This window comes from Rhipicephalus microplus, chromosome 3 (assembly GCF_043290135.1).
Source record: "Rhipicephalus microplus isolate Deutch F79 chromosome 3, USDA_Rmic, whole genome shotgun sequence".
In the NCBI taxonomy this organism is placed as follows: Eukaryota; Metazoa; Arthropoda; class Arachnida; order Ixodida; family Ixodidae; genus Rhipicephalus; species Rhipicephalus microplus.
Genome location: NC_134702.1, coordinates 72,019,381 through 73,118,338, shown reverse-complemented (window position 1 = coordinate 73,118,338; position 1,098,958 = coordinate 72,019,381). Strand labels below are relative to the sequence as shown.

At 45.8% G+C, this 1,098,958-nt stretch overlaps 20 protein-coding genes, 3 long non-coding RNA genes and 596 other non-coding genes across 636 annotated transcripts; 22 read left to right on the top strand and 597 right to left on the bottom strand.

The window, feature by feature from the left end:
- Window positions 1-97,324: 97,324 nt before the first annotated feature.
- LOC119173512 (tRNA (cytosine(72)-C(5))-methyltransferase NSUN6) lies at window positions 97,325-125,974 on the top strand. 2 transcript variants are annotated; one of them, XM_037424311.2, is made up of 9 exons: window positions 97,325-97,660; window positions 98,577-98,714; window positions 100,208-100,397; window positions 101,761-101,914; window positions 103,610-103,811; window positions 105,109-105,241; window positions 113,215-113,357; window positions 118,723-118,848; window positions 121,136-125,974. In XM_037424311.2, the coding sequence occupies exons 1-9, from the start codon at window positions 97,493-97,495 to the stop codon at window positions 121,298-121,300; spliced, it is 1,419 nt and encodes a 472-aa protein (XP_037280208.2). In that variant the 5' UTR covers window positions 97,325-97,492; the 3' UTR covers window positions 121,301-125,974. The 2 variants fall into 2 exon arrangements, with proteins under 2 accessions (XP_037280208.2, XP_075745934.1); XM_075889819.1 differs by lacking the exons at window positions 118,723-118,848; window positions 121,136-125,974 and adding an exon at window positions 114,233-115,566.
- Window positions 125,975-152,674: 26,700 nt separating this feature from the next.
- On the top strand, window positions 152,675-157,604 carry LOC142802832 (Na(+)/dicarboxylate cotransporter 3-like). The gene is made up of 5 exons (XM_075887885.1): window positions 152,675-152,742; window positions 153,616-153,793; window positions 154,304-154,465; window positions 154,673-154,810; window positions 157,317-157,604. Exons 1-5 carry the CDS (start codon window positions 152,675-152,677, stop codon window positions 157,602-157,604), a joined length of 834 nt encoding a protein of 277 aa, XP_075744000.1.
- Window positions 157,605-164,987: 7,383 nt separating this feature from the next.
- TRNAK-CUU (transfer RNA lysine (anticodon CUU)) lies at window positions 164,988-165,060 on the bottom strand. The gene has a single exon. It is a non-coding gene; the product is annotated as a tRNA-Lys (tRNA).
- A 2,441-nt stretch (window positions 165,061-167,501) lies between these two features.
- LOC142802831 (Na(+)/dicarboxylate cotransporter 3-like) lies at window positions 167,502-169,265 on the top strand. The gene is made up of 3 exons (XM_075887884.1): window positions 167,502-167,594; window positions 168,419-168,568; window positions 169,146-169,265. Exons 1-3 carry the CDS (start codon window positions 167,502-167,504, stop codon window positions 169,263-169,265), a joined length of 363 nt encoding a protein of 120 aa, XP_075743999.1.
- Window positions 169,266-170,206: 941 nt separating this feature from the next.
- Window positions 170,207-182,510, top strand: LOC142803790 (Na(+)/citrate cotransporter-like). Its single transcript, XM_075889818.1, has 7 exons — window positions 170,207-170,382; window positions 170,745-170,838; window positions 172,696-172,827; window positions 176,016-176,135; window positions 178,443-178,529; window positions 178,769-178,876; window positions 179,583-182,510. Exons 1-7 carry the CDS (start codon window positions 170,250-170,252, stop codon window positions 179,800-179,802), a joined length of 894 nt encoding a protein of 297 aa, XP_075745933.1. The 5' UTR covers window positions 170,207-170,249; the 3' UTR covers window positions 179,803-182,510.
- On the top strand, window positions 182,079-184,751 carry LOC142802830 (sodium-dependent low-affinity dicarboxylate transporter 1-like). Its single transcript, XM_075887883.1, has 3 exons — window positions 182,079-182,141; window positions 182,954-183,091; window positions 184,611-184,751. Exons 1-3 carry the CDS (start codon window positions 182,079-182,081, stop codon window positions 184,749-184,751), a joined length of 342 nt encoding a protein of 113 aa, XP_075743998.1.
- Window positions 184,752-185,696: 945 nt separating this feature from the next.
- TRNAY-GUA (transfer RNA tyrosine (anticodon GUA)) lies at window positions 185,697-185,788 on the bottom strand. Its single transcript is given in 2 exon segments — window positions 185,697-185,732; window positions 185,752-185,788. It is a non-coding gene; the product is annotated as a tRNA-Tyr (tRNA).
- Window positions 185,789-204,419: 18,631 nt separating this feature from the next.
- Window positions 204,420-204,509, bottom strand: TRNAY-GUA (transfer RNA tyrosine (anticodon GUA)). Its single transcript is given in 2 exon segments — window positions 204,420-204,455; window positions 204,473-204,509. It is a non-coding gene; the product is annotated as a tRNA-Tyr (tRNA).
- A 310-nt stretch (window positions 204,510-204,819) lies between these two features.
- TRNAY-GUA (transfer RNA tyrosine (anticodon GUA)) lies at window positions 204,820-204,909 on the bottom strand. Its single transcript is given in 2 exon segments — window positions 204,820-204,855; window positions 204,873-204,909. It is a non-coding gene; the product is annotated as a tRNA-Tyr (tRNA).
- A 6,416-nt stretch (window positions 204,910-211,325) lies between these two features.
- Window positions 211,326-211,415, bottom strand: TRNAY-GUA (transfer RNA tyrosine (anticodon GUA)). Its single transcript is given in 2 exon segments — window positions 211,326-211,361; window positions 211,379-211,415. It is a non-coding gene; the product is annotated as a tRNA-Tyr (tRNA).
- Window positions 211,416-211,702: 287 nt separating this feature from the next.
- On the bottom strand, window positions 211,703-218,287 carry LOC119160951 (uncharacterized). The gene has a single exon (XM_075889817.1). The coding sequence runs from the start codon at window positions 216,727-216,729 to the stop codon at window positions 215,380-215,382; it is 1,350 nt and encodes a 449-aa protein (XP_075745932.1). The 5' UTR covers window positions 216,730-218,287; the 3' UTR covers window positions 211,703-215,379.
- On the bottom strand, window positions 211,727-211,816 carry TRNAY-GUA (transfer RNA tyrosine (anticodon GUA)). Its single transcript is given in 2 exon segments — window positions 211,727-211,762; window positions 211,780-211,816. It is a non-coding gene; the product is annotated as a tRNA-Tyr (tRNA).
- On the bottom strand, window positions 217,083-217,172 carry TRNAY-GUA (transfer RNA tyrosine (anticodon GUA)). Its single transcript is given in 2 exon segments — window positions 217,083-217,118; window positions 217,136-217,172. It is a non-coding gene; the product is annotated as a tRNA-Tyr (tRNA).
- Window positions 217,483-217,572, bottom strand: TRNAY-GUA (transfer RNA tyrosine (anticodon GUA)). The gene is given in 2 exon segments: window positions 217,483-217,518; window positions 217,536-217,572. It is a non-coding gene; the product is annotated as a tRNA-Tyr (tRNA).
- Window positions 217,882-218,021, bottom strand: TRNAY-GUA (transfer RNA tyrosine (anticodon GUA)). Its single transcript has 2 exons — window positions 217,985-218,021; window positions 217,882-217,917 (listed from the first exon to the last, which is right to left on the bottom strand). It is a non-coding gene; the product is annotated as a tRNA-Tyr (tRNA).
- A 12,471-nt stretch (window positions 218,288-230,758) lies between the features above and the next one.
- On the bottom strand, window positions 230,759-230,848 carry TRNAY-GUA (transfer RNA tyrosine (anticodon GUA)). Its single transcript is given in 2 exon segments — window positions 230,759-230,794; window positions 230,812-230,848. It is a non-coding gene; the product is annotated as a tRNA-Tyr (tRNA).
- A 305-nt stretch (window positions 230,849-231,153) lies between these two features.
- On the bottom strand, window positions 231,154-231,243 carry TRNAY-GUA (transfer RNA tyrosine (anticodon GUA)). The gene is given in 2 exon segments: window positions 231,154-231,189; window positions 231,207-231,243. It is a non-coding gene; the product is annotated as a tRNA-Tyr (tRNA).
- Window positions 231,244-231,552: 309 nt separating this feature from the next.
- TRNAY-GUA (transfer RNA tyrosine (anticodon GUA)) lies at window positions 231,553-231,642 on the bottom strand. The gene is given in 2 exon segments: window positions 231,553-231,588; window positions 231,606-231,642. It is a non-coding gene; the product is annotated as a tRNA-Tyr (tRNA).
- A 2,020-nt stretch (window positions 231,643-233,662) lies between these two features.
- TRNAY-GUA (transfer RNA tyrosine (anticodon GUA)) lies at window positions 233,663-233,752 on the bottom strand. Its single transcript is given in 2 exon segments — window positions 233,663-233,698; window positions 233,716-233,752. It is a non-coding gene; the product is annotated as a tRNA-Tyr (tRNA).
- Window positions 233,753-234,449: 697 nt separating this feature from the next.
- On the bottom strand, window positions 234,450-234,539 carry TRNAY-GUA (transfer RNA tyrosine (anticodon GUA)). Its single transcript is given in 2 exon segments — window positions 234,450-234,485; window positions 234,503-234,539. It is a non-coding gene; the product is annotated as a tRNA-Tyr (tRNA).
- Window positions 234,540-234,846: 307 nt separating this feature from the next.
- Window positions 234,847-234,986, bottom strand: TRNAY-GUA (transfer RNA tyrosine (anticodon GUA)). Its single transcript has 2 exons — window positions 234,950-234,986; window positions 234,847-234,882 (listed from the first exon to the last, which is right to left on the bottom strand). It is a non-coding gene; the product is annotated as a tRNA-Tyr (tRNA).
- Window positions 234,987-237,401: 2,415 nt separating this feature from the next.
- TRNAY-GUA (transfer RNA tyrosine (anticodon GUA)) lies at window positions 237,402-237,541 on the bottom strand. Its single transcript has 2 exons — window positions 237,505-237,541; window positions 237,402-237,437 (listed from the first exon to the last, which is right to left on the bottom strand). It is a non-coding gene; the product is annotated as a tRNA-Tyr (tRNA).
- Window positions 237,542-238,239: 698 nt separating this feature from the next.
- Window positions 238,240-238,329, bottom strand: TRNAY-GUA (transfer RNA tyrosine (anticodon GUA)). The gene is given in 2 exon segments: window positions 238,240-238,275; window positions 238,293-238,329. It is a non-coding gene; the product is annotated as a tRNA-Tyr (tRNA).
- Window positions 238,330-238,633: 304 nt separating this feature from the next.
- TRNAY-GUA (transfer RNA tyrosine (anticodon GUA)) lies at window positions 238,634-238,773 on the bottom strand. The gene is made up of 2 exons: window positions 238,737-238,773; window positions 238,634-238,669 (listed from the first exon to the last, which is right to left on the bottom strand). It is a non-coding gene; the product is annotated as a tRNA-Tyr (tRNA).
- Window positions 238,774-240,793: 2,020 nt separating this feature from the next.
- Window positions 240,794-240,883, bottom strand: TRNAY-GUA (transfer RNA tyrosine (anticodon GUA)). The gene is given in 2 exon segments: window positions 240,794-240,829; window positions 240,847-240,883. It is a non-coding gene; the product is annotated as a tRNA-Tyr (tRNA).
- Window positions 240,884-241,580: 697 nt separating this feature from the next.
- TRNAY-GUA (transfer RNA tyrosine (anticodon GUA)) lies at window positions 241,581-241,670 on the bottom strand. Its single transcript is given in 2 exon segments — window positions 241,581-241,616; window positions 241,634-241,670. It is a non-coding gene; the product is annotated as a tRNA-Tyr (tRNA).
- A 308-nt stretch (window positions 241,671-241,978) lies between these two features.
- TRNAY-GUA (transfer RNA tyrosine (anticodon GUA)) lies at window positions 241,979-242,118 on the bottom strand. Its single transcript has 2 exons — window positions 242,082-242,118; window positions 241,979-242,014 (listed from the first exon to the last, which is right to left on the bottom strand). It is a non-coding gene; the product is annotated as a tRNA-Tyr (tRNA).
- A 698-nt stretch (window positions 242,119-242,816) lies between these two features.
- TRNAY-GUA (transfer RNA tyrosine (anticodon GUA)) lies at window positions 242,817-242,906 on the bottom strand. Its single transcript is given in 2 exon segments — window positions 242,817-242,852; window positions 242,870-242,906. It is a non-coding gene; the product is annotated as a tRNA-Tyr (tRNA).
- A 304-nt stretch (window positions 242,907-243,210) lies between these two features.
- TRNAY-GUA (transfer RNA tyrosine (anticodon GUA)) lies at window positions 243,211-243,350 on the bottom strand. Its single transcript has 2 exons — window positions 243,314-243,350; window positions 243,211-243,246 (listed from the first exon to the last, which is right to left on the bottom strand). It is a non-coding gene; the product is annotated as a tRNA-Tyr (tRNA).
- Window positions 243,351-245,370: 2,020 nt separating this feature from the next.
- On the bottom strand, window positions 245,371-245,460 carry TRNAY-GUA (transfer RNA tyrosine (anticodon GUA)). The gene is given in 2 exon segments: window positions 245,371-245,406; window positions 245,424-245,460. It is a non-coding gene; the product is annotated as a tRNA-Tyr (tRNA).
- Window positions 245,461-246,158: 698 nt separating this feature from the next.
- TRNAY-GUA (transfer RNA tyrosine (anticodon GUA)) lies at window positions 246,159-246,248 on the bottom strand. The gene is given in 2 exon segments: window positions 246,159-246,194; window positions 246,212-246,248. It is a non-coding gene; the product is annotated as a tRNA-Tyr (tRNA).
- Window positions 246,249-246,555: 307 nt separating this feature from the next.
- On the bottom strand, window positions 246,556-246,695 carry TRNAY-GUA (transfer RNA tyrosine (anticodon GUA)). Its single transcript has 2 exons — window positions 246,659-246,695; window positions 246,556-246,591 (listed from the first exon to the last, which is right to left on the bottom strand). It is a non-coding gene; the product is annotated as a tRNA-Tyr (tRNA).
- A 309-nt stretch (window positions 246,696-247,004) lies between these two features.
- TRNAC-GCA (transfer RNA tyrosine (anticodon GUA)) lies at window positions 247,005-247,144 on the bottom strand. The gene is made up of 2 exons: window positions 247,108-247,144; window positions 247,005-247,040 (listed from the first exon to the last, which is right to left on the bottom strand). It is a non-coding gene; the product is annotated as a tRNA-Cys (tRNA).
- Window positions 247,145-249,560: 2,416 nt separating this feature from the next.
- Window positions 249,561-249,700, bottom strand: TRNAY-GUA (transfer RNA tyrosine (anticodon GUA)). The gene is made up of 2 exons: window positions 249,664-249,700; window positions 249,561-249,596 (listed from the first exon to the last, which is right to left on the bottom strand). It is a non-coding gene; the product is annotated as a tRNA-Tyr (tRNA).
- A 702-nt stretch (window positions 249,701-250,402) lies between these two features.
- On the bottom strand, window positions 250,403-250,541 carry TRNAY-GUA (transfer RNA tyrosine (anticodon GUA)). Its single transcript has 2 exons — window positions 250,505-250,541; window positions 250,403-250,438 (listed from the first exon to the last, which is right to left on the bottom strand). It is a non-coding gene; the product is annotated as a tRNA-Tyr (tRNA).
- A 310-nt stretch (window positions 250,542-250,851) lies between these two features.
- TRNAY-GUA (transfer RNA tyrosine (anticodon GUA)) lies at window positions 250,852-250,941 on the bottom strand. Its single transcript is given in 2 exon segments — window positions 250,852-250,887; window positions 250,905-250,941. It is a non-coding gene; the product is annotated as a tRNA-Tyr (tRNA).
- A 1,620-nt stretch (window positions 250,942-252,561) lies between these two features.
- On the bottom strand, window positions 252,562-252,651 carry TRNAY-GUA (transfer RNA tyrosine (anticodon GUA)). Its single transcript is given in 2 exon segments — window positions 252,562-252,597; window positions 252,615-252,651. It is a non-coding gene; the product is annotated as a tRNA-Tyr (tRNA).
- Window positions 252,652-253,745: 1,094 nt separating this feature from the next.
- On the bottom strand, window positions 253,746-253,885 carry TRNAY-GUA (transfer RNA tyrosine (anticodon GUA)). The gene is made up of 2 exons: window positions 253,849-253,885; window positions 253,746-253,781 (listed from the first exon to the last, which is right to left on the bottom strand). It is a non-coding gene; the product is annotated as a tRNA-Tyr (tRNA).
- Window positions 253,886-254,194: 309 nt separating this feature from the next.
- Window positions 254,195-254,334, bottom strand: TRNAC-GCA (transfer RNA cysteine (anticodon GCA)). Its single transcript has 2 exons — window positions 254,298-254,334; window positions 254,195-254,230 (listed from the first exon to the last, which is right to left on the bottom strand). It is a non-coding gene; the product is annotated as a tRNA-Cys (tRNA).
- Window positions 254,335-256,359: 2,025 nt separating this feature from the next.
- On the bottom strand, window positions 256,360-256,449 carry TRNAY-GUA (transfer RNA tyrosine (anticodon GUA)). The gene is given in 2 exon segments: window positions 256,360-256,395; window positions 256,413-256,449. It is a non-coding gene; the product is annotated as a tRNA-Tyr (tRNA).
- A 702-nt stretch (window positions 256,450-257,151) lies between these two features.
- TRNAY-GUA (transfer RNA tyrosine (anticodon GUA)) lies at window positions 257,152-257,241 on the bottom strand. Its single transcript is given in 2 exon segments — window positions 257,152-257,187; window positions 257,205-257,241. It is a non-coding gene; the product is annotated as a tRNA-Tyr (tRNA).
- A 305-nt stretch (window positions 257,242-257,546) lies between these two features.
- Window positions 257,547-257,636, bottom strand: TRNAY-GUA (transfer RNA tyrosine (anticodon GUA)). Its single transcript is given in 2 exon segments — window positions 257,547-257,582; window positions 257,600-257,636. It is a non-coding gene; the product is annotated as a tRNA-Tyr (tRNA).
- Window positions 257,637-257,942: 306 nt separating this feature from the next.
- TRNAY-GUA (transfer RNA tyrosine (anticodon GUA)) lies at window positions 257,943-258,032 on the bottom strand. Its single transcript is given in 2 exon segments — window positions 257,943-257,978; window positions 257,996-258,032. It is a non-coding gene; the product is annotated as a tRNA-Tyr (tRNA).
- A 306-nt stretch (window positions 258,033-258,338) lies between these two features.
- TRNAY-GUA (transfer RNA tyrosine (anticodon GUA)) lies at window positions 258,339-258,428 on the bottom strand. The gene is given in 2 exon segments: window positions 258,339-258,374; window positions 258,392-258,428. It is a non-coding gene; the product is annotated as a tRNA-Tyr (tRNA).
- A 1,098-nt stretch (window positions 258,429-259,526) lies between these two features.
- Window positions 259,527-259,616, bottom strand: TRNAY-GUA (transfer RNA tyrosine (anticodon GUA)). The gene is given in 2 exon segments: window positions 259,527-259,562; window positions 259,580-259,616. It is a non-coding gene; the product is annotated as a tRNA-Tyr (tRNA).
- A 304-nt stretch (window positions 259,617-259,920) lies between these two features.
- Window positions 259,921-260,010, bottom strand: TRNAY-GUA (transfer RNA tyrosine (anticodon GUA)). The gene is given in 2 exon segments: window positions 259,921-259,956; window positions 259,974-260,010. It is a non-coding gene; the product is annotated as a tRNA-Tyr (tRNA).
- A 2,311-nt stretch (window positions 260,011-262,321) lies between these two features.
- Window positions 262,322-262,411, bottom strand: TRNAY-GUA (transfer RNA tyrosine (anticodon GUA)). The gene is given in 2 exon segments: window positions 262,322-262,357; window positions 262,375-262,411. It is a non-coding gene; the product is annotated as a tRNA-Tyr (tRNA).
- Window positions 262,412-263,108: 697 nt separating this feature from the next.
- Window positions 263,109-263,198, bottom strand: TRNAY-GUA (transfer RNA tyrosine (anticodon GUA)). The gene is given in 2 exon segments: window positions 263,109-263,144; window positions 263,162-263,198. It is a non-coding gene; the product is annotated as a tRNA-Tyr (tRNA).
- A 705-nt stretch (window positions 263,199-263,903) lies between these two features.
- On the bottom strand, window positions 263,904-263,993 carry TRNAY-GUA (transfer RNA tyrosine (anticodon GUA)). The gene is given in 2 exon segments: window positions 263,904-263,939; window positions 263,957-263,993. It is a non-coding gene; the product is annotated as a tRNA-Tyr (tRNA).
- Window positions 263,994-270,428: 6,435 nt separating this feature from the next.
- Window positions 270,429-270,518, bottom strand: TRNAY-GUA (transfer RNA tyrosine (anticodon GUA)). Its single transcript is given in 2 exon segments — window positions 270,429-270,464; window positions 270,482-270,518. It is a non-coding gene; the product is annotated as a tRNA-Tyr (tRNA).
- A 1,105-nt stretch (window positions 270,519-271,623) lies between these two features.
- Window positions 271,624-271,713, bottom strand: TRNAY-GUA (transfer RNA tyrosine (anticodon GUA)). Its single transcript is given in 2 exon segments — window positions 271,624-271,659; window positions 271,677-271,713. It is a non-coding gene; the product is annotated as a tRNA-Tyr (tRNA).
- A 305-nt stretch (window positions 271,714-272,018) lies between these two features.
- TRNAY-GUA (transfer RNA tyrosine (anticodon GUA)) lies at window positions 272,019-272,108 on the bottom strand. Its single transcript is given in 2 exon segments — window positions 272,019-272,054; window positions 272,072-272,108. It is a non-coding gene; the product is annotated as a tRNA-Tyr (tRNA).
- Window positions 272,109-272,810: 702 nt separating this feature from the next.
- Window positions 272,811-272,900, bottom strand: TRNAY-GUA (transfer RNA tyrosine (anticodon GUA)). The gene is given in 2 exon segments: window positions 272,811-272,846; window positions 272,864-272,900. It is a non-coding gene; the product is annotated as a tRNA-Tyr (tRNA).
- Window positions 272,901-277,761: 4,861 nt separating this feature from the next.
- Window positions 277,762-287,273, bottom strand: LOC142803789 (uncharacterized). The gene is made up of 2 exons (XR_012894291.1): window positions 287,131-287,273; window positions 277,762-278,572 (listed from the first exon to the last, which is right to left on the bottom strand). It is a non-coding gene; the product is annotated as an uncharacterized LOC142803789 (long non-coding RNA).
- Window positions 278,908-278,997, bottom strand: TRNAY-GUA (transfer RNA tyrosine (anticodon GUA)). Its single transcript is given in 2 exon segments — window positions 278,908-278,943; window positions 278,961-278,997. It is a non-coding gene; the product is annotated as a tRNA-Tyr (tRNA).
- TRNAY-GUA (transfer RNA tyrosine (anticodon GUA)) lies at window positions 279,308-279,397 on the bottom strand. The gene is given in 2 exon segments: window positions 279,308-279,343; window positions 279,361-279,397. It is a non-coding gene; the product is annotated as a tRNA-Tyr (tRNA).
- TRNAY-GUA (transfer RNA tyrosine (anticodon GUA)) lies at window positions 279,708-279,797 on the bottom strand. Its single transcript is given in 2 exon segments — window positions 279,708-279,743; window positions 279,761-279,797. It is a non-coding gene; the product is annotated as a tRNA-Tyr (tRNA).
- Window positions 280,103-280,192, bottom strand: TRNAY-GUA (transfer RNA tyrosine (anticodon GUA)). The gene is given in 2 exon segments: window positions 280,103-280,138; window positions 280,156-280,192. It is a non-coding gene; the product is annotated as a tRNA-Tyr (tRNA).
- Window positions 281,694-281,783, bottom strand: TRNAY-GUA (transfer RNA tyrosine (anticodon GUA)). Its single transcript is given in 2 exon segments — window positions 281,694-281,729; window positions 281,747-281,783. It is a non-coding gene; the product is annotated as a tRNA-Tyr (tRNA).
- TRNAY-GUA (transfer RNA tyrosine (anticodon GUA)) lies at window positions 282,093-282,182 on the bottom strand. Its single transcript is given in 2 exon segments — window positions 282,093-282,128; window positions 282,146-282,182. It is a non-coding gene; the product is annotated as a tRNA-Tyr (tRNA).
- On the bottom strand, window positions 282,492-282,581 carry TRNAY-GUA (transfer RNA tyrosine (anticodon GUA)). Its single transcript is given in 2 exon segments — window positions 282,492-282,527; window positions 282,545-282,581. It is a non-coding gene; the product is annotated as a tRNA-Tyr (tRNA).
- A 166-nt stretch (window positions 287,274-287,439) lies between the features above and the next one.
- LOC142803788 (uncharacterized) lies at window positions 287,440-296,957 on the bottom strand. Its single transcript, XR_012894290.1, has 2 exons — window positions 296,807-296,957; window positions 287,440-288,250 (listed from the first exon to the last, which is right to left on the bottom strand). It is a non-coding gene; the product is annotated as an uncharacterized LOC142803788 (long non-coding RNA).
- On the bottom strand, window positions 288,586-288,675 carry TRNAY-GUA (transfer RNA tyrosine (anticodon GUA)). The gene is given in 2 exon segments: window positions 288,586-288,621; window positions 288,639-288,675. It is a non-coding gene; the product is annotated as a tRNA-Tyr (tRNA).
- Window positions 288,986-289,075, bottom strand: TRNAY-GUA (transfer RNA tyrosine (anticodon GUA)). The gene is given in 2 exon segments: window positions 288,986-289,021; window positions 289,039-289,075. It is a non-coding gene; the product is annotated as a tRNA-Tyr (tRNA).
- On the bottom strand, window positions 289,386-289,475 carry TRNAY-GUA (transfer RNA tyrosine (anticodon GUA)). The gene is given in 2 exon segments: window positions 289,386-289,421; window positions 289,439-289,475. It is a non-coding gene; the product is annotated as a tRNA-Tyr (tRNA).
- Window positions 289,781-289,870, bottom strand: TRNAY-GUA (transfer RNA tyrosine (anticodon GUA)). Its single transcript is given in 2 exon segments — window positions 289,781-289,816; window positions 289,834-289,870. It is a non-coding gene; the product is annotated as a tRNA-Tyr (tRNA).
- Window positions 291,372-291,461, bottom strand: TRNAY-GUA (transfer RNA tyrosine (anticodon GUA)). The gene is given in 2 exon segments: window positions 291,372-291,407; window positions 291,425-291,461. It is a non-coding gene; the product is annotated as a tRNA-Tyr (tRNA).
- TRNAY-GUA (transfer RNA tyrosine (anticodon GUA)) lies at window positions 291,771-291,860 on the bottom strand. The gene is given in 2 exon segments: window positions 291,771-291,806; window positions 291,824-291,860. It is a non-coding gene; the product is annotated as a tRNA-Tyr (tRNA).
- TRNAY-GUA (transfer RNA tyrosine (anticodon GUA)) lies at window positions 292,170-292,259 on the bottom strand. Its single transcript is given in 2 exon segments — window positions 292,170-292,205; window positions 292,223-292,259. It is a non-coding gene; the product is annotated as a tRNA-Tyr (tRNA).
- A 237-nt stretch (window positions 296,958-297,194) lies between the features above and the next one.
- On the bottom strand, window positions 297,195-671,144 carry LOC142803787 (uncharacterized). Its single transcript, XM_075889816.1, has 2 exons — window positions 669,843-671,144; window positions 297,195-297,926 (listed from the first exon to the last, which is right to left on the bottom strand). Exon 1 carries the CDS (start codon window positions 671,080-671,082, stop codon window positions 669,889-669,891), a length of 1,194 nt encoding a protein of 397 aa, XP_075745931.1. The 5' UTR covers window positions 671,083-671,144; the 3' UTR covers window positions 297,195-297,926; window positions 669,843-669,888.
- On the bottom strand, window positions 298,262-298,351 carry TRNAY-GUA (transfer RNA tyrosine (anticodon GUA)). Its single transcript is given in 2 exon segments — window positions 298,262-298,297; window positions 298,315-298,351. It is a non-coding gene; the product is annotated as a tRNA-Tyr (tRNA).
- On the bottom strand, window positions 298,662-298,751 carry TRNAY-GUA (transfer RNA tyrosine (anticodon GUA)). Its single transcript is given in 2 exon segments — window positions 298,662-298,697; window positions 298,715-298,751. It is a non-coding gene; the product is annotated as a tRNA-Tyr (tRNA).
- Window positions 299,057-299,146, bottom strand: TRNAY-GUA (transfer RNA tyrosine (anticodon GUA)). Its single transcript is given in 2 exon segments — window positions 299,057-299,092; window positions 299,110-299,146. It is a non-coding gene; the product is annotated as a tRNA-Tyr (tRNA).
- TRNAY-GUA (transfer RNA tyrosine (anticodon GUA)) lies at window positions 299,453-299,542 on the bottom strand. The gene is given in 2 exon segments: window positions 299,453-299,488; window positions 299,506-299,542. It is a non-coding gene; the product is annotated as a tRNA-Tyr (tRNA).
- TRNAY-GUA (transfer RNA tyrosine (anticodon GUA)) lies at window positions 299,848-299,937 on the bottom strand. The gene is given in 2 exon segments: window positions 299,848-299,883; window positions 299,901-299,937. It is a non-coding gene; the product is annotated as a tRNA-Tyr (tRNA).
- On the bottom strand, window positions 301,036-301,126 carry TRNAY-GUA (transfer RNA tyrosine (anticodon GUA)). The gene is given in 2 exon segments: window positions 301,036-301,071; window positions 301,089-301,126. It is a non-coding gene; the product is annotated as a tRNA-Tyr (tRNA).
- Window positions 301,436-301,525, bottom strand: TRNAY-GUA (transfer RNA tyrosine (anticodon GUA)). The gene is given in 2 exon segments: window positions 301,436-301,471; window positions 301,489-301,525. It is a non-coding gene; the product is annotated as a tRNA-Tyr (tRNA).
- On the bottom strand, window positions 301,831-301,920 carry TRNAY-GUA (transfer RNA tyrosine (anticodon GUA)). Its single transcript is given in 2 exon segments — window positions 301,831-301,866; window positions 301,884-301,920. It is a non-coding gene; the product is annotated as a tRNA-Tyr (tRNA).
- Window positions 302,227-302,316, bottom strand: TRNAY-GUA (transfer RNA tyrosine (anticodon GUA)). Its single transcript is given in 2 exon segments — window positions 302,227-302,262; window positions 302,280-302,316. It is a non-coding gene; the product is annotated as a tRNA-Tyr (tRNA).
- Window positions 302,626-302,715, bottom strand: TRNAY-GUA (transfer RNA tyrosine (anticodon GUA)). Its single transcript is given in 2 exon segments — window positions 302,626-302,661; window positions 302,679-302,715. It is a non-coding gene; the product is annotated as a tRNA-Tyr (tRNA).
- TRNAY-GUA (transfer RNA tyrosine (anticodon GUA)) lies at window positions 303,420-303,509 on the bottom strand. The gene is given in 2 exon segments: window positions 303,420-303,455; window positions 303,473-303,509. It is a non-coding gene; the product is annotated as a tRNA-Tyr (tRNA).
- TRNAY-GUA (transfer RNA tyrosine (anticodon GUA)) lies at window positions 304,608-304,698 on the bottom strand. Its single transcript is given in 2 exon segments — window positions 304,608-304,643; window positions 304,661-304,698. It is a non-coding gene; the product is annotated as a tRNA-Tyr (tRNA).
- On the bottom strand, window positions 305,007-305,096 carry TRNAY-GUA (transfer RNA tyrosine (anticodon GUA)). Its single transcript is given in 2 exon segments — window positions 305,007-305,042; window positions 305,060-305,096. It is a non-coding gene; the product is annotated as a tRNA-Tyr (tRNA).
- On the bottom strand, window positions 305,407-305,496 carry TRNAY-GUA (transfer RNA tyrosine (anticodon GUA)). The gene is given in 2 exon segments: window positions 305,407-305,442; window positions 305,460-305,496. It is a non-coding gene; the product is annotated as a tRNA-Tyr (tRNA).
- On the bottom strand, window positions 306,047-306,136 carry TRNAY-GUA (transfer RNA tyrosine (anticodon GUA)). The gene is given in 2 exon segments: window positions 306,047-306,082; window positions 306,100-306,136. It is a non-coding gene; the product is annotated as a tRNA-Tyr (tRNA).
- On the bottom strand, window positions 307,885-307,974 carry TRNAY-GUA (transfer RNA tyrosine (anticodon GUA)). The gene is given in 2 exon segments: window positions 307,885-307,920; window positions 307,938-307,974. It is a non-coding gene; the product is annotated as a tRNA-Tyr (tRNA).
- On the bottom strand, window positions 308,283-308,372 carry TRNAH-GUG (transfer RNA histidin (anticodon GUG)). Its single transcript is given in 2 exon segments — window positions 308,283-308,318; window positions 308,336-308,372. It is a non-coding gene; the product is annotated as a tRNA-His (tRNA).
- On the bottom strand, window positions 308,681-308,770 carry TRNAY-GUA (transfer RNA tyrosine (anticodon GUA)). The gene is given in 2 exon segments: window positions 308,681-308,716; window positions 308,734-308,770. It is a non-coding gene; the product is annotated as a tRNA-Tyr (tRNA).
- TRNAY-GUA (transfer RNA tyrosine (anticodon GUA)) lies at window positions 309,077-309,166 on the bottom strand. The gene is given in 2 exon segments: window positions 309,077-309,112; window positions 309,130-309,166. It is a non-coding gene; the product is annotated as a tRNA-Tyr (tRNA).
- On the bottom strand, window positions 309,477-309,566 carry TRNAY-GUA (transfer RNA tyrosine (anticodon GUA)). Its single transcript is given in 2 exon segments — window positions 309,477-309,512; window positions 309,530-309,566. It is a non-coding gene; the product is annotated as a tRNA-Tyr (tRNA).
- On the bottom strand, window positions 309,873-309,962 carry TRNAY-GUA (transfer RNA tyrosine (anticodon GUA)). Its single transcript is given in 2 exon segments — window positions 309,873-309,908; window positions 309,926-309,962. It is a non-coding gene; the product is annotated as a tRNA-Tyr (tRNA).
- TRNAY-GUA (transfer RNA tyrosine (anticodon GUA)) lies at window positions 310,713-310,802 on the bottom strand. The gene is given in 2 exon segments: window positions 310,713-310,748; window positions 310,766-310,802. It is a non-coding gene; the product is annotated as a tRNA-Tyr (tRNA).
- On the bottom strand, window positions 311,117-311,206 carry TRNAY-GUA (transfer RNA tyrosine (anticodon GUA)). The gene is given in 2 exon segments: window positions 311,117-311,152; window positions 311,170-311,206. It is a non-coding gene; the product is annotated as a tRNA-Tyr (tRNA).
- TRNAY-GUA (transfer RNA tyrosine (anticodon GUA)) lies at window positions 311,513-311,602 on the bottom strand. The gene is given in 2 exon segments: window positions 311,513-311,548; window positions 311,566-311,602. It is a non-coding gene; the product is annotated as a tRNA-Tyr (tRNA).
- TRNAY-GUA (transfer RNA tyrosine (anticodon GUA)) lies at window positions 311,913-312,002 on the bottom strand. Its single transcript is given in 2 exon segments — window positions 311,913-311,948; window positions 311,966-312,002. It is a non-coding gene; the product is annotated as a tRNA-Tyr (tRNA).
- On the bottom strand, window positions 312,312-312,401 carry TRNAY-GUA (transfer RNA tyrosine (anticodon GUA)). The gene is given in 2 exon segments: window positions 312,312-312,347; window positions 312,365-312,401. It is a non-coding gene; the product is annotated as a tRNA-Tyr (tRNA).
- TRNAY-GUA (transfer RNA tyrosine (anticodon GUA)) lies at window positions 312,758-312,847 on the bottom strand. The gene is given in 2 exon segments: window positions 312,758-312,793; window positions 312,811-312,847. It is a non-coding gene; the product is annotated as a tRNA-Tyr (tRNA).
- TRNAY-GUA (transfer RNA tyrosine (anticodon GUA)) lies at window positions 313,163-313,252 on the bottom strand. The gene is given in 2 exon segments: window positions 313,163-313,198; window positions 313,216-313,252. It is a non-coding gene; the product is annotated as a tRNA-Tyr (tRNA).
- On the bottom strand, window positions 313,568-313,657 carry TRNAY-GUA (transfer RNA tyrosine (anticodon GUA)). Its single transcript is given in 2 exon segments — window positions 313,568-313,603; window positions 313,621-313,657. It is a non-coding gene; the product is annotated as a tRNA-Tyr (tRNA).
- On the bottom strand, window positions 313,964-314,053 carry TRNAY-GUA (transfer RNA tyrosine (anticodon GUA)). Its single transcript is given in 2 exon segments — window positions 313,964-313,999; window positions 314,017-314,053. It is a non-coding gene; the product is annotated as a tRNA-Tyr (tRNA).
- Window positions 314,362-314,451, bottom strand: TRNAY-GUA (transfer RNA tyrosine (anticodon GUA)). Its single transcript is given in 2 exon segments — window positions 314,362-314,397; window positions 314,415-314,451. It is a non-coding gene; the product is annotated as a tRNA-Tyr (tRNA).
- Window positions 315,213-315,302, bottom strand: TRNAY-GUA (transfer RNA tyrosine (anticodon GUA)). Its single transcript is given in 2 exon segments — window positions 315,213-315,248; window positions 315,266-315,302. It is a non-coding gene; the product is annotated as a tRNA-Tyr (tRNA).
- On the bottom strand, window positions 315,613-315,702 carry TRNAY-GUA (transfer RNA tyrosine (anticodon GUA)). The gene is given in 2 exon segments: window positions 315,613-315,648; window positions 315,666-315,702. It is a non-coding gene; the product is annotated as a tRNA-Tyr (tRNA).
- Window positions 316,018-316,107, bottom strand: TRNAY-GUA (transfer RNA tyrosine (anticodon GUA)). Its single transcript is given in 2 exon segments — window positions 316,018-316,053; window positions 316,071-316,107. It is a non-coding gene; the product is annotated as a tRNA-Tyr (tRNA).
- On the bottom strand, window positions 316,864-316,953 carry TRNAY-GUA (transfer RNA tyrosine (anticodon GUA)). The gene is given in 2 exon segments: window positions 316,864-316,899; window positions 316,917-316,953. It is a non-coding gene; the product is annotated as a tRNA-Tyr (tRNA).
- On the bottom strand, window positions 317,269-317,358 carry TRNAY-GUA (transfer RNA tyrosine (anticodon GUA)). Its single transcript is given in 2 exon segments — window positions 317,269-317,304; window positions 317,322-317,358. It is a non-coding gene; the product is annotated as a tRNA-Tyr (tRNA).
- TRNAY-GUA (transfer RNA tyrosine (anticodon GUA)) lies at window positions 317,669-317,758 on the bottom strand. Its single transcript is given in 2 exon segments — window positions 317,669-317,704; window positions 317,722-317,758. It is a non-coding gene; the product is annotated as a tRNA-Tyr (tRNA).
- TRNAY-GUA (transfer RNA tyrosine (anticodon GUA)) lies at window positions 318,074-318,163 on the bottom strand. The gene is given in 2 exon segments: window positions 318,074-318,109; window positions 318,127-318,163. It is a non-coding gene; the product is annotated as a tRNA-Tyr (tRNA).
- On the bottom strand, window positions 318,474-318,563 carry TRNAY-GUA (transfer RNA tyrosine (anticodon GUA)). The gene is given in 2 exon segments: window positions 318,474-318,509; window positions 318,527-318,563. It is a non-coding gene; the product is annotated as a tRNA-Tyr (tRNA).
- Window positions 318,879-318,968, bottom strand: TRNAY-GUA (transfer RNA tyrosine (anticodon GUA)). The gene is given in 2 exon segments: window positions 318,879-318,914; window positions 318,932-318,968. It is a non-coding gene; the product is annotated as a tRNA-Tyr (tRNA).
- TRNAY-GUA (transfer RNA tyrosine (anticodon GUA)) lies at window positions 319,274-319,363 on the bottom strand. Its single transcript is given in 2 exon segments — window positions 319,274-319,309; window positions 319,327-319,363. It is a non-coding gene; the product is annotated as a tRNA-Tyr (tRNA).
- Window positions 319,672-319,761, bottom strand: TRNAY-GUA (transfer RNA tyrosine (anticodon GUA)). The gene is given in 2 exon segments: window positions 319,672-319,707; window positions 319,725-319,761. It is a non-coding gene; the product is annotated as a tRNA-Tyr (tRNA).
- Window positions 320,077-320,166, bottom strand: TRNAY-GUA (transfer RNA tyrosine (anticodon GUA)). The gene is given in 2 exon segments: window positions 320,077-320,112; window positions 320,130-320,166. It is a non-coding gene; the product is annotated as a tRNA-Tyr (tRNA).
- On the bottom strand, window positions 320,477-320,566 carry TRNAY-GUA (transfer RNA tyrosine (anticodon GUA)). Its single transcript is given in 2 exon segments — window positions 320,477-320,512; window positions 320,530-320,566. It is a non-coding gene; the product is annotated as a tRNA-Tyr (tRNA).
- TRNAY-GUA (transfer RNA tyrosine (anticodon GUA)) lies at window positions 320,873-320,962 on the bottom strand. Its single transcript is given in 2 exon segments — window positions 320,873-320,908; window positions 320,926-320,962. It is a non-coding gene; the product is annotated as a tRNA-Tyr (tRNA).
- On the bottom strand, window positions 321,273-321,362 carry TRNAY-GUA (transfer RNA tyrosine (anticodon GUA)). Its single transcript is given in 2 exon segments — window positions 321,273-321,308; window positions 321,326-321,362. It is a non-coding gene; the product is annotated as a tRNA-Tyr (tRNA).
- Window positions 321,673-321,762, bottom strand: TRNAY-GUA (transfer RNA tyrosine (anticodon GUA)). Its single transcript is given in 2 exon segments — window positions 321,673-321,708; window positions 321,726-321,762. It is a non-coding gene; the product is annotated as a tRNA-Tyr (tRNA).
- On the bottom strand, window positions 322,077-322,166 carry TRNAY-GUA (transfer RNA tyrosine (anticodon GUA)). Its single transcript is given in 2 exon segments — window positions 322,077-322,112; window positions 322,130-322,166. It is a non-coding gene; the product is annotated as a tRNA-Tyr (tRNA).
- Window positions 322,876-322,965, bottom strand: TRNAY-GUA (transfer RNA tyrosine (anticodon GUA)). The gene is given in 2 exon segments: window positions 322,876-322,911; window positions 322,929-322,965. It is a non-coding gene; the product is annotated as a tRNA-Tyr (tRNA).
- On the bottom strand, window positions 323,281-323,370 carry TRNAY-GUA (transfer RNA tyrosine (anticodon GUA)). The gene is given in 2 exon segments: window positions 323,281-323,316; window positions 323,334-323,370. It is a non-coding gene; the product is annotated as a tRNA-Tyr (tRNA).
- Window positions 323,686-323,775, bottom strand: TRNAY-GUA (transfer RNA tyrosine (anticodon GUA)). The gene is given in 2 exon segments: window positions 323,686-323,721; window positions 323,739-323,775. It is a non-coding gene; the product is annotated as a tRNA-Tyr (tRNA).
- Window positions 324,082-324,171, bottom strand: TRNAY-GUA (transfer RNA tyrosine (anticodon GUA)). Its single transcript is given in 2 exon segments — window positions 324,082-324,117; window positions 324,135-324,171. It is a non-coding gene; the product is annotated as a tRNA-Tyr (tRNA).
- Window positions 324,481-324,570, bottom strand: TRNAY-GUA (transfer RNA tyrosine (anticodon GUA)). Its single transcript is given in 2 exon segments — window positions 324,481-324,516; window positions 324,534-324,570. It is a non-coding gene; the product is annotated as a tRNA-Tyr (tRNA).
- On the bottom strand, window positions 325,331-325,420 carry TRNAY-GUA (transfer RNA tyrosine (anticodon GUA)). Its single transcript is given in 2 exon segments — window positions 325,331-325,366; window positions 325,384-325,420. It is a non-coding gene; the product is annotated as a tRNA-Tyr (tRNA).
- TRNAY-GUA (transfer RNA tyrosine (anticodon GUA)) lies at window positions 325,731-325,820 on the bottom strand. Its single transcript is given in 2 exon segments — window positions 325,731-325,766; window positions 325,784-325,820. It is a non-coding gene; the product is annotated as a tRNA-Tyr (tRNA).
- Window positions 326,136-326,225, bottom strand: TRNAY-GUA (transfer RNA tyrosine (anticodon GUA)). The gene is given in 2 exon segments: window positions 326,136-326,171; window positions 326,189-326,225. It is a non-coding gene; the product is annotated as a tRNA-Tyr (tRNA).
- Window positions 326,536-326,625, bottom strand: TRNAY-GUA (transfer RNA tyrosine (anticodon GUA)). Its single transcript is given in 2 exon segments — window positions 326,536-326,571; window positions 326,589-326,625. It is a non-coding gene; the product is annotated as a tRNA-Tyr (tRNA).
- TRNAY-GUA (transfer RNA tyrosine (anticodon GUA)) lies at window positions 326,941-327,030 on the bottom strand. Its single transcript is given in 2 exon segments — window positions 326,941-326,976; window positions 326,994-327,030. It is a non-coding gene; the product is annotated as a tRNA-Tyr (tRNA).
- TRNAY-GUA (transfer RNA tyrosine (anticodon GUA)) lies at window positions 328,136-328,225 on the bottom strand. The gene is given in 2 exon segments: window positions 328,136-328,171; window positions 328,189-328,225. It is a non-coding gene; the product is annotated as a tRNA-Tyr (tRNA).
- Window positions 328,532-328,621, bottom strand: TRNAY-GUA (transfer RNA tyrosine (anticodon GUA)). Its single transcript is given in 2 exon segments — window positions 328,532-328,567; window positions 328,585-328,621. It is a non-coding gene; the product is annotated as a tRNA-Tyr (tRNA).
- On the bottom strand, window positions 328,868-334,342 carry LOC142803786 (uncharacterized). The gene has a single exon (XM_075889815.1). The coding sequence runs from the start codon at window positions 334,048-334,050 to the stop codon at window positions 332,719-332,721; it is 1,332 nt and encodes a 443-aa protein (XP_075745930.1). The 5' UTR covers window positions 334,051-334,342; the 3' UTR covers window positions 328,868-332,718.
- TRNAY-GUA (transfer RNA tyrosine (anticodon GUA)) lies at window positions 328,937-329,026 on the bottom strand. The gene is given in 2 exon segments: window positions 328,937-328,972; window positions 328,990-329,026. It is a non-coding gene; the product is annotated as a tRNA-Tyr (tRNA).
- On the bottom strand, window positions 329,329-329,418 carry TRNAY-GUA (transfer RNA tyrosine (anticodon GUA)). The gene is given in 2 exon segments: window positions 329,329-329,364; window positions 329,382-329,418. It is a non-coding gene; the product is annotated as a tRNA-Tyr (tRNA).
- TRNAY-GUA (transfer RNA tyrosine (anticodon GUA)) lies at window positions 334,101-334,190 on the bottom strand. The gene is given in 2 exon segments: window positions 334,101-334,136; window positions 334,154-334,190. It is a non-coding gene; the product is annotated as a tRNA-Tyr (tRNA).
- Window positions 334,951-335,040, bottom strand: TRNAY-GUA (transfer RNA tyrosine (anticodon GUA)). The gene is given in 2 exon segments: window positions 334,951-334,986; window positions 335,004-335,040. It is a non-coding gene; the product is annotated as a tRNA-Tyr (tRNA).
- On the bottom strand, window positions 335,351-335,440 carry TRNAY-GUA (transfer RNA tyrosine (anticodon GUA)). Its single transcript is given in 2 exon segments — window positions 335,351-335,386; window positions 335,404-335,440. It is a non-coding gene; the product is annotated as a tRNA-Tyr (tRNA).
- Window positions 335,756-335,845, bottom strand: TRNAY-GUA (transfer RNA tyrosine (anticodon GUA)). The gene is given in 2 exon segments: window positions 335,756-335,791; window positions 335,809-335,845. It is a non-coding gene; the product is annotated as a tRNA-Tyr (tRNA).
- On the bottom strand, window positions 336,561-336,650 carry TRNAY-GUA (transfer RNA tyrosine (anticodon GUA)). Its single transcript is given in 2 exon segments — window positions 336,561-336,596; window positions 336,614-336,650. It is a non-coding gene; the product is annotated as a tRNA-Tyr (tRNA).
- Window positions 337,756-337,845, bottom strand: TRNAY-GUA (transfer RNA tyrosine (anticodon GUA)). The gene is given in 2 exon segments: window positions 337,756-337,791; window positions 337,809-337,845. It is a non-coding gene; the product is annotated as a tRNA-Tyr (tRNA).
- Window positions 338,155-338,244, bottom strand: TRNAY-GUA (transfer RNA tyrosine (anticodon GUA)). Its single transcript is given in 2 exon segments — window positions 338,155-338,190; window positions 338,208-338,244. It is a non-coding gene; the product is annotated as a tRNA-Tyr (tRNA).
- Window positions 338,997-339,086, bottom strand: TRNAY-GUA (transfer RNA tyrosine (anticodon GUA)). The gene is given in 2 exon segments: window positions 338,997-339,032; window positions 339,050-339,086. It is a non-coding gene; the product is annotated as a tRNA-Tyr (tRNA).
- On the bottom strand, window positions 339,797-339,886 carry TRNAY-GUA (transfer RNA tyrosine (anticodon GUA)). Its single transcript is given in 2 exon segments — window positions 339,797-339,832; window positions 339,850-339,886. It is a non-coding gene; the product is annotated as a tRNA-Tyr (tRNA).
- TRNAY-GUA (transfer RNA tyrosine (anticodon GUA)) lies at window positions 340,201-340,290 on the bottom strand. The gene is given in 2 exon segments: window positions 340,201-340,236; window positions 340,254-340,290. It is a non-coding gene; the product is annotated as a tRNA-Tyr (tRNA).
- TRNAY-GUA (transfer RNA tyrosine (anticodon GUA)) lies at window positions 341,399-341,488 on the bottom strand. The gene is given in 2 exon segments: window positions 341,399-341,434; window positions 341,452-341,488. It is a non-coding gene; the product is annotated as a tRNA-Tyr (tRNA).
- On the bottom strand, window positions 342,192-342,281 carry TRNAY-GUA (transfer RNA tyrosine (anticodon GUA)). Its single transcript is given in 2 exon segments — window positions 342,192-342,227; window positions 342,245-342,281. It is a non-coding gene; the product is annotated as a tRNA-Tyr (tRNA).
- TRNAY-GUA (transfer RNA tyrosine (anticodon GUA)) lies at window positions 342,989-343,078 on the bottom strand. Its single transcript is given in 2 exon segments — window positions 342,989-343,024; window positions 343,042-343,078. It is a non-coding gene; the product is annotated as a tRNA-Tyr (tRNA).
- Window positions 343,394-343,483, bottom strand: TRNAY-GUA (transfer RNA tyrosine (anticodon GUA)). Its single transcript is given in 2 exon segments — window positions 343,394-343,429; window positions 343,447-343,483. It is a non-coding gene; the product is annotated as a tRNA-Tyr (tRNA).
- TRNAY-GUA (transfer RNA tyrosine (anticodon GUA)) lies at window positions 343,794-343,883 on the bottom strand. The gene is given in 2 exon segments: window positions 343,794-343,829; window positions 343,847-343,883. It is a non-coding gene; the product is annotated as a tRNA-Tyr (tRNA).
- TRNAY-GUA (transfer RNA tyrosine (anticodon GUA)) lies at window positions 344,199-344,288 on the bottom strand. The gene is given in 2 exon segments: window positions 344,199-344,234; window positions 344,252-344,288. It is a non-coding gene; the product is annotated as a tRNA-Tyr (tRNA).
- Window positions 344,599-344,688, bottom strand: TRNAY-GUA (transfer RNA tyrosine (anticodon GUA)). Its single transcript is given in 2 exon segments — window positions 344,599-344,634; window positions 344,652-344,688. It is a non-coding gene; the product is annotated as a tRNA-Tyr (tRNA).
- Window positions 345,004-345,093, bottom strand: TRNAY-GUA (transfer RNA tyrosine (anticodon GUA)). The gene is given in 2 exon segments: window positions 345,004-345,039; window positions 345,057-345,093. It is a non-coding gene; the product is annotated as a tRNA-Tyr (tRNA).
- On the bottom strand, window positions 345,400-345,489 carry TRNAN-GUU (transfer RNA asparagine (anticodon GUU)). Its single transcript is given in 2 exon segments — window positions 345,400-345,435; window positions 345,453-345,489. It is a non-coding gene; the product is annotated as a tRNA-Asn (tRNA).
- TRNAY-GUA (transfer RNA tyrosine (anticodon GUA)) lies at window positions 346,246-346,335 on the bottom strand. Its single transcript is given in 2 exon segments — window positions 346,246-346,281; window positions 346,299-346,335. It is a non-coding gene; the product is annotated as a tRNA-Tyr (tRNA).
- On the bottom strand, window positions 346,651-346,740 carry TRNAY-GUA (transfer RNA tyrosine (anticodon GUA)). The gene is given in 2 exon segments: window positions 346,651-346,686; window positions 346,704-346,740. It is a non-coding gene; the product is annotated as a tRNA-Tyr (tRNA).
- Window positions 347,446-347,535, bottom strand: TRNAY-GUA (transfer RNA tyrosine (anticodon GUA)). Its single transcript is given in 2 exon segments — window positions 347,446-347,481; window positions 347,499-347,535. It is a non-coding gene; the product is annotated as a tRNA-Tyr (tRNA).
- Window positions 348,636-348,725, bottom strand: TRNAY-GUA (transfer RNA tyrosine (anticodon GUA)). Its single transcript is given in 2 exon segments — window positions 348,636-348,671; window positions 348,689-348,725. It is a non-coding gene; the product is annotated as a tRNA-Tyr (tRNA).
- Window positions 349,433-349,522, bottom strand: TRNAY-GUA (transfer RNA tyrosine (anticodon GUA)). The gene is given in 2 exon segments: window positions 349,433-349,468; window positions 349,486-349,522. It is a non-coding gene; the product is annotated as a tRNA-Tyr (tRNA).
- Window positions 349,832-349,921, bottom strand: TRNAY-GUA (transfer RNA tyrosine (anticodon GUA)). The gene is given in 2 exon segments: window positions 349,832-349,867; window positions 349,885-349,921. It is a non-coding gene; the product is annotated as a tRNA-Tyr (tRNA).
- On the bottom strand, window positions 350,623-350,712 carry TRNAY-GUA (transfer RNA tyrosine (anticodon GUA)). Its single transcript is given in 2 exon segments — window positions 350,623-350,658; window positions 350,676-350,712. It is a non-coding gene; the product is annotated as a tRNA-Tyr (tRNA).
- Window positions 351,421-351,510, bottom strand: TRNAY-GUA (transfer RNA tyrosine (anticodon GUA)). The gene is given in 2 exon segments: window positions 351,421-351,456; window positions 351,474-351,510. It is a non-coding gene; the product is annotated as a tRNA-Tyr (tRNA).
- Window positions 351,826-351,915, bottom strand: TRNAY-GUA (transfer RNA tyrosine (anticodon GUA)). The gene is given in 2 exon segments: window positions 351,826-351,861; window positions 351,879-351,915. It is a non-coding gene; the product is annotated as a tRNA-Tyr (tRNA).
- Window positions 352,226-352,315, bottom strand: TRNAY-GUA (transfer RNA tyrosine (anticodon GUA)). Its single transcript is given in 2 exon segments — window positions 352,226-352,261; window positions 352,279-352,315. It is a non-coding gene; the product is annotated as a tRNA-Tyr (tRNA).
- TRNAY-GUA (transfer RNA tyrosine (anticodon GUA)) lies at window positions 352,631-352,720 on the bottom strand. The gene is given in 2 exon segments: window positions 352,631-352,666; window positions 352,684-352,720. It is a non-coding gene; the product is annotated as a tRNA-Tyr (tRNA).
- On the bottom strand, window positions 353,031-353,120 carry TRNAY-GUA (transfer RNA tyrosine (anticodon GUA)). The gene is given in 2 exon segments: window positions 353,031-353,066; window positions 353,084-353,120. It is a non-coding gene; the product is annotated as a tRNA-Tyr (tRNA).
- TRNAN-GUU (transfer RNA asparagine (anticodon GUU)) lies at window positions 353,436-353,525 on the bottom strand. Its single transcript is given in 2 exon segments — window positions 353,436-353,471; window positions 353,489-353,525. It is a non-coding gene; the product is annotated as a tRNA-Asn (tRNA).
- On the bottom strand, window positions 354,235-354,324 carry TRNAY-GUA (transfer RNA tyrosine (anticodon GUA)). Its single transcript is given in 2 exon segments — window positions 354,235-354,270; window positions 354,288-354,324. It is a non-coding gene; the product is annotated as a tRNA-Tyr (tRNA).
- On the bottom strand, window positions 354,681-354,770 carry TRNAY-GUA (transfer RNA tyrosine (anticodon GUA)). The gene is given in 2 exon segments: window positions 354,681-354,716; window positions 354,734-354,770. It is a non-coding gene; the product is annotated as a tRNA-Tyr (tRNA).
- On the bottom strand, window positions 355,087-355,176 carry TRNAY-GUA (transfer RNA tyrosine (anticodon GUA)). Its single transcript is given in 2 exon segments — window positions 355,087-355,122; window positions 355,140-355,176. It is a non-coding gene; the product is annotated as a tRNA-Tyr (tRNA).
- TRNAY-GUA (transfer RNA tyrosine (anticodon GUA)) lies at window positions 355,883-355,972 on the bottom strand. The gene is given in 2 exon segments: window positions 355,883-355,918; window positions 355,936-355,972. It is a non-coding gene; the product is annotated as a tRNA-Tyr (tRNA).
- Window positions 356,283-356,372, bottom strand: TRNAY-GUA (transfer RNA tyrosine (anticodon GUA)). The gene is given in 2 exon segments: window positions 356,283-356,318; window positions 356,336-356,372. It is a non-coding gene; the product is annotated as a tRNA-Tyr (tRNA).
- TRNAY-GUA (transfer RNA tyrosine (anticodon GUA)) lies at window positions 356,688-356,777 on the bottom strand. The gene is given in 2 exon segments: window positions 356,688-356,723; window positions 356,741-356,777. It is a non-coding gene; the product is annotated as a tRNA-Tyr (tRNA).
- TRNAY-GUA (transfer RNA tyrosine (anticodon GUA)) lies at window positions 357,484-357,573 on the bottom strand. The gene is given in 2 exon segments: window positions 357,484-357,519; window positions 357,537-357,573. It is a non-coding gene; the product is annotated as a tRNA-Tyr (tRNA).
- TRNAY-GUA (transfer RNA tyrosine (anticodon GUA)) lies at window positions 357,884-357,973 on the bottom strand. The gene is given in 2 exon segments: window positions 357,884-357,919; window positions 357,937-357,973. It is a non-coding gene; the product is annotated as a tRNA-Tyr (tRNA).
- TRNAY-GUA (transfer RNA tyrosine (anticodon GUA)) lies at window positions 359,075-359,164 on the bottom strand. Its single transcript is given in 2 exon segments — window positions 359,075-359,110; window positions 359,128-359,164. It is a non-coding gene; the product is annotated as a tRNA-Tyr (tRNA).
- Window positions 359,471-359,560, bottom strand: TRNAY-GUA (transfer RNA tyrosine (anticodon GUA)). Its single transcript is given in 2 exon segments — window positions 359,471-359,506; window positions 359,524-359,560. It is a non-coding gene; the product is annotated as a tRNA-Tyr (tRNA).
- Window positions 360,268-360,357, bottom strand: TRNAY-GUA (transfer RNA tyrosine (anticodon GUA)). The gene is given in 2 exon segments: window positions 360,268-360,303; window positions 360,321-360,357. It is a non-coding gene; the product is annotated as a tRNA-Tyr (tRNA).
- Window positions 361,063-361,152, bottom strand: TRNAY-GUA (transfer RNA tyrosine (anticodon GUA)). The gene is given in 2 exon segments: window positions 361,063-361,098; window positions 361,116-361,152. It is a non-coding gene; the product is annotated as a tRNA-Tyr (tRNA).
- On the bottom strand, window positions 361,462-361,551 carry TRNAY-GUA (transfer RNA tyrosine (anticodon GUA)). Its single transcript is given in 2 exon segments — window positions 361,462-361,497; window positions 361,515-361,551. It is a non-coding gene; the product is annotated as a tRNA-Tyr (tRNA).
- Window positions 361,907-361,996, bottom strand: TRNAY-GUA (transfer RNA tyrosine (anticodon GUA)). Its single transcript is given in 2 exon segments — window positions 361,907-361,942; window positions 361,960-361,996. It is a non-coding gene; the product is annotated as a tRNA-Tyr (tRNA).
- Window positions 362,699-362,788, bottom strand: TRNAY-GUA (transfer RNA tyrosine (anticodon GUA)). The gene is given in 2 exon segments: window positions 362,699-362,734; window positions 362,752-362,788. It is a non-coding gene; the product is annotated as a tRNA-Tyr (tRNA).
- On the bottom strand, window positions 363,490-363,579 carry TRNAY-GUA (transfer RNA tyrosine (anticodon GUA)). The gene is given in 2 exon segments: window positions 363,490-363,525; window positions 363,543-363,579. It is a non-coding gene; the product is annotated as a tRNA-Tyr (tRNA).
- On the bottom strand, window positions 363,887-363,976 carry TRNAY-GUA (transfer RNA tyrosine (anticodon GUA)). Its single transcript is given in 2 exon segments — window positions 363,887-363,922; window positions 363,940-363,976. It is a non-coding gene; the product is annotated as a tRNA-Tyr (tRNA).
- TRNAY-GUA (transfer RNA tyrosine (anticodon GUA)) lies at window positions 364,283-364,372 on the bottom strand. Its single transcript is given in 2 exon segments — window positions 364,283-364,318; window positions 364,336-364,372. It is a non-coding gene; the product is annotated as a tRNA-Tyr (tRNA).
- TRNAY-GUA (transfer RNA tyrosine (anticodon GUA)) lies at window positions 364,681-364,770 on the bottom strand. The gene is given in 2 exon segments: window positions 364,681-364,716; window positions 364,734-364,770. It is a non-coding gene; the product is annotated as a tRNA-Tyr (tRNA).
- On the bottom strand, window positions 365,077-365,166 carry TRNAY-GUA (transfer RNA tyrosine (anticodon GUA)). The gene is given in 2 exon segments: window positions 365,077-365,112; window positions 365,130-365,166. It is a non-coding gene; the product is annotated as a tRNA-Tyr (tRNA).
- On the bottom strand, window positions 365,473-365,562 carry TRNAY-GUA (transfer RNA tyrosine (anticodon GUA)). Its single transcript is given in 2 exon segments — window positions 365,473-365,508; window positions 365,526-365,562. It is a non-coding gene; the product is annotated as a tRNA-Tyr (tRNA).
- On the bottom strand, window positions 365,873-365,962 carry TRNAY-GUA (transfer RNA tyrosine (anticodon GUA)). Its single transcript is given in 2 exon segments — window positions 365,873-365,908; window positions 365,926-365,962. It is a non-coding gene; the product is annotated as a tRNA-Tyr (tRNA).
- On the bottom strand, window positions 366,269-366,358 carry TRNAY-GUA (transfer RNA tyrosine (anticodon GUA)). The gene is given in 2 exon segments: window positions 366,269-366,304; window positions 366,322-366,358. It is a non-coding gene; the product is annotated as a tRNA-Tyr (tRNA).
- TRNAY-GUA (transfer RNA tyrosine (anticodon GUA)) lies at window positions 366,669-366,758 on the bottom strand. Its single transcript is given in 2 exon segments — window positions 366,669-366,704; window positions 366,722-366,758. It is a non-coding gene; the product is annotated as a tRNA-Tyr (tRNA).
- Window positions 367,076-367,165, bottom strand: TRNAY-GUA (transfer RNA tyrosine (anticodon GUA)). Its single transcript is given in 2 exon segments — window positions 367,076-367,111; window positions 367,129-367,165. It is a non-coding gene; the product is annotated as a tRNA-Tyr (tRNA).
- TRNAY-GUA (transfer RNA tyrosine (anticodon GUA)) lies at window positions 367,481-367,570 on the bottom strand. Its single transcript is given in 2 exon segments — window positions 367,481-367,516; window positions 367,534-367,570. It is a non-coding gene; the product is annotated as a tRNA-Tyr (tRNA).
- Window positions 367,877-367,966, bottom strand: TRNAY-GUA (transfer RNA tyrosine (anticodon GUA)). The gene is given in 2 exon segments: window positions 367,877-367,912; window positions 367,930-367,966. It is a non-coding gene; the product is annotated as a tRNA-Tyr (tRNA).
- Window positions 368,672-368,761, bottom strand: TRNAY-GUA (transfer RNA tyrosine (anticodon GUA)). The gene is given in 2 exon segments: window positions 368,672-368,707; window positions 368,725-368,761. It is a non-coding gene; the product is annotated as a tRNA-Tyr (tRNA).
- Window positions 369,070-369,159, bottom strand: TRNAY-GUA (transfer RNA tyrosine (anticodon GUA)). The gene is given in 2 exon segments: window positions 369,070-369,105; window positions 369,123-369,159. It is a non-coding gene; the product is annotated as a tRNA-Tyr (tRNA).
- On the bottom strand, window positions 369,466-369,555 carry TRNAY-GUA (transfer RNA tyrosine (anticodon GUA)). The gene is given in 2 exon segments: window positions 369,466-369,501; window positions 369,519-369,555. It is a non-coding gene; the product is annotated as a tRNA-Tyr (tRNA).
- TRNAY-GUA (transfer RNA tyrosine (anticodon GUA)) lies at window positions 369,862-369,951 on the bottom strand. The gene is given in 2 exon segments: window positions 369,862-369,897; window positions 369,915-369,951. It is a non-coding gene; the product is annotated as a tRNA-Tyr (tRNA).
- Window positions 370,262-370,351, bottom strand: TRNAY-GUA (transfer RNA tyrosine (anticodon GUA)). The gene is given in 2 exon segments: window positions 370,262-370,297; window positions 370,315-370,351. It is a non-coding gene; the product is annotated as a tRNA-Tyr (tRNA).
- On the bottom strand, window positions 370,669-370,758 carry TRNAY-GUA (transfer RNA tyrosine (anticodon GUA)). Its single transcript is given in 2 exon segments — window positions 370,669-370,704; window positions 370,722-370,758. It is a non-coding gene; the product is annotated as a tRNA-Tyr (tRNA).
- TRNAY-GUA (transfer RNA tyrosine (anticodon GUA)) lies at window positions 371,076-371,165 on the bottom strand. Its single transcript is given in 2 exon segments — window positions 371,076-371,111; window positions 371,129-371,165. It is a non-coding gene; the product is annotated as a tRNA-Tyr (tRNA).
- Window positions 371,871-371,960, bottom strand: TRNAY-GUA (transfer RNA tyrosine (anticodon GUA)). Its single transcript is given in 2 exon segments — window positions 371,871-371,906; window positions 371,924-371,960. It is a non-coding gene; the product is annotated as a tRNA-Tyr (tRNA).
- Window positions 372,269-372,358, bottom strand: TRNAY-GUA (transfer RNA tyrosine (anticodon GUA)). The gene is given in 2 exon segments: window positions 372,269-372,304; window positions 372,322-372,358. It is a non-coding gene; the product is annotated as a tRNA-Tyr (tRNA).
- On the bottom strand, window positions 372,665-372,754 carry TRNAY-GUA (transfer RNA tyrosine (anticodon GUA)). The gene is given in 2 exon segments: window positions 372,665-372,700; window positions 372,718-372,754. It is a non-coding gene; the product is annotated as a tRNA-Tyr (tRNA).
- Window positions 373,061-373,150, bottom strand: TRNAY-GUA (transfer RNA tyrosine (anticodon GUA)). Its single transcript is given in 2 exon segments — window positions 373,061-373,096; window positions 373,114-373,150. It is a non-coding gene; the product is annotated as a tRNA-Tyr (tRNA).
- On the bottom strand, window positions 373,461-373,550 carry TRNAY-GUA (transfer RNA tyrosine (anticodon GUA)). Its single transcript is given in 2 exon segments — window positions 373,461-373,496; window positions 373,514-373,550. It is a non-coding gene; the product is annotated as a tRNA-Tyr (tRNA).
- On the bottom strand, window positions 373,866-373,955 carry TRNAY-GUA (transfer RNA tyrosine (anticodon GUA)). Its single transcript is given in 2 exon segments — window positions 373,866-373,901; window positions 373,919-373,955. It is a non-coding gene; the product is annotated as a tRNA-Tyr (tRNA).
- On the bottom strand, window positions 374,261-374,350 carry TRNAY-GUA (transfer RNA tyrosine (anticodon GUA)). The gene is given in 2 exon segments: window positions 374,261-374,296; window positions 374,314-374,350. It is a non-coding gene; the product is annotated as a tRNA-Tyr (tRNA).
- TRNAY-GUA (transfer RNA tyrosine (anticodon GUA)) lies at window positions 374,660-374,749 on the bottom strand. The gene is given in 2 exon segments: window positions 374,660-374,695; window positions 374,713-374,749. It is a non-coding gene; the product is annotated as a tRNA-Tyr (tRNA).
- Window positions 375,056-375,145, bottom strand: TRNAY-GUA (transfer RNA tyrosine (anticodon GUA)). Its single transcript is given in 2 exon segments — window positions 375,056-375,091; window positions 375,109-375,145. It is a non-coding gene; the product is annotated as a tRNA-Tyr (tRNA).
- TRNAY-GUA (transfer RNA tyrosine (anticodon GUA)) lies at window positions 375,456-375,545 on the bottom strand. Its single transcript is given in 2 exon segments — window positions 375,456-375,491; window positions 375,509-375,545. It is a non-coding gene; the product is annotated as a tRNA-Tyr (tRNA).
- TRNAY-GUA (transfer RNA tyrosine (anticodon GUA)) lies at window positions 376,252-376,341 on the bottom strand. The gene is given in 2 exon segments: window positions 376,252-376,287; window positions 376,305-376,341. It is a non-coding gene; the product is annotated as a tRNA-Tyr (tRNA).
- Window positions 376,647-376,736, bottom strand: TRNAY-GUA (transfer RNA tyrosine (anticodon GUA)). Its single transcript is given in 2 exon segments — window positions 376,647-376,682; window positions 376,700-376,736. It is a non-coding gene; the product is annotated as a tRNA-Tyr (tRNA).
- TRNAY-GUA (transfer RNA tyrosine (anticodon GUA)) lies at window positions 377,445-377,534 on the bottom strand. The gene is given in 2 exon segments: window positions 377,445-377,480; window positions 377,498-377,534. It is a non-coding gene; the product is annotated as a tRNA-Tyr (tRNA).
- TRNAY-GUA (transfer RNA tyrosine (anticodon GUA)) lies at window positions 377,840-377,929 on the bottom strand. Its single transcript is given in 2 exon segments — window positions 377,840-377,875; window positions 377,893-377,929. It is a non-coding gene; the product is annotated as a tRNA-Tyr (tRNA).
- On the bottom strand, window positions 379,034-379,123 carry TRNAY-GUA (transfer RNA tyrosine (anticodon GUA)). The gene is given in 2 exon segments: window positions 379,034-379,069; window positions 379,087-379,123. It is a non-coding gene; the product is annotated as a tRNA-Tyr (tRNA).
- TRNAY-GUA (transfer RNA tyrosine (anticodon GUA)) lies at window positions 379,439-379,528 on the bottom strand. The gene is given in 2 exon segments: window positions 379,439-379,474; window positions 379,492-379,528. It is a non-coding gene; the product is annotated as a tRNA-Tyr (tRNA).
- TRNAY-GUA (transfer RNA tyrosine (anticodon GUA)) lies at window positions 380,237-380,326 on the bottom strand. Its single transcript is given in 2 exon segments — window positions 380,237-380,272; window positions 380,290-380,326. It is a non-coding gene; the product is annotated as a tRNA-Tyr (tRNA).
- On the bottom strand, window positions 380,635-380,724 carry TRNAY-GUA (transfer RNA tyrosine (anticodon GUA)). Its single transcript is given in 2 exon segments — window positions 380,635-380,670; window positions 380,688-380,724. It is a non-coding gene; the product is annotated as a tRNA-Tyr (tRNA).
- TRNAY-GUA (transfer RNA tyrosine (anticodon GUA)) lies at window positions 381,030-381,119 on the bottom strand. The gene is given in 2 exon segments: window positions 381,030-381,065; window positions 381,083-381,119. It is a non-coding gene; the product is annotated as a tRNA-Tyr (tRNA).
- On the bottom strand, window positions 382,224-382,313 carry TRNAY-GUA (transfer RNA tyrosine (anticodon GUA)). The gene is given in 2 exon segments: window positions 382,224-382,259; window positions 382,277-382,313. It is a non-coding gene; the product is annotated as a tRNA-Tyr (tRNA).
- TRNAY-GUA (transfer RNA tyrosine (anticodon GUA)) lies at window positions 382,624-382,713 on the bottom strand. The gene is given in 2 exon segments: window positions 382,624-382,659; window positions 382,677-382,713. It is a non-coding gene; the product is annotated as a tRNA-Tyr (tRNA).
- Window positions 383,029-383,118, bottom strand: TRNAY-GUA (transfer RNA tyrosine (anticodon GUA)). Its single transcript is given in 2 exon segments — window positions 383,029-383,064; window positions 383,082-383,118. It is a non-coding gene; the product is annotated as a tRNA-Tyr (tRNA).
- TRNAY-GUA (transfer RNA tyrosine (anticodon GUA)) lies at window positions 383,825-383,914 on the bottom strand. Its single transcript is given in 2 exon segments — window positions 383,825-383,860; window positions 383,878-383,914. It is a non-coding gene; the product is annotated as a tRNA-Tyr (tRNA).
- On the bottom strand, window positions 384,225-384,314 carry TRNAY-GUA (transfer RNA tyrosine (anticodon GUA)). Its single transcript is given in 2 exon segments — window positions 384,225-384,260; window positions 384,278-384,314. It is a non-coding gene; the product is annotated as a tRNA-Tyr (tRNA).
- Window positions 389,879-389,968, bottom strand: TRNAY-GUA (transfer RNA tyrosine (anticodon GUA)). Its single transcript is given in 2 exon segments — window positions 389,879-389,914; window positions 389,932-389,968. It is a non-coding gene; the product is annotated as a tRNA-Tyr (tRNA).
- On the bottom strand, window positions 390,274-390,363 carry TRNAY-GUA (transfer RNA tyrosine (anticodon GUA)). Its single transcript is given in 2 exon segments — window positions 390,274-390,309; window positions 390,327-390,363. It is a non-coding gene; the product is annotated as a tRNA-Tyr (tRNA).
- Window positions 391,469-391,558, bottom strand: TRNAL-GAG (transfer RNA leucine (anticodon GAG)). The gene is given in 2 exon segments: window positions 391,469-391,504; window positions 391,522-391,558. It is a non-coding gene; the product is annotated as a tRNA-Leu (tRNA).
- On the bottom strand, window positions 392,266-392,355 carry TRNAY-GUA (transfer RNA tyrosine (anticodon GUA)). The gene is given in 2 exon segments: window positions 392,266-392,301; window positions 392,319-392,355. It is a non-coding gene; the product is annotated as a tRNA-Tyr (tRNA).
- Window positions 392,662-392,751, bottom strand: TRNAY-GUA (transfer RNA tyrosine (anticodon GUA)). The gene is given in 2 exon segments: window positions 392,662-392,697; window positions 392,715-392,751. It is a non-coding gene; the product is annotated as a tRNA-Tyr (tRNA).
- TRNAY-GUA (transfer RNA tyrosine (anticodon GUA)) lies at window positions 393,058-393,147 on the bottom strand. Its single transcript is given in 2 exon segments — window positions 393,058-393,093; window positions 393,111-393,147. It is a non-coding gene; the product is annotated as a tRNA-Tyr (tRNA).
- Window positions 393,858-393,949, bottom strand: TRNAY-GUA (transfer RNA tyrosine (anticodon GUA)). The gene is given in 2 exon segments: window positions 393,858-393,894; window positions 393,912-393,949. It is a non-coding gene; the product is annotated as a tRNA-Tyr (tRNA).
- On the bottom strand, window positions 395,058-395,147 carry TRNAY-GUA (transfer RNA tyrosine (anticodon GUA)). The gene is given in 2 exon segments: window positions 395,058-395,093; window positions 395,111-395,147. It is a non-coding gene; the product is annotated as a tRNA-Tyr (tRNA).
- Window positions 395,454-395,543, bottom strand: TRNAY-GUA (transfer RNA tyrosine (anticodon GUA)). Its single transcript is given in 2 exon segments — window positions 395,454-395,489; window positions 395,507-395,543. It is a non-coding gene; the product is annotated as a tRNA-Tyr (tRNA).
- Window positions 395,854-395,943, bottom strand: TRNAY-GUA (transfer RNA tyrosine (anticodon GUA)). The gene is given in 2 exon segments: window positions 395,854-395,889; window positions 395,907-395,943. It is a non-coding gene; the product is annotated as a tRNA-Tyr (tRNA).
- TRNAY-GUA (transfer RNA tyrosine (anticodon GUA)) lies at window positions 397,849-397,938 on the bottom strand. The gene is given in 2 exon segments: window positions 397,849-397,884; window positions 397,902-397,938. It is a non-coding gene; the product is annotated as a tRNA-Tyr (tRNA).
- On the bottom strand, window positions 398,295-398,384 carry TRNAY-GUA (transfer RNA tyrosine (anticodon GUA)). Its single transcript is given in 2 exon segments — window positions 398,295-398,330; window positions 398,348-398,384. It is a non-coding gene; the product is annotated as a tRNA-Tyr (tRNA).
- On the bottom strand, window positions 398,691-398,780 carry TRNAY-GUA (transfer RNA tyrosine (anticodon GUA)). Its single transcript is given in 2 exon segments — window positions 398,691-398,726; window positions 398,744-398,780. It is a non-coding gene; the product is annotated as a tRNA-Tyr (tRNA).
- Window positions 399,531-399,620, bottom strand: TRNAY-GUA (transfer RNA tyrosine (anticodon GUA)). The gene is given in 2 exon segments: window positions 399,531-399,566; window positions 399,584-399,620. It is a non-coding gene; the product is annotated as a tRNA-Tyr (tRNA).
- Window positions 399,929-400,018, bottom strand: TRNAY-GUA (transfer RNA tyrosine (anticodon GUA)). Its single transcript is given in 2 exon segments — window positions 399,929-399,964; window positions 399,982-400,018. It is a non-coding gene; the product is annotated as a tRNA-Tyr (tRNA).
- TRNAY-GUA (transfer RNA tyrosine (anticodon GUA)) lies at window positions 403,675-403,764 on the bottom strand. Its single transcript is given in 2 exon segments — window positions 403,675-403,710; window positions 403,728-403,764. It is a non-coding gene; the product is annotated as a tRNA-Tyr (tRNA).
- TRNAY-GUA (transfer RNA tyrosine (anticodon GUA)) lies at window positions 404,074-404,163 on the bottom strand. The gene is given in 2 exon segments: window positions 404,074-404,109; window positions 404,127-404,163. It is a non-coding gene; the product is annotated as a tRNA-Tyr (tRNA).
- Window positions 405,668-405,757, bottom strand: TRNAY-GUA (transfer RNA tyrosine (anticodon GUA)). The gene is given in 2 exon segments: window positions 405,668-405,703; window positions 405,721-405,757. It is a non-coding gene; the product is annotated as a tRNA-Tyr (tRNA).
- TRNAY-GUA (transfer RNA tyrosine (anticodon GUA)) lies at window positions 406,461-406,550 on the bottom strand. Its single transcript is given in 2 exon segments — window positions 406,461-406,496; window positions 406,514-406,550. It is a non-coding gene; the product is annotated as a tRNA-Tyr (tRNA).
- Window positions 406,861-406,950, bottom strand: TRNAY-GUA (transfer RNA tyrosine (anticodon GUA)). Its single transcript is given in 2 exon segments — window positions 406,861-406,896; window positions 406,914-406,950. It is a non-coding gene; the product is annotated as a tRNA-Tyr (tRNA).
- Window positions 407,257-407,346, bottom strand: TRNAY-GUA (transfer RNA tyrosine (anticodon GUA)). Its single transcript is given in 2 exon segments — window positions 407,257-407,292; window positions 407,310-407,346. It is a non-coding gene; the product is annotated as a tRNA-Tyr (tRNA).
- TRNAY-GUA (transfer RNA tyrosine (anticodon GUA)) lies at window positions 407,703-407,791 on the bottom strand. Its single transcript is given in 2 exon segments — window positions 407,703-407,738; window positions 407,755-407,791. It is a non-coding gene; the product is annotated as a tRNA-Tyr (tRNA).
- TRNAY-GUA (transfer RNA tyrosine (anticodon GUA)) lies at window positions 408,101-408,190 on the bottom strand. The gene is given in 2 exon segments: window positions 408,101-408,136; window positions 408,154-408,190. It is a non-coding gene; the product is annotated as a tRNA-Tyr (tRNA).
- Window positions 408,501-408,590, bottom strand: TRNAY-GUA (transfer RNA tyrosine (anticodon GUA)). Its single transcript is given in 2 exon segments — window positions 408,501-408,536; window positions 408,554-408,590. It is a non-coding gene; the product is annotated as a tRNA-Tyr (tRNA).
- On the bottom strand, window positions 409,299-409,388 carry TRNAY-GUA (transfer RNA tyrosine (anticodon GUA)). Its single transcript is given in 2 exon segments — window positions 409,299-409,334; window positions 409,352-409,388. It is a non-coding gene; the product is annotated as a tRNA-Tyr (tRNA).
- TRNAY-GUA (transfer RNA tyrosine (anticodon GUA)) lies at window positions 409,695-409,784 on the bottom strand. The gene is given in 2 exon segments: window positions 409,695-409,730; window positions 409,748-409,784. It is a non-coding gene; the product is annotated as a tRNA-Tyr (tRNA).
- TRNAY-GUA (transfer RNA tyrosine (anticodon GUA)) lies at window positions 411,689-411,778 on the bottom strand. Its single transcript is given in 2 exon segments — window positions 411,689-411,724; window positions 411,742-411,778. It is a non-coding gene; the product is annotated as a tRNA-Tyr (tRNA).
- TRNAY-GUA (transfer RNA tyrosine (anticodon GUA)) lies at window positions 412,085-412,174 on the bottom strand. Its single transcript is given in 2 exon segments — window positions 412,085-412,120; window positions 412,138-412,174. It is a non-coding gene; the product is annotated as a tRNA-Tyr (tRNA).
- Window positions 413,279-413,368, bottom strand: TRNAY-GUA (transfer RNA tyrosine (anticodon GUA)). The gene is given in 2 exon segments: window positions 413,279-413,314; window positions 413,332-413,368. It is a non-coding gene; the product is annotated as a tRNA-Tyr (tRNA).
- TRNAY-GUA (transfer RNA tyrosine (anticodon GUA)) lies at window positions 414,079-414,168 on the bottom strand. The gene is given in 2 exon segments: window positions 414,079-414,114; window positions 414,132-414,168. It is a non-coding gene; the product is annotated as a tRNA-Tyr (tRNA).
- TRNAY-GUA (transfer RNA tyrosine (anticodon GUA)) lies at window positions 414,488-414,577 on the bottom strand. The gene is given in 2 exon segments: window positions 414,488-414,523; window positions 414,541-414,577. It is a non-coding gene; the product is annotated as a tRNA-Tyr (tRNA).
- Window positions 421,134-421,223, bottom strand: TRNAY-GUA (transfer RNA tyrosine (anticodon GUA)). The gene is given in 2 exon segments: window positions 421,134-421,169; window positions 421,187-421,223. It is a non-coding gene; the product is annotated as a tRNA-Tyr (tRNA).
- On the bottom strand, window positions 422,328-422,417 carry TRNAY-GUA (transfer RNA tyrosine (anticodon GUA)). The gene is given in 2 exon segments: window positions 422,328-422,363; window positions 422,381-422,417. It is a non-coding gene; the product is annotated as a tRNA-Tyr (tRNA).
- TRNAY-GUA (transfer RNA tyrosine (anticodon GUA)) lies at window positions 422,728-422,817 on the bottom strand. The gene is given in 2 exon segments: window positions 422,728-422,763; window positions 422,781-422,817. It is a non-coding gene; the product is annotated as a tRNA-Tyr (tRNA).
- Window positions 423,132-423,221, bottom strand: TRNAY-GUA (transfer RNA tyrosine (anticodon GUA)). The gene is given in 2 exon segments: window positions 423,132-423,167; window positions 423,185-423,221. It is a non-coding gene; the product is annotated as a tRNA-Tyr (tRNA).
- On the bottom strand, window positions 423,527-423,616 carry TRNAY-GUA (transfer RNA tyrosine (anticodon GUA)). Its single transcript is given in 2 exon segments — window positions 423,527-423,562; window positions 423,580-423,616. It is a non-coding gene; the product is annotated as a tRNA-Tyr (tRNA).
- TRNAC-GCA (transfer RNA cysteine (anticodon GCA)) lies at window positions 423,924-424,013 on the bottom strand. The gene is given in 2 exon segments: window positions 423,924-423,959; window positions 423,977-424,013. It is a non-coding gene; the product is annotated as a tRNA-Cys (tRNA).
- TRNAY-GUA (transfer RNA tyrosine (anticodon GUA)) lies at window positions 425,902-425,991 on the bottom strand. The gene is given in 2 exon segments: window positions 425,902-425,937; window positions 425,955-425,991. It is a non-coding gene; the product is annotated as a tRNA-Tyr (tRNA).
- On the bottom strand, window positions 426,690-426,779 carry TRNAY-GUA (transfer RNA tyrosine (anticodon GUA)). The gene is given in 2 exon segments: window positions 426,690-426,725; window positions 426,743-426,779. It is a non-coding gene; the product is annotated as a tRNA-Tyr (tRNA).
- On the bottom strand, window positions 427,085-427,174 carry TRNAY-GUA (transfer RNA tyrosine (anticodon GUA)). Its single transcript is given in 2 exon segments — window positions 427,085-427,120; window positions 427,138-427,174. It is a non-coding gene; the product is annotated as a tRNA-Tyr (tRNA).
- On the bottom strand, window positions 427,876-427,965 carry TRNAC-GCA (transfer RNA cysteine (anticodon GCA)). The gene is given in 2 exon segments: window positions 427,876-427,911; window positions 427,929-427,965. It is a non-coding gene; the product is annotated as a tRNA-Cys (tRNA).
- On the bottom strand, window positions 429,459-429,548 carry TRNAY-GUA (transfer RNA tyrosine (anticodon GUA)). Its single transcript is given in 2 exon segments — window positions 429,459-429,494; window positions 429,512-429,548. It is a non-coding gene; the product is annotated as a tRNA-Tyr (tRNA).
- Window positions 429,854-429,943, bottom strand: TRNAY-GUA (transfer RNA tyrosine (anticodon GUA)). Its single transcript is given in 2 exon segments — window positions 429,854-429,889; window positions 429,907-429,943. It is a non-coding gene; the product is annotated as a tRNA-Tyr (tRNA).
- On the bottom strand, window positions 431,438-431,527 carry TRNAY-GUA (transfer RNA tyrosine (anticodon GUA)). The gene is given in 2 exon segments: window positions 431,438-431,473; window positions 431,491-431,527. It is a non-coding gene; the product is annotated as a tRNA-Tyr (tRNA).
- Window positions 431,833-431,923, bottom strand: TRNAY-GUA (transfer RNA tyrosine (anticodon GUA)). Its single transcript is given in 2 exon segments — window positions 431,833-431,868; window positions 431,886-431,923. It is a non-coding gene; the product is annotated as a tRNA-Tyr (tRNA).
- TRNAC-GCA (transfer RNA cysteine (anticodon GCA)) lies at window positions 432,228-432,317 on the bottom strand. Its single transcript is given in 2 exon segments — window positions 432,228-432,263; window positions 432,281-432,317. It is a non-coding gene; the product is annotated as a tRNA-Cys (tRNA).
- On the bottom strand, window positions 432,623-432,712 carry TRNAY-GUA (transfer RNA tyrosine (anticodon GUA)). The gene is given in 2 exon segments: window positions 432,623-432,658; window positions 432,676-432,712. It is a non-coding gene; the product is annotated as a tRNA-Tyr (tRNA).
- Window positions 433,814-433,903, bottom strand: TRNAY-GUA (transfer RNA tyrosine (anticodon GUA)). The gene is given in 2 exon segments: window positions 433,814-433,849; window positions 433,867-433,903. It is a non-coding gene; the product is annotated as a tRNA-Tyr (tRNA).
- On the bottom strand, window positions 434,209-434,300 carry TRNAY-GUA (transfer RNA tyrosine (anticodon GUA)). Its single transcript is given in 2 exon segments — window positions 434,209-434,245; window positions 434,263-434,300. It is a non-coding gene; the product is annotated as a tRNA-Tyr (tRNA).
- Window positions 434,605-434,694, bottom strand: TRNAC-GCA (transfer RNA cysteine (anticodon GCA)). Its single transcript is given in 2 exon segments — window positions 434,605-434,640; window positions 434,658-434,694. It is a non-coding gene; the product is annotated as a tRNA-Cys (tRNA).
- TRNAY-GUA (transfer RNA tyrosine (anticodon GUA)) lies at window positions 435,398-435,487 on the bottom strand. Its single transcript is given in 2 exon segments — window positions 435,398-435,433; window positions 435,451-435,487. It is a non-coding gene; the product is annotated as a tRNA-Tyr (tRNA).
- On the bottom strand, window positions 435,794-435,883 carry TRNAY-GUA (transfer RNA tyrosine (anticodon GUA)). The gene is given in 2 exon segments: window positions 435,794-435,829; window positions 435,847-435,883. It is a non-coding gene; the product is annotated as a tRNA-Tyr (tRNA).
- On the bottom strand, window positions 437,380-437,469 carry TRNAY-GUA (transfer RNA tyrosine (anticodon GUA)). Its single transcript is given in 2 exon segments — window positions 437,380-437,415; window positions 437,433-437,469. It is a non-coding gene; the product is annotated as a tRNA-Tyr (tRNA).
- On the bottom strand, window positions 437,776-437,865 carry TRNAY-GUA (transfer RNA tyrosine (anticodon GUA)). The gene is given in 2 exon segments: window positions 437,776-437,811; window positions 437,829-437,865. It is a non-coding gene; the product is annotated as a tRNA-Tyr (tRNA).
- Window positions 438,171-438,260, bottom strand: TRNAC-GCA (transfer RNA cysteine (anticodon GCA)). The gene is given in 2 exon segments: window positions 438,171-438,206; window positions 438,224-438,260. It is a non-coding gene; the product is annotated as a tRNA-Cys (tRNA).
- Window positions 438,567-438,656, bottom strand: TRNAY-GUA (transfer RNA tyrosine (anticodon GUA)). The gene is given in 2 exon segments: window positions 438,567-438,602; window positions 438,620-438,656. It is a non-coding gene; the product is annotated as a tRNA-Tyr (tRNA).
- On the bottom strand, window positions 438,962-439,051 carry TRNAC-GCA (transfer RNA cysteine (anticodon GCA)). Its single transcript is given in 2 exon segments — window positions 438,962-438,997; window positions 439,015-439,051. It is a non-coding gene; the product is annotated as a tRNA-Cys (tRNA).
- Window positions 439,358-439,447, bottom strand: TRNAY-GUA (transfer RNA tyrosine (anticodon GUA)). The gene is given in 2 exon segments: window positions 439,358-439,393; window positions 439,411-439,447. It is a non-coding gene; the product is annotated as a tRNA-Tyr (tRNA).
- TRNAY-GUA (transfer RNA tyrosine (anticodon GUA)) lies at window positions 439,754-439,843 on the bottom strand. The gene is given in 2 exon segments: window positions 439,754-439,789; window positions 439,807-439,843. It is a non-coding gene; the product is annotated as a tRNA-Tyr (tRNA).
- TRNAY-GUA (transfer RNA tyrosine (anticodon GUA)) lies at window positions 440,545-440,634 on the bottom strand. Its single transcript is given in 2 exon segments — window positions 440,545-440,580; window positions 440,598-440,634. It is a non-coding gene; the product is annotated as a tRNA-Tyr (tRNA).
- Window positions 440,940-441,029, bottom strand: TRNAC-GCA (transfer RNA cysteine (anticodon GCA)). Its single transcript is given in 2 exon segments — window positions 440,940-440,975; window positions 440,993-441,029. It is a non-coding gene; the product is annotated as a tRNA-Cys (tRNA).
- TRNAY-GUA (transfer RNA tyrosine (anticodon GUA)) lies at window positions 441,336-441,425 on the bottom strand. The gene is given in 2 exon segments: window positions 441,336-441,371; window positions 441,389-441,425. It is a non-coding gene; the product is annotated as a tRNA-Tyr (tRNA).
- TRNAY-GUA (transfer RNA tyrosine (anticodon GUA)) lies at window positions 442,925-443,014 on the bottom strand. Its single transcript is given in 2 exon segments — window positions 442,925-442,960; window positions 442,978-443,014. It is a non-coding gene; the product is annotated as a tRNA-Tyr (tRNA).
- Window positions 443,321-443,410, bottom strand: TRNAY-GUA (transfer RNA tyrosine (anticodon GUA)). Its single transcript is given in 2 exon segments — window positions 443,321-443,356; window positions 443,374-443,410. It is a non-coding gene; the product is annotated as a tRNA-Tyr (tRNA).
- On the bottom strand, window positions 443,715-443,804 carry TRNAC-GCA (transfer RNA cysteine (anticodon GCA)). Its single transcript is given in 2 exon segments — window positions 443,715-443,750; window positions 443,768-443,804. It is a non-coding gene; the product is annotated as a tRNA-Cys (tRNA).
- TRNAY-GUA (transfer RNA tyrosine (anticodon GUA)) lies at window positions 444,111-444,200 on the bottom strand. Its single transcript is given in 2 exon segments — window positions 444,111-444,146; window positions 444,164-444,200. It is a non-coding gene; the product is annotated as a tRNA-Tyr (tRNA).
- TRNAY-GUA (transfer RNA tyrosine (anticodon GUA)) lies at window positions 444,507-444,596 on the bottom strand. Its single transcript is given in 2 exon segments — window positions 444,507-444,542; window positions 444,560-444,596. It is a non-coding gene; the product is annotated as a tRNA-Tyr (tRNA).
- Window positions 444,902-444,991, bottom strand: TRNAC-GCA (transfer RNA cysteine (anticodon GCA)). The gene is given in 2 exon segments: window positions 444,902-444,937; window positions 444,955-444,991. It is a non-coding gene; the product is annotated as a tRNA-Cys (tRNA).
- TRNAY-GUA (transfer RNA tyrosine (anticodon GUA)) lies at window positions 445,695-445,784 on the bottom strand. The gene is given in 2 exon segments: window positions 445,695-445,730; window positions 445,748-445,784. It is a non-coding gene; the product is annotated as a tRNA-Tyr (tRNA).
- On the bottom strand, window positions 446,091-446,180 carry TRNAY-GUA (transfer RNA tyrosine (anticodon GUA)). Its single transcript is given in 2 exon segments — window positions 446,091-446,126; window positions 446,144-446,180. It is a non-coding gene; the product is annotated as a tRNA-Tyr (tRNA).
- On the bottom strand, window positions 446,486-446,575 carry TRNAC-GCA (transfer RNA cysteine (anticodon GCA)). Its single transcript is given in 2 exon segments — window positions 446,486-446,521; window positions 446,539-446,575. It is a non-coding gene; the product is annotated as a tRNA-Cys (tRNA).
- On the bottom strand, window positions 446,882-446,971 carry TRNAY-GUA (transfer RNA tyrosine (anticodon GUA)). Its single transcript is given in 2 exon segments — window positions 446,882-446,917; window positions 446,935-446,971. It is a non-coding gene; the product is annotated as a tRNA-Tyr (tRNA).
- On the bottom strand, window positions 447,277-447,366 carry TRNAC-GCA (transfer RNA cysteine (anticodon GCA)). Its single transcript is given in 2 exon segments — window positions 447,277-447,312; window positions 447,330-447,366. It is a non-coding gene; the product is annotated as a tRNA-Cys (tRNA).
- Window positions 447,673-447,762, bottom strand: TRNAY-GUA (transfer RNA tyrosine (anticodon GUA)). Its single transcript is given in 2 exon segments — window positions 447,673-447,708; window positions 447,726-447,762. It is a non-coding gene; the product is annotated as a tRNA-Tyr (tRNA).
- Window positions 449,262-449,351, bottom strand: TRNAY-GUA (transfer RNA tyrosine (anticodon GUA)). Its single transcript is given in 2 exon segments — window positions 449,262-449,297; window positions 449,315-449,351. It is a non-coding gene; the product is annotated as a tRNA-Tyr (tRNA).
- On the bottom strand, window positions 450,459-450,548 carry TRNAD-GUC (transfer RNA aspartic acid (anticodon GUC)). Its single transcript is given in 2 exon segments — window positions 450,459-450,494; window positions 450,512-450,548. It is a non-coding gene; the product is annotated as a tRNA-Asp (tRNA).
- TRNAY-GUA (transfer RNA tyrosine (anticodon GUA)) lies at window positions 452,048-452,137 on the bottom strand. The gene is given in 2 exon segments: window positions 452,048-452,083; window positions 452,101-452,137. It is a non-coding gene; the product is annotated as a tRNA-Tyr (tRNA).
- Window positions 452,443-452,532, bottom strand: TRNAC-GCA (transfer RNA cysteine (anticodon GCA)). Its single transcript is given in 2 exon segments — window positions 452,443-452,478; window positions 452,496-452,532. It is a non-coding gene; the product is annotated as a tRNA-Cys (tRNA).
- On the bottom strand, window positions 452,839-452,928 carry TRNAY-GUA (transfer RNA tyrosine (anticodon GUA)). Its single transcript is given in 2 exon segments — window positions 452,839-452,874; window positions 452,892-452,928. It is a non-coding gene; the product is annotated as a tRNA-Tyr (tRNA).
- TRNAY-GUA (transfer RNA tyrosine (anticodon GUA)) lies at window positions 454,428-454,517 on the bottom strand. Its single transcript is given in 2 exon segments — window positions 454,428-454,463; window positions 454,481-454,517. It is a non-coding gene; the product is annotated as a tRNA-Tyr (tRNA).
- On the bottom strand, window positions 455,625-455,714 carry TRNAD-GUC (transfer RNA aspartic acid (anticodon GUC)). The gene is given in 2 exon segments: window positions 455,625-455,660; window positions 455,678-455,714. It is a non-coding gene; the product is annotated as a tRNA-Asp (tRNA).
- TRNAY-GUA (transfer RNA tyrosine (anticodon GUA)) lies at window positions 457,214-457,303 on the bottom strand. The gene is given in 2 exon segments: window positions 457,214-457,249; window positions 457,267-457,303. It is a non-coding gene; the product is annotated as a tRNA-Tyr (tRNA).
- Window positions 459,194-459,283, bottom strand: TRNAY-GUA (transfer RNA tyrosine (anticodon GUA)). Its single transcript is given in 2 exon segments — window positions 459,194-459,229; window positions 459,247-459,283. It is a non-coding gene; the product is annotated as a tRNA-Tyr (tRNA).
- On the bottom strand, window positions 460,389-460,478 carry TRNAY-GUA (transfer RNA tyrosine (anticodon GUA)). Its single transcript is given in 2 exon segments — window positions 460,389-460,424; window positions 460,442-460,478. It is a non-coding gene; the product is annotated as a tRNA-Tyr (tRNA).
- Window positions 460,784-460,873, bottom strand: TRNAY-GUA (transfer RNA tyrosine (anticodon GUA)). The gene is given in 2 exon segments: window positions 460,784-460,819; window positions 460,837-460,873. It is a non-coding gene; the product is annotated as a tRNA-Tyr (tRNA).
- Window positions 461,183-461,272, bottom strand: TRNAY-GUA (transfer RNA tyrosine (anticodon GUA)). Its single transcript is given in 2 exon segments — window positions 461,183-461,218; window positions 461,236-461,272. It is a non-coding gene; the product is annotated as a tRNA-Tyr (tRNA).
- TRNAY-GUA (transfer RNA tyrosine (anticodon GUA)) lies at window positions 462,378-462,467 on the bottom strand. Its single transcript is given in 2 exon segments — window positions 462,378-462,413; window positions 462,431-462,467. It is a non-coding gene; the product is annotated as a tRNA-Tyr (tRNA).
- TRNAY-GUA (transfer RNA tyrosine (anticodon GUA)) lies at window positions 462,774-462,863 on the bottom strand. The gene is given in 2 exon segments: window positions 462,774-462,809; window positions 462,827-462,863. It is a non-coding gene; the product is annotated as a tRNA-Tyr (tRNA).
- TRNAY-GUA (transfer RNA tyrosine (anticodon GUA)) lies at window positions 463,170-463,259 on the bottom strand. Its single transcript is given in 2 exon segments — window positions 463,170-463,205; window positions 463,223-463,259. It is a non-coding gene; the product is annotated as a tRNA-Tyr (tRNA).
- TRNAY-GUA (transfer RNA tyrosine (anticodon GUA)) lies at window positions 463,964-464,053 on the bottom strand. Its single transcript is given in 2 exon segments — window positions 463,964-463,999; window positions 464,017-464,053. It is a non-coding gene; the product is annotated as a tRNA-Tyr (tRNA).
- On the bottom strand, window positions 464,359-464,448 carry TRNAY-GUA (transfer RNA tyrosine (anticodon GUA)). Its single transcript is given in 2 exon segments — window positions 464,359-464,394; window positions 464,412-464,448. It is a non-coding gene; the product is annotated as a tRNA-Tyr (tRNA).
- TRNAY-GUA (transfer RNA tyrosine (anticodon GUA)) lies at window positions 465,153-465,242 on the bottom strand. Its single transcript is given in 2 exon segments — window positions 465,153-465,188; window positions 465,206-465,242. It is a non-coding gene; the product is annotated as a tRNA-Tyr (tRNA).
- Window positions 465,553-465,642, bottom strand: TRNAY-GUA (transfer RNA tyrosine (anticodon GUA)). The gene is given in 2 exon segments: window positions 465,553-465,588; window positions 465,606-465,642. It is a non-coding gene; the product is annotated as a tRNA-Tyr (tRNA).
- TRNAY-GUA (transfer RNA tyrosine (anticodon GUA)) lies at window positions 466,743-466,832 on the bottom strand. Its single transcript is given in 2 exon segments — window positions 466,743-466,778; window positions 466,796-466,832. It is a non-coding gene; the product is annotated as a tRNA-Tyr (tRNA).
- Window positions 467,141-467,230, bottom strand: TRNAS-GGA (transfer RNA serine (anticodon GGA)). The gene is given in 2 exon segments: window positions 467,141-467,176; window positions 467,194-467,230. It is a non-coding gene; the product is annotated as a tRNA-Ser (tRNA).
- TRNAY-GUA (transfer RNA tyrosine (anticodon GUA)) lies at window positions 467,540-467,629 on the bottom strand. Its single transcript is given in 2 exon segments — window positions 467,540-467,575; window positions 467,593-467,629. It is a non-coding gene; the product is annotated as a tRNA-Tyr (tRNA).
- TRNAY-GUA (transfer RNA tyrosine (anticodon GUA)) lies at window positions 467,939-468,028 on the bottom strand. The gene is given in 2 exon segments: window positions 467,939-467,974; window positions 467,992-468,028. It is a non-coding gene; the product is annotated as a tRNA-Tyr (tRNA).
- TRNAY-GUA (transfer RNA tyrosine (anticodon GUA)) lies at window positions 468,733-468,822 on the bottom strand. Its single transcript is given in 2 exon segments — window positions 468,733-468,768; window positions 468,786-468,822. It is a non-coding gene; the product is annotated as a tRNA-Tyr (tRNA).
- Window positions 469,128-469,217, bottom strand: TRNAY-GUA (transfer RNA tyrosine (anticodon GUA)). Its single transcript is given in 2 exon segments — window positions 469,128-469,163; window positions 469,181-469,217. It is a non-coding gene; the product is annotated as a tRNA-Tyr (tRNA).
- Window positions 469,527-469,616, bottom strand: TRNAY-GUA (transfer RNA tyrosine (anticodon GUA)). Its single transcript is given in 2 exon segments — window positions 469,527-469,562; window positions 469,580-469,616. It is a non-coding gene; the product is annotated as a tRNA-Tyr (tRNA).
- On the bottom strand, window positions 472,310-472,399 carry TRNAS-GGA (transfer RNA serine (anticodon GGA)). The gene is given in 2 exon segments: window positions 472,310-472,345; window positions 472,363-472,399. It is a non-coding gene; the product is annotated as a tRNA-Ser (tRNA).
- TRNAS-GGA (transfer RNA serine (anticodon GGA)) lies at window positions 475,092-475,181 on the bottom strand. The gene is given in 2 exon segments: window positions 475,092-475,127; window positions 475,145-475,181. It is a non-coding gene; the product is annotated as a tRNA-Ser (tRNA).
- On the bottom strand, window positions 476,685-476,774 carry TRNAY-GUA (transfer RNA tyrosine (anticodon GUA)). The gene is given in 2 exon segments: window positions 476,685-476,720; window positions 476,738-476,774. It is a non-coding gene; the product is annotated as a tRNA-Tyr (tRNA).
- Window positions 477,080-477,169, bottom strand: TRNAY-GUA (transfer RNA tyrosine (anticodon GUA)). The gene is given in 2 exon segments: window positions 477,080-477,115; window positions 477,133-477,169. It is a non-coding gene; the product is annotated as a tRNA-Tyr (tRNA).
- TRNAY-GUA (transfer RNA tyrosine (anticodon GUA)) lies at window positions 477,480-477,569 on the bottom strand. Its single transcript is given in 2 exon segments — window positions 477,480-477,515; window positions 477,533-477,569. It is a non-coding gene; the product is annotated as a tRNA-Tyr (tRNA).
- TRNAS-GGA (transfer RNA serine (anticodon GGA)) lies at window positions 477,878-477,967 on the bottom strand. The gene is given in 2 exon segments: window positions 477,878-477,913; window positions 477,931-477,967. It is a non-coding gene; the product is annotated as a tRNA-Ser (tRNA).
- Window positions 479,471-479,560, bottom strand: TRNAY-GUA (transfer RNA tyrosine (anticodon GUA)). Its single transcript is given in 2 exon segments — window positions 479,471-479,506; window positions 479,524-479,560. It is a non-coding gene; the product is annotated as a tRNA-Tyr (tRNA).
- TRNAY-GUA (transfer RNA tyrosine (anticodon GUA)) lies at window positions 479,866-479,955 on the bottom strand. Its single transcript is given in 2 exon segments — window positions 479,866-479,901; window positions 479,919-479,955. It is a non-coding gene; the product is annotated as a tRNA-Tyr (tRNA).
- Window positions 480,266-480,355, bottom strand: TRNAY-GUA (transfer RNA tyrosine (anticodon GUA)). Its single transcript is given in 2 exon segments — window positions 480,266-480,301; window positions 480,319-480,355. It is a non-coding gene; the product is annotated as a tRNA-Tyr (tRNA).
- TRNAY-GUA (transfer RNA tyrosine (anticodon GUA)) lies at window positions 481,060-481,149 on the bottom strand. The gene is given in 2 exon segments: window positions 481,060-481,095; window positions 481,113-481,149. It is a non-coding gene; the product is annotated as a tRNA-Tyr (tRNA).
- TRNAD-GUC (transfer RNA aspartic acid (anticodon GUC)) lies at window positions 482,256-482,345 on the bottom strand. Its single transcript is given in 2 exon segments — window positions 482,256-482,291; window positions 482,309-482,345. It is a non-coding gene; the product is annotated as a tRNA-Asp (tRNA).
- TRNAD-GUC (transfer RNA aspartic acid (anticodon GUC)) lies at window positions 483,055-483,144 on the bottom strand. Its single transcript is given in 2 exon segments — window positions 483,055-483,090; window positions 483,108-483,144. It is a non-coding gene; the product is annotated as a tRNA-Asp (tRNA).
- TRNAY-GUA (transfer RNA tyrosine (anticodon GUA)) lies at window positions 483,852-483,941 on the bottom strand. Its single transcript is given in 2 exon segments — window positions 483,852-483,887; window positions 483,905-483,941. It is a non-coding gene; the product is annotated as a tRNA-Tyr (tRNA).
- TRNAY-GUA (transfer RNA tyrosine (anticodon GUA)) lies at window positions 484,247-484,336 on the bottom strand. Its single transcript is given in 2 exon segments — window positions 484,247-484,282; window positions 484,300-484,336. It is a non-coding gene; the product is annotated as a tRNA-Tyr (tRNA).
- TRNAY-GUA (transfer RNA tyrosine (anticodon GUA)) lies at window positions 485,043-485,132 on the bottom strand. Its single transcript is given in 2 exon segments — window positions 485,043-485,078; window positions 485,096-485,132. It is a non-coding gene; the product is annotated as a tRNA-Tyr (tRNA).
- On the bottom strand, window positions 485,443-485,532 carry TRNAD-GUC (transfer RNA aspartic acid (anticodon GUC)). The gene is given in 2 exon segments: window positions 485,443-485,478; window positions 485,496-485,532. It is a non-coding gene; the product is annotated as a tRNA-Asp (tRNA).
- On the bottom strand, window positions 486,237-486,326 carry TRNAY-GUA (transfer RNA tyrosine (anticodon GUA)). Its single transcript is given in 2 exon segments — window positions 486,237-486,272; window positions 486,290-486,326. It is a non-coding gene; the product is annotated as a tRNA-Tyr (tRNA).
- TRNAY-GUA (transfer RNA tyrosine (anticodon GUA)) lies at window positions 487,428-487,517 on the bottom strand. Its single transcript is given in 2 exon segments — window positions 487,428-487,463; window positions 487,481-487,517. It is a non-coding gene; the product is annotated as a tRNA-Tyr (tRNA).
- Window positions 487,826-487,915, bottom strand: TRNAS-GGA (transfer RNA serine (anticodon GGA)). Its single transcript is given in 2 exon segments — window positions 487,826-487,861; window positions 487,879-487,915. It is a non-coding gene; the product is annotated as a tRNA-Ser (tRNA).
- On the bottom strand, window positions 489,019-489,108 carry TRNAY-GUA (transfer RNA tyrosine (anticodon GUA)). Its single transcript is given in 2 exon segments — window positions 489,019-489,054; window positions 489,072-489,108. It is a non-coding gene; the product is annotated as a tRNA-Tyr (tRNA).
- On the bottom strand, window positions 491,006-491,095 carry TRNAY-GUA (transfer RNA tyrosine (anticodon GUA)). The gene is given in 2 exon segments: window positions 491,006-491,041; window positions 491,059-491,095. It is a non-coding gene; the product is annotated as a tRNA-Tyr (tRNA).
- Window positions 491,405-491,494, bottom strand: TRNAY-GUA (transfer RNA tyrosine (anticodon GUA)). The gene is given in 2 exon segments: window positions 491,405-491,440; window positions 491,458-491,494. It is a non-coding gene; the product is annotated as a tRNA-Tyr (tRNA).
- Window positions 493,392-493,481, bottom strand: TRNAY-GUA (transfer RNA tyrosine (anticodon GUA)). The gene is given in 2 exon segments: window positions 493,392-493,427; window positions 493,445-493,481. It is a non-coding gene; the product is annotated as a tRNA-Tyr (tRNA).
- On the bottom strand, window positions 494,585-494,674 carry TRNAD-GUC (transfer RNA aspartic acid (anticodon GUC)). Its single transcript is given in 2 exon segments — window positions 494,585-494,620; window positions 494,638-494,674. It is a non-coding gene; the product is annotated as a tRNA-Asp (tRNA).
- TRNAY-GUA (transfer RNA tyrosine (anticodon GUA)) lies at window positions 495,018-495,107 on the bottom strand. The gene is given in 2 exon segments: window positions 495,018-495,053; window positions 495,071-495,107. It is a non-coding gene; the product is annotated as a tRNA-Tyr (tRNA).
- On the bottom strand, window positions 495,412-495,501 carry TRNAY-GUA (transfer RNA tyrosine (anticodon GUA)). Its single transcript is given in 2 exon segments — window positions 495,412-495,447; window positions 495,465-495,501. It is a non-coding gene; the product is annotated as a tRNA-Tyr (tRNA).
- Window positions 497,394-497,483, bottom strand: TRNAY-GUA (transfer RNA tyrosine (anticodon GUA)). The gene is given in 2 exon segments: window positions 497,394-497,429; window positions 497,447-497,483. It is a non-coding gene; the product is annotated as a tRNA-Tyr (tRNA).
- On the bottom strand, window positions 498,585-498,674 carry TRNAY-GUA (transfer RNA tyrosine (anticodon GUA)). The gene is given in 2 exon segments: window positions 498,585-498,620; window positions 498,638-498,674. It is a non-coding gene; the product is annotated as a tRNA-Tyr (tRNA).
- TRNAY-GUA (transfer RNA tyrosine (anticodon GUA)) lies at window positions 499,775-499,864 on the bottom strand. The gene is given in 2 exon segments: window positions 499,775-499,810; window positions 499,828-499,864. It is a non-coding gene; the product is annotated as a tRNA-Tyr (tRNA).
- Window positions 500,567-500,656, bottom strand: TRNAY-GUA (transfer RNA tyrosine (anticodon GUA)). The gene is given in 2 exon segments: window positions 500,567-500,602; window positions 500,620-500,656. It is a non-coding gene; the product is annotated as a tRNA-Tyr (tRNA).
- Window positions 500,965-501,054, bottom strand: TRNAS-GGA (transfer RNA serine (anticodon GGA)). The gene is given in 2 exon segments: window positions 500,965-501,000; window positions 501,018-501,054. It is a non-coding gene; the product is annotated as a tRNA-Ser (tRNA).
- Window positions 505,338-505,427, bottom strand: TRNAY-GUA (transfer RNA tyrosine (anticodon GUA)). Its single transcript is given in 2 exon segments — window positions 505,338-505,373; window positions 505,391-505,427. It is a non-coding gene; the product is annotated as a tRNA-Tyr (tRNA).
- Window positions 506,134-506,223, bottom strand: TRNAD-GUC (transfer RNA aspartic acid (anticodon GUC)). Its single transcript is given in 2 exon segments — window positions 506,134-506,169; window positions 506,187-506,223. It is a non-coding gene; the product is annotated as a tRNA-Asp (tRNA).
- On the bottom strand, window positions 506,567-506,656 carry TRNAY-GUA (transfer RNA tyrosine (anticodon GUA)). Its single transcript is given in 2 exon segments — window positions 506,567-506,602; window positions 506,620-506,656. It is a non-coding gene; the product is annotated as a tRNA-Tyr (tRNA).
- TRNAY-GUA (transfer RNA tyrosine (anticodon GUA)) lies at window positions 506,961-507,050 on the bottom strand. Its single transcript is given in 2 exon segments — window positions 506,961-506,996; window positions 507,014-507,050. It is a non-coding gene; the product is annotated as a tRNA-Tyr (tRNA).
- Window positions 509,344-509,433, bottom strand: TRNAD-GUC (transfer RNA aspartic acid (anticodon GUC)). The gene is given in 2 exon segments: window positions 509,344-509,379; window positions 509,397-509,433. It is a non-coding gene; the product is annotated as a tRNA-Asp (tRNA).
- TRNAY-GUA (transfer RNA tyrosine (anticodon GUA)) lies at window positions 509,738-509,827 on the bottom strand. The gene is given in 2 exon segments: window positions 509,738-509,773; window positions 509,791-509,827. It is a non-coding gene; the product is annotated as a tRNA-Tyr (tRNA).
- Window positions 510,929-511,018, bottom strand: TRNAY-GUA (transfer RNA tyrosine (anticodon GUA)). The gene is given in 2 exon segments: window positions 510,929-510,964; window positions 510,982-511,018. It is a non-coding gene; the product is annotated as a tRNA-Tyr (tRNA).
- TRNAY-GUA (transfer RNA tyrosine (anticodon GUA)) lies at window positions 512,119-512,208 on the bottom strand. The gene is given in 2 exon segments: window positions 512,119-512,154; window positions 512,172-512,208. It is a non-coding gene; the product is annotated as a tRNA-Tyr (tRNA).
- Window positions 512,515-512,604, bottom strand: TRNAY-GUA (transfer RNA tyrosine (anticodon GUA)). Its single transcript is given in 2 exon segments — window positions 512,515-512,550; window positions 512,568-512,604. It is a non-coding gene; the product is annotated as a tRNA-Tyr (tRNA).
- On the bottom strand, window positions 513,890-513,979 carry TRNAD-GUC (transfer RNA aspartic acid (anticodon GUC)). Its single transcript is given in 2 exon segments — window positions 513,890-513,925; window positions 513,943-513,979. It is a non-coding gene; the product is annotated as a tRNA-Asp (tRNA).
- TRNAY-GUA (transfer RNA tyrosine (anticodon GUA)) lies at window positions 515,083-515,172 on the bottom strand. Its single transcript is given in 2 exon segments — window positions 515,083-515,118; window positions 515,136-515,172. It is a non-coding gene; the product is annotated as a tRNA-Tyr (tRNA).
- TRNAD-GUC (transfer RNA aspartic acid (anticodon GUC)) lies at window positions 516,281-516,370 on the bottom strand. Its single transcript is given in 2 exon segments — window positions 516,281-516,316; window positions 516,334-516,370. It is a non-coding gene; the product is annotated as a tRNA-Asp (tRNA).
- On the bottom strand, window positions 518,260-518,349 carry TRNAY-GUA (transfer RNA tyrosine (anticodon GUA)). The gene is given in 2 exon segments: window positions 518,260-518,295; window positions 518,313-518,349. It is a non-coding gene; the product is annotated as a tRNA-Tyr (tRNA).
- Window positions 518,659-518,748, bottom strand: TRNAY-GUA (transfer RNA tyrosine (anticodon GUA)). Its single transcript is given in 2 exon segments — window positions 518,659-518,694; window positions 518,712-518,748. It is a non-coding gene; the product is annotated as a tRNA-Tyr (tRNA).
- Window positions 519,453-519,542, bottom strand: TRNAY-GUA (transfer RNA tyrosine (anticodon GUA)). The gene is given in 2 exon segments: window positions 519,453-519,488; window positions 519,506-519,542. It is a non-coding gene; the product is annotated as a tRNA-Tyr (tRNA).
- TRNAY-GUA (transfer RNA tyrosine (anticodon GUA)) lies at window positions 521,035-521,124 on the bottom strand. The gene is given in 2 exon segments: window positions 521,035-521,070; window positions 521,088-521,124. It is a non-coding gene; the product is annotated as a tRNA-Tyr (tRNA).
- On the bottom strand, window positions 523,024-523,113 carry TRNAD-GUC (transfer RNA aspartic acid (anticodon GUC)). The gene is given in 2 exon segments: window positions 523,024-523,059; window positions 523,077-523,113. It is a non-coding gene; the product is annotated as a tRNA-Asp (tRNA).
- Window positions 523,420-523,509, bottom strand: TRNAY-GUA (transfer RNA tyrosine (anticodon GUA)). Its single transcript is given in 2 exon segments — window positions 523,420-523,455; window positions 523,473-523,509. It is a non-coding gene; the product is annotated as a tRNA-Tyr (tRNA).
- Window positions 523,816-523,905, bottom strand: TRNAY-GUA (transfer RNA tyrosine (anticodon GUA)). Its single transcript is given in 2 exon segments — window positions 523,816-523,851; window positions 523,869-523,905. It is a non-coding gene; the product is annotated as a tRNA-Tyr (tRNA).
- On the bottom strand, window positions 525,409-525,498 carry TRNAD-GUC (transfer RNA aspartic acid (anticodon GUC)). Its single transcript is given in 2 exon segments — window positions 525,409-525,444; window positions 525,462-525,498. It is a non-coding gene; the product is annotated as a tRNA-Asp (tRNA).
- Window positions 526,606-526,695, bottom strand: TRNAY-GUA (transfer RNA tyrosine (anticodon GUA)). The gene is given in 2 exon segments: window positions 526,606-526,641; window positions 526,659-526,695. It is a non-coding gene; the product is annotated as a tRNA-Tyr (tRNA).
- On the bottom strand, window positions 527,001-527,090 carry TRNAY-GUA (transfer RNA tyrosine (anticodon GUA)). The gene is given in 2 exon segments: window positions 527,001-527,036; window positions 527,054-527,090. It is a non-coding gene; the product is annotated as a tRNA-Tyr (tRNA).
- Window positions 528,189-528,278, bottom strand: TRNAY-GUA (transfer RNA tyrosine (anticodon GUA)). The gene is given in 2 exon segments: window positions 528,189-528,224; window positions 528,242-528,278. It is a non-coding gene; the product is annotated as a tRNA-Tyr (tRNA).
- On the bottom strand, window positions 528,584-528,673 carry TRNAY-GUA (transfer RNA tyrosine (anticodon GUA)). The gene is given in 2 exon segments: window positions 528,584-528,619; window positions 528,637-528,673. It is a non-coding gene; the product is annotated as a tRNA-Tyr (tRNA).
- On the bottom strand, window positions 529,011-529,100 carry TRNAY-GUA (transfer RNA tyrosine (anticodon GUA)). The gene is given in 2 exon segments: window positions 529,011-529,046; window positions 529,064-529,100. It is a non-coding gene; the product is annotated as a tRNA-Tyr (tRNA).
- On the bottom strand, window positions 529,404-529,493 carry TRNAD-GUC (transfer RNA aspartic acid (anticodon GUC)). The gene is given in 2 exon segments: window positions 529,404-529,439; window positions 529,457-529,493. It is a non-coding gene; the product is annotated as a tRNA-Asp (tRNA).
- TRNAY-GUA (transfer RNA tyrosine (anticodon GUA)) lies at window positions 530,602-530,691 on the bottom strand. Its single transcript is given in 2 exon segments — window positions 530,602-530,637; window positions 530,655-530,691. It is a non-coding gene; the product is annotated as a tRNA-Tyr (tRNA).
- On the bottom strand, window positions 530,998-531,087 carry TRNAY-GUA (transfer RNA tyrosine (anticodon GUA)). The gene is given in 2 exon segments: window positions 530,998-531,033; window positions 531,051-531,087. It is a non-coding gene; the product is annotated as a tRNA-Tyr (tRNA).
- TRNAY-GUA (transfer RNA tyrosine (anticodon GUA)) lies at window positions 531,393-531,482 on the bottom strand. Its single transcript is given in 2 exon segments — window positions 531,393-531,428; window positions 531,446-531,482. It is a non-coding gene; the product is annotated as a tRNA-Tyr (tRNA).
- Window positions 531,820-531,909, bottom strand: TRNAD-GUC (transfer RNA aspartic acid (anticodon GUC)). The gene is given in 2 exon segments: window positions 531,820-531,855; window positions 531,873-531,909. It is a non-coding gene; the product is annotated as a tRNA-Asp (tRNA).
- On the bottom strand, window positions 532,216-532,305 carry TRNAD-GUC (transfer RNA aspartic acid (anticodon GUC)). The gene is given in 2 exon segments: window positions 532,216-532,251; window positions 532,269-532,305. It is a non-coding gene; the product is annotated as a tRNA-Asp (tRNA).
- TRNAC-GCA (transfer RNA cysteine (anticodon GCA)) lies at window positions 532,615-532,704 on the bottom strand. Its single transcript is given in 2 exon segments — window positions 532,615-532,650; window positions 532,668-532,704. It is a non-coding gene; the product is annotated as a tRNA-Cys (tRNA).
- Window positions 533,014-533,103, bottom strand: TRNAD-GUC (transfer RNA aspartic acid (anticodon GUC)). The gene is given in 2 exon segments: window positions 533,014-533,049; window positions 533,067-533,103. It is a non-coding gene; the product is annotated as a tRNA-Asp (tRNA).
- Window positions 533,414-533,503, bottom strand: TRNAY-GUA (transfer RNA tyrosine (anticodon GUA)). Its single transcript is given in 2 exon segments — window positions 533,414-533,449; window positions 533,467-533,503. It is a non-coding gene; the product is annotated as a tRNA-Tyr (tRNA).
- Window positions 533,810-533,899, bottom strand: TRNAY-GUA (transfer RNA tyrosine (anticodon GUA)). Its single transcript is given in 2 exon segments — window positions 533,810-533,845; window positions 533,863-533,899. It is a non-coding gene; the product is annotated as a tRNA-Tyr (tRNA).
- TRNAY-GUA (transfer RNA tyrosine (anticodon GUA)) lies at window positions 534,205-534,294 on the bottom strand. Its single transcript is given in 2 exon segments — window positions 534,205-534,240; window positions 534,258-534,294. It is a non-coding gene; the product is annotated as a tRNA-Tyr (tRNA).
- Window positions 534,632-534,721, bottom strand: TRNAY-GUA (transfer RNA tyrosine (anticodon GUA)). Its single transcript is given in 2 exon segments — window positions 534,632-534,667; window positions 534,685-534,721. It is a non-coding gene; the product is annotated as a tRNA-Tyr (tRNA).
- TRNAY-GUA (transfer RNA tyrosine (anticodon GUA)) lies at window positions 535,425-535,514 on the bottom strand. Its single transcript is given in 2 exon segments — window positions 535,425-535,460; window positions 535,478-535,514. It is a non-coding gene; the product is annotated as a tRNA-Tyr (tRNA).
- On the bottom strand, window positions 535,820-535,911 carry TRNAY-GUA (transfer RNA tyrosine (anticodon GUA)). The gene is given in 2 exon segments: window positions 535,820-535,856; window positions 535,874-535,911. It is a non-coding gene; the product is annotated as a tRNA-Tyr (tRNA).
- Window positions 536,216-536,305, bottom strand: TRNAY-GUA (transfer RNA tyrosine (anticodon GUA)). Its single transcript is given in 2 exon segments — window positions 536,216-536,251; window positions 536,269-536,305. It is a non-coding gene; the product is annotated as a tRNA-Tyr (tRNA).
- On the bottom strand, window positions 536,611-536,700 carry TRNAY-GUA (transfer RNA tyrosine (anticodon GUA)). The gene is given in 2 exon segments: window positions 536,611-536,646; window positions 536,664-536,700. It is a non-coding gene; the product is annotated as a tRNA-Tyr (tRNA).
- TRNAC-GCA (transfer RNA cysteine (anticodon GCA)) lies at window positions 537,010-537,099 on the bottom strand. Its single transcript is given in 2 exon segments — window positions 537,010-537,045; window positions 537,063-537,099. It is a non-coding gene; the product is annotated as a tRNA-Cys (tRNA).
- Window positions 537,409-537,498, bottom strand: TRNAY-GUA (transfer RNA tyrosine (anticodon GUA)). The gene is given in 2 exon segments: window positions 537,409-537,444; window positions 537,462-537,498. It is a non-coding gene; the product is annotated as a tRNA-Tyr (tRNA).
- TRNAY-GUA (transfer RNA tyrosine (anticodon GUA)) lies at window positions 537,809-537,898 on the bottom strand. Its single transcript is given in 2 exon segments — window positions 537,809-537,844; window positions 537,862-537,898. It is a non-coding gene; the product is annotated as a tRNA-Tyr (tRNA).
- TRNAY-GUA (transfer RNA tyrosine (anticodon GUA)) lies at window positions 538,207-538,289 on the bottom strand. Its single transcript is given in 2 exon segments — window positions 538,207-538,240; window positions 538,258-538,289. It is a non-coding gene; the product is annotated as a tRNA-Tyr (tRNA).
- TRNAY-GUA (transfer RNA tyrosine (anticodon GUA)) lies at window positions 538,600-538,689 on the bottom strand. The gene is given in 2 exon segments: window positions 538,600-538,635; window positions 538,653-538,689. It is a non-coding gene; the product is annotated as a tRNA-Tyr (tRNA).
- TRNAY-GUA (transfer RNA tyrosine (anticodon GUA)) lies at window positions 539,027-539,116 on the bottom strand. Its single transcript is given in 2 exon segments — window positions 539,027-539,062; window positions 539,080-539,116. It is a non-coding gene; the product is annotated as a tRNA-Tyr (tRNA).
- TRNAY-GUA (transfer RNA tyrosine (anticodon GUA)) lies at window positions 539,819-539,908 on the bottom strand. The gene is given in 2 exon segments: window positions 539,819-539,854; window positions 539,872-539,908. It is a non-coding gene; the product is annotated as a tRNA-Tyr (tRNA).
- On the bottom strand, window positions 540,214-540,305 carry TRNAY-GUA (transfer RNA tyrosine (anticodon GUA)). The gene is given in 2 exon segments: window positions 540,214-540,250; window positions 540,268-540,305. It is a non-coding gene; the product is annotated as a tRNA-Tyr (tRNA).
- Window positions 540,610-540,699, bottom strand: TRNAY-GUA (transfer RNA tyrosine (anticodon GUA)). The gene is given in 2 exon segments: window positions 540,610-540,645; window positions 540,663-540,699. It is a non-coding gene; the product is annotated as a tRNA-Tyr (tRNA).
- Window positions 541,005-541,094, bottom strand: TRNAY-GUA (transfer RNA tyrosine (anticodon GUA)). Its single transcript is given in 2 exon segments — window positions 541,005-541,040; window positions 541,058-541,094. It is a non-coding gene; the product is annotated as a tRNA-Tyr (tRNA).
- TRNAC-GCA (transfer RNA cysteine (anticodon GCA)) lies at window positions 541,404-541,493 on the bottom strand. Its single transcript is given in 2 exon segments — window positions 541,404-541,439; window positions 541,457-541,493. It is a non-coding gene; the product is annotated as a tRNA-Cys (tRNA).
- TRNAY-GUA (transfer RNA tyrosine (anticodon GUA)) lies at window positions 541,803-541,892 on the bottom strand. Its single transcript is given in 2 exon segments — window positions 541,803-541,838; window positions 541,856-541,892. It is a non-coding gene; the product is annotated as a tRNA-Tyr (tRNA).
- On the bottom strand, window positions 542,203-542,292 carry TRNAY-GUA (transfer RNA tyrosine (anticodon GUA)). The gene is given in 2 exon segments: window positions 542,203-542,238; window positions 542,256-542,292. It is a non-coding gene; the product is annotated as a tRNA-Tyr (tRNA).
- TRNAY-GUA (transfer RNA tyrosine (anticodon GUA)) lies at window positions 542,601-542,683 on the bottom strand. Its single transcript is given in 2 exon segments — window positions 542,601-542,634; window positions 542,652-542,683. It is a non-coding gene; the product is annotated as a tRNA-Tyr (tRNA).
- Window positions 542,994-543,083, bottom strand: TRNAY-GUA (transfer RNA tyrosine (anticodon GUA)). The gene is given in 2 exon segments: window positions 542,994-543,029; window positions 543,047-543,083. It is a non-coding gene; the product is annotated as a tRNA-Tyr (tRNA).
- TRNAY-GUA (transfer RNA tyrosine (anticodon GUA)) lies at window positions 543,421-543,510 on the bottom strand. Its single transcript is given in 2 exon segments — window positions 543,421-543,456; window positions 543,474-543,510. It is a non-coding gene; the product is annotated as a tRNA-Tyr (tRNA).
- TRNAY-GUA (transfer RNA tyrosine (anticodon GUA)) lies at window positions 544,213-544,302 on the bottom strand. Its single transcript is given in 2 exon segments — window positions 544,213-544,248; window positions 544,266-544,302. It is a non-coding gene; the product is annotated as a tRNA-Tyr (tRNA).
- On the bottom strand, window positions 544,608-544,699 carry TRNAY-GUA (transfer RNA tyrosine (anticodon GUA)). Its single transcript is given in 2 exon segments — window positions 544,608-544,644; window positions 544,662-544,699. It is a non-coding gene; the product is annotated as a tRNA-Tyr (tRNA).
- Window positions 545,004-545,093, bottom strand: TRNAY-GUA (transfer RNA tyrosine (anticodon GUA)). The gene is given in 2 exon segments: window positions 545,004-545,039; window positions 545,057-545,093. It is a non-coding gene; the product is annotated as a tRNA-Tyr (tRNA).
- TRNAY-GUA (transfer RNA tyrosine (anticodon GUA)) lies at window positions 545,399-545,488 on the bottom strand. The gene is given in 2 exon segments: window positions 545,399-545,434; window positions 545,452-545,488. It is a non-coding gene; the product is annotated as a tRNA-Tyr (tRNA).
- On the bottom strand, window positions 545,798-545,887 carry TRNAC-GCA (transfer RNA cysteine (anticodon GCA)). Its single transcript is given in 2 exon segments — window positions 545,798-545,833; window positions 545,851-545,887. It is a non-coding gene; the product is annotated as a tRNA-Cys (tRNA).
- Window positions 546,197-546,286, bottom strand: TRNAY-GUA (transfer RNA tyrosine (anticodon GUA)). Its single transcript is given in 2 exon segments — window positions 546,197-546,232; window positions 546,250-546,286. It is a non-coding gene; the product is annotated as a tRNA-Tyr (tRNA).
- On the bottom strand, window positions 546,990-547,079 carry TRNAY-GUA (transfer RNA tyrosine (anticodon GUA)). The gene is given in 2 exon segments: window positions 546,990-547,025; window positions 547,043-547,079. It is a non-coding gene; the product is annotated as a tRNA-Tyr (tRNA).
- Window positions 547,385-547,474, bottom strand: TRNAY-GUA (transfer RNA tyrosine (anticodon GUA)). Its single transcript is given in 2 exon segments — window positions 547,385-547,420; window positions 547,438-547,474. It is a non-coding gene; the product is annotated as a tRNA-Tyr (tRNA).
- Window positions 547,780-547,869, bottom strand: TRNAY-GUA (transfer RNA tyrosine (anticodon GUA)). The gene is given in 2 exon segments: window positions 547,780-547,815; window positions 547,833-547,869. It is a non-coding gene; the product is annotated as a tRNA-Tyr (tRNA).
- TRNAY-GUA (transfer RNA tyrosine (anticodon GUA)) lies at window positions 548,575-548,664 on the bottom strand. Its single transcript is given in 2 exon segments — window positions 548,575-548,610; window positions 548,628-548,664. It is a non-coding gene; the product is annotated as a tRNA-Tyr (tRNA).
- Window positions 549,767-549,856, bottom strand: TRNAY-GUA (transfer RNA tyrosine (anticodon GUA)). The gene is given in 2 exon segments: window positions 549,767-549,802; window positions 549,820-549,856. It is a non-coding gene; the product is annotated as a tRNA-Tyr (tRNA).
- On the bottom strand, window positions 550,162-550,251 carry TRNAY-GUA (transfer RNA tyrosine (anticodon GUA)). Its single transcript is given in 2 exon segments — window positions 550,162-550,197; window positions 550,215-550,251. It is a non-coding gene; the product is annotated as a tRNA-Tyr (tRNA).
- TRNAY-GUA (transfer RNA tyrosine (anticodon GUA)) lies at window positions 551,349-551,438 on the bottom strand. The gene is given in 2 exon segments: window positions 551,349-551,384; window positions 551,402-551,438. It is a non-coding gene; the product is annotated as a tRNA-Tyr (tRNA).
- On the bottom strand, window positions 551,744-551,833 carry TRNAY-GUA (transfer RNA tyrosine (anticodon GUA)). The gene is given in 2 exon segments: window positions 551,744-551,779; window positions 551,797-551,833. It is a non-coding gene; the product is annotated as a tRNA-Tyr (tRNA).
- TRNAY-GUA (transfer RNA tyrosine (anticodon GUA)) lies at window positions 552,138-552,227 on the bottom strand. Its single transcript is given in 2 exon segments — window positions 552,138-552,173; window positions 552,191-552,227. It is a non-coding gene; the product is annotated as a tRNA-Tyr (tRNA).
- On the bottom strand, window positions 552,533-552,622 carry TRNAY-GUA (transfer RNA tyrosine (anticodon GUA)). Its single transcript is given in 2 exon segments — window positions 552,533-552,568; window positions 552,586-552,622. It is a non-coding gene; the product is annotated as a tRNA-Tyr (tRNA).
- Window positions 552,928-553,017, bottom strand: TRNAY-GUA (transfer RNA tyrosine (anticodon GUA)). Its single transcript is given in 2 exon segments — window positions 552,928-552,963; window positions 552,981-553,017. It is a non-coding gene; the product is annotated as a tRNA-Tyr (tRNA).
- On the bottom strand, window positions 553,723-553,812 carry TRNAY-GUA (transfer RNA tyrosine (anticodon GUA)). Its single transcript is given in 2 exon segments — window positions 553,723-553,758; window positions 553,776-553,812. It is a non-coding gene; the product is annotated as a tRNA-Tyr (tRNA).
- On the bottom strand, window positions 554,915-555,004 carry TRNAY-GUA (transfer RNA tyrosine (anticodon GUA)). Its single transcript is given in 2 exon segments — window positions 554,915-554,950; window positions 554,968-555,004. It is a non-coding gene; the product is annotated as a tRNA-Tyr (tRNA).
- Window positions 555,310-555,399, bottom strand: TRNAY-GUA (transfer RNA tyrosine (anticodon GUA)). The gene is given in 2 exon segments: window positions 555,310-555,345; window positions 555,363-555,399. It is a non-coding gene; the product is annotated as a tRNA-Tyr (tRNA).
- Window positions 556,104-556,193, bottom strand: TRNAY-GUA (transfer RNA tyrosine (anticodon GUA)). The gene is given in 2 exon segments: window positions 556,104-556,139; window positions 556,157-556,193. It is a non-coding gene; the product is annotated as a tRNA-Tyr (tRNA).
- TRNAY-GUA (transfer RNA tyrosine (anticodon GUA)) lies at window positions 556,498-556,587 on the bottom strand. The gene is given in 2 exon segments: window positions 556,498-556,533; window positions 556,551-556,587. It is a non-coding gene; the product is annotated as a tRNA-Tyr (tRNA).
- TRNAY-GUA (transfer RNA tyrosine (anticodon GUA)) lies at window positions 556,891-556,980 on the bottom strand. The gene is given in 2 exon segments: window positions 556,891-556,926; window positions 556,944-556,980. It is a non-coding gene; the product is annotated as a tRNA-Tyr (tRNA).
- TRNAY-GUA (transfer RNA tyrosine (anticodon GUA)) lies at window positions 558,082-558,171 on the bottom strand. Its single transcript is given in 2 exon segments — window positions 558,082-558,117; window positions 558,135-558,171. It is a non-coding gene; the product is annotated as a tRNA-Tyr (tRNA).
- Window positions 558,481-558,570, bottom strand: TRNAD-GUC (transfer RNA aspartic acid (anticodon GUC)). Its single transcript is given in 2 exon segments — window positions 558,481-558,516; window positions 558,534-558,570. It is a non-coding gene; the product is annotated as a tRNA-Asp (tRNA).
- On the bottom strand, window positions 558,876-558,965 carry TRNAY-GUA (transfer RNA tyrosine (anticodon GUA)). Its single transcript is given in 2 exon segments — window positions 558,876-558,911; window positions 558,929-558,965. It is a non-coding gene; the product is annotated as a tRNA-Tyr (tRNA).
- Window positions 560,063-560,152, bottom strand: TRNAY-GUA (transfer RNA tyrosine (anticodon GUA)). Its single transcript is given in 2 exon segments — window positions 560,063-560,098; window positions 560,116-560,152. It is a non-coding gene; the product is annotated as a tRNA-Tyr (tRNA).
- Window positions 561,255-561,344, bottom strand: TRNAY-GUA (transfer RNA tyrosine (anticodon GUA)). The gene is given in 2 exon segments: window positions 561,255-561,290; window positions 561,308-561,344. It is a non-coding gene; the product is annotated as a tRNA-Tyr (tRNA).
- TRNAY-GUA (transfer RNA tyrosine (anticodon GUA)) lies at window positions 561,650-561,739 on the bottom strand. The gene is given in 2 exon segments: window positions 561,650-561,685; window positions 561,703-561,739. It is a non-coding gene; the product is annotated as a tRNA-Tyr (tRNA).
- TRNAY-GUA (transfer RNA tyrosine (anticodon GUA)) lies at window positions 563,235-563,324 on the bottom strand. Its single transcript is given in 2 exon segments — window positions 563,235-563,270; window positions 563,288-563,324. It is a non-coding gene; the product is annotated as a tRNA-Tyr (tRNA).
- On the bottom strand, window positions 563,634-563,723 carry TRNAD-GUC (transfer RNA aspartic acid (anticodon GUC)). The gene is given in 2 exon segments: window positions 563,634-563,669; window positions 563,687-563,723. It is a non-coding gene; the product is annotated as a tRNA-Asp (tRNA).
- Window positions 564,029-564,118, bottom strand: TRNAY-GUA (transfer RNA tyrosine (anticodon GUA)). Its single transcript is given in 2 exon segments — window positions 564,029-564,064; window positions 564,082-564,118. It is a non-coding gene; the product is annotated as a tRNA-Tyr (tRNA).
- Window positions 565,216-565,305, bottom strand: TRNAY-GUA (transfer RNA tyrosine (anticodon GUA)). Its single transcript is given in 2 exon segments — window positions 565,216-565,251; window positions 565,269-565,305. It is a non-coding gene; the product is annotated as a tRNA-Tyr (tRNA).
- On the bottom strand, window positions 566,008-566,097 carry TRNAY-GUA (transfer RNA tyrosine (anticodon GUA)). The gene is given in 2 exon segments: window positions 566,008-566,043; window positions 566,061-566,097. It is a non-coding gene; the product is annotated as a tRNA-Tyr (tRNA).
- TRNAD-GUC (transfer RNA aspartic acid (anticodon GUC)) lies at window positions 566,407-566,496 on the bottom strand. Its single transcript is given in 2 exon segments — window positions 566,407-566,442; window positions 566,460-566,496. It is a non-coding gene; the product is annotated as a tRNA-Asp (tRNA).
- On the bottom strand, window positions 566,802-566,891 carry TRNAY-GUA (transfer RNA tyrosine (anticodon GUA)). The gene is given in 2 exon segments: window positions 566,802-566,837; window positions 566,855-566,891. It is a non-coding gene; the product is annotated as a tRNA-Tyr (tRNA).
- TRNAY-GUA (transfer RNA tyrosine (anticodon GUA)) lies at window positions 567,989-568,078 on the bottom strand. The gene is given in 2 exon segments: window positions 567,989-568,024; window positions 568,042-568,078. It is a non-coding gene; the product is annotated as a tRNA-Tyr (tRNA).
- TRNAY-GUA (transfer RNA tyrosine (anticodon GUA)) lies at window positions 569,181-569,270 on the bottom strand. The gene is given in 2 exon segments: window positions 569,181-569,216; window positions 569,234-569,270. It is a non-coding gene; the product is annotated as a tRNA-Tyr (tRNA).
- TRNAY-GUA (transfer RNA tyrosine (anticodon GUA)) lies at window positions 570,368-570,457 on the bottom strand. Its single transcript is given in 2 exon segments — window positions 570,368-570,403; window positions 570,421-570,457. It is a non-coding gene; the product is annotated as a tRNA-Tyr (tRNA).
- TRNAY-GUA (transfer RNA tyrosine (anticodon GUA)) lies at window positions 570,762-570,851 on the bottom strand. Its single transcript is given in 2 exon segments — window positions 570,762-570,797; window positions 570,815-570,851. It is a non-coding gene; the product is annotated as a tRNA-Tyr (tRNA).
- Window positions 571,551-571,640, bottom strand: TRNAY-GUA (transfer RNA tyrosine (anticodon GUA)). The gene is given in 2 exon segments: window positions 571,551-571,586; window positions 571,604-571,640. It is a non-coding gene; the product is annotated as a tRNA-Tyr (tRNA).
- On the bottom strand, window positions 571,950-572,039 carry TRNAD-GUC (transfer RNA aspartic acid (anticodon GUC)). Its single transcript is given in 2 exon segments — window positions 571,950-571,985; window positions 572,003-572,039. It is a non-coding gene; the product is annotated as a tRNA-Asp (tRNA).
- On the bottom strand, window positions 572,345-572,434 carry TRNAY-GUA (transfer RNA tyrosine (anticodon GUA)). Its single transcript is given in 2 exon segments — window positions 572,345-572,380; window positions 572,398-572,434. It is a non-coding gene; the product is annotated as a tRNA-Tyr (tRNA).
- Window positions 573,532-573,621, bottom strand: TRNAY-GUA (transfer RNA tyrosine (anticodon GUA)). The gene is given in 2 exon segments: window positions 573,532-573,567; window positions 573,585-573,621. It is a non-coding gene; the product is annotated as a tRNA-Tyr (tRNA).
- On the bottom strand, window positions 574,724-574,813 carry TRNAY-GUA (transfer RNA tyrosine (anticodon GUA)). The gene is given in 2 exon segments: window positions 574,724-574,759; window positions 574,777-574,813. It is a non-coding gene; the product is annotated as a tRNA-Tyr (tRNA).
- On the bottom strand, window positions 575,911-576,000 carry TRNAY-GUA (transfer RNA tyrosine (anticodon GUA)). Its single transcript is given in 2 exon segments — window positions 575,911-575,946; window positions 575,964-576,000. It is a non-coding gene; the product is annotated as a tRNA-Tyr (tRNA).
- TRNAY-GUA (transfer RNA tyrosine (anticodon GUA)) lies at window positions 577,103-577,192 on the bottom strand. Its single transcript is given in 2 exon segments — window positions 577,103-577,138; window positions 577,156-577,192. It is a non-coding gene; the product is annotated as a tRNA-Tyr (tRNA).
- Window positions 578,290-578,379, bottom strand: TRNAY-GUA (transfer RNA tyrosine (anticodon GUA)). The gene is given in 2 exon segments: window positions 578,290-578,325; window positions 578,343-578,379. It is a non-coding gene; the product is annotated as a tRNA-Tyr (tRNA).
- Window positions 578,684-578,773, bottom strand: TRNAY-GUA (transfer RNA tyrosine (anticodon GUA)). Its single transcript is given in 2 exon segments — window positions 578,684-578,719; window positions 578,737-578,773. It is a non-coding gene; the product is annotated as a tRNA-Tyr (tRNA).
- Window positions 579,474-579,563, bottom strand: TRNAY-GUA (transfer RNA tyrosine (anticodon GUA)). The gene is given in 2 exon segments: window positions 579,474-579,509; window positions 579,527-579,563. It is a non-coding gene; the product is annotated as a tRNA-Tyr (tRNA).
- TRNAY-GUA (transfer RNA tyrosine (anticodon GUA)) lies at window positions 580,264-580,353 on the bottom strand. Its single transcript is given in 2 exon segments — window positions 580,264-580,299; window positions 580,317-580,353. It is a non-coding gene; the product is annotated as a tRNA-Tyr (tRNA).
- Window positions 580,658-580,747, bottom strand: TRNAY-GUA (transfer RNA tyrosine (anticodon GUA)). Its single transcript is given in 2 exon segments — window positions 580,658-580,693; window positions 580,711-580,747. It is a non-coding gene; the product is annotated as a tRNA-Tyr (tRNA).
- TRNAY-GUA (transfer RNA tyrosine (anticodon GUA)) lies at window positions 581,448-581,537 on the bottom strand. Its single transcript is given in 2 exon segments — window positions 581,448-581,483; window positions 581,501-581,537. It is a non-coding gene; the product is annotated as a tRNA-Tyr (tRNA).
- Window positions 582,635-582,724, bottom strand: TRNAY-GUA (transfer RNA tyrosine (anticodon GUA)). Its single transcript is given in 2 exon segments — window positions 582,635-582,670; window positions 582,688-582,724. It is a non-coding gene; the product is annotated as a tRNA-Tyr (tRNA).
- TRNAY-GUA (transfer RNA tyrosine (anticodon GUA)) lies at window positions 583,029-583,118 on the bottom strand. Its single transcript is given in 2 exon segments — window positions 583,029-583,064; window positions 583,082-583,118. It is a non-coding gene; the product is annotated as a tRNA-Tyr (tRNA).
- TRNAY-GUA (transfer RNA tyrosine (anticodon GUA)) lies at window positions 583,819-583,908 on the bottom strand. The gene is given in 2 exon segments: window positions 583,819-583,854; window positions 583,872-583,908. It is a non-coding gene; the product is annotated as a tRNA-Tyr (tRNA).
- Window positions 584,214-584,303, bottom strand: TRNAY-GUA (transfer RNA tyrosine (anticodon GUA)). The gene is given in 2 exon segments: window positions 584,214-584,249; window positions 584,267-584,303. It is a non-coding gene; the product is annotated as a tRNA-Tyr (tRNA).
- Window positions 584,608-584,697, bottom strand: TRNAY-GUA (transfer RNA tyrosine (anticodon GUA)). Its single transcript is given in 2 exon segments — window positions 584,608-584,643; window positions 584,661-584,697. It is a non-coding gene; the product is annotated as a tRNA-Tyr (tRNA).
- TRNAY-GUA (transfer RNA tyrosine (anticodon GUA)) lies at window positions 585,003-585,092 on the bottom strand. The gene is given in 2 exon segments: window positions 585,003-585,038; window positions 585,056-585,092. It is a non-coding gene; the product is annotated as a tRNA-Tyr (tRNA).
- TRNAY-GUA (transfer RNA tyrosine (anticodon GUA)) lies at window positions 585,397-585,486 on the bottom strand. The gene is given in 2 exon segments: window positions 585,397-585,432; window positions 585,450-585,486. It is a non-coding gene; the product is annotated as a tRNA-Tyr (tRNA).
- Window positions 586,187-586,276, bottom strand: TRNAY-GUA (transfer RNA tyrosine (anticodon GUA)). Its single transcript is given in 2 exon segments — window positions 586,187-586,222; window positions 586,240-586,276. It is a non-coding gene; the product is annotated as a tRNA-Tyr (tRNA).
- Window positions 586,582-586,671, bottom strand: TRNAY-GUA (transfer RNA tyrosine (anticodon GUA)). The gene is given in 2 exon segments: window positions 586,582-586,617; window positions 586,635-586,671. It is a non-coding gene; the product is annotated as a tRNA-Tyr (tRNA).
- Window positions 586,976-587,065, bottom strand: TRNAY-GUA (transfer RNA tyrosine (anticodon GUA)). The gene is given in 2 exon segments: window positions 586,976-587,011; window positions 587,029-587,065. It is a non-coding gene; the product is annotated as a tRNA-Tyr (tRNA).
- TRNAY-GUA (transfer RNA tyrosine (anticodon GUA)) lies at window positions 588,168-588,257 on the bottom strand. Its single transcript is given in 2 exon segments — window positions 588,168-588,203; window positions 588,221-588,257. It is a non-coding gene; the product is annotated as a tRNA-Tyr (tRNA).
- On the bottom strand, window positions 588,959-589,048 carry TRNAY-GUA (transfer RNA tyrosine (anticodon GUA)). Its single transcript is given in 2 exon segments — window positions 588,959-588,994; window positions 589,012-589,048. It is a non-coding gene; the product is annotated as a tRNA-Tyr (tRNA).
- TRNAY-GUA (transfer RNA tyrosine (anticodon GUA)) lies at window positions 589,749-589,838 on the bottom strand. The gene is given in 2 exon segments: window positions 589,749-589,784; window positions 589,802-589,838. It is a non-coding gene; the product is annotated as a tRNA-Tyr (tRNA).
- Window positions 590,147-590,236, bottom strand: TRNAY-GUA (transfer RNA tyrosine (anticodon GUA)). The gene is given in 2 exon segments: window positions 590,147-590,182; window positions 590,200-590,236. It is a non-coding gene; the product is annotated as a tRNA-Tyr (tRNA).
- TRNAY-GUA (transfer RNA tyrosine (anticodon GUA)) lies at window positions 591,338-591,427 on the bottom strand. The gene is given in 2 exon segments: window positions 591,338-591,373; window positions 591,391-591,427. It is a non-coding gene; the product is annotated as a tRNA-Tyr (tRNA).
- Window positions 591,732-591,821, bottom strand: TRNAY-GUA (transfer RNA tyrosine (anticodon GUA)). Its single transcript is given in 2 exon segments — window positions 591,732-591,767; window positions 591,785-591,821. It is a non-coding gene; the product is annotated as a tRNA-Tyr (tRNA).
- Window positions 592,123-592,212, bottom strand: TRNAY-GUA (transfer RNA tyrosine (anticodon GUA)). Its single transcript is given in 2 exon segments — window positions 592,123-592,158; window positions 592,176-592,212. It is a non-coding gene; the product is annotated as a tRNA-Tyr (tRNA).
- Window positions 592,518-592,607, bottom strand: TRNAY-GUA (transfer RNA tyrosine (anticodon GUA)). The gene is given in 2 exon segments: window positions 592,518-592,553; window positions 592,571-592,607. It is a non-coding gene; the product is annotated as a tRNA-Tyr (tRNA).
- On the bottom strand, window positions 592,913-593,002 carry TRNAY-GUA (transfer RNA tyrosine (anticodon GUA)). Its single transcript is given in 2 exon segments — window positions 592,913-592,948; window positions 592,966-593,002. It is a non-coding gene; the product is annotated as a tRNA-Tyr (tRNA).
- On the bottom strand, window positions 594,092-594,181 carry TRNAY-GUA (transfer RNA tyrosine (anticodon GUA)). The gene is given in 2 exon segments: window positions 594,092-594,127; window positions 594,145-594,181. It is a non-coding gene; the product is annotated as a tRNA-Tyr (tRNA).
- Window positions 595,282-595,371, bottom strand: TRNAY-GUA (transfer RNA tyrosine (anticodon GUA)). Its single transcript is given in 2 exon segments — window positions 595,282-595,317; window positions 595,335-595,371. It is a non-coding gene; the product is annotated as a tRNA-Tyr (tRNA).
- Window positions 595,682-595,771, bottom strand: TRNAY-GUA (transfer RNA tyrosine (anticodon GUA)). Its single transcript is given in 2 exon segments — window positions 595,682-595,717; window positions 595,735-595,771. It is a non-coding gene; the product is annotated as a tRNA-Tyr (tRNA).
- TRNAY-GUA (transfer RNA tyrosine (anticodon GUA)) lies at window positions 596,076-596,165 on the bottom strand. Its single transcript is given in 2 exon segments — window positions 596,076-596,111; window positions 596,129-596,165. It is a non-coding gene; the product is annotated as a tRNA-Tyr (tRNA).
- On the bottom strand, window positions 596,471-596,560 carry TRNAY-GUA (transfer RNA tyrosine (anticodon GUA)). Its single transcript is given in 2 exon segments — window positions 596,471-596,506; window positions 596,524-596,560. It is a non-coding gene; the product is annotated as a tRNA-Tyr (tRNA).
- TRNAD-GUC (transfer RNA aspartic acid (anticodon GUC)) lies at window positions 597,265-597,354 on the bottom strand. Its single transcript is given in 2 exon segments — window positions 597,265-597,300; window positions 597,318-597,354. It is a non-coding gene; the product is annotated as a tRNA-Asp (tRNA).
- TRNAY-GUA (transfer RNA tyrosine (anticodon GUA)) lies at window positions 597,660-597,749 on the bottom strand. Its single transcript is given in 2 exon segments — window positions 597,660-597,695; window positions 597,713-597,749. It is a non-coding gene; the product is annotated as a tRNA-Tyr (tRNA).
- TRNAY-GUA (transfer RNA tyrosine (anticodon GUA)) lies at window positions 598,454-598,543 on the bottom strand. The gene is given in 2 exon segments: window positions 598,454-598,489; window positions 598,507-598,543. It is a non-coding gene; the product is annotated as a tRNA-Tyr (tRNA).
- Window positions 599,648-599,737, bottom strand: TRNAD-GUC (transfer RNA aspartic acid (anticodon GUC)). Its single transcript is given in 2 exon segments — window positions 599,648-599,683; window positions 599,701-599,737. It is a non-coding gene; the product is annotated as a tRNA-Asp (tRNA).
- Window positions 600,048-600,137, bottom strand: TRNAY-GUA (transfer RNA tyrosine (anticodon GUA)). Its single transcript is given in 2 exon segments — window positions 600,048-600,083; window positions 600,101-600,137. It is a non-coding gene; the product is annotated as a tRNA-Tyr (tRNA).
- TRNAY-GUA (transfer RNA tyrosine (anticodon GUA)) lies at window positions 600,447-600,536 on the bottom strand. Its single transcript is given in 2 exon segments — window positions 600,447-600,482; window positions 600,500-600,536. It is a non-coding gene; the product is annotated as a tRNA-Tyr (tRNA).
- On the bottom strand, window positions 600,846-600,935 carry TRNAY-GUA (transfer RNA tyrosine (anticodon GUA)). The gene is given in 2 exon segments: window positions 600,846-600,881; window positions 600,899-600,935. It is a non-coding gene; the product is annotated as a tRNA-Tyr (tRNA).
- On the bottom strand, window positions 601,246-601,335 carry TRNAY-GUA (transfer RNA tyrosine (anticodon GUA)). The gene is given in 2 exon segments: window positions 601,246-601,281; window positions 601,299-601,335. It is a non-coding gene; the product is annotated as a tRNA-Tyr (tRNA).
- Window positions 601,642-601,731, bottom strand: TRNAY-GUA (transfer RNA tyrosine (anticodon GUA)). Its single transcript is given in 2 exon segments — window positions 601,642-601,677; window positions 601,695-601,731. It is a non-coding gene; the product is annotated as a tRNA-Tyr (tRNA).
- TRNAD-GUC (transfer RNA aspartic acid (anticodon GUC)) lies at window positions 602,039-602,128 on the bottom strand. The gene is given in 2 exon segments: window positions 602,039-602,074; window positions 602,092-602,128. It is a non-coding gene; the product is annotated as a tRNA-Asp (tRNA).
- TRNAY-GUA (transfer RNA tyrosine (anticodon GUA)) lies at window positions 602,833-602,922 on the bottom strand. The gene is given in 2 exon segments: window positions 602,833-602,868; window positions 602,886-602,922. It is a non-coding gene; the product is annotated as a tRNA-Tyr (tRNA).
- TRNAY-GUA (transfer RNA tyrosine (anticodon GUA)) lies at window positions 603,229-603,318 on the bottom strand. Its single transcript is given in 2 exon segments — window positions 603,229-603,264; window positions 603,282-603,318. It is a non-coding gene; the product is annotated as a tRNA-Tyr (tRNA).
- On the bottom strand, window positions 604,426-604,515 carry TRNAY-GUA (transfer RNA tyrosine (anticodon GUA)). The gene is given in 2 exon segments: window positions 604,426-604,461; window positions 604,479-604,515. It is a non-coding gene; the product is annotated as a tRNA-Tyr (tRNA).
- TRNAY-GUA (transfer RNA tyrosine (anticodon GUA)) lies at window positions 604,821-604,910 on the bottom strand. Its single transcript is given in 2 exon segments — window positions 604,821-604,856; window positions 604,874-604,910. It is a non-coding gene; the product is annotated as a tRNA-Tyr (tRNA).
- TRNAY-GUA (transfer RNA tyrosine (anticodon GUA)) lies at window positions 605,217-605,306 on the bottom strand. The gene is given in 2 exon segments: window positions 605,217-605,252; window positions 605,270-605,306. It is a non-coding gene; the product is annotated as a tRNA-Tyr (tRNA).
- TRNAY-GUA (transfer RNA tyrosine (anticodon GUA)) lies at window positions 605,615-605,704 on the bottom strand. The gene is given in 2 exon segments: window positions 605,615-605,650; window positions 605,668-605,704. It is a non-coding gene; the product is annotated as a tRNA-Tyr (tRNA).
- On the bottom strand, window positions 606,813-606,902 carry TRNAY-GUA (transfer RNA tyrosine (anticodon GUA)). Its single transcript is given in 2 exon segments — window positions 606,813-606,848; window positions 606,866-606,902. It is a non-coding gene; the product is annotated as a tRNA-Tyr (tRNA).
- Window positions 607,212-607,301, bottom strand: TRNAY-GUA (transfer RNA tyrosine (anticodon GUA)). The gene is given in 2 exon segments: window positions 607,212-607,247; window positions 607,265-607,301. It is a non-coding gene; the product is annotated as a tRNA-Tyr (tRNA).
- On the bottom strand, window positions 607,608-607,697 carry TRNAY-GUA (transfer RNA tyrosine (anticodon GUA)). The gene is given in 2 exon segments: window positions 607,608-607,643; window positions 607,661-607,697. It is a non-coding gene; the product is annotated as a tRNA-Tyr (tRNA).
- TRNAY-GUA (transfer RNA tyrosine (anticodon GUA)) lies at window positions 608,007-608,096 on the bottom strand. Its single transcript is given in 2 exon segments — window positions 608,007-608,042; window positions 608,060-608,096. It is a non-coding gene; the product is annotated as a tRNA-Tyr (tRNA).
- Window positions 609,218-609,307, bottom strand: TRNAY-GUA (transfer RNA tyrosine (anticodon GUA)). The gene is given in 2 exon segments: window positions 609,218-609,253; window positions 609,271-609,307. It is a non-coding gene; the product is annotated as a tRNA-Tyr (tRNA).
- Window positions 610,012-610,101, bottom strand: TRNAY-GUA (transfer RNA tyrosine (anticodon GUA)). Its single transcript is given in 2 exon segments — window positions 610,012-610,047; window positions 610,065-610,101. It is a non-coding gene; the product is annotated as a tRNA-Tyr (tRNA).
- TRNAY-GUA (transfer RNA tyrosine (anticodon GUA)) lies at window positions 610,810-610,899 on the bottom strand. Its single transcript is given in 2 exon segments — window positions 610,810-610,845; window positions 610,863-610,899. It is a non-coding gene; the product is annotated as a tRNA-Tyr (tRNA).
- TRNAY-GUA (transfer RNA tyrosine (anticodon GUA)) lies at window positions 611,209-611,298 on the bottom strand. The gene is given in 2 exon segments: window positions 611,209-611,244; window positions 611,262-611,298. It is a non-coding gene; the product is annotated as a tRNA-Tyr (tRNA).
- TRNAY-GUA (transfer RNA tyrosine (anticodon GUA)) lies at window positions 612,420-612,509 on the bottom strand. The gene is given in 2 exon segments: window positions 612,420-612,455; window positions 612,473-612,509. It is a non-coding gene; the product is annotated as a tRNA-Tyr (tRNA).
- Window positions 613,218-613,307, bottom strand: TRNAY-GUA (transfer RNA tyrosine (anticodon GUA)). Its single transcript is given in 2 exon segments — window positions 613,218-613,253; window positions 613,271-613,307. It is a non-coding gene; the product is annotated as a tRNA-Tyr (tRNA).
- TRNAY-GUA (transfer RNA tyrosine (anticodon GUA)) lies at window positions 613,617-613,706 on the bottom strand. The gene is given in 2 exon segments: window positions 613,617-613,652; window positions 613,670-613,706. It is a non-coding gene; the product is annotated as a tRNA-Tyr (tRNA).
- TRNAY-GUA (transfer RNA tyrosine (anticodon GUA)) lies at window positions 614,828-614,917 on the bottom strand. Its single transcript is given in 2 exon segments — window positions 614,828-614,863; window positions 614,881-614,917. It is a non-coding gene; the product is annotated as a tRNA-Tyr (tRNA).
- On the bottom strand, window positions 616,039-616,128 carry TRNAY-GUA (transfer RNA tyrosine (anticodon GUA)). Its single transcript is given in 2 exon segments — window positions 616,039-616,074; window positions 616,092-616,128. It is a non-coding gene; the product is annotated as a tRNA-Tyr (tRNA).
- On the bottom strand, window positions 616,833-616,922 carry TRNAY-GUA (transfer RNA tyrosine (anticodon GUA)). The gene is given in 2 exon segments: window positions 616,833-616,868; window positions 616,886-616,922. It is a non-coding gene; the product is annotated as a tRNA-Tyr (tRNA).
- TRNAY-GUA (transfer RNA tyrosine (anticodon GUA)) lies at window positions 617,631-617,720 on the bottom strand. Its single transcript is given in 2 exon segments — window positions 617,631-617,666; window positions 617,684-617,720. It is a non-coding gene; the product is annotated as a tRNA-Tyr (tRNA).
- On the bottom strand, window positions 618,030-618,119 carry TRNAY-GUA (transfer RNA tyrosine (anticodon GUA)). Its single transcript is given in 2 exon segments — window positions 618,030-618,065; window positions 618,083-618,119. It is a non-coding gene; the product is annotated as a tRNA-Tyr (tRNA).
- On the bottom strand, window positions 619,241-619,330 carry TRNAY-GUA (transfer RNA tyrosine (anticodon GUA)). The gene is given in 2 exon segments: window positions 619,241-619,276; window positions 619,294-619,330. It is a non-coding gene; the product is annotated as a tRNA-Tyr (tRNA).
- TRNAY-AUA (transfer RNA tyrosine (anticodon AUA)) lies at window positions 620,435-620,524 on the bottom strand. Its single transcript is given in 2 exon segments — window positions 620,435-620,470; window positions 620,488-620,524. It is a non-coding gene; the product is annotated as a tRNA-Tyr (tRNA).
- On the bottom strand, window positions 620,834-620,923 carry TRNAY-GUA (transfer RNA tyrosine (anticodon GUA)). The gene is given in 2 exon segments: window positions 620,834-620,869; window positions 620,887-620,923. It is a non-coding gene; the product is annotated as a tRNA-Tyr (tRNA).
- Window positions 621,628-621,717, bottom strand: TRNAY-GUA (transfer RNA tyrosine (anticodon GUA)). Its single transcript is given in 2 exon segments — window positions 621,628-621,663; window positions 621,681-621,717. It is a non-coding gene; the product is annotated as a tRNA-Tyr (tRNA).
- TRNAY-GUA (transfer RNA tyrosine (anticodon GUA)) lies at window positions 622,820-622,909 on the bottom strand. Its single transcript is given in 2 exon segments — window positions 622,820-622,855; window positions 622,873-622,909. It is a non-coding gene; the product is annotated as a tRNA-Tyr (tRNA).
- Window positions 623,216-623,305, bottom strand: TRNAY-GUA (transfer RNA tyrosine (anticodon GUA)). The gene is given in 2 exon segments: window positions 623,216-623,251; window positions 623,269-623,305. It is a non-coding gene; the product is annotated as a tRNA-Tyr (tRNA).
- On the bottom strand, window positions 623,613-623,702 carry TRNAY-GUA (transfer RNA tyrosine (anticodon GUA)). Its single transcript is given in 2 exon segments — window positions 623,613-623,648; window positions 623,666-623,702. It is a non-coding gene; the product is annotated as a tRNA-Tyr (tRNA).
- On the bottom strand, window positions 624,806-624,895 carry TRNAY-GUA (transfer RNA tyrosine (anticodon GUA)). Its single transcript is given in 2 exon segments — window positions 624,806-624,841; window positions 624,859-624,895. It is a non-coding gene; the product is annotated as a tRNA-Tyr (tRNA).
- TRNAY-GUA (transfer RNA tyrosine (anticodon GUA)) lies at window positions 625,603-625,692 on the bottom strand. Its single transcript is given in 2 exon segments — window positions 625,603-625,638; window positions 625,656-625,692. It is a non-coding gene; the product is annotated as a tRNA-Tyr (tRNA).
- On the bottom strand, window positions 627,196-627,285 carry TRNAY-GUA (transfer RNA tyrosine (anticodon GUA)). The gene is given in 2 exon segments: window positions 627,196-627,231; window positions 627,249-627,285. It is a non-coding gene; the product is annotated as a tRNA-Tyr (tRNA).
- Window positions 627,990-628,079, bottom strand: TRNAY-GUA (transfer RNA tyrosine (anticodon GUA)). The gene is given in 2 exon segments: window positions 627,990-628,025; window positions 628,043-628,079. It is a non-coding gene; the product is annotated as a tRNA-Tyr (tRNA).
- On the bottom strand, window positions 628,788-628,877 carry TRNAY-GUA (transfer RNA tyrosine (anticodon GUA)). The gene is given in 2 exon segments: window positions 628,788-628,823; window positions 628,841-628,877. It is a non-coding gene; the product is annotated as a tRNA-Tyr (tRNA).
- On the bottom strand, window positions 629,184-629,273 carry TRNAY-GUA (transfer RNA tyrosine (anticodon GUA)). The gene is given in 2 exon segments: window positions 629,184-629,219; window positions 629,237-629,273. It is a non-coding gene; the product is annotated as a tRNA-Tyr (tRNA).
- On the bottom strand, window positions 629,582-629,671 carry TRNAY-GUA (transfer RNA tyrosine (anticodon GUA)). Its single transcript is given in 2 exon segments — window positions 629,582-629,617; window positions 629,635-629,671. It is a non-coding gene; the product is annotated as a tRNA-Tyr (tRNA).
- TRNAD-GUC (transfer RNA aspartic acid (anticodon GUC)) lies at window positions 630,370-630,459 on the bottom strand. Its single transcript is given in 2 exon segments — window positions 630,370-630,405; window positions 630,423-630,459. It is a non-coding gene; the product is annotated as a tRNA-Asp (tRNA).
- On the bottom strand, window positions 630,770-630,859 carry TRNAY-GUA (transfer RNA tyrosine (anticodon GUA)). Its single transcript is given in 2 exon segments — window positions 630,770-630,805; window positions 630,823-630,859. It is a non-coding gene; the product is annotated as a tRNA-Tyr (tRNA).
- Window positions 631,166-631,255, bottom strand: TRNAD-GUC (transfer RNA aspartic acid (anticodon GUC)). Its single transcript is given in 2 exon segments — window positions 631,166-631,201; window positions 631,219-631,255. It is a non-coding gene; the product is annotated as a tRNA-Asp (tRNA).
- Window positions 631,561-631,650, bottom strand: TRNAY-GUA (transfer RNA tyrosine (anticodon GUA)). The gene is given in 2 exon segments: window positions 631,561-631,596; window positions 631,614-631,650. It is a non-coding gene; the product is annotated as a tRNA-Tyr (tRNA).
- TRNAY-GUA (transfer RNA tyrosine (anticodon GUA)) lies at window positions 632,361-632,450 on the bottom strand. Its single transcript is given in 2 exon segments — window positions 632,361-632,396; window positions 632,414-632,450. It is a non-coding gene; the product is annotated as a tRNA-Tyr (tRNA).
- On the bottom strand, window positions 632,760-632,849 carry TRNAY-GUA (transfer RNA tyrosine (anticodon GUA)). The gene is given in 2 exon segments: window positions 632,760-632,795; window positions 632,813-632,849. It is a non-coding gene; the product is annotated as a tRNA-Tyr (tRNA).
- On the bottom strand, window positions 633,153-633,242 carry TRNAY-GUA (transfer RNA tyrosine (anticodon GUA)). Its single transcript is given in 2 exon segments — window positions 633,153-633,188; window positions 633,206-633,242. It is a non-coding gene; the product is annotated as a tRNA-Tyr (tRNA).
- Window positions 633,550-633,639, bottom strand: TRNAD-GUC (transfer RNA aspartic acid (anticodon GUC)). Its single transcript is given in 2 exon segments — window positions 633,550-633,585; window positions 633,603-633,639. It is a non-coding gene; the product is annotated as a tRNA-Asp (tRNA).
- On the bottom strand, window positions 633,949-634,038 carry TRNAY-GUA (transfer RNA tyrosine (anticodon GUA)). The gene is given in 2 exon segments: window positions 633,949-633,984; window positions 634,002-634,038. It is a non-coding gene; the product is annotated as a tRNA-Tyr (tRNA).
- TRNAY-GUA (transfer RNA tyrosine (anticodon GUA)) lies at window positions 634,345-634,434 on the bottom strand. Its single transcript is given in 2 exon segments — window positions 634,345-634,380; window positions 634,398-634,434. It is a non-coding gene; the product is annotated as a tRNA-Tyr (tRNA).
- TRNAD-GUC (transfer RNA aspartic acid (anticodon GUC)) lies at window positions 635,538-635,627 on the bottom strand. The gene is given in 2 exon segments: window positions 635,538-635,573; window positions 635,591-635,627. It is a non-coding gene; the product is annotated as a tRNA-Asp (tRNA).
- TRNAY-GUA (transfer RNA tyrosine (anticodon GUA)) lies at window positions 635,937-636,026 on the bottom strand. Its single transcript is given in 2 exon segments — window positions 635,937-635,972; window positions 635,990-636,026. It is a non-coding gene; the product is annotated as a tRNA-Tyr (tRNA).
- On the bottom strand, window positions 636,336-636,425 carry TRNAY-GUA (transfer RNA tyrosine (anticodon GUA)). The gene is given in 2 exon segments: window positions 636,336-636,371; window positions 636,389-636,425. It is a non-coding gene; the product is annotated as a tRNA-Tyr (tRNA).
- Window positions 636,735-636,824, bottom strand: TRNAY-GUA (transfer RNA tyrosine (anticodon GUA)). The gene is given in 2 exon segments: window positions 636,735-636,770; window positions 636,788-636,824. It is a non-coding gene; the product is annotated as a tRNA-Tyr (tRNA).
- On the bottom strand, window positions 637,131-637,220 carry TRNAY-GUA (transfer RNA tyrosine (anticodon GUA)). The gene is given in 2 exon segments: window positions 637,131-637,166; window positions 637,184-637,220. It is a non-coding gene; the product is annotated as a tRNA-Tyr (tRNA).
- TRNAD-GUC (transfer RNA aspartic acid (anticodon GUC)) lies at window positions 637,528-637,617 on the bottom strand. Its single transcript is given in 2 exon segments — window positions 637,528-637,563; window positions 637,581-637,617. It is a non-coding gene; the product is annotated as a tRNA-Asp (tRNA).
- Window positions 638,718-638,807, bottom strand: TRNAY-GUA (transfer RNA tyrosine (anticodon GUA)). The gene is given in 2 exon segments: window positions 638,718-638,753; window positions 638,771-638,807. It is a non-coding gene; the product is annotated as a tRNA-Tyr (tRNA).
- TRNAY-GUA (transfer RNA tyrosine (anticodon GUA)) lies at window positions 639,117-639,206 on the bottom strand. The gene is given in 2 exon segments: window positions 639,117-639,152; window positions 639,170-639,206. It is a non-coding gene; the product is annotated as a tRNA-Tyr (tRNA).
- Window positions 639,915-640,004, bottom strand: TRNAY-GUA (transfer RNA tyrosine (anticodon GUA)). Its single transcript is given in 2 exon segments — window positions 639,915-639,950; window positions 639,968-640,004. It is a non-coding gene; the product is annotated as a tRNA-Tyr (tRNA).
- On the bottom strand, window positions 641,109-641,198 carry TRNAH-GUG (transfer RNA histidin (anticodon GUG)). The gene is given in 2 exon segments: window positions 641,109-641,144; window positions 641,162-641,198. It is a non-coding gene; the product is annotated as a tRNA-His (tRNA).
- Window positions 641,509-641,598, bottom strand: TRNAY-GUA (transfer RNA tyrosine (anticodon GUA)). Its single transcript is given in 2 exon segments — window positions 641,509-641,544; window positions 641,562-641,598. It is a non-coding gene; the product is annotated as a tRNA-Tyr (tRNA).
- TRNAD-GUC (transfer RNA aspartic acid (anticodon GUC)) lies at window positions 641,903-641,994 on the bottom strand. The gene is given in 2 exon segments: window positions 641,903-641,939; window positions 641,957-641,994. It is a non-coding gene; the product is annotated as a tRNA-Asp (tRNA).
- On the bottom strand, window positions 642,303-642,392 carry TRNAY-GUA (transfer RNA tyrosine (anticodon GUA)). The gene is given in 2 exon segments: window positions 642,303-642,338; window positions 642,356-642,392. It is a non-coding gene; the product is annotated as a tRNA-Tyr (tRNA).
- Window positions 642,699-642,788, bottom strand: TRNAY-GUA (transfer RNA tyrosine (anticodon GUA)). The gene is given in 2 exon segments: window positions 642,699-642,734; window positions 642,752-642,788. It is a non-coding gene; the product is annotated as a tRNA-Tyr (tRNA).
- TRNAY-GUA (transfer RNA tyrosine (anticodon GUA)) lies at window positions 643,494-643,583 on the bottom strand. Its single transcript is given in 2 exon segments — window positions 643,494-643,529; window positions 643,547-643,583. It is a non-coding gene; the product is annotated as a tRNA-Tyr (tRNA).
- TRNAY-GUA (transfer RNA tyrosine (anticodon GUA)) lies at window positions 644,540-644,629 on the bottom strand. The gene is given in 2 exon segments: window positions 644,540-644,575; window positions 644,593-644,629. It is a non-coding gene; the product is annotated as a tRNA-Tyr (tRNA).
- On the bottom strand, window positions 644,936-645,025 carry TRNAY-GUA (transfer RNA tyrosine (anticodon GUA)). Its single transcript is given in 2 exon segments — window positions 644,936-644,971; window positions 644,989-645,025. It is a non-coding gene; the product is annotated as a tRNA-Tyr (tRNA).
- TRNAY-GUA (transfer RNA tyrosine (anticodon GUA)) lies at window positions 645,330-645,419 on the bottom strand. The gene is given in 2 exon segments: window positions 645,330-645,365; window positions 645,383-645,419. It is a non-coding gene; the product is annotated as a tRNA-Tyr (tRNA).
- TRNAY-GUA (transfer RNA tyrosine (anticodon GUA)) lies at window positions 645,724-645,813 on the bottom strand. Its single transcript is given in 2 exon segments — window positions 645,724-645,759; window positions 645,777-645,813. It is a non-coding gene; the product is annotated as a tRNA-Tyr (tRNA).
- Window positions 646,126-646,215, bottom strand: TRNAY-GUA (transfer RNA tyrosine (anticodon GUA)). The gene is given in 2 exon segments: window positions 646,126-646,161; window positions 646,179-646,215. It is a non-coding gene; the product is annotated as a tRNA-Tyr (tRNA).
- Window positions 646,522-646,611, bottom strand: TRNAY-GUA (transfer RNA tyrosine (anticodon GUA)). The gene is given in 2 exon segments: window positions 646,522-646,557; window positions 646,575-646,611. It is a non-coding gene; the product is annotated as a tRNA-Tyr (tRNA).
- On the bottom strand, window positions 647,316-647,405 carry TRNAY-GUA (transfer RNA tyrosine (anticodon GUA)). Its single transcript is given in 2 exon segments — window positions 647,316-647,351; window positions 647,369-647,405. It is a non-coding gene; the product is annotated as a tRNA-Tyr (tRNA).
- TRNAH-GUG (transfer RNA histidin (anticodon GUG)) lies at window positions 648,510-648,599 on the bottom strand. Its single transcript is given in 2 exon segments — window positions 648,510-648,545; window positions 648,563-648,599. It is a non-coding gene; the product is annotated as a tRNA-His (tRNA).
- On the bottom strand, window positions 648,910-648,999 carry TRNAY-GUA (transfer RNA tyrosine (anticodon GUA)). Its single transcript is given in 2 exon segments — window positions 648,910-648,945; window positions 648,963-648,999. It is a non-coding gene; the product is annotated as a tRNA-Tyr (tRNA).
- On the bottom strand, window positions 649,304-649,395 carry TRNAD-GUC (transfer RNA aspartic acid (anticodon GUC)). The gene is given in 2 exon segments: window positions 649,304-649,340; window positions 649,358-649,395. It is a non-coding gene; the product is annotated as a tRNA-Asp (tRNA).
- On the bottom strand, window positions 649,704-649,793 carry TRNAY-GUA (transfer RNA tyrosine (anticodon GUA)). The gene is given in 2 exon segments: window positions 649,704-649,739; window positions 649,757-649,793. It is a non-coding gene; the product is annotated as a tRNA-Tyr (tRNA).
- Window positions 650,100-650,189, bottom strand: TRNAY-GUA (transfer RNA tyrosine (anticodon GUA)). The gene is given in 2 exon segments: window positions 650,100-650,135; window positions 650,153-650,189. It is a non-coding gene; the product is annotated as a tRNA-Tyr (tRNA).
- Window positions 650,895-650,984, bottom strand: TRNAY-GUA (transfer RNA tyrosine (anticodon GUA)). The gene is given in 2 exon segments: window positions 650,895-650,930; window positions 650,948-650,984. It is a non-coding gene; the product is annotated as a tRNA-Tyr (tRNA).
- On the bottom strand, window positions 651,941-652,030 carry TRNAY-GUA (transfer RNA tyrosine (anticodon GUA)). The gene is given in 2 exon segments: window positions 651,941-651,976; window positions 651,994-652,030. It is a non-coding gene; the product is annotated as a tRNA-Tyr (tRNA).
- Window positions 652,337-652,426, bottom strand: TRNAY-GUA (transfer RNA tyrosine (anticodon GUA)). Its single transcript is given in 2 exon segments — window positions 652,337-652,372; window positions 652,390-652,426. It is a non-coding gene; the product is annotated as a tRNA-Tyr (tRNA).
- Window positions 652,731-652,820, bottom strand: TRNAY-GUA (transfer RNA tyrosine (anticodon GUA)). The gene is given in 2 exon segments: window positions 652,731-652,766; window positions 652,784-652,820. It is a non-coding gene; the product is annotated as a tRNA-Tyr (tRNA).
- TRNAY-GUA (transfer RNA tyrosine (anticodon GUA)) lies at window positions 653,125-653,214 on the bottom strand. Its single transcript is given in 2 exon segments — window positions 653,125-653,160; window positions 653,178-653,214. It is a non-coding gene; the product is annotated as a tRNA-Tyr (tRNA).
- TRNAY-GUA (transfer RNA tyrosine (anticodon GUA)) lies at window positions 653,527-653,616 on the bottom strand. Its single transcript is given in 2 exon segments — window positions 653,527-653,562; window positions 653,580-653,616. It is a non-coding gene; the product is annotated as a tRNA-Tyr (tRNA).
- On the bottom strand, window positions 653,923-654,012 carry TRNAY-GUA (transfer RNA tyrosine (anticodon GUA)). The gene is given in 2 exon segments: window positions 653,923-653,958; window positions 653,976-654,012. It is a non-coding gene; the product is annotated as a tRNA-Tyr (tRNA).
- On the bottom strand, window positions 655,116-655,205 carry TRNAY-GUA (transfer RNA tyrosine (anticodon GUA)). Its single transcript is given in 2 exon segments — window positions 655,116-655,151; window positions 655,169-655,205. It is a non-coding gene; the product is annotated as a tRNA-Tyr (tRNA).
- On the bottom strand, window positions 655,512-655,601 carry TRNAY-GUA (transfer RNA tyrosine (anticodon GUA)). Its single transcript is given in 2 exon segments — window positions 655,512-655,547; window positions 655,565-655,601. It is a non-coding gene; the product is annotated as a tRNA-Tyr (tRNA).
- Window positions 655,907-655,996, bottom strand: TRNAY-GUA (transfer RNA tyrosine (anticodon GUA)). Its single transcript is given in 2 exon segments — window positions 655,907-655,942; window positions 655,960-655,996. It is a non-coding gene; the product is annotated as a tRNA-Tyr (tRNA).
- Window positions 656,301-656,390, bottom strand: TRNAY-GUA (transfer RNA tyrosine (anticodon GUA)). Its single transcript is given in 2 exon segments — window positions 656,301-656,336; window positions 656,354-656,390. It is a non-coding gene; the product is annotated as a tRNA-Tyr (tRNA).
- TRNAY-GUA (transfer RNA tyrosine (anticodon GUA)) lies at window positions 656,700-656,789 on the bottom strand. Its single transcript is given in 2 exon segments — window positions 656,700-656,735; window positions 656,753-656,789. It is a non-coding gene; the product is annotated as a tRNA-Tyr (tRNA).
- TRNAY-GUA (transfer RNA tyrosine (anticodon GUA)) lies at window positions 658,293-658,382 on the bottom strand. Its single transcript is given in 2 exon segments — window positions 658,293-658,328; window positions 658,346-658,382. It is a non-coding gene; the product is annotated as a tRNA-Tyr (tRNA).
- Window positions 658,688-658,777, bottom strand: TRNAY-GUA (transfer RNA tyrosine (anticodon GUA)). Its single transcript is given in 2 exon segments — window positions 658,688-658,723; window positions 658,741-658,777. It is a non-coding gene; the product is annotated as a tRNA-Tyr (tRNA).
- On the bottom strand, window positions 659,084-659,173 carry TRNAY-GUA (transfer RNA tyrosine (anticodon GUA)). Its single transcript is given in 2 exon segments — window positions 659,084-659,119; window positions 659,137-659,173. It is a non-coding gene; the product is annotated as a tRNA-Tyr (tRNA).
- On the bottom strand, window positions 659,878-659,967 carry TRNAY-GUA (transfer RNA tyrosine (anticodon GUA)). The gene is given in 2 exon segments: window positions 659,878-659,913; window positions 659,931-659,967. It is a non-coding gene; the product is annotated as a tRNA-Tyr (tRNA).
- On the bottom strand, window positions 661,474-661,563 carry TRNAY-GUA (transfer RNA tyrosine (anticodon GUA)). The gene is given in 2 exon segments: window positions 661,474-661,509; window positions 661,527-661,563. It is a non-coding gene; the product is annotated as a tRNA-Tyr (tRNA).
- On the bottom strand, window positions 662,268-662,357 carry TRNAY-GUA (transfer RNA tyrosine (anticodon GUA)). The gene is given in 2 exon segments: window positions 662,268-662,303; window positions 662,321-662,357. It is a non-coding gene; the product is annotated as a tRNA-Tyr (tRNA).
- On the bottom strand, window positions 662,664-662,753 carry TRNAY-GUA (transfer RNA tyrosine (anticodon GUA)). Its single transcript is given in 2 exon segments — window positions 662,664-662,699; window positions 662,717-662,753. It is a non-coding gene; the product is annotated as a tRNA-Tyr (tRNA).
- Window positions 664,263-664,352, bottom strand: TRNAY-GUA (transfer RNA tyrosine (anticodon GUA)). The gene is given in 2 exon segments: window positions 664,263-664,298; window positions 664,316-664,352. It is a non-coding gene; the product is annotated as a tRNA-Tyr (tRNA).
- TRNAY-GUA (transfer RNA tyrosine (anticodon GUA)) lies at window positions 665,057-665,146 on the bottom strand. The gene is given in 2 exon segments: window positions 665,057-665,092; window positions 665,110-665,146. It is a non-coding gene; the product is annotated as a tRNA-Tyr (tRNA).
- On the bottom strand, window positions 665,452-665,541 carry TRNAY-GUA (transfer RNA tyrosine (anticodon GUA)). The gene is given in 2 exon segments: window positions 665,452-665,487; window positions 665,505-665,541. It is a non-coding gene; the product is annotated as a tRNA-Tyr (tRNA).
- TRNAC-GCA (transfer RNA cysteine (anticodon GCA)) lies at window positions 666,240-666,329 on the bottom strand. The gene is given in 2 exon segments: window positions 666,240-666,275; window positions 666,293-666,329. It is a non-coding gene; the product is annotated as a tRNA-Cys (tRNA).
- A 294-nt stretch (window positions 671,145-671,438) lies between the features above and the next one.
- On the bottom strand, window positions 671,439-671,528 carry TRNAY-GUA (transfer RNA tyrosine (anticodon GUA)). The gene is given in 2 exon segments: window positions 671,439-671,474; window positions 671,492-671,528. It is a non-coding gene; the product is annotated as a tRNA-Tyr (tRNA).
- A 1,151-nt stretch (window positions 671,529-672,679) lies between these two features.
- Window positions 672,680-672,769, bottom strand: TRNAY-GUA (transfer RNA tyrosine (anticodon GUA)). The gene is given in 2 exon segments: window positions 672,680-672,715; window positions 672,733-672,769. It is a non-coding gene; the product is annotated as a tRNA-Tyr (tRNA).
- Window positions 672,770-696,579: 23,810 nt separating this feature from the next.
- On the top strand, window positions 696,580-696,670 carry TRNAY-GUA (transfer RNA tyrosine (anticodon GUA)). The gene is given in 2 exon segments: window positions 696,580-696,616; window positions 696,635-696,670. It is a non-coding gene; the product is annotated as a tRNA-Tyr (tRNA).
- A 2,160-nt stretch (window positions 696,671-698,830) lies between these two features.
- TRNAK-CUU (transfer RNA lysine (anticodon CUU)) lies at window positions 698,831-698,903 on the top strand. Its single transcript has one exon. It is a non-coding gene; the product is annotated as a tRNA-Lys (tRNA).
- Window positions 698,904-713,152: 14,249 nt separating this feature from the next.
- On the top strand, window positions 713,153-713,243 carry TRNAY-GUA (transfer RNA tyrosine (anticodon GUA)). Its single transcript is given in 2 exon segments — window positions 713,153-713,189; window positions 713,208-713,243. It is a non-coding gene; the product is annotated as a tRNA-Tyr (tRNA).
- A 5,767-nt stretch (window positions 713,244-719,010) lies between these two features.
- TRNAH-GUG (transfer RNA histidin (anticodon GUG)) lies at window positions 719,011-719,082 on the top strand. Its single transcript has one exon. It is a non-coding gene; the product is annotated as a tRNA-His (tRNA).
- Window positions 719,083-723,923: 4,841 nt separating this feature from the next.
- TRNAY-GUA (transfer RNA tyrosine (anticodon GUA)) lies at window positions 723,924-724,010 on the top strand. The gene is given in 2 exon segments: window positions 723,924-723,960; window positions 723,975-724,010. It is a non-coding gene; the product is annotated as a tRNA-Tyr (tRNA).
- A 3,715-nt stretch (window positions 724,011-727,725) lies between these two features.
- TRNAY-GUA (transfer RNA tyrosine (anticodon GUA)) lies at window positions 727,726-727,816 on the top strand. Its single transcript is given in 2 exon segments — window positions 727,726-727,762; window positions 727,781-727,816. It is a non-coding gene; the product is annotated as a tRNA-Tyr (tRNA).
- Window positions 727,817-734,723: 6,907 nt separating this feature from the next.
- Window positions 734,724-745,706, bottom strand: LOC142803785 (uncharacterized). Of its 3 annotated transcripts, XM_075889814.1 has the most exons (8): window positions 745,318-745,452; window positions 743,584-744,046; window positions 742,547-742,710; window positions 740,981-741,132; window positions 739,565-739,708; window positions 738,606-738,905; window positions 736,975-737,269; window positions 734,724-735,592 (listed from the first exon to the last, which is right to left on the bottom strand). In XM_075889814.1, the coding sequence occupies exons 7-8, from the start codon at window positions 737,176-737,178 to the stop codon at window positions 735,503-735,505; spliced, it is 294 nt and encodes a 97-aa protein (XP_075745929.1). In that variant the 5' UTR covers window positions 737,179-737,269; window positions 738,606-738,905; window positions 739,565-739,708; window positions 740,981-741,132; window positions 742,547-742,710; window positions 743,584-744,046; window positions 745,318-745,452; the 3' UTR covers window positions 734,724-735,502. The 3 variants fall into 3 exon arrangements, 2 of the variants coding, with proteins under 2 accessions (XP_075745929.1, XP_075745928.1); XR_012894289.1 differs by lacking the exon at window positions 745,318-745,452 and adding an exon at window positions 745,570-745,706 and having other exon boundaries at window positions 734,724-737,269; XM_075889813.1 differs by having other exon boundaries at window positions 734,724-737,269.
- On the bottom strand, window positions 745,037-745,109 carry TRNAK-CUU (transfer RNA lysine (anticodon CUU)). Its single transcript has one exon. It is a non-coding gene; the product is annotated as a tRNA-Lys (tRNA).
- LOC119185293 (uncharacterized) lies at window positions 745,523-748,740 on the top strand. 4 transcript variants are annotated; one of them, XM_037434373.1, is made up of 2 exons: window positions 745,523-745,661; window positions 746,665-748,740. In XM_037434373.1, the coding sequence occupies exon 2, from the start codon at window positions 746,671-746,673 to the stop codon at window positions 748,588-748,590; it is 1,920 nt and encodes a 639-aa protein (XP_037290270.1). In that variant the 5' UTR covers window positions 745,523-745,661; window positions 746,665-746,670; the 3' UTR covers window positions 748,591-748,740. The 4 variants fall into 4 exon arrangements, with proteins under 4 accessions (XP_037290270.1, XP_037290272.1, XP_037290271.1 ...); XM_037434375.2 differs by lacking the exon at window positions 745,523-745,661 and adding an exon at window positions 745,804-745,935; XM_037434374.2 differs by lacking the exon at window positions 745,523-745,661 and adding an exon at window positions 745,961-746,100.
- Window positions 748,741-749,357: 617 nt separating this feature from the next.
- On the top strand, window positions 749,358-783,446 carry LOC119185295 (peptidyl-prolyl cis-trans isomerase FKBP8). Its single transcript, XM_037434377.2, has 12 exons — window positions 749,358-751,153; window positions 751,288-751,645; window positions 754,328-754,475; window positions 755,752-755,839; window positions 756,874-756,984; window positions 767,982-768,056; window positions 771,871-771,901; window positions 772,520-772,606; window positions 774,595-774,684; window positions 775,580-775,657; window positions 777,083-777,223; window positions 780,396-783,446. Exons 2-12 carry the CDS (start codon window positions 751,307-751,309, stop codon window positions 780,483-780,485), a joined length of 1,278 nt encoding a protein of 425 aa, XP_037290274.1. The 5' UTR covers window positions 749,358-751,153; window positions 751,288-751,306; the 3' UTR covers window positions 780,486-783,446.
- Window positions 783,447-812,205: 28,759 nt separating this feature from the next.
- On the top strand, window positions 812,206-852,975 carry LOC119185294 (uncharacterized). The gene is made up of 6 exons (XM_037434376.2): window positions 812,206-812,451; window positions 828,431-828,618; window positions 832,339-832,526; window positions 835,226-835,320; window positions 840,660-840,783; window positions 852,720-852,975. Exons 1-6 carry the CDS (start codon window positions 812,324-812,326, stop codon window positions 852,792-852,794), a joined length of 798 nt encoding a protein of 265 aa, XP_037290273.1. The 5' UTR covers window positions 812,206-812,323; the 3' UTR covers window positions 852,795-852,975.
- Window positions 823,175-823,246, bottom strand: TRNAH-GUG (transfer RNA histidin (anticodon GUG)). The gene has a single exon. It is a non-coding gene; the product is annotated as a tRNA-His (tRNA).
- Window positions 852,976-886,293: 33,318 nt separating the features above from the next.
- On the bottom strand, window positions 886,294-887,946 carry LOC142803235 (uncharacterized). Its single transcript, XR_012894017.1, has 4 exons — window positions 887,885-887,946; window positions 887,715-887,819; window positions 887,546-887,659; window positions 886,294-887,248 (listed from the first exon to the last, which is right to left on the bottom strand). It is a non-coding gene; the product is annotated as an uncharacterized LOC142803235 (long non-coding RNA).
- A 12,872-nt stretch (window positions 887,947-900,818) lies between these two features.
- Window positions 900,819-917,045, top strand: LOC119160960 (uncharacterized). The gene is made up of 6 exons (XM_075889810.1): window positions 900,819-901,044; window positions 904,330-904,514; window positions 906,885-907,078; window positions 910,243-910,328; window positions 911,542-911,665; window positions 916,566-917,045. Exons 1-6 carry the CDS (start codon window positions 900,923-900,925, stop codon window positions 916,668-916,670), a joined length of 816 nt encoding a protein of 271 aa, XP_075745925.1. The 5' UTR covers window positions 900,819-900,922; the 3' UTR covers window positions 916,671-917,045.
- Window positions 917,046-927,243: 10,198 nt separating this feature from the next.
- On the top strand, window positions 927,244-948,481 carry LOC119160967 (sodium-dependent dicarboxylate transporter SdcS). The gene is made up of 12 exons (XM_075889809.1): window positions 927,244-928,220; window positions 930,481-930,781; window positions 931,607-931,982; window positions 932,333-932,366; window positions 932,801-932,917; window positions 933,956-934,069; window positions 934,834-934,911; window positions 935,998-936,102; window positions 945,908-946,088; window positions 946,737-946,895; window positions 947,029-947,166; window positions 948,251-948,481. Exons 2-12 carry the CDS (start codon window positions 930,500-930,502, stop codon window positions 948,443-948,445), a joined length of 1,779 nt encoding a protein of 592 aa, XP_075745924.1. The 5' UTR covers window positions 927,244-928,220; window positions 930,481-930,499; the 3' UTR covers window positions 948,446-948,481.
- TRNAH-GUG (transfer RNA histidin (anticodon GUG)) lies at window positions 942,865-942,936 on the top strand. The gene has a single exon. It is a non-coding gene; the product is annotated as a tRNA-His (tRNA).
- Window positions 948,482-959,491: 11,010 nt separating the features above from the next.
- LOC119160021 (2-oxoglutarate and iron-dependent oxygenase domain-containing protein 2) lies at window positions 959,492-977,352 on the bottom strand. 3 transcript variants are annotated; one of them, XM_075889806.1, is made up of 8 exons: window positions 977,051-977,346; window positions 975,245-975,301; window positions 972,150-972,266; window positions 971,584-971,671; window positions 970,082-970,206; window positions 968,290-968,478; window positions 966,997-967,301; window positions 959,492-959,618 (listed from the first exon to the last, which is right to left on the bottom strand). In XM_075889806.1, exons 1-8 carry the CDS (start codon window positions 977,168-977,170, stop codon window positions 959,513-959,515), a joined length of 1,107 nt encoding a protein of 368 aa, XP_075745921.1. In that variant the 5' UTR covers window positions 977,171-977,346; the 3' UTR covers window positions 959,492-959,512. The 3 variants fall into 3 exon arrangements, with proteins under 3 accessions (XP_075745921.1, XP_037268670.2, XP_075745922.1); XM_037412773.2 differs by lacking the exons at window positions 975,245-975,301; window positions 977,051-977,346 and adding an exon at window positions 973,517-973,859; XM_075889807.1 differs by lacking the exons at window positions 970,082-970,206; window positions 971,584-971,671 and having other exon boundaries at window positions 977,051-977,352.
- On the top strand, window positions 973,909-973,980 carry TRNAA-CGC (transfer RNA alanine (anticodon CGC)). Its single transcript has one exon. It is a non-coding gene; the product is annotated as a tRNA-Ala (tRNA).
- Window positions 977,353-977,585: 233 nt separating the features above from the next.
- LOC119173544 (synaptic plasticity regulator PANTS) lies at window positions 977,586-979,463 on the top strand. Of its 2 annotated transcripts, none has more exons than XM_037424355.2 (4): window positions 977,586-977,716; window positions 978,069-978,114; window positions 978,211-978,329; window positions 979,166-979,463. In XM_037424355.2, exons 1-4 carry the CDS (start codon window positions 977,630-977,632, stop codon window positions 979,370-979,372), a joined length of 459 nt encoding a protein of 152 aa, XP_037280252.2. In that variant the 5' UTR covers window positions 977,586-977,629; the 3' UTR covers window positions 979,373-979,463. The 2 variants fall into 2 exon arrangements, with proteins under 2 accessions (XP_037280252.2, XP_075745923.1); XM_075889808.1 differs by lacking the exon at window positions 977,586-977,716 and adding an exon at window positions 977,738-977,926.
- An 83-nt stretch (window positions 979,464-979,546) lies between these two features.
- LOC119173536 (uncharacterized) lies at window positions 979,547-993,178 on the top strand. Its single transcript, XM_037424346.2, has 6 exons — window positions 979,547-980,397; window positions 981,830-981,986; window positions 984,611-984,713; window positions 985,821-985,926; window positions 991,348-991,404; window positions 992,897-993,178. Exons 1-6 carry the CDS (start codon window positions 979,547-979,549, stop codon window positions 993,159-993,161), a joined length of 1,539 nt encoding a protein of 512 aa, XP_037280243.2. The 3' UTR covers window positions 993,162-993,178.
- Window positions 993,179-995,789: 2,611 nt separating this feature from the next.
- Window positions 995,790-1,058,833, top strand: LOC142803784 (uncharacterized). Of its 4 annotated transcripts, none has more exons than XM_075889798.1 (6): window positions 995,790-996,401; window positions 1,044,254-1,044,325; window positions 1,045,168-1,045,301; window positions 1,050,409-1,050,492; window positions 1,051,329-1,051,514; window positions 1,058,438-1,058,833. In XM_075889798.1, exons 1-6 carry the CDS (start codon window positions 996,350-996,352, stop codon window positions 1,058,669-1,058,671), a joined length of 762 nt encoding a protein of 253 aa, XP_075745913.1. In that variant the 5' UTR covers window positions 995,790-996,349; the 3' UTR covers window positions 1,058,672-1,058,833. The 4 variants fall into 4 exon arrangements, with proteins under 4 accessions (XP_075745913.1, XP_075745912.1, XP_075745915.1 ...); XM_075889797.1 differs by having other exon boundaries at window positions 995,792-996,410; XM_075889799.1 differs by lacking the exon at window positions 995,790-996,401 and adding an exon at window positions 1,035,665-1,035,745.
- LOC119173556 (uncharacterized) lies at window positions 1,009,255-1,020,827 on the bottom strand. 6 transcript variants are annotated; one of them, XR_012894288.1, is made up of 5 exons: window positions 1,019,609-1,020,827; window positions 1,017,550-1,017,738; window positions 1,013,501-1,013,736; window positions 1,011,314-1,011,583; window positions 1,009,255-1,009,458 (listed from the first exon to the last, which is right to left on the bottom strand). XR_012894288.1 is itself a non-coding variant. In XM_075889803.1 (5 exons), exons 1-3 carry the CDS (start codon window positions 1,020,707-1,020,709, stop codon window positions 1,017,605-1,017,607), a joined length of 396 nt encoding a protein of 131 aa, XP_075745918.1. In that variant the 5' UTR covers window positions 1,020,710-1,020,825; the 3' UTR covers window positions 1,009,255-1,009,458; window positions 1,011,314-1,011,583; window positions 1,017,550-1,017,604. The 6 variants fall into 6 exon arrangements, 4 of the variants coding, with proteins under 4 accessions (XP_075745918.1, XP_075745919.1, XP_075745916.1 ...); XR_012894287.1 differs by lacking the exon at window positions 1,013,501-1,013,736 and having other exon boundaries at window positions 1,019,609-1,019,729; window positions 1,020,386-1,020,813; XM_075889803.1 differs by lacking the exon at window positions 1,013,501-1,013,736 and having other exon boundaries at window positions 1,019,609-1,019,729; window positions 1,020,569-1,020,825.
- Window positions 1,058,834-1,067,069: 8,236 nt separating the features above from the next.
- Window positions 1,067,070-1,069,592, top strand: LOC119160976 (protein unc-13 homolog D). The gene has a single exon (XM_075887882.1). The coding sequence runs from the start codon at window positions 1,067,070-1,067,072 to the stop codon at window positions 1,069,590-1,069,592; it is 2,523 nt and encodes an 840-aa protein (XP_075743997.1).
- The last annotated feature ends 29,366 nt before the right edge of the window (window positions 1,069,593-1,098,958 follow it).

Below are 1,098,958 nucleotides of genomic sequence, written 5' to 3'. Positions count from 1 at the left end.
TAAGCCACATTCTGGATTCGCCGACGCGGGCTAAACCTTTAGAGACAAAGTTACGCCACCCTGCGGAACATTAATCGGTGTTCCTGAGGCTTTACGAGTGAAAGGTCAATTTCCTTGTTATCGGTCGACATGACCGAGGACAGAGTCAAGGCAAGCTATTCACAACATATATACGTATTATTATCCCGATGCTGTGGTGCTGCGTTTAATGTGCAGCCAATTGATCTCAGGAGGGCAGCATATAAATGACTGTGCTCTCTTTGATATATCGACACCTCAGTAAGCTATAACACGCGATAACGAGGATAGTTCATGCAGGAACGGCGGGGCTCCGAGACGGCATAATTTACGAGAAGTTTTGTAGCTATGGGGCAGCGCATAAACCGATGTCGCACCGACTGATGCGTGCACGAATGAATAAATAGTCATAGATGATTTAGGACGCCGCCTCTGATGGAACGAGCAGCAGAGAGCTTTTGTCAAAACAGTGATATTCGAGACACGTTGTGTCGTAGATATGCACATAGGAAATCGATTATGTATGTGTGAATACCCTCGCTCGGTCATATAGATACGGCGCGGACCGTTTACGCACTCGTACGATGCTCGGGTGCATTAAGTCAGTATTACCTTTGTCATCCAAATTGTGGATGGATAACAAGGTTTACGTTAGATAAACTATTGTTACCTGTTTGTGCTATCTCAATTACGAAGTCTCTGCCGATGTGTTATTACGATGTAACGGTCACGGTGACTACATAATCCTCTCAGCCTTTAAGATAAGGCAACTAAGCAAGAGAAGTGCCGATAATTTGGGTGGTTCTCTGTTGTAATTTATGAGCCGGGGAAGCGCTCAAGCTTGTGGCGCTTTCGCACGTATGTGAATCAACAACAATAATACGTACCGGTGCGCCAAAGATAAAACGAAGCATGCACGTGAGCTATGCCTAAACTAGGCAAAACTGCTCGCCAGCGTGCTCTATCGGAGAAATGATTTTTTTTATTTGCAGGAGAAATGTGCCAGAGATAGTGCTATCACTTCCTCATATTAAAAAATGCAGTATCTGGTGAAGCGCGCTGACATACTGTTTTGCCTAGCTTGGCCACAGCTCACGCACTCTGTTTCACTTTTTTAAGTACCTGTACTGTTGCCAAGAATATATATATATATATATATATATATATATATATATATATATATATATATATATATATATATATATATATATATGTATATATATATATATATATATATATATATATATATATATGGTTTCACGATACCTTATATGACGATAGAAAGGGACACAGGCAGGGTAGTCAACCGGAAAAGAAGCTTCCGGTTTGCTACCGTGGAAATAGGTGAACGAGGAACACAGATGGAATGTGGTCATGTGCTTAAAAGTCACGAAATAACCAGTAAATATCAGCGGCCACATTGAGCTGTTCAACAGAATAGCCTGGTGTAATGTGTCGATGCCGATGTACTTGTACGAAGTTGTGAATTTCATTACGAAAACGATCACCCGCAGTAACATGCGATAAAATACCAGCAAAAACAAATGAGAGAGCTGTATGAAACAGAGTCATGAGACCAATATACTTTGCGATTTTCTGACCGATAAATCTTCATTAAAAAGGAGTATCAACCAACGAAGACCATGAATGCGACGCAATAGTAACAATAATAAGCCTTTTATTTTATTTTTTGCGATTGGGTGCCGCTTTGAGAATTTTATGCTTCACTCCGGTTTAAACTGAGAGATCGACTGGTCGCAAACCGGTTCGATGGCCTAGCGAATATGCAAATACGAGCACCCTTCACTATTTGGCCGATGTGAATTGTTTCGGAACATGTAGCTATTCATTAATCACGTCATCCTCGCGCACCGCAGACGCTCCGACCTTCGGCGTCCTTGGCCACATTCCTGCGCGCACGAAGACGCGTCGGGCGCCGTTTCTTTTGTTGCAGCAAGCTATAGCGGCGCAATCAACCAACCGTGGTCTCGGGTACAGACTCACTGTATACCTTAACGGATTGGCCCGCTCAATTCGCTCCGCGGTCAGATCGTGTTATTTTGGCGTTGCGTGATTACACGTAGAGCCGAGGAGTTAGGCTCGCCTCGTGAGGCCATCGTATACGTACCTACGTATTGCATTTCGAGTCTCACCGAATAAGTTCTCGCGCTCACGCGTCAGTGATGTGTCGGAACCGGCGTGGATGTGACGCAAGTATTTCGCCCGTCGGGCTCGGTCGCTTGGCGCGGGGCGAACGTGTGCGTAAGCCTTGCGTGTAAGAAGAGGCTCGTTGGGCGCGTTGTTTGATTTGCGTCGCGTGCGAAGCACTGATCTGAAGGGAGCGTGACATCGCCATTCTCAAGAGGATAGTATTGACAACGACGAAGAGAGTTGCAACGAGAAAGAGGTGCACGTCAATCGCCTCGTCCCCCCCCCCCCCCTTTTTTTTTGTTTTCTCACACGAAAGTGTTTCACGTAGTGGTCCACCGAGAATTCAGTGACCTATTTCTGTTACGGAAATGACGTTGAATAAATGAACACGATCAACTGTCAAGAAAAGCAGGAAGAACGGAAGGAAGGAATAAACCTTATTTTGTATCCGGCGTGTTAGTGGGCTGGGCTCCCGCCTATAGGTGTCGGGTGTCGGCTATAGAAGGTCTTGCCTCCTAGCGGCTTCCTCGGCCCACTGGATTGCCTATAGCTGATCGTCCAGGGCTGAACTGAGCAGCACGGCCAGCCAACGCGTGCGGGGACTGTCGGTGGAGGCCGCGTTCTCATTACTGTGTTTTAATCCCTGGAATTCCCATAGTATTAGTTCTAAGCAAGCTGGTGCCTGACAATCTTTTCATCGAGCGGTCGCGTAGATCTCTGGATACATACCATGTAGTAGAGCTGGATTCCTATAGGATCTGGAAATAAAAAGAAGTTTTTCGCAATGGCGTTTCACTGTGTTCTCATCCACGGATCCTAATCAACATGCACGGTTCACTGCCCTCCGACGCTTTGTACAGTCTCGGGTTCGTCACACGGACGAAGGGGTTAGACTCCGTGTTCAGTTTAAACTCTTTATTGGGTCGACTTTATCGCCGCGTAAAAGGAAAGTCATATTACAGCGAAACACTGGCACTAATGGCGGTGAACAGAGCTTCGGCCGTCGATCATTTGATAAGCGGTAAAGCGCGTCGGCATTTATACATGTGCCGTAGAATATTCCTGCTCTATTGGTAGCTGTGACGTACGTTCCAGAACAATCTTTAATGTCCCCGTCGTGGACGTTATCGGATCGGAAGGTTCGATTATCTTGATGGTTCCTTCGTCAATGGGTTTGGTTGCAGAAGGCAGCACATACACGTGTAATGCGGCGATAAGCAAGCTTGAGGAAGGAGCGTGGCAGTACTATTAATAGTCAGCTAAGCTGAATTCACTAAGTATGCTCCAGAATCGCCTCTCTGTTCACGCCCAGTGGTGATGGTCTAGTGGCTAAGGTACTCGGATGCTAACCCGCAGGTCTCGGGATTGAATGCCGGATGCCACGGCTGAATTTTTGGTTGAGGCGGAAATGTTGTAGGCCCGTGTGCTCAGATTTGGGTGCACGTTAAAGAACCCCTGGTGGTCGAAATTTCCGGAGCCCTCCACTACGGCGTCTCTCATAATCATACGGTGGTTTTGGGACGTTAAACCCCACATATCAATCAATCTGCCTTTCCGTTGGCGAAGTTTCGGAATTTGCTCATATATATTTGTATATAGCTCGCCGAGGATCAAAGAAAGCGTCAATGTTTGCTGAACCCTTCGAAAATTGTTTCCGTTTGCGCGTGCAATGTGGACGGTACGAGCATGCATGAAGTGTGTTTTTGCGGACTGCGTGTTTCAAACCCTTAGCAAGACGATTTAGCCTGCGAGGAGTTGAGCTATTTCATACTATCAGGTACGCTAAAGTGCATTTGCCACAGCCGCCTCACGCATAACATGGGAGGAGCTCAATGGGGACAGCATGGAGCGCGATTCCGGTGGAAAATGGCGAAACTCCGTGGTCCAGCGAGCGCGTGTTCTCCATTTCGCGACCCCATGCCGCGGAAAAAGATGGGAATTCGGGCGCGCTGGAGCAGCGTCTCCGTGTCGAGGTCAGCGGTGCGTGCCCGGAGAGAAAGGTATGCGAGGCGAACGCAGTAGGGCGCCGACTTTCCTCATTCGATCGGCGAGGACAGTAACACGATATATTTTCTCTCTATCATTTATTTTTTCTTTTTTTCGCGCTTCGAAATTGCCCTTAGAGAAGGAGGCTGTTACATTGTTGGCCTCTGTGCCAAAATAACAAAAAAAACACTGAGTGATGTGCTGATGACTTTCGCGTCACGTCATGAACCCAAAACACACCACCGGGCTGGTCGTACAACACGGTGAACTCTGCGCTGAGCCATAGTAACATGTACAGATGCATATATAGAGACTTCACATGTTTTTCGCGCTGTGGAACCAAGAAAAATAAGTAAATAATAGAATAAGATGTAATCAACAATGTTAGTTGAGTGAACTTTATTCGCCGTTTTCTTTCTCGCCAGCTACGAGCTACACGGAATGCATCTTCTACAGAGATCAAGCTATTTAGTTAGTCATTCAGTTCACCAGTGAGTAAGTCGGTAGGTTGGCTGGTCGGTGGGTGTCAGTCAGTCAGTCAGTCAGTCAGTCAGTCAGTCAGTCAGTCAGTCAGTCAGTCAGTCAGTCAGTCAGTCAGTCAGTCAGTGCAGTCAGTCAGTCAGTCAGTGCAGTCAGTCAGTCAGTCAGTCAGGCAGGCAGGCAGGCAGGCAGGCAGGCAGGCAGGCAATTAGTTAGTTAGTTATTTAGTTAGTTAGTTAGTTAGTTAGTTAGTTAGTTAGTTAGTTAGTTAGTTAGTTAGTTAGTTAGTTAGTTAGTTAGTTAGTTAGTTAGTTAGTTAGTTAGTTAGTTAGTTAGTTAACAAGGTAGCTAGCTTGCTTGTTGATCAGTCGGTCGGTTGGTCGGTCGTTCGGTCGTTCGGTCGGTCGGTCGGTCGGTCGGGTGGTCGGTCTGTTCTTTTACACCTCTTTTCCCCTTTACATGTGAAAGTTAGCCTGATAGAAGATCGCTCTGGTTGACCTTCCTATCCTACCTTTATCTGGCTCTCTTCTCTCCCTAGTGAGTGAGTGACACTGAAAGGAGAGAGGAAGAGGGACTAAGCTTTATACCTGTCTCTGCTGGGCCAAAGGAAGCCGGAGGTTGGAATACTGGTCCTACCGGAGCTTCCATTCCAGATGCTGCGGCCAGACGTTGAGTCTTATTGGCGTCTTCGGCCAGCCGGAATGTCCAGAGTTTAGAGAAAAAGATAGAGTTTATAGAAGAAGGTGTATAGAGAAGAAGCTGTCAGTGTCATCAGCAGCTGGTCGCAGCGCGTTCCAGGAATAAAGCACCTCAACTGTCAGTCTGAAATCGTGTACTATTCACACATTTAGGGATCTTCAGCGTGAATATACGTGACAATGTTTCTAGTCATCCCCTCGCAAAACGGATGCACTACGCTTCCGACGTCCTCGTCGAGTACACGAACACGCGGGGCACGCCACGTGACACCGCGGCGCGACGTGAGCTCGGAAGTTCGTGCGCTGTGTAAGCGTGTATATAAAGAAACGTCAGGAGCTGTGACCCTGCGAGAAGCCTTGACCCTGCAGTCAGAAACGGCGCGAGGAAGAAAACAAGAAAGTTTTGTTTCCGGCTGAAAGCGTCACCGACACTTCTGCGCAGTCCCCGGGTTTATTGTTCCTACGGCCGTTGCACTTGGGGAAGCGTGCAGACGTGCGTTACACGGGCAGTGTGTAAGTGGGTGCTCACTGCCGTGTCAGTGTATGCCTGCCCCGCGCCACGTCGTAGTCTTGCTGTCCACATTCCGCGTGACGGAATGTGGACAGGAAACACTCCTTTTAACGGCGAAGCCGTACATGGCTATAACGAAACGAAATTTTGTCCGTCCTTTGAATGGAGCTATTCCATGTTACATAACAGCGATAGGCGCCGTCGACATACTGAGGCACTTGTAGCGACGTCGTCACAGAACACCTACCAGCAGCACGTGTTGCTGCCCGAGAAGCTGCCGTTCACTTCGATTATCGCTCCCTTGTTTTTTGGGGGGCGAAGCTCCCAATGCCGTGGGTCGGCCGTCCTCGATGTATGTCGTAGTAGTTGTAGGTAGCCACCTCTTCAGCCGGAATAAAGGAGTGGCTCGCGCGCACCCTTTTCTATTGAGGAGGAAATCAGCGCACGTTAATAATAAATAAAAAGATAGTTGTTCCTGATGAAATGAATTCAAAGGTACAGATGAGTATCGGTGACTTAATCTTCAATAAGTTTAGCCTTGAATTCTATGCTTACAAAAAAAAAAACTAGCATCAGAAGGACGCACTTTGAGCATTATCTGACCAGAAAGGGTTGCCACGTTAAACTCGCTGGGCGTATAACCTCCGTGGTTTTAGCAAGGTTTAGGGAAGGTTTGGCCGCAGCGCCATAAATATAGTTTGATTTATATGTGGTGTTTAACGTCTTAAAACCACCATATGATTATGAGAGACGCCGTAGTGGAGGGCTCCGGCAATTTCGACCACCTGGGGTTCTTTAACGTGCACCTAAATCTAAGCACACGGGCCTACAGCATTCCCGCCTTTATCGGAAATGCAGTCGCCGCAGCCGGGATTCCATCCCACGACCTGCGGGCCAGCAGCCGAGTACCTTAGCCACTGGACCACCACAGCCGTACGAAGAAGATGAAGAGAGTGATAGAGAAATTTTGGGACGACTCGTGTTTTTACTCTAGCTAACCATAAAAGCTGAAGCCGTTGTATTGGCGATCTTAGTCGTTTCTATATATTTTTTTTTTGACCCATATCGTGTACGAAAAAATTACGAGCAGCAACTATCAATCAACTCGTTTCTTCTTAGATGTCGACATGACACGAATGCAGCGCAGCCCAACTAGCTCAGTCGGCAGAGCATGAGACATTCATACTCAGCGTGTGGGTTCAAGCCCCACGTTGGGTTTTCTAAGTGAACTTCGGCGACTTTCGGCAAATCTATCTATCTATCTATCTATCTATCTATCTATCTATCTATCTATCTATCTATCTATCTATCTATCTATCTATCTATCTATCTATCTATCTAGCCGCTTCCTACTTTTTGCTCTCCTGGCCGTTTCGAAAATGCTATCGATACCAAACTTGGTATAGCATAGCATGAGCCTATGAATAACATATTTTAAGTCAGACCATAAAAATCATGACATGTATGTCATGAATGTCATGATTTACATGTCATCGTCTTGCTGCTCTTGCGGTGGTATCATTCACATGATATGTTGCAAAAGTGGGATGGTATGACATGACTGCATGGCGAACATAAGCGACAGACCCTTACATCAAAATCATGAAATGTGTGTCATGTAATAACATGACTACATGCCACACTCATGATGCGCTCGCGGCCGTTTCGCTAGCGTCACATGTACCAAATTTGATAATACGGGACGTGAATGGATGACGTAGGTATGTGACTGGTGCAAACATTATAATCATGAGATACGTGTCATATAACAACATGACCACATGCTACACTCATGATGCGCTCGCGGCCGTTTCGATAGCTTCACATGTACCAAGCTCAGTATTACGTGATGCCAATGATGACGAAGGTATGTGGCTCGTGCAAACATGATAATCATGAGATGCGTGTCATGTAGGACATGACTACGTGCCTCAGTCAAGACGCCAATACATTTCGAAGTGACGCAGTCCACGTGGTCACTCGCATTCATTTCGTCGCGTCACGCCGGCGTTGCCACGCCTGGCGCTGGTCCTGCCATATACTCGCAGGCGCGCGCCACGCTGCGTTCCTTTGACGCATGCGTGTTTCAGCGCGTCCGGCGTCCCTCCGTCACGAAAAGACGGAGACGCAATGTTTTCTGGGTAACGCATCGGCACGAAATGCAGCATGTCGCATTTCGTGCCGGTTGCCGTCGGGCGGTGCCGACGGACGCTGGTCGCGCCTGGCGTCAGACTATATAGAGTGCACGAGTTTTGCTAATGTAGCATAGCTGTGCCCAGCATGCGAGCGTGTCAACGCTACATTGGAGTATATTGGGCCCATCATGATGCGCTCGCAGCCGTTTCGCTAGCTCCACATATACCAAATTTGATGTTACATGATGTTAATGGATAACGAAATATATGACTGGTGCAAACATGATAATCCTGACACGCGTGTCACGTAGGAACATAACATACCACGCTCATAGCGTGCTCGCGTCCGTTTTGCCAGCTCCACATATACTAAATTTGGTATCACGTGACGTGAATAGATGACGAAGGTAGATGACACATCCAAACATGATAATCATAACACGGAAGTCATGTACGGCATCATTCACCTCCATCTCGTAACGTTGTGCTGATTTTAAAGTGGCATATCAAAATTTCTCATTCGTGCTTCGCACATCATCGATTCCCACTGTACGTGCGATCTGCCAAATTTTTTTACCCTTACCTATTCTTAGAAAAAACGTCTCTGCTTTATTCAACTTCTTTCTGTAATTGAAGTATAATCTCTGCTGTGAAGATTTTGTCACGTGTACACTGCCACACGCGCTTTGTTGATTTTCATGTAGTTCGACCCGTTGCCCGCGTTGCGTGCACTGCTCACTAGAGTCGAACATTCCCACCTTAGTCGACGTCGCAACCACGCAACAGTGTTTCGCGGCATGTACAGGAGTCCGCGTGGGGTGTATTTTTATTATACGTGTCGCCTTTGTGCGCATGCGCAGCTGGGACAAGAGGCAGGTGCACAGGATGGGCGATCGGCGAGAGCTCGGTTGGGTTTGAGGGCGGCGGATTGTATCGAGGCAAACCATCGACGGAATAGTGCGTGCGTACACTGTGGTATTTATAAGTTCAGGTACGAGATGGTCCCGGTTGTTGTAGGCAATCATACTAGCACGAAACAAGATACGAGACACTGGCGCACATGAGTGTAGGGAAATACCCGTATACAGCTGGAAGTCGCAAGCTCGCATAGCTATACCCACAGACGAGATGCACAAGCGTGTGTAAATCATATGAAACTCGCGATCAACAGTTTATTTTCTTCTGTTTTTAAACGCGAAGCATTTTTAGCGAACCTCGGCCATTTGAGCGTATCTATCTATCTATCTATCTATCTATCTATCTATCTATCTATCTATCTATCTATCTATCTATCTATCTATCTATCTATCTATCTATCTATCTATCTATATAGCCGCTTGCGTTTGGGTGCTTTCGTGGTGACTTCCTTAACCTGGGATGAACCAATATTCGCATGATAGGGTAAGATGGCCTGACGAATAGGACGCACTGCACCACACATGAATAATGTCACAAACCTGTCGCGCACGTCGTCAAACACTTCCGGCCAGACAGTGGCAGATACCCACGAGCGGGTATGTGCCACTGGTGTGCGGGCATGTGCCACTGGTGACTGGCATTCAGTGTCTACCCAGGAACGACGAGAACACACTTGGGCAATTTTAACGCGTGAGCGTCGAGCAATACCCGACATCAATAGCGTCAACCCAACGAAGGCATAGAATAAATGTCAGTGCTAAGAAAGGCCTGACGGGGGCAGCATTGACACTCCGACAAATGCAAATAATAATCTTCAGGGTCGCAGCAGGAATCAAACCCAAGCATTCTGCGTGGCAGTAAAGCCTTCTAGCACAGAGCTAGGCGAGGTCACTGAACTACTTTTCAAACAGACAGTAATCTTCGTGAAACGTGAATAGTGGTTGCAGTGCAGCCTACCCCTTTTTATAAACATTACATATGTACTCCTTTGGTACAGCCGTCACGTCGGGTTAACGCCAATTGTGGTTAGTTGCCATGCGCTGAAGTTGATTTATGTAGTAGTGTCTAGGGCCAGCACAATCACGAGCATCAGCGCTTCATATCATCTTCTAGTGTTGCCAGTACGCATGTTCCAGTTGAAATGGTAGCACAAGTGCAAACAACTGCTTATAGAAACATCTGCAACTCTTCAGTATATATCTGTGCGTGTCACATTTGTACATATATTTAGCGTCATTTCATGACGTGTCGCTCAATAAAGAAAATTGCAACCCAGTCACCTTCCTTTGGCATGCTTCGCATAACGTCGATTACCAGGTACGTGGGGTCTGCCAATCTTTTTTTTTTTTTTTTGCTAAACATATATTTGCATCACAAAGGCTTACTTTCCAAAGGCGCATGCGCTATCAGAAATGCAATTCATGCTGTTCTGTCAGAGAAACAAGAGTACCAGAGAACACCCGTGCAAAGTTGAAAGCTTCAGCAAGTGTTCGTGCTCGCGGTTCTCATGGGACGCTTGAAAAAAATTCGAGCACGGCGGCGCAGCAGGGGTCAGTGCAGCTGCACGGATGCGACGGCCTTTCGCGCTTACTTCCACCGCTAAGCGCTTCAAGAACTAAAAATTGGCAGATCTCACGTACAGTAGGAATCGATGATATGTGAAGCACGAAAGAGAAATGCTGATATGTCACTTTGAAATCAGCGCAACGTTACGAGGTGAAGGTAAATGATGCTGTACATGACTTCCGTGACATGACCATCATATTTGGCTGTCTAGTTTTACTTCGTCATCTATTCATGCCACGAGATACCAAATTTAGTATATGTGGAGCTAGCGAAACGACCACGAACACGCTACGAGCGTGGTATGTTGTCATGTTCTTACATGACACGCGTGTCGGGATTATCATGTTTGCACCAGTCATATGTTTTGTTATTCATTGACGTCGCGTAACACCAAATTTAGTATAAGTGGAGCTAGCAAAACGGCCGCGAGCGCGTAATTTGAAGGGCCCAATGTACACCACTGCAGCGTTGACGCGCGCACGCTGGGCACAGTGACGCTATATATATGTTAGCAAAACGCGAGCACTCTATAGTCTGACGCCAGGCGCGACCAGCGTCCGTCGGCGCGGCCCGACGGTAACTGGCGCGAAATGCGACATGCCGCATTTCGCGCCAATGCGCTCCTTTTTTTTTTTTTTTGTCATGGAGGGACGCCGGACGCGCCGAAACGCGCATGTGTCAAAGCAATGCAGCGCAGTGCGTGCCTGCGAAAATATGGCAGGTCCGGCGCCTGGCGTGGCAACGCCGGCAAGCACACGCTCCGCGTCACGTCGAAATGCATTGGCGCCTTAACTGCGGCATGTAGTCATGTTCTCACATGACACGCACCTCATGATTATCATGTTTGCACCAGTCACATACCTTCGTCGTCCAATGGCGTCACGTGATATCAAATTTGGCATATGTAAAGCTAGCGAAACGGCCGCGAGCGCATTACAAGTGTGGCGTGTAGTCATGTTGTTACATGACACGCATGTCGTGATTATCAAGTTTCGATGCGTCGTTTACCTATGTAGCCCGTTCGCATCGCGTTTATACCGAGTTTTGTACATGTGAAGTTAGCGAAACGCCCGTGAGCGCATCATGAGCGTAGCATGTAGTCATGTTGTTACATGACAAGCATCTCATGTTTATCATGTTTCACCAGTATCATACCTTCGTCATCCATTCACGTTTCGTAGTATCAAATTTGGTATAAGTGAAGGTAGCAAACGGCCGCCAGCGCATCATGAGCGTGGCATGTAGTCATATTGTTACATGACATGCATGTCATATTTTCGTGTTAAGGTCTGTTGCTTGTGTTCGCAATGCAACCATGTTATACCATAACAGTTTTGCAACATGTCATGTGAACGAAACCATCGCAAAAGCTGCAGTACCATGAAATGTAAATCATGACATTCATGACATACATTTCATGATTTTAATGTTATGACTAGTCATATTCTTCATACAGTCATGTTATGTCATACCAAGTTTGGTATCGATGCCATTATCGAAACGGCCAGGAGAGCTAAAAGTCGTAGGTTTGCTAGATAGATAGATAGATAGATAGATAGATAGATAGATAGATAGATAGATAGATAGATAGATAGATAGATAGATAGATAGATAGATAGATAGATAGATAGATAGATAGATAGATAGATAGATAGATAGATAGATAGATAGATAGATAGATAGATAGATAGATAGATAGATAGATAGATAGATAGATAGATAGATAGATACGCTCAAAGCCGCCAAGTTGGCTATGAAATGTTTCGCATTTAAAATTCTTCAGCTGCTACAAGCAAACAACAATGGTCATGCTTAAAGAACAATGAAATATAGCAGCGTTTAATGACATGCCAGGTTATTGAAAGATTATATTGTCACATCCAAAACGGCCGATCACCCGTGTGTACGATTGCGAGAACGTGACTAGTACTTGAAAAACAGCGCATGCTAATGCGTCTGTCGCTGGCCCACTTCTGAGGGCAGCTTTTCTGTGTATTCGCCGGCGCCCGCCTCTAATGTGGTCACATCAATGCCATGCTAGCTGGTCGTTCCAACACCCAATGTGGAGTGGTTCAAAAGGCCACGGGACGGCTGAATGCTCTTCCATAGTAGAGTACCAAGTACTCTAAATTGTTAACCGCTTTTTCTAAACACACATCCCCACCCTCGTTCTACAGTGTACTAGAATAGAGGCAGTGTGCTCACAGGCGGCGGTGGGTGACCCACTTCGTGTCGACGCCGAGAGGCGGCGCGGTTCGCAGCGTCACCTGAAACTCCTTTGCGCGCCGAAGTAGAGAGCCACAGCGCAATTGTTGAAATGCCAGAAATTATGCAACGTTCGCGACATGCAATGCACGACACTTCTTTTGGGGCATCTTATCAGTGTGCAGGGCGTGAAGCAACTGACATTGTATTATTTTCCGGCCGTTTAAATGTTCAAAGTGGTTTCGCTAATGCAGCGGTCATGTCGACTGCGGTTCCGAGGTGCGAAAAACACTACGCACTTTTTTTTTCGCAATGTCAGAATTCAAATTCGGGAGTTTAACGGGCCGAAGCCACACTTCCGCTATGAGGTGCGCCATAGCGGAGGGCTGCAGGTTAATTTAGATCCCTTTAGAATTTTTAACGTCAGCCGAAATGCCGACACACGGCTTGTGTCGTTTTTCTCCTCCGTCAGGAGAACAGCCACCGCGGCTAGGATCGAACACACGTCCTTGGGTTCAACAGTACAACGCCTTAGACAGCCTCCACGCCGGGTTTTTCTTGATTACGTGCCTGCTGCAGGAATGCGCGCCCTAAACCCAAACTTTAACCACCATGACAACCACGCACGACGTTTAACATTCTAGCATCGCTGCTTCGAGACTTTAGGTGATGATTGGTGTGTGGCGTGATTATTGCTGTAAACAAGACGTAGCATCATTATTATCAACAGCCTGTTAGGTCCTGCAGGACGGAGACCTCTTTCAATGATTTACACCCGCTCCTGTCCTTCACTGCCAGAGTCCATTCCATTCATTGCCTCTGAATTTTCATATTTCGTGTATCCATCAAGTTAATGACGTAGCAAATTAAAAAGAAATGATAAAAATCCATGTAAATTGATGAAATAATGTTTATTTACAAATAAGTGTTAAAGAATTTGCACAAAAATATTAGGGTAAAAAAAAAGGCTGAATAATGGCAAATCGAGACATTTACACATTGATATGCACCATTACTTGGAAGGAGTCTTTAAACAATAACAAAACGACAAGCAATGCTCGGGCTCCGCTGGAACGTCATCCTGTGTGAAGTCGCAGTCCTCCCCTGAATCACCAATAGCAGCCCGTGGAAATTCAGTACAGTCAGTCTCGAGAGCACTTCGGCTCTTTTTCTTTGCGGCTGCGTGGTCATTTTTGCACATCTTCCTTTTAGCTCTCGGTTTTGGCATCTTCTTCGTGAGGTACAGCGGCAAATTTGGAAGAATCGTGGGGACGGCGTTTTCCGACAGCATCGGTTTATCACGAGGAATGCGTACCTCTTTGCCATCTATATGGTACACGAACTCCTTGATAACGAACCTCGGTTAGAAATGCAGTTCGCAGACCGCAGAAGACTCATCCAGTTTCTTATCTGCACGGTGGAGATTTCTTTCCCACTCCTTCCGCCGTTCTTCATCACGCGGGACGCTGAACAAAGACGCCTGTGGTGCATCCTGCACACGACTGTACCCGGTTCGACAACCGGGCGCAAAACAGTAATTTCGACGGCGGTTAGGCATCTTCACGAACACATACTACACAATGATCCAAGCATAAAGCACAGAACACGCACACGGGGTACCCACGTTGATCCAATCGAACTGAACTGAGCGAACCAGCCCCGTCCGCCAACACGGCCAACACGAACCAAGAGAAGTTTTTCAGGTGCGTCAAGCGTCAGCGCCCCTGGTGGGCATCGTGAAAGTCGACACAGAGTGCGCTACGGCGGAGCGCCGCAAGGATAGGGCAGTGAGCACACTGCCTCTATTCTAGTACACTGTACTCGTTCGTGGCCTAGTATTTGTCAATGCGGCCTCATGAAATGCGACGCCCACCGTCCACGGGTTGGCTTTTCGCTCTCCCACCGTAGAGTACCGAGTACCCCAAATTGCTAACAACTTTTAGGGGCGAAATGCCTTATAACGGCACCCGTTCGTCCCTCGTAGCCGTTGTTGTGTGTAACAAGTATACCATTTTGACCTCTAAGGTGGTGCGGGCGACAGATTTCTTCTGTGCGTTGTTGAACTATAAAAGATAGTGCTTAATGTACATGCCAATGGCTGCTAAAGGGGAATGGGAGACGGGAGCATTCGGCTTTTAGTTAACGCACACGCTACACCGTTAAAGTTACACCGTTACTACAGCTCGAATTTCTCGTCGCAAGTAGTAATCGGCCTACTAAGTATGCAGCAAACATACATTCTAGAGGAAAAGAGCTATGAGGAAAGTCCTTACAAATTTAAGGACCACAATGCTAAGAAGATAAGCTCAACACATGCATTGTACATTTTTTGTTGCTTGTACATCTTTGTTGGTGCTAATATATGAGCACAATCTCTTTTTCGCATATACACGTTGATAAATCTTGAGCACTCTCTTGTAAGCACACACTCCCGAAATGAATTTGTAGGCCTGACGTGAACCTGTGCAAATGCTGGGTGAATAAAGGTGACGAGTATTACATATTTGTTATTGGGTTTACTTTTTCAGTATACCTGTGTTTGGAAGGTGAAGATTTTCTCCTTGCTACTGCATAGAGGCTTCGGCTTGAAATACCTTACAGCATCTTGCAGTGTTGCCGTGGGTAAATCAAGTTCGGGCACGTTTTACTTATTTCCTCAATTTCCTAGATTTTTTTTTTTTTTGCATGGTAGTAGTGCACACAATGTTACTTCGTAGTGGTAGACACTATAACTATGACAAGTAAATTTAAACAGAAGTAGATGTGCTCAAACACCTGCGTCTCAGCAAAAAAAAAAAAGAATGTCTGGGATGTTTTTCTGCTATAGTAAAAAAAAAACCACTACTACACCCACTGAACAGAATCTTGCTCATCACGACAACGTTCACGCGCTCGTGCTTTGTGAAGCTGTGCTTCAAGTTCTCCTCACTTTACAATTTTCTTATTAATTTGAAGGAGTCCATTGAAGATATCTTCAACGACTAATGCGGAGGATTGAAGCTTTGTGAGCTTTGGTGCATCATTTCGTCAATTTTTATGATGTAAACAGTGTTGAATAACACAAAACAGTACCGAGCGTGGTTTGTAAATTGCCTCACAAAAGCACAACTGATTGTCGGAGAGACTGTTAATGTCCCTCACTGTGGCGGCGTTTCTTCTGTAATGCAATTATTATTTCTGATAATTCACATGTAGTAGTGATTCATACCTTAGTCCTACTGTATGAACAATGAGTCAGAGCGTAGTGGGCAGATTTAGATTGATCTTGGCTGCCTGGGGTAAAGCACTTAAGTAGCGTTGTAGCCTCGCAGAAGACAAGGCTGCTCTTGTTCCCGAATTTTTCATATTTTCATGATTTCATCTTTCCCTCGGGGAACAAATATAAATATAGGGTCCATTCGATTCATGTGCAACCAATGGGAACCGGTTCACGGCAGCGCACGAGAAGCTCAGAAATCGTGCATCGTGCAGCGTGAGTTCATAAGTGCAGGCACAGTGCGACACAAACACACACACACACACACACACACATATATATATATATATATATATATATATATATATATATATATATATATATACTCACGCATACACACTCACGCGCACACACAACACACACACTCACACGCACACTCACACACACACACATTCACACACACACTCACGCACACACACACCCGCACACACACACACCCACACACACATGCACACACACACACACACACATGCACACACTCACGCACACATGCACACACTCACGCACACACACACACTCACACTCGCACATACAAACTCACACTCACACATACACACTCACGCACCCCTTACAAACGCAAACACACTTGCACACACTCACACCCACGCACACAAACACACACTCACGCACACACACATCACACACGCTCACACACACACGCACGCACACACTCACGCACACACACTCACGCACGCTCACACACCCACACACACACACACACACACATGCACACACTCACGCGCACACACATCACACACACTCACGCACACACACTCGCGCACACACACACACTCACGAACACACTCACGCACACACACACCCACACACACACACATGCACACACTCAGGCACACACACAATCACACACACAATCACACACACACACACTCACGCGCGCACACACACTCAAACACACAGGCACAAACACACTCACGAACACACACACACGCTCACACATACACTCGCACACACACACGCGCACACACACACACGCACACACACTCACACACACTCACGCACACACACACACACTCACGCACACACACACACATCACACACTCACGCACACACACACTCACGTGCACACACACACTCACACACTCACGCACACACTCGCACTCACACACACAAACACATTCACACACACATGCACACACTCATCACACATAGACTCACGCACGCACACACACTCACGCACACACACTCACACGCACATACACACCCACAATAAAAGAGAGCTTACGAAGAAGTTCGTGAATATTTCCACACACACATGCACACACTCACACATACACGCACACTCACACGCACACACTCACGCGCACACTCACGCACTCACGCATGCACACACATACACACACACAAACGCTCGGCCTGCTGCGTCGTCTGCTCAGCTGCCCGCGTGGTTGCATCATGCCGGCACCACCAGCGAAAGAAGCGCATGAAAATCATGAACTAATGGTGCACCTCTTCTGCACCTTTTCAAACAAATGGGGCTGTTCAGAGATCGCAATTGCTGCATCACTGAAAAGAAGGGCAAAGTGCGTCATATCGAGAACTGCATAGTTTATGTGGTGCTGGTGAATCTTATAAACCCTTAAGCACCCATAGTTTTTGTATTTTTCACCCCCCCCCCCCCCATCGAAATGTTACGGCTGTGGCTGGGATCGAACTTGTTTCATTAGTCTCATTACGCCAAACAATGCTACTTGATGTAACTAATGCACAAGAGTGGTGTTTCAATTTCAATTTTATTTAAATATAAATTAAGGAACACAGTAGACAGCCAATGCTTGTGGCCGGATAAAAAGCATCCCTCCCCGTTATGCTGAGTAAACCAATCACAAATACCGCACTGCGAGAGTGAGGTTCGAGACGACATGGGGTAATGGACGTCCAGATGTTTCAAAGTACTTGCCTAGTTCGGGAGTAGTCACCCCGATGTTTCATGGCAGTCTCGAAAAACATGGAACAACATCACCTAATATTGACGAGCAGAATTTATGACTATTACATTTTGCAAAAGTGAACAAATTAATTCAGTGAACTAGTAAACGACGGTATGTTATACATATATGCAATAGTACCTTATAACACACTTTGTATCATTCCGAGTAGTTTCTTTACAGTGTGTGTCACGTTGCAGGTGTCTTGCACATTGTACACAGCTGTTTTCATGTCAGTTAGGCCAGGAGGCTATGGGACAATAAAAGTATTTCTGATTTAGGTGATGGTTTCTTTGTCACACTAAATCGAAAGTACAATCATCATTATGTGATGCTTCTCAAATGCAAATGCTGTATACTGTAACTCGAAAGTTTTTTGTACTGATATATCGGCTTGCTAAGAAGACACACGAGAGGTGGTAGGGATGTGTTTGCCTACTTTCATCGCAATGACCTGGTTCCTGTTACCTGGCGATAAAATTCCAGAATTCACTATTGAGTCAGTAACTCGCTCCCAGGTGAAGCAACGCCGCAAGTATCGCACGTTTTCTCGGTGACAGATTATGACATGTTGAAAAACTTAATATTGTGGTGAATTGCCTCCATGTGAAAGCCTACACAAAGTATTAGGCCAAAAACTGAATCAATTGGTTGCTACTCCCCGATCCGTATTTTCTCGGGCTTGAAACGGGTAATCATCCGATGAAAGCTTCAGCTGTCGTTCCGTTCCCCCGAAGTCAGCTGAATGTGCTTCGCGAAAGCATTCGAACGCGTCAGAATAAACCGTGAGAACGAAAGCGAGTGTGTCGGCCGGCAGTGGCTCGAAATATTTACAGAGAAACGAAACAGCGCGAGGCCCATCCGAATGCACCACGAACCGTTACCTGCCGCTGGCCGCTGTATATTTTGAAATGGGGATATTGATGTCGATAGGTGCTGAGCGAAAGGATTGAGCTTGAGCGAAAGTATTACAGAAGATTGATCACGCAGCAACGGGCAAGGCGAAACTACTCGGTATGAAAATCATGATATATCGTTACGCAAATATGTAGTATTCGATTAATTTACATCTGAAAGTTGTTCCGACGATGGCACCCCTACAAGAAAGTACAATCGCACGAATGATGGCGCCTATGCGATCATTACGCTGAGGTTATAGTGGAATCACTGGGGGTGTTTGAAGCTGCAACGTGCACCCCTTTGCGACGGTTTGTGGAGCTTGAGCGTTTCAGCGGCCTTGTTTCTCCGTGTGAATGTAAACGCTACGCTATATGTGAAAGTAACAGATCGTTCTGACCGACGACAGTAACGCACCCAAATTAGTGTCGGTTAATTTGATGTACAAATTATAAGTTTCACGAGATTCAAGTACTCAAGTATTCAAGTTTATTCAACAACGATGTCAGTTTACAGAAAAGTGCGTACAGGATTAGTAATACACACAAGGAGCCCCAAAGTTAGAAACTGTCAGGGGGGGGGGGGGGGGGGCTCCCATACATAATGTTAACGGGAGAAGAAACAAAATATACAACATTCAGTTGTTACGGTATCTTCAGTAAAAAAAAAGTACAGTGCGAAAAAACTAAAGTAGGGAACACATATATGTTTAGCAAGGCAAAAGAAAAAGGAAACTTTGAAAAACAAACAAGCGCAAATTATAATACAAAACGTAAGGACAATATAAAATATTGCAATTGTTATCGCTACATTAAAAAGCAGTTGCTAAGATGAAGACAACTGTTGCAAAAAAATATTTCTTTACTAGATAACCGGTAATATAAAGACGCATCGAGCAATATCGCTCCAGAAAAATCGGCCATGCTATATAGGCTGGTAGAGCTTTCGCGCGCCGTGGTTGTGCACCGCTTACGGTGCTTGGCTGCTGACACGAAGGTCGTGGGTTCGATTCTGGCAGCGGCAGTCGCATTTCGAAGGATGTGAAATGGTAGAGGCCCGTGTCGCACCAGACATTCAAGGTTTCCAGAGCCGTCCACTGCAGTGTCTCTCATAGTCATGTCATGAGTTTGACACGTATAATATTTGATACTGAATAAGTAAACTGGTAGAACGTGGACCGAAAACACCCACTTTGTTTCGATGAACTGTTAAAGTTTTATCCTGATCCTCAAAAGACACTGCTTTGGGTGTGTACGCCTTCACTTCTGGTGCATAATTTCCACTCCTGCTATTCTTTTCGAATCTCCCTGTTTTGATATCAGTTGTAATGAGGCGTGTATGTTGTTATTTATTATTATGCGAACATCCTCATTAGTAGGTAAGTTTTTTGAAGCGTGCAAAGGTAGAGCTTGCTTCTCTTTCTCAGTATCAGAGCGCATAGTACCTCAAGTTTCTTTTTCTAAGCACAAATCTTGCACGAATCGCGTGGACACAACGTCGAGTTTCGTTCAAGGGTATAGATTTGGGAACAGCTACGTGTACATACGCGCTCCCCATAGGGGCCAGTGTGCTGATTCAAATAATGTTGCTGCAAATATATCGCGGGAAGAACACACATCTGTTTGCCTTACAAGTGTTTTCTTGATATGAAGAAGTTGTGTCAGCTATACCCTGAATACAAAAAATGGACACATTTTTCATGAACGAGGTCAAGGTCCGAATGCTTATGACTGCGGCAGTCCACTTACAGTAAACAAACAGCAAGAATCAAGTGCACCGTTTTGTACATTTGCTTAGGTGCAGAGTAAATTAAAAAAAAAAGGCGTGATATCAGATCAATACAGTATGAACTTAGTTGGCGCGCTCAAAGCAGCATTACGGAAAGCAGAGCAGAATGAACTTGGTCAACCCGATTTCGATATCTCAAGATGCAGTAGTGGTAGTATACCTTGGCCCTTTTTCACTAAGCGTCGCGCACTGGAAATACTCTTACGACAATGTCCAATCCTGATCCTGCCATATCCTTAACGAAGCTTGTTGGCCGATAATAAAAAAGAGCTTACGAAGAATTTTGTGAATTTGTCCCCGTGATCTTTGAAAGTATGCGTGTATTTGTTCAGTGTTGATTTTCGCGCATAAATTACGCGCGAAAATATCGTTATATACACCTGAAGACGTATCAACTCGCACCCTTCCACGGGCATACCAGCGTATTCGCTGTCGAGCCCCTACTCAATGTTACGCCAGCATTCAAGAAGCGTTAATCAAATTCGCGTTATTTGTCGATTAGTGTACGTTATAATTGTGCTCTAATGACATATATATATATATATATATATATATATATATATATATATATATATATATATATATATATATATTTATTTATTTATTTTTTTATTTATTTATTTATATATATGTATATATAAATATGTATATAGATAAACAGAGAAAACCATAAAAACTACCAAAATAAGAGAGTTTAAAGCAATCAGAAGCACTATGAACCATCGTACACGCACAATATGTGGCGTATAAAAAATGAGAATGGTCTATAAGCGCATTGTCTAGTGCATGCAAAGTGGTCCCGTCGTGGATATTCCATACAAATAGTTTTCTATGTAATTAAAATTATCATGACTGCGAGATATGTTCACTAATAGCTGAATACTATAAAACCGAGTAGTAATGACAACTATAAACAGTTTATTGAAATTGTTTTCATCAAAAATGGCGAAGGATGCTTGCAGCGTGTCTTTGATTATCAGAATGAGGCTGTCGGCTTTCGCACATATGCCCGGTTGCTCTTCCAATGTACCATTTTTCTTTGATTCATGTAAGCAACCGATTTAGCTGATTCGCAGTCGGCTGACAGCACAAAGACTCACTCGGGAGAGAAGGCAGGAAGCGCGTTGTCCAATCAAGGCCCCGCCCCAGGATATTTGCCCGCCGGCGTCGGCAATATCCTAACGGCATAATTCGACGTCGCTGGTGCGGGACGAGCTCTCGCAGGCGGAAGCCCAAGAGACTTGAACGCTTGCCAGCATTCCCAAGAGCGGTCGTGCGCAGACAGCTGGGAATCGCCGAGCGGTGAAAATCCCGCTAGCAGGTTCGCGCTGGCTCGAGCGACATTTTGAGAGGAGTCAGATGTCAAAGGAGCGTGCGGACGCTCCCCAAATAGCCACGAGTCTCGCCAGCGTGACCCGCATCGGTGGTCTGTAGTGATTGCGGTGTTAGACTATTGAACCGAAGGTCACGGGATCGAATCCCGGCCGCGGCCGCCGCACTTCGATGGAGGCGAAAATGTCCGAGGGCCATGTGCTTAGGCACACGCTAAAGGACACCAGGTGGTCTTATTTTCGGGTCCCACCACTATACGTCATCCCTAAATCATATCGTGGTTTCGGGACGTAAAATTGCAATTGGTATTAGTATTCTTGAAACTGTGTAGTGCTATGCGCGAACAGCACGGAAACACGTTAAAAAATTCCGCAGAGTGCACGTTGTAGACAGCTCCGTCGCTGCATTAAGGTCTAATAAAGGCAATCGCGGTTTTATGGGTGCATGTATCTGTCTTCGGCTTCGGGTTATTCGTAATGACCATGGACTGTCGCGCTGCCAAGCGGAATCGAGGAGTGTCCTCTCAGGGAGGGTCATTACGCAGATGTGCAAGACAAGGGAACACGATAGTTCCTCCGAGATCTCCATCACCAGTGGTAAGTGGTAGACATAGCTTGCCGATTCAACGTTGAGAAGGTGCTCCTTCGTGCCTGTGCTCGCAAAAGGACTTGCTCCAAAATTACGCGTAAGTGAATATTTCATCCAGTCACGATGCGGAACATCGTGAAGCCCGCTGATATAGCGAAGCCAGCTGACCAATCGGAAAGTTCACTTGAAAAATAAACGTTTCGTTAATTTGGCCTCCTGAAGGCTGGTACCTAAAAACCTGTAGATGCGGCAGTTATTACCGCATCAATTTCTTTTCTGTGGTTAGTGTAGTGTGAATGTTGCGTAGGGCCCTGCTGAAAACCTAAATCCTGCCGTCAATTCGATGCTAATATTGCTTTTGTGTAGGTCTTGGTGTAGTTCTAAATCCCGCTGTTAAGGCACCCCTGCTCTTAAGGTATCTCTTAAGGCACCCTGAAACCTGGGGAAGTGCTAAGCATGGAAACCAAGCGACTCCCTCGGCAATCCTGCACAGCGCTGCAATCACACGCTTGCTGAGGCGGTATCGCCCTCTCTCGCTGGGCGTGGTCTCACCGGGATGTTTTGAAAGCATTTTGAGCAATTTGAAGTAACTTATCGCGACCAACTAGCAGTTACTTATGTAGTGCAACACATGCAGTACACCGTATGTGCACTTACGTAGTACATCTCGTTAGTTTATCTTGCGTTGATTTTAGGCCCTGTTAGCTTTCCTTTAGGTATTCACCACCACGTGACCACGCGACATGACACAGCGGATGGACGATAGCCCATGTCCCTAAAGTACAACGCATGTTAAAAAATAAATAAAATTCACGCTAATGTATGAGCTGAATGCTGATAATGAGGCGAAACAGTGTGAATTGGATCATAAAAATTGGCCTTGTATTTCGTTCTGGGTAAGAGCATTTCACTTTGTTTTTGTTAACCTTTACTTCTGTCGTATGCTTTATTTGATGGATGGTTAAATTTATTTCAAACATGCTGCCAATACTAACGTGATTTTTTTGTAGGAAGGCAATACATAAAACAAGGTATACAAGAGTGAACATTTTAAAGATAACAAACTGTAACAAACATAAGCAAGTTCAACATAAACATAATTTAATGAACACATATGGGAGTATAAAAAATGCACTTGTACGGAACAACAAAAACCGTGCAATGGAAAAGAAAGAAAAAGGAGTAGGAAAGAAATAACAATAAAAGTTGTGTATACTATAGGAAATACTTGTAATTTGTGAATATGTTTTTAAAGGATGTAAATGATGTCATTAAGAAATCAAAACGGCAAAGTTAGCATACTAACTTTGTTGTGTATAGTATATACTATACAAACAGATCATGATTGCGAATCCCATAGGTAATTTTCAAGGAGTGATATGAAGTTCTCTTCGTTAGGACAAGTAGTTGTATGAGTAGGGAGACTGTTTCGTACTCTAATGGCTCGTGGAAAAGAAAGAGGATTTAAAACAGTCATGTCTGCACCGGTATTCCTGAAGAAATTGAAAGTGCTTATGACGCGAGGGCCTGGTTTCTAAACGTCAGTGCTTTCGCAGTGTAATAGCTGTTTATTTTGTTTGTTCTAGTTAAGAGTCTTTTTGATAACCTCTTGGTACTCACAGATGTTTCCATTGGTTCGCATGCCCCGACGCTACATCTGCTGTAGACTACGGAGGCCGGACGGACATTGTGAGGTGCTTCACCCCTAAAAGGCTTTACTTTTCATTAGGCCTGACGTCGCATCCTCCAGTGTCCTTGTACAACCTTTTGCGGCTCGTTTCACGTGGGTGCAAGTGTACGCGCTAGAAATGTGGGCGGAATCTGCGGCAGAAGCAGTTCCCCGAGTGCACAGCTGCGCTTCGTCTTGCTACCAGGCAGCTGACGGCTGCAGCGCATTCTCGTCGTCGGGTAGTGATGCGCGAACGCCGCAACGGGCGTTTTCTTTCCTGCGTACCATTGCAACTCGTGCGATACGTGCTACGCAACACGTTCTTTCTTTGAATGACACGGTTGCGTGAACTTCCGAGAAGTGCATTCGAATGTGACCGAGAGGCAGTGTCAACTAAACGCCCTAATTTTTCGAAGAGCATGCCATTTTGCATCCTTTCCGAACGCCAATGCCAATGGTGAGTGAGGGCTCGTTTAGAGAGAAAAACACGCTAATGGGCATCATCTATTCATGTGCTGGACACGAGCAGAATCGTGTGGACAAGGAGGGCAGAAAGGTGATTGCTCCCAACTCCCTCCCTCCACTAATTACCTAACGCGGAGGGGCGAAAAGTCTGCGGAATACTTTTACTGAGCCGGACATGTTCCATCACAGGATTGTGGCTACGCATGTTTTTGACGATAATAACGACAGAAGCCCCGTGATGCTGCATTCCAAGAACTGTTTACTTCTCGTCTTTACTTCAAGAAAGCCGAGGCCCAAAGTAAAGCTAGTGTCAGAAGCACATCACCACTTAATTTTTTATGCATTGTTAAGCGTGTTGTCTTTTCGGTTCAATCAACGGTTCCAGGGGAAAAGATCTTTCCTCTCCCCCTTCGCCATTGATGGGGAGCCCTACGCACGCCTATGCACACGAGGCCCTATAGAGTAGAACCCACGTCGCAATTGATGTGTCCTTATAAAGGATCAGATGACAACAGAAAAGCAGGCTAAGGATATAAAAACAACGAAGCCACGCTGAGAAGAGTCTGCACAAAATCAGCACGTAAGAAAAGCACAGACAATTGAGTGATTCCTACGTCCTGTTCCTATTGTTTCCACTCAATTCAAAGACGAGGACTTACCAGCTCTAAATGAAACGTTTACTAACACTAACATCAGTTATCAACCGCTGATGCAATACGCACACGGGTGGTTCCTGTATTGTTATCTCATATGTTGCTTTCAACTTACTGTAGGTAAAGGCAGTGCTGCAAAGTTAGGGACCACAAAAAAAACCTGTACTGCGCAAACAAATCGCACGTCCGTGTAGTCCAGTTTTTATGGTCGTTAACTTTGCAGCGTTGTCTTTACCTACAGTATGTTCCAACCAGTCCTCATACAAGCTTTCATGAGTGTAACTTCAACTAACCCCTGATTTTTGTTGATATGTTGAAGCAATACGGGCCTATCGAAAATCTGGAGACGATCCTAATCCTGGACTTCGGTGTCTGGTAGAAATGCTCGCACATTGGCGTTCGTGTGTGCTGGTGCATGCACTTTTTGGGTTAACATTGTTTCGTGTGCCACGTAAGTGGATCTCTGGCGCCACGTAGAAATAATCACGCGGTTGAGATCTCCTGCGCCAGGCACCGTGACGATCCCATCTTTTCTAAAGTCCCCGACGAAAGTGAATGGCTCGGAATATTTTGTAAACTAGTTCATTAACGTTTATTAATTATCTTGACAGTTATTTAACAGCTATTTCATGTAAAGGTATGTTATGATATTATTCATAACGGATATAACTGTTACTTCAATCAGAACAGTCAATTTTTATTCTTTAGAATACTCTTCATAAACATTCCCAAAGCCTGATGTGTAAATGCTCAGTCAGATATGCTTAGAAAGGAAATGAGAGCGTCACTCGGTGCTGCTCTTCTCAATAAAAAGGCAGCATAGCAAGTATATAGGCAGTATAGCAAGTATACGAAAAAGTATACCAACGATTGCTATACTGCCTATTGCAAATTATGTTCGCAGGTTTGGATAACTGCAGTTGCATATTGTCCCAAAAATTGCCAGCGCTGCAGTGCTACGCACACCACTCTGTGCATTGCAGGCGTCGCCAAGCAAGCGAAACGCCAACAGTCTCATTGCGATACTCGTCACTATAAAAAATAAAAAAAAAACGGGCGCCTAACAGCTACGCTCTAAACGCTCACAGGACGCATCGAGCGTTCACGAGTGCTCTGAAAAATGGCCGTGTGTTTCGTTGGTAGAAATCGAACGCTCGGACAATCTTCGGTTGATTATTTCGGAGCGTCGAACTACGACGCGGAAAATCACCGACCGCTCTGACTTTGAACTGAGAGCGTGTCGCGATCTGGAGGGGTGTACGGATTATGCTGTTGTTGGTATAGGTGATGGTGGTGACAGTGCGAGTGAGCATTCCGGAAGGAGACACGTGATGTCTGACATTTGACGATAGTTCCGATACACTAGACAATACGGGTTGGAAGCACAACTCCGACCCATTACTCTACTTTCACGAAATAGTGAAACAAACACTGTCAGCTTGGCCGCTTGAAATTCCCGCTCCCAAACCCAAAGCTGACTCAATCTTCCACCCTGAGAATGTTACGAACGGGATATTTTCCGTCGACGCCCCGCCGCGGTGGTGTAGTAGCTAAGGTGCTCGGCTGCTGACCCGCAGGTTGCAGGATCGAATCCCGGCTGCGGCGACTGCGTTTCCAATGGAGGTGGAAATGCTGTATGCCCGTGTGCTCAGATTTGGGTGCACGTTAAAGAACCCCAGGTGGTCAAAATTTCCGGAGCCCTTCACTACGGCGTCTCCCCTAATCATATGGTGGTTTTGGGACGTTAAACCCCACATATCAATAAATCAAATATTTTCCATCGATAGGAAGGTTTAATTGTTGTTCCCCGGACATCCATCCACACTGCCCAGAGTGACATGAAGAGCGCCGCTCGTTGGCTCACGTGTTCCGAAAGTGTTCGGCGTTACAAAGTATCTCTTTTCATAAGCAAGAGGACTGAGTGGAAGCTCCCAGGAGGGGCAATCTTCATGAACAACTAAGGCCTGTTTAAAGGGCCTGCGAACGGACGGAGACCCATGATCTTCCGGCCCGAACGTAGGTGCGGCCCGCAACTATGTATACGACTCTGTCGTTCCTTAGTACTCCAATAAAATTTGCTTACTGACGGTCACTGAAAGGGATATCGCCGGATGCGTTATCGCCGGACTGTTGTTAGAGGCGTTTCTGAACGCGCGTATATATGGGACGTTCACAGCTATGTATACCCATAAATGCACCACGTGAAAAAGCAGGCGGCTTGTGAAGATGGAGGAAACGACAGTGCTGTTGTTACAGCAGATCACACACGAAGGGAGTTTAACTGCTGTGAGATGAGAGCTGCCTCTAGGACTCTGATTGTGAGCAACTCGAAAAAGGAATGTATTGTTCACCAATATTACATAGCACAGGTTCCACACATAATACGGTTCATTATTGAATCAGTACCCAATTGCAATGGCGCAGGTTCCACAGCGAAGACGCACAAAATATTTCACATTATCACAAAGGATATTTTGGGTGTTTAAAAACAAGTTATAGACAACTTAAAGTATTCGGTACTCTACAGTGGGAGCGTAGAGAAATAAAAAAAAGGTTAAGAGTGGACACTGCCGTAGACCCCAGCGGCCCAATCGACCCTAGCACACCTGGTGGTTGGTGAGAGCAAGTGGCGTGCGCTTCCTGTTTCGGTTTCACTGGCGCAATTTTAGGAGCGAAGCTCCTTAAGGCGTGGGCTGTGCGTCCCCTGTATGTAGCTACCTCTCGTTCAGTTCTAAGTATTACGCTAGCCACCGACCGATCTAAAGGGTACAGCCATATCCATCCGTCCATCCGTCCATCCGTCCGTCCATCCATCCATCCATCCATCCATCCATCCATCCATCCATCCATCCATCCGTCCGTCCGTCCGTCCGTCCGTCCGTCTGTCCGTCCGTCCGTCCGTCCGTCCGTCCGTCCGTCCATCCGTCCGTCCGTCCGTCCAAAAGATGCAAGATGTTATAAACTAGACGGCGGTACGTGTAGTTGATTATGAAAGATGCGAGGTGTTATAAAATAGGAATGATGCCACATATGGCGCGTGTCATCGTTCGATATAGTGCGGCGACGTACGCTAGGGGGAGCGTTGCAATAAAATCGAGTGGGCAAAATGTACGGAGGATTCATGGTTTACCAGGTTTACCTCCGGAGCTTCGCCCACTCATCATCATTCACTTCGTGGATATGGCGGCATTTTTTGAATTACTTTGCGTAACCGACGTTTGGCTATGACGAAAGTTCATGATTTCAGACCACTTTTCATCGCCCAAATGGATAGTTTTTGTAGGTCGTTTTGATTTAGCGATTCCCTGTTTTGTTTTGTTCAGTGGTTCGTGCGAATTAGTCGTGACGTAATTTTTATTTTGATTAAGTTATAATAAAAAAAGATGCAGGTAATGATAATTCACTACGGTTTTATACATCGCGCTTGTGTTTTTCTTTTGTAACAAGTGATCAATGTATATATCAGTCAAAGAGACAGAATATCCGCAATGTGTTATTCAAAGGCAAGGCAAGGTGGTATGCGGAAGAAACTCGTCCCAGGCTTCTTGTGGGTTCTGTATTTGTTGAAGCACCATGATACACAGCAGTAGCTGCCGTAGCTTGGACCGCCGGACGGCAAGGCATCAGCGCGGTCTGAAAATGTTAGTAAGTGGATGCTTCGCTGTCAAATTACGAAAAAGATATGTGCACGTCATAAGTGTACCAGCAAACCCCTTTGAATGATTAGCTAATCGATGCACAATACAAAACCAGTGATACATCTCTGACCCATAAAACTCTGACTTACAAAGATAGACGTCAAGACCACGTACAAAGATCTTCAGAAGTTTCCAGGCCGCTATCCGTTGTAATGCAATGGTATCGCGGCCTGGGAACTTTAGAACACCTTCGTGCGTACGCAGTATCAGCAGTACATTGGGAAGAAAAATCGTAGTTGAAGTTTGTGCGGTAAAATTATATTGGAAACGTCAAAAAATTTGTGGGCAGCTTGCACTAGTGGCACAAGGCTAGCGAAGAAACGAAGATGGCCACTTGGCTAGTCCAGATTTGCCTCCTGCACACCAAGAATTATTCGTGTTCCGAGCCTTCGGGAAACGCGTCGTGAAGCATGCGAGGCCCAGCGAACGCTTCTCAATATTTTGCACCGAGCCACCGAGCCTATGACCTAGCTGCCCAGCTATGCTCAGCGCACAGACGCTCGCGTCCGTGGCAGACGCAGCACGCGTCGCCTCGGCTTGACGCCGTGCCGCCTTTGCTATACTGCATACATTGCACAATGTTCCCGTCTAGCTGCCGCATAGAGCCGCAAACTTTCTTTTTAGCGAACCTCCCCGTCCTTACAAGCTTCAGAAAAAGGTTACAACTGCGTGAATGAGACGCCACGTAAGAAACAAACTCGCACACACGAAGCGCAACGTGTGTGTGTGCATCTTTCTATGTTTGTTGCATGGTGTCTTAAGCCCAAACTCCATAAGCGCGAAAATGCACGCGACAGCGACGAGCGACGCGACGTAGACCGGCGTCGCGCGATCAGTCGCTAGCGCAGGCAAACCTCATTCACGCGACGGCTTCGGCGAGCGAATTCCACTGTTGCTGGCATGAGGCCGTCAACTCGCACCAAGAAAACCGCGTAGCGAGCGGTTTCTAATTTAAAAATAAGATATATTGTTGTGTAATGGAACGGAAAGTGTTTATTATTGCCTTGCAGCATTTTTTATATGCGCATGCTTAATAAACATTGCGTTATTTCTTGTTGCGCATACGTGACTCGGGCAGGGTCACGTGCACCTATGTAGTCTTCGTCTTTTCCGGTTTTTCGCTATTGGCTGCTTGAGCCCAGCACTTCCGGGCGATGAGCGACGGTTTCCAAATCTGGAGAACCGAGCGATCGCGCGAAAACGAGCATGCGACACGTCGTGCGAACGCCCTGTTTCGTCGCTCATAGCGTCGCTCGTCGCTGTCGCGTGCATTTTCGCGCTTATGGAGTTTGGGCTTTATTCGCGCAGGTGTAACCGTTTTCTGAAAAAATGACCCAACAAGCCCAACAACATGTCATTCAACAAGTATCGCTTGAAAACGTGCCTCACCTGTTATCTAACGCACGAAAACGCCGACGCAGCCGACGTTGACGAAAGCGACGAAAGCTTCCCGCTGTCAGTCATGAATGGGCTTGTCGCTGAGTGGATGGCGTTTATGACAGTACGGCTGAAGAAAAATAATCGCGTAAGGTGTGTTGAATAAATTGTTTTTATGTATAAAGAACATACCAGATTTGGGCGTATATTTATTATTTTGTAAAAACAATTCTCTTGCATTGATTATGACTGTTCTTTTTTTCGCGCTTGCGTCCTCTGACGTTTGGTGAGAGCACTAGTTCGTTACGTAGTCGTGACGCACTTCCTAAGGCCAGGTTTCGCGGAGTGTCCTCTCTTGTCTTCTTCTTTCTCTATGGTGGGAGAGCATAAAGCCGTCCCCTGGGCCTCACTCTCGACGAGGCCGCATCGGCATGTGTGTTTAGAAAAAGTTGTTAACGATTTAGAGCACGAGGCACTCTACTATGGGAGAGCATAAGCCGTCCCATGGGCCGTTATAGCCCTCAATGGAGCACGTTCCTGTGTTTAGAAAATAATGTTTAACAATTTCGAGTATTACGTACTCAACTATGGGAAAGCACTGAGCCGTCCCGTAGACTCACACGACTACATTGTTCAAACAGAAACATACGGATGCATGTAATGATGCGGCATGCATGTCATGCCACTCAACCTCCGTAGGTCACCCGTCACATAATCTGGTTCGCCGTTTTGTTTTAAATTGGCACACGCAAGAAACAGCTTATAGCTATCTGCACTTATTGGCATTTCGTACGCAGCATATCGCCTTTTATCATACCTAAGCGATGAAGCTAATGACTGCAATGCGGAAATGCGTTCAATAAAGTTTTTGGTAAACTGACCGATGTATGCGTTAGAAAAGCAGTGCGAACAACAACATTAAAGAGGGCGGGAGAAGAGCTGCTTGTCGCAATTTTTATAAGTGCCTCTAGTGTCTGCGTACACTGGTTCAAGAAACTTCCATTTGTTTTTCTTCAGGCAAATAGCTAGCCTGAAGTGATTGATGCATAGAGAAACATAGCAAACGTGCCTATTATGTTAATTTGTTGCTTAGGGAGGAACAGTTGCCAATTCATTTAAGTGTATTTGCGCAAGTTTCCTCTGCCTGTTTTTGAACAGCGAACTGTTTGAGCTAGGAGTGATTTCTTAGAGTGCCTTACCTCGCCTACCGTCTAAACAAGTCGAAGCAGCTTCACCCCCCAAACCTGAAGGAGTTATATATGTGGAATTGGGCGGCCTGCTTCGCTTTTTTTTTTTACTAACGCGACAGGCTCGAAAAGTTCGTTTCGCAAAACTTGTCGCGTCGGCATCGGCATCATTGGTTGTGAGCGAAAAAATCATCGTTGTCCTTGAGCTAAAATTTGATATTGACGCAAACAAATAATACACATCATGCATGGTTCTACCGCAAAGGTGAATGAAAAATGTGATAGAAGGGAATTGCAACGTTAAGAGGCGTTTGTTACACTAAGTAAGATTGGCAGCTAACTCGTTTATAGTCGTAAGAATAAACGCACGCTCCACCCACCGCATTGCCGTTACTTTGCGTGCTTCCGCCGTGTTGCTCTTTACGCTTCGGAAACGATAGAAAGCGATAAAGCATTGCAAAACACCCTAAGATTTTGCCGCTTCGGTGCACCGTCTCACACGGCTCAATCACCTATACTTCACACGACACATTCACAAATTGCACACACAGTCACAAACTGCATCGAATGATAACCGACGAGGACGATGCTGTGTACGTGAGGGTAAGAGTTGAATTTTTATTGGGTCGTCCTAACCCTTATAGACAGCTCTATAGTTGGAAGTTGCCGCAAAAAGCGCAGCAAAGCCCTCAAAGCCTTCTGGGCTGAGGATAGGCTCGGCCAATGACCCAGAATCTTTTGTTCCAACAAAGGCCGTTTATCTAGTCTATCCCAAGCTGCAGTAAGTTCTTGTCTTGGCCTGTTGAAATGGGTGCACTCACATTGAAGGTGCGCGATGGTTTCTTCGCAGCTGCAGTAAGTGCATGTAGAATAGCTATCCATTGCAATAAGATAGAAGTATGCGTTCGTGAAGGCCACTCTAAGCCACAGGCGGTGTAGACCCATTCCATGTTTGTAAACACAGGTAGATTGGCGTCAACATTATGGGTAAAATTATAGCGACGTCCGCACGTAACTTCCATGATAAGCGCTGAGGGCTGTGATGTGCGCCAACACAATGACGTTGTGAGACGCAACTCACATCCAACCACCACACGGTTCGTCAGCACACCGTTTATTCTTAAATGCGAAGCATTTCTTAGCGAACTTCAGCGACTTTGAGCGTATCTATCTATCTATCTATCTATCTATCTATCTATCTATCTATCTATCTATCTATCTATCTATCTATCTATCTATCTATCTATGTATCTATCTATCTATCTATCTATCTATTTATCTATCTATCTATCTATCTAATCTAGCCGCTTAGGTTTGGGTCTTCTCAAGTTCACCCCCTTCACTTGTCGTGAACGAAAATTAGCATGGGGGATAAGATGGTCTGACGAATATGACGCGCTGGTGAAAATATGAATAATGTCACAATCCCGTTTCATACCTCGTCAAACACTTCCCGCCAGACAGTGGCACGTATACATACGGGCGGGTATGTTCCGCTGGTATGCGATTATGTGCCAAATGTTATTGACACTTAGTATCTACCCAGAAACGACGAGAACCCACGGGGGCAATGTTAACACGCGAGTGTTGAGGAATACCCGACATCAATAGCATCGACTCAACGAAGGCATAGAATAAATCTCAGTGTTAAGAAAAACCTGACATTGGCAGCGTTGACCCCCTGACAAATGCAAATAATAAATTTCAGGGTCCCAGCAAGAATCGAACCCAAACATTCTGTGGGGTAGTCAAGCATTCTACGACAGATCTGCGACAGGTCTCGGAAATACTGTTCAAATAGACGCTAATCTTGGTGAACGTCAATAGTGGTTGAAGTGCTGCCTACCCAATTTTCTAAACATTACATATGCACTCTTTTTGATACGGCCGTCACGTCAGGTTAACGTATATTTTGGTTGGGTGCCTGGCGCTGATGTTGATTTATGGAGCAATGTCCAGAGCCAGCATCTTCGCGAGCATAAGCGCTCCATATCAGCTTCCGTTGTTGCTAATACGCATGTTCCAGTTGGCCCCGTTGCGCAAGTGCGAACAACTTGTTATATAAACATCAGCAACTCTTGAACATATGTCCATGCGTGCAACACTTGTACATATATTTAGCGTCATTTCATGAAGTGTCGCTCAATAAAAAATTGCAACACGGTCACCTTTCCACCGCACGCTTCGCAAAACGTCGATTCCCAGGTACGTGGGATCTGCCGAATTTTTTTCTCGTTGCTTGACTGAGAACACCACATGCACCAGTGAAAACCCAGCAGAAACTGCGGTAGACAGGGCGTCTTTTGCCTACCAAGACACCGCCGGTGCATTTTCGTGACGTAAGTCCCGTGCAAAAGAGTCTCCTCAGATCGAAATATCCCTGAAGGAAGACGAAGCTCGAGATCGGGATCCAAGTTGTGCAGGCGCGCGTTTGTGAATTATGTCGAGTTCCGCTGTACCAGCGTGAGGTCACGTGCAAGCGAACGAAGTCTTGTAGCTGCGTCGGTTCTTGAGAACAGAATGGCTGTGTATTGAGTACCGTCATGTGCAGATCTAGTGGCCTCAACTTTGTGGTCATCGCCATATATGCCGCAATGACCTGGTATCCGCTGAGACACTATGATGTGCTGTTTCTCGATTGCTTGGCGATGAAGAGGCCTTATTTCAGCTACTAACTGTTCATTAGGTCCATGGCGAAAGGGTGACATGATACATTGGAGAGCTGCCTTCGAGTTCGAGAAGATGGACAAATTTTCCGAAGGTCCTTCAACTATAAACTCCAGAACTACACGTATGGCGGTGAGTTCTGCAGCTGTCGACGACACCAAATGCGATGTCATGAATTTAATTTTAATGTGCCTCGCGGGAATAACTCCCGCCCCTGCTGAGCTTACTGAAGACGCCGAGCCATCCGTGTAAATGTGAAGGCGTCCGTTGTACTTCTCTTGCAGGAAGAGTAATGTCGCCTGTTTCAGGACTAGATGCGATGACTTTTAAATGCGAAACATTTATTAGCGAACTTCGGTGACTTTGAGCGTATCTATCTAGCCGCTTACGTTTGGGTGCTCTCGTGGTCTACCCCTTAACTTGGCGTGAACCAAAATTAGCATATGAGAGTAAGATGATTGGACGAATATGACGCGCTGGTCAAGACATGTATAATGTCACAATTTCGTCGCGTACGTCGTCCAACAGTTCCCACCATACAGTGGCACATAACCACGGGTGGGTATGTGCCGCTGGTATGCGTGCATGTGCCACAGGTGGTTGACACTTGGTATTTACCCAGGAACGACAAGAACACACATGGGCAATATTAACGCGTGAGCGTTAAGAAATACCCTTCATATGTACCGTCGGCCCGACGAATGCAAAGAATAAAAGTCAGGGTCCCAGCTGGAATCGAACCCAAGCATTCTGTGTGGCAATGAAGCATTTTACCACAACGCTACGCCAGGTCTCAAAACAACTTTTCAAATAGACGCTAATTTTCGTGAAACAACAATAGTGGTTGCAGTGCTGCTTACCCAATTTTATAAACATCACAAATGTACTCCTTTGACACTGGCGTCACGTCGGGTTAACGTCAATTGTAGTTAGTTGACACGCGCTGAAGTTTATTTATGTAGCAATGTTCAAGGTCAGCATCCTCGCGAGCATCAGCGCTTCATATCAGGTTCTGGCGTGGCTAATACGCATGTTCCAGTTGGTATCGATGTGCACGCGCAAACAACTGGTTATATAAACATCTGCAACTCTTCATTATATGTCTGTGCGTGCGACATTTGTACATTTACTTAGCGTCACTTCATGACGAGTCACTCAATAAGAAAATAGCAACATGGTGATCTTCCCACCGCATACTTCGCATAACGTCGATTCTCAGGTACGTGGGATTTGCCGAATTTTTTTTTCTAATTTTGAATGCCAAGTATGGTACGACGGACTTTGAATGGATGTAGGCACCGCAATGGTAATTGTGGCCGTGCTGCATGCCTGGAGTGCAATGAAAGAACTGTGCAATGCTGAGCTACAGTTCCCCTGAACGCTGAGTGGGGCCTAGAAGTTCAAAGTGAGGCGAGGTGATGTGATGAAATCCGAGCGAAATGTCTTAGGTGCCTTCTCAAAGCGTCTACAGGGATGTATGTGTTGACTGGACAATCACGTGCAATGGTGACTGTCGCTGCTGTAGACGCACATCTCGGGAAACCAAGGCATATTCGCGCTGCTTGGGCTTTGATCGACTGGAGGACGCGCAAGTTTTTTCTTCGGATCCCGTAAAGCACGAGTAAGCTGTATCGCATATAACCGAGGAACAGAACAGTGTAGATTTGAAGCATTGCTCGTACCGATGCACCCCACGTTTTTCCAGCAAGAAACCTCGGCACGTGGGTGATTACGGTGAGTTTAGTTTTCATGTGGGCGATGTCAGGGCTCCAGGAGAGGTCGCGATCAGCTATGACTCCGAGGAATCGGTGGGTCTTCACGTAGTTGATCGTGCGTCCGTTAATTTTAATAACATATGGGCTCATCGCCTTATGCGTTAATGCTATAAACGAGCACTTCTTTGATGACAGCTCTAGTCTCCGTTCCTCAAGGTACTTTGTCGCTAGTGTAGCCGCTCTCTGAAGCCGGGCACGCAAATGAAGGCGTATTACGCCTGACGCCCAGATGCAACCAGGCGTCAACCAGGCCGAGGAGCGCTATATTCAAACGTGTGGGGCTAACAACACCACCTTGAGGCACACCACGACGGATGCAATGATGCATTGTTGTGCCATCCTCCGTCTGTACAAATAATGTTCTGCCCGTCAAATGGCCGTCGATCCATTGGCAAACCCGGCCCCTAATCCAAAATTTTCCATGACATCCAGAATGGCTTCATGTGATACATTGTCATATGCGCCTTTCAGGTCCAAGAACAACGCCACAGATAAACGTTTGTCTTTTTTTGATGCCTTATTCTTTTTTATGTTGCCTTTCCTCTGTAGCTATGTTTTTGTATTATCTCTCTCTCTCTATCTATCTATCTATCTATCTATCTCTTTGTAACATTTTTTCTATCATCTTTTATTCCCCTCAACCCTTTCCCCAGCACTGGGTAGCCAGCCTGTCTTTTAACTGGCTAACCTCCCTGTCCTTCCGCTTAATCTTTCCTCCTCCTCCTCCTCCTTCTCCTCCTCCTAGTTGGAAGTGCATAATACAAATAGAAGTAGTACATTTTACTTAAGCCTGTCACCGACTATAAATACAGCCTCGCCTAACTCTACAAAACGTAGCTGTAAGAGACTACGGCCGCTTCAAGGGAAGATGCCGATTCCGCAGTCTCTTCGCATTGAGAGCGTAGCATGTAAAAGGGTGTGCAAGTCGTCCGGTGATGTCTGCCGAGATATTACCGAACTTGCGCCAGTGATCCCGACCACGCCCTTAAAATAAAATTTAACATGTTGCTGCTCGAGCAGCTGTGTGCTTTCTTTTCTCTTTCTGTTTCTAATTCTTTTCTATTACTTCATTCATTTTTATTCCATGTCTCGCTCTCCTGCGTATTTCCCTTCTCTTTGCCCTCATTTCTCTTCCTACCCCTCTGCTATGCTATATTACACAAGGCTATCTTACGGTCTGTGGCTTGACTGCAGAGTGGCTACTACATGCTCGCCTTGTGTGTGTGTTTGTGTGTGCGTGTGCGTGTGCGCGCGCGCGCGCGCGCGTGTGTGTGTGTGTGTGTGTGTGTGTGTGTGTGTGTGTGTGTGTGTGTGTGTGTGTGTGTGTGTGTGTGTGTGTGTGTGTGTGTGTGTGTGTGTGTGTGTGTGTGTGTGTGTGTGTGTGTTTGTGGCCACCTTCAAAGGTGGCTAGACGTCTATGTTATTTGGTTAATAGTTGTTTCATTGGGTAAAAGTAAATATGTCAGAATAAAGAAGGGAGAACATTATAGTAGCTTGTCACCCCAATGCACGAGCATCATTACACGAGGCGAGACTAGCGCTGAACAATCACGTCTGTACTGTATATTGTTTTACCGAACATTGACGCCATGACAAGCGATACAGCTTGGCTGAAAAGTTGCGTAACAAGAGTGCCAACAACGCCCGCTCCCTTTGTTTGTAAACCCGCTCATTAGCACGTTCGTTTTAGCCATTGTGCAGACTCACGTGTCTCGCCGAAAAAAAGAAAGACAAGTTGCCACAGTATGAGCAGGCGCTGATACGAAGGCATTGTCTAAACTCACACAATATGTGTACTTAAGGGGTTTACTTAATTTTTGAGGGCGTTTGCTTGGCTATTTGCAACAACCATGCACGGCTCCGTCACACAGGAGGTAACGCTCGCGCACGCATGCAGGACAGACAAATTCCAGAAGGATTAGTCTCGAAATGAGTGGTCATGAAGCTAAACTGAATATGAATGAGTGGTCATAAAGCTACGTCAGTGATCGAGAAATCTCGATATTTAATCTTAGTGAGACCAGCCCTATTTGGGATGGTTGGGGGATGCAAGATACCTCGGAAGAGAGATTGAACCCCGCCCCCTTTCTTCCTATTACCCCACTATTTCTACGCTAATGACTTTCAGGTTTAGGCAGATGTCATTAGGAAAAACGGCTCGAAAATTATTCCGGGCAGCTCTACTATACACTGTGCCTCCTGACTAATGTTTTTTGCGTGTCAAACGTTACAGTTCAGTTATCCACTGTGTAGACATGGATTTATTGACAATGACCGAGTAAGGGAAGCCTTGCGCTGTGTTGTATTGGCAGCGGTACATCTTCACGGTAGGCATTCGGCTCTAAGTTTAGAGCCAGAAATGATCGTACCATCCTCGAAAACTAACTGTACATTACCCACGAATAAGAATATCTGCGTTAGTTGAGAGGTGAATGGCGATTCATGCGTGTAAGCTACGCTCCCCTTTGAAAGACTTCAAATGCGATCTCCGGCGTCAATTGAGAGTGATCCTTCCTAGCGGGCCGCCTGGCCTCGGCCTCATCTGCGGTCAGCGCCTTTCCTCTTCAACGCTCTCACGACTCATACGAGGTGCGCGCACGCGTGCAGCCCAGCGGTCAGCAACAATCCTATCTCAAGCTGCGGTCTCGTTTCTCGGCCGCCGCCGAGACCACAATGCACGATACTTTTTCTGTTTCCCTCTTCTCTGGCGCGATAAGCGGGATGACCCCAGAACACGTCGCTCTGGAGATTAAACCCCGGCGTCCACGAGGACCTCCAATGGCAGGTATAGAAACGTTCATTGACTCGCCTGCCGGCGCTCTCAACTCAACTTTGGCAAATCTATCTGGTTGTATACTCCATGCCCGCTCTCACTTCTGTGGCGCCACTTTAGAGACGGGAACCGCGTTGTGCTCTTATCACAGCCATATATGCGCTCAATAGTGCCGCTGCATAGTACTGTTGCTCGCCGTCTTGGCTGCCTGCCGAGTACCGTGCTGCATCTCGCTTCTTTTGTTCTTTCCCGGTCGCCTTTGCGCAGATTGCATCGCGGTTGTTGCGGCGACCTGGCCTGGGCGGGCAGTTTCGCGCGCCGTTGGCCCCGAATCTCCCGAACAGGCTTGAACGAGGCACGCGCGAAAGCGTGCAGGATCCGATCTGTGGGAGCTATAGAGAAATAGAGAACGCAGGCGGATGCGACGAGAACTCGGGCTCGGAATTGGGGGGGGGGGGGGGGGGGGGCAATGTTGAGAGGCCACGCTTGCTCTATATTTAAAACATGGCGAAGTGGAAAACGTGGATTTAGCATGCCTCAATGGGTGCGTTGGAATGTGCCGATGCGCTCTCTAAAACCGGTAGCATCGCAAAGCCGACACGCTTTTTTCCCTGACCCTGTATAGTATACGGATACTGTTTAGTGCATATAGAGTGCGTAATCTTTCCTTGTGCCCTGGCTGTTCTATATAGCCACGCGTAAGTTAGTCTCGCTTAAGGGCTGAATAGGAACCGTCCGTTGCAGTTAAAAAGAGATCGAAATCTGTATTCGCACAGAATGGGATGATTCAAGTCATTGTTTGATAAGCTTTGGCGTCAGTGTCCCTTGAAGACGGCGTTTATAAAAAGGTATTATTGCATTGTGCTCATGGAGGCAGTCGTGTTTATTCTGCAGCAGCCTGCGACTTTTGTCATAATAGCCAAGAAGCACAAGATTTTAACATTGATTGATTGATTGATTGATTGATTGATTGATTGATTGATTGATTGATTGATTGATTGATTGATTGATTGATTGAAAATCTGTATGCATTGTTACTACTGTTCTAAAAATGAAAGAAACAAAGCGACCACATACACAAGAAAACTTTGGATTTACAGGAAGTGGACAGTTGCATATGGTTCAATGAAGTTTTCTCTACTTTACATATGCAGGGCACTTGATACGTGTATGTACCACTGATATCTTCATGATCTTGGTATAAATTATTATCATTATCACAGGGACGAGCAGACTCGTAGACAGCATAAAGCCTCATTCACCAGTAGTCGGAAAGCCGAGGGCTTTAGAACATATGCACTTTTATCTTTTTCTGTCGACGTCTCCCGATCTCCTGGGCACTTCTTACTTCCTGTCATGTATTACCTTCAACATACGGCAATCTGTATTATGTTACATGACGCTGAATAGTGCCAAAAGAACGAAGAGAACATCTCACCGCATGGCATGTGAGTAGTCAGGCCAAAGCACGGGGCAATCTGATTTATAACACTACGGGGTCAAAAGATTGCGCAATGAACTTCGCTCCCTTCCGATGCTGCAATAGTAATGTCGTAGGAACCATGAGTTACGGTAGAGGGAGCAATTTTATTTATCTTTATTGTTCAATCTCGTTAAGCTAGTGACTCGGCCCGTGACCACAGCACGTGATCGAGGACGATACACAATATCGAATTCATCTTGCTACAGGGGGTATACGCTTATAAAAGAGCTCTTTTTTGAGGGAGTCCCCACGAGTACGTTCGTACGGACCCCCCTTGGATAGAGTGCACAGAGAACGATCTCGCCTTACGCCGGATTTCTTATCGATGCATGGGCGCGTGCTGGATTTTAAAAGGGCCGCCTCTTTTAGTGCATCGACAACGCCGCGTACGAAATGCCTCGACTCGCACATGGCCCACTCAGCAGATTCTCCTTTCGTAACTCTGCGCCTGCCAGAAATTCGAGGGCAAATGCAGAAGCGGAATGAAGAGAGCACGTGTAAGGCACGTCCCTAGACCTCTTCTTACGCGGTGCTTGAATCATAAAATATACGGCCGCCGGGGTTACGACATGACCGAGGCGTCCCTTATTAGAGCCATGCCGAGCCAGCCATATATTATACGTCCGCATCCTTTAGTCTGCCTCCTAAAAGCCATGAATTAGATTTGTTTTACTTCGTGGAAAGTAAAGAAAGATTATACGACCCTCAGAAAATATGGGAAAGGGCTCCAACAGTTGTTTTTTTTTTTTTGTCTCGAGCACGGTGATGGTTTCGAGTAACATTACTACGCAATGTGTGCTAGTGTATGAAAGAAACGCTTCCCTGCCAAGACATCCGACCCGAGCTATCGCAATCATTCAAGTCTGTCAAGCTTGCGAAGCTCATGCGGTGCAGCTGAAGACTCAGTTCGGTCTCTGGTAGCTGGAATCTTCTATAGTCACGAATGTTTCACGCACGTGTTCGTATCTGGATAGCACCGCGAGACTGAAGCATCGATTGATTCGTAGACGTGCATCTCTCGCTGTATAGAGGGACATCTGACAGTAATGACAAACCATGAGAGGATATTAAAAGAAGCGACGGCGTTTAGTTAACAGAGTGTGATGGATAAACGATTCGAATTACCATTTCTTGGAAGACTCGCCTTTTTTTTCGCGCTCACCAAACAAGCAACCCGAGCGTTTATTTTGGTCTTCACTCGGCATTAAAAATCGATCTTCACCGGTGGCATCTATATATTGTACCCACTGCTAACGCGGGACCCCGAATATCGCAAACTTGCGCGTGAAGAGGTTCACGCACACTAACTTTCATCATCATCATCATCATCATCCTGACTACGCCTACTACAGGGCGAACGCCGCTTCCATCTTCCGCCAATCAATGCGGTCATGTGCTTTCTGCTGCGAAGTTATGCCTGCAAACTTAATCTCATCTGCCCACCTGGTTTCCTGTCTCACTCTAACGCGCTTGCTTTCTATTGGAAACCTGTCAATTAACATCACTGAACACTGGTTATCTTGCCTGCTCGAACATTCGCGATAACCCAAAGTTTTGTCGGCACTCGTAGAACCTTCTATCGCTGTTTACATCCTTATCATCATTGTCGTCGTCGTCGTCATGTTTATCCTGAGTGTGCCCACTGCATGCAGCACAGCGACAACGGCTTGTGGACAACTGAGCTCAATAAAAGCACCTAATAAGCCCGTCAGACGTTTAGCATTAATTCGTTCGTATAAACGAAAAAAAAGGAAAAAAATCTCTTAGTATTTTTAAGTTAATACAGGCTAGAAACAGTGTTTAATTATTACCAAGTGAATGAATGAAAGCAACGTAAGGCCACAATACCTAGGAGTTTGAATGTGGCACACGTTTTATCAATAGGAACACGTGTCCAGTTTTCATGCTCGAAAAAAAAAAAGTGCATTACATCGGTGCTCGTGCCACAATATAGGAAAAGTCATATGCCATTTCATATAGCCACAGGGATCCTCCCTCTCTACATTACTGAGTTGGTCAGAAATCCAGCACGTGTGCGAGTTCGTTGTTAGCACTTGAGCGAAAGCTGAAGTAAGAAGGAAAAGGACAGTTGCTGACGTGACGGGCTCTTTCAATAAACGCGGACGTCACGAATTCTTATAATGCAGATAGTCATCGTGTAAGTCTTCCAATCGTCTCCGTAAAGCACTCTCGAATCAAAGGGTGTCAGGAAATCACAAAGATATTTACAAAACAGAGCGAAAGCTAGACTGGCAGTCATCTTGGCACCGCTTATGGGCTAGAGATGATTTATACTGCTCAAGACAACAGTACACTCCCGATGATCGTGACGCGTCTGCACCTCATCTCTTCATTCTCTTTCTCATTCTTTGGGATATTGCGTAAAGGCCTTGGACAGTGACTCGCGTTGTCGGAAGGGACACGCTCACGACCTCGTCGAATCGGTCAACAAAGCGCTTCCAATTGAGCACAAAACTCGTTGCATCAGTTTCTATATATGTGTTTAACCGCTACGACATCCCGCCACCATAACACTAGTTGAAAAGCCGGAGTGATACCGGAAAAAATCAAGAAAAAGAAAGTGACATGGCGTCCGCATTTACAGCCGTTACGTGACATTCGAGGAAGTAATCTGACGGCTTTTCCTTCAATGGATATGCGGTGAACGCATATCGCGCGGGCGTGTTTGTAATCTGCTTCGGAAGACACGTGAAACACCCGCCGCCACCGATGCCCTCAAAACCATACATACATAGCACAAGGCTTATTTCAAACTTTCCATAAGCACGTCGCAGGCGTCAAAGGAAGGCGTGGTACGGTACATGAGTCTTCGAGCGGAGATTGTGACCGACTGGCTGGCATCGTTATGTACGACGTCACATGCCCACTTCACGAGAGCCGAGTATGCTTATGCGCTCGCGGCTTCTTATCATTCTCTTCGTCTCCGAGCGCCATGCGTTAGCGGCAAGCGCTAGCGGGGCTCCGCGACAAAATGGTGCCGGTACGTAGTAGGAACGAGGCACTGCGCGTCGGGCATTGTCTCGCCCGTCGAACCCCTAACGGAATCTCGGAGAATAAGGAACAACAGCAAAAAGAACGCAGAGAAAGGAACGGCTGTGCCGAGCGGGAAAGAGAAAAGAAAGGAATGGAAGAGAAATAGAAAGAAACACACCACCATGACGGTGAGACCAAGCGTGTCGAGTATATGCAATACTTCCAGCGAGCCAAACCACGAACGAAGCAACCCTTTGCGTTTCTGCCGCTGGGAAGCAACGCGCCCCTCCTGGTCTCACCACCGTTTCGGCGTAGACAGCGCCGCGTAAGGACATGAAGCGGATTTCCACATTGTTTCCCAGGTGCCGGTGCAACGTGTTTGTTGCGGGTGTACTACCTTGCTGTGCCTTCGAGTGCTATTAGCCCAGATCTCTCTTCACGCAGCACCGCAGCACCGGCTACCAGACGTTAGGCGCAGAGGGCTGAACAGCACTTCGCACCGGTACGTGCCAAAAGGAGTGGTTGCGAGAGTCCAGAAGGATTAGATTCTAAAGAGTGATTTCCTGTTGAGAAAGGAGCCTAGGATATGCATTAAAGGTCGTAGCAGCTGTTACACTCCTGTAAGACAAGAAGGCTAAAGCCGGGTTGCACTCACGTATAAGACAGTTGAGCCGCACCGGGTAAGTGCGCCACACAGAATATTGCGAGTTGGTTCAATCTTAACGTAGCTTTTAGCGCGAAATAAACACGAGAGACAGACGAGCGCAAACTGTCAAGTGAATTTATTCGGAAAAAGCCCATATATATATATATATATATATATATATATATATATATATATATATATATATATATATATATATATATATATCCACAAAGTCACAAGTCAAATTAGCCGAAAATAAATCCTATTAGTGGCAAGCACTCAAGAAATCTATCTAAGTGGCATGTAACACGTGATAGGAGGCCTCGCCACGCATGTATCGCCCAATCTATTAATAAAATATGCTTCCTAAAATTATCGTGCAATTTTTCCTTTCATTTTCGCGACCACCCTAGTCTCTGATCTCTGAGGTAAGAAGTTATCTAGACAGAGCAAGTGGGACCACGGGGGTGACATCAAGCACCGTGATAAATTGGTCAAGTTTGCAAAAAAGGTAGCCTATGATACACCAATATCTTGTGGAAAATGCTATGTCGGGCCGACGGGACGGTGTGCAAACAATAGATTGTTAGACCATAAGGCGTTTTTCAGAGGGACACCTTGTTCAAATATTTTGTTACACTACAAGGGGTGTGGCTGCGCACTCATGGTGTCAGAGACTAGCGTGCTCGCAAGAATGAAAGGGAACATTTCATGAGAAATTGAGAAGGCATATTTGATTAATAGATTGGGCGACACATGCGTGGCGAGGCCCTCCATCACGTTACATGCCACCGAGATAGATTACTTTAGTTCTTGCGACTAATAGGATTTATTTTCTGCTAATATTACTTGTGACTTTGTTGACTTGTTTATGTATGTGTGTGCTTTTTCGAATAAATTCAGTTGATAGTTTGCCCTCAGTGTCCGTCTCTTGTGTTTATTTCGCGCCAAATGCTACGTTAACAGAGTAATAACAGGTTGAAACTAAAAATTGTGTTTTTTAACACAGAATAAAAACTCTATATTACCACATTGGTGTCCAAAATTCAATCATCCGGAGATCGATATCGAAATATTTCTCGAAACATGACGTCAAATTCCCGTCAGAAATTACCCACTTGCATGGTACGAGGAAGGCTTTCTTTCGAAGGACAACGTTAGAAGACGTTTTGTGCGAAACTTCCCCTCACGTTCACTCCGATCTTATTGACTATCTACACCCTTACGGGAGAGAGAGAGAGATACAACTTTAATGGAAAGCAGCAAGCTTCAGAGGAATTACATTCTCTCCCCTGGATGGCTGGTTCACCCTTACGACAGAATAAATTTATAACCGCTGCTGTATAGTATTGTTCACTGCATATCCACCTCACAAAATTGACGAGCGTGGATCAATACAGGTCATATGCAAAGTCAAACAGACCAAATGTGCACCATTTCCAAGTATTGGCCAACAATGAATCATTCCTGGCTTTCGTTACAGGATTAATGTTTATTGTGGTGGCAGCCTGGCAAGCAACGGTAAAGCCTGTGTGACTGCACCTCCTCTGGCTCTCTCGCCTCGACAGCATCGCTCCTTTCACTCCCCGAAGTGGGGGCCTCCTAAAGGCTTAGAGCGTCAATGACCGAGAACCACGCGCAGGGAGAAGAGCTTTTTTTGGGAACACTCCGACACCCGGGATCTTTCACATAACGCACGACGCGTCCCGGCAGCATCTCCCTCCTCGCTTTTCGAGCACGCCATCCGATGGCGACGGTGCACGCGAGCCTCTGGAAGAACCTCGACGCAACATCACTCGCCTTACAACGAGGACTGACGGGAGAACAGCGACGCAGACATGTCGTTGACTTGAGAGAGTGCTTTCCAATCTGTGTCACACCGTGCATTGAGGGCCGGTGGGCTTGCGGGAAAAAATGGTGGCGAAAAAATAGGTGCCTCATACGGGATCGTTGAAGTGCGTGGACTAGCGAAGACATTGTGTCCATATATAATGATAACCTTTAATGAAAACGATTGATTGATTGATTGATTGATTGATTGATTGATTGATTGATTGATTGATATGTGTGGTTTAACGTCCCAAAACCACCATATGATTATGAGAGTCGCCGTAGTGGAGGACTCCGGATTTTTCGACCAGCTGGGGTTCTTTAACGTGCACCCAAATCAGATTAAATGAAAACGAACAGACCACCGAAAGAAGGAAAGTTTAGATTCCTGCAGTGGTGGTCTAGTGGTTATAGCGCTCGAGTGCTAGTCCGAAGGTCGCGGGATCGAATTCCGGCTGTGGCAGGTGCGTGTTCAAGGGAGGCGAAAATATCTCAGGCTCGTGTGCTTAGAATTGGGTGCATGTAAAAGAGCCCCAGGTGGTCGATATTTCCGGAGCCCTTTACTGCGGCACCTCTCATAGTCATGTCGTGGTTTTGGGACGTCCGACCCCGGACATTATTAAATATTGTTATTAAGCAAGGTTTGGGGGTGTTATTTCTAGTAATTAGAGTATAGATGTGAAGAAATTGTTGTGGACAAAAAGATAACGAGCTACGCCAGCTGTCTTCCTCTGATCCTCTTCAGTGGCTGTATGTGTGGATTTCAACCCGGGAGTGCTAGTCAACACACCTCGCAGCCATAATGGCGATCGATCATATTATCGACTCATGGTAGTAACTGCAGACATTATAATAGTAACTAATGCGATTTTACGTTCTCAAACAACGATGGGATTATGAGGCGACGCTGAACTAATTTGTTCCGTACGCGCTTGTCCCGTCCTTTTCCTGTCCGCCGTGTATTTTTTCGCGCTGTAAAACCTCAAGTAATTTTGACCCTCGGAAGTAATTTAAACTGCCCGTAAATCCAAGTGCATGGATGCTCTTTGCGTTTCGCCCGCGTCAAAATGCGGCCTTCGTGACCGGAAGTCGGACCCGCACCCTCGGTCTGACGCCATATCTGCTACGGTTAAGTAGTGCCCAAATATAGAACTATAGGATGCAACTTCGTGTTTAGAAGAACGCCAGTCCACTGTCGAGCACGTCCGAGTGTCAATATGGACTTCTTTGCGCCCGTTGTCGTTTAGGCCACCGCTTTAATGGTAACTGTACGACGTCAAACTGATTGGCGTTCGTATATTTACGTGTGCGTGGTTGCCGAAGAGAGAGGCGTGATGAAAGGTTAAAATGACCAAGGCTCCCTTCTTGGGACCTAGACGAGAACGACGAACGGTGCCTCTTTGACAGCTGCTCATTATTACCTGTTTCATAATTTTGTTATATTTGTTTGGCTGCGTGTTCTTGTTCGATTATTACTTTTGCGGTCACTCTTTTACTTTGCCGTTTTGTTGCTCTAAAGTAAATATATCTCACACGCCGTATCCTCCCTTTCCTCTCCTCTTTCCTGCCTTGATCACTTCCACAGTTCTGCAGTCATGATTAATAATAATAATAATAATAATAATAATAATAATAATAATAATAATAATAATAATAATAATAATGGTGATGATGATGATGATGATGATGATGATGACGATGATGATGATGATGAGAGGTTCCATACACTGAAAAATCACAGCATAACCACGGAGTGAATGATGATGAGTGTGGCAAAGCATTCGTCAGCCCGTCTGTGCTTCCGTCCGTCCGTTCCTTCTTGTTTCCGTTCATCCGTGCATCCATCCATGTGTCCGTCTGTCTGTCCTTGCGTCCGTCCGTGGGTCCATCCATCTGTCTGTCCGTCTGTTTGTGCGTCCGTCCGTGTATCTATCTAGTGAACACTCCAGATACCGCCATCTCGCATCCTGCCACCGGTGGCTACCCACTATAACAGCATACATCGGCGGATGTACAGACCCACGCCTTAAAGGGGCCATGCAACACTTTTTGAGCATGGTCAGAAAACATTGCCGATCGGTATTAGAGGCTCCCGACAATACGTGAGGCAAATATTATAGCACAGTGCGCGGCCTAAAATTCACAATAAATTATTAAAGTCGGCTAAAAATTGCTTTCTCTTCTCTCGACAAATGACGTTATATGCCCAAAAATCAAATGTCAACGATCCATCTACCGGCCATTAACTGATTTGAACATGGCACGCTCGCTTGTTACAGAGATCGCCGCGGGAGGCTGCTACTTGCCCACGCGTGCGCGCACGATCACACTGGGAAAGCCGCGTATTCGAAGAAAAAAAAAAGGTCTCAAGGTTGCGAAGCGTGCGTGACGTTTTTCTGTGGCCCTGCCATCCCTCCTTGCTTAGCTTCCAGCACTTTCGTCGGGACGAGAGAAGAGGGAATGCGATTGCAGCATGCGACAAACCTTTGTAGCTCCACTCGCGCTGGGCGGATTCTTAAATTTTTTGTGGCGTTGAATTCGTAAAACAATAAGCTCTTCCAGTGAATTAATTCCATGGTTACTTAAAAAAGTGTTTCAGAGCCTCCTTAAGAAGCTTCGCCCGTAAAAATCAGAAACCCGTCCTTGCATCTCTCTACTCACTCCTATGCCCAGTCTACTCACTCAAGCAGCATGAGCGTGTCGTAGTGTTCTGGGTGCCAGGACACCGTGAGATGCAAAGAAACGTATTGAAAGACCAGTTAGCTGCATCAGTCAACCCAACCGATGCCAATACAACCATAGCGATCTATGCACTCGACTTGAAACTTCTCCTAAATTGAAAATTCAGAGTCTTTTGGCAGTGCACATCGGATAAGTGCACACGAAATAAGCTGCATGTTATCAAGCCGCAACTCAGGCATTGGCCGCCTGTGCGCACCAAAGTCACGCCACAGAGAAGTTTCACTAACAAGGCTAAGAATAGGATACACATAGACGATACACTTATACCCTTTGTCTTGAGGCGATCCACCATTGTGTGAGAGATGTGATGAAGCAGTATACCTGTGCTTCCCGTTCTAATTGAATGTAAATAATTAGACACCCTGAGAAAACAATACTTTGTATTGCCCTACCAACAACAAATACCTTTCTACCTTGCAATGTTCATAGGTAAGGAATCACTCTTTAAACACGATACATTTGCTCTCATTTTTAAAAGACGTGCATAGTTTTCATGTGATGTACCCGGGCAATCCGTAGCACGACCTCTGAAAAGAGTTTGCTGCTGCGGTGATTACAATAAACAAAGCACACGCCTCAAAGGTCCTTCTGTATAAGGGCGTTCAAGAGGTGCTTGTGCTAATGCCATATACCACGATAGTTGTATTATGACATTTCCCCATTCATTCTCACTACACGCATTTCACGTCACTGTCACTATTTTAATACATCTATGTTTTTACCCGCCTTAGTGCGTGGAATTTTAAGGCCCCTATACAGCCACCTATTATTCATTGTCCACATCTCTTGTCGCATGAAAGGGCACTCTTTGGCCATCCTATGGCCCTTGCATCATAGAGCACCACATATCATCATCATCATCACCATCATCATCACCATCATCATCATCACCATCATCATCATCATCATCATCACCACCACCACCACCACCACCATCATCACAATTGCTTAGGCTTTGTTCTGCAACCAGAAGATTAGTTTCAATCGTAGAGTTTTCTCAAATTAACTAGAGGAGACTCAGGTGCTGCGATCGTTCAGCGACCATGGGAATGGTGGGTAGTACACAGATTTACCTAGTCTTCGGGCTTGCGGGCTTTGAACACACTTGTGACTATGTTTATTTCTGCGTTATGGTGCTTTTAATGTAAAAACGAATATTGCCAACTTCATTGGTGAGGCCAAAAAATTAAGGTGGTGAAGTTCAACTGCAAAACATTTGCCAATTGTCGTTTCGTGACGAAGCAGCTCCAAGCCACGCGAAGACCCAGAAAAAGACTAATTAATGTGCTACCCATCATTCCCTATGCTCTCTGAAGTGCCGTGCGCCGCAGGCTGCCGTAGACACTGTAGCGTCAAAGTTCCCTCTATAGAGTATTTATAGGAAACTCTATGCTCTTAAACCATCTTTCTTTGGCGTAAATAGCTTTGCAATGCAATCCCGGCTGCGGCGGCTGTATTTCCGATGGAGGCGGAAATGTTGTAGGCCCGTGTGCTCAGATTTGGGTGCACGTTAAAGAACCCCAGGTGGTCAAAATTTCCGGAGCCCTCCACTACGGCGTCTCTCATAATCATATGGTGGTTTTGGGACGTTAAACCCCAAATATCAATCAAAGCTTTGCAAAGCAAGCCGCATATCGCGAAATTGCGTGAAGGCGGCATTCCGAGCCTGCCACAAGGTCAGATAGCCGCGCGCTCAACCAATCAGAGCGGAGACGTTCAGAATAGCACCTTGCCTACAATTATGAATCGAAGTTGGAAGGAAAATGAGTGCCTCAGTCCGTGGTTGACGCTTCGGGCTTCCTTAAATGCGTGATCTCCACCATTAACCACGCCAGCAGTACGGAACCGCGAGCACCTTTGGCGCCCACGGCCACATTCCTTACCAATGAAGACAAATCGCATCCGTTCCTAGGTTGCATTACGCGCACTCAGTACGCGTGCGAGACTCTCGTGAGGGGAGTCAGTTATGGATGCAGGCCTCTTTGGTCATCACGTAAAGTTGCGCACGGAAGAATGATTCCAGAGTGGATGTGTTGCGCATACACTCAGTCACAATTGACGCAAGGTCTCCCTGCATGTTGAAGGTGCATTTTAAATTGGCCGCTTAGCGCCCATCGCGCTTGCAATGCCGAAACGGCATGACGTCGAGATGTTTATGCAAGACTGTCGTTTTTTTTAATAATTCGGGTATACCCGTATTATTACTACAGCATGGGGAAGATAAAAGCTTGCAATAAAAGAATCTGTATACGAGGATTTTGTGCTCAAGCCGACGTCGACTTCTTCTAGGCTGGAACTCCAGAGTTCAAAGGCTGAAGAATACCAATCCATTTGTCGAAACGTTGGCTCGAACACACAGCCCCTGTTTACGGGTATATATTCAGTGACACAAGCAACGAGTGAGTCTTCTTCCTCTTACCATCACTTCCGGCCAAGCACGTACTTTGGGTTTTCCAAGTATTCAGAAAGTTGCTATGAACGGTCTATGTACGGTATAGACGAACGGATGACACGGACCTATAGGACGACGGCTACAACACACATCGTGCGAACCTAGTGAGTTTCGCTCGTAAAAATAACTCGGAACAGAAATTTTCGAAGTGGGCGACCGTGCATTGGTACATCCGACTTCTGCAGCGCGCTGCCTCAGACAATTACGCCATGCACCATATTGTTAAAATGCGAAGCATTACATAGCGCACTTCGGCGACTTTGAGCGTATCTATCTGTCTATATCTAGCTGCCTACAACTTTTAGCTCTCCTGGCCGTTTCGATAATGGTATCGATACCAAACTTGGTATGTCATAACATGACTGTATGGAGAACACATTTAATTAGTCATAACATGAAAATCATGACATGTCGTGAGTGCCATGATATAGATTTCATGGTCCTGCAGCATTGCGGTAGTTTCGTTCACATGGCATGTTGCAAAACTGGTATGGTATGACATGATTGCATGGCGAACACAAGCGACAGACGCTAACATGAAAATCATGGCATGCGTGTCATGTGCCAACATGACTACATGCCATGCTCATGATGCGCTCGCGGCCGTTTCGCTAGCGTCACATATACCAAATTTGGCATTAGAGTACGTGAATGGATGACGAAGATATGTGACTAGTACAAACATGATACACATGAGATGCATGTCATGTAACAACATGACTGCATGCTACGTTCATTAAGCGCTCGCCGCCGTTTCGCTAGCTTCACATGTACCAAACTCGGTATTACGCGACGCGAACGAACGATATAGGTAAATGACACATCCTAACATGATAATAACGACATGCATGTCATGTAACAATATAACCACATGCCGCACTGATGATGCGGTCACGGCCGTTTTGCTAGCTTAACATATGCCAAATTTGGTATTACGTGACGCCAATGGATGACGAAGGTATGTGACTGGTGCAAACATCATAATCATGAGATGTGTGTCATGTGAGAACATGACTACGTGCCACAGTCAAGGCGCCAATATATTTTGACGCGACGCAGTGCGCGTGCTCGCCGGCGTTAATTTCGTGGCGTAACGACGGCGTTGCCACGCCAGGTGCCGGTCCTGCCATATACTCGCAGGCGCGCGCCGCGCTGCGTTGCTTTGACGCATACGCGTTTCAGTGCGTCCGCCGTCCCTCCGTCATAAAAATAGGAAGACGCAGTGTTGTCTGGGTAACGCACCGGCGCGAAATGCAGCATGTCGCATTTTGCGCGGGCTGCAGTCGGGCCATAGAGTAATATGGTAGGGCCGTGCCGACAGACTCTGGTCGCGCCGGGTGTCAGACTATAGGGTGCTCGCGTTTTGCTAACGTAGCGTCGCTGTGCCCAGCGTGCGCGCACGTCAACGCTACATTGGAGTATATTGGCCCCTTCACGATGCGCTCGCGGCCGTTTTGCTAGCTCTACATATACCTAATTTGGTGCTACGTGATGTCAATGAATGACAATATATATGACAGGTGCAAACACGATAATACTGACACGAGTGTCATGTAAGAACATGACAACATACCACGCTCAAAGCGTGCTTGCGGCCGTTTCGCTAGCTCCACATACACTAAATTTGGTATCACCTGACGTGAAGAGATGACGAAGGTAAAGGACACATTCAAACATGATAATCATGAGACGGAAGTCCATCTTTATAAAGACCAGACGTGTGCTTTGCTGTTTTGTGCTGGTGGACCGAATATTAACAAGGGACATTTCCAGAGACTTCTTACATTGACTTTCGAACATTTACTTACCATTGTGATATGTGCGTATAAGTGTGTCTTTGCATATCTGTGCACGAGTTTTCTATTTTCCATGCACTGTTTTGTATGTTTTGCTTCAAGATACGTGTTCAAGTTTCAATCAACGGCTAAGGAGTAGCCGGCGCCATAATGGTGCGCCAACATCTCCTTATATATCATATCAATAAAAAAAAGAGACGAAAGTCATGTACGGCATCATTTACCTCCACCTCGTACGTTGTGTTTATTTTAAAGTGACATATCAACATTTCTCATTCGCAATTCGCATATTCATTCGCGATTCGCATACACTCCCACTGTACGTGGGATCTGCCAATTTTTTAGGGGCGAAGCTCCTTGTTTAGAAAAAGTTTATTCTCTCATGGGACGCAACAGAGCTAAGGGATAAGCGTCTGTATAACAGGCATAATAACAGACAAAAGACAAAGCACAACATACGTTACACATTTAAACAAAAGTGTCCAAGTTCGTAGGATGTCCATAGTCCATTGTACTAATAACTATACATACACTACATAAATGCACTATTCACAATATGGACAATGTACACGGCGATGATATATGTGCAGAATTTACAAGATTTGGTGAAGATGTTAGAAAATATGTACAACAGGTATCAATATTCATAAAAGTTACATAACTTACAGCGTTAGAATGAAGTGCATATATAGAAGAGCTCACACCCATATGGGACATACACAAACACATAAAAATAGTAAACACATACTGATTACATGCACCAATCAGACATTGACAGGTGCTCCTTGTTTAGAAAAAGTTTATTTACAGCATGTACAGAACACAAAGGCTTCATACCATTCCAGTAACAGGGCACATACACTTCGGCACATCTATATTTCACGACTAACATCACTACGTTACAGTGAAGACATTTGCTCTAATATACATGATTATGTTGGCATACATGTACACAAAATTCAATGTGATATCACGATTCAAGGGTATAACGATACAATAAATCCAAATGAAACACAATTTGTAACAAATGAAATCATATATAACAACTCAACAGGCGCAGCGTATAGCACCAAGTCGGTCGAAAAATGAGTTGTATCCTTTCGTGTTCCACCTTGACGAAAGGGCACGACCAATGCCGCAGAAACTCTTGCTCCCCGAGGAAGAAAAGCTCTTCGGAGAGGAACGCGAGGATCTCTCGTCTCATTCTCCCCAGTATCGGCCACAAAGCACGCCGGCGGCAATTGGCAGCTACGGCCTCACATCGGTTTCTCCAAAGGCTGAACAGCCCCGCAACTATTAACAGAGCGGAGAAGCGGCTACGCGGAAATCGGCCGTTGGACACGAAAGTTCGCACACCCTGTCCCCGAAAACCAGCATTAACCGCACGCCAAAAAAGGCGGCAAACCACGCATTCAAACGTCGCATGTCGATTGGTCTCTACCATGACGCAGTTGGGGCAAGTGGAAGTGCGAACTACTTGCCATCGCTGCAACCGATCTCACGTGGGGAGCAAGCCCCAGCCCAACCTCCAGACAAAGTCTCTGAGATGCCCTGGCAACACTGCGGCAGTTATTGGTTTCCAAGCGCGGTTCAATACAGATTGACGATGCTGGGGCACCAGGGGCCGTAGAAGGGCGGCCATTGTGTCCACCACTTTAGAATCGGCCACCTCTATCTCTGGGCACGTAGCTTCCAAACGTCGGTGAAATGCCAGAAGGGCTCGATACAAAGATGGTAATTCAGTTGATTGGGGACCTTTGTTTATTTGGCTATCCGGCAAGAAGACGCGTAGTGATGGCCCCAGATGGTAGTGAGCCAGTGTCTGAGCGGGCATGTCATCTTTGCTTAGTATTCGGAATAGAGTGCGGAGGCACAATGTAGAAGCCGCGACGGAAACGTCGGGGAATGCAAAACCGCCTTGATCTCGCGGTTGAGCTAACGCTGGACGCGATAACAATTCTGTGCCACCAGACCAAAAAAATGAATTGATGCAGCTTTGCACTTTCCTGCAGACGTGGAGCGGTGGTTTAACAGAATGGCAAAGGTACCAAACGTTTCCTAGGTACACCGTTTGAGTTAAGTATCGGCGTTCCAAGAAGGGGAATTCGAAGTACCTGGCTGCTTTGATATCATTTAGAAGAGTTTGTACAACGGATGACCAGATGCTATCCTGTATACCAAATACAGTGAAAGTAACTCCGAGTATTGAAATCTCAGGAGACCGCTGTAAAGGCGACGTGATGTTGATACGACCGCTGGGGTTGCCAATGAAAAAATACTGGCTTTTAGAAAAGTTTAACCTTGCACCGGAAATAATACCGAAATCATGGAATGTATCAAGAGCATGCTGCAGCGACTGTTCATTATGTACATATAGAGTGATATCATCTGCATATGCAGCGACCTTTACTTGAGTGTTACCGGGTAGAGGTAAGCCACGAATCTGCGGGTGATGTTCAACGGCCCTTAAGAAGGGCTCTAATGCAAGGATAAATAACACTGGGGAGAGGGGACACCCTTGACGGACCCCACGCGTGACTCTAAATGCGTGACTCTCACGGGAATCTAAGTAAAGGGTACTTTCTAAATTAGTGTACATCGCGTTAATAAGGTCAATGAACTTATCCGGGAATCCGTATGCATGTAAAACATTTAGTATGTAGCCATGTTCTATGAAATCAAAAGCTTTCTCTTGATCTAATGAAACCAACAGTCCTTGCGCACATCGGCTAATGGTGTATTGAATGATGTCACGCGTTAACCACGTATGGGTGTGTATTTCTCGGCCCGGAACAGAACAGACCTGGTGGGGAGCGATTAATGTTTCAAGAAATGGACTGATTCGGCGCACCAAATGTTAGCCAAGAGCTTGTAATCTACATTGAGCAGGGTAATAGGGCGCCAATCTTCTGGTCACGTGGACATTGGGTCTTTCTTGGGAACTAGTGTTATACGGCCTTTGTGGAAAGAAGTTGGAAGTGTAATATCTTGGAAACACTTGCGAATGACGCGTGACATAGTCGGACCAATGTAGGCCAGAACTGTACAAAAAACTCTGCAGGGAGTCCGTCAGGCCCTGGGGCCGATCCCTTTTTCATTGCGTCTAATGCGCTTTGATTTCGTCATCGGATGGCGGTGATAGGAGGACGTCATTTGACATGTTGGAATCATGAGGTAAATCTGTTAGCAGAGGATGCGAAGAAACGGATCCTGGGTAACAGGCATTAGCACCAGATTTAGCTATTGACTCAAAGTGTTGAGTGAATTCCTGAACGTCGCGCGTACCCGCAGCAGCTGGGGTGATAGAGTTCAGTGAGTGGGCAGGCGAGCCTGGTGGACAAAGCAGAGCTCTGCGTGCATACCTTAGCACCTCAGGGTGCGCACAGGGTGCACGTCTACAGCGCCAAGCTGCAGCCGAGAGTGAAGAAGCGCGCATAATACGCTGGTACCGTTCATCGAGCTCCTCTTGCCATGCCCGCATTACAGTGGAAGGACTGGGATCTCGATTGGCAATGCGTATCTTCTGGATTAACAATGACGCTTCTTTCGACATACGGGTGCAAAGTCCTCTGCCCGACGCACTGCAATGATGCCGCCACTGTTCTTTGAGGCGATCCCAATCAGCTACATCGGCCCCAATGAGCGATGCGCGTAACGCTCGGGATAATTTCTCCGTAGCCTGAGAGTCCTGGAGGACGCGGCAATCGAGACGCCATGGTCTGTTAACCGTTGGCGTCCCCGCTGGCAGGCGGAAATATAACATAACCGGCCGATGGTCGCTAATGTACACTGGTGTCGGTGGCAATGACATTACCCCGGTGTCGTGAACGTAGGTAATGAGACTGGGGGATGCATACACGCGATCAATGCGGCTGCTTGACGCTGCTCGACGCCAAGTATAGGCATAATTACTGCCATGCACACTTTGATGAATGTCACTCAATGCCAATTGCTGCACTAGACGTTCGAGTTCTCTGGCCTTCCAGTTTGACCGGCCGCGACCCGGACCTCGAACGTCTGCGTGTGAGTCTAAGACACAATTGAAATCCCCTAAAAGTACCACATGTCGGGAATTTCAAAGGAACGCATCAAGAGATTGGAAGAACGCGTTTGAGTTCTCGCGTGCCGCTGGGGCATACACGGCAACAAATCTTATTCTTAACGAAAAAAAGGTGCAGTCGAACGCCAGCACGCGTCCGAAGGCATCGAAGGAAACAGGATGGTCCCGTAAAAGACCTTCGTTAAAAATAACGACTCCGACGCCAGTCGAATGCGTGCTGGCGTACGAAAAGAAACAATCAAAATTGAACGCGCGCTTAAAAGTGAGTACATCAGAAAGCTTGAAAAAAATTTATTTTTTGCACGAACAGCAAATCACAGTGCACTGAACGTGCAAAAGCCAATACCTCAGCCTGTTTTTGTGGATTTCAGAAACCTTGAACGTTAAAAGTAATAACTTTTAGAGTAAGAGCCATGGGGAAAATGAAAACATAGTATAGGATCACGCAAATGCAGGTGTACCTTTATCAGGTGCGGGAGCCAATGCCCCGCAAGTGGCTGAGTCATTTTTTCCGGCCAGGCGATCCACCGGAGGCTCGGGGCTTCCGGGATCGCGTCGAAGTCCGCAGGGGACTTCTGTCTCTGGTGGGGGCTTCTAAGTTACGAGTAGTTATCCGGTGGCGTTTGGTGTCCGGGTTTTTGAGCGAGGATGGTACAAAGACGTCTCCACTGTCCTGGCTTATGTCACTGGGGCTGGTGTATTCGTCAATTTGTAGGGGCGCCTCACTCGCGGTGCTGTTGGAGTCCTCGTAGATGCAGGCGTCGTCGTCTTGAGATGTAGACTCCTCGATGACACCTGAACTTGTTGTCGACAGAGCAGCAACGCGAGGAGCCTCAGATGCAATATTCCCATCCGAGACGCCGTCCTCACGAGGCGCTTCGTCTGACGAGGGCTTGGCCTGCGATTCCTCAGAAATGGCCACGGGACGCGGGGAACTTAAGTTTTCAGTACCAGGAGGGATTACCCTGCCCGGAATCGTTGGGAACGCAGTGGGCGTCTGGTGCAGCGTCGCGATTGGCACACCTTGGTCGTGGTCGGTTACCACGGCTGGCGTTGACGAATCGTCGCACTTGTTCTTAGATGGCGTTCCTGGTTGAAGTGGAGGGAAATTTTTGGATGCCGCCTCGGAATACAATGGCCTGATGGTGCAGGCCACGGTGGCATGCTTTTTATGGTGCTCCTGTTTAGAAAAAGTTTATTCTTTCATGGGACGCAACTAAGAGACAAGCGTCTGTATAACAGGCACAATAACAAACAAAAGACAAAGCACAACATACTCTACACATTTAAAATAAAGTGTCCAAGTCCATAGGATGTCCATAGTTCATTGTACTAATAACTGTACATACACTACATAAATGCACTAATCACAATATGGACAATGTACATGATGATATATGTACAGAATTTACAAGACTTGGTGAAGATGTTAGAAAATATGTACAGCAGGTATCAATATTCATAAAAGTTACATAACATACAGAGTTAGCATGAAGTGCATATATAGGAGAGCTCATACCCATATGGAACACACACAAACACATAAAAATAGTAAACACATAGTGATTACATGCACCAATCAGACATTGACAGGTGACCTGGCTATAGGAACCAGGCCAGGTGGAAGACTAATCGAACGCGTCTGTCAACTACAGACAGAAAGTGGCACGACCATTGTCGCAGAAATTCTTCCTCCCCAAGGAAGAACAGTTCCTCCGACAGAAACGATGGTGCTCCTGTTTAGAAAAAGTTTATTCTTTCATGGGACGCAACAAACCTAAGAGACAAGCGTCTGTATAACAGGCACAATAACAAACAAAAGACAAAGAACAACATACACTACACATTTAAACTAAAGTGTCCAAGTCCGTAGGATGTCCATAGTCCGTTGTACTAATAACTGTACATATACTACGTAAATGCACTAATCACAATATGGACAATGTACATGATGATATATGTACAGAATTTACAAGACTTGGTAAAGATGTTAGAAAATATGTACAACAGGTATCAGTATTCATAAAGGTTACATAACTTACAGCGTTAGAATGAAGTGCATATATAGGAGAGCCCACACCCATATTGAACACACACAAACACATGAAAATAGTAAGCTCCTTGTTTAGAAAAAGTTTATTTACAGCATGTACAGAACACAAAGGCTTCATACCATTCCAGTAACAGGGCACTCACATACATGTACACAAATATTCAATGTGATATCACGATACAAGGGTATAACGATACAATAGATCCAAATTAAACACAATTGTAACAAATGAAATCATATATAACAACTCAACGGGCGCTGCTTAGCACCAAGTCGGTCGAAAAATGAGTTGTATCCTTTCGTGTTCCACCTTGACGAAAGGGCACGACCAATGCCGCAGAAACTCTTGCTCCCCGAGGAAGAAAAGCTCTTCGGAGAGGAACGCGAGGATCTCTCGTCTCATTCTCCCCAGTATCGGCCACAAAGCACGCCGGCGGCAATTGGCAGCTACGGCCTCACATCGATTTCTCCAAAGGCTGAACAGCCCCGCAACTATTAACAGAGCGGAGAAGCGGCTACGCGGAAATCGGCCGTTGGACACGAAAGTTCGCACACCCTGTCCCCGAAAACCAGTATTAACCGCACGCCAAAAAAGGCGGGAAACCACACATTCAAACGTCGCATGTCGATTGGTCTCTACCATGACGCAGTTGGGGCAAGTGGAAGTGCGAACTACTTGCCATCGCTGCAACCGATCTCGCGTGGGGAGCAAACCCCAGCCCAACCTCCAGACAAAGTCTCTGAGATGCCCTGGCAACACTGCGGCAGTTATTGGTTTCCAAGCGCGGTTTAATACAGATTGACGATGCTGGGGCACTAAGGGCCGTAGAAGGGCGGCCATTGTGTCCACCACTTTAGAATCGGCCACCTCTATCTCTGGGCACGTAGCTTCCAAACGTCGGTGAAATGCCAGAAGGGCTCGATACAAAGATGGTAATTCAGTTGATTGGGGACCTTTGTTTATTTGGCTATCCGGCAAGAAGACACGTAGTGATGGCCCCAGATGGTAGCGAGCCAGTGTCTGAGCGGGCATGTCATCATTGCTTAGTATTCGCAATAGAGTGCGGAGGCACAATGTAGAAGCCGCGACGGAAACGTCAGGGAATGCAAAACCGCCTTGATCTCGCGGCTGAGCTAACGCTGGACGCGATAACAATTCTGTGCCACCAGACCAAAAAAAAATGAACTGATGCAGCTCTTTGTTTAGAAAAAGTTTATTTACAGCATGTACAGCTCTTTATGGCGTGGCTTGGGCGTCCCTCGTATGTAACCACCAGTGGCACATACCCGAAATAGGTATAACACTTGACCTCCAAGGTGGTGCCAGTGAGAGATTTCTTCTGTGCGTTGTTTAACAATAAAAAATAGTGCTCAATGTACATGCCAATTGCTGCTAATGGGGAATGAGAGACAGGAGCATTCGGCCTTTAGGTAACGCGCACGCTGCGATCCCCCTCAGCAGCTATTGGCATGTACATTGAGCACGATCTGACAAGAAAGGGTTGCTACGTTATACTCGCTGGGTGTAACCTCCTTGGTATTAGAAAGGTTTAGCGAGCGTTGGGCCGCATAGCCATGAATATAGTGAACTAGTATATACCATGAACTCGAGGTGGTTAAAGGTGGGAAGTAAACCCGAAGCGCAAGCCGTAAGAAAGTGCGCATGTGCCACCTCCCGTTTGGTCCTTGAAATGTCCGCTGGATGGCGGTGCTTCTATAGGGAGAATATATGATGAAAAGGTGCGAGATGGTGGTACCTGCGTGCTGAATAGATGGACGAACGGACACACAGACAGATGCATGGATGGACGCATGAACGGACGCAGGCGCCGATGCATGGACGAACGCAGGGACGGACGCACGAACAGACGCACGCACGGACGGGTGGATGGGCGCATGGACGGTTACACAGACGTACGCAGGAACGGACGGAAGCAAGAACGAATGAATGGACGAATGCTTCGCCCCACTCGCCATCATTCGCTCCGTGGATATGCTGTCATTTTTTTTTTTTTCAGGTACTAACGGACGAATGAAATTGCACGCGCCGTTGAGTGAAGCGCACGGCACGCCACATGTGGTGAAATTAAAGTTATGCGAAACGCAGGCCATCATGCAGGCCATGCTGCAGCGTCATTACCTGCGCTGCATTTGCGTCGTATCGCGGGCGATCTCACGCTATATTCGGCGAGAACTTTCTGTGGCAACAATGCCACGGCTACGAAGCCCTAGCACGCCTTTTTAAATGCAAAGCATTTCTTAGCGAACTTCGGTGATGACTTTGAGCGTATCTATCTATCTATCTATCTATCTATCTATCTATCTATCTATCTATCTATCTATCTATCTAGCCGCCTACGACTTTTAGCTCTCCTGGCCGTTTGGATAATGGTATCGATACCAAACTTAGTATGGCAAAACATGACTGTATTAAGAACATGTTTGACTAGTCATAACATAAAAATCATGACAAATATGTCATAAATGACATAATTTACATTTCGTGGTATTGCAGCTCTTGCGGTGGTTTCCTTCACCTGGCATGTTGCAAAATTGGTATGGTATGGTATGGTATGGCATGATTGCATGGCGAACACACGTGACAGACCCTAACATGAAAATGTAACAGCATGACTATATGCCACGCCCATGAAGCGCTCGGGGCCATTTTGCTAGCGTCACATATACCAAATTTAGTATTACAGTACGTGTATGGTTGGCGAAGGTGGTTGACGAATGGTTGGCTGGTGCAAACATGATAATCGTGAAATGCGTGTCATGTAACAACATGACTACATGCCACGCTCATGATGCGCTGGCTGCCGTTTCCCTAGCTTCACTTATACCAAGCTTGGTATTACGGGACGTGAATGGATGACGAAGGTACGTGACTGGTGCAAACATGATAATCATGAGATGCGTGTCATGTGCATGACTACATGCCACAGTAAAGACGCTAATATATTTAGACGTGACGCAGTGCGCGTATTCGTTGGAGCTCATTTCGTCGCGTCACGCCGGCGTTGCCACGCTAGGCGCTAGTCCTGCCATATACTCGTAGGCACGCACCGGGCTGTGTTGCTTTGATGCATGCGCATTTCAGTGCGTTCAGCGTCCCTCCGTCACAAAAAGATGGAGACGCAGTGTTGTCTGGGTAAGGCATCGACGCGAAATGCAGCATATCGCGTTTCGCGTCTGTTGCCGTCGGGCCGCGCCCACGGACGCTGGTCGCGCCTGGCGTCAGACTATAGAGTACTCGCGTTTTGCTAACGTAGCGTCGCTGTGTCCAGCGTGCGCGCGCGTCAACGCTACATTGGACAATATTGGGCCCTTCATGATGCGCTCGCGGCCGTTTTGTTAGCTCCACATATTCCAAATTTGGTGTTACGTGATGTCAATGGATGACGATATATGTGACTGGTGCAAACATGATAATTCTGACACGCGTGTCATGTAAGAACATGACAACATACCATGCTCATAGCGTGCTCACGGCCGTTTCGCTAGCTCCACATATACTGAATTTGGCATAACGTGACGTAAATAAATGACGAAGGTAAACGACACATCCGAACATGATAATCATGACACGGAAGTCATACACGGCATCATTTACATTCAACTGGTAACGTTGTGCTCATTTTAAAGTGACCTATCAACATTTCTCATTCGTGCTTCGCATATCATCGATTCCCTCTGTACGTGGGATCTGCCAACTTTATTCAATAGAGGACGAAATGTGTTTAGAACGAATGTTCGACGATTTAGAGTAAGAGGTACTCCAGTATTAGAGAACAGTAAGCTGCCCCAAAGACGTTGAAGCAGAAAATGGTTAAAACAAAACTACATTACCAGGCCAGTCACCCAAAAAATATTGCATACAACCGTGTTTAGAATTGTCCTTAACTATGGAAGTGCAGAGTGCTATTCCTCAAGGAGGTGTAAGAATGTTATTTTCAATGGAGTACGAAATGTGCGTTTAGAACGATAGTTCGATGATTTAGAGTATGAGGTACTCTATTATGGGAGAGCAGTAGGCTGTCCCAAGTTAATTGAAACAGAAAACGACACTACCAGGGGGGGGGGGTAGAAAAAGGGGGTAACGATTTAGAGCACAGGGTACTCTACTATGGGAGAGACACCGAGAAAATAATGCGTACAACTATTCCTCGCTAATACCAGTGAGCTGCCTGCCAGACCTCTTTATAATGGTTTCTCACGGGCACCCTGGTTTCAGGGTGGTTTCAGAGCCACCATGCTAGCGGAGGGAAACACAAAGGAATCAAGACATTTAGAAAAAATTGTTTCTTGTTGTGAAGCAAAATAACCTTTATTTCATAATGATCGATTGTAGATTTTCAACCGAATATTTGGGACATTTACACATGTTACGTTCATGATGGCTCTTCCTTTTTTATTTTGGATTGAAGGGCGTCTGAAGGTGCGCCCAAGGAGGATTAAAAAAATTGCAATTTTTCTTTAATCCTTCTTGGGTGCGCCAAACCAAACTAACGGCAAACAGGCCTCTGGCGGACATTTTCGTGATTGGGCTGACAATGATAACATTGATAACATTGCCCGTCCATCTCGGTGGAACAGTGGTAACAGTGGCTGGGCTGCTTGGCTGCTGACCCGAATGAAGGTCGCGGGTTTGAACTTCGATCCTGACTGTTACAGTCGGATTTCGATGGAGGCAAAGTGTTAGAGGCACGCGTGTACTGTGCGATGTCAGTGCACGGTGAAGAACATCAAGTGGTCGCAATTTCCGGAGGCCTCCCCTACAGCGTATCTCATAATCATATCGTGGTTTTGAGACTTGAAACCCCTGATATTATTAATATTATTATTATTATTATTATTATTATTAAATGCGAAGCATTTCTTAGTTAACTTCAGCGACTTTGAGCGTATCTATCTATCTATATATTTATCTATCTATCTATCTATCTATCTATCTATCTATCTATCTATCTATCTATCTGTCTATCTATCTATCTGGCCGCCTACGACTTTTAGCTCTCCTGGCCGTTTCGATTATGGTATCGATACCAAACTTGGTGTCGCATAGCATGACTGTATGAAGAACATATTTGACTTGTCATAACATGAAAATCATGATATGTATGTTATGAATGTCATGTTTTACATTTCATGGTCCTGTAGCTCTCACGGTGGTTTCGTTCACATGGCATGTTGCAAAACTGGTATGGTATGGCATGATTCATGGCAAACACAAGCGACAGACCCTAACATAAAAATCACGACATGCGTCATGTAACAACATGACTACATGACTACATTCCACGCTCATAATGTGCTGGCAGTCGTTTCGCTAGCTTCACTTATTCCAAATTTGGTATTACTGGACTTCAATGGATGACGAAGGTATGATACTGGTGCAAACAAGATAAACATGAGATGCGTGTCATGTAACACCATGACTACATGCTACGCTAATGATGTGCTCGCGGCCATTTTGCTAGCTTCACATGTACCAACTCGGTATTACACGACGCGAACGGACGATATAGGTAAATAACGCATCCAAACATAATAATCACGACCTGCGTGTCATGTAACAACATGAGTACATGCCACACTCACGATGCGCTCGCGGCCGTTCCGCTAGCTTAATATATGCCAAATTTGGTAATACGTGACGCCAATACATGACGAAGGTAAGTGACTGGTACAAACATGAAAATCATGAGATGCGTGACATATGAGAACATGACTACATCCCACAGTCTAGGCGCCAATACATTTAGACATGACGCGGTGCGCGCGCTCACCAGCGTTCATTTCGTCGCGTAAAGCCAGCGTTGCCACGCTATAGGCGTCAGTCTTGCCATATACTCGCAGGAGCGCGCCGCGCTGCGTTGCTTTGATGCATGCTTGTTTCAGCGCGTCCGGCGTCCTCCCGTCCCGAAAAGAGAGAGACGCAGTGTTGTCTGGGTAACGCATTGGTGTGAAATGCAGCATGTCGCATTTCGCGCCGGTTGCCGTTCGGGCCACGCCGACGGATGCTGGTCGCACTTGGCGTCAGACTACTAGAATGCTCGCGTTTTGCTAACGTATAGCGTCGCTGTGCCCAGCGTGCGCGCGCGTCAACGCTACCTTGGAGTATATTGAGCCCTTCATGATGCGCTCGCGGCCGTTTTGTTAGCTCCGCATATACCAAAGTTGGTGTTACGTGATGTCAATGGATGACGATATATATGACTGGTGCAAACATGATAATCCTGACAGGCGTGTCATGTAAGAACATGACAACATAGCATGCTCATAGCGTGCTCACAGCCGTTTCGCTAGCTCCGCATATACTAAATTTGGCATAACGTGACGTAAATAAATAACGAAGGTAAACGACACATCGAAACATGATAATCATGACACGGAAGTCATGTATGACATCATTCACATCCAACTCGTAACGTTTTGCTAATTTTAAAGTGACATATTAACATTTCTCATTCATGCTTCGCATATCATCGATTTCCACTGTACGTGGGATTTGCCATTTTGTTGCTGCGCTTTTGCATGTAGTCCACGAACTCTAACTTTTCTAGACTGGGTAGCATAATGGGAAATATAAACAGAAAAGATGTCAATATTATGTTCAAGATTGTTCGCATTATTATCAGAAAGGATTACCTGAGTAGGTTTTTCGTTCTTTGCTGTTTCTAGTTTCCTGGTTTTCTGGTGCCAGTTCACCTTTTCCCTACCCCGGTAAACAGCGATGGCGTCGCTCGGTTGCAGCAACTTCACATCGATGCTTGTGAGCGAGCATGAGTGCGTGTTCATTAGGTGATCTGTATTCATCGAGCAGGGAGAAACGAAGACAGTAATGCGTCGTGAAATATTTTGATTTATGCATATGCAATTGCTGAGAATTTGTGTGCGAGTGATATCATCGGTGAAAGTGGGACTTCAATAGCTATAGACCCATCCCATATTTCTGAACACAGCTAGGCTGATGTCGACATTGTGGGTAAAATTATAGTGACGTCTGCACGTAACTTCCGCCATAAGCGCTGAGGGCTGCGATGTGCGCCAACAAACAAAACTAACTTGTGAGACGCGACTCACATTTAACCGTCACGCAGTTCGTCGGCATACCGTTCTTTTTTCTCGTTGCTTGACTGAGAACATCACATGCACCATTGAAATCCTAGCAGAAATTGCGGTAGACAGAGCCTATTTTGCCTACCAAGACAGTGCCACCACATCTTCGTGACGTACGTCTGGTGGAATTTGTCTATAGTCACCTTGAAAGTGACACCGGTGACATGCCAGTCTTCAGCAACACCAGCGCTGTCTGGAAGAAAAAGTGCGATTGGAAACTGTACGTAAAATCAATGCCCATTTACCTAAATTGCGTTCCATACATGGTGGGTGTTTCGAATGCCTGATATTGTTGATACGATAACGCTGTAGATCGCTTACCGTAACACCGCTCCCGTCACCGTCTGTACGGAGGGAGTCGTTTTCTTGCGTTTTACCTGGATGACAAACTCGTTCATGTATATTATCATGTTGACTGTGCAAAAACGGCGTTCTTGGACGAGTAAAGATCGTTTCATTGATTGATATGTGGGGTTTAACGTCCCAAAACCACCATGTGATTATGAGAGACGCCGTAGTGGAGGGCTCCGGAAATTTTGACCACCTAAGGTTCTTTAACGTGCACCCAAATCTGAGCACACGGGCCTAAAAAGACTGCGTTTCAATACTTGGATTTACAAATGTCAGACGCTCACTCATGAACGATCGGTGCCAAGATTTTCGTTCACCATTAGGGAGTTGTAGAATAACGTTTGCAGGGCCTGCGGGCGTTGCGGGCATAGCGGGCATAGCGGGCGCCATATGAGTTTTAAAATAGCGTTTGCTCTCCCTAAAGACCGCAAACCCAAATGCACGGAAGCTACTCACAGCACCTTACGGGCCTCCCGGGCTGTGATCGCCGCACGCCATTTCGTATTTTCTGCTTGTGGGCCGCGAACACAGACGGTGACTCGCGTTACGACGCGTGCGCACTTGCAGTGACCACACCGCAAGGGCTCGTGGTGCGCTATTCTGAAGCTCCCTATTGTTGCCTTCGTCTCCCCTAAAAAATAACGTGATTATCTCCAGAATGTTCTTGCGTCTCTAAAAGAAAAAAAAAACAATTATGCCAACCAAGTATGCACTGAAATTCAGGAAATGTTTTCTTGGTTTTGCGTTGTTCGAGTCGCCCAGTGCCTCCTTGGCAATACCTTTTTTTTTCTGAAATAAATCTCAACGCTTTGGAGAAGCTTCGTGTTGTTGTCCTTAAAAAATGAACTTTTTTTTTCCTCATGTAAGTGTAAGATTTATTGCATGGTAATCGTGCGAACAAATTGACAGTCCCCACGTACAGTGGGTATCGATGAATGCAAAGCACAAATGAGAAATCTTGATATGTCACTTTAAAATCAGCACAACGTTACGCAGTGGAGGTAAATGACGCCGTGCATAACTTCCGTGTCTTAATTATCATGTTTGGATGTGTTGTTTACTTTTGTCATTTATTCACGTCACGTGATACCAAATTTAGTATTCGTGGAGCTAGCGAAACATCCGCGAGAACGCTATGAGCATGGTAGGTTGCCATGTTCTTACATGACGCGCGTGTCAGAATTATCCTGTTTGCACCAGTCATACATTTTGTCATCCATTGACGTCACGTAACAACACAGTTTGGTATATATGGAGCTAGCAAAATGGCCGTGAGCGCATCATGAAGGGCCCAATATACTCCAATGTAGCGTTGACGCGCGAGCACGCTGGGCACAGAAACGCGACGCAGGCAAAACGCGAGCACTCTATAGTCTGACGCCAGGCGCGACCGGCGCGACTAGCGTCCGTCGGCGCGGCCTGACGGCAACCGGCGCGAAATTCGGCACGCTGCATTTCGCTCCGATGCGTTAAGGCCGTTTCACATGACACAAAAATTAGCGATTTTCAGGCTGCGAATTCACTCGCAGCGAAAAAAAAAAGGGCAGTTCGCTCCCGCCGCAGCGATACAGGGTGAGCTTCCAGCATGTTGGCAATTTTCGCTCTGATCGCAGCGGCGAGAGCGATTTTTGGTCGAGACCCGTCGAAATAGGCCTGGTCCGGCCAAGCCGTCGAAATAAAGTCGACGTGTTTGTCTTGGTATGCTGTGCATTTTAAAATGAATTTAGACTGGAAAGTGTTTTTAAATTACGAAACAAGTGGACTCTTCGTTGACGTTCACGGAAGCTTCATGATATCATAATGCACATATTATTATATTACATTCATGTCTGTCACTAAGAGCGGTGGCAAAAACTCGCCGCTCCCGTCGCAGAGCAAAAATCGCGGACCGATCGCGGTCCATGTGAAACAAAACCGCCATTAGCTACGGTTGCGAACAGAGCGATTGAGGCAAACGAAACGATTTTTGTTTTTCGCTGCAATTGCGGCATGTGAAAGAGCCTTCACGCAGACAACAGTGCGTCTCCCTCTTTTCGTGACTACCACATCCTTCCTCCGTGGTGACTACAGTGTACTAGAAGAGGGCAGTGGGCTTACTCCGCCGCTACTCTGACGCTTTTGGCGTCACATAAGAGAGATGGCGCCACAGGCATCTTCAATGGAAGCTTCACCTGCAGAAGTTGCTCGCCGATGGCCGCTCGTAAAAGTTGAAACGTGCATTCATTCGATATTTGTAATAAACTTGCATGCTTTGACTGCCCTCTGATTATATTAAGAGCTTCTGGTGCTCTCGCTTCACAGTGTTTCCCTTTTCTTTTGCGATACAGCTTCCCGAAAATCAGTCCGATGGCAGCCGGCGCAGTCTGTGCATTCTCCTTTCTAGTGCGACGCAGTTAACGCTTTTTGTGAGTGTGTGTGGGTTTCGGAGGGTGTGTGTTTGATTTAGTTGAGTATTCCTGATAAGCACTATATTTGTTCAGCCCACATCGTGTTTCCTCGAATATAACACCTCGTCGAAAAGGATGATGTATCCCACAAATTGTATAGTTTGATTACAGTGACCAAACGTACGGTTCATGTTGTGTAGACCGAACCTAAAAGGAATTCGCAACAAGATTATGCCCGCCCTTTCACGACATAATTAGAAAACAGTGGACGTTCACTTCCTAGAAAAGCTTTAACATGCAGGCGTGCTGGCTGGGTTTGCGCCTTTATTATAAAGTGAAATTGTAGTGCTTAAATAATTTTTGTTCTGCTTCAGTTGTAGACCATGACACAATAGTTTTCTGGGGGTTATTAATAATCATAATTATGCAGGTACACGTATGTTACATATAAGTAGAGTGACATAGTGAAGAACTAAATAAAGATACACACAAAGCTTCTGCTCTTGACATGAAGCTCTTATTTGCAAGAACTGAAGTACATCATCTAGCCACTCATTTACGCACCTTATTCACTTCATGTGTGACGGCTCATCTTCAGCTGCTTGGCCCTCTGCCGCTTCCCTGCCTAATTGTCACTGTTCAGTCCTTCCACATTGAATGAAGACGTGTGACAACGTAAAAAGTAATTACTTTCGCTGTGAGGGTAGCTGCGTGCATATTGCAATCAACTTCAATCGAGTCTGCGCTGAACAATTGTCAGTATGTCCATAACGCTGTCAGAGTGCAGCTTACTCTGGCAAAAACATTCTGTGAAAATATCCTCGAGCTTTTTCATGAAGCTGTACAGCTGACTTGAGGGATGAAGGAGGCCTCCTCGGTCACAAAAAATGGTCAGCCGAACAAGTTGAAAACAGCCTCGGCGTGGATAATGGGTGAGGTATGCGCACTTTTTTTCCATCGATAATATGCACAGACGCGGTTGCAAGTGGAGTTCGCAAACTGCGTTGGTGTCTTCCAGAAGCTTGTCCGCTATGTGCTGGTTCTTCTCGCATTCTTTCGGCCTGTTTTCATCCTTCAGGACGAGAAACAATGGCAGGTCCTGCTTACTCTTCACGAACATGTTGCCTGTTAGACACCCAAGCGCCTAACAGTGGTTTTGCCGTTGTCGCGGCATGGTTACAGTATGCACTGTAAAGCATACTGTCATCTTGCGTGGTGCGTAACGCTCAAAGCTGACGGCAAAAACTAGGCGCAACAATGTCCACAGCCTGACAACGTGGCTCAAACTCTGTTGCTCTGCAGGACTTGACCGACCGGCTCACAACCGGCTCAGCTGCAACGTCCCTCCCAAACTTCTTCCATTGATGACGATGCCAGCGCCGCCGCTCGTGCGACCAGAGAACCACAAACGTGTGACATTTCTGGAGCCACCCCTCTGCATACTCTCCGCCGGAGAGTGAGCCCACTGCCCCCTTCTAGTACACTGTATCGTGACGAAGGGACGCCGGATGCGTTGAAACGCGCATGCGTCAAAGCAACACAGCGCGGTGCGCACCTGCGAAAAATATGGCAGGACCGGCGCCTGGCGTGGCAACGCCGGCGTGACGCGACGAAACGAACGCAGGCGAGCACGCGCACCGCGTCACGTCGAAATGTATTGGTACCTTGAGTGTGGCATGTAGTCATGTTCTCACATGACACGCATCTCATAATTATCATGTTTGCACCAGCCACATACCTTCGTCATCCATTGGCGTCACGTAATACCAAATTTGGCGTATGTGAAGCTAGCGAAACGGCTGTGAGCACATCATCAGTGTGGCATGTAGTCATGTTGTTACATGACATGCATGTCGGGATTATCATGTTTAGATGTGTCATTCACCTATGTTGTCCGTTCACGTCGTGTAATACTGAGTTTGGTACATGTGAAGCTAACGAAACGGCCGGCAGCGCATAATGAGCGCGGCATGTAGTCATGTTGTTGCATGACACGCATCTCATGATTATCATGTTTGAACCAGTCACATTCCTTCGTCATCAATTCCCGTACTGTAATACTAAATTTGGTATATGTGACGCTAGCGAAACGGCCACGAGGGCATCATGAGCGTGGCATGTAATCATGTTGCATAACACGCATGTTATGATTTTCCTGTTAGGGTCTCTCGCTTGTTTTCGCCATGCAATCATGCCATACCATACCAGTTTTGCAACATGCCTTGGGAACGGAACCACCGCAAAAGCTGCAATCATGACATGAAAGTCATAACATACATGTCATGATTTTCATGTTATGACTAGTCAAATATGTTCTTCATGCAGTAATACCATTATCGAAAAGGTAAGGAGAGCTAACAGTTCTAGGCGACTAGATAGATAGATAGATAGATAGATAGATAGATAGATAGATAGATAGATAGATAGATAGATAGATAGATAGATAGATAGATAGATAGATAGATAGATAGATAGATAGATAGATAGATAGATAGATAGATAGATAGATAGATAGATAGATAGATAGATAGATAGATAGATAGATAGATAGATAGATAGATAGATAGATAGATAGATAGATACGCTCAAGGTCGCTGAAGTTCGCAATGAAATGTTTCGCATTTAAAAGTAAATGTTGGATGCGCTTGCGAAACCGAAACTGAAACCGCATGAAAGCGGACTACTTGGCATCGTCATACCTTCGTCATCCATTCACGTCCCGTAATACCAAATTTCGTATAAGCTAGCAAAACGGCTGTCAGCGCATCATGACCGTGACATGTAATCATGTTGTTACATGACACGTATCTCATGATTATCATGTTTGCACCAGTCACATACATTCGTCATCCATTCGCGTACTGTAATACCAAATTTGGTATATGCGACGCTAGCGAAACGGCCCCGAGCGCATCATGAACGCCACTGTCACTGCGTATGACCGCAACCAACCATTTAGGGGAAGACACCATGAGTGAGTATGAACTTTATTAAGGTCCTGAGAGGAAAGAAAGCGGTGCCGAAAGCCCCGCCATCAATCCGGCGGCTCCACCCAGGTCGGGACCGGTAGACAGAGTCTCTCGGCGACGGCCCGGGCCCTCTGGACAGCCTTGAGCTGGGCGATGAGCTCTGTGCTTCGAAGGGCGGAGTCCCAGGAGGACTGGTCAGAAAATTCTGTACCCACGTTGGCAGGGCACAACCAGAGCATGTGGTCGAAATTGTTATACTCGTTTCCACAGTGTGGACATGCAGTGGAAAAGTCCGGATTAATCCTGCTTAGTGTCGTTGGTGTGATGTATGTACCATATAATGCTACGGGTCGTTCGACGTGTCGCGTTGCAGAACCAACGTGAAAATTATTACTTTTCTTTCCTCGTCATGAACGCAACCAACAATAGCTGCGCACATATTTGGGGCCTATGATTTCACTATGTTTGTGTAGTAATGAGACATGACTAGCTGCAAAATAATGAAATGTTTAGTTACCCATTTATCATCAGCATCATCATCAGCCTGACAACGTCCCCTGCATGACGAATACCTCTCCCATGATCCGCCAATCAACTTTGTCATGTGCTTTTTGCTGCCACGTTATGCCCTGAGAACTTTTCAATCTCATTGGGGTACGTAACTTTCTGTCTCCCCGTCGTGCGCTTTTCTTTTCTGGGAATCCAGTCAGTTACCCTTAATGAACTGCTGTTATCCTGCCTCCGTGCTCCATGCCCGATCCATGTTCCTACGTGCCCGACCCAGTTACATGCTATTCACAATAATTTACTGAAGCCCAAACAAAACAACACATTACTTCATGCGCTTCCTTAGAATGTAACATTGAGTGCCTAACGATGGTAGGTGGGTTCGACTCATTGGTAGAAACGGCATAATAATTCATGCATTAATAGGTTAAATCTTCCACCGTGAACAGAATCTCGACTCTAAAATGACAACGCGAACGCACAAGACATCCCCCAAGAAAGCAAACGCGCGACACAAGTTCTAACAACTGTTTCACTTTTCATGCGCCAATGCATATATAAGCCCCAGCACACACAACAATTACTCTAAAGAAAAGCGAGTAACAAGGATGTTTGTGTTTTAGATGCGCGAAGACACGAAATCATATTCAGGTGGCCGCAGGGACAAAAAAAAGTACAGAGCTCCTATGCGAGTTTCGGGACTCTGCCTTTATAACGTAAGTGATGTATCATCTTGACGGGAATAATAAACTTTTAGATTGATGGATTGATTGAATGATTCATTGATTGATTGATTGGTTGATAGATAGATTGATTGATTGATCGAAGAAGGACAAACGTTGACGCTGTAATTTTAGCCTCAAGAATATGTGCCATGAATAGAAGAAGAATGGCGATTTGGGCTAGTTGGTTTGAATTCATAGTAATAAGGGCTGCAGCGCGAGCACGAATGTGCTAGAAGAAACAGACAAAGTCGAGGTACGGAAGGCAAAAGAGGACAACACGAGCGCTGTGTTGTCCTCTTTTGCCTTCCGTACCTCGACTTTGTCTGTTTCTTCTAGCACATTCGTGCTCGCGCTGCAGCCCTTATTACTATGCCATGAATAGACCTACTGAACCTTTCTTTCAGCGACAAGAACCGAAGCCAGCAGAAAACACGAGCCCTGGCTTCACGTGCTACTGCCAATTTTCATGGTTCCCAATTCTAAACCTCTCTAATGTACATGCGATTAGCAGTTTTGTACGTCGTGTGCTTTCCCATCAGAGTTAACGTTCAAGCTACAGTCCACACGAAGGCCACGCTGCTCGCTGCAGCCACCGCAATTCCAAAAGAGGCTGCTGTAGCTAGAAGAGCCAGAATAACGAATATATGTATTTCATTTCGTACATCAGGTGCGACGCTATGGAGGCTGGCAAGACTGCTCGCTATGAAGTCGTTCGCACTAAGAAATAGTACGATGATTTTTCCATCTGAGGCATGTTTTTTTTTTTTTCATGTTTGGTCTTGATAATAAATAAACCTGCTTTGGTAGTCAAAGGTAAAGACGCCCCTTTATACGGCCGTCTTGTTCTGGATCACTTAGCGTCAGTTTGTCCTCACCTCTTGATGTTTTGTTTGTCGCCTATCGCGACGTTGTGCGATCGCGTCCGTGCTTGTCTCGCACGAGCATTTACAACAATGAAAGCCAAGCACGAGACGCGCGTAGTCACACACCTTGGTGACGGAACTTCTTGCATAGCCTCTACAGCGTTGCAAGAAGATCTATGAAACAAAGGCCATGGTGGAAGTAACATCTGTGACAGTGCGTCGTGTATATGTCTGCGTTCTTTTCTTACGTAGGGGTGGAGGAGAAGGATTTTAAAAGTAGAAATGAAAAGTCAACCCCGCAACTGTCTCAATATCAAATTAGGACTTGTCAGCAGTGATTCACAAGCGAACGAATAAGTTGGGTTTAAAACAGAGAAGTACTTGATTTATATGTGGGGTTTAACGTCCCAAAACCACCATATGTAGAGAGAAAAGTAAAGTTTGGGAGATGGTTGGAGAAAATCGTGCACGGGGCCCTGATCAGCCAGCAACTTTCGGAGAGAGGACGTCGCGGATGAGACAACTGCGAACGTGTAATTCACCGAGCTTGCAAAGAACTCTCGAACTTTTTAACTACAATAATCCAAAAATTTTATGCGATCTGTAGTCACTTGTTTAAAGGGTAAAATGAAAAGTTGATTTATTTTACGAGTACATTTTTGTTATATTTACCAATAAAACTGTCTTGAATTGGCAACCCAACTCAAAGCTGCACCAACCAGAACTAGCACGAAGGCTTGTAAAGATGATGTTACACAAGTAAAAATAATTTCGTCGCGGACAGTATATAGTACATGCACACCACGGTTGTGTTACCAGGTTTTGTTTTCCTTACTAGGGACGGCTTAGTGCTCTTCCATAGTAGAGTACGACATGCTCTAAATCGTTAGGTACGTTTATTAGACAGGCACTGCAACACTTTTTGAACATAGTCTGAAAACGCTGCCGATCGGTAGTAGAGGCTCCCGGCAACACGCGAGCCTAAGCTTTATTATAGCGCAGTATGAGAACTGGAATTCATAATAAAATGTCAAATTCAGCTAAAACTTGCTTTCTCTTTTCTCGACAAATCACGGAATAAGCCACAAACCACTCGTAGTAAGCCCATCTGTCAGTCAATGGCGTAATTGAACATGGTGCGCTCGGTTGTTACAGAGGTCGCCGTGAGAGGCCGTCACTTGTCCACGCGTGCGCACGTGATCACATCGAAAAAGCCGCGTATTCGAAGAAAAAAAAGAAAAAAATGGCAGCATATCCACCGGGTGATTGATGAAGAGTGGGGCGAAGCATTCGTCCGTCTATTCGTTCTTGCTTCCGTCCGTCCATGCGTCCGTCTGTGTGACCGTCCGTGCGCCCATCCAAACGTCCGCGCGTGCATCCGTTCGTGCGTCCGCACGTCCAACCGTGCGTCCGTCCCTGCGTTCGTCGATGTGTCCATCTATCCGTGCAGTGATCCGTGCGTCCATCCATGCATCTGTCTGTGTGTCCGTTCGTCCATCTAGTCAACACTCCAAGCACCACTATTTCGCATCTTTTCATCATATATTCCGCATATATAAGCACCGCCATCCAGCGGACATTCTAAGGACTAAACGAGAGGTGGCACACGCACACTTTCTTACGGCTTGCGCTTTGTGTCTACTTCCCATCTTTAACCACCTCGAGCTCATGGTACATACTATTTCACTGTATTCATGGCACTGCGGCCCAACGCTCGCTAAACCTTTCAAAAACCAAGGAGGTTACGCCAAGCGAGTATAACGTAGCAATCCTTTCTTGTCAGATAGTGCTCAATGTACATGCCAATGGCTGCTAACGGGGAATGAGAGACAGGATAATTCGTCTTTTAGTTAACGCGCACGCTTCGAATTTTTTATTGTTCAACAAAGCACAGGAGAAATCTCTCACCAGCATTACCTTGCAGGTCAAAACGTAAGACTGGTTACGCACTATGACTATGACGAGGGACGAGCGAGTGCCACTTTAAGGAGCTTCGCCCTTAAAAGGTCTCAAGGTCACGAGGCGCGAGTGACGTTTTCTGTTTGCACCTCCCATCCTTCCCTGCTTAGCTTCCAGTGGTTTCGTCGGGACGAGAAAAGAGAGAAAGCTAATGCAGTGTGTGACAAATATTGGTAACTCCGCTTGTACTGGATGGATTCTTAAAATTTTGTGGCATTGAATTTGTGAGGTAATACGCTTTTCCAGTGAATTAATTCCATTGTAGCTCAAAAAAGTGTTTCAGGGTCCCTTTAAGAGACGGCTCACTGCCCTGCCATATAGTTGAGTGAAGTACTCAAAATCGTTGAACATTTTTTTCTAAACACAATTATTCACTGCAGATTTATCAAGTAAGAGGACCATGGGACGGCCATATTTTCTCCCATAGCAGAGTACCAAGTACACTAAGCGTTAAACATATATTTCTAAACATAAATGGCCTCAGCAAGTGTGAGACCCGAGGGACGGCTTTCAGTTCTCCAATAATAGAGTACTGAGTACTTTCTATCGTTCACCCTTAAACACACAGGCTAATTTAATTGCATACTGGGACAGCTTATGGTTTTACCATAGTCGAGTGCATGTAGAGCTGTGAAGTGTCCACAATTTATTCCAAGCATACGCGTTCAATGAGGGACGGCTGATAGCTCTCCCATGTTGGAGTATCCAGCACTCATCGTGCATCTCAACAGTGAGCCGTGTGCACCAGTTATCATCTTGAGCCGAAGTGTGCCACACAAGTCTGTCCTGTATTTAATACGAGTGAAACCATCACAAACCTTCTGTCGTAAGGCTCTAGCCTTCAAGGACAATGCCGGTGAATGCATGCCCTTTCTCAGTTCTCCCTTGGTGAAGTGGGTGATAAGACTCAAAGGCCAGTGAGTCCTCCCGTGGTGAAGAGGGTGATTCGACTGGCATTAAAAAACTCAATATAATTTAGGGTTACGGATGGTATTGTAATTCAGGGGCTATACACAATTAGCAGTCTTCATTACTATAGGCCCGCGACACATATGGTGAGTGGCGAATTTCTGGCGAAATCTGAAGAAAATGGCGACGTTTGCCGACTTTTGGCGACATTTCGCGAATTTAACTGAAAAGTCAGTGGAAACTCTGGCGCGATTGGCGCCACTCTAGATTTTCTGGGGATTTTACCCGGCACTACTTTGACAGGCTCCTATGATTATCGCCATGTGCCGACGCACTATATATATGCACGACCAACTGTTCTCGCGAAAGATGAAGAAGTCCTGACCGAAATGAATTGCGATAGACCACGAGGATCACTTCCTCACAAGAAGTTGATGCGGGTATTTCTTCTTTCGTCACAATAAAGCATTGCACTCATCATGTCAGCGTGTCCAGAACTTTAGTCGTTATTTTGTGCTTGTGGAATCTCGAAGTGAGAACGCCGCTCTCGGAACACATGGATGCTGTAGACGCGGTGGAACCAAACCAAACAACACATTAGTTTAACTACTTCTACATCGACGATATCACCAGCCGAATAAATACATCACTACAAATCGACAGGCTATCAATCTTAAACAGTATTCAATACACTCAACCAACATAACAAACAGAAGGTATCACGAAGGCAGTGTCAGCGACGTTCGACTCACCGCGAAGTACCCACAGGAAATAGCCCGCGCTCACCGCATCCCGCGTGACCCTGTCGGGAAACGACCAACCACGCCAGCCGCCACGTGCGAAACAGGGCCGCTCATATCACGTCTCATGTGACTCCACCAAGCCTCGCCGCCAGGCCTCACTGCTGGCGCAATCACACTAACCATAGCGGTGACTCATTTGCGAGTGCTGCGTCACCTACCGGTCAGCAGCTGCTAACCTTAAATACAGCCTATCCGGAACACCCATGTGTGCCGTGAGGCGCAAACGACTTTACAGGGGGTGATACAGTGGTAGATAGCACCCCACATGCTTCACGAGGAATTAAGTTTCATAACTTAGCTAAGTAGTACCCACCTTGATTTCTCAACTATAACTATAATAAATGCTCTATTTATTCGCATAAGATTCACAGACGTGACTCGTATAAAGCTTTTCACAGCGAAAGCTGTCATGAGATCACAACGGGGGTTGCTTGTGGTGCCGTAGTTGTCCGCCACCGCAGCCGGTGTCCGTAACCACTATCGCACGAAATAAGACACAAAAAACTTAGTACATAAAACACCAAGGACGCAGTGGAATTCAAACCTGGGTCCCCTGCACTCTCGCCCAAATTTTTTTGCCACAGAGCCACGCTGCTTTTTTGTTGTTGTTGTTGCCTGTTTTGGTCAAAATACAACACAAAGATGACATATCAAATAATACATATAATATGAAAAAACATGCTGTCAGTCCTATTTGGACTGATATTGTCGATTCTAAAGCTTTTTCAGCGATGCCAAAGGTTCAATCACCGGGAGTCATTCAGGCACCAATTCCTGAATTTTCACATTTTCAATACAGCTAGACATGCTTTGTCTGAAATAAATTCTTGCTGGCTTAGCGTCTGGTTCACAGTAGTATCCTTCAATGCGAGCACGCTATATAGAGTGTTGCTTGAAGCTGTGCTTGAAGCGCCGTTGCGAACTTGCCTTATGCAGAGTTAATGTCGGCAAGAATCGCGTTATTATGAGTAATAAAGCATTTTAGAGCAGCCAAAATTGACGTTTGTGACAATAATTTTTTCTAAACAGGAACAAGCAGGCGTGACATAATATTAATTGTGAAATGAGTGGTTCATCCAAGAATAAAGAAAAAGTGAGCCCTGCAACTGTCTGCATCAGAGTGCGACACCTAAACAGTAACTCACAAGGCAATGGGATAAGGAGGGATTAAAAGAGATTGGGAGGTACAGATTGAGAGAATATAAAGGATTGGGGAATGGTTAGAGAAGTCCGTGGACTTCTCTAACACAATCGGAGAGTGGCCGTCGAAGAGAGGTCATTGCGGACGAGACAACCTCTATTCACGAAATCCACCGAGCGCCTACTTCAAAGATTTTGCGGAACGTTTCCACATGAGATAGCGGAAGCCGTATGCACAAATCGTATCATCGGTTTTATATACAGTCGCACGAAGCGAAAGATTGCGGATGATGAAGCACACACCCTCGGTGTTGTACTTCGAGGGAAGAGAACTTTGTTCATTCTGAATATTGACGACCTGCCTCGCATCGGAGATCAAATTTCATGGTCGTGAGAATCAGCGCATCGCAGATGAATCGTTCACGATTGCCAACGGCTGCTCTTCCTACTTCGTGAGCTCATTTGACAGCCAAGGCGGCTGCACGTCTTGGGGCTACGCAATGCGGGAGGCGTGAGAGCCGAGGCACCCCTTCGCTTTCCTTATTCGCAACGCGTGCCCTGAAAGAGAAGCTATATATATATATATATATATATATATATATATATATATATATATATATATATATATATATATATATATATATATATATATATATATATATATATATATATATATATATATATATATATATATATATATATATATATATATATATATATATATATATATATATATATATATATATATATATATATATATATATATATATATATATATATATATATATATACCGAAAGCAAAAGTGATGCTGGGTCCGGGAAAGATTATTCGTATAGCGAAGAAGACGCACGTACGAAGTGATTTTATTTTTTATTGACGTTTCGGCCGTGGGTCCGGCCTTCATAAGAATTCTGATGAAGGCCGGACCCACGGCCGAAACGTCAATAAAATCAATTCGTACGTGCGTCTTCTTCGCTATACAAATATATATATATATATATATATATATATATATTTATGATGTGTAACGGCGCAGCACCAGTTGTCTGCTGCTGGGCTTTCGCCAATGGTTGCACGCACGTACTCATTTGCATGCAAAGACCCTACGCGTATACTTGAAAGGGCACGGCGTAAGAATAGGGACCCAGTGTACACACATGACCATGTCTGTGTGGTGATCTGAATGGAGAACACATTATTTTGTTGGGGGAAGTTCCTTCTTAAGCAATTTTCTCGTTTTAATTCGGTTGCTGACGCGACAACTTTAGACACATGCCCTTAAAGGAACACTGAAGATCAAAACGCTTTTTTTTTTCGCGTATTAGCAAAGTACAGTTTCAAAGTCCCGAATACACCACTCTTAGCGCGACGTGACGCTTGGTAAACGAGAAAACATGCGAAAAGAAACCGTGGGTGGCGATACCACCTTGAGATTCCCGCACCAAACACTGTGACGTTATCAATTTTTGAAGCATATCAACTGCGTCCTACGTAGCTTCTAATCGATAAAATTGAAGTACATTGAAATTTGCGGGCGCCATAGATTTAGCATACGAAGTATCGTAAAATTTCATCGAGCCAATGTCGCAAAAATACGAAAAATACCTTGTGGAATTTTTTACGTGATGCGCGGTTATCACGGCGCAAACTTTAAGTATGGAAATTTCAAACCTGATTCTCTCCGCTAATAACGAACTTATGACACTTAAACATATGACATTCGAGTTCTCAGAGTGCAGTTTGTCAATATAAAACGACTCATTGTTTCTCTTTAGTGTCCCTTTAAGGCCTAACCACATCGCGTCAGTGCGTGGTTTTTTGACGCGGGGCCACGCTCTTTCCATATGAGGAGAGAGGGCACGCAGCTTCGTGCAGCGACATGCCCTCTATCTTCATAGGGAGAGGGCATGGCGTCCAGTGAAGGCCTAACCACACGCCTCCGTCAAAGCGCGTCAGTGCGGGGCTTCATGACGCGGCGCCATGCTCTCCTCCTCCTCCTCCTCCATATGAGGAGAGAGGGCGCGCAGTTTCGTGCAGCCACATGCCCTCTCTCTTCATAGAGGGCATGGCGTCGAGTGAAGGTCTGGCCACACGTACCCGTCGCAGCGCGTCAGCGCGGGGATTTTCAGGGGGCGCCACGTGACAACGCGAAACTGCCCGCCCACTTTTTCCATTTGGAGAAGGTGGGGCGCCACGTCGGAATTCCATGAGCTGGCGCGCTGCAGCGCGTGCGTGTGGTCAGGCCTTTAGGCCCACTCACTTTCGGCTATAAACTGCCTAAAACAGTTCCGCTGTAAGCTGTCAGTGCATTTTGTGGCCACGCCTACGCACCTTTCCTCTTATAGGAGCCTCATATGTCTGAGTTTCTCGCGCTCTCTTTTTGTCAGGTGAAACTCTCACGCACGAAGAAGCTGGAAGGTTTACACGACAGATTGTTTTGTCAATGCGGCGTCATCCCACTTCGTGAAATGTTCACTAGACGCGAAGCTTTGGTCAGCTACGTAAAGTGCGAACACGAGCAGCCTTGGACTAACGGCAGGTGCAGCCATGTGCAAATTAATCTCACAGAGAACTCAAGACATAAGAACTCAAGAACATAAGGGGCATTGGCAACAAACATTACAAGAATAAGATTTCGCAGCCTCAACCGTAGAACGTTGGTTATTCACACCACCTTAGGACACCTTTTCAATATCCTCTACACGCTACTATTTATATACGCTGCAGCAATGAAGCTGAACCCCGTATATATATATATATATATATATATATATATATATATATATATATATATATATATATATATATATATATATATATATATATATATATATATATATATATATATATATATATATATATATATATATATCATCAGCCTAACGACGTCCACTGCAGGACAAAGGCCTCTCCCATGTTCCACCTGTTAACCCGGTCCTGTGCTTGCTGCTGCCAATTCATACCCGCAAACTTCTTAATCTTATCTGCCCACCTACCCTTCTGTCTCCCCTAACCCGCTTGCCTTCTCTGGAAATCCACTCAGTTACCCTTAATGACCGGCGGTTATCCTGTCTACGCACTACATACCCAGCCCATGTCCATTTCCTCTTCTTGATTTGAGCTATGATATCCTTAACCTCCGATTGTTCCCTAATCCACTCTGCTCTCTTCTTGTCTGTTAAAGTTACACCTACCATTTTTCTTCCCATTGCTCCCTGCGTCGTCCTCAACTTAAGCTGAACCCTCTTTGTAAGTCTCCAGGTTTCCGCTCCGTAGCTAAGTACCGGCAAGATACAGCTGTTATATGCCTTCCTCTTGAGGGATAGTGGCAATCTACCTGTCATATTTTAAGAGTGCTTGCCAATTGTGCTCCACCCCATTCTTATTCTTCTAGTTACTTCAATCTCGTGGTTTGGCTCCGCAGTTATTACCTGCCCTAAGTAGACATAGCCTTTTAAGTGTGAATACACTTTATAAGCGACCTCAAACCATCCACCGCCGTCGGTGGCGTCCGCAGTCTTCTCTCTATCTTTAAAAGAAAGAGGACTTGGCGGGCCGCAGCGCGACGCTCTACCGAATAAGCCACGGACGCGACGCTGATATCGGTGTCGCTCCTCCGCTCTCCTCGCTCGCTGCAGCTGCGCGCGCACCCCTCTCTCTCGCGCGCCCGCCTTCTCTCTCAGTCTCCCGTCGAGAGCGGGTCGTGCGATGGATGTCCCGGAGGCAACGCTACCATCTGGATATAAGGCGCGTTACTGACACCGATATATGTATGTATATATATATATATATATATATATATATATATATATATATATATATATATATATATATATATATATATATATATATATATATATATATATATATATATACTGGTATTTACAACTTGAAGTGCACTATTACCTTTCTCGAAGCGCTGCTCTTTTCCGAGGTTGTTGTACATTACTTTCGTTTTCTGCAGATTAATTTTAAGACCCACCTTTCTGCTCTCGTTGTCTAACTCCGTAATCATGAGTAGCAATTCGTCCCCTGAGTTACTCAGCAATGCAATATCATCGGACAAGCGCAGGTTACTAAGGTACTCTCCGTTAACTCTTATCCCTAACTGTTCCCATTCTAGGCTTCTGAAAGCCTCCTGTAAGCACGCGGTAAACACCATTGGGGAGATTGTGTCCCCCTGCCTTACACCCTTCTTGATTGGTATTCTGTTGCTTTCTTTATGAAGCACTATGGTAGCAGTTGATCCCCTGTAGATTTCTGCCAAGATGTTTATATATACTTCATCTACGCCCTGATTCCGCAGTGTCTGCATGACGGCTGATATTTTTACTGAATCAAACACCTTCTCGTAATCTATGAAGGCTATGTATAGTGATTGGTATATATATATATATATATATATATATATATATATATATATATATATATATATATATATATATATATATAAAGTATTTATTTAGTCATTTATTTATGTGGAAAGTAACAGACCTAAAATATGGTTGAATGCTTCCCTCCCCCTCCGGAAAGAAAAAAAAATACTGCACTGTAAACTCAATAAACCTTACTGTACTTCACCCCAACAAAGGCAGCGCTTTCCTCTGAAGGCATGGCTCGACGTCATGCCGTACTCATCGCGATCACCCCATGGCAGCAGCGGAGACCGGAAAAGCATCCCCGCCAGAGGATATATCTGCCCCGGCGGCGGCCATACGTAACGGCATAATTCAACGTCGGCTGGTCGGAACGCGCGCCTGCTCACACAGAAAGCGAAGGGATTTGAACGCTTGCCAGCGTCCCGCGGTACTCGTGCAGCCCAGCAGCGCATGGCGGCGCGATCGCAATTGCGAAGCGAGCGCTCGAGCGCGTCTCTCCAGCGAAGCCGCCTGGAGTGGTGCCAACAACGCGAAGGCCCCAACGACCGCGGTACTATGTCAGCGTGCGTGCCTTCTACTATAGCTCGCGTGTTCTCGCTGTTTTTATTTTCATTCTTCCGAAACGAAGCCCGTGCTGCCTCACTTCCCGGCAGCGCGCACTCACGACTGTCGTGACCACGAACGTAGAACAATTGCAAACTACCAGTCCAATTGTATTTTCAGCCGCGAATCAACGTTCCACGGGTGCAGCATTGCCCATGACAACTACCGCCTCTCTGTGGTTCACTGAGCCAAAGTGTTTTGCGCATGGAATTCCTGAGGACAAGAGGGGGGGGGGGGGCAGCAGTGGAAGGCGTAAAGGTGAAAAAATTAAGGAGCTCATTTCGACCTGTTATGTCACCGTTTCAACGGTTTTCAAGCCACCATGATGCGATAAAAAAGAAAAGAAAGAAACATATACTGGAAACAAATGAATACGCTTTCATCAAAATTTAACCATTTGTTTTCCCCATATACAATAACCGCCGGTTTAAAGGCCAGTCCACCATAGTGGATACGAGCCAAAGCATATAGGAACAAGCAAGCAAGCTTTCTTCGATTGCCGGAGGCCATGGTTAATTGACCACAAGTCTCTTGCTCCTTGATGGCGGCCACAGCCTCCCGTGTGATCCAGACCCGCTTCTGTGTCGGGATCATTTTCATGCCCTACCGGCTACCATGCATTGATAAATATATACGATGGGAGGCATCCTAGGAGTAAAAATGTGACATCGGCTGTCCATTGGTTTTGAGCAACAAACTTCTGTGCTTCATGCAGTCACATTGAACTTGAATTCCAATAGATCGAATAAAAGCATAGTTGGTGTGCGAACACCACCATTCATGGAGTCATGGTTAGGCAACACTATAGCTAACAATAACCGCTAATAACAAGTATACTAATGGTCGGGACTAACGTCTAAGTTGGACAGCACGTCCTATTTCAAACACGAGGCCTGATTCGCGTAGTTTACGCTATTTTCATTAGTCCTTTCCAAATTGCTCACATCGTCTGTTATGTTAGTTAAAGCGACTCCTCCTGGCCACACGAGAAAGTGAGTACCGCAATGTCTATTTACTTGCGAGGTACCATTACAATACATTCAGGCAGAAGGAGGGGTTGGCAGTATCGATACTTTTCGCTCGCGAAGCAACGTGGTGTTCGATTGATGCGCAGAGAGTCTTGCTGTCGAAGGCTGGTCATGGTACGTATTTTCTCGAGGAGCCTCGAGTTGTGGAACATTTGGAACATTCTTGAATGTGGTGGTAAGGTTAAGCGGCCGCAAGTGAAAAAAAAAATTGGCAGCATATCCACGGAGTGAATGATGGAGAGTGGAACGAAGCATTCGTCCGTCCATTCGTTCTTGCTTCCGTCCGTCCATGCGTCCGTCTGTGTGACCGTCCATGCGTCCATCCGCCCGTCCGTGCGTGCGTCTGTTCGTGCGTCCGTCCCTACGGTCGTCCATGCGTCCATCCATGCATCGGTCTGTGTGTCCGTTCGTCCATCTATTCAACACTCCAAGTACCACCATCTCGCATCTTTTCATCATATATTCCCCATATAGAAGCACCGCCATCCAGCGGACATACCAAAGACTAAACGAGAGGTGGCACACGCACACTTTCTTACGGCTTGCGCTTAGGGTATACTACCCACCTTTAACCACCTCGAGTTCATGGTATATACTAGTTCACAGTATTCATGGCACTGCGGCCCAACGCTCGCTAAACCTTTCTAAAACCAAGGAGGTTACGCCCAGCGAGTATAACGTAGCAACCTTTTCCTGTGAAATAGTGCTCAGTCTACATGCCAATGGCTGCTAATGGGAAATGAGAGACAGGAAAATTCGGCTTTTACTTTCTTACGGCTTGCGCTTCGTATCTACTTCTCACCTTTAACCACCTCGAGTTCATGGTATATACTAGTTTATTGTATTCAAGGCACTGCGGCTCAACGCACGCTAATCCTTTCTAAAACTAAGGAGGTTACACCCAGCGAGTATAGCGTAGCAATCCTTTCTTGTCAGATAGTGCTCAATGTACATGCGAATGGCTGCTAATGGAGATTGCAGCGTGCGTGTTAACTAAACGCCGAATGCTCCTGTCTCTCATCCTCCATTAACAGCCATTGGCATGTACATTGAGCACTATTTTTTATTGTTCAATAACGCACAGAAGAAATCTTTCATCGGCACCACCTTGGAGGTCAAAATGCTATATCTGTTACACACTACAACGGCTACGATGGACGAACTAGTGTCGCTATAAGAAGCTTCGCCCCTAAGAAGAACTTTCCCGTGACTACCAATTTATTTATCGTTTTTGCGTTACCATTACCTTATTTTTGGTAGTTGTGGCACATTCAAACATGCGGATCACGGACCCTGAAAAAAAAATAAACAGGGAGCTTAAAACTGCACGCAAAAGTAATTCGATAAAGACGTGTAATGTTTCAATGCGTAGTTTATTTTTCTGTTTCCAAATGTACGTTGAAAAGTGGGCTGCAATCGATATGACTTCGAAAAGTCGGGAAATACATTTGCACCTGTAGCGGAAGATATTCGGGACACTATTTTTGACATGGGCGTCGTCCGGCTTGCGCCCCAACCCCTCTCCCCCGCAAAAACGCTTATGTACTACGGCTAGTAACGCCCACAATGGCTTGTCTTTGCGTCGACCAATAACCGCGCACATTTCGAACTGCACTAAAACGCAGCTATTTCACGACGTCGGGCGTATTCCAGGAAGGGGTCGGCACCTAGCGACGCCGCGGCACCAAATGCGTGCAGCACAACACTCTAACAGCACGTCCCACGTACTTATAGTAATAACGTTCCGCCATGCGGCTGCTGCCACACGACACACGAGAACTGCCGCGTAGCACAACTGCACCGCGGGTGCCCACTTTTATGTCGCATGCGAGCGGCGCGCCACCGCTGCCGAGGAGCAATCGAGGAACCCCTTGCGGCCCTGTCATCTTGATCGGCCCCACGTGCGGTCGGCGTTGCTCCATCTTGCGCTTTCGCGACGAGAGCGCCAACAACAATCCTATCTCTAGCGACCGTCTCGCTTTCAGGTTGTTGCTGCGATGAGCTCCTCTCGCTTTCAAGCGCCTTTTCTTTCTTTTGTCCCGCGATTATTATTATTAATATTTTCCTCTGTTGGTCACGAGTTACGCCGAGTTGGGACGACGACGGACACCCGCGTCGAGCGGTGATTGTATCGTCGTCTCGACGCGACACCGCCGTAACAAGTTCGTTGACTTGCCGGTTTTCTCGGCGGTCGTCTTCGCGCACTTTGTGCACAGGCAGGCCGATTGAGGCATTGCCCCCTGTGTGCTTAGATGTTAGGTTGTGTTTGAGATTACTGAGAGGCACTGAGAGTTCTCTGGGTTAGGTGGTCTCCAGCACTGTCCTTTCATCGTGGGGACCGATCTTAGGTTGTGGTACTGCACCCATACCATTGTTTGGCACTTCATATGCGTAATAATAAGAGGCGTCTGGTGTATATGAGAACACGTTAATAATACATAACTTTTTTTTTTGTTTTGTGAAGACGATACAGAATCTTTAAATGTTAACTGTGACTGCATTCTGGAGCTCGATTACGTCGATTGGAGGCATTTACTTGCCCTACAGATACAGACACATAATCAACTGATTCACAAAACTTAAAATTCAGTAACTTCGTGGTTAATAGTAAAAAAAATCCTCAACTGTAGCCCGTGTATATAAAGGTCATATCTTGAACTAATGTTTCAGGATGGTGCTAGCTGCAAGATGTTAACTTCCACTCTGTAAAACGAAACCCGCGCTCGTAATTTGGCTTGAAAGTGCAAAATGTTGGCTTAAAAGATTAACAGAGAGAGCAGTGTAATATTGTTGCAAGTTTGAATATGCATAAACCGAAATTAATTCCCATCTTACATTTCAAATGTTGATTGGGGATGTCTTACAAACTTGGTGGTTACAATTCGTCAATACGAATTGTAACCACCAAGTACTGTAATCGTTGAAATCGTTAAATAGTGAATTTTGATTGTCGATCCTCTAATTTATTTTATTTTTTGTAAGCAACAACCTGACTCGTCACAGTAAAGCACCGACGAAGCAAAATAGAATATTTTGTCGAAATACGTATCGAGGACAGTGCATTCTATATGGGCTAGGTGATCTCGAAACTTTTATATACGGCAAGACCAAGGTGAACAAACCAAACGTAACGTGTTTTATGACGTAACGCAATTTCGCTATCGTAGCTTTCCAACGCCATTAAAAACGAAGAAGACACATGTGCTACACAGTTACGACTCGGCGCTGCTGACAGCATGCTCGCGCTATCTGCATTTCATAGACTCGTGTGCGTGAGTAAACTTGAGCAGAGACCTACAGCACTATGTTTCCTCTACGCCGGATAGCGAAGCGATTGGGTCGTCGATTACCTTGTTATGCGCGCGACGCATCCAAGGGGGCAGCGCGGTCGCATGCGGCACCACCGCCAAAATGCAGGTCGCCGCGTGGGCGTTGTCTCGTGCCGCCGCCGAGGAAGTCGAAAGGGCCCTCAACTCCTCTTTTTTTTTCTCTCTCTCTCTGTTTCAGATTAACTGCTCCCGAGCCGTCGAAATTGGGGTCAAGAGCAGCTCAACAAGAAGCCCTGCGTCGTAAACAGAGAACAGACGGGCGAAACGGTGCAACCTGAAGCTGCACTAGATCTGTAAGGGTCACCGTTCATATCGACGGCAGCAGCCGGTGCCACAACGCACACCGTGCATGGGTTTAGGCGTGCGTGTGTGTGGTGCCTACGTCCGATAACCACGAGGAAGAAGAAGAAAAAAAAAAGGGGGGGGGGAGGGGACAGCGTCTGTACACGCGTCTGCCAATGTGCCGAGTTAACGGTCTTTTTAGCTATCATTCTGTTCCTTCCTTGCCACCCACTACTCACGATCATAGCAGGGCCAAAATTTTCGATTACACGAGGAACACCACCCACGTAGCACGAGATAAACAAAAGGGAGAACAATTCGCAAGAAGGGGGGGGGGGGTCAGCGAACAAATAGCCCGGGGTTGCTCCTGTAAGAAATGTTTGTCGGTGCGAGCTCTAACGTTACCACGCAGCATGTTTAAGGTAGAATGAGTTTGCAAAGTTCTATTGAAGGTAGTAGGGTGGTATACTATATTGTTTCACAATGATAGATTCGGATGCAGCCAGCAACAAGGAAACACGCACGCCGCTCACGAGCGTAGAAAGGCTCAATTTCTACTAAGGTGAACACCCGAAAATGAACAACGTTCATGCGTTCGGTAAAGTCAGTGGCAAATCTATTTGGGGGGGGGGGGGGGATGGGCACGTTTTTTTTTTACTTTTCGCGCATGGTTGGTTGTCATTTCGTACGTGCCTTATGACAGGAAGAAATTCCGAGAAGAAAAAAGGCCCGGTAGGCCATTCCATGGGTACGCCACCGCATCAGGTAACTTAGTCTCCTGTGGATGATAACCATAGGTAGGCGAAAACATTGCTCACTTATGGACTGCACCGAAAAAATATATTTTGCCCCGAGGGCTCACTCAGATTAAGCCATATCAAATTTTTCCTCAATCGCACTCACTCGGACCCAGACTCTCATCAAAGTTTCTCAACAGAACTCCCTCTGACAACGTAAATATTACTCCGCCTGATTGACTCAGACTCAAGGCTTGACCTGAATCTGAGCTGCAGTCTGCCAGAGTCGACTCGTGACTTTTTCGATGATGGTGTGAATGCTGTTTGACGCCAGTATAGCTCGCGAAATCAGTGCTCTAGATACGCCTTTCAATCTTTTACCGTCAAATTCGAGTTATCATGCAGTGGTTTGATCCAGTACGGACATTTTTTTTTTTTTGGGGGGGGGGGGGGGCTAAGCTCTCTATGCCGTGCACGGGTCGTTTGTCCGCGATGTATGTAGTAATAGTTGTAGGAAGCCACATCCACGGCCGGACTAGAGGAGCGGCACGCGCGGCCCCTTTTCACTGATGATTGAGGAGGAAACCCGCGCACATTATTCATAAATAAAAAGATAGTTGTTGCTGATGAAATAACGTAGAGGGTCGAGTAGTGTTGACTTCATCTCCAATAAGTTTTGCCTTGAAGTTGATGCTTACAAAAAAAAAAACTAGTATCAGGAGGACGCACTTTGAGCACTATCTGGCCATATGGTTGTTACGTTTAATTCGCTGTGCGTAACCTCTTCGATTTTAGCAAAATGTCTTTGTTTGTGTGAACCATCGAGTGTACATGTTCTTTTCACGTCATCTTATATCCATGTTCATGTAAATGAAGTCTGTTTGGACATCATATTTACTGTATGTCTAAGAAGAAAATTTTCTGCTGAAATGGTATTTACGTCTGTGACAATAAATTTTTCTAAATAGGTTTAGTGAGGGTTGGGCCGCTGTGTCATGAATATAGCGAACTAGTATATCGCCATGAATTAGAGGCGGTGAAAGTGGGAAGCAGACACAAAACGCAGGCCGAAAGAAAGTGCGTGAGTGCCACCTTCCATTTACTCCTTGTAATGTCCGCTGGATGGCGGTACTTCCATATGCTGAATATATGTTGAAAGGATGCGAGATGTCAGTACTTGCAGTGTTCACTAGAGGGAGGGACGGATCGATGGGTGGACAAACAGACACATGTACGAATGGATGGATGGTCGCACGAACGGACGCAGGGACGAACGCATGGATGGACGCACAGATGGAAGGACGCACGGATGGATGCATGGACGGACTGATGGACGCACGAATGGACGAACGGATGGACGTATGGACACACGGATGGACGCACAGACGTACGGAAGCAAGAGCAAACGGACGGACGGACGCTTCGCCCCACTCATCATCATGCAGTCCGTGGAAATGCTGTGATTTTTGTAATAAACACTCGACTTACACACGTGAAGGCCATTTTTTTACTATAGAGCTGCCTATTCATCAGGAATAAATAAATATTTTTACAAGTGCCAGTGTAATTGTTCCATATTCAAGAATCAGCGAAGATCTCTAAATGGTAAAGATCTAGTTCATTGATCGCAGAACATAACCCCCTCCTTCTTCATATTGAAGCCTGAATAACACTTCCAAATCTTATAGTAGCCGGTATAAAAAATTTTTTTTCCATTCATGACATGACCAAAGGGCGCCCTTACCATCAGCATCAGTGCACTTGTGGCACCAAGTCTCTCTAAGCGTGCCTCTGAGTACGCGATCGTGACTGAGCATTCAGGTCTTCAACGCTGTAACCCGGATGTTGGGGCTGTTGAGCCACGTGACACAAAGGCAGAAAGCCGTAGCTGTGTGCCCTTCGGGCTGCGCTGTTCCGAAGCCCCACAGAGTCTGCAAACAAGCAGGAACAGCTGAGCCAGGTGACGGGATGACCCGAGCACAAAAGTGCACGAGAGAGCGTACCAAGGAAGCGGGACATTGAAGCAGCAGCACCGCATAAGTGATGCGAAAATTTGTAGGATGCTTGAGCTATAGTGTACTATAGGGCTTCGCCTCATGAGAATACTGCAGAACGCGATGGCGTAATCGAGCCTTGTTCGCATCGTGCGATTCACATCAAGCAGGAACAGCTGCTTGATGTGAATAAATTAATTACCACGGCAGCCATCCGCTATCCACTTTTTTGGGTATACATGTGAATTAAACATGATATTGTGGTATATATATATATATATATATATATATATATATATATATATATATATATATATATATATATATATATATATATATATATATATATATATATATATATATATATATATATATATATATATATATATTGCAGGTACAGTTGTGAAGTGTACACTACACGTTCGTGAGGCCACACGCACACCCTCGCAGATACTCGCTTTGTTGAAGCTTTTTTGCTGATAATGATTAAATATGTCTAAGTGCCTTGTAATGCATGGGTCTTCAAGTCCCTCACATTTTGTGCAATTCACACGTCCAGTGCTTGCTATCCTTCAGTATAGGCGCCATAACTGAACGATCTACAGTAAAACGTGACAAGACTGAAATCCCGCGTCCACTACCACGGCCGCTGGAGAACAAACTTATTCTATTTCCACATTTTTTTCAAATGCGGAGCATTTCTTAGTAGCACGATGTCATGCTTCGGCGTCGGTAGCAACACCGTCCACACCCCCACTGCGTATGCTCGCGCCTCGTGCCAACAGTCACCCCCCCCCCCCCCCTCTCTCGCCTCGCAAGGCTGACGCAAGTAGCGCCTGCCTGTAAAAATGGGCAGATCCCACGTACAGTGGGAATCGATGGTATGCGAAGCACGAATGAGAAAGGTTTATAGGTTTCTTTAAAATTACAACGTTACGATGTTGACGTAAACTATGCCGTACACGACTTCCGTTTCATGATTATCATGTTTGGATATGTCATTCACCTTCGTCATCTATTACCGTTATGTGATACCAAATTTAGTATATGTAGAGCTAGCGGAACGATTGAAAGCACGCTATGAGCGCCGTATGTTCTCATGTTCTTACATGACATCCGTGTGAGGATTATCATGTTTGCATCAGTTATATATTTCGCCGACCATTGACGTCACGTAACACCCGATTTGGCATCTGTGGAGCTAGCAAAACCACTACGAGGGCATCATGAAGGACCCAATATACTCCAATGTAGCGTTGACGCGCGCGCACGCTGGGCACAAGCGACGCTACGTTAGCAAAACGCGAGCACTCTATAGTCTGACGCCAGGCGCTAACGGCGCGACCAGCGTCCGTCGGGGTGGCCCGATGGCAACCGGCGCAAAATGCGACATGCTGTATTTCGTGCCAATGCACTCCCTCTTTTCGTGACGGAGGGACGCGGGACGCGCTGAAACACGTATGCCTCAAAGCAACGCAGCGCGGCGCGCGCCTGCGAGTTTATGGCAGTACCGGCGCCTGTTGTGCCAACGCCGGCGAGCACGCGCACTGCGTCGCGTCAAAATATATTGGCGCCTTGACTGTGGCATGTAGTCATGTTCTCACAAGACGCGCATCTCATGATCATCATGTTTGCACCAATCACATACCTTCGTCATCCATTGACGTCACGTAATACCAAATTTGGCATATGTGAAGCTATAGCAAATCGGCTGCGAGTGCATAATCAGTGTGGCTTGTAGTCATGGTGTTACATGTCACGCAGGTCGTGATTATAATGTTTGAATTTGTCATTTACCTATGTCGTCCGTTCGCGTCGCGTAATACCGAGTTTGGTACATATGAAGCTAGTGGAACAGCCACGAGCGCATCATTAGCGTCGCATGTAGTCATGTTGTTACATGACGCGCATCTCATGTTTATCATGTTTGCACCAGTCCCATACCTTCCTCATCCATTCACGTACCATAATTCCAAATTTGGTATATGTGGCGCTAGCGAAACGGCCGCGAGCACATCATTAGCGTGGCATGTAGTCATGTTGTTACATGACACGGATGTCGTAATTTTCATGTTAGTGTCTGTCACTTGTGTTTGCCATGCAATTATGCCATACCATACCGGTTTTGCAACATGCCATGTGAACGAAACCACCGCAAGAGCTGCAGGACTTTGAAACATAAAGCATGACAATCATGGCATACATGTCATGATTTTTATGTTATGACTAGTTAAATATGTTCTTCATACAGTCATGTTATGCCATACCAAGTTTGGTATCGATACCATTATCGAAATGGCCATGAGAGCTAAAAGTCCTAGGCGGCTAGATAGATAGCTGCGATCAAAGTCGCCGAAGTTCGCCAAGAAATGCTTCGCATTAAAGAAAACTGACCGCTCGCGCTGCGCAACCATTAACTGACCACCCCACATATGTAGGCCCTGGATCTCGCGTTCGGAATTCTGTCAAGGGCGTCTTTACTCGGCTCTCACTTGACTTGACGCTTTGCTTGACTCTATGTAGATGCGATGGAAGCAACAGTACCTTCAACCAGTAGTGAGGCACAACTCAACATCGGTGTCTCTCCACACGTGGAAGGTAACGCTTCTCCTTCGTTAAATTAATAACAACATTATAAAGACTGAAGACACAATTAAGCCTTCGCAAACCATGCCCAATTACGCAACATTCACGCGATATCCCCACCACTCTGCGACACATTAACCAGAGTTCTCCCCGCGGAAGATGCGGGTGGTTTTTTCATATCTCTATACTCTTCCCCCAGTGTAGGATAGCAAACCGGTCGAGCGTCTGGCTGTAGTAGTAGTAGTAGAGCCTGGAAGCTGTGGCACACGCCCGCGCTGGGAGAATGACGGAAAACCAGATAGTTATAACAGAATACTTTAGCTTTGTTAGTGTTGACCTTCCTGTGTTGCCTTCTTCCTCCTCCTCACACGTCTTTGTGCCTGGCACGATTCTACGCTTATATCATGTGATATTACATGCGTTAGAGAGACTCCTCGGATCGCGTGACACCCGTAAAGGGTAGTTTCGGAAGGAGGTCCAAGCACTGACGTGGCTGTGTATAGAACGACTGTTTGCCAGGATGAAGGCCTGCAGGTTCGATTCCCACACCCCACAGGAACCGAAGCTTTGCAGCAGAGCTCATATGCTCGAGTTTTGCCGTGTGTCGTGCGTGAAAATTATCATAATCAATCAATCAATCAATCAATCAATCAATCAATCAATCAATGTGATTTTTATTGACAAAACAAAGAAAACATTACAAGATATCTGGACCGTTAGCCTACATTGGCTAGTGATCGGTCCATATCGGAGTACATAAAAGCAGCTTAGCAGAGCATATTTAGCAATAAACACATATATACACAAATATTTATACATATAACTATTCACATATTCACATATAACTATTCACAAAAAAAAGCCTATTTATATGTCTTGATACTGCAAGCAAAATAATTTCACACTGTGCTTAAAATTTCTTGCCACTTTAACTTCTAAGGGTAGTCGGTTCCAAATTTTAGTCCCATGAAATTCCAATAAGCGTTTTCCAGATAAGTTATAGCTTGTAGGTATGTTAAAATTGCCATTCAATGCGTGTCTAGTGTTTCGCGATGGTATTGTAAATAGAGTGGAGGAGAGGGGAAAACTAGTGCCTATAATTTTCTGAACAAAAAGGGCAACCTTATATTCGCGAAGTGCCCAAACTGATAAGATTTGTTGTTCCTGAAATGTAGTTTTATATGAATTTCCATGGTTTCCACCTCTTATGCTTAGGGCTCTCTTTTGTAGCTGTAGTAATGGCTCTAGGTATGTCGTATTACGTTACACCCCACGATTCAATGCAGTAGCTAATATGTGAATGACAGAAAGAAAAATACAATGTTCGAAGCACGCTGGGGGGAAATCGTTCGCGTGCTTTGATTAAGGCAATCATAAATCGGCATGGACCAAGTGATCGCCCAAACATTCTGCACAGGTAGTCAACAAGAAACTGAAACGTAGGGGGATTCACCCATTTTTTTGTAGCACATATAGTATATGTTGTAGGAATATTACAGCAGTGGCAGCAGAGCTCCAATGGTCGAGGTTTGTGTTGAGTCGCAGATAGACAATTATCGCCATCATAAACCGGCTCTAACAGAGACACTCGAAAAGGTCCACCAGCAGTTCGGATGTGAACGCGGTGTAGGATATATGCACTTTCGGGGAGGACGCTGGAGAGGGGCGGTTGGCCAGGTAGAGTAACAACGCCGATTTGGGGATAATATGAATTTCATAGTCAAAAACAAACGCGGCTATGACAGGCTAGAAACTAAAGCTTGAATAACTAAGTCTTTATAGTTTTAAAATACTACTAAGGGGTTACACAATGACTTAAACTAGACACCCATGTATCAAACGTAAAAAAAAAAGGGGGGGGGGGAGAGAAAAAGAGCGGACAAAAGATCGCAGTAGTGCCAAAACAAGCCTCCTTATTTTCAGTAATGCCCAACTAATATCATCGTGCCTATTGCAACTGCGCCGAAGGGTTGATTGCCTGTCGATCGGTAGCCGAGACCAACTCGCTCCCTGAATCGCACCCCTTTCCGTGGGACGAGACTGTATATATACCTCGCTTGCCGATTCTATGTACCATCCCGCGAGATAGCGCTGGCCTCAAAGGCCGCACCAACGTCGGTTATAAATTCGCAGTGATACGGTCTACGGTAGCTAGGGGCATACAACGCCTCGCAGATCAACCTGGGAGCCCCTCTGACGCCGGCGATGACTTGAACCTCGAAGGTCGAGTGCTGTTTCTTGAAGACCTTAATGAATGCCAACTCTTATCTCATCGCCTCCCATGTATTGCGGAGTGTTTTCTACACTCTTGGCAACATCACTGGTGAGAAAGGAATCAATAGGACGACAATATCTATAACACGAATGTGCGTTGTGCCGGGCTCCACCGACCCATTAAGCAGGTCATTTCCGTTACAGATGTGACGGCAGTGCTAATCTTTTTATAGCTAATATTTCTTGGTAATCCTGAACTTTAAAACATATTTTCTATAAATGTACCAAATTTTATACGTATTCTTCTATATTTTAATTGTTTTTCATTGTAACCACACTCCCCTCTATGAAGCTACAGTTCTTGAGGGTCTTCATATTAAATAAAGAAATAAATAATTTATATAATAAAATGGTCTCAAGAGCATAACGTCGTAAAATAATAGATAAATAATAGATAGATAGATAGATAGATAGATAGATAGATAGATAGATAGATAGATAGATAGATAGATAGATAGATAGATAGATAGATTAAAATTTCCATTGGTGTGCTAATAATGTAATAAGAAAGGCATCGCATTTGATATTGTGATTATGTATTGTGCACGTCTTCATGATTTACACTACGATCATATTCACGTGTTTATACTTTATCGTCGTTTATAATCATCTTCACCCTAAATGTTGAGTTTTCGGCGTGACGTAGCGTCCAACAGATACCCCACAGATGGCTGTTTGTTCCGCGTTGGGGCGGAAGACGAAAACACTTGATGCTAACACAGCATTATAACTAAATGCTAAGGGGTGCGATGTATGTTTATTTCATAGGGAAGCACTCGTCTTACACTTGGGAACGAGGGTCATACAGCTTGATTGCTATATAGAGCTTTGCCGATGTCGTTCATATGGTGATTAAACAAGTGGGAACTAGACACACATACAGGCAGGCACACGTATATATACTATATGGCCAACAACATATACGTTAGGACCCGCTTCATATACAATATAAAATTAAAGAGATGAGTCCTATTCTATAATGCGTTAGAAAAGGGAAGGACTTCTTTAAGCTAAAATAAAGTTTTTTTTTCATTCTATTTCATTCTTTAAAAGCTAGCTAGGGCGCCAAATACACCAGTAAATCTCCATTTGTAGAATTATATAACTAACTCCAAACAAAGAAAAAATAAGCAAACAAACAAGAACATTGCTTCAGGAGGACGTTGACCGAAGGAAAACGTGTAAATTATTATATAAAAAAACACGTTATACGGACTCCTATAACTAAATAAGCCATCGTTGTGGTGAAAATTTGTTGTTCATTGTTGATTGAACACACACACAGATACAGGAGAGGAAAAAAAAAAAAAAACGTGCTCGGTAGCGGGTTAGGACAAAGGCTGACGCAGTGTATTATGGGGGCTCTAAATGAGATTATGGTGGAGCTCGAGGAGCCTCCTGCGACAATATTTTTTATCAGCTGGCAGATACGTATGCGTCTCGGTCGTGTCCTATGCGTCTTTTCGGGAGTTATGACTTTTAGCAATCCCAAAATACAAAGAACGACTTTCAAAAACGAAACCGAAACTGGCGTACAGGCAGCCAATGTAAGCCTACGCAAGTCGAAGATTAGTTGGCATGGGTGCATGGACCGCGTTTTATGTTAGCGATGTGTCGAAGGCATGGTTGAAAGTGTAGTCTTTGAAAAAGTTCGCGGTTATCTGAGATGAATAGTTTTAGCACCAACCCGCCGTCCTGTAAACACGTTCTACCCACCCAGAAAGGGATGACTGTGGACGAGTTATTATGATCGTCAGTTTACCGCGGCGACTCGAGCAGTTCAGAAACTGCAGTTGTGTGCCGTCGCTGTTTCGATCCGCTATTTACAGTATGGGCGACTTACGCTCAAACAACCCGTTTGCGAGATATCCAGACGTCGAAAGCGTGCTGCTAGAAGAGTTCAAGTCGGCGGGAGTAAGTTTCTCTTTGTGAAGCATTTGAATAGCAAAAGCTACAACAAATTTTTCGGGCTGCTTCTGGCAGGAGGGATCGCATTCAATATTTTAGCGTGACCACGAAAGTTATTTTACCACTATTGATTCGGCACGCGACCATGACATCGTTTGCAAAGTCCAGCAGTCACATGAGCACGGCTGTTACTAATATGCAACCATTTTCAGTTTATTCCGTGACACGTGAAATCAGCAGCTAGACTGTCTAATCACCGTCAACATGTCACGGGATATCTTTTGTGTAAAGTCCCGTAGCCATTTTAAATTCAGTGCTGAGAACCTGTGTAATAATAGGCAGTTTCTGAAGAGGGGCCCCAACAGTTTGGTGCACCCAAAGAAATCGCGTCGAGGCCACTGCGCATGCGCGAAACCCCAACCGCGTTTGGGTGTTTCGTTGGTGACGCTATTTCTCTAATTTAGCGGGAGCCGCAAAGCCTGCCCCAAAAGCTTTGCGCCAGATAAACGTGACGGCACCCACTGAAGTGACGGCTCTCGGCTAGTACTAAAGTGACCAAGAACTGGGTGAGTGTCCAAAACGCTGCAGATGCTGTTCGAAAACCCTTCGCTTTTTCTTGACCCAGTGCGTGCATACGCAAAGGTATTTGGGGCCCCAAAGTTTTGGAGCTCTTGTTCAAGAACTCCCTAACATCAGGTGCACGTTAAACAGCCCAAATGGTTAAGATTTATCCGGAGGAGACCCCAGTGCGGTGTGCCTCGTTAATCATGTCGTGGTTTTGGTGCGTAATGCCCCATAAATTATTATTCGTATTGAAAAGATGTTCCAATTCAAGTAGGCATGTGTGCAGCGAGTTCAATGAGAGAATGCATTATTGTGATTCAGAAGTTACGTTTGCACTTGCTCACACAAATCTTACCAGGTCGCTGACGCAGATGAACGGCTGTCACATCTCAAATCCTGGCTGAGCCTGCCACCGCAGTACACGACGGTGCGAGTGAACACGCGCCTCATCACTGCAGAGGTCGCCAAGAATACTCTACAGCGTCACCTTGATGAGGTGAGGGATTGCAATATTGTGTTCACTTTTCATATAATGCTATGAGTTTCAAGTAGCCTGGACTTGCCTCTTCTTCCAAGTGTCTGCAGAAACATGCACTGGCCAAGCAGCTCAAGAAACCGTGTCTTGATGTGTGATGAAAAAAATTATAGCCATGCCTGCACAATCTGAGTAATCAGCAAAGCTGGCAAGCAAGTGCCTCCACCTGGCAAATGCAGTTGTTGTTGTTTCCCTTTGAGCATGGCACATACCCAGTGTGGGGGATTGGCCAAGTAGTTGGTCAATACCTTCAGTTCTTGCTTCATCTTCTTCCCCCTCCTTTCTTTTGTGTTTCTTCGTTTCTGATTTTTTCTGCATCCTCTTCTTTCTTGTGTCTTTCTTGATTCTTTCTTTCTTTATCTCTTTCTATGATTCCCTCGTTCCTCCTTTATCACCATCTCTCCCTCACATCACTTCTCACCTTCACTTACCTTTCCCATGTCTTGCTATGCTATACTGTAGTTTACCCTTTCACCTGCTCCTTTTCCTCCCCTACTCCTTCTTTCCTTCCTCCACTCTCACTGCCCTTTCCCACCCCCTCTTTCTACACTGTAATATGCATGTCTATGCCATGCTAGGAGCCGCTTGGCACATACTCACTTTATCTGGTGCGTACCGTTTAAGTTTTGTGCGGACACAACGCAGCAGGGACTTGCTCATTCTGTTCAGTCTAGGGAGTGGCCCACAGCGTGCTAAAGCTCATTTCAAAGGACCACATTAAAGCCTATCCCGCCATTCAGCCTTACCTACAGCTTATGCAGCTCCACTGAAGAAATTGTTAAACAGGGTATGGTCTGTGGGGCTTGCATTTTGAGAAGCATGCTTGCGATTGTTGTACTTGTCTTCTTCAGGGCAACTCACAAAAATTAGTCCACTTGTCGAAATGTTGACTCCAGCAACCGTCATGGTTCAGCTATATGGTTATCACTTCAAGCCTTGGTTTTCACCCAGACTTTTCTTTTAACGTGTACGATGCACGGTGTCCCTGTTTGCTTTAATGTGTTTGTACTGTGCTTGCCTACATTTCTCGTGCAAGAAGTATCCTCGTGGGACCACTGTTAAATATCTCGTGTGAAACACTAGCATTGAGAGTGCAGTTGACTGTTCGTGAGAAACAAAAGAAATTTGCTTACTTGATCAAATTCGCATGCTTGCAGAATCAATCGTGGTACCTGTATAGCTGGACCCTTGATTGCATGCTGTTATTTATTCTTTGTCAAATGGAAACTATCAATGCAATATAAACAAGTGTCTTTTATTTACATGACTAACACATGTGTTCTCAGAGAAGACATCGGTTATTTATGATTACCTTATAACAGCATGAAAAACAAGGGCCATATGTTTCCTCTATGTTTATTCGTTGTATGCACTACTTTTATATTAACATATTGTCGCACAGATAATATACTGTTGTCACAGTTGCAAGCTTCTCTTTGTTCATTACATTCCAGAGCTACAGCGCACTGGCACCACAAGTCCTTTGCCACCCTGTCATCCCGGACTTGTTGGTGCTGGCGGGTCGTCATAGCTCTTCTAGTGTGAAGCCGTCCTTGCAAGAGGTGGTGGTTCGTCGAGATTGCGCTGAAGCCGTTCTGAGGGGAGCACACGTTTACATCCCTGGTGTAATGGCCGCTCCTAAAGGTACCTTGAAGTTGAAGACGGGCTTGTAAACGTTTTCTTCGAAGACAGACTAAGCTGGGAGGTGGGCATGATGAACAAAATCTGCAAAGTTCAGCGACCTTTCGGGCCCTGTACTAATTCATTGTGACTTTAATAGGATTTCAGAGTGAGTATTTGCAAAAACTCTGTAATGCATCCAAAGGTCATGCTTTTGTACTGTAGGATGTTCTCGTTTCCTGTGAAATAAATTTGCAGATGCCATAACTTGCATGAGTGTTCTGGTGCCTAGTTATTTTAGTAATTTCTGAGGCTTGTGTTTTAAATAAACAGGTTGAAATAGGCTTCATAAAACAGAGGCTTTTTATTTCAGTTATGCTATGGTAGGTGTTCATATGAGAACACTAGCCATCAAACTGTTGTGAAGACACTCGAAGTATAGGCGGCAGTGTTTTCCAGCTTTTCCCACACCAAAAACTACCTAAATGGAATAATACGCTTCAAATGAAATTCCACTTACCTTAAATTAGGGATCAACTCGTTATCCTCAGTATCAACTCATCTGTGCACTGCGGAGCTACTCATCACAATTGTCAATCCAGTTTCTGGTTGCATATTATAAATCTTGCCTTGTTGTTCTCGATGTAAAACAAACAGGAGGGCTACAAATGACTGGCACGCACTAGAATTAAAGTGAACCTACAGTTTAACCAGCAAAAACAGGCAATGCAAGTGAACACTAGCATATGGACAGATGTAAATTTTTTGCAGCACCAAGGGAAGAAACATTGTGCAAAATATTGAACGAATTCTGAGCTGAATGAGCAAGACAGCAGCAGTACAGCATTGAATCATCAGTAAAGCAATGGATGGGGCTAACTAGCTCGTGGCTGCTTATGATCGTTTTGTATTTAGTTAATACAGTGAGGCAACAATGAAAGAATCAGCATAAAAGCATGAAAAGTACATGCTTGGTGCAGCTAATCCTCCGTTGAAATTAACTGCTGAGAAAGGATCTAGACCTTCTTGAAGTGTTAGTGACAGTGCATATTAGACTGTGATGAATGCACGAACACTCGGAGATCACGACACATGCACTTTTTCTGCATTTTTTTTTGCACTTTACTGGCAGTATGTTGTAGTACTAATAAGGTGAAATTGCCACTCTTCTTGAGTATTAGGCGTGGTTTTTGCCTACCGTAATTCCTTTCATGTTTAGGTGTAACAATGCACTGGTTGTTGCCAAGAACCTGCATTGAATTGAGAAATAGAACTGCAGTGAAAGAGGTGAGACTACATAGACAAAGCAGGGTAGCTCTTTGGTCTTTGTTCCGTACTAACAAATGTACTGGGCTACTTTTGTTAGTGTATTTCACTTGGAATGCAGGACTGCTGGCTGGCCAAGAGGTGGCCGTCTACGGTGACCTTGATGGCCAGTGCCTGAGGGGACGCACCCGGCCATATCGGGGACGTCGAGTCTTCATTGGCAATGGAACTGCTCTGGTCTCCAGGGCGGACATCTTTGTCAACCAGGTGTCCGAGTGTGTGCTGTCAGTTTTTTTTACTTTTTTGTTTTTTGTTGCCTATTTTTAATGGCCACTGTACAGAATTCAGTTTGCTGGCGATTGTTCAGAGGCTTGCAACAAATTAAAGTGAGAAATTTATTCTTATCCTACTGGGGGAAACAGCACAGCGGGCTGTGACATTTCAAAGAGGGGAAAATGTGTATGGGGATGTACACTTCATTTTATTTTGCTGCTGTCCTAAGTTCATAAGCTGCCGAGTGATCGGGGTCACATTGTTCTCCCCGCCTTCAATTACATCTAACTAGCTATGAACTATATCGGTATGTCAGCTGGATGAAACGAATTTTTCACTGTGTGTCCGAGACTTCACCTTTTTTTAGCAGTTCACTCTACTTAGTGTTTGAGCCGAAGATTCGATACTTGAATAGTAACACAAAAAAAAAAGAATTTTGGGCAATTCCTGATGCTCTGACCTCACTTGCTTCACTTGAAAGCAGGAAGCCGTTGCCACTTTCCCAAGACCAACTATGTACGCGTCGTAGTGATGTATGCACTATGGTTCCTGATACACAATTGCATTTTGTGTCCTTTAAAGTTAATGTTCATGCTGCCATGGATGTTTAGTGATTTATTGAAAGATGTGGACAAAAAAGCGTAGACATTGGCTTCAACGACATGTACATCTTGCACCCACATCGATTTCTCTCTCACCTACATCAAATTCTAGCTGTGTGAGACAGGTTATGCATGAACCATGTTTTGTGGCAGTGTGCCATGGCTTGAGCACACACCCGCACGCATAGTTTTTGTACGACATATATTCCCACACTAGAGATATTTGGTGTCTTTGACAGTTTGCATGCTGTGGTTAGTCGCAGAACAGTGTCGCATTTCGGCGCCACATTACTAGTGCTTGCAATACAAGTAGCACCTCGATATAATTAACCTGGATACAAAGAAATGTCGGTTATAACGAAGTAGATGAAAAAGAGTCTTGTAATAGACATAGTGTTAGGAATATACCTTTATGATGAAATTCCTGATATAGTGAACTTACTTTTGTGTAAAATGCAACTTTGTTATAATAAAGCTTCTTTCTTATAATAACTTTGTTATAATAATGCAATAGCAGTGTTTGATGCTAGCCGCACATAGCAGCTTTTTGCACCTGTGCTCTCAACAAAGATGAAAGAAAGGTGCAAACATGGACAGGTGCTGTCTAACAACCATATTTTTGAAAACAAATTTTCTGAAGAATCCAACACGATTTTTGCAATGTTGTCATACGACACGTCATTCGTGCGTTCAGCAACCACTTGTGATCTAAATATCGCTGATCAGCATGTCCACTATAACAGAAGATATCAATGCACTTCTACCAACCGGCTGAGATGAAGTGTCATGAAAGATGTGATGACGGAAGCGAGATCTTTTCATCTGGCCAAGCAATAAAAGGGCGTGTATCAATGCACTTCTACCAACCGGCTGAGATGAAACGTCATGAAAGATGTGATGACGGAAGCGAGATCTTTTCATCTGGCCAAGCAATAAAAGGGCGTGTGATGCACTTCTCTTTTAGTTTCTTAAAATCTGAATGGCTTCCACGATTTCTCTTCTGATTTGATTCAAGCTAGGCCGAACAGCAGTTTTACATACTAGTTGTAACAGCCACTACTATAGAATAAGCCCTCTCCTCTTGATCGGTTGCAGGGGCTGTGCCGTGCGAATGACAAAGCCATTGTCGGGTTGCCCTCCTCTTGGAGGATGGGAGCCGTCGCAGCTGTTCTTACAGAACTTGCCTTCGGTGCTTTGTGGCCACATCTTGGGGCCGGAACCTGGCGACACTGTCCTCGACATGTGCGCTGCTCCCGGAGGCAAAACAACACATATTGCAACGCTTATGAACGACACGGTATGTGTTGTGCAGGAGGATTAGCCGGTTGGTTGTAAATAGTGGAAACTTTTGCATGCTACAATGAAAGAAAATCGAAAAAGAAAAGAAAGAAAACGAAACAACACAAGTGCAAACTCCCAACTGTTTCTTTCATTTTCTTTCGTTGTAGCATGCAAATGTTTACACTGTGCGCTGGAGGGCTTTACCGCGGCACTGGCGAAATTGACCTGTATTGAAAGCAACGCCGAAGTGCTTTTGATATTTATGTTAAAGCATGTGTAGCATGCCTTTTTCTGACATATTAGTGTGGGCTCATGCCCGAAAGACTGTCCACGCCGATTAATTAATGCGTAAAAAATAAATGCTGCTTCGGTTTAAGTTGTTGAATTCACTGTTGTTGAAGTAAGCAACGTTTTTCTTGCGCCAAAAATAACTTCGTTGTGAAAGAAATTTTTTTCTTAAATTTTACACAACTCATTTGTTGTTCAAAGCGTCAAACGAATGTTGCACGTAAACATTTAGAAGGTTGTCTTATCAAAAGAGCATTAACTCTTGTGCAGCATTCGTTAACCATTCTCTTTAGTAAGTAAAAATGAGGTACAGGTTCAGGGGAATATGGAGACTTGAACGGATGAAAAATTGTTTCTCTGCTGATTGAATCATTATTGCAATGCACATATCTTCAAGTAACAACTAGAACGTTCGATTCCACAAATGCTGTCCAACATGCCATCACTCTTGATGTTCGGTTCACGGCACGAAATTCGCTACCTTCGTGGTTGGCACGATGCAGTTGATGTTTGTTCTTATTTTTGTATCCCAGAAAAAGCTCTACTGGTATCCCCTTTTCACTACTATGCTGTAACGAAACAGAAGTCTTCAAACACGTGTTTGTAGCCGGATACCTTTGTTTCTTCACGCGTTTTTTCGGGGCTCTTGCAGCTCTCTCCACTAAACCATTCGATTGCAAACGATAGGGCGACCTAGTCAAGTGTTGTACTGAATTCTGAGCCTAGACATTGTGGAAACGGAAAGTCGTGAACTGAGGTCCATTACCTATTACCGGTGTGTGGAGTGGGTGATTTAAAAGGGAAATGAAATTTGGCTCATATCATGAGCATCTGAACTCACACCCACTCTGGTGTTTTAAGTGAAGTGTAAAGCAGTGAGAGGGTGCACTAGTCAAGCGTTGTATACTTGGTTCCAAGCTAAGACATAATGGAAGTGGACCCAGAAACTGAGGTCCGAAGCGAGTTCCGTGCAGTGGGTTGTACTTCCCCCTGTTTTATTCTTTATTCATTCTGCTTTGTCTCAGGGTCTAGTGGTTGCCCTAGACAAGTCAGCAAACCGTGTGTCCAAGATTCGAAGCAACTGTGAACGCTGGCAGATTTCTTGCGTTCGCACCTTCGCACACGACGCCAATGAGTTTGACTCGCTTCCACGTGAAGGTGAGTGCACATCCCCTAAGATGACATGTTCCTGATTGACCTGTTCCTCGTGACATGTTCCTGGGCAAGGCACTGTCTAAAAGTTGCGTTGTACGTCACAACCTTGAGCATCTTCTCTTCTTCTTGTCTTTGATGGTTCTGGCTTCTGGTTCAGATGTATGTTACACTGGCACGTTTTTCATGTCATTAAGCCTCTACCTGCCACACTTGCTTGCTCCTGGCTGCTTCTTAGTTTACAACACCATTGCCAAAGAGAGAGAGAGCGACTTTTGGCTGCTTTTGCCACAAAGTTGTAACTCCTGTACAACGCACAGTGCAAATGCATTTGGTGCACATGCTTCCAGGAGTCTCAATTGCAGATTGGTAGTGTTTTCTGTAGACGTCTGCAAATATTCAAGCACATTGAATATTTGAAAGAGTATATTACGATATTCGAATTCACTTCAAAACGAATTTGTGTTGTTCGAAATTTTGAAGTACTTAGAAGAATAGCAAATTTTCAAAGATAACACATTTTACCGGTTATCACTTAAATCCTACTGAGATTCACATCCTGCTGCATGGGAATTTGCTTCCACTTTGCATCAAACTGAAAAGAGTGACATTCACGCATGCCTTGTTTCAATTAAAAATATATATTGTGCATGTTAGTTGAGTCATCACAAGTATGCTCACTTTTATTTATGTATGTAATAGTTTACTATTCATATTCGATACATATTCGACCAAATCACTGTTATGTTCGAATGCACTTGGAAACTGACATTTACTATTCAAATATATGTAGTTTCCCGACTATGTTTGAAAAGGTGCTGCAGAGCCTTTTCGATATGCTCAGCTTTCCATGAAATTGTCACTGTGTGGCTAGAAAACCAATTTCCTTATCAACTGTACCTATCTTTAGTGATGCCGTGTGACCAGTCACACATACAATTCTATATTCTGACATGCTCAAGGCTGCAATACACTTGACATGTGTCCCAAATTAGTCTGTCTGGAAGATTTGTTCTACATTGCTGTAATGGAGGCCTGACTCGGTTGTCATTTATTAGTAATTCGGTCTTCAGAGGACGTTCAATGTCAGATTGAATGAAAAAAAAACAAGGGGTGAAAGATGCCGCTGTTTTATTTGGCAGAGTTTGCCGTATTCTGAGCTCCTCTGAAATGTGCTGCATACTTGATGATGTACAATGTGGCATAGAAAAAAAAAAAACCATCACTACGAAAACATAGCTATAGGTGCCTGTTTCACTTGCTCATAGGAGCATTGATTTCAGATGGACACCGTTTTCTGACGACTGTTTTCGGAAAAGTGGAGAAGTGCCCATTGAAAATGTCCTTTTTGCATTTATGTTGAAAACACGCGTAGCAAAATAGCTCATTTAGTGAATCTGATCTCACACTCGGAATTTTCTCTTCATCACATGCTCTTGCCACGATGGTCTAGCAGTTCTGGTGCTCGACTCCTGACCGAAAGGTTGCGACATCAAATCATGGCAAAGAATGTTTGAGGCCAGTGTACTTACATATAAGTGCACATTAAAGCACCCCAGTTGGCTGAAGTTTGCACAACCTTTCACTACGGTGTTACCTCATAATTATATTGTGATTTCGGGACAATAAAGGGACACTAAAGTCAAATAACAATTTACGTCTGAGTGAAAGCTCAGTGTGAACATCATAAACGACAATATTATTACGTGAAGGTACACGCGAAACTAGGCTTTTGAAGATATATTTACACAGTGCACACACGCAAGCCAAGATGGAGGACAAGTGCTGTGCCCTACACCAAAATCGAGTCATCTTTCTCCGCGCCTATCTAACCGCTTTTGTCGGACATTGTCTCATAACATAACCCCCGGGTGCTGTAGCACCCTCTCGGTGCTTTCTATGATCTTGCCGAGTAGTAAAGCTTAAGGCGAGATACATGAACAATGTCTGTAGACATTGAAGGGGAGGAGGAGGAAGACTCGAGTGGGCTATCTCATAGGTCTCATCTGTCACCTGGCGCAATATGCGGTAGGGTCCCGAGTAGCGGGAAAGCAGTTTTTCAGGAAGTCCAACGCGCCTAGTCGGAGTCCACAATAGCACAAGAGAACCCGGAGTAAAGGAAACTTGGCGATGATGCGAGTTGTAACGGTGCCGCTGCTGATCCTGTGATGCTAAAAGGCGCTGACGGGCAACTTCTCGTGCTTTTCGAGCTCTGGTGATAGCATCGCGGGCGTATTTGGTGGTCGAGTCGACGGCTATCGGAAAGATGGTGTCAAACGGCAAAGTTGGATCACGGCCAAACACGAGATAGAAAGGTGTACAACCAGCTGCATCGTGGCGTGAGGAATTATAGGCGAATGTAACGAAAGGCAATGCAACGTCCCAGTCCTGGTGGTCGGACGATACGTACATGGCGAGCATATTGGTTAAAGTCAGGTTGAATCGCTCAGTCAGTCCGTTAGTTTGCGGGTGGTAGGCTGTCGTAAATTTATGTTTTGTCTCGCAGGAGCGAAGCAGGTCATCGATAACTCGGGAAAGGAAATAGCACCCACGATCTGTGAGGAGTTGTGGTGGTGCGCCATGATGAAGTATGACGTCGTGCAGGAGAAAATCAGCAACGTCCGTGACACAGCTGGTTGGTATAGTCCCTGCAATGGCGTACCGGGTTGTGTGATCCGTCGCAACAGCTATCCATTTATTCCTAGAAGTGGACGCAGGGAAAGGGCCTAGGAGGTCAAGACCAGGTTGAAAGAACGGATCAAAGGGAACGTCAAGTGGTTGGAGGAACCCAGCAGGGCTCACCAAAGGTTTTTTTCGGCGTTGACACTGGTCGCAGGTGGCGACGTAGCTGCGGAACGAGCGATAAAGACTGGGCCAGTAAAATCGACGCTGTACACAATCATACGTCCGAGACAGCCCGAGGTGACCGGCAGTGGGAGCGTCGTCGAGCTGGCCAATCACGCTCGCACGTAAGTGGGAAGGTACCACAAGGAGCAGTTCGTGTCCATCAGGGCTGACGTTGTAACGGTACAATGTGCCATCCTTGAGCACGGACAGTTGAGTAGACGGATCGGGTGCCGCAGAATGAAGCTTCTCGATGATGTTACGTAAGACAGGGTCTCGGCGCTGTTCCTCACGGATGTTGCTTAAAGTGGAGAGAGACAGGACACATGGCACTTCATCGAACGCCTCAGGGGGGTCCACTGGATTCCGAGATAAGCAGTCAGCGTCATGGTGTAAGCGGCCAGATTTGTAGGACACCGAGTAGTTATACTCTTGCAGTCGTAATGCCCATCGACCAAGGCGTCTAATGGGGTCCTTCTAAGATGCGAGCCAGCAAAGTGCGTGGTGATCAGTTGTGACAGCGAAATGTGGACCGTGTAAGTAGGGCCGAAATTTCGCTACTGCTCAAACGAGAGCAAGGCATTCCCTTTCGGTGATTGAGTGTTCCTTTCCGCCTGCGAGAGGAGACGGCTGGCATAGGCGATAACGCGGGCGCAGCCGCTTTGATGCTGGACCAAAACAGCAATAATTACGTGGCCACTGGCATCGGTGTGGCCATCTATAGGGGTGGCATTTTCAAAATGGGCCAGAACAGGTGGTTCTGTTAGCAATGCAATAAGTGTAGAGAACGCCGTAGCCTGCGCAGCACCCTATGTGAATGAGACATTTTTTCTCAGTAAGTTTGTGAGAGGACAGGCTACTTCCGCATAGTTGTTCACAAAACGTCGAAAGTACGAGCACAGACTGAGAAAGCTGCGGACTTCCTTTGTGCAGGTCGGAATGGGGAAGTTCCGCACGGCTCGCACTTTATTGGGATCAGGGTGTACACCAGAGAAGTTGACAAGGTGGCCCAACATGGTTAGTTGCTGGCATCCGAAGTGGCACTATGGTGAGTTCAGTTGGAGACCGGCATTTCGAAAAACAGCCAGTATTGAGGATAGGCGGTCGAAGTGGGTCTCAAAGGTCGGAGAAAAGACAATAACGTCGTGAAGGTAACATAGACAAATTGACCATTTGAACCCACGCAAAAGCGAGTCTATCATCCGCTCAAAGGTGGCCGGAGCATTGCATAACCCGAAGGGCATGACCTTAAAATGGTAAAGACCATCGGGCGTGACAAAAGCGGTCTTTTCGCGGTCCATGTCGTCGACAGCAATTTGTCAGTACCCTGATCTTAGATCAATGGACGAAAAATACTTAGCGCCGTGAAGACAATCCAGGGCGTCGTCTATGCGCAGTAGCGGGTAGACATCCTTTTTAGTAATCTTGTTCAGATGTTTGTAGTCAACACAAAATCGCCAAGTGTTGTCCTTCTTTGTGACAAGAACTACAGGGGAAGCCCATGGACTGCATGATGGCTCAATTTTGTCTCTGGCGAGCATTTTGTTGACTTCTGCTTGAATTATGTGACGCTCAATTGGAGATACGCGGTATGGCTGTCGATGGACAGGGGAGGCATCGCCGGTGTCAATGCGGTGCTTTACAGCAGTGGTTTGACCTAGCGGACAATCACAAAAGTCAAATACGTCCCAGTATGACTCAAGGATGTGAAGGAGTGCGTCAGCTTGATGCGGCAAAAGGTCTGACGCGATCATTTTTTTAATGTCAGCAGACGGGCTTGCTTGCGAAGATCGAGCATGCGTGTAGCTACAGTGTTCAGCATCGTTCGAAAACAGAGCTGAGATGACGCATTTGTCAGAGGGAGTCAGCATGGCGAGGGCAATTCCACGCGGGAGCACTTGTGGACACAGAGCAAAGTTGAGCACAGGAATGAAGGCACAGTTTGCACATGACTGAATAACAGTGTGTGGTAAGGTAACACTGTGAGTCAAAAGAATGAATGTAATGGGCGCGAGCACATATTTGCTATCGGATACAGGTGGTGAGGGCATTACGGTGATGCATGTCACAGTTTGCGGTGACAAACGGACATGCTCAGCAGAGCACATACGAGCTTGGAGTGGACTGGGCGGATCAATCGGACACGGTAGGTCAAGTTGCACAGTACCAGCCGAGCAGTCAATGAGGGCAGATTGAGTGGACAAAAAGTAAAGACCGAAGATCACATCATTGGTGCAATGAGAGAGAACAGTGAAGAGAACTGAAGTTTGACAGCTGGTGATAGTGACGTGTGCAGTACAGACGCCAATAACAGAAGCCGTACCACCATCAGCAACACGAACACTGCGTGAAGGGGCTGGAGTAAGGACTTTCTTTAAGCGGTCATGAATGTGCAAGCTCATCACAGAAATATGGGCGCCAGTGTCCACCAAGGCTTTAACAGATAAACCGTCCACTTCAACGTCGATTAGGTTCCGATTGGTCGGCAGCGTCAACGGAGGAGTTGGAGAGCAAGTCGTATCAGCAGCGTCACCTCCAGGAGCGGCAGCCGTTAGTTTTTTTTCCGAAGAAAACCACCGGCCAGAGGATGGGGACAGGGAAAATCTACGTCGAGGTGAACGTGAGCGACTGTACTGGCCAGTGGTCGTAGTGGTCGGTTCGTACTTAGCTGAGCCATCACGCCCTGGTAGTTCCTGGCCATAGAGATGGGCTCGTGAGTGGAGGTTGGAGAAGCTTGAGTTTGCCCGATACGGTGTGGTCCACGTGCTTCGGCAATGGCGGGAAATGTGTCCCACTCGTTCATATCGAAAGTAAATCGGCCTGTCGTCAGGCGTCCTCCATGCATTTGGGTCACGGTTACGTGGAGCAGGGCGGCGATAATGCTGTGGGAGGCTGGAGGTAGATGAACTGACAGCGTCGGGACGGTGCACAGAACAGACCGTGTGAATACCCGCGTTGGCTAGTTCTTGGTGAACAACGGTCTGTATTAGCGAAATGGTCGGATGAGGATCACTCGGTGCTAGTGCTCTCAAGTGTGCAGGTGATATGGCCTTGATTTCGCGGCGTACGATTCTCATTGCTCTCAAGTGTGCAGGTGATATGGCCTTGATTTCCCGGCGTACGATTCTCGTGATGTCACCGGAGTGTGAATTGGGCTGGGTCGCTATACGAAGATCCTTGCAAGTTGACGTCGCAGCAGTGTTGGGAAGGCGCGTAAAGTGGTGGGCAATGCGACGGCTTTTAGCCTCTTGAAAGCGTTGGCACTCTGAGATAACATCTTGCACAGTGGAACAGCCTCTGCACACAAGGAGGTTAAATGCATCGTCTGCGATGCCCTTGAGCACGTGCGCTAGCTTGTCTGCTTCAGCCATAATTCGGTCAATTTTACGGCAAAGGGTCAGCACATCTTGTACCTACGCCAGGTAGGACTGCGTGGACGTCTGAACACGTGTGCCAAGTTCTTTCCTAGCGGTCTGCTTGCAGCCGGCAGATTGACCAAACAACTCGCATAACTTGGTCTTGCATACGTCCCAGCTCGTGATCGCGTCCACGTTGTTATTAAACCACGCCTTGGCCGTTCCTTGCAAATAAACGATGATGTTTGCCAGCATCAAGGTTGGGTCCCACCTGTAGTTTTCGCTGACGAGCTCGTAGAGTTTTAGCCACTCATCCACGTCCTTGGGTTCCGTTCCCGAAAAGTTGCCGGGATCGCGGGGTGGAGCGGCCACGAGAAAAACAGGGGAGGTCGGTGCCATTGATGCATTGGGTGAGACAGTTGAGGAAGCGTTGCTGCCGGTGGACATGTCGGAAGTAGCGACTAGGCGTCCGCTGTGTAACTCCGTCGTGCGTTGTAACCCAGCACCTTCCACCAAAATGTTACGTGAAGGTACACTCGGGGAAAAGATTCCACAAAAACATACAGTGCGAGAAGGAAAACGAAGTGGCCGCAAATCAGGATTCTCACACCAGCAACTAACAGCAAGCTTTGAGAAGCACTAATTAAAACTTACCTCAACAATAAAAGCACAAGTTCAATCCCGGCTGCGGCGGCTGCATTTCCGATGGAGGCGGAAATGTTGTAGGCCCGTGTGCTCAGATTTGGGTGCACGTTAAAGAACCCCAGGTGGTCAAAATTTCCGGAGCCCTCCACTACGGCGTCTCTCATAATCATATGGTGGTTTTAGGACGTTAAACCCTACAAATCAATCAAAAGCACAAGTTCAACACAAAGATTTATTTGAGACACAGAAAGTGAAAGCAAATAGTCAAGAATTAGAATACCATATGCAAAGCTTATGGTCATTGCGGGCGTAGCGGTAGCGTTTGTCGCTGATCAGGAGCCCTCAAAAGGTAAGCGTAAGACGTCAGTATTGGGCTAATGGCTATGTAAGAAAATCGTCTGCAGTTTCCTTCTGAAGAAATAAAGTTTACCATCAATCCCAGTTTTAGGCACACGGAAGGCACAACGCATCTTGGTGGCTTTCAGCTGCCCTCAGCAGTAGCGAACACAAAATTTCTAGACTCTGAAGGGCCTACCGGTGGCCCTGTTGCCGTTGTTTAGTGCGTGATCTATCATTTTCAGCTTGAAAGCAGCCGTGTAGCTTCGGTATCGTCCCATAGCGTGACAAGATTACCGACACAACATACAAAACAGGCCGCAACGCACACTGGCCACTTCGGCTTGGCTTGGATTGGATTGAATATTTGTGCAATAGTACGCTGGATGCTTAAGAGCTGGCGCCAGATGGCGCGTGCTATCATCATCAGTGGTTGAATGAGCAGACGACATTATTACGGCAGTTTTTGGGGGTGCGATAATTACTCAAGAAAAAAAAAGAAATCATATTTTGGTTGGGTGATGTGAGGGATGCGAGAATTATGCGAGTGCGAAGATTACGCGAGTAAATACGGTAGATTGAAGTGCGCTAACTTGATGCGGACCATTAAAACATGGTTTTATTTCAAAATAAGCCCTTTCTAGGCACAAAAGTTACACTACGAGGTTTCTGGATTACTATTTTAGCAATCAACATTGACCTAATAGTTGCCTTTAGTGCCCCTTTAAACCCCAGCACTTATCATTATTAGCTTTACTGCAAGTGTTAATTTTTTTTCCGCTCTGTGCATGCATGCAGGTACAGAGATTCCCGACCAGTTTGACCGCATCCTCCTAGACGCCCCTTGCAGCGCCCTTGGAGGAAGGCCTCGTCTGAGCTACGAGCAGTCGGCAAAGGCACTTCAGTCTTACCCTCCTCAGCAGAGGGCGCTTTTGGAAATGGTGGGTTTCTCAGCTCTGCAGCTGATGTTCCTCTACTGATGTTCCTCTACTGAAAGATCGTTTCCGCTTAGTTGAATGGCAACATGGTATGTGCCTGCCTTATTTCCATGCCTTAGCCTTCTTAAAAGTTGAACTGGGAGACATATAAATTAAGGAGCTATCAAAACTACTGACTCAATTCCAGGCACCTCAAATGAAAACTTCTTGGCATTAGACCTTTGATATCAGGCAACCTTACCAAATAAAAGTTGGAAAGGTCGTATCTCTGACCCAATTTTGTTGTTTCAATGTGTAGTTGTTCTGTATAGCATGTTAGATCTGAAATGTCGCTGACATTTTTGGGGGGGATTTGGAATTTTTTTGATCACAATTGTTTCATAAAGTTTGCGCACACTGTGTGGACCCATAGCCATTGGGTAGTTTGGTTCTGGAAAGATACAATTTACAGGGGCAATTTGAAAAAACATACCTAAAAAACGTATGTACGTCTTTCCTCGCATAATAGGCACGCTTTTTTTTTTTTTTCGAAAAATCCGGCTCGAAGTTAGGGGTGCGCCAATTATGGAAGGTAAAATTTTCGAACATTTTTTCTACTCTGTTTTTGCGCTTTAAATCTGCACATATGTCAAGTAAAAGGCAACTTTATCATTCAATAAATTAATTCAGCATAAAACAAACATACCTATGTAGCTTTTAGTAAACAAAAATTTAATGAACGTAAATTTTATTGACGCAAAAGTCGTAGGTGTTCCTCTTTTTCTCTATTCGGAGTCCGAGTCGGAGAGCACAACACATTCATCCTTGCCGAGCGGGGATTCGTTTTCAGTGTCCGAATCATCTGCACCCCACATTATGTCGTCTTCACTTTCATCCAGGGCCTTCGAGATACCTGTCTTCTTGAAGCTTTTCCTGACGACTTCGTCGGAGATCGCCTGCCATGCTTCCACTATCCAAGCGCACAGCATTTCCACAGGCAGCCTCTTAATCTTACCACCTGGAGTCAGCTGATGTTGTCCTCCAGCCATCCAGGTGGTGTACAGCTTTCGAGCATTGTCCTTCAAAGGCTTATTCAAGGGCATGTCCAAAGACTGCAGTATCGGGGTGAGGCCGCCCAGAATCACTGCCAGATCTGTGCGCAGATCCTTTAGCTCATCTTGTACGCGGTATACTAAGTGCACATGAAAACTGTCCAGGAAAAGCATGGAAGGGAACGACAGACCACCTGGCCGCCATCCCAGACTGTTTTCACCCAATCCACCATGAGTTCCGCGCTCATCCAGCCTTTTTCCTGGACTCTAACATAGATGCCTTGAGTGAAATTTGCCTTTGAGAGCGTCTTACGTTTAAAACTAGCGTAAGGTGGTAGCTTGCACCCATCCGCTGTCACTGCCAGCATTACGGTGCATTGTTGTTTATCAACACCAGATGTTCTAAGGATGACGCTCCGTGCACCTTTCTCCTGCACTGTCGTCTTCTGCAGCATATCAATGCAAAGGGAGGTCTGATCAGCGTTGCCAATCTGGGACAAAATGAAGTCTTTCTGCTGTTGGAGGTTTATAACAAAACGGTAGAAGTCCACCACTTTGTCCTCATATGCTGCGGTTAAGCGCTGCCACATGGTGGTCCGCCTTCGCAGTGCGAGGCCACGGCACCGCATGAAACGAGTTGTCCATCCGGTGCTGGCTTCGAACTCTTTTGGTTCGATGCGCTGCTCTGGGGCTATATTGCGCACCTCAGTCTGCGCAATATCCAATGACACAGCACAGCCGTCTTGTCATAGCTCCCGTATATGCCACACCATTTGCTCTTCGACGTTCGGATACCTGCCGGTCTTGCCACCATGGAAAGCCCATCGTGTCTTCTTTGTCGCTTTAGGTTTTTCTTCTTGATCCCTCCAGTACCGAATACTGGTTTCTCCAACACCGAAATGCCTGCTTGCAGCCCGGTTGCCGGGCTCCAGCGCGTACTGCATTGCTACAGTTTAAATTCAGGCATGTAGTTTGCGTACTTCCCCATGGTGGAACCAAAGTTGAATACACGACAGCATACCCACATCACTTGCAAAATGGCGTTTTTTTCTTTTTCTCTGGTGCTGGTGATGGCGATCGAGCCCCCGGCGCTGTACACGTGACCTCCAAGGAGCGCGGCGATTTGGGGGGTATATCAGTAATTGATAGAACAGCCGTTTTTTTTTTTGCTCATGGACGCTTTTTTTTTTTCAAGTTTTATTTCGACAAACACATTGGTTAGGTCATTGCATTTCGAATTTTTTTATTTGCATGTCGTTATGCCTTTTTTTTTTTCTTCAGGATAAGGGGACCGCATTCTAACTGTACCGCTGGGGGGTAGAATCGTTTCTGATCACGGACAAGTTCAGGGTGCGCCTATTGTGCGCGGAATTCAAAACATCGAATTTTCCCCGACCAAACTAGGGGGGGTGCACCTATTATGCGATTGGCTCGATTATGCGAGCAAATACGGTAATATCTAATAATGAATCTGAAAAGCAGTACAGTACATGAAATAACCACACAAAGAACAAAGAAAAAATAAAACTGTTACAGTGCAGGAAGAAGGAAAAAAAAAGAAGAAAGAACGAAAAAAAAAGAATGACCTCTACGGACATACTAAAATTAGGACAGTCATCTCATTAAACATGACCAGTCATTAATAAATTTTAACATTCTTCTAAATAGAGTTTTTCTTGTGTGCTAGTTAAATATCAAGACACTTATTTCAAAGGGTATAGCATTCCAGATCTTAATACAGCAAACTGTTAAACCTGTTCACCATATACAGTAAAATCTCGTTAATTCGAATTCCACGGCAACGCTGAGCAATTTCGAATTAAACAAAATTCGAAATAATGAAAGTGAGCAAAAATGGGTGGATTTCGGGGGTGGGGTCACGAAAAATATTTATTGGCCAAAAAAGTCGGTGATGACCATCTGCTTCTTTTCTCTGAATGCCACAGCTGCGGCTCTCTGTTCCAGCGCACGGACGCGGCGCAGGGAATCCTCTTCACCTTCTTCAAAGCTGAACAAGAGACGCGCCACATTAAGTGCCTCCATCACCGCAGAAGCTGACGGGCGCACAGGCGCTTCGTCATTTTCGTTTTCCTCACCTTCTGGCTCTTCAGCATCAGGCTGCGCACCGGCTACTTGAGCGATAATGTCCTCATAAGTCAGGGCACCACACACCGATGCACCGGTGTAAACTTCAACATAATCGGCAAAACGTACGCCTCGAAGAGTGTCGCGCAATGCCACTGGCATGAGCTCCTCAGCCCCATCCACGTCGACGTCACTACTATCCTGCGCACTTCCAGCTGCAAATCCACTGTAGCGGAAACAGTTTGCGATTGTGGTCGCGGTCACCTGTTCCCATGCGCGCACCAACATGTGCATGGCAGTGAGCAGCGTAATGCCGAAGTCCTTCCTGTCGCCCGCGCACAAAATCATTCGTGAACGAACAACGCGCTCAAGGAACAAAGTGACGCTGCCGGGAGCGGCCTAGGACTGCTAGGACTACTCCGCCGACTCCTCAGCGCTGCGTCCCGCGCGTCACAGAACACCTACCAGGTCTCGCGTGGGTCCCGCGTACTAGTGGCGCCAGGCGCTGAGATAGCGGGAGGGCTACGAAAAAAAAAAAAAAATTCTCCCTGGATTTTGGAGGCCATACTTTGCTCGCCCTTTGCTCGAAGGCCACTTGAAGCTCGAAAAAATTGGTCGTGCCACCTATCGTTCGACCGTAAAAGCTTCTACTAGTGTTTGACGATGATGACGCTCGGCAGCGCGCGCTTCGAATTATCCGTAGAGGCAGCAATTTCTGTTCGAATTAACGAGTCGTTTTACACATGGTCTCCTATGCACTGTGGACCAGACTGCGGTGACCATTTCGAATTATCCAAAATTTCGAAAAAATGAGGTGTGAATTAACGAGTTTTCACTGTGCATTGTTAGTTTGTGGCGTATTTCATTTACCAAAGGTGAATGTTTATTATAGCATGCTGTAATGCAGCCAAACCTCACTTATTCAAACTCTGTGCAAACAGAAAATTAAAAAAAAATAACCAAACAAGCTAGCGGGGGCCTTTTAAACTAGCGGTAAACACAGGATACCATAGAACCCCGCTGTGGACGATAGTCCACTGCTCTACCAGCGAGTTCCCACGTTTAGGTGTACATGTATATCCAATAAAGTGGACAGAGGGATAACCACCGTCGTTTCTCAGTGGTAGAGCATTGGATGCATTATTTGAAGGTCACAGGTCTGGTCCCTGCCATCGGCAACCTATCTTTTCATCCACTTTTCTTTCTTCACATTTCCATTACAGTTACTCATAATAACATTCCCTATACCTTGTATCGTTTTCTGTTAGTTATCATTAACATGTAGTCATTTTATTATGTATAACTTACGGGGTCGTTACTCAGAAGCCTGTCACTGTTGCTGAGTCTAGGGTGGCTTGTCTCCTTGAGTATTGCGTACTTGCACCGCTAGCCATGTCTCCCAAGCTGATATGCACAAGCTTTGTTCATTGAAGTGAGCTAAAGCAATATCACTTCACATGTACAGAAACAGTATTGGCCTTTGTGGTGCAGGTTTCGGTCCCGTAAGAGCTGTGCATCTTCCTCACCCCTAATGCTTTTTATAGTCGCGTCCTGTCTTGGAGCCTCGGCTGATCTAGAAATGTGGCTCCTAATGTGCAACTCTCCTACTGATGAACCCTTAATGTCTAACACTAGAAAAACATTGTCATTATGACTGGTATGATGTTTTTTCTCTTCTTTTTGAAAATTTTCATCTGCCCTGTTCTGGTCAAAGCTGGTTTACCATACAAGACCAATGTTTGGAAAGCAAAGGAAGAGACACGTCAGGACAAATCATGCCTAAGTGATACAGATGCAGATACCAATGGAAAAAAAGGCCATGTTCTGTTCGAGACGCTGATTTGAATGGTATTTATATAGGCCATTAAACAGCATTGAACCTTGCTGGTTATGCTCAGCAACATTCATGAGAGAGCGGAGGATAGAGAAAAGTAATTAAAAGTCTGATCAAGCGATTAAAAGAATTATGAAAAGCCCAGTGGGTGATTAGGAACATGTTATTGCGTTGTCATCACCTAGAGGAACTCTTCTCTTGTTGAGTTTAATACTTTATGTTGAAATTATGCAGATTCATAACGAGCACCAGGTTTGTAAAATGCTTTTTTTCGGAAAGAATGCATTACACGAAAGGGAATGTCTGCAGAACTGGTTTTTTGTGATTAAGTGAAAATAAACATATAAGAAGAGAGCGAAGCAATGAAAATTGTGTTTGTGTTTTATATTGATTTGACTCATTTGCCATACCGGCTCAGGCTGTGAGGCTTCTCAAGCCCGGCGGCCTGTTGTTGTACAGCACATGCAGCCTGTCAACTGCTGAGAATGAAGCCATTGTTGCTTGGGCTCTTCAACGGTTTCCTCAAATCCATCTAGTTCAACAGGTAAGAAGCTATAGTTGCTTTGGCGCTCTTATCACAACACATTGTATTCTGTTAAACTTCAACACATATGAGGAACTTCAGTAAGACAAAATTCAAAATATAATTAAGTGTGTAAATTTTATTAACTTCATGTCAATGGAGTGCCATGTGTTTTTAACCTTAATTAACAAAATATGTTCATCCCTCACTTCAGTGTAACAGTGTTTTGCTGCAGCGGAAAAGGAACACGTTGGCGGTGAACTGAATCTCCTACTCGTGCTATTTGACTTACATGCCTATTTGGTAAATGCATTTTCCAAATTGCACACTCTTCAAAACAGCAAATAAAATATCACCTCCCAAGCACTTTGTACAAATGCCTAAGCAGCGAAGCTGAAACTTGCGGCCACAGGTGGCTGCAGACGCTATAGCTAAGCTAAACTCACTGGCATGGTGCCAGGTGGCCGCCGGGGTATGCCAACACGAACACCGGTTGTGTCGGTGTGCCTTGTGTGCCCACATGCAAAGAGGCAAGACCTGCATGCATGATATTCCATTCTGACTTACCCCGTTTCAATGGGTGCTCACATTCACTGAACACACTCTGAAATTTACAAAGTGTGATTTGTGGCAGAAAGCTTGGAATCCTGAAAATGGCAAAGGAGAAAGATAGATGTGTCTTTCTTTCTTTCCCATCTTCATGTTCCAAGATTTGAGCCACAAATAACATGTTCAGCAAGCTTACGCACCAACTGGCCCAGGAAGAGGTTCTTCTAGATTACAAAGTGTCCTTCGATTTTTTACCCTTCACTTTTTTTTTCTTCACAACCACTCCACTGCTACGCATGGGCTTGGCGTTGAAATTTTCGCGGCGCTGAATTCGTGAGGCAATAAGGTCCTTTAGTGAATCCATTCTATGGTTGCTCGAAAAAGTGTTTCGAGGCCCCTTTAAAGGCGGCACACATTCTGTGACTTGCTTTCTGGAAGTCTTTTCATATGTCGCAAATTCGTGACACTAAGCAGTAAAGGGTTAACGGGCCATCACACATCCATAACTCATTATTACATTGTGAACAACAGCATCAACATTTGCAGCCGCACAGGTGCATGGGTTGCCTTACGGATGTATAGTGCTATCTCACCAACTTGCTTAGGAAAGAATTGTGTCACAGTGGCCACTTTGCAACCATGTCTGTTGTAGGTATTTTAGGATAATTTGAAACAGCCAAATCACAGGCGCTGAGATGTTTCTTTCCTTGCGGCATGGTTCATGTGTTTGCCAAGAAGTGAAATCAGTGTAGCATTTGAGAAGGCGAAACCGTGTTCAATTACGCTATAACAAGCTACTTTTGAAGGCTTAGCTCAAACATCCTTCAAGTTTTATGCTGTCGTCTACCCTTCCTCTGCAGCTGCTCAGGAATATACTGCTATGCTTCAGTGGCTTGTTTCCGTTCTGCAGCACGCTTTCCTAAAAACGCTTTCTCAAGACCTGCGTGCAACTCTTTTGCATGACCGCTGGGACCACAAGATTTCCTTCCTAGCCTCTCTTCCTTAGCTACAGCAGTGAAGCTCTTTGTCATATTGAAATTGTTGTCAAACACATCTAAATAACTGTGGTTAGAAAATGCATGGTGTTCAGTATACATCAAGACAGAAAAAGAAATTAGTTTTTCTCAAACCTCTTGATAAATTCAGGATGCAGAGAAAGTTATATAAAGAAGTACAATTGCCTGCGCTGGAATTTCCCGACATACAACCATAAGGGCAGTTGGAAGACGAAAGTACAAACTGGATCAGGAGAACTTTTGCCGAACTGAAGAACTTTCAGCTGCAATATACTTGGGGGTTGAAGTGCTACTGTTCTCATTGTTCTGTTTACAAAAACTAAATTGTGGACCTCGACTAATTAGCCTGATTTGCTATCATTCTTTAAAACTTCTTAGCCAGCCAAGTGGAACGTAACACTCTTCAGGGATATAGTAGCATTGTGCATTGACTGCCAAGCCCTTTTTTTTCTTTTTCTTGGTTCTGCAATACCCGTGCTATCTTGCAAACTTTGTCATATCTTATTTCTCTACTCGCACCCTGCATTTATTTCTTCTTTATACATCTTTATTTTTAAAAATCCCTTGCATGCTAGTTTGATTTTACCTTTGCGAATTCGTGGTTTAATTATCACTTGCAATACAAGTTTCAGGACACCTATATACGTAAAAACCTTTTATTATATCAATATATCAGGGTTCACCTGTAGAGTACTACTAACTGTTGACCTTGACTTGGGGCATTATTAATCTTCCGATTACAGAAACCACACATTGGTGGCACTGGTCGAGCAGGAGCTGGTTTGGACGAAGACCAGCGGCGCCTCGTACAGAGGTTTGAAGGAGTGCATTTGGTTAAAGAAGGCTGCGACTACGACGTCGACACTATAGGATTTTTTATTGCGCTATTTCAGAAAGAGGGACTATAACGCGGCATACAGTTGAACGCCCCGCCGCGGTGGTCTAGTGGCTAAGGTACTTTGCTGCTGACCCGCAGGTCGCAGGATGGAATCCCGGCTGTGGCGGCTGCATTTCCAATGGAGGCGGATTTGTAGGCCCAGGTGCTCAGATTTGGGTGCACGTTAAAGAACCCCAGGGGGTCGAAATTTCCAAAGCCCTCCTCTACGGTGTCTCTTATAATCATATGGTGGTTTTGGGACGTTAAACCCCACAAATTAAAAACAGTTGAACCCATCTATAAGAGATATGCAACGGGTGAATTCTTTGTCTTTTATATAAGGTGTCTCACAAGCAGGGTACCACATATACGCTTCCTTATGAACAACTACTTCAATGCAGACATGCTTGTGTCTTTTACACCTGTTTGTCTGTTACATGACTCAGTGCCTCTTATAAATGGTGTTAGACTGTAGTACTTATAGTTTGTAAATGAATGTGATAAAAAGTCAGGTTTTTTAAGACTATCATCTTATCTGCACACACAGACACAGATTTGGAGTGGCATCCTAGACTCTAGCTTCCCCGGCCCACTTGCTAAACCCAAAAAGTCTGTCCTCCGTCAGATATGCAGCAAAAGACAATGCCTCATAACATCCACCTGTGCGAGCCACACTTCCCTGCCATAGCTGTGACCATCCTGAAGGTGATTGACAAAGGAAAGAAGCAGAAAAGGTTGTATTGCAGCTGTCAGTAAGGGATGGCCCATGCAAAAAGAAATGGTTGCCAGTACAGACAAGACACACGATGCAACATGAAGACCCTACAATGCTATGATGTATAATGTGATTTCCTTTTCTTTATTCCTCATAGCAGTAGACTAATAACCATCTGCGGTCCTGCCTGACGTGTTGCAATGTGTTGCGATTGTGTGGCAACGTGTTGCATTGTGTCAAGAAATTATTGCAACCGTGTTCCATTATCAGGCACTGCCCGACAACGCAACACGGCCGTATAGGTCCGCTGTCGGGCGCCGCCAGACAAGTGCATTCGTGGTATAAATTTCGCGGTTTTCCCGCTGCAAGTCACGCACATTTTTAAAATGCAAGAAGCGCCATCTCTTGACGAATGAGTGAGCTTAGTTTGTTGAGGTTTACATTTTTATTTACACTAGGGTGCAGCAGTATGCTGAGCACAGATCCTAGAGCATACCCACTCGGGCCCAGTTTGCTGACAAGCATGGGCACGTTTTCACCACGTGCGTGTTACGGTGGTGCTTTCAGCGAAAGTGAGGATGACATTAGTGAGGCAGTGAATGACATGTCTCCACCAGGCAGTGATTTGACAGGGCTGAGTGACGATGATGACGGCGGTGGAGACAACACTTCTGTTTTTCTGCAAAAACTGCAGTAACAACCCTAGCCTGCATCCAAAAGAATGCTTTGAGTGGTATCATACATTGTCCGAATATTGCTAAAGGAGTTTCCTGCAGACTGCAGGAGGAAAAATAAATATCCTATGAGTTTTTCTACCGTAGTTCGTGTTTTTGGTCGCGATGTTAGAAACTGGTAAAATAGTTTCAGACCGGTAGAGCTGGAAAGCGGGTAAAAGGTTCAGACTGCAAAAGGATAATCATCATTTTTGAGGCTCCTCAGAATTTGACACGTGGCCTCGTGGCAACTCCGGCTCGCTGTCTTTTAATTCTTTTTAAAAGTTTCATTGTAGCTTTTCACCTTGTAAGATATGTTTTTCAAAGTGTGCTACAGTTGGAAAACAAGAAGTTCGACAATGACAGCTCACTTTTGGTGATAGTGCTTTTTCAAGTCATACGCTGACACAATGTGAGTAGAAAAAAATATGCATACCTTGAGAGTAGGTTTGTGCAAATAGTTAATTTTAGATTCGAAACCAATAATGATTTTGGTCGAATAATTTTGAATCGAATTCGAATAGCATATGACATAAAAAAATTGAGCATATCTGTCATGACCTAACTAGCTGTAAGGTCTGGCGGTGCAGGCCATGGAAGCGAGTCTTCTCGGTCTCAAAAGGGCGCGCTTCCCAAAAAGCCATTCTGGAGAAACGATAATCTCGGTGTAAGCGCGCCCCCTCTGGCAAGAATAACGCGGTCAGTCGTGGCTTCTAGAAACCCACTAAATGGTCCCCAAACTGCGGAATGCCGGCGGGTGACGTGAGAACAGTGCATAGCCACCCATCCGTCAGGTTTAGAGTCCGCGGGACAGCTGTCGCGCTGGACAGCGTAGTCATCCCGCGGTAATGGAGGGGGCTCGCAGCCGAACGACGCCACCATTGTGTGTGTTCGCACAGTTCGCGGAACGTGGTGTACAGGCCGGTTCGTTCGTCTCTCTCTTTCCGATCGAGCAGTCGAGTGCGGGAAGAAGAGAGGGAGAGGAGGGGACGGCAACAAGTGTGTTTTCTGTCCAATAAACAGACTAAATTGCTTTGGTTGGCCGGGAGGAGAATTGGGAGGGGCAACCGAGGTATTAAAACCTGGCTTCCGAGTCCTCGCGGCTGTTCTGGTCGCAACAAGGAGTGCTCTGCACTATCGGCTCTGCCGAGGCAACATGCGACGGTTCCGGCGGTCAAGTCTTGTAAATATGTACATAAGTTTGTGTATATAAAATCGAGTTGTTATCACGTTTGAGATGTGCTGGCTTCCATCTCTGAACAAGCAGCAGCAGCTACGACAAAACAAGACGGACACCGAGAAGCAACCAACCTTCCACTCCCTTCTGTAGCAACAGCCGCTACGCAGCTGGGAGAGCTCTGCTCAAGGGAACAGAGGGAGTGGGTAGAAGGTTGAGTTTTACTCTAGCCTTCATAATATTTGTCAAAAACTGAAGCAAGGGCTGTATGCAAATGCCGTTTTTTATTCATCAAGGGAAGTCCGAACAACTTTGAGTAGTTACAGGATTTTACTTTCGGCAGGGTGCGAGTCATAACCCGTAAAATACGCAACATTTTCAAATTTATTATACTTGGAGCGTATAGGCTGTTATAACAAACTGTTAAGCTAAATAAAATGAATTGATTTTAGGGTAATATTTTCGTTTGAAGGGGCCCTTCAACACCTTTTCAAGTATCCATGGAATGGATTCTCTAAAGAAGCTTATTGTCTCATGAATTCACTGCCACAAAAATTTTTAGAATTCATCCAGTACAAGTGTAGTTGCGAAAATCTGTCGCATGCTGCAAGAGCGTTCTTTTTTCTCATCTCGACGAAAGCGTTGGAAGCGGGAGGGATGGCTCGCGCAAAAAAATTATGTCACGCATACTTTTTGAGCTTGTGGCATCATTAGCCGAAAGAAGAGAGCAATTTTTAGCTGACATCAATAATTTGTTGTGAATTACGGGCTCCGCGCAGCGCTATAACATTTGTTTCACGCAATCTCTGTAGCCTGTACTACTGATCAGCAGCGTTTTCTGACAATGCTCGAAAAGCATTGCAGGGCCCCCTAAATTTGAAGGAGGCTTCGCGGCAGACCAGGTTTCTCCTGGAGAGGTGCTTTCATGGTTAAGCACCCCTACGCCGCAGCGAAACAATCTTTACAAGCGGTACATTCGGATTTTCATGCAACTATTCGTTCCTTGCGAATACCTCGAAATTTTCAATAATTTAAATTCGAATCGAAGTGAATTTGAATACCCTACTATTCGTTCGAATATTCGAAGCATTCAAGTATTCGCACAAGCCTACTTGAAAATGTAAGAATGGCCTCTTACGGACATTAAAAAAACGTTGATGCTGGTGGCTTGTTTGCAATTAAAGAAATCAGCAGGCGGCTCTGAAAACCACTGGTTACATGATCACTGGAATCAAGTAATAGATGTGTTCAAATTCTGAGTGGCCACTACCCTGCAAGAACAATTGTCTGCATACAATTTATGATTTTAGATTTTACAGGTACGGTGTGGTGTTCAAGCTCTCTTCTACAAATCTTGCAAAGTCTGAAATCTGTTTTCCTACACTCTGAGGTATGCATTATTTTCCACTATTTCGTAAGAAGACACTGCATCTAAATCTAGTCGGAAGCCTTGTTTTGCCTACTATCAGTCATTGTGCAGTGCCTTATCACAGTACCACACTCACCATCCCCTGCTCCCATTTCAGTTCGTCATTTTGGAAACATTGTTACGTTAACAACGAGGTGCCTATTTATCAGATCTAGGAGTCGTTTCAAGCCAACAGCGGTATTTAAGTATATGAAGTACTTTAAGCTTCAGCCCATTGCTACACTTCAATGTAAGAAAAATGGAGAATCCCCTGGTGACAGAGTTGTTGACGGCAATGTAACTTACAATCTCGACGGGTAATGTCTTTCCACAATGAAGATATTGCTTTTGTGCTTCTTACCTTGATAGAAGTTAAATGACAAAAGTACAACAAAATCACATATGTGCAGTAGTGAACCATTAACAACAAAGTTTGCCGGCCCCTGACGCACTTTCCTTTCATATTAAAAAAGAAATATCAAATTATAGCATAAAAGTAGCAGCCGGGAATGATTTGCCAATAAAATATCAGTCTTCGAAGACACTTTCTGAACATGAATGACTGATGGATATATTGATGAAAACCTTAAGAGAGTCTGTACTTAAAAAGCTTGTGGTCGCGTAATCTGAGAGAACCGTAACGCATGACATCATACCACTGCCTTGCAATATGAATAAAAAGCAATGTTTGACATGGCGTTGCATAAGTATTGCCGTATTTCCCATTTCACTCGGCCCAAGGCCCTGGGAGACCAGTAGGCAATGTCGTGCCTCCTTGCGGTTTTTCGCTGTTTTTCCAGCACCACTACGGACAGCGATAGAGCAAACAGTGATGTGGCTCTCAACCAATGACTTTATAGTGACATTCCTGCTCGTCGCGTAACCCTGAGTTGTGGTAGGCCTAGAAGACTCCCGCGAATACTGCAGCTCAACTGCACGATTTAGAAGTTTCGTCATATTGTCACGGGGTCGTGACGTGGCCGAAGACAGGAGACTTCGTGTTGGGATTTAACTGTTTATTTGGGCGAACCTGTGTCCGGTGAACGGAAAGTCCAATTACAGCAGCAGTCTCGCACAGATAGCAGTCTCGGACTGATAGCGGCGAACGGAGCGTCGGCCTTCGATCAACAACTGACAAGCGGCGAAGCGCGTCGGCATTTATACTCCCGCCGTCGAATGTTCTAGCGCTACCGCTGGCGGCGGCGTACGTTCCAGAACAATCCGTACCATTCGCACAGTGGGCGTGATCTTATCGAAATGATCTACTACAGTCCGGAACCCTCTCGAAAACTGTAGGCGCGGTTTGCGCTGAGAATCGTGTGGTGTTTTGGGACGATAACAAAAGCTTGGGAAATGGAACGTGGCATTGCCCCCCTCTGAAAAAGGCATCGTCTCGATGCTTTACCCTATCGGAAAAAAACGAATGGTGGGCATGGTGGAAACCACCACCCACCATTATAGTGGATTAATGTAGTGGGTGAATGGTGGGAAACGCCCACCATGGCGCATGGTGGGTATGGTGGGTGCTGCAGTGCCGGCAACACTTGAGCGCGAAATGACGTCAGAATCACCGTGACGAGCTGCCACAAAAAATAAAAAAAGAATTCTATAAAAACGGTATAAAAAACACCCGTTCCGTAAAAAAAAAAAAACAAGGCGCCACGGAGGATCGAACGTGCAACCTGCGGATTTCCATTCGAAGACGCTAACCACTGCGCCACACCAACATGGCGTCGATCGCGTGTTAAATACTTAGTCGCCATACAAACTTAAGGTTCAACTTAGTTATGTTTGTCGTGTACACAACATAGACAAGATCTACACCTGCTACTAAATATTGAACATTTATTACACACAAGCAACTGCGGCCTGTAACGATTGCCACTATGTTAATGACACTAGTGCTATTTTCCGCAATTCACAACTTCAAGAAAAAAAACCAAGTGGACTGAGGAGCAGCGACAATTTACCGGTGGGGTCTGCCAAGTTTAATATCCGTTTCGCGCTCGTTCTAAAAGGCGACACCTGCTCACGCTTTATCACGCTTCTAGGCTCATTCCATAGATACGTCGCCTAATTTATTTGATTGAGTATTGGGATGCTTTTCGCGCAATGTAGAGGGCGGTCGCGCCAGCGCAATGCTGTAGCTCTTTCGCTAAAGCAACAACTACATAACAGCTTGGCCAAAACGAATGCAGTGTGCCGGAAACATTACGCTATCATATTGGTTCACCAAGCACACGAATTGCCACGTCTGAGTTCTCGTACAAAAGCTAGAGAAGTGCCGGAGAGTGTGACCGGCGGCTGTCGGTGAGAAGACACTTAATTACGTTCTCTGGGAGCGCTTTAATTGCGTCGCATCGATATTTGTTGCTTCTTGAGCGGACACCATACACAATTAAAAATGCTTCATTTAGGTTAGTTGATGCCATATGGCTGCGCTGTATTGTCATACTTAATCGTCGTAACCATGTATTCTGAAACCCGGAAGCACGGATAACACAATTGTACGGGCTTGGTCAGTAGGCCTAACTTTTGGTGAAAATCATGGTGGTAGAACATGTAGTGTACAGATCCCAGCTTGGTACACTATATAAATTGCACGCCATTATAAGCTCACCCATCATCTGCTTACTGCTTCCCAGCATTATCGCGATGGTGGGCAGAGCTTCTCAGCTTGGTACACCATGTGGCCCACCATAACAAGCAGCACCCATCATCTGCTTAGTGCTTCCCAGCATTATCGCAATGGTGGGAAGAGTTTCTCAACTTGGTACACCATGTAGCCCACCATAATAAGCACCACCCACCATATGCTTAGGGCTTCCCAGCATTATCGCAATGGTGGGCAGAGTGTCCCATTATTGCCCACTATCTAGCCTCTGCTTTCCACCATCATTTCCACTTTACCCATCATCTGTACACCATACCACTCAGTATGTCCCAGCATAACCACCATATTTTCCACTACGTCCCACCATAGCCATCATAATTTCCACCATGCCCACTATTATTTCCACCATGCCCACTATTATTTCCACTACTCCCACCATGTTTTCCAGTATCCACCATGGCAATTTTTCCGATAGGGTAACTAAAGATGGAGGTACAATAATAATGCAAGAAAGTACAATGAATAAATTACAATACAACAATAATACAAAAAAGCACTGTATCAGTTTGTTAACGCGCATGAAACGGCTTTAGGCGTGCGACATGGACGACTTCAGGTCGCGATCGGCGTCGTTGAGAGTTCGTGATGCCGTCGGGGACAACCTCGTAATCAAGTGGGCCGAGACGTCGAACCACCCTGTACGGTCCGAAGTACCGTCGCAGAAGCTTTTCACTTAGTCCACGTCGGCGTATCGGCGTCCACACCCAAACACGTTCACCGGGCTGGTATTCCACGAAGCGTCGTCGAAGGTTGTAACGGTGGCTGTCGGTCGTTTGTTGATTCTTGATACGGAGCCGCGCAAGTTGTCGGGCTTCTTCGGCGCGATGAAGGTACTCGCTCACATCGAGGTTTTCTTCGTCGGTGACGTTGGGTAACATGGCATCGAGCGTCGTTGTCGGGCTCCTTGCGTCGTCTCCTGCACCGCCGTGTTGTATGCGAAGGTCACATACGGAAGAATGGCGTCCCACGTCTTGTGTTCGACATCGACGTACATTGACAGCATGTCGGCGATCGTCTTGTTAAGCCGCTCGGTGAGGCCGTTGGTCTGTGGGTGGTACGCTGTCGTCCGGCGGTGGTTTGTTTGGCTGTATGCCAAGATCGCTTGAGTTAAGTCGGCAGTGAATGCCGTTCCTCTGTCGGTGATAAGGACCTCCGGGGCGCCGTGACGTAGGACGATATTTTCGACGAAGAACTTAGCTACCTCGGATGCACTGCCTTTTGGCAGGGCTTTTGTCTCGGCGTAGCGGGTGAGGTAGTCGGTAGCTACCACGATCCACTTGTTCCCGAAAGCCGACGTCGGGAACGGCCGCAGTAGGTCCATACCAATCTGCTGGAAAGGTCGGCAAGGTGGATCTATTGGCTGCAGAAGTCCCGCTGGCCTTGTCGGTGGTGTCTTGCGTCGCTGACAGTCCCGGCATGTCCTCACATAACGAGTGACGTCGGTGGTAAGACGCGGCCAGTAGTACCTTTCTTGTATCCTCGCGAGCGTGCGAGAAACACCGAGGTGCCCTGCCGTCGGATCGTCGTGCAGGGCCTGCAGGAGTTCTGGTCGCAGAGCTGAAGGCACCACAAGGAGGTACTTAGCCCGAAGCGGTGAAAAGTTTTTCTTTTGTAGAAGACCGTTTCGTAGAAAAAACGACGCAAGTGCGCGCTTGAATACCTTCGGGACTTCGGCGGTCCTGCCTTCGAGGTATTCTATTAGGGCCTTAAGTTCCGGGTCGGCCCGCTGTCGTTCAGCGAAGTCGTCGGTAGTGATCGTTCCCAAGAAGTAGTCGTCATCCGGGTCGTCGGGTAGCGGTTGGTCGACAGGCGCACGAGAGAGACAGTCGGCGTCGGAGTGTTTTTTGCCGGACTTGTAAATGACTGTAATGTCATATTCTTGAAGTCTCAGGCTCCATCGTGCGAGGCGACCTGAAGGGTCCTTCAAAGTGGCTAGCCAACACAAGGCGTGGTGGTCGCTCACAACTTTGAAGGGCCTGCCGTAGAGGTATGGGCGAAATTTTGACGTAGCCCAGATGATGGCGAGGCACTCCTTTTCTGTTGTGGAATAATTTGCTTCTGCTTTGGATAGCGATCGGCTGGCGTAACTAATAACCCTTTCAAGTCCGTCAGCCCTCTGCACAAGAACGGCGCCAAGACCTACGCTGCTTGCGTCAGTATGTATTTCTGTCTCGGCGAATTCGTCGAAATGGGCAAGTAACGGAGGCGTCTGGAGGCGATGTTTAAGCTCCTGGAAAGCGTGTTCCTGTGGCGTTTCCCACTTGAACTCCACGTCGGCCTTGGTAAGGTTAGTGAGAGGATCGGCGATGCGGGCGAAGTTTTTCACGAACCGCCTATAATAGGCGCACAGGCCCAGAAATCGGCGCACGGCTTTCTTGTCAGTGGGCGGCGGGAAGTCGGCGATGGCGGCTGTTTTCCGTGGATCAGGACGAACTCCAGACTTGCTGATAACGTGCCCCAGAAACAAGAGCTCTTCATACGCAAATCTGCACTTTTCTGGCTTCAGTGTGAGTCCGGAAGTCTTGATGGCTTGAAGTACAGCTTCAAGGCGCCGAAGATGCTCGTCGAAACTCGAGGAAAACACGACGACGTCGTCCAAGTACACAAGGCAAGTCTGCCACTTCAATCCTGCCAGTACTGTATCCATAACGCGTTGAAAAGTTGCAGGCGCTGAGCAAAGGCCGAAGGGCATCACCTTAAACTCGAAGAGGCCGTCCGGTGTTATAAACGCCGTCTTCTCTCGGTCTCTTTCGTCGACTTCGATTTGCCAATAGCCAGTCTTGAGGTCCATTGACGAAAAGTACTTGGTGTTATGGAGCCGATCAAGTGCGTCGTCTATTCGTGGGAGAGGATACACGTCCTTTCTTGTGATTTTGTTCAGGCGGCGATAATCGACGCAGAAACGTAGGGTCCCATCCTTTTTCTTCACTAACACCACGGGGGATGCCCATGGGCTCTTGGACGGCTGGATAATGTCATCCCGCAGCATTTCATCAACTTGTCTCTTCATGGCCTCACGTTCTCGCGTCGAAACCCTGTATGGACTCTGACGGAGTGGTCTGGCATTTCCTTCGGTTATGATGCGATGTTTCGTGATTGGGGTCTGCCGAATTTTCGATGAGGACGAAAAGCAATCTTCGTATTGCAGGAGAAGGGCCTTGAGCTGTTCTTGCTTATCGTTCGGAAGTCTGGGATTGACGTCGAAAGCTATGGGAGGGGCTTGGTTCCTCTGAGCAGGTTCCGCAAAATCGGCGAGGGCGAAAGCACTGGTGGCTTCGACAATTTCTTCGATGTATGTGACCGTTGTTCCTTTGTTCACATGTTTGTACTCATTGCTGAAATTCGTGAGCATAACCGTTGCTTTGCCTCCCCGCAGCTCTGCAATTCCTCTTGCGACGCAAATATCTCGGGTGACCAACAGATGCTGACTGCCTTCAACGACGCCTTTGAAGTCAGGTGACTCAGGAGCGCCGACTGAAATAATGACGCTTGAGCGAGGCGGAATGGTGACTTGTTCTTCTAGCACATTCAAGGCATGGTGTCCAGACGGCGTGCGCGGCGGTAGTGCTTCTTCTGTGGATAACGTTATCGACTTTGTTTTTAGGTTGATGACAGCTCCATGGAGGCATAAGAAGTCCATGCCAAGGATGACATCTCTCGAGCAACGCTGTAGGACTATGAAGTCTGTAGGATAAATACGGCCGTTAATGGTGACTCTTGCTGTGCAGATTCCTCCAGGCGTTACGAGATGACCTCCGGCTGTGCGGATTTCAGGGCCTTTCCAAGCTGTCCTAACTTTCTTTAACTTCGCGGCGAACGACCCACTGATGACAGAATAGTCGGCTCCAGTATCGACGAGAGCGGTCACACTGTGGCCGTCGATAAGAACGTCGAGGTCGCTAGTTCGCCGTCTCGCATTACAGTTAGGGCGTGGCGTCGGGTCACGGCTGCGTCGGCTTGTTCCGCTGATTCCATGTTGCGTCGTCAGGCCACCTTCAGTAAGTGAGCTTTCGCCGTCAGGGCTTTGCCTGGTTGGCGTTGTGTTCGGAAAGCTCCGTCGCGGCGTCGTCGTCGTCGGAGGATCTTCGGTAGTTCGTCGCACAGCAACCGCACCTCCACCGGTTGCTGCCCTTAGTTTCCCGAATACGGGCTAGGAGACCGGCCCCGCGTTGGGCCAGAGTACTGCCGGGGGTGCGGCGACATGCGGCGGCTGGGCGACGGCGAACGCGAAGGGCTTCGTGGTGTCCACCGAGTTCCTGTCAGGTAGTCGGCGATGTCACGTGGTCGTTCTCCTGGCTGCGGACGTGGTGCATCGACGGCGAAGCCACGCAGTCCCATCTGTCGGTACTGGCAACGGCGGTAAGTGTGCCCGGCCTCGCCGCAGTGGTAGCACAGTGGGCGGTGGTCAGGGGTGCGCCAAACGTCGGTTTTCCTCGGCGCACTGCGCTGGCCCGCTGGGGAACGGTAGGTCGTCGGTGGGGGTGGTGGCGGCGGTGGTGTCTGGCGACGGAAGTGCGACGGGGCGGTGTTTTGGCGTGGACGGGGAGGAGCGTTGTGGCACAATGCAGCGGCGTAGCTCATAGTTTCTGGCTCGGGCAGCGGTGTATGGGGATTTCGAAGTGATTGCCGAACTTCTTCTCGCACAATGTGGGCGATCGAATCCACTTGAGGTTGCGCCGAAGGCAACAGTTTGCGCAGCTGTTCCCGCACGATCGCTCGGATCGTTTCACGCAGGTTTTCGGAGTCACTGGTTTGAGCAGCAGCGCATTCTGGAGTCAGGCGACGATTATACTGTCTGCTGCGCATGTCAAGGGTTTTTTCGATGGTGGTCGCCTCGGATACAAATTCTTGGACGGTGTTCGGTGGATTCCTCATTAGTCCCGCGAAGAGCTCCTGTTTGACCCCTCGCATGAGGAAACGAACTTTCTTCTCCTCAGGCATGTCTGGGTCAGCGTGACGAAATAGGCGGGTCATCTCCTCTGTGAAAATTCCAACCTTCTCATTCGGTAGCTGAACCCGGGTCTCTAGTTGAGCAGCGGCCCTTTCTTTGCGAGCGACGCTCGCGAAGGTTTGCACAAATGCGCCGCAGAAGATATCCCACGTTCGGAGCGTGGACTCACGATTCTCTAGCCAGGTCCTTGCGGTGTCTTCCAGGTAGAAGTACACACGCCGGAGCTTTTCTTCGTTGTCCCAGTGGTTGAGGGCGGCCACACGGTCGTATGTTTCTAACCAGGACTCCGGGTCTTCGAACGATGACCCATGGAAAATTGGTGGTTCCCTGGGTTGATGCATGACCATCGTGGGCAGGGATGCGGCGGTTGTCGTTGTCGCTGCAGTCGCGGTCATGGCCTTGGTCTTCCGCGCCTTGTCTTCTAGAATCCCGTACTCCGGTGGTAGCCCTTGCTGTCGGCGGCTTGTTCGCTGCTCCTGGTTGGCGTCGGTGTCTTCTCCGCGACGTGGGCTGGGTTCACGGCTTGACGGGGGCGTGCGGTACATGAACGAAGCAGCACCTCCACCAGATGTCACGGGGTCGTGACGTGGCCGAAGACAGGAGACTTCGTGTTGGGATTTAACTGTTTATTTGGGCGAACCTGTGCCCGGTGAACGGAAAGTCCAATTACAGCAGCAGTCTCGCACAGATAGCAGTCTCGGACTGATAGCGGCGAACGGAGCGTCGGCCTTCGATCAACAACTGACAAGCGGCGAAGCGCGTCGGCATTTATACTCCCGCCGTCGAATGTTCTAGCGCTACCGCTGGTGGCGGCGTACGTTCCAGAACAATCCGTACCATTCGCACAGTGGGCGTGATCTTATCGAAATGATCTACTACAGTCCGGAACCCTCTCGAAAACTGCAGGCGCGGTTTGCGCTGAGAATCGTGTGGTGTTTTGGGACGATAACAAAAGCTTGGGAAATGGAACGTGGCAATATGAAGGATCTGCTTTGGTGCTCGATTCATTGCTTGCAGTTGGCAACGAAATAGGTAGTAATTACAGTTGTAACGGCTTTCATTGCAGACTTTGACATTTGATTAACTGTTTTTGACATTTCTTTGATGTTTGGATGCACTTAGCCGTAAGTCGTGCCTGTGTAATCAGCGAATAATTACATTCAGCGTGTTTGGATAAAAAGACAGTGTGCCCAGTTCTCAACTGAATTTTTTAATCATCAGCAGGTGTAACAATGAGAAAATAAACAGCTCAAATTACCTGAAATTTAATATGATAGTGGTTACGGACACCAGCGGCAGTGGGAAACCATTGCCCCGAAATCGGCTCTTGTTATGGTCTCGTCTCAGCTTTCGCTGCAATAAGCCATTCTCATTCATCATCCTCTCTCAATTCTTTTCGAAGAATTCGTAAAGCTGGCTTCTCTACACCAAGGGCCTTTACGAGGAGAAGCCCACCCTGCGCTGTGTTTTGCCATTTTTGCGCAGGGCGTAAAACCTCCCACACTGGGGAAGACTTATGAGCATAGGCATGTGCAGGGTTGCCCTTCAGGGGGGTAAAGGTTCGTCAGAGTGCCCCCCTCCCTATTTTGTCAATGTGTGGGAATGACTATGCGCCCCCCTCCCTCGAGCCACCGCACTGTCCCTTCCTGTTATGTCAATGTGTGGGGCTATCTTTGCACCCACTCTCAGGTGATCAGGGAGGGCGGCCGCCCCGCCCCCCCCCCCCCCGGATGCCCACTTTATGCGAACACCTATGCTTATCAGCTTGCACAGCCAATATTGGTACTGTGGAGACAGTTAGTGCTGATATGAGTAACTGTATGAACATACTTTTTAAAAAAAGCCAAGAGTCATTTAGAGCCACAACATTCGTTGTAGCAAGCAACACCTCATGGATGAATCTTCTGTGAAATCTGCTGATTAGGTCTACAAATTCTGAATCGTAATTCAACTGGCAGAGCTGGAAAAAAATCATAATTGAGAATAGACTGCCAATAATTTCCTATGCCAATACTTTCATGCAAATTACACAGCGAAGAACATTATGACACAAACAATACAATTGAGCAGTGGCAGGCAATGACTGGCCCTTCAAGACCAAATTATGCTGGTCCCAAGGGCAGAAAGAACGACAATGACCAGCGCAGTCTTTGACTAGGAGACCCGACTACTGGCAACGTTTTGCCTTCAGGAGCAACAGAACTTCTATACGTGTAATTTAAGTTTATTCTTTTTCTCAAACAGTTTCAGTTGGCCTTCTTTTTTGTCACTTACAAGAGAATTTCGGACTAACATTTCCAGGCTTACCAGTTTAAATCTCATTGGTGTGCTCTAAAGTGGAATTATGTTTCACAATAGAATCTCATCGACCTGTCTGACACAGCAGATTTTTTGTGTGATAGCATGCTAATAATGCACAACAAATGTTTCTCTTTATTTCTTCACTCACTTACCACTTGTTTTAGCCTATTACTGGCCTTGACTCTGTAGCCTTGAACCCGCCATGGCAGTCTAGTGGCTAAGGTACTTGGCTGTTGACCCGCTCATCGCAAGATCGAATCCAGGCCACGGCAACCCCATTTTCGATTAAGGTAAAAATGGCTGAGGCCCATGTGTCTAGATTTAAAAGCACGTAAAGGATCCTGTGTGGTCGAGATTTCTAAAGCCCTCCACTGCGGCATTTCTCATAATCATATGATGCTTTTGGAAAGTAAATTACCAACAATTAATAATTATTATATTCTGTAGCTGTCCAGGAGAGGCATGTCCAGGAGAGGCATGCTGTCCAGGAGAGGCATAGCTGGGGTGCGTCCCCATGTCCTGAAACCCCAGTGCTTTCCTCTTGGAACGAGCATCAAGCGGCAAGAAGCAACAAAGAGATAAAAATGTAGCAACTTCGACGGTCTGTGAACCAATGTCCCTACAGGCATTTCCTCTATAAGGCTTGTTTAGAAAAGCGGCACGGTTGAGAAATCGCGCAGGTCGTGACTAAGCTAATGAAGTCGTTAGTCCTTTAGTGCCCTTCCAGGGAAAGAAGGTATGAAACACTGATCTGCCAACTTGTTTCGTGAATGACCCCACTTCCCCTCTCCATAGGCATATCAGCCGGGGGGGGCAAGGGGGGTGCAAGCCCCCCCTCACTGAGAAAACTTAGGGGGGAGGGGCTGAGCCTCCCGTTTTCGAAAATGCACTATGCCCATTTTTGGCTGCACGCTGGGGAAACTAACAAGTAAAGTGAAGTTTTCCGTCACAACAATAATTAATCAACTTCGTTCTTACAGGAGAATGAAATTGTCACGAGGCAATGCTACAACAGAGCAAAATTTCACCAACATTGCTGCTGGGATGATTTTCCTTAAAGGCTCTTGATGGTGTGGGTCGCCCGTGCGGCGCTTTTGTGTCTTGTCCTGTAGTATTGCAGAGCAGGCAAGCGTTGAACAGGGGCCTATATTATTACATCACTTGTTCATGCTTTTACTCTGCTGTGACTTGTTGATGGAGTTACCGATGGAAGCGAGAAACTGTTTATGGACCGATCAAAGCATTTGTTGCTCCCGGAAAATAATTTTCTTCGAAGAGGATATACCATCACCACTTCTCTGTAGAAGTTGTTGTGAGCCAATGAGTGGGACGAATAGTTTTTGATGTTTAAGTTTTTCCATACTGAAAGGCCAAACATTCTTTATGCTTTAAAATATGATAAACTTAATCAGTCTTGCTTATGGTAACTTGAAGTCATAGCGGCAGCTTGCAAAGCGACCGCAAATAAAGCAGTTGAGTCGAGCTCAGTAGGAAGCTCAGCTTTTAAGCTTGCCCCACAACTTGACCCACAGGACCAGGGACAAGGTTAAATACCATGGTTTTTAGCACTACGGAGACTTAGTTAAGAATTGGGCTGGTTGGTTTTCACTCAACTTGAATTGTCGTTTACAGCTCAAAATACATATCAGATATAGCAAAGAAGCACACACGTGCAGCGCTGCTTATTTCTCTGTATTTCTCTTTCTCTCGGAAAGTATGAGCTCACAAAGATGTATACGTGCGCAAACTACTAAACACCAATATGCTGCATGAGGAAATATTTTATTAAACTCATAATACATCTCGCCAGCTAATATATGTAGCTGCTGCTCCTGTGATTGGCAGCTAGACTGCTTGAATTACATTTAGAAGGAGATGCCTTCCGGTTTCCTGACGTCATATAGCAAGCAGGCAATTTTGTGGCACGCAGAAATTTTTGAATGCCGAAACACTAATGCCAAACAATATGCCGTATCGAAAATAGTTTATTCTCTTATTTTTGTCGTGGTCGTGTATAAGTGGTCATTACACGATGGGACATGTTCACGTCATTTGTTGCCTTGCGTAACAAGCTGGTGCTGTGTGCATGACAAAGACTGTTTACACCAATATTCCCTCAAGGTTCCCCTCAAGCTGCTCATTGCAGCTTTTTCGCCTGGTCTCCTCGCAACTTTGTTATGCAATAAACTCGATTGAATTCAATATACAGCTAACGACCATTTTGAAAGGAAGCAACAAGAGATAGTTTAGTGTTATAATCCCTCACATTTTGTTCTTTCAAAGGAATACTTTGCTTAAGCTGTTTGTATTGGTGTATTTATGCAGGCACTTGCGGCCCCGTTAAGAAATCAAGGAATGTCAATACAAGGAATGTAAACAACGTACTATGTCCCTAACACCACAAATATAAATTTTTAAAGAAAAGGATTCAGTAGTTAATAATACCTTAATAATGGTATTATAGCAATAGCAATATTATTAATAATTGCATGCTCCAGATACAGTATTTAGGCTATTAGCTAATAAGAGAAATTATAATACATGCATGCCTGAATATATGGAAGAAAGTGTAATACTTATGAGAAATATAACAGCATTCATTCCATCAAAAGACTTGGTTGATCCCTTCGTCACGGGAATCTGCATATAACACGAAAGTAAAATGCGCCTTTACAGGGGTAATCAAATGTTTACTGTACATTTATAAAGGAGGGTTTGCCGATTGTATGTTTTGGTGTTTGGCAAGTATAGCCCCTTTCAACGAGGATGAATCTTCGTTGCCGCTTAGTACATCACCATCCCGACGAATGACATCCATGATAAATTTATTTATAAACTACTGGGTATCTGTAGATGTCACCTGCCAAAGCATAATCATGGAAAAAGGCATAATAACAAGTTGAGCGTCACGTATTGAACGCAGAAATTGGGCTAAGGGTGCCATTCCGTGGCCTGTTGAAGTGTGATTGAACTTTGTGGTATCTAAGTACTATGCTCGTCGTGTCACCTCTGTGTATGCAAATTCATATGAAAGTGCGAGCCCGTCGACAAAGTTCTCTCTCTTCTAATTTAAGTTTAAGTTTAAGATATGGACAAACATCGCATCAGCAGATGCATTGACTATTCGGTGACGGTGAACCAAGCAGGAAAAGCCCGACACGAGACTACTGCAAATGCAGGAACTCACTCTGAACCATGGTTTAACAGTTAATTCACCACGCTTGTGGTTTGCGGAACTCTGACCTCCTATGCTGTAAATATTTGCAAATAGTTACAGTAAATCTGATTGTTTTTCGTTTCTCCAACTTGTCAGCATCGTTTCCCCCACCCCGAGTTGCTCCCCGCTACCACAGGAGTTCGGGTCCAACATAACCCTGACGTCTCGGTAACCCACGTCAGCGTCCCCATCTGTCCCCATCTTAATTAGAGTCTGCTCTCAACACTGTAAGAATGAAACTTCATATCAGTGCATTTGTGGTGCCAATTATAGGGAGGCACCGACAGTTGGCACAACGAATGACAAAAGTTCTTCGGTTACTAGATGCCTCTTCTTTATAAGAATCAGTTACTAGATGCCTCTTCTTTATAAGAATCAGAAGTGCCTGGCAGCACTGGGAATTGAACACAGTGGCTCCCGCATGGAAAGTGGACCTTGTGTCATATCACCACCTCCAGGCATTTTACCACAATCTAAATTTTGTGATGTCCTTCAACGTGTAAGTACCATGTTCAAGCTTTTTCTCTCTTTTCTCCCACATAACTTCGCTGTATTTCTCTACCATGCACTTTCCCTCTTATAGGGTCATACCTATTTGGTGATGGTGATGGTGTTGACATTGCTACAGATGGGGTTAGCATGCCAGACCTAGACAGGAATCGCTTTGTCTGAACAACTCTTTCCATCCTGTATGTCTCACCGTAAATCACATAGACCTGTTTCTTGCAGAAAAAGTTTAAAAAAATACGACAAACCCAATCCTTGAATACTAGTCGTGCACCTCCCGGAAACACAATCGCATTACTGCAATCGTGGGAAACCCTGTTTATGTCCATAAGTCCCTCCCTTTCAAGGTAAAAGCGCTTGAAGTATCAAATGTGTCACATAACTCATTGTCGAGCAGCATAATCACTGGAACCACGATGGCGGGTTGGGAAACATCACTGGAGCAGCGTTTAAAGAGGGGGACTTGGCTTTGCCATGAGTAAAGACTAGTCCCGTTGTCAGAACCTGTGTTCCCTGTTCGATAATGTCCCAGTTCAACGTGGCTAAGAGTGAATATACCCCACTGTTCCTTATGGCCTAAAGATTTGGTATGTCATAAGAAAGCGGCCACATCAATCGACCACATTCATACTATCAATCAGGTAGGTAATAGATAAATGCTCAGAATATAGCCATCCACTATATATAGCCTTCATAGATTACGAGAAGGCGTTGGATTCAGTAGAAATATCAGCAGTCATGCAGACACTGCGGTATCAGGGCGTCGACAAAGCATGCATAAACATCCTGAAAGAAATGTACAGGGGATAAACTGCTATCATAGTGCTTCATAAAGAAAGCAACAGAATACCAATCAAGAAGAGTGTAAGGCAGGGCGATACAATCTCCCCAATGCTATTTATTGTGTGCTTACAGGAGGTTTTTCGAGGCCTACAATGGGAACAGTTAGGCACAAGAAATAATGAAGAGTACCTTAGTAATCGGCGCTTCGCCGATGACATTGCACTGCTGAGTAACTCAGGGGACGAATTGCAACTCATGATTACAGAGTTTGACAAGGAGAGCAGAAAAGTAAGTTTGAAAATTAATCTGTAGAAAACGAAAGTAATGTACAACAACCTCGGAAGAGGACAGCGCTTCGAGATAGGTAATAGTGCACTTAAAGTTGTAAAAGACTATGTCTACTTAGGAAAGGTAATAACCGCGGAGCCGAACCACGAGACTGAAGTAACTAGAATAAGAATGAGGTGGAGCACATTCGGCAAGCGCTCTCAAATCATGACAGGTAGATTGTCACTATCCCTCAAGACGAAGGTATATAACAGCTGCATCTTGCCAGTACTTGGAGCAGAAACCCGGAGGCTTACAAAGAGAGTTGAGCTTGAATTGAGGATGACACAGGGAGAAATGGAAAGGAAAATGGTAGGTCTAACCTTAAGAGGCAAGAAGAGAGCAGAGCAAGGGCAACTAACTAGATTTTTAAAGAAGGCAAGCTGGTTAGGGGGAGACAGAAGGTTAGCTGGGCAGATGAGATTAAGAAGTTTGCGGGGAAAATTTTGCAGCAGCAAGCTGCAAATTATCCCCGTTGACTGGCGGAACATAGGAGATGCCTTTGTCCTACAGTGTGCGTAGTTAGGCTGATGATGGTGACGATGATGATGATGAAGGAAGTGGTAACATAAAAAGAACCTTTCACATGACTTAATTATTTTTATGGCGATAGCAAAATTTCATATGGACAGTCTCAGCTGGTTTTCGCCGTTGCCGCCATACACGTATATGTATGTATATATATATACACAGAGAAGGATGCGCTAGCCTCCTCTTTCTGCGGAACGAACATCGGTTTTCCAGCTGGGGTCGTCGGCGCGCGCGCTTATCTCGTGAGCGAACAGGGAAGGGGGAGGGGGGGCTTATAGCACAGCAACAATTGGTGCGCGCTTGTGCCCCCACAGCAGGCGGGAGCTTCTACGGGCTGCGGTATTAGCACGAAAAAACGGTGCTAAAAATGTACCCGGAGCGGCCGTGTTCTCACATCGGCGTGTTGTAGAGTTACGTGAGATCGGATGCTAGCCTTGCTTCTTGAAACATTCGAATATGTTGCTATCGCATTCATTGTTACAACAGTCGTGAAAACGCCGCTGATCGCAATGCACCTATAGCGGTCGTCAATGCCAGACCCCAGGAAACGTCCAGCTCACTCGTTCCTGCCGAAGCCGCGGCTACGGGATCCGCGGGGGACTTTGTTGGCCTTCTTCGTCGGTTGGAGAGCCGCTAAGGGGCGGCTCTCCAAAGCTCAGAGCTGAACGACCAGCTCTGGGCTGCCCAGCAGGCTGAGGAGGCTGCCCGAGGCTAGGGACTCCGAGCCGCCCCACCAAGAGCAAATTGCCGGCTCATTGTTTGCAATAATGTCGTTTCTTTCTCTTCGGAGAGGGGGGGCTTTGATCTAGTTTCTGACTTACAACCTTGTGGTACTTATCACGCCTACAGTGTTCTATAACACGTCTTTTGATAGTGTTGCAAAACGCGGGCGCAGTCATGCGAAATGCGTGATGTCGCCGCGTTTGCATATCGTATTAATATACAGTAACGAAATTCTCTCACAGACATGTAATCAATTCTTGGCCAATCCCCCTGAGTGGGTATGAGCAATGTTAGAGGTCACATTATCACCATTATATTCTCTTTCACGTGGCGCGCGCTTATGTCCAGTTCAAGAAGAAGGAGAACAGGACGCCGGACGTTTTTGTAAAGCGCGCTCTCCTCAAGCCTTCCACCGTCGCAGTATGGATGTCGAGGAGTACCAGGTATAGAGAAAGCGTTTCTGCGACGTATAACGCCGTGGCTCACAATACCTCAGAACATCCGCGCGAAGTTTAGAGGTCTTGATGCGACGCTGACGGTCAGGAGGCGCCTTCGGTGTACTCTTTTGAGTGTACCACACTGCGTAGTCAGTCATTTGTCTGCGAACCGTCCTTTCTCTCACGCTCCTGATTGCCCTGCGTGTCCGGGCTGTAATACGTGTACTGATCATGTGACAATCGTTAAGTAACCCCAGACGGCGCATATCCACTTTTCTTTCAATCACATATACCAACAAGTTAGAGCGGCACCTTAAGTATACACCCGTGGTACGTTATCTGACCTACTGTAGCCGTGCACGCGTATACGGCACTTTACGCAAATATGCATGGTTTATGAAGAACGTAACATCTGCAAACCTTTTGTGCGCCTATTGCGTCTTACGAGGCTTTAACTAAGACCCGTGCGTATAATCGTTAACAATGGACTCTAGAAGAGACGTCAGTGGTTTCACTGCGCAGAATCTCCTCATTCCTATGGGCTACGAAGCGAAGATGCTGCAGGAGCATCAGCTGCTGCTGTCCATGCAACAGAAGACGCAGCGAGCAGCTGAACAGGAAGAGCACAAGGAGCGCTTGTGGCGCCTGACGTACATTATGGGTGTGCCCACACTGCTGTTACCGCTGCCCCTCTACATGAATAGCAAGGTGGGGACAAAATTCACGCGCTCTCATATTGGTAGTGTACATGCGTGGCAATATGGGGACACTGGTACCGTTTGCACTCTAATCAGGGTATAGTTGACTGGTGCGTATAATACGGCCACGCTCATTTGTCGTTTACTTATCGCCGCATTATATAGTGTAAGTGTTTCCTTGCGCAACCACGCCCATTGACGAAAGAACCATCAACATATTCGTACAACCTTCAGATGCGATTACGCTCGCAACGGGAACATTAAATATTCTTCTGGAACTTACGTCGCTGCAAGCGATAGTGACAGAATTTTCGACGGCACATGTATAAAAGCCGATGCACGTCACCGATGTCCTGTTCGCGGCTATCAGAGCCAGAGTGTTGCTGTAATCTGACTTTCTGTTTGCGGGCCACAAGTTCGGCTAAATAAATAAACAGGTATCATCTGAACATCGAGTCTACTCCCTTCGTCCACGTCAATAACTCGTGATAATATATGCAGTATTGTCTCTACTTCACTGACCACGGAAAGATAAGGAGTCTTTATGAAGCGTATGGCTTATACTGGGCAAACGTAACGTTCCCATAACTTCTTAAGTAGCAATTTTGATATGTCTGTGCGGTCAGTAAGCTGTTTATTGGTACCCTGACAAAGTTTTGTGTAAAGTGATTATTCTCCATGGACAGTGTAGGGAATAACTGCGACAAAATGTTCCTCTTGCACCGAATTATTTATAGACTGCATAAATTGGCCAAACTTACAAAAGCTCGTTCATAATTTTTACTATAATGTCGATAAAGCTATGAACCATCTGCACGAACGGAACCCTGATAAGATGCGAAACAGCAGCGGTGCGCACGGTGTTGACTCCGTTGAGACGGGCGTTGACGCGGGTGCTGGAAGAGTAGTTTGAAGCGAGACTCGGTGTAGCGTTTACTCGAGAAAAAAGTTTGTGTGAAACGCAAAAACACGGCAGGCGGGACGCGTTGAAGACGCTTGAGCTCGGCTTTCTCGGGTCACGTCTCGTCGGTGTTACCCACGTGCCGTCTGTATTCTCGAACTCAATCGGTGTTCTTGACTCATACCTCGTCGGTGTCGCTGTTCTTCAACTTCCGACGGTTGCGTTCGGCTTCCCTGGCTAACGCTTCGTCGGTGCTGACGTTGCCATTCGCAAACGCCATTGGCTTCGCCAACCCTCTCAACACCGGTTACAGCCGGGAAAGGTACGCGCACACTAGCGGGAAGCATGCCGCGACGGCGTCCCGCCTTTCAGGCGCTATTGCGCCGCAAGCACCGGCACGCTGTCCACATTGCGCCGCGACATTTTCGAGGCGCGCGCAGCGCGGGCACCTCGAGAATGCAAAATAGCAAAACGTCAGGAAGCCTCTAGGGAACACAGGCATGCTAAGCAGCGGGTTGAACCGACAGATGATGTTGAAAGAAAATGGGAAATCTTTCTAAGCTGTAGAAGGGATACATCCGTTCTGATCAACGAAAAGATTAGAAGAAAGGGAGCTCAGTGGCTGGCAGAAGTACATAAAAAAGATAGAAAGGCAGCTACGAAATTTCGTAACCATATAAACCCCCTAAGAAATAACACGAGCTTAGAGCAGAGGTTTATAACTACAGCTCAAGGTGCTAGGCTAGAAGGGGACGAGGCTATTGAATATATAAGAACAAGGGTGACAGAAAAATTTCAACAAAGAAGTGCTTTATGCACCACAATAGACAAGGATGAATCAAGTGCGCAATGGCTCCATTTTCACAACAAGAGTGATAAAGGGCTAAAAATGGGGTTCCTAGTAGTACATCAACAGGCCAAGATGGCGTTCTGATTATGCTGATAAAGACATTAGGTCCGAAGTCTAAGCAGGCTTTGAGAGAGGCGGTGAGCAAAATAATAATCGATGGAGAAGTTCCCGATTGATGAAAACTTAGTAGGATGAGCATGATCTATAAAGGAAAGGGGGATAAAGCTGACATAAGCAACTACCGTCCTATAACAGTGACATCAGTGGTATACAGGATGGCGATGCAGATTATAAAGGAAAGACTGCAGGCATGGATAGAGGATGAGGGGGTGCTGGGGGAACTGCAGAATGGGTTTCGGAAACACAGGAGGTTGGAAGACAATATGTTATCACTGACGCAGTGCATCGAAATATCAGAAAAGGAACACACGCCCCTGTGGCTAGCATTTTTGGATATCAAGGGAGCCTACGATAGCGTGGTTCAAGAGGAATTGTGGGGAATACTGGACACACTAGGCGTGGAAGATGTAGTCACTAATCTTTTAAAGGATATCTATAAAGGTAACAAGGTAATTATAAAGTGGGAAAACAGGTATCCAAGCCTGCAGAGGAAAAACGGGGGCTTAGGCAGGGGTGTCCCCTGTCATCCTTATTATTCATGATATACCTACGAAGATTAGAGGCCAAATTAGAAGGAAGTGGACTGGGCTTCAACCTCTCTTTCGTCAAACAAGGAAAACTCAATGAACAGGCACTACCAGCATTGATGTACGCAGATGATATAGTGCTAATGGCCGACAACAAGGAAGATTTGCAGAGATTGCTGGACATCTGCGGTAATGAGGGAGATAGGTTAGATTTCAGATTCAGTAAGGAAAAATCAGCAGTCATGATTTTTAATGACAATGAAGGTAGTGAGCTTAGGATACAGTAGGTCACGCTAAAGATAAAAGATAAATACAAATATCGGCGTATGGATAAGCAATGGGGCCGAGTACCTAAGGGAACACGAAATATACGTGACGACTATAAGTAACAGGAATGCAGCGGCAATGAAGAACAGGGCACTGTGGAATTACAGTAGGTATGATGTTGTGAGAGGAATATGGAAAGGGGTCATGGTTCCTGGTCTGACGTTCGGCAATGCGGTCTTGTGCATGAGAGCAGAAGTTCAAGCAAGATTAGAGGTTAAGCAACGTGGAATAGGTAGGCTTGCCTTAGGAGCTCACGGGAATACACCAAATCAGGGAGTACAAGGTGATATGGGATGAACATCATTTGAGGGCAGGGAAGCTATCAGCAAGATAAAATTTGAGAAGCGATTGAGAGAAATGGGGAAGGAGCGTTGGGCTTGGAAGGTATTCAGCTACTTGTACACGAAGAATGTCGATACAAAATGGAGGAAGCGAACCAGAAAATTGACTGGTAAATACTTGAAAAACAGCAGGGGGCCAAACCAAAAAGAATTCTCGGTTAAAGAGAAGGTGAAGGAAGATGAGACCGATATATGGAGAAGTGGCATAATTAAGAAGTCCGCACTCGAGATCTATCGAACTTTTAAGCAGGAAATTGCCAAGGAAAGGATCTATGATAATACTCGGGGTAGTTCTCTACTGTGTATGGCCAGGACGGGAGTATTGCGCACCAAGACATATCGGGCCCAATACGAAGGGGTAGTAGACACGCTATGCAGTGCGTGTGGAGAGGAAGAAGAAACTGCCGAACACTTGATAATGTTCTGTAAAGGGCTTCACCCTATAGTTCAGGATAATGGCGCAGAGTTTTAGGGGCGAAGCTCCTTAGGGCGTGGGCTGTGCGTCCCCTGTAGCCTGTATGTAGCCACCTCTAGTTTAGTTCTTGCAGTGTTCACTAGATGGCGGTACCGTCCCCTGTATGTAGCCACCTCTAGTTTAGTTCTTGCAGTGTTCACTAGATGGCGGTACCGTCTCCTGTATGTAGCCACCTCTCGTTTAGTTCTTGTAGTGTTTACTAGATGGTGGTACTTGTAGCTGATGATGAAAAGATGCAAGATGTTATAAACTAGAAAGCGGTACTTGTAGTTGATGAAAGACGCGAGATCTTATAAAATAGGAATGATGTCACACATGGCGCGTGTCATTGGTTGAAGGCAATCGTTCGATTTAGTGCGGCGACGTACGCTAGGGGGAGCGTTGAAATAAAATCCGTTCGCTGTTGGCGCGCGCTCGGAGTCGCCGGATGGATAAGGCTGCACAGCGGAGAGAGCGCAAGGCGGCAGCAGCGCGCGCTCGCAGACAGAATCCCGATGTGCGAGCGCGCGAGGCAAGGGACATCGCAAGCCATCCATCGTCTAAGAACAAATAAAAGTTGATTTGTGTATATACACACACAGCGTTTCTCACGTCTTTGGATGATGATCGACTGGGCGAATTACACGGAAGATTCACAGTTTACCGATGAATCCCTCCGGAGCTTCGCCCATTCATCATCATTCACCCCGTGAATATGCCGTAATTTTTTTCAAAGCACTGGGGTTTAGAGACAGGGAGGGCAAAATAGACTATAAGCTGGTAGAATTAACTAGAAGGAGGTTATCTGATTGGTGGCTAAAGTCAAGGCACGAGGGAAAATTATACCCTTCACTTCAAAGTACGAATGCTCAACCTCACTATTTAAGAAAAAAATAAATCTAGTTTTTGGTTCATTAAGTATTACGGCTTGGTGGCGCTAGCCAACGCCCGATCTAAAGGGTACAGGCATATCCATCCATCCATCCACCCACCGGCTCGCGGCTTCTTCTCGCCGACTGATTAAGAAAGGTGGCGTGAGTGAGATGATGCCCACTTGAGGAGTGGGCTCGAGCGTTGAGAGTGGTGGAGAGGATAAAGTGAGAGAGGGCTTACACGCGGCGAGTGCGCGGCAGGCGATGGATAGAGACGTCACCGCGCACTGCTCGGGGGGCGTGAGGTACTTGGCACCACTCCAACACTTGCGGCGAGGAGAGTGGTGCCGACGGAGGGACAGCGTTACACAGGCTAGTCAAAGAGCTGCTTCGCATCTAAAACGTACACCGGCCGTTATGGAATTTGCAGTCTGACACACTGCCGCATAAAACTGAAACTGCGTCTATCGTGGGCATTTATAAGACGCTTCTTCATCACTTTCACATAATCATCATCACATGGTGTTCTTAATCTTCATCGTTTGTGGGGACTTCCCTGTAGTCGTTTCTGTGCCCCTGAGGTGACTGTTCTGACCACGTTTTCCAGGACTAATAAGGCGTGTAAAGCACTATGTCGCAAGTGGTGGAGGTTGCCTCACTATTTGCTCGCACTATTCCTACTTTTTTACCGATGCATGTTCTTCTTAATTATTACCATTGTGATTTATGCTGTACATACATGTATCGCAAGAACTAAGAACTTGCGCCAACTAGCTCAAAGTCGACGTTTTATATGTGAAAGAACATGCGCTGGAGGTAACGCGCAGGCCGGCTGGTGCATCTACTGCATGGTGTGGATGGCCATGTACTGGGCTACCGAGACCATCTCGCTGCCGGCGACGGCACTGCTGCCGCTGGTCATGTTTCCACTAGTGGGCATCTTCAGCACGGGAGAAACGACCGCCCTGTACTTCAACGTAGACCACACTTTCGAGATCGTTTGTTTCAATGTCAAAGAGGTGCTGGAAAAAATGTTTTTGAATGTGGTCAGGAGGTGCTGGAAAAAGATGTTTTTGAATGTGGTCAGGAAATGTTGCTGATTGGTAGTCGTGGCTCCTGCGAACATGTGAGCCAAAGCAGGCCCCTAACCAGGATTTTTTCCGGCTGGTGGAGGGTTGCCTTTTGTGGAAAGCCTTTAAAAACGCATATGCCCCTCCGTACCGATTTCGGAGGGGAAAGCTCTAGCCCCCCCCCCCCCTTTCCCTCACCGGCTACGAGCCTGAGCTAAACATTACAGCTCAGCGGGGGTCGTGAAATTCCAAAACAAGTACCAGAAACACCCGAAATAGTTCGCTCTCCTTTCGACAAATGATGCCACATCTCTAAAATATGTTCCGGCTTCCGGCTACTTGTCCTTCCGGCGTCAAGTAGCCGGAAGGACAAGGCGCATTTCTCATTTTAACATCGCGAGATGCATGGTTGCTGCAACCGCCGTGTGGGGGGGGGGGGGGGGGAGGGGCGCCCTTAGAGCCAGCGCGCTCGAGCTGCACGTTAAAAGTAAAAAAAGCTCAAGCTCATTACTCATCGACGTAGCTTTTTGCGCCCTTGTAGTTCACTCTACCCTTGTCATCTCTCGCCCTGTGTAGTTTTCAGCGCGTCGCTGGTGCGAAAGCAGAGAGAAAGCGCCTAAAACGCGTGACAAATCCCTGTAGCCTCACTCGTACTTCAAGGATGTAAAAAATGTTCACAGCCGTCGAATCGTGAGGTAGCTCCAATAGTGAGGTCATTTCACGGTTACTTGTAAAAGCGCTGCAGGGCTGGTTTGGTCCAACCGACAGTAACCATTGTCCCTAAGTTTGTATGCATGCAGAGGAGGAACGTGATCTCAAAGAACATCAGAGGAGCTGCGCATCACCAAATGATGCCAACCACCAGCTTGCGCACCAGGATGTCGCACACTAGAGGTCGTTAGACAAAGCGTTTTATCTAGATACACAGAAGTTTGATAGCGAGAGCTGTTAAGCTTAACGTCAGCCCATGACTATTGACCGTAACTTTAATCGTAAGTTAAAAAAAAACGTGTAACTTTTGACAGTTGTCTAAAAACCAACCATGCCTGTCGAAGCTAGCTTCACAAGGAGAACTTATGAATCGCTACAGGCAGCAGTGCGCCGCCATACCCACTTTTCGGTCTCCCACATTACGGAACATGATTGCTTTGGGATGTCACTCGTGCGGCCAGTCTATCTAGCTTCTTAGAGCCTGCACCAGACGAACTAAACGTGAGAAGAGTTGTCTGTAGTGACGTCTGGTGGCGCAGAGATCAGCCGAACAAGGACGGAGTGCGGCCTCCGCGATATTCCGCGTGCCGATGGACAACGGCTGTTCGTCGGCACGCGGAACGGCTGGTGGAGATTAACCTGAACTTGAACGAAGAGTGTGGATGAGGGAAGGCAGTAACTTCCCGTAGCCGTCTTGATAGAAGGTGCTTCGCTTATATTATCATGTCAATGATTTACTGTTGCCGTAGCGTAACCTTTCAAGCCATTTCAAGATGGGTCATAGATAATTTTATGTTGTCGCTGGTGATGCAGCCAGTGGCCGACGTCAATGATTCGCACATGTAGCTTCGCATATATAGGGATTCGATCGTGAATAAAGTGATCAGTTCATGACAAAACGTCATAACTTTCTGTTGACTACGGTCAGCGTTGATGAAAGACGGTGTTCTGTCTGGTATTTAAGTTGTGTGTTGTCCTTGTAAGAGGAAAATATGAACATAGCGTGGAGCGTCTTTTGGTGAACTACCAAGTACCCCGTCTCATAATCTTCTGTATATAACCTTTTTGGCACACGTAAGTTTATGAAACGTGAAACCATATTTCATGCGCAGGACATCGGCTTCATTATCCTGAGTTCGCTCACGCTGGCCGTTGCTGTGGAGTGTACCAACCTGCACAAGTGTGTCTTCCTCAAGTCTGTGCTCATCTTCGGCATGAGCAAGCGAAGGTACATCTCCATGTCACGCTTGTTCCCGGACCCTTTGTTATCCGTCTAAAACGAGCTAACTATATTACAGGCAACGTAAATTAGTTTCTTTCGATCGTCATCGCACTCTATATCATGCAGCACGTGCTATTTAATCGGAAATAAATAAGGACATTCGATATTTCTCCAACAGCTCCGCATACTTCACAAAGAGCTAGCAGTTCACAAGATGCGCCATGGTGGAATAGCGGTTGCAGTGCTCGGCTGCTGAGCCGAAGGTCGCGGGTTCGATTCCGGTCCTGGCGGTCGCATTTCGATGGAGGCGAAATGGTAGAGGCCCGTGTCTTTTCCGATGTCGGTGCACCATGAAGAACTACGACGTTTCTCATAAATATATCGTGGTTTTGGCACGTAAAGCTCTTTAGATATTGATAGGCGCGTGCCGTACCCCGTAGGTAGAATAGAATATTTGCCAGCATAAGCGTCTCGTCCCAGCTGTAGTGCTTGCTGGCGTGCTCGAATAATGCGAGCCATTCTTCGACGTCCGCGCGGTCCGTCCTAAAAAACGTGCCAGGGTCAAGAAGATGGATGGACGCACGAACGTACGAACACACGGATGGATGGACTCACGGACGGACGCATGGACAGACGGAAGGATGTATGGATGGACGCACGGATGATTGCGCGGACGGACGGAGGCAAGAACGAACGAACGAATGGACGGAAGCACGGACGGGCTGACGGACGGGCTGACGGACGCTTCACCACACTCATCATCATTCACTCCGTGGATATTAGATGAATAAGTGTTACCCCCTTATTTCAACATCGCAAGTTATTTTACATTTAGCATGAAAGTAACACGACCAGATTTTATTAAATAGTAGTTCCGCAGTTCCGTAGTTTCGCGGTGTTGGTGGTGGTGGAAAACATTTATGAAGAAAAGCACAGAGAGTTGCACTACAAATGCACTTGGGTGGTCTCCTTATTCCAGATGTCCACTGGAGGTCATCGCTGCTCGGGCGCGGGCCAGCAGGGAGCGCTGAGCGTCCCGGGTGGAGCAGCCGAGCAGGAACTCCTCCCAAGCCTCTCTTGTGGGTAGGGGGAAGGGGAATGAAAAAGGAAGAGGTATAGCTGGGCATACTGCAATTATGTGGTACGTGTCTGCCAGCACCCCACAGTGCGCACAGTATAGCCGTGTATACCCGGCATGAAATGCTGGGCGGCTGCAGGACACAAGAAGGTGTTCGTCTGCAAGCGTCTCAGAAGCCGCTCGTCCGCTTTAGAGAGACCCCGTGCAGGTTCTGGGTAAACACGGCGCGAGTTTCGATAGTAATCAAGGATTTCGTGGTACTGCGTAAGAGCTGAGGTGCTTGGGGAGACGCGGGGTCGAAAGAGGTAACGGCCCGGGAGAGAGAAACGCAGGGAGTGGCATCAGCCGCTTCGTTACCGGGGAGACCCGCGTGGCCAGGAGACCATACTATGCGGATGGAGTGAGGTTCAAAGCGCCATGAAGCAGCCTGGAGAAGGTCGGTGGCCAGAGTAGCTATGGTACCTTGCAGGTATCGGGAATAGGCGATGCGCGAGTCCATGATGATCACTCTTGCTGAGCGGTGAGAGGCTGCCAAAGTGATAGCTACCTCTTCAGCCCGAGTTGCATCCAGTGAGTGGAAAGAGATGCCGTCAACGTGGTGACCCTCGCATATCACTGCGGGCGTGAAGTGTCCCGAGGAGGTTGGGCCTGAGACATCTACGTAGAAGACACCAGGAGTGTTGGAGTATCGAGTATGGAGAAGTTGTGTTCGGGCTAAGCGTCTTCCTGTATTTTGACTGGGATCCATGTTGCGAGAAAGAGGCTTGACCCAAAGTTTTTGCCGCCACAGCTCCGGAACGGAGGAATCTGGTGGTAAATAGAGATCGGGTTCAGTGACAGCCTGTCCAGAAGGCGGCGTCCATGAACCGTCTGGGACAGGCGGTTAATTTGATTGGTGCGATGAGCCTCCCGCAACTCGGCATACGAGTTGTGCACACCCAAGGCCGCAAAGCGGCGATTAGAGGTAGCAATGGGGAGGTCTAGGGCTCGCTTATAAACCGATCGGAGCAGTGCATCCAACTGGTTCTCGTGGTGGCGACGCAAGCGAAGGTATGGGGTAGCGTAGAGGACTCGGCTGGTTACAAACGCGTGAGCCAAGCGAAGGGAGCGCCGACCGCGAAGGCCGCCACGTTTGGTGGAGACTCGCCGAATCATGTGGCTAACCTGCTCACTAGTGCGCCGAAGACGCGCAATGGTGGAGCCAGGGTTCATAGTAGAAGAGATGTAGAGGCCCAATATGCGGAGTTCTGCGACAACCGGTATGGGGCCAAATGGCAGAGATATCTGAGGTGGTGGTAGAGATGATACCGACATAAGAGATGATTTGTTAGGGGAACACTCCAGGCCACATAATGAGGCGTAAGTGTCCACAATAAGTGCCGCGCGCTGTATGTGGTCTTCAATTTCTGCAGGGGAGCCCGAATTGTTTCCAGATAGTGATGTTATCTGCGTATAGAGCGTACTGTATGCCTTCGACCTGAGCGAGGAGCGCAGGAAGTTCGAGCTTGGCCAAATATAAAAGGATGGGCGATAGAACCGCTCCCTGTGGTGTACCGCGGGTGCCTAATGTATACAGACCATGTTCGGCAGAGTCGATGTGGATGAAAGCGGTGCGATGTGAAAGGAATGACCTAATGTATTGGAAAGCTTTCGAGCCACAGTTCGTGCTGTTAAGATTGGTAAGGATGATGCTATGCTTTACATTGTCGAAGGCACCCCGGAGATTGAGGGCTAGGATGGCTTTGTCATTGTGGCAGTTTCGCGGAAGCGATGGTCGTGTTCATGCTGATGTTCACGGTGTTCCTGCTGCTCACGATGAGGCCACAGATACTGCCCGGGTGGGCGTAGATTCTTCCGGAGCCGCAGTACGCTTTCTTGCTCGTTTGAGCTGCAATGTAGCATTTGATTACTGGTGTGTAGCTCGTAAACGTACACCTAATTTGGGAGGTTGTAGCCGTTCCATCTATTTCGTATGTATAGATACGAGGTGAATTTTATCCCTCTTTTTAAACTGCCCTATACTGCTATCGCGTCACCGCTTTCAGTTCAGGAGTCTTTTTCATACGCCGCGTTTTGATCAGTTTTTGTCAGTCGGGGAGGGACAAGTCGAAAAGATTCATTATGAGCATTCGGTTTGAAGATGCCTCGAAAAAACAAATGGGGCGATTTAGTGTGTTCGTATTCTCTACTATGGATAAGTTGTACATACACTCGTCTCGGAAGTTCAAGTTATAAGGAGTTTGTTATGAATGTTTGTAATGACTAATGCCAGAAGCTGAATATGTGGTACGTATTGAGCTTGGTCCACTTTTCGCTGTGTTTGTTGCTCCTCTGTGTCTGCTGTCGAGGTGCTCGGTTTGCTAATGATTTCATATATTTATATATTGTGGTAACCAGCCATCCATATTCTAAACTGAAGATATTTTGAGTCATAGAGATGTGTTCGCTCCATTCCAAGCCAGTATACGCAGTGTTCTACACACAGCTTCATTTCCCTCATACTTTGTCTTATAAAATTTTCGCAAGAGTTTAAGTAGTGCTTAATAAAGCGCAGTGTCCTGTTTCTAGACTTTCCAGTACTATTCTGTCGGCGACCAGACTCTTTTGCAAAATGCTTGCAAGCCGCTGTGTGTAAGGCGCGCATTAAATTACCTTGAAGTTATCCGTCGATCGCTTTACGCGAATGCCTAATTAAGGCGTCCTCTCGTAAGGTACATCCGAGCGTCGGTGCCGACGGTGATGGTGTCTGTTCTGTTGTTCGGGATTCCGCGAGACCTCTACATGAACGACACCATTCCCAACCCAACGTGGGACGAGGTCAACGACCGCGTCTCGAGGGGCACCGTGCTTGTCATCTGTGGTGGCTTGACGCTCGCCGAAGCTTTCAAGGTGAGGAAACGTCCATCTTAAGTATATACGAAACATCACGGCAACGGCGCTAACGGCTCCGTGTCCGTATAATTGCTTTCGCACAATTCGCGGCAGGTTTCTAAGAGTGATTTTGTCTGGCCAACTTTGTGGGTCATCAGCGGAGTTAAACAGCGTGTTGAACAAAGACGAAAGACATTAGTTCACATCTTTGATGATGTGAACTCATGTCCAGGAGACAGTGATGTCAAGAAAGGTGTAGAGGACGTTAATTTTACTGTTCTAAGTGTTTTGTAGTAATTGTGATGCGGACGGGGAGATGCTGAAGTGGACGAAAAGACAACTTGCCGCCTGCAAGAACCGAACCTGCAATCTTCGAACACACATCACAGGGACAGACGCATGAGCACATCAGCTATAGCACTGGTTCTGTAGTGCGTTTTTCGTCCTTCGTGCTATTTGTCTCCAGAGATGTCACAGGGTCTCTTACACATTCGCCTAAGACCTCCTTTTTGTCCTTCTCCTTTCCAGCAAAGTGGTCTGTCCCGTACGGTGGCAACGACGCTGGCGGTGTTCGAGCCGGTGCCTCGCGAGCTCGTGTTGTCGGCTCTCTGCCTGCTGGCGTCCTTCATGAGCGAACTCGCCAGCAACTCGGCCGTCAGTTTCCTCATGATACCCGTCGTCATCGACCTGGTAAGCCATTCCTCTCGCATAGCATGAGCACAAGGCAGCTTTCCTCGGTGCACCACGAATAGATTACACGTTCATAAAATCATAAGTCTTGATGAGCATTGATTTATGAGCGTGTAGATAAGCGCGCGAGTAGCATACGGACACACGTTTCTGCACTCAACAGGACACATAGCACACGATTGAAAGGCTCCGTATTTGAACGCGCAGGCACTGCTAACGAAGAAACACCCGCTGCATTACGCCCTGCCTGCGGCGATGTGCTGTTCCATCTCTTTAATGCTGCTCGTGGCCACGCCCACCAGCGCCATCGTCTACCACCTCGGCCACAAGATGCCGCGTGACATGGTACGATTGAAAGGATCGCGTTTATTCTCAAGAGCCGTTTTCATTACATAAATAAGCTTACATTCGTCTCATCTGCAAGAACGTGAGCTCGAATGTTTTATAGTTTGTAGTATTCGGTTATGGTCCTTGCGCATTGATTAGAAAACTAAATAATGTGCGAGGAGCATAGACAGGCCTTCCAAAATATAATTGTTAATGGTGCTAAGTTTTGTTCCTGGTAGCGTGCTGCCTATAACTTGAGAATAAAGGTCTTATACGTAGTGAAGACATACATCAACAATAATTTCATGTATGCCTGAGAAGTGTCTCTCTACTTAAACTGAGGAAGGTGGAAGGCCAGGTGCCAGCTTATGCGTTAATGACGTCTAGCTTTAGATACCAGACATAAGCACTTCATACGGTCAAAGAAATTCTGCTTCAAAGTCCGCTAGCCTTTGTTCTAGCAAATTCATATATCTATGAAACATGTACGTAAAATTGTTTAGCTCCGTTCTCTGATATGCTCTACAACTCTGGTGCTTAACGTGCGTGCATTCATGTAACGTGTTCTTTAAACGCCTTTTTACGTAACACTTTGTGGCGTAGGGACCCATTTCAATATTATATAGGGTCTCGAATGTATATGGCGTTGATGCACTTCGTTCTTATGAATACATTAGGCCATTTGTATTGACTGCCCGTTGGAACATTGTCCAATCTCTCTCCGATCCTGATGCGACTGACGTACCCCTCACTGCTATAGAAAATAACTTTTGCGCACTCTTTTGCCAGCACTTCATGTCTCTTCACTTTTTTTTTCTCTCGCTCTCCTAAAACTCAAACGCATTTTTTTACCGCATTCGGCGGACCTGTCATATAGCTTTTGCAGCCGTATGGACAGTTCAGACACATTCTTGCGCTCGCCGTCACCGTGAGGTTCCATATGAAGTCCAAGGGCGACAACATCTCCCCTTGCGTCGTACGTATATGTGTGCGATTGAATAGCGTAAGATGACTGCTCATTATCGTTGCTGAAGCGAATTATACCGGTGTCACACGGGCACTTAAATCGCGATCAGTGTCGATCCGGATAAACCACGATCCAGATTAGGTGCTGCTACACGGTCACTTTTAATCACGATCAGGCGTGATCGGGATCAAGACTATCGCGATCCGCGCATCGCGATCTGCCTGAGAGATCGCGATTTTGCTGTCGTCTGCACCCCTTAGCCAAGCTTGTTGAAAGCACAATAAACAAGGAAATCGAGCATAGTTCAATAAAAACGCTTTAAAACAGCTAGGTGTTTATAAAAAAAACCAAATCCTAGACTGTTTAAATTGGAACAATATCTGAAGTATTGCATACTTTAGGATTCGCATCGACCGCATGTAATTACGGGAGAAGCAGACGGCAAGCAGACGACAAGCAGACGACCGTTGCCTTCAGCGCTTAGTTCAACTCTCGCTCCGTCGGAGCTGTTGGAGCACCTAGAAGCAAACTGATAACGAGTGTCGCAAGCCTCTCGACTACGTCGCAACGTACGCGCACTTCGTGGTCGAATGAAAGGCCTTTACAGTAATAGACCGCTGACAGGAGCGACTAGAACAGACTTCAAGCGCCAGAAGTGAAACACTGGCGCGCACAACGAGATTAACGCTTCGCTGCGACTGCACGGCTAAGAGCGGGGGCAATCACAAATAAAATCGAAGGTTAAGAATCTCACACAGCAACGCAGGTAAGTGCTAGGACATTTTTTATCGAATGATAGATTTATGAAATCACTATTGTAGTGGCATGCAAAGTTTTTGACGCTCGAGCGGTTCTTGCAATAATAACATTGCTGATAAAGGGCTCTATGGATATACCGTACGGCGAGTTTTGTCAGTGGCATGTTTTACGGCACGCTAATGCGACCTGCTGCATTCATCTGACCCGAACTTGAACCGGATTAGCTTGAGCCGTGTAACAGCGGTCATAAAGTTGATCGCGATCAAGAAAACTCATCCGTATCGCACTGATCGCGATTAAAAGTGCCCGTGTGACACCAGTATTATAAAAGCGCCGGCTGTCTCATTTCGTACAAAATGCCCTTGTATTGGTCCTGAGGGGGGCTGCGGGATGGCGACATGATCTGCGTATTTTGCATGGACCGGTAGTGGTCGCCCTTTATTGATAGGAATCGGGGCGTTTCATACACTTGTACATGCTTTGTTCTCACCGTTCATGGTCGGTGAAACGATAGACAGCTCGAAGGTCGCGTCACTCGCTGCAGTGGCTGCGTTTCTTTAACGCAGTCATTTTTATTTTTATAGTCAGAGCAGGTTAGATGCAAAATGAGTGAATTAGCTGTCGCTATTGCATTTGTGGCTTCGTTACTGCGGCAAAACTTTCATTTTGCGTAGAACAGATGGCAGATGCTTTCTGCTTTCTTGCTGCGGAGATTTTTATCGTTTATTCCTCGGCATCACGAATCTACCGACACTGAAACTACCCTGCTCAGGTGTTTGCATCGCTCACCTCCTGCAGGCAAGACCAGGTGTGCTCATGAACCTGATGACGGTGGTGGGCGAGATCGCGTCCGTCCACGTGGTGGCCGTCTACCTACTCGGCCTCGACTCGATGCCCTGGTGGGCCAAGGACTACAACATCAATTTGGTCGGCACCATCACCAGCCGTATGGCCCGCGCCGCACGTCGCGCTGCTATCGAGGCCGCCGGCTCCTGGCAGCATTGCCGGATCCGCGGCAACGATGGTAGTGGCACCACGCGCTCTCCCGCCTGCTGTACAACAAGTGTTGTATGGACGCTCGTTTAATGGTGGCGACGCTTTGTGGCAGGGCCCAGAGCAGCAAGCTTTCATTCGAGCGTGTTACTTGCGAAGACGGTGGGCTTTAGGCATGCGGCTGAGAATACTGTGCGGTGAACGTTGCGGCCGCGTTCACTTATCTTCGAGCGTCCCTTTTATTCGCTGCACGAACGCCACACGCAGGAAGTTGTACTTACTTTTCTTTCGCGACTCGAACTATTCGCATCCCCGCAATTCGTGATATGCTCTTTATTTACTCTCTTTATTTATTGTTGAATTACATTTTTACGTAGATTAATATGACAGATTTTTCTCGTTCTTGCCCATACGGGGATCTATTTAATTTTGTTTTATTTTGTGGGAGGTAGTTTTTTCTATCATCGCTATAACCAAAGTTCTTGGTTCACTAATATGACCTTTGAATACACGTACTCATTTTGGTGTTGTTCTTTATGCCTTTCAGAGCAAGACAAACTAGTTATAATAATTATGACCTGGAGGTGCGCTGATTTTTTTTTGAAATTCAATAATTCATAAACTAACTCACTCATTCCTTCCACACACCTTAATACTGCATTATATAGGGGAGCGGTTACAAGAAGAATCGGTTAAATCAATGAACCGTAGTTAGTAAAGAAAAACAAAATGTATGCAAAAACAACTGATAGATTATACAATGCTCGCTATGACGCTCTTGAATAACCGGCAATCGGCAAAGGTGGCCGTCGAGGCAGGAAGGCGATCACGCTCATTGATGTGTGCGTTACAAGTGCTTGTAAGAAGGCGTTGTATCTGCATGGTGGAATGTCGACCTTATGAAAATGATCTAGCCTGGAACTCTAGATGATACGCACGAGGGCGGAGAAATGCATTTGTTGCGCAGTGGCAGGTTATAATAACTTATGAAGAAAATAGGGACAGTTACGCCTGATGATATGTGGAGTTTAACGTCTCAAAACCACCATATGATTATGAGAGACGCCGTTGTGGAAAGCTCCGGAAATTTCGGCCACCTAGGATTCTATAACGTGCACCCAAATGTGAGCACACGGGCCTACAACATTTCCGCCTCCATGAAATGCAGCCGCCATAGCCGAGATTCGATCCCGCGAGACAATTACGCATATTGGCTTGAAGACTGTGGAAGCATCGGAGCCTTGCCCCTTCTTTCTCTCAAATTCTCCCTGAGTTTCGCTTTTCACCTCTTGTCATTGTGTAGTATGCATGGCTATGCTATGTTTTACCCTCCCTCTCCTCATTTTTTACGCACCAACTTTCTATACTATATATAGCTATGCTACGCTTTCATTTTCCCCCTTACTATTTCTGTATGTTTATCTCAATTTCTGTCGCCTGCCTACTATTGTTTTTTTTTCTGTTTCTCTCTCTAGTTTCTTCTTCTTTCATCCCTAGCAACACTATAACTTTCCTTTTCTACATCCTTGCTATGCTGTGCCCCTCAAGAAGCGTCCGCCCATCCATTCGAAGCGTCCGTCGAAGCGTCCGTCCATACATTCGTATGTCCATCCGTCCGTACATTCGTCCATGCGTTCGATCGCGTTTGAAAATGCAGATGGCGCGTGGGTAACACCCACGAGACGAGAGCCAAGGTAGCCGAGCGCAAGCGCCTTCAACGCGCCCGCCGCTTTACTTCGTCCACACTTCAATAATGATCCCCAACGTACGGCGATGATCGAGAGACTTAGAGAGACACTCGTTCCCCGCGCACTCAGGCAAAGCGCGCGCAGCAGCTAATCGTAGCGTAGCGGCACTTCGGACAGTAGCGGTTGAGTAACGCCATCTAGGAAATGAGACTAGAAATTATTACCCATTTCTCTTTCTCGTCTCTTATTTTCTCGGTTACGCGTGACTAGTGACAAGGTTATACTATAAGAAGCTTCGCCCCTAAAAAAGCCGCCCGCGCGCTGCGCCCAGCTCGTCGTCTTGCGCCAACGCGCGCTTATCTCCCACGCGTACTTTGCCCCGCGGATGGGGGCGGGGGAATTAGGTGCTTGTGTACGCGCGCTTATCCTTCGGTGTGGGGGTTCCTGTGTTTTGGCCTTTTACCGGAGCGATTGTGTTAGGCCACAAAGGTCACTTCGCTAACTGGGCAGGCCCCGTTTGCGAAAGGAGCAAGTTTTTCAAATACAGTGAAGTAACAACTGGGACACTCGTTAGTTCGCACTCATATCTGTGCCTGTGATTAAGTTTCGTGCGTCGTTTTTGTTTAAACAGTGCGTCAAGCATCGAGCTGCAAAATTAGTTGTCTCTCGTCTTGTGTGTGTTGTTTTCGTGCGTGATTTGTGCGTGAGCAGCGCGCGCACATTTTGATCTGCTAGCCGTTCTCAGCGTTACATTTCAAGTTGTTGTTATAGCATCCATTGCTTCGCGCTTGCAACGAAACTGACTTTATCTTGGTTTCTTACCCATTGCAACGCACCCGTATGGTTTTCATGAATGCTTGTGCTCGCTAGTTCCCCCTCCCTGTCCCGCATAACCACCCGGGCTTTAGCAACGTGATGAAAAATACGGTAAGTTAAGGCTAGATTTCATGGCATTGATACCAGCAGTTATGTTATAGTTGAATAAGATATGTGGTGTTATTGGAGTACTTGCAGAGTAACTGTGAAATGATACTAACATAAGCACGCCTTTGTTATCCCCGTGTGACGCGCTTCAAATATAGAGTGGAATCGAGGTGATATAACCGACTATATAAAATAAATGAATCACTAGAATGTGTTCTGTAAATTGGTGTCATGCATACGTGCAATAAATAATCAAACTGCACGTCTCTATGGTATAGTTATAGTACACATTGTTTTCAAACGTGTCGACGTTGGCCGTTCTTGGGTACATAATAACTGTCAATCACCTGTGGTACATACCCACCCGCGGTACACTGTTATGTGCCACGCATGTTTGGCACAGAGGGTTTGACGACGTACGTGACGGCATTGTCACGTTATTTACCCAATGACTGGTCACCCATATTCGCCAAACCATCTTCCTTCCATATTGATTTTGGTTTATCCCAAGTTAAGTGGGTGATCACGGCAGCATCCAGACGAAAGCGGCTTGATAATTACGTATATAGACATATAGGCATGCTAAATATACTGGCAGTACGCAAGCAAATGCTTCGCGTTGAAGAACGCCTCTATTTGGGTTGTATGTATGAAGATATCGAATATAACAGCTCGGCTGCAGGTGAGATTTCAAGCGATAGCAAATGTGGTTAGGTAGAAGATATCGCAATCTCATCTCCGACAACTAATCCGCTATCCTGCGTGTTACTGAATATGTCAGTGACGCACGCGACATCGAAGCTGATGCAGATTCTACCACCACAGTCCAAACGCTTCTCATCTGGAGTACAAATCATTGGATGTCCCTGCTGCTCATCTCAGGACTGCGCACTGGCAATATACACGATAATAAAATAAACAGTACCACCCCATTGGGCATTTCTAGCCTTTTGTGAACACTTGTGTGGGTTAGAAAATTGTGTTGATGCTAATCTGTCTGCGCAAAAAAAAAAACATGCACTATATGCCATCAGCCAACAAAGTGCTGCCAGCTAAACGAGGACGTGGGAAATGCACCACCAAAGGCGCAGACATAAAGAAAAACGTGGCTCTCAATCTGCTACTTTTCTTTTGTAAGAGAAAAAAAATTCTGAAAGAACAAAACAATTTCAAAGGGGATGGATGGACGTGAAACTTTCTTCAAAGTCCTGAGGTGCACGACTCAACGCACAGAGGGCCGCTGCCACGTTGGAACAGTCGGGCCAAGCCTGTCCGCTGCATCATGGGCCCTCTGGGATGCCCACAGTTGATCCCCGATATAGCCACTTTTCGGACAACCTCTTTTCTTCATTCGATTGTTCCGTGCCCCGCAACGAGGGGCAACGCCAGAGGTGTGGCCTAGGCTAGCGAATTCGTTGCAGTGCCTGAAAGAGCTATCACGATAAGTGTCGGCATAAAGTTTATGCAATAAAGCCGGGCTGGGAAACGAACCTGTCTGGAGTAGCCCGAGAGTCAAAGCCTGCTCTCGATCTAACTTCTTGTTAGAAAGGGGAAAGCCTCTCCTGCCGAGATAGAAGTGATGTGTAATTTCGCTATAGGTGGTAGGTCGATGTCTGCTCTCCACAACTGCGGGCCGGCGGGGAAGTTCTCCGTAGTCGCGGAAAGCGAGACCTCGCGCCTTGGAGCGGGCCAGCTCGTTTGTGGGGCCTCCTCTAATGGATTCCATGTGAGCGGGGAACCACGTGAGAGAGCGGGTGGTGATGCTTTTGCCTTCTAGTACGGGATAGGCTTCTTTACATATGACGTTAACGCTGAAGGCACGGATGGCTGCCCTGGGGTCTTTAAAGGGCAGATACTAAATTATTCAACTGTATCGCAAAGTAACACATGTTAAATACGTATTTCACATGTGTACGTACGATTTCATATTCCAACAGCACGTACATTCCTTAAAATCTATGCATCTCCTCAGCGGAGGTCACTGTGTTTTCATTAACCAGCAGACCTCATTTTTCAACCACGAATGGATCTAAATTACGGTGCCCTCAAGTAATATTTACACAGAAGCTTTTGGACCCCTTCAGAGTTAACCATTGGGAAATACTTGTACTCAACACTGTAGATGCAATTAGGATGGAATTTGACGATATATATACCAAGAATGCAAAAGATTTACCATATCAGTATATAAATGGCATTTTGGAAGATCATTTGGCCAATCTAGAAACAACCATTGTGATAGCCACACTGACGCTTCTGTTTATGAAGAGAAGGCTAGCGTAGGAATGGTATCATCCTCGCTAGATTGGGCTTTCTCAATTCGATTACCTGACTTTACCCCTATTTACCAAGTTGAGCTACTGGCTATATTTCTAGCATTGCGTAAAGTGCCGCAAGATCTATCAGCGGTGATTGTTCTAACAGACTGTGTCTCGGTCTGTACTGCCTTAAGCTCACCAACTTTTTCGCGTACCTTAGAAACTTTCTACTCGCTCATTCCTAGACATGTGCGACTCGTGCGACTAGTTTGGGTACCAGGTCATAGAGGTTTAGCTTTGAATGAGCATGCGGATTCACTAGCTGTATCTTCCCTTGGTTGTCCTGTTTTACCTATTTAACCTACTTCGGAATATATCACAGCAGCACGCTTTGAAAAACGCACAACGGCCAATAACTTCGAAAAATCTCCTTTGTTTGTACCAGACTACTTACAGCTAAAGTTCCCTTGGAAGAACAAGTGGTGTTCATCAAGAAAGGAAAAAATAGTCATTACCAGGCTGCGTTGTCGAGTCCCCTCATTGAACTCTTACCTTCACAGGTCGGGTCTGTCACAGTCGCCTTTGTGTCTTTATTGTAATGAGAGGGAATCTTTGGAGCACTTCTTTTTGTCATGCCGAAAATTCAAAAGTAAAAAAAATCTACTAGAAGAACCCCTACGAAAGTTGGACTTAAACTTGACACTTCCGGTGATTCTTTCATTTGGCGCAGTCGCATTTAAATTCAGCCACAGGAGCGTTTTTACCACTGTTACAAACTTTTTACGAGAATCTAAAAGAATGCAATGCTAAAAATAAATAACTTCCGTTGTTTTATGTATAATTATTTTTTCTTGTTTTTGTGTTAATTATGTTTTTTCAAGGTTTTTTTGTTTAGAAATCTAACACCTTTATATTATTACCTATATTACCTAATTAATCCAACCCTCCATTTCAAGTATTGAATTAATTAAAAAAGCAAGGCACCGTCCCATTCATGGCGAATCCCCCTAGGTGGCTTGCGCCAAAGTGTTAAGGAACCAACCAACCAACCAACATGGCACAATTCAATACTTCGTTATTACATTAGTTTATACGCTGTGGCTCTCAGAATATGCGAGAGGCGCAAATAGAAATAAATCAGAGAAGTAACATAAAACATGCAACTACTGACGAATCGCGTCCTCGAGAGGATTGCGATGTCAGTGCTGTGTGTAATGCACAATGCCAGTTTCGCTATATTACAGTGTCCTGTATACTATACTATAGGTTTATTTGCGTAGACAGTACTTGCACAGAAGGTCTATCGAGACTGTAGGCGGGCGGCGACAACCGACACAAGATAAACAGCGCGGGCGAACAGCTCGCACTTGGCACATCTGGCTAAAAAGATGGCCCACTACGGCGTATTGTTGTTCTTTTTTCCGTGGCAATTATTCTAGGCCGAAGAAAAAAAAGCAAGTTATACCAAGCCCATATGGGAAATGGAAAGCGGAGACGCGATTCACAGAAACCACCACCACAGTCTTTATACACATACACCACGCAGCACTTGCAAGTATAAGGCTCCGTGTCTTCGGCTAAAAAAATTCCCATTAACACTTGGCGGAAAAAAATGTGAAAATTTGGATTTATTCAATGAACTTCAATTATCACAGGACATTTGCAAAGTTCAGATGGCATTTTTTAAGCTGTCAGTCATCAATCGAAAGGAGTGTGGTTCTATCAGCAGCAGCAACATCGTCAAGTATAGGCTTGAGTATATTATAATTTATAACAAGCTTTAAGTCTGCAATAGGAACAAATGTAGGGACTTTGTATTAAAGTATTTTAGCTTGTATGTGTATGTTACTTCGCGTTCAAATCTTCCAGTCATCTAAAATACAGTTAGTGTGTTCAGTGTTCAGATGTCATTTCAATCGAAATATTTGAGTAATGGGAACAACAACAACAACAACAACAACAACAACAACAACAACAACAACAATAATAATAATAATAATAATAATAATAATAATAATAATAATAATAATAATAATAATAATAATAATAATAATAATAATAATAATAATAATAATAATAATAATAATAATAATAAAAATGCGTTCTTTATTTTTCGTCTAGATGAGTGAGGGCGAAAAAGCCGAAAAGCAGTTTGACTAGCCGCTTCGCCAAAAAAATACACCTTGGCAAGTTTACAGCACTGCACGTAAACAGCCTTATTAACAGGGTAACTGAACGGGAAGTGAGAAATAAAATAAAGGATGAAAAAAACAGGAATATTTGCAACAATGCAGAGACGCGGCTGGGTATAAAATTTGTGAAAAAAGACATACAACTTGTAAAGCAAAATTCAACAACAAATTTCAAAATGTTTCAGATTTACTAGAAATAAACTCTGACAAACGGTGAATTTCCTTAAAAAATAAAGGTATAGCCCACAAAGCAACCTACAAATTTCAAGAAAAATAAACTATGAGCCTCAAGTATAAGCTGTCCGCAGACGCACAAGATGAGTGCAACCCGATCTATACGTTGCGAGCGGAACACTCCACGAAGCATTTGTGGTTCGTTGAAGAGCTGTATCTGAAATGATAAAAAAAAGCTTTCGCCCAACGTGGGGCTCGAACCCACGACCCTGAGATTAAGAGTCTCATGCTCTACCGACTGAGCTAGCCGGGCGACACGACGAAGTGCGCGAACATCTTATCTCTAGGCACCCATTCTGCATGTCTAATATAGCTTTGAGTGAAGGGATGTTTGATTTTTTTTATTTTTTTTTTATTCTTACTCGTCTTCTTGGAGGTACTCGACCACGTGGCTCAACTTTGTTGTCCCGCACAGTAATCGTCGAAATGCAAGCCCATCACGTAGTTCGAGAAAGGCCAACACAGAAAACGTGGCTGCGTGCCAACATCGCCGACCGTCGACGTGTTCAGCGTTCGACAACTCTCACAGCTTTCAAAGCAACGCAGACGTGGACGAGAGAGGCGAATTTTATGAACTTTTAGCACACATTCTAACATGAATTATTCTGAAAAATTGCATACATGTAACAACTACACCCCCTCCCCTCCTTTTTTTTTCATTGCTGAAGATTTTTACGCATACGCATTTCTGCGTGCATTACATGCGATAATGTTATTATTTGTTCACGTGAATGTTACTTCATTATGGTCGAAGAATATTAGAAATTGATAATTAGGTAATGGCAAAGGATTCAAATAAGTATAATCGTGTAATTGTAGCATCTAGTAATGCTACTCTATATAACTTATTGAAAAAAAATCACCCACCACTCGGCCAGGTTTTAGAGGATATGAGCAATGAGCAGAAGACAATATCATCAACACAAGCAACAACAACTCCACCGCCACCGTGGTGGTAGTGGTGTTGTTGAAGTTGCTTGTTTTGTTGCGATTACCGCCACCGCTAGCAACAACAACAACCTCTACAACGACCTGCTGCTTGAACAGAAGACGACGAAAGGAGACGTCAAAACTAGAACAACGCAGAATGACACTGGTCGCTGGTTCAAATTAGGCTTGACAGTGCGGGATATTTTAGTACTACTCCTGTGCATATTACATTTTTTTCTTTTGACAGCTGACTTGTAGATAACCGACGCTTTTCAACAGCAAACAGAATCAGTACGAACGCGTACACGCACCATGACTAGCAAAGGTGCATCAGTGTATCGCTATTTTTTCAGCGTCAGGTGTCAAAAGCTTTGTTGAAATTCCTACGCGACACGGACTTGAACAAGCGGCTGTAACAGCAATGTCACACACCGCGAAAGACAAGACTGGACAATGACAGTGTGCGCGCGTGTGCTGCCGAATGTGCTGTGTTTATCTTTCTTCTCTCTCTGCTCTCTATCTTTCATCTCCCCCATCCCCCTTCCATGCGCAGGGTAGCGAACCGGCGGTCTATAGGCTAGTTAACCGCTCTGCCGTTCTTTTCCTCCTATTTTCCTTCCTTCCTTCCTTCCAGCCTCAGTCATTGGCCCGTGCCACTGGGGGGCAAATAAGCTATGCCATGCCGCTTCGCGGTTGTATCTTGCCAGCTTCTTCATACATTACTGAGCCAGGGCCCACAGTGACGTGTCGCTCTAGCAATGCCGTTGTGAGGGAGGTTATTCCCTCAGGACCTGTGGGCTTGAACTATTCAGGTGCAAGTCGACTATCCCATTCACTTCTGGGCTGACAGGTGCTACAAATGTTTTGCGTGTCGCCAAAAGTGCAGCGTTCGAGGACAGCGCATCGGCACGGGAGTAGTTCCTGGCCGAAATGGAACAATTACTCCTAAAAAAGTGATTATACTAACAATTACTCCTGGTTTCAAGTAACTACATTACATTAGATCGATTGCTTTAATACTGCTTTGATGGTGTACTACATAATTCATATGGGTACAATAATTACTCTTCCGGAACTTATGAAAATATAATTAAATTGGACTACACATTAGTGCTAATCGAAAATGAGAACATTACATTGCTATTACTTTTCAAAAGTGTGATGAAGTCTCATCTCGAATTACACGAATAAAAGTTATCGTTTGAATGTCGCAGATATCAAAACATAAGACAAATATTTTTGAAACCACCTCTTCAAAAAAGTAGCCTTGATGTTTCCACATCGGCATTACTCGTCCTGATGACGTCCGACCTAGGGCACTGCAATGTGGGCATATATATATTAAAGAAACTAACAGAATTTCATGTTAATATCATCAGTACATCTAAAATATTATCTTTCATTTATGTGTAGTCTATGTCTACATCAATTATTTACTTCAATTGTTTTACAATAAGTAGCATTGCATTAAAAGACACCAATATTATCACGAATATTTTTGCATTCATATAGATTATCTTTTACGCGCATCCTTCCTCGTCTTTTCCCTCTCTATCACTCACTTTTGTTTATTTGTTCTTGTTGAACAAGTTCTACTGCCACACGTTTCGTGGCTGGTCCCCCATGATGGGTTGTCCCATTTTTTCCAGAAATCATCATCATGATCATAATCATCATCACCGTAACCGCGTGCCGCGTGCAACTAGAGGAGAAGAAGAACCGTCTTCGAAAGAGGTCGGATGACGGACGGCGTCGCGCCTCCCAATGTTGCCCCAGGCGCTGAACAAGTGGTCGAAGCACATCCTCATGGCCACGCCGCTGCTTTTCCTCTTACCCATGACCTATTTGGCCAACAAGGTGAGCGAAAATTTCTATTTCCTTGCAGATCTCAAGCCTTGCGGACGTGTCACCCTTGGACGTAAAGTAGTAGTAGGGATTCCAAAACGTAATGCATCGTGCTATCAAAATAACGACGGGAGTAGAGAGATAGGCGATTAAGACAAACCGGGACGTTGGGGGCGCAGTTGCGATTCGGGCAAGCTTTGAGAGAAGTTCGCTGTAGACCTTAGCTACGTGAAATCAGTTGCCGGGAACACAATGTATTACGTATGTTGTGATGATCAAGTAGGTAAACGGAATGACAGTGCGCGGAAGTGTAGTCTTGGAGTACAAAACGGGTGGTGTGAGGACGGTAGCCAATTTGCAGAGGTATGGAAGTGGTAGTGACCAGGTTCAGAAGAGGGTAAATGGAAATCGGCAGGAAATGTCTTCGTCTTTCTGTGAACACTCAATAAGTTGTTGAGGATGCTGCTAGTGACTACGTGGACGACGACGATGATAATGATGGTGATGATATTTATGATCTGTCCACCTCCTATTTAAAGCAATAACTGGAAGCCTCAAAATAAACGTTAAGTTTTGGTGCAAGAACTGGCGACCGGAGTTCTTCGATATGTGAAGGGAAATAACTTGATTTAGGCAAATAGTAAGCCGTAGAAGCAGTGGCTCGCAAGTTATCGAAAGCACGTCAATCACTGCTCGTCCTCGCACTTTTTTTAAATTCCTAATACTAGTGCTAGTTTAGGTACGGCGTATCAATTAGCAGTAACGTTTTGTAGACGAACCATTCTATAGTAGCGGATACCGCATGAATGTTTTTGCCTGTTTCCTGCACATTCCAGCCGGGGATTTGCCTCTACGTCATGCTTTGGATGGTCGTTTATTGGGTGTCCGCCGTAATTCCCCTTCCGGTGACGTCCCTGATGCCTCTCGTTCTCTTTCCGCTGCTCGGCATTCTCTCCGCCGAGGAAACTGCGACCGCATATTTCGACGTGAGTCTACAGTCACAGTGCAGTGTTCACGTAGTCCAACGGCTTACGTGCTACACGTCTCGTGGAACTGTAGAAGGCAACGTGTCCGATACTGCCATGGATATATCGCCTGTAAAACTCAGAACTTTCCAATTTCAACTATCTGAATTGAGTAGCCTAGCGAAGAAGTGTGCATTTCGGATTGAGTGAGTGAGTGAGTGAGTGAGTGAGTGAGTGAGTGAGTGCAGGCCCTGCGGGGCATCTGGCTTGTAGGTAACATCAGCGGTGGTCATTAAGTGTAACCGACTGTATTTCAAGAGAAGGTGAATACGCAAGGGGCAGACAAAAAGTATGCCGGGAAATGAGATTAAGAAGTTTGCTGCAGGGTATACCATAACCGCGGCAAACAGAGGACCGTGTTGATTGGTGGAACATGGGATAGGCCTTTCACCCGCAGTGGACACTACCATAACCGCGGCAAACAGAGGACCGTGTTGATTGGTGGAACATGGGATAGGCCTTTCACCCGCAGTGGACACAACTAGACTTATGATGGCGATGATTCTTGTGCTATGCTTCTTCTTCTTTTTTTTTTCAGGAAGTGGGAGCTACCATCTTTGCCTCCCTGGTGTTCGGGGCAGCGCTGGAGAGCACGGGGCTCGCAACTCGCGTCGCCCTGCAAATGTTGTCCGTGGTGGGGACCAGCTTTTCAAGGTGACGTAACGCACGCGTGCGCTGATCTGTTTATCATGAATCAGACGGTGAGCAATTGCGAAGAGTATATTATGCATAAATGTCGGCTCCGTTTCGAAACCATTGAGTTCCGTTCTAGAATGAGATAGTTAAGCACATGGGACTGATGGCTGTAGTACAGTGACTTGTACCCCAAAGCACAAGCATGGCCGCAGTCCACGATCACGCACTGGGCATATGAGCGGACGGTGCACGTGCTTCGAAAAGTGATATGCATACGCGTGCGCCTCTTCAGGACAGACTCTTTCGTTCCCTCGCAGTGTGAGACAAGCCGTGCACTTTGAGCGAGGCACAAAAACGTCCGTGCAGCGAAAGTCTGCATGGTAAAGGAGAAGCTGCATAGTTAATACCAGCAGAGTGCACACCGATATGTCTATAAGTGCAGCTGCCAACTGGGGGTTGCTGAAGCATGCGACCAAGGGGAGGGGGGGAAGGATAGCGAGAAAACTTTTTGCAGCTTGCGGGCACGTCCTGAAGGAGGAGGGATGCTTCCTCAGTAGTAAATGACGCCCTCTGCACAGCCTAATGTTAAAGCTGGCTGGCTGTGCACCTTTATTTTACAATATATACAGACTTTTCTAGGCACATGGAGGATTGTATACGAGAAATACAAAGATAAACACATAGAATTGCATGGCGTAGTTGTAAAAATATTATATACAAACATTGAAAGACACAGCTGTCCGCTATGTGATATGGGATACATGATACTTCGTACGTATCGTTTCAATAAGCACATAGCACTCCTACACAGCTCTCGTTATTTAATTTCACCGCAAACTTTTTGCTTCCGAAAATTTCGCCCGTTCACCACCAGTGAACAACAGTAAAGCATTTGCGAAAAAGCATGCCAAAAAAAAAATCATTAATTGCCAATATTTTGGACGGTCCATGTAACATACCACACTGAAGTGCGTGTAACGCTGTCAACAGCCTGCTCTTCGTGTTCATGGTGGGTACCGCCCTGCTGTCTATGGTGTTTCCCAACGCTGCCACCACAGCCATCGTTGCACCCGTGGTCGCGGCGCTGGTCGAGCAGATGAAGTGCCACGTCAAGCTCAAAAGGAATTTGGTCCCCACGAGTGAGTCGGCGTTTTCCTCGTCGTTTTCTGGCGACGTACATATTCTATATAAAGTATTGTTATGGCTTGCTTGATTTAAATATTGATTGGTTGATTGATTGATTTGCGTGGCGGTACGTCGATCAGTGTTTCGCTCACAAGACAATCCGCGAAAAAAAAATGCGACATACTGTTAAAAAGTATTTTAAAAAATCCAAGGCACGTAGTAAGCTGCGATCTTTATTACACGCAGTATCCTTTACCAGAACGTTGCTTTCGAACAATGGCACATCGCACGCTTTATAGATTCATTCGCGCACAGCGCTGATCAGCGTTAGCACTGTGTAGTCTCCACAGCGTGTTCTCCTTGGTGGTCACTATAGGTGCAGCTGCATCGCTGATGGCCAGCACTCCACGTGTCCGCGTCGCCGAAGCCTACAGAAAAGCCGAAGAACGTCTGCGTGCTAGTCTGGTTGGGTAAGCTTCCCGCAGACCTACGTAAAGCACTCATATGATACCGCTTCTGTACAGGTGCGCATGCACCAGTGCAGTTGCAGAAGTCACAGACGACCGGTGACGAGAACTGCCCAGTATGTATTGATGGGCTAGTCGGTGGGCAATGATTTTGGCAGTAGGGGATCACTTTTACAGTAACAGAGACATGATCAGTTGGTACGGTGCTTGCGTCTTTTCATGTGTGCGTGTTTTTTGTTCTTTTGTGCACTGCTTCTTCTAAAATCGTGAGAACTGCGTCTATATATGGTAAACTACGAGACAGTGACCCGCCAACTTACCGATTTTTAACGCCTAAAGCTCTACGCCGGTCTCCGAACACGAACAATGGTGGGAAACGTAGCAGAGTTCTGAAAGGAAGCACACAAGCAGCACGCAATAGCATTGCGTGCCATATGTATATGCATGTGCGTTAACGTGTTAGAAATACGTTCAAGCTCGCGAGCAGTGAATGCGCCACCTGTCGTTACATGCCTTGCCTTAGTGCAGTTGTTATGTCGCGTCAATATGAGAGAACTTACGTTTAGTGATAATAGAACGTAAGTGGAGTTTGGAGCTTTGTGCTCGCTCTATACGTTCCTTCGGGTTATGGTGAGACACTACGCCAGTAACTCCGTTTGTACCGTAGTGCGATACTGAACTAATAATAATAATAATAATAATTTGTAAGGTTTTACGTGCCAAAACCACCACGTGATTATGACGCATGTTGCAGAAAAGAACTACGCTAATTATAGACTACCTAGCGTTCCATAACGTGCTCTGGCGTCACACATACGGAGGCCTCTGGGATAACGTCTCGATCGAAAAGCGACCGCCGCGACAAAGGTCGAACCCGCCATGGCCACTGGGTCGAAATCCGAGCTTCGTTCTTCGAACTGTACCACCTAGGCCGCCGCCCGACTATTCAGTCTTGTCTATTTTGTAGCCACATCAGTCTCGCGAGCAGTGTTCCGGACAGAGCTTGGCAGATATTCTCTGGTGCATTGCCTTAAGTGTATAATATAGGATAGTCCACTTAATGCCTCCACCGTTATATGACACACAGCGGTACCTAAAGCGAGGCGTGTAGAGCTTGGACACAATCGGCTCGTCATTAGCTGTTTATGGTATACGCCAATGATGTCGCCGCTGGACGCTGAGTCAACCAGTGAACGAGGCAGTGCGCTACACGTTGAGCAGGCTATGCTTCGTAAGACCTATGTGCTTGAGCGCATATTTTTTCTCGTTCCTATTTCGTTTTCCGTTGTTGTGTTCATCAAATAATCTTGCAGCGTCATTTTGCGCCAAAGCTACGTCAATCATAGATAAGAGGTTATGCGGTTTATGTTAAAATGGGGAAATAATGCATCATTTTCTCACTAATCTCCTCACAAATCTCACATTGATTGATGTGTGGGGTTTAACGTCAAAAACCACCATATGATAATGAGAGACGCCGTAGTGCTGGGCTCCGGAAATTTCGACCACCCGGGGTTCTTTAACGTGCACCCGAATTGGAGCACATGGGCCCTACGACATTTCCGCCTCCATCGGAAATGCAGCCGCCGCAGCCGGGATTCGATATTGCGACCTGTGGGTCAGTAGCCGAGTACCTTAGCCAATAGACCACCGTGGCGGGGCTCACAAATCTCACAGGTATCCTGCGGTTACACCATTGCTACTGTTGACTTAGTGTTGGCGAATAACAGCTAGTGTTTAGAATATCTGTTATAACGGTGTTATTCTCTTGATTCAATCAGAGTTACATAACTGAGCAGTTTATCCCGTGCACGTGTACATTTAAAACAGCATGGGCTGTTTTTTTTTCTTTTTTTACAGGTTGGATGACGACTGTTTGTTGGAACTGCGTCGTGAGATGATGATGTCCGTGGCCTACTCGGCCAGCATTGGAGGAACGGGCGCTCTCTCAGGGACACCGGGCCACAGTATCATGACGAATCTGTACAAAAAGTATGACTCTGTTTCGTATGTTAGCACTCTAAAAAGAAACCTGCTAAAGAAGACACACAAAGTGAGACATGGAAGTTTGTACAGAGCAGTGAATCGATCTCGACGAGAACGGCTTTCATGATTGCGTATGAGCCAGGCAGGTACAACCGTGAAGTGAGATAGCTCGTGTCTGTAGTTTTTGTCATAGCCTATCGTAGCCCTACTGGAAAATGAACTGTTAGCAGAATATTACTTTAGAAAAGTATTGTTTTAAAGCATTCACTCGTGCCAATATCTCGGTACATCGTCCACTGGAAGAGAAACCACGTTGCAAGTTTCTAATGAAAGTGAACAACGGGTCCAAGGAGAAGGCATACGTCTTAATAATTGACTCGTGTCATTTCTATACTAATAAACGTAAAAACGTAGCAAGCATTTCATGCTATAATGCCGCGCACAGAGAAATCGTTATGCAACACGTAAAAGTATACATTTTTCAAAAGCCGCAGTGTTCTACGTCGTTCTCTACCAAGAACATATCGGCGCGATCTCCGTCACGGAAATGACGTCAATAAAAACCGGATAGTTTCTGAGCATTCACGCGAGGTCTTTATTGATTCGCTCCCGGTTCGTGCTTTCCATTATAGCTATATAAACGTCTCGTAAACAGGTTCGTCAGAAAAAAAAAGCCAGACCTGCGCGGGACACTCAGCACAGTCACAGCGAGAACTGGAAGAGCAGCATTTCAGAACGTTTTCAAATTACTCTTTGGGTAACTGCTACGAGCACACTTGCTCGGCACCCGCTTCGCCATACAAATAATAAATTTTGTGTAATAGGGCGCTATTCACTATGATATCCTTTATTATTCTTTCGATTAGCGGGGTATCACACTTGCGAGAAATTTTGTGCAATTTTTAATGCAGTGGCTGATGAAGGTGAATTATTATATACCTGAAGTTGGTATGCGCCACCGTTAATAGGTGATCAAGAACAATCTTTCGATCATTTTTGTGCAGTAGGCTGTCATTCACAATGCTATCGTTCGTCATTCTTCGGAGAAGTTTGGTGTCCCGTTACACACTTGCAAGGAACTGTGAGCAATAGTGGCTGACAACGATGAATCATGCCTGAATTGGGTATCCGGCAGACTAATTAGGTGATCATAAACAAGCTTTTGTGATGGAATAGAGCATTGTGCAGTCAACTCGTAACGCAAGTCCTATTGTGTGACGCCTAGTTGTTCCTTTGCTGTTCTAAAACGCCTTGTTACTCATAAGAACGTGATTTTTTTTTCCTGATATCAAGCCTGCCTGAGGCCAGTTTGAAAGCTAGTTTCAAGCGTGGGCGTGGCTCAGTCGTGAAAACGTAAATGCAAGAAATATGCTTATTCGTTCCTTGGGGTGTTGATTGCCTCCTCTGCAAAAAGCCGGAAACAATCGAACATGTTTTCCTAGACTGCTGGGATACAGTCTTTTTCTAGGATGTTTTCAAAGGACTTTGGAGAGGTATCTGCCTCTTGCTGCCTACGGCATCAGATTTTTACCAGTATCAAATGAAGAAGGAATACCTTTCGACCTAGTTATGTTACTGGGCCTGTAGGTATATGGCTACCTAGAATGGCGGTGCGCCATGCTGATGTTAATGCACGTCCGGTTCGGCAATACTTCTTTCAACCTGTCTGTTCATTCGTGAAATCACAAAAGGTTCAACAAGAGGTGCCCGAATGGCTTCATCAAGTAGAAAGCCTTCTACAGATGAAGGAACTTTAAAAAGCTTGTTAAGTTTCATGCTTTTGCCTTTTTTTCTTTTGTTCATGTTTGTCCTTTGTTCAATGTACATTTGTTTGTGATTGTTGTATGTACACAGGCAATAAAGAAAGAAAAAGTGGGTGTGGAACAGTGGTAGATTACTTGGCTGGCATGCAGGAGACCCGGGTTCGAATCCCAGTGTGTCCTTGGTGTTTTTATTTAACTGAGTTTTTTTTTCTTGTTTCATGTGATAGTGGTTACTGACACCGGCGGCGGCGGACAACTACGGCGCAGCACGTGACCCGTGTTGTTATTTCACGAGAGCTTTGGCTGTGAAATTGTTGTCAACCGCGTTAACGTCATACTATGCTACATATAGGCAGTGGAATCGGTTAAGGAAGCAGACACTTCGTGGATTTCGTGGCTGACGGTTGTCCCTTCCACGATGTTCTCTCTTCAATGACCACTCGCCAATCGGGGCGCCGTCCGCGGACTTCTCTAACCTCTTCCCAATATTAACTTGCCTCCCTATCTCTTTTATTTCCTCGTTATCTCTTCCCTTGTCAACTGCTGTTGAGGCTTCGCACTTGGATGCTGGCAGTAGCGGGGTTCACTTGTTTCGTCGTTTCCTCTTTTAAAACCGCTACCTCCCTTTCCCCCGGCTAAAGAATACATGTTGCATTGTGCTTATGGAAACACTGATTGAAAGTCGAAGATACGAAGGTGCGTTGCTGCATGTAGATCCCAAAAGAGAGCGTTGCATCCACTGTCACTTTTTCAATGGATGCTGCAAATTTTCGCGCTTATGTATCTCAACGCCCATAAAAGTAGAAACGTAAATATCATGGGTTCCTTGTGCATTTAGCTGTGAAGATGGGAAGGCGAAAGTAGTCTTGCTTCTCGTTAAAATGTATTTAGCTTCGCCGCCTCCCCCTCGTGAAAGCTTCCGGCACTGAACGTGTCTCTGCCTCTGGGATCGGAAGTATTGGAAGCTTTCTGCACTTATATGATTTATAGTGCCTCCGAGATGGGCTCACCGCTAATAAAGCGATGATATCATGCGCTGGGGCCATAATGCGACATCATAATCACGTCCCAAATTAGGACAACATGTCATGGGGACGTCATCATGTGATGATGATGCTTTCATCGCTCGCATTGACACCACTGCTGACGCCAATGACCGCTTTAGGCATTTAATGATGTATCTATTCAAGGCGCGCGCACTTAGGGGGGGGGGTAGTGGAGATATCTACCCCCCCCCTCCCCAGGTCCCCGGAACGAAGGAGAGAATACCATACAAGGGGCACTGCGATGACCCTTTACCTCCCCTCTCCTTGAAGGGAAACCTTGTGCCCACCCGTATGTCTAGGTTTTCGCTTTTATAAATGTTTTTTGCTGTAAGATTATTACGAAAGACGGATCAGCCTTCTTTTCTTTTTTTCTCATGTCTTGCAGCCGCTTTCCTAGTGCTCCCAAAATAACACCAGGGACTTGGATAATCTTCAACGTGCCAACGACGATCGTCTGCCTGATTGGAGCTTGGGCATGCTCCTATTGGCGTTTGCAACACATAATGTAAGCAGAAATGAAGAAGAAACGTTCAGAGAAAGCGAGTAGCGTAAGCGTGTCGCAAACAAAACGTAAAAAAATAGATTATGTTGCGTTAGGTTGGCTGAGTGCTTGACGGCCTCCTTTGTCCAGTGAAGCCGTAGTTCACTTCGCTGGACCGTTGAATCTTTGTAGTCCTTGAATACAGGTGGCTCGTGGCCAGTTGAACTATATAGAGGCTTACAGATATAGAAGCTTACACGTAGCACTAGTGTCGATGCGCCGGGTAGTCTTTTTCCGTTTTTTCTCCTTAGCTTTTCTACGCTGTCTGACGTCGAATTAAAATAACTTCCACGCGATGGATGCCGTTCAAATTTGGCCAAGAATACCTATGCATACCAAGCGATAGAGTGATGAGCACATCTTGATCTTGAAATTTGATGTCAGTACTCTTTCAACTTTCGCATGCAGATGCATACCAAAGCAGAAATAGTTCAATAATAGGGTGATTAATGCTTCAAATAAAGCTCGTCGAGGGTTAGCGCAAAAGCCTAATTAACCTTCTTCAGATTACACCTAAATTGCACCTCATATAATTTTTAAAAACATAAAAGAAAGCCAGCCTAACCAAACTCAAGTAGCTTAAAAATTATGTCAAGGTTCATTCACACTTGTGATTAAAACCGCTCGCACGACCAAGTTAGTCGCAGGTGTGAACGAGTCGGTCGACTAGCACATATCGCACGACCAAGTTAGTCACGGATGGTCGCAAAGTGGCTGCTTTGTTTTAGTCGCTAGCTGCTCGATCTTTCATTCGCACGACTGCAGTCGCAACCTTCTTAACCGCCGTGTAAGAATGTTTTTTTCCCCTACACTGTGGAACCAACTAATAGCATTATCATAAAAGACTCATCTGCTGAAGCAAGACCAACACGGCGGTCAGTCACAACCCTGGGCTGAATACCGAAATCGCTCCATAGCACCGCGACATAGGTGTATATGGACAGTCATTGACTGAGCTGCGCATATGTGTTCTTGCTAACTTAGGAAGCACAATTAGCAAGCGTGACGTGTTTAATTCAATATCCGACACGCATAGCGCACATACCATGGCACTTACCGAAACCAGGGTTCATTTGATTATGCGTAACACTGAAACTATTAATGATTAATCTCAGTATTCGATCTATCGCTGTGATCATGCATCTCGTCAGGATGGCGGTGTGCTCCTGTTTGCCAAACTCTCCACTCTTACGCATAAAAGATTTTGAGATCGTTACCATTTGCGTGAAACCAGCCCACCTCGAGTTAATTTTTTAAATGAGCTATAGCGCCTTCAGAATGAATCTGTTTGCCAATTTTATTTATAACCTATAAAAGTAGTTATAAACACTGTATTGGTATCTCAGGTTGCAGGAATTTCTAAAACCACTCAAAATCATTTTTTTATTTATCACTTACCGCTCTACCATACTTTGCGTCAGAAATCTCGTGTACTTACCTGTGCTCCGTGACCACTTAACGCATTAATTTGAGATTCACCCATTACTCCACCGGTTCAAGTAATCCCGAAACATATCGGTGACTATGAGAAAGCTAACTTTATTGCCATAAACTATAGCTTGCTGAGCTACTTCCATTACTTTGTGACGTTTTCGATGATAGCTTTGTGGACGCTAATTGGAATCTTTTTGTTGGTAAAATTAGTGAACTGATGAATAAGTGCGTGCCGCTGGAAAAAAAAAATCGCATAACGCTCAAGAGTACGTTAGTACAACCGGTAGCTTTGAAGGTTACTTAACAAGAACAAAAAAAAAAAACGTCTTTACCGTGTTGCTAAAATATCTGGTGCTAATGAAAGATAGGAAGCCTACCACATTGTCGACACCACTTACGTATAACAGCTTTCTTCAAAGCACTCGTTCTAACATTCTTATCGTGTTGTGAATCTTCATTATTCCGAAACCATTAATAGACCCTAATGGCTTCACCGTCGCATATGCGAAATGCTCGGCATTGTTGAACTTTATAGCTTTTGCAGCAATTTCGTTCAATCACTAACGCCACTTTTCCACAAACACACAACTACCTCACTATGGATTCTGTAATAATCATACCTTATGGCATCAGCGATACTAGTCGTTGGGATAGAGATGTGTCGCTTGGCGTTGACGTGAGCTATAGCTTCTATACACCAACAGACATTGCGCAAGCTTCCATAGATCAATGTACAATAAAATATACTTTACTCCTTTGAAAACGTGGTTCACTTTCGTGTTATATCAACCCCTACGACGGAGAGTACAACCATCTATTTTCTATACGTCTCCCCAGGTACGACAAGGCAGAACAGTCCAAGACGACGCAAGGAAAAACACAGCGTGAGGTGGACCGCCGAAACAAGGAGCTCGGTAGAATCAGGTGAGATCGATCACTGACGTCCCCTGAGTCTATTGCTTGTTTCAGTATTGCGGTGTACTGACATGCATGTCGGCGTTTGTTTCAAGTGAGCAACTCGAGAGGGTTATGCTTCGGCATTCCAGCACCGTTTACGAGGCCGCTATAGTGTGGTGTACTTTGCCCTAAATTCACACTACTTGATATATAATCGCCCATATATGTAGACATAATCATTCCACTTTTGTCCACTTCGGCTGCAGGGCTGACGAGTTCGCCGTGCTGATGCTGCTCCTTCTTCTGGTTTACCTCTGGTCTTTCAAATCACGTGACTCCAATTTCAGCTGGACGAAGCTTCTACCTGTGGACGCGTAAGTGCGGTGGTTCGACGGACTTCAAAAGCAATTACACACAGCCGTAGCCGATATCACGATTAGTTGATTGCCTGTCTTATCTGATCCCTGGTTCAAAAAAAAAAAACAATGAACATGGCATAACGCTGCAAATGACGTCATCTTAGAACGCCACGTGCAGAGCACTACACATTGAAGCTGGTGTGCACTTAGACGAAAAAGAGAGAAAAGGGGAGCTGAATGTATACTGTTGACAGTGCTTTCTTGTAGAAATTGCTTGCAGAAACAGCACAACAGTTGGAGTTTGACTACCAGTTGTGGCCTGCGACCGCACAGAACTCAGCGGAGCTGTGAAATTCGTAGTGGAAGTATAGCATAGCGATGTATTGTATAATATAGCAAGATATTGCAACGGGCAGTGAGGGTGAGCAGGAGAGATCTGAGGGTGAGGAGGATGAAAAAAAAGGAGAAGGGAAGAGTAAAGGATACCCCGGACAAGCACACTATAGCCGAGCAAGGGGTAGGAAAGTCAAGTAAGAGACAGTATAGGGCAAATGAGTAAAATAGAGTAAAATAGCGACGCCTATAGTTTAGTGTTATACGAAGAGGGTGGGAAAGGATAGGTATGGTGAGGAGGCGAAAAAAGCCATAAGCTCCGCTGTTTCCTCGGTCTTCTTACCGTTAGTGCGCAGCTGCATCAATTTTTTTTAATCTGAACTCGCAGGACATGCAGTTCTTCCACGACCTTCGTCCTGGTGGTCATACCACTATTTGCTATCCCACGCTGCCGTCAGCACTCAGTCTCCCACGACGTTTTCCTGCGGCCACACGACACCATATTGTCGTGGCCAGAGGTGTCTACCAGGTGTCACTGGAACATCATGCTCCTTGTTTCCGGGAGCCTCACTTTTTCCAAGGCGTCAAAGGTAAGTACTTACTCTTGACACAACGGCTGCAGCTAGAAGCTTTGGTTGCCATCCTGCACCACTATATATATAGAAAAAAAAGCTTGTTAGATGCTTAAAAACAAAAAAAAAGAAACGATGGTTACTCGCTTCTGAAATGCAGAATCGACAAGCCGCCGAACAGTTCCGTGGCCTCACGCAGTAGACACCAGTAAAAATGGGCATAGGTAAAAAATATCACTAGAAATACACATCGACCTAAACTTGTATGGTAAAACGCTGTTGCGCAAAGGGAATCCTGTATCTTGCAGTGATGGATTTATACTGCGCATACATTATGACTAAACGCAACACTTTAGTTCGCATATCGGGCCACCTGCCTGTTTTGAAAGACGTGCTCATATCATCATAATACCTTTGCACAAAAGGAGAGAAATTATGCACTCAACCCGCGCATTATTATGTCAAAACAAATGTTTTGTCCTAATAATTTGGGTTTCGCTGTCAATATTACAGAAATTACAGTGCTTTCACGTTCTTTGTTTAATATGGCAGTAATTCAGGAGGTAAAATGAAAAGTTAAATTATACAGTAGCTTTTTGCAGACCGAGCTAACTGACCGCGAATTTCGTAGCATTCGCAAACTAAAACCACCTTACAGGTGTCATTTTATTCCATCAATAATTCACACCGGACAGTCTTCAAAACTGACAGAGACCGTTATGTCACGATTTACCATTTTGCTATAATGCTTTATTGGTAAACTTTAATTCATTTAAAAATATTCAAATTTTACAATCTTTTCTTTTTAATATCATACGTATACGAAATACGAATGACTGTTACGGGGCTCTTTGAAATAATAAACATATGAAAACAAGTTGCGTCGGGGACAGCAACGTTCAAAAGGAACTGGACAGGCTGTTTTCGTTTCCTTTTCACCTTAAGTGGACACATACTAAAACGACACACTACAAGGGTGTTATACAACGGAGACAAAACTGCAGAAGCCATACACCAACCTGAACTGAGTTCCAACAAGTGAACGTCTCACCGGCGAGAACTTCGAATGTTTGCGGGGCACGTCTGCACGATGCGATTCTGGGATGCCGTCGCTGTAGGAGTTCGGTGAAGAGCAGAGCAACGCTGAATCTGATACGCCGACGGAGCAGTTTGGTGCCGATGACCGTGGTCGACGAAGCCACGCAGCCTTCTCAGACGCGTAGACCAAGGACCGTTGACACTTCGCTGCCGTCCCGACTGACGCCACCTTGCTTTGCTCACCTTTTTTCCTCGCTCCCCTTGCCTTGGCTCGTACCCACTTGGGGGATAGGCCATTAAACCGGCTTGCCAACCGCGTGACCCCCAACGCGCACTTCTCGTCGTCTTCACGCCAGATCTTCCAACGCGCTTCTGCCCGGCGAATTCATTTGCTCGTCCATGCAGGCTTTTCCGCTACACCACACGACACACGCGCACATGTCTCATCACAATGACACTGGCGGGACATCTTCCTCTGCATCGTTAAATCTACCGTGTTAATGGAATCCAAATTGGAATTCGCGAACAAGTTGTACTTTTGAACATAGTTCTGTAGTTCTGTAAGAAAATTTGGCTTAGGTTTAACTATCGTAAACATAGCTATGACGAACGAAATATATACGTTTGGCCCAGTTAGGAAAAAAATATTATGCAAACATCGTTTCACCTGGTCACGTGGTACCGAAACGATGAGGTTCAGCAAAGGAAGCTGCGACACCTCTCCGCAACGGGTAAGGTGGTGTGACGTCACGTATACCACATGCGCGCTTTGATAACTCAACATCATTCTACTCAATGGACGATGATAATTGGCGTAGTACAGTTTTCGCTGTAATTTTGATCAAATTTTTCTAATTTGTTACAATATGTTTGCGATTAATCAAACTGTAATGTCTGTAACACTGTCTAACTATAGAACAGTAGACGGTTGGGCCAGTTGATGATGCATACTTGATGAAATGTTGTAATGTCTGTAATACTGTCTAACTATAGAAGAGTAGACGGTTGGGCCAGTTGATGATGCATACTTCATGAAATGAAGTGCAATGAACGGTACAACAAAAGAAGAAATACGTAGGACGAAGCGCTTCGTTAATGACTCTTTTGTTTTTCCGTTGGCGCTTAATTAAATCAAATACTATATAATGAATGTCTCGACTGGTAATCAATTCCAGGAATCTGGATTGTCCGTCGCCCTTGAGAGGGTTTTCCTTCTTTTGGGAGGTCTCCCCCATTCTGTGGTTACAGCGCTTTTGTGCTTATTTGGAGTCGCCATGACACAAGTGATGGCCAACGCCGGAGTCTCCGCCATGCTCGCACCAGTGGTTTTGGAGACAGTACGTACATGTACCCACACAGCTTTTACCCTCTTAAGGTTGCTTGTTTGATTCATGCGTAATAGTTTCATATTTCTTGCGGTAGCGGAGAGGCTGTTATTGAAAAAAAAGGGTGAAGAAAGGTGATTCCGTGAAATACTTGTCAGTGTACAGGTTCTAAAAATGAGAAAAAAAAGCTGAAAAAATTTCTAGTTTGCTATCATGTTCTGAACGCAGTATCGCAAGGTAAATATAGGAAACCAGCCTCACGTAAACATTTTCAGTTTGACGTAACCAGTATACCCCCGTAAAAGCTTTATCCACGCAATGTGTTCTAGCAGATTCAGTTTCAATAAATTTTGCACTTGCTTCATTAGAGCGCGCTGCGCTCAAACGACTGTGTTCCCTTAGCGCTTCCTCATTAAGTTTACTGTCCAACGCGCTTTGCGTCCCTGATATATTATTCTAGCCCACTATGCTAGCAGCCTTTGCCTATGTTTGGACATGACGGCGACGATGACGCCAACGGCGAGAGTCCGCAAATCTCGTATTGGGTATCTAAAAAAGAGATTTTTCGTATTTTCGGCTCCCAACTTGCTTTCTCGGAGGGGTGCGTGCGTGCCGATCGTTCCTTTCACATGTGGTTCACGGGACATTGCGAATGTTTCGTCTCTCAATTTGTTTCCCCGTGCACTGAGCTAGCTATATACCCTTCGAGACGTACATGAGTTAGCAGAGAGAACCGATGCTGCAGGGTGCCTAGGTTTTTACACTATATAACGGGTAAAGCAAAACTGTTTATAGAAAACTGTGTCGCTCGAAATTACGTGCAGGCCGTGAAACTGAAGATGCACCCGATGTCGCTGGCCTTTCCCGTCACTTTGTCCTCCTCGTTCGGCTTCATGTTGCCGGCGTCAACTTCGCCCAACGCGATCGTCTACGACATGGCACGCATGGGTGTCAGGGACATGGTGCGTTAACATTGTTCGCAGGAACAACCCAAGCTCCCCCTTGTGATGCTTAAGCTAACGCGAATCTTTTTGCATAAGTTGTTAGGTCACAAGAACAACGACAAAAAAATGCACGTACCGTATCTTACACTCTCTCCATAACGCAGCTTAGTATGACACGAAAAGCACCAAACTTCTTTTTGGGAGCGCGACAGCCACCGTTACACGCTTGGGCATCGTGGCTAAAGCTTACGAGCGCTAGGCTGTAGTTAGAAGCGCGGTTGAGACGACGGGCATGTTGATGTAAAAGTGTGATACGATAGTGAACACGTAACACGATAGTGAACACGCCTCGCCATTACAGACTATTTTTCGTAACGCATCTGAACAGCACCATCTTAAAGCGTTAAGCCGATATTTTTTGTTGTTTTTGTATATCACGAGGTGAATTGCTATGGTCATGAAACATTGTATGTACCAGCCCAAATGCTTTCACGCGGGTGCGTCTACCATGACGCCGTTCGTTTAGCTGTTGAAGATACAAAACTCAAAGGTTGACTACCCAATATGGCGGCACTCAAACCCATTCGTTCATTTGTCCATAGACCGAAGGTCGACAGCCACTCGATTCCGTGGCCCGAGGAACAGTTAATTGGGCCAGGGTTGTTGTTTGTTTGAGGCAGTAACGCAGACTTCGAATGTTGGACTTGGTCAAGTGCGTTTCACACTCTTGGAACTCTAGCGCAAATAGACAAATTTATGTGCAATCCGTTCGTCCTTCATCCCCTTTTTTGTGAAGGTCCTCTAAGAATGCTTTTTTCTTTCTTTCCGTCGTATTGAATTTGGCCCGCCATTCATCTTCACATAGAACCCCACGCCCGCGGCGAAAATGCACCTGGAGCTTTATATTCTTATTGCAATAATCGAGTTACGTGTACGAACTCAACTAATCCTCTCGTTCGGCACACGTAAGTACGGTTTGCTTTTCTGAACATATGTCGGTAAACGGGCGAACATATACTCTTGTTACACAGGCGGCTAGCCTATACCGCGGTTACTTAACGTGATCGCGGTGACGTATAACCGAGGTTCGCTCATGGTACACGGTATACGAGAAACCACGGTTGTAACCAACCGAGCTTGGCAACCTTGGTTTGGCGGTTATAACCGAGGAAATTGCGGCGCCTACAGCGAATGGGCTGGCCGCCTTGACCGAGGATGCTTTTTGCGCTGTCTAACGTTGGTGAAGCGTGGTTGCCGCTAACATCGGTTCAAGGTGCACATGGTTAAGCGTGGTCGGTCGTAACCGCGGTTAGCTTGCCAGTGTAACAATGGTGTAATAAGGCTATTACTGTGTTGCACAAACTTATGCAATATCGTTTCAAGAATGCTCCTTTCGGCCGTACACTGATGCATTCCATTAATGTTTTTCTAGGGTACCTTAAATTCTAAAATTGCGATGGCCCCTTTCCTTAATTATACAGCTTTTTTGACGCCGATAACATTCAACATGCTCATTTTGAATTCCCTTTGTGATCAGGTTCGGCCTGGTTTCGTCCTCGCCCTCATCTGCCTCACCGCGACTATCCTGCTGTCTGTTACCTGGGGCCAGTTTGTGCTGAAACTTCAAGAATTTCCGGAATGGGCCACCGACAATGAGACGATTGCTGATATAGAATAGCGGACTGTGACCGAGAACTGCCCGCACTTGACTGCTGTACTATCGGCAAAGATAGTTTATTAACGTATGCATATGCTGTTGCGGCATGAAATTGTGCATTATACTATCTTATTTCATGTCGCATATTTTAGTGTTTCAGGTGCTGAAAACATCACGAAATTTTTCACGCTAAGGTGTCTTACTTCATTAAGCGGTGCGTGTATCTTCCCTCATCACAAAATATCTTTATTTAGGTAGGGTTGTTTATAATACCTTGCGTTAAAACTTCTTTTAAATTTTTTTGGCAGATCTCAGGTACAATGAAAATGATTGTTAGATAAAGCATGCAGAGGAAAGGCGACTGTGCTGTAATTTTTGTTGAGCGAGCCGTTATCAAATGAGATATGTATACAAACGTCGTACGCACAGCCATTTTGAACTGTCGCATACGTTTCATACGACCAGTTGTTTAGAGTGTTTTAGAGTTCAGAGTTAATGATGCCAGCGGCAACATTGGTATTTACATCTGTGCCGAACTTTTTGAAATTCATGCTTGAAAAAAAAAACTGAGAAAACTGTACTCCGTCAAGCCAGATTCGAACCAGCGAGCTAAGGACACCCAAAGTTCGAGGCGTCTATAGTCCACCTCTCTACCAACTGAGCCATCAACGGAAACCGGGAAGCTGGGTTGCTGCTTCCTCCTTTACGCTGAGGGAGTCACAGACAGTGGCGATGCTTAACCGGGAAGCTGCATGTCGTTTAATTACCCCCTCACACGCATTTACCCCCGACACTAGTAAACTGGCGACGTCTTGCAACCCTCCCATTCGTCTTGCATGTAAACGTTAGGTGACAGCGTACTTGGTGTTGCGTTAGACATTATGTAATTTCACTTGTACATTAAGGTGCCACACTTAGAGAAATAAATTGATAATTAAAAGAAAAAGAATACAATAAAAAGTTTGCTCCGTCGAGCCGGATTCAAGCTAGCGACCTATGGATGTCCATAGCTCGGAAATCTCTACAGTCCACCGCTCTACCAACTGAGCTATCGACGGAACTGTTTATTTATTACCTGTTTTGCACTTGGTACAAACATTCTTATGCACAATAATATTGCTATATTGCAATAATATTGTGCAATAATATTGCACAATATTATTGCTAATATTGCTATAATTATGCTATGCGCGATAATATTGCTACGATACTGAGGGGGCGCGTGAAGGAGAGGAGAACGAGGTTGGCACGAGCGGTGATCGGCCAGATCCCTGGACTGTCGCATTCTTCATCTCCTGTAAATAAAGGCATCTCACCGTAACAAGATTGGTGGAGGTGTTGGTAAATACAATTGTTGGGATGCGGCGTCCCGGTTGTCCAACGTCGGATTGTTTCTTCAAGGGACGGCGCTGGTGTGGTTTGAAAACCACGAAGAAACAGTAACTACCTGGGAAGCGTTTGAGAAAGAAAAAGCGAGCTGCTTCGGGGACCCATTGATGAAGAAGAAGTGCGCTTAGCAAAAGTAACTACATGGACAGACTATAACCACCTCATGTTTCCATGGCAACCCCGCTGGAATCAGTCCAGAAAGCTCGAAGTCTTAATTACTAAATTTCTATGTCGTGTCCCCCCCCCCCCCCCCCCTAAACCTGTATCTACACAGAGCTGGTCAGACAACATCACCCCTCTGCGCATTCTGCGGAGAAATGGAATCACTAGATCATTATTTTTTGTATTGTCGCCGCTACGAGATACTTAGAAAAAGGTTACTAGTTATGCCATTTCGGAAAATAGGCCTTAGATTGACAACGGAAACGGCACTAAGCTTTGGCGCCTCAGCTTTGAGACATTGCCACAGGGATGCTTTCAATGCCGTTTGCGATTATATTCAGGCAACCAAGCGTATACCTTTGTGATCTTCAATAAAAAAAATTATTTATTACTCCCAAAGGCAGAGTGAAGTAAACGCAGCTGAGTGGTAATCATAACACCTCAAATCTCAAAATTGCTCAACTTGATTTTTTTTCGTTTGCTCTTTTTATGTTGTTTTTATTTTTACATTAGTCTTATTATAATACCAATTCATTACACATAGTTAAAATGATCACAGAAAAACTGCACTACACTTTCTTGGCCAATCCCCCTGAGTGGGTATGAGCCAACATCCCAGGGAAACAACAACAAAAACAAAACAAACTTTGATGCAGGGTGCTCAAGTCCCCGGATAAACATGCACAACGTACATTGAAGAGATTCTGAAATTGTGCGAGTCTGTACACCCACGCATGAAAGAAGATGACAAGGTAGGGCATCTCCTCAAAGGGGTTGCTGAGGATGTTTACAATTTCTTCATCTGCAAGGACACCTTGGCGTCTGTAGCGGACGTAATACAACACTGTCGCACGTTTGAGACCCTGAAGGCTAGGTGCATCACTCCCAAATTTGGTAGACTTGCCGACGTCACTACCGTTGCAAGTGTCGACGTCCCTCCAACATCCTCCTGTGATCTTGCCTCAATGATCAGGCAAATCGTACGCGAAGAATTTGGACGACGTGATGCTATCAACCCGCCGAGAGCACCTGCTATCAACACCTCCCTGCCATACGACGCAATGTGTGCTGCCGTTGATGCAACGCTATATGATGTGCCCCAATCAAGAGCACTAGAGCCCCCAACCGACAACTTACATCATCGCCGTGGTTTCCAGAACGCCTCCCGCCGACCACCTACAATGGTGTCTTCGTGGAACGATCATGGGCAAATGGCCCCTCATGGAAGCTTTGGCGAAGTGCGTAAGGCCCCTGTGTGCTCTAACTGCGGTTTCCGTGGACATGTGGCTCGATTCTGTGGTCAAAGGCGTCGCCCCCAGCAGCGCTACTACGAGGGATCATCAGCTTCTTCTCGACAAAACCGCTGGCGCGGTGGTATGCGTTCAATGCGGGACGCGTACCTTGGGGACGGCTTCCAGCAAACGACCCACAGTGATACACATGTAGGACACAATTTCCACCGGAATTTACGCAACGACTCGCCTTCCTCCGTGCGAAGCTTGACGCCCCCCACAACACGCCGGTTCCGTTCCCCATCTCCTGGTTGACGCGTCACCTCCCCGCCTCCGGGAAACTAGGTGGTGCGGCCAATAGAGGTGAGGTCGCCGAACATTTGTCACTACATCCGCCTATGCCTCCACCCGTTTTTATGACGCAAAATAGGGTCCTCGTGCTTATTGATGGACTTCCTACGATGACTTTGATAGATACTGGAGCAGCTGTTTCAGTGATGAGACTTAACTTCAAATTGCAGCTAGGACATAAAGTGATGTTTCGCTGGGACAGTTGTGCATCATTTCGTGCAGTGAGCGGGGAGACACTGTGCCCTATCGGTGTGTGTGTTGTTAGTGTCAATTTGGGTGACAAGGTCTTCGAGGCCGAATTCGCTGTCCTGACCAGCTCCACCCATTACATCATCTTGGGGATCGATTTTCTACGCGAGTGCGGGGCTACTGTAGATTGCGGTGCTGGCGAGATTATGCTATCGGCATTTACTGACGATCCTAGGTGCTGTCAAGGATATATCACCGTCATTGAGGATGTTGTCTTGCCGCCCAACTCGATGAAGACCGTACGCGTTAACGCCTCGGCCTCGGACGCCGGAAAGTTTGATGTTCTTGTGGAGCCCATTCTTCTCAATTGCGCCAAGAAAAATGTGCTCGTTCCACATTGTGCTCTGTCGATCAGTGATAGGCGATCGTCCTTATGGGTGTCGAACTATTCAAATGAACCTGTTATGCTACCCTGCGGAATGCGACTCGCCCTCTTCGAACAAAACGCGACCAGTTTTATTGCATCTTTAAGCGACGAGAGAGTAGATCCTATTCGTGCAACGTACCATACAGAAGCCAACTTTCTGAGTATGGTAAACAAGTCGCTATCATCAGAAAAACGTCAAGCTTTGGTCGAAGTCCTTGCGAAGCACGCTACTATATTTGACTTTGCGCTGAAAGAAGAGCAAATAAGTGTACCCGAGTCACGTACTCGCCGTGGAATTGACACAGGATCCGCTCACCCTATCCGGCAGAAACCATACCGTGTCTCAGCTGAGGAGCGCAAGGTCATTACTCAACAGGTTGAAGAGATGTTAAAGAAAAGGGTCATCCAAGAGTCGTGTAGTCTTTGGGCTGCCCCTGTGATTCTTGTCCGAAAGAAGGGTGGTACATGGCGATTCTGCGTGGATTACAGACGGCTCAACTCTTACTAAAAAGGATGTCTACCCGCTTCCCAGGATTGATGATGTCATCGATTGCTTACATTCGGCATCGTACTTCTCCTCCGTGAGTTTGAGATCTGGTTATTGGCAAATCACCATGCACCCGAATGACAAAGAGAAAACGGCATTCATAACCCCAGATGGTCTATTTGAATTCAATGTAATGCCGTTTGGCCTATGCAACGCTCCAGCCACGTTTCAGCGCTTCATGGACTCTGTGTTACGTGGACTAAAGTGGGAAGTTTGTCTTTGCTACCTGGATGACATTATAATTTTTGGCCGTACATTCGATAAACACAACCATCGTCTAAACATTGTTCTCACCTGCCTTGAGAGAGCTAAGCTCACCCTGAACTCTAAGAAGTGTCTCTTTGGCAGCCGTGAGACTCTCGTTTTCAGTCACGTGGTGGACAAGCATGGCGTTCGACCCAACCCCCAGAAAGTCGCTGCAGTCAGCAGCTTCAAACAAGCTCAGTCAGTACGAGAGTTGCGAAGCTTTTTGGGCCTATGCTCTTACTTCCGTCGCTTCGTGCCCAGGTTCGCCGACCTCGCTTACCCTTCGACGTCCCTACTCAACAAGAACGCACCTTTTCGGTGGTCAGCGGAATGCGAGTCGTCTTTTTCACAACTCAAGTTTGTTCTTAGGTCAGGGCCCGTACTTCGCCACTATGACCCATCTGCTGCCACAGAAGTTCATACTGACGCCAGTGGTGTAGGTTTTGGCGCCGTCTTGGTCCAACGCCATGGAGCTGCTGAACACGTCGTTGCCTATGCTAGTCGCTGTTTAAGTAAACCGGAGCGAAACTATACTGTCACAGAGCAGGAATGTCTCGCGGTCATATTCGCCGTGCACAAGTTTCGCCCTTATATCTATGGACGCCGATTCTCGATTGTCACGGACCACCATTCTTTATGTTGGCTCACTGGACTACGGGACCCATCTGGTCGTCTTGCTCGTTGGGCGGTACGATTGCTAGAACACGACTTTGAAGTCTGTTACAAGAGCGATTGTCGTCATGCCGATGCCGATTGCCTTTCACGACTTCCCCTTCGGACAACCGAGTGTGACGCTGACAACTTTGATGAATATTTGGCGATAGTGGATCCTCCGTTTCCTGATATGTGGGGTTTAACGTCCCAAAACCACTATATGATTATGAGAGACGCCAATCCTCCGTTTCCTGACCTAACAACGTTTCGAGCGGAGCAACGCAATGACAACAGTCTCGCTTCTTTCTTTATTTCCGGAACGAACGGTCAACGTGGTTTCGTCGCAAAGGATGGCGTTCTTTACAAAAAGAGTTATTCCGGCGTAGGCCCTCGCCTACTTCTAGTTGTGCCTACAAGTCTACGACAACACGTACTTCGAGCAATGCACGACGACCCAACATCTGGCCATATGGGTTTTTCTAGGACATTTTATCGCACGCAAGAACGCTTCTTCTGGCCGAAGATGCGTAAAAGTGTGACTGCATACGTTGCGAGCTGTGAGCAATGTCAACGCCACAAGCGTCCTACAACTCCGCCAGCTGGACTACTTCATTCCATAGCACCCTCGAGTTCACCATTTGATGCCGTAGGTGTCGACCTGCTCGGCCGTTTTCCGCGATCAACGAACGGCAACCGATAGATTATTGTGGGCGTTGACCACCTCACACGTTACGCCGAAACTGCGGCGATTCCTGCGGCAACGGCCACTCAAGTTTCACAGTTCATGCTGTCACATGTTATATTACGCCATGAATCCCTCCGTGTCATCATCAGTGAACGTGGGCGGCAATTTGTTGCCGATGTAGTTGAAGAACTCCTTCGTCTTGCTTCGTGCCATTTTCATCACACTACCCCGTATCACCCGCAGGCTAATGGTTTGACGGAACGAACTAATAGGACTCTCGTAACATGATTTCCATGTATGTTGATTCTGGACACAAAACATGGGACGCGATTTTGCCATTTATAACTTTCGCCTACAACACTGCACAGCAGGAAACAACGAGATACAGTCCATTTTATCTGCTCTACGCACGCCAACCCCGCACTGCTCTTGACACTATCCTTCCTTTTTCCGAGACTGATCAACCTACTCTCGCCAAAACCATTTACTGCGCAGAAGAGGCCCGGCGCATCGCCTGTCTTCGAACTTTTGTCTCACAGAAACGCTCTAAGAACCGTTACGACAGAAGTCACCGGCACGTATTGTTTGAAAAAGGGGATTTGGTGTGGCTTTGGACGCCGCTTCGCAAGCGCGGCCTCTGCCAAAAGTTTCTGGCCAACTGCACCGGTCCGTTTGTTGTCCTAGAACGTCTCAGCGATGTCACGTACGTGATATCTCAGCTGTTGTCAACTGGCCGCCGCTCAAGCAAGACCAACGTCATTCATGTTGCCCGTCTAAAACGCTATCATCATCGCAACGATGCCTAACTCGCCCGGTGGGCATCGTCTGCAAAGGGGGCATTGCTACGATATTGAGGGGGCGCGTAAAAGAAGAGGAGAACGAGGTTGGCACGAGCGGTGATCGGCCAGATCCCTGGACTCTCGCAGTCTTCATCTCCTGTAAATAAAGGCATCTCACCGTAACAAGATACACAACAGAACCAATGACAAGACAATCACGGAACTATTAGTGGTTACAGTGCTAAAGTTTCTTTAGGTTCACCAGGGATTAATCAACCCTAGAGAGTCCTTCCGGGACAAAGTCTTGTTGTTTGAGTATGTCAACGTATTGAGCAATGCTTTTGCGGAAAAGCACGCGCCCAGCTCGCCTGTCAGGGTCACAGTAGTAACTGGCCATTCTAGCCTGCCATAGACGATGGAGAACAAGAAGCATTGAAAAATCAACAGGCGGTCCATTCTTTTTTTTTACTGTTAAAAACCTAATACCAGGTGAATATAAGAGAAAATCTTTTTTATAGTTCTCTGTAAAACATCCCAGAAGAAGACCCCTTCCCAACTATGCAAAAAAAAAACGTGCTTTATTGTCTCTGGCTTTCGACAGATCAGAAAGTTTGAACCCCGTGGCATATAAAATCCATTATGCTAAAAAAATCTTCACCAGTAGCGTGCCCGTGTGTAATTTAGGAAAAGCTTTTTGCACTTGGCTGAATTTGCATTTTCTTAACACACTTAGGAACATCATTGCCCTCTCCCCCACTATTAATTACCATATACATGGAAGCCAGAAAAATCATGTCGCATATGTCTTTACCGAAAACAGGTATTCATTGGAAAATCGAACTGACAAGAAGCGAACACTGTCCGCAAGTTCGTTAAAGAAACCTCGCGTACCTCCGGGCATGCTTGCGAAACTAAATGCGAACTTAGGCAAAGCACGACACAGGTGTAACTGGCATACGATTCTCAAGAATGGGTGCCAAACATCTCAAAAAAAATTAAACATTTAACTAGTGGTTGCATGACCAGATTCGACAGGCTTAGTGTCCCGTGTTTAATTATTCGGAACAGATAAACAGATGTATGGTTGTCCCAAGTGGACAACCATACATTTGTTCATCTGTTCCGAAGAGTTAAACACGGGACACTAAGCCTGTCGAATCTGGTCATGCAACCACTAGTTAAATGTTTAATTTACAGCAAACATTCTATGCAGCTTTTGCACGTGCACTCGTGAGCAACACAAAACCTGCATAACATACCATAATATTCTCATTAAAATATGTTGCATACAGTGGCTCTGGCAAACACTGAGAGAGAGTTGCCGTTCCACTGCGCTGTCCTTTCGTGCGGTTCTTTTATTTGTTCAGTCCAGTAGTCGTTAGTGTCCTTGTAGTGCTGTAAAGGCACGCCTAGGTATTTTACTGGAGTTTTAAACCATTGAATGTTAGCATAGATATCCGGGGTTGTTGTCCAATCTCCGTGCCATAGCCCCAGGCACTTTCCCCAATTCACCAGACTTCCTGTAATTTCTTCAGAATTTTTGACAACGTAAACTTTCTTTTGTACACTTTCTTTGGTGGTACAACACACTGCTACAACGTCAGCGTTTGGCAAAACTTTGGCCTCGGCGTCAAGCAGTCTGAAACCGCGGATGGTCTCGTTTTCCATTATGGCCAATCACAAGCTTTCTATGTACAATGCAAACAAGAGTGGACTTGCTGGACAGGCCTGGCGTACAGAACGTTCCAGCTTAATGGAAGACCCTGGGATCTTGTTAATGATTAGTCGCATTTTACAGTTCTTGTACGCCAAGACTATGCCCCCTGTAATCACCGATCCAACGTTCACATGTTCAAGTATATATGGAGAACAGCACGTCATGTGGGACGCAGTCAAATGCCTTTTCTAAATCAAGCTGTAGGATCGCAACATGGGAATGAAAAGCATCGCAATTCTCAAGGGCACAGTGCATTGTGTGTGTTCATCAATATTGAGCGTCTCTTGATGTCACACGTTTGGTGCTCCCCAACTATTTCGGTATATACGGGGTGCAATCTACCTGCCAATACTTTCTTGAGTATTTTGTAGTCCGTGTTCGTTAGCGAAATGGGCCTATATGACGAAACTAATTTTAATTTTGCTTTTTCATCTGTCTTTGATATTAGAATAGAGTACTTCTCGGCAAATGAAGGTCGTAATGCTTTGATTGTGTAGGCTTCCATAAAGACAGCATGTAACACTGGTGAGACTTGTGTTTAAAAAAAACATTACAACACATCGCACCGACACCATTGGGCCCTGGTGACTTACCCGCGGCGAGATTATCTATTGCATTTTCAATTTCAGAAATTGATAAATATGCCTCTGTAACGCCTCTTTCGTTTCGAGGGATAATTGCGGCATCCGGCACAGGAAATTGTCCTTGAACTTTGTAACGTCCACTAATGGGACTGTGAAGAGACCCTTGTAATACCGAAAGAAAGCTTCTTCGATTGTGCTGTTAGTATTTAGCAGAATGTCATTTTCCTCTATTTCGTCACTGTGATTACGACGCGCTCGGGATTAATCGATTACAAGTGAGCACTTGGTAGGAGTCCCCCCATAGCCCACGCCTCTGCTCTCGCTCGAATAAGGGATTCTCTGTAGCGTTCCTGCTCAAATAGCTCAATTTTTCGTTTGATTGCATGAATATCTTCCTTATATGCACCGGGATCCTTACTTTATAGTGCTATCAATTTTTAAGCGTTGTTTTAAGTTCATTTTTTTCATTCTTTCTTTATGTTTTAAAACACTAGATCTCGATGTGGCTTTCATTCTAACGCTTTGCTTTAAAAGTTCCCATTCCTCGCCTATTTTACAGGCGCCGATCACTTTAATGTTCTTAATTCCTTCTATCACAAAGTTATTAAAATTCGCATCCCGAAGTAGTTTAGCGTTAAACTTCCATAAATCCCAACTAAACTTGTTTGCTTTTTATTTAAGTCCCACGTTACAATGTACAGGACAATGATCACATAAAGAAACAAGTAAGACTGTGTAAACATTGCTTTTAGCTATCGCCTTCCCAGCCATGTATATCCTATCAAGGCGTGCATGACTGGTTCCCTGAAAATGCGTAAAACGAACTTCACGACCTGCCTCAATGCACTCCGCTACATCATCCAGGTTGAATTCATTCAAGAAGTCATAGAGCACTTCAACACTTTTATCTCGCACATGGCGGTTATCAATGATATCCTTCACGCTCAATACACCATTGAAATCTCCCAAAAAAACGAGCTCTTTTGCTGTCCTTAAATGTTGCTTAACTAACGAAAAAAATTTTCTCGGTACGCCTCCACGTTCGGCGCATCGACTCAAATGATGCCATTGAATTTCTCTCATACTAAAAGTACAAATCACTCTTCTGCTGGAGTCGCAAGAGAAGTGGCTTTGAACAATCAATCCCGGAATCTATTTAACAAAGAGCACACAACCGGCAGAATTTCCATTTGCATGACTAACTACGGAATAATATTTAGACGTAAACCGCAGCATCATGCTCCCGGTCTCCTCCTCACCTTCCACTTTTGTCCTATTGTTGGACTGCTAACACGTCGATATCTTGGTCAATTAACAAGCGGTACACTTGAGCTTGCTTTTTATTGGAGGCCTAACTTCGGACATTTAAGGTTGCAACGCTCAGTGCCAAGTGATTAGCCATCGTTGACACTAAAGAGGAAGGGGTAGGCCCAGGGCATATATGCTCCGGGCCTATCTCCGTCTAGCTCACTGCTAGGCGTCTCGGGACCACCAAAGGGTCCGGCATCAGTTTGCTGCTGGTCACTTAGAGTTCCAACCGGTCAGTTCACAGGTAGATTGGACCTCACTCGGAGGTCCGAGTGGCGCGCCGGTGTCGCCTTCGCTGGCGGTCCCTCAACTTTGCTCTCGTGAGCAGTGCCTGAATTTTTCTCCAGCAGACGCTTAACCGCCAAGCTTGTGTTGATCCCTCGGGTCATTCCATGCGCTATCAAGTCGCACCTTCCCGCAGCTTGCGTTGACATGTCCGCTGGTTGGCTTTGCGATTCTTCAGTGGAATTCTCTAGACTGGTGTGCGCCGTAGCCGTTTCTTTCTCCTCGCATTCAGACGCTCTATCGTACTCTTCAGACAAAACCAGCCTGCTTTCATCCAGAGACCGACGATATTTGCCGGGTCGCCGAGCTGAGCAGACGTGCTCCGAATGAGCTCCGCAGTTTTCGCTAATTGTGCCGCCCTAATTGCTTCCAATCGATTGGAAATCATCACTGCAGTGTCCATGAACATCTCTGGACTCGATTGATACCATTTTTGGTCCGGCCAACCGGACTTTTTGTCAATTTTCGACGTTTTTTTCACTTGTGCGACGCTAGGCCTAGCGCACCACGCCTAGGCTTAGCACGAGTACGGCCGCGGCGCGCAGCTGCGTCGGCCGCCCGGCCCCGCTCGACGGCTCGACTCTTTATCGCCGAAGATGGCCTCGGCCTCATCGCAGCTCAACGCCGTTTCCCACAACCGTTTCACGGCCCTTGCTACGGAAGACATGGACTTTTGTGCTGGCGGAAACGACACTACGACCACCGACACGATCAACGACCAAGAGGTACTACGCAGCACCGGCCGCACCGCAGTCGCGGTGCGCGGCAACGACTTACACCCAAGTGACATGGCGGGATGGAAAATCTCCGGAAAACAAGTAAGCTAACGACCTAATAAGCTCCAGCTTAACGAAGTTACCCAAAGCAGCAAGCCAACTCCGCAATTTAGCGAAGCTCAAGCAAAACGCAAGATAGCGAAAATCACTAAAGCGTCCCGCATGCCGCTGAATTTGCCGCGGGAAGAGCAGAAGATTGTAATACAATCGAGAGGAGGGCTATTCCTAGCGAAAATTGAAGCTGACATCGTAATGTCCGCAGTCATAACGGCAGCCAACGTTCCCAAGACCACAGCGAAAGCAGATACGATCTGTACTAATCCCACGCAGAACATCATCGTGATCAGGACGCCCGATGAAGAACGAGCACGTTACTACGCAAGCGTATGCTCCCTGTACATTGGGGCCCGTAGCTACGAAACGCATGCCTAGTGAACCGCGCCTCACGGCACAGTGAAGGGAGTAATCCGTGGCATCGCAGTAGAGAACACTGCCGAAGATCTGCATGAGAATATCGTTAACCAAGCAAACCCGCAGGCCCTCGAAGCGCACAGGATTGGAAACACTACCTCCATCGTCATTTTGTTCGCGGGAACAAAGGTTCCCAACTACATAAAGTACGGCTCCATTATAGTAAAGTGTGGATTATACAGACAACACCACAACGTATGCAAGACATGCGGCAAAGTCGGCCATCGAGCCGATGTATGCCCCACGCCGGAAACCAAGATCTGCTTTGCGTGTGGTGCGCCTAACCCGGCGGCAGACCACGCGGCGCGGTGCAAATTGTGTAACGGAGCCCACGCCACGGGCACGGAAGGCTGTACGAACAAGTACAAGGTGCCCTTCGTAGTTACTCAGCGCAGATGGGAGCGCAGAAACGCGGCGTCAACGTTTTCGTCGCAAGACTTCCCGCAGCTGCCACCGCAACAACAGAACGAAGCACGTCTATCAAATAGAGGACGCAGGCACTCGAGGAAGCGGGACAAAAGCAGGGGACAATCGGCGAGCCGCGGCAGAAGCACCGACGGCAAGCGCAGCGAGAACATGAATTACAACCGCAACCAGCAGCGACCGGGCAACGTGATAAATGGGGCCCAGGCAGTCAACCCGCAAGCAGCGAACCGCAATCCGCTCAACCACGTAGCTGAAGCGAAGGACAACACCATCCAGTCACTACGCAATGAAAATGACCAGCTCAAGCGATGCATCGCTGAACAGAGAGCTCAAATGCAAGAGATGAACGCCAAGTTGAACCAACTCATCAATGCACAGCAGCAGCAGCAGCAGCAGCAACAGGTGACTCCGACACCGCCGCCGTTGCCGCCGCAGATTCAACCAAGACCCCCAACGCCAACAGAAAACAACACAAACTCAGCCATGGAGGTACAAGTCCCAGTTCCTACGGAAGCTAACAGCACAGAACCCGAAACGATCGACGTTGCTAGGACAAGCGAACCGGCACCCAAGAAGCGAGCGCTCGAATACGCACGTGAACGAAGAGTCAACGCTAGGCTGGAAGCCTAGAAGAACGTCAAGATCGACTAGAACAGACCATGAAAGCCAACTACGAAATCCTGAGCCAAGCCATCAAAGCTACTAACGATCGCCTCGATACTACCAACGCACGCCTCGACACATTGGTGACACCCGTACATGGCATGCAGTCTACCATACAAGGAATACAGACTAAGCTGGATGCACTAATACACGCGCTGACGGCGTCAGGACTAATCCCACAACAGGCCTTCACCCAACCACAATAATGGACGGGACAACGGCAACAGGCACAGCTAACCACAGAAACAGAGCACAGACACAACAGCATCATCTCTTCATATGGCAATGGAATCCCAACGGCCTACAGGGGAGAAAAGCATCGTTTCAACAGTACATACAGCAAAGCACCAAGAGACCCGACGTTATAATACTACAAGAAATGCACAGTGAAACCCCACTGACGTTACCAGGGTACAAATTCTTTGCGAAGCCCCCCAGTGCACGAACAGTTGGGAAAGGCGCAGGGCAGGGGGTCTGCACCTTGGTAAAGAAGAATCTAACTTCAATAGATCACGAGCTGCTACCCAACGGCGCCATCGAGCACAGCACGGTCGAAATCGTCACCGGGAAGTGCAAGCGCCGTGAAAGCACTTTTATAATCAACCTGTACAGCAATCCGAAGCACTTCCAGCAAAAATTCCGCACCCTTGTGCACAAAGCGCAACAGCTCGCCGGCTCCAACGTAACCCTACTGTGTGGAGACTTCAACGCTCAACACACGGCATGGGGATATCCATACACGACGACGAAGGGCCACAGTCTCTGCGACGAAACAATGGACGCAGGTTACCAATTGCTAAACGACGCCAACGCACCTACGAGAAACGGAACGTCGTCGCAGCGAGACACAAACCCAGACCTCGCTTTCATAAGAACGGCCTCGGCACTGCGTGGAGTCACGTGGCGGAACACCGGGGAGACGTTGGGAAGTGACCACTGCATACTCGAAATTACAATACCCATCGCAGAGAGCACGCAAAGAGCACAACAACAGCAAATCGTTGACTGGCACGAGTACAGAAAGAAATTAGAAGACAACGTTGCGGAAACCATTGAAAACATAGAAGCACGGACCAACATGTTGAACGCCACGACCAAAGACGCCACTCAGACGGTAGAAGTGGAGCCGGAGGCTACAATGCTGGACAGCAGACAAGCGCACCTCATGGAAGCCCGCAACTCGCTGAGACGGCGCTGGAAACGTCAACACCACAATAGAAAGCTACTCAAACGTATAGAACAACTCAACAGAGACATCGAGCATCACAGCGCAGTCCTCTGCAGACAGCAGTGGCACGCGGTGTGTCAAGAAGCCGACGGTCAACTACACAAAGGCAAGACGTGGAGGCTGCTACGCCACTTGCTCAACGATCAGATAACCAAGGGAGCTCAGCATTACATGCTGAACAAGACAATTCACAAAGCCGTAAAAGAAATGGGAGAGGCTGAGGTGCAACGACGCCTGGATGCCAAGAATCTCCCCGTAACGCCAACGGACCCACTCCCCAGCTACGAAGGGGCAACCAACGAGAGACTAGATGCCGACATCGAAGAATGGGAAGTGCGAGCGGTTCTACAAACAATCAACTGTAAATCGGCATCCGGACCGGGCCACGTCACCAACAAGGCATTGAGGAACTTGAACGACACGGCAATCGAAGCCTTTACCAAGTACTACAACCAGTTCTGGCGGACGGGCAAGCTACCGCGACAATGGAAGACTGCGAAAACGGTCCTGATCCCCAAACCAGGCAAACCACTCAGCATAGACAACCTGACGCCCATCTCTCTAACGTCGTGCGTGGGCAAGGTGCTTGAACACGTCCTACTCAACAGATGGCAACGTTATTTGGAAGAATCTAACATATATCCACATACAATGCTGGGGTTCCGGGCCAAACTGTGTACCCAGGACGCCATGCTGTTGCTCAAGAACGAAATCGTGGACAGACACTTTCCCACGTTGGATAACAGAGCGGTGCTCAGACTGGATCTCCAGGGAGCATTCGACAACGTACACTACTCGCCCGTCCTTCGGCAGGTGTCCCACCTCAACATGGGGCAGAGGACGTTCGCTTACATCAAAGATTTCCTGACCAACTGCACCACGCGGCTTGTGGCAGGAGAACTACAACTACCGCTCAAGCAGCTGGGGAGCACGGGGACACCACAGGGCTCGGTGATCTCCCCTCTGTTGTTCAACCTTGTCATGATAGGCGTTGCAAGAAGATTGGAACGCGTTAGAAACATCAAGTACACAATCTACGCGGACGACATCACGCTGTGGTCGACGGGAGGAAGCGACAGCCAGATTGAGGCAGCCCTCCAAGGACGTTCCTCCAAGGACGTTCCAAGGACAGCGCTTGTGTTGTCCTCTTTTGCCTTCCGTACCTCGACTTTGTCTGTTTCTTCTAGCACATTCGTGCTCGCGCTGCAGCCCTTATTACTATGACTCCAAGAAGCCATCGCCGCCGTAGAACACCTACGACCCACCGGACTCAAATGTTCACCAACCAAGTCGGAACTGCTAGTGATCTCACCGCGAAGTGCGCGACACCCGACAACGCAGAACATCAACGTGGTAACCCAAGACGAAACGCCGATACCGCACGTGCCGACGCTCAGAATTTTGGGGCTGCACCTCCAGAACTTGAACCACAAGAACGTGACGGCACAGAAGCTCCACGCAAAGCTCTCGCTAGCCAGCCGCCTACTCAAGAAGGTGGCCACGCGGTACCAGGACATGCGAGAAGACAGTCTACTACGACTCACCCAGTCGTTTGCAGTCAGCCACATCTCTTTCGTAGCGTCGTTCCACAATTGGAAAGCGGCGGAGAAGATCAAGATTGACGCGATGATCAGAAAGGCGTACAAGACGGCCCTGGGCCTATACTTTCACACCAACACGGAACGCATGCTCGCGTTGGGCGTTCACAACCCGCTGGAAGAAATCGCAGAAGCCCAGCGAACGGCGCAGTATCACCACCTGTCCCAGACCAGGACGGGAAGAACGACACTACAACGCATCGGAATCAACGCGCCAGCGACGATTCCGGAGGTACCAAAGCAGCTACCCCGGGACGTTTTCCAAGGACTGAGGGTTCCACTCTTACCGAAGCACATGCATCCACAAGTACACCAAGAAAGAAGAGCGGCGAGAGCCACGGCCCTCACAAAAGGTCACGCCAACGATCCGCGCGCGTACTACGTGGACGTGGCAAAGTGTCCCCACCGGCCAAGCACGTACGCAGCAGCAGTCATCGCAGCATACACTGGAGTACTCACAACGTCGGGAAGCATACGGTGCAAGCCGCCCACTCAAGCCGAAGAGTTTGCAATCGCACTGGCACTAGCGATCCCGGATTGCCGCACGGTCCTCAGCGACTCTAAGACGGCAATAGTCAACTTTGCTACAAACAACGTCCATGGAACCACTGCAAGAGTATGTTCAACTATAGCAAGACCGAAAACCAACATTACCGTCAAGTGGTTCCCTGCGCACGACGGGGAGCTGGACGTGGGCCCGAACCGCAACGAGGAGGCAGATACGGAGGCACACGCGCTAACTAGCCGCGGGTCTCTGTCAACGCATTCCTCGGAGCCGCAACGACCTGATGCCGAAGACGGAGAGTATTTTATCACAACCTACGACGACGTTCTGCAGTGGTACAGAACGAGCAGACGCCTCTACCCACCGCCTCATCGAGACCTACAACGCAGAGAAGCAGCTACACTACGGCAGTTGCAAGTACAAGCCATATGGACCCCCGTCTGGGCAAAGCACGTTTGCCCGGAGGTTTACACTACTGATGTATGCCAACACTGCAAGAAAGCGCGAGCCACCCAGAGACACCTCCTCTGGGACTGTGCACCAGCGCCGGGTAACCAAGAAGTAATGCCAACTGCCATAAGCAGCAAAATCATCAGCTGAGAGCCAGACAATCAAAGAGACGTAATCCAGCACGTGCTTAGCATCCTGGAACGCCAGTGGCCGAAAGCGGCGCCCCCACGGGTTTGACGCGAGTAGGTTGCTGCTCTGGGACGTCCGAGTACGCTAGTGTCTCGCTTTAATCCCCCTACCCCTTCCCCCTTTATTCCGGATCGTCAATAAAGTTGTTTCACTCACTCACTCATCCAGAGACCTAGCCGCGTCTCCTGCCTCTGGAGCCGCGTCCTCAGCCTCAGCGGCGACCATGGTCTGCTCTCCGATCTCACCGTTCGTTGCAGCGCTCGTAACCACTGCGTATGACCGGATGCACTGGGCATCTCGATGCCCGAATCACCGACAATTTGACCACCATGGCACCCTGCAGTCCCGCCGTACATGACCGGTCCCTTTGCACCGCAAGCATTGCATATATATAGGTCGACCCGGCGCCGCAACTAGAGCCTATTCTCCTGCAACGCGTACTTCGTGTGAAAGGTCCTACACCATTACTCCATCTTTTAAAATTGAGTAGCACAGTTTTGGTCGTCAACCCTTTGTCACTGACGCCGTCGACTCTCCAGCGTTCTCGATTCACTTCGACCACATCGCCGAAGGCCGCGAACACCATCCGCACATCCTCATCGGCTTCTCTGTGAACCAGCCAATGCAGCCGCAGTTTTATCTGCCGATCTTGGGACCGACGATGAGACACCGGTATCCCTTCACCTATAGTTCCTTGAAAGACAGCAGTTTCTTCGTCGTGTCTTCTCCGTTCAGTGTAACCGCCCAGACGTGATTAATCTTGTACGCTCCGAGTGCAATGACGTCTGATAGCTGTCCAATGGGACGCAACGCGTCTCTGAAGTCTTCAACCCTATAGGGTCTCGGTCGAACGTCTCCATGCAAAAACACTGTAAGACAACGCTTTGTTGCGACCGTCATCAATATTAAAGATTTTCGGCCTTTGTGAAAGAGACGAAACTATTTCGACGCATTGCAAGCGAGGGTGTGCGGTCAAGACTGGTTGGTTTCCTGTCAGCAAAACGTGAAAAGGGGCCAGGACCGGTCTGCGCAAGGAAGGCACACGAGCCAAGAAAGGCCATTGTGAGCTCAACTCTATGCAAAGCTTTCCAGGCAAATGAGGATATTCGCAGCTAAGCCACAGCTGCTAGCAAACAACCAGGAATGGAATGTGGGGGTGAAGAAAAGGATAATGCACTATGTGCTGCAGCCCTTGTGGGAGCTCGCCTCCACGACAAGGGATTAGTCGACCACTCCTCCTTTCCCCCTTCTCCATAGGATCAGCTGAATGGGATGGCATATTTTGACGATATTCGGGCCCACCACGACATTGTCCTACCCAAACAGTCAAGCAAATTTGACACGTGTACTGGCAGCCGGTTTTTCGAACCTCACCCAGCTTCCTGAAAAATCTTGGAGGCCAATGTCGTCGGGCGTGCGTGAAACTTGGTGACGTGAGTTTGACACGTGTATTGGCAGCCGGTTTTTCGAACCACACCCAGCTGCCAGAAGAATCTTGGAAACCAAAATCATTGGACATGCGCGAAATTTGGTGCCGTGTGCGAAAACGTTGGTGCAGAGCTCTGGCAACCATATTTGGGCATCGTGTTTTGGGCAACCATATTTGGCAACCATATTTGGGCAACCATATTTGGGCACATGCATTGTGTGGTGTCTTTCCTCTCCTTCGTGGGTGGAGCATCTAGACCATGGAGCGCCCTGTTGGCGGAAGCTGCGGACAATGTGCCCAGGGTTGGCGTCGAGGCGCTATATAAGCCGAAGACTTTCGTGTATTTGAGGCTCTACAGGTCAACAGTTCTCATGTACAGTTCTGATCACGTGATCACCTCTTTTCTAACTCTCAGTTACTAATCATGTAAATAAATTGTCGGTTTTACGAGCGCCTCATCTGACTTGTTCGACGATGGGTCCTAGGACGGGGGCCCGCTACCAAACTGAGACCCGCAGGACCCGGAGTCGCAACAACATCCAGTTGGCAGATGAGGCAGAATTACTTGGTACTCTTCAGTTAACCTGTTACCGTGGTCCCGGAGGGCCACTGTAGCCGCTCCGACGGAGCCCTGCATCAAGCGTTCGTTCAGTACCGTGGCTGAAAGCAGAATGAGCTATCGACGGAAGAGGGGGGGGGGTGTGCTGGGGCGCTGCTTCTTATTTTATGCCGAGGAAATTGCAGCCAGTAGTAATGCTGACAAAATAGTTACAACTGCGAAACTGCCGGACGATTAATTACCCAGTCACACGCATTTACCCCCGACACTAGTAAAGTGGCGACGTTTTTCCAACCTTCCCGATCGTCATGCATATGAACGTTAGGTGCCAGCACACTTTGTGTCGTGTACGACACGTTGTAATTCTGTTTTTACAATATGGTGCTGCTCATATGACCATAAATTGATAATTTAAACATGGAGAATGCAATAAATAGCTTCCTCTGTCAAGCCGTATTTGAACCAGCGACCTATGGATGTCCGCAGTTGGAACCTCAACAGTCCACCGCTCTACCAACTGAGCTATCGATGGAAGATGAGGGTACTATGGCGCTGATTCATTCTTTATGCCAAAGGAATCGCAGGCAGTGTAAAGGGTGGCGAAATAACGAGAACCATGAAGCTGCATGACATTTTGTTACCCACTCACGCGTATTTACCCCTGATGCTAGTAAAACGGCGACGTTTCTGAAACCTTCCCAATCGTCTCGCATATAAACTTTGGGTGCCAGCACACTTTGTGTCGTGTATGACATGTTCTAATTCACTTTGTACATTATGGTGCTGCACATGTGACAATAAATCACCAATTAAAACATAAAGAATACAATAAAAGCTTGCTCCGTCGAGCCGGATTCGAACCAGCGACCTATGGATGTGCGCAGTTGAAACCTCTACAGTCCACCGCTATACCAACTGAGCTATCCACGAAAGATGGCAGTACTACGTCGCTGATTCATCCTTTATGCCGAAGGGATCGCAGGCAGTATTGAGGCTGACGAAATAACGAGAACCATGAAGGTGCATGACATTTAATTACCTTCTCACGCGTATTTACCCCCGATGCTAGTAAAATGGCGACGTTTCTACAACCTTCCCAATCGTCTCGAATATAAACTTTGGGTGCCAGCACACTTTGTGACGCGTATGACATGTTCTAATTCACTTTGTACAATATGGTGCTGCACATGTGACAATAAATTACTAAATAAAACATAAAGAATAACACAAGAAAGCTTGCTCCGTCGAGCCGGATTCAAACCAGCGACCTATGGATGTCCGCAGTTGGAACCTCTACAGTCCACCACTCTACCAACTGAGCTATCGACGGAAAATGGCGGTACTACGGTGCTGATTCATCCTTTATACCGAAGGAATCGCAGGCTGTATTGAGGCTGACGAAATAACGAGAACCATGAAGCTGCATGACATTTAACTACCCACTCACGCGTATTTACCCCCGATGCTTGTAAAATGGCGACGTTTCTGCAACCTTCCCAATCATCTCGCATATAAACTTTGGGTGCCAGCACACTTTGTGACGCGTATGACATGTTCTAATCCCCGCAGGGGTGCCTGCGCAAGTAGGCGTTGTGTGTGTAGCGACACCACGGACCCGAGCTAACGGGGGCGTTTCGGCTCCCTCCCACGCCTAGCCGTGCGTGGCTTTGCCGTGTCCGGGGAAAATGGGATCCTGGGGGTTGAGCCACTGCTGGGTGATTGGACCTTTAAGGCCCCCGGCAGAGGCAACACACCGCTTTGGCCCCGGCTTCACGTAGACGGCACCCCTGGGCTGACCCACCCAGGGGAAATCGGTAGTCGCTTTTTCCTATTTCTCTCTCTCTCTCTCTATATCTTAGTATTTTCTCGTCTTTAAATCTATCCTGTCTTCTTCTCTCTTCCATTTACTTCCGATTTTTCCTGGCGGCAAGGGTTAACCTTGTGTATGTGCTCTGTCTTGGGCACAATATATTTGGTTATAGCGGCTGTGTACAGCTGACGTTGACATGCCTCATATAAATTTAGGACTGGTCACGTCCCCGCGTTGGGCTCCATGGTGGGCGGCTGGCACGGCTGCCGAACTCATATTTAGTTTATGGCTTTTTCTTCTCTCCCTTCATTGCACGATCGTCCTCTCTCAAAGAGAGGGTGCACCGAAGACTTTTTCAATTATTTCAGCAAACCGAAATAAACCTTTCCCCGCTACCATGTAATCCATTGTGAAACCGCTGAAAAGAACGCCAGAACTATTTCGCCTTTCGTTGTTTCCAAATGCCTCACCACTACACCTGGACCAGGTTACCAGGCTACAAGAATGGCCAGTGGGGATCTCCTCCTCGAGGTAAAAAGTCAGAGCCAGTATGAAAACCTCTCAAAACTAGAATCGTTTGGAAACATACCTATCTCAATTACACCACACCGCTCACTCAACACTTCCCGAGGCGTTGTATCTGATCAAGACTTGCTTGACCTGACTGAAGGTTAGCTCCTCGAGGGCTGGAAGGACCAGCAGGTGACACAAGTACAAAGAATCAAAATTAGGCGTGATAAGAAGGAAATCCCAACAAAACACATAATTGTGACATTTTGCACCAGTGTCCTGCCTGAACATCTCGAAACAGGATACTTGAAGTTGAATGTGAGACCCTACATTTCCAACCCATGACGTTGCTTCAAATGCCAGCGTTTTGATCACGGCTCTCAGAGTTGCCGCGGCCAACTCAGCTACGGAAAGTGTGCCACCACAGGACACGCTACAGACGAGTGTAAGGTGGAGGATGGGGCCTACTGCGCAAACTGCGATGGTGCCCATCCCGCATACTCCCGAACCCGTCCAACATGGAAAAAGGAAAAAGGAATTGTTACAATCAAAATCACACAAAACATTACTTTCCGAGAAGCCCGTCAACAAGTATCTGGTCTTTTCACAAACAAACCATCGTTCGCCGATGTAGTGCAACAGGGGGCAGCACTACAACGGCTTGCGGCAACTGCCCATGCAAGGCACAGTGTGTCTAGGCGGTCGCCAATGCCCCCACCCACGGCGGAAACAGCCAAGGCTGCCCTGCCACTCGTCCCCACGGCGACAACCACGGCCGCTCCAAGCTCTTGCAGCGGCCAGGGTATCCCAGCACCAAAGGAGGTTCCTTCGACCTCTAGCCCAAGAGGACCGAAGGTTCCGCCCCCCGAGGTGAAGGAGACCCCAGGGTCAGCCGATATGAAGGCCTCGTCTCACCAGGCGAGGTCCCAAGCCCAAAACATCAGCTCGCAAATGCGGGCACGCAGTGCCTCTGAGGAGGCAATGGACACCACGGTACCCCTGGTGCCGAAAGATCGGCGTAGCTCCCTGGAGCGCGCCAAATGAAATAAAAAGCCAATAACGGGGCCCAGCGACGGCCCTGTTCTTTGAGTCTTAACGCTTAGCTTAAGAGGCAGACACACCCATTTTTCCTTACACACAGCACTATGTTACCTCCAATATGGCAACACAAATAATACATTGGAACGTCAGAGGACTGCTTAGAAACCTCGATGATGTTCAAGAGCTCTTTTGCAAACATTTGCCGAAAGTGCTGTGTGTACAGGAAAGTCATTTAAAATCTAAAAACAGGAATTTTTCGCGTCGGTATGTTCTCTTCCGAAAGGACAGAGATGATGCTGCGGCATCATCCGGTGGTGTAGCCATTATGAACGGAGATGTACGTCATTTATTGTGAACGGAGATGTACGTCATTTATTGATGTAACCCCCCTGCTATAACGCCTTCAGGTGCTGCGGGGTATCTGATGAATAAAAAATAAAGAATTGTTAATCAAAAAGTAGCATGCACACATTTACCACTGAAAACAACACTAGAGGCAGTGGCAGTTCTTTTCAACAAGCTCGTCACCATCTGCTCTCTGTACATACACCCACACCACCGCCTTGGAAAACTAGAATTCGAGTCCTTAATAGATCAACTACCCGAACCTTATCTGGTCCTTGGTGACCTGAATGCTCATAGCAGTCTATGGGGTGATTCTCGCTGCGATGCACGAGGTCGTCTCATTGAACAGTTCCTTTTTCCTCCGGTGCCTGTCTGTTGAGTAGAAAAGAGGCAACATATTATAACCTTGCCAACAAAACCTACTCTTCCATAGATCTCAGCATCGCATCTCCTTCACTTGTACCATTACTCCAATGAAAAGTTCTAAATAATCCCTACGTAAGTGACCAACTCCTGTTGTTTTCAGTACACAAACATCAAACGAATGTCCTCCACGAGTTCCCAAATGGCTTATACACAAAGCCGACTGGGAACAGTTTCATAACAATGCTCAGTTATGTTGGACTGACATATGTGGGCTAAGCATAGATGAAGCTGTGCAGTATTTCACAGCTCTCCTTATTAACGCAGCAGCCAAATGCATCCCACAAACATCTGGACAGCCCGGCAAGCGACACGTCCCATGGTGGAACACTGAGTGTCGTAATGCGCGAAAGGAGCAGAATAAGGCATGGAGGTTGCTTCGGAACTCACCGACAGCCGAAATTCTTGACACCTTCAAGAAAATAAAGTCTGAAGGCAGGAGAACGCGTCGGCAGGCCAAAAGAGAAAGCTGGCAGAAGTTTTTGTCAGGGATCAAATCATACACACAGGAGGCTAAAGTCTGAAACATGGTCGGTAGGATAGCAGGAAAACAAGTACACACACTTCCACTCGTAAACACTCAGGGTGATACCTTGGAAGATCAGGCAAACTTCCTCGGTGCACACTTTGAACGGTTATCCAGCTCGTCCCACTATACTGACACTTTCCAAAAATACAGAACAAGAATAGAAAAGCAGAAACTCGAACATAAATCCACCAGATACAAGGCATATAACCAAGCTTTCAGTCTAGCTGAGCTCCGAACATCTCTAAACTCGTGCAGTACTTCTGCCCCAGGTTCTGACCGTGTGGTGTATGAAATGTTAAAAAACCTACTAGCCGAAACACGAAAAACCTTACTTTGTTTGTACAATGCTATCTGGTTTTCTGGCACTATCCCTACCTCCTGGAAACAGGCTATTATTATTCCCATTTTGAAAGAGGGCAAGGACCCTTTTTTAGCTTCAAGTTATAGGCCTATTGAAATTACAAGCTGCTTGTGCAAAGTCTTCGAAAAAAAAATGATAAACTGCCGACTTGTACATATCCTTGAAACAAACAATTTGCTCGACCCGTTTCAGTGCGGGTTTCGAGAAAGTAGCTCCACCACAGACCACATTGTTCGTATCGAGGCACAGATCAGAGACGCCTTCGTCCATAAATAATATTTTCTCTCTGTGTTCCTCGATATCGAAAAGACTTATGATACAACATGGCGTTTTCGAATTCTAAGAGACCTGTCCCACCTCGGTGTGCGCAGAAGAATGTTTCATATAATCGAAAGTTACCTGTCAAACCGGACATTGCGTGTCCGAGTGGGCAGTGTTCTCTCCCAAACATTGGTCCAGGAAACAGGCGTGCCACAAGGTGGTGTGTTTAGTTGCACACTTTTTATTATCAAAATGAATTCTTTGCACTTGTCCATCCCCCGCAATATGTTCTATTGTACATATGTCGACGACGTTCAGCTTGGCTTCAAGTCATGCAACTTGGCAATGTGTGAGCGGCAGGTTCAGCTGGTTTTAAACAAGGTCTCCAAATGGGCAGATGAAAACGGATTTCGACTTAACCCACAAAAAAGCACGTGGGCCTTGTTCTCTCGAAAGAGAGGCAAGCACTCGGAACCTGACATTCGACTGAACGGCCAACGTCTGTCCGTCAAAGCCGAGCATAAATTCTTAGGCTTAATCTTGGACAACAAGTTGACCTTCGTACCGCACATCAAGTATTTAAAAACAAAATGTTTAAAAGCCATGAATGTTATAAAAGTGTTGTCACGTACTACTTGGGGTAGTGATAGGCATTGCCTCATGAATCTGTATCGAAGCCTCATTCGCACCCGCTTAGATTATGGGGCCGTTGTTTATCAGCCTGCAACTCAAAGTGCTTTGAAGATGCTGGACCCCGTGCACCATTTGGGCATCTGCCTTTCTACGGGTGCTTTTCGCACCACCCCCGTAGAAAGCCTTTATGTTGAGTCAAATGAGTGGTCGCTTCATCTGCAGAGAACTTACATGTCCTTTGTTTATTTCCTTAAGGTGAAAGCAGGTAAAAAGCACCCCTCATACTCTACTATTAATGATTTGTCGAGCTCAATTCTGTTTCAAAACAGGCCTTCGATGAGGCAGCCCTTCTCAGTTCGCCTGAAAAGTCTAGCAGAGAAAACTGGAGTCTCACTTGAACACAGTTTATTGGCTCCTGTAGCATATCCGCCACCGTGGCAATGGCAGACTATAGACTGCGATGTGTCTTTTCTAGAAGTTACAAAACATGCGCCTATTGCCCTTATCCGAACATATTTCCTGGAACTTCAACACAAATACACACGTCCTGAGTTCTTTACAGATGCCTCCAAATCCAACTCCTCTGTGTCCTACGCTGCTGTCGGCCCATCCTTTTCGGATGCAGGCCCTCTACATCCAGGCACAAGTATCTTCACTGCGGAAGCTTACGCGATACTTGTGGCAGCTAAACACATCAAACAATTACAAATACAAAAAGCAGTAATTTATACAGACTCCCTCAGTGTGGTAACGGCTCTGCACAGTCTTAAAAAACAAAAAAACGGTCCTCGTCTCACTTTACTCCATTTTATGCACACTCTACACACTCAACCAACATGTTGTAGTGTGCTGGGTGCCAGGGCACCGAGAGATTCAAGGCAACGTGAGGGCGGATCAGCTCCCTGCATCCGTCCACAAAAGCACCGCCCCTGCACCCATATCAATCCCGGCCCTTGATCTTATGCCGACTCTCAAGCGAAACCTCAGGGTATACTGGCAGAGCAAGTGGGATACACACACACAAAACAAACTACACATTATTAAGCCACACCTTGGTCATTGGCTGCCAGTATCAAAATCGCGCCATACAGAGGTAATACTAACGAGACTCAGGATAAGACACACATACACGACACACACATATCTTTTGTCCGGTGGCGATCCACCATTTAGTGACAGATGTGGTGAAGCATTAACAGTCCTTCACATGTTAATTCAGTGCAAACACTTGGAATCTCTAAGAAAACAGCATTTTCCGTTACCCTACCGACAACATATACCTTTACACCCTGCCATGTTCGTTGGTAGGGAACCGCTTTTTAGTTATAAATAATTGTTAGCGTTTTTAAAAGAAATTCATAATTTTCATATCATATACCCGCGCATTCCGTAGCACGACCTCTCCAGAGAGGTCTTCGCTGCGATGGCTACACAACAAAGCACTTGCCTCACGGCCCTTGGACGCAAGGGTACGATCGAGTGAGGCACTTGTGCTAATGCCATACATGTCCACCATAGTTTTCATTATCACCAACTTTTGTCATCTATTCGCACCACACACACCTTTCACGGCATGGTCATAATTTTATTACTTGTATGTTTTTACCCGCCTTACCGCAAGGAATTTTATAGCCCTTATACAGCCGCTAATCACAATCATTGTCCACATTCCTTATCCCATGAACTTGCGCTCTTTGGCCATCAAATGGCCCTTGCGCCAAAAAACACCATATATCATCATCATCATGTTCTAATTAAGTTCATACATTATGGTGCTGCACTTGTGGCAATAAATCACTAATTAAAACATAAAGAATACAACAAAAAGCTTGCTCCGTCAAACCGGATTTGAACCAGCGACCTATGGATGTCCGCAGTTGTAACCTCTACAGTCCACCGCTCTACCAACTGAGCTATCGACGGAAGATGGTGATGGTGGTACTACGGTGCTGATTCGTCCTTTATGCCGAAGGAATCGTAGGCAGTATAGAGGCTGACGAAATAACGAGAACCATGAAGATGCATGACATTTTGTTACCCACTCACGCGTATTTACCCCCGATGCAAGTAAAATGGCGACGTTTCTGCAACCTTCCCAATCGCCTCGCATATAAACTTTGGGTGCCAGCACACTTTGCGTCGCGTATGACATGTTCTAATTCACTTTGTATATTATGGTGCTGCACATGTGGCAATAAATCACTAATTAAAACATAAAGAATAAAAAAGGTTGCCCCGTCAAGCCGGATTCGAACCAGCGACCTATGGATGTCCGCAGTTGGAACCTCTACAGTCCACCGCTCTACCAACTGAGCTATCGACGGAAGATTTTTTTTACCATGGTATTTATTAAAGTATTTGGGCAATCAGACAAAATCAAGTGAACAAAAGTACAATCAAATCGCGACAGTAAGCGTTCAAGTGTTACTCATAAACACTAAATGCCTAACACAGCGCGATTTCTTCACATGAAGAGTTCTTCACATTGCGTTATACAAACAAAAAAGGGGTGAGGTCAAACAGTTCTCTAAGACGGAGTACCAGTCCGGTCTAAAGTCTAGCTCGTCGTAAATGTTTTTCAGGTGGATAGCCATTTGAATGAAGTGTGCGCTTGAAGAGGTGGTGGGCTCTACATTGCGGTCTTGCATTCGTGTCTTCCACAAGCTGTGCATACCCATGAGGAAAAAAATATAATATGGTACTTCATCAAGCGCTGCTGGCAGAAGATAACGTATTGTGTGAGAATTAATGACAAAACGTTTTTTCAGTGCTCGCTGAAGAACATTCCAAAACAGTATGGCATTTTTGCAGCTAACAAAGCAATGTTCAATTGTTTCCGGCACATCACATAGACGGCAGTTAACAGACGGAATGAAAATACCTTTTCTTTCTAACCATGTGTTTACCGCCAATGTTTCAGAGTGGAGTTTATAGAAGAATGTTTTTGAATTCGGTGGAATGTACATTTTGCGCACTCGCTTCAACACATCGTGACCTGGAAGATTGGCGTAGAGTGAACGGTACAATGGAGGTGGGAAGAGTGTACTCAGCAGGTCCTTATACAGCGCCTTGCGCGATACTGTGTACAGGTATTCTACAGAGAAGCGAGCTTTAAGGAACTGAACTGCGAGGTAAACCTCCTGCATGAATCCCCACAAGCATGGGCGTTCGGAAAAGTTGGATGAAACAAATAAATCTGGTAAGCAATGAACGAGTGTAACCTGCAAGAAGGAACGGATTACAGGATGGGAATTGTCTCGAAAAAAAGAAGAATCGGGACACTATTTGCCATAGATAAAGGTGTTTTAGTCCTAACCCACCCTCACTAACTGGCTTGAATATATTATCACGATGCATGGGCTCAAAAGTCGAAGACCATATGAAAGTAGCGAAAATTCGATGAAAGCGTTGTATATAGAATCTTGCGCAATGAATAAGTTGCAATACATAGTAAAGTTTTGTTGCTAAGAAAGTATTGCAAGCTTCAGCTCTCCCAAATATCGAAAGTCGATATGGCACAAATGTCTGGGCCTGTCGTTCAAGCTTAGGGACGCGTTCCTTCCAGTAAAGCGCACTGAATCTATATGCATGCAATGGTACACCGAGGTATGTTGGAGAAGTTCTTGTCCAATTAATTCCTGCAAAGTGGTTCGGTGTGCTACCCCACAAGCCAAACCACAGTCCTAAACTTTTAGAGGCATTTAAACGAGCTCCTGATTCTACGCCGAACTTTTCAATAGTATATACCACATTTTCGACACTTGGTTTATCTGTGCAAAAGAATGCGACATCGTCTGCATAAGCCAATACTTTAACCTCACTGCCTAATATTCTAAAGCCACGAATGCAACTCGACTGTATTATGCTTAAGCACAGTGGTTCTAGATAAAGTGCAAATAAAAGAGGTGACATCGGGCATCCCTGTTTTACAGAAGAGCGAATAGATACTGGCTTAGAGAGTTGACCATTAACTATCAGACGAGTTGAGCATTCATTATAGCATAATTTAACGCCTTAAAGAACAACTTTGCCAACATTAGCTTGTTCGAGAAGAGAAAAAAGGAAGGAATGACGAACACGATCAAAAGCTTTTGCAAAGTCTACCTGTAGCATTGCAAGATGTTTTTGAGAACCATGACAGTATTGAAGCACTGTTCGAGCGACATGTATATTGGTTTGTATGGATCGACCTCTAATCCCACATGTCTGATGAGACCCAATGAGGATCGACATAGCAAATTGCAACCTATTTGCTAATACTTTTGCGAAAATTTTGTAGTCCACATTTGACAGCGATATTGGTCTGTAGCCCTCGACGAAGCGAAGTTTTTCCTTGTCAGTTGTTTTCGGTATTAACACAGTGTGACTTTTGCAAAAAGATTGTGGGAGTGTATCCATGTCATAACTCATCTGAAAAATATTCAGCAATATAGGAGCAAGCGTTTTCTTGAAAGCTTTGTAAAATTCGCCTGAGATGCCATCAGGCCCAGGTGTTTTCAATAAAGGCAACTTGTCGATTGCTTGCTCGATTTCCTGTATAGTAATGGGCCCATTAATGACTGCACAATCATCGTCCTTCAAGGGGTTCACAAGAGAAACAAAACTAGCCTTGAGGTGAGCGTCAAGATCATCAGAGGAAGAGCTAAACAAGATGTTATAGTACGTTGCGAACGCCAAAGTAATGTCTCCGTTATCTTTTATGAGCACATCGTTAAAGTACAAGTCTGGAATAACTTTAGAAATCGCATGGCGTTGCTCATCAAGTAAAGCTTGGCGCGTCGGTTGCTCAGAATTTAGAGTGCGCTGCCCCTTGGTAGCGAGCAGCATCATATCTCTGTAGTTGGCACTTAATATTCTCAATATCTTTGATGTACTTTCCCGGCATTTCGCATTCCATCTCATAAGGATTGCAAAGACTTTTAACAAGTATCTTTTCATCATTCTTTCTATAGAAAGACTTAACAGCCCGAATTTCTAAAGCTATAGCACGAACTTCTTGTTTAAAAAGCTCCCAAGCAGGGAAGATATGAAAACCAATCGAAAAAGATTGCCTCAATGCCATCTGGACGCGATTCATGAATTCCTGATCACAGAGGAGCTTCGCATTCATTTTCCAAAGGGCCCACTGGGGACGGAATTGTTTGTGACGATTTTCACCAATTTGCGCTATGACAATACAATGGTCTGAGAATGATACAGCTTCGGTGCTGCAGGAAATTTTACGAGATAGGAGTGATGAGGACACGTGAATCCGGTCAAGGCGAGCATGAGAGCTGCCTTGTACTCTTGTATATGCTGTTGCCCGATTCGAGACCCCGATGTCAGTTAGTCCTGCATTATCTACAATACCGGATAAAAGCTCACCACTCCTGTCTCTTTTTCCAGACGAATTATAACGATCAATAGCTTCACATACGCAGTTGAAATCTCCCATAAGTACCGTGCATCTGTCCACGTCAATTAAATTACGCACTTTTTCAAATAACTCAAGTCGTTTCGGAACATCATTAAACGCATATAGATTGATAATTCTCCATGGCACTCCTTGCAACAAAAAATCACAGCATATATACCTGCCCTCTTCATCAACACTAGTGCAGAATGCTGAACAAGGTAGGCTTTTTCTCAGAAACAACCAACAGCCCGCAGATAAACCTTTAGCATGTGAGACACACACATTAAACTGAGACAGAAAAGGTCGCAGGGCCTTCTCGGTCTCTTCCTCGCTCTCGATCTTTGTCTCTTGGATGGCGACAAAGTCAAGACGCTTCCGATTGAGAAGTCTACGGAGCTGTGCCTGTTTCTGCGAAGACCTAAGGCCGCGTACGTTCAAGGTGGCAAATATGAGTCGCTCAGACTGCGCCATGGTGACTACCTTCTAATTCGCTTATTGTCCCTCTTGATCAGTCCCAAGAGTTGGCGCTGAGGCTTCCCGTGAGCCCCCAGCAGGCCTCCTAGATTGGGATCGGCGACACTTCCCCTTTGGCATGGACTTTCGGCGACGGCGTGACTCCCTAGTCACTGACGCTGGGTCACTCCCTTTGCTTGAATCCGAGCTGGAGGATGCGCGACGTTTCAGTATTGCTGTATCCGTAGAGATCTGCATATCATCCTCCGACACTGCACCATGATGAAAAAGCTGCTGCGGAGCTGCAGCGCAAGCAGGTGTTGAACTTTCTGTGGCATCCAGCCCAGAGTCTCTATCTTGTACTGGTGGTTCTTCGGCATCTTTATGGGTCAGCGCAACAGCACTCTTCATAAGAACTTCCACTTGTGCTATGGGTTGTGTGGAGTCGTTTTGGATATGCTGCTTGCATGATTCGCTTGGCTCTTTGCACGCAGAAGTTTCAACTGTGTCAACAGCGAATGACTTTCTTTCCTCTTCTGGATTCCTTGTGGTAGAGCCTGCAGCATATGACATTGACGGAGTGTCTCCCGCTGCGTCCAGAACCTCGGTGGCATCCATATTATGCTCTTGTGGGTTATGATCTGGCTGTTTTGTGTGCTGTCGCAGCTTGTTGGCGTATGTCATAACACAATCTTCAGCCGAATGACCGAAGCGTCGACAGTTGTCACAGCGAGGGGTCCTGCAGTTTCGACGGATGTGTCCAACCTTACTGCACCGAAGGCAAAGTGGTGGGCGGCCAGGTATCAGGACGAGGCTTTGCACTCCGCAGACAACAAGAATATGAGGAATATCCGCAATGCGAACTCCATCAGCAAGGGACAAAACAACATCCCTATTTAGCGTCCGCATTTGTTCCATGTCCGCTACTTTCCAGCTTTCTTGTGATATTGTCTTGACCTTCCCAAAAGCTTGCAGTGCCTCGCACACATAAGCGTCCTCCAAGCGCTCAGGAAGCCACATAAGCTTCAGCTTCACTTCCGTGGGCTCCGGGTCTATAACGCGGCATCGACGACTTTTGACGAAAAATTCGCCGCTTGTGACCAACTTTGTTTTGTTCAGCGTTGACTTGCATGTGACCATCCAAACATGAGACATTTGAAATTGACCTATGGAGCTTATTTCCTTCAAGTCAATGATGTCCCGAAGAGCATCTCTAAAATCTTGAGCCCGGTAGGGGCGACCAGCTAAGTCCGCATGTAGAAAAACAGAGTCCACAACAAGCTTACCGGTGGGAAGGCGAGGAAGTACAACACGGTAGTCATTGCCGCTGGCTGAAGCCTGAGCAGCACCTCGGCCCATGGCCGATAAATCCTTCGAAGCGGAGAACATGAAAAACGCGTCCGTCCAGAACGTCGTCTTCGAGAGGCTATCAACGGAAGATAGCGGTACTACGGTGCTGATTCATCCTTTATACCGAAGGAATCGCAGGCTGTATAGAGGCTGACGAAATAACGAGAACCATGAAGCTGCATGACATTTACTTACCCACTCACGCGTATTTAGCCCCAATGCTAGTAAAAAGGCGACGTTTCTGCAACCTTCCCAATTGTCTCGCATATAAACTTTTGGTGCCAGCGCACTTTGTGACGCGTATGACATGTTCTAATTCACTTTGTACATTATGGTGCTGCACATGTGGCAATAAATCACTAATTAAAACATAAAGAATAAAAAAAGCTTGCTCCGTCGAGCCGGATTCGAGCCAGCGACCTATGGATGTCCGCAGTTGGAACCTCTACAGTCCACCGCTCTACCAACTGAGCTATCGACGGAAGATGACGGTACCAAGGCGCTGATTCATCGTCTATTCCGAAGGGATCGCAGGCAGTATTGAGGCTGACGAAATAACGAGAACCATGAAGCTGCATGACATTTAATTACTTTCTCACGCGTATTTACCCCCGATGCTAGTAAAATGACGACGTTTCTACAACCTTTCCAATCGTCTCGCATATAAACTTTGGGTGCCAGCACACTTTGTGACGCGTATGACATGTTCTAATTCACTTTATACATTATGGTGGTGCACATGTGGCAATAAATCACTAAATGAAACATAAAGAATAACACAAAAAAGCTACCTCCGTCGAGCCGGATTCGAACTAGCGACCTATGGATGTACGCAGTTAAAACCTATACAGTCCACCGCTTTACCAACTGAGCTATCGACGGCAGATGGCGGAACTACGCCGCTGATTCATCCATCCTGCCGAAGGAATCGCCGGCAGTATAAAGGCTGACGATATAACGAGAACCATGAAGCTGCATGACATTTACTTACCCACTCACGCGTATTTACTCCCGATGCTAGTAAGATGGTGACGTTTCTGCTACCTTCTGAATCATCTCGAATATAAACTTTAGGTGCCAGCACACTTTGTGACGCGTATGACATGTTCTAATTCACTTCATACATTATGGTGCTGTACTTGTGGCAATAAATCACTAATCAAAACATAAGCAATAGAACAAAATGCTTGCTCCGTCGAGCCGGATTTGAACCAGCGACCTATGGATGTCCGCAGTTGTAACCTCTACAGTCCACCGCTCTACAAACACCTATGGATGTCCGCAGTCGTAACCTCTACAGTCAACCGCTCTACCAACTGAGCTATCGACAGAAGATGGCGGCACTACGGTGCTGATAGAGTGTACTAGAATGGGGGAGTGGGTCCACTGTGGCCGGCGGCAAGCGGTGCGGGTGAAGCAAAAACGGCGGAAAATTTGGTGGCGCTGCAGTAGCCTTCTCCTGAAGTGACGTCAGTTTCGGCGGGAGCGTGCGAGTCGTGCGGCGGTTCGGGCCGCACGACGCGCTGGCGGGGACGCTGAGCGCTCGATGTTGTCGTCTGCTCGACGCGCCGTCGTCTGTTCGATGCACCGTCGTTCGTGCGCTGTTTTCACAATTTGTCTCCTGGTTCTTTTTTTACACATTATTAGAGACAAAAACAAGTGACATGAAATAAAATGTATGCTTTTTTTCGTGAACGCGTAGGTTTGTATTTCCCTTTGAGCAAAGCCGTCTGGACAAAGAATACGCGGCAGACGGCACGTTTGCGTGCGCAGATATGTGTCTGCTGGTTGCATAACGGAGCGTTCCAAGCTGCTTCAAAAGATTAGAGGATGAGCACGTCTAGGCGTAGAAATTACTGTTGTGTCGTAGGCTGCCAAACCGGATACAGCAGAGTTAAAAACCAGCCCAAGCTCTCACTCTTTGGAGTACCTCAAGACGAAGAAAGACGCCGGCTATGGGACCAGAATCTCAACCGCGCTGATCGGCCCTTGCAAGTCACCGATGCCATTTGCGAGCTGCACTTCGAGCAAAAATACATACTAAGGCAATATGTACATATTATCGAAGGCCGAGAAGTATATATAGAGCGGGGAAAGCCGGAACTTCGCAGTGATGCTGTACCCATAATTATACCTCATCTCCTGAAGTGTCCTGACGAGCAGCCCACACCGGAGCAGTCAACGAAGAAGAGAGCGGCTTCACCACCAACCTGTGAAGACCAGCCGTCAAAAAGAACTGCGCTGCAATCAGTTGAGCCGCAACTGAGATTTGAAGATTGCGAAAGTGCGAGGCAAAGCGACAACGCATTTGAACTTGAAGACGTTGTCCGGCCAAACGACCACTGGGCAATGCACAAGTTTCGTCATTATGACGGAATTGCTTATGTTTCGGCCTCCCTAAGTCGTGAACTCGTAAGCATCGAAAAGACTGTGCTCATGAATTACGGTACCGACCGGAGTGAAGTGATTTGTCGGACATATGTTCGGAAGACGCTGATCTCCGAAAAGGTCGCCTATAACCTTGAAGATGCCAAACAAGTCCTGGACTGCGCAGAATCTCTTCACCCTTGCAGAGGAGCAGGTAGGGCGAAGGACTTCACCTATGACGTTCTTACGAAGAAACTGGAGCAGCAAATCTCTCATTCCGACGGCCTTGTCTTCAGTGTCACGTGCAAAGGAGCGGTTAAACAACAAGGTGAGTGCGGCAAACGTTTATTGAGACGTCACTTGTAATTGTACAATTAATCAATCAGTAACCTGTTTAATGCTAGAACATTTGTGTGGCCCCTAATTTTTGTAGTACTCATTAACATTTACGAAAGAATAGTTTGCCTACAGAAAGTGAAAGTGCATAAATTGCGTTTCAAACATGCATGGTAAAAAACTGGAAGCTCTTCATAATTTTTTTCTCGTATACTTCCAGGTTCTTCATGCATTTCATGCAAGTACGTGAGGAAAGTAATACTCACCAGAAAAAGCTACCTAAAACGAAAAGAGCGAAGAAACTCAGTCTCCACCAAACTGCGGGTCCTGAGTCAGAGAAACAAGCGGATGGCGACAAGGCTGTTGGACATTGCTGGTCGTCTCGAAGAGATGAGGGCAAACAATGCGAATGTCGCGGATAAAATACTAGAGGATAAAATATCGTCACTACCGCGAAAGCAGCAGGCAAGTGTTCGCGCTTGCTTTCAAGCTGCCAAACAAACCAGCAAGCAGGGCATGCGCTACAATCAGGAGTGGATCCTCGAGTGTTTACTCATGAAACTAAAGAGTCCCCGGCTTTATCAGCACATCAGAAAGAACGAAATTCTCATGATGCCCAGCAACACTACTTTGAAAAGATACTTGAGGTCATACGAGTCGGCCTTCGGTTTTAATCAAGCAGTAATGAACACTCTAAAGAAAAAAACCGCGAGCATGTCAGACCTCGAAAGACACGGCGGACTATTGGTGGACGAAATGAAATTGTCAGAACATTTCAATGTGACGGCGTCTGGCCAGATTCAAGGCTTCGTGGACCTTGGAGAATTTACGAAGCCCGAAGACAAGTACCAGCAATGTGATCACGGCATGGTCATCATGTTTGTGCCTTTCGCTGGAAAATGGAGCCAAATTGTGGGCGTTTTTGCGACAAAAGGAAATGTGAGAGGAGACATTTTATTGAAAATTCTCATGGAAGCTACCATCCTCGTGGAACAGGCGGGCTTGTTCGTCGACCACATCACTTGTGACGGAGCCCCCTGGAATCGAAAAATGTGGAAGCTAGCGGGGGTGTCGGCGTCATCGAAGAAAATAAATGGCGCCATACAGCATCCTGTCGACGAGATGAGGAAATTGCACTTTATCTCCGATTTCCCGCATCTGCTAAAATGCCTCAGGAATGGTCTTCTCCAGAAAGGCTTTGCAACACCAGACGGATTGGTACGTATAGATTCATGGTTGACATTTTACAAAGATTGTGTTTTTTGCATACATTGCATTACCTCAACCTATATTTCTAGGTGTCTGTGCATCCGGTTCGGGAGGCGTACCTTCTAGACAGAAGTGTTAGGACACTGAAAGTTATGCCCAATTTGACCGAGACGCATCTGGAACCAAACTCATTTGAGAAGATGAGAACCCCTTTCGCCTTCCAACTATTCGGTCCATATGTCCTACGGGGCCTGGCCTTCTACAAGGAGGACATCGAGAGAAGGTGTGGCAGCATCGAGGCAACTCAGCTGTTCTTCTCGTGAGTTGCGCCTACGTTCCAAATGAATTAAGTGTAATCGTAAACATCTCAAACGCATGATGAGCGCTCTTCTGACATACATTCTTTTTGTTTATTTTGCAGGAAGATCCAACGACTGATCACCGTGATGACTTCCAGGTTTCGGGCCGAAGCGCTGAGACCAGCTTCTACAGACGTGGCATTCCTGTCCAATTTTCTGGACTTCCTGAATGACTGGGAATCATTCAGTGACAACAAGCGGCACTTTCTCAGCGAGTCCACTGCCATAGGTTTTAGGGTCACTATAGCAAATACCCTTTCATTGCTGAAGTACCTGACAGAGAGCGTTGGATTCAAATATCTCATGACATCTCGACTTAGCACCGATCCCGTGGAACATTTCTTCGGCATCGTTCGCCAGTCAAGTGGCTGCAACGCGCACCCCTCTCCGGATGAGTTTCTAATAACCGTCAACTGCTTGTCCTTTTATAACTTGGCGCACAGTGTGGACAGCGCAAACGCAAACCCTGACATGATAAACGCTCTTGTCACTGTGCATGACAGACAGGGTCTAAAGGTCACGCACAAAAAAATTGATGATCTTATATCACAGGGAAAACTTGGCGAGGTCGAAAGCACGATTGCCACGATGCCAGAAAAGTTTGCTGACCACATCGATGTGACTTTGGAGAAGAGTGACTCGAGACTCATTTACTACACAGCAGGGTACGTGGCCAGAAAGTGTGTATTGAAGTTGGCATGCGTACAATGCAAAGAAGTGCTTCTGTTTGAGAAAGCTGTCGCGGTTGCTGAACAGCTCCCTTCGCAATTCACGGAGCAATGCGACTGGGGTGGACTTCTGTACCCCTCACGACAGCTGTATGATTTCATTGCCTCACTTGAAAACTTGTTTACTGAATGTTTCAGTGTTTCCATGTTGCACACAGATAGCATCTCTGACATCCTTTCATTGGTGAAAACTAATTTTCTGAACTCGAAAGCGGTCGGCTGTCCAGACCACAAAGATGCAGTGAGCACAAAGCTCGTTTCGTTCTACGTGCTCACTCGCCTTCACTTCTTAGTGAAGGGAATGAACAGGGAAAACGCTTCGAAACGAGCGAGAGCAAAACACTTAAAGCTTAGCAGGACAACATAGAGCCTGACGTTCCTTGAGCGACGGTGTCGAAGTCTTTCGATGATATTTATTTTGTTTTTTATATTTATGCGAAAAGCTTGCGCAGTCAATTTAAAATAAAATATTTTGCGCATATCACTTCTTTATTGGTGTCTTTCAGACTTCCTATCTATAGGTGAAAACACGTTCATGTTTCGAGCAAATGTTTGCATGGACACGTACCGCAGGCACGAAGAGAAAAGGTAAAATATAACATATTTCATTAATACCTACAACGTATACCAGCACTAGATGCCGAACAAAAACTCATCATAAAACCACCGCGACGGACGTGCGTCCGCCCTATAAGTCATTTCCTACGAATAGCACAGTTGCCGTCCGATGTGACTAAACTTCCTTTGCCAACACCCTCACGTAATCGCAACAGGACTGGTTCAGTTTTTCAATAATATCACGCGTCCCTAACGAATAGCTGCAAATTTGCAGAAGGGTTCGCATACTTTAGCTTTAATTCTCGTGATAACAGCTGGTAACTTTAGTCTTGCATCATATTCAATTTGCTGCCGTGAGTCTAAATTTGCACCAAACGCAAACTTACTTATATATCCCAGTTATATTGACATTTTTAAAAGCATCGCAGTTAATGCTCATATTACACTTTCGATGCGTACGTTTTCGCAAAAGCCAAATTCAACTTACGCTCTTGATTGTAAACAATTACCGTGGAAATCACGGTACTTGCGTGCGTGACTACCTATACGAGCAGGGCGTTTCGCAATATAAACATTTAGATTTTGTTGAACTGGCGCGGAAGCACGGTGCGACGCCGTTCACGGCCACGCACGCACGAACGAAGCAACAACGCTGCGAGACTGCGCCAGACGCGCGAGCAGCACGCGAACCGCGCGAACTATCAGACTACCCACCCGTCGCGAACCGCGTGGCAAAGGGGACTTGTAACCATGGCAACCACGGCTAAGTCTTCAGGTGAAGGCGATGGTAGCGCCACCTGGATTTTCCGAAAAAAACGCCTCAGCGTGGAGCCTTCAGTGGACCCACTCCCCCATTCTAGTACACTCTAGTGCTGATTCATCCTTTATACCGAAGGAATCGCAGGCTGTATTGAGGCTGACGAAATAACGAGAACCATGAAGCTGCATGACATTTATTACCTTCTCACGCGTATTTACCCTCGATGCTAGTAAAATGACGACGTTTTTACAACCTTCCCGATCGTCTCGCATATAAACTTTAGGTGCCAGCACACTTTTTGATGCGTATGATATTGTAACGGATATAACAACCTCACAACCGGGACGTCCTATTTACAAGGTTTAATAAGGGCGAACTTGTGCCCAAAGCCAAAAGAACTACACAGTAGCTGGGAGAAAGCAGCGAACGCTCGTCGTCCTCTTCTTCTCTTCTTTTCCGCTGCTCGGTAGCAGCTCGTGCACAGGCTGGGCCGGCTCGTGCCTTCCGGCGGGCTTCATGAGTCGTAGCGATGCCGTCAGCGTTCCTCTTTTAACAACGTCTGCGTTGTACTGCGCCTTAACAATTCCTCGTGGCATTATCCCCCCTCTCAAGCGGCATCGCCCCGATGCTTGCGATGAGGCTGTTTTTTTTTTTTTGTGTGTGCAAGTTTGTAAAAATGAGGTTGCAGTACGTCAAGGTATTGGGGTGGCTAGGTTTGGAATCGGTCGTAGTACGGTTTCATCCGTACAATGTGTACACGCTCCGTGGGATTGCGTCGCCTCGAATGCAGGTGGCCTGCAGGCTTGACTTCGTAGACGAGGTCATTGTGTCGCTGTACGATCTCGTAGGGGCCAAAATACCGTGAAATGAGTTTTTCGGAGAGGCCTCGTCGTCGTACTGGAGTCCATATCCACACTTTGTCGCCAACGTCATATCGCGTGTCAAGTCTTCCTCGGTTGTAGCGGTCGGCATCGATGCGGTGTTGGTGGCGTATTCGGTATCTTGCTAACTGGCGGGCTTCTTCCGCTCTTTGTAGAAAGTCGTCAAGATCGGGGGGGTAGTCATCTTGGTCTATTGGTAACATAGCATCCAGTGTTGTGGTAACAGCACGACCGTAAACTAGTTCAAATGGGGTGATTTTGGTGGTCTCTTGCACAGCCGTATTGTAGGCGAAAGTGACGTATGGTAAAATTTCGTCCCACTTTTTGTGCTCGACATCCACATACATGGATATCATGTCCGCTAAAGTTCTGTTAAGGCGTTCGGTCAGGCCATTGCATTGAGGATGATATGCAGTGGTTTTCCTATGAACAGTGTGAGTCATGTTGAGCAGGCACTTCAAAAGTTGCGCCGTGAAAGCCGTTCCGCGATCGGTGATTACAACCGTTGGAGCGCCATGTCGCAGGACTATTTTGTGTACGAAGAATTGGGCCACTTCTGCTGCCGTTCCTCGTTCCAAAGAGTCTGTTTCGGCGTATCTAGTTAAATAATCAGTGGCCACAACGATCCATTTCTTGCCGAGTAAAGATGTCGGGAAGGGTCCAAGGAGGTCCATTCCAACTTGGCGGAAAGGCGCTTTCGGTGGATCTATAGGTTGTAGAAGGCCCGCTGGTTTAGAACGTGGTGTTTTTCGTCTTTGGCACTCGCGGCATGTTTTGACGTAGTGTTGCACTGAAGCTAGTAGCTTGGGCCAATAATAATGGAGACTGATCCTTGCAAGCGTTCGCGTCACACCCAAATGTCCAGATGTGGGCTCATCGTGACACGCTCGAAGTATTTCTTGTCGCATAGTTGCTGGAACGACAAGCAGGAACTTTTCGCGGTTGGGCTTGAAGTTTCTCTTGTAGAGAACGTTTCCTCGGAGGCAGAACAATGCGAGGCTTCGAGAAAATATACGGGGTACTTGTACGTCAATTCCTTGCAGGTGTTCGATAAGCGGGAGTAATTCTTTGTCTGTACGTTGGAGTTCGGCTATTTGAGTGGTCTCGACAATTCCTACGAACGGAAAGTCGTCTTCTTCTGATAGTGGTGTGTCTGTAGGAGCCCGTGACAAACAGTCGGCATCGGTATGTTTTTTGCCAGATCGGTATACGACGGTTATATCGTATTCTTGCAGTCTGAGGCTCCACCTTGCTAGTCGTCCAGATGGTTCCTTTATGTTCGCCAGCCAGCAAAGCGCATGGTGATCGCTGACTGCCTTGAATGGTCTACCATATAGGTACGGCCGAAATTTACTGATGGCCCAGACGACGGCAAGGCATTCTTTTTCCGTGGCCGAATAGTTTGTCTCTGCTTTTGTTAGAGTCCGACTGGCATAAGCTATCACTTTTTCTTCACCTTTCTGCCACTGTATTAGAACGCATCCAAGGCCGATGTTACTGGCATCTGTGTGTATTTCCGTGTCGGCTGTTTCATCAAAGTGAGAAAGAATCGGGGGGTTTTCTAACCTCTTTCTCAATTCGTTGAAGGCGCTTTGTTGCTCGTTTTGCCACTGGAAAGGCACATCTTCTCTCGTAAGTCTCGTTAAGGGTTCTGCGATCTTTGAAAAATTTCTCACAAATCGTCTATAGTACGCACATAGACCTAGAAATCTCCGTACTGACTTTTTGTCTGTTGGCACCGGAAACCTTGCGACGGCGGCCGTCTTATCAGGATCAGGGCGAACACCTTGGGCGCTGACGACATGCCCAAGAAAACGAAGCTCTTCGAAAGCTAATCGGCACTTCTCTGGCTTGATTGTCAAATCTGCCGAACGGATTGCCTCTAACACTGACCGAAGGCGCTTGATGTGCTCCTCAAATGTAGCCGCGAAGATGACCACGTCGTCTAGGTACACTAGGCAACACTGCCACTTCAATCCGGAAAGCACAGTGTCCATCATGCGTTGGAACGTTGCCGGCGCACAACAGAGACCAAACGGGAGAGCCTTAAATTCGTAAAGTCCGTCCGGGGTAACAAAAGCAGTCTTTTCGCGATCACGTTCATCAACCTCGATCTGCCAGTATCCACTTTTCAGATCTAGTGATGAGAAGAACTTGGCACACCGAAGTCGATCTAACGTGTCGTCGATGCGTGGAAGGGGATATACATCCCGTTTAGTCACAGCATTCAGTTTCCTGTAGTCGACACAAAACCGTAGCGTGTTATCCTTCTTCTTGACAAGCACCACGGGAGATGACCACGGGCTGTTAGAAGGCTGGATAACATCATCTTCAAGCATTTCTCGTACCTGCTTCTTGATGACTTCCCTTTCCTTAGGGGAAACACGATACGGGTGCTGGCATACCGGCCTGGTTGTCTCGTCCGTTATGATCCTGTGTTTTGTAATGCTCGTGCGCCGTACCTTTGAACTGTTGGAGAAACAGCTGCCAAATTCCCGCACGAGGTCGTATAGCTGTTGACGTTGAATCTCTGAAAGATTAGGATTTACGTATATTGTGTCGCAGGCATCAGATGGAAGTTTCACATTCGGTGACGTCGTTTCAAGACTGCATATTTCTGTCACTTCACAGAACTCATGAAGAAACGCTATTGCCGTCCCTTTTGCGATGTGCTGGAATTCGTTACCGAAATTCGTCAAGAGGATGTCTGTGCACCCGTTTCGCAGCTGGATAATCCCTCGTGCCACACAAACGCCTCTTTTCAAGAAAACATCCACGTTGCTCTCCGCCACACCCTCGTAGTCGCTGAATGCATCATTATGCACGAGAACCATTATACTGCTCCGTGGCGGTACAGTCACATCATCGTCGACGACGCGCAGTGGAGTGGTACATCGTTCATCTGATCGTGCTACCTTTAAAGCTTGCTCCGTCGAAAAGGACACGCTCGACCTCTGTAAATTGATAATCGCACCATTAGCTTGTAGGAAATCCATTCCCAGTATCACTTCCCTCGAGCACACAGGCAGGACGACAAAGTCACCGACGTAAGTGAAGCCCCGTATCATGACCCTTGCGGTACATCGGCCGGAAGGGGTTATGAGGTGACCACCTGCAGTACGTACTTGAGGTCCACCCCATTCGGTCAGAACTTTCTTGAGTCGCTTCGCTAATTCGTAACTTATCACAGAATAATCCGCACCAGTATCGATCAAAGCATTGAGCTCTAGTCCGTCAATCACCAACGGCAAGTCTGAAGTAATTTTCTCTGTACTGCACTCCTTTACCTGGAAACAGTCGTCGTTATCAGGCTCGTACCGCAGTGGAGGATCTTCACATCCCAAGTCGCCAGCGGCCTCGCCTCCACAGGTCGCCCTCTTCAGTTTCCCGGATTTGGGCTAGGCGAACGCTGCCTAGACGTGCTTGGGAAGGGACGTGGGCTAGACGAGCGGTAGCGCATAGGGGATGGTGAGCGTGGTTGATGACGACGAGGCGGGTCAAATTCCCGACGTGAGCATAGGTATTCTTCAATCTCGGAAGGTCTTTCGCCGTTTCGCGGACACGGTGCATTGATGGCGAATCCCCTAAGACCAGCTTGACGATATCGGCAGAATCGGTACAGGTGGCCAGCCTCTCCACAGTGGAAACACAAGGGCCTACGTGTGGCATCTCGCCACACATCGCTCTTCCGTGGCATCATCTCTCTCGCACGAGGTGGAGTGCGTGTTGCCTCTACGATTTCAGGCGGGCTGCGCATTGTCTGCACATAAGTACTTGGTGTCTCGATCGGCGAACAGTGCAGAGTAGGTCGCCTGAGCACCTCGGAGTACGTTACCGCCCGTCGTGTCGCCGGCACATCACTCCGCGGCTCCCGCATGGCCTGTCGAATTTCGTCTCGGACAACTTCAGCAAGAGACAGCTCGGGGGTGACATCAGGTGACTGCAGTTTCCTTAATTCTTCCCTGACAACAGACCGGACGAGCTCGCGCAATGTGTCAAGATTATCCACGACGCCTGCTGAGTAGACTCCTGCGGATGCACCGGCTACGTCGCGGTTGTACTGTCGGGCTCTCTGCTGAAGCGTCGTTTCGATGGTTGTTGCTTCCGACCGAAACTCAGCAACAGTACGGGGCGGATTGCGGATGAGTCCCGCGAACAATTCTTGCTTTACCCCGTGCATGAGGTGGCGCACTTTCTTGTCTTCCGTCATGCCAGGATCAGCTCGCTTGAAAAGGCGGGACATGTCTTCGATGTACATCGCGACAGTTTCGTTCGTTCGTTGAATCCGTGTGCGGAGAGCTGCTTCCGCCTTTTCCCGGCGATCACTGTTGGCGAACGTACTCAGTAGCTGCCGCCGAAACTCTTGCCACGACGTCAGAGATGCCTCGTGGTTTTCGTACCACACTCGTGCAGAGTCTTCCAACGCAATGTAGACGTTACGCAGCTTGCCTTCCTCGTTCCACTGATTTAGATTTCCCACTCTCTCGAAATGCTCTAACCAGTCTTCGGCGTCCTCGTATGGGTCACCATGAAACACCTTTGGGATGACCGGTTGGCTTACGATGAGTTGTGCCGGCGTAACTTGGCTCGTCATGGTGGTGGCGGCGCTTGTCTCCGTCACCGATGCCCTTGATACAGAAGGGAGTGGCCCAAATTCTGGCAACTCTCCTCGGATACGGCGGCTGACTCGTTGGTGCACCGGTGTAAGCTCCACTGGTTGCGGCTGGTCAGTGCTTGGACTTCGCTCTTGCGTGGGGCTCGGAATCATGTACCCCGCACCTCCACCAGAAAATGTAACGGATATAACAACCTCACAACCGGGACGTCCTATTTACAAGGTTTAATAAGGGCGAACTTGTGCCCAAAGCCAAAAGAACTACACAGTAGCTGGGAGAAAGCAGCGAACGCTCGTCGTCCTCTTCTTCTCTTCTTTTCCGCTGCTCGGTAGCAGCTCGTGCACAGGCTGGGCCGGCTCGTGCCTTCCGGCGGGCTTCATGAGTCGTAGCGATGCCGTCAGCGTTCCTCTTTTAACAACGTCTGCGTTGTACTGCGCCTTAACAATTCCTCGTGGCAATATGTTCTAATTCACTTTACGCGTTATGGTGCTGCACAAGTGGCAATAAATCACTAATTAAAACATAAAGAATGAAAAAAGCTTGCTCCGTCGAGCCGGATTCGAACCAGCGAGCTACGGATGTACGCACTTAAAATCTATACAGTCCACCGCTCTACCAACTGAGACATCGACGGCAGATGGCAGTACTATGGCGCTGATTCTAAGGTCCCTAGATGAAACAAGTTTCCAAGGTAGCGACACCCTCCCTTTTCCTCCTCGCTTATTTGCCTGAAACGCCCCCTAGGAGGTTTAAAACTTTCATCCAAAACCGAATGTTTGGGTTCTGTTGCTACGGTGAATAGATGTAAATGAAACAAAATGGAACGAAATAAGACGTAGAATAAACAGTTACCTTTATGAACATAAACGGCACAACACAAAAGCAAGCGGGATGTGCGTTACTCAACCGGCAACGCTGGGCAGTTCTATACTTTACACCACTAGCCAAGGCGTCTCGCGTAGTACATTTTAGTTCCACGGCCGCGGTATTTCGTCCAGTTCTAACTAGTCCACTTCTCCGATTGTGTTTTTTTCGTGCTGTGACACAGTCAACGTGCTTCTTGCTGGTTCCTGTAAGTGGCCACAGGGCGTGACGTTGTGACGATTGATTACAACCGGCTTGCGCACACGCAAGAAAAAATACCACCAGACTGGTACGAACACTCGTCCAGCAGCACTGCGATGACGTTTTTTTTAAATGTGCCCATTTGGACAATTGTGATGCCAAGTGATTCTGATGCGGTGCAGGGAACGTCCTGAAAAGTGAGAGTTCTACTGGTGAGGTGTCTCGAAGCAGCGCGTTTCGGCTCAAGCGGGAACTGGTCAAGAGTGAAATGTTTGTGAAGGTGCGTTGATTACAACCTACAGCTGTTCTGTACACGTGCATACCCACATGTATTTGTACCAACTGGCATGCACTAGACACCCATTAGACGCGCGCCTGGCGTTTCAATAAAAACCGACAAGTGAACTCGCTTCGCAGATCCGCGTCGACATACGTTGACGGAGTTGCACGAAAGCATTCGCGTGAAATGGTTCATAGTTGCACTTCATGGTGCGCTTCATCTCGGAAAGCACGAGGTAAGTTGAAGAGAGCGAAATCATTTTCTGTTGTTTACGGGAACGCAGAATTGCTGAAATATGCAGATGTTGCATTGAATGAGCATGGCGAAACAATCTTGGTCGATTTAGCGCACACTGAAATGCTCCTCCTCTTCAGTTTATGTTCTGGCTACGATTTTGTCTTTGGTCACGGCGAGAATCCAGCTGGAGACATATGCGCATGCGTACTCGTTGTGAACCTTTTGTATGATAATAAAGAACACCACTAGCTATTTGCAAGATCACGTGCAAGTAATGCACCAATTACTGACGCGGATGGCAGAGCAAAAGAGGAGTAATCGAGAGAGTGAGGAGGACGGCTCGAGAACAATGAGTGACGCTACCTTGTTTCATCTAGGGACCTTAGCTGATTAATCCTTTATGCCGAAGGAATCGCAGGCAGTATAAAGGCTGACGATATAACGAGAATCATGAAGCTGCATGACATTTACTTACCCACTCACGCGTATTTACCCCCGATGCTAGTAAAACGGCGACGTTTCTGCAACCATCCAAATCGTCTCGCATATAAACTTTGGGTGCCAGCACACTTTGTGTCACGTATGACATGTTTTATTCACTTTGTACGTTATGGTGCTGCACATGTGGCAATAAATCACTAATTAAAACATAAAGAATAAAAAAAAGCTTGCTCCGTCGAGGCGGATTTGAACCAGCGACCTATGGATGTCCGCAGTTGGAACCGCTACGGTCCACCGCTCTACCAACTGAGCTATCGACGGAAGATGGCGGTACCAAGGCGCTGATTCATCCTTTATGCCGAAGGGATCGCAGGCAGTATTGAGGCTGACGAAATAACGAGAACCATGAAGCTGCATGACATTTATTACCTTCTCACGCGTATTTACCCTCGATGCTAGTAAAATGACGACGTTTTTACAACCTTCCCGATCGTCTCGCATATAAACTTTAGGTGCCAGCACACTTTGTGATGCGTATGATATGTTCTAATTCACTTTACGCGTTATGGTGCTGCACAAGTGGCAATAAATCACTAATTAAAACATAAAGAATGAAAAAAGCTTGCTCCGTCGAGCCGGATTCGAACCAGCGACATATGGATGTCCGCAGTTGGAACCTCTACACTCCACTGCTCTACCAACTGAGCTATCGACGGAAGAAATCGGTACCACGGCGCTGATTCATCCTTTATGTCGAAGGAATCGCAGGCAGTATTAAGGCTGACAAAATAACGAGAACCATGAAGCTGCATTCCATTTATGTACCCACTCACGCGTATTTACCCCCGATGCTAGTAAAATGGCGACGTTTCTGCAACCTTCTCAATCATCTCGCATATAAACTTTGGGTGGCAGCACACTTTGTGACGCGTATGACATGTTCTAATTCACTTCATACATTATGGTGCTGCACTTGTGGCAATAAATCACTAATTAAAACATAAACAATACAACAAAAAGCTTTCTCCGTCGAGCCGGATTCGAACCAGCGACATATGGATGTCCGCAGTTGTAACCTCTACAGTCCACCGCTCTACCAACTGAGCTATCGACGGAAGACGGCGGTACTACGGTGCTGATTCATCCTTTATACCGAAGGAATCGCAGGCTGTATAGAGGCTGACGAAATAACGAGAACCATGAAGCTGCATGACATTTACTTACCCACTCACGCGTATTTACCCCCAATGCTAGTAAAACGGCGACGTTTCTGCAACCTTCCCAATCGTCTCGCATATAAACTTTGGGTGCCAGCACACTTTGTGACGCGTATAACATGTTCTAATTCACTTTATACATTATGGTGCTGCCCATGTAGCGATTAATAACTAATTAAAACATAAAGAATAACACAAAAAAGCTTACTCCGTCGAGCCGGATTCGAACCAGCGAGCTACGGATGTACGCAGTTAAAACCTATACAGTCCACCGCTCTACCAACTAAGATATCGACGGCAGATGGCGGTACTACGGCGCTGATTCTAAGATCCCTAGATGAAACAAGTTTCCAAGGTAGCGACACCCTCCCTTTTCCTCCTCGCTTATTTGCCTGAAAATCCCCCTAGAAGGTTTAAATCTTTCATCCAAAACCGAATGTTTGGGTTCTGTTGCTAAGGTGAATAGATGTAAATGAAACGATATGGAACAAAATAAGACGTAGAATAAACAGTTACCTTTATGAACATAAACGGCACAACACAAGAGCAAGCGGGATGTGCGTTACTCAACCGGCAACGTTGGGCAGTTCTATACTTTACACCACTAGCCATGGCGTCTCGCGTAGTACATTTTAGTTCCACGGCCGCGGTATTTCGTCCAGTTCTAACTAGTACACTTCTCCGATTGTGTTTGGTTCGTGCTGTGAAACAGTCAACGTGCGTCTTGCTGGATCCTGTAAGTGGCCACAGGGCGTGACGTTGTGACGATTGATTACAACCGGCTTGTGCACACGCAAGAAAAAATACGACCAGACTGGTACGAACACTCGTCCAGCAGCACTGCTATGACGTTTTTTTTAAATGTGCCCATTTGGACAATCGTGATGCCAAGAGATTCCGATGCGGTGCTGGGAACTTCCTGAAAAGTGAGAGTTCTACTGGTGAGGTGTCTCGAAGCAGCGCGTTTCGGCTCAAGCGGTAACTGGTCAAGAGTGAAATGTTTCTGAAGGTGCGTTGATTACAACCTACAGCTGTTCTGTATACGTGCATACCCACATGTATTTGTACCAACTGGCATGCACTATACGCATTAGACGCGCGCCTGGCGTTTCAATAAAAACCGACAAGTGAACTCGCTTCGCAGATCCACGTCGACATACGTTGACGGAGTTGCACGAAAGCATTCGCTTGAAATGGTTCATAGTTGCACTTCATGGTGCGCTTCATCTCGGAAAGCACGAGGTAAGTTGAAAAGAGCGAAACCATTTTCTGTTTTTTTCGGTAACGCAGAATTGCTGAAAAACACAGATGTTGCATTGAATGAGCATGGCGAAACAATCTTGGTCGATTTAGCGCACACCGAAACGCTCCTCCTCTTCAGTTTATGTTCTGGCTACGATATTGTTTTTGGTCACGGCGAGAATCAGGCTGGAGACATATGCGCATGCGTACTCGTTTTGAACCTTTTGCATGATAATAAATAACACCACCAGCCATTTGCAAGATCACGTGCAAGTAATGCACCAATTACTGACGCGGATGGCAGAGAAATAGAGGAGTAATCGAGAAAGTGAGGAGGACGGCTTGAGAACAATGAGTGACGCTACCTTGTTTCATCTAGGGACCTTAGCTGATTCATCCTTTATGCCGAAGGAATCGCAGGCAGTATAGAGGCTGACGAAATAACGAGAACTATGAAGCTGCATGACATTTTGTTACCCACTCACGCGTATTGACCCCCGATACAAGTAAATTGGCGACGTTTCTGCAACCTTCCCAATCGTCCCGCATATAAACTTTGGGTGCCAGCGCATTTTGCGTCGCGTATGACATGTTCTAAATCAGTTTGTATATTATGGTGCTGCACAGTGGCAATAAATCACTGATTAAAACACAAAGACTACAACGAAAAGATTGCTCCGTTGAGCCGGATTCGAACCAGCGACCTATGGATGTCCGCTTTTCGAACCTCTACAGTCCACCGTTCTACCAACTGAGCTATCGACGGTAGATGGCAGTACTACGGCGCTGATTCATCCTTTGTGCCGAAGGAATCGCAGGCAGTATAAAGGCTGACGATATAACGAGAACCATGAAGCTGCATGACATTTATTTACCCACTCACGCGTATTTACCCCCGATGCTAGTAAAACGGCGACGTTTCTGCAACCTTCCCAATCGTCTCGCATATAAACTTTGGGTGCTAGCACACTTCGCGACGCGTATGACATGTCTAATTCACTATGTACATTATGGTGCTGCACATGTGGCAATAAATCACTAATTAAAACAAAGAATAAAAAAAGCTTGCTCCGTCGAGATGTATTCGAACCAGCGACCTATGGATGCCCGCAGTTGGAACATCTGCAGTCCACCGCTGTACCAACTTGGCTATCGACGGAAGATGGCGGTACCAAGGCGCTGATTCATCCTTTATGCCGAAGGGATCGCAGGCAGTATTGCGGCTGACGAAATAACGAGAACCATGAAGGTGGATGACATTTATTTACCTTCTTACGCGTATTTACCCCCGATGCTAGTAAAATGGCGACGTTTCTACAACCTTTCCAATCGCCTCTCAAATAAACTTTGGGTGCCAGCACACTTTGTGTCGCGTATTACAGGTTTTATTCACTTTGTACGTTATGGCGCTGCACATGTGGCAATAAATCAGTAATTAAAACATAAAGAATAAAAAAGCTTGCTCCGTCGAGCCGGATTCAAACCAGCGACCTATGGATGTCCGCAGTTGGAACCTCTACAGTCCACCGCTCTACCAACTGAGCTATCGACGGAAGATGGCGGTACCAAGGCGCTGATTCATCCTTTATGCCGAAGGGATCGCAGGCAGTATTGAGGCTTACGAAATAACGAGAACCATGAAGCTGCATGACATTATTTACCTTCTCACGCGTATTTACCCCGATGCTAGTAAAATGGCGACGTTTCTACAACCTTCCCAATCGTCTCGCATATAAACTTTGGGTGCTAGCACACTTCGCGACGCGTATGACATGTCTAATTCACTTCATACATTATGATGCTGCACTTGTGGCAATGAATCACTAATTAAAACATTAAGGATAACACAAAAACGCTTGCCCTGTCGAGCCGGATTCGAACCAGCGAGCGATGGATGTCCGCAGTTGTAACCTCTACAGTCCACCGCTCTACCAACACCTATGGATGTCCGCAGTTGTAACCTCTACAGTCCACCGCTCTACCAACTGAGCTATCGACGGAAGATGGCGGTACCACGGTGCTGATACATCCTTTATACCGAAGGAATCGCAGGCTGTATAGAGGCTGACAAAATAACGAGAACCATGAAGCTGCATGACATTTACTTACCCACTCACGCGTATTTACCCCGACGCTAGTAAAACTGCGACGTTTCTGCAACATTCCCAATCATCTCGCATATGAATTTTGGGTGCCAGCACACTTTGTTACGCGTATGACAAGTTCTAATTCACTTCATACATTATGATGCTGCACTTGTGGCAATGAATCACTAATTAAAACATTAAGGATAACACAAAAACGCTTGCTCTGTCGAGCCGGATTCGAACCAGCGAGCTATGGATGTACGCAGTTAAAACCTATACAGTCCACCGCTCTACCAACTGAGATATCGACGGCAGATGGCGGTACTACGGCGCTGATTCTAAGATCCCTAGATGAAACAAGTTTCCAAGGTAGTGACACCCTCCCTTTTCCTCCTCGCTTCTTTGCCTGAAACGGCCATAGAAGGTTTAAAACTTTCATCCAAAACCGAATGTTTGGGTTCTGTTGCTACGGTGAATAGATGTAAATGAAACAAAATGGAACGAAATAAGACGTAGAATAAACAGTTAACTTTATGAACATAAACGGCACAACACAAGAGCAAGCGGGATGTGCGTTACTCAACCGGCAACGTTGGGCAGTTCTATACTTTACACCACGAGCCATGGCGTCTCGCGTAGTACATTTTAGTTCCACGGCCGCGGTATTTCGTCCAGTTCTAACTAGTACACTTCTCCGATTGTGTTTCGTTCGTGCTGTGACACAGTCAACGTGCGTCTTGGTGGATCCTGTAAGTGGCCACAGGGCGTGACGTTGTGACGATTGATTACAACCGGCTTGTGCACACGCAAGAAAAAATACGACCAGACTGGTACGAACACTCGTCCAGCAGCACTGCGATGACGTTTTTTTTAAATGTGCCCATTTGGACAATCGTGATGCCAAGTGATTCTGATGCGGTGCTGGGAACTTCCTGAAAAGTGAGAGTTCTACTGGGGAGGTGTCTCGAAGCAGCGCGTTTCGGCTCAAGCGGGAACTGGTCAAGAGTGAAATGTTTCTGAAGGTGCGTTGATTACAACCTACAGCTGTTCTGTGTACGTGCATACCCACATGTATTTGTACCAACTGGCATGCACTATACGCATTAGACGCGCGCCTGGCGTTTCAATAAAAACCGACAAGTGAACTCGCTTCGCAGATCCGCGTCGACATACGTTGACGGAGTTGCACGAAAGCATTCGCGTGAAATGGTTCATAGTTGCACTTCATGGTGCGTTTCATCTCGGAAAGCACGAGGTAAGTTGAAGAGAGCGAAACAATTTTCTGTTGTTTTCGGTAACGCAGAATTGCTGAAAAACGCAGATGTTGCATTGAATGAGCATAACGAAACAATCTTGGTCGATTTAGCGCACACCGATATGCTCCTCCTCATCAGTTTATGTTCTGGCTACGATTTGGTCTTTGGTCACGGCGAGAATCCGGCTGGAGACATATGCGCATGCGCACTCCTTTTGAACATTTTGCATGATAATAAATAACACCACCAGCCATTTGCAAGATCACGTGCAAGTAATGCACCAATTACTGACGCGGATGGAAGAGAAAAAAAGGAGTAACCGAGAGAGTGAGGAGGACGGCTCGAAAACAATGAGTGACGCTACCTTGTTTCATCTAGGAACCTTAGCTGAATCATCCTTTATGCCGAAGAAATCGCAGGCAGTATAAACGCTGACGATATAACGAGAATCATGAAGCTGCATGACATTTACTTACCCACTCACGCATATTTATCCCCGATGCTAGTAAAACGGCGACATTTCTGCAACCTTCCCAATCGTCTCGCATATAAACTTTGGGTGCCAGCACACTTCGCGACGCGTATGACATGGTCTAATTCACTATGTACATTATGGTGCTGCACATGTGGCAATAAATCACTAATGAAAACATAAAGAATAAAAAAAGCTTGCTCCGTCGAGCCGTATTCGAACCAGCGATCAATGGATGTCCGCAGTTGGAACCTCCACAGTCCACCGCTCTTCCAACGAGGCTATCGACGGAAGATGGCGGTACCAAGGCGCTTATTCATCCTTTATGCCGAAGGGATCGCAGGCAGTATTGAGGCTGACGAAATAACGAGAACCATGAAGCTGCATGACGTTAATTTACCTTCTCACGCGTATTTACCCCGATGCTAGTAAAATGGCGACGTTTCTACAACCTTCCCAATCGTCTAGCATATAAACTCTGGGTGCCAGCACAATTTGTGCCGCGTATGACATGTTTTATTCACTTTGTACGTTATGGTGCTGCACATGTGGCAATAAATCACTAATTAAAACATGAAGAAAAAAACAAAAAAAGCTTGCTCCGTCGAGCCGGATTCGAACCAGCGACCTATGGATGTCCGCAGTTGTAACCTCTACAGTCCACCGCTCTACCAACACCTATGGAAGTCCGCAGTTGTAACCTCTACAGTCCACCGCTCTACCAACTGAGCTATCGACGGAAGATGGCGGTACCACGGTGCTGATTCATCCTTTATACCGAAGGAATCGCAGGCTGTATAGAAGCTGACGAAATAACGAGAACCATGAAGCTGCATGACATTTACTTACCCAATCACGCGTATTTACACCCGATGCTAGTAAAACTGCGACGTTTCTGCAACCTTCCCAAACGTCTCGCATATAACTTTGGGTGCCAGCACACTTCGCGACGCGTATGACATGTTCTAATTCACTTGGTACATTATGGTGCTGCACATGTGGCAATAAATCACTAATTAAAATATAAAGAATGATAAAAGCTTGCTCTGTCGAGCCGGATTCGAACTAGCGACCAATCGATGTCCGCAGTTGGAACCTCTACATTCCACCGCTCAACCAACTGAGCTATCGACGGAAGAAATCGGTACCGCGGCGCTGATTCATCCTTTATGTCGAAGGAATCGCAGGCAGTATTGAGGCTGACAAAATAACGAGAACCATGAAGCTGCATGACATTTAATTACCCACTCACGCGTATTTACCCCCGATGCTAGTAAAATGGCGACGTTTCTGCAACCTTCCCAATCATCTCGCATATAAACTTTGGGTGCCAGCACATTTTGTTGAGCGTATGACATGTTTTATTCACTTTGTACGTTATGGTGCTGCACATGTGGCAATAAATCACTAATAAAACATAAAGAATAAAAAAGCTTGCTCCGTCGAGCCGGATTCGAACCAGCGACATATGGATGTCCGCAGTTGGAAACTCTACAGTCCATCGCTCTAACAACTGAGCTATCGACGGAAGATGGCGGTACCAAAGCGCTGATTCATCCTTTATGCCGAAGGAATCGCAGGCAGTATTGAGGCTGACGAAATAACGAGAACCATGAAGCTGCATGACATTAATTTACCTTCTCACGCGTATTTACCCCGATGCTAGTAAAATGGCGACGTTTCTACAACCTTTCCAATGGTCTCTCATATAAACTTTGGGTGCTAGCATACTTTGTGTCGCGTATGACATGTTTTATTCACTTTGTACGTTATGGTGCTGCACATGTGGCAATAAATCAATAATTAAACCATAAAGAATAAAAAAAGCTTGCTCCATTGAGCCGGATTCGAACCAGCAACCTATGGATATCTGCAGTTGGAACCTCTACAGTCCACCGCTCTACCAACACCTATGAATGTCCGCAGTTGTAACCTCTACAGTCCACCGCTCTACCAACTGAGCTATCGACGGAAGATGGCGGTACCACGGTGCTGATTCACCCTTTATACCGAAGGAATCGCAGGCTGTATAGAGGCTGACAAAATAACGAGAACCATGAAGCTGCATGACATTTACTTACCCACTCACGCGTATTTACCCCCAATGCTAGTAAAACTGCGACGTTTCTGCAACATTCCCAATCATCTCGCATATAAACTTTGGGTGCCAGCACACTTTGTGACGCGTATGACAACTTCTAATTCACTTTATACATTATTGTGCTGCACATTTGGCAATTAATCACTAGTTAAAACATAAAGAATAACACAAAAAAGCTTGCTCTGTCGAGCCGGATTCGAACCAGCGAGCTATGGATGTACGCAGTTAAAACCTATACAGTCCACCGCTCTACCAACTGAGATATCGACGGCAGATGGCGGTACTACGGCGCTGATTCTAAGATCCCTAGATGAAACAAGTTTCCAAGGTAGCGACACCCTCCCTTTTCCTCCTCGCTTATTTGCCTGAAACGCCCCCTTGAAGGTTTAAAACTTTCATCCATAACCGAATGTTTGGGTTCTGTTGCTACGGTGAATAGATGTAAATGAAACAAAATTGAACGAAATAAGACGTAGAATAAACAGTTACCTTTATGAACATAAACGGCACAACACAAGTGCAAGCGGGATGTGCGTTACTCAACCGGCAACGTTGGGCAGTTCTATACTTTACACCACTAGCCATGGCGCCTCGCGTAGTACATTTTAGTTCCACGGCCGTGGTTATTTCGTCAGGTTCTAACTAGTCCACTTCTCCGATTCCGTTTTGTTCGTGCTGTGACACAGTCAACGTGCTTCTTGCTGGATCCTGTAAGTGGCCACAGGGCGTGACGTAGTGACGATTGATTACAACCGGCTTGTGCACACGCAAGAAAAAATACGACCAGACTGGTACGAACACTTGTCCAGCAGCACTGCGATGATGTTTTTTTTAAATGTGCCCATTTGGACAATCGTGATGCCAAGAGATTCCGATGCGGTGCTGGGAACTTCCTGAAAAGTGAGAGTTCTACTGGTGAGGTGTCTCGAAGCAGCGCGTTTTGGCTGAAGCGGTAACTGGTCAAGAGTGAAATGTTTCTGAAGGTGCGTTGATTACAACCTACAGCTGTTCTGTGTACGTGCATACCCACATGTATTTGTACCAACTGGCATGCACTATACGCATTAGACGCGCGCCTGGCGTTTCAATAAAAACCGACAAGTGAACTCGCTTCGCAGATCCGCGTCGACATACGTTGACGGAGTTGCACGAAAGCATTCGCGTGAAATGGTTCATAGTTGCACTTCATGGTGCGCTTCATCTCGGAAAGCACGAGGTAAGTTGAAGAGAGCGAAACCATTTTGTGTTGTTTTCGGTAACGCAGAATTTCTGAAAAACACAGATGTTGCATTGAATGAGTTGGCGAAACAATCTTGGTCGATTTAGCGCACACTGAAACGCTCCTCCTCTTCAGTTTATGTTCTGGCTACGATTTTGTTTTTGGTCACGGCGAGAATCCGGCTGGAGACATATGCGCATGCGTACTCGTTTTGATCCTTTTGCATGATAATAAATAACACCACCAGCCATTTGCAAGATCACGTGCAAGTAATGCCCCAATTACTGACGCAGATGGCAGAGAAATAGAGGAGTAATCGAGAGAGTGAGGAGTACGGATTGAGAACAATGAGTGACGCTACCTTGTTTCATCTAGGGACCTTAGCTGATTCATCCTTTATGCCGAAGGAATCGCAGGCAGTATAGAGGCTGACGAAATAACGAGAACTATGAAGCTGCATGACATTTTGTTACCCACTCACGCGTATTGACCCCCGATACAAGTAAATTGGCGACGTTTCTGCAACCTTCCCAATCGTCTCGCATATAAACTTTGGGTGCCAGCGCATTTTGCGTCGCGTATGACATGTTCTAAATCAGTTTGTATATTATGGTGCTGCACAGTGGCAATAAATCACTGATTAAAACACAAAGACTACAACGAAAAGATTGCTCCGTTGAGCCGGATTCGAACCAGCGACCTATGGATGTCCGCTTTTCGAACCTCTACAGTCCACCGTTCTACCAACTGAGCTATCGACGGTAGATGGCAGTACTACGGCGCTGATTCATCCTTTGTGCCGAAGGAATCGCAGGCAGTATAAAGGCTGACGATATAACGAGAACCATGAAGCTGCATGACATTTACTTACCCACTCACGCGTATTTACCCCCGATGCTAGTAAAACGGCGACGTTTCTGCAACCTTCCCAATCGTCTCGCATATAAACTTTGGGTGCTAGCACACTTCGCGACGCGTATGACATGTCTAATTCACTATGTACATTATGGTGCTGCACATGTGGCAATAAATCACTAATTAAAACAAAGAATAAAAAAAGCTTGCTCCGTCGAGATGTATTCGAACCAGCGACCTATGGATGCCCGCAGTTGGAACATCTGCAGTCCACCGCTGTACCAACTTGGCTATCGACGGAAGATGGCGGTACCAAGGCGCTGATTCATCCTTTATGCCGAAGGGATCGCAGGCAGTATTGCGGCTGACGAAATAACGAGAACCATGAAGGTGGATGACATTTATTTACCTTCTTACGCGTATTTACCCCCGATGCTAGTAAAATGGCGACGTTTCTACAACCTTTCCAATCGCCTCTCAAATAAACTTTGGGTGCCAGCACACTTTGTGTCGCGTATTACAGGTTTTATTCACTTTGTACGTTATGGCGCTGCACATGTGGCAATAAATCAGTAATTAAAACATAAAGAATAAAAAAGCTTGCTCCGTCGAGCCGGATTCAAACCAGCGACCTATGGATGTCCGCAGTTGGAACCTCTACAGTCCACCGCTCTACCGACTGAGCTATCGACGGAAGATGGCGGTACCAAGGCGCTGATTCATCCTTTATGCCGAAGGGATCGCAGGCAGTATTGAGGCTTACGAAATAACGAGAACCATGAAGCTGCATGACGTTAATTTACCTTCTCACGCGTATTTACCCCGATGCTAGTAAAATGGCGACGTTTCTACAACCGTCCCAATCGTCTAGCATATAAACTCTGGGTGCCAGCACAATTTGTGCCGCGTATGACATGTTTTATTCACTTTGTACGTTATGGTGCTGCACATGTGGCAATAAATCACTAATTAAAACATGAAGAAAAAAACAAAAAAGCTTGCTCCGTCGAGCCGGATTCGAACCAGCGACCTATGGATGTCCGCAGTTGTAACCTCTACAGTCCACCGCTCTACCAACACCTATGGAAGTCCGCAGTTGTAACCTCTACAGTCCACCGCTCTACCAACTGAGCTATCGACGGAAGATGGCGGTACCACGGTGCTGATTCATCCTTTATACCGAAGGAATCGCAGGCTGTATAGAAGCTGACGAAATAACGAGAACCATGAAGCTGCATGACATTTACTTACCCAATCACGCGTATTTACACCCGATGCTAGTAAAACTGCGACGTTTCTGCAACCTTCCCAAACGTCTCGCATATAACTTTGGGTGCCAGCACACTTCGCGACGCGTATGACATGTTCTAATTCACTTGGTACATTATGGTGCTGCACATGTGGCAATAAATCACTAATTAAAATATAAAGAATGATAAAAGCTTGCTCTGTCGAGCCGGATTCGAACTAGCGACCAATCGATGTCCGCAGTTGGAACCTCTACATTCCACCGCTCAACCAACTGAGCTATCGACGGAAGAAATCGGTACCACGGCGCTGATTCATCCTTTATGTCGAAGGAATCGCAGGCAGTATTGAGGCTGACAAAATAACGAGAACCATGAAGCTGCATGACATTTAATTACCCACTCACGCGTATTTACCCCCGATGCTAGTAAAATGGCGACGTTTCTGCAACCTTCCCAATCATCTCGCATATAAACTTTGGGTGCCAGCACACTTTGTTGAGCGTATGACATGTTTTATTCACTTTGTACGTTATGGTGCTGCACATGTGGCAATAAATCACTAATAAAACATAAAGAATAAAAAAGCTTGCTCCGTCGAGCCGGATTCGAACCAGCGACATATGGATGTCCGCAGTTGGAAACTCTACAGTCCATCGCTCTAACAATTGAGCTATCGACGGAAGATGGCGGTACCAAAGCGCTGATTCATCCTTTATGCCGAAGGAATCGCAGGCAGTATTGAGGCTGACGAAATAACGAGAACCATGAAGCTGCATGACATTAATTTACCTTCTCACGCGTATTTACCCCGATGCTAGTAAAATGGCGACGTTTCTACAACCTTTCCAATGGTCTCTCATATAAACTTTGGGTGCTAGCATACTTTGTGTCGCGTATGACATGTTTTATTCACTTTGTACGTTATGGTGCTGCACATGTGGCAATAAATCAATAATTAAACCATAAAGAATAAAAAAAGCTTGCTCCATTGAGCCGGATTCGAACCAGCAACCTATGGATATCTGCAGTTGGAACCTCTACAGTCCACCGCTCTACCAACACCTATGAATGTCCGCAGTTGTAACCTCTACAGTCCACCGCTCTACCAACTGAGCTATCGACGGAAGATGGCGGTACCACGGTGCTGATTCACCCTTTATACCGAAGGAATCGCAGGCTGTATAGAGGCTGACAAAATAACGAGAACCATGAAGCTGCATGACATTTACTTACCCACTCACGCGTATTTACCCCCAATGCTAGTAAAACTGCGACGTTTCTGCAACATTCCCAATCATCTCGCATATAAACTTTGGGTGCCAGCACACTTTGTGACGCGTATGACAAGTTCTAATTCACTTTATACATTGTTGTGCTGCACATTTGGCAATTAATCACTAGTTAAAACATAAAGAATAACACAAAAAAGCTTGCTTTGTCGAGCCGGATTCGAACCAGCGAGCTATGGATGTACGCAGTTAAAACCTATACAGTCCACCGCTCTACCAACTGAGATATCGACGGCAGATGGCGGTACTACGGCGCTGATTCTAAGATCCCTAGATGAAACAAGTTTCCAAGGTAGCGACACCCTCCCTTTTCCTCCTCGCTTATTTGCCTGAAACGCCCCCTTGAAGGTTTAAAACTTTCATCCATAACCGAATGTTTGGGTTCTGTTGCTACGGTGAATAGATGTAAATGAAACAAAATTGAACGAAATAAGACGTAGAATAAACAGTTACCTTTATGAACATAAACGTCACAACACAAGTGCAAGCGGGATGTGCGTTACTCAACCGGCAACGTTGGGCAGTTCTATACTTTACACCACTAGCCATGGCGCCTCGCGTAGTACATTTTAGTTCCACGGCCGTGGTTATTTCGTCAGGTTCTAACTAGTCCACTTCTCCGATTCCGTTTTGTTCGTGCTGTGACACAGTCAACGTGCTTCTTGCTGGATCCTGTAAGTGGCCACAGGGCGTGACGTAGTGACGATTGATTACAACCGGCTTGTGCACACGCAAGAAAAAATACGACCAGACTGGTACGAACACTTGTCCAGCAGCACTGCGATGACGTTTTTTTTAAATGTGCCCATTTGGACAATCGTGATGCCAAGAGATTCCGATGCGGTGCTGGGAACTTCCTGAAAAGTGAGAGTTCTACTGGTGAGGTGTCTCGAAGCAGCGCGTTTTGGCTGAAGCGGTAACTGGTCAAGAGTGAAATGTTTCTGAAGGTGCGTTGATTACAACCTACAGCTGTTCTGTATACGTGCATACCCACATGTATTTGTACCAACTGGCATGCACTATACGCATTAGACGCGCGCCTGGCGTTTCAATAAAATCCGACAAGTGAACTCGCTTCGCAGATCCGCGTCGACATACGTTGACGGAGTTGCACGAAAGCATTCGCGTGAAATGGTTCATAGTTGCACTTCATGGTGCGCTTCTTCTCGGAAAGCACGAGGTAAGTTGAAGAGAGCGAAACCATTTTCTGTTGTTTTCGGTAACGCAGAATTTCTGAAAAACACAGATGTTGCATTGAATGAGTTGGCGAAACAATCTTGGTCGATTTAGCGCACACCGAAACGCTCCTCCTCTTCAGTTTATGTTCTGGCTACGATTTTGTTTTTGGTCACGGCGAGAATCCGGCTGGAGACATATGCGCATGCGTACTCGTTTTGAACCTTTTGCATGATAATAAATAACACCACCAGCCATTTGCAAGATCACGTGCAAGTAATGCCCCAATTACTGACGCAGATGGCAGAGAAATAGAGGAGTAATCGAGAGAGTGAGGAGTACGGCTTGAGAACAATGAGTGACGCTACCTTGTTTCATCTAGGGACCTTAGCTGATCCATCCTTTATGCCGAAGGAATCGCAGGCAGTATAGAGGCTGACGAAATAACGAGAACTATGAAGCTGCATGACATTTTGTTACCCACTCACGCGTATTGACCCCCGATGCAAGTAAATTGGCGACGTTTCTGCAAGCTTCCCAATTGTCTCGCATATAAACTTTGGGTGCCAGCGCATTTTGCGTCGCGTATGACATGTTCTAAATCAGTTTGTATATTATGGTGCTGCACAGTGACAATAAATCACTGATTAAAACACAAAGACTAGAACGAAAAGATTGCTCCGTTGAGCCGGATTCGAACCAGCGACCTATGGATGTCCGCTTTTCGAACCTCTACAGTCCGCCGTTCTACCAACTGAGCTATCGACGGAAGATGGCAGTACTACGGCGCTGATTCATCTTTTATGCCGAAGGAATCGCAGGCAGTATAAAGGCTGACGATATAACGAGAACCATGAAGCTGCATGACATTTACTTACCCACTCACGCGTATTTACCCCCGATGCTAGTAAAACGGCGACGTTTCTGCAACCTTCCCAATCGTCTCGCATATAAACTTTGGGTGCTAGCACACTTCGCGACGCGTATGACATGTCTAATTCACTATGTACATTATGGTGCTGCACATGTGGCAATAAATCACTAATTAAAACAAAGAATAAAAAAAGCTTGCTCCGTCGAGATGTATTCGAACCAGCGACCTATGGATGCCCGCAGTTGGAACCTCTACAGTCCACCGCTGTACCAACTAGGCTATCGACGGAAGATGGCGGTACCAAGGCGCTGATTCATCCTTTATGCCGAAGGGATCGCAGGCAGTATTGAGGCTGACGAAATAACGAGAACCATGAAGGTGGATGACATTTATTTACCTTCTCACGCGTATTTACCCCCGATGCTAGTAAAATGGCGACGTTTCTACAACCTTTCCGATCGCCTCTCATATAAACTTTGGGTGCCAGCACACTTTGTGTCGCGTATGACATGTTTTATTCAATTTGTACGTTATGGCGCTGCACATGTGAAAATAAATCAGTAAATAAAACATAAAGAATAAAAAAAGCTTGCTCCGTCGAGCCGGATTCGAACCAGCGACCTATGGATTTCCGCAGTTGGAACCTCTACAGTCCACCGCTCTACCAACTGAGCTATCGACGGAAGATGGCGGTACAGAGGGGCTGATTCATCCTTTATGCCGAAGTGATCGCAGGCAGTATTGAGGCTTACGAAATAACGAGAACCATGAAGCTGCATGACATTATTTACCTTCTCACGCGTATTTACTCCGATGCTAGTAAAATGGCGACGTTTCTACAACCTTCCCAATCGTCTCGCATATAAACTTTGGGTGCCAGCACAATTTGTGTCGCGTATGACATGTTTTATTCACTTTGTAGGTTATGGTGCTGCACATGTGGCAATAAATGACTAAATAATACATGAAGAAAAAAACAAAAAAGCTTGCTCCGTTGAGCCGGATTCGAACCAGCGACCTATGGATGTCCACAGTTGTAACCTCTACAGTCAACCGCTCTACCAACACCTATGGATGTCCGCAGTTGTAACCTCTACAGTCCACCGCTCTACCAACTGAGCTATCGACGGAAGATGGCGGTACCACGGTGCTGATTCATCCTTTATACCGAAGGAATCGCAGGCTGTATAGAGGCTGACAAAATAACGAGAACCATGAAGCTTCATGACATTTACTTACCCACTCACGCGTATTTACCCCCGACGCTAGTAAAACTGCGACGTTTCTGCAACATTCCCAATCATATCGCATATAAACTTTGGGTGCCAGCACACTTTGTGACGCGTATGACAAGTTCTAATTCACTTCATACATTATGATGCTGCACTTGTGGCAATGAATCACTAATTAAAACATAAACTTTACAACAAAAAGCTTGCTCCGTCGAGCCGGAATCGAACCAGTGACCTATGGATGTCCGCAGATGTAACCTCTACAGTCAACCGTTCTACCAACACCTATGGATGTCCGCAGTTGTAACCTCTGCAGTCCACCGCTCTACCAACTGAGCTATCGACGGAAGATGGCGGTACTACGGTGCTGATTCATCCTTTATTCCGAAGAAATCGCAGGCTGTATAGAGGCTGACGAAGTAACGAGAACCATGAAGCTGCATGACATTTACTTACCCACTCACGCGTATTTACCCCCAATGCTAGTAAAACGGCGACGTTTCTGCAACCTTCCCAATCGTCTCGCATATAAACTTTGGAAGCCAGCACACGTTGTCACGCGTATGACATGTTCTAATTCACTTTATACATTATGGTGCTGCACATGTGGCAATTATTCACTAATTAAAACATTAAGGATAACACAAAAAAGCTTGCTCTGTCGAGCCGGATTCGAACCAGCGAGCTATGGATGTACGCAGTTAAAACCTATACAGTCCACCGCTCTACCAACTGAGATATCGACGGCAGATGGCGGTACTACGGCGCTGATTCTAAGATCCCTAGATGAAACAAGTTTCCAAGGTAGCGACACCCTCCCTTTTCCTCCTCGCTTCTTTGCCTGAAACGGCCATAGAAGGTTTAAAACTTTCATCCAAAACCGAATGTTTGGGTTCTGTTGCTACGGTGAATAGATGTAAATGAAACAAAATGGAACGAAATAAGACGTAGAATAAACAGTTAACTTTATGAACATAAACGGCACAACACAAGAGCAAGTGGGATGTGCGTTACTCAACCGGCAACGTTGGGCAGTTCTATACTTTACACCACTAGCCATGGCGTCTTGCGTAGTACATTTTAGTTCCACGGCCGCGGTATTTCGTCCAGTTCTAACTAGTACACTTCTCCGATTGTGTTTTGTTCGTGCTGTGACACAGTCAACGTGCGTCTTGCTGGATCCTGTAAGTGGCCACAGGGCGTGACGTTGTGACGATTGATTACAACCGGCTTGTGCACACGCAAGAAAAAATACGACCAGACTGGTACGAACACTCGTCCAGCAGCACTGCGATGACGTTTTTTTTTAAATGTGCCCATTTGGACAATCGTGATGCCAATTGATTCTGATGCGGTGCTGGGAACTTCCTGAAAAGTGAGAGTTCTACTGGTGAGGTGTCACGAAGCAGCGCGTTTCGGCTCAAGCGGGAACTGTTCAAGAGTGAAATGTTTCTGAAGGTGCGTTGATTACAACCTACAGCTGTTCTGTATACGTGCATACCCACATGTATTTGTACCAACTGGCATGCACTATACGCATTAGATGCGCGCCTGGCCTTTCAATAAAAACCGACAAGTGAACTCGCTTTGCAGATCCGCGTCGAGATACGTTGACGGAGTTGCACGAAAGCATTCGCGTGAAATGGTTCATAGTTGCACTTCATGGTGCGTTTCATCTCGGAAAGCACGAGGCAAGTTGAAGAGAGCGAAACCATTTTCTGTTGTTTTCGGTAACGCAGAATTGCTGAAAAACGCAGATGTTGCATTGAATGAGCATAACGAAACAATCTTGGTCGATTTAGCGCACACCGAAATGCTCCTCCTCATCAGTTTATGTTCTGGCTACGATTTTGTTTTTGGTCACGGCGAGAATCCGGCTGGAGACATATGCGCGTGCGTACTCGTTTTAAACATTTTGCATGATAATAAATAACACCACCAGCCATTTGCAAGATCACTTTCAAGTAATGCACCAATTACTGACGCGGATGGCAGAGAAAAAGAGGAGTAATCGAGAGAGTGAGGAGGACGGCTCGAGAACAATGAGAGACGCTACCTTGTTTCATCTAGGGACCTTAGCTGATTCATCCTTTATGCCGAAGGAATCGCAGGCAGTATAGAGGCTGACGAAATAACGAGAACCATGAAGCTGCATGACATTTACTTACCCACTCACGCATATTTACCCCCGATGCTAGTAAAACGGCGAAGTTTCTGCAACCTTCCCAATCGTCTCGCATATAAACTTTGGGTGCCAGCACACTTCGCGACGCGTATGACATGGTCTAATTCACTATGTACATTATGGTGCTGCACATGTGGCAATAAATCACTAATGAAAACACAAAGAATAAAAAAAGCTTGCTCCGTCGAGCCGTATTCGAACCAGCGATCAATGGATATCCACAGTTGGAACCTCCACAGTCCACCGCTCTTCCAACTAGGCTATCAACGGAAGATGGCGGTACCAAGGCGCTGATTCATCCTTTATGGCGAAGGGATCGCAGGCAGTATTGAGGCTGACGAAATAACGAGAACCATGAAGCTGCATGACATTAATTTACCTTCTCACGCGTATTTACCCCGATGCTAGTAAAATGGCGACATTTCTACAACCTTCCCAATCGTCTAGCATATAAACTCTGTGTGCCAGCACAATTTGTGCCGCGTATGACATGTTTTATTCACTTTGTACGTTATGGTGCTGCACATGTGGCAATAAATCACTAATTAAAACATGAAGAAAAAAACAAAAAAGCTTGCTCCGTCGAGCCGGATTCGAACCAGCGACCTATGGATGTCCGCAGTTGTAACCTCTACAGTCCACCGCTCTACCAACACCTATGGAAGTCCGCAGTTGTAACCTCTACAGTCCACCGCTCTACCAACTGAGCTATCGACGGAAGATGGCGGTACCACGGTGCTGATTCATCCTTTATACCGAAGGAATCGCAGGCTGTATAGAAGCTGACAAAATACCGAGAACCATGAAGCTGCATGACATTTACTTACCCAATCACGCGTATTTACCCCCGATGCTAGTAAAACTGCGACGTTTCTGCAACATTCCCAAACGTCTCGCATATAACTTTGGGTGCCAGCACACTTCGCGACGCGTATGACATGTTCTAATTCACTTGGTACATTATGGTGCTGCACATGAGGCAATAAATCACTAATTAAAATATAAAGAATGAAAAAAGCTTGCTCTGCCGAGCCGGATTCGAACTAGCGACCTATGGATGTCCGCGGTTGGAACCTCTACATTCCACCGCTCAACCAACTGAGCTATCGACGTAAGAAATCGGTACCACGGCGCTGATTCATCCTTTATGTCGAAGGAATCGCAGGCAGTATTGAGGCTGACAAAATAACGAGAACCATGAAGCTGCATGACATTTAATTACCCACTCACGCGTATTTACCCCCGATGCTAGTAAAATTGCGACGTTTCTGCAACCTTCCCAATCATCTCGCATATAAACTTTGGGTGCCAGCACACTTTGTTGAGCGTATGACATGTTCTAATTCACTTCATACATTATGGTGCTGCACCTGTCGCAAAATCACTAAATCAAACATTAAGAATACAACAAAAAGCTTGCGCCGTCGAGGCGGACTCGAACCAGCGACCTTTGGATGTCCACAGTTGTAACCTCACAGTCCAGGGCTCTACCAACACCTATGGATGCCCGCAGTTGTAACCTCTACAGTCCACCGCTCTACCAACTGAGCTATCGACGGAAGATGGCGGTACTACGGTGCTGATTCAGTCTTTATACCGAAGTAATCGCAGGCTGTATAGAGGCTGACGAAATAACAAGAACCATGTAGCTGTATGACATTTACTTACCCACTCACGCGTATTTACCCCCAATGCTAGTAAAACTGCGACGTTTCTGCAACATTCCCAATCATCTCGCATATAAACTTTGGGTGCCAGCACACTTTGTGACGCGTATGACAAGTTCTAATTCACTCTATACATTATGGTGCTGCACATGTGGCAATTAATCACTAGTTAAAACATAAAGAATAACACAAAAAAGCTTGCTCCGTCGAGCCGGATTTGAACCAGCGAGCTATGGATGTACGCAGTAAAAAGCTATACAGTCCACCGCTCTACCAACTGAGATATCGACGGCAGATGGCGGTACTACGGCGCTGATTCTGAGATCCCTAGATGAAACAAGTTTCCAAGGTAGCGACACCCTCCCTTTTCCTCCTCGCTTATTTGCCTGAAACGCCCCCTAGAAGGTTTAAAACTTTCATCCAAAACCGAATGTTTGGGTTCTGTTGCTACGGTGAATAGATGTAAATGAAACAAAATTGAACGAAATAAGACGTAGAATAAACAGTTACCTTTATGAACATAAACGGCACAACACAAGAGCAAGCGGGATGTGCGTTACTCAACCGGCAACGTTGGGCAGTTCTATACTTTACACCACTAGCCATGGCGTCTCGCGTAGTACATTTTAGTTCCACGGCCGTGGTATTTCGTCAGGTTCTAACTAGTCCACTTCTCCGATTCTGTTTTGTTCGTGCTGTGACACAGTGAACGTGCTTCTTGCTGGATCCTGTAAGTGGCCACAAGGCGTGACGTAGTGACGATTGATTACAACCGGCTTGTGCACACGCAAGAAAAATACGACCAGACTGGTACGAACACTCGTCCAGCAGCGCTGCGATAACGTTTTTTTTAAATGTGCCCATTTGGACAATCGTGATGCCAAGTGATTCTGATGCGGTGGTGGGAACTTCCAGAAAATTGAGAGTTCTACTGGTGAGGTGTCTCAAAGCAGCGCGTTTCGGCTAGAGCGGGAACTGGTCAAGAGTGAAATGTTTCTGAAGGTGCGTTGATTACAACCTACAGCTGTTCTGTATACGTGCATACCCACATGTATTTGTACCAACTGGCATGCACTATACGCATTGGACGCGCGCCTGGCGTTTCAATAAAAACCGACAAGTGAACTCGCTTCGCAGATCCACGTCGACATACGTTGACGGAGTTGCACGAAAGGATTCGCGTGAAATGGTTCACAGTTGCACTTCATGGTGCGCTTCATCTCGGAAAGAACGAGGTAAGTTGAAGAGAGCGAAACCATTTTCTGTTGTTTACGGCAACGCAGAATTGCTGAAAAACACAGATGTTGCATTGAATGAGTATGGCGAAACACTCTTGGTCGATTTAGCGCACACCAAAACGCTCCTCCTCATCAGTTTGTGTTCTGGCTACGATTTTGTCTTTGGTCACGGCGAGAATCCGGCTGGAGACATATGCGCATGCGTACTCGTTTTGAACCTTTTGCATGATAATAAATAACACCACCATCCTTTTGCAAGATCACGTGCAAGTAATGCACCAATTACTGACGCGGATGGCAGAGAAAAAGAGGAGTAATCGAGAGAGTGAGGAGGACGGCTCGAGAACAATGAGTGACGCTACCTTGTTTCATCTAGGGACCTTAGCTGATTCATCCTTTATGCCGAAGGAATCGCAGGCAGTATAGAGGCTGACGAAATAACGAGAACCATGAAGCTGCATGACATTTACTTACCCACTCACGCGTATTTACCCCCGATGCTAGTAAAACGGCGACGTTTCTGCAACCTTCCCAATCGTCTCGCATATAAACTTTGGATTCCAGCACACTTTGTGATGCGTATGACATGTTCTAATTCACTTTACACATTATGGTGCTGCACATGTGGCAATAAATACTAATTAAAACATAAAGAATAACACAAAAAAGCTTGCTCCGTCGAGCCGGATTCGAACCAGCGACCTATGGGTGTACGCAGTTAAAAACTATACAGTCCACCGCTCTACCAACTGAGCTATCGACGGCAGATGGCGGTACTACAGCGCTGATTTATCCTTTATGCCGAAGGAATCGCAGGCAGTATAAAGGCTGACGATATAACGAGAACCATGAAGCTGCATGACATTTACTTACCCACTCACGAGTATTTACCCCCGATGCTAGTAAAACTGCGACGTTTCTCCACCCTTCCCAATCGTCTCGCATATAAACTTTGGGTGCCAGCACACTTGGCGACGCGTATGACATGGCTATGTCACTATGTACATTATGGTGCTGCACATGTGGATATAAATCACTAATTAAAACAAAGAATAAAAAAGCTTGCTCCGTCGAGGTGTATTCGAACCAGCGACCTATGGATGTCCGCAGTTGGAACCTCTACAGTCCACCGCTCTACCAACTAGGCTAGCGACGGAAGATGGCGGTACCAAGGCGCTGATTCATCCTTTATGCCGAAGGGATCGCAGGCAGTATTGAGGCTGATGAAATAACGAGAACCATTAAGGTGGATGACATTTATTTACCTTCTCACGCGTATTTACCCCCGATGCTAGTAAAATGGCGACGTTTCTACAACCTTTCCAATCGCCTCTCATATAAACTTTGGGTGCAAGCACACTTTGCGTCGCGTATCACATGTTTTATTCACTTTGTACGTTATGGCGCTGCACATGTGGCAATAAATCAGTAATTAAAACATAAAGAATAAAAAAAGCTTGCTCCGTCGAGCCGCATTCGAACTAGCGACCTATGGATGTCCGCAGTTGGAACCTCTACACTACACCGCTCCACCAACTGAGCTATCGACGGAAGATGGCGGTATCAAGGGGCTGATTCATCCTTTATGCCGAAGGGATCGCAGGCAGTATTGAGGCTGACGAAATAACGAGAACCATGAAGCTGCATGACATTAATTTACCTTCTCACGCGTATTTACCCCGATGCTAGTAAAATTGCGACGTTTCTACAACCTTCCCAATCGTCTCGCATCTAAACTTTGGGTGCCAGCACAATTTGTGTCACGTATGACATGTTTTATTCACTTTGTACGTTATGGTGCTGCACATGTGGCAATAAATCACTAATTAATACATGAAGAAAAAACAAAAACGCTTGCTTCGTCGAGCCGGAATCAAACCAGCGACCTATGGATGTCCGCCGTTGTAACCTCTACAGTCCACCACTCTACAAGCACCTATGGATGTCCGCAGTTGTAACCTCTACAGTCCACCGCTCTACCAACTGAGCTTTCGACGGAAGATGGCGGTACCACGGTGCTGATTCATCCTTTATACCGAAGGAATCGCAGGCTGTATAGAGGCTGACAAAATAACGAGAACCTTGAAGCTGCATGACATTTACTTACCCACTCACGCGTATTTACCCCCGATGCTAGTAAAACTGCGACGTTTCTGCAACATTCCCAATCATCTCGCATATAAACTTTGGGTGCCAGCACACTTTGTGACGCGTATGACAACTTCTAATTCACTTCATACATTCTGGTGCTGCACTTGTGGCAAAAAATCACTAATTAAAACATAAAATTTACATTAAAAAGCATGCTCCGTCGAGCCGCAATCGAACCAGCGACCTATGGATGTCCGCAGTTGTAACCTCTACAGTCAACCGTTCTACCAACACCTATGGATGTCCGCAGTTGTGACCTCTGCAGTCCACCACTCTACCAACTGAGCTATCGACGGAAGATGGCGGTACTACGGTGCTGATTCATCCTTTATACCGAAGAAATCGCAGGCTGTGTAGAGGCTGACGAAGTAACGAGAACCATGAAGCTGCATGACATTTACTTACCGACTCACGCGTATTTACCCCCAATGCTAGTAAAACGGCGACGTTTCTGCAACCTTCCCAATCGTCTCGCATATAAACTTTGGAAGCCAGCACACTTTGTGACGCGTATGACATGTTCTAATTCACTTTATACATTATGGTGCTGCACAAGTGGCAATTATTCACTAATTAAAACATTAAAAATAACACAAAAAAGCTTGCTCTGTCGAGCCGGATTCGAACCAGCGAGCTATGGATGTACGCAGTTAAAACCTATACAGTCCACCGCTCTACCAACTGAGATATCGACGGCAGATGGCGGTACTACGGCGCTGATTCTAAGATCCCTAGATGAAACAAGTTTCCAAGGTAGCGACACCCTCCCTTTTCCTCCTCGCTTATTTGCCTTAAACGCCCCCTAGAAGGTTTAAAACTTTCATCGAAAACCGAATGTTTGGGTTCTGTTGCTACGGTGAATAGATGGAAATGAAACAAAATGGAACGAAATAAGACGTAGAATAAACAGTTACCTTTATGAACATAAACGGCACAACACAAGAGCAAGCGGGATGTGCGTTACTCAACCGGCAACGTTGGGCAGTTCTATACTTTACACCACTAGCCATGGCGTCTCGCGTAGTACATTTTAGTTCCACGGCCGCGGTATTTCGTCCAGTTCTAACTAGTACACTTCTCCGATTGTGTTTTGTTCGTGCTGTGACACAGTCAACGTGCGTCTTGCCGGATCCTGCAAGTGGCCACAGGGCGTGACGTTGTGACGATTGATTACAACCGGCTTGTGCACACGCAAGAAAAAATACGACCAGACTGGTACGAACACTCGTCAAGCAGCACTGCGATGACGTTTTTTTTCAAATGTGCCCATTTGGACAATCGTGATGCCAAGTGATTCTGATGCGGTGCTGGGAACTTCCTGAAAAGTGAGAGTTCTACTGGTGAGGTGTCTCGAAGCAGCGCGTTTCGGCTTGAGCGGGAACTGGTCAAGAGTGAAATGTTTCTGAAGGTGCGTTGATTACAACCATCAGCTGTTCTGTATACGTGCATACCCACATGTATTTGTACCAACTGGCATACACTAGACACGCATTAAACGCGCGCCTGGCGTTTCAATAAAAACCGACAAGTGAACTCGCTTCGCAGATCCGCTTCGACATACGTTGACGGAGTTGCACGAAAGCATTCGCGTGAAATGGTTCATAGTTGCACTTCATGGTGCGCTTCATCTCGTAAAGAACGAGGTAAGTAGAAGAGAGCGAAACCATTTTCTGTTGTTTACGGCAACGCAGAATAGCTGAAAAACACAGATGTTGCATTGAATGAGCATGGCGAAACAATCTTGGTCGATTTAGCGCACACCGAAACGCTCCTCCTTTTCAGTTTATGTTCTGGCTACGATTTTGTTTTTGGTCACGGCGAGAATCCGGCTGGAGACATATGCGCATGCGTACTCGTTTTGAACCTTTTGCATGATAATAAATAACACCACCAGCCATTTGCAAGATCACGTGCAAGTAATGCACCAATTTCTGACGCGGATGGCAGAGAAAAAGAGGAGTAATCGAGAGAGTGAGGAGGACGGCTCGAGAACAATGAGTGACGCTACCTTGTTTCATCTAGGGACCTTAGCTGATTCATCCTTTATGCCGAAGGAATCGCAGGCAGTATAGAGGCTGACGAAATAACGAGAACCATGAAGCTGCATGACATTTTGTTACCCACTCACGCGTATTTACCCCCGATGCAAGTAAAATGGGTGACGTTTCTGCAACCTTCCCAATCGTCTCGCATATAAACTTTGGGTGCCAACGCACTTTGCGTCGCGTATGACATGTTCTAATTCCCTTTGTATATTATGGTGCTACACATGGGGATATAAATCAATAATTAAAACATAAAGACTACAACAAAAAGATGGCTCCGTTGAGCTGGATTCGAACCAGCGACCTATGGATATCCGCAGTTCGAACCTCTACATTCCACCGTTCTACCAACTGAGCTATCGACGGAAGATGGCGGTACTACGGCGCTGAATCATCCTTTATGCCGAAGGAATCGCAGGCAGTATAAAGGCTGACGATATAACGAGAACCATGAAGCTGCATGACATTTACTTACCCACTCACGCGTATTTACCCCCGATGCTAGTAAAGCTTCCACGTTTATGCAACCTTCCCAATCGTCTCGCATATAAACTTTGGGTGCCAGCACACTTCGCGACGCGTATGACATGTTCTAATTCACTTGGTACATTATGGTGCTGCACATGTGGCAATAAATCACTAATTAAAACATAACGAATGAAAAAAGCTTTCACCGTAGAGCTGGATTCGAACCAGCGACCTAATGATGACCGAAGTTGGAACCTCTACAGTCCACCGCTCTACCAACTGAGCCATCGATGGAAGATGGTGGTACCAAGGCGCTGATTCATCCTTTATGCCGAAGGGATCGCAGGCAGTATTAAAACTGAGGAAATAACGAGAACCATGAAGCTGCATGACATTTAATTACCTTCTCACGCGTATTTACCCCCGATGCTAGTAAAATGGCGACGTTTCTACAACCTTCCCAATCGTCTCGCATATAAACTTTGGGTGCCAGCACACTTCGCGACGCGTATGACATGTTCTAATTCACTTGGTACATTATGGTGCTGCACATGTGGCAATAAATCACTAATTAAAACATAACGAATGAAAAAAGCTTTCACCGTAGAGCTGGATTCGAACCAGCGACCTATGGATGTCCGCAGTTCGAACCTCTACAGCCCACCGTTCTACCAACTGAGCTATCGACGGAAGATGGCAGTACCAAAGCGCTGATTCATCCTTTATGCCGAAGGGACCACAGGCAGTATTGAGGCTGAGGAAATAACGACAACCATGAAGCTGCATGACATTTAATTACCTTCTCACGCGTATTTACTCCGATGCTAGTAAAATGGCGACGTTTCTACAACCTTCCCAATCGTCTCGCATATAAACTTTGGGTGCCAGCACACTTCACGACGCGTATGACATGTTCTAATTCACTTTGTACATTATGGTGCTGCATATGCGGCAATAAATCAATCATTAAAACATGAAGAATAAAAAAAGCTTGCTCCGTCGAGCCGGATTCAAACCAGCGACCTATGGATGTCCGCAGTTCGAACCTCTACAGTCCACCGTTCTACCAACTGAGCTATCAACGGAAGATGGCGGTACCAAGGCGCTGATTCATCCTTTATGCCGAAGGGATCGCAGGCAGTAATAAGGCTGAGGAAATAACGAGAACCATGAAGCTGCATGACATTTAATTACCTTCTCACGCGTATTTACCCCCGATGCTAGTAAAATGGCGACGTTTCTACAACCTTCCCAATCGTCTCGCATATAAACTTTGGGTGCCAGCACACTTCGCGACGCGTATGACATGTTCTAAATCACTTTGTACATTATGGTGCTGCACATGCGGCAATAAATCAATGATTAAAACATGAAGAATAAAAAAAGCTTGCTCCGTCGATCCGGATTCGAACCAGCGACCTATGGATGTCCGCAGTTTGAACCTCTACAGTCCACCGTTCTACCAACTGAGCTATCGACGGAAGATGGCTGTACCAAGGCGCTTATTCATCCTTTATGCCGAAGGGATCGCAGGCAGTATTGAGGCTGAAGAAATAACGAGAACCATGAAGCTGCATGACATTTATTTACCTTCCCACGCATATTTACCCCCGATGCTAGTAAAATGGCGACGTTTCTACAACCTTCCCAATCGTCTCGCATATAAACTTTGGGTGCCAGTACACTTCGCGACGCGTATGGCATGTTCTAATTCACTTTGTACATTGTGGTGCTGCACATGCGGCAATAAATCAAAAATTACAACATGAAGAATAACAAAAGCTTCCTCCGTCGAGCCGGATTCGAACCAGCGACCTATGGATGTCCGCAGTTGGAACCACTACAGTCCACCGCTCTACCAACTGAGCTGTCGACGGAAGATGGCGGTACCAAGGCGCTGATTCATCCTTTATGCCGAAGGGATCGCAGGCAATATTGAGGCTGAGGAAATAACGAGAACCATGAAGCTGCATGACATTTAATTACCTTCTCACGCGTATTTACCCCCGATGCTAGTAAAATGGCGACGTTTCTACAACCTTATCAATCCTCTCGCATATAAATTTTGGGTGGCAGCACACTTTGTGTCGCGTATGACTTGTTTTATTCACTTTGCAAGTTATGGTGCTGCACATGTGGCGTTAAATCACTAATTAAAACATACAGAATTAAAAAGCTTGCTCGGTCGAGCCGGATTCAAACCAGCGACCTATGGATGTCCGCAGTTGAAACCTCTACAGTCCACCGCTCTACCAACTGAGATATCGACGGCAGATGGCGGTACTACGGCGCTGATTCATCCTTTATGCCGATAGAATTGCAGGCAGTATAGAGGCTGACGAAATAACGAGAACCATGAAGCTGCATGACATTTAATTACCCACTCACGCGTATTTACCCCCGATGCAAGTAAAATGGCGACGTTTCAGCAACCTTCCAAATCGTCTCGCATATAAACTTTGGGTGCCAGCACACATTGTGTCGCGTATGACATGTTTTATTCACTTTGTACCTTATGGTGCTGCACATATGGCAATAAATCACAAATTAAAACATAAATAAAAAAAGAAAAAAGCTTGCTCCGTTGCGCCGGATTCGAACCAGCGACCTATGAATGTCTACAGTTGAAACCTCTACATTCCACCGCTCTACCAACTGAGCTATCGACGGAAGAAGTCGGTACCACGGCGCTGACTCCTCCTTTATGTCGAAGGAATCGCAGGCAGTATTGAGGCTGACGAAATAACAAGAACCATGAAGCTGCAAGACATTTATTACCCACTCACGCGTATTTACCCCCGATGCAAGTAAAATGGCGACGTTTTTGCAAACTTCCCAATCGTCTCGCATATAAACTTTGGGTGCCAGGGCACTCTGCGTCGCGTATGACATGTTCTAATTCACTTGGTACATTATGGTGCTGTACAAGTGGCAATAAATCACTAATTAAAACATAAAGAATAAAAAAAGCTTGCTCCGTCGAGCCGGATTTGAACCAGCGACCTATGGATATCCGCAGTTGGAACCTCTACAGTCCACCGCTCTACCAACTTAGCTATCGACGGAAGATGGCGGTACCAAGGCGCTGATTCATCCTTTATGCCGAAGGGATCGCAGGCAGTATCGAGGCTGACGAAATAACGAGAACCATGAAGCTGCATGATATTTAATTACCTTCTCACGCTTATTTACCCCCGATGCTAGTAAAATGGCGACGTTTCTACAACCTTTCCAATAGTCTCGCATATAAACTTTGGGTGCCTGCACACTTTGTGTCGTGTATGACATGTTTTATTCACTTTGTACGTTATGGTGCTGCAAAAGTTGCAATAAATCACTAATTAAAACATGAAGAATAAAAAAGCTTGCTCCGTCGAGCCGGATTTGAACCAGCGACCTATGGATGTCCGCAGTTCAAACCTCTACAGTCCACCGCTCTACCAACTTAGCTATCGCCGGAATATGGCGGTACCAAGCCGCTGATTCATTCTTTATGCCGAAGGAATCGCAGGCAGTATTGAGGCTGACGAAATAACGTGAACCATGAAGCTGCATGACATTTAATTAACCTGTCACGTGTATTTACCCCCAATACTAGTAAAATGGCGACGTTTCTACAACCTTCCCAATCGTCTCGCATATAAACTTTGGGTGCCAGCACACTTTGTGTCGCGTATGACATGTTTTTTTCACTTTGTACCTTATGGTGCTGCAAATGTGGCAATAAATCACTAACTAAAACATAAAAAAACTGAAAAGCATGCACTGTCGCGCCGGATTCGAACCAGCAACCTATGAATGTCCTCAGTTGAAACCTATACAGTCCACCGCTCTACCAACTGAGCTATCGACGGCAGATGGCGGTACTATGGCGGTGATTCATTCTTTGCCGAAGGAATCGCAGGCAGTGTAAAGACTGATGACTTACCCACTCACGCGTATTTACCCCCGATGCTAGTAAAACTGCGACGTTTCTGCAACCTTCCCAATCGTCTCGCATATAAACTTTGGGTGCCAGCGCAGTTTGCGTCGCGTATGACATGTTCTAATTCACTTGGTACATTATGGTGCTGCACAAGTGGCAATATGTATGACAAGTTTTATTCACTTTGTACGTTATGGTGCTGCACAAGCGGTAATAAATCACTAATCAAAACATGAAGAGAAAAAGCTTGCTCCGTCGAGCCAGATTTGAACCAGCGACCTATGGATGTCCACAGTTGAAACCTCTACATTCCACCGCTCTACCAACGGAGCTATCGACGGAAGAAGTCGGTACCACAGCGCTGATTCATCTTTTATGTCGAAGGAGTCACAGGCAGTATTGAGGCTGACGAAATTACGAGAACCATGAAGCTGCATGACATTTAATTAACCTCTCACGTGTATTTACCCCCGATGCTAGTAAAATGGTGACATTTTTGCAAACTTCCCAATCGTCTCGCATACAAACTTTGGGTACCAGCACACTTCGCAACGCGTATGACATGTTTTAATTCACTTTGTACATTATGGTGCTGCACATGTGGATATTAATCACTAATTAAAACATAAAGAATAACACAAAAAAGCTTGCTCCGTCGAGCCGGATTCCAACCAGCGAGCTGTGGATTTACGCAGTTAAAACCTATACAGTCCACCGCTCTACCAACTGAGATATCGACGGCAGATGGCGGTACCATGATGCCGATTCATCCTTTATACCGAAGGAATCGCAGGCTGTATAGAGGCTGACGAAATAACGAGAACCATGAAGCTGCATGACATTTACTTACCCACTCACGCGTATTTACCCCCAATGCTAGTAAAATGGCGACGTTTCTACAACCTTCCCAATCGTCTCGCACATAAACTTTGGGTGCCAGCGCACCTTTCGTCGCGTATGACATGTTCTAATTCACTTTGTATATTATGGTGCTGCACATGTGGCAATAAATCACTGATTAAAACATAAAGAATACAACAAAAAGATTGCTCCGTTGAGCTAGATTCGAACCAGCGACCTATGGATGTCCGCATTTCTAACCTCTACAGCCAACCGTTCTACAAAGTGAGCTATCAACTTAAGATGGCAGTACTACGGCGCTGATTCATCCTTTATGCCGAAGCAATCGCAGGCAGTATAAAAGCTGACGATATAACGAGAACCATGAAGCTGCATGCCATTTACTTACACACTCACGCGTATTTACCCCCGATGCTAGTAAAACGGCGACATTTCTGCAACCTTCCCAATCGTCTCGCATATAAACTTTGGGTGCCAGCACACATTGTGTCGCGTAAGACATGTTCTAATTCACTTCATACATTATGGTTCTGCACTTGTGGCAATAAATCACTAATTAAAACATGATCAATACAACAAAAAGCTTGCTCCGTCAGGCTTGATTCAAACCATTGACCTATGGATGTCCGCAGTTGTAACCTCTACAGTCTACCGCTCTACCAACTGAGCTATCGACGGAAGATGGCGGTACTACGGTGCTGATTCATCCTTTATACCGAAGGAATCGCAGGATGTATAGAGGCTGACGAAATAACGAGAACCATGAAGCTGCATGACATTTTGTTACCCACTCACGCGTATTTACCCCCGATGCAAGAAAAATGGCGACGTTTCTGCAACCTTCCCAATCGTCTCGCATATAAACTTTGGGTGCCAGCACACTTCGCGACGCGTATGACATGTTCTTATTCACTTCGTACATTATGGTGCTGCACATGTGGCAATAAATCAATAATTAAAACATGAAGAATAAAAAAAGCTTGCTCCGTCGGGCCGGATTCGGACCAGCGACCTATGGATGTCCGCAGTTGGAACCTCTACAGTCCACCGCTCTACCAACTGAGCTATCGACGGAAGATGGCGGTACCAAGGCGCTGATTCATCCTTTATGCCGAAGGGATCGCAGGCAGTATTGAGGCTGAGGAAATAACGAGAACCATGAAGCTGCATGACATTTAATTACCTTCTCACGCGTATTTACCCCCGATGCTAGTAAAATGGCCACGTTTCTACAACCTTCCCTATCGTCTCGCATATAAACTTTGGGTGCCAGCGCACTTCGCGACGCGTATGACATGTTTTAATTCACTTGGTACATTATGGTGCTGCACAAGTGGGAATAAATCACTAATTAAAACATAAAGAATAAAAAAGCTTGCTCCGTCGAGCCGGATTTGAACCAGCGACCTATAGTTGTCCGCAGTTCAAACCTGTACAGTCCACCGCTCTACCAACTAAGCTATCGCCGGAAGATGGCGGTACCAAGGCGCTGATTCATCCTTTATGCCAAAGGAATCGCAGGCAGTATTGAGGCTGACGAAATAACGAGAACAATGAAGCTGCATGACATTTAATTACCTTCTCACGCGTATTTACCCCCGATGCTAGTAAAATGGCGACGTTTCTACAACCTTTCCAATCGTCTCGCATATAAACTTTGGGTGCCAGCACACTTTGTGTCGCGTATGACATGTTTTATTCACTTTGTACGTTATGGTGCTGCACAAGTGGTAATAAATCACTAATTAAAACATGAAGAGAAAAAGCTTGCTCCGTCGAGCCAGATTTGAACCAGCGACCTATGGATGTCCACAGTTGAAACCTCTACATTCCACCGCTCTACCAACTGAGCTATCGACGGAAGAAGTCGGTACCACGGCGCTGATTCATCTTTTATGTCGAAGGAGTCACAGGCAGTATTAAGGCTGACGAAATTACGAGAACCATGAAGCTGCATGACATTTAATTAACCTCTCACGTGTATTTACCCCCGATGCTAGTAAAATGGTGACATTTTTGCAAACTTCCCAATCGTCTCGCATACAAACTTTGGGTACCAGCACACTTCGCAACGCGTATGACATGTTCTAATTCACTTTGTACATTATGGTGCTGCACATGTGGATATTAATCACTAATTAAAACATAAAGAATAACACAAAAAAGCTTGCTCCGTCGAGCCGGATTGCAACCAGCGAGCTATGGATTTACGCAGTTAAAACCTATACAGTCCACCGCTCTACCAACTGTGATATCGACGGCAGATGGCGGTACCATGATGCCGATTCATCCTTTATACCGAAGGAATCGCAGGCTGTATTGAGGCTGACAATATAACGAGAACCATGAAGCTGCATGACATTTACTTACCCACTCACGCGTATTTACCCCCAATGCTAGTAAAATGGCGACGTTTCTGCACCCTTCCCAATCGTCTCGCATATAAACTTTGGGTGCCTGCACACTTTGTGACGCGCATGACATGTTCTAATTCACTGTGTACATTATGGGGCTATACATGTGTCAATAAATAACTAATTAAAACATAAAAATAAAAAATGCTCGCTCCCTCGAGCTGGATTCGAACCAGCGACCTATGGATTTCCGCAGTTGGAACCTCTACAGTCCACCGCTCTACCAACTGAGCTATCGATGGAAGATGGCAGTACCAAGGCACTGATTCATCCTTTATTCCCAAGGGATCGCAGGCAGTATTGAGGCTGACGAAATAACTAGACCATGAAGCTGCATGACATTTACTTACCCACTAACGCGTATTTACCCCCGATGCTAGTATAACTGCGACATTTCTCCAACCTTCCCAATCGTCTCGCATATAAACTCACACGAGGGCTGACGTGGAATGGCCTTTCTTGAAGTAGATGAAGATAGCTGGGCTGATATTGTCACGGGCTAAGTAGATGCCTGAGGATGACGACGACGAAGTGCTGAACGGGAACGTGCTCGGACTGCAGCAGCGTCGTACGCATTAGCTCGCCAGTATATTTGCCAGTACACATTTGTTCATCAGTGTATACTTTATTCCCCGTAACATCATTGGTGGAGGTGCTGGGTACCACTCGCTATACAGCCCAACGAGCTGGATCTTCGCAGCGGACGGCGCATTGCAGCTACCACGATGACTGACCAGGCTACTCAATGTCAACAAGATCCGTCAGCCCCGCAGCCGATCGTTGTGGTGCAACCTCGTGACCCAGGTCCATTCAACGGCACAAGTGGCATAGACGTCGATGACTGGCTTGTTCAATATGAGCGCGTCAGCAGCAGCAACCATTGGGGGTCCAACGCTTATGCTGGCGAACATCATCTTCTACTTGCATGGCACGGCAAAACTCTGGTACGAGACACATCAAGAAGAGTTGACTAGCTGGGACGTCTGTAAGCAGAAATTGCGCTATCTATTTGGGAAACCCATCGGACGTCAAGTGGCCGCAAAGAAAGAGCTTGCGACTCGTGCCCAGACATCCACGGAGCCGTACATCGCGTACATCCAGGACGTGTTGGCTTTGTGCCGCAAGGTCGACAAGGACATGCTCGACGAGGACAAAGTCGGACACATCCTGAAAGGAATTGCGGATGACGCCTTCAATTTTCTCCTGTGCAAGGACTGCTCCACGGTGGAGTCGGTCATCGAAGCATGTCGTCGCTTCGAACAGGCAAAAAGTAGGCGCATAGTTCACCGATTTGACCGCCTTCCCAACACGGCGGCTACGTCCTCTTGCGAAGATTTGCCCACACTACACCAACCACCAGCGCCAGAAAACGTCACCAGAATAGTCCGTCGGGAACTCGAGGCCATGGCTCCCACTATGTCTAGCGTCAGCGCGCCAGGACACAACCTCGGTGCTGTTTCAATGATACAGGCCGTGGTTCGCCAAGAGATCGCGAATATGGCCATTTCGCCACCTCATCAAAATGCCTCTGCTACTTCCAGCTCGGCTCCAGTCGTTGCGGCTGCCACTCCGAACCGCACGTTCGCGCCACGACGAAACCCAGCTGAATGGCGCACTCATGATGATCGGCCCATATGTTTTACGTGCCATCGGATAGGACACATCGCTCGCCATTGCCGCAGCCGGTGGACCTCATCACCTCGACCGAGCTTCTATGATTGGCGGCCTCGCTCTGAACGTGCACCTTATGCCCCGTCCTACCGTGCTGAGACAGGTGCAGAGTATAATCCAGAACGTCGGACCAGCCGCTCGCCATCGCCCGTGCGTCGTCAGTCCCGCTCGCCCCAACCCCGCCGTTCTCGGTCTCCTTACGACCGTCGCTCGGAAAACTAGCCGGTGCAGCCCCCGGAGGTGACGCTGCATACACGACTTGGACTGCAAATCCTCTGATTACTCCCGACCAGCGGTGCAACCTCCTAACAATTCTCGTTGATGATTTACCTATAACGGTTCTTATTGATACCGGTGCACAAATATCTGTGATGAGCTCAGACCTCCGCCGCCGCCTCAAAAAAGTTCTGACGCCTGCGATTGCACCTACCGTTCGTACCGCGGATGGGAGTACTCCTGCTGTGCTTGGAATGTGCACTGCGCGATTAACAATTTCTAAGCATCAAACTTCAGTTTTGTTCGCTGTACTGGAAAATTGCCCTCATGACCTAATCCTTGGACTCGACTTTCTGACTTCACACGCTGCGCTCATTGACTGTTCCAAAGGTCTTCTTCAGCTCGAACTACCATCCTTTTCGGAGACCGTCTCTACCAGCCCACCTCGTCTACGCTCTGTCGATTTCCTTAGACTTCCGCCGCAAGCCGCAGTCCAAGTCCAACTCTCGCCATATCCTGCAGTACCCGATGGTGATTATGTTGCTGCCCCGATTTCTTACGTCGCCATGACACGCAATGTTGCACTCCCCAACACGGTGGTTACCGTTAAGGACAACCAAACTTCGTTTCCTGTCCTCAATTTCGGCCTCTCAGCGCAAGTTATTCCTCGCGGCATGTCACTTGCGCATCTTACACCACTGGTCGACCACACAGTTTCCGCTCTAACAACCAATTCGCCACCCGATTTTTCATCAACGTCGTTCTCGTCACGTTCCTGTTCCGACCTTTTCAAGCCAATGCTATCTGACAAGCTCACCTCTGAACAAGTCTCTGCTTTCTGCCGTGTGCTTGCTCCTTATCAGGACATCTTTGACTTCGGCGACCGTAATTTGGGCCAGACATCTGTAGTAACCCATCGCATCGACACCGGTGACGCTCGACCCATTCGCCGACGACCCTACCGTGTGTCAGCCCCGGAGCGTGCTATTATACAGCGAGAAGTCGATAAAATGCTTGATAAGGGCATAATCGAACCCTCATCTAGTCCCTGGTCCTCACCCGTTGTACTTGTTAAAAAGAAGGACAATAGCTGGAGATTCTGTGTTGATTACCGCCATCTCAACCATATTACCAAGAAAGATGTCTATCCCCTACCGCGCATAGATGATGCACTCGATTGCTTGCACGGTGCCAAATATTTCTCTTCAATAGACCTTCGCACAGGCTACTGGCAGATCGCTGTGGACGACAAAGACAGAGAGAAGACGGCCTTCGTGACTCCTGATGGTCTTTATCAGTTCAAGATGATGCCTTTTGGATTATGCAATGCCCCCGCGACATTTGAGCGCATGATGGACTCTCTCCTTCGAGGCATGAAGTGGACCATCTGCCTCTGCTATCTTGACGACGTTATTGTTTTTTCGACTACTTTCGACGACCATCTTACCCGTCTGTCCGCAGTGCTTGATGTTTTTCGACGTGCCAACTTGCAACTTAACTCGTCCAAATGCCGCTTTGGGCAACGCCAAATTTGCGTACTCGGCCATCTTGTTAACGCTGCGGGCGTTCAACCAGACCCTGCGAAAGTCCGAGCAGTTCGCGACTTCCCCACACCCCGCTCAGTTAAGGACGTCCGAAGTTTTCTGGGACTGTGCTCCTATTTCCGTCGTTTTGTCGAGAAGTTCGCTGAAGTAGCCCGTCCTCTAACCTGCCTCCTCAAAACGGATGTCGCATTCACCTGGGGCCAACAGCAAGCAAACGCCTTCTCGTCGCTCGTCGACATTCTCACCAATCCACCAGTCCTAGCACACTTCGACCCATCTGCTGCTACGGAGCTTCGTACTGACGCCAGTGGCCACGGCATAGGCGCAGTGCTCGCGCAGCGGCAACAAGGAATGCACCGCGTCGTCGCGTATGCAAGCCGTCTGTTGTCGCGCTCGGAACAAAATTATTCCATCACAGAACGCGAGTGCTTAGCTCTCGTCTGGGCCATTGCGAAATTCCGACCGTACCTGTATGGCCGACCATTCTCAGTTATTACGGACCACCATGCGCTTTGCTGGCTCTCCTCACTCAAGGACCCTACGGGACGCCTTGGTCGCTGGGCGCTGCGCTTACAAGAGTACACTTTTTCCGTATCCTATAAATCCGGACAACTTCACAAGGATGCCGACTGCTTGTCCCGTTACCCAGTCGATCCCCCTGACACGAGGGAAGATGAGCAAGAGGCCCTCGTTCTTTCAATTACCGACTTCACCGACATAGCTGCTGAACAACGCCGCGACCCCTCTTTGCGTGCTATTATCAATGGTCTGCACTCTCCCCACCCTGACCACTCCTTACAACTGTTCGTTCTTCACAACGACATCCTGCAACGCTACAACACCCGCCCTGATGGTGCTGAGCTTTTACTCGTTGTTCCTGTGCATCTTCGCTCAGACGTTTTGGCCCAGCTGCATGATGCCCCCTCCGCTGGACACCTAGGGGTGTCACGCACGTATGACCGCATTCGCCGCCGATTCTTTTGGCCTGGCCTCTACCGTTCTGTGCGACAGTACGTTGCGGCATGCGACCTCTGCCAGCGCCGCAAGACACCTGCTCTGAGACCTGCTGGTACCCTCCAGCCTATTGAAGTACCAGATGAGCCATTCTTCCGAGTCGGCCTCGATCTTCTAGGACCCTTTCCCGTGTCGGCCACCGGTAATAAGTGGATTGCTATTGCTACCGATTACGCAACGCGGTATGCCGTTACACGCGCCCTCCCCACCAGCTGCGCTACTGATGTAGCCGATTTCCTTCTTCATGACATCATTCTGCGTCATGGTGCTCCTCGTCAGTTGATCACCGACCGCGGCAGCTGTTTTCTATCTAAAGTAGTCGACGAGCTCCTGCGATCCTGCTCTACCCACCACAAGTTCACTACAGCGTACCATCCGCAAACCAACGGCCTCACGGAACGCCTCAACCGTACCTTGACGAATATGTTAGCGATGTACGTTTCCAAGGATCACAAAGATTGGGACATCCACTTACCTTTCGTTACCTTCGCATACAACAGTTCACGTCATGATACAGCTGGATTTTCCCCTTTTTACCTACTGTTCGGTTATGACCCGCCTTTGCCCATGGACACCATGCTCCAATCTGACGCCGCCTCATCGACTGCTTATGCTCGTGATGCCCTGGCCCGAGCTGACATCGCCCGCCAAGTCGCCCGGGATCGTTTATGTGCCTCGCAGCTTAACCAAAAGAGTGCTTACGATCGCCGGCACCGCGACGTACAGTACTCTCCGGGGTCACTTGTCTTGCTGTGGTTACCATCACGTCGTGTTGGTCTCAGCGAAAAACTGATGTCCCGTTACGTTGGCCCCTACCGCGTCATACGCAAGGTCACCAGCGTGACCTATGAGATAGCTCCACTCCATACCACGTCAGTACCAGCTTCAGTCCCGACCGATATAGTGCACGTCTCACGGCTCAAGCCATACTTCTCACACCGCGAGAATTGATCGCACCGGGACGGTGCTTCTGCCGCCGGCGGGTAATGTCACGGGCTAAGTAGATGCCTGAGGATGACGACGACGAAGTGCTGAACGGGAACGTGCTCGGACTGCAGCAGCGTCGTACGCATTAGCTCGCCAGTATATTTGCCAGTACACATTTGTTCATCAGTGTATACTTTATTCCCCGTAACAATATCAGCGCATCCAAACCGCCGCACGATGCCGGAACGAAATATTCCACAGCCCTGCGTGAAAGATGTGTAGCGTTTTAGTCCTCGAGCTTCGCTGCCGCCTCTGCTGCCATGTGAAGGACGGGGGCGTTGTTCAGTCAATTTGTAGTTTTTCGTCGGGGTTGAGGAACCAATGCGAGTCGATGGTCCAGGCAGCGTCACAATCACACGAGGGCTGACGTCGAATGGCCTTTCTTGAAGTAGATGAAGATAGCTGGGCTGATATCAGCGCATCCACACCGCCGTACGATGCCGGAACGAAATATTCCACAGCCCTGCGTGAAAGATGTGTAGCGTTTTAGTCCTCGAGCTTCGCTGCCGCCTCTGCTACCAATAAACCGAAGGAATCGCAGGCTGTATAGAGGCTGACGAAATAACGAGAAGCATGAAGCTGCATGACATTTTGTTACCCACTCACGCGTATTTACCCCAAATGCAAGTAAAATGGCGACGTTTCTGCAACCTTCCCAATCGTCTCGCATATAAACTTTGGGTGCCAGCGCATTTTGCGTCGCGTATGACATGTTTTACTTCACTTTGTATATTATGGTGCTGCACATGTGGCAATAAATCACTAAATAAAACATGAAGACTACAACAAAAAGATTGCTCCGTTGTGCAATAATACTAATTAAAACATAAAGAATAACACAAAAAAGCTTGCTCCGTCAAGCCAAAGTCGAACCAGCGACCTATGGATGTCCGCAGTTTGAACCTATACAGTCTACCGCTTTACCAACTGAGCTATCGACGGAAGATGGCGGTACTACGGTGCTGATTCATCCTTTATACCGAAGGAATCGCAGGCTGTATAGAGGCTGACGAAATAACGAGAACCATGAAGCTGCATGACATTTTGTTACCCATTCACGCGTATTCCCTCGATGCAAGAAAAATGGCGACGTTTCTGCAACCTTCCCAATCGTCTCGCATATAAACTTTGGGTGCCAGCACACATCGCGACGCGTATGACATGTTCTAATTCACTTTGTACATTATAGTGCTGCACATGTGGCAATAAATCAATATTTAAAACATAAAGAACAAAAAAGTTTGCTCCGTCGAGCCGCATTCGAACCAGCGACCTACGGATGTCTGCAGTTACAACCTCTACAGTCCACCGCTCTACCAACTGAGCTACCGACGGAAGATGGCGGTACCATGGCGCTGATTCATCCTTTATGCCGAAGGGATCGCAGGCAGTATTGAGGCTGACGAAATAACAAGAACCATGAAGCTGCATGACATTTAAATACCTTCTCACGTGTATTTACCCCCGATGCTAGTAAAATGGCGACGTTTCTACAACCTTCCCAATCGTCTCTCACATAAACTTTGGGTGCCAGCGCACCTTTCGTCGCGTATGACATGTTCTAATTCACTTTGTATATTATGGTGCTGCACATGTGGCAATAAATCACTAATTAAAACATAAAGAATACAACAAAAAGATTGCTCCGTTGAGCTAGATTCGAACCAGCGACCTATGGATGTCCGCATTTCGAACCTCTACAGCCAACCGTCTACAAAGTGAGCTATCAACTTAAGATGGCAGTACTACGGCGCTGATTCATCCTTTATGCCGAAGCAATCGCAGGCAGTATAAAAGCTGACGATATAACGAGAACCATGAAGCTGCATGCCATTTACTTACACCCTCACGCGTATTTACCCCCGATGCTAGTAAAACGGCGACATTTCTGCAACCTTCCCAATCGTCTCGCATATAAACTTTGGGTGCCAGCACACATTGGGTCGCGTAAGACATGTTTTAAACACTTTGTACGCTATGGTGCTGCACATGTGGCAATAAATCAGTAATAAAACATGAAGAAGAAAACAAAATAGACTGCTCCGTTGAGCCGGATTGGAACCAGCGATCTATGGATGTCCGCATTTCGAACCTCGACAGTCCACCGTTCTACCAACTGAGCTATCGACGGAAGATGGCAGTACTACGGCGCTGATTCATCCTTTATGCCGAAGGAATCGCAGGTAGTATAAAGGCTGACGACATAACGAGAACCATGAAGCTGTATGACATTTGCTTACCCACTCACGCGTATTTAACCCCGATGCTAGTAAAACTGCGACGTTTCTGCAACCTTCCCAATCGTCTCGCATATAAACTTTGGGTGCCAGCACTCTTCGCGACGCGTATGACAAGTTCTAATTCACTTCATACATTATGGTGCTGCACTTGTGGCAATAAATCACTAATTAAAACATGATCAATACAACAAAAAGCTTGCTCCGTCAGGCCGGATTCGGACCAGCGACCTATGGATGTCCGCAGTTGGAACCTCTACAGTCCACCGCTCTACCAACTGAGCTATTGACGGAAGAAGTCGGTACCACGGCGCTGATTCATCCTTTATGTCGAAGGAATCGCAGGCAGTATTGAGGCTGACGAAATAACGAGAACCATAAAGCTGCATGACATTCAATTAACTTCTCACGCGTATATTCCACCGATGCTAGTAAAATGGCGACATTTTTGCAACCTTCCCAATCGTCTCGCATACAAGTTTGGGTGCCAGCACACTTCGCGATGCGTCTGACATGTTCTAATTCACTTGGTATATTATGGTGCTGCACATGTGGCAATAAATCACTAATTAAAACATAAAGAATAAAAAAAACTTGCTCCGTCGAGCCGGATTCAAACCAACGACCTATGGATGTCTGCAGTTGGAACCTCTACAGTCCATCGTTCGACCAACTGAGCTATCGACGGAAGATGGCAATACCAGGGCGCTGATTCATCCTTTATACCGAAGGGATCGCAGTATTGAGGCTGACGAAATAACGAGAACCATGAAACTTCATGACATATACTTACCCACTCACGCTTATTTACCCCCAATGCTAGTAAAATGGCGACGTTTCTGCAACCTTCCCAATCGTCTCGCATATAAACTTTGGGTGCCAGCACACTTTGTGACGCGTATGAGATGTTCTAATTTACTTTATACATTATGGTGCTGCACTTGTGGCAAATAATCACTATTTAAACATAAAGAATAACACAAAAAAGCTTGCTCCGTCGAGCCGGATTCGAACCAGCGAGCTATGAATGTACGCAGTTAAAACCTATACAGTCCACCGCTCTACCAACTGAGATATCGACGGCAGATGGCAGTACAACGGCGCTGATTCATCCTTTATGCCGAAGGAATCGCAGGCAGTGTAAAGGCTGACGATGTAACGAGAACCATGAAGCTGCATGACATTTACTTACCCACTCACGCGTATTTACCCCCGATGCTAGTAAAACGGCGACGTTTCTGCAACCTTCCCAATCGTCTCGCATATAAACTTTGGGTGCCAGCACACTTCGCGACGCGTATGACATGTTCTAATTCACTTTGTACATTATGGTGCTGCACATGTGGCAATAAATCACTAATTAAAACATAAAGAATAAAAAAAAGCTTGCTCCGTCAAGCCGGATTCGAACCAGCGACCTATGGATGTCCGCAGTTGTAACCTCTACAGTCTACCGCTCTACCAACTGAGCTATCGACGGAAGATGGCGGTACTACAGTGCTGATTCATCCTTTAAAGTTGAAAGTTGAAAGTTGAAATTTATTTCACCACAACGACACACCGTGATTTACACAAACAAGAAACAATTGTGGCATGGAAAGTAGGAAAAAAGCTGCGCTATAGCAGCTTGACTAGCCCCACCTCCCATTTGTACAAGGCAACAGAAACAATGGCACACCAAACTCTATACGGTGCTCACGTATGATTGAAAGATAAAAGAAAAGAAATAACATTCTAGTGGTTGTTTATGAAGTACAGAATAGATGCACACTTGGGTGTTTACAAACAAACAATTATTTGGAAAAAAAAAAGGCAATCAAAATAAGACGCTATAACAGAAAGGGGTACACTTAAAATTTCATGCGTTTACAAGTACTGGGTGCAATTTTTCTGGGCTTATAGCTCATTATACAAACAGGTTTAATATATCACTTCTTGAAAGGAGACGCAATTGCTGTTCTGTGAGCTTGAACTTATTTAGTATATGGGGAACAGAGTGCTTTAGCATTTGGAGTCCGTAATTTGTTCGCGGTCGGGGGATGTGCCAGTGTTCAGAACTCCGCATCGGACGCAACAACATTTTCGGCTGTAAATGTGCTAAGCTTCTCACGCTTGCGCAATTCTTTCGAATTTCAGACCTCAAAGACAACAACAAGTTATGTTCATATGCAACACAAAATTTCAAAACTTTAAACTTGACAAATAAATGGGATGTGTGTTCTCTGTAACCTATATTTGCAACAGCCCGTAAAGCGCTTTTTTGAAGTGTATACAACTTTTGTTTTGATGTTTCAGTTCCAGAAGCCCATACCAACTGACAATAGCGCAGATGAGAACAAAAAAGCGTATTAAAGATAAGAAGTTTCTGGGGGAGCGGTAGAAACGACTGACACCTTCTCAGCACGCCAAGGGCTTTTCTTAGCTTAATACACAATTGTTCAGTGTGAGAATTCCAGAACATATGTTGATGAAAGATGACGCCCAAAGTTTTGACAGTCTCTGAAAGTTCGATATTGAAATTATTTAGCATCAGTTTTTGTGTGTACGTACATGTCATTCCTTTCGCACGGAAAAGAACGGCCTTGGTTTTAGAGCTGTTGATCTGTAACGAATTTCGGCAGGACCATTTCGAAAAATTGACTAACGTTTTATTAGCTGCTTTTATCAAATCGTCTATATTTGTTTTCGTAAAGAATAAGCTTGTATCATCTGCATAAATAATGTACGTTATTGAGTGATCCACATTTACAATATCATTGATATAAAGGTTAAATAGAAGAGGTCCTAATATGCTTCCCTGTGGTACACCGCGTTTGATTTTTTGGGGCATAGATGTTTGCCTATTTATAGACACACACTGGTACCGATCACTAAGGTAGATTACTATTAAATCGAGCGCGATGCCTCTAATCCAGTAATAAAACAATTTTTCTAACAAGGTTTGGTGATCAATTCTGTCGAACGCCTTCGTAAAGTCTATGAATACGCCTAATGTTAGCTTCCTTGCTTCAGTGTTGCCCAGTATCAACTCTTTTTGATGCAACAGCGCTGTCTCCGTCGATACGCCAGACCTTAACCCATATTGTGCTGTTGTAATCACAGAATGCGAGTCCGAAAATTTATACAATCTAATGAAAATGATTTTTTTTAGAGCCTTCGAAAATATGGGTAATACCAATATTGGCCGGTAATTACTCATTTCATTTTTGTCACCACCTTTATAAAGCACTGCAACTTTGGCATTTTTCTTCCGCTTAGGGAACATACCTGTGCTTAAAACAATATTATAAATATGCGTCAGGCAGGGTGATAACAAATCAATAACAAAGATAACCGGTTCCATTTTTATGCCGTCAATGTCCTCACTTTTGCTTTTTTTAAGTTTCATGAAAACGTTGTTTACCTCAGTTTGCTCCGTAGGGTCAATAAATATTGAGGGGGCTATAGGTGTTGGCATGTAACTTAATGCATTTCCGTCGTAAGTGCTTTCTGACAAAGAAGTAAAGTACCCATTGAATTTATTGGCTAATACTTTTCCTTTAAATATATGATTATCAATTGTAATTTCGTCGACACCGGGCATCCTATTACTTGAAGCTATAATTGTGTTTAGTTTTTTCCACATTTGCTTCACATCTACGATACCGTTAAAAATAGTATGGTAATAGTCGCGTTTGGCTTGCCTTAAAGTTTTTGAAAGACTGTTTCTGTAGGCCCTAAACGCTTTCAGTGCATTCAAATCGCGATTTTTCAAAAACACCTGGTACAGTCTGTTTTTCGTACGTATCAATTTGAATATACTTAACGTTACCCAAGGCTTACGTGCGCGGTTTGGCTTAGTTATTTCTTTGTACGGAAAGTGTTTTTTATATACCGAAGAAAAAATTTCTATGAAATGGTCATATGCGGTATCAGCCGTAGAGCACGCAAAAACTGCGTTCCAGCTTGTTCTGGCGAGTTCATCTCGGAACTACGACAGCGTAACCGCGTTGATGTCTTGATATATTATATTTACAGTGAATTCTTTTGCCGTATTGTACGTATCAGTTACTAAATAGATAGGCAAGTGGTCGCTAAGTGTCACATTAATGGTACCAGAAAATAGGTCATTAATTGCTAGGTTAGTAATAAAAAGGTCGATAAGAGTTTCACTAGTTGCAGTGATACGTTTGGGGGTGGTTATTACATTAAACAAAAAATGGGAATCGAGAATCGCAGATAATTCGCCCTGTTTAGGAGTTTTTGTCAGCATATCAATGTTTAGGTTACCTCCTAAAATTAAAGAGTATTGGTTTACGTTTACAAACGAAAGCATAGCCTCTAGAAACGTGAAAAATTCGCTCAAGGTACCGTCAGGTGGCCTATACACGACAGCAAATACAAAATTGTCGCATTTTGTACAAATTACCTCAATGTTCGTTGTGGACCAAGAAAAGTCATCGAGGAGGTCATAGGTAAATCCCAGTTTTGTGAACATGCATACGCCGTCTCCCCTTTTCAATTTCCTATTCAAAGAAACGGCACTGTAGCCGTCTAAATGTATGGTATCAAGATCAGAGTACCACGTCTCAGTCAGCATAATAACCGAGAAGGAAAACTCGAACTCGTTTATTAAAATGCAAAAGCCATCATATTTTTGGCGTAATAACTACATGTTCATATGTAAAAATGTTAATGGTGATTTACACTTTTCAACAATATCCGACTTGAGTGTGGTTGGACTAATACAAGATAAAGTCATTGCTGATTATTATGGGTCAACATAGAAATGCTGTCAGTTTGCAGACAAGTAGTGACATACTTCCATATGATAAACAGACAACGAAAAATATCACTGTACCTACAGATTTCATCAACAAGGGCTGAAAAACGCAGCCAAGTGGTTTCCCAACTCATGTCGCGATACAGGCATAAACGCAAACAATCCAGAAAATAGCAAAAGCGGCAACTACAAACCAGTACTTCCAAAATTAAAGAACACAAGACAAAAAAAAAATAAAAAAGCAGGCAACAAATATCGGAAAGAGAACAAATGTGTGGCGAACAGCGCATGCACATATGGCCTTTGCTCCGGGTAGACTATCGCAACATATACAACTATGTGTCTCCTTAACACATATGAACGGCATGATAAGATGCGCCATAGCACCACAAAGGGCTCCTTCAAAGCTTGGAACATTGGTCTTATTTTCCAGCTTTCATAATGGGTTGACCATTTTAGCAACGTCCCCACTGCATGAAATCTTTATTTTTGGAGCGTTGTCCATGCGCCGTGCGAAAATTTTGCCATTTTGCACCCAAACGTATTTCCAACCAGTTTCGCGTTTGCGTGCAGTAGCCTGACCTAGTAGACATTTCAGCTCGGGGTATAAGTGCTCGTTAACAAATAACGGCTCCTCCGAGTCAAAGCCTACGTCAGAGCACTTGAGCCGGGCAGAACGCGCATTCTCGAGGAAACAGTCCCTCTTCTGCCTCCATGCGAACGGAACTACTACGTTCTTTTTTGTTAGATTGGAGGTTGGTACTCTGTGCACCGACTCAAAATCGGCTTCCTCAAGTGGTACACCTACTTTCTCGCCAATTTTGATCACTGTATCTATAAGGTTTTCAGTGGCGTTGTACGGGATACCTTTGAGCTCCACATTTGCATTACGAGAATACTGCTCAAGGTGTAGCAGCCTACTCTCATGATCTTTCACCTTTTGAACAAGATCAGCGCACGTGGCCTCTAGCATAGCGTTGGTCGCCTTGACCTTTACATTTTCAGCCTTTATTTCTTCACAATCAGTATTTAAGGAAACCACAGAGGACTTAATTTCCCTCAGTTCATTACGAAAGTCTCGCTCGAGTGTTTCCTTGAAGCCTTTAAATTCAGCCCGTAATTCACGCTTAAGTTCCTCGAAAAGTGCTCTTATCTCTTTCGCCATGTCTCAACGAGTCAATACAGACAACAGAACACTTGTGGCAGCACCAGCAGCAGCAAAACGAAACAGGCGAAAATTCAAGAAACAAGCAGGAATTTGGGCACAAACCTGCGTGAAAGATGTGTAGCGTTGTAGTCCAGTAGGGTCGAGAGCTGGGCTAGTTTGTGAGACATCATTTAACCATATGGTGTAGTAGCGCAAAATTCACGGGGACAAAGAGGACAAGAAAACACGACACTCGCTACACTCGCAACAAATTTTTATTTCAGAAGCAGCACTTCATATATAACCCATAACCCTAGTGACACAGAAAAGACACAGTGTTCGTAGTTCTTTTCTGTGTCGCTAGGATTATGGGTTATATATGAAGTGCTGCTTCTGAAATAAAAATTAGTTGCGAGTGTAGCGAGTGTCGTGTTTTCTTGTCCTCTTTGTCCCCGTGAATTTTGCGCTACTACACCCTATAGCGTTTTAGTCCTCGAGCTTCGCTGCCGCCTGTGCTGCCATGTGAAGGACGGGGGCGTTGTTCAGTCAATTTGTAGTTTTTCGTCGGGGTTGAGGAACCAATGCGAGTCGATGGTCCAGGCAGCGTCACAATCCACGAGGGCTGACGTGGAATAGCCTTTTTTGAAGTAGATGAAGATAGCTGGGCTGATATCAGCGCATCCAAACCGCCGCACGATGCCGGAACGAAATATTCCACAGCCCTGCGTGAAAGATGTGTAGCGTTTTAGTCCTCGAGCTTCGCTGCCGCCTCTGCTGCCATGTGAAGAACGGGGGGCATTGTTCAGTCAATTTGTAGTTTTTCGTCGGGGTTGAGGAACCAATGCGAGTCGATGGTCCAGGCAGCGTCACAATCACACGAGGGCTGACGTGGAATGGCCTTTCTTGAAGTAGATGAAGATAGCTGGGCTGATATCAGCGCATCCAAACCGCCGCACGATGCCGGAACGAAATATTCCACAGCCATGTGTGAAAGATATGTAGCGTTCTTGTCCTCGAGCTTCGCTGCCGCCTCTGCTGCCATGTGAAGGACGGGGGCGTTGTTCAGTCAATTTGTAGTTTTTCGTCGGGGTTGAGGATCCAATGCGAGTCGATGGTCCAGGCAGCGTCACAATCACATGAGGGCTGACGTCGAATGGCCTTTCTTGAAGTAGATGAAGATAGCTGGGCTGATATCAGCGCACCCACACCGCCGCACGATGCCGGAACGAAATATTCCACAGCCCTGCGTGAAAGATGTGTAGCGTTTTAGTCCTCGAGCTTCGCTGCCGCCTCTCCTACCAATATACCGAAGGAATCGCAGGCTGTATAGAGGCTGACGAAATAACGAGAAGCATCAAGCTGCATGACATTTTGTTACCCACTCACGCGTATTTACCCCAAATGCAAGTAAAATGGCGACGTTTCTGCAACCTTCCCAATCGTCTCGTATATAAACTTTGGGTGCCAGCGCAATTTGCGTCGCGTATGAGATGTTTTACTTCACTTTGTATATTATGGTGCTGCACATGTGGCAATAAATCACTAAATAAAACATAAAGACTACAACAAAAAGATTGCTCCGTTGAGCCGGATTCGAACCAGCGACCTATGGATGTCCGCAGTTTGAACCTCTACGGTCCACCGTTCTACCAACAGAGCTATCAACGGAAGATCGCAGAACTACGGCGCTGATTCATCTTTTATGCCGAAGGAATCGCAGGCAGTACTGAGGCTGACGAAATAACGAGAACCATGAAGCTGCATGGCATTTACTTACCCACTCACGCGTATTTACCCCCGATACTAGTAAAACTGCGACGTTTCTGCTATCTTCCCAATCGTCTCGCATATAAACTTTGGGTGCCAGCACACTTCGCGACGCGTATGACATGTTCTAATTCACTTTGTATATTATGGTGCTGCACATGTGGCAATAAATCAATAATTAAAACATTAAGAATACCGCAAAAAAGCTTGCTCCGTCGAGCCGGATTCGAACCAGCGACCTATATATGTCCGCAGTTGGAATCTCTACAGTCCACCGCTCTACCAACTGAGCTATCGACGGAAGATGGTGGTGCCAAGGCGCTGATTCATCCTTTATGCCGAAGGGATCGCAGGCAGTATTGAGGCTGACAAAATAACGAGAACCATGAAGCTGCATGACATTTAATTACCTTCTCACGCGTATTTATTCCCGATGCTAGTAAAATGGTGACGTTTCTACAACCTTCCCAATCGTCTCGCATATAAACTTTGGGTGCCAGCACACATTGTGACGCGTATGACATGTTCTAATTCACTTTATACATTACGGTGCTGCACAAGTGGCAATAAATCACTAATTAAAACATAAAGAATACCGCAAAAAAGCTTTCTCCGTCAAGCCGGATTCGAACCAGCGACCTATGGATGTACGCTGTTAAAACCTATACAGTCCACCGCTCTACCAACTGAGCTATCGACGGCACATGGCGGTACTCCGGCGCTGATTCATCCTTTATGCCGAAGGAATCGCAGGCAGTATAAAGACTGATGATATAACGAGAACCATGAAGCTGCATGACATTTACTTACCCACTCACGCGTATTTACTCCCGATGCTTGTAAAACTGCGACGTTTCTGCAACCTTCCCAATCGTCTCGCATATAAACTTTGGGTGCCAGCACACTTCGCGACGCGTATTACATGTTCTAATCACTTGGTACATTACGGTGCTGCACATGTAGAAACAAATCACTAATTAAAACATAAAGAATAAAAAAAATTTGCTCCGTCGAGCCGGATTCGAACCAGCGACCTACGGATGTCCGCAGTTAGAACCTCTACAGTCCACCGCTCTACCAACTGAGCTATCGACGGAAGATGGCGGTACCATTGCGCTGATTCATCCTTTATGCCGAAGGGATCGCGGGCAGTATTGAGGCTGACGAAATAGCAAGAACCATGAAGCTGCATGACATTTAAATACCTTCTCACGTGTATTTACCCCCGATGCTAGTAAAATGGCGACGTTTCTACAACCTTCCCAATCGTCTCGCACATAAACTTTGGGTGCCAGCGCACCTTTCGTCGCGTATGACATGTTCTAATTCACTTTGTATATTATGGTGCTGCACATGTGGCAATAAATCACTAATTGAAACACAAAGACTACAACAAAAAGATTGCTGCTTTGAGCCGGATTCGAACCAGCGACCTATGGATGTCCGCATTTCGAACCTCTACAGCCAACCGTTCTACAAACTGAGCTATCAACGAAAGATGGCAGTACTACGGCGCTGATTCATCCTTTATGCCGAAGCAATCGCAGGCAGTATAAAAGCTGATGAAATAACGAGAACCATGAAGCTGCACGCCATTTACTTACACACTCACGCGTATTTACTCCCGATGCTAGTAAAACGGCGACATTTCTGCAACCTTCCCAATCGTCTCGCATATAAACTTTGGGTGCCAGCACACATTGTGTCGCGTAAGACATGTTTTAAACACTTTGTACGTTATGGTGCTGCACATGTGGCAATAAATCAGTAATAAAACATGTAGAAAAAAACAAAATAGACTGCTCCGTTGAGCCGGACTGGAACCAGCGATCTATGGATGTCCGCAGTTCGAACCTCGACAGTCCACCGTTCTACCAACTGAGCTATCGACGGAAGATGGCAGTACTACGGCGCTGATTCATCCTTTATGCCGAAGGAATCGCAGGTAGTATAAAGGCTGACGATATAACGAGAACCATGAAGCTGCATGACATTTGCTTACCCACTCACGCGTATTTAACCTCGATGCTAGTAAAACTGCGACGTTTCTGAACCTTCCCAATCGTCTCGCATATAAACTTTGGGTGCCAGCACACTTCGCGATGCTTATGACATGTTCTAATTCACTTCATACATTATGGTGCTGCACTTGTGGCAATAAATCACTAGTTAAAACATGATCAATACAACAAAAAGCTTGCTCCGTCAGGCTTGATTCAAACCAGTGACCTATGGATGTCCGCAGTTGTAACCTCTACAGCCTACCGCTCTACCAACTGAGCTATCGACGGAAGATGGCGGTACTACGGTGCTGATTCATCCTTTATACCGAAGGAATCGCAGGCTGTATAGAGGCTGACGGAATAACGAGAACCATGAAGCTGCATGACATTTTGTTACCCACTCACGCGTATTTACCCCCGATGCAAGAAAAATGGCGACGTTTCTGCAACCTTCCCAATCGTCTCGCATATAAACTTTGGGTGTCAGCACACTTCGCGACGCGTATGACATGTTCTAATTCACTTTGTACATTATGGTGCTGCACATGTGGCAATAAATCAATAATTAAAACATGACGAATAAAAAAAGCTTGCTCCGTCGGGCCGGATTCGGACCAGCGACCTATGGATGTCCGCAGTTGGAACCTCTACAGTCCACCGCTCTACCAACTGAGCTATCGACGGAAGATGGCGGTACCAAGGCGCTGATTCATCCTTTATGCCGAAGGGATCGCAGGCAGTATTGAGGCTGAGGAAATAACGAGAACCATGAAGCTGCATGACATTTAATTACCTTCTCACGCGTATTTACCCCCGATGCTAGTAAAATGGCCACGTTTCTACAACCTTCCCAATCGTCTCGCATATAAACTTTGGGTGCCAGCGCACTTTGCGTCGCGTATGATGTGTTCTAATTCACTTTGTATATTATGGTGCTGCACATGTGGCAATAATTCACTAATTAAACCATAAAGACTACAACAAAGAGATTGCTCCGTTGAGCCGCATTCGAACCAGCGACCTATGGATGTCCGCAGTTGGAACCTCTACAGTCCACCGCTCTACCAACTGAGCTATCGACGGAAGATTGCAGTACCACGGCGCTGATTCATCCTTTATGCCGAAGGGATCGCAGGCAGTATTGAGGCTGACGAAATAACGAGAACCATGAAACTTCATGACATATACTTACCCACTCACGCTTATTTACCCCCAATGCGAGTAAAATGGCGACGTTTCTGCTACCTTCCCAATCGTCTCGCATATAAACTTTGGGTGCCAGCACACTTTGTGACGCGTATGAGATGTTCTAATTTACTTTATACATCATGGTGCTGCACTTGTGGCAATTAATCACTATTTAAACATAAAGAATAACACAAAAAAGCTTGCTCCGTCGAGCCGGATTCGAACCAGCGAGCTATGAATGTACGCAGTTAAAACCTATACAGTCCACCGCTCTACCAACTGAGCTATCGACGGAAGATGGCGGTACTACAGTGCTGATTCATCCTTTAAAGTTGAAAGTTGAAAGTTGAAATTTATTTCACCACAACGACACACCGTGATTTACACAAACAAGAAACAATTGTGGCATGGAAAGTAGGAAAAAAGCTGCGCTGTAGCAGCTTGACTAGCCCCACCTCCCATTTGTACAAGGCAACAGAAACAATGGCACACCAAACTCTATACGGTGCTCACGTATGAGTGAAAGATAAAAGAAAAGAAATAACATTCTAGTGGTTGTTTATGAAGTACAGAATAGATGCACACTTGGGTGTTTACAAACAAACAATTATTTGGAAAAGAGGCAACCAAAATAAGACGCTATAACAGAAAGGGGTACACTTAAAATTTCATGCGTTTACAAGTACTGGGTGCAATTTTTCTGGGTTTATAGCTCCTTATACAAACAGGTTTAATATATCACTTCTTGAAAGGAGACGCAATTGCTGTTCTGTGAGCTTGAACTTATTTAGTATATGGGGAACAGAGTGCTTTAGCATTTGGAGTCCGTAATTTGTTCGCGGTCGGGGGATGTGCCAGTGTTCAGAACTCCACATCGGACGCAACAACATTTTCGGCTGTAAATGTGCTAAGCCTCTCAAGCTTGCGCAATTCTTTCGAATTTCAGACCTCAAAGACAACAACAAGTTATGTTCATATGCAACACAAAATTTCAAAACTTTAAACTTGACAAATAAATGGGATGTGTGTTCTCTGTAACCTATATTTGCAATAGCCCGTAAAGCGCTTTTTTGAAGTGTATACAACTTTTGTTTTGATGTTTCAGTTCCAGAAGCCCATACCAACTGACAATAGCGTAGATGAGAACAAAAAAGCGTATTAAAGATAAGAAGTTTCTGGGGGAGTGGTAGAAACGACTGACACCTTCTCAGCACGCCAAGGGCTTTTCTTAGCTTAATACACAATTGTTCAGTGTGAGAATTCCAGAACATATGTTGATGAAAGATGACGCCCAAAGTTTTGACAGTCTCTGAAAGTTCGATATTGAAATTATTTAGCATCAGTTTTTGTGTGTACGTACATGTCATTCCTTTCGCACGGAAAAGAACGGCCTTGGTTTTAGAGCTGTTGATCTGTAACGAATTTCGGCAGGACCATTTCGAAAAATTGACTAACGTTTTATTAGCTGCTTTTATCAAATCGTCTATATTTGTTTTCGTAAAGAATAAGCTTGTATCATCTGCATAAATAATGTACGTTATTGAGTGATCCACATTTACAATATCATTGATATAAAGGTTAAATAGAAGAGGTCCTAATATGCTTCCCTGTGGTACACCGCGTTTGATTATTTGGGGCATAGATGTTTGCCTATTTATAGACACACACTGGTACCGATCACTAAGGTAGATTACTATTAAATCGAGCGCGATGCCTCTAATCCAGTAATAAAACAATTTTTCTAACAAGGTTTGGTGATCAATTCTGTCGAACGCCTTCGTAAAGTCTATGAATACGCCTAATGTTAGCTTCCTTGCTTGAATGTTGCCCAGTATCAACTCTTTTTGATGCAACAGCGCTGTCTCCGTCGATACGCCAGACCTTAACCCATATTGTGCTGTTGTAATCACAGAATGCGAGTCCGAAAATTTATACAATCTAATGAAAATGATTTTTTCTAGAGCCTTCGAAAATATAGGTAATACCAATATTGGCCGGTAATTACTCATTTCATTTTTGTCACCACCTTTATAAAGCACTGCAACTTTGGCATTTTTCTTCCGCTTAGGGAACATACCTGTGCTTAAAACAATATTATAAATATGCGTCAGGCAGGGTGATAACAAATCAATAACAAAGATAACCGGTTCCATTTTTATGCCGTCAATGTCCTCACTTTTGCTTTTTTTAAGTTTCATGAAAACGTTGTTTACCTCAGTTTGCTCCGTAGGGTCAATAAATATTGAGGGGGCTATAGGTGTTGGCATGTAACTTAATGCATTTCCGTCGTAAGTGCTTTCTGACAAAGAAGTAAAGTACCCATTGAATTTATTGGCTAATGCTTTTCCTTTAAATATATGATCATCAATTGTAATTTCGTCGACACCGGGCATCCTATTACTTAAAGCTATAATTGTGTTTAGTTTTTTCCACATTTGCTTCACATCTACGATACCGTTAAAAATAGTATGGTAATAGTCGCGTTTGGCTTGCCTTAAAGTTTTTGAAAGACTGTTTCTGTAGGCCCTAAACGCTTTCAGTGCATTCAAATCGCGATTTTTCAAAAACACCTGGTACAGTCTGTTTTTCGTACGTATCATTTTGAATATACTTAACGTTACCCAAGGCTTACGTGCGCGGTTTGGCTTAGTTATTTCTTTGTACGGAAAGTGTTTTTTATATACCGAAGAAAAAATTTCTATGAAATGGTCATATGCGGTATCAGCCGTAGAGCACGCAAAAACTGCGTTCCAGCTTGTTCTGGCGAGTTCATCTCGGAACTACGACAGCGTAACCGCGTTGATGTCTTGATATATTATATTTACAGTGAATTCTTTTGCCGTATTGTACGTATCAGTTACTAAATAGATAGGCAAGTGGTCGCTAAGTGTCACATTAATGGTACCAGAAAATAGGTCATTAATTGCTAGGTTAGTAATAAAAAGGTCGATAAGAGTTTCACTAGTTGCAGTGATACGTGTGGGGGTGGTTATTACATTAAACAAAAAATGGGAATCGAGAATCGCAGATAATTCGCCCTGTTTAGGAGTTTTTGTCAGCGTATCAATGTTTAGGTTACCTCCTAAAATTAAAGAGTATTGGTTTACGTTTACAAACGAAAGCATAGCCTCTAGAAACGTGAAAAGTTCGCTCAAGTTACCGTCAGGTGGCCTATACACGACAGCAAATACAAAATTGTCGCATTTTGTACAAATTACCTCAATGTTCGTTGTGGACCAAGAAAAGTCATCGAGGAGGTCATAGGTAAATCCCAGTTTTGTGAACATGCATACGCCGTCTCCCCTTTTCAATTTCCTATTCAAAGAAACGGCACTGTAGCCGTCTAAATGTATGGTATCAAGATCAGAGTACCACGTCTCAGTCAGCATAATAACCGAGAAGGAAAACTCGAACTCGTTTATTAAAATGCAAAAGCCATCATATTTTTGGCGTAATAACTACATGTTCATATGTAAAAATGTTAATGGTGATTTACACTTTTCAACAATATCCGACTTGAGTGTGGTTGGACTAATACAAGATAAAGTCATTGCTGATTATTATGGGTCAACATAGAAATGCTGTCAGTTTGCAGACAAGTAGTGACATACTTCCATATGATAAACAGACAACGAAAAATATCACTGTACCTACAGATTTCATCAACAAGGGCTGAAAAACGCAGCCAAGTGGTTTCCCAACTCATGTCGCGATACAGGCATAAACGCAAACAATCCAGAAAATAGCAAAAGCGGCAACTACAAACCAGTACTTCCAAAATTAAAGAACACAAGACAAAAAAAAAAATAAAAAAGCAGGCAACAAATATCGGAAAGAGAACAAATGTGTGGCGAACAGCGCATGCACATATGGCCTTTGCTCCGGGTAGACTATCGCAACATATACAACTATGTGTCTCCTTAACACATATGAACGGCATGATAAGATGCGCCATAGCACCACAAAGGGCTCCTTCAAAGCTGGGAACATTGGTCTTATTTTCCAGCTTTCATAATGGGTTGACCATTTTAGCAACGTCCCCACTGCATGAAATCTTTATTTTTGGAGCGTTGTCCATGCGCCGTGCGAAAATTTTGCCATTTTGCACCCAAACGTATTTCCAACCAGTTTCGCGTTTGCGTGCAGTAGCCTGACCTAGTAGACATTTCAGCTCGGGGTATAAGTGCTCGTTAACAAATAACGGCTCCTCCGAGTCAAAGCCTACGTCAGAGCACTTGAGCCGGGCAGAACGCGCATTCTCGAGGAAACAGTCCCTCTTCTGCCTCCATGCGAACGGAACTACTACGTTCTTTTTTGTTAGATTGGAGGTTGGTACTCTGTGCACCGACTCAAAATCGGCTTCCTCAAGTGGTACACCTACTTTCTCGCCAATTTTGATCACTGTATCTATAAGGTTTTCAGTGGCGTTGTACGGGATACCTTTGAGCTCCACATTTGCATTACGAGAATACTGCTCAAGGTGTAGCAGCCTACTCTCATGATCTTTCACCTTTTGAACAAGATCAGCGCACGTGGCCTCTAGCATAGCGTTGGTCGCCTTGACCTTTACATTTTCAGCCTTTATTTCTTCACAATCAGTATTTAAGGAAACCACAGAGGACTTAATTTCCCTCAGTTCATTACGAAAGTCTCGCTCGAGTGTTTCCTTGAAGCCTTTAAATTCAGCCCGTAATTCACGCTTAAGTTCCTCGAAAAGTGCTCTTATCTCTTTCGCCATGTCTCAACGAGTCAATACAGACAACAGAACACTTGTGGCAGCACCAGCAGCAGCAAAACGAAACAGGCGAAAATTCAAGAAACAAGCAGGAATTTGGGCACAAACCTGCGTGAAAGATGTGTAGCGTTGTAGTCCAGTAGGGTCGAGAGCTGGGCTAGTTTGTGAGACATCATTTAACCATATGGTGTAGTAGCGCAAAATTCACGGGGACAAAGAGGACAAGAAAACACGACACTCGCTACACTCGCAACAAATTTTTATTTCAGAAGCAGCACTTCATATATAACCCATAACCCTAGTGACACAGAAAAGACACAGTGTTCGTAGTTCTTTTCTGTGTCGCTAGGATTATGGGTTATATATGAAGTGCTGCTTCTGAAATAAAAATTAGTTGCGAGTGTAGCGAGTGTCGTGTTTTCTTGTCCTCTTTGTCCCCGTGAATTTTGCGCTACTACACCCTATAGCGTTTTAGTCCTCGAGCTTCGCTGCCGCCTGTGCTGCCATGTGAAGGACGGGGGCGTTGTTCAGTCAATTTGTAGTTTTTCGTCGGGGTTGAGGAACCAATGCGAGTCGATGGTCCAGGCAGCGTCACAATCCACGAGGGCTGACGTGGAATAGCCTTTTTTGAAGTAGATGAAGATAGCTGGGCTGATATCAGCGCATCCAAACCGCCGCACGATGCCGGAACGAAATATTCCACAGCCCTGCGTGAAAGATGTGTAGCGTTTTAGTCCTCGAGCTTCGCTGCCGCCTCTGCTGCCATGTGAAGAACGGGGGGCATTGTTCAGTCAATTTGTAGTTTTTCGTCGGGGTTGAGGAACCAATGCGAGTCGATGGTCCAGGCAGCGTCACAATCACACGAGGGCTGACGTGGAATGGCCTTTCTTGAAGTAGATGAAGATAGCTGGGCTGATATCAGCGCATCCAAACCGCCGCACGATGCCGGAACGAAATATTCCACAGCCATGTGTGAAAGATATGTAGCGTTCTTGTCCTCGAGCTTCGCTGCCGCCTCTGCTGCCATGTGAAGGACGGGGGCGTTGTTCAGTCAATTTGTAGTTTTTCGTCGGGGTTGAGGATCCAATGCGAGTCGATGGTCCAGGCAGCGTCACAATCACATGAGGGCTGACGTCGAATGGCCTTTCTTGAAGTAGATGAAGATAGCTGGGCTGATATCAGCGCACCCACACCGCCGCACGATGCCGGAACGAAATATTCCACAGCCCTGCGTGAAAGATGTGTAGCGTTTTAGTCCTCGAGCTTCGCTGCCGCCTCTCCTACCAATATACCGAAGGAATCGCAGGCTGTATAGAGGCTGACGAAATAACGAGAAGCATCAAGCTGCATGACATTTTGTTACCCACTCACGCGTATTTACCCCAAATGCAAGTAAAATGGCGACGTTTCTGCAACCTTCCCAATCGTCTCGTATATAAACTTTGGGTGCCAGCGCAATTTGCGTCGCGTATGAGATGTTTTACTTCACTTTGTATATTATGGTGCTGCACATGTGGCAATAAATCACTAAATAAAACATAAAGACTACAACAAAAAGATTGCTCCGTTGAGCCGGATTCGAACCAGCGACCTATGGATGTCCGCAGTTTGAACCTCTACGGTCCACCGTTCTACCAACAGAGCTATCAACGGAAGATCGCAGAACTACGGCGCTGATTCATCTTTTATGCCGAAGGAATCGCAGGCAGTACTGAGGCTGACGAAATAACGAGAACCATGAAGCTGCATGGCATTTACTTACCCACTCACGCGTATTTACCCCCGATACTAGTAAAACTGCGACGTTTCTGCTATCTTCCCAATCGTCTCGCATATAAACTTTGGGTGCCAGCACACTTCGCGACGCGTATGACATGTTCTAATTCACTTTGTATATTATGGTGCTGCACATGTGGCAATAAATCAATAATTAAAACATTAAGAATACCGCAAAAAAGCTTGCTCCGTCGAGCCGGATTCGAACCAGCGACCTATATATGTCCGCAGTTGGAATCTCTACAGTCCACCGCTCTACCAACTGAGCTATCGACGGAAGATGGTGGTGCCAAGGCGCTGATTCATCCTTTATGCCGAAGGGATCGCAGGCAGTATTGAGGCTGACAAAATAACGAGAACCATGAAGCTGCATGACATTTAATTACCTTCTCACGCGTATTTATTCCCGATGCTAGTAAAATGGTGACGTTTCTACAACCTTCCCAATCGTCTCGCATATAAACTTTGGGTGCCAGCACACATTGTGACGCGTATGACATGTTCTAATTCACTTTATACATTACGGTGCTGCACAAGTGGCAATAAATCACTAATTAAAACATAAAGAATACCGCAAAAAAGCTTTCTCCGTCAAGCCGGATTCGAACCAGCGACCTATGGATGTACGCTGTTAAAACCTATACAGTCCACCGCTCTACCAACTGAGCTATCGACGGCACATGGCGGTACTCCGGCGCTGATTCATCCTTTATGCCGAAGGAATCGCAGGCAGTATAAAGACTGATGATATAACGAGAACCATGAAGCTGCATGACATTTACTTACCCACTCACGCGTATTTACTCCCGATGCTTGTAAAACTGCGACGTTTCTGCAACCTTCCCAATCGTCTCGCATATAAACTTTGGGTGCCAGCACACTTCGCGACGCGTATTACATGTTCTAATCACTTGGTACATTACGGTGCTGCACATGTAGAAACAAATCACTAATTAAAACATAAAGAATAAAAAAAATTTGCTCCGTCGAGCCGGATTCGAACCAGCGACCTACGGATGTCCGCAGTTAGAACCTCTACAGTCCACCGCTCTACCAACTGAGCTATCGACGGAAGATGGCGGTACCATTGCGCTGATTCATCCTTTATGCCGAAGGGATCGCGGGCAGTATTGAGGCTGACGAAATAGCAAGAACCATGAAGCTGCATGACATTTAAATACCTTCTCACGTGTATTTACCCCCGATGCTAGTAAAATGGCGACGTTTCTACAACCTTCCCAATCGTCTCGCACATAAACTTTGGGTGCCAGCGCACCTTTCGTCGCGTATGACATGTTCTAATTCACTTTGTATATTATGGTGCTGCACATGTGGCAATAAATCACTAATTGAAACACAAAGACTACAACAAAAAGATTGCTGCTTTGAGCCGGATTCGAACCAGCGACCTATGGATGTCCGCATTTCGAACCTCTACAGCCAACCGTTCTACAAACTGAGCTATCAACGAAAGATGGCAGTACTACGGCGCTGATTCATCCTTTATGCCGAAGCAATCGCAGGCAGTATAAAAGCTGATGAAATAACGAGAACCATGAAGCTGCACGCCATTTACTTACACACTCACGCGTATTTACTCCCGATGCTAGTAAAACGGCGACATTTCTGCAACCTTCCCAATCGTCTCGCATATAAACTTTGGGTGCCAGCACACATTGTGTCGCGTAAGACATGTTTTAAACACTTTGTACGTTATGGTGCTGCACATGTGGCAATAAATCAGTAATAAAACATGTAGAAAAAAACAAAATAGACTGCTCCGTTGAGCCGGACTGGAACCAGCGATCTATGGATGTCCGCAGTTCGAACCTCGACAGTCCACCGTTCTACCAACTGAGCTATCGACGGAAGATGGCAGTACTACGGCGCTGATTCATCCTTTATGCCGAAGGAATCGCAGGTAGTATAAAGGCTGACGATATAACGAGAACCATGAAGCTGCATGACATTTGCTTACCCACTCACGCGTATTTAACCTCGATGCTAGTAAAACTGCGACGTTTCTGAACCTTCCCAATCGTCTCGCATATAAACTTTGGGTGCCAGCACACTTCGCGATGCTTATGACATGTTCTAATTCACTTCATACATTATGGTGCTGCACTTGTGGCAATAAATCACTAGTTAAAACATGATCAATACAACAAAAAGCTTGCTCCGTCAGGCTTGATTCAAACCAGTGACCTATGGATGTCCGCAGTTGTAACCTCTACAGCCTACCGCTCTACCAACTGAGCTATCGACGGAAGATGGCGGTACTACGGTGCTGATTCATCCTTTATACCGAAGGAATCGCAGGCTGTATAGAGGCTGACGGAATAACGAGAACCATGAAGCTGCATGACATTTTGTTACCCACTCACGCGTATTTACCCCCGATGCAAGAAAAATGGCGACGTTTCTGCAACCTTCCCAATCGTCTCGCATATAAACTTTGGGTGTCAGCACACTTCGCGACGCGTATGACATGTTCTAATTCACTTTGTACATTATGGTGCTGCACATGTGGCAATAAATCAATAATTAAAACATGACGAATAAAAAAAGCTTGCTCCGTCGGGCCGGATTCGGACCAGCGACCTATGGATGTCCGCAGTTGGAACCTCTACAGTCCACCGCTCTACCAACTGAGCTATCGACGGAAGATGGCGGTACCAAGGCGCTGATTCATCCTTTATGCCGAAGGGATCGCAGGCAGTATTGAGGCTGAGGAAATAACGAGAACCATGAAGCTGCATGACATTTAATTACCTTCTCACGCGTATTTACCCCCGATGCTAGTAAAATGGCCACGTTTCTACAACCTTCCCAATCGTCTCGCATATAAACTTTGGGTGCCAGCGCACTTTGCGTCGCGTATGATGTGTTCTAATTCACTTTGTATATTATGGTGCTGCACATGTGGCAATAATTCACTAATTAAACCATAAAGACTACAACAAAGAGATTGCTCCGTTGAGCCGCATTCGAACCAGCGACCTATGGATGTCCGCAGTTGGAACCTCTACAGTCCACCGCTCTACCAACTGAGCTATCGACGGAAGATTGCAGTACCACGGCGCTGATTCATCCTTTATGCCGAAGGGATCGCAGGCAGTATTGAGGCTGACGAAATAACGAGAACCATGAAACTTCATGACATATACTTACCCACTCACGCTTATTTACCCCCAATGCGAGTAAAATGGCGACGTTTCTGCTACCTTCCCAATCGTCTCGCATATAAACTTTGGGTGCCAGCACACTTTGTGACGCGTATGAGATGTTCTAATTTACTTTATACATCATGGTGCTGCACTTGTGGCAATTAATCACTATTTAAACATAAAGAATAACACAAAAAAGCTTGCTCCGTCGAGCCGGATTCGAACCAGCGAGCTATGAATGTACGCAGTTAAAACCTATACAGTCCACCGCTCTACCAACTGAGCTATCGACGGAAGATGGCGGTACTACAGTGCTGATTCATCCTTTAAAGTTGAAAGTTGAAAGTTGAAATTTATTTCACCACAACGACACACCGTGATTTACACAAACAAGAAACAATTGTGGCATGGAAAGTAGGAAAAAAGCTGCGCTGTAGCAGCTTGACTAGCCCCACCTCCCATTTGTACAAGGCAACAGAAACAATGGCACACCAAACTCTATACGGTGCTCACGTATGAGTGAAAGATAAAAGAAAAGAAATAACATTCTAGTGGTTGTTTATGAAGTACAGAATAGATGCACACTTGGGTGTTTACAAACAAACAATTATTTGGAAAAGAGGCAACCAAAATAAGACGCTATAACAGAAAGGGGTACACTTAAAATTTCATGCGTTTACAAGTACTGGGTGCAATTTTTCTGGGTTTATAGCTCCTTATACAAACAGGTTTAATATATCACTTCTTGAAAGGAGACGCAATTGCTGTTCTGTGAGCTTGAACTTATTTAGTATATGGGGAACAGAGTGCTTTAGCATTTGGAGTCCGTAATTTGTTCGCGGTCGGGGGATGTGCCAGTGTTCAGAACTCCACATCGGACGCAACAACATTTTCGGCTGTAAATGTGCTAAGCCTCTCAAGCTTGCGCAATTCTTTCGAATTTCAGACCTCAAAGACAACAACAAGTTATGTTCATATGCAACACAAAATTTCAAAACTTTAAACTTGACAAATAAATGGGATGTGTGTTCTCTGTAACCTATATTTGCAATAGCCCGTAAAGCGCTTTTTTGAAGTGTATACAACTTTTGTTTTGATGTTTCAGTTCCAGAAGCCCATACCAACTGACAATAGCGTAGATGAGAACAAAAAAGCGTATTAAAGATAAGAAGTTTCTGGGGGAGTGGTAGAAACGACTGACACCTTCTCAGCACGCCAAGGGCTTTTCTTAGCTTAATACACAATTGTTCAGTGTGAGAATTCCAGAACATATGTTGATGAAAGATGACGCCCAAAGTTTTGACAGTCTCTGAAAGTTCGATATTGAAATTATTTAGCATCAGTTTTTGTGTGTACGTACATGTCATTCCTTTCGCACGGAAAAGAACGGCCTTGGTTTTAGAGCTGTTGATCTGTAACGAATTTCGGCAGGACCATTTCGAAAAATTGACTAACGTTTTATTAGCTGCTTTTATCAAATCGTCTATATTTGTTTTCGTAAAGAATAAGCTTGTATCATCTGCATAAATAATGTACGTTATTGAGTGATCCACATTTACAATATCATTGATATAAAGGTTAAATAGAAGAGGTCCTAATATGCTTCCCTGTGGTACACCGCGTTTGATTATTTGGGGCATAGATGTTTGCCTATTTATAGACACACACTGGTACCGATCACTAAGGTAGATTACTATTAAATCGAGCGCGATGCCTCTAATCCAGTAATAAAACAATTTTTCTAACAAGGTTTGGTGATCAATTCTGTCGAACGCCTTCGTAAAGTCTATGAATACGCCTAATGTTAGCTTCCTTGCTTGAATGTTGCCCAGTATCAACTCTTTTTGATGCAACAGCGCTGTCTCCGTCGATACGCCAGACCTTAACCCATATTGTGCTGTTGTAATCACAGAATGCGAGTCCGAAAATTTATACAATCTAATGAAAATGATTTTTTCTAGAGCCTTCGAAAATATAGGTAATACCAATATTGGCCGGTAATTACTCATTTCATTTTTGTCACCACCTTTATAAAGCACTGCAACTTTGGCATTTTTCTTCCGCTTAGGGAACATACCTGTGCTTAAAACAATATTATAAATATGCGTCAGGCAGGGTGATAACAAATCAATAACAAAGATAACCGGTTCCATTTTTATGCCGTCAATGTCCTCACTTTTGCTTTTTTTAAGTTTCATGAAAACGTTGTTTACCTCAGTTTGCTCCGTAGGGTCAATAAATATTGAGGGGGCTATAGGTGTTGGCATGTAACTTAATGCATTTCCGTCGTAAGTGCTTTCTGACAAAGAAGTAAAGTACCCATTGAATTTATTGGCTAATGCTTTTCCTTTAAATATATGATCATCAATTGTAATTTCGTCGACACCGGGCATCCTATTACTTAAAGCTATAATTGTGTTTAGTTTTTTCCACATTTGCTTCACATCTACGATACCGTTAAAAATAGTATGGTAATAGTCGCGTTTGGCTTGCCTTAAAGTTTTTGAAAGACTGTTTCTGTAGGCCCTAAACGCTTTCAGTGCATTCAAATCGCGATTTTTCAAAAACACCTGGTACAGTCTGTTTTTCGTACGTATCATTTTGAATATACTTAACGTTACCCAAGGCTTACGTGCGCGGTTTGGCTTAGTTATTTCTTTGTACGGAAAGTGTTTTTTATATACCGAAGAAAAAATTTCTATGAAATGGTCATATGCGGTATCAGCCGTAGAGCACGCAAAAACTGCGTTCCAGCTTGTTCTGGCGAGTTCATCTCGGAACTACGACAGCGTAACCGCGTTGATGTCTTGATATATTATATTTACAGTGAATTCTTTTGCCGTATTGTACGTATCAGTTACTAAATAGATAGGCAAGTGGTCGCTAAGTGTCACATTAATGGTACCAGAAAATAGGTCATTAATTGCTAGGTTAGTAATAAAAAGGTCGATAAGAGTTTCACTAGTTGCAGTGATACGTGTGGGGGTGGTTATTACATTAAACAAAAAATGGGAATCGAGAATCGCAGATAATTCGCCCTGTTTAGGAGTTTTTGTCAGCGTATCAATGTTTAGGTTACCTCCTAAAATTAAAGAGTATTGGTTTACGTTTACAAACGAAAGCATAGCCTCTAGAAACGTGAAAAGTTCGCTCAAGTTACCGTCAGGTGGCCTATACACGACAGCAAATACAAAATTGTCGCATTTTGTACAAATTACCTCAATGTTCGTTGTGGACCAAGAAAAGTCATCGAGGAGGTCATAGGTAAATCCCAGTTTTGTGAACATGCATACGCCGTCTCCCCTTTTCAATTTCCTATTCAAAGAAACGGCACTGTAGCCGTCTAAATGTATGGTATCAAGATCAGAGTACCACGTCTCAGTCAGCATAATAACCGAGAAGGAAAACTCGAACTCGTTTATTAAAATGCAAAAGCCATCATATTTTTGGCGTAATAACTACATGTTCATATGTAAAAATGTTAATGGTGATTTACACTTTTCAACAATATCCGACTTGAGTGTGGTTGGACTAATACAAGATAAAGTCATTGCTGATTATTATGGGTCAACATAGAAGTGCTGTCAGTTTGCAGACAAGTAGTGACATACTTCCATATGATAAACAGGCAACGAAAAATATCACTGTACCTACAAATTTTATCAACAAGGGCTGAAAAACGCAGCCAAGTTGTTTCCCAACTCATGTCGCGATACAGGCATAAACGCAAACAATCCAGAAAATAGCAAAAGCGGCAACTACAAACCAGTACTTCCAAAATTAAAGCACACAAGACAAAAAAAAATAAAAAAGCAGGCAACAAATATCGGAAAGAGAACAAATGTGTGGCGAACAGCGCATGCACATATGGCCTTTGCTCCGGGTAGACTATCGCAACATATACAACTATGTGTCTCCTTAACACATATGAACGGCATGATAAGATGCGCCATAGCACCACAAAGGGCTCCTTCAAAGCTGGGAACATTGGTCTTATTTTCCAGCTTTCATAATGGGTTGACCATTTTAGCAACGTCCCCACTGCATGAAATCTTTATTTTTGGAGCGTTGTCCATGCGCCGTGCGAAAATTTTGCCATTTTGCACCCAAACGTATTTCCAACCAGTTTCGCGTTTGCGTGCAGTAGCCTGACCTAGTAGACATTTCAGCTCGGGGTATAAGTGCTCGTTAACAAATAACGGCTCCTCCGAGTCAAAGCCTACGTCGGAGCACTTGAGCCGGGCAGCACGCGCATTTTCGAGGAAACAGTCCCTCTTCTGCCTCCATGCGAACGGAACTACTACGTTCTTTTTTGTTAGATTGGAGGTTGGTACTCTGTGCACCGACTCAAAATCGGCTTCCTCAAGTAGTACACCTACTTTCTCGCCAATGTTGATCACTGTATCTATAAGGTTTTCAGTGGCGTTGTACGGGATACCTTTGAGCTCCACATTTGCATTACGAGAATACTGCTCAAGGTGTAGCAGCCTACTCTCATGATCTTTCACCTTTTGAACAAGATCAGCGCACGTGGCCTCTAGCATAGCGTTGGTCACCTTGACCTTTACATTTTCAGCCTTTATTTCTTCACAATCAGTATTTAAGGAAACCACAGAGGACTTAATTTCCCTCAGTTCATTACGAAAGTCTCGCTCGAGTGTTTCCTTGAAGCCTTTAAATTCAGCCCGTAATTCACGCTTAAGTTCCTCGAAAAGTGCTCTTATCTCTTTCGCCATGTCTCAACGAGTCAATACAGACAACAGAACACTTGTGGCAGCACCAGCAGCAGCAAAACGAAACAGGCGAAAATTCAAGAAACAAGCAGGAATTTGGGCACAAACCTGCGTGAAAGATGTGTAGCGTTGTAGTCCAGTAGGGTCGAGAGCTGGGCTAGTTTGTGAGACATCATTTAACCATATGGTGTAGTAGCGCAAAATTCACGGGGACAAAGAGGACAAGAAAACACGACACTCGCTACACTCGCAACAAATTTTTATTTCAGAAGCAGCACTTGATATATAACCCATAACCCTAGTGACACAGAAAAGACACAGTGTTCGTAGTTCTTTTCTGTGTCGCTAGGATTATGGGTTATATATGAAGTGCTGCTTCTGAAATAAAAATTAGTTGCGAGTGTAGCGAGTGTCGTGTTTTCTTGTCCTCTTTGTCCCCGTGAATTTTGCGCTACTACACCATATAGCGTTTTAGTCCTCGAGCTTCGCTGCCGCCTGTGCTACCATGTGAAGGACGGGGGCGTTGTTCAGTCAATTTGTAGTTTTTCGTCGGGGTTGAGGAACCAATGCGAGTCGATGGTCCAGGCAGCGTCACAATCCACGAGGGCTGACGTGGAATAGCCTTTTTTGAAGTAGATGAAGATAGCTGGGCTGATATCAGCGCATCCAAACCGCCGCACGATGCCGGAACGAAATATTCCACAGCCCTGCGTGAAAGATGTGTAGCGTTTTAGTCCTCGAGCTTCGCTGCCGCCTCTGCTGCCATGTGAAGGACGAGGGGCATTGTTCAGTCAATTTGTAGTTTTTCGTCGGGGTTGAGGAACCAATGCGAGTCGATGGTCCAGGCAGCGTCACAATCACACGAGGGCTGACGTGGAATGGCCTTTCTTGAAGTAGATGAAGATAGCTGGGCTGATATCAGCGCATCCAAACCGCCGCCCGATGCCGGAACGAAATATTCCACAGCCATGCGCGAAAGATGTGTAGCGTTTTAGTCCTCGAGCTTCGCTGCCGCCTCTGCTGCCATGTGAAGGACGGGGGCGTTGTTCAGTCAATTAGTAGTTTTTCGTCGGGGTTGAGGAACCAATGCGAGTCGATGGTCCAGGCAGCGTCACAATCACACGAGGGCTGACGTCGAATGGCCTTTCTTGAAGTAGATGAAGATAGCTGGGCTGATATCAGCGCATCCACACCGCCGCACGATGCCAGAACGAAATATTCCACAGCCCTGCGTGAAAGATGTGTAGCGTTTTAGTCCTCGAGCTTTGCTGCCGCCTCTGCTACCAATATACCGAAGGAATCGCAGGCTGTATAGAGGCTGACGAAATAACGAGAAGCATCAAGCTGCATGACATTTTGTTACCCACTCACGCGTATTTACCCCAAATGCAAGTAAAATGGCGACGTTTCTGCAACCTTCCCAATCGTCTCGCATATAAACTTTGGGTGCCAGCGGAATTTGCGTCACGTATGACATGTTTTACTTCACTTTGTATATTAAGGTGCTGCACATGTGGCAATAAATCACTAAATAAAACATAAAGACTACAACAAAAAGATTGCTCCGTTGAGCCGGATTCGAACCAGCGACCTATATATGTCCGCAGTTGGAACCTCTACAGTCCACCGCTCTACCAACTGAGCTATCGACGGAAGATGGTGGTGCCAAGGCGCTGATTCATCCTTTATGCCGAAGGGATCGCAGGCAGTATTGAGGCTGACAAAATAACGAGAACCATGAAGCTGAATGACATTTAATTACCTTCTCACGCGTATTTATTCCCGATGCTAGTAAAATGGTGACGTTTCTACAACCTTCCCAATCTTCTCACATATAAACTTTGGGTGCCAGCACACTTTGTGACGCGCATGACATGTTCTAATTCACTTTATACAATACGGTGCTGCACAAGTGGCAATAAATCACTAAGTAAAACATAAAGAATACCGCAAAAAAGCTTTCTCCGTCAAGCCGGAATCGAACCAGCGACCTATGGATGTACGCTGTTAAAACCTATACAGTCCACCGCTCTACCAACTGAGCTATCGACGGTACATGGCGGTACTCCGGCGCTGATTCATCCTTTATGCCGAAGGAATCGCAGGCAGTATAAAAACTGATGATATAACGAGAACCATGAAGCTGCATGACATTTACTTACCCACTCACGCGTATTTACCCCCGATGCTTGTAAAACTGCGACGTTTCTGCAACCTTCCCAATCGTCTCGCATATAAACTTTGGGTGCCAGCACACTTCGCGACGCGTATTACATGTTCTAATCACTTGGTACATTATGGTGCTGCACATGTAGAAACAAATCACTAATTAAAACATAAAGAATAAAAAAAATTTGCTCCGTCGAGCCGGATTCGAACCAGCGACCTACGGATGTCCGCAGTTAGAACCTCTACAGTCCACCGCTCTACCAACTGAGCTATCGACGGAAGATGGCGGTACCATTGCGCTGATTCATCCTTTATGCCGAAGGGATCGCAGGCAGTATTGAGGCTGACGAAATAACAAGAACCATGAAGCTGCATGACATTTAAATACCTTCTCACGTGCATTTACCCCCGATGCTAGTAAAATGGCGACGTTTCTACAACCTTCCCAATCGTCTCGCACATAAACTTTGGGTGCCAGCGCACCTTTCGTCGCGTATGACATGTTCTAATTCACTTTGTATATTATGGTGCTGCACATGTGGCAATAAATCACTAATTAAAACATGAAGAATAAAAAAAGCTTGCTCCGTCGGGCCGGATTCGGACCAGCGACCTATGGATGTCCGCCGTTGGAACCTCTACAGTCCACCGCTCTACCAACTGAGCTATCGACGGAAGATGGCGGTACCAAGGCGCTGATTCATCCTTTATGCCGAAGGGATCGCAGGCAGTATTGAGGCTGAGGAAATAACGAGAACCATGAAGCTGCATGACATTTACTTACCCACTCACGCGTATTTACCCCCAATGCTTGTAGAATGGCGACGTTTCTGCAACCTTCCCCATCGTCTCGCATATAAACTTTGGGTGCCAGCACACTTCGCGACGCGTATGACATGTTCTAATTCACTTTGTATATTAAGGTGCTGCACATGTGGCAATAAATCAATAATTAAAACATGAAGAATAAAAAAGCTTCCTCCGTCGAGCCGGATTCGAACCAGTGACCTATATATGTCCGCAGTTGGAACCTCTACAGTCCACCGCTCTACCAACTGAGCTATCGACGGAAGAGGGCGGTACCAAGCCGCTGATTCATCCTTTATACCGAAGGAATCGCAGGCTGTATAGAGGCTGACGAAATAACGAGAACCATGAAGCTGCATGACATTTACTTACCCACTCACGCGTATTTACCCCCAATGCTTGTAGAATGGCGACGTTTCTGCAACCTTCCCCATCGTCTCGCATATAAACTTTGGGTGCCAGCACACTTCGCGACGCGTATGACATGTTCTAATTCACTTTGTATATTAAGGTGCTGCACATGTGGCAATAAATCAATAATTAAAACATGAAGAATAAAAAAGCTTCCTCCGTCGAGCCGGATTCGAACCAGCGACCTATGGATGTACGCAGTTAAAACCTATACAGCTCACCGCTCTACCAATTGAGCTATTGACGGCAGATGGCGGTACTCCGGCGCTGATTCATCCTTTATGCCGAAGAAATGGCAGGCCGTATAGAGGCTGATGAAATAACGAGAACCATGAAGCCGCATGACATTTAGTTACCCACTCACGCGTATTTACCACCGATGCAAGTAAAATGGCGACGTTTCTGCAACCTTCCCAATCGTCTCGCATATAAACTTTGGGTGCCAGCGCACTTTGCGTCGCGTATGATATGTTCTAATTCACTTTGTATATTATGGTGCTGCACATATGGCAATAAATCACTAATTAAACATAAAGACTACAACAAAGAGATTGCTCCGTTAAGCGGCATTCGAACCAGCGACCTATGAATGTCCACAGTTGAACCCTCTACATTCCACCGCTCTACCAACTGAGCTATCGACGGAAGAAGTCGGTACCACGGCGCTGATTCATCCTTTATGTCGAAAGAATCGCAGGCAGTATTGAGGCTGACGAAATAACGAGAACCATAAAGCTGCATGACATTTAATTAACCTCTCACGCGTATATTCCCCCGATGCTAGTAAAATGGCGACATTTCTGCGACCTTCCCAATCGTCTCGCATACAAACTTTGGGTGCCAGACAACTTCGCGACGCGTATGACATGTTCTAATTCACTTTGTACATTATGGTGCTGCACGTGTGGCAATAAATCACTAATTAAAACATAAAGAATAAAAAAGCTTGCTACGTCGAGCCGGATTCGAACCGGCGACCTATGGATGAACGCAGTTGGAACCTCTACAGTCCACCGCTCCACCAACTGAGCTATCGACAGCAGATGGCAGTACCACGGCGCCGATTCAGCCTTTATGCCGAAGGGATCGCAGGCAGTATTGAGGCTGACGAAATAACGAGAACGGTGAAGCTGCATGACATTTAATTACCCACTCACGCGTATTTATCCCCGATGCTAGTAAAATGGCGACGTTTCTGCAACCTTCCCAATCGTCTCGCATATAAACTTTGGGTGCCAGCACACTTTGTGACGCGCATGACATGTTCTAATTCACTTTATACAATACGGTGCTGCACAAGTGGCAATAAATCACTAAGTAAAACATAAAGAATACCGCAAAAAAGCTTTCTCCGTCAAGCCGGAATCGAACCAGCGACCTATGGATGTACGCTGTTAAAACCTATACAGTCCACCGCTCTACCAACTGAGCTATCGACGGTACATGGCGGTACTCCGGCGCTGATTCATCCTTTATGCCGAAGGAATCGCAGGCAGTATAAAAACTGATGATATAACGAGAACCATGAAGCTGCATGACATTTACTTACCCACTCACGCGTATTTACCCCCGATGCTTGTAAAACTGCGACGTTTCTGCAACCTTCCCAATCGTCTCGCATATAAACTTTGGGTGCCAGCACACTTCGCGACGCGTATTACATGTTCTAATCACTTGGTACATTATGGTGCTGCACATGTAGAAACAAATCACTAATTAAAACATAAAGAATAAAAAAAATTTGCTCCGTCGAGCCGGATTCGAACCAGCGACCTACGGATGTCCGCAGTTAGAACCTCTACAGTCCACCGCTCTACCAACTGAGCTATCGACGGAAGATGGCGGTACCATTGCGCTGATTCATCCTTTATGCCGAAGGGATCGCAGGCAGTATTGAGGCTGACGAAATAACAAGAACCATGAAGCTGCATGACATTTAAATACCTTCTCACGTGCATTTACCCCCGATGCTAGTAAAATGGCGACGTTTCTACAACCTTCCCAATCGTCTCGCACATAAACTTTGGGTGCCAGCGCACCTTTCGTCGCGTATGACATGTTCTAATTCACTTTGTATATTATGGTGCTGCACATGTGGCAATAAATCACTAATTAAAACATGAAGAATAAAAAAAGCTTGCTCCGTCGGGCCGGATTCGGACCAGCGACCTATGGATGTCCGCCGTTGGAACCTCTACAGTCCACCGCTCTACCAACTGAGCTATCGACGGAAGATGGCGGTACCAAGGCGCTGATTCATCCTTTATGCCGAAGGGATCGCAGGCAGTATTGAGGCTGAGGAAATAACGAGAACCATGAAGCTGCATGACATTTAATTACCTTCTCACGCGTATTTACCCCCGATGCTAGTAAAATGGCCACGTTTTTACAACCTTCCCAATCGTGTCGCATATAAACTCTGGGTGCCAGCGCACTTTGCGTCGCGTATGATATGTTCTAATTCACTTTGTATATTATGGTGCTGCACTTGTGGAAATAAATCACTAATTAAAACATAAAGACTACAACAAAGAGATTGCTCCGTTGAGCCGCATTCGAACCAGCGACCTATGGATGTCCGCAGTTGGAACCTCTACAGTCCACCGCTCTACCAACTGAGCTATCGACGGAAGATTGCAGTACCACGGCGCTGATTCATCCTTTATGCCGAAGGGATCGCAGGCAGTACTGAGGCTGACGAAATAACGAGAACCATGAAGCTGCATGACATTATTTTACCCACTCACGCGTATTTATCCCCGATGCTAGTGAAATGGCGACCTTTCTGCAACCTTCCCAATCATCTCGCATATAAACTTTGGGTGCCAGCACACTTTTTGACGCGTATGACATGTTCTAATTCACTTCATACATTATGGTGCTGCACTTGTGGCAATAACTCACTAAATAAAACATAAACAATACAAGAAAAAGCTTGCTCCGTCAAGCCGGATTCAAACCAGCGACCTATGGATGTCCGCAGTTGTAACCTTTAGAGTCCACCGCTCTACCAACTGAGCTATCGACGGAAGATGGCGGTACTACGGTGCTGATTCATCATTTATACCGAAGGAATCGCAGGCTGTATAGAGGCTGACGAAATAACGAGAACCATGAAGCTGCATGACATTTACTTACCCACTCACGCGTATTTACCCCCAATGCTTGTAGAATGGCGACGTTTCTGCAACCTTCCCCATCGTCTCGCATATAAACTTTGGGTGCCAGCACACTTCGCGACGCGTATGACATGTTCTAATTCACTTTGTATATTAAGGTGCTGCACATGTGGCAATAAATCAATAATTAAAACATGAAGAATAAAAAAGCTTCCTCCGTCGAGCCGGATTCGAACCAGTGACCTATATATGTCCGCAGTTGGAACCTCTACAGTCCACCGCTCTACCAACTGAGCTATCGACGGAAGAGGGCGGTACCAAGCCGCTGATTCATCCTTTATACCGAAGGAATCGCAGGCTGTATAGAGGCTGACGAAATAACGAGAACCATGAAGCTGCATGACATTTACTTACCCACTCACGCGTATTTACCCCCAATGCTTGTAGAATGGCGACGTTTCTGCAACCTTCCCCATCGTCTCGCATATAAACTTTGGGTGCCAGCACACTTCGCGACGCGTATGACATGTTCTAATTCACTTTGTATATTAAGGTGCTGCACATGTGGCAATAAATCAATAATTAAAACATGAAGAATAAAAAAGCTTCCTCCGTCGAGCCGGATTCGAACCAGCGAAATATGGATGTACGCAGTTAAAACCTATACAGCTCACCGCTCTACCAATTGAGCTATTGACGGCAGATGGCGGTACTCCGGCGCTGATTCATCCTTTATGCCGAAGAAATGGCAGGCCGTATAGAGGCTGATGAAATAACGAGAACCATGAAGCCGCATGACATTTAGTTACCCACTCACGCGTATTTACCACCGATGCAAGTAAAATGGCGACGTTTCTGCAACCTTCCCAATCGTCTCGCATATAAACTTTGGGTGCCAGCGCACTTTGCGTCGCGTATGATATGTTCTAATTCACTTTGTATATTATGGTGCTGCACATATGGCAATAAATCACTAATTAAACATAAAGACTACAACAAAGAGATTGCTCCGTTAAGCGGCATTCGAACCAGCGACCTATGAATGTCCACAGTTGAACCCTCTACATTCCACCGCTCTACCAACTGAGCTATCGACGGAAGAAGTCGGTACCACGGCGCTGATTCATCCTTTATGTCGAAAGAATCGCAGGCAGTATTGAGGCTGACGAAATAACGAGAACCATAAAGCTGCATGACATTTAATTAACCTCTCACGCGTATATTCCCCCGATGCTAGTAAAATGGCGACATTTCTGCGACCTTCCCAATCGTCTCGCATACAAACTTTGGGTGCCAGACAACTTCGCGACGCGTATGACATGTTCTAATTCACTTTGTACATTATGGTGCTGCACGTGTGGCAATAAATCACTAATTAAAACATAAAGAATAAAAAAGCTTGCTACGTCGAGCCGGATTCGAACCGGCGACCTATGGATGAACGCAGTTGGAACCTCTACAGTCCACCGCTCCACCAACTGAGCTATCGACAGCAGATGGCAGTACCACGGCGCCGATTCAGCCTTTATGCCGAAGGGATCGCAGGCAGTATTGAGGCTGACGAAATAACGAGAACGGTGAAGCTGCATGACATTTAATTACCCACTCACGCGTATTTATCCCCGATGCTAGTAAAATGGCGACGTTTCTGCAACCTTCCCAATCATCTCGCATATAAACTTTGGGTGCCAGCACAATTTGTGACGTGTATGACATGTTCTAATTCACTTCATACATTATGGTGGTGAACTTGTGGCAATAAATCACTAATTAAAACATAAACAATACAACAGAAAATTTGCTCCGTCAAGCTGTATTCAAACCAGTGACCTATGGATGTCCGCAGTTGTAACTTCTACAGTCCACCGCTCTACCAACTGAGCTATCGACGGAAGATGGCAGTAATACGGCGCTGATTCATACTTTATGCCGAAGGAATCAGAGGCAGTATTGAGGCTGACGAAATAACGAGAACCATGAAGCTGCTTGGCATTTAATTACCTTCTCACGCGTATTTACCCCCGATGCTAGTAAAATGTTGACGTTTCTACAACCTTTCCAATCGTCTCGCATATAAACTTTGGGTGCCAGCACACTTTGTGACGCGTATGACATGTTAAAATTCACTTTATACATTATGGTGCTGCACATGTGGCAATAAATCACTAATTAAAACATAAAGAATACTACAAAAAAGCTTGCTTTGTCGAGCCAGATTCGAACCAGCGACCTATGGATGTCCGCAGTTGGAACCTCTACAGTCCACCGCTCTACCAACTGAGCTATCGACGGCAGATGGCGGTACTCCGGCGCTGATTCATCCTGATTTGTGGGGTTTAACGTCCCAAAACCACCATATGATTATGAGAGACGCCGTAGTGGAGGGCTCCGGAAATTTTGACCACCTGGGGTTCTTTAACGTGCACCCAAATCTGAGCACACGGGCCTCGACATTTCCGCCTCCATCGGAAATGCAGCCGCCGCAGCCGGGATTCGAACCCGCGACCTGCGGGTCAGCAGCCGAGTACCTTAGCCACTAGACCACCGCGGCGGGGCCTGATTCATCCTTTGTGCCGAAGGAATCGCAGGCAGTATAAAGGCTGATGATATAACGAGAACCATGAAGCTGCATGACATTTGCTTACCCACTCACGCGTATTTACCCCCGATGCTAGTAAAACTGCGACGTTTCTGCAACCTTCCCAATCGTCTCGCATATAAACTTTGGGTGCCAGCACACTTTGCGACACGTATGACATGTTCTAATTCACTTGGTACATTGTGGTGCTGCACATGTGGCAATTTTTCACTAATCAAAACATAAAGAATAAAAAAAGCTTGCTCGGTCGAGCCGGATTCGAACCAGCGACCTATGGATGTCCGCAATTGTAACCTCTACAGTCCACCGCTCTACCAACTGAGCTATCGACGGAAGATGGCGGTACTCCGGCGCTGATTCATCCTGATTTGTGGGGTTTAACGTCCCAAAACCACCATATGATTATGAGAGACGCCGTAGTGGAGGGCTCCGGAAATTTTGACCACCTGGGGTTCTTTAACGTGCACCCAAATCTGAGCACACGGGCCTCGACATTTCCGCTTCCATCGGAAATGCAGCCGCCGCAGCCGGGATTCGAACCCGCGACCTGCGGGTCAGCAGCCGAGTACCTTAGCCACTAGACCACCGCGGTGGGGCCTGATTCATCCTTTGTGCCGAAGGAATCGCAGGCTGTATAGAGGCTGACGAAATAACGAGAACCATGAAGCTGCATGACATTTACTTACCCACTCACGCGTATTTACCCCCGATGCTAGTTAAATGGCAACGTTTCTACAACCTTCCCAATCGTTTCGCATAAAATCTTTGGGTGGCAGCAGACTTTGTGACGCGTATGACATGTTCTAATAGACTTTGTACGTTATGGTACTGCATATGTGGCAATAAATCACTAATTAAAACATAGAGAATACCACAAAAAAGCTTGCTCCGTCGAGCCAGATTCGAACCAGCGACCTATGGATGTACGCAGTTAAAACCTATACAGTCCACCGCTCTACCAACTGAGCTATAGACAGAAGATGGCGGTACCAAGGCGCTGATTCATCCTTTATGCCTAAGGGATCGCAGGCAGAATTGAGGCTGACGAAATAACGAGAGCCATGAAGCTGCATGACATTTAATTACCTTCTCACGCGTATTTACCCCCAATGCTAGTAAAATGGCGACGTTTCTACAACCTTCCCAATCGTCTCGCATATAAACTTTAGGTGCCAGCACACTTTGTGACGCGTATGACATGTTATAATTCACTTTATACATTATGGTGCTGCACATGTGGCAATATATCACTAATTAAAACATAGAGAATACCACAAAAAAGCTTGCTCCGTCGAGCCAGATTCGAACCAGCGACCTATGGATGTACGCAGTTAAAACCTATACAGTCCACCGCTCTACCAACTGAGCTATAGACAGAAGATGGCGGTACCAAGGCCCTGATTCATCCTTTATGCCGAAGGGATCGCAGGCAGTATTGCGGCTGACGAAATAACGAGAACCATGAAGCTGCATGACATTTAATTACCTTCTCACGCGTATTTACCCCCGATGCTATTAAAATGGCGATGTTTCTACAACCTTCCCAATCGTCTCGCATAAAAACTTTGGGTGGCAGCACACTTTGTGACGCGTATGACATGTTCTAATTCACTTTATACAATATGGTGCTGCACGTGGCAATAAATCACTAATTAAAACATAAAGAATACCACAAAAAAACTTGCTCCGTCGAGCCGGATTCGAACCAGCGACCTATGGATGTACGCAGTTAAAACCTATACAGTGCACTGCTCTACCAGCTGAGCTATCGACAGCAGAAGGCGGTACTCCGGCGCTGATTCATCCTTTATGCCGAAGGAATCGCAGGCAGTATAAAGGCTGACGATATAACGAGAACCATTAAGCTGCATGACATTTTTTTACCAACTCACGCGTATTTACCCCGGATGCTAGTAAAACTGCGACGTTTCTGCAACCTTCCCAATTGTCTCGCATATAAACTTTGGGTGCCAGCACACTTCGCGACGCGTATGACATATTCTAATTCACTTGGTACATTATGGTGCTGCACATGTGGCAATAAATCACTAATTAAAGCATAATGAATAAAAAAAGTTTGCTCCGTCGAGCCGGACTCGAACCAGCGACCTATTGATGTCCGCAGTTTGAAGCTCTACAGTCCACCGCTCTTCCAACTGAGCTATCGACGGAAGATGGCCGTACCAAGGCGCTGATTCATCCTTTATGCCGAAGGGATCGCAGGTAGTATTGAGGCTGACGAAATAACGAGAACCATGAAGCTGCATGACATTTAATTATCTTCTCACGCGTATTTACCCCCGATGCTAGTAAAATGGCGACGTTTCTACAACCTTCCCAATCGTCTCGCATATAAACTTTGGGTGCTAGCACACTTTGTGACGCGTATGACATGTTCTAATTCACTTTATACAATATGGTGCTGCACGTGGCAATAAATCACTAATTAAAACATAAAGAATACCACAAAAAAGCTTGCTCCGTCGAGCCGGATTCGAACCAGCGACCTATGGATGTACGCAGTTAAAACCTACACAGTGCACTGCTCTACCAGCTGAGCTATCGACGGCAGATGGCGGTACTCCGGCGCTGATTCATCCTTTATGCCGAAGGAATCGCAGGCAGTATAAAGGCTGACGATATAACGAGAACCATTAAGCTGCATGACATTTTTTTACCAACTCACGCGTATTTACCCCGGATGCTAGTAAAACTGCGACGTTTCTGCAACCTTTCCAATTGTCTCGCATATAAACTTTGGGTGCCAGCACACTTTGTGACGCGTATGACATGTTCTAATTCACTTTATACAATATGGTGCTGCACGTGGCAATAAATCACTAATTAAAACATAAAGAATACCACAAAAAAGCTTGCTCCGCCGAGCCGGATTCGAACCAGCGACCTATTGATGTCCGCAGTTGGAAGCTCTACAGCCCACCGCTCTTCCAACTGAGCTATCGACGGAAGATGGCCGTACCAAGGCGCTGATTCATCCTTTATGCCGAAGGAATCGCAGGCAGTATTGAGGCTGACGAAATAACGAGAACCATGAAGCTGCATGACATTTAATTATCTTCTCACGCGTATTTACCCCCGATGCTAGTAAAATGGCGACGTTTCTACAACCTTCCCAATCGTCTCGCATATAAACTTTGGGTGCTAGCACACTTCGCGACGCGTATGACATGTTCTAATTCACTTTGTACGTTATGGTGCTGCACATGTGGCAATAAATCACTAATTAAAACATAAAGAATAAAGAAAGCTTGCTACGTCGAGCCGGATTTGAACCAGCGACCTATGGATATCCGCAGTTGGAACCTCTACAGTCCACCACTCTACCAACTGAGCTATCGACGGAAGACGGCAGTACCAAGGCGCTGATTCATCCTTTATGCCGAAGGGATCGCAGGCAGAATTGAGGCTGACGAAATAACGAGAACCATGAAGGTGCATGACATTTAAATACCTTCTCACGCGTATTTACCCCCGATGCTAGTAAAATGGCGACGTTTGTACAACCTTCCCAATCGTCTCGCATATAAACTTTGGGTGCCAGCACACTTTGTGACGCGTATGACATGTTCTAATTCACTTTATACATTATGGTGCTGCACATGTGGCAATAAATCACTAATTAAAACATAAAGAATACTACAAAAAAGCTTGCTCCGTCGAGCCAGATTCGAACCAGCGACCTATGAATGTACGCAGTTAAAACCTATACAGTCCACCGCTCTACCAACTGAGCTATCGACGGCAGATGGCGGTACTCCGGCGCTGATTCATCCTTTATGCCGAAGGAATTGCAGGCAGTATAAAGGCTGATGATATAACGAGAACCATGAAGCTGCATGACATTTGCTTACCCACTCACGCGTATTTACCCCCGATGCTAGTAAAACTGCGACGTTTCTGCAACCTTCCCAATCGTCTCGCATATAAACTTTGGGTGCCAGCACACTTCGCGACACGTATGACATGTTCTAATTCACTTGGTACATTGTGGTGCTGCACCTGTGGCAATTTTTCACTAATCAAAACATAAAGAATAAAAAAAGCTTGCTCGGTCGAGCCGGATTCGAACCAGCGACCTATGGATGTCCGCAATTGTAACCTCTACAGTCCACCGCTCTACCAACTGAGCTATCGACGGAAGATGGCGGTACTACGGTACTGATTCATCCTTTATACCCAAGGAATCGCAGGCTGTATAGAGGCTGACGAAATAACGAGAACCATGAAGCTGCATGACATTTACTTACCCACTCACGCGTATTTACCCCCGATGCTAGTAAAATGGCAACGTTTCTACAACCTTCCCAATCGTCTCGCATAAAAACTTTGGGTGGCAGCAGACTTTGTGACGCGTATGACATGTTCTAATTCACTTCATACATTATGGTGCTGCACTTGTGGCAATAAATCACTAAATAAAACATAAAGAATAAAAAAAGCTTGCTCCGTCGAGCCGTATTCGAACCAGCGACCTATGGATGTCCGCAGTTGGAACCTCTGCAGTCCACCGCTCTACCATGAGCTATCGACGGAAGATGGCAGTACCACGGCGCTGATTCATCCTTGAGCTATCGACGGAAGATGGCGGTACCAAGGCGCTGATTCATCCTTTATGCCGAAGGGATTGCAGGCAGTATTGAGGCTGATGGAATAACGAGAACCACGAAGCTGCATGACATTTATTTACCTTCTCACGCGTATTTACCCCCGATGCTAGTAAAATGGCGACGTTTATACAACCTTCCCAATCGTCTCGCATATAAACTTTGGGTGCCAGCACACTTTGTGACGCGTATGACATGTTTTATTTCACTTTATACAATATGCTGTTGCACATGTGGCAATAAATCACTAATTAAAACATAAAGAATACCACGAAAAAGCTTGCTCCGTCGAGCCGGATTCAAACCAGCGACCTATGGATGTACGCAGTTAAAACCTATACAGTCCACCGCTCTACCAACTGAGCTATCGACGGCACATGGCGGTACTACGATGCTGATTCATCCTTTATGCCGAAGGAATCGCAGGCAGTATAAAGGCTGACAATATAACGAGAACCATAAAGCTGCATGACATTTACTTACCCACCCTACCCACTCACGCGTATTTACCCCTGATGCTACTAAAACGGCGACGTTTCTGCGACCTTCCCAATCGTCTTGCATATGAACTTTGGGTGCCAGCACACTTCGCGACGCGTATGACATGTTCTAATTCACTTTGTACGGTATGGTGCTGCACATGTGGCAATTAATAACTAATTAAAACATAAAGAATAAAAAAGCTTGCTCCGTCGAGCCGGATTTGAACCAGCGACCTATGGATATCCGCAGTTGGAGCTTCTACAGTCCACCGCTCTACCAACTGAGCTATCGACGGAAGATGGCGGTACCAAGGCGCTGATTCATCCTTTATGCCGAAGGGATCGCAGGCAGTATTGAGGCTGACGAAATAACGAGAACCATGAAGCTGCATGACATTTACTTACCCACTCACGCGTATTTACCCCTGATGCTAGTAAAACGGCGACGTTTCTGCAACCTTCCCAATCGTCTCGCATATAAACTTTGGGTGCTAGCACACTTCGCGACGCGTATGACATGTTATAATTCACTTTGTAGTTTATGGTGCTGCACATGTGGCAATAAATCACTAATTAAAACATAAAGAATAAAAAAAGCTTGCTCCGTCGAGCCGGATTCAAACCAGCGACCTATGGATATCCGCAGTTGGAACCTCTACAGTCCACCGCTCTACCAACTGAGCTGTCGACGGAAGACGGCGGTACCAAGGCGCTGATTCATCCTTTATGCCGAAGGGATCGCAGGCAGTATTGAGGCTGACGAAATAACGAGAACCATGAAGGTGCATGACATTTATTTTCCTTCTCACGCGCATTGACCCCCGATGCTAGTAAAATGGCCACGTTTCTACAACCTTCCCAATCGTCTCGCATATAAACTTTGGGTGCCAGCACACTTTGTGACGCGTATGACATGTTCTAATTCACTTTATACATTATGGTGCTGCACATGTGGCAATAAATCACTAATTAAAACATAAAGAATACTACAGAAAAGCTTGCTCCGTCGAGCCAGATTCGAACCAGTGACCTATGGATGTACGCAGTTAAAACCTATACAGTCCACCGCTCTACCAACTGAGCTATCGACGGCAGATGGCGGTACTCCGGCGCTGATTCATCCTTTATGCCGAAGGAATCGCAGGCAGTATAAAGGCTGACGATATAACGAGAACCATGAAGCTGCATGACATTTAATTACCTTTTCACGCGTATTTACCCCCGATGCTAGTAAAATGGCGACGTTTATACAACCTTCCCAATCGTCTCGCATATAAACTTTGGGTGCCAGCACACTTTGTGACGGGTATGACATGTTTTAATTCACTTTATACATTATGGTGCTGCACATGTGGCAATAAATCACTAATTAAAACATAAAGAATACCACAAAAAGCTTGCTCCGTCGAGCCGGATTCGAACCAGCGACCTATGGATGTGCGCAGTTGGAACCTCTACAGTCCACCGCTCTACCAACTGAGCTATCGACGGAAGATGACAGTACCACGGCGCTGATTCATCCTTGAGCTATCGACGGAAGATGGCCGTATCAAGGCGCTGATTCATCCTTTATGCCGAAGGGATCGCAGGCAGTATTGAGGCTGACGAAATAACGAGAACCACGAAGCTGCTTGACATTTATTTACCTTCCCACGCGTATTTACCCCAGATGCTAGTAAAATGGCGACGTTTATACAACCTTCCCAATCGTCTCGCATATAAACTTTGGGTGCCAGCACACTTTGTGACGCGTATGACATGTTTTATTTCACTTTATACATTATGCTGCTGCACATGTGGCGATAAATCACTAATTAAAACATAAAGAATACCACAAAAAAGCTTGCTCCGTCGAGCCGGATTCAAACCAGCGACCTATGGATGTACGCAGTTAAAACCTATACTGTCCACCGCTCTACCAACTGAGCTATCGACGGCACATGGCGGTACTACGACGCTGATTCATCCTTTATGCCGAAGCAATCGCAGGCAGTATAAAGGCTGACGATATAACGAGAACCATGAAGCTTCATGACATTTACTTACCCACTCTACCCACTCAAGCGTATTTACCCCTGATGCTAGTAAAACGGCGACGTTTCTGCAACCTTCCCAATCGTCTCGGATATGAACTTCTGGTGCCAGCACACTTCGCGACGCGTATGACATGTTCTAATTCACTTTGTACGTTATGGTGCTGCACATGTGGCAATTAATCACTAATTAAAACATAAAGAATAAAAAAAGCTTGCTCCGTCGAGCCGCATTTGAACCAGCGACCTATGGATATCCGCAGTTGGAGCCTCTACAGTCCACCGCTCTAGCAACTGAGCTATCGACGGCACATGGCGGTACTACGATGCTGACTCATCCTTTATGCCGAAGGAATCGCAGGCAGTATGAAGGCTGACGATATAACGAGAACCATAAAGCTGCATGACATTTACTTACCCACACTACCCACTCACGCGTATTTACCCCTGATGCTACTAAAACGGCGACGTTTCTGCGACCTTCCCAATCGTCTTGCATACGAACTTTGGGTGCCAGCACGCTTCGCGACGCGTATGACATGTTCTAATTCACTTTGTACGTTATGGTGCTGCACATGTGGCAATTAATCACTAATTAAAACATAAAGAATAAAAAAAGCTTGCTCCGTCGAGCCGGATTTGAACCAGCGACCTATGGATATCCGCAGTTGGAGCCTCTACAGTCCACCGCTCTACCAACTGAGCTATCGACGGAAGATGGCGGTACCAAGGCGCTGATTCATCCTTTATGCCGAAGGGATCGCAGGCAGTATTGAGGCTGACGAAATAACGAGAACCATGAAGCTGCATGACATTTACTTACCCACTCACGCGTATTTACCCCTGATACTAGTAAAACGGCGACGTTTCTGCAACCTTCCCAATCGTCTCGCATATAAACTTTGGGTGCTAGCACACTTCGCGACGCGTATGACATGTTCTAATTCACTTTGTAGTTTATGGTGCTGCACATGTGGCAATAAATCACTAATTAAAACATAAAGAATAAAAAAAGCTTGCTCCGTCGAGCCGGATTCAAACCAGCGACCTATGGATATCCGCAGTTGGAACCTCTACAGTCCACCGCTCTACCAACTAAGCTGTCGACGGAAGACGGCGGTACCAAGGCGCTGATTCATCCTTTATGCCGAAGAGATCGCAGGCAGTATTGAGGCTGACGATATAACGAGAACCATGAAGCTGCATGACATTTAATTACCTTTTCACGCGTATTTACCCCCGATGCTAGTAAAATGGCGACGTTTATACAACCTTCCCAATCGTCTCGCATATAAACTTTGGGTGCCAGCACACTTTGTGACGGGTATGACATGTTTTAATTCACTTTATACATTATGGTGCTGCACATGTGGCAATAAATCACTAATTAAAACATAAAGAATACCACAAAAGCTTGCTCCGTCGAGCCGGATTCGAACCAGCGACCTATGGATGTGCGCAGTTGGAACCTCTACAGTCCACCGCTCTACCAACTGAGCTATCGACGGAAGATGACAGTACCACGGAGCTGATTCATCCTTGAGCTATCGACGGAAGATGGCCGTATCAAGGCGCTGATTCATCCTTTATGCCGAAGGGATCGCAGGCAGTATTGAGGCTGACGAAATAACGAGAACCACGAAGCTGCATGACATTTATTTACCTTCCCACGCGTATTTACCCCAGATGCTAGAAAAATGGCGACGTTTATACAACCTTCCCAATCGTCTCGCATATAAACTTTGGGTGCCAGCACACTTTGTGACGCGTATGACATGTTTTATTTCACTTTATACATTATGCTGCTGCACATGTGGCGATAAATCACTAATTAAAACATAAAGAATACCACAAAAAAGCTTGCTCCGTCGACCCGGATTCAAACCAGCGACCTATGGATGTACGCAGTTAAAACCTATACTGTCCACCGCTCTACCAACTGAGCTATCGACGGCACATGGCGGTACTACGACGCTGATTCATCCTTTATGCCGAAGCAATCGCAGGCAGTATAAAGGCTGACGATATAACGAGAACCATGAAGCTTCATGACATTTACTTACCCACTCTACCCACTCAAGCGTATTTACCCCTGATGCTAGTAAAACGGCGACGTTTCTGCAACCTTCCCAATCGTCTCGCATATGAACTTCTGGTGCCAGCACACTTCGCGACGCGTATGACATGTTCTAATTCACTTTGTACGTTATGGTGCTGCACATGTGGCAATAAATCACTAATTAAAACATAAAGAATAAAAAAAGCTTGATCCGTCGAGCCGCATTTGAACCAGCGACCTATGGATATCCGCAGTTGGAACCTCTACAGTCCACCGCTCTACCAACTGAGCTATCGACGGAAGATGGCGGTACCAAGGCGCTGATTCTTCCTGTATGCCGAAGGGATCGCAGGCAGAATTGAGGCTGACGAAATAACGAGAACCACGAAGCTGCATGACATTTAATTACCTTTTCACGCGTATTTACCCCCGATGCTAGTAAAATGGTGACGTTTATACAACCTTCCCAATCGTCTCGCATATGAACTTTGGGTGCCAGCACACTTTGTGACGCGTATGAAATGTTTTATTTCACTTTATACAATATGCTGCTGCACATGTGGCAATAAATCACTAAATAAAACATAAAGAATACCACAAAAAAGCTTGCTCTGTCGAGCCGGATTCAAACCAGCGACCTATGGATGTACGCAGTTAAAACCTATACAGTCCACCGCTCTACCAACTGAGCTATCGACGGCACATGGCGGTACTACGATGCTGATTCATCCTTTATGCCGAAGGAATCGCAGGCAGTATAAAGGCTGACGATATAACGAGAACCATAAAGCTGCATGACATTTACTTACCCACTCTACCCACTCAAGCGTATTTACCCCTGATGCTAGTAAAACGGCGACGTTTCTGCAACCTTCCCAATCGTCTCGCATATGAACTTCTGGTGCAAGCACACTTCGCGACGCGTATGACATGTTCTAATTCACTTTGTACGTTATGGTGCTGCACATGTGGCAATAAATCACTAATTAAAACATAAAGAATAAAAAAAGCTTGATCCGTCGAGCCGCATTTGAACCAGCGACCTATGGATATCCGCAGTTGGAACCTCTACAGTCCACCGCTCTACCAACTGAGCTATCGACGGAAGATGGCGGTACCAAGGCGCTGATTCTTCCTGTATGCCGAAGGGATCGCAGGCAGAATTGAGGCTGACGAAATAACGAGAACCACGAAGCTGCATGACATTTAATCACCTTTTCACGCGTATTTACCCTCGATGCTAGTAAAATGGCGACGTTTATACAACCTTCCCAATCGTCTCGCATATAAACTTTGGGTGCCAGCACACTTTGTGACGCGTATGATATGTTTTATTTCACTTTATACAATATGCTGCTGCACATGTGGCAATAAATCACTAATTAAAACATAAAGAATACCACAAAAAAGCTTGCTCCGTCGAGCCGGATTCAAACCAGCGACCTATGGATGTACGCAGTTAAAACCTATACTGTACACCGCTCTACCAACTGAGCTATCGACGGAAGATGACAGTACCACGGAGCTGATTCATCCTTGAGCTATCGACGGAAGATGGCCGTATCAAGGCGCTGATTCATCCTTTATGCCGAAGGGATCGCAGGCAGTATTGAGGCTGACGAAATAACGAGAACCACGAAGCTGCATGACATTTATTTACCTTCCCACGCGTATTTACCCCAGATGCTAGAAAAATGGCGACGTTTATACAACCTTCCCAATCGTCTCGCATATAAACTTTGGGTGCCAGCACACTTTGTGACGCGTATGACATGTTTTATTTCACTTTATACATTATGCTGCTGCACATGTGGCGATAAATCACTAATTAAAACATAAAGAATACCACAAAAAAGCTTGCTCCGTCGAGCCGGATTCAAACCAGCGACCTATGGATGTACGCAGTTAAAACCTATACTGTCCACCGCTCTACCAACTGAGCTATCGACGGCACATGGCGGTACTACGACGCTGATTCATCCTTTATGCCGAAGCAATCGCAGGCAGTATAAAGGCTGACGATATAACGAGAACCATGAAGCTTCATGACATTTACTTACCCACTCTACCCACTCAAGCGTATTTACCCCTGATGCGAGTAAAACGGCGACGTTTCTGCAACCTTCCCAATCGTCTCGCATATGAACTTCTGGTGCCAGCACACTTCGCGACGCGTATGACATGTTCTAATTCACTTTGTACGTTATGGTGCTGCACATGTGGCAATAAATCACTAATTAAAACATAAAGAATAAAAAAAGCTTGATCCGTCGAGCCGCATTTGAACCAGCGACCTATGGATATCCGCAGTTGGAACCTCTACAGTCCACCGCTCTACCAACTGAGCTATCGACGGAAGATGGCGGTACCAAGGCGCTGATTCTTCCTGTATGCCGAAGGGATCGCAGGCAGAATTGAGGCTGACGAAATAACGAGAACCACGAAGCTGCATGACATTTAATTACCTTTTCACGCGTATTTACCCCCGATGCTAGTAAAATGGCGACGTTTATAAAACCTTCCCAATCGTCTCGCATATAAACTTTGGGTGCCAGCACACTTTGTGACGCGTATGACATGTTTTATTTCACTTTATACAATATGCTGCTGCACATGTGGCAATAAATCACTAATTAAAACATAAAGAATACCACAAAAAAGCTTGCTCCGTCGAGCCGGATTCAAACCAGCGACCTATGGATGTACGCAGTTAAAACCTATACAGTCCACCGCTCTACCAACTGAGCTATCGACGGCACATGGCGGTACTACAATGCTGATTCATCCTTTATGCCGAAGGAATCGCAGGCAGTATAAAGGCTGACGATATAACGAGAACCATAAAGCTGCTTGACATTTACTTACCCACTCTACCCACTCAAGCGTATTTACCCCTGATGCTAGTAAAACGGCGACGTTTCTGCAACCTTCCCAATCGTCTCGCATATGAACTTCTGGTGCCAGCACACTTCGCGACGCGTATGACATGTTCTAATTCACTTTGTACGTTATGGTGCTGCACATGTGGCAATAAATCACTAATTAAAACATAAAGAATAAAAAAAGCTTGATCCGTCGAGCCGCATTTGAACCAGCGACCTATGGATAACCGCAGTTGGAACCTCTACAGTCCACCGCTCTACCAACTGAGCTATCGACGGAAGATGGCGGTACCAAGGCGCTGATTCTTCCTGTATGCCGAAGGGATCGCAGGCAGAATTGACGCTGACGAAATAACGAGAACCACGAAGCTGCATGACATTTAATTACCTTTTCACGCGTATTTACCCCCGATGCTAGTAAAATGGCGACGTTTATACAACCTTCCCAATCGTCTCGCATATAAACTTTGGGTGCCAGCACACTTTGTGACGCGTATGATATGTTTTATTTCACTTTATACAATATGCTGCTGCACATGTGGCAATAAATCACTAATTAAAACATAAAGAATACCACAAAAAAGCTTGCTCCGTCGAGCCGGATTCAAACCAGCGACCTATGGATGTACGCAGTTAAAACCTATACAGTCCACCGCTCTACCAACTGAGCAATCGACGGCACATGGCGGTACTACGATGCTGATTCATCCTTTATGCCGAAGGAATCGCAGGCAGTATAAAGGCTGACGATATAACGAGAACCATAAAGCTGCATGACATTTACTTACCCACCCTACCCACTCACGCGTATTTACCCCTGATGCTACTAAAACGGCGACGTTTCTGCGACCTTCCCAATCGTCTTGCATACGAACTTTGGGTGCCAGCACGCTTCGCGACGCGTATGACATGTTCTAATTCACTTTGTACGTTATGGTGCTGCACATGTGGCAAATAATCACTAATTAAAACATAAAGAATAAAAAAAGCTTGCTCCGTCGAGCCGGATTTGAACCAGCGACCTATGGATATCCGCAGTTGGAACCTCTACAGTCCACCGCTCTACCAACTGAGCTATCGACGGAAGATGGCGGTACCAAGGCGCTGATTCTTCCTGTATGCCGAAGGGATCGCAGGCAGAATTGAGGCTGACGAAATAACGAGAACCATGAAGCTGCATGACATTTACTTACCCACTCACGCGTATTTGCCCCTGATGCTAGTAAAACGGCGACGTTTCTGCAACCTTCGCAATCGTCTCGCATATAAACTTTGGGTGCTAGCACGCTTCGCGACGCGTATGACATGTTCTAATTCACTTTGTAGTTTATGGTGCTGCACATGTGGCAAAAATCACTAATTAAAACATAAAGAATAAAAAAAGCTTGCTCCGTCGAGCCGGATTCAAACCAGCGACCTATGGATATCCGCAGTTGGAACCTCTACAGTCCACCGCTCTACCAACTGAGCTGTCGACGGAAGATGGCCGTACCAAGGCGCTGATTCATCCTTTATGCCGAAGGGATCGCAGGCAGTATTGAGGCTGACGAAATAACGAGAACCATGAAGCTGCATGACTTTTAATTATCTTCTCACGCGTATTTACCCCCGATGCTAGTAAAATGGCGACGTTTCTACAACCTTCCCAATCGTCTCGCATATAAACTTTGGGTGCTAGCACACTTTGTGACGCGTATGACATGTTCTAATTCACTTTATACATTATGGTGCTGCACGTGGCAATAAATCACTAATTAAAACATAAAGAATACCACAAAAAAGCTTGTTCCGTCGAGCCGGATTCGAACCAGCGACCTATGGATGTACGCAGTTAAAACCTATACAGTCCACCGCTCTACCAACTGAGCTATCGACGGCACATGGCGGTACTACAATGCTGATTCATCCTTTATGCCGAAGGAATCGCAGGCAGTATAAAGGCTGACGATATAACGAGAACCATAAAGCTGCTTGACATTTACTTACCCACTCTACCCACTCAAGCGTATTTACCCCTGATGCTAGTAAAACGGCGACGTTTCTGCAACCTTCCCAATCGTCTCGCATATGAACTTCTGGTGCCAGCACACTTCGCGACGCGTATGACATGTTCTAATTCACTTTGTACGTTATGGTGCTGCACATGTGGCAATAAATCACTAATTAAAACATAAAGAATAAAAAAAGCTTGATCCGTCGAGCCGCATTTGAACCAGCGACCTATGGATATCCGCAGTTGGAACCTCTACAGTCCACCGCTCTACCAACTGAGCTATCGACGGAAGATGGCGGTACCAAGGCGCTGATTCTTCCTGTATGCCGAAGGGATCGCAGGCAGAATTGAGGCTGACGAAATAACGAGAACCACGAAGCTGCATGACATTTATTTACCTTTTCACGCGTATTTACCCCCGATGCTAGTAAAATGGCGACGTTTATACAACCTTCCCAATCGTCTCGCATATAAACTTTGGGTGCCAGCACACTTTGTGACGCGTATGACATGTTTTATTTCACTTTATACAATATGCTGCTGCACATGTGGCAATAAATCACTAATTAAAACATAAAGAATACCACAAAAAAGCTTGCTCCGTCGAGCCGGATTCAAACCAGCGACCTATGGATGTACGCAGTTAAAACCTATACAGTCCACCGCTCTACCAACTGAGCTATCGACGGCACATGGCGGTACTACAATGCTGATTCATCCTTTATGCCGAAGGAATCGCAGGCAGTATTGAGGCTGACGAAATAACGAGAACCATGAAGCTGCATGACATTTAATTATCTTCTCACGCGTATTTACCCCCGATGCTAGTAAAATGGCGACGTTTCTACAACCTTCCCAATCGTCTCGCATATAAACTTTGGGTGCTAGCACACTTCGCGACGCGTATGACATGTTCTAATTCACTTTGTACGTTATGGTGCTGCACATGTGGCAATAAATCACTAATTAAAACATAAAGAATAAAGACAGCTTGCTACGTCAAGCCGGATTCGAACCAGCGACCTATGGATATCCGCAGTTGGAACCTCTACAGTCCACCACTCTACCAACTGAGCTATCGACGGAAGACGGCAGTACCAAGGCGCTGATTCATCCTTTATGCCGAAGGGATCGCAGGCAGTATTGAGGCTGACGAAATAACGAGAACCATGAAGGTGCATGACATTTAATTACCTTCTCACGCGTATTTACCCCCGATGCTAGTAAAATGGCGACGTTTCTACAACCTTCCCAATCGTCTCGAATATAAACTTTGGGTGCCAGCACACTTTGTGACGCGTATGACATATTCTAATTCATTTTATACATTATGGTGCTGCACATGTGGCAATAAATCACTAATTAAAACATAAAGAATACTACAAAAAAGCTTGCTCCGTCAAGCCAGATTCGAACCAGCGACCTATGGATGTACGCAGTTAAAACCTATACAGTCCACCGCTCTACCAACTGAGCTATCGACGGCAGATGGCGGTACTCCGGCGCTGATTCATCCTTTATGCCGAAGGAATTGCAGGCAGTATAAAGGCTGATGATATAACGAGAACCATGAAGCTGCATGACATTTGCTTACCCACTCACGCGTATTTATCCCCGATGCTAGTAAAACTGCGACGTTTCTGCAACCTTCCCAATCGTCTCGCATATAAACTTTGGGTGCCAGCACACTTCGCGACACGTATGACATGTTCTAATTCACTTGGTACATTGTGGTGCTGCACATGTGGCAATAAATCACTAATTAAAACATAAAGAATACCACAAAAAAGCTTGCTCCGTCGAGCCGGATTCAAACCAGCGACCTATGGATGTACGCAGTTAGAACCTATACAGTCCACCGCTCTACCAACTGAGCTATCGACGGCACATGGCGGTACTACGATGCTGATTCATCCTTTATGCCGAAGGAATCGCAAGCAGTATAAAGGCTGACGATATAACGAGAACCATAAAGCTGCATGACATTTACTTACCCACCCTACCCACTCACGCGTATTTCCCCTGATGCTACTAAAACGGCGACGTTTCTGCGACCTTCCCAATCGTCTTGCATATGAACTTTGGGTGCCAGCACACTTCGCGACGCGTATGACATGTTCTAATTCACTTTGTACGTTATGGTGCTGCACATGTGGCAATTAATCACTAATTAAAACATAAAGAATAAAAAAAGCTTGCTCCGTCGAGCCGGATTCGAACCAGCGACCTATGGATATCCGCAGTTGGAGCCTCTACAGTCCACCGCTCTACCAACTGAGTTATCGACGGAAGATGGCGGTACCAAGGCGCTGATTCATCCTTTATGCCGAAGGGATCGCAGGCAGTATTGAGGCTGACGAAATAACGAGAACCATGAAGGTGCATGACATTTATTTACCTTCTCACGCGCATTGACCCCCGATGCTAGTAAAATGGCCACGTTTCTACAACCTTCCCAATCGTCTCGCGTATAAACTTTGGGTGCCAGCACACTTTGTGACGCGTATTACATGTTCTAATTCACTTTATACATTATGGTGCTGCACATGTGGCAATAAATCACTAATTAAAACGTAAAGAATACTACAGAAAAGCTTGCTCCATCGAGCCAGATTCGAACCAGTGACCTATGGATGTACGCAGTTAAAACCTATACCGTCCACCGCTCTACCAACTGAGCTATCGACGGCAGATGGCGGTACTCCGGCGCTGATTCATCCTTTATGCCGAAGGAATCGCAGGCAGTATAAAGGCTGACGATATAACGAGAACCATGAAGCTGCATGACATTTATTACCTTTTCACGCGTATTTACCCCCGATGCTAGTAAAATGGCGACGTTTATACAACCTTCCCAATCGTCTCGCATATAAACTTTGGGTGCCAGCACACTTTGTGACGCGTATGACATGTTTTATTTCACTTTATACATTATGCTGCTGCACATGTGGCGATAAATCACTAATTAAAACATAAGGAATACCACAAAAAAGCTTGCTCCGTCGAGCCGGATTCAAACCAGCGACCTATGGATGTACGCAGTTAAAACCTATACTGTCCACCGCTCTACCAACTGAGCTATCGACGGCACATGGCGGTACTACGACGCTGATTCATCCTTTATGCCGAAGCAATCGCAGGCAGTATAAAGGCTGACGATATAACGAGAACCATGAAGCTTCATGACATTTACTTACCCACTCTACCCACTCAAGCGTATTTACCCCTGATGCTAGTAAAACGGCGACGTTTCTGCAACCTTCCCAATCGTCTCGCATATGAACTTCTGGTGCCAGCACACTTCGCGACGCGTATGACATGTTCTAATTCACTTTGTACGTTATGGTGCTGCACATGTGGCAATTAATCACAAATTAAAACATAAAGAATAAAAAAAGCTTGCTCCGTCGAGCCGGATTTGAACCAGCGACCTATGGATATCCGCAGTTGGAGCCTCTACAGTCCACCGCTCTACCAACTGAGCTATCGACGGCACATGGCGGTACTACAATGCTGCTTCATCCTTTATGCCGAAGGAATCGCAGGCAGTATAAAGGCTGACGATATAACGAGAACCATAAAGCTGCATGACATTTACTTACCCACCCTACCCACTCACGCGTATTTACCCCTGATGCTACTAAAACGGCGACGTTTCTGCGACCTTCCCAATCGTCTTGCATACGAACTTTGGGTGCCAGCACGCTTCGCGACGCGTATGACATGTTTTAATTCACTTTGTACGTTATGGTGCTGCACATGTGGCAATTAATCACTAATTAAAACATAAAGAATAAAAAAAGCTTGCTCCGTCGAGCCGGATTTGAACCAGCGACCTGTGGATATCCGCAAATGGAGCCTCTACAGTCCACCGCAATACCAACTGAGCTATCGACGGAAGATGGCGGTACCAAGGCGCTGATTCATCCTTTATGCCGAAGGGATCGCAGGCAGTATTGAGGCTGACGAAATAACGAGAACCATGAAGCTGCATGACATTTACTTACCCACTCACGCGTATTTACCCCTGATGCTAGTAAAACGGCGACGTTTCTGCAACCTTCCCAATCGTCTCGCATATAAACTTTGGGTGCTAGCACACTTCGCGACGCGTATGACATGTTCTAATTCACTTTGTAGTTTATGGTGCTGCACATGTGGCAATAAATCACTAATTAAAACATAAAGAATAAAAAAAGCTTGCTCCGTCGAGCCGGATTCAAACCAGCGACCTATGGATATCCGCAGTTGGAACCTCTACAGTCCACCGCTCTACCAACTGAGCTGTCGACGGAAGACGGCGGTACCAAGGCGCTGATTCATCCTTTATGCCGAAGGGATCGCAGGCAGTATTGAGGCTGACGATATAACGAGAACCATGAAGCTGCATGACATTTAATTACCTTTTCACGCGTATTTACCCCCGATGCTAGTAAAATGGTGACGTTTATACAACCTTCCCAATCGTCTCGCATATAAACTTTTGGTGCCAGCACACTTTGTGACGGGTATGACATGTTTTATTTCACTTTATACATTATGGTGCTGCACATGTGGCAATAAATCACTAATTAAAACATAAAGAATACCACAAAAAGCTTGCTCCGTCGAGCCGGATTCGAACCAGCGACCTATGGATGTGCGCAATTGGAACCTCTACAGTCCACCGTTCTACCAACTGAGCTATCGACGGAAGATGACAGTACCACGGCGCTGATTCATCTTTGAGCTATCGACGGAAGATGGCCGTATCAAGGCGCTGATTCATCCTTTATGCCGAAGGGATCGCAGGCAGTATTGAGGCTGACGAAATAACGAGAACCACGAAGCTGCATGACATTTATTTACCTTCCCACGCGTAATGACCCCAGATGCTAGTAAAATGGCGACGTTTATACAACCTTCCCAATCGTCTCGCATATAAACTTTGGGTGCCAGCACACTTTGTGACGCGTATGACATGTTTTATTTCACTTTATACATTATGCTGCTGCACATGTGGCGATAAATCACTAATTAAAACATAAAGAATACCACAAAAAAGCTTGCTCTGTCGAGCCGGATTCAAACCAGCGACCTATGGATGTACGCAGTTAAAACCTATACTGTCCACCGCTCTACCAACTGGGCTATCGACGGCACATGACGGTACTACGACGCTGATTCATCCTTTATGCCGAAGCAATCGCAGGCAGTATAAAGGCTGACGATATAACGAGAACCATGAAGCTTCATGACATTTACTTACCCACTCTACCCACTCAAGCGTATAACCCCTGATGCTAGTAAAACGGCGACGTTTCTGCAACCTTCCCAATCGTCTCGCATATGAACTTCATGTGCCAGCACACTTCGCGACGCGTATGACATGTTCTAATTCACTTTGTACGTTATGGTGCTGCACATGTGGCAATAAATCACTAATTAAAACATAAAGAATAAAAAAAGCTTGATCCGTCGAGCTGCATTTGAACCAGCGACCTATGGATATCCGCAGTTGGAACCTCTACAGTCCACCGCTCTACCAACTGAGCTATCGACGGAAGATGGCGGTACCAAGGCGCTGATTCTTCCTGTATGCCGTAGGGATCGCAGGCAGAATTGAGGCTGACGAAATAACGAGAACCACGAAGCTGCATGACATTTAATTACCTTTTCACGCGTATTTACCCCCGATGCTAGTAAAATGGCGACGTTTATACAACCTTCCCAATCGTCTCGCATATAAACTTTGGGTGCCAGCACACTTTGTGACGCGTATGACATGTTTTATTTCACTTTATACAATATGCTGCTGCACATGTGGCAATAAATCACTAATTAAAACATAAAGAATACCACAAAAAAGCTTGCTCCGTCGAGCCGGATTCAAACCAGCGACCTATGGATGTACGCAGTTAAAACCTATACAGTCCACCGCTCTACCAACTGAGCTATCGACGGCACATGGCGGTAGTACGATGCTGATTCATCCTTTATGCCGAAGGAATCGCAGGCAGTATAAAGGCTGACGATATAACGAGAACCATAAAGCTGCATGACATTTACTTACCCACTCTACCCACTCAAGCGTATTTACCCCTGATGCTAGTAAAACGGCGACGTTTCTGCAACCTTCCCAATCGTCTCGCATATGAACTTCTGGTGCCAGCACACTTCGCGACGCGTATGACATGTTCTAATTCACTTTGTACCTTATGGGTCTGCACATGTGGCAATAAATCACTAATTAAAACATAAAGAATAAAAAAAGCTTGATCCGTCGAGCCGCATTTGAACCAGCGACCTATGGATATCCGCAGTTGGAACCTCTACAGTCCACCGCTCTACCAACTGAGCTATCGACGGAAGATGGCGGTACCAAGGCGCTGATTCTTCCTGTATGCCGAAGGGATCGCAGGCAGAATTGAGGCTGACGAAATAACGAGAACCACGAAGCTGCATGACATTTAATTACCTTTTCACGCGTATTTACCCCCGATGCTAGTAAAATGGCGACGTTTATACAACCTTCCCAATCGTCTCGCATATAAACTTTGGGTGCCAGCACACTTTGTGACGCGTATGACATGTTTTATTTCACTTTATACAATATACTGCTGCACATGTGGCAATAAATCACTAATTAAAACATAAAGAATACCACAAAAAAGCTTGCTCCGTCGAGCCGGATTCAAACCAGCGACCTATGGATGTACGCAGTTAAAACCTATACTGTCCACCGCTCTACCAACTGAGCTATCGACGGCACATGGCGGTACTACGACGCTGATTCATCCTTTATGCCGAAGCAATCGCAGGCAGTATAAAGGCTGACGATATAACGAGAACCATGAAGCTTCATGACATTTACTTACCCACTCTACCCACTCAAGCGTATTTACCCCTGATGCTAGTAAAACGGCGACGTTTCTGCAACCTTCCCAATCGTCTCGCATATAAACTTTGGGTGCCAGCACACTTCGCGACGCGTATGACATGTTCTAATTCACTTGGTACATTATGGTGCTGCACATGTGGCAATAAATCACTAATTAAAACATAATGAATAAAAAAAGTTTGCTCCGTCGAGCCGGACTCGAACCAGCGACCTATTGATGTCCGCAGTTGGAAGCTCTACAGTCCACCGCTCTTCCAACTGAGCTATCGACGGAAGATGGCCGTACCAAGGCGCTGATTCATCCTTTATGCCGAAGGGATCGCAGGCAGTATTGAGGCTGACGAAATAACGAGAACCATGAAGGTGCATGACATTTATTTACCTTCTCACGCGTATTTACCCCCGATGCTAGTAAAATGGCGACGTTTCTACAACCTTCCCAATCGTCTCGCATATAAACTTTGGGTGCCAGCACACTTTGTGACGCGTATGACATGTTCTAATTCAATTTATACATAATGGTGCTGCACATGTGGCAATAAATCACTAATTAAAACATAAAGAATACTACAAAAAAGTTTGCTCTGTCGCGCCAGATTCGAACCAGCGACCTATGGATGTACGCAGTTAAAACCTATACAGTTCACCGCTCTACCAACTGAGCTATCAACGGCAGATGGCGGTACTCCGGCACTGATTCATCCTTTATGCCGAAGGAATTGCAGGCAGTATTGAGGCTGACGAAATAACGAGAACCCTAAAGCTGCATTACATTTAATTAACCACTCACGCGTATTTACCCCCGATGCTAGTAAAACTGCGACGTTTCTGCAACCTTACCAATCGTCTCGCATATAAACTTTGGGTGCCAGCACACTTTGTGAAGCGTATGACATGTTCTAATTCACTTTATACATTATGGTGCTGCACATGTGGCAATAAATCACTAATAAAACATGAAGAAAAAAATATAAAAGATTGCTCCGTTGAGCCGGATTCGAACCAGCGACCTATGAATGTCCACAGTTGAAACCTCTACATTCCACTGCTCTACCAACTGAGCTATCGATGGAAGAAGTCGGTACCACGGCGCTGATTCATCCTTTATGTCGAAGGAATTGCAGGCAGTATTGAGGCTGACGAAATAACGAGAACCATAAAGCTGCATGACATTTAATTAACCACTCACGCGTATTTACCCCCGATGCTAGTAAAACTGCGACGTTTCTGCAACCTTCCCAATCGTCTCGCGTATAAACTTTGGGTGCCAGCACATTTCGCGATACGTATGACATGTTCTAATTCACTTGGTACATTATGGTGCTGCACATGTGGCAATTTTTCACTAATTAAAACATTAAGAATAAAAAAAGCTTGCTCCGTCGAGCCGATTTCGAACCAGCGACCTATGGATGTCCGCAATGGTAACCTCTACAGTCCACCGCTCTACCAACTGAGCTATCGACGGAAGATGGCGGTACTACGGTGCTGATTCATCCTTTATGCCCAAGGAATCGCAGGCTTTATAGAGGCTGACGAAATAACGAGAACCATGAAATTGCATGACATTTACTTACCCACTCACGCGTATTTACCCCCGATGCTAGTAAAATGGCGACGTTTCAACAACCTTCCCAATCGTCTCGCATAAAAACTTTGGGTGGCAGCACACTTTGTGACGCGTATGACTTGTTCTAATTCACTTCATACATTATGGTGCTGCACATGTGGCAATTAATCACAAATTAAAACATAAAGAATAAAAAAAGCTTGCTCCGTCGAGCCGGATTTGAACCAGCGACCTATGGATATCCGCAGTTGGAGCCTCTACAGTCCACCGCTCTACCAACTGAGCTATCGACGGCACATGGCGGTACTACAATGCTGCTTCATCCTTTATGCCGAAGGAATCGCAGGCAGTATAAAGGCTGACGATATAACGAGAACCATAAAGCTGCATGACATTTACTTACCCACCCTACCCACTCACGCGTATTTACCCCTGATGCTACTAAAACGGCGACGTTTCTGCGACCTTCCCAATCGTCTTGCATACGAACTTTATGTGCCAGCACGCTTCGCGACGCGTATGACATGTTTTAATTCACTTTGTACGTTATGGTGCTGCACATGTGGCAATTAATCACTAATTAAAACATAAAGAATAAAAAAAGCTTGCTCCGTCGAGCCGGATTTGAACCAGCGACCTGTGGATATCCGCAAATGGAGCCTCTACAGTCCACCGCTCTACCAACTGAGCTATCGACGGAAGATGGCGGTACCAAGGCGCTGATTCATCCTTTATGCCGAAGGGATCGCAGGCAGTATTGAGGCTGACGAAATAACGAGAACCATGAAGCTGCATGACATTTACTTACCCACTCACGCGTATTTACCCCTGATGCTAGTAAAACGGCGACGTTTCTGCAACCTTCCCAATCGTCTCGCATATAAACTTTGGGTGCTAGCACACTTCGCGACGCGTATGACATGTTCTAATTCACTTTGTAGTTTATGGTGCTGCACATGTGGCAATAAATCACTAAAACATAAAGAATAAAAAAAGCTTGCTCCGTCGAGCCGGATTCAAACCAGCGACCTATGGATATCCGCAGTTGGAACCTCTACAGTCCACCGCTCTACCAACTGAGCTGTCGACGGAAGACGGCGGTACCAAGGCGCTGATTCATCCTTTATGCCGAAGGGATCGCAGGCAGTATTGAGGCTGACGATATAACGAGAACCATGAAGCTGCATGACATTTAATTACCTTTTCACGCGTATTTACCCCCGATGCTAGTAAAATGGCGACGTTTATACAACCTTCCCAATCGTCTCGCATATAAACTTTGGGTGCCAGCACACTTTGTGACGGGTATGACATGTTTTATTTCACTTTATACATTATGGTCAGTCAGTCAGTCAGTTTATTTTCCTTAAAGACCCCCAATGGGGGTATTACATAAGGGGTGGGAATAATATTTAACAAACGTAATCAATACATGGGTTTCAACTATATACATTTCTTCATATTACAAGGAAATATGCATGTACAATAAATAACACACGTAACCAACATGTAATTCAAAAAAGCACTTAAAGGTTATTTGTTAGAAGATGGTCAGTGACATGTTGTGCAAAAGAAGATGGACATATTATGTCGACAATGGAAAAAGGGAGGTCGTTCCAGTCTTTTGCTGTGCGGGAAAAAAATGACGCGAGAAATGTTGATGTTCGAGCGCGCATTAATGAAACCTGCTGCGTGTGGCTTGTCCTGGCTGATATGCGTGTTGCGGGTTTGATGTAAGATGGTTGATGCAGGATTGAACTGTGAAAAAATTTATGGTAAAGACAAAGAGAAGAAATGCGCCGACGAAGAGCGAGCGATGGAAGATTGGATAGTAATTTTAGTGATGTGACGCTGATGTCGTATGAATACGAAGAATGAATGAAGCGAGCTGCACGGTTTTGAACTGATTCTAGAGCGCAGATGAGGTATGCTTGGTGCGGGTCCCAGATGGCGGATGCGTATTCCAATTTCGGTCGCACTAGTGATGTGTAGGCAAGTAATCTTACTTGCATTGGAGCACTTTTGAGGTGACGTTTTAAAAAGCCTAAGGTTTTGTTAGACGATGAAATGATGTTTTGGACATGCGTACGCCAGATCAGATCGCTAGTCACGGTGACACCTAGGTATTTATAAGAGTTAGTCAGTTCTAGGGGTAAGCTGTTGATTGTGTACGGAAACATGAGCGGATTATTGCTACGCGTAAATGACATAGTTTTGCATTTATTTACGTTTAGTGTCATTAACCAAGTGGTACACCATTTCGAAACGTTAGTAAGATCGTTCTCTAAGGTTAACTGGTCAGAGGTGTTTAGTATTGTGCGGTAGACAACGCAGTCATCTGCGAACATACGTATATTACTGGTTACATGCAAAGGTAAGTCGTTAATATAGATTAAAAATAGTAGCGGGCCAAGGACGGAGCCTTGAGGGACACCTGATGTTACTGGGATGGCAGTAGACAGGTGGTTATTTACAGCGACGCGTTGTGATCGATTAGTAAGGAACTCTATTATCCATTTTATGACGGTGGGATGTAAATTTAGTTGGGAAAGTTTAGCGAACAATCGTTGATGAGGCACCTTATCGAATGCTTTAGCATAATCAAGAAAAACGGCATCAGTTTGCACGTTAACGTCGAGGTTAGTATGAATGTCATGCAAGAAGGCTGCCAGCTGTGTTTCACACGACAACCCCTTGCGGAAGCCGTGTTGTGAAGGGTGAAAAAAATTATTGCTGTCGAGAAAATTCATTATGTGGGAGTAGATGACATGCTCCATGATCTTGCAGGGGACGCTTGTTAGGGAGATGGGGCGATAGTTAAGTGGAGAGTTTCTATCGCCTGATTTGAAGACCGGAACGACCTTCCCTATCTTCCAGTCACATGGGATGATTCCTGAGGAAAGGGACTGGGAAAATATTAGAGCAAGAAAAAGCGAAGCACTCTCTTTAACATTTTTTAGAATTTTGGAATTGATACCATCCATGCCCGCAGAGGATGACAATTTCATTTTTTCTATTATAGACAATATTCCATTTGCGCAGAAATTGATTGCTGGCATGTCATGATTACAATTAAAGCCAAGTGAAGGTATGCGGGAGTGTATGCTTGGTTCATCAGTAAAAACTGTAGCAAAAGAAGCGTTGAATAGATTCGCACATTCCCCGTCAGTAATAGCTTCACCAGATTCAAGGGTTAGTACAGTGTCACGCGGTTTGTCAGCCTTAAGTGTTTTCCAGAACTGTCTGGGATTAGTCTGCAGTAGCTTGGGTAGGTCTGTGTTATAGAAGAAGTTTTTTGCTTTGCGCAGGGCTAAAAGATAATTGCGGTCAGCCTCATAGTACCTATCCCATACACTCGGTTGACCTGCACGTTTGGCAGATCGGAATAAACGTTTCTTTTTATTTTCAAGGCGTTTTAGATTTTTAGTAAACCAGGGTTTGTTGCAGGTGCTTGTGAAGGTGACTTTAGGTATGAATTTATCGGTTAGCTCCGTCAGTTTACCGATAAAGCGGGTCCAATTCGTATCTACTGTGTGTTGATGTAAAGTTGCTTGGAAAGTGTGGAAGAATGCGCTAAGAGCTTCGTTTATTGTTTCGTAATCCCCTCTGTCATATAGATGGATCGTTTTTTTGTAGGTTTCTCGTTTAAGCGGTTGAAAAGAAAAAGTGGCGTGAATTATCTTATGGTCACTGATTTCGGGTAGATAGTGAATGCGTGACAGGCTTTCAGGATTGTTGGTTAGTATCAGATCCAGGACACTGGCTGTATCTTGCGATACACGTGTTGGCTCTGTGACTAGCTGGGTCATGTTGAAGTTTAGGCAAATATCAAGAAACGCATTAGCTTCACCTACACCCGTAGATGAATGCACATTGCTGGTGCGCCATTCTATTTGTGGGAAGTTAAAATCACCGAATAAAAGTACGTGCGCGTTTGGATGAGCAGACGTGAGCTGGCACATGGCCTGATTAAGTTGGTTGCTAAAATTGGAACTAGCACGGGGTGGTCGGTAGCAAACGCCCAGTACAACGGACTGAGGATGTGCCTTAATAAGTACCCAGAGCATTTCTAGCTCTGTTTTAATATGTACGACTGAGCAAGATAATTGCTCGTGAACAGCAATGAGTACACCGCCACCACGAGTAGATGCGCGGTTATTCCTGTACAACTGGAAGTTTGGTAATTCTGACAGAACTTCGTCATCACGGATGTCATCAGTTAACCACGTTTCGGTAAGTAATAGCACATTGCTTTCAGAGGATGATACAGTGCTAGATATAAGTTCCCGTTTGGGTAGGAAACTGCGAATGTTAGTGTAAATAACAGAAAGTGAAAGAGTTTTGCTAGTAACCGCAACAGCGGTCGTTTTTTTTTCCCGGTGGCTTGATTGCTACGATAGTTCTTTGACGGTGTTTGATTCGGCGTCGAAAATGTAGCGCTTCTGATTCATGTGCAGTGTTTTGAAGTGCATTGAAAATGGCTTGTTGTTACTTCTCGCAAAAGCAATTAGTTGTTTTCTAGCATTTTGGACTGAGCGTGAGAAGTCTTCACCTATGCCGTAACTTGTCCCCTTAAGCTTGCGACCATTCGATAATATTGCAGTTTTTGTCTTGTGCAGAGCAATCTTCACGATTATGGGCCGGGAGCGTTCAGGTGAATGTCGACCGAGACGATGCGCGCGTTCGATATCTCTTGGTTCTAAGTGAACCTGTAGGTTGTCCCGGCAAAGATTCATTACCAGCCGCTCCGATTCAGAAAATGTTTCAGATGCGGAAGGGTCCGGGATACCGTAAAATATTAGGTTGTTCCGCCTTGAGCGATTTTCAGCGTCATCAATACGGGCTTCTAGTGCAAAGATTCTGCAGGAGGTCTGCTCCGTGTTAACGCGCAGGACTTCTATTTCTTTTCGAAGTGGTACCAGAGACTGATAATGACTTTCAAGGTCTGATAATCTTTTGTTCAGTTCGCCAATTGTTTTATCGGTGTTACCGAGCTGAGACTTCAAGCCCTGTACTTCTGCAATTAGTTGTGTTTGACCTGTAGATAGCTTACGCAATTCAGCAAGAAGGTTCTCAGAGATATTTGAAGGGCCAGGGTTAGTTTCAACATCTCCAGCTAGAATTAGTAGTGCACGAATTACATGGACACACTCGGCAATAATAACCATACAGCAATGCGGGCTTGGCAGCTGTACCAGAAAGTAATTACCAGATCTTTTCGAAAAGACAACGTAGGGCTCACCAACCTGCATAGCGGGAGCGAATTGATTAGTGATCCGTGCAGTGGCACAGACACCAAGCCCACAGCGCTCCGTTGAAGGTCCTTGTTCTTTTATAGGTGTCGGGCTCGTGGATGTCGATGATGATGCAACCGTCCAGGCTTGGTTGAGCTCAGCTGCCCAGAGTCCCTCTTCTGGTCGAGCCAGGCATTTGACGATAGGCAGAGGGCATGCGCTGCCTTCGTCGCTTCCAGGACAGCTGAAGCCATGTTCCGCCGGCGCTACCGCATGCGCAAGCGCAGGTAGCAGCAGATGAGCGATGACGTAACGGACCATCTGCATAGCGGGAGCGAATTGATTAGTGATCCGTGCAGTGGCACAGACACCAAGCCCACAGCGCTCCGTTGAAGGTCCTTGTTCTTTTATAGGTGTCGGGCTCGTGGATGTCGATGATGATGCAACCGTCCAGGCTTGGTTGAGCTCAGCTGCCCAGAGTCTGCACATGTGGCAATAAATCACTAATTAAAACATAAAGAATACCACAAAAAGCTTGCTCCGTCGAGCCGGATTCGAACCAGCGACCTATGGATGTGCGCAATTGGAACCTCTACAGTCCACCGTTCTACCAACTGAGCTATCGACGGAAGATGACAGTACCACGGCGCTGATTCATCTTTGAGCTATCGACGGAAGATGGCCGTATCAAGGCGCTGATTCATCCTTTATGCCGAAGGGATCGCAGGCAGTATTGAGGCTGACGAAATAACGAGAACCACGAAGCTGCATGACATTTATTTACCTTCCCACGCGTATTGACCCCAGATGCTAGTAAAATGGCGACGTTTATACAACCTTCCCAATCGTCTCGCATATAAACTTTGGGTGCCAGCACACTTTGTGACGCGTATGACATGTTTTATTTCACTTTATACATTATGCTGCTGCACATGTGGCGATAAATCACTAATTAAAACATAAAGAATACCACAAAAAAGCTTGCTCTGTCGAGCCGGATTCAAACCAGCGACCTATGGATGTACGCAGTTAAAACCTATACTGTCCACCGCTCTACCAACTGGGCTATCGACGGCACATGACGGTACTACGACGCTGATTCATCCTTTATGCCGAAGCAATCGCAGGCAGTATAAAGGCTGACGATATAACGAGAACCATGAAGCTTCATGACATTTACTTACCCACTCTACCCACTCAAGCGTATAACCCCTGATGCTAGTAAAACGGCGACGTTTCTGCAACCTTCCCAATCGTCTCGCATATGAACTTCTGGTGCCAGCACACTTCGCGACGCGTATGACATGTTCTAATTCACTTTGTACGTTATGGTGCTGCACATGTGGCAATAAATCACTAATTAAAACATAAAGAATAAAAAAAGCTTGATCCGTCGAGCTGCATTTGAACCAGCGACCTATGGATATCCGCAGTTGGAACCTCTACAGTCCACCGCTCTACCAACTGAGCTATCGACGGAAGATGGCGGTACCAAGGCGCTGATTCTTCCTGTATGCCGTAGGGATCGCAGGCAGAATTGAGGCTGACGAAATTACGAGAACCACGAAGCTGCATGATATTTAATTACCTTTTCACGCGTATTTACCCCCGATGCTAGTAAAATGGCGACGTTTATACAACCTTCCCAATCGTCTCGCATATAAACTTTGGGTGCCAGCACACTTTGTGACGCGTATGACATGTTTTATTTCACTTTATACAATATGCTGCTGCACATGTGGCAATAAATCACTAATTAAAACATAAAGAATACCACAAAAAAGCTTGCTCCGTCGAGCCGGATTCAAACCAGCGACCTATGGATGTACGCAGTTAAAACCTATACAGTCCACCGCTCTACCAACTGAGCTATCGACGGCACAAGGCGGTAGTACGATGCTGATTCATCCTTTATGCCGAAGGAATCGCAGGCAGTATAAAGGCTGACGATATAACGAGAACCATAAAGCTGCATGACATTTACTTACCCACTCTACCCACTCAAGCGTATTTACCCCTGATGCTAGTAAAACGGCGACGTTTCTGCAAGCTTCCCAATCGTCTCGCATATGAACTTCTGGTGCCAGCACACTTCGCGACGCGTATGACATGTTCTAATTCACTTTGTACCTTATGGGTCTGCACATGTGGCAATAAATCACTAATTAAAACATAAAGAATAAAAAAAGCTTGATCCGTCGAGCCGCATTTGAACCAGCGACCTATGGATATCCGCAGTTGGAACCTCTACAGTCCACCGCTCTACCAACTGAGCTATCGACGGAAGATGGCGGTACCAAGGCGCTGATTCTTCCTGTATGCCGAAGGGATCGCAGGCAGAATTGAGGCTGACGAAATAACGAGAACCACGAAGCTGCATGACATTTAATTACCTTTTCACGCGTATTTACCCTCGATGCTAGTAAAATGGCGACGTTTATACAACCTTCCCAATCGTCTCGCATATAAACTTTGGGTGCCAGCACACTTTGTGACGCGTATGACATGTTTTATTTCACTTTATACAATATACTGCTGCACATGTGGCAATAAATCACTAATTAAAACATAAAGAATACCACAAAAAAGCTTGCTCCGTCGAGCCGGATTCAAACCAGCGACCTATGGATGTACGCAGTTAAAACCTATACTGTCCACCGCTCTACCAACTGAGCAATCGACGGAAGACGGCGGTACCAAGGCGCTGATTCATCCTTTATGCCGAAGGGATCGCAGGCAGTATTGAGGCTGACGAAATAACGAGAACCATGAAGGCGCATGACATTTACTTACCCACTCTACCCACTCAAGCGTATTTACCCCTGATGCTAGTAAAACGGCGACGTTTCTGCAACCTTCCCAATCGTCTCGCATATGAACTTCTGGTGCCAGCACACTTCGCGACGCGTATGACATGTTCTAATTCACTTTGTACCTTATGGGTCTGCACATGTGGCAATAAATCACTAATTAAAACATAAAGAATAAAAAAAGCTTGATCCGTCGAGCCGCATTTGAACCAGCGACCTATGGATATCCGCAGTTGGAACCTCTACAGTCCACCGCTCTTCCAACTGAGCTATCGACGGAAGATGGCCGTACCAAGGCGCTGATTCATCCTTTATGCCGAAGGGATCGCAGGCAGTATTGAGGCTGACGAAATAACGAGAACCATGAAGGTGCATGACATTTATTTACCTTCTCACGCGTATTTACCCCCGATGCTAGTAAAATGGCGACGTTTCTACAACCTTCCCAATCGTCTCGCATATAAACTTTGGGTGCCAGCACACTTTGTGACGCGTATGACATGTTCTAATTCAATTTATACATTATGGTGCTGCACATGTGGCAATAAATCACTAATTAAAATATAAAGAATACTACAAAAAAGTTTGCTCTGTCGCGCCAGATTCGAACCAGCGACCTATGGATGTACGCAGTTAAAACCTATACAGTTCACCGCTCTACCAACTGAGCTATCAACGGCAGATGGCGGTACTCCGGCACTGATTCATCCTTTATGCCGAAGGAATTGCAGGCAGTATTGAGGCTGACGAAATAACGAGAACCCTAAAGCTGCATTACATTTAATTAACCACTCACGCGTATTTACCCCCGATGCTAGTAAAACTGCGACGTTTCTGCAACCTTACCAATCGTCTCGCATATAAACTTTGGGTGCCAGCACACTTTGTGAAGCGTATGACATGTTCTAATTCACTTTATACATTATGGTGCTGCACATGTGGCAATAAATCACTAATAAAACATGAAGAAAAAAATATAAAAGATTGCTCCGTTGAGCCGGATTCGAACCAGCGACCTATGAATGTCCACAGTTGAAACCTCTACATTCCACTGCTCTACCAACTGAGCTATCGATGGAAGAAGTCGGTACCACGGCGCTGATTCATCCTTTATGTCGAAGGAATTGCAGGCAGTATTGAGGCTGACGAAATAACGAGAACCATAAAGCTGCATGACATTTAATTAACCACTCACGCGTATTTACCCCCGATGCTAGTAAAACTGCGACGTTTCTGCAACCTTCCCAATCGTCTCGCGTATAAACTTTGGGTGCCAGCACATTTCGCGATACGTATGACATGTTCTAATTCACTTGGTACATTATGGTGCTGCACATGTGGCAATTTTTCACTAATTAAAACATTAAGAATAAAAAAAGCTTGCTCCGTCGAGCCGATTTCGAACCAGCGACCTATGGATGTCCGCAATGGTAACCTCTACAGTCCACCGCTCTACCAACTGAGCTATCGACGGAAGATGGCGGTACTACGGTGCTGATTCATCCTTTATGCCCAAGGAATCGCAGGCTTTATAGAGGCTGACGAAATAACGAGAACCATGAAACTGCATGACATTTACTTACCCACTCACGCGTATTTACCCCCGATGCTAGTAAAATGGCGACGTTTCAACAACCTTCCCAATCGTCTCGCATAAAAACTTTGGGTGGCAGCACACTTTGTGACGCGTATGACTTGTTCTAATTCACTTCATACATTATGGTGCTGCACTTTTGGCAATAAATCACTAATTAAAACATAAAGAATCTCACAAAAAGCTTGCTCCGTCGAGCCGGATTCGAACCAGCGACCTATGCATGTGCGCAGTTGGAACCTCTACAGTCCACCACTCTACCAACTGAGCTATCGACGGAAGATGACAGTACCACGGCGCTGATTCATCCTTGAGCTATCGACGGAAGATGGCCGTATCAAGGCGCTGATTCATCCTTTATTCCGAAGGGATCGCAGGCAGTATTGAGGCTGACGAAATAACGAGAACCACAAAGCTGCATGACATTTATTTACCTTCCCACGCGTATTTACCCCCGATGCTAGTAAAATGGCGACGTTTATACAACCTTCCCAATCGTCTCGCATATAAACTTTGGGTGCCAGCACACTTTGTGACGCGTATGACATGTTTTATTTCACTTTATATATTATGCTGCTGCACATGTGGCGATAAATCACTAATTAAAACATAAAGAATACCACAAAAAAGCTTGCTCCGTCGAGCCGGATTCAAACCAGCGACCTATGGATGTACGCAGTTAAAACCTATACTGTCCACCGCTCTACCAACTGAGCAATCGACGGAAGACGGCGGTACCAAGGCGCTGATTCATCCTTTATGCCGAAGGGATCGCAGGCAGTATTGAGGCTGACGAAATAACGAGAACCATGAAGGCGCATGACATTTAATTACCTTCTCACGCGTATTTACCCCCGATGCTAGTAAAATGGCGACGTTTCTACAACCTTCCCAATCGGCTCGCATATAAACTTTGGGTGCCAGCACACTTTGTGACGCGTATGACATGTTCTAAATCACTTCATACATTATGGTGCTGCACATGTGGCAATAAATCACTAATTTAAACATAAAGAATAAAAAAAGCTTGCTCCGTCGAGCCGGATTCGAACCAGCGACCTATGGATGTCCGCAGTTGGAACCTCTACAGTCCACCGCTCTACCAACTGAGCTATCGACGGAAGATGGCGATACCAAGGCGCTGATTTTTCCTGTATGCCGAAGGGATCGCAGGCAGAATTGAGGCTGACGAAATAACGAGAACCACGAAGCTGCATGACATTTAATTACCTTTTCACGCGTATTTACCCCCGATGCTAGTAAAATGGCGACGTTTCTACAACCTTCCCAATCGTCTCGCATATAAACTTTGGGTGCCAGCACACTTTGTGACGCGTATGACATGTTCTAATTCACTTCATACATTATGGTGCTGCACATGTGGCAATAAATCACTAATTAAAACATAAAGAATACTACAAAAAAGCTTGCTCCGTCGAGCCATATTCGAACCAGCGACCTATGGATGTACGCAGTTAAAACCTATACAGTCCACCGCTCTACAAACTGAGCTATTGACGGCAGATGGCGGTACTACGACGCTGATTCATCCTTTATGCCGAAGGAATCGCAGGCAGTATAAAGGCTGACGATATAACGAGAACCATGAAGCTGCATGACATTTACTTTCCCACTCACGCGTATTTACCCCTGATGCTAGTAAAACGGCGACGTTTCTGCAACCTTCCCAATCGTCTCGCATATAAACTTTGGGTGGTAGCACACTTCGCGACACGTAGGACATGTTCTAATTCAATTTGTAGTTTATGGTGCTGCACATGTGGCAATAAATCACTAATTAAAACATAAAGAATACCACAAAAAAGCTTGCTCCGTCGAGCCGGATTCGAACCAGCGACCTATGGATGTACGCAGTTAAAACCTATACAGTGCACTGCTCTACCAGCTGAGCTATCGACGGCAGAAAGTGGTACTCCGGCGCTGATTCATCCTTTATGCCGAAGGAATCGCAGGCAGTATAAAGGCTGACGATATAACGAGAACCATTAGGCTGCATGACATTTTTTTACCAACTCACGCGTATTTACACCGGATGCTAGTAAAACTGCGACGTTTCTGCAACCTTCCCAATTGTCTCGCATATAAACTTTGGGTGCCAGCACACTTCGCGACGCGTATGACATGTTCTAATTCACTAATTCACTTGGTACATTATGGTGCTGCACATGTGGCAATAAATCACTAATTAAAACATAATGAATAAAAAAAGTTTGCTCCGTCGAGCCGGACTCGAACCAGCGACCTATTGATGTCCGCAGTTGGAAGCTCTACAGTCCACCTCTCTTCCAACTGAGCTATCGACGGAAGATGGCCGTACCAAGGCGCTGATTCATCCTTTATGCCGAAGGGATCGCAGGCAGTATTGAGGCTGACGAAATAACGAGAACCATGAAGGTGCATGACATTTATTTACCTTCTCACGCGTATTTACCCCCGATGCTAGTAAAATGGCGACGTTTCTACAACCTTCCCAATCGTCTCGCATATAAACTTTGGGTGCCAGCACACTTTGTGACGCGTATGACATGTTCTAATTCAATTTATACATTATGGTGCTGCACATGTGGCAATAAATCACTAATTAAAACATAAAGAATACTACAAAAAAGCTTGCTTTGTCGCGCCAGATTCGAACCAGCGACCTATGAATGTACGCAGTTAAAACCTATACTGTCCACCGCTCTACCAACTGAGCAATCGACGGAAGACGGCGGTACCAAGGCGCTGATTCATCCTTTATGCCGAAGGGATCGCAGGCAGTATTGAGGCTGACGAAATAACGAGAACCATGAAGGCGCATGACATTTAATTACCTTCTCACGCGTATTTACCCCCGATGCTAGTAAAATGGCGACGTTTGTACAACCTTCCCAATCGTCTCGCATATAAACTTTGGGTGCCAGCACACTTTGTGACGCGTATGACATGTTCTAATTCACTTCATACTATATGGTGCTGCACATGTGGCAATAAATCACTAATTAAAACATGAAGAATACTACAAAAAAGCTTGCTCCGTCGAGCCATATTCGAACCAGCGACCTCTGGATGTACGCAGTTAAAACCTATACAGTCCACCGCTCTACCAACTGAGCTATCGACGGTAGATGGCGGTACTACGGTGCTGATTCATCCTTTATACCGAAGGAATCGCAGGCTGTTTAGAGGCTGACGAAATAACGAGAACCATGAAGCTGCATGACATTTACTTACCCACTCACGCGTATTTACCTCAATGCTAGTAAAATGGCGACGTTTCTGCAACCTTCCCAATCGTCTCGCATATAAACTTTGGGTGCCAGCACACTTTGTGACGCGTATGACATGTTCTAATTCACTTTTTACATTATGGTGCTGCACATGTGGCAATAAATCACTAATAAACCATGAAGAAAAAAACAAAAAAGATTGCTCCGTTGAGCCGGATTCGAACCAGCGACCTATGAATGTCCACAGTTGAAACCTCTACATTCCACTGCTCTACCAACTGAGCTATCGACGGAAGAAGTCGGTACCACGGCGCTGATTCATCCTTTATGTCGAAGGAATTGCAGGCAGTATTGAGGCTGACGAAATAACGAGAACCATGAAGCTGCATGACATTTATTTACCTTCTCACGCGTATTTACCCCCGATGCTAGTAAAATGGCGACGTTTCTACAACCTTCCCAATCGTCTCGCATATAAACTTTGGGTGCCAGCACACTTTGTGTCGCGTATGAGATGTTTTATTCACATTGTACGTTATGGTGCTGCACATGTGGCAATAAATCACTAATAAAACATGAAGAAAAAAATATAAAAGATTGCTCCGTTGAGCCGGATTCGAACCAGCGACCTATGAATGTCCACAGTTGAAACCTCTACATTCCACTGCTCTACTAACTGAGCTATCGACGGAAGAAGTTGGTACCACGGCGCTGATTCATCCTTTATGTCGAAGGAATTGCAGGCAGTATTGAGGCTGACGAAATAACGAGAACCATAAAGCTGCATGACATTTCATTAACCTCTCACGCGTATATTCCCCCGATGCTAGTAAGATGGCGACATTTCTAGAACCTTCCGAATCGTCTCGCATACAAACTTTGGGTGCCAGCACACTTCGCGACGCGTATGACATGTTCAAATTCACTTTGTACATTATGGTGCTGCACATGTGGCAATAAATCACTAATTAAAACATAAAGAATAAAAAAGCTTGCTCCGTCGAGCCGGATTCGAACCAGCGACCTATGGATATCCGTAGTTGGAACCTCTACAGTCCACCGCTCTACCAACTGAGCTATCGACGGAAGACGGCGGTACCAAGGCGCTGATTCATCCTTTATTCCGAAGGGATCGCAGGCAATATTGAGGCTGACGAAATAACGAGAACCATGAAGGTGCATGACATTTATTTACCTTCTCACGCGTATTTACCCCCGAAGCTAGTAAAATGGCGACGTTTCTACAACCTTCCCAATCGTCTCGCATATAATCTTTGGGTGCCAGCACACTTTGTGACGCGTATGACATGTTCTAATTCACTTTATACATTATGGTGCTGCACATGTGGCAATAAATCACTACTTAAAACATAAAGAATACTACAAAAAAGCTTGCTCTGTCGAGCCAGATTCGAACCAGCGACCTATGGATGTACGCAGTTAAAACCTATACAGTTCACCGCTCTACCAACTGAGCTATCAACGGGAGATGGCGGTACTCCGGCGCTGATTCATCCTTTATGCCTAGAGGATCGCAGGCAGTATTGAGGCTGACGAAATAACGAGAGCCATGAAGCTGCATGACATTTAATTACCTTCTCACGGGTATTTACTCCAATGCTAGTAAAATGGCGACGTTTCTACAACCTTCCCAATCGTCTCGCATATAAACTTTAGGTGCCAGCACACTTTGTGACGCGTATGACATGTTCTAATTCACTTTATACAATATGGTGCTGCACGTGGCAATAAATCACTAATTAAAACATAAAGAATACCACGAAAAAGCTTGCTCCGTCGAGCCGGATTCGAACCAGCGACCTATGGATGTACGCAGTTAAAACCTATACAGTGCACTGCTCTACCAGCTGAGCTATCGACGGCAGAAGGCGGTACTCCGGCGCTGATTCATCCTTTATGCCGAAGGAATTGCAGGCAGTATAAAGGCTGATGATATAACGAGAACCATGAAGCTGCATGACATTTACTTACCCACTCTACCCACTCAAGCGTATTTACTCCTGATCCTAGTAAAACGGCGACGTTTCTGCAACCTTCCCAATCGTCTCGCATATGAACTTCTGGTGACAGCACACTTCGCGACGCGTATGACATGTTCTAATTCACTTTGTACGTTATGGTGCTGCACATGTGGCAATAAATCCCTAATTAAAACATAAAGAATAAAAAAAGCTTCATCCGTCGAGCCGCATTTGAACCAGCGACCTATGGATATCCGCAGTTGGAACCTCTACAGTCCACCGCTCTACCAACTGAGCTATCGACGGAAGATGGCGGTACCAAGGCGCTGATTCTTCCTGTATGCCGAAGGGATCGCAGGCAGAATTGAGGCTGACGAAATAACGAGAACCACGAAGCTGCATGACATTTAATTACCTTTTCACGCGTATTTACCCCCGATGATAGTAAAATGGCGACGTTTATACAACCTTCCCAATCGTCTCGCATATAAACTTTGGGTGCCAGCACACTTTGTGACGCGTATGACATGTTTTATTTCACTTTATACAATATGCTGCTGCACATGTGGCAATAAATCACTAATTAAGACATAAATAATACCACAAAAAAGCTTGCTCCGTCGAGCCGGATTCAAACCAGCGACCTATGGATGTACGCAGTTAAAACCTATACTGTCCACCGCTCTACCAACTGAGCTATCGACGGCACATGGCGGTACTACGACGCTTATTCATCCTTTATGCCGAAGCAATCGCAGGCAGTATAAAGGCTGCCGATATAACGAGAACCATGAAGCTTCATGACATTTACTTACCCACTCTACCCACTCAAGCGTATTTACCCCTGATGCTAGTAAAACGGCGACGTTTCTGCAACCTTCCCAATCGTCTCGCATATGAACTTCTGGTGCCAGCACACTTCGCGACGCGTATGACATGTTCTAATTCACTTTTTACGTTATGGTGCTGCACATGTGGCAATAAATCACTAATTAAAACATAAAGAATAAAAAAAGCTTGATCCGTCGAGCCGCATTTGAACCAGCGACCTATGGATATCCGCAGTTGGAACCTCTACAGTCCACCGCTCTACCAACTGAGCTATCGACGGAAGATGGCGGTACCAAGGCGCTGATTCTTCCTGTATGCCGAAGGGATCGCAGGCAGAATTGAGGCTGACGAAATAACGAGAACCACGAAGCTGCATGACATTTATTTACCTTCTCACGCGTATTTACCCCCGATGCTAGTAAAATGGCGACGTTTATACAACCTTCCCAATCGTCTCGCATATGAACTTTGGGTGCCAGCACACTTTGTGACGCGTATGACATGTTTTATTTCACTTTATACAATATGGTGCTGCACATATGGCAATAAATCACTAATTAAAACATAAAGAATACCACAAAAAAGCTTGCTCCGTCGAGCCGGATTCAAACCAGCGACCTATGGATGTACGCAGTTAAAACCTATACTGTCCACCGCTCTACCAACTGAGCTATCGACGGCACATGGCGGTACTACGACGCTGATTCATCCTTTATGCCGAAGCAATCGCAGGCAGTATAAAGGCTGACGATATAACGAGAACCATGAAGCTTCATGACATTTACTTACCCACCCTACCCACTCACGCGTATTTACCCCTGATGCTACTAAAACGGCGACGTTTCTGCGACCTTCCCAATCGTCTTGCATACGAACTTTGGGTGCCAGCACGCTTCGCGACGCGTATGACATGTTCTAATTCACTTTGTACGTTATGGTGCTGCACATGTGGCAATTTTTCACTAATTAAAACATAAAGAATAAAAAAAGCTTGCTCCGTCGAGCCGGATTCGAACCAGCGACCTATGGATATCCGCAGTTGGAGCCTCTACAGTCCACCGCTCTACCAACTGAGCTATCGACGGAAGATGGCGGTACCAAGGCGCTGATTCATCCTTTATGCCGAAGGGATCGCAGGCAGTATTGAGGCTGACGAAATAACGAGAACCATGAAGCTGCATGACATTTACTTACCCACTCACGCGTATTTACCCCTGATGCTAGTAAAACGGCGACGTTTCTGCAACCTTCCCAATCGTCTCGCATATAAACTTTGGGTGCTAGCACACTTCGCGACGCGTATGACATGTTCTAATTCACTTTGTAGTTTATGGTGCTGCACATGTGGCAATAAATCACTAATTAAAACATAAAGAATAAAAAAAGCTTGCTCCGTCGAGCCGGATTCAAACCAGCGACCTATGGATAGCCGCAGTTGGAACCTCAACAGTCCACCGCTCTACCAACTGAGCTGTCGACGGAAGACGGCGGTACCAAGGCGCTGATTCATCCTTTATGCCGAAGGGATCGCAGGCAGTATTGAGGCTGACGAAATAACGAGAACCATGAAGGTGCATGACATTTATTTACCTTCTCACGCGCATTGACCCCCGATGCTAGTAAAATGGCCACGTTTCTACAACCTTCCCAATCGTCTCGCATATAAACTTTGGGTGCCAGCACACTTTGTGACGCGTATGACATGTTCTAATTCACTTTATACATTATGGTGCTGCACATGTGGCAATAAATCACTAATTAAAACATAAAGAATACTACAGAAAAGCTTGCTCCGTCGAGCCAGATTCGAACCAGTGACCTATGGGAGTACGCAGTTAAAACCTATAGAGTCCACCGCTCTACCAACTGAGCTATCGACGGCAGATGGCGGTACCACGGCGCTGATTCATCCTTGAGCTATCGACGGAAGATGGCCGTATCAAGGCGCTGATTCATCCTTTATGCCGAAGGGATCGCAGGCAGTATTGAGGCTGACGAAATAACGAGAACCACAAAGCTGCATGACATTTATTTACCTTCCCACGCGTATTTACCCCCGATGCTAGTAAAATGGCGACGTTTATACAACCTTCCCAATCGTCTCGCATATAAACTTTGGGTGCCAGCACACTTTGTGACGCGTATGACATTTTTTATTTCACTTTATATATTATGCTGCTGCACATGTGGCGATAAATCACTAATTAAAACATAAAGAATACCACAAAAAAGCTTGCTCCGTCAAGCCGGATTCAAACCAGCGACCTATGGATGTACGCAGTTAAAACCTATACTGTCCACCGCTCTACCAACTGAGCTATCGACGGCACATGGCGGTACTACGACGCTGATTCATCCTTTATGCCGAAGCAATCGCAGGCAGTATAAAGGCTGACGATATAACGAGAACCATGAAGCTTCATGACATTTACTTACCCACTCTACCAACTCAAGCGTATTTACCCCTGATGCTAGTAAAACGGCGACGTTTCTGCAACCTTCCCAATCGTCTCGCATATGAACTTCTGGTGCCAGCACACTTCGCGACGCGTATGACATGTTCTAATTCACTTTGTACGTTATGGTGCTGCACATGTGGCAATAAATCACTAATTAAAACATTAAGAATAAAAAAAGCTTGATCCGTCGAGCCGCATTTGAACCAGCGACCTATGGATATCCGCAGTTGGAACCTCTACAGTCCACCGCTCTACCAACTGAGCTATCGACGGAAGATTGCGGTACCAAGGCGCTGATTTTTCCTGTATGCCGAAGGGATCGCAGGCAGAATTGAGGCTGACGAAATAACGAGAACCACGAAGCTGCATGACATTTAATTACCTTTTCACGCGTATTTACCCCCGATGCTAGTAAAATGGCGACGTTTATACAACCTTCCCAATCGTCTCGCATATAAACTTTGGGTGCCAGCACACTTTGTGACGCGTATGACATGTTTTAATTCACTTTATACATTATGGTGCTGCACATGTGGCAATAAACCACTAATTAAAACATAAAGAATACCACAAAAAGCTTGCTCTGTTGAGCCGGATTCGAACCAGCGACCTATGGATGTACGCAGTTAAAACCTATACAGTCCACCGCTCTACAAACTGAGCTATTGACGGCAGATGGCGGTACTACGACGCTGATTCATCCTTTATGCCGAAGGAATCGCCGGCAGTATAAAGGCTGACGATATAACGAGAACCATGAAGCTGCATGACATTTACTTTCCCACTCACGCGTATTTACCCCTGATGCTAGTAAAACGGCGACGTTTCTGCAACGATCCCAATCGTCTCGCATATAAACTTTGGGTGGTAGCACACTTCGCGACACGTAGGACATGTTCTAATTCAATTTGTAGTTTATAGTGCTGCACATGTGGCAATAAATCACTAATTAAAACATAAAGAATAAAAAAAGCTTGCTCCGTCGAGCCGGATTCGAACCATCGACCTATGGATATCCGCAGTTGGAACCTCTACAGTCCACCGCTCTACCAACTGAGCTATCGACGGAAGACGGTGGTACCAAGGCGCTGATTCATCCTTTATGCCGAAGGGATCGCAGGCTGTTTAGAGGCTGACGAAATAACGAGAACCATGAAGCTGCATGACATTTACTTACCCACTCACGCGTATTTACCCCAATGCTAGTAAAATGGCGACGTTTCTGCAACCTTCCCAATCGTCTCGCATATAAACTTTGGGTGCCAGCACACTTTGTGACGCGTATGACATGTTCTAATTCACTTTATACATTATGGTGCTGCACATGTGGCAATAAATCACTAATAAACCATGAAGGAAAAACAAAAAAGATTGCTCCGTTGAGCCGGATTCAAACCAGCGACCTATGAATGTCCACAGTTGAAACCTCTACATTCCACTGCTCTACCAACTGAGCTATCGACGGAAGAAGTCGGTACCACGGCGCTGATTCATCCTTTATGTCGAAGGAATTGCAGGCAGTATTGAGGCTGACGAAATAACGAGAACCATGAAGCTGCATGACATTTATTTACCTTCTCACGCGTATTTACCCCCGATGCTAGTAAAATGGCGACGTTTCTACAACCTTCCCAATCGTCTCGCATATAAACTTTGGGTGCCAGCACACTTTGTGTCGCGTATGACATGTTTTATTCACATTGTACGTTATGGTGCTGCACATGTGGCAATAAATCACTAATAAAACATGAAGAAAAAAATATAAAAGATTGCTCCGTTGAGCCGGATTCGAACGAGCGACCTATGAATGTCCACAGTTGAAACCTCTACATTCCACTGCTCTACCAACTGAGCTATCGACGAAAGAAGTCGGTACCACGGCGCTGATTCATCATTTATGTCGAAGGAATTGCAGGCAGTATTGAGGCTGACGAAATAACGAGAACCATAAAGCTGCATGACACTTAATTAACCTCTCACGCGTATATTCCCCCGATGCTAGTAAGATGGCGACATTTCTAGAACCTTCCCAATCGTCTCGCATACAAACTTTGGGTGCCAGCACACTTCGCGACGCGTATGACATGTTCAAATTCACTTTGTACATTATGGTGCTGCACATGTGGCAATTAATCACTAATTAAAACACAAAGAATAAAAAAGCTTGCTTCGTCGAGCCGGATTCGAACCAGCGACCAATGGATATCCGCACTTGGAACCTCTACAGTCCACCGCTCTACCAACTGAGCTATCGACGGAAGACGGCGGTACCAAGGCGCTGATTCATCCTTTATTCCGAAGGGATCGCAGGCAGTATTGAGGCTGACGAAATAACGAGAACCATGAAGGTGCATGACATTTATTTACCTTCTCACGCGTATTTACCCCTGATGCTAGTAAAATGGCGACGTTTCTACAACCTTCCCAATCGTCTCGCATATAATCTTTGGGTGCCAGCACACTTTGTGACGCGTATGACATGTTCTAATTCACTTTATACATTATGGTGCTGCACATGTGGCAATAAATCACTAATTAAAACATAAAGAATACTACGAAAAAGCTTGCTCTGTCGAGCCAGATTCGAACCAGCGACCTATGGATGTACGCAGTTAAAACCTATACAGTTCACCGCTCTACCAACTGAGCTATCAATGGCAGATGGCGGTACTCCGGCGCTGATTCATCCTTTATGCCTAAGGGATCGCAGGCAGTATTGAGGCTGACGAAATAACGAGAGCCATGAAGCTGCATGACATTTAATTACCTTCTCACGCGTATTTACTCCAATGCTAGTAAAATGGCGACGTTTCTACAACCTTCCCAATCGTCTCGCATATAAACTTTAGGTGCCAGCACACTTTGTGACGCGTATGACATGTTCTAATTCACTTTATACAATATGGTGCTGCACGTGGCAATAAATCACTAATTAAAACATAAAGAATACCACAAAAAAGCTTGCTCCGTCGAGCCGGATTCGAACCAGCGACCTATGGATGTACGCAGTTAAAACCTATACAGTGCACTGCTCTACCAGCTGAGCTATCGACGGCAGAAGGCGGTACTCCGGCGCTGATTCATCCTTTATGCCGAAGGAATCGCAGGCAGTATAAAGGCTGACGATATAACGAGAACCATTAGGCTGCATGACATTTTTTTACCAACTCACGCGTATTTACCCCGGATGCTAGTAAAACTGCGACGTTTCTGCAACCTTCCCAATCGTCTCGCATATAAACTTTGGGTGCCAGCACACTTTGTGACGCGTATGACATGTTTTAATTCACTTTTTACATTATGGTGCTGCACATGTGGCAATAAATCACTAATAAACCATGAAGAAAAAAACAAAAAAGATTGCTCCGTTGAGCCGGATTCGAACCAGCGACCTATGAATGTCCACAGTTGAAACCTCTACATTCCACTGCTCTACCAACTGAGCTATCGACGGAAGAAGTCGGTACCACGGCGCTGATTCATCCTTTATGTCGAAGGAATCAGGCAGTATTGAGGCTGACGAAATAACGAGAACCATGAAGCTGCATGACATTTATTTACCTTCTCACGCGTATTTACCCCCGATGCTTGTAAAATGGCGACGTTTCTACAACCTTCCCAATCGTCTCGCATATAAACTTTGGGTGCCAGCACACTTTGTGTCGCGTATGAGATGTTTTATTCACATTGTACGTTATGGTGCTGCACATGTGGCAATAAATCACTAATAAAACATGAAGAAAAAAATATAAAAGATTGCTCCGTTGAGCCGGATTCGAACCAGCGACCTATGAATGTCCACAGTTGAAACCTCTACATTCCACAGCTCTACTAACTGAGCTATCGACGGAAGAAGTCGGTACCACGGCGCTGATTCATCCTTTATGTCGAAAGAATTGCAGGCAGTATTGAGGCTGACGAAATAACGAGAACCATAAAGCTGCATGACATTTAATTAACCTCTCACGCGTATATTCCCCCGATGCTAGTAAGATGGCGACATTTCTAGAACCTTCCCAATCGTCTCGCATACAAACTTTGGGTGCCAGCACACTTCGCGACGCGTATGACATGTTCAAATTCACTTTGTACATTATGGTGCTGCACATGTGGCAATAAATCACTAATTAAAACATAAAGAATAAAAACGCTTGCTCCGTCGAGCCGGATTCAAACCAGCGACCTATGGATATCCGCAGTTGGAACCTCTACAGTCCACCGCTCTACCAACTGAGCTATCGACGGAAGACGGCGGTACCAAGGCACTGATTCATCCTTTATTCCGAAGGGATCGCAGGCAATATTGAGGCTGACGAAATAACGAGAACCATGAAGGTGCATGACATTTATTTACCTTCTCACGCGTATTTACCCCCGATGCTAGTAAAATGGCGACGTTTCTACAACCTTCCCAATCGTCTCGCATATCATCTTTGGGTGCCAGCACACTTTGTGACGCGTATGACATGTTCTAATTCACTTTATACATTATGGTGCTGCACATGTGGCAATAAATCACTAATTAAAACATAAAGAATACTACAAAAAAGCTTGCTCTGTCGAGCCAGATTCGAACCAGCGACCTATGGATGTACGCAGTTAAAACCTATACAGTTCACCGCTCTACCAACTGAGCTATCAACGGGAGATGGCGGTACTCCGGCGCTGATTCATCCTTTATGCCTAAAGGATCGCAGGCAGTATTGAGGCTGACGAAATAACGAGAGCCATGAAGCTGCATGACATTTATTTACCTTCTCACGCGTATTTACCCCCGATGCTAGTAAAATGGCGACGTTTCTACAACCTTCCCAATCGTCTCGCATATAATCTTTGGGTGCCAGCACACTTTGTGACGCGTATGACATGTTCTAATTCACTTTATACAATATGGTGCTGCACGTGGCAATAAATCACTAATTAAAACATAAAGAATACCACAAAAAAGCTTGCTCCGTCGAGCCGGATTCGAACCAGCGACCTATGGATGTACGCAGTTAAAACCTATACAGTGCACTGCTCTACCAGCTGAGCTATCGACGGCAGAAGGCGGTACTCCGGCGCTGATTCATCCTTTATGCCGAAGGAATTGCAGGCAGTATAAAGGCTGATGATATAACGAGAACCATGAAGCTGCATGACATTTACTTACCCACTCTACCCACTCAAGCGTATTTACTCCTGATCCTAGTAAAACGGCGACGTTTCCGCAACCTTCCCAATCGTCTCGCATATGAACTTCTGGTGCCAGCACACTTCGCGACGCGTATGACATGTTCTAATTCACTTTGTACGTTATGGTGCTGCACATGTGGCAATAAATCACTAATTAAAACATAAAGAATAAAAAAAGCTTCATCCGTCGAGCCGCATTTGAACCAGCGACCTATGGATATCCGCAGTTGGAACCTCTACAGTCCACCGCTCTACCAACTGAGCTATCGACGGAAGATGGCGGTATTAAGGCGCTGATTCTTCCTGTATGCCGAAGGGATCGCAGGCAGAATTGAGGCTGACGAAATAACGAGAACCACGAAGCTGCATGACATTTAATTACCTTTTCACGCGTATTTACCCCCGATGATAGTAAAATGGCGACGTTTATACAACCTTCCCAATCGTCTCGCATATAAACTTTGGGTGCCAGCACACTTTGTGACGCGTATGACATGTTTTATTTCACTTTATACAATATGCTGCTGCACATGTGGCAATAAATCACTAATTAAAACATAAAGAATACCACAAAAAAGCTTGCTCCGTCGAGCCGGATTCAAACCAGCGACCTATGGATGTACGCAGTTAAAACCTATACTGTCCACCGCTCTACCAACTGAGCTATCGACGGCACATGGCGGTACTACGACGCTGATTCATCCTTTATGCCGAAGCAATCGCAGGCAGTATAAAGGCTGACGATATAACGAGAACCATGAAGCTTCATGACATTTACTTACCCACTCTACCCACTCAAGCGTATTTACCCCTGATGCTAGTAAAACGGCGACGTTTCTGCAACCTTCCCAATCGTCTCGCATATGAACTTCTGGTGCCAGCACACTTCGCGACGCGTATGACATGTTCTAATTCACTTTGTACGTTATGGTGCTGCACATGTGGCAATAAATCACTAATTAAAACATAAAGAATAAAAAAAGCTTGATCCGTCGAGCCGCATTTGAACCAGCGACCTATGGATATCCGCAGTTGGAACCTCTACAGTCCACCGCTCTACCAACTGAGCTATCGACGGAAGATGGCGGTACCAAGGCGCTGATTCTTCCTGTATGCCGAAGGGATCGCAGGCAGAATTGAGGCTGACGAAATAACGAGAACCACGAAGCTGCATGACATTTATTTACCTTCTCACGCGTATTTACCCCCGATGCTAGTAAAATGGCGACGTTTATACAACCTTCCCAATCGTCTCGCATATGAACTTTGGGTGCCAGCACACTTTGTGACGCGTATGACATGTTTTATTTCACTTTATACAATATGCTGCTGCACATGTGGCAATAAATCACTAATTAAAACATAAAGAATACCACAAAAAAGCTTGCTCCGTCGAGCCGGATTCAAACCAGCGACCTATGGATGTACGCAGTTAAAACCTATACTGTCCACCGCTCTACCAACTGAGCTATCGACGGCACATGGCGGTACTACGACGCTGATTCATCCTTTATGCCGAAGCAATCGCAGGCAGTATAAAGGCTGACGATATAACGAGAACCATGAAGCTTCATGACATTTACTTACCCACCCTACCCACTCACGCGTATTTACCCCTGATGCTACTAAAACGGCGACGTTTCTGCGACCTTCCCAATCGTCTTGCATACGAACTTTGGGTGCCAGCACGCTTCGCGACGCGTATGACACGTTCTAATTCACTTTGTACGTTATGGTGCTGCACATGTGGCAATTTTTCACTAATTAATACATAAAGAATAAAAAAAGCTTGCTCCGTCGAGCCGGATTCAAACCAGCGACCTATGGATAGCCGCAGTTGGAACCTCAACAGTCCACCGCTCTACCAACTGAGCTGTCGACGGAAGACGGCGGTACCAAGGCGCTGATTCATCCTTTATGCCGAAGGGATCGCAGGCAGTATTGAGGCTGACGAAATAACGAGAACCATGAAGGTGCATGACATTTATTTACCTTCTCACGTGCATTGACCCCCGATGCTAGTAAAATGGCCACGTTTCTACAACCTTCCCAATCGTCTCGCATATAAACTTTGGGTGCCAGCACACTTTGTGACGCGTATGACATGTTCTAATTCACTTTATACATTATGGTGCTGCACATGTGGCAATAAATCACTAATTAAAACATAAAGAATACTACAGAAAAGCTTGCTCCGTCGAGCCAGATTCGAACCAGTGACCTATGGGAGTACGCAGTTAAAACCTATACAGTGCACCGCTCTACCAACTGAGCTATCGACGGCAGATGGCGGTACTCCGGCGCTGATTCATCCTTTATGCCGAAGGAATCGCAGGCAGTATAAAGGCTGACGATATAACGAGAACCATGAAGCTGCATGACATTTAATTACCTTTTCACGCGTATTTACCCCCGATGCTAGTAAAATGGCGACGTTTATACAACCTTCCCAATCGTCTCGCATATAAACTTTGGGTGCCAGCACACTTTGTGACGGGTATGACATGTTTTAATTCACTTTATACATTAAGGTGCTGCACATGTGGCAATAAATCACTAATTAAAACATAAAGAATACCACAAAAAGCTTGCTTCGTCGAGCCGGATTCGAACCAGCGACCTATGGATGTGCGCAGTTGGAACCTCTACAGTCCACCACTCTACCAACTGAGCTATCGACGGAAGATGACAGTACCACGGCGCTGATTCATCCTTGAGCTATCGACAGAAGATGGCCGTATCAAGGCGCTGATTCATCCTTTGTGCCGAAGGGATCGCAGGCAGTATTGAGGCTGACGAAATAACGAGAACCACAAAGCTGCATGACATTTATTTACCTTCCCACGCGTATTTACCCCCGATGCTAGTAAAATGGCGACGTTTATACAACCTTCCCAATCGTCTCGAATATAAACTTTGGGTGCCAGCACATTTTGTGACGCGTATGACATTTTTTATTTCACTTTATATATTATGCTGCTGCACATGTGGCGATAAATCACTAATTAAAACATAAAGAATACCACAAAAAAGCTTGCTCCGTCGAGCCGGATTCAAACCAGCGACCTATGGATGTACGCAGTTAAAACCTATACTGTCCACCGCTCTACCAACTGAGCTATCGACGGCACATGGCGGTACTACGACGCTGATTCATCCTTTATGCCGAAGCAATCGCAGGCAGTTTATAAGGCTGACGATATAACGAGAACCATGAAGCTTCATGACATTTACTTACCCACTCTACCAACTCAAGCGTATTTACCCCTGATGCTAGTAAAACGGCGACGTTTCTGCAACCTTCCCAATCGTCTCGCATATGAACTTCTGGTGCCAGCACACTTCGCGACGCGTATGACATGTTCTAATTCACTTTGTACGTTATGGTGCTGCACATGTGGCAATAAATCACTAATTAAAACATTAAGAATAAAAAAAGCTTGATCCGTCGAGCCGCATTTGAACCAGCGACCTATGGATATCCGCAGTTGGAACCTCTACAGTCCACCGCTCTACCAACTGAGCTATCGACGGAAGATTGCGGTACCAAGGCGCTGATTTTTCCTGTATGCCGAAGGGATCGCAGGCAGAATTGAGGCTGACGAAATAACGAGAACCACGAAGCTGCATGACATTTAATTACCTTTTCACGCGTATTTACCCCCGATGCTAGTAAAATGGCGACGTTTATACAACCTTCCCAATCGTCTCGCATATAAACTTTGGGTGCCAGCACACTTTGTGACGCGTATGACATGTTTTAATTCACTTTATACATTATGGTGCTGCACATGTGGCAATAAACCACTAATTAAAACATAAAGAATACCACAAAAAGCTTGCTCTGTCGAGCCGGATTCGAACCAGCGACCTATGGATGTACGCAGTTAAAACCTATACAGTCCACCGCTCTACAAACTGAGCTATTGACGGCAGATGGTGGTACTACGACGCTGATTCATCCTTTATGCCGAAGGAATCGCAGGCAGTATAAAGGCTGACAATATAACGAGAACCATGAAGCTGCATGACATTTACTTTCCCACTCACGCGTATTTACCCCTGATGCTAGTAAAACGGCGACGTTTCTGCAACCATCCCAATCGTCTCGCATATAAACTTTGGGTGGTAGCACACTTCGCGACACGTAGGACATGTTCTAATTCAATTTGTAGTTTATAGTGCTGCACATGTGGCAATAAATCACTAATTAAAACATAAAGAATAAAAAAAAGCTTGCTCCGTCGAGCCGGATTCGAACCAGCGACCTATGGATATCCGCAGTTGGAACCTCTACAGTCCACCGCTCTACCAACTGAGCTATCGACGGAAGACGGTGGTACCAAGGCGCTGATTCATCCTTTATGCCGAAGGGATCGCAGGCAGTATTGAGGCTGACGAAATAACGAGAACCATGAAGGCGCATGACATTTAATTACCTTCTCACGCGTATTTACCCCCGATGCTAGTAAAATGGCGACGTTTATACAACCTTCCCAATCGTCTCGAATATAAACTTTGGGTGCCAGCACATTTTGTGACGCGTATGACATTTTTTATTTCACTTTATATATTATGCTGCTGCACATGTGGCGATAAATCACTAATTAAAACATAAAGAATACCACAAAAAAGCTTGCTCCGTCGAGCCGGATTCAAACCAGCGACCTATGGATGTACGCAGTTAAAACCTATACTGTCCACCGCTCTACCAACTGAGCTATCGACGGCACATGGCGGTACTACGACGCTGATTCATCCTTTATGCCGAAGCAATCGCAGGCAGTAAAAAGGCTGACGATATAACGAGAACCATGAAGCTTCATGACATTTACTTACCCACTCTACCAACTCAAGCGTATTTACCCCTGATGCTAGTAAAACGGCGACGTTTCTGCAACCTTCCCAATCGTCTCGCATATGAACGTCTGGTGCCAGCACACTTCGCGACGCGTATGACATGTTCTAATTCACTTTGTACGTTATGGTGCTGCACATGTGGCAATAAATCACTAATTAAAACATTAAGAATAAAAAAAGCTTGATCCGTCGAGCCGCATTTGAACCAGCGACCTATGGATATCCGCAGTTGGAACCTCTACAGTCCACCGCTCTACCAACTGAGCTATCGACGGAAGATTGCGGTACCAAGGCGCTGATTTTTCCTGTATGCCGAAGGGATCGCAGGCAGAATTGAGGCTGACGAAATAACGAGAACCACGAAGCTGCATGACATTTAATTACCTTTTCACGCGTATTTACCCCCGATGCTAGTAAAATGGCGACGTTTATACAACCTTCCCAATCGTCTCGCATATAAACTTTGGGTGCCAGCACACTTTGTGACGCGTATGACATGTTTTAATTCACTTTATACATTATGGTGCTGCACATGTGGCAATAAACCACTAATTAAAACATAAAGAATACCACAAAAAGCTTGCTCTGTCGAGCCGGATTCGAACCAGCGACCTATGGATGTACGCAGTTAAAACCTATACAGTCCACCGCTCTACAAACTGAGCTATTGACGGCAGATGGTGGTACTACGACGCTGATTCATCCTTTATGCCGAAGGAATCGCAGGCAGTATAAAGGCTGACAATATAACGAGAACCATGAAGCTGCATGACATTTACTTTCCCACTCACGCGTATTTACCCCTGATGCTAGTAAAACGGCGACGTTTCTGCAACCATCCCAATCGTCTCGCATATAAACTTTGGGTGGTAGCACACTTCGCGACACGTAGGACATGTTCTAATTCAATTTGTAGTTTATAGTGCTGCACATGTGGCAATAAATCACTAATTAAAACATAAAGAATAAAAAAAAGCTTGCTCCGTCGAGCCGGATTCGAACCAGCGACCTATGGATATCCGCAGTTGGAACCTCTACAGTCCACCGCTCTACCAACTGAGCTATCGACGGAAGACGGTGGTACCAAGGCGCTGATTCATCCTTTATGCCGAAGGGATCGCAGGCAGTATTGAGGCTGACGAAATAACGAGAACCATGAAGGCGCATGACATTTAATTACCTTCTCACGCGTATTTACCCCCGATGCTAGTAAAATGGCGACGTTTCTACAACCTTCCCAATCGTCTCGCATATAAACTTTGGGTGCCAGCACACTTTGTGACGCGTATGACATGTTTTAATTCACTTCATACATTATGGTGCTGCACATGTGGCAATAAATCACTAATTAAAACATAAAGAATACTACAAAAAAGCTTGCTCCGTCGAGCCATATTCGAACCAGCGACCTATGGATATCCGCACTTGGAACCTCTACAGTCCACCGCTCTACCAACTGAACTATCGACGGAAGACGGCGGTACCAAGGCGCTGATTCATCCTTTATTCCGAAGGGATCGCAGGCTGTTTAGAGGCTGACGAAATAACGAGAACCATGAAGCTGCATGACATTTACTTACCCACTCACGCGTATTTACCCCAATGCTAGTAAAATGGCGACGTTTCTGCAACCTTCCCAATCGTCTCGCATATAAACTTTGGGTGCCAGCACACTTTGTAACGCGTATGACATGTTCTAATTCACTTTATACATTATGGTGCTGCACATGTGGCAATAAATCACTAATAAACCATGAAGAAAAAAACAAAAAAGATTGCTCCGTTGAGCCGGATTCAAACCAGCGACCTATGAATGTCCACAGTTGAAACCTCTACATTCCACTGCTCTACCAACTGAGCTATCGACGGAAGAAGTCGGTACCACGGCGCTGATTCATCCTTTATGTCGAAGGAATTGCAGGCAGTATTGAGGCTGACGAAATAACGAGAACCATGAAGCTGCATGACATTTATTTACCTTCTCACGCGTATTTACCCCCGATGCTAGTAAAATGGCGACGTTTCTACAACCTTCCCAATCGTCTCGCATATAAACTTTGGGTGCCAGCACACTTTGTGTCGCGTATGACATGTTTTATTCACATTGTACGTTATGGTGCTGCACATGTGGCAATAAATCACTAATAAAACATGAAGAAAAAAATATAAAAGATTGCTCCGTTGAGCCGGATTCGAACCAGCGACCTATGAATGTCCACAGTTGAAACCTCTACATTCCACTGCTCTACCAACTGAGCTATCGACGAAAGAAGTCGGTACCACGGCGCTGATTCATCCTTTATGTCGAAGGAATTGCAGGCAGTATTGAGGCTGACGAAATAACGAGAACCATAAAGCTGCATGACACATAATTAACCTCTCACGCGTATATTCCCCCGATGCTAGTAAGATGGCGACATTTCTAGAACCTTCCCAATCGTCTCGCATACAAACTTTGGGTGCCAGCACACTTCGCGACGCGTATGACATGTTCAAATTCACTTTGTACATTATGGTGCTGCACATGTGGCAATTAATCACTAATTAAAACACAAAGAATAAAAAAGCTTGCTCCGTCGAGCCGGATTCGAACCAGCGACCAATGGATATCCGCACTTGGAACCTCTACAGTCCACCGCTCTACCAACTGAGCCATCGACGGAAGACGGCGGTACCAAGGCGCTGATTCATCCTTTATTCCGAAGGGATCGCAGGCAGTATTGAGGCTGACGAAATAACGAGAACCATGAAGGTGCATGACATTTATTTACCTTCTCACGCGTATTTACCCCCGATGCTAGTAAAACTGCGACGTTTCTGCAACCTTCCCAATTGTCTCGCATATAAACTTTGGGTGCCAGCACACTTCGCGACGCGTATGACATGTTCTAATTCACTTGGTACATTATGGTGCTGCACATGTGGCAATAAATCACTAATTAAAACATAATGAATAAAAAAAGTTTGCTCCGTCGAGCCGGACTCGAACCAGCGACCTATTAATGTCCGCAGTTGGAAGCTCTACAGTCCACCGCTCTTCCAACTGAGCTATCGACGGAAGATGGCCGTACCAAGGCGCTGATTCATACTTTATGCCGAAGGGATCGCAGGCAGTATTGAGGCTGACGAAATAACGAGAACCATGAAGGTGCATGACATTTATTTACCTTCTCACGCGTATTTACCCCCGATGCTAGTAAAATGGCGACGTTTCTACAACCTTCCCAATCGTCTCGCATATAAACTTTGGGTGCCAGCACACTTTGTGACGCGTATGACATGTTCTAATTCAATTTATACATTATGGTGCTGCACATGTGGCAATAAATCACTAATTAAAACATAAAGAATACTACAAAAAAGCTTGCTCTGTCGAGCCAGATTCGAACCAGCGACCTATGGATGTACGCAGTTAAAACCTATACAGTTCACCGCTCTACCAACTGAGCTATCAACGGCAGATGGCGGTACTCCGGCGCTGATTCATCCTTTATGCCTAAGGGATCGCATGCAGTATTGAGGCTGACGAAATAACGAGAGCCATGAAGCTGCATGACATTTAATTACCTTCTCACGCGTATTTACTCCAATGCTAGTAAAATGGCGACGTTTCTACAACCTTCCCAATCGTCTCGCATATAAACATTAGGTGCCAGCACACTTTGTGACGCGTATGACATGTTCTAATTCACTTTATACAATATGGTGCTGCACGTGGCAATAAATCACTAATTAAAACATAAAGAATACCACAAAAAAGCTTGCTCCGTCGAGCCGGATTCGAACCAGCGACCTATGGATGTACGCAGTTAAAACCTATACAGTGCACTGCTCTACCAGCTGAGCTATCGACGGCAGAAGGCGGTACTCCGGCGCTGATTCATCCTTTATGCCGAAGGGATCGCAGGCAGTATTGAGGCTGACGAAATAACGAGAACCCTAAAGCTGCATGACATTTAATTAACCACTCACGCGTATTTACCCCCGATGCTAGTAAAACTGCGACGTTTCTGCAACCTTCCCAATCGTCTCGCATATAAACTTTGGGTGCCAGCACACTTTGTGACGCGTATGACATGTTCTAATTCACTTTATACATTATGGTGCTGCACATGTGGCAATAAATCACTAATAAAACATGAAGAAAAAAATATAAAAGATTGCTCCGTTGAGCCGGATTCGAACCAGCGACCTATGAATGTCCACAGTTGAAACCTCTACATTTCACTGCTCTACCAACTGAGCTATCGATGGAAGAAGTCGGTACCACGACGCTGATTCATCCTTTGTGTCGAAGGAATTGCAGGCAGTATTGAGGCTGACGAAATAACGAGAACCATAAAGCTGCATGACATTTAATTAACCACTCACGCGTATTTACCCCCGATGCTAGTAAAACTGCGACGTTTCTGCAACCTTCCCAATCGTCTCGCGTATAAACTTTGGGTGCCAGCACACTTCGCGATACGTATGACATGTTCTAATTCACTTGGTACATTATGGTGCTGCACATGTGGCAATTTTTCACTAATTAAAACATTAAGAATAAAAAAAGCTTGCTCCGTCGAGCCGGATTCGAACCAGCGACCTACGGATGTCCGCAATTGTAACCTCTACAGTCCACCGCTCTACCAACTGAGTTATCGACGGAAGATGGCGGTACTACGGTGCTGATTCATCCTTTATGCCCAAGGAATCGCAGGCTTTATAGAGGCTGACGAAATAACGAGAACCATGAAGCTGCATGACATTTACTTACCCACTCACGCGTATTTACCCCCGATGCTAGTAAAATGGCGACGTTTCAACAACCTTCCCAATCGTCTCGCATAAAAACTTTGGGTGGCAGCACACTTTGTGACGCGTATGACTTGTTCTAATTCACTTCATACATTATGGTGCTGCACTTTTGGCAATAAATCACTAATTAAAACATAAAGAATACCACAAAAAGCTTGCTCCGTCGAGTCGGATTCGAACCAGCGATTTATGGATGTCCGCAGTTGGAACCTCTACAGTCCACCGCTCTACCAACTGAGCTATCGACGGAAGATGACAGGACCACGGCGCTGATTCATCCTCGAGCTATCGACGGAAGATGGCGGTATCAAGGCGCTGATTCATCCTTTATGCCGAAGGGATCGCAGGCAGTATTGAGGCTGACGAAATAACGAGAACCACGAAGCTGCATGACATTTATTTACCTTCCCACGCGTATTTACCCCCGATGCTAGTAAAATGGCGACGTTTATACAACCTTCCCAATCGTCTCGCATATAAACTTCTGGTGCCAGCACACTTTGTGACGCGTATGACATGTTCTAATTCACTTTATACATTATGGTGCTGCACATGTGGCAATAAATCACTAATAAACCATGAAGAAAAAAACAAAAAAGATTGCTCCGTTGAGCCGGATTCGAACCAGCGACCTATGAATGTCCACAGTTTAAACCTCTACATTCCACTGCTCTACCAACTGAGCTATCGACGGAAGAAGTCGGTACCACGGCGCTGATTCATCCTTTATGTCGAAGGAATTGCAGGCAGTATTGAGGCTGACGAAATAACGAGAACCATGAAGCTGCATGACATTTATTTACCTTCTCACGCGTATTTACCCCCGATGCTAGTAAAATGGCGACGTTTCTACAACCTTCCCAATCGTCTCGCATATAAACTTTGGGTGCCAGCACACTTTGTGTCGCGTATGAGTTGTTTTATTCACATTGTACGTTATGGTGCTGCACATGTGGCAATAAATCACTAATAAAACATGAAGAAAAAATATAAAAGATTGCTCCGTTGAGCCGGATTCGAACCAGCGACCTATGAATGTCCACAGTTGAAACCTCTACTTTCCACTGCTCTACCAACTGAGCTATCGATGGAAGAAGTCGGTACCACGGCGCTGATTCATCCTTTATGTCGAAGGAATTGCAGGCAGTATTGAGGCTGACGAAATAACGAGAACCATAAAGCTGCATGACATTTAATTAACCTCTCACGCGTATATTCCCCCGATGCTAGTAAGATGGCGACATTTCTAGAACCTTCCCAATCGTCTCGCATACAAACTTTGGGTGCCAGCACACTTCGCGACGCGTATGACATGTTCAAATTCACTTTGTACATTATGGTGCTGAACACGTGGCAATAAATCACTAATTAAAACATAAAGAATAAAAAAGCTTGCTCCGTCGAGCCGGATTCGAACCAGCGACCTATGGATATCCGCAGTTGGAACCTCTACAGTCCACCGCTCTACCAACTGAGCTATCGACGGAAGACGGCGGTACCAAGGCGCTGATTCATCCTTTATTCCGAAGGGATCGCAGGCAATATTGAGGTTGACGAAATAACGAGAACCATGAAGGTGCATGACATTTATTTACCTTCTCACGCGTATTTACCCCCGATGCTAGTAAAATGGCGACGTTTCTACAACCTTCCCAATCGTCTCGCATATAATCTTTGGGTGCCAGCACACTTTGTGACGCGTATGACATGTTCTAATTCACTTTATACATTATGGTGCTGCACATGTGGCAATAAATCACTAATTAAAACATAAAGAATAAAAAAGCTTGCTCCGTCGAGCCGGATTCGAACCAGTGACCTATGGATGTACGCAGTTAAAACCTATACAGTGCACTGCTCTACCAGCTGAGCTATCGACGGCAGAAGGCGGTACTCCGGCGCTGATTCATCCTTTATGCCGAAGGAATCGCAGGCAGTATAAAGGCTGACGATATAACGAGAACCATTAAGCTGCATGACAATTTTTTACAAACTCACGCGTATTTACCCCGGATGCTAGTAAAACTGCGACGTTTCTGCAACATTCCCAATTGTCTTGCATATAAACTTTGGGTGCCAGCACACTTCGCGACGCGTATGACATGTTCTAATTCACATGGTACATTATGGTGCTGCACATGTGGCAATAAATCACTAATTAAAACATAATGAATAAAAAAAGTTTGCTCCGTCGAGCCGGACTCGAACCAGCGACCTATTGATGTCCGCAGTTGGAAGCTCTACAGTCCACCGCTCTTCCAACTGAGCTATCGACGGAAGATGGCCGTACCAAGGCGCTGATTCATCCTTTATGCCGAAGGGATCGCAGGCAGTTTTGAGGCTGACGAAATAACGAGAACCATGAAGCTGCATGATATTTTATTATCTTCTCACGCGTATTTACCCCCGATGCTAGTAAAATGGCGACGTTTCTACAACCTTCCCAATCGTCTCGCATATAAACTTTGGGTGCCAGCACACTTTGTGACGCGCTTGACATGTTTTAATTCACTTTATACAATATGGTGCTGCACGTGGCAATAAATCACTATATAAAACATAAAGAATACCACAAAAAGCTTGCTCCGTCGAGCCGGATTCGAACCAGCGACCTATGGATGTACGCAGTTAAAACCTATACAGTGCACTGCTCTACCAGCTGAGCTATCGACGGCAGAAGGCGGTACTCCGGCGCTGATTCATCCTTTATGCCGAAGAAATCGCAGGCACTATAAAGGCTGACGATAGAACGAGAACCATTAAGCTGCATGACAATTTTTTACAAACTCAAGCGTATTTACCCCGGATGCTAGTAAAACTGCGACGTTTCTGCAACATTCCCAATTGTCTCGCATATAAACTTTGGGTGCCAGCACACTTCGCGACGCGTATGACATGTTCTAATTCACTTGGTACATTATGGTGCTGCACATGTGGCAATAAATCACTAATTAAAACATAATGAATAAAAAAAGTTTGCTCCGTCGAGCCGGACTCGAACCAGCGACCTATTGATGTCCGCAGTTGGAAGCTCTACAGTCCACCGCTCTTCCAACTGAGCTATCGACGGAAGATGGCCGTACCAAGGCGCTGATTCATCCTTTATGCCGAAGGGATCGCAGGCAGTATTGAGGCTGACGAAATAACGAGAACCATGAAGCTGCATGATATTTTATTATCTTCTCACGCGTATTTACCCCCGATGCTAGTAAAATGGCGACGTTTCTACAACCTTCCCAATCGTCTCGCATATAAACTTTGGGTGCTAGCACACTTTGTGACGCGTATGACATGTTCTAATTCACTTTATACAATATGGTGCTACACGTGGCAATAAATCACTAATTAAAACATAAAGAATACCACAAAAAAGCTTGCTCCGTCGAGCCGGATTCGAACCAGCGACCTATGGATGTACGCAGTTAAAACCTATACAGTGCACTGCTCTACCAGCTGAGCTATCGACGGCAGATGGCGGTACTCCGGCGCTGATTCATCCTTTATGCCGAAGTAATCGCAGGCAGTATAAAGGCTGACGATCTAACGAGAACCATTAAGCTGCATGACATTTTTTTACCAAGTCACGCGTATTTACCCCGGATGCTAGTAAAACTGCGACGTTTCTGCAACCTTCCCAATTGTCTCGCATATAAACTTTGGGTGCCAGCACACTTCGCGACGCGTATGACATGTTCTAATTCACTTGGTACATTATGGTGCTGCACATGTGGCAATAAATCACTAGTTAAAACATAATGAATAAATAAAGTTTGCTCCGTCGAGCCGGACTCGAACCAGCGACCTATTGATGTCCGCAGTTGGAAGCTCTACAGCCCACCGCTCTTCCAACTGAGCTATCGACGGAAGATGGCCGTACCAAGGCGCTGATTCAACCTTTATGCCGAAGGAATCGCAGGCAGTATTGAGGCTGACGAAATAACGAGAACCATGAAGCTGCATGACATTTAATTATCTTCTCACGCGTATTTACCCCCGATGCTAGTAAAATGGCGACGTTTCTACAACCTTACCAATCGTCTCGCACATAAACTTTGGGTGCTAGCACACTTCGCGACGCGTATGACATGTTCTAATTCACTTTGTACGTTATGGTGCTGCACATGTGGCAATAAATCACTAATTAAAACATAAAGAATAAAGAAAGCTTGCTCCGTCGAGCCGGATTCGAACCAGCGACCTATGGATATCCGCAGTTGGAACCTCTACAGTCCACCACTCTACCAACTGAGCTATCGACGGAAGACGGCAGTACCAAGGCGCTGATTCATCCTTTATGCCGAAGGGATCGCAGGCAGTATTGAGGCTGACGAAATAACGAGAACCATGAAGGTGCATGACATTTAATTACCTTCTCACGCGTATTTACCCCCGATGCTAGTAAAATGGCGAGGTTTCTACAACCTTCCCAATCGTCTCGCATATAAACTTTGGGTGCCAGCACACTTTGTGACGCGTATGACATGTTCTAATTCACTTTATACATTATGGTGCTGCACATGTGGCAATAAATCACTAATTAAAACATAAAGAATACTATAAAAAAGCTTGCTCCGTCGAGCCAGATTCGAACCAGCGACCTATGCATGTACGGAGCTAAAACCTATACAGTCCACCGCTCTACCAACTGAGCTATCGACGGCAGATGGCGGTACTCCGGCGCTGATTCATCCTTTATGCCGAAGGAATCGCAGGCAGTATAAAGGCTGATGATATAACGAGAACCATGAAGCTGCATGACATTTGCTTACCCACTCACGCGTATTTACCCCCGATGCTAGTAAAACTGCGACGTTTCTGCAACCTTCCCAATCGTCTCGCATATTAACTTTGGGTGCCAGCACACTTCGCGACACGTATGACATGTTCTAATTCACTTGGTACATTGTGGTGCTGCACATGTGGCAATTTTTCACTAGTCGAAACATAAAGAATAAAAAAAGCTTGCTCGGTCGAGCCGGATTCGAACCAGCGACCTATGGATGTCCGCAATTGTAACCTCTACAGTCCACCGCTCTACCAACTGAGCTATCGACGGAAGATGGCGGTACTACGGTGCTGATTCATCCTTTATACCGTAGGAATCGCGGGCTGTATAGAGGCTGACGAAATAACGAGAACCATGAAGCTGCATGACATTTACTTACCCACTCACGCGTATTTACCCCCGATGCTAGTAAAATGGCAACGTTTCTACAACCTTCCCAATCGTCTCGCATAAAAACTTTGGGTGCCAGCACACTTTGTGACGCGTATGACATGTTTTATTTCACTTTATACAATATGCTGCTGCACATGTGGCAATAAATCACTAATTAAAACATAAAGAATACTACAAAAAAGCTTGCTCCGTCGAGCCGGATTCAAACCAGCGACCTATGGATGTACGCATTTAAAACCTATACAGTCCACCGCTCTACCAACTGAGCTATCGACGGCACATGGCGGTACTACGACGCTGATTCATCCTTTATGCCGAAGCAATCGCAGGCAGTATAAAGGCTTACGATATAACGAGAACCATGAAGCTGCATGACATTTACTTACCCACTCTACCCACTCACGCGTATTTAACCCTGATGCTAGTAAAACGGCGACGTTTCTGCAACCTTCCCAATTGTCTCGCATATGAACTTTGGGTGCCAGCACACTTTGTGACGCGTATGACTTGTTTTAATTCACTTTACACATTATGGTGCTGCACAAGTGGCAATAATTTACTAATTAAAACAAAGAATACCACAAAAAAGCTTGCTCCGTCGAGCCGGATTCACACCAGCGACCTATGGATGTACGCAGTTAAAAACTATACAGTCCACCGCTCTACCAACTGAGCTATCGACGGCACATGGCGGTACTACGATGCTGATTCATCCTTTATGCCGAAGGAATCGCAGGCAGTATAAAGGCTGACGATATAACGAGAACCATAAAGCTGCATGACATTTACTTACCCACCCTACCCACTCACGCGTATTTACCCCTGATGCTACTAAAACGGCGACGTTTCTGCGACCTTCCCAATCGTCTTGCATATGAACTTTGGGTGCCAGCACACTTCGCGACGCGTATGACATGTTCTAATTCACTTTGTACGTTATGGTGCTGCACATGTGGCAATTAATCACTAATTAAAACATAAAGAATAAAAAAAGCTTGCTCGGTCGAGCCGGATTTGAACCAGCGACCTATGGATATCCGCAGTTGGAGCCTCTACAGTCCACCGCTCTACCAACTGAGCTATCGACGGAAGATGGCGGTACCAAGGCGCTGATTCATCCTTTATGCCGAAGGGATCGCAGGCAGTATTGAGGCTGAAGAAATAACGAGAACCATGAAGCTGCATGACATTTACTTACCCACTCACGCGTATTTACCCCTGATGCTAGTAAAACGGCGACGTTTCTGCAACCTTCCCAATCGTCTCGCATATAAACTTTGGGTGCTAGCACACTTCGCGACGCGTATGACATGTTCTAATTCACTTTGTATTTTATGGTGCTGCACATGTGGCAATAAATCACTAATTAAAACATAAAGAATAAAAAAAGCTTGCTCCGTCGAGCCGGATTCAAACCAGCGACCTATGGATATCCGCAGTTGGAACCTCTACAGTCCACCGCTCTACCAACTGAGCTATCGACGGAAGACGGCGGTACCAAGGCGCTGATTCATCCTTTATTCCGAAGGGATCGCAGGCAGTATTGAGGCTGACGAAATAACGAGAACCATGAAGGTGCATGACATTTATTTACCTTCTCACGCGTATTTACCCCCGATGCTAGTAAAATGGCGACGTTTCTACAACCTTCCCAATCGTGTCGCATATAAACTTTGGGTGCCAGCACACTTTGTGACGCGTATGACATGTTCTAATTCACTTTATACATTATGGTGCTGCACATGTGGCAATAAGTCACTAATTAAAACATAAAGAATACTACAAAAAAGCTTGCTCTGTCGAGCCAGATTCGAACCAGCGACCTATGGATGTACGCAGTTAAAACCTATACAGTTCACCGCTCTACCAACTGAGCTATCAACGGCAGATGGCGGTACTCCGGCGCTGATTCGTCCTTTATGCCGAAGGAATTGCAGGCAGTATTGAGGCTGACGAAATAACGAGAACCCTAAAGCTGCATGACATTTAATTAACCACTCACGCGTATTTACCCCTGATGCTAGTAAAACTGCGACGTTTCTGCAACCTTCCCAATCGTCTCGCATATAAACTTTGGGTGCCAGCACACTTTGTGACGCGTATGACATGTTCTAATTCACTTTATACATTATGGTGCTGCACATGTGGCAATAAATCACTAATAAAACATAATGAATAAAAAAAGTTTGCTCCGTCGAGCCGGACTCGAACCAGCAACCTATTGATGTCCGCAGTTGGAAGCTCTACAGTCCACCGCTCTTCCAACTGAGCTATCGACGGAAGATGGCCGTACCAAGGCGCTGATTCATCCTTTATGCCGAAGGGATCGCAGGCAGTATTGAGGCTGACGAAATAACGAGAACCATGAAGCTGCATGATATTTTATTATCTTCTCACGCGTATTTACCCCCGATGCTAGTAAAATGGCGACGTTTCTACAACCTTCCCAATCGTCTCGCATATAAACTTTGGGTGCTAGCACACTTTGTGACGCGTATGACATGTTCTAATTCACTTTATACAATATGGTGCTGCACGTGGCAATAAATCACTAATTAAAACATAAAGAATACCACAAAAAAGCTTGCTCCGTCGAGCCGGATTCGAACCAGCGACCTATGGATGTACGCAGTTAAAACCTATACAGTGCACTGCTCTACCAGCTGAGCTATCGACGGCAGATGGCGGTACTCCGGCGCTGATTCATCCTTTATGCCGAAGTAATCGCAGGCAGTATAAAGGCTGACGATCTAACGAGAACCATTAAGCTGCATGACATTTTTTTACCAAGTCACGCGTATTTACCCCGGATGCTAGTAAAACTGCGACGTTTCTGCAACCTTCCCAATTGTCTCGCATATAAACTTTGGGTGCCAGCACACTTCGCGACGCGTATGACATGTTCTAATTCACTTGGTACATTATGGTGCTGCACATGTGGCAATAAATCACTAGTTAAAACATAATGAATAAATAAAGTTTGCTCCGTCGAGCCGGACTCGAACCAGCGACCTATTGATGTCCGCAGTTGGAAGCTCTACAGCCCACCGCTCTTCCAACTGAGCTATCGACGGAAGATGGCCGTACCAAGGCGCTGATTCATCCTTTATGCCGAAGGGATCGCAGGCAGTATTGAGGCTGACGAAATAACGAGAACCATGAAGCTGCATGACATTTAATTATCTTCTCACGCGTATTTACCCCCGATGCTAGTAAAATGGCGACGTTTCTACAACCTTCCCAATCGTCTCGCATATAAACTTTGGGTGCTAGCACACTTCGCGACGCGTATGACATGTTCTAATTCACTTTGTACGTTATGGTGCTGCACATGTGGCAATAAATCACTAATTAAAACATAAAGAATAAAGAAAGCTTGCTCCGTCGAGCCGGATTCGAACCAGCGACCTATGGATATCCGCAGTTGGAACCTCTACAGTCCACCACTCTACCAACTGAGCTATCGACGGAAGACGGCAGTACCAAGGCGCTGATTCATCCTTTATGCCGAAGGGATCGCAGGCAGTATTGAGGCTGACGCAATAACGAGAACCATGAAGGTGCATGACATTTAATTACCTTCTCACGCGTATTTACCCCCGATGCTAGTAAAATGGCGAGGTTTCTACAACCTTCCCAATCGTCTCGCATATAAACTTTGGGTGCCAGCACACTTTGTGACGCGTATGACATGTTCTAATTCACTTTATACATTATGGTGCTGCACATGTGGCAATAAATCACTAATTAAAACATAAAGAATACTACAAAAAAGCTTGCTCCGTCGAGCCAGATTCGAACCAGCGACCTATGCATGTACGCAGCTAAAACCTATACAGTCCACCGCTCTACCAACTGAGCTATCGACGGCACATGGCGGTACTACGACGCTGATTCATCCTTTATGCCGAAGCAATCGCAGGCAGTATAAAGGCTGACGATATAACGAGAACCATGAAGCTGCATGACATTTACTTACCCACTCTACCCACTCACGCGTATTTACCCCTGATGCTAGTAAAACGGCGACGTTTCTGCAACCTTCCCAATTGTCTCGCATATGAACTTTGGGTGCCAGCACACTTTGTGACGCGTATGACATGTTTTAATTCACTTTACACATTATGGTGCTGCACATGTGGCAATAATTTACTAATTAAAACAAAGAATACCACAAAAAAGCTTGCTCCGTCGAGCCGGATTCACACCAGCGACCTATGGATGTACGCAGTTAAAAACTATACAGTCCACCGCTCTACCAACTGAGCTATCGACGGCACATGGCGGTACTACGATGCTGATTCATCCTTTATGCCGAAGGAATCGCAGGCAGTATAAAGGCTGACGATATAACGAGAACTATAAAGCTGCATGACATTTACTTACCCACCCTACCCACTCACGCGTATTTACCCCTGATGCTACTAAAACGGCGACGTTTCTGCGACCTTCCCAATCGTCTTGCATATGAACTTTGGGTGCCAGCACACTTCGCGACGCGTATGACATGTTCTAATTCACTTTGTACGTTATGGTGCTGCACATGTGGCAATAATTTACTAATTAAAACAAAGAATACCACAAAAAAGCTTGCTCCGTCGAGCCGGATTCACACCAGCGACCTATGGATATCCGCAGTTGGAACCTCTACAGTCCACCGCTCTACCAACTGAGCTATCGACGGAAGACGGCGGTACCAAGGCGCTGATTCATCCTTTATTCCGAAGGGATCGCAGGCAGTATTGAGGCTGACGAAATAACGAGAACCATGAAGGTGCATGACATTTATTTACCTTCTCACGCGTATTTACCCCCGATGCTAGTAAAATGGCGACGTTTCTGCAACCTTCCCAATCGTGTCGCATATAAACTTTGGGTGCCAGCACACTTTGTGACGCGTATGACATGTTCTAATTCACTTTATACATTATGGTGCTGCACATGTGGCAATAAGTCACTAATTAAAACATAAAGAATACTACAAAAAAGCTTGCTCTGTCGAGCCAGATTCGAACCAGCGACCTATGGATGTACGCAGTTAAAACCTATACAGTTCACCGCTCTACCAACTGAGCTATCAACGGCAGATGGCGGTACTCCGGCGCTGATTCGTCCTTTATGCCGAAGGAATTGCAGGCAGTATTGAGGCTGACGAAATAACGAGAACCCTAAAGCTGCATGACATTTAATTAACCACTCACGCGTATTTACCCCTGATGCTAGTAAAACTGCGACGTTTCTGCAACCTTCCCAATCGTCTCGCATATAAACTTTGGGTGCCAGCACACTTTGTGACGCGTATGACATGTTCTAATTCACTTTATACATTATGGTGCTGCACATGTGGCAATAAATCACTAATAAAACATAATGAATAAAAAAAGTTTGCTCCGTCGAGCCGGACTCGAACCAGCAACCTATTGATGTCCGCAGTTGGAAGCTCTACAGTCCACCGCTCTTCCAACTGAGCTATCGACGGAAGATGGCCGTACCAAGGCGCTGATTCATCCTTTATGCCGAAGGGATCGCAGGCAGTATTGAGGCTGACGAAATAACGAGAACCATGAAGCTGCATGATATTTTATTATCTTCTCACGCGTATTTACCCCCGATGCTAGTAAAATGGCGACGTTTCTACAACCTTCCCAATCGTCTCGCATATAAACTTTGGGTGCTAGCACACTTTGTGACGCGTATGACATGTTCTAATTCACTTTATACAATATGGTGCTGCACGTGGCAATAAATCACTAATTAAAACATAAAGAATACCACAAAAAAGCTTGCTCCGTCGAGCCGGATTCGAACCAGCGACCTATGGATGTACGCAGTTAAAACCTATACAGTGCACTGCTCTACCAGCTGAGCTATCGACGGCAGATGGCGGTACTCCGGCGCTGATTCATCCTTTATGCCGAAGTAATCGCAGGCAGTATAAAGGCTGACGATCTAACGAGAACCATTAAGCTGCATGACATTTTTTTACCAAGTCACGCGTATTTACCCCGGATGCTAGTAAAACTGCGACGTTTCTGCAACCTTCCCAATTGTCTCGCATATAAACTTTGGGTGCCAGCACACTTCGCGACGCGTATGACATGTTCTAATTCACTTGGTACATTATGGTGCTGCACATGTGGCAATAAATCACTAGTTAAAACATAATGAATAAATAAAGTTTGCTCCGTCGAGCCGGACTCGAACCAGCGACCTATTGATGTCCGCAGTTGGAAGCTCTACAGCCCACCGCTCTTCCAACTGAGCTATCGACGGAAGATGGCCGTACCAAGGCGCTGATTCATCCTTTATGCCGAAGGGATCGCAGGCAGTATTGAGGCTGACGAAATAACGAGAACCATGAAGCTGCATGACATTTAATTATCTTCTCACGCGTATTTACCCCCGATGCTAGTAAAATGGCGACGTTTCTACAACCTTCCCAATCGTCTCGCATATAAACTTTGGGTGCTAGCACACTTCGCGACGCGTATGACATGTTCTAATTCACTTTGTACGTTATGGTGCTGCACATGTGGCAATAAATCACTAATTAAAACATAAAGAATAAAGAAAGCTTGCTCCGTCGAGCCGGATTCGAACCAGCGACCTATGGATATCCGCAGTTGGAACCTCTACAGTCCACCACTCTACCAACTGAGCTATCGACGGAAGACGGCAGTGCCAAGGCGCTGATTCATCCTTTATGCCGAAGGGATCGCAGGCAGTATTGAGGCTGACGCAATAACGAGAACCATGAAGGTGCATGACATTTAATTACCTTCTCACGCGTATTTACCCCCGATGCTAGTAAAATGGCGAGGTTTCTACAACCTTCCCAATCGTCTCGCATATAAACTTTGGGTGCCAGCACACTTTGTGACGCGTATGACATGTTCTAATTCACTTTATACATTATGGTGCTGCACATGTGGCAATAAATCACTAATTAAAACATAAAGAATACTACAAAAAAGCTTGCTCCGTCGAGCCAGATTCGAACCAGCGACCTATGCATGTACGCAGCTAAAACCTATACAGTCCACCGCTCTACCAACTGAGCTATCGACGGCACATGGCGGTACTACGACGCTGATTCATCCTTTATGCCGAAGCAATCGCAGGCAGTATAAAGGCTGACGATATAACGAGAACTATAAAGCTGCATGACATTTACTTACCCACCCTACCCACTCACGCGTATTTACCCCTGATGCTACTAAAACGGCGACGTTTCTGCGACCTTCCCAATCGTCTTGCATATGAACTTTGGGTGCCAGCACACTTCGCGACGCGTATGACATGTTCTAATTCACTTTGTACGTTATGGTGCTGCACATGTGGCAATTAATCACTAATTAAAACATAAAGAATAAAAAAAGCTTGCTCCGTCGAGCCGGATTTGAACCAGCGACCTATGGATATCCGCAGTTGGAGCCTCTACAGTCCACCGCTCTACCAACTGAGCTATCGACGGAAGATGGCGGTACCAAGGCGCTGATTCATCCTTTATGCCGAAGGGATCGCAGGCAGTATTGAGGCTGAAGAAATAACGAGAACCATGAAGCTGCATGACATTTACTTACCCACTCACGCGTATTTACCCTGATGCTAGTAAAACGGCGACGTTTCTGCAACCTTCCCAATCGTCTCGCATATAAACTTTGGGTGCTAGCACACTTCGCGACGCGTATGACATGTTCTAATTCACTTTGTAGTTTATGGTGCTGCACATGTGGCAATAAATCACTAATTAAAACATAAAGAATAAAAAAAGCTTGCTCCGTCGAGCCGGATTCAAACCAGCGACCTATGGATATCCGCAGTTGGAACCTCTACAGTCCACCGCTCTACCAACTGAGCTGTCGACGGAAGACGGCGGTACCAAGGCGCTGATTCATCCTTTATGCCGAAGGGATCGCAGGCAGTATTGAGGCTGACGAAATAACGAGAACCACGAAGCTGCATGACATTTAATTACCTTTTCACGCGTATTTACTCCCGATGCTAGTAAAATGGCGACGTTTATACAACCTTCCCAATCGTCTCGCATATAAACTTTGGGTGCCAGCACACTTTGTGACGCGCTTGACATGTTTTAATTCACTTTATACATTATGGTGCTGCACATGTGGCAATAAATCACTAATTAAAACATAAAGAATACCACAAAAAGCTTGCTCCGTCGAGCCGGATTCGAACCAGCGACCTATGGATGTACGCAGTTAAAACCTATACAGTCCACCGCTCTACAAACTGAGCTATTGACGGCAGATGGCGGTACTACGACGCTGATTCATCCTTTATGCCGAAGGAATCGACGGCAGTATAAAGGCTGACGATATAACGAGAACCATGAAGCTGCATGACATTTACTTTCCCACTTACGCGTATTTACCCCTGATGCTAGTAAAACGGCGACGTTTCTGCAACCTCCCCAATCGTCTCGCATATAAACTTTGGGTGCTAGCAGACTTCGCGACACGTAGGACATGTTCTAATTCAATTTGTAGTTTATAGTGCTGCACATGTGGCAATAAATCACTAATTAAAACATAAAGAATAAAAAAAGCTTGCTCCGTCGAGCCGGATTCGAACCAGCGACCTATGGATATCCGCAGTTGGAACCTCTACAGTCCACCGCTCTACCAACTGAGCTATCGACGGAAGACGGCGGTACCAAGGCGCTGATTCATCCTTTATGCCGAAGGGATCGCAGGCAGTATTGAGGCTGACGAAATAACGAGAACCATGAAGGCGCATGACATTTAATTACCTTCTCACGCGTATTTACCCCCGATGCTAGTAAAATGGCGACGTTTCTACAACCTTCCCAATCGTCTCGCATATAAACTTTGGGTGCCAGCACACTTTGTGACGCGTATGACATGTTCTAATTCACTTCATACATTATGGTGCTGCACATGTGGCAATAAATCACTAATTAAAACATAAAGAATACTACAAAAAAGCTTGCTCCGTCGAGCCATATTCGAACCAGCGACCTATGGATGTACGCAGTTAAAACCTATACAGTCCACCGCTCTACCAACTGAGCTATCGACGGCAGATGGCGGTACTACGGTGCTGATTCATCCTTTATACCGAAGGAATCGCAGGCTGTATAGAGGCTGACGAAATAACGAGAACCATGAAGCTGCATGACATTTACTTACCCACTCACGCGTATTTACCCCAATGCTAGTAAAATGGCGACGTTTCTGCAACCTTCCCAATCGTCTCGCATATAAACTTTGGGTGCCAGCACACTTTGTGACGCGTATGACATGTTCTAATTCACTTTATACATTATGGTGCTGCACATGTGGCAATAAATCACTAATAAAACATGAAGAAAAAAACAAAAAAGATTGCTCCGTTGAGCCGGATTCGAACCAGCAACCTATGAATATCCACAGTTGAAACCTCTACATTCCACTGCTCTACCAACTGAGCTATCGACGGAAGAAGTCGGTACCACGGCGCTGATTCATCCTTTATGTCGAAGGAATTGCAGGCAGTATTGAGGCTGACAAAATAACGAGAACCATGAAGCTGCATGACATTAATTTACCTTCTCACGCGTATTTACCCCCGATGCTAGTAAAATGGCGACGTTTCTACAACCTTCCCAATCGTCTCGCATATAAACTTTGGGTGTCAGCACACTTTGTGTCGCGTATGACATGTTTTATTCACATTGTACGTTAAGGTGCTGCACATGTGGCAATAAATCACTAATAAAACATGAAGAAAAAAATATAAAAGATTGCTCCGTTGAGCCGGATTTGAACCAGCGACCTATGAATGTCCACAGTTGAAACCTCTACATTCCACTGCTCTACCAACTGAGCTATCGACGGAAGAAGTCGGTACCACGGCGCTGATTCATCCTTTATGTCGAAGGAATTGCAGGCAGTATTGAGGCTGACGAAATAACGAGAACCATAAAGCTGCATGACATTTAATTAACCTCTCACGCGTATATTCCCCCGACGCTAGTAAAGTGGCGACATTTCTAGAACCTTCCCAATCGTCTCGCATACAAACTTTGGGTGCCAGCACACTTCGCGACGCGTATGACATGTTCAAATTCACTTTGTACATTATGGTGCTGCACATGTGGCAATAAATCACTAATTAAAACATAAAGAATAAAAAAGCTTGCTCCGTCGAGCCGGATTCGAACCAGCGACCTATGGATATCCGCAGTTGGAACCTCTACAGTCCACCGCTCTACCAACTGAGCTATCGACGGAAGACGGCGGTACCAAGGCGCTGATTTATCCTTTATTCCGAAGGGATCGCAGGCAGTATTGAGGCTGACGAAATAACGAGAACCATGAAGGTGCATGACATTTATTTACCTTCTCACGCGTATTTACCCCCGATGCTAGTAAAATGGCGACGTTTCTACAACCTTCCCAATCGTGTCGCATATAAACTTTGGGTGCCAGCACACTTTGTGACGCGTATGACATGTTCTAATTCACTTTATACATTATGGTGCTGCACATGTGGCAATAAGTCACTAATTAAAACATAAAGAATACTACAAAAAAGCTTGCTCTGTCGAGCCAGATTCGAACCAGCGACCTATGGATGTACGCAGTTAAAACCTATACAGTTCACCGCTCTACCAACTGAGCTATCAACGGCAGATGGCGGTACTCCGGCGCTGATTCATCCTTTATGCCGAAGGAATTGCAGGCAGTATTGAGGCTGACGAAATAACGAGAACCCTAAAGCTGCATGACATTTAATTAACCACTCACGCGTATTTACCCCCGATGCTAGTAAAATGGCGACGTTTCTACAACCTTCCCAATCGTCTCGCATATAAACTTTGGGTGCCAGCACACTTTGTGTCGCGTATGACATGTTTTATTCACATTGTACGTTATGGTGCTGCACATGTGGCAATAAATCACTAATAAAACATGAAGAAAAAAATAAAAAAGATTGCTCCGTTGAGCCGGATTCGAACCAGCGACCTATGAATGTCCACAGTTGAAACCTCTACATTCCACTGCTCTACCAACTGAGCTATCGACGGAAGAAGTCGGTACCATCGCGCTGATTCATCCTTTATGTCGAAGGAATTGCAGGCAGTATTGAGGCTGACGAAATAACGAGAACCATAAAGCTGCATGACAATTAATTAACCTCTCACGCGTATATTCCCCCGATGCTAGTAAGATGGCGACATTTCTAGAACCTTCCCAATCGTCTCGCATACAAACTTTGGGTGCCAGCACACTTCGCGACGCGTATGACATGTTCAAATTCACTTTGTACATTATGGTGCTGCACATGTGGCAATAAATCACTAATTAAAACATAAAGAATGAAAAAGCTTGCTCCGTCGAGCCGGATTCGAACCAGCGACCTATGGATATCCGCAGTTGGAACCTCTACAGTCCACCGCTCTACCAACTGAGCTATCGACGGAAGACGGCGGTACCAAGGCGCTGATTCATCCTTTATTCCGAAGGGATCGCAGGCAGTATTGAGGCTGACGAAATAACGAGAACCATTAAGGTGCATGACATTTATTTACCTTCTCACGCGTATTTACCCCCGATGCTAGTAAAATGGCGACGTTTCTACAACCTTCCCAATCGTCTCGCATATAAACTTTGGGTGCCAGCACACTTTGTGACGCGTGTGACATGTTCTATTTCACTTAATACATTATGGTGCTGCACATGTGGCAATAAATCACTAATTAAAACATAAAGAATACTACAAAAAAGCTTGCTCTGTCGAGCCAGATTCGAACCAGCGACCTATGGATGTACGCAGTTAAAACCTATACAGTTCACTGCTCTACCAACTGAGCTATCAACGGCAGATGGCGGTACTCCGGCGCTGATTCATCCTTTATGCCGAAGGAATTGCAGGCAGTATTGAGGCTGACGAAATAACGAGAACCCTAAAGCTGCATGACATTTAATTAACCACTCACGCGTATTTACCCCCGATGCTAGTAAAACTGCGACGTTTCTGCAACCTTCCCAATCGTCTCGCATATAATCTTTGGGTGCCAGCACACTTTGTGACGCGTATGACATGTTCTAATTCACTTTATACATTATGGTGCTGCCTATGTGGCAATAAATCACTAATAAAATATGAAGAAAAAAATATAAAAGATTGCTCCGTTGAGCCGGATTCGAACCAGCGACCTATGAATGTCCACAGTTGAAACCTCTACATTCCACTGCTCTACCAACTGAGCTATTGACGGAAGAAGTCGGTACCACGGCGCTGATTCATCCTTTATGTCGAAGGAATTGCAGGCAGTATTGAGGCTGACGAAATAACGAGAACCATAAAGCTGCATGACATTTAATTAACCTCTCACGCGTATATTCCCCCGATGCTAGTAAGATGGCGACATTTCTAGAACCTTCCCAATCGTCTCGCATACAAACTATGGGTGCCAGCACACTTCGCGACGCGTATGACATGTTCTATTTCACTTGGTACATTATGGTGCTGCACATGTGGCAATTTTTCACTAATTAAAACATAAAGAATAAAAAAGCTTGCTCCGTCGAGCCGGATTCGAACCAGCGACCTATGGATGTCCACAATTGTAACCTCTACAGTCCACCGCTCTACCAACTGAGCTATCGCTGGAAGATGGCGGTACTACGGTGCTGATTCATCCTTTATGCCCAAGGAATCGCAGGCTTTATAGAGGCTGACGAAATAACGAGAACCATGAAGCTGCATGACATTTACTTACCCACTCTACCCACTCAAGCGTATTTACCCCTGATGCTAGTGAAACGGCGACGTTTCTGCAACCTTCCCAATCGTCTCGCATATGAACTTCTGGTGCCAGCACACTTCGCGACGCGTAGGACATGTTCTAATTCAATTTGTAGTTTATGGTGCTGCACATGTGGCAATAAATCACTAATTAAAACATAAAGAATAAAAAAAGCTTGCTCCGTCGAGCCGGATTGGAACCATCGACCTATGGATATCCGCAGTTGGAACCTCTACAGTCCACCGCTCTACCAACTGAGCTATCGACGGAAGATGGCGGTACCAAGGCGCTGATTCATCCTTTATGCCGAAGGGATCGCAGGCAGTATTGAGGCTGACGAAATAACGAGAACCATGAAGGCGCATGACATTTAATTACCTTCTCACGCGTATTTACCCCCGATGCTAGTAAAATGGCGACGTTTCTACAACCTTCCCAATCGTCTCGCATATAAACTTTGGGTGCCAGCACACTTTGTGACGCGTATGACATGTTCTAATTCACTTCATACATTATGGTGCTGCACATGTGGCAATAAATCACTAATTAAAACATAAAGAATACTACAAAAAAGCTTGCTCCGTCGGGCCATATTCGAACCAGCGACCTATGGATGTACGCAGTTAAAACCTATACAGTCCACCGCTCTACCAACTGAGCTATCGACGGTAGATGGCGGTACTACGGTGCTGATTCATCCTTTATACCGAAGGAATCGCAGGCTGTATAGAGGCTGACGAAATAACGAGAACCAGGAAGCTGCATGACATTTACTTACCCACTCACGCGTATTTACCTCAATGCTAGTAAAATGGCGACGTTTCTGCAACCTTCCCAATCGTCTTGCATATAAACTTTGGGTGCCAGCACACTTTGTGACGCGTATGACATGTTCTAATTCACTTTATACATTATGGTGCTGCACATGTGGCAATAAATCACTAATAAACCATGAAGAAAAAAACAAAAAAGATTGCTCCGTTGAGCCGGATTTGAACCAGCGACCTATGAATGTCCACAGTTGAAACCTCTACATTCCACTGCTCTACCAACTGAGCTATCGACGGAAGAAGTCGGTAGCACGGCGCTGATTCATCCTTTATGTCGAAGGAATTGCAGGCAGTATTGAGGCTGACGAAATAACGAGAACCATGAAGCTGCATGACATTTATTTACCTTCTCACGCGTATTTACCCCCGATGCTAGTAAAATGACGACGTTTCTACAACCTTCCCAATCGTCTCGCATATAAACTTTGGGTGCCAGCACACTTTGTGTCGCGTATGACATGTTTTATTCACATTGTACGTTATGGTGCTGCACATGTGGCAATAAATCACTAATAAAACATGAAGAAAAAAGTAAAAAAGATTGCTCCGTTGAGCCGGATTCGAACCAGCGACCTATGAATGTCCACAGTTGAAACCTCTACATTCCACTGCTCTACCAACTGAGCTATCGACGGAAGAAGTCGGTACCATCGCGCTGATTCATCCTTTATGTCGAAGGAATTGCAGGCAGTATTGAGGCTGACGAAATAACGAGAACCATAAAGCTGCATGACATTTAATTAACCTCTCACGCGTATTTACCCCCGATGCTAGTAAAATGGCGACGTTTCTACAACCTTCCCAATCGTCTCGCATATAAACTTTGGGTGCCAGCACACTTCGCGACGCGTATGACATGTTCAAATTCACTTTGTACATTATGGTGCTGCACATGTGGCAATAAATCACTAATTAAAACATAAAGAATGAAAAAGCTTGCTCCGTCGAGCCGGATTCGAACCAGCGACCTATGGATATCCGCAGTTGGAACCTCTACATTCCACCGCTCTACCAACTGAGCTATCGACGGAAGACGGCGGTACCAAGGCGCTGATTCATCCTTTATTCCGAAGGGATCGCAGGCAGTATTGAGGCTGACGAAATAACGAGAACCATTAAGGTGCATGACATTTATTTACCTTCTCACGCGTATTTACCCCCGATGCTAGTAAAATGGCGACGTTTCTACAACCTTCCCAATCGTCTCGCATATAAACTTTGGGTGCCAGCACACTTTGTGACGCGTGTGACATGTTCTATTTCACTTAATACATTATGGTGCTGCACATGTGGCAATAAATCACTAATTAAAACATAAAGAATACTACAAAAAAGCTTGCTCTGTCGAGCCAGATTCGAACCAGCGACCTATGGATGTACGCAGTTAAAACCTATACAGTTCACTGCTCTACCAACTGAGCTATCAACGGCAGATGGCGGTACTCCGGCGCTGATTCATCCTTTATGCCGAAGGAATTGCAGGCAGTATTGAGGCTGACGAAATAACGAGAACCCTAAAGCTGCATGACATTTAATTAACCACACACGCGTATTTACCCCCGATGCAGTAAAACTGCGACGTTTCTGCAACCTTCCCAATCGTCTCGCATATAATCTTTGGGTGCCAGCACACTTTGTAACGCGTATGACATGTTCTAATTCACTTTATACATTATGGTGCTGCACATGTGGCAATAAATCACTAATAAAACATGAAGAAAAAAATATAAAAGATTGCTCCGTTGAGCCGGATTCGAACCAGCGACCTATGAATGTCCACAGTTGAAACCTCTACATTCCACTGCTCTACCAACTGAGCTATTGACGGAAGAAGTCGGTACCACGGCGCTGATTCATCCTTTATGTCGAAGGAATTGCAGGCAGTATTGAGGCTGACGAAATAACGAGAACCATAAAGCTGCATGACATTCAATTAACCTCTCACGCGTATATTCCCCCGATGCTAGTAAGATGGCGACATTTCTAGAACCTTCCCAATCGTCTCGCATACAAACTATGGGTGCCAGCACACTTCGCGACGCGTATGACATGTTCTATTTCACTTGGTACATTATGGTGCTGCACATGTGGCAATTTTTCACTAATTAAAACATAAAGAATAAAAAAAGCTTGCTCCGTCGAGCCGGATTCGAACCAGCGACCTATGGATGTCCGCAATTGTAACCTCTACAGTCCACCGCTCTACCAACTGAGCTATCGACGGAAGATGGCGGTACTGCGGTGCTGATTCATCCTTTATGCCCAAGGAATCGCAGGCTTTATAGAGGCTGACGAAATAACGAGAACCATGAAGCTGCATGACATTTACTTACCCACTCACGCGTATTTACCCCCGATGCTAGTAAAATGGCGACGTTTCAACAACCTTCCCAATCGTCTCGCATAAAAACTTTGGGTGGCAGCACACTTTGTGACGCGTATGACTTGTTCTAATTCACTTCATACATTATGGTGCTGCACTTTTGGCAATAAATCACTAATTAAAACATAAAGAATACTACAAAAAAGCTTGCTCCGTCGAGCCGGATTCAAACCAGCGACCTATGGATGTACGCAGTTAAAACCTATACTGTCCACCGCTCTACCAACTGAGCTATCGACGGCACATGGCGGTACTACGACGCTGATTCATCCTTTATGCCGAAACAATCGCAGGCAGTATAAAGGCTGACGATATAACGAGAACCATGAAGCTTCGTGACATTTACTTACCCACTCTACCCACTCAAGCGTATTTACCCCTGATGCTAGTAAAACGGCGACGTTTCTGCAACCTTCCCAATCGTCTCGCATATGAACTTCTGGTGCCAGCACACTTCGCGACGCGTATGACATGTTCTAATTCACTTTGTACGTTATGGTGCTGCACATGTGGCAATAAATCACTAATTAAAACATAAAGAATAAAAAAAGCTTGATCCGTCGAGCCGCATTTGAACCAGCGACCTATGGATATCCGAAGTTGGAACCTCTACAGTCCACCGCTCTACCAACTGAGCTATCGACGGAAGATGGCGGTGCAAAGGCGCTGATTCTTCCTGTATGCCGAAGGGATCGCAGGCAGTATTGAGGCTGACGAAATAACGAGAACCACGAAGCTGCATGACATTTATTTACCTTCCAACGCGTATTTACCCCCGATGCTATTAAAATGGCGACGTTTATACAAGCTTCCAAATCGTCTCGCATATAAACTTTGTGTGCCAGCACACTTTGTGACGCGTATGACATGTTTTATTTCACTTTATACATTATGCTGCTGCACATGTGGCGATAAATCACTAATTAAAACATAAAGAATACCACAAAAAAGCTTGCTCCGTCGAGCCGGATTCAAACCAGCGACCTATGGATGTACGCAGTTAAAACCTATACTGTCCACCGCTCTACCAACTGAGCTATTGACGGCAGATGGCGGTACTACGACGCTGATTCATCCTTTATGCCGAAGGAATCGCAGGCAGTATAAAGGCTGAAGATATAACGAGAACCATGAAGCTTCATTACATTTACTTTCCCACTCACGCGTATTTACCCCTGATGCTAGTAAAACGGCGACGTTTCTGCAACCTTCCCAATTGTCTCGCATATAAACTTTGGGTGCTAGCACACTTCGCGACGCGTAGGACATGTTCTAATTCAATTTGTAGTTTATGGTGCTGCACATGTGGCAATAAATCACTAATTAAAACATAAAGAATAAAAAAAGCTTGCTCCGTCGAGCCGGATTCGAACCATCGACCTATGGATATCCGCAGTTGGAACCTCTACAGTCCACCGCTCTACCAACTGAGCTATCGACGGAAGATGGCGGTACCAAGGCGCTGATTCATCCTTTATGCCGAAGGGATCGCAGGCAGTATTGAGGCTGACGAAATAACGAGAACCATGAAGGCGCATGACATTTAATTACCTTCTCACGCGTATTTACCCCCGATGCTAGTAAAATGGCGACGTTTCTACAACCTTCCCAATCGTCTCGCATATAAACTTTGGGTGCCAGCACACTTTGTGACGCGTATGACATGTTCTAATTCACTTCATACATTATGGTGCTGCACATGTGGCAATAAATCACTAATTAAAACATAAAGAATACTACAAAAAAGCTTGCTCCGTCGAGCCATATTCGAACCAGCGACCTATGGATGTACGCAGTTAAAACCTATACAGTCCACCGCTCTACCAACTGAGCTATCGACGGTAGATGGCGGTACTACGGTGCTGATTCATCCTTTATACCGAAGGAATCGCAGGCTGTATAGAGGCTGACGAAATAACGAGAACCATGAAGCTGCATGACATTTACTTACCCACTCACGCGTATTTACCCCAATGCTAGTAAAATGGCGACGTTTCTGCAACCTTCCCAATCGTCTCGCATATAATCTTTGGGTGCCAGCACACTTTGTGACGCGTATGACATGTTCTAATTCACTTTATACATTATGGTGCTGCACATGTGGCAATAAATCACTAATAAACCATGAAGAAAAAAACAAAAAAGATTGCTCCGTTGAGCCGGATTCGAACCAGCGACCTATGAATGTCCACAGTTGAAACCTCTACATTCCACTGCTCTACCAACGCGACAGTGGGCCAGGCAGCGGCACTCAGGGCGAAATGCTCACCAAACCATTCGTCTTTGTGGTGCAGGTTGTGGCGACCATCTTCGGAACGGAAGCTGCTGAATATAAATCCGTTTTGACAGACCCATCACATGGCTGGAAGGAGCTTCACGGCATCGAGATTCCGCTGCGTGGTCACCGTTGTCTTATCGAAGAAGCCGCCCTTTCCTTAGTCCCGACTCCGACGCATGCGCCAACATCGGTGACGTCAGCAACCTCGGACCTTCCAACGGCTATAAGAAGCCACGTACCTCCGTCGAACTTCAGTGGGCCAGGCAGCGGCACTCAGGGCGAAATGCTCACCAAACCATTCGTCTTTGTGGTGCAGGTTGTGGCGACCATCTTCGGAACGGAAGCTGCTGAATATAAATCCGTTTTGACAGACCCATCACATGGCTGGAAGGAGCTTCACGGCATCGAGATTCCGCTGCGTGGTCACCGTTGTCTTATCGAAGAAGCCGCCCTTTCCTTAGTCCCGACTCCGACGCATGCGCCAACATCGGTGACGTCAGCAACCTCGGACCTTCCAACGGCTATAAGAAGCCACGTACCTCCGTCGAACTTCAGTGGGCCAGGCAGCGGCACTCAGGGCGAAATGCTCACCAAACCATTCGTCTTTGTGGTGCAGGTTGTGGCGACCATCTTCGGAACGGAAGCTGCTGAATATAAATCCGTTTTGACAGACCCATCACATGGCTGGAAGGAGCTTCACGGCATCGAGATTCCGCTGCGTGGTCACCGTTGTCTTATCGAAGAAGCCGCCCTTTCCTTAGTCCCGACTCCGACGCATGCGCCAACATCGGTGACGTCAGCAACCTCGGACCTTCCAACGGCTATAAGAAGCCACGTACCTCCGTCGAACTTCAGTGGGCCAGGCAGCGGCACTCAGGGCGAAATGCTCACCAAACCATTCGTCTTTGTGGTGCAGGTTAGTTCCTACTTGCCTACGCCATGTTACCGCAGTGAAAACCGCTTTTTAGTGTTGCTGCCACGCCCACTTGGTAGCTTTTTTTCATGCATTTGTGCTTTTGGCGTGGATTTGTTAGTTTGCGGGGATATTGAAGCAAACCCAGGCCCTTCAGATAAAGAAATACTGCAGCAGCTTCTTTCAGGACAAAAACACATCACTGATATGATGAACAGTGTCTTATCAAAACAAGAAAAAATCGAAAAAGAAGTTGCTAGCTTGACTGAAAGGATGAGTTCCGTCGAAATACAGACAAAACCTTTGATTGAACTGAAAACAGATGTAAACGACTTAAAGCAAAGAGCAACACAGCTTGAGAAAGACTTTGAATTCGCGGTCAAAAAAATTGACGAGTTAGAGAACAGAAGTCGACGAAATAACTTGATTGTTTTTGGCCTAGGGGAAGAAGCTAATGAAACGACTGCTGACCTTACTGAAACAATAAAAAAGGACTTGTTTGAGGGAAAGCTGGGAGTGAATGTCAGGGGCATAGAAAGATGTCACAGATTGGGAAAAAAGAATGGCAAAAAACGCCCAGTAATTATAAAAATACTCGATTACCGAGACAAGGTAGCTATTCTGCAGAGGTGTTCCAAGCTGAAGGGCACCGAGCTGTCGATAAGTGAAGACTTTTCCGCTCGTGTACGTGATATCAGAAAAAAGTTGTGGCAAAGTTCGTCGCGCGAGCGTGCAAGTGGATCTAAAGTGAAGTTAGTTTTTGACAAAATAAGCATTGATGGAAAGTTTTTTTGCTGGGATGATAATAAGAATACAAGATATAAGTTATCTAACCAAATTAAGGTTCGGGGAAACTAGATGAACGATGCTTAGTGGTGTTAAATGTAAATTGCCGCAGTATTGTTAATAAGGCTGAGAAATTGGAAGGCATGCTTTTAGCACATGACCCAGATATTGTATTACTAACTGAGACATGGCTACGAGATGATGTTTTTGATAGTGAGTTTGTGCCGAAAAATTACAGAGTGTTCCGTAAGGATCGAAATGGGAGGGGAGGGGGCGTTGCTATTCTTTTTAGGAATAATACACGTGTCGTAAAAATGCCAGACGTTCAAGACATAGAAAGCATCTTCTGTAAAGTGTATATTGGCAATATTAAATATCTTCTTGGTGTCGTTTACAGGCCACCAAATGCTTCCCTTGATGTTATCGCAAAGCTTAAGGATTACCTTCATTGTCACGTAAAAACCGAAGATAAATTAATCATAGCGGGAGATTTTAATATGCCAAATATGAATTGGGAAACGTTTATATCAGACCCATGTCAAGCTGCGGATACTCAAATATCCGATATCATGTTTCAATATGATTTGACGCAAATAGTCACCGACCCTACCAGAATAGATCAGGGGACGAAATCTATCCTAGATATATAACTTGTAAGTGGCAATATAAAAGAAAGCATGTTGTGCAGCGTCACAAATGGCATATCGGATCACAAGGCTGTGGTACTAAAGCTAAAGGGAGTTGAACTTAGTCAGCAGAGGATGGTGAAGAAATTTCCCAATTTTTCAAAAGCAGATGATGAATCTATAATTGATGTTCTGGCCTTTGAATATGATCATTTCAATGCAAGTAATCGTAGCGTTGAAGATCTGTGGCTTTGCTTTAAGAGAATGATTGAAGATTGTGTGCAGCGTTTTATCCCTTTAATTACAAAGAAAGTAGAGAATCACAATCCCTGGATAACAAGAGAGACGTTACAGCTGAAGCGAAAGTTGAAACGGTTAAAAAAAAGGTCGAACAAGGCTAACAGTCCTAATTTAAAAACAACTATTTGCAATATACGTGAAGAAATTAAAGAAAAATCTTTTCGTGACAAAGAAAAGTATTTTAACGAAAAATTGCCGTCATTTATTAAAACGTGTCCAAGAAAATTTTGGAAAGAGGTCACTCCGGGCACGTGCTCTACCGATGTATTTCTTTTAGATGGAAAATTAGAGAGTGATGAAAAAGCTGTCTGTACGGCCTTTAATAACTATTTCAACAGCGTCTATACAAAAGATAATAATCATCTCCCACCTTTCGATGCGAACCTACCACCAATATCAGATGTCACTATTTCTGAAGAGGGTATCTTAAATTTATTGCTAAATCTGGATGTTAAGAAATCTGTTGGACCAGATGAGATACCGAATGCCTTCTTAAAACGGTACGCAGAGTGGTGCGCGAAATATTTGTGTGTGTTATATACTAGGTCTTTGAACGAAGGTGTACTCCCTGAGGACTGGAAGATTGCTCGAATTAAGCCTCTACACAAAGCAGGTGATAAAACTCAAATAAAAAATTATCGACCAGTTTCGTTAACCTCTACAGCTTGTAAAATTCTCGAGCACATAATTCACAAACAGATTGTTACATTTCTTGATGAACACAAAGTACTAACAAAAGTGCAGCATGGATTTAGACGTGGATATTCTACCACTACACAGCTGGTTGAAACCATCCATGATTTTGCTACCGCACTAAATGAAGGTGAACAGCTAGATGCCATTTTTATGGACTTCCAAAAGGCCTTTGATAAAGTTTCACATAAAAAATTACTTCATAAATTGCAATATATCTTGAAAAATCCGAAACTTATAGTATGGATACGAGCGTATCTTGAAAACAGGCAACAATTTGTTTCATTTAATGACAGTTGTTCCAGCAAACTTCCTGTGGATTCCGGCGTACCTCAGGGCTCGGTCCTCGGACCTCTTTTTTTTCTATTATACATAAATGATATAACGAATGACCTTTCTGTAAGTGTAAAGCTTTATGCTGATGATTGTGTATTATACACGAAGGTATCAAATGCTGGAGATCAGATAAGGCTCAATAATCAATTCAACAAGGTCGTCTTTTGGTGCCAGGAATGGCAAATGTCGATTAATTACAACAAAACTGTTTATATGAAAATAACACTAAAGAAAAATCCTTTATGTTATCAGTACGGCACAAATAGCGTCAATCTTACAGAAGTTGCAGAATACAAGTACCTTGGAGTATGGATAACTAATGATCTAAACTGGAACAAACACGTCGATATAACTACAGGTCAATGTCTACGGAAACTTTTTTTTCTAAAGCGATCCTTAAAATATTCTACCCCGTCTGTACGCATGTTGGCATATAAAACACTCATTCGTCCAATGTTGGAATATGCTGTAATAATATGGGATCCATTCACTAAACGTAACATTAATCAATTAGAAAAAGTGCAGAACAAGGGCTTACGTTTTATTTATAACTCCTACGGTAGAACATCCGTATCTGAATTATTGGTAAAAAGCGGTCTGCAACCCGTTGTGGACAGAAACCGCACTTGCCGGCTTAAGTTTTTCTATCAATTAATAAATGGTCATTTAAATGTTGACAATGCAGGCATTCTTCGGTATTCTTCCGGTTACGCAACTCGCAAGCGACATAGTAAAACGATAACTCCTTTACCTTCACGGATTAACTGCCACAAGTATTCGTTCTTCCCTAGAACTATTAATGACTGGAATAGCCTGACAAATGATGTCGTTTTACAGAACAAACTGTCATTGTTTGAAAACAGCATCGCCTAAACCATCACTACACATTGCATTGTATTATTTGTTTTATTGTAATTATTGTGTTAGTCTATAACCCGTATTCTACGTGTTACGTTATTATGTGTTATGTTACTCGAAAAATTTGTTGAAATAAGCGTTTGTGAACCTTCGCCTTGTATATTCAAATCGTACGATTTATTGTGTTTTCATTATTTTTTTTTGTATGTACCGATTCTCGAACATTTTTTTCCCACCCTGCCATGATCTTTCAGCTGAAGGATCGCAGTATTTATAAATAAATAAATAAAAAACTGAGCTATCGACGGAAGAAGTCGGTAGCACGGCGCTGATTCATCCTTTATGTCGAAGGAATTGCAGGCAGTATTGAGGCTGACGAAATAACGAGAACCATGAAGCTGCATGACATTTATTTACCTTCTCACGCGTATTTACCCCCGATGCTAGTAAAATGGCGACGTTTCTACAACCTTCCCAATCGTCTCGCATATAAACTTTGGGTGCCAGCACACTTTGTGTCGCGTATGGCATGTTTTATTCACATTGTACGTTATGGTGCTGCACATGTGGCAATAAAGCACTAATAAAACATGAAGAAAAAAATAAAAAAGATTGCTCCGTTGAGCCGGATTCGAACCAGCGACCTATGAATGTCCACAGTTGAAACCTCTACATTCCACTGCTCTACCAACTGAGCTATCGACGGAAGAAGTCGGTACCATGGCGCTGATTCATCCTTTATGTCGAAGGAATTGCAGGCAGTATTGAGGCTGACGAAATAACGAGAACCATAAAGCTGCATGACATTTAATTAACCTCTCACGCGTATATTCCCCCGATGCTAGTAAGATGGCGACATTTCTAGAACCTTCCCAATCGTCTCGCATACAAACTTTGGGTGCCAGCACACTTCGCGACGCGTATGACATGTTCAAATTCACTTTGTACATTATGGTGCTGCACATGTGGCAATAAATCACTAATTAAAACATAAAGAATGAAAAAGCTTGCTCCGTCGAGCCGGATTCGAACCAGCGACCTATGGATATCCGCAGTTGGAACCTCTACAGTCCACCGCTCTACCAACTGAGCTATCGACGGAAGACGGCGGTACCAAGGCGCTGATTCATCCTTTATTCCGAAGGGATTGCAGGCAGTATTCAGGCTGACGAAATAACGAGAACCATGAAGGTGCATGACATTTATTTACCTTCTCACGCGTATTTACCCCCGATGCTAGTAAAATGGCGACGTTTCTACAACCTTCCCAATCGTCTCGCATATAAACTTTGGGTGCCAGCACACTTTGTGACGCGTGTGACATGTTCTATTTCACTTAATACATTATGGTGCTGCACATGTGGCAATAAATCACTAATTAAAACATAAAGAATACTACAAAAAAGCTTGCTCTGTCGAGCCAGATTCGAACCAGCGACCTATGGATGTACGCAGTTAAAACCTATACAGTTCACTGCTCTACCAACTGAGCTATCAACGGCAGATGGCGGTACTCCGGCGCTGATTCATCCTTTATGCCGAAGGAATTGCAGGCAGTATTGAGGCTGACGAAATAACGAGAACCCTAAAGCTGCATGACATTTAATTAACCACTCACGCGTATTTACCCCCGATGCTAGTAAAACTGCGACGTTTCTGCAACCTTCCCAATCGTCTCGCATATAATCTTTGGGTGCCAGCACACTTTGTGACGCGTATGACATGTTCTAATTCACTTTATACATTATGGTGCTGCACATGTGGCAATAAATCACTAATAAAACATGAAGAAAAAAATATAAAAGATTGCTCCGTTGAGCCGGATTCGAACCAGCGACCTATGAATGTCCACAGTTGAAACCTCTACATTCCACTGCTCTACCAACTGAGCTATTGACGGAAGAAGTCGGTACCACGGCGCTGATTCATCCTTTATGTCGAAGGAATTGCAGGCAGTATTGAGGCTGACGAAATAACGAGAACCATAAAGCTGCATGACATTTAATTAACCTCTCACGCGTATATTCCCCCGATGCTAGTAAGATGGCGACATTTCTAGAACCTTCCCAATCGTCTCGCATACAAACTTTGGGTGCCAGCACACTTCGCGACTTGTATGACATGTTCTATTTCACTTGGTACATTATGGTGCTGCACATGTGGCAATTTTTCACTAATTAAAACATAAAGAATAAAAAAAGCTTGCTCCGTCGAGCCGGATTCGAACCAGCGACCTATGGATGTCCGCAGTTGGAACCTCCTCAGTCCACCGCTCTACCAACTGAGTTATCGACGGAAGACGGCGGTACCAAGGCGCTGATTCATCCTTCATTCCGAAGGGATCGCAGGCATTATTGAGGCTGACGAAATAACGAGAACCATGAAGGTGCATGACATTTACTTACCTTCTCACGCGTATTTACCCCTGATGCTAGTAAAATGGCGACGTTTCTACAACTTTCCCAATCGTCTCGCATATAAACTTTGGGTGCCAGCACACTTTGTGACGCGTATGACATGTTCTAATTCACTTTATACAATATGGTGCTGCACATGTGGCAATAAATCACTAATTAAAACATAAAGAATACTACAAAAAGCTTGCTCTGTCGAGCCAGATTCGAACCAGCGACCTATGGATGTACGCAGTTAAAACCTATACAGTTCACCGCTCTACCAACAGAGCTATCAACGGCAGATGGCGGTACTCCGGCGCTGATTCATCCTTTATGCCGAAGAAATTGCAGGCAGTATTGAGGCTGACGAAATAACGAGAACCCTAAAGCTGCATGACATTTAATTAACCACTCACGCGTATTTACCCCCGATGCTAGTAAAACTGCGACGTTTCTGCAACCTTCCCAATCGTCTCGCATATAAACTTTGGGTGCCAGCACACTTTGTGACGCGTATGACATGTTCTAATTCACTTTATACATTATGGTGCTGCACATGTGGCAATAAATCACCAATAAAACATGAAGAAAAAATATAAAAGATTGCTCCGTTGAGCCGGATTCGAACCAGCGACCTATGAATGTCCACAGTTGAAACCTCTACATTCCACTGCTCTACCAACTGAGCTATCGACGGAAGAAGTCGGTACCACGGCGCTGATTCATCCTTTATGTCGAAGGAATTGCAGGCAGTATTGAGGCTGACGAAATAACGAGAACCATAAAGCTGCATGACATTTAATTAACCACTCACGCGTATTTACCCCGGATGCTAGTAAAACTGCGACGTTTCTGCAACCTTCCCAATCGTCTCGCATATAAACTTTGGGTGCCAGCACACTTCGCGATACGTATGACATGTTCTATTTCACTTGGTACATTATGGTGCTGCACATGTGGCAATTTTTCACTAATTAAAACATAAAGAATAAAAAAAGCTTGCTCCGTCGAGCCGGATTCGAACCAGCGACCTATGGATGTCCGCAATTGTAACCTCTACAGTCCACCGCTCTACCAACTGAGCTATCGACGGAAGATGGCGGTACTACGGTGCTGATTCATCCTTTATGCCCAAGGAATCGCAGGCTTTATAGAGGCTGACGAAATAACGAGAACCATGAAGCTGCATGACATTTACTTACCCACTCACGCGTATTTACCCCCGATTCTAGTAAAACTGCGACGTTTCTGCAGCCTTCCCTAACGTCTCGCATATAAACTTTGGGTGCCAGCACACTTCGCGATACGTATGACATGTTCTATTTCACTTGGTACATTATGGTGCTGCACATGTGGCAATTTTTCACGTATTAAAACATAAAGAATAAAAAAAGCTTGCTCCGTCGAGCCGGATTCGAACCAGCGACCTATGGATGTCCGCAATTGTAACCTCTACAGTCCACCGCTCTACCAACTGAGCTATCGACGGAAGATGGCGGTACAACGGTGCTGATTCATCCTTTATGCCCAAGGAATCGCAGGCTTTATAGAGGCTGACGAAATAACGAGAACCATGAAGCTGCATGACATTTACTTATCCACTCACGCGTATTTACCCCCGATGCTAGTAAAATGGCGACGTTTCAACAACCTTCCCAATCGTCTCGCATAAAAACTTTGGGTGGCAGCACACTTTGTGACGCGTATGACTTGTTCTAATTCACTTCATACATTATGGTGCTGCACTTTTGGCAATAAATCACTAAGTAAAACATAAAGAATACTACAAAAAAGCTTGCTCCGTCAAGCCAGATTCGAACCAGCGACCTATGAATGTACGCAGTTAAAACCTACACAGTTCACCGCTCTACCAACTGAGCTATAAGACGGCAGATGGCGGTACTCCGGCGCTGATTCATCCTTTATGCCCAAGGAATCGCAGGCAGTATAAAGGCTGACGATATAACGAGAACCATGAAGCTGCATGACATTTACTTACCCACTCACGCGTATTTACCCCCGATGCTAGTAAAATGGCGACGTTTCAATAACCTTCCCAATCGTCTCGCATAAAAAACTTTGGGTGGCAGCACACTTTGAGACGCGTATGACATGTTCTGAATGACTTCATACATTATGGTGCTGCACTTGTGGCAATAAATCACTAAATAAAACATAAAAAATACAACGAAAAGCTTGCTCCGTATAGCCGGATTCAAACCAGCGACCTATGGATGTCCGCAATTGTAACCTCTACAGTCCACCGCTCTACCAACTGAGCTATCGACGGAAGATGGCGGTACTACGGTGCTGATTCATCCTTTATACCGAAGGAATCGCAGGCTGTATAGAGACTGACGAAATAACGAGAACCATGAAGCTGCATGACATTTACTTACCCATTCACGCGTATTTACCCCCAATGCTAGTAAAATGGCGACGTTTCTGCAACCTTCTCAATCGTCTCGCATGTAAACTTTGGGTGCCAGCACACTTTGTGACGGGTATGACATGTTCTAATTCACTTTATACATTATGGTGCTGCACATGTGGAAATTAATCACTAATTAAAACATAAAGAATAACACAAAAAAGCTTGCTCCGTCGAGCCGGATTCGAACCAGCGAGCTATGAATGTACGCAGTCAAATTATATACAGTCCACCGCTCTACCAACTGAGATATCGACGGCAGACGGCGGTGCTACTGCGCAGATTCATCCTTTATGCCGAAGGAATCGCAGGCAGTATAGAGGCTGACGAAATAACGAGAACCATGAAGCTGCATGACATTTCGTCACCCACTCACGCGTATTTACCACCGATGCAAGTAAAATGGCGACGTTTCTGCAACCTTCCCAATCGTCTCGCATATAAACTTTGGGTGCCAGTGCACTTTGCGTCGCGTATGACATGTTCTAATTCACTTTGTATATTATGGTGCTGCACATGTGGCAGAATATCACTAATTAAAACATAAATACTACAACAAAGAGATTGCTCCGTTGAGCCGCATTCGAACCAGCGACCTATGGATGTCCGCAGTTCGAACCTCTACAGTCCACCGTTCTACCAACTGAGCAATCGACAGAAGATAGCAGTACTACGGCGCTGATTCATCCTTTATGCCGAAGGAATCGCAGGCAGTATAAAGGCTGACGATATAACGAGAACCATGAAGCTGCATGACATTTAATTACCTTCTCACGCGTATTTACCCCCTATGCTAGTAAAATGGCAACGTTTCTACAACCTTCCCAATCGTCTCGCATATAAACTTTGGGTGCCAGCACACTTTGTGACGCGTATGACATGTTTTAATTCACTTTATACTACACGGTGCTGCACATGTGGCAATAAATCACTAATTAAAACATAAAGAATACCACAAAAAAGCTTGCTCCATCGAGCCAGATTCGAACCAGCGACCTATGGATGTACGCAGTTAAAACCTATACAGTCCACTGCTCTACCAACTGAGCTATCGACGGCAGATGGCGGTACTACGACGCCGATTCATCCTTTATGCCCAAGGAATCGCAGGCAGTATAAAGGCTGACGATATAACGAGAACCATGAAGCTGCATGACATTTACTTACCCACTCACGCGTATTTACCCCTGATGCTAGTAAAACGGCGACGTTTCTGCAACCTTCCCAATCGTCTCGCGTATAAACTTTGGGTGCTAGCACACTTCGCGACGCGTATGACATGTTCTAATTCACTTTGTAGTTTATGGTGCTGCACATGTGGCAATAAATCACTAATTAAAACATTAAGAATAAAGAAAGCGTGCTCCGTCGAGCCGGATTCGAACCAGCGACCTATGGATATCCGCAGTTGGAACCTCTACAGTCCACCGCTCTACCAACTGAGCTATCGACGGAAGACGGCAGTACCAAGGCGCTGATTAATCCTTTATGCCGAAGGGATCGCAGGCAGTATTGAGGCTGACGAAATAACGAGAACCATGAAGGTGCATGACATTTAATTACCTTCTCACGCGTATTTACCCCCGATGGTAGTAAAATTGCGATGTTTCTACAACCTTCCCAATCGTCTCGCATATAAACTTTGGGTGCCAGCACACTTTGTGACGCGTATGACATGTTCTAATTCACTTTATACATTATGGTGCTGCACATGTGGCAATAAATCACTAAATAAAACATAAAGAATACTACAAAAAAGCTTGCTCCGTCAAGCCAGATTCGAACCAGCGACCTGTGAATGTACGCAGTTAAAACCTATACAGTCCACCGCTCTACCAACTGAGCTATCGACGGCAGATGGCGTTACTCCGGCGCTGATTCATCCTTTATGCCGAAGGAATCGCAGGCAGTATAAAGGCTGACGATATAACGAGAACCATGAAGCTGTATGACATTTACTTACCCACTCACGCGTACTTACCCCCGATGCTATTAAAATGGCGACGTTTCAATAACCTTCCCAATCGTCTCGCATAAAAAACTTTGGGTGGCAGCACACTTTGTGACGCGTATGACATGTTCTAAATCACTTCATACATTATGGTGCTGCACTTGTGGCAATAAATCACTAAATAAAACATAAAAAATACAACGAAAAGCTTGCTCGGTCAAGCCGGATTCAAACCAGCGACCTATGGATGTCCGCAATTGTAACCTCTACTGTCCACCGCTCTACCAACTGAGCTATCGACGGAAGATGGCGGTACTACGGTGCTGATTCATCCTTTATACCGAAGGAATCGCAGGCTGTATAGAGGCTGACGAAATAACGAGAACCATGAAGCTGCATGACATTTACTTACCCACTCACGCGTATTTACCCCCAATGCTAGTAAAATGGCGACGTTTCTGCAACCTTCTCAATCGTCTCGCATATAAACTTTGAGTGCCAGCACACTTTGTGATGGGTATGACATGTTCTAATTCACTTTATACATTATGGTGCTGCACATGTGGAAATTAATCACTAATTAAAACATAAAGAATAACACAAAAAAGCTTGCTCCGTCGAGCCGGATTCGAACCAGCGAGCTATGAATGTACGCAGTCAAAACATATACAGTCCACCGCTCTACCAACTGAGATATCGACGGCAGATGGCGGTGCTACTGCGCAGATTCATCCTTTATGCCGAAGGAATCGCAGGCAGTATAGAGGCTGACGAAATAACGAGAACCATGAAGCTGCATGGCATTTCGTCACCCACTCACGCGTATTTACCCCCGATGCTAGTAAAATGGCGACGTTTCAATAACCTTCCCAATCGTCTCGCATAAAAAACTTTGGGTGGCAGCACACTTTGTGACGCGTATGACACGTTGTAAATCACTTCATACATTATGGTGCTGCACTTGTGGCAATAAATCACTAAATAAAACATAAAAAATACAACGAAAAGCTTGCTCCGTCAAGCCGGATTCGAACCAGCGAGCTATGAATGTACGCAGTTAAAACATATACAGTCCACCGCTCTACCAACTGAGATATCGACGGCAGATGGCGGTGCTACTGCGCAGATTCATCCTTTATGCCGAAGAAATCGCAGGCAGTATAGAGGCTGACAAAATAACGAGAACCATGAAGCTGCATGACATTTTGTTACCCACTCACGCGTATTTACCACCGATGCAAGTAAAATGGCGACGTTTCTGCAACCTTCCCAATCGTCTCGCATATAAACTTTGGGTGCCAGTGCACTTTGCGTCGCGTATGACATGTTCTAGTTCACTTTGTATATTATGGTGCTGCACATGTGGCAGAAAATCACTAATTAAAACATAAAAACTACAACAAAGAGATTGCTCCGTCAAGCCGGATTCGAACCAGCGAGCTATAAATGTACGCAGTTAAAACATATACAGTCCACCGCTCTACCAACTGAGATATCGACGGCAGATGGCGGTGCTACTGCGCAGATTCATCCTTTATGCCAAAGAAATCGCAGGCAGTATAGAGGCTGACGAAATAACGAGAACCATGAAGCTGCACGACATTTTGTTACCCACTCACGCGTATTTACCACCGATGCAAGTAAAATGGCGACGTTTCTGCAACCTTCCCAATCGTCTCGCATATAAACTTTGGGTGCCAGCACACTTTGTGACGCGTATGACATGTTCTAATTCACTTTATACATTACGGTGCTGCACTTGTGGCAATAAATCACTAAATAAAACATAAAGAATAACAAAAGCTTGCTCCGTCGAGCCGTATTCGAACCAGCGACCTATGGATGTCCGCAGTTGGAACCTCTACAGTCCACCGCTCTACCAACTGAGCTATCGACGGAAGATGGCAGTACCATGGCGCTGATTCATCCTTGAGCTATCGACGGAAGATTGCGGTACCAAGGCGCTGATTCATCCTTTATGCCGAAGAGATCGCAGGCAGTATTGAGGCTGACGAAATAACGAGAACCACGAAGCTGCATGACATTTAATTACCTTCTCACGCGTATTTAACCCCGATGCTAGTAAAATGGCGACGTTTATACAACCTTCCCAATCGTCTAGCATATAAACTTTGGGTGCCAGCACACTTTGTAACGCGTATGACAAGTTTTAATTCAATTTATACATTATGGTGCTGCACATGTGGCAATAAATCACTAATTAAAACATAGATAATACCACAAAAAAGCTTGCTCCGTCGAGCCGGATTCAAACCAGCGACCTATGGATGTACGCAGTTGAAACCTATACAGTCCACCGCTCTACCAACTGAGCTATCGACGGCAGATGGCGGTACTACGACGCTGATTCATCCTTTATGCCGAAGGAATCGCCGGCAGTATAAAGGCTGACGATATAACGAGAACCATGAAGCTGCATGACATTTACTTACCCACTCACGCGTATTTACCCCTGATGCTAGTAAAACGGCGACGTTTCTGCAACCTTCCCAATCGTCTCGCATATAAACTTTGGGTGCCAGCACACTTCGCGATGCGTATGACATGTTCTAATTCACTTCATACATTATGGTGCTGCACTTGTGGCAATAAATCACTAAATAAAACATAAAGAATAACAAAAGCTTGCTCCGTCGAGCCGTATTCGAACCAGCGACCTATGGATGTCCGCAGTTGGAACCTCTACAGTCCACCGCTCTACCAACTGAGCTATCGACGGAAGATGGCAGTACCATGGCGCTGATTCATCCTTGAGCTATCGACGGAAGATTGCGGTACCAAGGCGCTGATTCATCCTTTATGCCGAAGGGATCGCAGGCAGTATTGAGGCTGACGAAATAACGAGAACCACGAAGCTGCATGACATTTAATTACCTTCTCACGCGTATTTACCCCCGATGCTAGTAAAATGGTGACGTTTCTACAACCTTTCCAATCGTCTCGCATATACACTTTGGGTGCCAGCACACTTTGTGTCGCATATGACATGCTTTATTCACTTTGTACGTTATGGTGCTGCACATGTGGCAATAAATCACTAATAAAACATGAAGAAAAAAACAAAAAAGATTGCTCCGTTGAGCCGGATTCGGACCAGCGACATATGGATGTCCGCAGTTCGAACCTCGACAGTCCACCATTCTACCAACTGAGCTATCGACGGAAGATGGCAGTACTACGGCGCTGATTCATCCTTTATGCCGAAAGAATCGCAGGCAGTATAAAGGCTGACAATATAACGAGAACCATGAAGCTGCATGACATTTAATTACCTTCTCACGCGTATTTACCCCCGATTGTAGTACAACGGTGACGTTTCTACAACCTTCCCAATCGTCTCGCATATAAACTTTGGGTGCCAGCACACTTCGCGACGCGTATGACAAGTTCTAATTCACTTTGTACATTATGGTGCTGCACATGTGGCAATAAATCACTAATTAAAACATAAAGAATAAAAAAAGCTTGCTCCGTCGAGCCGGATTCGAACCAGCGACCTATAGATGTCCGCAGTTGGAACCTCTACAGTCCACCGCTCTACCAACTGAGCTATCGACGGAAGATGGTGGTACTACGGTGCTGATTCATCCTTCATACCAAAGGAATCGCAGGCTGTATAAAGGCTGACGATATAACGAGAACCATGAAGCTGCATGACATTTACTTACCCACTCATGCGTATTTACCCCCGATGCTAGTAAAATGGCGACGTTTCAACAACCTTCCCAATCGTCTCGCATAAAAACTTTGGTGGCAGCACACTTTGTGACGCGTATGACATGTTCTAAATCACTTCATACATTATGGTGCCGCACTTGTGGCAATAAATCACTAAATATAACATAAAAAATTTAACAAAAAGCTTGCTCCGTTGAGCCGGATTCGAACCAGCGACCTATGGATGTCCGCAATTGTAACCTCTACAGTCCATCGCTCTACCAACTGAGCTTTCGACGGAAGATGGCGGTACTACGGTGCTGATTAATCCTTTATACCGAAGGAATCGCAGGCTGCATAGAGGCTGACGAAATAACGAGAACCATGAAGCTGCATGAAATTTACTTACCCACTCACGCGTATTTACCCCCAATGCTAGTAAAATGGCGACGTTTCTGCAACCTTCCCAATCGTCTCGCATATAAACTTTGGGTGCCAGCACACATTGTGACGCGTATGACATGTTCTAATTCACTTTATACATTATGGTGCTGCACATGTGGAAATTAATCACTTATTAAAACATAAAGAATAACACAAAAAAGCTTGCTCCGTCGAGCCGGATTCGAAACAGCGAGCTATGGATGTACGCAGTCAAAACCTTTACAGTCCACCGCTCTACCAACTGAGATATCGACGGCAGATGGCGGTGCTACTGCGCAGATTCATCCTTTATGCCGAAGGAATCGCAGGCAGTATAGAGGCTGACGAAATAACGAAAACCATGAAGCTGCATGACATTTTGTTACCCACTCACGCGTATTTACCCCCAATGCTAGTAAAATGGCGACGTTTCTGCAACCTTCCCAATCGTCTCGCATATAAACTTTGTGTGCCAGCAAACTTTGTGACGCGTATGACATGTTCTAATTCACTTTATACATTATGGTGCTGCACATGTGGAAATTAATCAATAATTGAAACATAAAGAATAACACAAAAAAGCTTGCTCCGTCGAGCCAGATTCGAACCAGCGAGCCATGGATGTACGCAGTCAAAACCTATACAGTCCACCGCTGTACAAACTGAGATATCCACGGCAGATGGCGGTGCTACTGCGCAGATTCATCCTTTATGCCGAAGGAATGGCAGGCAGTATAGAGGCTGACGAAATAACGAGAACCATGAAGCTGCATGACATTTTTTACCCACCCACGCGTATTTACCACCGATGCAACTAAAATGGCGACGTTTTTGCAACCTTCCCAATCGTCTCGCATATAAACTTTAGGTTCCATCGCTGTTTGCGTCGCGAATGACATGTTCTAATTCAGTTTGTATATTACGGTGCTGCACATGTGTCAAAAATCACTAATTAAAACATAAAGACTACAACAAAGAGATTGCTCCGTTGAGCCGCATTCGAACCAGCGACCTTTGGATGTCCGCAGTTCGAACCTCTACAGTCCACCGTTCTACCAACTGAGCTATCGACGGAAGATGGCAGTGCTACGCTGCACATGTGTCAAAAAATCACTAATTAAAACATAAAGACTACAACAAAGTAATTGCTCCGTTGAGCCGCATTCGAACCAGCGACCTATGGATGTCCGCAGTTCGAACCTCTACAGTCCACCGTTCTACCAACTGAGCTATCGACGGAAGACTGCAGTGCTACGGCGCTGATTCATCCTTTATGCCGAAGGGATCGCAGGCAGTATAAAGGCTGACAATATAACGAGAACCATTAGGCTGCGTGACATTTACTTAACCACTCACGCGTATTTAGCCTCGATGCTAGTAAAACTGCGACGTTTCTGCAACCTTCCCAATATTCTCGCATATAAACTTTGGGTGCCAACACACTTCGCGACGCGTATGACATGTTCTAATTCACTTGGTACATTATGGTGCGGCACATATTGCAATAAATCACTAATTAAAACATAAAGAATAAAAAAAGTTTGCTCCGTCAAGCCGGATTCGGACCAGCGACCTATAGATGTCCGCAGTTCGAACCTCGACAGTCCGCCATTCTACCAACTGAGCTATCGACGGAAGATGGCAGTACTACGGCGCTGATTCATCCTCTATGCCGAAAGAATCGCAGGCAGTATAAAGGCTGACGATATAACGAGAACCATGAAGCTGCATGACATTTAATTACCTTCTCACACGTATTTACCCCCGATGGTAGTAAAACGGTGACGTTTCTACAACCTTCCCAATCGTCTCGCATATAAACTTTGGGTGCCAGCACACATTGTGACGCGTATGACATGTTCTAATTCACTTTATACATTATGGTGCTGCACATGTGGAAATTAATCACTTATTAAAACATAAAGAATAACACAAAAAAGCTTGCTCCGTCGAGCCGGATTCGAAACAGTGAGCTACGGATGTACGCAGTCAAAACCTTTACAGTCCACCGCTCTACCAACTGAGATATCGACGGCAGATGGCGGTGCTACTGCGCAGATTCATCCTTTATGCCGAAGGAATTGCAGGCAGTATAGAGGCTGACGAAATAACGAGAACCATGAAGCTGCATGACATTTTGTTACCCACTCACGCGTATTTACCCCCAATGCTAGTAAAATGGTGACGTTTCTGCAACCTTCCCAATCGTCTCGCATATAAACTTTGTGTGCCAGCAAACTTTGTGACGCGTATGACATGTTCTAATTCACTTTATACATTATGGTGCTGCACATGTGGAAATTTGTCACTAATTGAAACATAAAGAATAACACAAAAAAGCTTGCTCCGTCGAGCCGGATTCGAACCAGCGAGCTATGGATGTACGCAGTCAAAACCTATACAGTCCACCGCTCTACCAACTGAGATATCCACGGCGGATGGCGGTGCTACTGCGCAGATTCATCCTTTATGCCGAAGGAATCGCAGGCAGTATAGAGGCTGACGAAATAACGAGAACCATAAAGCTGCATGACATTTAATTACCTTCTCACGCATATTTACTCCCGATGCTAGCAAAATGGCGACGTTTCTACAACCTTCCCAATCGTCTCGCATATAAACTTTGGGTGCCAGCACACTTTGTGTCGCGTATGACATGTTTTATTCACTTTGTACGTTATGGTGCTGCACATGTGTCAAAAAATCACTAATTAAAACATAAAGACTACAACAAAGAGATTGCTCCGTTGAGCCACATTCGAACCAGCGACCTATTGATGTCCGCAGTTCGAACCTCTACAGTCCACCGTTCTACCAACTGAGCTATCGACGGAAGATGGCAGTGCTACGGCGCTGATTCATCCTTTATGCCGAAGGGATCGAAGGCAGTATAAAGGCTGACAATATAACGAGAAGCATTAAGCTGCATGACATTTACTTAACCACTCACGCGTATTTACCCCGGATGCTAGTAAAACTGCGACGTTTCTGACCTTCCCAATTGTCTCGCATATAAACTTTGGGTGCCAGCACACTTCGCGACGCGTATGACATGTTCTAATTCACTTGATACATTATGGTGCTGCACATATGGCAATAAATCACTAATTAAAACATAAAGAATAAAAAAAGTTTGCTCCGTCAAGCCGGATTAACCAGCGACCTATGGACGTCTGCAATTGGAAGCTCTACAGTCCACCGCTCTTCCAACTGAGCTATCGACGGAAGATGGCAGTACCAAGGCGCTGATTCATCCTTTATGCCGAAGGGATCGCAGGCAGTATTGAGGCTGACGAAATAACAAGAACCATGAAGCTGCATGACATTTAATTACCTTCTCACGCGTATTTACCCCCGATGCTAGTAAAATGGCGACGTTTCTACAACCTTTCCAATCGTCTCGCATATAAACTTTGGGTGCCAGCACACTTTGTGTCGCGTATGACATGTTTTATTCACTTTGTACGTTATGGTGCTGCACATATGGCAATAAATCACTAATAAAACATGAAGAAAAAAACAAAAAAGATTGCTCCGTTGAGCCGGATTCGGACCAGCGACCTATGGATGTCCGCAGTTGGAACCTCTACAGTCCACCGCTCTACCAACTGAGCTATCGACGGAAGATGGCGGTACTACGGTGCTGAGTCATCCTTCATACCAAAGGAGTCGCAGGCTTTATAAAGGCTGACAATATAACGAGAACCATGAAGCTGCATGACATTTACTTACCCACTCACGCGTATTTACCCCCGATGCTAGTAAAATGGCGACGTTTCAACAACCTTCCCAATCGTCTCGCATAAAAACTTTGGGTGGCAGCACACTTTGTGACGCGTATGACATGTTCTAAATCACTTCATACATTATGGTGCCGCACTTGTGGCAATAAATCACTAAGTATAACATAAAAAATTTAACAAAAAGCTTGCTCCGTTGAGCCGGATTTGAACCAGCGACCTATGGATGTCCGCAATTGTAACCTCTACAGTCCATCGCTCTACCAACTGAGCTATCGACGGAAGATGGCGGTACTACGGTGCTGATTCATTCTTTATACCAAAGGAATCGCAGGCTGTATAGAGGCTGACGAAATAACGAGAACCATGAAGCTGCATGAAATTTACTTACCCACTCACGCGTATTTACCCCCAATGCTAGTAAAATGGCGACGTTTCTGCAACCTTCCCAATTGTCTCGCATATAAACTTTGGGTGCCAGCACACATTGTGACGCGTATGACATGTTCTAATTCACTTTATACATTATGGTGCTGCACGTGTGGAAATTAATCACTTATTAAAACATAAAGAATAACACAAAAAAGCTTGCTCCGTCGAGCCGGATTCGAAACAGCGAGCTATGGATGTACGCAGTCAAAACCTTTACAGTCCACCGCTCTACCAACTGAGATATCGACGGCAGATGGCGGTGCTACTGCGCAGATTCATCCTTTATGCCGAAGGAATTGCAGGCAGTATAGAGGCTGACGAAATAACGAGAACCATGAAGCTGCATGACATTTTGTTACCCACACACGCGTATTTACCCCCAATGCTAGTAAAATGGCGACGTTTCTGCAACCTTCCCAATCGTCTCGCATATAAACTTTGTGTGCCAGCAAACTTTGTGACGCGTATGACATGTTCTAATTCACTTTATACATTATGGTGGTGCACATGTGGAAATTAATCACTAATTGAAACATAAAGAATAACACAAAAAAGCTTGCTCCGTCGAGCCGGATTCGAACCAGCGAGCTATGGATGTACGCAGTCAAAACCTATACAGTCCACCGCTCTACCAACTGAGATATCCACGGCAGATGGCGGTGCTACTGCGCAGATTCATCCTTTATGCCGAAGGAATCGCAGGCAGTATAGAGGCTGACTAAATAACGAGAACCATGAAGCTGCATGACATTTTTTACCCACTCACGCGTATTTACCACCGATGCAACTAAAATGGCGACGTTTTTGCAACCTTCCCAATCGTCTCGCATATAAACTTTGGGTGCCATCGCTGTTTGCGTCGCGTATGACATGTTCTAATTCAGTTTTTATATTACGGTGCTGCACATGTGTCGAAAAATCACTAATTAAAACATAAAGGCTACAAGAAAGAGATTGCTCCGTTGAGCCGCATTCGAACCAGCGACCTATGGATGTCCGCAGTTCGAACCTCTACAGTCCACCGTTCTACCAACTGAGCTATCGACGGAAGATGGCAGTGCTACGGCGCTGATTCATCCTTTATGCCGAAGGGATCGCAGGCAGTATAAAGGCTGACAATATAACGAGAACCATTAAGCTGCATGACGTTTACATAACCACTCACGCGTATTTACCCCCGATGCTAGTAAAACTGCGACGTTTCTGCAACCTTCCCAATTGTCTCGCATATAAACTTTGGGTGCCAGCACACTTCGCGACGCGTATGACATGTTCTAATTCACTTGGTACATTATGGTGCTGCACATATGGCAATAAATCACTAATTAAAACATAAAGAATAAAAAAAGTTTGCTCCGTCAAGCCGGAGTTGAACCAGCGACCTATGGATGTCTGCAATTGGAAGCTCTACAGTCCACCGCTCTTCCAACTGAGCTATCGACGGAAGATGGCAGTACCAAGGCGCTGATTCATCCTTTATGCCGAAGGGATCGCAGGCAGTATTGAGGCTGACGAAATAACAAGAACTATGAAGCTGCATGACATTTAATTACCTTCTCACGCGTATTTACCCCCGATGCTAGCAAAATGGCGACGTTTCTACAACCTTCCCAATCGTCTCGCATATAAACTTTGGGTGCCAGCACACTTTGTGCCGCGTATGACATGTTTTATTCACTTTGTACGTTACGGTGCTGCACATGTGGCAATAAATCACTAATAAAACATGAAGAAAAAAACAAAAAAGATTGCTCCGTTGAGCCGGATTCGGACCAGCGACCTATGGATGTCCGCAGTTCGAACCTCGACAGTCCACCATTCTACCAACTGAGCTATCGACGGAAGATGGCAGTACTACGGCGCTGATTCATCCTCTATGCCGAAAAAATCGCAGGCAGTATAAAGGCTGACGATATAACGAGAACCATGAAGCTGCATGACATTTAATTACCTTCTCACGCGTATTTACCCCCGATGGTAGTAAAACGGTGACATTTCTACAACCTTCCCAATCGTCTCGCATATAAACTTTGGGTGCCAACACACTTCGCGACGCGTATGACAAGTTCTAATTCACTTTGTACATTATGGTGCTGCACATGTGGCAATAAATCACTAATTAAAACATAAAGAATAAAAAAGCTTGCTCTGTCGAACCGGATTCGAACCAGCGACCTATGGATGTCCGCAGTTGGAACCTCTACAGTCCACCGCTCTACCAACTGAGCTATCGACGGAAGATGGCGGTACTGCGGTGCTGATTCATCTTTCATACCAAAGGAATCGCAGGCTGTATAGAGGCTGATGAAATAACGAGAACCATGAAGCTGCATGACATTAACTTACCCCCTCACGCGTATTTACTCCCAATGCTAGTAAAATGGCGACGTTTCGGCAACCTTCCCAATCGTCTCGCATATAAACTTTGGGTGCCAGCACACTTTGTGACGCGTATGACATGTTCTAATTCACTTTATACATTATGGTGCTGCACATGTGGCAATAAATCACTAATTAAAACATAAAGAATACTACAAAAAAGCTTGCTCCGTCAAGCCAGATTCGAACCAGCGACCTATGGATGTACGCAGTTAAAACCTATACAGTCCACCGCTCTACCAACTGAGCTATCGACGGCAGATGGCGGTACTCCGGCGCTGATTCATCCTTTATTCCGAAGGAATCGCAGGCAGTATAAAGGCTGACGATATAACGAGAAGCATGAAGCTGCATGACATTTACTTACCCACTTACGCGTATTTACCCCCGATGCTAGTAAAATGGCGACGTTTCAATAACCTTCCTAATCGTCTCGCATACAAACTTTGGGTGCCAGCACAGTTCGCGACGCGTATGACATGTTCAAATTCACTTTGTACATTATGGTGCTGCACATGTGGCAATAAATCACTAATTAAAACATAAAGAATAACAAAAGCTTGCTCCGTCGAGCCGTATTCGAACCAGCGACCTATGGATGTCCGCAGTTGGAACCTCTACAGTCCACCGCTCAACCAACTGAGCTATTGACGGAAGATGGCAGTACCATGGCGCTGATTCAATTTTGAGCTATCGACGGAAGATGGCGGTACCAAGGCGCTGATTCATCCTTTATGCCGAAGAGATCGCAGGCAGTATAGAGGCTGACGAAATAACGAGAATCATGAAGCTGCATGACATTTTTTTACCTTCTCACGCGTATTTAACCCCGATGCTAGTAAAATGGCGACGTTTATACAACCTTCCCAATCGTCTAGCATATAAACTTTGGGTGCCAGCACACTTTGTGACGCGTATGACATGTTTTAATTCAATTTATACATTATGGTGCTGCACATGTGGCAATAAATCACTAATTAAAACATAAAGAATACCACAAAAAAGCTTGCTCCATCGAGCCGGATTCAAACCAGCGACCTATGGATGTACACAGTAAAACCTATACAGTCCACCGCTCTACCAACTGAGCTATCGACGGCAGATGGCGGTACTTCGACGCTGATTCATCCTTTATGCCGAAGGAATCGCAGGCAGTATAAAGGCTGACGATATAACGAGAACCATGAAGCTGCATGACATTTACTTACCCACTCACGCGTACTTACCCCTGATGCTAGTAAAACGGCGACGTTTCTGCAACCTTCCCAATCGTCTCGCATATAAACTTTGGGTGCCAGCACACTTCGCGATGCGTATGACATGTTCTAATTCACTTCATACATTATGGTGCTGCACTTGTGGCAATAAATCACTAAATAAAACATCAAAAATACAACAAAAAGCTTGCTCCGTCGAGCCGGATTCGAACCAGCGACCTATAATTATCCGCAATTGTAACCTCTACAGTCCACCGCTCTACCAACTGAGCTATCGACGGAAGGTGGCGGTACTACGGTGTTGATTCATCCTTTATACCGAAGGAGTCGCAGGCTGTATAGAGGCTGACGAAATAACGAGAACCATGAAGCTGCATGACATTTACTTACCCACTCACGCGTATTTACCCTCAATGCTAGTAAAATGGCGACGTTTCTGCAACCTTCTCAATCGTCTCGCATATAAACTTTGGGTGCCAGCACACTTTGTGACGGGTATGACATGTTCTAATTCACTTTATACATTATGGTGCTGCACATGTGGAAATTATTCACTAATTAAAACATAAAGAATAACACAAAAAAGCTTGCTCCGTCGAGCTGGATTCGAACCAGCGACCTATGGATGTACGCAGTTAAAACCTATACAGTCCACTGCTCTACCAACTGAGCTATCGACGGCAGATGGCGGTACTACGACGCTGATTCATCCTTTATGCCGAAGGAATCGCAGGCAGTATAGAGGCTGACGAAATACCGAAAACCATGAAGCTGCATGACATTTTGTTACCCACTCACGCGTATTTACCACCGATGCAAGTAAAATGGCGACGTTTCTGCAACCTTCCCAATCGTCTCGCATATAAACTTTGGGTGCGAGTGGACTTCGCGTCGCGTATGACATGTTCTAATTCACTTTGTATATTATGGTGCTGACATGTGGCCGAATATCACTAATTAAAACATAAAGACTACAACAAAGTGATTGCTTCGTTGAGCCGCATTCGAACCAGCGACCTATGGATGTCCGCAGTTCGAACCTCTACAGTCCACCATTCTACCAACTGAGCAGTCGACGGAAGATAGCAGTACTACGGCGCTCATTCATCCTTTATGCCGAAGGAATCGCAGGCAGTATAAAGGCTGACGATATAACGAGAACCATGAAGCTGCATGACATTTAATTACCTTCTCACGCGTATTTACCCCCGATGCTAGTAAAATGGCAACGTTTCTACAACCTTCCCAATCGTCTCGTATATAAACTTTGGGTGCCAGCACACTTTGTGACGCGTATGACATGTTTTAATTCACTTTATACTATACGGTGCTGCACATGTGGCAATTATTCACTAATTAAAACATAAAGAATACCACAAAATAGCTTGCTCCGTCGAGCCGGATTTGAACCAGCGACCTATGGATGTACGCAGTTAAAACCTATACAGTCCACTGCTCTACCAACTGAGCTATCGACGGCAGATGGCGGTACTGCGGTGCTGATTCATCTTTCATACCAAAGGAATCGCAGGCTGTATAGAGGCTGATGAAATAACGAGAACCATGAAGCTGCATGACATTAACTTACCCCCTCACGCGTATTTACTCCCAATGCTAGTAAAATGGCGACGTTTCGGCAACCTTCCCAATCGTCTCGCATATAAACTTTGGGTGCCAGCACACTTTGTGACGCGTATGACATGTTCTAATTCACTTTGTAGTTTATGGTGCTGCACATGTGGCAATAAATCACTAATTAAAACATTAAGAATAAAAAAAGCGTGCTCCGTCGAGCCGGATTCGAACCAGCGACCTATGGATATCCGCAGTTGGAACCTCTACAGTCCACCGCTCTACCAACTGAGCTATCGACGGAAGACGGCGGTACCAAGGCGCTGATTCATCCTTTATGCCGAAGGGATCGCAGGCAGTATAAAGGCTGACGATATAACGAGAACCATGAAGCTGCATGACATTTAATTACCTTCTCACGCGTATTTACCCCCGATGCTAGTAAAATGGCAACGTTTCTACAACCTTCCCAATCGTCTCGCATATAAACTTTGGGTGCCAGCACACTTTGTGACGTGTATGACATGTTCTAATTCACTTTATACATTAAGGTGCTGCACATGTGGCAATAAATCACTAATTAAAACATAAAGAATAAAAAAGCTTGCTCCGTCGAGCCGGATTAGAACCAGCGAACTATGGATGTATGCAGTTAAAACCTATACAGTCCACCGCTCTACCAACTGAGCAATCGACGGCAGATGGCGGTACTCCGGCGCTGATTCATCCTTTATGCCGAAGGAATCACAGGCAGTATAAAGGCTGACGATGTAACGAGAACCATGAAGCTGCATGACATTTACTTACCCACTCACGCGTATTTACCCCCGATACTAGTAAAATGGCGACGTTTCAATAACCTTCCCAATCGTCTCGCATATAATCTTTGGGTGCCAGCACACTTTATGACGGGTATGACATGTTCTAATTCACTTTATACATTATGGTGCTGCACATGTGGAAAATAATCACTAATTAAAACATAAAGAATAACACAAAAAAGCTTGCTCCGTCGAGCTGGATTCGAACCAGCGAGCTATGAATGTACGCAGTCAAAACATATACAGTCCACCGCTCTACCAACTGAGATATTGACGGCAGATGGCGGTGCTACTGCGCAGATTCATCCTTTATGCCGAAGGAATCGCAGGCAGTATAGAGGCTGACGAAATACCGAAAACCATGAAGCTGCATGACATTTTGTTACCCACTCACGCGTATTTACCACCGATGCAAGTAAAATGGCGACGTTTCTGCAACCTTCCCAATCGTCTCGCATATAAACTTTGGGTGCCAGTGCACTTTGCGTCGCGTATGACATGTTCTAATTCACTTTGTATATTATGGTGCTGCACATGTGGCAGAATATCACTAATTAAAACATAAAGACTACAACAAAGTGATTGCTCCGTTGAGCCGCATTCGAACGAGCGACCTATGGATGTCCGCAGTTCGAACCTCTACAGTCCACCATTCTACCAACTGAGCAATCGACGGAAGATAGCAGTACTACGGCGCTGATTCATCCTTTATGCCGAAGGAATCGCAGGCAGTATAAAGGCTGACGATATAACGAGAACCATGAAGCTGCATGACATTTAATTACCTTCTCACGCGTATTTACCCCCGATGCTAGTAAAATGGCAACGTTTCTACAACCTTCCCAATCGTCTCGTATATAAACTTTGGGTGCCAGCACACTTTGTGACGCGTATGACATGTTCTAATTCACTTTATACATTATGGTGCTGCACATGTGGCAATAAATCACTAATTAAAACATAAAGAATACTACAAAAAAGCTTGCTCCGTCAAGCCAGATTCGAACCAGCGACCTATGGATGTCCGCAGTTCGAACCTCTACAGTCCACCATTCTACCAACTGAGCAATCGACGGAAGATAGCAGTACTACGGCGCTGATTCATCCTTTATGCCGAAGGAATCGCAGGCAGTATAAAGGCTGACGATATAACGAGAACCATGAAGCTGCATGACATTTAATTACCTTCTCACGCGTATTTACTCCCGATGCTAGTAAAATGGCAACGTTTCTACAACCTTCCCAATCGTCTCGTATATAAACTTTGGGTGCCAGCACACTTTGTGACGCGTATGACATGTTCTAATTCACTTTATACATTATGGTGCTGCACATGTGGCAATAAATCACTAATTAAAACATAAAGAATACTACAAAAAAGCTTGCTCCGTCAAGCCAGATTCGAACCAGCGACCTATGGATGTACGCAGTTAAAACCTATACAGTCCACCGCTCTACCAAGTGAGCTATCGACGGAAGATGGCGGTACTACAGTGTTGATTCATCCTTTATACCGAAGGAATCGCAGGCTCTATAGAGGCTGACGAAATGACGAGAACCATGAAGCTGCATGACATTTACTTACCCACTCACGCGTATTTACCCCCAATGCTAGTAAAATGGCGACGTTTCTGCAACCTTCCCAATCGTCTCGCATATAAACTTTGGGTGCCAGTGCACTTTGCGTCGCGTATGACATGTTCTAATTCACTTTGTAGTTTATGGTGCTGCACATGTGGCAATAAATCACTAATTAAAACATTAAGAATAAAAAAAGCGTGCTCCGTCGAGCCGGATTCGAACCAGCGACCTATGGATATCCGCAGTTGGAACCTCTACAGTCCACCGCTCTACCAACTGAGCTATCGACGGAAGACGGCGGTACCAAGGCGCTGATTCATCCTTTATGCCGAATTGATCGCAGGCAGTATTGAGGCTGACGAAATAACGAGAACCATGAAGGTGCATGACATTTAATTACCTTCTCACGCGTATTTACCCCCGATGCTAGTAAAATGGCGACGTTTGTACAACCTTCCCATTCGTCTCGCATATAAACTTTGGGTGCCAGCACACTTTGTGACGCGTATGACATGTTCTAATTCACTTTATACATTATGGTGCTGCACATGTGGCAATAAATCACTAATTAAAACATAAAGACTACAACAAAGAGATTGCTCCGTTGAGCCGCATTCGAACCAGCGATCTATGGATGTCGGCAGTTCGAACCTCTACAGTCCATCGTTCTACCAACTGAGCTATCGACGGAAGATAGCAGTACTACGGCGATGATTCATCCTTTATGCCGAAGGAATCGCAGGCAGTATAAAGGCTGACGATATAACGAGAACCATGAAGCTGCATGACATTTAATTACCTTCTCACGCGTATTTACCCCCGATGCTAGTAAAATGGCAACGTTTCTACAACCTTCCCAATCGTCTCGCATATAAACTTTGGTTGCCAGCACACTTTGTGACGTGTATGACATGTTCTAATTCACTTTATACTTTATGGTGCTGCACATGTGGCAATAAATCACTAATTAAAACATAAAGAATAAAAAAAGCTTGCTCCGTCGAGCCGGATTAGAACCAGCGAACTATCGATGTACGCAGTTAAAACCTATACAGTCCACCGCTCTACCAACTGAGCAATCGACGGCAGATGGCGGTACTCCGGCGCTGATTCATCCTTTATGCCGAAGGAATCACAGGCAGTATAAAGGCTGACGATGTAACGAGAACCATGAAGCTGCATGACATTTACTTACGCACTCACGCGTATTTACCCCGATACTAGTAAAATGGCGTCGTTTCAATAACCTTCCCAATCGTCTCGCATAAAAAACTTTGGGTGGCAGCACACTTTGTGACGCGTATGACATGTTCTAAATCACTTCATACATTATGGTGCTGCACTTGTGGCAATAAATCACTAAATAAAACATAAAAAATACAATGAAAAGCTTGCTCCGTCAAGCCGGATTCGAACCAGCGACCTATGGATGTCCGCAATGGTAACCTCTACAGTCCACCGCTCTACCAACTGAGCTATCGACGGAAGATGGCCGTACTACGGTGCTGATTCATCCTTTATACCGAAGGAATCGCAGGCTGTATAGAGGCTGACGAAATAACGAGAACCATGAAGCTGCATGACATTTACTTACCCACTCACGCGTATTTACCCTCAATGCTAGTAAAATGGCGACGTTTCTGCAACCTTCTCAATCGTCTCGCATATAAACTTTGGGTGCCAGCACACTTTATGACGGGTATGACATGTTCTAATTCACTTTATACATTATGGTGCTGCACATGTGGAAAATAATCACTAATTAAAACATAAAGAATAACACAAAAAAGCTTGCTCCGTCGAGCCGGATTCGAACCAGCGAGCTATGAATGTACGCAGTCAAAACATATACAGTCCTCCGCTCTACCAACTGAGATATCGACGGCAGATGGCGGTGCTACTGCGCAGATTCATCCTTTATGCCGAAGGAATCGCAGGCAGTATAGAGGCTGACGAAATACCGAAAATCATGAAGCTGCATGACATTTTGTTACCCACTCACGCGTATTTACCACCGATGCAAGTAAAATGGCGACGTTTATACAACCTTTCCAATCGTCTCGCATATAAACTTTGGGTGCCAGCACACTTTGTGACGCGTATGACATGTTTTAATTCACTTTATACATTATGGTGCTGCACATGTGGCAATAAATCACTAATTAAAACATAAAGAATACCACAAAAAAGCTTGCTCCGTCGAGCCGGATTCAAACCAGCGACCTATGGATGTACGCAGTTAAAACCTTTACAGTCCACCGCTCTACCAACTGAGCTATCGACGGCAGATGGCGGTACTACGACGCTTATTCATCCTTTATGCCGAAAAAATCGCAGGCAGTATAAAGCCTGACGATATAACGAGAACCATGAAGCTGCATGACATTTACTTACCCACTCTACCCACTCACGCGTATTTACCCCTGATGCTAGTAAAACGGCGACGTTTCTGCAACCTTCCCAATCGTCTCGCATATGAACTTTGGGTGCCAGCACACTTCGCGACGCGTATGACATGTTCTAATTCACTTTGTACGTTATGGTGCTGCACATGTGGCAATAAATCACTAATTAAAACATAAAGAATACTACAAAAAAGCTTGCTCCGTCAAGCCAGATTCGAACCAGCGACCTATGGATGTACGACGGTAAAACCTATACAGTCCACCGCTCTACCAACTGAGCTATCGACGGCAGATGGCGGTACTCCGGCGCTGATTCATCCTTTATGCCGAAGGAATCGCAGGCAGTATAAAGGCTGACGATATAACGAGAACCATGAAGCTGCATGGCATTTACTTACCCACTCACGCGTATTTACCCCCGATGCTAGTAAAATGGTGACGTTTCAATAACCTTCCCAATCGTGTCGCATATAAACTTTGGGTGCCAGTGCACTTTGCGTCGCGTATGACATGTTCTAATTCACTTTGTATATTATGGTGCTGCACATGTGGCAGAAAATCACTAATTAAAACATAAAGACTACAACAAAGAGATTGCTCCGTTGAGCCGCATTCGAACCAGCGATTTATGGATGTCGGCAGTTCGAACCTCTACAGTCCACCGTTCTACCAACTGAGCTATAGACGGAAGATAGCAGTACTACGGCGCTGATTCATCCTTTATGTCGAAGGAATCGCAGGCAGTATAAAGGCTGACGATATAACGAGAACCATGAAGCTGCATGACATTTAATTACCTTCTCACGCGCATTTACCCCCGATGCTAGTAAAATGGACGTTTCTACAACCTTCCCAATCGTCTCGCATATAAACTTTGGGTGCCAGCACACTTTGTGACGTGCATGACATATTCTAATTCATTTTATATATTATGGTGCTGCACATGTGGCAATAAATCACTAATTAAAACATAAAGAATAAAAAAGCTTGCTCCGTCGAGCCGGATTAGAACCAGCGAACTATGGATGTACACAGTTAAAACCTATACATTCCACCGCTCTACCAACTGAGCAATCGACGGCAGATTGCGGTACTCCGGCGCTGATTCATCCTTTATGCCGAAGGAATCACAGGCAGTATAAAGGCTGACGATGTAACGAGAACCATGAAGCTGCATGACATTTACTTACCCACTCACGCGTATTTACCCCCGATACTAGTAAAATGGCGACGTTTCAATAACCTTCCCAATCGTCTCGCATAAAAAACTTTGGGTGGCAGCACACTTTGTGACGCGTATGACATGTTCTAAATCACTTCATACTGTCACGTTAAAGAGACAGGAGACGTTTTTAAGGCGTCCTCACAAAAGTCCGAAGAGCGGTCGGCTCAGCGCAGCCAAAAACAGAACAATGGCACGAGGGGAACTGCCACTTCGTCTGCCTCTTTTGCGCTGGCAGATCAAGCGCGCGGCACTGCCCCTCCTCCCTGAAGAGCATCGCCTCGATGCTAAACGAAGCGTGTATCGTAAAAAAAAAAAAAACATTGTCACAGTGTGTGGTACGGTTTTAACCGCACCACGTGCACAATCTCGGGTCGTAGCTGTCGGCGTCGGGGTGGTTGGCTTCCGTCCGGAAGGACTTCGTAATTGACGTCGCTCACTTGTCGTAGCACTTTGTACGGGCCAAAATACCGACTGAGAAGCTTCTCAGAGAGACCTTTGCAGCGCACAGGGGTCCAAACCAACACCTGGTCACCTGGTTTATAATCGACTTGTCTGTGGCAGCGGTTGTAGCGCTGTGCATCGACGCCTTGTTGTTTCTTGATGTTTACGCGGGCTAGTTGACGTGCTTCCTCGGCTCGTTGCACGAAACACTCAGCATCTTCGTCGAGATTCTCGATGTTGTCAATGTCGCATGGGAGCATTGCGTCCAACATCGTCTGAACGTCCCGACCGTATAGAAGACGAAACGGAGTGAATCGTGTGGTCTCTTGCGTAGCGGTGTTATACGCGAATGTTACGTAAGGCAGTATTTCATCCCACGTCTTGTGCTGTACGTCTATGTACATAGACAGCATATCAGTCATCGTTTTGTTAAGCCGCTCGGTCAGTCCATTTGTCTGAGGGTGATACGCTGTTGTCTTGCGATGCGTGGAGTAACTTAACTGAAAAACTTGTTCAAGGAGCCTTGCTGTAAACGCTGTTCCTCGGTCTGTGATGACACAGGATGGAGCACCGTGGCGTAATACAATTCTCTCGATGAAAAACTGAGCAACTTCACAAGCCGTGCTTTTAGGAAGCGCCTTAGTTTCAGCATAGCGGGTTAGATAATCTGTAGCGACGATTATCCACTTGTTGCCGGAAGATGACAAGGGAAACGGACCCAGGAGGTCCATGCCGACTTGATCGAAGGGTGTTCTGGGTGGCTCGATAGGGTGAAGTAATCCCGCAGGCTTAACAGATGGGGATTTTCGGCGCTGGCATTCGCGGCAGGCTTGAACGTACTGTTTAACGCAAGCGGCAAGTTTCGGCCAGTAGTAAGACTTTCGTACCCTAGCGATGGTTCGGGTGATGCCCAGATGGCCCGATGGAGGCTCGTTGTGGCAGGCAAATAGAATTTCCTCACGCAGCTCTGCGGGGACGACCAACAGGTAAGTTTTGTTGCTGGCGGCTGCGTTCTTCTTGTACAACACGCCCTGTCGTAAGCAGAAAGATGACAATCCGCGAGTTATATGCTGGGGCAGTGATACGTTGCGGCCCTCTAGATGTTCAATGATAGGTCGCAATTGAGCATCTGCTCGCTGCCGTAAAGCCAAGTCTGTTACGCTTACGGAGCCAAGGAAAGGGCAGTCCTCTTCGAAGCTCTGAGCGGCAGGCTCAACTGGCGCGCGTGACAACGTGTCCGCATCTTCGTGTGCACGACCGGACTTGTACACGATAGTGACGTCGTACTCCTGCAGACGTAGGCTCCACCTTGCCAGTCGTCCGGAGGGGTCTCTGAGGTTCGCAAGCCAGCACAGCGAGTGATGATCCGTCACTACTCTGAATGGACGGCCGTAAAGGTAAGGTCGAAACTTAGCAATTGCCCACACGACAGCAAGGCACTCCTTCTCCGTGGTACTGTAGTTTGACTCCGGGCGTGTTAGGGTTCGGCTTGCGTAGGCGATAACCTTTTCAATTCCCTCCTGCCGTTGGACGAGTACCGCGCCCAGACCGACGTTACTGGCGTCGGTATGAATTTCTGTTTCGGCTTCCTCGTCGAAATGTCCAAGAACAGGTGGTGATGCCAGGCGAAGCCGAAGCTCTGTGAATGCTGATTCTTGTTCAGCACTCCAAACGAACGGCGTATCGTCTCTAGTGAGTCTAGTTAATGGTTCGGCAATTTTCGAAAAATTGCCTATAAAGCGCCGGTAGTACGCGCATAGACCAAGAAACCGCCGCACACTTTTCTTATCGGCAGGAGTCGGGAAGGCTGCGACAGCGGCGGTTTTCTCAGGGTCAGGACGGACGCCTTCTGCGCTTACGACATGTCCAAGGAACTTTAGTTCTTCGTAACCGAAATGGCATTTTTGCGGCTTTAACGTAAGGTTAGCCGTCCGAATCGCCTCAAGTACTTGTCGTAGTCGCTTCAGATGTTCGGAGAAGCTGGTTGAAAACACGACCACATCATCCAAGTACACAAGGCAGCTTTGCCATTTTAAGTCAGTCAACACAGTGTCCATCATGCGTTGGAAGGTAGCTGGCGCAGAGCAGAGTCCGAACGGTAGCACCCGAAATTCGTAGAGGCCATCCGGCGTGACAAAGGCGGTTTTTTCGCGGTCGCGCTCATCAACCTCAATTTGCCAGTAGCCACTCTTTAAATCCAGGGAAGAAAAATACTTCGCTCGTCGTAGTCGGTCAAGCGAGTCATCAATACGCGGCAGCGGATAAACATCTTTTTTTGTGACGTTGTTGAGCTTTCTGTAATCTACACAGAAGCGAAGCGTACCGTCCTTCTTCTTAACCAGAACGACCGGTGAGGACCAGGGACTGTTCGAAGGCTGGATAACGCCGTCGTCGATCATTTCTTTCACTTGCTGCTTGATAGCTGCGCGTTCTGTCGGCGAGACGCGGTATGGCTGTTGGTGAATAGGTCTTGCGTCGTCGTAAGTGATTATCCTGTGCTGTGTAATTGGCGTCTGACTCACTTTAGACGACTGAGCAAAGCACGCCCTGAATTCAAACAATAGCTCTCGCAAGGCCCTCTGGTTCTCTTCTGGCAGTGCACTGTTCATGTCAACATCTATTACGGTTTGTCCATTGCGGCTACTGTCTTCACAGGCAAAACACTCAATGACGTCCTCCAAGGCTTCAGCGTAGGCGACCGCAGTGCCCCGGAAAAGGTGACGATGCTCATTGGTGAAATTTGTAATCATGACCTCGGCTGTACCGTTCCGAATGTCAATGATGCCTCGTGCCACAGAAATTCCAAGCGCCAGCAGCAGGGAGACGTTGCACTCTGCCACTGTTTCACCGTCACTGGTTCCTTCGGAAGTCACCTGAATTAGGATACTTGCACGAGGTGGTATTGTGACACTGTCGTCGGAAACACGGAGGGCGGTTGTACGGCGGTTGGAGTCCCTTGACGTAGCGTTGACTGTCGAAAAGGAAATGCAGCGTCGCCGTAGGTCGATTACGGCGCCATATTCCCGAAGAAAATCGAGGCCGAGAATTAATTCGCGGGAGCAGTCACGTAGCACGATGGAGCTGACCAAAAACGTGCAGCCTCGTATTTGTAGCCTGGACGTGCACAAACCAACCGGCGTTACAACATGTCCGCCAGCTGTACGTACATGCGATCCTGTCCAAGGCATTATCACTTTCTTCAAGGTACGTGCCAATTGTCCGCTAATAATCGAGTAGTCAGCACCAGTGTCTATTAAGGCAGTTAAATTGCGACCGTCGAGCAGCACAGGTATGTCCATTGAAAAGTCGCTCAGCTGGGATACAGGCGCCGGCGTAGTCGAATTTCCGTTGGTCCGATGTCGCGTCGATTGGAGGGCGAGGTCTTCATCACGTCGAGAATCAGCGGCCTCGCCTCGAAAGGTCGCTGGCGTTAGTTTTCCAGGCGAGGGCTCGGAGACCGTCCTTGCGGCCTTCGATTTCCGTTGCCTGAATAAGATGACGACCGCGGTGACGGTGAGCGCGACTGACGCCTGAGTGGGACGTTCTGCCGAGCGATAAAATCTTCAATTTCTGGTGGTCTCTGTCCAAACCGGGGGCGGGGTGAATTGGCAGGAAAACCCTGCAGCCCAAGTCGGCGGTACTGGCAGTCTCGGTAGAGGTGACCCGCTTCACCGCAGTGGTAGCAAAGCGGTCGTCGGTCGGGCATGCGCCATATGTCGGATTTACGCATGACGGGTCGAGTGTCTGCAAAATAAGGGACCACCTGTGCGGACTGCAGTGTGGCGTACGGGGTTGCGGCTGGTAGTGGGACTGGTGCAGGTGCGTTGTGTTCGAACGTGTCGGTATAAGTGGTGCGCTGGAAACCACTCACTGGGGATGGTGTCGTGGACGACGGAACGGTGCGTCTCAATACGTCTGCGTAGGTCACCCCTAGAGGTTCACTTGAAGTTGCGAACGCCTGAAGTGGTGCAGCAACCTGCGTTGGTGTCTCGCGGCGAGGTGTGCCGAGCGCATGCTGAACTTCGTCACGTATGATGGTGGCGATGCAATTCGTGGAAGGCTGCTGCTGCGCCTGGTTCAGCTGTTGCAGCTGTCGTAGCTCGTCGCGAACAACCGAACGTATCAGCTCGCGAAGCGCTCCCACGTCGGTCGGGAACGAGCCTAGCCCGGTGGTATAGGTAGCATTCACTTGCCGATCGTACTGGTTCCGCTGCTGCAGCGCCTTTTCCATGGCGACGGCTTCAGTGAGGAACTCCGCGACCGTTCTAGGCGGACTACGAATGAGTCCAGCGAAGAGCTGCTCTTTCACACCTCGCATCAAGTGTCGCAGCTTCTTGTCTTCCGGCATGGTTGGATCGGCGCGAGTGAACAGATGAACCATATCCTCCACGTATGTAGCCACACCTTCATTAGGCATCTGCATGCGGGACTGGAGGGCCCTTTCAGCGCGCTCTCGACGATCGAGACTCGAGTACGTTTCGCGGAGCCTGTGACAGAACTCATGCCACGACGTTAGGAGGCCCTTGCGGTTCTGGAACCATGTGCGAGCACCATCCAGAAGACTAAAGTACACATTCTTGAGCTTCGCTACTTCGTCCCACCCGTTGAAATCCGCTACGTACTCGTACTCAGCCAGCCAATCTTCCACATCTTCATAGAGGCCACCACGAAAGGGACTCGGAACACGTGGTTTTTGTAGCGTATAATGAGTGGGTGCAGCTGCGGGTGCAGCGGTTGGAGCAGCGGCGGCTCCAGCGGTAGGGGAAGCGGTGACAGCAACAGTATTCTCCATACCAGTCGACGTACTTGTACTGTGAGGCACAAACTCGGGGGACAGTCCTCGAATCCTCCGACTGAAACGGTGTACCGGCGTAAGCTCTGGGTTTTGGGTCACTTTCCGGCTGCTAGAAGGAGTCTGTTGCATAGGTGAGGTTACCCAGCACCTCCACCATTAAAATGTCACGTTAAAGAGACAGGAGACGTTTTTAAGGCGTCCTCACAAAAGTCCGAAGAGCGGTCGGCTCAGCGCAGCCAAAAACAGAACAATGGCACGAGGGGAACTGCCACTTCGTCTGCCTCTTTTGCGCTGGCAGATCAAGCGCGCGGCAATACATTATGGTGCTGCACTTGTGGCAATAAATCACTAAATAAAACATAAAAAATACAACGGAAAGCTTGCTCCGTCAAGCCGGATTCGAACCAGCGACCTATGGATGTCCGCAATGGTAACCTCTACAGTCCACCGCTCTACCAACTGAGCTATCGACGGAAGATGGCCGTACTACGGTGCTGATTCATCCCTTATACCGAAGGAATCGCAGGCTGTATAGAGGCTGACGAAATAACGAGAACCATGAAGCTGCATGACATTTACTTACCCACTCACGCGTATTTACCCTCAATGCTAGTAAAATGGCGACGTTTCTGCAACATTCTCAATCGTCTCGCATATAAACTTTGGGTGCCAGCACACTTTATGACGGGTATGACATGTTCTAATTCACTTTATACATTATGGTGCTGCACATGTGGAAAATAATCAATAATTAAAACATAAAGAATAAGACAAAAAAGCTTGCTCCGTCGAGCCGGATTCGAACCAGCGAGCTATGAATGTACGCAGTCAAAACGTATACAGTCCACCGCTCTACCAACTGAGATATCGACGGCAGATGGCGGTGCTACTGCGCAGATTCATCCTTTATGCCGAAGGAATCGCAGGCAGTATAGAGGCTGACGAAATACCGAAAACCATGAAGCTGCATGACATTTTGTTACCCACTCACGCGTATTTACCACCGATGCAAGTAAAATGGCGACGTTTCTGCAACCTTCCCAATCGTCTCGCATATAAACTTTGGGTGCCAGTGCACTTTGCGTCGCGTATGACATGTTCTAATTCACTTTGTATATTATGGTGCTGCACATGTGGCAGAATATCACTAATTAAAACATAAAGACTACAACAAAGAGATTGCTCCGTTGAGCCGCATTCGAACCAGCAACCTATGGATGTCCGCAGTTCGAACCTCTACAGTCCACCGTTCTACCAACTGAGCTATCGACGGAAGATAGCAGTACTACGGCGCTGATTCATCCTTTATGCCGAAGGAATCGCAGGCAGTATAAAGGCTGACGATATAACGAGAACCATGAAGCTGCATGACATTTAATTACCTTCTCACGCGTATTTACCCCGATGCTAGTAAAATGGCAACGTTTCTACAACCTTCCCAATCGTCTCGCATATAAACTTTGGGTGCCAGCACACTTTGTGACGCGTATGACATGTTCTAATTCACTTTATACATTATGGTGCTGCACATGTGGCAATAAATCACTAATTAAAACATAAAGAATAAAAAAAGCTTGCTCCGTCGAGCCGGATTCGAACCAGCGAACTATGGATGTCCGCAATTGTAACCTCTACAGTCCACCGCTCTACCAACTGAGCTATCGACAGAAGATGGCGGTAGTGCGGTGCTGATTCATCCTTTATACCCAAGGAATCGCAGGCTGTATAGAGGCTGACGAAATAACGAGAACCATGAAGCTGCATGACATTTACTTACGCACTCACGCGTATTTACCCCCGATGCTAGTAAAATGGCGACGTTTATACAACCTTTCCAATCGTCTCGCATATAAACTTTGGGTGCCAGCACACTTTGTGACGCGTATGACATGTTTTATTTCACTTTATACATTATGGTGCTGCACATGTGGCAATAAATCACTAATTAAAACATAAAGAATACCACAAAAAAGCTTGCTCCGTCGAGCCGGATTCAAACCAGCGACCTATGGATGTACGCAGTTAAAACCTATACAGTCCACCGCTCTACCAACTGAGCTATCGACGGCAGATGGCGGTACTACGACGCTTATTCATCCTTTATGCCGAAGGAATCGCAGGCAGTATAAAGCCTGACGATATAACGAGAACCATGAAGCTGCATGACATTTACTTACCCACTCTACCCACTCACGCGTATTTACCCCTGATGCTAGTAAAACGGCGACGTTTCTGCAACCTTCCCAATCGTCTCGCATATGAACTTTGGGTGCCAGCACACTTCGCGACGCGTATGACATGTTCTAATTCACTTTGTACGTTATGGTGCTGCACATGTGGCAATAAATCACTTATTAAAACATAAAGAATAAAAAAGCTTGCTCCGTCGAGCCGGATTCAAACCAGCGACCTATGGATGTCCGCAGTTGGAACCTCTACAGTCCACCACTCTACCAACTGAGCTATCGACGGAAGATCGCGGTACCAAGGGGCTTATTCATCCTTTATGCCAAAGAAATCGCAGGCAGTATAAAGGCTGACAATATAACGAGATCCATGAAGCTGCATGACATTTAATTACTTTCTCACGCGCATTTACCCCCGATGCTAGTAAAATGGCGACGTTTCTACAACCTTCCCAGTCGTCTCGCATAGAAACTTTGGGTGCCAGCACACTTCGCGATGCGTATGACAAGTTCTAATTCACTTTGTACTATATGGTTCTGCACATGTGGCAATAAATTACTAATTAAAAAATAAAGAATAAAAAAGCTTGCTCCGTCGAGCCGGATTCGAACCAGCGACCTATGGATGTCCGCAGTTGGAACCTCTACAGTCCACCGCTTTACCAACTGAGCTATCGACGGAAGATGGCGGTACCAAGGCACTGATTCATCCTTTATGCCGAAGGGATTGCAGGCAGTATTGACGCTGACAAAATAACGAGAACCATGAAGCTGCATGACATTTAATTACCTTCTCACGCGTATTTACCCCCGATGCTAATAAAATGGCGACGTTTCTGCAACCTTCCCAATCGTCTCGCATATAAACTTTGGGTGCCAGCACACTTCGCGACGCGTGTGACAAGTTCTAATTCACTTTGTACATTATGGTTGCTGCACATGTGGCAATAAATCACTAATTAAAACATAAAAAATAAAAAAAGCTTGCTCCGTCGAGCCGTATTCGAACCAGCTACCTATGGATGTCCGCAGTTGGAACCTCTGCAGTCCACCGCTCTACCAACTGAGCTATCGACGGAAGATGGCGGTACCAAGGCACTGATTCAGCCTTTATGCCGAAGGGATCGCAGGCAGTATTGCGGCTGACGAAATAACGAGAAACATGAAGCGGCATGACATTTAATTACCTTTTCACGCGTATTTACGTCCGATGCTAGTAAAATGGCGACGTTTCTACAAGCTTCCCAATCGTTTCGCATGTAAACTTTGGGTGCCTGCACACTTTGTGTCGCGTATGACATGTTTTATTCACTTTGTACGTTATGGTGCTGCACATGTGGCAATAAATCACTAATAAAACATCAAGAAAGAAACAAAAAAGATTGCTCCGTTGAGCTGGATTCGAACCAGCGACCTATGGATGTCCGCAGTTCGAACCTCGACAGTCCACCGTTCTACCAACTTAGCTATCGAGGGAAGATGGCAGTACTACGGCGCTGATCCATCCTTTATGCCGAAGGAATCGCAGGCAGTATAAAGGCTGACAATATAACGAGAACCATGAAGCTGCATGACATTTAATTACCTTCTCACGCGTATTTATCCCAGATGCTAGTAAAATGGCGATGTTTCTACAACCTTCCCAATCGTCTCGCATATAAACTTTGGGTGCCAGCACACTTCGCGACGCGTATGACAAGTTCTAATTCACTTTGTACTATATGGTGCTGCACATTTGGCAATAAATCACTAATTAAAAATAAAGAATGAAAAAGCTTGCTCCGCGTGCCGGATTCGAACCAGCGACCTATGGATGTCCGCAGTTTTAACCTCGACAGTCCACCTTTCTACCAACTGAGCTATCGACGGAAGATGGCAGTACTACGGCGCTGATTCATCCTTTATGCCGAAGGAATCGCAGGCAGTATAAAAGCTGACGATATAACGAGAACCATGAAGCTGCATGACATTTAATTACCTTCTCACGCGTAATTACCCCCGATGCTAGTACAATGGCGACGTTTCTACAAACTTCCCAATCTTCTCGCATATAAACTTTGGGTGCCAGCACACTTTGTGTCGCGTATGACATGTTTTATTCACTTTGTACATTATGGTGCTGCACATGTGGCAATAAATCACTAATCAAAACATAAAGAATAAAAAGCTTGCTCTGTCGAGCCGTATTCGAACCAGTGACCTATAAATATCCGCTGTTGGAACCTCTACAGTCCACCGCTCTTCCAACTGAGCTATCGACGGAAGATGGCGGTACCAAGGCGCTGATTCATCCTTTATGCCGAAGAGATCGAAGGCAGTATTGAGGCTGACGAAATAACGAGAACCATGAAGCTGCATGACATTTAATTAGCTTCTCACGCGTATTTACCCCCGACGCTAGTAAAATGGCGACGTTTCTACAACCTTCCCAATCGTCTCGCATATAAACTGTGGGTGCCAGCACACTTTGTGACGCGTATGACATGTTTTATTCACTTTGTACGTTATGGTGCGGCACATGTGGCAATAAATCACTAATAAAACATGAAGAAAAAAACAAAAAAGATTGCTCTGTTGAGCCAGATTCAAACGAGCGACCTACGGATGTCTGAAGTTCGAACCTCGACAGTCCACCGATCTACCAACTCAGATATCGACGGAAGATGGCAGTACTACGGCGCTGATTCATCCCTTATGCCGAAGGAATCGCAGGCAGTATAAACGCTGACGATATAACGAGAACCATGAAGCTGCATGACATATACTTATTCACTTACGCGTATTTACCCCCGATGCTAGTAAAACTGCGACGTTTCTGCAACCTTCCGAATCGTCTCGCATATAAACTTTGGGTGCAAGCACACTTCGCGACGCGTATGACATGTTCTAATCCACTTGGTACATTATGGTGCTGCACATGTGGCAATAAATCACTAATTAAAACCTAAAGAGTGAAAAAAGCTATCTCCGTCGAGCCGGATTCGAACCAGCGACCTATGGATGTCCGCAGTTGGAACCTATACAGTCCACCGCTCTACCAACTGAGCTATCGACGGAAGATGGCGGTACCAAGGCGCTGATTCATCCTTTATGCCGAACGGATCGCAGGCAGTATTGCGGCTGACGATATAACGAGAACCATGAAGCTGCATGACATTTAATTACCTTCTCATGCATATTTACCCCCGATGCTAGTAAAACGGCGACGTTTCTGCAACCTTCCCAATCTTCTCGCATATAAACTTTGGGTGCCAGCACACTTTGTGTCGCGTATGACATGTTTTATTCACTTTGTACATTATGGTGCTGCACATGTGGCAATAAATCACTAATCAAAACATAAAGAATAAAAAGCTTGCTCTGTCGAGCCGTATTCGAACCAGCGACCAATAAATATCCGCTGTTGGAACCTCTACAGTCCACCGCTCTACCAACTGAGCTATCGACGGAAGATGGCGGTACCAAGGCGCTGATTCATCCTTTATGCCGAAGAGATCGAAGGCAGTATTGAGGCTGACGAAATAACGAGAACCATGAAGCTGCATGACTTTTAATTACCTTCTCACGCGTATTTACCTCCGATGATAGCAAAATGGCGACGTTTTTACAACCTTCCCAATCGTCTCATATATAAACTTTGGGTGCCAGCACATTTTGTGTCGCGTATGACATGTTTTATTCACTTGGTACATTATGGTTCTGCACATGTGGCAATAAATCACTAATTAAAAAATAAAGAATAAAAAAAGCTTGCTCCGTCGAGCCGGATTTGAACCAGCGACCTATGGATGTCCGCAGTTGGAACCTCTACAGTCCACCGCTTTACCAACTGAGCTATCGACGGAAGATGGCGGTACCAAGGCGCTGATTCATCCTTTATGCCGAAGGGATCGCAGGCAGTATTGAGGCTGACAAAATAACGAGAACCATGAAGCTGCATGACATTTAATTACCTTCTCACGCGTATTTACCCGCGATGCTAGTAAAATGGCGACGTTTCTACAACCTTCCCAATCGTCTCGCATATAAACTTTGGGTGCCAGCACACTTCGCGACGCGTATGACAAGTTCTAATTCACTTTGTACATTATAGTGCTGCACATGTGGCAATAAATCACTTATTAAAACATGAAGAATAAAAAAGCTTGCTCCGTCGAGCCGGATTCGAACCAGCGACCTATGGATGTCCGCAGTTGGAGCCTCTACAGTCCACCGCTTTACCAACTGAGCTATCGACGGAAGATGGCGGTACCAAGGCGCTGATTCATCCTTTATGCCGAAGGGATCGCAGGCAGTATTGAGGCTGACAAAATAACGAGAACCATGAAGCTTCATGACATTTATTTACCTTCTCACGCGTATTTACCCCCGATGCTAGTAAAATAGCGACGTTTCTACAACCTTCCCAATCGTCTCGCATATAAACTTTGGGTGCCAGCACACTTTGTGTCGCGTATGACATGTTTTATTCACTTTGTACGTTATTGTGCGGCACATGTGGCAATAAATCACTAATAAAACATGAAGAAAAAAACAAAGATTGCTCCGCTGAGCCGGATTCGAACCAGCGACCTATGGATGTCCGCAGTTTGAACCTCGACAGTCCACCTTTCTACCAACTGAGCTATCGACGGAAGATGGCAGTACTACGGCGCTGATTCATCCTTTATGCCGAAAGAATCGCAGGCAGTATAAAGGCTGACGATATAACGAGAACCATGAAGCTGCATGTCATTTAATTACCTTCTCATGCATATTTACCCCCGATGCTACTAAAACGGCGACGTTTCTGCAACCTTCCCAATCGTCTCGCATATAAACTTTCGGTGCCAGCACACATCGCGACGCGTATGACAAGTTCTAATTCACTTTGTACATTATGGTGCTGCACATGTGGCAATAAATCACTAATTAAAACATAAAAAATAAAAAAATCTTGCTCCGTCGAGCCGTATTCGAACCAGCGACCTATAGATGTCCGCAGTTTGAACCTCTGCAGTCCACCGCTCTACCAACTGAGCTATCGACGGAAGATGGCGGTACCAAGGCGCTGATTCATCCTTTATGCCGAAGAGATCGAAGGCAGTATTGAGGCTGACGAAATAACGAGAACCATGAAGCTGCATGACATTTAATTAGCTTCTCACGCGTATTTACCCCCGACGCTAGTAAAATGGCGACGTTTCTACAACCTTCCCAATCGTCTCGCATATAAACTGTGGGTGCCAGCACACTTTGTGACGCGTATGACATGTTCTAATTCACTTTATACTTTATGGTGCTGCACATGTGTCAATAAATCACTAATCAAAACAAAAAGAATAAAAAGCTTGCTCTGTCGAGCCGTATTCGAACCAGTGACCTATAAATATCCGCTGTTGGAACCTCTACAGTCCACCGCTCTTCCAACTGAGCTATCGACGGAACATGGCGGTACCAAGGCGCTGATTCATCCTTTATGCCGAAGAGATCGAAGGCAGTATTGAGGCTGACGAAATAACGAGAACCATGAAGCTGCATGACATTTAATTAGCTTCTCACGCGTATTTACCCCCGACGCTAGTAAAATGGCGACGTTTCTACAACCTTCCCAATCGTCTCGCATATAAAGTTTGGTGCCAGCGCACTTTGCGTCGCGTATGACATGTTCTAATTCACTTTGTATATTATGGTGCTGCACATGGGGCAATAAATCACTAATAAAACATAAAGACTACAACAAAGACATTCCTCCGTTGAGCCGCATTCGAACCAGCGACCTATGGATGTCCGCAGTTCGAACCTCTACAGTCCACCGTTCTACCAACTGAGCTATCGACGGAAGATGGCAGTACTACGGCGCTGTTTCATCCTTTATGCCGAAGGAATCGCAGGCAGTATAAAGGCTGACGATATAACGAGAACCATGAAGCTGCATGACATTTAATTACCTTCTCACGCGTAATTACCCCCGATGCTAGTACAATGGCGACGTTTCTACAAACTTCCCAATCTTCTCGCATATAAACTTTGGGTGCCAGCACACTTTGTGTCGCGTATGACATGTTTTATTCACTTTGTACATTATGGTGCTGCACATGTGGCAATAAATCACTAATCAAAACATAAAGAATAAAAAGCTTGCTCTGTCGAGCCGTATTCGAACCAGTGACCTATAAATATCCGCTGTTGGAACCTCTACAGTCCACCGCTCTTCCAACTGAGCTATCGACGGAAGATGGCGGTACCAAGGCGCTGATTCATCCTTTATGCCGAAGAGATCGAAGGCAGTATTGAGGCTGACGAAATAACGAGAACCATGAAGCTGCATGACATTTAATTAGCTTCTCACGCGTATTTACCCCCGACGCTAGTAAAATGGCGACGTTTCTACAACCTTCCCAATCGTCTCGCATATAAACTGTGGGTGCCAGCACACTTTGTGACGCGTATGACATGTTCTAATTCACTTTATACTTTATGGTGCTGCACATGTGGCAATAAATCACTAATTAAAACATAAAGAATACCACAAAAAGCTTGCTCCGTCGAGCCGGATTCTAACCAGTGACCTATGGATGTCCGCAGTTGGAACCTCTACAGTCCACCGCTTTACCAACTGAGCTATCGACGGAAGATGGCGGTACCAGGGTGCTGATTCATCCTTTATGCCGAAGGGATCGCAGGCAGTATTGCGGCTGACGAAATAACGAAAACTATGAAGCTGCATGACATTTATTACCTTCTCACGCGCATTTACCCCCGATGCTAGTAAAACTGCGACGTTTCTGCAACCTTCCGAATCGTCTCGCATATAAACTTTGGGTGCCAGCACACTTCGCGACGCGTATGACATGTTCTAATCCACTTGGTACATTATGGTGCTGCACATGTGGCAATAAATCACTAATTAAAACCTAAAGAGAGAAAAAAGCCATCTCCGTCGAGCCGGATTCGAACCAGTGACCTATGGATGTCCGCAGTTAGAACCTCTACAGTCCACCGCTCTACCAACTGAGCTATCGACGGAAGATGGCGGTACCAAGGCGCTGATTTATCCTTTATGCCGAACGGATCGCAGGCAGTATTGAGGCTGACAAAATAACGAGAACCATGAAGCTGCATGACATTTAATTACCTTCTCACGCGTATTTACCCCCGATGCTAGTAAAAAGGCGACGTTTCTACAACCTTCCCAATCGTCTCGCATATAAACTTTGGGTGCCAGCACACTTCGCGACGCGTATGACAAGTTCTAATTCACTTTGTACTATATGGTGCTGCACATGTGGCAATAAATCACTAATTAAAAAATAAGGAATGAAAAAGCTTGCTCCGTCGTGCCGGATTCGAACCAGCGACCTATGGATGTCCGAAGTTTGAACCTCGACAGTCCACCTTTCTACCAACTGAGCTATCGACGGAAGATGGCAGTACTACGGCGCTGATTCATCCTTTATGCCGAAGGAATCGCAGGCAGTATAAAGGCTGACGATATAACGAGAACCATGAAGCTGCATGACATTTAATTACCTTCTCATGCATATTTACCCCCGATGCTAGTAAAACGGCGACGTTTCTGCAACCTTCCCAATCGTCTAGCATATAAACGTTGGGTGCCAGCACACTTCGCGACGCGTATGACAAGTTCTAATTCACTTTGTACATCATGGTGCTGCACATGGGGCAATAAATCACTAATTAAAACATAAAAAATAAAAAAAGCTTGCTCCGTCGAGCCGTATTCGAACAAGCTAGCTATGGATATCCGCAGTTGGAACCTCTGCAGTCCACCGCTCTACCAACTGAGCTATCGACGGAAGATGGCGGTACCAAGGCGCTGATTCATCCTTTATGCCGAAGGGATCGCAGGCAGTATTGCGGCTGACGAAATAACGAGAAACATGAAGCGGCATGACATTTATTTACCTTCTCACGCGTATTTACGTCCGATGCTAGTAAAATGGCGACGTTTCTACAAGCTTCCCAATCGTTTCGCATGTAAACTTTGGGTGCCTGCACACTTTGTGTCGCGTATGACATGTTTTATTCACTTTGTACGTTATGGTGCTGCACATGTGGCAATAAATCACTAGTAAAACATCAAGAAAGAAACAAAAAAGATTGCTCCGTTGAGCTGGATTCGAACCAGCGACCTATGGATGTCCGCAGTTTGAACCTCGACAGTCCACCGTACTACCAACTTAGCTATCGAGGGAAGATGGCAGTACTACGGCGCTGATTCATCCTTTATGCCGAAGGAATCGCAGGCAGTATAAAGGCTGACGATATAACGAGAACCATGAAGCTGCATGACATTTGCTTACCCACTCACGCGTATTTACCCCCGATGCTAGTAAAACTGCGACGTTTCTGCAACCTTCCCACTCGTCTCGCATATAAACTTTGGGTGCCAGCACACTCCGCGACGCGTATGACAAGTTCTAATTAACTTTGTACATTATAGTGCTGCACATGTGGCAATAAATCACCTATTAAAACAAAAAGAATAAAAAAGCTTGCTCCGTCGAGCCGGATTCGAACCAGCGACCTATGGATGTCCGCAGTTGGAACCTCTACAGTCCACCGCTCTACCAACTGAGCTATCGACGGAAGATCGTGGTACCAAGGGGCTGATTCATCCTTTATGCCAATGGAATCGCAGGCACTATAAAGGCTGACAATATAACGAGAACCATGAAGCTGCATGACCTTTAATTACCTTCTCACGCGTATTTACCCCCGATGCTAGTAAAATGGCGACGTTTCTACAACCTTCCCAATCGTCTCGCATATAAACTTTGGGTGCCAGCACACTTCGCGACGCGTATGACAAGTTCTAATTCACTTTGTACTATATGGTTCTGCACATGTGGCAATAAATCACTAATTAAAAAATAAAGAATAAAAAAAGCTTGCTCCGTCAGCCGGATTCGAACCTGCGACCTATGGATGTCCGCAGTTGGAACCTCTACAGTCCACCGCTTTACCAACTGAGCTATCGACGGAAGACGGCGGTACCAAGGCGCTGATTCATCCTTTATGCCGAAGGGATCGCAGGCAGTATTGAGGCTGACAAAATAACGAGAACCATGAAGCTGCATGACATATAATTACCTTCTCACGCGTATTTACCCCCGATGCTAGTAAAATAGCGACGTTTCTACAACCTTCCCAATCGTCTCGCATATAAATTTGGGTGCCAGCACACTTTGTGTCGCGTATGACATGTTTTATTCACTTTGTACGTTATTGTGCGGCACATGCGGCAATAAATCACTAATAAAACATGAAGAAAAAAACAAAATATTGCTCCGTTGAGCCGGATTCGAACCAGCGACCTATAGCTGTCCGCAGTTGGAACCTCTGCAGTCCACCGCTCTACCAACTGAGCTATCGACGGAAGATCGTGGTACCAAGGGGCTGATTCATCCTTTATGCCAAAGGAATCGCAGGCAGTATAAAGGCTGACAATATAACGAGAACCATGAAGCTGCATGACATTTAATTACCTCCTCACGCGTATTTACCCCCGATGCTAGTAAAATGGCGACGTTTCTACAACCTTCCCAATCGTCTCGCATATAAACTTTGGGTGCCAGCACACTTCGCGAGGCGTATGACAAGTTCTAATTCACTTTGTACTATATGGTTCTGCACATGTGGCAATAAATCACTAATTAAAAATAAAGAATAAAAAAAGCTTGCTCCGTCGAGCCGGATTCAAACCAGCGACCTATGGATGTCCGCAGTTGGAACCTCTACAGTCCACCGCTTTACCAACTGAGCTATCGACGGAAGATGGCAGTACAGAGGCGGAGATTCATCCTTTATGCCGAAGGGATCGCAGGCAGTATTGCGGCTGACGAAATAACGAGAACCATGAAGCTGCATGACATTTAATTACCTTCTCACGCGTATTTACCCCCGATGCTAGTAAAATGGCGACGTTTCTACAACCTTTTCCACCGTCTCGCATATAAACTTTGGGTGGCAGCACACTTCGTGACGCGTATGACATGTTCTAATTCACCTAATACATTATGGTGCTGCACTTGTGGCAATAAATCATTAAATAAAACATAAACAATACAACAAAATCTTGCTCCGTCGATCCGGATTCGAACCAGCGAGGTATGGATGTACGCAGTTAGACCATTACAGTCCACGGCTCTACCAACTGAGATATCGATGGCAGATGGCGGTACTACGGCGCTGATTCATCCTTTATGCCGAAGGAATCGCAGGCAGTATAGAGGCTGACGAAATAACGAGAACCATGAAGCTGCATGACATTTTATTACCCACTCACGCGTATTTACCACCGATGCAAGTAAAATGGCGACGTTCCTGCAACCTTCCCAATCGTCTCGCATATAAAGTTTGGGTGCCAGCGCACTTTGCGTCGTGTATGACATGTTCTAATTCACTTTGCATATTATGGTGCTGCACATGGGGCAATAAATCACTAATAAAACATAAAGACTACAACAAATACATTCCTCCATTGAGCCGCATTCGAACCAGCGACCTATGGATGTCCGCAGTTCGAACCTCTACAGTCCACCGTTCTACCAACTGAGCTATCGACGGAAGATGGCAGTACTATGGCGCTGTTTCATCCTTTATGCCGAAGGAATCGCAGGCAGTATAAAGGCTGACGTTATAACGAGAACCATGAAGCTGCATGACATTTAATTACCTTCTCACGCGTATTTACCCCCGATGCTAGTAAAACTGCGACGTTTCTGCAACCTTCCGAATCGTCTCGCATATAAACTTTGGGTGCCAGCACACTTCGCGACGCGTATGACATGTTCTAATCCACTTGGTACATTATGGTGCTGCACATGTGGCAATAAATCACTAATTAAAGCCTAAAGAGTGAAAAAAGCTTGCTCCGTCGAGCCGGATTCGAACCAGCGACCTATGGATGTCCGCAGTTGGAACCTCTACAGTCCACCGCTCTACCAACTGAGCTATCGACGGAAGATCGCGGTGCCAAGGGGCTGATTCATCCTTTATGCCAAAGGAATCGCAGGCACTATAAAGGCTGACAATATAACGAGAACCATGAAGCCTCATGACATTTAATTACCTTCTCACGCGTATTTACCCCCGATGCTAGTAAAATGGCGACGTTTCTACAACCTTCCCAATCGTCTCGCATATAAACTTTGGGTGCCAGCACACTTCGCGACGCGTATGACAAGTTCTAATTCACTTTGTACTATATGGTTCTGCACATGTGGCAATAAATCACTAATTAAAAAATAAAGAATAAAAAAAGCTTGCTCCGTCGAGCCGGATTCGAACCAGCGACCTATGGATGTCCGCAGTTGGAACCTCTACATTCCACCGCTTTACCAACTGAGCTAACGACGGAAGATGGCGGTACCAAGGCGCTGATTCATCCTTTATGCCGAAGGGATCGCAGGCAGTATTGAGGCTGACAAAATAACGAGAACCATGAAGCTGCATGACATATAATTACCTTCTCACGCGTATTTACCCCTGATGCTAGTAAAATAGCGACGTTTCTACAACCTTCCCAATCGTCTCGCATATAAATTTGCGTGCCAGCACACTTTGTGTCGCGTATGACATGTTTTATTCACTTTGTACGTTATTGTGCGGCACATGCGGCAATAAATCACTAATAAAACATGAAGAAAAAAACAAAATATTGCTCCGTTGAGCCGGATTCGAACCAGCGACCTATAGCTGTCCGCAGTTGGAACCTCTGCAGTCCACCGCTCTACCAACTGAGCTATCGACGGAAGATCGTGGTACCAAGGGGCTGATTCATCCTTTATGCCAAAGGAATCGCAGGCACTATAAAGGCTGACAATATAACGAGAACCATGAAGCTGCATGACCTTTAATTACCTTCTCACGCGTATTTACCCCCGATGCTAGTAAAATGGCGACGTTTCTACAACCTTCCCAATCGTCTCATATATAAACTTTGGGTGCCAGCACATTTTGTATCGCGTATGACATGTTTTATTCACTTTGTACGTTATGGTGCGGCACATGTGGCAATAAATCACTAATAAAACATGAAGAAAAAAACAAAAAAGATTGCTTGTTGAGCCAGATTCAAACCAGCGACCTACGGATGTCTGAAGTTCGAACCTCGACAGTCCACCGTTCTACCAACTGAGATATCGACGGAAGATGGCAGTACTACGGCACTGATTCATCCTTTATGCCGAAGGAATCGCAGGCAGTATAAAGGCTGACGATATAACGAGAACCATGAAGCTGCATGACATTTACTTATTCACTCACGCGTATTTACCCCCGATGCTAGTAAAACTGCGACGTTTCTGCAACCTTCCGAATCGTCTCGCATATAAACTTTGGGTGCCAGCACACTTCGCGACGCGTATGACATGTTCTAATCCACTTGGTACATTATGGTGCTGCACATGTGGCAATAATACACTAATTAAAGCCTAAAGAGTGAAAAAAGCTTGCTCCGTCGAGCCGGATTCGAACCAGCGACCTATGGATGTCCGCAGTTGGAACCTCTACAGTCCACCGCTCTACCAACTGAGCTATCGACGGAAGATCGCGGTACCAAGGGGCTGATTCATCCTTTATGCCAAAGGAATCGCAGGCACTATAAAGGCTGACAATATAACGAGAACCATGAAGCTGCATGACATTTAATTACCTTCTCACGCGTATTTACCCCCGATGCTAGTAAAATGGCGACGTTTCTACAACCTTCCCAATCGTCTCGCATATAAACTTTGGGTGCCAGCACACTTCGCGACGCGTATGACAAGTTCTAATTCACTTTGTACTATATGGTTCTGCACATGTGGCAATAAATCACTAATTAAAAAATAAAGAATAAAAAAAGCTTGCTCCGTCGAGCCGGATTCGAACCAGCGACCTATGGATGTCCGCAGTTGGAACCTCTACATTCCACCGCTTTACCAACTGAGCTATCGACGGAAGATGGCGGTACCAAGGCGCTGATTCATTCTTTATGCCGAAGGGATCGCAGGCAGTATTGAGGCTGACAAAATAACGAGAACCATGAAGCTGCATGACATATAATTACCTTCTCACGCGTATTTACCCCCGATGCTAGTAAAATAGCGACGTTTCTACAACCTTCCCAATCGTCTCGCATATAAATTTGGGTGCCAGCACACTTTGTGTCGCGTATGACATGTTTTATTCACTTTGTACGTTATTGTGCGGCACATGCGGCAATAAATCACTAATAAAACATGAAGAAAAAAACAAAATATTGCTCCGTTGAGCCGGATTCGAACCTGCGACCTATAGCTGTCCGCAGTTGGAACCTCTGCAGTCCACCGCTCTACCAACTGAGCTATCGACGGAAGATCGTGGTACCAAGGGGCTGATTCATCCTTTATGCCAAAGGAATCGCAGGCACTATAAAGGCTGACAATATAACGAGAACCATGAAGCTGCATGACCTTTAATTACCTTCTCACGCGTATTTACCCCCGATGCTAGTAAAATGGCGACGTTTCTACAACCTTTTCCACCGTCTCGCATATAAACTTTGGGTGGCAGCACACTTCGTGACGCGTATGACATGTTCTAATTCACCTAATACATTATGGTGCTGCACTTGTGGCAATAAATCATTAAATAAAACATAAACAATACAACAAAATCTTGCTCCGTCGATCCGGATTCGAACCAGCGAGCTATGGATGTACGCAGTTAGACCATTACAGTCCACGGCTCTACCAACTGAGATATCGATGGCAGATGGCGGTACTACGGCGCTGATTCATCCTTTATGCCGAAGGAATCGCAGGCAGTATAGAGGCTGACGAAATAACGAGAACCATGAAGCTGCATGACATTTTATTACCCACTCACGCGTATTTACCACCGATGCAAGTAAAATGGCGACGTTCCTGCAACCTTCCCAATCGTCTCGCATATAAAGTTTGGGTGCCAGCGCACTTTGCGTCGTGTATGACATGTTCTAATTCACTTTGTATATTATGGTGCTGCACATGGGGCAATAAATCACTAATAAAACATAAAGACTACAACAAATACATTCCTCCGTTGAGCCGCATTCGAACCAGCGACCTATGGATGTCCGCAGTTCGAACCTCTACAGTCCACCGTTCTACCAACTGAGCTATCGACGGAAGATGGCAGTACTATGGCGCTGTTTCATCCTTTATGCCGAAGGAATCGCAGGCAGTATAAAGGCTGACGTTATAACGAGAACCATGAAGCTGCATGACATTTAATTACCTTCTCACGCGTATTTACCCCCGATGCTAGTAAAACTGCGACGTTTCTGCAACCTTCCGAATCGTCTCGCATATAAACTTTGGGTGCCAGCACACTTCGCGACGCGTATGACATGTTCTAATCCACTTGGTACATTATGGTGCTGCACATGTGGCAATAAATCACTAATTAAAGCCTAAAGAGTGAAAAAAGCTTGCTCCGTCGAGCCGGATTCGAACCAGCGACCTATGGATGTCCGCAGTTGGAACCTCTACAGTCCACCGCTCTACCAACTGAGCTATCGACGGAAGATCGCGGTACCAAGGGGCTGATTCATCCTTTATGCCAAAGGAATCGCAGGCACTATAAAGGCTGACAATATAACGAGAACCATGAAGCTGCATGACATTTAATTACCTTCTCACGCGTATTTACCCCCGATGCTAGTAAAATGGCGACGTTTCTACAACCTTCCCAATCGTCTCGCATATAAACTTTGGGTGCCAGCACACTTCGCGACGCGTATGACAAGTTCTAATTCACTTTTTACTATATGGTTCTGCACATGTGGCAATAAATCACTAATTAAAAAATAAAGAATAAAAAAAGCTTGCTCCGTCGAGCCGGATTCGAACCAGCGACCTATGGATGTCCGCAGTTGGAACCTCTACATTCCACCGCTTTACCAACTGAGCTATCGACGGAAGATGGCGGTACCAAGGCGCTGATTCATCCTTTATGCCGAAGGGATCGCAGGCAGTATTGAGGCTGACAAAATAACGAGAACCATGAAGCTGCATGACATATAATTACCTTCTCACGCGTATTTACCCCCGATGCTAGTAAAATAGCGACGTTTCTACAACCTTCCCAATCGTCTCGCATATAAATTTGGGTGCCAGCACACTTTGTGTCGCGTATGACATGTTTTATTCACTTTGTACGTTATTGTGCGGCACATGCGGCAATAAATCACTAATAAAACATGAAGAAAAAAACAAAATATTGCTCCGTTGAGCCGGATTCGAACCAGCGACCTATAGCTGTCCGCAGTTGGAACCTCTGCAGTCCACCGCTCTACCAACTGAGCTATCGACGGAAGATCGTGGTACCAAGGGGCTGATTCATCCTTTATGCCAAAGGAATCGCAGGCACTATAAAGGCTGACAATATAACGAGAACCATGAAGCTGCATGACCTTTAATTACCTTCTCACGCGTATTTACCCCCGATGCTAGTAAAATGGCGACGTTTCTACAACCTTCCCAATCGTCTCGCATATAAACTTTGGGTGCCAGCACACTTCGCGACGCGTATGACAAGTTCTAATTCACTTTGTACTATATGGTTCTGCACATGTGGCAATAAATCACTAATTAAAAAATAAAGAATAAAGAAAGCTTGCTCCGTCGAGCCGGATTCGAACCAGCGACCTATGGATGTCCGCAGTTGGAACCTCTACATTCCACCGCTTTACCAACTGAGCTATCGACGGAAGATGGCGGTACCAAGGCGCTGATTCATCCTTTATGCCGAAGGGATCGCAGGCAGTATTGAGGCTGACAAAATAACGAGAACCATGAAGCTGCATGACATATAATTACCTTCTCACGCGTATTTACCCCCGATGCTAGTAAAATAGCGACGTTTCTACAACCTTCCCAATCGTCTCGCATATAAATTTGGGTGCCAGCACACTTTGTGTCGCGTATGACATGTTTTATTCACTTTGTACGTTATTGTGCGGCACATGCGGCAATAAATCACTAATAAAACATGAAGAAAAAAACAAAATATTGCTCCGTTGAGCCGGATTCGAACCAGCGACCTATAGCTGTCCGCAGTTGGAACCTCTGCAGTCCACCGCTCTACCAACTGAGCTATCGACGGAAGATCGTGGTACCAAGGGGCTGATTCATCCTTTATGCCAAAGGAATCGCAGGCACTATAAAGGCTGACAATATAACGAGAACCATGAAGCTGCATGACATTTAATTACCTTCTCACGCGTATTTACCCCCGATGCTAGTAAAACTGCGACGTTTCTGCAACCTTCCGAATCGTCTCGCATATAAACTTTGGGTGCCAGCACACTTCGCGACGCGTATGACATGTTCTAATCCACTCGGTACATTATGGTGCTGCACATGTGGCAATAAATCACTAATTAAAGCCTAAAGAGTGAAAAAAGCTTGCTCCGTCGAGCCGGATTCGAACCAGCGACCTATGGATGTCCGCAGTTGGAACCTCTACAGTCCACCGCTCTACCAACTGAGCTATCGACGGAAGATCGCGGTACCAAGGGGCTGATTCATCCTTTATGCCAAAGGAATCGCAGGCACTATAAAGGCTGACAATATAACGAGAACCATGAAGCTGCATGACATTTAATTACCTTCTCACGCGTATTTACCCCCGATGCTAGTAAAATGGCGACGTTTCTACAACCTTCCCAATCGTCTCGCATATAAACTTTGGGTGCCAGCACACTTCGCGACGCGTATGACAAGTTCTAATTCACTTTGTACTATATGGTTCTGCACATGTGGCAATAAATCACTAATTAAAAAATAAAGAATAAAAAAAGCTTGCTCCGTCGAGCCGGATTCGAACCAGCGACCTATGGATGTCCGCAGTTGGAACCTCTACATTCCACCGCTTTACCAACTGAGCTATCGACGGAAGATGGCGGTACCAAGGCGCTGATTCATCCTTTATGCCGAAGGGATCGCAGGCAGTATTGAGGCTGACAAAATAACGAGAACCATGAAGCTGCATGACATATAATTACCTTCTCACGTGTATTTACCCCCGATGCTAGTAAAATAGCGACGTTTCTACAACCTTCCCAATCGTCTCGCATATAAATTTGGGTGCCAGCACACTTTGTGTCGCGTATTACATGTTTTATTCACTTTGTACGTTATTGTGCGGCACATGCGGCAATAAATCACTAATAAAACATGAAGAAAAAAACAAAATATTGCTCCGTTGAGCCGGATTCGAACCAGCGACCTATAGCTGTCCGCAGTTGGAACCTCTGCAGTCCACCGCTATACCAACTGAGCTATCGACGGAAGATCGTGGTACCAAGGGGCTGATTCATCCTTTATGCCAAAGGAATCGCAGGCACTATAAAGGCTGACAATATAACGAGAACCATGAAGCTGCATGACCTTTAATTACCTTCTCACGCGTATTTACCCCCGATGCTAGTAAAATGGCGACGTTTCTACAACCTTCCCAATCGTCTCGCATATAAACTTTGGGTGCCAGCACACTTCGCGACGCGTATGACAAGTTCTAATTCACTTTGTACTATATGGTTCTGCACATGTGGCAATAAATCACTAATTAAAAAATAAAGAATAAAAAAAGCTTGCTCCGTCGAGCCGGATTCGAACCAGCGACCTATGGATGTCCGCAGTTGGAACCGCTACAGTCCACCGCTTTACCAACTGAGCTATCGACGGAAGATGGCGGTACCAAGGCGCTGATTCATCCTTTATGCCGAAGGGATCGCAGGCAGTATTGAGGCTGACAAAATAACGAGAACCATGAAGCTGCATGACATATAATTACCTTCTCACGCGTATTTACCCCCGATGCTAGTAAAATAGCGACGTTTCTACAACCTTCCCAATCGTCTCGCATATAAATTTGGGTGCCAGCACACTTTGTGTCGCGTATGACATGTTTTATTCACTTTGTACGTTATTGTGCGGCACATGCGGCAATAAATCACTAATAAAACATGAAGAAAAAAACAAAATATTGCTCCGTTGAGCCGGATTCGAACCAGCGACCTATAGCTGTCCGCAGTTGGAACCTCTGCAGTCCACCGCTCTACCAACTGAGCTATCGACGGAAGATCGTGGTACCAAGGGGCTGATTCATCCTTTATGCCAAAGGAATCGCAGGCAGTATAAAGGCTGACAATATAACGAGAACCATGAAGCTGCATGACATTTAATTACCTCCTCACGCGTATTTACCCCCGATGCTAGTAAAATGGCGACGTTTCTACAACCTTCCCAATCGTCTCGCATATAAACTTTGGGTGCCAGCACACTTCGTGAGGCGTATGACAAGTTCTAATTCACTTTGTACTATATGGTTCTGCACATGTGGCAATAAATCACTAATTAAAAAATAAAGAATAAAAAAAGCTTGCTCCGTCGAGCCGGATTCAAACCAGCGACCTGTGGATGTCCGCAGTTGGAACCTCTACAGTCCACCGCTTTACCAACTGAGCTATCGACGGAAGATGGCGGTACAGAGGCGGAGATTCATCCTTTATGCCGAAGGGATCGCAGGCAGTATTGCGGCTGACGAAATAACGAGAACCATGAAGCTGCATGACATTTATTTACCTTCTCACGCGTATTTACCCCCGATGCTAGTAAAATGGCGACGTTTCTACAACCTTTTCCACCGTCTCGCATATAAACTTTGGGTGGCAGCACACTTTGTGACGCGTATGACATGTTCTAATTCACCTAATACATTATGGTGCTGCACTTCTGGCAATAAATCATTAAATAAAACATAAACAATACAACAAAATCTTGCTCCGTCGATCCGGATTCGAACCAGCGAGCTATGGATGTACGCAGTTAGACCATTACAGTCCACGGCTCTACCAACTGAGATATAGATGGCAGATGGCGGTACTACGGCGCTGATTCATCCTTTATACCGAAGGAATCGCAGGCAGTATAGAGGCTGACGAAATAACGAGAACCATGAAGCTGCATGACATTTTATTACCCACTCACGCGTATTTACCACCGATGCAAGTAAAATGGCGACGTTCCTGCAACCTTCCCAATCGTCTCACATATAAAGTTTGGGTGCCAGCGCACTTTGCGTCGTGTATGACATGTTCTAATTCACTTTGTATATTATGGTGCTGCACATGGGGCAATAAATCACTAATAAAACATAAAGACTACAACAAATACATTCCTCCGTTGAGCCGCATTCGAACCAGCGTCCTATGGATGTCCGCAGTTCGAACCTCTACAGTCCACCGTTCTACCAACTGAGCTATCGACGGAAGATGGCAGTACTATGGCGCTGTTTCATCCTTTATGCCGAAGGAATCGCAGGCAGTATAAAGGCTGACGTTATAACGAGAACCATGAAGCTGCATGACATTTAATTACCTTCTCACGCGTAATTACCCCCGATGATAGTAAAATGGCGACGTTTCTACAACCTTCCCAATCGTCTCATATATAAACTTTGGGTGCCAGCACATTTTGTGTCGCGTATGACATGTTTTATTCACTTTGTACGTTATGGTGCGGCACATGTGGCAATAAATCACTAATAAAACATGAAGAAAAAAACAAAAAAGATTGCTCTGTTGAGCCAGATTCAAACCAGCGACCTACGGATGTCTGAAGTTCGAACCTCGACACTCCACCGTTCTACCAACTGAGATATCGACGGAAGATGGCAGTACTACGGCACTGATTCATCCTTTATGCCGAAGGAATCGCAGGCAGTATAAAGGCTGACGATATAACGAGAACCATGAAGCTGCATGACATTTACTTATTCACTCACGCGTATTTACCCCCGATGCTAGTAAAACTGCGACGTTTCTGCAACCTTCCGAATCGTCTCGCATATAAACTTTGGGTGCCAGCACACTTCGCGACGCGTATGACATGTTCTAATCCACTTGGTACATTATGGTGCTGCACATGTGGCAATAAATCACTAATTAAAGCCTAAAGAGTGAAAAAAGCTTGCTCCGTCGAGCCGGATTCGAACCAGCGACCTATGGATGTCCGCAGTTGGAACCTCTACAGTCCACCGCTCTACCAACTGAGCTATCGACGGAAGATCGCGGTGCCAAGGGGCTGATTCATCCTTTATGCCAAAGGAATCGCAGGCACTATAAAGGCTGACAATATAACGAGAACCATGAAGCTGCATGACATTTAATTACCTTCTCACGCGTATTTACCCCCGATGCTAGTAAAATGGCGACGTTTCTACAACCTTCCCAATCGTCTCGCATATAAACTTTGGGTGCCAGCACACTTCGCGACGCGTATGACAAGTTCTAATTCACTTTGTACTATATGGTTCTGCACATGTGGCAATAAATCACTAATTAAAAAATAAAGAATAAAAAAAGCTTGCTCCGTCGAGCCGGATTCGAACCAGCGACCTATGGATGTCCGCAGTTGGAACCTCTACATTCCACCGCTTTACCAACTGAGCTATCGACGGAAGATGGCGGTACCAAGGCGCTGATTCATCCTTTATGCCGAAGGGATCGCAGGCAGTATTGAGGCTGACAAAATAACGAGAACCATGAAGCTGCATGACATATAATTACCTTCTCACGCGTATTTACCTCGATGCTAGTAAAATAGCGACGTTTCTACAACCTTCCCAATCGTCTCGCATATAAATTTGGGTGCCAGCACACTTTGTGTCGCGTATGACATGTTTTATTCACTTTGTACGTTATTGTGCGGCACATGCGGCAATAAATCACTAATAAAACATGAAGAAAAAAACAAAATATTGCTCCGTTGAGCCGGATTCGAACCAGCGACCTATAGCTGTCCGCAGTTGGAACCTCTGCAGTCCACCGCTCTACCAACTGAGCTATCGACGGAAGATCGTGGTACCAAGGGGCTGATTCATCCTTTATGCCAAAGGAATCGCAGGCACTATAAAGGCTGACAATATAACGAGAACCATGAAGCTGCATGACATTTAATTACCTTCTCACGCGTATTTACCCCCGATGCTAGTAAAACTGCGACGTTTCTGCAACCTTCCGAATCGTCTCGCATATAAACTTTGGGTGCCAGCACACTTCGCGACGCGTATGACATGTTCTAATCCACTTGGTACATTATGGTGCTGCACATGTGGCAATAAATCACTAATTAAAGCCTAAAGAGTGAAAAAAGCTTGCTCCGTCGAGCCGGATTCGAACCAGCGACCTATGGATGTCCGCAGTTGGAACCTCTACAGTCCACCGCTCTACCAACTGAGCTATCGACGGAAGATCGCGGTACCAAGGGGCTGATTCATCCTTTATGCCAAAGGAATCGCAGGCACTATAAAGGCTGACAATATAACGAGAACCATGAAGCTGCATGACATTTAATTACCTTCTCACGCGTATTTACCCCCGATGCTAGTAAAATGGCGACGTTTCTACAACCTTCCCAATCGTCTCGCATATAAACTTTGGGTGCCAGCACACTTCGCGACGCGTATGACAAGTTCTAATTCACTTTGTACTATATGGTTCTGCACATGTGGCAATAAATCACTAATTAAAAAATAAAGAATAAAAAAAGCTTGCTCCGTCGAGCCGGATTCGAACCAGCGACCTATGGATGTCCGCAGTTGGAACCTCTACATTCCACCGCTTTACCAACTGAGCTATCGACGGAAGATGGCGGTACCAAGGCGCTGATTCATCCTTTATGCCGAAGGGATCGCAGGCAGTATTGAGGCTGACAAAATAACGAGAACCATGAAGCTGCATGACATATAATTACCTTCTCACGCGTATTTACCCCCGATGCTAGTAAAATAGCGACGTTTCTACAACCTTCCCAATCGTCTCGCATATAAATTTGGGTGCCAGCACACTTTGTGTCGCGTATGACATGTTTTATTCACTTTGTACGTTATTGTGCGGCACATGCGGCAATAACTCACTAATAAAACATGAAGAAAAAAACAAAATATTGCTCCGTTGAGCCGGATTCGAACCAGCGACCTATAGCTGTCCGCAGTTGGAACCTCTGCAGTCCACCGCTCTACCAACTGAGCTATCGACGGAAGATCGTGGTACCAAGGGGCTGATTCATCCTTTATGCCAAAGGAATCGCAGGCACTATAAAGGCTGACAATATAACGAGAACCATGAAGCTGCATGACCTTTAATTACCTTCTCACGCGTATTTACCCCCGATGCTAGTAAAATGGCGACGTTTCTACAACCTTCCCAATCGTCTCATATATAAACTTTGGGTGCCAGCACATTTTGTGTCGCGTATGACATGTTTTATTCACTTTGTACGTTATGGTGCGGCACATGTGGCAATAAATCACTAATAAAACATGAAGAAAAAAACAAAAAAGATTGCTTGTTGAGCCAGATTCAAACCAGCGACCTACGGATGTCTGAAGTTCGAACCTCGACAGTCCACCGTTCTACCAACTGAGATATCGACGGAAGATGGCAGTACTAGGGCACTGATTCATCCTTTATGCCGAAGGAATCGCAGGCAGTATAAAGGCTGACGATATAACGAGAACCATGAAGCTGCATGACATTTACTTATTCACTCACGCGTATTTACCCCCGATGCTAGTAAAACTGCGACGTTTCTGCAACCTTCCGAATCGTCTCGCATATAAACTTTGGGTGCCAGCACACTTCGCGACGCGTATGACATGTTCTAATCCACTTGGTACATTATGGTGCTGCACATGTGGCAATAAATCACTAATTAAAGCCTAAAGAGTGAAAAAAGCTTGCTCCGTCGAGCCGGATTCGAACCAGCGACCTATGGATGTCTGCAGTTGGAACCTCTACAGTCCACCGCTCTACCAACTGAGCTATCGACGGAAGATCGCGGTGCCAAGGGGCTGATTCATCCTTTATGCCAAAGGAATCGCAGGCACTATAAAGGCTGACAATATAACGAGAACCATGAAGCTGCATGACATTTAATTACCTTCTCACGCGTATTTACCCCCGATGCTAGTAAAATGGCGACGTTTCTACAACCTTCCCAATCGTCTCGCATATAAACTTTGGGTGCCAGCACACTTCGCGACGCGTATGACAAGTTCTAATTCACTTTGTACTATATGGTTCTGCACATGTGGCAATAAATCACTAATTAAAAAATAAAGAATAAAAAAAGCTTGCTCCGTCGAGCCGGATTCGAACCAGCGACCTATGGATGTCCGCAGTTGGAACCTCTACATTCCACCGCTTTACCAACTGAGCTATCGACGGAAGATGGCGGTACCAAGGCGCTGATTCATCCTTTATGCCGAAGGGATCGCAGGCAGTATTGAGGCTGACAAAATAACGAGAACCATGAAGCTGCATGACATATAATTACCTTCTCACGCGTATTTACCCCCGATGCTAGTAAAATAGCGACGTTTCTACAACCTTCCCAATCGTCTCGCATATAAATTTGGGTGCCAGCACACTTTGTGTCGCGTATGACATGTTTTATTCACTTTGTACGTTATTGTGCGGCACATGCGGCAATAAATCACTAATAAAACATGAAGAAAAAGACAAAATATTGCTCCGTTGAGCCGGATTCGAACCAGCGACCTATAGCTGTCCGCAGTTGGAACCTCTGCAGTCCACCGCTCTACCAACTGAGCTATCGACGGAAGATCGTGGTACCAAGGGGCTGATTCATCCTTTATGCCAAAGGAATCGCAGGCACTCTAAAGGCTGACAATATAACGAGAACCATGAAGCTGCATGACCTTTAATTACCTTCTCACGCGTATTTACCCCCGATGCTAGTAAAATGGCGACGTTTCTACAACCTTCCCAATCGTCTCGCATATAAACTTTGGGTGCCAGCACACTTCGCGACGCGTATGACAAGTTCTAATTCACTTTGTACTATATGGTTCTGCACATGTGGCAATAAATCACTAATTAAAAAATAAAGAATAAAAAAAGCTTGCTCCGTCGAGCCGGATTCGAACCAGCGACCTATGGATGTCCGCAGTTGGAACCGCTACAGTCCACCGCTTTACCAACTGAGCTATCGACGGAAGATGGCGGTACCAAGGCGCTGATTCATCCTTTATGCCGAAGGGATCGCAGGCAGTATTGAGGCTGACAAAATAACGAGAACCATGAAGCTGCATGACATATAATTACCTTCTCACGCGTATTTACCCCCGATGCTAGTAAAATAGCGACGTTTCTACAACCTTCCCAATCGTCTCGCATATAAATTTGGGTGCCAGCACACTTTGTGTCGCGTATGACATGTTTTATTCACTTTGTACGTTATTGTGCGGCACATGCGGCAATAAATCACTAATAAAACATGAAGAAAAAAACAAAATATTGCTCCGTTGAGCCGGATTCGAACCAGCGACCTATAGCTGTCCGCAGTTGGAACCTCTGCAGTCCACCGCTCTACCAACTGAGCTATCGACGGAAGATCGTGGTACCAAGGGGCTGATTCATCCTTTATGCCAAAGGAATCGCAGGCAGTATAAAGGCTGACAATATAACGAGAACCATGAAGCTGCATGACATTTAATTACCTCCTCACGCGTATTTACCCCCGATGCTAGTAAAATGGCGGCGTTTCTACAACCTTCCCAATCGTCTCGCATATAAACTTTGGGTGCCAGCACACTTCGTGAGGCGTATGACAAGTTCTAATTCACTTTGTACTATATGGTTCTGCACATGTGGCAATAAATCACTAATTAAAAAATAAAGAATAAAAAAAGCTTGCTCCGTCGAGCCGGATTCAAACCAGCGACCTATGGATGTCCGCAGTTGGAACCTCTACAGTCCACCGCTTTACCAACTGAGCTATCGACGGAAGATGGCGGTACAGAGGCGGAGATTCATCCTTTATGCCGAAGGGATCGCAGGCAGTATTGCGGCTGACGAAATAACGAGAACCATGAAGCTGCATGACATTTATTTACCTTCTCACGCGTATTTACCCCCGATGCTAGTAAAATGGCGACGTTTCTACAACCTTTTCCACCGTCTCGCATATAAACTTTGGGTGGCAGCACACTTTGTGACGCGTATGACATGTTCTAATTCACCTAATACATTATGGTGCTGCACTTGTGGCAATAAATCATTAAATAAAACATAAACAATACAACAAAATCTTGCTCCGTCGATCCGGATTCGAACCAGCGAGCTATGGATGTACGCAGTTAGACCATTACAGTCCACGGCTCTACCAACTGAGATATCGATGGCAGATGGCGGTACTACGGCGCTGATTCACCCTTTATACCGAAGGAATCGCAGGCAGTATAGAGGCTGACGAAATAACGAGAACCATGAAGCTGCATGACATTTTATTACCCACTCACGCGTATTTACCACCGATGCAAGTAAAATGGCGACGTTCCTGCAACCTTCCCAATCGTCTCACATATAAAGTTTGGGTGCCAGCGCACTTTGCGTCGTGTATGACATGTTCTAATTCACTTTGTATATTATGGTGCTGCACATGGGGCAATAAATCACTAATAAAACATAAAGACTACAACAAATACATTCCTCCGTTGAGCCGCATTCGAACCAGCGTCCTATGGATGTCCGCAGTTCGAACCTCTACAGTCCACCGTTCTACCAACTGAGGTATCGACGGAAGATGGCAGTACTATGGCGCTGTTTCATCCTTTATGCCGAAGGAATCGCAGGCAGTATAAAGGCTGACGTTATAACGAGAACCATGAAGCTGCATGACATTTAATTACCTTCTCACGCGTAATTACCCCCGATGATAGTAAAATGGCGACGTTTTTACAACCTTCCCAATCGTCTCATATATAAACTTTGGGTGCCAGCACATTTTGTGTCGCGTATGACATGTTTTATTCACTTTGTACGTTATGGTGCGGCACATGTGGCAATAAATCACTATTAAAACATGAAGAAAAAAACAAAAAAGATTGCTCTGTTGAGCCAGATTCAAACCAGCGACCTACGGATGTCTGAAGTTCGAACCTCGACACTCCACCGTTCTACCAACTGAGATATCGACGGAAGATGGCAGTACTACGGCACTGATTCATCCTTTATGCCGAAGGAATCGCAGGCAGTATAAAGGCTGACGATATAACGAGAACCATGAAGCTGCATGACATTTACTTATTCACTCACGCGTATTTACCCCCGATGCTAGTAAAACTGCGACGTTTCTGCAACCTTCCGAATCGTCTCGCATATAAACTTTGGGTGCCAGCACACTTCGCGACGCGTATGACATGTTCTGATCCACTTGGTACATTATGGTGCTGCACATGTGGCAATAAATCACTAATTAAAGCCTAAAGAGTGAAAAAAGCTATTTCCGTCGAGCCGGATTTGAACCAGCGACCTATGGATGTCCGCAGTTGGAACCTCTACAGTCCACCGCTCTACCAACTGAGCTATCGATGGAAGATGGCGGTACCAAGGCGCTAATTCATCCTTTATGCCGAACGGATCGCAGGCAGTATTGCGGCTGACGAAATAACGAAAACTATGAAGCTGCATGACATTTAACTACCTTCTCACGCGTATTTATTCCCGATTCTAGTAAAATGGCGACGTTTCTACAACCTTCCCCATCGTCTCGCATATAAACTTTGGGTGGCACCACACTTTGTGACGCGTATGACATGTTCTAATTCACTTTATACATTATGGTGCTGCACATGTAGCAATAAATCGCTAATTAAAACATAGAGAATACAACAAAAAGCTTGCTCCCTCGATCCGGATTCGAACCAGCGAGCTATGGATGTACGCAGTTAAAATCTATACAGTCCACGCCTCTACCAACTAAGATATCGATGGCAGATGGCGGTACTACGGCGCTGATTCATCCTTTATGCCGAAGGAATCGCAGGCAGTATAGAGGCTGACGAAATAACGAGAACCATGAAGCTGCATGACATTTTGTTACCCACTCACGCGTATTTACCCCCCATGCAAGTAAAATGACGACGTTCCTGCAACCTTCCCAATCGTCTCGCATATAAAGTTTGGGTGCCAGCGCACTTTTGTTTCGCGTATGACATGTTCTAATTCACTTTGTATATTGTGATGCTGCACATGTGGCAATAAATTACTAATTAAAACATAAAGACTACAACAAAGAGATTCCTCCGTTGAGCCGCATTCGAACCAGCGACCTATGGATGTCCGCAGTTCGAACCTCTACAGTCCACCATTCTACCAACTGAGCTATCGACGGAAGATGGCAGTACTACGGCGATGATTCATCCTTTATGCCGAAGGGATCGCAGGCAGTATTGAGGCTGACGAAATAACGAAAACCATGAAGCTGCACGACATTTAATACACTTCTCACGCGTATTTACCCCCGATGATAGTAAAATGGTGACGTTTCTACAACGTTCTCAATCGTCTCATATATAAACTTTGGGTGCCAGCACACTTTGTGTCGCGTATGACATGTTTTATTCACTTTGTACGTTATGGTGCGGCATATGTGGCAATAAATCACCAATAAAACATGAAGAAAAAAACAAAAAAGATTGCTCCGTTGAGCCGGATTCGAACCAGCGACCTATGGATGTCCGCAGTTCGAACCTCGACAGTCCACCGTTCTACCAACTGAGCTATCGACGGAAGATGGCAGTACTACGGCGCTGATTCATCCTTTATGCTGAAGGAATCGCAGGCAGTATAAAGGCTGACGATATAACGAGAACCATGAAGCTGCATGACATTTATTTACCTTCTCACGCATAGTTACCCCCGATGCTAGTAAAACGGCGACGTTTATGCAGCCTTCCCAATCGTCTCGCATATAAACTTTGGGTGCCAGCACACTTCGCGACGCGTATGACAAGTTCTAATTCACTTTGTACAATATGGTGCTGCACATGTGGCAATAAATCACTAATTAAAACATAAAGAATAAAAAAGCTTTCTCCGTCGAGCCGTATTCGAACCAGCGACCTATGGATGTCCGCGGTTGGAACCTCTACAGTCCACCGTTCTACGAACTGAGCTATCGACGGAAGATGGCGGTACTACGGCGCTGATTCATCATTTATGCCGAAGGGATCGCAGGCAGTATTGTGGCTGACGAAATAACGAAAACCATGAAGGTGCATGACATTTTTTTACTTTCTCACGCGTATTTACCCCCGATGCTAGTAAAATGGCGACGTTTCTACAACCTTCCCCATCGTCTCGCATATAAACTTTGGGTGGCAGCACACTTTGAGACGCGTATGACATGTTCTAATTCACTTAATACATTATGGTGCTGCACTTGTGGCAATAAATCACTGAATAAAACATAAACAATACAACAAAAAGCTTGCTCCGTCGAGCCGGATTCGAACCAGTGAGCTATGGATGTACGCAGTTAAAACCTATACAGTCCACCGCTCTACAAACTGAGATATCGACGGCAGATGGCGGTACTACGGCGCTGATTCATCCTTTATGCCGAAGGAATCGCAGGCAGTATAGAGGCTGACGAAATAACGAGAACCATGGAGCTGCATGACATTTTGTTACCCACTCACGCGTATTTACCACCGATGCAAGTAAAATGGCGACGTTTCTGCACCCTTCCAAATCGTCTCGCATATAAAGTTTGGGTGCCAGCGCACTTTGCGTCGCGTATGACATGTTCTAATTCACTTTGTATAATATGGTGCTGCACATGTGGCAATAAATCACTAATTAAAACATAAAGACTACAACAAAGAGATTCCTCCGTTGAGCCGCATTCGAACCAGCGACCTATGGATGTCCGCAGTTCGAACCTCTACAGTCCACCATTCTACCAACTGAGCTATCGACGGAAGATGGCAGTACTACGGCGCTGATTCATTCTTTATGCTGAAGGAATCGCAGGCAGTATAAAGGCTGACAATATAACGAGAACCATGAAGCTGCATGACATTTAATTACCTTCTCACGCGTATTTACCCCCGATGCTAGTAAGATGGCGACGTTTCTACAACCTTCTCAATCGTCTCGCATATAAACTTTGGGTGCCAGCACACTTCGCGACGCGTATGACAAGTTCTAATTCACTTTGTACTATATGGTGCAGCACATGTGGCAATAAATCACTAATTAAAAAATAAAGAATAAAAAAAGCTTGCTCCGTCGAGCCGGATTCGAACCAGCGACCTATGGATGTCCGCAGTTCGAACCTCTACAGTCCACCGCTCTACCAACTGAGCTATCGAGGGAAGATGGCGGTACCAAGGCGCTGATTCATCCTTTATGCCGAAGGGATCGCAGGCAGTATTGAGGCTGACGAAATAACGAGAACCATGAAGCTGCATGACATTTAATTACCTTCTCACGCGTATTTACTACGATGCTAGTAAAATAGCGACGTTTCTACAACCTTCCCAATCGTCTCGCATATAAACTTTGGGTGCCAGCACACTTTGTGTCGCGTATGACATGTTTTATTCACTTTGTACGTAATTGTGCGGCACATGTGGCAATAAATCACTAATAAAACATGAACAAAAAAACAAAATATTGCTCCGTTGAGCCGGATTCGAACCAGCGACCTATAGCTGTCCGCAGTTGGAACCTCTGCAGTCCACCGCTCTACCAACTGAGCTATCGACGGAAGATCGTGGTACCAAGGGGCTGATTCATCCTTTATGCCAAAGGAATCGCAGGCAGTATAAAGGCTGACAATATAACGAGAACCATGAAGCTGCATGACATTTAATTACCTCCTCACGCGTATTTACCCCCGATGCTAGTAAAATGGCGACGTTTCTACAACCTTCCCAATCGTCTCGCATATAAACTTTGGGTGCCAGCACACTTCGTGAGGCGTATGACAAGTTCTAATTCACTTTGTACTATATGGTTCTGCACATGTGGCAATAAATCACTAATTAAAAAATAAAGAATAAAAAAAGCTTGCTCCGTCGAGCCGGATTCAAACCAGCGACCTATGGATGTCCGCAGTTGGAACCTCTACAGTCCACCGCTTTACCAACTGAGCTATCGACGGAAGATGGCGGTACAGAGGCGGAGATTCATCCTTTATGCCGAAGGGATCGCAGGCAGTATTGCGGCTGACGAAATAACGAGAACCATGAAGCTGCATGACATTTATTTACCTTCTCACGCGTATTTACCCCCGATGCTAGTAAAATGGCGACGTTTCTACAACCTTTTCCACCGTCTCGCATATAAACTTTGGGTGGCAGCACACTTTGTGACGCGTATGACATGTTCTAATTCACCTAATACATTATGGTGCTGCACTTGTGGCAATAAATCATTAAATAAAACATAAACAATACAACAAAATCTTGCTCCGTCGATCCGGATTCGAACCAGCGAGCTATGGATGTACGCAGTTAGACCATTACAGTCCACGGCTCTACCAACTGAGATATCGATGGCAGATGGCGGTACTACGGCGCTGATTCATCCTTTATACCGAAGGAATCGCAGGCAGTATAGAGGCTGACGAAATAACGAGAACCATGAAGCTGCATGACATTTTATTACCCACTCACGCGTATTTACCACCGATGCAAGTAAAATGGCGACGTTCCTGCAACCTTCCCAATCGTCTCACATATAAAGTTTGGGTGCCAGCGCACTTTGCGTCGTGTATGACATGTTCTAATTCACTTTGTATATTATGGTGCTGCACATGGGGCAATAAATCACTAATAAAACATAAAGACTACAACAAATACATTCCTCCGTTGAGCCGCATTCGAACCAGCGACCTATGAATGTCCGCAGTTCGAACCTCTACAGTCCACCGTTCTACCAACTGAGCTATCGACGGAAGATGGCAGTACTATGGCGCTGTTTCATCCTTTATGCCGAAGGAATCGCAGGCAGTATAAAGGCTGACGTTATAACGAGAACCATGAAGCTGCATGACATTTAATTACCTTCTCACGCGTAATTACCCCCGATGATAGTAAAATGGCGACGTTTCTACAACCTTCCCAATCGTCTCATATATAAACTTTGGGTGCCAGCACATTTTGTGTCGCGTATGACATGTTTTATTCACTTTGTACGTTATGGTGCGGCACATGTGGCAATAAATCACTAATAAAACATGAAGAAAAAAACAAAAAAGATTGCTCTGTTGAGCCAGATTCAAACCAGCGACCTACGGATGTCTGAAGTTCGAACCTCGACACTCCACCGTTCTACCAACTGAGATATCGACGGAAGATGGCAGTACTACGGCACTGATTCATCCTTTATGCCAAAGGAATCGCAGGCAGTATAAAGGCTGACGATATAACGAGAACCATGAAGCTGCATGACATTTACTTATTCACTCACGCGTATTTACCCCCGATGCTAGTAAAACTGCGACGTTTCTGCAACCTTCCGAATCGTCTCGCATATAAACTTTGGGTGCCAGCACACTTCGCGACGCGTATGACATGTTCTGATCCACTTGGTACATTATGGTGCTGCACATGTGGCAATAAATCACTAATTAAAGCCTAAAGAGTGAAAAAAGCTATTTCCGTCGAGCCGGATTTGAACCAGCGACCTATGGATGTCCGCAGTTGGAACCTCTACAGTCCACCGCTCTACCAACTGAGCTATCGATGGAAGATGGCGGTACCAAGGCGCTGATTCATCCTTTATGCCGAACGGATCGCAGGCAGTATTGCGGCTGACGAAATAACGAAAACTATGAAGCTGCATGACATTTAACTACCTTCTCACGCGTATTTATTCCCGATTCTAGTAAAATGGCGACGTTTCTACAACCTTCCCCATCGTCTCGCATATAAACTTTGGGTGGCACCACACTTTGTGACGCGTATGACATGTTCTAATTCACTTTATACATTATGGTGCTGCACATGTAGCAATAAATCGCTAATTAAAACATAGAGAATACAACAAAAAGCTTGCTCCCTCGATCCGGATTCGAACCAGCGAGCTATGGATGTACGCAGTTAAAATCTATACAGTCCACGCCTCTACCAACTAAGATATCGATGGCAGATGGCGGTACTACGGCGCTGATTCATCCTTTATGCCGAAGGAATCGCAGGCAGTATAGAGGCTGACGAAATAACGAGAACCATGAAGCTGCATGACATTTTGTTACCCACTCACGCGTATTTACCCCCGATGCAAGTAAAATGACGACGTTCCTGCAACCTTCCCAATCGTCTCGCATATAAAGTTTGGGTGCCAGCGCACTTTTGTTTCGCGTATGACATGTTCTAATTCACTTTGTATATTATGATGCTGCACATGTGGCAATAAATTACTAATTAAAACATAAAGACTACAACAAAGAGATTCCTCCGTTGAGCCGCATTCGAACCAGCGACCTATGGATGTCCGCAGTTCGAACCTCTACAGTCCACCATTCTACCAACTGAGCTATCGACGGAAGATGGCAGTACTACGGCGATGATTCATCCTTTATGCCGAAGGGATCGCAGGCAGTATTGAGGCTGACGAAATAACGAAAACCATGAAGCTGCACGACATTTAATACACTTCTCACGCGTATTTACCCCCGATGATAGTAAAATGGTGACGTTTCTACAACGTTCTCAATCGTCTCATATATAAACTTTGGGTGCCAGCACACTTTGTGTCGCGTATGACATGTTTTATTCACTTTGTACGTTATGGTGCGGCATATGTGGCAATAAATCACCAATAAAACATGAAGAAAAAAACAAAAAAGATTGCTCCGTTGAGCCGGATTCGAACCAGCGACCTATGGATGTCCGCAGTTCGAACCTCGACAGTCCACCGTTCTACCAACTGAGCTATCGACGGAAGATGGCAGTACTACGGCGCTGATTCATCCTTTATGCTGAAGGAATCGCAGGCAGTATAAAGGCTGACGATATAACGAGAACCATGAAGCTGCATGACATTTATTTACCTTCTCACGCATAGTTACCCCCGATGCTAGTAAAACGGCGACGTTTATGCAGCCTTCCCAATCGTCTCGCATATAAACTTTGGGTGCCAGCACACTTCGCGACGCGTATGACAAGTTCTAATTCACTTTGTACAATATGGTGCTGCACATGTGGCAATAAATCACTAATTAAAACATAAAGAATAAAAAAGCTTTCTCCGTCGAGCCGTATTCGAACCAGCGACCTATGGATGTCCGCGGTTGGAACCTCTACAGTCCACCGTTCTACGAACTGAGCTATCGACGGAAGATGGCGGTACTACGGCGCTGATTCATCATTTATGCCGAAGGGATCGCAGGCAGTATTGTGGCTGACGAAATAACGAAAACCATGAAGGTGCATGACATTTTTTTACTTTCTCACGCGTATTTACCCCCGATGCTAGTAAAATGGCGACGTTTCTACAACCTTCCCCATCGTCTCGCATATAAACTTTGGGTGGCAGCACACTTTGAGACGCGTATGACATGTTCTAATTCACTTAATACATTATGGTGCTGCACTTGTGGCAATAAATCACTGAATAAAACATAAACAATACAACAAAAAGCTTGCTCCGTCGAGCCGGATTCGAACCAGTGAGCTATGGATGTACGCAGTTAAAACCTATACAGTCCACCGCTCTACAAACTGAGATATCGACGGCAGATGGCGGTACTACGGCGCTGATTCATCCTTTATGCCGAAGGAATCGCAGGCAGTATAGAGGCTGACGAAATAACGAGAACCATGGAGCTGCATGACATTTTGTTACCCACTCACGCGTATTTACCACCGATGCAAGTAAAATGGCGACGTTTCTGCACCCTTCCAAATCGTCTCGCATATAAAGTTTGGGTGCCAGCGCACTTTGCGTCGCGTATGACATGTTCTAATTCACTTTGTATAATATGGTGCTGCACATGTGGCAATAAATCACTAATTAAAACATAAAGACTACAACAAAGAGATTCCTCCGTTGAGCCGCATTCGAACCAGCGACCTATGGATGTCCGCAGTTCGAACCTCTACAGTCCACCATTCTACCAACTGAGCTATCGACGGAAGATGGCAGTACTACGGCGCTGATTCATTCTTTATGCTGAAGGAATCGCAGGCAGTATAAAGGCTGACAATATAACGAGAACCATGAAGCTGCATGACATTTAATTACCTTCTCACGCGTATTTACCCCCGATGCTAGTAAGATGGCGACGTTTCTACAACCTTCTCAATCGTCTCGCATATAAACTTTGGGTGCCAGCACACTTCGCGACGCGTATGACAAGTTCTAATTCACTTTGTACTATATGGTGCAGCACATGTGGCAATAAATCACTAATTAAAAAATAAAGAATAAAAAAAGCTTGCTCCGTCGAGCCGGATTCGAACCAGCGACCTATGGATGTCCGCAGTTCGAACCTCTACAGTCCACCGCTCTACCAACTGAGCTATCGACGGAAGATGGCGGTACCAAGGCGCTGATTCATCCTTTATGCCGAAGGGATCGCAGGCAGTATTGAGGCTGACGAAATAACGAGAACCATGAAGCTGCATGACATTTAATTACCTTCTCACGCGTATTTACTACGATGCTAGTAAAATAGCGACGTTTCTACAACCTTCCCAATCGTCTCGCATATAAACTTTGGGTGCCAGCACACTTTGTGTCGCGTATGACATGTTTTATTCACTTTGTACGTAATTGTGCGGCACATGTGGCAATAAATCACTAATAAAACATGAACAAAAAAACAAAAAGATTGCTCCGTTGAGCTGGATTCGAACCAGCGACCTATGGATGTCCGCAGTTTGAACCTCGACAGTCCACCATTCTACAAACTGAGCTATCGACGGAAGATGGCAGTACTGCGGCGCTGATTCATCTTTTATACTGAAGGAATCGCAGGCAGTATAAAGGCTGACGATATAACGAGAACCATGAAGCTGCATGACATTTATTTACCTTCTCACGCATATTTACCCCCGATGCTAGTAAAACGGCGACGTTTCTGCAACCTTCCCAATCGTCTCGCAGATAAACTTTGGGTGCCAGCACACTTCGCGACGCGTATGACATGTTCTAATTCACTTTGTACATTATGGTACTGCACATGTGGCAATAAATCACTAATTAAAACATAAAGAATAAAAAAGCTTTCTCCGTCGAGCCGTATTCGAACCAGCGACCTATGGATGTCCGCGGTTGGAACCTCTACAGTCCACCGTTCTACGAACTGAGCTATCGACGGAAGATGGCGGTACTACGGAGCTGATTCATCATTCATGCCGAAGGGATCGCAGGCAGTATTGTGGCTGACGAAATAACGAAAACCATGAAGGTGCATGACATTTTTTTACCTTCTCACGCGTATTTACCCCCGATGCTAGTAAATTGGCGACGTTTCTACAACCTTCCCCATCGTCTCGCATATAAACTTTGGGTGGCAGCACACTTTGTGACGCGTATCACATGTTCTAATTCACTTAATACATTATGGTGCGGCACTTGTGGCAATAAATCGCTGAATAAAACATAAACAATACAACAAAAAGCTTGCTCCGTCGAGCCGGATTCGAACGAGTGAGCTATGGATGTACGCAGTTAGAACATATACAGTCCACGGCTCTACCAACTGAGATATCGATGGCAGATGGCGGTACTACGGCGCTGATTCATCCTTTATGCCGAAGGAATCGCAGGCAGTATAGAGGCTGACGAAATAACGAGAACCATGAAGCTGCATGACATTTTGTTACCCACTCACGCGTATTTACCACCGATGCAAGTAAAATGGCGACGTTGTTGCAACCTTCCCAATCGTCTCGCATATAAAGTTTGGGTGCCAGCGCACTTTGCGTCGCGTATGACATGTTCTAATTCACTTTGTATATTATGGTGCTGCACATGTGGAAATAAATTACTAATAAAACATAAAGACTACAACAATGACATTTTTCCGTTGAGCCGCATTCGAACCAGTGACCTATGGATGTCCGCAGTTCGAACCTCTACAGCCCACCGTTCTACCAACTGAGCTATCGACGGAAGATGGCAGTACTACGGCGCTGATTCATCCTTTATGCCGAAGTAATCGCAGGCAGTATAAAGGCTGACGATATAACGAGAACCATGAAGCTGCATGACATTTATTACCTTCTCACGCGTAATTACCCCCGATGCTAGTACAATGGCGATGTTTCTACAAACTTCCCAATCGTCTCGCATATAAACTTTGGGTGCCAGCACACTTTGTGTCGCGTACGACATGTTTTATTCACTTTGTACATTATGGTGCTGCACATGTGGCAATAAATCACTAATCAAAACATAATGAATAAGAAGCTTGCTCCGTCGAGCCGGATTCGAACCAGCGACCTATAAATATCCGCTGTTGGAACCTCTACAGTCCACCGCTCTACCAACTGAGCTATCCACGGAAGATGGCGGTACCAAGGCGCTGATTCATCCTTTATGCCGAAGAGATCGAAGGCAGTATTGAGGCTGACGAAATAACGAGAACCATGAAGCTGCATGACATTTAATTACCTTCTCACGCGTATTTACCCCCGACGCTAGTAAAATGGCGACGTTTCTACAACCTTCCCAATCGTCTCGCATATAAACTTTGGGTGCCAGCACACTTTGTGACGCGTATGACATGTTCTAATTCACTTTATACATTATGGTGCTGCACATGTGGCAATAAATCACTGATAAAACATGAAGAAAAAAAACAAACAAGATTGCTCCGTTGAGCCGGATTCGAACCAGCGACCTACGGATGTCCGCAGTTCGAACCTCGACAGTCCACCGTTCTACCAACTGAGATATCGCCGGAAGATGGCAGTACTACGGCGCTGATTCATCCTTTATGCCGAAGGAATCGCAGGCAGTATAAAGGCTGACGATATAACGAGAACCATGAAGCTGCATGACATTTGCTTATCCACTCACGCGTATTTACCTCCGATGATAGTAAAATGGCGACGTTTCTACAACCTTCCCAATCGTCTCATATATAAACTTTGGGTGCCAGCACACTTTGTGTCGCGTATGACATGTTTTATTCACTTTGTACGTTATGGTGCTGCACATGTGGCAATAAATCACTGATAAAACATGAAGAAAAAAAACAAACAAGATTGCTCCGTTGAGCCGGATTCGAACCAGCGACCTACGGATGTCCGCAGTTCGAACCTCGACAGTCCACCGTTCTACCAACTGAGATATCGCCGGAAGATGGCAGTACTACGGCGCTGATTCATCCTTTATGCCGAAGGAATCGCAGGCAGTATAAAGGCTGACGATATAACGAGAACCATGAAGCTGCATGACATTTGCTTATCCACTCACGCGTATTTACCCCCGATGCTAGTTAAACCTCGACATTTGTGCAACCTTCCCAATCGTCTCGCATATAAACTTTGGGTGCCAGCACACTTTGCGACGCGTATGACATGTTTTAATTCACTTGGTATATTATGGTGCTGCACATGTGGCAATAAATCACTAATTAAATCATAAAGAATAGAAAAAGCGATCTCCATCGAGCCGTATTCGAACCAGCGACCTATGGATGTCCGCAGTTGGAACCTCTACAGTCCACCGCTCTACAAACTGAGCTATCGACGGAAGATGGCAGTACTACGGCGCTGATTCATACTTTATGCCGAACGGATCGCAGGCAGTATTGCGGCTGACAAAATAAAGAGAACCATGAAGCTGCATGACATTTAATTACCTTCTCACGCGTATTTACCCCCGATGCTAGTAAAATGGCGACGTTTCTACAACCTTTCCAATCGTCTCGCATATAAACTTTGGGTGCCAGCACACTTTGTGACGCGTATGAATGTTCTAATTCACTTTATACATTATGGTGCTGCACATGTAGCAATAAATCACTAATTAAAACATAAAGAATAAAAAAAGCTTGCTCCGTCGAGCCGCATTTGAACCAGCGACCTATGGATGTCCGCAGTTGGATTTTCTACAGTCCACCGCTCTACCAACTGAGCTATCGACGGAAGATGGCGGTACCAAGGCGCTGATTCATTCTTTATGCCCAAGGGATCGGATGCAGTATTGAGGCTGACGAAATAAAGAGAACTATGAAGCTGCATGACATTTAATTACCTTCTCACGCGTATTTACCACCAATGCTAATAAAATGGCGACGTTTCTACAACCTTTCAATCGTCTCGCAAATAAACTTTGGGTGCCAGCACACTTTGTGACGCGTATGACATGTTCTAATTCACTTTATACATTATGGTGCTGCACATGTGGCAATAAATCACTAATTAAAACATAAAGAATGCCACAAAAAAGCTTGCTCCGTCGAGCCGGATTCGAGGCAGCGACCTATGGATGTACGCAGTTAAAACCTATACAGTCCACCGCTCTACCAACTGAGCTATCGACGGCACATGGCGGTACACCGGCGCTGATTCATCCTTTATGCCGAAGGAATCGCAGGCAGTATAAAGGCTGACGATATAACGAGAACCATGAAGCTGCATGACATTTAATTACCTTCTCACGCATATTTACCTCCGATGCAAGTAAAACGGCGACGTTTCTGCAACCTTCCCAATCGTCTCGCATATAAACTTTGGGTGGCAGCACACTTTGTGACGCGTATGACATGTTCTAATTCACTTAATACATTAGGGTGCTGCACTTGTTGCAATAAATCGATAAATAAAGCATAAACAATACAAAAAAAGCTTGCTCCGTCGAGCCGGATTCAAACCAGCGAGCTATGGATGTACGCAGTTAAAACCTATACAGTCCACCGCTCTACCAACTGAGATATCGACGGCAGATGGCGGTACTACGGCGCTGATTCATCCTTCAGGCTGAAGGAATCGCAGGCAGTATAGAGGCTGACGAAATAACGAGAACCTTGAAGCTGCATGACATTTTGTTACCCACTCACGCGTATTTACCACCGATGCAAGTAAAATGGTGAAGTTTCTGCAACCTTCCCAATCGTCTCGCATATAAAGTTTGGGTGCTAGCGCACTTTGCGTCGCGTATGACATGTCTTATTCACATTGTACGTTATGGTGAGGCACATGAGGCAATAAATCACTAATAAAACATGAAACAAAAAACAAAAAAGATTGCTCCGTTGAGCCAGATTCGAACCAGCGACCTACGAATGTCCGCAGTTCGAACCTCGACAGTCCACCGTTCTACCAACTGAGCTATCGACGGAAGATGGCAGTGCTACGGCGCTGATTCATCCTTTATGCCGAAGGGATCGCAGGCAGTATTGCGGCTGACGAAATAAAGAGAACCATGAAGCTGCATGACATTTAATTACCTTCTCACGCGTATTTACCCCCAATGCAAGTAAAATTGTTACGTTTCTGCAACCTTCCCAATCGTCTCGCATATAAAGTTTGGGTGCCAGCGCACTTTGCGTCGCGTATGACATGTTCTAATTCACTTTGTATATTATTGTGCTGCACATGTGGCAATAAATCACTAAATAAAACATAAAGACCACAATACAGAGATTCCTCCGTTGAGCCGCATTCGAACCAGCGACCTATGGATGTCCGCAGTTCGAACCTCTACAGTCCACCGCTCTACCAACTGAGCTATCGACGGAAGATGGCGGTACCAAGGCGCTGATTCATCCTTTATGCCGAAGGGATCGCAGGCAGTATTGAGGCTGACGAAATAACGAGAACCATGAAGCTGCATGACATTTATATACCTTCTCACGCGTATTTACCCGCGATGATAGTAAAATGGCGACGTTTCTACAACCTTCCCAATCATCTCGCATATAAACTTTGGGTACCAGCACACTTTGTGACGCGTATGACATGTTCTAATTCACTTTATACGTTATGGTACTGCACATGTGGCAATAAATGACTAATTAAAACATAAAGAATAAAAAAAGCTTGCTCCGTCAAGCCGGATTCGAACCAGCGACCTATGAATGCTTGAAGTTGGAACCTCTACAGTCCACCGGTCTACCAACTGAGCTATCGACGGAAGATGGCGGTACCAAGGCGTTGATTCATCCTTTATGCCGAAGGGATCGCAGGCAGTATTGCGGCTGACAAAATAAAGAGAACCGTGAAGCTGCATGACATTTAATTACCTTCTCACGCGTATTTACCCCCGATGATAGTACAATGGCGACGTTTCTACAACCTTCCCAATCGTCTCGCATATAAACTTTGGGTGCCAGCACACTTTGTGACGCGTATGACATGTTCTAATTCACTTTATACGTTATGGTACTGCACATGTGGCAATAAATGACTAATTAAAACATAAAGAATAAAAAAAGCTTGCTCTGTCAAGCCGAATTCGAACCAGCGACCTATGAATGCTTGAAGTTGGAACCTCTACAGTCCACCGCTCTACCAACTGAGCTATCGACGGCAGATGGCGGTACTCTGGCGCTGATTCATCCTTTATGCCGAAGGAATCGCAGGCAGTATAAAGGCTGACGATATAACGAGAACCATGAAGCTGCATGACATTTAATTACCTTCTCACGCATATTTACCCCCGATGCAAGTAAAACGGCGACGTTTCTACAACCTTCCCAATCGTCTCGCATATAAACTTTGGGTGGCAGCACACTTTGTGACGCGTATGACATGTTCTAATTCACTTAATACATTAGGGTGCTGCACTTGTGGCAATAAATCAATAAATAAATCATAAACAATACAAAAAAAGCTTGCTCCGTCGAGCCGGATTCAAACCAGCGAGCTATGGATGTACGCAGTTAAAACCTATACAGTCCACCGCTCTACCAACTGAGATATCGACGGCAGATGGCGGTACTACGGCGCTGATTCATCCTTCAGGCCGAAGGAATCGCAGGCAGTATAGAGGCTGACGAAATAACGAGAACTATGAAGCTGCATGACATTTGCTTACCCACTCACGCGTATTTACCCCCGATGCTAGTAAAACTGCGACGTTTCTGCAACCTTCCCAATCGTCTCGCATATAAACTTTGCGTGCCAGCACACTTCGCGACGCGTATGACATGTTCTAATTCACTTGGTACATTATGGTGCTGCACATGTGGCAATAAATCACTAATTAAAACATAAAGAATAAAAAAAGCTTGCTCCGTCGAGCCGGATTTGAACCAGCGACCTATGAATGTCCGAAGTTGGAACCTCTACAGTCCACCGCTCTACCAACTGAGCTATCGACGGAAGATGGCGGTACCAAGGCGCTGATTCATCCTTTATGCCGAAGGGATCGCAGGCAGTATTGCGGCTGACGAAATAAAGAGAACCATGAAGCTGCATGACATTTAATTACCTTCTCACGCGTATTTACCCCCGATGCTAGTAAAATGGCGACGTTTCTACAACCTTTCCAATCGTCTCGCATATAAACTTTGGGTGCCAGCACACTTTGTGACGCGTATGAATGTTCTAATTCACTTTATACATTATAGTGCTTCACATGTAGCAATAAATCACTAATTAAAACATAAAGAATAAAAAAAGCTTGCTCCGTCGAGCCGCATTTGAACCAGCGACCTATGGATGTCCGCAGTTAGATTCTCTACAGTCCACCGCTCTACCAACTGAGCTATCGACGGAAGATGGCGGTACCAAGGCGCTGATTCATTCTTTATGCCCAAGGGATCGGATGCAGTATTGAGGCTGACGAAATAACAAGAACTATGAAGCTGCATGACATTTAATTACCTTCTCACGCGTATTTACCACCAATGCTAATAAAATGGCGACGTTTCTACAACCTTTCAATCGTCTCGCAAATAAACTTTGGGTGCCAGCACACTTTGTGACGCGTATGACATGTTCTAATTCACTTTATACATTATGGTGCTGCACATGTGGCAATAAATCACTAATTAAAACATAAAGAATGCCACAAAAAAGCTTGCTCCGTCGAGCCGGATTCGAGGCAGCGACCTATGGTTGTCCGCAGTTGGAACCTCTACAGTCCACCGCTCTACCAACTGAGCTATCGACGGAAGATGGCGGTACCAAGGCGCCGATTCATCCTTTATGGCGAAGGGATCGCAGGCAGTATTGAGGCTGACGAAATAACGAGAACCATGAAGCTGCATGACATTTAATTACGTTCTCACGCGTATTTACCCCCGATGATAGTAAAATGGCGACGTTTCTACAACCTTCCCAATCGTCTCGCATATAAACTTTGGGTGCCAGCACACTTTGTGACGCGTATGACATGTTCTAATTCACTTTATACGTTATGGTACTGCACATGTGGCAATAAATGACTAATTAAAACATAAAGAATAAAAAAGTTTGCTCCATCAAGCCGTTTTCGAACCAGCGACCTATGAATGTCCGAAGTTGGAACCTCTACAGTCCACCGCTCTACCAACTGAGCTATCGACGGAAGATGGCGGTACCAAGGCGCTGATTCATCCTTTATGCCGAAGGGATCGCAGGCAGTATTGCAGCTGACGAAATAAAGAGAACCATGAAGCTGCATGACATTTAATTACCTTCTCACGCGTATTTACCCCCGATGCTAGTAAAATGGCGACGTTTCTACAACCTTCCCAATCGTCTCGCATATAAACTTTGGGTGCCAGCACACTTTGTGACGCGTATCACATGTTCTAATTCACTTTATACATTATGGTGCTGCACATGTGGCAATAAATCACTAATTAAAACATAAAGAATGCCACAAAAAAGCTTGCTCCGTCGAGCCGGATTCGAGGCAGCGACCTATGGATGTACGCAGTTAAAACCTATACAGTCCACCGCTCTACCAACTGAGCTATCGACGGCACATGGCGGTACACCGGCGCTGATTCATCCTTTATGCCGAAGGAATCGCAGGCAGTATAAAGGCTGACGATATAACGAGAACCATGAAGCTGCATGACATTTAATTACCTTCTCACGCATATTACCTCCGATGCAAGTAAAACGGCGACGTTTCTGCAACCTTCCCAATCGTCTCGCATATAAACTTTGGGTGGCAGCACACTTTGTGGCGCGTATGACATGTTCTAATTCACTTAATACATTAGGGTGCTGCACTTGTGGCAATAAATCGATAAATAAAGCATAAATAATACAAAAAAGCTTGCTCCGTCGAGCCGGATTCAAACCAGCGAGCTATGGATGTACGCAGTTAAAACCTATACAGTCCACCGCTCTACCAACTGAGATATCGACGGCAGATGGCGGTACTACGGCGCTGATTCATCCTTCAGGCTGAAGGAATCGCAGGCAGTATAGAGGCTGACGAAATAACGAGAACCTTGAAGCTGCATGACATTTTGTTACCCACTCTCGCGTATTTACCACCGATGCAAGTAAAATGGTGACGTTTCTGCAACCTTCCCAATCGTCTCGCATATAAAGTTTGGGTGCCAGCGCACTTTGCGTCGCGTATGACATGTTCTAATTCACTTTGTATATTATTGTGCTGCACATGTGGCAATAAATCACTAAATAAAACATAAAGACTACAATAAAGAGATTCCTCCGTTGAGCCGCATTCGAACCAGCGACCTATGGATGTCCGCAGTTCGAACCTCTAAAGTCCACCGTTCTACCAACTGAGCTATCGACAGAAAATGGCAGTACTACAGCGCTGATTCATCCTTTATGCCGAAGGAATCACAGGCAGTATAAAGGCTGACAATATAACGAGAACCATGAAGCTGCATGACATTTAATTACCTTCTCGCGCGTATTTACCCCCGATGCTAGTAAAATCGTGACGTTTCTACAAACTTCCCAATCGTCTCGCATGTAAACTTTGGGTGCCAGCACACTTTGTGTCGCGTATGACATGTTTTATTCACTTTGTACATTATGGTGCTGCACATGTGACAATAAATCACTAATTAAAACATAAAGAATCAAAAAAGCTTGCTCCGTCGAGCCGTATTCGAACCAGCGACCTATGGATGTCCGCAGTTGGAATCTCTACAGTCCACCGCTCTACCAACTGAGCAATCGACGGAAGATGGCGGTACCAAGGCGCTGATTCATCCTTTATGCCGAAGGGATCGCAGGCAGTATTGCGGCTGACGAAATAACGAAAACCATGAAGCTGCATGACATTTAATTACCTTCTCACGCGTATTTACCCCCGATGCTAGTAAAATGGTGACGTTTCTACAACCTTCCCCATCGTCTCGCATATAAACTTTGGGTGGCAGCACACTTTGTGACGCGTATGACATGGTCTAATTCACTTAATACATTAGGGTGCTGCACTTGTGGCAATAAATCAATAAATAAAGCATAAACAATACAAAAAAAGCTTGCTCCGTCGAGCCGGATTTGAACCAGCGAGCTATGGATGTACGCAGTTAAAACCTATCCAGTCCACCGCTCTACCAACTGAGATATCGACGGCAGATGGCGGTACTACGGCGCTGATTCATTCTTCATGCCGAAGGAATCGCAGGCAGTATAGAGGCTGACGAAATAACGAGAACCATGAAGCTGCATGACATTTTGTTACCCACTCACGCGTATTTACCACCGATGCAAGTAAAATGGTGACGTTTCTGCAACCTTCCCAATCGTCTCGCATATAAAGTTTGGGTGCCAGCACACTTTGTGACGCGTATGACATGTTCTAATTCACTTTATACATTATGGTGCTGCACATGTGGCAATAAATCACTAATTAAACATAAAGAATGCCACAAAAAAGCTTGCTTCGTCGAGCCGGATTCGAACCAGCGACCTATGTATGTATGCAGTTAAAACCTATACAGTCCACCGCTCTACCAACTGAGCTATCGACGGCAGATGGCGGTACCAAGGCGCTGATTCATCCTTTATGCCGAAGGGATCGCAGGCGGTATTGCGGCTGACGAAATAAAGAGAACCATGAAGCTGCATGACATTTAATTACCTTCTCACGCGTATTTACCCCCGATGCTAGTGAAATGGCGACGTTTCTACAACCTTCCCAATCGTCTCGCATATAAACTTTGGGTGCCAGCACACTTTGTGACGCGTATGACATGTTCTAATTCACTTTATACATTATGGTGCTGCACATGTGGCAATAAATCACTAATTAAACATAAAGAATGCCACAAAAAAGCTTGCTTCGTCGAGCCGGATTCGAACCAGCGACCTATGTATGTATGCAGTTAAAACCTATACAGTCCACCGCTCTACCAACTGAGCTATCGACGGCAGATGGCGGTACTCCGGCGCTGATTCATCCTTTATGCCGAAGGAATCGCAGGCAGTATAAAGGCTGACGATATAACGAGAACCATGAAGCTGCATGACATTTAGTTACCTTCTCACGCATATTTACCCCCGATGCAAGTAAAACGGCGACGTTTCTACAACCTTCCCAATCGTCTCGCATATAAACTTTGGGTGGCAGCACACTTTGTGACGCGTATGACATGTTCTAATTCACTTAATACATTAGGGTGCTGCACTTGTGGCAATAAATTAATAAATAAAGCATAAACAATACAAAAAAAGCTTGCTCCGTCGAGCCGGATTCAAACCAGCGAGCTATGGATGTACGCAGTTAAAACCTATACAGTCCACCGCTCTACCAACTGAGATATCGACGGCAGATGGCGGTACTACGGCGCTGATTCATCCTTCAGGCCGAAGGAATCGCAGGCAGTATAGAGGCTGACGAAATAACGAGAACTATGAAGCTGCATGACATTTGCTTACCCACTCACGCGTATTTACCCCCGATGCTAGTAAAACTGCGACGTTTCTGCAACCTTCCCAATCGTCTCGCATATAAACTTTGCGTGCCAGCACACTTCGCGACGCGTATGACATGTTCTAATTCACTTGGTACATTATGGTGCTGCACATGTGGCAATAAAGCACTAATTAAAACATAAAGATTAAGAAAAGCTTGCTCCGTCGAGCCGGATTTGAACCAGCGACCTATGGATGTCCGCAGTTGGAACCTCTACAGTCCACCGCTCTACCAACTGAGCTATCGACGGAAGATGGCAGTACTACGGCGCTGATTCATCCTTTATGCCGAAGGAATGACAGGCAGTATAAAGGCTGACGATATAACGAGAACCATGAAGCTGCATGACATTTATTTACCTTCTCACGCGTATTTACCCCCGATGATAGTAAAATGGCGACGTTTCTACAACCTTCCCAATCGTCTCGCATATAAACTTTGGGTGCCAGCACACTTTGTGACGCGTATGACATGTTCTAATTCACTTTATACGTTATGGTACTGGACATGTGGCAATAAATGACTAATTAAAACATAAAGAATAAAAAAGTTTGCTCCGTCGAGCCGCATTTGAACCAGCGACCTATGGATGTCCGCAGTTGGATTCTCTACAGTCCACCGCTCTACCAACTGAGATATCGACGGAAGATGGCGGTACCAAGGCGCTGATTCATTCTTTATGCCCAAGGGATCGGATGCAGTATTGAGGCTGACGAAATAACAAGAACTATGAAGCTGCATGACATTTAATTACCTTCTCACGCGAATTTACCACCAATGCTAATAAAATGGCGACGTTTCTACAACCTTTCAATTGTCTCGCAAATAAACTTTGGGTGCCAGCACACTTTGTGACGCGTATGACATGTTCTAATTCACTTTATACATTATGGTGCTGCACATGTGGCAATAAATCACTAATTAAAACATAAAGAATGCCACAAAAAAGCTTGCTCCGTCGAGCTGGATTCGAGGCAGCGACCTATGGATGTACGCAGTTAAAACCTATACAGTCCACCGCTCTACCAACTGAGCTATCGACGGCACATGGCGGTACACCGGCGCTGATTCATCCTTTATGCCGACGGAATCGCAGGCAGTATAAAGGCTGACGATATAACGAGAACCATGAAGCTGCATGACATTTAATTACCTTTTCACGCATATTTACCACCGATGCAAGTAAAATGGTGACGTTTCTGCAACCTTCCCAATCGTCTCGCATATAAAGTTTGGGTGCCAGCGCACTTTGCGTCGCGTATGACATGTTCTAATTCACTTTGTATATTATTGTGCTGCACATGTGGCAAAAAATCACTAAATAAAACATAAAGACTACAATAAAGAGATTCCTCTGTTGAGCCGCATTCGAACCAGCGACCTATGGATGTCCGCAGTTCGAACCTCTAAAGTCCACCGTTCTACCAACTGAGCTATCGACAGAAAATGGCAGTACTACAGCGCTGATTCATCCTTTATGCCGAAGGAATCACAGGCAGTATAAAGGCTGACAATATAACGAGAACCATGAAGCTGCATGACATTTAATTACCTTCTCAAGCGTATTTACCTTCAATGCTAGTAAAATGGTGACGTTTCTACAAACTTCCCAATCGTCTCGCATATAAACTTTGGGTGCCAGCACACTTCGCGACGCGTATGACATGTTCTAATTCACTTGGTACATTATGGTGCTGCACATGTGGCAATAAATCACTAAATAAAACATAAAGAATACCACAAAAAAGCTTGCTCCGTCGAGCCGGATTCGAACCAGCGACCTATGGATGTCCGCAGTTCGAACCTCGACAGACTACCGTTCTACCAACTGAGCTATCGACGAAAGATGGCAGTACTACGGCGCTGATTCATCCTTTATGCCGAAGGAATCGCAGGCAGTATAAAGGCTGACGAAATAACGAGAACCATGAAGCTGCATGACATTTACTTACCCACTCACGCGTATTTACCCACGATGCTAGTAAAACTGCGACGTTTCTGCAACCTTCCCAATCGTCTCGCATATAAACTTTGGGTGCCAGCACACTTCGCGACGCGTATGACATGTTCTAATCCACTTGGTACATTATGGTGCTGCACATGTGAAAATAAATCATTTATTAAAACATAAAGAATAAAGAAGTTTGCTCCGTCGAGCCGTATTCACACCAGCGACCTATGGATGTCCGCAGTCGGAATCTCTACAGTCCACCGCTCTACCAACTGAGCTATCGACGGAAGATGGCGGTACCAAGGCGCTGATTCATCCTTTATGCCCAAGGGATCGCAGGCAGTATTGAGGCTGACGAAATAACGAGAACTATGAAGCTGCATGACATTTAATTACCTTCTCACGCATATTTACCCCCGATGCAAGTAAAACGGCGACGTTTGTACAACCTTCCCAATCGTCTCGCATATAAACTTTGGGTGGCAGCACACTTTGTGACGCGTATGACATGTTCTAATTCACCTAATACATTAGGGTGCTGCACTTGTGGCAATAAATCAATAAATAAAGCATAAACAATACAAAAAAAGCTTGCTCCGTCGAGCCGGATTCACACCAGCGAGCTATGAATGTACGCAGTTAAAACCTATACAGTCCACCGCTCTACCAACTGAGATATCGACGGCAGATGGTGGTACTACGGCGCTGATTCATCCTTCAGGCTGAAGGAATCGCAGGCAGTATAGAGGCTGACAAAATAACGAGAACCTTGAAGCTGCATGACATTTTGTTACCCACTCACGCGTATTTACCACCGATGCAAGTAAAATGGTGACGTTTCTGCAACCTTCCCAATCGTCTCGCATATAAAGTTTGGGTGCCAGCGCACTTTGCGTCGCGTATGACATGTTCTAATTCACTTTGTATATTATTGTGCTGCACATGTGGCAAAAAATCACTAAATAAAACATAAAGACTACAATAAAGAGATTCCTCCGTTGAGCCGCATTCGAACCAGCGACCTATGGATGTCCGCAGTTCGAACCTCTAAAGTCCACCGTTCTACCAACTGAGCTATCGACAGAAAATGGCAGTACTACAGCGCTGATTCATCCTTTATGCCGAAGGAATCACAGGCAGTATAAAGGCTGACAATATAACGAGAACCATGAAGCTGCATGACATTTAATTACCTTCTCGCGCGTATTTACCCCCGATGCTAGTAAAATCGTGACGTTTCTACAAACTTCCCAATCGTCTCGCATGTAAACTTTGGGTGCCAGCACACTTTGTGTCGCGTATGACATGTTTTATTCGCTTTGTACATTATGGTGCTGCACATGTGACAATAAATCACTAATTAAAACATAAAGAATAAAAAAGCTTGCTCCGTCGAGCCGTATTCACATCAGCGACCTATGGATGTCCGCAGTTGGAATCTCTACAGTCCACCGCTCTACCAACTGAGCAATCGACGGAAGATGGCGGTACCAAGGCGCTGATTCATCCTTTATGCCGAAGGGATCGCAGGCAGTATTGCGGCTGACGAAATAACGAAAACCATGAAGCTGCATGACATTTAATTACCATCTCACGCGTATTTACCCCCGATGCTAGTAAAATGGCGACGTTTCTACAACCTTCCCCATCGTCTCGCATATAAACTTTGGGTGGCAGCACACTTTGTGACGCGTATGACATGGTCTAATTCACTTAATACATTACGGTGCTGCACTTGTGGCAATAAATCAATAAATAAAGCATAAACAATACAAAAAAAGCTTGCTCCGTCGAGCCGGATTCGAACCAGCGAGCTATGGATGTACGCAGTTAAAACCTATCCAGTCCACCGCTCTACCAACTGAGATATCGACGGCAGATGGCGGTACTACGGCGCTGATTCATTCTTCATGCCGAAGGAATCGCAGGCAGTATAGAGGCTGACGAAATAACGAGAACCATGAAGCTGCATGACATTTTGTTACCCACTCACGCGTATTTACCACCGATGCAAGTAAAATGGTGACGTTTCTGCAACCTTCCCAATCGTCTCGCATATAAAGTTTGGGCGCCAGCGCACTTTAAGTCGCGTATGACATGTTTTAATTCACTTTGTATATTATGGTGCTGCACATGTGGCAATAAATCACTAATTTAAACATAAAGACTACAACAAAGAGATTCCTCCGTTGAGCCGCATTCGAACCAGTGACCTATGAATGTCCGCAGTTCGAATCTCTACAGTCCACCGTTCGACAACTAAGCTATCGACGGAAAATGGCAGTACTACGGCGCTGATTCATCCTTTATGCCGAAGGAATCACAGGCAGTATAAAGGCTGACTATATAACGAGAACCATGAAGCTGCATGACATTTAATTACCTTCTCAAGCGTATTTACCTTCAATGCTAGTAAAATGGTGACGTTTCTACAAACTTCCCAATCGTCTCGCATATAAACTTTGGGTGCCAGCACACTTCGCGACGCGTATGACATGTTCTAATTCACTTGGTACATTATGGTGCTGCACATGTGGCAATAAATCACTAAATAAAACATAAAGAATACCACAAAAAAGCTTGCTCCGTCGAGCCGGATTCGAACCAGCGACCTATGGATGTCCGCAGTTCGAACCTCGACAGACTACCGTTCTACCAACTGAGCTATCGACGAAAGATGGCAGTACTACGGCGCTGATTCATCCTTTATGCCGAAGGAATCGCAGGCAGTATAAAGGCTGACGAAATAACGAGAACCATGAAGCTGCATGACATTTACTTACCCACTCACGCGTATTTACCCACGATGCTAGTAAAACTGCGACGTTTCTGCAACCTTCCCAATCGTCTCGCATATAAACTTTGGGTGCCAGCACACTTCGCGACGCGTATGACATGTTCTAATCCACTTGGTACATTATGGTGCTGCACATGTGAAAATAAATCATTTATTAAAACATAAAGAATAAAGAAGTTTGCTCCGTCGAGCCGTATTCACACCAGCGACCTATGGATGTCCGCAGTCGGAATCTCTACAGTCCACCGCTCTACCAACTGAGCTATCGACGGAAGATGGCGGTACCAAGGCGCTGATTCATCCTTTATGCCCAAGGGATCGCAGGCAGTATTGAGGCTGACGAAATAACGAGAACTATGAAGCTGCATGACATTTAATTACCTTCTCACGCATATTTACCCCCGATGCAAGTAAAACGGCGACGTTTGTACAACCTTCCCAATCGTCTCGCATATAAACTTTGGGTGGCAGCACACTTTGTGACGCGTATGACATGTTCTAATTCACCTAATACATTAGGGTGCTGCACTTGTGGCAATAAATCAATAAATAAAGCATAAACAATACAAAAAAAGCTTGCTCCGTCGAGCCGGATTCAAACCAGCGAGCTATGGATGTACGCAGTTAAAACCTATACAGTCCACCGCTCTACCAACTGAGATATCGACGGCAGATGGTGGTACTACGGCGCTGATTCATCCTTCAGGCTGAAGGAATCGCAGGCAGTATAGAGGCTGACAAAATAACGAGAACCTTGAAGCTGCATGACATTTTGTTACCCACTCACGCGTATTTACCACCGATGCAAGTAAAATGGTGACGTTTCTGCAACCTTCCCAATCGTCTCGCATATAAAGTTTGGGTGCCAGCGCACTTTGCGTCGCGTATGACATGTTCTAATTCACTTTGTATATTATTGTGCTGCACATGTGGCAAAAAATCACTAAATAAAACATAAAGACTACAATAAAGAGATTCCTCCGTTGAGCCGCATTCGAACCAGCGACCTATGGATGTCCGCAGTTCGAACCTCTAAAGTCCACCGTTCTACCAACTGAGCTATCGACAGAAAATGGCAGTACTACAGCGCTGATTCATCCTTTATGCCGAAGGAATCACAGGCAGTATAAAGGCTGACAATATAACGAGAACCATGAAGCTGCATGACATTTAATTACCTTCTCGCGCGTATTTACCCCCGATGCTAGTAAAATCGTGACGTTTCTACAAGCTTCCCAATCGTCTCGCATGTAAACTTTGGGTGCCAGCACACTTTGTGTCGCGTATGACATGTTTTATTCGCTTTGTACATTATGGTGCTGCACATGTGACAATAAATCACTAATTAAAACATAAAGAATAAAAAAGCTTGCTCCGTCGAGCCGTATTCACATCAGCGACCTATGGATGTCCGCAGTTGGAATCTCTACAGTCCACCGCTCTACCAACTGAGCAATCGACGGAAGATGGCGGTACCAAGGCGCTGATTCATCCTTTATGCCGAAGGGATCGCAGGCAGTATTGCGGCTGACGAAATAACGAAAACCATGAAGCTGCATGACATTTAATTACCATCTCACGCGTATTTACCCCCGATGCTAGTAAAATGGCGACGTTTCTACAACCTTCCCCATCGTCTCGCATATAAACTTTGGGTGGCAGCACACTTTGTGACGCGTATGACATGGTCTAATTCACTTAATACATTACGGTGCTGCACTTGTGGCAATAAATCAATAAATAAAGCATAAACAATACAAAAAAAGCTTGCTCCGTCGAGCCGGATTCGAACCAGCGAGCTATGGATGTACGCAGTTAAAACCTATCCAGTCCACCGCTCTACCAACTGAGATATCGACGGCAGATGGCGGTACTACGGCGCTGATTCATTCTTCATGCCGAAGGAATCGCAGGCAGTATAGAGGCTGACGAAATAACGAGAACCATGAAGCTGCATGACATTTTGTTACCCACTCACGCGTATTTACCACCGATGCAAGTAAAATGGTGACGTTTCTGCAACCTTCCCAATCGTCTCGCATATAAAGTTTGGGCGCCAGCGCACTTTAAGTCGCGTATGACATGTTTTAATTCACTTTGTATATTATGGTGCTGCACATGTGGCAATAAATCACTAATTTAAACATAAAGACTACAACAAAGAGATTCCTCCGTTGAGCCGCATTCGAACCAGTGACCTATGAATGTCCGCAGTTCGAATCTCTACAGTCCACCGTTCGACAACTAAGCTATCGACGGAAAATGGCAGTACTACGGCGCTGATTCATCCTTTATGCCGAAGGAATCACAGGCAGTATAAAGGCTGACTATATAACGAGAACCATGAAGCTGCATGACATTTAATTACCTTCTCAAGCGTATTTACCTTCAATGCTAGTAAAATGGTGACGTTTCTACAAACTTCCCAATCGTCTCGCATATAAACTTTGGGTGCCAGCACACTTCGCGACGCGTATGACATGTTCTAATTCACTTGGTACATTATGGTGCTGCACATGTGGCAATAAATCACTAAATAAAACATAAAGAATACCACAAAAAAGCTTGCTCCGTCGAGCCTGATTCGAACCAGCGACCTATGGATGTCCGCAGTTCGAACCTCGACAGACTACCGTTCTACCAACTGAGCTATCGACGAAAGATGGCAGTACTACGGCGCTGATTCATCCTTTATGCCGAAGGAATCGCAGGCAGTATAAAGGCTGACGAAATAACGAGAACCATGAAGCTGCATGACATTTACTTACCCACTCACGCGTATTTACCCACGATGCTAGTAAAACTGCGACGTTTCTGCAACCTTCCCAATCGTCTCGCATATAAACTTTGGGTGCCAGCACACTTCGCGACGCGTATGACATGTTCTAATCCACTTGGTACATTATGGTGCTGCACATGAGGCAATAAATCACTAATAAAACATGAAACAAAAAACATAAAAGATTGCTCCGTTGAGCCAGATTCGAACCAGCGACCTACGAATGTCCGTACTTCGAACCTCGACAGTCGACCGTTCTACCAACTGAGCTATCGACGGAAGATGGCAGTACTACGGCGCTGATTCATCCTTTATGCCGAAGGAATCGCAGGCAGTATAAAGGCTGACGATATAACGAGAACCATGAAGCTGCATGACATTTGCTTACCCACTCACGCGTATTTACCCCCGATGCTAGTAAAACTGCGACGTTTCTGCAACCTTCCCAATCGTCTCGCATATAAATTTTGCGTGCCAGCACATTTCGCGACGCGTATGACATGTTCTAATTCACTTGGTACATTATGGTGCTGCACATGTGGCAATAAATCACTAATTAAAACATAAAGAATAAAAAAAGCTTGCTCCGTCGAGCCGGATTTGAACCAGCGACCTATGGATGTCCGCAGTTGGAACCTCTACAGTTCACCGCTCTACCAACTGAGCTATCGACGGAAGATGGCGGTACCAAGGCGCTGATTCATCCTTTATGCCGAAGGGATCGCAGGCAGTATTGAGGCTGACGAAATAACGAGAACCATGAACCTGCATGACATTTAATTACCTTCTCACGCGTATTTACCCCCGATGATAGTAAAATGGCGACGTTTCTACAACCTTCCCAATCGTCTCGCATATAAACTTTGGGTGCCAGCACACTTTGTGACGCGTATGACATGTTCTAATTCACTTTATACGTTATGGTACTGCACATGTGGCAATAAATGACTAATTAAAACATAAAGAATAAAAAAGTTTGCTCCGTCAAGCCGTATTCGAACCAGCGACCTATGAATGTCCGAAGTTGGAACCTCTACAGTCCACCGCTCTACCAATTGAGCTATCGACGGAAGATGGCGGTACCAAGGCGCTGATTCATCCTTTATGCCGAAGGGATCGCAGGCAGTATTGCGGCTGACGAAATAAAGAGAACCATGAAGCTGCATGACATTTAATTACCTTCTCACGCGTATTTACCCCCGATGCTAGTAAAATGGCGACGTTTCTACAACCTTCCCAATCGCCTCGCATATAAACTTTGGGTGCCAGCACACTTTGTGACGCGTATGACATGTTCTAATTCACTTTATACATTATGGTTCTGCACATGTGGCAATAAATCACTAATTAAAACATAAAGAATGCCACAAAAAAGCTTGCTCCGTCGAGCCGGATTCGAGCCAGCGACCTATGGATGTACGCAGTTAAAACCTATACAGTCCACCGCTCTACCAACTGAGCTATCGACGGCACATGGCGGTACCCCGGCGCTGATTCATCCTTTATGCCGAAGGAATCGCAGGCAGTATAGAGGCTGACAAAATAACGAGAACTTTGAAGCTGCATGACATTTTGTTACCCACTCACGCGTATTTACCACCGATGCAAGTAAAATGGTGACGTTTCTGCAACCTTCCCAATCGTCTCGCATATAAAGTTTGGGTGGCAGCACACTTTGTGACGCGTATGACATGTTCTAATTCACTTAATACATTAGGGTGCTGCACTTGTGGCAATAAATCAATCAATAAAGCATAAACAATACAAAAAAAGCTTGCTCCGTCGAGCCGGATTCGAACCAGCGAGCTATGGATGTACGCAGTTAAAACCTATCCAGTCCACCGCTCTACCAACTGAGATATCGACGGCAGATGGCGGTACTACGGCGCTGATTCATTCTTCATGCCGAAGGAATCGCAGGCAGTATAGAGGCTGACGAAATAACGAGAACCATGAAGCTGCATGACATTTTGTTACCCACTCACGCGTATTTACCACCGATGCAAGTAAAATGGTGACGTTTCTGCAACCTTCCCAATCGTCTCGCATATAAAGTTTGGGCGCCAGCGCACTTTAAGTCGCGTATGACATGTTTTAATTCACTTTGTATATTATGGTGCTGCACATGTGGCAATAAATCACTAATTTAAACATAAAGACTACAACAAAGAGATTCCTCCGTTGAGCCGCATTCGAACCAGTGACCTATGAATGTCCGCAGTTCGAATCTCTACAGTCCACCGTTCGACAACTAAGCTATCGACGGAAAATGGCAGTACTACGGCGCTGATTCATCCTTTATGCCGAAGGAATCACAGGCAGTATAAAGGCTGACTATATAACGAGAACCATGAAGCTGCATGACATTTAATTACCTTCTCAAGCGTATTTACCTTCAATGCTAGTAAAATGGTGACGTTTCTACAAACTTCCTAATCGTCTCGCATATAAACTTTGGGTGCCAGCACACTTCGCGACGCGTATGACATGTTCTAATTCACTTGGTACATTATGGTGCTGCACATGTGGCAATAAATCACTAAATAAAACATAAAGAATACCACAAAAAAGCTTGCTCCGTCGAGCCGGATTCGAACCAGCGACCTATGGATGTCCGCAGTTCGAACCTCGACAGACTACCGTTCTACCAACTGAGCTATCGACGAAAGATGGCAGTACTACGGCGCTGATTCATCCTTTATGCCGAAGGAATCGCAGGCAGTATAAAGGCTGACGAAATAACGAGAACCATGAAGCTGCATGACATTTACTTACCCACTCACGCGTATTTACCCACGATGCTAGTAAAACTGCGACGTTTCTGCAACCTTCCCAATAGTCTCGCATATAAACTTTGGGTGCCAGCACACTTCGCGACGCGTATGACATGTTCTAATCCACTTGGTACATTATGGTGCTGCACATGAGGCAATAAATCACTAATAAAACATGAAACAAAAAACATAAAAGATTGCTCCGTTGAGCCAGATTCGAACCAGCGACCTACGAATGTCCGTACTTCGAACCTCGACAGTCGACCGTTCTACCAACTGAGCTATCGACGGAAGATGGCAGTACTACGGCGCTGATTCATCCTTTATGCCGAAGGAATCGCAGGCAGTATAAAGGCTGACGATATAACGAGAACCATGAAGCTGCATGACATTTGCTTACCCACTCACGCGTATTTACCCCCGATGCTAGTAAAACTGCGACGTTTCTGCAACCTTCCCAATCGTCTCGCATATAAATTTTGCGTGCCAGCACATTTCGCGACGCGTATGACATGTTCTAATTCACTTGGTACATTATGGTGCTGCACATGTGGCAATAAATCACTAATTAAAACATAAAGAATAAAAAAAGCTTGCTCCGTCGAGCCGGATTTGAACCAGCGACCTATGGATGTCCGCAGTTGGAACCTCTACAGTCCACCGCTCTACCAACTGAGCTATCGACGGAAGATGGCGGTACCAAGGCGCTGATTCATCCTTTATGCCGAAGGGATCGCAGGCAGTATTGAGGCTGACGAAATAACGAGAACCATGAAGCTGCATGACATTTAATTACCTTCTCACGCGTATTTACCCCCGATGATAGTAAAATGGCGACGTTTCTACAACCTTCCCAATCGTCTCGCATATAAACTTTGGGTGCCAGCACACTTTGTGACGCGTATGACATGTTCTAATTCACTTTATACGTTATGGTACTGCACATGTGGCAATAAATGACTAATTAAAACATAAAGAATAAAAAAGTTTGCTCCGTCAAGCCGTATTCGAACCAGCGACCTATGAATGTCCGAAGTTGGAACCTCTACAGTCCACCGCTCTACCAATTGAGCTATCGACGGAAGATGGCGGTACCAAGGCGCTGATTCATCCTTTATGCCGAAGGGATCGCAGGCAGTATTGCGGCTGACGAAATAAAGAGAACCATGAAGCTGCATGACATTTAATTACCTTCTCACGCGTATTTACCCCCGATGCTAGTAAAATGGCGACGTTTCTACAACCTTCCCAATCGCCTCGCATATAAACTTTGGGTGCCAGCACACTTTGTGACGCGTATGACATGTTCTAATTCACTTTATACATTATGGTTCTGCACATGTGGCAATAAATCACTAATTAAAACATAAAGAATGCCACAAAAAAGCTTGCTCCGTCGAGCCGGATTCGAGCCAGCGACCTATGGATGTACGCAGTTAAAACCTATACAGTCCACCGCTCTACCAACTGAGCTATCGACGGCACATGGCGGTACCCCGGCGCTGATTCATCCTTTATGCCGAAGGAATCGCAGGCAGTATAGAGGCTGACAAAATAACGAGAACTTTGAAGCTGCATGACATTTTGTTACCCACTCACGCGTATTTACCACCGATGCAAGTAAAATGGTGACGTTTCTGCAACATTCCCAATCGTCTCGCATATAAAGTTTGGGTGCCAGCGCACTTTGCGTCGCGTATGACATGTTCTAATTCACTTTGTATATTATTGTGCTGCACATGTGGCAATAAATCACTAAATAAAACATAAAGACTACAATAAAGAGATTCCTCCGTTGAGCCGCATTCGAACCAGCGACCTATGGATGTCCGCAGTTCGAACCTCTAAAGTCCACCGTTCTACCAACTGAGCTATCGACAGAAAATGGCAGTACTACAGCGCTGATTCATCCTTTGTGCCGAAGGAATCACAGGCAGTATAAAGGCTGACAATATAACGAGAACCATGAAGCTGCATGACATTTAATTACCTTCTCGCGCGTATTTACCCCCGATGCTAGTAAAATCGTGACGTTTCTACAAACTTCCCAATCGTCTCGCATATAAACTTTGGGTGCCAGCCCACTTTGGGTCGCGTATGACATGTTTTATTCACTTTGTACATTAGGGTGCTGCACATGTGACAATAAATCACTAATTAAAACATAAAGAATAAAAAAAGCTTGCTCCGTCGAGCCGTATTCGAACCAGCGACCTATGGATGTCCGCAGTTGGAATCTCTACAGTCCACCGCTCTACCAACTGAGCAATCGACGGAAGATGTTGGTACCAAGGCGCTGATTCATCATTTATGCCGAAGGGATCGCAGGCAGTATTGCGGCTAACGAAATAACGAAAACCATGAAGCTGCATGACATTTAATTACCTTCTCACGCGTATTTGCCCCCGATGCTAGTAAAATGGCGACGTTTCTACAACCTTCCCCATCGTCTCGCATATAAACTTTGGGTGGCAGCACACTTTGTGACGCGTATGACATGGTCTAATTCACTTAATACATTAGGGGGCTGCACTTGTGGCAATAAATCAATAAATAAAGCATAAACAATACAAAAAAGCTTGCTCCGTCGAGCCGGATTCGAACCAGCGAGCTATGGATGTACGCATTTAAAACCTATCCAGTCCACCGCTCTACCAACTGAAATATCGACGGCAGATGGCGGTACTACGGCGCTGATTCATTCTTCATGCCGAAGGAATCGCAGGCAGTATAGAGGCTGACGAAATAACGAGAACCATGAAGCTGCATGACATTTTGTTACCCACTCACGCGTATTTACCACCGATGCAAGTAAAATGGTGACGTTTCTGCAACCTTCCCAATCGTCTCGCATATAAAGTTTGGGTGCCAGCGCACTTTAAGTCGCGTATGACATGTTCTAATTCACTTTGTATATTATGGTGCTGCACATGTGGCAATAAATCACTAATTTAAACATAAAGACTACAACAAAGAGATTCCTCCGTTGAGCCGCATTCGAACCAGTGACCTATGAATGTCCGCAGTTCGAATCTCTACAGTCCACCGTTCGACCAACTGAGCTATCGACGGAAAATGGCAGTACTATGGCGCTGATTCATCCTTTATGCCGAAGGAATCACAGGCAGTATAAAGGCTGACGATATAACGAGAACCATGAAGCTGCATGACATTTAATTACCTTTTCAAGCGTATTTACCTTCAATGCTAGTAAAATGGTGACGTTTCTACAAACTTCCCAATCGTCTCCCATATAAACTTTGGGTGCCAGCACACTTCGCGACGCGTATGACATGTTCTAATTCACTTGGTACATTATGGTGCTGCACATGTGGCAATAAATCACTAATTAAAACATAAAGAATACCACAAAAAAGCTTGCTCCGTCGAGCCGGATTCGAACCAGCGACCTATGGATGTCCGCAGTTCGAACCTCGACAGACCACCGTTCTACCAACTGAGCTATCGACGAAAGATGGCAGTACTACGGCGCTGATTCATCCTTTATGCCGAAGGAATCGCAGGCAGTATAAAGGCTGACGAAATAACGAGAACCATGAAGCTGCATGACATTTACTTACCCACTCACGCGTATTTACCCACGATGCTAGTAAAACTGCGACGTTTCTGCAACCTTCCCAATCGTCTCGCATATAAACTTTGGGTGCCAGCACACTTCGCGACGCGTATGACATGTTCTAATCCACTTGGTACATTATGGTGCTGCACATGTGGAAATAAATCACTAATTAAAACATAAAGACTACAACAAAGAGATTCCTCCGTTGAGCCGCATTCGAACCAGCGACCTATGGATGTCCGCAGTTCGAACCTCTACAGTCCACCGTTCTACCAACTGAGCTATCGACGGAAAATGGCAGTACTACGGCGCTGATTCATCCTTTATGCCGAAGGAATGACAGGCAGTATAAAGGCTGACGATATAACGAGAACCATGAAGCTGCATGACATTTGCTTACCCACTCACGCGTATTTACCCCCGATGCTAGTAAAACGGCGACGTTTCTGCAACCTTCCCAATCGTCTCGCATATAAACTTTGGGTGGCAGCACACTTTGTGACGCGTATGACATGTTCTAATTCACTTTATACGTTATGGTACTGCACATGTGGCAATAAATCACTAATTAAAACATAAAAAATACCACAAAAAAGCTTGCTCCGTCGAGCCGGATTCGAACCAGCGACCTATGGATGTCCGCAGTTCGAACCTCGACAGACCACCGTTCTACCAACTGAGCAATCGACGGAAGATGGCGGTACCAAGGCGCTGATTCATCCTTTATGCCGAAGGGATCGCAGGCAGTATTGCGGCTGACGAAATAACGAAAACCATGAACCTGCATGGCATTTAATTACCTTCTCACCCGTACTTACCCCCGATGCTAATAAAATGGCGACGTTTCTACAACCTTCCCCATCGTCTCCCATATAAACTTTGGGTGGCAGCACACTTTGTGACGCGTATGACATGTTCTAATTCACTTAATACATTAGGGTGCTGCACTTGTGGCAATAAATCAATCAATAAAGCATAAACAATACAAAAAAAGCTTGCTCCGTCGAGCCGGATTCAAACCAGCGAGCTATGGGTGTACGCAGTTAAAACCTATACAGTCCACCGCTCTACCAACTGAGATATCGACGGCAGATGGCGGTACTACGGCGCTGATTCATCGTTAATGCCGAAGGAATCGCAGGCAGCATAGAGGCTGACGAAATAACGAGAACCATGAAGCTGCATGAAATTTTGTTACCCACTCACGCGTATTTACCACCGATGCAAGTAAAATGGTGACGTTTCTGCAACCTTCCCAATCGTCTCGCATATAAAGTTTGGGTGCCAGCGCACTTTGCGTCGCGTATGACATGTTCTAATTCACTTTGTATATTATGGTGCTGCACATGTGGCAATAAATCACTAATTAAAACAAAAACACTACCACAAAGAGATTCCTCCGTTGAGCCGAATTCGAACCAGCGACCTATGGATGTCCGCAGTTCGAACCTCTACAGTCCACCGTTCTACCAACTGAGCTATCGACGGAAAATGGCAGTACTACGGCGCTGATTCATCCTTTATGCCGAAGGAATCACAGGCAGTATAAAGGCTGACGATATAACGAGAACCATGAAGCTACATGACATTTATTTACCTTCTCACGCGTATTTACCCCTGATGCTAGTAAAATGGTGACGTTTCTACAAACTTTCCAATCGTCTCGCATATAAACTTTGGGTACCAGCACACTTTGTGTCGCGTATGACATGTTTTATTCACTTTTTACATTATGGTGCTGCACATGTGACAATAAATCACTAATTAAAACATAAAGAATAAAAAAAGCTTGCTCCGTCGAGCCGTATTCGAACCAGCGACCTATGGATGTCCGCAGTTGGAACCTCTACAGTCCACCGCTCTACCAACTGAGCAATCGACGGAAGATGGCGGTACCAAGGCGCTGATTCATCCTTTATGCCGAAGGGATCGCAGGCAGTATTGCGGCTGACGAAATAACGAAAACCATGCCACTGCATGACATTTAATTACCTTCTCACGCGTATTTACCCCCGATGCTAGTAAAATGGCGACGTTTATACAACCTTACCCATCGTCTCGCATATAAACTTTGGGTGGCAGCACACTTTGTGACGCGTATGACATGTTCTAATTCACTTAATACATTAGGGTGCTGCACTTGTGGCAATAAATCAATAAATAAAGCATAAACAATACAAAAAAGTTTGCTCCGTCGAGCCGGATTCGAACCAGCAAGCTATGGATGTACGCAGTTAAAACCTATACAGTCCACCGCTCTACCAACTGAGATATCGACGGCAGATGGCAGTACTACCGCGCTGATTCATTCTTCATGCCGAAGGAATCGCAGGCAGTATAGAGGCTGACGAAATAACGAGAATCATGAAGCTGCATGACATTTTGTTACCCACTCACGCGTATTTACCACCGATGTAAGTAAAATGGTGACGTTTCTGCAACCTTCCCAATCGTCTCGCATATAAAGTTTAGGTGCCAGCGCACTTTGCGTCGCGGATGACATGTTCTAATTCACTTTGTATATTAGGGTGCTGCACATGTGGCAATAAATCACTAATTAAAACATAAAGACTACAACAAAGAGATTCCTCCGTTGAGCCGCATTCGAACCAGCGACCTATGGATGTCCGCAGTTCGAACCTCTACAGTCCACCGCTCTACCAACTGAGCTATCGACGGAACATGGCGGTACCAAGGCGCTGATTCATCCTATATGCCGAAGGGATCGCAGGCAGTATTGAGGCTGACGAAATAACGAGAACCATGAAGCTGCATGACATTTAATTACCTTCTCACGCGTATTTACCCCCGATGATAGTAAAATGGCGACGTTTCTACAACCTCTCCAATCGTCTCGCATATAAACTTTGGGTGCCAGCACACTTTGTGACGCGTATGACATATTCTAATTCACTTTATACGTTATGATACTGCACATGTGGCAATAAATCACTAATTAAAACATAAAGAATACCACAAAAAAGGTTGATCCGTCGAGCCGGATTCGAACCAGCGACCTATGAATGTCCGCAGTTCGAACCTCGACAGACCACCGTTCTACCAACTGAGCTATCGACGAAAGATGGCAGTACTACGGCGCTGATTCATCCTTTATGCCGAAGGAATCGCAGGCAGTATAAAGGCTGACAATATAACGAGAACCATGAAGCTGCATGACATTTAATTACCTTCTCACGCATATTTACCCCCGATGCTAGTAAAACGGCGACGTTTCTGCACCTTCCCAATCGTCTCGCATATAAACTTTGGGTGCCAGCACACTTTGTGACGCGTATGACATGTTCTAATCCACTTGGTACATTATGGTGCTGCACATGTGGCAATAAATCACAAATTAAAACATAGAGAATACCACAAAAAAGCTTGCTCCGTCGAGCCGGATTCGAACCAGGGAGCTATGGATGTACGCAGTTAAAACCTATACAGCCCACCGCTCTACCATCTGAGCTATCGACGGCAGATGGCGGTACTCTGGCACTGATTTATCCTTTATGCCGAAGGAATCGCAGGCAGTATAAAGGCTGACGAAATAACGAGAACCATGAAGCTGCATGACATTTACTTACCCACTCACGCGTATTTACCCCCGATGCTAGTAAAACTGCGACGTTTCTGCAACCTTCCGATCGTCTCGCATAAAAACTTTGGGTGCCAGCACACTTCGCGACGCGTACTACATGTTCTAATCCACTTGGTACATTATGGTGCTGCACATGTGGCAATAAATCACTAATTAAAACATAAAGAATAAAAAAAGCTTGCTCCGTCGAGCCGCATTTGAACCAGCGACCTATGGATGTCCGCAGTTGGATTCTCTACAGTCCACCGCTCTACCAACTGAGCTATCGACGGAAGATGGCGGTACCAAGGCGCTGATTCATCCTTTATGCCCAAGGGATCGCATGCAGTATTGAGGCTGACGAAATAACAAGAACTATGAAGCTGCATGACATTTAATTACCTTCTCACGCATATTTACCCCCTATGCAAGTAAAACGGCGACGTTTCTGCAACCTTCCCAATCGTCTCGCATATAAACTTTGGGTGGCAGCACACTTTGTGACGCGTATGACATGTTCTAATTCACTTAATAGATTAGGGTGCTGCACTTGTGGCAATAAATTGATAAATAAAGCATAAACAATACAAAAAAGCTTGCTCCGTCGAGCCGGATTCAAACCAGCGAGCTATGGATGTACGCAGTTAAAACCTATACAGTCCACCGCTCTACCAACTGAGATATCGACGGCAGATGGCGGTACTACGGCGCTGATTCATCCTTCAGGCCGAAGGAATCGCAGGCAGTATAGAGGCTGACGAAATAACGAGAACCTTGAAGCTGCATGACATTTTGTTACCCACTCACGCGTATTTACCACCGATGCAAGTAAAATGGTGACGTTTCTGCAACCTTCCCAATCGTCTCGCATATAAAGTTTGGGCGCCAGCGCACTTTGCGTCGCGTATGACATGTTCTAATTCACTTTGTATATTATTGTGCTGCACATGTGGCAATAAATCACTAAATGAAACATAAAGACTACAATAAAGAGATTCCTCCGTTGAGCCGCATTCGAACCAGCGACCTATGGATGTCCGCAGTTCGAACCTCTAAAGTCCACCGTTCTACCAACTGAGCTATCGATGGAAATTGGCAGTACTACGGCGCTGATTCATCCTTTATGCCGAAGGAATCACTGGCAGTATAAAGGCTGACAATATAACGAGAACCATGAAGCTGCATGACATTTAATTACCTTCTCGCGCGTATTTACCCCAGATGCTAGTAAAATCGTGACGTTTCTACAAACTTCCCAATCGTCTCGCATATAAACTTTGGGTGCCAGCACACTTTGTGTCGCGTATGACATGTTTTATTCACTTTGTACATTATGGTGCTGCACATGTGACAATAAATCACTAATTAAAACATAAAGAATAAAAAAAGCTTGCTCCGTCGAGCCGTATTCGAACCAGCGACCTATGGATGTCCGCAGTTGGAATCTCTACAGTCCACCGCTCTACCAACTGAGCAATCGACGGAAGATGGCGGTACCAAGGCGCTGATTCATCCTTTATGCTGAAGGGATCGCAGGCAGTATTGCGGCTGACGAAATAACGAAAACCATGAAGCTGCATGACATTTAATTACCTTCTCACGCGTATTTACCCCCGATGCTAGTAAAATGGCGACGTTTCTACAACCTTCCCCATCGTCTCGCATATAAACTTTGGGTGGCAGAACACTTTGTGACGCGTAAGACATGGTCTAATTCACCTAATACATTAGGGTGCTACACTTGTGGCAATAAATCAATAAATAAAGCATAAACAATACAAAAAAAGCTTGCTCCGTCGAGCCGGATTCGAACCAGCGAGCTATGGATGTACGCAGTTAAAACCTATCCAGTCCACCGCTCTACCAACTGAGATATCGACGGCAGATGGCGGTACTACGGCGCTGATTCATTCTTCATGCCGAAGGAATCACAGGCAGTGTAGAGGCTGACGAAATAACGAGAACCATGAAGCTGCATGACATTTTGTTACCCACTCACGCGTATTTACCACCGATGCAAGTAAAATGGTGACGTTTCTGCAACCTTCCCAATCGTCTCGCATATAAAGTTTGGGTGCCAGCGCACTTTAAGTCGCGTATGACATGTTCTAATTCACTTTGTATATTATAGTGCTGCACATGTGGCAATAAATCACTAATTTAAACATAAAGACTACAACAAAGAGATTCCTCCGTTGAGCCGCATTCGAACCAGCGACCTATGAATGTCCGCAGTTCGAATCTCTACAGTCCACCGTTCTACCAACTGAGCTATCGACGGAAAATGGCAGTACTACGGCGCTGATTCATCCTTTATGCCGAAGGAATCACAGGTAGTATAAAGGCTGACGATATAACGAGAACCATGAAGCTGCATGACATTTAATTACCTTCTCAAGCGTATTTACCCCCGATGCTAGTAAAATGGTGACGTTTCTACAAACTTCCCAATCGTCTCGCATATAAACTTTGGGTGCCAGCACACTTCGCGACGCGTATGACATGTTCTAATTCACTTGGTACATTATGGTGCTGCACATGTGGCAATAAATCACTAATTAAAACATAAAGAATACCACAAAAAAGCTTGCTCCGTCGAGCCGGATTCGAACCAGCAACCTATGGATGTCCGCAGTTCGAACCTCGACAGACCACCGTTCTACCAACTGCGCTATCGACGAAAGATGGCAGTACTACGGCGCTGATTCATCCTTTATGCCGAAGGAATCGCAGGCAGTATAAAGGCTGACGAAATAACGAGAACCATGAAGCTGCATGACATTTACTTACCCACTCACGCGTATTTACCCCCGATGCTAGTAAAACTGCGACGTTTCTGTACCTTCCCAATCGTCTCGCATATAAACTTTGGGTGCCAGCACACTTCCCGACGCGTATGACATGTTCTATTTCACTTTGTACATTATGGTGCTGCACATGTGGCAATAAATCACTAATAAAAACATAAAGAATAAAAAAGCTTGCTCCGTCGAGCCGTATTTGAACCAGCGACCTATGGATGTCCGCAGTTGGAACCTCTACAGTCCACCGCTCTACCAACTGAGCAATCGACGGAAGATGGCGGTACCAAGGCGCTGATTCATCCTTTATGCCGAAGGGATCCTAGGCAGTATTGCGGCTGACGAAATAACGAAAACCATGAAGCTGCGTGACATTTATTTACCTTCTCACGCGTATTTACCCCCGATGCTAATAAAATGGTGACGTTTCTACAACCTTCCCCATCGTCTCGCATATAAACTTTGGGTGGCAGCACACTTTGTGACGCGTATGACATGTTCTAATTCATTTAATACATTAGGGTGCTGCACTTGTGGCAATAAATCAATAAATAAAGCATAAACAATACAAAAAAGCTTGCTCCGTCGAGCCGGATTCAAACCAGCGAGCTATGGAAGTACGCAGTTAAAACGTATACAGTCCACCGCTCTACCAACTGAGATATCGACGGCAGATGGTGGTACTACGGCGCTGATTCATCCTTAATGCCGAAGGAATCGCAGGCAGTATAGAGGCTGACGAAATAACGAGAACCATGAAGCTGCATGACATTTTGTTACCCACTCACGCGTATTTACCACCGATGCAAGTAAAATGGTGACGTTTCTGCAACCTTCCTAATCGTCTCGCATATAAAGTTTGGGTGCCAGCGCACTTTGCGTCGCGTATGACATGTTCTAATTCACTTTGTATATTATGGTGCTGCACATGTGGCAATAAATCACTAATTAAAACATAAAGACTACAACAAAGAGATTCCTCCGTTCAGCCGCATTCTAACCAGCGATCTATGGATGTCCGCAGTTCGAACCTCTACAGTCCACCGTTCTACCAACTGAGCTATCGACTGAAAATGGCAGTACTACTGCGCTGATTCATCCTTTATGCCGAAGGAATCACAGGCAGTATAAAGGCTGACGATATAACGAGAACCATGAAGCTGCATGACATTTAATTACCTTCTCACGCGTATTTACCCCCGATGCTAGTAAAATGGTGACGTTTCTACAAACTTCCCAATCGTCTCGCATATAAACTTTGGGTGCCAGCACACTTTGTGTCGCGTATGACATGTTCTAATTCACTTGGTACATTATGGTGCTGCACATGTGACTATAAATCACTAATTAAAACATAAAGATTAAAAAAGCTTGCTCTGTCGAGCCGGATTCGAACCAGCGACCTACGGATGTCCGCAGTTCGAACCTCGACAGACCACCGTTCAACCAACTGAGCTATCGACGAAAGATGGCAGTACTACGGCGCTGATTCATCCTTTATGCCGAAGGAATCGCAGGCAGTATAAAGGCTGACAATATAACGAGAACCATGAAGCTGCATGACATTTAATTACCTTCTCACGCATATTTACCCCCGATGCTAGTAAAACGGCGACGTTTCTGCAACCTTCCCAATCGTCTCGCATATAAACTTTGGGTGCCAGCACACTTTGTGACGCGTATGACATGTTCTAATCCACTTGGTACATTATGGTGCTGCACATGTGGCAATAAATCACTAATTAAAACATAGAGAATACCACAAAAAAGCTTGCTCCGTCGAGCCGGATTCGAACCAGGGAGCTATGGATGTACGCAGTTAAAACCTATACAGCCCACCGCTCTACCATCTGAGCTATCGACGGCAGATGGCGGTACTCTTGCGCTGATTTATCCTTCATGCCGAAGGAATCGCAGGCAGTATAAAGGCTGACGAAATAACGAGAACCATGAAGCTGCATGACATTTACTTACCCACTCACGCGTATTTACCCCCGATGTTAGTAAAACTGCGACGTTTCTGCAACCTTCCCATTCGTCTCGCATAAAAACTTTGGGTGCCAGCACACTTCGCGACGCGTATGACATGTTCTAATCCACTTGGTACATTGTGGTGCTGCACATGTGGCAATAAATCACTAATTAAAACATAAAGAATAAAAAAAGCTTGCTCCGTCGAGCCGCATTTGAACCAGCAACCTATGGATGTCCGCAGTTGGATTCTCTACAGTCCACCGCTCTACCAACTGAGCTATCGACGGAAGATGGTGGTACCAAGGCGCTGATTCATCCTTTATGCCCAAGGGATCGCATGCAGTATTGAGGCTGACGAAATAACAAGAACTATGAAGCTGCATGACATTTATTTACCTTCTCACGCGTATTTACCCCCAATGCTAATAAAATGGCGACATTTCTGCAACCTTTCAATCGTCTCGCATATAAACTTTGGGTGCCAGCACACTTTGTGACGCGTATGACATGTTCTAATTCACTTTATACATTATGGTGCTGCACATGTGGCAATAAATCACTAATTAAAACATAAAGAATGCCACAAAAGAGCTTGCTCCGTCGAGCCGGATTCGAGCCAGCGACCTATGGATGTACGCAGTTAAAACCTATACAGTCCACCGCTCTACCAACTGAGCTATCGACGGCACATGGCGGTACTCCGGCGCTGATTCATCCTTTATGCCGAAGGAATCGCAGGCAGTATAAAGGCTGACGATATAACGAGAACCATGAAGCTGCATGACATTTATTTACCTTCTCACGCATATTTACCCCCGATGCAAGTAAAACGGCGACGTTTCTGCAACCTTCCCAATCGTCTCACATATAAACTTTGGGTGGCAGCACACTTTGTGACGCGTATGACATGTTCTAATTCACTTAATACATTAGGGTGCTGCACTTGTGGCAATAAATCGATAAATAAAGCATAAACAATACAAAAAAAGCTTGCTCCGTCGAGCCGGATTCAAACCAGCGAGCTATGGATATACGCAGTTAAAACCTATACAGTCCACCGCTCTACCAACTGAGATATCGACGGCAGATGGCGGTACTACGGCGCTGATTCATCCTTCAGGCCGAAGGAATCGCAGGCAGTATAGAGGCTGACGAAATAACGAGAACCTTGAAGCTGCATGACATTTTGTTACCCACTCACACGTATTTACCACCGATGCAAGTAAAATGGTGACGTTTCTGCAACCTTCCCAATCGTCTCGCATATAAAGTTTGGGTGCCAGTGCACTTTGCGTCACGTATGACATGTTCTAATTCACTTTGTATATTATTGTGCTGCACATGTGGCAATAAATCACTAAATAAAACATAAAGACTACAATAAAGAGATTCCTCCGTTGAGCCGCATTCGAACCAGCGACCTATGGATTTCCGCAGTTCGAACCTCTAAAGTCCACCGTTCTACCAACTGAGCTATCTACGGAAAATGGCAGTACTACGGCGCTGATTCATCCTTTATGCCGAAGGAATCACAGGCAGTATAAAGGCTGACAATATAACGAGAACCATGAAGCTGCATGACATTTAATTACCTTCTCGCGCGTATTTACCCCCGATGCTAGTAAAATCGTGACGTTTCTACAAACTTCCCAATCGTCTCGCATATAAACTTTGGGTGCCAGCACACTTTGTGTCACGTATGACATGTTTTATTCACTTTGTACATTATGGTGCTGCACATGTGACAATAAATCAATAAATAAAGCATAAACAATACAAAAAAGCCTGCTCCGTCGGGCCGGATTCAATCCAGCGAGCTATGGATGTACGCAGTTAAAACGTATACAGTCCACCGCTCTACCAACTGAGATATCGATGGCAGATGGCGGTACTACGGCGCTGATTCATCCTTAATGCCGAAGGAATCGCAGGCAGTATAGAGGCTGACGAAATAACGAGAACCATGAAGCTGCATGACATTTTGTTACCCACTCACGCGTATTTACCACCGATGCAAGTAAAATGGTGACGTTTGTACAACCTTCCCAATCGTCTCGCATATAATGTTTGGGTGCCAGCGCACTTTGCGTCGCGTATGGCATGTTCTAATTCACTTTGTATATTATTGTGCTGCACATGTGGCAATAAATCACTAATTAAAACATAAAGACTACAACAAAGAGATTCCTCCGTTCAGCCGCATTCTAACCAGCGATCTATGGATGTCCGCAGTTCGAACCTCTACAGTCCACCGTTCTACCAACTGAGCTATCGACTGAAAATGGCAGTACTACTGCGCTGATTCATCCTTTATGCCGAAGGAATCACAGGCAGTATAAAGGCTGACGATATAACGAGAACCATGAAGCTGCATGACATTTAATTACCTTCTCACGCGTATTTACCCCCGATGCTAGTAAAATGGTGACGTTTCTACAAACTTCCCAATCGTCTCGCATATAAACTTTGGGTGCCAGCACAGTTTGTGTCGCGTATGACATGTTTTATTCACTTTGTACATTATGGTGCTGCACATGTGACAATAAATCACTAATTAAAACATAAAGAATAAAAAAAGCTTGCTCCGTCGAGCCGGATTCGACCCAGCGACCTATGGATGTCCGCAGTTGGAACCTCTACAGTCCACCGCTCTACCAACTGAGCAATCGACGGAAGATGGCGGTACCAAGGCGCTGATTCATCCTTTATGCCGAAGGGATCGCAGGCAGTATTGCGGCTGACAAAATAAGGAAAACCATGAAGCTGCATGACATTTAATTACCTTCTCACGCGTATTTACCCCCGATGCTAGTAAAATGGCGACATTTCTACAACCTTCCCCATCGTCTCGCATATAAACTTTGGGTGGCAGCACACTTTGTGACGCGTATGACATGTTCTAATTCACTTAATACATTAGGGTGCTGCACTTGTGGCAATAAATCAATAAATAAAGCATAAACAATACAAAAAAGCTTGCTCCGTCGAGCTGGATTCGAACCAGCAAGCTATGGATGTACGCAGTTAAAACCTATACAGTCCACCGCTCTACCAACTGAGATATCGACAGCAGATGGCGGTACTACGGCGCTGATTCATTCTTCATGCCGAAGGAATCGCAGGCACTATAGAGGCTGACGAAATAACGAGAACCATAAAGCTGCATGACATTTAATTACCTTCTCACGCATATTTACCCCCGATGCAAGTAAAACGGCGACGTTTCTGCAACCTTCCCAATCGTCTCGCATATAAACTTTGGGTGGCAGCACACTTTGTGACGCGTATGACATGTTCTAATTCACTTTATACGTTATGGTACTGCACATGTGGCAATAAATCACTAATTAAAACATAAAGAATACCACAAAAAAGCTTGCTCCGTCGAGCCGGATTTGAACCAGCGACCTATGGATGTCCGCAGTTCGAACCTCGAAAGACCACCGTTCTACCAACTGAGCGATCGACGAAAGATGGTAGAACTACGGCGCTGATTCATCCTTTATGCCGAAGGAATCGCAGGCAGTATAAAGGCTGACGATATAACGAGAACCATGAAGCTGCATGACATTTAATTACCTTCTCACGCATATTTACCTCCGATGCTAGTAAAACGGCGACGTTTCTGCAACCTTCCCAATCGTCTCGCATATAAACTTTGGGTGCCAGCACACTTTGTGACGTGTATGACATGTTCTAATTCACATTGTACATTATGGTGCTGCACATGTGGCAATAAATCACTAATTAAAACATAAAGAATAAAAAAAGTTTGCTCCGTCGAGCCGGATTCGAACCAGCGACCTATGGATGTCCGCAGTTCGAACCTCGACAGACCACCGTTCTACCAACTGAGCTATCACCGGAAGATGGCAGTACTACGGCGCTGATTCATTCTTTATGCCGAAGGAATCGCAGGCAGTATAAAGGCTGACGATATAACGAGAACCATGAAGCTGCATGACATTTGCTTACCCACTCACGCGTATTTACCCCCGATGCTAGTAAAACTGCGACGTTTCTGCAACCTTCCCAATCGTCTCGTATATAAACTTTGGGTGCAACCTTCCCAATCGTCTCGTATATAAACTTTGGGTGCCAGCAAACTTCGCGACGCGTTTGACATGTTCTAATTCACTTTGTACATTATGGTGCTGCACATGTGGCAATAAATCACTAATTAAAACATAAAGAATAAAAAAAGCTTGCTCCGTCGAGCCGTATTCGAACCAGCGACCTATGGATGTCCGCAGTTGAAACCTCTACAGTCCACCGCTCTACCAACTGAGCAATCGACGGAAGATGGCGGTACCAAGGCGCTGATTCATCCTTTATGCCGAAGGGATCGCAGGCATTATTGCGGCTGACGAAATAACGAAAACCATGAAGCTGCATGGCATTTAATTACCTTCTCACGCATATTTACCCCCGATGCAAGTAAAACAACGACGTTTCTGCAACCTTCCCAATCGTCTCGCATATAAACTTTGGGTGCCAGCACACTCGCGACGCGTATGACATGTTCTAATTCACTTTGTACATTATGGTGCTGCACATGTGGCAATAAATCACTAATTAAAACCTAAAGAATAAAAAAGCTTGCTCCGTCGAGCCGTATTCGAACCAGTGACCTATGGATGTCCGCAGTTGGAACCTCTACAGTCCACCGCTCTACCAACTGAGCAATCGACGGAAGATGGCGGTACCAAGGCGCTGATTCATCCTTTATGCCGAAAGATCGCAGGCAGTATTGCGGCTGACGAAATAACGAAAACCATGAACCTGCATGGCATTTAATTACCTTCTCACGCGTATTTACCCCCGATGCTAATAAAATGGCGATGTTTCTACAACCTTCCCCATCGTCTCCCATATAAACTTTGGGTGGCAGCACACTTTGTGACGCGTATGACATGTTCTAATTCACTTAATACATTAGGGTGCTGCACTTGTGGCAATAAATCAATAAATAAAGCATAAACAATACAAAAAAAGCTTGCTCGGTCAAGCCGGATTCAAACCAGCGAGCTATGGATGTACGCAGTTAAAACCTATACAGTCCACCGCTCTAACAAGTGAGATATCGACGGCAGATGGCGGTACTACGGCGCTGATTCATCGTTAATGCCGAAGGAATCGCATGCAGTATAGAAGCTGACGAAATAACGAGAACCATGAAGCTGCATGACATTTTGTTACCCACTCACGCGTATTTACCACCGATGCAAGTAAAATGGTGACGTTTCTGCAACCTTCCCCATCGTCTCGCATATGAACTTTGGTTGCCAGCGCACTTTGCGTCGCGTATGACATGTTCTAATTCACTTTGTATATTATAGTGCTGCACATGTGGCAATAAATCACTAATTAAAACATAAACACTACAAAAAAGAGATTCCTCTGTTGAGCCGAATTTGAACCAGCGACCTATGGATGTCCGCAGTTCGAACCTCTACAGTCCACCGTTCTACCAACTGAGCTATCGACGGAAAATGGCAGTACTACGGCGCTGATTCATCCTTTATGCCGAAAGAATCACAGGCAGTATAAAGGCTGACGATATAACGAGAACCAAGAAGCTACATGACATTTAATTACCTTCTCACGCGTATTTACCCCCGATGCTAGTAAAATGGTGACGTTTCTACAAACTTTCCAATCGTCTCGCATATAAACTTTGGGTGCCAGCACACCTTGTGTCACGTATGACATGTTTTATTCACTTTGTACATTATGGTGCTGCACATGTGACAATAAATCACTAATAAAAACATAAAGAATAAAAAAGCTCTCTCCGTCGAGCCGTATTCGAACCAGCGACCTATGGATGTCCGCAGTTGGAACCTCTACAGTCCACCGCTCTAAAAACTGAGCAATCGACGGAAGATGGCGGTACCAAGGTGCTGATTCATCCTTTATGCCGAAGGGATCGCAGGCAGTATTGCGGCTGACGAAATAACGAAAACCATGCCACTGCATGACATTTAATTACCTTCTCACGCATATTTACCCCCGATGCTAGTAAAATGGCGACGTTTCTACAACCTTACCCATCGTCTCGCATATAAACTTTGGGTGGCAGCACACTTTGTGACGCGTATGACATGTTCTAATTCACTTAATACATTAGGGTGCTGCACTTGTGGCAATAAATCAATAAATAAAGCATACACAATACAAAAAAGTTTGCTCCGTCGAGCCGGATTCGAACCAGCAAGCTATGGATGTACGCAGTTAAAACCTATACAGTCCACCGCTCTACCAACTGAGATATCGACGGCAGATGGCAGTACTACGGCGCTGATTCATTCTTCATGCCGAAGGAATCGCAGGCAGTATAGAGGCTGACGAAATAACGAGAATCATGAAGCTGCATGACATTTTGTTACCCACTCACGCGTATTTACCACCGATGTAAGTAAAATGGTGACGTTTCTGCAACCTTCCCAATCGTCTCGCAAATAAAGTTTAGGTGCCAGCGCACTTTGCGTCGCGTATGACATGTTCTAATTCACTTTGTACATTATGGTGCTGCACATGTGGCAATAAATCACTAATTAAAACCTAAAGAATAAAAAAGCTTGCTCCGTCGAGCCGTATTCGAACCAGTGACCTATGGATGTCCGCAGTTGGAACCTCTACAGTCCACCGCTCTACCAACTGAGCAATCGACGGAAGATGGCGGTACGAAGGCGCTGATTCATCCTTTATGCTGAAAGGATCGCAGGCAGTATTGCGGCTGACGAAATAACGAAAACCATGAACCTGCATGGCATTTAATTACCTTCTCACGCGTATTTACCCCCGATGCTAATAAAATGGCGATGTTTCTACAACCTTCCCCATCGTCTCCCATATAAACTTTGGGTGGCAGCACACTTTGTGACGCGTATGACATGTTCTAATTCACTTAATACATTAGGGTGCTGCACTTGTGGCAATAAATCAATAAATAAAGCATAAACAATACAAAAAAAGCTTGCTCGGTCAAGCCGGATTCAAATCAGCGAGCTATGGATGTACGCAGTTAAAACCTATACAGTCCACCGCTCTACCAAGTGAGATATCGACGGCAGATGGCGGTACTACGGCGCTGATTCATCGTTAATGCCGAAGGAATCGCATGCAGTATAGAGGCTGACGAAATAACGAGAACCATGAAGCTGCATGACATTTTGTTGCCCACTCACGCGTATTTACCACCGATGCAAGTAAAATGGTTACGTTTCTGCAACCTTCCCCATCGTCTCGCATATGAACTTTGGTTGCCAGCGCACTTTGCGTCGCGTATGACATGTTCTAATTCACTTTGTATATTATAGTGCTGCACATGTGGCAATAAATCACTAATTAAAACATAAACACTACAAAAAATAGATTCCTCTGTTGAGCCGAATTTGAACCAGCGACCTATGGATGTCCGCAGTTCGAACCTCTACAGTCCACCGTTCTACCAACTGAGCTATGGACGGAAAATGGCAGTACTACGGCGCTGATTCATCCTTTATGCCGAAGGAATCACAGGCAGTATAAAGGCTGACGATATAACGAGAACCAAGAAGCTACATGACATTTAATTACCTTCTCACGCGTATTTACCCCCGATGCTAGTAAAATGGTGTCGTTTCTACAAACTTTCCAATCGTCTCGCATATAAACTTTGGGTGCCAGCACACCTTGTGTCACGTATGACATGTTTTATTCACTTTGTACATTATGGTGCTGCACATGTGACGATAAATCACTAATTAAAACATAAAGAATAAAAAAGCTTGCTCCGTCGAGCCGTATTCGAACCAGCGACCTATGGATGTCCGCAGTTGGAACCTCTACAGTCCACCGCTCTACCAACTGAGCAATCGACGGAAGATGGCGGTACCAAGGCGCTGATTCATCCTTTATGCCGAAGGGATCGCAGGCAGTATTGCGGCTGACGAAATAACGAAAACCATGCCACTGCATGACATTTAATTACCTTCTCACGCATATTTACCCCCGATGCTAGTAAAATGGCGACGTTTCTACAACCTTACCCATCGTCTCGCATATAAACTTTGGGTGGCAGCACACTTTGTGACGCGTATGACATGTTCTAATTCACTTAATACATTAGGGTGCTGCACTTGTGGCAATAAATCAATAAATAAAGCATAAACAATACAAAAAAGTTTGCTCCGTCGAGCCGGATTCGAACCAGCAAGCTATGGATGTACGCAGTTAAAACCTATACAGTCCACCGCTCTACCAACTGAGATATCGACGGCAGATGGCAGTACTACGGCGCTGATTCATCCTTAATGCCGAAGGAATCGCAGGCAGTATAGAGGCTGACGAAATAACGAGAACCATGAAGCTGCATGACATTTTGTTACCCACTCACGCGTATTTACCACCGATGCAAGTAAAATGGTGACGTTTCTGCAACCTTCCTAATCGTCTCGCATATAAAGTTTGGGTGCCAGCGCACTTTGCGTCGCGTATGACATGTTCTAATTCACTTTGTATATTATGGTGCTGCACATGTGGCAATAAATCACAAATAAAACATAAAGGCTACAACAAAGAGATTCCTCCGTCGAGCCGGATTCGAACCAGGGAGCTATGGATGTACGCAGTTGGAACCTATACAGCCCACCGCTCTACCATCTGAGCTATCGACGGCAGATGGCGGTACCCTGGCGATGATTTATCCTTTATGCCGAAGGAATCGCAGGCAGTATAAAGGCTGACGAAATAACAAGAACCATGAAGCTGCATGACACTTACTTACCCACTCACGCGTATTTACCCCCGATGCTAGTAAAACTGCGACGTTTCTGCAACCTTCCCAATCGTCTCGCATAAAAACTTTGGGTGCCAGCACACTTCGCGACGCATAGGACATGTTCTAATTTACTTGGTACATTATGGTGCTGCACATGTGGAAATAAATCACTAATAAAACATAAAGAATAAAAAAAGTTTGCTCCGTCGAGCCGGATTTGAACCAGCGACCTATGGATGTCCGCAGTTGGAAGCTCTACAGTCCACCGCTCTACCAACTGAGCTATCGACGGAAGATGGCGGTGCCAAGGCGCTGATTCATCCTTTATGCCGAAGGAATAGCAGGCAGTATAAAGGCTGACAATATAACGAGAACCATGAAGCTGCATGAAATTTGCTTACCCACTCACGCGTATTTACCCCCGATGCTAGTAAAACTGCGACGTTTCTGCAACCTTCCCAATCGTCTCGCATATAAACTTTGGGTGCCAGCACACTTCGCGACGCGTATGACATGTTCTAATTCACTTTGTACATTATGGTGCTGCACATGTGGCAATAAATCACTAGTTAAAACATAAAGAATTAAAAAACCTTTCTCGGTCGAGCCGTATTCGAACCAGCGACCTATGGATGTCCGCAGTTGGAACCTATACAGCCCACCGCTCTACCATCTGAGCTACTCACGGCAGATGGCTGTACTCTGGCGCTGATTTATCCTTTATGCCGAAGGAATCACAGGCAGTATAAAGGCTGACGAAATAACGAGAACCATGAAGCTGCATGACATTTACTTACCCACTCACACGTATTTACCCCCGATGCTAGTAAAACTGCGACGTTTCTGCAACCTTCCCAATCGTCTCGCATATAAACTTTGGGTGCCAGCACACTTCGCGACGCGTATGACATGTTTTAATTCACTTTGTACATTATGGTGCTGCACATGTTGCATTAAATCACTAATTAAAACATAAAGAATTAAATAAGCTTGCTCCGTCGAGCCGTATTCGAACCAGCGACCTATGGATGTCCGCAGTTGGAACCTCTACAGTCCACCGCTCTACCAACTGAGCAATCGACGGAAGATGGCGGTACCAAGGCGCTGATTCATCCTTTATGCTGAAGGGATCGCAGGCAGTATTGCGGCTGACGAAATAACGAAAACCATGAAGCTGCATGACATTTAATTACCTTCTCACGCGTATTTACCCCCGATGCTAGTAAAATGGCGACGTTTCTACAACCTTCCCCATCGTCTCGCATATAAACTTTGGGTGGCAGAACACTTTGTGACGCGTAAGACATGGTCTAATTCACCTAATACATTAGGGTGCTACACTTGTGGCAATAAATCAATAAATAAAGCATAAACAATACAAAAAAAGCTTGCTCCGTCGAGCCGGATTCGAACCAGCGAGCTATGGATGTACGCAGTTAAAACCTATCCAGTCCACCGCTCTACCAACTGAGATATCGACGGCAGATGGCGGTACTACGGCGCTGATTCATTCTTCATGCCGAAGGAATCACAGGCAGTGTAGAGGCTGACGAAATAACGAGAACCATGAAGCTGCATGACATTTTGTTACCCACTCACGCGTATTTACCACCGATGCAAGTAAAATGGTGACGTTTCTGCAACCTTCCCAATCGTCTCGCATATAAAGTTTGGGTGCCAGCGCACTTTAAGTCGCGTATGACATGTTCTAATTCACTTTGTATATTATAGTGCTGCACATGTGGCAATAAATCACTAATTTAAACATAAAGACTACAACAAAGAGATTCCTCCGTTGAGCCGCATTCGAACCAGCGACCTATGAATGTCCGCAGTTCGAATCTCTACAGTCCACCGTTCTACCAACTGAGCTATCGACGGAAAATGGCAGTACTACGGCGCTGATTCATCCTTTATGCCGAAGGAATCACAGGTAGTATAAAGGCTGACGATATAACGAGAACCATGAAGCTGCATGACATTTAATTACCTTCTCAAGCGTATTTACCCCCGATGCTAGTAAAATGGTGACGTTTCTACAAACTTCCCAATCGTCTCGCATATAAACTTTGGGTGCCAGCACACTTCGCGACGCGTATGACATGTTCTAATTCACTTGGTACATTATGGTGCTGCACATGTGGCAATAAATCACTAATTAAAACATAAAGAATACCACAAAAAAGCTTGCTCCGTCGAGCCGGATTCGAACCAGCAACCTATGGATGTCCGCAGTTCGAACCTCGACAGACCACCGTTCTACCAACTGCGCTATCGACGAAAGATGGCAGTACTACGGCGCTGATTCATCCTTTATGCCGAAGGAATCGCAGGCAGTATAAAGGCTGACGAAATAACGAGAACCATGAAGCTGCATGACATTTACTTACCCACTCACGCGTATTTACCCCCGATGCTAGTAAAACTGCGACGTTTCTGTACCTTCCCAATCGTCTCGCATATAAACTTTGGGTGCCGGCACACTTCCCGACACGTATGACATGTTCTATTTCACTTTGTACATTATGGTGCTGCACATGTGGCAATAAATCACTAATAAAAACATAAAGAATAAAAAAAGCTTGCTCCGTCGAGCCGTATTTAACCAGCGACCTATGGATGTCCGCAGTTGGAACCTCTACAGTCCACCGCTCTACCAACTGAGCAATCGACGGAAGATGGCGGTACCAAGGCGCTGATTCATCCTTTATGCCGAAGGGATCCTAGGCAGTATTGCGGCTGACGAAATAACGAAAACCATGAAGCTGCGTGACATTTATTTACCTTCTCACGCGTATTTACCCCTGATGCTAATAAAATGGTGACGTTTCTACAACCTTCCCCATCGTCTCGCATATAAACTTTGGGTGGCAGCACACTTTGTGACGCGTATGACATGTTCTAATTCATTTAATACATTAGGGTGCTGCACTTGTGGCAATAAATCAATAAATAAAGCATAAACAATACAAAAAAGCTTGCTCCGTCGAGCCGGATTCAAACCAGCGAGCTATGGAAGTACGCAGTTAAAACGTATACAGTCCACCGCTCTACCAACTGAGATATAGATGGCAGATGGTGGTACTACGGCGCTGATTCATCCTTAATGCCGAAGGAATCGCAGGCAGTATAGAGGCTGACGAAATAACGAGAACCATGAAGCTGCATGACATTTTGTTACCCACTCACGCGTATTTACCACCGATGCAAGTAAAATGGTGACGTTTCTGCAACCTTCCTAATCGTCTCGCATATAAAGTTTGGGTGCCAGCGCACTTTGCGTCGCGTATGACATGTTCTAATTCACTTTGTATATTATGGTGCTGCACATGTGGCAATAAATCACTAATTAAAACATAAAGACTACAACAAAGAGATTCCTCCGTTCAGCCGCATTCTAACCAGCGATCTATGGATGTCCGCAGTTCGAACCTCTACAGTCCACCGTTCTACCAACTGAGCTATCGACTGAAAATGGCAGTACTACTGCGCTGATTCATCCTTTATGCCGAAGGAATCACAGGCAGTATAAAGGCTGACGATATAACGAGAACCATGAAGCTGCATGACATTTAATTACCTTCTCACGCGTATTTACCCCCGATGCTAGTAAAATGGTGACGTTTCTACAAACTTCCCAATCGTCTCGCATATAAACTTTGGGTGCCAGCACACTTTGTGTCGCGTATGACATGTTCTAATTCACTTGGTACATTATGGTGCTGCACATGTGACTATAAATCACTAATTAAAACATAAAGATTAAAAAAGCTTGCTCTGTCGAGCCGGATTCGAACCAGCGACCTACGGATGTCCGCAGTTCGAACCTCGACAGACCACCGTTCTACCAACTGAGCTATCGACGAAAGATGGCAGTACTACGGCGCTGATTCATCCTTTATGCCGAAGGAATCGCAGGCAGTATAAAGGCTGACAATATAACGAGAACCATGAAGCTGCATGACATTTAATTACCTTCTCACGCATATTTACCCCCGATGCTAGTAAAACGGCGACGTTTCTGCAACCTTCCCAATCGTCTCGCATATAAACTTTGGGTGCCAGCACACTTTGTGACGCGTATGACATGTTCTAATCCACTTGGTACATTATGGTGCTGCACATGTGGCAATAAATCACTAATTAAAACATAGAGAATACCACAAAAAAGCTTGCTCCGTCGAGCCGGATTCGAACCAGGGAGCTATGGATGTACGCAGTTAAAACCTATACAGCCCACCGCTCTACCATCTAAGCTATCGACGGCAGATGGCGGTACTACGGCGCTGATTTATCCTTTATGCCGAAGGAATCGCAGGCAGTATAAAGGCTGACGAAATAACGAGAACCTTGAAGCTGCATGACATTTTGTTACCCACTCACGCGTATTTACCACCAATGCAAGTAAAATGGTGACGTTTCTGCAACCTTCCCAATCGTCTCGCATATAAAGTTTGGGTGCCAGTGCACTTTGCGTCACGTATGACATGTTCTAATTCACTTTGTATATTATTGTGCGTAACATGTGGCAATAAATCACTAAATAAAACATAAAGACTACAATAAAGAGATTCCTCCGTTGAGCCGCATTCGAACCAGCGACCTATGGATTTCCGCAGTTCGAACCTCTAAAGTCCACCGTTCTACCAACTGAGCTATCGACGGAAAATGGCAGTACTACGGCGCTGATTCATCCTTTATGCCGAAGGAATCACAGGCAGTATAAAGGCTGACAATATAACGAGAACCATGAAGCTGCATGACATTTAATTACCTTCTCGCGCGTATTTACCCCCGATGCTAGTAAAATCGTGACGTTTCTACAAACTTCCCAATCGTCTCGCATATAAACTTTGGGTGCCAGCACACTTTGTGTCACGTATGACATGTTTTATTCACTTTGTACATTATGGTGCTGCACATGTGACAATAAATCAATAAATAAAGCATAAACAATACAAAAAAGCCTGCTCCGTCGAGCCGGATTCAAACCAGCGAGCTATGGATGTACGCAGTTAAAACGTATACAGTCCACCGCTCTACCAACTGAGATATCGATGGCAGATGGCGGTACTACGGCGCTGATTCATCCTTAATGCCGAAGGAATCGCAGGCAGTATAGAGGCTGACGAAATATCGAGAACCATGAAGCTGCATGACATTTTGTTACCCACTCACGCGTATTTACCACCGATGCAAGTAAAATGGTGACGTTTCTACAACCTTCCCAATCGTCTCGCATATAATGTTTGGGTGCCAGCGCACTTTGCGTCGCGTATGGCATGTTCTAATTCACTTTGTATATTATTGTGCTGCACATGTGGCAATAAATCACTAATTAAAACATAAAGACTACAACAAAGAGATTCCTCCGTTCAGCCGCATTCTAACCAGCGATCTATGGATGTCCGCAGTTCGAACCTCTACAGTCCACCGTTCTACCAACTGAGCTATCGACTGAAAATGGCAGTACTACTGCGCTGATTCATCCTTTATGCCGAAGGAATCACAGGCAGTATAAAGGCTGACGATATAACGAGAACCATGAAGCTGCATGACATTTAATTACCTTCTCACGCGTATTTACCCCCGATGCTAGTAAAATGGTGACGTTTCTACAAACTTCCCAATCGTCTCGCATATAAACTTTGGGTGCCAGCACAGTTTGTGTCGCGTATGACATGTTTTATTCACTTTGTACATTATGGTGCTGCACATGTGACAATAAATCACTAATTAAAACATAAAGAATAAAAAAAGCTTGCTCCGTCGAGCCGGATTCGACCCAGCGACCTATGGATGTCCGCAGTTGGAACCTCTACAGTCCACCGCTCTACCAACTGAGCAATCGACGGAAGATGGCGGTACCAAGGCGCTGATTCATCCTTTATGCCGAAGGGATCGCAGGCAGTATTGCGGCTGACAAAATAACGAAAACCATGAAGCTGCATGACATTTAATTACCTTCTCACGCGTATTTACCCCCGATGCTAGTAAAATGGCGACATTTCTACAACCTTCCCCATCGTCTCGCATATAAACTTTGGGTGGCAGCACACTTTGTGACGCGTATGACATGTTCTAATTCACTTTATACGTTATGGTACTGCACATGTGGCAATAAATCACTAATTAAAACATAAAGAATACCACAAAAAAGCTTGCTCCGTCGAGCCGGATTTGAACCAGCGACCTATGGATGTCCGCAGTTCGAACCTCGAAAGACCACCGTTCTACCAACTGAGCGATCGACGAAAGATGGTAGAACTACGGCGCTGATTCATCCTTTATGCCGAAGGAATCGCAGGCAGTATAAAGGCTGACGATATAACGAGAACCATGAAGCTGCATGACATTTAATTACCTTCTCACGCATATTTACCTCCGATGCTAGTAAAACGGCGACGTTTCTGCAACCTTCCCAATCGTCTCGCATATAAACTTTGGGTGCCAGCACACTTTGTGACGTGTATGACATGTTCTAATTCACATTGTACATTATGGTGCTGCACATGTGGCAATAAATCACTAATTAAAACATAAAGAATAAAAAAAGTTTGCTCCGTCGAGCCGGATTCGAACCAGCGACCTATGGATGTCCGCAGTTCGAACCTCGACAGACCACCGTTCTACCAACTGAGCTATCACCGGAAGATGGCAGTACTACGGCGCTGATTCATTCTTTATGCCGAAGGAATCGCAGGCAGTATAAAGGCTGACGATATAACGAGAACCATGAAGCTGCATGACATTTGCTTACCCACTCACGCGTATTTACCCCCGATGCTAGTAAAACTGCGACGTTTCTGCAACCTTCCCAATCGTCTCGTATATAAACTTTGGGTGCAACCTTCCCAATCGTCTCGTATATAAACTTTGGGTGCCAGCAAACTTCGCGACGCGTTTGACATGTTCTAATTCACTTTGTACATTATGGTGCTGCACATGTGGCAATCAATCACTAATTAAAACATAAAGAATAAAAAAAGCTTGCTCCGTCGAGCCGTATTCGAACCAGCGACCTATGGATGTCCGCAGTTGAAACCTCTACAGTCCACCGCTCTACCAACTGAGCAATCGACGGAAGATGGCGGTACCAAGGCGCTGATTCATCCTTTATGCCGAAGGGATCGCAGGCATTATTGCGGCTGACGAAATAACGAAAACCATGAAGCTGCATGGCATTTAATTACCTTCTCACGCATATTTACCCCCGATGCAAGTAAAACAACGACGTTTCTGCAACCTTCCCAATCGTCTCGCATATAAACTTTGGGTGCCAGCACACTCGCGACGCGTATGACATGTTCTAATTCACTTTGTACATTATGGTGCTGCACATGTGGCAATAAATCACTAATTAAAACCTAAAGAATAAAAAAGCTTGCTCCGTCGAGCCGTATTCGAACCAGTGACCTATGGATGTCCGCAGTTGGAACCTCTACAGTCCACCGCTCTACCAACTGAGCAATCGACGGAAGATGGCGGTACCAAGGCGCTGATTCATCCTTTATGCCGAAAGGATCGCAGGCAGTATTGCGGCTGACGAAATAACGAAAACCATGAACCTGCATGGCATTTAATTACCTTCTCACGCGTATTTACCCCCGATGCTAATAAAATGGCGATGTTTCTACAACCTTCCCCATCGTCTCCCATATAAACTTTGGGTGGCAGCACACTTTGTGACGCGTATGACATGTTCTAATTCACTTAATACATTAGGGTGCTGCACTTGTGGCAATAAATCAATAAATAAAGCATAAACAATACAAAAAAAGCTTGCTCGGTCAAGCCGGATTCAAACCAGCGAGCTATGGATGTACGCAGTTAAAACCTATACAGTCCACCGCTCTACCAAGTGAGATATCGACGGCAGATGGCGGTACTACGGCGCTGATTCATCGTTAATGCCGAAGGAATCGCATGCAGTATAGAGGCTGACGAAATAACGAGAACCATGAAGCTGCATGACATTTTGTTACCCACTCACGCGTATTTACCACCGATGCAAGTAAAATGGTGACGTTTCTGCAACCTTCCCCATCGTCTCGCATATGAACTTTGGTTGCCAGCGCACTTTGCGTCGCGTATGACATGTTCTAATTCACTTTGTATATTATAGTGCTGCACATGTGGCAATAAATCACTAATTAAAACATAAACACTACAAAAAAGAGATTCCTCTGTTGAGCCGAATTCGAACCAGCGACCTATGGATGTCCGCAGTTCGAACCTCTACAGTCCACCGTTCTACCAACTGAGCTATCGACGGAAAATGGCAGTACTACGGCGCTGATTCATCCTTTATGCCGAAAGAATCACAGGCAGTATAAAGGCTGACGATATAACGAGAACCAAGAAGCTACATGACATTTAATTACCTTCTCACGCGTATTTACCCCCGATGCTAGTAAAATGGTGACGTTTCTACAAACTTTCCAATCGTCTCGCATATAAACTTTGGGTGCCAGCACACCTTGTGTCACGTATGACATGTTTTATTCACTTTGTACATTATGGTGCTGCACATGTGACAATAAATCACTAATAAAAACATAAAGAATAAAAAAGCTTGCTCCGTCGAGCCGTATTCGAACCAGCGACCTATGGATGTCCGCAGTTGGAACCTCTACAGTCCACCGCTCTACAAACTGAGCAATCGACGGAAGATGGCGGTACCAAGGTGCTGATTCATCCTTTATGCCGAAGGGATCGCAGGCAGTATTGCGGCTGACGAAATAACGAAAACCATGCCACTGCATGACATTTAATTACCTTCTCACGCATATTTACCCCCGATGCTAGTAAAATGGCGACGTTTCTACAACCTTACCCATCGTCTCGCATATAAACTTTGGGTGGCAGCACACTTTGTGACGCGTATGACATGTTCTAATTCACTTAATACATTAGGGTGCTGCACTTGTGGCAATAAATCAATAAATAAAGCATAAACAATACAAAAAAGTTTGCTCCGTCGAGCCGGATTCGAACCAGCAAGCTATGGATGTACGCAGTTAAAACCTATACAGTCCACCGCTCTACCAACTGAGATATCGACGGCAGATGGCAGTACTACGGCGCTGATTCATTCTTCATGCCGAAGGAATCGCAGGCAGTATAGAGGCTGACGAAATAACGAGAATCATGAAGCTGCATGACATTTTGTTACCCACTCACGCGTATTTACCACCGATGTAAGTAAAATGGTGACGTTTCTGCAACCTTCCCAATCGTCTCGCAAATAAAGTTTAGGTGCCAGCGCACTTTGCGTCGCGTATGACATGTTCTAATTCACTTTGTATATTAGGGTGCTGCACATGTGGCAATAAATCACAAATAAAACATAAAGAATACCACAAAAAAGCTTGCTCCGTCGAGCCGGATTTGAACCAGCGACCTATGGATGTCCGCAGTTCGAACCTCGAAAGACCACCGTTCTACCAACTGAGCGATCGACGAAAGATGGTAGAACTACGGCGCTGATTCATCCTTTATGCCGAAGGAATCGCAGGCAGTATAAAGGCTGACGATATAACGAGAACCATGAAGCTGCATGACATTTAATTACCTTCTCACGCATATTTACCTCCGATGCTAGTAAAACGGCGACGTTTCTGCAACCTTCCCAATCGTCTCGCATATAAACTTTGGGTGCCAGCACACTTTGTGACGTGTATGACATGTTCTAATTCACATTGTACATTATGGTGCTGCACATGTGGCAATAAATCACTAATTAAAACATAAAGAATAAAAAAAGTTTGCTCCGTCGAGCCGGATTCGAACCAGCGACCTATGGATGTCCGCAGTTCGAACCTCGACAGACCACCGTTCTACCAACTGAGCTATCACCGGAAGATGGCAGTACTACGGCGCTGATTCATTCTTTATGCCGAAGGAATCGCAGGCAGTATAAAGGCTGACGATATAACGAGAACCATGAAGCTGCATGACATTTGCTTACCCACTCACGCGTATTTACCCCCGATGCTAGTAAAACTGCGACGTTTCTGCAACCTTCCCAATCGTCTCGTATATAAACTTTGGGTGCCAGCACACTCGCGACGCGTATGACATGTTCTAATTCACTTTGTACATTATGGTGCTGCACATGTGGCAATAAATCACTAATTAAAACCTAAAGAATAAAAAAGCTTGCTCCGTCGAGCCGTATTCGAACCAGTGACCTATGGATGTCCGCAGTTGGAACCTCTACAGTCCACCGCTCTACCAACTGAGCAATCGACGGAAGATGGCGGTACGAAGGCGCTGATTCATCCTTTATGCCGAAAGGATCGCAGGCAGTATTGCGGCTGACGAAATAACGAAAACCATGAACCTGCATGGCATTTAATTACCTTCTCACGCGTATTTACCCCCGATGCTAATAAAATGGCGATGTTTCTACAACCTTCCCCATCGTCTCCCATATAAACTTTGGGTGGCAGCACACTTTGTGACGCGTATGACATGTTCTAATTCACTTAATACATTAGGGTGCTGCACTTGTGGCAATAAATCAATAAATAAAGCATAAACAATACAAAAAAAGCTTGCTCGGTCAAGCCGGATTCAAATCAGCGAGCTATGGATGTACGCAGTTAAAACCTATACAGTCCACCGCTCTACCAAGTGAGATATCGACGGCAGATGGCGGTACTACGGCGCTGATTCATCGTTAATGCCGAAGGAATCGCATGCAGTATAGAGGCTGACGAAATAACGAGAACCATGAAGCTGCATGACATTTTGTTACCCACTCACGCGTATTTACCACCGATGCAAGTAAAATGGTTACGTTTCTGCAACCTTCCCCATCGTCTCGCATATGAACTTTGGTTGCCAGCGCACTTTGCGTCGCGTATGACATGTTCTAATTCACTTTGTATATTATAGTGCTGCACATGTGGCAATAAATCACTAATTAAAACATAAACACTACAAAAAATAGATTCCTCTGTTGAGCCGAATTTGAACCAGCGACCTATGGATGTCCGCAGTTCGAACCTCTACAGTCCACCGTTCTACCAACTGAGCTATCGACGGAAAATGGCAGTACTACGGCGCTGATTCATCCTTTATGCCGAAGGAATCACAGGCAGTATAAAGGCTGACGATATAACGAGAACCAAGAAGCTACATGACATTTAATTACCTTCTCACGCGTATTTACCCCCGATGCTAGTAAAATGGTGACGTTTCTACAAACTTTCCAATCGTCTCGCATATAAACTTTGGGTGCCAGCACACCTTGTGTCACGTATGACATGTTTTATTCACTTTGTACATTATGGTGCTGCACATGTGACAATAAATCACTAATTAAAACATAAAGAATAAAAAAGCTTGCTCCGTCGAGCCGTATTCGAACCAGCGACCTATGGATGTCCGCAGTTGGAACCTCTACAGTCCACCGCTCTACCAACTGAGCAATCGACGGAAGATGGCGGTACCAAGGCGCTGATTCATCCTTTATGCCGAAGGGATCGCAGGCAGTATTGCGGCTGACGAAATAACGAAAACCATGCCACTGCATGACATTTAATTACCTTCTCACGCATATTTACCCCCGATGCTAGTAAAATGGCGACGTTTCTACAACCTTACCCATCGTCTCGCATATAAACTTTGGGTGGCAGCACACTTTGTGACGCGTATGACATGTTCTAATTCACTTAATACATTAGGGTGCTGCACTTGTGGCAATAAATCAATAAATAAAGCATAAACAATACAAAAAAGTTTGCTCCGTCGAGCCGGATTCGAACCAGCAAGCTATGGATGTACGCAGTTAAAACCTATACAGTCCACCGCTCTACCAACTGAGATATCGACGGCAGATGGCAGTACTACGGCGCTGATTCATTCTTCATGCCGAAGGAATCGCAGGCAGTATAGAGGCTGACGAAATAACGAGAATCATGAAGCTGCATGACATTTTGTTACCCACTCACGCGTATTTACCACCGATGTAAGTAAAATGGTGACGTTTCTGCAACCTTCCCAATCGTCTCGCAAATAAAGTTTAGGTGCCAGCGCACTTTGCGTCGCGTATGACATGTTCTAATTCACTTTGTATATTAGGGTGCTGCACATGTGGCAATAAATCACAAATAAAACATAAAGGCTACAACAAAGAGATTCCTCCGTCGAGCCGGATTCGAACCAGGGAGCTATGGATGTACGCAGTTGGAACCTATACAGCCCACCGCTCTACCATCTGAGCTATCGACGGCAGATGGCGGTACCCTGGCGCTGATTTATCCTTTATGCCGAAGGAATCGCAGGCAGTATAAAGGCTGACGAAATAACAAGAACCATGAAGCTGCATGACATTTACTTACCCACTCACGCGTATTTACCCCCGATGCTAGTAAAACTGCGACGTTTCTGCAACCTTCCCAATCGTCTCGCATAAAAACTTTGGGTGCCAGCACACTTCGCGACGCATAGGACATGTTCTAATTTACTTGGTACATTATGGTGCTGCACATGTGGAAATAAATCACTAATAAAACATAAAGAATAAAAAAAGTTTGCTCCGTCGAGCCGGATTTGAACCAGCGACCTATGGATGTCCGCAGTTGGAAGCTCTACAGTCCACCGCTCTACCAACTGAGCTATCGACGGAAGATGGCGGTGCCAAGGCGCTGATTCATCCTTTATGCCGAAGGAATAGCAGGCAGTATAAAGGCTGACAATATAACGAGAACCATGAAGCTGCATGAAATTTGCTTACCCACTCACGCGTATTTACCCCCGATGCTAGTAAAACTGCGACGTTTCTGCAACCTTCCCAATCGTCTCGCATATAAACTTTGGGTGCCAGCACACTTCGCGACGCGTATGACATGTTTTAATTCACTTTGTACATTATGGTGCTGCACATGTTGCATTAAATCACTAATTAAAACATAAAGAATTAAATAAGCTTGCTCCGTCGAGCCGTATTCGAACCAGCGACCTATGGATGTCCGCAGTTGGAACCTCTACAGTCCACCGCTCTACCAACTGAGCAATCGACGGAAGATGGCGGTACCAAGGCGCTGATTCATCCTTTATGGCGAAGGGATCGCAGGCAGTATGGCGGCACACGAAATAACGAAAACCATGAAGCTGCATGACATTTAATTACCTTCTCACGCGTATTTACCCCCGATGCTTATAAAATGGCGACGTTTCTACAACCTTCCCCATCGTCTCGCAGGCTACATTTCCGATGGAGGCGGAAATGTTGTAGGCCCGTGTGCTCAGATTTGGGTGCACGTTAGAGAACCCCAGGTGGTCTAAATTTCCGGAGCCCTCCACTACGGCGTCTCTCATAATCATATAGTGGTTTTGGGACGTTAAACCCCACATATCAATCAATCAACCATCGTCTCGCATATAAACTTTGGGTGGCAGCACACTTTGTGACGCGTATGACATGTTCTAATTCCCTTAATACATTAGGGTGCTGCACTTGTGGCAATAAATCAATAAATATAGCATAAACAATACAAAAAAAGCTTGCTCCGTCGAGCCGGATTCAAACCAGCGAGCTATAGATGTACGCAGTTAAAACCTATACAGTCCACCGCTCTACCAACTGAGATATCGACGGCAGATGGCGGTACTACGGCGCTGATTCATCCTTAATGCCGAAGGAATCGCAGGCAGTATAGAGGCTGACGAAATAATGAGAACCATGAAGCTGCATGACATTTTGTTACCCACTCACGCGTATTTATCACCGATGCAAGTAAAATGGTGACGTTTCTGCAACCTTCCCAATCGTCTCGCATATAAAGTTTGGGTGCCAGCGCACTTTGCGTCGCGTATGACATGTTCTAATTCACTTTGTATATTATGGTGCTGGGCATGTGGCAATTAATCACTAATTAAAACATAAAGACTACAACAAAGAGATTCCTCCGTTGAGCCGCATTCGAACCAGCGACCTATGGATGTCCGCAGTTAAAACCTATACAGCCCAGCGCTCTACCATCTGAGCTATCCACGGCAGATGGCGGTACTATGGCGCTGATTTATCCTTTATGCCGAAGGAATCACAGGCAGTATAAAGGCTGACGAAATAACGAGAACCATGAAGCTGCATGACATTTACTTACCCACTCACGCGTATTTACCCCCGATGCTAGTAAAACTGCGACGTTTCTGCAACCTTCCCAATCGTCTCGCATATAAACTTGGGTGCCAGCACACTTTGTGACGCGTATGACATGTTCTAATTCACTTTATACGTTATGGTACTGCACATGTGGCAATAAATCACTAATTAAAACATAAAGAATACCACAAAAAAGCTTGCTCCGTCGAGCCGGATTCGAACCAGCGACCTATGAATGTCCGCAGTTCGAACCTCGACAGACCACCGTTCTACCAACTGAGCTATCGACGAAAGATGGCAGTACTACGGCGCTGATTCATCCTTTATGCCGAAGGAATCGCAGGCAGTATAAAGGCTGACAATATAACGAGAACCATGAAGCTGCATGACATTTGATTACCTTCTCACGCATATTTACCCCCGATGCTAGTAAAACGGCGACGTTTCTGCAACCTTCCCAATCGTCTCGCATATAAACTTTGGGTGCCAGCACACTTTGGGACGCGTATGACATGTTCTAATCCACTTGGTACATTATGGTGCTGCACATGTGGCAATAAATCACTAATTAAAACGTAAAGAATACCACAAAAAAGCTTGCTCCGTCGAGCCGGATTCGAACCAGGGAGCTATGGATGTACGCAGTTAAAACCTATACAGCCCACCGCTCTACCATCTGAGCTATCGACGGCAGATGGCGGTACTCTGGCGCTGATTTATCCTTTATGCCGAAGGAATCGCAGGCAGTATAAAGGCTGATGAAATAACGAGAACCATGAAGCTGCATGACATTTACTTACCCACTCACGCGAATTTACCCCCGATGCTAGTAAAACTGCGACGTTTCTGCAACCTTCCCAATCGTCTCGCATTAAAACTTTGGGTGCCAGCACACTTCGCGACGCGTATGACATGTTCTAATCCACTTGGTACATTATGGTGCTGCACATGTGGCAATAAATCACTAATTAAATTATAAAGGATACCACAAAAAAGCTTGCTCCGTCGAGCCGGATTCGAACCAGCGAGCTATGGATGTACGCAGTGAAAACCTATACAGCCCACCGCTCTACCATCTGAGCTATCGACGGAAGTGGGGTACTCTGGCGGTGATTTATCCTTTATGCCGAAGGAATCGCAGGCAGTATAAAGGCTGACGAAATAACGAGAACCATGAAGCTGCATGACATTTACTTACCCACTCACGCGTATTTACCCCCGAAGCTAGTAAAACTGCGACGTTTCTGCAACCTTCCCAATCGTCTCGCATAAAAACTTTGGGTGCCAGCACACTTCGCGACGCGTATGACATGTTCTAATCTACTTGGTACATTATGGTGCTGCACATGTGGAAATAAATCACTAATAAAACTTAAAGAATAAAAAAAGTTTGCTCCGTCGAGCCGGATGTGAACCAGCGACCTATGGATGTCCACAGTTGGAAGCTCTACAGTCCACCGCTCTACCAACTGAGCTATCGACGGAAGATGGCGGTGCCAAGACGCTGATTCATCCTTTATGCCGAAGGAATCGCAGGCAGTATAGAGGCTGACGAAATAACGAGAACCATGAAGCTGCATGACATTTTGTTACCCACTCACGTGCATTTACCACCGATGCAAGTTAAATGGTGACGTTTCTGCAACCTTCCTAATCGTCTCGCCTATAAAGTTTGGGTGCCAGCGCACTTTGCGTCGCGTATGACATGTTCCAATTCACTTTGTATATTATGGTGCTGCACATGTGGCAATAAATCACTAATTAAAACATAAAGACTACAACAAAGAGATTCCTCCGTTGAGCCGCATTCGAACCAGTGACCTATGGATGTCCGCAGTTCGGACCTCTACAATGCACCGTTCTACCAACTGAGCTATCGACGGAAAATGGCAGTACTACGGCGCTGATTCATCCTTTATGCCGAAGGAATCACAGGCAGTATAAAGGCTGACGATATAACGAGAATCATGAAGCTGCATGACATTTATTTACCTTCTCACGCGTATTTACCCCCGATGCTAGTAAAATGGTGACGTTTCTACAAACTTCCCAATCGTCTCGCATATAAACTTTGGGTGCCAGCGCACTTTGCGTCGCGTATGACATGCTCTAATTCACTTTGTATATTATGGTGCTGCACATGTGGTAATAAATCACTAATTAAAACATAAAGACTACAACAAAGAGATTCCTCCGTTGAGCCGCATTCGAACAAGCGACCTATGGATGTCCGCAGTTCGAACCTCTACAGTCCACCGTTCTACCAACTGAGCTATCGACGGAAAATGGCAGTACTACGGCGCTGATTCATCCTTTATGCCGAAGGAATGACAGGCAGCATTGAGGCTGACGAAATAACGAGAACCATGAAGCTGCATGACATTTAATTACCTTCTCACACGTATTTACCCCCGATGATAGTAAAATGGCGACGTTTCTACAACCTTCCCAATCGTCTCGCATATAAACTTTGGGTGCCAGCACACTTTGTGACGCGTATGACAAGTTCTAATTCACTTTATACGTTATGGTACTGCACATGTGGCAATACATCGCTAATTAAAACATAAAGAATACCACAAAAAAGCTTGCTCCGCCGAGCCGGATTCGAACCAGCGACCTATGGATGTCCGCAGTTCGAACCTCGACAGACCACCGTTCTACCAACTGAGCTATCGACGAAAGATGGCAGTACTACGGCGCTGATTTATCCTTTATGCCGAAGGAATCACAGGCAGTATAAAGGCTGACGAAATAACGAGAAACATAAAGCTGCATGACATTTACTTACCCACTCACGCGTATTTACCCCCGATGCTAGTAAAACTGCGACGTTTCTGCAACCTTCCCAATCATCTCGCATATAAACTTTGGGTGCCAGCACACTTCGCGACGCGTATGACATGTTCAATTCACTTTGTACATTATGGTGCTGCACATGTGGCAATAAATCACTAATTAAAACATAAAGAATAAAAAAAGCTTGCTCCGTCGAGCCGTATTCGAACCAGCGACCTATGGATGTCCGCAGTTGGAACCTCTACAGTCCACCGCTCTACCAACTGAGCAATCGAAGGAAGATGGCGGTACCAAGGCGCTGATTCATCCTTTATGCCGAAGGGATCGCAGGCAGTATTGCGGCTGACGAAATAACGAAAACCATGAAGCTGCATGACATTTAATTACCTTCTCACGCGTATATACCCCCGATGCTAATAAAATGGCGACGTTTCTACAACCTTCCCCATCGTCTCGCATATACACTTCGTGTGGCAGCACACTTTGTGACGCGTATGACATGTTCTAATTCACTTAATACATTAGGGTGCTGCACTTGTGGCCATAAATCAATAAATAAAGCATAAACAATACAAAAAAGCTTGCTCCGTCGAGCCGGATTCGAACCAGCAAGCTATGGATGTACGCAGTTAAAACCTATACAGTCCACCGCTCTACCAACTGAGATATCGACAGCAGATGGCGGTACTACGGCGCTGATTCATTCTTCATGCCGAAGGAATCGCAGGCAGTATAGAGGCTGACGAAATAACGAGAACCATGAAGCTGCATGACATTTTGTTACCCACTCACGCGTATTTACCACTGATGCAAGTAAAGTGGTGACGTTCCTGCAACCTTCCCAATCGTCTCGCATATAAAGTTTGGGTGCCAACGCACTTTGCGTCGCGTATGACATGTTCTAATTCACTTTGTATATTATGGTGCTGCACATGTGGCAATAAATCACTAATTAAAACTTAAAGACTACAACAAAGAGATTCCTCCGTTGAGCCGCATTCGAACCAGCGACCTATGGATGTCCGCAGTTGGAACCTCTACAGTGCACCGTTCTACCAACTGAGCTATCGACGGAAAATGGCAGTACTACGGCGCTGATTCATCCTTTATGCCGAAGGGATCGCAGGCAGTATTGAGGCTGACGAAATAACGAGAACCATGAAGCTGCGTGACATTTACTTACCTTCTCACGCGTATTTACCCCCGATGCTAGTAAAATGGCGACGTTTCTACAACCTTCCCAATCGTTTCGCATGTAAACTTTGGGTGCCAGCACACTTTGTGTCGCATATGACATGTTTTATTCACTTTGTACGTTATGGTGCTGCACATGTGGCAATAAATCACTGATAAAACATGAAGAAAAAAAAGATTGCTCCGTTGAGCCGGATTTGAACCAGCGACCTATGGATGTACGCCGTTCGAACCTATACAGCCCACCGCTCTACCATCTGAGCTATGGACGGCAGATGGCGGTACTCTGGTGCGGATTTATCCTTTATGCCGAAGGAATCACAGGCAGTATAAAGGCTGACGAAATAACGAGAACCATGAAGCTGCATGACATTTACCCTCCCACTCACGCGTATTTACCCCCGATGATAGTAAAACTGCGACGTTTCTGCAACCTTCCCAATCGTCTCGCATATAAACTTTGGGTGCCAGCACACTTCGCGACGCGTATGACATGTTCTAATCCACTTGGTACATTATGGTGCTGCACATGTGGAAATAAATCACTAATTAAAACATAAAGAATGAAAAAAGTTTGCTCCGTCGAGCCGGATGCGAACCAGCGACCTATGGATGTCCGCAGTTGGAAGCTCTACAGTCCACCGTTCTACCAACTGAGCTATCGACGGAAGATGGCAGTACTACGGCGCTGATTCATCCTTTATGCCGAAGGAGTCGCAGGCAGTATAGAGGCTGACGAAATAACGAGAACCATGAAGCTGCATGACATTTAATTACCTTCTCACGCGTATTTACCCCCGATGCTAGTAAAATGGCGACGTTTCTACAACCTTCCCAATCGTTTCGCATGTAAACTTTGGGTGCCAGCACACTTTATGTCGCGTATGACATGTTTTATTCACTTTGTACGTTATGGTGCTGCACATATGGCAATAAATCACTAACTAAACCATAAAGAATACCACAAAAAAGCTTGCTCCGTCGAGCCGGATTTGAACCAGCGACCTATGGATGTACGCCGTTCGAACCTATACAGCCCACCGCTCTACCATCTGAGCTATCGACGGCAGATGGCGGTACTCTGGTGCTGATTTATCCTTTATGCCGAAGGAATCACAGGCAGTATAAAGGCTGACGAAATAACGAGAACCATGAAGCTGCATGACATTTACTTACCCACTCACGCGTATTTACCACCGATGATAGTAAAACTGCGACGTTTCTGCAACCTTCCCAATCGTCTCGCATATAAACTTTGGGTGCCAGCACACTTCGCGACGCGTATGACATGTTCTAATTCACTTTATACGTTATGGTACTGCACATGTGGCAATAAATAACTAAATAAAACTTAAAGAATACCACAAAAAAGCTTTCTCCGTCGAGCCGGATTCGAACCAGCGACCTATGGATGTCCGCAGTTCGAACCTCGACAGACCACCGTTCTACCAACTGACCTATCGACAAAAGATGGCGGTACTCTGGCGATTATTTATCCTTTATCCCGAAGGAATCGCAGGCAGTATAAAGGCTGATGATATAACGAGAACCATGAAGCTGCATGACATTTACTTACCCACTCACGCGTATTTTCCCCGATGCTAGTAAAACTACGACGTTTCTGCAACCTTTCCAATCGTCTCGCATATAAACTTTCGGTGCCAGCACATTTCGCGACGCGTATGACATGTTCTAATCACTTGGTACATTATGGTGCTGCACATGTGGAAATAAATCACTAACTAAAACATAAAGAATAAAAAAAGCTTGCTCCGTCGAGCCGTATTCGAACCAGCGACCTATGGATGTCTGCAGTTGGAACCTCTACAGTCCACCGCTCTACCAACTGAGCAATCGACGGAAGATGGCGGTACCAAGGCGCTTATTCATCCTTTATGCCGAAGGGATCGCAGGCAGTATTGCGGCTGACGAAATAACGAAAACCATGAAGCTGCATGACATTTAATTACCTTCTCACGCGTATTTACCCCCGATGCTAATAAAATGGCGACGTTTCTACAACCTTCCCCATCGTCTCGCATATACACTTCGGGTGGCAGCACACTTCTTGACGCGTATGACTTGTTCTAATTCACTTAATACATTAGGGTGCTGCACTTGTGGCAATAAATCAATAAAAAAAGCATAAACAATACAACAAAGCTTGCTCCGTCGAGCCGGATTCGAACCAGCAAGCTATGGATGTACGCAGTTCAAACCTATACAGTCCACCGCTCTACCAACTGAGATATCGACGGCAGATGGCGGTACTACGGCGCTGATTCATTCTTCATGCCGAAGGAATCGCAGGCAGTATAGAGGCTGACGAAATAACGAGAACCATGAAGCTGCATGACATTTTGTTACCCACTCACGCGTATTTACCACTGATGCAAGTAAAATGGTGACGTTTCTGCAACCTTCCCAATCGTCTCGCATATAAAGTTTGGGTGCCAACGCACTTTGCGTCGCGTATGACATGTTCTAATTCACTTTGTATATTATGGTGCTGCACATGTGGCAATAAATCACTAATTAAAACATAAACACTACAACAAAGAGATTCCTCCGTTGAGCCGCATTCGAACCAGCGACCTATGGATGTCCGCAGTTGGAACCTCTACAGTGCACCGTTCTACCAACTGAGCTATCGACGGAAAATGGCAGTACTACGGCGCTGATTCATCCTTTATGCCGAAGGGATGGCGTGCAGTATTGAGGCTGACGAAATATGAGAACCATGAAGCTGCGTGACATTTACTTACCTTCTCACGCGTATTTACCCCCGATGCTAGTAAAATGGCGACGTTTCTACAACCTTCCCAATCGTTTCGCATGTAAACTTTGGGTGCCAGCACACTTTGTGTCGCATATGACATGTTTTATTCACTTTGTACGTTATGGTGCTGCACATGTGGATAAATCACTGATAAAACATGAAGAAAAAAAAAGATTGCTCCGTTGAGCCGGATTTGAACCAGCGACCTACGGATGTCCGCAGTTCGAACCTCGACAGTCCACCGTTCTACCAACTGAGCTATCGCCGGAAGATGGCGGTACTACGGCGCTAATTCATTCTTCATGCCGAAGGAATCGCAGGCAGTATAGAGGCTGACGAAATAACGAGAGCCATGAAGCTGCATGACATTTTGTTACCCACTCACGCGTATTTACCACTGATGCAAGTAAAATGGTGACGTTTCTGCAACCTTCCCAATCGTCTCGCATATAAACTTTGGGTGCCAGCACAATTCGCGACGCGTATGACAAGTTCTAATTCACTTGGTACACTATGGTGCTGCACATGTGGCAATAAATCACTAATTTAAACATAGAGAATACAAAAAGCTTGCTCCGTCGAGCCGGATTCGAACCAGCGACCTATGGATGTCCGCAGTTGGAACCTCTACAGTCCACCGCTCTACCAACTGAGCTATCGACGGAAGATGGTGGTACCAAGGCGCTGATTCATCCTTTATGCCGAAGGGATCGCAGGCAGTATTGAGGCTTACGAAATAACGATAACCATGAAGCTGCATGACATTTATTTACCTTCTCACGCGTATTTACCCCCGATGATAGTAAAATGGCGGCGTTTCTACAACCTTCCCAGTCGTCTCGCATATAAACTTTGGGTGCCAGAACACTTCGTGACGCGTATGACATGTTCTAATTCACTTTATACGTTATTGTACTGCACATGTGGCAATAAATAACTAAATAAAACATAAAGAATACCACAAAAAAGCTTTCTCCGTCGAGCCGGATTCGAAACAGCGACTTATGGATGTCCGCAGTTCGAACCTCGACAGACCACCGTTCTACCAACTGAGCTATCGACGAAAGATGGCGGTACTCTGGCGATTATTTATCCTTTATGCCGAAGGAATCGTGAGCAGTATAAAGGCTGACGATATAACGAGAACCATGAAGCTGCATGACATTTACTTACCCACTCACGCGTATTTACCCCGATGCTAGTAAAACTGCGACGTTTCTGCAACCTTTCCAATCGTCTCGCATAAAAACTTTTGGTGCCAGCATATTTCGCGACGCGTATGACATGTTTTAATTCACTTGGTACATTATGGTGCTGCACATGTGGAAGTAAATCACTAATTAAAACATAAAGAATAAAAAAAGTTTTCGCCGTCGAGCCGGATGCGAACCAGTGACCTATGGATGTCCGCAGTTGGAAGCTCTACAGTCCACCGCTCTACCACCTGAGCTATCGACGGAAGATGGCGTTGCCAAGGCGCTGATTCATACTTTATGCCGAAGGGATCGCAGTCAGTATTGAGGCTGACAAAATAACGAGAATCATGAAGCTGCATGACATTCATTTACCTTCTCACGCGTATTTACCCCCGATGCTAGTAAAATGGCGACGTTTCTACAACCTTCCCAATCGTTTCGCATGTAAACTTTGGGTGCCAGCACACTTTGTGTCGCGTATGACATGTTTTATTCACTTTGTACGTTATAGTGCGGCACATGTGGCAATAAATCACTAATAAAACATGAAGAAAAAAAACAAAGAAGATTGCTTCGTTGAGCCGGATTCGAACCAGCGACCTATGGATGTCCGCAGTTGGAAGCTCTACAGTCCCCCGCTCTACCAACTGAGCTATCGATGGAAGATGTTGGTGCCTAGGCGCTGATTCATCCTTTATGCCGAAGGGATCGCAGGCAGTATTGAGGCTGACGAAATAACGAGAATCATGAAGCTGCATGACATTCATTTACCTTCTCACGCGTATTTACCCCCGATGCTAGTAAAATGGCGACGTTTCTACAACCTTCCCAATCGTTTCGCATGTAAACTTTGGGTGCCAGCACACTTTGTGTCGCGTATGACATGTTTTATTCACTTTGTACGTTATGGTGCTGCACATATGGCAATAAATCACTGATAAAACATGAAGAAAATAAACAAAAAAGATTGCTTCGCTGAGCAAGATTCGAACTAGCGACCTACGGATGTCCGCAGTTCGAACCTCGACAGTCCACCGTTCTACCAACTGAGCTATCGACGGAAGATAGCAGTACTACGGCGCTAATTCATACTTTATGCCGAAGGAATCGCAGGCAGTATAAAGGCTGACGATATAACGAGAACCATGAAGCTGCATGACATTTGCTTACCCACTCACGCGTATTTACCCCCGATGCTAGTAAAACTGCGACGTTTCTGCAACCTTCCCAATCGTCTCGCATATAAACTTTGGGTGCCAGCACACTTCGCGACGCGTATGACATGTTCTAATTCACTTGGTACATTATGGTGCTGCACATGTGGCAATAAATCACTAATTAAAACATAAAGATTAAAAAAAGCTTGCTCCGTCGAGCCGGATTCGAACCAGCGACCTACGGATGTCCGCAGTTCGAACCTCGACAGTCCACCGTTCTACCAACTGAGCTATCGACGGAAGATAGCAGTACTACGGCGCTGATTCATCCTTTATGCCGAAGGAATCGCAGGCAGTATAAAAGCTGACGATATAACGAGAACCATGAAGCTGCATGACATTTGCTTACCCACTCACGCGTATTTACCCCCGATGCTAGTAAATCTGCGACGTTTCTGCAACCTTCCCAATCGTCTCGCATATAAACTTTGGGTGCCAGCACACTTCGCGACGCGTATGACATGTTGTAATTCACTTGGTACATTATGGTGCTGCACATGTGGCAATAAATCACTAATTAAAACTTAAAGAATAAATAAAGCTTGCTCCGTCGAGCCGGATTCGAACCAGCGACCTATGGATGTACGCTGTTAAAACCTATACAGCCCACCGCTCTACCATCTGAGCTATCGACGGCAGATGGCGGTACTCTGGTGCTGATTTATCCTTTATGCCGAAGGAATCACAGGCAGTATAAAGGCTGACGAAATAACGAGAACCATGAAGCTGCATGACATTTACTTACCCACTCACGCGTATTTACCCCCGATGCTAGTAAAACTGCGACGTTTCTGCAACCTTCGCAATCGTCTCGCATATAAACTTTGGGTGCCAGCACACTTCGCGACGCGTATGACATGTTCTAATCAACTTGGTACATTATGGTGCTGCACATGTGGAAACCAATCACTAATTAAAACATAAAGAATAAAAAAAGTTTGCTCCGTCTAGCCGGATTCGAACCAGCGACCTATGGATGTCCGCAGTTGGAAGCTCTACAGTCCACCGCTCTACCAACTGAGCTATCGACGGAAGATGGCGGTGCCAAGGCGCTGATTCATCCTTTATGCCGAAGGGATCGCAGGCAGTATTGAGGCTGACGAAATAACGAGAACCATGAAGCTGCTTGACATTTAATTACCTTCTCACGCGTATTTACCCCCGATGCTAGTAAAATGGCGACGTTTCTGCAACCTTCCCAATCGTCTCGCATATAAACTTTGGGTGCCAGCACACTTTGTGACGCGTATGACATGTTCTAATTCACTTTATACATTATGGTGCTGCACTTGTGGCAATAAATCACTAAATAAAACATAAACAATACAACAAAAAGCTTGCTCCATAGAGCCGGATTCGAACCAGCGAGTTATGGATGTACGCAGTTAAAACCTATGCAGTCCACTGCTCTACCAACTGAGATATCGACGGCAGATGGCGGTACTACGGCGCTGATTCATCCTTTATGCCGAAGGAATCGCAGGCAGTATAGAGGCTGACGAAATAACGAGAACCATGAAGCTGCATGACATTTTGTTACCCACTTATGCGTATTTACCACCGATGTAAGTAAAATGGCGACGTTTCTGCAACCTTCCCAATCGTTTCGCATGTAAACTTTGGGTGCCAGCACACTTTGTGTCGCGTATGAAATGTTTCATTCACTTTGTACGCTATGGTGTTGCACATATGGCGATAAAAATACTGATAAAACATGAAGAAAAAAACAAAAAAGATTGCTCCGTTGAGCCGGATTCGAACCAGCGACCTACGGATGTCCACAGTTCGAACCTCTACAGTCCACCGTTCTACCAACTGAGCTATCGACAGAAGATAGCAGTACTACGGCACTGATTCATCCTTTATGCCGAAGGGATCGCAGGCAGTATTGAGGCTGACGAAATAATGAGAATCATGAAGCTGCATGACATTTATTTACCTTCTCATGCGTATTTACCCCCGATGCTAGTAACATGGCGACGTTTCTACAACCTTCCCAATCGTTTCGCATGTAAACTTTGGGTGCCAGCACACTTTGTGTCGCGTATGACATGTTTTATTCACTTTGTACGTTATGGTGCTGCACATATGGCATTAAATCACTGATAAAACATGAAGAAAATAAACAAAAAAGATTGCTCCGCTGAGCCAGATTCGAACCAGCGACCTACGGATGTCCGCAGTTCGAACCTCAACAGTCCACCGTTCTACCAACTGAGCTATCGACGGAAGATAGCAGTACTACGGCGCTAATTCATCCTTTATGCCGAAGGAATCGCAGGCAGTATAAAGGCTGACGATATAACGAGAACCATAAAGCTGCATGACATTTGCTTACCCACTCACGCGTATTTACCCCCGATGCTAGTAAAACTGCGACGTTTCTGCAACCTTCCCAATCGTCTCGCATATAAACTTTGGGTGCCAGCACACTTCGCGACGCGTATGACATGTTCTAATTCACTTGGTACATTATGGTGCTGCACATGTGGCAATCAATCACTAATTAAAACATAAAGATTAAAAAAAGCTTGCTCCGTCGAGCCGGATTCGAACCAGCGACCTACGGATGTCCGCAGTTCGAACCTCGACAGTCCACCGTTCTACCAACTGAGCTATCGACGGAAGATAGCAGTACTACGGCGCTGATTCATCCTTTATGCCGAAGGAATCGCAGGCAGTATAAAGGCTGACGAAATAACGAGAACCATGAAACTGCATGACATTTACTTACCCACTCACGCGTATTCACCCCCGATGCTAGTAAAATGGCGACGTTTCTGCAACCTTCCCAATCGTCTCGCATATAAACTTTGGGTGCCAGCACACTTTGTGACGCGTATGACATGTTCTAATTCACTTTATATATTATGGTGCTGCACTTGTGGCAATAAATCACTAAATAAAAAATAACCAATACAACAAAAAGCTTGCTCCGTCGAGCCGGATTCGAACCAGTGAGCTATGGACGTACGCAGTTAAAACCTATGCAGTCCACCTCTCTACCAACTGAGATATCGACGGCAGATGGCGGTACTACGGCGCTGATTCATCCTTTATGCCGAAGGAATCGCAGGCAGTATAGAGGCTGACGAAATAACGAGAACCATGAAGCTGCATGACATTTTGTTACCCACTCATGCGTATTTACCACCGATGTAAGTAAAATGGCGACGTTTCTGCAACCTTCCCAATCGTTTCGCATGTAAACTTTGGGTGCCAGCACACTTTATGTCGCGTATGACATGTTTTATTCACTTTGTACGTTATGGTGCTGCACATATGGCAATAAATCACTGATAAAACATGAAGAAAAAAACAAAAAAGATTGCTCCGCTGAGCCAGATTCGAACCAGCGACCTACGGATGTCCACAGTTCGAACCTCGACAGTCCACCGTTCTACCAACTGAGCTATCGACGGAAGATAGCAGTACTACGGCGCTGATTCATCCTTTATGCCGAAGGAATCGCAGGCAGTATAAAGGCTGACGATATAACGAGAACCATGAAGCTGCATGACATTTGCTTACCCACTCACGCGTATTTACCCCCGATGCTAGTAAAACTGCGACGTTTCTGCAACCTTCTCAATCGTCTCGCATATAAACTTTGGGTGCCAGCACACTTCGCGACGCGTATGACATGTTCTAATTCACTTGGTACATTATGGTGCTGCACATGTGGCAATAAATCGCTAATTAAAACATAAAGAATACCACAAAAAACCTCGCTCCGTCGAGCCGGATTCGAACCAGTGACCTATGGATGTACGCCGTTAAAACCTATACAGCCCACCGCTCTACCATCTGAGCTATCGACGGCAGATGGCGGTACTCTGGTGCTGATTTATACCTTATGCCGAAGGAATCACAGGCAGTATAAAAGCTGACGAAATAACGAGAACCATGAAGCTGCATGACATTTAATTACCTTCTCACGCGTATTTACCCCCGATGCTAGTAAAATGGCGACGTTTCTGCAACCTTCCCAATCGTCTCGCATATAAACTTTGGGTGCCAGCACACTTCGCGACGCGTATGACATGTTCTAATCCACTTGGTACATTATGGTGCTGCACATGTGGAAATAAATCACTAATTAAAACATAAAGAATAAAAAAGCTTGCTCCGTCGAGCCGGATTCGAACCAGCGACCTATGGATATCCGCAGTTGGAACCTTTACAGTCCACCGCTCTACCAACTGAGCTATCGATGGAAGATGGCGGTACCAAGGCGCTGATTCATTTTTTATGCCGAAGGGATCGCAGGCAGTATTGAGGCTGACGAAATAACGAGAACCATGAAGCTGCAGGACATTTATTTACCTTCTCACGCGTATTTACCCCCGATGATAGTAAAATGGCGACGTTTCTACAACCTTCCCAATCGTCTCGAATATAAACTTTGGGTGCCAGCACACTTTGTGTCGCGTATGACATGTTTCATTCACTTTGTACGCTATGGTGCTGCACATGTGGCAATAAAAAAACAGATACAACATGAAGAAAAAAAAAGATTGCTCCGTTGAGCCGGATTCGAACCAGCGACCTACGGATGTCCGCAGTTCGAACCTCTAAAGTCCAACGTTCTATCAACTGAGCTATCGACGGAAGATAGCAGTACTACGGCACTGATTCATCCTTTATGCCGAAGGGATCGCAGGCAGTATTGAGGCTGACGAAATAATGAGAATCATGAAGCTGCATGACATTTATTTACCTTCTCACGCGTATTTACCCCCGATGCTAGTAAAATGGCGACGTTTCTACAACCTTCCCAATCGTTTCGCATGTAAACTTTGGGTGCCAGCACACTTTGTGTCGCGTATGACATGTTTTATTCACTTTGTACGTTATGGTGCTGCACATATGGCAATAAATCACTGATAAAACATGAAGAAAAAAACAAAAAAGATTGCTCCGCTGAGCCAGATTCGAACCAGCGACCTACGGATGTCCGCAGTTCGAACCTCGATAGTCCACCGTTCTACCAACTGAGCTATCGACGGAAGATAGCAGTACTACGGCGCTGATTCATCCTTTATGCCGAAGGAATCGCAGGCAGTATAAAGGCTGACGATATAACGAGAACCATGAAGCTGCATGACATTTGCTTACCCACTCACGCGTATTTACCCCCGATGCTAGTAAAACTGCGACGTTTCTGCAACCTTCCCAATCGTCTCGCATATAAACTTTGGGTGCCAGCACACTTCGCGACGCGTGTGACATGTTCTAATCAACTTGGTACATTATGGTGCTGCACATGTGGAAACCAATCACTAATTAAAACATAAAGAATAAAAAAAGTTTGCTCCGTTTAGCCGGATTCGAACCAGCGACCTATGGAGGTCCGCAGTTGGAAGCTCTACAGTCCACCGCTCTACCAACTGAGCTATCGACGGAAGATGGCGGTGCCAAGGCGCTGATTCATCCTTTATGCCGAAGGGATCGCAGGCAGTATTGAGGCTGACGAAATAACGAGAACCATGAAGCTGCATGACATTTAATTACCTTCTCACGCGTATTTACCCCCGATGCTAGTAAAATGGCGACGTTTCTGCAACCTTCCCAATCGTCTCGCATATAAACTTTGGGTGCCAGCACACTTCGCGACGCGTATGACATGTTCTAATCCACTTGGTACATTATGGTGCTGCACATGTGGAAATAAATCACTATATAAAACATAAAGAATAAAGAAGTTTGCTCCGTCGAGCCGGATTCGAACCAGCGACCTATGGATGTCCGCAGTTGGAAGCTCTACAGTCCACCGCTCTACCAACTGAGCTATCGACGGATTTTTTTTCTTTATTAACTGAGCTATCGACGGAAGATGGCGGTGCCAAGGCGCTGATTCATCCTTTATGCCGAAGGGATCGCAGGCAGTATTGAGGCTGACGAAATAACGAGAACCATGAAGCTGCATGACATTTATTTACCTTCTCACGCGTATTTACCCCCGATGCTAGAAAAATGGCGACGTTTCTACAACCTTCCCAATCGTTTCGCATGTAAACTTTGGGTGCCAGCACACTTTGTGTCGCATATGACATGTTTTATTCACTTTGTACATTATGGTGCTGCACATGTGGCAATAAATCACTAATTAAAACATAAAGAATAAAAAAGCTTGCTCCGTCGAGCCGGATTCGAACCAGCGACCTACGGATATCCGCAGTTGGAACCTCTACAGTCCACCGCTCTACCAACTGAGCGATCGACGGAAGATGGCGGTACCAAGGCGCTGATTCATTTTTATGCCGAAGGGATCGCAGGCAGTATTGAGGCTTACGAAATAACGAGAACCATGAAGCTTCATGACATTTACTTACCCACTCACACGTATTTACCCCCGATGCTAGTAAAACTGCGACGTTTCTGCAACCTTCCCAATCGTCTCGCATATAAACTTTGGGTGCCAGCACACTTTGTGTCGCGTATGACATGTTTCATTCACTTTGTACGCTATGGTGCTGCACATGTGGCAATAAAAATACTGATACAACATGAAGAAAAAAAAAGATTGCTCCGTTGAGCCGGATTCGAACCAGCGACCTACGGATGTCCGCAGTTCGAACCTCGACAGTCCACCGTTCTACCAACTGAGCTATCGACGGAAGATAGCAGTACTACGGCGCTGATTCATCCTTTATGCCGAAGGAATCGCAGGCAGTATAAAGGCTGACGAAATAACGAGAACCATGAAGCTGCATGACATTTACTTACCCACTCACGCGTATTCACCCCCGATGCTAGTAAAATGGCGACGTTTCTGCAACCTTCCCAATCGTCTCGCATATAAACTTTGGGTGCCAGCACACTTTGTGACGCGTATGACATGTTCTAATTCACTTTATATATTATGGTGCTGCACTTGTGGCAATAAATCACTAAATAAAAAATAACCAATACAACAAAAAGCTTGCTCCGTCTAGCCGGATTCGAACCAGCGAGCTATGGATGTACGCAGTTAAAACCTATGCAGTCCACCGCTCTACCAACTGAGATATCGACGGCAGATGGCGGTACTACGGCGCTGATTCATCCTTTATGCCGAAGGAATCGCAGGCAGTATAGAGGCTGACGAAATAACGAGAACCATGAAGCTGCATGACATTTTGTTACCCACTCATGCGTATTTACCACCGATGTAAGTAAAATGGCGACGTTTCTGCAACCTTCCCAATCGTTTCGCATGTAAACTTTGGGTGCCAGCACACTTTGTGTAGCGTATGAGATGTTTCATTCACTTTGTACGCTATGGTGCTGCACATGTGGCAATAAAAATACTGATAAAACATGAAGAAAAAAACAAAAAAGATTGCTCCGTTGAGCCGGATTCGAACCAGCGACCTACGGATGTCCACAGTTCGAACCTCGACTGTCCACCGTTCTACCAACTGAGCTATCGACGGAAGATAGCAGTACTACGGCGCTGATTCATCCTTTATGCCGAAGGAATCGCAGGCAGTATAAAGGCTGACGATATAACGAGAACCATGAAGCTGCATGACATTTGCTTACCCACTCACGCGTATTTACCCCCGATGCTAGTAAAACTGCGACGTTTCTGCAACCTTCTCAATCGTCTCGCATATAAACTTTGGGTGCCAGCACACTTCGCGACGCGTATGACATGTTCTAATTCACTTGGTACATTATGGTGCTGCACATGTGGCAATAAGTCGCTAATTAAAACATAAAGAATACCACAAAAAACCTTGCTCCGTCGAGCCGGATTCGAACCAGTGACCTATGGATGTACGCCGTTAAAACCTATACAGCCCACCGCTCTACCATCTGAGCTATCGACGGCAGATGGCGGTGCTCTGGTGCTGATTTATACCTTATGCCGAAGGAATCACAGGCAGTATAAAAGCTGACGAAATAACGAGAACCATGAAGCTGCATGACATTTAATTACCTTCTCACGCGTATTTACCCCCGATGCTAGTAAAATGGCGACGTTTCTGCAACCTTCCCAATCGTCTCGCATATAAACTTTGGGTGCCAGCACACTTCGCGACGCGTATGACATGTTCTAATCAACTTGGTACATTATGGTGCTGCACATGTGGAAACCAATCACTAATTAAAACATAAAGAATAAAAAAAGTTTGCTCCGTTTAGCCGGATTCGAACCAGCGACCTATGGAGGTCCGCAGTTGGAAGCTCTACAGTCCACCGCTCTACCAACTGAGCTATCGACGGAAGATGGCGGTGCCAAGGCGCTGATTCATCCTTTATGCCGAAGGGATCGCAGGCAGTATTGAGGCTGACGAAATAACGAGAACCATGAAGCTGCATGACATTTAATTACCTTCTCACGCGTATTTACCCCCGATGTTAGTAAAATGGCGACGTTTCTGCAACCTTCCCAATCGTCTCGCATAAAAACTTTGGGTGCCAGCACACTTCGCGACGCGTATGACATGTTCTAATCCACTTGGTACATTATGGTGCTGCACATGTGGAAATAAATCACTATATAAAACATAAAGAATAAAGAAGTTTGCTCCGTCGAGCCGGATTCGAACCAGCGACCTATGGATGTCCGCAGTTGGAAGCTCTACAGTCCACCGCTCTACCAACTGAGCTATCGACGGATTTTTTTTCTTTATTAACTGAGCTATCGACGGAAGATGGCGGTGCCAAGGCGCTGATTCATCCTTTATGCCGAAGGGATCGCAGGCAGTATTGAGGCTGACGAAATAACGAGAACCATGAAGCTGCATGACATTTATTTACCTTCTCACGCGTATTTACCCCCGATGCTAGAAAAATGGCGACGTTTCTGCAACCTTCCCAATCGTCTCGCATATAAACTTTGGGTGCCAGCACACTTTGTGTCGCGTATGACATGTTTCATTCACTTTGTACGCTATGGTGCTGCACATGTGGCAATAAAAATACTGATACAACATGAAGAAAAAAAAAGATTGCTCCGTTGAGCCGGATTCGAACCAGCGACCTACGGATGTCCGCAGTTCGAACCTCGACAGTCCACCGTTCTACCAACTGAGCTATCGACGGAAGATAGCAGTACTACGGCGCTGATTCATCCTTTATGCCGAAGGGATCGCAGGCAGTATTGAGGCTTACGAAATAACGAGAACCATGAAGCTTCATGACATTTACTTACCCACTCACACGTATTTACCCCCGATGCTAGTAAAACTGCGACGTTTCTGCAACCTTCCCAATCGTCTCGCATATAAACTTTGGGTGCCAGCACACTTCGCGACGCGTATGACATGTTCTAATTCACTTGGTACATTATGGTGCTGCACATGTGGCAATAAATCACTAATTAAAACATAAAGATTAAAAAAAGCTTGCTCCGTCGAGCCGGATTCGAACCAGCGACCTACGGATGTCCGCAGTTCGAACCTCGACAGTCCACCGTTCTACCAACTGAGCTATCGACGGAAGATAGCAGTACTACGGCGCTGATTCATCCTTTATGCCGAAGGAATCGCAGGCAGTATAAAGGCTGACGAAATAACGAGAACCATGAAGCTGCATGACATTTACTTACCCACTCACGCGTATTCACCCCCGATGCTAGTAAAATGGCGACGTTTCTGCAACCTTCCCAATCGTCTCGCATATAAACTTTGGGTGCCAGCACACTTTGTGACGCGTATGACATGTTCTAATTCACTTTATATATTATGGTGCTGCACTTGTGGCAATAAATCACTAAATAAAAAATAACCAATACAACAAAAAGCTTGCTCCGTCGAGCCGGATTCGAACCAGCGAGCTATGGATGTACGCAGTTAAAACCTATGCAGTCCACCGCTCTACCAACTGAGATATCGACGGCAGATGGCGGTACTACGGCGCTGATTCATCCTTTATGCCGAAGGAATCGCAGGCAGTATAGAGGCTGACGAAATAACGAGAACCATGAAGCTGCATGACATTTTGTTACCCACTCATGCGTATTTACCACCGATGTAAGTAAAATGGCGACGTTTCTGCAACCTTCCCAATCGTTTCGCATGTAAACTTTGGGTGCCAGCACACTTTGTGTAGCGTATGAGATGTTTCATTCACTTTGTACGCTATGGTGCTGCACATGTGGCAATAAAAATACTGATAAAACATGAAGAAAAAAACAAAAAAGATTGCTCCGTTGAGCCGGATTCGAACCAGCGACCTACGGATGTCCACAGTTCGAACCTCGACAGTCCACCGTTCTACCAACTGAGCTATCGACGGAAGATAGCAGTACTACGGCGCTGATTCATCCTTTATGCCGAAGGAATCGCAGGCAGTATAAAGGCTGACGATATAACGAGAACCATGAAGCTGCATGACATTTGCTTACCCACTCACGCGTATTTACCCCCGATGCTAGTAAAACTGCGACGTTTCTGCAACCTTCTCAATCGTCTCGCATATAAACTTTGGGTGCCAGCACACTTCGCGACGCGTATGACATGTTCTAATTCACTTGGTACATTATGGTGCTGCACATGTGGCAATAAATCGCTAATTAAAACATAAAGAATACCACAAAAAACCTTGCTCCGTCGAGCCGGATTCGAACCAGTGACCTATGGATGTACGCCGTTAAAACCTATACAGCCCACCGCTCTACCATCTGAGCTATCGACGGCAGATGGCGGTGCTCTGGTGCTGATTTATACCTTATGCCGAAGGAATCACAGGCAGTATAAAAGCTGACGAAATAACGAGATCCATGAAGCTGCATGACATTTAATTACCTTCTCACGCGTATTTACCCCCGATGCTAGTAAAATGGCGACGTTTCTGCAACCTTCCCAATCGTCTCGCATATAAACTTTGGGTGCCAGCACACTTCGCGACGCGTATGACATGTTCTAATCAACTTGGTGCATTATGGTGCTGCACATGTGGAAACCAATCACTAATTAAAACATAAAGAATAAAAAAAGTTTGCTCCGTTTAGCCGGATTCGAACCAGCGACCTATGGAGGTCCGCAGTTGGAAGCTCTACAGTCCACCGCTCTACCAACTGAGCTATCGACGGAAGATGGCGGTGCCAAGGCGCTGATTCATCCTTTATGCCGAAGGGATCGCAGGCAGTATTGAGGCTGACGAAATAACGAGAACCATGAAGCTGCATGACATTTAATTACCTTCTCACGCGTAATTACCCCCGATGTTAGTAAAATGGCGACGTTTCTGCAACCTTCCCAATCGTCTCGCATATAAACTTTGGGTGCCAGCACACTTCGCGACGCGTATGACATGTTCTAATCCACTTGGTACATTATGGTGCTGCACATGTGGAAATAAATCACTATATAAAACATAAAGAATAAAGAAGTTTGCTCCGTCGAGCCGGATTCGAACCAGCGACCTATGGATGTCCGCAGTTGGAAGCTCTACAGTCCACCGCTCTACCAACTGAGCTATCGACGGATTTTTTTTCTTTATTAACTGAGCTATCGACGGAAGATGGCGGTGCCAAGGCGCTGATTCATCCTTTATGCCGAAGGGATCGCAGGCAGTATTGAGGCTGACGAAATAACGAGAACCATGAAGCTGCATGACATTTATTTACCTTCTCACGCGTATTTACCCCCGATGCTAGAAAAATGGCGACTTTTCTACAACCTTCCCAATCGTTTCGCATGTAAACTTTGGGTGCCAGCACACTTTGTGTCGCATATGACATGTTTTATTCACTTTGTACATTATGGTGCTGCACATGTGGCAATAAATCACTAAATAAAACATAAAGAATAAAAAAGCTTGCTCCGTCGAGCCGGATTCGAACCAGCGACCTACGGATATCCGCAGTTGGAACCTCTACAGTCCACCGCTCTACCAACTGAGCTATCGACGGAAGATGGCGGTACCAAGGCGCTGATTCATTTTTATGCCGAAGGGATCGCAGGCAGTATTGAGGCTTACGAAATAACGAGAACCATGAAGCTTCAAGACATTTACTTACCCACTCACACGTATTTACCCCCGATGCTAGTAAAACTGCGACGTTTCTGCAACCTTCCCAATCGTCTCGCATATAAACTTTGGGTGCCAGCACACTTTGTGTCGCGTGTGACATGTTTCATTCACTTTGTACGCTATGGTGCTGCACATGTGGCAATAAAAATACTGATACAACATGAAGAAAAAAAAAATTGCTCCGTTGAGCCGGATTCGAACCAGCGACCTACGGATGTCCGCAGTTCGAACCTCTACAGTCCACCGTTCTATCAACTGAGCTATCGACGGAAGATAGCAGTACTACGGCACTGATTCATCCTTTATACCCGAAGGAATCGCAGGCAGTATAAAGGCTGACGATATAACGAGAACCATGAAGCTGCATGACATTTGCTTACCCACTCACGCGTATTTACCCCCGATGCTAGTAAAACTGCGACGTTTCTGCAACCTTCCTAATCGTCTCGCATATAAACTTTGGGTGCCAGCACACTTCGCGACGCGTATGACATGTTCTAATTCACTTGGTACATTATGGTGCTGCACATGTGGCAATAAATCGCTAATTAAAACATAAAGAATACCACAAAAAACCTTGCTCCGTCGAGCCGGATTCGAACCAGTGACCTATGGATGTACGCCGTTAAAACCTATACAGCCCACCGCTCTACCATCTGAGCTATCGACGGCAGATGGCGGTACTCTGGTGCTGATTTATCGTTTATCCCGAAGGAATCGCAGGCAGTATAAAAGCTGACGAAATAACGAGAACCATGAAGCTGCATGACACTTACTTACCCACTCACGCGTATTTACCCCCGATGCTAGTAAAACTGCGACGTTTCTGCAACCTTCGCAATCGTCTCGCATATAAACTTTGGGTGCCAGCACACTTCGCGACGCGTATGACATGTTCTAATCAACTTGGTACATTATGGTGCTGCACATGTGGAAACCAATCACTAATTTAAACATAAAGAATAAAAAGAGTTTGCTCCGTGTTGCCGGATTCGAACCAGCGACCTATGGATGTCCGTAGTTGGAAGCTCTACAGTCCACCGCTCTACCAACTGAGCTATCGACGGAAGATGGCGGTGCCAAGGCGCTGATTCATCCTTTATGCCAAAGGGATCGCAGGCAGTATTGAGGCTGACGAAATAACGAGAACCATGAAGCTGCATGACATTTATTTACCTTCTCACGCGTATTTACCCCCGATGCTAGTAAAATGGCGACGTTTCTGCAACCTTCCCAATCGTCTCGCATATAAACTTTGGGTGCCAGCACACTTCGCGACGCGTATGACATGTTCTAATCCACTTGGTACATTATGGTGCTGCACATGTGGAAATAAATCACTAATTAAAACATAAAGAATAAAAAAGTTTGCTCCGTCGAGCCGGATTCGAACCAGCGACCTATGGATAGCCGCAGTTGGAACCTCTACAGTCCACCGCTCTACCAACTGAGCTATCGACGGAAGATGGCGGTACCAAGGCGCTGATTCATTTTTTATGCCGAAGGGATCGCAGGCAGTATTGAGGCTTACGAAATAACGAGAACCATGAAGCTTCAAGACATTTACTTACCCACTCACGCGTATTTACCCCCGATTCTAGTAAAACTACGACGTTTCTGCAACCTTCCCAATCGTCTCGCATATAAACTTTGGGTGCCAGCACACTTCGCGACGCGTATGACATGTTCTAATCCACTTGGTACATTATGGTGCTGCGCATGTGGAAATAAATCACTAATTAAAACATAAAGAATAAAAAAGTTTGCTCCGTCGAGCCGGATTCGAACCAGCGACCTATGGATGTCCGCAGTTGGCAGCTCTACAGTTCACCGCTCTACCAACTGAGCTATCGACGGAAGATTGCGGTGCCAAGGCGCTGATTCATCCTTTATGCCGAAGGGATCGCAGGCAGTATTGAGGCTGACGAAATAACGAGAACCATGAAGCTGCATGACATTTATTTACCTTCTCACGCGTATTTAACCCCGATGCTAGTAAAATGGCGACGTTTCTACAGCCTTCCTAATCGTCTCGCATATAAACTTTGGGTGCCAGCACACTTTGTGACGCGTATGACATGTTCTAATTCACTTTATACATTATGGTGCTGCACTCGTAGCAATAAATCACTAAATAAAACATAAACAATACAACAAAAAGCTTGCTCCGTCGAGCCGGATTCGAACCAGCGAGCTATGGATGTACGCAGTTAAAACCTATGCAGTCCACCGCTCTACCAACTGAGATATCGACGGCAAATGGTGGTACTACGGCGCTGATTCATCCTTTATGCCGAAGGAATCGCTGGCAGTATAGAGGCTGACGAAATAACGAGAACCATGAAGCTGCATGACATTTTGTTACCCACTCATGCGTATTTACCACCGATGTAAGTAAAATGGCGACGTTTCTGCAACCTTCCCAATCGTTTCGCATGTAAACTTTGGGTGCCAGCACACTTTGTGTCGCGTATGACATGTTTTATTCACTTTGTACGCTATGGTGCTGCACATGTGGCAATAAAAATACTGATAAAACATGAAGAAAAAAACAAAAAAGATTGCTCCGTTGAGCCGGATTCGAACCAGCGACCTACGAATGTCCGCAGTTCGAACCACTACAGTCCACCGTTCTACCAACTGAGCTATCGACGGAAGATAGCAGTACTACGGCACTGATTCATCCTTTATGCCGAAGGGATCGCAGGCAGTATTGAGGCTGACGAAATAATGAGAATCGTGAAGCTGCATGACATTTATTTACCTTCTCACGCGTATTTACCCCCGATGCTAGTAAAACTGCGACGTTTCTGCAACCTTCTCAATCGTCTCGCATATAAACTTTGGGTGCCAGCACACTTCGCGACGCGTATGACATGTTCTAATTCACTTGGTACATTATGGTGCTGCACATGTGGCAATAAATCGCTAATTAAAACATAAAGAATACCACAAAAAACCTTGCTCCGTCGAGCCGGATTCGAACCAGTGACCTATGGATGTACGCCGTTAAAACCTATACAGCCCACCGCTCTACCATCTGAGCTATCGACGGCAGATGGCGGTGCTCTGGTGCTGATTTATACCTTATGCCGAAGGAATCACAGGCAGTATAAAAGCTGACGAAATAACGAGATCCATGAAGCTGCATGACATTTAATTACCTTCTCACGCGTATTTACCCCCGATGCTAGTAAAATGGCGACGTTTCTGCAACCTTCCCAATCGTCTCGCATATAAACTTTGGGTGCCAGCACACTTCGCGACGCGTATGACATGTTCTAATCAACTTGGTGCATTATGGTGCTGCACATGTGGAAACCAATCACTAATTAAAACATAAAGAATAAAAAAAGTTTGCTCTGTTTAGCCGGATTCGAACCAGCGACCTATGGAGGTCCGCAGTTGGAAGCTCTACAGTCCACCGCTCTACCAACTGAGCTATCGACGGAAGATGGCGGTGCCAAGGCGCTGATTCATCCTTTATGCCGAAGGGATCGCAGGCAGTATTGAGGCTGACGAAATAACGAGAACCATGAAGCTGCATGACATTTAATTACCTTCTCACGCGTAATTACCCCCGATGTTAGTAAAATGGCGACGTTTCTGCAACCTTCCCAATCGTCTCGCATATAAACTTTGGGTGCCAGCACACTTCGCGACGCGTATGACATGTTCTAATCCACTTGGTACATTATGGTGCTGCACATGTGGAAATAAATCACTATATAAAACATAAAGAATAAAGAAGTTTGCTCCGTCGAGCCGGATTCGAACCAGCGACCTATGGATGTCCGCAGTTGGAAGCTCTACAGTCCACCGCTCTACCAACTGAGCTATCGACGGATTTTTTTTCTTTATTAACTGAGCTATCGACGGAAGATGGCGGTGCCAAGGCGCTGATTCATCCTTTATGCCGAAGGGATCGCAGGCAGTATTGAGGCTGACGAAATAACGAGAACCATGAAGCTGCATGACATTTATTTACCTTCTCACGCGTATTTACCCCCGATGCTAGAAAAATGGCGACTTTTCTACAACCTTCCCAATCGTTTCGCATGTAAACTTTGGGTGCCAGCACACTTTGTGTCGCATATGACATGTTTTATTCACTTTGTACATTATGGTGCTGCACATGTGGCAATAAATCACTAAATAAAACATAAAGAATAAAAAAGCTTGCTCCGTCGAGCCGGATTCGAACCAGCGACCTACGGATATCCGCAGTTGGAACCTCTACAGTCCACCGCTCTACCAACTGAGCTATCGACGGAAGATGGCGGTACCAAGGCGCTGATTCATTTTTATGCCGAAGGGATCGCAGGCAGTATTGAGGCTTACGAAATAACGAGAACCATGAAGCTTCAAGACATTTACTTACCCACTCACACGTATTTACCCCCGATGCTAGTAAAACTGCGACGTTTCTGCAACCTTCCCAATCGTCTCGCATATAAACTTTGGGTGCCAGCACACTTTGTGTCGCGTGTGACATGTTTCATTCACTTTGTACGCTATGGTGCTGCACATGTGGCAATAAAAATACTGATACAACATGAAGAAAAAAAAAATTGCTCCGTTGAGCCGGATTCGAACCAGCGACCTACGGATGTCCGCAGTTCGAACCTCTACAGTCCACCGTTCTATCAACTGAGCTATCGACGGAAGATAGCAGTACTACGGCACTGATTCATCCTTTATGCCGAAGGAATCGCAGGCAGTATAAAGGCTGACGATATAACGAGAACCATGAAGCTGCATGACATTTGCTTACCCACTCACGCGTATTTACCCCCGATGCTAGTAAAACTGCGACGTTTCTGCAACCTTCCTAATCGTCTCGCATATAAACTTTGGGTGCCAGCACACTTCGCGACGCGTATGACATGTTCTAATTCACTTGGTACATTATGGTGCTGCACATGTGGCAATAAATCGCTAATTAAAACATAAAGAATACCACAAAAAACCTTGCTCCGTCGAGCCGGATTCGAACCAGTGACCTATGGATGTACGCCGTTAAAACCTATACAGCCCACCGCTCTACCATCTGAGCTATCGACGGCAGATGGCGGTACTCTGGTGCTGATTTATCGTTTATCCCGAAGGAATCGCAGGCAGTATAAAAGCTGACGAAATAACGAGAACCATGAAGCTGCATGACACTTACTTACCCACTCACGCGTATTTACCCCCGATGCTAGTAAAACTGCGACGTTTCTGCAACCTTCGCAATCGTCTCGCATATAAACTTTGGGTGCCAGCACACTTCGCGACGCGTATGACATGTTCTAATCAACTTGGTACATTATGGTGCTGCACATGTGGAAACCAATCACTAATTTAAACATAAAGAATAAAAAGAGTTTGCTCCGTGTTGCCGGATTCGAACCAGCGACCTATGGATGTCCGTAGTTGGAAGCTCTACAGTCCACCGCTCTACCAACTGAGCTATCGACGGAAGATGGCGGTGCCAAGGCGCTGATTCATCCTTTATGCCAAAGGGATCGCAGGCAGTATTGAGGCTGACGAAATAACGAGAACCATGAAGCTGCATGACATTTATTTACCTTCTCACGCGTATTTACCCCCGATGCTAGTAAAATGGCGACGTTTCTGCAACCTTCCCAATCGTCTCGCATATAAACTTTGGGTGCCAGCACACTTCGCGACGCGTATGACATGTTCTAATCCACTTGGTACATTATGGTGCTGCACATGTGGAAATAAATCACTAATTAAAACATAAAGAATAAAAAAGTTTGCTCCGTCGAGCCGGATTCGAACCAGCGACCTATGGATAGCCGCAGTTGGAACCTCTACAGTCCACCGCTCTACCAACTGAGCTATCGACGGAAGATGGCGGTACCAAGGCGCTGATTCATTTTTTATGCCGAAGGGATCGCAGGCAGTATTGAGGCTTACGAAATAACGAGAACCATGAAGCTTCAAGACATTTACTTACCCACTCACGCGTATTTACCCCCGATTCTAGTAAAACTACGACGTTTCTGCAACCTTCCCAATCGTCTCGCATATAAACTTTGGGTGCCAGCACACTTCGCGACGCGTATGACATGTTCTAATCCACTTGGTACATTATGGTGCTGCGCATGTGGAAATAAATCACTAATTAAAACATAAAGAATAAAAAAGTTTGCTCCGTCGAGCCGGATTCGAACCAGCGACCTATGGATGTCCGCAGTTGGCAGCTCTACAGTTCACCGCTCTACCAACTGAGCTATCGACGGAAGATTGCGGTGCCAAGGCGCTGATTCATCCTTTATGCCGAAGGGATCGCAGGCAGTATTGAGGCTGACGAAATAACGAGAACCATGAAGCTGCATGACATTTATTTACCTTCTCACGCGTATTTAACCCCGATGCTAGTAAAATGGCGACGTTTCTACAGCCTTCCTAATCGTCTCGCATATAAACTTTGGGTGCCAGCACACTTTGTGACGCGTATGACATGTTCTAATTCACTTTATACATTATGGTGCTGCACTCGTAGCAATAAATCACTAAATAAAACATAAACAATACAACAAAAAGCTTGCTCCGTCGAGCCGGATTCGAACCAGCGAGCTATGGATGTACGCAGTTAAAACCTATGCAGTCCACCGCTCTACCAACTGAGATATCGACGGCAAATGGTGGTACTACGGCGCTGATTCATCCTTTATGCCGAAGGAATCGCTGGCAGTATAGAGGCTGACGAAATAACGAGAACCATGAAGCTGCATGACATTTTGTTACCCACTCATGCGTATTTACCACCGATGTAAGTAAAATGGCGACGTTTCTGCAACCTTCCCAATCGTTTCGCATGTAAACTTTGGGTGCCAGCACACTTTGTGTCGCGTATGACATGTTTTATTCACTTTGTACGCTATGGTGCTGCACATGTGGCAATAAAAATACTGATAAAACATGAAGAAAAAAACAAAAAAGATTGCTCCGTTGAGCCGGATTCGAACCAGCGACCTACGAATGTCCGCAGTTCGAACCACTACAGTCCACCGTTCTACCAACTGAGCTATCGACGGAAGATAGCAGTACTACGGCACTGATTCATCCTTTATGCCGAAGGGATCGCAGGCAGTATTGAGGCTGACGAAATAATGAGAATCGTGAAGCTGCATGACATTTATTTACCTTCTCACGCGTATTTACCCCCGATGCTAGTAAAACTGCGACGTTTCTGCAACCTTCTCAATCGTCTCGCATATAAACTTTGGGTGCCAGCACACTTCGCGACGCGTATGACATGTTCTAATTCACTTGGTACATTATGGTGCTGCACATGTGGCAATAAATCGCTAATTAAAACATAAAGAATACCACAAAAAACCTTGCTCCGTCGAGCCGGATTCGAACCAGTGACCTATGGATGTACGCCGTTAAAACCTATACAGCCCACCGCTCTACCATCTGAGCTATCGACGGCAGATGGCGGTGCTCTGGTGCTGATTTATACCTTATGCCGAAGGAATCACAGGCAGTATAAAAGCTGACGAAATAACGAGATCCATGAAGCTGCATGACATTTAATTACCTTCTCACGCGTATTTACCCCCGATGCTAGTAAAATGGCGACGTTTCTGCAACCTTCCCAATCGTCTCGCATATAAACTTTGGGTGCCAGCACACTTCGCGACGCGTATGACATGTTCTAATCAACTTGGTGCATTATGGTGCTGCACATGTGGAAACCAATCACTAATTAAAACATAAAGAATAAAAAAAGTTTGCTCTGTTTAGCCGGATTCGAACCAGCGACCTATGGAGGTCCGCAGTTGGAAGCTCTACAGTCCACCGCTCTACCAACTGAGCTATCGACGGAAGATGGCGGTGCCAAGGCGCTGATTCATCCTTTATGCCGAAGGGATCGCAGGCAGTATTGAGGCTGACGAAATAACGAGAACCATGAAGCTGCATGACATTTAATTACCTTCTCACGCGTAATTACCCCCGATGTTAGTAAAATGGCGACGTTTCTGCAACCTTCCCAATCGTCTCGCATATAAACTTTGGGTGCCAGCACACTTCGCGACGCGTATGACATGTTCTAATCCACTTGGTACATTATGGTGCTGCACATGTGGAAATAAATCACTATATAAAACATAAAGAATAAAGAAGTTTGCTCCGTCGAGCCGGATTCGAACCAGCGACCTATGGATGTCCGCAGTTGGAAGCTCTACAGTCCACCGCTCTACCAACTGAGCTATCGACGGATTTTTTTTCTTTATTAACTGAGCTATCGACGGAAGATGGCGGTGCCAAGGCGCTGATTCATCCTTTATGCCGAAGGGATCGCAGGCAGTATTGAGGCTGACGAAATAACGAGAACCATGAAGCTGCATGACATTTATTTACCTTCTCACGCGTATTTACCCCCGATGCTAGAAAAATGGCGACTTTTCTACAACCTTCCCAATCGTTTCGCATGTAAACTTTGGGTGCCAGCACACTTTGTGTCGCATATGACATGTTTTATTCACTTTGTACATTATGGTGCTGCACATGTGGCAATAAATCACTAAATAAAACATAAAGAATAAAAAAGCTTGCTCCGTCGAGCCGGATTCGAACCAGCGACCTACGGATATCCGCAGTTGGAACCTCTACAGTCCACCGCTCTACCAACTGAGCTATCGACGGAAGATGGCGGTACCAAGGCGCTGATTCATTTTTATGCCGAAGGGATCGCAGGCAGTATTGAGGCTTACGAAATAACGAGAACCATGAAGCTTCAAGACATTTACTTACCCACTCACACGTATTTACCCCCGATGCTAGTAAAACTGCGACGTTTCTGCAACCTTCCCAATCGTCTCGCATATAAACTTTGGGTGCCAGCACACTTTGTGTCGCGTGTGACATGTTTCATTCACTTTGTACGCTATGGTGCTGCACATGTGGCAATAAAAATACTGATACAACATGAAGAAAAAAAAAATTGCTCCGTTGAGCCGGATTCGAACCAGCGACCTACGGATGTCCGCAGTTCGAACCTCTACAGTCCACCGTTCTATCAACTGAGCTATCGACGGAAGATAGCAGTACTACGGCACTGATTCATCCTTTATGCCGAAGGAATCGCAGGCAGTATAAAGGCTGACGATATAACGAGAACCATGAAGCTGCATGACATTTGCTTACCCACTCACGCGTATTTACCCCCGATGCTAGTAAAACTGCGACGTTTCTGCAACCTTCCTAATCGTCTCGCATATAAACTTTGGGTGCCAGCACACTTCGCGACGCGTATGACATGTTCTAATTCACTTGGTACATTATGGTGCTGCACATGTGGCAATAAATCGCTAATTAAAACATAAAGAATACCACAAAAAACCTTGCTCCGTCGAGCCGGATTCGAACCAGTGACCTATGGATGTACGCCGTTAAAACCTATACAGCCCACCGCTCTACCATCTGAGCTATCGACGGCAGATGGCGGTACTCTGGTGCTGATTTATCGTTTATCCCGAAGGAATCGCAGGCAGTATAAAAGCTGACGAAATAACGAGAACCATGAAGCTGCATGACACTTACTTACCCACTCACGCGTATTTACCCCCGATGCTAGTAAAACTGCGACGTTTCTGCAACCTTCGCAATCGTCTCGCATATAAACTTTGGGTGCCAGCACACTTCGCGACGCGTATGACATGTTCTAATCAACTTGGTACATTATGGTGCTGCACATGTGGAAACCAATCACTAATTTAAACATAAAGAATAAAAAGAGTTTGCTCCGTGTTGCCGGATTCGAACCAGCGACCTATGGATGTCCGTAGTTGGAAGCTCTACAGTCCACCGCTCTACCAACTGAGCTATCGACGGAAGATGGCGGTGCCAAGGCGCTGATTCATCCTTTATGCCAAAGGGATCGCAGGCAGTATTGAGGCTGACGAAATAACGAGAACCATGAAGCTGCATGACATTTATTTACCTTCTCACGCGTATTTACCCCCGATGCTAGTAAAATGGCGACGTTTCTGCAACCTTCCCAATCGTCTCGCATATAAACTTTGGGTGCCAGCACACTTCGCGACGCGTATGACATGTTCTAATCCACTTGGTACATTATGGTGCTGCACATGTGGAAATAAATCACTAATTAAAACATAAAGAATAAAAAAGTTTGCTCCGTCGAGCCGGATTCGAACCAGCGACCTATGGATAGCCGCAGTTGGAACCTCTACAGTCCACCGCTCTACCAACTGAGCTATCGACGGAAGATGGCGGTACCAAGGCGCTGATTCATTTTTTATGCCGAAGGGATCGCAGGCAGTATTGAGGCTTACGAAATAACGAGAACCATGAAGCTTCAAGACATTTACTTACCCACTCACGCGTATTTACCCCCGATTCTAGTAAAACTACGACGTTTCTGCAACCTTCCCAATCGTCTCGCATATAAACTTTGGGTGCCAGCACACTTCGCGACGCGTATGACATGTTCTAATCCACTTGGTACATTATGGTGCTGCGCATGTGGAAATAAATCACTAATTAAAACATAAAGAATAAAAAAGTTTGCTCCGTCGAGCCGGATTCGAACCAGCGACCTATGGATGTCCGCAGTTGGCAGCTCTACAGTTCACCGCTCTACCAACTGAGCTATCGACGGAAGATTGCGGTGCCAAGGCGCTGATTCATCCTTTATGCCGAAGGGATCGCAGGCAGTATTGAGGCTGACGAAATAACGAGAACCATGAAGCTGCATGACATTTATTTACCTTCTCACGCGTATTTAACCCCGATGCTAGTAAAATGGCGACGTTTCTACAGCCTTCCTAATCGTCTCGCATATAAACTTTGGGTGCCAGCACACTTTGTGACGCGTATGACATGTTCTAATTCACTTTATACATTATGGTGCTGCACTCGTAGCAATAAATCACTAAATAAAACATAAACAATACAACAAAAAGCTTGCTCCGTCGAGCCGGATTCGAACCAGCGAGCTATGGATGTACGCAGTTAAAACCTATGCAGTCCACCGCTCTACCAACTGAGATATCGACGGCAAATGGTGGTACTACGGCGCTGATTCATCCTTTATGCCGAAGGAATCGCTGGCAGTATAGAGGCTGACGAAATAACGAGAACCATGAAGCTGCATGACATTTTGTTACCCACTCATGCGTATTTACCACCGATGTAAGTAAAATGGCGACGTTTCTGCAACCTTCCCAATCGTTTCGCATGTAAACTTTGGGTGCCAGCACACTTTGTGTCGCGTATGACATGTTTTATTCACTTTGTACGCTATGGTGCTGCACATGTGGCAATAAAAATACTGATAAAACATGAAGAAAAAAACAAAAAAGATTGCTCCGTTGAGCCGGATTCGAACCAGCGACCTACGAATGTCCGCAGTTCGAACCACTACAGTCCACCGTTCTACCAACTGAGCTATCGACGGAAGATAGCAGTACTACGGCACTGATTCATCCTTTATGCCGAAGGGATCGCAGGCAGTATTGAGGCTGACGAAATAATGAGAATCGTGAAGCTGCATGACATTTATTTACCTTCTCACGCGTATTTACCCCCGATGCTAGTAAAATGGCGACGTTTCTACAACCTTCCCAATCGTTTCGCATGTAAACTTTGGGTGCCAGCACACTTTGTGTCGCGTATGACATGTTTTATTCACTTTGTACGTTATGGTGCTGCGCATATGGCAATAAATCACTGAAAAAACATGAAGAAAAAAAACAAAAAAGATTGCTCCGCTGAGCCAGATTCGAACCAGCGACCTACGGATGTCCGCAGTTCGAACCTCGACAGTCCACCGTTCTACCAACTGAGCTATTGACGGAAGATGGCCGTACTACGGCGCTGATTCATCCTTTATGCCGAAGGGATCGCAGGCAGTATTGAGGCTGACGAAATAACGAGAACCATGAAGCTGCATGAAATTTAATTACCTTCTCACGCGTATTTACCCCCGATGCTAGTAAAATGGCGACGTTTCTACAACCTTCCCAATCGTTTCGCATGTAAACTTTGGGTGCCAGCACACTTTGTGTCGCATATGACATGTTTTATTCACTTTGTACATTATGGTGCTGCACATGTGGCAATAAATCACTAATTAAAACATAAAGAATAAAAAAGCTTGCTCCGTCGAGCCGGATTCGAACCAGCGACCAATGGATATCCGCAGTTGGAACCTCTACAGTCCATCTCTCTACCAACTGAGCTATCGACGGAAGATGGCGGTACCAAGGCGCTGATTCATCCTTTATGCCGAAGCGATCGCAGGCAGTATTGAGGCTTACGAAATAACGAGAACCATGAAGCTGCATGACATTTACTTACCCACTCACGCGTATTTACCCCCGATGCTAGTAAAACTGCGACGTTTCTGCAACCTTCCCAATCGTCTCGCATATAAACTTTGGGTGCCAGCACACTTCGCGACGCGTATGACATGTTCTAATCCACTTGGTACATTATGGTGCTGCACATGTGGAAATAAATCACTAATTAAAACATAATGAATAAAAAAGCTTGCTCCGTCGAGCCGGATTCAAACCAGCGACCTATGGATAGCCGCAGTTGGAACCTCTACAGTCCACCGCTCTACCAACTGAGCTATCGACGGAAGAAGCCGGTACCAAGGCGCTGATTCATTTTTTATGCCGAAGGGATCGCAGGCAGTATTGAGGCTTACGAAATAACGAGAACCATGAAGCTTCAAGACATTTACTTACCCACTCACGCGTATTTACCCCCGATGCTAGTAAAACTGCGACGTTTCTGCAACCTTCCCAATCGTCTCGCATATAAACTTTGGGTGCCAGCACACTTCGCGACGCGTATGACATGTTCTAATCCACTTGGTACATTATGGTGCTGCACATGTGGAAATAAATCACTAATTAAAACATAAAGAATAAAAAAGTTTGCTCCGTCGAGCCGGATTCGAACCAGCGACCTATGGATGTGCGCAGTTGGAAGCTCTACAGTCCACCGCTCTACCAACTGAGCTATCGACGGAAGATTGCGGTGCCAAGGCGCTGATTCATCCTTTATGCCGAAGGGATCGCAGGCAGTATTGAGGCTGACGAAATAACGAGAACCAAGAAGCTGCATGACATTTAATTACCTTCTCACGCATATTTACCCCCGATGCTAGTAAAACGGTAACGTTTCTTCAACCTTCTCAATCGTCTCGCTTATAAACTTTGGGTGCCAGCACACTTTTTGACGCGTATGACATGTTTTAGTTCACTTTATACATTATGGTGCTGCACATGTGGCAATAAATCACTAATTAAAACATAAAGAATACCACAAAAAACCTTGCTCCGTCGAGCCGGATTAGAACCAGCGACCTATGGATGTACGCCGTTAAAACCTATACAGCCCACCGCTCTACCATCTGAGCTATCGACGGCAGATGGCGGTACTCTGGTGCTGATTTATCCTTTATGCCGAAGGAATCACAGGCAGTATAAAAGCTGACGAAATAACGAGAACCATGAAGCTGCATGACATTTACTTACCCACTCACGCGTATTTACCCCCGATGCTAGTAAAACTGCGACGTTTCTGCAACCTTCCCAATCGTCTCGCATATAAACTTTGGGTGCCAGCACACTTCGCGACGCGTATGACATGTTCTAATCCACTTGGTACTTTATGGTGCTGCACATGTGGAAATAAATCACTAATTAAAACATAAAGAATAAAAAAGTTTGCTCCGTCGAGCCGGATTCAAACCAGCGACCTATGGATGTCCGCAGTTGGAAGCTCTACAGTCCACCGCTCTACCAACTGAGCTATCGACGGAAGATTGCGGTGCCAAGGCGCTGATTCATCCTTTATGCCAAGGAGATCGCAGGCAGTATTGATGCTGACGAAATAACGAGAACCATGAAGCTGCATGACATTTAATTACCTTCTCACGCGTATTTACCCCCGATGCTAGTAAAATGGCGACGTTTCTACAGCCTTCCCAATCGTCTCGCATATGAACTTTGGGTGCCAGCACACTTTGTGACGCGTATGACATGTTCTAATTCACTTTATACATTATGGTGCTGCACTTGTGGCAATAAATCACTAAATAAAACATAAACAATACAACAAAAAGCTTGCTCCGTCGAGCCGGATTTGAACCAGCGAGCTATGGTTGTACGCAGTTAAAACCTATGCAGTCCACCGCTCTACCAACTGAGATATCGACGGCAGATGGCGGTACTACGGCGCTGATTCATCCTTTATGCCGAAGGAATCGCAGGCAGTATAGAGGCTGACGAAATAACGAGAACCATGAAGCTGCATGACATTTTTTTACCCACGCATGCGTATTTACCACCGATGTAAGTAAAATGGCGACGTTTCTGCAACCTTCCCAATCGTCTCGCATATAAAGTTTGGGTGCCAGCGCACTTGGCGTCGCGTATAACATGTTCTAATTAACTTTGTATAATATGGTGCTGCACATGTGGCAATAAATCACTAATTAAAACATAAAGACTATAACAAAGAGATTCCTCCGTTGAGCCGCATTAGAACCAGCGACCTATGGATATCCGCAGTTTGAACCTCTACAGTCCACCGCTCTACCAACTGAGCTATCGACGGAAGATGGCGGTACCAAGGCGCTGATTCATCCTTTATGCCGAAGGGATCGCAGGCAGTATTGAGGCTGACGAAATAACGAGAACCATGAAGCTGCATGACATTTAATTACCTTCTCACGCATATTTACCCCCAATGCTAGAATAATGGCGACGTTTCTACAAACTTCCCAATCATCTCGCATATAAACTTTGGGCGCCAGCACACTTTGTGTCGCGTATGACATGTTTTATTCACTTTGTACATTATGGTGCTGCTCATGTCGCAATAAATCACAAACTAAAACATAAAGAATAAAAAAGCTTGCTCCGTCGAGCCGGATTCGAACCAGCGACCTATGGATATCCGCAGTTGGAACCTCTACAGTCCACCGCTCTACCAACTGAGCTATCGACGGAAGATGGCGGTACAAAGGCGCTGATTCAGCCTTTATGCCGAAGGGATCGCAGGCAGTATTGAGGCTGACGAAATAACGAGAACCATGAAGCTGCATGACATTTGCTTACCCACTCACGCGCATTTACCCCCGATGCTAGTAAAACTGCGACGTTTCTGCAACCTCCCCAATCGTCTCGCATATAAACTTTGGGTGCCAGCACACTTCGCGACGCGTATGACATGTTCTAATTCACTTGGTACAATATGGTGCTGCACATGTGGCAATGAATCACTAATTAAAACATAAAGAATGAAAAAGCTTGCTCCGTCGAGCCGGATTCGAACCAGCGACCTAAGAATGTCCGCAGTTGGAACCTCTACAGTCGACCGCTCTACCAACTGAGCTATCGACGGAAGATGGCGGTACCAAAGCGCTGATTCATCCTTTATGCCGAAGGAATCGCAGGCAGTATAAAGGCTGACGATATAACGAGAACCATGAAGCTGCATGACAATTATTACCTTCTCACGCGTATTTACCCCTGATGCTAGTAAAATGGCGACGTTTCTACAAACTTCCCAATCGTCTCGCATATAAACTTTGGGTGCCAGCACACTTTGTGACGCGTATGACATGTTCTAATTCACTTTATACATTATGGTGCTGCACATGTGGCAATAAATCACTAATTAAAACATAAAGAATACCACAAAAAAGCTTGACCTGTCGAGCCGGACACGAACGAGCAACCCATGGATGTACGCAGTTAAAACCTATACAGTCCACCGCTCTATCAACTGAGCTATCGACGGCAGATGGCGGTACTCCGGCGCTGATTCATCCTTTATGCCGAAGGAATCGCAGGCAGTATAAAGGCTGACGATATAACGAGAACCATGAAGCTGCATGACATTTACTTACCCACTCACGCGTATTTACCCCCGATGCTAGTAAAACTGCGACGTTTCTGCAACCTTCCCAATCGTCTCGCATATAAGTTTTGGTGCCAGCACCCTTCGCGACGTGTATGACATGTTCTAATTCACTTGGTACATTATGGTGCTGCACATGTGGAAATAAATGACTAATTCAAATATAAAGAATAAAAAAGTTTGCCCTGTCTAGCTGGATTTGAACCAGTGACCTATGGATGTCCGCAGTTGGAAGCTCTACAGTCCACCGCTCTTCCAACTGAGCTATCGACGGAAGATGGCGTTGCCAAGGCGCTGATTCATCCTTTATGGCGAAGGGATCGCAGGCAGTATTGAGGCTGACGAAATAACAAGAACCATGAAGCTGCATGACATTTAATTACCTTCTCACGCGTATTTACCCCCGATGCTAGTAAAATGGCGACGTTTCTACAACCTTCCAATCGTTTCGCATGTAAACTTTGGGTGCCAGCACACTTTGTGTCGCGTATGACAAGTTTTATTCACTTTATACGTTATGGCTCTGCACATGTGGCAATAAATCACTAATTAAAACATAAAGAATAAAAAAAGCTTGCTCCGTCGAGCCGGATTCGAGCCAGCGACCTATGGATGTCCGCAGTGTGAACCTCTACAGTCCACCGCTCTACCAACTGAGCTATCGACGGAAGATGGCGGTACCAAGGCGCTGATTCATCCTTTATGCCGAAGGGATCGCAGGCAGTATTGAGGCTTACGAAATAACGAGAACCATGAAGCTGCATGACATTTACTTACCCACTCACGCGTATTTACCCCCGATGCTAGTAAAACTGCGACGTTTCTGCAACCTTCCCAATCGTCTCGCATATAAACTTTGGGTGCCAGCACACTTCGCGACGCGTATGACATGTTCTAATCCACTTGGCACATTATGGTGCTGCACATGTGGAAGTAAATCACTAATTAAAACATAAAGAATAAAAAACTTTGCTCCGTCGCGCCGGATTCGAACCAGCGACCTATGGATGTCCGCAGTTGGAAGCTCTACAGTCCACCGCTCTACCAACTGAGCTATCGACGGAAGATTGCAGTGCCAAGGCGCTGATTCATCCTTTATGCCGAAGGGATCGCAGGCAGTATTGAGGCTGACGAAATAACGAGAACCATGAAGCTGCATGACATTTAATTACCTTCTCACGCATATTTACCCCCGATGCTAGTAAAATGGCGACGTTTCTACAGCCTTCCCAATCGTCTCGCATATAAACTTTGGGTGCCAGCACACTTTGTGACGCGTATGACATGTTTTATTCACTTTGTACATTATGGTGCTGCACATGTGGCAATAAATCACTAATTAAAACATAAAGAATAAAAAAGCTTGCTCCGTCGAGCCGGATTCGAACCAGCGACCAATGGATATCCGCAGTTGGAACCTCTACAGTCCATCTCTCTACCAACTGAGCCATCGACGGAAGATGGCGGTACCAAGGCGCTGATTCATCCTTTATGCCGAAGCGATCGCAGGCAGTATTGAGGCTTACGAAATAACGAGAACTATGAAGCTGCATGACATTTACTTACCCACTCACGCGTATTTACCCCCGATGCTAGTAAAACTGCGACGTTTCTGCAACCTTCCCAATCGTCTCGCATATAAACTTTGGGTGCCAGCAAACTTCGCGACGCGTATGACATGTTCTAATCCACTTGGTACATTATGGTGCTGCACATGTGGAAATAAATCACTAATTAAAACATAAAGAATAAAAAAGCTTGCTCCGTCGAGCCGGATTCGAACCAGCGACCTATGGATAGCCGCAGTTGGAACCTCTACAGTCCGCCGCTCTACCAACTGAGCTATCGACGGAAGAAGCCGGTACCAAGGCGCTGATTCATTTTTTATGCCGAAGGGATCGCAGGCAGTATTGAGGCTTACGAAATAACGAGAACCATGAAGCTTCAAGACATTTACTTACCCACTCACGCGTATTTACCCCCGATGCTAGTAAAACTGCGACGTTTCTGCAACCTTCCCAATCGTCTCGCATATAAACTTTGGGTGCCAGCACACTTCGCGACGCGTATGACATGTTCTAATCCACTTGGTACATTATGGTGCTGCACATGTGGAAATAAATCACTAATTAAAACATAAAGAATAAAAAAGTTTGCTCCGTCGAGCCGGATTCGAACCAGCGACCTATGGATGTCCGCAGTTGGAAGCTCTACAGTCCACCGCTCTACCAACTGAGCTATCGACGGAAGATTGCGGTGCCAAGGCGCTGATTCATCCTTTATGCCGAAGGGATCGCAGGCAGTATTGAGGCTGACGAAATAACGAGAACCAAGAAGCTGCATGACATTTAATTACCTTCTCACGCATATTTACCCCCGATGCTAGTAAAACGGTAACGTTTCTGCAACCTTCTCAATCGTCTCGCTTATAAACTTTGGGTGCCAGCACACTTTTTGACGCGTATGACATGTTTTAGTTCACTTTATACATTATGGTGCTGCACATGTGGCAATAAATCACTAATTAAAACATAAAGAATACCACAAAAAACCTTGCTCCGTCGAGCCGGATTAGAACCAGCGACCTATGGATGTACGCCGTTAAAACCTATACAGCCCACCGCTCTACCATCTGAGCTATCGACGGCAGATGGCGGTACTCTGGTGCTGATTTATCCTTTATGCCGAAGGAATCACAGGCAGTATAAAAGCTGACGAAATAACGAGAACCATGAAGCTGCATGACATTTACTTACCCACTCACGCGTATTTACCCCCGATGCTAGTAAAACTGCGACGTTTCTGCAACCTTCCCAATCGTCTCGCATATAAACTTTGGGTGCCAGCACACTTCGCGACGCGTATGACATGTTCTAATCCACTTGGTACTTTATGGTGCTGCACATGTGGAAATAAATCACTAATTAAAACATAAAGAATAAAAAAGTTTGCTCCGTCGAGCCGGATTCAAACCAGCGACCTATGGATGTCCGCAGTTGGAAGCTCTACAGTCCACCGCTCTACCAACTGAGCTATCGACGGAAGATTGCGGTGCCAAGGCGCTGATTCATCCTTTATGCCAAGGAGATCGCAGGCAGTATTGAGGCTGACGAAATAATGAGAACCATGAAGCTGCATGACATTTAATTACCTTCTCACGCGTATTTACCCCCGATGCTAGTAAAATGGCGACGTTTCTACAGCCTTCCCAATCGTCTCGCATATGAACTTTGGGTGCCAGCACACTTTGTGACGCGTATGACATGTTCTAATTCACTTTATACATTATGGTGCTGCACTTGTGGCAATAAATCACTAAATAAAACATAAACAATACAACAAAAAGCTTGCTCCGTCGAGCCGGATTTGAACCAGCGAGCTATGGTTGTACGCAGTTAAAACCTATGCAGTCCACCGCTCTACCAACTGAGATATCGACGGCAGATGGCGGTACTACGGCGCTGATTCATCCTTTATGCCGAAGGAATCGCAGGCAGTATAGAGGCTGACGAAATAACGAGAACCATGAAGCGGCATGACATTTTTTTACCCACGCATGCGTATTTACCACCGATGTAAGTAAAATGGCGACGTTTCTGCAACCTTCCCAATCGTCTCGCATATAAAGTTTGGGTGCCAGCGCACTTGGCGTCGCGTATAACATGTTCTAATTAACTTTGTATAATATGGTGCTGCACATGTGGCAATAAATCACTAATTAAAACATAAAGACTATAACAAAGAGATTCCTCCGTTGAGCCGCATTAGAACCAGCGACCTATGGATATCCGCAGTTTGAACCTCTACAGTCCACCGCTCTACCAACTGAGCTATCGACGGAAGATGGCGGTACCAAGGCGCTGATTCATCCTTTATGCCGAAGGGATCGCAGGCAGTATTGATGCTGACGAAATAACGAGAACCATGAAGCTGCATGACATTTAATTACCTTCTCACGCATATTTACCCCCAATGCTAGAATAATGGCGACGTTTCTACAAACTTCCCAATCATCTCGCATATAAACTTTGGGCGCCAGCACACTTTGTGTCGCGTATGACATGTTTTATTCACTTTGTACTTTATGGTGCTGCTCATGTCGCAATAAATCACAAACTAAAACATAAAGAATAAAAAAGCTTGCTCCGTCGAGCCGGATTCGAACCAGCGACCTATGGATATCCGCAGTTGGAACCTCTACAGTCCACCGCTCTACCAACTGAGCTATCGACGGAAGATGGCGGTGCACAGGCGCTGATTCAGCCTTTATGCCGAAGGGATCGCAGGCAGTATTGAGGCTGACGAAATAACGAGAACCATGAAGCTGCATGACATTTGCTTACCCACTCACGCGTATTTACCCCCGATGCTAGTAAAACTTCGACGTTTCTGCAACCTCCCCAATCGTCTCGCATATAAACTTTGGGTGCCAGCACACTTCGCGACGCGTATGACATGTTCTAATTCACTTGGTACAATATGGTGCTGCACATGTGGCAATAAATCACTAATTAAAACATAAAGAATGAAAAAGCTTGCTCCGTCGAGCCGGATTCGAACCAGCGACCTAAGAATGTCCGCAGTTGGAACCTCTACAGTCGACCGCTCTACCAACTGAGCTATCGACGGAAGATGGCGGTACCAAAGCGCTGATTCATCCTTTATGCCGAAGGAATCGCAGGCAGTATAAAGGCTGACGATATAACGAGAACCATGAAGCTGCATGACAATTAATTACCTTCTCACGCGTATTTACCCCTGATGCTAGTAAAATGGCGACGTTTCTACAAACTTCCCAATCGTCTCGCATATAAACTTTGGGTGCCAGCACACTTTGTGACGCGTATGACATGTTCTAATTCACTTTATACATTATGGTGCTGCACATGTGGCAATAAATCACTAATTAAAACATAAAGAATACCACAAAAAAGCTTGACCTGTCGAGCCGGACACGAACGAGCAACCCATGGATGTACGCAGTTAAAACCTATATAGTCCACCGCTCTACCAACTGAGCTATCGACGGCAGATGGCGGTACTCCGGCGCTGATTCATCCTTTATGCCGAAGGAATCGCAGGCAGTATAAAGGCTGACGATATAACGAGAACCATGAAGCTGCATGACATTTACTTACCCACTCACGCGTATTTACCCCCGATGCTAGTAAAACTGCGACGTTTCTGCAACCTTCCCAATCGTCTCGCATATAAACTTTGGTGCCAGCACACTTCGCGACGTGTATGACATGTTCTAATTCACTTGGTACATTATGGTGCTGCACATGTGGAAATAAATGACTAATTCAAATATAAAGAATAAAAAACTTTGCTCCGTCGCGCCGGATTCGAACCAGCGACCTATGGATGTCCGCAGTTGGAAGCTCTACAGTCCACCGCTCTACCAACTGAGCTATCGACGGAAGATTGCGGTGCCAAGGCGCTGATTCATCCTTTATGCCGAAAGGATCGCAGGCAGTATTGAGGCTGACGAAATAACGAGAACCATGAAGCTGCATGACATTTAATTACCTTCTCACGCATATTTACCCCCGATGCTAGTAAAATGGCGACGTTTCTACAGCCTTCCCAATCGTCTCGCATATAAACTTTGGGTGCCAGCACACTTTGTGACGCGTATGACATGTTTTATTCACTTTGTACATTATGGTGCTGCACATGTCGCAATAAATCACTAACTAAAAGATAAAGAATAAAAAAGCTTGCTCCGTCGAGCCGGATTTGAACCAGCGACCTATAGATATCCGCCGTTGGAACCTCTACAGTCCACCGCTCTACCAACTGAGCTATCGACGGAAGATGGCGTTGCCAGGGCGCTGATTCATCCTTTATGGCGAAGGGATCGCAGGCAGTATTGAGGCTGACGAAATAACAAGAACCATGAAGCTGCATGACATTTAACTACCTTCTCACGCGTATTTACCCTCGATGCTAGTAAAGTGGCGACGTTTCTACAACCTTCCAATCGTTTCGCATGTAAACTGTGGGTGCCAGCACACTTTGTGTCGCGTATGACAAGTTTTATTCACTTTGTACGTTATGGCTCTGCACATGTGGCAATAAATCACTAATTAAAACATAAAGAATAAAAAAGTTTGCTCCGTCGAGCCGGATTTGAACCAGCGACCTATGGATGTCCGCAGTTGGAAGCTCTACAGTCCACCACTCTACCAACTGAGATATCGACGGCAGATGGCGGTACTACGGCGCTGATTCATCCTTTATGCCGAAGGAAGCGCAGGCAGTATAGAGGCTGACGAAATAACGAGAACCATGAAGCTGCGTGACATTTTGTTACCCACTCACGCGTATTTACCCCCGATGCTAGTAAAACTGCGACGTTTCTGCAACCTTCCCAATCGTCTCGCATATAAACTTTGGGTGCCAGCACACTTCGCGACGCGTATGACATGTTTTATTCACTTTGTACGCTATGGTGCTGCACATGTGGCAATAAAAATACTGATAAAACATGAAGAAAAAAACAAAAAAGATTGCTCCGTTGAGCCGGATTCGAACCAGCGACCTACGGATGTTCTTAGTTCGAACTTCTGCAGTCCACCGTTCTACAGACTGAGCTATCGACGGAAGATAGCAGTACTACGGCACTGATTCATCCTTTATGCCGAAGGGATTGCAGGCAGTATTTAGGCTGACGAAATAACGAGAACCATGAAGCTGCATGACATTTAATTACCTTCTCACGCGTATTTACCCCCGTGCTAGTAAAATGGCGACGTTTCTACAACCTTCCCAATCGTCTCGCATATAAACTTTGGGTGCCAGCACACTTTGTGACGCGTATGACATGTTCTAATTCACTTTACACATTATGGTGCTGAACTTGTGGCAATAAATCACTAAATAAAACATAAACAATACAACAAAAAGCTTGCTCCGCCGAGCCGGATTCGAACCAGCGAGCTATGGATGTACGCAGTTAAAACCTATGCAGTCCACCCCTCTACCAACTGAGATATCGACGGCAGATGGCGGAACTACGGCGCTGATTCATCCTTTATGCCGAAGGAATCGCAGGCAGTATAGAGGCTGACGAAATAACGAGAACCATGAAGCTGCATGACATTTTGTTACCCACTCACGCGTATTTACCATCGATGCAAGTAAAATGGCGACGTTTCTGCAACCTTCCCAATCGTCTCGCATATAAGTTTGGGTGCCAGCGCGCTTTGCGTCGCGTATAACAAGTTCTAATTCACTTTGTATATTATAGTGCTACACATGTGGCAATAAATCACTAATTAAAACATAAAGAATAAAAAAGCTTGCTCCATCGAGCCGGATTCGAACCAGCGACCTATGGATATCCGCAGTTGGAACCTCTACAGTCTACCGCTCTTCCAACTGAGCTATCGACGGAAGATGGTGGTACCAAGGCGCTGATTCATCCTTTATGCCGAAGGGATCGCAGGCAGTATTGAGGCTGACGAAATAACGAGAATCATGAACCTGCATGACATTTACTTACCCACTCACGCGTATTTACCCCCGATGCTAGTAAAACTGCGACGTTTCTGCAACCTTCGCAATCGTCTCGCATATAAAGTTTGGGTGCCAGCCCACTTTGTGTCGCGTATGACATGTTTTATTCACTTTGTACGTTATGCTGCTGCACATGTGGCAATAAAGCACTGATAAAACATGAAGAAAAAAAACAAAAAAGATTGCTCCGTTGAGCCGGATTCGAACCAGCGACCTACGGATGTCCGCAGTTCCAACCTCGACAGTCCACCGTTCTACCAACTGAGCTATCGACGGAAGATAGCATTACTACGGCGCTGATTCATCCTTTATGCCGAAGGAATTGCAGGCAGTATAAAGGCTGACGAAATAACGAGAACCATGAAGCTGCATGACAATTGCTTACCCACTCACGCGTATTTACCCCCGATGCTAGTAAAACTGCGACGTTTCTGCAACCTTCCCAATCGTCTCGCATATAAACTTTGGGTGCCAGCACACTTCGTGAAGCGTATGACATGTTCTAATTGTCTTGGTACATTATGGTGCTGCACATGTGGCAATAAATCACTAATTAAAACATAAAGAATAAAAAAGCTTGCTCCGTCGAGCCGGATTCGAACCAGCGACCTATGGATATCCGCAGTTGGAACCTTTACAGTCAACCGCTCTACCAACTGAGCTATCGACGGAAGATGGCGGTACCAAGGCGCTGATTCATCCTTTATGCCGAAGGGATCGCAGGCAGTATTGAGGCTGATGAAATAACGAGAACCATGAAGCTGCATGACATTTACTTACCCACTCACGCGTATTTACCCCCAATGCTAGTAAAACTGCGACGTTTCTGCAACCTTCCCAATCGTCTCGCATATAAACTTCGGGTGCCAGCACACTTCGCGACCCGTATGACATGTTCTAATCCACTTGGTACATTATGGTGCTTCACATGTGGAAATAAATCATTTATTAAAACATAAAGAATAAAGAAGTTTGCTCCGTCGAGCCGGATTCGAACCAGCGACCTATGGATGTCCGCAATTGGAAGCTCTACAGTCCACCACTCTATTAACTGAGCTTTCGGCGGAAGATGGCAGTGCCAAGGCGCTGATTCATCCTTTATGCCGAAGGGATCGCAGGCAGTATTGAGGCTGACGAAATAACGAGAACCATGAAGCTGCATGACATTTAATTACCTTCTCACGCGTATTTACCCCCGATGCTAGTAAAATGGCGACGTTTCTACAACCTTTCCAATCGTTTCGCATGTAAACTTTGGGTGCCAGCACACTTTGTGTCGCGTATGACATGTTTTATTCACTTTGTACGTTATGGTGCTGCACATGTGGCAATAAATCACTGATAAACATGAAGAAAAAAACAAAAAAGATTGCTCCGTTGAGCCGGATTCGAACCAGCGACCTACGGGTGTCCGCAGTTCGAACCTCGACAGTCCACCGTTCTACCAACTGAGCTATCGACGGAAGATGGCAGTACTACGGCGCTGATTCATCCTTTATGCCGAAAGAATCGCAGGCAGTATAAAGGCTGACGATATAACGAGAACCATGAAGCTGCATGACATTTGCTTACCCACTCACGCGTGTTTACCCCCGATGCTAGTAAAACTGCGACGTGTCTGCAACCTTCCCAATCGTCTCGCATATAAACTTTGGGTGCCAGCACACTTCGCGACGCGTATGACATGTTCTAATTCACTTGGTACAATATGGTGCTGCACAAGTGGCAATAAATAACTAATTAAAACATAAAGAATGAAAAAGCTTGCTCCGTCGAGCCGGATTCGAACCAACGACCTATGGATGTCCGCAGTTGGAACCTCTACAGTCCACCACTCTACCAACTGAGCTATCGACGGAAGATTGCGGTGCCAAGGCACTGATTCATCCTTTATGCCGAAGGGATCGCAGGCAGTATTGAGGCTGACGAAATAACGAGAACCATGAAGCTGCATGACATTTAATTACCTTCTCACGCGTATTTACCCCCGATGCTAGTAAAATGGCGACGTTTCTACAGCCTTCCCAATCGTCTCGCATATAAACTTTGGGTGCCAGCACACTTTGTGACGCGTATGACATGTTCTAATTCACTTTATACATTTTGGTGCTGCACTTGTGGCAATATATTACTAAATAAAACATAAACAATACAACAAAAAGCTTGCTCTGTCGAGCCGGATTCGAACCAGCGAGCTATGGATGTACGCAGTTAAAACCTATGCAGTCCACCGCTCTACCAACTGAGATATCGACGGCAGATGGCGGTACTACGGCGCTGATTCATCCTTTATGCCGAAGGAAGCGCAGGCAGTATAGAGGCTGACGAAATAACGAGAACCATGAAGCTGCATGACATTTTGTTTCCCACTCACGCGTATTTACCCCCGATGCTAGTAAAACTGCGACGTTTCTGCAACCTTCCCAATCGTCTCGCATATAAACTTTGGGTGCCAGCACACTTCGCGACGCGTATGACATGTTTTATTCACTTTGTACGCTATGGTGCTGCACATGTGGCAATAACAATACTGATAAAACATGAAGAAAAAAACAAAAAAGATTGTTCCGTTGAGCCGGATTCGAACCAGCGACCTACGGATGTCCGCAGTTCGAACTTCTACAGTCCACCGTTCTACAGACTGAGCTATCGACGGAAGATAGCAGTACTACGGCACTGATTCATCCTTTATGCCGAAGGAATCGCAGGCAGTATAAAGGCTGACGATATAACGAGAACCATGAAGCTGCATGACATTTAATTACCTTCTCACGCGTATTTACTCCTGATGCTAGTAAAATGGCGACGTTTCTACAACCTTCCCAATCGTCTCGCATATAAACTTTGGGTGCCAGCACACTTCGCGACGCGTATGACATGTTCTAATCCACTTGGTACATTATGGTGCTGCACATGTGAAAATAAATCACTAATTAAAACATAAAGAATAAAAAGTTTGCTCCGTCGAGCCGGATTCAAACCAGCGACCTATGGATGTCCGCAGTTGGAACCTCTACAGTCAACCGCTCTACCAACTGAGCTATCGACGGAAGATGGCGGTACCAAGGCGCTGATTCATCCTTTATGCCGAAGGGATCGCAGGCAGTATTGAGGCTGATGAAATAACGAGAACCATGAAGCTGCATGACATTTACTTACCCACTCACGCGTATTTACCCCCAATGCTAGTAAAACTGCGACGTTTCTGCAACCTTCCCAATCGTCTCGCATATAAACTTTGGGTGCCAGCACACTTCGCGACCCGTATGACATGTTCTAATCCACTTTGTACGTTATGGCTCTGCACATGTGGCAATAAATCACTAATTAAAACATAAAGAATAAAAAAGTTTGCTCCGTCGAGCCGGATTTGAACCAGCGACCTATGGATGTCCGCAGTTGGAAGCTCTACAGTCCACCACTCTACCAACTGAGATATCGACGGCAGATGGCGGTACTACGGCGCTGATTCATCCTTTATGCCGAAGGAAGCGCAGGCAGTATAGAGGCTGACGAAATAACGAGAACCATGAAGCTGCGTGACATTTTGTTACCCACTCACGCGTATTTACCCCCGATGCTAGTAAAACTGCGACGTTTCTGCAACCTTCCCAATCGTCTCGCATATAAACTTTGGGTGCCAGCACACTTCGCGACGCGTATGACATGTTTTATTCACTTTGTACGCTATGGTGCTGCACATGTGGCAATAAAAATACTGATAAAACATGAAGAAAAAAACAAAAAAGATTGCTCCGTTGAGCCGGATTCGAACCAGCGACCTACGGATGTTCTTAGTTCGAACTTCTGCAGTCCACCGTTCTACAGACTGAGCTATCGACGGAAGATAGCAGTACTACGGCACTGATTCATCCTTTATGCCGAAGGAATCGCAGGCAGTATAAAGGCTGACGATATAACGAGAACCATGAAGCTGCATGACATTTATTTACCTTCTCACGCGTATTTACTCCTGATGCTAGTAAAATGGCGACGTTTCTACAACCTTCCCAATCGTCTCGCATATAAACTTTGGGTGCCAGCACACTTCGCGACGCGTATGACATGTTCTAATCCACTTGGTACATTATGGTGCTGCACATGTGAAAATAAATCACTAATTAAAACATAAAGAATAAAAAGTTTGCTCCTTCGAGCCGGATTCAAACCAGCGACCTATGGATGTCCGCAGTTGGAAGCTCTACAGTCCACCGCTCGACCAACTGAGCTATCGCCGGAAGATGGCGGTGCCAAGGCGCTGATTCATCCTTTATGCCGAAGGGATTGCAGGCAGTATTTAGGCTGACGAAATAACGAGAACCATGAAGCTGCATGACATTTAATTACCTTCTCACGCGTATTTACCCCCGTGCTAGTAAAATGGCGACGTTTCTACAACCTTCCCAATCGTCTCGCATATAAACTTTGGGTGCCAGCACACTTTGTGACGCGTATGACATGTTCTAATTCACTTTACACATTATGGTGCTGAACTTGTGGCAATAAATCACTAAATAAAACATAAACAATACAACAAAAAGCTTGCTCCGCCGAGCCGGATTCGAACCAGCGAGCTATGGATGTACGCAGTTAAAACCTATGCAGTCCACCCCTCTACCAACTGAGATATCGACGGCAGATGGCGGAACTACGGCGCTGATTCATCCTTTATGCCGAAGGAATCGCAGGCAGTATAGAGGCTGACGAAATAACGAGAACCATGAAGCTGCATGACATTTTGTTACCCACTCACGCGTATTTACCATCGATGCAAGTAAAATGGCGACGTTTCTGCAACCTTCCCAATCGTCTCGCATATAAGTTTGGGTGCCAGCGCGCTTTGCGTCGCGTATAACAAGTTCTAATTCACTTTGTATATTATAGTGCTACACATGTGGCAATAAATCACTAATTAAAACATAAAGAATAAAAAAGCTTGCTCCATCGAGCCGGATTCGAACCAGCGACCTATGGATATCCGCAGTTGGAACCTCTACAGTCTACCGCTCTTCCAACTGAGCTATCGACGGAAGATGGTGGTACCAAGGCGCTGATTCATCCTTTATGCCGAAGGGATCGCAGGCAGTATTGAGGCTGACGAAATAACGAGAATCATGAACCTGCATGACATTTACTTACCCACTCACGCGTATTTACCCCCGATGCTAGTAAAACTGCGACGTTTCTGCAACCTTCGCAATCGTCTCGCATATAAAGTTTGGGTGCCAGCCCACTTTGTGTCGCGTATGACATGTTTTATTCACTTTGTACGTTATGCTGCTGCACATGTGGCAATAAAGCACTGATAAAACATGAAGAAAAAAAACAAAAAAGATTGCTCCGTTGAGCCGGATTCGAACCAGCGACCTACGGATGTCCGCAGTTCCAACCTCGACAGTCCACCGTTCTACCAACTGAGCTATCGACGGAAGATAGCATTACTACGGCGCTGATTCATCCTTTATGCCGAAGGAATTGCAGGCAGTATAAAGGCTGACGAAATAACGAGAACCATGAAGCTGCATGACAATTGCTTACCCACTCACGCGTATTTACCCCCGATGCTAGTAAAACTGCGACGTTTCTGCAACCTTCCCAATCGTCTCGCATATAAACTTTGGGTGCCAGCACACTTCGTGAAGCGTATGACATGTTCTAATTGTCTTGGTACATTATGGTGCTGCACATGTGGCAATAAATCACTAATTAAAACATAAAGAATAAAAAAGCTTGCTCCGTCGAGCCGGATTCGAACCAGCGACCTATGGATATCCGCAGTTGGAACCTTTACAGTCAACCGCTCTACCAACTGAGCTATCGACGGAAGATGGCGGTACCAAGGCGCTGATTCATCCTTTATGCCGAAGGGATCGCAGGCAGTATTGAGGCTGATGAAATAACGAGAACCATGAAGCTGCATGACATTTACTTACCCACTCACGCGTATTTACCCCCAATGCTAGTAAAACTGCGACGTTTCTGCAACCTTCCCAATCGTCTCGCATATAAACTTCGGGTGCCAGCACACTTCGCGACCCGTATGACATGTTCTAATCCACTTGGTACATTATGGTGCTTCACATGTGGAAATAAATCATTTATTAAAACATAAAGAATAAAGAAGTTTGCTCCGTCGAGCCGGATTCGAACCAGCGACCTATGGATGTCCGCAATTGGAAGCTCTACAGTCCACCACTCTATTAACTGAGCTTTCGGCGGAAGATGGCAGTGCCAAGGCGCTGATTCATCCTTTATGCCGAAGGGATCGCAGGCAGTATTGAGGCTGACGAAATAACGAGAACCATGAAGCTGCATGACATTTAATTACCTTCTCACGCGTATTTACCCCCGATGCTAGTAAAATGGCGACGTTTCTACAACCTTTCCAATCGTTTCGCATGTAAACTTTGGGTGCCAGCACACTTTGTGTCGCGTATGACATGTTTTATTCACTTTGTACGTTATGGTGCTGCACATGTGGCAATAAATCACTGATAAACATGAAGAAAAAAACAAAAAAGATTGCTCCGTTGAGCCGGATTCGAACCAGCGACCTACGGGTGTCCGCAGTTCGAACCTCGACAGTCCACCGTTCTACCAACTGAGCTATCGACGGAAGATGGCAGTACTACGGCGCTGATTCATCCTTTATGCCGAAAGAATCGCAGGCAGTATAAAGGCTGACGATATAACGAGAACCATGAAGCTGCATGACATTTGCTTACCCACTCACGCGTGTTTACCCCCGATGCTAGTAAAACTGCGACGTGTCTGCAACCTTCCCAATCGTCTCGCATATAAACTTTGGGTGCCAGCACACTTCGCGACGCGTATGACATGTTCTAATTCACTTGGTACAATATGGTGCTGCACAAGTGGCAATAAATAACTAATTAAAACATAAAGAATGAAAAAGCTTGCTCCGTCGAGCCGGATTCGAACCAACGACCTATGGATGTCCGCAGTTGGAACCTCTACAGTCCACCACTCTACCAACTGAGCTATCGACGGAAGATTGCGGTGCCAAGGCACTGATTCATCCTTTATGCCGAAGGGATTGCAGGCAGTATTTAGGCTGACGAAATAACGAGAACCATGAAGCTGCATGACATTTAATTACCTTCTCACGCGTATTTACCCCCGTGCTAGTAAAATGGCGACGTTTCTACAACCTTCCCAATCGTCTCGCATATAAACTTTGGGTGCCAGCACACTTTGTGACGCGTATGACATGTTCTAATTCACTTTACACATTATGATGCTGAACTTGTGGCAATAAATCACTAAATAAAACATAAACAATACAACAAAAAGCTTGCTCCGCCGAGCCGGATTCGAACCAGCGAGCTATGGATGTACGCAGTTAAAACCTATGCAGTCCACCCCTCTACCAACTGAGATATCGACGGCAGATGGCGGAACTACGGCGCTGATTCATCCTTTATGCCGAAGGAATCGCAGGCAGTATAGAGGCTGACGAAATAACGAGAACCATGAAGCTGCATGACATTTTGTTACCCACTCACGCGTATTTACCATCGATGCAAGTAAAATGGCGACGTTTCTGCAACCTTCCCAATCGTCTCGCATATAAGTTTGGGTGCCAGCGCGCTTTGCGTCGCGTATAACAAGTTCTAATTCACTTTGTATATTATAGTGCTACACATGTGGCAATAAATCACTAATTAAAACATAAAGAATAAAAAAGCTTGCTCCATCGAGCCGGATTCGAACCAGCGACCTATGGATATCCGCAGTTGGAACCTCTACAGTCTACCGCTCTTCCAACTGAGCTATCGACGGAAGATGGTGGTACCAAGGCGCTGATTCATCCTTTATGCCGAAGGGATCGCAGGCAGTATTGAGGCTGACGAAATAACGAGAATCATGAACCTGCATGACATTTACTTACCCACTCACGCGTATTTACCCCCGATGCTAGTAAAACTGCGACGTTTCTGCAACCTTCGCAATCGTCTCGCATATAAAGTTTGGGTGCCAGCCCACTTTGTGTCGCGTATGACATGTTTTATTCACTTTGTACGTTATGCTGCTGCACATGTGGCAATAAAGCACTGATAAAACATGAAGAAAAAAAACAAAAAAGATTGCTCCGTTGAGCCGGATTCGAACCAGCGACCTACGGATGTCCGCAGTTCCAACCTCGACAGTCCACCGTTCTACCAACTGAGCTATCGACGGAAGATAGCATTACTACGGCGCTGATTCATCCTTTATGCCGAAGGAATTGCAGGCAGTATAAAGGCTGACGAAATAACGAGAACCATGAAGCTGCATGACAATTGCTTACCCACTCACGCGTATTTACCCCCGATGCTAGTAAAACTGCGACGTTTCTGCAACCTTCCCAATCGTCTCGCATATAAACTTTGGGTGCCAGCACACTTCGTGAAGCGTATGACATGTTCTAATTGTCTTGGTACATTATGGTGCTGCACATGTGGCAATAAATCACTAATTAAAACATAAAGAATAAAAAAGCTTGCTCCGTCGAGCCGGATTCGAACCAGCGACCTATGGATATCCGCAGTTGGAACCTTTACAGTCAACCGCTCTACCAACTGAGCTATCGACGGAAGATGGCGGTACCAAGGCGCTGATTCATCCTTTATGCCGAAGGGATCGCAGGCAGTATTGAGGCTGATGAAATAACGAGAACCATGAAGCTGCATGACATTTACTTACCCACTCACGCGTATTTACCCCCAATGCTAGTAAAACTGCGACGTTTCTGCAACCTTCCCAATCGTCTCGCATATAAACTTCGGGTGCCAGCACACTTCGCGACCCGTATGACATGTTCTAATCCACTTGGTACATTATGGTGCTTCACATGTGGAAATAAATCATTTATTAAAACATAAAGAATAAAGAAGTTTGCTCCGTCGAGCCGGATTCGAACCAGCGACCTATGGATGTCCGCAATTGGAAGCTCTACAGTCCACCACTCTATTAACTGAGCTTTCGGCGGAAGATGGCAGTGCCAAGGCGCTGATTCATCCTTTATGCCGAAGGGATCGCAGGCAGTATTGAGGCTGACGAAATAACGAGAACCATGAAGCTGCATGACATTTAATTACCTTCTCACGCGTATTTACCCCCGATGCTAGTAAAATGGCGACGTTTCTACAACCTTTCCAATCGTTTCGCATGTAAACTTTGGGTGCCAGCACACTTTGTGTCGCGTATGACATGTTTTATTCACTTTGTACGTTATGGTGCTGCACATGTGGCAATAAATCACTGATAAACATGAAGAAAAAAACAAAAAAGATTGCTCCGTTGAGCCGGATTCGAACCAGCGACCTACGGGTGTCCGCAGTTCGAACCTCGACAGTCCACCGTTCTACCAACTGAGCTATCGACGGAAGATGGCAGTACTACGGCGCTGATTCATCCTTTATGCCGAAAGAATCGCAGGCAGTATAAAGGCTGACGATATAACGAGAACCATGAAGCTGCATGACATTTGCTTACCCACTCACGCGTGTTTACCCCCGATGCTAGTAAAACTGCGACGTGTCTGCAACCTTCCCAATCGTCTCGCATATAAACTTTGGGTGCCAGCACACTTCGCGACGCGTATGACATGTTCTAATTCACTTGGTACAATATGGTGCTGCACAAGTGGCAATAAATAACTAATTAAAACATAAAGAATGAAAAAGCTTGCTCCGTCGAGCCGGATTCGAACCAACGACCTATGGATGTCCGCAGTTGGAACCTCTACAGTCCACCACTCTACCAACTGAGCTATCGACGGAAGATTGCGGTGCCAAGGCACTGATTCATCCTTTATGCCGAAGGGATCGCAGGCAGTATTGAGGCTGACGAAATAACGAGAACCATGAAGCTGCATGACATTTAATTACCTTCTCACGCGTATTTACCCCCGATGCTAGTAAAATGGCGACGTTTCTACAGCCTTCCCAATCGTCTCGCATATAAACTTTGGGTGCCAGCACACTTTGTGACGCGTATGACATGTTCTAATTCACTTTATACATTTTGGTGCTGCACTTGTGGCAATATATTACTAAATAAAACATAAACAATACAACAAAAAGCTTGCTCTGTCGAGCCGGATTCGAACCAGCGAGCTATGGATGTACGCAGTTAAAACCTATGCAGTCCACCGCTCTACCAACTGAGATATCGACGGCAGATGGCGGTACTACGGCGCTGATTCATCCTTTATGCCGAAGGAAGCGCAGGCAGTATAGAGGCTGACGAAATAACGAGAACCATGAAGCTGCATGACATTTTGTTTCCCACTCACGCGTATTTACCCCCGATGCTAGTAAAACTGCGAAGTTTCTGCAACCTTCCCAATCGTCTCGCATATAAACTTTGGGTGCCAGCACACTTCGCGACGCGTATGACATGTTTTATTCACTTTGTACGCTATGGTGCTGCACATGTGGCAATAACAATACTGATAAAACATGAAGAAAAAAACAAAAAAGATTGCTCCGTTGAGCCGGATTCGAACCAGCGACCTACGGATGTCCGCAGTTCGAACTTCTACAGTCCACCGTTCTACAGACTGAGCTATCGACGGAAGATAGCAGTACTACGGCACTGATTCATCCTTTATGCCGAAGGAATCGCAGGCAGTATAAAGGCTGACGATATAACGAGAACCATGAAGCTGCATGACATTTAATTACCTTCTCACGCGTATTTACTCCTGATGCTAGTAAAATGGCGACGTTTCTACAACCTTCCCAATCGTCTCGCATATAAACTTTGGGTGCCAGCACACTTCGCGACGCGTATGACATGTTCTAATCCACTTGGTACATTATGGTGCTGCACATGTGAAAATAAATCACTAATTAAAACATAAAGAATAAAAAGTTTGCTCCGTCGAGCCGGATTCAAACCAGCGACCTATGGATGTCCGCAGTTGGAACCTCTACAGTCAACCGCTCTACCAACTGAGCTATCGACGGAAGATGGCGGTACCAAGGCGCTGATTCATCCTTTATGCCGAAGGGATCGCAGGCAGTATTGAGGCTGATGAAATAACGAGAACCATGAAGCTGCATGACATTTACTTACCCACTCACGCGTATTTACCCCCAATGCTAGTAAAACTGCGACGTTTCTGCAACCTTCCCAATCGTCTCGCATATAAACTTTGGGTGCCAGCACACTTCGCGACCCGTATGACATGTTCTAATCCACTTGGTACATTATGGTGCTTCACATGTGGAAATAAATCATTTATTAAAACATAAAGAATAAAGAAGTTTGCTCCGTCGAGCCGGATTCGAACCAGCGACCTATGGATGTCCGCAATTGGAAGCTCTACAGTCCACCACTCTATTAACTGAGCTTTCGGCGGAAGATGGCAGTGCCAAGGCGCTGATTCATCCTTTATGCCGAAGGGATCGCAGGCAGTATTGAGGCTGACGAAATAACGAGAACCATGAAGCTGCATGACATTTAATGACCTTCTCACGCGTATTTACCCCCGATGCTAGTAAAATGGTGACGTTTCTACAACCTTTCCAATCGTTTCGCATGTAAACTTTGGGTGCCAGCACAGTTTGTGTCGCGTATGACATGTTTTATTCACTTTGTACGTTATGGTGCTGCACATGTGGCAATAAATCACTGATAAACATGAAGAAAAAAACAAAAAAGATTGCTCCGTTGAGCCGGATTCGAACCAGCGACCTACGGGTGTCCGCAGTTCGAACCTCGACAGTCCACCGTTCTACCAACTGATCTATCGACGGAAGATGGCAGTACTACGGCGCTGATTCATCCTTTATGCCGAAGGAATCGCAGGCAGTATAAAGGCTGACGATATAACGAGAACCATGAAGCTGCATGACAATTGCTTACCCACTCACGCGTATTTACCACCGATGCTAGTAAAACTGCGACGTTTCTGCAACCTTCCCAATCGTCTCGCATATAAACTTTGGGTGCCAGCACACTTCGCGACGCGTATGACATGTTCTAATTGTCTTGGTACATTATGGTGCTGCACAAGTGGCAATAAATCACTAATTAAAACATAAAGAATAAAAAAGCTTGCTCCGTCGAGCCGGATTTGAACCAGCGACCTATGGATGTCCGCAGTTGGAACCTCTACAGTCCACCGCTCTACCAACTGAGCTATCGACGGAAGATGGCGGCACCAAGGCGCTGATTCATCCTTTATGCCGAAGGGTTCGCAGGCAGTATTGCGGCTGACGAAATGAAGAAGGCCATGAAGCTGCATGACATTTAATTACCTTCTCATGCGTATTTACCCCCGATGCTAGTAAAATGGCGACGTTTTTACAACCTTCCCAATCGTCTCGCATATAAACTTTGGGTGCCAGCACACTTTGTGACGCGTATGACATGTTTTATTCACTTTGTACATTATGGTGCTGCACATGTGGCAATAAATCACTAATTAAAACATAAAGAATAAAAAAGCTTGCTCCGTCGAGCCGGATTCGAACCAGCGACCTATGGATATCCGCAGTTGGAACCTCTACAGTCAACCGCTCTACCAACTGAGCTATCGACGGAAGATGGCGGTACCAAGGCGCTGATTCATCCTTTATGCCGAAGGGATCGCAGGCAGTATTGAGGCTGATGCAATAACGAGAACCATGAAGCTGCATGACATTTACTTACCCACTCACGCGTATTTACCCCCAATGCTAGTAAAACTGCGACGTTTCTGCAACCTTCCCAATCGTCTCGCATATAAACTTTGGGTGCCAGCACACTTCGCGACCCGTATGACATGTTCTAATCCACTTGGTACATTATGGTGCTTCACATGTGGAAATAAATCATTTATTAAAACATAAAGAATAAAGAAGTTTGCTCCGTCGAGCCGGATTCGAACCAGCGACCTATGGATGTCCGCAATTGGAAGCTCTACAGTCCACCACTCTATTAACTGAGCTTTCGGCGGAAGATGGCAGTGCCAAGGCGCTGATTCATCCTTTATGCCGAAGGGATCGCAGGCAGTATTGAGGCTGATGCAATAACGAGAACCATGAAGCTGCATGACATTTTGTTACCCACTCACGCGTATTTACCATCGATGCAAGTAAAATGGCGACGTTTCTGCAACCTTCCCAATCGTCTCGCATATAAGTTTGGGTGCCAGCGCGCTTTGCGTCGCGTATAACAAGTTCTAATTCACTTTGTATATTATAGTGCTACACATGTGGCAATAAATCACTAATTAAAACATAAAGAATAAAAAAGCTTGCTCCATCGAGCCGGATTCGAACCAGCGACCTATGGATATCCGCAGTTGGAACCTCTACAGTCTACCGCTCTTCCAACTGAGCTATCGACGGAAGATGGTGGTACCAAGGCGCTGATTCATCCTTTATGCCGAAGGGATCGCAGGCAGTATTGAGGCTGACGAAATAACGAGAATCATGAACCTGCATGACATTTACTTACCCACTCACGCGTATTTACCCCCGATGCTAGTAAAACTGCGACGTTTCTGCAACCTTCGCAATCGTCTCGCATATAAAGTTTGGGTGCCAGCCCACTTTGTGTCGCGTATGACATGTTTTATTCACTTTGTACGTTATGCTGCTGCACATGTGGCAATAAAGCACTGATAAAACATGAAGAAAAAAAACAAAAAAGATTGCTCCGTTGAGCCGGATTCGAACCAGCGACCTACGGATGTCCGCAGTTCCAACCTCGACAGTCCACCGTTCTACCAACTGAGCTATCGACGGAAGATAGCATTACTACGGCGCTGATTCATCCTTTATGCCGAAGGAATTGCAGGCAGTATAAAGGCTGACGAAATAACGAGAACCATGAAGCTGCATGACAATTGCTTACCCACTCACGCGTATTTACCCCCGATGCTAGTAAAACTGCGACGTTTCTGCAACCTTCCCAATCGTCTCGCATATAAACTTTGGGTGCCAGCACACTTCGTGAAGCGTATGACATGTTCTAATTGTCTTGGTACATTATGGTGCTGCACATGTGGCAATAAATCACTAATTAAAACATAAAGAATAAAAAAGCTTGCTCCGTCGAGCCGGATTCGAACCAGCGACCTATGGATATCCGCAGTTGGAACCTTTACAGTCAACCGCTCTACCAACTGAGCTATCGACGGAAGATGGCGGTACCAAGGCGCTGATTCATCCTTTATGCCGAAGGGATCGCAGGCAGTATTGAGGCTGATGAAATAACGAGAACCATGAAGCTGCATGACATTTACTTACCCACTCACGCGTATTTACCCCCAATGCTAGTAAAACTGCGACGTTTCTGCAACCTTCCCAATCGTCTCGCATATAAACTTCGGGTGCCAGCACACTTCGCGACCCGTATGACATGTTCTAATCCACTTGGTACATTATGGTGCTTCACATGTGGAAATAAATCATTTATTAAAACATAAAGAATAAAGAAGTTTGCTCCGTCGAGCCGGATTCGAACCAGCGACCTATGGATGTCCGCAATTGGAAGCTCTACAGTCCACCACTCTATTAACTGAGCTTTCGGCGGAAGATGGCAGTGCCAAGGCGCTGATTCATCCTTTATGCCGAAGGGATCGCAGGCAGTATTGAGGCTGACGAAATAACGAGAACCATGAAGCTGCATGACATTTAATTACCTTCTCACGCGTATTTACCCCCGATGCTAGTAAAATGGCGACGTTTCTACAACCTTTCCAATCGTTTCGCATGTAAACTTTGGGTGCCAGCACACTTTGTGTCGCGTATGACATGTTTTATTCACTTTGTACGTTATGGTGCTGCACATGTGGCAATAAATCACTGATAAACATGAAGAAAAAAACAAAAAAGATTGCTCCGTTGAGCCGGATTCGAACCAGCGACCTACGGGTGTCCGCAGTTCGAACCTCGACAGTCCACCGTTCTACCAACTGAGCTATCGACGGAAGATGGCAGTACTACGGCGCTGATTCATCCTTTATGCCGAAAGAATCGCAGGCAGTATAAAGGCTGACGATATAACGAGAACCATGAAGCTGCATGACATTTGCTTACCCACTCACGCGTGTTTACCCCCGATGCTAGTAAAACTGCGACGTGTCTGCAACCTTCCCAATCGTCTCGCATATAAACTTTGGGTGCCAGCACACTTCGCGACGCGTATGACATGTTCTAATTCACTTGGTACAATATGGTGCTGCACAAGTGGCAATAAATAACTAATTAAAACATAAAGAATGAAAAAGCTTGCTCCGTCGAGCCGGATTCGAACCAACGACCTATGGATGTCCGCAGTTGGAACCTCTACAGTCCACCACTCTACCAACTGAGCTATCGACGGAAGATTGCGGTGCCAAGGCACTGATTCATCCTTTATGCCGAAGGGATCGCAGGCAGTATTGAGGCTGACGAAATAACGAGAACCATGAAGCTGCATGACATTTAATTACCTTCTCACGCGTATTTACCCCCGATGCTAGTAAAATGGCGACGTTTCTACAGCCTTCCCAATCGTCTCGCATATAAACTTTGGGTGCCAGCACACTTTGTGACGCGTATGACATGTTCTAATTCACTTTATACATTTTGGTGCTGCACTTGTGGCAATATATTACTAAATAAAACATAAACAATACAACAAAAAGCTTGCTCTGTCGAGCCGGATTCGAACCAGCGAGCTATGGATGTACGCAGTTAAAACCTATGCAGTCCACCGCTCTACCAACTGAGATATCGACGGCAGATGGCGGTACTACGGCGCTGATTCATCCTTTATGCCGAAGGAAGCGCAGGCAGTATAGAGGCTGACGAAATAACGAGAACCATGAAGCTGCATGACATTTTGTTTCCCACTCACGCGTATTTACCCCCGATGCTAGTAAAACTGCGAAGTTTCTGCAACCTTCCCAATCGTCTCGCATATAAACTTTGGGTGCCAGCACACTTCGCGACGCGTATGACATGTTTTATTCACTTTGTACGCTATGGTGCTGCACATGTGGCAATAACAATACTGATAAAACATGAAGAAAAAAACAAAAAAGATTGCTCCGTTGAGCCGGATTCGAACCAGCGACCTACGGATGTCCGCAGTTCGAACTTCTACAGTCCACCGTTCTACAGACTGAGCTATCGACGGAAGATAGCAGTACTACGGCACTGATTCATCCTTTATGCCGAAGGAATCGCAGGCAGTATAAAGGCTGACGATATAACGAGAACCATGAAGCTGCATGACATTTAATTACCTTCTCACGCGTATTTACTCCTGATGCTAGTAAAATGGCGACGTTTCTACAACCTTCCCAATCGTCTCGCATATAAACTTTGGGTGCCAGCACACTTCGCGACGCGTATGACATGTTCTAATCCACTTGGTACATTATGGTGCTGCACATGTGAAAATAAATCACTAATTAAAACATAAAGAATAAAAAGTTTGCTCCGTCGAGCCGGATTCAAACCAGCGACCTATGGATGTCCGCAGTTGGAACCTCTACAGTCAACCGCTCTACCAACTGAGCTATCGACGGAAGATGGCGGTACCAAGGCGCTGATTCATCCTTTATGCCGAAGGGATCGCAGGCAGTATTGAGGCTGATGAAATAACGAGAACCATGAAGCTGCATGACATTTACTTACCCACTCACGCGTATTTACCCCCAATGCTAGTAAAACTGCGACGTTTCTGCAACCTTCCCAATCGTCTCGCATATAAACTTTGGGTGCCAGCACACTTCGCGACCCGTATGACATGTTCTAATCCACTTGGTACATTATGGTGCTTCACATGTGGAAATAAATCATTTATTAAAACATAAAGAATAAAGAAGTTTGCTCCGTCGAGCCGGATTCGAACCAGCGACCTATGGATGTCCGCAATTGGAAGCTCTACAGTCCACCACTCTATTAACTGAGCTTTCGGCGGAAGATGGCAGTGCCAAGGCGCTGATTCATCCTTTATGCCGAAGGGATCGCAGGCAGTATTGAGGCTGACGAAATAACGAGAACCATGAAGCTGCATGACATTTAATGACCTTCTCACGCGTATTTACCCCCGATGCTAGTAAAATGGTTACGTTTCTACAACCTTTCCAATCGTTTCGCATGTAAACTTTGGGTGCCAGCACAGTTTGTGTCGCGTATGACATGTTTTATTCACTTTGTACGTTATGGTGCTGCACATGTGGCAATAAATCACTGATAAACATGAAGAAAAAAACAAAAAAGATTGCTCCGTTGAGCCGGATTCGAACCAGCGACCTACGGGTGTCCGCAGTTCGAACCTCGACAGTCCACCGTTCTACCAACTGATCTATCGACGGAAGATGGCAGTACTACGGCGCTGATTCATCCTTTATGCCGAAGGAATCGCAGGCAGTATAAAGGCTGACGATATAACGAGAACCATGAAGCTGCATGACATTTGCTTACCCACTCACGCGTGTTTACCCCCGATGCTAGTAAAACTGCGACGTGTCTGCAACCTTCCCAATCGTCTCGCATATAAACTTTGGGTGCCAGCACACTTCGCGACGCGTATGACATGTTCTAATTCACTTGGTACAATATGGTGCTGCACAAGTGGCAATAAATAACTAATTAAAACATAAAGAATGAAAAAGCTTGCTCCGTCGAGCCGGATTCGAACCAACGACCTATGGATGTCCGCAGTTGGAACCTCTACAGTCCACCACTCTACCAACTGAGCTATCGACGGAAGATTGCGGTGCCAAGGCACTGATTCATCCTTTATGCCGAAGGGATCGCAGGCAGTATTGAGGCTGACGAAATAACGAGAACCATGAAGCTGCATGACATTTAATTACCTTCTCACGCGTATTTACCCCCGATGCTAGTAAAATGGCGACGTTTCTACAGCCTTCCCAATCGTCTCGCATATAAACTTTGGGTGCCAGCACACTTTGTGACGCGTATGACATGTTCTAATTCACTTTATACATTTTGGTGCTGCACTTGTGGCAATATATTACTAAATAAAACATAAACAATACAACAAAAAGCTTGCTCTGTCGAGCCGGATTCGAACCAGCGAGCTATGGATGTACGCAGTTAAAACCTATGCAGTCCACCGCTCTACCAACTGAGATATCGACGGCAGATGGCGGTACTACGGCGCTGATTCATCCTTTATGCCGAAGGAAGCGCAGGCAGTATAGAGGCTGACGAAATAACGAGAACCATGAAGCTGCATGACATTTTGTTTCCCACTCACGCGTATTTACCCCCGATGCTAGTAAAACTGCGAAGTTTCTGCAACCTTCCCAATCGTCTCGCATATAAACTTTGGGTGCCAGCACACTTCGCGACGCGTATGACATGTTTTATTCACTTTGTACGCTATGGTGCTGCACATGTGGCAATAACAATACTGATAAAACATGAAGAAAAAAACAAAAAAGATTGCTCCGTTGAGCCGGATTCGAACCAGCGACCTACGGATGTCCGCAGTTCGAACTTCTACAGTCCACCGTTCTACAGACTGAGCTATCGACGGAAGATAGCAGTACTACGGCACTGATTCATCCTTTATGCCGAAGGAATCGCAGGCAGTATAAAGGCTGACGATATAACGAGAACCATGAAGCTGCATGACATTTAATTACCTTCTCACGCGTATTTACTCCTGATGCTAGTAAAATGGCGACGTTTCTACAACCTTCCCAATCGTCTCGCATATAAACTTTGGGTGCCAGCACACTTCGCGACGCGTATGACATGTTCTAATCCACTTGGTACATTATGGTGCTGCACATGTGAAAATAAATCACTAATTAAAACATAAAGAATAAAAAGTTTGCTCCGTCGAGCCGGATTCAAACCAGCGACCTATGGATGTCCGCAGTTGGAACCTCTACAGTCAACCGCTCTACCAACTGAGCTATCGACGGAAGATGGCGGTACCAAGGCGCTGATTCATCCTTTATGCCGAAGGGATCGCAGGCAGTATTGAGGCTGATGAAATAACGAGAACCATGAAGCTGCATGACATTTACTTACCCACTCACGCGTATTTACCCCCAATGCTAGTAAAACTGCGACGTTTCTGCAACCTTCCCAATCGTCTCGCATATAAACTTTGGGTGCCAGCACACTTCGCGACCCGTATGACATGTTCTAATCCACTTGGTACATTATGGTGCTTCACATGTGGAAATAAATCATTTATTAAAACATAAAGAATAAAGAAGTTTGCTCCGTCGAGCCGGATTCGAACCAGCGACCTATGGATGTCCGCAATTGGAAGCTCTACAGTCCACCACTCTATTAACTGAGCTTTCGGCGGAAGATGGCAGTGCCAAGGCGCTGATTCATCCTTTATGCCGAAGGGATCGCAGGCAGTATTGAGGCTGACGAAATAACGAGAACCATGAAGCTGCATGACATTTAATGACCTTCTCACGCGTATTTACCCCCGATGCTAGTAAAATGGTTACGTTTCTACAACCTTTCCAATCGTTTCGCATGTAAACTTTGGGTGCCAGCACAGTTTGTGTCGCGTATGACATGTTTTATTCACTTTGTACGTTATGGTGCTGCACATGTGGCAATAAATCACTGATAAACATGAAGAAAAAAACAAAAAAGATTGCTCCGTTGAGCCGGATTCGAACCAGCGACCTACGGGTGTCCGCAGTTCGAACCTCGACAGTCCACCGTTCTACCAACTGATCTATCGACGGAAGATGGCAGTACTACGGCGCTGATTCATCCTTTATGCCGAAGGAATCGCAGGCAGTATAAAGGCTGACGATATAACGAGAACCATGAAGCTGCATGACAATTGCTTACCCACTCACGCGTATTTACCACCGATGCTAGTAAAACTGCGACGTTTCTGCAACCTTCCCAATCGTCTCGCATATAAACTTTGGGTGCCAGCACACTTCGCGACGCGTATGACATGTTCTAATTGTCTTGGTACATTATGGTGCTGCACAAGTGGCAATAAATCACTAATTAAAACATAAAGAATAAAAAAGCTTGCTCCGTCGAGCCGGATTTGAACCAGCGACCTATGGATGTCCGCAGTTGGAACCTCTACAGTCCACCGCTCTACCAACTGAGCTATCGACGGAAGATGGCGGCACCAAGGCGCTGATTCATCCTTTATGCCGAAGGGTTCGCAGGCAGTATTGCGGCTGACGAAATGAAGAAGGCCATGAAGCTGCATGACATTTAATTACCTTCTCATGCGTATTTACCCCCGATGCTAGTAAAATGGCGACGTTTTTACAACCTTCCCAATCGTCTCGCATATAAACTTTGGGTGCCAGCACACTTTGTGACGCGTATGACATGTTTTATTCACTTTGTACATTATGGTGCTGCACATGTGGCAATAAATCACTAATTAAAACATAAAGAATAAAAAAGCTTGCTCCGTCGAGCCGGATTCGAACCAGCGACCTATGGATATCCGCAGTTGGAACCTCTACAGTCAACCGCTCTACCAACTGAGCTATCGACGGAAGATGGCGGTACCAAGGCGCTGATTCATCCTTTATGCCGAAGGGATCGCAGGCAGTATTGAGGCTGATGCAATAACGAGAACCATGAAGCTGCATGACATTTACTTACCCACTCACGCGTATTTACCCCCAATGCTAGTAAAACTGCGACGTTTCTGCAACCTTCCCAATCGTCTCGCATATAAACTTTGGGTGCCAGCACACTTCGCGACCCGTATGACATGTTCTAATCCACTTGGTACATTATGGTGCTTCACATGTGGAAATAAATCATTTATTAAAACATAAAGAATAAAGAAGTTTGCTCCGTCGAGCCGGATTCGAACCAGCGACCTATGGATGTCCGCAATTGGAAGCTCTACAGTCCACCACTCTATTAACTGAGCTTTCGGCGGAAGATGGCAGTGCCAAGGCGCTGATTCATCCTTTATGCCGAAGGGATCGCAGGCAGTATTGAGGCTGACGAAATAACGAGAACCATGAAGCTGCATGACATTTAATGACCTTCTCACGCGTATTTACCCCCGATGCTAGTAAAATGGCGACGTTTCTACAACCTTTCCAATCGTTTCGCATGTAAACTTTGGGTGCCAGCACACTTTGTGACGCGTATGACATGTTCTAATTCACTTTATACAATATGGTGCTGCACATGTAGCAATAAATCACTAATTAAAACATAAAGAATAAAAAAGCTAGGTCCGTCGAGCCGGATTCGAACCAGCGACCTATGGATGTCCGCAGTTGGAACCTCTACAGTCCACCGCTCTGCCAACTGAGCTATCGACGGAAGATGGCGGTACCAAGGCGCTGGTTCGTCCTTTATGCCGAAGGGATCGCAGGCAGTATTGAGGCTGACGAAATAACGAGAACCATGAAGCTGCATGACATTTAATTACCTTTTCACGCGTATTTACCCACAATGCTAGTAAAATGGCGACGTTTCTACAACCTTCCCAATCGTCTCGCATATAAACTTTGGGTGCCAGCACACTTCGCGACGCGTATGACATGTTCTAATTGTCTTGGTACATTATGGTGCTGCACATGTGGCAATAAATCACTAATTAAAACATAAAGAATAAAAAAGCTTGCTCCGTCGAGCCGGATTCGAACCAGCGACCTATGGATGTCCGCAATTGGAAGCTCTACAGTCCACCACTCTATTAACTGAGCTTTCGGCGGAAGATGGCAGTGCCAAGGCGCTGATTCATCCTTTATGCCGAAGGGATCGCAGGCAGTATAAAGGCTGACGATATAACGAGAACCATGAAGCTGCATGACAATTGCTTACCCACTCACGCGTATTTACCACCGATGCTAGTAATACTGCGACGTTTCTGCAACCTTCCCAATCGTCTCGCATATAAACTTTGGGTGCCAGCACACTTCGCGACGCGTATGACATGTTCTAATTGTCTTGGTACATTATGGTGCTGCACAAGTGGCAATAAATCACTAATTAAAACATAGAGAATAAAAAAGCTTGCTCCGTCGAGCCGGATTTGAACCAGCGACCTATGGATGTCCGAAGTTGGAACCTCTACAGTCCACCGCTCTACCAACTGAGCTATCGACGGAAGATGGCGGCACCAAGGCGCTGATTCATCCTTTATGCCGAAGGGTTCGCAGGCAGTATTGCGGCTGACGAAATGAAGAGGGCCATGAAGCTGCATGACATTTAATTACCTTCTCATGCGTATTTACCCCCGATGCTAGTAAAATGGCGACGTTTCTACAACCTTCCCAATCGTCTCGCATATAAACTTTGGGTGCCAGCACACTTTGTGACGCGTATGACATGTTTTATTCACTTTGTACATTATGGTGCTGCACATGTGGCAATAAATCACTAATTAAAACATAAAGAATAAAAAAGCTTGCTCCGTCGAGCCGGATTCGAACCAGCGACCTATGGATATCCGCAGTTGGAACCTCTACAGTCAACCGCTCTACCAACTGAGCTATCGACGGAAGATGGCGGTACCAAGGCGCTGATTCATCCTTTATGCCGAAGGGATCGCAGGCAGTATTGAGGCTGATGAAATAACGAGAACCATGAAGCTGCATGACATTTACTTACCCACTCACGCGTATTTACCCCCAATGCTAGTAAAACTGCGACGTTTCTGCAACCTTCCCAATCGTCTCGCATATAAACTTTGGGTGCCAGCACACTTCGCGACCCGTATGACATGTTCTAATCCATTTGGTACATTATGGTGCTTCACATGTGGAAATAAATCATTTATTAAAACATAAAGAATAAAGAAGTTTGCTCCGTCGAGCCGGATTCGAACCAGCGACCTATGGATGTCCGCAATTGGAAGCTCTACAGTCCACCACTCTATTAACTGAGCTTTCGGCGGAAGATGGCAGTGCCAAGGCGCTGATTCATCCTTTATGCCGAAGGGATCGCAGGCAGTATTGAGGCTGACGAAATAACGAGAACCATAAAGCTGCATGACATTTAATGACCTTCTCACGCGTATTTACCCCCGATGCTAGTAAAATGGCGACGTTTCTACAACCTTTCCAATCGTTTCGCATGTAAACTTTGGGTGCCAGCACACTTTGTGACGCGTATGACATGTTCTAATTCACTTTATACAATATGGTGCTGCACATGTAGCAATAAATCACTAATTAAAACATAAAGAATAAAAAAGCTAGGTCCGTCGAGCCGGATTCGAACCAGCGACCTATGGATGTCCGCAGTTGGAACCTCTACAGTCCACCGCTCTGCCAACTGAGCTATCGACGGAAGATGGCGGTACCAAGGCGCTGGTTCGTCCTTTATGCCGAAGGGATCGCAGGCAGTATTGAGGCTGATGAAATAACGAGAACCATGAAGCTGCATGACATTTACTTACCCACTCACGCGTATTTACCCCCAATGCTAGTAAAACTGCGACGTTTCTGCAACCTTCCCAATCGTCTCGCATATAAACTTTGGGTGCCAGCACACTTCGCGACCCGTATGACATGTTCTAATCCACTTGGTACATTATGGTGCTTCACATGTGGAAATAAATCATTTATTAAAACATAAAGAATAAAGAAGTTTGCTCCGTCGAGCCGGATTCGAACCAGCGACCTATGGATGTCCGCAATTGGAAGCTCTACAGTCCACCACTCTATTAACTGAGCTTTCGGCGGAAGATGGCAGTGCCAAGGCGCTGATTCATCCTTTATGCCGAAGGGATCGCAGGCAGTATTGAGGCTGACGAAATAACGAGAACCATGAAGCTGCATGACATTTAATGACCTTCTCACGCGTATTTACCCCCGATGCTAGTAAAATGGCGACGTTTCTACAACCTTTCCAATCGTTTTGCATGTAAACTTTGGGTGCCAGCACACTTTGTGTCGCGTATGACATGTTTTATTCACTTTGTACGTTATGGTGCTGCACATGTGGCAATAAATCACTGATAAACATGAAGAAAAAAACAAAAAAGATTGCTCCGTTGAGCCGGATTTGAACCAGCGACCTACGGGTGTCCGCAGTTCGAACCTCGACAGTCCACCGTTCTACCAACCGATCTATCGACAGAAGATGGCAGTACTACGGCGCTGATTCATCCTTTATGCCGAAGGAATCGCAGGCAGTATAAAGGCTGACGATATAACGAGAACCATGAAGCTGCATGACAATTGCTTACCCACTCACGCGTATTTACCACCGATGCTAGTAATACTGCGACGTTTCTGCAACCTTCCCAATCGTCTCGCATATAAACTTTGGGTGCCAGCACACTTCGCGACGCGTATGACATGTTCTAATTGTCTTGGTACATTATGGTGCTGCACAAGTGGCAATAAATCACTAATTAAAACATAGAGAATAAAAAAGCTTGCTCCGTCGAGCCGGATTTGAACCAGCGACCTATGGATGTCCGAAGTTGGAACCTCTACAGTCCACCGCTCTACCAACTGAGCTATCGACGGAAGATGGCGGCACCAAGGCGCTGATTCATCCTTTATGCCGAAGGGTTCGCAGGCAGTATTGCGGCTGACGAAATGAAGAGGGCCATGAAGCTGCATGACATTTAATTACCTTCTCATGCGTATTTACCCCCGATGCTAGTAAAATGGCGACGTTTCTACAACCTTCCCAATCGTCTCGCATATAAACTTTGGGTGCCAGCACACTTTGTGACGCGTATGACATGTTTTATTCACTTTGTACATTATGGTGCTGCACATGTGGCAATAAATCACTAATTAAAACATAAAGAATAAAAAAGCTTGCTCCGTCGAGCCGGATTCGAACCAGCGACCTATGGATATCCGCAGTTGGAACCTCTACAGTCAACCGCTCTACCAACTGAGCTATCGACGGAAGATGGCGGTACCAAGGCGCTGATTCATCCTTTATGCCGAAGGGATCGCAGGCAGTATTGAGGCTGATGAAATAACGAGAACCATGAAGCTGCATGACATTTACTTACCCACTCACGCGTATTTACCCCCAATGCTAGTAAAACTGCGACGTTTCTGCAACCTTCCCAATCGTCTCGCATATAAACTTTGGGTGCCAGCACACTTCGCGACCCGTATGACATGTTCTAGTCCACTTGGTACATTATGGTGCTTCACATGTGGAAATAAATCATTTATTAAAACATAAAGAATAAAGAAGTTTGCTCCGTCGAGCCGGATTCGAACCAGCGACCTATGGATGTCCGCAATTGGAAGCTCTACAGTCCACCACTCTATTAACTGAGCTTTCGGCGGAAGATGGCAGTGCCAAGGCGCTGATTCATCCTTTATGCCGAAGGGATCGCAGGCAGTATTGAGGCTGACGAAATAACGAGAACCATGAAGCTGCATGACATTTAATGACCTTCTCACGCGTATTTACCCCCGATGCTAGTAAAATGGCGACGTTTCTACAACCTTTCCAATCGTTTCGCATGTAAACTTTGGGTGCCAGCACACTTTGTGACGCGTATGACATGTTCTAATTCACTTTATACAATATGGTGCTGCACATGTAGCAATAAATCACTAATTAAAACATAAAGAATAAAAAAGCTAGGTCCGTCGAGCCGGATTCGAACCAGCGACCTATGGATGTCCGCAGTTGGAACCTCTACAGTCCACCGCTCTGCCAACTGAGCTATCGACGGAAGATGGCGGTACCAAGGCGCTGGTTCGTCCTTTATGCCGAAGGGATCGCAGGCAGTATTGAGGCTGACGAAATAACGAGAACCATGAAGCTGCATGACATTTAATTACCTTCTCACGCGTATTTACCCACAATGCTAGTAAAATGGCGACGTTTCTACAACCTTCCCAATCGTCTCGCATATAAACTTTGGGTGCCAGCACACTTCATGACGCGTATGACATGTTCTAATTGTCTTGGTACATTATGGTGCTGCACATGTGGCAATAAATCACTATTTAAAACATAAAGAATAAAAAAGCTTGCTCCGTCGAGCCGGATTCGAACCAGCGACCTATGGATGTCCGCAGTTGGAACCTCTACAGTCCACCGCTCTACACACTGAGCTATCGACGGAAGATGGCGGTACCAAGGCGCTGATTCATCCTTTATGCCGAAGGGTTCGCAGGCAGTGTTGCGGCTGACGAAATGAAGAGGGCCATGAAGCTGCATGACATTTAATTACCTTCTCACGCGTATTTACCCCCGATGCTAGTAAAATGGCGACGTTTCTACAACCTTCCCAATTGTCTCGCATCTAAACTTTGGGTGCCAGCACACTTTGTGACGCGTATGACATGTTTTATTCACTTTGTACATTATGGTGCTGCACATGTGGCAATAAATCACTAATTAAAACATAAAGAATAAAAAAGCTTGCTCCGTCGAGCCGGATTCGAACCAACGACCTACGGATATCCGCAGTTGGAACCTCTACAGTCAACCGCTCTACCAACTGAGCTATCGACGGAAGATGGCGGTACCAAGGCGCTGATTCATCGTTTATGCCGAAGGGATCACAGGCAGTATTGAGGCTGATGAAATAACGAGAACCATGAAGCTGCATGACATTTACTTACCCACTCACGCGTATTTACCACCGATGCTAGTAATACTGCGACGTTTCTGCAACCTTCCCAATCGTCTCGCATATAAACTTTGGGTGCCAGCACACTTCGCGACGCGTATGACATGTTCTAATTGTCTTGGTACATTATGGTGCTGCACAAGTGGCAATAAATCACTAATTAAAACATAGAGAATAAAAAAGCTTGCTCCGTCGAGCCGGATTTGAACCAGCGACCTATGGATGTCCGAAGTTGGAACCTCTACAGTCCACCGCTCTACCAACTGAGCTATCGACGGAAGATGGCGGCACCAAGGCGCTGATTCATCCTTTATGCCGAAGGGTTCGCAGGCAGTATTGCGGCTGACGAAATGAAGAGGGCCATGAAGCTGCATGACATTTAATTACCTTCTCATGCGTATTTACCCCCGATGCTAGTAAAATGGCGACGTTTCTACAACCTTCCCAATCGTCTCGCATATAAACTTTGGGTGCCAGCACACTTTGTGACGCGTATGACATGTTTTATTCACTTTGTACATTATGGTGCTGCACATGTGGCAATAAATCACTAATTAAAACATAAAGAATAAAAAAGCTTGCTCCGTCGAGCCGGATTCGAACCAACGACCTACGGATATCCGCAGTTGGAACCTCTACAGTCAACCGCTCTACCAACTGAGCTATCGACGGAAGATGGCGGTACCAAGGCGCTGATTCATCCTTTATGCCGAAGGGATCGCAGGCAGTATTGAGGCTGATGAAATAACGAGAACCATGAAGCTGCATGACATTTACTTACCCACTCACGCGTATTTACCCCCAATGCTAGTAAAACTGCGACGTTTCTGCAACCTTCCCAATCGTCTCGCATATAAACTTTGGGTGCCAGCACACTTCGCGACCCGTATGACATGTTCTAATCCACTTGGTACATTATGGTGCTTCACATGTGGAAATAAATCATTTATTAAAACATAAAGAATAAAGAAGTTTGCTCCGTCGAGCCGGATTCGAACCAGCGACCTATGGATGTCCGCAATTGGAAGCTCTACAGTCCACCACTCTATTAACTGAGCTTTCGGCGGAAGATGGCAGTGCCAAGGCGCTGATTCATCCTTTATGCCGAAGGGATCGCAGGCAGTATTGAGGCTGACGAAATAACGAGAACCATGAAGCTGCATGACATTTAATGACCTTCTCACGCGTATTTACCCCCGATGCTAGTAAAATGGCGACGTTTCTACAACCTTTCCAATCGTTTCGCATGTAAACTTTGGGTGCCAGCACACTTTGTGACGCGTATGACATGTTCTAATTCACTTTATACAATATGGTGCTGCACATGTAGCAATAAATCACTAATTAAAACATAAAGAATAAAAAAGCTAGGTCCGTCGAGCCGGATTCGAACCAGCGACCTATGGATGTCCGCAGTTGGAACCTCTACAGTCCACCGCTCTGCCAACTGAGCTATCGACGGAAGATGGCGGTACCAAGGCGCTGGTTCGTCCTTTATGCCGAAGGGATCGCAGGCAGTATTGAGGCTGACGAAATAACGAGAACCATGAAGCTGCATGACATTTAATTACCTTCTCACGCGTATTTACCCACAATGCTAGTAAAATGGCGACGTTTCTACAACCTTCCCAATCGTCTCGCATATAAACTTTGGGTGCCAGCACACTTCATGACGCGTATGACATGTTCTAATTGTCTTGGTACATTATGGTGCTGCACATGTGGCAATAAATCACTATTTAAAACATAAAGAATAAAAAAGCTTGCTCCGTCGAGCCGGATTCGAACCAGCGACCTATGGATGTCCGCAGTTGGAACCTCTACAGTCCACCGCTCTACACACTGAGCTATCGACGGAAGATGGCGGTACCAAGGCGCTGATTCATCCTTTATGCCGAAGGGTTCGCAGGCAGTGTTGCGGCTGACGAAATGAAGAGGGCCATGAAGCTGCATGACATTTAATTACCTTCTCACGCGTATTTACCCCCGATGCTAGTAAAATGGCGACGTTTCTACAACCTTCCCAATTGTCTCGCATCTAAACTTTGGGTGCCAGCACACTTTGTGACGCGTATGACATGTTTTATTCACTTTGTACATTATGGTGCTGCACATGTGGCAATAAATCACTAATTAAAACATAAAGAATAAAAAAGCTTGCTCCGTCGAGCCGGATTCGAACCAACGACCTACGGATATCCGCAGTTGGAACCTCTACAGTCAACCGCTCTACCAACTGAGCTATCGACGGAAGATGGCGGTACCAAGGCGCTGATTCATCGTTTATGCCGAAGGGATCACAGGCAGTATTGAGGCTGATGAAATAACGAGAACCATGAAGCTGCATGACATTTACTTACCCACTCACGCGTATTTACCCCCAATGCTAGTAAAACTGCGACGTTTCTGCAACCTTCCCAATCGTCTCGCATATAAACTTTGGGTGCCAGCACACTTCGCGACCCGTATGACATGTTCTAATCCACTTGGTACATTATGGTGCTTCGCATGTGGAAATAAATCATTTATTAAAACATAAAGAATAAAGAAGTTTGCTCCGTCGAGCCGGATTCGAACCAGCGACCTATGGATGTCCGCAATTGGAAGCTCTACAGTCCACCGCTCTATTCACTGAGCTTTCGGCGGAAGATGGCAGTGCCAAGGCGCTGATTCATCCTTTATGCCGAAGGGATCGCAGGCAGTATTGAGGCTGACGAAATAACGAGAACCAAGAAGCTGCATGACATTTAATTACCTTCTCACGCGTATTTACCCCCGATGCTAGTAAAATGGCGACGTTTCTACAACCTTTCCAATCGTTTCGCATGTAAACTTTGGGTGCCAGCACACTTTGTGTCGCGTATGACATGTTTTATTCACTTTGTACGTTATGGTGCTGCACATGTGGCAATAAATCACTGATAAACATGAAGAAAAAACAAAAAAGATTGCTCCGTTGAGCCGCATTCGAACCAGCGACCTATGGATGTACGCAGTTAAAACCTATACAGTCCACCGCTCTATCAACTGAGCTATCGACGGAAGATGGCGGTATCAAGGCGCTTATTCATCCTTTATGCCGAAGGGATCGCAGGCAGTATTGCGGCTGACGAAATAAAGAGAAGAACCATGAAGCTGCATGACATTTAATTACCTTCTCACGCGTATTTACCCCCGATCTAGTAAAATGGCGACGTTCCTTCAACCTTCCCAATCGTCTCGCATATAAACTTTGGCTGCCAGCACACTTTGTGACGCGTATGACATGTTCTAATTCACTTTATACATTATGGTGCTGCCATGTGGCAATAAATCACTAATTGAAACATAAAGAATACCACAAAAAAGCTTGCTCCGTCGAGCCGGATTCGAACCAGCGACCTATGGATGTACGCAGTTAAAACCTATACAGTCCACCGCTCTATCAACTGAGCTATCGACGGCAGATGGCGGTACTCCGGCGCTGATTCATCCTTTATGCCGAAAATCGCAGGCAGTATAAAGGCTGACGAAATAACGAGAACCATGAAGCTGCATGACATTTACTTACCCACTCACGCGTATTTACCCCCGATGCTAGTAAAACTGCGCCGTTTCTGCAACTTTCCCAATCGTCTCGCATATAAACTTTGGGTGCCAGCACACTTTGTGTCGCGTATGACATGTTTTATTCACTTTGTACGTTATGCTGCTGCACATGTGGCAATAAAGCACTGATAAAACATGAAGAAAAAAAACAAAAAGATTGCTCCGTTGAGCCGGATTCGAACCAGCGACCTACGGATGTCCGTAGTTCGAACCTCGACAGTCCACCGTTCTACCAACTGAGCTATCGACAGAATACAGCAGTACTACGGCGCTGATTCATCCTTTATGCCGAAGGAATCGCAGGCAGTATAAAGGCTGACGATATAACGAGAACCATGAAGCTGCGTGACATTTGCTCACCCACTCACGCGTATTTACCCCCGATGCTAGTAAAACTGCAACGTTTCTGCAACCTCCCTAATCGTCTCGCATATAAACTTTGGGTGCCAGCACACTTCGCGACGCGTATGACATGTTCTAATTCACTTGGTACAATATGGTGCTGCACAAGTGGCAATAAATAACTAATTAAAACATAAAGAATGAAAAAGCTTGCTCCGTCGAGCCGGATTCGAACCAACGACCTATGGATGTCCGCAGTTGGAACCTCTACAGTCCACCGCTCTACCAACTGAGATATCGACGGAAGATGGCGGTACCAAGGCGCTGATTCATCCTTTATGCCGGAGGGATCGCAGGCAGTATTGCGGCTGACGAAATAAAGAGAATCATGAAGCTGCATGATATTTAATTACCTTCTCACGCGTATTTACCCCCGATGCTAGTAAAATGGCGACGTTTCTACAACCTTCCCAATCGTCTCGCATATAAACTTTGGGTGCCAGCACACTTTGTGACGCGTATGACTTGTTCTAATTCACTTTATACATTATGGTGCTGCACATGTAGCAATAAATCACAAATTAAAACATAAAGATTAAAAAAAGCTAGGTCCGTCGAGCCAGATTTAACCAGCGACCTATAAATGTCCGCAGTTGGAACCTCTACAGTCCACCGCTCTGCCAACTGAGCTATCGACGGAAGATGGCGGTACCAAGGCGCTGATTCATCCTTTATGCCGAAGGAATCGCAGGCAGTATAAAGGCTGACGATATAACGAGAACCATGAAGCTGCATGACATTTGCTTACCCACTCACGCGTGTTTACCCCCGATGCTAGTAAAACTGCGACGTGTCTGCAACCTTCCCAATCGTCTCGCATATAAACTTTGGGTGCCAGCACACTTCGCGACGCGTATGAAATGTTCTAATTCACTTGGTACATTATGGTGCTGCACATGTGGCAATAAATCACTAATTAAAACTTAAAGAATAAAAAAGCTTGCTCTGTCGAGCCGGATTCGAACCAGTGACCTATGGATGTCCACAGTTGGAACCTCTACAGTACATCGCTCTACCAACTGAGCTATCGACGGAAGATGGCGGTACCAAGGCGCTGATTCATCCTTTATGCCGAAGGGATCGCAGGCAGTATTGCGGCTGACGAAATAAAGAGAACCATGAAGCTGCATGACATTTAATTACCTTCTCACGCGTATTTACCCCCGATCTAGTAAAATGGCGACGTTCCTTCAACCTTCCCAATCGTCTCGCATATAAACTTTGGCTGCCAGCACACTTTGTGACGCGTATGACATGTTCTAATTCACTTTATACATTATGGTGCTGCCATGTGGCAATAAATCACTAATTGAAACATAAAGAATACCACAAAAAAGCTTGCTCCGTCGAGCCGGATTCGAACCAGTGACCTATGGATGTACGCAGTTAAAACCTATACAGTCCACCGCTCTATCAACTGAGCTATCGACGGCAGATGGCGGTACTCCGGCGCTGATTCATCCTTTATGCCGAAAATCGCAGGCAGTATAAAGGCTGACGAAATAACGAGAACCATGAAGCTGCATGACATTTACTTACCCACTCACGCGTATTTACCCCCGATGCTAGTAAAACTGCGCCGTTTCTGCAACTTTCCCAGTCGTCTCGCATATAAACTTTGGGTGCCAGCACACTTTGTGTCGCGTATGACATGTTTTATTCACTTTGTACGTTATGCTGCTGCACATGTGGCAATAAAGCACTGATAAAACATGAAGAAAAAAACAAAAAAGATTGCTCCGTTGAGCCGGATTCGAACCAGCGACCTACGGATGTCCGTAGTTCGAACCTCGACAGTCCACCGTTCTACCAACTGAGCTATCGACAGAATACAGCAGTACTACGGCGCTGATTCATCCTTTATGCCGAAGGAATCGCAGGCAGTATAAAGGCTGACGATATAACGAGAACCATGAAGCTGCGTGACATTTGCTTACCCACTCACGCGTATTTACCCCCGATGCTAGTAAAACTGCGACGTTTCTGCAACCTCCCTAATCGTCTCGCATATAAACTTTGGGTGCCAGCACACTTTGTGACGCGTATGACTTGTTCTAATTCACTTTATACATTATGGTGCTGCACATGTAGCAATAAATCACAAATTAAAACATAAAGAATAAAAAAAGCTAGGACCGTCGAGCCAGATTTAACCAGCGACCTATGGATGTCCGCAGTTGGAACCTCTACAGTCCACCGCTCTGCCAACTGAGCTATCGACGGAAGATGGCGGTACCAAGGCGCTGATTCGTCCTTTATGCCGAAGAGATCGCAGGCAGTATTGAGGCTGACGAAATAACGAGAACCATGAAGCTGCATGACATTTTTTTACCTTCTCACGCGTATTTACCCACAATGCTAGTAAAATGGCGACGTTTCTACAACCTTCCCAATCGTCTCGCATATAAACTTTGGGTGCCAGCACACTTTGTGACGCGTATGACATGTTCTAATTCACTTTATACATTATGGTGCTGCACATGTGGCAATAAATCACTAATTAAAACATAAAGAATACCACAAAAAAGCTTGCTCCGCCGAGCCGGATTCGAACCAGCGACCTATGGATGTACGCAGTTAAAACCTATACAGTCCACCGCTCTACCAACTGAGCTATCGACGGCAGATGGCGGTACTCCGGCGCTGATTCATCCTTTATGCCGAAAATCGCAGGCAGTATAAAGGCTGACAATATAACGAGAACCATGAAGCTGCATGACATTTACTTACCCACTCACGCGTATTTACCCCCGATGCTAGTAAAACTGCGACGTTTCTGGAACCTTCCCAATCGTCTCGCATATAAACTTTGGGTGCCAGCACGCTTCGCGACGCGTATGACATGTTCTAATTCACTTGGTACATTATGGTGCTGCACATGTGGAAATAAATCACTAATTAAAACATAAAGAATAAAAAACGTTTGCTCCGTCGAGCTGGATTCGAACCAGTGACCTACGGATGTCCGCAGTTGGAAGCTCTACAGTCCACCGCTCTACCAACTGAGCTATCGACGGAAGATGGCGGTGCCAAGGCGCTGATTCATCCTTTATGCCGAAGGGATCGCAGGCAGTATTGAGGCTGACGAAATAAAGAGAACCATGAAGCTGCATGACATTTAATTACCTTCTCACGCGTATTTACCCCCGATGCTAGTAAAATGGCGACGTTTCTACAACCTTCCCAATCGTCTCGCATATAAACTTTGGGTGCCAGCACACTTTGTGACGCGTATGACATGTTTTATTCACTTTGTACAATATGGTGCTGCACATGTGGCAATAAATCTCTAATTAAAACATAAAGAAAAAAGCTTGCTCCATCGAGCCGGATTCGAACCAGCGACCTATGGATATCCGCAGTTGGAACCTCTACAGTCCACCGCTCTACCAACTGAGCTATCGACGGAAGATGGCGGTACCAAGGCGCTGATTCATCCTTTATGCCGAAGGGATCGCAGGCAGTATAAAGGCTGACGATATAACGAGAACCATGAAGCTGCATGACATTTGCTTACCCACTCACGCGTATTTACCCCCGATGCTAGTAAAACTGCGACGTGTCTGCAACCTTCCCAATCGTCTCGCATATAAACTTTGGGTGCCAGCACACTTCGCGACGCGTATGACATGTTCTAATTCACTTGGTACATTATGGTGCTGCACATGTGGCAATAAATCACTAATTAAAACCTAAAGAATGAAAAAGCTTGCTCCGTCGAGCCGGATTCGAACCAGCGACCTATGGATGTCCGCAGTTGGAACCTCTACAGTCCACCGCTCTACCAACTGAGCTATCGACGGAAGATGGCGGCACCAAGGCGCTGATTCATCCTTTATGCCGAAGGGTTCGCAGGCAGTATTGAGGCTGACAAAATAACAAGAACCATGAAGCTCCATGACATTTAATTACCTTCTCACGATATTTACCCCCGATTCTAGTAAAACTGCGACGTTTCTGCAACCTTCCCAATCGTCTCGCATATAAACTTTGGGTGCCAGCACACTTCGCGACGCGTATGACATGTTCTGATCCACTTGGTACATTATGGTGCTTCACATGTGGAAATAAATCACTAATTAAAACATAAAGAATAAAAAAAGTTTGCTCCGTCGAGCTGGATTCGAACCAGTGACCTATGGATGTCCGCAGTTGGAAGCTCTACAGTCCACCGCTCTACCAACTGAGCTATCGACGGATAATGGCGGTGCGAAAGCGCTGATTCATCCTTTATGCCGAAGGGATCGCAGGCAGTATTGAGGCTGACAAAATAACAAGAACCATGAAGCTCCATGACATTTAATTACCTTCTCACGATATTTACCCCCGATGCTAGTAAAACTGCGACGTTTCTGCAACCTTCCCAATCGTCTCGCATATAAACTTTGGGTGCCAGCACACTTCGCGACGCGTATGACATGTTCTGATCCACTTGGTACATTATGGTGCTTCACATGTGGAAATAAATCACTAATTAAAACTTAAAGAATAAAAAGTTTGCTCCGTCGAGCAGGATTCGAACCAGCGACCTATGGATGTCCGCAGTTGGAAGCTCTAAAGTCCACCACTCTACCAACTGAGCTATCGACGGAAGACGGCAGTGCCAAGGCGCTGATTCATCTTTTACGCCGAAGGGATCGCAGGCAGTATTGAGGCTGACGAAATAACGAGAACCATTAAGCTGCATGACATTTAATTACCTTCTCACGCGTATTTACCCCGATGCTAGTAAAATGGCGACGTTTCTACAACCTTCCCAATCGTTTCGCATGTAAACTTTGGGTGCCAGCACACTTTGTGTCGCGTTGACATGTTTTATTCACTTTGTACGTTATGGTGCTGCCTATGTGGCAATAAATCACTAAATAAAACATAAAGAATAAAAAAAGTTTGCTCCGTCGAGCGGGATTCGAACCAGCGACCTATGGATGTCCGCAGTTGGAAGCTCTACAGTCCACCGTTCTAACAGCTGAGCTATCGACGGAAGATGGCAGTACTACGGCGCTGATTCATCCTTTATGCCGAAGGGATCGCAGGCAGTATTAGCTGACGAAATAACAAGAACCATGAAGCTCCATGACATTTAATTACCTTCTCACGATATTTACCCCCGATGCTAGTAAAATGGCGACGTTTCTAAAACCTTCCCAATCGTTTCGCAAGGTAAACTTTGGGTGCCAGCACACTTTGTGTCGCGTATGACATGTTTTATTCATTTTGTACGTTATGGTGCTGCACATGTGGCAATAAATCACTAATCAAAACATAAAGAATGAAAAAATCTTGCTCCGTCGAGCCGCATTCGAACCAGCGACCTATGGATGTCCGCAGTTGGAACCTCTACAGTCCACCGCTCTACCAACTGAGCTATCGACGGAAGATGGCGGTACCAAGGCGCTTATTCATCCTTTATGCCGAAGGGATCGCAGGCAGTATTGCGGCTGACGAAATAAAGAGAACCATGAAGCTGCATGACATTTATTTACCTTCTCACGCGTATATACCCCCGATGCTAGTAAAATGGCGACGTTTCTACAACCTTCCCAATCGTCTCGCATGTAAACTTTGGGTGCCAGCACACTTTGTGTCGCGTAGTACATGTTTTATTCACTTTTTACGTTATGGTGCTGCACATGTGGCAATAAATCACTAATAAAACATGAAGAAAAAAACAAAAAAGATTGCTCCGTTGAGCGGGATTCGAACCAGCGACCTATGGATGTCCGCAGTTGGAACCTCTACAGTTTACCACTCTACCAACTGAGCTATCGACGGAAGATGGCGGTACCAAGGCGCTGATTCATCCTTTGTGCCGAAGGGATCGCAGGCTGTATTGAGGCTGACGAAATAAAGAGAACCATGAAGCTGCATGACATTTATTTACCTTCCAACCCGTATTTACCACCGATGCTAGTAAAATGGCGACGTTTCTACAACCTTCCCCATCGTCTCGCAAATAAACTTTGGGTGTCAGCACACTTTGTGACGCGTATGACATGTTCTAATTCACTTCATACATTATGATGCTGCACTTTTGGCGATAAATTACTAAATAAAACACAAACAATACAACAAAAAGCTTGCTCCGTTGAGCCGCATTCGTACCAGCGACCTATGGATGACCGCAGTTCGAACCTCTACAGTCCACCGTTCTACCAACTGAGCTATCGACGAAAGATGGCAGTACTACGGCGCTGATTCATCCTTTATGCCGAAGGAATCGCAGGCAGTATAAAGACTGACGATATAACAAGAACCATGAAGCTGCATGACATTTAATTACCTTCTCACGCGTATTTACCCCCGATGCTAGTAAAATGGCGACGTTTCTACAACCTTCCCAATCGTCTCGCATATAAACTTTGGGTGCCAGCACACTTTGTGTTGCGTATGACATGTTTATTCACTTTGTACATTATGGGGCTGCACATGTGGCGATAAATCACTAATTAAAACATAAAGAATAAAAAAGCTTGCTCCGTCGAGCCGGATTCGAACCAGCGACCTATGGATATCCGCAGTTGGAACCTCTACAGTCCACCGCTCTACCAACTGAGCTATCGACGGAAGATGGCGGTACCAAGGCGCTGATTCATCCTTTATGCTGAAGGGATCGCAGGCTGTATTGAGGCTGACAAAATAACGAGAACCATGAAGCTGCATGACATTTTTTTACCTTCTCACGCGTATTTACCCACAATGCTAGTAAAATGGCGACGTTTCTACAACCTTCCCAATCGTCTCGCATATAAACTTTGGGCGCCAGCACACTTTGTGACGCGTATGACATGTTCTAATTCACTTTATACATTATGGTGCTGCGCATGTGGCAATGAATCACTAATTAAAACATAAAGAATACCACAAAAAAGCTTGCTCCGTCGAGCCGGATTCGAACCGGCGACCTATGGATGTACGCAGTTAAAACCTATACAGTACACCGCTCTACCAACTGAGCTATCGAGGGCAGATGGCGGTACTCCGGCGCTGATTCATCCTTTATGCCGAAAATCGCAGGCAGTATAAAGGCTGACGATATAAGGAGAACCATGAAGCTGCATGACATTTACTTACCCACTCACGCGTATTTACCCCCGATGCTAGTAAAACTGCGACGTTTCTGGAACCTTCCCAATCGTCTCGCATATAAACTTTGGGTGCCAGCACGCTTCGCGACGCGTATGACATGTTCTAATTCACTTGGTACATTATGGTGCTGCACATGTGGAAATAAATCACTAATTAAAACATAAAGAATAAAAAAAGTTTGCTCCGTCGAGCTGGATTCGAACCAGTGACCTATGGATGTCCGCAGTTGGAAGCTCTACAGTCCACCGCTCTACCAACTGAGCTATCGACGGAAGATGGCGGTGCCAAGGCGCTGATTCATCCTTTATGCCGAAGGGATCGCAGGCAGTATTGAGGCTGACGAAATAAAGAGAACCATGAAGCTGCATGACATTTAATTACCTTCTCACGCGTATTTACCCCCGATGCTAGTAAAATGGCGACGTTTCTACAACCTTCCCAATCGTCTCGCATATAAACTTTGGGTGCCAGCACACTTCGCGACGCGTATGACATGTTCTAATTCACTCTGTACATTATGGTGCTTCACATGTGGAAATAAATCACTAATTAAAACAGGAAGAATAAAAAAGTTTGCTCCGTCGAGCCGGATTCGAACCAGCGACCTATGGATGTCCGCAGTTGGAAGCTCTACAGTCCACCACTCTACCAACAGAGCTATCGACGGAAGACGGCAGTGCCAAGGCGCTGATTCATCTTTTACGCCGAAGGGATCGCAGGCAGTATTGAGGCTGACGAAATAACGAGAACCATGAAGCTGCATGACATTTAATTACCTTCTCACGCGTATTTACCCCCGATGCTAGTAAAATGGCGACGTTTCTACAACCTTCCCAATCGTCTCGCATGTAAACTTTGGGTGCCAGCACACTTTGTGTCGCGTAGTACATGTTTTATTCACTTTTTTCGTTATGGTGCTGCACATGTGGCAATAAATCACTAATAAAACATGAAGAAAAAAACAAAAAAGATTGCTCCGTTGAGTCGGATTCGAACCAGCGACCTATGGATGTCGGCAGTTGGAACCTCTACAGTTTACCACTCTACCAACTCAGCTATCGACGGAAGATGGCGGTACCAAGGCGCTGATTCATCCTTTGTGCCGAAGGGATCGCAGGCTGTATTGAGGCTGACGAAATAAAGAGAACCATGAAGCTGCATGACATTTAATTACCTTCTCACGCGTATTTACCCCCGATGCTAGTAAAATGGCGACGTTTCTACAACCTTCCCAATCGTCTCGCATGTAAACTTTGGGTGCCAGCACACTTTGTGTCGCGTAGTACATGTTTTATTCACTTTGTACGTTATGGTGCTGCACATGTGGAAATAAATCACTAGTAAACCTTAAGAAAAAAACAAAAAGATTGCTCCGTTGAGCCGGATTCGAACCAGCGACCTATGGATGCCCGCAGTTCGAACCTCGACAGTCCACCGTTCTACCAACTGAGCTATCGACGGAAGATGGCAGTACTACGGCGCTGATTCATACTTTATGACGAAGGAATCGAAGGCAGTATAATGGCTGACGATATAACGATAACCATGAAGCTGTATGACATTTGCTTACCCACTCACGCGTATTTACCCCCGATGCTAGTAATACTGCGACGTTTCTGCAACCTTCCCAATCGTCTCGCATATAACCTTTGCGTGCCAGCACACTTCGCGACGCGTATGACATGTTCTAATTCACTTTGTACATTATGGTGCTGCACATGTGGCAATAAATCACTAATTAAAACATGAAGAATAAAAAAACTTGCTCCGTCGAGCCGGATTCGAACCAGCGAGCTATAGATGTAAGCAGTTAAAACTTATACAGTCCACCGCTCTACCAACTGAGCTATCGACGGAAGATGGCGGTACTACGGTGCTGATTCATCCTTTATACCGAAGGAATCGCAGGCTGTATAGAGGCTGACGAAATAACGAGAAACATGAAGCTGCATGACATATCTTACCCACTAACGCGTATTTACCCCCAATGCTAGTAAAATGGCAAAGTTTCTGCAACCTTCCCAATCGTCTCGCATATAAACTTCTTGTGCCAGCACAATTTGTAACGCGTATGACATGTTCTAATTCACTTTATACATTATCGTGCTGCAATTGTGGCAATAAATCACTAATTAAAACATAAAGACTACAGCAAAAAGATTGCTCAGTTGAGCCGGATTCGAACCAGCGACATATGGATGTACGCAGTTAAAACCTATACAGTCCACCGCTCTACCAACTGAGCTATCGACGGAAGATGGCGGTACCAAGGCGCTGATTCATCTTTTATGCCGAAGGGATCTCGGGCAGTATAGAGGCTGACGATATAACGAAAACCATGAAGCTGCATGACATTTACTTACCCAGTCACGCGTATTTACCCCCGATGCTAGTAAAATTGCGACGTTTCTACAACCTTCCCAATCGTTTCGCATGTACACTTTGGGTGCCAGCACACTTTGTGTCACGTATGACATGTTCAAATTCACTTGGTACATTATGGTGCTGCACATGTGGCAATAAATCAGTAATTAAAACATAAAGATTAAAAAAAGCTTGCTCCGTCGAGCCGGATTCGAACCAGCAACCTATCGATGTCCGCAGTTCAAACCGCTACAGTCGACCACTCTACCAACTGAGCTATCGACGGAAGATGGCGGTACCAAGGCGCTGATTCATCCTTTATGCCGAAGGGATCGCAGGCAGTATTGCGGCTGACTAAATAAAGAGAACCATGAAGCTGCACGACATTTATTTACCTTCTCACGCGTATTTACCCCGGATGCTAGTAAAATGGCGACGTTTCTACAACCTTCCCAATCGTCTCGCATATAAACTTTGGGTGCCAGCACACTTTGTGACGCGTATGACATGTTCTAATTCACTTCATACATTATGGTGCTGCACTTGTGGCAGTAAATCTCTAAAGAAAACATAAACAATACAACAAAAAGCTTGCTCCGTTGAGCCGAATTCGAACCAGCGACCTATGGATATCCGCAGTTGGAACCTCTACAGTCCACCGCTCTACCAACTGAACTATCGAAGGAAGATGGCGGTACCAAGGCGCTGATTCATCCTTTATGCCGACGGGATCGCAGGCAGTATTGAGGCTGACGAAATAACCAGAACCATGAAGCTGCATGACATTTATTACCTTCTCACGCGTATTTACTCCCGATGCTAGTAAAATGGCGACGTTTCTATAACCTTCCCAATCGTGTCGCATATAAACATTGGGTGCCAGCACACTTTGTGACGCGTATGACATGCTCTAATTCACTTTATACATTATGGTGCTGCACATGTGGCAATTAATCACTAATAAAACTTAAAGAATAACACAAAAAGCTTGCTCCGTCGAGCCGGATTCGAACCAGCAAGCTATGAATGTACGCAGTTAAAACCTATACAGTCCACCGCTCTACCAACTGAGATATCGACGACGGATGGCGGTACAGCGTCGCTGATTCACCCTTTATCCCGTAGGAATCGCAGGCAGTATAGAGGCTGATGAAATAACGAGAACCATGAAGCTGCTTGACATTTTGTTACCCACTCACGCGTATTTACCACCGATGCAAGTAAAATGGCGGCGTTTCTGCAACCTTCCCAATCGTCTCGCATATAAACTTTGGGTGCCAGCACACTTCGCGACGCGTATGACATGTTCTAATTCACTTTGTACGTTATGGTGCTGCACATGTGGCAATAAATCACTAATAAAACATGAAGAAAAAACAAAAAAGATTGCTCCGTTGAGCCGGATTTGAACCAGCGACCTATGGATGTCCACAGTTCGAACCTTGACAGTCCACCGTTCTACCAACTGAGCTATCGACGGAAGATGGCAGTACTACGGCGCTGATTCATCCTTTATGCCGAAGGAATCGCAGGCAGTATAAAGGCTGACGATATAACGAGAACCATGAAGCTGCATGACAATTACTTACCCACTCACGCGTATTTACCCCCAAATCTAGTAAAATGGCGACGTTTCTGCAACCTTCCCAATCGTTTCGCATATAAACTTTGGGTGCCAGCACACTTTTTGACGCGTCTGACGTGTTTTAATTCACTTTATACATTATGGTGCTGCACATGTGGCATTAAATTACTGAATAAAACATAAAGAATACCACAAAAAAGCTTGCTCCGTCGAGCCGGATTCGAACCAGCGACCTATGGATGTACGCAGTTAAAACCTATACAGTCCACTGCTCTACCAACTGAGCTATCGACGGCAGGTGGCGGTACTCCGGCGCTGATTCATCCTTTATGCCGAAGGAATCGCAGGCAGTATAGAGGCTGACGAAATAACGAGAACCATGAAGCTGCATGACATTTAATTACCTTTTCATGCGTATTTTCCCGCGAGACTAGTAAAATGGCGACGTATCTACAACCTTCCCTATCGTCTCGCATATAAACTTTGGGTGCCAGCACACTTTGTGACGCGTATGACATGTTCTAATTCACTTCATACCATATGGTGCTGCACTTGTGGCACAAAATCACTAAATAAAACATAAACAATACAACAGAAAGCTTGCTCCGTCGAGCCGCATTCGAACCAGCGACCTATGGATGTCCGCAGTTGTAACCCCTACAGTCCACCGCTCTACCAACTGAGCTATCGACGGAAGATGGCGGTACTACGGTGCTGATTCATCCTTTATACCGAAGGAATCGCAGGCTGTATAGAGGCTGACGAAATAACGAGAACCATGAAGCTGCATGACATATCTTACCCACTCACGCGTATTTACCCCCAATGCTAGTAAAATGACAAAGTTTCTGCAACCTTCCCAATCGTCTCGCATATAAACTTCTTGTGCCAGCACACTTTGTAACGCGTATGACATGTTCTAATTCACTTTATACATTATCGTGCTGCACATGTGGCAACTAACTACTAATTAAAACATGAAAAATAACACAAAAAAGCTTCCTCCGTCGAGCCGGATTCTAACCAGCGACATATGGATGTACGCAGTTAAAACCTATACAGTCCACCGCTCTACCAACTGAGCTATCGACGGAAGATGGCGGTACCAAGGCGCTGATTCATCCTTTATGCCGAAGGGATCGCGGGCAGTATCGCGGCTGACGAAATAACGAGAACCATGAAGCTGCATGACATTTATTTACCTTGTCACGCGTATTTACCCACGATGCAGGTAAAATGGCGACGTTTCTACAACCTTCCCAATCGTCTCGCATATAAACTTTGGGTGCCAGCACACTTTGTGACGCGTATGACATGTTCTAATTCACTTCATACATTATGGTGCTGCACTTGTGGCAATTAATCACTAAATAAAACAAAAAAACATACAACAAAAAGCTTGCTCCGTCGAGCTGGATTCGAACCAGCGACCTATGAATGTCCGCAGTTGGAACCTCTACAGTCCACCGCTCCACCAACTGAGCTATCGACGGAAGATGGCGGTACTACGGCGCTGATTCATCCTTTATGGCGAAGGAATCGGAGGCAGTATAAAGGCTGACGTTATAACGAGAACCATGAAGCTGCATGACATTTGCTTACCCACTCACGAGTATTTACCCCCGATGCTAGTAAAACTGCGACGTTTCTGCAACCTTCCCAATCGTCTCGCATATAAACTTTTGGTGCCAGCACACTTTCCGACGCATATGACATGTTCTAATTCACTTGGTACATTATGGTGCTGCACAAGTGGCAATAAACCACTACTTAAAACATAAAAAATAAAAAAAGCTTGCTCCGTCGAGCCGGATTCGAACCAGCGAGCTATAGATGTACGCAGTTGAAACCTATACAGTCCACCGCTTTACCAACTGAGCTATCGACGGAAGATGACGGTACTCCGGCGCTGATTCATCCTTTATGCCGAAGGAATCGCAGGCAGTATAGAGGCTGACGATATAACGAAAACCATGAAGCTGCATGACATTTACTTACCCAGTCACGCGTATTTACCCCCGATGCTAGTAAAATTGCGACGTTTCTGCAACCTTCCCAATCGTCCCGCATATAAACTTCGGGTGCCAGCACACTCTGTGTCGCGTATGACATGTTTTATTCACTTTGTACGTTATGGTGCTGCACATGTGGCAATAAATCACTAATAAAACATGAAGAAATAACAAAAAAGATTGCTCCGTTGAGCCGGATTTGAACCAGCGACCTATGGATGTCAACAGTTCGAACCTTGACAGTCCACCGTTCTACCAACTGAGCTATCGACGGAAGATGGCAGTACTGCGGCCCTGATTCATCCTTTATGCCGAAGGAATCGCAGGCAGTATAAAGGCTGACGATATAACGAGAACCATGAAGCTGCATGACATTTAATTACCTTCTCACGCGTATTTACCCCCGATTCTAGTAAAATAGCGACGTTTCTACAACCTTCCCAATCGTCTCGCATATAAACTTTGGGTGCCAGCACACTTTCTGACGCGTATGACATGTTCTAATTCACTTTATACATTATGGTGCTGCACATGTGGCAATAAATCACTAATAAAACCATAAAGAATACCACAACAAGCTTGCTCTGTCGAGCCGGATTCGAACCAGTGACCTATGGATGTACGCAGTTAAAACCTATACAGTCCACCGCTCCAGCAACTGAGCTATCGACGGCAGATGGCGGTACTCCGGCGCTGATTCATCCTTTATGATGAAGGAATCGCAGGCAGTATAAAGGCTGACGATATAACGAAAACCATGAAGCTGCATGACATTTACTTACCCACTCACGCGTATTTACCCCCGATGCTAGTAAAATTGCGACGTTTCTGCAACCTTCCCAATCGTCTCGCATATAAACTTCGGGTGCCAGCACACTCTGTGTCGCGTATGACATGATTTATTCACTTTGTACGTTATGGTGCTGCACATGTGGAAATAAATCACTAAATAAAACATAAAGAATAAAAAAAGTTTGCTCCGTCGAGCCTGATTCGAACCAGCGACCTATGGATGTCCGCAGTTGGAAGCTCTACAGTCCACCGCTCTACCAACTGAGCTATCACCGGAAGGTGGCGGTGCCAAGGCGCTGATTCATCCTTTATGCCGAAGGGATCGCAGGCAGTATTGAGGCTGACGAAATAACGAGAACCATGAAGCTGCATGACGTTTAATTACCTTCTCACGCGTATTTACCCCCGATGCTAGTAAAATGGCGACGTTTCTACAACCTTCCCAATCGTTTCGCATGTAAACTTTGGGTGCCAGCACACTTTGTGTCACGTATGACATGTTCGAATTCATTTAGTACATTATGGTGCTGCACATGTGGCAATAAATCAGTAATTAAAACATAAAGAATAAAAAAAGCTTGCTCCGTCGAGCCGGATTCGAACCAGCAACCTATCGATGTCCGCAGTTGAAACCGCTACAGTCCACCACTCTACCAACTGAGCTATCGACGGAAGACGGCGGTACCAAGGCGCTGATTCATCCTTTATGCCGAAGGGATCGCAGGCAGTATTGCGGCTGACGAAATAAAGAGAACCATGAAGCTGCACGACATTTAATTACCTTCTCACGCGTATTTACCCCCGATGCTAGTAAAATGGCGACGTTTCTACAACCTTCCCAATCGTCTCGCATATAAACTTTGGGTGCCAGCACACTTTGTGACGCGTATGACATGTTCTAATTCACTTCATACATTATGGTGCTGCACTTGTGGCAGTAAATCTCTAAAGAAAACATAAACAATACAACAAAAAGCTTGCTCCGTTGAGCCGAATTCGAACCAGCGACCTATGGATATCCGCAGTTGGAACCTCTACAGTCCACCGCTCTACCAACTGAACTATCGAAGGAAGATGGCGGTACCAAGGCGCTGATTCATCCTTTATGCCGACGGGATCGCAGACAGTATTGAGGCTGACGAAATAACCAGAACCATGAAGCTGCATGACATTTAATTACCTTCTCACGCGTATTTACTCCCGATGCTAGTAAAATGGCGACGTTTCTATAACCTTCCCAATCGTGTCGCATATAAACATTGGGTGCCAGCACACTTTGTGACGCGTATGACATGCTCTAATTCACTTTATACATTATGGTGCTGCACATGTGGCAATTATTCACTAATAAAACATAAAGAATAACACAAAAAGCTCGCTCCGTCGAGCCGGATTCGAACCAGCGAGCTATGAATGTACGCAGTTAAAACCTATACAGTCCACCGCTCTACCAACTGAGATATCGACGACAGATGGCGGTACAGCGTCGCTGATTCACCCTTTATCCCGAAGGAATCGCAGGCAGTATAGAGGCTGATGAAATAACGAGAACCATGAAGCTGCTTGACATTTTGTTACCCACTCACGCGTATTTACCACCGATGCAAGTAAAATGGCGGCGTTTCTGCAACCTTCCCAATCGTCTCGCATATAAACTTTGGGTGCCAGCACACTTCGCGACGCGTATGACATGTTCTAATTCACTTTGTACATTATGGTGCTGCACATGTGGCAATAAATCACTAAATAAAACATAAAGAATACCACAAAAAAGCTTGCTCCGTCAAGCCGGATTCGAACCAGCGAGCTATAGATGTACGCAGTTAAAACCTATACAGTCCACCGCTCTACCAACTGAGCTATCGACGGCAGGTGGCGGTACTCCTGCGCTGATTCATCCTTTATGCCGAAGGAATCGCAGGCAGTATTTAGGCTGACGAAATAACGAGAACTATGAAGCTGCATGACATATATTTACCTTCTCACGCGTATTTACCCCGATGCTAGTAAAATGGCGACAATTCTACAACCTTCCCAATCATCTCACATGTAATCTTTGGGTACCAGCACACTTTATGTCGCGTATGACATGTTTTATTCACTTTGTACGTTATGGTGCTGCACATGTGGAAATAAATCACTAATAAACCTTAAGAAAAAAACAAAAAGATTGCTCCGTTGAGCCGGATTCGAACCAGCGACATATGGATGTACGCAGTTAAAACCTATACAGTCCACCGCTCTACCAACTGAGCTATCGACGGAAGATGGCAGTACTACGGCGCTGATTCATCCTTTATGGCGAAGGAATCGCAGGCAGTATAAAGGCTGACGTTATAACGAGAACCATGAAGCTGCATGACATTTGCTTACCCACTCACGAGTATTTACCCCCGATGCTAGTAAAACTGCGACGTTTCTGCAACCTTCCCAATCGTCTCGCATATAAACTTTGGGTGCCAGCACACTTTCCGACGCATATGACATGTTCTAATTCACTTGGTACATTATGGTGCTGCACAAGTGGCAATAAACCACTAATTAAAACATAAAAAGTAAAAAAAGCTTGCTCCGTCGAGCCGGATTCGAACCAGCGACCTATGGATGTCCGCAGTTGGAACCTCTACAGTCCACCGCTTTACCAAATGAGCTATCGACGGAAGATGGCGGTACCAAGGCGCTGATTCATCCTTTATGCCGAAGAGATCGCAGGCAGTATTGCGGCTGACGAAATAACGAGAACCATGAAGCTGCATGACATTTTGTTACCCACTCACGCGTATTTACCACCGATGCAAGTAAAATGGCGACGTTTCAGCAACCTTTTCAATCGGCTCGCACATAAACTTTGGGTGCCAGCGCACTTTGTGTCGCGTATGAAATGTTCTAACTCACTTTGTATATTATGGTGCTGCACATGTGGCAATAAATCACTAATAAAACATGAAGCCTACAACAAAAAGATTGCTCCGTTAAGCCGGATTCGAACCAGCGACCTATAGATGTCCGTAGTTCGAACCTCTACAGTCCACCGTTCTACCAACTGAGCTATCGACGGAAGATGGCAGTACTACGGCGCTGATTCATCCTTTGCGCCGAAGGAATCGCAGGCAGTATAATGGCTGACGATATAACGAGACCCATGAAGCTGCATGACATTTACTTACCCACTCACGCGTATTTACCCTCGATGCTAGAAAAACGGCGAGGTTTCTGACCCCTTCCCAATCGTCTCGCATATAAACTTTGGGTGCCAGCACACTTCGCGACGCGTATGACATGTTCTAATTCACTTTGTACTATATGGTGCTGCACGTGTGGCAAAAAATCACTAATTAAAACATAAATAATACCACAAAAAAGCTTGCTCCGTCAAGCCGGATTTGAACCAGCGAGCTATAGATGTACGCAGTTAAAACCTATACAGTCCACCGCTTTACCAACTGAGCTATCGACGGAAGATGGCGGTACTACAGTGCTGATTCAACCTTTATACCGAAGGAATCGCAACCTGTATAGAGGCTGACGAAATAACGAGAACCATGAAGCTGCATGACATTTACTTACCCACTCACGCGAATTTACCCCCAATGCCAGTAAAATGGCGACGTTTCTGCAACCTTGCCAATCGTCTCGCATATAAACTTTGGGTGCCAGCACACTTTGTGACGCGTATGACATGTTCTAATTCACTTTGTACATTATGGTGCTGCACATGTGGCAATAAATCACTAAGTAAAACATAAGGAATACCACAAAAAAGCTTGCTCCGTCGAGCCGGATTCGAACCAGCGAGCTATAGATGTAAGCAGTTAAAACCTATACAGTCCACCGCTCTACCAACTGAGCTATTGACGGCAGATGGCAGTACTCCGGCGCTGATTCATCCTTTATGCCGAAGGAATCGCAGGCAGTATAGAGGCTGCCGAAATAACGAGAACCATGAAGCTGCATGACATTTAATTACCTTTTCATGCGTATTTTCCCCCGAGGCTAGTAAAATGGCGACGTTTCTGCAACCTTCCCAATCGTCTGGCATATAAACTTTGGGTGCCAGCACACTTCGCGACGCGTATGACAAGTTCTAATTCACTTTGTATATTATGGTGCTGCACATGTGGCAATAAATCACTAATAAAACATGAAGCCTACAACAAAAAGATTGCTCCGTTGAGCCGGATTCGAACCAGCGACCTATAGATGTCCGTAGTTCGAACCTCTACAGTCCACCGTTCTACCAACTGAGCTATCGACGGAAGATGGCAGTATTACGGCGCTGATTCATCCTTTGCGCCGAAGGAATCGCAGGCAGTATAATGGCTTACGATATAACGAGAACCATGAAGCTGCATGACATTATGTTACCCACTCACGCGTATTTACCACCGATGCAAGTAAAAGGGCGACGTTTCAGACACCTTCCCAATCGTCTCGCACATAAACTTTGGGTGCCAGCGCACTTTGTGACGCGTATGACATGTTCTAATTCACTTCATACATTAAGGTGCTGCACTTGTGGCAATAAATCACTAATTAAAACATAAACAATGCAACAAAAAGCTTGCTCCGTCGAGCCGGATTCGAACCAGCGACCTATGGATGTCCGCAGTTGTAACCTCTACAGTCCACCGCTCTACCAACTGAACCATCGACGGAAGATGGCGGTACTACGGTGCTGATTCATCCTTTATACCCAAGGAATCGCAGGCTGTATAGAGGCTGGCGAAATAACGAGAGCCATGAAGCTGCATGACATTTACTTACCCACTCATGCGTTTTTACACCCAATGCTAGTAAAATGGCGATGTTTCTGCAATCTTCCCAATCGTCTCGCATATAAACTTTGGGTGCCAGCACACTTTGTGTCGCGTATGACATGTTCTAATTCACTTTATACATTATCGTGCTGCACATGTGGCAATTATACACTAATTAAAACACAAAGAATAAAAAAAGTTTGCTCCGTCGAGCCGGATTCGAACCAGCGACCTATGGATGTCCGCAGTTGGAAGCTCTACAGTCCACCGATCTACCAACTGAGCTATCGACGGAAGATGGCGGTACCAAGGCGCTGATTCATCCTTTATGCCGACGGGATCGCAGGCAGTATTGAGGCTGACGAAATAACGTGAACCATGAAGCTGCATGACATTTAATTACCTTGTCACGCGTATTTACCCCCGATGCAAGTAAAATGGCGACGTTTCTACAACCTTCCCAATCTTCTCGCATATAAACTTTGGGTGCCAGCACACTTTGTGACGCGTATGACATGTTCTAATTCACTTCATACATTATGGTGCTGGTTTTGTGGCAATAAATCACTATATAAAACATAAAAAATACAACAAAAATCTTGCTCCGTCGAGCCGGATTCGAACCAGCGACCTATGGATGTCCGCAGTTGTAACCTCTACAGTCCACCGCTCTACCAACTGAGCTATCGACGGAAGATGGCGGTGCTACGGTGCTGATTCATCCTTTATACCGAAGGAATCGCAGGCAGTATAAATGCTGACGATATAACGAGAATCATGAAGCTGCATGACAATTTGTTACCCACTCACGCGTATTTACCACCGATGCAAGTAAAATGGCGACGTTTCAGCAACCTTCCCAATCGTCTCGCACATAAACTTTGGGTGCCAGCGCACTTTGCGTCGCGTATGACATGTTCTAATTCACATTGTACATTATGGTGCTGCACATGTGCCAATAAATCACAAATTAAAAAATAAAGACTACAACAAAAAGATTGCTCCGTTGAGCCGGATTCGAACCAGTGATCTATGGATGTCCGCAGTTTGAACCTGTACAGTCCACCGTTCTACCAACTGAGCTATCGATGGAAGATGGCAGTACTACGGCGCTGATTCATCCTTAATGCCGAAGGAATCGCAGGCAGTATAAAGGCTGACGATATAACGAGAACCATGAAGCTCCATGACATTTATTTACCCACTCACGCGTATTTACCCCCAATGCTAGTAAAATGGCGACGTTTCTGCAACCTTCCCAATCGTCTCGCATATAAACTTTGGGGGCCAGCACACTTTGTGTCGCGTATGACATGTTTTAATTCACTTTGTACATTATGGTGCTGCACATGTGGCAATAAATAACTAATTAAAACATAAAAAAAGCAAAAAAGGTTGCTCCGTCGAGCCGGATTCGAACCAGCGACCTATGGATGTCAGCAGTTCCAATCTCTACAGTCCACAGTTCTGCCAACTGAGCTATCAAAAAAAAGAGCTATCGACGGAAGATGGCAGTACTACGGCGCTGATTCATCCTTTTTGCCGAAGGAATCGCAGGCAGTATAAAGGCTGACGATATAACGAGAACCATGAAGCTGCATGACATTTACTTACCCACTCACGCGTATTTACCCCCGATGCTAGTAAAATGGCGACGTTTCTGCAACCTTCCCAATGGTCTCGCATATAAACTTTGGGTGCCAGCACACTTTGTGTCGCGCATGATATGTTTTATTTCACTTCGTATATTATGGTGCTGCACATGTGGCAATAAATCACTAATTAAAACATAAAGACTACAACAAAAACATCGCTCCGTCGAGCCGGATTCGAACCAGCGACCTATGGATGTCCGCAGTTCGAACATCTACAGTCCACCGTTCTACCAACTGAGATATCGACGGCAGATGGCGGTACTACGGCGCTGATTCATTCTTTATGCCGAAGGAATCGCAGGCAGTATAGAGGCTGACGAAATAACAAGAACCATGAAGCTGCAAGACATTTTGTTACCGATTCACGCGTATTTACCCCCGATGCAAGTAAAATGGCGACGTTTATGCAACCTTCCCAATCGTCTCGCATATAAGCTTTGGGTGTCAGCGCACTTTGCGTCGCGTATGACATGTTCTAATTCCTTTTGTATATTATGGTGCTGCACATGTGGCAGTAAATCACTAATTAAAACATAAAGACTACACCAAAAAGATTGCTAAGTTGAGCCGGATTCGAACCAGCGACCTATGGATGTCAGCAGTTCGAACCTCTACAGTCCACCGTTCTACCAACTGAGCTATCGACGGAAGATGGCAGTACTACGGCGCTGATTCATCCTTTATGCCGAAGGAATCGAAAGCAGTATAAAGGCTGATAATATAACGAGAACCATGAAGCTGCATGACATTTACTTGCCCACTTACGCGTATTTACCCCCGATGCTAGTAAAACGGCGACGTTTCTGCAACTTTCCCAATCGTCTCGCATATAAACTTTGGGTGCCAGCGCAATTTGCGTCGCGTATGACATGTTCCAGTTCACTTTGTATATTATGGTGCTGCACATGTGGCAATAAATAACTAATTTAAACATAAAGAATAAAAAAGGTGGCTCCGTCGAGCCGCATTTGAACCAGCGACCTATGGATGTCCGAAGTTCGAACCTCTACAGTCCACCGCTCTACCAACTGAGCTATCGACGGAAGATGGCGGTACTACGGCGCTGATTCATCCTTTATGCCGAATGAACAGCAGGCAATATAGAGGCTGACGAAATAACAAGAACCATGAAGCTGCATGACATTTTGTTACCCATTCACGCGTATTTACCCCCGATGCAAGTAAACTGGCGACGTTTATGCAACCTTCCGAATCGTCTCGCATATAAGCTTTGGGTGCCAGCGCACTTTGCGTCGCGTATGACATGTTCTAATTCACTTTGTATATTGTGGTTCGGCACATGTGGCAGTAAATCACTAATTAAAACATAAAGACTACACCAAAAAGATTGCTCAGTTGAGCCGGATTCGAACCCGCGACCTATGGATGTCCGCAGTTCGAACCTCTACAGTCCACCGTTCTACCAACTGAGCTATCGACGGAAGATGGCAGTACTACGGCGCTGATTCATCCTTTATGCCGAAGGAATCGAAGGCAGTATAAAGGCTGATAATATAACGAGAACCATGAAGCTGCATGACTTCTACTTACCCACTCACGCGTATTTACCCCCGATGCTCGTAAAACGGCGACGTTTCTGCAACTTTCCCATTCGTCTCGCATATAAAGTTTGGGTGCCAGCGCGATTTGCGTCGCGTATGACATGTTCTAGTTCACTTTGTATATTATGGTGCTGCACATGTGGCAATAAATCACTAATTAAAACATAAAAACTACAACAAAAAGATTGCTCCGTTGAGCCGGATTTGAACCAGCGACCTATGGATGTCCGCAGTTCGAACCTCTACAGTCTACCGTTCTACCAACTGAGCTATCGACGGAAGATGGCGGTACCACGGCGCTGATTCATCCGTTATATCGAAGGAATCGCAGGCAGTATCGCGGCTGACGAAATAACGAGAACCATGAAGCTGCATGACATTTAATTACCTTGTCACGCGTATTTACCCCCGATGCAAGTAAAATGGCGACGTTTCTACAACCTTCCCAATCTTCTCGCATATAAACTTTGGGTGCCAGCACACTTTGTGACGCGTATGACATGTTCTAATTCACTTCATACATTATGGTGCTGCTTTTGTGGCAATAAATCACTATATAAAACATAAAAAATACAACAAAAATCTTGCTCCGTCGAGCCGGATTCGAACCAGCGACCTATGGATGTCCGCAGTTGTAACCTCTACAGTCCACCGCTCTACCAACTGAGCTATCGACGGAAGATGGTGGTGCTACGGTGCTGATTCATCCTTTATACCGAAGGAATCGCAGGCAGTATAAATGCTGACGATATAACGAGAATCATGAAGCTGCATGACAATTTGTTACCCACTCACGCGTATTTACCACCGATGCAAGTAAAATGGCGACGTTTCAGCAACCTTCCCAATCGTCTCGCACATAAACTTTGGGTGCCAGCGCACTTTGCGTCGCGTATGACATGTTCTAATTCACAATGTACATTATGGTGCTGCACATGTGCCAATAAATCACTAATTAAAAAATAAAGACTACAACAAAAAGATTGCCCCGTTGAGCCGGATTCGAACCAGTGATCTATGGATGTCCGCAGTTTGAACCTGTACACTCCACCGTTCTACCAACTGAGCTATCGATGGAAGATGGCAGTACTACGGTGCTGATTCATCCTTAATGCCGAAGGAATCGCAGGCAGTATAAAGGCTGACGATATAACGAGAACCATGAAGCTCCATGACATTTATTTACCCACTCACGCGTATTTACCCCCAATGCTAGTAAAATGGCGACGTTTCTGCAACCTTCCCAATCGTCTCGCATATAAACTTTGGGGGCCAGCACACTTTGTGTCGCGTATGACATGTTTTAATTCACTTTGTACATTATGGTGCTGCACATGTGGCAATAAATAACTAATTAAAACATAAAAAAAGCAAAAAAGGTTGCTCCGTCGAGCCGGATTCGAACCAGCGACCTATGGATGTCAGTAGTTCCAATCTCTACAGTCCACAGTTCTGCCAACTGAGCTATCAAAAAAAAGAGCTATCGACGGAAGATGGCAGTACTACGGCGCTGATTCATCCTTTTTGCCGAAGGAATCGCAGGCAGTATAAAGGCTGACGATATAACGAGAACCATGAAGCTGCATGACATTTACTTACCCACTCACGCGTATTTACCCCCGATGCTAGTAAAATGGCGACGTTTCTGCAACCTTCCCAATGGTCTCGCATATAAACTTTGGGTGCCAGCACACTTTGTGTCGCGCATGATATGTTTTATTTCACTTCGTATATTATGGTGCTGCACATGTGGCAATAAATCACTAATTAAAACATAAAGACTACAACAAAAACATCGCTCCGTCGAGCCGGATTCGAACCAGCGACCTATGGATGTCCGCAGTTCGAACCTCTACAGTCCACCGTTCTACCAACTGAGCTATCGACGGAAGATGGCGGTACTACGGCGCTGATTCATCCTTTATGCCGAATGAACAGCAGGCAATATAGAGGCTGACGAAATAACAAGAACCATGAAGCTGCATGACATTTTGTTACCCATTCACGCGTATTTACCCCCGATGCAAGTAAACTGGCGACGTTTATGCAACCTTCCGAATCGTCTCGCATATAAGCTTTGGGTGCCAGCGCACTTTGCGTCGCGTATGACATGTTCTAATTCACTTTGTATATTGTGGTTCGGCACATGTGGCAGTAAATCACTAATTAAAACATAAAGACTACACCAAAAAGATTGCTCAGTTGAGCCGGATTCGAACCCGCGACCTATGGATGTCCGCAGTTCGAACCTCTACAGTCCACCGTTCTACCAACTGAGCTATCGACGGAAGATGGCAGTACTACGGCGCTGATTCATCCTTTATGCCGAAGGAATCGAAGGCAGTATAAAGGCTGATAATATAACGAGAACCATGAAGCTGCATGACTTCTACTTACCCACTCACGCGTATTTACCCCCGATGCTCGTAAAACGGCGACGTTTCTGCAACTTTCCCATTCGTCTCGCATATAAAGTTTGGGTGCCAGCGCGATTTGCGTCGCGTATGACATGTTCTAGTTCACTTTGTATATTATGGTGCTGCACAAGTGGCAATAAATCACTAATTAAAACATAAAAACTACAACAAAAAGATTGCTCCGTTGAGCCGGATTTGAACCAGCGACCTATGGATGTCCGCAGTTCGAACCTCTACAGTCTACCGTTCTACCAACTGAGCTATCGACGGAAGATGGCGGTACCACGGCGCTGATTCATCCGTTATATCGAAGGAATCGCAGGCAGTATCGCGGCTGACGAAATAACGAGAACCATGAAGCTGCATGACATTTAATTACCTTGTCACGCGTATTTACCCCCGATGCAAGTAAAATGGCGACGTTTCTACAACCTTCCCAATCTTCTCGCATATAAACTTTGGGTGCCAGCACACTTTGTGACGCGTATGACATGTTCTAATTCACTTCATACATTATGGTGCTGCTTTTGTGGCAATAAATCACTATATAAAACATAAAAAATACAACAAAAATCTTGCTCCGTCGAGCCGGATTCGAACCAGCGACCTATGGATGTCCGCAGTTGTAACCTCTACAGTCCACCGCTCTACCAACTGAGCTATCGAAGGAAGATGGTGGTGCTACGGTGCTGATTCATCCTTTATACCGAAGGAATCGCAGGCAGTATAAATGCTGACGATATAACGAGAATCATGAAGCTGCATGACAATTTGTTACCCACTCACGCGTATTTACCACCGATGCAAGTAAAATGGCGACGTTTCAGCAACCTTCCCAATCGTCTCGCACATAAACTTTGGGTGCCAGCGCACTTTGCGTCGCGTATGACATGTTCTAATTCACAATGTACATTATGGTGCTGCACATGTGCCAATAAATCACTAATTAAAAAATAAAGACTACAACAAAAAGATTGCCCCGTTGAGCCGGATTCGAACCAGTGATCTATGGATGTCCGCAGTTTGAACCTGTACACTCCACCGTTCTACCAACTGAGCTATCGATGGAAGATGGCAGTACTACGGTGCTGATTCATCCTTAATGCCGAAGGAATCGCAGGCAGTATAAAGGCTGACGATATAACGAGAACCATGAAGCTCCATGACATTTATTTACCCACTCACGCGTATTTACCCCCAATGCTAGTAAAATGGCGACGTTTCTGCAACCTTCCCAATCGTCTCGCATATAAACTTTGGGGGCCAGCACACTTTGTGTCGCGTATGACATGTTTTAATTCACTTTGTACATTATGGTGCTGCACATGTGGCAATAAATAACTAATTAAAACATAAAAAAAGCAAAAAAGGTTGCTCCGTCGAGCCGGATTCGAACCAGCGACCTATGGATGTCAGTAGTTCCAATCTCTACAGTCCACAGTTCTGCCAACTGAGCTATCAAAAAAAAGAGCTATCGACGGAAGATGGCAGTACTACGGCGCTGATTCATCCTTTTTGCCGAAGGAATCGCAGGCAGTATAAAGGCTGACGATATAACGAGAACCATGAAGCTGCATGACATTTACTTACCCACTCACGCGTATTTACCCCCGATGCTAGTAAAATGGCGACGTTTCTGCAACCTTCCCAATGGTCTCGCATATAAACTTTTGGTGCCAGCACACTTTGTGTCGCGTATGATATGTTTTATTTCACTTCGTATATTATGGTGCTGCACATGTGGCAATAAATCACTAATTAAAACATAAAGACTACAACAAAAACATCGCTCCGTCGAGCCGGATTCGAACCAGCGACCTATGGATGTCCGCAGTTCGAACATCTACAGTCCACCGTTCTACCAACTGAGATATCGACGGCAGATGGCGGTACTACGGCGCTGATTCATTCTTTATGCCGAAGGAATCGCAGGCAGTATAGAGGCTGACGAAATAACAAGAACCATGAAGCTGCAAGACATTTTGTTACCGATTCACGCGTATTTACCCCCGATGCAAGTAAAATGGCGACGTTTATGCAACCTTCCCAATCGTCTCGCATATAAGCTTTGGGTGCCAGCGCACTTTGCGTCGCGTATGACATGTTCTAATTCCTTTTGTATATTATGGTGCTGCACATGTGGCAGTAAATCACTAATTAAAACATAAAGACTACACCAAAAAGATTGCTAAGTTGAGCCGGATTCGAACCAGCGACCTATGGATGTCAGCAGTTCGAACCTCTACAGTCCACCGTTCTACCAACTGAGCTATCGACGGAAGATGGCAGTACTTCGGCGCTGATTCATCCTTTATGCCGAAGGAATCGAAAGCAGTATAAAGGCTGATAATATAACGAGAACCATGAAGCTGCATGACATTTACTTACCCACTTACGCGTATTTACCCCCGATGCTAGTAAAACGGCGACGTTTCTGCAACTTTCCCAATCGTCTCGCATATAAACTTTGGGTGCCAGCGCAATTTGCGTCGCGTATGACATGTTCCAGTTCACTTTGTATATTATGGTGCTGCACATGTGGCAATAAATCACTAATTAAAACATAAAAAAAGCAAAAAAGGTTGCTCCGTCGAGCCGGATTCGAACCAGCGACCTATGGATGTCAGCAGTTCCAATCTCTACAGTCCACAGTTCTGCCAACTGAGCTATCAAAAAAAAGAGCTATCGACGGAAGATGGCAGTACTACGGCGCTGATTCATCCTTTTTGCCGAAGGAATCGCAGGCAGTATAAAGGCTGACGATATAACGAGAACCATGAAGCTGCATGACATTTACTTACCCACTCACGCGTATTTACCCCCGATGCTAGTAAAATGGCGACGTTTCTGCAACCTTCCCAATGGTCTCGCATATAAACTTTGGGTGCCAGCACACTTTGTGTCGCGCATGATATGTTTTATTTCACTTCGTATATTATGGTGCTGCACATGTGGCAATAAATCACTAATTAAAACATAAAGACTACAACAAAAACATCGCTCCGTCGAGCCGGATTCGAACCAGCGACCTATGGATGTCCGCAGTTCGAACATCTACAGTCCACCGTTCTACCAACTGAGATATCGACGGCAGATGGCGGTACTACGGCGCTGATTCATTCTTTATGCCGAAGGAATCGCAGGCAGTATAGAGGCTGACGAAATAACAAGAACCATGAAGCTGCAAGACATTTTGTTACCGATTCACGCGTATTTACCCCCGATGCAAGTAAAATGGCGACGTTTATGCAACCTTCCCAATCGTCTCGCATATAAGCTTTGGGTGTCAGCGCACTTTGCGTCGCGTATGACATGTTCTAATTCCTTTTGTATATTATGGTGCTGCACATGTGGCAGTAAATCACTAATTAAAACATAAAGACTACACCAAAAAGATTGCTAAGTTGAGCCGGATTCGAACCAGCGACCTATGGATGTCAGCAGTTCGAACCTCTACAGTCCACCGTTCTACCAACTGAGCTATCGACGAAAGATGGCAGTACTACGGCGCTGATTCATCCTTTATGCCGAAGGAATCGAAAGCAGTATAAAGGCTGATAATATAACGAGAACCATGAAGCTGCATGACATTTACTTGCCCACTTACGCGTATTTACCCCCGATGCTAGTAAAAGGGCGACGTTTCTGCAACTTTCCCAATCGTCTCGCATATAAACTTTGGGTGCCAGCGCAATTTGCGTCGCGTATGACATGTTCCAGTTCACTTTGTATATTATGGTGCTGCACATGTGGCAATAAATAACTAATTTAAACATAAAGAATAAAAAAGGTGGCTCCGTCGAGCCGCATTTGAACCAGCGACCTATGGATGTCCGAAGTTCGAACCTCTACAGTCCACCGCTCTACCAACTGAGCTATCGACGGAAGATGGCGGTACTACGGCGCTGATTCATCCTTTATGCCGAATGAACAGCAGGCAATATAGAGGCTGACGAAATAACAAGAACCATGAAGCTGCATGACATTTTGTTACCCATTCACGCGTATTTACCCCCGATGCAAGTAAACTGGCGACGTTTATGCAACCTTCCGAATCGTCTCGCATATAAGCTTTGGGTGCCAGCGCACTTTGCGTCGCGTATGACATGTTCTAATTCACTTTGTATATTGTGGTTCGGCACATGTGGCAGTAAATCACTAATTAAAACATAAAGACTACACCAGAAAGATTGCTCAGTTGAGCCGGATTCGAACCCGCGACCTATGGATGTCCGCAGTTCGAACCTCTACAGTCCACCGTTCTACCAACTGAGCTATCGACGGAAGATGGCAGTACTACGGCGCTGATTCATCCTTTATGCCGAAGGAATCGAAGGCAGTATAAAGGCTGATAATATAACGAGAACCATGAAGCTGCATGACTTCTACTTACCCACTCACGCGTATTTACCCCCGATGCTCGTAAAACGGCGACGTTTCTGCAACTTTCCCATTCGTCTCGCATATAAAGTTTGGGTGCCAGCGCGATTTGCGTCGCGTATGACATGTTCTAGTTCACTTTGTATATTATGGTGCTGCACATGTGGCAATAAATCACTAATTAAAACATAAAAACTACAACAAAAAGATTGCTCCGTTGAGCCGGATTTGAACCAGCGACCTATGGATGTCCGCAGTTCGAACCTCTACAGTCTACCGTTCTACCAACTGAGCTATCGACGGAAGATGGCGGTACCACGGCGCTGATTCATCCGTTATATCGAAGGAATCGCAGGCAGTATCGCGGCTGACGAAATAACGAGAACCATGAAGCTGCATGACATTTAATTACCTTGTCACGCGTATTTACCCCCGATGCAAGTAAAATGGCGACGTTTCTACAACCTTCCCAATCTTCTCGCATATAAACTTTGGGTGCCAGCACACTTTGTGACGCGTATGACATGTTCTAATTCACTTCATACATTATGGTGCTGCTTTTGTGGCAATAAATCACTATATAAAACATAAAAAATACAACAAAAATCTTGCTCCGTCGAGCCGGATTCGAACCAGCGACCTATGGATGTCCGCAGTTCTAACCTCTACAGTCCACCGCTCTACCAACTGAGCTATCGACGGAAGATGGCGGTGCTACGGTGCTGATTCATCCTTTATACCGAAGGAATCGCAGGCAGTATAAATGCTGACGATATAACGAGAATCATGAAGCTGCATGACAATTTGTTACCCACTCACGCGTATTTACCACCGATGCAAGTAAAATGGCGACGTTTCAGCAACCTTCCCAATCGTCTCGCACATAAACTTTGGGTGCCAGCGCACTTTGCGTCGCGTATGACATGTTCTAATTCACATTGTACATTATGGTGCTGCACATGTGCCAATAAATCACTAATTAAAAAATAAAGACTACAACAAAAAGATTGCCCCGTTGAGCCGGATTCGAACCAGTGATCTATGGATGTCCGCAGTTTGAACCTGTACACTCCACCGTTCTACCAACTGAGCTATCGATGGAAGATGGCAGTACTACGGTGCTGATTCATCCTTAATGCCGAAGGAATCGCAGGCAGTATAAAGGCTGACGATATAACGAGAACCATGAAGCTCCATGACATTTATTTACCCACTCACGCGTATTTACCCCCAATGCTAGTAAAATGGCGACGTTTCTGCAACCTTCCCAATCGTCTCGCATATAAACTTTGGGGGCCAGCAAACTTTGTGTCGCGTATGACATGTTTTAATTCACTTTGTACATTATGGTGCTGCACATGTGGCAATAAATAACTAATTAAAACATAAAAAAAGCAAAAAAGGTTGCTCCGTCGAGCCGGATTCGAACCAGCGACCTATGGATGTCAGTAGTTCCAATCTCTACAGTCCACAGTTCTGCCAACTGAGCTATCAAAAAAAAGAGCTATCGACGGAAGATGGCAGTACTACGGCGCTGATTCATCCTTTTTGCCGAAGGAATCGCAGGCAGTATAAAGGCTGACGATATAACGAGAACCATGAAGCTGCATGACATTTACTTACCCACTCACGCGTATTTACCCCCGATGCTAGTAAAATGGCGACGTTTCTGCAACCTTCCCAATGGTCTCGCATATAAACTTTGGGTGCCAGCACACTTTGTGTCGCGTATGATATGTTTTATTTCACTTCGTATATTATGGTGCTGCACATGTGGCAATAAATCACTAATTAAAACATAAAGACTACAACAAAAACATCGCTCCGTCGAGCCGGATTCGAACCAGCGACCTATGGATGTCCGCAGTTCGAACATCTACAGTCCACCGTTCTACCAACTGAGATATCGACGGCAGATGGCGGTACTACGGCGCTGATTCATTCTTTATGCCGAAGGAATCGCAGGCAGTATAGAGGCTGACGAAATAACAAGAACCATGAAGCTGCAAGACATTTTGTTACCGATTCACGCGTATTTACCCCCGATGCAAGTAAAATGGCGACGTTTATGCAACCTTCCCAATCGTCTCGCATATAAGCTTTGGGTGCCAGCGCACTTTGCGTCGCGTATGACATGTTCTAATTCCTTTTGTATATTATGGTGCTGCACATGTGGCAGTAAATCACTAATTAAAACATAAAGACTACACCAAAAAGATTGCTAAGTTGAGCCGGATTCGAACCAGCGACCTATGGATGTCAGCAGTTCGAACCTCTACAGTCCACCGTTCTACCAACTGAGCTATCGACGGAAGATGGCAGTACTTCGGCGCTGATTCATCCTTTATGCCGAAGGAATCGAAAGCAGTATAAAGGCTGATAATATAACGAGAACCATGAAGCTGCATGACATTTACTTACCCACTTACGCGTATTTACCCCCGATGCTAGTAAAACGGCGACGTTTCTGCAACTTTCCCAATCGTCTCGCATATAAACTTTGGGTGCCAGCGCAATTTGCGTCGCGTATGACATGTTCCAGTTCACTTTGTATATTATGGTGCTGCACATGTGGCAATAAATCACTAATTAAAACATAAAAACTACAACAAAAAGATTGCTCCGTTGAGCCGGATTTGAACCAGCGACCTATGGATGTCCGCAGTTCTAACCTCTAGAGTCCACCGTTCTACCAACTGAGCTATCGACGGAAGATGGCAGTACTACGGCGCTGATTCATCCTTTATGCCGAAGGAATCGAAGGCAGTATAAAGGCTGATGATATAACGAGAACCATGAAGCTGCATGACATTTACTTACCCCCTCACGCGTATTTACCCCCGATGCTAGTAAAACGGCGACGTTTCTGCAACCTTCCCAATCGTCTCGCATATAAACTTTGGGTGCCAGCACACTTCGCGACGCGTATGACATGTTCTAATTCACTTTGTATATTATGGTGCTGCACATGTGGCAATAAATCAATAATTAAAACATGAAGAATAAATAAAGCTTTATCCGTCGAGCCGGATTCGAACCAGCGACCTATGGATGTCCACAGTTGAAACCTCTATAGCCCACCGCGCTACCAACTGAGCTATCGACGGAAGATGTCGGTACCACGGCGCTGACTCATCCGTTATATCGAAGGAATCGCAGGCAGTATTGAGGCTGACGAACTAACGAGAACCGTGAAGCTCCATGACATTTATTTACCCACTCACGCGTATTTACCCCCGATGCTAGTAAAACGGCGACGTTTCTGCAACCTTCCCAATCGTCTTGCATATAAACTTTGGGTGCCAGCACACTTTGCGACGCGCATGACATGTTCTAATTCACATTGTACATTATGGTGCTGCACATGTGCCAATAAATCATTAATTAAAAAATAAAGACTACAACAAAAAGATTGCTCCGTTGAGCCGGATTCGAACCAGCAACCTATGGATGTCCGCAGTTCGAACCTCTACAGTCCACAGTTCTACCAACTGAGCTATCGACGGAAGATGGCAGTACTACGGTGCTGATTTATCCTTTATGCCGAAGGAATCGCAGGCAGTATAAAGGCTGACAATATAACGAGAACCATGAAGCTGCATGATATTTACTTACCCACTCACGCGTATTTACCCCCGATGCTAGTAAAACTGCGACGTTTCTGCAACCTTCCCAATCATCTCACACATAAAATTTGAGTGCCAGCGCACTTTGCGTCGCGTATGACATGTTTTAATTCACATTGTACATTATGGTGCTGCACATGTGCCAATAAATCACTAAATAAAAAATAAAGACTATAACAGAAAGATTGCTCCGCTGAGCCGGATTCGAACCAGTGATTTATGGATGTCCGCAAATTGAACCTGTACAGTCCACCGTTCTACCAACTGAGCTATCGATGGAAGATGGCAGTACTACGGCGCTGATTCATCCTTAATGCCGAAGGAGTCGCAGGCAGTATAAAGGCTGACGATATAACGAGAACCATAAAGCTCCATGACATTTATTTACCCACTCACGCGTATTTACCCCCAATGCTAGTAAAACGGCGACGTTTCTGCAACCTTCCCAATCGTCTCGCATATAAACTTTGGGTGCCAGCACACTTTGCGACGCGTATGACATGTTCTAATTAACTTTGTACGTTATGGTGCTGCACATGTGGCAATAAATAACTAATTAAAACATAAAGAATAAAAAAGGTGGCTCCGTCGAGCCGCATTTGAACCAGCGACCTATGGATGTCCGAAGTTCGAACCTCTACAGTCCACCGCTCTACCAACTGAGCTATCGACGGAAGATGGCGGTACTACGGCGCTGATTCATCCTTTATGCCGAATGAACAGCAGGCAATATAGAGGCTGACGAAATAACAAGAACCATGAAGCTGCATGACATTTTGTTACCCATTCACGCGTATTTACCCCCGATGCAAGTAAATTGGCGACGTTTATGCAACCTTCCGAATCGTCTCGCATATAAGCTTTGGGTGCCAGCGCAATTTGCGTCGCGTATGACATGTTCTAATTCACTTTGTATATTATGGTTCGGCACATGTGGCAGTAAATCACTAATTAAAACATAAAGACTACACCAAAAAGATTGCTCAGTTGAGCCGGATTCGAACCCGCGACCTATGGATGTCCGCAGTTCGAACCTCTACAGTCCACCGTTCTACCAACTGAGCTATCGACGGAAGATGGCAGTACTACGGCGCTGATTCATCCTTTATGCCGAAGGAATCGAAGGCAGTATAAAGGCTGATAATATAACGAGAACCATGAAGCTGCATGACTTTTACTTACCCACTCACGCGTATTTACCCCCGATGCTAGTAAAACGGCGACGTTTCTGCAACTTTCCCATTCGTCTCGCATATAAAGTTTAGGTGCCAGCGCGATTTGCGTCGCGTATGACATGTTCTAGTTCACTTTGTATATTATGGTGCTGCACATGTGGCAATAAATCACTAATTAAAACATAAAAACTACAACAAAAAGATTGCTCCATTGAGCCGGATTTGAACCAGCGACCTATGGATGTCCGCAGTTCGAACCTCTACAGTCCACCGTTCTACAAACTGAGCTATCGACGGAAGATGGCGGTACCACGGCGCTGATTCATCCGTTATATCGAAGGAATCGCAGGCAGTATTGAGGCTGACGAACTAACGAGAACCATGAAGCTCCATGACCATTATTTACCCCCTCACGCGTATTTACCCCCGATGCTAGTAAAACGGCGACGTTTCTGCAACCTTCCCAATCGTCTCGCATATAAACTTTGGGTGCCAGCACACTTTGCGACGCGTATGACATGTTCTAAGTAACTTTGTACATTATGGTGCTGCACATGTGGCAATAAATAACTAATTAAAACCAAAAAATAAAAAAGGTGGCTCCGTCGAGCCGGATTCAAACCAGCGACCTATGGATGTCCGCAGTTCGAACCTCTACAGTCCACCGCTCTACCAACTGAGCTATCGACGGAAGATGGCGGTACCACGGCGCTGATTCATCCTTTATGCCGAAGGGATCGCAGGCAGTATTGAGGCTGACGAAATAACGAGAACCATGAAGCTGCATGACATTTAATTACCTTCTCACGCGTATTTACCCCCGATGCTAGTAAAATGGCGACATTTCTGCAACCTCCCCAATCGTCTCAGATATAAACTTTGGGTGCCAGCACACTTTGTGTCGCGTATGACATGTTTTAATTCACTTTGTACATTATGGTGCTGCACATGTGGCAATACATAACTAATTAAAACATAAAAAATCAAAAAAGGTTGCTCCGTCGAGCCGGATTCGAACCAGCGACCTATCGATGTCCGCAGTTCGAATCTCTACAGTCCACAGTTCTGCCAACTGAGCTATCGACGGAAGATGGCAGTACTACGGCGCTGATTCATCTTTTTGCCGAAGGAATCGCAGGCAGTATAAAGGCTGACGATATAACGAGAACCATGAAGCTGCATGACATTTACTTACCCACTCACGCGTATTTACCCCCGATGCTAGTAAAATGGCGACGTTTCTGCAACCTTCCCAATCGTCTCGCATATAAACTTTGGGTGCCAGCACACTTTGTGTCGCGTATGATATGTTTTATTTCACTTCGTATTTATGGTGCTGCACATGTGGCAATAAATCACTAATTAAAGCATAAAGACTACAACAAAAACATCGCTCCGTCGAGCCGGATTCGAACCAGCGACCTATGGATGTCCGCAGTTCGAACCTCTACAGTCCACCGTTCTACCAACTGAGATATCGACGGCAGATGGCGGTACTACGGCGCTGATTCATCCTTTATGCCGAAGGAATCGCAGGCAGTATAGAAGCTGACGAAATAACAAGAACCATGAAGCTGCAGGACATTTTGTTACCCATTCAGACGTATTTACCCCCGATGCAAGTAAAATGGCGACGTTTATGCAACCTTCCCAATCGTCTCGCATATAAGCTTTGGGTGTCAGCGCACTTTGCGTCGCGTATGACATGTTCTAATTCACTTTGTATATTATGGTGCTGCACATGTGGCAGTAAATCACTAATTAAAACATAAAGACTATACCAAAAAGATTGCTCAGTTGAGCCGGATTCGAACCAGCGACCTATGGATGTCCGCAGTTCGAACCTCTACAGTCCACCGTTCTACCAACTGAGCTATCGACGGAAGATGGCAGTACTACGGCGCTGATTCATCCTTTATGCCAAAGGAATCGAAGGCAGTATAAAGGCTGATAATATAACGAGAACCATGAAGCTGCATGACATTTACTTACCCATTCACGCGTATTTACCCCCGATGCTAGTAAAACTGCGACGTTTCTGCAACCTTCCCAATCATCTCACACATAAAATTTGAGTGCCAGCGCACTTTGCGTCGCGTATGACATGTTTTAATTCACATTGTACATTATGGTGCTGCACATGTGCCAATAAATCACTAAATAAAAAATAAAGACTATAACAGAAAGATTGCTCCGCTGAGCCGGATTCGAACCAGTGATTTATGGATGTCCGCAAATTGAACCTGTACAGTCCACCGTTCTACCAACTGAGCTATCGATGGAAGATGGCAGTACTACGGCGCTGATTCATCCTTAATGCCGAAGGAGTCGCAGGCAGTATAAAGGCTGACGATATAACGAGAACCATAAAGCTCCATGACATTTATTTACCCACTCACGCGTATTTACCCCCAATGCTAGTAAAACGGCGACGTTTCTGCAACCTTCCCAATCGTCTCGCATATAAACTTTGGGTGCCAGCACACTTTGCGACGCGTATGACATGTTCTAATTAACTTTGTACGTTATGGTGCTGCACATGTGGCAATAAATAACTAATTAAAACATAAAGAATAAAAAAGGTGGCTCCGTCGAGCCGCATTTGAACCAGCGACCTATGGATGTCCGAAGTTCGAACCTCTACAGTCCACCGCTCTACCAACTGAGCTATCGACGGAAGATGGCGGTACTACGGCGCTGATTCATCCTTTATGCCGAATGAACAGCAGGCAATATAGAGGCTGACGAAATAACAAGAACCATGAAGCTGCATGACATTTTGTTACCCATTCACGCGTATTTACCCCCGATGCAAGTAAATTGGCGACGTTTATGCAACCTTCCGAATCGTCTCGCATATAAGCTTTGGGTGCCAGCGCAATTTGCGTCGCGTATGACATGTTCTAATTCACTTTGTATATTATGGTTCGGCACATGTGGCAGTAAATCACTAATTAAAACATAAAGACTACACCAAAAAGATTGCTCAGTTGAGCCGGATTCGAACCCGCGACCTATGGATGTCCGCAGTTCGAACCTCTACAGTCCACCGTTCTACCAACTGAGCTATCGACGGAAGATGGCAGTACTACGGCGCTGATTCATCCTTTATGCCGAAGGAATCGAAGGCAGTATAAAGGCTGATAATATAACGAGAACCATGAAGCTGCATGACTTTTACTTACCCATTCACGCGTATTTACCCCCGATGCTAGTAAAACGGCGACGTTTCTGCAACTTTCCCAATCGTCTCGCATATAAACTTTGGGTGCCAGCACACTTTGTGTCGCGTATGATATGTTTTATTTCACTTCGTATTTATGGTGCTGCACATGTGGCAATAAATCACTAATTAAAGCATAAAGACTACAACAAAAACATCGCTCCGTCGAGCCGGATTCGAACCAGCGACCTATGGATGTCCGCAGTTCGAACCTCTACAGTCCACCGTTCTACCAACTGAGATATCGACGGCAGATGGCGGTACTACGGCGCTGATTCATCCTTTATGCCGAAGGAATCGCAGGCAGTATAGAGGCTGACGAAATAACAAGAACCATGAAGCTGCAGGACATTTTGTTACCCATTCAGACGTATTTACCCCCGATGCAAGTAAAATGGCGACGTTTATGCAACCTTCCCAATCGTCTCGCATATAAGCTTTGGGTGTCAGCGCACTTTGCGTCGCGTATGACATGTTCTAATTCACTTTGTATATTATGGTGCTGCACATGTGGCAGTAAATCACTAATTAAAACATAAAGACTATACCAAAAAGATTGCTCAGTTGAGCCGGATTCGAACCAGCGACCTATGGATGTCCGCAGTTCGAACCTCTACAGTCCACCGTTCTACCAACTGAGCTATCGACGGAAGATGGCAGTACTACGGCGCTGATTCATCCTTTATGCCAAAGGAATCGAAGGCAGTATAAAGGCTGATAATATAACGAGAACCATGAAGCTGCATGACATTTACTTACCCATTCACGCGTATTTACCCCCGATGCTAGTAAAACGGCGACGTTTCTGCAACTTTCCCAATCGTCTCGCATATAAACTTTGGGTGCCAGCGCAATTTGCGTCGCGTATGACAAGTTCTAGTTCACTTTGTATATTATGGTGCTGCACATGTGGCAATAAATCACTAATTAAAACATAAAAACTACAACAAAAAGATTGCTCCGTTGAGCGGGATTTGAAGCAGCGACCTATGGATGTCCGCAGTTCGAACCTCTACAGTCCACCGTTCTACCAACTGAGCTATCGACGGAAGATGGCAGTACTACGGCGCTGATTCATCCTTTATGCCGAAGGAATCGAAGGCAGTATAAAGGCTGATGATATAACGAGAACCATGAAGCTGCATGACATTTGCTTACCCCCTCACGCGTATTTACCCCCGATGCTAGTAAAACGGCGACGTTTCTGCAACCTTCCCAATCGTCTCGCATATAAACTTTGGGTGCCAGCACACTTCGCGACGCGTATGACATGTTCTAATTCACTTTGTATATTATGGTGCTGCACATGTGGCAATAAATCAATAATCAAAACATGAAGAATAAAAAAAGCTTTATCCGTCGAGCCGGATTCGAACCAGCGACCTATGGATGGTCACAGTTGGAAACTCTATAGCCCACCGCTCTACCAACTGATTTATCGACGGAAGATGTCGGTACCACGGCGCTGATTCATCCGTTATATCGAAGGAATCGCAGGCAGTATTGAGGCTGACGAACTTACGAGAACCATGAAGCTCCATGACATTTATTTACCCACTCACGCGTATTTAACCCCGATGCTAGTAAAACGGCGACGTTTCTGCAACCTTCCCAATCGTCTCGCATATAAACTTTGGGTGCCAGCACACTTTGCGACGCGTATGACATGTTCTAGTTCACATTGTACATTATGGTGCTGCACATGTGCCAATAAATCATTAATTAAAAAATAAAGACTACAACAGAAAGATTGCTCCGTTGAGCCGGATTCGAACCAGCGACCTATGGATGTCCGCAGTTCGAACCTCTACAGTCCACAGTTCTACCAACTGAGCTATCGACGGAAGATGGCAGTACTACGGTGCTGATTCATCCTTTATGCCGAAGGAATCGCAGGCAGTATAAAGGCTGACGATATAACGAGAACCATGAAGCTGCATGATATTTACTTACCCACTCACGCGTATTTACCCCCGATGCTAGTAAAACTGCGACGTTTCTGCAACCTTCGCAATCATCTCACACATAAAATTTGAGTGCCAGCGCACTTTGCGTCGCGTATGACATGTTTTAATTCACATTGTACATTATGGTGCTGCACATGTGCCAATAAATCACTAAATAAAAAATAAAGACTACAACAAGAAGATTGCTCCGCTGAGCCGGATTCGAACCAGTGATTTATGGATGTCCGCAGTTTGAACCTGTACAGTCCACCGTTCTACCAACTGAGCTATCGATGGAAGATGGCAGTACTACGGCGCTGATTCATCCTTAATGCCGAAGGAGTCGAAGGCAGTATAAAGGCTGACGATATAACGAGAACCATAAAGCTCCATGACATTTATTTACCCACTCACGCGTATTTACCCCCAATGCTAGTGAAACGGCGACGTTTCTGCAACCTTCCCAATCATCTCGCATATAAACTTTGGGTGCCAGCACACTTTGCGACGCCTATGACATGTTCTAATTAACTTTGTACGTTATGGTGCTGTACATGTGGCAATAAATAACTAATTAAAACATAAAGAATAAAAAAGGTGGCTCCGTCGAGCCGGATTTGAACCAGCGACCTATGGATGTCCGCAGTTCGAACCTCTACAGTCCACCGCTCTACCAACTGAGCTATCGACGGAAGATGGCGGTACTACGGCGCTGATTCATCCTTTATGCCGAAGGAACAGCAGGCAATATAGATGCTGACGAAATAACAAGAACCATGAAGCTGCATGACATTTTGTTACCCATTCACGCGTATTTACCCCCGATGCAAGTAAATTGGCGACGTTTATGCGACCTTCCCAATCGTCTCGCATATAAGCTTTGGGTGCCAGCGCACTTTGCGTCGCGTATGACATGTTCTAATTCACTTTGTATATTATGGTTCGGCACATGTGGCAGTAAATCACTAATTAAAACATAAAGACTACACCAAAAAGATTGCTCAGTTGAGCCGGATTCGAACCCGCGACCTATGGATGTCCGCAGTTCAAACCTCTACAGTCCACCGTTCTACCAACTGAGCTATCGACGGAAGATGGCAGTACTACGGCGCTGATTCATCCTTTATGCCGAAGGAATCGAAGGCAGTATAAAGGCTGATAATATAACGAGAACCATGAAGCTGCATGACTTTTACTTACCCACTCACGCGTATTTACCCCCGATGCTAGTAAAACGGCGACGTTTCTGCAACTTTCCCAATCGTCTCGCATATAAACTTTGGGTGCCAGCGCAATTTGCGTCGCGTATGACATGTTCTAGTTCACTTTGTATATTATGGTGCTGCACATGTGGTAATAAATCACTAATTAAAACATGAAAACTACAACAAAAAGATTGCTCCGTTGAGCCGGATTTGAACCAGCGACCTATGGATGTCCGCAGTTCGAACCTCTACAGTCCACCGTTCTACCAACTGAGCTATCGACGGAAGATGGCGGTACCAGGGCGCTGATTCATCCTTTATGCCGAAGGGATCGCAGGCAGTATTGAGGCTGACGAAATAACGAGAACCATGAAGCTGCATGACATTTAATTACCTTCTCACGCGTATTTACCCCCGATGCTAGTAAAATGGCGACATTTCTGCAACCTTCCCAATCGTCTCGGATATAAACTTTGGGTGCCAGCACACTTTGTGTCGCGTATGACATGTTTTAATTCACTTTGTACATTATGGTGCTGCACATGTGGCAATAAATAACTAATTAAAACATAAAAAATCAAAAAAGGTTGCTCCGTCGAGCCGGATTCGAACCAGCGACCTATCGATGTCGGCAGTTCGAATCTCTACAGTCCACAGTTCTGCCAACTGAGCTATCGACGGAAGACGGCAGTACTACGGCGCTGATTCATCTTTTTGCCGAAGGAATCGCAGGCAGTATAAAGGCTGACGATATAACGAGAAGCATGAAGCTGCATGACATTTACTTACCCACTCACGCGTATTTACCCCCGATGCTAGTAAAATGGCGACGTTTCTGCAACCTTCCCAATCGTCTCGCATATAAACTTTGGGTGCCAGCACACTTTGTGTCGCGTATGATATGTTTTATTTCACTTCGTATATTATGGTGCTGCACATGTGGCAATAAATCACTAATTAAAGCATAAAGACTACAACAAAAACATCGCTCCGTCGAGCCGGATTCGAACCAGCGACCTATGGATGTCCGCAGTTGGAACCTCTACAGTCCACCGCTCTACCAACTGAACTATCGAAGGAAGATGGCGGTACCAAGGCGCTGATTTATCCTTTATGCCGACGGGATCGCAGGCAGTATTGAGGCTGACGAAATAACCAGAACCATGAAGCTGCATGACATTTAATTACCTTCTCACGCGTATTTACTCCCGATGCTAGTAAAATGGCGACGTTTCTATAACCTTCCCAATCGTCTCGCATATAAACATTGGGTGCCAGCACAGTTTGTGACGCGTATGACATGCTCTAATTCACTTTACACATTATGGTGCTGCACAAGTGGCAATAAATAACTAATTAAAACATAAAGAATGAAAAAGCTTGCTCCGTCGAGCCGGATTCGAACCAGCGAGCAATAGATGTACGCAGTTAAAACCTATACAGTCCACCGCTCTACCAACTGGGCTATCGACGGCAGATGGCGGTACTCAGGCGCTGATTCATCCTTTATGCCGAAGGAATCGCAGGCAGTATAGAGGCTGACGATATAACGAAAACCATGAAGCTGCATGACACTTACTTACCCACTCACGCGTATTTACCCCCGATGCTAGTAAAATTGCGACGTTTGTGCAACCTTCCCAATCGTCTCGCATATAAACTTTGGGTGCCAGCACACTCTGTGTCGCGTATGACATGTTTTATTCACTTTGTACGTTATGGTGCTGCATATGTGGCAATAAATCACTAATAAAACATGAAGAAAAAAAAAGATTGCTCCGTTGAGCCGGATTCGAACCAGCGACCTATGGATATCCACAGTTCGAACCTTGACAGTCCACCGTTCTAACAACTGAGCTATCGACGGAAGATGGCAGTACTACGGCACTGATTCATCCTTTATGCCGAAAGAATCGCAGGCAGTATAAAGGCTGACGATATAACGAGAACCATGAAGCTGCATGACAATTACTTACCCACTCACGCGTATTTACCCCCAAATCTAGTAAAATGGCGACGTTTCTGCAACCTTCCCAATCGTTTCGCATATAAACTTTGGGTGCCAGCTTACTTTTTGACGCGTCTGACGTGTTTTAATTCACTTTATACATTATGGTGCTGCACATGTGGCAATAAATCACTGAATAAAACATAAAGAATACCACAAAAAAGCTTGCTTCGTCGAGCCGGATTCGAACCAGCGACCTATGGATGTACGCAGTTAAAACCTATACAGTCCACCGCTCTACCAACTGAGCTATCGACGGCAGGTGGCGGTACTCCTGCGCTGATTCATCCTTTATTCCGAAGGAATCGCAGGCAGTATTTAGGCTGACGAAATAACGAGAACTATGAAGCTGCATGACATTTAATTACCTTCTCACGCGTATTTACCCCCGATGCTAGTAAAATGGCGACAATTCTACAACCTTCCCAATCATCTTACATGTAATCTTTGGGTGCCAGGACACTTTATGTCGCGTATGACATGTTTTATTCACTTTGTACGTTATGGTGCTGCACATGTGGAAATAAATCACTAGTAAACCTTAAGAAAAAAACAAAAAGATTGCTCCGTTGAGCCGGATTCGAACCAGCGACCTATGGATGCCCGCAGTTCGAACCTCGACAGTCCACCGTTCTACCAACTGAGCTATCGACGGAAGATGGCAGTACTACGGCGCTGATTCATACTTTATGACGAAGGAATCGAAGGCAGTATAATGGCTGACGATATAACGAGAACCATGAAGCTGTATGACATTTGCTTACCCACTCACGCGTATTTACCCCCGATGCTAGTAATACTGCGACGTTTCTGCAACCTTCCCAATCGTCTCGCATATAACCTTTGCGTGCCAGCACACTTCGCGACGCGTATGACATGTTCTAATTCACTTTGTACATTATGGTGCTGCACATGTGGCAATAAATCACTAATTAAAACATGAAGAATAAAAAAACTTGCTCCGTCGAGCCGGATTCGAACCAGCGAGCTATAGATGTAAGCAGTTAAAACTTATACAGTCCACCGCTCTACCAACTGAGCTATCGACGGCAGATGGCAGTACTCCGGCGCTGATTCATCCTTTATGCCGACGGGATCGCAGGCAGTATTGAGGCTGACGAAATAACCAGAACCATGAAGCTGCATGACATTTAATTACCTTCTCACGCGTATTTACTCCCGATGCTAGTAAAATGGCGACGTTTCTATAACCTTCCCAATCGTCTCGCATATAAACATTGGGTGCCAGCACAGTTTGTGACGCGTATGACGTGTTTTAATTCACTTTATACATTATGGTGCTGCACATGTGGCAATAAATCACTGAATAAAACATAAAGAATACCACAAAAAAGCTTGCTTCGTCGAGCCGCATTCGAACCAGCGACCTATGGATGTACGCAGTTAAAACCTATACAGTCCACCGCTCCAGCAACTGAGCTATCGACAGAAGATGGCGGTACTACAGTGCTGATTCAACCTTTATGCCGAAGGAGTCGCAGGCTGTATAGAGGCTGACGAAATAACGAGAACCATGAAGCTGCATGACATTTACTTACCCAGTCACGCGTATTTACCCCCGACGCTAGTAAAATTGCGACGTTTCTGCAACCTTCCCAATCGTCCCGCATATAAACTTTGGGTGCCAGCACACTTTGTGACGCGTATGACATGTTCTAATTCACTTCATACCATATGGTGCGGCACATGTGGCAATATATCACTAAATAAAACATAAAGAATACCACAAAAAAGCTTGCTCCGTCGAGCCGGATTCGAACCAGCGAGCTATAGATGTAAGCAGTTAAAACTTATACAGTCCACCGCTCTACCAACTGAGCTATCGACGGCAGATGGCAGTACTCCGGCGCTGATTCATCCTTTATGCCGAAGGAATCGCAGGCAGTATAGAGGCTGACGAAATAACGAGAACCATAAAGCTGCATGACATATAATTACCTTTTCATGCGTATTTTCCCCCGAGGCTAGTAAAATGGCGACGTATCTACAACCTTCCCAATCGTCTCGCATATAAACTTTGGGTGCCAGCACACTTTGTGACGCGTATGACATGTTCTAATTCACTTCATACCATATGGTGCTGCACTTGTGGCACAAAATCACTAAATAAAACATAAACAATACAACAGAAAGCTTGCTCCGTCGAGCCGCATTCGAACCAGCGACCTATGGATGTCCGCAGTTGTAACCCCTACAGTCCACCGCTCTACCAACTGAGCTATCGACGGAAGATAGATATCAAGAGATATCATCCTTTATACCGAAGGAATCGCAGGCTGTATAGAGGCTGACGAAATAACGAGAAACATGAAGCTGCATGACATATCTTACCCACTCACGCGTATTTACTCCCAATGCTAGTAAAATGGCAAAGTTCTGCAACCTTCCCAATCGTCTCGCATATAAACTTCTTGTGCCAGCACAATTTGTAACGCGTATGACATGTTCTAATTCACTTTATACATTATCGTGCTGCAATTGTGGCAACTAACTACTAATTAAAACATGAAAAATAACACAAAAAAGCTTGCTCCGTCGAGCCGGATTCGAACCAGCGACATATGGATGTACGCAGTTAAAACCTATACAGTCCACCGCTCTACCAACTGAGCTATCGACGGAAGATGGCGGTACCAAGGCGCTGATTCATCTTTTATGCCGAAGGGATCTCGGGCAGTATAGAGGCTGACGATATAACGAAAACCATGAAGCTGCATGACATTTACTTACCCAGTCACGCGTATTTACCCCCGATGCTAGTAAAATTGCGACGTTTCTGCAACCTTCCCAATCGTCTCGCATATAAACTTCGAGTGCCAGCACACTCTGTGTCGCGTATGACATGTTTTATTCACTTTGTACGTTATGGTGCTGCACATGTGGCAATAAATCACTAATAAAACATGAAGAAATAACAAAAAAGATTGCTCCGTTGAGCCGGATTTGAACCAGCGACCTATGGATGTCCACAGTTCGAACCTTGACAGTCCACCGTTCTACCAACTGAGCTATCGACGGAAGATGGCAGTACTACGGCGCTGATTCATCCTTTATGCCGAAGGAATCGCAGGCAGTATAAAGGCTGACGATATAACGAGAACCATGAAGCTGCATGACATTTAATTACCTTCTCACGCGTATTTACCCCCGATTCTAGTAAAATATCGACGTTTCTACAACCTTCCCAATCGTCTCGCATATAAACTTTGGGTGCCAGCACACTTTGTGACGCGTATGACATGTTCTAATTCACTTTATACATTATGGTGCTGCACATGTGGCAACAAATCACTAATAAAACCATAAAGAATACCACAACAAGCTTGCTCTGTCGAGCCGGATTCGAACCAGTGACCTATGGATGTACGCAGTTAAAACCTATACAGTCCACCGCTCTACCAACTGAGCTATCGACGGCAGATGGCGGTACTCCGGCGCTGATTCATCCTTTATGATGAAGGAATCGCAGGCAGTATAAAGGCTGACGATATAACGAAAACCATGAAGCTGCATGACATTTACTTACCCACTCACGCGTATTTACCCCCGATGCTAGTAAAATTGCGACGTTTCTACAACCTTCCCAATCGTTTCGCATGTAAACTTTGGGTGCCAGCACACTTTGTGTCACGTATGACATGTTCAAATTCACTTGGTACATTATGGTGCTGCACATGTGGCAATAAATCAGTAATTAAAACATAAAGATTAAAAAAAGCTTGCTCCGTCGAGCCGGATTCGAACCAGCAACCTATCGATGTCCGCAGTTCAAACCGCTACAGTCGACCACTCTACCAACTGAGCTATCGACGGAAGATGGCGGTACCAAGGCGCTGATTCATCCTTTATGCCGAAGGGATCGCAGGCAGTATTGCGGCTGACTAAATAAAGAGAACCATGAAGCTGCACGACATTTATTTACCTTCTCACGCGTATTTACCCCGGATGCTAGTAAAATGGCGACGTTTCTACAACCTTCCCAATCGTCTCGCATATAAACTTTGGGTGCCAGCACACTTTGTGACGCGTATGACATGTTCTAATTCACTTCATACATTATGGTGCTGCACTTGTGGCAGTAAATCTCTAAAGAAAACATAAACAATACAACAAAAAGCTTGCTCCGTTGAGCCGAATTCGAACCAGCGACCTATGGATATCCGCAGTTGGAACCTCTACAGTCCACCGCTCTACCAACTGAACTATCGAAGGAAGATGGCGGTACCAAGGCGCTGATTCATCCTTTATGCCGACGGGATCGCAGGCAGTATTGAGGCTGACGAAATAACCAGAACCATGAAGCTGCATGACATTTATTACCTTCTCACGCGTATTTACTCCCGATGCTAGTAAAATGGCGACGTTTCTATAACCTTCCCAATCGTGTCGCATATAAACATTGGGTGCCAGCACACTTTGTGACGCGTATGACATGCTCTAATTCACTTTATACATTATGGTGCTGCACATGTGGCAATTAATCACTAATAAAACATAAAGAATAACACAAAAAGCTTGCTCCGTCGAGCCGGATTCGAACCAGCAAGCTATGAATGTACGCAGTTAAAACCTATACAGTCCACCGCTCTACCAACTGAGATATCGACGACAGATGGCGGTACAGCGTCGCTGATTCACCCTTTATCCCGTAGGAATCGCAGGCAGTATAGAGGCTGATGAAATAACGAGAACCATGAAGCTGCTTGACATTTTGTTACCCACTCACGCGTATTTACCACCGATGCAAGTAAAATGGCGGCGTTTCTGTACCTTCCCAATCGTCTCGCATATAAACTTTGGGTGCCAGCACACTTCGCGACGCGTATGACATGTTCTAATTCACTTTGTACGTTATGGTGCTGCACATGTGGCAATAAATCACTAATAAAACATGAAGAAAAAACAAAAAAGATTGCTCCGTTGAGCCGGATTTGAACCAGCGACCTATGGATGTCCACAGTTCGAACCTTGACAGTCCACCGTTCTACCAACTGAGCTATCGACGGAAGATGGCAGTACTACGGCGCTGATTCATCCTTTATGCCGAAGGAATCGCAGGCAGTATAGAGGCTGACGAAATAACGAGAACCATGAAGCTGCATGACATTTAATTACCTTTTCATGCGTATTTTCCCCCGAGGCTAGTAAAATGGCGACGTATCTACAACCTTCCCTATCGTCTCGCATATAAACTTTGGGTGCCAGCACACTTTGTGACGCGTATGACATGTTCTAATTCACTTCATACCATATGGTGCTGCACTTGTGGCACAAAATCACTAAATAAAACATAAACAATACAACAGAAAGCTTGCTCCGTCGAGCCGCATTCGAACCAGCGACCTATGGATGTCCGCAGTTGTAACCCCTACAGTCCACCGCTCTACCAACTGAGCTATCGACGGAAGATGGCGGTACTACGGTGCTGATTCATCCTTTATACCGAAGGAATCGCAGGCTGTATAGAGGCTGACGAAATAACGAGAACCATGAAGCTGCATGACATATCTTACCCACTCACGCGTATTTACCCCCAATGCTAGTAAAATGACAAAGTTTCTGCAACCTTCCCAATCGTCTCGCATATAAACTTCTTGTGCCAGCACACTTTGTAACGCGTATGACATGTTCTAATTCACTTTATACATTATCGTGCTGCACATGTGGCAACTAACTACTAATTAAAACATGAAAAATAACACAAAAAAGCTTCCTCCGTCGAGCCGGATTCTAACCAGCGACATATGGACGTACGCAGTTAAAACCTATACAGTCCACCGCTCTACCAACTGAGCTATCGACGGAAGATGGCGGTACCAAGGCGCTGATTCATCCTTTATGCCGAAGGGATCGCGGGCAGTATCGCGGCTGACGAAATAACGAGAACCATGAAGCTGCATGACATTTATTTACCTTGTCACGCGTATTTACCCACGATGCAAGTAAAATGGCGACGTTTCTACAACCTTCCCAATCGTCTCGCATATAAACTTTGGGTGCCAGCACACTTTGTGACGCGTATGACATGTTCTAATTCACTTCATACATTATGGTGCTGCACTTGTGGCAATTAATCACTAAATAAAACAAAAAACATACAACAAAAAGCTTGCTCCGTCGAGCTGGATTCGAACCAGCGACCTATGAATGTCCGCAGTTGGAACCTCTACAGTCCACCGCTCCACCAACTGAGCTATCGACGGAAGATGGCGGTACTACGGCGCTGATTCATCCTTTATGACGAAGGAATCGCAGGCAGTATAAAGGCTGACGTTATAACGAGAACCATGAAGCTGCATGACATTTGCTTACCCACTCACGAGTATTTACCCCCGATGCTAGTAAAACTGCGACGTTTCTGCAACCTTCCCAATCGTCTCGCATATAAACTTTTGGTGCCAGCACACTTTCCGACGCATATGACATGTTCTAATTCACTTGGTACATTATGGTGCTGCACAAGTGGCAATAAACCACTACTTAAAACATAAAAAATAAAAAAAGCTTGCTCCGTCGAGCCGGATTCGAACCAGCGAGCTATAGATGTACGCAGTTGAAACCTATACAGTCCACCGCTTTACCAACTGAGCTATCGACGGAAGATGGCGGTACTCCGGCGCTGATTCATCCTTTATGCCGAAGGAATCGCAGGCAGTATAGAGGCTGACGATATAACGAAAACCATGAAGCTGCATGACATTTACTTACCCAGTCACGCGTATTTACCGCCGATGCTAGTAAAATTGCGACGTTTCTGCAACCTTCCCAATCGTCCCGCATATAAACTTCGGGTGCCAGCACACTCTGTGTCGCGTATGACATGTTTTATTCACTTTGTACGTTATGGTGCTGCACATGTGGCAATAAATCACTAATAAAACATGAAGAAATAACAAAAAAGATTGCTCCGTTGAGCCGGATTTGAACCAGCGACCTATGGATGTCAACAGTTCGAACCTTGACAGTCCACCGTTCTACCAACTGAGCTATCGACGGAAGATGGCAGTACTGCGGCCCTGATTCATCCTTTATGCCGAAGGAATCGCAGGCAGTATAAAGGCTGACGATATAACGAGAACCATGAAGCTGCATGACATTTAATTACCTTCTCACGCGTATTTACCCCCGATTCTAGTAAAATAGCGACGTTTCTACAACCTTCCCAATCGTCTCGCATATAAACTTTGGGTGCCAGCACACTTTCTGACGCGTATGACATGTTCTAATTCACTTTATACATTATGGTGCTGCACATGTGGCAATAAATCACTAATAAAACCATAAAGAATACCACAACAAGCTTGCTCTGTCGAGCCGGATTCGAACCAGTGACCTATGGATGTACGCAGTTAAAACCTATACAGTCCACCGCTCCAGCAACTGAGCTATCGACGGCAGATGGCGGTACTCCGGCGCTGATTCATCCTTTATGATGAAGGAATCGCAGGCAGTATAAAGGCTGACGATATAACGAAAACCATGAAGCTGCATGACATTTACTTACCCGCTCACGCGTATTTACCCCCAATGCTAGTAAAATTGCGACGTTTCTGCAACCTTCCCAATCGTCTCGCATATAAACTTCGGGTGCCAGCACACTCTGTGTCGCGTATGACATGATTTATTCACTTTGTACGTTATGGTGCTGCACATGTGGAAATAAATCACTAAATAAAACATAAAGAATAAAAAAAGTTTGCTCCGTCGAGCCTGATTCGAACCAGCGACCTATGGATGTCCGCAGTTGGAAGCTCTAAAGTCCACCGCTCTACCAACTGAGCTATCACCGGAAGGTGGCGGTGCCAAGGCGCTGATTCATCCTTTATGCCGAAGGGATCGCAGGCAGTATTGAGGCTGACGAAATAACGAGAACCATGAAGCTGCATGACGTTTAATTACCTTCTCACGCGTATTTACCCCCGATGCTAGTAAAATGGCGACGTTTCTACAACCTTCCCAATCGTTTCGCATGTAAACTTTGGGTGCCAGCACACTTTGTGTCACGTATGACATGTTCAAATTCATTTAGTACATTATGGTGCTGCACATGTGGCAATAAATCAGTAATTAAAACATAAAGAATAAAAAAAGCTTGCTCCGTCGAGCCGGATTCGAACCAGCAACCTATCGATGTCCGCAGTTGAAACCGCTACAGTCCACCACTCTACCAACTGAGCTATCGACGGAAGACGGCGGTACCAAGGCGCTGATTCATCCTTTATGCCGAAGGGATCGCAGGCAGTATTGCGGCTGACGAAATAAAGAGAACCATGAAGATGCACGACATTTAATTACCTTCTCACGCGTATTTACCCCCGATGCTAGTAAAATGGCGACGTTTCTACAACCTTCCCAATCGTCTCGCATATAAACTTTGGGTGCCAGCACACTTTGTGACGCGTATGACATGTTCTAATTCACTTCATACATTATGGTGCTGCACTTGTGGCAGTAAATCTCTAAAGAAAACATAAACAATACAACAAAAAGCTTGCTCCGTTGAGCCGAATTCGAACCAGCGACCTATGGATATCCGCAGTTGGAACCTCTACAGTCCACCGCTCTACCAACTGAACTATCGACGGAAGATGGCGGTACTACAGTGCTGATTCAACCTTTATACCGAAGGAATCGCAACCTGTATAGAGGCTGACGAAATAACGAGAACCATGAAGCTGCATGACATTTACTTACCCACTCACGCGAATTTACCCCCAATGCCAGTAAAATGGCGACGTTTCTGCAACCTTGCCAATCGTCTCGCATATAAACTTTGGGTGCCAGCACACTTTGTGACGCGTATGACATGTTCTAATTCACTTTGTACAGTATGGTGCTGCACATGTGGCAATAAATCACTAAGTAAAACATAAGGAATACCACAAAAAAGCTTGCTCCGTCGAGCCGGATTCGAACCAGCGAGCTATAGATGTAAGCAGTTAAAACCTATACAGTCCACCGCTCTACCAACTGAGCTATTGACGGCAGATGGCAGTACTCCGGCGCTGATTCATCCTTTATGCCGAAGGAATCGCAGGCAGTATAGAGGCTGCCGAAATAACGAGAACCATGAAGCTGCATGACATTTAATTACCTTTTCATGCGTATTTTCCCCCGAGGCTAGTAAAATGGCGACGTTTCTGCAACCTTCCCAATCGTCTGGCATATAAACTTTGGGTGCCAGCACACTTCGCGACGCGTATGACAAGTTCTAATTCACTTTGTATATTATGGTGCTGCACATGTGGCAATAAATCACTAATAAAACATGAAGCCTACAACAAAAAGATTGCTCCGTTGAGCCGGATTCGAACCAGCGACCTATAGATGTCCGTAGTTCGAACCTCTACAGTCCACCGTTCTACCAACTGAGCTATCGACGGAAGATGGCAGTATTACGGCGCTGATTCATCCTTTGCGCCGAAGGAATCGCAGGCAGTATAATGGCTTACGATATAACGAGAACCATGAAGCTGCATGACATTTACTTATCCCTTCACGCGTATTTACTCCCGATGCTAGGAAAACGGCGAGGTTTCTGCAATCTTCCCAATCGTCCCGCATATAAACTTTGGGTGCCAGCGCACTTTGCGTCGCGTATGAAATGTTGTAACTCACTTTGTATATTGTGGTGCTGCAAATGTGGCAATAAATCACTAATTAAACCTAAAGACTACAACAGAAATATTGCTTCGTTAAGCCGGATTCGAACTAGCGACCTATGGATGTCCGCAGTTGGAACCTCTACAGTCCACCGCTTTGCCAACTGAGCTATCGACGGAAGATGGCGGTACCAAGGCGCTGATTCATCCTTTATGCCGAAGGGATCGCAGGCAGTATTGCGGTTGACGAAATAACGAGAACCATGAAGCTGCATGACATTATGTTACCCACTCACGCGTATTTACCACCGATGCAAGTAAAAGGGCGACGTTTCAGCAACCTTCCCAATCGTCTCGCACATAAACTTTGGGTGCCAGCGCACTTTGCGTCGCGTATGAAATGTTCTAATTCACTTTGTACATTATGGTGCTGCACATGTGGCAATAAATCACTAAATAAAACATAAAGAATACCACTAAAAAGCTTGCCCCGTCAAGCTGGATTCGAACCAGCTAGCTATAGATGTACGCAGTTAAAACCTATACAGTCCACCGCTCTACCAACTGAGCTATCGCGGCAGATGGCGGTACTCCGGCGCTGATTCATCCTTTATGCCGAAGGAATCGCAGGCAGTATAGAGGCTGACGATATAACGAAAACCATGAAGCTGCATGACATTTACTTACCCACTCACGCGTATTTACCCCCGATGCTAGTAAAATTGCGACGTTTCTGCAACCTTCCCAATCGTCTCGCATATAAACTTTGGGTGCCAGCACACTCTGTGTCGCGTATGACATGTTTTATTCACTTTGTACGTTATGGTGCTGCACATGTGGCAATAAATCACTAATAAAACATGAAGAAATAACAAAAAAGATTGCTCCGTTGAGCCGGGTTTGAACCAGCGACCTATGGATGTCCACAGTTCGAACCTTCACAGTCCACCGTTCTACCAACTGAGCTATCGACGGAAGATGGCAGTACTACGGCGCTGATTCATCCTTTATGCCGAAGGAATCGCAGGCAGTATAAAGGCTGACGATATAACGAGAACCATGAAGCTGCATGACAATTACTTACCCACTCAAGCGTATTTACCCCCAAATCTAGTAAAATCGCGACGTTTCTGCAACCTTCCCAATCGTTTCGCATATAAACTTTGGGTGCCAGCACACTTTTTGACGCGTATGACGTGTTCTAATTCACTTTAGACATTATGGTGCTGCACATGTGGCAATAAATCACTGAATAAAACATAAATAATACCACAAAAAAGCTTGCTCCGTCGAGCCGGATTCGAACCAGCGACCTATGGATGTACGCAGTTAAAACCTATACAGTCCACCGCTCTACCAACTGAGCTATCGACTGCAGGTGGCGGTACTCCGGCGCTGATTCATCCTTTATGCCGAAGGAATCGCAGGCAGTATTTAGGCTGACGAAATAACGAGAACTATGAAGCTGCATGACATTTAATTACCTTCTCACGCGTATTTACCCCCGATGCTAGTAAAATGGCGACAATTCTACAACCTTCCCAATCGTCTCACATGTAATCTTTGGGTGCCAGCACACTTTATGTCGCGTATGACATGTTTTATTCACTTTGTACGTTATGGTGCTGCACATGTGGAAATAAATCACTAATAAACCTTAAGAAAAAACAAAATGATTGCTCCGTTGAGCCGGATTCGAACCAGCGACCTATGGATGCCCGAAGTTCTAACCTCGACAGTCCACCGTTCTACCAACTGAGCTATCGATGGAAGATGGCAGTACTACGGCGCTGATTCATACTTTATGACGAAGGAATCGAAGGCGGTATAAAGGCTGACGATATAACGAGAACCATGAAGCTGCATGACATTTGCTTACCCACTCACGCGTATTTACCCCCGATGCTAGTAATACTGCGACGTTTCTGCAACCTTCCCAATCGTCCCGCATATAAACTTTGGGTGCCAGTGCACTTTGCGTCGCGTATGAAATGTTCTAACTCACTTTGTATATTGTGGTGCTGCACATGTGGCAATAAATCACTAATTAAAGCATAAAGACTACAACAGAAAGATCGCTTCGTTAAGCCGGATTCGAACCAGCGACCTATGGATGTCCGCAGTTGGAACCTCTACAGTCCACCGCTTTACCAACTGAGCTATCGACGGAAGATGGCGGTACCAAGGCGCTGATTCATCCTTTATGCCGAAGGGATCGCAGGCAGTATTGCGGCTGACGAAATAACGAGAACCATGAAGCTGCATGACATTATGTTACCCACTCATGCGTTTTTACACCCAATGCTAGTAAAATGGCGATGTTTCTGCAATCTTCCCAATCGTCTCGCATATAAACTTTGGGTGCCAGCACACTTTGTGTCGCGTATGACATGTTCTAATTCACTTTATACATTATCGTGCTGCATATGTGGCAATTATACACTAATTAAAACACAAAGAATAAAAAAAGTTTGCTCCGTCGAGCCGGATTCGAACCAGTGACCTATGGATGTCCGCAGTTGGAAGCTCTACAGTCCACCGCTCTACCAACTGAGCTATCGACGGAAGATGGCGGTACCAAGGCGCTGATTCATCCTTTATGCCGACGGGATCGCAGGCAGTATTGAGGCTGACGAAATAACGTGAACCATGAAGCTGCATGACATTTATATACCATCTCACGCGAATTTACCCCCGATGCTAGTAAAATGGCGACGTTTCTACAACCTTCCCAATCGTCTCGCATGTAAACTTTGGGTGCCAGCACACTTTGTGTCGCGTATGACATGTTTTATTCACTATGTACGTTATGGTGCTGCACATGTGGCAATAAATCACTAATAAAACATGAAGAAAAAAAACAAAAAAGATTGCTCCGTTGAGCCGGATTCGAACCAGCGACCTATGGATGTCCGCAGTTCGAACCTCGACAGTCCACCTTTCTACCAACTGAGCTATCGACGTTAGATGGCAGTACTACGGCGCTGATTCATCCTTTAGGCCGAAGGAATCGCAGGCAGTATAAAGGCTGACGATATAACGAGAACCATGAAGCTGCATGACATTTGCTTACCCACTCACGCGTATTTACCGCCGGTGCTAGTAAAACTGCGACGTTTCTGCAACCTTCCGAATCGTCTCGCATATAAACTTTGGGTGCCAGCACACTTCGCGACGCATATGACATGTTTTTATTCACTTGGTACATTATGGTGCTGCACATGTGGCAATAAATCACTAATTAAAACATAAAGAAGAAAAAAAGCTTGCTCCGTCGAGCCGGATTTGAACGAGCGACCTATGGATGTCCGCAGTTGGAACCTCTACAGTCCACCGCTCTACCAACTTAGCTATCGACGGAAGATGGTGGTACCAAGGCGCTGATTCATCCTTTATGCCGAAGGGATCGATGGCAGTATTGCTGCTGACGAAATAACGAGAACCATGAAGCTGCATGACATTTAATTACCTTCTCACGCGTATTTTTTCCCGATGCTAGTAAAATGGCGACGTTTCTACAACCTTCCCAATCGTCTCGCATATCAACTTTGGGTGCCATCACACTTTGTGACGCGTATTACGTGTTCTAATTCACTTTATACATTATGGTGCTTCACTAGTGGCAATTAATCACTAATTAAAACATAAAGGCCCCGCCGCGGTGGTCTAGTAGCTAAGGTACTCGGCTGCTGACCCGCAGGTCGCGGGTTCAAATCTCGGCTGTGGCGGCTGCATTTCCGATGGAGACGGAAATGTCGAGGCCCGTTAGCTCAGATTTAGGTGCACGTTAAAGAACCCCAGGTGGTCAAAATTTCCGGAGCCCTCCACTACGGCGTCTCTCATAATCATATGGTGGATTTGGGACGTTAAACCCCACAAATCAGTCAAACATAAAGAATAACACAACAAAAGCTTGCTCCGTCGAGCCGGATTCGAACCAGCGAGCTATAGATGTACGCAGTTAAAACCTATACAGTCCACCACTCTACCAACTGAGGTATCGACGGCAGATGGCGGTACTATGGCGGTGATTCATCCTTTATGCCGAAAGAATCGCAGGCAGTATAAAGGCTGACGAAATAACGAGAACCATGAAGCTGCATGACATTTTGTTACCCACTCACGCGTATTTACCACCGATGCAAGTAAAATGGCCACGTTTCAGGAACCTTCCCAATCGTCTCGCACATAAACTTTGGGTGCCAGCGCATTTTGCATCGCATATGAAATGTTCTAACTCACTTTGTACATTATGGTGCTGCACATGTGGCAATAAATCACTAATTAAAACATAAAGACTACAACAAAAAGATTGCTCCGTTGAGCCGGATTCGAACCAGCGACGTATGGATGTCCGTAGTTCGAACCTCTACAGTCCACCGCTCTACCAACTGAGCTATCGACGGAAGATGGCGGTACTACGGGGCTGATTCATCCTTTATGCAGAAGGCATCGCAGGCTGTAAAAAGGCTGACGAAATAACGAGAACCATGAAGCTGCATGACATTTGCTTACCCACTCACGCGTATTTACCCCCGATGCTAGTAAAACGGCGACTTTTCTGCAACCTTCCCAATCATCTCGCATACAAACTTTGGGTGCCAGCACACTTCGCGACGCGTATGACATGTTCTAATTCACTTGGTACATTATGGTGCTGCACATGTGGAAATAAATCACTGAATAAAACATAAAGAATAAAAAAAGTTTGCTCCGTCGAGCCAGATTCGAACCAGCGACCTATGGATGTCCGCAGTTGGAAGCTCTACAGCCCACCGCTCTACCAACTGAGCTATCGACGGAAGATGGCGGTACCAAGGCGCTGATTCATCCTTTATGCCGAAGAGATAAGGCAGTATTGAGGCTGACGAAATAACGAGAACCATAAAGCTCATGACATTTAATTACCTTCTCACGTGTAATTACCCCCGGTGCTAGTAAAATGGCGACGTTTCTTTAACCTTCCCAATCGTCTCGCATGTAAACTTTGGGTGCCAGCACACTTTGTGTCACGTATGACATGTTCTAATTCACTTTGTACAATATGGTGCTGCACATGTGGCAATAAATCACTAATTAAAACATAAAGAATAAAAAAAAGCTTGCTCCTTCGAGCCGGATTCGAACCAGCGACCTATGGAGGTCCGCAGTTGGAACCTCTACAGTCCACCGCTCTACCAACTGAGCTATCGACGGAAGATGGCGGTACTACGGGGCATATTCATCCTTTATACAAAAGGCATCGCAGGCTGTATAAAGGCTGACGAAATAACGAGGACCATGAAGCTGCATGACATTTGCTTACCCACTCACGCGTATTTACCCCCGATGCTAGTAAAACGGCGACGTTTCTGCAACCTTCCCAATCGTCTCGCATATAAACTTTGGGTGCCAGCACACTTCGCGACGCGTATGGCATGTTCTAGTTCACTTTGTACAATATGGTGCTGCACTGTGGCAATAAATCACAAATAAAACATAAAGAATAAAAAAAGCTTGCTCCGTCGAACCGGATACGAACCAGCGACCTATGGATGTACGCAGTTGGAACTTCTACAGTCCACTGCTCTACCAACTGAGCTATCGACGGCAGATGGCGGTACTACGGCGCTGATTTATCCTTTATGCCGAAGGAATCGCAAGCAGTATAAAGGCTGACGGAATAACGAGAACCATGAAGCTGCATGACATTTCATTACCCACTTACGCGTACTTACCCCCGATGCAAGTAAAATCGCGACGTTTCTGCAACCTTCCCAATCGTCTCGCATATAAAATTTGGGTGCCGGCACACTTTGTGTCGCCCCTTAACATGCTCTAATTCGCTTTGTACATTAAGGTGCTGCACGTGTGGCACTAAAACACTAATTGAAACATAAAGATTAAAACAAAAAGAGCTTGCTCCGTCGAACCGGATTTGAACCACCGACCTATGGATGTCTGCAGTTTGAGCCTCTACAGTCCACCGCTCTTCCAACTGAGCTATCGACGGAAGATAGCGACACTACGGTGCTGATTCATTATTTATGCCGAAAGAATCTCAGGCACTATAGAGGCTGACGAAATAACGAGAACCTTGAAGCTGCATGACATTTAAGTACCCACTGACGCGTACTTAGCCCCGATGCTAGTGAAATGGCGTCGTTTCTGCAACCTTCCCAATCGTCTCGCATATGAACTTTGGGTGCCAGCACACTTCGCGACGCGTATGACATGTTCTAATTCACTTCATACAATATGGTGCTGCACATGTGGCAATAAATCACTAATTAAAACATAAAGAATAAAAAAAGCTTGCTCCTTCGAGCCGGATTCGAACCAGCGACCTATGGAGGTCCGCAGTTGGAACCTCTACAGTCCACCGCTCTACCAACTGAGCTATCGACGGAAGATGGCGGTACTATGGTGCTGATTCATCCTTTATGCCGAAGGGATCGCAGGCAGTATTGAGGCTGACAAAATGACGAGAACCATGAAGCTGCATGACATTTTGATACCCACTCACGCGTATTTACCACCGATGCAAGTAAAACTTCGACGTTTCTGCAACCTTCCCAATCATCTCACACATAAACTTTGAGTGCCAGCGCACTTTGCGTCGCGTATGACATGTTCTAAATCACATTGTACATTATGGTTCTGCACATGTGCCAATAAATCACTAATTAAAAAATAAAGACTACAACAAAAAGATTGCTCCGTTGAGCCCGATTCGAACCAGTGATATATGGATATCCGCAGTTCGAACCTGTACAGTCCACCGTTCTACCAACTGAGCTATCGATGGAAGATGGCAGTACTACGGCGCTGATTCATCCTTAATGCCGAAGGAGTCGCCGACAGTATAAAGGCTGACGATATAACGAGAACCATGAAGCTCCGTGACATTTATTTACCCGCTCACGCGTATTTACCCCCAATGCTAGTAAAACGGCGACGTTTCTGCAACCTTCCCAATCGTCTCGCGTATAAACTTTGGGTGCCAGCGCACTTTGCGACGCGTATGACATGTTCTAATTAACTTTGTACATTACGGTGCTGCACATGTGGCAATAAATCACTAATTAAAACATAAAGAATAAAAAAGGTGGCTCCGTCGAGCCGGATTCGAACCAGCGACCTATGAATGTCCGCCGTTCGAACCTCTACAGTCCACCGTTCTACCAACTGAGCTATCGACGGAAGATGGCAGTATTACGGCGCTGATTCATCCTTTGCGCCGAAGGAATCGCAGGCAGTATAATGGCTTACGATATAACGAGAACCATGAAGCTGCATGACATTTACTTATCCCTTCACGCGTATTTACTCCCGATGCTAGGAAAACGGCGAGGTTTCTGCAATCTTCCCAATCGTCCCGCATATAAACTTTGGGTGCCAGCGCACTTTGCGTCGCGTATGAAATGTTGTAACTCACTTTGTATATTGTGGTGCTGCAAATGTGGCAATAAATCACTAATTAAACCTAAAGACTACAACAGAAATATTGCTTCGTTAAGCCGGATTCGAACTAGCGACCTATGGATGTCCGCAGTTGGAACCTCTACAGTCCACCGCTTTGCCAACTGAGCTATCGACGGAAGATGGCGGTACCAAGGCGCTGATTCATCCTTTATGCCGAAGGGATCGCAGGCAGTATTGCGGTTGACGAAATAACGAGAACCATGAAGCTGCATGACATTATGTTACCCACTCACGCGTATTTACCACCGATGCAAGTAAAAGGGCGACGTTTCAGCAACCTTCCCAATCGTCTCGCACATAAACTTTGGGTGCCAGCGCACTTTGCGTCGCGTATGAAATGTTCTAATTCACTTTGTACATTATGGTGCTGCACATGTGGCAATAAATCACTAAATAAAACATAAAGAATACCACTAAAAAGCTTGCCCCGTCAAGCTGGATTCGAACCAGCTAGCTATAGATGTACGCAGTTAAAACCTATACAGTCCACCGCTCTACCAACTGAGCTATCGCGGCAGATGGCGGTACTCCGGCGCTGATTCATCCTTTATGCCGAAGGAATCGCAGGCAGTATAGAGGCTGACGATATAACGAAAACCATGAAGCTGCATGACATTTACTTACCCACTCACGCGTATTTACCCCCGATGCTAGTAAAATTGCGACGTTTCTGCAACCTTCCCAATCGTCTCGCATATAAACTTTGGGTGCCAGCACACTCTGTGTCGCGTATGACATGTTTTATTCACTTTGTACGTTATGGTGCTGCACATGTGGCAATAAATCACTAATAAAACATGAAGAAATAACAAAAAAGATTGCTCCGTTGAGCCGGGTTTGAACCAGCGACCTATGGATGTCCACAGTTCGAACCTTCACAGTCCACCGTTCTACCAACTGAGCTATCGACGGAAGATGGCAGTACTACGGCGCTGATTCATCCTTTATGCCGAAGGAATCGCAGGCAGTATAAAGGCTGACGATATAACGAGAACCATGAAGCTGCATGACAATTACTTACCCACTCAAGCGTATTTACCCCCAAATCTAGTAAAATCGCGACGTTTCTGCAACCTTCCCAATCGTTTCGCATATAAACTTTGGGTGCCAGCACACTTTTTGACGCGTATGACGTGTTCTAATTCACTTTAGACATTATGGTGCTGCACATGTGGCAATAAATCACTGAATAAAACATAAATAATACCACAAAAAAGCTTGCTCCGTCGAGCCGGATTCGAACCAGCGACCTATGGATGTACGCAGTTAAAACCTATACAGTCCACCGCTCTACCAACTGAGCTATCGACTGCAGGTGGCGGTACTCCGGCGCTGATTCATCCTTTATGCCGAAGGAATCGCAGGCAGTATTTAGGCTGACGAAATAACGAGAACTATGAAGCTGCATGACATTTAATTACCTTCTCACGCGTATTTACCCCCGATGCTAGTAAAATGGCGACAATTCTACAACCTTCCCAATCGTCTCACATGTAATCTTTGGGTGCCAGCACACTTTATGTCGCGTATGACATGTTTTATTCACTTTGTACGTTATGGTGCTGCACATGTGGAAATAAATCACTAATAAACCTTAAGAAAAAACAAAATGATTGCTCCGTTGAGCCGGATTCGAACCAGCGACCTATGGATGCCCGAAGTTCTAACCTCGACAGTCCACCGTTCTACCAACTGAGCTATCGATGGAAGATGGCAGTACTACGGCGCTGATTCATACTTTATGACGAAGGAATCGAAGGCGGTATAAAGGCTGACGATATAACGAGAACCATGAAGCTGCATGACATTTGCTTACCCACTCACGCGTATTTACCCCCGATGCTAGTAATACTGCGACGTTTCTGCAACCTTCCCAATCGTCCCGCATATAAACTTTGGGTGCCAGTGCACTTTGCGTCGCGTATGAAATGTTCTAACTCACTTTGTATATTGTGGTGCTGCACATGTGGCAATAAATCACTAATTAAAGCATAAAGACTACAACAGAAAGATCGCTTCGTTAAGCCGGATTCGAACCAGCGACCTATGGATGTCCGCAGTTGGAACCTCTACAGTCCACCGCTTTACCAACTGAGCTATCGACGGAAGATGGCGGTACCAAGGCGCTGATTCATCCTTTATGCCGAAGGGATCGCAGGCAGTATTGCGGCTGACGAAATAACGAGAACCATGAAGCTGCATGACATTATGTTACCCACTCATGCGTTTTTACACCCAATGCTAGTAAAATGGCGATGTTTCTGCAATCTTCCCAATCGTCTCGCATATAAACTTTGGGTGCCAGCACACTTTGTGTCGCGTATGACATGTTCTAATTCACTTTATACATTATCGTGCTGCATATGTGGCAATTATACACTAATTAAAACACAAAGAATAAAAAAAGTTTGCTCCGTCGAGCCGGATTCGAACCAGTGACCTATGGATGTCCGCAGTTGGAAGCTCTACAGTCCACCGCTCTACCAACTGAGCTATCGACGGAAGATGGCGGTACCAAGGCGCTGATTCATCCTTTATGCCGACGGGATCGCAGGCAGTATTGAGGCTGACGAAATAACGTGAACCATGAAGCTGCATGACATTTATATACCATCTCACGCGAATTTACCCCCGATGCTAGTAAAATGGCGACGTTTCTACAACCTTCCCAATCGTCTCGCATGTAAACTTTGGGTGCCAGCACACTTTGTGTCGCGTATGACATGTTTTATTCACTATGTACGTTATGGTGCTGCACATGTGGCAATAAATCACTAATAAAACATGAAGAAAAAAAACAAAAAAGATTGCTCCGTTGAGCCGGATTCGAACCAGCGACCTATGGATGTCCGCAGTTCGAACCTCGACAGTCCACCTTTCTACCAACTGAGCTATCGACGTTAGATGGCAGTACTACGGCGCTGATTCATCCTTTAGGCCGAAGGAATCGCAGGCAGTATAAAGGCTGACGATATAACGAGAACCATGAAGCTGCATGACATTTGCTTACCCACTCACGCGTATTTACCGCCGGTGCTAGTAAAACTGCGACGTTTCTGCAACCTTCCGAATCGTCTCGCATATAAACTTTGGGTGCCAGCACACTTCGCGACGCATATGACATGTTTTTATTCACTTGGTACATTATGGTGCTGCACATGTGGCAATAAATCACTAATTAAAACATAAAGAAGAAAAAAAGCTTGCTCCGTCGAGCCGGATTTGAACGAGCGACCTATGGATGTCCGCAGTTGGAACCTCTACAGTCCACCGCTCTACCAACTTAGCTATCGACGGAAGATGGTGGTACCAAGGCGCTGATTCATCCTTTATGCCGAAGGGATCGATGGCAGTATTGCTGCTGACGAAATAACGAGAACCATGAAGCTGCATGACATTTAATTACCTTCTCACGCGTATTTTTTCCCGATGCTAGTAAAATGGCGACGTTTCTACAACCTTCCCAATCGTCTCGCATATCAACTTTGGGTGCCATCACACTTTGTGACGCGTATTACGTGTTCTAATTCACTTTATACATTATGGTGCTTCACTAGTGGCAATTAATCACTAATTAAAACATAAAGGCCCCGCCGCGGTGGTCTAGTAGCTAAGGTACTCGGCTGCTGACCCGCAGGTCGCGGGTTCAAATCTCGGCTGTGGCGGCTGCATTTCCGATGGAGACGGAAATGTCGAGGCCCGTTAGCTCAGATTTAGGTGCACGTTAAAGAACCCCAGGTGGTCAAAATTTCCGGAGCCCTCCACTACGGCGTCTCTCATAATCATATGGTGGATTTGGGACGTTAAACCCCACAAATCAGTCAAACATAAAGAATAACACAACAAAAGCTTGCTCCGTCGAGCCGGATTCGAACCAGCGAGCTATAGATGTACGCAGTTAAAACCTATACAGTCCACCACTCTACCAACTGAGGTATCGACGGCAGATGGCGGTACTATGGCGGTGATTCATCCTTTATGCCGAAAGAATCGCAGGCAGTATAAAGGCTGACGAAATAACGAGAACCATGAAGCTGCATGACATTTTGTTACCCACTCACGCGTATTTACCACCGATGCAAGTAAAATGGCCACGTTTCAGGAACCTTCCCAATCGTCTCGCACATAAACTTTGGGTGCCAGCGCATTTTGCATCGCATATGAAATGTTCTAACTCACTTTGTACATTATGGTGCTGCACATGTGGCAATAAATCACTAATTAAAACATAAAGACTACAACAAAAAGATTGCTCCGTTGAGCCGGATTCGAACCAGCGACGTATGGATGTCCGTAGTTCGAACCTCTACAGTCCACCGCTCTACCAACTGAGCTATCGACGGAAGATGGCGGTACTACGGGGCTGATTCATCCTTTATGCAGAAGGCATCGCAGGCTGTAAAAAGGCTGACGAAATAACGAGAACCATGAAGCTGCATGACATTTGCTTACCCACTCACGCGTATTTACCCCCGATGCTAGTAAAACGGCGACTTTTCTGCAACCTTCCCAATCATCTCGCATACAAACTTTGGGTGCCAGCACACTTCGCGACGCGTATGACATGTTCTAATTCACTTGGTACATTATGGTGCTGCACATGTGGAAATAAATCACTGAATAAAACATAAAGAATAAAAAAAGTTTGCTCCGTCGAGCCAGATTCGAACCAGCGACCTATGGATGTCCGCAGTTGGAAGCTCTACAGCCCACCGCTCTACCAACTGAGCTATCGACGGAAGATGGCGGTACCAAGGCGCTGATTCATCCTTTATGCCGAAGAGATAAGGCAGTATTGAGGCTGACGAAATAACGAGAACCATAAAGCTCATGACATTTAATTACCTTCTCACGTGTAATTACCCCCGGTGCTAGTAAAATGGCGACGTTTCTTTAACCTTCCCAATCGTCTCGCATGTAAACTTTGGGTGCCAGCACACTTTGTGTCACGTATGACATGTTCTAATTCACTTTGTACAATATGGTGCTGCACATGTGGCAATAAATCACTAATTAAAACATAAAGAATAAAAAAAAGCTTGCTCCTTCGAGCCGGATTCGAACCAGCGACCTATGGAGGTCCGCAGTTGGAACCTCTACAGTCCACCGCTCTACCAACTGAGCTATCGACGGAAGATGGCGGTACTACGGGGCATATTCATCCTTTATACAAAAGGCATCGCAGGCTGTATAAAGGCTGACGAAATAACGAGGACCATGAAGCTGCATGACATTTGCTTACCCACTCACGCGTATTTACCCCCGATGCTAGTAAAACGGCGACGTTTCTGCAACCTTCCCAATCGTCTCGCATATAAACTTTGGGTGCCAGCACACTTCGCGACGCGTATGGCATGTTCTAGTTCACTTTGTACAATATGGTGCTGCACTGTGGCAATAAATCACAAATAAAACATAAAGAATAAAAAAAGCTTGCTCCGTCGAACCGGATACGAACCAGCGACCTATGGATGTACGCAGTTGGAACTTCTACAGTCCACTGCTCTACCAACTGAGCTATCGACGGCAGATGGCGGTACTACGGCGCTGATTTATCCTTTATGCCGAAGGAATCGCAAGCAGTATAAAGGCTGACGGAATAACGAGAACCATGAAGCTGCATGACATTTCATTACCCACTTACGCGTACTTACCCCCGATGCAAGTAAAATCGCGACGTTTCTGCAACCTTCCCAATCGTCTCGCATATAAAATTTGGGTGCCGGCACACTTTGTGTCGCCCCTTAACATGCTCTAATTCGCTTTGTACATTAAGGTGCTGCACGTGTGGCACTAAAACACTAATTGAAACATAAAGATTAAAACAAAAAGAGCTTGCTCCGTCGAACCGGATTTGAACCACCGACCTATGGATGTCTGCAGTTTGAGCCTCTACAGTCCACCGCTCTTCCAACTGAGCTATCGACGGAAGATAGCGACACTACGGTGCTGATTCATTATTTATGCCGAAAGAATCTCAGGCACTATAGAGGCTGACGAAATAACGAGAACCTTGAAGCTGCATGACATTTAAGTACCCACTGACGCGTACTTAGCCCCGATGCTAGTGAAATGGCGTCGTTTCTGCAACCTTCCCAATCGTCTCGCATATGAACTTTGGGTGCCAGCACACTTCGCGACGCGTATGACATGTTCTAATTCACTTCATACAATATGGTGCTGCACATGTGGCAATAAATCACTAATTAAAACATAAAGAATAAAAAAAGCTTGCTCCTTCGAGCCGGATTCGAACCAGCGACCTATGGAGGTCCGCAGTTGGAACCTCTACAGTCCACCGCTCTACCAACTGAGCTATCGACGGAAGATGGCGGTACTATGGTGCTGATTCATCCTTTATGCCGAAGGGATCGCAGGCAGTATTGAGGCTGACAAAATGACGAGAACCATGAAGCTGCATGACATTTTGATACCCACTCACGCGTATTTACCACCGATGCAAGTAAAACTTCGACGTTTCTGCAACCTTCCCAATCATCTCACACATAAACTTTGAGTGCCAGCGCACTTTGCGTCGCGTATGACATGTTCTAAATCACATTGTACATTATGGTTCTGCACATGTGCCAATAAATCACTAATTAAAAAATAAAGACTACAACAAAAAGATTGCTCCGTTGAGCCCGATTCGAACCAGTGATATATGGATATCCGCAGTTCGAACCTGTACAGTCCACCGTTCTACCAACTGAGCTATCGATGGAAGATGGCAGTACTACGGCGCTGATTCATCCTTAATGCCGAAGGAGTCGCCGACAGTATAAAGGCTGACGATATAACGAGAACCATGAAGCTCCGTGACATTTATTTACCCGCTCACGCGTATTTACCCCCAATGCTAGTAAAACGGCGACGTTTCTGCAACCTTCCCAATCGTCTCGCGTATAAACTTTGGGTGCCAGCGCACTTTGCGACGCGTATGACATGTTCTAATTAACTTTGTACATTACGGTGCTGCACATGTGGCAATAAATCACTAATTAAAACATAAAGAATAAAAAAGGTGGCTCCGTCGAGCCGGATTCGAACCAGCGACCTATGAATGTCCGCCGTTCGAATCTCTAGAGTCCACAGTTCTACCAACTGAGCTATCGACGGAAGATGGCAGTACTACGGCGCTGATTCATCCTTTTTGCCAAAGGAATCGCAGGCAGTATAAAGGCTGACGATATAACGAGAACCATGAAGCTCCATGACATTTACTTACCCACTCACGCGTACTTACCCCCGATGCTAGTAAAATGGCGACGTTTCTGCAACCTTCCCAATCGTCTCGCATATAAACTTTGGGTGCCAGCACACTTTGTGTCGCGTATGATATGTTTTATTTCACTTCGTATATTATGGTGCTGCACATGTGGCAATAAATCAATATTTAAAACATAAAGACTACAACAAAAACATCGCTCCGTCGAGCCGGATTCGAACCAGCGACCTATGGATGTCCGCAGTTCGAACCTCTACAGTCCACCGTTCTACCAACTGAGATATCGACGGAAGATGGCAGTACTACGGCGCTGATTCATCCTTTATGCCGAAGGAATCGAAGGCAGTATAAAGGCTGATGATATAACGAGAACCATGAAGCTGCATGACATTTACTTACCCCCTCACGCGTATTTACCCCCGATGCTAGTAAAACGGCGACGTTTCTGCAACCTTCCCAATCGTCTCACTTATAAACTTTGGGTGCCAGCACACTTCGCGACGCGTATGACATGTTCTAATTCACTTTGTATATTATGGTGCTGCACATGTGGCAATAAGTCAATAATTAAAACATGAAGAATAAAAAAATCTTTATCCGTCGAGCCGGATTCGAACCAGCGACCTATGGATGTCCACAGTTGGAAACTCTACAGCCCACCGCTCTACCAACTGAGCTATCGACGGAAGATGTCGGTACCACGGCGCTGATTTATCCGTTATATCGAAGGAATCGCAGGCAGTATTGAGGCTGACGAACTAACGAGAACCATGAAGCTCCATGACATTTATTTACCCACTCACGCGTATTTACCCCCAATGATAGTAAAACGGCGACGTTTCTGCAACCTTCCCAATCGTCTCGCATATAAACTTTGGGTGCCAGCACACTTTGCGACGCGTATGACATGTTCTAATTAACTTTGTTCATTATGGTGCTGCACATGTGGCAATAAATAACTAATTAAAACATAAAGAATAAAAAAGGTTGCTCCGTCAAGCCGGATTCAATCCAGCGACCTATGGATGTCCGCAGTTCGAACCTCTACAGTCCACCGCTCTACCAACTGAGCTATCGACGGAAGATGGCGGTACCACGGCGCTGATTCATCCTTTATGCCGAAGGGATCGCAGGCAGTATTGAGGCTGACGAAATAACGAGAACCATGAAGCTGCATGACATTTAATTACCTTCTCACGCGTATTTACGCCCGATGCTAGTAAAATGGCGACATTTCTGCAACCTTCCCAATCGTCTCGGATATAAACTTCGGGTGCCAGCACACTTTGTGTCGCGTATGACATGTTTTAATTCACTTTGTACATTATGGAGCTGCACATGTGGCAATAAATAACTAATTAAAACATTAAAAAACAAAGGGTTGCTCCGTCGAGCCGGATTCGAACCAGCGACCTATGGATGTCCGCAGTTCGAATCTCTACAGTCCACAGTTCTGCCAACTGAGCTATCGACGGAAGATGGCAGTACTACGGCGCTGATTCATCCTTTTTGCCGAAGGAATCGAAGGCAGTATAAAGGCTGACGATATAACGAGAACCATGAAGCGGCATGACATTTACTTACCCACTCAAGCGTATTTACCCCCGATGCTAGTACAATGGTGACGTTTCTGCAACCATCCCAATCGTCTCGCATATAAACTTTGGGTGCCAGCACACTTTGTGTCGCGTATGATATGTTTTATTTCACTTCGTATACCATGGTGCTGCACATGTGGCAATAAATCACTAATTAAAACACAAAGACTACAACAAAAACATCGCTCCGTCAAGCCGGATTCGAACCAGTGACCTATGGATGTCCGCAGTTCGAACCTCTACAGTCCACCGTTCTACCAACTGAGATATCGACGGCAGATGGCGGTACTACGGCGCTGATTCATCCTTTATGCCGAAGGAATCGCAGGCAGTATAGAGGCTGACGAAATAGCAAGAACAATGAAACTGCATCACATTTTGTTACCCATTCACACGTATTTACCCCCGATGCAAGTAAAATGGCGACGTTTGTGCAACCTTCCCAATCGTCTCGCATATAAGCTTTGGGTGCCAGCGCACTTTGCGTCGCGTTTGACATGTTCTAATTCACTTTGTATATTATGGTGCTGCACATGTGGCAGTAAATCACTAATTAAAACATAAAGACTACACCAAAAAGATTGCTCAGTTGAGCCGGATTCGAACCAGCGACCTATGGATGTCCGCAGTTGGAACCTCTACAGTCCACCGTTTTACCAACTGAGCTATCGACGGAAGATGGCAGTACTACGGCGCTGATTCATTCTTTATGCCGAAGGAATCGAAGGCAGTATAAAGGCTGATAATATAACGAGAACCATGAAGCTGCATGACATTTACTTACCCACTCACGCGTATTTACCCCCGATGCTAGTAAAATGGCGACGTTTCTGCAACCTTCCCAATCGTCTCGCATATAAACTTTGGGTGCCAGCACACTTTGTGTCGCGTATGATATGTTTTATTTCACTTCGTATATTATGGTGCTGCACATGTGGCAATAAATCACTAATTAAAACACAAAGACTACAACAAAAACATCGCTCCGTTGAGCCGGATTCGAACCAGTGACCTATGGATGTCCGAGGTTCGAACCTCTACAGTCCACCATTCTACCAACTGAGATATCGACGGCAGATGGCGGTAACGGCGCTGATTCATCCTTTATGCCGAAGGAATCGCAGGCAGTATAGAGGCTGACGAAATAACAAAAACCATGGAGCTGCATGACATTTTGTTACCCATTCACACGTATTTACCCCCGATTTAAGTAAAATGGCGACGTTTATGCAACCTTCCCAATCGTCTCGCATATAAGCTTTGGGTGCCAGCGCACTTTGCGTCACGTATGACATGTTCTAATTCACTTTGTATATTATGGTGCTGCACATGTGGCAGTAAATCACTAATTAAAACATAAAGACTACACCAAAAAGATTGCTCAGTTGAACCGGATTCGAACCAGCGACCTATGGATGTCCGCAGTTCGAACCTCTACAGTCCACCGTTCTACCAACTGAGCTATCGACGGAAGATGGCAGTACTACGGCGCTGATTCATCCTTTATGCCAAAGGAATCGAAGGCAGTAAAAAGGCTGATATTATAACGAGAACCATGAAGCTGCATGACATTTCTTACCCACTCACGCGTATTTACCCCCGATGCTAGTAAAACGGCGACGTTTCTGCAACTTTCCCAATCGTCTCGCATATAAACTTTGGGTGCCAGCGCAATTTGCGTCGCGTATGACAAGTTCTAGTTCACTTTGTATATTATGGTGCTGCACATGTGGCAATAAATCACTGAATAAAACATAGAAATTGCAACAAAAAGCTTGCGCCGTCGAGCCGGATTCGAACCAGTGACCTATGGATGTCCGCAGTTCGAACCTCTACAGTCCACCGTTCTACCAACTGAGCTATCGACGGAAGATGGCAGTACTACGGCGCTGATTCATCCTTTATGCCGAAGGAATCGAAGGCAGTATAAAGGCTGATGATATAACGAGAACCATGAAGCTGCAGGACATTTACTTACCCCCTCATGCGTATTTACCCCCGATGCTAGTAAAATGGCGACGTTTCTGCAACCTTCCCAATCGTCTCGCATGTAAACTTTGGGTGCCAGCACACTTTGCGACGCGTATGACATGTTCTAATTAACTTTGTACATTATGGTGCTGCACAAGTGGCAATAAATAACTAATTAAAACATAAAGAATAAAAAAGGTGGCTCCGTCGAGTCGGATTCGAACCAGCGACCTATTGATGTCCGCAGTTCGAACCTCTACAGTCCACCGCTCTACCAACTGAGCTATCGACGGAAGATGGCGGTACCACGGCGCTGATTCATCCTTTATGCCGAAGGGATCGCAGGCAGTATTGAGGCTGACGAAATAACGAGAACCATGAAGCTGCATGACATTTAATTACCTTCTCACGCGTATTTACCCCCGATGCGAGTAAAATGGCGACATTTCTGCAACCTTCCCAATCGTCTCGGATATAAACTTCGGGTGCCAGCACACTTTGTGTCGCGTATGACATGTTTTAATTCACTTTGTACATTATAGTGCTGCACATGTGGCAATAAATAACTAATTAAAACATAAAAAAACAAAAAAGGTTGCTCCGTCGAGCCGGATTCGAACCAGCGACCTATGGATGTCCGCAGTTGGAACCTGTACAGTCCACCGCTCTACCAACTGAGCTATCGACGGAAGATGGTGGTACAACGGCGCTGATTCATCCTTTCCCCCGAATGAATCGCAAGCAGTATAGAGGATGACGAAATAACGAGAACCATGAAGCTGCATGACATTTAATTACCCACTCACGCGTACTTACCCCCGATGCTAGTGAAATGGCGACGTTTCTGCAACCTTCCCACTCGTCTCGCATATAAACTTTGAGTGCCAGCACACTTTGCGTCGCGTATGACATGTTTTAATTCACATTGTACATCATGGTGCTGCACATGTGCCAATAAATCATTATTTAAAAAATAAAGACTACAACAAAAAGATTGCTCCGTTGAGCCGGATTCGAACCAGTGATCTATGGATGTCCGCAGTTCGAACCTCTACAGTCCACCGTTCCACCAACTGAGCTATCGATGGATGATGGCAGTACTACGGCGCTGATTCATCCTTAATGCCAAAGGAGTCGCAGGCAGTATAAAGGCTGACGATATAACGAGAACCATGAAGCTCCATGACATTTATTTACTCACTCACGCGTATTTACCCCCGATGCTAGTAAAACGGCGACGTTTCTGCAACCTCCCCAATCGTCTCGCATATAAACTTTGGGTGCCAGCACACTTTGCGACGAGTATGACATGTTCTAAATAACTTTGTACATTATGGTGCTGCACATGTGGCAATAAATCACTAATTAAAACATAAAGAATAAAAAAGGTGGCTCCGTCGAGCCGGATTCGAACCAGCGACCTATGGATGTCCGCAGCTCGAACCTCTACAGTCCACCGCTCTACCAACTGAGCTATCGACGGAAGGTGGCGGTACTACGGCGCTGATTCATCCTTTATGCCGAAGAATTCGCAGGCAGTATTGAGGCTGACGAAATAACGAGAACCATGAAGCTCCATGACATTTATTTACCCACTCACGCGTATTTACCCCCGATGCTAGTAAAACGGCGACGTTTCTGCAACCTCCCCAATCGTCTCGCATATAAACTTTGGGTGCCAGCACACTTTGCGACGAGTATGACATGTTCTAAATAACTTTGTATATTATGGTGCTGCACATGTGGCAGTAAATCACTAATTAAAACATAAAGACTACACCAAAAAGATTGCTCAGTTGAGCCGGATTCGAACCAGCGACCTATGGATGTCCGCAGTTCGAACCTCTACAGTCCACCGTTTTACCAACTGAGCTATCGACGGAAGATGGCAGTACTACGGCGCTGATTCATTCTTTATGCCGAAGGAATCGAAGGCAGTATAAAGGCTGATAATATAACGAGAACCATGAAGCTGCATGACATTTACTTACCCACTCACGCGTATTTACCCCCGATGCTAGTAAAATGGCGACGTTTCTGCAACCTTCCCAATCGTCTCGCATATAAACTTTGGGTGCCAGCACACTTTGTGTCGCGTATGATATGTTTTATTTCACTTCGTATATTATGGTGCTGCACATGTGGCAATAAATCACTAATTAAAACACAAAGACTACAACAAAAACATCGCTCCGTTGAGCCGGATTCGAACCAGTGACCTATGGATGTCCGAGGTTCGAACCTCTACAGTCCACCATTCTACCAACTGAGATATCGACGGCAGATTGCGGTACTACGGCGCTGATTCATCCTTTATGCCGAAGGAATCGCAGGCAGTATAGAGGCTGACGAAATAACAAGAACCATGGAGCTGCATGACATTTTGTTACCCATTCACACGTATTTACCCCCGATGTAAGTAAAATGGCGACGTTTATGCAACCTTCCCAATCGTCTCGCATATAAGCTTTGGGTGCCAGCGCACTTTGCGTCACGTATGACATGTTCTAATTCACTTTGTATATTATGGTGCTGCACATGTGGCAGTAAATCACTAATTAAAACATAAAGACTACACCAAAAAGATTGCTCAGTTGAACCGGATTCGAACCAGCGACCTAGGGATGTCCGCAGTTCGAACCTCTACAGTCCACCGTTCTACAAACTGAGCTATCGACGGAAGATGGCAGTACTACGGCGCTGATTCATCCTTTATGCCAAAGGAATCGAAGGCAGTATAAAGGCTGATATTATAACGAGAACCATGAAGCTGCATGACATTTACTTACCCACTCACGCGTATTTACCCCCGATGCTAGTAAAACGGCGACGTTTCTGCAACTTTCCCAATCGTCTCGCATATAAACTTTGGGTGCCAGCGCAATTTGCGTCGCGTATGACAAGTTCTAGTTCACTTTGTATATTATGGTGCTGCACATGTGGCAATAAATCACTGAATAAAACATAAAAATTACAACAAAAAGCTTGCTCCGTCGAGCCGGATTCGAACCAGTGACCTATGGATGTCCGCAGTTCGAACCTCTACAGTCCACCGTTCTACCAACTGAGCTATCGACGGAAGATGGCAGTACTACGGCGCTGATTCATCCTTTATGCCGAAGGAATCGAAGGCAGTATAAAGGCTGATGATATAACGAGAACCATGAAGCTGCAGGACATTTACTTACCCCCTCATGCGTATTTACCCCCGATGCTAGTCAAAATGCGACGTTTTAGCAACCTTCCCAATCGTCTAGCACATAAACTTTGGGTGCCAGCGCACTTTGCGTCACGTATGACATGTTCTAATTCACTTTGTATATTATGGTGCTGCACATGTGGCAGTAAATCACTAATTAAAACATAAAGACTACACCAAAAAGATTGCTCAGTTGAGCCGGATTCGAACCAGCGACCTATGGATGTCCGCAGTTCGAATCTCTACAGTCCACAGTTCTGCCAACTGAGCTATCGATGGAAGTTGGCAGTACTACGGCGCTGATTCATCTTTTTTGCCGAAGGAATCGCAGGCAGTATAAAGGCTGACGATATAACGAGAACCATGAAGCTGCATGACATTTACTTACCCACTCACGCGTATTTACCCCCGATGCTAGTAAAATGGCGACGTTTCTGCAACCTTCCCAATCGTCTCGCATGTAAACTTTGGGTGCCAGCACACTTTGCGACGCGTATGACATGTTCTAATTAACTTTGTACATTATGGTGCTGCACAAGTGGCAATAAATAACTAATTAAAACATAAAGAATAAAAAAGGTGGCTCCGTCGAGCCGGATTCGAACCAGCGACCTATTGATGTCCGCAGTTCGAACCTCTACAGTCCACCGCTCTACCAACTGAGCTATCGACGGAAGATGGCGGTACCACGGCGCTGATTCATCCTTTATGCCGAAGGGATCGCAGGCAGTATTGAGGCTGACGAAATAACGAGAACCATGAAGCTGCATGACATTTAATTACCTTCTCACGCGTATTTACCCCCGATGCGAGTAAAATGGCGACATTTCTGCAACCTTCCCAATCGTCTCGGATATAAACTTCGGGTGCCAGCACACTTTGTGTCGCGTATGACATGTTTTAATTCACTTTGTACATTATGGTGCTGCACATGTGGCAATAAATAACTAATTAAAACATAAAAAAACAAAAAAGGTTGCTCCGTCGAGCCGGATTCGAACCAGCGACCTATGGATGTCCGCAGTTCGAATCTCTACAGTCCACAGTTCTGCCAACTGAGCTATCGATGGAAGTTGGCAGTACTACGGCGCTGATTCATCTTTTTTTGCCGAAGGAATCGCAGGCAGTATAAAGGCTGACGATATAACGAGAACCATGAAGCTGCATGACATTTACTTACCCACTCACGCGTATTTACCCCCGATGCTAGTAAAATGGCGACGTTTCTGCAACCTTCCCAATCGTCTCGCATATAAACTTTGGGTGCCAGCACACTTTGTGTCGCGTATGATATGTTTTATTTCACTTCGTATATTATGGTGCTGCACATGTGGCAATAAATCACTAATTAAAACATAAAGACTACAGCAAAAAGATTGCTCAGTTGAGCCGGATTCGAACCAGCGACCTATGGATGTCCGCAGTTCGAACCTCTACATTCCACCGTTCTACCAACTGAGCTATCGACGGAAGATGTCGGTACCACGGCGCTGATTCATCCGTTATATCGAAGGAATCGCAGGCAGTATTGAGGCTGACGAACTAACGAGAACCATGAAGCTGCATGACATTTAATTACCCTCTCACAGGTATTTACCCCCGATGCTAGTAAAATGGCGACGTTTCTGCAACCTCTCAATTGTCTCGCATATAAACTTTTGGTGCCAGCACACTTCGTGTCGCGTATGATATGCTTTAACTCACTTTGTATATTATGGTGCTGCACATGTGGCAATAAATCAATAATTAAAACATAAAGACTACACCAAAAAGATCGCTCCGTTGAGCCGGATTCGAACCAGCGACCTATGGATGTCCGCAGTTCGAACCTCTACAGTCCACAGTTCCACCAACTGAGCTATCGACGGAAGATGGCAGTACTAAGGCGTGGATTCATCCTTTATGCCGAAGGAATCGCATGCAGTATTAAGGCTGACGATATAACGAGAGCCATCAAGCTGCATGACATTTCATTACCCACTCACGCGTATTTACCCCCGATGCAAGTAAAATCACGACGTTTCTGCAACCTTCCCAATCGTCTCGCATATAAAATTTGGGTGCCGGAACACTTTGTGTCGCCCCTTAACATGCTCTAATTCGCTTTGTACATTAAGGTGCTGCACGTGTGGCAATAAAACACTAATTGAAACATAAAGATTAAAACAAAAAGAGCTTGCTCCGTCGAACTGGATTTGAACCACCGACCTATGAATGTCCGCAGTTTAGCCTCTACAGTCCACCGCTCTTCACACTGAGCTATCGACGGAAGATAGCGACACTACGGTGCTGATTCATTATTTATGCCGAAAGAATCTCAGGCAGTATAGAGGCTGACGAAATAACGAGAACCTTGAAGCTGCATTACATTTAAGTACCCACTCACGCGTACTTAGCCCCGATGCTAGTGAAATGGCGACGTTTCTGCAGCCTTCCCTATCGTCTCGCATATAAACTTTGAGTGCCAGCGCACTTTGCGTCGCGTATGACATGTTCTACTTCACTTTGTACATCATAGTGCTAACATATGGCAATAAATCAGTAGTTAAAACATAAAGAATAAAACAAAAAAAGTTGGCTCCGTTGAGCCGGATTCAAACCAGCGACCTATGGATGTCCGCAGTTGGAACCTGTACAGTCCACCGCTCTACCAACTGAGCTATCGACGGAAGATGGTGGTACTACGGCGCTGATTCATCCTTTCCCCGGAATGAATCGCAAGCAGTATAGAGGATGACGAAATAACGAGAACCATGAAGCTGCATGACATTTAATTACCCACTCACGCGTACTTACCCCCGATGCTAGTGAAATGGCGACGTTTCTGCAACCTTCCCACTCGTCTCGCATATAAACTTTGAGTGCCAGCACACTTTGCGTCGCGTATGACATGTTCTAATTCACATTGTACATCATGGTGCTGCACATGTGCCAATAAATCATTATTTAAAAAATAAAGACTACAACAAAAAGATTGCTCCGTTGAGCCGGATTCGAACCAGTGATCTATGGATGTCCGCAGTTCGAACCTCTACAGTCCACCGTTCCACCAACTGAGCTATCGATGGATGATGGCAGTACTACGGCGCTGATTCATCCTTAATGCCGAAGGAGTCGCAGGCAGTATAAAGGCTGACGATATAACGAGAACCATGAAGCTCCATGACATTTATTTACCCACTCACGCGTATTTACCCCCGATGCTAGTAAAACGGCGACGTTTCTGCAACCTCCCCAATCGTCTCGCATATAAACTTTGGGTGCCAGCACACTTTGCGACGAGTATGACATGTTCTAAATAACTTTGTACATTATGGTGCTGCACATGTGGCAATAAATCACTAATTAAAACATAAAGAATAAAAAAGGTGGCTCCGTCGAGCCGGATTCGAACCAGCGACCTATGGATGTCCGCAGCTCGAACCTCTACAGTCCACCGCTCTACCAACTGAGCTATCGACGGAAGGTGGCGGTACTACGGCGCTGATTCATCCTTTACGCCGAAGAATTCGCAGGCAGTATTGAGGCTGACGAAATAACGAGAACCATGAAGCTCCATGACATTTATTTACCCACTCACGCGTATTTACCCCCGATGCTAGTAAAACGGCGACGTTTCTGCAACCTCCCCAATCGTCTCGCATATAAACTTTGGGTGCCAGCACACTTTGCGACGAGTATGACATGTTCTAAATAACTTTGTACATTATGGTGCTGCACATGTGGCAATAAATCACTAATTAAAACATAAAGAATAAAAAAGGTGGCTCCGTCGAGCCGGATTCGAACCAGCGACCTATGGATGTCCGCAGCTCGAACCTCTACAGTCCACCGCTCTACCAACTGAGCTATCGACGGTAGGTGGCTGTACTACGGCGCTGATTCGTCCTTTATGCCGAAGAATTCGCAGGCAGTATTGAGGCTGACGAAATAACGAGAACCATGAAGCTGCATGACATATAATTACCCACTGAGGCGTATTTAACCCCGATGCTAGTAAAATGGCGAAGTTTCTGCAACCTTCCCAATCGTCTCGCATATAAACTTTGGGTGCCATTGTCGCGTATGATATGTTTTAATTCACTTTGTATATTATGGTGGTGCACATGTGGCAATAAATCCGTAATTAAAACATAAAGACTGCAACATACATCGCTCCGTCGAGCCGGATTCGAACCAGTAACCTATGGATGTCCGCAGTTCGAACCTCTACAGTCCACTGTTCTACCAACTGAGCTTTAGACGGAAGATGGCAGTACTACGGCGCTGATTCATCCTTTATGCCGTAATAATCGCAGGCAGTATAGAGGCTGACAAAACAACGAGAACCATAAAGCTGCATGACATTTCATTACCCACTTACGCGTATTTACCCCCGATGCTAGTAAAATGGCGACGTTTCTGCAACCTTCCCAATGGTCTCGCATATAAACTTTGGGTGCCAGCACACTTTGTGTCGCGTATAACATGTTCTTATTCACTTTGTACATTATGGTGCTGCACTTGTGGCAATAAATCGCTAATTAAAACATAAATAATAACACAAACAAGCTTGCTCCGTCGAGCCGGATTTGAACCAGCGACCTATGGATGTCCGCAGGTGGAACCTATGCAGTCCGCCGCTCTACCAACTGAGCTATCGACGGCTTTTTTTCTTTATTGCCTGTCTTCAGCTCACGTAAACAATACACATATTAACAGATAATTACACAACACAATCCAAAACATTGTAAAAATTGTGACTCAAAGGATGTGGCCCCGCATCTGTTAAAATGTTTTTATCGTCGATAGTAATTCGACGCGCGGCAACCATTCTGGGGTGAATTCCTGCAACTTTTGTTCATCCACAAAATTTCTTATATATTCTTTGAAGTACTGGTTGGGCGCTCGTGTATCTACATCAAAGTGCATGGCTGCCATCCTGGATTTCCAAATGCTATGAAGAGACATAAGCATTATCATATCATATGGGGTACCATCTTCCCTTTGTATTTGTAAACTAGCGGATGCCATATGCAGCAATGGGGAAGTCTTTTTTGATCGTGCGCTGGAGATTCAATGAATACATGCTCAATTGTCTCCTCCTTTCTGCATATTATGCAATGCGTGCCTCAAGGAACGTAAAACTCCTTTGCAGCCATCCAGGTATAGACGGTCAGCGTACCGGTATGTAATTTAAAAAGAAGTTTTTAGCACCTGGCGATATTTTCATCGCCTTGACGCGCTTTAGTACAGTGTGGCCATGGCATACATTGTAAAGGGACCGATACGAAGGCACTGGTAAAAACACATCGCATAGGTCCTTGTACAACTTTCTACGTCGGACTTGATCCAAGTATTCAAGTGAAAACCGCACTGACAGAAACCTACAAGAAAGTACATTTTCGCGGAGAAAGCCATAAACACCACCAGGTAGGCTGCAGGTTGATACAACCATGTTAGGCAAGTGTTGCCTCAGGCGAAGTTGACAGACAGTGCGTAGGAATGGGTTGTCGACGTCTCTAAAGAAACAAAATCGATTGACTACCTGTCTTAAAAACGAATGCGACAAGCCCAGTCCTCCATTTCGCACTCGAAGGAATAAATTGGTCCGACTCGATCTTTCCCAAGAAGATTCCCACACAAAGACAGCGAACACACGGTGAAATTTTTGGATGTTTACCCTTGAACAATGTAAGACTTGTAAGATATACCAAATTTTACTCACTAAGAATATGTTGCAAATTGTGGCTTTAGAAAACATAGGCCAATTCCAGCCATTCCACTTGTTCATTCTTTCCCGCAGGATATCCACTTGGCTCCTCCAGTACAAATCGCTGTCTTTGTAGCATTCGAGGGGGGCACCCAAGTATTTTACCGGTGTCGTAACAAACCTCAGGCTGGCATAACTGTCTGGGGTTTCTGCCCAGTCACCGTGCCAAAAGCCAAGGCATTTTTCCCAGTTTACAGCGCTGCCACTTGCAGCACAGAAATTAGTAATGCATTTGACAGCATCTGCAATGCTGTCACAGTCCGCGCAAAAAATGGCAATATCGTCCGCATAAGCCAACAGCCGGACTTCAACCTCGTGCAGCTTAAACCCACGGACACAGTCATTCTCTATGACACTCAAATAAAAGGACTCTATGTACAAACAAAACAATAGTGGTGAGAGAGGACAACCCTGACGGACCGAACGCTTGACTGGGATGCGCTTCCCCACCACCGCGTTAAGCAGTCTCGGTACGCCATGGCAACCCCCTCTGATTATTTTCCCTAAATTCACATAATCTAGGATGCACATCAGAATTTAATGAGGCACCCTGTCAAACGCCTTCTCGAGGTTGATTTGCAGCATTGCGACTCGCGCACCAATAACGTCGCAACATTCGAGGATGCTCCGGGCTGCGTGTATGTTAGTGAGGATAGTTCGACCTTTAATGCCGCACGTCTGATGCGGCCCCACGAGCTCCGTAATGACTGTTTGCAGCCTTTTAGCTAGGATTTTCATGAATATCTTGTAATCTCCGTTAGTGAGGCAGATTGGGCGGTAAGAATTTACTCTGCGCAGTGCAACGGGGTCTTCCGATTTCTGTATAAGGACAGTGTGAGATGATAAAAAGGACGGCGGTAATATTTTCAGCTCGAATGCCTCATTATAAACGTCGGCTAAGACTGGTGTTATTTCTAACTTGAAACACTTATAAAAGGCGGAAGTCAGACCATCAGGGCCAGGCGATTTCCCGGGATGCATACTTTCAATAGCACTGTTAACTTTCTCTTCCGAAATGGGTTCCTCCAATATTTCTTTTGTATTATTGTCAAGCTTTGGCATCAGCGGTAAAAAATCTTTTTTAAAGCGATCGACATCAACTGAGCAGGCTGCGAATAAACCATTGAAGTGCTCAAAGAAAGCACGCTCGATAACATCTGCGACATTGCTGACTTCACCCTCGTGTTCAATTTCTGTTATCTGATTACGTCGCGCATGCCTCTTTTCTGAGCCCAACGCCCTTTTTGACGGTGCTTCTGCCATTATCAGTCACTCGGCTCTTGCCCGAACCATAGCACCGCTGTATCTTTCGACATCGAACCGCTCAATTTTACTTTTCAATGCGCGAATATCTTCAAGAAACATGCCGGGCATTTTGCATTCTTCGAGGAGCAATTTTTCCAGGTTGCTGCGCATGAGCTTTTCTTCTGCTCCTTTTTCTCAGCTTATAGCGCTCGAGCGTTCCAAAGCCTTCAACTTAACGACCTGCTTGAAGTTCTCCCATTTTTCTCTAAACGTCTTTTTACTGCGAACTTTCATTTTTTCAACTTCCGTCATTACTTCCTCCATAAATATTTCATCACTCAGCAGATTCGAATTCAATTTCCATAGTTGCCACTCGAAGGCCCTTTTCGTTTCTTTCGTGCTAGCTACTACAAAGCTAACCAAGCAGTGGTCACTAAATGAAACGGCGTTAACACGGTATGCCTTGCAAAGCGGTGCCAATTCAACACTCACGTACGCCCTATCTAGTCGGGCATGGCTGGCTGCCTGAAAGTGGGTGTACTGCATAGTCCGGCCACCACCGAGACATTCGGCCACATCCTCCAAATCATGTTCTCTTACTGTATCGCTTAAGACAGCCGTACTTGCATCCCTGTAATGTCGTTCGCCAGTTTTGTCTTTGGCTGAAAGGACGCAGTTGAAATCGCCAATAATGATTAGGAGCCTATTACATTTGGTATACTGCTTTAGTTGTTCGAAAAATATGCGTCTTTCGTCAGTAACAGTCGGTGCGTACAAGCATATTACGCGCCATTCCAATCGCGAAAACAAAAGATCACAAACAATAAGCCGACCAGACGGACATGACGTTGAGGCTTCTACTTTAGCACCCAGACTCTGTCTGACGAACAAAACGCAACTGGAAGAAGTCCCTATGGCATGGCTAACTATAGCAGAATACCGCGGCAAGAATTGACGCACCATGCCCCCAGTTTCATCGTCGCCATGGACTTTAGTCCCTTGGACTGCCAGTATGTCAAGGTCGAGGTCACTTACTAGCCGATAAAGCTGACATTGTTTTCTCCGTGAGGCCAGGCCACGCACATTTAAAGTGGCCACACGGATTGAATTTTCTATTTGCACCATTGTAAGGCTACGAAAAACCCAGGGGCATGGCGCTTACCTTACAACTGCAATTCCCTCCTGAACGCCTTGTCCCAGTACCGTCCTTAAGTTGGCGAAGGCGGCGTTTCCGCCGTTTTGCGCTCCGACGAAATGTTTGTCCGTGGCCGGATGAGAGGCCGCCAAGCGGAAGTCGTTTTGACGGGTGGTTCGTCCGGCGAGACAGCAGTGGTGCCCTTGTATTTTTTATCTTCGTCACGGGGACGCTTCCCCGTCACAGTGCCACTGTCGCTTTCAATCCCAGTCATCGGTTCAGCCTCGGAGGGGGTCTCGTCTGCTGAGCCAAGAAACGTGTCGCCGGTGCTGCTTGCATCCACCTTTTCACTGCTTTCTCCAACGCCTTCGTATGGAAGCCCGGCGTCGGGCTTACCTGGTGCTTCACACACGCCCTCTTCTTGACGGCATGACGACCCATCTTCCACAGCAGAGTTTGAGTTAACTCCTGCTGTTTCTTCCGAGTCTGCTTCGTCCTTGAGGTGCTCCAGTGCATCACTTTCCCGCGCTGGTCCGGTCACACTGGCATATGTCTTCGCGCGGTCGTCGTCTTCGTGGCCGAAGCGGCGACCATGACCGCAGCGGGGTACTCGGCAGTCGCGACGTATGTGATCGGTACTCTTGCACCGTAGGCACAACGGTGCACGGCCCGGAACGACAACGAGAGTCAGCTCTCCGGCGATCTTGAGCTGGTGCGGAATGTCATCCACCTTGACGTCGGAGTGCAGCTTTAGTCCCACATACCGCGTCGTTGAGCCCTTTTCTGTGATTCCCGGTGCTCGCCACTTCTCCCGTTTCACTTCGAATACTTTCCCATAAGGAGTCAAGGCAACACGCACGTCTTCGTCGGTAACGCCATGCAGCAACCAGTGAAGCTTCAAGCGAACCTCGCGGTTATTTGGGTCAATGAGCAAACATGGGCGATCCTTTACCTTCACATCGATGGCGGAGAGCAACTTCCGAGCAGCCTCAGCACTCGTCAGTGTCACAGCCCATACGTGGTTCATTTGATACGCCCCCAACGCCAAAACGTCGTCGAGCACACCAAGCTTGGCCAAAGTGTCCCGGTAATCTTCGACGCGGTAAGGCCGGGCTCTCGGATCACCATGCATGAACACGGTATTCGCAGTGATACGTCCGGAAGGCAGATTGGGCAGAATCACCTCATAATCGTCGGCGCTAGGCGCAAAAACCCTGATACCACGGCCCGTTCGGGCCGCTGATACCGCTCCGTCGGAGCCGAACATTCCGCGACCGTATCGCTCGAAAGCCGGAAGAGCAATCTGAGCTATCGACGGAAGATGGCAGTACTACGGCGCTGATTCATCCTTTATGCCGAAGGAATCGCAGGCAGTATATAGGCTGACAAAATAACGAGAACCATGAAGCTGCATGACATTTTGTTACCCACTCACGCGTATTTACCCCTGATGCTAGTAAAACGGCGACGTTTCTGCAACCTTCCCAATCGTCTCGCATATAAATTTTGGGTGCCAGCACACTTCGCGACGCGTATGACATGTTCTAATTAACTTTGGACATTATGGTGCTGCACATGTGGCAATAAATCACTAATTAAAACATAAAGAATAAAAAAGGTTGCTCCGTCGAGCCGGATTCGAACCAGCGACCTATGGATGTCCGCAGTTCGAACCTCTACAGTCCACCGCTCTACCAACTGAGCTATCGACGGAAGATGGCGGTACCACGGAGCTGATTCATCCTTTATGCCGAAGGGATCGCAGGCAGTATTGAGGCTGACGAAATAACGAGAACCATGAAGCTGCATGACATTTAATTACCTTCTCACGCGTATTTACCCCCGATGCTAGTAAAAGCGTATTTACCCCCGATGCTGCGGGCGTGTATTTTTGGACGTGCTGCAGAGGGCTATTAAGAAATACCTTCCATTGGACCCGTATGGAAACCGGGGCCTGAATTTTCAAAACGAAGACGGGGTACCTACCCTATGATGCAATCATGCTCCTGGGCCTCCACTCTTTCTGGAGAGCGAGAATGGCGGGCTACCATTTCGACAAGGATGCGCGGAACGCCCGAATCTATTTTCGTGAGAGCATAGGCTGGTTTCTATCTGTTCAAAAAGCTGCACTCGAGCCACCCGAATGGCTCTCGCGAGTAGAGCACCTTGTGGCTCTGCCTGAATTTTAACTCGGCGACACCATCACTATGCTGGTTGACTAAAAATACTTCCTCTGTTCATTGTAAATTGCGTGGTTTTATTGTCTGTGTCTTTTGAGTTATATGAAAGATTACCAAAACCAGATAATAAAGGGAGAAAAGTGAAGCTGCATGACAATATATACCCACTCACACGCATTTACCCCCAACACTTGTTAAGTGGGGACATTTTTCCAACCTTCCCAATCGTCTTGCATATTAACGTTAGGTGCCAGCACACTTCGTGTTGCGTACGACATGCTCTAATTCGATTTGTACATTATGATGCTGCACATGGGCAATTAAATTGATAATTATAACAAAAAGAGTACAACATAAAGCTTGTTCCTTGGAGCCGGATTCCAACCAGCGACCTTTGGATGTCCGCAAATGGAACCTCTACAGTCCAGTGCTTTACCAACTGAGCTATCGATGGTAGATGAGGAGAAGATGGAAGATTGAGTCTGACGAAATAGCGAGAACCGTGATTCTGCCTGACAAGTGGCGACGTTTTTCCAACCTTCCCAATCGTCTTGCATGCATACGTTAGGTGCCAGCACACTTCTTGTTGTGTATGACATGCCCTCATTCGATTTCTGCAATATAATGTTTCACATGGGCAAATAAATTCATAATTAAAGCAAAAAGAATAACAAAGAAGCTTGGTCCGCTGAGCCAGATTTGAACCAGCGGCCTATGGATGTCCGCAGTTGGTACCTCTACAGTTCACCGCTGTACCAACTGAGCTATCAGCGGAAAATGGGGGTACTATGGCGCTGCCTCATCCTTTATGCCGAAGGAATCGCAGGCAGTACTGAGGCTGACGAAATATCGAGAACCGTGGAGCTGCATAACATTTATTACCCACCTACATGCAATTACTGTCGACACTAGTAAAGTTGCGACGTTTTTCCAACCTTCCCAATTGTCTTGCACATAAATGTTAGGTGCCAGCACACTTCGTGTTAAGTACGACATGCTCTTATTTGATTTGTACATTGTGATGCTGCACTTGGGCAAAAAATGATAATTAAAACAAAAAATACAACAAATTGCTTGCTTCGTAGAGCTAGATTTGAACCAGCGACCTATGGATGTCCGCAGTTGAAACCTCTACACTCCACCGCTGTACCAACTGAGCTGTCGAGGGAAGTTGGTATTGTGGGAGGGGGGGGGGTGCTGCTTCATTCTTTAGGCCGAGGAAATCGCAGGCAGTATTGAGGCTGACGAAAACGCGAGAACCGTGATTCTGTCTGACAAGTGGCGACGTTTTTCCAACCTTTCCAATCGTCTTGCGTACATATGTTAGGTGCCAGCACACTTCTTGTTGCGTATGACATTATCTAATTCGATTTGTACATTATAATGCTTCACATGGCCGGGCTACGCTGCGTTTGTGCCATGTCGACATCTAAGAAGAAACGAATTGATTCATAGATTCCGGTCATATTTTCTTTTGTGCGCGCGATGGGTTAAGACGAATATATAGATCACCAATACAACGGCTTCAGCTTCAATAGATAGCCAGGGTAAAAGTACGAGTCACCTCGAAGTAAAGTTTCTCTCTTTTTCTCTCTCGATCTTCTTCGTGCAGCCGTGGCGGTCTAGGGGCTGTTGTGGCTCTCGGCGCTGTTCACCAGTAGTCGTTTCGGATCCCAGCGCTGATCACCAGTTGTTGCGGACCGGGGTCTACCCGGTCTTTTGTGGTAGCGTGTTGTAACTTCGTGTAGAGGAAACGAACGCTGACAAAATGGGGATACGAAAAACAAACAGGTGTATGGCACGATTTACAAATATTTACAGCATGAGGTTAGGAGTTCACAAACCACAAGCGTAGTGGTTGAACCGTTACATGTTTCAGAGCATTGTCCAGCAGTTTGCGGCGTCGTTTTAAACCCTGTCAGGCTTCTCCTTCTTGAGTAGAACACCAATCACACACACACAACAGGCGAGGGGTACGAGCACGCACGGCCAACGTGAACGTCCAATATTGAGTCGTGATCACTGCACTGCAAGGTGGCGCCAGCGGGGCTCTTCCTCGTCGTGTGTGTGGCGCTGGTCGAGGGGTCCCAAGCTCCTGACAGCATACATCAAACGGTCCGCCGATCTGTTCGCTCAATTATCAGGGCGATTTGCGGCGGCGGCTGCGGTTTCTTCCAAGGAAGATGCTGTCTTTGTTGTCCTCTCTGGAACGGCTTATGGCGTCAAGGCGACACGACGTCGCATCCTCCGTCTAGCAGGGACAATACCTGGCGGGCATAGGCAGCCGGCCAGTCGGCTACTTGTTTGAGGATTAAAAGAGCGCCGCTCTCCCGTCAGCCCTGGCGCCGGTCATAACAGCTTCCCCCTCGCCAGATGAGTCACGTAGGGCAGCAGTCACCGCTGCTGCTCGATTGATTGATCGATTTGTGGGGTTTACCGTCCCAAAACCGCCATATGATTATGAGAGACGCCGTAGTGGAGGGCTCCGGAAATTTTGACCACCTGAGGTTCTTTAACGTGCACCCAAATCTGAGCACACGGGCCTACAACATTTCCGCCTCCATCGGAAATGCAGCCGCCCCAGCCGGGAATCGAGCCCGCGACCTGCGGGTCAGCAGCCGAGTACCTTAGCCACTAGACCACCGCGGTGGGGCACCGCTGCTGCTCGAAGGGACGACGAAATGGCCCGTAGTGTAATGCCAGGATCTCGCCTTCGCTTGTCGCATGGTCTGGGTAATTGCCGAAAACTTCGACAGCGTCTCTGAAACTCGAACACATGCACAAGCAAGCCCTTGGCCCCCTTCGAACAAACCAAGCCAAAAGAGGGATGGTAAACCAATTTTCTTCACTAGCTTTTAACAAAAAGCTCACACTCAGAACTCTCAGGACTCACTTCAGCTGAGAAACCATACGTGCTATTTTACAAATTTCACATAATAAGTTGCACGAAAAAAAAACTAAAATATCAATTTTGATACATCAAGAGCACCCCCAGGTTGCCTAGAAAGAGCGGCTCAGCACGTCAGCGTTTCCATTCAATTTGCCCTTCATATACCTAATGTCAAATTGATATTTTTAAAGAATCAAGCTTCACCACACAAGGCGACTGTTCTTTGATGTCACGGTTCGCAGCCAAGTAAGGAGACATTGGTCTCTCTGTACTTTAAATTTAGTATCTCTGAGATAACACTGCAACTGCTGAAAGCCTACACAAGGCAAGCGCACTCTTTTCCTGAAGCGCAGTACGTTATCTCACGAGAGCCCAATTTCTGGCTCAAGTAAAGCGTAGCTTTGCATGTTACCACTGTTATCCTGACATAAAAAGGCTGCCTCCTTCTTTTCATCGCTGACCACTTTCATCGGCTCTGTCCCGTGGAGAGCATCGGTCATGTACGCGAACGCGGAACAAACTCGGATTTAGTGAGCGCTACAATTGTCCTGGTGTCCGTCTTTGTTTACAGCCGCCAATAACCGTCTACTACTGATACAAGAAGCTCACTAGCCTCCCGAAAGCTTAACTTAAGCTGTGACCTAACGGTCTACCTCAACGGTCAGGGAAAGCTTGACTGCTCATGTTCACTAGATCAATCATTCTTCAAAGGAGACAACAACAAAAAAGTAACGAACACTGCCTTCTAGCATGTTTGTTCAGTTAGTTACCTGCCTATGCTAACGCCTTTGATTTAAAAAAAAAACTGAGTTCTTCTGAGCGTTTTCAATTATTCTCATTCCTACAGTCTTGCAAGATACACGGCTCTAGTAACTGTACGCATAATCCCTCACAGTTTTTCTAACATTCTTACGTTACGTTGTACACATTGTGTACAACACAGAAATAATACTAGGTGCAATACTCATTAAAAGCACCCCACAATAATGCACAAGTTTTTGCTAAATTCATGCACCAATGGTTCTCAATTCTCACAGCACGCAACGACAACTTCACTGTGTCGCGCCAAGCTTAATCATTTTACAAAATCTTTTGGTCTACTCTAACATCTTGCTACTTGAAATGCTCATTCACGTCACATCCACATGACAGTGAAGGCATAGGCCATTACACTTAACCCTTGAATATACTAGAAAAATAACACAATTTTCCAGTTTTCCCCTTCTGCACAGATTCGCCCTAAATATTAAATCACTTCTAGTTCGGCGGTTTTCCTTCCGTAAACTCTACATCAAATCTTGTAACCTATACAGAATTAAAACGACTCAAACATGAATCTCCAATGCTGTACTGAATAACGTATACTTAGCACGCCCGTGCAACAATTACTAAAACTGACCGTGCCCCCTTTTCTACACTAAATTCGCCTGAATCGCACACGATGGGGTCGTGGTCCCGGCGGTTTTCGAACACGCCAGAGGCTACAAAACGCACGAATGCTAGGCTGTGTTCTGTTGTCACGCCTCATTCTGCATTTCGGCCGGCTCCCCTTAGGAATGTGCAAGGGACGCCAAAAACAGGTGGGAACTCTGGGCCATTTTCTTTTTGTGTTCACCCCTACGCGGTATATAGCCACTCTGCCCTTTCGAGTTTGACCCTTCGGGCAAGGCCGCTTTCCCGAAGTTGTCGAACGGAACCACGCGCTTAGTTGGGGTGACGTCCCTCGTTTTCCCCCTCTACACCTGTCTCACCGTTTGTGCCTCCATGAACACCACTCACTACAAAACTGCGCGAAAAATCGACAAGAAACAGAGAAGGCACACACACAAGCGCAGCACCACCATTGACGTTTCTTGAAACGGATTAACGGCCTAGCCTTTCGTCTTTGTAGGGACGGAGTCGGACCTGCCCTAGGCTTACGCAGTGCCGAACGCTTCCGCTTCTTTCCTTTCCTGCGATGTTTGTCATGCGATGACATGGTCACGTGAAGTCACGTGATGTTATGATGACGTCACAGTTTTGGTGATGCTTGACGTCCTGTATGTCGTCATCACATGATGGTTGCTTTCGATCACTCGACGTCGCCGACGCGGGCTGCAAACGGTCGAGTTTCACGTTTGATGAGGCGTTGAAGGTTCTCGCCTAAAAACAAAAATTGACCGTTGGTGGCATTGGCGTCCCGCGGCGTCGGTGTCAAAAGGAGTGATGCAAAAATCATCGCGTGATGGCGTCACCACACGACGTCATCGTGACATTACGGATCACCAGAATGTGTAAGGTCATCATCACGGTCCGATGATCACTTCATGAATGCCTCCAGTAATAAATCAGTGCAAAGCCACTTTAGGTGCAGAAAACTTTCGTGGGGGGGGGGGGGGGGTTAATATAAACAAAAATAAACAGACGGCTGTCACCTTCGGGTCACCTTGGGTGAATGCATAAAAAACCCTGCAAGTTTTTTTAACTGTTACGTAGTGTTTATTTTGCTAATAACTGCATGGTTATGTTCAATCGCATCTGCTTGTTATTGACCATTTTTTTAGAGGTCTCACCTATTCTTGCTTCGCGCAACTCTTTCTTTATATTTGAAGCATTTCTTAGCGAACTTCGGCGACATTGAGCGTATCTATCTATCTATCTATCTATCTATCTATCTATCTATCTATCTATCTATCTATCTATCTATCTATCTATCTATCTATCTATCTAACTAGCTTCCTACGACATTTAGCTCTCCTGGTCGTTACGATAATGGTATCGATACCAAACTTGGTATGGCATAACATAGCTGTATGGCGAGCATATTTTACTAATCATAACAAGAAAATCATGACTTGTATGTCATGAATGTCATGATTTACATTTCATGGTCTTGCTGCTCTTGCGGTGGTCACGTTGACTTGACATGTTGCGAAACTGGTAGGGTGTGGTATGATTGCATGGCGAACACGGGCGACAGACCTAACGTAGAAATCTTGACATGCATGTTATGTAAGTCATGAGTCATGACTACATGCCACGCTCATGATGCGCTCGCAGCCGTCTCGCTATCTTTACATATTCCAAATTCGGCTTTACGTGATGCGAATGGATGATGAAGGTATGTGACTGGTGCAAACATGATAATCATGAGATGCATGTCATGTGACATTATCACTACAAGCAACACTCATGATGCCCTCGCAGCCGTTTCGCTAGCTTCACACACACTAAATTCGGTATTACGGGACGTGATGGACGACAAAGAGATGTGACTGGTGCAAGCACGATAATCATGTGATGCGTGTCCTGTAACAACATGACTACATGCTACGCTCATGATGCGCTCGCGGCCGTCTCACTAGATTAATATACGCCAAATTTGGTATTACGTCACGTGAATGAATGACAAAGGTATGTTACTTGTGCAAACATAATAATTACGAAATGCGTGTCATGTAAGAGCATGACTACATGCCACACTCAAAGCGTTAATGCACTCAGACGTGACCCGGGCGTGTGTGCTGTAGCGTTCGTTTTGTCGCGTCATGCCGGTGATGCCATGCCAGGCACCGATCTGCCTGGTATATACTCGCAGGCACGCGCCGCACTGCGTTGCTTTGACGCATGCGCGTTTGAGCACGCCCGGCGTCTCTTCCCCACGAAGCTAGGCAGACGCGGTGCATTCTTGGTAACGTGGCTGGTGCGAAATGGAGCATGTCCCATTTCGCACCGGTTGCCGCCGGGATGCGCCGACAGACGCTGGTCGCGTCGGGCGTCAGACTATAGTCTGGGCGTTTTGCTAGCGTAGCGTCGCTGCGCCCAGCGTGCGCTCGTGAACGTTACGTCGCAGTATATTGGGCCCTTCATGATGCTCTCCCTGCCGTTTCGCTAGCTTCACATATACCAAGTTTGTTATTAGGGGATGTGGATGGACGACCAAGGTATGTGACTGGTGCAAACATGATAATCAAGAGATGCGTGTCATGTAACAACACGACCACATGCCACGCTCATGATGCGCTCGCGGTCGTTTCTCTAGCTCAAATATACCAAATTGGTATTGCATGACGTCAATAGACGCAAAGTTAAATGGCACGTCTGGACGGGATAATCATTATCTTCGTGTCATGTAAAACATGACTACATGCTACGCTCATAGCACGCTCGTGGCCGTTTCGCTCGCTCCACATATACCAAATTTGGTGTCAGGTGGCGTGAATAGATGATGAAAATAAGTAACACGTCCAAACATAATAATTATGACATGAAAGTTATGTACGGCATAATTTATCTCCGCCTCAATATTTTGTTCTGATTTTAAACTGACCTATAAACCTTCCTCATTCGTGCTTCGCATATCATGGATTCCCACTGTACGTGGGATCTGCCAAGTTTTTTTTTTTCTTTTGTCAAGGCAAAGAGCGCTAAGACTAGTTTTATGATTATCGATAAAAAAAGTTACACTCGCCGTCAGTTTCTTTCACACTGTCAGCTTATGCAAGCGCTGCTGTGACCGTCTATACTTCTCCCATACTAAATGATGCTTTGACCAGCGCTTTTAATGACACTCTGACCATTATTAGCCTTTCACAGCAACGTTTTTCGGCTTAAACCGTCTGGCCACAGATAGTGAGTGCTTATTTGCACAGTAAGAATGTTCATGATGCGCAGTTTTTCCTTCTGGATACGCCCGAGGCGAGTTCTTCAGATGTTTTGTGATTGGCCCTTTTGGTAAAGGTGACAGGAACGGTTGTATGTTTTGGGCAGCTTGGAGAGGCAGATCTATAAAAACGACAAATTACTAAGTTTGCATAATCATAAACTGTAACGAAAGAAGAGATTACGGGAGCTGAAAAAGTAAAATAGAATATTGTGTGAATCATGCACACTGATGTTCATTCCGTTGTATTTTCTTCCAATTATTAACTAGTCATAACCTTTTGCGCAGTCAGGTCTGAAATTTTTAATTTCCAACTTACAGTCGTGAAAACAGGAACTACGCAGATTCAGCAGGTTTTGCGCTATTTGAAAGCAAATACTGCATGCGAAGTATTCGCTCTATGGGCGTGCTGGTAGCTATTGTTTACTACACTCAGCGTCCCAATTAGGTACGTTGCTTTGACGCATGCGCGTTTGGGCGCACACGGCGTCCCTCCATCACGAAGAGAAGCGGATGCGATGCTGTATGGTTAACGTCTTCGGTGCGAAATGGAGCATGCCGCATGTCACGCCAGTTGCTGCCGGGCCACGCCGACGGACGCTGGTCGTGCCGGTCGCGCCTGGCGTCAGAGTGCTCATGTTTTACTAGCGTGACCTCGCTGTGCCCAGCCTACGCGCGCGTCAGCGTTGCGTCGGATTACAATGAGCCTTTAATGACATGCTCGGCGATGTTTCGCTAGCTCCACATATACCAAGTTTGGTATCACGGGAAGTGAATAGACGGCGAATGTAAATGAAACGTCCAAACATGATAATCATGATATGAATGTCACGTAAAACATGACTACATGCTACGCTCATAGCGCGCTCGTGACCGTTTCACTATCTACATATATACTAAAGTTGGTATCATGTGACGTTGATAGATGATGAAGGTGAATGAAATGTCCTAACTGTCCTAACATAATATTCATAACATGGAAGTCATGTACGGCATAATTTACCTCCGCCTCGTAACGTTGAGCTAAGTTCAAAGTGGCCTATCAACCTTCCTCATTCGTGCTTCGCATATCATCGATTGCCATTGTATGTGGGATCTCCCCGTTTTCTTACGGGCGGAGCTCCTTAAGGCGTAGGCTGAGCGTGCCGTCGTAATCGTATGTAGCCACCTGTCGTTAGTTCTTGAACCAGCCGTACATGGCGGTATTTGTACATATAACGTAGGGAGCCTACATGAACGGCCGTTTTAGGGTGATGTCAGCCTTTGACCCACTACATGCCGCCAACGCACCGCCGCCCGCCAAAACACAATGTGGCCAGACAGCAACGCCGCGCTGTCGCCCCATCTTGGTGCCCGCACTGCGTCTACGCCCGGTTGCGTTTAGTTCTCAATAATACGGCGTCGAACGTTGCGGTAGCGTGTTAAACGCTGCCGGTGAAGCCTTAGAATGCCTGGATGCTGCGTACCGCTCTGCACTAACCACAACAGAAAGGGGGTATGAATGTTCCGCTTCCCAGCGAGCCCTGGCCGACGACAACTATGGCTGGCTCAAGTGAAGCGAGACGGCTGGGAGCCCCCCAGTGCGTCTCGTATTTGCTCTGTGAGTACTGCGTATTTCGTTCACTGTTTTTTCCTGCGGCACACGTGTGTTTCGCGGTGTTCGCGAATAAGTAGACAACCGAAGTTGTCGTTGCTGCGTCCACGCATTGCGAGTAGGAAGCCCACAAACGGGACGCGTCCGCGCGTTCGTACGAAGACGCGCTCGCTAGTCTGAGCTGTTGCCACGCATGCGTTCGTGTCAGCGTAGCCTCAGTATTATGTCGCAAGTGTTTGTGTGTGGGCTGCGAATTTCTTCGTGCGCTCACTTTGAGAACTGGGTCGCTTACACGACCCTGAGAACCGCCGCTGTCACTCGGCCGGCTCCTTTTTGTTGCGCCGTACTTCGCGTAGCTGGAGGGAGCGGCGGCTGGCTCCAAAATGGCGGCGCACAGAAAACTATGCTGAATTTGGTGAAAGCTGGCAGCAGCGTGCCCCATTGCCCGCTGGCTTTGGCTGAGTTTCTTGAAGGCACTTATTAAGATGTTACCACCCTAAAAATGGCCGTTCATGTAGGCTCCCTAATATAACGAAATGCATATGCGCTGAAAAATACAAATGGTATGATACTACAAGACGTTACTTGTAATATGATAAATAATAAATATCACTAAATATCCATGGAGTGAACGATGATGAGTGGGGCAAAGCGTCAGTCAGTCCTCCCGCCCGTGTCTATCCGTTAATCCGTCCGTCCGTCCTCTCGCGCGTCCATCTGTGCATCCGTGCGTCCATGCCAGCGTTCGTTCATGCATCCGTTCGTGCGTCCGTTTCTTGCTTTGTCCTTTCGTCCGTCCGTGCGTGCGTCAGCCTCTTCGTGCGTACATCCGTCCGTCCTGTCATGCGTCCATCTCTGCGTTCATCCATGCATCCGTCCGTGCGTCCATCCGTACGTCTGTCCATCCGTGCCTCCGTTCATGCATCCGTGCGTGCGTGCGTTCATCCGTCCGTCCGTGCGTCAAACAGAAATACAGACGACGGATGGACGCGGCCAGTGGATGATTCACGGTTTGTAGATAAAAAGCATGATACGTGCAAGGCGGCGGCGGCTCGCGCTCGAAGACGGAACCCCGATGTCCAAGTGCGCGAGAAAATAGGAATAGGAATACGTCACACGAAGAAGTTGGTGATCGCGTGTTCGTTGGCGGCACCGTACGCTAGGGGGAGCGGTGTAGTAAAATAAGTTTAGCTGGTTCAACTGTCGCAAGGCTGTCACAGAACGAGCGCTAAAAATGAGCGCGCCGCCAAATTCTTGCGACAACGGGCGGGAGAAACGCCGCGAGGTCAAAAGAAAAAAAAAAGAAAACAAGCATCCAGGGCTCCCCGGGCGCGCGACGCCTCTCCTCTCGGAAGCGGCGAAGCGATGAACCTCCTCACCCCACAGCGGCGGCCGGGCAAGCGCTCGATTTTTCCAGAACGAAAAGGGCGTGGTCATACCGAGTTGAATCATCCTCCGGGGAGGGCATTCCAACCGTCTCACTCTCCCCTCAGCCTTCGCCGCGTATCGCGCCGACGAAATGACGAGAAATTTCTGGAAGGTGGCGCGGAAGGTATTTAATCGAGCGGCCGAGACGAGAAATCAGGAGGAGACGGAAGTGAGCGCCAGAGCGCGTAGGGATTCCGCCGTGTAGTCGGCGAAGGTTTTGGTCCGTAGGGACGGAGCCGGAGATGAAGAGGATTTCCACCTGAGGGGTGAAGGCTCGGGCTACAGGCAAGAGCGTGTGTTTACCGCTATCGAGCGAAGACCCGTGGCAACAGCTGCGGGTGTGAAGCCGACGTGTTCCGGCGAAGAAGTTGAAGTTGGAAGAGTGGCCAATTGAAGACGGGAGGTTTCCTGGAAGAGAAACTTCGAGAGCTGCGGAACGACAACAACGCTGGACTTGACTTTGAGTGAGTGATTCTCGGAAGAGTATCATCTCGACTTTGGTTCCAAGAACTTTGGACTGAATAGGTTTTCTATTTCTTTAGTCTTTAAGGGTCTTGGTTGTTCAATGCATGCGACTGCATTGTAGTGCGTATTGTTGTCTGTGTCCGTTGTTTCAAGTGTGGCTGATTGTACTGTGTAGGACGTTGTTTGTTGGTGACGTATTGTATGTAACTATTGTGGAGTGTGCATTCTTGTGTATTGTTTTCAATCTGCCATTTTTGAGAATATAATATTTGTTCTGTTTATCAACTCTCGGCTCTGACTTGTTCTTTGGGCCACAACCGGCGTCCGCTGGCGCGCCAAAAAGGACCACTTCTAAATTGTCCACGCTTTCGTGGTGCGGTTCGGGGGGCCGATACTTCGGCTCTTGGAATTAGCCCGGCGATCGCCTCCCTAATAAACGGGACAAGAGTGACAATTAATCTGGCGTCCGCGACAGGACCTTTTGGTGCACAGTGTGTCCAAAGTAGTGAGAAAGAGCCTCGAGTGTTGATAGTGCTATCGGAACGACTTTGTGTGTTGTTCAGTGTTCTCGTTGACGAGTGCAGTGGAGTGTTCCGATAGACTGAGTGAGGCAGATACTTTTTGCACGCGGCAAGGTTTTATTTGCGAGACACGATGGATCTCGAAAAGTTAGTTGCTCTGGGTGAAAATATGGGTCTTTCTGGCGCCGAACTACGGAAGTGGGTCACCCAGAAGGAAAAAGAAGAAAAAGAGAGAGCCAAAGAAGAAAAAGCAGCCGAGCTGGAAAAAGAGAGGTTGGCGGTCGAAAGAGCCAAAGCGGAAAAAGAAGCTGAGGTGGAGAGAGAGAGGTTGGCGGCAGAGAGGGCCAAGGAAGAAAAGGCAGCTGAGTTGGAGAGAGAAAGGCTGGCCGCTGAAAGGGCGAGAGAAGAAAGAGAGGCAAAAGAGCGACAGCTGAAGGAAGAAAGAGAGCAGCAATTGAAGTTGGAGCTGGAGAGAGAAAAGTTGGCAGCCGAAAGGGCGAGAGAAGAAAGAGAAGCGGAGATGGCTGAAAGGGAACGACAGCGGCAGCACGAGATGGAACTCGAGCGGCTCCGTTTGCAACAGCGAAGCGAAACTCCCGTCCAAGCTAGAGTTGAAAGCAGCGAACGGGAAGATCACGGCTTCCGCTTGAACCCAAGCAAGCTGCTCGTAGCGTTTGATGAAAGGAAGGACGACCTAGACGCGTACCTCCACAGATTTGAGACGATTGCGAAGAGCCAGAATTGGCCGGAACATCAATGGGCAACTGCTTTGAGTACTTGCTTGAGTGGTGAAGCGCTCAGTGTGTACGGTAGGCTGACGCCGACCGATGCAGCCAACTATGCAAAGGTGAAAGCTGCTTTGCTGAAGCGATTTAGATTTACCGTGGAAGGATTCCGGGACAGATTTCGGACAGGAAAGCCAGCTGACGGTGAGACAGCTACGCAGTATGCCGCCCGACTTTGCCATTATTTCGACAGATGGATTGAACTTTCAGGGACAGCGCAGGAGTACGATGAACTTAGGGAGCTCCTAATTAGAGAACAATTTCTTACTAGTTGCCACCCAAGCCTGTCGCTGTATTTGAAAGAGAGGAAGGCTGAGTCACTTGAAGGAATGCTTGAATTGGCTGATCAATTCTTGGAAGCGCAAGGTGGAACTAATTTGGCCAAGGTCAAGAAAGATTGTCCCGATGATTCGAAGAAATTGGCTCCCGAAGAAAAGAAGCATGCACTAGAGAGCATTCCGCGATGTTTTCTGTGCAACCGAATGGGTCATCGCGCGAAAAACTGTCGAACGATCTTTACGAGCCCTACGGCAGTAAAATGTTTCAAGTGTGGTCAGACTGGGCACAAAGCAGATGCTTGTCGGAACGGAGTGAGTCAATCTCACCAGGTATCTTGTGTGCAAGCGGCACCGAAATCCGATAATAATGCCGTCACCGATGGATTCGTAGAGTTGAAGAATGGGGAGAAAATTCCTATTGTGAGTGCTGTAATGTCAAAACAGCCAACCGGTGTTACGAAAGGAATGCCAACGCGGCCTGGAAAAGTTGCGGGCAAACAGATTACGGTGTTAAGAGATACCGGCAGTTCCACTGTTATCGTGCGGAGAAATTTGGTACGGGAAAGAGAGTTGACAGGCAGAACGAAACCGGTTTGCCTAATTGACCGTACAGTTCGGCTGCTTCCCGAAGCAGAAATTGAGGTTGAAACCCCGTACTTCAGCGGGAAGGTTACTGCTTTATGCATGACGACCCCCCTGTATGACCTTGTCATCGGAAACATTGACGGGGCGCGAGGGCCAAGTGATCCAGAATGTTTGGGAGAAGACCCGAAGATAGAGCCCTCACCAACACAGCGGCCGCGAGATACAGTGGAGGAACATCCCGTGACGGATCTCACTAGAGCCCAAGATGAAGCTGCGGCGCAAGAGACAGCGAAGGAGAAGACGATCGTGTCGAATAAGTTCGCGGGCCGAGCAACCGGACTTACGTCGGCACGACCTCAACCGACCGACAGTGTAAAGGAGACGGAGTTGGCCAGCCGGGCAAAATGTAGAGGCATGATCAAGCGGGTAAATAAACAGACAGGACCCGTCGAATGTAATGACCCGTTAACGGTGTCGGAAGAGACAACGATGGCTGAGACGACGCCTCAGATATCGTCGTTGGAAAGGGCTCGCCGAAAAGGAACGTGGAAACACAAGAAGAGATCGAGCGAGCACCGCAAAAAGGGGCGCAAGCGCTGCTCGAAGTACTCAGGATAAGTGCTGAGGTCAAAGCAGAATGTGGTTGGCAGTGTTGAGTGCCATATGTTGTGTTAATGTTGTGGTATCCTGTGTCACAAGTATCAAAGTGTTGTGCTGTGATGTGATGTATAGTATTGTACCATTGTTGTAGTGAGAGACTTTGTACATTTGTATTATTGGGAATGTGTGGTGGAGTATTGTACTCATGTACTTGTGGTTGTGTTTTCACGTGTTGTTTAATTGAATTACAATGTACAATTGTATTAAGTGATCTATTGTGAATGTGAAGTGTCATGAGCGACTGATGGTGTTACAGTCTGTGAGAGTGTGTGGTGACTTTTCGCGCTCGTTTGTGTGGTTTTGAATATTATGAGATAATATTCTTAAAGTGGGGGGCAGTGTCACAGAACGAGCGCTAAAAATGAGCGCGCCGCCAAATTCTTGCGACAACGGGCGGGAGAAACGCCGCGAGGTCAAAAGAAAAAAAAGAAAACAAGCATCCAGGGCTCCCCGGGCGCGCGACGCCTCTCCTCTCGGAAGCGGCGAAGCGATGAACCTCCTCACCCCACAGCGGCGGCCGGGCAAGCGCTCGATTTTTCCAGAACGAAAGGGGCGTGGTCATACCGAGTTGAATCATCCTCCGGGGAGGGCATTCCAACCGTCTCACTCTCGCCTCAGCCTTCGCCGCGTATCGCGCCGACGAAATGACGAGAAATTTCTGGAAGGTGGCGCGGAAGGTATTTAATCGAGCGGCCGAGACGAGAAATCAGGAGGAGACGGAAGTGAGCGCCAGAGCGCGTAGGGATTCCGCCGTGTAGTCGGCGAAGGTTTTGGTCCGTAGGGACGAAGCCGGAGATGAAGAGGATTTCCACCTGAGGGGTGAAGGCTCGGGCTACAGGCAAGAGCGTGTGTTTACCGCTATCGAGCGAAGACCCGTGGCAACAGCTGCGGGTGTGAAGCCGACGTGTTCCGGCGAAGAAGTTGAAGTTGGAAGAGCGGCCAATTGAAGACGGGAGGTTTCCTGGAAGAGAAACTTCGAGAGCTGCGGAACGACAACAACGCTGGACTTTGAGTGAGTGATTCTCCGAAGAGTATCATCTCGACTTTGGTTCCAAGAACTTTGGACTGAATAGGTTTTCTATCTCTTTAGTCTTTAAGGGTCTTGGTTTATTCAATGCATGCGACTGCATTGTAGTGCGTATTGTTGTCTGTGTCCGTTGTTTCAAGTGTGGCTGATTGTACTGTGTAGGACGTTGTTTGTTGGTGACGTATTGTATGTAACTATTGTGGAGTGTGCATTCTTGTGTATTGCTTTCAATCTGCCATTTTTGAGAATATAATATTTGTTCTGTTTATCAACTCTCGGCTCTGACTTGTTCTTTGGACCACAACCGGCGTCCGCTGGCGCGCCAAAAAGGACCACTTCTAAAATTGTCCACGCTTTCGTGGTGCGGTTCGGGGGGCCGATACTTGGGCTCTTGGAATTAGCCCGGCGATCGCCTCCCTAATAAACGGGACAAGAGTGACAAAGGCCCAGCTTCAGCGAGGTAGTGGTGGGGCAGGAAGGGAACAAAAGAGCCGGCGTCACAGGTGCAAGTAGCCCCCAGGTGCAGAACGCTCCAGCGGAAAAGTCACAGCATGTGATAATCGCCGGGGACTCAAATTTAAATCGATGCACAGAAGCCATCAAAGAGAGGGTAAGAGGTGACAAGAGGGTGGCAGTAGGGGCGTTCCCAGGACGCAAGCTGGAAGCAGTCATGAAGCAAGCGAGCGCAAAGCTCAAAACGACAGCTGATAGACGCAACCTCGTGATAATTTCAGGCGCTTTAAACGATGTCCTAAATGAAGATGCAGCAGGACTAGCAGCCACACTGGCGAAAGGCGTCGATGACATGCGCGCCACTTCTCCTAAGGTGTAGGTAGTGATATGCACGATACCGGAGGTACCGGTGCGTGATAGCAACCTGCAAAGAGCGGTGGTCAACGCAAACCAAGAGATATGGCGGATGAGTCGAGAGAAAGGCTTTGAGGTGGTGGAAATAAACAGAGAGGTGCATAGGTGGGGGGGGGGGGGTTCAACGAGACAGAATTCACTTCGATGGGCGGCTAGGTCATGAGGTGGGTTGGCGACTTGCAGGACGCGCAGTAGCTTTTTGGGGGGGCAAGCGAGCCCTTCGGGGTGCAGGATAGCTAGTAACGAGAAAAACAACTAGGGAGACTCTTCTACAGGTGGTATGGACAGATACGATTCCAAAGTGGAACCAATATCTAAGATACGTAGAGTCCGGGGCATAAATAGACGTAGCCACGAGCGCCGAGCCAATTCAGACATAGGGTATATTAACATGCAGGGTGGTAGGAACAGGCTGAAGTGGGAAGAGATAGAAGAACAGCTAAGGGAAGAGAGGCCGATGGTATACGGTTTTGTAGAAACACATCTCAGGGACATGGAACAACCTCCGAACAATCCGGACTACGCGTGGGAGTATTGTAATAGAACAGAAGGCAGCAGAAAGGGGGGTGGTATTGGGGCAGTCATTCATAAAAGTACAGACTGGCAAAGGGTCAAGCAGGAGTGCAAGGAACATTTATGGCTAAAAGGGAAAGTGGCAGGTCAAATGACACTCCTTGGTATCGTGTACTTGTGGACGGTAGCAAAGGCCAGAGAGGAAAACCAGGCAATTGTAGAGTGTATATCAAAGGACATTCAGGAGTTAGGAAGAGAGTGCGAGATAATTATACTAGGAGACATGAATGCGCACATAGAAGATATAGATGGGTATACCGACCTGACAGGCAAAATGATCATGGATATGTGTGAAAGGCTTGATTTGATCATTTGCAACAGTACCGAGAAGTGTGAAGGGCAAATAACATGGGAGATAGGAAGGCTTCAGTCGACGATAGATTATGCACTGATGTCACATAGGATGTATGATAAGCTCAGGGAAATGCACATAGATGAAGGTGGCTCCAGAAGTCTGGGTAGCGATCACAAACGTATCAAGCTAAGTTTTGGAAGAGCAGTGAAAGTGGGAAGGAGACAAGATGAGCAACTACAGGAAAATTTTTATCCAGAAAGGCAAATTGAAATAGCCACTAAACAAATTGAGAAAGTAATCACGGAGGATAATAAGACAGTGTGGACATACACGAATCTAATTAGACTCTTTGAGATAGAGCTTGCTAAGACGCGTGACAAGTCACCCCGGAAAAGAAGACACAAACCCAAAAGTTGGTGGGATGAGGAAGTTAAGAGAGCCATAGCAAAACGTCAGGAAGCCTCTAGGGAACACAGACATGCTAAGCAGCGGGGCGAACTGACAGATGATGTGGAAAGAAAATGGGCAACCTTTCTAAGCTGTAGAAGGGATGCATCCCTTCTGATCAATGAAAAGATTAGAAGGAAGGGAGCTCAGTGGCTGGCAGAAGTACATAAAAAAGATAGAAAGGCAGCTGCGAAATTTTGGAACCATCTAAACTCCCTAAGAAATGAGACGAGCCTAGAGCAGAACTTTATAACTACAGCCCGAGGTGCTAGGCTAGAAGGGGACGAAGCTATTGAATATATAAGAACAAGGGTGACAGAAAAATTTCAACAAAGAAGTACTTTATGCACCACAATAGACAAAGACGAATCAAGTGGTGCAATGGCTCCATTTTCACAACAAGAGTGGGAAAGGGCTGAGAAAAGGGTTCCTAGTAGTACATCAACAGGCCCAGATGGCATTCCAATTAGGCTGATAAAAACATTAGGTCCGAAGTCTAAGCAGGCTTTGAGAGAGGCAGTGCGTACAATAATAATCGATGGCGAAGTTCCCAATGGATGGAAACTTAGCAGGATGAGCATGATCTATAAAGGAAAGGGGGACAGATCTTACATAAAGATCTACCGGCCTATAACAGTGACATCAGTGGTATACAGGCTGGCGATGCAGATTATAAAGGAAAGACTGCAGGCGTGGATAGAGGATGAGGGGGTGCTGGGGGAACTGCAGAATGGGTTTCGGAAACACAGGAGGTTGGAAGACAATCTGTTCTCACTGACGCAGTGCATCGAAATAGCAGAAAAAGAACACAGGCCCCTGTGGCTAGCATTTTTGGATATCAAGGGAGCGTTCGATAGCGTGGTTCAAGAGGAATTGTGGGGAATACTGGACACACTAGGCGGGGAACATGTAGTCACTAATCTTTTAAAGGGTGTCTATAAAGGTAACAAGGTAGTTATAAAGTGGGAAAAACAGGTATCCAAGCCTGCAGAGGTAAAACGGGGGCTTAGACAGGGGTGCCCCCTGTCACCCTTATTATTCATGATGTACCTACAAGGATTAGAAGCAAAATTAGAGGGAAGTGGACTGGGCTTCAACCTCTCTTTAGTCAAACAAGGAAAACTTATTGATCAGGCACTACCAGCATTAATGTACGCAGATGATATAGTGCTAATGGGCAACAACAAGGAAGATTTGCAGAGATTGATGGACATCTGCTGTAATGAGGGAGATAGCTTAGATTTTAGATTCAGTAGGGAAAAATCAGCAGTCATGATTTTCAATGACAACGAAGGTAGTGAGCTTAGAATACAGCAGGTCACGCTAGAGATAACAGATAAATACAAATATCTGGGCGTATGGATAAGCAATGGGACCGAGTATCTGAGGGAACACGAAATATACGTGACGACTAAAGGTAACAGGAATGCAGCAGTCATGAAAAATAGGGCACTGTGGAATTACAATAGGTATGATGTTGTGAGAGGAATATGGAAAGGGGTCATGGTTCCTGGGCTGACGTTCAGCAATGCGGTCTTGTGCATGAGATCAGAAGTTCAAGCAAGATTAGAAATTAAGCAACGTGGAATAGGTAGGCTTGCTTTAGGAGCTCACAGGAATACACCAAATCAGGGAGTACAAGGTGATAAGGGATGGACATCATTTGAGGGCAGGGAAGCTGGCAGCCAGATAAAATTTGAGAAGCGATTGAAAGAAATGGGGGAAGAGCGTTGGGCTAGGAAGGTTTTCAGCTACTTGTACATGAAGAATGTCGATACAAAATGGAGGAAGCGAACCAGGAAGTTGACTGGTAAATACTTAGAAAACAGCAGGTGGCCAAACCAAAAAGAACTATCGGTTAAGAAAAAAGTGAAGGAAACGGAGACTGACATGTGGAGAATGGGCATGATTAAGAAGTCCGCACTAGAGATCTATCGAACTTTTAAGCAGGAAATTGCCAAGGAAAGGATCTATGATAATACTCGGGGTAGTTTTCTACTGTTTGAGGCCAGGACGGGAGTACTGCGAACCAAGACATATCGGGCCAAATACGAAGGGGTCGACACAGTATGCAGTGCGTGTGGAGAGGAAGAAGAAACTGCCGAACACTTGATAATGTTCTGTAAAGGGCTTCACCCTATAGTTCAGGATGATGGCACAGAGTTTTTCAAAGCACTGGGATTTAGGGACAGTGAGGGCAAAATAGACTTTAAGCGGGTAGACTTAACTAGAAGGAGGTTATCTGATTGGTGGCTAAAGTCAAGGCACGAGTGAAAATAAACCCTTCACTGCGAAGTACGAATCCTCAACTTCATTATTTAAAGGGAAAAAAAGATAAATGTAATGGTTAGTTCACTAAGTATTACGGCTAGGTGGCGTTAGCCGCCGCCCGATCTAAAGGGTACAGCCACATCCATCCATCCAGTGCCGTTTTGGCGTGCAGGTGCGTTCAGAAAATCGGCGGATGGACAAGGCTGCAGAGCGGAGTACGCGCTAGGCGGTGACGGCAGTGGCTCGCGCTCGAAGACGGAACTTCAATGTGCGAGCGTGCGAGGCAAAAGCGTGCCGTGAAGCTGCGTGGTGGCGCCGACAAGATCCCAGCGTGCGAGAACAGGAGGCCGAAGCGGCGTGCAGACCCAGCTTCCATCATTCACCGCGTGGATATGCTGTCATTTCTTTCCAAGTGTTGTCGACATTTGGAACAGCCTATAGGCGGGTCTTTGCAGAAAAACCGCATGAACAGTTTGCGTATCGATTGCCGAACTAGATATTGTGGTACCTTTAGTATGCATTGTATGGTCATTGTTTAATGTATTTTATCATGTACGCACTCCTGCTATGCCTCGTAGATCGATACAGGAGTAGTTGTAAATATAATTAATTAATTAATTAATACTGAAAGTAAATCTGCAGGCAGCATGCCATTACCACCTCCCCCCCCCCCCCCGCCCGACGCCAGAAGCCTCACTCAATCCGTGTAATTTTCTCTCTAAAGTCCGATATCGAAAATTTAACCTAAAATAGGCTTAGACAAGGACGAAGAAACATCGCTTTCAATTGGCATTGTCCCCCAGTCGGACATTTTAGCGCTTGCACAGGCTCAAAAGAAGCTGCAGGGAAGATGCTTTGTGGAAATACTAGCCCGAAAAATCTTTGATCAAAAAATATGGTATGTTTTGCATGAAATCGCAATGGCATCGCTCTTTGGCATGTTCTATAGACAAGAACGCAAATACACGGCTGATATTCAAGACACACATGGGAGTTGTTAGTTTGATACATGTGTAGCTAAAGCTGTATTCAAATGATGATTGATTGATATGTGGGGTTTAACGTCCCAAAACCATCATATGATTATGGGAGACGCCGTAGTGGAAGGCTCGGAAATTTCGACTACCTGGGGTTCTTTAACGTGCGCCCAAATCTGAGCACACGGGCCTACAACATTTCCGCCTCTATCGGAAATGCAGCCGCCGCAGCCGGGATTTGATTCCGCGACCTGCGGGTCAGCAGCCGAGTACCTTAGCCACTAGACCACCGCGGCGGGGCTATTCAAACGATGGACGTGGTCGCGGACGAATCAGTCACGTGGTGTGATTCGGATCCCTCCGGTACCAGCATTTACATGGCGGGCCAGAATTCACGCTTCAGGCGAGGATTTTGGTATTGCTTCCCGAGCATCCCAACCGTGATTTTGGCTTCAATCGTTTCACGAATGGCTCCACGCAGACCAAAGCGGGGCATGGGGACAGCTGACGTATGGTGACGTTTGCGATATCCACAGGCTCGAATCGCGATTTCGTGCGTCGTGCGGATACCACAAAAACGATATATTACTGGCATCAGTGTGTTCAGAAGTGTGAGACCAACCTCGTTTCAGATAATTCTAAGAAGCGTTGTTATCTATTCTTGAGCGAAAATACCACTCACATGTTTCACGATGGTTCACATTATCTACGCGGAATGGTCTAAAAAACAGCATTTTACAATTGCACTTGCTGTCTTCGATTGATGATTGATTGATTGATTGATTGATATGTGGAGTTTAACGTCCCAAAACCACCATATGATTATGAGAGACGCCGTAGTGGAGGGCTCCGGAAATTTTGACCACCTGGGGTTCTTTAACGTGCACCCAAATCTGAGCACACGGGCCTACTTGCTGTCTTCGTAACCAACATTTTCTACATAGTATAACTTTGTACTAGTTGTTTTTTTTCAGCAGCACTTCTTTCGGGAGCCAAGTTGACATATGTGCAATATTTGTTTACTGTAGTTAATCGTTTGTTGGGGTGGTGCCGTCCCAAAACCATGATATAATAATAAGAGACGATATAGAGGGGTATAAAAATTTCGGCTGCATGAAGTTACCAAAATCTAAATACATGGGCCTCAAGAATTCTTCCTTCATCAAAATGCCGGGATTCAATCCCGTGACATACAGAACCCCAGCTGCAGAGCCCGTAGAGTCGTTCGAAATACACAGGATGCACACGCACAAGAAAACACGTGTCGACAGGCACCCATTTTAAAACGAGAGGCAGCTTTCGAGTGATGTAAGCATCTGATACGGGAATGCAGCCGGGCATACGTTCCGCTAGTGGTGCGAGAGTTGAATAGTTTGGTAAGGCGATACTGGTAGCCTTCGCTACAGTGACACAACCATTTATGACGGCTGCATACATGACAATACGCTCCACGAAACCCTCTCTCTTTAAGGAGAGTCACACGTGGCAAGTCACGAAGGCAAGTCGCGGGATCGAATCACGGAACGAAGGTCGTGGATTCGGTTCCTGCCCAGGGAAGTTATCTTTTCGTCCTTTTTGCTTTCTTCGCATTTACATTAAAATTACTTCCAATACCGTCCCCTGTAATTTCCTTGGTATGACGGTCTGTTAGATCACAATACTACTGTGTCTAACAAGAAAAACGAACCCTTAAATGTACACCTCTTTCCTTCATTAATGGCGAGGATCATTTTCTGGCAGACTTGGTGCCATAAAGACAGTGTACGAGGGATTACTGATCAGCTGCCACCACGTAATAAGTTCACGAGCTACGTGACGCCAAACAGGCAGACAAAGAGTGTTCCACAGTCGCCGCCATGGCTACTGGCGGCGCTGACTGAGGCTTCCACGGTTAAATGCACATATATACCTCATGAAGTGGACGGGAGGTATCTCAGTTGGTTGAGCATGAGACGCGTCATTGAAAGGTCGCAGGTTCAGTTCCTGTCCACGGCAAGTTATCATTTTGTCAACTTTTCTTCCTTCACGTTTATATTACAATTACTTCTCATAAGATTCCCTGTACTTTCTCTGGCATGATTGTCTGTTAGTTCTCATTATTATTGTGTCATACCAAGAAAACGAGCCATTAAGTGTACATTTCTCTTTAAAGAGGCACGTTGACTCTTGCGGCTTGTGGGTCACACGAATCTCGAAAAAGAGTACAATAATCTCCAAAAAGAATTCACATGCCCCTTTACTCCTAGAAAGGAGTTATATGTACTGTTTGTTTTTAATGCGAAGCATTTCTTAGCGAGCTTCGGCGACATTGAGCGTATCTATCTATCTATCTATATATATATATATATCTATCTATCTATCTACCTATCTAGCCGCCTACGACTTTAGCTCGCCTGGCCATTTTGATAATGCTATCAATAAAAAATTGGTATGGGATAACATGACTGTATGACGAGCGTATGTGAGTATTCATAACATGAAAGTCATTACATGCATGTCATGAATGTTGCGATTAACATTTCATGGTCTTGCTCCCCTTGCGGTGGTTCCGTTCACATGACATGTTGCAAAACTGGTATGGTATGACATGAATTCATGGCAAACACAAGCGACATACCCTAACATGAAAATCGTGGCATGCGTGTCATGTAACATCATGACTGAATGCCACACTCATGATTCGCTCGCGGCCGTTTCGCCAGCTTCTCATATACCAAATTTGGTAATACGGGACGTGAATAGATGACAAAGGTATGTGACTGGGGCAAACATGATAAACATGAGAAGCGTGTTACGTAACAACATCACTACATGCCACACTCAAGATGTGCTCGCGGCCGTTTCGCTAGCTTCACATATGCCAAATTTTGTATTACGTCACGTGAATGTATGACGAAGGTATGTGACTGATGCAAACATGATAATCACAAGAAGCACGTCATGTGAGAACATGACTACATGCCACAGTCAAGGTGCCAATACACTTCGACGTGATCCGGCGCGCCGGTGTTCGTTTCGTCGCGTCACGCCGGCGGGTGCCACGCCAGGCGCAGACCTGCCTCGCTGCGTGGCTTTGAAGCATGCGCTTTCAAGCTGGCCCGGCGTCCCTCCGTCACCAAGAGAGGCGGACGCGGTAACGTCGTCGGCGCGAAACGCAACATGTCGCATTTCGTGTCGGTTGCCGCTGGGCCGCGCCGACAGACGCTGGTCGCGCCGGTCGCGCTTGGCGTCAGACGATGCTCATGTTTTGTTAGCGTAGCGTCACTGCGCCCAGCGTGCGCGCGCGTCAGCGTTACGTCGGATCATACTGGGCCCTCCATGATGCGCCCGCCGCCGTTTCGCTAGCTTCACGTATACCAAATTTGGTGCTACAGGACGTGACTTGATGGCGAAGGTAAGTGACGGGTGCAAACATGATAATCATGAGATGCGTTTCTTGTAACAACATGAATACTTGCCATGATCATGATGCACTCGCGGCCGTTTCGCAAGCTCAACATATACCAAATTTGGTATTGCATGACGCGAACGGACGCCGAAGGTAAATGACACGTCCTAACATGATAATAATAGCATGCGTGTGATGTAAAACTTGATTACATGCTACGCCCCCAGCACGCTCCTGGCCCTTTCGCTATCTCCACAACCACACAATTTTGTTTCAGGTGACGTGAACAGATGACGAGGGTGAATGTCACTTCCAAACATGATAATCAAGACATGAAAGTCATGTACAGCATAATTTACCACCACAAAATTGTGCTGATTTTAAAGTGACATATCAACCTTCCTCATTCGTGCTTCGCATATCATCTATTCCCACTGTACGTGGGACCTGCCAATTTTTTCTTAGGGGGAACGATGTGCACGTGGTATAAACACATTACAAGGCCACATAATAGATGACGAGGCTGTGGCTGCTACAGCAGAGACCTATACTTTCTGTATTTTTTAGAACAGCAGGTAAAGCAACTATACCAAGATTAAGATTATTTGCAACCCAGAAATAATGCACGAAAACTAGCGAGACGCACGAAAGAACAGTAGTACAGACCTAAATTCATGGACTCGGGAAAATAAACTCACGCCAAAGGGAACAGGGAAAAAGAAAACTAAGATTTTTAGTCGAGTGCAATCGCGAAGAAAGTGTGACGCATGCCGCACTGACACCATTGTTAATTTGAACGCGTCTAGCACAACGTATGCTTCCGCGTACGTATACAATGCAACGCAGAGCCAGTGCCTGTGTTCTGGCAAAGAAATGACGCGCTTTCCATATCCGTCGATAGCTCAGTTGGTAGAGCGGTGGACTGTAGAGGTTTCTTACTATGGACATCCATAGGTCGCTGGTTCGAATCCGGCTCGACGGAAGAATCTTTTTTAATTTGTTTTTTAATTTTTTTTAAAGTGTGGGCTTTATTTTTCGTATCACAACAAGTGGGAAGGAAAAAAAGTTGTTAGAGTGTAAGGTACCGAAAGAAAAAGTTTGCTGTCTAGAGAAAGACATAAAAGAAATTAGTTTAACGGTATTGTACATTTGGCAAGTGACAGCGATGACGTGTCTCTGAATACTACAAATCGTTGGTATAAAAGAATTTAGTTAATCAGTTAGTGCTCGAGTTCTTTGAAACTCTGGTTACCCTTAATTTGGTAGATAAATACCAGTAAACAATAAACAGAAGATGGAGGAATGCTAAAAAAAAGGTCTTCGTTTTTTTTTCTTTGAATTTCGGACTCAACCATCAACGTCTGGGCGAAGTACGTTCTGAAGCGTTTGGTTGGGTTCCTTCACATTTGTACGACGTGCCATTTTCGGCACAGCTTAAGTACAATTTTTTTTATCATTAGTGCGAATGCATGATGTCTCAAATTCTTTGAATTCGTATTGATTTTCAAATGAAAAACTGTGCTTCCGTCAGTGCTGTACTTCCTTTTTGAAAAAATGAACAATACAACAAAGCAAAATAGGAATGCTCAACGTGGGCCTCGAACCCACTATACCATGAGGTTAAATGTCTCCTGCGCTTCCGATTTAGCTCACAAAGATATTATTTTTTTCTCGATACATCCTGTTTTTGACGCTTCAAGAGCACAATATCAAACACTATTCACAAACAATACCAGATCGCATCGAAAATTTGAGGTGAACTCGGACAGACACGTACATTCTAAAAATTGATGAGGGCACTTGGTAAGTTTTAAAGTGTGTTTGACGAAAGCCTGTGCGCATTTGACTGATTCTACAATGTTTTTTTTTTCTTCTACTTTTCGTTTGTGGTTGTTGCACCATCACGTGGTTGCTGAGAGAGTTTGGAAGGAAGAGGCCACAGCCGACACCGTTCCAAGGCACGTAAGGACGGATAGACGCGAGTATGAGACATTAAAGTCTTTCGCCATCCAAAGTGCTTCGTGTGTTTTATTCACGTGTTTCATTCTCTCTAAATCATAGGCATGCTCAATGTGCGCCCAAATTGGCGTGCCGAATGGCCGTCACCCACTTGCATATGCTATGTAGTGTAACCAACATTATGAAGTCGAACATCGTCCCAAGCTAGCCGCGTGGTGGTTGAACTTTGTGTGAAATCGTCCGCTAATTCCTAGATCCAAGACTTTCAAGTGAAACGAGACTTTCGCTCGCTTGATTTCGTTCCTTTTCCTTGTTTACACCGCCTCAAAACATTTCGACGACGTGGCTAAAAGTCGCTGTCGCCACGCAGTAAAGCTTCTAGCGTGATGTTAGCTCGAAGCAAGCGTCGCAAAAGCGTGGCAGCATGCCAGCAGCAGCACCGCCAACGTGTCTCGTCTCTCAAGTTCGTCAGCAAAAGCAGCACGATATCAGGGCACTGATTCAGACTAAAGAAGCTTCGTCCGTGACAATTTTAGCAACCATTGACAGCGTTTTCTCAATGACGCTGTATGTATAGGACAGCTTCACGGTATCTTTTTTTCCCTTTTTTGCGCAATTTTCCTATACCACACAGTCGTGTGTTATGTATACGATAGCACAGTACTACTCGTTTCCATGAATGTTGTGCTCCCTAGGGGCAACGGAGAATCACGCAGTGCGAAGAAGATCGATGATTGATTGATTGTTTGATATGTGCGGTTTGACGTCCCAAAACCCCGATATAATTATAAGAAACGCCATAGTGCAGGGCTCTGGTAATTTCAATTACCTGGGGATCTTTAATGGAGCACACGGGCCTACAGCATTCTCACCTCCACCGAAAATGCACCCGCCGCAGCCAGGATTCAATCCCGCAACCTGCGGGTCAGCAGCCGAGTACCTTAGCCACCACACCGCCACGGCTGTACGAAGAAGATCAAGAGAGAGAAAGAAAGAGAGAGAGAGAAACTTTCCTTCGAGGTGACTCGTATTTTTACTCTAACTATCCGTAAAAGCTGAAGCCGTTATATTGGTGATCTATATATATGTCTTAACCCATCGCGTGTACAAAAAAAAATTACGGCCAGCAGCTATGAATCAAATAGTTTCTTCTTAGATGTTGACATGACACGAACGCAGCGCAGCCCGGCTAGCTCAGTCGGTAGAGCATGAGACTCTTAATCTCAGGGTCGTGGGTTCGAGCCCCACGTTGGGCGTAATTTTTTTACCCTTATTTCATCTTGAAAAACGTCCCTGCTTTATTCAACCTCTTTTTGCAACGGAAAAAATAATCCCTTGTGTGAAGAGTTTGTCACGTGGACACTGCCATGCGCGCTTTGTCAATTTTCATGTAATTCGACCCGTTGCCCGTGTTGCTTGCACTGCTCCGTAATGTCGAACATTTCAACCTTCTTCGACGTTACAACCACGCGGCAATGTTCCGCGGCATGCACAGGAGTCCTCTAGGACAACAAAAAAAAAAAACGCAAACAGTCGGCAGAATGTCTGCTTGGTTAGGGAGGATAAAAAGAGAGAAAGAAAAGTTCCTAAAACGTTTGTGGCGTTCTTGAGAGTGTGAAAGGGGAGCGTTGCCCGAAGAGAGGACCGGTGTGGTAACCTGCGTAATAGCTAAAGGATATTTTGTCAGGTGCAGTGTCTTGGTCTCTTGTTTTTGTTTGTTTTTATTTTGTCTTTTGTACGTACTTTATACCAGTAGAGTACTTCATTTCTTGTGGCAAATTGCACAGCTCCGTCTTTATATTCACTTCTTTTATGTAACCTTACACCTGTATGTGCAGTGCATCTAATATTGCTCGTTGACTGCGTTCTAGCTTCTTCTGCCATGTGTCACATGAAGGCATTATGTTGGCCCTCAGGTATTCTCATGCTACAGTTTTGTAGCTTTCGGTTTGGTTTTTTCCCCCTCTATGGGAACAATAAAAATTTGGTCCTTGGACGGAGTTTTTTTTCGTTTTCTATCCACATCAGCCGGCACGATAGGACCGTCAGGTGGTTGCTGCATCAGGCGCCAGGCCATTTCAGCAGCTGAGCCAAACCTTCATCAGCGCCCTCGAAATATAGTCCCTGCTCGCAACGGTGACCCTCCTCCGCCCTTGCTGGGAGTGAGACAATGATTGCTACCATGACAACTACGTCAAATAATGATCCTGGATGCACAAGGCATACCGACCAGCCTACGCAAGATCCTACAATGGCTCAAACGAGGAATGGAAAGCAATCATATCACAACCGAAGTGCTAGTTCCCAATTGACATCTGGTGAAATACGAGGACGTCGCCACAAGTGCCGCAAAGCGCCATGAGACAGACGAAGGTATATTAGAAAGCACGGAGACGTGTTTTGATGAGGACAAAGACCTACCAGAGGTCGACCCCTTCATCACCGTGAATTACAAGAAACAACAAAAGCAAGGCATACCTGTTGTCTTTCGTTCTCTACAAGACAGGTTGTTTCGACGTGTAAACCCAAATGTTTTGGCTGCAAAGGTACTAGCCGTGACAAAGGAAAACTGTTAGCAGTTCGAATTACAAGAGATTGAAGTGTTCTCGCTTTGGTTGCCTCTCTAGAAGCAGCTAACAGACAGACTACTGGCGACGACTACCTTAATGGGAATCGCCTTAGAACCAAGGATGCCTAGCTGCTTCTTACTCAAGAAATGTTAGTCGGATAAAGAACGTTCCTTTGGAATACAGTGATACCTGAAGGGATGCAGGAGTCACCTCAGTTTCTCGGCAATCATAAACAAAACAGACCGAGAACGGTTAAGTGGGGACTCGCTTCTACAAGAAAGTCATTTTACACTTCCGATCGGACCGACCAATGCCAGCAAGGGTGATGCTGGGCTTCACAAGTCATCCAGTGACCGAGTTCTTTGGTGTTGTGCAATACTTCAAATGCTAAAGACACGGACATATTGCCAAACACTACAGAGGATCACAAAGATACGAGATATCTGCAGTTCTCAGAGCCACAGGGAGTACACGTCACGTCGCCAACCTCAATTTGCTAACTGTGACGGACCACACCCGCATTTGTTCGGAAAGTGTCCACAGAAAAAGGCAGCAGAGGAGCAGAAGAAAGAAAGCCTACAATATGGAACCGGGAAACGTCACCGACCTGTCGCTAATCGTGACATATTGGGGAACACTAGGCCGAAACAGCACCCAAGACAACGTCAGTGGAATGAGCTACACTGTGGAAAAAAACTATAGGCAGATGCACTGAGAAGTCCAAAGCCTTTTCAAGATCCATCTCTGTCAGAATACCAGCTTCAAAGGAAGAGCCTACTGCACCACCAGGACGCCTGAAAGCCAGAGGTACTGCAACACTTCAAGAAGTTCTTTCGGCAAGTGTGCTCACAAGTTACAACATTGGACAAATGCTGGTGCCTATGTTATTTGGTGCACTCAAGGCCATTATCAAAATGACACCAGGGTCTACATTGTTACCAGAGATTCAGGTTCTGCTTGCTATGGAACCACTTCTATAGGCCCCAATATCATGGCTTCCACTGGTGCTGGTAAATATGAATGGTTGCTTCGAAAATGTCGCGATATTCCAATAGAATGCTAATAGCTTGCAAGGAAAACTGGGCGACTTCAGCAGGCTAGTTTACGAGCAAAAAGTTCTCATTCTAGCCATATCAGAAGCATGCGCAGATTCAAACTTTAGGATTATAAACTATGTTGTGTACATATGTCGCCCTAACAACTTACCTAGCCGAGCAATTGCAAACACTTACCATGTTGCCTGACAGATGTATCGAGAAGATGTGTTCCGGAGTATGTGGTATACAAGGTTTAGTTCAGGAAGTGTGACATTCACATATTAAGCGTTCATATTTATTAGAAAGAATAATAAAATTTTCATTAATAAAAACCCACAATAAAAATAAAGCAAGGCGACGAAATGTATACCGACCCTGTAAGAGTGGCCGCCACGTTCAGTGAGCATTTCTGCGCATCTGCGGATACGCAGCAATCACCAGGTCATTTACGCAATATACCACGGTGTACTCATTTTTTTTTATCTTCATTCCACGTCTGCAGATGAAGTCTTTCAGGCCATCACATCACTAAAGACCACAAGTGCTGGTTTAGATAATATTGATCCTTTTAAATTAAAACTAGTTTCAAACCTAATATCACCACCTTTGGCAGTAATTATTAACAAGCTGTTTTCAGCGGGTGTGTTTCCGAGCTGCCTTAAGGCTGGTAAAATAGTTCCAGTTTTTAAGAAGGGTGATAAGACTTTTGTACAGAATTATAGGCCAATCTGTATCCTGCCTTTCTTCGGTAAGGTAATGGAAAAGTTGATCCTCATGAGAATAATGCGTTATCTGAAAAAAATTAATCTTTTATCTCCAGAACTATTCGGATTCCGTCAAGGATATTCAACTGAGCTGGCACTAATTACCTTAACAAAGGAAATTGAACAAGCTATTGATAGAGGGTTACTTGTGGAATCTGTGTTTATCGATTTGACGAAGGCTTTTGACCCTATAAGTCATCACGTTCTACTTGCTAAACTTGAAACATTTGGAATGTCTGGTCCACCACTAAGTTTTATTAAGAGCTACCTCAGTAACCGGTCTCAAATGGTTCATGTTAATGGCCATCTTTCAACGCCCAAGTTAATTAACGTTGGTGTTCCATAGGAATCAATTTTAGGCCCACTTGTATTTTTGATGTTTAATAATGATCTACCTACCATTCTTACAAGGACAAAGTGCATACTTTACGCTGACGACACAACCATCTTTCAGTCATGTAAATCAGTTTCTTCACTTCAGTCTGACCTCAACACAGATTTACATAACATAACTTTATGGTGCCAGGACAATTATCTTCAGATCAATGCTACTAAAACCGTGTTTATGTTGTTCCATTCCCCGCGCATTTCACTTGACATACAACCTTTCCTTCACATTGGTAATACCGTCATAAACATTTCCAGTGAAGCGCAGTTTCTTGGCGTCATCTTAGATAGCGAACTGAAATTTCATAAACATGCAGCATCACTCGTTAAAAAGATTGCATTTGGTATTCACGTTATCATCAAGACACGAACTTATTTTCCGCCTCACATCATACGTACTCTGTATTTTGCTTATATTCATAGCCATATTTCGTATTGCGTATCATCTTGGGCTAACACATATTTCACGCACATCGAATGTTTGCAGCGACTTCGAGAATCAAGCAGTTAGATTAATGACTTCCAGCCCATTTTCCTTCTCCTGCAGCTCCTTGTTTCCTCAGCTTAACATACTCCCATTGAGACAATTATTTTATCATAGAATGCCCATTGTCGCCTTTAGACTCATCACGCATGACATTTTTATTGCATGCATTGATCATCGTCACTTAATTAATGGTAACATCCCCCTGTTTTTCCAGTGCAATAATCTTCTTTTGCTGGCCGTAAGGACAAACTACGGCAAGTTCTCAACCTTATTTACTAGCATAGCCATTTGGAATTCATTACCTTTCGAATTGAAATCATCGCATAACATTCATATTTTCACTTCGCGCAGTAAGAAATATTACGTTCAGGAATTAATCAACTCATCCGATTTGTGTAATAAACTGTTAATAGCTATCCACAGTTCTGTGCTATTTTACTACTTCAAATTGCCTTTGCATAATTGATAACACTGAAAATGAAACGTGTTGCATTTGTCACGTAGAGTTCATTAATATTGTTTTTAGATGCGGAAGCATCTTATACTCGCGCCTTGTAGTGCGCCGTCCGCGCCGTCCGCACCGCTTCTCGAACATTCGACAGCTGACGCGCGCGCATGCGCCGTCGCGCCGTCGCCCACTCTTCCACCATCTGTGCATCCCTTCCTCCTCTACACACCGCGCGCGCTTCACTCCTCCACCATCTGTGCACCCTTCCTCCTCTACACACCGCGTTCGACATCTACAATTCTCCTGATTCTCCAGTGGACGCGCATGTGGCGTCGCGCTTCGAGAACATTCAACAGCTGACAGTGCATGCGCCGTCGAGCTGTATATATACTCAAGGTCGGCGCTCGCTCGCTCAGTTGCCGCTCGTCGGTTGGTTTGTACGGCGCGTCGACGTCCAAGGTCGCAGTGAAATGAATTCCAACGAATCCACAAACACAATGATCGACGTCCCTTCGACCAGCGCCGCCCTTTCGCATACGTGTGTACGTGTTCACTCATTTAACACCCCCTCCTACAACCACGTTAACCAATTTAGCCATCGACCCAAGTAAGTCGCAATTTAACACCCCATTTCACAACCACGTTAACCAATTTAGCCATCGACCCAAGTAAGTCGCACTTTAACACCCCGTTAACCAATTATATGCTCCGCATCCTCCTCAGTGTTCCCCCGAGGGAAGCTGCGGGCAATTTTTTTGTCCTCACTCTCTTTTGACTATTTCCTTGTTATTTTCAATAGTGAGTATTACCATTATGTTGTGTATTGATCGTATTTTTGTTGTTAATCAAGATTATTCATTATTACTCACAAGTCCGTATACTATTGCTGTATTTTTTGTAATGTAATTACCCCATCCATGTAGCTATAGGAAGTCCCCCTGTCAGTTTCTCTGAAACTTTGTGACCTTCTGCTGTAATAACGCTAACCATGTAACTCAACTGAACTATTTAATAAACTTGACTTGACTTGACTTGATATTGAACCAAGAAAGCCAGTCCTTACTGACTTGTACCACATTTTAACATCTTTGTCTGGGCGGATTATAAAGTCCCGTGACTTCAATGCTCATCACACTCTTTGGGGTAGAACGAATTTCAATTCTCGAGAAAAAATTATAGAAGGCATTACAGATCATGACAATGTCTGCACCGTAAATGATTGATTGCAAACTATTTTCGTGGACCATCTCATAGCACATGTTTAGACGTTACATTTTGCTCCTCAGATATTGCAGCTGAATCGCAATGGACAGTGGACACTGAGTCACATAACAGTGAGCATAGCCCGGTATTAATAGGCTATCTTCTCATGAACTTTAGTAATAGCAGAAAATGTAGACGTGCAATGATCACGAATTGGTAATTATTCGGGCACCTAAATGCAAGCAATTTGCAAAACTCTGGCGATGCGGAAGTGTTCATCAGCATGCTGCTCAACATTGAATCTAGCAGCAAAACACTTGCGATTCCACCAGGACACACAAGCATAGACGCTGAATACCAACAACATCGCGCGATTTGTCGAAGAGCCGAGAGCTGATATCGCCATACAGACAGCCAGAATGAATATAGAAAAGCGCAAAAGATTTTCTCGGTGATGCGCAGAAAGCTTGATAAACTCTCACAGAAGAAATTGAGAAAGTTTTGTGATTCCTTAAACCCTTATTCTTCAGTCTCAAAAGTATGGCAATTATATCGCTCTCTAAAATCTCCATTAGCTCACACTCAATCTTTGCAGGCGATAGCGTTGCCAACAAATTTGACGGAAGAGATCATGGCTGACGAATTTTGCGACTTGTTGCACTACCAGCAGAAGCAGTGTCCACAAACCTGTTCATAACAAAAGAGCAGGCTTTGAAGCGGCCAATAAGAGACGCACTTATGGAAGAGCACTCATCCCATGCCATAGATTTCAGCCAAGCTGAACTAGAGTCTGCCTTACGTACCGACCGACGAAAAACTTCCCCAGCGCCAAATGATGTCACTTACAGCATGATGTGTGACCTCGGACCTTCTGGGAGTACGGCGCTCCTTGGCATTTACAATAACAGTAGGAAAGGTGCGTCGGTGCCACTTTCCTGGAAGGTGGCAAAAGCGTTCCGATTCCTCAACCCGGTAAACCCGCCAACGTGCTGTCATCGTTTCGACCAGTAAGCGTAATCTCCTGCATTAGCAAAGTCACAAAGAAGATGGTGCAACAGCGACTGCAGTGGTGGATAGAAGTCAGTGAGGGGTTTCCTGACCAATTATCAAGTTTTCGCCCACGTCGCAGTGCTTTGGACTCTCTTTTAGACCTTGTCACTCCTGTGAAGCACCAAAACACATTCGTAAGATTGACAATTGCAGCTTTCCTAGACATTAGGCACGCCTTTGACACAGTCAGCCACGTACATGTTTGGTACGGATTATATAGTCTAGGAATGAAGGAACGTCAACTTCGTTGCATTTCTGATTTCCTGACTGGCTGAACTGTATTCATGGCGGCAAGCACTGGCAGAAGCACGTCACGAGGCCTCAAAACAGGTGTACCCCAAGGAAGTGTATCACGCCCTATACTACTAATCATAGTAATGTGCCAACGGCCGACTCTCTTACCATTATCAGTACATATTTCAATGTACACAGATTATATCTGCCCCTGGTCGTCAGGGCATTAATGCCGGAAAGTACAGGATCTGCCTCGAGAAGGCATACATATAAGAATGCGCTTTCTGAAAGAATGCGGCATGGACGTTTCAGCAGAAAAATCTGCGGTGTTACCTTTTACCAGAAGACGTCACGACCAGCTCAGACTCTCGGTCAACCAGACTGTAATTCATCTTGTGTGCAAGGATCGTTTCCTCGGCATAACATTGGACTGCATGCTAACCTGGGGACCTTATATGTCCAACATTGAGGAGCGCGTGAACCGGACACTGAATGTTCTCCGATGTATTACATGAACCAAATGGGGTGGCCCATGAGAATCACTTCTGAAGGTTCATAGAGCTCTTGTTCGACAAGCCATCGCATATGCATTACCAGGGACGCAAAGTATGTCTCAGACAAATGAGCGTAAACTAAACAACATCGCAGCCCGCAGTGTGCGTATTCGCCTGGGCTTACCACCATCAACTCACAGCCGCCTCGTAATCGCAGAAGCCACAGAAACCCCAATTCAAATTCTTCGCATTCAGAAACTCTGTCGCCACTTACTCCGCTTATCGCAAAGGCATTAAGCCTATCCGCTTTGTGAAAAGCTTATTCAAAGAAACGGGTGAATTGGTGACACCTTGCGAGCTTGCGTGGCGGCACTTCAACAAGAACAATATTTGTTGCGTCCCGATATCAGTTTTCCTCCTTGGCAGCTTACATCACCTCCAGTCACTTTGGTCATCAAAGGGACAGAAAAAACATCCTCAACAGACTACCTTGAGGCCAAATTTCTAACGCTTCAACAAATGTGCAATTACCAAGACCGTTTCACATTTCTTTTCACGGATGGCTCTTCAATGGACGAAAGTTTTACTGCGCTTTTCATATACCCGAATATAAGTAGACAAAGATTTCCGACTTTCTAGAAAGACGTCGTCTACAGCAGCGGAGCTTGTTGCAATATTACAAGCTTCAAAATTCACTGTTGAAAGCCAGCAAAGACAAAACTGGGCAATATAATCTGACTCCAAAGAAGCACTCCAAATGATTAAGGATTTTTATTTCTATAGAGATAGCATCATATATGAAATATTAAAGTAAGTGGCAGATCCTACGTACAGTGGGAATTGATGACATGCGAAGCACAAATGAGAAATGTTGATGTGCGACTTTAAAATCACCACAACGTTATGAGGTGGAAGTCAATAATGCCGTACATGATTTCCGTGTCATGATTATCATGTTGGGATGTTTTGTTTATCTTTGTCATCTTTTCGCGTCACGTGATACCAAATTTAGTATATGTAGAGGTAGTGAAACGGCCGCGACCACGCTATGAGCGTGGTATGTTTTTATGTTCTTACATAACACGCGTGTCAGGATTATCATGTTTGCACCAGTCATATACTTTCGTCATCCATTGACGTCATGTAACACCAAATAGGGTATATGTGGAGCTAGCGAAACGGCCGTGAGCGAATCATGAAGGGCCCAATATACTCAAATGTAGCGTTGACGCTCGCTCACGCTGGGCACAACAACCCTACGTTAGCAAAACGTGAGCACTCTATAGTCTGATGCCAGACGCGACCAGCCTCCAACGGCGCGAAAAGCGCCATTCTGCATTTCGTGCCGATGCGTTACCCATACAACACTGTGTCTCCCTCTTTTCGTGACGGAGGGATGCCGGACGCGCTGAAACGCGCATGCGTCAAAGCAACACAGCACGGCGCGCTGCTGCGAGTATATGGCAGGACCGGCGCCTGGCGTGGCAACGTACGCCACCGTGACGCGACGAAATGAACGCCGGCGAGCACGCAGATTACGTCACGTCGAAATGTATTGGCGCCTTGACTGTGACATGTTGCCATGTTCTCACATGATACGCATCACATGATTATCATGTTTACACTAGTCACATACGTTCGTCAACCATTGGCGTCACGTAATACCAAATTTGGCCTATGTGAAGCTAGCGAAACGGCCGCGAGTGCATCATCAGTGTGGCATGCAGTCAAGTTTTTATGACACGCATGTCGTGATTATCATGTTTGGTTGTATCATTTACCTATGTCGTCCGTTCAGGTCGCGAAATACCGAGTTTGGTACATGTGAAGCTAGCGAATAAGCCGCGACCGCATCATGAGCGTAGCATGTAGTCATGTCGTTACATGACACGTGCCTCCTGTTTATCATGTTTGCACCAGTATCATACCTTCATCATCCGTTCACGTGCCGCAATACCAAATTTGGTATAAGTGAAGCTAGCGAAATGGCCGCCAGCGCATCATAAGAATGGCATTCCGTGCTGTTGCATGACACGCATCTCATGATTATCATGTTTGCACCAGTCACATACCTTCGTCATCCATTCACGTATTCACGTATCTCGAAGAACCTGTATTGAAACGATGGACATGGTCGCGGACGAATCGGTCACGTGGCGTGATTAGGATCCCTCCAGTATCAGGATTCATATTTCATTTCATTTCATTTTATTACCTTAAAGACCCCTATAAAGGGGTATTACATAGGGGGTAGAAATACATTGGTACATAATTTGCTTATTGTATAAATAAACACAATAAAGAGAAAAATACACGCGCTAAAGTACAAAATTTGCATAACATGTAACTGAACACGAGAAAAATACAGAAACATACATATGTGGGCTAAGGTGTTACATACGTCAGCACAAGTACAATAAATAATACGTCAGCACTAGTACAGTAAATAATACAAACTATGTCACTTTTTATTGCGAAAAGTGCGCAGTGATACCGCAAACGAACACGGGCAAGTGATGGCGGCAATCTGGTGGGGAAGGTTGTTCCAGTCTGTAGAGGCATGGCAAAAGAATGAGGCGGAAAAGGTAACAGTGCGCATTCGAAGGCGGCCCACTTGGAAAGTGTGCCGTGTACGATGAGATGCTCGGGCTGCGGGGTAGATATATAGGGTGGCTTATGAAGCGAGGTGTGATAAAACTTGTGGAAAAGTGAGAAGGCTGCAGTGCGCCGGCACGTACCAAGGGGAAGCAAATTCAATTCTTTCGTTAAGTAAGATATGCTTGTGTCATATGAATAATTAGAATGAATGAACCTTGCGGCACGATTTCGAATGGCTTCGAGTGCGTTGATGAGATATTTTTGGTGGATATTCCATATGGCAGATGCATATTTCAGTTTCGGACGGACTATTGACTAGTAGGCCAGTAGTTTAACCAGTTTGGGGGCGCATTTCAGAGAACGCTTGAGAAAACCAAGTGATTTGTTAGCAGAAGAAATGATGTTAGTGACGTGTGTGCGCCAGGACAAGTCGTTCGATATAGTAACACCTAGGTACTTGTAAGACTGCGCAGAACACATGGGAATGTTCCTGATTGTGTATGTGTAAGGAAATGGGTCGTGCCGACGAGAAAATAATCCTAATAAATGCAAACTGATGGTATTTTCTCGTCGGCACGACCCATTTCCTTATACACAATCAGGAACATTCCCATGTGTTCTGCGCAGTCCTACAAGTACCTAGGTGTTATTATATCGTGTTCCATTACCAACGGTCGCACCATTTCTGTAGACGGTTGATGTCCTCCTGAAGTAAGTCTTGACTCGGTGTGTTAGTAATTGTTCGATAAATGACGCAGTCGTCTGCGAACAAACGAACGTTGCAAGACACGTGCAGAGGCAGGTCATTGATGTATATTAGGAAGAGTAAAGGTTCGAGTACAGATCCTTGCGGTACGCCGGAATTCACTGGTAGGGCGCTAGATGCGTGGTTGTTAACTGTAACGAACTGAGATCGGTTTGTCAAGAACGCTTCAATCCATCGCAAAATGTCGCGGTTAATGTTCGCAAGAGAAAGTTTTAGTCATAGATGTTGGTGTGGTACCTTGTCGAACGCTTTTGCGAAATCTAGCAATATCGCGTCTGTCTGGAGGTTAGAATCTAAGTTGGTATGAATATCATGCAGGAAAATGGCCACTTGTGTTTCGCAGGAAAAGCCTTTGCGGAACCCATGCTGTGAAGAATGAAAGTATTTGTTCGAGTCAAGAAATTTCATAATTTCTGTGTACATGACGTGTTCCATGAGCTTACAGGGCACACTCGTTAACGAAGTGGGGCGATAATTAAGCGGGCAATTTCTGTCACCTGCTTTGTGGACTGAAACAACCATTCTCACCTTATAGTCATATGGCATTTCACCAGTTGAAAGTGACTGCGAGAACAGCAAACACAGGAAAATCGCGTTGACATACATGTCTAGTATTCTTTAACAGTTTCAAATAATGTTATCCACGCCGGCTGACGATGTGGGTTTAACATTGTCGATTTGCGATGAGATTCCATCTGGAAAAATATGTAATGGTCGGCATATGACTTGTTGCGTTGGTACGCGAAAAAGGAGGGGGCATGGTGAACTCTTGTGTAAATACAGACAAAAAGGCTGCATTAAAAATGTTCGCGCATTCTATATCGTTGAACGTTTCACCTTCTTCATTGGTAAGTGTTACACTGTGCCTTTCTTGAGGATTTATCACCTGCCAGAATTTCTTTGTGTTATTGATTAAAAGTTTCCGAAGGCTATCGCAAAAGAACGCATCTTTCACCTTGCGAATTGCTGATAGGTATGCTCGTTCAGCAGCGTAGTATTTTCCCATGCAAACGTTTCCGTCCTGCATTTAGCGGCACGATACATGCGTTTTTTTTTTGTTGTTTTCTAATCTTTTGAGCGAATTATTAAACCATGGTTTTTGTTCATGCGCTTGAAAGGTAATTTTTGGTATGTACCGGTTCGCTAAGTTGTTTATTTCCTCCTTGAATATCAGCCAATTTTCATTAATGATGCGGTTATGAAACGTATCTTGAAAGAAAGGTCGAAAATTTTGTAACTGTTCACATATTGCATCATAATTACCTTTGTCGTATAAGTGTATAGTTTTTTCGCGATTATGCCGAAAAGCTGGAGCAAAGTGAAAAGAAGCATGGATGACCTTGTGGTCGTTTATTTCTCTAAGAAAGGTAATAGACGACAAACTATCTGGACAGTTGACCAGTACTAGGTCTAAAGTGTTTGCAGTGTCTTGGGTAACACGGGTCATCTCTGATACAAGTTGTGTTGGATTAAAGTTGAGGCAAACGTTCAGAAAATATCTCGCTTTGGTTTGGCTTACTAAAGAGGGTACGGTGCCCCACCAATCAATGTCTGACAGGTTAAAGTCTTCAAAAAGAAGAAGGTTGGCGTTTGGGTGCCGAGAGCAAACGACAATTAGTGCATTGTTTAGTTTACAAGTGAAGTCGGTGCTATTGCGCGAAGGCCTGTAACGAGCACCTAAAATGACAGACTGTGGGGTGGCATGGCATAGAATACACATTATTTCAAAATCTGATGTGATATTGATAGCAGAACACGACAGCTGTTGGCTAACTGCAATGAGCACACCTCTTCCTCTAGTCCCGTCACGATCTTTTCCAAAGACGCTGAAGTTTGGCAGATCAGCCAATACTTCCGAGTCATGGACGTCGCTACAAAGCCACGTTTCCGTGATTTCAAAAACATTGCTGTTCGACGACAGTACGAGGTTAGACACGTGCTCTCGTTTGGGAAGGAAGCTTCGTATGTTAGTGTAAATTATTGAAAGGGAAACATGAGGTATAGGTTTCGTTCAAGGGGAGTGGCTTGTTTTTTGATGACGTGATGACTGCTATATTTCTTTCACTGTTTGCGATGCGTCATCGAACAGGTACCGCTTAGAACCAATAAAGAGAGTTTTAAAACGCGAGGAAAATGGCACAGATTTAGCTTTCGCAAAAAAAAACAAGTTGCCTGCGGGCGTTTCTATAAACTGCTGGGGCGAAATCTTCACCAATGCTGAGGTCGGTGCCCTTAAGTTTGCGCCCATTCGAGAGTGTCATTTCTTTTTTCTTATAATGATTAAGCCTAACAATCAATGGGCGCCGACGATTAGCCGAATAGCGACCAACACGATGTGCTCGCTCTATATCTTGAGGTTCAAGTGGCATGTCCAGGTGGTCTGAGCACAGACGTATAATTTTTTCTTCAGATGTGGCCGATTTTTCTGGTGCTGCTGTGTCAGGAAGGCCGTCAAACACAAGATTGTTTCGTCTCGAGCGATTCTCTGCATCGTCAACTCGCGCATTGAGGGCGTGAACGAGCCTTGCTGTTTGCTCAGTATCCGCCCGTACGGTATAGTATAGTTTGCTCAGTATCCGCCGTTATATTTATGTGGGGCATAATTCACGCTACAGGCGAGGATTTCGGCATTGCTGTCCGAGGATCCGAACCGTGATCTGGGCTTCGGTCGTTTCACTAATCTCTCCGCACGGACCGAAGCGGGGCTTGGGAACGGCTGACGTAGGGTGACGTTTACACAATCCGCAGGCTGGATTCGCGATTTTGTCCGTCGTGTGAATACAGCCTAGAAAGCCATAGCTACTGGCATCAGTGTGTTCAGGTATATGAGACAAACTTCATTCCAGATCGCATTAATATTGTGTCTGACCAAGATAAAGAGCCCTAAACTGTTCACTTCTAGTCTTCTCTTTAAAGAGGCACGTTGACTCTTACGGCTGCTGGGTTACACGAACCCCAAAAGTGAGCACAAATATCTCCAAAGAGAATTCACATGCCCCTTCACACCCCGAAAGGAGTCATATATACCTTTTTTTTCCTTGGAGTGAATGATGTGCTCGTGGTGTAAACACTCCACAAGGCCACATAATAGATGTTGAGGCTGTTTTTGCTACAGCATACACTTACACTTATTGTATTTCTTTATAACAGCTGGTAACACAATTACATAAAGCTCAAATTAATTTGGATGCCAGAAATAAAGCACAAAAACCAGTGAGACGCACGAAAGAACAGTAGTACGGATAAATTTACCGACTCGGAAAATACACTCACGCCAAAGGGAACAGGGAAAAAGAAAACTAAGATTTCTAGTCGAGTGCAATCGCGAAGAAAGTGTGAAGCATGCCGCACTGACACCATTGTTAACTTCAACGCGTCTAGCGCAACGTATGCTTCCGCGTATACGTATACAAGGCAACGCACATCCGGTGCCATGTTCTGGCAAACAAACGACGCGGTTCTCATATCCGTCGATAGCTCAGTTGGTAGAGCGGTGGACTGTAGAGGTTTCGTACTATGGACATCCATAGGTCGCTGGTTCGAATCCGGCTCGACGGAGTTCATTTTTAATTCACACTTTTCTCAGTTTTCTTTTTCTAAATGCCTTTTTTTTTCGTGTCACTACAATTGGGGACGAGGGAGACCTTAGAGAGCAACTTTGGCAAGGTACTGAGAGAAAATTTGGTGTGTTGAAAAAAAATACAGAAAAGTGGATGAATAGTATTGTACATTTGGCAAGTGATTCCTATGACTTCCCTCTGAATATTACAAATCTTTGGTATGAAAGAATTTAGTTTATCAGTCAACGCTGGTATTGTTTGAAAATCTGGTTACCCTTAATTTTGTGGAGAAATGCCAATCAACGACGAAAAGAAATTTTAGGAATGTTGAAAAGCAAGTTTTCTTTTTTTTTTTTCGGAAATTCAGACCCAACCCTCGACGTCTGGGCGAAGTATGGCTTGAAGCGTTTTGTTGGTTTCCTTCACATTTGTACGTCGCGCCATTTTCGGCACAGCATTAGTACCATTCTTGTTTCTTGTTGTTGTTTTTAGGGAGGATGCGTAATGTCTCACCTCGGCTGAATGTGTATTCATCTTCAATGTGGAAGCTGTGCTTCTGTCAGTGCTGTGCTTCATCTTTGAAAAAAAAACAATACAACAAAGCAAAATACGAAAGCTCAAGGTGAACCTCGAACGCGCTATACCATGAGGTCAAATGTCTCCTGCTATTCCAATTTAGCTCACAGGGATATTTTTTATTGATATTCCCTGTTTTTGATGTGTCAAGAGCACAATATCAAACATTATTCACAAACAAAGGCAGATCGCATCGAAAATTTGAGGCACACTCGGACAGACACGTACATTCTTAAAATGGAGGAGGGCACATTGTAACTTTTAAAGTGTGTTCGACGAAAGCCTGTGGGCATTTGACTGATTATCCAATGTTTTTTCTTCTTTTTTTCAGTTGTAATTGTTGTGCCATCACGTGGTTGCTGAGAAAGTGTGAAAGGAAGAGGCCACAGCCGACAGCGTTCCAATGTACGTACGGACGGATAGACGCGAGTATGATATATTAAAGTCTTTCGCCGTCCAAATTGCTTCGTGTGTTTTATTCGCGTGTTTCATTCTCTCTAAATCATAGGCACGTTCAATGGGCGCCCACATTGGCGTGCCGAACGGCCGTCACCCACTTGCATATGCTATGTAGTGTAAACAGCATTGTGAAGTCGAAGATCGTCCCGAGCTAGCCGCGTGGTGGTTGAACTTTGTGTGAAATCGTCCGCTAATTCCTACCTCCAAGACTTTCAAGTGAAACGAGACTTTTGCTTGCTCGATTTCGTTTCTTTTCCTTGTTTACACCACCTCAAAACACTTCGACGAAGTGGCTACAAGTCGTTGTCGGCGCGCAGTAAAGCTTCTAGCGTGATGTTCGCTCGAAGCAAGCGTCGCAAAAGCGTGGCAGCATGCCAGCAGCTGCACCGCCAACGTGTCTCGTTTTTCAAGTTGGTCAGCAAAAGCAGCACGATATCAGGGCAGTGATTCAGACTAATGAAGCTTCGTCCGTGACAATTTTAGCAGGCATTGACAACGTTTTCTCAGTGAAGTTCTATACATAGGACAGCTTCACGGTATCTTTTTTTTTCTTTTTGCGCAATTTTCGCTTTTTTTGCGCAAGGAATCAAACCCAAGCATTCGACGTGGCAGTCAAACATTCCATCACAAAGCTACGCGAGGTCTTGGAACTACTTTTCAAATAGACGCTAATCTTCGTGAAACGTCAATAGTGGTTGCAGTGCTGCCTACATAATTTTATAAACATTACATACGTACTCCTTTTATACAGTCGTCACGTCGGGTTGACGTCAATTGTGGTTAAGTGCTACGTGCTGAAGTTGATTTATACGCATGTTCCAGTTGACATCGTTGCGTAAGTGTAAACAACTGGTTATATGAGTATCTGCCACTCTTCAACATATGTCTGTGCGTGCAACACTTGTACATATATTTAGCATTATTTCATGACATGTCACTCAATCAAATAATTGCAACGCGGTCTCACCTTTTCTCGGCATGATTCGCATAATGGTTATTCCCAGGTACGTGGGATCTGCCAATATTTCGTGCTTTATGCATACGACAACACAGTACTACTCGTTTGCGTTAATGTTGTGCTCCAAAGGGGCAACGGAGAATCACGCAGTGCGAATAATATTGATGATTGATCGATTGATTGATAGATAGATTGATTGATTTGTGCGGTTTAACGTTCCAAAATCATCATATGATTATGGGAGACGCCGTAGTGCAGGGCTCCGGTAATTTCGACTACCTCGGGATCTTTAACGGAGCACACGGGCCTACAGCATTCTCGCCTCCATCGAAAATGCAGCTGCCACAGCCGTCAATCAATCCCGCAACCTGCGGGTCAACAGCCGAGTACCTTAACTACTAGACCACCACGGCTATACGAAAAAGATAAAGAGAGAGAGAGAGAGAGAGAAACCTCGGGACGACTCGTATTTTTACTCTAGCTATCCATAAAAGCTGATACCGTTATATTGGTGATCTGTATAGTTGGCTTAACCCATCGCATGTACAAAAATTATCACCGGCAGCTATCAATCTCAGGGTCGTGGGCTCTTGATCTCAAGGTCGTGGGTTCAAGCCCCACGTTGGGCGTAATTTTTTTTCACCTTTACTTAATCATAAAAAAACGTCTCTGCTTTATTCAATTGCTCTTTTTTCAATTGAGAAATAATCCCTTGTGAGAAGATTCCGTCACGTAGACACTGTCACGCGCGCTTTGTCAATTTTCATGTAATTCGACCCGTTGCCCGTGTTGCGCGCACTATATATATATATATATATATATATATATATATATATATATATATATATATATATATATATATATATATATATATATATATATATATATATATATATATATATATATATATATATATATATATACATTCCCACCTTCGTCGACGTCACAAGCACGCGGCAGTGTTTGACGGCATGCACAGGAGTCCTCTCCTGTACTTTTATTATGATGCTTCCTGCGAAGCATCTTAATAAAAGTTACCACGGCTCTCCGTCAAGGCTACTCAAAACAATAGCAGGATATCTATATTATCACACTTACTTATGTGAACGGCTGTGGAGAACGCGAGTAATTCGCTTACCCAACACGTTCGCAACAACCTGTATTTAGCGCTCTCACCATTTTGCTTTGCGAGAGCTGCGGAAATCAGTAAAAATGAAGTCATTTGCGTCCGTTGTAATTCACAACGCAACAGTAGCGCAGAATTAATCTTTTTTCGTAGAGCGCCGAGCTTTTGCGTCTGCTCTTGTTTTCGCCGTCGTTGAGGCGAGTGAACCAGCAAGCACTTCACGGCGGTTTGGTGACGCGTCCGACTAGCGGAGAGAAATTAGTATACTATAGCTCGTTTTCTGAGTGTTCGAAGCGCAAATGCACCTAATATTTCGCTCAATCATTGTTTCGTGCGCTGTAGTTGCACCTGGTTGCGCAGCAAGCTGTGAAAGTGAGTCGGGCTTTGCACTACTCAAAACTGCGTCGACAGGTGGCGCTGCGTGTCAGCAAAACTCCAGGGTCTGACGTCTATACTACTCGAGTTGGAGACTACTACGAGGAGATTCGTTTGCAGAAGTGTTTTGTTTAAGACACCAAGTGGGACAGGATGTGCTCCTAACTTCCTTTTCATCAAACCATCTAAACGACCCAGACCCATATATTTGTTTTCGTATCAGTGAAAAGGATACTTTTGCAATCAAGCACAGAAGCTTCTGTTGGGTAATGTAACAGATTACTCAAATACTGGACAGCAGAAGATTAATATTCCTAAATACGCAAGCTCTTTTCGTAGCAAGCATTCACCTAAGAATGGTTACAAGCAACAAAATTCCTTTCCACAAATGTGAAAACTGACGCCAGTGAAGCTACGACTATCAAGGCGAAAACATCTAATGTATCATGCTCACGTCCATCCGTCCGTCTCCGGCCTGCACGGCGCAAGGTGGCCACCGGAGGGCGTCAACAAACGCCGGTCGTGTCAGTCGCGCCTCGCGTCGTACTCGACCGCGCTCGCACTTTGCTAGCTCAGCGTTATAGTGTACTAGAATATAAGTATTGTTAATAGACTGTAGTAGCGTCGACGTGCTGAGAGCGTGTCCGATCACGCATCGCGTATACTTTACTCTGGCCAAACCCGTCTCCATGGGCACACGCGTTTGCAGAAAGCATTTCGGAATTTACAAAGTGACTGATAGACGGACGGATGCACGGATTGCCAGGTGGACGTACGAACGGACAGATGCGTGGACGGTCAGCGGACAGATAGACAGACTGAAAGACAGATGCAGGGACATAGTACGGTCTACTTTGAATCTTTATGCGTGATAAGAACGCACTATGCACGGTATACTTATAATGAGAACTGACTGACAATTACGCCAAGGAAAGTATAGGCGATATTATTAGAAGTAATTGTAATGAAAACGTGAAGAAAGGAAAGTGTATGAATAGATAACTTGCCGTGGGCAGGATCGGAACCTGCAACTTTCGAATAACGCGTTCGATGCTCCACCAACTGAGCTACCACGGCTGCTATACCCCCCCCCCCCCCCCCGATCCCCTTTACGGGGTATATATGTGCAATAAACATGGAATCATCAGTCAGCGCCGCCAGTAGCCATGACGGCGAGTGTATGACACTCCTTTTTTTTTTTTACCTATTGACGTTACGTAGCACGTGATCTTATTACGAGCCATCAGCTGACTGGTTTTCGCCGAACACGGAATCGAAAAAGTGTCCTTCAATTTTACAACCACGCCCCGCCGCAGTTGTCTACAGTGACTAAGGTACGCGGCTGCCGACCCACAGGCTGCGGGATCAAATCCCGGTTGCGGCGGTTGCATTTTCGCTGGAGGCGAAAATCCTGTAGGCCCGTGGGCTCAGACTTGCGTTCACGTTAAAGAACCCCGGGTGGTCGAGATTTCCGAAGCACTCCACTACGGCGTCTCTCATAATCACATGGTGGTTTTGAGACGTTAAACCCCACATATCCATCAAAACAATACATTAACGACCAGCTTCTTAGCCAATACCCCTTAGTGGATAAGAGCCACAAACGAGGATTAAGCAAGCAAGCGCTTAACTACGTACTGCTACATGTATAATGAAGCCGAAGGCTAGACTTCAGCAGTAGCCCTAGCTTTGCGGTAGTGTTCTTTTTCTTTCATTAGTGTTCTCTCTCGGAGTGAATTAGGCCCATGTGCTCAGATTTGGGTGCACGTTAAAGAACCCCAGGTGGTCTAAATTTCAGGAGCCCTCCACTACGGCGTCTCTCGTAATCATAGAGTGGTTTTGGGACGTTAAACCCCAGATATCAATCAATCAATCTCTCGGAGTGAATTACCTTACGCTATGACTTTGAACAAATGCATGCAACTAAACTGAAAATGAAAAAGCTTAAAGAGAAATCGCAGCCTTTTGTTATATGCTGGATGAACTGTCACGTTTTTGGCTTGCGTAAGATTCTATAGAGCAAGTGTTCTCTCTAGTAGCTTTCGTAGCAAGCCCTGTCGATATCCGAGGCAGCTGAACAGTAACGAGTGCGCCATATCGCCACTGCTGCTTTTTGGCTTTCGGAAGTTTTTTTTTTTTTTTTAGCCTTTTTCTCTCCACTATCGTGCGCATGCCGTTCGCGGTGAACCAATTTCTCGCCTGTCGGTGGCGCATACGTTGTTCCGAGGTCTGCTCCAGTTTTTTTCTCCGCGGCAACCGTCCAGCCGGACAGCTGTGATCGTATAGTGGTTAGTACCTTGCGTTGTGGCCGCAATAACCCAGGTTCGAATCCTGGTCACGGCAAACTTTTTAATTTTTTTTTTTGGACACGACTCGGTTTATCGATCTCGCCGAGTGAAATAATCTATGGACGCTCTCGGAAATGTCAGCTTGCAAAAAAAATACGTTGTTTTATTGTATATGTCAATGCAAGCTACATTTCTTTTCTTACTGATCAATAAGATTATACCTCAGAAGCAACACTACGTGCCAACAAGAAACTCGCATGCAGAAATAATCATTCTACATGCGACGCTTATACTAAAGTTCAAAAGCAAAAAAAAAAAAATACGCTTGCATGATCGAGACATTCTGAATGTTGGCCCATCACACTAACAGAGCATGCTCGCTTTCGCCCGGCTATAGCTCAGTCGGTAGAGCATGAGGCTTTTAATCTCAGGGTCGTGGTTTGGCCAATCGGCACAACCAATGAGTGCTTTTCAATCCTAATCACAGTGGAACACAAAGATAAGTTTGCCTGCTTCGAACGCAGCAGCAGTTATACACAGACGCTTGACACAAGCTTGTGCAAAGTATTTTTTAACACGAAAGTGTTTCATAACGGGTTCCACCATGGTTCCGCTGACGTATTTCCGTCACGGATATGACGTTGTAAAATATATACTAACAGCTTGCAAAGAAAAATATTACACCATCTCCCGCTAAAAGGTAGGTGCCAAGCATTTACCTTTTAGCTTAAGCTTGCTACATGCTCACTGCACTGACAGCAGTAAATAAATGGTGAAATCAGCCATCAATTTGTTTGATCTGACTCTGGCAATAAGGCATCGGGTACGTTTTGTCGAGATTAGCGAGATATGCTGCTTGCTTAGCGGTGCATACTAAGCCTAACGCGCCGAGGCAGTGGTCGGACTGCATCGTCAGATAAAAAACGCCGCACCTCCTAATATTGAACATGCAACATCGCACCGCATTCCGTGCGCGTCGGATCCTCCTTTGGTGGAAACAAAAAAAAATTGAGAAAAGGAGCTTTGCAGTGGGAGACGCGAAGCAATTGTTATTATGGCGTCGGCTGAGAAACAGACACAAGAGAGCAGCCAAATGGCAACAGCGTCGGAGAGAAATAGCCCCAAAGTGAAGTTATCAGCTGGCATAAGGTTCTACTAATTTTCAGCAGAGGAACAAATTCACGCTTATTCAAGTTCCCGTTGTAGTTGGTTGTTTATTAGCTTTACAGCGTTTTTTTTTTACTTATCCGCCGGCACGAGGTTCTACTGATCTTCAGCAGAGCAACAAACTCACGCTTCTTCAAGTTCCCGGTGTAGTTGCTTGTTTAATAACTTTACTCAATTTTAAGTTATTTAACTACCCATAATAACTACAATTCGTTGAGCAGACGCCATGAATACGCTGAGCAGACGACACGGCGCGAATGAATACATGTGGAGGGGCTAAGCGCCCTTACTATTGAACGAGGGGCCTGTAGCTTCCACAGTGCTGAACGGAACTTCTGAAACATAGTATAGTGGTCTATCACTGGATGAAAAGCTTATCTGCTCATGCATTGTAATCGCTTGAAACCGTCCTCTTCGTGTAGCCCAGATGACATCCCTTCCGCCACACTAAATACTTACGGTAGTATATTTGCCCCAGTACTGACTGCAATGTTTAACTGTCAACGCTTCGACATCTCCCAGCATGTAGAAAACTGCGTGTGTTTTTCTAGAATTTACGTTGTGCTGCAAAGCTGATGTTTCTAATTATCGTCCAATTTTTCTACTGTGTGGCTACTTCTCTCTATTTTGTACTTTTTACGACGATTGCGTCTGAGCTTCAGTGCTCTTCGCACACTTTATTTCGAACTGTGTTTTTTCCCGAGGTCAAGTACAGATGGTGGGCATTCATTCTGAATCCCGCTAGAGCACATTTCACGTGAGTTGAGAAGCATTCCTGTAGATATATACGTATACGAATCCAAACTTCCTTCGGGTGCAGCCTTTCCACGCCATTCCACCACGTGATTCCATTTCATTTCTCATGTGAGAGCAAAAAAAAAATGCACCGCCGGGGCGCAGTGACGATGTCCCGGGGTTTCGCCACGGAACCCGTTCCGGCATTCGTGGAGTTGTAGTCATGACCGCAAGCGACGAAACTCCACAATAATTCTATATGACACACGGCTGCGTTGGCATGGCCAGAGTTCTAACTCCAGACAAAACTTATTTTTGAGCTAGCTAATGTTTTACAAACATTTCTCAACTGGCGCAAAACTAAGAACATGAAAAAGAGGGGAGAAGAGGTACATTCAGGGCGGGCTTCTACCTCTCTGTACATGTATGGAATGGGAGTTTATGTGTAAATTATTGTAATTATCTATGCATCTTCGCCATTTCCGCGTGTTCTCAATTCTGTACGCGGTACGTAAACACTGACTAAATAAGTTATTGGCTATGCTAAAAAAAAAGGAGGGGGGGGGGGACGCGTCATCACCTCTATAGACTATTTTCCGTAAGACATCTGCAGGGCGCCGCAATCTTAGGCCGTCAAGCCGATGTTTTTTTTTGTTGTTGTTGTTGTTGTTGTTCTTGTACGTCGCAACATGACTTATTTATGCCACGAAACACCGTATACACCAATCGAACCGTTTTCATGCGTATGCGGCCACCATAACACCGTTCGTTTAGTAGTTAAAGACACAAAACACAAACGTTAAGAGCCAAGTATTTCGGCACTCAAACCGACCGGTAAAACAAGAAAAAAACAGTGTGTTGCCGTAATCGTTACCAAACACAAGTAACGCGCGTTACTTCTGCCGTTACGCCAGGCTTGAAAATGATAGTCACCGTGAATTCGCTACAGGAAATGCAATTACAATTCGTTAACCTGATAGATACCTTTGGCACGCAACTCTAAGCAAAATCAACAATTTTAGCTGCATTACTGATACAGCAGGGAAACTTTGCGAAAATGTGCCGGAATTTAGCAATATTAGAATGGCCCACATGTATTGCTAACTAAATGTTGTAGGCCCATGTGCTCAGATTTGGGTGCATGTTAAAGAACCCCAGGTAGTCGAAATTTCCGGAGCCTTCCACTACGGCGTCTATCACAATCATGTGGTGGTTTTGGGACGTTAAACCCCGCATATCAATCAATCGTATTGCTAACTATACATTCGCCTTGTTGATGTATACTGTATCTACATTCCTTCTCGTTGACACTTCTCTCACTCTCTCTCACCTATGAGCTTTTGCATGCCGTCTCCCCATCGTCGAGTGCGATCATCACACACCTTTGTTGGAGATATATATGCCCTCTCGACGAAGACGAATTCGCTTCTCTGCGACCATATCAGACAAACAGGCTGAATATATCTGTACGTGAAACACGTGGTCAATCCACTTCAGCCAACTCGTGACCTGCTTCACCTACTTCGCAACGAAGGTGACTCACCACTTGATAGAACGGCAACGCACCCACGCAAAGATAACTTATGATGATGATGATGATGACGACGATGATGATCCTCGTTTATTTCTGGCAATCGCCCACAATGGAGTATCGGCCCAGAATCGGGCGGCATGATATTTAAGTTTGTGGGGTATGGACTAAAAACCTCCAATGAAAATTAAGTTTATGAAATTAAATAGAAACTTACGAATTAAAATACTGCACAGGAAAGCAGTCAGGCAATCACGTAGGGTCTGAGGTGAAAATAAAAAGAATGTACTAACAAGATAATCTTTTTGTTCCCATTATTTACTCAAACACAGCAGAGCAAACTAGAGCTCCCTGTGATAACTTAGTGTGACACCTCCAAAGGATGAAGTTACTGCAACATTTATTTGTAGACCTAAAGGACCACAGATACAAAACATCTGTGATCATTCTCTTCTTTGTCTCTGTTTGTGCGCTCTGCTGGTCCGTCATGAAGAGCAACCAACTAGCCCCCGTTCCAGTATTGTGACTCCCTGACTGAGTCAAGCGTGCGTTGCGAAACATTTATCAACTATAATGAATGAATAAACCGTATTTAAAGTCCGGCATTTTCTTTCAGACGAGGCGAGTGTGAAGAGGGGATGTAGTAAGACGGTAAGTCGGGCCAGTTGGTTAGATTCCATCGTGAACTCGGCGCACCTCGTATTCTGCGCATGTTGTGGTGTAGGCTGCCGGGACCTATATATATTGCCAATATTTTTCACCCCGTTTTTTCCAATAAACAACAGTTGTGAGTCAGCGCCGTCTTTTCTTTCTGTTCTACTCCTTCCCTGTCCTGTATTTTTTCTGGTGTTGCGCTGTAAGAAAGTTCACGATGAAGAGGGGATGTCCTGTCCTGTCCCACCCTCCGTCGTCGATGATGGTCGTGCTTCAGGCAATTAATGCTGGCAGTATGGTTCATTCAACGAATGAACGAGAGCACACACTTTGCACCATTAATAAAGTTTGATAGATCTACGCAGTGTTAAGTATAGTATTGCACGAAATATACAGCTTTATATTATTCTGAAATTCTGCCATGATTTGGTTAAGCACTGGCGCGATATTCAGAATGTATTACTGACCTGAGCCGTGAATTACGTAGGGAAATGACGGACGAGAACAACATTCATAAAGCGATCTTTCAGAATCCTGGCTTCAAATTGTCTAAATGAGCTATAGGCAAGCTGTTAAAGAAGCATGACCATGATGAATAGGGCAATGACATATATATATATATATATATATATATATATATATATATATATATATATATATATATATATATATATATATATATATATATATATATATATATATATAACGAGACGGGGCAGCAGCCAAGAAATAGTGACGTCAGCTCTGTTAGGCATTGGTTGCACAGTCCTTACGCAGCGCCATCCTCGACGAGAACTTTCAATTCGCGCCCGTCGATAGCTCAGTTCGTAGAGCGGTGTACTGTAGGAGTTCCCATGGATATCCATAGGTCGCTGGTTCGAGTCCGGCTCGACGGAGTGATTGTTTTTTGCTTACTTTTTTTGCAAGAAATTTTCCTTTTCGTACAGTACAAAAAGTGACGTTACATTACTAATGAAATGCAGCAGGCACAATCCTAAGACTGCTGAACGAAAAAGTAAACACGCAGAAAAAAAGACAGCCTTGCGGTTACAGAGAGCCGTTAACTTATAGGCGGACAGTTCCTGTGAAAATTGGAATTTTATCTTTGAATAAGGTAAGACGATATTGTAAACGAATAAGGTAAGACGATAAGTAAGACGAATAAGGTAAACTTATGGTTACGCCATTGAGAGGGAAATCACTCGTTAGTGCTGGGAAAACGTTGAAAGGCAATGTCCTCGTGAGTTGGGTGCATGCATTGCGAAGCGGTGCCTACTTATGTCAAGTGCTGAACGATAGCCTCTCGCAGTGATCACTAATTTGCCTACAGGTATCACACCTCCTACTTTTTTTTTCTTTTGCCGTTTTCACGAGCCGCTTCGTGGTTTCTTATTTGTGAAGCAAAAGATTCCCCACATTCGGATAAACAAGGAACAGTATACTGGTGCTTGAGCTGTGAGAATCCATTACATTTCCCTGCTATGCATAAAACATAAAGTATGCGACTGCGACAGAAGCTTAAAATATACATTTTGAAAGTGGCCAGATAATACTTATTCAGAAATATATAAAAGTAACCGTAATTACAATTTTTCTGGTGCGAAAGCATAGAAAAGTATACCACTATGATTGTACCGATTGGCCGGCTAATTGGCATTGCTTATTTTTACGTTTACCACGAAAAAAGACAAGTACACCAACAACTACACGTGTCCTCCTATCATTGTTTGTGTGCTCGTGTTTCCTCAAAGATGTGCCGAGTAATCAAGTGTAGTCAGGGTTGCCTATAACTGTTGTTTTTCATTTTTTTCTGGTTTTTTATTAAATTATATATTTTCACATTTAAAACAAAAACTCCGAGCGCCTCATGACCTTTCATCGACATGCACAAAGCAAAAAAAAAAAAAGCCGCAGTCGCACACGATAAATGCTACGGCATTTTTCGCCAGCATGCTACAATTTTTTTAGGAAACACCAACATTATGTAGTACGAAACAACGATGTCCTTCATTGCTGATGCGCTGATGCCTTTACTGTTTGTTCGAATCGTCCAAAATTTCTTACAAAAACCAAGGCCGCAAAACAACTAACGCTAAACGTGGGGGGGCTCAAACCAACGACCCTGAGATTAAGAACCTCACACCATGTGCTACGGTCTTATATATATATATATATATATATATATATATATATATATATATATATATATATATATATATATATATATATATATATATATATATATATATATATATACTAGCAACAATCATTCTGCTTGCGCGTTATTTTGTGTGTGTGTGTATTTTTTTTTCCTACAGGCGCGCTCAGCAAGTGAAACGAGACACTGCGCTCTCTTTTTGACCCCTTCACTTCTCTTTTAGATTGTGCACCACGTGGCTAGACTTCCTAGTGTCGTACAAAAATAGGCCAGCTTCAAGGACATCGTACCTCGGGGCAAACGTCCTCAAATCGTGAAAGCGTGCCAACAGCACCGCCAACGTTCAGCGTCTTCGGCTAAAACTCGAGTGGATGTTCCAGCATGGATTTCACGGCGACATTTTACGCATCCAATGATGATGATGATGGCCTATGTATATGGTTCGCACCCACTCTGGGGGATTTGCCAAGAAACGCATCAAATAACTTCCCGACGTCTTTTCTTCTTCTTAAGATTTGTAATTTTTTTTTATTCTTACCCTTTTGTCCACAAGTATTCTTCATTTTATCGCGCGATCTGAAGAAGCAACGCATTCTGTCTCATTAGATTCACTTAATAAAAGTATTAGAAATATCGGTTTTTCTCTTCAAGCATGCGGCTGACATTGAAGTGCATTTTATTAAAAAATATATTCTGTTATATGAACCACATTATATGTACAGTACATTGCTGCACGTTTTCCTTATGGACTTGTTATTTATTTGGTAATTTCGCTGGGCTATTTAATGCGTTTACCTTTACAGTCAGCTTGTATTCCTTGTAAACACTCCTGCACAGTGTTGAGGAGGTATGCATAAGTAAATACACAATAAATAAATACATATACAAATCTAGTTTTGTGTGACAGTAAGTAATAATGTGTTGTTATTTTCTAGCATGAATATCTGCTTTTTAATGATAATGAAAAACTACTTTTTTAAAATAGATTATACAGTCCGTGTCATCACCGCCGGAGTCGACCTGATGCCGCAGTCTCGGAGACGAGCAAGCTATCTGTAGAACTCCCAAGCATTTCTTTTTACATATATGTCACATATCTGAAGATTTCGGCATTGCGAAACATTTCGTATCATCCCGTGAGGGTTTAAATAGTATATTCGCATGAATAGACCCCCAACCACTACCGTCGCGTTTGCGTTACGATCAATGATGACGTTGCGAGTAGTTATAGTTATTGCTTGAGACATGCAAAAATATAAAAGAAATGGAAACAGAAAGCTGCAGTAGTCCGGCTCAGGTGCCAGAGTATATGGTGCACGTTCCTGTGGTCTCAGGTTCGAGGCCCACGATGGCATGAGAATTTTTTTTTTCGATCATTACCTCTGTCTTTATCCTTGCTCATATTTAACCAGTATTCCGAGCGCGTTTTACCATTCTCACGATCATGTATTGATATACAGTGATGGAAAATCAGTGGTAATGTATTGGCTAAATCGCCTAACAACCGCCCGGCCAGCTCAGGTGGTAGAGCATAAGACTTAATCTCAGGTTCGTGGGTTCGAGTCCATTTCGCAATGCCGAGAAAGCCGATGTTATCTCGAGCAGACGCTCGATAATCGAGAGAACGCACGAAAAGTAAATGCTGCTGGGGGGGACGCCACATTTGAATTCCCGGCAAATGCCATGACGTCGTTAATTTTGCCGGCGTCTATGATGTCGTCAAAATCCATGACGTGACGCATGGAACTTTCAGCATGAAATTTTAAAAATGACATTTTTACCTTTTTCTTCTTAGTTAAAAAACGCGTGTTGTGGCAGCTCGGTGCGAAATTTAAAAATAAAACTTTTAGCTTTATTTTCACCTCTGTTAATAAACGTATGATGCTGCAGTTATGAATGTTAGAGCTCTCCCACACCGGTGATACTTGTCCCAACCCCCCTTGATGTGGAACCTTGCGCACACCTGCAGTCTGCTGTATATAAAGTAGAACTTTTGTAAGCTACTAATAAGGACATCCGAGTTACTTCTGGTGCAAGATAACACTTCTCATGCAGCATAACGAAGGAACGTTTCGGGGAACAGTGAAATGAATAAAAAGAATCTTAAGAGAATGCCTCTTTCTTTTCGTTACGAAATGGAACCTGCAACAACTCTCCTCCTCTCGACCCCCTCGCCCACATGCGTACACGAACAAATGTTCAAGAACGCACAAGAAGTGGCGGCGATGTATGTACGAAATAGCTGTCAGAATTTATTCTGAAGAAAAAGTAGTGAGTTGAGGCAGAAAACAATAGAGGAGCAAGAAGAGAGTGCATTAACAATACCAGGGCAGTCATTCAAAAAGTTTGACGCAAGCAGCACCGAGATCATTGTTTATTGAAACACACCTAGCGCAGCAAGTGTGCCTACATAAATGTATTGGTATCAAAAAGAACATGTGGGCGCTTCGTCGCCGTCGATAGCTCAGTTGGTAGAGCGGTGGACTGTAGAGGTTCCGTGCTACGGACATCCATAGGTCGCTGGTTCGAATCCGGCTCGACGGAGTAGTCTTTTTTGTATTACTTTTTCTGTTCCTTGTATCTTTGTTAGGGCCGGGGAACATAGAAGGGTTGTTAGCTTTCTTTCTGTTTTGTCAAAAGAGGTGATGCATAAAACAAAAAAAATAATAATAAATCATGGATCAGGTTGTCAAGTCCGAGTGTTACTGAGTCTAGACGGACGCCTATAAGAAAGTTATGATCAAGCAGCCCTTGAAAAACTCTACCGTAAGTTCTCATCGCGCTGAGACGGGGACGAAGCTGCTAAACGACACGTGCGTCGTAAGTGTTTCGTCTCCAACACTCTCAATTCAAGATACCAAAAAAAAAAAGAAGTTAAATACCAAGGGCAGCGCTATTGCACAGCACCGCGCGAGGCCACGTCACCTGCTCGAGCGAATGAAGTCACAGGGATGCGGCAGTGTTTAGGTGGTGACAGCGCACCATCTGGGCGTGCACTGCATCTTTGCAGTGTTCAGTGGTGAACCTGTGTTCGTTATTGCTGGGCAGATGGTGGCCTTCACGCGCAAGATATATAGCGCCATGTACCCCTGGTTCCGAATAGAAGATCTTGGGGTCATAACATAATAATATCGGGCGTTTTACGTCCCAAAACCAGGATATGATAATGAGAGAGGTCGTATAGCGGACGTTTCTGGGAATTCTGCCCATCTGTTGGAGTGTAACATGCATCGACATCACACACGGGCCTCCACCACTTCGCCTTCATCGAAATTCGGCCGCCGCGTCCGGGATCAAACTCGCGACCTTCCGGTCTGCACTCAAGCACCCCGGCAGGTGGTCTTCGAGCATCTGCAGTGAGTGGCAGCAGTCGCAGTACGAGTCAGAGGGTACATCTTGCGAAGATGCACCCGAGCGAATGCTCTGCTTGTTGTGAAGCCTGAGTTGTGGCTGCTTGTTGTGACTGCTGGAGTGGTGACGTTTCGTGACGTATCGTCACGTCGCACCGCCGCATGTCCGGTGCGGCGAGCACCAAACCGGCACAGCGTCGCACCGCCGCATTGCAGCAGCCAATCACAGCGCGAAGAAGGAAACGTCACGATGACGTCCCACGAAGCAGGTGAACCAGCTAGTGGAGCTGCCATATTGCCAAATTTTTGTGCTGACAAGCTAGCTGCATCGGTGCCGGCAGTTTCGACAGAGCCACGAGTTCAGAAGCGGCCCGGTTTTCCACTAAGTTAATAATTTCACTTGTGCGGCAGGAGCCGGCACTTTGGAATCAGCGCTCGGCAACGCTAGGCCTTGCTTTGACAGATGGTATTTACATGTACTTCATTGTCAAATATTTTTTTTTCTTCCGGGCGCTTTTTTTGTAGTGTGAACTGCGCACGCAGCTGAGCTTTTCACGTGCGATAAAGTTTAAAACGCGTAAGTTTTAGACTCACACGGCGCGAACCTTGAAGCGTGACGTACGGCAAATCTGGAAAGCCATGTTTACCGGTTTCAAATTAGCAAGTGACATTCCATCGGGTTACACTCCGTAGTGATTGGAAAGGGAACGTAATGACAAATTTTGAGCGCCTATGACTTCTTTTCATAAAGTAATGTACGCCGGCGCTTATATTATGACCCCATAGAAGTGTTGTGGCGAAACGAGCCCGCGCCTTTCGAGCCGCTATGTAGCCTCGAGTAAAGCCCAAACCTCATAAGCGCGAAAATGCACGCGACAGCGACGAGCGATGCGACGTAGATCGTCTTCGCGCGATCAGTCGCTAGCGCAGGCAAACCTTCATTCACGCGACGGCTTCGGTGAGCGAACTCCATTGTTGCTGGCATGAGGCCGTCTACTCACACCAAGAAAACCGCGTAGTGAGCGGTACGCAATTTGAAAATAAGATATATTGTTGTGTAATGGAACGGAAAGGGTTTATGAATGCCTTGCGGCACTTTTTTTTATAAGCACATGCGTAAACATTGCGTGGGCCTCACATGAAAGCCACTTTTTACACTTCTAACGGAAAGTCTTGCAAACACTTTTCATGCGTCGTCTAACATAGCTGTGTCAACCAAATTGACTTAACATCAATCATTAGTTATGTACGTGTAGTACGAAATTGTTACGCAGTACACAGCTCGTGCAACGTTGGTGGCATTGAAAGGTTAAACATGGAAACATTTTTCGACTGTGAACAATTGCTCACTTTGTCATTGCAAGCATTAAAATTGCAATTGTGTTGGCCGATTTGGTGCATAGTATTGTGAGATATCTGAGTGGCAAATTCGGAAGCATTGATGGAACAATCAGTAAAAAGCGTGGAATGTCACATGTCATCTTGCCTTCAGAGTTCTTTTTTCTTGCTTCTCAGTTTGTGTCAACAATATTTCATTAAAAATGTTTGGAGGAATAGTGCATAATGTGTTTTTGTTACCTTTTCCTTTCTAGAAAATGTGAAGCTTTCATATAATAGATGGCGTAATTTAAGGGACACCTTTTCCAGGAAACTACGAGAACAGAAGAAAAAGAGCGTAGCCGGGACGGGGGAGGCAACGCCAAAATGGAAATTGTTCGATCTCCTCCTCTTCTTGAAGGACATCACCGAGCCACGTCCGTAAATCGAAGCTTTGTTTGTGGTTTATAGCAAACGTTGAAGCGTTGAAAGTAGCTGACACTTTAAAATGTTTTACTTGGAGCGGAAACACCTGACACCCAAACTGCTCCCTTCGTTGTGGCTACAGTGTCACTGACACATACTAAAGAAAAAATGGACACAACATTGGACTGATTATCACTTGTGAAGCTCATGTACTTAAAATTGGGTGCATTTCTTGGAAGTATTTTCATATAATATTTCAACTAATTTGCAACTAAATTTTCACTAACTAGCAACACGTTCCCCTCATATATCATTGATCTGCTATATGTTTGTCATTCATTTGGAAATCGGTAGAATTTCACTTGTGGAATCGATTTCTTCATGTTTAAATTGTTACCACAGCTTGCAGCATAATAGCAATTAGGAAGGTGGCGCTTTCGGGCCTGCACACTAGAAGCGATTGAGAGAAATGGGGAAGGAGCATTGAGCTAGGAAGGTTTTCAGCTACTTGTACATGAAGAATGTCAATACAAAATGGCGGAAGCGAATTAGAAAATTGACTGGTAAATACTTAGAAAAGAGCAGGGGGCCACACAAAAAAGAACTATCGGTTAAGAAGAAGGTGAAGGAAACAGCTACTGACACGTGAAGAATTGGCATGATTAAGAAGTCCGCACTAGAGATCTATCAAACTTTTAAGCACAAAATTGCAAAGGAATGGATCTATGATAATACTCGGAATAGTTCTCTACTGTTTGAGGCCAAGACAGGAGTATTGCGAACCAAGACATATCGGGCCAAATACGAAGGGGTAGACATGGTATGCAGCGTATGGGGAGAGGAGGAGGAAACTGCCGAATACTTGATAATGTTCTGTAAAGGGCTTCAACCTATAGTTCAGGATGATGGCGCAGAGTTTTTCAAAGCACTGGGGTTTAGAGACAGGGAGGGCAAAATAGACTTTAAGCAAGTAGAATTAACTAGAAGGAGGTTATCTGATTGGTGGCTAAAGTCAAGGCACGAGTGAAAATTAAGCCATTCACCGCAAAGTACCAGCCCTATACTTCACTATTTAGAGGGAAAAAAAGATAAATGTAGTTGTTCGTTCACTAAGTATTACGGCTAGGTGGCGTTAGCTGCCGCCTGAAGAGTAGAGCCACATCAATCCATCCATCCACTTCGACGGAGCATGCCAGCATAGAGATGAGTGGCGAAACTTGAGCCCTTGCCCTCCCTGTGAAAGCAGAAGAGGTCTGTGTTTCGGCAATGCCACCAGTGATGACTGCTACTTCTGCTAGTAGTCACTATAACCATTTATTTCAAATCAAACAAAGGAATAAGCACATAGTAAGAATTGTACAGGAGGTGCTATAGGCATAGACTGAAATGGGACCTTCTGCGCTTGTAAGGTGGCTATTGTACATGTTGCCCCCACTGTTAAATGTTGTAGCTAAGGGAATGAACAAAAGCATAATAGTGATATGAGAGTAGAGAAGGAGAAATGGAGTTGAGCTTTGTTGAAAGTTGTACACTTTAGGCCATTTTCTTTTTCATGTTGGAGAGATGTAGATGAAATTTAAGGTGGTGATCAAGTTCCAGACCTACAAATGCTGTAGAGACAATGCTGATATGAGGAAAAGATGACAAATTTGGTCTTAATATTGTTAATTTGCAGGTTCTTATTTTTACATCAAGTACGCATTCTCAAAAAATCTTCATTTAGCTTATTGATAGTGTAGGTATGCAGCGATTAGAAATAACGATCCTCATGTCGTCAGCATTAGACACAATTAGATGAGAGGTAAGTCATTAATACAAATTAAGACAAGTAGGAGACCTAATATGGCCCCCTGTGGTACACCCATCTTAGTAGTTACTTCTTCAGAATAAGAGCCAGATATATCGATGGTTTGTTTTCTATCCTGTAAATAACTCTGTATAAAGAGCAGAGGTGGACCGGTTATTCCAATAGCTTCAAGTTTTGCTAAATGAATGGGGTGATCAATAGTGTCAAATGCTTTTGAAAGGTGTATGAATATGGATGTTGCAAATTCACCTTGATCAGTCGCTTTTTTGACTTACCGGTAAGTGTTATAAGAGCTACATTTATTGAAGAGCGGGAGCAAAAGTCATACTGATGACGAGAAAGAATGCTGAATTTATTCATGTAAATTGTGATTCACTTGTCGATTATTTTTCTGTAATGCAATATGCCTGCTTGTGACAAATTCTCTGAAACACCGTGAAGAATTCTCGCTACAAAGAAACCGTAGATAGATGGTACATCTTCACATATATGTATGCCATTGAATTCCTTCGCTTATTTTTGAGTTGCAACAATTCTTAACAGTAGCGCAAGTCCAACTCGGTGTAGCAGTGGCTAAGGTGTTCAGCTGCTGACCCGAAGGTCGCAGGTTTGATCTTGGCTTGGGCGGTTGCATTTCAATGGAGGCAAAACAGTAGAGGCCCGTGTGCTGTGCAACGTCAGTGCACGTTAAAAAGAACACCAGATGGTCAGAAGTTTTCGAGCCCTCCACTACGGCGTCCCTCACAAAATGCAAAACCATTACGTGAAATCGTAATGTAACCCCAACTGTCTCAGACTGGCAACATAGAGATTGCTACACGCTTATTTTCAGTGCCATAATGCATAGTAGCTAGTGCATGCATTCCAAGAAATGTATTTGTTACTGCTGTATTCTTCATGGCACTAGTTATGTAGCTGCTTGTTTTCCTCATAGAACAAGCAGTAACCTGGACGAAGATTGCGGAGATGCCACCGACGATGCAGCAGTGGTGTTTGCATCAATGTTGCCCCCTCGGTGTGCCAGTGCTCAGAGCGAAAGTGATTATTGCTCTGACACACCAGACCACACCATACCCTCTTCTCCCACTTTAGATCACAGTAACTTTTTCTTTCGACCTATTTCTGCTCCCCTTATTCCCACCCTTTCCACACAACCATCCACCTCAACACCTGTCCTGTCTACCCCTTTAACGCCCATCCCACTATGTCACACGCGACGCACAACACAAACAAAGAAAACAAACAAAAGAAAAAATAAAGTTGATGAGGAATTGAAAAACGAGAAAGAAAACAGAACAGAGCAATTTTTACTTTCGCTGGCCGGGCACATGGACAAGGTGCCTGAACACCTGAGGGGGCAATGCAAAATGCACCTATTGGAAGTGCTAATGCACTATGAAGTAAGACAAGTGCCGACTGTATTGTCGACGATCCAAGGGCCGGCTGATCAAGCAAGCCAACAGTAATGAGTGTTGCCAGAAGTATTGTAAATAAAATTTTTTGATGTTTTTCCTGATTGCGTAAAGTTTGTTTTGTCTTCATGAAAAGTTTGGGGCCTAAGCAGCACTTGGGCCCTAGTACTTCGTGAAAAGGAGGTGATACAAAATAGGTCATCAGAGGCAGAGCAAACGATTGAAGCTAAAGTACAGTTTTCTCTCATATGAAGCACAATATACAAATTTTTCAATCAAGGCAGAACCATTATGCAAGTGAATTGCTACAGGCCATGTAGCACCCAGAACGTGTTGTTATTGCATAGGCAATACAACTATAGTTTTTTTACATTTATTACATTTAAGTTTTACAGAAAGTTTATTATCTTTTATTTTTCAGAAAGTGGAGCAAAAGCTAAAGGCCACGTGGCCTCACAGAGGCTTGGTGTTCAAAAAAATACTTTTGCAAGCTTTCAAAAGAATCGTATATTTTGCTTCTGATGACAAGCAAGACCTATTCTGCTGGATATGCTGCCAATTGCAGTGCATTGTTGTTACACCAAAAGTGCCCCTCTTGTATGGACGACACTAAGGTGCATATTGTACAATTTTCTGAATGCTTGGGGTTCTATAGAATATTAGGCCGTTTCGTTATTGGGGGAAATCTCAAAGCACCTCGCATCGTGATGCGACTAGCGCTGCAATCGTGCACCGGCAGCAGCTCAAGAGTGTGCAGACGCTTAAAGAGTGTAGAATTGAACCACGTCGTCTGCTACGACACAGCACAAACCGCATTATTAGCCAGCGCACGAATATCGTTGTTAATGCAGAGACTGGACCGATACTCTGGAATAATCATTAAAAACATTGCACCGGAAGATCGGATACAAAGAAACAAGGAACGACAAACTACAAATGCGATAGTGAAGTACAGATGCAATAGTCTAGTGGTAGTGTAGCATATAGCACCTGGTTTAGTGTCTTCTGGCTTGACAAACGTTCAGGATAATTTTAGGTTTGCAAGTTTTTTTAACTTTGCTTTGTGACTATTGTAATTGAGACAGCTTTTGGGAGCAATGTACTGTGCTGGCCGGACAGTGCAGTTAATATGACACAAGAAGTGCTTGATTGAATTTAATTATACAATAACAGCATCATCCACAGTACCTTGGTTAATATAACCAGTCACTATCAAAAGTCTAAACACTCTAAACGGAAATGTTGCTGAACACGTATGGTGAAACTCAAAACACAAAAAGACCTCCCAGTTTATCCATTGGTAATACCACATAACTGTTTTCTTATCTGCATGTAAGCAAGGCAAATTTAGTAACTGTTTTTTTTCTGGGAATCCAGTCAGTTTATTCAGTACAATACAGTGCAAGTAAAAAGTTGATATAATACAGAAGGAGGTCCCAAAGTAAAAACTGTCAGGGGGACCTCCTGTGAATTCATGTATAATAATATAGAACAAAGATTGGCAACTAAGGAAAAAACAGCAAGCGAATAAAACAAAATGAACGTAATGAAAATTATGATTGAAACTTATGGTAGTTCAAAATATTTACATGTAAGTGATAAAACAGGAGATAACTAATTGGATTAAATGACTATAACATAACGCATACATATCACTAACTAATACAGTGTTACTTCAGAACCTATACAGGTACACATAAATGCATATAACCGTATTTAAACACATATATATACACATACATATATATTCAGGTATCGCATGTTGTTAGTAAGAACTGTTTTAGATGCCGCCGTAAACAATGTAATGAGGGGCTTGATTATTACAACTAAGTAATTTACGCCAGTACAAAACAATATTACACGTAGCAGAGCCTTGGAATGCTGTAGTGGGTCATTCTTTTCAGTGCCTTCCTGTTGGTCATCCTATTGTGAGCAAATGCCCCGGATACAGGGAGTCCGCCTTGACTTGCCATTGCGCTGCCTGCTCGTAGTGCTGTCCAATCAACACCTACACAAATTGGGGCAGAGTGCTGTGGCCTCAATACAATTTCTACTCTCCTTCTACAACCTGATAACAATCACACATTGAAGGGCCTGTTTGTGCTTTTTGTGACTGTGCGTTTCTCGGGCAAGGTGCACCATTTGTCAGCAACTGATCCACATAGTACATGGTTACCCCTTGAAGACGCAGAAAAAAGCACCTGATGACATGCACTGTCCCCATTCCAGTGCGCTCGGTGCAGTTTCTTAGTATGGTTTCTCACTCACTCATGCATTTGGTTCCTCTATTGCTGACAACCTTTTGCCTGCCACTGTTATCAGCTTCTGTGCCTGTTAGAAAAACTTTGTTTACCTTTGCGAACTGTGTTTCTAAATTTGATGCTTTATTTTAAATTTATTAACACCTCTCGTGAAGCTTCTTGGAAGTGATCAGCACCTCTATTTACAGTAGTCGAAGTGCGACGACAAATTGCGAAGACCCATTGGTTGTTGACGCCTGCTACTAAGCTCCTACCCACCGCACAAAATCAACAAAATCTTTCTATATATGCCAGATCTTACCGAGTGTGTGCCTATTTTTGCCACAGCCAGACATGCTGTAGAGTTTCGTGATGATTGGTATTGGCTAAACAGAGGCAGGGTATCAAAAGATAACGAAAAATAATGGCCAAACAGGAAATGAAAAGGTGGCCAGCTCGCGGAAGGGCATCAAGTATGGTTGACAGACGAGGGAGGTGGCTTTCAAAAGTGGGTGAGAAAACGATGACATCATCCAGATAGCAAGGGCAGGTTGACCATTTAAACAGTCACAGACACACGGTTGCCCTAACAATGGAGACAAAGTCTCAGTGAAACGAAGTGTTTGCACCTCTCGGAGACTATGGGCAAGTCATTGTGGTCCTCAGCCTTCAATCAAGGTCTTCTCGCAGCTGCCATTGCCTTTTATTTTCCCCCGTTATTTTCTCGTTGTTGATACGCAATGTCGTTGGCACTCCACCATGACTTCACAGCCATTTGTTGGACCAACTGTAGCCACCTTCATCTTTAGTTGACTAATAATGAGTAGTGGGATTGACACAATTTGTGTGGCACATACCCATTTATGGTGGTGATAGTTTTCAGCTGGGTCACACAGTGGCACATATTCTTTAACACCTTTACTAAAAAAAGATGCATTTTCGATGGAGGCACAAATGCCGTAGGCCCGTGTGCTCTGATATAGATGCACGATAAAGAACCCCTCATATCAAATCACTAAAAAAAATTTCCTCTTCACTGGGAAACAGGTAGTGCTGCATTGGGCCCTGTGTTGACAGGACACAAGATATTATCCTGCCAAGGCACTTTGCCTACTTCACTGAAGAAATAAGTAGCATACAGGTTCCTGACCTGCCGAGCTGCTTTGGCAAAGTGGCGTGCCTGTGTACGAGCCACTTGCATTGGCGGCTGTGCAAGAAGCTCCCGCCAATGGCTAGAACGCCGCTGCCCTAAGCCATCCACAGAATCAGCAAAGCCAGGGCCACAATATGCATCCTCATCTACAGTGCCTCTGTGCATTAGAAAGTTTTGGAGAGCACAGAGGGCCTTCACCATATTTTAAGCTTGTTTTGGCTCTTTGCCCATGGTCCGCGCCAAGATTCTCCATCTGGTCACCAAAATCCCGAAAGCGTTCTCGACACACCTCCTAGTTTATGGAGAAAAAAAAAAGAGAAAAAGCATAATTGACAAGTTACCATTTCAGTTCCCATCCCATAACTCTCAGGTAAACATATACTTTCAGCTCTATTTCTGAACAATCACCAACAACAGTAGCAGAAATTTTGGTGCCACTTCGTAGTGCCAAAATTGACACAGGGAAAAGCCGCAACTTTCCGTCGCTAGACTCCCAATGAAAAACAGGTTAATCACATCGGCCTTCTGTGATGAGGTGTAGGTAAGGAGAATCACTGATGTGAGCCCACGTGACATGCTGCCCGTCCGAGAATTCTGTCCCCCGTGTGAATACGAAATTAAAGGAGCACTGCCACGAAACAGTCAAAGCGAACATTTTGTGGCATGCAAAAAATATGCAAGACAGCAACAACAAATTTAAACAATGCACATTTAAGGAACATGGTAATGCACATACTGTGCATGTGAGGGCAGAATGGAACATGTCACAACGTAAACTAGATGCCATAAGCTCACGTCGGCTACCATGTTCGTCCTGTATGGTGATATCACATCAAACAAAGCTTGTCCACAGCACCACAGCAGTAACTAGATCAGTCCAGAGCATTGTCAAAACTACTGGACAAAATTGGCAACTTGACTTCTGTCAGTGTTGCTACAGTCGCCAACCAATTTTTCATGCTTGGTGATGACTGCAATATTGTCAAAAAAATCCAACACACTGAAAATTTGTACAGGCAATAAAATTCAGTTCATTGGGATTATAGTGAAGGTGGAGAATACGTAATGCGCAGGATGGCTCAGAAACGGTTGCCACACACAAGGAAGCACAAGAAAGCAAGGGGGGTAGAGTCTATCGAGGGAGTCGCTTGAAGTGCAATCTCTACATCACATGAGCGATGGAAGATGACACCGGCAAGTTTACAAATACACTTTCAACTCACACCAAAATTTGAAATGCTTTGCCACTTGTTCATTCCCCCTTGCTGTTGTCCCATATTCGAAACAATGCAACACTTGCAACATGACTCGATAACTAAAATCTGAGTACTTGTTTGGCAGAGTGTTTAAAAGACAGAAGATTAAATGAGGCGTAATATGTTCGTAAACATACTGCAAGTCCATGGCTTCTTTTTGGCATGTGGTATCGGGAAACGAACTATAATATACTCGGCGATGAAATACCCATGCTCAGCTGATACTGCACGTTTTTAGTTGGCATAAATTCATTATTATCTTCAAAAGCAAGTGTTTAACAGATTTCCCAAAATGAGTACCAAGTTAACACACTGGGACTAAAGAAGAAAAAAATCAACACTTCCTCTCAAATCCAGGTTTGTCTAATTTACCTTGCTCTGCTCAATCGGTAATTGAAGATGCGAGTCTCGCCCTCGTCCAGGGTATGGCCATAGGAGGTCGGTGCGGAGTTGGAAGGCTTCGTCTCCCACAAACACGCAAGGCGCTGGGTGGGACGTGTTCGGAAGTTCCAGGTCTCGCGAGATATGAAGCTTTCCATTCTCCAAGCGACACCCGAACTTTGATTGTTCTAGGACTCCACCATCACTCTGTTTGCCGTAAGCACCAAAGTCGACGATCACGAACTTGTAGTCGCTTTCGACAACGGCAAGCAGAACAATGGAGTATGTGCCCTGCAATGAGTATGCATACAATAGGATTGTGTAACATTATTCTAGATGCTTTAGAATGCTGATGTGCTGAGAGGCCAAATTAATGGGGTTGCAACATAAGAGTTCACATCTAGTGTTTCTAATTAAACACAAGGTTAACTTTTAACAATGCCTGCATGGAAACTGTAATGTAATTTATAACTGCACATGCACCAACATTCCATCCTAGCTTCAAGGTACATAGGTAGAGCTATGTGAATAGCAAAATTTTTGTTGTGAAGCCAATTCTATTATTTCTTGATTATATTGTAACAGTTCAAAGCAAACTTGACAAAAAAAGTTGGAGCGAACTCCTAAGAATATTCTCTTTGAAGTTCCCTAAAGTGCCCTGTTATAATACATGTTACCAAAAGAAAGTTCGTGAGAACGTTAAGGAATACTATCATACTTGCTGCAAGTACGATATACTGTATGACAAACCAACGTGCATGTGTGCTTTGTAAAGATCATGGCATCATATTCCACACATCGGAACATCTGATGCCACCATTCAGACAGCACACTGAAACGTACTATGTGTTCAGTGCTTACAATGGCACATACAATTCATGTGCAATAGACAGCAATTTTAACGGAATTAAGTTGTCTGCAGAGTGCATCAGAACATTATACATACTAACCTTATAATTGAAGTACACACTTCCAGAGTTCAGAGGACACTTAATCTGTATGTGCTTTCCATCAACAGCCCCAATATAGTTAGGAAACTGCCATGTCCGGCTGAATCCTTTAGCGATATGCAGCCATGTCTCCGTCTTTGGCTCCTGAAATGAAACAAGCAGTGATTTTATCAGTAATGATAACATTGTGGGATCAGTGCCATGGAAGTGGAGATATCTAAGCCAGTGAAAGCTTCATTTTATCACTGAGAGGAAGCCTCAAACATCAAAAACTGTCCACAGTTTAAAACATTAGCTTCATGTACCATGGCCGACTGTAGTTTTTGCCTGAGCCGCTATGCACTGTTGACCCCTTCAGGCCACTGGCAAACTAATAACCTTTTTGGCAAACTAATAACATCTATTTCAATGAAAGGTCATTCCTTTCCTCTTAAAGATAGCTCACGAATCCTCACGACGGCTTGAAGCATGCAGAAGTGTGCATTTTAAAGTGAGGTACAAAGCTGGACATGTTGAAGTGAACTTGACTCTCACTTCTGGCTACATTTGGCAAGCCACAGGGTGCCATAGATAGCCAGATCACACAATTCTTTTTCAGTATGCTTCTCTCACCACACAGCATACTTCTTGCATGTCTGTAACATCATCTTTGTATTTATTTAATGGATTTTAAGAAAGGCATTTGAAGGTTTTGACCTCTCTTTTCATTAACAAGTGACATTACCAAATCAAGTGCTAAGTGCACTCGTACTTAGCACTACATTTCTAGGTTCTTCAAGGGAATGGCCTTTCATTTGATGCAAGAAAAGAAGAAATGAAAATTGTCATATTAGTATCACTTTACCAAGTCAGCAAGATCAGTAAGAAGAATAAAATAGCCTGACAAGTAGGGTGAAAAAAAAATTAACTACTGCAATTGAATATGCCCATGAAAGATAGGCCACGAATAATGCTTCAGAAACAGGAACTAAAACTGAGGAGACGAAACACAGCCAACTAGGTTACGGTGAATACACATGTACAGCAGGCATGGCATAAAATGCGACATTTCAACTTCAAGCGAAACTTGCACATGCAATTGCTGAAGTGACCACGTTGTGTCACAACAAGTTGATTCTGTAAAGGTGATGCTTCTGATGCATGTGTTAGTGCCACATTGAGGCACTGTTTCATTTAGTTGACCCTCAGCAATTGGTGATTTAATTTTGTTAAAATGTACAAGTGCATTTCACAGTTCATTACAAATTTGCGGCTGTGCGGCCATTAGTTATCGAGATCTGTTAATGATTCCGACTCTATGACTTACTGTACCTTCCACACACCACACTGTGATATGGAAATCATTATACTGATGGCATGTGTGTGATCGCCTTTGGAAGGAAACTATAGTTACAAGTTTTGAATATTCAGCCACACCTTTACATGTTCGTCTACTTGCACGCATGTACAGTGGTTTCAGTCTGGACCAAAGTGCCGCACATGTCTCTTGCACGGCCTCACGAGCTGTGGATATGTCCACATGAAATGATAGGGCAATGTCTTGCATGAGGGCTCCTGAGGACAGATACCTGCATTCAAATTTAGTTGGTTTCTAGTCAGCCATTGCATAGCCATATAAAGAGTTTATATTGCCATAACAAAATTCAATTGCAACTCGAACCAAGTATGGATATTCTGTATAGTTATTACATGTGGTCCTTAGGTGTATTACAGGCACAAATGTTGCATGAGAACAGAAAGCTTTAGTTCCAAGGGTCTCTAGCCACTGGATATTTGTTTGAGCATCGTATTGCACAGGTCCTTTCTTCTATCTGTTCAACAGCCACATAAAAGAAAAAAAAAACAAAACAAGTAACAAAATGAGCTTGTGTATGCAAGTACTATAGGGGCCATGGCACTAAAGCTCTGTAATATAACAGGAAGTCGTACAACACTCAAAACTTGCCATTGATGAAGCACTCCTTAAACAACTAATGTGCCCTCCAAATTCTATTCTGCAGCACTGTTTTTATGTACGTACACACAATTAGCCCGATGACCATGTGAGGTACTGACAAATGTGGTAAAAGAGATTAACTACAATAGATATTTTTTGAACTATTGGCAAGCAATTTCTCTTATCATATTGTCATCACTAAAAAGTAGCATAAATTATGCAAATTGAAGTTGAAGTGCATAGCTGTGTAGGCAAAGTAATTTTGTACGTAATCATAATATATATCAAATATCAACACAACGCAATGCAATAGAGGTGTAAAAATTCTGCACCTCATAGATTACGCTTACAAAACTGCTGTGCCTTTGTTTGAAAACATTATCCGTTGTCCTGCCATGACTTCGTTACTGCCAACTGGTTTGGGGAACTCCTAGCCACATCAGCTGGCTAGTTTTTCAGAAAGTTCGAGTGCCTACAGCTTACATATCATCAAACACAATGGCCACATGCAGCTGAAATCAAGCTGGTGCTGCACAATCAAATCAGAAATGAACTGCAGGACACATTGTAAGATTTCTGCATATCTTGCAAGACAACAGTGCTCAATACATAGTGTGCACGTGCGTCACGCAGCGCTCCTTTGTCACTTCCAAAATGCGCCACCGACATGCCCGGCTACCTACTGACTCCGTCGCCTACCGCTGCCGTGTTGTCTCCTCGTGCTTGCGCCCGTTTAGTACCCTATGCATGACACATTGTCCATTGCTGTGCATGGGTGTCGCAATATACGCCAGTTCAATGGGCCATGGGTAACATAGACAGGTGCTGACAAAGCAAACTGAATCGCCATACTTGATATAACATTATGAGCAAGTTTACATGAGAAACAATCACAGTATTTACTAAGTAGGTGAATTAATGCACTACAAATGTGTATTATGCATGTAATCCTATAGTACATTTGGCATTAAAAATATTCATAATGCATTAAACAAACATTTAAAATACAAGTGTACTGTCACAAGGTTCCAGACAAATTGTATTACCTCATGGTCATAGCAAGTCGCTCTGCTGAAGATATGGGCTCTCGGATGAAGGTCTCTCTTTCCAAGTCTTCCTTGACCAAACTGAGGATATAGTCAAATTGTGATGGGGACATGCGATAGTACTTTTGGAAGTATTCTAGGTCCCTAGCACGCATTTTTTTCATCTGAAATAGAAACAATAATTTCGCTTTTTTTTTTTTTCTTTCCCAGCAAAGGTCACAAAACATAACTATGCAGATTTATGTTGACTGGCACCTAAGCGAGCAGCATATCCATAGCTCAACACTTGTAGAAATATGTGTTGCGTATATTGCATGTGTATTCCTCCATACAGGCCAAGGAGATTACTTCATGCATGTTCCAGAGTCAGTCTCAGATGACCAAATTAGAAATCATATCTCTGGCAGTCACAAGCACAATCGAATAACTTTAAGTAAATAAAAAGAAGTAGTTGTGCACTGATTGCCCGAAATTGTCCTCAACAAAATGTGGCCGGCAGAATACGACTTCCATGCAAGGCGAAATCGATTTGTGCCAATCTGAATAATGAAAGAAGTGGTTCACTTTTAGGATGAAAATTTATGGAATTAAGGTACGCATGAAATATTTACTTTTATCGGAGCAAGCAGTGTATTGAGCACAGGACGGCTGTGCACTAATATGAAAAAAAGGGGGGGGGGGAGGCACGAATCAGCCTGATAACCAGGCAGTCACAATTATTGATTGGTCCACGCGGAGGGAGGTGCTGCCGTGTGTCCTTTGTCGTCGCGAACACTTTTTAATTGACAGCTCACCCGCACTGCCGATGGTCAACTTACTTTTGAAAAACGTTAAAATCGCATAAACAGACGAGACTAGAACGTTTTCAAACAACGCTTTCTTACAAAATATAGAATCGCAATGCACATTTAATGCTCTGATGAGGAACCATCTTGAGTTAGTATTATGCTTCGTTTTAACGCACAGCGAAATGTTTTAATGCGTGCGCAACTAGCAATGTAATTTATTGGCGCTAATGCGATAACTGGTATACGTACCGTGGTGAAAAATTCACTCTCGGCGTGCCGCGTTCACCATGACGGGCGCACCCACCACCTCCGCTGGCGTTGATCCTCCAGCATCATTTGGGCCAAAAGGACCTTCTTCTGAGCTGAGAGGGCATGTGTGACGCCCGCTCAGCTCACCCTATGGCTCCCAGAACTGTCCGAAACAACTTGACCGGTAGTAAGCAATGCTATGGGATGAGGTAAAGCATCAGCGCTTTTCTGGAACGGGGAGAGTGGGGTGAAAAGAGAGGTGGATAAAAGGGAAGAGGAGAACAGGAACGCGTGCACTCGGCATGAGCCTTGGTGATTGTGGCGTCACGGCTTGCGTGCAGCCGCCACGCGCTGACAATCCATCAAAAATGCAGCCTACTGTTCAAATATACTCTGTTTATCGAAACAGTCACATCTTCCGAGTAGAATTTCGAAGTTTTCGCCAGATTTTCCCAGTTTTGTCCTGAAACAGAAGAGGAAAAAGCACGAAGTAACATTCTGCAAGCAAATGACATCAATGACATGTACAAAGAAAAATAACAAATTATACAACAGCCAGCTTACTCGCATCTATTAGCGAAAAAAAATTATCGTTATTTATATTATATTTACTTATCTGTTCGCTGGCATATTTGTAAAATACGCGTGAGGCAACTCTACCCAAGTCTTCATTCACTTTACTTTTTTTTTGCTTGGCGAAGAGATACCGCTTTAGTAAGGTGGCCCATGAATAGTGGCATAAATGCATATATGTCACAAAGGTTTGGGAGGGGGGGGGGGGGGGCACACATCGTGTTATGGCGGCTATTTTGTTTCTTAGAAATATGTCTTCTTTTTACATTATAGTAAAAGTTAAAGTCATGCTTGAAATAAGTGAAATAAAGCGAGATGGGCGTCAGCACGCTCGGCGCTAGGAGAATGTAACGTCTATGAGCAGGAGGAAGCTTACTGCGTTGGTGAAGTAAAGTTTCGAAGTTTAACTCATTAATGGTTTCTGGCATACTTCTAGTCAATATGCAACATTGAACAGGCAGTGATTGCTCAGTTACATTTTCATTCATTTCCATGTTTTTAAGTCACATAAAACACAATCTTTTCTTTGCGTAGAAGTGTGAGATGCACGGACACGCACGCATCGGCGGGATTCTTGCGTTGACTGTGCAAAATCGTGTTACGTCGCGTCTGGGAGAGGGAGCGAGTTCTGGTGTAGCAAAGGGGGAAGTAGGTATGTGCTGATTTGTCTTGAGAAGGGAGGAAGTGTTCTTTCGCAACCACTCATCACCCTGCATGCAGACGCCCATGAAGACACTTTCGGCCTGACGTTCCGTCATTCCGGTTCTTGAGGACCGCGTTTAGGAGACGCCGTTGGCTGCACTGAAGACACGAAAGGGGCTTATGCAGCCGAAAAGTAATGAACAATTATTGATGTTGAGTTGACGTTAAAAAAAAAAAACGCCCAACGTGGGGCTCGAACCCACGACCCTGAGATTAAGAGTCTCATGCTCTACCGACTGAGCTAGCCGGGCGATGTGCACCGAGTTGCTTATTTCTGTATAAAAATGCGAAATACCACAACCTATTGTTATTTGTTGCAAGATTTTGATGTTATAAAGTTTACGACCCAGATACCTTAAACTACGAAAGCCAAATGATGCCATCATTGCCCCAATGTCATTGTTATCTGTTCAATAGCGACCTGTGGAAAAACGCGAAAAATTACGCCTTGGTGCTTACCGTTCGGCTGGGGTAGCTAGTTTTGCTCTCAGCAGCGTAATGGCATAGCGAGTTACTCTACTGGTGCTGAAAGGGGCAAGCGCGAACCTTGATATCACTCAACTTTATTTCTATGAGTGCGTTTCGATATCATCCTAACCACGACATCGATCTGGTATGAAATCTTTTCAACAGATGGCGTAGACGGCAACATCTCTCGCAGCACCACGTGAAGAGCAAGGGGAAAAAAAAAGTAAAGAAAAAGGGCCTTGCCAACGTTGAGAATTAGGCTTATCCGCTGTCGACGTTGCTGGCACGTACGGCGTTCCAAAATATGTTTAACTAGTCATCTCAATTACGCCAAGGTGAGAAAATGCTCTTCATCCACACTGTCCCGAGGCCGTTGGCATGAACGTTGCACCGCTGACCGCGAACTGCGCGTGCCATGTTACCGATATGGGGCGATGGCAATGCGCTTGCTGAAATCAAGTCGGCATTGCCCTTACACAAGCAGTCTTACGGGCGCTCAAAAATTATAGCGTTGCCGCTCAGTATGCTCGTGGTAAAAAATTATTGACGCGCCTACTTGGCTTCGGGAGCTGTTTTGCACAATTTTACGCAGCGATATGTTCACTCAAGGTGAAATCTTCGTCTTTGCCCGCGACAAAACACCGCACGCACAGCTGTGCAAGGCGGCTGCGCCAGTCACAAAAAGAAGTGTTAAGTATTCTGTGCATGCCTGCGTCGATTTCTCGTCCCTTAAGAAGACGTTGATGAGCTGTCACGTCGTCCTTACAACTGCAGGTGATTGCTCCTCGTAGAAACTGATTCGCGGCGTGGCCAAGTCGCTGAAAAATTCATCGACACCACGAGATCGGTGGCAGTGGCGATTCTTGCGGGTTATCGAGGGAGGCTTGTGGCGGTTTGCGAAAACACTCGGTCGCCTGAGGGCCCGTTTAATTATTCAACTGCGACGTACTCGTTGCAGAAGCTGCTCATCCAGAACCTAACCCTTTTACACCTTCGCAGTTTCAGGGAAACCCGTTGTTGCCGAGACCTGTCAGCATCATTTGGTGTTTCGACAAGCGATATGATTTGTCGATTAAGCGCACAGCGTAACAGAACTGTTGAACGGGAGTCGGACGTCTGCAATATTTTGATCCCAATTATGTGATGACGCTCGCTGCATAAAATTACGCTTCCAGTTACAGTACACCCTACTCACCCTACTGCTTGTGTTTTTGTTCTCGTCTGCAATTCATCTGCTCGTGCCATGTAACACGATTGTAGTTATGGGTCTTCTGACAGCGGACTTTACAAAAATGTCTCCTACAAAGATTTATGTTGTGTTTTCATTTCCTTCTGCAGGTCGCCATGGAAGAAGAACAGCTAGATTGTGACTCAGTTGTCTACCAGTGCGGCGCTTGCGACGAGCAGTTTTCCTCTCTGGAAGAGATAGAGCAACACCACAGTGCAGATGGAGGAAACATGTGTCCATTCATGGTGGCAGCTGTTATGCAGCCTCAGGTTGATGGCAGTAAGGCCGAAGTTGTGGTTGTCTCGGGAGACGTGATAGTTCCGGATGAAGTCACTCTTGCCGAAGATGTTGATGATCCCGAGTCTATAGTAGTCGAAGCGCTTCCGGCAACCAGTCACGGGCACACCTGCGCCGTATGCGGGTGCAGCTTCAGCTCAAAGTTCCTCTTGGCAGCTCATGAGCAGTCGCACCAAACGAATGAGCAGAAAGTCCATGCCTGCGAGCTGTGTAAGCAGAAATTCAGTGACTCGAACGAGTATGTCACCCACCTTGTGTCGAGCCACACCAAGAAGGACCACTGCTGCACCATCTGCTACAAGTGGTACACATCGCGCAGCAACCTGAAAACCCACATGATGATTCACGCTGGACGTAAGCCGCACCAGTGCGATATCTGTGGCCGCCAATTCACCGTGTCGAGCAACCTGAAGGCTCACCGGCGCATCCACACTGGCGAACGCAAGTACGTCTGCCAAGTGTGCAACAAAGGATTCATCACCTCTACACACCTCAAGACGCACATGGCAGTGCACACCGGCGAAAAGCCATACCAGTGTGAGATCTGCTTTCGCGAATTTGCTGTCAACAGCAACATGCGTGCCCACATGCTGACACACACTGGCGAGAAGCGGCATGAGTGCCAGATTTGTGGGAAGCAGTTTGCCACCTCGAGCCATGTAAAGACGCACTTGCTGTCCCACACAGGCCAGCGGGATCACAAGTGCCCGACGTGCAACAAGAGCTTCACGGTGGCCTCCAACCTCAAGGCACACATGAAGATCCACTTGGGCCAGCGGGACCACGCGTGTGACCTCTGCCACAAGCGCTTCTACACTAACAGTGACCTCCGGTCGCACAAGATGATCCACACAGGCGAAAAGCCATATCAGTGCGACGTCTGCAACGAACGCTTCACCAAGATGTCTAACCTCAACTCTCACCGCACAACGCATACGGGTGAACGGCCCTACCAGTGCGAAGTCTGCCTCAAACGTTTCCGAAAGTCCGTCAACTTGCGAACACACGTGCAGACGCACCAGTCGGACCGGGCTTACCCATGCACACAGTGCGATGAGGCATTCCCGAACATCACACGACTCAGGGCGCACACGAAAAAATGCCACCAGGAAATCTTTAGCTGCGACACATGCAGCCGCAGGTTTTTGTCGCGTGCGGCATTGGGGGCGCACCAAAGGATTCACTCGGACGCATACGCTTTCTTCTGCATTATGTGCGAGCGGTCATTCGCCAAAGAGCAGCATCTGGTGAAACACATGGAGGCACACGCAACAAAGAAAAATGAATGTCCCACCTGCAACCTGCGGTGCACTTCGACGAATCAGCTTGAGATTCACATGCGGACGCACACGGGCGAACGGCCGTACGCCTGCAGCTTGTGTCCGCGCCGCTTTGCAAAGCAGGTCAACCTCAAACGCCACATGCAGATCCACACGAAAGTCAAGTTTGAGTGTCAAGTCTGCCTAAAAAACTACATTTCGGACAAAACGCTGCAGTCGCACTATCAGAACTGTCACCCCGACTTTCATGCCGAAGCAGATTGCACAGATGCCACAAATGAAATCCATATTGTTGTCAACCGGGATCCTAGTGAGGACTTCATTGTGGAGTACGAAGGTGAAGTGGAAAGTTTAGAAGAGGATAGCGAAGAGGCAGGCAAGAGTGAGGCTGAAACTGAAACACAGCAGCTTGTGATGCAAGCAGAAGTGCAAGAGAATACAGCTGTTGAGGCAGTGTAACTGGCAATGTATAGAGCCTCCTAGAAAACACAGGAGTCTTTACAAAAATAACCAAAGGTTTCTTGTGGACTTCATTCTGGGAAATGTTAAACTAAATGTTGAAAAAATTGAATAATAAATGGCTACAACTGTGGCTATTTCACAGGTTAATGTTTGTACATTAGAGCTTGCAAGATAAGCTATAATTAAGCACAATTTTTTTACTATATTTCAATCTTAGTCGTGCAAGATTAGTTCTTTTTCAGGATATAACATTTGGCTTCCACACGACCGTAGCTGCTTTTACGCTTTGATGCATTTGTGACGTGCATTTTTTTTTTGTCGCATTGATTGTGTGTGTAGCTGATTGCATTGCTGTGGAAGTTAGAAATTCAGACAAATTTCACTGAAGCATTAACGCAGTCAGTACTGCCAGTTTAACTGCAGAGGCATTGCCTTTGGGGAAAAACCTTTTACGATACAGCATTTGCAACTTTGCTTACCGTTCCCCTCCTTTTTCCTTTTTTTAAAAAGGGCCAATTCAACGTACCTTTGCCATTCTCATATGCTCTTTAAGCAGTCGTGTGTTGTTTATCTAAATGCACGATTTGCTTTAGTAAGACAATAGAGTGATTGGACAACAGTGCAATAAAAATAGATAGCTTGTATTATAGTGGATAATGCAGCCTTGTGTTAAGGGAAGCACACAAAGCATATTGTTCGCATTAAAATTTGAAGTTTACTTGCAGAATTAGATTTTATTGCCAGTGTATACAGCTAGTCTACAATAAATTTAGCTGGTGTTTGTAAATTTTTTACAGTATAAATGGGGAGCTGTGTGCGGGCATAGATTGAACAGGCCATGACAAAATGCTCAGCTATGCATGTTGTTCCAGCAGGCGTTGGTTGTTCATAACTCATTCGACAACTATACCCCCCACCCAAATTTTGATGGAGGGGGTATTTTAATAAAAATCAGTAATTACATAGTTGTTTTTCTCTACAGTCAGACATTAAGCAGATGTCCCCCTCTCTCTGAAAAATACCCCCACCCAAATTTTGATGGGTTTTTTTTTCCACAGTCAAGCATTGAGCAAATGCCCCCCTCTCTCTGAAAAATTTCCTGGCCTGATTTGAGAGTAGACGAGAAAATGCCCTCATTGGTTTACTCATTATCTATGACCAATGGTGCACTCAGTCTTTGTAAGTCCAGGTGTGGTCCCAAGTGGTTGTTTTACATATAGAAATTGAGCTATCGAGGACCAGCAAAGCTGTTCAACGCACGACACATAGGAGAAACATCGGTAAAACCTATTGGGCTAGTCAGTGCATGTCACAAAAAAATTAGACTACACAAACCGCTGTGAAGGACTGGTGAAAAAACTCTTTCCTTTTGCCCATCCGTCTTGGTTGTTTGTATGATCAAATTTTTTTGAGACACAAATAACACAGGATTTTCTGATCGCACACCATGCAACTGAATTCTGTTCAGAAATGCCTGTTTAAATTTGCCTTATGCTCCTTTAAACATTTGATTTGACTGCGACAGATGCTCAGTCTTGTCTTCCGCATGGCACATACATCGGCGTTGGATGTGCATGTGTTGCCTTCATTTTTAATGGACCAGGTGAGCACTCGCAGGGCCAGGGTGGGGAGGGCGTTGGCGCAGAGGTTCAACCCCACCGAAAATATAAAATCTCACTTTTGTATGTATGTGTATCTGCATCCACACATGCATACATACAGGGTGGTTTAACGCTCTCTCTGCAATAAATTTGTGGCTACGCTCTTGCAGTGACTAGTGGAAGGGATTGCCAGATACCTGTGATACATTGCTTTTTTTCTGCAAATAGGTTGCCTATGCCGCAAAACAGCCTTGCCTCAACCTACATTATTATCAAAATCGTGAGGTTCTGGGCTCCTTGGTACCGGTTTTGCTTCTACTTTAGAACGTAGGCATCCTTTGTCATTTGTTTGTCGTGTCCCAAGGGATTCCCGCCAACGGCTAGGGGCGACGGGTCATGCTTGGCGTAATTGACTGACGTTTTAATAAAGTTTTCTTTACCTCTCCTCATTTTCACCAAGGATGGTTCAAGCGCAAATCGCCGTCACCCTAGCACTCGCTTTAATTTAGATCTTAAGCATTACGTTTCTTCAAATAAGATGTTGATTACCCTAGAGAATTGCTTTTGGAGGTAACACCAGGGGACACAATTTACCAGGGGTGTAATGAACGAAGCTGTAGATTTCACAGAAGAAGAAAAAAAAACGCGCACCGGTGGCGACATCACATTGAGTGGGTAGGTGCCGATCATCCTACGAACACCATATACCACCGAACTAGAAAACATTCTAGAACACTCTACCAAAACAATAAAACCCTAGGGTCATTGGCCCGTGGGCTTTGCTTGGCTTCGTGCGCTCGGTGCGGCGAAACAAGCCGGCTGGCTCTGCAGCCGCGACGAAGAAAACGGTGCTAGTGTCGGACGGTCCGCTGTGGGCCAGTCACAGCCCTTGTTTTTCCGTCGAAACCGTGACCACCGGTGGATCAAAGGCCCGGTCAACCGTTCGTATCAGTAGAATCGTAAGTGCATCGCTTCATGGTTGTTTTTAGCGGCACAAGCTAAAGCTTCTGGAAGTTCTAGAACCCCAATCCTGTGCCGCGTGGGGAGTGTGTCTCTCGGAAAACTCCGTAATTCAAGCGTTGGTCTCTTTCAGAAGACAAAATACGTAAAGAATGCCCGTGATCACGGAAATTGACGAAGACGTCAAGCTCCGAGTGGGTCCAAAGGGAGATGGTCCGGACGCAGTTGCCGAGGTCGCCAAAGGCGACGGCAGAGAGGAGACCTCCAGTGGTTCGAGGGCCGTGAAAATTGACGGTTCAGGGGATGACGACGACGATGACTCGGACATGCCGCCGCTGGAGAGCTTTGACGCCGGCGCCGAAGAGTCGTCAGCCGACAAGGCGACCAAGAAGAAGGAAAAGAAAATCGTAATCGAAGACGAGGAACCGGAGAAAGAAGTCGACGAGGACGGCTGGCTAGACGTCCTCGGAAGCGGCGAACTCAAGAAAAAGGTTAGTTTAGAAGCGCTGAAACGACATATTGCGCATGGGGTAATCGTGCGACAGATGTGTGCCTTAAGCTGCTTTGCTTGAAAAGCTTGCTGTTGAGCGATCGCTTTTTTGATCAGCTGTTTCTCAGAATTTTTTTCGGTTAGTCTCGCCGAAAGAAACTTGGCAATAAAATGCCAAGAGTACACGTGACAAGCAAGCTAGTCCTGTGTTGTGTTTGCGCAACATTTGCTGTTGAACGTAAATGTTTTTAAACCGTATTCAGGGGAAAGTCATTTAGGCTTCCAGTTTTGTCTAGAGCAGGGAGATGCCGTGTTTAAAGAAAGTGTAGTGCCTCGACATGTCCACAAATTAGATACATTTCTTGCACACAGGTGGCTGCAGCAATGCACTCGTGTTTGGCGCAGCATGATAGCACAAAATGAGGACATGTGATAACACAAGCACTTCTTTCACAGTGTCGTTTTGTGGGATTGCTCATGCACTATGTACCAGCAAGCCTAATATGCTCTTGTAATATGGTCGGTGACTGTGTTTCGGCTAGTCAACATGTACACAGCTTGTGGGCAGTGTGTAAGCTGTGTGCTGAATACAGCTAGAAGGATTCTGTACCCTCATAGCTATTTCCTTACACAATACACACCTTTCCCAGATGCCTGAATTTGTGCCTCTTCAAAAACAGTATGAAAGATGTACAATTGCTCAACAGCTGATAACTCCACCATACGTTGCCCCTGTAGAAGTTACGGAGCGACGAATTTATTGAGAGAGTCTGGAAATTGGGAAACTTGTCTTGTGTGCGTTCTGCATTTCTTGCTTTTGTTGCAATTTTGAAAAACACCAATGGGAACGTACAGTGTGACTGACACATTGCAGTGAACCAACTCGCCAAGATTGAAGTCTTGTTGAAAAACAGTTCATGAGCTGCACAAGTTGTTTGCCTTGCATCAGTTTGTCCACGGCGCTTGAAACTGTAAACGCCATGCACACCTCTCGACGCCTTTGTTGGTTTATTTATGCTCCTTTTTTTTTCTTTTATGCATCACAGGCTCATATTGATGGGACTAGCTATTTAAGTGAAGTACATCGCAAAAGCAGCAAGTCGACCCCGAGCTAGGTTTGGATGATACACTGTGTAACATTTCATTGCTTATGCACATTTGGCACATTAAGTGTTGACTGAACTTGTTAATGCTAGAGCATAAAGGCAGCACCTATTCTCATGATATTCCACATGTTTAAGTTATGTGCCTATGAATAACTTTACAGTTTGTTCTTCCATTTGCATATTTATTCTACAGAGTTAATCTCACTGGCGTTCATACGCTTATGGCATCACCAGGAGTTATAAACAATAATAATTAAAGGGGCCGTGCAACACTTTTCCAAGTAATCATCGAACGGCTTCACTAAAAAAGTTTATTGCCTCATGAATTTATTGCCGCAAAAATATTTTAAATTCATCAAGTACGAGCAGAGTTGCAGAGCTTTGTCGCTTCTCTTAATTGCTATCTCTTTTCTTTGGTCCCGATGGGTGCGCAGTAAGCTAAGCAGGAATAGGCGGCACGAGGACCCAAAGTTACGTCATCTGCGACTTATGACTTTGAGCGCTTTTTTTTTTTCCTCCGGATGTTTGTCTTACTTCTAGTGGGTCGTGAGCATCAGGGGTGCACCAGTAGGGGGCAAGGGTGGGCTGGAGCCCCCCAAAATTTACGCCTGCCCCCCTTTGCCACCCCACCCCCACCCAAGAACAAGCATAGTCAACACACAAACAAACACATATGTTCTTAGCCTACCTGCCCCCCAGAAGGAACTTGCTTGTCGTCGGTGACGCTCCCTCATAAAAGATCTGGCGCCGTCCCTGGTGGGCGTGTTATCAATTCACAGTTTGCCGCTGTGGCTGCAGTGCCTATGCAGTCCTCACTGCTCTAATCAGTCAGTGGCCATAAATTTAAATACATGGTATCATTTGTAGAAAGAAGAGGGAATGATTTCTAGCTGATTTTGAGAATGAACGGTGAATTCCAGGGCCGCATGCTTCGCTATAGTGTTTGGCTTGTGTGTTGAAGGGAGTCGCAACGATCGATAGGCTGAAAAACTGTTGCAGGACCTCTTGAATTTGTATACCAGTTTAAGTCCTCGTTACCATCAACTAATGTGCACATAGCAGTCAACCACTAAAGACATGACGAACTTCCTAGAGATGCTTGAAAGACGGACTGGTCATGGCCACTAAACTCAAAAGGTGATTTGCACAACAGAGTGTAATTTGACCTATGCCAATGCCACACACAGTAAAGTAGTTTCGTCTCAATATTAGCAGCAATTATTAAAAAAAACTGTTGCACAAGTAATTGCAAATTGTTCAATGAAGCAAATGATTTGTTTGGGCATAGTTATTGAGCATCGCATTGCTGATATGGGTGTTGGTAAAGTGCACAGACACCAGAGTATTCACAGTACACAGCTGAGTGAGAGAACAGTATCTTGTTATCCTAGTTGTGCTGGTTATACTGGGTTCCGGATCATGTTGTGCAGGCTCGGTTTTTTTTGTTCATAAAGCGTAAGGCAGAGTATGCACTTGGTTTTAACGGCACAGAAAATTAATACTAGGAACTTGTTTTGCTGAAAGTTGTCCGAATTCCTGTTCATAAAAGAAGGTTCTGGTAACACTCTCTTGTGTAGGTGATTAAGCCGGGCCTGGGCAAAGACTCTAGGCCGCAGCGGTCCAACTGGGTTGTGCTGAACGTGAAAGGCACACTAGAAGATGGCACTGTCTTCGAGGAACATAACGACTGGCGCATCATCTTGGGGGACATGGAAACTGTCTGTGGTGGGTGACGTGAGCATGTGTTACAGGGAAAACTGTTATGAGAGAGCGGCTGATTTCGCTTGAATAGTTGTCTACTGCTGCCAGTTTGTGTAACTGCTCTTGCATGCAATGAGAAAAGAAATGTCTCGGATAGGATGGGATTTGAACCCAGGCCCTCTGCTTGGCAGCCAAGTATTTATCATAGTGCCATGCTAGAGCCTCAAACTACATAAAAAAAGACCTTATACAAGCATCGTGCTGGGTAAGGAATCACATTAATAGATCTAGTACACTTAAACCTCATTATAATGTTTCTTCTTACACGAAAATTAGTTTGTTATAACCAAACATTTTTTGTAGAGCTAATTTCCTAACATTATAATTATTCGAAGAATATTTTTCATTTACTTCACTTTAACAGATATTTTATTATATTTGGCTTGGTTATATCAGTGTTCGAGTGTATAGCGTGATAGAAGAGAAGAAAAAAAGGTTAAGAATTTAGAAGAGACTGTCGTCTGGAGCGGCCACACAGACTTTCTTGAGTTGTTTGTTTCTTGGGCTCAAATTCGCTCCAACCACTTTGTTTCATTAAGGTGCACCTTTTATTGCACGTTACAATATCGTGGTTATGGCACATGTGATTCTTAATTTCGTTTTTTAGGCCCAGTTCTTGATAGTCCCCATTTTTCAAAATAAGCAACTTTCTAGGGTGCCTGCGTACAGTTGCTTATGTACATTACAATAGCCAAGGCTACCGACAATGAATTTGTCATCTTAACTCTTTCATGCATTTTTATCGGGAAACAGCTCTTCATTTTGATATTCAGCATTAGCTACTCATACAACATGCTCTCCTGCACTATCTACTTAGCAGGAACAGCACATGCTTATATATCTATAAAAATGCCTCAGCTCCAATGTCTAGCACGCCTTAAGGATGACAGCAGGAGGAAAACAAATGTAACATGTCACATTAAAGGCCACACAAAGCAGCGTCATCTTTGTCAGATTGTCAAAAGCTTAGGAAAATATGCCATTGAAAATCATACACGTGGGGCTCACGTGTCTGAACAAAAAAATTGAGAAAAGGTGGTTATCAGGGGTGACCACCGTGCTGGGAAGAGTTGAAGGATGTAAGCCTTGAATAGCCGTATTCCACAGCTACTTTGGCCTAGGACAGGTTTACGGCAACGTCTGCAGCATATAATGCTTGCAGAACAAATATTCACTCTTTCCTTTGTCTACTCGTGTTGTGTTGGTGCATTTTCAAGCTCTGTGACATGTTTTTGTGCAGGCTTGGACATAACACTTGCCCTCATGGAGAAAGGAGAGATTGCTGAAATTGTGGTCCCGGCCAGGCTGGGTTATGGAGACCAAGGAAGGTGAGACGGCCATACTCACGCATACGCACTGATATGTCTTCATTACTGTCTTGTTACAAATTGCGATTATAGATTGCAGATAGATTATAGATTACAGTCATATATTGCGAGCAGAATTTTGAGCAGCTTTCTTCGACGAGCTCACACAAAGGTCATGTGAGTTCTCTTGCCTAATAAAGTTGCGGTAGAATTTACACGTGCATCGTGGCTTGTCATGCGAACGTATACAGTTCTCAGGGTATGTATGTTTGGAAGCGAGGAACAGTCCTAACAAGTGACAAGGCTATTTGCAGGTTTAGAAACAACGCTTTATACACACACAAAACATGCGCCCTAAACAAGCTATTAAAACACAGCGAAAACATAAACTAGTACCAAAATTCAAGCGCTCGGGGTGGACACAGGCTCACCTGCTTCCATGTCCATCTGGTACGGTCGGGCATATTGCTGAGGCATAGCATCGAGTTGAGGTGCTGAGCTTGTAAAGGGCAGCTTCGGAGTGGTTGGCACAGGCTGCTGCTAGATGCTTGCCAATACGAAGCGCTTGGAAACGGAGGAAGTTGGCAATCACGTCACGCCCTCAGCGTCAACTCGTGGACGGCAACACTCGGGTATCGCACTCAGGTCAGGCCATTCGACTCTCTCGAACAACTCGCGCTGTCTGCCCCTTCCTTTCCTTTTCCCCCACTTCCTTCCTCGTGCCCTGCGTCTTTAGCACGTGACTCATCGTCCTCCAGCTTCTTCATCAACTCACTCGTTGGCGTGCACACCACGGTACTACAAGGACATCTTGTGTGAATAGAATGACATGCTAACAGTGTCACTTAAAGATGTACTAATGGTTCAAAAGTAATAAGATTCACACATGACTGTTAGGTTTGCTATCGCATTCTTAGGTGCATCAGGTTGGAAGCTTCTGTTCCCAGCGTTATTGCAGCTCAGTAGATTTTGTGGATGTGTATTAGATATGGCCAGCTTTGGGCAAGTGAGGATTACTGTGGCAGGTGCTCAAGAGGCCTTTCTCACCATTTCAGGGAGCCAGATGTGCCCCCCAAGGCAAAGCTGCACTTCAATGTGGAACTGCTGGACACCTATCCTGCCAAGGATGAGAGTGACCTGCCTTTCCAAGAACGCCTCTCCATTGGGTATGTTTCAGGACACTAACACATTGCTCTTGGCTTGTGTCATGTTACTGACTCTGTAGTCTACCTGCTTGTTTTTGGCTCGTGCTGTGTCTGACCATGCTGGATGTGGTGCTCATCGAGCTAGTTGTAGGTAACATTTATTATTGTTTTAAATGTAGCAGTCGATGCATATAATTAACCATCCTAATATACCGGGCATCTCCGAGACGTCAGAATTAGAGTAGGAAAAAAGTTGGGAAAATACGGTAAATTTTTGCTGATAACAGCAGCAGATATCAAATTTTGTACTGTAATCGACTTTGTGATTGCAAAGGATTTCTTATCTAAACAAACTTGCTTCATTTAATTGCCTTGAGGGTCCTGTAATTGCCGCATTAAAGTCATTTAGTACAATGCTCAACACACTAGTCTAAGACACTTCGAAGGCACACCCCAGCACGTTCCAGCAAGCTCCGATGCTGTGTACTCTAACAAGCAGTTTGAGATGAGCCACACTTGAGCATTCATTCTTAGTGGCCATGCATGCTATGATTAGGGCTCTTTCAAACCTGGTGTTTTTGGCGAATGTCATCAGTGCTGTCAGGTGCCCGCTGTAAGTGTTCAAGACAAGCTTCTTGACCTCTGTATGTATGGACCTTCTAAATTTTCGATCGCTTCCTAAAAGCTTTCTGTTTAAATCTGGTTTCGAGAAATCTGAACTCACTCTCAGTGCTGTAACATATTGTGACTGACGGAGGGGTGATCAAGGTTTATTCAAGCAGCTGATCGTCAGCCAGATGATATGGCGGATAAGTACCTCGCTGCAGCTCTACGTTTTCTCGTCGTTTTCATCTTCGGCGACCACCACCCTGGTTGATGTCTATGTTGCGCCGTAATATCACCCTCCCGTGGCGAAAGTGCCATCGCAGCGCTTTCCAAGGTGATGAAGAGCTAGCAGGGCAATATGGTTTCAGTCTAGAAACGTGTACGATGTCTGTCTGGGTTGACGTGGTCGAAGAAGCTGAGTCCGCAGGTGCGATTTCATAATTGACGTCGCTAAGCCGGCGGAGTACTCGGTAGGGGCCGTTGTAACAGGAGAGAAGCTTCTTGGATAAGCATACTTTGCGGAAGGGTGACGATAGGAGTACCAGAGATCTCGGTATGTAGTGGACGCGTCGATATCGACTATCGTAGCGATCTTTTTGCTGAGCTTGCGACAAAGATAGTCGGTCATTGGCGACTTGTCGAGCTGTATGTGCTCGACCAGTGACGACGCTGGCGTATGTAGTAGACAAGGGTCTGGTCGAAGGAAGGAAGGTCTCAAATGGTAACCCTGGATGCCGACCAAATAGCAAATAGAATGGTAAATAACCCGCTGTACTATGTCGTGAAGAATTATAAGCCAAGGTGACAAATGGCAGTGCACTGTCCCAGTCACGGTGATCGGACGAAACGTACGTTGACAGCATCTGAGTAAGCATTCGATTGAGACGCTCGGTCAATCCATTCGTCTGGGGAAGATCGGCTGGGGTAAGCTTGTGCTGAGTGGAGCAGGTATGGAGAATGCCGTCGACGATACGTGAAAGGAAGTACCTTCCTCGATTGGTAAGCAGCTGTGGAGGAGCGCCATGATGTAGAATGACGTCGTACTATAGAAAGTCAGTGACGTCGGTGGCGCAACTCGGCGGCAGTGCTCGAGTGATGGCAAGGCGTGTGCTATGAACCACAGTGACAGCAACCCATTTATTAGCCGAGGTGGACATAGGAAAAGGGCCTAGCAGGTCAAGTCCAACACAGAAGAGTGGCTCCATGGGTATGTCGATGGAGTGTAAGTGGCTAAAAGGCAGTACCAAGGGGCGCTTTCATCATTGGTATTGGTCACATGAAGCGACGTAATGAACCACAGTACGGTACATGCCGGGCCAGAAAAAGTGACGTCGCACTCGATCGTATGTACAAGAGACACCAAGGTGACCGGCAGTTGGTATATCATGAAGTTGTTCCAGGACACTGTTGCATAGATGGCAGGGTAGCACAAAAAGTAGTTCCAGGCCATCAGCATTGAAGCTGCTATGGTACAGGATGTTGTCATGCAACTTGAACAGACGGGTCAGGTGACGGGGCCGTTAGACGGTCGATAATAGCCACTAATGATGGGTCCCATCACTGCTCACTGGCGATGTCAAGCAAAGCGTGGATGGACAGCACGCAGGGGTCCGAGTCAGGGTCGTGTAGTTTGTGCTCTTCAACTGGATGACGTGACAAACGTGGATGACGTTTGCATCTGCGTGAAGTCGCCCCGACTTGTAATGTACCTCAAACGAATATTCCTGCAGACTTAGTGCCCAGCGACCAAAATGACCAGACAGTCTTTTAGTGATGAGAGCCAGCTGAGAGCGTGATGGTCCGTGACTATGGAAAACGTTCAGCCATATAGGTAGGGCCTGAATTCGGTCACAGCCCACACTAGCGCTAGGCATTCACACTCGGTGATTAAGAATTTCTGCTCGGCGGGCGAAAGGAGACAACTGGTACTGGTGTAAGCAATTACTCGATCCTTGCCATGCTCTCGTTGACCGAAAACCACCCCAATTTCATGGCCACTGGCATCGGTCCGAAGCTTTGTATGCGAAGCAGAGTCGGAATGGGCCAGTATTGGCGGCATAGTCAGCACATGAATAAGGGTAGAAAAAGAGTCAGCTTGCTTGGCACCCCAAGTGAAAGGAGCGTCCTTTTTTTTTAGAAGATCAGTAAGAGGTCCGGCAATGTGAGCGAAGTTGCTGACGAAGCGACGAAAATAGAAACATAATCCTACAGAACTGCGGACGTCCTTGGTTGAGCACGGTACAGGAAATTCTCGCCCTGCCCGCACCTTAACATGGTCCAGTTGAATGTCGGCAGCACTTACAAGGTGACCGAGTATAGTGATTTTGCACTGTCCAAAACAGCACTTTGCTGAATTCAGTTGAAGAGTGGCTCTGCGAAAAACATCCAGAACGGCAGACAGACTTGTGAGATGGCTGTCGAACGTAGGGGAATAGACAATGACATCGTCTAGGTAACATAAACAGATGGACCACTTATATCCACGAAGCAGGGAGTCCATGATGCGTTCGAAAGTTGCCGGGGCAATGCAAAGTCCAAACGGCATGACCTTGAATTCGTAGAGACCATCAGGCATCACAAAGACAGTTTTTCGCGGTCCATGGGGTCTGGGGTCGACTGAAATTTGCCAATAACCGGACCGAAGGTCCATCGATGGAAAGTATTGCGCACTATGAAGGCAGTCGAGAGCGTCATCGATCCATGGCAAAGGGTAGACGTCTATGAGGTACTTTGTTTAAGTAGCGATAGTCAACACAAAAACGCCAGCTTCCATTCTTTTTTTTTTTTAACGAGCCCCGTTGTGGTGGTCTAGTGGCTAAGGTACTCGGCTGCTGACCCCCAGGTCACGGGATCGAATCCCGGCTGTGGGGGCTGCATTTCCGATGAAGGCGGAAGTGTTGTAGGCCCGTGTGCTCAGATTTGGGTGCACGTTAAAGAACCCCAGGTGGTCGAAATTTCCGAAGCCCTCCACTACCGCGTCTCTCATAATCATATGGTGGTTTTTGGACGTTAAACCCCACATATCATCATCATCGGCATCCTTTTTTTTTTTCATGAACACGATAAGGGAGGCCCACAGGCTAGACGACTGCTCTATAACGTCCTTAGTGATCATTTTGTCAATAATGCGCTGAATTACTTGGCATTCCTGATGAGATACGCTATATGTGAACCAAACGTGCAACAACCTCCTAAACTATCAGGGTATGAATCTTTCGTTTCTTCAACGTGCGAGGAACGCAGCAAGGTGGTTGTTTACATTCGCACAGATTTCACATATGTGCATCATGCAGTTCAACCGCATGATGACAATCAATATGTCTGCTTACGTGTTAAAAAGGAAAAAGTGTAATTCACACTCATTGGTGTCTACATATCACCATCCGGACGATTTGAACAAGACCGACTACGAGACATACTGACAACAACTACGGGCCCGTGGGTTATAACTGGAGGCTTCAACGCACATCACTTAATCTGGGGTAGTTCGACGATCAACGCTAAAGGAAGAAACCTCGTGTCATTCGCTTCCAAGCATGACCTATGTTTCTTAAATGATGGCAGTCCTACATACCTGCGGGGCCTTACGTACAGCAGTTGCCTCGATTTGACTCTGGTATCCAGAAACTTCCGGTCGCAAGTGCACTGGTTTTCAGACATCGAAACGCATGGGAGTGACCACATTCCAACTTATATGCGAATAAGGGGTCTTACTAACTCCTTTCCTAAGACCACAATACGAAAAATTGATTGGTCCAAGTTTCAGCGACTCATGGAAAATACATGCCGTGAAGACCCTGACCAGAACTTGGAGGATGTCATCAAAGAGGCAATGAGGGAAGCTTCCTGTCTCCTCCCGTTCACCGGCAAGTGTTCAGATTTCGACGTTGAACTGGAAAAACTGTGCGCGCTTCGCCGAAGGGCGGAAAGAAGATACAGGCGGACGAAAGCAATATGCGACTTGAGGCTGGCACGACGCATACAGAAAAAAGTCCAACGACGTTTAGACAAACTTGCACAGGAACGCTGGAAATCATTCTGCGAATCATTGGATCCCCGAAAGCCGTTGTCCCGCATCTGGAGCACTATTCGTGGCCTGCGCTCGGCTCCCCAACAAAGACATCCTTTCATGGCTTTAGCCCTACATTCAGGCCACACCCAACTTGAAGTGGCAAATGAGTTTTGTACGCGAATCGCCGGTGTGTCCGCCTTGTCTGCTGGCACCATTAGGAGTGTTATCCCTGAACCCCGCATCTACGAAATGGACAATCTTTTCACTATAGAAGAACTTGACGCATCTTTGGCGGCTTCCCGACGATCATCTTCACCAGGACCCGATGGCATCACCTACGCCGCTCTAGCCAACCTTCAACAGGAGGCAAGGGGACAGTTGTTAAGCTATTACAACCACTCATGGCTGGCGGGCAATGTTCCCCAGGATTGGAAGATAAGTAGACTTGTGCCACTACTCAAAGCAGGAAAGTCACCATTTGATTTGACATCATTTCGCCCTGTTGCCCTCGCAAGTTGCGTAGGAAAAGTCATGGAAAGGATGATACTTACACGCCTAGAATGGTACCTTGAGCGGTACAACGTATACCCAAACTGCATGACGGGTTTTCGGCGAGGTAGGTCATCTCTTGACAACGTGATTGATCTCACAACATTTATCCAGCAACAGAAGAGCCTCAAGCGCATACCACTGGCACTCTTCCTCGACGTCAAAGGGGCTTATGATAACGTAACACATAAAGCCATCCTAGACTCGTTGGAAGCTGTTGGAATCGGTGGTCGGATGTTCCAATGGATCCAGGATTATTTGACAAGAAGGTCCTTTTTTGTACAAACCTCAGATGGACCTACCACCAATTACTTTATCTCCCGTGGCGTCCCTCAGGGCGCCGTATTAAGTCCCACTTTATTTAACCTCGTGATGGTAGGACTTCGTGAAATTTTGCCAAGTACCATCCTCATATCCATATATGCTGACGATATTTGTCTATGGACTTCGGCTGTAACTCGTCTACAAGTACGTGCAAGAGTCCAGCAGGCTGCCACCTTGACATGCTCATATCTCCGCAAGCAAGGTCTTCCCGTCTCAACGGAGAAATGTGCATTGGTTGCGTTTACCCGCAGAGCCATGACACAATACCCCGTTACCATCAATGGACAAAATATTCCATACCAGAAGAACCATCGCTTCCTGGGTGTGATTATTGACAGGGACCTTTCGTGGAGTGCCCACTGCAATTACCTGAAGAGAAGGCTAACTTCCATTGTCCATATAATGCGGTTCCTCTGCGGAAAATCTTGGGGCGCATCGATAAGGTCAATGATGCAGCTATACAGAGCACTGTTTCTGGGATTTTTGCGCTACAGCTTGCCGTTACTGGCAAGTACGTGCAAGACGAACATCCGCACTCTCGAAAGTCTGCAAGGACAAGCACTACGCGTGTGCTTAGGATTGCCGCGATGCACCTCAACCTACGGGGCAATTATGATCGCAAGAGAGCATCCAATTCGAACATACATCACCACTGACAATTTGAGAGCCCACATAAGACACCACTGCCGAGTTCCTGGTCACCATGTTGCAGTGTTGCCACTTCAAAGACCACACGCGATCTTTTCAAAGATTATTTCTGCCCATAGAGAATGCCTCCCTTTTGGCTTCACTCCCGCAACAAGACCAGCGTCACCCCCGTGGTGCCTACAACAAGCACAGGTGTGCCTCACTATTCCGGGAATAACGAACAAGAGCTATCATTCAACAGTGGTCCTACGACAGGTGACATTGTCGCTACTCAACGAAAAATACGGCCAGAGGACCCACATTTACACCGATGGATCGGTCTCGGCTGACAGCTCCACAGGTGCTGTTGTCATCCCGGCGTACCAGGTCACTATAAAGCTCAAACTGTCGCATAGGACAACATCCACAGCAGCGGAGCTTGCCGCCTTACGTGCTGCTATACTTTATATCGCGGAAGCCCGACCTCAAAAATGGGCTGTGTTCTGCGACTCCGAGGCATCCCTTTAGAGCTTGAAATCAGCTTTACGACAGAGGGAGCATCAACAACTAGTGAATGAAATAAGAGAAGTGATTCACGAAGGTTTATTGAAAGGACATGACTTGGTGTTCCAGTGGTTACCGGGACATTGTGGTATTGTCGGTAATGACCTTGCTGATAATGCTGCCCGATCCGCCCACGCGGACGCCCAGACAACCCCAATTCCATTGTCGAGAACCGACGCTGCAAGGGGCCTTCACTCGTTCGCTAACACCATGTCGGAAACTTGGCTGAGTGACCCCAGTGTCAGGAACCGCCGCCTACACAAATTGGACCCATCGAGAAAGCTTCAAGTTCCATCGGACCTCTCCCGCCAGGATGCAACTTGACTGTGCCGCCTGTGGTTAGGAGTAGCTTTTACAAAGGCGTACTCCTTTCGCATAGGAATGGCGGATAGCTCCCGATGTGAATCGTGCGACACTGACGAGACAATAGAACATCTACTGTGTTCATGTGAACGTTTTGCGAGCGAACGCAATCTGCTACGCGAAACGTTGGAGACACTAGACAGTAGACCTTTTTCCGAAGAGAAGATACTTGGCTCATGGCTCTACGCGTCGCTGGCCAGCAAAGCGACGCGGGCACTGCCAAGTTTTCTGAAGACGACCGGACTACGCGACCGCTTATAAGCGTGCAATGGACAAGGTCCCACCAACATACACGTTGCCCTTCACTTCTCTCTCTCTTCTACTTTAATCCCCTCACCCCTTCCCCCAGTGCAGGGTAGCAAACCGGACGTGCGTCTGGTTGACCTCCCTGCCTTTCATTTCTTCCCTTCCTCCTCCTCCTCCTCCTATATGGACGCCGGCGTATAGGAGTGGCGTCACCAGTGTTGATCCGGTGAGTAATGACAAATGTTTGACCGAGAGGGCGGTCGTCGAAGTAAAATATGTCGCAATAGGACGCAAGCAAATGATGGAGATCTGTAGCTTGCGCCGGGATTAAATCGCCATCGTGATCATTTTCGCGATGGCATCAGGAGGCAGAGTAGAACTAGCATCAATACATGGTGACGAAACATCGGTGTCCAAAGCGACAATCTTGGTGTCCTAGGCGATAATCATGCAATTGTCTAGCGAAGAGATGGTGGCCAATGACTTGCCTTGAGGAATCACTTGAGTTGAGACTTGCATTGAGAAGTGGATTGACCACTGTATTTTCGACCACAGAAGCAACCGTGGGAGCAAGGGCGATGTCTTGCGTCATCAGTACGTCGACAAAAGGAGACACGAGGTAGTCACCATCGGGCATATCACATGAACAAGACAAAACGACATAGGTAGCAGCTTGCTGTGGTAAGCGGGTGTGATGGTAAGAGCACAAGCGGGGAGGCAGGTCCGCTGGAAAATCGGCAAGCTGCGGCAACTCAAGCTGAAGACCACCTGTTGCACAATCAGTCAGTGCCAAGTGACTGGAGAAAAAATCCAAGCGAAGGATTAGGTCGTGGGGACACTGGTCAATGACGGCGAATTGAACAGAGTTAGAATAACTGGCTATACAAATACAAGCAGTGCACTCTACGTGAACGACAGCAGTTCCTCCATCGGCGACTTGGAGTGTGCGGGAAGCGGCAGGTGGGAGGACTTTAGCAGGCGGCAGCGAAGGTTTGCGCTAATTACTGAAACGTGTGCTTCTGTGTCAATAAGTGCCGAAATAGGTACGACGTCAATGTCCATTAAACTTTGTCTCGTCAAAAGCGTCAAAAGAGGATTTTCGGAGGAAGTCGACAATGCAGCGTCACCTCCGGGCGCTGCACTGTTTAGTTTTCTGGGTAGGAAGGAGCAGGGTTGAACGGGGAGGACGGCCGGTGAGTCTGTGGTCAACGAGACGACTGGCGATGACATGGAGGAGAGCGTGACTGATGACTACTGGGCGACGGGCAGTGGCTGTAGAGCCTTGTGCATACGTTGGGGGAAGAAAACTAGGTCGGCGGAGAAAAGCGGGTGTCACCCTGTCGGCGGTATAGGGCAGACGATGTCCGAGGTGGCAAGGACTAGCAGGCATTGCAATAACGGACTACATAGCCGATACGATGGCAGTGGAAACAAATCGGCCGGTTGTCGGCAGTCCTCCAAGCTTCAGGGTCGCGAGAGCAGGCGGCAGGAAAGCACTGCTCGGGACAGGACGAGTCTGGACACCATGAGGTTGGCTGTGGACTGGTCATAGCACACACCGAGTGGATGCCGATGTTGGCGTGTTCCTGACACAACGATGGCCTGAATCATGGGAGCAGTAACTGGTGTCGTATCAGCTTTACCGGTGTAAGCTGGAGCAGGAGCAATGGCTTCAATTTCACTACTTACAATTTTAGTCTCCTGGTCTGGTGAAACAGGTGCTGGTGATTGCGTTCTCGCGTGATCTTTGCACGAGGACATTGCAGTCATGTTGGGAAGCCGGGCAAAGGCGCCGTTGATGCTTGCTCACAGCGCCTGCACTCCTTTATAATGGCGTCCACGGTTGAGTAATTCTGACATATTAAGAGATTGAAGGCATTGTCGGCAATCCCTTTAAGAATATGTCCAACTTTGTTGGCCTCCGACATCTCGGCATTGACTTTCCGACTAAAAGAAATCACATCTTTGATGTACGAGATGTACGATTCTGTGGACGTTTGCACCCGAGACGGGAGCATTTTGTTTGCAGCCATCTTTTGTCCAGCAAGCTTCCCGAACAAGGCCAACATTTTCTGCCTGCACATTTCCCAGCTCCCAAGTTCTGCTTCATGATTTTCATACCACACTTTGGCGGTTCCCTTAAGGTAGAACAACAGGTTCGCCAGCATAAGAGTCGGACTCCGTCGGTATCGAGTACTCGCACGTTCATACTCTGCCAGCCAATCCTCAACGTCCACTTCATCTGGATCGCCGGAACCGCTAAACGTGCCAGGATCCCATGGGGGTTCAAGCACGAAGGTGGTAGTCGCTGGAGCAGATGTAGTCGCCGCATCATCTCCTGCCACAGGAGCACGGGGGGGGGGGGGGGGGGGGGTAGATGCAGACGCCGTATTTTCCATCATAGTTGCAGAGTTACCCCTCAAATGACGGCCGCTGCGAAGTTCGGTTGCGAGGTGATTACCCAGCACATCCACGAAGTGTGACGGAGGCGAGATCGAGGTTTATTCAAACAGCTGGTCGTCAGCCAGACAATATGGCAGATAAGTACCACGCGCCAGCTCTACATTTTCTCGTTGTCTTCATCTTAGGCGACCACTACCCTGGTCCATGTCTATGTTGCACCGTAACAATATTAATATGCCGTCGTCACAATACCGTCGAACTTCGCCACAACGAACGCCGCTTCAACAAATTTCCGCTACAACAAAAAATTTATGCTTCCCCGTCAGCAGTTCATAGGAGTCAATGAATAAATATTGTCGCCACAACGAACTCTTTTTCTTCGATCGCCTCGCTTCAACGAAATTTAACAATGTAATTCCAGGCTCAGATAATTATTGCTATACAATAAACTCAATCTTTAACATTTTGATGCATTTTCAGAGCCTGAAAATGCGTCAACGAAGTGTAAAACACGTGTTGACCCCACCAGAAACCGCTGCTGTATCGCCGTTATTCAGCAAGCATGGGTGCCGCCATTGCTCGATAGCGATAGCAGTGAGACTGCCCTGTTGTTTTGCCACTGACTTGCTTTTGAGCTGCAGACGACCGAAGCTGAAGCTCAGTCGCTCAGTTCATGGTTTCCTTCTCGCAGCTGCTTGGTGCAACCGCGGCACGATGCCTTTTCCGATTTTGAAGCTTACTATTACGTTCCCGCTTGGCCAGTGTGGTAACTAATCAGAGCAGCTGTTTGTCTGCATTATCAACAAAATCAGCTAGCCGCGAGTGATGGATGATAACCATGGCATAGAATAATGCAAAAGTCGTCGCTCCACGATACCCTGCCGCCATCTCGGCTTTCTGTGATACTTTTGACGGCGGACAGCTGCTGGTCTTAACGTGTTAATGCAACGGTTTGGTTCATTCACAACAGCGGTTTTAGGCGTTGTTTCAGCGTGCTTTTAACTATGGCCTCGCTATGCATGGGTGAGAATAGTGTCGTGATGCTGTTGGGAAAGAATAGGAAGCATCGGACATTTTTTGAATGTTGAGAATAAACGTTCCTTTGTTTGGTTGCTCAGATCAGCTATATTTTCTTTGATTTCACTACAACGAAATTCTCGCATCAACAAAATTTTTTCCGCGCCCCGTTAGTTGGGCTGTAGCCGAGTTAGACTGTAGTTCCTCTCTGCATTCTGTGTGTTGTATAAGCTACTCTTGAACCTGGCGTCGTCATTTCATATCTTCCAAGTTTTTACTGATGTGACCCTTCTTCGGTTGTTTGCAGTGATGCGAAACGCGAGAGGGGAAACTTTTGGTACAGCCGTGGCGACTACTCTAATGCAGCACACTGCTATAGGAGGTGAGAGAACCGTTATTTGAGTGTTTCTTGGTAAGTTGTGTGGCGGTGTATTATAAGATTCTAAGTTGAGAAGACTGCACAATTGCTGTAATAGAAAGATTCCTGATCAGTCTTTCCCAGCTACATTGCTGATGCATCTACAAAAAGAGCTTTCACTGCATTGTTCAATGGCTGTAGCAGTGCACTGGCTACTATTTGGCTGTTTCTTTTGTCTGCTAACAAAACTGGTCCATCGTGGAATCCCAAGCAAGCATTGTCCCTACGATGAAAGATAATTCCAAAAGATTTGGAGTGGGGAGGGGGGCTTGCTCGATCAGGGATCAAAATTCGGGATGCTGGCGCAAAAAGGGCTGAGAATAAAATTGGCACACCCGTGCTTCTAATTAAATGCTTTATTGAATACACATATATTCACTGCTTTTATTCATCCTCGTTAGGCAAATAAAAACAGTGAATAAAACAGTGCCAATGGCAAGAGGGCAGAAGAGTGCACGTATTTGAAATTTTTCAAAGAAGGGAAAGGGGCACTTGCTCGGGATTTTACGGTAGCTTCTGAGGGTGGCGCATTCATTCGTGTAAACAGTCAAGTTAGGCTGTACCTAGTACAGCCTACTTTTATGAACTTGAGCTTGTCAAGGGTGAATGAGATTGATGAAAACGACCCATCTACATACCGTATTTACACGCATAATAGGCACACTCGCATAATAGGCACACAACCTGTTTGGTCGCATGAAATCATTCTTTTAATATTTTTTGCATAATATTTGCATCTCCAGCTTGGCCATAATCACTGTATTTCAACAGTTGCCAATCGACGTCTTGTTGCATTAACTGAAGCAAGGAAGAAAAAACAAGAAGTGACCACGGCAGTGCTGGACCAGCTTTGCGGGCTCACCGAGTGAGGAAAAAGGGCAGTTGCCAGGGCACCGGAGTAGCCTTTGCAACGACGCGCGAATGCAGCTCCGGCCGCTAGCCGGCCGCGCGCACTCCGTATGTAACGGGCGATTGCATCCTTGTCAAGTGTGCATTGAGTTTTTTGTCGAAAAAAAAAAAACATTACCGCGTTTGCTACCTTGTCCACAAATTCATTAGCTTTTCCACTTTTCTACGCAACTTTCGCGTTTGGTATGCCACTAAGCGAAATTGCACAAGCTCCGCAGACTTTTGTCGCTGTTGATTTTCTGGGCACGAACATAAAAAAATAGCATCACGCTCGCTGGTATTGAAGCAGTGCTTCAGTGCGATCTTTCCGACGCCCAATCTTCACGTTATGCAAACTTCCCGTGACAACATGCCAAACTGTAGGCTAGGCCTAACCACTCTTCATGCATTTCGGTGACGGTAGCAGGTGATCATATTGCAATTTAGGACGGGGCCAAGGTAACTCTTTCGGTGGCTCTACTTGAAAAGGGGGCTTGGATAGTGCTTGTAACACTCGAATGGCGTTTCGCAATTCGATTGCAATGTCTTGGATATGAGGTGCGAGCCCGTGAAATCGGTAAAATCGGATCCGTTAAGTGCCCAAATGATCTATGTGGGCTGAAACGTAATCAGCAAATTGCCGCAATGCATGGTGCTTTCTTTGTGTAACCTTTTTTTTTTCTGTTCCTTTCGTTGGCAACGCAGGTCTTCCGATTTTCAGAAATTCGAATGCATCACCTGCCTTGATTGATTCTCGGACATAGGACACTGCATGTTGAACACGTTTTCCGCTACTGCAGCTTTTGGAAAAGTTGGTTAGGCTGTAATCGCGGTTATTCGTGACTTCGGCGGCGTATGCGTTATCAGCGGTCTGTGCTGTAGTTGGAAATAAAATGTTAGGAAATTTTACCCCTCGTAATTGGCACACCCCGAGCTTGGAGCAGGATTTTCTGGAAAAAACGTGCATCTATTATGCGAGTAAATACGGTACTTAGTGGCACATATGTTTACATTTAGAAGAATGAGTACCCAAATATAATGCAAACCCAAGTTATGAGAAGGCGAAACGCAGTGTGCTCTCATTTTTTTACAATTGGAAAAAAATTATCAATACCTACGAGGGAAGGATTTCTACACTTATTGTCACCCTTGGACAGCTTTTTATTGCTATGGGCACATCCGTCCTGCACACTGAATTCGATGTCCCGCATTTTCTGGACCAGTAATATGCAGCCACTTTATTGGAGACGGTTAGCATGCCTACAGCACTGTTATTTTCATTCACCATGGTGGCCTATTGATCAGTTAAAACATTGCCCTTCTACGCTCGAGAATGGATTCTCAATTCCTGGCCACTGCGGCTGATTTATGATGACGGCAGAATGCAAAAAAAATGTATGTGTACAGTTAAACCCCTTTATAAGAGGCATGTTCCGGGCAGCGATTCTGGTCTTTTATATGAAATGTCTCTTATAAGCAGGGTACCTCGTATGCATTTTCCTATCCCCCGTATTTTACTGTAGGCATACTGGTGTCTCTAATAAAGGGGTTCGACTGTACTTACTAGGCTTGTGCAAATATTTGAGCACTTCGAATGTTCGAACGAATACCAACGTACTAGAATTCACTTCGAGGCAAATTTAAGTCGCAGGAAATTTCGAATTATTCAAAATAAACTAATAGGTGTGTGTATGTAAACACCGCTGTGAAACCATCTCTATGCGGGGAGTGTTGTACCGTGATTACACAATTCCAGGAAAGAAATTGCACTGACGTTAAATGAACATATTACCCCCTCATCAATTCTTCCTTTTCTAAGTTTAGAAGCTTGCTATGCAAGCTTATATGCTCTAAGTATAGTAAACTTTGTAAATTAATATATTTTACACGTTATCACTTGCATTCTACCAAAGCCGAATCCAGCTACCATTCAAAGTTGTTTCCACTTTTTTTAAAGCAAGATGAGTGACACTTGAACGTGCTTTGTTTTGATTTAGAAAATATTGTGTAAATTAGTTGGGTAATAACTAATATACACATTTTTTATATATAATATGTGATATGCACTATTTAAATTCGATTCCAAATTATTTGAACCAAATCACTATTTGCTTTGAACCTACAATTATCTGTTCACACAAGGCTAGTACTTAATTTTTATGTGCATGTTGAAGAAAGTCTCATAATCATACAGAATCCCTTACAATAATACCTGTAGTGACATTATGATCACAGCCCAGAGAAATTTTTTGATAGGTTGAGAAATTCTAATAAGCGAAGTCAAATTTGTGGCAATCTGTCGTATTTAGGCTCAAGAATTTGAGTTAAGGGCATGTCAGTGATAGTCCTAGTGATGAAACGACAGCGATGAAACGTTTGAAAATATTTGGTTCGTGCTGTTCCGATTCCTCCAAACATACACTGGTTCATCCAGCCAAGGTTTTGACAGAAACCAGCCTGGTTTCATAATCATACAGAATCCCTTACAATAATACCTGTAGTGACATTATGATCACAGCCCAGAGAAATTTTTTGATAGGTTGAGAAATTCTAATAAGCGAAGTCAAATTTGTGGCGATCTGTCGTATTTAGGCTCAAGAATTTGAGTTAAGGGCATGTCAGTGATAGTCCTAGTGATGAAATGACAGCGATGAAACGTTTGAAAATATTTGGTTCGTGCTGTTCCGATTCCTCCAAACATACACTGGTTCATCCAGCCAAGGTTTTGACAGAAACCAGCCTGGTCAGTAGGATCTCGATAAAAGCTAAAAAAGAACATCTGGACGCTGTTCCTCTTTTATTTTTTATCGCATACAACTTCATGCTGTACTTGGCGGTGTGTTTGTGTTATTTCTTTGATCTCTTTCTTTAACTCTTCTTTTCATTGCAGGGCATTGGATTTTCTTGACGACATGGGTCTGGTAAGGCAGAGTTTGGCTAACTTGCTGGAGTGATAATTGGTCGCCATACGTGATTAGTACTCGTGCTATTGTGCATGGCACAGATAGTTTTTATACAAGTTAAGGCATACAGCCTGTATCAGTGAAATAAAATAAATGCGAATGGGAGAAAGGTAAATTGAGACTGTGTAGCTCTCGTGCAGTAGCAGTGAGAAACGTTTTGATAGTGGGCATAAACAAGTCAAGTCGGTTGTGCTAAATTGTGTCACCAGAAATACTCATACCAGTAGCTTTGTCAAGTGCTCTCAAACATGGTCGTGGATTTGAAAGGTGGTGCAAGTTACAGGATAAAAAGTATAGAGTGTTCACATTTCTGTGCAAGGTTCAAGAAACCAAGTTTTTGTTTCACATATGTATGGTGCATGACTGGCTTAAACAACCAGTAAACACAAGACGAAAACACGTGCACTGCAAGTGCATTTGCTGTGAACAGGGTTCTGGGGAGCTCATGAAGTAGCAGTAAAACAGCTGAAACGTTTTATACGGCTGCTATTCCCGATTGGTTTGCACTTCTCCTGTAAGCACTACGGCACTGCAAATTTACTATTCATTCATCGACACTGATATTGATTCTTGCAGAACCTCTCAGAGTCACCCGCCGACCTCCAGTTGCTGCTGGATACACGGTTAAAAGTCTACAATAACCTAACAGCAACACAGATGAAGGTGTGGTAGACTTATTCCATGATTTAGTTATTCTTTATTGCTATACTGCTCTATTTACTTTTGATTTACATTTGTGCTACTGTATCAACTGTTCTCTTGTTAACTTTTATAAATTTTAATAGTGGGTATCACTGGATCTGTTAAGCACCAGCCACGGCCGTGAGTGGTGAGAGAGAGAGTATGAATGAAGGAAAGTCATGGAGGTTGATCAGACATCGTCTAATTTATGACCCTGCACATGAAGATAAGACAGGGGGAGTAAAATAGAGGGCTCTAGAGAGCATAGATCTTGACGATGCACAAATGCATACAGTCGAACCCCGCTACAACGAACGCTGCTTCAACGAAATTTCCGCTACAGCGAAAAATTCACGATTCCCTGTCAGCAGTTCATAGCAGTCAATGCATAAATATTGTCGCCACAACAAACACCTTTTTATCTGCCGTCCCGCTTCAGCGAAATTTCATGATGCAATGCCAGGTTCATATATTTATTGCTATACAGGAAAGCCAATGCGCCCCGCCGCGGTGGTCTAGTGGCTAAGGTACTCGGCTGCTGACTTGCAGGGTGCGGGTTCGAATCCCGGCTGCGGCGGCTGCATTTCCGATGGAGGCGGAAATGTTGTAGGCCCGTGTGCTCAGATTTGGGTGCACGTTAAAGAACCCCAGGTGGTCTAAATTTCCGGAGCCCTCCACTACGGCGTCTCTCATAATCATATAGTGGTTTTGGGACGTTAAACCCCACATATCAATCAAGGAAAGCCAATGCATAACATTTTGATGCACAACCTGAAAATAAGTCGACGAAGTCTAAAACACGCGTTCGCGTCACCAGAAACCGCCGCTATTCAGCAAGCATGGGCGCCGCCATTGCTCGATAGCGATGCAATGAGACTGCCCTGCCAGGCCCTGCTTTTGCCACTGGCTTGCTTTCGAGCTGCCGATGATCCGAAGCTGAAGCACAGTCGCTCAGTTCATGGTTTCCTTCACGCAGCTGCCATGGTCGCTGGGTGCAACCACGGAGCGATGTTTTTTCCAATTTCAATGCTTATCATTTTATTCGCGCTTGGTCAGTGTGATATACCTAATCAGAGCAGCTGTTCATCCGTATTATCAACCAAATCAGCTAGCCCCGAGTGATGGATGATGAGAATGGCGTGGAATAAGGCAAAAGTCACCGCTCCACGATGCCATGGCTCCATCTCAGCATTGTCGGATACACTTTCACGGTGGACGGTTTGGTGTTAACGTTTTAATGCAACTGTTTAGTACGTTCACGAAAGCAGTTGTAGGCGTTGTTTCAGCATGGTTTTCACCATGGCCTCACTATGCATGACTGTAAATCGCACCGTGGAGTGCTGCTGGGAAAGAATAGAAAGCAGCGGACACTTTTTTAATCTTAAAAATAAACATTTCTTTGTTTTGCTAGCTCAGATCAGCTATATTTTTTCAATTCCACTACAACAAAGTTCTCGCTTCAACGAAACATTTTCTGTGCCACGTGAGTTTCGTTGTAGCGGGGTTTGACTGTAACAGTGCAGCATGGGTATAATTAGGCACTTGAATGAGTCATCATTCTTTTATTGCAAAAGGGCTAGCGTGACTTTCTTTCTTCTCCCCTTGCGGCAAAACAAATTTGTATAACTCTGTGTTAAGCAAACTTCTGTGAAAACAGTGTGAAAAGTGTTACATTTTAGTTTTATAACCACTTTGCACGAAGCAGTTTCTAATTGAATAGTCTCAGTTTGTTTTTCTTCGAAGAGCTGATAAAGGAAGGCTCGCATTTGAGCTATTAAAAAAAAGATAGTTTATGTCTTTGACAAATCAATAACTTAACAAAAAGGAGTTGCATCATCAAAATATTGAATCAAAATGTGTGTTGGAAATGAAATAGCTTATGACAGACTTTTTTGTATTTATCTACTCATTTTATGCTGTGTGCTCTTTTAACAATTGTTACATTCATTGTATACTTCTGTTCTGACCAGATGAAGGCCTATGACGCAGCGCTTAAGTCGGTGGACTTCGTTCTGAAAGTTCAGCCCAACAATGTCAAGGCATTGTACCGGAAGGGAAAGGTCCGTGCTACTGTGTGTTTAAGACATTCTTCCAACACTGTTGTTGTTGCTGGTATTTAGGACAGTGTTCCAATGTAATTTAAAAGTTTTGATGCGACCCAAGCTTCCCTACCCAGTTAGTCCACATACTGAAGTTAGGCTGGGGGGATCTGTAATATTTAAGCCTTAGCATTTCGTTACAAATTCAAAGTAAAGCAAAAGTTTACGAAAAAGGATATAGGTTACCGTTCAAAAACTTCTTTCAAGGTTTCCCGTCCTCTTGCATCACCTTTTGCATGGAGAGATGAAATGCTATATGACTCGGAATGAATTAAACGATACAGTAACCATACCTGTAAGTTCAGATAGAGGAAATGACCAAAATTGAGCGAAGTTGAGGTGTAACAAAAAAAAATGAAAGAAGGAAGGCTGATCCTTCTTTTTAGAAATCTGTATAGCGCAAAAGTAGAGCATGTGTTCACAGAGGTAGTTGAGCATTTATTGTGCATTGTTTCAGCAGAAGGACGGGCGAAGGAATGAATACTATAGCAACAGAGTGCAAGTGGAAATTTTAGGGCTTGTTTTCTTTGTTAGACATGATACTGATGAGAACTCAGTGACAATGATATCAAGGTAAATATAGGGGATGTTCTTATGGATAATTGTAATATAAATGTAAAAAAAAAAGTGGACTGAGCCTGTGACCTGCAAATGATGCTTCCGATGCTCTACCCTAAGCTTTGTAGACTATATGTGTGCGTCTCTCTGAACAGGCAGAAGAAGAGTGTTGCACTCTTGCTCGAACAATCGAGAAACTTTTTATCGCATTCACTGTCTGCTAGTGCAGTAAACAACGAATTCTTCTTATTACATGGCCAAGGAATAGAGCATGAACACTTTCTTCGATTCTTTACAGATACTGGCTGACCAAGGCAATTATTCCGAAGCTGTTTCAGTTTTAAAGAAAGCCCTGAAGCTGGAGCCTGATACTAAGGTTTGTGTAACTTCCTCAGACTTCACAATTAACTTCGACAATTGACTACGCAGGTTATAATGAATGACTAGCTTGTTTAGAATGGAAAAAAAAGAGTACTGTTTCAAATTAAGAAGCAAATCGACTGTTAGTAATGCTTCGATTCAAACTTCCATACCCACTAGCATCGTCTGTTTTCTCTAAGCAGAAGCGAACATGCTCTGTAGCCTCAAAAATCTCACAGAGCATCGTCACGTGCACGGAAAGAGAGGCGAGTTCACTAAGGTGAAAAAAACCAACTATTGTAGGAAACCGATCTCAGTGAACTAAGGTGTGCAATGCATGAGTGGTATTGTAGGTAAACGCATAATAAAGGATCCAAAAACGACACTTTTTCACTCATTAAGCATTGTGTTTTCAGTGTGGGGCACGTTAAAGAGATCACCAAAGGGAGAAGCAATGTCTCTGTTCTCAGCAAGTTGTCCTTCACAATACCAAGAGCCTCGCGCTTACCACGAGACGACACTTTGTAAGCGGCAAAGCAAGCAGAAAGAAAACACGGGTGACGACGCTAGGATGTGTTTGAATAGGAGGGGTGGGTCCTGTTTCATTATTCACTCAAAATTTAGGGTGGCGCTGCATTCTTCTTCACCTGAAGCTCTGATCTGTTCCAAGGGTTTGAGGCGAGTGGCACTCTGGCGAGGGCACAGAGCTGTGATCTACTCGATGTTGGATCGCCTGTCGGATGCCCGATCGCTGGCGCATCGTTCTCGGCATTTGTTCGCTAGCTTCCTTCGTTCAGCCTTGTTGGTGTGAAAAACCAGTGAGACTTAGCAAAGTTAGCGTGAGCATAATAACCATCGAGCAGTGCATTCACTGAAATGCGTGCATATCCTCCTTTTTAGTCGAATTAGTCTTGAAGAGCTTGACACGTGAATTCCGTACCGCTGGCCAGTGGCTGCCACGGGCAGTTGTAACGCACTTATGGCCATAATCGTGGCAACCACTGTCAAAGCTTCAGTTGAAAATGGAGGTGTTGCTGTCCTGATTTTTATCAAAGAATGCCTCTACGCAGAGCAATCAAAGTTCTCACGCCAACTTACCACGGCTTCAGAAATTTTGATGGAATCTGCTGAGCCTACAGAATTGTGTATCTTTGTAAATTGATTGCAATACGTTCTAAGAGAGGCGCAAAAAGCACACAGCAAGCGCTGGAAAATTCTATCGATGCATTCCTGCCTGATTATGAAGAAAGAATGAAGTCCCCGACATCACGCTGACACTCAGGCTCGAAATTCAAGAGCTAAATCCTAATTTTCATTTTCTTGCCTTATAATGAACCTGCAATGGTTAAAGTTTCAGAACAGTTCTCAATTGTCAGCATCACACTGCTTCAGTAATTTCTTTCGTGCCCGTTTAACAAGCCCACTGTTTCTCTGTCTACAGATCATTCAGCAGGAGCTCTCACGACTCATGTGGCACAAAGAAAGACAAGACCGCGTCGAGAGGGCCATGTACAAGCGTATGTTTGGCGGAAGCAACAGCAGCGATTCCAAGGAATCAAGCAAGGGCTCTCGCTTCAGCAAGGTATAAAATTCGGCACCGTAGCTGGTTAAGCGCAGCTTTTACTTTTTGGACGAAGAAATACTGCAATTAAGGGCCAGCAGAGTTTGTGCAGCCAAGACTCGGCTGATTGACCAGCAGAGTTTGTGCAACCAAGACTCGGCTGAATGGGGCAGCACAATTTGTTTTTTTTTTTTTGTCTTGTGTGCATGGAGGTTCTACTACGTGATAAAAGAGCTTGGATTTGGCACCTAATGATTCTGAGAACACCTTTGTATATACAGTGGAACCTCTTCATGACAAAACCCTCTCGTCTCTCAGTTCGTTCTGTTTAAAATGCCACTGGGACGCAGGGAGGGATTACCTCATTTATGGTAGGTTTTAAGTCTATAATAATAGAATTTTACAACAGGATTTTTGTGTGAGCTTGATGGGCAATTTTTCAGAGCCTGCTGTGGTCCCTACTGTTGTACTCCAGGCACTTGTGTGCTACAGTATAGCTGACAGTAGATAGCTAGAGAAATTACTCTATCGGTGAGGGCGTTCCCACCCCTAACCAGAAGCACCAGATGTAGCCCCAACTGAATTTCCTCCGCAATTCGCTGTGGCCTTTGTCAGGCAAATTTAGTACATTTAGAAACACCACCCGAATCTTTCTGGAAGTCTCAAGGAAGAAAAAATATTATTAAAATGACAGCTAAAGTAGGCTTGTGCGAATATTTGAATGCTTCGAACATTCAAACGAATAGTTGAGTATTTGAATCTGCCTCGATTCAAATTTACATTATTGAAAATTTCAAAGTATTCGCAATGAACGAATATGTGTATAGTAGTAGCATTAGTTCGCATGTGACTGTCACTAAAGTTGGTTTCGCTGCTATGTAGGCGTGCTAAGCTGTGAAAGCAGATATTTAGGGGAAATATGCTCAGCCGCGAAGCCCTCCCTCAAGTTTAAAGACGCCCGCTACACTTTTTCAGCACTGCAGAAAACACTGTTGATCGAGAGTCGAGGCTGTCGAGAACTCGCGAGCCAAGTATTTTAACGCAGCACAAGGCCCGCAGTTTACAATAAATTCTCAAAGTCAGCTAAATATTGCTTTCTTCTCTTGGCAAATGATGACACATGCTCAAAAATCACTCATCACAGCCATTGTATGAGACATTGGGGGATTTAAACATGGCACGCTCGATCTTTACTGGGGCTGCCACAGGAGGCCGCCTCTTGTCCACGCAAACATGCGCGATCACACTGAAAAGCTGCATTTTCAAAGAAAAAAAAAAGAGTGCTCAAGGGCACGAGGCATGCTTGACATATTTTCTTTACTCGTGTCATCCCTCCCTGCTTATCTTCCAATGCTTTCGTCAGGACGAGAAGACAGAATGCAATTGAGCGTGCAAAAAATCTTCGCAACTCCATTCGTACTGGACGTATTCTAAGAATCTTTGCGGGGTGAATTCATGAGGCAATAAGCTTCTTTAGTGAATCCATTCCATAGCTACTTGAAAGGTGTTTCAGGACCCCTTTAAATGGACATATTGCCCTCAAATCAATTTTTTATTTTATTATGCTTAAATGCTTGTTTGCCAACTTATATGCTCCAAATATAATAAATTTTATTATGTTCCGTATTTCTCAGGTTATCACTTGCATCCTACTGAAAGTCAAACCCTGCTACTACTCAAACTTGTTTCAACTCCCTTTGAACGAAAAAAAGAGGACATTTACATAGAGGCATTATTTAAATTTTTAAAAAATGTTTTTCAGGTTATTTAGGTCATAATAAATATGCCCATTTTTCTTCATATGCTATATATACTATTTGATCAAGATCACTTTTTGTTTCAAATTTGCTTCAAACCTAAATTCATTATTTACACAAGCCTAACCTAAAGGCATTACTTAGAGTGGCTTAGAGCACTCGTTTGTCCTACCAGCATTTAGTTTCCATTTAATGATGCTTCTTTCAATTGCAGTGATGGTTCTAGTGTATTGCTAGTGCGCTTTCCTGTTGCAAGAGCACCGTGCGGTTGAAGAGAGTAGTGATCTCGACAAGAAAGTTCAAGTTAATGGCACAATTTTGTCGCAAAATGCACTACGCTGTGGAAAGAAAAGAAAAAGTACGACTGATTAGCAAAAGAAGGACAAATGCCGGCTCATGCGTGTCATTCTTTTGCTAAGCTTTCGTATTTTTTCTCTTTTGCGCTTTGCACACTGTGCCCCGAAATCATGCCGATCACTGCGAGAATTCACTGCAAGTTCTCTGGAAACCATAATTGTTTGCATGAGCTGCAGCATGCTCGAGTTTTGCTATCACACTGGCGTTTATGCACTTATTGGCTGCAATATGTTTGACATCTGCATGGTACAGAGTTGTTGTGGCAACTTCAGTTGTTGCCTGCACTTTTTGCAACCTAATTTGGTATCGCAAAACTGAGCTCTTGTGGCTGCTTGTGGAAGCAGGTTTGCACAGACAAACAGGATTTTTTTTTTTTTTGCCACAACTTCGTAGATTGCGAAGGCGAAGCTCCATATCTCTCCATATCTGGCTGGTTGGTCTCTATTCCACCGGGTGGCACCACAGGCCTGGCCATTTAAATGATTTGCACTTAGTGTTTCAGGGCAAATGTTAAGAGGCCAGTTGGGTCAAACGCACCAGTGACATCACAAAAAAAAAGGAGGGGGGGGGGGGCACTCTTTGTGAGTGCACTGTAATCAGTAGTGACGCACATATTTAAAGCCTCGTGATAAATTGTGCACTTTAAGCAAAGTGCCTAGGTCGGTCTACTGATGATCCAAAGGTCCCACACTAGAGGCTCTGTGGGTTTGCAAGATATCGACACAACTACTGGAAGGTCACCTTAACCCTTTGAAGTCCGAAATATTTACCCATCTTCTGTCTACTCAAGTCCCAAAGTTTAGAAGTTTAGAAGTAGTTAACCTACTCTTTTAGAAACTGTGCATAATGCAGCGAAAAAACTCGTGCATGAATCTACCATAAAGAGTTCGACCTGGTAACAGATAAATGCAGCCATGTTGTGCTGCCGGCAGCGGTGTGGCAATGAATAGCGAAGGGTAAATGTAGAAGGCTACATTAAAGATGTGACAGAGATAGTTGTAAAGCTTAGCAAGCTTCCCCGAGCTGTATCATATTGTGGAGCCCTAAACGAACTGAGGATGGCTGTTCTGCGCACGCAGATTCGTAACTGGACGTTGGTCTTGGGCAGCGCGGCGGTGGCAGCTGCGGCTGTGGGCATCGCTGCCTATCGCCACCTGGGTGCCATGTGACGGCTGCCTTCTTGGGGAATGCTGCACACCTGAAAAGAGCAACATACACATGTTGAAGCATGCGCCTCCTCTCCGTCCACTGCATGCAGTTGGACTCTGTTCTTTTTTTCTTTTGCGTGTGTGTGTATGTGTGGAACGGCACCAGCGTGATGACCACAACGAGGAGACTGCCGGCCTCCTCCGTTTGCTGTCACAGCACAACTTGTGATGGCGACTGGTGCTTGTTGTTGGATTTGTTCTTTCATGCTTTCTTAGTATTTTATTATATAAATTTCCCGCCCGTTGCTGTCTGGTCCCTGACACTAAGAATATTTTTTCCTGTAAATGCTTTTTGTCTTGTTTTGCACCATTGTTACTGTTTCACCATGCCTGAAATCTTTTGTACTGGTTGAGTTCTTATGCAAGACATTAGCCCCTTCTTGTTTTAAAGAGTGCGCTTTTGCTCATGCACGTAGGATTTCCATTAGTGAAACCTGTTTGTTATGTTTTTTTATATTTTTCTTCTTCACCTGTTCTAATAGCAATACCATGTCATTGTTATGTTGAGTGTGAAAGGTTGTTTAATAAAAGTCTTGGAACAAGCACATTCGAGCGACTCAGGCAGCTTTAGCTATATTGTGTACAAACCACGCACTGGTTGTCTCACGACGCCATCTTTGTTGCGCGAACCCCATCGTAACCGGTGTTCCTGTGTAGATACTTTTGCAAGGAACAGAGTCGTACCTGTCTCTTCCTTGTCCAGCTTGCACTAATAGTAGCTGAGCATTATAATATTAAATGAAACATCAAATGTTCCAGTGAGCCACTCAAAAGCTTATTGCATATGAAATGTCTGAATTTTGCCTTGGCTATCTAGACATCGCGCCTTGGAGGCTGAAGTTCCGCTCTGCAAGCTGCCAGGTTCTAAGAGGGAGGTTGCCCCATCATGCAAATGCACAAGGCAGACGTGCATTTGTGCGTTGGCACACTAAGCTTGGCTCCTGCGTGAGCAAGGAGGGATGTCACTGCATAGCTTTCGAACAAACATGGTGGATCTATGTGCAATTGATCTTTGTAGGAGCATATTCAATGACACTAATCCGAATCACTGTTGCAACGGCTGTTTGCATTATGGACCGTCAGCGTTAATTCATACGCAAACTGAAAGCAACTAGACTGTTTCATTTCATGTCCTGTTTCACCTGTTTGCAATAACAGGGGCTTAATTCACGTCCCGCAATGGCCGTTTGAACCAATGCCCTGTTAAATTAGATGGCTGCACAACAGTTTGGCCTAGTGCTTAGTTTTCATTAGAAAAAGTAATCACTTCTATTAGTCTGGTTTGTATTTGGTGTTACAATGATGATACACAATGAGTGCTGGTGTTGAATTTAAATTGTGTGCATGACTTATGCGATCTCTCTTTTTTTTCTGCATCTAAAATACCACTAGCCAGTGTACAGCTTTTTTTTTTTTTTTTTCATAATAAAGTGCCCAGATTTCCTACACATTCTGAGGTGGCCTTTCACGCACATTTCCTGTGCTTGTTATGTAAACTTCACCTTTTTATATCGTCATGATTGAACATATTAAGATGCCAAAGGTTCTAGATCCCTATTTTTTCTGGCTGTTTGACATGAGTAAATTGTTGTTTTGTGCGACCATGAATGGTATCCACCACTTATTATATAGTTTCTCTACGCGTATGAAGTGTTTGTAAAATATGTTATCGACTTGGTTGCTGTACTGCAGGGACCCTGTTTTTAGTGCTTGGCTAGACTTAGAATGCAAGAGTGCCTACAGTCTTTAGTATTGTAAAAGGTTGTAATGAAGAAGCTGGTTTTGTCGGAAGCTTGCGTGTAACTTCAGTACTTTTAACACTGTGAATGTTGTTGCATGCTCGCCACATTACTATTGTGAGCCTTTTTCTATTTGCATTCAATGAGTCATTGCAAGCAATTGTGCTCAGCTGCTGAACAAAATTGCCTATATTGGAGCAGAGCTTATACTGACGTTTGCTAAGTTTGCACAGTTAGTCCTGTTCTTGTCAGCTTCGGGTAGCAAGCATAGAATCCTACAGTAGAGCAGAGAATTCTCTACTGTAGTACTTTCAGTTTCAACTCATGGTTTTCCCACAAGTTATTCTCACAAGCACTGACTGTGGCCTCAACAGAGGAACTGTTGCCGGGTGCTCACATTTTCCCAGCAACTTTGCTGTAGCTTAGCTTATGAAAGTGAAGACGGTGTTGTCTTTGGTCTTGCTAACCCACAATCTTCACTCTAATGTGACAATTTCCAACAAAATATGGGCCAATTACAAAAGCAAGCAGTACTATAGCAAACTCCAAGTCATGTGACTTTAACGGCATTCACTTTCACACTGTCGGTGCTCATTAGCGCTGGCTACTGTTGGCTGAATTGTGGCTGAATAGTAGCGAAGGTTCACTAGTGATAGCTCTCTGCTTTTATAATAGAGTGTTTTCATTCTAGCTCGATTCATTGATCTTGTTCATTAATCTTTTTATGCTTTACTTATACTTTCTGGCAAGTTTTCTTGCCATTGCATGATGCAGCTAGTTTCTTTTGTCTGTCACCTCGAAGTCAATTTGTAACAATTTCTTTTTACAAGGCATCTAATAATGTGTTTCTGCATAAGTGCCTCTGTGTTGGAAACTAAAAAACTGTCATTAGTATAAGTTCAACATTAGGTTATCATACATTTATAAGCATTCCAATGACTGTTAATGTGCATGTGCGTGAACGATCACAGTGTTGCGCTGTTATCCTTTCATTTCATTTTTTTTATAGGAAAAAGGGTGATGTGAAATTTCACTATAGTGTTAATATATGTGCAGTGGTGTATAACCACATGTTGAGCTTTGGGGATAGAGCTTGAACAAAGCACTTGCCCAAGCATCTTCTATGACCTGTTCATAAGGTTTGTTTGCCAAAACTGTTCTAATAAAATGTTTCATTCCTGCATTGGCTGTGGTGGTGCCCTGCTGAGTCGTGAGGGACGGGTTTGATTCTCTAATAAATTGGTTCATTTCTGCATTAGCTACGATCGTCTCCTGCTGAGTTGTGACGGGTTCGATTCTGTCCTCGGAGGCCACATTGCGATGTAAACAGAATGAAAAAACATCTGTTCACTGTGGGGTGCAAGATGCATCATGATAGAGCACCATGTGCATTACAAAGCCCCCGCTACAGTGTTTCCCTGTGCCAGATCTATAATCGTTCCGGCATTCAACTCGCTGCAAAACTAGAGCTCGTTTGTACATAGTTGATTGCTTAATTTAGCTCTTCATCTTTTAAACTTCTTTATCTCTAGTTGAAAGGTTAGTATGTTCGCATTTCTGTGCCTTGGCAGAAACATCTGGATGAGGTGGTCTGCATAAGGAAGAGATTACTCGGTGCCCAGCTTTCAGATATTTTGCAACATCTACATAATTGAGCTTGTAATGCATTTTGAAGATTGTTCGGTTTGTTTAGTTGGTTAAAAAATTAGTTGGTTAAAATTCAGTTAGCAAAAAGATATTTTACTCTACGCTTTGTACCTTCCCTTAGAAGTGTTCTGATGGTGAATGTTTCAAAGCGCAATGGATACTTGCTTTCAGCAATTCCACTCAGCCTAGTTCCAAAGTTTAGCAAATAAAATAAGACAGAGCAGGTAAATTAAGGCGCTGCAGTTTAAATGCCAAGGTCATTCCATTCTGCTATGGTAGATGACCATCAAAGCTGTAATTACAGTGGTAAGTCAACTTGTGGTCAATTGGGTATTGGAATGCCGAAGTGTTAACCACCATGTCTTAGATGGTGGATGCACATGAGCAGCAGCCAGGATGAGACCATCCATACCTCCAGAACCCACCTATTAAGTGTGCAACTCTTACGGGCCCGTTTCGTCGTCCATCTCGCAACCGGATTGGACTGCCTACGAGGAGGGAGTCTGACCGTGCCCATGTATGGATAGTTTGTGGCGGGATCACGCCCACAATCAATACATGCCTAAAGCATGCTTAGGAATGCTCCGAAACCGGGTTTAATATACGAACGAGTTAAATTGCAATAATCATAACCTAAAATAGCGAAAAAATCTTTGGTGTCATGTGGTTGACACCTGCCAAGAGGGCGCCACCGCCTGGCCAAGCGCGCTATCCTCCCACCGACGCTTCTCCGGCGCCTTCGTCGCTACTACAGTAGTCGCTACGTTTGAGAAGAAAAACAACCTGACGGAACTCGCGCCAGACGACGCATATCTCAGCTACAGTAACGAGTGGAAAGTTGATAAAGTGCAGTAAAAAGCAGCGTGCATGACGCACCCCGAGTTTGGGAATCTCCCTCACAACATATTCTACTCGTGCCGAGGAAACCTCTTGGGAACCCTTCACGCTTACCTCTAAACCACGTCGTGCCTCAAACATCGACGTCATCGGTAGTTTGGTAAACTGAGCAGTGGGAATGCTACGAACGGGAGTCGCTGGGTGCCCGTGCTGCGCACCCCCTCAGATTTCACTGTAGTACGAGCTCTGCATGTAGCGCAGGGTTCACAATTCACCGACCAGTGCACACACACACACACTATATATATATATATATATATATATATATATATATATATATATATATATATATATATATATATATATATATATATATCTGACGAAGGCCGTGCCACGGCCGAAACGTTAGTAAATACGATCCTTTTCTTATGTGCTATCTTCAAGTTATTTCAATATATATATATATATATATATATATATTGTCGCAGTGCAACGCGAACAAAGTATGACAGCAGCTTACGGCAGCGAAAAGAGCGTATTCAGGATCAGCTGTACAGCAAGATGCCTGCTTCGTTGTCGTCCCGAAAAACCACCTGACCCACTAGCTGGAATCTACAAAACATTCCTATCACCGTTCCTTTTCATATAAACACGTGTCACTTGCCCCTCCTTATAAGAGCATCGCCCCGATGCTGATTCAGATGCACAGTATTTTTTTAACGTGCAGTCAGTCACTCACATACGGCTTCATACGCACTACATGAACAAGTTCAGGCTGGTGCTGGCGACGCCTCGGGCCTTGGGGACTGTCGGAGACAACCTCGTAGGTGACGTCACTTAGCTGGCGCGATACTCGGTATGGCCCGAAATATCGCCTTAGCAGCTTCTCGGACAGTCCACGTTTTCGTACGGGTGTCCAAACCCACACTCTGTCACCGATTTTGTACGTTACAGTTCTATGGCGAGCATTGTAGCGGCCTGCGTCGTAGTCTTGTCGCTGGTGGATCCGTAAGCGGGCGAGCTGTCTAGCTTCTTCCGCGCGTTCAGTGAACACGTCAGCGCCTGTGTCGGTAGCGTCCCATTCATGTGGCAACATCGCATCCAGCATAGTCCGTACCTCCCGTCCGTGAACCAAGCTGAATGGAGTCATGCGAGTCGTCTCTTGTTTAGCCGTATTGTATGCGAACGTGATATAGGGTAAAATCTCGTCCCAATTCTTATGTTGGACATCCACGTACATCGACAGCATGTCTTCAATCGTCTTGTTGAGGCACTCCGTTAGTCCATTTGTTTGCGGGTGCTACGCAGTGGTCTTACGGTGAGTCGTTCCACTAAGCATCAGGACGTGGTCTAAAATAGCTGCCGTAAATGCTGTTCCGCGGTCCGTGATCACGATAGTCGGAGCACCGTGGCGTAGCACAATATTTTCTATGAAAAATCTCGCCACTTCCACGGCGGTGCTCTTTTGGATAGCTTTTGTTTCGGCATACCTGGTTAGGTAGTCTGTTGCGACTATAACCCAGCGATTCCCTGCAGTAGAAGTAGGAAGAGGTCCTAAAATATCCATTCCTACCTGTTCAAACGGTGTACGTGGGACCTGAACTGGTTGCAGCTGACCGGCGGGTCTCTTTGGAGGTGACTTGCGTCGCTGGCAATCGATGCAAGTGTGAACGTGGTGCTTGACGGCTGTTGTGAGTCGTGGCCAGTAGTATCCCTGCTGTACTCTTGCCAATGTGCGAGTGTAGCCCAAATGGCCAGACGTCGGCTCATTGTGACATGCTTGGAGCACTTCAGTTCGAAGGGGTGCAGGAATAACGAGCAAATAGGGAGCTCCGATGGACGAAAAGTTTCTCTTGTAGAGGACGCCATTGCGTAAGCAAAACGACGATAATGTCCTTGCAAAGACTCTAGGTGCCCTCGAAGAACGTCCGTCCACGTAATTAATTAAATCAAGCAATTCAGGGTCATTTCGTTGTTGTTGAGCAATCGTGGACGCGTCGAGAACACCAAGGAAGGCCATATCGTCGTCGTCAGAAAGAGAAGCTGACTCTACTGGTGATCGAGACAGGCAGTCGGCGTCCGTGTGGCGCTTCCCAGACTTGTGTATGACCGTCATATCGAACTCTTGTAACTTCAGACTCCACCGTGCTAATCGGCCGGTTGGATCTCTTAAATTAGTCAACCAACAGAGGGAATGATGGTCACTTATAACTTTGAAAGGGCGGCCATACAAGTACGGGCGAAATTTCATAACTGCCCAGACCACGGCGAGGCATTCTTTCTCAGTTGTTGAATAATTGGCCTCAGCGCGTGTTAGCGTCCTGCTTGGGTAGGCGATCACTCGTTCCGTGTCTTCTTGCCACTGCACAAGCACAGCTCCGAGGCCTACATTGCTTGCGTCAGTGTGAAGCATTGTTGGCGCTTGTTCGTCGAAGTGAGCAAGCACTGGGGGTGTTTGAAGACGTTGGCGGAGGTCATTAAACGCTGCTTGCTGTTCGTGATTCCACTCAAAGGTGGCGTCGTCTCTAGTGAGGCGAGTTAACGGCGACGCAATCCGTGCAAAGTCGGCGATGAACCGGCGATAGTAGGCGCATAGGCCCAGAAAGCGCCTGACAGCTTTCTTATCGGACGGTACTGGGAACTGTGCCACGGCCGCAAGTTTTTCTGGATCAGGCCGAACGCCGGTACAGCTGACGACATGACCAAGAAACAGCAGTTCTTCAAAACAAAAGTGGCATTTCTCTGGTTTCAATGTGAGGCCTGCGGAGCGTATGGCTCGTAAAACAACTTCTAGCCTCTTGAGATGCTCGTCAAATGTTGGGGAAAACACTATGACGTCGTCTAGATAAACTAAACAGGTCTTCCATTTTAACCCTGAAAGTACAGTGTCCATGAGCCGTTGAAAAGTAGCGGGCGCTGAGCACAGACCGAACGGTAGAACTTTAAATTCATATAAACCATCCGGCGTCACAAAAGCTGTTTTTTCCCGATCTCTTGGGTCTACCTCGATCTGCCAATATCCACTTCTGAGGTCCATTGAAGAAAAGTAGCGAGCGTTTTGAAGCCTATCGAGGGAGTCATCAATACGTGTAAGCGGATACACATCTTTCTTAGTCACTTGATTCAGCTTCCAGTAATCCACGCAAAAACGCAGGGTACCGTCCTTTTTTCTTAACTAATACTACAGGCGATGCCCACGGGCTCTGTGATGGCTGAATCACATCATCTTCAAGCATTTTAGCGACTTGTTGCTGTATCACTTCCCGTTCCTTTGGAGCCACACGATAAGGATTCTGGTGTATAGGCCTTGCTGCGTCGTGGGTAATTATTCGATGCTTTGTTAGCGGCGTTCGACCGACCCGTGATGTCGATGAAAAGCAGTCCTTGAATTCGGCTAGCAGCTCAAGAAGTCTCGTTCGTTCGTCCCTTGACAACGTAGTACCAACGTCAAGATTAGGTAGTGATTCTTCTTGAGGTGCTTCGTCTAGGGCCGATAAACTGCCTTGGATTTCTCCAGTAGTGTCAAAGTAAACGACGGCTGTACCCTTCGGGAGATGTCGGCGCTCAGTGCTGAAGTTAGTGAGCAGCAAGTTTGTGCGTCCAGCAGTGACAGTGACAAGACCTCGAGCAACCGAAATACCGTGGCTAAATATCAGTGAGCTTATTTGGTCAGCAATGCCGTCGCCGTCAAACGGCTCATCCCCTGCCACCGAAACAAGCGTACACGATCGTGGCGGGACGACCACATCGTCATCCGTCAGACGCAAAGGCCCTGAACAAGACGTATGTCTCGGCTCTGAACAATCGACTAAAGTAGGGCTGTTGTTGTGAAATGTAATGACACTGTCAGGGATGTTGATCACGGCGCCATGTTCTCTCAAGAAATCCATTCCGATAATCATGTCTTTACAGCATGAAGCGAGAACGACGAACGTCGCCACGAAAGTAGAGCCACCGATGTCGAGCCTTGCTGTGCACATTCCGACAGGCATCAGTAATTGGCCGCCTGCCGTCCTTAAGTGAGGTCCCGTCCACGCTGTCTTTACTTTCTTGAGGCGTACGGCAAGGTCATCACTAATAATAGAGAAGTCAGCCCCGGTGTCGACTAAAGCTTTGACTTGCTGTCCATCCACAAGAACGGTAAGGCCTGGGGTCACAGTTTCGTCGGTATTACGTCTTGTCGGCTTTACAGCGTCCTGAGGTGGGAGTAATGGGGGCTTTTTTTCTTCGTCTTGACAGCCTGCAACCTTACCCCCTGAGGTCGCCGCCTTCAGTTTCCCCGGTGTGGGCTGGGTGACCTCGCTCCTCTGGTGTCGGCAAAAGTGCGGCGCTGCAACGAAGGTGACTGGGCAGGAGAAGGAGAGCGTGGTCGATGTCGGAAGACCGGCTCGTAATCAGTTATAGCCTCGTCATCATTGTTACGGCGGCCGTCGGATGGGTGTCGAGGTACCGGAGGTCCTCGAGAACCGACATCTCCACGGCGGGGGACGTACTCGTTGGCATGTCGAATGTCATACCGTGGCCTGAGAGGGCGAGACGGATCGGCGCGGTGCCAGCAATAGCGGGCTATGTGGCCTACACCTCCACAGTTGAAACAAAGTGGACGCCTGTCGGCAGTGCACCAGGTGTCTGTTCGGCGAAGCTGTGGTTGCCGTGATGACTCCTCACGCGACGAAGGCCATGGCAAGCCAGAAGACGACTGGTCGTATGGGGGTTGGATGGATGGGCGCCACGATGTCTCCCCCTGTGGTGGTGACCAAGGAACAGTTGCAGGTGGGGGGTAGTATGAAGGCGGAGCGGGTGGGGAGCTTCGAAGGGCGGCGGCGTACGTCATGGGACGTTGTTCGGGGGCAGGATCAGCTGTCGAGAATGCTTGGCGGATTTCGTCACAGACGACTTGAGCGACAGATGCCATGGGTGTGTCCACTACCGGAGTCCGCAGCCTTTGCAATTCTTCACGAACAATCTCTCTAATCATTTCACGTAAGGAGCTATGACTGTCAAACGTCACAGCGGCGGCCTGAGTTTGGGGGCTGCTGCACAAGCGGTCATATTGTCGGCAGCGTTCGTGAAGGGCCCGCTCGATAGCCGACGCTTCTTTCATGAAATTCTCTACAGTGCTTGGCGGGTTGCGCAGAAGTCCGGCGAACAGCTGCTCTTTCACGCCACGCATGAGGTAGCGCAACTTTCTATCTTCAGTCATCTGCGGGTCAGCCCTCCGAAATAAACGTGTCATGTCTTCGGCGAACATGGCGACCGTTTCATTAGGTTTTTGGACCCTTAGCTCTAGTAGTTGGTGGGCGCGGTCACGTCTGTCGACATTGGCAAAAGTTTCAACCATCTTCTGGTGAAAGTCGGTCCATGTCGACAGGTTGCCTTCTCTGTTCTCGTACCAAGTACGAGCACTGTCATCGAGATAGAAGTAGGCCCGGCCGAGCTTTTCCTGAGCAGACCAGTGGTTGATCTTCGCCACACGGTCATAGTGGTCTAACCAGTCTTCTACATCTTCGTGTGCGCCACCACCAAAGCGTTTAGGCTCCAGTGATTGAAAAAATGTTACCTGGGATGGAGCGGGAGGACTGGTGCCGAGAAGTACAGGCTGGGGGCTGGTGTTAGCCATTTCTAGATGTCCGGTAGAGGTTTTCTGCGAGGGGTTGCAGTCTGGAGGAATACTTCGTAGCCGACGACTGAATCGATGAACAGGGGTTGCAGTAGGCACGTCCGGGCTGGATGAACAGCTCCCACTAAGAGTGTGAAGCATCGGGTAGTGTCACGGCCCAGCTCCTCCACCAGTGTCGCAGTGCAACGCGAACAAAAGATGACAGCAGCTTACGGCAGCGAAAAGAGCGTATTCAGGATCAGCTGTACAGCAAGATGCCTGCTTCGTTGTCGTCCCGAAAAACCACCTGACCCACTAGCTGGAATCTACAAAACATTCCTATCACCGTTCCTTTTTATATAAACACGTGTCAATATATATATATATATATATATATATATATATATATATATATATATATGTTTGTGGGTGTTTACTGTGTACATATACAAGTTAAATTTCTCAAAACAAGACGCACCACTGCCTGCCTACACTTTGATTCTTAAAAATAGAACTACACTTTTAATACAACAATGGAATATTTGTGAAGCAGCACAGCTTAAGCTGTGCATACAAAATGAAAACTGGTTACAACGAATTTACGCAGATTAGCAGACGGGCTATATATACCATTGGTAACTTTCTATATGTTTGCGTGTTGCGTTTTATATGTAATAGGCCTTTCAGAAAGTATTAATTACTATCTTCTGCAACACTGGCATGATAAAACTGAGTCGTTACCGATTTAAATGTTGTAACACTGTTATTTATACTCGGGTTTCTCGAGAAACAATCGAGCGCATGTGGGCTCGTATGAGGAACACTGTGTTCTGTATATCGTAGAAACTGCCGACCAAACAAGCATATAATTTAATCGTGGGTTTGATACTTCTCTTTTTGTAGTTCGCCACTAGCCACTGATGATGTAACGCAACTCAAAGCACTGCTTGAGTGAGAAGCTAGGCGAATCCGTGCAAATACCGGTTGACTTTTGTGTGTGTGTGTGTGTGTGTGGGTCGGCTAGGCTATTGAAACAGTGAATGTACCGACGCAATTTCGGCGTGCTAGCATATTCATTCGTGCACCATGACGCGTAGCAGGTGCGTCCGCTGATTAAGGCTCAGAAACGCATGAAACGCGCTAAAAACGACCAATTACACGCTATTGCAGGCTACATCGTGCGCGCTCCCAATGCAGACGCTCCTGAGATCTTCAGTACCATAGGACTATAGCGCCGCCGCTACTGTCACCCACCGGAGAATCAGCCGAGATGCGGCGTGGCCGCCTCGTTCATTCCACTGCCCCCATCTATGCTGCCCCCTTCTAGTAGACTGTAACCTAGTTATAGAAACGTTCCTCATACGCAGAGTGGCCAACAAAAGAAATGGGATCAAGGAAGACAACCTCATCAGGTTGATGCATGCGTTTGTTCTAAGTCACTTCACATACGAGGCAGCAATGCACAACTGGTCAAGAGTAGAGTCCGAGACACTGAATGTGCTCCTCAGGAAAGTTATTAAGAAGGTCCTGGGCCTACCCATACATACCAGCACCGAGCGTCTGCTTGAGCTTGGCATACACAACACGCTCGAAGAAATAGCAGAAGCCCAAGAGAGAGCACAGTTTGCAAGGTTATCTACTACAAGGTCGGGGAGAATGATCCTGCAGGAGCTGGGCCAACACCCAATAGCAATCAGACGCAATTACAATGATATCCCTGACAACATCAGGGAGACTATCACGGTATCTCCTATACCGAGAAACATGCATCCAGAACACAACGTCGGAAGAAGAGTAGCGAGGGCCAGGACTATACTTCGTCAAGTCTCAAACGAGGAACGAGGGGTCGTATTTGTTGACGCGGCTTCCTACGCCAATGGGAAAGCGTTTGTGGCAGTGGTAGTCGGTGGGGCTGGCCACGTCGTCAACTCAGCGACGGTCAGGACGAAAGACCCAATCATTGCGGAACAAGTGGCCATCGCCTTAGCACTCAAGATGGATAACATTGAAGTCGTCTACAGTGATTCCATGGCAGCACTACGGGCGTTCGCCAAGGGGACGGTCTGTGAACAAACGCTGAAAATACTGCAAGGCAAGAACATAAAACATCATCTGCTGAGTTGGTTCCCAGCTCACCTCGGACAAATCAACGATTCCCCTCCCAATCTCAACGAAGCAGCACACGAGGCGGCGCGAGAACTCTCCAACCGCGCCTCCCCGGGGATGCGTTCTACCGGTGAAGGGGATAACCGGGAAATTCTTACGACATATAACGAGCTCACTAAACATTTCTACCTTTCTAGAAGGATTTTCCCTCCACCTCACAAAAATCTAACCCGGCCCCGAGCACTTACATTAAGGCTTTTGCAAACGCGGATGTACCCTACTTTGAAAATGTTACACATCATGTACCCTGACCTATACCCAAGTAATCTTTGTCCACATTGTGGGGAAATAGCTTCATTAGAACACATGCTTTGGCAGTGCACCAAATTCGCTCATTTATCGCACATCACCTCTGCCAGATGGGAGGCGGCAATCCGCAGCTCGTCCTTGGCAGATCAGCTCTGGGCTGTCCACCAAGCCCGCGAGGCGGCTGAGGAGCTTGGCATCTCAGTCTCCACGTGGGAGCTGCCCGCAACACAGTGATCTGTGTTTTGGAAGACCAAATAAAAGTTTATCCAATCCAATAGAAACGTTGGTCAGCGCGGCACCTTCGCTTTTGCTGTATTGAAGTTTCTCGATTGTGGCGTCGAATCGCGTTGTTTCGTCGAAGGTGAAAGGGTGCTGGCCGCCGATCACCTCATCCTAATCGGCTTAAGAGATTCCACTGACGAAACAGCGGAAATAGTCGGGCTGTGCGTGCAGACATCGAGCCTTCTCGGCGAGCCGCATCAAAGTCGAAGAACCTTTCCAGCGAGCTGAAAGTTCAAGAAGGCAAGTGCTCACGTGTTGCCGATTGCATGTATCCCCATTGAGTTCCGATTTCATGAGCACGTAGAAAAGTTGCGCAAGACGCGCTGATGAGCACGGGGTCATTACGTCATGTGAACGCAGCGCACAATATTGCGCACTACTAACGCAGGCCTTTCATTAAATATTATATTGTACTATAAAAAAATGGCAGATCCCACGTACAGTGAGAATCGATTATATGCGAAGCACGAATGATGAAGCTTGATATGACACTTTAAAATTACCACAACGTTAGGAGGTGGAGGTAAATTATGCCGTACACGACCTCCGTGTCATGATTGACATGTTTGGATGTGTCGTTTACCTTCTTCATCTATTCATGTCACGTATTATTTAATTTAGTATATGTGGAGCAAGCGAAACGGCTGTGAGCGCATTATTATCGTGGTATGTTGTCATGTTCTTACATGACACGCGTGTCAGGATTATCACGTTTGCACCAGTCATATATTTCGTCATCGACTGACGTTACGTAACACCAAATTTGATATATGTGAAGCTAGCAAAACGGCCGCGAGCGCATCATGAAGGGCCCAATATACTCCAATGTAGCGGTGACGCGCGCGCATGCTGGGCACAGTGACGCTACGTTAGCAAAACGCGAGCACTCTATAGTCTGACGCCAGGCGCGACCGACGTGACCAGCGTCCATCGGCGCGGCCCAATGGCAACCGGGGCGAATTCGCGCCGATGCATTACCCAGACAACACTGCGTCTCCCTCTTTTCATGATGGAGGGACGCCGGACGTGCTGAAACGCGCGTGCGTCAAAGCAACGCAGTGCAGTGCGCGCCCGCGAGTATATAGCAGGACCGGTGCCTGCCGTGGGCAACGCCGGCGTGACGTGACAAAATGAACGCCGGCGAGCATGCACACTGCGTCACGTGAAAATGTATTGGCGCCTTGACTGTGGCATGCAGTCGCGTTCTTACATGACACGCATCTCATGATTATCATGTTTGCACCAGTCGCATAACTTCGACATCCACTGACGTCGCGTAATACCTAATTTGGCATAAGTGAAGCTAGCGAAACGGTCGCCAGCGCATCATAAACGTGGTACGTTGTCATGTTGTTACGTGACACGCATCTAATTATCATCATGTTTGCACCAGTCGCATGCCTTCGTCAACCATTCATGTACCGTAATACGAAATTTGGTATATGGGACGCTAGCGAAACGGCCGCGAGCGCACCATGAGCATGGCGGGTAGTCATGTTGTTACATGACAACGAAGTCATGATTTTCATGTTACGGTCTGTCGCTTGTGTTCGCCATGCAATCATGTCATACCATACCAGTTTTGCAACATGCCATGTGAACGAAATCACCGCGAAAGCTGCACGAGCATGAAATGTAAATCATGGCATTCATGACATACATGTCATGATTTTCATGTCATGACTAGTCAAATATGTTCTTCATACAGTCATGATATGCCATACAAAGTTTAGTATTGATACCATATCCAAAGGGCCAGGAGAGCTAAATGTCGTTGGTGGCTAGATAGATAGATAGATAGATAGATAGATAGATAGATAGATAGATAGATAGATAGATAGATAGATAGATAGATAGATAGATAGATAGATAGATAGATAGATAGATAGATAGATAGATAGATAGATAGATAGATAGATAGATGTATTTTGTGATAGCTGGAGCGAAGGTGGGCAACACTCTGAAAAGTTGATCTCGCTTCTAGGCGACTATGTAATGTCACTGCTGATAAATAAGGTTGTAATAATGTTGTACGACATGTTTGGTATAAAACCATGGTGATGCAAAAAAGTGCTCAAGATCCACGAAGTAAATGCTGATTATGGAGTGAAGCTCTATTGACCCAATGATAGATGATACATAAAATGTTTATGGAATTAATCTGTCCGTTTGTCCGCCCGTGTATGGTCGAGCGCATGGACGGACGGAAAGACAGATGCATGGACAGATGGATGGATGCGCGGATGGACGGACAGTTGGACGTCGGCTTCGTTCCAGTGCTCGTCTCGTCACGAACTCCTTACTTACAGATATATGCACATGATACATATCACTACCGCGCGAGGTGCCACTGACAATCGAACCGAAACGGAAACTAACACAACACCCCACATAGCATACAAAATATTAGAAAATTTTGTTGAGCCGATGTCGCTAAATTACGGAATATACTCTTTCAAGTCTGTGAGTAAAATTGAGATACGAGACTTTGACCCTATATATATGATCCTCTATTATGGAAGCAATGATGGTGGAACAAAATTTTCTGAGTAAAATTTGTTGATCTAAACAGAATCATTTATTCGTTTTAGGGTCCCTTTAGTAGAGTTCCTAGCTCGTTCTTGTGTAGATGATCCAATGATCAACTCTTGGCTCTTGAACGATTCCTGTGATTGTAACGGTTTCTAACGTTTAAAAATGAAAAAAAAATGCGTGTCAGCTTGGAAGGAGTCTCTTAGAAACTCACGCCACCATGTACGAATATTTTTATCAGCAGTCGTGTTTCCGTCGCCATATCTATATCTCTGGCATCGTGTATTGACTTTGTTCATTTAGTGTTAGGTTTTTTTTTTTTAACGAAATTTACACTTCTAATGGTCGCGGAATGAGTGAAACTGTTGCGACTCCAAAGTGAGCACTCCAAGTAGGGTGAAGCTTGCCGAATAGTCCATGGTTCACCCGTGGAAACTAAAGTACATATGTTTTACCTGTCATGCACCTTAGGGTAGCGTATATCTGTTGCTCTCCGGTCTACTCGGCCCTCCTGCAGATCTATACTCCATTTCTTATATGAGTTGTGACGCTGTAGACGCTAGCAAGACTTCTTCCGGCAGGTGCGTTCGCACCGTGAAATAGCCCAATGATCAGGTTGATAGCCTCATCTGTAGAATATAAGACTGTTGTGCCTCTTCTAAAGGGTACCGCTAAACGAGCAAACTTCTGCATTCGGAGGTTCATGAGATGGGTCGGGAACTGGCTAAAACGCACCTCATTAGACAAGCTTCGCCAGTCCAAAATAGAGAGTCTGCTCCTTCAGCGCCTCAATATCAACCTCACAAGACGCATCAGCTCCACGAATTCAGCGTCCGAGTGCAATGGCGGCATTCTCTCCCACCATTGCCCAGAAAATGGCCATCCAACACATAAAAACGGCCGCAGAATAGTCAGAGCTTGATCGCGTGATGAGCGCAATGCATCTTGGATCCAGGCCGCTACCATATAGAACGCTCATATCGTCCCGTCTTCGAAGGGAAGGTCTCGGATAATGCCCACAAACTACTTTGTTGTGCCACTTGCGACCCGTATCGAGACGGAAGAAGCTGCGATTGCATTAGCCATTGCTCACACTGCAGGGACACTCAAACGCGGCCACACACGACTTTGTCATGCGTCAAATTTGTGGCAAAACATTATGGACGATAGAAGTTGGGCGTGGTACGTAACACGGACTGGAGGAGAGAACAACACAAGCGCACAAATTTGTGCACCCACCGATATGTATACTTCAACTCGTCCTTCCTCCTAAACAAGTAATCGCTTCTATGGAACTCGCTGTGGGGTTAGTAGATGCATGTCTTGATTAAATAGTCAACGTCACGCCGAATGAACAAATGGTTTGAGAGACTTTTCGACAGGGTAGTCAAGGCCTGTTCTTAATGCATGAGCAGCTGCCTGCAGCTTTTAGATTTAAAACTAACCCTTTGCGACAACCATGTTTGCTGGTGTTTTTCCCCCTCGCGCGAAGAAGGAACTTTTACCCTTTTGTTCAGCCCAATCGAAAACCGTGGGCATTGTAATGCTTTCCCTGGGGCACGTACTCCTGAAGTCGTGTCCGCATCTCATGAAGTCTAGTTTAATGCACAATTAGACCATCTGAAGGTCACCGGGTCCCCTCGCTCGATTTTGTATGTGGTTGCGGAATGCGTTCTGCAGAAGGTAAAAAAAAAAGGCTTAGCTGAAGCACGAAAGAATAAAAAACAATTCCAGCATATTCATGGAGTGAATGATGGAGAGTGGGGGGAAGCATTCGTCCTTCCATTCGTTCTTGCTTGCGTCCGTCCATGCGTCCGTCTGTGTGACCGTCCATGCGTCCATCCGCCCGTCCGAGCGTGCGTCTGTTCGTGCGTCCGTCCCTGCGTTCGTCCATGCATCCGCCCCTGCGTCTGTTCATGCATCTATCCTTGCATCTGTCTGTGTGTCCGTTAGTCCATCTATTCAACACTCCAAGTACCACCATCTCGCATTTTTTCATCATATATTCTCCATATAGAAGCACCGCCATCCAGCGGACATTCCAAGGACTAAATGAGAGGTGGCACACGCACACTTTCTTACGGCTTGCGCTTCAGCTCTACTTCTCACTTTTAACCACATCGAGTTCATGGTATATACTAGTTCACTGTATTCATGGCACTGCGGCCCAACGATCGCTAAAACTTTCTAAAACCAAGGAGCGTGTGATTAGATTAGGAGGTTACGCCCAGCGAGTATAACGTAGCAACTTTTTCCTGTCAGATAGTGCTCAATGTACATGACAATGACTGCTAATGGGAAATGAGAGACAGGAGAATTCGGCTTCTACTTTCTTACGGCTTGAGACGCTGCTGGGATGCCGATGAGTGCAGACGCGTGCACATCGAGCTCCGTATGTTCTTGTCTTTTCTGTATGGTTCAACCCTTGAATCGTCCAGAAATTGCCACAGGCGTGTAGGGGAGATGCTCCGGTATCGGTGGACTCCAGTTTCACTGAAATCGGACCATTTTTCTTGTTTTTACGGCCACTTCTTCGTTCGCCCATGTGGAGCCTTCGCTACCTCTAGCGTCCAGTAGAGGAGCGGCGGCGACGACGCCGGGAGACGCTCGCCCGAAGACGACAACCACGGCGTTGCCGCGGTTGCTGACGGCTATGGACTCGACTGGGGAGTCGCAAACAGCGTCCGTACGACAATCCGAACCAGGTTTGGGTGAAGAAGTCATGGACTTTGCCGCGCAAAACCGGGATGAAGCAGCACTGCCTGGGAACTGCAACGCGGCGTCCACGCACGCCGCCGCAGATTTTTCCGCCCCAACGGAGACCGACCGCACAGAGGAGGGATGGCAAATATCCCAATCGCTCAGAGCGAAGAAGAAACAGGCGAAGGAGCGGAAATTTCAACAAGGAGGGGACTTCTCCGCAGGCAGAAGACCTATGACGGACAACCAGCCAAAGCGCCGGGGTCGACCTACAAGACGGAGGCCCCCAGCACTACCCAAGGACGATCTGAAAGTAGTCTTCCGACCTCACCAGGGACTGCCTCTGAAGAATGTGACCACCCAAGCGATCTCCGACGCTTTAGTGGAGGCTTGCCAAGGAAAAGTCAGGTGGGATCAGTTTATTCTCCGCATACGACCGGGGTCCAACATTGCGCTAGCGTCGACTCCAGACACGACCGTCGCGATGGCGATGAGAGGCGTCACGTCTTTGAATATCAACGGAAGACCACACCCGGTCAACGTCTACGTTACGGCAGGTGAAGGAACCAAAAAAGGTGTTATTCACGGTATAGAGCCGCACACCCCGTCTGAGACCATCAAAGCGAGCATCCGTTTTCGCACCCAGAGCGTGACGCTGGTCGACGCTCGGATGTTGGGAGACTCTCAGAGTGCCGTCTTGACTTTCTTCGGGGACATTCTACCAAGATATGTTTACTACAGAGGAGGTGAGAAGGAGTGTATTCCTTTTCGTAACACCGTCCAATTCTGCCGGGCGTGTGGGGCGGTTGGCCACCGCACCGACGTGTGTCCGCAGCCAGACTCACCCGTGTGCCATACCTGTGGAATGCGCAACCCCGAAGTAAACCATAATTGCACTCCGACATGCGCAATTTGCACGGGAAACCATATCACTGGAGACCGCAAATGTCTGAAACGCCTCAAGCCTATTCGCAAGCAAGCAGCGAAACCACCCAAAAAACCACACAAGCCAGCCCCTCGCTGGTTTCACTCGGAGGAAGAGGAATCAGAATGGGAGTACGGACGAGGCGGGACCCGAAAGAGCCGTTCCAGAACCCGCACGCCGTCGAAAAACCGTGCCGTGGAGACAGGACAACCAGGACAGCGGCATCCAAAGTCGACTTCGACGCCGAGAGCAATCTCCCAGGACAATCCGAACGCGCAAGCCCTTCCGAGAAGCAAGCCACCGGGGGCGTGTCCTGCACATAGCAACCCACAGGCGGACGCGGTAAGCTATGCGCAAGCCGTATCTCCCACTACCAAACATAAACCCGTTACACCAACGATCACAGAACACCCAGAATACAAGCGGGTAGTAGCTGAAAACAGACAACTTAGAACAGAACTACAGGAGGTTAAGTCTCGAATGGTGCGCCTGGAGTCACTACTAAACCAGTCGAGCAACACACAAAGCCCGGCGAGCACACCTGTTGTCTCGCAGCCCGTTGCGCAGCCCGTGGAAACGCAACCACCACAAACACCGCCGATAGCGTTCCTAGTTCAACAAATTCAACTTGTTTTTGCCAAACTAGGCCAGATGGAACGCACCATAAGTGACTTGAGTCAGGCGCAGAATCCTCGCAAGAGATCTTGTCAGAGCCCGGGTGCCCCCACCAGACAACCTAAAGAAAGTGGAATAACAGATTCCGAGAATACCAATCATGGCTAGACACCGTAACAATAAAAAGACCGAGCAAACGGAAATATGGCAGTGGAACTGCTGCTCATTGAGAACAAAACTTGAAAATTTCAAACAATTTATTGGAGCATCTCCAATCCCTCCTGATATAATCTGCCTTCAGGAAGTAGGCAAATTTCAGATAAATCTGAGAGGGTACATAAGACATGTTAACCCAAAGTACCCACAAGTGGCGACATTTACCAAAAAAGATATCGCATTGAGTGTCAGCTACGTGAGCAATGAGGCAGTGCAACACCAGATAATAACAGTGAGGCCCAAAAAACGTGGAGGACCAAAAACAGTGGGGGTCAATATATATAGCCCACCTAAGGAGAGACGAGCCGACTTTGAGAACATTATAGCACATGCGATGGGTTTATTGAAAAAGAAAGACAGGTTAGTTATCATGGGGGATTTTAATGCGCCACACAGAAATTGGGGATATAAGCAGGACAGCCCTAAGGGCAAACTCCTTGTAGACCTTGTTGAACGGTATGATCTCTGCCAACTTACACAACCAGACCTACCGACACGGGTCGGGAATAGCTTAACAAAAGACACGTCACCGGACTTAACGTTTACAAATTCTGAAGGAAACGTCTCATGGGCGCACCTCGGAGAAAACTTGGGAAGCGACCACTACATTCTCGGAATAACTATTAATGCCGCCACGACAAGAAGAATGGGGAAAGCGACAATATCTGATTGGAACAGATTTAGGGAGAACGTAGGAGACCAAGGGGAAATAATAGATCTAGGTAACTGGGTGACACAGATAAAGGAGGCACACAGGAAAGTGACAAAGGAAATAGAAACAAGCGTGGAAATCCCAGCAGTCGACAAGCACCTGCTACATTTGTGGGACGTGCGGAGAAGCCTCACAAAGCGATGGCGGAAGCAAAAGCTTAATCGCAAATTGAAGATAAGGATAGCTCAGTTGTCACAGGAAGCCAATGACTACGCACGTCAACTAAATAAAAGTAACTGGAGGCAATTTAGTAACTCACTTAGAGGGACGTTAGGAACCAAAAAGACCTGGCACATCCTGAGGAGTATGATCGATCCAGGGGCAACAAAAACAATGACGAACAGGGCTTTAAGAATTCTGGAGAATGAATTTAAAGGTAACGATGACGCACTTATCTACGAAGTCAAGAAATTATATGTCGGACAAGACGCATGTGAAGTGGTACATGGCAAATATGCAGGAAAAGAACAACCAGAGTTAGACGCTCCCATAACATTTGAAGAGGTTTATGCGGCGGCCCAGTCTTTCAAAAAGAATACCGCCCCAGGACGAGACAAAATAACAAACTTTATGCTTAGAAATTTGAGTGATGCGGCCCTTCGACGAATCACGGATTTCTTTAATGAAAAGGTATGGGTAGATGGAGGAAACCTTCCAGTAGAATGGAAGGACTCAAACATCATGTTACTACCAAAACCAGGAAAACCAAGAGATATTAAGAACCTCCGACCAATCTCCCTTACCTCATGCTTGGGTAAGCTTTTTGAAAAAACAATATTGACTAGATTGACAGACTATGTAGAGAGAGAGGGTCTGCTACCGGTGAATATGTTCGGTTTCCGACCACATGTATCGGCCCAGGATGTTTTCCTGCTGTTGCAAAATGACGTCATGAACCCAAACAGAGGTTCAAGCGACGAATTCGTACTAGCACTAGATATCAAGAAAGCATTCGATACAATATCACACAAGGTGATAATGGAAGGCCTCGAATCGATTAACTGCGGCCAACGAATATATGAGTATGTCCGGTCATTTCTGACAAGCAGGAAAGCTACCATTTCTTTAGGCTCGGTTACATCTGAAACCTTCGACTACCCAAATAGAGGCACCCCCCAGGGAGCCATGCTATCCCCGATACTATTTAATATCGGCCTGAGAAAGCTCGCATGTGAGCTGGAAAATATAAAAGGTCTAGGAGCAGCTCTTTACGCAGACGATGTCACCTTATGGACAAAGGGTGGCTCTTATGCGGACAAAGAAAACGCCCTCCAGGAGGCAGTAGATAAAATACAAGCTTTCGTGACAGCTGCAGGAATGCAATGCTCGCCGGAAAAAACTGAAATGGTTAGAATTAGGGCAAGATACGCAAAGAAAAAGGACTTAATACCGGTAGCAGTACTGCTGGATGGGAGACAAATCAGGGAGGCAGATGTAATACGCGTGCTTGGCATGTGGATACAAGGAAATTCGGGAACGTCACACACACTACAAAGGCTACGGGGAACCACGGCGAATGTGGCCCGGATGATCAGGCGGATAGCAAATAGCGAAATGGGACTAGAGGAGAAAGAAACCATTGCACTCGTTCATGCATTTGTGATCAGCCGAGTTACGTACGCGCTACCGTACCAGACAATGACAAACCAGGAGACAAAGCAAATAAACACAATAATAAGGAAAGCATTCAAAGCAGCATTGGGGATTCCGGAAAATGCCAAAACCGAGAGGGTAGAGAAATTGGGCATATACAATACCTTTGAGGAGTATGCGAATGCGGTGCTTTTATCTCAAAAGGAAAGGCTCAATTCAAGCTATCATGGGAGAAGAATTCTGGAAAAGATGGGATATACATTGCGACCGTTATATTGTGACGAGGAAACGGTGCTAATAGATGCGGAAAAACGCACACATTTAACTGTAGCGCCTATTCCCAGAAATATGCATCCGACGTATCACGCAGGAAGGAGGAAAGCGAGAGCAGACTCCTTACGCAAAGCATTTCAGAATAGCTCAGAAGCCGTCTTTACAGACGTAAGTAAAGCGAGCAGAGGGTCACATGTAGTGGCAATTGTAGCACAAAATCACACCACAATGGCGTCGGTTAAAACTTGTTTCACACGAGTGGCAGAGGCGGCAGCAATAGCCATAGCCATATCCAACGCAGAAATCAGGGGAGAATCAGTGGTTGTGCTCTCCGATTCACAGGCGGCATGCCGAATGTTTCTCCGAGGAACGCTACCTAAAATAGCGTATAAATTTTTTAATAAACCCATAACAGTAGACCATCACATTGTATGGTGTCCTGCTCACGAAGGTTTGGAGGGGAACGTCGTGGCAGACCGTATAGCTCGAGGCATCACCAACCGAGCGACGGCAGGCCACGACGTTGAACCTCTTTCCAATTCGCGTGACATCCTCCTCCAACAAAGGAAACAACGAAAGGAATATGGGCTTCCACATAAGGACTTGGATAGCCAGCAAAGCAGGGATTGGAGACGAATACAAACCAATAGCTTTCCCAATTTGTACCATCTAAGTAGAATATATCCCGCAAGATATAAAGACACCTGTCCGTGGTGTTCACAAGTACCAACACTCAGCCACATAACATGGGAGTGCACCCAGAGGCCCACACACATCGACAGCCCACACATCACGAAGCAACCACACATGCTTCACAGGCAGTGGGAGGCATGGCTTGCGGACGAGGACAAGCAGAGCCAAATAGCTTTGCTTGACCAGGTCCAGCGAGCCGCTCGTGCCAGCGGAGCCCTGGATTGAGGGCCCGACCAAACTGCCTGCATTTCAATTTTTTTTTCTGAATAAAGTTTCTTCCTCCTCCTCTTACGGCTTGCGCCTCGTATCTACTTCCCACCTTTAACCACCTAGAGTTCATTCATGGTATATACTATGTAGTGTTCCTACTTAAAATAACGGAACAGCATTAAAGCTTCAGTATGGAACTGGCGTCCATCTTAATCTGCTTTATTTTTCACTTCATCCCCCTCTTCTTTCCTGCCCCGGCCCTCGCGCTTCTTCATCTTCTGTCCAAAGGCTCATACCGCTTCACCCTTCCCGCTTTCTTTTAATTACCCCTCCTGGGGTAATACTTGAAGACATTCCCAATTGAAGCACATTCAACAGATCCACGTTCACCAGTGTACCAGACAGTCTTCAAAATTCCGTTCTGGGTGGCTGTCTTGGTCACAGAGTAAGGCCCATAAAATTTGGCACTGGAATCTCTTATTCCTTTTCTCACTAGTACGAGGTCGGTGACTTGAATGTCTGGCATGTCTGCTCGATGCCTCTTGTCGAAATTCTTTTTCATTCGTTTTCGGTACCTCTCCTCCTGTGATTTTTGTTGCCTCTCCTCGACAATCTTGAGGTTTTCCAAGAGTCCCAACTCACGGTCTGCCTGCAGAATAGGGGTCTCTCCTGTAGAAGCGTACTGTGGACTGCACCCCAAGCCACTTGTGTAGGATCGGTTATGATGTTTTACGGCTGCTTCTAAAGAACATTTCCATCCCCCAGGAAAACTATCGTACATCTTGATGTATTGTTTCACGTCCCGTATGGCACGTTCTGCAAGCCCATTCGCCGCAGGATGGTATGGCGCACAGAACTTGATCGATACATTGTGATCTCGAGCCCATCTTACTAGCTTTTCACTCTTGAACGCGGGGCCGTTATCGCATACGATTGTCCGCGTAGTTCTAAACATGTCCCTTTCGAGAAGGGTTATGACGCTATTTGCATCTTCTTTTCCTGCTCGTGCCGCGACCATCCTGGTGCATTCATCTATGGCCAGCAGAAAAGCTTGCGTTTTTCTGACTCCTTCCCGTTTCTTGTTAAGTTCGGCGAAATCCAGGTGAACTACTTCAAAAGGCACGTTCGAGTGGCAAGGTAGTATCATGGTGTCCGTAGGCTGTTTATACTTGACTTTGTGTACTTGACACACATGGCATGAACGAACGTACTGACTAACGTCTTTCTTCATGTGAGGCCACGTAAACCTCTTGACCAACTTGTTGTAGGTACGCCAAAAGCCGTCGTGTCCTCCAGATTCTGGGCTATCGTGGTACAAGTAAAGCACTTTGGAAACAAGAGTTGATGGGACTTGATACCGACCTTCCGTAAAAACCAGTTGTTCTGAGCCTTCCCACAGCTTCACTTCATTGATTTCTTCAGATTTTTCTGTGTTGTTTTGTACCATCAATCTTGATAGAGCATCTGCATCGGTTAAAAGCGGTCCTGGTCGGTGCGAGATGGTAAAGTCAAATTGCTGCAAGTAATTCACCCATCTGGCGATACGCCCTTTAGTTTGGGTCATATTCAAGAGATGAGTGAGTGCCTGGTGATCGGTGAACAAAGTGAACTTCGTACCTTCCAGGTACGTGCGGAAGTAGTCAACGGCCTTCAGAACCGCCAGTGCTTCTTTTTCCGTAGTAGTGTAGTTTGTTTCAGACGGCTTGAAAGTGTAACTGTAGTAACCGACTACGTGTCGCTTTTCTCGGCCAGATGCTTCAATACATTTTTGATACAACACTGCACCAGTCCCATAATGTGAGGCGTCAGTGTTCAATTCAAAGGGTAAAGTGAAATCTGGTATACGCAGAACGGGGTCAGAAGAAATTCTGTGCACCAAGTCACGGTAGACTCTCTCACATTCGTCACTCCATTCAAAGGGAACTTCTTTCTGCGTTAAGCGCGTGAGGCATCTAGTTTTGACAGCAAAGTCCTTTATGAAAGATCGGAAATGTCCTGCCAATCCCAAAAACACACGCAGTGAATGGACGTCATATGGTTTCTTCAACTGGGAGATCTTCTCGACGGACTCTTGTTTTGTGCTTTTGGTGTTCCCATCGAAGACTCTTCCAAGAAACACCACTTTTCGTTGAAAGAATACACTCTTCTTAAAATTAACCTTGAGATGTGCCAAGCTCAAGGCGTTTAACACCTGAGACAGATGGTCCTGATGCTCAGCCTCTGTTTTGGAGAAGACTATAATGTCGTCTATGTACACATTACAAAAAACACCAAGGAATGGCTTTAGGACGTCGTTCATGATCTTCTGGAACCACGCTGGCGAGTTTTTCCAACCGAAAGGGAGCCGGTTGTATTCGTAGAGATCGAATGGCGTGATAAAAGCGGTGTACATTTTTGTTTCTTCGGTTAGTGGGATCTGCCAGAAACCTTTGCATAAATCGATGCGGGAAAAATGTCGGCAACCCCCGGTCTCATCTATAATTGTGTCGATCTTCGGCATAGGAAATGGTATGAGTTCTGTCTGACGATTGAGAACCCTGTAGTCGGTGCATAATCTGAAGGTTCCGTCTTCTTTCGGTGCGATCGTTATGGGAGAAGCGAAGGGTGATACCGAAGGTCGTATGATATCAGCATCTAGCATCTCCTGCAACTCTTTCTTGAGCCACATCTTTCGCTCCCTTGACATATTGTAAGGTGCTTTCCGGATGACGGTCTTGTCAGCGAGTTCGAAAGGAACCTTGTGGGACTTCATCGCCTGAGGATAGCTTCCTATGCATACAAGTTCAGGGTAGGTCGTTGCGATATCCTCCGCGCACTTGACAACTCGTAGATTATCTTGTCTACCCTGATTTGTCTCGTTCCTTGCTACTCCTTCTACTAGAACCACATCGTCCCAGTACACGTTGATCTTTAGTTTCTTTATATCTGGTCTTGATAGCAAAAAGTCGTACGTTACCCCCTCTATCACCAACACTTCGCTCTCTATTTGCTGACCCTGGAACTCGATGTTTACCAAGGCCCACTGATCATGCAACGTTACTTTTCCATCATAGCCTTGTACTCGTAGAATTCTTCCACTATGCAAGCGATTTGCATCCACCAGCTTGGCATTTATAATGGACACAGAAGCACCGCTGTCTACCAGAGCCATCATATGTTTGTTTCCTACTTTGACGGGAATGTGAAGTAGGCTAGAGCAACTTAAATAAACAGTCTCATTTGGAGTCATCGGGTGGGACTGATCACCCTCGTTTATTAGTTTTTTTCTGTCGAATACTCCTGAGCTTCAGTGTCGATATTATTCACTCGACCTCTTGGAACACGCCAGGGCAAGTTATCTGTGCGAGTTGCGAGGTGGCTCGGTTCTCGCTGAGCGCGGCTTGACCAGTCCGATTTACTCCGACTGAAACAGCTGCTTGACTCGGCGGTTATGCTTGTTTCCGAAGCTGATGGTATGTTCTGAAGACACGCGAGGAGGTCATCTAGAGTCTTTGGTGACAGTATTTGCACTTGCTTCAACACGTTAGTGTGCAATCCATGCATTATTAAGGCAACTACGGCCGTAGATGGAAGCAAAGGCTCCGCCAGCTTTAAAAGACGGCGTTTCTCAAAGAAGTACTCGACAAGGCAGCTTTGCTCAGACTTGAAATTAAGCGCCGTGTTCCATCTTTCTACTGGATTGCTTCGGAATGCAGTCAAAAACTTTTTCCTCCACTGGCTCCAAGAGTCGTCACTGTCTTCCAGAATGCATGTTTCATACCACTTTCGCGCAACACCTCTCAAGTAAACGCGCATGTTGGTGATTTTAGCCTCATCAGAGAGCCACTTGTTTTTTCCAGCGGCATATTCGTAGAAATCAAGCCAACTTTCTGGATTTGAAGACACACCGTCGAAAGCATCAGGTTCTACGAAATTAGGTGTCGGTCTCTCAGCATTCAGAGAGCTTATAAGAGATGTCATTATTTGGTTTTGTTGAAGCATCTGTTCCTGTTGCAGCTGAAAAGCTTTCAAAACGAGGCTCACCTCTTCCGTCGGAGATCGTGATCCTGAGTGTTTTCGACGCGCTGGTTCAAGAACTAGGTCGTTGAAGGTCGCCACACGCAAGTTCACTTTCACAGCACCTTTCCGTCGTAGTTCAGTAGTGTCTACGGCTGCCTTTTCCACAACCAGGTTTACGAGTTCTTCCGAGCTGAGCTCACGAGGTAGGTCTACCACTGCTTCGTCTTGAACTTGGTACTTCGAAAAGATGATCTCCTCGGAGGTCTCGTCTATGAAGAACGTCACCCACATGATGGCTTCGATGGCCGGCTGCGCCAAAATAATGTAGTGTTCCTACTTAAAATAACGGAACAGCATTAAAGCTTCAGTATGGAACTGGCGTCCATCTTAATCTGCTTTATTTTTCACTTCATCCCCCTCTTCTTTCCTGCCCCGGCCCTCGCGCTTCTTCATCTTCTGTCCAAAGGCTCATACCGCTTCATACTAGTTCATTGTATTCATGGCACTGCGGCTAAACGCTCGCTAAATTTTTCTAAAACTAAGGAGGTTACACTCAGTGAGTATAACGTAGCAACCCTTTCTTGACAGATAGTGCTCAATGTACCTGTCAATTGCTGCTAATGGGGATCGCAGCATGCTCGTTAACTAAAAGCCGAATGCTCCTGTCTCTCATTCCCCATTAACAGCCATTGGCATGTACATTGAGCACTTTTTTTTATATTTCAACAACGCACAGAAGAAATCACTCACCGGCACCACCTTGGCGGTCAAACGTTATACTTATTACACACTACAACGGCTACGAGGGACGAATGGGCGCCGCTATAAGGAGCTTCACCGCTATAAGGTGGCGAGTCGGCATGGTGTACCACTGGTGGTCACCGCCCCAAACAAACTGGCGAAGTTGTGGCCTCACTTCAATGAAAGCCATGCTCAACAGCCGAAAGGCTGCAAAAATAAGCTTGCGCGGCCGTTCATGAAGTGCGCCACTGGAGTGGTTTATGAAATTCCCCTATCGGACGAGAATAGCTATGCTGGCCACACGGGTCGCTGCGTCAATGATTGAGCGAAAACACATGCTCTCGCGGTAAAGAAAAATTCCAGATCCCACGTACAGTGGGAATTGAATATATGCGAAGCATGAAGGAGAAACGTTGATGTGTCACTTTAAAATCAGCACAACGTTACGAGGTGAAAGTAAATGATGCCGTGTCATGATTATAATGTTTGACCGTGTTGTTTACCTTCGTCATTTATTCACGTCACGTTATACCAAATTTAGTATATGTGGAGCTAGCGAAACGGCCGTGAGCACGCTATGAGCGTGGTATGTTGTCATGCTCTTACATGACACGCGTGTCAGGATTATCATGTTTGCACCAGTCATATATTTTGTCATTCATTGACGTCACGTAACGACAAATATGTTATATGTGGAGCTAGCAAAACGGCCGCGAGCGCAGCATTAAGGGCCCAATATACTCCAATGTAGCGTTGACGCGTGCGTGCGCGCTGGGCACCGCGACGCTACGTTAGCGAAACATTGATGATTGATTGTTATGTGGGGTTTAACGTCCCAAAACCACCATATGATTATGAGAGACGCAGTAGTGGAGGGCTCAGGAAATTTAGACCACCTGGGGTTCTTTAACGTGCACCCAAATCTGAGCACATGGGCCTACAACATTTCCGCCTTCATTGGAAATGCAGCCGCCGCAGCCGGAATTCGAACCCGCGACCTTACGTTAGCGAAACACGAGCACTCTATAGTATGACGCCAGGCGCGACCAGTAGAGTTCCTGTATATGCTACCTTTAGGTATATGCTACCTAACTGTAGCTTATACAGTAACTCTAGCGACCAGCGTCTGTCAGCGCGACCCGACGGCAACTGGCGTGAAATGTGACATGCTGCATTTCGTGCCCATGCGTTACCCAGACAACACTGCGTCTCCCTCTTTTCGTGACAGAGAAACGCCGGACGGATTGAAACGCGCATGCGTCAAAGCAACGCAGTGCGGCGCGCGCCTGCGAGTATATGGCAGGACCGGCGCCTGGCGTGGCATCGCCGGCGTGACGCAACGGGATGAACGCCGGCGAGCACGCGCACCGCGTCACGTCGAAATGCCTTGGTGCCTTGACTGTGGCATGTAGTCATATTCTCACATGAGAAGCATCTCATGTTTATCATGTTTCCAAGAGTCACATACCTGCGTCATTTATTGACATCATGTAGTAACAAATTTGGCATAGATGAAGCTAGTGAAACGGCCGCGAGTGCATCATGAGTGTGGCATGTAGTCATGTTGTTACATGACACGCATGTCGTGATTATTTCGTTTGGATGTGTCATTTATCTATGTTGTCCGTTCGCGTCGCGTAATACCGGGTTTGGTGCATGTGAAGCTAGCGAAACAGCCGCGAGCGCATCATGAGCGTAGCATGTAGTCATGTTGTTACATGACACGCATCTCATGTTTGTCATGTTTGCACCAGTATCACACCTTCCTCATCCATTCACGTCTCCTAATACAAAATTTGGTATAAGTGAAGCTAGCGAAACGGCCGCGAGCGTATCATGAGCGTGGCATGTAGTCATGTTGTTACGTGACACACATGTGATGATTTTCATGTTAGGTCAGTCACTTGTGTTCGCTATGCAATCATGTCATACCATACCAGTTTTACAACATTCCATGTGAAGGAAACCGCCGCAAGAGCTGCAGGACCACGAAATCTAAATCATGACATACATGTCACGACTTTCATGATATGACTAGTCAAATATGTTCACCATACAGTCATGTTGCCATACCAACGACCAGGAGAGCTTAAAGTCGTAGGTGGCTAGATAGATAGATAGATAGATAGATAGATAGATAGATAGATAGATAGATAGATAGATAGATAGATAGATAGATAGATAGATAGATAGATAGATAGATAGATAGATAGATCGATAGATAGATAGATAGATAGATAGATAGATAGATCGATAGATAGATAGATAGATAGATAGATAGATAGATAGATAGATAGATAGATAGATAGATAGATAGATAGATAGATAGATAGATAGATAGATAGATAGATAGATAGATAGATAGATAGATAGATAGATAGATAGATAGATAGATAGATAGACACGCTCAAAGTCGCTGAAGTTCGATAAGAAATGCTTCGCATTTAAGAAGGACAGTGCGCACCTCATGTTGCAGCTTGTGGATGCACCATACTTCACGCAGATTAGGATCCTGGGAAGAAGTACAAACAAGTTAGCACGGGAAATATTGAAGGCATATCACATAAAGAAACTTGGCATTAATTGTGTTAGCGAAACGTCACTAAACCTGTATGAGTCAGAAACACGTTATCTAGAGAGCATGTGTCCGATAGCCTGATTAAGTGAGAGAAGGACTGATCACGTTGCGCATGTGTCGACGAAGAGTGGGTTTATATTAGCCTGTTTCCTCAAGGAATAAACAGTTGTAAGTGAGCGTCCGTGGTGTCTATGTGTGTTTCTTTCTCTGTGTGGTTGTTTATTCGGTGCGACGTTGACTATTTAATCAAATAATCGCTATTTTGTGGGTTGCAGCGCATTGTGGACATCCTGGGTAGGAAACCCGAGCACTTGTCAACCGGGTGGTGAATAGTTTACCTTCCCTTTGCAGCACGTGGAGGGTAAACCGTCCACTGCTCTGTTGGAATCGCATATTATGAAATCGCATTGCCATAGTTCCCGAAATTTTCTAACCCACCAGTTTATAAATCACTGACCCAGGCTCAGCAACTCGTTTGGCGCCGACTCCAAACGGGCACATTGATCTCCTACTTCATCAATTCCCAAATCCATCAGGGTGACGCCTTACCCAATTCTAGTCTGTGCTCGAGTCCGTGAGCCGACTCCAACCACGTATATCGTAATTGTCGAAACAATCCTAATCACGCCTTTTGCAAGGGCTCAGAGACGGCCATAGCATTGAGACGCTGCTTCGAGCGGCTCACGACCAGAAGACCAACTTCGGATCGTGTGCCGGGGTCGCCGAAGCTCAAGGACTTTTGGCCACCTATAAAGAGCGGCCTCATAGCCCATCATCTACACCTTCCCTGAACCCATCATCACTTTACGCCCCCCGCCTGGCCCATTTATTGGCGTCAATAAAGTTGATAAGACGGATGCCTGGAGTTGGTGATTTTGAATCAACATATTGCACAGCACATGAAAACGAGTAGTTATAGAGTAACTACGCTGCTCTTTCCAGCGTTCTTTCCTGTCCATTTTTCTTCCCTCTATAAGCTGTAACTACTTGTTTCAAGCTGTGTGCAAATATGATGTTACTAAAGCTGTATTCCTTCTATAGCCTGAAGTGGTGCGGATAGCCGTGAGCAGGTATATGAATTACTCTACGCAGCTCGTTTCGTCGACTTCCTAGCAATCTTTAGAAACGTCGTGGGAGTCCCATCTAATCATTCTCACTGCGGAAATTCTGCAGTGTCTACAGTTAGAATAGACCATATGTATCCAGAAAGGAGGAAACCCGTGGAGCCTCCTGAAACCGTTTCGCGTAATCGATGCAGAAGCCAATGCTCTCTGCTCACGATTAGATAACGTGCTCGGTTCGAGCCACAAGGTGCCGATAACATTGTGTAAACTGCTGCGTTTTATCCAATCTCCACGGCGAATTCTCTGGCATGTGTCGAGTATTTGTCGTCGCTATACCCGTGTGGGATTCGGACAGCGAGTGAGTCAAGCCGACCGAGGATATTTTGACTCCCACGGCCGTTACAAAAAGAAACGACTGGACAGTCAGAAATGGCCCGGCCAAATACGGCGGTGTTTCTGGGCGTTTTTCTTGCCTGTGTCGTCGCTCTCATTGGCCGGGCAGAGGCTGATGGACCTTGTGAAATAAGCGGTGGATATGACTACAAGAGGCTGTTTACGTGAGTACGCATGCACGAGTATTCAGTTCGCTCCAAGTACAAGCTTACAGCTGAACGACAAAGTCTGACCCCCGTATTCACGAACGCTTCTCGACTCGAATCTCGTCCGTCACTTGAACGAGCTGAGCACAGCGCCGCCGCTTGTCTAAAAATGACGCTGTGTTTCTCGAGAATCGCTGCAGATTATCCCTGATATTGGGTGAATTGCTCTGCCTAGAGACGGTGCTGTAATCAATTTTTTCAGGTCAAGGAAGGAAAGAAAATAGGAGGAAAAGAACGGCGGGGAGGATAACCAGCCTATAGGCAGCAGGTTTGCTACCCTGCGTATAGGAGGGGGTTTGGGGAGATGAAAGAGAATAGAGGGAAGAGATATAAACACAGTACATTCGGCAGCACACGCGCGCACACTCAGTCATAGTACAGTCTTGTCTTTCGCGGTGTATGATATTGCTGTTACAGCTGCTTGTTCATGTTAGTGTCGCGTACGAATTTCAGCAGAGCTTTTGTCGCCTTCTGTTGCAATGTCAAGGTGAAGCGTTGAGTGAAGGGACGTTCTAGAATACGGGGGTGATAAATTGTTTTCAAACATTCCGCCGGGTAGGTATGAGGAGGGAGGGCTCTCCCAGTAAAGAGATCATGGCACCGCCCCTGTGCAGCCACAATGCAGCTAACTATATATGCTGCATAGCCCTCGATGGCTTCTCTGAACAAGAAGGTGACATGAAATGGAAAATTTCTCATCCACCAGTGTATTCCACAAAGCTTCATGGAAAATTCTCAATGATACATATCTTGGAGAGAAATATTGTTAGTTGATAAAAAAGATATCCGAGGCAAGGCACTGGTCAGAAAGGAAGCTGTCTTTGACCACCGCCAAATCTCAAGAGATTCAGGGCTTAAGGGGAAAATGGAGTTGAGGCTAAAGCGTTCTTCGTCATTTTGAAAAGTACAAATCAAAGCTCTTTCTCCCTTTATCTGTTCTGAGAAATCTACGCATTTTTTTATCCGCGTATTTAAGCTAATTGTTGGTGAAAAAATTTTTTGACCTTTCAGTGAATTCCCTCCTACACACGGGCTCTCTCAAAACTTATTTGCCGGAGAAAAGACGCAATACTCGTTGATTATGGCGCTTCATACATAAATCAATAGTAGAGCTCCAACCATTTCAGCCATACTACAGCAAATAGAAACTGACTTATTTCACTTAATTTTGATAATGACGATAACTTCAATCAGTCTTATCGGTCCTGCAATTGACAACAAATCTATCATAATAACTTTTTTCCGAGCTTGTGATGATTAGGGCGTCTTTATGGAGCTTTAGGCACTGTGATTTACTTTTTCAAATGCGCAATAAGATTTCTAAACACCTTGAAGACAAAGAAACAAAAAAATACTGTGCACATGTACAATCACTGCGTATCAACTCAATTATGATGGGACATTCTTTAAGATAAAACTTATTTGAAAAAAGGCAGGTCAACGGAAGCCAGGGGATCTATTTTAGAAAAGTCATGCCCTATTCGTCATGGTCATGCTTTTTCAACAGCTCGCCTATAGCTCTTTTCGACAATATGAAGCCAGGTTTCTGAAAGAATACTTTATTAATGTTGTTCTCGTCCGTCATTTCACTATGTAAATCACGGCTCAGGCCAGTAATACATTCTGAATATCGCGACAGTGCTTAATCAAATCGTGGCCAGTATTTCAGAAAAATATCATGCAATACTATACTTAACAAGTGCGTAGATCTATCAAACTTTATCATTGGCGCACGTCTCAAAGTCCGTGCTATTGTTCATTCGTTGAATGAACCATACTGCCAGCATTAATTGCCTGAGGCACGACCATCATCGACGATGGAGGGTGGGACAGGCCATCCCCTCTTCACACTCGCTTCGTCTGAAAAAAAATGCTGGACTTTAAATGCAGCTTATTCATTCATTATAGTTGATAAAAGTTTCGCAACGCACGCTTGACTCAGTCAGGGAGTCACAATACTGGAACGGGGTCTAGTTTATTGCGTTTCATGACGGACCAGCAGCACGCCCACACAGAGACAAAGAGGGGAAGAATAACAAATGCTTTGTATCTGTAGTCCTTTAGGTCTACAAATAAATGTTGCAGTAATTTCATCCTTTGGAGGTGTCACGCTAAGTTATCACAGGGAGCTCTAGTTTGCTCTGCTGTGTTTGAGTAAATAATGGGAACAAAAATATTATCTTGTTAGTACATTCTTTTTATTTTCACCTCAGATCCTACCTGATTGCTTGACTGCTTTCCTGTGCAGTATTTTCATTCGTAAGTTTCTGTTTGATTTCATAAACTTAATTTTCATTGGAGGTTTTTAGTCCATACCCCACAAACTTAAATATCATGCCGCCCGATTCTGGGCCGATACTCCGTTGTGGGCGATTGCCAGAAATGAAAGAGGATCATCATCATCATTATCCTTTATCTTTGTGTTGGTGCGTTGCCGTACAGTAGATGGTGAGTCACCTTCGTTGCGAAGTGGGTGTGGCAGGTCACGAGTTGGCTCAAGTGGATTGCCCACGTATTTCACGTACAGAGATATTCAGCCTGTTTGTCTGATATGGTCGCAGAGAAGCGGGTTCGTCTTCGTCGAGAGAGCATATATATCTCCAACAAAGGTGTGTAACGATCGCACTCGACGATGGGGAGATGGCATGCAAAAGCTCCTAGGTGAGAGAGAGTGAGAGGAGTGTCAACGAGAAGGAATGTAGATACAGTATACATCAACAAGGCGAATGTATAGTTAGCAATACGATTGATTGATATGCGGGGTTTAACGTTCCAAAACCACCATACGATTATGAGAGACGCCGTAGTGGAGGGCTCCGGAAATTTCGACCACCTGTGGTTCTTAAACGTTTACCCAAATCTGAGCACATGGGCCTACAACATTTAGTTAGCAATACATGTGGGCCATTCTAATATTGCTAAATTCCGGCACATTTTTGCAAAGTTTCCCAACTGTATCAGCAATGCAGCTAAAATCATTGTTCTTGGTTAGAGTTGCGTGCCAAAGGTAAGTAATAGGTTAACGAATTGTAATTGCAGTTCCTGTAGCGAATTCACAGTGACAATATTTTTCAAGCCTGGCGTAACGGCAGAAGTAACGCGCGTTACTTGTGTTCGGTAACTATTACGGCAACACACTGTTTTTTCTTGTTTTACGGGTCGGTTTGAGTGCCGAAATACTTGGCTCTTAACGTTTGTGTTTTGTGTCTTTAACTAGTAAACGAACGGTGTTGTGGTGAACGCATACACATGAAAACGGTTCGATTGGTGTATACGATGTTTTGTGGCATAAGTAAGTCATGTCGCGCCGTACAAGAACAAAAAAACATAGGCTTCACGGCCAAAGATTGCGGCGCCCTGCAGATGTCTTACAGAAAATAGTCTAGCAAATAACTTATTTAGTCAGTGTTTACGTACCGCGTACAGCATTGAGCACACGCGGAAATGGCGAAGATGCATAGATGATTACAATAATTTACACATACACTCCCATTCCATACATGTACAGAGAGGTGGAAGCCCACCCTGTCTGTACATTTTCTCCCCCCTTTTTCATGTTCTTAGTTTTGCGCCAGCTGCGAAGTGTTTGTAAAACATTAGCTAGCTCAAAAAGAAGTTTTATCTGGAGTTAGAACTCTGGCCACGCCAACGCAGCCGTGTGTCATATAGAATTATCGTGGAGTTTTGTCGCTTGCGGTCATGACTACAACTCCACAAATGCCGGAACGGGTTAATTCCGTGGCGAAACCCCGGGACATCGTCACTGCGCCCCGGCGGTGCATTTTTTTTTCTTTCTTGCTCTCACATGACAAATGAAATGGAATCACGTGGTGGAATGGCGTGAAAAGCGGCTGCGCCTGAAGGAAGTTTTCTTCACGACCACAGCTTCGATTCGTATGTATCTACAGGAAGGCTTCTCAACTCACGTGCAAGGTGAGTTGAGAAGCGGGATTCAAAATGAATGCTAACCATCTTTATTTCACCTCGGAAAAAAGACAGTTCGAAATAAAGTGTGCGAATAGCATTCAAATTCAGAAGCAATCGTCCTAAAGGAGTATAGAGTGTAGAGAAAAGTATAGGCACACACTATAGAGACATCGGGCGACAATTTTAAATATCTGTTTTGCAGCCGAACGTAAATACCAGGAAAACACGTGCAGTTTTCTACATGATGGGAGATGTCGAAGTGCTCAGACAGTTAAATATTGTAGTCAGTACTGGGACAAATATAATACTATAAGTCTTTAGTATGGCGGAAAGGATGCCATCTATATGTCACACGCCAAGGACAATTTTAAGCGTTTAATGCATGTGCAGATGAGCTTTTTATCCAGCGATAGACCACTGGATGTGCTAAGTACGTTAGGCTGTTGTACTATCTGAGTCCTATAGAGTCTGGGGCCTTATAAACAGATGAAAAATATCATTAATATTATTATTATTAGAGAAAAAAAACCCTCGATGTTAGTATTATTTTAGAGCAGAAAAAACATCAACGCCAGCGGCGTTGGTGAGTTCGTCTTGCTCTGCAAGACCGCCACAAGCTCGGCAACGCCAACTTCTGCCTCTTCCACAAAATCGGGACGTGGAGTAAGCTGCTACACAGAATGCGTTAAACTCCCTTTGGTTACAACATTCACTTACATGCAGTGTGACATCACAAGCTAGTAGGGCTTGGCCGCCATTTTTTAGATGTCTTAACTAGCGATCAGGCAGCACACGCCGTAAAAATCTGTGTGAGACCTATCGGCGCCCTTTTGGCGGATAGGGCCCTTTAAGCGGATCTCACCGCTGCCGAATCGGCTACGGCCGTACGGCGCCCTTTCAGCGGCCGGAATGCTCAGTGTAACCGAACGATAAGCTTTAGAGCCCGCCGCTTCGTATCTACACATTTGCATCTACGCATTTTCGCATCTGTAAGCTAAAAAGTAGATGCTTCGCATCTACCTTTTAGCGAGAGATGGTGTAATATTTTTCTTTGCAATCTGTTAGTATATATTAGAGTGTACTAGAATGGGGGAGTGGGTCCACTGTGGCCGGCGGCAAGCGGTGCGGGTGAAGCAAAAACGGCGGAAAATTTGGTGGCGCTGCAGTAGCCTTCTCCTGAAGTGACGTCAGTTTCGGCGGGAGCGTGCGAGTCGTGCGGCGGTTCGGGCCGCACGACGCGCTGGCGGGGACGCTGAGCGCTCGATGTTGTCGTCTGCTCGACGCGCCGTCGTCTGTTCGATGCACCGTCGTTCGTGCGCTGTTTTCACAATTTGTCTCCTGGTTCTTTTTTTACACATTATTAGAGACAAAAACAAGTGACATGAAATAAAATGTATGCTTTTTTTCGTGAACGCGTAGGTTTGTATTTCCCTTTGAGCAAAGCCGTCTGGACAAAGAATACGCGGCAGACGGCACGTTTGCGTGCGCAGATATGTGTCTGCTGGTTGCATAACGGAGCGTTCCAAGCTGCTTCAAAAGATTAGAGGATGAGCACGTCTAGGCGTAGAAATTACTGTTGTGTCGTAGGCTGCCAAACCGGATACAGCAGAGTTAAAAACCAGCCCAAGCTCTCACTCTTTGGAGTACCTCAAGACGAAGAAAGACGCCGGCTATGGGACCAGAATCTCAACCGCGCTGATCGGCCCTTGCAAGTCACCGATGCCATTTGCGAGCTGCACTTCGAGCAAAAATACATACTAAGGCAATATGTACATATTATCGAAGGCCGAGAAGTATATATAGAGCGGGGAAAGCCGGAACTTCGCAGTGATGCTGTACCCATAATTATACCTCATCTCCTGAAGTGTCCTGACGAGCAGCCCACACCGGAGCAGTCAACGAAGAAGAGAGCGGCTTCACCACCAACCTGTGAAGACCAGCCGTCAAAAAGAACTGCGCTGCAATCAGTTGAGCCGCAACTGAGATTTGAAGATTGCGAAAGTGCGAGGCAAAGCGACAACGCATTTGAACTTGAAGACGTTGTCCGGCCAAACGACCACTGGGCAATGCACAAGTTTCGTCATTATGACGGAATTGCTTATGTTTCGGCCTCCCTAAGTCGTGAACTCGTAAGCATCGAAAAGACTGTGCTCATGAATTACGGTACCGACCGGAGTGAAGTGATTTGTCGGACATATGTTCGGAAGACGCTGATCTCCGAAAAGGTCGCCTATAACCTTGAAGATGCCAAACAAGTCCTGGACTGCGCAGAATCTCTTCACCCTTGCAGAGGAGCAGGTAGGGCGAAGGACTTCACCTATGACGTTCTTACGAAGAAACTGGAGCAGCAAATCTCTCATTCCGACGGCCTTGTCTTCAGTGTCACGTGCAAAGGAGCGGTTAAACAACAAGGTGAGTGCGGCAAACGTTTATTGAGACGTCACTTGTAATTGTACAATTAATCAATCAGTAACCTGTTTAATGCTAGAACATTTGTGTGGCCCCTAATTTTTGTAGTACTCATTAACATTTACGAAAGAATAGTTTGCCTACAGAAAGTGAAAGTGCATAAATTGCGTTTCAAACATGCATGGTAAAAAACTGGAAGCTCTTCATAATTTTTTTCTCGTATACTTCCAGGTTCTTCATGCATTTCATGCAAGTACGTGAGGAAAGTAATACTCACCAGAAAAAGCTACCTAAAACGAAAAGAGCGAAGAAACTCAGTCTCCACCAAACTGCGGGTCCTGAGTCAGAGAAACAAGCGGATGGCGACAAGGCTGTTGGACATTGCTGGTCGTCTCGAAGAGATGAGGGCAAACAATGCGAATGTCGCGGATAAAATACTAGAGGATAAAATATCGTCACTACCGCGAAAGCAGCAGGCAAGTGTTCGCGCTTGCTTTCAAGCTGCCAAACAAACCAGCAAGCAGGGCATGCGCTACAATCAGGAGTGGATCCTCGAGTGTTTACTCATGAAACTAAAGAGTCCCCGGCTTTATCAGCACATCAGAAAGAACGAAATTCTCATGATGCCCAGCAACACTACTTTGAAAAGATACTTGAGGTCATACGAGTCGGCCTTCGGTTTTAATCAAGCAGTAATGAACACTCTAAAGAAAAAAACCGCGAGCATGTCAGACCTCGAAAGACACGGCGGACTATTGGTGGACGAAATGAAATTGTCAGAACATTTCAATGTGACGGCGTCTGGCCAGATTCAAGGCTTCGTGGACCTTGGAGAATTTACGAAGCCCGAAGACAAGTACCAGCAATGTGATCACGGCATGGTCATCATGTTTGTGCCTTTCGCTGGAAAATGGAGCCAAATTGTGGGCGTTTTTGCGACAAAAGGAAATGTGAGAGGAGACATTTTATTGAAAATTCTCATGGAAGCTACCATCCTCGTGGAACAGGCGGGCTTGTTCGTCGACCACATCACTTGTGACGGAGCCCCCTGGAATCGAAAAATGTGGAAGCTAGCGGGGGTGTCGGCGTCATCGAAGAAAATAAATGGCGCCATACAGCATCCTGTCGACGAGATGAGGAAATTGCACTTTATCTCCGATTTCCCGCATCTGCTAAAATGCCTCAGGAATGGTCTTCTCCAGAAAGGCTTTGCAACACCAGACGGATTGGTACGTATAGATTCATGGTTGACATTTTACAAAGATTGTGTTTTTTGCATACATTGCATTACCTCAACCTATATTTCTAGGTGTCTGTGCATCCGGTTCGGGAGGCGTACCTTCTAGACAGAAGTGTTAGGACACTGAAAGTTATGCCCAATTTGACCGAGACGCATCTGGAACCAAACTCATTTGAGAAGATGAGAACCCCTTTCGCCTTCCAACTATTCGGTCCATATGTCCTACGGGGCCTGGCCTTCTACAAGGAGGACATCGAGAGAAGGTGTGGCAGCATCGAGGCAACTCAGCTGTTCTTCTCGTGAGTTGCGCCTACGTTCCAAATGAATTAAGTGTAATCGTAAACATCTCAAACGCATGATGAGCGCTCTTCTGACATACATTCTTTTTGTTTATTTTGCAGGAAGATCCAACGACTGATCACCGTGATGACTTCCAGGTTTCGGGCCGAAGCGCTGAGACCAGCTTCTACAGACGTGGCATTCCTGTCCAATTTTCTGGACTTCCTGAATGACTGGGAATCATTCAGTGACAACAAGCGGCACTTTCTCAGCGAGTCCACTGCCATAGGTTTTAGGGTCACTATAGCAAATACCCTTTCATTGCTGAAGTACCTGACAGAGAGCGTTGGATTCAAATATCTCATGACATCTCGACTTAGCACCGATCCCGTGGAACATTTCTTCGGCATCGTTCGCCAGTCAAGTGGCTGCAACGCGCACCCCTCTCCGGATGAGTTTCTAATAACCGTCAACTGCTTGTCCTTTTATAACTTGGCGCACAGTGTGGACAGCGCAAACGCAAACCCTGACATGATAAACGCTCTTGTCACTGTGCATGACAGACAGGGTCTAAAGGTCACGCACAAAAAAATTGATGATCTTATATCACAGGGAAAACTTGGCGAGGTCGAAAGCACGATTGCCACGATGCCAGAAAAGTTTGCTGACCACATCGATGTGACTTTGGAGAAGAGTGACTCGAGACTCATTTACTACACAGCAGGGTACGTGGCCAGAAAGTGTGTATTGAAGTTGGCATGCGTACAATGCAAAGAAGTGCTTCTGTTTGAGAAAGCTGTCGCGGTTGCTGAACAGCTCCCTTCGCAATTCACGGAGCAATGCGACTGGGGTGGACTTCTGTACCCCTCACGACAGCTGTATGATTTCATTGCCTCACTTGAAAACTTGTTTACTGAATGTTTCAGTGTTTCCATGTTGCACACAGATAGCATCTCTGACATCCTTTCATTGGTGAAAACTAATTTTCTGAACTCGAAAGCGGTCGGCTGTCCAGACCACAAAGATGCAGTGAGCACAAAGCTCGTTTCGTTCTACGTGCTCACTCGCCTTCACTTCTTAGTGAAGGGAATGAACAGGGAAAACGCTTCGAAACGAGCGAGAGCAAAACACTTAAAGCTTAGCAGGACAACATAGAGCCTGACGTTCCTTGAGCGACGGTGTCGAAGTCTTTCGATGATATTTATTTTGTTTTTTATATTTATGCGAAAAGCTTGCGCAGTCAATTTAAAATAAAATATTTTGCGCATATCACTTCTTTATTGGTGTCTTTCAGACTTCCTATCTATAGGTGAAAACACGTTCATGTTTCGAGCAAATGTTTGCATGGACACGTACCGCAGGCACGAAGAGAAAAGGTAAAATATAACATATTTCATTAATACCTACAACGTATACCAGCACTAGATGCCGAACAAAAACTCATCATAAAACCACCGCGACGGACGTGCGTCCGCCCTATAAGTCATTTCCTACGAATAGCACAGTTGCCGTCCGATGTGACTAAACTTCCTTTGCCAACACCCTCACGTAATCGCAACAGGACTGGTTCAGTTTTTCAATAATATCACGCGTCCCTAACGAATAGCTGCAAATTTGCAGAAGGGTTCGCATACTTTAGCTTTAATTCTCGTGATAACAGCTGGTAACTTTAGTCTTGCATCATATTCAATTTGCTGCCGTGAGTCTAAATTTGCACCAAACGCAAACTTACTTATATATCCCAGTTATATTGACATTTTTAAAAGCATCGCAGTTAATGCTCATATTACACTTTCGATGCGTACGTTTTCGCAAAAGCCAAATTCAACTTACGCTCTTGATTGTAAACAATTACCGTGGAAATCACGGTACTTGCGTGCGTGACTACCTATACGAGCAGGGCGTTTCGCAATATAAACATTTAGATTTTGTTGAACTGGCGCGGAAGCACGGTGCGACGCCGTTCACGGCCACGCACGCACGAACGAAGCAACAACGCTGCGAGACTGCGCCAGACGCGCGAGCAGCACGCGAACCGCGCGAACTATCAGACTACCCACCCGTCGCGAACCGCGTGGCAAAGGGGACTTGTAACCATGGCAACCACGGCTAAGTCTTCAGGTGAAGGCGATGGTAGCGCCACCTGGATTTTCCGAAAAAAACGCCTCAGCGTGGAGCCTTCAGTGGACCCACTCCCCCATTCTAGTACACTCTAGTATATATTTTACAACGTCACATCCGTGACGGAAATACGTCAGTGGAGCCGTGGTGGACCCCGTTATGAAACACTTTTGTGTGAAAAAAAAATACTTTGCATAAACTTGCGTCAATCGTCTGTGTATAACTGCTGCTGTGTTCGAAGCAGGCAAATTTATCTCTGTGTTCCACTGTGATTACGGTTTAAAAGCCTTCATTGGTTGTGCCTTTTCACCAAAACACGACCTTGAGATTAAAAGCCTCATGCTCTACCGACTGAGCTATAGCTGGGCGAAAGCGAGCGTGCTCTCTTAGTGTGGTGGGCGAACATTCAGAATGTCTCGATTATGCATGCGTATTTTTTTTTTTTTGCTTTTGAACGTTGGTAGAAGCCTCGCATGCAGAATCAATATTTCTGCATGCGAGTTTTTTGTTGGCGCGAAGTGTTGCTTCTGAGGTATAATCTTATTGATTAGTAAGAAAAGAAATGTGGCTTGCATTGACATATACAATAAAACAACGGAATTTTTTTTCTCAAGCTGACATTTCCGAGAGCATCCATAGATCATTTCAGTAGGCGAGATCAATAAACCGAGTCGTGTCCAAAAAGAAAAGAAAATTAAAAAAATCTGCCGTGACCAGGATTCGAACCTGGGTTATTGCGGCCACAACGCAAGGTACTAACCACTATACGATCACGGCTGTCCGGCTGGACGGGCGACGCGGAGAAAAAAACTGGAGCGGACCTCGCAACAACATATGCGCCACCGACAGGCGAGGAACTGGTTTACCGCGAACGCAGCGCGCAAGAGTCAAAATAAAAAGGCTAAAAAAAAACTTCCTAAAGCCAGGGAGCAGCAGTGGCGATATGGCGCGCTTGCTACTGTTCAGCTACCTCAAATATCGACAGGGCTTGCTACAAAAGCTACTAGAGGGAACACTTGCGCTATAGAATAGCATAAGCCAAAAACGTGGCGGCAGTTCGTCCAGCCTATATTAACGAGGGGCTGCGATTTCTCTTTAGGTTTCTTCATTTTTAGGTTAGTTGCATGCATTTGTTCAAAGTCATAGCGTAAGGTATTTCACTTCGAGAGAAAAAAAAAACTACTGAAAGAAGACGACCGCAAAGCTAGGGCCACTGCTGAAGTCCTGCCTTCGACTTCATTATACATGCAGCAGTTAAGCGCTTGCTTGCTTGCTGGCTTGTTTAATCCTCTTTTGTGGCTCTTACCCACAAAGGGGGACCAGCCCAGAAGACAGTGGTTAATGTAAGTGAACAATTTAAGACTATGCAGGCTAGAGAAAGGTGATTGCTTTGTTTTTACCAGGATGGAATAATTTTGGCACAATGAGAGAAAAGGAAATGAAAGAAGAGAAATAATATGATTTTTCGAATAACTGAGGCATATTCATAGTACATAATTCTTCAGTAGGTCAAGTCAGTGCAGTGTAATAATGAAATATTAAATTTAAGCTTGGTTAGGAAAGATTGGGGGCTGATCAATGGCTAATATCAAGGTAATCTCCTTGTGCCACGTAGCAATTCGCAGAGGGCCCAGCAGGCGTTCATGTCGCTAAATTCTAATGAAGCAGCCTGAAAGGACAAATTATTCGGAGTACTGAGTGAATTTCCTAAATTTTAAAACTTAGTTTGAAACGTTTTTTTTAATTTTTGAAACGACGGCACGTTTGAAGAAAATGGTCGATATTTTCACTCTCTTTACAGCTAGAGCACCAAAGCACATCCCCCAGAGTGGGTATGTGCCGTAGATTCCAGGCCACAAACATGTCATGAGATGAGGAGAAGAAGGAGAAACAAACAAGCAAGCATCTCGCTGTCCTTTCGTTTGAAGTCAGAGACTTCGTACATCTAAGATTTTGCTGGAACAAACAGTGGTGTGTGCAGTTAGAAATTACAATCACCAGATTACGATGTAGGATTCCACACCTGAATTATTACCTACATAAAACTGGACTCACAGCATCTCCGTTATGTCTCTTTTGCAAGGCATCAGAATCAGTAGATGTCACAGAACGAGCGCTAAACAAGAGCGCGCCGCCAAATCCTTGCGACAACGGGCGGCAGAAACGCCGCGAGGTAAAAAGAAAAAAAAAAGAAAGCAAGCAAACATCCAGGGCTCCCGGGCGCGCGCTCTCCCCGCAGAAGCACGGCTTCGCAGACGATCCTCCTCACCCCACATCGGCGGCCCAGCAAGACCGCGATTTTTCTAGAACGAAGGAGGCGGGGTCAGACCGAGTGAATCATTCTCCGGAGAGGGCAGTCGAACCGTCTCGTGCCTCTCCCCAGCCTTCGCTGCGCATCGCGCCGACGAAACGACAAGAAACATCTGGAATGTCGCGCGCAAGGTATTTAACCGAGCGGCCGAGACGAGAAAACAGGAGGAGACGGAAGATAACGCCAGAGCGCGTAGGGATTCCGCCGTGGAGTCGGCGAAGGTTCTGCCCGTAGTGACAGAACAGGAGGAGACGGAAGTGAGCGCCAGAGTGCGTAGAGATTCCGCCGTGTAGTCGGCGAAGTTTTGGTCCGTAGGGACGGCTCGAGCTACAGGCAAGAGTGTGTGTTTACCACTATCGAGCGAAGACGCGTGGCAACAGCTGCGTGTGTGAAGCCGACAGGTTTCCGGCGAAGAAGTTGAAGCTTGAAGAGTTGCCAATTGAAGACGCGAGGTTTCCTGGAAGAGAAACTTTGGCGAGGTTTCCTGGAAGAGAAACTTCGAGAACTACGGAACGACAACAACGCTGGACTTTGAGTGAGTGATTCTCGGAAGAGTATCATTCAGGCTTTTGTTCCAAGGACTTTGGACTGAATAGGGTTTCTATCTCTTTAGTCCTTAAGTGTCTTGGTTGTTCAATGCATGCGACTGCATTGTAGAGCGTATTGTTGTCTGTGTCCGTTGTTTTGAGTGTGGCTGATTGTACTGTGTAGTACGTTGTATGTAACTATTGTGGAGTGTGCATTCTTGTGTATTGTTTTCGATCTGCCATTTTTGAGAATATAATATTTGTTTTGATTATCAACTCTCGACTCTGTCTTGTTCTTTGGGCCACAGCCGGCGTCCGCTGGCGCACCAATAAGGACCACTTCTAAATTGTCCACGCTTTCGTGGTGCGGTTCGGGGGGCCGATACTTCGGCTCTTGGAATTAGCCCGGCGATCGCCTCCCTAATAAAGGGGACAGGTGTGACAGTAGATCATTTCTTTTTATCCTCTCAATGATATTCTTATGAAAGGAAAAGATACCTGGTCGAACCGATTGAGAAGCTAGGTTTAAAAATAAACGTGGAAGTAATTTTATCCTTCGGAGGGATTACATTAGGTCAAAGCCACAAGGAGGTTTACTCTGCCGTGTGTGCGTACATAATGACAACAAAAAGATTATCTTGTTAGTCTGTTGTTATTATTATTTACGGCTACGAGACTACCTGAATGAGACTCATAACTAACTCACTTCATGATCCTGCCGCCCAGTTCTTGGCCGATCCCCCTTTGTGGGTGAGTGCCAGCAAGGCTAAAGGCTCATCATCATCATCATCATCATCATCACTGCATGTCAAGAATTACATGAGCTTTGTGTAACTAAGCTTAACTAGCTTCACTTTGCCTTGATAATTTAGGCTATTGATTGGTTATCAATCAGTATAGAATGACAATCAATCTATATTGACTGGCATAAACCTAATTCGGTTGAAGTAAGATCACCTCAGTGACGTAACTAAAGCTCATTACCTTTAGCTTGTCTAAGCTATTGCAAGCTGGGCTGAATTTTTATATGCGAAGCAGCTCTGTGACTAGCCTGTGTAACGCTGGCCCTCCGTCCGCACAGCTTCCCTCGCCGCAGGTTTCGGAGCGGCGCCAAGTAGCTCACGCCCTCTTAGCAGTGAACGGTGACGTCTCTCTCCCTCGCCTGCCGCGCGCTCGCGGTGTGTTAGACGTAAAATTGATGTGTTAGTATCGAAGGCCACCGTGACTTCGCACCAAGTAGAAATTTCGGAAAATGTTCTGAGACCAAAACGTATTGGGCATGTATTGGATTAGTTATTCGTAGTTTCTATTTTTTTTTCGATACTCCTTCACTCTACGCAGTGGTACGTTGGTCGCAATGAAGGCACGGAAACTATGACACTGACAAGAGCAAGTTAAATTCTAAAAAACCAGTAGCTTGAAACAGGTATCTGGGGGTAAAAAAGAGCGTAAACATGCAGCAAGCAAGAAACAGCGTGAAAAAAAGAAGAAAAAACAATAAAGAACCATGGCACCGGACGATGTGCTTCTACTTACCTCCTTCTTTTAGTTAGTTTTTTTTCGCACTTTATTTCATGATGTAGGTTTTCCAACCCTCCAAACTGTCCCTGTTAGCTTAGACGTATACGTATCACTCCACGAATGTCAACCGCATGCGAAGGTGTCAATTCTACGCGTGATTTGGCGTGTCACCCAAATGTACCACTAGGAGCATCTATAAACTGCTTCTGAATGCATAAAATGCAGTACCAGCAATCACGAAGGCCAAGGTGTCATCGGCTGCGTGCCCTCAAACAGCCGCCACGTTACTTCATTGCCAGGAGGTGCACATGCAAGGATAACGTCATTGTTTACGCCGCCGGTTAAGTGACGAGTCACACGACTGCAATATCAAATGGCATGGCAATACACCATCACGCAGCTTTTCAAGTTATCAACCATGCAGGAACTGCGTTACTGATAACGGTCCTCTAATGTTTGCTCATATGGCACTGTTATTGCTCAGATTGGCAGTCCCTCATAAAGATCAGGCAAGTTTTCCATCAGTCAACAGGCAAGCGATACACGAGGGGTTAGCTATTATTCGCGGCATTCGTGGAAAGGGTCAAAAGGACGTAGCTGGCCAAGACCGCGTCAACTTCGTCGCCATCCCACTTTCGAGATACGACGCGGCGAAATAACCTCGCGTGCTCCTGCGTCGTGAAAACTCGAATCTGTAGCGTTCGCTCACATTGAAAAGTACATGCCTTCATTCTTTGGGCCCTAATTCACAGCTAAGTACCTCGTTCGACCCTTCACGAAGTGACCATACTACCCTGGCGCGTCAATGAATTGTAGTGGCATTCTCGAGCGCTTATTCGTTAGCGATCGGAGTGACTATAGCCCAACATGTGTAGTGTGCGAGTGCAGCGAAACAGGCGCGCATCTTCTCAGATCTTGCTTCAATTATCAGAGAGTATCCATGTCAGCCTAGTTGTGCTGGCTGAACAAGCAGGAGCAAGCAGGCAAACAAACAAGCAAACATGCATGCGTGCGTGCATGCAATCAGGCAGGCAGGCAAACGAGCGAACGAACAAACAAACAAGAACGCAGACAAACACGCAAACAAGTAAATGAACAAAGGAAAACGGGTGAGGCTTCAAGCGTGAAAAAGGTGCTTTTGTACGTGATTGTTGTATCTGGGTATAATGAGCTATAGTAGTCTAGCGCCATAGCCACTAAGCTATATACCATCTCGGGAAAATTGGGACCGCCCACCCAAATAAAGCGAAATCCAGGACACGCAACATCGCAGTCTTCTGCGCGAGCCGCTGAAGAAACACCGCCCGGAACACCCCTGTGGTGCGCATCGATAAAATCTTTTTTTTTTTTTGCGCGCGTGTTTGTCGGACATTGCCTCAGTTATGATTACATTATGGTTTCTTCATAGACTTTTTTTCTTTTTCGTTATTTCATGCCCCTCCTCAAGTACAGGAAAGCCATTAGAATATTTATTTCTTGTTGGAGTCTCTGTCTTTTGTTTTGTTCTCTCTCTCTCACGGTGGCTACAGAGATACATATACGTTCATTTCCCTATCTTCCTCCGTTCCTTTCTGATTTCACGTGCCCTTTTCTTTTCCCCAGGACATCGTGGCATGTGGACGTCCGAGGCAGTAGTCCCTGCGTATCATCGGGAGTCGAGAAGTGTTCTTGGACGCTAAAATTCTGCGGCGAAGGGCAGGAGGCACCGTGCGGCAAAGACAAAGCGTGCGAAATTATCAATACCACACTCCTGAGGCCCATGGGCACGTTCACTACCCTGAAGGCTAACGGTGAGGTTCAAAAAATGCGGGGCACCATGGCTGCTATAAGTAGAGGGGGGGGGGGTGTCAAAAGGTCCCAGGCCACGCTGTTATATGAATACATAGGATACTGGCCTGGGAACTTTTGGGCAGCCCTGTACACCAGCTTGAACATGGTTTGTTTCACGCACCACGTCCTCAGCACTCCCACCCCCCTTTTCTCGTTCGCAAACGGTAAGCGCGCTGGTGTCTTGGCCTGCCGTGTGTACGTACCCGCATTCTGCAAACATTGGTTATCAGGGACTGATGGCTAGTGCTGGTTAGGTATGCACAAATTGCTGGTGATGCCTGATGTCTGCCTGTGTTGGCTGAGTGCTGGATAATCTAGGTCATCTGATGAACAGAAACATGATATTCATTCATTCTCAAACAAGTGATGTTCTTGGATTGCATATACGTATACGCATAAAGAACATAGGAGCACTGGCTCCATTTTTTATGTGGGAAGGCTGTGAGAAGAAATACAGACAGAATTGACACGTTTCAAAGAACGAACTTTCAGCATCATTTTTTTATTGTTTGTTAGTTTTTGTTAAGGTCCAATTTCGATTGCAGCATGCGTAAGGTGCGGCGAGGTTGAGCCGCAGAAACCTGAAATCATGGTTACAAGATATTAACAAAAAAAAAAAAACATGCGTGTCTGAATAAAACAAAACAGCAAACGTGAAAGTCCCGTACTGAGTAAAAAAAGTGTACGTTGTCGTGAATCCCTTTTTCTTGTAATCATCGATTGACCCGAATATCGGAGCGTAGTGCCTGAAGAATCGATTGCTACAGAAATATCTCGAACCCGTCAAGAACGAATGGAGTTGCAGGGATTCGTCGCGCGCTTTCTTCGTTTTCTCTCTTCTCTCGTCCCGACGAGCTCACTGGACGCTACACACAGAGAAGGGTGGCGAAAGAAGTTACCTCTGCGCACGCCATCACATTGAGCGCGGGTGACAACAAGAGATCTCCCTTTCCCGTTATGATTCGCTACTGAGGCTCAATGTGTAACGTTAGCGGACTGCTAAGCATGACGACGGCACGCAGCCCCATTTAGCAAGACGCACATCATATCTAAACGCTGCACTTGATTTATGTTGGCTAACGACGGATTTCAAAGTTTCAAGAGTTCTACTCAAAAAACTTCCGATCACCCCATTTACCAGCTCCTAACGTCGAAAGTGACAGCACGTTTTCAAGTCTTCTTGAAGGATAAAGAAAATTCCGCCTTTCTCTAGATTTTTTAGATAAATTGAGCGTGCGTACAGTTCGAGGGAATCTCTTATAGTTTTTACGTAGCTCAAAAGAACATTTACTTTATTATATTTTGCCAAAACGAAACTTTAGAAATTCAGCGGTCTGTTTTCTAATGCTCTTCTTGTCCACCAATTCTATTAAGACGCATCGGTGGACGAATCCGGATGTCACTCAGGGCCTGCGTTTCTAAACAGTGAAATGGTCTATAAGCCAATATAGACCCATTCCATGTTTGTAAACACAGGTAGGCGGACGTCGATATTATCGGTAAAACTATAGCGACGTCCGCACGTAATTTTTGCTCACAATATTTTGCGAGAAAGCCCGACTACATGACATGCCCTGCGCCATAAGCACTGAGGGCTGCGATGTGCACCAACAAACAAAACGAAGTTGTGAGACAGGACTCTCCATCACATTCTATCTTTCCTGCCAGGGATTACTTCAGGAGCCATGGATGAGCCCGCGTCGGGGACCAGTGCTCCCGTTTCAGGGCTTCAGCACATTTTTTGCTATGGTCCTCGTCAAGTGGAAACCGATAAAGACTTATGCTGCCTTTATTATGCCTTTCAGCACATCCAACCGCGACGCAGCTCATCGGCATATCGTTTTTTTCTCTCTCTCTCGTTGCTTGACTGACAACACCACATGCATCATCGAAAACCCAGCAAGAACTGTGGTAGGCAGATCATTTTCTGCCTACCAAGCGAAACGAAACACCCGACGACTGCGCCACCGAATTTTTGTTACGTATGTCCCATGGAATTTGTCTATATATCGCCACGCACGTTTTTCGTTTCAATATTGCTGTATTCGGTTTACGTCCACGAAAAGTGTCAGCCATGCTCGGCGCATACCTCGCACACAGGTTCAAGAAGCTTCGCCATTAGAGTATAGATCGTTTTGTTAAGATTGCGCGCAGAACGCCAACAGTGAAGCTTATTCCAGAGCATGCGCCACCACCAGTGATAAGGCTGGAAAGTTCTGTGCGAGACATATGCAAGACGGCGCGTCCCAGAACGATCAGTTTATCGAGGGCCGTCGCTCTGTTCCCCGACATATTCACAGCGTGAACTGCTTGCTCGGTAGTTTGAGTACTTGTTTCATGGCCACAAGTTTAGCCAAATAAAGTGTTTCATCTCGGACACACCGACTGCTGCCTTCGTCAACATCACGACCCCGTGACAAAGGCATGCTGTCTGCTGTTCGACGTAAAGCAGCAAGCGCCGGCAGCCGCGTAGACAGTGAGCGGGGGCCAAAAAGGGGGCGCCTGAGAAAGCTGTCAACTTCGCGCTCCGTTACTGCCCTCTCTTTGCCGCGCACGACTGCAAGATTTGGCTGGCACGTTCATAGCAGGACGCGCTTTCGCGGGACGTGCTTTCTCACAATGCCTAAGAAGTGTTTCGTTTAGGATGACTGCTATGCAGTTGGGCGTGTTGGTAAAGGTTCATGATGAAACAAGCGCTAAAAATACACACACTCAGAGAGAACACAGACAAGCGCTTACTAGCAACTAGTGTTTCGTTATAACGAAAAAAAAAAGGCGAAGCGTGCACAAAGTCGTGCAAGGCTTCACACAGCAAAACTGGGCAACTTTGGAGACTGATCTGGTTACTTCTACATTGTTTCTAAGCTTTAGCCTAGGTAATTATAGTTGTTCAAGGTCAACGTTTTATTGATTATTTATATGTGGGGTTTAACGTACTAAGATCATCGAATGATTATGAGAGACGCCGCACTAGAGGGCTCCGGAAATTTCGACCACCTGGGGTCCTTTAACGTACACACAAATCTGGATTGCTGCTAGGTCGTTGCTAGGCTTACCTTGGTGATGCAATGTTGTTCCTACTCTGAATCTCAGCGCAGAGAGGTTCGAGTTAACGCGCAGACAGTCGCACACACGACACATTTGTCCGAACTCCAGAGATTCACCGTGAAAGAAAATGTTCGCAGCTCTCTATAGACCTACAAACAGGTCGACATTCGCGTAGGCTTTCCGTCGCTTCGGTGTCTTCTCGCAACCGACATCACCTGTGCCTGTCTCTACTGATTGGTTTGTTTGTTCCTCCGCATCTTGGCGCAACCCACACCTGGGGATATGCCATGAATCGGACGATGCCTTGCTTAGGAAACTAAATCACTTGCTGTAGGAAAGCGTTGAAAATCAATGATGGGCTAGCTGTTGCTGTTTTTCTTTTCAGTGGACCAGTGATTAGTTGAGGGATTTACCCAATTGCTGTGGCACATTATTGATAGGCCGCACAGGATAGGCCGCACAAATTACGACTACCTTGAACAGCTTTACTGTTATTTCATGCGTAAGCGTCACAACAAACGTTAAAAAAGCAACACTTGTCTGGTGCTCAGTGATGGTTTTTAGCGGCTGGTTCTCAGGCTTATGGCAGTGCCTTATATCTTATCACGAAACGTATCTCCATCACCTTACAGGTCAAAACAGCTTCGTGGTGGAGTTTCAACAGCCCGGGAACAACCTGCTTAAATGTAGCGAGCCATCAAGGACACTGAGGACGAACGTGATATTCATCTGTGACCGGGACAAGCACATTCCCATTGGACCTGGGTCCCTGGTCACCAAGCTTCCGTACGACAGCATTGACGAGCGAGATGCGTGTGAGGTACTTCATGGGGGTACACAAACATTCGCGACCAGTTACTTTCGTTGAATTCTCGCGACGCCGGGTGGTGCCGGATACGTCCTTACAGTGCATTCAAGAGGTGGGAGCTGTATGGACTCTTGTCATTATCTACAGAAGAATATATTTGTAATAACTAAACCCAGACCCGTAGCCAGATTCTTTTTTAAAGAGGGGGCCACTCATGAAGGCCTTAGCTAATTAAGAACAACACCGATTTTCAGGATTTACCTTCGCTAAAACAACCCTACGCCAAAATTTTTGGAGGAGGAGGGGGGTGCTAAAACCTACGTATACGTTGCTCTCGTCAGGACGCGTAGCCGTGGATGGATGGGGCCGGTGGCTCTCCTGCACCTGGCCGTCGTTCGGAGAGAGCGCACAGCTAAGTTCCAAGATTAGCAATTCACGGGATGAATTCTATTATGTGGATTTCACGAAATGGCATTGTCCGGATTAGAACTTGTGGCCGACAGCGATAGTGTTTCAATGAGTTGAGGCTATAGTCTGTTGTGCTGTGGCGTGTTCGAATACAATGCGAATGTGTTCGCGTTAAGAGAGTACTATAATGATAGGCTCTGTAAAAGCTTTATTTCCGATGGAGGCGGAAATGTTGTAGGCCGATGTGCTAAGATTTGGGTGCACGCTAAAGAACTCGAGGTAGTCGAAAATTTACGGAACCCTCCACTACGGCGTCTCTCATATTCATGCAGTGCTTTTGGGACGTTGAACCTCATACTATATCAATCAATTTGTAGAAGCATTCGCCCGTTCATCAAGGGCCGTGTTCTACTGCCACCATACGCACTTTCGGGGATATCCCGTTCAATGCACGCTAATTGGCTGGTTCAGCAAAGGTGTGCGTGTAGTACGTCATTGGACAAGCGAGGTTCTACGTCACGCGGAGAGAAACTGTCACCAAAAGCTCCTATGTGGCGCCAGTGCTGTACGGTCAGTTTCGCTCATTCAGAACTGGTGAAAAGAATTCAGAGAGTGTTCAACCACTGTTAGAATTAAATTTCTTCTTTGTGTACCTAAAACGAAAAAAATCTGCTACCTAAAAAAAGCCTTTTTTTTACCTACCAATTTATCATTGCGCGGCGACCGATAGTCTTTTTTACAAGAAAAAAATTTTCTTTAAGAGAATAGCAAGCCGTCTATATCTCAAAATTTCAACAGTTTATATCGCATTTTAAAACGCCTCGCGCATGGTTGTTATCGCGTAATGGTAGCTGTATACAGACTGCCCATGGCACAAAAGCACCTTACGTACTTCAGTATACTATACTTGGCGACAACTTTTCTTGGCATTGGAGCGGAAGCTACAGAGCCAAATCGTGGGCATCCTATACCACCAGTGAATGTAGTTCCACAACAGCGCCCGTATATTCACCGTAAAATATAAAAATTTACCCTTTATTTTATACCGAGGGCTATTTGAGACAGGACGCAGCTCCCACCATTAAGATAGTCGTATCTACTTTAATTTATTGGTTCTGACTTCGCGTTTTTGAACGCGCGAGAAAGTCCCGCCTTTTTACGTCACCTTAGACGGTAAGCGGCGTCTGCGTCTACATGAAACGCTGATGGTGCACCCCCGTCACTTTCCATAGCATTACGAGACGCGCGCCAAGACGGGCTACTTCGCGCACATGTGCAGAAGCTCCGCCTCCGTAGCTTTCCCTTCAATGCCAAGAAAAGTGACGCGACTGTCAAGAAATAATGAACATTACCTAAAGGTGCTCTTCTCGCTTAATGAAGGCATAATAACAAATAATATTTGTGCAAACCTGCTGAGCAGTAGTAGTAGTAGCCGAACTACTACTAGTACTAGTAGTAGTAGTAGTAGTAGTAGTAGAAGTAGTAGTAGTAGTAGTAGTAGTAGTAGTAGTAGTAGTAGTAGTAGTAGTAGTAGTAGTAGTAGTAGTAGTAGTAGTAGTAGTAGTAGTAGTGATCAGCGTATGTAGGGTTCCCCTGCAGGGAAGGAGTTGGTCACAGTGCCGACCCTCCGCCCGATTAAGTGGTGGTGGTGGTAGTGATTAGAATGAAGAGGAAAAAGGCACCTAATTTCTGTCTGCCTTCAGGCGACACGGCGCAGTGCCTTATAGGGGTGGGGGGAAGGAGGGATAAAAGAATGGAAGGAAAGTAGAAGCAGAAGAAGACAGCCAACGAGAGGAAAAAAGAAGGAGATAGGAAAGTGGGGATCCGGTCGAAGCAGTCCAAGGGCGGGGTGCCACAATGCGAGAGCTACACGGCGTCAGGAGACCGCGGAGGGCGAACCAGTCGGCGGGAGCTACGCTGAAGTCGGAGATCGCGAGGGCACAACCGTCCAGCTTGAAATCCTGCGAGCGAATCCGCCCGATTAAGTCAATGTATAGCGCAGACTGTGCAACCTCCCCCCCCCCCCCCCCCCATCCCGTAGGTCGCCTTCCTGGGCCCCCCTCATTCTGATCTATACGATAGTGGTAGCATCAGCAGCAGCGGCGGCAAAAATAAGAGCAAAATGCAGTAGCAGAAAGTGTTTAATGTGTTTTAGATATTTAGACTTCTTGGTACAACGTTATTTGCGCTGTAATAATCTAACACCTGCTGAGGCGTGCCATATCTACCGGGGCATTGAAGCTATGCGCGCATTCTTCGTTTCACGTAATCGTGGGCCTCACATTAGTCTCTTTTGTATGCAGCGTAATGTGACCGTGAAGTACGACGGGGCATGTGGCTCCAGTTCACCGGTAACTTCATCAGGAGGACTCAGTACTGGATCCGTGCTCCTCATACTGTGAGTCCGCTGGGCTCGTGTTCTCAGCTTTTTTTCGCTCTCACTCCTTGCATTTTCGTACAAACATAGAAACGAAACAGCAAAGTTGCTAAGGTGTATTGATCGTAATAACCGCGTAGCATGTGCGGCCGCCAACACAATGTATCTACCAACCGCCATCGTAATCACAGTATGTGTGCTGCACGAAGCTCTTCGATTAAACTTTCTTTTCCTACTTTCATAGCGATATGGGTCTCATTATGATAGACCTAATGCCTTGAGGTGGTATGCGAGGGATTATTGGTCAGCTGTTTATGGCCTCGAGGACATACCGTGGCGCCACCTACGTGATGACGTCACTCATAGGATAACGGGTTGTGTTGTTCGCTAGAAACTCCGCGTTTTCTGCGCTTTTGCTGCAAACATTATGCGTTTTCCCCTCTGTTTTGAAGCCGGGTGCTTGAAGAAGCGGTAAGATCCGATAATACGGGCAGGCAAACTACGAATCGGTGCCCCCGGTGGCACTCTCTATCAGTGCCAAGAAAAGTTGTCGCCGAGTATAATAAGATCACGTGCTACGTGACGCCTACAGGCAAAAAGTGAGCGTCTTACGCCCGCCTCAATGGCAACAGGTGGCGCTGACTGACACTACCACGTTTAAACACACATATATACCCACTAAAGTGGGTGGGGGGTAGCCGCCGTGGTAGCTCAATTCGTAGAGCATCAGACGTGTTATTGGAAGGTTGCAGGTTCGGTACCTGCTCATGGCAAGTTATCGTTTAGTTTACTTTTCTTTCTTCACAATTACTTTACAATTACTTCTAATAACGTCCCCTATACTTTCCTTTGCATAACTGTCAATCAGTTCTCATTAATATTGTGTCTAACAAAGAAAAGGGGCTCTTAGATTTACCCTTCTTGCCTACGAGCCTTGTAAGTTGTACAGGCATTGTGACTATTTTTGCTTATAGTTAAAAATGATCACATTGCATGTACAACTTATAAGGCTCATACAGCATATACTACATAACCTCAGAGTAAAAGCTGAGGGTGGAAACCAGTGAACTACAGAAATTCCAACCCAATAATCCCTTTGGATCGCTGGACTCTGTGATTGCGGCATTCTTCACGTTGCGGTATATCAAGGAGATCTACAGACTTTCCGTCTTGTTCTTTTCTCCTGTGCTCGTGTTCGCGCGTCCTCCATCGTTCGCGGTATGTGCAGGGAGAACGTGCGCAGTCCGCGTACTGTTGATTTCTTTTTAGTTGCTCAATGATGAAATTATTCAAAAAATTACACCTGTAATGCCCTCTCAATACGGCACCTTCCAGTTTCATATCGAAATTTACCATGGGCACTCGTGATGGGTACGCGGAAAACGTCAACTTTGCCATGTTTCGGGAGAAAAGGCGGAGGAGCTAATCAGCGGTGACGGCAACACTCTCACGTTTCCGGGTGAGAGATTCAGCTGAGCATTATCAAGGCTCTCAAGATTTGCAGCGTCTGCCCCTGAAACAATGTCATTGCTAGATCAAGAAGGATTACATTGAATTCTAGCAGTTACTGTACTAAATGCGTGTGACAACTTGTATGCTCACGAACGCGGTGCTCTTATGCGCACGAAGGCTTTGGGATACATAGAATAACAAGGAGCTGTGGTATGTGGCAGGCTGTTATGCTAAATAGACAGACCCTGCAAGCACGGACGCAACAGTGAATTAAAGGCACCGCGAATGTTGTAAGGGGGCGTCTTTGGTATCCTGACCCCTTTTGTGTTCGTGTTTCGAGCCCCGTCTCTTTAACTTAAATATTCGTAACGTCACGCTGATGTCAGAGCTGCAGTTGTCGACTCGCATGCTGTCATCATCATCATCATCATCATCATCATCATCATCATCATTAGCCTGACTACGTCCACTGTAGGACAAAGGCCTCTCCCATGTTACGCCAGTCAACTCGGTCCTGTGCTTGCTGCTGCCAATTTATACCCGCAAATTTCTTAATCTCATCTGCCCACCTAACCTTCTGTCTCCCCCTAACCCGCTTGCCTTCTCTGGCAATCCAGTCTATAGTCGGTTAGCAGGCTATAGTCGGTTGCAAACTGGGAAATTTATGTGAGCTCCGTCTGCAGAATCGCGGCGTAACGGCCCTTACTTGTTAGATACAGTCGCACTTGCTCGTTTCTGCTCGAACCTACGAATACTTTTCCTCGGATAATATTTTTCCTCGGGATAATAATACTTTTCCTCGGTTAATACTTTTTTTTTCCTCGGGAATACTTTTCCTCGCAAATGTTACGCATACTAAGGTGATACGATGAATCTAATTAGGTTGGTCAATTTCGCACTGAGAATTCTATATATCTTTAATTTCATCGGCATATACGTTTTCGCTCCGAAATCACCTCGCATATGGCGTTAAACATTTCAAAATATATCTTCCGCATTTTCGCGACATTGCGTGAGTGATATTTCCGGCAATTTGGTATGCTAAGCTTATAGCTATAGGGCTCTTTCATACGACAAATTACTTTTTTTACCGATTAAAACCCAGGTTTTATCTAGTAGACGCCATCAAGATTTAGGACATCGCAGTGTTTGATGCGGGAACTTCAAAGTGGAGTCGCTGTCTGCACTTTCTTCTCGTGCACTTTCTCGTTCACCAAGGAAGCAGCCAGATTTTTTGTATATGGTGAGGGGATCAATAAGAATGATAACTAGAACTATAAGAGTCCATAACAACAACATGATTATGAGCGACGCCGTAGAGGGGGGCTCTAGAAATTTCGGTCATGTCGTGTTCCTTCTCGTATACACTCACATCGCGCAGTACAGGTGCCTCACATGTTCGTGCATCTACACACGTGCGAAATTGAAAAAAAAATCGAAATACATTTTGTGAATTCCAAAGCGTATTCTTCAAAAGTCTGTGGCCGTTCGATTCAATGTGCCATGACTTCTTTTCTTTAAACACTCTCTCCGCAATCACGTGGTTTTTGAGAGAGCGTAAGGGGGAGAGATCACAGTTGTTGCGGTGCAACTGCTGCTATGCACCGCTCTTCACCACGTTATTGGTGAGAGAGTGCGAGTGGGAAAGTCCGCAGCTGGCACCGTTCCTGGTCACGGACAGACGAACGCGAGTGGGAGGAATTGAAATATTTCGCTTTGAAGAATGGCGCCCCCTCCGAAATCCCCTTGGTTACGCTGATTTCACTTACGAAACGTCTCCTCGCGATAAGGGTGGCATTTTCGGCGTAGTGAAATTGTAATTTACTACTATGCGAAAAAGTATTTTTCCTCTCTCTCTATCTTCAGTGTTGCTTTGAAAGTTCGTCGTGGCTAAGTAAAATATAACGGAGGGGCTGAGAAGCGATGTAATAGTTTCTGACCAAATTTACCATGCCGTTCAAGTTTTTGGCCTAAAACTAGCGACACAATTATGTTTCCGTATGCCAAATAAAGTCAAACGATGCTGTCGGAATTGAGTCATTACATCGAGATTTACGTAGATGACAAGTTAACCAGCTGTTACATGTCAGTGCATATTCGGGAATAAAGGTGGTGACGCCCAAGGGACGGCCTTCAGCTCTCCCATAGTAAAGTACCGACTACTCTAAATCGTTAAACACTCTTTCCAAACACACTATCTGCAGTTGCTTTCCCGGAACCCTTTCAGCCCTTGACGCTACCTCTCGTTTTAGACCTTGGAATGTCCGCTGGGTGGCGGTACTTCTATATCTTGAGTATATGATGAAAAGATGCGATAAGGTGGTACTTGGAGTGTTCACTAGGTGAACGTACAGCCGGATGGACGGACAGACGAACGAATCGCCGTCATGGCTACTGGCGGCGCGGACTGATGATCCCACGTTTAATGCCCGTACATACCCCAGAAAGTGGATGGGGGGATAGCCGCCGTGGTAAACCAGTGGGTAGAGCATCGGAAGCTTTATTCGAAGGTGGCAGGTTTGGTCCTTGCCCACGGCAAGTTTTCTTTTCGTAAACTTTTCATTTTCCACATTTACATTACAGTTACTCTTAATACTACCCCTTACACTTTCCTTGCCATGATTGTCTGTTAGATCTCATTTATAAGTCGTTAAGCACTTTTTCTAAACACATATGCTCGTGAAGTTATGTTTTTTTGCGTATACCGTTTGTCAATAAATTATGTGTTGTGTGATAAGTGTGTGTGTGTGTGCGTGTGCGTGTGCGTTTGCGTGTGTGTGTGTGTGTGTGTGTGTGTGTGTGTGTGTGTGTGTGTGTGTGTGTGTGTGTGTATGTGTGTGTGTGTGTGTGTGTGTGTTTTAGTCTATAGTAAAACGTGTTACGGACATCCCACGGAATGGGACATTTTGTATTGACGTTTCATGTGCATTGTGCTTAGTTGTTTTTGTGTGTTCATTGCTGTCCTTAATGTATGGACACCGTTTCTTATTCTTTGTTACGTACCACGATGAAATAAATTTCTTCTAAACACTCATAACTTTTGTGGTCTCTAGGAAAGCTTACTGCTCTCCCGTAGGAAAGTACAAAGCACTGTAAATCATTGACAACGTTTTCTAAGCGCACAGGGCGGCTAGAAAACATTTACACCATGGGCGACTCCTCGCAGGAATCGGACTTTCAACTGAGGGATTATCGCGAAAAGTACCGTATTTACATGATTGTAAGTCGACTCGAATTTGGTCCGCCCCCTTAAAAAAGGAGCGCGAGTGCACATTATGTAGTAAACTTATTTATCACGTCACTTAAAAAAAAAGCTTGAGATCTGGTGTGCAAAGGTGGCTTCTTGGCAGTGCTTAAATGTTATGAGAAAACCTAGCTTCACCGTAATACTCGGAGATCATACTTAAAAAAAATTGCCGCAAATGGTAGCTGTTTGTGCAGGTTATACACGAGAAATTACGGTGTATATCGCATGTTAAGCTGTATCGTAAACACAATGTCTCGACCACGCCACAGCGTGTTTCATATCTCTTTTGTTTCACTTGGTAGTCAGCCCTACAACCAAAACTAGTTTCCGTTTCGATTATAAGTTGACCGACCAACTTCATATTTCAAATTCAAATAAAATGGGTGCACCTGATATAGTGCGAATAAAGTAATTGGTGTCACGAAAACGAGTAAGCACTATTCAGTGGAAGCATTTCGGTATAATTACTGTTGGAGGGCAAGCGATCGCTGTGGGTGGAGCTGGTATATATTCTTAGGTTGCAAGCGAGTGCAGAGTCGGCTTGTGCAAGACAGCTTTAATTGAAGAGGCTAGGACGTTAGCCTGTGTCCTATAGCACACGTAAGAAGAGGTGTGACGGCAGTGCAGATGTACTATAGTGTGTCGGTCGGTTCCCTGCCAGGTTCTTCGTGGCGCTGCTGATATACTTCGTGGGAGGCGTCCTAGTCAACCGCAACAACGGCGCTCAAGGTGTGGAGATGATACCTCACCTGCAGTTCTGGAAGGAGCTGCCTTCGCTCATAGTGGTTCGTATATATTTTTCTCCGTCGATTCGTACTGTCAACAGGATTTATTTTGGCATGTAGTCGGCAGTACTTGTGATGTGTCTTTCATTCTTTCTTTGTAGCTACCATAGGGTCATATTCGGGTGTTATGCCTATATACGTACGCGAACCAATCACATGGATGAATGAAAACAAAAAAAAGAGCAAACGTCACGTGTCAATCCTTGAGCCTATAGCTATGAAATCGAGAAAGAGATAAAAAATTCGGTCCTCCCATGGTAGGCAAACCGTAGCTTCTAGATCACCAAGCTTGTAGTTGTGGTTTGCGAGTCATATATCGAACAAGCGAACGGCGTAGTGTATGCATGGCTCCGGACATTTGAACAGCGCACTTGGACTTGTCGCGTACGTCGTAAACTCTGGAGGCAGTGCGCAGTATACAAATGACTGTTTCTGTTGATCGGAAATGGCACTCAGTTGTCGTCGATTCTCTCCAAGCATACATCCCTCTTGTGCAAATGAAATATAAGTATCTGTTAGGAACCATGGGGCCGAACAGCACAAGACAGCGATTTGATAGACCGGAAGCGATCAATTGTCACCTCGGAGGTATGCTAACATGACAGGCAGGTACGTTATCACGTGGGGTTAATGTTTTGCGAGGAGGGGCGGGGGAGTAGTGCGAAGGCTGACTTCGAGATGTGCCGGCTGGCATGAGAGAAGGGTACAGGAAAAAGTTCGTGCCAAACGTTTTAGATATGAATACATGAGCAAGAGCACGATTGTTTCCGAATGAGTGGCTTGGGCTGCAACTTTCTTTTATATGACTTGTGGACCCACTTTTCTTACAGCATTACAAGTGATCGTCACCATCAGAACACTCGATATGCTATGTTGAGCGCATATGCAAGCACGCCAGAAAGCAGGCAAGATCGCTTACTTTAGGAGAGATATTCGAAGGAAAGAAACGTGACAACTTTGATGGATGAGTGTAGAAAAGGCTACGCATTATGCATTTGTAGGTCGCTGTCTAGTTTTCGACCGAGTCAAAAAGTTGGCGGAGTGCAAAGTTCTGTCACCCCCCACCCCCGCCCTTTCCTCTCTTTTGTTTTGTAAAGAATCACACATCATTGTCATAGTTTCTGAAACTTCCCATGTTCTCTCGCTCATTCGTTTAGAAGAAAGTTTATAGAGAGTCCTTTTTTTTTTTTGGCCTATAAACTATCAAGTATAGGTCGTAGCGGCCACCGTACGAGAGAGATTGTGGTTATATCAGAAGAAAAGAAAAGAAAGGTGCCGACCCGTAACTGTCTCTCCTTACGAGGACACCTCAACAGGTCAGCAGAGGAATGGGATATGGGGAATAAAAGATATAGGGAGAAGGAAGGAGGGATAAAAAGAATAGAAGGAAAAAAGACGGATAAGAAGCCGCCAGCCAACGAGAGGAAAAAAGAAGGAGATAGGAAAGTGGGGATCCGGTCGAAGCAGTCCAAGGGCGGGGTGCCACAATGCGAGAGCTGCACGGCATCAGGAGACCGCGGAGGGCGAACCAGTCGGCGGGAGCTACGCTGAAGTCGGAGATCGCGAGGGCACAACCGTCCAGCTTGAAATCCTCCGAGCGAATGCCGCCACCGTACGAAAATACAGAGGTTTCACGGCCAGCCTGAGTGTACATGAACTTTCGAGTCACCACGCGTGCAAGTGTTTCCTTTTCACATCGTTTACTTGTGTCTTACCAAACTGCTTTTCAAAACAATTTAAATGGCTTCTTTTTGTGCATGCTGTAGAGCAGTAACTTTGCCACACAACTGATCATGATTTTTTTTCTCTCTTTACTTTTACATGGACAGAAGTTGCATTTTTAAAATGATACAATTGGAGTAAATTGAGAAACGGACCAGTTAGATGGTAGGTAATTATAGTAAATAGGATTGTAGTAGGCATAAGTAACTCAACGAAATAGACATAAAGACCTATTAAAAATGGCTTCCGTGGCCGTTATGTTATTAGGGAGTTTTGTAATACCGTTTGCAAGTGCTGCGGGCGTTGCGGGCCTAGGGGGCGTAGCGGGTGCCATATGAGTTTTAGAATAGCGTTTGCGTTGCTGCAAACCGCAACGAACGCTTACAGTGACACCGTAGCCTCGAAACCGGCGCTTGCGAGCCACATGCCGGCCGGGATCGCCGCAAGCAATTTCGGATTTTCTGCGTGCGGTCCATGAACGCCGACTCGCGTTACGACGCATGCACAGGAGCAGCGACCGCACAACAAGGGCTCGCGGTGCGCTATTCTCTCCCTATTAACTCCCTATTAACTTGATTTTAGCGTGACCATGATCTTAACGCGAGGGGTGACTTTTCATTGATTCCAGGAAGAAAAAAATGAGTTTTGATATTCGATTGTAGCGCGAGGGTCGACATTGAGTAGAAAAAATCTGGAAAAAAAATTTGGGTTATATTCGAGTGAATGTGGTACATGTGCTAACACATTCGCCGTCCACATACGATGGGTGATTACTTGTGGCCACTTATATTTAAAGGTGGTGGTCTTGATGGCACTCGTCGTCCTCTTAGTTATTATTCCCTGTTCTCGGCCTCTCTCCCTCCTCGATCCTTCTCTAGTTATTGTCATGGTCGATTGAAAGTGGTCTACACTACAGCTCGCTCTTGCAAAGCAAATGAACAAGTGAAATGCGGCACTCGCGAAAAAAGGACAGTGGCCAGGGTTCCTGTCAGTTTTGCCCGCGGCAAAACATAGAGAGGCTTACGCAGCCGGAGGATGTGCACATCGTGCGTACTCTCATCTCCCAATCCCACAACCTGGATTCCTGTGTTCAGCAGCTGCCTTGCGTAAAAGTACGTGCAACAGCACCTACATGATAAAGCTCGCGACACTGCAGGAGCACCATGAACTTACGTATATGCAAGATTTTAATCAAGATTAAATATTCGCGCATTAAAGCGTTTATTTTTTTATTTCAACAGTCTGCCCCTAGGCATGAAAAGTTTTGATGAATAATCTTTTGAAATTCCATATTCATTTTTGCATTTGAATTCGCATGTTGAATCAGAATGTTCATAAGCGTGCTTGAATTAAGCCTATGGCGTATTTACTCGTATACCATCCAATAATAATAATAATAATAATAATAATAATATTAATGTCGCGTAAACGTTGATGTAGCAATTTTTTTTAAACTTTTGGCTCGTTCCAATGTCACGGGGTCGCCGAAGAGTAGGATTGCGGTGATCGCACCGTCTTTGTTGTGCTCTTAGGAAGAGATTGAGGTTATAAGAAGGAAAATAAGAGAAAAGTGAGCCCCGTAACTGTCTGCATCTGAGTGTGACACCTCAACAGTAGCTCATGAGGGATGGTGGTGAGGAGGAATTAAAAGGATAGGTATAAGGTAAAGAGAGAGGGAGAGAGAAATGTGCGCTGGGACAGCGAGCGAGGACATATGAGGGGATAGGAGAGATGGGAAGGATGGAAACACGGTCACAGGAGTCCGAGGACGGGGCACCACTTGCGAGAGCTCTTGTCGGCGACAGTCAGCCAGAGCTGCGCTGACGTCATCGTAGGGGACCGGCTGCAGGAGGTGGCGTAGGACCAGCCCAGTCGGTCAGAGCTGCGCTGTCGTCGCGAGGGAACAACCAGTCGGCACGGAATCCAGTGAGCGAGTCCCGCACGTAGGAAGCTTCCTACGAGGAAGCTTCTTCGTAGGGGGGTTGTTTCTCAGGTAAAGGGTCGCCAACGGCTGTTCGCGGCGCCGTATAGTCAGCGGGGGAGTTGCACTGTGAAAGCCTAAACGCATGCCGCGACAGTTTCCTGTGTGTGTTTACTTTAGGTCATTATTCTTTAGGTTGGCAGCAGTCCTCGAGGCTGGTGGAGGCCACCGAGCTTGGATGTACCTGTTGAAATTTGTTCCACCCATTTTGAATCGTCAGCGGACACGTTTGAGTGGTTCCTTCGGTTTAGTCTCCAGGCGGGCTCTTGGGATGTTGCTAGGAGAGCCGAAAAGAGAGTTGCACAGCGGACGCTGCAGGTGGCAGCGTGTGCTGTGTAGAGTTATCCCAGTCATGTAGAGTACAAGTGTGTACAACGTCAATCGGTAGTGTTTTAACCAAATAAATCAGTTCAGGAGAAAGCTGTTGTGTGTACGTGACGATCCTCTCTGCGGCAGCGACCAAGTAGCCACGAGAACACTACGCTACAAATTGGCGGAGGCTGCGCACTAGCGAAAGCCCCCGTACGCTGATGCCCACCCTGAGGAGCCAGAACGGCGTGAACGACCTGGGTAGAATGGCTCACTTTTCGACCGCTCCAACCTCGAGGCCCTTCACGGGACCCCCGATCTTCAAAGGGACGCCGGAGGAATCCGCATCAGAGTGGGTGACGTGCTACAAGCACGTATCTTCTCTCAACGCCTGGGACGATGATACCAAGGTTAAATTCCTTTATTTGACTTTGGAAGGCAGCGCAAAAGAGTGGTATACCACGAAAATCTTGACTGGTGCTCCAAAAAAAAAAATGGGAAGAGTGGGCCGCATTACTTAAATCTTGCTTCACTGGCCGCCACGCAACTGAGATAGCACGCCCAAGACTAGACAATCGAGTGTATCTGCCGTCTGAGAGCCCGGAAGAGTATTATTTTGATTTGCTACAGCTTTGCGCCCGTGTGAATGCAAGCATGAAGTAAGAAGACTGTGTACGTCATCTTTGGCGCGGACTTCGTGCCGACGTGCTAGAAAAAAACGATCCTCGCCAGACCTTCCAATTCTGCAGAATTTTTGCAAACTTTACAGCGTATTAACACGCTGATTTGATGGCCCGATCCCATTTGACGCCTTCGAATAGTTACTTCCCACCCACCGTCCTGCAGCCGTGGTGAGCGAGGTGTCTCGGGGAACCCAACGTATCAGACACTGTAGCACAGTCCTCCCTGGTGAGCTCTTTTGTTCGCGAGCACCAAAATGCCATTCCAACATGCATTTCAGACACCCATCACCGATGCGACGCAGCGGACAATGTACCATGTAGACCATCACCGGGTCTATTAAGACACTGGCCGATAGGTTGAAAACTGTAGAGGAAGAGGTGTGCAGGCCCCGTGCTCAGTGGCCTTCTAGAACATTCCCCAGTGACGACGGGTGTCCCCAGTGCTACTATTTTCATCGCCTTGGTCACATCGCGCGTCAATGCGAGAGGCAATATTACGATCAGCAGCGGGAAAAAAGGAACGAGGCAAGTCGTAATGGTGAGCGGCGTTTTCAGTCGGAAAATGGAAGCGGCCAGGCATAAGGGGCCAGCCTGGCCGTTCACATTGAACTTTGTCCAAAAACCAACTTATAAATGTACCTGTCAAGGCGAAGGAAAAAAGCTGCGCACTAATCATAGATACAGGCTCTGCTGTAAATGTTGTATGTTCAGATTTCGCACACAAGAGCGCTTTAGTCTAACAAGTGAAGGAGAAGGGCATTACGATAAAAGGAATTGGGGAAATGTCGTATCACCCGTGGCGGAAGCAAAAATAATCCTTCAATTTGGTGCCTCAAAAATCACTCAGAAATTCCTTAATGGGAAGGGCTGCCCCTACGAACTGCTCGACGGACTCCCATTTTCCCCATCGGCGCGGCTACTTGTGAATTTTCCTGCGGAGAAACTGCAAGTTTTAGGGGACGTGTTTGATCTGCAGATTGAGTCGGAGAGTGTCAAAGATGGTGCTGTCCCGGCGAGGTGCCAAGAGGAGATACGTCTAGAGCCACGAACCGAGGTGATTGTGCCCGTTCGAATTCCCACTGACGGTGTCCGCATTGTCGAGCTAATTATGAATTTTAGAAACGGGTTGAGTGTGGCGCGAACTGAAACGAATGTGTTGAGTGGTGTCATAGTTTTCCGTTTGGCTAACGCCTCTATGTCGCCGGCAACGTTGCATTGCGGCACAAAGCTTGGCTGGGCTACGTCTATTTATGATGCGCAGCTCGGCGGCACCGCAGCGGACTGCACAGCTAATAGCGGTGACTTCAAAGTGGGCGTTGGAGACTATTTGCAACCTTCCAAAAGAGATGAGCGGCTTTTACTTGTGAATAAGTTCGACATTTGTTTATGGGTGAACACAACCCTATTCAATGAACTGACGTCGCGGAGCATGTCATACACACTGGTGATTTGGCTCCCATTGATCAACATCCCTACCGTCATTCCGCCTTTGAAAGGGAGGTTATTAGGCGGCAAGTTGATGATATGCTCTGTGACGAAGTGATCAGAGAGTCCAACAGTTCATGGTCGTCCCTTGTCGTTCTGGTAAAGAAGCCGAATGGTGGCTGGCGCTTCTGTGTGCATTTCAGAAGGGTCAATGCTGTCACGTAGAGAGATGTGCACCCTTTGCCGAGAATCGACGACATTCTTGATGTTCTGCAGGGATCCGGTTACTTCACGACATTAGATTTGAAATCAGGCTACTGGGAAATCTGAATTCGAGAAGAGGATAGGCCCAAAACAGCATTCTCATGTGGGCGGGGACTTTACGAATTATATGTTGTCCCTTTTTGTCTGGGTAACACCCTCGCCACATTCCAGAGAAGGATTAATAAGGTTTTCAGTGGTCTCGTTTGGAGAGTGTGTTTGGCGTACTTGGATGACATCGTGAGTTTCTCTAAGACCATGACAGCCCATTTAAAGAATTTGAAAAGTGTGTTTTTGGCTTTGGACACGACTTACATATGACTGATTCCCGAGAAGTGCAGCTTCGCCCGACAGGAGATAAAGTATCTCGGCCACATTCTCACAGGCGAAAGCATCTAGCAGGATCCCGACAAAGTGGCAGCAATTAAAAGGTTCCCCGAGTCGCGAAACAAGAAAGGCATGCAGAGCTTTCTTGGAATCTGTGAATATTACCGGCGATTCATTAAGGATTTCTCTCGTATATCTCGACCCCTGACAAATTTCACCAAAAAAGATGTTCCTTTCGTCTGGGATGCGGCCTGTGAAGAAGCGATGCAGTCTCTCAAAGAAAAGCTGAAAACAGCTCCCGTGCTGCGTCATTTCGAGCTGGTAAAGTTAATAGGGGTGCACACGAATGCATGCGATAACGGCATTGGTGCCGTGATCATGCAAAATACCGGAGCTCAAGAAAGAGTGATCGCCTATGCTAGCCGGCATCTTAACAAAGCCGAGATCAACTACAGCACAACCGAGAAGGAATGTCTTGCGGTCGTGTACCCCTGTGGACAGTTTCGGCCACATTTTTGGCACAAAATTCACAGTCGTGACCGACCAGGTTAGCCTTGCTTGGCTCATGAAGGTCAGGAATCCGAATGGTCGCCTCGTGCGGTGGTCTTTGTTGCTGCAAGAAATTGACGTAACGCTGAAGCATCGACTATACTTAAGAATGAAAATGCTGACACGCTCTTTCGCCTTCGTCATGATCCTGCACCAGTAAGCGAAGAAATCACATTGCCATTGCTGGTTCTGGATTGAGTGAACGTTGGAGAGAAACAGAAGGTAGATCTATAGATGAAAGAGATTATACACCACCTCGAGCACCCGAACGCATCCGCTGTCAGAAAAATTAAAAGAACGGCTCGCAGCTTTTGCTTGATCAATGAGCTGTATCGGAGGGCGAAAGGGTTTCGGGAAGACTGGACCACACTCGTTGTCCCTGAGTGCCTGAGACCAGAGATTCTGAAGCACTGCCATGACGACACCACGGAAGGCCACCTCGGTGTGAGGCGCACATGGGAAAAAGTACGTTGCAGGTATTTCTGGCCGAAGATGTTCGCATACGTGAGTTCTCACCTGTCCAGACTGCCAGACGAAAAAACCACCACCAGGCAAACAGATCGGATTTCTCCAACCTATACCTCCAGCAAGGCGGCCATTCGAGAAAATCGGGATGTCTTTTCTTGGACTCTTCGTGAAAAGTAAACGCGGCAATCGCTACGTGCTTGTGATGACTGACTACCATACAAAGTGCGTAGAAGCGGGCACCTGCCCCACTGCAACGGCCGTTGAGGCAGCCCAGGCTTTTGTCTAGCAAGTGGTTCTACGACATGGAGTTCCGGCGAAGTTAATCACTGATCGGGGAAAGCATTTTTATTAACTTCATTGCAGAGATAATCCGAGTAATGGGGAGCAACCACGTCAAAACCTCCGCCTACCACCCGCAGTCGAATGGCCTGTGCGAGAGATTCAACCATACGCTTGCAGACACGCTCACTATGTACGTCTCTACAAATTACCATGATTGGGATGAATTCCTTCCCGATGTTGTCTTCGGTTATAACTTTTCCCAACAAGAGACAACCGGCTTCACTCTATTATTCTTGTTGCATGGCCACGAGCAGACTTTGCCTATTGACGCGAGCCTCAACCTACAACGTGACAACGAAGACGCTTTCGACGCATATGCAGTGGCGCATGGGCTTCGCCAAGCTCGGGAGCTCATGGCTCAGCGTGAGAGGGACAAACAAACAAAAAACAAAGAAGCGTACGATGTCCTCCGATGGGGCACTGTGTTTCGACCGGGGCAATTCGTGTACGTGTAAACGCCCTCACGAGCGAGGGGCAAAACAACAAAGCTCCTCCACTGTTACCTTGGACCAGTTCGCCTCCTTCGACAAGTCGCGAAGAACAACTGGCAGGTCATATACCGCAATGGAAGGAAGAGTGACACTGTGAACGTAGCGCGTTTAAACCTGTGTCGTCCTCGTTCATGTTTCGACTACCATGAGGATGACGAGAGTGAGAGTGAACGTGAGTGTTCGGTCCGTGTTGACACACCAGTGCCGCAGGGTGGTGCGGCAGTTACGCCCACGAGTGACCACGGTCAAAGTGAACATTGGACTAGTGACACCGAGGTCTAATTTGATCCCAGGGCACAATATTGGGACCAGTCAGCCGACACCAAGCCGAAAAGACTCGGAATCTGTGACAGTGACACCGAGATTTACTATACAGTCGGTGATCTTGAGTGAGTGAGTTGTAGGACTCCTTTTTGAACTCCGTGTGTCGCAGCGTGTGCTTTCGTACTGTGATGTGCGTGTCAGAACTCCAGTTAGCTGTTTATCTTTTCCTCGTTTCACTGTTTTAAATGAAGTTTCATTTTGAGCATCTGTATTTCTTCATCTTGTATTAGTGCTTCAGTGTCTTGCTGATGTAGAATGTTTTGTAGATTTATTAGGTCGCGGGTCGCCTTTTTGACATGTTATAGTTATGTGTCTTTTAATTTATGTGTTTTATTTTTGAAAGAACGTGAAAGTCTTTGCTTTTTTTTTTGGGAGGGCGCGAACCGCATTATGTCTTTGTGTGCGGCTTTTCATTGTACTCATCAAGAGTGAGGACACTCTTAGTTCGTATAGGGGAGGTGTCGCGTAAACGTTGATGTAGCTATTTTCTTTTAACTTTTGTCACTTAATTTTGTTGCGTAATTTTGTTTTTAAACAAGCCTCAGAAATCCTCGCCACTGCAGCGAAGACGAATCTACCAGACTCGTACATTGTTTGGACTCCACGTCACAAGTCGCTCATGGGAAATGAGGCAGCCAATGTTTTCGCTCGAGTTCATGTTCACCGGGCCATTCCACAGGATGTGCTAAGGAAAAAAGAAGATGTACCAAAAAAGTACATCTTCTTTTTTTTTGAGTGATACGTTGCCCTTTTTTTGGCAGCAATAACAGCTGCCAAAAAAAGTACAACGAGATACTGCAGCACTACAGGCTAAACAGAAGAATTGAGGAGGAAGAAAAAAAATTGCTGGAGTGGAAGCTCTCGCAATGCCTTGCCAGCAGAAGTGAAGCCAGTTTTTACCACTGCCAAGATGTCGGAAACAGGCTCTTTACTGGTAGTACCCACTTAGAGATCAAGTGGCCTTGATATGTTAGTGTAAATGCTATGCTAGTTCTATATTAAAGTTAGTTGGTCTCAATCAAATAACACACAGAAACGAGTATGGGCGACTTATTCTTCAGAGAACTTTGCCTCCAAGTAGAGGCTTATTAAAAAAACCAGTCGCACTTGGAGAAGTATGTCACCCGAAAACGTTTGCACAATAAACTCGCTGGGTGTGCGAGAGAAACGCTTCGTTCTTAATCGCTGAACGGTGTTTTTTCCTCTTAATTACAGGGATCTGCGGGACGGCTTTCTGCTCTCTCACAGTGCAGTACCAAGCACTGAAAATCGTTAAACATCTCTTTTCTAAACACACGGTGATACTTTATCATGTCCCTAGTTAGAGGGCCGCGGTAGCCACCATATTGCCGGTAGCACAGTTTCACTCCTGGGCAGTGATTCCCACTCCAGCATTTTTTTTAAATCCTCATTGAGAAAAATTTATCCGCCAGCTCACCCCAGCCTGACTCGGGAAGAGTGAGTAACCCTCAGGAAGCTGCAAACTAACACCTACGTGCACAGTACGGTGCTTCACCGCGTCTCTTAACCGAGTACTCGTACAACTGCAAGCACTGTGACGTCTGAGAAACCCTATTCCATATAGTATGGCGATGCAGACAAAGCCCCAGAGCCACTACACTAACCGAAGAGCAGTGGGAGGCCCAGTTATCAGACCCGGGCCTGAAGAATCAACGCAACATGGTTCAACGGGCACGGGACATGGCGAAAGCATGGAATAAGGAAGCCGCCCACCTTGGGCGCACAATACGTTTGCTCAAATAAATGTTTATTCTCTCTCTATCGCGCAATCTGTTGAAGTATATTCATAACGTCATATCCGCGACGGAAATACGTCAGTGGAGCCATGGGGGGGGGGGGGGGGGGCCGGCATCACACACTTTCGTGTTGCCCCAACCAAGCTGGTCTTAAGTGCTCGGCTGCTGACCCGGACGTAGCGTTATCGAATCCGGGCTGCGGCGGCTGTATTTTCGAAGGAGGTGAAAATTCTGTAGGCCCGAGTGCTCACATTCGAGTGCACATTAAAGAACCCCATGTGGTAGAAATTTCCCGAGCCCTCCACTATGACGTCTCTCATAATCATATAATGGTTTTGGGACTCTAAATGCCACATATCACTCATAAATAAAATAGTGTCATGTTAAAAAGTGCCCCCATCCTACAGTGTACTAGAAATATTTCTAGTACACTGTACCCCATCCCTCTTCGCCCCCGAAAAAAAAAACGCCAAGCCAGCGCGTAAGCCGCAGCGCAGTCAGAGCGAAAGCTAGAAGAGCAGCCTTGCAGAGTCTTCATTGCAGAGCACTCATTGTGTAACTACTGCAAGCACACTAGCTTGGTACCCACTACGGGATTATCAATACATTTTTTGGTAGTATACCGGCATTTGATATGCTATTTATTGTCATTCTTCTGAAAAGTGTGGTATCCGCTAAACATTTGCAAGGCATTTTGTGCCAATCGTTTATGCAGTGGCTGACGACGGTGAGGAATCATGGCTGAATTGGGTATGCGCAATAGTTAACAGGGGAACTAGAACAAGCTTTTGTAATGTATTGGAGCTTTGGTTGACCCACTCGTTAGGCTATTCGCATTGTGCGACGACTGGTTGCTCTTTCGCTGTTTTAAAACGCTTTGTAAGTCGTATTAACGCGATTGCTTTCCCGACATCAAGCCTGCCTAGCGCAAGTTTGACAACAAGGCACAATCACCGGTGCAGCTCAGTGGTAGGATACTGGGCTGGCACCCAGTGGACCCGGGCTTGAGCCCCACCATGTCATTGGTGTTAGGTTCTTTATTTCTAATTTCGCGCTAAGTGGTTACGGACACCAGCGGTGGTGGCGGAGGCGGCGGGAAACTATACTGTGGCGTGTGACCTCAGTCGTGATCTCATAACAGCTTTTGCTCTAAAAAATTGTGCCTACGACCCTGATTCACCAGCACCAGCAAATATTAGCTATAATATTGGCTATCGACTAATATAACGAGGAATTACATATGTAGTGCACCACGTAAAACATTTGCTTAAACTTTTTTCTTCTTCTTCTAACGCAGGAGGGGTGCGTTTTCTTCGTCCAACTGGTCACCTGTCAAACTGGACGCACGGCGAGTTCCTACGACAACATATGAAAACGTGATCTCTACCACTTCTTCCTGTCACATCATCATCAACGAAAGCGTCTGCTAATGTACTCCATATGATATTCACTCTGAGTGTATTGATACTTCGTGAAAATTATGGGTTGCTGCTTTGGCAAAACGTTTTGTGGGCCAAGTTGGTTAATGAAGGCAAGAAGAAAAAAATCGTAAAGACATTCTGTTGGGTGAGTTGGTTAATGAGTGCAAAAATGGAAAAAAAATCGTAACGCTAAAGGAACAAAGACAACAAAAGAAAAAGCACCCGTCCTGTTCTTCTGTAATACTGTTCTTTCTGCAGGACTGTGTTTTTTACTGATTGTTGATCTCTGTCTCGCATCCAGTAGATCTGTTCTGAATAGGGCTCACACATACGCAACTTCATCACCGTATCCGGGTCAAGCGGAAAAATTCTTACGCACTGGCGCTGTAAAGTCTCCCGCACAAACAGCAATAACAGCTGCCATCTATGGCGTTGCTCAGAAGTTCTAACTCGAGGGTCTCACGAGCAGTATTAAGTCACAAGTCACAACAGCCCATGCTCTCAACTGGTTTATCACTGCACTGCTGAGTTGAAAGGAGGATGAGCCATCTAAAACCGAAAAAGTGTCACAGGAATGGGTTCTCGATAATGATGCCGGCATCGCGATAACCCGTGAACGCTGATACTTTCGTTGTTTCTCGTAGGGCAACGCAAATCATGAATCTCCTGCGTGTCGGAGAGGTATTGTGATAGTTTAATTGTCCGCCTCTGGAACAAGAAAATGTACAGTGCGGGAGATGACCGTTTGGTGCAGTTGATTGCAACGCCACGGCGTCGAAACACATGAATGCAGCCTGCCGACGGTAAACAAAGATATGTTTTCTTTATTTCTGTGTTTTGTCTGAACTGGGCTCAAATTGGCCACCTCAAAGGGGCACCAGTGGGAGCATCTGGAAATTGTGAGAATGCGGAATGCATTGATATTCGCAGTGACCACGGCCTGTAGATGGCGCGCTGTGCAATCCAAGATGGCTATGGAAGGACGATCAACCCACTCGCATAGGAAAATATAGGACGCACGGACTTACGACCCGCGCCGCTTTCACTGTATGAACTCTGGATCGTCAAAGAACGTATAATGAACCAAAGTACTTTCCCAAACTATAAGAACTGTAATTGTTCGCTATCTCATTTTTGCCGCAGTGCGAAGGGTGGCGGTGTCAGCTGATCGACTGTGTTGATTTCGCCGATGCCTTGCATAGCCCTTTGTGTGCTACGGAATACCGCATGAACTAGAATAGACGTATGGTCTAGACGGCATTCAGAGGCACGTATCAAGCCTGCCTGACAGTTTGCCGTGGTAGTCCCGCCGCGGTGGTCTAGTGACTAAGGTACTCGGCTGCTGAACCGCAGGTCGCGGGATCGAATCCCGGCTGCGGCGGCTGCATTTCCGATGGAGGCGCAAATGCTGTTAGCCCGTGTGCTCAGATTTGGGTGCAGGTTAAAGAACCCCAGGTGGTCAAAATTTCCGGAGCCCTACACTATGGTGTCTCTCATAATCATATGGTGGTTTTGGGATGTTAAACCCCACAAATCAATCAATTTGCCGTGGTAATTGGCAGCTAGCTAGTAACGTCATAGCATATCTGCTAGGCACCGCACGTTTGGCGTGACGATCCAAGCATGTATATACATACCGTCATCAGAACTTAAACAGTCAGGAGTGCGGAGTGATTTCTTAAACAAAATGCCAACATGTCATTGTGTCTTCGAACTTTTCAAAGCCAGTTGTGCTTACACCGAAAACGAATGCCACGCACCTTAATCTATGTCCCGTTCTTCCTAGCACAGAACATCACTATCAAAGTTGTCTGTCCCAATCTAGAGCTGAGCGAAGTCAACCGAATGTATTCATATGATCTGATGATGTCACAGCGACTGTTCTTGATCGCGATCAAAACAGGTTCCAATCGGTTTCAATTTCGGTCATAAAGGCTTCGTGTGGATATCGCTTCGCATTTGTTATGCTGACGTGATGCTGACTTGTTCTTCATCTTAAGACGCAATGTGAATTTCCATCGTGAGCCATGCCATAAGAGTCAACATTTCGAGTACCAATTTCTTTGTAAAAATAAAAAAATCTGCTACTACTTGTTAAAAAAAAGAGAGACTTTAAAACAGGCCCATATCTCTTTCATCACTGAGACCGGGGCTAAATGAAGGGAGGCCCCAGTTTTGATTGCACAACAGACCAGATTTTCATATGTTACTAAGCACATGTGTAGAACAAAGTTTTCTCAAACCAAACTAAGCATATTTGTATCCCTTTTGCCTTCCAGCTGTGGTGTACCAGAAACATTAAGGAAACTGAGAAACTATATATTGCATGTTTACAATGCATGGTATGAGTGATACGTTGAGCTTACATCATCTTGTTCTGTTAATATTGCCACGTTCCATTTGTTTCCGAAAGTCGACGTCGGGAACGGCCTTAGTAGGTCCATACCAATCTGCTGGAAAGGTCAAGGAGGTGGTTCAATTGGCGGCAGAAGTCCCGCCGGCCTTGTCGGTGGTGTCTTGCATCGCTGACAGTCCCGGCATGTCCTCACATAACGAGTGCCGTCGGTGGTAAGACGTGGCCAACAGTACCTTTCTTGTATCCTCGCGAGCGTGCGAGAAACACCGAGGGGCCCTGCCGTCGGATCGTCGTGCAGGGCCTGCAGGAGTTCTGGTCGCAGAGCTGAAGGCACCACAAGGAGGTGCTTAGCTCGAAGCGCTGAAAAGTTTTTATTTTGTAGAAGACCGTTTCGCAGGAAGAACGACGCAAGTGCGCGCTTGAATACCTTCGAGACTTCGGCGGTCCTGCCTTCGAGGTATTCTATTAGGGCCCTAAGTTCCGGGTCGGCCTGCTGTCGTTCAGCGAAGTCGTCGGTAGTTATCGTTCCCAAAAAGTAGTCGTCATCCGGGTCGTTGGGTAGCGGTTGGTCGACAGGCGCACGAGAGAGACAGTCGGCGTCGGAGTGTTTCTTGCCAGACTTGTAAATAACAGTAATGTCATATTCTTGAAGTCTCAGGCTTCATCGTGCAAGGCGACCTGAACTCCTGCAGGCCCTGCACGAAGATCCGACAGCAGGGCACCTCGGTGTTTCTCGCACGCTCGCGAGGATACAAGAAAGGTACTACTGGCCACGTCTTACCACCGACGGCACTCGTTATGTGAGGACATGCCGGGACTGTCAGCAATGCAAAACACCACCGACAAGGCCGGCGGGACTTCTGCCACCAATGGAACCACCTCGCCGACCTTTCCAGCAGATTGGTATGGACCTACTGGGGCTGTTCCCGACGTCGGCTTTCGAAACAAATGGAACGTGGCAATATTTTTTCAGCCGTTGTCATATTGCGTACCAGGTAGCTAAAATTCCAAATTTATGGTATTCTTCTGTTCTGAATTTTGAGAAACTTTTAGCGTGCAACTATAGATTTTCTTTCTAAATTGCAAAATTATATCTGCCTAAAATCATTGTGGAAGTGCACTCAAATGAAAAATGAAGCAGTTCCTTGCATAGCCTAACAACAAAGCGTACATGCATAACTGTTTTTTTTTTTCATTTTTGATAGATGTCACAGAACAGCACATTTTTTTATATTTTTTACCATTATGAGGAGAGGCAATGAGACCAAAAGCTGTGGCTAGGACACTGTTGCTAAAATTTCGGGCCAAAGGAAAAATGTCGCAAAATTGCTGCTTCATACAGCCAGGAAGCCAAAGAGAACACGAATATTCAAGATCATCAAATCATGCAAGATATATGAGAAAAGCAAATATGTCACACCTGAATAGAGTTCACGAATATGATGCAGCATTTGTAAACGCACTTATAGCATTCAGTGCATTGACGCTACGTCGAAGTGGCTTGCCATGATTGATTACCACAATTTTAATTATGTGCAAAAATGCAGGCTTAACTGTGATGTTCGCCCTTATCCGTTGCAGAAACAAGACAAGACATGCACAAACACAGAGTCGTTGAATGCGAATGAAAAGCAATATTCTCCTTTTTCGTTATTTTCTTGTGAATTCGTGCACTCTTCTGTGCCTGCCGTTTCCTCCTTGTCTTCGTCGTGTTTCAATATTATCTACACCTACGGACAAGACAGACACAAGCTGAAAGGGTTTGTGTATGTGAAGACCTTGGGACAAAGCCGCTAGACTCAATACCACAGGCAGAGGCGCAGAATTGTGTAGAACGTCTGAAATTAAGGTTCACTGCAATTTTTTTTCCACAGATTTAGAAGTGTTCCTCTGTACTGCTTTCATTGGGTCTTTTTGGCCAAGAAATTTGGCAGCAGAATTACAGCTTAGTGCCCTTATGAGACAATGTGACAGATGTTGTCCCACTTATTCGAAGATGCTTCATGGGTCGATGAGCCACATGCGTCCCACTTTTTTCTCATAAATTGATGGCCATATATAGTGAAGATTGTGTCACACTTTTTTTAGGCATGAAGTGCTGCAAATTTCTATTATTATGTGAAAAATCGATGAACCCACGAAGGGTAAGTTAAACTGCATAATAAGCAAAATTGAAAGTGAGAATGCAATATATTGCTATATATACTATATAATTTTAATATATGATTATAATATATAATATATACTATATAATTTTAAGCCAGATTAACAATTGTCTGAGCTGCAGCAGGCAACGTGCAGAAATTCTCTAGAACTTGATACCAAGCTTTTGCCACGAAGCGGTGCAATGGCACAGCTGCTGTGATTTTCAAACACCATTTCAAAATACATATACAACTCAAATTACTCAAGGGAAAGGGAGCTTGATTTTATCATACTTCTGCATGTTTCCAAATAAAAAAAGATCTATTTACACTTTCTGGCCAGTTAATTGCTGTACCCCTAAACAGACATAAAAGTGAAAGCCATGACAATTGGTAGTCTAACAATGGACCTAGGGATTTCAACAACACACCAATGTGATTTGGCATAAGCTGTAAAAGCTTATTCAATCAGTCATACATTGTTACCTTTTTATGCCAGCTTTAGCCCGTTAGTTTTAAAAATCTCGTGGGCGTCGTTGATTGTGAGTGATGAACCTTGTGAGCAACCGGAAAACCAAGAAAGATGCAAATAAAATAAGTAATAAAAACTTTCCCAGTTTGCGGGAGGATCGAGCCCAGGCCGTTTGCATAGCAAGCAGGCATTCTACCGCACAGCCACACATCTGCTTGGAAATTCAGGGAAAATAACTTCATCTGCTTGAAGATGCAGTGAAAGTAATGTTAGGCTTTGCAAACACATGTGTCCTGTATACTGCCTTCACAATTCAATATGTAATATCACAGTAATATTGCTTGATACAAGCGTGCATTGTAATCAGGCATCAGAACATGCGATTATCTTAAGGACTTCATAGTTAAAAGGTGGCCAGCCATAAAAAAATGCACACATTTCCTTCAGAGCACATAGTGAGTGCATACCAAGTTTGAAAAGATTTCATGCTCCAAGTGCTTGAAGTACGCACTAGGGCCAGGGTATCGTTATCGTGTTCAATTCTTAAAATCGAAGCTTAAGGGTCCCCCAATTTTTCTTTTTTAAGTGAAGGAAACGAAACATTATTTTAACCATGGATATTTTTATGCCAGCAATTCGACTAGTAGGTTAGCTCAGTGAGCCATTTTTTCTTTTATATCAGCTTTATTTGACTCAAGGAAAGCAATATTATTTAAAATGGCACTCTATGCCAAAGACCTGACATGGTGTCTATTGTTGGACATTAATCTCCTGGTATCCTCAGCCCTGCCTCTTTCCCTTGTTGAAGGGCCTGCTTTTTGTTTGAGAATAGGTGGCAACCCTGGTGACAGCAAAGTGTAAAAACGGTATAGAAATATTGAAGCAGGTTGCGTAGACAACAATCTACAGACAGTGAGTGGCATACACAATTGACTTGGCTGTCTTCAATGTGTGTGTGGGGAGGGGCAGGGGGCATAAAAAAAAAAGCTGCTACAAGGTGAAAACAGATGCCTCAATTGCAGTGGCAACTATGCAAAGGGGCAGGTGGAAAGTCTACTTAAATGTTCCAAACATGAGCGTCTTGAATTCGCTGTAGTTTTATCTCGAACGAATTAGGACTTGAAAAAAAAAGAAAACCTAGCCCTCGTATATTTGAAACAGGCACATATTGCAAGAAGGCTGGTGATAAACCAGCAACAAGTTTAGCCATGCCTTCATTGTTGTCGAGTGTGAGCACACAATACATACAACAGCGATACTTTTGGGAAGCATACCTTGATGTGACCGAGGTCAGGGGCACAGGCTTTCACCCAGGTGCCGGGGAAGGAGACACCTTTGAGATGTTTCTCGACGACAGAAACACACGATTTATTTACATATTTACAGGTGTAAAAAAACACAAGGCGTCGAGATGCGCTTTTACAGGAGACAGGACTGGCTGTAACGAAGGCCACAGAGAGAGCCCTGAGCGCACACGCGACGCGCTTTTCATATCCTCAGTCTGTGCATGCGCCTCTCCTCAAACGCGAACTGTCTGTCCCAGCAACGCTGATGCGTGTTCCCTGCAGCACACCCAGACACCTCCTGCGTTTCTGCTGGACGCGTACCACATTTGGCAGGTACGCCAATGAGCGTCTATTGCAGACTGGGTCCTTGCACTGCCAGTCATAACATTTGAATGGAAACTGGCAAGCTAACTGGCACCTCCGAGCCTGTGCAGCTTTAGAAGACGGGCCCCATCTGCAATGAACCACGTTTTAGCACCAGAAGGAAAGAAAACAAGAATACTTCTTTTTTTTTGCTTACCCCAGGCAATATTCGAACCAGCGAACGTACAATTGAAAGGTGAGCATAATAACTCTTCAGCTATTTACACATGGTGACCGAAGAAAGCATAGCCCTTACATAGTATAGGGGGAGGGAAAGGCAAGGGAGGATGCGAAGGAGAGAGTGAAAAGGATGGGAGAACCATTAGAAAGAGGATAAAGAGAAAAAAAGAAGGGGAGAAACCAATTGCTTAAAGAAAGCAGGCTTGTGCAAATATTTTAATGCTTTGAATATTTGAAAGTACAGTACTGTATTCAAATTCGCTTCGACTCGTTTTTAAATTATTGAAAATTTTGAAGTACTTGCAATGGACAAATAGTTAACATTGATCTGCACATAACCTATTGTAAAGGTGGTTTCACTGCAACATAGAATGCTATGCCGTGAAAGCACCTATTCAAGAGAATTCGCATTGCCGCAAAACTTCTTCAAAATTTAAGGGGCCTTGCAACACGTATTAAATATGGTCGGAAAACGTGGCCAATAGGTAGTCGAGACTCGCAAGAACACGTGAGCCAAATATTGTTGCGCAGCACGAGGCCAGAATTTCCCAATAAATGTTCAAATTCAGCTGAAAATTGTTTTCCTTTCACTCGACAAATTGCGCTACGAGCTCAAAAATTACTCATCACAGCCATTGTATCAGTGGTTGGCTGATTCGAGCATGGCCCGTTGTACGTTACTGGGGCCAGGCTCACTTGGACCATAATCGAGCCGTGAGTTTGAGTGAGTACAGCTGAGTAATATTACATGAGTTTGAGTTAGAGTGAGTCTGGCTAAGGAAAATTTTAATGAGCTTGAATCCGAGCGAGGAAAATATTTGCGAGTCTGAGGTGGTGAGCCCTAAGCTCAACGTGTATTTCTTGGGTGAGCCTTAGTGAGCAAGCACTACCTTTTATTTCTAACCTATGTTCCTATATACCCGCCTATCAGCATTACTATCGACGTCATATTTGCTTACATTGGTAATCAAGTCTGTTCAAGCATACGTCAACACACAACCGTTCACGCGGGTATTGAACAGAGGCGCAAGTTAGGAGATAAGGGGGTCGCCAAGACATCCCTTCACAAACTCGCTCACGGGACATTCATGGCAAAAATTTCTTATGTGAGCTGCATATTTCATAAAAATATTCTTATTGGATTGCGACCAGTGACAGCTGTTTGCTCACTCAGACACAGGTCAAATCGCGAGTCTGAGCGTGCCGAACTGAGTAATATGTTGCTAAGTTTGAGCCTGAGTGAGAGTGGTTGACAAACAGTTTAGTGAGTCCCAATTACTTCTGTTTAGCTAAATTTTAGTACGATTGAGTCCGAGTGAGTTTTCATGGTGAAACGTATTTCTTGAGTGAGTTAGATAAGTTCCACTTTTTCTACCGGCCTATGGCTGCTGCTCTCAAACATCAACACTACATCATTGGGCAGCATTGAAGCAGCTGCAGCTATCATGTCTGCGATACAGGATCGTTTTACTGAGGCAGGGTCTCGTTTCAGGAAAGGATGAGCCAGTTTTTCACATACAAATGTCAAACACTTAAAACGAAAGTAACTTTAAATAAAAGCAAAAAAAACACACTGAAACTGCACCCATTACAAAACTACTAAGACAAGAAAAGCTTCGTAATTAAATGAAGTTCTGCTGAACATTTGAAACAAAAACAGTCGCTAGTAGTTCCAATGCTGGTGTCATCCACAGTGGCAGACTCACTCTTTGCAGGTGTATTTGTTGGCCGAAGCAAATGAGAAGCCCAGTTCACCCATAAGTTATGGACAGAAGTGCTTCAGTCATAGTGTGAAAAAAACCTCCAAATGTGGGCAGAGAGATCAGAACATCTGATAGAGCTGCAAGAGACAGGATGTTCCTTGCAGCTTCTGTTCCTTCTTTTTTTGTCTAGTTGTAGCGCTGTTTATAGCAGGAGGAGGAAGCAACAAAAGGGAGAAGGCAGGGAGGTTAACCAGAAAGACATGCGGTTGGCTACCCTACACTGGGAGATTAGGGAAGGGGACAAGAAAGACGATATAGAGGGAAGAGATGGAAAAGAAAAAAATGGATGAGAGGGAGACTGACAGTAATGTCACTGCTGCGTGTAGAACTCTACCGCATGTCAGAGGCGTTCACACAAGCCTGTCTTTCTCAGGAAACACAGCAGCGCTTTCACTGCCTTGTGGGCTGTCGAGGCATGTGGACGTTGCTGTAATAGCACCTGCACAGAAAGAGGCCGATCATCCAGCCGCTGCGTTGCGTTGGCAAGTACTTGTCTATATGAGGCAAATCAAGGACAATGGCACAGCAGGTGTTCGATATTTTCGTCGGTGCCGCAAACATCGCACGCCGCACTATCTGTAATTCCGATTAACGTGGTATAAGCTTTCGTGAAAGCAACTCCCAGCCAAAGGCGATAGAGAAGCGAAGCTGCACGTCGATGTAGGCTGGGTGGAGGCCGGAGTTGTAGTGAAGGGTCGAGCTCGTGCAGTCTTGTACGTCGTACGCTTGGTGTGTTCCACTCAGTCAGTGTGAGACTGCGGGCAAGTTGACGAATCTGCCTCGCCGCATCTGCTCTTGAAAGCGGAATCGGAACGCTGTTCGCTTCTTTATGTGACGTGCGAGCAGCATGATCCGCAGAATCATTGCCGCCTATACCACAATGCCCAGGTAACCACTGAAAGACGATGTCATGGCCTTTCTGTATTAAAAGGTGGTGAAGTTTCACGGTTTGGTAGGTCAACTGGTCGTGGCATCCGCGTCGGTGAACTGATATCAGGCACTGTCGCGCTGATTTTGAGTCAGAAAACACAGCCCATTTACCTGGTCTTTCTTCTGAATTGATGAGGTCCAGTGCATTGCGCAGAGCCTCGAGTTCTGCAGTCATTGACGTTGTCACATTTGAAGTTTTAAAACACCGAGTTACCCCTTGTGATGGTATAACCACTGCTCCACCTGAACTAGACGGCGTAGTAGAGCCATCCATGTAAATGTGCACGTGGTTACTGTAGTTTTGTTCCTGTAGGAATAGATTCGGTTGTTTCAGGGCATGTGTTGGTAAATCCGATTTTCTCCTCATTCCTGGAATCATTAAGTGTACTCGCGGCCGGCTCAAACTCCAAGGAGGAAGCAGTGGCTTTGATGCAGGTGCGTATGTCTCAGCAAACAATGAACGATGCTTGGAGACAATAGTGCCGTATGTCGTGCGGGGCCTTTCAGCAGCTAGACTCGCCAGGTGGTGAGAAGGGGTCCTGGCATAATGCCTGAGGCGCATGCGCATTGTCTCGGTAATAACATGCGTCTTCATCGAGTGATCTTGAGCGATGCCAATGGTTTCAGCCGTTGAAGCACTGCGGGGTAATCCAAGGCATATCTTAAGTGCTTCGGCTTGAATGCTCTGAATGGCGCGCAGGTTGGTCTTGCCGGTGTTAGATATTGCAGGTAAGCTGTACCGTAAGCATCCGATAAACAGCACTCTGTACAGTTCCATCATGGATGGTATGGGCACTCCCCAATTCTTTCCTGCAAGGAATTTGAACATGTGGCATGTTGCGATCAGCCGCTTCTTCACATAGTTCACGTGTGGAGTCCACGACAGGTTTCTGTCTATTATGACTCCCAAGAACCTGTGGCTTCTGCTGAACGATATGCATTCTTCATTAATCGATATGCTGTAAGCAGACATTGGTTTCCGCGTGAACGCTACCACTGCACATTTTCCGCAGGACACCTCGAGGCCTTGTTTACGAAGGTAGCATGACGTCGTTGTAGTAGCCTTCTGAAGGTGGGCGCGAAGTTGAGGCCTTGTCACACCTGATGTCCAAACTCAGATGTCATCAGCGTAGACGGAAAGTTCTACAGTGCTAGGTAGCTGCTCGACTAGACCAATGAGAGTTAGGTTGAAAAGTGTAGGGCTTAGCACTCCTCCCTGAGGAACTCCTCGGCTGCTGTAATAATCAGGTGTTGGGCCATTCGCTGTCATCACGTAAAATGATCTCAGCTGTAAGTAGCTGTACACCCACATATATATCTTGCCACCAGGACCTACTGTTTCCAAAGCACTAAGGATGGCTTCATGGGTGACATTGTCGTAAGCCCCCTTAACGCCTAGAAACAGGGCGGCGCACAGTCTCTTACAAGCTTTCTGGTGTTGAACATATGTCACCAGATCAACAACGTTGTCGATTGACGAATGGCCGCGCCTGAATCTGATCATGGATACTGGATAGATTTCGTAGTGCTCTAAGTACCACTCCATTCGTGTTAGAATCATTCGTTCCATCGTTTTTCCCACACAACTGGCAAGTGCGATAGGACGGTATGAGGCAATATCCAAAGTAGATTTACCAGCCTTTAGAAGTGGAATGAGGCAACTTGACTTCCATGCCTGGGGAACCGTACCAGTCTGCCAGGAGTCGTTGTATAGGCATAAGAGTGCCTTCCGAGCTTCGTCTCCAAGATTACAAAGGGCACGATAGGTAATGCCGTCAGGTCCGGGTGCTGAAGAACGTCTGCACAGTACCAGTGCCGCCTCTAGCTCATCCATAGAAAATTGGCATTCCATACGGGGATCACGTGAAGGCGGTGGGTTGTCAAATGTTCCCGTTCTTGATACTGTGAAATTGTAATCACCGGCAATTATTCTACAGAAAGATTCTGCGACGTCAATCTCTCTGCATCGAAGGTGAAGTGCCAGAGATGCAAACGGATGCCGCTGACCCAAGGTTGTGGTAAGACCCCAGACAGTTCGCCATATCAGTGATAGGGGCTTTTGTGGATCTAACGACTCGCAAAAGGATGTCCAACGTCGCCTAGCCAGTTTATCCATGTGCCGCTGCATTTTCTTTTGAATGCGTCCAGCCAGCCTCAAATCATCCATGCACTTTGTCCGTCGGTACCTTCGTTCTGCACGACGGCGTATTGCGCGAAGTTTCTCAAGCTCGATGTCGAAGTCGGTGCGCTTGTGACTAGTCAAATGTGTATGCGTGGTATTCTGCAGGACATCCTTTATCGAGTCCTCTAGGTTATATGATGAGCCGTCGGTACAGCAGTCTTCCATTAACATTTTGAATTTCGGCCAATCGGTGTATTTGAGGCCTCTTGAGGACTTGGAGCTGGTGAAACCTTCTATACACAGGTAAGTTGGCATATGGTCGCTGCCCCGCGTTTCCAGATCCGAAAACCAGTGCACTTTCCTGGTAAGTGAGCGAGAAACCAACGTAAGGTCCAGGCAGCTGCTATAGGCTGATCCGCGTAAATATGTAGGGCTTCCATGATTACAAACACAGAGTTCGTATTCCGAGGTTAAGTACACCAATTTTCTTGCTCTAGAGTTGACCCTGGAGCTTCCCCTTATGAAATGGTGGGCATTAAAGTCGCCAGTGATCACCCATGGGCTTGGAGTCGATGTCAGAATACCGCGTAAGCGCTTGCAGTCAAGGCGGCTTGATGGAAATAAGCAAGCTTCGATAATCGTGAAAGCCACCTTATCCTTCTTCCCAGTAGGGCACACATATTGATTCTCTTCATCAGGCGAGACTCTGTGGTGAACATAAGTGAGGTCATGGCGCATGAATACAATAGCCTTGCTGCAGTCTCTATGAGTGGAGGACATAAAGCACTCATATCCTGACAGTTTAATTGAAGCAGGCGGGTTGGATTCACAAATCACGATAATGGGGAAGCGGTTCACAAATACAAACTGTCTAAAGTCAGACATGCGTGACTTAAGTCATCTCGCGTTCCACTGAAATACAGATGCATTCTTGACTTCCGCTCGAAACGACGGTGCCTCGCTGGCCATGGTTTTACCTTAGAGCTGCAAGCACCGGACTGAGGGTGTCCAGCACATGCAGTGCGGTCTGCGCAGCCGAAGTCTTCATTTTACTCAGTAGGACACGCATGGTACTCATCAGCGATTGCAGCAAGCTTATCACTTAATCTTCATTCATCGCATCACTGGTTTGAGGGGTCGTCGAGGGCGGCGGAATTTGATGCAGCTCCGAAGTAGGTTGACTTCGTGGAATTGAGGGCCACTGTTCGGAAGGGGCGACTGCTGTCCCTTTCTTCTGTTTGGCAGTATCCGTCTTCAGTGAGCTCGGTGTTTGTGGGTCAGCCTCTTTGATAGAGGATGACATCTCTCTATCGGTAGAGCAGTTTTTCCGTGATGCTCTTCGTCCACGACGCCGTCGTCGGCGTAGTGTAGCGGCAGCTTCCCTGTGCGTTGAATGGTCCCGCACCATACGCCTGAGTACCGCGTGCTCGTTTAGCACCCGCGGGCAATCTTTGGATGAGGCCTCATGAGCGCCGGGGCAGTTTAGACATCGTAACACGGTGGCACCACAGGTGTCTTTTGAGTGAGACTCAGCTCACCGCAGACACACAACTTTGTCCTCACAGACACCTTTTACGTGTCCCATCTTGAAGCACTTGTGGCATTGCAGTGGCTTCGGTATGTATGGACGCACTGAGTGGCGAACATGGCCAACTTTGGCATATGAGGGATATGAGGGAAGGCTGTCTCCCTCGAACACAAGCCTCAAGCAGCGTGAGTTGCCGAGTCTGGTAATGTGCGTGATGCGGGTGCCTTCTGTCGCTGGCTTTATTAGTATTGGCAGGTCATTAGCTGAGATGGAAAGATCCACATCATAAATGACGCCTACAGTGCCATTACAACCTGTAGCGACCATTGGCCGAACTTTCACGTTGCCGATTTCTGTTATGTGCCGAAGGCTTTGCAGTACGCTACGGTGCATAACGTCTACAGCAAGGACATTCTTCTGTGCATTGATCCTCACGTCTTTGATCTCATTCTGCGCGGTTTCCTCGAGAAGCACAGAAAGAACTTGCCTGTTGAGGAGTCACAAGTTAGATGCAGGGTCTTCGGGCATAAACAGCATGGTGTGCGGCCACCGCTGTGGTGCAGTCTTAGCGGTGGAAACACTTGCCGACGATGCCGTCCGCAGCAGTATTCGTTTTGTAGATCGATTCATGACGACCGTGAAGTCATCATCCGATGACTCAAAGCCGTCCGAGTACAAATCGGGTGTCTCGCTGTCCGTGTTGCTCGACGCGTTGCTACGCTTCCTGGACGACGAAGCCCGGTGCGATGGTGGCACGCCTGGAACATTCTCAGGTGTGTCCTGAAGCATCACCGCAAAGGAGGGAGCGGCAGCTCCCAGGATTTCCAGGAAAACAAATTGAAAATACTGAGACACGGGCACAATTAAGCGTTTTGTGAGAGAATCACTTCGTCGTCGTTCAACACTGCATTAACACTTTATATCAGACAGACCTATTCATGCATTTACCATGGTGGCTGTTCACTGCACCATTGTTGCTGGTGACCAGAAGCAGGAACCCGCTCGCCAACCTAGACGGCTGAGTGAGCTTCCCAAAGGCAGGTCAGGACCAAGAAATCATGGCTGGCAGCAGGTCTTTGTTATGGTGTCGTGACTGGTAACCAACATGAGCACTGCACTGATGTTACACGCACTGTTTATAGCAAGTTCACGACGTATTAACAAGATTGCATTAACACTTTATATCATACAGATCTATTCATGCATTTACCATGGTGGCTGGTCACTGCACCATTGTGGCTGGTGACCAGAAGCAGGAACCCGCTCGCCAACCTAGACGGCTGAGTCAGCTTTCCCAAAGCTTCCGATCACATTAGAAGTGATGGCAACTATCCACTGATGACCAGGTGGTAGCTCGGTATATTCAGCAGCGAGCAAACGGACGGGCTTGTCATCCGCATACAGGGCAGAGTCAGTTTCCATCATATGAACAACATTTTCTCGACAGCAGATGGAAGCGTTCGCCGTAGACAGAAAATCCAAGCCTAATATAAGCTGGTGGGCACATGAACTCAGCACAGCAAATTGCACAAAATGAAGAAGACCAGCTATGAAAACATGAGCGGTGCACATAGCGGCAGGTCTAATGGCGTCCCCTTGAGCAGCGTACAGTGTAGGTCCATCATAAGGGGTGGTGACTTTTCGCAGACGTGAGCACAAAGAACGATCAATCACAGACAAACAAGCACCAGCGTCTATTAAAGCGTCCACGTACACACCTTCTATTAAAACAGATATCGTATTATATGGACGCACTGGAGGAATTTCTGTCTTTTCGTTCGATGCAGCTTTTCCTCCAAAAAGCTGCAGAGCTTAGTTTTCCGGGCGTTGGTTGGGGAATTGCGAGACAGGTCGCAATGGAGACGTGGAACGGCGGAGGGGTGAGGGTGAGCGGCGTCTAGTAGAGCGGTAAGAGCTGGTTCGCTCAGATGTCTCAGTTGGAGACGGTGAGCGACGTAGCGGCGGATCATAAGGACGATGTTGGAAAGCGTACCAGCTTGTCCCATCATCCCGTCCGTAGGGGTCAAATCCACGACGCTCGTCCTGCTGACGCTTCCGACAGACGCGTGCAATGTGGCCCCGATAGCCGCAGTAATAACAGATCGGACGAGGCGGCCGCCACGGGGTGTGAAAGGGCTGGCTAAGCACACTCGGAGTCAACGAAGCGTGCGGGACAGGCGTCGAGTGTGCGAGCATCGGCTGTACGACGGGTGGTGAGCCAGCGAGGACTTGTGCGTACGTCGGCTGGAGTCGAGGTACCGGAGAGTCTACATACGCTAGCCTGGTCATGGACGCCAACTCCTCTTTGATAACGTCGCGCAAAACAGTGTTGGAGGGGGGAGGTGGACTCGGTGTCATTGAGAGGCCGAAAGACTGCAGCTATTCCCGTATAATCGCCTGAATCATGGCACGCAATGAGGCATCAGTTGTGGTGGTGTTTTCAGCGCTGTCCGGCGGTAACCGTAGGGATTCAAGTTCCTCTAGGCGTTGGCAGGTGGCAACAACGTCAGCGACTGTAGTCGGGTTTTGAATGACCAAGGCATTAAACGCGACCATGCCTATCCCTTTCAATAGATGACGAACTCTCTCTGATTCAGACATGGACGTGCTGAAACGGCTACAGAGAGCAAGCACATCCTCTATGTACGATGTGTAGGACTCACCGCATTGTTGCTTGCGAGCATCGAGTGTCTTCTTCGCGAGAGCTGAACGAACCACCGGGGTGCCGGAAATTTGGCGAAGCTGTTGCTTGAAACGTGTCCAGTCCGTAATGTTCGTTTCATGCTTGAAAAACCATGTTTTCGCTACGCCTGTCAGATAGAAAGAAACGCGGCGAAGCTTGGTAGGATCATCCCAGTTGTTAGTGGAACTCGCTCGATTGAACTGGTCCAACCAATCCTCCACATCTTCACCTCGAAGTCCGGCGAACGTGGGCGGCTCACACTGGTGCGCGGTGATAATCCACGATGGATAGGCCGCGGTAGCCGGGGCCGTGGAGGTAGACGTCAAAGCGCCGGTTGGCTCGTCCTGAGGCATGTTAAAGGACACCTGGCACAAACGACGACCTGAGCGGAGCTCCAGGAGGCAGATCAGGCTGGGAGAGGGCGGAAGATCGTAGAGCACACTCCACCACTTGTGATGTAACGGTGAAGGCAACCTTTATTAGGCCCAAAAGACACGATGAAGCTACCACGCCCAAGGCACAGAACTCAGACAAGCCAAGTCCCCACAGCAGATGAAGATGACGACCACTCATGATGATGAATATGTGTAAAGATAGTAGATGTGCTTAATGAATGCCTACAATATATTATTATTATTATTATTATTATTATTATTATTATTATTATTATTATTATTATTATTATTATTATTATTATTATTATTATTATCATCATCATCATCATCATCATCTTACTTATGCCCATTCACTTCATCCCAGAATACCTGTAGTGCAAGGCAAATAAGTGATAAGTGCTCACTGCCTTCATGATGTTTTTTTGTACATCTAATGATGACAACATTAACAGTTCATTGTATGCCAGTACAAGTTTCATTTCAAAAAGCCACATGGTATTTCAAGCAGTGCAAACAACTAAAAACAGTTTGCGTAAAGCACAGGACATATGCACAACCAAATTTTGCTGTGTGCTGCATCGATGTTTAAAGGGGCTGGCACTCCCTTCCCTCACATTGCCTTGGACCTCTCTGCCAGAGGAGGACATGGCACTGCAATTTATAGAAAGGCATAAAGCTACTCTGAAAAGGTCTAACTGCTCTGCCTCATACTGCCGTCTCCTGATCTTTTGGAGATAAAGTACGGCTGCATGAAAAACAGGTAGCCGAGCATCAATCATTCCCTAATACGTACCTCCTTCGAAAACGTCCTCAGAATGTCCTGAAAGAATGTGCTGAGGACAATCACAGGAATGGCTGATATATTTGAGTCCATTAAATGCAGTTAAAAAATGTAGGTCGCTGTAAGGACATTATAAATATTGATTTGAACAGTGTAAGTGTGTAATACAGATTTAATGAGCAAAATGCAAAACAAGTGCAATGTTGTCATGCAATAATAAAAATGATAATAATAACATAAAGTAATAATGATTATATTACTATTATAATCACAATAGTATTGTTTGGTTTCTGTATACAAAGTAACTAATCACGAGTATTAAAAGGGGGTGCACAGAAAGGCAGTGAGGTTTATTTATAACAAATGCAATCTAACGAATTCTCCTACTGAGTTGCAAACCAAAGCAGGTCTATTAACACTACAAGGTAGGGAAAAATAGGAAGACTAAAGTTTTTGTTTCAATTAATTCATCGTGACATAAACATCGACACGTCAAAACTATATTTTTTTAGTTTTAAGTTAACACATTACAGGCACTCACAAACACTTAATAAATACACTTCCAAATCAAATCTCTATAAATATTTATACTTCCCACAAACTATAAGAGAATGCAAACCAAATAAGACATTTTGGTAATAACTCCTCATCTTTCACTGTGTCCTTAGATATGGTACAAGTGTCACGCGTAACCGAGAGCAGAAGAGATGAGAAATAAAAGAAGGCAGTATCTGCGGATATATAATAGACGGCGCTTTCTTAAAAAGTACATAGAAACTGCAGTTGGGTAAAGATATTCTAGATGGTACTGTACCCCTACTCTCCGATTGGCTGCATGTGCAAGCTGTGCCTGGGTATGCATAGAACGAGTGCATCTGTCAGTCTCCTGGATAGTCACCGTACATGGTGGATCGTTGGTGGGGCATGGACGAAGCAGAGTGGCGGGCACGTTGAAGACACTTGCGCTCGGCTTCCTTGGAACGCGTCTCATCGGTGTTACCTGTGCGCCATATGCATTCTCGAACACGATCGGACGCATAGACGCATGCACAGTTGGACGCTTCATCCGACTCATCATCAATCACTCCATGAATATGCTGTGATTTTTTAAATTTTCTTTTGTTCTTCTGGGATTAAGAAAATTTATTATTATTTTCACTCATTTTAACTTGCACATATGTTGTAATACTTCTTCTAATATTATATTCTAACAAAGTTTATTCAGCAGTTGAGTACATCTACATCGACCTACATTTCGTACTACACTTCACAGTATAGATTTAAAAATACGCTGCAAAGTTAAACTCCATTTATTTACTCATAAATTGTGCCAATCTCTTGATGCAGTGATTTAAGGTCAGTCATAAACGTTTACTTTTAAATTAAGTCATCTGGACCTTGGCACTAACAAATTTTAGTACTTTGGGTGCTTCGCATGAAATTGAACTCACTTTGTGCTCAGCTAAGCCCAGCTTATTTCTCATTTTAACCGCCAGTGCCCCTTCCTTGCTATCATCTAAATTTCGTCATGATTTGCTGATAATGGTGTTGTCAATTGTGCAATTACTAACAGAGACTATTTGTACCACATGTTATAGATATATTGCTAAATAAAGGTAGGGTGGAATTATTCTGAAACTCCCATACTAACTATAAAGTTAGCAATACTAACCACATGCTTGGCATGTGCCAGAAATGTCGCACCACTCCTTCCTTTCTTAACGTACAACCAAACCAAAACACGTGCACGCATGTACCTTTAACACGTTTTGTAAACAGATTTGTTCAATGCCGATGAACAAGCCTTTCCAATGCCTTTTGGCCTATTTGACACTTCAAGGCCTCTGATGCACTGTAAGGGCACAAGAAAACTTGTAAGCCTTAAAAGTGACTTGTTTCAAGACTTTGCAATATGATGGTTGATTGAAACTGATAAAATACTGAAGTTGATAAATGAGTTAGTTGTGGTGTATTGTATAATGGTATGCATAACTTGTGAAAAAGAAGCAAGCATGAAAATTAGTAAATTCATAATGAAAATATAGTGACATCCGTGCAAGATTGGTTGTTGCGGTAACTCATCTGCAGTTTGATGGTAATTATGAAAGATGAATGTTCAATTATCTTGAGTTTTAATAAATTGGCATTTAGTTTGTGAAAAGCAGTATGCTAAAGAGCATGTGCATATTTTTGTTTGGTCGTACAACGACAGCGTAAGGAAATATTTTTAAAGAATGAGTGGTAAAAAATTTGTGGCACAAGCCAACAACGTTATTAGCATTGCTCATAGTGTAGTCAATCTGGACCTTCGAGAATAATCTAACAGACATCTGCACAGCCAAGTATTTAAAATTACCAAACAATTTTCAAGGGACGACTACATAACAATTGCACCTGCATGCATGAGCTCGTGTCTCTCAGGTTTGATGCATGTGCTTCGTTATGGCAGAGCATAGTGCAAATACACCCAATGGTTATCGGCCACTGTTTGGTACACATGATGTGCAGCAAACTAAATTTGGAATAAATTTTAATACGAAATGTTTCATTGCTATTTCCAAGTTGATGTATTATTTTCATTGCAACATAAAAACAAGTACTTCAAATACTGGCTGTATCTCCCTTTGCAGTTATGAGAACGACTCCTAGCAATTTTAAAACAGGAATCGAGTATCCGGAGAAAAAATCAAGCCCTTGAAATCTATAGAAATGTTAAGAAAGGGTAAGTGACAATTGTATAGGTAGCAAAATCACTTTCCTAGAGCGAAGCAGCCAGCTGCACTAGATAGGCTGTCATGTTTAGTGCGTATAACCTGCCAGCAGGGATTAAATTTATGGTACTTTTACACGTTTTCTATTTATTTCTGTGCACTTAACATTTTAAATATTCTTAAACTATAAAAAATATTTAGTTCTAGGAATAATAGCGACTGAATCAAATAGAACAGTATTTAATTTGGTATGTGAAATCGTAGAATATTTGCACACCCTTTGAATTTGGTACTTTCTGAATTTTCCTGGAATACATACTTCCCCGTGTTAGCTTTACATATTTTCTAGAGAAAGCTTCTGGGCCATAATCGTGAAATAGTTTTTTTAATTAGGCCATCATAGCAAGTGTTATACTTGTGTTTCATTTGTTTTTTGCAAAGCAGTTATAGGGTTCACATATCTCTATTTTCGAGAAATATGAAGTGAATGAATGAATGAAAGTATAGTTGAGCAGCTTATTGAATTATATAATGACCCGTATAAACCATGACCACCGGAAGGGTGGAGCAGGTGTTGTTAGACGTGGACTTACAGGCTGTTAAGAGTAGATAGACAAATCTGGCTGATTTTTGTGCTAGTATTAGGGCTTGTCAGTTCAGATTAAATACCAGACAAAGATCACAGGCAGCAGTCCTGATAGATGTGGACTATTGGAAGCAGTTCAAGCTAGAGAAGAAGGAACGTATTTATTAGTGACACATCTGTTGAAACTTTTAAAACCAGGAAAGTTTCTCGAGCAGGCAATGTTATGTGATGTTTTTGATGACTATGACATTGCACACTGTCGCACTGCACATGTGTCTGTTTCCTTATATATTTTCTACCAAAGCCATAAATAAAGATAGATGGCTGTTAACTCGCGTCCTGTGTTTCTTGTCTTATGCAAGTGTCATTCTGCACTTTATTACTTAGGAAGTACTTGTTGCTGGGCTGGTTGGTATAACATTATTAGGGGAAATGATGGACGATGCGAATGTGTGGTGCGGTGTAAATATTTTCTGTAGTTCAGCTGCGAGTGGCGCTCTTTCCCTGTGCTTTTTCATTTTTCCTGTGGTGCTTGGGCATCTAGAATTTTCCCCCTTAGCTTAATTACCTCCTTGAAGCTATGCACCCAATCGCCCATTAACAACCATTGTTAAACTATTGTATGTAGCATTGTTGATGCAAAATTACCTTAGAGTATATGCTAGAGCTCCTGCAGGATCACCGGCTCACTGTGACAACCAGTTCATCATTTATAGGACACGAAGTACTGACATTTTCAATATATCTGTTTGCACAGTGCTTCATTGGAGTCATGCAAGCTTAAAATATGATGCTCCCACAAAGAAATTTTTTTGCCTGTGCTGTGGCCACTGGGAAAACTATGTAGACAATAACGAAAAGAGATCACAGCTAGGCTTAGCGGTGCAATGTCTGTCTCAATAAATTAATGTAATAAATTAATGCAAGTGTGCTTATATCACCATGGTGTTGCCAGTTTATTACTATGTTTGATATGAACCTCTGCTCGCTCCACCATGGTGTTCCTGTGGGTATACACAGTCTTACCTCTGAGACAGCATTGCCAGAACTGGTTTCTCTGTCACAATCTTGAACAGGTGTGTGACAAGCATGAGCCAGAGCAGAGAACACAAGAAAAGGGGTCACTGCTTACATGTTCAAGGTCCTATGCATGCACACCGGACTATGATTTTACAGTGTCTTACATTTTGAGTGGAGTATACATCATGATGGCTGGAGCCATCTCTGTGGGCACCAGCTAGACTGTCACAATGTTCATATTGTTGCTTGAGACAACTGTTTGGGACAAAAAAAAGGGCCCCCTAAGAAAAAATATGTTTAGGCTAATGTAAGGGCTTGTGGTGAGGAGACTCTCAAAAGGTATATGGTGCGTCATCTTGCAATAGAGAAGCAACATTTATACCTAGTTTATGTTAGTAGGAGTCTGCTAAACATTGGCCATACAAGCTTGTGGCTAGAGAAGGTTGATGTCCAGAAGATACCCTCCTGAAATGTTAACCTGCACTGTCCTTCCTTGCCCTTCTTAATGCACTGGAAGTTTTGCCCTATAGGTACTAGTTCCTTCAGTGGGTGCTCTTGAAGGGCTTGTGAATAACTCTTACCACCTGCTTTACCCAAGGGCCAATCCTGCTGTTGGAACTTGTTTGCTTGGCAGAAATTTTGAACAGAAAAAGAAGCTTCAATCGTTACACAAATAAAGCTACAGCATTGCAAGATTACTATGATGTTATGTACACAGACCTCCCACATATAACTCACTAAAATGTCACCAATTACCTCTATGGTGAGCCTGATTAGGCCTTAAGACAGCACGTGAGTTTCTTGATGCTAGACATTTTAATCACTACGTGAACCTTGAAAAAACAAGATCGTCACGTGCAGTGCATAAAACCAGTGCTTATGAATTGCAATGATGCCAACGGAAGCATCAGAAAAAGTAAATCCGCCCTGCTAGAAACCAAATTCTGCATGAAGCCTGTAAATATACTGTTAACAAAGTCTTCTCGACAACTTTATTACTTCTATTTCTGTAATTTGCATAATCCTATCTTATGTATACCTTGCTGTCCACCCAATAATTATTGACCTCTGGGGTGTTACTCAAGTGACCATGCTCATTTAACATACCTGAAAGCCTCTGTGCTAACCTAATAAAATTGGAGACTTTAATAAAGTAATGCTCTCTGCTGCTCACCCCTTCAAAAAAAAATTTAGCATTCCCTTCATACCCGTTATTTTAAACTTGATGATCAGAGATTCAATGTATCTCCACACCTGATGACAGGTACTTGTGCAATTACACCGACATTATAACAACAAGCAGCCTTTGTAAGATGCTTGAACACGTGCCATCATCTCAGGTCAACATGTTTCCTGAACCCACTTTGCTCTTGAATCTGGGACAGAATGGTTTTCATAAATCATTTTCTTGCTAAGCTCAACTTGCCCCTTGACAAACTGTGCATAAAATTTTAGACCATTCTTCAGGAGCTATTTTTCTTGATAACTCGAGAAAACCCGATAAAGTGAACCATGAGCTTTTAAAAGAAAATTTGCCAAATATACACAATCACCTCCAATACCTAGCCTGAGTATATCTTTCAATAATAATAATCATTTTCATTTTAGAGCACATATCTGATGGCACAAAATCTGGAGTACCATGGAGTCTGCATAGGTATTTTTCACTACTTTATTGGGGGCCATGCAACAATTTTAAATTATTCATGCGATATACTCGAAGCTTACTGCAATGTGAATCACTCGCCACAATTTAAAAGATTAATTATCGGGGGAACATATGGACTCTTTATAAAGGCTGAAGTTGGTGCCGATGCTGTCTGCCGCATGACCAGTAATGAGACAAAACACGGCGCATGATATTAGGCCTAATAGCAGCGCTACGCTTCCATTTTATACACACGCACGCGCGCTATGTATGCTTCACCGCAATACATTGCATGCACTTCACCCCAAGACACTACTGTATTGCAGCAATGTTAAGTTTTAAGAAGACCTTTAGGGTTTAGCAATTTAAGCTCGACAATGCTACCAGCAATGAAATTTCTATTAGGGGCGAAGCTCCTTAAGGCGTGGGCTGTGCGTCCCCTGTAGCCTGTATGTAGCCACCTCTAGTTTAGTTCTTGCAGTGTTCACTAGATGGCGGTACCGTCCCCTGTATGTAGCCACCTCTAGTTTAGTTCTTGCAGTGTTCACTAGATGGCGGTACCGTTTCCTGTATGTAGCCACCTCTCGTTTAGTTGCTGTAGTGTTTACTAGATGGTGGTACTTGTAGCTGATGATGAAAAGATGCAAGATGTTATAAACTATAAAGCGGTACTTGTAGTTGATGAAAGACGCGAGATCTTATAAAATAGGAATGATGTCACATATGGCGCGTGTCATTGGTTGAAGGCAATCGTTCGATTTAGTGCGGCGACGTACGCTAGGGAGAGCGATGTAATAAAATCGAGTGGGCAAAATGTACAGAGGATTCATGGTTTACCAGGTTTACCTCCGGAGCTTCGCCCACTCATCATCATTCACTTCGTGGATATGGCGGAATTTTTTTATTCCATTTTTTTATTTTTATACAGTTGCCTAAACTAATGTTACCAATCGTCCCAAATTTTGCTGGACTGTTCCGACTTTGCCCGCGCTGTCCCAGTCGGGACACATGTCCCCGATTTTTTCCGGACCGTTCAGTAAACGAAAAAAAAAACGTTTTGTGTTATCAAAGGCACGCCAAATAACGTGCGTCCAACTGATCACAGAGACAAAGAAATGTTGCTGTGGAAACTTTCGCGTCAACTTTTACTGCAACATTCTACAGCGAAAGGAAGTGTCGCGAACAGCACATTGCAAAATTTAGTGCCGCATCAAGAGACCGACGCAATGAAGAAAAGAAACAACGGATTTGTTTGGAAGGCCCGGCAACAAAGAAAACTAATTTGCCCATCCCACACACGTCCCAGCAGCCTTCACTGTTGGTTACCACAATCTAAACACACTGTGCTAAGCAAACAAATGCATCTGCAACCGTTTAAAAGAGCCACTCAGACAAGAACGTTCTCTAATTCCAACTTGTGCACTCCGTATCTATCTCGCGCACTTACGCAAGAACAAGCTTCAACGAAAGCGTTGGCACAAGTATATACTTCCTCCCAAGTGACACCAGCTGTTTGATCGGTCCTCAAGCAACACGCATGCACCAACCATACATCCGCGTAGTACATGCGTTAGACCAACATTCACAAATCGCATTCCACACGGCCTTTATTTTATGCTCGTTACCATTGCTTGTAGATTCGGAGGCAAACACTTCGGGCGAATGACGTTAACTACTCGATAAGCACGGATGAGAGGCTCCTGAACACGGCGACATCACAGGAATTAACAAAAGCGGCAGCGACTTGCGTATCAATCACTTTCTAACGACAGAAAGCGACCATGTCCCCACGAGAAGAGGTGGTTCTCACCATTTCAAACAGATTACAGTCCAATGCAACACCAACATCGGACAAAATAACGTCACGACTAGAACACGATGAACCCCCCACAGACTGTGTGTCATAAGTTAGTGAGAAACTCTACCTGAACCACAGAATAAAGAACGCCTAAATCGCCTGAGAAAAGTTTTTCAACTCAGCGGCACTGTCGCCGTCTATTCATACACTTTAAGCCAAGTCAAGCCGCTTTTAAACGGCTATTGGGTGAACCGAGCTACAGTACACTGTAACCGAGCGTTTTGGTATGGTGGCTAGTTTTGGCCCTCAAAACGTTCGTGCCGCCGGGTGAACCGAAACACTGCCTTTGAATAGTGGTAGACTTGTGGGAACAGTAACTGCTTGAAACGGGATAATACTTAGCACCACTACTTACCCTCTCACTAAATATAGCGTTACTTCAAAACAATAACAGAAAAATACGTTTGGATTGCGCCATATTCCTTATTCAACGTTTGAAAACTAGTGCCAACACATTTTGGTAATGAGCATTGAGAGTTAAACATTTTTCAATACGTTACAAACACTTTTCACTTTGCGATACGGTCTCCAAGCCGACGTCAAAATGACGCAGGCCTCCATTTTTCTCATTTGCTGTTTGCTTCCCTTCGTTCTCGCAACCGCTGCGGACCGCTCACTTTTTGACGTCACCGACAGAACGCCTCCGCCCAGATTTGGAATTTGTACAATGATGAACGAAAGTACAGTGTAAACTTCTAGTACACTGTAACAAAAGGGCAGAACATTATCGTGGATGTTTCCTATATGGATGTCTGATAGGCTGAAGCTCGGCTGTCGGAAACGAGCTATGAGACACGGTGTCGTGCTGACGAGTTGGCGTGTAAATGTCACCGGAACTATTAGCCGTCTTTAGTTCAGCGAGGTTTTAACGCTTAGTGCGCTCCGGTGTTCCTTGACAGTGTGAAACGAATCAACGGTTTACTTCCTTCTTTTTCATGTCTTACGTAGACGAGCTTAAGAACGAGCTACATAGATGAGCTAAACTTGGCTTCGTAGTCTCGTACTTGATATCTCCGCCATTCTAGATGAGCACCATCAATTTTTCCAGCGTTACTTAAGATGAGAAAACTCAGATGCTGCCTAGCGAGATTTTTCGAAATGATCTGATATGAGAATTTTTTTCAAAGTGTGCCACGGCGATAAATACTAGCGTCGGCAATATATAAATTATGGGATAATTATGTGAGCCCACTGCGAGTGCATCTGCATAATCATTGAGGGTTAAATCTTTATGCCCTGGTATTCAGCCTTCTTGAATCCAATTCGTTCTCATTTTCTTCTAATAATAAGTGGCTTCTACATTGCCGGGCCACTTTCTTTCAAATTATTTCCATGTGCAAAAATGTTTCAACCCCCCCCCCCAGTCACCAAAAAATAGTCTGGCTACGTACATGCCTTGCATCTTTTTTACTGTTTATTATATTTTATACTCTGGGTATTTCTATTATTGTACTCAAATATGTCTGTGTGGAAAATATTGTTATTGAGCTGGAACCGCGAGCATCCTACATCTATGTTTTGGGTGCTCTATTATATGCCTCCAGCATGGGACACTCAGAAGACATAACCTGCCCACATTATCACCAGAGATCTTTTTTCCTCGCTTACAATTTATCGGACCCACGTGTGACGAACACAGCGCTTATACCGCAACCTGGGTTTTTGTACTTGGTTTCAACGTGATCAACTAGTTAGGGCGCGGGCTGACGCGCACGACCGTAACTGTTATGGCCTCGCCGCCTCGTTCACGAAACTCGGAAAACCCTAACTCCCCAACGCCAAGCGTTCGTACGTACGTCCAGCAGAAGGCACAGAGCCGGGTTGGTTGACAGAACAAGGAGGAGGTCTTTGCCCTACTGTGGGCACCTCCGTGGTGGGCACAGTCAATGAGCTGATGATGATGGCTATATAATTTCCAACCAAGAAAATTTAAAAAAAAATTGCTGGAGTGGAAATGATTGCGCAGAAGTGAAACCGTTCCTCTGGCAAGATGGCGGCTGTGGCGGCCATCTTACTAGGGGCATGATAAAATATCGCCGTTCAGCGATTAAAAACGAAGCGTTTTCCTCGCACGCCCAACGAGTTTAATGTGGCTACCTTTTCGGGCCACATAGTGCTCCAAGTGCGTCTTAAAGTTACTAGTTTTCCGTAGTGAGCCTCTAATTGGAGGCGAACTTCTTTGAAGATTCAGCCATCCATACTTGTTTCTGTGTGTTATTTCGTCGGGAACAACTATCCTTCAATATAGAACTAACGTAGCGTTTACATAACGTATCAAAGCCACGTAATTTTTAAGTGGGCACTATCAGAAAACGGCATGTTTCCACCATCTTGGCAGTGGCAATAGGCGGCTTCACTTCTGCTGGCAAGCCATCGCAGGAGCTTCCACTCCAGCAATTTTTCTTGAATCCTCCTTGTTTCCAACAACCAACCAATCACGAGGGATCGAACGCGAGGTGCCGCGAGCCGACCCAACACGCGCTAGGCAAGCGAGCGCGAGGGGCCATTCCATCTGGCGTTGGAAACGAGGAGAATGGCCCAAGTACCGCGCTGCTTGATTAACAGAAACGTTGTCGTCAACATTGGATGTGTTTTAACTGGAAATTCTCCGTCTACTAGCAGCGGCGATGGTTTCCAAGAAAGCAACAACGGACCCTCAACTGGACTGACGCAAGGCGAGAGCACGCACCCGAAGACGAACGGTAATGTTGAGGGCATCTCACGAAGAAACGGACCCCTTCGACGCGGTACGTCTCCCGCCATGCCTGCAGACGTACCAGTGAAACCGGCCTCCAGCGTTGTCACGCAACGCTGTACATCCTGCGGTCGCGGAACAACTTCCAATCGTAACAGTGACTCTGGAACAAAGAATGCCGATGAGGTGAAAGACACTTTTTTGGATATTCTATTCGAGGAACTGAAGAAAATTACTCTTGAGGACTCTATCATTAGCAACGTCATGGATGTGGCCCACGGCGTTTTGACCGGATTGAACTTCGCCGGGTATTCAAATTCTCTGATTGGCTCTGTGAGTGTGATGATGAGTACAGTGATGACAAGTATTATGCAGAAATTTAAAGAGACTAATTGTTACCACACTCTCGAAGCTGCGGTGAAAAAGCTTGTCGCTGAGGCGGTGACAGCGTCGGGAGCAGCCGCATTAAATTCTTTTTTCAAATAAACACGAGTCACTTGTGGTCGCTTCACTGAAAGTAGCTGTCATGGGTTAGTGGCCGTAAATAAAATCTACCTACCATATAGTGACTTAAGTTCCAGAAAAAAAAGGTGCTGTTGTTGTAACCATATATGAGTTGCGAAATCATATGCTCCATGTATCAAAATTCGAACACGACGTTGGCCCATTTAGTGGCAATAGCAGATTGTCACACTTTCTTCATTTAAAAATTGTCGGGTGAGTTGGTGCTCAAGTGTGCTGAATCTGGCGCTGCGCCATGCTCCCTACCGGGCAGCAGAAATTAGGCGCCTCCTTCCTCTTCTAACCACTACCACCAGTAGTGCGGGTAAAGTGCGGGGTTTTTCCAAACCCCGCACTTTACAGCAAGTGGCACCCCGCAGTTTTCCAGTCCCAGTGTAAATTTTGTGATGAGGTAACGAATTTGGTCCACATGGTGTGGACATGTCCAAGTCAAAACGATGGTTCTCGCACTGAAGAATCCTGGGAGGCCCTGCTCTGCAGCCCAGATCCCAACGTCCAGCGCGACATCAACAGTCAAGCCCTTGCTGCTGCCGCGTCCCAAGGGATTCCGGCCGACAGCTAGGGGCAACGGGCCATGCCTGAGCAATTGACTGACCTTTTAATAAAGTTTTCTCTCTCTCTCTCTCTCTCTCTCTCTCTCTTCCGGTGAAAGCCAAAGTCCAGTCAAGACGTAATATTTCCCCAGCGCGATATAAAGGCGTGCGAGTTAGCATCCAGGGGAGCAATGCAGGATGGCCCGAGCATCTCGAGCAGCCGAGTTTGCTCCGAGCTCACTTGCGGTGGCCGTGGCAAAAAGACAGGGCGGAGAGCTAGATAGCATGCAGTGTTGATAAAAATGGCTACACGAACGGGCGTGGCGTTGGAAACGCATGTGGGACATTTGCGATGGTTATTAAAGAAACAACGCGTGCGAGCACGTCAGCGTCACCACTCACTCGACATTTTAGCAGTGCAGTGACATCAGCGTGATTGTCGTGCTGTACTTTCGCCAACTCAACACACACCTCGCACAGGCGGGTTCGTGGACACTTGTCCTCTTTCGCACGGGTTCTTTGTTCCACCTACAGCATAGAAATTTCCACTCTCGAAGGCAGCAAGGGTGCACACGCAGCCCTCTCGTGCTGCTTGCTTCGCGTCTGTCAAGTATCACGGATAATTTTAAAAACAGGAGGTCACTAGGAGCGCTCGTATCTTGTGAGCAATAGTGTCATCTAGGGACCTTAGTCAGCAACGCTGCTGTGATTGGATACGTCGTGAGCGCGGTGAAATCGAATGCGGGGCATTATAGCAACGTGATGACATTACTGTTACTTCTGCGTGCGTGTGCGCATAGTTTGCGCGATAAAGCTGATAGTTTAATCGGGCCGCTCGACGTGAGTACTGCTCCTCGGCAAGAGCATACGTAGTGGGCGTTCCTGATATTCGCCACGGGCGTATGTCAATCAAACAGATAGAAGCGGGAACTCGAATACAACTCGTTCATTCTGAGAAGTCCCGAGTTGAACTCGTGGCTGTGATGCTGCCGGTGTGACTGTCAAGCGTTTGATGTGGGTAATGCTGATCGACAGCTTCTTTGCATATAAAATAAATTGGTGAGCTTTTACTACATGTGCAAGGCTGAAGCCATAAAGGATTTTGTGATAGCCTAGCTTCTTTCAGCTTTTTAATTTGGTTGTCTGCTTATGTGCAAAGGAAGATCGCATCAGTGAGTCTGTCTTAATTTTGATTTAATTGGGTGAGGCTTTACGAACAATACACTGGGGTGTCTTGTCTCATGTAATAAGTATTTAATTAAAATATTTAAAAGATAATTATTTTGGGGCCATTGATTGATTGATATGTGGGGCTTAACGTCCCAAAACCACCTTCGGGTCCAATTACCAAGGCCATTATCAGTATCGAGCTATTTGACGTTATACTGGTTAGCAGAATACTAATTATCATCATATTAGTAAGGAATGATTAGCATGGTCTCACTTAGCGTGCTCATTATTAACGTCGTGTTAATAAGCAGAGTTTAGTTAGCTCATAAACTAGCATGCTTTAGTGAGCCTAACTTTAACTTTAAATGTCTTCATTAGCATGGTCTTCTTTAAACGTGGCTATATTACCTCGCCCGTACAATGACTTGGCGTAATTACTTCGGTCATAGCACGTCGTCGATTAACTAGCCAAGTTTACCGTCCAGCCAAAAAAAAATCACAGCATATATCCACAGAGTGAATGTTGATGAGTGGGGCGAAGCTTCGGAGGGTTTATTGTTATAAACTGTGAATCGACTGTCCATCCGTCCGTCCGCCTGTCCGTCCGTCCGTCTAGCAGTCTGTCCGTCCGCCTGTCCGTCCGTCTATACCTGCCGCGTGAATCATTAACTAGGTGGTCACATCCCACTAGCTAGAAGGGACAGACCCACTGTTTTTGGAGCTTCGCACATAACAGCTAATTACCCGGCCGCACGTGCTTGGGTGCTTGCTGGCGATGACAACAAAGCGTACGCATAGAGAAATAAAAAAAAAAGGTTAAGAGTGGACACTCCCGTAGACCCCAGCGGCCCAATCGACCCTAGCACACCTGGTGGTTGGTGAGAGCAAGTGGCGTGCGCTTCCTGTTTCGGTTTCACTGGCGCAAATTTTGAATTACTTTGCGTAACCAACGTTTGGCTATGGCGAAAGTTCATGATTTCAGACCACTTTTTATCGCCCAAACGGATAGTTTTTGTAGGTCGTTTTGATTTAGCGATTTCCTATTTTGTTTTGTTCAGTGGTTTGTGTGAATTGGTCGAGACGTAATTTTTATTTCGATTAAGTTACAATAAAAAAAGATGCAGGTAGTGATAATTCACTACGGTTTTATTCATCGCGCTTGTGTTTTTCTTTTGGAACAAGTGATCAATGTATATATCAGTCAGAGAGACAGAGTATCCACAATGTTTTATTCAAAGGCAAGGTAGAGAATATAAAAAGCACACTATGACAAAGGTGGACAACAAATGCATCTCGCCTTACAAATAAATTGTAACAAATATTGTAACAAATAGAGAGAGAACACAGACAACGCACACATCGCTAGAGTTGGCAGAAGCCGAGAAGCTGGTGAAGTATGACAAACCCGGCCAGTGGGTAAGTAAGGATCTATGGCGAAAACACAGCGCACAATGCTGATGAATAAGGAAGAAGTGACATATACACAGCAATGAAGTCACGAATCACGCCTGGGGTTAACCGAAATAATGCATACAAAAAAAGCGCACAGAAACCACACGACACAATATAGCAGAAAGGCAAAGGTGCAGTGTGCTGGCTGTGCTTAAGAACAGCTAGCCCAAAACGAAAAAAAGCAGACTTGATGCCTGCTTGTCCTCAGAAAGGTAGGGCTTTGCAGCTTGCTCACTACGTGAAAGACAAACTTTATGCTACAACACTGGCAGGTCTTGTGGCTCTTCTTATGCGTCGCCTTCATCAAAAACTTAAGATCCCAAGTGATTTGCGTCTAGGTGTTGCTGTGACGCTTGCGAGCTAAAATAGATTGTAGTCATCACTTATCCAGAATTGTGGACCTTAATTGGTGCTACGAGAGCGGTATTACAGGGCTAATATATAGCAGAAGGAAACCAATTTGGCTCATTATTTTTCACAAAGGCTCTACACCGTACGTTATCACTCACAAGCTATATAAAAATAAAATGGCAGCGTCCGCAGCCATATCAAACGCTACAAGTTCGGGTATTCTTTTGAAAATTTTGATGGGCGAGATGAGGAGGTTGATGAGAAGCTAAAATACAAAAAGCGTGATAACGTGAACCGTGCCCACATCATACTGTGTTCCTTACCCGCTCGAAGACATTTCAACAAGCGGTTTTGTTATCGATATCTTACTTGAGCTGGAGAGATAAAGCATACACAGTGACCAAGCGACCCACAGTAAAGTGTACAAATCGCCCGCATTTGCTACAAAAATACAGACAGGATACCCAACATTTTTTTAAGGTTATGCAAATCACTTCGAGCGAATACACAGTGTCCCTACTCCTCATAGCGGGTAACCAAAACAATGTATGCAACGAAGGAGTGGTTAGTCCAGTTGAACTGAATATAAGCATATAAGACCATAATGAAGTCTGCTGTAACGAAGTAATAACATAACAAAGCTAATGCAGGATTCGGCTCAACTCGAATACTTTAGTGTGAACCCGCCGCTAATTGCTAACCTTTGAACTTGTCAAGCTGTATGCCTGAGATTGAAGACTGGAACCTAACCCTATCTAAGTTTCGGTTCACAAGACGCACATGCCAACATAAACAAACCCGGCAAAACATTTTCACAAACTTCGCCCGACACCCAGCAGAGCAGAAATGAAAATCGCCAACACTTGACAGATGGTGATACAAAACATCGCACCCTTTCAGGTGATGTGCAGTGGCCTCAATCAGGCAAGAAAGTGAGATTCAAGTTGTTGTACGTATGCAAAAGCTGCTTGTGATGGCACAGTGAGATTCCCAAAAAGTTTGCTGGGGACGTGGTATGCTTTGAGCGTTGTGAAATACTGGTGGGTGCCCTTAAGCGTCTCACTACCGTCTTTCTGTAACTGTGGGCAACTGCAACCGTCGTATGCATTCCGAAGGCAGTGTTTGACGAGAAAACCAGCTACATAATACGCAGCGGAGTCATCGATAATATGGGAGTGAATGTTGGTCGCAAGTTCAGAGAGATCGTCTAGAGCGGGAAAGTCATCAGGCTGTGGCTGTGCACACTCCTCATTATCCACAAGAGACGCACTGGTGAGGGAGAATGGCGAGAGCTGCTCCTGGAGGAGGTCACATTCATCATCCTCGACATTTCCGTATTCTGACAGCTGAAAGAGTTTTCTTATGCAGATGTGCTTCAGGCCACAAATAAATTGTGCTACATTGGGGTTGGTGTTGCAACCCTGTTTTTGCCTAATGTGGCCAAATATGTTCTTCAGAGGATCCTGTTGAAGCCTGCGTGTTAACAGGTATTCAAAATTGTAATTTTTGGAGAGGTCATCCCATTGTTGACAAATTGCCTGAATTGTAATTCGCCAACCTACGATGGTTTGTGGTTGACGTCTGCCAACAAACTGCATTCATGCAATCCAGGGAAGCTGGCCTTGGAGGAAGTCATTCAGCTTTGAATCATTTTTCATGACTGCATGCCGCAGCTTTTGCGAAGTTCTTTTTTTACTCGAGCTGTTCAAGGCATCGAAAATCCTGTCCATACGATCAAAAAATTGAGCTGTAGTAATGGCCGAGGCAGGCAGCACCTTCGCATACACCATTGCCGTGATAGCAATCGAAACTGATGCACTGAGGACCTGAGTTGCTCTGCTGACCTTCATATTAGAAAAAGGTTTCGGGTGAACGTGCCGTTCACTCAACTTTGGAGCCAATCGCAACCGCAACTCATGTGAGGATTGGTAAAAGCTTACAATGTGCGACCAGTTAACGATGTCATCCCCAATGTATAACTTGTGTGCTTGGACATTATTGCACGTTGTTTTAATTGAATGCAGAGCATTAAAATGTAATACACCCGCTCACCATTAACTTCAAAAAAAGGCTTTGCTACAGTCACTCTTAGTTAGTTAGCGAGACTTACATTTGAACTGCCCTGGTCACAAATGACTGCTTTCACTGCGATATTAATGCTCCTAAGCTCCAAAATGAGTGACACCAGCAAGTTATGCATAACAGATGATGGTGTTGGTGTGTGCCCTATAGTAAAAGCAACCGGTTGAACCCACTTTCTCGAAACACCAACAAGAAGAAAAACCAGTGCTCGATCAGCGATGGTTGAAGTGCGATGTGTGCCATCATCTGTAAAACCCTGGACAACGTCTCTTGCAGCATCATAGTACAAATTCTTTTCGAGTGCTATTTCGTCGAAAACTAAAGCGCACACTCGGTCCCGTTCATTCCAAGCTTGAGTATTTGTTGCAATGGAAGAAAGGATTCCTGGAATTATGCCTGGAGTCATCTTTACATTAGCTTGCCACCTCCTTAATGAACGCCGGGAGGGCAAAGAAAAATATGGAGCCAGAAATCGGTATGCTCGCGGACCTCGGAAGTTTAAGTGAAGAGCGAATTTCTTAAACCACACGGGAAACCGCTTGCCCTTGCGTTCGGGCCTCAAGCGAACATGTGCAGAAAGAAGTTTAAAAACCTCCTCGGTGACGTGCGGTCGGATAACTCCAAGGGCCTTTGAACTAGATGACGGTGCTTGGTGAGGCTGTCTCCGCAGTCTTTTGATAGTTTTCCACTGTGCTGCTACTTTGGCTTGCAGATGTTTAATGGTTTGCTTGTACTTCATTGATGGAGACATTGTCGCTGGCACACAGGAACGCACTGCAATAAACAAAGAAATGGATGTAAAAGCGAAGAACAACTAATCCCATACGAGCACTTTCCTCGCTCTTTCAGACCCAAGGTGCACAACTTTCTGTGGTGCAAAGTTTTCGATTTCACTACCTAAAAACAAACCATTCACAATGTTGACAATGCACAAAAAAAAATGAAAATCACTGAGAGCCCACCCTTACATTTTGTAAGTGTACACGTAGTGCCCTTTTGAGGATAGTTTCCACATAATGTCCTAAACATAAAATAGCACATTAAAAACAGCTGCAATAAAAGCGTAGTCACCATTTTCTCTAGGGCACTCAGGCGTGGAGCTGTTGGCGGAGACGTCTTCTGGAGGGTCTTGTGAAGCTTGTTCAGTGCCTCGGACAGTGCTGTCGGAACAATCTTGCGAGCGGCCTGCGGAAGTCTCTGTATCAATCCACTCTGGTGTTGAAGTGAACATACAAGTTACCGGTCACACAAGTTCCTTTTGTGACAGCTGAACGACTGGTTAAGGTTTTCTCCGGCAAGACGAAGTCAGCAGAAGTTCTTTCACCAGCTGCAAGGGAGCTGCCACCTGCAGAGGTTTGGTCAACAGTCAGTTTGGGTAAAAAAAAAAAGAAATCGCAACACTAAACGCACCCTGCTCATTGGGGCACCTCAATGTGTAGGAGCCGCTTTTTGAAGCCTCTACCGCAGGTCCTGAAGAAATGAAATTACCACAATGTGTCAGTAAGAGGCTTAAGATAACAAAAACTGAAGCTCATTCTCACCTTGCAACGCAGCTTCTGCAGCCATGTCACAGTCACAACTTAAAGCGACGCTCAGAGAACCTGCATATATGTGCAGTTGGTACAAGTTACAAAGCTTGTAGCATGGGGAAACTTAAACAGCTCTTTCAAACGCATAAATTGCTCGAACGTGGAAGAAAAGAGAAGGCACCAACTAGGAAACAAGTAATTTGTGATTTTTGGAATTATCAACAGTGCCACCTTTCACTGATGAAAGGTATACGTACATGTGCACTCAGGCTTGAAGATAACGTGAAATATCCCTTTAAAGTCTTTCAAAACAAGTTGCGCAGGTCAAGAGCATCAAAAAACAACAGAAATGTAAAGCTGCTGTTAGGAAGGTAACAGCCTACAATTCACAAAATTTAAGACTTTCAGAGTGTTACTTCTATAGCGAGGTTTCTCCATCGGCTACAAAGATCTTCGCGGTTAAGTGTCGCCACTGATTCAATACAAGTGGCTGCTATTGCACATATTTGAGTTTCAGTCAATCACTCACATGTTGCAGCTGGTTGCACACTGGGAACAGCCATTCCTGTAAGCCTTGTGTGCCCAGGGTCCATGAAACTTTGAGCAGTAAAATGGTCGCTACAAACCCTGTACGTTGCGTACAATAGGCTGGCCGGCTTACTAAGGAGATCATCGCGTCCAGCATACTGCATCCATGCTTTCATCCTGCATTGGCAATGAACTATCAGCTGAAAGGGGAAGTGCTTGAATAGTGATTTTTTATTGTTACCCTCACTGAGCAAGTACGAACAGTAAGCCTAAAGACATGCAAACCATACAAAAGCTTTAGCACACCTGCCGTCCCGTGGTATGCGGAAGAAACTCGTCCCAGGCTTCTTGTGGGTTCTGCCATTGTTGAAGCACCACGATACACAGCAGTAGCTGCCGTAGCTTGGACCGCCGGACGGCATGGCATCAGCGCGGTCTGAAAATGTTAGTAAGTGGATGCTTCGCTGTCAAATTACGAAAAAGATATGTGCACGTCATAAGTGTACCAGCAAACCCATTTGCATGATTAGCTAATCGATGCACAATACAAAACCAGTGATACATCTCTGACCCATAAAACTCTGGCTTACAAAGATAGACGTCAAGACCACGTGCAAAGATCTTCAGAAGTTTCCAGGCCGCTATCCCTTGTAATGCAATGGTATCGCGGCCTAGGAACTTTAGAACACCTTCGTGAGTACGCAGTATCAGCAGTACATTGGGAAGAAAAATCTTAGTTGAAATTTGTGCGGTAAAATTATATTGGAAACGTCAAAAAAATTTGTGGGCAGCTTGCACTAGTGGCACAAGGCTAGCGAAGAAACGAAGATGATGGCCACTTGGCTAGTCCAGATTTGCCTCCGGCACACCAAGAATTATTCGTGTTCCGAGCCTTCGGGAAACGCGCCGTGAAGCATGCGAGGCCCAGCGAACGCTTCTCAATATTTTGCACCGAGTCTATGACCTAGCTGCCCAGCTATGCTCAGCGCACAGACGCTCGCGTCCGTGGCAGACGCAGCACGCGTCGCCTCGGCTTGACGCCGTGCCGCCTTTGCTATACTGCATACGTTGCACAATGTTCCCGTCTAGCCGCCGCATAGAGCCGCAAACTTTCTTTTTAGCGAACCTCCCCGTCCTTGCAAGCTTCAGAAAAAGGTTACAACTTCGTGAATGAGACAACACGTAAGAAACAGAGAGAGAGAAACGAGAAATAAGGAAGGCAGGGAGGTTGATTTGATTTGATTGATTTGTGGGGTTTAACGTCCCAAAACCACCATATGATTATGAGAGACGCCGTAGTGGAGGGCTCCGGAAATTTAGACCACCTGGGGTTCTTTAACGTGCACCCAAATCTGAGCACACGGGCCTACAACATTTCCGCCTCCATCGGAAATGCAGCCGCCGCAGCCGGGATTCGAACCCGCGACTTGCGGGTCAGCAGCCGAGTACCTTAGCCACTAGACCACCACGGCGGGGCAAGGCAGGGAGGTTAACCAGATGCTAGTATCCGGTATGCTACCCTACACGGGGGTTGGGGAATAGGGGGTTAAAAGAGAAAGGGAGAGTAAAAAATAAATAATCACGTAAGAAACAAACTCGCACACACGAAGTGCAACGTGTGTGTGCATCTTTCTATGATTGTTGCATGGTGTCTTATTCTCTTATTCACGCAGCTGTAACCGTTTTCTGAAAAAATGACCCAACAAGCCCCAACAACATGTCATACAACAAGCTTCGCTTGAAAACGTGCCTCACCTGTTATCTCACGCACGAAAACGCCGACGCAGCCGACGTTGACGGAAGCGACGAAAGCTTCCCGCTGTCAGTCATGCATGGGCTTGTCGCTGGGTGGATGGTGTTTATGACAGTACGGCTGAAGAAAAATAATCACGTAAGGTGTATTGAATAAATTGTTTTTATGTATGAAGAACATACCAAATTTGGGCGTATAACTATTATTTTGTAAAAACAATTCTGTTGCATTGATTATAACTGTTCTTTTTTGCGCTTGCGCTCTCTGACGTTCGGTGAGAGCCCTAGTTCGTTACGTAGCCGTGACGCACTTCCTGAGGCCAGGTTTCGCGGAGTGTCCTCTCTTGTATTTTCCTTTCTCTATGGTAGAGCGTCGCGCTGCGGACCGCCAAGTCCTCTTTCTTTTAAAGATAGAGAGAAGACTGCGGACGCCACCGACGGCGGGAGAGACCGGTTTTGGGAGCCGTTGCGAGCGGACGCGCTGCACATGCGCTCCTGCCTCAACTTTCACCAGAGCCCTATATTTCGACCGGATCCTCTCGATTTCCCCCGCTTTGCATTCGGGATGGTCAGCCGCCCACTTTGATCTCACCTGACTGTCGCTAGCCCGCCGGGATCGGTACCACGATCCGTGCTGTTTTCTTGTGTGCCCGTCGGAGCTAGGCCTACGCCAGGCCTCGCCTTCGTGTGGTCACCGCTCGCCTAGCCATGGAATACCGCGTAGATGGCACTGATATCGACGCAACCGAACTCGGAAATGGGGAATGGGAGACCGTCCTACGTCTCCGAAACAAATACCGCCCTGCGTCGGCTGACAACCGTCTCCAACGCCCAGCAAGCTTGATCGGCCAATTGGAAATCAGTGGCAGCGACGGCCGCCGAACCGTTGGAGAATCGCAAGATGGGACGCCGACGCCTTCAAGGCCGTCTCCTCCACCAGCTCCTCCTCGCCATTTACGACGCACGCCTCTCCCGCAACTCCCGAGGGGAGACTTCAAGGTCGTTGTCCGACCCCGCGGCGGTTTGGACGTAACCAAGCAGACCCCTCGCACGCTTCTAACAGCGATCTCCTCTACCACAGCAGTTTCCCTGCAGGAAGCCCTCGCCCAAGACCAGTTGCGGCTACATCCGACCAACAATACCTTCACACTCAGCACCCCTGTGGAGGCTCGGGCGCGGGCTTATGCCGAGCTCACTTCCATCTCTCTCGGCGCTAGCCGCACAGATGTCACCGCCTACCTCGCTCCTCCCGACGATGCCGTGCGGTGCATTATTCACATGGCCTACAATGATGAGCCACACAGAGAAATTTTGGAGGGACTTGTCCCCTACAACCCGGACCTCCCAATAATTGATGCTCGACCATTTGGGAAAAAGCGATCCCTCCTCATCACCCTGGCCACCGGCCCTCTGCCCAAAGCTATCCGCTTTTGGGCGGGCATCCACACATGTTTCCCCCATCGACCGAAAGTGGAAGCGTGCTACAACTGCCGCCGCATCGGACACCGCCAAGACGTTTGTCCGGCCCCAGCAAGCGGAAGATGTCATAATTGCGGCGATCAGCATGTTCCAACAGAGCCTCCAACCTGCCCACCGAAATGCATCGTCTGCGGGGACGGGCACCACACCGGGAACGTTGAATGCAAGTGCCGCTACGCCCGCCGGCCGCCACACACGACCCAACTAGCGGCCGGACACCAGTCCAGATCCCAGGAGAAGAAACAACCAGCCCCTCAGAAGCCATCGCGCAATGCATCGCGCTCCGCCTCCCGTGACCGGAGCCTCAAACCCAAGCAGGACCTCACCTGGGCCGATCGAGCACAAGAATCGCCGCCAGCCCCCGTCCGGCAGACTCCGAACCACAACAACGATGGTGAGCTCCGGGCCCTGCGGGAGGAGGTAAGCCGCCTTAAAGCTATAACACAGCGCTCACTAACCCCTCCCACCCCTTCTCTCATACCTTCACCACCCACTACTCAAACGCATGCTAACATCCCTCCCCATCCTCCACCCTCCAAAAAACAACGCACTGATCCCCCAACCCCCACCTCCGGATCGATCGATATCAACGCGAAGCTGAAAAATCTGTTCGACCAATTCGACATGAAGCTCCAGGAACTTGAAAGTCGCATCGAAAGTAAATTCAACGCCCTTATCAGTGACATAACTACAAAATTAGAGGCACGGAGGATAGAACAATGCATGGAAACTATTCTCCAGAGGATGGTTTGCCTTCTAGAGACACGCCTCACACAGCTCCCTCCGCTTGCCACCCCTTTCCCCTCACAGAACAACGTGCCGCCACGGATCCCCACACCTCTATTAACGAGAGTCTAACACCGCTCATACATCCCCCTACGCTCCATTATGGCAGTGCGGGCCAATAATAATAATTCCATTCATATCATAATATGGAACTGCCGTGGCTTTCGGGGCAAGCGCGCGCCCCTGCAGCTCCTACTTCCTACTCTCTCCCCAACACCCCAAGTCCTTCTTCTACAAGATACTGCCACACAGGCCACACTTCCTAGTTACAGCTCCACACACTCTGACACCACAAACGCACCCAGAGCGTCTACCCTTGTGCACCGCGCTCTCACATACAAGACACATTACATCACATCAGACACACCCTGTGTAATAACAGAAATTATCCACCACACACATACCATCCCCTCCATATTTATTGCCAACATTTACCACCCCCCATCCCAACCGATGGCCTCGCTGGATTCCCTCTTCCGGGAGCTCCATCGACTGGCGGGGAAACATCCCTTGCTAATCAGCGGCGATCTCAACAGTCAACATACTGACTGGGGATACAAAACAACTACACATAGAGGTCGCAGGCTTTGGCTGCTCATGCAGAACCTCCAACTCTCCGTCCACAACAACTTTCAGACACCTACACGCATAGGCAACAGTGTCAGTATGGACACTAGTCCGGATCTGGTGCTTAGTCGCTCCCTCCGTACTGTCACATGGACGAGAACACAGCACACACTGGGCAGTGATCACTACATTATACAAGTCACTGTCCCGTTCAAACCACCCCGGCACACATACATGACACACAAACTCATTAAGTGGGACGCTCTTCGTGCTGCGCGTACCACCCGCGCAGACAATCCCATAACCGACATCAACGACTGGGTGGAATCTCTTCAGACTGACATTCAACATCACACGCAACTAATTGAAACCACCACAGACACTCCAACACTAGACAACCGACTCGCTCACCTATGGGATGCCTACCACAGCCTTCTAGAGCGGTGGAAACGGGGTAAACATAACAGGACGCTAAAGAAACGCTTAGCCACTCTACAATCCCAAATCCAAATACATTCGGAGGAGCTGTGCCGCTCCAATTGGGGGCAGGTATGCGACGACATTGCTGGCAGACTGACCACCAAAAGGGCGTGGCATCTCCTCCGACACCTCCTCGACCCATCGCACACGAAAACCACTACCCAGCACCACGTCACCCGGCTTATACACCAACACATGGATAACCCCAATGACCTTTTGGATACACTCCGCGACACCTACACATCGCCCGGCATACCAACTTCTCTTCCCTCATACACAGGACAACCGAATGCCGAACTTGACACAGATATAACCGAGGCGGAGGTCAGAGCCGCGCTGTTGACTCTCCGCACTAAATCCGCACCCGGAGCCGACTTGATTACCAACACAACACTGCGCAACCTGGATGACAAATCGATCACTCGCATCACGGAGTACTTCAACCAGTGTTGGAAGGAAGGAACGCTTCCCCAGTCCTGGCGTCACGCGAAAGTAATGTTCATACCGAAGCCCAACAAACCACTTACACTCCAGAACCTTCGCCCAATCTCATTAACTTCGTGTTTGGGCAAGCTTTTCGAACATGTTGTACTGGCGAGGCTTTCACAGCATATGACAGACCGTGACATACCCTCACAGCATGGTTGGCTTTCGCCCCCTTTTGTCCACTCAAGATGCCATGCTACAAATCACTCACGACATCTTCGACCCGCTCATTCCGGGCCACACAAAGGCAGTGCTGGCTCTGGACTTATTCAAAGCCTTTGATCGTGTTGAGCATCATGCGATCCTGACAGCACTTTCTCCACTGAACGTGGGTACACGTACGTACACTTACATTCAGGCCTTTCTCACAGCACGCACGGCCGAACTTCAGTTCGGCCCGCTCACCCACCCAACATACACACTAAAGAGTGTCGGCACCCCTCAAGGCTCCGTCCTCTCACCTTTCTTGTTTAATATCACCCTCATCCCCCTAGCTCGACAATTGGCAACTGTTCCTCATCTGAAACATACCCTATACGCAGACGACATCACGCTCTGGTCTACCCATGGCAGTGACGGTGACATACAGGACACCATCCAAACAGCCGCCAACCTAACGCAAAATTATGCAGTTAGCGTAGGACTAACTTGTTCTCCAGAGAAGTCCGGACTGCTCTGCATCCGCCCCAAAAGCCGTAACTCCCCCTCCCCACCCATCGTCATCAACTGGATGGCAGATCGGTACCAGAGGTCGACACCCTCCGGATACTGGGCATGCATATCCAGAGTGATGGGAAGAACACAAACACAATCCGGAGACTCAAGCAGGTTGCAGGGGCGATTTCGCACCTCATCCGCCGGGTCTCAGGCCGTTACCGAGGCATGAGGGAGGGCGACCTATGTCGCCTTATTCATGCCTTTGTACTCAGCCGTGTGCTCTACTGCACCCCCTACCTCCAACTCTCTCGCCGCGACACTGAAACATTGGACGCCCTCATCCGTCGGGCATACAAAGTAGCCCTCCACCTTCCCATAAGTACAACTACCGATCGACTTCTCAAGTTAGGCCTTCACAACACTATCGGGGAACTTATAGACGCGCACCGCCAAGCACAATACCTTCGTCTCACACAAGCCGACACTGGTCGGCATATTCTACATTCTCTTGGAATCCAGATACCCGCCAATGGTCCCACATTACTCCCCATACCAAGACCCCTGCACCGCGAACTCCTCATTACACCACTTCCCCGTAACATGCACCCCGACCACCACGATAAACGTCGCAGAGCTCGCGCTAAAACTCTACACCTATGTTACGGCGCCGAACCAGACGCCGTATGGGTAGACGCAGCCTGCATGGGTGATGAAGCGGTCGCTGCCGTGGTGGATCACAATCTCTCTCCCATAGGTACACACACACTCCCTCCAGACACGTCCCCCGAAGCTGCAGAGGAAGCTGCCATTGCCTTAGCAATCGTAAACACAGAAGCACGGTACGTCTTATCAGATTCCAAAACCGCAATCTTAAATATTGCACGAGGCCGAGTTCACGTCCCTGCTTTTTGCATACTGGATTCGCCCGCTGCAACCCCGCCCCGTCAAGTGGAGTTGATTTGGGTGCCCGCGCACTGCGGGAATCCTGGAAACGAGGCCGCCAACTTCTTAGCCCGAGGTTCTTTAAACCGGGCTCCTGCGGCCTCCGATCTGGGATTCACGAAGGACCGCGCGCACACTTTCAACGAGCTGACTCAGGCCTATAGGGCAGCACGTCAGCTATATCCCCCGCCGCACAAGTCCCTGAGCAACCGACAGGCAACCCTCTGGCGCCAGCTACAAACTCACACTCTTCCCTCTCCTCTCATTCTATCGCACTATCACCCCCTTTTCCTCACCTCAGCCTGTAGCCTTTGCCCTGAACCTCATGCTTCTGCTATACACATCCTTTCTCACTGCCCGGCGGATCCTCCCCCGCGGGCCCTAGAGCACCTAAAGACTTGGGAGGATTGGGAGACCCTACTGCGCTCAGAGGACCTGGTTGAGCAGACCATGGCGGCCGACCGGGCTGCCAGCGTCATGGACCACCACCAAATGAACGCTTAAGCGCAAAGGGGTCGTGCGGGGGCCCGGGAGCCTGCGTGCTCCAAACTCCTCTGTTGAATAAAGTTTTTCTCCTCCTCCTCCGACGGCGGTGGATGGTTTGGGGTCGCTTATAAAGTGTAGTCACACTTTAAAAAATACGTCGTCAGAATGTGTTTTCATGAAATCATTGCCCTTTTCCTACAACGAGCAATCAATAAATGCAGCAGAGGTCGCGACCTCCAAGGCACCACGAAGTCGCGCACGGCACCACGGCATACTTCGCACCTTCTGTTTTCGTTCCAGTGTAGCTACTTTACGTCATGTTAGCCAACGGAGTTGTTTTGGTTAGCATAGTCCATGGCGCATCCGCCGAACAATCCAAGGCCCGGTGCGCACAAACGCAACGCGTGCGTGCGCGAGGAAGAAACAAATAAGAAAGGAAACAAAAATATAACGCGGCTCATAGCGAAAAAAAAGTTCGTGACGTCACACATATTGGCGACGCCTTCGCCCTCATGTGCACGCCGAAAAACGTCTCCCAACCGAGCTACAGTACACTGTAACCGAGCGTTTTGGTATGGTGGCTAGTTTTGGCCCTCTAAACGTTCGTGCCACCGGGTGAACCGAAACACTGCCTTTGAATAGTGGTAGACATGTGGGAACAGTAACTGCTTAAAACGGGATAATATTTAGCGCCACTACTTACCCTCTCACTAAATATAGCGTTACTTCAAAACAATAACAGAAAAATACGTTTGGATTGCGCCATATTCCTTATTCAACGTTTGAAAACTAGTGCCGACACATTTTGGTAATGAGCATTAGGAGTTAAACATTTTTCAATACGTTACAAACACTTTTCACTTTGCGATATGGTCTCCAAGCCGACGTCAAAATGACGCAGGCCTCCATTTTTCTCATTGGCTGTTTGCTTCCCTTCGTTCTCGCAACCGCTGCGGGCCGCTCACTTTCTGACGTCACCGACAGAACGCCTCCGCCCAGATTTGGAATTTGTACAATGATGAACGAAAGTACAGTGTAAACTTCTAGTACACTGTAACAAAAGGGCAGAACATTATCGTGGATGTTGCCTATATGGATGTCTGATAGGCTGAAGCTCGGCTGTCGGAAACGAGCTATGAGACACGGTGTCTGCTGACGAGTTGGCGTGTAAATGTCACCGGAACTATTAGCCGTCTTTAGTTCAACGAGGTTTTAACGCTTAGTGCGCTCCGGTGTCCCTTGATAGTGTGAAACGAACGAACGGTTTACTTCGTTCTTTTTCATGTCTTACGTAGACGAGCTTAAGAACGAGCTACATAGACGAGCTAAACTTGGCTTCGTAGTCTCGTACTTGATATCTCCGCCATTCTAGATGAGCACCATCAATTTTTCCATGGTTACTTAAGATGAGAAAACTCAGATGCTGCCAAGCGAGATTTTTCGAAATGATCTGATATGAGAATTTTTTCAAAGTGTGCCACGGCGATAAATACTATAGCGTCGGCAATATATAAATTATGGGATAATTATGTGAGCCCACTACGAGTGCATCTGCATAATCATTGAGAGTTAAATCTTTATGCCCTGGTATTCAGCCCTCTTTGAATCCAATTCGTTCTCATTTTCTTCTAATAATAAGTGGCTTCTATATTGCCGGGCCACTTTCTTTCAAATTATTTCCATGTACAAAAATGTTTCAACCCCCCTCCCCAGTCACCAAAAAATAGTCTGGCTACGTACATGCCTTGCGTCTTTTTTAGTGTTTATCATATTTTATATTCTGGGTATTTCTATTATTGTACTCAAATATATCTGTGTGAAAAATATTGTTATTGAGCTGGAACCGCGAGCATCCTACATCTATGTTTTGGGTGCTCTATTATATGCCTCCAGCATGGGACACTCAGAAGACGTAACCTGCCCACATTATCACCAGACCTCTTTTTTCCTCGCTTACAATTTATCGGACCCACGTGTGACGAACACAGCACTTATACCGCGACCTGGGTTTTTATACTTGGTTTCAACGTGATGAACTAGTTAGGGCGCGGGCTGACGCGCACGACCGTAACTCTTATAGCCTCGCCGCCTCGTTCACGACACTCGGAAAACCCTAACTCCACAACGCCAAGCGTTCGTACGTACGTCCAGCAGAAGGCACAGAGCCGGGTTGGTTGACAGAACAAGGAGGAGGTCTTTGCCCTACTGTGGGCACCTCCGTGGTGGGCACAGTCAATGAGCTGATGATGATGGCTATATGATTTCCAACCAAGGAGGATTTAAAAAAAAATTGCTGGAGTGGAAATGATTGCGCAGAAGTGAAGCCGTTCCTCTGGCAAGATGGCGGCTGTGGCGGCCATCTTACTAGGGGCATGATAAAATATCGCCGTTCAGCGATTAAAAGCGAAGCGTTTTCCTCGCACGCCCAACGAGTTTAATGTGGGTACCTTTTCGGGCCACATAGTGCTCCAGGTGCGTCTTAAAGTTACTAGTTTTCCGTAGTGAGCCTCTAATTGGAGGCGAACTTCTTTGAAGATTCAGCCATCCATACTTGTTTCTGTGTGTTATTTCGTCGGGAACAACTATCCTTTAATATAGAACTAACGTAGCATTTACATAACGTATCAAAGCCACGTAATTTTTAAGTGGGCACTATCAGAAAACGGCATGTTTCCACCATCTTGGCAGTGGCAATAGGCGGCTCCACTTCTGCTGGCAAGCCATCGCAGGAGCTTCCACTCCAGCAATTTTTCTTGAATCCTCCTTGTTTCCAACAACCAACCAATCACGAGGGATCGAACGCGAGGTACCGCGAGCCGACCCATCACGCGCTAGGCAAGCGAGCGCGAGGGGCCCTTCCAGCTGGCGTTGGAAACGAGAAGAATGGCCTAAATACCGCGCTGCTTAGTTAATGGAAACGTTGTCGTCAACATTGGATGTGTTTTAACTGAAAATTCTCCGTCTACTAGCAGCGGCGATGGTTTTCAAAGAAGCAACAACGGACCCTCAACTGGACTGACGCAAGGCGAGAGCACGCACCCGAAGACGAACGGTAATGTTGGGGGCATCTCCCGAAGAAACGGACCCTTTCAACGCGGTACGTCTCCCGCCATGCCTGCAGACGTACCAGTGCAACCGGCCTCCAGCGTTTCCACGCAACGCTGTACATCCTGCGGTCGCGGAACAACTTCCAATCGTAACAGTGAGACTGGAACAAAGAACGCCGATGAGGTGAAAGACACTTTTTTAGATATTCTATTCGAGGAACTGAAGAAAACTACTCTTGAGGACTCGATCATTAGCAACGTCATGGATGTGGCCCACAGCGTTTTGACCGGATTGAACTTCGCTGGGTACTCAAATTCTCTGATTGGCTCTGTGAGTGCGATGATGAGTACCGCGATGACAAATATTACGCAGAAATTTAAAGAGACTAATTGGTACCACACTCTTGAAGCTGCGGTAAAAAAGCTTGTCGCTGACGCAGTGACAGCGTCGGGAGCAGCCGCATTGAATGCTTTTTTTAAGTAAACACGAGCCACTTTAGAACGCCGCACCACCTTTGATGGCATCTGTGACCTGTATGTACACTCTGGTGGCAGCCCTTTCTCTGGAAGACCAGCTATGGATGTGGTCGCTGCACTGATAGTAGCAGTCGTGGGTTAGTGGCCGTGAATAAAATCTACCAGTCTCCCCCCCCCCCCCTTTTTTTTTTGTTCCGTCTTGGTGTACGAACAGGCGCTTTTCGCTGATGCTCGCGCGAGTTCCAGTATGGTACCTGCAATAGAATTCCAGTATATTCTAGGCACCATATAGTGACTTAGATTCCAGAAAAAAAAAAAGGCTGCTGTTTTTGTAACCATATATGAGTTGCGAAATCATAGGCTCCATGTATCAAAATTCGAACATGACGTCGGCCCATTTAGTGGCAATAGCAGATTGTCACACTTTCTTCATTAAAAAAATGTCGGGTGAGTTGGTGCTCAAGTGTGCTGAATCTGGCGCTGCGCCGTGCTCCCTACTGGGCAGCAGAAAATAGGTGCCTCCTTCGTGCTCTAACCACTACCACCAGTTTGCTGAACATGTTACTTTGATTCAATGGTGGAAACGTGAAAAAGGACAGAGGAGCTCCTGTTTCTCTTGATGCCCTGTCCTTTTTAGTGTTGTCCGCATTGCGCGAGAAGTAGCATGGCGTGTTCGTGCGGTGAACGTGTTCTTTTTATTGTTCGATTTTCATTTTTATTGCACAGCAACCATCGCCGCTCTATTTCGTTGACTGCACAGCGTAATGAATGGTGCAGTGAAGTCGGGAGTTTACGAGATTTATTTGAAGGGCCCAAAAATTACATTTCGGCAGAATACTAGGCGATAAGGGGCGATGGAAGCGGGATAAGCAGCGTTCATCATTGGTACATTATGCACCGGCCCACCCAAGCACCTGCGTCTTTCTTCAAAACTAAAATAAAGTGCATTGTTCAACTTATTTAGGCACATAATTTTAAGTGCTATTTGTAAGACAATTCAATTTCACGTTTTATATAAAAAAGTGTGTTTTCTTCACATGAAAGCTTTTAGAAGTGTTGCTTTACATAGCAGCTGAGTGGAAGAAAACAATCTGGCCAACAACAGCAAAACGCCGCGTCGAAGACGATCTCAATCCAAGCCAGGCCAATCTGTTTTAATGTGGCTGTTGCATTTTCGGTTCAAAAGGACCTTGCACGACTTCTTGAAAATTTTGGGCTTGTAGTTTTTCGAAATGTTTGCTTTGATGCCTTTTTTGGGCAGCGCTATATTCGCATTGACCTTGGGCCTCGAATTTACTGCCGCCGACGAGAAATGCTTGATCGACGGCTACTACAACTACGAAAGTTTGTTCAAGTAAGTGATACAACTTATCTGAATTATGTGATTTGTTTCGTCTCGTCGTACAGCTGGACACACAATTGTCTTCTCGTTCTCGACAATGCAACGCCCGCTCGAAGTGTCCGCGTATGTTGTTTCCGCTTGTTTGAAGAGCGGGTAGTGGCGTCAGCGTAGATAAAAATTTCGCCTGCAAGCTGTTTTGTCTGGTGGGCGGGTTTGTTAGACGTGTGCCGGCTTTGCATTCAACCTTGCGTTGCATTTGACTGCGGGCCTTGTCGAAATATTTTGACAATTGAGCAACACCGCGTGTTTCTTTTGAATCATGAAATGTGTCAAACGCGCTTTATTTCATAGTTTTTGTACAATTGCGTTGAACGTATACAGTATCGTCGGCCTCCATTCATCGCATCGTGACCGCGATGTGTCAGGCTGTTTACGACTCATGTGTGTTCTGTCTGACAAATGAAGAGATAAGATATAAGGTGTGTCGAGACATTGACAGGTGGTACAATCTCTTCGAGTTAATCCCATTTTGCTCCTAACTGTGAGACCGCCGGGGCCCGAAACGACGATTCTTTGGAAAGTCATAATCTGATTATCTGTTTTATCTTCGTGTCAGCGGACCGCTTCCACTGAAGGCAGGGGTCTCAGGCTAGCTTCTCTTTATTTTGACGAAAGATAAAAAATGTTTCAAGTCTTAGTAATTTTTTGCTTTACTTTACTCCTCTCTCCTCCTCGTCCTTTCCTCTATCTATTCCTTCTTCCCGGAAAAGTAGGCAGGCGGTGTCTTTCTAGATGGCACTTGTGAGTCTGTTTTCTCCTTCTTTCCTGTGCCCTGTGTGTTCAAAATAATAATAATAATAATAATAATAATAATAATAATAATAATAATAATAATAATAATAATAACGACGATGATAAAACCTGCTACCCCACAGACTTATGTGGGCAGCTGAAATGGTGAATTAGCTTAGGAAACGTTCGAGAGAAAATCTCGTCTGCATGACTATCAGATAAATTTTAAAGCTCCAATGTCAACGCACAAGAATTTCTCAAAGGAATGTTCACTGTTCAGAGTTTAGCATAACTTCGTTATATCGAACCCAGGACCAACATATTCCCAGTGCCGTCACTCTACCATATAAAGCTTGTATAATCTGACCAGCAAGCAGGAACCAATGTTGTCCCATGCCAGAATAACGTCATTGTCAATTTCTTGCTCTGAAGATCAACAGAAATCGCCACTTACGTTGGAAAAGGAAGTTTTTTTTACGTTTTTGACAGCATGAACATAGTGCTTTTACCATGGCATATACTTGCATGCATTTCATCATTTCTTGTTTTTTTTTAATTAAATTGTATATCTTGCTTTTATTTTCATAGAGAATGCCGAAAATTGATAAACCCCGAGAGTAAATCCACTGAATCATAAAAATTTGGAAAAAGGTTCTGTGATTGATTGATAGTTAATTCAAAAATATTATAAGTGGTTCTTAGCCAGCGGTATATCTGTGGCCCTACTACATTACTCACTTCTATTTTTTTTTTTTTCAAGTAAGTTTCTCTTCCAGCTTTGACTAGACCGCCCAACATAGCTAGAGGTGAACTTAATCAAAAACTCAGTACATGTACACTGACCACTGCAAGTGTGCAGACTGTTGTGCTCATTGGTTAGGAGTGACTTTTGAGACAACAACACTGGACGGACAAAAACAGGACTGATGAAGACTTATGCCAAATTTCTACAGGCACTTTTATTTTCAGAAGGAACCGTATTTACAGACATAGCACACACACACACAAAAGGTTGTCGCTATTTGCAACCAACAGTGTCAAGACAGCAAATTTCATTTTCGCTCGGCGAACCTAACTCTTTTGCTATGGCAAGCATTCTTGAGGTCTCGTTCTACGCGCAGAGTAGCCCACCGGTGGGTAGGCAGCATTTCGTCCGTGTGCGCCATGACCCACCGGTGGGCTGTGGCATCTTACACCAGCAAAAATTTCTTCTGATTATTTATAACCTGTTGCAGCAAGAATCGTACCTCTGGGTTCATGTTTAAGTTATTGCATCAGCAAGCAGATGCATGCTCGTAATATCGCGGCCGCATAAGAGAAGCACAGGTGGTGACCCATCGATGACCCCCGCCGCAGTGAACTCGTTAGTGGGCTGCTAATGCAATGTAGCACTGGCTTCTGAAATAAAGCTTGCCTCTACAGTTTATCGTATATGCTTATCTGCGTCTCTTTATGTGATGGAACAATCTCTGAACATTGGTTCACGTCTGCAGTCATCACAGTGCACATAAGTTGGCACTTTTAATCTTCATATTTTTGTCCTTATTTCTTCAGTACTATAGTTTCAGTATTGGCAAACATCTGTGGGCAAGATAATACATATCAGTGTCATAAAGGGGATACGAGCAGGTTGGTTGTCATGTGTTCTTTTTCATGTGAGTAGTTCGTTAGTTCTATCTGTATATCTATCTCACTTGTTTTGGGTAGATGCAGCAACATGAAGTAGAACAACTGTAGATAACACAGAAAGCTAAGTTTCATCCACTCTTAGTGAGGGAATGGTTGTACAATAAGAAAAAATAAAAGTAGCAAGTAACACTCACACTTGTTAACGAAGTATATACATAATAAACCAAATACTATTTTGCAGAATTAATAACTGACAGTTCAGTCTATCCACTTGGTATCTTTTAATATTCAGAATTGCAAGACCTAATTGCAACTTATGTAATAGAATGTCTGGTAGGTGAATTGTGATTGCTATATTTGTGGCTGCACGCAGTATGATCCTCCAACCTTTTGTAGCACACTTAATTTTTTTCTTTTTATGATAATGCTTTGAGTGACTTCTGAGGTATAGTGGCTAGAAAGGTCCTGCTGTAAACCTCTCAGGGTTTACAGCACGACAATGTTGGTCATTAGTCATTGTGTGACCTAATTAAAGGATGAAAATGAAATTGATATATATAAGTGTGTATTCATATGGACTCTAGGCCACCATATTTCGAGCCACCACCGTTGTAAGCAATTTCTCACTAATGAACGTGGCGATTTGACTTCAAAGTTTCAGCTTGTAACACGCCTAAATGATTGTATATATTAGCCAAATGTGTTGCAGTGCTGCCATTTTATGGATGTTTGTGCAGCTATGATAGCTGGAGAATGCCGCTATTCCTAACGTGTTCTGATTTTCATCACAGTTGCTAGTGCAACTTTATGCTGTTTTGAGTTATCGAACACAGTGCCATTGACATGGACGTTGTCTTTTCTTTTGCCGGTTAATAGATCTGTGTGGAGAGCAGAAATAAAGGGGCACTGCTTAAGGCCGACAAGCACCGATTGTTCCTGGTACTTTCAATTCTGCAATGAGGTGCCCGTGAATCCCTGTGGCATCGGGCACGCATGCGAAGTCAATACCAGTGGTTTGGATCCACTCTCCATAGGAACCTTCCAGAAAATACTTCCTCTGGGTAAGATTTTGTGTGTTTAAACAAAACAATGTTAGCTAAGGATAGCACTGCTATGTTTAATAAAGGTAAACATTGAATGAAGCCTTGCTGCAACTTTGCAAAGGAAGCACTACTCCTCCTCTACTGTGACATCTAGCCTATGATGATCTATTAAAGCTTTTACTTCACATGTGTAAAATCTTTTTAATTTTGTAGGTGAACTGAGCCTCCATGCAAGATACCTTGTAGCATTTCATGTACACTTTTATTCTGATAAACCAAGGTGTGTTGCTACATTTCACCTTCTACTGAATAGCATTGTACATAACACTTTCCCAGTGGGCTCAGTATGTGACAAAAGTGGTCACATTTTTATGGCACACACACTTTTCTCAAAACTGGCTTAGTCCTGCATTATTATGTATTGGTTTAATTACTTAACATTTGGGAACTTGCATGACGTGACTTCGTGGTCACTGTGTATGTGGCTTGCAGTTCTCAGTTAGCGAGCTCCTTAGCGTACTTTGGGTAATTCTATAAGTTCCCAGGCCGACTTTAAAGCTCAGAGAGTTCAAAATAGCCACCTCAGGCACACATCGACACCTATTAGAATTCCTTCATGAGAGTTTCAACAGGTTCGGTTCCTGCTAGCGGCTAGTCATCTTTTTGTCCCCCTTACTTTCTTCACATTTACGTCACAATTACTACAAAAAACACTCCCCATACGTTCCTTGGGTTTCGTGTCTGTTAGTTCTAGTTAGGTTGGGTTTCACAAAGAAATAAGAGCCTCTAAGATTCCCCTTCTTTCGTTCATTCTCGGATACTACTTTTAGAGGGCATAACATGTTAATTCGGGGGTGTGAAAAATGAAAAGAATATAATGAAAAGTGGCCGAGTTGACTTATTTCTGTCCCCATTAAACGATGGTCAAGCCAAAAACTTGTGGAATTACCTGTAGATCATAGAGTCTGTTTAGTTTTGGCCGCCAAAGCCACAGCACCGACATATGATGGGTAACGTAGCAGAGGGCTCTTGCCAAGTTGGGCGATAGTTCTGAGCTACTATATGGTGAAATCTAGCTTGTGTTAAGTTCAAGAATGAAGTGTGTGCCAAAAGATGCACTGAAAAGTACAAACTGTTGGAAGTCACTCTGGCTCCCTCCATTGCGGGGTTCTTTTTAGCAAGATGAAACTTTGACAGGAATTTCTGAATGTACTCTTACTTATAAAAACTCTTCAAACAAGAGCGTGGACTTGATTTAGGTATTTTCTTGTGCTTTAAATACTGAATCAGTGTAGTCACTGAAAAGCCCTCTCACTTCTTGTTCACATGCGTCACAGTTCAAGCCGGGTGAGTGTTTGGATGTTCTCATATTTCATTAAAGTTTTGTGGAATTGTCTTTGTTCCCTTAGAGTGACTACTTTTTCTTCCACTATTTCGTTTGTTTGTACCCTCAGTGCCTTGCTTCATGTTCTACCTCTGTGCATGCCGGAGGCTGTGCTGTGTAGCACTCGCAGAAGTGATGGAGCAGCAGAACTAATATGCCATATGCGTAAGCGCAACCACAACAGTATGCAGCCACAGAAGCTTACATGTGTTACAGTGCCATGCACTAATAAAGGGAACTCGTGAATAGACAGCTTACACTCTCCTTGAAGTCTAGCTGCGACTGCTGCCGCTGGCCACGTCAGTGCAATGTACAGGTGTGTAGGAAGGTGGCAGCATTACCACAAGTTCTGCTACCAGACCAGGCTATCTAAAATACTTTGGGAGGTTTAAACAGGATCAACTAAACACATAGATATTTATTTACATTTTCTGTGTGAAGAGCCACTATTGGTGAAAATTGAGTCTTGTACATCATGAGTTGAGCCGGCAAAATCAAAATATTTCTAGATCAGCTAGAGGCATACCCATATTGCGACACATTTTCAAATGTACATTCTGATCATCCTTCACGAAACAGCCCAATGTAGTGTCACTCAGTTCTGTTAATCGATGATCAAGTATAAGGTTTATTCAGCCAAACCTAAATGACATCGCAAGAAAATTCACCCAATGTTTTTAATATGTTATAATTAAAGTCATGATGAAGTCATTTTGCAATCATTGGAATATAATATAACCATGTCTTTCAGCAAAAAGTGACAAATGTTTTTTTTTTAAGGACACAGTATCGTTGTGCAACATTAATCTTTTTAAGTTTATCACTTTGCTGGTTTTCCCAGTGTCTGCAAATATAGTAGCCAGTGTTCTTCCTCTCTTGTGTCACAGCTAAAGCCCGTCTCGCATGATTTGTACATTGGCCATTCTTATCGAGTTGATGGCCGGTACACTTTCATGCAACAAAACCTTCAAACTCACTCTCACTCTTGTCTACTGATGTTCCAGACCGCTCAAGCTTCGCAGTAAGGTTTGAAGAGCCCGTCCAAGGCAGCCTGGTCAACATAACCAAATGCAAGGATAAGAAAATCACGGTCAATATGATATTTCGTTGCGACGTGGAAAGGAACATTGTCGTCGGGCCAGGAGCCGAGCTAACAAAGATTAATTACACTCCACTCATCATTTCTACAGACTGCGAGGTAGGTCATTGCTGTTTGCTGAGTATACTGGTTGTCATTTACGTTCATGTGCTTTCTGAGTATTACAAGGTTAAAGCATTGCGGCCTATGCTTTCTCAAGCTGTCACAATAATGTGTATTGATGCTGCACCAGTCATTTAGTTGTCTAGAGAGGCATAGGAATGTGATGGTAATCCTTGAGCCTGTACTTTGCTAGTGACAATTGTATGTTGACAACAGTCATTTTTGCTTGTAATTATAATTTATTGATTTGTGTTGGATTGGATAGTCAGCATGTTTGCAGAAGTGTACAGCAGTTTCATAAAAAGCAAAGAGGGCTGTTCTGTTTAGTAGCCGTTTTTTCAGGCAAACATGTAAATTGTAGTTCAGTAGTAGAGAGAGAATTTCTTGATTTCATGCCTGTAGAAGCGTTGACAGCAGAACTGAGAATTAAGCTACACTGCTGGAAGCTAGACTGCTCAACTGGAATACCGTATTTTCACGCATATAACCCGCCCCTGCATATAATCTGCACCCCCACTTTCAGCTCGCCGAGAAAGAAAAAAGTCTTTGCGTATTGCCCGCACATTTGATATAAGGAAAATTTTGTACAAAGGCTACTGCTCAAGCAGAATACGCTGTCTGCAAGGCCAGTCACAATTCCCTCATTGTCATTGCTCTCACTAGGGCTGTTACTTGAGCTGCAGTCCTCCCTGTTAGGAACAAGGTCATCTTTGGTTTCATCCATGTCGTTTGTGAGGCAGAATTTTTAAAAACTTTTACGCACCATCTCACCTGGAATGGCCTTCTTTGTTTTGACAATCCACTTGCAGAATAGGGCAATATCAGGCCTTTGAACGCGTCCTGCCGGCATCAATTCATAGAGGCCTTCGGCCATCCAATTGGCATTATAGCACTTGACATGTGCTTTGAAGGGCTTGTTAACACATCTAGAGGCTGCAACATTGGCATCATTTCACCAGGTGTATAAGGACTAAGTCGGTGCCATTGAGCGAAAGGCGGTCCTTCACTTCCTTAGTTGTGTGGCCGCGTAACGAGTCAAGAACGAGCTTGGACTTTCGTGTGAGCATCGCACCGGGCCTTTTCTCCCATATCGTCTTGACCCAGGTTACGAACAAGGCACTGTTCACCCACACGTTCTCTTTTGCACGCACCATCACACTGGCAGGCAAAGGAATCTTTCGAAAAGATTTCCTTTTCAGGATGACGCTCGGTCGCAGTTTCGTGCCCTCGGCAAAGCAAAACTGTGCAGTGCAGTTGCGTGATCCCACTGGTCAGCAAGCTCACCAAACTGCTGCCAATCTTCTAAATCATTGTGTCGAACGGCATTTGAAAATAAACAGGAGCTTCATCCGCATTGCCAATTTGCGAGAAAATGTAATCATGCTGCTTTCTCAAGCCAATGAAACATTTCTAGTACTCGAGCAGCTTCTCCTCGTAAGAAACTGGCAAGCGTTGACATATTGTAGGCTGCTGTCTAATTGAGAGCTCTTGGCGCTCCACAAAGAGGTGCAGCCATCTGCGGCTTGCACAGAAGCCGTGAGGTAGGCCTAGCTCCATCGACAGTTGCCGTGCTTCAACTTGCAACTTCGGCCATCATGCTAGATACGGCGTGACTCTAGCTTTGCACATCTTCGATGAACTTCACTAGTCGCACTTCCAACTCAGGGTAGGTGCCAGTCTTGGGGCCATAAAATGATCTACAGGTGCGGTGCGTCACTTGTAGGCTGTCTTTCGTCTTTCTCCACAGTTGCGCACAAGACTCCTGCACATCGTGCAGTCTGTCCCGCTTTGCCATTTCCTAATTCCTTGGCGACGGCGATGATCTTAAGCATTTGCTGGGTGGTTAAGGACTGCCGCCGGACGCTACTCGTGGTGACAGAACAGATCGACTTAAGCTTCGCAAACAGGTCGAGATGTAGTTTACCTCGCTGTGAAGTAGTACCAGTGACATAAAGAGAGCTTGCACTCGACGACAACTTGTTCTTGACAGCTCTGTGAAAGTAACAGAACTGAAATGCATGCCTGCTACCGGGCCAAAAAGTAGTACTCAAATTTGCCGATATCTAATTTGTTTTGCTTAAATAAATACTGCTTTATTTATCATGGAACCAAAACGATTATGGAAAGTTGTAGTTGATATACCAGTATTCTTCACTTTGCAGAAATACTGTCCCTTTCTTCCTACTTTTTAGACAGCGCCACCTTTTCGGCAAGCCCTTTTCCAAAGTAAACATGTCGTCCGGGATGTAGGGGCATGAGGAGGGTGGTGGAGGGTCGCTGTGCAGCTGCAAACATCCCAAAAAATATACTCGTAATGTGGCAGGTTTACGCTGAACAATCGAATTGTTTCTCCCCAAATGTTTTTCTAAATGCTTCAACGATGCAAGCAAGCCAATCGTCCGCCAGGTGCCGTACTACTTGTGGAGCAACACGAATTTGCAGAAACTGCCTCCGTTTCCTTCACTACACTGTCAAGGGCTTCACGGCACAACATGAATTACTGTGAAGCATCACTACAAGAAAAACCTCACGTATTATTCGCACCACCACTTTGCCACCAAAATTTCCGTGTTTCTGGTACAGGTTATATACGCAAAATACAGTATGCATGCATTCTGTGGCATAGGCATGCTAATTGTCTATTTTGACTCTAAAACAATACGAAAAAATGGAGACCGAAAAAGGATAGTCAGGACCGAACGCTGACTATCAACATTGTGTTTATTTGTAAAAACACACAGATATATGCTTTTGCGAAAGAGGAGGGGAACGAGGCTCTTGGAAATATGTATGCAACTCTTTTTATTCAGAACATGAACAGCTCAATGGTACAGATAGTCAACATCTTTGTCGGTAAACGCTATTGGTGTTGAGTTGACACATGGTGACGCAACGCTATGCATGTTGAAGGCTTCATAAACCTCTCACGTTTCAGCTATCATAAACCTCTTATGCTAGCTGAAAGCGATTCGCATCGGTGTTGAGCATGTGTAATGAACTGACAGCATTACTTAGAGCCAATATTTCGGGTGTCTGTAGATTGGCTGCTAGGACAGTTTTAGCAAACTGCGAGCATCACCACAGAGAGGCTGTCACTTTTTCTGCCTAGCCATATTCTCCTGTTTCATTTTTTTTCTTCTTTTTGCTCAAAACTCTTGCAGCGCAACCTCACAGTCCCATTTTCGGGTGCCTGTACCCCAGAGGCGCCCACTGATGGTCTCAGTGCTGGATCCGTTTTACTAATCCTGTAAGTGACGTCAATCTATGTATTTGTCATTTTGGGATAAATTATTTATGAGAACAAATGGACAAACATTCCAAAGAAAGTGTAAGGGATGTTTAGCAATTGTAATGTACATGTTAAGAAAGAGAAGGCGACATAAAGATAACTTGTCACCGGCAAGAACCGAACCTATGACCTTTGCATAATGCATCCTATGCTCTACCAACTGATCTACGACGGCGGTAATTCCTCCATCCACTTGATTAGTATGTGGATTTAAGCGTTATAGTGTCAATTCACATTGCCAATAGCCATTATGGTGAGTGTGGAAGAATCACTTTTGCTTAATGGCATTATATAGCAGGGAAATCTTATTACAAGCTGGCAGCTGTACTTTGGTCACACCGGTTTCAAAAAGCCCATGTCAAGCTCTGTGTTCTTGAGATATCAGCTTTTTGTGATCATTCAAGACAGGCATTACTTTTAGTGTATTGAAATGCATTAACTAGTTAATAGTAAGTTATTTACTTCAGCAAGCAACGTATTCTTGTTTGTGAGGGTTTAATACTGTATAAAACCTTGAGCTGGTGTCGCATTGCGAGTATAATCATCTCGTGAGGTATTTTGTTCACGGTCTTTATTGCTTACTATTTCAATGCTCCTTTGCTCATCATATGGCTGTTTTTGACACAAATACATTCAGATTTGCCCACAACCTGTTCCCATAAATTATGAAACAAACTCTGAGGAACCGTTGCCATTATCTTGCTGCTTCACACTACCAATCGTTCATAAAATTTCCTTAAGTATTTCACTAAAGAAAAGGGCAGTTGTCAACATAGGCATAGACCTGTGTTGCACTACATTTAGGAGACGGCTGGAGCACTGGTGTAGCTCAGGGGGGTGGGGAGCGAGTGCCCTTTTTGCAGTCCCCTGCTTATGCCCATGTTTGTCAACTGTCGACACTAAAAATTGCAGTTATCAGTCGTTAAAATAAGTTTCTGAAAGGTAGGTGTTGTAGCCGACACCTTTAGATGAAAACATTCGCAAGCTCCTTCATTTTGACCTCTGCCCCAGTTGTAAGTCAACAAAGCGGTGAGCACTTCATATTGTGCAGTTGTATTCACTCGTTTTATGTTTCATCAAAATGAACGTAAAACAAACTAGCCCTGCTGACAAACCTTACACATGATGCAGTTGCTTTGCCCCGTCAATGATGTCGCTGTGTATACCGCAGGTTCTTCATCGCTCTCCTGGTGTACCTGGTCGGCGGTATCCTGATCAACCACAACAACGGGGCCCGTGGCTGGGAGATGGTGCCCCACCACCAGTTCTGGAGCGAGCTGCCTGGACTCTGCGTGGTGTGTTTCTCGCTCGTTGAGGACTCCATCTGCATGGCCTGCCTTCCGCAGTCCGTCAGGGACTCCGCGCTAATCTAGGACTGAATGCTCAGAGACCCAAACATATTTTTAGGGGGAAATTTGATATCTCGCTGGCACACAACCCTTTCGGGACCAAGCTAACAGGGGCCACAATAGTACAGCTGAGCCCCTTAATTAGAGACATTCACCAGGGAATGACTCTTATCTGTTATACGAAATGTCTCTTGTAAGCAGGGTAACACGTGTAAGTTTTATCAACCCGTATTTTACTGTAGGTGCACTGGTGTCTTTTATACCTACTACATAGGTGTCTGTTACAAAGGGTTCTTACTGTACATGCTTAGCACCGACAATGCGCAAGCAAACATTTACATGCACTGCGTCTAGTCCACAAGCATTTTCACTTTTCCAAACTTCACTGGTCATTGAGTCCAGTATACATGTAACTACGTTGACCGGAGTTTAAGCCCAGCGCTATTCTTCAAGCTATGTATCGCTGCCACGAAGTAGTCATTGGATTGAAATGCTTGGGCTGAGAACAGCCTTTTTTCAGGTCACAAAAGAACACCTGATTTATTCACAAACATTGTAATGTTGGCTTGTTACGCTGCCTTGGAATATGGGCATTACGTCATCAGAATGAGCACACAAGTTTAGGGGGGGAACACACACGTGCAGACTTCCTTCATTCTTGCTTTATTTGCACTGTACTAGCATATGTCTTGGCATGTTCAACTGTGGTTGCATTTATCGCACACTGAAAGCGTTGGCACAACGTAGCTACACAGAATTCTCGTAAAGAGGAAGGATCTCCGACTACCGTAGCTTTACTGCGCAAATGTCTGCCTTTAATTCAAAGAATGCTTGTTGGACTGCTCATTTTATGGTCTGTAGATTGACCTCAGGGTCCTTTGTGATATTCATTCTGCCAAAGCTCTTTATCCGAACATTACCTGCCAAAGAATGTTGGTAGGCTCTCGGTCTCAGCATAGGTGCTAGCGTTTATTCAGCCACTGCAATAGTGTTCAGATTTAATCTCGATATTTATCATTGTTTTCTGATGACACTCAAGATTTTATATACACTCACTTACCTCACTTCTTGCATTGATCTCACCACCAGTAGCTTTTTAAATATCTTTAGATATATATATTTTTTAATACTTACCGCCACAATTGGCTCCAAAAGCATGCTTTGAAAGTTCACAGAGGGTGTTCATACGGGCCCTCTAAAGGCGTAGCCTGTATTTTTTTACACTGTGGTTTAGCATTTTTCTTTGTTCTATGCATGTCTAGTATGAAAATTATCTCAAGCTTTGCGCATCAGGTGACGCTTCCTTTTCGTGCGTGAATGTCTCATGCTTTTCTTGTCACTTTGCTACTTGTGGAACTAGTACGAATCTTTTATTTACTTGTGCCATAAGCTACTTAAGAAGCGCAATTTTTCCCGGAGCCATCTGTTCAAGGAAAAAAAAAAAAACCGTAGTACAAAGACAGACTCACTTCACTGACGTATGCAGCAATTGATCACATCTGTAGACATTCATGTTACTGTATACGAAACAAGTAATCACTCTCCGCATTACAATGACTATCGTCCCCAGAAACTGGAGGAAAAATGCCAGTAGTTCGTACGTCATATCTGGCTCTGGCACTCCAATCTAACTACTATTATGTAAATTTTCTGGTATTTTTTCTCGTGTCTTTTGTTTCAAGCTAAGTTTTGGACTGTTTTTTTTTTAACCCTTGAGTATGGACATAGTACATCTTAGTGGTGATAATGCATGTAAATTTCCAAACAGTGTAATGGCATTCATGGGCATTTTCTGGGTGGCATTGACAGATTGGTAGCACGCAAAGTGCATTTCCTCTGTAATTTAATAACACAGCTCTACCAGGTGTCAAACTGTTGCCTCTTTGTGGGGAAAACGAAGCTGTATACTTGCTTGGAACACATTTCTGCAGTTTTCACCAAGCAACACAACTTACTCCCAAGGTGCTCTTCAGATATCGGGCCAAGGTGATTACTTTGCGCAACGAAATGAACGGCAGCGAAGCTTGGTGATTACTAATGTGCTAGTGTCCTTTCTTAATGGCACTCGTTTTGCTATTGGCATTTTTTTAACACTGCCATCAGTCTATTTCCCGTAGGGCGTTTATCGGTGTAGTTATGCAAGGGCTACAATGGCAAAGACTGCGATCCATCTAACCTTCACTTGTACAGTTTTTTTTTAAAGGCAGCTGTGTTGATCAGCAGCGACATTTACTATAGTTACTCATGCAGCTTGGATATCTTCATTTTTGTCATCGCGCATATTTTCAAAGCCACCTACTCCTACGCAAACTTCGCTTCTTGTGTGTTATCCAGCGTTAGTGAAGCTATGAGGTTCGGCCGCTACAGCTTATTGTCAGTCATGTTCGGTCGCATTGGTTATATTTTGTGGTCGCAATCTCGTAGAACGCTAGAGTATCAGAAAAGTGTATCCTGATCGCTGAGAGACACATTTTCTCGGAAGTGTGTGCCCTCGTGCAGCTCCATCTGTCACATGCACTTTCACCTTTATGTACGCCCAACATAAAAAGTGAATTTATCGGCTGTTTTGATTTGTGGTGTGGAGCTTGGCCAGTGGCCTTGCTAATTTCGTCTTCCAGGTCGTGGCAATATGTTAAGAAAGTAGCTTTTACCAATCCATTCAGTGGCTAAATAACGTGCGATTGTGCATGGAAAGTCTTTGTCACTGTGTAACAGACAACTTTCTGGATAGAGGACAGATACCTTGAGGGTCGTTTTATATTGTCGCTCTTCGGTTAAAAAGTCTTTTAGAGCTTCTTTTTATAATTTGGTTTTCATAGAGCCATAAACTCTTCTATTTCAAATAATAAATGTTTTTTTTTTTTCTTATCCAAGTATAAAGCCAACCCATTCAAAGATTTGTTCTGTTTAGGCTATTTACATTCGCTTAGGTTTCACCATAATGGGTCGCGTTAGCACATTTGTGTTCAGATAAGTATTGTAGGCAGAAATTAAGTGCATATTATGGCCACATGCTAGAGCTCAATTGCATTGTATTAATATATGCATATCACCTTTACCTGATTTCTATTACTGTCTGGCTATTGCTATACTGTCTAGTAATTAGCCTTTGGTGCTAGCATGTTTCATCAGTATAAAACATTTTCATGAGCTCACATTAGTGGCAGCTGTACAATATCGAACCAAGTGCTTTATAACATCATATCACAGTCATAGCACAGACTTTGTGGTAGCATTCCCTCCTGAGAAATTCCTCTGTTAAGGAAGTATTTGCTCTGTATACGAAACATTCATTACGTGGTCATATCGAGAAACATTATTGGTTTACATTATGCTAGATAATTAACTAATACCCGTGTTGTCTATACTACCACTGAGGTTTATGTGTGCTGCACCTTCCCACATAATGTACCAGCATCATTTTTTCTTAGTGTGTTTGAAAAGATGTGGAATGTTTTGAGTCTTTCAAGGTGTTCTTAGTACCTCAATTCAACTTTTAAATTGTTCCCAGATTTTCTTTCATCTATTAATGCAAGTAGCAGTATTTACAATGTGTAATCATGTTATATTGCTTTTTTAAAATAAAATTTAAGAATGAAAGCTGGTATCACAGTGTCTTTCTTTTTGTGGGAAGCTGCAGAGACCGAAAATAAGCTAAGCCCTTTGCACTTTAAATGTAAGCATTCACTAAGGTGTAGGGTCGAAAAGCTTCGTTTATCGCAAATGTGTATTCTAAATTACTGTAAGAGTCTCACACTTCTATTTAAGTATACTATATTTTGGCAAGTGTTCTGTTGAGTTTGTGAGGTCCTAATAATGTCACCTTACTGCGAGCTGGCAGCTGACCACTGACCAATACTCCCTTGTTTAAATTACTTGGATGTTTTTCCATGGCCTGTAGGCTACTACTGCAATCGGATGGCTGCAACTACTGCAGAGTGGCAAATTTTTATTTGATGATAGCTGGCAAGATTCTCCTGTAGCAGAGTGACTATGTTGTGAAGTTTCCCTTTTCATTCTAATGTTATTAGCTTCCACACTAAGAAAAGCCCATTCCGCTTTTTCCGCCCATTCCAACGAAGTCAGGACTGACCTATTGTTTTTACAAAAGCTCTGGTATTCCCACGAACGAAATTGTGCCAGCTGTCTCTGATGTTTTCACAATTAATAAACTGCTGACTGAAATCTTTTGTGCCGTATGTCAGTCATACACATTTAAAATTTTCTGTTATCCTAATCTTTGAGTAGTCATGCATTGACACTGTGGTAAAAGCTTCAGTATAAAAGGCTTGCCTTTTACCATAAAAACAGCTTCAGGTATTTACATTTTATACTAAACAGCTGTATCTTGAGCCTTTTTACTATATATTAATTTTATTTTAGAGGAATGGATGGGATTTATTTGTTAATGTAGTTTAAGATGAGAGTTACTACCCCCCTACCCTCAGAATTTACAGCACTGTATGCATGTGGTGCATAAACAGGTAGATGGGGGAGTGAAGCACATGCACATACAAACTTTCCCCCTAGAAAATACATATTTTCTGTGCCTGTGCTCCTTGCACATATACTGGCATATCATGCATGCTAAAAAAAAAACTATAAACAGTAGCAAAGTTACTGGAACTCTTCATGGCAGCACCAGTATGTCTTGTACCTTCAAACTATGGCAAAAGAAACTAACCAGTTTCTTTTGATGATGGAATAGTTTGTATGGAAATCATGGAGTTCATATGACGTTTTGATGGAATAGTTTGTACGAAAGAAACTAACCAGTTTCTTCTGATGCAGACTTGAAATGCTGAGCTCATGGCTTTTCTGATGTTCTTTCCAATCTTGGCTGCAGGATGGCTGTGTGTTTTTTGTCAAGTACATCACCTGCCAAGGTGGCCCGGTGAACTACGGTTTGACTGGAGGAGGCGGGGGACCGAGGAGCTATGACAACATCTGAGCATCTGCTCACTCCATTTGAGAAGACAAAGGAAGGAAATCATTCAAACAGATTGTCCGTGCACAGGTGTAGGGGGTGTCAGGTGATACCAACTTGTGTTCCCCAGTGCGATGATGGTCATGGTTGCGAGACGTCCAGTCCACACACCTCTGCAGGCTCACCCGTGATATTGTTTGTGCCTTGTTTTTTCAATCCAAGCACCACGCACCAACTCATCTCGCAGCGTACGTACGAATTCACACACAAATATAGCGTGTGAACTGAGAAACCTTGTTCGATGGCGCAATGTGCATGTTTAGAGTTCTTCGGCATTGCATGGAGCACTGGAATAATGTTACATTATTTAATCAAATATATTTTAGTGAATCTCACCTATGTGGCCCTGTGAAATTAAGTGCCTTGCCACACGTAGATTTCTTCTTTTTAATACACAAGTATTTGCGGTAGTATACACAGTAGCATTTTGTATAATTGCATTTTTGATAGACTCGTTTTTGTAAGCATCCTCGTGATGAATTCAAGTTGTGCAATACTGTTTGTTGTTGTTGTGTTTGCTTGTGCATGCATATACTGTTTTTTTATACAATTGTTTTGGTGTGTGGTAACTGCAATGCTTGGCTGCACGGGATTCTCGGAAGACGGTCCATCAAGTAACTCTGATGCAGTCAAGCTGGTTCCTAGATCTTGTCAAGCTGTGTGCCATCCGGTGTAGTGTTATTTGGTAGTGACAAGAAATTAAAAAAAATTGTTGCGTTACTTAAACTGCAATTTTTTGTACAAATCACCTTTTGGTGTTCCATAGTTACAGCATGGTGCGTCCATGTCAAGTGAATAACAGCGTGAGAAAAATGAGCTAATGCACATTATTTACAAGACATTTAAAAATAAAAGTTAAATTTGTGATTCTCTTATTGTCTTAAAGCATTATATTCAAAAGCTGCGATTGCACTTCAAAGATCAGTGTTGATATCGCTGCCAGTAGTGATGTATTGAACGAGTATCTACGGTAAGTTTTAGAGTTATTGCCCAAGTGCATTGAAATTCGAATTTGCATAGTGTTCCGACTGGTAAACATGGGGTCATGTGCACCCTGAAAAACGGATCTCACTCGAGCGCAAACGCTTGCTGTCTGAATGCTGGCATTTTAACAGGCCACCGCATTTTTAGAATCTTCAAGACCAACTATCTTTGCGTGGGAGAACGTGCAATGCATGAAAATCTTTTTGCGCCGTTCGATGGCACTTCCTGCTTATGTATGTACAAGCAGTAAAGCCTACCAGAAAGTAACGTCGCCGGCGCCGCCATATGCGTGCGTATTCACACCGAAGGCGAGGCGGCCGAAAGCGGCAAAACTGAAAGCGGGAAAAAAACCTCCTCTCCAGGCGGCATAAGCGGGCGGAAAAGAAGGCGGTCGCTCCCGGAGCAATTTTTCGCCGGCCGCTGAGGCTCGCCGCTTAGCGGCAGCCAATCAGAACGCCACGCGGCGGAGGCGCGGTGGTGCACGTTTGGTGCATGTTTGGTGCATGTTTGGTGCGCGAGATGCCCGTCTCCGCGGCCAGCCGATGGATGGCGTGTGGTCTAAACAGGTGCGTACACTCTTCGCTTCGAATAGCCCGCTTTGCCGTGCTGCCTTCGGTCTGAATAATCCTCGAGCCAACGTCGAGTGGCGCCACTGCTCTTATCCGAACTGGGAATGGCCGCGGCCTTCCTTTATGAGGTCCTTCTATTTCGCGTGCTCCTTTCGCCACAACACTGCCACTGCGGCTTTCGAGTTTGAATCTGTGGTGCGTCACATTATTATAGCAGCTGAATGAGCAGCGCATTCGCGCCCGTGCCCTTGCCGCTGCCTAATTGACCCGGCGACGAACCGCCTTCGCCGGCGGGGTCTATCCTTCGTAACGCGTGGCTCGGCCGTGCGTCTAAACTTTAGCTTATTTCCTTAAGCGGGGAGGGTTTTGATGTATTACCGCAGCACATAATCGCCGTAGCGCCAAGTTGCTTCCTACGTTTTTCTGCCCCTGAAAAGGTGATCTCTCCTAATTTTCTGCAAATAAAGTTCAAGTCACTGCCTTTCAAGTGTGAGCATACAGCGCTCAGAAAGCATCCTTCGCACTTGGACTTTGTGCGGAAAGCGACGGCGACAGAGGAAGCTTGCCTGGAATGCCAGTTTTACCAAAACACGTTGCGGGCCTAGTTCGTGATACATAATTAATATAATGTAGCGCTGCACTTACCGAGGACAGGACAGAGAAGAACATGCACATACCCGCCTATGGCAGCACTTGCAGAAACTGAACCGCGGTTTGATAAAATAAGAATCCTAAGCGGAAGTGAAGCCACATTAACTCAAAGACTGCCAGAAGCATTTTTCATCTTACCTAGAATAGTAATAAATAATAAACTAATAAAACTGGTCCAATACAACAATTGGAAGGTAGGTTCGTAGATTTCTCGAGGCTATCTAGTTCGGCAGGCTTGCTCGCAAGCGCAAACTTAAAACCTCCTTTGCAACGCATAATTATCTCGTGACTAAAACTAATTTATCGATTATATCATGGTCCCTTCCGCGTATCATGTTCCCATTACATGGGAGACTCGCCTAACACTCGGTGCGACTTAACCATTCTAAAACAATCGACCAACCTCCTAGCTATGCTAATGCTCATGGTTTATTTTTTTTTTCCCTGAGCTATTCCCCACTGGGACAGATTAGGCAATAATATTGTGTGTTGTAACACTAGTCAGTCATTCATGAACTAAGTATAGTGTGCCCGATTTGAATTATAAGTTGTTGACAGCGTATCTATTTACTTGTTATATAGTGTATGCATTTTGTTTTCATTGTTTTTGTATATTTTCTTATTCCCATTCCTGCATGGACCGTGAACGGCCTGTATGTTCAAATAAAAAAATAACAGCCTATCTACGGGCTGAATGATGGTGAGTGGGGCGAAGCGTCCGTACGTCTGTGCATCTGTCCGCCCGGACGGACAAGCGGAAGCATGAACGAACCAATGGAGCACGAACGAACAGATCGACGCTTCGCCCCACTCATCATCATTCACTCCGTGGATATGCTGTGAAAACCGCTAACGCTATTATTCCCTAGGATTGACATATACCCACAACGCCATCTATTGAGCAACTCATAAACTAGAGGTGGCTACTTACTATTAGTCTACTACAACTTCTACTACTACAGAGGATGATGATGATGAAAAACATTTATTGTAAAAGAGAGAGGTACGGGGCCAAAGCATGACCCTGCTACATGGTCGGCGTCCTTAGTCCGGGACACCGCATGACGAGGCCCCTACTCGCGCCCGTCTCACCAGAGCCCGTTGAGACTCTAGTGATGAGCTGTCGAGGAGGGCAGTCTCCCGTGCCTCTCGGGAAGGGGTAGGGGAAGGGGGTAGGTGGGGATTTTTCGGACATGCCCATACCATGTGGAAGATATCACACGTCTCCCCACAGTGTGGGCACCGCCCATCTGTGTTCGCATCGAAATGCTTTAGGATTGCAGGACAGAGTAGAGTACCTGTCTACAGGCGCCTTAGAGTTCGCTCTTCCGCCTTACTCAGCCCCTTTGCAGGAGCCGGGTAAAGGCGGTGAGTGTCACGATAATAGGTGAGAATTTCTTTGAACCGCAGAAGCGGTGTATTGGCCTCCGAGTCATAAGAGCCAAGGTGAGGAGCCCGGTGGGTAAGCGCTCGGGCGGCCGCGTCAGCGGCCTCATTACCTCGTAGGCCCTGATGGCCAGGAGCCCATACGATGCGTTTCGGGGCTGGATCAGCGAGAGCCCGTTTTAGAATTTGGCTGGCTAGGGGGGATATCTCTCCTACCAAGTAATGAGTACATGCTTTCCTGGAGTCCGTGATGATAACTTTCGAGTTGGGGTCCGCAGCAGCAAGCGCTATCGCGGCTTCCTCAGCGCGCTCTGGATTTTGTGCTCGGAACGAGAGCCCATTGACATGCTTTTCCCGGTGAACTACAGAGGCCGTGTAAAATCCCGTGGGCGAAGGCCCTGCTATATCTACGTAGAATACACCAGGTCGGGAGCCGTGTTGCTTCTCAAGCGTCCGAGCCCGCGCCTGTCTTCTGCTTTCGTGCGTGTGCTTATCCATGTTACTGGGGAGTGGAGCGACCGAGAGCATATGCCGCCACAGTTCCGGAATACGCTCCGCCTCCTCTGCAGTGCAAGTGTGCTGTATATGTAAGCGGTTTAGCAGGCGGCGCCCGGGAGCCGTCTGCACGAGCCGCGTATACTGATTCATAAGGTGGGCCTCCCGCAACTCCTGGTAGGAGTTGAGCACACCTAACGCCCTCAGTTTGGCGTTGGAAGTGGCCACCGGGAGATCCAGAGCTCGTTTAGTAGCCTTACGAATGATGGCATCTATTCTTTCGTCTTCTTGCTTGTTAGTGCGAAGGTATAGGACGGCGTAAAGGATTCGGCTAGTCACGAAGGCATGTGCGAGCCGAAGCGCGTCTCTGCCCCGCAGACCACCCCGCTTGTTGGAAACGCGGTGGATCATGCGCCCTACCTGTTCGCCTATTCTCTTGAGTTTCGCTATAGTGAAGTCCGGTCTGAGTCTGTGGTGAATGAACAGGCCCAGAATTCGGAGCTCCTCCACCTCTCTGATGGGAACCCCAGACAGGGAGATGTGTATGGCTGACTTATCTCTTGGATTCGTTCTAACGTGCAGAAGCTCTGATTTGTTTGGAGCACATTGGAGTCCACAATCGTTGGCATACGCCTCGACTATGGATGCGGCCTGCTGAAGGCGTTCCTGCATTTCACCAAGGCTCCCTTCAGTGGTCCAGATTGTAATATCGTCGGCATATACTGCGTGTTGTGTGCCTTCCACCCTGGCCAATTCGCTTGAAAGGCGCATCATAGCAATGTTGAAAAGAAGTGGTGATAACACTGCTCCCTGTGGGGTTCCCCGTGTTCCCATAATGTACGGGCCATATTCCTCGTCCTCGATCCGAAGAAGTGCCTGGCGTTTAGAGAGAAAATCTCTGACATATGTAAATGCCTTAGCCCCGCAATCAGTGGAGCTCAAGTTAGCCAGGATGCTGCTGTGTTTAACATTGTCGAAAGCCCCCTTCAGATCAAGGGCGAGGATGGCTTTATCATTGTGTTGCATACTTATGGGCTGTATGACGGCCCTATGGAGCAGGAGAAGGACGTCCTGTGCAGACATGTGTGGGCGAAACCCAAACATGGTGTCTGCAAAGAAGCCCTTGCCCTCAAGGTATGGGGAGAGGCGATCCCGTACCATCGTCTCCATAAGCTTGCCCGCGCACGAAGTCAGTGATATGGGCCTCAGATTTTCCGTATTCACGGCCTTGCCTGCTTTGGGGTGGAGTATATTGGGCCCTTCATGAAGCACTCGCGGCCGTTTTGCTAGCCCCACATATAACAAATTCGGTGTTATGCGACGTCAATGCATTACGAAGGCATATGACTGGTGCAAACATGATAATCATGACAGTTACCACGCTCATAGAGTGCTGGCAACCGTTTCGCTAGATCAACATATACTAAATTTGGCATCACGTGACGTGAATAGAGGACGAAAGTAAATGAAACATTCAAACAGGATAAGCATGACACGGAAGTCATGTACGGCATAATTTACCTCCACCTCGTAACGTTGTGGTGATTTTAAAGTGGCATATCAACATTTCTCATTCGTGCTTCGCATATCATCGATTCCTACTGTACGTGGGATCTGCCAATTTTCTACACACATTGGCAGTGCTACTGCACGTTGTGCATGGCGCCCACGGGACGGCTTCTTGCTCTCCTATAGTAGAGTAACAGGTACTCTAAATCGTTAAAAACTTTTTCCAAACACACAAGTTGTTTACATTGCTGGATGTGCATATTGCATGCACGGGAATACTTTTGTTTAGACATGGCGCCATGGACCATCCTCTAGCAGACTCGACCGGGCTCATATTCCACATGCTTTAGAGACGTTTGTCTCCGACTTGCGTGTTCCACTTATCCCACCTTCACCTGTGTACATCTCTGACCAACGTCCGATTCTCTTAAAACTAAATATTCCATTTTCTTTTTCGGAGAAACCGTGGCGTCTTGATGTTCGCGTCCTCCAGGACACGTGCTATCGGTCAAACTTGTCCTGTGCAATACGGGTGTCACTCGCTGCGTCAGATTCATTTGATTGGGGTGCGCTTAAAACGCAGTGGCGCCTGCACTGCTCATTTGAAAGGCGTTCACTTCGTCGTCGCGTTTCTGAGGAGCTGGCCGATACTGCGGCGAAGTTACGCACCGCCTTGCGTGCCGAAACGCCATCTCCCCTAAGCTTGGCAACATGAATTACGTGACCGCTTCCACCGTTTGGTTGCCACCTCGTCTCTGGCGGTAGCTGCATGGCATTGTAGGCACAACCCTTGTGCCCACCCTGAGGTGCTACGCTATGCCAGGCAATCGTGTTTTGGGCAGTCACAATCACCTGTTTTTACGAACACGCAGGCACCACCTATACAACCGCTTCTTACGCGTGATTCATCTCTTTTTCTGGCGCATTTTGAAGGGATGTCATGTTCGGCCATGCGAACAAACTGCGATATAATACCGCCTATGCTTAGAGGTTTGCCTCGCGTTCCTCAACAAGCTGCTGATTCTCTGCACGTCCCTCAATCACTCGAAGAGGTAAAGGCAGCTCTCCAATCTATGAAACGGGGGACAGCCCCTGAGCCAGACGGTTTTCTAGTCGAATTTTACTTGTCATTTTGGAATGAGCTTGGTACTGCCTTAACCTCGGTTATCCGGTGATGTTTCGAGGATGGTTCCTTTCCATCAAGTTTTCGAGACGGACGCACATGTGCTTATTCTAAAAGGTGATGCTTCCTCTGTTAATCCTGAAGATTGGAGACCTATCACGCTTCTTAACGTTGAATATAAGATATTCACGACGGTGATCGTTCAACGTTTGAGGGCTCCGTTGAACACCCTGGTGGGTTATCACCCGGCTTCATCTATGCCTGGACGAGAAATGTACAGCTTGTCCTTTACCACCCGTGATATCATAGCCTATATGTCGCGATCTGCTCGTGGTCTCCTTGTGTCTTTGGACCAAGAGAAACCACTTGACCTGCTAGAGCCCGCGTACTTCTTTAACATGCTCACAGCCGTAATTTTCCTGGTACTTTTGTGGAATGAATTAGACATTCCTACTCCGGTATAAAAAGCACACTAGTTCTAGAAGGTGAAGAGAGTGCTGCCTTTTGTATTACACGTGGGGTGTGTCAGAGATGCCCATTGTCTGCTGTTCTATTTGTCCTCGGCCTTGAGCCATTTTTGTATGCTCTAGAAGCGTATTCGCATGTCCCGGATGTTGCGTTTCCGGGCAGCAGTGCCATGAAAGTCACAGCTTCTGCTGACGACATAACCCTCTACCTTTAAGATTAAGATAGTCTTTCACATAGCCTGCGTTTATTTTTTCAGCATGGTGACATTTTATGTGCCGCACTAAACTTCTCTAAATCACGGTATTTGTTCATCGGCTGTCCACACTCCTGACGTAGCTCCACATCTCTTCTTCAGCCGGCTGCGTTTCTTCGCATTTTAGGAATTCTATACTACCACTACGGCGTTTGTAACTCCGTTTGGTCAAACGCCCTCGATAAAGTAAAACAAAAATATGGCAGCATATCCACGGAGTGAATGATGGAGAGTGGGGCGAAGTATCCGTCCGTCCATTCGTGCTTGCTTCCGTCCGTCCATGCGTCCGTCTGTGTGACCGTCCATGCGTCCATCGACCCGTCCATCCGTGCGTATGTTGATGTCTCTGTTCATGCGTCCGCACGTCCGTCCGTGCGTCCGTCCCTGCGTTCGTCCATGCATCCGCCCCTGCGTCCGTCCATGCGTCCATCTGTCCGTGCAGTCATCCATGCGTCCGTCCATGCATCTGTCTGTGTGTCCGTTCGTCCATCTAGTCAACACTCCAAGTACCACCATCTGGCATGTTTTCATTATATATTCCACATATAGAACCACCGCCATCCAGCGGACATTCCGAGGACTAAACGAGAGGTGGCACACGCACACTTTCTTAGGGCTTGCCCTTCGTGTATACTTCCCACTTTTAACCACCTCGAGTTTATGGTATGTACTAGTTCACTGTATTCATGGCACTGTGGCCCAACGCTCGCTAAACCTTTCTCAAACCAAGGAGGTTACGCCAAGCGAGTATAACGTAGCAACCTTTTCTTGTCAGATAGTGCTCAATGTACATGCCAATGGCTGCTAATGGGGAATGAGAGACAGGAGAATTTGGCTTTTAGTTAACGCGCACGCTGCGAATGTTTTATTGTTCAAAAATCTCACGCTAGCTCAAATCTAAAAGATGAACATCCTTCTTCGGACAGCTGTGAAGGAGGCTCTCGGCTTGTCTCCACACGTATTTACACAACGCCTCCTTCAACTTCGTGTCCATAACACCATAACCGAACTCATCGAGGCCCAGCCTAACAGTCGGCTCCAACGGCTCAGGCAGACCCGTCAGGGTTGCGCTATCGTGTCTCGTCTTTGCTACCAGATTCCTAAAAAACCCTCACAAGTACCGCGACATAAACTAGCTTCTACTGTCCGCGCACTCATCAAAGTGCCTCCGATTCCACGCAATATGAATCCCTCCCGCCACGCCGGTCGTCGACGTGCCCGAGTTCAGGCTATGACACGCGTCTTAGGTGATGGTACCAGAGACTTACAAGTCCTTTACACTGATGTGGCACGCTACCGAGAGAAATCAGCCATGTGTTTAGCCGTGACAGACGACGCAGACGCTCTTGTGCCGTCTGCCACACTTCGCACTACAGACAGTGTTCTGACAGAGGAGGGAGCTCTCGCTCTGGCAATTGTTCACGCTACGACACTGTCACATGAGTCCCCTGTCGCTATTGTAACAGATTCACAAGCTGCTCGCCGCGCTTTCACTCAAGGACTTTTGGCTGCACATACACACAATATCTTCTCCTCTGTGTCACCGTCCGCATTTCATCCTGTGCGTATCGTCTGGACTCCTGGACACGCCTCTCTCCATGGTAATGAACGCGTTCATGCGGTGGCCCGAGAGCTGACCGGCCGGGCACCATTGGAAGAGCTGTCCAACCCAGACGACGCATCGACAAAGCCACTGATCTACAACGCTACGCTGGAGTACTACCGACAGATCCATTACACGTATCCTCCCCCTACAGAGGAGGGAACGACCCATGACATAAGGAGCTTCGCCCCAAAGAAATCACACAGAAAGGCGACAGGTGCGTCAGCACCATCTGTATCATCGCAAGCCAGTGAGCTTGAGGTACTAAACAAATTGCGATAACTTATTGCACAAATCCCACCCTATACTTGTTGCGTGCAGGCTTGCCGACGCAGCCACGACTACGAGGTTGACGTGGCGCAGAGGTGGTCACGTACCACGACAGGAAGGCAAGCATGTACAGACCCACAGCTTCAAAAACTTGGCCCCTAAAAAAAATGACGCAGTGCCAGTTCTGTCATGTTCATGTATTTTCTGTCCTCGTCAAGTGTAGCGCGACCGTATTTTAATTGTGGATTGCCGATTCTTACAAAAAAAAAAGTCACAGATTTGCTGTGAAGGCGAAGCCATCAACGCGATAGCATCAAATTGGAAGGTCACGCGCAGAATGGCAAGCAAGTAGAAACGTGCCCCGTGTTTCTCACGCACAAATGACGCCCGAAACCTATTCACAGGTACCGACGAACGCGAATGAGGGTCTTTGTTGTTACTTTGCTGTGTCCGAAAAGCGCGCCCTTTTCGCAAACGGACGCTGTGCAACGATTGCAGTGACCTTTGTGCGCCCCGTAACTGCGAGAAAATCGTTCCAGTGCAAGCTCCACGCCAGCTGAGACATCCTCCCCACCGCGGAGATAAAGGCGCGCGAGATATCATCCACTTCCCTCCTCTCCGCGGGCCAAAGTACGTGTGAGAGATGAGAGCCGCCGTGAGCTCATTGCGCCATCTCGCTGATAATGCTGGAAATACGATACCCCCCGATTTGCCCGCCAACAGTGGTAAGTGGTAGATGTAAATAGCTTGTCATTTGCACGTTTAAGGCGGTTGTCCTCGGTGCCTTAGTGGCTAACGCTTCGTATTCACGACGCGCAGGTCCGAAGTTCGATTCCACGCGCCGGAGTCTTTTAAAGACGATAGTCTTGGGGACCTTCGACGCAGATGTTTCGTCTTTCTGTCTGTATATTTGTCTGTTTGTCCGCTTTTACCAATACCCTCAACGGCACTAACAGATACTTCGAACGGCCAACACTATCCGCAGCGCCCACCAATATTGATCAAGATTTAGCGTTGATACTTGTGCGATTGTCAATGAAAAGGCAATTATTGCGCATATCTGAGGCACTATAACAACACGTCAGTATTCTGTATGTGTGTCTTTTTAGTAGAAAACGCATACGTAAGTAATTATAAGGACCGTAGCGCTTATAACGCTGCGTTGACGATGTAACGCTTGCACGAAAAGGCAAGTGTTTCCCACGCTTTGTTAAACGGCACGATGGTGGCACCTACCCGTCGCCTTGCATTCTACACCTTATCGCCTCCGAGACAGACGCGCACGCTGCGCGCTTTGTTTTCCAAGATAACTGCCAGATAGCGCTCGTGACGTGACTTGTGCTCGTTCGCCTCCGCTGCACGCTCGAGGCACTCTAACGCAGCGCCTCCAGAATACCATTCACTGATTTTCTTGCGCAGAACATAAAATAAACGTTTTGTTCACTCCCTCCAGGCGCAAGATTATTGTCTTTCGACGACATTATAGTGTAACATGCAGATACGTGGCCATTTTTTGCTGGATTTTTTCTTTTTGTTTTCATATATATAGATACGTATACATATACGGTGCATGACATCGACGCCGGCGGTGAAATCCAGCCGAGAGTGTTCATATAATTCCTATCGCAATAAAATTATGAAATCATCTCGACGCGATACTACACCGCGTTTTTTTTTTTCGTTTTCTTTTTCATACGAGTCTGCCAAGTCGCGAAAATTGAAACAGAGACACCTTGCTCGATCTTGCATCATGTTTCGTGACAGAAAGCGATTAACCATGCAAGGCTGAAAAAAAAAATGCTAATAAGAGAGTAGCTTCAACATTATTTTGACTTCTAATTTTCAAATTCTAATCTGTAAATGGCACTGTTCTTGACCCATTTTTACCACGCCACTCGAGGCACCCTATCCTAGCACGGTCGTTCAGGTTGCTTGGTTGGTTCCTCAGCATCTTGACGCAATCCATTCCGATGGATAGGTTTAGGTTGGTTGGTTCGCTCAATGTCCAGGCACATCCCATCGTGGGGGATCAGCCATGAAAGGTTTTGGCTTGCAACAACACTGGGAAGGCGAAGCAGAAGAAGTACAAGCCTCGTGCTGCTGCACGCGCTTCTGTGCTTCTGTGACCAGCAGGCGAGCAGTCGATTTGAGAACCGTCCAGCACAGATCCGCGTCTGCTACGACATCGTCAACCGTACATAAGGTATCCCTATTCTCGCAAGTTCCCACGCGTAAGAAAATACTGGTTCTGTGACGTCATCACGATATGCTTCTACGTACTATGTTACAGCTCACTATATTAGCCACATGCGTAGACTAAATCGTTCTTTCTGTGGCTGTCATTTGAGGAAATATCGAGAGCATCGCGTCACGGTGCCAGCCTTGACAACAGGGTTTTTCGCTAGCAGCCACCGTGTCTCCTTAGCTCTCGCCCAAGCATTATCAGTCCCGTGACGTCAGAGCGTACTGGACGAGAATGCCTGTTCCGCTGCGCTGAATTTCACTTGCGTTGCGGGCACGCTCTGACGTGTTTTGCACGTGCGTGGGCAACATTGTCTCTTTTTCAGAGTGATAGGGATGTCTCTAAGACATCTCTCGCAATGTCATCTGTCGCGTCGCAATCACTTTGAGCCACCGGAGCCCAACTGTGGCAGGCGTGATGTCACGCCACCTGGCCTGTTGCGCAGAGACGTGGCAGCTGCGCTCGCTCAGAGTTTTGCCACTGTACCGCGCGATAAGGCGAACTTTTAGTGAATCAATGGAGGCATACTCTTCGGAAAACTGAGCTAAACGTCCCTTTCACTCGTATTGACTATAGGTTTATAAAAGTTCAACCTTGCTGCATTTGTTATTCAGTGCAGCGTTGTGCCATTCTCTCTCCTAATTTATCCTTCACATCTTCTTTCTTCCGCTTTTATTCACTACTTCGATTATTTCGGAGCAGTGGTCTCGCATTGTAAAAAGATAAAAGTGAAGGAAGAATGAGTCACATCTTAGTGCGGGTAATTTACATTATTTTAATGTGCGCAATGAGTAAATAAGATATTAATGTTTTCTGTCGATCAAGCACGAACGCGAACGGCATTCAACTATATAAAGTGTAACGTATTTCGTACTTAAACGTTTTTCAAAGGCTCCATGTTCTACTGAAGTTGCGTCCCTAGATTAATTATCTGCATAGCTCGACGTCATTCGAAATAAGAACCACAGCGTAGTAGTACAGGTAATACCTCCGAGATCTGTATCCACGGGTCACCGGAGGGATTTTCGGCAAATAATACGTCAAGCAAATGAAAATTGGGAGCCAGGTTTGATGGCCTACGTGACCATTTCGAAATGAAAAAAAAAAACGCCTGTAGCTTTCTACAGCGATTTTGTTATAAGCTTTCAAATATTTTAATGCCGTATAGCTGGCAACCAGGAAGTCAGTTTAGTTACGTTGGCTTTAATTTAAACTCACTATGAATGCCTGTTCCAGGCTTGAACCCAAGATTTATGTTCGGGGAGGGCCCATTTGCTGATGACCTAGACTATTTTTCGAAAACACACATTGTCATTACTTTTGTTGACAATCTCCCCCCCCCCCCACACACACCGCTGCATCAGAACTTCGGGGGGGGGGGGAAGGGGGGCTAGAGTATCCTTTTTGGCCACGGGGCTGACCTGTCCTGTAACACGCTGCACTATAGCGTTGCGTTTTTCTGTGTTTTTCAAAGCACAGCATAACTAACCAGCTCAACTTTCAGCAACATCTAGTGTAACAAAAGTAGCTTGATAATTTTTTTAACCTAATCATAGCGTTGAATATATTTTAACATAGTGCACGACTACACAGACACAGGAAGGGACAAACCGCAGGGACAAACCGACGGCAGCGCTGCGGTTTGTCCCTTCTTCTCTTGTGTCCGCGTAGTCGTGCGGTGTGTTAAAATATGTTCAAGTACTGTCACCAACTGGCACTGCTTTCAGTTCTACTTAATCATAGCGCCCCAGCAACGTGCGAAGTACGTGGGTTGTCCACTGTATACCGGTGATTTTACAAGCGCCTTTGGGGTGTGTGGGCCTAAAGAAACTTCGCGCAGAGTCCTACAAGCACAAAAGTCTATTACGTCATATGCAAAACAAATTACTGTATAGTATACAAAAAAAAAGTTACGGTTAGCTAGACGCAGGAGACGCCCTTTCGCATAGTTTCAAATAAGGAAGCGCTTCTCATGCATCAAGTATATACTGTTTTGTAGTTCGCGGCAGAGAGAATCGCAACGTTTGTGCTAGCATGTAGATTAAAAGCGTTCAAATTATGTGGGGTTATGTTCTGCTCCACTCAGCTGTGGTTTGTTAGTGTGTACTGCTCGTCAAGACATTGTGCGTAAAACCGGAAGCAGTGATCGGGGTCCTTTGTTTGTAAACGAGATGGTGTTATCGACGGCACGCATCTTACTGGGATCCGGCGATGCGTGCAGCCCCGCCCGGTGAGCCGTCATGGAGGCGTCGCACGCATCTAGCACGAGTCGCTCGATGCTCATCTCGGACGCGCTTCGCAAGTACAAGATCATCGTCGGCTACCTCTTCTTCGTCGCCATGCTCATCGGCGTCTTCGTCGTCAGGGACCGGCTGGTGCAGTGCGGCCTCGCCGTAGGAGGCATCGTGGTGCTGTGGGCGTTCGAGCCCATCCCCTACCACGTCACCTCGTTCGTGCCCCTGGTGGTATTCCCGCTCTCCAACCTCATCCCGGCCAAGGAGGTCGCCATGAGATACATGAACGTGAGTGGTCCTTGCCACCAAACCTTCAGAAAGAGGATTGGAAGAACGTTTCTCGCGCTACATTCATTAGTAAAAGGTCCAGCCTGTTCATATCTTTATCGGCACAAGCTGGCCAACGGCAAAAAAACTCGTGTACTGGCGAAAAGTAAGCTTCGCGAGTTCAGCCCCAGAATGCTTTCATTGCGGCCCTGAAATACGTTCGCATATAGGCGTTCTCGTATAGGAGATGCAGAGGAAGTGATTCTCTCAAGGTTATCTAAGCATAGCGATATTCTTTTACACTGTCGGACCCATCTATCCATCGTTTAATTCGCACTGTTTTTGGTTATTTAGGTTATTTTTTATCATAACGACGGCTGATGGTACCGGCTGTTTCAAGAACTACTCACTTCTTTCCTTTGCTTCGTAAAAGCCGAGAACCGAAGGCGAGCCGTTGTTAGAAGCACGCCGTCGCTTCACTTTCATTTTTGCATTCATTATGAAGCTTGTTTTCTTTCGACTCGACCAATTAGAAGATCGGGGGAGGTGGTAGACTCGGCTGCATGCGGAACACTTGACGAGGTCAGCACACTGTGCTTGCACTCTGGCAGGTCTATGTATAGGTACAGGTAGTCAGGCTTTTCGTTCCTTTCGGAACGAATGACTTCGATATGTCCATCGACGGGATTCGTTGTCGAATTTTCGACTCCACCCATTTTCGACTCCACGCGGGGCTCTTGGTGAGTTCAGGCGCTGCAGACTTCCAGAACTCCTGGACACATCGCGCCATGCTGAACACTGAGCGTCATGAGACGGCTCTTAGATCTCCGCGGATTGACCTTGCAGGACGACGTCATCCGCGCACTATCGGGCCTGTTCATCTCCATCCTGCTGCAGACGTCCAAGCTGAACCGGCGCATGGCGCTGTACCTGTTGCTCGCTGTGGGCACCAGCGTGCGCTGGCTGCTGCTGGTGTACATGTGGCTCGTCTTCCTGTTCGCCATGTTCGTGACGGACGCCGCGGTGACGGCGATCATGATCTCGCTCGTGGACACCCTGGTGGCCGAGTTGTACGCCAGCAAGGTGCGCGTGCGCATCGTCAAGCTCAACAAGGCCAACGAGGAGGCTAAGCTCAAGCAGCAGCAAGCTGCGGCCGCGGGTGGAGCCGGAGCTGAGCAGGATGCCCGCGCGGGAAACGACGGCCAGGAGGTCGCGCCCTACGGTATAGGCAAAACATTCCACAGTGCCCATTTGCCACTATTGGCCGCATAATTTGAAGAGTCTAGTTTTCTTTTACTTGAATGGTTCTTCCTTGCTCTTGTACATCCTGGTGCCCAGATTTTCAAAGATGACAAAAATGTATCACTATAGCGTGTCCCATGATCATAATCACGAATTTGTCGTGTAAAAATTACGGCGATGTAATTTTAGAGTGTACGACAGAAATGGCCGGATTTATGCAAAATTAGAGCATTACACAAATGGTTTCTATTCGTGCATTAAAGCCGCTCTTGAATTCACTTATACGTATACGTAATCCAAGGCGCTGAAATTCTTGCGTTCTATTTTCAGCTGACTACGATCACGTCCTACATGAAGAACAGACGTAAGCATCCACGCATCGCCCTTTGTTCCGGCACTCAATCAATCAATCGCTACTCAGGGGACTTGTTTAGTGCTCGTTTTTGTGTTAAAAACAACCAAATGAATCACAGGGAGGGGCATTATTTGTTTGTTATTAACTGCAGCGTAGTAATCGTGACAAAGGGAAAACGAATTGAAAGAAAAAAAAACTTTCTCCGCCTAAAAGCGTGTTTTTTCGTCCCAGGTAATGAAAACTAGCAACAAAAACCAATTGATTCGTGCATGAAGGTGCACTTAATACTGACGCAATAAGTTAATGGTAGGCCTTTTACTTCTTTTTGTCAACTTGAATCACACATTCAGCGTGCGCATACTGCGTACAGACTATACGGTCGCATATGTGATGCGTGAATGGCGAACTCATCGCTGCCAAACGTCGCTCTCTCCCTCGCTCAGGCACTGTGCCATCCTCCGCAAGGCGTTTATGTTGGCCCTGAGCTACGCCGCGGTCAGCGGGACGGCTGTTCTGCTGGCCAACCGACCCTGCTTCATCCTTGAAGCCCTGCTGCTGGAGTGGGTATATCGTAACTTACTAAAGTGATATCGTACGTGACTAAAGTGCAAATGATATGGACACTCCAGGTGTCTCTTTTGCCGTCGCTATCGCCGTGTCCTGCATAAAGCCTCATTTGATAACAGCGCCTCGCGCGTCGCATGTTTCATATTCAAGTGAAAGCGCACCAGCGCTGCCTGCGAACGCAGCGTAAGCAAAGATGAAACACGCCTACCGTATTTGTCACGCGAAATACTAATGTAGATGAGCCAAAGGGGAGACTGCACCATGGCGACATGAAATGCGTACTTTTTACCAACTGGGCATCGTTACCCGCAGTCGTGCGCACCTGAACACGTATCTTTATTAAAGGGAATCAGCAGATGGTTCACATATATATTCGTGCGGGTTGTTCTCTCATCGCAAAATTTGCGCTGACGCCATATACGGTGCGAAGGTCACTTCACTCGCTGCAGCGGCTGTGTTCCTCAAAGAAGTGAACTGCTATAGCTTTACTCCATAAACGTCGCAATTTCGTTGTTATTGCTTTCAAGCTTCGCCACTTTCAGTTTTAACTGTGACGCTTTTCAGTATACCGTATGCCAAATAATCGCCGCGAAAGTGAGAAGTTTCAATTCTGCTATTTTATCGCTCAACGCGTGAAGATCGGGAAAGCGTTGACCAATGCGTAATCTGCATGTAAGCATGGTGTCTAGATGTGCACGTGAAGCGACTAAAGTGCGAACAATCTGGATGATATTTTCACTCGCGCAAGTCAGTTTTCCGCCGAACAATGCGACTATACTGAGTTTCTTCGATGGGGGCAGGTCGGCGTATTATTATGAAGTTGTGTTTTGGCTATAGTAGTTATTAGGAATGATTAGAAAGGCGGACAGACGACAATTTGTGGAAGGTTACCGCGTCCGTCTCTTTGATGCCGCCTCTCATAACGGTTTCTTTACAAAGGCATTTAAACTACGTATGCGCGCTATTGAAACGAGTTGAAGGAAACGATGCGGATGCTCTGTTATTTATTCGTGCACGGCTTCTTAATACAGCCAATACAACTACGTGATCAGCGAGACAAAGTGGGTGGCTGTGAACGCGGCTTTTGGACTGGTCACTCTGGTCTTCGCCTGGCTCTTCGTGTTCTACACTTTCCTCAGAAAGTAGTAAGTGCGCAGCACCGTCTTCCACAGTGGACTTGCGACGAGTGCGATTTCTTTATCCGCGCGAATACGTTCGCCGACCCATCTGCATGACATTTCATCGCCTTCCGAATAGAATGTTTTGTTATAAGCAATTAAGTATAGGTGTTCTCTCGTGATGAATGTTAGAGAAAAGGAGACCACGGGTGTTGAAATTCAGATGTCTCCCTGCAGTCTACGTAGGCTCATGTAAATCGGCTGAACGAAACATCAGCCGTTTGCGCTCGAGATCTCCATACATATATATTTCACCGTGAGGTAACATTTCGCGCGGGGTCAGTATACGATATTAAGTACGTAAAATTTACGGTAAACCATCCGCCATTCGCAGTGCGACAGTGCGGCTTGAGAATAAACTAGGCCTTAATCCGCTTCATGACCGGCGGCCTCAGTAGCGATGTTGTCTCGGACGGCATTCTCAACCTACACGATCAAGTGCGTGCTCCGTAACTGTAGAAATGTAGTCTTCTATCCTTCTATTTCTTTTGACTGCGCCATTGTCCAAGACTTGTGATCGATACACGTTCGTACTGCTGCGAGAAATTTACCTCCTCGCCTGTTTCTGTCAACGTCGCGGCCCTGCGTATTCGCTTGGCATTTATACAGAAACCGCACTCTTCCATTAAAACACTCGGAGGCAGCGTGTAACTATTTAGCTGTTTGTCCCCGCTGAGCATCCAAGATAGCACGCGTGGTAAAGGCAAGTGCTTCCGTGCTTTCTCCCGCAGCGACGAAGACGGGGCTGAAGATCCCGCCGCAGCCAAGGAAGTCTGTCGCAGCAAGCTCGAGCAGCTCGGGGAGATGACGTACGTTTTGACTGCCGTTGCTACGCAAGATGTATGGTTCCAAGAAGTGATAAACGAAATAAGTATAAGTTGTGAGGCGAATATCAGAATGTGGATGGACTATAAATTTTAGACAAATTAGGGAATGAGAACGTGAATATACATGCTTGGTCACCATTCAAGATGCACCTGTACAAAGAAGTGCAAGATCATTCTCGCCTTATATAGAGCTTAATTCTTATACAATTAAGACGTAGACAGCGCGGCGTTTATGGCCTTTATGGCTTGTTGTGCAGATTGTTTCATTATGATCCGTGTGATCAGGAGGTTGAGCGATCCAAGTAGCCGTACGAATCTCGGACACGGCATGTGCAGTGATATTTTCGCGCGTGCGACGAATGCGCGGACCACCAAAATGGCGACCCCGACGCTAGCGATCCTCGCGAATGACGTCAAGTGCATACCATCTTCAGCGCGAACGCCTACAGCGCAATTGGTGAAGCGATCGCGTTCAAATTTGTTTTCAATTTTGAGTAATGACTAAGCATTAATGCGGATACACCTCCGGTTGCTCTGAACTGACGAATGGCACTTAGAAGTGTGGCAGCTTGGGCTAGTTGGTATGGCATGACGACAGTTATAGCGCGAGAACGAAACGACGACACCGGGACAAGAAGGACATGGCGTTCTCAATAAAACAGGCCAGTCATTCCAACGCTTTCGTATGGCCAGTAATATAAACTGGTGGCACTGCAACAGTGTGTTAGTGTCAGAAAGCGCCCCGCCGCAATGGTTTAGTGGTCAAGGTATTCGGCTGCTGACCCGCAGGTCGCGGGATCGAATCCCGGCTGTGGCGGCTGCATTTCCGATGGAGGCGGAAATGTTGTAGGCACATGTGCTCAGATTTGGGTGCACGCAAAAGAACCCCAGGTGGTCGAAATTTCCGGAGCCCTCCACTACGGCGTCTCTCATAATGATATGGTAATTTTGGGACGTTAAACCCCGTCAATAGTGTCAGAAAGCGACCGATTGAATTCATTACATAGCCTACACAAGCTAGTCCACTGAAACGTGCAATATACGGTGTTTTCGGTGACGTCAACGCAGGCTGAACGAGATGACGGTGACTGGTCTCTTCTTCCTGTGCTTGGTGCTGTGGGTGACTAGACAACCACACATTGTCCACGGCTGGCAGGACTACCTCGGTCTTCGGTACGAGCTCACATGATCGCGATCTTATGTAGCGTTTATAATGCAGGGACTCGCTTTTCTGCTTATATTTGACGGCATAATATGCAGTGTCATTTGCGTCACCCACCGTCAAAACGAATTACGCGCACCTACGTAACTATGTTTGCAGTTGCATTCGAACCTGATCCGTACAAGTTAACGCCAAGTTAAATAATCACTGTGAAACTGTCAGTGGAGGTTAGTTTATAGGCCTCATGAGCATAAGCGTGCTCATGGTTCTTTCTCAAGGGGGGGGGGGGGGATGGTTTATCGCAGCGTCTTCCCTAGGGAGGACACTGCGACGAACCATCATGTCAAAGTACGGGCAATATTGCGCACCCCCCCCCCCCCCGTCTAGTGTCAATGTATTGGGCTGGCTACGCCGCCACCATCGCGGCTCCCTTACTCCCCTCTCCCCCCCCCCCCCCCCGGCAAGCCTATGCGAGTTGAAGTATTCGGTTGATGTGAAGGAGACACGAAGAAAAAGATGGGACATGTGACGGAAATTCATGGCGCAAGTATGATGCCACATGATGTTTTATCACGCGGCCGAAGGGGAGCCCCGATAACTATACCCGAAGGTAACACCTTTTGAGGTATAAAAAGCCTCCGAAAAAAAAAAAAAACGGGCGGAGGGGGGGGGTGTATTTGCGTGCTCTCTAATCAGCAATAGGATTAGAGAGGCTGGAACTTTTTTCTAGTGTCGTGAGCGGGCGGCGCCCTCCGCGGGCGCCGTGAAATGTGTTCGGATCTGTCCATCAGATGGCTCTGCAGCCCGCTGGCACGCTGGCAAGTTTGTTCGCGGCGCCGGCCAGGCCTGTCAGGCGCGGTAGCGAGGTGTATGCGGTATATGTGTGCGTGTGCTGTGCTTGCGCGGTTTCAAACTACTTCGTACTGATACTGTGTTGACTTGTGAAGGAGCTGCAAACATCATATATTGTCGGCGTTCACCTTTTTCATCGGATGTGTGAACATGCCTGCCCGTAAGGGTAGCACGTGCTTTGTGCCACTCTGCAAGGGTGGATACAAGTCGTCAGAGGTAAAAGTGTCATTGTTTTGAGCTCCCACAGATCCTGTTCGTCTGCAGGAATGGTCGAGAAACATCAAACGAGACGACAAGGTACTTGACAATACATGTGTGGTGTGTTCCCGTCATTTTGATGAACGCTACATACAGAGAACAATCAAACATGTCATCAATGGAGAGGTTGTGGAGCTTGAACGCGAACGGCCAGCGCTGACCGATGACGCTGTGCCGACCATATTCCCAGATGCACCTTTGTACTTCACAAAGCATGTTCCAAGAAGAAGGAAAGAGAGAGACCTCGCTAACCACTATGCCCCACCACCGAAGCGCATGGCTTTAGATGAAGGCATGCCCGACAGTGAACTCACCGAGAGTGTTGATGTACAATCAGCGTCGGAGACTTATGCTCACCTGTTCAGCAATATTTCACCGCCGTCAGCTTTTTGCACCATAATTGTGCTGACTATTGAGCCTGGGGAACTTTGCTTCGGATGGCACATTCGTGGGGAAAAATGCAGAGATGTGCTCGTTCACAAGCACGTCACATTCGCAGGGCGCTCGGAAACGACGCAGGAACAGGCTGAAACATCGTTGTGCCGAATATACTGCCGCAACGTCAAGGATGATCAATTTTTCGTGGCCACTGAAAGTGATGCGCTCGCAGCGTTGCTGACGCGCTGTTTCTGTGCCCTGGGTGTGGTATTGAGCCCATCAAGACCGGTCAGTGCACGAAGTTTGGTGAATCGTACTACTCGCACGCATGCTCGGTTACAACAGCAGAAGGGAAACAGTGTTTGCGTTGCAAGTACACCAGGAAGCTTATATCAAATCAGATGCGCAGACAGAAGCAGAATCCCAAACCGAAATTCCCACAACGAGCTGCCAGGCAATCTGTTCAGCTGTTGCGAACTAGGAGAAAGCTCGCTAAAGCCCAAGAAACGGTAAAAAAACTGCGGCTTGTGAATCAGTCTGTGGCCGATACGGCTTTCGAGCAAAAAATTTGCGGAGTGCCGCCAAAACAGCAGTTGGCTGTACGAACTTGTTTTAAAGCCGCGTCGGCAAGGTTCCATTTGGCGTTGCATAAGTGGTTGCCAGACTGGAAGGGTGGTTGTTGCCAGACTGCCGCTAAATATGGCAGAAAATTTTTTTTCTGTAGTTGTGGCTTCTTTGCAAGAGTTTGGTGCTATCCGCGGTGCACTTCTTCGGTGCAGAGCCTAGCAGAAGTCGAGCGCGGTGCTGCCGTGCAATTAAGAGGCCGTTTCAATTCAGTTTTATTTAACGGAAGGAACCGAGCCTAGCAGAAGTCGAGCGCGGCGCTGCTGCGCAATTAAGAGGCCGTTTTAATTAACGGAATAAACCTCCCATTACAGAAGTCGAGGCGCGTTCTCTTGCTGTGTGCGCAGCTGTGCGATTAAGATATCGCGTCTCAGTATTAGGGATTACGGGGAAAGCTGATTAGAGTCGCAGGAGGGGATGCGCTGCCCCCCTTCCCCCTTACTTTCCTTTTTTTTTCTCTCAGCTGATCGTGTCGCGTCGACCGCGCGCTACGACGGGGGACGCAACGCTTCCGCGGATAGCACCAAACTCTTACGAAGAAGCCGCAACTACAGAAGAAAAATTTTCTGCCAAATTTAGCGGCAGTCTGGCAACAACCACCCCAAAGTCTGGCAACAGACTTATGCAACGCCAAATGGAACCTTGCCGCCGCGTCAAGAAAGTCGAGCCGTGGCATGGCTTACGACAAGCTGTGGGTTCTGGAATGCATCCTGAAGCGGATGAAGAGCCCGCAGCTATATGAACATATAAGGAAGCATGAAATCATGGCACTACCAAGCAAGACTTGTTTGGACAAGCACTTGCAGGGATTTAAAAGCACATTCGGTTTCAACCCCAAGGTGTTTTCAGCCCTGGAGCAAAAACAAAGGATATGGATGAGTTCAGTCTCCATGGGGGCCTTGTTTTTGATGAACTGAAACTATCCGAGAATATTGCAGTGAAAATGTGTGGAGAATTGAGTGGCTTTGTAGACCTTGGTAACTTCACTGAACCAGAAGACAAGACTTCTCTGAGCGACCACGGACTCATCATAATGTTTCAGCCTTTCCAAGGTGGGTGGTTTCTGTTATACTCCATTAATGCCACGTGTGGCTTACAAAGAACAAGAATTTGGTTTGTGTCCACTTTTTAATTTCGCATATGTGAAACAAAGAGCCTTGCTTTGTCCAAAACACTGCAATAATTGCTTCGTCTTCTTTACAGGCGGATAGACCCAAATACTTGGCGTGTTTTCTTCTAAAGGCAACGTGAAGGCCTCTCAACTTTCAAGATTACTTCTTGAAGCGACGATACTTGCCGAAAAATCAGGTCTTCGTGTTGATTATTGGACAAGCGACGGTGTGCCATGGAACAGAAGTCTTTGGAAGCTGCTTGGAATAAAGGGTAAGTTGCCTCATTCTGTACATCTTTGTAAAACAATGTTTTTCTTGCCTGCATTAGCTTAAATAATTTTCTTACTGGTTGCAGCGTCATCAGTGGAAATCATATGCAAGGCTCCCCATCCTGTTGATTCTGCAAGACACCTACACATGATTTCTGACTTTCCACACCTTGTTAATTGCGTGCAGAATGCCTTTGTTTCCAAAGGATTACAGATCCCACAAGGCCACGTTCATGTCAATCCTATCAAGGAGGCTTGGAAAAAATGACAGAGAAGCCATCACACTGAAAGTGATGCCACATATAACACAAGCACATGTCGAGCCAAATGCTTTTGAAAAAAAATGCGCGTAAACCTGGCAAACCAGCTGTTCAGCCAGGAGGTCCTGAAAGGACTCTTTTTCTACAAGAGTGATCTGCAGGAAAAGTTCCGTATAGTCGAGCCTACAGAGCACTTTGTAAGGCTTGTCGAGAAGTTGATTTTCATCATGTCGTCGCGAACACCACTCAGAGATCTTCGATCAGACTCAAAAAGTGCAGAGTTCTTTGAAGAGTTCATTATTTTTTTAAGCGAATGGAAGGAGCATGCAGCAAAGCATGGTGGTGGTTTTTTGAGTGCAGGGACTGCCCTGGGACTTCGTGTAACACTGAAAAGTACGCTGTCTCTTTTGGATTATGCCACTTCCAAGCTTCAATATAAGTGCTTGCTTACTGCGAACCTCAGTCAGGACAAAGTAGAGAACGTCTTTGGGATTGTTCGTCTGTCATTCGGATGTAATGATCATCCGACTCCAGGATAGTTCTCGATCATTATTAATAACCTCAGCTTCCATAGCTTAGCAAGACCTCCCAGGGGTGGAAATTCCCAGCCTGAGCTGATCAGTGCACTCATGGAGCCGTCTGACGCATCTACGCAAGAACCTGGTAAAATGACAACTCTCGTGGACAGGCTTTTAGATGAAGGAAATTTAGCAGATGCCGCAGATATGATGGAAAAGCACAGCTCCTTGCTTCATCACAAGGACTTTGTAGAAAAGAAGAGTGACAGCCGATTAATTTATTATGGAGCTAGTTACGTTGTACTCAAGACCGCGAAGAAAATATTGTGTCTCGAGTGTGCATCATCACTATGCATTCTTCCTGTTCAGGCCACGTTGAATAGTAACGCTTCACTAACTCAAGCATTTGATCATGGTGGCTTGCTTTACCCATAGAAACCACTTGAACGCCTTGTAACAGAACTTGTGAACGCATTTACTGTTTTTTTCAGCCGCAACCAGCAGCATGCTGAGAGCATGACCTGTTTTCTTAGCTTTATCCAAGGCAATGAACTCAAGGTGGTTGGCTGCCAAGTTCACGGCCGGGAAGTGACAGCAAACATCATCAAATTCTATGCTCTCATGAGGCTGCATTTTCTCGCCAAAGCCTCCAACAAATCTAGAAATTTGCAGAGGCAAAAGCTTCTGAAGATGAGGCGGTGCCAGTGAGTGTCAAGTCAAGTTCAGTGTTTCAGTTTCGTGTTGTGAAAAGTTATACAATAAACTGTAAAGATGTTGCATGTGCTGATTTCTGACCTACTGTGTTCTTTGTTGCATGTGCTGATTTCTGACCTACTGTGTTCTTTCAATATTACTTTGATGCTGTTAATGTGCTGTCTTCAGCAAAAACGTGGGGGACTAATGGTACGCGGTTTGCAGACCAGGCGCCGTAACGTTTTCCCCAGTTTCACTTTAAGCTGTTTACTTAGGTTGTCGACAATGTGGGCGCTTGCGTAATTAGTGCCGCGGCAACGCCGAGGGCGCTTTCATTTTGAGACATTATAAAAAAGCGTAGGTACAAGGCAGGATACCTATTTCGCGCAGCAAGCCCCGCCACGGTGGTCTAATGGCTAAGGTACTCGGCTGCTGACCCGCAGGTCGCGGGATCAAATCCCGGCTGTGGCGGCTGCATTTCCGATGGAGGCGGAAATGTGGTAAGCCCGTGTACTCAGATTTGGGTGCACGTTAAAGAACCCCAGGTGGTCGAAATTTCCGGAGCCCTCCACTACGGCGTCTCTCATAATCATATAGTGGTTTTGGGACGTTAAACCCCACAAATCAATCATTATTTCGCGCAGCAAGATCGAGAACTTTAATCGCGGCCAACAGAGCTACAACGTACGCGGATTCAGCAAGCAACATTCGCGTACTTTTCAGCCGAAGCCAGCAGTCTTTTGAGCTAAATTCGCGTTGATGAAAAGGCCAAGGAGCCTGCCAAGAGTGAAATGAAGGAAACAACGCTCATTTACCAAAGTGTAGAATGGCAGGATAGCGCGCGCAAGCGCCCGCGCTGAATGCGTGCCAGCGAGCGGCAGCTCCACCTACCCACAGGATTGAGAAATGTTACACCAATACTCCGCCGCTCCGGACACTAGAAAAACGTTCTAGCCTCTGTAATAGGATGGCTACAAAGGTAATTGATTCCCTCTCATATTCTTCCACCAAATCTCTGGAGTTTACATTTGTCGAATTAGTGTGTACTAAAATACATGTAGAATTCAATGAATCGGCAATAATGCTACAAAGGCTCACACCACCACTACTTCAACCGACTGACTGCTTGAAAGCATAGAGTTAACACGCACTCATGTAGGCTCCCTACGTAGAGTTGACGACTAGTGTCACCTGCGTTGTATTTTCACACTACTTTCAACGCTAACGTTGCCTCCGAGACCCTTAAACATCTCTAGCAATCGCTGCAATGGTGTGTATGGGTGTTCTGTGTCTCTGCTGTTTTGTTTTTCTACTGTTGCTTCCGAGCCGTTTTGGCGCTGTTTTATTGGTGTAATTACTACCGTTAAAACTGATTAGCATTATTAAGGGGCAGAAGTGGTTTTGCAGCTCCACATCGTTCAGATGACAGAAATAAATCGCTCTCGGGGCATACCTGACGGTCAGCGCTCGTTGCCGTACCTATGATAGAGTGGCGAAAGCGATGCCTGCACTTAAAACCGCGACGCAAAGCTCGATACTGCTGATCGTACACGGGTATAGCTCAATCAGTTACTTTTAAGCGGTGTGTTGAGAAAACACTTCGCGCTAAGCGGTGACGAGCCCGCGACGCAGACGCAGCCTTGATAACGACCGTTCAAGTGGTGGTGCTTGTATTCCCTTAGTTTTAAGGTGTTTTGACATCTATATATTTCAACAATACGCAAAAAAAAAAATGCTTGCAACTTTTTTAATATTTTTGCCCACTTATTGGTTATAGTTTTACGCTCCCAGCCCTCGTCCTCCGGGATAGCCGTGATCGTATAGTGGTTAGTACCTTGCGTTGTGGCCGCAATAACCCAGGTTCGAATCCTGGTCACGGCAAAATTTTTTTTCAAATCTTTTTTTTTTTTTTTTTTTTTTGCAATTATTGTCACGCGTGCATTTGGGCGTGTGCGTTTCTGTGTTAGTGGCATTCAGAGCAGCTGTTCGCAGTGTGTCCCACATGCCTTGCGTTCACATGCAAGCGCCACTTATCAATTGTTTACAGTCACTGGGGAATGTTTTGTTTTTGTTTTTCGTATTAACTGCACACTAGTTAATTAGCACTCACTTATTACATAGTTGAAGTGTTAATAAGGAAACTGTGCGCCCACTGAAAGATACCCATAGGCACGTGACTCACAAAGTTTTGTCCATGGCTTAAGGAAAGCATGCAAAATGCAGTAAAGCGCTGTTCGATTTTACTCTACGCTTGTCGCATGGTACTTTCCTTTTTCGGGTTTTGATGTGTTGGAAATAAAACCATATATGAACTACTCTCCGATCGACCAGGCTTAGTGCGAGGCATCGTGTCTACAACTTCCTTATTAAAATGCAATCATGTCATGTGTAAGTTCAAGAAATAATAACTAATATACGAATGGGTGAATTACACATTATAGTTTGACCTGCTTCAAGTGACGATAGACATAATTACCTTGGCACCCAGTATGCCCCATACGATAGTACGCATGTATGCATTTAATGCGCGCGCCCAATATATTTCTCGCGTCATCAGTGCACCCAGACGAAAGAAGCACATCTTGAGTACATCCAGACGATCACATTTCGATTACATTTCGTTGTCTTCGTGATTTCCTCACACGATCCAGAAAAGGTTCATGCCAAGTCCTATTGTCCGGCCTCGGCATATCCTCGCGAATTCCTCGAACATATCCATGCAGGAATCTTAATGATACAAGTTCGTGACATTTTAAAGGCCTACAGGAGCGCGGAATCCAGTAGAAATATAGGTTTTAAGTGTCTGTTTATCCATTTGCACGAACTTGAAAAAAATAAAAAGCTCACAATTACAGCATTCACTTCTTCAAGGAGCGTTCTCAGTAAAGTTGACACTCTGTGCGGTGCTGTACTGTTCGCACCTTGTATTCTGCACTTTTCCGAAGTTTTCACAACAACAACAACAACAACAACAACAACAACAACAACAACAACAACAACAACAACAACAACAACAACAATGCCGTTGCAGAACAAATTTCATTAGAGAACACTAATACACGAGTATAAAAATAGCGTGCGAGTTTAGAATAAATGCATTCGCACTGCTACCTTGAAACAAAATGATCTTAATTGCCTATGCCTGTTCTCACGCGCAAGTGATGCAACTTATTAATTGCGTTAGAAAAAGCGCGCTTAACATTTCTTTCCGTTTCTTTATTTATCCAGTAAAGATCAGGAGTCTTATCATAATTAAATTTTCAATTCACCGTTTTACATTACCTTTCTGATTTATGCTAGCTAATTACTAATGACTCTGTGGTCTCATGTGATGAGAGTGCATGCAAGTCTTAAGTTTAACAATTTATGTGTGGAACAGAAATAAGCACGGTGCACCACCCAGCAGTGCCAAGTATACATCGCGTTTCGTCGTATAAACCTGCATGATGAACAGCTTCCTAGCTAATCATCAGATGACACGACAGCATTAAGCAGTTTTAAAATAGCGTACAATAGCGTACGCAAAGATAGCCTTCGTTGCGGTCGCCCCAGGGGGGGGGGGGGGGTCCGTAGGAGGATAGCGGTCGTGACACAAGCGCAGTGGCAATAAACGCTAACGCAATACTTTACGCATGTTATTGAACAAAGCAACGTTTCGTGCATTACGATTCACACACGGGCTAAAGATCAGCGCACAGAGCGAAATTTGCCGCTCGCGTAATGAGGAATATCGGTGCTCGAGCATACTTCTCGAGATTACTCAAAGTTCACATCGCCTTTTACAGCTTCCCCAATTTTTAAAACTAGAACCACGTGGAGCGCATGTCCATCGTCACGCTACGAAGTGTCTGTTACTGTGGAATCGACGTTCATAAATCACCATATGTATACCCAAAAACTCTTGATCCGAGACACAGTGGCTTAAGTGAGGTGTGACACACCAGTCACGTGCCCCCCCCCCCCCTCCCCCCTATTTAACTTTTTTCTTCCATCACAAAATGACACTCGAAATACCTGCCCGGACCCCACGTCGGATCAAGAACATGCATCCCCCCTCCCCAAACTTATGCGATTCTTAAAGAGAAAACAAGAGAAAAGTGAGCCCCGTAACTGTTTGCATCAGAGTGCGACACCTCAACAGTAGCTCACGGTGGATGGGGGCAAGGAGGGATTAAAAGAATAGGATTAAAAGTTGAATGGATAGAGAGAGGAAGGAGAGATAGAGGCGCAGGGACAGCGAACGACAGAAAACGACGGAAGTAAAGAGGAGATAGAAAAGGAGGACACGGTCGCAGGAGTCCGAGGACGGGGCACCACTCAGCGAGAGCTCTTGTGGGCGTCAGGAGATGGCGTAGGGCGAGCCCAGTCGGCCAGAGCTGCGCTGTCGTTGGCGATCGCGGGGGCACAGTTGGCCGGCACGAAATCTGGACAGCGAGTCCCCCTATGCCACTGCCGGGATAGCATCCAACGGGTTCATTTCGGGACCTCCGTCAGAATACTACATAGCAAGGTGCTTGTTTGGGCTATAGTCGGTTCTCCATTGAACTGCTATATAGCGCAAACTCCAGGAGCGAGATACAAGAGAATGTGGCCCACACAAGCGCTAAGTTGCAACCGAATTATTTTTATTAAAGAAACACAGAAATATATAGGTAACCACATGCCTGCGCAGCTTTAGAACTGCTGCAGAATACTACAGCAATTTTGTTTGTTGTTGCCTATCATGTTACGGATCAACTGACCTGTTTAATGTGACACACCCAGTACACCAGACAAAGTCGATTTGCACTGGTGGGCGTAATACGATTATCACCTTTTGAATAACGCATGCACATTCGCGTGCGCACCGCAGGCTTGTGAGCGAGTCGACGGTGGGCTTCTTCGTGATCATCCTGGCGTTCCTGCTGCCCTCGGACTTCCACAACTTCGAGCTGAAGAACCGCATACTCAAGTGGAACGACGTCTACCACAAGATGCCCTGGGGCGTCATCTTCGTGATGTCCGGAAACATCGCCATCTCGTACGCGCTACGGGTGCGTATGTACGCTGCATTTATCTTACACATTGAGCATCTCGTGTCACTTGCACATGGACAGAATGATACCTCATCGACCGACAGGCTCTGAAATTCAGTCGTCACTGACGTTTGTCAACCTTTTTGCCAAAGCACTGTCAAGGACCTCGTCACGCTTATGTTATACGGCGTATGTTATAGGCAGTCATCGCATTTTACGTCCGTCTCATTGGTATACAATTGTTACGGTGCTCTTCGGTTGACATGAATGCCGTGCGTTTGATCCCGGCCACGGCGAAGGCTCGCTAGACGCCCCTAGCCCCACATGGTCGAAATTTCCGGAGCCCTCCACTATGGCGTGCTTGATAATCATAACGTAGTTTTGGCACGTGAAACGAGATATATTATTATTATTGCTGTCTTTTCCTCTTCTGTTTCCTCCATTACACAGGTCACGCGAGCGTTATCGGCTTGGCGAGAAAATTGAATCTTCAGGGCTACATGTTCTCAGAAAACAACATTACTGTACTGCTGCTTCTGTCGTTTTGTATATCTGCCGATCGACTGATGTGCCCCATCTGTTGTATGAGCGTTTCCGCGTTTGAACTAACACATTCAGCTCATATCAAGGCGCAACCTGAGCATGGTGGTGCACAAACTTGCGCAGGAGTGCGGCGCGTTCAGAGCCCTGATGGACTGGTCGCAGCATCTGTCGGCGAACACGGTGTGGGCTGAGCTCTTCTTCCTCTTCCTAACGGCCATCGCCTCCGAGATCACCACCGTCAAGGACCGACTGCCCGAGCTCTACTACATCGCGGGCAACGTGGTACGTCAACTTGCCGATATACAAAACCATGCAGTGTACTGCTGAAGCATGTATACACCGCATTCGTAGCTTCTGTGATTGAAGCGTGAATTCCCAGATGCCCCGACGATCTCACAATCCGGGTGTGTTGCAGAGCCAGCTGACGGACATGCACCCGTTGAGGCTGATGCTTCCGGTGTCGGCGGCGTCCGAGTTGAACTACATGATGCCGTCCTCGGGAGCGAGGAACGCCATCATCTTCGAGATCTCCTACGTCACTGCGTTAGAGATGGTATGTGTATACGTGTGCATGCTTAGTTAAGCAACGCTGAACGAACGTGATCGCGTCGCATGCCGTGGTGGTCAATATACACGTTATGTGTGTATACGGCTACAACATCCCTTAACGGCTTGCAAGTAAACACCCCGCAAACAATGAAAGAATGAGAAGTATGGTATGTGCTTTGGGAAGCGGAGGTGTGGGGTCGGGTAAGAGTTTGGAGGTATGTCAGCAGTTGTGATTCTTGGACTGTTCATAAGGATGTTCAAAAGGCATTTTCAGGAATGACGCTTTCCATTGTCCGGTTGGGACAGTGCTGATGGCGCGTATTTAACGCTCAGTCCATGGTCATGTGCTTCTTGATATTGTTACAATAATAAACACCTCCGTCACAAACGTCACAAAAACCCCCACGTTATCGCGCAGGCGCTGACATAGACTTGCGCTTGGATCCCTGTGTTCTCCTTATCAATTCTAGGTTTCCTCTTTCTATAGGCTGCCTAAAAGTTGAATCTTTCTTCTTTGCGTTTATCTGTACCGATTCTAAAACAGCAACAAATACTCCTTTCAGTTTATAATTATTAAGAACAATCGGCAAGTTTTTACCCAAGGCGCTGTATACTAAGTGTATTTCGACACCTTGTCGAAATATAGGTTTGACAACCGGGATACCTAAACTACCCTACAATTACGTCCTATAGTATTTGATTTGAGTCAGCCGTGGTTATTTTTTAAGTGAGAGCTGAAGCTCTGCATTGAGTGCACATAAAGGTCAATTTAAATAATTGCCTTGAATAGTGTGGTCATATGCAGCAATACCTAATAATGTGCACTCGGCAGCGAATCAAGTTTCATGTCATACAGTAGAGGGTTAAGTAGACCCGAAACATTAATGGGTGTTTTCGAGGATGGCTTGGTGGGATAGTAGGTATCATCATGAAAGGCTACGGCGCACATAGGCGAGGACGAGAAAAACACACACTATAGACGACGCTTCACCCATTTTTGACTACTTTGCAGCATAGCGGCAAACACAAGTCGCGCACATTGCACGCCTTTACTGAATCGGGGTCATGCGGGGTCTACATCGTCGCAGATACTTCCGGGTCTTCTGATGAAAGTGATCTCCTGCTTCCTCTACCTGGGCATCCTCAACTCGGTGGGCGACATCATGATGGGCGACGAGGTCCTCACAGTGGTCAACACCACGGTCGCAGCCGCGGTGGGGCCCACAGTCTCGGTCAGCGGGTCCGTTTCCGCCAGGAACGTGCTCTTCGACAACAAACTTTGAAAGAGCACAAAAAAAAAGATCTGGAGGTGGCCCTAATCGTTCACTTTAATGTATTGTAGTCACACTCGCACTTTGGTGTTCATGTGCCCTGGAGTATTTCTTGTGCGGGGGCACTCTCTCACCCCTCAGCATTTTGGCAGCGAGACAGCTGTCAGTGGCGGGGCTAGGGGGCGGCACATCGGGCCCGTGTCCCCTTCCCCCCGAATTGTTTTCGCCGTGGCACACAGAGCGACAAATGACCATTTCGAGGAGGTGCCCCCCCCCCCCCCCCCCTGAAAAAAAGATCTGTCTACGCCCTGGTGTCACACCTGTCCCGTTTATTAGGGAGGCGATCGCCGGGCTAATTCCAAGAGCCGAAGTATCGGCCCCCCGAACCGCACCACGAAAGCGTGGACAATTTAGAAGTGGTCCTTATTGGTGCGCCAGCGGACGCCGGCTGTGGCCCAAAGAACAAGACAGAGCCGAGAGTTGATAAACAAACAAAATTATATTCTCATCAACGGCAGATCAAAAACAATACACACGTATGCACACTCCACAATAGTTACATACAATACGTCACCAAACAGACAATGTACTACACAGTACAATCAACCACACTTGCAACAACGGACACAGACAACAACACGCACTACAATGCAGTCGCATGCATTGAACAACCAAGACACTTAAAGACTAAAGAGATATAAAACCTATTCAGTCCAAAGTCCTTGGAACAAAAGTCTGAATGATACTCTTCCGAGAATCACTCACTCAAAGTCCAGCGTTGTTGTCGTTTCGCAGCTCTCGAAGTTCTCTTCCAGGAAACTTCCCGTCTTCAATTGGCCACTCTTCAAACTTCAACTTCTTCGCCCGAACACGTCGGCTTCACACACGCAGCTGTTGCCACGCGTCCTCGCTCAATAGCGGTAAACCCACGCTCTTGCCTGTAGCTCGAGCCGTCCCTACGGACCAAAACTTCGCCGACTACACGGCGGAATCTCTACGCACTCTGGCGCTCACTTCCGTCTCCTCCTGTTCTGTCACTACGGGCAGAACCTTCGCCGACTACACGGCGGAATTCCTACGCGCTCCGGCGCTAACGTTCCGTCTTCTCCTGATTTCTCGTCTCGGCTGCTCGGTTAAATACCTTGCGCGCGACTTTCCAGACGCTTCTCGTCATTTCGTCGGCGCGATACGCAGCGAAAGCTGGGGAGAGGTGCGAGACGGTTCGACTGCCCTCTCCGGAGGATGATTCACTCGGTCTGACCCCGCCTCCTTCGTTCTAGAAAAATCGCGGCCTTGCTGGGCCGCCGATGTGGGGTGAGGAGGATCGTCTGCGAAGCCGTGCTTCTGCAGGGAGAGCGCGCGCCCGGGAGCCCTGGATGTTTGCTTTCTTTTTTTTTTCTTTTTACCTCGCGGCGTTTCTGCCGCCCGTTGTCGCAAGGATTTGGCGGCGCGCTCTTTTTTTTAGCGCTCGTTCTGTGACACTGCCCCCCACTTTAAGAATATTATCTCATAATATTCAAAACCACACAAACGAGCGCGAACAGTCACCACACATTCTCACAGACTGTAACACAATCCGTCGCTCATGACACTTCACATTCACAATATATCACTCAATACAATCGTACATTGTAGTTCAATTCCACAACACATGAAATATAGCCACAGGTACATGCCTACAACACTTCATCACACATTCTAAACAATACAACCGCACAAAGTTCTGTCTATACAACAATTATACAACACTATACATCACATCATCGCACAGAACACTGACTCGCTCGACATACACTTGAGACACAGGATAACGAGAACATTAACACAGCATATGTCACTCAGCCCTGCCAAACACTATCTGATTCCACCTCAGCACCTATCTTGAGTACTTCGAACAGCGCTTGCGCCCCTTTTTGCGGTGCTCGCTCGATCTATTCTTGTGTTTCCACGTTCTTTTTCGGCGAGCCCTTTCCCACGACGATATCTGAGGCGTCGTCTCAGCCATCGTTGTCTCTTCCGACACCGTTAACGCGTCATTACATTCGACGGGTCCTGTCTGTTTATTTACCCGCTTGATAATGCCTCTACATTTTGCCCGGCTGGCCAACTCCGTCTCCTTTACACTGTCAGTCGGTTGAGGTCGTGCCGACGTACGTCCAGTTGCTCGGCCTGTGAACTTATTCGACACGATCGTCTTCTCCTTCGCTGTCTCTTGCGCCGCAGCTTCACCTTGGGCTCTAGTGAGATCCGTCACGGGATGCTCCTCCACTGTATCTCGCGGCCGCTGTGTTGGCGAGGGCTCTATCTTCGGGTCTTCTCCCAAACATTCTGGATCACTTGGCCCTCGCGCCCCGTCGATGTTTCCGATGACAAGGTCATACAGGGGGGTCGTCATGCATAACGCAGTAACCTTCCCGCTGAAGTACGGGGTTTCAACCTCAATTTCTGCTTCGGGAAGCATCCGGACCGTACGGTCAATTAGGCAAACCGGTTTCGTTCTGCCTGTCAACTCTCTTTCCCGTACCGAATTTCTCCTCACGATAACCGTGGAGCTACCGGTATCTCTTAACACCGTAATCTTTTTGTCCGCAACTTTTCCAGGCAGCGTTGGCATTCCTTTCGTAACACCGGTTCGCTGTTTTGACATTACAGCACCAACAATAGGAATTTTCTCCCCATTTTTCAATTCTACGAATCCATCAGTGACGGCATTATTATCAGATTTCGGTGCCGCTTGAACACAGGATACCTGGTGAGTTTGACTCACTCCGTTCCGACATGCATCTGCTTTGTGCCCAGTCTGACCACACTTGAAACATTTTACAACCGTAGGGCTCGTAAAGATCGTTCGACAGTTTTTCGCGCGATGACCCACTCGGTTGCACAGAAAACATCGCTGCATGCACTCTGGTGCACGCTTCTTTTCTTCAGGAGCCAATTTCTTCGAATCATCGGGACAATCCTTCTTGACCTTGGCCAAATTAGTTCCTCCTTGCGCTTCTAAGAATTGATCAGCTAATTCAAGCATTCCTTCAAATGACTCAGCCTTCCTCTCTTTCAGATAAAGCGACAGGCTTGGGTGGCAACTAGTAAGAAATTGTTCTCTAATTAGGAGCTCTCTAAGTTCATCGTACTCCTGCGCTGTCCCTGAAAGTTCAATCCATCTGTCGAAATAATGGCAAAGTCGGGCGGCATACTGCGTAGCCGTCTCACCATCAGCTGGCTTTCCTGTCCGAAATCTGTCCCGGAATCCTTCCACAGTAAATCTAAATCGCTTCAGCAAAGCAGCTTTCACTTTAGCATAGTTGGCTGCATCGGTCGGCGTCAGCCTACCGTACACACTGAGCGCTTCACCACTCAAGCAGGTACTCAAAGCAGTTGCCCATTGCTGTTCCGGCCAATTCTGGCTCCTCGCAATCGTCTCAAATCTGTGGAGGTACGCGTCTAGGTCGTCCTTCCTTTCATCAAACGCTACGAGCAGCTTGCTTGGGTTCAAGCGGAAGCCGTGATCTTCCCGTTCGCTGCTTTCAACTCTAGCTTGGACGGGAGTTTCACTTCGCTGTTGCAAACGGAGCCGCTCGAGTTCCATCTCGTGCTGCCGCTGCCGCTCCCTTTCCTCTCTTTCTTCTTTCAGCTGGCGCTCTTTTGCCTCTCTTTCTTCTCTCGCCCTTTCGGCTGCCAACTTTTCTCGCTCCAGCTCCAACTTCAATTGCTGCTCTCGTTCTTCCTTCAGCTGTCGCTCTTTTGCCTCTCTTTCTTCTTTCAGCTGTCGCTCCTTTGCTTCTCTTTCTTCTCTCGCCCTTTCAGCGGCCAGCCTTTCTCTCTCCAACTCAGCTGCCTTTTCTTCCTTGGCCCTCTCTGCCGCCAACCTCTCTCTCTCCACCTCAGCTTCTTTTTCCGCTTTGGCTCTTTCGACCGCCAACCTCTCTTTTTCCAGCTCGGCTGCTTTTTCTTCTTTGGCTCTCTCTTTTTCTTCTTTTTCCTTCTGGGTGACCCACTTCCGTAGTTCGGCGCCAGAAAGACCCATCTTTTCACCAAGAGCAACTAACTTTTCGAGATCCATTGTGTCTCGCAAATAAAACCTTGCCGTGTGCAAAAAATATCTGCCTAAATCGGTCTATCGGAACACTCCCCTGCACTCGTTAACGAGAACACTGAACAACACACAAAATCGTTCCGATAGCACTATCAACAACTCGAGGCTCTTTCTCACTTCTTTGGACACACTGTGCACCAAAAGGTCCTGTCTCGCGGACACCAGATTAATTGTCACACCTGTCCCGTTTATTAGGGAGGCGATCGCCGGGCTAATTCCAAGAGCCGAAGTATCGGCCCCCCGAACCGCACCACGAAAGCATGGACAATTTAGAAGTGGTCCTTATTGGTGCGCCAGCGGACGCCGGCTGTGGCCCAAAGAACAAGACAGAGCCGAGAGTTGATAAACAAACAAAATTATATTCTCATCAACGGCAGATCAAAAACAATACACACGTATGCACACTCCACAATAGTTACATACAATACGTCACCAAACAGACAATGTACTACACAGTACAATCAACCACACTTGCAACAACGGACACAGACAACAACACGCACTACAATGCAGTCGCATGCATTGAACAACCAAGACACTTAAAGACTAAAGAGATATAAAACCTATTCAGTCCAAAGTCCTTGGAACAAAAGTCTGAATGATACTCTTCCGAGAATCACTCACTCAAAGTCCAGCGTTGTTGTCGTTCCGCAGCTCTCGAAGTTCTCTTCCAGGAAACTTCCCGTCTTCAATTGGCCACTCTTCAAACTTCAACTTCTTCGCCCGAACACGTCGGCTTCACACACGCAGCTGTTGCCACGCGTCCTCGCTCAATAGCGGTAAACCCACGCTCTTGCCTGTAGCTCGAGCCGTCCCTACGGACCAAAACTTCGCCGACTACACGGCGGAATCTCTACGCACTCTGGCGCTCACTTCCGTCTCCTCCTGTACTGTCACTACGGGCAGAACCTTCGCCGACTACACGGCGGAATTCCTACGCGCTCCGGCGCTAACGTTCCGTCTTCTGATTTCTCGTCTCGGCTGCTCGGTTAAATACCTTGCGCGCGACTTTCCAGACGCTTCTCGTCATTTCGTCGGCGCGATACGCAGCGAAAGCTGGGAAGAGGTGCGAGACGGTTCGACTGCCCTCTCCGGAGGATGATTCACTCGGTCTGACCCCGCCTCCTTCGTTCTAGAAAAATCGCGGCCTTGCTGGGCCGCCGATGTGGGGTGAGGAGGATCGTCTGCGAAGCCGTGCTTCTGCAGGGAGAGCGCGCGCCCGGGAGCCCTGGATGTTTGCTTTCTTTTTTTTTCTTTTTACCTCGCGGCGTTTCTGCCGCCCGTTGTCGCAAGGATTTGGCGGCGCGCTCTTTTTTTTAGCGCTCGTTCTGTGACACCTGGCCATACATTGTGCCCACGCAAATGCGGGATCAAATCATACTGGAACCAGTTCGAAAGAACGTGCACCCGCTCTATACAACAAAAAGAGCCTTTAAGCTTGAGCACGGAGACTACATCACAAGACACCTACTTTACCAACGTAAGCCAGTCTTTTCATCATAACTGGCTCCGGAAAACAGGTATATGTAACGGTAGTGACTGACGGAAACAATGCCGTGGCCTGGGCGTGTATACGCACCAGATCAAGCGCTACCACTGAGGCAGCAGCTATAGCCTTGCAATCGGAGAAGCAGAAACAAGGGGACGCCCTGCGAGTGTGTTGACAGATTCGCAAGCTGTGTGTATCTTATATGTTAGAGGCCAGATGTGCATCACTGATATTTTGACGGGTGTACAGTGAGGGGCCAAAGGTCCCATGTGGCACTGTCATAAAAATGCATGGAATGGTGACCTGGGATTTTTCTTTAGGGGCAAAGCTCTTCAAGGCGTCACCCGAATGTCCTCTGCAGTAACCACCGCTGGTAGCACATACCCATCATCATCATCATCAACAACAACATCATCATCATCATGATCATCATCATCATCATCAGCCTGACTACGTCCACTGCAGGACAAAGGCCTCTCCCATGTTCCGCCAGTTAACCCGGTCCTGTGCTTGCTGCTGCCAATTTATACCCGCAAACTTCTTAATCTCATCTGCCCACCTAACCTTCTGTCTCCCCCTAACCCGCTTCCCTTCTCTGGGAATCCAGTTAGTTACCCTTAATGACCAGCGGTTATCCTGTCTACGCGCTACATGCCCGGCCCATGTCCATTTCCTCTTCTTTATTTCAACTATGATATCCTTAACCCCAGTTTGTCCCCTAATCCACTCTGCTCTCTTCTTGTCTCATAAGGTTACACCCACCATTTTTCTTTCCATTGCTCGCTGCGTCGTCCTCAATTTGAGCTGAACCCTCTTTGTAAGTCTCCAGGTTTCTGCTCCGTAGCTAAGTACCGGCAAGATACAGCTGTTATATACCTTCCTCTTGAGGGATAGTGGCAATCTACCTGTCATAATTTGAGAGTGCTTGCCGAATGTGCTCCACCCCATTCTTATTCTTCTAGCTACTTCAATCTCGTGGTTAGGCTCAGCGGTTATTACCTGCCCTAAGTAGACATAGTCTTTTACAACTTCAAGTGCACTATTACCTATCTCGAAGCGCTGCTCCTTTCCGAGGTTGTTGTACATTACTTTCGTTTTCTGCAGATTAATTTTAAGGCCCACCTTTCTGCTCTCCTTGTCTAACTCCGTAATCATGAGTTGCAATTCGTCCCCTGAGTTACTCAGCAATGCAATGTCATCGGCGAAGTGCAGGTTACTAAGGTATTCTCCATAAACTCTTATCCCTAACTGTTCCCATTCTAGGCTTCTGAAAACCTCCTGTAAGCATGCGGTAAATAGCATTGGGGAGATTGTGTCCCCCTGCCTTGCACCCTTCTTGATTAGTATTCTGTTGCTTTCTTTATGAAGCACTATGGTAGCAGTTGATCCCCTGTAGATTTCTTCCAGAATGTTTATATATACTTCATCTACGCCCTGATTCCACAGTGTCTGCATGACGGCTGATATTTCTACTGAATCAAACACCTTCTCGTAATCTATGAAGGCTATGTATAGTGGTTGGTTATACTCTGAGCATTTCTCTATTACCTGATTGATAGTATGAATGTGGTCAATTGTTGAGTAGCCTGTTCGAAATCCTGCTTGTTCCTTTGGTTGATTGAATTCTAATGTTTTCTTTACTCTGTTAGCAATTACCTTTGTAAATAGCTTGTATGGTACAGAGAGCAAGCTGATCGGCCTGTAATTCTTCAAGTCCTTATGTATTAAGATGATGTTAGCGTTCTTCCAAGACTCTGGTACCCTTCCCGTCAGGAGACACCTCGTAAGCAGGGTGGCTAGTTTTTCTAACACAATCTGTCCTCCATCTTTCAGCAGATCTGATGTTACCTGATCCTCACCAGCAGCTTTGCCTCTTTTCATGCTCTCCAAAGCTTTTCTGACTTTCTTTGTCCCTTAGTGCATACATCCGACTTTTGCCTATCCCAAGTTTCCTCTTCACTGCTTTGACGCTTCTTCCGTTTTTCAGAGCGTGTTCAATTCTCTCCATGTTATACCTTCTTACATCGCATACTTTACGTCTATTAATCAACTTCGAAAGCTCTGCCAGTTCTATTTTGTCTGTTGTACTTGACACTTTCATGATTTGACGCTTCTTAATTAGGTTCTTTGTTTCCTGGGAAAGCTTGCCAGTGTCCTGTCTAACTACCCTGCCTCCAACTTCCACTGCACACTCCGTAATGATACTCGTCAGATTATCATTCATTGTATCTACGCTAAGGTTGGTTTCCTCACTAAGAGCCGAGTACCTGTTCTGCAGCGACACTCTGAATTCCTGTACTTTCCCTCTCAGTGCTAGCTCATTGATTGGCTTCTTGCGTATCAGTTTCTGTCGTTCCTTCTTCAAGTCTAGGTGAATTCGAGACCGCACCATTATTCTATGGTCACTGCATCGTACCTTGCCAACCACTTCCACATCCTGCACGATTCCTGGGTGTGCAGTCATTATAAAGTCTATTTCGTTCTTATTTTCGCCATTGGGGCTCCTCCATGTCCACTTGCTGTTTTCTCGTTTTCGGTAGAAGGTATTCAAAATCCGCAAATTATTGCATTCTGCGAATTCTACTAGTAGCTCTCCTCTGGCGTTTCTAGTGCCGATGCCATTATCTCCTACTGCCTGGTCTCCAGCCTGCTTCTTCCCTACCTTTGCATTAAAGTCGCCCATCACTATAGTATACTGTGTTTTTACCTTACTCATTGCCGATTCTACGTCTTCATAGAAGCTTTCAACTGAAGCGTCATCATGGCTGGATGTAGGTGCGTAAGCCTGTACTACCTTCATCTTGTATCTTTTATTCAGTTTAATTACAATACCTACCACCCTTTCATTATAGCTATAATATTCCTCTATGTTGCCAGCTATGTTTCTGTGAATTAGGTATCCCACTCCCAGTTCTCTTCTGTCTGCCAGGCCCCGATAGCAAAGGACGTGCCCTTTCTGTAGCACAGTATAGGCCTCATCTGTCCTCCTAACCTCACTGAGCCCTATTATATCCCATTTAACACCCTCTAGCTCCTCGAATAGTACAGCTAGACTTCCCTCACTAGATAAGGTTCTAGCGTTAAACGTTGCCAAGTTCAGGTTCCAATGGCGGCCTGTCGGGATCCAGAGATTCTTAGTACCCTCTGCTGCGTTGCAGATCTGACCGCCGCCATGGTCAGTTGCTTCGCAGCTGCTGGGGACTGAGGGCCGTGAGTTATTTGACGCATGCATGTGGGAGGTAGTGACCAGATACTGCACCAGGGTGGCCAATCCTTCTCTGGTGAGGGAGTGCGTTCCCGGCGGTGATTACCGGTGAGGCCGCACCCCAGGCCTCTTAATGCAGTTCCATCAACACGCGGATTTTTTTTTTAAATTCGGTTGGGAACTGCGCGGCACCGGGATTGGAACCACGTACCTCTTGCATGCGAGGCGCATGCTCTAATCACTACGCCATCGCCGCAACTAGCACATACCCGTCCCTCGTTAATTCTTGAACCGGCCATAAAGGGCGGTACTTATACTAAACGCTGAAAAAGGCAAATGGTACGGCACTAGAGGGCGTTACTTGTAGAAAAGAAGGATTGACGTCACACGTACGGAAGGAGAGAGAGACAAGCGCGCGCGTACTATCGCGTGTTCATCGGTGTTGTATATCAACAGCGCAGGATCAGAGGGCGGAAGATAAACTTTATTGAGCTGCTCATAGTTGCAGAGCCCTGAGCAGACTGCCCCGACGGAGGTGGGGTCCTCGAGGAGGAGGGCTGTTACGTCGCTCTCTGTTTACAATACACGGTGAAAGTGGCATCCCGGGAAAAACGTGACTATACATGTATTTGGTTCATGGCGGCTGCAATAGTACATAATTCAGAGCCGCGCACGGATGTAACACGGAGAGGCCATCTGGTCTCTCACTTCACATTCACGTTATTTAACACGCTCACTTTGCCGTTGCCTATATGTGCGTGGCTTGTTGTGTTCCCAACAATCGGCGGCGCCGTTTTGGCGCGCGCGTGCACTCAGAGGCTCGGCGACGGAGGATGGACAAGGCTGCTGAGCGGCGTGCGCGCAGGGCGGCGGCGGCCCGAAGAAGGGACCCCGACGTGCGGGCGCGTGAGGCAGAAGCGCACCTCAAAGCTGCGTGGCGGCGCCACGAGGACCCCGCAGTACGACAACGGGAGGCCGAAGCGGCAGTGGCGCGCGCAACCAGCGTCGCCCCGCTCTCCATCATTCACCCCGTTGATATGCTGTTACTTTTTTTTACTGGCCCTGTACATGACGTCGATTAGCTAGTTCATACAGGCCCGAGGGGGAACGAGGAGGCAAACTGCGTAGCTTACTGACCGAGAGGCAGGACGCACAGGCAGATACTGGAAAACTAACCGCCTTACAAGGCACGCCGCCGCCAATGAAAGACATAACGCGACCACGTGATTTTTCCACAGTTACACACAACATGGAATATGTCCTTGGTGTGGTGACCACACAGTCACATTTACAAAGATTGCCTGCGCATGTACCGTGTACAGAGCGGCCTGCCCATGCATTATTAAAGGTGGTGAGTTCACGACAAACACTCGAAGTGCCGGCTCTAATGTAGCCTACCCACCCATATTTTTGTTTCATATCTAAAATAAAAAAAACTTGAATATGGCTTGCTTCGCTATTAATATTTTTTGAGTCAAAAATAATTTTCGGCTCCCTTACTTTATATTAATCATTACCGACTCTCTTCTAATTCAATGCAACTCGTTCTATAGCATGGAAGGGGTTGTACCCTTCAGTACAGGTTCTAATCTCGTGCACCTGAGCAAGTGGGCTGGGCAGGTAATGAGGATTGGGGGAGGGGGGGTGCGATATGAAGACCGCAGGATTCACTAAACGTAGATAGCAGGCATTCTTTTCCTCTCGCCGTTCACACCTTCCTTTCTCTCGAAGCGTGAGGGAGAGGAAATGCCGCATTTGGGAGAAGCGCGCCCGAGCTTTGAACCACTATACACCGCCTCTTTTTCTTGAGCCGAAAAAAAAAAAACAATTACTAGAGAAACACTTTTGTCGGGCTTTCCCGTCAAGTTAACTTCTAGTGTGAATAGCGAAAGGTCCGCGTGTTGGAGACCCGGGCTGCATAGCGTGTGTTGGTATAATACACCTATTTTCTAGCCAATCACCCGTAGCAGATATTGGCACAGAACGCGCTTGTATCTGTACATCGATTAGCTATATTAACGATACACAAGAATTACAACGGGACATGACTAACACTTGCGACGTCTTGATCTGATTCGTGTTTGTTCGGTAGTAATTTGCAGCTGAATACCTGTGACAAGGTGTCGCGATCCTTAGTGGTCGTACCGCGACACCGAGTGGTGCGATGAGCTCTGGAATCTCTTCTTTTCATCTAAGAATCACCCCCCCCCCCCACTGCTCCTTGTGCGCACGTCTATCCCTTCATCGTATAAAAGGAGACGCAGAATACTGGGCAGGCATGTTCTTTAATTACTGGGCTTGCGCGTCGATAGGTTGCATCTGCTCGCTTGAAGACGTCAGCCGATGCAAGGGAAACTTTGGGAACTTCAGCACAGCCGACTCCTGCGACGCGGAACTGGAAAGAGAGAGAGGGGGAGGCGGTAATTGTAAAACAGGGCGACACAAACCGTTTATCCCTGCGGCTCTTGTATACGTCACGTACGTGTATAATATGTGCGTAACGGAGAGCCAGCAATCTCTCCGTGCTCGCCGAATAAAACGAGTGCAGTATATAGGAGCACCCCATACGACTGTTCATGCTCGTTTGTAGCAAGCCCACAAAGTCTGTGACGGGCAGTTTTCAGTCGCATCACCTACGCCACGCTTCTGCGAAATGAGGAATAGTGAAACGCCCATACACACTGACGCCAGAATTGAGAGACGTTTTTAATAGATCTCGAAACTATAGTGGCAATGTCTCAGCATATTTATACTAAGCAAGCACTTTAACACTATTGTGCATTACGTTTCTAAACCAATCACAGCATATTCACGGAGTGAATGATGATGAGTGGGGCGAAGCGTTCGTCAGTTCGTTCGTGCTTCCGTCCGTCCACGAAACCATCCGCGCGTCCGTCCATGCGTCCGTTACTCTGTCCGTGCGTCAGACCGTGAGTCCATCCATTCGTCTGTCCGTCCGTGCATCCATCTGTCCGTACGTCCGCGCATCCGTCCATTCGCCCGTCCGTCTGCTAGTCTGTCCGTCCGTCCGTCCGTCCGTGCCTCCATCTGGTGAACACTCCAATTACCGCCATCTCGCATCTCCTGTGGCCCATACCCGCTCTAGAGCCGGTATGTGCCACCGGTGGCTTTTTTCGGACTTTTACGCCACCGACCACGCCTCGCGTGCTTACCAAACGCCGAGTTGGCGTCTGCCGGGCAGGACGCGCCCTTCCTTGGACGCGCCCTTCGTTCCACCTGCTGAGCCAATATGCTGGACGGTGCTGCTGTTATTATGGACGGTGATGAACTCCCTCCGGAAGAGTTTGGAGAGGAACACGGCTGGCGTTCCGCCGCGGTGAAGAAAAGCTCGAGGCGCACGAACGCCAGTGCTACAGAGCGTGCCACGGCATGCGGCGAGAATGCCAGGGGCAATTTCAGTGCTACAAGAAAAGCTCTACACTTGAAGAATCAAGTTATCAAATCATCGAGAATGCCTCGACTGCCTAGCGAGCACTGGAAGATTATCGTCCGTCCAAGGGGTGGCTTGGATGTTGAGAAGGCGGGCTCAGCTAGACTTGGCCGGGCAATCGCAGAGGCGGCTGGAATTGTACCCACGCTCATCAGTCAGGACATTGTCTGCCCGAATGCAACGCAAAATATCATAGTTATTAGCACGGCGTCCCGTGCGAACGCTGACTCTTACCTCAGGATGAGCTGCCTTACATTGGGAATGAAGAAGTATGACATCAACACTTACGAGGCTGCCCCGCATGAGACCTGCAAGGGGGTCATCCGTAAGATTGACGCATCGGAGAGCCAGACGGAGCTGGAGAGGAGCATCCTTACTGAAAGAAACCCCACGGCTCTGGGAGTCAGACGTATTAAGAACACTGAGACGGTGGTTATTGTCTTCGATGGCTACAAAGTTCCCAACTTCATTTATTTCGGCACAGCGCTGGTCAGATGCTCGCTTTACCATCGGCAGCATGACTGCTGCTATGCCTGTGGCAGACTCGGGCACAGGGCGGACGTCTGTCCGACACCGGACGAAGCTGTGTGCAAGAGGTGCGGAATCAACAACCCTGATGAGAACCATCAATGTTCCCCGACCTGTGGATTCTGTGGCGGCCCACACGCCACGACGGATAAAAGTTGCCAGCAAAGGTTTCAGCTTCCATTTATTGTGCGAAGGCGGCGAAGAGAGCGCCGTGCGGAATCAGAGCGTCGTAGTCAGCAAACGGTACCTGCTAACGCCGACGAGGGTGTGAGCCAGCCTGCACACCGCAACTCCAGTTCAAACAGTCGTTCTGCTGCAACTGGGGTGGACAGCCGTGACTCATCGCAACAGGCAAGCAGTCGGTCCAGATCCAGATCTCGGTCCAGAAGTCGCTCCCAAGGCCAGCGAAAGGGAACTTCGTCTAAAGGCCGAGCCAAGTCCCGGTCCAGAGATCGTCGTCGGTCCCAATCCAGAGGCCCATCGCACTCGAGGAGCCAGTCCAGGGACCCGCATGGCACAGTCCGTTTCCAAAGCCCACCCCAACCGGAGATGCAGGGTGGCTCCTGGGCTGACCGGGTGCGCAGCGGAGGAGGTGAAAAGGTAACGGGAGGCACTGCGCCAGAGCATGGTCTAGCGGAGCTAAATCAGCTTAGGAAGGAGAATGCCGAAATGCGCAGCATTATTGAGTCGCTGAGAGCCGAAATGGCTGAGCTTAGACGTGTCAGTACATCTCAAGCTACTCTGGCATCTGCTTCTCCGTGTGTAGGTTCTCCCTCTCCTCAACCCATGGAGGTTCCCATGGTCGTGGAAGCAGGCCCCTCGGGTAACCCAGCCAAGCGTAAGGCTGCGACTTCAGCCGAGAATGTGCAGGCTAGAGCTAAATCTGAAATTAAGGAGACTCTAAATTCAATTTGCCTTGAGATTCACAAACTTAATGAGCGTTTCTCGGCGGTCGATCAACGTCTCACAGTTATGGATCAGAAAATAGATATTCAACATGCCAGAATTCAATGTGTGGAGAATCAATTACAGAACGCCGGCCTTATGGTGCAGAGCCCCAATATCAGGGGAGCAGCTCGGATTCACCCGGATTTCTTTCCAGAGGGAACGCCTTTATCGGCGCCCATTCCCATGAGTATCCCCAGTTCGAATAGTACAGTTGCTTCTGTACAGAACCTGACGGCAGGGTCAGGGAGCACCTCCAATGATCAAGATGGCCTCGCACGCTGAATTTCGTATATGGCAATGGAACTGCAGGGGGATCCTTAGCAAAAGGGGCACCCTGCAGCAATTTGTCCGCTCTCACAGCGAGAAGCCGCAAGTGATCCTACTGCAGGAGACGCTGTCTGATAGTGTAACCCTCCCGGGGTACAAGGCACATGCAGTTAAAGGGGAAGGCAGAGGGATTGCCACGTTAGTCAGCAACAAGTTCACCTTTGTGACACATGATCTAGGGGTAAGACCTAATAAAACGGAGCTCTCCTTAGTTGAGGTCATTCCGAGTTCTTCCAACCTTTCCAGCATTTTTATACTGAACATATATAGTAGCCCTAGTGATCATAGGCAGCGTTTTAGGACGATCATAGCTAAGGCAACCAGATTGGCTGGGCTCTCTCCTCTGGTTGTGGCGGGGGATTTTAACTCGCCTTTCCGGGCGTGGAACTACCCGTATGATTCAGCTAAAGGCAGGAGCTTGTGGCAGGAGACGGGAGATGCGGATCTCTCGTTAATTACGGACCCGATGTTTCCTACTAGGCGCGGCACATCCACCACCAGGGACTCCACCCCGGACCTAGCTTTCGTGAAAAATGCTGGCTCGGTAGGTTGGGAAAATCTTCTGACGGATTTAGGAAGTGATCATTATATTACAGTTACTAAATTACAGATGGAGGCAAAATCTAAAAGAAAGTTTACTTACGTGGATTGGGATAAATTTCGGGAGTCACGCAGCGCTCGAGCGGAACAGGGGGAAATCCCGGACTCTCTGGGGCAATGGACAGAGATGCTGCTGCAGGACGTTAGAGCGGTTACCAGAACCATTGAGACAGAGGTACAGACAAACAAAATGGACAGTCGGCTTGCGCATTTACTGGAGGCAAAGCAGTCGCTATTGGCCAGATGGAAGGGTCAGAGACTTAATCGTAGGCTTCGGAAAAAGATAGCAGAGTTAAATACACAAATTGAAGAACATTGCAAAAACTTGTCGAGGCAGCAGTGGGATGAAATTTGTAATTCAGTCGATGGACAAATGCGAACCAGAGGTAAATGGAATCTTTTAAAACACTTGCTTGACGAGTCGGGCACTAAATCTAATCAGAGGGGGGTCCTTGCTAGAATACTTCATCTTGCTCAAAAATCCTCCTCGGGCGCGGAGCTATTGGGGCAGCTTGCTGAGAAGTATCTACCGCTAGCAGTTGATTCCATGCAAGCCTATCCGGGGTATATGGGAACACCTTGTGCCCATTTGGATGAACCCTTCACCATCAGCGATGTGCGACGTGCCCTGCACGAACTTAATGGCCGATCGGCACCGGGTCCAGATAGGGTCACCAACAAAGCGCTTCGGAATTTGGAAGATGACTCTGTTGAATTTCTTACTGATGAGATTAATAGGATTTGGAAGGGAGGTGACATCCCGGAACAATGGAAGTTGGCCAAGGTGATCCTCATTCCCAAGCCCGGTAAAGCACCAAGTTTGGACAATCTGCGCCCCATCTCTCTCACGTCATGCGTGGGAAAGGTGGTGGAACACGTTGTCCAGAACCGAATCGCGGACTACATAGAGCACAATGATCTCTTCCCTCACTACCTTATTGGCTTTAGGCCAGGCCTCTGTACGCAGGATGCTATGAAAATCATTAAGTGTCAAATTTTAGATAATCATACCAGAGACACCAGGGCGATCCTAGGCTTGGATATAAAAAAAGCGTTTGATAATGTCCGCCATGATTCTATTTTAGATGCGATCTCAAGTCTCAACCTAGGTTCCTCATTTCATGCGTTTGTCAGATCCTTCCTGTGTGGTCGAAAAGCCATACTTAAAGTTGGAGATCTAGAATCGGATGTGCAAGCGCTGGGAAATAGGGGCACCCCGCAGGGATCTGTTCTATCACCCTTACTTTTTAACATCGTCATGGCTGGTCTCTCGAGGCAGCTTTCTGGAATTTCAGATGTTGGTCATACAATTTATGCCGATGATATCACCATTTGGTGTAGAGGAGGAAGTGATGGCACTGTAGAGGCGGCCCTGCAAGAGGCCATCGACACTACCGAGAGTTTTCTGGAAGACACAGGCCTTTCTTGCTCTCCGGAAAAGTCTGAGCTTCTCCTCTATAAACCGGTCAGGAGGGGCCGTCGACCGCGAGGCTGGGTGCCGCCCCTAGAAAATGACATCCACTTACGTACCAAAAGTGGACGATCAATCCCCAAAGTCGCTTCCATTCGGATCTTAGGTATGACGCTAGAAGCAACGGGCACCAACACCATCACGATTAAAAGGTTGGAAAAAAAGACAGACAGTGTTATTAGGCTCATAAGACGGGTGGCTAACCGAAGGACAGGACTATCAGAGGACAACTTGGTCAGGCTTATACATGCTTTTCTGCTGTGTCATTTTGCATATGTGGCGGCAATGCATGTCTGGAAGAGAATGGAAAGGGACAAGCTTAATGCAATGATCAGGAGAGCTGTAAAGAATGCCCTTGGGCTCCCCAACTACACCCACACCAATCGTCTCCTGCAGTTGGGAATTCATAATACATTGGAGGAAATTGCGGAAGCACAAGAAAGAACACAGGTAATTAGGCTGTCTGGCTCAAAAGCGGGGAGGATGATTCTCGCAGAAATGGGTATTCCACCAGCTCAGATTGAGGCTCTGTACCAAGGGTTGACGAGGGATCAGAAGGAAAACATCATTGTCTCGCCTGCCCCGCGGAACATGCATCCCCAACGTAATGTTGGAAGGAGGAGAGCGCGCGCTCGGGCCCTTCTTCGCCAAGTTGCGGATCTTGACGGGGGGGCCTGTTTCGTAGACGCGGCGCAATATGATGGCCAGAGAGACCGATTCACGGTAGTGGCAATCAACCACAAAGGCATTACAATTAATGCGGCGTCGGTATGCGCCAGAACTGCCAATGCAGCTGAGCAGGTTGCCATCGCCTTGGCTCTTTTAGATCAGCGTAATGAACACATATTTAGCGATTCTAGAGCTGCCATTCGTGCCTTCAGTGTTGGAGCTGTGTGCAAAGAGGCCAAAAATATACTCGGTGATAAGTTGCTTACAACCCATACCATTACATGGTTCCCAGCTCATATGGGAAACATGGACGGAGGGATCATAAATCTCAATGAGTTGGCCCACTCCAGGGCGCGAGGGTTAGCTGTCCGCGGCCATGGAGGACCTTTGGGTCGAACTGGAGATTTCGTAAACAGGGATCCGCCAACTACATATAATGAAATAACCCAACATTTCGCTATGGATAGGAGAATCTTTCCACCTCCACATGCGAAGCTAAATAGAGCGCAGGCGCTTACATTGCGATTACTTCAAACAGAAACGTACCCTAACCCTGCCTTTCTTCACAAGCTTTATCCTGATGTTTATTTAACCAACTCGTGTACAAAATGTGGCGGTTTAGCCACCTTACACCACATGCTCTGGGAGTGCCCTTCGGTACGTGGCACCGATACAGCATCGTCCAGAAAGTGGGACTCCGCTCTCCGGAGTCCAGACATAACATCGCAACTTTGGGCTGTCCAGAGGGCCCACGATGCGGCGCTAGGGCTCGGCCTTACTGTCCCATCGTGGGAGCGGCCCGCCGTGTGCTAGGGCGCACGCCTTCGGACTTGTCAATAAAGTTTTTCCAAACCAAACCAAAACCGGTGGCTACATACATACATACATACATACATACATACATACATACATACATACATACATACATACATACATACATACATACATACATACATACATACATACATACATACATACACACATACATACATACATACATACATACATACATACATACATACATACATACATACATACATACATACATACATACATACATACATACATACATACATACATACATACATACATACATACATACGGAGGAGGAGGAGCGGCACACCCACGCCCTAAGGAGCTTCGCTAAAAGGCATGCCTGCGTGAACTGATGCCTGCGTTCTCACAAACCTGCCTTTATTTATTAGGCAGTCCAGCTTTAGTGAGCGTTGCTTGTGTACTTACGCTATTTTCGAAATATAAATATGCGCACCCAAGAGATTAATGCGTACAACCCGTGTGCAGTGACGATGTCAAGTATTGCGTATGCGCTATTCTATAACCATCAGCGTGCACTGCGTTCTCGGCCTTCAGGAGTGGGTGGAGGAGCTGGTCAAAGATTCCTTGTGCGCACGAGAAAGGGAAGGGAGCACGCCTGCCCCTCTCCTCCGTGCTCACGCCTATGTAGAACTGTTTATTATCATGCGACGTTGAGCTTTGCATTAAATTGCTATGTAGAGGAGGCAATAGCGAGGAAGACAAAAGAGAGAAGACGGCGAGAGGTGACCATTATATCGTGTATGTGTGTGCGTGACGATTTGCAAAACGTAATGCTGAACGTGCCATGGCCTCACGTACACACATATATCCGTCAGCCTATTAGAGTCGGCTGTCTAATTCGACCAAACAGTTCCAAGTTATTTGAGTGCGTGAGTGAGTGAGTGAGTGAGTGAGTGAGTGAGTGAGTGAGTGAGTGAGTGAGTGAGTGAGTGACAATCTCACCGGGCGGTGAATCCATCTCCGTATCCTTCACCGGCAGCCACCAGGGTGGGCACATGGTCGCACAGGGGACAGCGCCTGTTGCGCATCTCCGACGAGCGCAGCCACACGACCAGATTGACGTTCTCACCGCTCAGCGTGGACAGGGTGCCTCTCAGCTGCTGACCGCGGTGCAGGAACGCGTGGCAGGGCGTCTGCTTCTGCAGCATAGTGCTCGAGCACTGGTCCAGCGGCTCCTCGCGCATGTCGCTGAAGTACAGCTCGCCACCGCTGAAGCCGCGTCGGCCCAGGCACACGTTCAGTGTGACCTGCACAACGGCCACATTTGCCAGAACTAACCCCTCGTCCACTTCGGTTCTCAGACATCGTGCGCCAATAATTCCCAGAGTTGCGAGCGTAGTGGAAGAAGAGGGGAGCACCCTTCTTTTTGGATTATTGCATGTGCGGGGTACAAAGGTTCACGCACACTGAACGGCTCTTCCTCGGCAGCGCATTTGGGGGGGGGGGGGGGGGGGGAGTACGTAAATTCACTACAGTTCACAGGGAATTATATCCACTCCTAAGGAACCTTTGTTCAAAAATTGCGCAGGCCTTATCACAGAAGGCTCCTCGGGCATCTCCAAAAATGCGAGGCTGTGAAGTCAGCCTTTGTACTCCCGTGTCACAGAACAAAAAGGAGGCGTTCCATCTCACCCGTGAAAAGGTCTTCGTTCACTGCGGCAAGAGACGTCATAGTCGAATCGCACAACAATGTTTTTGTTATTGTTTGGCTTGCGTATCAGGTTATAGGTACAGTGGGCGCCTTATAGCATGTAGCACTGGTCATCAATAGATGCACTGAAAGATTCGCTGCACGTATACGCATCTATCATCACATTCATCATCAGTCTGACTATGCACAGTACAGGGCAAATAACTCTCCCATGATCCACCAATCAACTCGGTCTTCTGCTCTCTGCTGCCGCGTTACACCTACGAATTTTTCAATCTCATCGGCCCACCTAACTTTCTGTCTTCCCCTCGCGCGTTTACCTTCCCTTGGCAGCGGCCGACAATTAACTAAACACGTACGTGGTCGCAGAAAGACACATGGCTACGCACTAGTTGATGCATTCACGACTTTCGAGTCAAATGAACACACTCAGGAACCTGGAAGACAAGGTAAGAGACACATCAAAAGAATACGAGCTATAACGCGGTAGGTTTCACGTGCTTGATCGCTTTTCCCCCTAGGGGAACGACTCATGCTCCGTGGTAATGTGAAGCAAAAAGAAAAAGGTAATTGTTGCTGATCACCTCGGCGTTGTCGTAGTGGAACTCGAGACCGCTGTCGTTGCCCGGCTCGCTGCGCACGGCGAAGGCGTTGTGCGAGTCGAAGCGGGCGCCCGTCCAGCGGGGGAACAGTGCTCGGCACAGCGGAGACAGGTACTGGTCGCGCAACGGAGTCACGAACTGCTCGTCGAAGCCCACCTCGCTCAGGACTGTCTGCGTGCGTCAGTGCACAGGGCATCGCTCAGAAAAGACTATAGTTAATCATCTTGAGGCCGCTCAGTGCGATTCAGTTCGAGGGAGAATCGGTGCGATTTCCCGTTGCGTAACTTCTCTCATGCAGTAGTTTAAAGTTATTTACTGAAAAGCAATGTCTCGCAGATTAGCATTTCCTTCGTATTAACCTGCGCTGCCGATGTCACACTATTTTTCACTTAGCAGCAGTGTCATATCGGTTTTATATCCATTTCTTAAGTTTTAAAACGCAACGCCAGTAACCCTATCCTGTTATCGCTACTCAAAAATTATTTGCCCCTTCCTCCTCCCCTTTTTTTTTGGCACATACGTGCATCAAAATTAACTGTACGAATTTTGATACATGCTTAAGTAACTCAGGCAAACCGAAACTACCCGCGAAAAGGGGTGGTTCTAGCTTAGGTCCCATAACCAGGACAGATTCTTCTTCAACTGCGAAACTTCCCTTCTGAGAGGCGGCTTTTTTTGTTGCTCTGTGTGTATTTGCAGTGATACGCCGTTGGTTTGACGACCAATTTTCGTTACCTTTCACTAAAAGAAAAACAAAAAAGGAAGAAAAAACCACACACACACACACAGCTCCGCTTCGCAGACACCGGTGAAACGGCGAAGCTATATGTGGCGGCCTCTTCGTCAGGCTAACACGTTCACGAGTTTTGAAAGTCTTTCAGATATGTTGTGTCACTGCTGTTCATTTAACACTCGTTGTTAGCCTTCATAATTACGAAGTATCACGTGATAGTGGTGTGAATATGGTAACGCGCATGTCATTATATAGTTTAGCTGACTGTTTCGTTCTTTCTTTGTTAGTGCAAGTTGTCCGGCTCGGTGGAGCAGTGGCTATTGTGTGCTCGGCTGATGACCCGAATATGGTGGGTTCGATCCCCGCCCGGGCGGTTGCATTTCGATGGAGGCGAAATGGTAGAAGCCCTTGTACTGTGCGATGTCGGTGTAGGTTAAAGAACCCCAGGTGGTCGAAACTTCCGGAGCCCTCCACTGCGGCGTCTCTCATAATCATGATGATATGTGGGGTTTAACGTCCCCAAACTACCATATGATTATGAGAGACGCCGTATAGTGAAGGGCTCCGGGAATTTCGACCACCGGGGGTGTTATAATGTGCGCCCAAATCTCAGCACACGGGCCAACAGCATTTTCGCCGCTCTCATAATCATACATGTGGTGGTCTTGCAACGTAAAACTTAAGTTGCGCAGATGAACTTACCCAACTTTTGTGGTGCGTACGCGTTTATGATCGTGATATATTGTTCTCTGGTAGGCCGCGCAGATTTCTGTGACATATGACTTTTTTAGGGGGGGGGGGGGGGGGGCTAAGTATTGCTTTCATTTTTAGTGAACTGTGGTCAGTGGTGATATTTCTGTAGTGCATATTCGTTTCTGATGCCCCCCCACCGTTACTAGTGATCCCGGACGTATAAGGCTTGACCAAAAACAGCCTCGCAGTTTAAGTTTCTGCACGTACTGTATTTTTTTTTTTTCGTTTGACCATGCAAAACTAAATATACAGCCCTGCGAAAAACCGTAGCGTGGAGCTTGTTCTCACCGCGTAATTGTTGATGACGTTGGGCCTGATCTTGGGCATCTCGGAGCCTTCGAAGTGATCCAACTCGTACAGGAGCTTGTCGGCAAACTCTGGCGTGAACAGCGGGATCCGGTAGACCTCTTTCTCTGCGCACATGAGCGCGTCACAGAACATCTGAGCGCACTGCGCAGGTAATTAAACACCAAATTATACGCGACCACTTTCCATAGTAACGAGCCACACAGACATGTTGAAGCTCTGTAAATAAATTTGTGCTCGAACAGTGAAATTTCCTGATCAATGTGAGATATCCTAGAAATTTGCATGAACTTCGATCGGTGGCGTAGGCAGAAATTTGTTGGGTGGAGGGGGAAAGGGGGGTGGCGTTTTTATTCGACGTGGGGCTTAGACAGATAAGTGTGGTCACCTGTTATTTTCTGCTCTGTATCCCACGGGGGAAATATTTAGAAGAATACACGGGCCCGGGGTGCTAACTCTTCGCTGCGCCACTGCAGCTTCACTTAGCGCATCGTCTTTCTTTCTTTTCTCAGTTTTTGATGAACTATTCAGAAGTAGTGAAAGAAGAGTTAATATGTTGGTTCCGAATGGCAAGCAGCGCCCGCCCATTCCGTTTTCCCTCATTTATGTATGATACGTAAGCAACTTCGAAGCCTATGCAATAGTTTAACCATAATTTAAATGAAGCTGGTTTTGGGCAGCAAAAATTTTGCTAAAATATAAACAGACAATACAAATAAAGAACACTAAACAGATCGAGCGTAAAATACCAGCCGTTTTTATTGAGTGTAGAGCGTCGGTTAAATAGTGAAACTGAGCCGAGGAGCACCATGGCACGTTTCTCGACGTGTACGGATCCAGTAACGCGAGGGGGGGGGGATGCGAGAAACTTTCACCCCCCTCCCCCTTAACGGGAAATCCTGAGCCCACCTACCACAGTGACGCCATGATGATGTCACCAATTTGGGTGATCTGATCTGTGACGTAACAATGGCTTTCGCAAGTAACGCCATGAGGTGGTTATTGCATCACTCGATCGTGTTGACGCCAACGGTCAATTTCTGCGTTTGATGAGGCATTTAAGGCGCTGCTGACCCGCAGGTCGCGGGTTCGTATCCCGGATGCGGCGTCTGCATTTCCGATGGAGGCGGAAATGTTGTAGGCCTGTGTGCTCAGATTTGGGTGCACGTTAAAGAACCCCAGGTGGTCGAAATTTCCGGAGCCCTCCACTACGGCGTCTCTCATAATCATATAGTGGTTTTGGGACGTTAAACCCCACATATCAATCAATGAGGCATTTACGGCTTCCAGCTTACAAACACTTTAGTTAGTTATTATCTTGTCACTCAGTTAGGTAAATCGAGTCAGTTAGCCCCGGATTGGTCATTACAATATCATGTTTCGCGTAGCGCGCACATATTTCTGGACTTTGATCATCGTGCATAGAAAAAAATATTATATTAATAACGCGAGCATGTGACCGACGAAAGTGCATGGCTTCTAACCTTTCGAAATGATCCAGGAAGACGGCAGCGACTCTGGCGACACGACAGTCTTGGCCACCTTCACGAACTCTGGGTCGAGGCACGACTCCTGAGACAGGGAGGAACACGTGACACTCTCGACAATGTCCCCTGACCAATAGATCGCTGTCAATTTTTTTAACTACTTTTCTGTTCATTTATGTATTTATCTATTTATTTTTTATTCTGTTTAGTTATTCACTTTTTTCTCTTTAATTTCAGCGCAGCTGTGGCGTTCGGCCGATATCTGATGCACATACAGCAACGGGTCTTCTGCTGAGTAAGCAACTCTTCACAGAGTTAAGATATGTTCGTATTTCTTATTACTTTCAGGGCCGCAGCCCGGTCAATCAACTGCCATTTGAGTTCAGTCTTGGCGACCATGGGTGATTTTTTTTTTTAACTTGGAGAAAAGGCCATTCATGATTATGCTAAAGTTTTGTTTAGTAGGTAACTGTTCGCAGAGCTATGCGACCGGGTTGTATCAATTTTAAAAGAAGAAAAAAAAAAGTTAGCGAAAAGAGCACGCCTGGCGCCACGCATATCACCTTGAACTTGTACACTTCCTCGTCAAAAGGTATGTAGCACATGTCCTGGTCGTCTTTTTCCCTGCTGTGCTGCGCTTCTTTCACATCGTTCATCCGGGAAAACACCGTCGTCTCCACCTGGGTGATGAAGCACGATCAGTATGCAGTGTCCTCTCCTCTCTATCTTATCTACACGAATGCGATGCGCCACCCTACTGCATTGAATTTACTTGGAAGCAATTCCAAGAGACTAGACTTTTGGGTAAGTTGGTTGATACTTTCAGTGGGGACATAAAGCTTACGAGGACAAATAAATTCAACTGTCGCGTTCATTCAAGCGCAGCTAGTGTAGACAGCCACAAGAAGAAGAAGAAGAAAAGGAGGCGGAAGACTTTTTTTTTGTGAGCGGCCGATATATGCATATGCTGATGACATCTGTGCTGATATAATATACCCTCCGAACACATATGGGTAATTCGAAGCCAAACATCTCGACCAATTTGGCGATTGCCTCAAACGCACTCGAAAAAAAGCTCATTCATTGCATCAAAAGCAGTGAATCGATAGAATATTTTGGAGGGAACAAGAATTCTCGGTCACATGGAAGCCTCCTAAATTTCGGGCAATGTAGCACAAGTGCTGTTTGTCATAAAATCTCTTAGTAGGGTATGATTGAAGGAAAGAAGTGTAAACTTAAGCGATCGTTTTCTTTGTTAGACAGAGTATATAAATGAAAATTAACGTACTATAAGAATGTAGTTTTTAGCCTCAATATCAAATGTTTACATGTTGAGTTAAGGCATTTGAGCAAGGTGTTGAGAGCTCAGTAATATTACCGCAATTTTTCTGCCGTATACGCTTTCGAAATTCTCCTTAGTATCTTCTGATTGATTCATTCATTTGTGGCGTTTAATGTCCCAAAACCACAATATGATTATGAGAGACGCCGTAGTGGAGGGCTCCGGAAATTTCGACCACCTGTGGTTCTTTAACGTGCACCCAAATCTGAGCACACGGGCCTACAACACTTCCGCCTCCATCCATCTTCTGTGTTCGCATTTTTTTTATATTGTAGTATAGCGTTATGTATGAATATATGAGTAAACTCTATAGAAGGTACATTTTGCGTTAAAATATACCCAACTCATTGTGTTATGAGCGAAGCTGTCCACTCCGAAATAAATATTTCGCGTAAACATGCCCCAGCACGCTGCGGCGGCATCCCGAAGTGCGTCATCAACAGGACGAAGTCATCGTTTGCTACGGGGCTTACAGACATTCGCTCGCAAAAACCACCGCCCCACCTCTCCACCCCGCAAAAAAAAAAAAGCGCAAAAAAAGACAAACAAGAAATCCAAAACCTGCCAGGCGTGTTTCTTCACCCTCACCCTCTTCACGCATTGATCCATCCCGCCTGGCGAAACGCGTCGTCTACAGGCACATGCGATTATTTGTGCAAACAAAAACAGCAACAACGCATTTACGTGCATTTTGAATAGTTCAGTTCAGCCCTGCAATAACTCTTTTCTCGATTCGTATGTTATTTTTTGCTCTCTATCCCACGGATGGCACACGCTCACGCGAGCTTCCCGACTATCCCTAGTAACGCTCCCTAGCTAGGGATGAAACTGTGCTACGCAATGTGATAGTAGTATAACTCTTGTTTGAAATCACATTTAGTGACAATTTCACCATTAGATTAACCCTAATTTCGGTGTACAATGTCAATTATGCACCACCCGAACAACTGCTTGACCATTGGTTCACTTTCAAATCGTCCGGGGGTGTAGCTCAGTGGTAGAGCGCTCGCTTCGCATGTGAGAGGCCCCGGGTTCGAACCCCGGCACCTCCACTGATGGGCAAGTTTTTTATTTCTTCCATTAAATTTTTCTTCTTTTTCTTGCAAACACGCGATTGTTTTCATCATACAATCGTCCTGGCGGTGTAACTGAGTTAAAAGAAAGTATGAGGCGGTGCTCAGTGAAGGCCATGGGTTCGAAACCCTGCACCTCTATCAATGGAATCCCGTTTTCAAGTCCAATTTACAAGGTTTACCCGCATCGCTACTTGTGCAATTCACCATGTAGAGGTCATGTGGGTGAAGCTCAGATGTTAATGCACGCCCGGTTCGGCAATACTTCTTTCAATCTGTCTGTTCATTCGTGGAATCACAAAAGGTTCAACAAGAGGTGCCCGAATAGCTTCATCAAGTGGAAAGCCTTCTACAGATGAAGGAATTTTTAAAAGCCTGTTGAGTTTGACGCTTTTTTTACCTCTTTTCTTTTGTTCGTGTTTGTCCTTTGTTTGATGTACATTTGTTTGTGAATATTGTATGTACACAGGCAATAAAGAAAGAAAAAAGGGTGTAGCTCAGTAGTAGAGCACTCGCTTCGCATGTGAGAGGCCCCGGGTTCGAACCCTGGTACCTCCATATTGTGGTCTCACTTTTAGAGCGCATCATAACGAACAATCTCAGCATATAAAGATATCCCACAGAGACGCATCAATTTCAAAAATCAGTGCTGTTTTTTTTTTCAATTTATTTTGCCATGTTCAATATTTTTATACATATGTGCGCTTTTAATTTCTTTCAACAAGCTGTTGACGGCAGTGGCCGTCAGTTTTATTTATTTATTTTGTTTATTTATTTATTTATCTATCTATCTATTTATTTCTTTAGAAAAAAATGTTATATGCGAAAGGTTTGAACAAAATATCGGTAAAAAGAGTTTTTCCATGACTTCATACGCTGTTCTGAGGACATGTGCGCTGATAAGCATTCATGCTCAAAGTGAGGCATGTATATTTGCACCCTAATTATTGTCCATCAAGGAAAAAAAAAACGTTGTTGGATCAGCCTAACATTTTGCCGCGCATTTTAAGAACACTGTTTTTTCCGTGAATGTGGTGCCATTGCTGCGCTCAAATGTCATGCTTTAGATAAGAACCACTGCTTCACTTTTTCGTTTACAACACGATTATTAACGTAGCTGCTAAGTACCAAGGTGACGGCGACAGATGGAGTACGTATTCCCACAAGGCCTCCTATGCATACCTCATGCCATGTACACAACCTTGATCCACTCGAGTAGGCAAAGATCGAACAAAAACCTTACCCGTTTGATGATGGCTTCTTGCTGTTCTCGCGAGGTATATCCGTACCTGTTCAATGCCTGTAAGAGCCAATATATATATATATATATATATATATATATATATATATATATATATATATATATATATATATATGAATAAAAGGGGGGCATAATTATTTAAGAACTCATACACGTGCGCACACTATAGAAGTAGCACTCATTTCGATAATTAGCTCTACAACCCTCAGCAAGAGTACATTTTTACATACTGAGCAGGTGATATATAGGAATACGCGATGGCGATACCTACTAACATGCAGCAATGATATTGGTAATGGCAGGTACGTGCTCGGTTTGTGTACACATGGGCCGTGCCCAGGGGTCTTTCCTATTACATTAGACTCGCACGCTTCACGATTGATGTCAAGATTTATAATTACTCTGGTCCATTGATAACGTATCTCTACTTTGCAGATATGTTGCATTGCAAAAAAAAAAAATTAAGGGGCCCGAGGCAGATAAGGTGCTATATGTGCGGCAAGGCACGGCGTACTGCAAAGCAAAACTCGTGCTCGAATTTCCCGCCAATTGAGATAAAAAGCTGTTTTTCCGCCATACAATAAAAAGAGCGCTAGTGTTCATTTAGATAAAAAGAAAGAAAAAAGTGGTTTGTAAGAAAGCGACGCTATTTACTTTTCTCCGAATTAACTGATAAAGTAACACCGCCAGGAATTACCGACCCCCTTACGTGTCAGACAACAACAACAAAAAAAAATTGCCCGCAGCTTCCCTCGGGGGAACACTGAGGAGGATGCGGACCATATAATTGGTTAACGGGGTGTTAAAGTGCGACTTACTTGGGTCGATGGCTAAATTGGTTAACGTGGTTGTGAAATGGGGTGTTAAATTGCGACTTACTTGGGTCGATGGCTAAATTGGTTAACGTGGTTGTAGGAGGGGGTAATAAATGAGTGAACACGTACACACGTATGCGAAAGGGCGGCGCTGGTCGAAGGGACGTCGATCATTGTGTTTGTGGATTCGTTGGAATTCATTTCACCGCGACCTTGGACGTCGACGCGCCGTACAAACCAACCGACGAGTGGCAACTGAGCGAGCGAGCGCCGACCTTGAGTATATATACAGCACGACGGCGCATGCACTGTCAGCTGTTGAATGTTCTCGAAGCGCGACGCCACATGCGCGTCCACTGGAGAATCAGGAGAATTGTAGATGTCGAACGCGGTGTGTAGAGGAGGAAGGGTGCACAGATGGTGGAGGAGTGAAGCGCGCGCGGTGTGTAGAGGAGGAAGGGATGCACAGATGGTGGAAGAGTGGGCGACGGCGCGACGGCGCATGCGCGCGCGTCAGCTGTCGAACGTTCGAGAAGCGGTGCGGACGGCGCGGACGGCGCACTACAAGGCGCGAGTATAAGATGCTTCCGCATCTAAAACTTTTGGCACATAATGGTGCTGCGTCTGACCATAGTCAGTGAACACCGAGGTTATGGCCCCCTTCTAGCCACCATACCGAGGTACCGAGACACAATGTACCTTACTGTACCCAAACAAAAGGCGTTCTCACCCGCAAAACACATCGCACCCAATAATGCCGTCTTAGCGCTCAAAAGCAGCCCGTTCAAATGGGTAGCCCGCGCACACAGAATCCTGCAAGCTGTACTTGCAGTGCAATGGCTACAGCTTGGTGGACTGCAGAGTTGCAAGATCTAAAGTCGAGGTCTAAAGCAGCTAGTTTGCAGCCTCTTGTAGTGCAACAAGATTGCGTGTCTCTACCTTGCTGTCGGTCGGGCGCCCTTCAAGAACGTACCTCACCGAACTGGCGCATGAAGGCGTGCTGTCCGAAGTAATTGATCCTCATGTCCAGCTCCGGTACTGGGATGTCGCTGCTCAGGTAGCACGCACAACGATAGAATTTCTGCTTCTTCATGTTTTGATTGAGTGGCGGCCTGCTTTTAGTCCAGCTACTACGCGCTTTCACCCTGGCATCCCTGTGGTAATGAAAACGTCGAAGTTGAAACGCACGAGCGTGGGGCCGTGACCATGAAAAAAACTGCGTGAGACACGTCACGCTGCTTGGGAAACATTTTTAGAGCGTCATGGAGGCTGTTGTACATAAAGAAAAAAGAATCGCGTATTGACAAAGACGACAATAGAATTCATGCAAACTCCGAATTTGAATGCAATCTAAACCGAAACACGCCTAATAAAACCGAAACTACGAGTTATATAAATATAGGCATCTTTTCAAAACATAATGCGTGCATTCAAAAATAACAAAATAAGTTGTAATATACTAATTAAGAAGAAAAATGTAATTATTTAGTGAAATTGAGTTTTTTTATTTCTGCGGGACCAACGTAAGCAATTGGCTCTGCGCCGCTGTAACATGGCGACGCTCCCGGCATCTCTGCGTACCGAAACTGCGAATGTAGTACCGAAAAATGTCGAAGGCATCCCCCGTAACGCCTGGATGGTGAGTAGGGCATAACGCTGGACTGCACTTGAAGCCGTGAAAATGCGTTATTTCTGTGCGAGAGCGGTAATCTTTCCACAAGACTCCCGAGTACTGGTGTCTCGCCACGCGACCCCACTGACCGCTTGCGAGGCACATGTTTCACTGCACGCGCAGCGTAACATTCGTCCCATGACACGAAAGATACGTCCAACACCACTGACCATCTGTGTGAGATGGGCGCGCCTATTTGAAGTGCTCTTCTTCTCTTGTAAACTTTGATAGAGCAATCATAAGTGTTTTTTTCAGCGCACCACACCCATTTTATGGCACTGCCATTCATAGAGGTGTCACCATTTCTGTTGCTTCGTAGGTGAGACCATGCGAGTGGTACAGCGAAGAGCTTTCGGACTGCAAAAGTATGTTCATTTTCGTGCGCTCGCTTTCAGGCGTTGTTTTTTTTTTGTTAGTTTGGTACGTGCGTTGAAGGACCGCGCGATTTTCTTTTCCTGAAGGTATTAGGGGGCGCTTCCACCAGTACTTCATCGATGGAACCACGCTAGACTGCAGTCAGTGGCGCAAAGACTTCGACAACTGCCTCATCTGGAGGAAAAACAAGGACGTAGATGCGCTTGTAAGTATGGTAGTAATTTCTTTATGAGTGATCTGATTGCACATTCATTTTATGAGTTAAGCTAGCTATTTATAAAAGTGCGTTAAGTATTGGTGCCCGGTAATGAGCCCCTCAATTCAATTTACCAGTTAGATGTAAATGAAAAATGCCTCGCGAGTGACAAACCAGCATATAAAATATTCATAATTATAGTACATGACAATTCTCGCATCTTAGTCAGAGCATCGGAGTATTTGATGTAACAAGCGTTTGAAAAGTATTACGGGCCCTACTGAACAATACAACGCATCTTAAACACTTGCTGCGAAACAGCAATGTTGCTAAAGGTATCCCAATTGTCTCAGTTGCCTGAAATGAAATTCGAATGGTAAAATATATGAACTGAAGATATTTTCTAGGAATCATTTATAATGCAAACCACAGGAATACTTGCATATGTAATAAAGCATATTGTGATTTTAATTGGCATTAGTCTATTCAAGTTCTTTTTATAAATGGTGCTGCGAGGTCATAAGATTACCACAGAATCAGGTTATGTATCTTAGAACCAAGTAAACAGCTTAATTGATCGACGTGGGATTTAACATCCAAAAACCACCATATGATTGATTATGAAAGACGCAAGTAAACACCTTGGCGAAGTGCAGAGTGTTATTAAAGCTAGTTGGTGTCAGACAGTCATATTGTAGAGCTAGTGAGTAGTTGTGGGGGTGCATCACATGAATGATTCTTCACTCTATGGAAAGCTATGAATAATCTTTACCATTGGTAATGCTTTGAACTATTGCATTCGTGCTTGTGGTGCCATCTCATCTTTCATTCTTCTTTGTGAACAGAATGCCGTGGTGGAGAGCGAGGAGAAGAGGAAGCACGACCGTCTAAAAGCCAGTCGAGACAATGATGTCTGGCAGCTGAGGTCCGAGCCTCCCAAGGACTGGAACGCACCCGTGCCCGAATGGATGGCCAAGAAATTCGAGCAGAGTTACATTGCTGCAACCGCAAAAAAAGAACAAGAAGGGAATAGTTCCTGCTGCATCTCATGACACCCGACACTGCTTACTATTCCACTACATCGTAGGTACAGTACATAGATAGGTTCAATAAACAAAACTAGGCTTTCTCACTTTCCATTTATTTGCTCGATTTCATTTGTCTAGCACCAGAGCAGGTATAGATAGCCATGCTTGTGGCTACTTCTAACATTGCTACTTACGAAAATGGCATTTTGGGTCACAAATCACAAGCCTGGTAGCATTGTCCACTATCCGTTGGTGCTACTGAGTGGTGTGTGCAGAAGTGACTGCTCCACGGCCTCGGTGTTTGTAGCAAACCTCTCCGGCTTATGCCCTGACCACTTCACGCCATGGCCAACTGCATATGGAGCATTCAAAGTAATTGTTCAGCTTGTACGTGGGAGAAATGACCTTGTTTTGAAACATGACAGAGATTGTCAAACTTTCACTTTGTTCTTTGAGCCAGTGCTCCACAATCAGTGCAAATACGTACGGCTTGTTTACGTCACGTGTTCCGATGCACCGCAAAACGGTAACTTCCAAGGGCCTGAGGAAGAAAACTGCTCAATCGAGAGTGCTTGCAATCGTATCGGCTTGGGAATGCAAATTCTACAAATGGCAATGGCTGAAACACTAGCTGCAAGTGGCATCGGTAACAAGTCGTTTTGTCTCGAGTGTACAGAAGAAGGAAAGGCTGTGGTTCACGTCTTTGAAAGTGAGCTTCGTTACGGTGAGGCCCTAGCGATGACGAGCGAGGACATCTGGAACTATGTAGCAACAGAGCTGATGAATTCGAAACTGAGAGACGGGGATCGCTGCAAGTTTGTGGCATTTCTGTCCTGGACGCGCTATCAAGGTGATGGAGTCAGGCCGACGACGCACGGTGAGGTTATGAAACGAGTGTCGGGTCACGTTATGATTGGTGCTGGAGGACTGGCCTTGTGCGGAACGGGTTGCCTCTACACTTGGGCTCAGAACGCCGACGAGCTCTCTGGGAGGTTGTACGACACGAGGCGGGTGGATTACCTACGTTTTATGGACGACAGCAACTACAGGTAAATAATTCTAGTTTTCCCACGTTGCATTCAGTGCGAAAAGTGGTTTGTGCAAATCTCACTCTGCTCTAGGAATGAATACAACGCACAATTAGGCCAGAAAAAGCATATAGGCTATTAGTTGTCGTATTTGTGCTGTAATATGCAGGTCTTTTGTATTGAACTGGTCTGTGCTGCACTTGTGAAAAAGATTTTGTTGCGAGATTTAAAAAATGTTATTCCTTGAAAAGGTGGCTTGCTGCTTTAGCTGAGCGAACAAACATGTCAGCTGACAATGATTAATTAATTGATATGTGTGGTTTAACGTTCCAAAACCACCACATGATTATGAGAGACGCCGTAGTGGAGGGCTCCGGAAATTTCGACCACCTGGGGTTCTTTAACGTGCACCCAAATCTGAGCACACGAGCCTACAACATTTCCGCCGCCATGGGAAATGCAGCAGCCGAGTACCTTAGCCACTAAACCACCGCGGCGGGGTGACAATAATTAGGAATTCGCCACACCGTGCACAAAGTGGCTTAAAGAAGTAAAAAAAAAAAAGAACCTGATTGCCTTTCATCCTCAACATCCTAGCCAGTATGCGGCTATTTATGTGGTGAAGAATCGTACTGCATCTTGGTCTCCTCATATTGGGTCTGACGTGCCCTATTTTCAAAAGTAATGTAGTAATATAAAGAGATATGGAATGCATATACATATACAAGTTGTGTCTCTGTAAAGAAGTCATTGTGGATATTCGTGAAGAAACTTTAACAGAAATGGATTTGTATGGTGTTTCCTCTAGTGACAGGTCACGATAAAATGAATGTTCGTGCAACAGTTGTTTCATCAAAAGGACCTATTTTTATCAGGGTAGAGGCTGTTTTCCCTGGCAGCGTATGCCGAAAGTCTAGCCCAGTTTCAGTTGCCCTGACTGGTGGAGGAGAATGAAAATAGTAAACTTGCACACAAATAATGGTGAAAAAACATAGTTATTCCTTAAAAAAAATTTTTTTTAACTATGAAGGAGGGAACTAGAAATGAAAGGAGCAAGTAGCAAAGGAAGGTTCAGTGTTGTGATAGCAGACAGAGACAGGTGGTGGTGGAAATTTATTTAAAAGGTGGCGATCAAAACTGACAACAGTCACAACTTTGGGGTAGGTAGCTTCTGCCGGTCCGTTGCGCATGATATATGAAAAAGTCAGTAAGTGAGAAGAGCCGGAAGTGTTGAGAGAGCGGCGTGAGTCTTCATTTCTTCCTTCTTCCATGTCTAGCTGGCACAGCATGCATAGTTTAGGATGACTCAGTGACCAGACCAAACGCTTACATCGAAAAGAATTATGCCATAATCATTCTAAAAATATTTTTTTTAGAATGATGAAATGGAAAAATGTTTTTCATAAACTTAGTACTAAAGTGCAGCTTGCTAATCTTCTCTTTTACTGTTCAGGGGCACGCTTTCGGCATGTTACTCCAGCTCTTTGGGCGGTGTGCTACATGAATTAGGCCACACGTTCGGTCTTGGCCACACAGCTGATGGCATTATGGGCCATGGGTTCCATGATATCTCTCGCATCTACACAGTATCGGCTGATGACTCAGAATCGGTAAGCTGCTTCACAATAGTAAGCTTATAATACTAAAGGTGGCGGCACTACATACACAGTGGTGTCCATTTATAACGATTTCGAGGAAAATGAAAAATAGTGTTAAGTGTATGAAATGCTTTTGCAGCAGCTTCAATCTCATAACTGTGCCGTGAATTACTTTAAGCTTCTGTGTGAACACTGGCAGCAATTTTTTTGAGTGAATAAAGGTCAGCTGACAAGTCAGTAAGCAACAGTGCGCATTGTGTGGAAATTGAGGCTGGAGTCTGAGAAAAGGCACCGGAGGCACTGCCGATCTCGCTCTCACTGTTCGTGCTGCAATCGCCCCCATTGCACCACATTGCAGTTAAGATTGGGAATATGGATTTATTCCCGATGGTTCAGACAGTCACGCCGACACGTTGAAGAACTGGACAGGCCCGGTCGCTCACTTCCTGATAAACTTCAGTTTATTTACACACGGACACTTATTTACAAACAAAGGCCGGGGTGGCCACTGAGCCGACCGTACAGTAAGCACTGGGCTGTGTTAAGTCGGCGTTACTTGCCGAGCCCTTCGTATACTCCCCACACGTACGCCAACTTCTCAATGTAGTATCAACCTCGGATCAAAGTCGGTGCCAAGCACGACCTCTGTCCCCGCTTTCCGATTTCGTTCTCGAGCACCAAGCTTCACTCTTCTCCATTTCTCTCTATTAAATACCTCCCGTCTCATTTGAGATCGCCTTGTGGGACGAACCCCTTTTCGATGCTCCACCAATGCAGCAAACAACTCTCCTTTCCTCAGAGACGTGTCTCCGCCTCTGCGTTCCCACACTTTGCTTTCCTCATCCTCCAAGAAATCAGCTAAAAAACTCTACAATTTCGTAAACATACAGCTTAAAAAATACTTTCGTCAGACAACAAGCCTGGCTAGACAGCCGGTCGGCCGTCTGAAATTATTAGACATGATGCTGCAGTCTATCCACATGTATTGTGGCAGCACGCAGCCACATTATATTGTCGGGAGCGGTGTCGCGACAGGGCTAGTTATTTCTCAGTCTGGCTCGCCGTGAAACGCTTCCGCCGTGCGGGTGACTCGCCAGCACAAAGTGCGGTGAACAAAAGCTCACGGTGTTTGGAGCCGAAGAGCTTAGTCCGCGCCTGCGCACCCTCTTTTCATTAACCTCCCTTTTCGGCGGGCGCCATCCTTCGCGTGCCCCAAACTTAACTATTGCCATCTGTCGAAAAAACACATTCTTGACGATTGCCTCGTCAATAATCTCATCACAGAATCGGAGCTGTATATCTCTTCAGAGAGTTTGCCGGAGGGGCAGGGCCAAATCTAGTGGTAGAACTGTTCACCATTTTGTGCTGGGGTGCCCTAAACTCACGTTAGCGGGCAGTCTAGGGCTCCTTTTCTGGCTAGCGTACTTCTGGAATGCCTATCGAGCTCTGGAACATCTCTGGGATGCCCACCACACCGTAAGCTCCCATTGCAATATCTTTGCAAGTGCACAATGTTCTGCACGGCCAACATGCACACGAATAGTGGCTAAGATACAGCTGGTCGATCACTAAGGAAGCACAACTGCTGACAGTAATCCCACTTGTGCAGCACCGTGAGAAACCTCGGCACAAATTGGAGTCAGTGAGGCGTAAACACGGTGTTTCCAAACTAGTCCAGCAGTCTCTAGGCTGGCAGCGACATTAAAAGACCACTGAACTTTCCCAAAGGGGATGTATAGCTCTGCTCAGAATGGGGCAGTACTGTCTTATGTCAAAAGCTTTTCTAACGCTCTGCCTCTGTCATAGCCGGTAGTGTTCTTTTTCCACAGGCTGTTTATGTCAGTTGATTCTACTGCTTTATGCATTATGCTGCATGAAAAATTAATTGTCATCCAGATAGAAAAATTTTGATTGTTAAATTGGGTATGCGGTGAGTAAAGTATCGCTATATGTGTTGTTTTTTTATCTGTTGCCCTAATTCATAAAGTGACTCTGTTAAGTTAACCTATCATTATAACCAATGGGTCGTGATAAGTGGTATCCTTATAAGTGGACTGCACTGCAAAAGGTTCTGACCTAGTGTGGTTATAATCGGTGCAGATTTCATAACTGATGTTACTAAAAGAATAATAAGTGCACCATTTTATTGCATTTGCAATGTCATAAGTTGCAGAATTATCTTAAGTATAAACGAACTTGGCTGCCTATAATCACACATTCTAGTAATGAAACCATTGTGCGAGTTGTAAAATAATGTCTCTGAAAGGAGTAACAGAGTCCCATGAGAAAGTGTGGCTGGATTTATTTATATGCAGAGAACTGCGTGTTGCGCAGTAGAACTTCGTTGACACGTCACTGCTTAATACGGTTTCCTGGCTCCTATGCTCACAGTCACGAAAGTTAAATTGACCTGATTCGTATTGTAGGTTTTTTCGGATCGTAGATTTATTTTCTGTGCTCTTTTCTTTGGAAACGTGTAAATGAGGATCCACTGTGTTAATTGAACCACCACAATGGAAAGCTTTGTGTTGTGCATGTGTGCGCTGCTCATGTTGCCACATTCTCGCCGAGGTGGACCTCAACCTTCTACTTCGTATGTGTTGCAAATAAAACTTGAATTGGTTCAACTGCTGCAGGTTGCAAATCACATTCCTGCTTCAGCTGCACAACCGTCAGAAAGCGTAGACGTCAACAACGGGGATCCACCGCTACCGGGAAAAATTCGTCTGACAACTCTTGGTGAGAGTGCTGTGCTTATCAGAACCACTAGTCTACGATGACTTCATAAATCAGGACAGGCACTGCCTGTAACAAAACTCATCTAACACCCACATTTCAAAATGTTCTTCTTAAGAGACGGTTTTGCTGGAAAGTTCATCATTAGTGTGTTGTTAAGGATAGCACGAAGTCGCAAAGATGACAAAAGGAGGACAGGGCAAGCGCTTGTCTTTCATTCAAAATTTCTAGTAGTCCTTAGGAACGAACCGTATACTAAACATAAAACAGCAGATGTATGCATCAGGTATATAACAAACACCCTATTATTATGGAAAGTCTGGTCATTCTGCAAGGAAACTGAAGCTTGGCTGACATATGTGCGCTCATTCCCGATGTTGTAAGCCTGTCCAATTTCACGTGTGCGCCAGTCATGGTGTATCAGAAGGACTAAATCTTTGAAAGAATGTGCTTGTCCACGATCGTGGAAATGACTAGCGGCTAACCACACGTGCAGAGATGCAGCTCCTTGAAAAAAAAAAAAAAGATGCATTTAATTATCTTTATCATTAGAATGTTTATATCGTAACATCGAATAAAAAGCTTCAGTTTGAAAATCAGCATTCTTTCTGTCATCTTTGTTATCATGCATTAGTATACTATTCTGCAGTTTATCATCGCTGCAGAGCAATGAATTGGAGGAATATTGGAGGAGGGACAACAGTACAACATCTTCCTGCACTGAAGGGGAGAGGGTGCAAGCTATAAGCTATGGTTGCAGCACACCTGCTTTTCGAAAGTAGTCTGGCTTAAGGGAATATTAGACTGCAATCACACGCACACTTGCGAAATGCTGTTTACAGTTCCACTTGATGTGCATTAACCAGACTAACTGACTATAGCACTAACGAGTTCTTCAGGGATATTACGCTAGGCGAAGGAACGTTTCTGGAACCCTGGCAGTGCAGGCAGCGGCACTTTGAACAGTACTTGCTTTGTATTGTGCATGTCTGATGCATATCCCAGTGAAACGGTTCTGTTTCAATTGCTGAAAAGAAGCTCAATGAAAGTAAAAGTGTTTGAGCATTGTTCTTGTGGTTTGTAGTTTTATTCTCATTTTCCTGTGCTTAGAGCCGAAGAAGTCCCGTGATGTCGCAGCACGCGTCCAGAGTTCGAAATCATCCCCTTCGGGAGCCAGATGGACACGTTCTTGCGCCCTGATTTTGAGCTATCACCCGTAAGAAGCTTCTAATCTATTTTGTGTGCTGTGTGAAGTGCGCCCTAACTTGTGGCTAAAAATTTACTTGCTTGGTATGGCGTTGTGCAATTTTTTTTAGTGGCATTCCTTAATTATTTGTAACAGCTCTAATTACTGTACATGATATTTTCATATGATTAACTTGCCCTTACGTGAGCTGTACAAAACATGCGACAACTGCGGTAGGGTACAGGTGGTTAAAAAATTTTGAAGTTAAGCATTTCTTATTAGTCAAGTAACTTTGGATCTGTCAGCATAATTCCAAATTTTGACAGTGTGTTGTAAGTTGCGCTACGAAGCTGCAAATCATGGCGAAAATCACAGCAGCCCCAGGCACAATAATGATGTCGACATGGTAGGGCCTGTGAAACCATAGCAGTCATTGGTTTGGATGTTGTTGAAACTGTAACTTTTTATTTTCTAAACTTCTTTTGCGTTAATCAAGATTTTGTTACATTATATTTCACTATTTGTTAATTTCCACCATTCGCCCACTTTTTTCTTCACACATTGCTGACGGATACGTAAAGCACAGTTTTCCCCTGCTTGTGGGCTCAAGTGAGGCTTCTAATGCTAATGCTTTACCATGTCAACAACTACAAAAAGTTCGAAAGAGCCTCACAAACTGTGCATTTCCCTTAGAACTCATGGTCGGCTGGGGGGGGGGGGGAGTTCAATTATGTTGTCTTTTTGAATGCTGAATAGGTTTGGCTTTCAACAGCATGGTCATCATCCCTTTGGCAGCATTGGTACCAGTCTGTAGATTACTTATTTCTTGCAGTGTTTTCCATGATTTTTAATGTGGATTGTAATAGAAGATCGGTAGTATTGGTTGTGATGTGTATATAAGGCTTCTGTAAATATTCGAATGAATATTACAGTACTCGAGTTCACTTCAATTCGAATTGAAGTTACTGAAAATTTCGATGTATTCAAAATAATCAAATTGGTGGATATAAAAGGTGGTTTCACTGCTTTGCAGGAGTGCTATGCCATGAGAACACTTTTCCAGAAAACACTCACACTCACACTGCCGCAAAGCCTCACTTCAAGGTTCAATGACGATATTACCCTCGCATCAATTAGTACTTTTTTTTATTGTGAAGCATTTCATAGCGAACTTTGGTGACTTTGAGTGTATCTATCTATTTATCTAGCCGCCTACAACTTTTAGCTCTCCTGGCCGTTTTGATAATGGTATCGATACCAAAATTGGTATGGAATAATATGACGAGCATAAATGACTAGTCATAACATGAAAATCATGACATGTATGTCATGAATGTCATCATTTACATTTCATGGTCTTGTTGCTCTTGCGGTGGTTTCGTTCACATGACATATTTCAAAACTGGTATGGTGTAACATGGGTGCATGGCATACATAAGTGACAGACCCTAACGTAGAAATCATGATATGCATGTCATGTGACTTCACACCACGCTCATGGTGCGCTGGCAGTTGTTTCGCTGGCTTCACATATACCAAATTTGGTGTTACGGGACTTGAATGGGTGATAAAGGTATATGATGGTGCAAACATGATGATAATGAGATGCGTGTGAGTGATTGATATGCAGGGTTTAGAGTCCCAAAATCACTATATGATTATGAGAGACGCCGAAGTGGAGGGATCCGAAAATTTCGACCAGCTAGGGTTTCTCAACGAGCACCCACATCTGGGCCCACTGGCCTACAGCAGTTTTGCCTCCTTTGAAAATGCAGCCGTCGCAACCAGGATTTGATTCCGCGACCTGCGGGTCAGCAGCCGAATACCATAGCCACGGGACTACCTCGGCGGGGCAGATGCGTGTCATGTAAGAGCACGTATGCATGTCACGGCCGTTTCGCTAGCTTAACATATACCAAATTTGGTATTACGTGACGCGAATGAACATCTAAGAGAAAGGACACGTCCAAACATGATAATCATGACATGCGTGTCATGTAAGGACATAACAACACATCATGCTCATGATGCGCTCACGGCCGTTTCGCTAGCTTTACATATATTAAATTTAGTATTACGTGACGCGAATGGACGATGTCCAAACATGATAATCATGGCATCCGTGTTATGTAAAACATGACTACATGCTACGCTCATAACGCGCTCACGACCGTTTTGCTAGCTTCAAATATACCAAGTTAGGTATCACGTGACGTGAATAGATGATGCAGGTAAATGACACGTCCAAACATGATAATCATGACATGCGGTCATACAAAATATGACTGCATGCTACGCTCATGGCACGCTTGCGGCCGTTTTGCTAGCATCACATATACCAAATTTGGTATTATGTGACGTGAAGAGAGCGCGAACTCAAATGCAAGGCGGAAACATGATAATGATATGGAAGTCGTGTACGGCACAATTTGCGTGCGCCTCGTAACATTGGGCTGATCTTAAAGTGACATATCAACCTTCTTGATTCGTGCTTTGCATATCATCGATTTCCACTGTACGTGGAATCTGCCAATTTTTTACTTTAAAGCCTTGTTATGTCAGCTTATGTGCTCTAAGTATACTAAATCTTAAAATGTAATATAGGCTATTATTTGCATTCTACTTAATGTGAAATCCTGCTACTATGATATTGAATCTTGTTTTCACTTCCTTTTAACCAAAAAGAATAACATTTGTGCATGCCTTGTTTCAATTTTTAGAAAAGTATTCTGCAGGTTAGTTGTGTCTTGAGAAATATGACGAAAATTATAAAAAAAAAACAAAATGTTAAATTGACGAAAAACCAAAACAACAAAACGTCGGAATGCCGAAACGTCAAAATTTCAGCATCACGATTGCTTTAGTGCAAAATATAGAGTCCTGCCAAGATAAAAGTTCCACTAGCCTTGTACGATGTGTACACGCTTTCGAACTCGTTTGGAAGAGCGCTTTGCATATGGTTGAAGCTTCCAAAAAAGAAACTATGCAAAGTGTTTGCTAGCTTAGTTTGCTTCCTTTTCAAGGAAGTGATGATCCAAAAGGGCATGGATTGCGTGGATCACTGTATTCGAGAGCACTATGGCAGGGTTTTATAGGAAGGTCCGTAATCACTCTTGCGTTGCATTCTCTTCGCTTTTGACACCTCAGGTATTGTCTAGGACCTGCTTTGTTGTCAAAAACATAAACATAGCGGTCTCTGCAGATACGGTCAGCATTTGTCATATGAGAGCACACCACTCTGTGTCTTCGACTGTCAATTTCTCTCCGAATGGACAAAATTTCTTGTGGTTTTCGACGCTATGCTTATCCAGCATTTCGATTTTCTGGCATTTAGTTTTTTAGGCATTTCGATTTTTCGACATTTCAGTTTTTCACCGTTCCTACACCCGGCCTACTCATTTTTGGCGTTAAGATAGGGACCCAATATGCAAAATCGACTATTCAAATTCGATTTGAAATTATTTGAACCAAATCACCATTCGCTATGCACTTAAAATTTACTATGTGCACAAGCCTAGTGTACATGTAGTAATGATATTTACAGCTATTTTTGCTGCCGATTTGCATTGTGATTTTTGTACTTGTAAGCAGATACGCTTCCCCCCTGATGTTCATCGTGTTTCACAAGCACTATGGTCTTATGACGGTGCACTTGAAAAGTGCGTTAGACCGTGACCTCCCAAGACGTATCGACTCACTCATACATAGCCTACAACTCGGCACTGCTTACACAAAGCACTTCCTACTTCGTATTCAGCTTGAAACATCCTCAGCATGGTCATGCGGCCATGACGACGAGGATATCTGTCACCTCTTGCTCGACTGTCTGAAACCCGACACACATTGAAGGAGACTAAAACAGGAACTCCATAAGTTAGATCCCGAGTGGCCATTTGCAGTGAATAAAATACTAGGTCCATGGCCATGCAAAACAAATGGCAAAGTAATGAAGGTGCTGCGACACTTCTTCGAAGAAACGAAGACTTGTGATGGCTGCGGCGGCTGCGATTTCGATGGAGGCGGAAATGTTGTAGGCCCGTGTTCTCAGATTCGAGTGTACGTTAAAGAACCCCAAGAGGTCGAAATTTCCGAAGCCCTCCACTTGGCGTCTCTCATAATCATATGGTGGTTTTGGGACGTTAAACCCCACAAATCAATCAATCAACGAAGATTTGTGATGACTACTTAGCGGACAAAAGTTAAAAGTGAGCGTGGCGTCTACGTGTTTGTTCTGCCCATAGTAGAACTTTTGCTCTCACCCATGTAGAACTGTATATATGTATGTATGCTATTGTTTTTCTTATTTTCTTTATTTCTACCATTTAAGTGGAAAGGGGTAGCCGTCGCCAAGTATTGGTGTCAAAAACGCTTTTGTTTATTTTCTATTTCAATAAAAAAAAGTGCGTTCTGTTTGAACAGATGGTTTCATTTGCGAATGACTACACTAGCAGGAGCATGAGGCAGCACTTTAAGCAGGTTGACAGTCATAGGTTCTTCCTATGTGATTAAAAATAAAAACAGAAAGTTCACTGAGATAATAGTTGCAATATTAGAAATTATCATAAATGCAATGATATCAAATGAAAATACGTAAACATTTTATTATAATTTTTTTTACATTTATGGCATGCTATCCAGTTCTGTGTTAGAGCCAGTAAACAGGCTCCGATATTTTTTTTTTCTTTTACGTCTCCCAAACATGGTTGCCAATTCATATGGATACCATTGTGACTCACGCCATGCAGATGCTCCGTTTTGAAAAACGATTCCCACGTTTTTCTCCAGCGCCTGCCCAGTCCTCCTCGTCTTCGAAGTAACGTTAAGTTGCGCATGGGCAAGTTTATGTAGAGCTGCCTTTGTCAGTTGATCCTCCGCTCTACAAAATGGCGCAGTGGCCCTGCGGTGATGTGGTTTCGACTGCGAGCTTACGATGCATCTTTGTCACATAGGGTGACAGTAGTGCCACTATGACATTAGCAGTACGTGGAGTAAGCCTGCTCGGTGGTTGGTTGCGTGCTGATGCCGTAATCGCTGATGTCATGCTACGTTGCCAAAGTAGGTGTAGTCACCACAGCAGGCCTACCCCTCTTTGCTCCTGAGAAGGGCGAAAAGGCTAAGTGAGAAACTGAAATTATACGTGAGGCAGGTTGTTTAATACTCTGCGACTTTCTGATTACAGTACTTATTTATAAAATTTGCACAACAGCTTGTCCACACTGTGCAAGTGCACAGTTATCGCTTCATCGCACTTTTCGGACAGTCGAGTCAATTTCTTGTCCTTTGAGAAGTGCATGCATTTCTGCCTGGGGAAAGTAAACATTTTTGACCAGCATAGAGACGCATCTGTAAAATCAAGTGTGTTGAATCAAATCTAAAGATATTATATTCATGAAAGCTCACGACGAAGTAGTGTGTAGGAGACAGAGAACTTTATTCTTATGAATCTTTCAGATGGTTGAACATCAGCAGGATGTCAAATGTTTCTGGCTCAATCAAGTTTCATAATGAGTGAGTACACTTTTTATTGACTCCAAAAAGTCTTTCATTCTGACTCAGTCTGTTGAAGAATTCTGTTTTTTCAAACAGTAGGGTCACAAGCAACAGTATTTGGACAATTTTACTCTGATTCGTGAACTCAGCCTCAGATCAGAAATGAGACTTGAACATACGAAAGGCTTGGCTTGTCTGTTTTTGCATCTGAGGGTGTGTCTCTTTTAGGATGCATCTAAACAGTGTTCCTGTGTATGTGTGACCAAACTCTCATCTTAATTAACAGTATTATTCTCAGTAATTTCATTCGTGCAGCCTGCATACAAAAATCGTCACAATGGCTTCAGAGAATGTGCTTTTCGAAAATATTTTCTATGTCTTGTGAAAACTCTTTTAGTGCCCGTTTGAAACCATTAAGTGTTAAGAGCAGTCACTTGGATGGCCGTCATTTTAGTTTAAAGGTATTTTACATGTTACACAGAAAAAGCAGTTATGTAGACAAACAGATAATTTTCTTTATCTTCAACAAAGGAGGGTAAAAAGGGACAGAGGTTATTCCCCTCTTCCTTCCGGCTTTCCCAAATTAAACTGCCTGACCAGTTTTAAATATATTTTATTTGCTCATTCATTGCAGAGTGTCTTGTGCAGTGGACATCTCCCGGCTAGCATCATGCTAGAGATAACCACTACATGAGCTGTTTTCTTGTTTCCTCATTGCCATTTTTGTATTCAGACTAGTGCTAAAGTAGTCCTCAGAATAATGAAGTTCATGCTACAGTTGAGCGCAACTTACAAAGTTCCAACAGGCTTTATCTAAATGAGCCAAGCATGACAGCAGATCACCTCATGGACTAAAGAAATACAGTTGAATGACTATTGTATTAAACCTGAAGGGGATCGCAAGTGACATATAGATAAACTTAAACAAGAAACATTTCCTATATTGAAAGTATATTCAAGGGGGTGTTGTTGTATGCGTGTTCAATATACTTCGATTTGACTGTAGTCCTGCTCGTGCACTCTGAAGCTGGAGTCACCGGCTGTCGAGCTCATGACGTCAGGCTCACACATTGGTGTAGGTTTTTGAGGAGGGAATGGTGCAGATTTCTAAGGTCGTGTCTGACTGCAGTTCCTTCCACAAACTTGCAGAAAGTGCAAGTTGCTTACCCAGAGGTGGGATATTACCTTCCCAGTTGTTGTGGGAAGTGCAGTTATCAGACATTTAAAAGTTGCCAAAAAACACAGCAAAAGACTCAAAGGATAAATCGGCCCACGGGAGTATATGTGCATATTAGCTACCTCCGAACACTTAACCGGAACTCGCATTTTTGTATGGTGAGAGAGAATCCAATACATGTCGGCAAAGGGTTAATGAAGTGTAGCATGCTCCGGCAGAACACTTTGAGCATTACAGCTGGTGGCCATTGATCAGTTTTGAAATTGGTCGGTAGTGCCATAGGTCCTCATGGCATGCGGCATAGGCTCACCCATCTTATTCTTTTGTAATCAGGCAGCGGTTGACTTCGCCACATGGGATTCACCTAGTCGAATTCCGCCGCCCCGAAGATGCAATGGTCATCGAATACTGGGAGTTCCCTGAAGCCGTCGAGGAAGTATGCATCGAGGCCAGCAAGTTGAATTTTCTGCAGTCGCAAGCGTCTGTGCCTTCCTTGGAGCAAGAGAAAGAGTGCAGTGATATCGATTCGCTTTATGTATTTTCAATTGATACAGCTGGAAACATGCTAGGAATTAATGTTAATCTGCCACGTAAATAAACGAAATCAACACTGTCGACCGCTTGCTCTGATTTTTTGTTTCTCTAGTTTGGGAATCTCGGCATATTTGAAGTATTTGACAGGTGCTACCATATTTGCTCAGGGAATAAGGTTCACCATTTAGGGCTCATAAGTTTTTACCTGAGAAGTCTAATGTTAATTTCATTGTATTAGGTTCATTTTTAGAAAATAAATTGAAAGTGGGTTTTTTAAATTTTGCACCGAACGTACGGCACCGGAATTTTATTGTGACGTCATGAATCTTGATGCTTCTTTGTCTTATTTGCTAATGCTTCATAAATAGAATTTTTCAGTGCTTGCTTAAGGAGGTCTATAAAGCTTTCTTATAATACAAATTTAGACATTGATATGTAGGTTCTAGCAGACAACCATCGAAGTCTGTGACGTTACGAGTTGAGGACGAAACCTCGCAGCGGCATCGCCACTGTAATTTCCATTTCACCCGCTTTCTGTCTTGCCAGGTGTTTTCTGGTAAGAAGAGTGATGCTTTAGCACATTGTGAGGTGCATGAAAGGCTAGTTTAATATGAAAAAGTTGCACTCAAGCACTGCCATGTAAGGGCTGAAGCAATGTTTATGAACAGTATCCTGAAAGTTTTCATTTCACCGAAGACACAGCAGTGGAAAGGAGGGAGACGTGAGATGACATTTCTTAGTTGCTTTACAAAGCATGATCTTGAGCAATCGGCCTGCAGTCAAGCCTGCATATATCAAACTCATAAGTAAGGGAATGAGTTCAATATATATTGCATAATTTGGTGTTTCTACAATTAAATATAAAGCTTTTCAAGAATTAGACATATTTTTGTTGCTTCAAGGCACCGCTTTAATATTAGGAAGGTGGTTTCATGAAGATATGCGATCTTATTTATTCATTATTGCAATAGCAATTATATGGACACTATTTGCTGGATTTTGTCACCGGCGTCGACGTGGGTTTCGCTGTCATCACCGCACATGTATACGTATGTATATACATGAAAACCCAAGAAAGAAAAATAATCTAGAAAAAGCCCCCGGCGCGCGGAATGGAACCTCTGAGTTGTGAGTGTGAGGCGTTAGCCACTGAGCCAATAAGCGCACCACCTTCATTGCTCAAACAGCAAGCTATTTATATCTACCACTTACCACTGTTTATGGGCATCTCTGGAGTAATTATCGTGTTTTCAGCATTACCAACGAGATGCCGCAATGAGCGCACGTCGCCAGATCGTCACGATGTGGTGGCGGGCGCTTTCATCTCTCATGCATACTTTGCCTCACGGAGAGGGGACGCTCTCACGTGTGCTCGTTTATATAGCGGTGGGGACAATCGTACGCCTTGGGCTTTAAATAGAACGATTCTGTTATAGTTACTGGGCGCACAATGGTCACTCCACTTTTTGCACAGTCTACGTTCGCCAAAAGAATGCCCTTTTCAGACACAGCGAAGTAACAACTGAGACGCTTATCCGCGTTCATCTGTACCTGCGAGTACGTTTTGTGCGTCATTTCTGCGTGAGAAACGTGGGGCACATTTAGATCTGCTTGCCATTCTTGGCGTTACCTTCCAATTTGTTGCTATTGCCTTCATTGCTTTGCCTTTACAGCAAAGCTGTGGGTTTTTCGTGTGTGTGTAGCCTTCTATAACCTAAAAAGGAATGTAAGCTTCACCAGCAGAACTGCTGTGTGCATGCCTTTCACCTATCAGAGGCACTTGTACTGGCGACTTCTCACTCCAATCATAATGTACTTTTTTTGGACACAACGAAGAGCACGCACAGAGACAGTAAAGATGAATATACAAACGAGTAATGATGATTAAAATTATATAGAGGCTATGAAGAAGTGCATAATAAATGTCTGCAATTATAAATGTTAAAGGCGCATAGTTTCCAGGAGCATAGCCAGAAATTGCTGTTAGGGAGAGGAGGTGGATGGAAGTTGTGTGTTTGTGCAAACATTTCAGTGTATGTGTATGAGATGTATATAGGGTATTTCACTTACAAGCCACTTTCCAAAAAGAGTTATGAAGGCATGACCCCTCCCCCCCCCCCCCCCCCCCCCTGAATGGCTGACTTTTGTTAGTTTGCTCAGAGTATAGTTTGCCCACCCATTTGCTGCTTGTGAGCAGGGGCGGGTTATACGCGAGGATATGGGGGGGGGGGGTATCAATGTAAACTGTAGATATCATGCAATTTTGCACTTAGTAAGTGCATGCAATGCAGTCTTATAAGCTCGTAAAATGTTCCGCGGTGTTCTTATGTTTTTTTTTTTTCACGAAGCGACCGGCAACAGAGCGAAAGGCACCTACGGGCGCGATGAAGATAAATCGCGGGAGAAAACTCCACGCGGCGCCCCCTTAATCACTGGCGCAGTAAGGGGGTGGCGTTAGCCTTTCCCCCTGGTGAAGTTTTTATTGCGATAGCAATTAAATGGACACTCTCGGCTGGTTTTTGCCGCCGCCGTCGATGTTTGTCGCCGCCGTCATTCACCGTATGTGTATACGTATCTATGTAAACAGAGATGCAATGAAGAAAAAAATCTCAGCCTATCCTTGGAGTCAATGATGATGAGTGGGGCGAAGCGTCTGTCTGTTTGCTTCTCCGTCCGTCCATCCGTTTGGGTGTTGCTCTCGGTTACGCCCGACGCAGGCCAAGGTTAGCCTAAGGGGAGCGTCGCCCCTGAAATAATTTAGAAGGATTCTTTCCGGCGCGCGGATTCGAACGTGCGACCTCCCGTTCTTCAATGCGTGGTGTTATCCACTGAGCCACAAAGGCGCACCTCCGTCAACGTTGCAACGGCAAGCTATTTATATCTACCACTCATCGCTGGCGGTTCCGATCTCGGGGGAAATATCGGCGTGTTTTCAGCATTACAAGTGAGATGGCACAATGAGGGCGCTCGGCGCAGAGTTACTGTGTATGCTACCTTTCGGTAGCATATACAGTGACTCTAGCTTGGCGTGGGTGCCGCGATGTGCGCCGCCTGGCGGCCATATTAGTTCAAAAGTGTCGGGCGGCGCGCAGAGGAGGGCGTGGAAACGAGGCTGTAAACGCGTTGTTGTTGACGTATTGAGATCCGTTCTTTGGCTGCTATGACAGGTTGTTGTGTGCCACTATGTACTAGTTCACACTCGAAAGTCCAGCGGATGTTTCGCTTCACTCGTAATAGCGAGCGAAGAAAAAAATGGGAAGCACAAGTGAAGCGCGGCCGCTGGCATCCGACCGACGGCACCAAGGTATCCGAGGTTAGTTGCTGACTTGTTCAGCATGTGGCCGTGCATTTTTTAATCGCTGACAGTGAGCATGCTGTCAAGGAAATGCTTTTTGTGTCGCTATAGCTGCATCGCATAATCACCGCGTGTATCTGCTTTTACAAAGATGTTAAGCTTTGCGCTAAGCCGTGCGAAGTGAATAGATGCTTGGGCTATCTTGCCGATAAGCTTAGATAAGGTTGGTCAAGACAAGCTAATAATACCTCATATTACTATGCTAAATAAGCATAGTCAGAACAATAAATAGTAATTGATGCAAATTCTAATTAGTAGTCATTCGGATATCAATTAGGCCACTGGAATAAACAAGGATATGCTTAGAAGAAGCCTAGTTGAGTCAGTATGTCGCAGCCTAACTGAGTTTGCGCATGCCAATTTAATGCTAGTCGATTCCAATCTATACTCGTAGATAAGTATCGAGTGAGATGAGGCAAGGGTATTGGAGATTGTCGGATCACGCCAATACTGTCCAAGATGAGATGGTTAGCCATGAGGTAGATTAGACCCGACTAGGCTTTTTTTTTTTCGGAAGAAGCATGATCTAATAAATCCGGGTTAAGCTAATCCTGAACAAATCAATTGAGAATGACTAGCTATTGGGTGACTGCTTATAGGCCGCAACACGCCGATTCAGTTAAATGCGATTTAGCTGGAATCTTTAACCATCCACTTTTGAGTAAGTTGACATTGACTAGCCAGTTGGATGAGAGAATATGGCCACACTGAGGCAATGCGGATTTAGCCAAACTAAGGTACTCCGCAGAAAGCTATCCACGAGCAAGTGAATTTTGAGTGAGTTGAGATTGCCCAGTCTGTTGGCTGTTGGAGAACGGTAACGCTTAGGTAATCTGGATTAAGCCAGATTAAGCTAGTCCGAATTAAGCTAATCGTGATCGAATCTATTATCAGTAATTTGAAATTGCCTAGACATGAGTGCGTATGGCCTCAATAAAACAATATAAATTAAGCCGGATTTAGCAAGCATGAAATAATCCAGACTAGTGTAATCCTAAACCAGCCATTTTTAATAAATTCAGTTTGTCTAGTCAGTTGGATGATAGAGTGTGGCTACAAAACAGTGTGGACTAAGCTAATCCGCATAAAGTCAATCACAAGCAAGTGAATCTGGGCTGAGATTGTCTTGCTTGTTTGATGCCTGAGCATGGCCACGTTGAGCTAGCCTTGATTAAAGCAGATAAGCTAATCCGAATAATCTAATCTTAAAGAAATCTATTTTCAATAAGGTGGGATTGCCGGTAAGTTGATACTGAAAGTTAATAAAATAGCCTTTAGAGATCCATACCGAATCATGTATGGGATGGCCTCCATAACACACATTACAAGATTTATGCGTTATTACTAGTCATTTATGTTAGTCATGCTCTCGCCGTGCAATGTGAATATTGGTTATTAACAAGATAAAAATTCGCCACCGAAGCCCGATGGCCTAATCATGTGTGTCATCACGCACATGACATGCATGACATGATTTTCATGTTAGGAACAGTCAGTTATGGTAGTTATGCCCTCTTATCATGCCATGTAAATTTTGGCACTAGTGTGCGCGCGCTTATCCTGCGGTGAGTGAGAATCCTGCGACTTCGGCTTTCATTTGAACGATTACGTTGTAGTTCCAGTAAGACTGTTAGTCAGGCCAGTTTGTTGGGATTCATCGTGAACTTCTTTACCGCGCAACATGTTGTTGCGCTGTAAATAAGTTCACGATGAATTCTTTGTAGTTGCCTGGCGCACAAAGGTCACTTCGTTCACTGCACAGGCCGAGTTTGCGAAAAGAGCGCGCTTTTCGGCAACAGCGAAGTAACAACAGGGATACCTGTGTCTTTGCGCTCATTTGTAGCTGTGATTACGTTTCGTGCGTCGTGTTAGTTTAAACAGCGCGTTAAGTGTCGAGCTGTAAACGTTGTCAGTTCGCTCTCGTCAGGTGTTTTTTGGTTCGTGCGTCCTTTATGTGTGAGCAGCGCGCTGCACATTTCGATCTGCTTGCCGTTTGCAGCGTTACATTCCAAGTTGTTCCTATCGCATTCATTTTTTCGCCTTTGCGGCGAAACTATGCCTTTTTAGTTATGCACGCACACATACACGCATAAGCCTGCATAAAGTATACGTTAACGCCCTCTCCCTTATGTATGTCATGCCATGGCTGCGGTTGTGCGTTACAGTGTACGCATATGCGTGTCTTCGGTTCGCCGAGTCTCAAGCTCAGAATTTTTTAGAGGTCAAGCTCCTTAGGCTGTGGGTCGTTCCTTCCTCAATAGTCGTAGTACTATTATGTAGCCACCTCTAACCGATGACTTGCTCAATAGACGGTGTTATGCGTATGTGTCCTTGTTAACAATATAACTAGATGACGTTAGTGGTTTTTACAGCATGTCCACAGAGTGAATGATGATTAGTGGGGCAACGCGTCCGTTCGTCCGTGTGTAACTGTCCACTCTGCCGTCTGTTCGTACCTCCGTCCGCCTGTCTGTCTGGCCGCCCGCCCGTCCGTGCTTTGGTCCGTCCGTGCGTCCGTATTTACGTCCGACCGTGCTTACGTCCGTCCGTGCTTCCATCCGTCTGTCCGTACGTTCGTTCGTGCCTCTGTGCGTCCGTCCGGACGGATGGACTCACGGATGGTCGGATGGACGAATACCTTTCCCCACTCATGATCATTCACTCCGTGGATATCCTGTGATCTTTCTTATAAGCGCACGTCGCTCGCTACGCTTGCTTTAGATGCGAAGACTTATAGAGCGGGGTTCAATCTGGTGTGCGGCGTGTCCACACTTACTGCACCTGCTCGTACACTCTCTCTCATGTCTTACGCTTCCCCCTCTCTGACCTCGCAACGTCGACGCATGCAGTGTCTGCTGGCCCACGCCCGCCCCCACCTCTCTCCTCTAGGCCCTCCCCCTTGCGGAGTTTACACCCCCATTCCGCATGCGCGTCTCCTACCCTCCCCCCCTCTCTCTCTCCTACGCTCCCACCCCCTCACGTCTTGCAACGCCCATGCAGCCAGCGTCTTCTAGCAAGTTTCTGTTTAGAAAAGATTTATTTTCACTGTGTATAGCATAGATTTTGCGCGACGAATCAGTACTAAAGGATACATTCACATTTTCACAATTGTACATCACAACGCAAAAACTAACATTTTCACACACAGCAAACAGCAGAAATCAGATCATCAGAATAACAAATGCATATAACTGACAGCTGACACTATAGGGAAAGAGAGAGAATAATATGAGGGAAAGGCAGAAAGGTTAACCAGAAATTGGGGCATCAGGTTTGCTACCCTGCACTTAGAGAAAGAGTAATGGAGAAGAAAGATGATGAAGAAAGCGAAGGGCAAAATAGACGCGCGAAAAATAAAGAGAACGGTGCTGCTATAGCCGGGCCACTACCACGCAAAAAGTTCAATGAGGCCTTCACTGATTTTGTGTGCGAGGACAGATCATGTCGGCTTTCGAGCACTGACTGTTCTGATAAGGGTCTGTCGTCAAGGCGGGCTAACGCAGCAGCTAGCGGCTGTCTTTGCACGCTGTAGCGAGGGCAGTGACAGAGAACGTGCTTTATCGTTTCATCGCTGCCGCAATGATCGCAAGCAGCACTGTTTTCCATAACACTACAGGGAATGGGTCAAATGGGTAGGTGCACATATTTTTCTTGGTGGTAGAATCACCAGAGAATGAGATGTCAAGGTAGCGAACACGGTTCAAAAGGGCAACGTGGCAAGCACATCAACTCTGACTGACCTGATGGTATGGCTTATAGCACCGTGTAAGCCGTAAAATAAGTTGTACCCGTTCATGTTCAACGTTGAGAAAAGGGCATGACCATTGAATAAAAGAAACCGACTGCTCATGCAGCACAACCGTTCACTGGCCACCCCGTACATATAGGCACTGTATCTTGACCTCCAAGGTAGTGCCGGTGGGAGATTTCTCTTGTGTTTTGTTGTACGATAAAAATTAACGACGTACGCGTTAACTAAAAGCCGACTGCGGGTCTCCGTGTTCAATCGGAGTCTTCCGTCTCTCATTGCCCATTAGCAGCGATTGGCATGTTACTGCGTGCCTTTGCTCCTCCCCAGGTTTTTTCTCCTGCGCAACACCACCGCCAGTATAAGCGCTAGCACCCGCTGCTTCGCATCTACACATGGTTTCCTTTAGCAGGAGATGGCGTAATTGTTCTTTTGTTTGGCGCGAACAAGATCGAGTGACCCACTCTCAAAAGACGTTTTTCGCAGAAATTATACTTGATGATTCATGTTACGGCTTTCGCGTCTGTTGTGCGTGCCTCAATTACCGGCGGTCGTTCATACTCCGAATGCGCTGCGGATCTGCGTCTAATAACACCGCATTCTCTTCCTAATGCCTGCGGAAAAGCCCTTTTTCCTGAGGAAAACCCAACATATTGTGAGGGGAAGCCAACTTCTTGAAGAATTTCACGCTGCCTTTTGCCCCATGTATGAAGTGTTCTGGCCATTTTTCTTCGATGCGTATAAAGCTTGTAGAGAGCATGCGGCGGATGTAGCGACAGTGAGACAAGACGTCCGTGGGGTACGATTGTTTATTGTTGTTGTTAGTGGTTCATGAGGAAAAGGAAGAAGGCACCTAATTTCTGTCTGCCTACAGGCGACACGGCGCAGTGCCTAACAAGCTGCTGCGACATGCTGGCTACCGCCTCCAGAGGGTGAAGAAAAGAGAGGAGAAGGAACGCGTACACGGGACTGTTACAGACGTATAAAAGAGCTCAGCGTAAGATATAACACACAAACTAAGGCTCACGGCACAGAGTTTGTGTTACGTCCGGGTGTGGATGAGGCGTGATAGCCTAAACACAACTTGGCCTTGCGAGTTTCGACACTTCTCACTAGCTTATATATATGAAGGATAACTCGATTTACTCGAGTACGGTATAGTAAAATTTGACTGTATTTAGCAATAAGTCAACCGCTGTATGTGGCTCAGTTCGAACGTTGCTTTGCCTATGCTTTTTGAGCGGCACTACAGAGACCGTTTCTTGCCCACTGCCACGTATACCCTGCGTGGACCTTGGCCTATACTGTACACAGTCTTGGATGACGGGCCTCCAGTGGAGAAACAGAGCGTCTCCGATGTCGCGTCTTTGGATGGGAAACCGATGAACAGCAGAGGCGGCGACTGCGAACCCCTTTCTCCAACCCCTTGACTGAGAGTGGGAGGTGACCTCTCTTTCCTCTTTCGACGAGCCCTCACCACGTGGGTATTCATTCTCTCGACCCTTGACTTCCAAAGCGCTTCCCACACGACCTCGCAGAAGAACACGCACAGTGCCAGCGTCATTCCGAACCCCCACACGACGATCATGCCGCAAAGGTCGGTGAGGCGCAGCACCCGAAAGGAGGATCCTTTCCCGCGGTTCACCTGCTCCTTCCAGGTGGCGGTATTCCTAATGTGCCAGAACTTTCTGAGCTTCTGCGAGAAGGCTGACACCCCGGTCTCCGTGAGCTGCCGCGTGACCCGCGCGAACGCCTCGGTGTAGGGCGAAGACCTCGGCGCGAGCATCACGACGTGGACAAGCACAAAGTCCTCGTCAGCGCGCACAGCACCGCGGAACGTCTTGCCCGTATTCAGACGTGCTTCCTCCCGGTTGGTGAAGAAGACGTGTGTGCCGGCGGCCACTTTCCGCAGACAGCACAGGGCGTCCGTGCACACGGCGGCGCGCAGTGCTTCATCCAGTTGATCCCTGAGGACCCGCGACTTGAGGCTCAGATGGTAGCTGACCACTTCACGCAAGAACCGGTTCTTGACGATGCACAGCTTGATGCTGTTGCGCTCCACCGCACGCAAGAGCTGCTCAAGATTCCTGATTGGGCGCGTCTTGGGCGGGAAGTTCGTGTAAGACGTGAGCATAGCATTGTAGCTCGATGATATGACGATTGCAAACAGGAACCAGAAGCCAATTAGAATGCGAGCGCTGCTTCGCTCGGGCATTCGCACGGCCGGAGCGCGATTTACGAGCGCGGAGCATAGGTAGAAGTAGTAGTTCACGGCTTCCTCAGATGCTCGTCGAGGCCTTCGAGAATTCGCGCCGTGTGTCGCTATCATCGCAACTAGAAGGAGCAGGTAGATGCTGAGCGAGGTCCACACGGCCATCCACAAGGACAGTGTGAAGGGTCTTCCTATGATGGCCAGATCCGTAATGGCCGTTGGCAGCGGCGCGAGGAACGTCAAGGCGTCGTACCGCACCTGCCCTGCCACGTCGACGGCGTACCAAAGGTCCTCGCTGAGGTAGACCTCGAAGCTTCCTAGGTCCCGTCGCTTGGCCTGTATGGCACCCACTGCACCGGTGAATACGCCGTGTTCGTTAGCCCGGCCGAACTTCCCGAAGTCCAAGCCCTTCGCGATGGAAGCTCCGCTCTTGCGGACGATGCTCTCTACGATGGTGGTCTGAGGCTCGAGTCGAGACTTCCTCCAGTCCTTTCGCGTGCACAAATTGTACTCCCAGGCGTTGGCCAACGACGTCAGATTGGCGAGCGACCTCTGCCGAAACGGATCGTCATGGGGACCTTCTAAAGACCGGACGCCGCTTGTACAGTTGATGTACGTGTCGAGAGGGACGTACGCTGCGGACCTGGTCACGATGACTGCGCGACATCCGACGTTCTGAAAGATGTTCGATATCGACTTCTGCGATATGGTTGTGACGTCGAAGTCCTCCATCAGGTAAATCCACCGAAGGTGTAAGAACGGTACGCGAAGACTTCTAACGAGCGAGTGCAGGTGACCGAAGGTCGGTTCCCAGCAGGCGACGAGGACATCCGATTTGTAGCCTCGTAGCATATTGGCCATGGTAAAGAAAGCACCAATTTTCGAAGAGCCCCATATCGAGAAAGGAATGCCGAGACGCTTAAATGTTTGAACGGGCAGTTTGCCGCAGTTAGATATGACGCTGAGTCGATTGTCTTTGTTGATGGTGGCGTTCAAGTTGTTAAATAGACTGTCCCCTTCGAAGCTTTCCAAGGAGTATGTGACCAACAAGGAGATGACTGCATACTGAAGGGCGTGTTTGAGGTTCATATTTCGGCCTGTTACGGATGTGCGACAGCTTACATTGACGATTTATCCTGCTCAAGTAAAAACGGTCGAACTTGCGACATTAGCTAGGGCGTGTTGCCTTGGCGACCATTTAGAAGTGCCCAGGATGTATCCCAAGAAAGTCATTTACAGGAAAACAATGTCACGAAACGACGAACGCGTAGACAACGAGGCACAATCTTTTTTTTTTCTTGCTCTCAAGAGCGTCCGCGTTTGTCCACAGCCGCTCGAGAATGTGACTAATGCGAGTTCCGGTTTTTGTTAAGGGCTTTCGGCTGCATATCGTTGAAGAGCGTAACTCCTTCCATTAGCGCGGAGTGCTGAAAGCTTTCATCGCTTCGGTTGCTTCCTGCATGAGACCTTTGTGTGAACGCAACATGAGAACCCAGTTGATCGATCGGTGGACAGGGCGGGTGTATAGCACTGCATTTTCTACGTGGAACCTCGAAAAGTCTACTACGTGCACATGACACGTGCATGCTATTATTGCGGTAGCAATTATATGAACACTTTTGGTAGATTTTTGTCGTCATGTCTCGGATATATCATCATCATTAGCCTTTCTACGCCCACTGCAGGACAAAGGCCTCTCCCATGTTTCGCCAATCAACTCGGTCCTGTGCTTAATTGTTATACCTGCAAACTTCCTTATCTCATATATATATATATATATATATATATATATATATATATACACACGTGTGTGTGTGTAGTGAGAAGATTGATGGCATGCTTACGACAAATGCAAAAGCATGCCATAAATCTCGATCACTTTCGGACAGGGAATTATAGTCTTACACAGCCACGTTTCGTCTTGTGGGTAACACCTCGCAATGTTTTCTTTTCCTTCTTTCGTGGACCTTTTGATGAGTGCGCATTCGTTTCTTCAGTTTTATTTTCTATGCAATGCTTTGAAATTTTCGCAATGTTTTATGCTTTTGACTCTCTCGGCGTAGCACTACATCGTTCTCACTCATGCGTTGCTGCCTTAAAGTGATTTAAAAATTGTTCTATTGTTTTATCGGTGTGAAGTGATTTGACAAGTTTTTTAAAAATTTTTATGGTACCTTTTCACGTGTTCACGTTATTAAAAAGCTTAAATTGGTGCAATAAAGAGATAAAATACAGGCGTACACCTTGTGAATATATGCAGTTTAGATTACGAAGTTTAGATTGTGTCGTTTGTTACATTTGAAGTGTTTTGTCACGGCTCTGTTTGCGCAGCCTCTGCAATAGAAACTTGATTTGTGCGCATCGTGGCAGCGCAGTTTGTCTTTCCCGCGGTTTCATGAAACGATAACTAACAGTTGGTAGTCTATACGCTCTTTCACGTCTCCCTTTTTGTTTTCCTTCACATGCGCAACCAAGTCGAGTTTTCAAATCACTTTTTCTACCGGCAAACCTGAATTCTAAAGGCTCATAAGACGGGCCCCACGTGTGACGTCGCAAAATTTTGCGCCTTCTCCCAAATGCAGAGACAAAAGTCGTGAGGCGGCTTCGCCGCGATCTGCAGCACTGCTTGTTGCACGGCTCGGCGCTTTGCCGGCTCAATGGCTCAGTGAACAAACCAACTTAACTAAATTAAGTTATTTTTCTGAACAATTCGACCGTTTCCCACCGGGATAAACATGTCTGACACAGCCGAACGGCCAAGCACGCACGGACAGCGATGAGTTGATCATAACATTCTGAGTTGTGAGCCGAAATACTGAGTCGGCTTTCGTTTTCCCTTTTTAAACAGCGACGCTATTTTAGCTCTTCCGTAGTTTGTCTATGTTGCAATCAATCGTCGTCATGGCGGCGCGCGCCATAAATATGTTCTTTGCGGGCGCTCTCTTTGTTGCCTTCGTCGGATACTTGCTCGGGTAAGTTGGCATCTATAGCTTATTCATTGTTACGTTATTGCGTACCGCTTAAAAGACAAAGACTTTGAAGACGAACTACAGAAATGCAAGCGCAAACTATTAACTGAATTTATTGGACGGACACATGATGTTTTTATACAATCGTGCTTTATGCATGGTTGTAGAACAAAACGTTTAAAAATCATTTAAAAAAATTGAATAGTACAATACCGATGAATGATGCCTAGGAAACACGCCCCTATCGCACACCTTGCACTACGAATCGAGATATATTATTTTCTTGGCACGTTATTGGCACGTTAGTGCCAATTAAAGAACCCCTACTGACACGTCATACCCCGGGGAAATAATATCGGACGCCTCAATGATTTCGCGCGTCGTCTGGTTATTGTGTTTAGCGACGACTTCGGTTTCATGGAACTTCGGCTGGCATCCGCGATTTTGACAATGCGATAAGCACGTGGCCTTTCACAAATTTATGCACATTGTTGTTGTGCTCCCAGAGTCTTTCCATTTAGGCACCTGCCCGTCTGGTCTACGTATTTCTTTCCAAGCGTGAGTGGAATCGCGTACAGCACTTTTTCAACATGATTCACATACTTGGTTTTGTGGTTAGTTGCGCGAGCACTTGTTCCCGTCACATTCCCCCCCCCCCCCCCCCCCATTGCATGCAAAGTGAAAACTCACGGGGTGCCGTAAAAAGCACCTGCACTCTGCACGGCCCCCAAGATTTTTTTTTCAGGCGATGGGAGGCGTCGTTAAGGTAGGCTGTTGCGGCAGTCTTAAAATTTCCGTTCTCGCTCTGGGATTTTTTGCTGCGTCCTAGCTCCTTCTGGGATTCCTTGACTGCCTGAAATAGACAACCACTGAAATAGTGACATTACACGGATACTCAGCCGGCTGAAGTCGACCTAGTTGGGCTTGAAAGCGTTCGTCTAATAAATGATAGCAAAGCGTTCTTTGGGCACGTGCTTGCAACTCCTCTTTTCACAAATTTTGAGTGACTGGCTGGAAAGCAAAGGCTTACTGGCCCACGGCTCGCATTCACAGCACACTTGAGAACTTTAAAGTGTAGCCGCAAATCTAGAGACCAGGTGGTTCCTTATTCTGGCAACTCGTCGGTCAGGGTCCAGGGACTGAGTCTTGTCTCAAAGGCTTCCAGTACATAAGCAGCCTCGTTCAGACCATTCTCCCTGATGTCACCACTAAGAAATCATCGACGTTGCGGCACAACTCTTTTACCCACGTCATATCCAAAAAGTTAAGAGAGTGCTCCGTCATGCTGAGCTGACACGGGGTCGCTCTGCAAGGGCGTGATACAGGAACTGAGGCACACACCTTGCTTTTGTGAGCACCTTGTTTTCCCAAATTATGAATGTCGATCGTAAATAAAATGAGAGAAGCTCAAGGAAACTTTCTACATTCAGAAGCGCATGCCCTGTGAATGATGAAGCACCATACATAACTGTACGTTCCTACGTTCCCGACGAAAATCATTATCGCCTCATAGGGTTAGTGAATAAAAAAAGATCCTAAAACATCAAAGCGGGCTCCTGTATATTCTATCATGTATGAAATTACACTTTCAGAGTTCCTAACCAAAAAGGGTAATCCACCTCTAGCAGATTGTTTTCCTTGCACGTACAAAGACTGATTTGCACCAGGCCTTTCTTCGGTACTATGACACGGGCAGGACACTCAGCTTTCTGCGTTTTAGCCGCGAACAGCAACGCTAGACGAGTGGCTTTGCTCTTGCTAATTGAGTTATATATACCTAGTCAAGCCGAGCTTGTCGAATACTTTTTGCTTTCACTTTTAAGTTACAAATACCAATGCTACATTTCTTAAAGTTTAAGTCAAGAGCGTTCAAGGCCTTTGCAATAGTGCCAGTAGGCATGACCATGAAACCACCTTTCTTATTGGCTGGTAACACACATAAGTCACACTCAGCAAGAAAACCACTCACCTTACTAAAAGATAAGCCGCAGGCACCTTGCTTCGCAACAACACGACTGATGTAACAGCAATCGTGGAAGGAGTGTTGCTTTTGGTGGCCTCTTTGCATATTCCTAACAACTTTTAACAACACTACAGTGAAAGGCTACAACGTATTCCTCTTTGCCGGCATACACCTACTTTATGGTATGCTGAAGATGGGTGTTCCAAACAAACAGTGAGAAATTAAAAAAATAAATAAATAAAAGTGCACTGTAGACTACACTTTCTTCCCTGTTAAGAAATTTGATTCATAGGAGAGGTGCAGAGATGTGTTCTGGCGCATAATTTTATATGAGGCCCAGTGTGACAGGCATATTATACCACTGTCACAGTAGACTTTTGAATGTCATTCGAATGGAATGACATTCACAGTAGAATTAGGCGGATGCTACACACTGCGATTTATAAAGTCATTAGAATCGAATTACTTAAGCAATCAAATGAGTTTGACAAACACATTCGCTGTCACAGTCAAACCGAATGTATACTCTCTACCCCAGAGAGTATTTAAAAGGTAGCATTCGTCATTCTCATTTTGACTTACATTTATGGAAACGTGCTATGAATGTTGCATTTTCTAAGGCAGCTATCATTTTAACAAGGACAGGTGTATGTAAGGCTGTCGTATTGTCTTTACTCTCCACGTCAAATGCATCTGGGCACTGGTGCTGTCGGCCATAATGTAAACTAGCAGACGCCTCTGTGCCCATATATTTGCAGCGATGGCATCAACTGCACGAGCGCAATGAATACAGGAGGAGATATTTGCTATCATAAGGTTATGGCAGTTTTGGTGCAAGCTATTTGCCCGCATGTATGCATGTGAGATCGTGTTTTAAAGCGAACAAGTGCACAACGCTTTGCGTGGTCGCTCCGCAAACTATACCACATGTGCATCTGTTACTTCGCGTTCTAGAAAACCTAAATAGACGCAAGATGTTTCTTTATTCCGCTTTATTTTTCTCGTCACGCCGTGCATTCCGTGGTGCTTGTGTTCATTCTATCGGCTGTGGCTACTGGCTAAACGGGTTGTCTTGTATTATGGTCGCCGTATATTGTGCGATATACCATTTATATGCGTATTTATTTAGCAAAGCGACTTCCCCGATGTTTTTTAAAATGAATAACTTCCCTAATCTATCACTCCACATGTACGTAAACTTTTCCTGTCATTTATTTTTCTGAATTATCGACATCGATATCATGAATAAATGACATTACTTTTTCCCTTGTAGCACCACCACGGATTGAATAACATTCGTAGCTTCGAATGACCTTTGAACCTAATGACATTAACACATCCAGTGTCACAGGGGTACAACTTCAAGGGGATGAGGAGGGGTTTAAGCAAGAAAGAAGGTCTGCCTACAAAACAAAGAACTGCTCTTACTAGAGCCTATGATGCAAACTAAAATGCTTGAAGTGTTTTAGGTGCAGTATGCGAATGAGACAAGCTGCAGGTATTCAATGCACAAATGATTTGTGCTTCTGAAAATTCCCTAAAGAGCAAGAAAGTGTAGGGCTCGTGGCGACAGACATGATGCGTGCGGCATACGTTAGAAAGCATACGGCATACGTTGGAAAGCAAGACAGAAATGTGGTTGTGGATTCTAATTGTGGGAATGATATTCAGCCCCTGCTACAGTGACGCTCGCATATTTGCACCACAGGCTTGTAATATTTCGTCTGTTGCTACCTCTGCTGTCAACAAACCCTCACAATCAAACGCACCCTAAAGAGAGTTTTGCAACAGTTCAGTGTGCCACTCAAATTTATGACGCACTCCTGTTAGGGGCAGTCACTAACATGCTCCAAGCTGAAAGTTCAATGTACAGGTGACGTATACAGATACAAATTCACAGATTTTCACACTTCAAGAGCGATAATGCCAGTTATTTTTCAAAGCACAGTAGCACTGCTCTTACATGATGTATTTCATGGCAATACACGTGAAGCATTGTGATTTTTACATAGCATCGCTTCAAAGCTGGAATTTTTTCGATCTTTCTCTTTCATGAAAATCAAGAAGGCCGTCAGTCGTCACGTGCAACTTTGCTCCAGATGACTGAAGGCAATCTGAAAAAGAATGGAAAAAGAAACACGGCCGTTAGTAATCTCTGAATCCTGTTCTTCACGCCATGTCAAAGTCATGAGCAACATTTGAAGCTAGTTTCTAGATCTTATGTTCCTCTTATTTGGTTCAGCTGGTGAAAAGCTGTGATGAGACCAGTAAACATTGCCCATCCAATCGCCTTAAGCAGGCATCAGTATGTATGGTTCGCCACAAAATAATTCGATGCACTGAACTGGTGCCCACTTGCTCAAATCAAAGCTGTGGGGTCTCGAAACGGCGAGAGCCAAGATCTTGGAGTGAACGGACACAGCAGACACGGTTGGTACAAACCAAACAACAACATACAATTATTTAACTAATTCAGAACGACGATATCGTCCGCCGAATCGATACATCAATCGTTATCAACACGCTAGGACATCCGTACACAATATTACCATACACTCTATGACAAACACAATAACACATCCAAGGCATCGTCGCTAATGCTTGACTTTCCACGAGGGCCCCCAGCACGCAGGCTTGCGGTGCCACGCGCCGAGGACCCACGCTAGAGACAACCGTTCACGGCAACCGCCACGCGCAGAAAAGACTTGCTCAACTCTCGCCCGCCACCAAGGCTTGTCTTCCGCCAGGTGTCACCGCCGGCGCTACCACTCTACCAACCATGATGATGTTAGTGGTGATCAATGCGAACACAACGCCAGCTATGGCCTGGTGGTTGTAACCCAAAATGCGGCTTTTGGGAGAGACACATGCGCCACGCAGCGCAAACAACTTTACATAAGGTGTCAGCACCCCCACAAAGTTCACTCGCCTAAATCAAATCCTTGCGAGGACAGGAGTGCGAAAGGCTGTCGTATTGCCTTTACTCTCCCCGTCAAATGCATCTGGGCACAGGCACTGTCGGCCATGATGTAAACTAGCAGACGCCTCTGTGCCCATGTAGTTGCAACGCCACATGCGCCACGCAGCGCAGACAACTTTACAGGGGGTGTCAGCACCCCCACAAAGCTCACTCGCCTAAATCAAATTCTTGCGAGGACAGGAGTACGAAAGGCTGTCGTATTGCCTTTAATCTCCACGTGAAATGCATCTGGGCACTGGCACTGTCGGCCATGATGTAAACTAGCAGACGCCTCTGTGCCCATGTAGTTGCAACGCCACATGCGCCACGCAGCGCAGACAACTTTACAAGGGGTGTCAGCACCCCCACAAAGCTCACTCGCCTAAATCAAATTCTTACTGAAGACAGGAGTACGGAAGGCTGTATTTGTAAAAATGGAGCTACAGGTGATCGAAGGGTGCCCTCCTCTCAAGCAGGGCTCATTTCTTCTCAAATTTTTCATCAGGCGGTCGAAGCTAAGCCCTGCCTTTTATGACCATCTGCTGGCGCACATATATAGTAGAGACCATGTTTTCTAGTTTCTGTTTGGATGATTTTCGCACTGCTGGCCGTCATAATGAGCCTGTCTGCACAATTTTTTTCTCTGGTACAATTGCGAAGAAGCTAATAAGATAAGTCACAGGGACACTAAAACTTGGTGTGGTGGTGCACTGTACTCTGTAGTGATCCACACGTTTAAATCTTTTATGAAAAATTACCATGAATTTTCAGTTTTTTTTTAGTCCTGAAGTCCAAAGCACCAGCTCAATGTGCATAAAAATGTGTGAACACCATTGCAAGTTCTCTTTAAATTGACAAAAGCAGTTATAGCTTTGTATCAAATTGTACAAACCATTTATTTTTGTGCTCATTTCCATGAAACAAAAGATGACATGACTAGAGCAAAGGTGCATCCAAAATATTAATCCCACAACATGCAGAAAACTTAACAATGCACAACCCACACTTACTGTGTTCAGTAGTATCAGAGTGTTTTCATTGCTGGCACCGTACTCGAACGTGAAGACTGTGAGGTGTTAGCAGTATTGAAGTTGCTTTTCAGGTGGCTTTGCTGAGCCTGGTGGCTCCGCTTACCAGCAACACCCAGGGCATGATCAATGCGCAATCACACCGAGAACAGCTTCAAGTTATCCTAAGTGCAAAGGCATGCCACACGGATTCTGGTAGGCAAAGCGATTAGGGTGCTTCCTCCCACATGGAATGTGTCACTCGGGACATCCCTGCAAATGAGAACACAAAAGGAAAACACCTTTGCACCTGACCACTGTGACAAATATTCACATGTTTGTCAGATGGCTGCTAGCTTTTATGCAAAAGCCACAGGCAGGTAGCCCTTACTGTCCTCCCAATAACTGATTGCCCATTTAGGAAACTTTATAGGTGTCACCTGCTAAGGTAGTTAAGCAGCTAATGTGTGGTGCTGCTAAGCTCACAGCGAACCGCATTCTATACATCCGGTCACCACGGTTTCAATTTGATGGGAGGGGGGTTCTTAAACACAAGAACAGCTGTATATACTCAGACTTAGGTGCACGTTGAAAAATGCCAGGTGGTCAAAATTTAACTACAGTTCTCTACTGCAGCGTGGTTTGTTATCAAATAGTGGTCTGGTCATGTAATATTCCAGAAGCATTTTTTTTATCACATCGCAGATGGTCCATGGGACAATAACAATGATGAATCCAGCCATGAAAAGTGGCATGACTCCTGCAGTGTCAGCGCTGTAGAGCTACGGACTTTGAATTCACAGTTTGTTGTTGCCTGTCACCCTGCTAGTACCACAAATGTTTATTGATTACAAAAATAGCCAGACATAATAGGGAAAAAAATAATCAGAGGCGAAATCACACAACCTATAGCAATGACTCCTACTAAGAGCCATTGCAAAATAAGGGTAATCTCTCTCTTTGAGCTAGATGTCTGATGACGTTTACAAGTTCATTCCGTTTGTCAAATGCATGATTGTTGTTTCAATTCGTACCTTCAAATAATTGCACGTACCAATCCTGTCCATAGTTCAAATGAAGATGGCTAAAACATCATGTAGTACTACACCACATGCAACAGAACCTCTAAATTACATAGTTTTGAGCATGAGAATGTATTCTGATAAGTGTGGCTGCGTATGTTCTATGCTCATTTTTAAGTTTGATTGTGAGGAACTATATTATTCCTGCCCAAATCCTGCAGTCAACAAAATTTGCATTAGTTTCGTGAGAAAAAAGTAGCCTAAAACCTTTAATACAAACTCTGTTGTTTCAGTGCCGTTTCCCAATCGAATCCCAATTTCGCTGCAAATCCGCTGAAATCGAGGCATTTAAGAGCCACAAGGCAATGCAGTGCAGCGATAATAATGAGATGAAGCACTCCGGCCACACTTCTGTCAGTAAAAAAAGAAAAAAAATTTCTGATCAACTTAAATGTGCACCTGTGAAAAGAAGACGTGCTTCACTGCACCAGTTGCGACACGTGGGCAGCACGTCGCATGCTTCTTAATACGTCAGCGCATCATGATTTACCTGATTTACCCATTCTTTCTGGTAATATAAAGAAATTATTAAAGGTCAATCTGATGCCATTTGCGATGTATGCGAACTTCTGATTGGCGGTCGCTCCAGCACTTGCACTGCTGGCGAAGTTCTTGCCAGCAACGCCTAATTCGAAAACTTTAATAATCATGTTTTCCAGCCAAAACACATAGGGAATTTCGTCACACTGGCCATTGTTGAATTCTTTATTTTACCAGAAAAAATGGGCAAATGGTCACATCATGACGTGCTGACACACAAGGAGCAGATGACATGCCCACGCATTACCAATGTGTTGCAGTCGCTCTTGCGACGTTTTTTTTTTTCCTCAGCTGGCAGCATGGTGCCTACCGTTCACCCGTGTCGGCGACAAAAATTAGTTCCTAGTTATTGGGAGAAAACATAATCCCTGAAGCTGCGACCAAACCGCCACAGCAAACGACTACCTCTGATTACTCTCAAATATGCAAACTTTCTTTCATTCCACTTTTTATGTGTTTTGTTAATTTGAAAATATGTTTAATTCAAAGATTTTGAACAACCTTAGTGACTTCAAATTAACAAGGTTTTACTTATTTTATGAAAACAAACCTCTTTACAAACAGACACCTGCAGCCGCTGGTGGGCCGCCCCACAATGGCTGTTTCCTAATGGCAAAGCAGATTCCTGTTAGCTGCAATTGGCCCATGGCTGACACTAAAGGCACATTTGCACTTAGACATTCGGCAGCTGGAGTAGCACGGAATGCAGTCCGGCAGCACCGAGATCATCTGGAACAGCCCTTCCTGTACCAATCAGTACTGGACTGATTTTTGTGGCAGCTGGATTCTCTCAAGGTGAACCAACTGAAGCGCAGGAGGAAAATCTGTCTTCAGGAAGAAAATCTATATAAAGGTGGCGCTCTTATCATATCACAATCATAAAAGCCAACAGCGACAGTGAAGTCCTGCTTCGTGGTCAACACGTTCTTTATGACACGCACCAAGTGAAGCACAATGACTGTTGAATGAGTCCAAATATATCTAGACCTCCTATTTTCAAAACACCTTGTCGCGATAATGGAGAATGTGTAGCATTAGCTCGGTGCTACCGAGCATCTCCAATTTTGCAAAGCAGGACAAACGAACCAGCCCTGCCTGTATCAATTCAATCTTCGGCGAATGCATGTTACTGCTTCTCATGCATTGCCAGAGAGTGGCTTGCCAGTGGGCCTACCAGTATGACAACTCTGCTCTTGCTTGTGTGATTCACCATTAGGACACCTGGACACACCGCAAGCCACAAGCCATGGGAACAACTGGGACATTTGGAGTTTGGGTTTTGTTAGTGCTTTGGATGGCAGATAGCGCTGTATTGAATTTCGGTGGCGTGGCCAATAAGCAGTGTGAACATAGAGGAATTTTGTGGCTGTAGTGGGCGGATTCCCCAGGTGTGAACGAGTCTTATGAGAATCAAGATCAGGATTAAGACACTACATTGGGTCAGCCAGTTACTGGCCTTAAGGAAGAAGGCTTTGCCAATGCACATTAAGAGGAGATGCGGGAGACAAACGAGATTGACACTTGTTCTCTGTGTCTTCTTTTGTGTCCAATCTGAATTCATGAGGTCGAAACCATGTTCCATAAGGCAGACAATGTATATAGCTCAGCAGTCCTTTTCACTGATGCTTTGTCAACCCTTTCCCTAGCTAGCCAAGCTGGACTCATTTACACAGTTTGTACTGCTCCTACCAAAAGCAAGTTGGGCTCGTACACATTGAAAGTAGCATCTGAGGATACCGCAATTAAACTACCCTGATTTACTTTGCTGCATTCTCTATGGCTTGAATGGGTGGTGGAGTAAAAATGTAAAAATGCGCTAGAAATATGCATTTTGGTCACGAAAAGACGAGATTCTGGTAACGAGAATGAGAAAATGATGGCCTACTCTGGGCGTGCGCGTGCCGGCAGCAGCTCTTTTTAGAAAATTGAAGAAAACGCCTGTTTGCAGAGGTCTTGGGGAATGAACAATATCAGCTACCCTGCCCGTGTGGCAGGGACTACACGGAGCAGATATTTTTCTGAATCATAAGAGGAGACTATATCCACTCCCTCATCCAAATCTTAATAGGCCACAGGCCCTTACGCTCAGACTACTGCAGACCGACACGTACCCTAACCTGAAATCCCTTCACGCTATTTATCCGGACGTGTTTCCCAATGACGCTTGCCCCGCATGTGGGGATGTATCCACGCTGGCGCACATGCTCTGGGAGTGCAAGGCAATGTACACTAACCCCAACACTACATCGGTCAGGTGGGAGGCGGCCCTACGCAGCTCCCTCCTGGCCGACCAACTTTGGGCCGTCCAGCAGGCCCGCGGAGCGGCCGATAGGCTTGGCCTAACGGTCCCGACGTGGGAGTCGCCCGCTGCGCGCTGACGCACGCCTTGCAGGACCTCAATAAAGTTTCGCAACCAACCAACCAATAAGATGACATCGTAAAAAAAAAAAAAAAAAAAAAAAAAAAAAAAAAAAAAAAAAACCCCTCCCAGTGACATGTCCAAGGCTTTTTTTCACGGGGCTCCCTTGTCCGTCCACGCTATTTCTAAATTCAGAGGCATTTTTAGTGCCATGGAAATGAGAGACTAGGACTTTTTGCATGCTGCAGTGCAGTGAAGTCAATCCTCTGCATATTGAAGAAAATATTTTGCTTGTATTTCGCGAATAAAACACCCTTAACTCGTTCTTTAATTTATTTCGAGAGATGTAGAAACAAATAGGCAGAAAAAATTCGGCATTTCTCTCTGTCTTTTCTGGCCAAAGAACTCGGAAGGGAAAGGAATAATTAATTGCTGCAGTCGACTTTTAAAATAGACTATAGTAGCAAAATAAGGTTCATTCCAAATACCAACAAAGAATGTATGCTTCTAAAAAAAAACTTATTTGTTCACGCTCGGCTGGACTTGGTAAACAGGAATGAAATGTAATGCCATACGCAAGACGCAGTTTTTTATTTTTTCATTTATTGAATTGTTTCACAATACAGGATTGCTGTTGTGCAGGAGACGAAAGGCGACATTATGAACACTGGTGGAGCCCCGTTTCTCTAGAATGGAGGACTGAAATGACTTGGCTATCCCACTTGAATGAAATGCAATCAAGGTTGTATGCCATGAATGACCGAATGACTGACGCATCCTGATTATATACTGTATAAAGCTAGCGAAACAGCCGCGAGTGCATCATGAGCATGGTATGTAGTCATGTTCTTACATGAAACGCATCTCATGATCACCACGTTTGCACCAGTCATATACCTTCGTATTCCATAAACGTCCCAGCCCTGCCGCGATGATCCAGTGGCTAAGGTACTCGGCTGCTGACTGGCAGGCCGCGGGATCGAATCCCGGCTAGCGGCAGCTGCATTTTCTATAGAGGCGAAAACGCTGTAGGCCCATGTGCTCATATTTGGGTGTACGTTAAAGAACCCCAGGTGGTCGAAATATTCGAAACCCTCCACTACGGCATCTCTAGTAATCATATGATGGTTTTGGGATGTTTAACCCCACATATCGATCAATCAATCACCTTTTCTCTACGATTTTGATGAGCTACATTTTTTAGATGGGACTTAAACTTGTGGTAGATTCTTTCTTTCTGACTATGGCCATGATATTTGCCATAATCCTATACCACAGGAGCAATTGTTATTCTTTTAGAACAGCTTTACTGACGCACTTGTGCAAAGCTCACAACAAACTATGCAGCAATATTTTATTATTTCTTTCAGCGGGTGTCACATCGTGGTTTGGTGACATCAATTGTGCAATGAGTGACCTGAATTCTGCCTTACGCAGGCTATAGATAGAAATAGCCTGTTGATGGGAGATCTTATCTTGTAGTGACGTGCAGAAGTATGCAGTACATGAAAATTTGCTCATGCGCACACACTGGGGCAGCGAATCGGGCAGCTCCTCCCTCAGAAATTTGCTTCCATATTTTGAACAGACAAGTAGTGATTGCGTACAAAAAGCATTGGGCTTTTCCATGACATTACTGTACGTGTTAGCGTGAATGTACACCACAGTGCATGCTTGCAAAACGAATGTGTTGTGGTGAGATATGTGACCTCAGACGTGCCAAGTGCCACACAACTGTGAGCTTTCGTTCAGGCTACGTGGTGTTTTTAGCGGAACCTTGTCGAGTGACTCGGTGCTAGTGCAAAATGCAGCCGATGACTGCGCGGCGGTACGACGTCACTTTGTGTTGGCTTGACAATACCCAACGAAAGACAACATTGTGACGATTCCCTAGCACCTTTTCAGCCCTCAACTATGCACCAGCAGGCTATTTTCCTATCCCCAAAAGTGAAATCCTTCCTTGAAAAGACACCACCATGAGATGCTACGTGCTGGTAAAGAAGCTTGTACACGAGCCCTTGAGGACCTACCAGAATCCATGGAATCGGTAACTACTGAGTTGCGAAAAAGCTATGAACACAAGTGTGTTGATGCTCAAGGGATCTAGTTTGAAGGCTTTTGAGGCATTGTAGCACTATCTATCGCATGCGTATTTTTCTGAAACTTCCCCGTCCTTTTTTTTTACGGAAGTCCTGCATATGGCAATTGCTGGTAAGCCCATCAACCATCCAAAAGCTCTCGTGAACTCCATTACTAACCTGATGCAAAACGTGAAGCAATGGCTGCAATTTCTGTTGCGGCTCTGGTGATGTGTCACCACTTGACGCTACCACACCACGCTCCTCTGCCACTCCTTTTGCAGTGACAGACGAACGTTGTAAAGACTGGCGCACTGGTCTGAACTGCCTTGGTGCTGAATTTCTTTATTGTGATTGGTCCTTGGACACCTAGAACAAAAAGACAGAAAGAGAAGAAAAAGATAACAGGACATACATACACTTTAAAGCAAGAAAGATGTGACAGCAAAGAAAGCGCATATAATGCGATCACACTGACTAAATAAACAATTGTATCGGGCCAGTTGGCACACTGACTAATCAGAGCTTGTGAGATTCTTCAGTGGGAAAGTAGTCCATTCCTGGTGCGCCACAATCTTGAGCAACATGCACTAAAATCTGTTGGTATTAACGGTTTGGTTAGCAGACCAAATACAGTAATGAGAAAGTGGATAATTTGACATGATTACTAGTGTACAACGAAAGTTTAGCAGGACTCTTGTGCACAGGTGTGTACAATTGTCTATATACCTGCATGCTGGATATAATAAAGTTCAGTTTAAGTGTGGCGGGTTTCCATGTTACTTCTTGTTCCCATCTCTTTTTTTTTTATGCTAGTAAGCCTGTCATATCATTCTTGATACCAGCTACCCCAACTTTCCGTCCCTAACAATTAAGAGTACACAAGAATCAGTCAAACTTCTGTTGATTGATATGTGGGGTTTAATGTCCCAAAACCACCATATGATTATGAGAGATGCCATAGTGGAGGGCTCCGGAAATTTCGACCACCTGGGGTTCTTTAACATGCACCCAAACCTGAGCACACGGGCCTACAACATTTCCGCTTCCATCGGAAATGCAGCTGCCTCAGCAAGGATTCGATCCCACGACCTGTGGGTCAGCAGCCGAGTACCTTAGCCGCTAGACCACCACGGTGGGGTATAGGCCCAATGTTAAGCTAGTTGTTTCCGTGCTAAGTGCATGATAAGAATTTCAAGCATTATCAGGATGGAAGCAAGTGAGCAGAAAGGTGGCGGTTTTTGGTTTCATTTTTCTTTTTACTTGTTTCCTCCCTTAGTGTGTTCATCTGCAAATTCTTACATTATTCCGGTTTGAGGACCTTAAAGACTATGATGTTAAAGACTGGGCACACAAGCACAAACACAAGAGAGAAGTCAGGACAACACAAACACTGGTGTCTGTGTCATCACACAAATGGGGCTCTGCATTTGTGTACAAGGGTCACTAACTTTTTCAACCCTGAATGAGGAGCTCACTCATGCTCTAGAAATATGTTTTGCTCCGAAGGCTCGCTTGGTCTGAGACTCACCAAAAGTTTTCTCATCTGGACTCACTCTGACACAGACTCGCTGTACATTTTATCCACCGAACACACTCAGAGTGAAACTCACCAACATATTACTCAGCTGGACTCGCTCGGACTCAAGGCTTCACCTGGGTCTGAATGAGCATGAGTGAGTCAACTCATGAGTACGTTATCGCAAAATTTGCTTTCTTAAAATATTAGTGTCAATGCTCTTTTAAGCAATGTCACGTAATCGATGCGCTATGACATGCTTCTATATTTTGTACCTGCAAGTATAAGTTATAAGTTGTTTAAATTCAGTATGGTCAGTTTTATTAAATTTGCGACTCGCACGAGGTATCTTTATCACGAAATTTCCCCGAAAGTGTTTCCGTGGGGAAGGTGATGGCGCCGTCCCCCCTCTTTACACTTGCCTCAGAATAACAAATATGAGGTAGCGGATTGTTGACATATTTGAGGGGAAACTGAAGTTCGAATTTAAGCCAATGTAACACTGACAGTAATACTGAACATGAGTAGATAGGGCCATAGGACGCACTCACAAAATATATTTTGCGTCCGGACTCACTCGAACTTGACTCACAGCCCGCTCCCGGTCTAAGCGAGTCAACTCATATGAGTGAGTTTACCGACTTATCATGGTAACTAAAGACAGGGGTGCCCTTTTGCGTTTCCTAAACACCACGCCGCTGATGCCAGGTACGCACTCACCTACAGTCCTTGTGAACACATTAGCTTGAGTCGTCTTATTGTGAGGGTCGAACGACTCATCAGGCGGCCTCATCGGCCGCTCGGTACATCTCAGTTTGTGCCAGTTGTCTGCACTGGGAACCTGGAAATGTTTCACTGTGCGTAAATTGGGCATTTGGAGGCAGGCACAACCGACTCCATAATATTGATGAATATACAGTTATCGAACTGCATAATACTTGATACCTTGCTACATGTCACAAAACTTAAATTTTGTCAATGACGTTCCAAAAAGCAAGCGATGAGATGCAATGAGACAAACATAACAGTGCGCAGAGTTTCCCATCAGAGATGGAAAAGTTTCGTTGCAGTGACCACCTCCCTTCTTTTGGTAGAGTACAAAGAACATGCTTCACAAAAGACACACACAAAAAATCATGAAGCATTGACTTGTTTCTCGCAAACGCACTGCCTTTGGTTCGTACTTTTCGTGAATATATAACGATGGGTAATATACTAAATGTTCGGAAACCTGCGCGGCCATAATCCCGCTACAATGACGCCACGGTTCTCACTGATTGGGCATGCAGGCACTGCCTCCTCCCCCACCCCTTTCGATTACGTGATTCCCAGGAGAGGGGTGCTTATGCGCACAGAGACAAATGCAAAAGAAACTTTCGATAGAGGTGGGCCTGCAGCGGCCGCCATGGAGAGCGAAGATTCTCAAAATGACCTGTTTTACCGCGGGTAACTGCGCAGCGCATCGAGCACTCGGCACGAAACCATTCGCCTACTCGCTCCACAAACCGCAATTTGCTGCTCATGTCCCAGCAGCAACGACGGGACAGCATCCGGGTTAAGCGCAGCTCTTGCGTCGACTCCGAGCGACCGGGACAGGACAGGGTCAAATGTGTAATCCTCAGGTCGAAAATGCAGCGAACACACTCTCCGTGCTTTTAATCGCCCGCTTCGAAATGTTACTGCGTCCAGCCACAGCGATCGCCGTGGCTCCAAGCGCGGTAGGAGATGGTAGGAAGGCCAAGAGGCTCCACGTTCACTCCCAGTTTCGCCAGCTTCACCGCGCCCATTGGGGCAATTCACAACATCACACCTCTTCCGCATATTGTTGTCAGCGGAAGAAGAGGTCAATGCAGCCCGTGTGAGCGCGTTGCTATGAAAATCACCGGGTACGGAGAGTAATCATGAAAATCAGTTGCCAGATTTTGGGGGCAGTGTTGCCATACTGACGCCGGATTTGGCAGAAAAGTTTGCCCCTGTAGTTGTGCGTTTCCCGTGAGAGCTCGGTGTCGTCCGCGGTGCATTTTGCGAGTGCGTTGGCCGTTTTAATTAACGGAATGAACGGCGCGTTGCGGAAGTCGGGTTGCGTTTTCTTGCTGTTTGCCTAATTTGTAGCCAAATAAAAGTAAATCTCTATTATGGCTACAATTTTTGTAGCATAACCATGTGATTCTGAGTATAAGTAGGACCATATTTCTTTCCCACTTGCTCTTCAGGTTAAAGATTGGAAAATTTATCTATTTACTTATAGACCACGAGGCCGATACCGTTGCTCAGAAGATTGGATAAAACACTAAATCAACAGCTTATAGTGAGTAAAAAGAACAGTTAGACTTCCAACAGAGCTCCGGGATTAACCAAAAAGAATCACCTCAGAGTGATAACGAAGAAGATGGAGAATATGGTGCCATAGATAAAATGAGTGGGTCATGGAGCACGCTTCACTGATATATCCTATAAAACAAGCCTCATTTGCAAAAATTCAAACGTGAGAGGGAGAGGCTGGAACTTGTGGTTATGAAAGCTGTAGTCACAAAAAAATTTATACTTACTGCTATTATTATGTGATGTATATGACCATATAAATATTGAAAACAAGTGGTGGGTTTTATAATTCAATGCTGTTCACGAGGTAAATTGGCAGAATGTTAGTGTTTTGAGAGGTGAATATTGTTGCATTTTCTGACATATAGTTGCATGACCTATATTTGTGCCTAGTGGCACAGCAACTATATTGTATATTAGTATATACATTCAATGTGTCTGTATATATTTATGCAGGATACAATCCTTCACAGGGAAGAGATAATTTCGGAGCAGGTCTGCCAACGAGTCAGTATAGAAACATTAAACGTTGGAGCAATTTTACCTTGAAGCCACAGATGGAATAATGGATTACTAGATTTCACATAGTAACAGACCCACTTTATTTTTGCGCTGATGATATTGTTTTGAGGGTGTTATTTGGCGTGCATAGTCTGTTGCTGAAGAGAAGACATTTGCGTGCATTAGCTTGCGTGCCAGAAAAAGTTAAAAACAGTGGCTGATCTTTCAATCCTCTTGTTTTTTTATCTGCAAATAGTAAGATAACTGGCTACTAAGTGCCGCAGAACAAAACTTTAGTGTAGCCAAAAAGTAGCCATGGTGCAAAATATTTTAGGAAACTATATGGCACCAACTTCAATTTTTGGTAGCCAAACAAGTGTAGGCCTGAAGTAGCAGATTTGGTTCAAAGTAGTCCTGCATACGTGCAAATACAACGAAAGATTTAAACATTTGTTTGTTTGGGCATAGCCAAAACAGTCTCTCCTACCAGAAAAGTTCCAGCTTCGTATACATATGTGTACATACAAAGGCAGATGTATGACATTGTATTAGTGTAATAAATTAAACTTAACAGTGATATGGCATTTGTCTCTAGCTTGGCTTCGGGAACACAATACTCATTTGCTATGCAAGGATATAATAATAGGCTGCTCGTATTTCAGCTTATTATCTAAATGCAATGGCAACTCGATTTAACAGAGCGGCTGGGGTGCTTAAATAATTTCAGTAAATGGAAATTTATTAAATATCAAGGAAAGAATTTGGCAATTCGAAACTTAAAGTTGCAACGTAGTATTGCATGACAGTCATGCCATGCCAGTTTATTTGTCATTAATACGTGCCTGCACATGTGAAAAGTTCATGAGGGCAGCCAAAGACGGTCTCATGTGAAGCTACGACAAGCTGCCGATATTTGAAGACGGACAGAACGAATGGAAGTACCGTAATGTACGAGAAGGCAAAGCAAGAAAGTTCCAAATAGACGATTAGTCACATCTGTCGCATCAGCTATTAAATAACGAAAGCAACCACAGAAATTCTGTGGCTGTTTGAAGCGACAACAACTTACTGCCGCCCAGGGACATTTGATATGTAAAAGTGTCACCGACTGTGGCATGCAGTCTCATTGAGCTGTTGTCGTGACAAGGGTGGCTAGATTTTTTAATGTAATTTAGTGTTACAGTGCGCATCTGCAGGAAAGCCGATTGTGCAAAAATTGGGAAGATGGCACTGCATTTGTGTTCATTTATTTCTGAAAAAACTTCCGTTAAGAGGAGTACAACACTATGAACGCTTCGTTGATTTGAGCTGATGACGCCATTGAACCCTATGGGTACCTGCTGGGCAATGGCCTTTGCTTGATTGGAATGGAAAATTCGTAAAATTGTGTTTTGCGAGTTTTGTGTTTAAGTGTACCATGAATAATAAAGATTCTCAAAACCGACACCTGAAATGATCAAGGGAAAGATGGAGGATATAGGAGCGGTACTTCCAAGATTGCATACAGGTATTGCGAGTGACACTTTACATAGTGTTTTACAATACAGCCTTCTGCGGCCATGTTCGAGACATTAATGAAGTGACAAAAAATCTGAACATACATGCCAACTTGGAGCATCATGTGAGGTATACGAGATTTTGTTAACATGGAACTTTGCTTTATGTGGTGCAACATTATCACTCTATACCTGAATTCCTTTGAAGCACTACACTATATCTTAGCTCTGTACTTCTATGTATATTCATATACTGTGTTTATGTCCAAGACATCTTTATGGTTGACGTGTGCTGTGCTGTCTACTACACATTATGTGCATGTGGCTTCATGATACTGACGAAATGATGGAACATATTGCTGTAGCTGCACCAAAATACTAAACAATGTCACATGTTTGGATCACCTACATGTTACACTTGAAGTGTAACTCCGTCATCACAATAAAAGGGTTATTCAGGCTAAGTGCGATCTAAACTTAACATTTAAAAACAACTTCTATACATTGAGAATGCTATCATACTGGCAGGTCTGAGTGTAAGCTGGAGGCCTTTCATACTGGCTGGTTTGTGTATAACCTCTAGGCCTTCTGGTAAATTCAACTGGAGGTTTCATCAATACCTTTACAATATGGGAGATGCACTAATTTGCAGGAAACGCCAATAACAGTGCACCAAAAGAGAGACAATTCAGACAAAGCTGAAGGTACCTCCCACCTCCACAGAAATCCCTCAAACGCCGGGAAGCTGTCCCGTACTGGCAGCCGCTGACTAAGTGATTGGGCTGGCTTTTCACCTCCACCTTGCACAATATCCCTCATATTGCCCCTAGTGTGGAGCATACATACCACAGTGTACCACTGCACCTGAAAATGCCCACACCCACTGGGCTGCCACCTATTTATTCACAATCAGAATTCTGCTGGGAGACTGCACCAATTAGTTCAGAGCCAAATGAGCAGCCTCAGCTGATCCAGCAGGCATGCTGAGCAGCGCAAGCCAATGGAGACCCGAACTAGGGGCTTCACCTTACAAAAATCGCTCATTCTTCCACGAATAAAAGATATATTTATTCTCTCTCAAGGTTTTGTCTGCTGAATCAATTGTTCCAACCATGCTATGTCGTAGATACAAGATGACTAAAGAAATGAATGAAGAAACACAAAACAATGTCAGAACATTGTCTTGACTGTGAAGCCCCCCTTGCTTCAAATCTCAAAATTGTGTGTCTAGGGCTGAAATTAAACGACTGTTATTGAGTCGCAGTACATTGAAGGTGCCAAAAACAACTGAGACCACTCCAAAGAAGACCTGCTGTTAAGGCACATTGAGGAATTACATACTGAGAAAAAAAAAAGTAAGAACAGGCTGGCCACCAAGAACAAACCGGCAACTCTGTCCAACCGATTGTTCATTCCTGCCACCATTGTCTCCCTTAAAATGAATTCAATGCAGTTCCAGGCTTTGCCAATGAAACACGACCTCCTCCTCATCTTTGTACAGAGTAGTACGATCAGATGTAGCACGCCACCCCCTGTGTCCTCACTTTCTCCTGAGGCCAAGTTGATTTCAATATGCTGGGAACGATAAGCCCATCACCTTTTTGGAAGCATTAGAACATCCTGATGACCCAGCCAGATGGGCAATTTTATTGCACTACTAACTTCAACTGAAACGAAAAATAAAGTTAGTATAGCTTGTAGAATGTCATGCAAGGCTGGCTCACAGCATATCTGGTGGGCACCTAGCTCACCCTGACTTGGCTAGGCTTTTATCTTCTTACCTGTCTCTTCTGCAGCCTTTGATGTACAGTCGAATTATTTTATAAGAGACACTGCTACGAGAGACACCAGTAAGCCTACAGTAAATTCGGCTTGCTAAGAAAATGCATACAAGGTACCCTGATTATAGGAGACATCTTGCATAAAAGACAAGAATTGCTGTCTGGAGCATGCCTCTTATAACCGCGTTTAAATGTACACTATTCATGGCTACACTATTCATGGCTGTGCTTGCTTTTCTTCTCTCTTTTCTAGTCCATATCTTTCTATTTCTCTCTATGCCTGTAGGCAAACCTAGACCATAACAGTGCTGCTGTAAATGTCTCATTGCATGCCTATATCCCAGAAATTATGCACAACTCACAGCTCACCACAATCAGCCAGATCAGCAAGGGGACACACGGGAGGCAAACACCGATCAGGGGCAGCCCATTGCAGCTTTACTTATTAACTGCCTGTACCGGGTAAATGTGCAGCGATTGTGGTGTGCTGGTTCAGGATGATTATTTTCTATCAACAACGCACTGTAAAGCTCGACAATAACAGCTTTGCTGTAATAAATTTTACTGATTGACCAGGCTTCTTTGGCTTCAGTCCAAAAGCGGGTGGCTTGTACAGTCGTAGGAGCAATGGCTTGCTACCACTACCCAAGCCCTGTTCAACAACTGTGGCTGATGCTTGGGGTCTTCTGTGACCAGCACAACCTCTGACTCATTCACAAACCCCTGCACAATTTTCACTTCTGCTTATCACCCAGAAGTGGCAAGGATAGTTACATTCTGATTCATCGAGGATCACAATGCCAGCGGAGCAGCGAAGTGCAGTAAACAGAGGCCCAAGTTATTTAATTCACAATTTGGATGGCCTGGTCAGCTAGATGATTTAGCCCTTCACATGCCATATTTCACGTGAGCATCGTGCAGTACTGAAAAAAGGCCATCAAATTTCATTGCATTCTCTGTCTTTTTTTGCTAAATAGAACAGCGAGCAAAGGTAGGGCGCGAGGGTTAAAAGACTGGCAGCTGCCTGTCTATTATAGCTTTCCTTGCCAGGCACACAGCCAAATAATATTGCAATAATCGATTGAGTAATTTTAGATAACTATACATGCACAAAAAACTACAAAACACAGAAAAGCAAACACACATGCCACTGACCACTACATTCATTATTTTGCTTAATAAAATACACGCTTTACAACTTAAATGTTTGTAACAACATAAAAAGAAACTAAAATTTCTGACAGGATGTCTCGTTTTGAAATGGAAAACCACAGAAGGCCTTGTCTCAGTGAGCGTGATGATTTGCTTCAACCAAATTGTATATACTGGACTTCTCTGTTGCCTCATACCTGCATCCTGTTCTTTTCACCAGTTTGAAAGTGTTCGAAACGATCACTTCTGTTGACCATGCACACATGTATCACATTGTCGCACAGCCTTTAGAGCACACTCTGCAAACACACTACACTAGCACATACACTTTGACTTGAAACTTGTAATGTAGGCATAAACCAAGGAACAATTCTATAATATATCAACATTCTAATGTATCAGCACATAGCCAAAGGCACGAAGGAGATACAACACAGAGAAGTTGACAAGGAGTCCAGTTTGCTGTAATTTGTCCTCCATGCTTTCCATTTAGTGCAACTACATTCAAATATCATGCGAACTGGCTCAAATTGATGCTTTTCTGAACCATATCCACAAGCAGTTAAGTAGATGACAGTGTAGTCATATTATACAGGGATCAATAAATATACAAATAAACAAGAAGATTTAAACATTTCAACATAATTACAATAATATACACCAAGGTTATCAACACGTTACATTCCCCTTTTTGTTATGTGATCAAAAAATAAACACAATAGATAAGGACTATTGCATCTCTGGGTTCGGATCCCGGCTGCTGCGGCTGCAATTGCGATGCAGGCAGAAATGTCGTAGGCCCGTGTGCTCAGATTTGGGTGCACGTTAAAGAACCCCAGGTGGTCGAAATTTCCGGAGCCCTCCACTACGGTGTCTCTCATAATCATATGGTGGTTTTGGGACGTTAAACAACACATATAAACTATTACTGCATCTCTGAGCTATTAACAAAAAGCCTATTCAAGGCAAGTTTCGTCTTCTGCATCATCGCTCTGGTCACTGACATCCTCATACGTTTTTCTCATTCTGTCCTGCTTTAATACTTGTTCTAGCTTACGAAGGCCCTTCAGTGCTTCTTTCACATTACGATGCTTCACAGGCTGTGGTGTTGGATACAGTGAGGTACCAGCCGCAGCTGCACGCTTGCGCATGCTGCGCATGATTGCTACTGCATTTTTTCGGGACACCGGAGATGACACTTCGTCCAGGTCAGGGTACGAGAACTCAACTCTGCTAGGGCTGAGATGCGGGGAATTGAGAGGCGGTGTGCTCGTTATTGGATTGATGTCTGAAAGTCGTTCCCATTGATCCTGGTCAAAAAAGTGAGTCGGTATGACTCCATCAACAGCTTTATCCTCATACATGTCGTCACATAAAGTTTCATAAGGCGGCGTGCTAGGTCCCCTTTCCTGCCTGCGAGCCTTTTTTGCATCGTCTATGCTTTTTGTGGGCTTTGAGACATTGTTAGATAATTTGGAGCCGCAGGGATGGCTTGGTCCTGCTCTCTCTGTGGGCTTGGGTTTTGGTGCACTCTGAATGCTTGAAGGTGATGACTTCTGTTGCTTGATGCTGTGCACTTTGTGCTGACTAATGCAGACCTCTGATGATGCAGCTTTTTTGGTAGCGTACGACTGAGACCACTCCAGTTTTCTTGGTGCGGCATTGGCTATACGGCGAGATGGTTTCCAAGCTGGCATCTTCATTGGAGTTGTTGCTACACGCTCTTGAAGTGTTAACATTGGTGCTCGGCCTTTTGTGGGAACAGTGTGCCCACCTCTTGTCTCACTCTGTGGTCCTAGAGTGGTCTTTTTACCCCCATTACGTTTACTTGGCATCAGCCGTGTTTCAGTTCTTAATTCCATGTTAGATGCATGGCCGTCACGGCTCATGGCTGGAATGCGCTTTCGCTTTCTGTAAGGTTGTTGTACTGAATTAGTACTTGATGCTTTACTGAATCCTGCAGCACAATGTGCAGCAGCACCTTCATCACCATCCCAAACCAGGCGGCGCCTGGCTTTGCAGCTTGCGATTCCATGTAAATAATTTTCGTGTGTGCCTTGACTAGCGCTGTGCTCGCGTTCATGGTGCCCAGATGAATCGCAGCAGCTGCACCTGCGTTGTTTGGGGATTCGCCGTCTAGTACTTGACTTCTTGTCGTCCTGGTTGTTTGCCCTTGGAAGCAACTGCGGACTCGGCTTCACCGTGTTTGCTACGTTTTTTGTTTTTGTACATAGACTGGCGATTTGCTGCCATTTATCTTGCGTAGTTGACTCACAGCAGCTGCAATTACGTCCTTTGAGAATTCGCCGGCCAAACCTTGACTTGCCACTATTTTGTTTGCCAGCCTTCGGAAGCTGCTGCGGACATAGATTTACAGTGTTTTTTTCATCATTTGACACTTCTGTACTCGGAATGACACTGGGTCGGTTTTTATGGCGCGTAGTCGACTCGCAGCAGCTGCAGTAACGTTGTCTCGAAATTCGCCGCCTAGTAGATCTGCGTTGTTTCTGAGTCTCGAGCTCAACTGCTTCGTTTTCGGTCGTGTCCTGCCAAGATGTCGAGGATGCAGCGGCGCGGCTCCGATCGCCACGTACGCGGCTGCGCAGCGCTTGTCGGTTCATAGTCATGATATGACACCGAGAAATAATGCACCCGAAGCGTCAGCGTCACCTTTAACGTCCGCACGCGACAATCCTCACTTTTCATGCACAAGAAGCACTTCAGCCATTATTCCAATGAACGACGGTGCCGAAAAACGGTAGTGTCTGTGTTTCGAGGACGGCTCCCAGATACGACACAGCTAGAAGGACCGGATGACGCGCATGACCCTTTAGTAGCTCACGACACACGCATTCACCGAGCCGTTCTTGTTGGAATGTTTTGCGGGTGGTAGTGCTTGAGCCAAGCCTCTGAGGAAAGGTGTTTGTATGGCTGTGCTGCCGTCAACAGAGACGGAAACCGCTTAACATTTGCAAGGTCGTCGTGCCTCCTGCATTCGAGCACCTACGGCCCTACACTCGCTGCAACGCAGCTCACTTTAGCAACACGCCGCTGTCTATGTTCATACGAATTCATGCAGCGTTCTGCCACAGAACACCTGGTTCTGCCGCTTTCGCTTCAAAACAGGCAAAAACAGGCCTCTCGCCGTTTATGATGATGATGGTGGTTAGATTCACTGAAACACTGGATGTGGGCCCGTTCCCCTCAAACTATCGGTTTTAATTCAAAATGTTGACGTTATTGCTTGTTGAGTTATTGTCTACAATAATAAATAGATTATGACGATAGCTAAAGAGTCAGCTACGCTGCCCTTTCTAATTCTTTCTTTATGCTGCTACAGTGTACTAGAAGGAAAAGTGTGCCATGCGGCGCCGTAAAGAGGGTCCTTCTAGCGATGACCGCTCCGCGCGCCACTAGAGAGCGCTGCTGGCTAAAGGAGCGCTGCGCTCGCTGCCGTGATGGCTCTGTGAGCGGGCTGTGTGGCCAATTTGTGTATTGATCTGAACTGTCATCGTGGCTTTTTATGCGATAAATGCCGCTTAATGGCTAAATTCAGCCTTTCCGCGTAGGCACTAGTGGTTTTGTCGCTATAACGAGCGTACGCAAAAACACCCGACTACGATTTGGTAAGGTCGTTTACACCAGCCAAACCCTTTTCTTTTTGAAGTTACTAAAATTTATATAGTAGTGATGTACTTTCAAATAGTACTGGGTGGATTTCAATGTATTAACTTATAGAGCTTGAATATCTATTTTTTGCATACAAGTGTTTGTGTTTGATCCTGCGTGTTTTATATCTTTTGTATTGCTTCGCATACTAAACGGTCGGGAAGCGTCAATCGAAGGCCTCTAAATCGTTCAGCTACGGTTTCTTCAGATAACTGGTCATTTTTTTTTGCTTTCATTCGACTGAAGCTAATTTTTGCGCTGCTAAGCTTGACTTTCGTTCTCCGAAAGTTACGTTGTATATTGTGAGTATATTATGAGGACTTTGTTTCGTAAACATCTGGCATCGTCATCTAGAAAGCTGGTTGAGTATCAGCTTTCTCTGATATTTGCAGTGAACACAAGCACTGAAGTCATTTACTACAAGCGTACAGTTCTTCGAAGAGAACACCCGTTAAACGATGGGCATTTACCAGCCAGATGCTCCATTTCCACGCCGGGACATAAAGTCAATTTGCTCACATTGATTGTCAGCAACTCTGCCTCTTCTCGTGCTACGAGTTCCTCTTGGCGCCTCTTCTTTCCTCTTTTGAGAATTTCAGCGGTTGCAGCACTTTCAGCAGCTTGCTTCTTAATCCGAATGAGTCTTTTCAATGCTACCTTGCTATGTTCAACAGCGTCGACTTCCAACTCGGCATAAAGAAATGAGTCCCCAACACACGTCAGGAAAATTTCCGGCCACTCATTTGGAATCATGAGCTTTGAAGTTGACAGCACTCAAATTTCTTGGTCCCGAGCTTTATCAGTGGCACCGTCTCAGCCAACGTCATTCGACATTCATTGGCATTCCTATTCAGGAACATCGTCGACTGAACTGCCTTGATCAACGTCGTTCGACTCAACTTCTGACAACGCGTTTCTCTCTCGTCTTCGCTTCAGTTTGGGGAGAATCTGATCGTGAGGTTACGATCCTTCTGTTTTTTTTTTTTTTCGGCAGCGGGGCAGCGATTTTAAAAGGTACTTGGGAGCATCAGGGAAAATTGTAGGAATGGCATTTGTTGATAAAAGTGGCAGGTGTCTGCGGATCTCAATAACCTTACCGCCGATAGTCATCTTGAAAGTTCGCTGTATGAATCTTGCTTTGAAGCATCGCTCACAAACAGCGCTGCTCTTGTCGAGGACTCGATCACCTCTCTTGATGTTCCGCGACCATTCTTCCCGGCGGTCATCTTCAACGGCACCCGAAATAAGGAGGGCGCCTTTTTACACGAGTGGTAGCCGCTGTTACAATTTGGCACAAGGCGAAGGCCGTCTCGCTTCTCCCACCGTTTCCCAGCCATTTTTTTTTCTTATTCCAGTAGACAAGCGCAAACACCCCCGTAATTTCTTCAGTCACGTACAGCACAATATGGTGATGAGCAGAGTTAGTCAATGCGAGAAATACCGGTAACGAGGAAGTGGTCACGCGTTAACAGCCAAACTGACAGCGCAACTTGTGTTGACAAATGCGCTCCTCTGGCCGCTCGTGAGAATATGGTAACTGTGTATCTCCTCAAAGACGGCGCAGAAATTGTTACAAAAACTGGCCACCTTATATACGAAGTGTTTATTGAAAGAAGTGAATTTCTGGCAGTAGTGCTCGCCTTACGCAAGTAGCAATTACATCAGCTGTCATAATAACAGATTCCCTATCTCTCTGTGCGGCACTTTCTGTTGGTGCTGATAATCAAGTAACAAAGGCGTTCCGTGCTCTAGTGCCTGCGCATTTGAGAAAAGTCCGACTTGTTTGGGTGCCAGGACATAAAGACTTCTTCCTAAATGAAATAGCCGATTCCTTAGCTAAGTCGTCAATTAGCGAACCTATTCTACCGCACTGTCCATCATCCGCTTATGTGACTGCTGCTCGATTCCGCAGACGTACACTTATGGAAGTCTTTAGAGGCACAGCACTAACAAACTCTACAGAATATCACCATTTATTATATCCGTGGTGAAGAGACTTTTGCCGCACTCGTAAACAAGAAGTAGCTATCACAAGGCTGCGTTGCCGCGTACCAAAACTAAATTTCTCTAAACACAGGTCTGCTCAGACACCTTCGCCACCGTGCGCGTTCTGCGATGAACTGGAAACAATAGATCATGTTTTTTTTTTACCTGCACACGGTTTAACACATTACGAAAACCCCTTTTAGAAATACCTTTACGTGGTATTGGTATGGACTTATCTGTGCCTGTCATTTTGTCTTTTGGAGCTTCCATTTCTGGGTTCTCTAATGCGACAGTATGCGCGGCCGTCTGGTATACTATATTGATGAAAGTAATAGAATGACTAATTAATCTGTTTCATTATCCTAACGTGTCTATGAAATTTTATACATGTAAAAATCAGATTATTACTCTATTCTAAGAAGAAGTTTCTTTCTTCATTCAAATAATTGTATGCTTTAGATCAAGCACCACACTTTCCTAGGTTGTCGGTAATTTTTCTATTATATCTCCATTATTCTAAATCTAAACAGTAATTTTTAAGACAACTCGATTCTGGGCCAATCCCAAATAGTGGGTATACGCTCAATATGTGAACAAAAACAAAAAGGAAACCATAATCTTGGAAGAACGCCAACATAATCTCAATCCAATAAAGGAGACGTCAAAGATAATAATAAATAAATGTATATGTAAAATAAAGATAAATATTAGAAATTCTGAAATAGAAACTACGTATACGGAAAATGAAGCGAATAATTTCAGCAACAACAATGAAAGCTATTTGGAAACCAGGAATGTTTGTGTGATCTAGCTCGAATCTTTTAGAACCTTTAATAAACTCCTGCAATGCATCCCGTCGCTGCATCCGCGGGACCAAGCCAACAAGGGAGCTACATTCGGGGCGTTTAACTTAATCTTAGGAGACTGAAGACGGCACCTAATGTAATTTTGCGTAAAGCGTAGTTCCGATAGACGCGCATTGCGATTGGAACACAATCTTCGTTTATACATGTTTAGTATAATCTATCAAATTAATGCCACGTCCCATAAACGCAGAATCAATAGTGCATACTACTTAAGAAATAGAAGATTCACTTGGTGTAATCGCCAGGGGTTTGGAGGCTAAATTTTCTACCTGCATTCATTCACCTTTTGTGAGGTAAGACACTCTCGAAAATACTGAAGATATATTATTGTCGGTCCTCTCGTCAGTTGTAGGACGTCTACAAGCGGCAGCACCTGACCCTGATGGTATCACAAGATGCTGAAAATCTTCTTTGATGTTGCTCCGAAAGTGTTATTGGATAAAGTAAATTATTTTATAAAACACTCTTGGATTCCTTCTGTGTAGAAGGTAGCTGAAGTGATACCCCTGCTTAAAGATAAGAACAAGGGACTTACTCTAGACAACATTCGACCGATTTCGTTAACATCCAATTTTGTAAAATTGATTGAAAGACTATTACATGCTCATATAACTACATTTGTTACTGTTAATAAATTATTAAGTCCCTGTAAAATTGGTTTTAGAACAGGAATGTCTATCTGGTGTGCTCACGTTGATTTGGAGAGCAGAATCCAGCTACCACAGCGACAGAAACTGTAGCATTAGTTACACTAGATATCTCTAAAGCCTGCGATAGTGTCGAATACCCAATTTTACTAAGAATTGATGAGAGAGATTGGCTTGCCTGACTTTTTTATTGCATTGACGACACAGTTCTTGCTGGACAGGGAGTTTTACTGTGTACAGGGTTAGATATCAACAGAGAAATTCAGACAGACACGATGTGCTCCCCAAGGAGCGTTTTTGTCCCCACTACTCTTTAACATCTTGCTTAGCTCCATTCTTCGTCATCAAAGTGTGAACACGTATGTTTAGGCGGATGACATAGCATTCTTTGCATCTGCGGAGGACATACAATCACTTTATATCATTTTACAAGGATACTTATCTACCTTGGAAGCTTGGATAGACAGCATTTATTTAGCTCTTAATGTACAGAAATGTGCAGTTCTAGCGTTCTCCACACAAGACAATATAAATATATCACTTTCACTCCACCAAGCAGATATTTCCCCAAGTGCGAACACTCAAGTACCTTGGAATCATCTATGATGGAAAGCTCCACTGGAGGATGCGTATTGAACATATCCAAAGTGACCAAAGCGTCACGTGCGTTAGGCCTACTCCGAAGGATTAGTAACAGTCGATGGGGCATGCGGACAGACGCCTTAATAATGACTTACCGGATGTACACACGGCCTATACTGGAGTTTGGGTGTGCCTTATTTTCTGGCGTACCAGCATAAAACATACGTCCGTTGGTTCTAATTGAGAGTCAAGCACATCGCTGATGCCAGTGGTCACCCAAATTCGTAGCAAACTCTGTTCTATATAACGAATAACGAATTCCTTATTTACCTGTTAGATTCCAATTATTAACAATGCAAACATTCTTAAGCGTCTATGACTCGCAGATAAGACTAGAAGAATATATATTTATCAGTGATCCAGCTCTGTTTTTTAATATAACATGGCTTCGCTTTCATACCCCTCAGGTAATCGTTACCAAGAAGCTGTTGGACCCATTGCAGATAAGGCTTAATGATATAGTGCCTATGACTGGCAGGTTTAGTGAATTAGCCATATATTATGACGATATATTTCCTAACAAAGCCAAATTACTGCCTAGTAATCTTCTGAATGGCATTTTTCAAGAGCACTTAAATCAAATTGGTTTTACGGTTGTGATAGCAACTGATGCTTCGCAGTGTGAAGAAAAGGCCGGGGTGGGAATTTTTTCTACACAACTAGACTGGTAGTTTTCTGTTAGGCTTCCTGATTACACCCGAATATTTTTGGCCGAGTTCTTAGCTGTTATATTAGCCCTACGTAAAATTCCTTTAACCATTACTTCTGTGGCTATAGTTACAGTTTCATTGTCGTTGTGTTCGGGACTAACTGCTTCAACAGATTCGGATATTCTAAGATTATTGCGATTACTTGTTCCTTATCATTTGCGAAACCTGCGATTAATTTGGGTGCCGGGACACAAAGGAATTGTTGTTGCGGACTCAATGAAGTTGCGGACTCTCTGGCGAAAGCTTCTCTGACAGGTTCAGTTCTCTCTCTCATTCCTGTTACGGCGTTTGTTGCTGCGGCAAGGTTGAGAAAGTCTCGATTCATCCCTGGACTTTCTGCACCTACAGTTCCCTTGGAGCAGGAAATAGTGTGCAGCAAGCCGAGCTGAAGTCGCAATAACCAGAATGCGTTGTAGAATTCCAAATCTAAATTTTTACATGCACAGAGCGGGTTTGGCGGTCTCCCCTTATTGCTCCTATTGCAATGAACTCAAAACTATCGAACACTTCTTGTTGAGCTGCCGACGTTTTTCCTTACACAGAAAACGTATCGAAATTATATTGCAGCAATGTGGTCTACCGGTTGCGCCGGCCATTCTGTTATCATTTGGGGCCTTTGCACTGGGGCAATCGGACAAGAATATTTTCAAAGCTGTCAAAAAGTTTATATGCGACTCGAATAGATTTGGTAGGTGTATCAACTACTAACAATTCTTTATTCAGCCTTCCTAGTCAAAAGATCTTCAGTCTCTGGGAGATTACATCAAATTGTGCGACTTAAAATTACAATTATTCATAATTATCGTTACATTAAACATTACCTCAAAGTTATTTCAGATCTTACTAAATAATATACATAAATTCAGTATGATTCGCCTGACTCATGGCCGATCCCCCAGAGTGGATGTGTGCCAACGATCATGGGAGCATCATCATTATCATCATATAGTCACCACGTGGAATGCTGCACGCGCTTTGTACACCGCGTTTGAAGAAGACGTGGAAGAAGGACAAGGGAGTGGCCACGGTCGTATTGCTACCGGTTGCTACCGCATTGGTCAACATGGACAGCATCCCAGCATTTGGTATGACCCGTGCAACTTCCAAGTCAACATCAGCTTCTCTAAAGCGCCTATAGTATAAGTATATTCTAGGCGCCACAGGTTCTCTTCCTATAGATGGCCAAAAAAAAAAAGGCTTTCTGAACCGCGCTGATCTATTCTACTGACCTATACGTTAAAGTAGTTGCAAGCTTATACCCTCAATTTTTGGCCGGTGCCTCGCTTGTTAAATGATAATCAACAACATTCCAACCGCGGAACGGCCTTTACTGAGCACAAGGAAACTATATGTAAAGACTGCTTGATATTCTAGTGTATGACGCCGATGGCGTATACGTTTTTGTTGTTTTGTTTTTCTCAGCTGAGAATTACAAAAAGTGACAAGTCACACGTGTCGTACGAAATGTCTAAATGTGCTTATAGCGTATATGGCCCCCTTTCCCCCTCTCTCTCTCTCTCTCTCTCACACACACACACACACACACACACACGCACACGCACACGCACACGCACACGCGCACGCACGCACGCACGCACAAAAATTGTGCATTGTCGAGTTGGTTGGGCAATCATGCAACCGCGCAGAATGACGCGATAGAAACGGTTACAATTCTTGATTAAATAGTCAACGTCACACCGAATGAACAACCACACAAAGAAAGAAATACACGGAGACACCACGGGCTCGTGGTGTGTATGTGTGCTGTTGACTATGCGCGACGTTGACTATTTAATGAAAACATGCACCAAGTAGCTCAACAGCGAGTTCTACGGTTACAATACACTCGAAGTGTTTATTCATTCTTTTGGCTTGGAGCGTGGTAATACCCCAAAGTCTTCTATGTTATCGGCCCGCAAAAACTGAAGTGTTCATGTATTTTGCAAGGCAAGTGAGGTGAAAGCAGCATTTGCATAACGCGTGTCTGTTTCTGGATGAAAGGGATTTCGTAAGACGACGATGATGCAGTCGTGATTGATTGATTGATATGTGGGGTTTAAAGTCCCAAAACCACTTCATGATTATGAGAGACGCCGTAGTGGAGGGCTCCGGAAATTTCGACCACCTGGGGTTCTTTAACGTGCACCCAAATCTGAGCACACGGGCCTACAACATTTCCGATGATGCAGTCGTGTCGTTGACTATATATATCTATAGCTTTAGTTTATGGCTCCTTCGTAATCTATCTCTGTTTTAATAGCATACGTCACTGTGGTGCCACAGCTTTATGCTAACGTGCAGTTGGTGTCACACTTAGGGAAAATCTCGTAGCGCACGGCTTCGCGATGCGGCCATGATGTGGCGAGCGCGGTAGCTGCGCGCCAGCATGTAGTGCGTGGGTGGGCAGACGCTTAAGGGGCATAGTACTGAACGGTTGAACCACGTCGCCGGCTAATGCGGTGAGCACTGGCTGCATTGTTGGGCAGCGGGAGAATTTCATCGTTACTGCGAGAACTGGCCCGATATCGCTGATCACGTCACTGTACGCCTCAGTACAGTCCAAAATGAGAGGCGTCACCGGAGCCACTGCACATGACGAGTTAGAAAGTGAAGCTGGAAGCTTCACGCGTGCATTGCCGCGCCGACAAGTCAGTGCTGCCTCGCGTAATGCATACCAGCGAGAAGAAGCACGTTCAGGTCGTTATCATACCAGCGAGAAGAAGCAACAGCATTCCAGAACTCGTTCTCGTTTGTTTATTGTGTTGAACCCAGATGGCTGCCCGGCAGTCTCTATATAGGCGGATTCGTGTTTCTTTAGCGCGCATTAAATACGACGCATGGTACGTGCTCGTTTTGGGGTTCCCCGTCGCAGCGCACTGCATGCAGTGCACACGCAAAGACGAAATATACGTGAAAGCACTCAGTACCACGGCGTTTCGGAAGAGCAAACGACGTTTGCTGTCGAGTACTGCTTCTATAACTCAATTACCGCCAATTAAAGCTAATAGGTTGGCACCGCAAAACGTGTAGTACAGATCATCAGCCCAGTTCCCGCAGCAACGATGAAATTAGCCGGCTGCCCGACAATGTGGCCAACGCGCACCGCTGTCGCATACGACACCCCACTCTTCGAGCGCCTGTGCATTCGCGAGCTGCAGCCGGCACGCCACCGCGGCGCTGGCCACACCGCGAAGCTAGAGTTACTGTATATGCTGCATTTATATTGTCACGTAAGAGTGAGGGTAGCCCGAAGACAGGAGACCGGGTGGTTAGTAAAAATAGGAGATCCGTTTATTTGGCGGACTTGCGCCCACTAAAGGAAAACAGACGCGCCGGCTTAGCGGGTGGCGAACAGCGCGTTCGACGGCCGTCGGGGAACAGAATGTCCCACTGGAACGCTGTTGGTAGTCTGCACTCTTTCCTGTCTCTCTTGTTTTTTTCTTCAAGTTTGTGCAGCAATTCAATTTTTCAAGGAACGCAAGGCGTGTGTTCACCATCCGAGATACAGTCGCCGTAGCGTCTGGTGCCACGGCGACTCCTCGCGGCATTGCTCCCCTCCTCAACGTAAGCATCGACCCGATGCTTTGTTTAAAATAAAACCAAAACAAAAGGACAGCCTGTGCGAAAGTAAATGGCAAATAAGCACGAATCACGCACACATAAACAAAACAAGAGATGCAAACAGGGAGCCTCCTTTAGCGCGCATGATAGGGCTTCAAACGGGCGAGATGTACCACTTCTTGTCGTGCGCGGCGTCGTTGGGATGAGCTAGCCCCATCAGGGACCACTTCATAGTCCACTTCACCCACTTGACGGATGACTTTGTATGGGCCGAAATAACGGCGCATGAGTTTTTCGCTTAATCCTCGGCGGCGAACGGGCGTCCAAACCCAGACTTTGTCACCTGGCCTGTATGTTAAATCGCGTCTCCGCAGGTTGTAGCGTATTGCGTCGTTTCGCTGTTGGTCTTTATGCGCAGACGAGCAAGCTGCCGGGCTTCTGCGCGCTGAAGGTAGGCGGCCACATCTAGATTGTTTTCATCGGTGACATTAGGCAGCATGGCGTCAAGGGTGATAACGGCATCCCTCCCATGGACGAGATTAAATGGTGTCATTTTAGTGGTCTCCTGCACCGCGGTGTTGTAGGCGAAGACCACGTAAGGCAGAATTAAGTCCCAGGTCTTGTGTTCTGTGTCCACGTACATAGCGAGTATATCGGCAATGGTCTTGTTCAAGCGCTCCGTGAGACCATTTGTCTGCGGATGGTACGCAGTTGTTCTTCGGTGATCTGTATGACTGTAATGTAAGATTGCCTGAGTAAGATCAGCCGTAAACGCCGTTCCCCTGTCTGTTATTAGTACGTCAGGTGCGCCATGACGGAGGAGAATTGATTCGACAAAAGTTTGGCTACTTCTACGGCCGTGCCGTTCGGAAGGGCCTTAGCTTCAGCGTATCGGGTAAGGTAATCAGTGGCCACTATGATCCACTTGTTACCGGATGTTGACGTGGAGAAAGGTCCAAGCAGGTCCATACCAATCTGTTGGAATGGTCTCGACGGGGGTTCAATTGGCTTGAGAAATCCAGCTGGTTTTGTTGGAGGTCTCTTCCGGCGCTGACATTCACGGCAACTCTTGACGTACCGCGCAACATCTGAGGAAAGGCGGGGCCAGTAGTATCGTTCTTGAATTCTGTGGAGTGTGCGTGCAAAACCGAGGTGGCCTGCACTGGGTTCGTCATGTAACGCTTGTAAAATTTCTTCTCTGAGGCTGCTTGGGACGACAAGAAGGTAAGCTGCTTTATTCGGTGCGAAGTTTTTTTTAACTACCACCCCGTTTTGCACACAGAAGGAGGATATCCCACGCTTGAACAGTGCAGGCGGTATGGAGGCCTTTCCTTCGATGTAGTTGATCAACTGTTGTAGGATCGGGTCTGAGCGCTGCTGTAATGCAAAGGTGCTGCTGCTGATAGGCCCAAGAAAGGCATCGTCGTCTTCATGGCTTGGTGGTGCGCCGACAGGGGCTCTTGAGAGGCAGTCTGCGTCGGAGCGCTTACGACCAGATGTGTAGACTACCTTCACGTCAAACTCCTGAAGCCGTAGGCTCCATCGAGCGAGGCGGCCAGAAGCGTCTTTCAAACTGGCCAACCAGCACAACGCATGATGGTCCGTTACGACCTTGAAGGGTCTGCCATACAAGTATGGGCGGAATTTCGAGGTGGCCCATACTATCGCAAGACACTCCTTCTCAGACGTGGAATAGTTCACTTCCGCTTTCGACAGTGAGCGGCTTGCATACGCGATGACGCGCTCGCAGCCCTTGTGCTTCTGAACGAGAACGGCACCTAAGCCGACGCTGCTGGCGTCTGTATGTATCTCAGTTTCGGCATTTTCATCAAAGTGACCCAGCACAGGCGGCGACTGTAAACGTTCTTGAAGTTCTTGGAATGCCTCACGTAGCTCAGCTTTCCATTCGAAAGGGGCGTCCGACTTGGTGAGCTGCGTCAAAGGGTCAGCAATGTGTGAGATGTTCTTGACAAAGCGCCGGTAATAGGCGCACAGTCCTAAGAATCGGCGCACTGCTCTCTTATCTTGCGGCTGAGGAAACTGTGCGATAGCGGCTGTCTTCTCGGGATCTGGGCTTACGCCATCTTTGCTTATAACATGGCCAAGTAACTGTAGTTATTCATAGGCAAAATGGCATTTTTCTTGCTTCAGTGTCAGCCCTGATGACTTAATTGCGTCCAGTACCGTCCGGAGCCTTTTCAGGTGGTCGCTAAAGTTGGAGGCGAAGACAACCACATCGTCCAGGTATACGAGACATATTTGCCACTTGAGACCTGCCAGTACTGTGTCCATTAGACGCTGGAAGGTTGCTGGAGCGGAACAAAGTCCACATGGCATCACTTTGAACTCATACAATCCATCCGGCGTGATGAAGGCGGTCTTTTCTCGGTCTCTTTCATCAACCTGAATTTGCCAATACCCTGTCTTCAGATCAATGAACAAGAAGTACCTTGCATCACTAAGACGATCTAGGGTATCGTCGATCCTTGGTAAAGGGTACACGTCCTTCTTGGTTACACTATTCAACCGTCGGTAATCGACGCAAAACCGAAGATTTCCGTCTTTCTTTTTGACAAGGACGACTGGTGCCGCCCATGGGCTTTTCGATGGCTGAATTACATCGTTGTGTAACATTTCCTCAACTTGCTCTCGCATGGCCTGACGTTCACGTGCCGACACACGATAAGGGCTTTGATGGAGAGGGCGGATGTCTTCTTGTGTTATGATTCGATGCTTTGCCAGAGAAGTGTGTCGGACCTGTGAAGAAGTGGCGAAACAGTCGTCGTAACGTCGAAGGAGGTTCTGGAGCAGTTGCTGCTTGCATTGAGGCAAGGAAGGGTTAATGTCGAATGACAGCTGCGAGTTGTGGGTCTGTGGGGTGATGGTCGCTGGATTAGAAAGGGCGAGGGTGTCACTGATTTCCGCGATTTCATAGAGAAAGGCAATGGTCGTGCCTTTGGCCAGGTGACGGTGTTCTCGGCTGAAATTTGTTAGCAGCACTGGGCCCTGCCCATTCCGGAAGTCCGCAATGCCTCTTGCGATTGCGATATCACGGCCAAGCAAAAGCTGTATGTTACCTTCGACGACGCCATGAGCATTTCCGGCAGTACCAGTGGTTACGGAGATTAGGGTCGTTGATCGGGGTAGGACGCTCACGTCATTCTCGAGCACACGGAGGGCTGCGCGATTATGTGGTGCCGAGTATGAATTTATGGCTTCATCCGAGGATAGTTTGATGGATCTGGATGCCTGGTCAATAACTGCGTGATGTTGAGTCAAGAAGTCCATGCCGAGAATGACGTCACGGGAGCACTGTGGGAGCACCAAGAAAGTGGCAAGGTATGTGTGACCGTCGAATGTCACCCTTGCAGTACATCGCCCCGACAGGGTGAGGAGGTGGCCTCCCGCTGTGCGGATCTGCGGGCCGTCCCAAGCCGTCTTAACCTTCTTCAGTTGTGCTGTCAATGGCCCGCTGATGACCTAGTAGTCAGCTCCTGTGTCAATCAAGGCAGTTACCGGGTGGCCATCGATAGATACTTCAAAATCGGTGGCACGTGGGCTGGAGTTGCGCGTTGGTTTTGGGTTCGGGTCACGGCTTCGTCTTGTTGCTTCGTTTTGCTTCGTCTCGCGGCTTGGGTTGTCGTGCGTTGTCGTCGTCGTAGATGATGTGCTGTCGTCATGTATGGTCGTCGGTGGAGGGTCTTCAGCTTTTCCTCTTGAAGCAACCTCACCTCCAAAGGTTGCTGGTTTTAGTTTCCCCTACGAGGGCTTGGGGACCTTCTTCGTTCGTTGTTGCTGCGGTTCGGTGACGTGAAGCGTGGGGATGGCGGTGTTGGAGAACGGCTGGACAAGTACTCTGTATGGCGCAAGTAGTCTTCGATTGCCGAAGGTCGTTGTCCAGGGCGTGGCCGTGGTGCCTGAGATGAGAAACCATGCAGTCCCATCCGCCTGTAGGGGCAGTGTCGAAGAATGTGGCCGGCCTCACCGCAGTGAAAGCATAGGGGACGGTCGTCGGGAGTTCTCCAGGTGTCTCAGTTTCTTTGGCTCGGGCGTCTCTCGTATGTAGGGTGGGCAGGTAAAAGCGGACGGCTACTTGGGGCTGCAGCGTACCGTCGAGGACTGGGCTCGTTTCGTCGGGGTGGCCTAGTGTTCACTACAGCGGCGTAAGTCATTGCTTCGGCCTCTGTTCGAGTCGTCGCTTATGAAGAGCCAAGCGCCTGCTGGACTTCATCACGCACTATGTCCAAGAGAGATGCTCCTTGGGGAACTGGGGGGTAGGAGGTAGCAATCGGCGTAGTTCTTCTTTAACCACTTCTCGAATAGCTTTCCGCAGATCGTTGGTGGTTAGCCCACCTCGAATCGGTTCCGAGTAGAGCGAGCTGAGCTGAAACGGGCGGTTGTATTGCCGAGTCCGGGCGTCCAGGATTTTTTCTATGGTGTGCGCTTCTTCAGTAAATTCGGCGACTGTTTTAGGAGGGTTCCTTATGAGACCGCCGAAAAGCGACTCCTTCACCCCTCGCATTAGGTATCCGACCTTTTTGTCTTCAGTCATGTCTTGGTCCGCTCGCCTAAAAAGACGTTTCATTTCTTCGACGTACACGTTTAGGGTCTCATTGGGCTGTTGGGTCCTCGATTCTAGCAGCAGCTGGGCCCTTTCTTTTCGCATTATGCTGGTGAAGGTCCTGAGCAACTCATTCTTCAGAAATTCCCAGGTGGTCAGTGTGGTCTCATGGTTTTCATACCACGTTTTGGCGGGGCCGTCCAGGGAAAAGTAAACGTATCGCAGCTTCATTTCTTCATCCCACCTGTTTATGGTAGCCACGCGCTCGAATTGGTCGAGCCATTCTTCTGGGTCTTCAGCTGCATAACCATGGAAAGTTGGGGGCACCCGCGGCTGCTGCAACATGACAGGGGTAGGTGATTGCGGGGTGCTCAGGGTGGCTGTGGAAGCGTCCTTTCGTGGTCGCGTGGGGTCCGGTAGCGGTCCCAGCTCAGGTGGCAGGTTTTGGAGGCGGCGACTGCTTCGAGTATCTGTGTCTTCAGCGTCCTCGTTCTCTGCAGTGGCTGTTTTAAGGTCGTTTTTGTGCATTCCCCGCACCTCCACCAGATGTCACGTAAGAGTGAGGGTAGCCCGAAGACAGGAGACCGGGAGGTTAGTAGAAATAGAAGGAGATCCGTTTATTTGGCGGACTTGCGCCCACTGAAGGAAAACAGACGCGCCGGCTTAGCGGGTGGCGAACAGCGCGTTCGACGGCCGTCGGAGAACAGAATGTCCCACTGGAACGCAAGGCGTGTGTTCACCATCCGAGATACAGTCGCCGTAGCGTCTGGCGCTACGGTGACTCCTCGCGGCAATATAGCATATAAGGTAGCATGTACAGTAACTCTACGCGAAGCCATGCGTTTCGAGATTTCCCTAACTGTGTGAAACAGACTGCACATGCTTCATGCGCTCCATTGTGATTGCTGTTATGACACTCCGCTGCCATACTTCATTTACATCATTTGCAATGCGTCTGTTGCGTAATGTTGCTAATATAGCAGTTCGATACCTTATTGTGGTGGAAGCATTTCGATAGGGGGCGAAATGCAGTGTACTTGATCACGCCGAAGGGAACCCTTGTGGTGGTAATAAAGTATTTTAATTGTTGGGGTTTAACGTCCCAAAAGCATCATATGGATATAAAAGGCGCCGTAGCTGAGGGCTCCGGACATTTCGACCACTTGGGGTTCTTTAAAGTGTACTTAGATCGAAGCACACGGGCCTCAAGCATTTTCGCCTCGATCGAAAATGCGGCCGCTGCGGCCTTGATTCGATCACGTCACCTGTGGGTCAGCAGCCGAGTACCTTAGCCACTAGATCACCGTGAAGAGTCCCTGGTGGCGGTCAAAATTAATCAACCTAAATAAACGTGCTTGGCGCTCTTTGGCCAGACATTGTCTTCGTGCCAGTAAGTAGTAATGAGTGAATTGAGGTGTTCTCAAGGGAGAAAGTGAGCAAGCGTTATTGAGCGTAATTCATTTTCTCGCAGTCCCCGAAGGCGATGCCAAGAAGCCACCGGTTCCCCATCACGTCGTGACCTTTGCCGGCCAAGACATTGAAAGTACGTACATGTGAATATGCCATTGTATGACGTAGCTGTACAAAAGGAGGATGGCGGAAGTAAGCCAGTACGTGCACGCGCTAACTCTCTCTCTCTCTTTCTCACACACACACACACACACACACACACACGCACACGCACACGCACACGCACACGCACACGCACACGTACACTCACACTCACACACGCACACGCACACGCACACACACACGCACACACACGCACACACGCACACACGCACACACACACACACACTGAACTCGTGCTGGTGCCCGAGTTCATAGATCGCCATCTTTTTCAATGTACACGTTAGATGGTTGAGGCATACTACATCGCGAAGTGAGTTGGCAATACATTAGTCAGACGCCAGCGTCCTTATCAGAACCGTCCATTTCGTTGATCGGGTGTACTCTCGCGTGCCGCATGCTTTTCCTGTCTATATATATGCAGTTTATTTTTTCGAATAAAATTTTCAGTTAGATGAGCGCTTTTTGTGTTCCCTTTTGTGTTTTGTGAACTTCTGCGCTACCCAATAATCTAAACTCACCTTTCAGGACCATGTTTTGTTTACAGAAATAAAATTAGAGTGATGGTAATTCTTGCTTGTTTTGGTTGGCGTTTGGGGGCCACTTTACGTATGAGTACTTCATCATAGGCTGTCAAAATTGGCGGAATGGAATCCAGGGTTGCTTTCTGCCTGGTCCATCAGGCGTGCTGCGTAAAAGCAAAACAAAGCAAAGCGAAACGACTGGTATGCAGTTTGTCGACGCTTCTCGGTGCATTCGGTGGACTGATAGGCAATGGAAACTTATTCTGCGGTCTCATGTGTGTTCGTACCGCAGGGAGGATGACTGCCGAGATGACGCAGGACGTTGTGGCGACGCCCCCCATGTTCGCCGCCCCAACCAGTGACCCCGCCCACCTCACCTCCGGGGAGCTGCAGCACCTGCGACAGCTTCACGATGACGCCGTGCAGGTACTAGATATGCAGATTGAATATTCAGAGGAAAGTTACGCATACTAGCGGCAATAACTTATCAAGACAGACAAATACACTAATATTTCGGCTATATATGCCCACGCTGGCCATGTTCTCCATGAAATAATCGACACAGCTGCAGTCTTTTTGTGCGCGGCTCATGACGTGGAAAGGTATCCGGAATAAATGGGTGGCAGATTACCTTCGTTGCGATTAAGAGTGCGTGGCATGGTTTGCCTGAACAAGAACTCGAAATAGGGGTGTGCATAATTTTTCGTCCGATACTGTCAACTTCGTACAGAGTGAATGCTCCTTATGTGGGTGAACAGGTGGTGAGGCATACGGGCCAACTGACATGCTACACGCGTAGAATATGAAATGCACAGACGTTTCAGCGAATAGTTTTTTCCAAAGGATCATTCCAACAATCAAAGGCTAGCTTTACTGAAACTGCTCTAAATTGTTTCAATGACTGCCCAGTAAGACACCTATTCAAACTGTCTGAAAGTTGAACTACCGGTATGCAGGCACCCCTGTGGGGTCTCTGGTCCCGAATTATGCACTAGCTCTTAGGAAAAATAAGCTTATCTAGTCTTATCTCCTGTGCATCGCTTTTAGAACAACCCTGAAATGCTTGGGGCATGAGGTAGAAACATTTAGTGGATGTGCCCGCGACACAGTAATCTTACGTACTAGGCCGAAGAATTCTTATTGAAAGACATGAAAATTCCATATTTCGGAAAGTTTTCCCTGCAAGCGTTGACGAAATTCCCGGCATAATTCTCTGCGCAACAGTACTAATTTTCACCCCTATACAGGCACACACATACTATAATTACGCGTGTCTCACGTACTGTCTACTTTTGAAATCACGGCTATAGCCCCTCCACTGCCGCACAAGAAAAGCGTGACTTTAATAATTTATAGCTGTTAGTACACTGCCAGTTGTTGGCTTCAAGTATAACACCAATGATGCGCTTGTCCCTGTCTCATCCAATTTTTTCTGTGTCGTATTATGTATTTGCGCACAGTAGTTTACCCTGAAAGTGAACAAGAAACCACTCCGCGTAAATATCAGAAACAAATCTCAAAGAATATGCTTGCGTGGTGCATGCGCCAGAACCGATTACAGCAGATGAAGGCGCACTGTGACCGCTAATTATCGATCGTCATAGAAGAATTCAACCATTCTTGAAATTCCCTGCAATATCACGAAGATTCCCTTTCTCCCTTTGACTGAAATTAACAGGCGGAAATTCCTCGAAGAAGGAAAAAACTACCTGCACGGAACATCACTGCACGGCGTGACACTTGAAAACGACATTAAATGTTGACCAGAGTAGCAAAAGAACTCACAGGGTACATTATGAATTCACCCAAGATGACTCGAAGGTTAAAGCTATCACCCTTTCCTGTTAAGCCTATGTATTGTTGTAGAGCCATCAGCCTTCGAAAGCTTTCCGCATCTAACACGGTTTCGCACTGCCTTCAAAGATTGGAAGTACCGTACCTGATTTTGCATTGCCTCATTGATCGGGCTACCTTCGACTACCTTGTGATGCGACGTGATGAGGCCATCATGAGACGTTGTGTGAAATGATACCACAATGACGTCACAAATTTTGATGAGTCTGTGACGTAGTTGTGACGTCATAAAAACATCACCACTGGCCCTCGATGTCTTAAGACGCAAGAAGCTGCCAACGCGGGACGCTGGTGGTCAAACTTCGCGTTTGATCGGGCATCTGAGGTTTTTGACCAAACGTGTTAATATTGTGTTCCACGAGTCACTTTGCCACAATTCGTCACCTCGAAAACTTGTTTGAATTGTTTTGATTTGTGGCTGTGCTCTACCCCACCGCCATTGCGAATGCACTTGACGCATAAAATTCAGACCATGGCTACAAAAAAAAAATCACCTCTGTTTATTTACGTGTCACAAGCGTCGACTTTATTATGAATTGAGTTTGAGGACAAACAAAATGCCTCTTAATAATCGACTCGAGTTTACGTGCCGATCTAAGCATCACCGTTCGAGCTTTGGTAAATAATGCAATTGGCGGCCCGGCGCACACCTTTCAGGGCCACACTTCCTCGCTGTCCGTGGCCCTGATCATCGCGTGCATCTCGAGCATCGCGCTGGCGCTCATCAAGATCACCATCAAGCGCCACGACAATATCAGCTCGGCCGAGTGCGTATTCTTCGTGGGCACGGGCATCCTGGTGAGCGTGATGCCCACCCTGTCGGACACGCTGCAACCATTCGGACCGGCCTCGGCCCAGAAGCGGCTAGGGGTGAGCGCCGTGCTCACCACGCTCGCCTACATCCTCGGCTACATGGCCGTCCAGTTCATGTCGGTCGTCGAGGCGACCATAGTGGCTGCCATCACGCCCATGACCACGTGGTTCACCATGGTAGCCGTGCGCCGCCGGCCTTGCCACTGGGTGCTGGTGCCCGTGCTGGCCTCGTGCGTCATGGCCATCGTGCTGGTGCTCAAACCACCCATACTCGGCTTCCAGGTACACATAAGGCCAGTGCTATGTATTCGTGAGGCAAGGTATAAGGTATACAGGCAATTCGTTTGCAGCATGTGCACGTCATAAGGCTGTAACATGATACTGGCGAACGAAAACACCGACGAATAGAAGGACTTCAACAACGCAATTAGGTGTCCATGACTACTATGGCTCCAACTGGCGTTGTTGGTGTCCTCGTACACGTTAACCGGTGTTATGTTGCATACAGCTGTAACCAAAAGCAACTATAGCCCAGCCAGGGACGTAGGCAGAAATTGTTGTTGAGGAGGGGCACCTTCTTGATCTAAAGGTGGCGGGGGCGTGCAGTCAAATGATAATTTTGCGCTCTGTATGCCATGGCGAAAAAAAACTTGGGTTGGGGTGAGGGCGTGGGCTTGGTGTGCTACCCCCTGGCTACGCCACTGACCCCAGCTGTATACGCTTGATTGATATGTGGGGTTTAACGTCCCCAAACTACCATATGATTATGAGAGACGCCGTAGTGGAGGGCTGCGAAAATTTCGACCAGCTGGGATTCTTTAACGTGCACCCAAATCTGAGTACGGGCCTTCAACGTTACCGCCTCCATCGGAAATGCAGCCGCCGCAGCCGGGATGTGAACCCGCGACCTGCGGGTCAGCCACCGAGTACCTTAGCCACTAGACCACCGCGGTGGGGCAGCTGTATACGCTTAGCGATGCGTAAAGTTGCACGCCCTCGACGGGAATCTCTTGCACAAAAAGACGCCGTGTGTTAGTCGACGGGTAAAAGAGGAAAGACACTGAAGGAAGGCATGTCAGATTCAAAAGGGGGCAAAGAACATGCAAAAATCTACTATCTATAGGTTATTTTAAGGTGTTTCTGAACTTTGTTTTGTGGTTATTTTCTCTGAACAATGCGGAAGACTGCTGAAGACGAATAGTCTTGTAATGTTTTTAACTACAGGCATCTCTTGCTTGTGGGCTCTTGAGCCAGCGCAGAAAAGAAATAGAAGAGGCGTTGGTTGAGATCTTTCATAGGCAAGTGCACCGGAGCGGGCGGACACTTTAAAGCCCTACTCGTCTGTCCCATAAAGTTACTCTGTCACATAAAAGCCTGTCCCATAAAATTACTCTGTCACATAAAAGTCTGTCCCATAAAATTACTCTGTCGAAACTCCCCACGTCGCGGCCACGCATGCTTCTTGACGATACCATGCTTCAGTCAAAGACTCATGATGTTGCATTTCAGGAACTTTTTGCTTCCCACTGTAGTAGCATCACCGAAAGGAACACTTTAACTGTGACTTGTGGGGAATGGACCACGACCAGAAAAAAATAAAAGCGAAGCAACCATGTGGGCCAAGGCTAGAGCAGCACATGCTGACGCTGTTTCATGCTCTCTTTTCACCGTCTAGGATGGACTGTCACCTAGGGCTTTCTGCATAGTAAATACTGCTCTTTACCATGGAGCCCATCAATTTCCCTTCGCACGCCACATCACGTGTATCCCGGAGCACTATTTTCAGGCGTTTTTGAGAATCACGCATTTGCTCCACTTATACATACTTCATTTCATTGCGATAGCAATTACGTAGACACTCTAGGCTGGTTTTCGTCGTCGGCGTCGTCGTTGCCGTCGCCGTCATGTTCCCTATACGTACACGTATGCATACACAAAAACCACAATGAAAAATAATCCACAAAAATTTTTTCCGAAGCGTAAATTTAAACCTGCGACCCTTCGCTTCGCAGCTCGTGGTGTTGCACCCCCGCACCCTTCCCCCGTTGATGAGAGGAGAAGAGAACAGCAGTAAGTGTCCCACCCTCCCCCACTCTAGTAGAGAACCCTGCGCACACCTACGAGCTCATCTATCTCTTGTGTATGCTCCTAATAGCTTATGTTTAAAGGCTTGTATGTGTTCAACGGGAAAACTGCAAATGAGCACAACAGAGCTTTAGAAAGTCCGATGATGGCGGAATGGTGTCTTTAGATATCGTTTCTTTTTGTTGACCGCTAATGAAACATTTTGGTCGGGCATCGTTAGATGATTGTTGCACTTGCACAACTTAAGTTGGGTCACTCAGACTCAGAATCACAGTCCGTTCGAAATTAGAGAAAGTGTTTTTATGCTGACCCATGGTGCCGGGTATCCCATCTTTAAAAACGATTGATGTTATTATAGATGTAATGTTTGCTTAGCCAGTGAATAGACTAATCTCTTCAAGTTTAGAGTACGTGCCGTTCTGTATACGGCAGATTACATCGTAGCAGTCTAACATTCTTTGCTTTCCTGCTACGTGTGCGTTCAAGGTTAGGCAACCGCAAGGAGATGTCAGAAAGGGAGCACTTGAGAAAAAGAACATAGGAATTGCTTTAGAATAGAATTTCATTCAATTCCGCTAAATGCAGCTGTTATATATCGCGTCATTTATTTTGCGATATGGTGTAGCGAGAATCAACCGTGAAATCAGTCTATTGCTCAAGCGAACATGGTGCCGAAGGTATCATACTTGATGTAAAATACTTGAAATAAAGAAGATAGACTTCAGCATATGCACCTCGCTGCATAACGAAAATAACTACTATTATGTGTCGTGTATTACAGAACAAACTTCAGCGTGAAATGATCATCGGAGGGTCGTGCGGCGTTGTGTCCACGCTGCTGGTCGGCGTCGAGAATGCTTTCAAAGTAAGCACACGGATGATAAGCTTGAGGAACATATTTCACGAAGTGAGTGTTACGCTTGACATCACTGATAGTTTGTATCAAAACCCGATTCCCCCAAAAATTTAGCTACAGTGACAGGCAGTTTCTCATTGTCCGGCTGCCTCTGCAAGTTGCATGCATCGCCATCAAAGATAACTTCTTGGGCCTTTTCGGGCGAAAACTATGAGATTGTTATGAGGTACAGCGTAGTGGAGGGTTCTGTAAAGTTCCACCACCAACGGTGTGTGAGGTACACCGCGAAGTATGCACGGACGTCTTGCATTTCGCCCCCTCTGAAATGCGACCGCCACGGCTGGGATCTTTCGGCTCAGCAACCAACCACCGTAACAAACAAACACCATGGTGGTATGTATAAACATTAGGATTGGTTGGTAGTTGCATTTACGAACAAACACCCAAAAGTTTCCTTATGCATTTGCGAATAAGTGAACTCGAAGACGAAGCCATGTTTCTTGTGATGGTGTCTTTTTCTTCTTTCGATGGCAGATTTTGTAGGCGGGTTGGCTTTTTCTTTTGACAAAGTGGTTGGTGCTCCACTAATGAGATGACATTCATCGCTGGCACAATTCAACAAGAAGTGGCTGCACCGGTAGAGAGTAAGATGCAGAAAAACTACGCTTACAAAAAAAAATCCTTATAAACCAAACTTTCAATCAATCAATCAATCAATCAATCAATCAATCAATCAATCAATCAATCAATCAATCAATCAATCAATCTGTCAATCAATCAATCACTCAATCAATCAATCAATGCAGACTTCGTGAGTGCCATGGTGCTTTTATTACAATGCGCAGGTCAACATGCCTGGCGTGACGCGTATCGTGGTGCTGTTCCACCTATCCTGCGTCATGATGGTGATTTCGTTCGTTGCCGGTTCGTTGGCGGGCACCTTCAACATCATCCGCAGCGGCCCGGAGGTCTCCGAGCTGCTGTTTGTCGTGTACCTGTCCTACGTGTCCCATATATCTCTCGCCAGACAGGTGAGCCGCCCACGAGAAAACAGCAATGGATATTGTTACTAGTGTTTATTTCATACTTTATCAACTCGTGCTCTCAATTACCATCCTGTATGAGTGCTTCTATGAGTGTTCAATAATGCTGTAGACGAACAGCTACTTACATACTGCGCACACGGTTGGATGCCTGTCGCCACCCGCGGCTAAATTTTGTCTCGCCTGGTATGCAGCGACAAAAATACTTAGTAGCATAAACAAGCTGGACAAGCTTGTAGTACATGATGAAGATATAATAGCTAGTACAGACAAAGTACACCTTTGTGGCGACATTCTTTAAAGTGCATTCTGGCGCTGGTCTTGATCGCAAATTAAAGAGCGTGGGATGATATGGACATCAATGACTCTATTGAAAGGTTCAAGTTTTTTTTTATCGAACGTTTTTTTTTCGAGTGATGGAAATAAATTAGCCGTATAGTTTCAAACTATAGAGGAAGTTACTTTGCCAATGGGACTTGACGTACGGAACGCCACTTTTCTAGCGACACGAAAACGCGACGTTGCCTTCGCTGCATCACATCGTCTGGGTGATTCGGCACCGAATAACCGAATACAACACGGGAACGCGACATATTCGGATTAAGGACTTCCCCTAGTGACGGTTTTTTCCTATCGCGGCGCGTCCGTTTCGCTGGTCGTGCCTTCATGGAAGGCCTTGTCGTGTTATGACGAGCATTCCAGGCGACCTCGCAGCCTAGAACCAGCAGCGCGAGCGTGAGTCCGAAGGCCCACACCACCAGCAGGCCATAAAAGTCGTTGAGCTTAAGGGCTCGACAGGAGCACTTCGCACCCAATCGGGTGCTCACGTCTTGGAACTTTCTTCGAATTGTTCTACGCCGTCTCACGAGTTTTAGTGCGCACATAGACACCCCGGTTTCCATAAACCTCTGGGACACCACGGCAAACGCGGCGGCGTAGGGTGACCACTTAGGCGCGATCACGACTACGTGGACAAGGAAGAAGTCTTGTTCAGCTGTCACTGCGCCCTTAAAGTCCTTGCCCGTGTAGAAGCGAGCCTCCTCCCGGTTGGTGACGAAGACGTGCGTGCCTCTGGAGACCTTGTCGAGGCAACACAGCGTAGTCATGCAGTCGCCCATGCGCAGCTTCTGCTCGAGGTGCTCCTTGAGCACGCTCGAACCACTGCGCAGGTGAAACGTCAGGATGTCGCGGTAGTAGCGGTTGTTCTTGATGCACAGATTGACGCTCTTGCGCTCCAGAGCGTCGGACAGCTGCTCGAGCGTCGTGATGGGACGTGTCTTGGGCGGGAAGTTCGTGTACGACGTCAGCATGCCCACAAAGCCGGCGGAGATGATGATGGCGAACATGAACCAGAAGGCCACGAGAATCCTCGCACTGCTACGCCTCGACAGTCGCACGTCGGGAGCGTGGTTGACGAGGGCAGAGGAGAGGTAGAACAAAAGTTCGACTGCTTCTTCCCGAACGTCGAGAGATTTCGAAGCGCTGACAGTGGATCGAGACGTCGTGATCACCACAAGTAGGAAGAGATACACACACAGGGAGGCCCAGACGGCCACCCAGAGGGCTCTCGTGAAAGGTCGACCGATGATAGTGAGGTCAGTGATCTCCGTCGGCAGCGGAGAGAGGAAGGTCAAAGAGTCGTAGCGGACCACTCCGGCAATGCTCAGTCCGTGCCATATGCTCTCAGTCAGGTAAATTTCGAAGCTTCCCAAATCTTTTTGCTTCATCTGAACCGCACCAACAGCGCCAGTGAAGAGGAAGTTTTCGCGCCTACGTCCGAACTTCTCGTATTGTCCCGCCGTGGTCAGGATGGCGCCGCTCTTTCTGACGATGCTTTCGACGATGGTCGCTTGAGGCTCAAGCCGCACGTTTCTGTAGTCCTTCACTGTCGGGACGCTGCTCTCGTTTAGGTACCTGAGACTTGCGAGGTCGCGGAGGTTCCTATCCTCAAAGGCGCGGTCATGGGGACCGGTGAAACGGCGAAGTCCAGCGGAGCAGTTGGCGTACGTGTCCAGGGGAACGTACGAGGAGGAGGCGCTCACGAATATACCTCGGCAGCCGACGTTATGGAGCGTCTTGGACATCGAAGCCTCGTCTGGGGCGACGTTCTCGGCTGCAACGAATATCCAGCGCACGTGAAGGAACGGCCGATCGTAATTGCGAACGCTCGTGAGCAGGTGCCCTAATGAGGGCTCCCAGCAGGTGACCACAACGTCTACCTTGTAACCCTCTATGGTGTTCACATAATGCAGCAGTTCGTACATGCCTGACGAGCTCCAGACTGCGTAAGGAAAGCGGATCCGTTTGGCTAGATACAGCGGGTAGCGCCGCTGTTTGCAGTTTTCGATCACGTTCACTGCGTAATCCTTCCTCAACGCATTGTTCAGGTTTTTTGACAACATTGGGTCACAAGAACTTTGGGCGAGCGTTAATACGCAAAAGCATAAGACTACAAACGCCGTGAACCTGCAGGAATGCATCGAGAAGCGGGCTATGTTTCTAAAGCGCTTGATCGTGGTTATCACCGGGCGGGGGCGTTTATATTCGTCCCGAGCCTGTTGGTTATACGGGAGTGTTCCCATAGCGACAAAAGATACGCAAACAAACTATATTCACTTGTGTGGCGCCAGAATAGGGTGGACTTCTCCCCTAGAGTGCTCACTGTCATTTGCGGTGCGCTTTTGTGCCGACCTAGAAAAGCCTCATTCGGAAACATCTCAGCCCTTTTCCCTTTCTGGGGATGGCTTTGTCGTAGACGAGCTCGCGTCGATGCAAGACAGCAAAGTTTGCTTGAAGAACGGACGTGATGGAACATGATGGATTTGAGTGGTTGTGGCCTACACTTCGGCACTGAGCGTTGCGTATTGTTTATCTTGCGTTCGATAGATGAATGGCTATATTTGTGCGAATGTACATAGGTGCGCTCGCGCGCTTATACGATAGCACTTAAACTGCCGAAAAGGCCCCGCAGTGGGCGTAGTCATGCTGATAATAAGTGTGCTGGCCCATCTATGGAAATGGACCGATGTAATGCTTCTCGCGTAATGTTCTCCTTCTCGAGAGCTCTCGGCTGTATTGGCATTCGACGGTGGCCGTCATTCATCGTAGCCGCTGTAAACTGAAGTTAAATTATTATTTAGGGCGCAAGCTTACATTGGTATTGACGTTGTGCCGTTGTGTAAAGAGAGAGAGGAAAAAAAACTGCAGTGGGGTAATTGACGTCTCCATGAACTCACCGGGCAGGTCGTCTGCACGTTTATATATTTCGCATTTATTCACGATACACTAAATGTATGCGTAATATATTTGGGAAATTTCTTCATCAGACAATAAAAGCAGGGAAGGGCGGGCATAACCTTATTTGTGAAGAAATAAAACAATAATGCCTGGAGTCGTTCGATTAAGGCTCCCGCTGGTGTAGGTCATGTCAGGGTTTCACTTGCCCGCTTAAACGGCGTTCGCTCGAGGTTAATAATTCATGCATGTAAGTTTCTTTCAGACAGTGAGGTTGTATCACTGTCTGAAAAAAACAACATTGTCTGCGTGACTTGTTACACGTGCACGCAATCTACAGTGATTGCGTGCAGAATGCAAGGACATATGCCCATTATTTTACGAAACAATAACGAACAGCGTATTCGCAACTTTGACGACATATTGGTGGCGCGACTATACATCCAACATGGCGGTCGTTGAGATGATCGCCCCGCGAGAGACGATACCGGAAAGTACACTTTTGGCAAAGACTCCAATTCTTAGCGCTTCGGTGACCCTTAGATTTATGTTTTTTTTCAAAATAGGGGAGCGATAACATACTACATAAGGTAAATAAATGCCGGGTAGCATAGTGGGTAGATAAATATGCGCGAAATTGCATCGTATCAAGCAGGCGAACTAAGCGCGAAAACTGCAAACCTGCAAGTTGCTGTACTCGTGAACAAAATGGGTGCTGCATGCATTCACGGGCCTTGGTTATTTGCCTGCTGAATTTAACCCTCTTAACCCCTGATGGCTTTTGGGGGCGCTAATTTTAACGGGACACTTAATTTTCCTCCTGGAGCATGGAGGCTCGCTGTGAAATCAGTCGGCCTTTTCGTTTTCTTTCTACTTTCTCTTTAACTGGAGAAACTCAATGTGTTACGGTAATATCGAGACCACTCACAACGTCAAAAACAGATCACAAACATGCGAAAACAAGCAGCAGCGTCTGCTGTTTGAAGCAGGTTCAAAACATCAATCATATCAACAGAGCTTCCGGCCGCCACCGCTTAGCGGCGCCGCAGTACCTGGAAGTTGTGAATAATATTGCTAACGTGAATGAAATATGAACAGCGTTAAACAATTTCCATAGTTTAAATAAAATAATAATTTAATAAAATAATTTAAATAAAAACAGCAGGAACTTTTGAAAAGTTACAGGAGGAGGGTACTACGCAACAAGAAAGAAAGTGTGTTTCAGTTCCACTTATGTGACACCTGCGGAGGGGAGAACCATGCAGTGTGCTCCGGTGTTTCCCTACAGCAATATTTACTCATTTTTACTCGACACTGCATCAATAGTTGCACTACTTTGTTTCTAATAGACGACTACTAAACAGATGCACGTTTGTGTCTCAGGTTTCAGGTAACAAAAAACTTGAGCGCCTGGGTGAATTTGTCAGGGATTCTTGTATTGTTGCTAGGCCAAGCTTAATATTTTGGGCAGTAACGATGAACCTTTGACTTATGATATGCATAGCGTAGACTGGTGACAAGTTAATACATTTATCCAATTTTTGTGGTGCGTGTACCGTTTTTGACTAACCGTGGCGACGAAATTACACATTGAAAAGTCGAGGTCTCAAGCGCGTCACCCATAACAAGTAATGGTTTTCAAGCCAAATATTACACTGATAAAAAGAGGATGTGGCTGATTAAGTGAACGTCTCGCCAAATCAAAGTTGAATGCACAAACATTTGCAACACATATTTATGATATTGAGCTTATAACGGCGGATATACATCACAGGAGCAATTCCGTTTGCATACAATCAATGAATAGTAGGAAAGATAATTGTTGCATGCGAACGTGAGAAAAACCAGTTTGTTTCATGTTTTTTTGTGGAACTCGCTTGACACTTCTTTTGTCTGCTTTAGGCGCACGTGACGTTGTAAGGTCCCGGAGAGGAAAACAATTTTCTAATTAGATGAGCGAAGATCGTGGTAATCGATATGGTTACACAACAAGCAAACTTCTGGTGGTCTACATGTTGCCTTTGAGTACAACTTTCTGATAGTAAATGAAGTCACGCTAATTAGAACCAGAAATAATACAAAAGTGAAACATTCAATCTATGCCCATCACATCAAGAATGATGTTTAAACGAATACAGCAATAACTTGGAGGACGCTTCAGCAGTGGCGTACATCCGGAAAATTCACATGGGGGGAACGCACATTTTGCCATGGCTGCCATTTCGTATATATATAAATGTTTGTTCTATTTTTATTCCTATAAACATTCAAGATCATACCTTGAAAGCAAAATAATTAAGCCAGGCGTGCTCGGAAGGCGCAGCACAGTCACAGCGAAAGCTAGAAGAGCAGCCTTTCAGAGCCTTTTCTAAACACTCCTTGGGTAACTGCTGCAAGCACACTTGCTTGATGTCCGCATGGCATTAATTATGAAAATTTTATAGTTGTAGGCCGGCATTCGTTATGCTATTTTTCGTCATTCTTCTGAAAAGCATGGTATCCGCTAAGCTATTGCGAGGAATTTTATGCCAATTCTTCACAGAGTGGCTGACGACGATGAGGAATTATGTCTGAAGTGGGTATGCGCCACACTTAATAGCTGAGAAAAAGAATAGAGATAAAAAATGCTTTTGTAATGGGTTCGAGCATTGGACGACCCACTCGTTACGCCATTCGCATTGTACGACCACTGCTTGTTGTTTCGCTATTTTAAAACGCTTTGTAGGGCGTATTAACGCGCTCGAACCCAGTGGACCCGGGTTGAAGCCCCAGTGTGTCATTGGTACTAGGTTTTTTTTTTCTTCAAATTTGGCGTGGTGTGGTTACGGACATCAGCGGCAGCGTACAACTACGGGGCTGCGCGAAATCAGAGTTGTGATCTTGAAACAGCTTTCACTGCAAAAACGAACTTCGTTTTCAACAAGCATAATTGCATTGCTCTATGGGCCTTCGCTGAAGCTGTTCGACCGGCAATGCCATTTTGCTAATCTCACACAGATGAGAGGTCTTTAACAAGATTGGTAAACGCATGAAAGAAACACCGGTGGCACTGAAATAGTTGATCGCGCTATACTTAACTGTCAAGCCATTGAGGCATAAGATGTCCGAGGGACAAGTTTCCAGGGGGTCACTTGAAAGGAGTGTCCCCCTCCCTTCCTTCCCCAGTCTGCGCAGGAAGTGGTCAAAGACCCCTCATGCGTTAAGGAGGCTACTTTCACTACAAGGCACCTGTATAGGTTTTTTTTTTTTACAGAAGGAGCTTAGAGAACTGGCGTGGATCGCTGGCGAAACCTCTGAATGCCGTGCAGATTGTATAATTTACTTGTTAGCTTGAACCTTTGTTTTTTATCCATGGTGATATTTTTCTCACAGAAAAAGTAGTTTCTATACTTGAGATGAACCACCGTATCTTTGAGTCAACGCTGTGTGCTAACTCGTTGTATTCCTTGACTTCATATATATTAGTTAGAACTAACTGTCTGTTATAGTTCTCAGTACTAAATTGTGCCTAACAGAGAAAACGGGCCCCAAATTTACACATCCTTCTTTGACTTCCTATAATTGTTCGCATTTCTTATTCACGTTGTTTTACTTAGTCGAAACTGCCTATAGACGGCGACGTGTCCATGTTATAGACAGGTGAGCTAAAACCGCTGTCTCGCGCATGCATGTGCCAGGTTCGTCGCGAGCACAAGTGGGTCATCCTGCTGGTGCGAATCGTGGCCAACATTGTGTGCGCCATGGTTCTGGAGAGCGCGTTCGTCGACCCCGACCTCCTGGACCCGGTGCAGTGCCTGGCCGCCGTCATGGTCGTCTTCGCCGGCGCGCTCACCACCTTGCATCTGCTCGTCGAGGGCCAGGAGAACTCTCCCCTGGTCGCCTCGCACCGTTTCCTGCAGCTCTTCGCGTAGCCAAAGTCCAGCAGAGCTACCTCAACGTTCATTACCCTATCGTGTTTGCCTCGAAATGCTATTTTTCGCTCTAATATAATGCGTTTATAACGTTCGAGTTTTCCAACTCTTTGTTTTTTTTTCAAAATATAGTCTACAAGTATAAAAATAAATTTTTCTGGAGCTGACGTTTCGACATGGTGTCTTGACTCGACTGAGACAAGCGCCTTGACATTAGCATTGCTTTCAGGGACGTCTCTTATTCAAACTCTGTTGCTCACACTATAATCCATATTTCTGTGAGCTACTTCAGTGTCTTGTTTCGTTTTTTTTCGAGAACGTTTTATTTCTTTGAGGGAGCTCGCCTTTAGAGACCTCCGGAAAGTGCTATCCACGCCCTTGTCCAAATCATTGACGAGAGAGACGGCTTGGATGAGTCATTTTATTGACCTTGTCGTGGATGAGCTCATATACTGAGATAAACTGTGAGTAAAGGCCGTCGTGGTCACTTCTTAAATATTGGGAAAGTTCTACGATCGAACGTTTCGCATCAGATCGAGTGCGTAACGTCAGTGCTTCAATGGAGCTACGCGACAGCAAGGCGCTTTCTAGGCTGCTGTCTTCTTCTTCAACACTTTGCTGAAGTTTTCGCTCGTCTTATCCTCCACGGCTGCTGCTGCGGCCGCTATGGCCTCAGGTCATGTCTTCAAGCTTTTACATCTGTTTTCTTTTTCTTGTAATCAATTTTGTCGGTTTAATGCATCATTCGCGAGAGTGCTTGGGCTTGCAGGTGTCTTCCTTCGTAAACCTTCTTTGTCTGTTTTTTTATCGGCCTACAGCTATGTCGGGATGAAGTTCTTTCTTTCTTTTTTAATGAAGTCGTGATGTAATGATACCGTACATCAAGAAAAAGCGACCACACGGTCCGATGAAAGGTTTATTTCTTCACCAGGGGGTATGTGTTTGCATGAACATTCTATATATCTGCGTCGCAATGAACAATTCATATTATATATGAAGCCATGAATGTAGAAGTTCTGCGCGTGTACATTGCATTAGATTTGCACTGAAAACTAGTAAAGATCCTCAACATGGCGCTAACCTATGCAGATTCAAAGGAGTGATTAACTCCTCGATGGGTTAGTGGTCCGTCCTCATGTAGTCGGTGGCGGGTTGACCTCGTCTGCTGTTCGAAGATATGCGTTAGGTGATCTCTCAGTCTCAGTATTTTTTAGAGAAGCTGATATGTTACCTCCATATATGCGTGGCAGCGTTGCAGGTTCAGCTAGTGTGCGCTATCCTACTTGGCTATTTTTTTAGGCAGGTGGCTCCAGATAGCGTCTTGGCTGCTTGCCTGCTTTTGCTCTACTTTCCTGTACTTTCGATTTGAACCCAATTATCAATATACGTGAGGTCACCGCCACACAGCACGGTGTAAAAAATAATGGTTCAGGCATGTTTCCCGCTACCAAAAATTAATTTGACGCTTGCATTACACAAAAGGCAAAGTCTTTTAGATTTGTGGGTGGACCTCGGGGAAAACTGTTGCATGGAGCCCTACTTTGCAGTCAACCTACTGCTGAACGCAACTTTACATCTTAGCCCCGCCGTGGTAGTCTAGTGGTCAAGGTACTCGGCTGCTGACCCGCCGGTCGCGGGATCGAGTCCCGGCTGCGGGGGCTGCATTTCCGATGAAAGCGGAAATGTTGTAGGCCCGTGTGCTCGGATGTGGGTGCACGTTAAAGAACCCCAGGTGGTCGAAATTTCCGGAGCCCTCTACTACTGCGTCTTTATAATCATATGGTGATTTTGGGACGTTAAACCCTACATATAAATAAATAAATAAATAAATAAATAAATAAATAAATAAATAAATAAATAATCAATCAATCAATCAATCAATCAATCAATCAATCAATCAATCAATCAATCAATCAATCAATCAATCAATCAATCAATCAATCAATCAATCAATCAAGAAATAAATAAATCACTCAATAAATGAATAAATAAATAATTGAGTAAATCAATAAATCAATAAATGAATCAATAAATCCATAAACAAAACAATAAATAAATAAATAAATAAAATCAATCAGATCAATAAACTTTATATCGTAATTTGAAGTGAAGAGGCCAATCGAGGGTGCTTCGCGTCATGGGCATTCTGCACTCATTGACGTCGCTAATGAGTGAATATCTGAAGAACTGCTTGAGTCATTTTTTTTTAGGATTTGGTAACAACTGCGACCCAGGAACATTATGATGAAACTTCGTTATCACGCAAGAAGTCACTGTGATAATGACAACAATACGTGTGACGCTTCTCTTTTTTTCTAAGAAAGCCAAATTCAGAAAATGAAACTGGGCTCCAATTCATGGGAACTTAAAGCAGCAATCTGTTTATTTTGAGACCTTGCTGCTAAACTTTGTGGTAACCCAAATCACGCTTATATGAATTTCACATTACAACCATTTGTGTTAGTTCATTATTGTAATGCGGTCTCGAAGAAGCCGTTTGAAATAAAAATAAACTTCTATATCCTGCACCATTTTGAATCAGCACTGGTCAGATCCACTAAAACTAACTCTGCGCCAGCAATAGTAACCAAAGCCACCAATATAGCCGCGTATAATTTGTTTCATTTGTCAGCTAGTTGCTTCGTTTTTGTTCTTTCATTCCTCAATAGGGTTTTCTTGGGTGATTTGGTACTTTCTGAAGAAGATAATATTCTAGGCCAGAACTTGAATAGAAAAAGTAAAAGGCCGAATTTCCAGTTCCTACATATTAATTAGTATTCATTTTTCCGATTGTGGGCTAGTGTACCATCTACCTTTCGTTCCGAGACAGTATCAGGCAAGAAGATAGAAAGGAAGTTATTGGACATCTCAATAAAACTTGCTGACTGACTGGCTTATCCCTTGCAGAAGTGATTCTAAACGGTGCGGTCTTAGAAGAAGCTGCAAAGCAGAAACAGTGCTGAAGAATTTTGGAGACCTGCAACGAATGTCAGAAAAAAAAAAATAACGCTGCCGACACTGATTGGTGTGCCTTTTGCCTGGGAGAACCACTTGCTCTTCAAGTCTAGCTGGTCGCCATTACGCCCATGAAAAAAAAGATTGCCTCGACGAAAGCACAAGACAGTGTTAATTGTGCCGCCTAGATTTCACTCCTGGTAACCAAGATAGTGAACTTTACTTTAGCCGCAATATATGTTTGTGAAGTCATCTGACGACAGTAATACACCGGCAAAATTAGTTGGTACAGGTCCGACCGTATTATCAGTACCGAAAATCTGCGGCCGTTTCACGTAAAGTAGCCTTGGCTCTCGAAATTTTGCAGTTTCGCATATGTCTACTTGCAAGAAAAAATACATGAAGAATGGTCACCCCCTTCCCTTTTCCACCTCCGAAAATTTTAGGTGGTGCTCAGGATTTTTGCATACCGCGGCGCATCTCCTTCACGCGCCTTACTTGAAGGGCAAGTTCAGCGCTACTCAAACACCACTGTTTCTGACGACTGCGATGTATATTACTTTTTTTTGTCATGTCAGACGCTAAAGCATGAGCAGTCAAGTAATTTTATGACTTAAAGAGCAGCTCGCGTATGGCGTATCGTTTCATAGAACTGCCATCTGCAAAGACAACACAGATGTGTAAGAAACAAGCTGCAAGGTGATGATTTTGAGTTTGGTAAAGTGCAATATGTGTGCGATTGTTGGTTGAACGGGAAATGCCATATCACGCAAAAACAATAAATATAAGCATTGATAAAAAGGTCACTGCCAGCAGTTGCATCGGTAAGGCGGCACGAAATAAACGGCTGGAAATGGAAGTGCCTGCTGAGTAATGTTGCGCTAAGATTGTTGGAAAGTCAGCTTTTTTTGTTGTTGCAAGCGGATAATAAACAAGTATTGAAATAAGTATCGAAATACGTGGACTATTACACGATATTGTCAAAAGGTCTTCTTGCACACGACTGCATGTGCTCTCGACACATCAGCTCTAGGCTAACATTGCGGCCACCGATGCGGCTTCCAACCTTTTTACATCCCTTAAAAAATCAACTGTTCGTTAAATAAAGTAACCAGTGTTCTGTACATGACTAGAATCGGCATGTTTTGCATATGTGAGAATTATTTTATGTTGCTCAAAAGTTACACAGCAGTGTAAAAGCGCGCGCATGCAGTATGCTCGCTTGCAGTCGTTCAGCTACTATCTCCGTTCACCGTGCGAGTATATATCTTACGCTGATTGTGACTATAGAGCTGCGCCAGCGCGTTTCGGAGAGCGTAGAGTACAACCTGGCTACCCCGTTTTCATGCTCATTTCCGAAAAATGACGTTTATTCTTCTTCCAGTTGGCACGAGACACAAGCATGCGCAGTGGATATGTGGACAACGCCGACGCACGAAGCGTAACATCGTGCGGCTAAGAAATGCTCCGCATTTAAAAACAGTTTCGCGCGTGCCTTTGTGAAGCGGCGCCCTCTCTTTATAGAGGGAGAGGCTTTGAGGCTAACCCCCGTATTCAGAAGCGCTCCTCGAGTCGACTTTCACCCTACGCTTGACAAAGTTGAGCACTGCGCCACCACTCGGCCGAAAATGACGCTGCGCTACTCAACAATCGCAGCAGACTATTGCTGATATGCGGTGACTTGCCGTGCCTGGAGATGGCGCTCTCATCAGCTTTCTAAGGGCTTCACCCTGTAGTTCAGGTTGATGGCGCAGAGTTTTTCAAAGCACTGGGGTTTAGGGATAGTGAGGGCAAAATAGACTTTAAGCGGGTAGAATTAACTAGAAGGAGGTTATCTGATTGGTGGCTAAAGTCAAGGCAAGAGTGAAAATTGAACCCTTCGCTGCAAAGTGTTTAAGGGAAAAATAAATCTAGTTTTTGGTTCATTAAGTATTACGGCTTGGTGGCGCTAGCCACCGCCTGATCTAAAGGGTACAGCCATATCCATTCATCCATCCATCCATCCATCAAGGGAAGGCGAAGCGTTGAGTGAAGGGAGGTTGTAGAATACGGGGGTAAGTGAAGCCGCGCTCACCTCTCCCTCCATATGGAGATGACACGGCGCCGCGTCAGAAAGCTTTACGCTGACGGACTGCAACGCGTGCGTGCAGTCAGGCCTTTTGTCACCCTCAAGAGAAGGGCGCAGTCTGCCCAATATGTTCACTTAATGGGGAGAGGGGTGCAAGAATGAACCATCGCCCGCACTTCTCTCCCTGAAGGAGAACCCTGCACACGCTTATGGCTGTATTGTATGTATGTCATAGGTTGATCTGAATGTGCTATAGCGTTCTAGCACTCCCCCCAAGGCGTTACAGCTGGATATTACGTGCACATAACACTACATAAAAACACATGACGCAAGAAGTCGAGCTGACGAGCGGAGTTCGACGTCACACCGCGTACACAAAAACGAGAAGTAGTGTGCAACTAGTCGGTGGGAAGGCGCCGATGATTTTCTTTTCCCCCACTGCGTTCGTTTTTTTAAACATTTAAGCCACTGCTGTGCGTGAGCTGAGATGCGACAGCGAGCACCGTAGGTCCTGTAACAATAGGAGTAAAGTGTAAGGAACGCATTGAAACCATACAGAAGCAGATGTTGGACCTGTCGACAGGGAAGAAAGAAAAAAAAGAAAGGATAGTCCTTTGTTGAAAAACCAAGCTCTCTGTGTGGCCATTACTGTGCAACGTGCAGATCATCTAAAATGAGGGGTAACCAGCTTCAGAAAATATGAAATAGCGGATGTTTGTTATTGTGCGTTTATAGTATGGATATTAAGTTGGGATTGAAGAGAATAACACTCGCTTTGTTTTACTCTTCGTATGCCTGTAGGTGAGTGAGGAAGAAACAAAACTAGAAAAAAAATATTCAGCACATTTGATTACGCAAATATGACGAGCATGTAATCTTTCTACAACCAGGACGTTTTCTTTTACATGACGTTCCCCGGATGTTCATTCAGTACTTAGAGAGGTCAATACAAGCTTTCTTTGTACACTTACGTTACTATCCCATTAATAGAGGAGAGCGAACCTCGCTGCGACTGTAGATGGCCGGGCGTGTTTTGAAATGAGCACTCACGCAGAAAAAAAAGAATGCGAAAACACCTGCTCAGTAGCAACTTTCTTTTGAGGCCGCCATAATATTGACCAATCTTTGCAAAACACCACCAGTAAATGAAAATGAAATGGAAAGTTCGTGTCCTGGGTGGTGGCAAGCAAGCAAGCAAGCAAGCAAGCAAGCAAGCAAGCAAGCAAGCAAAAAAACAAAGCAAAGCAAAGCGAGGGCAAGCAAGGCAGGCTAAGCAAGGCAGGCCAGGCAAGGCAGGCAGGGCAGGCCAGGCAGGGCAGACCAGGCAAGGCAGGCAGGCAGGCAGGCAGGCAGGCAGGCAGGCAGGCAGGCAGGCAGGCAGGCAGGCAGGCAGGCAGGCAGGTAGGCAAACAAACAAACAAACAAACAAACAAACAAACAAACAAACAAACAAACAAACAAACAAACAAACAAACAAACAAACAAACAAACAAACAAACAAACTTTTTACCTTGTGTAATCACATAGTAATGCAGTATTTTTTAAGTGATGGCGATGTCTTGGCCGATCTCCGAGAACGCATATGTGCCTGACGATAGTTTTAGCGCGAGAACAAAACGATGACACAAAACTATCGTCATGCCATACCATCTAGCCCAAGCTGCCACACTTCTAAGTTGCGTATGTGCCATTGTGTTGAGCAGCACCTCCTCTATTAGGGGCGAAGTTCCTAAAGCCGTGGTCTGGTCCATGCATGTGTGTGACCAGTTCGTAACCCCCTAGTTGTAAGACTCACTCAGGAGGGGGCGATAGTATGAGTGACAGACAGACAGACAGACAGACAGACAGACAGACAGACAGACAGACAGACAGACAGACAGACAGACAGACAGACAGACAGACACATGGACGGATGGACACATGGACGGACGGACGCGTGGATGGAAGCAAGAACGAATGGACGCACGGAAGCACAGAGAGATGGACGGACGGACAGAAGCGTGGGTGCACGGACGGATGGATGGACGCTTCGCCCAACTTACATTTCACTCCGTGGATACGCTGCGATATTTTTTATCAATGCCAGCTAGATGCGACCGATGCAGCCCCTCACAACCCTCTTCTCTAGCCCTTTCCCGCTCTCGCCCATCGCCCAGCCTTCGCGGGTGCTTTGTGGTCATGGGGCAGAGGGCCCCTCATGCAGTACCTCACGACGGAAATCATAAGTTGTGTACAGATCCTTGGGGCGGCGTCTTGCACTCCCCGTATTCACAATGTTGGCGGTCACGCTGGCTCTGTAAGATATACTGTGTTTTGAGACAGTGGGTCGCAGTTGGCGTGACGCTGTGCTGTGACGCTCTGCGGGCATGGGGGCGCGTCGCTTTCAATGGGGGTGCGTCGCTTCTACGCTGCTGGATCACTAGCGCTGGGAGGTGGCGCGGCATTGCTTCAAGCCACAAAGAAGGATAATGAAAAAAACAAATCTGGTTGATGTATGATATTGTAGAGGGACACGCATTTATAGCGCTAGGACGCACGTGTGATGCAAGCAGCCCTAATTCTTATGTGGCATCTCACCGCGACCACTCTTCAAACTAAGCCGGACCGATGGCCCCCGTTGAAGCGCGCGCATTTGCACTGTCGTTGAATGAAGTAAAGGTCACGCTAGTGTTGATGAACCGGAACCCCACCAAACGTTATTAGAGACGCCGGCTTATAGGAGGTCTGTATTGGCCGGTGTGGTGTCGTGCGTCGCACGCGTTGTACGGAGAACCCGAGGCCTGGCACCCGATGCGTGGGCAGGGAAGAACGAGAAAAAAGGGACACACACGAGACCCGGGTGGAAAACTCTCGTCACCATGTACACGAGCATCTCTACATATAGAATTGTACAACGCCCTCTAGGTGTCAGCCAACCGATCCGAAACCAGAACTGAAACCCCGACTCCACAGTCTGGTCCTTGAGATGGCACCATATCAGTGCATCGGTACGTATGTGATTTCATGTTTCCTTTTAAAAAATGGAACGAACAGAAAGATAGGCACGTTGTTTTCTCCGTTTTATGATATTCATCAAAGTGTTGTTAACAAAGCTCGGAGGCTTTAGCTAATGCTCCATAGTGATTCATAATGTCTTCTGTTCACTAAAATAGAATATCGATTTATTTTTTATGACGCCTACTCCTGCTAGATTCGCCGTTTTTCTCATGTAGTGGGCAGCATAATAACACCAATCGCCATGACTTCCACTAGTCGTCGTCTTCTTTGAGTCGTCGTCTTCCGCATTCTCGTTCACGCACCCAGCTCTCTGTTTAGCCACAACGGGAGCAGCAGTGGCAGCAGGTCGACGTGCGCCGGCGTGGTGGCGAGGCCTCTATGGAGCACAGCCCATTCCGCAAGGTGCTCAGACGCAGCTGCAGGCACGAGCTGTGCCTGCAGTGCCTGCGCACTGTCCAGAGGAGCGTCGGCAGACAGGCCAGGCCGTACAACGCCTCACGGGCGCAGATGACTGAGCTGGTGAGGGAGGTGTTCGGAGACAGCGTGTTCACTTCCTGCACGCAGCAGCTCAAGGACGGCAGGAGCGGCGGCGACGGTGACGGCGAGGAACTGCGCTTCCGCTTCCAGGTGAAGCTTCTGGACGCCGATGGCCTCTTCGACGTCAGCGACAGAAGGTACGCCCATTGCCGTTTGTGGGCCAACGAAAGCGATGGTAAGACCTCGGAGGTGTTCAAGCGGAAGTGGCTCCCTGAGTCCACCGTCGATATGTTCGTTAATGTGCGTGAGCCCTCAACGAGCCGCCTTGTTCTGGAAGTGCTCGCCAAGGAGCAATGCAACACCTGGGACGCCATCAGAACGCTGGTTCGTCCTGGTTCCCTGAGCACGCTGATTGAGTCTCTCAGGAAGCTCTTTAACAACTGCTTCAAGGCCGAGTCGGCGCTAAAGCTGGTGGGCCGGCTTGAAAAACCGATAGAGGAGATACCATGCGTCGGAGTTGAGGAGTGGTACGTTCTCAAGGATTCTTCAGGACGGAACGTCGACGCCAAATTACAGATTTCGGTCACGTTTCACACCGTGGCCACCACCGACATCAGCGTGCTGGAGCGGATACGCGAACACTACGCCCTGAGTTTCGTCTTTCTCGAGCACAACGTCGAGAACGCCTCTGAGGACAGCGTGGCTCGGTGGACCAGGTGGTCGGACTGCGTGGGGCGACGCGGAATCACGCTTCTCCGGCAGCACGCGATGCAGAACAACATACAGGACGTGGAGGCCCACTGCTGCTACCTGCAGGCGGTCACTGAGCACAGGATGAAAGTTAACACCCAAATTAGTTTCGTAGTGATGTACTTGCTCCTCAAAGAGCTCCAACTCGAATTAGGTAACACGAGGCATCGCTTCGTCAGCGATGCTCTTGATCAGCTTATTCGGGGCCTGTCGGAGCACATAAATGCTCAACTGGAGAACCTCCATAACCAGTATTACCTAGAGTTCGAGCTGCACGTCACAGACCTCTCTGGGGCACTGTCGGTCTGCGCGCTGATGGAAAGCATGAGCTCTCTGCCCATCGTGGAGTCGGCTCGGGTGGCTCTTCAAAAGAACGAGCGAGAATGGTACGAGCAGCTCGCAGAAGCGTGTGACGAAAACGCCACGCTGTCAGCAGTCGCGGGCACGCTTGAAAAGATTCGGCTACACCAACTAAAAGCCAACCGGTTATTCCAGCAATCCTGGAACGAGACGTACACTAACATAGTCATGCACCAACTCGACGACTTTCTTTTCAAGTACCTGAAGCCTTGGGTAACTCGGCTGGTCGAGGGCGTTTTTGCATCCTTGCCCGGAGAGGAGGAAGAGAGGACACTGACTTCGATCGAAGCGTTCCTGGTGATTAAGACGTTCCTGGAAGAACTCCCCATGCAGAATGTCAAGCCCAAGGTATTAAAGGTGGAGAGATTCCGCGAATGGTTTGGACCAAGGATCGTCGAGCGCTGGTTTAATTTCGCGTCGCGAGCCAGCGACATCATACTGGAATTCGTGGCCGCAGATGATCTAGTGCCCATGAACGCCAACGTCAAGTACAGTTCCTCTTTCGTCGAGACAGCCGACGCCATCAACGCCAGTGTCGTCAGCATCTGGGTTCTGCTCGAGTGGCCTGAGCACGCGTGCAGCTTTGCTTTCGTCGAGTGCGTGCAGCAGTGGGTCACTGTCTACGCGGCCGCCATCGAGCAGAAACTCGAAGAAACCGGTGGTGGTGGTCTCGACGGCGCTAGTGGCAGCGGCTGCACCGTGCCGGCCAGGCTGTGCGTTGCCGTCAATGACTTGATGGGTATCGTCGCGTATGTGCAGCAGATACGCTGCAAGATTGTCGATACGTGCGTCGGATCTCGCGAAGGGTTGTCTCGATTTGCGGACGTCGACATCAAAGTCCACAACACCCTCGTGGTCGTTGATGCCTCCAAGGACAAGCTCCTGGACGTCATAGTGCACCGGCTGCTGCCCGATGTCGAGCCCCGGATTGAGAAGGTGCTCCGGGCGCAGAACACCATGACTCAAGAAGCAGATGTGGAGGGTCTCCTGCGGACCGTCATGGCGTGCATCACCTCACTGCGGGTCAACCTGGAAGCGGAGGCGTTTGAAGCCGTGCTGTGCTTGCTGTGGGCCAAGATGACTACACTTCTCAAGCAGGCCATCTCGCGGATGCGTACTCGCTGCGGCGTGGACTCGCGGGCGTACTCGGCCTCGTACCTTGGCCTGTCCGTGATCATCCAGCAGCTGCCCAAGTGCTTCATCATCAAGGACAGCGGCGGCCTCTCGCCGGCGGCCATGGCGGCTGACGTCTCCGCAAGGTTGCGAGAGCTCAAAGAGGTGTTTCGGGATCAGCACGGCGCTGGGGACGTCTGACAGCAGACGGTGACGACGTCGTGGTCTCTCTCGTCCTCTTGGACTTAGAGAATGAACATTGCTTTCTCTTTTTCCCGCAATTAAAGCAAGCCCGTTGGTCGCTAGGCCCGTATGTGTCTGGGAAATGAATTAGCCAATTGGTAGGATACGAAGCATTAAAAGCTTTACGATATGTTTCTCGCACAGAAAAAAAAAGTGAAATTGGTTTGAACGAATGTGATTAGAAGGACGAAGAAATTGGATTTACGGGAGTTGAACTCGCAGTGCTGGCTCCTTACTATCGGCTCCTGAACGTTAAGAGATACACAACCCTCGATAGGCTGAAAAATTCTGAGTGAAAATGAAAAGGCTGGTGTTTTGTTGGTATAGCGTAAATCGATATCTAGGCCAAAAAATAATTGCTCTTTGTTTTCTCCTTCATTATGCGCCAAAGTTACAGGTGTGAGATCGGTCATGTTGATATTGAAGGGAGGGTCATTTAAAGGCGACGTCATATATGAATGTCTTTTCAATGGGGGAGACATCAAAGTAAATTTGTTGGCGTAATGAATAAAAAATCTAAGTTGGCCTTATCGTATACAAAAGCACGCTTACCTTTTGCTTTCTTGCAATTTACGAAAAAAAGTAAATATTGCTTATAAGCAAGCGTTTTCTTCGATTAAATGAATGCGGGCAAGCACACACACACACACACACACACACACACACACACACACACACACACACACACACACACACACACACACACACACACACACACACACACACACACACGCACGCACGCACGCACGCACGCACGCACGCACGCACGCACGCACGCACGCACACACACACACACACACACACACACACACACACACACACACACACACACACACACACACACAAAAGCCGGGACTATAGCCATGGTGGTGCACGAGTACTATCATCATCATCATCAGCCTGACTACATCCATTGCAGGGCAAAGGGCTCTCCCATGTTCCGCCAGTCAACACAGTCTGGTGCTTGCTGCTGCCAATTCATACCCGCAAACCTATTAATCTCATCTGCCCACCTAACCTTCCCCCTAACTCGCTTGCCTTCTCAGGAATTCAGTTAGTTACCCTAACTGCAAAGTTGCCTTGTTCGACCCCACCCGTCCCGGCCCCTGCAGTGCTCCCGTTCTGGCCGCTTCGGGCACGCAACCGCCACCTGCTCTCGAGACGAACGGTGCCTGCGCTGCGGCATAAAGCTCGCCCCAGGATCGTGTGCAGCACACCCTCGCCGCTTAAACTGTCGCGGGAAACATCCTACAACTGAGCCGCGCTGTCCAGCCTGGCAGGGCCGCGGTCATCGCGGCCTCAACCAACGGCACCGTGACTCACCGCCAATCCCTGCAGCATGCTAGGACCCCTGGCAGCAACGCCTCCATCATCAAGGGACGCTCCTTCCGAGATGCGCTCACCGGTGCTGGCGACATGACCTCGGAGGCCACTCCTCGTCCTACAACGAGTGCGCCCGTCGTCCCCACTACAACGACGACGGCCCCACCCTCATCCACAACTCAGCCGGCCCCTACCATCGTCCAAAAGTGCTCGACGGCGATGCAAACATCGCGCGCTTTTTGACAACCGCCGGTTCCTGTCACCATCCCCAGAAGCACGACGACTGAGCCCGCTATCTCGACCTCGCAGCAACTTGACATCAAAACCAGGAATGACATCTTGACTGGGCTTGCTTCGGTACTTTGAATGGCGCTCAGGGCCCTCCCAGTTGGCTCCCACGAGCACAATTTTTGTGTTGTGCCTTTGCTTGCCTTCGAGTCCATGGCTGAATGATTTGGCCTCTCCCTGGAAGAACCGATGGCACTACGTGAGTTCTTCTCTGGCCCGTGTTAAAACGCGCACATCACTGTACCCCCGGCCTTCTTGGTGGTAATCTCAGTCGACTGCGTGTGGCATACGGGTCTTCTTGCGTGTGCGCGACTCGCAGTTTGAATGCATTTTTTCCCCTCTACCTTTTTCTTGACTCTTTTCTCCTCTCATTTTAACTCCGATTCCCCCACCCCTGCGCAGAACTGTGGAGGTGCCCTCGTTTGAGAGAGGCAGTAGCGGAACTGCGCTTATTTCTTCGCTTTTCTCTTGTCAATATCACTTCGTTACCCTTATTGACCAGCTGTTATCCGGTCTACGTGCTACATGCCCGGCCCATGTCCATTTCCTCTTCTTGACTTCAACTATGGTATCCTTAACTCCAGTTTTTTCCCTAATACACTTTGCTCTCTTCTTGTCTCTTAAGGTTACGTCTACCATTTTCCTTTCCATTGCTCGCTGCGTCGTCCTCAATTTAAGCTGAACCCTCTTTGTAAGTCTCCAAGTTTCTGCTCCGTAGCTAAGTAGGCCAGATACAGCTGTTATATACCTACCTCTTAAGGGATAGTGGCAATCTACCTGTCATGATTTGAGAGTGATTGCCAAATGTGCTCCATCTCATTCTTATTCTTCTAGTTACTCCAGTCTCGTGGTTCGGCTCCGCGGTTATCACCTGTGCTAAGTAGACATAGTCTTTTACAACTTCAAGTGCACTATTACCTATCTCGAAGCGTTGTTCTCTTCCGAGATTGTTGTACATTACTTTCGTTTTCTGTAGATTAATTTTAAAAGCAACTTTTTTTGGTCTCCTTGTCTAACTCCGTATTCATGAGTTGCAATTCATTCCCTGAGCTACTCAGCAATGTAATGTCATCGGTGAAGCGCAGGTTACTAAGGTACTCTCCATCAACTCTTATGCCTAACTGTTCCCGTTCTAGGCCTCTGAAAACATCCTGCAAGCACGCGGTAAATAGCATTGGGGATATTGTATCCCCCTGCCTTACACATTTCTTGATTGGTATTCTGTTGCTTTCTTTATGAAGCACTGTGCTAGCAGCTGATCCCCTGTAGATTTCTTCTAGGATGTCTATGCTTCATCGACGCCCTGATTCCGCAATGTCTGCATGACTGCTGATATTTCTACGGCATCGAACGCCTTCTCGTTATCTATGAAGGCTATGTATAGTGGTTGGCGACATTCTGAGCATTTCTCTATTACCTGATTGATAGTATGAATGTGGTTGATTGTTGAGTAGCCTGTTCAAAATCCTGCTTGTTACTTTGGTTGATTGAATTCTAATGTTGTCTTAATTCTGTTAGCAATTACCATTGTAAATAGCTTGTATACTACGGAGAGCAAGCTGATCGGCCTGTAATTCTTTAAGTCCTTGTCATCTCCTTTCTTATGTATTAGGATGATGTTAGCATTCTTCCAATATTCTGGTAGTTTTCCCGTCAGGAGACACCTCGTAAACAGGGTGGCTAGTTTTTCTAACACAATCTGTCCTCCATTTTTCAGCAGATCTGATGTTACCTGGTCTTCACCAGCAGCTTAGCCGCTTTGCATGCTCTCCAAGGCTTTTCGGACTTCTACTATCATTACTGGTGAGGTGTCATCTGGGTTACTGCTAGTTCGATATATCCGATGAGTGAGATATATCCATTCTAAACCGCGCTATTAAACTTGACTTCTGTAATTTAGTAAAGAAGCCTTTTGACGTCACAGAAGAGTTGCGATGAATGAAAGTACTTCCTATCCTCTTTTTTCTCGTGTTGTGAATCCGGTAGACAATGCATCTTTTGAACGACAGCCGTATATATGTCTTGAAGCAGTTACTGCAGAGCTGTGTATTGATATTGGATCTAACTTTTGTAAAATAAACAATTACTCGTCCTCGTAAATCACATGTTCTACAGATGCTTCATAAAGGCAGATGCAGCATCGATATGCATCTGCACTGTAATTTAACCCGCATTCTTTAGGCCTGTAGAGAGGTTGCACCTAGACAGCGAAGGTATTTCAATCAGGCAGGTCTGATTCCTTGCGCTTCCAATGCTCAATGACGACGTGTTGGCGTCTGCGGTAGTGCTGGTAAAAGCCTATAGGACGATACCGTATGCTGCCGTGACACAGCTATAACTGCTGTCGCTATCTGAGACGTCTCGTAGCAAGACTGTTGGGGGTGTTAACACGACAGCATCATTTTGTCTTACTACTCGGTCGCAAGAGCTATCTCTTTCCGAGAAACCAAATACAAGAAGCATAGTGGTTTCATACGGAACACACTGTAACGACTGAACATCGCAGCTAACATGATGTCTCTTTTGTTTTACTAATCAATCCGTACAACAGTTCAATGAGTTCCAGGTATTGTGAAAGGCAAGAATGGCTATGCTGCTCACCTGCTCTCGCGAGAAGCTCAGATGACAGTGAAGTAAAGGAGGACAGGCAGAAACAGCTTTAGAATGGTTGGGTGAAGTAAACGTTGTGGCCTGGTCTGCTCGAAATTTCAGGATTGCACTATTGCTGTTTGTTTTTACTCTTTATCAAACTCTTTATGGTTTTCATTTTACATGATTTGTATTGAACGTTTCCTTCTATATAACTTTATTAATAAGAAGCATTGCGGTGCTCATTGAAAGGTTACGCCACGCTTTCATGGCCACTCCCCCAGTGTGAGTATGTGCCATAATATACAGGAATCACATCAAATCAAACCCCAACAGCCGGCACAGGAACGGGTGCTGTCTCTGTTTCTACTCTTTACACTATGTAGATCGAGTGGGCGTATAGTCGTTTTATTTTTCGTGGGCCCCGTCATCTTGCTAGTGGACGGCCCTTTTCTGGTCTGGCGACCCATCTGGCATGCGGGAAGCTCACTGTTTGCATAGAAGGTAAGCGTGCGGCTGCGGTTTCATCGTGTCGTTTCCCTCTTTACGTGGGGATTTTTGACAGAAGTGATGCAGGTTCTTTAGAAAAGGTGTCTATGAGACGTTCTGACAAGGAGCAAGGGGTTGAGGGCCGATTACTTTATTTACATTATCATACAGTTCCGTGAATGAGTCTGCTTCTTTTGATGCAGTATATTCACAGCACCGACTTTATGCACAAAAAATTTGCAGTATTTTCAGGTATTGGTTTCCCAGAATGAGCAACAGCACTTTGAGAGCACAGTGAGTATCTTTCTTGAGCTGTAGTCATCCGCTTTTCCAACAAGATTTTTTTTACGCCACGGCGTCGCATCGGACCGCTCTTGCATGAAGCCGTGTGCATGGTGTGCGGTGGTTTGTCTTTATTTCGTGGCACTGACACTTTTTGTTAACCGCGCACTAACTGTTGTCTAAATTGTTTCTCAACTATGAAAGGTCATCTTATCTTACTCGCTCGTTTGTTTTTACAGGTGTCCACTTGAATACAGCTCTTACATGAAACGACGCTGACGTGCCTGCGCGTCCCCCCTTTATCTTCTTTTTTTTAAATCGTAATATTTGAGTGACTCTCGGTGCCGCGGTACTTTGACCGACGATAGGAAGAAATGTTACGTGGGGCTGTTTATCGAGAAAATATTGTCATCGATGGAATAGCTGTGTGGGCTGCGTACCTTCCGTTCATAGCCGAGGTTGAGCATCGGCGTCGAAGTCATTGTGGTTCGTTAGCCTGAGAAGAAGTCATCTGAACATGCCCGAGTACCCGTGGAAGGTACACAGTTTTTCCTGTTTAAGTTTGGAAGCCACAGAAGCCACTGCTCCTCGTCAACAGGAAAACGATGCAACTTGAAGTGTCCACAGCCACAAAAAACTCAACGTCTGGTGGTGCACATGGCATATTTTTTCCGACAGCAGTTTCTTTTTTCTGCAATTGTTACTGCACCCCAAAGACAGCGTAGTGGTTCCCTGATGACCAATTCTTGGCCGTCCTAGCAATAAAGAAAAAAAAATCTCCAGGTTGGCTCAATTCACGGCAAATCGCTCGATAACGCCACACATGCAAGCCTCAACACACACACTACAAGCCGTCGCCCGCATTCCAGAGAGAAGGAATCCGTTGGTTGCAAGGCCGGCCCTCCTCGCCCACTGCAAAGGTCTAAACGTGCGTTGTGCGCGCTCACTCTCGAGGCCTGTTGAAGCACAGAACTCTGTCAATAGGATAGCACTTGTATGAACTCGTTAAAATGACCACCTAATGAAAACGTAGGAGGCCAGGTTCGTCCTCGAGGACCTGGAAGACCAGCGACAACTAGTCGCCAAGCCAAGAGGGCAGTCGAAGCCAGAGGGTTCCTGGACTAGGGAATCCTCCCACCTTATGGTGATACCGAGCCTCGCTCGGGAAACTGTTTCTAAATAAACGTTTATTTCTTTCTCTCTTGCGCACAGCGGGCAATTTGTAGCGAAAGGTGTAGGATCGGGCAGGCCACCTCTTTCTCGGAGTGTTCTCTTGACCTGGTCTGCAGGGCTTGTAATATATACGACACGTGTAAACAATGAAGTCCGCGAGACGCACGAGGAGTATAACAAGAAGGTGCTAGGATTATTGCGCGCAGAATATCAGATGTGTGCAGGAACAGGGTGTACAGGAATTCTAACTTGCCGCATACGTTCTTACGGAGTGCGTAAATTAAATACAAATGCCCCCTCTGCATTTGTATGTGCGCATCTTCCAGCGCACTGTAAAGCCTGCGGATGTGTGGAATTCTTCGAAAGGACGATTATTCTTGGTAGGAGCAAAAAAACAAACAGCTAGAGTGCTCTTGGAAGCCTATTACATCAAAAAGAAAGGGCCCGATTGTATCAGTGATACATCTATTGTGTTGTACGCAACAGAAATGCATTTTTTGGATAACTTAGTGCCTTGATCATGACGCTGTGCGATGTTTGTTGGTTGTGCACGCATGCGCGGTTTTGTTCTACTTTCCAGTGCGTTTCCTGGACGGTCATCGAACAGTTGGTAGTTGGTGCTGTTCTGTCTTCTCTCCTGCTCTTCCAGCTTCACGTTATGTTTTTTGCGCCTCAGTCTTCTGCACCAAGTATGCACCAACTAGCCTAAAAACAAGTCCTTTTGAAATGCCACTCTGTAAGCTAAGGCATTTCAACCATTGGAAGAGAAAAGGCCCTTCGCGGAATTCGCACTGCACTTTATCGAAGATAACGTGCAGTTCTATCCAATTTGTTGTTTGTTGTTTCTTGTATAGGCAGTGACGCCATGCGGTCGCAGACAATGAAGAAATAGATCATTCTTGTCCTACCTTTGTGAAGTTACAGAGGTCGAATGCTGAAGCCTATAGGTCTGAAAATGTGTTCCTGGCAAATAAAGCGTTATACAATTCTTACGAAGCAAACAATGCAGTATCGCTCCCTCCCCTCTTTCAAAGACTGCACTGCCCTATCGTTTGCCAAGCGTGTTTATTGAACACGCTTGGTTGTGCAGCCTTAATTCCAGCTACAGGTTTCTTAGACGAGAACGTGTCTCATGAGCAGGATTACGTGGCATAGAGCTAGCGTATCGTACAAAATATAAAAGAAAAACGAAATGTCTCGTGGCCACGCTCTCGCCTCGTGGTTCCGTGCGATAGCTGCGCGCTTGCTTCATTTTTGCAGTGTTAGCGTGATGATGATGATGAAGTAAACGTTTGATGACCCAAAGCAATGTTTCCGGGCCCGTGAGCTCGTGGTTACCCTTCAAAAGTTAAAAAGGTGGCTCTCATGCGATATAATGTGCACAACAGAAAAGTCACGCCAAGTGGCTTAAGCCTCCTTTTTGTGAATACATATGGGGCCTCGTGAGTGTCATTTTGTATTTTCATGTGGTGTATAATTGCACTATAATATTCGTTAGTGCTAGTTAAATGACAATTTAATTGATATAATAGTACTTCTCTCGCACTTCGAGAGCAGTGGTGAAGTTTGGAGGTGATCAAAGTGCAGACTATATATGCAGGTTATATTTTCCATGATCAAGCTCAATGATTTACGCAACAGCATGGACTTTCAGATTATATAGGCAAGAAAGGCAAATTGGTGCGATAATTTTTTTGTCTAGAACTTTGGGGCGATGCGCTACACGTTTACGCATGGCTCACATTTAATAATGCATCGGGACTCGGCCGCCACTTCCGATGTTTTCATCTCTATACCGTCGATCAGCAGACGCATTCGACGCGAACCAGAATCAGAAAAGTGCTCTGGAAATAAATAAATAAATGAATAAATAAATAAATAAATAAATAAATAAATAAATAAATAAATAAGTAATGATCGGCCCGCAGCGCGTTGAGTGAAACTCCTGAAGACTACCTATAAAAATTCGCATTCATTCATCCATCAGCCTCAACGAAGTCCAAATCGTCGACGACAACAACAACAACAACAACAACAACAACAACAACAACAACAACAACAACAACAACAACAACAACAACAACAACAACAACAACAACAACAACAACAACAACAACAACAACAACAACAACAACAACAACAACAACAACAACAACAACAACAACAACAACAACTTGCCGCAGCCGTCTAGTATAGATATGCACGCTCGGCGGCTGACCCGAAAGTCGCTGGATGTGATTCCGACCGCGGCTGCCGCATTTCAATTGATAATTGTAAGATCTGGCGTCTCACGCCCCAGAATCACGATGTGATTACGAGGCACGCCAGAGTGGACTACTCCGGTAATGCAATCACCTTGTACTCTTCAATGGGCGCTGATTTCAAACAGCACACGGAGCTCTACTATTTTGGCTCCATCGGAATGCGACCACTGGGGACGGGATCCAACCGCGATCTTTTAGGAGGAGCAGCCAAGCAGCGTATCCATCGAGGTGAACAGCATTTCAACGGAAGAGAAATGAGGGCCCACGTACTTAGACGATTTACGTGCACCTCCAGACGGTAGAGATTTCTGGACCCATCAACTACAGCGTCTCCCATAATCATGTCGTAGTTTTGAGCCGTGAAAGACTAACAAGGGTTATTATGACCAGCTAGAAAAGCGCCAGCGAAGGTGCGACGCGGCGCGCCTCTCAGCATGCATCGAACTCGCTCGCGACTTGGCGTTATTCATTCGTGACGTCGAGAGCGCGCGCGCGACAAACAGCGTTGTTCGTTTTGTGCCGTGAACTGAAGGGGATCTCGGGAACTTGTTTTGAGCTCGATACCGCACTGGAGTTGTCATGGAGCCGATTCGCATTTTTCTCGCCAAGAGAATTGCGGAGTCCACGAACACGGCCACACGGTCTGTGCAAGCCACGACACGCTGCTGACAGCCGACTGGCTGCTTTCAAAATCAAGTTTCTCAAAGCGGTCCTATAAGCTATGCGTAACTCGAAGTGAGCGACAGCTGAATTTCGGACGAGGTGGTGGCTTCAACGTTCTTGGCACGTCACATGCAACCAAGCGCTTGTCATCGCGCAGGACAACGAAAAGCAGTATACGCACCTCGTCCATTCACGAATTCGGGGTGTAAGGAAAATTCGCGAAAGGACAAGTGGTTGGTAATTCGAAACCACCTGTCGCGTTTTCCTTTTCGACAGCATGAACAACGGTAGACGTATGCGTTCTTTTATTAGAAACAAACCGTATGCGCTGTACATTTGCTTGTCATTCTGTAATGACATGTTTAAATGTAAGACTATGTTATTCCTGCGGCATTCTCACAAAAAACAGTTTCTTGAACTCTCTCTCTCTCTTTATATATATATATATTTATATATATATATATATATATATATATATATATATATATATATATATATATATATATATATATATATATATATTGTCACGGGGGTGAGAGAATGAATCAAATAAATATATTTACAAAATATACAGGGAGAGTCAGAGGCAGCTGCGAGCCAAGAAGACGTTCCCGTGCGATTTGGCGGGCCACTTGAGCCCAAGCAGTGGCATCCCGGGCGTACTCTGTAACCGTTTGCGTAGTTGATGGGAAAAGAGTCTCGAAGGGTAACGCTGGATGGTGGCTGAACAATAAATAGAAGGGGGAGAAGCCAGCGGTGTCGTGGCGTGACTAATTGTACGCGAATGTCACATAAGGCAAAGTACTATCCCAATCAAGGTGATCTTTGGAAACGTACATGGAGAGCATTGCTGTCAATGTTCGATTTAGGCGCTCGGTAAGACCATTTGTTTGTGGGTGATAGGCCGTAGTGAGCTTGTGACGCGTCGAACACGAGCGAAGAATGTCACTTACTACTTTTGAAAGAAATGAGCGCCCACGATCAGTCAGCAGCTGTCGAGGAGCGCCATGGTGAAGAATTACGTCATGAAGCAAGAAGTCCGCGACGTCAGTGGCACAGCTTGTCGGTAGCGCTCGTGTGATAGCGTATATTGTGGCGTAATCAGTGGCTACGGCTATTCACTTGTTTCCAGTGAGAGAAGTAGGAAATGGTCCAACGAGATAAAGACCGACGCGGTAGAAAGGAAAGGTAGGTATGTCTATTGGTTGGAGCGGACCAGCTGGTGGCAAGGTGGAATGTTTGGAGCGCTGGCAGGACTCACATGCAGCAACGTATCGGCGCACAGAACGGTAAAAGCCTGGCCAGAGGAATCTACGCCGCACGCGATCGTACGTGCGTGTGACCTCAAGATGTCCCGCGGTTGGGGCGTCGTGAAGCTGTTCAAGTACAGCGGAACGTAGTGTCGCAGGAACTACGAGTAGTAGCTCTGGTTCGGTAAATAATGCCATCGCGTAGAACGAACAAGTGTAGCGACGGGTCTACGTGGGGCAAGCATAGACTCTGCATGATAGACCGCAAGTGGACATCGCTGAGCTGTTCCTTGCGTATGTCGGTGAAAGCCGACATGGCGAAGACACAAGGGTCAGAATCATGCGCTGAAAGGTCAGGTGGGTCCACGGGATGACGGGATAGACAGTCGGCATCCTGGTGCATTCGGCCAGATTTGTATGCCACGTCGAAGCTGTATTCTTGTAGTTTCAAGGCCCAGCGGCCAAGTCATCCAGTTGGATCTTTAAGGGACGACAGCCAGCACAAGGCATGGTGATCTGTAATTACCGAAAAGGTGCGGCCATACAAGTATGGTCGAAATTTTCCAACTGCCCAGACTAGTGCGAGGCACTCACGCTCTGTTATGGAAAACTTGAGAAAGGAGGCGACTGGCATAAGCAATGGCGCGATCCTGTCCTCGTTGCCGCTGGGCGAGAACAGCACCAATTCCATGTCCGCTGGCATCGGTACGAACTTCAGTATGGGCTTATGGGTCGAAATGAATGGGCCAAGATGGGTGGGGAAGTAAGTAATGTGGTAAGGATGCTGAAGGCATTTGCTCGGCCAGTACCCCAATAAAAAGGCATGTCCTTCTTCAGTAGCTCTGTAAATGGTCGGGCAATGTCAGCAAAATTCTTCACGAAACGTCAAAAGTAAGAACATATGTATATCGATATCGTGTAACAATGCATATATATTATAAAGGAGATTTATTAAGCAGAAAGGTTGATGCTTGGAAGGCTTGGAAGGCGATGCACCAGCCGCAATTTCCAAGCTCGAGCCGCTGCTGCACACTCGATGCTCCTGCCTCTGCGCCGGAGTACTTCATCTTCTTTACAATGGCCCCACGGAGAAAAAAGGAGCCATCCTGGCGACTTAGTCCTGGGCAGGCGGCGTTGAACCGTGGTATTTCTTGAGCCTCTAGACGTGTACAACCTCGCGGTTGCGACGTCGCAAGTCTGATGGTGGCGTAAGAGGCTCAATGAGGTAGTTTACTGGCGAAGTTTGTTCGACAATACGATATGGCCCATCGTACTTTGGCAGAAGTTTGGATGAGAGCCCAGGTGTGCGATGCGGCACTGACAGCCATACAAGAGAACCCGGAAGAAAAACGGGAGTTGAGGTCTGGGCATCATGAATTGCTTTTTGCCTATTTTGGTCATCGCAGGTAAAGCGACGAGCTAACTGGCGGCATTCTTCTGCGTGTCTGGCGGCGTCCAAGATCGGTAGGCACTCGGACGCGTCTGGTCGATAGGGCAAAATGGTGTCAATGGTGTGGGAGGGGTGACGGCCGTAGAGGAGGTAAAAAGGGGAGAAGCCTGTTGTCGCTTGCGTTGCCGTAATATAGGCGTATGTAATGAATGGGGGAACTAAGTCCCAGTTAGAGTGGTCAGGCGTCACATACATAGATAGCATGTCACCGAGAGTACGATTAAAGCGCTCGGTAGCCCCATTGGTTTGTGGGTGGTAAGCGGTACATGTGCGATGTACAATAGCACACTCAGCGAGCAATTTTTCAATGACCTCGGACAAGAAGGCGCGGCCGCGGTCACTGAGGAGTTCTTGAGGGCCTCCATGACGCAACACAAAATGACGCAGTAGGAAAGTGGCAACCTCCTGTGCTGTAGCCGTTTTAAGAGCAGTGGTCTCAGCATAGCGCATTAGGTGGTCGATAGCAACTATTATCCACCTGTTGCCAGTCGGAGTCAATGGAAGTGGCCCATAAATATCTATTCCAACCCGTTCGAAGGGTCGGGAAGGGCATGGTAAAGGCCGCAGTTCACCGGCGGAGGCGTGTGGTGGAGATTTTCGGCACTGACATTCGGCACAAGAGCGGACGAAGTTGCGGACGAAGGTATACATGCCACGCCAATAGTAGCGATGTCGAAGCTTTTCGTAGGTCTTGAAGACTCCTGCGTGGCCACATTGTGGGTCAGCGTGAAAAGAGGAACAAATCTGCGACCTCAGGGTTCGTGGAACGACGAGCAGCCACTTGCGTCCCTCTGGTGCGTAGTTACGTCGATAGAGAAGCGTGTCAAGTATCGAAAAGTGTGGAACTTGGCGCCGAAGCGTTCGCGTCTTTGGGAGTTCAGAAGTGTTGGAGAGATGATTGAGGAGAGACGCAGTCCACGGGTCATTGCGTTGTTCGATAGCAATGGTGTCAAAGTCAAGCGATGACAATGTGGAATCGCAAGCAGAGTCAGCTGTGGCATTCTGGGACAGGGGGGAACGGGAAAGGGCGTCGGCGTCAGCATGCTCCCGTCCTGACCGATAAACCACGCGTATGTCGTAATCTTGAATTTTCAACGCCCAGCGAGCGAGGCGGCCAGATGGGTCTTTTAACGTCGAAAGCCAGCACAACGCGTGGTGGTCGGTCACGACGTCAAAAGAACGACCATATAGATATGGGCGAAACTTTCCAAGGGCCCACACAATGGCCAAGCACTCCTTTTCTGTGACGCTGTAGTTGCTCTCAGCCTTGGTAAGTGTGCGACTAGCGTATGCCACGACGTATTCCTGATGTTCCGGTTTACGCTGTGTGAGCACAGCACCCAGGCCTACACCACTGGCGTTGGTGTGGATTTCAGTTGGAGCTTCAGGATCGAAATGGCGTAGAATGCGTGGCGTCGTAAGAAGCCGTCGCAGGGTGGTGAAAGCCTCGTCGCAGGCTGGGGACCCCGATAAGAGGTCTTTACAGCTGCTGAGAAGTTGCGTGAGAGGTGATATAATAGACGCGAAGTTTCGGACGAATCGCCGGAAATACGAACACAAGCCGATGAAACTTCGAAGTTCTTTGATGGTGGCAGGTTTAGGAAACGCCGTAACAGGTCGCAATTTCTCGGGATCCGGGAGGATGCCTTCCTTGGAAACAACGTGGCCCAAAATGTTCAGTTGACGCATGGCAAATCGACATTTTTTGAGGTTTAAGTGCAAACCGGCGTTAGTTAAGCAAGTAAAGACGTGCTGAAGGCGACGTAAGTGTGTGTCAAAGTTAGGGGCGAAGACCACGATATCATCGAGGTAACACAAGCATATCTTCCATTTTAGTCCACGCAGGATGTTGTCCATCATTAGTTCGAACGTTGCAGGTGCATTGAAAAGTCCGAAGGGCATGACGGTGAATTCCTATAAGCCGTCTGGCGTGACAAAAGCGGTTTTGGGGCGATCGGTCTCCGCCATAGGCACCTGCCAGTAGCCTGACCGCAAGTCTAACGAGGAAAAGAACTCGGCACCCTGCAAACTGTCCAAAGCATCGTCAATGCGCGGTAGTGGATAGACATCCTTCAGCGTGATCTTGTTCAATCGCCGGAAATCGACACAGAAACGAATAGAACCGTCTTTATTTTTGACGAGAACCACCGGAGACGCCCATGGGCTCTGTGAAGGTCGAATGACGCCTCTGCGAAGCATGTCGTCTACTTAGTCAGCAATGACGCGGCGTTCTGTAGCGGACACGCGATATGGTCGTTGTCGCAGCGGTGAGTGGGACCCAGTGTCGATGTGGTGTTCTACTGCTAAGGCACAGCCGAGAGATGTTTGTTCAACGTCGAAAGAGTGGCGGTAGCTCTCAGGAATGGTGAGGAGTTGTGAACGCTGCGAAGATGTCAAATCTGCAGCGATGAATGGTTGAAATATGTTTGCCGACGTTGAGTCAGGCGCTGAGACGACAGCCAGTTCACAGATGGAGGTAGAAGGCACCTCATCGGGGACGGATATAATTCTGGAAGAACTGATTGTCTCGACGTGGCCAAGGCACTCGTGACAAAGTAGAGATAAAGACGACGACTCATGATTATAAATTGGCATTGTGGTTGACCCTTCTACAAGATCGAGAGCAGCAAAAGGCAGGGGGAGGGCTCTTCGGGCGACGAATATTGGAGATGGTGTGAAGAAGACCGTGCCGTCGGGTATGGCGCTGCATGAAACTGGCACGAACGCAAAAGATCATGGAGGGATGTAGGTGTCATCGCTAACGACAAGTTTAGCGGCAAACTTGGTGTCGACGGACGCTTGGTCATCCAGTGAGCAAAATTCGACCTCAGCCCTAGCACAGTCGATTACGGCGTTATGGCGCGACAAAAAGTCCCATCCCAAAAAAATATTATGGGAGCATGATGAAAGAACCACGAACACTATCGTATACAGAACGTCCTGAATTGTCACTCGGGCTGTACAAACTGCGGTTGGTTGAACAGGTTGAGCACTGGCTGTGCGAAGCGATAATCCGGAGAAAGGCGTCGTAACCTTACGAATTGAGCGACAAAATCCAGCATCTATAACCGAAACAGCTGCACCGGTATCTACAAGAGCGAGTAGGGATATTTTCGACGAACACACAATAACATTGGTAGGTGACGAATGAGGACTTGGGCAAACCAAAACTTGCGCAGTTCTTGCCTCAGGAACTGCGTCGTCTAGTTTTCTTCCTCGTTAGGTGCGGGCCGTCGACGCATAGGAGAAGGCGAGCGGCGGCGTGGAGAGGGCGAGCGAAGACGTCCCGGCCGAGGGCGGTGGTCGTCCTGGTAGCGGGCTGGCATTGGAGTGGAGGAACCGTATCGCGCGTTGGAATCAAGCGGGAAGAAAGGCTCACGGCGGTTTTCATTGGTGATATGCGTCCGGCGGCGGCAATACCTTGCAACGTGTCCGGGGTATCGAGAAGCGTAACATATCGGGCGATTATCGAGAGTGCGCCACGGGTTGGCGGTGTTAGTGCTGGTCCAGTGAACTGGAGCTGGGGGATAGCTCGCGCGAGGCTGAAACGGAGGCGCAGGCGCCTTGCGAGTTGGCATGGCTGCAGCCGCGGTGTAGGTGAGAGGAGCAGCCACAAGATTAGGCTCGCGAGCAGCTGGTAAGGCCTCGGCGACCTCTCCTTGAATGACGTCACGTAGAGACGATGGTAAAGTTGTGGTAGCTTCTGGTGTGAAAGGCACCAAGGAAAGCTGTCGTGCAACTTCTTCGCGGACAAATGCTTTTATTTTGGCTATTAGTGACGCGTGGTCATGACCACTGATCACACTAGACAGCGATGCCAAATCGTGCGCTGGAGGACGTCTTGTCAGAGCTCGCTGCTTCCGCAATTCATCGTAGCTTTGGCAGAGGCTAATTACGTCATTAACAGTGGTCGGGCTTTTCGCCAAGAGCATTTGAAAAGCGTCGTCGTCAATCCCTTTGAGGATGTGCTTACATTTTTCAGCTTCCGTCATTTCGGCGTTCACGCGTCTGTACAAATCGACGACGTCCTCTATGTAACTTGTAAAGGTTTCACCCGTTTCTTGTGCGCGTGTGCGTAAACGTTGCTCGGCACGAAGTTTTCGGACGGCAGGTCGATCGAAGACTGCTACAATCGACGTTTTAAATTGCGGCCACGTTCGGACGTCTGCCTGGTGGTTTCTAAGCCAAAGGCTGGCTACACCCGCGAGATAGAACGAAACGCGTGTCAACTTGTCCGCGTCCGTCCATCTGTTTAAAGCGCTCACCCGTTCGAAAGTCGAGAGCCACTCTTCAACGTCGTTGTCATCTGTTCCACTGAAGATTGGAGGCTCCCGCTGTGGAACACTGCCTGGACAGGTGGCCGGAAGAGATGGAAGCGTCTGCTGATCGGCGTCCGGCATAGCAGAAGGTAGCCGTCGAGAACGGAGTTCCAGGATGGTAGCGGGAAGGTGTAAGGGACGGTACCCGGCACGGCTCCACCAATTATAAAGGAGATTTATTAAGCAGAAAGGTTGATGCTTGGAAGGCTTGGAAGGCGATGCACCAGCCGCAATTTCTGAGCTCGAGCCGCTGCTGCACACTCGATGCTGCTGCCTCTGCGCCGGAGTACTTCCTCTTCTTTATAATATTGTCACGACGCAGACACAGCAGGAGTTCGATATAGAAGAGCTCACTTTAATTAAAAATGAAAGGCGCTCGGAAAGAGGACCGGGCAAGAGCTTCGTCTTCCTCTCCGGCTGTGCGAGCTCTCCTCTGCAGGTTGAATGCGGCATTTGCCTCCCTCCAGGAAGAGCATCGACCCGATGCTCGGCTACAGAATACGCGGTGTATCTATAGTTGACGTGTTACGCAACTGGTTCACTGCAATATGGCTTCATCCGCACAACGTGTACGATTTCAGATTTTGGAGCTCGCGAGGAACTGTCAGGGATGACCTCATAATTCACGTCACTTAGGCGCCGTATAACATTGTAGGGACCAAAGTACTTCTTCAGTAACTTTTCACAAAGGCCGCGTCGGCGGATAGGGCTCCAGACCCACACTTTCTCGCCTGGTTGATAAGTGACGTATCGGTGTCGCAGGTTATAACGTTGTGCGTCGTAACTCTGCTGTCGGACGATTCGCACGCGTGCTAGCTGCCGTGCCTCTTCAGCTCGTTGGGTAAAGGCTTGAACATCCGTGTCTGTATCCTCGCAGTCGTGCAGCAGCATGGCATCAAGCATTGTCGTCACTTCACGGCCATAAAGAAGACTAAATGGCGTGCTCCGTGTAGTTTCCTGCTGCGCCGTATTATAGGCAAACGTCACGTATGGTAGAACGTCGTCTCAATTTTTATGATCCACGTCGATGTACATACTAAGCATATCAGCAATTGTCTTGTTGAGGCGTTCTGTTAAGCCGTTGGTTTGTGGGTGGTAGGAGGTAGTTTTTCGATGCGCTGTTCCACTCAACTCAAGCACTGACTTGAGGAGCATAGCCGTGAAAGCGGTACCTCTGTCTGTTATTATAATTCTAGGAGCGCCATGCCTCAGAACGATATTTTCAATAAAAAATCGTGCCGCTTCTACTGCGGTTCCACTTGATAAAGCCTTTGTTTCTGCGTAGCAAGTAAGATAGTCCGTAGCGACAATTACCCACTTATTTCCAGTATGCGAAGTCGGAAATGGTCCAAGGAGATCCATTCCGATTTGTGCAAAAGGCATGGTGGGCACTTGAACTGGTTGCAACAATCCGGCTGGTTTTAAAGGTGGCGATTTTCGTCGTTGACAATCGAGGCACGTGCGGACGTAATGCTTTACAGTGCCTGGAAGCTTCGGCCAGTAGTACTTTTGTTGGATTCTGGCCAATGTGCGCGTGTATCCGAGGTGGCCGGAGGTTGGCTCATCGTGGCAAGCGCTCAGGATCTCATCGCGAATGGATGTCGGGACGACAAGTAAGTGGGAATTTCCGCTGGGGGCAAAGTTCTTCTTGTATAGGACACCACTGCGCAAGCAGAATGACGGCAGGCTCCTTGCAAATATCTTGGGAACGCTTGTAGACTGGCCGTTAAGGAAATTAATAAGAGGGAGCAACTCACTGTCTTCTTTCTGCTTAGACGAAATGGTGACCGTGTCGACCACTCCTAAAAATGCCATGTCATCATCTTCTGAGACATCATCTTGCTTTATAGGCGACCTGGATAAGCAATCAGCATCAGAGTGCTGTCGTCCCGACTTATAGACGACCGTCATATCGAATTCTTGTAGGCGTAAGCTCCAGCGCGCTAGCCGACCGGATGGGTCCTTCAAGTTGGTCAGCCAGCAAAGAGAGTGGTGGTCGCTGACTACGTGGAAGGGACGGCCGTAGAGGTATGGGCGAAACTTCAGGACTGCCCATACTACAGCAAGACATTCCTTTTCCGTTGTGGAATAATGGGACTCGGCCCGGGAAAGCGTCCTACTTGCATATGCAATCACTCTCTCGGCTGAGTCTTGCCACTGGACTAGTACAGCGCCTAAACCTACGTTGCTGGCATCAGTGTGGATCATGGTTGGAGCGTCCTCGTCAAAGTGAGCAAGCACAGGGGGTGTCTGCAGGCGCTGTCGTAGACCGTCAAATGCTGCTTGTTCCTCTTCGCCCCATAAAAATGGAACATCGTCTCTCGTTATGCGTGTTAAGGGCGACGCTATGTGCGAGAAATTGGCGATAAATCTGCGGTAGTAGGCGCAAAGGCCAAGAAAACGTCTTACGGCCTTCTTTTCTGTTGGCACCGGAAATTTTCGGACGGCGTCGATCTTGTCGGGGTCCGGACGAACACCTTCATGGCTCACCACATGTCCTAATAATCGGAGTTCCTTGAACCCGAAATGACATTTCTCAGGTTTCAGCGATAAGCCAGCGGACCGTATTGCTCGAAATACTAATAGCAGCCGTCTTAGATGTTCCTCGAATGTTGGTGAGAAAACAATGACGTCGTCGAGGTATACCAGACACGTCTGCCACTTAAGGCCTGATAGGACGGTATCCATCAGTCTCTGAAATGTTGCTGGGGCTGAGCACAATCCGAAGGGCAAGACTTTAAACTCGTAAAGCCCGTCAGGCGTAACAAAAGCAGTCTTTTCTCTGTCCCGTTCATCGACCTCGATTTGCCAATAACCGCTTTTCAGGTCCATCGACGAGAAGAAGCGTGCATGCCTCAGCCTGTCAAGTGAATCGTCAATACGCGGTAGTGGATATACGTCTTTCTTTGTCACGCGGTTCAGCTTGCGGTAGTCTACACAGAAGCGTAAGCTGCCGTCTTTCTTCTTAACTAGCACTACCGGTGATGCCCAAGGGCTTTTGGACGGCTGAATGATGTCATCATTGAGCATTTTCTGGACTTGTTCTTGGATTGCTTCGCGTTCTTTCGGTGCCACGCGGTATGGGTTTTGTCGAATTGGTCTTGCCGTCTCTTCAATTATAATTCGGTGCTTTGTCAGTGGCGTTTGATTTACCCTCGAGGTCGACGAAAAACAATCTTCAAACTGGCCGAGAATATCTAGAAGACTCTGCCTCTGCGCTGGCGATAAATCTGTGCTCACGTCGACAGGCAGTGGTGTTGAAGCGGCCGGCGTCTCTGCCTGTTGTACTGCGAAGCACTCGCGGAATTCTACAATTTCTTCGAAGTATGCAACTGTGGTACCCTCTGCAATGTGTCGACGCTCGTTGCTGAAGTTTGTCAACAGGACCTCTGCTTCCCCAGACACTACACTGACGAGACTTCTGGCAATAGCGATTCCTCGAGAGAGTAAAAGCGTCGATACTTGTTCCGCGACACCATCTCCACTATGCTGCGTGTTACACGAGACAGAGACGAGGCGGCATGACAACGGTGGCATGGTCACGTCGTCAATCACGCGCATGGGCTTGCGCTGCAGCACTGCGCTATGGTCCGCTGAGAAGGTCAGTACACCGTCCGGTATATTTATAATGGCACCGTACTCCCGCAGGAAATCCATACCCAAGATGGCCTGTTTACAACACTCAGAAAGAATAACGAAGGTTGCCACAAATGATGAATCCCCGATCTTGATTCGTGCGGTGCACTTTCCGGTAGGTGTCAGCAGCTGGCCTCCGGCTCCTCTAATTTGCGGCCCCGTCCATTCCATTTTTACCTTCTTGAGTTGGTCAGCCAGATTCGCACTCATTATTGAAAAGTCCGCCCCAGTGTCGACCAGTGCGGTCACGTCGTGACCGTCAATTGAAAGTGTAATGTCGGCGGTGACAATCTCGTCTTTCGTCGGTTCATTCGAAATGTGCGGCACTTCATGCGGCGGTAATGGGGGATTTTCAAATCTTCGGCAATTCGCAACCTTCCCCCCTAAGGTCGCTGCTTTTAGTTTCCCCGGCGTGGACTGGGAGACCTTCCCCTCGCCATGTCCGTGGTGCTACCTCTATTAGATCGGGGAAAATGACCTGGGGAGGGCGAGCGTGACCGGAACCCAGGAGAAACGTCTCGCGGGATCGTCGCGCTCGTTTCAACGTTGCGTCTTCCATCGAAATAGCGCCGAGGGGTAGTGGACGGAAATCCTTGATACCCGGCAACGCGATGAGGACAATACCGCACGATGTGGCCTGCTTCCCCACAATGGAAGCACAGGGGCCTGTAGTCAGGGGTACGCCATATGTCGGTTTTGCGGAGTGGGGGTCGCATCGGCGTCGACGTTTCCCTGTAGTACCAAGGCACTGTCGGCGGCTGTTGCTGGTGGTACTGTTGAGGTGGCGGCACGTTAGATCTAGGCTGTCGACGGAGAATATCTGCATATGTTGGCCTAACTATTTCAGTGTTCGGCTCGGGAAGTGAAAGCGCTTGCCTTATTTCTTGGCGAACAACTTCTGTGACCGACGCAATCGCGCAGTCATTCGGTGTGGCGGCGAGCTTCTTCACCTCTTCTTGTACAATTTCGCGTATCAGGTCACGCAAAGAACGCTCGTCAGGTGTCACGGTGGTCACGGCGGTTGCGCTGATTTGTCCGCTGTTGTTTGGACGGTCGTACTGGCGGTACCGTAGCTGTAGTGCGCGTTCTATGGCAGTCGCCTCCTTCGAAAATTCGTCGACGCTTGAAGGTGGGTTCCGTACGAGACCAGCAAACAGCTGCTCTTTAACACCACGCATGAGGTGGCTGATCTTTCTGTTCTCGGACATATCGGGATCGGCTCGATGAAAGAGACGAGCCATATCCTCAACAAACATCGCAACAGACTCGTTGGGCTTTTGTATCCGTGATTCAAGGAGTCGTTGTGCCTGCTCCCGCCTTTCGGTGTTTGCGAAGGTGTCCAGGAACTTCCGCCGGAACTCGTCCCACGTTGACCACACGCGATTCGTGAACCACGTGCGAGCCCCGTCTTGAAGAGGGAAATACACGTACCCCAACTTCTGTGCGGCGTTCCACCCGTTAACGTTGGCTGTGCGCTCGAACTCCTCAAGCCAGTCATCTGCGTCCTCATATGTGTTGCCATGAAAGTCCACAGGAGTTTTAGGGGTGAAAACAGTCACCTGTGTCGTGCTTGGGCTCGTCATGGTGGGGCAACTGCTTCCCGGCGCGGTCATGTTTTCCGTCCAAGGACCGAACTCTGGGCTCAGGCCTAACAGGCGGCGGCTGGCGCGGTGAACGGGTGTTTCGACGAGCGGAAGTCTTTGTGGACTAGATCCCGGGCTGTTGGAAGGCGTCCTGGACATGTACCCAGCACCTCCACCAGTGTCACGACGCAGACACAGCAGGAGTTCGATATAGAAGAGCTCACTTTAATTAAAAATGAAAGGCGCTCGGAAAGAGGACCGGGCAAGAGCTTCGTCTTCCTCTCCGGCTGTGCGAGCTCTCCTCTGCAGGTTGAATGCGGCAATATATATATATATATATATATATATATATATATATATATATATATATATATATATATATATATATATATATATATATATATATATATATATATATATATATATATATATATATATATATGCTAATTAATTATAGTGCAACATGACGCGCGTTTTTTTTCTGCAATTGAATTTTATTCATCAAGCGTGAACATGGAAAAGTGCATGGGTACAGATTCACTGGGAGGTCCCAAGGTAAGAACCGCAGGCGGGACCTCCCACAAAAAAAAAAAAAAAGAAAAGGTAATCATCAAGCAACACTGAAATACATTGTCAGCAAATAAACACAGCATAAAAAAGAGAAAGATGAATAAAAAACAAAAGAAAACAAAAAAACCATTAGAATAATAAGCAGGAACACTAAAAAACAGGGAATACATCTAAAATCAATCTAAAAAAAAAGTGGATAAGAACACCACAACAAAAAAGACATGATAATACAGTTACAATTCAATCAAACAGAAGGGCCTAACAAGAAATTCTTTAGTTTGGATTTAAAAATGCAAAGTGTTTTAGAAGATTTAACATCAGAGGTTAGTTAATTCCAGAGCGAAATGGCCGAGAATAGAATCGTTTGTTTGCCGTAGTTAGTGTGTATACACGGAAGTAAGAGATTCTGCCGTGAGGCAAAGCGCGTTGAATTGAGATTATTAGTGATGCAATGAGGGAGAAGATCTAAGACAAGGTGATCGTGCAAAACGTTAAAAAATAAAATACCAATGCTGTACCTAAACAGATGATGAAGGGGCAAAACACGCAGCTGATAGAACAGCGGGGAAGATTTTGCTTGTCGATGGGAAAATGTAATGATGCGTAACGCTTGTTTATGCAGTGTTAATAATGGGGCGATGTGGGTATGATACGTACCACCCCAGGAAGAAATGCAGTAATTTAGGTGACTGTGGACAAAAGCGTAATACAAAGTTAGGAGAGTTTGCAAGTTGAAGTATGGTCTAGCTCTAATCAAAACTCTTATGCCGAACACAACTTTCTTTGAAATGAAGATTACGTGCTCATAAAATTTAAGGTGAGAATCGACTATTACGCCAAGAAAATTAGTGCTACGACGAAGTTCAATTTTAATACCGGAAATATACAGGGAAGGGAACTCGGAAATTTTTCTTTGCGGGGAACTAAAAAGCAGAAAGCAAGTTTTAAGAACGTTAATAGATAACTTGTTGAAGAGACACCATCGCTCGAGGGAAAATAGGTCAGCTTGGAGCATTTGCGTTAAGGTACCCATGTTTCGGTGGGAGTTAAAGATGGTAGTGTCGTCAGCATATAGTACGCATTGTGAAGAGGTTAAACAGCGAGGAAGGTCATTAATGTAAATTAAAAAAAGAAGTGGGCCCAAGATTGAGCCTTGTGGAACGCCTCTGTTAACTGTGACCGGGGGTGATGTTGCTGTGGAAACAGAAACTATTTGTTGCCTGTTTAAAAGAAAGCTGCGTAACAAAGTTAGAGCAGGACCGTGCGTTGAGTGATGTGTGAGGTTCTACACCTTGAAAGTCGTGCTAGTAGGTTGGAAAACTAAAAAAAATACTGCATATCCATACAATGAATGCTGATGATAGAGCGAAGCTAGGTTCTATAAGGTACATGATGTCTACGTTGAGGTCACCAACTACAGTACAAAGGACAGACAGACAAACAGACGGATGCACGGACAGACAGATGCATGGATGGACGGAAGGATGGACTGACGTATGCATAGACAGACGCTTGTGCGGATGGACACAGATGCGTGGACAGAGTTCGGTCTCTTTTAAACCTGTATGCGCGCTATGAACGTTCTACGCGTGGTATACGTTACACCTGCACGGGCTTCGGTTTAACTAGAAGCTGCGACAACGACGTCAACGGATATCGCAAAAGCCTAAGGAGCTTCGCTCCTAAAAATAACTGGAATGGAACCAGTTGCTACTGCAGAGTACGCTGAACTTCATTCACAGCCGCCCTGTATACAACGTGGTGTTCGAGCCTGTGTCTCATCAAACGCCATTTTTAGATGGTGCACCCAGCTTCAAGGCCGTGCACATTCAGTAATGTTGAACGTACTCGGCCAAGGTCAGCGCATGCCACCGATGCATCCAGGAACGATGCCGAACATGCACAAAGGGGACACGAAGGCCTGACTTGTGTGCTGGCGGCTGTTAACCAGGCCCATACAATTTGAAACAGCAATACCTAGAGGGGAATCTGGCGTCAGTGTCTGCGCGGTCTCCTTCAGCGGTGCGTGCACCCGAATGGGAATTATGGGAAGTACAGGCTTCGTAGCTGCTTCGGATGGATCACGGTCTTGAGATTCGCGACGCTTGTTTGCGCATAGTAATACAAAGTGATCTGATATTATATACAATTGAAACTTGCTTCATTCTTTTAAGCGTAAACTTAATCGCAAAACCTTTCTGCAACTATGAACTAGAAGTGAGATCTGGACAAATTTATCCACCAGGTTGTGCATCGCTCTGCCATTGCGCTCCAGATTGGGCATCTAGATTGAAAGAAAAATTTTTGCCGTCCTTGACAACAAACATGCTTGTTTTTCGCTCAAAAGTACGCATTATCTATTTAAGTAATTCGCATTACAGTATCAAGTGAGAACCATTTAACGTTTCGTCTGATGTAATGCCAGATGCGTCTGTTCAAGTGATCTGCCCCAACGCACCTCTCGTTTTGTTTCGAAGTCTAGTCATGAAGAGGAGAGGAGAGAGGGGAGAAAAAAAACACTTTATTTATCCCAAAAGGGAAAGGTGCGGTGGCGGAGTGTCAGAGGAGCCTACCCAGCGTAGGTCCCCGCTACCCTCTTGGCCCAATCCAAGATCTGGTCCTGAACCTCGGGCGCCGAGCTGCATATAGCCGCCTCTCACTGCTCCTTACTATTAATGTGCAGAGAATGAGGTGTTGGATTTCGAGTGCACCCGCACATGATATGGTCTAGGCTAGCTCTTTGTTGACAGAAAATGCCCAAAGGGGTGGGGTATATCGCAGGGTGTATAAGATGGCGAAAATATGGGGTAGGAAACGTACGCGTCTGTAACTGGCACCATAGTATTTCATGGTAGCGCGAAGCTCCATGGTGTAAGGGAGGGAGGGGGGTATGTAGTGCGCTGTAGGCGGTAGTGATTTTTTATATAGTGGAAGGTCAAAAGACGATCTCTCACGCTGAAAAGGCCGCGTAGTCTAAGGCGCCATCAGAGGCCTGCGCTCGGCCGGTCATTCCTCGGGCACAGGTATGAGCCACCTCATTGCCACTCGACCCCGCATGCGCGGGCGTCCATATGAGAGCAACGTCTTGCGTGGGAGGACGTTTCTTAAAAATTGAAAGGGCAGTTGATGGGATGCAACCTACACTGAAGTTACGTATGACAGTTTTGGAGTTCCTTACAATCATAGTCATATTGGGTATGGATAGATTTAAAGCGATGGCAGCCTCCTCTGCCTCCTCCGAGGATTCGACAGTGATGGATGCCGTTGCTAGCATCTTGCCGTTATAATCGACAGCAGAGAGGGCATAGGATGAGAAGGATGGGTATTCTGCCACATCGATATAAAGCCCGTCATTGGCTCCATGCAATTTTTTCTGAAGAGCTTTTACTCTTTGGATTCGACGCTTAGTATGATATGTTGGATGCATGTTTTTAGGAAGGGGCGGTATGAATAATTGTTTGTGTATGTGATGGGGAATGTTGTATTTTTAGCATTGGTGAGTGAGGGGAAGTTGATTCGGGTAGACAATAAAATGTGGCTACCTGCGCTAGTGGTCGCGAGCCTTGCGTATTGAGCTGTTAAGTGGGCTTCACAGATATCACACAGGGTATTTATGACTCCTGTCTGGTGGAGTCATGCGTTATAGGTACTGATTGCAATGCCTAGCGCGTATTTGTAAACTCTGCGGAGGAGGATGTTGACCGATTCCTCCTCTGCTAATTTAAGGTGAAGGTAAAACAGAGTACATGTGATTTTACTAATCACAAAAGCTTGTATTACACGAAGTAGCTCTGACTCTCCGAGCCCTCCATTTCCCCCTAATATTCTTACTATAAATCTTAGAGTGTTTTCAACGGTATTGCGTAAAGCTTCGAGTGTGTGCGTATTGAGTCGGTTGTTTTTGATAAATAAACCTAGCATACGAATGCATGATACTCTAGGAATGAGGCACCCATTTATGTGAACTTCGATCATTGGAACGTGTTTTTTCCGACCGTGAGTTGGTAGGAGTAACTCTGATTTACTCGGTGTGCAATAGAGATTCATTTGAGCTGTTAGTGCTGTTATTATATCTAGAGCTGTTTGTAGGGTGTCTTGAAGAGGTGCGTGACGGTGTGTCTACTTAGCTTCGCCGTCGTTCTGCAGTCGATTCCAACGAATTATAGGCAGGACGCGCTCCTAAAAAGCAACTCGATGCAACATCCTGCACTGGCATGGAACGCTACTCCTATCCGCAGCAGTGAGGGGACGACGCTCACTTTAAACTGTAAAATACGACTCTTGAAGCTCCAAAGCCGTAGCAATCAAGATATCTAGTGGTCTTCAGCCTCTTCGAACAACAAAGTCACTGCTTCAGCGCTTTTCACCGCACCCTGCGCGAATAACGAAACTGAAACTGCAGAAAAAGTGTAGACAGTTTGCTAGCTAACTCTATCCAATAAGAATCCTGTACTTTAAATAATTACGATGAGGGTACACAATCACAGTGCCAGATTCCTCTCTCACTCGCTCGCTGGATTCCGTGCCGACCGGTTGTGCCCTCGCGATCTCCGACGTTAGCGTAGCTCTCACCTACTGGAATCGCCCTACGCCATCTCCTGACGCTGACAAGAGCTCTCGCCAGTGGTACCCCGTCCTCGGACTCCTGTGACCGCCTTTCCATCTTTCCTATCTTTCCGATCCCCTCGATATGTCCTCGCTTGCTGGCTCAGCGCATCTCTCTCTATATATATTCCTTTAATTCTATCTTTTTAATCCCTCCTCACCCCCATCCCCTGTGAGCTACTGTTGAGGTGTCGCACCCTGATGCATATAGCTGCGGGGCTCATTTTTCTCTTCTTTTCCATCTTATAACCACATCAGATTCCTCGCTATGAAACTTTATGACCAGGCCATCCTGCTTTCATCTTACAGAGGCCACGTTATTACGGTGACCTAGCATACTTTTGACGTTGGTGACGCTGATAAGCATACAAAAACACCTGAATTACGCATGCGTATCTATTTGAGGGAAAAGCATCAATGTGATTTAATAAGGTACAAAGAACACTGTACACTAAACTAAAAGCGTTGTCGCACGCTTCACTTGCAGCATGCGCGACGTAGTTTTTGCAGCGTACGCAACTTCTTCGTACGCCCAATTAAAAGTTTTTTTTGACAATAACTGGTGAGTTTCAACATCCCCAAAAGAACGATATGTTTCTGAGAAAAGTTTTGACTTGGCGCAATACGACACTTGAGAGTCGGATACGATGAAGGCTTTTAGCGGGACGGCTCAATGCTCTCCGATAGTTGAGTACGAAGTACTCGAAATTGTTAATGATTTGTTTTCTAAACACAGTGAATTTTAATTTTCCTTTGACTTGTAACATTTCGAAACCCAGCGATCCATTAGACTTTGGTGCTCACTTGTAAGGTGTATACACTGTCTTTACTTGTTCTCGATGTTTCGTTCGTGTATGTTCAAGTGAAGTGTACAATAAACTTCTTTTTCTCAATCTCTTCACCATCAAGACTCGCTCTCTGGATTTCGTGCCGTCCAGTTATGCCTCCCGCGATCTCTGACGGCAGCGCAGCTCTGGCCGACCGGGCTCCCCCTATGGCATCTCCAGACGCCGTGAAGCTCTCGCTGAGTGGTGCCTCGTCCTTGGACTCTTTCAACCGTGTGCATCTTTCTCTATCTTCTCTTTACTTCTGTATGTGGGTGTCCTCATCTTTATACCTATCCCTTTTGATCCTCCCTATCCCAGGTGGTCGAAATTCCCGGAGCCCTCCACTACGGTGTCTCTCATAACCATATGGTGGTTTTGGGACGTTAAACCCCACATATCAATCAATCTAAGTGTCGCACTATGATGTAGACAGTTACGGGCTCATTTTTATCTTCTTTTCTCTCATTTAAGAATCACTTACTCTCCACCATCAGGGTGATGACATGTAACCTGAGCGGGGATTTTGTTTCGTCTCCTCCTTAACGCCAACCATGATGACCACTTCGGGCGTAAGTTTTGTCGACGCGGCCTCATCAAGCGTGAGACCCATGGGACGGCTTTGTCATCTCCCATAGTAGAGTAAGTACTCAAAATTGTTAACCACAACATGGTACTCTAAATTGTCAGACACATTTTTCTAAACAAAAGATAGTAAAATACCAAGTATTCCTAATCGTTAACCCCTTTATCTAAACGCACAGGTTGGTTTTTCTTATTCAGTCCAAATGTTTGTTAATGCGGCCCATCAAGTGCGAGGCCGAAGGAACGGCTTTCAGCTCTCCCATAGTAGTGTACCAAATACTCTAAATTGATAACAACTTTTCAGCACACTTCCTGCTGAAATTTTCCTCTATACTTACTGAGAAAGACGGCTTTCAGCTCTCCCATAGTAGTGTACCAAATACTCTAAATTGATAACAACTTTTCAGCACACTTCCTGCTGAAATTTTCCTCTATACTTACTGAGAAAGACGGCTTTCTGCTCTCTCATGGTAGAGTATTGAGTACTCTAAGTCGCTGAACACTTTTTTTACACACTTCCTGCTGCATAAGAGACGGCTTGCTGCTCTTCCATAGTTGACTATAAAGTACTCTGAATCGTTAAACACTCTTTATAAACACAACGACATGTTTATTTTCAGAATCTCGTTGCTTAATTATTAAACGGTAACCACTAGGCGTCGCTTGAAGTGGAAGTTCAGGGGCTGAGCGACGAACGCATTAGGTTATCGAATTTAAGAATGCTTGTGCTGGGCACAACCGCCTGTGTTGGCGATATGACCCACGCGCTGAAAAAGCTTCTCTAATTTCATTCGAATTATTCCAAGCTAAACAAGAAATGTATCCTGATGACGTCACTCAGCAACGTCATGTGTGCATCTAACGAAGCAAAGCTTCCCTAATGAGATGGCACGATTTCAAAAATCTGGCTCTCTGGACCATGTTTTAGTTTATGGTGAAGAAAAAATAGTTGGAAAGAATTCGCGGAAGTGCAAGACAGCCTAATGCTCATGACCACATAACGGCAGAAACAAGATGCACGACCGTAATTCTATCGTTCAACAGCTGTCCCTTAATCCGAAAAAGGTGGCGTTTCGCGACAATATACGGTGGTCTTTTCAGTGCTTGATAAACTCGGGAAATCGGGCGCCACGATAAATGTACCTCGAAATGAAATAATTCACACAAAAACAGCGCCATTAACGAGGGACAAGAGAAGAAAGAGACTGACAACGGCACTGACTTACAACAACATTTATTTGCTGGAACCGCGTAATATATACTTGAGCAGTGTCTGACAGATAAGAGAAATGACGAACCAAAGAGAACAGAACTCACATAACAACCGAGTAATCATCGTGATAACGTGCCCTGAACATCACGTGTGCTATCGTTCTGAAGAAAATCAATTTCTTTTGAAACAGTTCGAGTGAAATAGTTGTGTGCCCACAA

Coding starts and splice junctions, on each gene's coding strand:
- LOC142803786 (XM_075889815.1), bottom strand. CDS start 334,050: ATGTGCAGACTCTGGGCAGCTGAGCTCAACCAAGCCTGGACGGTTGCA.
- LOC119173556 (XM_075889801.1), bottom strand. CDS start 1,020,709: ATGCGGAAGAGGTGTGATGTTGTGAATTGCCCCAATGGGCGCGGTGAA. Junction 1,019,730..1,020,394: donor GACATGAGCAGCAAATTGCG/GTTTGTGGAGCG, acceptor AAACATTTCCAG/GTTCCCAGTGCAGACAACTG. Junction 1,017,739..1,019,608: donor TGTGTTCACAAGGACTGTAG/GTGAGTGCGTAC, acceptor TTTTTGTTCTAG/GTGTCCAAGGACCAATCACA.
- LOC119160976 (XM_075887882.1), top strand. CDS start 1,067,070: ATGGAGCACAGCCCATTCCGCAAGGTGCTCAGACGCAGCTGCAGGCAC.
- LOC142803790 (XM_075889818.1), top strand. CDS start 170,250: ATGGTGGGTACCGCCCTGCTGTCTATGGTGTTTCCCAACGCTGCCACC. Junction 170,383..170,744: donor AAGGAATTTGGTCCCCACGA/GTGAGTCGGCGT, acceptor TGGTCACTATAG/GTGCAGCTGCATCGCTGATG. Junction 172,828..176,015: donor ATGACGAATCTGTACAAAAA/GTATGACTCTGT, acceptor CATGTCTTGCAG/CCGCTTTCCTAGTGCTCCCA.
- LOC142802831 (XM_075887884.1), top strand. CDS start 167,502: ATGTTGCCCCAGGCGCTGAACAAGTGGTCGAAGCACATCCTCATGGCC. Junction 167,595..168,418: donor TGACCTATTTGGCCAACAAG/GTGAGCGAAAAT, acceptor TGCACATTCCAG/CCGGGGATTTGCCTCTACGT. Junction 168,569..169,145: donor CTGCGACCGCATATTTCGAC/GTGAGTCTACAG, acceptor TTTTTTTTTCAG/GAAGTGGGAGCTACCATCTT.
- LOC119160951 (XM_075889817.1), bottom strand. CDS start 216,729: ATGTTCTCCGCTTCGAAGGATTTATCGGCCATGGGCCGAGGTGCTGCT.
- LOC119173544 (XM_075889808.1), top strand. CDS start 977,759: ATGCGTTATTTCTGTGCGAGAGCGGTAATCTTTCCACAAGACTCCCGA. Junction 977,927..978,068: donor CAACACCACTGACCATCTGT/GTGAGATGGGCG, acceptor GTTGCTTCGTAG/GTGAGACCATGCGAGTGGTA. Junction 978,115..978,210: donor AGAGCTTTCGGACTGCAAAA/GTATGTTCATTT, acceptor CTTTTCCTGAAG/GTATTAGGGGGCGCTTCCAC.
- LOC119185293 (XM_037434373.1), top strand. CDS start 746,671: ATGGAAGAAGAACAGCTAGATTGTGACTCAGTTGTCTACCAGTGCGGC.
- LOC119160967 (XM_075889809.1), top strand. CDS start 930,500: ATGGAGGCGTCGCACGCATCTAGCACGAGTCGCTCGATGCTCATCTCG. Junction 934,070..934,833: donor TACACTTTCCTCAGAAAGTA/GTAAGTGCGCAG, acceptor TTTCTCCCGCAG/CGACGAAGACGGGGCTGAAG. Junction 936,103..945,907: donor CAGGACTACCTCGGTCTTCG/GTACGAGCTCAC, acceptor TGCGCACCGCAG/GCTTGTGAGCGAGTCGACGG.
- LOC119173512 (XM_037424311.2), top strand. CDS start 97,493: ATGATCGTCAGTTTACCGCGGCGACTCGAGCAGTTCAGAAACTGCAGT. Junction 97,661..98,576: donor AAGAGTTCAAGTCGGCGGGA/GTAAGTTTCTCT, acceptor AAATCTTACCAG/GTCGCTGACGCAGATGAACG. Junction 100,398..101,760: donor TGTAATGGCCGCTCCTAAAG/GTACCTTGAAGT, acceptor CTTGGAATGCAG/GACTGCTGGCTGGCCAAGAG.
- LOC119173536 (XM_037424346.2), top strand. CDS start 979,547: ATGGCATTTTGGGTCACAAATCACAAGCCTGGTAGCATTGTCCACTAT. Junction 985,927..991,347: donor CTGATTTTGAGCTATCACCC/GTAAGAAGCTTC, acceptor TGAATCTTTCAG/ATGGTTGAACATCAGCAGGA. Junction 991,405..992,896: donor TCAATCAAGTTTCATAATGA/GTGAGTACACTT, acceptor TTTTGTAATCAG/GCAGCGGTTGACTTCGCCAC.
- LOC142802832 (XM_075887885.1), top strand. CDS start 152,675: ATGGTCGTGTTCATGCTGATGTTCACGGTGTTCCTGCTGCTCACGATG. Junction 152,743..153,615: donor AGGCCACAGATACTGCCCGG/GTGGGCGTAGAT, acceptor TCCTCTCGTAAG/GTACATCCGAGCGTCGGTGC. Junction 154,811..157,316: donor ACAAGATGCCGCGTGACATG/GTACGATTGAAA, acceptor CACCTCCTGCAG/GCAAGACCAGGTGTGCTCAT.
- LOC142803785 (XM_075889813.1), bottom strand. CDS start 742,710: ATGAAAAAAATGCGTGCTAGGGACCTAGAATACTTCCAAAAGTACTAT. Junction 741,133..742,546: donor CGACTTGCTATGACCATGAG/GTAATACAATTT, acceptor ATTTGAATGCAG/GTATCTGTCCTCAGGAGCCC. Junction 739,709..740,980: donor AAGTAGACGAACATGTAAAG/GTGTGGCTGAAT, acceptor GTTTCATTTCAG/GAGCCAAAGACGGAGACATG.
- LOC119160021 (XM_075889806.1), bottom strand. CDS start 977,170: ATGAAGAAGCAGAAATTCTATCGTTGTGCGTGCTACCTGAGCAGCGAC. Junction 968,479..970,081: donor ACGTCATCAACAATTACGCG/GTGAGAACAAGC, acceptor TGACGCACGCAG/ACAGTCCTGAGCGAGGTGGG. Junction 959,619..966,996: donor GGAGATGGATTCACCGCCCG/GTGAGATTGTCA, acceptor CTCTCTTTCCAG/TTCCGCGTCGCAGGAGTCGG.
- LOC142803787 (XM_075889816.1), bottom strand. CDS start 671,082: ATGTTCGGCTCCGACGGAGCGGTATCAGCGGCCCGAACGGGCCGTGGT.
- LOC119160960 (XM_075889810.1), top strand. CDS start 900,923: ATGTTTGCTTTGATGCCTTTTTTGGGCAGCGCTATATTCGCATTGACC. Junction 907,079..910,242: donor TCATTTCTACAGACTGCGAG/GTAGGTCATTGC, acceptor AAACTCTTGCAG/CGCAACCTCACAGTCCCATT. Junction 910,329..911,541: donor GGATCCGTTTTACTAATCCT/GTAAGTGACGTC, acceptor TGTATACCGCAG/GTTCTTCATCGCTCTCCTGG.
- LOC119185295 (XM_037434377.2), top strand. CDS start 751,307: ATGCCCGTGATCACGGAAATTGACGAAGACGTCAAGCTCCGAGTGGGT. Junction 768,057..771,870: donor GCAGCACACTGCTATAGGAG/GTGAGAGAACCG, acceptor TTTTCATTGCAG/GGCATTGGATTTTCTTGACG. Junction 774,685..775,579: donor CATTGTACCGGAAGGGAAAG/GTCCGTGCTACT, acceptor GATTCTTTACAG/ATACTGGCTGACCAAGGCAA.
- LOC142803784 (XM_075889797.1), top strand. CDS start 996,350: ATGGGAAGCACAAGTGAAGCGCGGCCGCTGGCATCCGACCGACGGCAC. Junction 996,411..1,044,253: donor ACGGCACCAAGGTATCCGAG/GTTAGTTGCTGA, acceptor ATTTTCTCGCAG/TCCCCGAAGGCGATGCCAAG. Junction 1,044,326..1,045,167: donor TGCCGGCCAAGACATTGAAA/GTACGTACATGT, acceptor TTCGTACCGCAG/GGAGGATGACTGCCGAGATG.
- LOC119185294 (XM_037434376.2), top strand. CDS start 812,324: ATGGCCCGGCCAAATACGGCGGTGTTTCTGGGCGTTTTTCTTGCCTGT. Junction 812,452..828,430: donor GACTACAAGAGGCTGTTTAC/GTGAGTACGCAT, acceptor TCTTTTCCCCAG/GACATCGTGGCATGTGGACG. Junction 832,527..835,225: donor ACGAGCGAGATGCGTGTGAG/GTACTTCATGGG, acceptor TTTTGTATGCAG/CGTAATGTGACCGTGAAGTA.
- LOC142802830 (XM_075887883.1), top strand. CDS start 182,079: ATGACACAAGTGATGGCCAACGCCGGAGTCTCCGCCATGCTCGCACCA. Junction 182,142..182,953: donor CACCAGTGGTTTTGGAGACA/GTACGTACATGT, acceptor AATTACGTGCAG/GCCGTGAAACTGAAGATGCA. Junction 183,092..184,610: donor GCATGGGTGTCAGGGACATG/GTGCGTTAACAT, acceptor CTTTGTGATCAG/GTTCGGCCTGGTTTCGTCCT.